At 38.9% G+C, this 843,919-nt stretch overlaps 2 protein-coding genes and 2 long non-coding RNA genes across 16 annotated transcripts; 3 read left to right on the forward strand and 1 right to left on the reverse strand.

Moving 5' to 3' along the window:
- Positions 1 to 4,496: 4,496 nt before the first annotated feature.
- On the reverse strand, positions 4,497 to 24,688 carry E2F7 (E2F transcription factor 7). 2 transcript variants are annotated; one of them, XM_062613799.1, is made up of 13 exons: positions 24,621 to 24,688; positions 24,423 to 24,506; positions 20,911 to 21,186; positions 18,784 to 18,952; positions 16,129 to 16,413; positions 15,444 to 15,602; positions 14,263 to 14,409; positions 13,296 to 13,487; positions 12,574 to 12,658; positions 11,438 to 11,957; positions 10,301 to 10,571; positions 8,641 to 9,065; positions 4,497 to 7,692 (listed from the first exon to the last, which is right to left on the reverse strand). In XM_062613799.1, the coding sequence occupies exons 2-13, from the start codon at positions 24,504 to 24,506 to the stop codon at positions 7,516 to 7,518; spliced, it is 2,790 nt and encodes a 929-aa protein (XP_062469783.1). In that variant the 5' UTR covers positions 24,621 to 24,688; the 3' UTR covers positions 4,497 to 7,515. The 2 variants fall into 2 exon arrangements, with proteins under 2 accessions (XP_062469783.1, XP_062469784.1); XM_062613800.1 differs by lacking the exons at positions 24,423 to 24,506; positions 24,621 to 24,688 and adding an exon at positions 23,977 to 24,288.
- A 1,074-nt stretch (positions 24,689 to 25,762) lies between these two features.
- On the forward strand, positions 25,763 to 28,201 carry LOC134161191 (uncharacterized). Its single transcript, XR_009963861.1, has 2 exons — positions 25,763 to 25,937; positions 26,014 to 28,201. It is a non-coding gene; the product is annotated as an uncharacterized LOC134161191 (long non-coding RNA).
- Positions 28,202 to 124,960: 96,759 nt separating this feature from the next.
- Positions 124,961 to 665,634, forward strand: NAV3 (neuron navigator 3). Of its 12 annotated transcripts, XM_062613809.1 has the most exons (40): positions 124,961 to 125,228; positions 266,821 to 267,217; positions 391,058 to 391,145; positions 478,690 to 478,807; positions 479,525 to 479,577; positions 503,439 to 503,511; positions 507,861 to 508,035; positions 520,398 to 520,466; positions 523,144 to 523,283; positions 529,938 to 530,976; positions 540,632 to 540,747; positions 553,677 to 553,785; positions 556,063 to 556,446; positions 559,861 to 559,980; positions 597,873 to 598,011; positions 601,336 to 601,612; positions 603,718 to 604,423; positions 605,925 to 606,413; positions 612,846 to 612,887; positions 615,079 to 615,239; positions 617,080 to 617,268; positions 619,866 to 619,918; positions 624,210 to 624,233; positions 626,504 to 626,581; positions 634,787 to 634,870; positions 636,503 to 636,614; positions 638,312 to 638,433; positions 640,291 to 640,463; positions 644,040 to 644,193; positions 647,436 to 647,610; positions 651,333 to 651,430; positions 652,050 to 652,145; positions 652,436 to 652,604; positions 653,344 to 653,579; positions 655,402 to 655,556; positions 656,457 to 656,528; positions 656,978 to 657,174; positions 657,729 to 657,847; positions 660,565 to 660,768; positions 662,924 to 665,634. In XM_062613809.1, exons 5-40 carry the CDS (start codon positions 479,575 to 479,577, stop codon positions 663,041 to 663,043), a joined length of 6,672 nt encoding a protein of 2,223 aa, XP_062469793.1. In that variant the 5' UTR covers positions 124,961 to 125,228; positions 266,821 to 267,217; positions 391,058 to 391,145; positions 478,690 to 478,807; positions 479,525 to 479,574; the 3' UTR covers positions 663,044 to 665,634. The 12 variants fall into 12 exon arrangements, with proteins under 12 accessions (XP_062469793.1, XP_062469791.1, XP_062469792.1 ...); XM_062613807.1 differs by lacking the exon at positions 391,058 to 391,145; XM_062613808.1 differs by lacking the exons at positions 124,961 to 125,228; positions 391,058 to 391,145 and adding an exon at positions 126,879 to 127,090.
- On the forward strand, positions 155,160 to 156,077 carry LOC134161104 (uncharacterized). Its single transcript, XR_009963834.1, has 2 exons — positions 155,160 to 155,290; positions 155,836 to 156,077. It is a non-coding gene; the product is annotated as an uncharacterized LOC134161104 (long non-coding RNA).
- Positions 665,635 to 843,919: the final 178,285 nt, after the last annotated feature.

The raw sequence follows: 843,919 nt of genomic DNA on the forward strand, positions 1-843,919 counted from the left end.
CCCCACACAGGGGAGGTATCTCAGGGAGGGGTTTCTGCTTCTCATCATTGCCTCTCTGGTTTTCATTTTGGCCAGGCAGAATCCCTCCTTGAAAATGAAACAGAAGAAAAACTGTGACCTGGGTTTGTGTAGAATTACAAAAACAACATTTTTTTTCTATGCAGAATCATAATCCAGACCAAGATTTCCTCAACAGACTTACAAGGCTTATGAACCTCTGAGATTCACTTTGCTCGCCTTAATTGAACTCTCCATGTCTTGAGAAAGCCAAAGGGAGGCTATGGGTGTTTTTACCTGGCATAACAAATGGTGGGGACTTTGCTGAGGAAAAATCTGGTGGACTGGTACTTCTTGTCCTCTGGTTTCCCCCAGGTAACAGCTCACTGGCGTTGTGCAGGACCTTGCAGCTTGCACTAGCTTGGAGAAATATCTGGAGAGACTTCCTAAGAAGGGGAGGGGAGGAGGGAGGCTGGTGCCTGAGTGAATCCTTTTATCCTCTGCAGAGGCTCCTAGAGCTCACCCTAGCTAGTCTGGCAGGGCATTGCGTAGTTATCCTATTATAGCAAAATATATTCCCTGACTGCATCTGGAATGTTCGTTCCTCTGTAATTGTATATACTGGAAAAAAAAGCTTTTGCTTTCTTAGCCTCCTAAAATAATCTTTTATCTGCATGCAATGCTTTTGTAAATCTTACAGACATAACAGGCTCCAATCTGTGATTTCAGCCTTACACTCACAAACAGGAAGCTTACATTAAAAATCAGTGGTCAGACAGCAAGAAAAGGTCACTGCAAGACCATCAAGCTGGTACAGGAGCACGAGGGCAAGTTTGATGCCATCCCAAGCTAGCAGGCTCTGACATGTCCTCAGAGGCAGCCTCAAATAATGTGAGGTCCCAAGAAAGGCTGAGAAGAAAAGCCCTAAATTAGTTTCAAATCAGTGAATTTACTTGTCCAGCTGTTTCTTAATGCCTTCTCTATGGGGCTGCCCTTTGCCCTCTCTCCATCTCCCTGTTTCCCCTGCATGCCACCACCACCAGCTAGATTCTCAGCTTTTGAGAGGCCCGGTGAAATTCCTGGTTGACCTGTCATTGTGCTGGTATTAGAGAAGTCAAAGACTGCTTTGCTCAGTGTTGTGCAGTAGATCATGTGTACAATTAAGCCCATAACCAGGAGACAGACCCTCCTCCCCTTCAAGCTTGTGTAAATCTAGAGTGAATCCACTGGAGCCACTGGCATTGTGTTAATGTAAAGGAAGACAGGAACTCAAATGTTTGAGTATTTGCCACTTAGGACTAGAGTGTCTGCAGAGACATCTTTCACCAACATCTTCCAAACATCCTAGTTTTGGTGATGACAGGATCCTAAATGTAAGTGAGGTGCCAGTGACTGGTTTTGTCATGTCTTCAGTCAAGCCTTAGAGCAGAGCTCCAGCCACCTCTTCCCTAACATCTTCTACCTTAGGTTCACTAAATTCCCAGTGCATTTCAGGCACGGAACTAGTTGTTACCAGCTAATCAAGATTTCAAAGGGATGTAGGGTGATTAAATTGCATGTTGGTTGGCTGTCAGTGAGATGCAGAGACTGTGATGAGGCAAAGCGCTTTTCTCAGCACTGAAGAACTGGCTAGCAAAATAAGGGAGATGTTTCCTTATGCGCAATTTTTTGTTGTGGAGCGAAATTTTTGTACCTACCTCTTATTTTCTAGGCTTTAAATGGTTTCTCTTTTCTTCCCGAAAGATTAAACCTGTTCCAAATGGGCCTGTTTCAGGTGGTGTTAGAGTCACATGCCAAGGTGCATGTATTACACACATGCATACACACATTGCAGATTTGCTTGGTTTCCTTCCAGCGCCTCCACTCCCACACCACATCTAGGGGGTAAGGCTGAGCACTGCTGGTTCACAGCTGTCAGTTTTCAAACAAAAAAGCAACTGTTGGGAAAAAATAAAGCGGTCTCATGCTCCCCTCCCACCCAAATACGGTATGACATCAATGAAACCACACTGGTGTCACACACAGGGGAGAGAGCCAGCTGGAGACGGTGGAGAGGCGTGAAGGCTGGCATCTCACGTTCAGGGTGGAAAACAGAACTTTATCTGGAAAATCGAATAAAATGGAGGAGTTCTGACTGAATCAGTTCTCTTTGTCCCATGGAGGCCCCATGATACCAGACCTGGAGGTGACAGCGTTTTTCAATAGAGCCTTTTGCCCATTCATCAACAGAGTTGCTGTGGCCTCCGAAGGGATCAGGGGAGGGCTTTAGGCTCTTGGAGCTTAAGTCAGTGCTGACTGACATCGTTAGGATTAATTTCATCACTCCAGGGGGCCTTGGAGAAAGCACTTGAAAATACCTTCAATTCTCATCGCATTTCTGGTGCAATAAATAATTTGGAAAGAATCTGGATGTTAATGTTTACTGACCACATGGATCTTCTCAGAGTACCACAGTCGACATGACTTACATTTGCATATCTGTGGTAAGGCAAAAAAGAAAAGATACCTTCTTTTCACCCCTTTACATCCTGAGCTGTTTAAGTTATTAAGCAGGCCATGGAGCCATGCTCAGGAACTCTCTGGGCTGGAAGGAAAAAGCATTGCTGTGACCCAAGCACCTCTCAGGAAACCCTCCTTATTGACCAAGGTGGCTCATTGTGCTGGGTTCAGCAGTAGCAGTCATTTTTCTCCTTAGTAGCTGGTGCAGTGCTGTGTTTTTGACTTTCAGCCTGGGAACAGCGCTGATAACACTGATGTTCTTAGCTGTTGCTCAGTAATGTTTAGTCTGACCAAGGACTTTCTGAGTCTCATGCTCTGCCAGGGAGGAGGGGAAGCCGGGAGGAAGCAGAGACAGGACACCTGACCCAAACTGACCAAAGAGGTATTCCATACCACAGCAAGTCATGCCCAGTATATAAACTGGGGGCAGTTACCTGGAAGGGGAAGATCACTGAGGGGGTCGGGCTGGGTATTGGTCAGTGGGTGGCGAGCAGTTGTATTCTCTCCCCTTGTTATTTCCCTTATCATTATTATTGGTGGTAGCAGCAGTGATTTGTGTTATACCTTAGTTACTGGGCTGTTCTTATCTCAACCCATGGGAGTTACATTCTTTTGATTCTCCTCCCCATCCCTCCGGGAGCAGGGGGAGGAAAGGGGGGGGAGTGAGCAAGCAGCTATGTGTTTCTGGGTTGCCGGCTGGGCTTAAACCATGACACTTGTCAAGACCTGCTTCCCTGGACATGGTAGAAGCAGGTTCTTTTCTGCCCATCAGTCTTCCCTTTCTGCTGCCCCTGACCAGCTGTGCTGGCAGTGTTCAAAACCTTCCTGTGTCAGGGGCAATTTTTGTCTCCCAGCTGGCTCTAGGCTGCCCTGCCCAGGCTGTGGAGCATTAAGATGTTGATCCACAATGGCACTGCTTTTAATTTTCCCTTTTTACAAGCAGAACTAAATGCAGAGGGAGTTGGATGCTCCTTTCTAATTATTTACTTCAAAAGGCGAAGTTTTAAGTGCACCAGTGAGGACAAGAACTGCTGGAAGCTACAGCCCTGCTCCTCCTTAAGGAAATGATGGCCGTGGTCCTGCCAGGGGAGCTGGGTCAGGGTTAGTGTTTGTTAGTGCTTCTTATACCATAGTTATTAGATTAACCATCCTTCCTCTGTCAGTTGAAAGGGAAAGTTAGTATCGGTGGAGTAACAGATCAGCAACCCCCTAAACAATACCGAGTGAGCTACCATTTTAGAAGTGAGTTTTGACGAACCTGGCCAGTTGCAACTCGTGGGCATTTTGCAGCCAGGGGACAGGGGACGTTAATTCTTTAATTACTGGGGCGGGGGGGAAGGGGGCAATACTGGGCTTGCTAAAATCAATAGTGAACCTGCTATTAACAGGAGCAAACATGTGTTTGAGTGAAGCTGTCTTATGCGCGGGTGCATGATCAGTTGAAAGGGAAGCAGGGCTATGGCTGCATCCTCCACTTTTTTTATGACTGGTTGATGATCAATAGCATGTACAAGCAACTGCCAGGTTCCATCTGTGGGAAACTGGCCTCTGCATCAGGGTCCTGCTTTGCTCTTGGGTGTCAGGCAGGCATTGCTGCCATCATGTGGAGAGCTGGGCTGCGGGACGGCTATGGGATGTCCAGGACAGGCCCCACGGGTGGTGGTGGGACCCCACAGTGGTGGTGAAATAGGCCCCCATGGTGGTGGTGCTGGGGACCACCTCATACAGTTTTGGGCCAGGGCCACTGGGCATTCCTCTGGACAGCTCCAGGGCTTTAAGAACCGGCTTGCATAGCACTGGTCCTAGTGCCTGCAGTAACTGGAGTGGGAATTGTGCCTGCGTTGCACAAAAAAGCCGAACATGAGAGCTGCTACCTGTCCCACCTCCCTACTACTCGCATCCAACAGAGACTGCTCAGCTGGACACACAGTGGATGGATGCTTCTTTTCAAGGGCCATACTGAAAATCCTGAAATCCATACTGAAATCACAGTCTCAGCCTTGGTTTTAATTCCATTTTTATTCTGAAGTTGTTTAATATTTTGCTAAAAGATAGTATAAAAAAAAAATCCAACCCAACAGTGTGACTGGAGTAAAGCTATATGTGGACAGCTAAAAAGATGGCTAGAGAGCAGGAAAAGCAAGACATCTAATCACTGAAGAACAGTTATAAACAGCAATAAAATTAATACCTATATTAAACTAGCAGTGCAAAGATACAAACTGGAAGCAGCTTTACATTAAAAATACAGCTTTTTAAATACAGAAATAGCACCAATTTACAAGACAATCAGAAATGTAAACGTGGCAGGTAGATTCAAGTATAAGTTATACGCTCACCCTCCTCAGCAAACTGTCTTGGGACAGAAAGGTTTCACAAACCCTGCAGAACATCCTGGGTATGCACTTTTCCTCAGTGCAAATACAAATTCTGCTTTTTCAAATCTACTTCCCTGAAGAGTTGTTCCTAGTTTATTTTTCTTCTTAGCTTTCAGTGAAGATGGGAAAGATAAACTCATTCCCTCTGGAAACCAACTCTTCCCACTCACCAGTCTAGTTCAGCAGCTTAAGTATTGCAAGCAGCATTGATCCCTTTGCTGCCCAACTACTTTGGTGGTCCTGTTCCTATTTTAGTGACAATTTTGCATTGACAAAAGCAAAACAGCATATCATCCCCCTTCTTCTCCCTGGCCCAAAACTACTTTCGCAACCATGAGCCACAGAACAGCTTTGATCGTGAGGGAGTCGAACCTCATTTCCAGACCTGCTCTATCTATGGAAACTCAAAAATGGAAGCAGAAATTGGAAACTGAAGATCCATTTTCAGTCCCTGTATTTTCAAGTATAGTTAGGTTAGTTATGGCACAGAGTAACATCACTGACAAAGACGATTTTTGCAATGATGCTTCAACTGGAGCAAAGAGCCAGTATTAGCTCTAATCCTCCCCTCTGCTCCCAGCTGCTATTTCACTAAAAGGCTGCACTGTACTAAAAAGACAAGGCTTGGAGAATCTACATCCACCATGTCATACTGAACCCTAGCAGCCTGTTTCCAGCCCCAACAGCAACACAAGTGTAGGGGCAGCACTGTGCCAATTACACACTGCTTTTCAAAGTGACATTAATTGAAGTGGGTGTATAAGAAGAAATAATTCAGAAGCAAAAACTGTAAACTTTCATAACTGTAGTGTAATTAAAAAAAGCCCAACCAACCAATAATAAACCCCTTAAATTTAGCAGTCTGAAGACTTCTCTTTACCACCCCTGAAATTTCCTATAACTCTACTATAGATTTTCTTTCAATGAGGGCTAACTAGGCCTCCCTAAAAGGCTGTTATTGGTCTATTCTAAGATAAGGCGACATCACTCAAACTCCCAGCTTCACCAAAATTCTTTCTTAAATTCCATTTTCATAATACATTTCCTTACAAAAATAAAAAGCCTCATCAAACCCCCAACCCCCCAAAAAAGTCCTAGTCTCCCTTGACCAACAAAGTAGCACATCCAACAGTGTATCTACCCTTGGAAAACCAGTACCAGTACCGAGAAGAGTTGATAATGCTGGCCTTCTGTTTGTTAATTCCAGAGAAACACTATGTCAACAGCAACACTTTCCGTCTTTTAAAACCAAGAAACTGTACAAACTGTGGTTTGCTACATGAGTGAAAACATACCCAAGAATAAGAGCATTAACTCTTAAAATTATGTCCTATATCATTAATAGCACCATCCATTATTTGATGACTCTGAATATTAGCTGAGAGATGTTTCTTCCTCTTTATCTTCTGCTTAGGAATACTTTTTTTATCATTTCCCAAATTCAAGACTCCTGCTCTTTTCAGTTTCTTTTTATGATTTAAATAAATACATGCCAAAAAAGAAGATCTCCCTTGTCTTCCAAGCATGTTCAAATGCACTAGTAACTAGTTACAAAATTCCTGTAAGTGAGGTGTTAGGCACTGAAGTACATACCCCTTAAGTAGACTTAAGTAAACAACTAAGCAGGCACTTAAGTAGACTCAGGTTAGACTGAATCTAATCATGTGGTTAATGACTTACCAGTGTTTCCTGGTCATAAAATCTAGACTATATATTTAAACGGGAGATGAAATCTTAGCACAGCCCTCTCAGTGGCTTGTCACTCTGTCAAATGTAATTAAGGAATCAGGTTTTGTATTTTTTACATTTAACTTGTACATTTTGCTCAGAGTAAAAGAAAAAAGAACCAAAACCCAAAACCTAAGGACTACTACAGTTCATTAACACAAATATAAACATGTTAACATTCACAGTTATTTTGGTCTTAATATTTTTTCACATGTATACATTCAATCATACCGTGTTAAGTTATTATTAGGTTTTTCTAACCACAAGTGCTGGGAAAATTGTACAACAACCAACTGACATTCAAGTAATCCTACCCTGAGAAAATCTGTTATTCTGAAGCTGAAAAAAAAAAAGACTTTTTTCCACTAAATCCCACTCCAATGTACAAAATAAATAGCAAGAGGCTGCACTGCGGAGGCAGGATTTGACAGATTGGAACTGAGGAAGCAGTTGCTCTCACAACTGCAGAAGTTTATCACTTTTACCACAGATTTACTCAGGGTAAGTAGAGAACATGCAAAAAAAAAATAAAAATGCTTACCCCAGATAAGTGCTAGACATCTCACTTCAAACCATGAATAAAGAACCCCTGGGGACGCCAAGAAAATCTGTTTGCATCTCCTGACAGCAATAAAGTTTCCCAAATTAAAACACCAAATAGAGTTTGATGCGCACAAGGGCATGTGAAACATCTGAATTCAAGTCAGTACTGAAGGAAAAACTCAGTAAAAGGGTTTCGGTACCAAGGATGATTTGTGAAGAAGGTGGCTAACAGAACTGGTGCGTGAATAGATAGTGGGGAAGCATACCAAAAGGGATGACATTTTAACACACTCCTCTTGTCAAGAGCTTGATCTCTTGTAATAGATACAGAGTCCTAGGACAATCTGCCCACCCTTTGCAATGAGTGGCGTTAGTCAGGGCTGGAACTAGAGATTTCCAGTCTCCTCTGCACAGAGCTGGCATTTCTGGTCTGGTTGCCTTCATTTTTCTTCCATGCAACCGGGTCTCCAAGACTTCCAGGAGTTTTGAAAAATGCCTCATGACGCACAGGACGAATGTTCTTGGGAGTGAGGGGAGCTGATGAAGGCTAGTTGTTAAACAAAACCAAAGGGATTCAGTAGGGTTTTCTCAAAGCCTACATGCAAGCATTCAAATAGAAGGCAGCTTGTAGATGTCAACCTCTGTACCCTGTTACTATAGGGAATGACTTCAGACATCCTTTCAGAAGCTCCACATGCTTTGCCCCTGCTTTTTGTTCTGGAACTGTCTGCCAGCAGACAGTTGCTTGCTGGAAGCTGGTAGCTTCTATCCCATTTCCAACTTAAATGTATTCATGCCTGTTCATTCATTCTTATGCCAATCTTGCCCTTCAGCTTAAATGGCTTTCTCTTCCTTTGTTTTACTCACTTTAGTTGTTTGTTAGCATCAAAATAGGTCTAAAATTAGTCTTCTAAACCCTGACCACTTGTTTTTCAAGTGCCACTCTACTGTAAACTCTATGTGTGACAAGACTGCTTTATGTCACTCATTGTACTTCAGATCAATGGGTCCTTCTTCACTTTTGAATTTCTCATCTTTTTTACTCAAAAAAGTCTGTTTCTGTGGTAGATTTAAAAAAAAATATTTATAAAAAAGATCAACAAAACCTACAAAAAGAATTTTTCCCCCCAGTTCTGATACTGCTATTACTTTTCCATTATTTAGTGAAGAGAGATCAGAACAGGGGTGAGGAGGTACCCCAGGACACTACCACCAGAGAGGTGTTGCAGCCAGCTGACAAACAATCCTCCTGTCCTAATGTGTTTCTGTGGCCATTGCAGAACACAAGATAGTGTCAAATGGAGAAAAAATACTTACCTGCATTTCTGGGGAAAAAAAAAAACCTGTAATCAATTTTTTTTTTCTCTATTCCTGTAAGAGTTTTAAAGATTAAGACTTTCATGACACACCGGCATCAGCCTGCAGCACAAGGTGCCTTCAGGCCCAGTGACCTGGCATGGTGTTTCATTGTCAACCAACCACCTTTCCCACTTACCTGCTGCAGCTTCAGAAGGGTCACTGGATGCCCCATACACACATGGGAGTCCAGTTTAACAGCACCACAAGACCTTGGGAGCGCAGGACTCGGGTGCTGAGCAGGGTGAGCTGGTTGCTGAGGATCCACTGAAGGCACAGGTGAGACCTTGGGGGTGACCACTGCCGTGGTGCCTATGAAAACAGGTGCTGTTGATGCCAGGCTGGACATGCTGAAACTCATGGAGGTGGCAGCTGAAAAGGAGCCATCGGGAACTGCGGGAAGTGGACTGCTGATTGTGGGAGAACAAATAAGAGGGAAGGAAGCCAAGGCTGCTGATGGCAGCATGACACAGGGGACGCTCAGAGAAGGTAACTGGTTTGCAGCAAGATTGATGGCACCAGGGGCTTGGTTTGCAGGGAGCAGGAAATTAAAACTGCTCAATCCTAAACCAAAGACAGAAAAAGCAAAGCATTAATACAGCTGACAAATTAGACTTAAGCTATAACTAGACTTAGCTTAAACTAGAACAGGGAAGAGGTCCAACAACAAAGAGAAAGGCTGCCCTGGAAGTAAACTGTGACAAAAATAGTAAAAAAGAAGCAAGGAAACTGTCACAAACCTGTAACTCCTCTGTCAAGCTCCCTTTCCTCACCTCCATCTCCCCCCCTACTGCCTGTTCACTGTGTATACATCCATTTACTTTCTTCACATGAAACGCCAACCACACACCTTGCAGTCTTCTGCTTCTAACTTCAATAGCAAGAAACAGCTTGGCTAAAACCCTCTTTTTTTTTTTTTCAATAATGGGAATCTTATCCTCTGGTATATGAAAATATATATGCTGCTTTAAATGAGAAAAAAACCCAAACACAAAACAAGCTCAAACATACACCCCAAAGATGCTTATTTTCCTGACAAGAGCTGAAATACGGTTTTGAAACAGAAGCTGCTCTGGTTCCCTATTTGTCTGACCTCCCAAAACACCAGGATAAACATCTGCAAACTGAGCAACTTCATCTTATAAGTGAAATCCCATAGACCCAACTGTGCCAGAAATTAATCAAATACTAAAGCAGTAGTCATGGATATCTACCACGTTTCGTGTTCTCACAAACCAGTCTTCCACTCCACACAAACACAGGACAAAAAATAGTGAACATGAAACCCTCCTGCAGTATTTTCAGCTGCTTCCTCTCCATCCCTCCCATGTCCTACAGGTAGGCATGGCTACACACCCAGTGCCTCAGTTTTTGTGGGGTTACCCCAATGATGCATGTTACAAGACAGTACAAAGTTCACAGCTGACTACATTCACTCACTCAGGGGGATGCTGTTGCACTGTTCTGGCCACCCTATTGCCAAACATAGATTTCCAGCTCCTCTGAGTTTTGAATGCTGGATAAGTGTCTTTTTTTCTGCTGCACATAATTCAACCATGCAAAACCCACATTATTCATTGCTATTAATGTTCGGGTCCTTCAGAAAAATGACTGTATTTTCAGAGAAACAACAGTTCATCTGAAGTCAGGAGAATTCAGAGCTATTATACTATACAGAGAACTGATGACAGGCTTTTCCTGCCAAATACAGACTTATTCACCTATCTGTAGGCCTCCCTATTTGCTCAGTGAAGAGATGCAGAAGTCTGGGTGCCTCTGGATCTCATGGGTGTCCTTACCAGCAGTAGATTGAACATAGAGATACTGTGGTAGGAAAGGTTGATTGGTGCTTTCTGTAGAGATGTGCACTTTTCCTGGAGAGGGTTCATCAGGGTCTTTATTCTGAGCCCCTTTTTCTTGCTTCTGAGAATCTAACGGCTTAGTAGGCTCATTGTTTGAAGCCTCTGGAGCAGCAGGACTTGTGAGGTCAAGACGAAAAGCTTCTAGATGTACAGCAGAGGTACAGCCACTTCCTGGGGTAGATTCAGCCTTGGGTGACTCTAAAGGCTTCTAAGCAAAAACAAAAGAGGAAATGAAGAGTCCAAACAGAAATAACAGTGCAATATCTCTCATGCGCCTTCCTCAGCTACAGAGTAAAACATGCATCTGTGCAAACGAGCAGCACAAAACTGATTAACAAGTCACCGTGTTAAAAAACTTTGAGGGTTTGAAGAACCATATTAGCGATGCCCAAGCCCTGTGCCTCATGCTGTAGTTCACTTTCAGTACTTGAAGACACTGGATAAGAGATACCTGAGCTTGGGGATTAATTTTTTACTGATAAGGAAAAGCACCTGTTTCAATTGGCTTGTATTCAAACACTGATACGACCTTGAGCCTGACCCTGATGGTAAGTAGTTAGGAGAACCCTGAGATAGCTGCACTTTACCTTTTATCATCATCCTTCTCCAACACGCCTGCTGTGGGCAACATGGCTTCAGAGAGGGGGACTCATGCTGGAGAGTAGTGGGGAAGTACAAACCACATTTGCTCAGTGGCGTAAGCAATGCTGCTGCTGCTAACTGGGAAAGCTCAAGGTGAAGATGAGGAATAATAGTCACATTAATTCCCTCCCAACTGGCAGGTTGCTTTGTTGAAGACAATGATCAGGACACTGATTCCAAAGAACAGATGAGCATCACATCCCTCTCCAAAGGAATCACACTCCAGTTTCCCCTGGTAGTGTGAAAAATCTGCCAGTTAATGCCTATACTTTATATACAGCCCTCTTACAATTTTATTAACACGTGGGAGGCAGAATTTGTACCTGTAACACGAGTGGTGCAGTGAATTTTCACTTCTGAAAACACTGTCTTGGGCAAAAGTCTTTCCTTGCTAACAGGAAGCCTAACAAATAATGAAATTCACTTCTTTACCTTGGATACCACAAGTGAGAGAGGCAGATCCCTCTGTTCCACGGTCTGCTTTTTAGCAACTGGCTCTTCATCATCTACAGGTGCAGAGGGTGATGCGCACTTGTGGGAGCTGCGTTTCTGGCAGACAGCTGAAGGTATGGCAGCCTGAGCTTCTGCATTCCTGTTTCCCACATCTCCTGCACTGGGCAGGCTCTCCATCAAGTTATTTTCCTGAAGACCACCACACAACATAAAGAGGGATGAAGATGGAAAGCACAGGAACGGTTGGTTAGGGAGCAAGGCAGGTTTTCCATTTTCTGTTTTGGAGGCTGCTAGCGTGGAAGGATGTGGAGCTTGGCTGCTGATGCCATGTGGCAGTGAGAGGCTTGGCACATCTGTCTGAACCACAGGGAAAACTGCCTGAGGCAAAGGGTTAACACAAAATTCAGAGTCTCCAGGAACTGAAAGAAGGGAGAGAGGTGAGGTTACGCTTGGGTTCCTTGCTGATTTTAATACTGTTTCTGTGGCACAAGCTTCATTCCTAAAAAAAAAGTAATGAAAAAAAGAAAAACATTTAGTCCAAAATTACCCCCCTATTTTATCCTTGAAAGCAAATAGTTACATTGTTGGACATAAATGTGGAAAAATCCTGTCCTGCCAGCCACTACTTTACACAGTTTAAAAGATACAAGAAGGGCCACTTTTTATTTTTCTAATTACACAGAAGCAGACTTATCAGGTTTTGGGCAGAACAATAATGTTCCCTGTTGCACTTAACTAGAATCAATCATTCAGAAATTAATTCAAATTAGACGTAGATAAGATTCAATGATATGACAGAAAGTCTTTTGCAGGGAATTATGATTTGCTCAGCCTACCGAGACAACAGGGCAAAGGAGGCAGGGATGACCTATATAAACAGATATGAGATGAAGAACTAACAAAGCTGAAGGACAACAATGGTACAAGTATAAATTGGTAAGTATAAATTGGCCATGAAAAAAAAAAAAAGAAAGCCATGGTGAGACCTATTAGCATTAACATAGTAATGAGACCATCCAGTAATTTTCTATCTCGGGCTCATTAATAGAATCTAGCCTTGAACTAAACATGACAAGCACAAATCTGAAACTGGACAGGAGTTAAGACCAACCTACCTAGTATCTTCATCTATTTTCTGCCTGCAGATAGCTGCTGGATTTGTCATTTTGGAGCAATATTCATCTGAATTCATAATATAGGCTGAAAGAACAAAGGAACATTCAATTAATAACAGATCTGTTTACCAAGCATATTTTTGTGCTGGCCATATAAAATAATTGGTATAATTTTTCTATCCTGGCACATTTTTATAACGTCCACTAATGACCTACAGCCAGAATCTGCAAGACACTCAGAACTCAGTCCCACTGGAGAGGTGCTCAATATCGTAATTTCCTGCAAGAAGGAACTGTAAAAGTCCCCGTAACTGCTTTGTCTTTTTAACAGCTATCCATTAGATTGTTACAATAAATTCCACTATATTAGAAACCATAAAATAAAGCAAGCTTTTGTGTGGCTAAGGAATCTTTCTTTACCAAATTTTAACAGAAGAAACTGTAGTATAGTTGCAGTTAGTGGAGAACAGAAACATTTACCAGAAAACAAACTGCAGATTTAAGGCAGTATGGCCCAGATTAATCTCATCTAACTTTAGGCACTTGACTGAAGGGTCCAAAACAGAAGTCTCATCACGTGAACAGTAGAAATATAAGCACTTCCCAAGCATCATTCTCATATTTAATGAGTCTGACTCACCCAATCAAATGCTTTAAATTGGTGGGCCCACATTTGGGCAGATCCACTGGGATACAAAAGAACATGCTTCATTAGCAATTACCTTGCCTCTCTTGATGTGGGCTGCTGGGCTCAGAACTGACCTTCCTTCTGGTCTCTTCACAAGACTGTGTGCTGTTAAACGAAGCGTGACGTGTAAACCTTTGCCTTCCAGTAGCACAGATCTGATATGGGACACAGGCTCCTTGTGTCCCTGGCAGAGGATCAGATGCTGGGCTGTGCCCTCTCAGCTCACCTGTAGGATGATTTTGTACAACAGTCCTTCATGGAATACAGCTCCTCATTTAGGCTTCTGCCCTGTTACCAAACGTGGTGATAAGAGGCAACCTCTAGCCTATCTCAGACCCCACAACATGGAAGCAGACCTAAGCTCAGTATGCACTGGTAGACAAGATACGGGTTTCTTTTCTTTCCGCTCCATGGCATCTGCAGCAGCAGCTATGCTCTAGTGTGCATAATCAGGAGGAAATAGATGGTGTTAACACTGTCCTTTACTTTTACTTGGTCCTGGCAGTGGCCTGACCCAAATGTTATTACCAAAGTGCTTCCTTTTGCTCTGGCTTCTAGCCATGCAGTTTACCGAGATGCTCTGAGCCACCACCTCCTTTGCAAACAAACCTTCTGTACTAAGGTACACATGCAAGAAACAGCTCTGCTCTACCTTGGTAAATCCGCTTATGAACAAAATAATTCACTGTCTAATTATAACAGAATTACTGAGATTTTGCAACCCAGAAAAGCTGTGGACTCAGATTTGGAGATGTAGGCATTATCTGCCATTGTTCTACAATTTATAGTTACATAAGTTGGTGTAAAAATACCATGCAAGACAGTGTTCTTCAACATCCCTCCACAGCCCTTACGCCTAAAGTCTAACAAGGGCAAATGTTGAAGTGGCCAGCAGTTAACCACCACAGGGTGGACAATGAATGCTGAGCCATTCTTTACAAATCGAAAACAACCTTTTACCCTGGGAAGGGTTTGTCAAAAAGAAAAGAGATGTGAGCTACCCAAGTTAGTGGTCTTGCCAGGGAATTCCACAGGCCCAATCCACTTGAAGGCTGGTTTGCGTCCTCTTTCCTCTGTGACATGAACTTTCTTGATCAAGCCTAGGCTGGTGAGAACATTGGCAATATCATACAGTCTTCGTACCTTTGCTAACAGAAAAGGACAGAAATAGTCAGGGTAGCTACTTTTACAGCACATACAGTACATATTTACATGGTAATTTTGTTGAGAATAGCACCACAGCTTTCATAGATGAGGGGGTAAAATCAAACTGCGATAGACTTAAGCCACCTCCTATGAAGCCTGCCATACCAGCTCCCACCTGCTTGCCACTACTTCTTCAGATTTTAGCTGCTTATGCATCTTAGCTGCTCAGGTTTAAGCAAATGTGTTGGCAAATGGTTACATCATCATCTTGCCCAGAAAAGGCAGCTACCTCCACATGTGGTGAAGACAAGCACTTGGGGGCAAGAAGCACACGAGTGCAAAGCTCATCACAAAAGGATGCATATTTATCATCTGGAAAATGTAACCCTCTTAGAAAAATAAAATCTCTCCAATAACATGCTTGAACTGAATATGATACCCACAGGTTGTCCAGCTAAATTCCTCCCAGTATTTGGAGAGGAATTTTAAGACTAAAGTGCAAGTACTCTGTTTTAAAAGTACTTTAAAGACACAAAAGTCTTTATTTTAGAATAATTATTTGCTAATGCTGAGTTTTTTCTATGTTGTCCAGGAGATCAAAGTACTAATCCTCACAAACTGAAAAGCAAACAGTGCCATCCAGCTGTGAGAGATTTCTGGGATAAAAAGAAGTAACACATTTCTGCAGAGAAGAAATTTAACTCTGTTAAATTAAACAACATGTTTAATTTCAACAAGTCCAGAAACATCATTTAGAACAGCACAAGAAGTAGGGTTAAAGTATGAAGAAAAAATCCAAACAAAACCAACATTTTTATTTTGATGATAAAATTTGAAGGTAATTGTCAAATGGACTCTTCCCCACCCCAAGCTCTGATTTCACAAACTAGCATTCACAAATAAGAAAAACCCTAAACCATATTTCAGCAAAAGATTCCTGACCTGCTCTTGCCACTACCTACTGGTGTCAGTTCAAACACGCCCCTAATTCCTTTGCTCACAGACTGATTGATTTGCATCTCAACAGCCAGCTTACTTTTAAACTTGCTGTGGTCCACTGTATCCTGGGTTTCTTCTATCAGTATCTTTGCTGCAATGTCCAGAGTGACTATCTTGGTCTTGGAGACAAGGAACAGCATGACAAACTTTTGGCTCATAATCCGCAACGACTTGTCCTTTCTGCTGTTTGCAGATGCTGTGTTACAAATAATACCCAAGCCTCTTAGCATGTCATCCATCATAGTAAGTTTCTCACACAGAAAACAGGTAAAGCATTTCCTTGTCAGGAAGCAGAAATCTTTTGAAAGGCAGCAAATAACTGAATAGCGCAGACAGAATACTCTCTTCGAAAGGCAATAAAAAAATAAAACATGCAGAAATAGTTTTTAGAATGTCAGATTGCAAAGCTGACTCCACGTTACACTGCTCTGCACCACTATAGTTTTGTGACTCCAAGGGACTTTGTAAGTACGTATTATGCGGGCAGCATGCAAACAGTGGACAAATGGAAGATGGCACCTTCTGTCAGGATAAAGCATTTACTGCCATGTACAGGTGGGGACAGAAGAATTCTGTCACCTCCATGGTGAATCCAGCACCTTTTTGCAAAGAATATTTTTTTATCATTTAATTTAAAAGCAAAGCAAGGGAAGAAGTCACATAGCAAACTGGAGAAAGAGACTTGTGTCTGTGTATCACATGATACGTATTAGTTATCTTACCAGAGGTGCAATCTGGTTCTGAAAAGTCCATTAAGGGTCTGTCTTGAAGATCTGGAATAGTTTCCTTTTTCTGTTCTCCAAATTTGTACTCCAGGTCCTGTTCCTTGTGCTGGAAGACGGTCATTAGCTCTCCATACTGCAGCTGTCCTGCTTCCTGAAGTGTTTTCAGAGTTTGACTGAGGTTGTGCCGGCCATGCCAACAGTACTGGTTCTTGGCCACACGGCTAACCAAGTGCAATGACTCCAGGACATTCACTATATCATAAATTCGTCTTCGTTCAACTCCTGTTTTGAGGTTAGAGGGAGAATAAAAAAAGACACAGATGCTCATCTAGTTTTAATGTGTTCTTCAGCAGAAGTGCAAGAGCAAACAGGCTGCTCTCTGAGTGTTCACAATATATTTTTCACTGTTCACTTGGACACATTACATTAGATCCATTCTATCTGCACAATTAAGAACTGACTTGTGTATGGCCAGCCGCATGGTATTATGCTCTTTGTCTATCTTCTTTTCTGCTGCCCCACTCAGACCTATCCAGATTGCCCTAAGGTTTCCTGAGCACTCTGGCCCTTCCTGTCAGATTGCTCCAGAGCTCAGACACATACCTATACACAAGCCTGTGTGCAACAGAGGGCAAGAAAGGGTCTGAGCCTGGTGCTGACACAGGGTAGATATAAAAGCCCACTCCTAAAGGAACCACTTGCATTTTGCATGGCACAATTACTTGGTAAGCATATACCAAGCAAAGGAGCCTCAAAGGCTTCACAAGGTGAAAAGCAGTGGAGAGTGAGACTCACTGTTTCCAAATGCAGAAACAAGTCCTCAGTGCTGACTGGGTCTGCACCAATAGGAAATCTATGAAATATGTCCAGCTTGGGTTCAGCCTGACTGACGTGAGCAAGGTTGAGAACTGAATATGAACAGCCTGGTGGCTCTGCTCACTGTTCTGAGTACTCATGTCTAGCACTGTTTGAAGCATGCCTGTTACATGTAACAGTACACTATACACTAGTGGCAACATCTGTACTACAAATCCCATAATGGGTAACATTAGCTGAGCAGACCACGTGCTAGCCCAGGGGAAAGGTTTTTAAAGACTTCTCTGTGGAAGGTGAGGCCTTAATGCATCTGTTTACACATCTGGAAAATACAGATAATACTTACCAGCCTCAAACAGGTATTAGAATAAACAATTCATGAGTATTTCTAAGTGTGTGGAGATTTTGGAGTAAAACATACTCCAGAAGAACATGAGCGATACACATATCCTGTGTCTGTAAGGCACCAGAAGCATAGTTCTCTTTGTGGTCTTTTCCATAGGTCTTTAGTGAACACAGCAATATAAATTTGTAGCAAAAACTGTATTACAGCCATCATTTGTTACACACAGAGAGCAGCAACAGCAGCAGTGAATAAATTTGTGGTCTCTGAAGCAAGTGGATATGGGCAGGCAAGGAAGTGAAAACCAAAGGGAGGAAAATAAGCACAGCCCTTTCAGGGAGGTAAAATGCACAACAGTAGGTTTTAAAAACAAAGTTTCTAGTATTAAGGAAAGCAAAGTAACGCCGCTTCAAACACAAAATAAAGTACTACTCATGTTCAGCTGCACAAGGTTGGAGGACAGGCACATCATGCAAACACAGAAAGAAGTAACTACAAAATCTAAAATAACAATTTATTTAAAAATTAATTTCTTGAACTATTTACTTCATCTGAATTCTCTCCTATTCCCACTTCCTATTACCAAGGCAAATAAATGAGTATTTCAAGGACTTCCTTGGCAGTGTCACAGAGGACATCATTCCTCTGCTCCCTTTCTTTCCAAAACAGGCACGTTTCATTTTTGCTTCCTCTTTTCTGGTAAATACCCGAGTTGTAAATGTAAATAAAATATTTATTTAGCTTAAGTTCAATCTTACAAAGCCATGCTTAGCTAAGAGACAACCCATCCAAGGACCTGGATCTTTTTCTTATTTGTGTGACTTGGCTTAGCCCTCTCTCCCAAATTTCATTGCTTCTCTCAGATATTTCATTGATCTTTTAGCTAAGACCAAACCTAACAGGCTACTTGCTACTTGCTACCTTCTTGTCACCTCAGTACAACACATTTTCTCATTCTACTCTTGCAGGTCTCCTGGTAACCTACCCTCACAAGAGAACATTTAAAGCTAAGATAACCTTGATGAACCATGTGATCCTGGAAGATGTAATGTCAGGCATGTTACTGAAGTCAGACAGTAAAGCCAACTGATTTCCTACACTAACTAGTTTGCAATTGCTTCCCCAAACATTGTATTCTGACAAAAGATGTAGTTTATAAGTCTTCTTCAGAAAGTGTGTAGCTCATAACTCCTTCCATGTTCAGCAAATTGAGAATTTAAGCAAGCAGCACGGTTGGTGAACAGCTGGAGGATAGATCCATCTAGTATAAAGTACTGTCAGAAAGGAGATTTTAAGATGGTAGCGTTATCAAGCAGTAAAGACACTTAGCAATATTAGTAATTTCCAAGTCTTTATTAGTATGATTAGAAGAGCATCCAGACCAAGGGAAAGGCAGCCCTTGCATGTACTCTGTAAGAAGGATGACCTTTTAAAGGCCCTCCTGTTGGGCTACCCCAGGTGCTCAGTTATCCCATTTTTGCAGGTATACATACCAAGAATTGAAGCAACTTCATCCAAAGAAATAGTAGTTTTTTCTGTTGACAACGGATAACTTGGATAGCGAGCTAGAAATTTTTGGCACAAGAGTCCTAAGCTTTTCTGTTTTCTGCTGGGCCTCTGCTTTTCAAATTCATCAACCGTGCTGTCGTCTACCATATCATACTGTTAAAAAATAAATGTTAACCCTTTAGTGCAGAGCTTTAGAAGCAAGGCATAGCCAAGTGAGGCATATTCCAGATGTTAGCAGTATTTAAGCTCGGACTTTCTAGTAAGGAAAAACCATGAACACCTTGCAAGCACAGAGCACTTGGGTGACACATTTTGCTTGCAAGCTCTTTTTAATTCATCACACAAGATATCTACAGAGAAAGTTATCTGTGAGATCATAAAATAACAATTATGCTTCAGGAAAAAATAAAACAACCAGTGAGACCAAACACATAGACTAGCAGATGGCAAGATCCTACTTGGAAGGAATATTTCTTTTTTGAGAGGAGGAGGAATATTCCCTCAAACACCTCTGGATCTAATAAACCAGAAGATGTACAAGCCATCAAAGAGTTCCTGCCAAACTTCTTTCAGTAGATTTTACTGCCCTTTACAGTGCCTCTATAACTTTAAGAAATTAGAGGCTGAGGTGTTGGGCATGATGGTAAGACACTATAAAAGGCATTATCAAGTGCCTTAAGGTCTGAACCTCAAACTCAGTTAAGCTGTTAGCTTATGTGAATTCTGTAGGATAGCCTGAATATGGTATTTCTGTCCCTGCAGGGAAAAAGACCCCAGAAAACTGTGATGGCAAGAAGAGGTATGTTTATTTATTACAAAATGATGGAGGCTTTCTCTGTGCTGGTAGCTCTTGAAGTTTTGACTCTCTAAGAAAGGAGAGAAAGAAATAATCATGTTCTCTGGTAAAGAAAAGCTGAGAGTGGTGGCAGCTGTTGAAATCCATGTTTCCTTGCTTATGAGATCTTAACTGTCCTTTGGCAGTTGTGACCTTGTGGCAGGCTGTTGCTCTGATTGAATTCTTAAGAGTTTTATATGGTATGGGAAGGGTGGTATCTTACAGTAACACTCTTTTGCAAGTTAAGTGGAGAAAATTAAGTGTTTTACTAAATAGGAAATATTTGAACTCTTCATAGTAGCCACCTCAAAAATACTATATGACCTTAGTGGGCTTGCAGTGGTAATGAACTAACTTTTAACACTGACTGGTGTTTTACTTACTGGAAGCTATGTTAGGAATTACCTTTAGAACTGTTTGCTCCTTTATGGCTAAATTGGAGAATTCTCCAGACTACTGTCACTGTAGGTCCTGGAAAATCTACACTTGCAGAGTGATCTGTACCTATCAGATGATGCTTCTCAATAGGAAGGCCCCAGAACTATCTTCCTCTGACTTAAATCACAGAAGAAGGATATTCTAGAAGAAGCAATCCAGGACAGGAACAGCGGTGGTTGGAATGAAAATAAGTCTGAAGAAAGAAAACTAACGACGCATATTACAACCTGATGTCATCCTCTCCACGGATAGCTTTCCTAAAGGGAGGACAGGGATCAGCCCCTACATTGCCTGAGTCTTGGCAAGTAAAAATTTGATTAACACTTGACCATCCTTGCTGACTACTAGTTTGGGGCTGGTGTGGAAAGGGGGAGAAAGGTTTCAGCTCATCACCATGTGGGTCTGCTGTGGACATGGTAGAAGATTTCAAAAATATATTGAAAACTACACACTCCCATTGTCAAAATGCTCTTGAAAATCCTGCTTGTATGGTTAAAAATGATCTGGCAATTTTCTTTCTAATGCAGTTCAAAAAATAGTGTCAGAAGTACTTAAGTTGGGGAAAATGACCCATTTAAGCTCTACTTCTTTCACTGTCCCTTAAGTAATATTCAGGCTTTTGAAGGGTCTCAGGTCAGTTACTAGTAGAACAATTACTTTTAGTCTTTGCAAGTCCTGCTGTTCAGCCAGTGCTGTGCAGGCAACCGTCCTTGGCAATATTTTACAATTCTGCAGTCTTCCATAGGAAACAAAGGACCAGTTGGAATAAAAGTGAGGCACAATTTAAGGAAGGTCTGAGTCCTACGTGAACATAAGGTAATCGTGTTCTGAATCTCACCTGTAACGAATCAGGTGTGTCACTCTGCTCACTGTTTTCTATGGGTCTGAAGAGCTCTTTCTTCTTTTCTCGGTCCCTCATGTCAGGGCTAGCAGCACTAATAAGCATCTTCAGGTTAGCAGTGGGGGTCCAGGGATCCGGCTGAGGTCTGTCAATGAGCTTAACAGGTGTAATTGGATTTCTTTCTGGGGTGCAGCCTTTTTGCTTTGATAAATCAACTGGTTCATTCTTAATGGGAGTCTTTGGGGCCATCCTGGATCGATCAAATATGTTTTCCTGTTAATAAAAAAAAAAACAGTTCTTTAGACACAGCAGGAAAGAAACAGTCCAACAATCAATGTAATTGTTCTTATGAAGGTAATTGTAGTGAATCATGCCTTGGCATTCGCAGCTATATTTAGCATGGCTCTTCTGCCTCTGTTGGAAGGAGTAAAATAGTCAACATGTTACTGTACTTGAGGCAGTGTGTAAGAGATACTGCCCTGAATTACAGAGCCTGAGGTCAACCAGTCAAACTTGTGGCCTATTAGGCTTTTAAACTCTGACTGTTATTACAAGACAGCATTGCCCCCAAACATAAATCACTAAATCGGATCGAAACTGAGATAATGCATAGGTCATGTTACAGTTAGCAAGAAAACATGTTCTTTTGCTTAAGAAGTCCCCAATGAAAAGCCATGGTAGGGATGCAGCTTACACTGTCATAAAATGTCAAACTGAAGTGGCTGTAACTTCATGTGCAAGTGATGCAAGCTTTGCATCTGCACTATCTACTGCTCAAAACAATGAAGAAAAATCTCCATAACTATTCACTGACTGTAGCTAAGAGCTGCTAGAAGGAAAAGTCTAATTCATTAGCTGATTTTTATCATTCTTTGAATGAAGACCAACTCCCTCCAGTTCCTAGCTGCAGTCAAACTTTCTTCATATTTCACCTTTGGGTCCAGTTTTACCCCTTCCTCTTACTGCAAGAATTATCACTACTGATCAAATAATCTCAAGGGACTGGCTGAATAAAGAAGGCATCAGGGTATCTTTGAGCCAAGATATCCATTTTTGAGCAACAAGTGACAGTACTTCTCTCTAGCCTGTTAGTGCAAATAGCTTGTGAAGACTAGAGGAATAAAGTAGACAGGATGCTATACTGGCTTTCTTTGCAGGGTGTCAAAAATTGAGGTCCAGGTATTCTAAATGTGGTACAGAACAGAGCTTCCAAAAATGCCCATGCAGAAAATTGTACTGTACCTTTTTGCCCAGGGAGATTGATGTTCTGTTCTTAGATAGTACAGCTATAACTTAATTCTCCTTAATACCCTAGAAAAAGGACACTGGGGTTTTTTTGAACTCTAGTTAATATTATTCAGTAGCTTCCAGATTTAGGCCCTTAAAATGATTGCAGGCACCTTGAGTGAAGTGAGAAAAAGTGAAGCTGACAGATTATCGTCAGAAAGCTAGCTGGAATTGGGAATGAAGCCTTTAGAACCACAGCTAACTGCTTTTAAATTATAAATCGGCTTGAAGTTGTTAGCTCTTCAGTCTAGCTGTGCATTTTACGGTGGTGTCTCAAACTGAGTAAGTCTTCTTGCTCAGACTAAGATTACCACTTCCTTTTTTCAAAATGAGTTTTAAAAATCTTAACATGACACCTTTGAGGCTGGATATTATTATGTATTTTATTTTGAGCAGCAAGAAGTTAAATTCTGAAATGGAATACAGCCTGAAAGAAAATGTTAAGTTACTATTGGTTTGCTATAAGAACTCTCCCAAGTTTTGCCTTTTATTTGGAACAATTCAGCTATCATCAGCTGAAAGATATTTAAATAAGCAATTCCAAATATCATCTTATCAGGTACAGTCTAGCTAGGAAGCAGACATGTTCCAGTAAAAACTGAAGCTGGCTTTTACTAGGAGCAGCTCTGTAGCATCCAAACTGAAAATGAATTTGGCCCATCAAAAGCATTATGCTCTGAGCACTGATGAAGAACACTTCTCTATGCATTCACCTATGAATTACACAAAAGGATGTTATAAATGTACCTCCTTTTACAATTAACAGCCAGTTGTAACATAACTACACTGTAATAAATATGGGTCAACTTAGATGCCACTGTATTTCTTGGAATATATGTTCACATAGTGTTGGCACTCCATATATTCTTGCAACTTTACATTCAGCAGTGAATCAACACTTAATCTGTATCAGAGAAAGTCTACCTTCCCCTCAAGTTCCTGCTCACTATACCTGGTGCTAATGGAACTGCAGCAAGGGCAGCTGAAGCAACTTGATGTTCCACTACCTCAAATGCTCATGTTTGTGTAAATACCACAATGAAAAAAGTAGTGGCACTGTAAAAGAAGCACACGTCTACTATCAACATGACAGATCTTTACTGCCTACTAAAGTAAATGCTTTTACCCTTCTCAGTAACTGCAATGCTTTATGTGAACTCCCAGCTGTATTCCACAGAACTCAAAGGCCAGTTGGCATAAGTGTGAGATTCACCTTGATCCAAGCAGAGATGGCTTTCAAATACAAGAGGACAGGTCAGGCTGGCTTAATGAGCCTAGTATGTAAACAGGAATTCAGATTTCTGAGACAATAGGAGCTGAATCTGACAAGAATTATGTGATCTTTGGATGACTCCGGATTGAACATGGACAGCAGGTCATGAATCAGGTCTAGTTCAAGAGGTGTTACTGAGCAAAATATGTCCGAAGCTAAATACCCTGTCTCCTGGCTGCTAAGGTAGGAGAGGAATAACGAGCTTGTTCCTTGCTGAGTAGCACTGCTCAGTCTCTTGACCTGGGAACATCACTGTGCGGATACAGACCAGAAGGCAAGCACAGTAGAATGTGCATCAGCATGCTCAAATACTAAATAACAGGACCACATGCTGCCCATATCATGTCAGGCCCGGTTTTGTAGGGTGAGTCTGTAGAAGAGCCTCCTCCACCTTACCCAGCAGTAGCCACTGGGATGGTTGAGATCACGTAGTAGCGAGTAGCGAGTGAAAGCTAAAAACTGTTTCTCTGGGAATGATGCCAGAGCGCAATCATTTCACTTACTGACAACGGTGGGGTGGCTCATGATTGTTTTACTGACTTGTCTTTTTATCTTAACGGTAGCGCCGGCCACCCCTGTGCTCCAAGTGCCAACAGGTAAGATGCTGCTGCGCAGGCAGAACACGGCAGGGCGGACCAGGTGTACTGGTCCAGTGGGCAGCACCCCAAATGCGGTCAGCAGGGGCGTGAGGGACACGATCCAGGCCCGACCTGCCTCCCAGCCCCGAGGGTCGAGGCCCTGCACACACGGACCGGGGCTGTGGCGCCGCGGCCGTAACCCGCTCTGCCCGGTGGGGTGCCCTAGTCCTCGGAAGTACCGGCCGCCCCCACCAGAGCTCCGCGCTGCGCACGGGCCGACACCGGGACAGGCGGACTAACGCGTGAGAGGACCCTGCAGCGCTGAGGACAGACCGCGGCCGCCACTGCCCCAGCACCCCGCGCCCGCTCACCTTCTGGGCGGCAGCCTCAGCGCGGCCCCGCCGCCCCGGCCGGCCGCTCGCCAGGTTCCGCAGAGCCAGGACGCTCACCTCCATCTACAAAGCGAGAAGGCGCTTTTAGCCCGGCCCTTAAGAGGAGCCGCTCCCGCCCCGGGGCAGTGCGCCCGAGCCCGGCGGGAGGCGAGCGGAGCGCGGCACCTCGGGACTCACCCTCCCAGGGCCGGGAGGGGCTCCGCGCCCTCACCTCGGCTGTGGGGGAGGTGGGGGGGAGCAGGCGGGGGGCGCGCTCGGCCGTACCATTCCCGCCAGGACGCCCTCAGACATCGCTTTTACAATCCGGCCAATCAGGCGCGGCCCGCCGGGGAGCCCCGGCCGCGCGGCCGGCCAATCAGCGCGCGGGCTGGCGGCGCGCGGCGGCGGGGCGCGGGACAGGGCTCCCGCCCGCGCGGGGCCGCTTCGCTCTCTTTTCTTCGCGCCGGCCCTCCCACTGCACCCCCGCCCCCCAGCTCTCGCGCCGCCGGCCGCCGGCGCGAGGCGGGCAGTTGGCGGGCGGGAAAGGGTGGCCTGAGGCGGGAGGCTGGGGGGTGACTGCCCTCGACCCTTTGTGGGGCGGGTCTGTGGCTGAGGGGATAGTTGCCGGTGGGGATGGGGGGGAGCACACGGTACTCTTTCCCGGGGCTCTCTGGTTCAGTTCTTAAACCCCTGAGGGCGGAGGAAGGGCTGAGGCAGTGTTAGGCGGGTGTAGCCTTTGTCGCCCGGTCGCCGGCTCACGCTAAGCGCCGTCAGGGTGGTCGCGCTCTTGGAGAGCAGCACAGCGGGGTGGGGGCTGCTGCTCCTCGCGGGGCGCTGGGTACGGCAGCTCCCCTCGCGGGGCCCGTGCGGGCAGCCCGCAGCGCTGCACGGGGCGCTCCTCACGGTCACCCTTGAAACGAGCCTGGTGCCTGGAGGGTAAAGGGAGCAGGCGCTTTGGGGAGCAGTCTGGGCGCAGGAAACTTTCCAGGAGCCCCTAGTGAGTCTGCTCTGGGCTTTTACCTCCCTTGGTAACTCACAGCGTACTGAGGTAAGGGAAGAACTGGGAGAGAGCGTTGTCCGAAGCGAACACATCAAATCCCGGCAGTGGAGCTGTGCAGTGATGAGCTCTTGGTCCTGTTTTGAGACACGTGTCTCGTATTATGGGAACACGTTACAAGAAATTGTCAGTTCTGCTGTATAGAACTGCTTCAGCCTTGTAAGCTTGAGACCCTTTCTGGAGAAATTTCCTCCGTGCAATGCAATTGATTTTGCTTTTTAAATTGAGTTTGTACTTAAGATATTTTTTTTTTTTCTTATGCTAATGACAGATGTGCTGCTGCATTGTTCTGTCTTGTTTTGTCGTAGGAGGATTTCCTTCTCAAATTGCTCATGAGCTAATAATGAGGAGTCACAGAAGAAAAACCCCGATCCACAAGTCTGATAATTTATAAAAATAATAATTTATTAATTTTTGAGGAACAGATAAAGCCTTTTTTATTCTGTACGGCTGTATACGTAATAGGTAGCTATTAACTCTCTTGCATTAACTTTATTCATTTTTAACCTACTCTAATTTTTATTTTTCAGCAAGTTGCAGTACACCACATTTTGTTCAAGAGAATCATTTATGAACTCCCAGAGAACCTCTTCTTAAGAACAAGAAAGTGCTTTACAAAAAAGCCCTGTACACTTTTAAACCTTGATCTAACACCTAGAGGAAAATTAATTCCATAATTGCAAAGTATATCAGTATGTCTTTGCATCCATGGCACTTATAAAGAAAGAGACTTTCTAATGAGTAAGAGCGTTTCTAACGAGTAACCTGTTACTACTGCTCTCACGCATTAGAACTCTGAGAACAGACTCATGAGAATCATGAGAGATGCCAAGTCATGGAAAATCAAAACAAGAAGCTTGCGTCGCACACAGACGTGCCCAGGCACGAACTCTAGGCCAAGTTAAAGAAGTTGAGAAGGGAGTTTAGCAGCTGAGAGGCTGCTTGTGTGCTGCACACCTGTGACAGGAAATTGCCATCTGGCTCCTTTAGTCATCTGCTTAAACTAAAATGACACAAAAAAAATACATTCTCAGACCTTTGTCTTAGGTCTGTCACAGGCAACTGTGTATCCGTTGCCAATTAATGACATCTATGATAAGGTATTGCATGATGTGAAAGTTTAATATGTCTAACTGCGTTTGCAGGTCTATTACAGACTTGTTGGTTAAGAGTTTAATGGTGGTCAGGACCCTAATACTTGAGTCTTGCTGAAATACTATGGTATGTGCATGTAGGAGGTCATTTGATCATTAGAAGAATTTTTTCTAGCCTTTGAAATTTGGTCATTTATAAGTGATAGAGCAGAAATCTGTAGGTTGGCATGAGACTGGGGAGGCCTCAGCTCAGATACTTGTCAATATTGACTATGGGCTATGTAGTCAGTATGGCACATCTAGCTGAGGTGTTACTGACTTGTAATACCACCATTTTGCTGCTGGAATGGACCTGGGGCCTTATTCGACACTCAGGGCTTGTGACTGTTCTTACTTTAGGTTAAGGATGCCTCTGAATATAAATTCCGTTACTACAAGTCACCAAGGGAGAACTAATTTGAATCAAGTTTGATGCCTTAGCTAAATTTTGCTGATGTTTTCCACGCCCAGTGTTCTTGGCAGCTGAACAGCTCACTGCTGGAAGGAAACCGGCTGAAATGATGGAACAGCTTTCTTCTGGAAAAGCCACAGTCAGTTGAAGATGAGATGAGTGAGATGGATCTCCAACGGGCTGGAAGCTCAGCCTGTTTGCTGGGTGAAATTCAGCCCCCAGAGTGTTATGGAGCCCAGCATGTGCACAGGAAGCAGAAAATAAAGTCAGAGGGAGAGAGATGGCAGTCCTGTGCTAAAGTGGGGTGCTAGAGCCCACTTTGGCATGGGGTGCAATGTGGGGTATGAGTTGCGTATATAGACTAAGGTGGAAGAAGTGAGGTGTAGCACCATACAGGTGGCTGTGGGAGCTGCAGTGGGTGTGAAGGGACACTGCGTACTGGTTTAGTCTAAGGAAGTGACGTGTAATTAGACTGGAGGAACCCCTTCCATGGGAGGTGGTGGCTATGATTTGGATACAGTAATTACACTTCTGTAAGATGGAACACAGAATATTCAGAATTAACATATTAATCTTAAGCTGTTGCACAATGCAAAGAACATATATAACATGAAAATATACTATGTTTGTTAATCAATGCTCATTTTTTCCGTAAGATCATACACAGTATTGTAATACATTTTCTAAGCTCATTTTTTGTTCAGTGAAATAAACAAACAAATCTCTGATAGTGGAACAAAACCTTAAGTGCTAAACATTTTGTGAGTTAATCAGAACAAAGCTATGACACTGCATTTCCTCTCCTGGCTGTAGCAGCTGAAAGAAGCTTGCTGATTATCAGATAAGATTAATTATTGCAACCATACACACATATATCATAATATGCTCCAAGATAATTTTACATCTATCTATACATACAGGTGATCCACTACAACTAGCAGGAATGAGTTAACAAATTGACTACTAAATTTAAGTACAAATGCCTGTTCTTGAATGTTTTTGTTACATAATTTTGTTACAGGACCAAAAAAAAACTGTCTGATTATTTACGGTTTTGTTTGAATAATACATGGACTAATATATATGTATAACATGAATATTATTAAGAATTAAGCATAAACATTAATTTCCCTGCATTTGTTTCCAGATTTGAAAATACAGTATTTCATGTAAGGTAGAGGTGAAGGTGCCAATTCTTTGTAAAGAAAGAAAATACCTTTGGCAGGGAAAATGAATGAAAACAAATCATATCAATATATCCAACAGTACTTTCCATCACAGAATAGGAAATAGTTTTTGAGACATAAGTACTTTTAAACCTTTATGACTTCTTTAATGCAAAAAGTATGGCTGGTCAAAAACCTCATAGTTCCTCTCTTCTCTCTCTTCACAGCTGCCTTTTCCTATGAGCTCAGTGATGGAATTTTTTTCTCTGTCTTTGCTGATATTTGGAAATTCAGTGTGAAAGCTATGAGAGAGGAAGAGACAGATCCACACACAGATTGAATTATGAGGTTTTATTTCCTTTAAAAGCCAGACTGAGTCACCGGATTGCTGAGCCATCAGGGAATCTGCGTGCACCAGCGCTCTCACCAATGAAGCTAGTGGTGCGCCTAGTGCCTGTTGCAGATCACTTCCCAAGCTCCTCCTGGCCTGGGTGTCATCCCCTCCCTCGGGCAAGATAGAAGTTACCACCCATTAGTGACCTTAGGCTGCCTTAGATCAGGCAGGTTCTGCAGCGGCAGTAGCCGCAACCGTTTGACATTCAAGAACAGCCAGAAGAGGCTGCATTAAGAGTGATTCTATGGACATCTGGCATCAGCAACTGTGGCTAAAGTACAAAGGCAGGGCTGAGAGTGGGACTTGGGCATAGCAAGGCCCTTTTATCACCATGCTGTTGGTCATGTGCTCTTGCATTCTCTGTGATGCAGACCCCCAGCTCTGACAGGAGCAACGGGGGGGGGGGGGGGGGGGGCGGTGGACACAAGTAGAGGAGCACAGCTGGGTGTCTCAGGTAAATGACAGGTAAGATACACGTGTTGGAAACCATTCCAGTGAGGATGGCATTGAAGGAGCCTCACAGTTTCTGAGTGGTCTGGCTGCTTAACTGCTTTTATCAGTATCATTGCTTTGTCCCTTGGCTCTGTCTTATCTGTAAAAAGACTAGGTGATTTCCTTGGATCCGAGTCAAGGAAGGTGCTGATGATGTTTAACCTGAGGCTACAAGCTCGTAGAAGAACTTCAGATCTTTGGTATTTCCCATCGCTTAATTCAGGTGGAGCCCTGCTCAGGGTTGAGATTTGCAGGAGGCAACCGTTTGCCTAGTGGGTAGTGTAGATAGGCACTCCAGATGGTTCGAGAAATCCCTTCTGGGAGCTGAGCAAGTGGTACAGCCGTACCTCCCTTCTTTTATGGGTCCGATCTCAAGGAACCTGCCAAAGGTCACATAAGGAAGCAGACAGCTGGCTAAATCACATCTATTTAATCAGCTTTGCACCTGAAAATCACTTCCAGCTGCTGCTTTTACAAAAAGCTGAATCCTTCACAAAGGTAGCATTACCCCTCCAGTGATTATTATATACTGCAGTTAAATTGCTCTTTGCATACTGAAATTAGTGGTTCAGCTCTGTGTAAGGTTAGAATTTCATTACTCTTCTCTGAGTGCGATGTAGTGCACCTAATGTCCCATGCCACAAACCTCTACTAGGGCTTCAGGTAAATAACTTTTCAGTAAAAAGAAGTGAGCAAAGAATCAACGTGTTTAGTGTCAAATGGTTTTAAAATTACTAAAAAAATTACTGACATACTACATAGTGACACCAGAAGGCCACTGTGATAGCTAGTTGAAGCTAGTATGCACACCATGTAGTATCTTTACCCTCAATCGGAAAGATAAGTGGATATCTTTCAGCTGGTTTCTATAGCATAGAGACACAGTATGCAGAATCGCTCTTTGTCTTGTCAGGTTACCTTCAGTGAAAAGCTTTTAAGTACCTCTGCTTAACTTGTTTTAGACTCACCCTAAAATGAATCAGGACCTCACAGCGCAAGATGCTATTCAGAGGTGAGGCCACACATCTGCCATGCAGCTGCAGTCTCTGTTGATCCCAGTAAAATTCTTTGTTTCTTCTGTGGAGTATCAAGAAAATACTGATACACAGCCATTTCTGCCTAAAATTCACAGAAAAATATTTGTTGTTCTATAAAACTGTCAGTAGTTTAACTCAAATTATGATGCAGGCTGTGCTTTATTCAAAACTGCTCTTTAGTGATCATTCAGTACTCTTTCATTGTATAGAATAGTTCAGCAGCACTAGTTTCCTCCATGGACCTGCCACCTGAAAGTCTGGCTTTTTGAATTGGTAGTGAAATAGAACGCCAAGCATCTTATTACAGATTAATGGTTTTCCTCCTGATTTCAATACAAAACCAGGACATCTGGCCTCCCTCCATCATTTAAAAATTTCTCTGGAGACCAAACATGGAACATACAAATTTGAGAAGCAGGGTCTTACCTGGAAAGTATGATCATAAATAACACAAATCTCAATATGATGCTAGTGATACCAGAGAATTCTGTAAGAACGTTTGCAGTCAGTGATGCAATCTATCCACAAAATACCCTCCTCCAATGGAGGAACAACATGTGCAGGTGGACAGGCATGAAATAAAAAAGGAAGTCACATACATTTTAATTTTGTGGCACGGTAGTTGTAGCAAAGGCTGACATACAAACTCTAGACTCATTTCATTACTCTGCCCTGTACACTTTGATCTTATATGATTGTCCCTAGACTATAAAGCCAAAGGGACCCTTAGGTCATCTGGTCTGACCTCCTGTGTGTTGCAGACCATTAAATTGCATTTATTGCTCTTGTATTGATCGTAAGGACTTCTGGTGGGCTAAAGCTTCTTTTGTAGAGAAGCATGTGGTATTGATCTGAAGACAACAGAAGATGGTGAATCCATCATTTCCACTACTATTTGTTTAAATATTATCCCATTAACCCTATTATTTTTTCCCCTTATTTCTAGTTGGATTTTACCTGGCTTCAGTTCCAAGCAAAGCCTGTCAAGTGTTCCTTTTTCCCATCGCAGTATTGGAACCATAAGCAAGTCACATCTTGCTCATTTTAACAGACTCAGAATGAGAGCTTTTATTTCTCACTAAAACCAATTTTTAGTTTTATGGAGCAGACCATCTTGAGTGCAATCATGTGGCATGTACAGGGTAACCAGGCTATCAGGCCCAGTCAGCATGGATTTATGAAAGGCAGGTCCTGCTTGACTAACCTGATCTCATTCTATGACAAGGTGATCTACTTAGTAGATTAGGGAAAGACACTGCAGGTTGTCTACCTGGATTTTAGTGAAGCCTTTGACACTCTTTCCCACAGCATTCTCCCAGAGAAACTGGCTGCTCCTGGCTTGGACAGGTGTACTGTTCTCTGGGTAAAAACTGGATGGATGGCTGAGCTCAAAGAGTGGTTGTGAATGGAGTTAAATTCACCTAACAGCTGGTCACAGGGCTCAGTATTAGGGCTAGTTCTGTTTAACATCTTTATCAATGATCTGGATGAGGGGATCAAGTGCACCTTCAGTAAGTTGACAGATGACGCCAAGTTGGGTGGAAGTGTTGATCTGTCTGAGGGTGGAAGGCTCTGCAGAGGGATTTGGGGGGACTGCATTTGTGGGCTGAGGCCATTTGTCTGAGGTTGTACAGGGCTCAGTGGAAAAGGACCTGGGGGTGCTCGTTGATGGCTGCTGAACATGAACCAGCTTGTGCCCAGGCAGCCGAGAAGGCCAATGGCATCCTGGCCTGTGTCCAGCAGGGCCAGGGCAGTGACCATCCCCCTGTACTCAGCACTGGTGAGGCCGCAGCTCAAATCCTGTGTTGTTCTGGGCCCCTCACTACAAGAAAGACATTGAGGTGCTGGAGTGTGTCCAGAGAAGGGCAATGAAGCTGGTGAAGGGTCTGGAGCACAAGTGTGATGGGGAGCAACTGAGGGAACAGGTAGTCTGGAGAAGAGAAGTCTCAGAGGGGACTTTATCTCTCTCTACAACTACCTGAAAGGAGGTTGTAGCGAGATGGGTGTCAGCCTCTTCTCCCAGGTAGCAACTGATAGGATGAGAGGAAATGGCCTCAGTGTTGCTCCAGGGGAGGTTTAGATTGGATATCGGGAAAAATTTCTTCACTGAATGTGTTGTCAAGCACTGGAACAGGCTGCCCAGGGAAGTGGTTGGGTCAACATCCCTGAAGGTGTTTTAAAAGACGTAGATGTGGCACCTAGGGACATGATTACGTGGTGGACGTGAAGCAATGTTATGTTGATAGTTGGTCTTTATTATCTTAAAGGTCTTTTCCAATCTAAGAGATTCTATGGTTCTGTGTTTCTATGATTCCGATGGTCTCAATGACTTCTGTTTCTTTAACAGTTTCTCCAGTTTTCGTGCATGTGTTTTTAAAATATGGATACCCAAGCTTTATAATTTGTTACTGTACCACTCTAATGCTTTATGCAGGTGCAAAATAACCGTCTGCCACTGACCTGCACTCCCTTATAAAATTGCATGCAGAAAGATTCTTCTTCAGCAGAAGTAAATTTGAAGCTTCATATGGAGATTTATAAATTGTATTCTATTTTGGGTTTCTTAATTTTTCACAAAGCATATTGTCAGAAAAATTGTATGTGTCAATCAAAGTATATATTTTGATTTTTTTAATTGACCATCCTTCTGTGAAGCTTTTGATTTTGATAAATTCAGCATTTCAGTCAGGATGAAAAAATGTGCAGGAGTTTCCAAACTACTCTACTCCTTGTTTCTGCTACAGAGATTGCACTAGTCTTCGCAGTACCTGTACTGTAATGACAGCACAGTAATAAACAGTGGTCTGCTATGGTCTCTAGATTTTTGAAGTCACTGTTGTATAGCCTCATAGCTATTCAAAGGGACCTGCATTCTCTTTTCCTAAATTAATAACTTGAGTGTACATTTTTCATTTGCAAAGGGCTCATCTCATCAAATGGTCTCTATCATCTCCTACATGACAATGTTTCTCATCTCAAATCATGCCAGTTTTTAATTTTTGTCCTTCATGTTTGAAATCTTTGTTTCAAGTTTGCACCCACTGAGAAGATACTAGGCATAGCTGTTTGCAGTATGTCTTCAAAGCTTACTGCTTTGGCAAGTTACCATGCATCAGCAAAACTGTCACTGGACTCGCTGCTCATCAACCTAGTATATAAAGGAGAGCAGTTCCCACTGGTGCCTCAGGTCATGTATGTGTTATAATTAAACAGAAGTGGCCTTTCTTCCAGCTTGACCCTCTGAGTGAAATCTGAAGCCCAGTGCTAGTCACATTCAGCATTTGCAGAGGTAGGTGCAACACCAAAACCTAAATCCCACATGCTTAGTGGGAAGTCCTTTTTACCCACACAACAGGAGATAATAAGGACAAGGCTTAGCCCCTAAGCCTAGGTTTCTGAAAGTGCCTATCCTGTGTGACTGAGCCTGGTGCAGCAGTCTTCAGAGCAACTGGACTTTGGGCTGAAATACCCATACTTCTGAAATACTCAGAAGCATATATTGCACAGACATGCTGGTGACTATGTGGCACATTATCTGGAGGCTGGTTTTGGTTTCAGAAGTGTGTTGCCTGGATGTTGAACCCAAGCTGGTGCCATCTGATCCTACACAAAGGCTAATAAACCCTTTTGGAGAGCAGAAGAGCTTGTCACTATGGTCATGTTTTCAGCCTCCTTCCTTCCATCATGGGTGCAGTAGCAGAGTTACTTACGTTTCTTATGTAACCCCTTCTTCCTTGCCCTAACTCTTCCTTATTGATCCAAGGCCAAAAGACAGTTTGCTTGGAGCTGCCCTAAGTTTGTCATCTTATATGCAGTGGTATCTCTGTTACTTTTCAGTATTTTATTTCTTGGAGTTCTGAGCAGAGACAGCTCTGTGGTTCATCAGGGGACTAATTGCAACCTGGCAAAGCAGTAGTGTTTACTAGCTGGACCGCTTCCACCCAAAAGCATTGCTTCCAGGCTGTAGCATGGAGCAATAGAGGTTCACTCATTCAGGGCTGTCCCTGGGGTAATAAACCAACACTAAGCTGGTTCTGCACAGAGCCATATGATGTGTCTCCACCTGCAGTGAGGTTAGTCTGTAATCCAGACAAATTGACAGTAAGTAACAGAGCAGAGCTGACTATATATCTGGAGTCCCATACAACTGCATTTTAAAAATAACAACACTAAAAGAAAGCAATGCTTCAGCATTGATAGATGATGGGGCTTTATCTGACCTGCAGAAGAATGAAGATATTTAGCATTTCCCAGGAGCAGACCCTGAATCTCTTGGTATTTGTAAGGATTTAGTATTATACTTAAAATGCACTTCAAGGAAAGTAGAAGCCATCTGATACTTACGGTTGGCTATGATTTAATGAAATTTCCTCCCTGATATGAAAGGAGGCTCTTGGAAGTGGAATAAACTGAAATACCTATGTGTAAGGATCCTGTCAGGGCTAGGGGACAGGGTAACATTGTTATCCTTCAAGTTTTACAGGATATATTGTATTACAAAATATATCTTAAAGATTTCTCTAAATACGTTTCCATTTCTCTAATGTTTGCAAGCCAAGAGTAATATTTTCCTCTTCCTCTGATGTACGAATGTGGATGATTTGGCATGAGCCAACCAATGCCATAAAAATAATACCAGAACCCTAGCCTAATAGGGTTTAAAATGCCAGTACAAAATGGAGCTGCGAGTCTCTTTTAAATAAAAACTGAGTGCCATTTATTTGATGCTCAAGACATGCCCTGCAAGCCTTGCAAATCACCTGGGGAACTGCTAGGAATTTGGTGCATTTTAAGACCCAACTTACTACAACAGCTCGTCAGTCACAGTTGAAGGAATTGGATATGAATCTAGTTTACAAGCCCAGAACCGCTGCCTACCCTCTAGACAGTTGCTTTTTGTGTTTTCCTTTTTGCATTTCTTGCTTCAGTAGACTGTAGGGAAAGTCAGGGGGAAATATTCCCTCTCATCAACCACTCTGTTTCCAAGTAAACCCTTTCTATTGTTTTTAACTTAGCAGCTGGGTGTTTAAGCCTAATATAATTCCTATGAAACAAATGGGGAATAAGACTTTCTGCTAGAGCCTAGAGCGTATTTTGGGCAGTGCTTTAGAAAGATTCTCAAACTCATATATTTTTTTTAGAAAAATGCAAACAATAATTCTCTTGGAAGCAGAACTAATATTACCTTGTCTGAAATATAACTCAAACATATGCCCCTTGGGGGAGATAATAGTAAGAAATTGGAGGAAGGACAGAGAAGGAAGTCACTTAGGTTGGTCTAAGTGACTCTGGTCAGGGCTATTGACTGCAATTAACTTGTGTAAACACACTTGATATCCCCATTATTAAAGACTCCCATGTACAGACATTCTGTCTGTTACAGGAAGGATACTAGAGGCAGGGAGGTTACCTTGAGCAAAACTGTATAACATCAGTGTTCCCCAGTAATTGTAGTTAATGCTGGTGAGTATAGGGGAACACAGGAATGGCCATGTTAGATTAAGTCAGAAGTCTGCCTTGGGAAGCCCTGTGTTACACAACAAGCAATAGCAAACACTTAATGAAAGTGCAGAATATCAGAATGTACAGAAAATGATCCTTTCCTTGATCATTCTTCCCAGGTCCAGCACTTTAGGGAACTTCCTGAGAAGGTGCTTGCATCTCACTTCCTGAGAAAGTGCTTGCAAGTTGAGTTCAGAGCAGTCTCCTCTGAACTTAACTTGCACTTTTGGCCACCTCAGTGTTCTGGAGTGACAAGTTCCACAATGTAATAACACAGCATGGAAAACACTATGCTTTGGAATATGTTGCCTGACAGAGTACAAAGATTTTCTTTACATTAAGCTGTATGTTAAACCAGTAAAAATTAACAAATGAAAAGTCTGCTGTGGTATTTCACTACAGGATTTATCTCCAAATGTGTTAATGCTACTAGTTGATTTGCAGCTGTAAATCCACATATTTATGTGGCAGTGCTGTTCTTATTCCCCAAAGCTCTCTAGAGTGTATGAACAAGCTGCTGGGTTTGAGTTGCGGTGTGTGCAATCAGAGGCTTCTGGTTCCTTTGGGAATTCAGTTATAGCATGAAATTAACCTCTTTCAGCTACTCTGGTTGAGCAGGTGAAAAGGGAAAATAATTATCAAAGCTCTGTGGCCTTTAGTAATTGTGTGAAACCTTTGAATATGCCTGCACTGCAGCTTGCTAACGTTGTTTGCAATTTGTCTGAAATAACACAGCACTTAAAATAGATAACAGCACTGTTTTCGTCTTGAATGGCTGGAAAGCTGCAGAAACCAGGTAGTCAATCACATGCCTTTAAAAAGCCACTCATTGTAGGTGCAAGCATTGAATTAATTGCTTATTCAACATATCCAGTGTCCTCCTGACATGTCCTGGGTAGCTAGGAGTGCAAGTAATTAGGCTCAGTGCAGTGGCTGTGTTTTTAGATGGAATAAGAAGAACTGATTTGACTGGTACTGCCTACATTATCAAGAAAGAACACAGTATCTAACTTAGAGAATTGGCACCAAACCTTAAATGGAAGCTACTGCTGCTTGTTGGGTTGGGTTTTTTTTTTTGCTGAATACCAAGGATGGCTAAATATAAACTGAGGGCTTACTTTCATTGCTTGGTGAAAATTGTTAGTAACCTAGTGTCTGCTTAACTCTTCTCACTCACTAAAGAACTGGAATAATTTCCAGAAGAGTCAGTGACTGCTTTTGCTCTTTTTGGTTGTTTCCTCCTTTTTAAGTGTTCAGTACAAATGAGGAACTTAAAGATGCTCAGGAGGGTTGCTTAGGAACCACCTGTTCTCACTCAATGACCATGTAAGAAAGTAGTAATGAAAAAATGTTAGCAGATATCTTCTGGCCTTGTTTACAATGGACATTGTTCCAGGTTAGTCTTGATGGTCCTTTCATTGCTGCATCAACAAAAAATATAGTTACTGGAGCTAGTAAAGCACATGGATATCTAAGGCTTGCAAAACTCACCTGAATGGACTTTGGAGTCTACAGTTAGAGGCTTACACTCCTGACTGGGATATTGGTTTCTATTGGAATAGCAGACAAAACTGCCTCTGAGACCTGGCCTCCTTGGCTTCCAGGAAAATACGATTAACAGCCACTAGGACAGCTTCTTGGTATCTAAAATCCAGGGGGTGTTTCCTGTCTTGCATTTCTAACCAGGTTAGGTCCATGGAAGGATGCCTGAAGCACTGATTGCAGGCTCAGAGGAGAGGCAGGATTTCAGATCATCCTGTGGTCAGCTCTATTAGGTTTGTCCCAGGCTCAGGGCATCGTGTGCTGAATATCTAATTCTGCCCTTTCTGCAGCAGGACCTTGGCTTTAGAAATTCCACACTCAGCCTGGCAATGCCCAAATTCAACCTGAAATTGAGATCCAGCAGGAGTTCAGGCATAGGTACTGGGCATTCCCAGGCGTGTTGCATGTGGGCACTCCTATGTACTTTGGAGGAGTCACATAGAAAGGTATGTTGCAAGTTTAGGTTCCTAGGGCACTGAAGTGGAATGATTTAGAAGAGGAAGGTCCATCCCACTTCCACCTCCAGTAGGACATCTTGATTGCACTTAGTCCAGGAACAGCAGGTATTCTCAAACATCCAACTCATGGAAAAACATGTGGATTTGTACAAATCTCAGAACAAACGGGTCTGCTGCCACTGGCTAGTGACTGCTGACACTGATTCAAGGTCAGAATCTTCTTATCATCAGTAGGGATTAGTATGAAGTATTTGAAGGATGTCCTTGCTTTGCTCAAGACTTGAAAACTCCTTTAAGCGAGGATGGGGAAACAACCTCTTTTTCTTGTAAAGAGGCATGTCTTACCAGTCTTGCAAAGATGTAGATGGATTGGTTAAAGTTTCTGCATTGCCCTAGCAGTTGGAAGGCATGCTAAGGACAAATTATTCAGCAAGTACATATGCATGTACAGTGAACTTAGCCACATCAATCATAGATGTGCCTAATTGAAGCTCTCAGGGTTTTGCTTTTCTAACATTGTCTGTATGGATGTACTGTGATATTGAATAAGATTTGATTCATGAGGATGCTGATATTTAAATTGACCATCTGTCAGTCAGTATTGATTCTGGAAATCAACTGTTGCTGGAATGAACTTGACAGAATGAAAGGTCCAAGTGTATACCTGCCACAACTCATTTGTCCTTCTTAGCCGTTTTTATAGGTGTGACACTGGCGTCTGAAAAGAAAAGGCATGTTAATAGTTCGGAGGTGAAAATAACAGTTGATGTACAAGATGTGGTAAAAAAAATTGCAATGGGCAGCTTTCTGTTTGCCAAGTAATTTCAATGAAAGTACAGTGCTATACCATCTGTTCACTGAACAAGGTAACTCTAACTGAAGTGAGAAATACCCTATTAAATCAGAGGGAAGGACAGAAGGACGTGCTTCAGCTACCTTATTAAAGACCTTGTAGGACTCCTGAGATAGCTTGAGACTATTTGATTCCTACAGAAAGATTCACGACTTGAACTATATATGTCACCTAGGAAGACGACAAATTCAGCATGCTGTTCATAAGAACTGTGGCGATTTAAGTGTGCACTTGTTTCTGTCTGGTATATCTTACTCATGCACTCTGGTTTATACTGTCACCATATTTGGGTTCAGATATGATGTTGGTTTTTTTTGTTTCTTACTGCAGCACAGGGTCTTGTCCTCTCACTGATTTTCCTGGACACTTCCTATTTCAAGAATACCTTGCCCTGTTGGGGATCCCAATGTACTCTACTTGTAGCATGTTGACAACACATCTTTTCAGATGTGGAAATACTTACCTTTGGGTAAGTGGAACGAAGAAATTATTTACTGTGAGAGTTGGTGAGGCACTGGCACAGGTTGCCCAAGGAAGTTGTGGCTGCCCCATCCCCGGCAGCGTTCAAGGCAAGGTTGGATAGGGCTTTGAGCAACCTGGTCTTAAGGAAGGTGTCCTTGCCCATGGTATAAGATTGGAACTAGATTATCTTCAGGTCCTTTCCAACCCTAACCGTTCTATGTTTCTGTGATTCTATGAAGTGGATGAGATACCGTGTCATTTCAGATCAGACACTCTTGGCTTTTGTTCTGTGAGACTCTGAATGACACAGTGTATTTGATACATTGCACAGGTCAAGTGACTGAGAACTTCTCATGCCATTCATGCCTATTTGGCCTATGTGTGATTGAGAACAGTAATATTGACACACCTTTCTCTTTTCTTACGGAAGTACAATATGTGTTTCTGCAGAGTATTTAAAGAAGTGTTCTCAGAAAAGAGTGTGTTCTGTTATTGTGTTTTGAAGGAAACTACCTTTTATGAGCAACTGGACTTCTCTGTTCAATATGTTGCTCAGTATAACTAGTCTGGATTCAGACATCTGATTTTGACCCACTGAATGTCAGTAGCATAATTAAGTCAAAGGATATGAGTAACTTGATTCAGCCTGGACTTTAGTACCTAAATATAGCTGTTATTTCTTGCCAGCTTGACAAGGAAGTGATAGGAATAGAAAAAGGGAATGAAAAGGGAGTTAGATTATTTATTAAATGTTTGGTGTGACTGTGCTCGAGGTGCAGTAATTGTTCATTCTAGTCTCTCTGCCCTTTTCCTTTCTGGAGGTCACTGCCAGCTGAGCTGTTTGCCTGACTGCTCTTTAAATCTTTAGAATTATTTGGGCTAACAAAACGCATACACTGTCAAATCCAGGTTATAGTAATTTCATGCTTTTTGTAGCAGACGTGCTGGTTTAGTAGTTCCTGCTCCTGGGTGCAAAAGGTTTACCTCTGACCCAGAGCAGTTGCCTGGCTCAGCTTCCAGAGCAGCTCCACAAGCATTTGGCACTATGCAGAGGGACTAAGTATCTGAAGATGGGAAGAAGTGAGGAGCAGGAGCTTCCTGGGACAGGAAGACCACAGGCAGCCCAAGGACAGGGCTGGCATCCCATGAGTGTTTCCACCTGCCTTCCCTCTCCTTCCCATCTCCATTCTGCAGTTCACAAGCACCCTTTTAATGTGTTGATGCAAGTTTTTATGTGATTGCTATGTATGCCAGACCATAATATAAACCAGGCTCTAAAAAACGTCTATTTGTGGTATATCTTTTATTTGGATCCATTTTTAATCTGGATCATTCTACTGGTATGGTTTAGAGAATGACATGCTAAATAGTTTCCTCAGCGTAACATTGGAGAAGAAAATAGTATTTGGAGTCCAGAAAGGAGGGACAGGGAGAGAAAAAGTCTTCTAAATTGACTTTGCAGCAAAACAAAATCCAATTATGTTGTTCAAACTATCTCCTAGAGAAAAAGTATTTAGGTTTTGTTTCAGCAAGACCTGGCTTAGAGAGCTTTCTCCCTCACTTCAGCTGGCACAGCTCAGTGAGCTGCAGACTCACAGAGGTGAGGAACCAGTAGGGTCTGGAAGATGTAACTGACCTAATCACTTCACAGACACAGCCACGATATGCAGGTCCAACTTTTCCCAGTAGCAGACTATATCTATAGTGTGTCTTCACTAGTCTGATGTAGCTGATTTTGGTATATGCAAAACTTTTACAGACCTGAAGGAGGAGATTTGGCCTTTTCATGCAGCTTTTTGTACTGCTTAGACAAGCAGAGTTGCCTGAAAGGATTTTCAGGTATTGCTGTGTTAGAGAGGAGTCCTGAGACAGTAAAAGATGGTAAGGCTGTGCTGTAACACAGCACCTTTTCCTTCCTGATAGACCAAAGAAAAGGCTGATTGTGTAGGAAAAGTGGCAGGGTGTCTCTATTACAAACCTTTTAAAGACAATTTCTACCAAGAAAAAAATGCTTCACCACATCTTATCTGTTGTAAAATGCAGACTTGGCAGAATTTATTTTTCATTTTGGCTCTAGTGTGTTGAAGTTATGGATCTGATTCAGCAACATCTTGATGAAATTTTAAGGCCTGGGAGTTTTGTTACTATTTTTGTTTTGTTTTCAAACAAAGGACGTCAAACTAGATGAGCAGAACGGTGCTTTCTGGGGTTGAAGTATTGAAAGATTCATTCACACTTATTCATATTCTCCTTTATAGTTATAAGGCATAAAATAGCTACCATAGCAAATTTTCTAAAAGGGGAAGGGCTCTCAGAACTGGTCTTATTTCCCTGTTAGCTGTTTGTTGTTCCAGAGTTTTCAGCTGTAAATTTAACACCGCATTAAACCCATCCAATATTAATATAAATACCTTGTAGACAAAGTAGTGGATGTTATACCACTTACTGGACCAAAAATACATGTAAGCTTTGAAGCTGAAAGCATCTCTAATCGTTGGCAGTTTTAGTGGCTTTATTCTGCTTAACTTCTAATCAGTCTTAAGCTCCTCAGACTCCCAAGGCAGCCGTTCAAAACCAAAACAATCTAGTTGTCATTCCAGTCAGGTGTGTCAAAACAGCCCTTACTGATGGAGGGTGCATGGAAATTCATACCCAGCAAATGGATTTCAGGTCTTGACTTTGACCCTTCATACTTCTCAATCACTGATGTTATTAATACAACAAGAGAACAGCGGTTGGAAGCAAAATTGTTTGGTTTGGCCCTTTCAGAAAGAGAGTGCCCTGTAGCTGTCATGTGACCCTGTGACCATTTAGACTACGAGATGATGTGTAGTTAGATCACACAGTATTTGAAGGGTGCTTCTGTAAAAGAGAATTGAAAAAAACAAATATCATCATCGTAATTATTGGGGAGCTCTGAGTGGGGACACGTGAGATATGGGCTCTGCACCTGCTTTGTTGTGTGACATGGAGCTGATCACTGCACTGTGCTATGTGTCATTTTCTCTTTCTGCAGAGCAAGGAGGGTGCTGCTGATCTTGGTAAAGCATTTCAGAAATCTGCTCATGAAAATAGCAATATATTAGTACTTATTTATGCAATGCCTTATTTGTGCAACCTGATGCAGGTCAAATTTGGACATCTTGGAGCAAAATCTTCAGTCTATCAAGGCAAAATGTACCTGGGAAGGCTGCTGCAGGGAAGCTTCCAGACTAGAGAAACAGCCTGAGCAGAAAGCCATTTACTTCTACCCCACAAAATCTCCTGTTAGCTGCTCAGGTCCTGGTAAGATGGTACCTTTCTGCCTGAAAATGACTTGATTTTCATCCATCTATTTTTTGGCACTTGTGTGGCAGTCACTTTGGAAGGGGCATCTGCCGTTTCCTCCAGCAGTCTACAAGCCAGAGCTTGTTTTCACAGTCATCTGGTAGATGCTCCCAGCATGAGCAACATGTCACCTTCTGTCAAAGAGGAGGCAAGCAAGAAAGAAAAGAGAGACAAAAAAGGAGTAATCAATCAACAAGGCAAAAGGTTAGAGGCAGAGAAAAAGCAGGAAAGGAAAACAGGAGCTTCCATAAAACAGAAGCAAGTGAAGAAGAGTAAGATTAATGGAGGAAAGACTGAGTCCTATTATGCACTTAAAAGGCAAAGCAAGGTCTTGTGAGGTTTTTTTCATATTCAAGAGTGGGAGTTGGAGATGGGTAATGAGACCCATCCCCAAGAACAAGCCCCAGAAAAGTGTTGACCTGCTGCTATCTTAATCACTGCAAACAAAACAACTGGTGAAACAACAGTGCCATTGCAGGGCAGCCCCACCTGCAATGGAAGTCCCACCATCAGGCTTCACCTGCTCTGATGCATGGTTGTGTAAGCAGGGGAGAAATCTGCTTGTTTTAAACTATCCAGCCCAGTCTGGATCAGGGGTAGGGATCAGTCTGCCAGGACAGTTAAGAATTCTTCAAAGAGGGAGAAGAGGAGGTTTCTCTGAACAAATACAGGGCATTCTTCAAGCTCATTAAATAGATTTGTGTTTTAGCTCAGCTCCCAAAAACATAATTTAGCTGGTTTCTGAACTTTACCATGTGTAGACCTCGCGTTACTTGCTGGTAGTCTAAATTCTGTCTGTAAGTAGGATAAAGTCTACCAGGCTACTGCTTTAGGAAAGAAGAGGCAGCTAAACTTAATTTTTCTACTGAACTTTTTAAAAGCATCTCATCTCCAATTGGTTATAGCCATTCCAATAGATATAACACACAGACCTCAAAGGGCCTTCTTCATTGTAAACTGAATATTCATATTTTTGTTCCAGTAGGCCATTTAAAGGCATGTTGCAAAAGATGCCCTAAACCAAACAGATTTACAGTTTCTTGTAATTCCTAAAAAACCCTACAGAAAGCTGTGTTACAACAACAGACAGTGGGTTTCATACGCTCTAGCACATACAGATCTTCACAATATTATAGGGTTATAAAAGCTACTAATTGCATGTAAGGTGTTATAGTAGAAGAAGGTGCATGCCTGGGAGTGGGCAAGGATCCTGATTGTCCAACCAGGAAGCAAACATATATATTTGGATTTTTTTACCTGGTAAGCCCCCTAAGAATGTGATTGTGAATGCACAGTGCCTGTCAGCCACATATGGGACATGTGAAGGGAAGCAGTGAACATGAGGGAAAGGCAGTGTATCAGAGAGGGACAGTAAATCAGGGGAAAAAAATAATAATTAAAAAAAATATAATAATAATTTAACTGAACAAAGTCCAGGAAAAAAAAAAATGCCTGTCATGGGCCTCACCTTCTGGAGGAACAGTGTAGCATATGTCTCCACCAGAACACCTTTTTCCTCCTCGTCGCAATAAGTCATACTACTGTGTTCCCCTTTCTAGACACCAGTTCATGTTTCACCCTGAGGAAATGGATGCTGCATAGCAGGAACCATTTAATCTGAAGATATCTGGACACAGAGCCACAGGCAGCATAGGAAAGGCAACATCCAGTGCTTGTGGGAAAAGGACACTCATTGCCTGAGTTCGTGAGTGTTGCTGCTCTTCAGATCGAGGGACAGAAAGGCTGTAGCAATAGCTGGAAAGAGCCTGAGGAGGGTGTAGGTGAGCTCAAATGCCAAAATATCTTGGTACAACTCTGGCTGGGCTGATCAGTTAGTGCCTGGCAAAGAGATAATGTTCAGATATTGGACTTGCATGGATAGGAGGATCTCGAAGAGCTGGCAGCTTGCTGGTCCTGGCAGCCTGCTGTCTCTGCTTTCCCCCAGTAGGGTCTCTTCTGCCACTAAGAGGAAATTTCAAGGGTACTGTTTTAGCCTTCTCATATGTTATGCAGAGAAGTAGCCCCTGCAGGCACCACACTAGAAGTGACAGCTCTGAAAAACAAAGGACAGAATATTAATGTCTCCTTCCTAATATTAAGCAGGGACTCTACCAGAAGACTGCAGTATGGATAAGGGTTCCCATGGACTGTTCCAGCTGGGTGCCTCAAACAGTCTGTGGAGGCTTAGCCAGTGAGGAGGAGATGTGGGTGATTCAACGTCCTGCCTGACATGCTGGAACAGTTATCCGCAGCTCAGGATAGACTGTACTCTGCTGAAGTCATTCAAACGTTTATTAAATCCAGACACTGTCCTTGGTAGAAAGGTGTTAGCAAAAGAAGTTGCAGGGAGCAAAAGCACGAACAACTGTTCCATCAGGCTCCCTCAGGCAAGAGGGACCCTTCAGAAAGTGATGCAGTTTTGACATTTCCATCAGATTTTATGTTAAGTCCCATAATATTTGGTCTTTGTCTTGAGTAACTTCTTGTGACAGCCTGTGTTCAAGGAAATTTTTTATCTTCATCATCTCTAAAGATAGCTCCTGTCTTTCAGAAGAAAGCAAAAAACCTCTAAATCCTAAAGCTATTAATGCAAAAATGCAAAGAGAAAACAGACCTTGTGATATACCTGATGGGCTCTTTTTGTGTCAGTGTTGTGGCTCTCAACCTATTCTTCATCCTGAGTTTTGCACAGAAGTTTCAAAATTGCCTTTTACCCTGTCACCACTGAGGAAAAGAGCATCCCTGCAAATCCTGCCTGTGGTTGACATCCGCAAGCTGAGCGTGTTTGAATTAAGGAAGTGTTGCTTATGATGAATTACCGTATGCTCATTCATCATGTTACTTGAGGAATGTGTTTTACATAGTTTCTACAAACAACTACGTGAGACATAAAGGGACATTGGACAGCAGCTATGGCATGGACCTTCTATCCAACCATTCATGGATGAAATGGGCTGCTTCTGCTGTAAGCTCCACGACGGTGGGCTGGTGTGTGCTCTAGGTGTTCTTGTTTAGCTTTCTTTCTGGTAAACCTCTGAAGGAAGCCAGTGGTTCAAGTGCAGACTGAATCCTAGCCTGCTAGGTAGATGCCTTGCACATACAGGGTGGGCAATAATTTCAAACTGCTCACTAAATCCCTAGCAGAATGAGAGCCACAGGACTGTGACTGTCGTTTGCTGTCTTGTAGGAGGTGGTGATCTCATGTTCTACCACGCGTGGTCCCCTCTGGCTGTGAAGCCCTTCGGCTCACAAAGTACACATTTCCTGTGCTAAATATCATTGTTTTTCCTGGGCACCTCCAGAAGCTAGGCTTTTCTTTGATAAAGGGCAAAAAATCCCCAACAGTTTTACATTTAAAAAAAATCAAAAAGACAGTTCATTTTATGATATGTCATTTTATTATTTGTTAAGTAACTGCTTCTTAATCTGATTTTTCCCCTTTCCTATTTTTCCTACACTGTAAAATTTGGGGATCGTTCTTTGGTTTTGGTCTCTAACAGAATTAGACACCTGCCAAAGTGAAACAAGCCTATTGAATAGGTGCCAGTGTCAAGGGATTTACTGGGCAAAGGAATCCTTCAGCTATACATAAAAACATCAAACAGCTGATCTGGTAAAATATGTGCTGTCTTCAGGGGAAACTTTATAGAACTCTTTATAGCCTTGACATGAATTATGCTGATATATATCCACATTACTATTTTATTGAGGAAGATAAGGATTAAAACAGGAAAATCAATCATATTCAAGCAATCCAGAACTACCAAATACATCTTCAACTGCATTAGGCAAGTATTTTTTATCAATTTGTGTAGACAAATACTTTGGCTTGATCATAAACAAAATAAAAAGTGTGTTTTTATCACTGGTCAATTTAAGCTTAGCTGCAGACATAATGGAACAAAAAGACACAATAGCCTAAGGCTGCACATTTTGTCCGAGGAGCCAATAATGTCTTTTCTTTGTGCCTGAGTGAATGTTTGTTTTGGGAGGAAAATGTACTTTTACCTGGAAAGAACATATTTCTTGGTGTCTTGGCTTTCATTTTAATGCTGAACATGTATTTTTTTTGGAAGAATGCAGTTAAAATAACTGTTCTGGAAACAAAAATAGAGTCTAAACTTCAAACTTTTGGTAATATAAAATGTGAAAATCTAACACTGTAGTAAGCTTCTATGTTTCTGAGGTGTTTTCTACCAAGAAAACTTTATCAAACCCCCTGAATCTGGCTATTTAAAAAACAACCTGTAACCCTACTCCAGTTATGGAATTTTCATCTATTTCTAGAGGGAGCTGTGCTATATAATTCCACAGTTCACTAGGATTCTGCTTCTTTTTCAAGAACATTCACTGAACCAAAGAAATCTCGGCTTGACTCAGACTAATTAAGCTTGTGAGGATTTACAAACAGCAGTCAAAATCTTGCCAGCAAAATATTCAATGGGAAATAGTGTAGAAGCTCAACCTCTCTCTGCAAATTGAACAGCTTTGCTTGGAGCTACAGCTAGGAGTCTGAGGCTTAGGGGATATCTTTGATTTAAAGAGGGATTTTCAGAGCACAAAATGAAAACAAAATGCGTAGGGACCAAAATACTTGATGAACTTTTCCTGGTAGGCTGTGTTGAATGTCTGAAAGTATTAAGTGCTGAACAGATGATCAGCCTGCAGATGGAAAGCTGAATTGCCCTAACCTGGCCTGTGCATACATTCCTACCTTGGTGGCACAGTAAAGCAAAACATCTTAAAATAAAGTAAACATACAGGATTTATTCCTCAGTTGCAATGAGTCAGAAGCATGCAGATGGTTGTTTAAAATCCTTAGGATGATGAGTCAGCTTCTCAGACCACAGTAACTTAGACATTTGCAGTTAGCTTGGTGGTCTGTGATAGTCTGACTGTACCTTTGCTAAACAGTGAAAACCCCAACAGTCTTATTTTTTTTATTCTCTGAGTAATAATATTGCACCTGGCACCACACACACACTCCACCTGGGTGTAACACAGCCCAATAACATCCTTCAGAGCCTACATGTCATCCCATCCTTTCCATTCGTGTCCTTTCTTGGATCTGGAGTGATGTGGGAGAGCTTCAGTCTGGCAAATTCATGTATTTTTACATCGACACTGAGTCAGCCTGAAAAGTCATGGCACATTTGAGGATTAGAACCCATCCAGTGTTAGGCATGCTTGCATTTTTGGAACTGGCTCCCCTCTCCGAGACTGCATGACATTCACCAGCACACGCCTTATTCTGATGAACGTCACGCAGGCTCGGAGAGGGGAGCCAGTTCCATGAGCGCAAGCACGGCCAACCCATCTGTTACAGGATTTAGACTCTTTGGGATCAATCTGCTTCCTTCATGTAACTTGTGCTTCTGCTGGGTACAGTCCTCATAAGAGGATCCCTTACTTAAATAAAACCTAGACTGGCCATGTTAGGAAGAGCATATTTACTGAGCTGCAGTTGGCTTTGTGAGCTGCATTTTTGTAAAACCAGATTATTGCTGACACCGGCATTGAACTTTTCCTGCCTTCCCCACCTCTCACAGTGTGCTGCACAGCTGAGTGGTAAGTGGTGCTCAGAGAATGGTAGACAGCAGGTTTCAGAGAGTGAACCCGCTTCTGCTCAAGATGAATCCCACAGAATGTGATATAGGACCTCTGGAAGTCTTGCATCTTAATGGAGAGGCAGCTAGAAGTGGGCTGGGACAGCCTAGGATGTTAGATGCCTGTATTCCAAGAAGTGAATTGAACCCAGGATGCTTCTATTATCTTTAGAAGAATGTGATGGGACATTTTTAGTGACAGGCTAAGTAGGATATGAGGTATGTCAGAATCTGTGGTGCTTACCTGAGCCATGGTATTCAGTGGTATGTGGCACCAGACACTCCTCCACTTTCCTGGTAAGGAAATTTCCCCAGCTCTGGGAGCAAGCAGGGAATACCCAGCCCATGCTTGTCCAGAGAGAAAAGCAGCTGGTGGGGGAAAGTTCAAAAGTGAAGGGTCTGGATCAGAGCTGACAAATTTCTTGCAGGGAGCAGGAAGAGGAGCCTCAGAGGCAGTTATGGCTCCAGGCTGTCAGAAAAACTTTAGCAAATGCAGACTGGCAGGGCCTTATGTGTTTGCATGTTTTAATTCAGCATTTATCTTGACTTGAGCTAGAGGCCACACTACAGAACGCAACTTCCCATCAAAACCAGTATTTTTCAGTGAAGTCACTGCAACTGCTGGCTGTCTGGCCTGTGTTTGATGAGTTGCTGTCTTGCTGGCAGTCACTGTGGGTGGGTGAAGGATGGCACTGTCATGGTGACTGAACATCCTTCTTAGACACTGCTGGAGATCCCAGTCTGCTCTGAGGATCTGTGCTACATTGGCACCATGACTAAATAGAAGCTGTGATGAACTATGAGACTCTTGAGTAAAAATTTACAAGCGTTTTAGCTTTCCCCTTATCAGACAGGGGTGTTGCTGCATTTGCACCTGCTCGGTCTTTAGTTATACCTACACTCAGGCAGTGAACTGTAAATTTAGATTTAAAAGGACAGATGATCTCATTCTGACAGTATTTATTGCTAGCTCCTTCCTCCATCATGAAAAAGCAATAGGTTGTGAGTGATATTTCTTACTGGAGATAGTCTGTGGATAACTGAGGAGAAGACATTTTGTCTTAGAATATATTTTCAGATGATGCTGATGAATAGCCTCTCTTAGAAAACAGAGATATTGAAAGAATTTTATAAAATGGGCTATTACAATATTGATAAAAAGGGTATTAAACAATGAATTGTATCTCATGAAATGTTTGTCGGTTTGGGGTTTTGAAGTTTTGTTGTTTTTTTTTTAACTCACAACCGCATTTTTTCTTCACCAAACCCTTGAATGCTTCTACTGCACTTCATGTATACATCATCTATGTAAGGTGTTAATTGGCCTTGGCACCAATTACTTTCCCAGTCAATAGTTGTAACAAGTAAAACAGTATTCCTACACTGGCTCAAGTGCTTCCTGCACAAAGGTGATCCAACCCAGTTCTTAGTGAAGTCCTTGGCATAGCTTTTTATTGGAATTTGATCAAACCTTTAATTCGATAGACTTTGTTTGAACATTGAGGTTTTTCAGTATCAGACAAGTAGTACACAGGGACCTCACGAAATGGAGTTGTTATTGATGAATAATACTGGAAGATTGCTTGCTAATCGCCATTTGTTATTCAGTTAGTTTCAGCAGCCAATGGCATATTATTAATCCTGCTTTAAATGATTAAATCTAAAGATGATTCTCTTCAAAGTCTCCTCTTTCATTGTACAATAAGCTCTATTTTTCATGTTTTACATGAGCTATTTTTCATCCTGTCTGAAGTAGGGAAAAAAAATTACTAGCTTAGTAATTACTTCAGAATAGGAAATTTCCAGTAAGTCACAGCATTTTATCTTCTGAAAATAAAAATGCGATACCTCTAATCCTTTGTTAGCATACAGTGGTTTATCCGTTCAATTGCTTTTCATTCTATCTTTTTTGAGGGAGAGAGGAAGTGGGTTTTTATTTGCTCTCAAAAACAGACAGGAGGATGAGCAGCACTTGAGAGAATCATCTCAGCAGATAGATAACTGGAGCTGTGCATACATATATATGAACCAAAAAAGACAAAATGGATATCTGCAGAGAGATTTGAAGTAGGCTTAGTGAGGAACGGTGTGGGATGCTTTCCACCAAGGTCAACATCATGAATAATGCTGTGTGATTAGCAGCAGAGATACCTGCGGGCAGAGCAGTTTACGCACTCCTGCCTGATGGCAATTGACAAGCCCTGTGGAAAGGGAAAACTTCCTAAAGGTCTCTGAATGATCAGACAGCTACTTCTGAAGTCAGAGAGGAGATATGTTTCTTAAGACTAATACATGACAGAGGCAAGGACAGAGTAGTGGAGACAGTATGACTTGAGTGGAAGGTGCTGGGGTTTATGCATATCAGGGTTTTAGCAATAGGTCCTTGCTTTAACAACAGTATTGTTACAAATCACACAGCTATAGCTCCATGATACTAAGTAGATAGGGTTTACCCACAACACTTTCAACATATTTTTTTCAGCTGGAATATTTTCTGAAATTTATTCTTCTGTACAGTAGATCACTGGCTTACTTCATCTCCTTCAATTTTAAGTTCAGAAATAGGTGGAGAGAATAGAAAGCACAAGACTTTTCAAAGTCAAGCTGCCTACTGTTGTTTGAGGTAGGAAGACTTGGGTTTCACACAATCATCTGGGATCAGAGGTGGGACAGACTGATCCTTGAAGTAGGCTGAAATTTTCCATGAAATCTGTAGCAAAACAGTGACATTTTTTCCAAACGAATGCAGGTGGGGTTTTGTTGTGTTAAAATATAAACAGGGGCTGTGGGTTTAACCAAAAATGCATTTGCTTGAGGGAACCAAACATCCCTGTTTATAGCAGGCAGAGAAAGTGTCTGCAATATGAAAATCATCAAATACTTGTAGTGGTTTAATTTGTTGTGCCTTAGTTTTTTGCTTTTTTTGGCAGTTCAGTCTAAAGGAAGGGTGCCAGACTGATGATGAGCAGGGTGGTAGAAGTGCCATAATCATTCTGCTCAAACTGCACAGAATGTGTGTGCCAATGCTTACGAAAGATGCTGCTTCTTTTGGGAAAGAAATGAGTTTTCTGTTAACTTTCATATACACAGAGAGGCTACCTCTAGTTTGAATTTATTAAACTAAGGTTACCCATTGTCTCTACTCCAGGTAAACATGATACTGCTGGTTTACTTTTCCTGGTTATTCACAGGTTTTAGCTCCTGTTTTTAAAACACTATTCATAAAACCCTTTTCTGTGTACTTGTGTTGGGTTTGTGTGGCAATTGAGTTTCAGTAAGGGGGAGCTGCTAAAAGCTTCCTCCATGTTGGATAGCACCAATGCCAGCTGATTGAAAGACAGACCTGCTGCTGGCCATCAGCAATGGTGATAATGCCTCTGGAATAACATGTTTAAGAAGGGGGAAAAAACTGTACAACTGTAGCTGGAAGAAAGGAGTTACAATATGTTAGAGCAACAACTACACAGACACCAAGGACCTGTTTCCCCAAGGGGGAACTCAGGCTGGAGCCTGGGTCCTTCAGTTCCTGAAGGGCTGCACCCCATGGAAGGGACCCACTCTGGAGCAGTGTGTGAAGAACTGCAACAGGACTCACGTTGGAGAAGTTCATGGAGGACTGTCTGCCGTGGGAAGGACTCACGTTGGAGCAGAGGAAGAGTGTGAGGAGTCCTGCCCTGAGGAAGAAGGAGCAGCAGAGACAGCATGTGATGAACTGACTGCAACTCCCATTCCTCATCTGCCTGTGCTGCTCAGGCACAGGAGGTAGAGAAAATCAGGAGTGAATTTCAGCCTAGGAGGAAGGGAGGGGTGGGGCTGTAAGGAGTTGTCAGTGGAAGGTGCTAAGTCATTATGACTAGAGAAATTTTAAGAGTTTGTTCCAGTTTTCCTTGTCCCAGGCAATGCTTTACCCACAGCTTGTTTATTTTTCTGGTTTTGAGCATGATATAACCATGCTCAAGTCTCTTAACCCCATTAGTAAGATCTTTGGGCTGGATCTTTGAGTTTTAAGTCACTTTCATGTTCTGTTTACACTAGAATTCTGTTTGCAAGGTGCATTTATAAAATCTGCTGGCATAACATCTGTGTCGCCTTTGACCTTGTGTGTCCAACTGTCCTGGGTTCAGCAGTAGCAGTCATTTTTCTCCTCCTTGGTAGCTGGTGTAGTGCAGTGTTTTGACTTTCAGCTCGGGAACAGAGCTGATAACAAGCGATGTTTTGGTTTGGCCAAGGACTTTGTGAGCCTCATGCTCTGCCAGGGAGGAGGGGAAGCCAGGAGGAAGCAGAGACAGGACACCTGACCCAAACTGACCAAAGAGGTATTCCATACCACAGCACGTCATGCCCAGGAGGTAACTGGGAGTTAGCCGGAAGGGCTGGGAGACTGCAGGGTTGGAGGAGGTATCGGTCAGAGCTTGGTCGGGCTGGGGGGGCGAGTTATCGGTCGGCTGGTGGTGAGATGATGTATTCTCTTCCCTTGTTATTTCCTTTATCATTATTATCATTGGTGGTAGCAGTAGTGATCTGTGTTATACCTTAGTTACTAAACTGTTCTTATCTCAACCCGTGGGAGTTGCATTCTTTTCGATTCTCCTCTCCGTCCCTCCGAGAGCAGGGGGAGGGCAAGAAAGGGGGGGAAGTGAGCGAACGAATTACCTGACTGGGTTTAAACCACGACAGTTCTTTTTGGCGCCCAACGTGGGGCACGAAGGGTTGAGATAACAACAGATCTGACCGAATTAATAGTCACTCGTCACAATGCTGATTTATTGGCTCTCAGAGTTGTTCTTGTTGATCTCACAGCTTCAGAATGTTGTAACTTACGTAGAGCCGGTATTTGCTGTATTAGTGTTTATCAAGTATGGGGCTTGGGCTAAGGTTCTTGTCTCACTGTGCTTTATGGCAATGGCTTGTAATACGGGCGGGCTCCAGCAGCAGGGCGGGACGGACGTGGCCTTGGACTTGTATGTGGCCGTCCGGCTGCTCTTCACCGTCCTGGCCCTCACCCTACTCTCCATCTTCGTGAGGCTGCGGGGAGCCGAGGGGGAGCGGCCCCGGGAGCCGGCGGCTGCTGAAGCGGCCCGGGAGAGCGGCCCCGGGGACCAAGCGGCGGCGGGAGCGGGGCCGGAGGCCGCGAGGGGACGGCTGCCGGTGGGGGAGGCCGGAGCGGTCGAGGAGCGGAAGGAGGCGGCTGCCGAGCAGCGGGAGAAGGCGGCGGAGGAGCCGAGCCCCGCGGAGGAGCCGAGCCCCGCGGCCGAGCCCAGCCCCGCGGAGGAGCCGAGCCCCGCGGGCGCGCCCAGCCCCGCGACGGCCGAGAGCGTTTCCCGGAAGCCGCCCGCCGAGCCCCAGGAGGATGCAGGAGACCACGCAGCATTTCCCAGCAAGGCAGAGGAGGAAGAGCTGGACTCAGGAAAAGAGAAGCTGGCGGTGGGAGAGCCGACAAGTACAGCAGCTACACCAGCCCCAGGGACAAGTACAGCAGCATCAACTGAGAGTTCTGAAGGTTTTGAATGGCCTTTGGGTGTCCTTGGGACCTGCCTGCTGATTGTGGTGGGGATCAGCATGTTGGCACGCACACAGACTGTGTTTTACCCACAACCATTTTGTCTGATCTCAGAAGTTAAGCAGAGTCAGGTTTGGGTCTTGTCTGGGGTTAGACAAGGATATAGGGGGACCAAAAGGTTTTCCCCAAGGCTGCACAGCCATGAGTGGCAGGGTGTGTGGGACAGTATGGGCAAGTATCTAGTCCACTGGGCCCCTCCAGTGCTTTGGAAGCATTGGAGATGGAAGGCAGCTGTATGGAGTCCCCAGCAACAAGCTGCAGAAACTGCTTAAGGGGACAGTGAATTATTTTAAGCCTGGTGGGCCCATGGCACTTCAGGCCATCAGAGCAGAGATGCAACACAGAGATGGACTCATGATCAAGGGGTGGACTTAGCAATGGACACTATTGCCCAGGTTATTCATGAGTGTGAACACTGCACACAGTCTCTCCTGCTCTGGAAGACTGTTACGAGATGGAGCCTGACATGGACCAGATGGATGCAGCAGCTTTATAGGGACTGGTCCATGCACTAAGTTAAGAGTGCACCGAGATAAGAGTGATGGTATATTGAAAATGTGGGATCTGAGCATGACGTGAATGGTATGGAATAAGGGGTGGATAATGTCCTGGGTTCAGCAGTAGCAGTCATTTTTCTCCTCCTTGGTAGCTGGTGTAGTGCAGTGTTTTGACTTTCAGCTCGGGAACAGAGCTGATAACAAGCGATGTTTTGGTTTGGCCAAGGACTTTGTGAGCCTCATGCTCTGCCAGGGAGGAGGGGAAGCCAGGAGGAAGCAGAGACAGGACACCTGACCCAAACTGACCAAAGAGGTATTCCATACCACAGCACGTCATGCCCAGGATGTAACTGGGAGTTAGCCGGAAGGGCTGGGAGACTGCAGGGTTGGAGGAGGTATCGGTCAGAGCTTGGTCGGGCTGGGGGGCGAGTTATCGGTCGGCTGGTGGTGAGATGATGTATTCTCTTCCCTTGTTATTTCCTTTATCATTATTATCATTGGTGGTAGCAGTAGTGATCTGTGTTATACCTTAGTTACTAAACTGTTCTTATCTCAACCCGTGGGAGTTGCATTCTTTTCGATTCTCCTCTCCGTCCCTCCGAGAGCAGGGGGAGGGCAAGAAAGGGGGGGAAGTGAGCGAACGAATTACCTGACTGGGTTTAAACCACGACACCAACTAATACTCTGTAATGTAGATGCACATACTTACTCTGTAATATACATGCAGGAAACTGTAGAGAGCATTTTACAGATATGGTCCTCTGCTAAAAGTTGTTCTATGTGTAAGTGTCCTTGCTGATCCACCTGCAGACACAATATGCCCTAACCTCACAAGTGAATAGATAGAGCAGTAGAGAACATGATCAGATTACCAAGGGCCTGGAATAATCTTCTTGTGTGCTATTTACTATTCCACATCTCTGTCTCTGTTGCAGGTCTGCAAAATAGGAAATGTTGCTGCCTCTGAATTCTGGGAGCAGTTGCCAAGAAAAGAGGGAAAGATTGACAAAGACAAAATATTAGCTGAAGTACCCAAAACTGCTTCTGCTGGGAGTCCTAAAAGTTTATTTACATGTAGCAGTGAATAAGCCATTCAGATTTCTCACTGAGTCGCTATAAAAATGTTATATTATGAAACTGAAATTCATAAATATTCACAAAAGCATATAAAAAAGAAACTTCAAATTGAAATTTAACTTGTAACTTTTCTAAGTATTTGTACTGTCTTTAAATGCACCCATGCAATTTAGGAGTTATATGACTGTTCTTTCATGCTTGAAATACAATGGTTACCACATTACTATGGTGGACTTTTGCAGGCACTATTCAAACAATAAGCTGAAACCACCTAAATCAACAAGACATGAGAGATAAAAGCCGCATTTTTCACTGTCATGCTTTTGAAAGTGTTAGTAAGTCGTCCATGCTGTAGATTGACTCTCTGTCAGTTTTTCCTTTGCAGTTCTTCAAGCCATATCTAACACTGATCAAAGGAGCCATGAGTGCCATACCTCTCTGCATGGAGGCGAGAGGCGTACTGAGCAGACATCAACACAACACAAGAATCCGAAATGAAATACAAAATAAGTGGTTACTCAGTGCACCAAATAGCAGGTAACAAAGCTAAATTATGGGGTGAGATGTTTGAATGGCTAGTCCTAAATCTCAAGAAAAAAACCTTGTTTAGTTCCATAAGTCAAAATTCATCCTTCAAGAAATAAATCTGTAAAGCAAATTTTTTTCACTGAGCCTAAACTTGCAGACTCTTAAAATCTACAGGACTCTCCTTAGGTAACCTGTCAGGTTTACTTGTCTCTTCAGACAGATTGCCAACCTATTTTCTCTGTGTTCACATACCAAAGGCAATCTAATAGAAACAGGTGAAGCATGAAGTAAAAAAGAATGCGTACATGAGATCTAGGTCTCCCCGTCAAATAAAAGGGTGCAGGTTCTTAACTGTTATTTGATAGTTTCAGTTGCTCCTTTCTTACAGTCTGTCCGTAGGCTCAAAAATCATGAGTTGTGAATGTTCTGTTATTGCCATATATGATGTGTACCTCAAAAGATGAAACGCAGCCTTCAGAAGGTTGAAAATTTCCTTGTGATTGTTTAATAAAATAACATGAAAGCTAGGGACAGCAGTCATTTGCTGCTGCCCCTCCATCCTGCGTGAGCTACATAAAAGCATACACGAACACTATCCCCTGTCAGTAGCCAGAGGAAATGCTAGTTGTCACTTCAAAAAAAAATGAGGGGGTTATTAAAACATTACAAAACAAAATAGGAGTTCACATCCTCTCTTCACTCCCACCCAGGTCTTGTTATCTCCACTGGGGACCTCAGGGATCAGCACTTCTCTGCTTTCCAGGTCTGAATCTGCACATAAAAGCAGTATCAAACTGAATGAGGGGGAAGGGAAGGAGAGCTCTTTCATTCTAAGAAAATCATGGAAGCAGTGAATCAGCAGGATGCCAATAGTAAGTAAAATATCCATTCCAATGGAATCACAGCTCTTTGGTTGCCTGTCTTCTTCCTTTCTAACCTATTGTTATCTACAGGAACTAAGTCATAGATATTCCTGTCATTCTTCTTACCAGGGTTAACTAGGATCAGATCACGAGTAAAGATTCCTTTTTAAAACTTGCCTCTTTCATTACAATGCTCTGCAATAATTTTTCTAGGCTCTGTTCACAAACTGAAACCTTCCCATCCTTTTGCTGTCTAGCATTGAAGAAACTCGGATAAATCTCCTTGGTGTGCTCTGTGCTTGCAAAGCAGCAGTCATGTACTCCAGTAAGTCCCCACCATTTGCACTCAAAGGCTCCTGACCTTCCAGGTGCCATCCGTGATTAAAACATTCTGAAGGATGCTTCTGCTGCTTTTTCTTTCAACACTTGTGATTTTTTGCAGCATGTAGTTAGTGAGTGTGATGACCCTTTTGTGCTCTCCCAGGTGCAGCATGAGCAGGAGGGGACTGGCTTGGATCACAGCTGACTGGCAGTCTGGGCATTGCCTTTGGGTAAGTCACCTAAAGGATGCTGAGCTGCTTAGGACTGAAGTGTCCAGTACCAGGCTCAACAGACCCTGAATTCTCCTTTTACCTGGAAGAAAACGGTTTCTGAACCACAGTGACAGAGGCAGCTGCCTTTTAGGAAGAGTTGCCTCACCATCACCTTGCTTTCTTCTAACAGCAAAACTTTGCCCTGTAGTGATTGCATCTGCAGCAGTGTCATCCAGAGCAGATGTCATGGGAGGTTACTGCTCCCATGGGATACTGCTTTCATCTTTATGTGTTGCCAGCATAGGCTAAAAGGCTGCTACCTTTACTGAGGCCAAGTGACCCCAGTGCTGTGTGTGCTGGATGAAGGTGACAATCACAAATTCACCCAATTCCTTATTGGAGCTGCAGTGAATAGATACTGTGATCTCTCCATAAGGTGGGCCCCTTAAAGGTCAATATATTAATGCTTCCCATTCTAGTGGAAGGGAAAGAGGATGCAATAAGGATATTCATTGTGTTTATGGCTCTGGAGGTTAGCCCTGTGAGGGGGAACTTTTTGCTTTTAGTCACGCTTATCACCCAGCCCTGCTGTGCTGGGCTAGATAGCTAAAGGTTTCTCTGCAGTGAACTCTTGGCTTGAGCTATGTTAAATAATTCTGGTGCTCTTAAGCCACCGAGTAGGAATTCCTGTCTGAGTACCATATATCAGATCTATGGAATTTCTAACCCAAGCAAGGAAAATGTTCACTGAAACACCTGAGTGGGTACTTGCTGGTCCAGTGCCTTCCTCTACTGCATCAATAGATGGCAGCAGGCAGTTCCTCCAGGAGCAGCCTCTAAAGCAGCCGCAGCAGCATGATAATCTTCCAGTGTGCTTGCAATGGTTTGAGGTTTAAATCTGCCTGCAGACACTTCTCAGGATGCTGTCTCCACTAAAAGTAAAATGTGTTGGTTCAGGTAGGCTGTATGTTTTTGTTGTAGTATCATGGAAGCAGTAAATAAGTACTCGCCTCTAACACAATGGTATCATAAGAAGATTAAATATTTGGAACCTGACAGATTTTGCACTACATTCAGCTGGTTTCTTGGAAGTCTTGCATGTTCAAAAATCCCACTTCTTTCATTCCTTCTCGAGTCAGATAATTTTGCAACAGTCTGGCAAGGGGTTAAATTTTTCTGAGAAAGAGACAGGTAGATTCAGTGTATTTAAGAAGATAAAGAAAAAACTTGCCTTAAAGGACAGCTAGCATGCTTCATGGGCTTACACGCTCCCTTTCATTCTGAACATTTAAATTTACACAGAGGTTGTTTGTTAAACTGTGCCAGCCTGTGTTGAGCCATGTGCAACAGCTGCAGGTTGTGTTAAAAATGAAGTTCCAGTTCCACATGGAAGAATACAAACCTACATCAAGTGTTTTGCCAAATCAATCCCATACTCACTTTAAGGAATAAACAACAACAAAAAAAAAAAGGATAAGGGAACTTCTGGTGTGTCCAACAGTCATAATGACATAGCATAGAGCTCATAGAGCTCTTTGATAGGGTTATGCAGGAGATGGAGTTTTACTGAGGGTTCAAGCCAGAGCCTATGGGAGTTATTGGGGCTGTGCTGCAAGGCAGTATGCCCATAGTTTGAAGATATAGCTTTGTTTATTTCTTCCTAATGAACAGTTACATTGCACTTAAGAGTGGTTGTGTTGAAATATAGCTGTAATGACCAGAGAGATAGAAGAAAGCATCACTATAATGCCAGTTTTAATGTTCCTTGTAGTGGATAGAATTGACCTCCTCTGATGTTTTTGTCCTGATGTAAGACTAAAAGGCTATGTAAAGCATCAAGCTTATGGTTAATGACCAAGCTTCTGCCTTGCAAAAAGTATTAACAAACCCTTTATCAAGAAGACATGGTGTGTCTGTGAGCTGGCTCCACAGACAAATGCATCAATTCATCATGCTCATTTACTGTGAAAACAGCAAGTTTCAGTCTTCAGTGTAATATGATGCTTTGCTTCCAAGACTTCTGCAGTCTTCAGAGTTGAAAAAAAGAAATATAAAGTCAAGTTTTCATGTGAAATGATGTAAACATTAATTCAGTTAAAGTCAAAGTGAGCTGCTTCCCAGATTGCTGTTCTCAACTTTCCAGAAAAGACCTTGAGTTGATGTTCTTAGGATGAGCACATAGAGTTGTGAGTCAGGAAGCAGTGGGTGAAGAAATACAATTGAAACCTGTGGGAGATCCCCTGCATGGAGGACTGTGTTCCTTTTGGGAATATGAAGGTTTTTGGCCCTCTCTAACATCTCTGCCTTCACAGCACAAGGCATTTTTATTTTGACACTATAGGCTGTATCACAAGGTTTGGTTAAAGAAATACAATTGCTTGTTAATGTTTCAGAGCTGCTGTGAGCCTATATGATTTTTGGACTTGGTCTCACACTGACTATTTGTGCATGGTTTGAGTTTGTCCACTAAGAAACTGTACATCCTAAAGAGAGAGAGAGGAAAGGGAATGAACAAAGACAGACAAAAGGTATTAATGTATAAAGGCCTAGAAATCTGGATGATTATTTTGGAGCTCCAGTGAGGCATTAAGGTGAGAAAGATTATCACAAATAATAGATTTTCAATCACAAATAAAGATTTTCAAACATCCTCTGAAAAATTATAATCTGAACAGCCATATTTTTGCTTTGATGTCACTTTGCTGTTATTATTTTTGAGATTGATAAAACCGGTATGAATTCCAGGGTCTATGCTGTTGAACATGAACCTGCTGCCTTGCCATCTTTCTTTTCCAGTGGAATATTTCCAGAAGCACAATAATTGAGGCAGAATTGCTCTGTATGCCTATAGTCCAAGCCTTGTCATGTGAATACTGTCAATGTAAGCATTAACATACTATTCTAAATGTTTCCTATTTGAAACAGGACCTAAATAGCAGAACAAACCCAGCTGCAAATACCAGCCATCAATATCCTTTCATTTTACATTTCACAAATATGGCAGAGCTGCTGTGTTTGTAGTTTTCCACACAGCTGAAAAAGTCAGCACTGAATTACTCACCAGCCTTTGGAAGTCTTTTATGTGTGCTGGCTTCTGTGAGCCTTAGAGCACCAGCATTCACACTCGAGAAGACTAAATCACTTCCTTCCTCTATCCTGGCATGTATCAGGATGTGTACGTCTTTATGGTTACTGAGTGATAAGCTATCAGCTTTACATCCTCTGATGATTGTTCTGGAATTCCTTCACAAATAAGGCAGGGAAGCTAAAAAGATGTGCAAACACGGAGTGAGAAATGGCTGTGATAAATAATGTCACTCCTTCACACAAAAGTGCTCCTCAGCTACATCACACTTGAAACTTGCTGTTTATTCTGCCTGCGGCAGCAGAAGTTGGTACACTCTATCCAGCAACTGGGATAAAAAGGAGAAGATGAGACACTTCACCAGGGCTTTCCGTTAAAGGAAATTTGCACTGGAAAAGGCCCAAGGCCATTTCTGGGGGTGCAATTTGATGCTGTAATAACGTGATTTAATAGTTAATTGTCCCTGGGAGTGGCACCCCTGTGGCTCTTCCTGCACTCAGCATGTACTCTCACCACTTCACTGGTGCTGGCGCTCCCCTGTCTGCCCGGAGACAGTTCAGGAAGTCAAGAGCTTCTGCCAAAAGGAAAGTGTAAGGAAGAAGGGAAAGTGGGATCATGCCTTTTAGCAATGACTAGCTCTCTTCTTTGCTTAGCAGTATTATTAATGGCACCCTTGGGGCCTGGAAAAACATGCTGACCTTTGTAAATCCAGTAGTTTGTGCGGCAGATACAGAGGTGGTGCTGAATACAGAGAAGATAGATTTTGCTCTCTGATTCCAGGCTTGCATTGGTGACATTTCTCTCATTATGTGGAGCTGTCAGAATTTGGTCATCTGTGTGGATGGAGCAGTCTAAGCTTTTATACCCAGTAATGCTCATTCTGATGAGAAGAGCATGCTAACAGTGCTGTTTTACCCATTGTGCATGAGCAGGTGCAAGAGTAGCAGAGTGGAAAGTGCTGCAGTTTGTTCTGAGCTTGATTTGGTTGGCCACTGAAGAATTAGCTTAAGCCTAACTGCAGTTAGGTACTTTCATTTTAACACCAGCTCCCCTGAGCAATCAAATCTATCATCAACAAAGGCCAACAGCACTTCATTGTGCTTTGTGTTGAAGGACATTGTGCTTCAGTGTTGAAGGACAAAGCTAATTAGGAGCACCCTCAGCCTTTAAGGCAGTCCTGAAAGGCACATTAGGCTCATGAGGCCATGGCTCTGAGGCTCTTAAGAGATATTCTGAAGGACTGGTGGAGAGACTGTTGGTTGATTAGTTGGTTTGCTGGAGTGCACAAGGGTCAGCTTCAGCAGCCTGGATGAATATGTCTGGTGCTATTTGCAATGCTCTGGAGTAATCTGGACTTCCAGGTTGCGGTTTTTTGTTAGCCCCTTCTTGGATAGGTCATGGCACCTCGAACACATGTCTTCTTTTGGACAGCTGTGACTGCTCTGTGACTGACCTGGTTAAAATGGCTCCAGGAGGAGCTGTACAGTTGAGAATCACTGTCAGAGCCGTGTGAGAAGTTAGCCAGCTTTGCAGTCCCTCTTTTCTCTTCTTGTTTCCTCCTGGCTGGATATGACAGCTCCTCGCTCAGCAATGTCCTCTTGTGTCCCTGGCTCTGCCCAAGCATGGCGTAAGGAACTGTCTGCCTCTGCTGCAGGAACGATTTCACTGTAGGATCTGAAGTCCTTAAACTTTGGCTCAGCCCTATGTTTCTACCGAAGTGTTAGGGATCCTATAAGGATTATGGGGAGGGACTCTTCATTAGGGACTGTAGTGACAGGACAAGGGGTAATGGGTTAAAACTTAAACAGGGGAAGTTTAGATTGGATATAAGGAAGAAATTCTTTACTTACAAAGCATTTGACACTGTCCCAGGCGACATCCTTGTCTCTAAATTGGAGAGACATCAATTTGATGGATGGAGCACTCAGTGGATAAAGAACTGGCTGGATGGCCGCACACAAAGAGTTGTGGTCAATGGCTCAATGTCCAGCTGGAGACCAGTAACGAGTGGTGTCCCACAGGGATCGGTGTTGGGGCCGGTCTTGTTCCACATCTTTGTCGGTGACATGGACAGTGGGATTGAGTGCGCCCTCAGCAAGTTTGCTGAGGGAAGGAATGCCATCCAGAGGGACCTTGACACGCTTGTGAGGTGGGCTGATGCCAACCTCATGAAGTTTAACCATGCCAAGTGCAAGGTCCTACACCTGGCTCAGAGCAATCCCAGGCACAGCTACAGGTTGGGCAGAGAAGAGATTCAGAGCAGCCCTGCGGAGTAGGACTTGGGGGTGTTGATTGATGAGAAAATGAACATGAGCCGGATTCAGTGTGCGCTCACAGCCCAGAAAACCAACCGTATCCTGGGCTGCATCAAAAGGAGCGTGACCAGCAGGTCAAAGGTGATCCTGCCCCTCTACTCTGCTCTCGTGAGACCTCACCTGGAGTATTGTGTGCAATTCTGGTGTCCTCAACATAAAAAGGACATGGAACTGTTGGAACAAGTCCAGAGAAGGGCCACGAGGATGATCAGGGGACTGGAGCACCTCCTGTATGAAGACAGGCTGAGGAAGTTGGGGCTGTTCAGCCTGGAGAAGAGAAGGCTGCATGGAGACCTCATAGCAGCCTTCCAGTATCTGAAGGGGGCCTATAGGGATGCTGGAGAGGGACTCTTCATTAGAGACTGTAGTGACAGGACACGGGGTAATGGGTTAAAACTTAAACAGGGGAAGTGTAGATTGGATATAAGAAGGAAATTCTTTCCTGTTAGGGTGGTGAGGCACTGGAATGGGTTGCCCAGGGAGGCTGTGAATGCTCCATCCCTGGTGGTGTTCAAGGCCACGTTGGACGAGGCCTTGGGTGATATGATTTAGCATTAGGTGTCCCTGCCCATGGCAGGGGGGTTGGAACTAGATGATCTTAAGGTCCTTTCCAACCCTAACTGTTCTGTGATTCTAAGTCATCTCAGGGTATGTGACACAGGTCCTTCTGTAAACTTGCATCTCTTGCTCAGTCAGCTGTCTCAGAGTTAGTAGCTAGTAGTCAGGATCCTGTGACACAGCTGAGAAATGTATGATTGCAACCCAAAATGACCACAAATCTGACCTTGCTCATGGATGTGATAGCAGAAGGTAAAGCAGTGGTTAGAAGAGGAGCAAATCTGGTCCGAGGGACCTCCCTTGAGTCATGGAGATGAGGGAGCAGCCAAGAGGGAGCTCTGCCACTGGCACTACTGCCTCCATGAGGTAGACATCAAGCTCCTGTCACATCCTGGTGTTCTGCCCCAGGAATTCAAAGGGTGGTTCCGTGTTGCCGTAGCCCCTCGGAAAGATGCGTGTCCGTTTGGAGAACAGAAATATCCCACCGGCTGTGTGTGCCACTGCTTTTCCATGTGGAAACAGATTCAGTCCCTGCCAGAGCTCCCAGAATAGCATATGGAAATGTGTTCTTGCTTTCACATTCATTTTGTTCTGCCTTACACCTGTTAGACTTCACATTTTCCACAAAAAGAAGCAGCCATTGCCTTGTTTCAAGAAATAAGTAATTTAATTTTTTTTTCCAGAGCCAGCCAAACAGCTTGTGCTCCTGATCAATTTGAAAAGAGCTGTTCACATAAAACCGCAGGTAAGTGAATCATATTCAACAAGGTCATCTATTCCCAGCTAAATAAATAACTTTTCTTCTAGGCTAATACAATCTTCTCTTACACAGAGATTAAATTACGGGGCTTGAAAACAGAAGTCTTAACCTTTTAGAATATCAAAAGTTTGGGAATTTGCTTTCAACAGTCTCACTAGCATAGCCGTCTACCAAAGCAAAACAAGAAATGCTGCTTCTTGGACATCTTCAGAAAACACATGAAGTGTGCCAGCATTCACTTAGATAAAGGTTTGTGCTGGAGGTCTTTTTTCTGTACTGTCCCTAAATTGATCTATTTACTGCCATTACTGCTACAGCTACAAATAGCTTATGACTTCAAAAAGTCAGTTAGGAGACTGGCTTTGAATTTCTCCTCTACCTAACTCTGCAGCTGGTGTGTTGCCAAGGGAGCTGCATTGTTTCCTAGTGCAGCAGATGAATAAAGTTAAATTTATATCTCACTATGTGCTAGAGAAATAGAGATGTAGTTATGTATGCATTACCTTGAATATAAATTATACAGAGATCCCCACCTCCTCTGTCTGCTACAAGACATGCATGAAAATGTCCCCCTGGAATAGAAATAAAACCATAAAACACCATGTCTGTAGCTAGAGATGAGTCAGATGCAGACTTCAGAAGTGGATCCAGATTTCAAATACCACCCAAATCCGTGTGTGTGATCAAAGGTTTTGGTTCTGACCCAACTCTAAATCACCATAACAGCCTGGATAAAATTCTGGATCCATAAATCTCTACCATTTTATACATACATTTAACCATATGGAGCTTCTTTCTCAAACTGGAACCATGCAGAGGAGGGGAGGATGCCTTGCTGAGCATTGCAAGATGTAGGTATGTCTGCTAGATCAGCTGCAGAGCTGTCTTGTGGCCTTGGGTGAACAACTTATTCCTCACTGGCATTTCACGAGCAAAGGGGCCTAAATGGGCAGCAACAGGGCAGACAGTCCCACCATCAGGCACTGGGGAAGGCGCAACTATGCTGTGGTGCCCTTTGGGCATGAAACAGAGGGTTCAGCCCTCAAGTTGGAGGTACCCTACAATGAGAAGCTCTTGCTACCTACCAAAAGGCTTCGCAATGTGTGTGGGACTAGTCCCATGCATGGAGTGCATGGGAGGAGGAAGGGGAATAGCTGTGCTCGATTTCCATTTTCTTAACACAGCTTCTTGTCATGCTCTTAAACAACCCATGGTCCTGATGTTCCTTCCTTCAGCGGGATAAATTCTTCCAACACTTCACAAAGTTGGTAGGTGGGGGGGGAATCTTCTTTAAATTTTGGAATGCTGACATTTACCAGTTATGAAGGCACAGAATGACCAGCAATGAGGAGATAACTTAGGTATTTTGTGGATTTAGTCAAAATCATCAGGTGACCTTTAATGATAATATTATGCATTTGTTTTGGTGGGTTTTCCTAACTGAAATTTAGTTTTCAGTGAAGCGTCCTTATTAAAATACTTAGGGTTTTTTAACTCAACTTCCATTTGGGGGAAAACGTTTTGTCTCAAGCAAGTCCCATTTTCAGTATGTCAGGCAAACCAGAAGAAACAGCTCTAAGCAAAGCCCTCTTAAATACAATGTTTGCTTTCTTTTCTGCTGTATTTACAGTTGCCTTTTTGGTGAGTGCAGGAGGTGAATCAAAGTACCATCTAAACTTCAGATCAGATCTGGGTATCAGACTCAGGTTTAGTCAAGTCATCCAGCTTACTGTGACCGATTATGTTACATCTCCATATGTTGCATCCTTATGAAGCACCATGCATATATTCTGCCTTCCGGAGATGTCCTAAAATTAATTAATGAGCTATGAAAGTGTGATAAGGAGTGCTTGTATGTCTCTCAGTGAGAAAAGGACCTTATGTATCACTGTGTAATATGTCATTAGGCTTGACTGAAAATTATCCCTCTCAGTCATAAATAAACATGACAGCTCAAATTTAGCATGGCTTTTAAAAATCAGCAGGTAATATTTGTTGTTAGGGCAATGGAGGGGTTGTGGCAGGATGGCAGAAACTAAGTTCTCTCCTTAGGCACTGTTGTCTTTACAGAGGGAATTCCTAAAGCTAGAAAGAGGGCAAAACTATTCCTTATCTACATTTAAGGTAAAAGCCTGCATTAGTGTTTTTAGGGTTAAGACACAAAGTGAAAGAAAGCAATACTTTCAGCACACAGTAACAAATCTGACTCTAAATGGGAATGTTATTTTGAAAGTGACACATTTTAAAGTGCAACTGTTTAACTTCCTGAAGCTGTTTCGTATTTTTTGAGTAGAAAAAGAAGTTAAAGGGATGAAGGAGGGGGCGTTTAGGATGAGAACTCAAACAGTAAATTGAAAGCCAAAAAAAATTCCAGATGCTTAAAAATAACCCAGAAAATCCTTTAAAACATTTCCGAGGCATTAATGCTGGTACCTGGAGGAGTCTAGTCTGATAGAGACCCTATTTTACTGCCTCAGTCCCATGCAGAGAAAATCTGAGCTCATGAGTGCTGCATGGAGATGCCTTACGGGAAGCTTTGTAAGCCTCTGGCAGATATCTGTATCATGCACTTGCGTAGTGCTTTCTGCATGCAAAGCACAAAATGGCAATGAATGGAACCTCCCAGCACCACTGGGAGGCCACAAATTACCTTCTCCACTTACAGATGGCAAAATCGGACCCACCTGTGCTGCCGGTAACCTTATCTCTGAGGATGTAGTATGCGACATTACTGCTCTAAGCCAGTGTCATGTGTCTCTGTGGTTAACCAGAGAAGGCTTGGTGGGAAGGATGTATGTAGATGTATGATCTAAATCAGGCTCCCAGGCCACCCTAGGCTTCCAGCCTAGGACTGTCATCCCACAGCTGGTAAGCATCTGCAAAGATACAGATGCAGGTATTGTATTTATTTGGTAACTCAAGTCTGTACACATTTTAAAACTTCTGTGGGAAGTACAAATTAAATCAGCTCTGACTGTGGAGCAGCACTGCAGCATCCTTCATCCTGTGTGGGGTCCCCACCTCCTCCTCCCAACATCCTTTCTCATCACATTAACTTGCCACATTAATAACAGCTTTCTTTTGGTGGACCGTAGATCTGTCATGGCTTAGAGCAAGGAACCTGGTCTTCAAGGACCAGTGAGCCAGATGATACCCTTCATGGCGTTCACCCAGGCAAGGCACGTGCTGCAAAGCAGAAATGTAAATCAGTTCTTTCCAGGCAGACTGTGAAACAGGGTAACTGTTATCAGGTCCATCCATAATGGAAATGAAAAAAGGGAGCATCTGTCTTTTCGTTTTCACATATATCTTTCACGCTCAATATTCTCTCTGAGCCTGGAATATTAGAGCACCTTTATCGAGCATTAAGACATATTGTACACGCTGTTAATTCAGCTTCATACTGCTATTACCAAACAAGCAATTACAACTATCTAAACTGAGCTTTATAGTGGGTAAATACGGGGAGGCAGCCTTCATTCACCCTAGAGTTATTCTGTCCAGAACTATTCTATCTTCTAATTATTCAGGTGTCATGCAGAGTACTATGAATTCTTTCCCATACGCCATAATTTTTTAGTGTTAAATATTTCCCAGCCATTTTTACAGAGGTAGTTGTGGTACTGCAACTGTTCCTTCTACAGACTCTCATTGATAACACCTGTCTTCCTCTCAGACACCACTAATAAATGCTGAATTTAGCAGCCATGTGCACAAGCAAGTAAATCTAACTGCAGGATTGTTTATTGCCTGGGGCATCCACCAATAGCAATAGCAGTCTTTATGGAGATCTTACATGCAAGCTAGATTATGCATCCATACCTTAATTTAGCTCCCTTATGCCTAGGCATTATGATACATTTGCTAATTACATGATCACATACGGTGTTTTCCCATTTAACTCCTGCTTCAGTTGGTACATGGGATGCTCCTTGACAGGCAGCTGTTCAGCAATCCTCTTTTCCCAGCTCTCCTGTGCAGGGGCCCTCTGTCGCTTTGACTAAATACTGTGCTGCATGAAATGGAGATAATCACTTCTTCCTTGTGTGCTCTTCTGAAGCATGAGTTGCTGGGAAGCCGAAGTGCTTCACAGATACCAGCAAAGTTATCTTTGGAGCTCCCCTGTGACAAAATGCATTATCCCACTTCAGAGGCATGGCTGAAGCTTGTGCAGGTCTTGTATCTGCTGCAATACACACCTGAATCTGACCCCTAGCTCTGCCAGAGGTTTTCGGTCTCACCTCAGCAGTGCAGGCTGAGAAATAAAAAACGGGTACTTGCTTTACAAGGTGAGTACCTGAAACCGTCAAACCAGCTCTGAAATGCAAAAAGCACTTAAACCCCATCTCTGGATGGGCTACAGGCTGTAACTTATAGCTTCCTCTGGCTCCCGGTGCAGATCATCTTCCCAGAAGAAAGCCAAAGCAAAGCTGGCAGGTTTTAAGTGGGTTTGTGCCATATCCCCGTGCAAAGGGAAATGGGTAACCCCATGTGCCATCAGCCGGAAGCAGAGACCTAGATGGAGAGGGGGAAATCAGTCCAGCTGATTAGCCTAATACAACAATGAGAAAACTGATAAGAGATCTAAGTAACTGTAGCTCTGCCTGGAGTACATCTGAGGACCAAAGTCCTCCTGGCTGCCTGAGCAAGCACATGTGCATGTATGAGACAAGCTCGTGCCTCAGCTGTTTCCACTGAGGCCGTCCTATCAGCCCACTGTTACTGAAGTTAATTAAATTCTTTGGCACTTACACCAGCCTGCAAGCCAGAGCTGGCCCAGACTTTATAGCCGTAATGTTACATTAATGACTTCAGATGGCAGGTCATGTCATTAATTTCTGCAAGGTTATATGGGTTACAGCCATAGGTAGAAGTGATCCTTCCTCTTTCTGTAACTGCAGCAGAGCAGTGCAGGAACATCCCACAAGGGATAATCAACAGACTGAGACAAATTAAAGCAGGCAAAAGGTATGGTTGTTGACAGAATAGTAATTGTGGTAAAAAAATCTGTCAGTTTCAAACAATCTTGACTTTCAAAGTGCATTTATTACTGGATTTTCCACGCTTTCCACCCCCAATGAGAAACTTTGTGCATACCAGACAACATATACAAATACTACGCAAGATGAAAATAGTATTACAGATGTTTTCAGTTGGGTGAAAGAGTCTGAGCACAATGATGTGTGGATTCAGTGCCATAGGAAATCATGGATGTGCAATCATTCAGGTTACAAAGAGCAGGTGTTTATAACAAGAAGTAGAATAAATTTAGAACAGTAAACTCCTTAAAACATTGGTGTGGGTGAAGGGAAACTTGAAACCTCACACTTCCAGGGTGAGTGACGAGGAGTCCAGAAAATCTGTCCTGTAGCTCTACTTTGTGGAATTTCATGTACCTTTTGAAGTGTCTGCTGCTTCAAACTTGGCAGCTAGATCCACTGTGGAAAAATCTCTATCTCAGCATGAATAGGATCCATCTCCTTTTGTTTTAGACCTATGTAAAATCCCCTTCAATTTCAATAAATGCGGCAATTTGTAATGTAAATGCTGACTGACAGTGTGAGAACTGACACCACAAGGCATGGTAATATCTGTGGCTTTTCTTTCTCCAAACTGGTAGTGTCACCTGCAGCTCATCTTTCTCAAAGTAGCCTGAAACTCTTGGTCAAGGACTGAGAGGTGGGGGTTTGATTCCCACTTCAGCGTAAGAAAGGTTTAAACTTACTGCTCCCAGTCCTTAAGAGGCTGTGCTATTCATTACAGCATAGACAAGATGAACAGAGGAAAAAAAGGCTGGAGAATGGGGAAGACAGGGTTATAGGAAAGCTGGGAGCAGGTCCCTTTACCTCTGCCAATTGAAACTGTGCAATTGCAAAAAGCAAAATTAATGGTCTAGAGAACTATATTTCAAGCAAAACCCTCCCTCTTACCCAAAGGAGGTGAGAACTCTGTGTTCTGGACTGCACCCAGGAATAGTTTTAAGGCATTTTTCCCTTAATCAGTGGGTAAAACTGGGAGGAGGGACCAAACCCAGGACTTAGAGCCAACTCTGGCAGAATCACCCTCAAACCAAAGAGCAGGTAGGTACTAGTTATACTGTACGGCATCACTCCTCAGGTCTTTTGCATGAAGGCCAGCTTTTGCAAGAAGGCCATCAAGCTGGCACTGTGGTTAAGGACCTTGCAGGCTTGCAGACAGATGCTCGGTTCCTGTAAATCTTTGCATAGCTTGGTATGAAGGTGTTTTAAATAAAAATCTATAATTGGCTTATTTAAAGGACCCAACATCTTATCAGACACATTAAGTTGTGCTGTAAAAGGGATTTTCTCATAACTCTGGACTTCTTTGATCAGAAGTGTAGGAGAGTGATTGAATTAGCACCTCTAGTTTCACTTAACACAAATCTCTAGTGCTTTCTATACATGGCTTCTTTGTAAGCCACCATATATAAGCACAGGACAAAATTCCTCTCAGCTTATGCATGTACAAGGACTAAATTCTGGGCATCTACACTGAGTGCCAGGCCCCAAACAAACGACATGGTGGCAGCAGCTTGGTGGACCACATGGCAGCAGGTTTTGTTTCTAGTCCACCAGGATAATGTGTCCTCAGCACTGTCATTCTAGCATAGAACGTTTTTTAGTCCCTAGGCTGACAAGGAATAGAAAATTTCCTTTTGGCTCATAGCAAAAAGCATCTGTTGCCCTCTCCCAGCTACACAGGGTTGCCTTACATCTTTCTAAAAACCAGCCTCCCACTGCAAGCCACATCTTGATGTTTATTTAGCTGGAGAAGAAAGCACACACCCTTCCCCACAGGGCTGGGATGAAACCATCTTGGCATGGGGCTGGAAGCACGTTTAAACTTGCCAGCTCTGATGAAGGTCCCTGGGCTGAGTCCCAGCACCTGCACTTAATTTTGCTCCAGATCCAGTGGGGCCAGTCATCTTATTGGGTCCTTAAAGAGATTGCACTCCCTCCCATGTGTTTCCTGGGCCTGGTGGCTTTGAGGGCACTGTACCTTTCATGAGGCTTGTGCCAGCTGACCAAATTCTGGGGTAGGCTGTCAATCACCAGCCCAGGAGGAAAGGGCTGTGCTGGGTGCACAAAAGGGTCTGCCTCCTGCTGCACGTCTCTCTAGGTGCCACAATTCAGAGAACCATGTGTGCAAATATTGAGGATCCAGGACATTTTGCCGCTTAAGCAAAGCGGCACCATGGTAAGACCTGCCACCTGTCTTCAAGGGATTATAGCAGGCCAGCCTGGAAGGGCCACGAGCCTCCATCAGCTGTATGGGGAAAGACGCCACTGAAGAATTGTAATGAGTAAAATCCTACTTCACCTGATGAACTAAAATCGCACTATAAAACAAGCTCTCAAAGCTGTTCAGTTTTTATCACTCTGTGGCTGCTTGCAGGCTAATTCAAAAAGGCATTTACACAATAAATATTACAGCCTAAACCCTGTTCTCATTTATGTCCTCACAAATCTGTTGGAGGTCATGGGGTTGTATGCTCTACCACTCAGAGTATTAAGTGGGAAATGTACATACACACACACAAAATAATCAAGTGAGTCATACTAAAGCAGGACTACTCCTTTCAGTCTTCAGAATTGTGATGTTAAACCCTGAGATGGAGGATTTAACAAAAGCCAGAGACCATTATCTTGCAGTCTCTAACCACTTGTAATTTGCAGTCGGGGTTTAGCTGTATGAGCACTGCAGGCTTTGGCTACGATTGAAGGTTTCTTAAATGTTACATTCACTGAAAGAGGCAGATTTTTGTCAGGAAGCAGATGAATGAGATGCTGGTGTCTCGGTAATAGATTGTTCAAAATACAAGAGATTTATTGTGAATCTGAATAAAAAAGGCATTTTTTTTTAAATTTTTTAATATTTGTCACAACATTAAAGCAGTGCCAATTCCCAATTATTATTTTTTTTTTTTTTATTACACATATGTGGGTTTAATATAATTGCTGTGTGTACACATTTTTTTTTGTCATGCATAAATGTATGGCCTCATGTGGGACCTTTTTGTACACTTCGTTCAAAAGCACAATGAATAGTCTCTTTTCCATACTTGTATCCTAAATAGCGATATCCAGTCCAAAAAACCACGAGTAAGGCAAAATGTTCCTAGGACAAGCCAATCTCTTTTGGAAAACAGGAAAATGGTTTTTATAGCACATAAATATTGCTTAAGTGTATAATTACATGTAGGAAATTATTTCAAACACAGAAACACAAGAAACATCAAATCAAGTGTGATTCAGTAAAGGCAGTCCTTCGCTGTGCTTTTCCAGCAGGGGAAGCTGTCAATCTCAGTCTGACATAGTGGTAGTTTCCAGAAATGAAAGAAAAAGCTGAAAGAGGGATTCATTTCAAATAACTTTTTCATCTAAAAATCAGGCCTCTTGCACAAGCTGTTCACCTGGGCTCCCTTGATGATCTGAGAAGTGAGAGAACAAGAGGGAAACCCCAAGAGGTGATTTATCCCATCTTATAGTAGGGCTATCAGATGGAGTATTTTCTCTCAATGCTACCAATGCTGATCGCTAGCCAGAGGATTAAATCCTTATTTTTCATAAATGGCTAAAACCGTGAGATTAAACCCCAGCCTGTGGTGCTTGCCAGAAGTCTCAGAGGGGTACACACGGAAGGCATCCCAGGCACTACAACTCAGCTTCTTGCTAGAGGTGAAGTATTGCTATCCTTTCTCTGGCCCACTGGAAACTCTTTTGAGCTCCTCTTTTCAGGGTTTCCAAATGACTTTATTCTTTCAGAGAATTTTAGTGGTTCATGCTTGGACATCTGGCTTCTCCTGGAATCCCATGTTGCTGTGTATCCTAGTAAGTACCATCTACCCAAGCTTGTTCCCTCTTCTGCACATCAGCCTTGCAGAACTCTAGATTTCTTCAACCTTAAATTATTTGCTTGTCCCAGCTGATATTTTTGATATTCTTCTTTTCTACTTTTTAATTCCCTCCCCCCCCCATCTGTGAAGCTGTTCATTATCATGTAAGTCTTTTAATATGTTTCCCATATTGAAATTGTTCATTCATTATCCATTAGCCTAAATTATCCAACACCTGTGCCTTATCTGGGAGCTTGCTTGGATTAAATGCTGAGAATAAATAAGATATAAGTAGGACCATTTGACCTTCAAACACATGCTTCTGATTAGCTGACCATTGCTAACTACCCTTGGTTTAATATCATTAGTCATTTAAGCATTATGACAACATATTTGTTACATTTATTGGTTTAAACAGAAGCCAAATGAACATGCCAATGGAAATTTTATCCCTTCAAAAGCCATCCCAGACTCCCCCCTCCTGGTTATGCTGAGGTTGCTTGCATGAATACTACAGGACAATACAGTATTGCAAAACCCCTGGTAGCTGGAAAAGCTTCACAGAATCACCACCCCAGGCACTGAGCTGGCTCCTCTGGGCTGAGACTGTATGTACAAGAGTGCACAGACACCAAGATCCATGCTAATGTCCATGTACACTCATAAAACAGCCTAATCCCACTGTACTGTTTTTCTTCAAGCAGCCTAGAGACAGATGAAGCCTTTGCTGTAACAGGGGCATGCCCTGCCTTACAGAGGATTGCTCCTCACAGCACATGTGCTTGCAGGTTAGGTCTGTGATGTCCTGTCAAGAGGACTTGAGGATGGATGTAGCTGGGGATCCATTCTCTTCCCATAGTGTGTTATTTCACTGTGCTCTCTGGAGATGTATTTTTAAGACCATTTTCCTCCCAAATTACTCAATATATTATTAATATTGCTTCAGATGGTACAGCAAAGGGAGAGCTAAATCAGTAATATGATATTTTCCTCATTCAACAGAAAGTGCAGATTCTTGTTTGCTTGTTTTTAAATCAAAATGTAAATCTGCAATCTTATTAGAGCATGGCCTCTGTAAAGGTATTATGGTTATTTAAGAGGAACGTGGGCTGTAAAGAAATTTAAGTTGGATATACACTTAGTTAAAAATATTTCAGTTTCCCTGGTAAAAATATCCAGTTTTTGAACAGCACATTAATATGCCATTTACACTGAAGACTTTAGCATTCCTTCAGATTTTCACACCAGGCTATAGATATGAAGAGAGTAAATGGTGCAAGTAATGACAATTCAGGATAGACAGTCAAGGACACATGATACCCAAAATTTTCCACTTCCTTGTTTAGAATAACTTCTTGTAAATGTGAGAATACTGATTCCATGGGCTCACCCCTCTGTGTCGGCACATCCATTCGCTGCTCCTTGGCTAGGAACTGGGTGGTCCAGGCACTGGGTCATTTCTAGAGGCATTTACCCTCATGTCAGTAAAGATGACAGGGAGATCTGGGCTGTTTCTGAGCAGACTTGATGTAATGAGTATTTTCACACTGAAGATTTCTTTATTTCCCCTTGCATTTGGCATTTTTCAGGCTCTGTCTCATCCAAAAAGTCACTTGCTCTTCTTAAGGGCTCTGCTTTGTGTCCATCCATGTTGTTCTGCATTTTTAGCTGATTAAATGACATAGAAATGATTGCTGTTTGCTACTGCAAGCAGTAGGTCCCAATCATGGACGTCTGTTTTTCTACACATGGGATTTCTGACTTCCTGGTTTTCATTTTTTTAAGCTCACATTTAAAGCTTCTTCATGGCAATATATAGGAAGAGTATGAAAATGTTTATTAAAACTAATATCAGCTGCTTGCTTAATTAGCATCCATTTTCTGACTGGCAATATCTGAAATGGATTTGCCACTCTGTCTAGTGAAGGAGATGTCCTCTGTCATGGCAGCTCCTGCTTGCATTAGTGCCAGTGCATCCACAGAAATCACTGTTACAGCAGCATGTTCTTACATTGTAAATACAAGCAAACAACAAAAAGCCTCACAGTTTTCCACAATAAGTTCATGAGATGCACATGGCAAATGAGTCCTATTAATGGCAAAGAAGCAGTGTGTGAAGCTCTGGTGAACTGATGGAAAAATAGACTGAAAGAAATTGGCAACGTTGCAGTGTTACTTGATTCGCATACTTAAATATCCATGTACTTAAATATTCAATTTCTAAGTGCGAATACATAATGTAATCAGGAATAAAATGCAAATTTCTAGCTAAGGAATGTAACTGAGTTTTTTAACAAAAGGAGCCAGAAGTAACTAGTGTGATGTTGTGCTGGGACTGACAGAAATACCTTTGGTTTCAGCACTAATTACACTGTGATCTGTCTTTCTGTTGTTCTGGGGGTTTGTTTTGTCACTTTCATCTATTCAGTATTATTGAAACCAGGTCACATTCAATGTCTGCAATCTTTCTGACTGTTCTGGGGAAAAACAGTGCCATTTGTACATACAGCTGAGGGAAGCAAATGTGGAGGATGAAGCAAAAAGAAAAGACAGTGAATGTCATATATAGAAGCAGAAAACTTGTTCTGTGTACCCTATAAATATTTTAAAGCTTATATTTAGAAACATCTCTTCTAAAGATATGATATGTTGATGTATGCTATGTTCAATCTTCAATATATCACTGTTAGTGTCATCTATACACACGAACCAATTCCCTTTGATTTGACATGTTAACCAGAACAGAAATACCCAGAAATTTACTCTTAAATGTAATTGTTGTAAGTGTCTACCCTGAAAGATGTGACCTTTTCTTCACACCAACTTCTCTCATCTATTTTGTTTGAAGGCTTGTAAGGAACAAGGGGATCCTCTTCAATCCCTTGTTTTACCAGTCTGGGATTGTGAAATGTTTCTTGAAATTAGGATGGGACCCACAGAAAACTGTAGTTGGAGGATCTAAAATTAAGCTTACAGTGTCTGCTAAGCTTTATGCACAATATTGCCTGATTTAAAAAAGATATTCCTTGTAAAGCACTGACAGGCACTATCCTTTCTGGCATGCCATTATTTAGCTTGCTTTTACTGTAGCTAACATTTTCTGATCTAGCATTCCTTTTACATGAGACATTTCTATTGAAGTTAATGAAAAATAGGAGTGCTCAAGGAAGCAGCTCTATTTTCATGTTTTAGCATAAAGATGCAAATTAGGACCAGTATTAAAAACATAATGAAAATGGATGGAATTGTAAAGCAGAGTTTGTATTGGATAGAAGTAGTTTGTTCTGACATTTTGAATAAACCCTACAAATAAATCGGGACCTTTATTATACATACCGCTTACTGTTGCCATAATATGGCAAAAAAAGATAGCTGGCATTATGGAATAGCTTTTTAGTTAGCATTTTCGGCACCAATTTTGAACTGGATTTAGGAATTTACTAGAGTGCCCTTCCGTGATGTCTGTGTCAAGGTCCTGTGGACAAACTGTGAGGATGCACTAAGATTGGCCTCAGCTCCTTAGTAGGAAAAGCAAGGTTAAGGTGCCTAATGTTCTAGAATCACCTCCTCCTAGCTCAGGAGTAATGCATCCCAATGAAGAGGTAGTCAGGCAAAAGCACCAGAAGGCCTACACAGGTGAGCAAGGAGATCCCGGACAAACTAAAACACAAAAAAGAAGCCTACATAGGGTGGAAGCAAGGACGTGTAGCACTGGAAGAATACAGAGGAAGTGTCCAAGCAACCAGGGATCAGGTCCAGGGAGACCTTAGAGCAGCCTTAAGGTATCAAAATGGGGCCTACAGGAAATCTGAAGAAGGACTTTTTACAAGGGCAGGTAGTGACAGGAAAAGAGGTAACAGCTTTAAGCTGAAAAAGTTTAGATTTGGATTAGATATTAGGAACAACTTCTTTACTGTGAGGGTGGTGAGGCACTGGCACAGGTTGCCCAGAGAAGCTGTAGATGCCCCGTCCCTGGCAGTGTTCAAGGCTGGGATGGATGGGGTGAGAGCAACCTGGTCTGGTGGAAGGTGTCCCTGCTATGGTAGGGGGTTTAGAATTGGATGAGCTTTAAGGTCCCTTCCAACCCAAACCATTCTATGACTCTATGATTCTAACCATCCAGGTTCCTGTCACAGTCAGTAGAGATCTAATTCATGTAGGGAGTGCCTTTGCTCACCCTAAGTGGATGCATCCTGGGTGGCCAGCTGAGATAACCCTCTGGTCTCCAGTGGCAATGCTGATGAGGCCTCCATGGGCCATCATGGGAACTATGGCAGCTCACTGAATTACAAACCTGAGTTTATGTGTCACAGCTGGAACTGGATTCCGCAGGATCATATGTGTGACCTTATAAAAGGGCTACTCAGGGGCTATTTCCAAATGGAAGCTGTAGACTGAAATTAATACTTCCTACTGTCACAAAATCTGTGCCTTCTGTTCCCTTCATATCTGTGTGGCTGAGTACCTCTGCCTGGTGCTGGCTGCCATGGCGTGGTTTGCCTGACTGCCACTGCTTAGTCAGGGTCACTTCTTTCAGGTGGCTCCCCGTGTGAGCTCTCAGCTAGCCCAAAAGGGGCTGTAAGGAAGCCCCTTTCCATACCATGACGTGTGCTGACATACTGAGTGTTTATGGGTTTTCAAACCTTTGTTTAAAGACAGCATTCAAAGGAAAGAGAAGGTCTTGTATTTTACTCTGAACTAACTCCTGGAGACAAGCCAGGCTGAAGCAAATAGATAATAAAATAAATCATTTGGAAAGAAAAAAAAAGAAAAGTATTTACAAAATCTAATCTGTGAGCGGACTTTGAGTCTGAGCTGTTCTCTTTGTGCCAGGGAAGAACACATAATTCTCAAGGGAGGTGACTAATGTCAGCATGAGGCGAGTTTAGGGCCCACAGGAAATATTCTCCCTGCTGCTTCTGCCTGAACTGTAGTGATTTATATATAAATGATATTTATGACAAACAAGATAAGATGTTAAACATGGGAAAAGTGAAAGGGAATGAATTGTGATAGTAATATGAGATGGGAAAGAGAAGACTCTGACTCAGAAATTAATTTTCTAAGATAATTTTTGCTTCTTTAATTACAGAAGAACTTAAAATTTAGGGAGATGGTCACTGGTAATGGATGTGAAATTACAGACACGGGTGTTCTCATAATGTAAGGGCAGACAACCCCTAAAGTAGCCACTACTTTACAGCTAAAATCTATCAGAGACAGCTAAAACATTAATGGCAAAGTAACCTATGTTTTAATTTGTAGATCAGATGTGAATTACATAGTAATTACCCAGCAATTGCAGCAAAATTGCTGTAGTTCCATGTTACCTGCAACTACTACTCGACATAGGCTTGTTAGTATCTGACAGTGTTACTGCAGCATAGGCTCAACAAAGTTATGTACCTGGGGTCTAAAAATACACTAAGTGATCAGAAAGTAACTCAATCTCAGAGACAGCCCTCAACTTTTAGAATAGGTGTGTTCAGGGAAGTACAGTCAAAGCCTAATTATAATGTAATTGCAGTACAGTTCAAGAGTTAAGTTGAAACCAGTGCATGATGTAGCCTTAAACTGAGGTTTTGCGATGGTAAAAAATGATAATGTAGTTAAGACACAGAAATCTTTGGAGTTACATTTACTTCATGGCTGAAGTACAAAACACTCACACAAGTAGCCATTTCCATGTGTTTGGACAAAAATCCCTAAAATAAGTATCAGTTCTCTGAGCAGTGACCGTAGGTCTGCAAATTCAGGATTGAAAACCTGCCTGACCACAGAGTGTATATAATTTATATTTGCATTTTTGCCATGTCATGCCGTGGTCTCAGAAGGAAAGAACAAAAGCCAAGGAGGACAGTAGCACACTTCCAGATGAATTCCAAGGCCTGGGAATAATACCAAAGTAGTAAAGTATACATAGAAGGGCCTTACGTGATCTACTGCGTCTCCCAAATAACCTTATGCAAGGATTTCTCTTTCCAGCTTAAACTTTTGTTTGAAACATAGCATTTCATTTCGTGTGACATTCATTTATGTTTTAAAAGCTGCAAGTGAAAGATCAATTATTATTTACCCTCCCTGTTGAAATGGAAAGGCTTCTAGGCTAGGTTTGTCTGGCCATTGTTTCCAACCATGTCTTTTTTATCAGATTGAAGTGTTGCCAGCTATGAAATCACAGTGTAACATTTCAGGTTCTGCTACACCATGATAAAATTCCCTCTTATCCTTTTATCGGGTAATTGAAATAGATAGAATTTCTAGGTTTTCTCTCCAGAATACACTTCCCAAAAATGAGCATTTTTCCCCACTGTGTTTTAATTCACAGAAATAGTGGTAGAGCATCCCTCATTTCCACATCAGCAGCACCTCTGGACCTGCTGAGAGTGGGAGTAGCCAGTGCCTTCACATCAAGTTATCCTGCCTATTGCCCCTGAGCACTGAGCTTGACCTGGCCCTCCCACCAGGCCCATAGCAGAAGGGGAAAACAAGAAGCTGGAAACATAGACCCACAGCCTGAGAAACAACACCCATAGTCACTTTTGAATTTTGAAGCAATAAACATCATGTGCAGGAAAATAATGTTTTTCCTTACTCCTTTGACATTTGTCTGTTTATATGGTGATGGACATGATTTGCTCTTTCAGCTATCACGTTGTTTTGCTTATCACTTACAGGCACTAAATCCTCCTAAAAGCCACTGCTTCCACTGACATGAACCCCCCTCTCCCTTATAAATGGGATTTATTTTGTCCTGAAGAATAACCTTACATTTGGTTGTGTTGAAACATGCATTCAAATGAATCCCTTTGTCCCAGTGACCCTGACCTATGCCCAATCATCTTTTCCCTCTTCATTGTTTTCTTTTTATTTGCTACAAATTCTATTGGCAATGATTTAATATTTTCTTCAAGATCATTGAGTGGGATAAGAGCAGCTCCCTGGAGGCTTCTGCTCAAAAACCCCTTAGTGATTGCAAATGCCTTTCTGAGATCTACCAACTGAGCAATTCTTAATCTTTTTAAAATGAGTCTGCTTTGGTTTTGCTGTACAAATGATTTTTAAAAGAATATTATGAAGGACTTGTGCTAATGCCTTATTAAAGTTGGGTAACTCAATCAAACTTGTGATGGCACAAAACCTTTGAGGTACATTATAAAAATAATAATAATAAAAAAGACAATATTGATTGAATCACTTGTTCTTTTGACTCCTTGCTGATTGTTTTCCCTTCCAGCCTTTCCTGGATTTTGTTGTAACCTTGCAAGTTTTTTTGTTTTTTTTTTTTATCATTATAGGATTTATTATCATTAATAATTCAAAGAGCTCCTTGTCTGCAATTGTTAAATCTTTTCAGTGCAAATTATCCAGTCTTGTCAAGCCAAAGCTCTCTGAACAGGACATGTGGGAAGGAGTGTCCCTTTCACTATGCCGGTTCCTGATGGCTGACTGATGATCAGCTCTGCCAATCCTGATGACTGATGCCACCTCAGCTCCTCAGCACCGGGGGAAAGCACTGCTTGACTGTTTCAGCCTTTTGCACTTTGTGATCCATGGTTCTGCCAGCCCTGTCTAGCAGGCCTGTGGTGTTAATGGGATTCCATTTTGTTTGCTCCTGGTATATTCTCCTGGTTAGCCTGGCTGGCCAGTGGTGCCTCTTCTCTCCCTTAGCAATAATTTATATTTCCACATTTCCATATTCCTGCCCATTGCTATCAGTATCATTTTGGTTTTAATAGTATTTTACCTCCATTTCATCAGTTAATGAAGGAAAGCATTTCTTCTCCAAGGAATTGAGGAGTTTTTGCTCAGATACGGATGATTAGAAGTTGCTGCTCTGCTTTCTGCAGAATTTGCTTTCTCTAGACCTGAAATCAAGGAAATATCCACCAGAACACAGAACTGAGCCTCTCTAAGATGGTGTCTTTTGGGTTCATTGGCTGTGAAGTCAGCTCTGTCCCCATGGATCCAGCACTGAATTTCCTCAAGGCTTCTCAACAGGACAGACAGACTGAGTGTGGTGTGGAGATGCTGCTGCTGCTGTAGGAGGAGCAGAGGTGGGATAGGATCTTTCATGATTCCCTTGGGTATCTGACTGCCTCCTGTGAAATGGGAGGAGAGGCTTCAAGGTGGTTACAATTTAACAGCTGTTTGTCTGAAGGGCTCCTCACCACCCTACCACCAAAGCAGCCGGTGTCCTTGCATTTGGAGCCCTTGCTCCTTGGAAGTAGCACCACTGGGGCATGGCAGCCTTTCCACCCAAGACAGCCCACTGTGCTGACCTGACTGGCAGGCATGGCCCGGTGCTCCCATAGGGGTGTCTGGCTACCATGGGCTATGGCAGCATAGCCACATCAGCTTGGATCCCTGCCTGATGTGAAAACTCCTTTAAGAAGGGCAAATGCCAGGCAATGAACCAAATTTATTTTAGTGCTATAATGGGTACAATTGTAGCCCCAAGCCGTTCACTACCCTGAAGTCAATGTTGAAATGCTCTCTTGCTTTCGCTTCATTTTTTTTCAGCTTTGGAAAAGTGGTGTCTTTGAAGAAGTAGGTATTTGTACTTCTGGTGAAGGTTGCACTTGTTAGCCTATAGCAAGTAAACGATCACAAACACTGGCATTTACATTGACTGACATTTGTGTTCATATGTAATATGGAGTTATTCCCAAGTGCTGTAGTACATTTTGATAGACAAATCAGTAGCATTACCAAATTTGCTGTCTAGAATGGTGTCGCGGTTTAAACCCAGCCAGACAACTCGTTCACTCACTCCCCCCCTTCTTTCCTTCCCCCTACTCCCGGAGGAATGGAGAGGAGAATCGAAAAGAATGCAACTCCCACGGGTTGAGATAAGAACAGTTTAGTAACTAAGGTATAACACAAATCACTACTGCTACCACCAATAATAACGATAAAGGAAATAACAAGGGAAGAGAATACATCACCTCACCACCAGACGACCGATAACTTGCCCCCCCCAGCCCGACCAAGCACCGACCCATACCTCCTCCAACCCCGCAGTCCCAGCCCTTTCGCGTAACTCTCAGTTACCTCCTGGGCATGACGTGCTGTGGTATGGAATACCTCTTTGGTCAGTTTGGGTCAGGTGTCCTGTCTCTGCTTCCTCCTGGCTTCCCCTCCTCCCTGGCAGAGCATGAGGCTCACAAAGTCCTTGGCCAAACCAAAATATCAGTGTTATCAGCTCTGTTCCCAGGCCGAAAGTCAAAACACTGCACTGCACCAGCTACCAAGGAGAAAAATGACTGCTACTGCTGAACCCAGGACATTATCCACCCCTTATTCCATACCATTCACGTCATGCTCAGATCCCACATTTTCAATATACCATCACTCTTATCTTAGTGCATGGACCAGTCCCTGTAAAGCTGCTGAGTCCATCTGGTCCATGATGTCAGGCTCCATCTCTGTGTGCAGTGTCCTTGTGAATAACCTGAGCAATAGTGTCCATTGTTAAGTCCACCCCTTGATCATGAGTCCATCTCTATGTGGCATCTCTGCTCTGATGTCCTGAAGTGCCATGGGCCCACCAGGCTTAAAAATAATTCACTGCCCCCTTAAGCAGTTTCTGCAGCTTGTTGCTGGGGACTCCATACAGCTGCCTTCCATCTCCGACGCTTCCAAAGAACTGGAAGGGCCCCGTGGACTAGATACTTGCCCATGCTGTCCCACATGCCCTGCCACTCATGACTGTCCAGCCTTGGAGAAAACCTCTTGATCCCCCTATATCGTCGTCCCAGGACAAATGGGTTTGCCTAATGGGTAAAATGGAGGTGATTTTGGTATTGTGAAAAATATGAAAAACCAATAATTGACATTTGAAATGATACTTCCAGGATAAAGAGTGTGTGATAGACTGGCAGAGAATGTCTCAATCAAAAATACCGTTTCTATTGAACAGTGTGCAATTTAATACATTTAACTTTACATTCCAGACTGTGGTTGATCTTTTAATACATCCTTTGGATGTTATAAGCAAGTGTTCATAAATATTAGTTCCAAAAAACCCTTAAGATGATCCTCAGGTGCATCAGGCTCCACTAAGGAGATACCAAAATTATGCATAGACACTAAGGTAATTCAGAGAAATCTGCTTTAAAATACCTTAACTTAAAGGAAGCAGTTTTATTACCAGTAAGTATTATCTGAGAGACTAACATGCATTTATATGCAAAGATCAGTCAGTTGCACTTGCAACAAAGCAGAACAAGCTAAATCCAGACTGAAAGGGATTTGTTAGCAACTTTAGATTTTGTTTAAATTTCCCCATAGGACATCGGAAGCATATGTGGACATAAAATCCATGCATAAACCTGCATAGTCTTGTGCAGTTTATCAGATACTTGTCATCTCAATCAACATACTAATGTACTTCCTGAGACACCTCTGAAGCATCTGTGAATACTCCCTTTTCATTGCTTTTGTTTTCTTCCTGTGAAAGAAATCTTCTGGCTGTTCTCCTTGTCCTGAGCATGTAACCCTCCCTGCCTGTCCCCTGCTCAGGACTAGCCAAGCACAGTCCTGCCTTCCTAGAAATGTGATGACTCAGAACCCAGTCTTCTGAGGGCCTCACCCTGGGATGGTCCAGCTTCTTGGGAGAGTCATCTTTGGCTTTTAGCCTTGGGTTTAAAAGAGGGGCTCTCTTGAGTATAGGGAAAGTATTTTAGAACATTTAAAGAGTTATTTCATGTCTTTATTCTGAGCTGTTTGTTTGTCTGTTTTAGACAGGATCATGACATTCAACTTACACTAACCAAAAAAAAAAAGTATACAATCTGACTTGAGGTCTTCCTGGATACATTAACATTAATAAATATGGAAGAGAAAGTCTCTTCTGGAAGCTAGAGTCTGGTCCTGAAGGGTAGTGGCAAACTCTGGGCTGTGTATAGCAAAAATCTCTTTTCCCCCTTCCTCCTGGGTAGGGTGACTTCATCTATTCTGTCTTCTGGAAGTGGTTCCTGGCCTGTGTATCACCCAAACGGTGCTTGGATGTTATCCAGGAAAGTACCGCTTGGCGTGGGTCAAATCCATGCTGGGTAATGTGTTACTCTATCTGCTCAGCTCTAATAGGATGATGATCACAGGCCAATGCACTATCTGTCACCCTGCTTCACTTGCTAGAATAGGCATAGCCCCCAAATCCCATCAGTAGGCAATTCCAGGAAGCTATTCAGAGCATCTTGTCTCAACAGCTTGCTGGAGGAGCTGGGTGGAGAGATGTAGTGTGTTTACAGGGGGAATAAAGAGCCTAGCCCTCCCAGCACTTGGCACTGCTCCCTTAGCTCACCTGCTCTGGGGCTTTCAGAGGGGCATTCAGGAATCCTTGGCAGCAGGGTAGAGGTTTATTACCGCTCATGTGGGAGTGATTGTTGGTGCACATGATCACAGTGATAATGTGTAGGTAAGAAATATTTGTGTTACGCCATCATGTTTTCCTTATGTATCTTCTTTGCTCTTGCTCACTATCTCCTTCCATCTGCCTCTAGCATAGCTTACAAGGGCTGGAGCATCACATATTTTGAACACTGACAGTCCCCAAGCACACAGAACACCAGGAATTTGCTGAGACCTATTGGGACAATACATCCTCTTCCTGCCGAGGTAGCCACACACTAACAGTATGACAAAGCAAACTATTGAGATGGAGAAAAATCTCCTCAACATAACAAAGCTCTTCACTTACACCCTCTGGAGCTCAGAAAGACTCTGCTAGCTGGGCTGACTACCTCATCACAAATGTTAATGAGCAGCTGACAAAGACTTCTGTCCCTAGACAGCTGAGATCCTCAAGGCTAAGCAAATACCAGTCTTAGTGGTACAGTGAAAGCAAACAAAGCATCACAGGCACCAACACATTGACAGCCAGGCCACTGGCCTAAGAACAGCCAAAGCCCATCTCTTCTACCTGAGGAACAGGGAGCTTCCCTTCCTGGGACCACTCTGCTCCAGCCAAGCCACCAGGGCCATGTGCTTTGGCACTTCTGGCTGGCCACAATTTGTATACATTTGCCCCAGCACCTCCTCAGCCCAGGCTCCTTCTCTCTACTGTTCCTTCACAGCCCTAAGACCTTTTGGGATCTGAGCCCTAAGTGCTCTGAGCCCAAAGAACCCTTTGAGATATGCAAGTTCCCAAAGCTCACCTCTTGCCAGAGTGGCAAAGTCTGTGGGCGCATTGGTTTAGTTTTTCAGTTCAGAGGCAGGCTGAAATGTCAGGACAGAGCAAAACTGACTTTACAAGGGTTACTCATAACTTTAGGCAGCATGGGAAAGATTCAGCTTCCCACAGAATATATGTCTATATCAATGGTGTGTCTTTTTTCCTCCTCTTTCCCTAGTCCCTCAGTTTATATCACAATCTCCGAGGATTTCATAGCATCCTTGCCCAGCCTGCCCCCTCATCCCCATCCCTACCTTGTTAATGCTGAGCCACTACATTTAGTCGTATGTGGAAAGCATAGGAGAGAAGAAAGACTTTGTGTTTTGGGGTATATTCCCCAGCAGGTCTCAGGAGGCCACCCCTGGGGTGTCACACCAAGCTGGCGGTGAGAGCATGCAGTCACTTGCTCAGTACTGGAGGAAAAAGACACAAGTGCTGGGTTCCTGTGGGAGCAGAGGGGCGATGCTGGAGCCAGCACTGAGTGCAGGTGGTGGTCCTGCTCACGTTCACACAGTGCTTGGCTCTGGATGCAGCACCATCAGCCTGGCCCTGGCATGAGCCACGGCAATGGCTGTGCCTGGAGAACGCAGCCAGGGACCTGCAGCACTGACAGACTGGAGCGGAATGAAGCCCAGGTTTTCTGACATAGGCTTGCCCAGCAGTGCCGCTGGTATCAAATACCTGTGGGCTCTCAGTCTCGGTGGCCAAAAGGGGCCCTGGTGAGAACAGGCTGTTTTTAGGAGCTTGAACAGACTGGGCATCCCTCCTACAGCCTCTTGGTGTCTGGCTACAAAGCAGCTGCCTAGCAAATAACTTACAAACTCTAGTCCTAATTACACTCCTGGCAAATACCATGTTAAGGTAAGCTGCTGCAGGAGATGGATTTTTAGAAGAAAACTAGCAAGGTTAATTTCAGCTGTTTCCAGATGAATAATAAGCATGAATAATAATTCAGACATTTCAGTGAGCTAGACCAGTACATCTGAACTGCCAAAGGCATCCAAGGCAACGGTGCTGATGAAGAACGTCACCTGAGGTTTTGGGTTTGGGGGCAACATTAGGAAGTTGTGTTGTTGAAGCAACAACACTATTGGTACTGCTATAACACCTGAGACAAGGGGATGCTTCAATCATGAAAGCAGAGATAGGCAAAAATAATTGTTTTGCTGCTTTGCAGGCTTCTAGAATGGCCTGATGGGAAAAAAAAAAATATTGCTTGAAAACACCTAAATAGTTTTTCTGCTTTTTTGTGTGGGAAGTGGAATCAATTTATCAGTTTTTGTTCAGCATGTTCCCAACTGCTGGAAATGGAGAAGAAAAGAATTCTTACAAGCATTTCTGGATTTCCAGGAGGTTCTTTTTTTTGAATACCCATTCATTGCAAAGTTGGGAAAAGGAGCTTTCTAAAACTCCAGAATAAAAAAGTCAAATTAGCTTTAAGCATATATAATTAAAATGCTCAAAATCTTCAACAATTTAAAATCACGGGTTTGTATTTAATGGATCAAAAAGATAAACGTTATTTTGCATTCTGTGATGGCATGCTTAGTCAACACCATCCTATGCAGTGTGATGAGAAAGGGCCTTCAAACAATGAGGCAGAAAACTTGGACTCCTTTTCTCTCAAATGGCATTCAGATACTATTCAGTAAAAGAATGTGTCTAATTAAGATATATACATATGTATGTGATTGGCAGCACATCTAGCTAGATGTACATTTTTATATACATTTATTAATTTTATATAAATGATGTATGCAATAAAAAAGAAACAAACTAAGATGTTCAGGAAGCATGCAGGCAATTTAATCTTAGTGTTGATGTTAAAAACTTGCCTATTGCTTTACAAAACATCCAAATAGATGTCTTTAGTGATGTGGTCTCCACACAGCTTAGTTATGTTGCACAGGCAGACAAGCAGTGTGGCTTAGTGCGTGAAGACCTGACTGGGACCTCAGTTCATCTCAGCTTCTCTTCTGCTGTCTGACTTCAGCCCTTCCACATACTCTTCCTGTGGAAGCAGGGTATTCACAATATCTCCTCTTAGACATTAGCTAATCTGGGCTCTGAACTGTGTCCTGGGAGATTTCACCTCCCTCCTCATCAGCCAGACATGAAGCCTAGGCCTGAAGTGAGATGATGAGATTAGTAATTATTATTGCAGAGTGTAAGGTCCAGAACTTCGTATCTCATTTAAGAAATGCAGGAAGCACAAGGCTACTGCAAATATGACAAAGTACTATCTATTTATCTAACTTGCAATAGGCAAATTTTGAAAGGGCACCGCTGCAAAAAAGCCCACAGGAGGGAAGAAAGAGCACACATACTTAAACCCTGACAAGATAAAGACATGATACGTCCGAGCAAACCAACAGAGATGTTACAACTCAGAAGCCCCACAGACATCTGCTAACTCAAACATGCAAATGGCAGCTATCACCAAGCTGTACTTTCATGTAGTTCTTGGCTGTTGCTTGCCTGTGTTTTCTAATTCCAGCATGCCTCCTCGGTGTTACTCCTACATGAACTGACAGCGTTGTCAGAGGCAGTCATGTCAGTGCACTGCAGACCACTTTTTGCCTTGTGAAGAGGAAGTTAATTTGATGTATCTTGTTGCTTACAATAAAAATCAGTTTTCATCCATACAAAGCTTTATATTTTGTACTGGGAACACTGGAACATGTTAAGGAATCTTCAAGTTATGCAAAGATAAAGTAGGAGGAAGCACATCCTTTCCTTGTAGAGTGATGAGGTTCACAAGCAAGTGCATTAGATAATCCCAAGGTTCAAGCAGAACACTACTAAGTGCCATCTCTCTCTAGCAATCACAAAAACTATTATGATAGAAAGCAGATTAGCAAACCCCTCCTGTCTTTGGGTTCTCATGCACTCTCAGTAGAAAACTGAAGTAAGGTATAATTAATTATTGGGGATGAACAAGCTTTTGCAGTCTGCTGTTGGCATGAATCATTTGCTTTAAACAAGACAATTTTTGATAATGATGAAGAAGGGTTGCCCTCACCCCTTGTCCTGTTTCGACATGATGGATAGAAACACATCTTTTTTTACCATCCTCTAAACAGAGTGGCATGCACCCTCACTCCTGTTCTGAAATAGACTACCAAAAAGACTGTAAAATCCTGACTAAGTATGTCTCATGTCTTCTAGTCATGGTCATAAAATCCCCTCACTATGCGTTGGTCTTTGTAGTTTCCAGGGATGTGCCTGGCAGTGCAGAAGCTGAAAACTTCAGTGTTCCTCTTAGGAGGAAGGAGTAGGGTAAGAGCTGTGAGCTGTGGGAACCTGTGCAGCACTCAGCAGCAGCATGGGGATCCTCCATCACTCCCCCTTGGCTCTTGGTGCCCTGTGGCTGCTACCCAAGAGTAATATCTGGTCAGCTCTCACTGCTATTTGCAACCAACTCGGGCAGCAGTTCTTTGTGATAAATGGGAATTTAGGGTTGGCCCTTCTTTCTGGAAACTGAGTCTAAGCTCCAAAGAGCAGTACCTTTCCTTCAGCCTCTTCATTTTCCTGTGCTTCCTTGAGCCCCTGGATTGACTGGTAGTGGAAGGAAAAGCCAGATGTAAGAGTTTCTAAACATCTTGCCACACCTCTGAGATGGCAGTGAGACTGCTGCCCTGCTCCTGCACACAGACCTCTCAGTCCTCCTGTCTGCTCCCTGTGCTCTGTGTGTTTGTGTACAGGCACTTTGGAGAGGTACCCCATCCCTCTCCCTTCTCAGTCAAAGTGTGAAAGCTTTCCCCAGAGTATTGTCCTGCAGGGACTCCCTTTTCCTCTTAGGACTTGACCTTTCAGAGGAGGCTCTGTTCCTGTGGCTCATCCTGCAGGTGCCTTCCCCATCAATGATGTTAGTGAAGAGCTATAGCAGAACAGTGCAGCCACTCAAAACGGGAGCAAAAGGGAAGTGTATAGGTAGGGAAACCACTAAGTCATAGATCCACATGGTATTTTGCAGCTCCCAGCAGCACTGACAATTTCATTAATAAATAAGGTTAATCGACATGAAGGGTCAGAGACTTCATTATGAAATATTTAAGCACACACATTAGTTCAGTCAATGGGAATTCATCCAGAAGGGTGAGGTTTCCTCAGCACCAGCAGTCCAGAAGCTGGTTTTGCTTTGCTTCCAAAAGACTAGGATCCAGCAGCCTGCTCTATTTTGATAGCACATGGACTTGGTACTTACCTTGCAGCAAAAGCCAAGTCTCTTCACTGCTTTCTATAGCACCTGAAGGAGGCATAAACTCCATGTTAGCTGTTTCAAGGAAATACAACTGTGAAGGATAAGAGGTAACAACTTGTGATAACATGCCTGTTGGACCAAAGAGACTGATATTAAATACAAACTTTTAAGTCACTGTAAAAGAATTTTCTGTATACTTTTTAGTCTCTGCACCGGCTAATAGACGTGTTTTGGGGTACTGGACAGCTGCACTTTGTCTAAAATTTCCACTGTCAAACGACCTGTTTCATGGCATCAATAAAATTCTCTTCTCACTTCCTGTCAGACAGACCCCGAAAACTGAAGCCTGCAAACCAGCAAACTACTTGCTGTTTTTCTTTAAGCTGGGAGTGACATTGCTCCCCTGGAGCACACCCTACCTCAGGGCTTGCTTTTCCATGAAAAAGAATAGCAAAAAGGATTGAGCAATGCGCACTCTGTTCAGAACAAAAGGAGTCAAATGCAGCATTGTACTGGAATGCCTGAAAAAATACAGCTTGTGAGGTGGCCTCTGACTCTGAGCCTGTAACTCCCCTTTGGACACACCTCTGCCATCCATGGGTTCACAGCATGAGAGGCAATTCCAGGAGGATGTATCTGCATTAATGCAGGAGGAATACAAACAGGGAAAAGCTTGCTAGGCAGCCTCCAGTGTGTGACTGGGAATCCTATGTCAGTGTGCAAAAACACTTTTCAGGAAGGTGCAGTGCTGTAATGAATGTACCAAGCACTTGTGACAACTGTGTCATTCAGAGCTTTGTCACACAAAGCTCCCAGGTCTTGTTTTCTGTAATATATTTGCCGCATTGAAGACAACGGCGCTCCGTGGCCTTCACTGGGGTCAGATCATTGTGAAAAAATACACATCATAAGATAATTTTCTCAGTTTTTGTCTCTTCCTTTTAATTTTTACCTCTGGTTAACTCCTTCTTCAAATATAGACATAGCAGATTAACTAAGTTAAGTGATTAAATCAAAGATCACCCTATCGCAGACAAATCATGCTCTGTGAAACTTCTTCAGTCTGCAAATCACAGCCTTCCCTCTAGCAATTGGTGTCTGCTAATGTAAAGCCATTCAGTCTGATTAAATGTGACTTTGAGCAGTGGGCGGTTTTCTGCTTGTCTTTATGCGTAAAGGTAAATGTCAGCAAAATGAATGGAGCTTTGAATGTTACTTATGTATTTGACAAACCCCTTATACTTTCCCTACCAAGTATATTGTAAGCGCTTGACTAGATTTATCAACTGCTTTATAAGGAGCAGCAAAAAACCCAGATTAAAGGTTGCTAAGTTACAAACCAGATAAGACATAGGCATATTTCCAAATTTATACAAACATCATGGCTAAATTCAAGAGAAGCATAAGAAGCGGTCTGAGCTCAAGAATAGGTTAGTGTGCAAGATGGATTTCTCCCTCTATTTCTCTGCATGGCTTTATTTCCAGCGATATTTCAAAGGGGCATTACAGCATTCAGAATCTATTACAACATGCCAAGTATGAGAGAAATAATGCCTAAGACCCAGCATGGGGCCTTTTTAATGGTAATACAAATATTATGCAGCATTTCCCCCCCCCGAGTCAAGCTGGGCTTGTCTTGAGTACAATCCTCCTACAAATACAAACATGTACATCCTGGGTGCACAGGCCTTTGTTACAATGGGGACAAAGTAGAGCTGTCTTCATACACAGATAACATAGACATTAATCCAATGATTGAAGAAATGGGATTTTGAACTGTGCAAATTCCAGTTCAAAGGAAGAATCCTTCTCAGTATAGATGTCTTTGTTATCAGGCCATGTTTAGCTAATAAATGGTTTATTAAAATGGCATGGCTGTGAGTGGCTTACACACATATTACTGGGTTTGGAGCAGTCCAAAATTACAGCTTACAGTGCTGGAGAAGCTGTTAAGAGATGCTTGTGTGCACTGCACAGGGAAACAGTGCATGGAAAGATGGCTCTACCTTATAGACAAGTGTTCTTCATCCTGCTTATGTTCCTTTATTATTTTTATCATCTTACTAGTAGGCATCATCACGGATGGCTGTGTTCTGAGATCTAAGTATTCTCTAGTGAGAGAAATGCTGCTGAAATGTTCATCCCCAGACTGGAGGTGAAGCCCATAGGTGTGAGCACAGGTGTGCTGGCAGGTACCCTGTGGCTGGCACTGTGTGTTCAGAGGGCACAAAGCTGTAAGACCAGTGAGCATCCCTGACAATGCGCTACAGACTCCTACTGCAGGAGAGAGCAAACTAGCAACTTCAAAATACCTGGGTGAGAAATAACTCTATGTTTTGCAGGCTAGCTTTTGCCTTCAGAAAGGCTAAACAGAGACAGTTATCAGATGATTTCCTCCATGTACCTAGCCTTTTTCAGAAAAAAAACCCAAACAAATCAACAAAGCAATAAATGGGAAAACTTTAATTTAATTCCACCTACATATGGCATGATGGTTACAAAAGACTCTGGCTAACTGCAGTACAGAATCACATTGCCCACAGGCCTTTATCACCTGCTCTTTATGCGTTTGGAAGGTCCAGCAAAACTAGACAGAGTTCTGCTGCACCAGATTGATGACTCCAGGGGATTTCCAGAAAAAAGAAGGTCAACTAGGGCCTTCTGGCTTCATTCTGGTAGTTAAACACAGATAACCACCTGACTTCCAGACCACGGACTCCCCTTAGCTTGGCTTTATCATCCCTTGGAGCTCTGCAGCATAAAGTCTTAACAGAAAGCTGTTGTTGGGCTGTACTCACTTTGCCCCCCCCCTTTTTTTTTAAATAGTATTTTCATTTAGATGAAAGAAAACAAAATCCAACCTGAATCCTCTCCTTTCTTCTATTTAATCACCAGCTCTTGTGCTTTCAAACAGTTTTCAGGTAAGGGTAATTACCATGAGAGGAGTTAGGAAGCATGAAATGGGGCTTTTTTTCTTGCTGGGAGCCATAAAGGAGCTTCAAAAGCTTTGTCAAGCCAGACAGTAAAATACACTTTAATGTTACTCAGTTATAACAAGAAAAATGTCATGGACCTAGATCATCTGGTGGAAGTTATGGACATTATTTGGCCTATGAGCTGTCTGTGCTCCTGTCTGCTGGCCAGACTGAGTATCAGGGACCAAAGTCCTGTCTTGGGCATTGATTTAGGTCCAGCTTGGTCACAGGTACTAAATTTGTGCTAGCATTCAGTCACAACAACAAAATGCTCGTTAGAAAAAGTGTGCTTTAATTTGGAATGCTTTTTCTTCAGTTACACTTCAGAATTTTTCCACTTACAGATCAGCCTTATCAGACTCTGTAAAAATTCACTTCCCGTCAATGTTTTATTTTCTTTGACATGAAGCCTACCTCCCTTCTTAGCTCTGAGACTTATGTCCTAGAGAGAATGACACCTGCTAGTTCCTCTGCACTGGTAGGAGTACTGCATTTACCTGCACCAGCAATTCATCAGACGATACACACCTGATCCTCGCTGCTCCAAGTAAAGTCATAGCACCTACTTACAACTGCAGTCAAACTGATAATGTTCTGTAATCATTGTTATGAGTTTTTTGTAGACACACAAAAATCACATCTTCCTATTGTTCATTGCTTTAGGAAAATACCATGCATTTCAACATCCGACAGAAATGAACCCTGCTGCAGGTTTGTGTTGGACTAAGTACTTAAGACATTAGTCTTATAGGTAAGTGCTCTGTTGTTTTTTTTTTTTGTGCATTTGCCAACAATTTAATCTCTCTGACTGTAGCTCCTTCAACCTGTGCTCCTGGAGATCTCAGTCATTCCAACAACCAATGCCACCATTTTAATCATTTCAACCCTCCTTTGTGCATATGTTGTGGTGGCCATAACGTATCCCCTGAGCCTCCTTTTCTCCAAACTAAACAACCCCAGTTCCCTCAGCTGCTCCTCATAAGACTAATTCACATGTACATGCAAGTCAAACCCCAAATCAGTGGTGTTACCGGCCTTGGAAGAGGTGCTGCCTGAACTTCTGCTCTTCAAGGTGTGAAGCAGACTTTGCAGTCTTTTGTAGAGCAAAATACCTGTTGATTGCAATGGGAGTTTTGCCTGAAGCATCTAATTCTGGGTGGTCATGCATGAGTCCACGTAGCACTAACTGCAGATGCCACATGCCAAGAACTTTTTGTCAGACCTTTGCATTTAAATGCATGAGGACTGGTGAATAAAATAAAATATATTTATGGGTGGTGGATATATTAAGACCTTTATTTGGAGATGTTTTTTTAGGTACTACTGCTCCTTGTTCTGAATGGAGGAGGCAGATACATTTATATGAGCACTGTCACTTGTGCTTCCTGCTGGTCTCTGGAGATTATGTTCCAAAAATGTAAACACCATGATACCTTGCTGAGAGACTAGGGAAGAGAGTTTCAGAACATCTCTGATGTATCCAGACATCTGTCAGTCTAGCTGTCTATGTACAGATTCATAAATAATAAAAAAATGTATCCATATTTACTCAGTTGGACAATTAATTGGAAAGACAACTCCAATTATATGCTCATAGGTGGATTTTACATTGTGACTGTCATTTGGTCAAACCCCTTCACTCAGTGTAAGGTCCAGGTGACTTGTAACAGGTCCAGATGAGCTTTGAAAGTCAAGGAAAGAAAAGATTTCACAGCCTGCCTGGGTCACTCTTGTAATGTTTGAATGCCATGACAAAGATTTTCCTAGTACCTTGGAAATAGACATTTCCTTTGTCGAAGCTTGTGCACATTGCCTTTTGTGCTTCATTAGGTATCTCCAAGAAGTGTCTGACCCCATCTTCTTTCTGCTTTCCTATTGTGTAAATGTCTCTTTCTTGTTTTTCTCATCTTCTTTCTACTGACAGATTTTTCTCACAGGAAGAAAGATTTAATACCTTCCCTGTCTTAGTCCCCTTCTTTGTCCTTAGCCGTGGCCATGTAGAAGTACATGGACTTCAGTGAATACTTGAGCTAAAATTTAGTCACAGGACCTTCCTGAGATGTGTACGTTTTTCTTAAATTACTTTTTTATATTTCACTTTTTGCAATTCTCACTGATCCCTTTCACCCAGAAGCTTTTAAATCTTTGAAAAAGCAGTATAGCAAAGTGCTAAACAACAGTGGCCTTTAAAGCTTCTTCCCTTCATAACCATCTTCTCTTTCCTGTTCCATAGGAAAAATAAAAAAGAAAAGGGGCTTTGTGAAGAATGAAATCCCATGAGAAAGCTGGTGCAGGGATTATGACATCAAATTTAATGGGGTAGTCACTGCCATGTCTGAAGTAAGGTCTGCACTGCAGCTTTTTTCAAATCCCGGAAGGAGCAAAGTCATTTGGGGCTGGATGGGTTTTGATTAACTGTGCTTGTCTAGCTTGAATTTGATGCCGAAGGTTTAGTCACCTAGGGTCCTTTCTAATTCACAGCCTTACTGGTGAGTCAGTCATCCTGCAGGTTGCCTTCCTTTTCCATTGATTGCATAACAAAAAAGCTGAGCTGAGATTTGCCGTTTTTAGGCTTCTAACTTTAGAAGAGATGAATCACACCTCACTAGTGGGGTGCCTTCTTCCTGTCATGAGTCCTGAATGAGTTGAATCCCTCATCCCTTAACTTACCCCTGAAACTTGAGTGGCTTTCGTGAAGTTTTCTGCAAGTATCCCTCTTCAGTGGCTCAGATGTAAAACTCAAATGTGTGAGCGATGTCCAGTGTCACCTACATTGGATCAAATACAAATGTATGCTTATGGAACAAGAGCAATTATTCACACCCAAAGCCCCCTATCTAAAGACACTCCTATCAAGATTTTATTTATGACTGACTGCATCTTTAAAGAATCTCACAGTAGTTTATAAATTACACTGGAGGAGATTACAGTGTGTGCACCCTAACTGAAACACTGTGGTTTACAGAGAGGCTGGTATTCATTATGGAAAACAGAGCCAAGTGGAAGAGGAGATCCAGATCCACAGCTAAGGAAAAGGAACAGGAATTACCATGATTCTTTCTAACATTAACTCTGATAAAGCCACAGAGGTGTAGCACAGATCTGTTCTACTTCTAGGAGATTGCATTCACCATCAGTGATTTCAGAGGTATGTGAGAAGTTCCCTTAGTTTTGAAGGATCCCAAACAAGAAAATTCAGATCAGTATAAGCTGTGGCAAACCAGATACACAGCGTCAGAGACCCACAGAGGTATAGATTCTTTAGACTCACTGTAAATGGGGAAAATACACTTTCACTGTATACTTCTAGTCTAATTTTCCACGTAAGGTACATTTTCATATTCTGCCTACATGGTCTTACTACATTGATCATGTATCTGTTGAAAACAAAGAAGCCACATGCAGCCACGCAGCCACCCCCTGTCCCCAGACCTGCTCCCCCCATCCATGGTGTGGGAGCTGCAGCCTACCAGCAGCTCCCTGGGGGGTGGATTTAATAGGGAGATGCTGAGGTCGGCCGCTATATCTGCAGCACATACGTATTCTTGGACAATCCATGCATAATCAGGCCAGCAGGGACATCAGAAAACCAAAATCACCACGCAGCATCTCCATAACAATATCTAAGAAGTCCGTGGTGGCTACTAAAATAATTCTGCAGATGGAGAACCACGCGGGCTCAGGACCAGTGGGGAATCTGGGATAAGTAAAAGTTAAAATAAAAAATTAATCTATCAAACATGAGAGATTTAAGCCAAGTTTATGTGAGGAATACACAGATGAAATGGGTCTGTTCATAAACAGATATAGTCAAAGGTTTAAATTCCACCTAGGAATAAAATCTGATCATGTTTCCTCATAATATGCAGTAGCCAGGCAAGCAGCAATGACTCTCTGTTTGCTAATGAATCAAACAGGTAAGGGAATGAAAAGACCCAGGCTCTCTGTTGCTCAGTTTCTTCTCACTGTCACTGGTTCAGTCCCTTCACATCTCCTGTCCTCTGTTTAATTAAAAGATATTAATGGCAATGCCTATCAACTAGCAGCTTTGCATTCACCATCCATATCTCTCAGACTAGCCATCAAGTCAATCTGACGGAGGAGGAGAGTGGTTTGGCTTTTGCAGTCATTTAGCTGCAGCCTTCATATGTCTGCAGTGTGATGCAGAAGTGATGGGAGCCATTCCTGTGCCAGGGGCATTGGAGGAGAAGCCTGTAACTGAGCACTCGCTGCTCTGAAGGCATCCATCCAAACCTGCTTTACTGTGCCTAGCAGTTAACAATCAAAAAGCTTTCTGCTTTTTAAAAACTGTTTGTAGCACTCTGTCTCTGGTAATGTAACTTTCAAATTGTTTTTTTTCCTCTGTTGGAGTGTTTTCTCAAATGTAATTTGCAAACAATACAGATCATCGTGCTCCAGGGAAAGGTAGTTATGGGAGAGGAGTAGGGGATTTATGTGTTGTTTTAAAAGAGAAAAGGAGGTCATAACCAGTATTGTGAGAAAAACAAATAACTGCAGATCTTTAGATATTATTGGCAAAAAAACCCACCCAAAACCTCAAGACCAGGAAGCCAGTTCTGAACTGGGGAGGTACCATGCATGAGGCCATTGAATAAATAAAATGCTTTTTTTCTGAATGCATTCAGTAGCACTGGCTAGCTGCTGATGTCCAAGTAAAAGTGATAAAGATAGAAACAAGATCTGATTATTTTATTTTTCATGTAGAGCTGTCATGCATCAAAGAACTTCATCTACACCAGTGAAGTCTCCTGACACCACACTGGGCAAATGAGCATTACATAGCAGATGGGTAAAAGGAGACTTAAGGAAGCTGAACAGAAGTGGCCTCCCTGGAAATACAGCTCAGCAGCCTCCTGCTCAGCTAATCATCTTCAGCCTCTTTCTCCATCCTTCCCTTTGCAGCTTGCAAACCATGTTTGTGGCACTCACAGCAGGAATGTTATCTGGGAGGACAGGAGCAGGACTGGAGCATCACACATGGGCTCTGCCGCTGTTGCCCTCATGCCATGCTGGGGAGTGTGATGTCAAGCCTCCCACCCTGCTCCCACCTCAGGGAATAGAAGCCCATGCAATGTCCATTGGAAACAAAAGTAGCCAGAATTATCATCCTGCAAGAAGCGCTGAGAACCCCACTGGACTACATGTCATGCTGCAAACACATCACTACCTCATGCCTTAGCTGTTAGGGTATTTTTTAGTCTCACTGAATGCAACCAACTATAAACATTTAGGGTCAAAATCTAAGCTGTGGGATTTTCAAGGAAGCCAATTCTTTGGTCTCACAGCTACCCTTTGAAAAATCACAGTAAAAGGCAAATCTAATTCATAGAGAAACAATATAGTGCACTTGAAATTGAAATTCTGAAACACCATCAGCATCTATCTGAAAGATGCTGTTTTGCTTAATGTGCAGTAGAAATATAGAGAGGTCAATTTCATTGGCAGTAAGGAGTGTTTTTCCCTCTGGCTTTAATGCCAAACTTCTCAATCTCAGAAATAATTTCAGTCCTTTGACTCTGTGTTAGAGAAAATGCTTAGTTCTGCGCATAAGCCAGATGGAGGGCCAAAGTCTTTCTCCTATAACCTGCAGAAATTGCTGGAGTTACTCCAGGGATGCATTTAGTCCCTTCTGTTCAAAATTTAAGACCTGCTGTTTGTCTTACAGTGCAGGTAATTGCTACAGCTGGAGCAAGGCTGTATCTCACCGTCTCCTGCCTCAGCCCCTCCTCTGTTCTTTTACTGCATCAGTAACACAGCGAATCCCTCAGAGCATGGCAAGGGATGGATCCAGTGCTAAATCCTCCAGTCATGGCAGCTGGTGGGGGAGGTCTCTGCAACCTGCAGTGCATCCTGCACTGGTTTCCTGAGGGAAAGGAAGGGCAAGTCTTCACCCATGGGGGCAGCTTGAGGAAGTCCAGATTGCTCTCCTCTGCTAGTCCCAGATAGCAAGTACAAACCCTCCTGTGATGGAATCATCTTAAGGGCTTTCTCCTCCTCTTATCTGGCTCTCAGACCTTGGCGTGGCCCCTGTTTCCTCATTGGAGGTTGCTCATTTGACCACAGGATGAAGAGAGACTATAGGCAGTCACCTTACAAATATGCCAAGGTGAAAGCCTCTTTGGAAGAAAGACAGAAAAGGGCCACTAAGGAAATTATATTAACTCTGTTTTACAGCTGGAGACCTGAAGCTCAGAGCTGAGATCCCCACACTGTTGACTTATGCAAGACTGTGAGATCACCCAGACCCTATGGCAGGGTGTGAGCCAGACCCCTACACCTACTCTGGCTGCAGCATCTCTATCACACAGCTACACCTACGTAGCTCTGAAACATTCCTGAATGGAAGAAAACTGATCGTTTGTGCATAGAGGTGAGATGTTTCTCAGCCTTCAGGCTTCCTTGAGGCTGTAATCATTCCCTGAGAAACAGCTGTGAAAAGCGCAGGATCAAAAGGTGAATTGTCGGACGCTGTGCTAAGAACAAATTGGTGGGCTTTCTGTCGCACTGTTCTTTTGCTGCATGGATACACATGGTCACTCATAAACCTAAATTCCAACAGATTATATTTCCTTTCGAACAGGATCATCTATGGATACATATAATTTGATCTTGAATTAGAAAGATCCATCATTTTTTCTTCTGCCTGTAGGTGTACAGACAAACACGCATGAGTGTGGGCAGACATCCATTTATGGTGCAGTACCATACAAACAAAATGTATAATTGGAATTACTGTATCTAAAGTAACAGAAACAAGAGATACATATCAGCAGGTCCCCAAGTTCCAACACCTCCCTGCTGCATATCTTCATTCCATAAATTCTCAGTTTTACTGTTACAGATCATTGCAGTTTGCAATCATTCCCTTGAACTGATTTTAGCTAGATTAATCTTACTTCTTCATATCAGATACATCTTTCATGCAATGTAAAACAATAATTCACTTGTAATGCTTACTGGTGTTGGCTCTCATCAAAGAGACAGGCAGAGGATTGCATTATTGGCAATAATGGAGAGAGAACACTTGTTGGGTGGCAGCGCCACTGAGGGTTTTCTACCTGCCTGCTGCAGGACTGAGATCCATGAATTTCAAAGCTGCTTGTGTCTTTATCGTCATCATGGGGGTATCTCTCAGCCAGTACCAATTAATGACAACTGTAATGTCTTTGAATAAAAATGTCAGTACCATCTGTAATTCCTGGAAAGAGAAAAACCTACAGACTTAGTCTTCTGCAGCATGGCAACCTCCATCATTATAACCAGCACAAAGCACACCAATATTTTACCATTTTCATTTCCATCCGTTACACTTGTTTGCTCTCTAATATGTGTTGGAATATGTGAATTTTGATGTCTGAAGGTCAGGATTTATCGAGTTGTTTCACCTCTTACTGATCAGCAGTGGCCCCTGACTGCACACTGGGAAGTGCTAGTGCTCAATCTGCTCTGCCCCAGCTCAGAGAGAAGTCCTTGTCTTCCCCAGAACAGTTGTGACTATGCAGATAACAGGAGTCATTTTGACCACTCAAAATGCCACCCCGATCTTGTCTTATACAATTTCCTTAAATAAAAAAATTAATATTTGAATTAACAGTGTGTTATCAGGCCGACTAAAATTCTTTAGGCAGTGAAACAGCACTATATGAGATGAAAGAGGACAGATTTCCCACTAACACTGTGTTTCAACCATTCTAACGGAAAGCCCAGGATACAAAATTGACCAATGTCTATTCCCAGTAGTGTGTGGGTATTTTTCCTGGGATAGAAGGCGTTAGATAGGTGTTCAGTTAAAAGCAATGGTGTTTAACCTGTAAAAATATGTTATAGATCAGTCGTTTTAAGCAAGACTTCTAAGTATTTGCAAGCATGGGTTTTAAAATCCATACAAAGACCTTGCAAGTCTTTTGCATGTGTCCTTCTTGCTGGAGTACTCTGGAATGGGCATGCAGAAATACAGCTCTTCTGTACAGATGAATCTGGAATGAAGAGCCAAAATATGCTGTTTGGCTGAAGGGCTATGAGGAGAGCAGAGATACAGTGGAGATTACATCAAATATAGAATGTTTGCCCTATTCAAATGAAAATTTCTCTTCTTTTTTTTCTGAGCTCCAGTGTTCTGGATGAATAAGAAGCATCTTTTTTTTTCTGCTCTGAAATCTCTTATTGGCCATTTTAATGACTGTCTCCTCAAGTTTACAGCCAGCTGTCTAGTTACAGAACGTCAATGTTTATGAAAGCCCAGATTATACAGTGATAATGACACAATTCACTATTTATGGGGAGCACATTTTTTGTACATACCAACACTTAATAATCACAGTAACTACTCTCTTGGTACTCCCACTAATTTCAAAGGACAATGAGCAGGATTTCCTTGAAATTTATAATCCAGAGACTATTCAACCCTTACCCTTTTGTAACTTCAGACTCATCATGTAGTAGCAGTAAGAACTATGAGTTCTTATTCCTGAAAGATCATTGCTGAGTTGGTGGGGTAAGGGATATTTTTAAGGTGCTGTGATTGTTTTGCAGGTGGTGGGGAGCCTGACAAGATGTGCAGTGGGGAGAGAACACTCTACCTTTCACACAATAGCTCTGTGATTGGAAGAACATTGACAGAGGGAGATGTGAGCAGAGCATCAGACTCTCTTTGCCTCTCAAAATCCTCCTTTTCTCACTAGCAAACTCCAACGCCTCTGCTTAGAAAATTGTTCAAAAGTATAGGCACTGCTTGATTTTAGGGCCTGTGAGATGAAGTAGTTGTTGAGATCAAAGTTTTTCTCCAAGACTTAGATGACTCAAATACACCTACTCTGCAGTTTTGGTGGAATTTAGCCAGTGGACATCATTGGATTCAAAAGCCTGTGAGGATGGGGCAGGACAGACATCATGGAGGGAGGGACCACACTGGCAAACTTTGTTTCCACGTAGTAAGGAAAAAATTACTAATTTTAACACTGAGGAAGCTGTTCCTGTCTACTGCTGACTTCTGTTCTTCCATGTTCAGGTCACAATTATATTTACCACATAATTGCCAGCAGAGGAAAACCTTAGGTTTGTATCTTGTTCAACAGAAAACTCTCTGCTATTGCAATTTTTGCTAATACTAGAAATGATGGTAGAAATGACATCAGTAGCTCACACTATCTCCTACAGAGCCTGTTTCCCTAAGACATGTTGTAGAACAATATTTATCCTAAGTAACAAAAGGTGTAACTAAGTTGAATAAAATTGAAAACAATTGAGGAAATATTCATTCTTCCTGGGAATGACCACACAGATATCTAATGCAGTTTAAGTGATGTGTCCTAAATGTTTTCCTCCAGGTAATTTGATTACTGTTCCTGACCAGCCCCATGTAATAATCAGACGTTCTCTGCTGGAGTATTAACCAGGCTTGCATTTAGGAGTCTGCTCTGAAGATCTGAAAAAAGATTCCACCAAATCCACTGGGCTTTGCATCAGATACCCAGCTTGCAGGGCTGGCTGAAAGGAGCCTGGGGAGCAGGCAAGTGGCCTACCCTGCTGAAACATCATGTAACATAACAGAACATCCACATGATGTCAGTGGAAAGGCTCATCCGGTCCTGCTTTCTCTCTCCCATGCACACCATTTGGGGAAAGGAATACAAGAACAAAGGAGAATGTGTTTGCTCCTGTGTGTGGGGGGTGGGGGGAGGTACAAAAGTAAAGGAGGGGAAGCCATCTCTCTATACCTCCAAAGCAATAATAGAATCCCTGAACTACAGGCTATACAGGCTACACCCAGGTATTCAAGCTTAGTGGCCACCAACAGACCACTCTTGCATGAATTTATTTTTCTCCTCCTTAAATATTTCATACCCATTAGCTCCATGTAAAAAGACCTTTTGTTTAAATCCATTATGCTTTAGCCACAGGTATCTGTTGTATTCCTTGTCCTCTCCTGGCTTTCTGTCCACAGGAACAGCAGTGGCTTCAGTATTTGAGGTAATAACGTAATAGCAGAAATTAAGCTTTTTATTACCATTGTTTACTTAGGGGGTGAGCAAGTTGTTGAGATGTCAATGATTAGTTGCCTAAAGAAAAGAAAGAAAAATGAACACATGTTCAAGCATTACGATATGTAATGGGCCAAGTGGAGTCAGGAGCCCTTTCTTTCCATCCAGTATTTGATCAACTCATTCAAAATCTCTGAGTTTGTTTTCCAATGTGCGAAACAGAAACAGAAATGTGTAGCAGAAATGACAACATGAACTACTATAAGTAGGTTTTTTTAATATTTTGAAGTTTTTTATTACAGTATAAAAGGCAAATAAATGGGGTTTCTTTGTCCTTACTATAAGTGGTTTGTTTGCATTGGCACTGTCCTTAGTTAAATGAGTTAAACTACTACACGTATGTAAACATATAAACATAAAAAATATTAAATTCCTGAATATACTTACAAGGAATTGTAAAATAGCAGTTACCAAAATCTTTAGATCCTGATCTTCTCTTCTGATTGTGAGTGGCATAACTTCTGATGCTTGATTTTCCCAATGTGCAAGTTTGCTATTTTGCTCAATTTCTCTTTTGTGCAGTGAAATGAAGAACTTGCATGACTGGAGCAAGCTCATTTTCCTGTGAGGGTATGGGAATAGCAAATGAAAACTGGCTTCTGGTGAACAGAATGTACCTATACTTACGGCACATATGTGAAAGCTTCATTAGCAGTGATCCATGAAACTAGATCTTTGACATGAAAGCGTGAAGTAGACCCTGAAATAGAAGAAAAAGAAAGGGTCACATTTGCAAATATATATTCAACATTTGTGATTGATTCTGACAGTGTTTGCTGAACAAGAGCGCATGCAGATTTTGTTTTGCTGTGAAATGCTGCTCTTGCCACCACCTGATAGGAAGAATGAGTCAATAGCTAAACAAAATGATCCATTAAGCAACTGTTATCATGACATAGAATTGTCTCTTGCTCATTAAGTTTGAATAAACCATGCTGAACATAGGACAAATACTTCAAAATTTTTTTTAGGAGTCTGAATAATGACAACCTTGGGTCTACAATTTTGTTTCTAAGATTCTCTCTCCACTCCTCCCTCAACCAAAAATCTGTCAGCTCTAAGACATGGTGTATTTTGGTTTCTCATTAACCTCCCTTTTTTCAAGGAATTCAGAAGGGTTTATGTGGGTAGTTCATACCTTAATTTTCTATGCAAGTTCAGGTCTCTTTACTAACACTGAGCATTGTATATGGTTTTTGAGCTTTGGGAAGTTTACCAAAAGGCATAATCTTTCTTTCATTGCCCTTCCTTTTTTTTTTTTCTTTTCCCAGTGGGATTATTCCCAGTGGGAAGTGTTGTAACCCAGCATGCAGGTCATCATTATGGCAAAAAGAAGATAGGTAAAAGTTTTGGTCTAAACAGACTACTCAGACAACTTTGTTCTCCTTATTTCCAGCCACTGCCAATTCTATTTAAATCTCATCTTAGAAATGTATTATTACATAGGCACTATTTCTGGCATTGTGAAGGGAAAGCCAAGGCAAGTCTTGACACTGCCTGTGCTGTGTCTGTACGGCTAAGGTGCAAAGCCAGCAAGATAGCAGTAGGATTATAACCAGGAGGCTTCACTAATGGGTTACTGGCACAGTGTGAAGACTGCATTAGATATTCGCTGCTGACATGACAAGATAGTCTCCCAACAGGGAACATGGAGTGAAAGAGAAAAACTATTGCCAGCCTGAAATCTAAGCTGCCCAGCCACATGCCCTGGTACATGCCTGCTGACAGCTTTCTCCAAGATTTTGTGAAGTTATCTAACATTTATCATTTATAATAAGCTTTTAACAAATTCCGTGCATGGAATGAACTAAAAGCATATGCCAAGTCACTGTACTCTTTTCAGTCTTGGTCATGGCCACTTGGCAGCCCCTGTTCTTCATCAGGAACATAGCTGTCTAAGAAAGACAAGGATATAGCTGCTGCCAGCCCCTTCCTAGGAGTCTTTCTTCAAAGGGGACCCATGTGAGCCAAATGATGGAATAAAGCTGGGTCAAATAGACACAATATTCACAGCACATTCAGGAATAAAACCAATGCCAAAGCACCTATTCTCCCTACCTCTGTATCCATTTCCCTTTCTCACAAAAGGATGTACATATTGCAGATTAAGCCCTTTGAAAGATAACTCCATACCCAAAAGAATGGGAGGATGATCAGCTGAAATACCTCTCAAACTCTTCATTATTCATTGGATGTCTAGGAAAACATTTTGACTGGTGTAATTCTATATATCCAACAACCTGACGCCAGACATTCCATTAAAAGTGTGCAATGACTACCTGATCTGCCTGCACTGGAAAGGCACAGTCCTGTGTTAATCCTTATTGATCTACTCACAAGACAGAAGAGACAAAACAATGCACAGAGGAGCTATAGCCTGTCAGTCTGTCTGCCCAGGATAGGCTAAAACTTTCATTTAAACTAACTGGAGCTGAAGGGACTTAGAAAATAAAGCCAAAGACGTTAATTTAAGGACATGATTTCTTTGAATATTAGACAGGGAACTGTCCTGGACATGGAAAGAGCATCTGAAATTCAGAGGCATTTGCATTTTCTAGATCGCCCTCTGTTACAGAAAAGCCCAACATTTGTTTAAAAACTGCTTTGTATGCATTCAGGGTCACCCTCATTAGTCCTGTTAATCCCCAAAAGCAATTTGTATTTACCTAGTCTTGCCCCTTCTTGCAGCACTTGTCATCACAACTGCTTTTTAGCTTATGAAAATACAAGGAAAAGGCATTTGTGTATAGAAATAAACCTTCCAACTAAGCTTTTTCTTGAAAACAGAGAATTACCCTGATTTTACTGTATGTAAGATCATGGCAGTGACATGGCCTCTTTGCTTTAATTCTTTTGGACTTTATTATATCAGTTCAACGATTTTCTTCACTTTCTTACAGAAAAAGACCTGTCTCAAAGGCACAAACAGTATATGTGGATATATCTTAAAGGAAGCCAGCCAATACCCAATCTATCCTGCTAAACTCTGACCCTGAAATTAGAAAGATCCCAGCAGCCCAGTTGTTCCAGGATTTTTCCTTCAGCAGAGTGGGGTGAAGTCTCTTGGACTGTCATGGAAACAGCCTGGGTAGTGTTGTCAAAAGGAAAAAGAATTCGATTGTACAAATAATCTGCAGTTAATGTGAGTATTGCTCATTGCCAAGGTATAAATGTCATACTTCATAAGAAAAAAAAGTTTCCAGCAGATGTGCCTGTAATCCTATTTACTGGTTTTATACTATTTCCCCCAGTCATATAACATGACTTTTCAGTGTTTTTCATACATTGGAAAACACTCCAATGAACATAATGTAAGAAATAATTCACCACAGGCAGAGGAATGAGGGAGATGACCTAAACAATTTCCAGTTCCTACTGGTTCTTCGTTATACTAAACATGCACATAATTAGAGGACAAAAGAACAATTATTCTGATGTGAAAACATCCATGTTATGTGTTAGAATAGTAAAAATAATTTGGTAAAAAGTCATGCCCCCCAAATTAAATAATTATCTTGTACAAAAACAGTACATCAGCCAGGCTTGGCAAACAGCTTTCCATGTGGGAAGCTGTGCTGGAGTGTGCCCTGGCCTCAGCACACTGCATTTCTCAGGGCATTTACTGTATGACTGCCTGAAATATTAAACTAAACACTTTTTTTTCTTCCTTTCTACTGAACATGAACTAAATCCACAAAAAGTGCAGCTTCTCATACCCATGGGGCTGCAGTTCCTCCCCTTCCCCTCCTCCAGTTTGGGGGTTGTTTGGTTGTAAATTTTAAAACTCTCTTCCTGGGAAATCATCCTGACAATAAAAAGAGAGAGAGAAAGAAGCAAATAAGGCAATCATTTGGCTTTTCTAAAAGAAAACTAAGTGCAACAAGTAATACTTTAACCCCAGATGTGGTTGTAGTTCTCATTAGTACTGTGAAAGGAACACCGTTATTTTTAGCACTAATACTAACTTCCCATCGGGAAGGTATAGTCGACTGGTATCAGAAGTGTATAAATTGCTCTGGAAAAAGAAGGACTAGCTCAAGCAGTGGTAGCAGACTGGTCATCACAAGGTACCCAGCTCAAGGATGGAGATGAAACAAATGTGCTTGCCCCAGACTGCAGCACTGTTGCTGTTGTGCAATCTCGCGTTGACCTGAGGCCTGTTCTGGCACTGCCAGGCACCTTGGTATTGGTTTCCTGGTGAACAAGGAGTCAGTAGATGTCAATCCTGTCATTGCTGGCTCAGGACCATGGGGTGGCAGGGCCAGGGGTGTGTGACAGCTTGATTCCTCACTCTTTTTTAATGGGTGTGCTGGTATTTTGACACCATTCTGCACCATTCTGTTTGCCCGCGGACAACGACAACTGGATGTTACCTAAGCAGATACTTAGAATCATAGAATCACAGAACAGTTATGGTTGGAAAGGACCTTAAGATCACCAAGTTGCAACCCCCCTGCCATGGGCAGGGACACCTCACACTAAACCATGCCACCCAAGGCTTTGTCCAACCTGGCCTTGAACACTGCCAGGGATGGAGCATTCACAACTTCCCTGGGCAACCCATTCCAGTGCCTCACCACCCTCACAGGAAAGAATTTCCTTCTTATATCCAATCTACACTTCCCCTGTTTAAGTCAACCCATTACCACTTGTCCTGTCACTACAGTTCCTAATGAAGAGTCCCTCCCCAGCATCCCTATAGGCCCCCTTCAGATACTGGAAGGCTGCTATGAGGTCTCCACGCAGCCTTCTCTTCTCCAGGCTGAACAGCTCCAACTTCCTCAGTCTGTCTTCATATGGGAGGTGCTCCAGTCCCCTGATCATCCTCGTGGCCCTTCTCTGGACTTGTTCCAACAGTTCCATGTCCTTTTTATGTTGAAGACACCAGAACTGCACACAATACTCCAGGTGAGGTCTCACAAGAGCAGAGTAGAGGGGCAGGATCACCTCCTTTGACCTGCTGGTCACACTCCTTTTGATGCAGCCCAGGATACGGTTGGCTTTCTGGGCTGCAAGCGCACACTGAAGCCAGCTCATGTTCATTTTCTCATCAACCAACACCCCCAAGTCCTTCTCTGCAGCGCTGCTCTGAATCTCTTCTCTGCCCAACCTGTAGCTGTGCCTGGGATTGCTCCCACCCAGCTGTAGGGCCTTGCACTTGGTATGGTTAAACTTCATGAGGTTGGCATCAGCCCACCTCACAAGCGTGTCAAGGTCCCTCTGGATGGCATTCCTTCCCTCCAGCGTATCAACCGAACCACACAGCTTGGTGTCATCGGCAAACTTGCTGAGGGTGCACTCAATACCACTGTCCACGTCAGCGACAAAGGTGTTGAACAAGACCGGTCCCAATAGCGATCCCTGAGGGACACCACTCGTTACTGGTCTCCAGCTGGACATTGAGCCATTGACCACAACTCTTTGCGTGCGGCCATCCAGCCAGTTCTTTATCCACCGAGTGGTCCATCCATCAAATTGATGTCTCTCCAATTTGAGACAAGGATGTTGTGTGGGACAGTGTTGAACACTTAACACAAGTCCAGGTAGATGACGTCAACTGCTCTACCCCTGTCCATCAGTTCTGTAGCCCCATCATAGAAGGCCACCAAATTGTCAGGCAGGATTTCCCCTTAGTGAAGCCATGCTGGCTGTCACCAAGCACCTTGTTGATTTTCATGTGCCTTCTTCCAGGAGAATCTGCTCCAAGATTTTGCCAGGCACAGAGGTGAGACTGACTGGTGTGTAATTCCCCGGGTCATCCATTTTCCCCTTCTTGAAAATGGGGGTTATATTTCCCTTTTTCCAGTCATCAGGAACTTCACCTTACTGCCACGATTTTTCAGATATGATGGGCAGTGGCTTAGCAACTTAATTTGCCAGCTCCTTCAGGACCAACGGATGGATTTCATCAGGTCCCGTGGACTTGTGCACGTTCAGATTTTTAAGATGGTCTCGAACCAGATCCTCTCCTGCAGTGGGCGCAAGGTCTTCATTCTCACAGTCCCTGCGTCTGCCTTCCAAGACTTGGGTGGTTTGGTCAGAGCCTTTGCCAGTGAAGATTGAGGCAAAGAAGTCATTCAGAACCTCAGCCTTCTCCAAATCCTGTGTAGCCAGTTCTCCTGAGAGCTTCCTGAGGGGGCATACGTTCTCCCTAGGCTGTTTTTTATTTGCTATGTACCTGTAGAATCCCTTCCTGTTATCTTTCACATCCCTAGCCAAGTTTAATTCTAACTGGGCCTTAGCTTTCCTAACCTGGTCCCTAGCTTCCCGGACAACATCCCTGTACTCTTCCCAGGCCGTCTGTCCTTGCTTCTACCTTTTATAAACCTCTTTCTTCCTTCAAAGTTTCCTCAGCTGCTCCTTATCCATCCAAGGAGGTCTCCTGGCCCTCCTGCTGCACTTCCTTCTGGTTGGGATGCAACACTCCTGAGCTTGTAGTAGGTGATCCTTGAATATCAACCAACAGCCTTGGGGTCCCCTGCTCTCTAGGGCTGTATCCCATGGAACCTTCCTAAGCAGGTTCCTGAAGAGGCCAAAGTCTGCTCTTTTGAAGTCCAGGGCAGTGAGCTTGCTGCACGCTCTTCTCACTGTCCTGAGGATCTCAAATTTGACCATCTCATGATTGCTGCATCCAAGGCTGCCCTGGAGCGTCACATTTCCAACGAGCCCTTCCCTGTTGGTGAGCACGAGGTCAAGCATGGCCCCTCCCCTTGTCAGCTCCTCTGTTACTTGCAGAAGGAAGTTGTCTTCCACGCAATTGAGGAACCTCCTGGATTGCTTGTGCCGGGCCGCACCGTCCTTCCAACAGATGTCAGGGTGGTTGAAGTCACCCATGAGAACAAGGGCCTGTGAGTGTGAAGCTGTTCCTATCTGTCTGTAAATACTTCATTTGAAACTGCTTAAATATATTCCATGTTAACAACGGCCCAGTGTCAGATACAACTTCACTGCAAAAATGGATTTGCAAAGCTTGATCAGATGTTTACTTAGTACCATCTTCTAGTAAGACTGTCTCAGGCAAGTAGAAATGGCAATCAGGGAGCAGTGTGTCCTTCTTCGTGGAAGTCTTGTCTCTGTGTCTCAAGTGCAAGCTACACCCTGCCATCAGTGCTGGGATTTTCCATTTGTTTCAGTTCATATGTATGGCATATGCAACCCAACTGAGTTACTGTTAGCCACATGTCAGCAGAACCAGTAGAAAAGATTTTTTCACAGGTCTCTTCGTTCTGTAAATAATTGTCATGAACCCTTGGCAACACATTTTTCTGTAACACTTCCCAATAAAATATTGCATTGATATTACAGAACTAAATGTCTGAAAATTTATTTTAATTACCTTTCAATAAAGTAGGTTTGTAATCAAAATATGTTTTATCTTCGTCACATATCAGGATTAGATTTGGTCTAGAAATCAAGTTACTAATTTTAAAACAGACTTCCAGGAAGTAAATCAAAGCTAGAAGCTACATGGAAGTTAGTGGAAGCTGTAAAGCAATAATGTTATGAATGGAAGCATGACAGCTTCCATCAGAGGATATTATAGTCTCTGATACAATTAAATATGTGTTTAAGGGTTTCAAAATGTGGATTATTGAATCTGTAATTGCTGTCTTTGATGTAAGCACAGTAAGTATTTGTTTGGGAAATATTTAAAGAGGTAATGTTATATACAGAGGACAAACTCCAGTGTCACAGTACACAGCAGCTTTCACTCACAAACTTTATCGAATTAAACCCAGGCATTACAATGCATATACCCGGTAGAGTGAGTGCTGCAGTAATTTTGGCAACAGATGAGTCAAATTACCAATATTCCAGTGAGACTTTACTGAGAAAGATACAATTAATCAGCCTAAGACTTTATAAATCTTCCGTTTTAGATATCATAGTCTATCTTTTAAAAAAGTCATTAATTTTCACAGAAGAGATGAAGTGCTGATCCTTCTGAATTGACAAAAGAGGTATAAAAAATCAGTCACTATCAGCGCAGGTTAGCGAAATGTTTAATGGCTTGTTTAGCTTCTCATGTCACCACCAGCACCGCTACTGTTCCTCTAGAAAAGAACCCAGATCCAGCCTGGGACATAAACCCAGAGCCTCCAAGCCAAGCTGCAAGTGTCCCAGGGTCTGAACTGCATAAGCACTCATAAAAACCTGGGAACAACATTTGCTGCCTGCTCCTCTCCCATCCCTACCTTTCATACTCAGTAATTTGAAAGCAGTGGGAGTTCCAGCAGGAAAATGTCTGAGAGCAGATTTTGGTCCCTTGGCTATTTGTTTTCTGAGCTAAAGTGGTTGCAGTAATATAATATACACATCACTTGTCAAATTTAGATCAAAGTAGCTTTAGTTAGATTAGACCAGAAAATGTCTGAACTTGGCAAACTCCTATTTTTCCTCCAGGGATGCTACACATTTGTCAAAGAGCAACTTCACAAGACACACTTCCAGCTGCCACCCACTCCTAAAAATACTGCAGCCTTCTTCCTGTCTTCCTAAAAAAGATAGAATTGGGTTTTTTTCTGTCCTGGTCATCCTGCCCCCTGCACTGAGCCAGGAGCATGCTGTGCCCCACCATAGCCTGGGGACAGGGCAAGTTGCTGTCACCATCTGGGCCCAAATGGTGACAGAAGCAAGCTCACAAGCAGGAGACACTAACAGAAGCAGGTGTCTCCCACTTCTTTTTATGTTTTCTCTCTTTTTCTGTCACTTGACAGCATCCTGTGAGCACTAAACATACTTAAATATTTGCAGGGATAGCTATATTTTTCATTCATGTTGGTGTTTGGAAAAAAACTTGGGTTTTTGCCAAGATACAGATCTAACCAACAGCAATCACTGTCTGTGGGAATCCTGATTTTTATATTATTGAAAAAATATAACAAATATAAATGATGCTACTGAATTGTAACATTTCACTTGAGAACTCAGTCATTATTGCACAGGCCAAGTACTTACTCTGGTGTATATCTCCCAGTTATATGACCAAGGGCTCCCTCAGTATACTGGTCTTTCTACCAAACGATGTGATGATTCATAAAAGAGGTAATTTATGCACAGAGTTTGTGCAAAAAGGAGCAAAATACTTATCTACCAAGCCCTTTAGAATAGCCCCAGAAAAAGGAAGAAATCCAGTACCAGAGCTGGGGAAAATTGCTGTTAGTTCAAGTGGCTGTTTTTAATGCTTTCAATATGATATTCCTCTTCTGTTGTTTTTAAATGTATATAGTCAAATTAAGGACTTGAGTATAAAAGCATGACATAGCCACAGAATGATAATAACTTAAATGACTTAAAAAAACAACCAACCCACCCATCCCTTCACTCCACACCCCCCGCCCCCACACCCCCCTCATGACACCCAACTGATATTTCTGGAAGTATTTAAAGCCCAAAACTACAAAATCAAAATCTAGAGGATTTTTTTTTTCCCTGTCCATGTGGACAAAACGGGAGTGAAGATGAAAATGCCAACAAACCTGTTGGGATTGTGGTGCCAGTTTGTCTTGCCAAGGACAATTCTATAATTTTATTTTGTTGTTTTGTTTTTTTTTTTTAATTTAATTTAATTTAATTTAATTTAATTTAATTTAATTTAATTTAATTTTATATTTCATTTTTTTATTTTATTTTATTTTTAGACAACAACTGTACCTCAGGTCATTTGTATGTCAAACTGCATTTCATATCATTTCCATACAGGGTGCATTTTTTTTCCTTTGGATAGTTCAGCAAAACATTATGAGGAGCCTGCAAATTGATTCTCTGAGCTGTGGCCAGGATGCAGCCTTTCTGAAAGACCATGAGCACTAACTTTCCTTGCCAGTAACTATTAAAATTTGTAAACCAGCATTCTAAAGAGCTTGAGTTGAATGATAATGACTCTAAATGGGTTTTTAAAGATAGTGACAAAAATACTCTAGGTATTTTTTCCCTGAGCTCCTACCGTTCTCTGTCTTTAGCACAGTAATCATAGCAAATATCGCCAGACCAGAAGAGACGGAGCCTGAGAGCTTGTTGTTCTAACAAACATGTTCTAATAAACAAGTCATTCTTGACTCCCTTGGATACATACCTCGTGATATAACCACGCTGACATAATAAGCACAACAGCAGAAATCAAATCCAGAGCTACAAAACTTATTGTACAAGGAACACAAGTGAAAGAGTAAGTAGTGTAAATATACATGCATGGAAAAGATTTTTTTTTTCCATGTATGGAAATACGTTTCCAGTCTTACTTTGAAATGCCAAGATTTCCAGTTATTTTTTGATATTCTGATGAGCATAGGAAACATAGAGAAGTCCTATTCTGCAGTGCTGATCTGCCTTCTATGTTGCAAAAGCATCATCAAGGGTCCCTGGGAACACGATGTTACCTACCTCCAGCTTTCAGGGAGCTGCTGCCCTGCTTTTGCCTTGCAAGACCTTGAAAAACAAAAAAGGGAGAGCAAACAAGGGTGCTTTTCCAGGGGTGACTCAAACAATTAAATAGGTGCCCGCTGCCCATGTTTTCCAGAATACAAAGGGAAGATTGACAGCCCGTGCTGACATTCAAACCTCATGTCATTGCTGCAAGTTGTCAGTGAAATCCTGTCTAGTACACCTTGCTCTGTTACACTGAAGGTAATGCCAGCTAACAAGCTGGGGGTTAAGCGCAGACTTTTACTTTGGACAGTAACTAATTAATATTTGAGGGCTAAGGGGTTTGAAGTAATTATGACAGCCTATTTCTGCCTGGGCAGGAAGAGGTGAGAAGGAAGTCCTGAGCACCTCCAGCACGGAATTTTTCCACAGTGATGTTGTGCCCAAGACAGCAGAGCTTGGTTGCCTGCCCAGAGCAAATCTTCATGGGCTCCACAAGGCAGAAGGACAGCTGTTCCCTCTCCTCTTCACGAGCTGCCTTCCTTTTCCTGCATGTTATTTTCATTTCCATTACTTGATATTTCCTCTTTTGTTGCTCCCTCTTTGCTCCTTGCTATGAATCAATATGCTGCTCAAAGCTAAATATCAGCTGAATTGATGAAGAGAGGCTTTGTAGATCTTCTCAGGACTTCAATACCATACCAGCAGCCCCATGCAAGTGACTGACTGATTTGATGTCAGATACATTGACAGCTTTAGTTTGGATACAGATGGAAAGTGGATTGCTTTTTAGGAGACACTGTTACTTTACCCAGATTTGCTATGCCAGAATTTTCTTGAGGCTTAGGCTACATCTGGGCAGCATCACCATCCTGTAGCTAAGGCAGTGCTGATGTGCAATTTTTAGTCAGAAGTTAAAGTTTCTTCTTTTAATTAGCTACATCCATCAGGACCTGGGCTGAAGGATCTGCTTTTTTCTGCTATAACCAGTTCTTGCTGTAGGAACAAAAGAACCTAAACCCATTTGCTGCCAGGTAGGGACTTCTCCATCAGCTTTGAAAATACATGGTTGCAGCTTTAGGGTTACAGAGCATTCTCATTTATAAGCCTAATTTCTGATCCTGGACCAACATTGTCAGAGATCACTGGGGATGATGAGGGTGGCAGCACAAGGAACTGGATGCCCTATGCCACCTGCTTCCCGTGCATCACCATATCTGCAGTGGCTGACACCAACTGTGAGAAGCACAGGGAAAGTGCTGCGCTGCATGACTACTGGGGAAGCTGATATTGAACTCACACTTCTCCCCTGTTTGCCTTCTGGGAAATGCTTCATTTTCTCTTCTGCTTTGGGGGAAAAATGTTTCTCCTAAGACTTACCCAAAGAAACAGAAGGATCTCCTCTGCCCTCCTCCCATATGGGAGAGTTGAACCCAATGCATGCCACTGTCAGTGCTCATTCTTGATATAATTGACTCATGGATGTGCTGGGAATTGACTGGGAAATAAAGATAACCTAGGACATACTCAGCTGGAGGAATGATTGCTCTCTGCATTCTGTGTGTGTATGTATATTCTTTCTGACAGATTTTTTGATCCACTACCCTTGGAGTAAGGCAAGCATGGACTTTGTTCTGTGCACATGGAGTCAAGGAAGAGAAACCTCTCCTCCAAGGCTCCTCCATGTAACGCTATGCCATATATCAGTGTCACTTTCTCATTTCCTAAGACCCTTATTCCACCTGTCAACACGCACAGCCTCTCTCTTAGGCAAATCATCCCCTGGTCCTCTGGTGGTCCTGCAGAGCTCAGAGCCAAATTGCAGTTGTTTCTTGAGAGTACACTAGGGTTTTACAAGCCTGCTTACCCTGAGGAGGAGGCATAAATGAAGTTATACGGACTTTAACACAGATAGTAATTCCTCTGTGGATCAGGCATGGAAAAAACTGAGGGGTGCCTCAACTTAAAGATCTTAGTTGTTTTCTTTTAGGTAGCCACTCTGGAAAACTACTGCATCTTACCTGCAAGAAAAATCTGTCACCCCCTGCTCTGTTTTTCATACTGTCATTAGCCTCCTATTGACATCAGGATGTAGCAGAGAGACTGATTAAGTGTTCAGAAAAATGAAAACCATAAGTCTAGACTGGAAACTCTTGGATCTGGAAATAAAATGTGTGCATGGATGACTCATTTTTATTTTCCTGAAAGAAAACTGCACACTTCCCTTCAACTAAGTTTTATGAGTAAAACCCTTCTCACTGTGTGTTCAGCACAGACTGTTTGAAAGATCTTGAAATGTGTCATATATTGGCAATGTATCCTGAGCAATAAAACGTGCACAAATTCATAAGCACCATCCTCTCAAACCATTTCTGCCCAAATTTCTCTCAGAAATCAATGAAAAAACTTGTCAAGGCAAGTAAAATAAGACATATTGGGCCCCAGAGAAAGAAATATCATTCTCCTTTGGCCTAGCTTAAAATCAGCCAGTAAGGTGTTTACGCTGCATGTGACTTTGGAGAGGCAACCAGTAGACAAATACAACAGCTCACACCTCAGAACAACAACCAAACCAACTTTTGCATTTGGTTGCATTTTGTATTATACCGGTTGTATTTTGTTGCATTTTGTATTTTGCATGAAAGGAACTCTGAACAATTTTTCAGATACTTGAGTCTTTTTTTTGTTTTGTTTTTTATTTTTTTCAATCATACTAACCTGGATTTATGAGCTAGAGTGTATGGACAGCAAGAGGAATATTTCATCATTCTTTTTCAAGAACCATTAATTGCATAGCCTTCTGCCAAGAATAAGATGCAAATACTGTGTATTTATTGTCCCTTTTCGGGCTCTGGCACCCATCTGCTATGTGAGCATGGGCAAGTCCCTTCACTTTGTGCCTCTCTTCGTCTCCCATACAGCCCATTCGGATACTAAGCTTTGCAAGGCAACATTTCCTATTTAAAGCGTGCCCACTGCAGATCCCCTGTATTAGCTGGAGGTTAATGGACATAACATAAATTATGTAAACAAATAACACTTCATAATAATACACTTAACTGATATTTCATCCCACTCCAATCTTATATCTTGGTCTGTAGGTACTATTTTTTCACTAGTGATTAAAAAATAACCTGGAGATATACACCTATACAAGCAATTTACCTTTACTGTTATAGAAGATTACTTTCTTGGTATAGGCTTTTTCCATCATTTCCTGCCTACTGTGCTTACGTCTGCTGTTCTGGAAGACGCCTGCCCCTGCTCTCATGCCTTTCTGACAACCAGTCACAGCTTGATGCTACTGGAGGCTTCTTGGTTGTCAGTCAAATTATATCACTCCAGATGTCCCAGCATTTTTTTCTTCCATGGATGGTGTAGATAGGTAATAAATACTTGTTTGCCTTCTCACCTTGATGCTTCTTCCACTGTGTTGGGAAAATAATGGAATAATATCTAATCCCTGTTAAGGCACAAACTGCAGATGGCAACATATTAATAGGTAACGCCTTAAATAATATAATCCAGTAGCAGTGAAACCTTTGATTACCAGAACAGATGACATGATTTAGAGTCTACATTGAATAAAGAAGGAGGACAAAGTGCAGATCACTATGCTAGTGATCAGAATATTGGGATCTTTACTGCATATGGAACTGGTCAGCATTCAAGAAGCTCCAGTTTCAGCAGCAGACCTGTAGGAAGCAACGTCAGAATTGCAGTGATCAAGCTTAGCTCTACTTGGCTTGTCCAACATGTTCTCATTAACTGAATACAGAAATGTATGAATTTTGCTATAATAGGTAAACAGGCATCCAAAACCAAGTTGTCCAAAAAATGGAGACTGAGACTTATTTTAACAAGATTTATGTTTTTGAAATAAGGAGAAAAATCTTAAACCTGATTTCCTCTTCCCAGAAGCAACTGCTCTGTTTTGTCTGGATTCACCCTTGATACTGCTTTCAGCAGGAGGCTGGAAGGGCAGCACTGTTCTCCATGGGATGCAGAGCAGATGGGAACTGAAGGCCACTGTGTGCTTAAGGCCCTCTCACGTGGTTTGTGTCATAGTCTTGCAGCACCCTCTGCACCCCAGACTGGATGTGAGACACATCTGAAAGCAGAAAAATTTTGGAATAGGTGATATAGGCAAGGGATAATAATAGGGCAGAAGCGGCTCTGGGGTAGTGGTCAGTGTAACAGAGCTGAGCTGCAGGCCATGCCTGCCTGCTCCACCACCTTTCAGTAGTGCAGTAGTGCATGCTCATCCTGTTCTGTTCAGTGCTTTAAGACAAAACATGTCTTTCAGCTGCTGTTGCCACTGCTCGAGGCGGCAGATGAGAGGTTTGGAGCTACACATGCAGGAAGCTACTAAGACAGGTCTGGCCTCTTTAGCTCCACACTCAGGAGGCAGATGAGTTTACCTTAAGGCACATGTGGGACCTGAAAGCACATCTGGAGGTGGAAGAGCTTCTCCAGAACAACTTTCTATGTCTACCTTAACATTACTTACTTACATACCTTACCAGGACAGTCCCAGAGGAAGAACTTGAGCCACCTCAGAGCATTTCTGTTCAGTTCTATGGGCTTTTTGAGAAAGTAGCAATTGTAATGAACTCTACCAAACAGGCATGTTCCTTCTCCCTTCTTTGATGCAGGACAAGCAGTGAGAAAGTGGGAATTGGTCTTTCTTTGGATTAAGGCTAACATCTTTCTCCAACATCTGCAGTTTATTACAATTTGTATCTTCTTTTTACTGGTCCTTCAGTTTCAGCCAGTGGCTGGAAATGAATAAGCATTTTCCTGCTTTGCATTACCACTGCATCCTCAGCTTTAAGAGGATTCTCTCCCTTTCATGTTTAGATCTGGTATTACATTTTCTGCTTTATTCATCCTTAAAAGACCAGAAGCCTTTACCCCCGCTTTTTAATTTACCTATAAAAGCACATTAATTACACAGTTACATTTGGTTGGCTGAAGGTTATGCATGTTATCTTTTTAGCTGGAGGTTTATGTGGCTGTCAGAATAACTCAGTGGAGAGATCACAATTTGATAACAATACTGGTCAACCAATGTGACCTTCAGCAGGACCACCTGTGGTGGACCTCATGAGCCAGCCTGTAGCTCTTATCTCTGCCCGTTCTGGCATGATTTCATATGCTACTGCACCTCAGGCACACAGTATGTAGCTTCTGTCAAGCCTTCAAGAGACCAGCAATGTGATTCAGTAAGTGCTGATAAACACAGAAGATACGACCCAGAGAGGCCCATGCTACTTCTTCCAGGGTTGGCAGGGCTGTAAACAAGATAGGACTGGAACAATCAGACATTCAATTTATGGAACATTGAAAAGGTCAAGATACTGTAATATGCTGTATTGTACTCGATATATGGGATATTAAAATTCAGATGCTTCATTCCTATGAAAATAATTGCAGTGACACAAACACAGTAACACAGAATTCCACCTTGGTGGCAATTACACAAAGAAATGGATGTACTCCAGCTACCCCCTGAGAGACACATTCTTGTGTGATCCTCTTTGGAGGATCTTTTGTATTAAGGTTTAGTTTTGCTCGAGCAGAAGAACTTAACTTGAAGTTTGGGATGGAAACCTTGTTTCCTACCTTCTTTCTCATAAATAAAATGATGGGGAAACATTAATGGTCAGATCAACCTTTGCTAACCTTTCAACTTCAGCAGTTACGTGACAAAGTCAGAGGCCTCTGTTAAGATCTTTTACATTCTATCTATCTTCTCTCCTTTCTGGTCCTTAGTTTGCACTTTACAATTTGCTTGTTTTACTGGTGTAAGGAATTCTAACACTGACTAATGGCTTTATTTTGACAAGTCTTTGTTAATTTGGTGTACAGATCCCCAGAAATTTAGCTAGGAGCTAGGACTTAAGGGAAACACCAGATTTCTGGTCTGTGTGCTCCTGTATCCATCCCTTACAGGTTTTGTCTTTTGTTAATACCCAGAACCGTATTAGCTGCTGTTTGAGTAATCTTTAGCATCTCTTGCTGCTATCACTACTTCAATTCTGATTCTTTGTTGGGAAATCTCTCCTGAATGCCTAAGGTGTGGACCAAAGCCTGCATATTCTTGTTTATTCATGTTCCTTGAATACACGATTCATGTTTATTTGCTCTAAATTTTCACAACTGACTACAGGTAGCTTTGCCTCCATCCAGAAATAGGCTTATGGAATAGAATAAAGCACTCCTTATAGCTTGAGTAAGTGCCAGAAACACCACAAGTCGAATGCTTGTTGGAATTCCAAGGTGCTCCATAACACTCCTCTATTTGCAGTCACATTTCAAGAGATTTTAAAATATCCTAAAGGTAGGAGCAATAGACCTGTAAGGTGCTCAGCAAGGTGTCAGAATGTTAGAGTTAAAAATACGGAAGATCAGAAGAGATCCAAGTCATGAGAGAACCGAAGAACTGACAGATTAACAAAGGAAGTAAAACCATATCCGCATCTCCCCAAGATGTCTCCTGATATCCATGGCAGCATGGACAATTTGACAGAAGCATATTTATGTCTGCCAGGCAGATCCAGTTTTAGGAAAAAATTCTGTTTGCCCATGAAAACTGTTTTCAGTAAGAAAGTAATAGAAGCTCATTTTTAATGTATATAAGCTCTTCTGTAAACATGACAAAATCACTCTTCAGGGTACTTTTGCTCTGTGTAAGAGGAAGCACATGTTTCATAATGCTTTCTTATTACTGTATTTGTGATATAACTAGTCTGCAGTGTTATTTAAACTCTAAATCATTTGGTTTTCCTCCTGTTTTATGTTTAGAAGTTTGGGGGCTGGGTTTTTTGGCATTTGGAAACAAGTCAACTAGAGAGCATTTTCTGTGCCATCTGAGGTTGAAAGCAACAGCATGGAGTCAGAGAAGGCCATACAGAAGTCAATTTGTATCCCCAGTTGGGTATCCCTTCAGTTGACTGCAGCTGGTATAAAGCATGCAGGGTCTGGGGCTGATGGAAACAGCAGAAATTAACAAAGTGAATTTTCTAGAAATGCTTAAACTATAAAAAGAGTTGAACATACTGTTGAAGAAGCTGTGAGTTTGGCTCATGGGATTTGAGAGCTTTTCCCTTTTTCAGAGTCAGATTGCAATTGCTGCTGTAAGAGGAACTGGATGTTTAACCCACTTTTGCCTGTGAAAAGACTGGTTTTAGACATTTCTAATATTGCTCATTTCTGACCATTGAGGCTGTTTTGCAGCCACAGTATGACAAAAAAAAAATTGTTGAAAAATTCAGCTGTATGTGAAAATGAGACTCAGAAACAAAGATGCAGCTCTACCAGTATTTAAGTGCTCTTTCCTTTGAATAACTCCAATTTTAGAGCAGGTATTTGAAAATTAGCAGTGACTTAACCAGAGAGACATCCCTCACCACGCCATAGAAACCTCTCCACTTTGTGTTATGAAGACAGGCTAAGAAAATTGGGGCTATTTGGCCTGGAAAAGGGAAAGCAGCATGAAGACCTCATAGCATCCTTCCAGTATCTGAAGGGGGCCTACAAGGATGCTGGAGAGGATCTCTTCATCAGGGACTGTAGTGATAGGACAAGGGGTAATGGGTTTAAACTGAAACAGGGGAAGTTCAGGTTAGATATAAGGAAGAAGTTCTTTACTGTCAGGGTGGTGAGGCACTGGAACAGGCTGCCCAAAGAAGTTGTGAATGCTCAGGACCTGGAAGTATTCAAGGCCAGGTTGGACAGAGCCTTGGGTGATGTGATCTAGTGGAAGTTGTCCTTGCCCATGGCAGGGGGAGCTGGATCTAGATGATCTTAAGCTCCTTTCCAACCCTGATTATTCTATGATTTTATAAGTCCTAGCTGCTCAGTAGAGTGCCTTCTCTGTTAACAGCTAAGATTAAGGGCACTGAAGACACCGTCTTCATCGAGAAAACCCATCTCCAAATTTGCTCAAGCTATTAGATCTTGAAAAAAATCACATTTGCCCAAATGCTGCAGGGATACCTTAACTTTTAAGCATCTCTGTTTTCTGAGGACTCAGTCAATCACTGCATGCTCCTGAGCACCTCACAACTCTGCAGGCTGGCAGCCAGGTCGTGCCTTCCCCAGCAAGGGAGAGGGTACAATGACCCCAGCTACACAGGGCTTCAAGTACAAGGTTAGCCTTTTTCTGTTGATCTGCTCCAAGATGGTGTCCGTGTGGAAACTAAGGAGCAAACCTTCCTTTCCTGTGCTCTCAGTAACTCCCTACCTGCTACTTACTGGTGAAGTTTTACTACCTATGCTAATAAGGGACATAGAAATGAAAAATTTTGCCTACAGACCATAATAAACATCATATAAGACCATACCATGAGTAATTAGGATAAAACATATATTTGAGAAGATGCTCTGCCTCCCTCCCTCCTTCCCTCCCTTCCTCCTTTCTTCCCTCTTTCCCTTCCTCTTTCTCTCCTTCTCTACCTCCCTCTCTCCCTTCCTTCCTCCCTCCCTGTCTCTTTCCCTCCCTTCTTTCTTCCCTGCCTCCTTCCCTCCCTCCCTCCCTCCCTGTCTCTTTCCCTCCCTTCTTTCTTCCCTGCCTCCCTCCCTCCCTCCCTCCCTCCCTCCCTCCCTCCCTCCCTCCCTCCCTCCCTCCCTCCCTCCCTCCCTCCCTCCCTCCCTCCCTCCCTCCCTCCCTCCCTCCCTCCCTTCCGTTTCTCCTCCTGCTGCACATGCCATGCCGTGGCCATGCAGCCTGGGGTTCAGACTGGTGGCTTTGGAGTGCAGTGGCCCTCTGCACCACTGGCACCTGCTGTCCCACCTATCCTGCAGCTTCCACCAGTGCTGACCTTCCCCTGTTGAGGCAGGGAGGGACTGGGGCATTGGGAGCATGGTCTCACACTGGGCTCAGCAGGGCAATGAACTGCAAAACATGAAGGAACCTTTCAGTTGACAGTGGCAGAAGGAGTCCTGTGATGGTGCCTGATGGAAGGTGGGCAGGCAGGAAAGTCTTATGAACAGACACAGCACACAGCTGAGGGATGTAAAATTAAAGTGTAAAGGAGCTGATGGACTTCTGTTTGTAGATCTGGAAGGAGTTGTGTAAATGTCAGTTACTTGTCCCATCCAGGTGCCTGGGTGTTTGCAGAGTGAAGCCACAGAGCTCTCAAGGTTCACCTGCAAGATGTGGAATTCCTGAGCTTTACTATATTATTCTCATTTAAATACTTTTTCAGATGTTAAAGGTTCAGTTGTCACTTTTCATTCAGGCATTGCAAATATATGACGAGTATGACATCGGATTACAGTGCTTTCCATGCTGAGTAAAAGAGGGGTTTGCATTTTATTTTAGAACAGAAAATAGAGAAAATAAATACACAGCATGGCTGCGTTAACATTTTGAGGGAAACATTAGTGACAGGGGGTTTCAAAGTCTGTAATATTGCTGTGACAATAAACTTTTGCTTTTAATACAGCATACTGTGGGGGTGAAGAAGCACACTCTTTTGCTATCACTTGACTTCAGAGTCACATAAACAGGTTTTTTGTCTGAGGTAAGGATTTAGCATACAAAAGGTGCTAATGCATTTGACTAGCAATGTTATATACATCTTTATGGCTGGTAGGAGACTCCTTTAGTCCTTGTGGTGAGGTCATATGTCATATGGTGATGTAATTCTGAAAGCACTGAAAGTCCACAGTCCACAGGGATAATATATTAATTTGCCTTTGTAAGCTTGTCATAGTGTGGCCATTCCATTTACATGAATGCGTCTTAGCTGAGATAATAGATCACATATAAATACACAAGCCAAGATACTGCAAATTCAAATTACCATGTTACTGTAGTTATCCTAAATATCACTCAAATAAATTTACATTTGATCTTATGTAAATGACATTACACACTTCACACAGAAAAGAACTACAGGGTTGGATTAAAAAAAAATTTGCAAATTAATTCACACACACCTCAAGAATACTTAAATTTCTCTTATACTTTGCTAAATAAAGAACATTGAAGTTATATATTAAAGGTATAACCAAGCAGTATATTCTAAAGCTGAGAATCACCTTTTTGTTCTTCACCATGCTTTGCTAGACATATGTTTTGCAATAAAGGGAAAAATAGACAATTAGATATTTTCTCTGCAAAACTGTGAAACTCTTTACAGAAAATCCTTGCTAATACGTAAATTTGCAAGACACTTTCTCTGCTCTGGATTATCACTTCCTAGAGGATTAGAAGGCTGGTTAGTTGCACTGTCAGACACAGGCTCCTAAAACTGCTTGAGGTTTAAGGTGGAGCGGTTGAGGCTAAGAAACACTAAAACATGCTCTCCACAGAACTTTCTTGGTAAAACAGCAATCACAACTCAGGAGGTGGGAGACTTGTGCATACTGCTGTCCAGTTTGGCATGAGGCTCCGCACATTGCACTGACACAGCGGCTGAGGAGATGGGTCTGATCTTTGTACCGGCATAACGAAATTACTTCACACCACATCGAAAAATGTGATGCTAACAAAACCAGAGTTCTGATAATATGAACTGCATCTACATTAGAGGCCTCTGCTGGCACATCTCTGCTGGATAAAAATTGCACCTCTAACCCAATTAACCTTTCAGGGGGAAGTCTTGCTGCACAGAGACTGCCTGGGTAACTGACTGCTCTGCGCTTTCCATGCACTGAAAGAAATAACCTCCAAGTCACCCACTATGGGGATTGTCTTTTCTGACAGATGTCTGTCACCTGGGATCTGCTCTCATGGATCTATTACTTCGTTATTCTAATTTTAAGATATGTAGACTCCTTGTTCCACACCTTTAACAAAAGCCAGCCTCAGATGTCCCATTATGTTTTATTGCTCTTTGCGAACTATCTGTCCACCATCCTGTTTTATTCTGGTAGGAATTATTGCAAGTTTTGGTGGTAGTTGGAAAACTGGACTCCTGGACAATGTGGCTGTCAATACCTGCCTTTTGGTCAGCCCTTTTAAATAGCCTTTCTTATTTCCTAACACTAGGCTCTTGCTAGGTTGCTAGCTGCTGTGATTTTTACGCCTCTTGGTTTATTAAATAGAAATGTCTACTTGAAATGCCAGGAATTATTTGGAATGGGGAAATACCACACAGCTCAGTAGGAGAGTTTTATGTTTCTTTTGTTTGTTTTTTTTTCCCCTCATTCATCCTAACACTGGCTAATTCCCTCACCTCAAACCCCACAAACAATTTAGGATCTGCTGCAAAGTACAGTTTCAGTGCAGATATGCCAACCAGCAACACTAAATTTTTGTGCAAAATAGAGCTGTGAGGCCTAACTGGCTGATAGTCTGAAAGAGGAATGATTTTCATGGGGGCCACTGAGCACAAAGAGTCTTCCCTAAACCCACCACTTACAAAGTGTTCCTCATCCTCTAGCTTTTACAGGAGGAATGGAGAGAAGAAATCCACCTTTTCACTCCAGGAGAGGTAACCAGAAGCTTTTGGACTTTGATGTTACTGGTCTTCTTTCCTCCCTCTCACTCTCGCCTTCCTTTCTCTTGCAACAGTTTAGGGTTCCTTTTCTTCATAAGTGTTTAAAGCAGTCATCTGAAGACTTTTTTCTGCATGTTGGAGCTTCTGGGAACTGAAGCTCATAGGGTGTTAGTCTGCAACAACAGAACAAAGATGTGGCTCCCCTGTGCTTTGCTGTTAGGTATCTTTCACAGCCACATTAACTTCAGAAAACCCCTTCCCATCAGCAGAAACTTGTGGAACATAGACTGCAGGGGCAAAACCTATTCCTTTGGTGGTAGATCCTAAATTAAGTGCCGGACCTGACACTGCTGGAGCAGAGAGAGGGCTTGTGGTGGGAGGTGGCTCACACCCAAGTGGGACAGAGCACAGCAGCACGTAGAGGGGTGAAGGTGGAGACTTAGCAGAGAAGATCAAAGTGGTGGCAACGGCTGCCACACTCTGTCCATGCACTAATGCTGAAGTCCAGTTATGCCTATGAGTGCCAGCTGTTGGCACAGCTCTGTCCACGGTCGGCTTTCAAATGGGTCCAGTTTCCTGGCCCCAGCTTGATGGGGTGTCCTGCTGACCAAGCTCACTTTTCAGGATTGGTGGGCTCGCCAAGCGCTTAGATTATGAATAAGAGACATAGGAGGATGATCTGTTTGAGAACTGTTCTCATCCTTTTTGAGTCTTTTACTAGCAGTTAAAAATTATAGGTGCTGGGCTGGGGAGGGTGAGGGGTGGTTGGCAAATTTTCATGCCTACCCCTGAACCCCCTTGCATTTTACACCCTTTCTTCCCTTTTGTCTGTCCTCACTGCTTATATTACAAGCTCTCAGAGGCCGGGGCTGCCTCTTCTCATTCACCGTACAGCGCTCATTGCAACTGAGCCCTGTTGAGGCCTTCGGATCCTGCTGTTACGCATATAATAATTCATAACGCCTAGGGCTACGCACAGCAAACACTTCGCTCCCTGTCCCCCCGTGCCCCTGCGGATCCCCGTATCTTCAGCGACCGGCTCCCGCGGGAAACTTTTGGTTAGAACGGCACACCCAGACGGCCCTCGGCGGCGGGGGCAGCGGCGCCCGGCGAGCACGGCCCCTTTAAATTCCAGCTGTGCGGCGGGGGGCAGCACCGCTGGCGGCGCGGGGCTGGGGCCGGGGCCGGCTGCCGGTGCGCGGCGGCGAAGAGCAGCCCGCGGCCGGCGGCGGGGAGCGGAGCGCCGAGCCCTGCGCCCGGGGGAGGCGGCGGCTGCTGGCGCCGCGGTCCCTCGCGGAGGCGGAGAGGATGAGGGTGGCTTCTGGCTCTTTTTTTCGCCTCCTCGCGATGATTTCCATAGTAACCTGATCGAGCGGTGCAATTTCGGAAACTGGGGTGGCTTTATTATTATTATTATTACTAATTCTTTACCCCCCATTTTTGTTTGTTTTCTTCACGCTTCTCCCCCTCGCTCCCCGAGGAGTGCCAGCCGGCAGGTAAGGTGCCCCGACCCCGCGGGGGTATTTCCGCACCGCCGAACTTCCCCGGGCGACAGCGGCGAGGCGCGGGGTCCTGCCCGCCGGGCTCCGCCGTCCGCGGCCGGGGCGGCAGACCGGGGCCGGGGCCCCGCTGTCTGAGGGGGGGGCGGTACGTCTGGGCGGGGTGCCGCGGGGCTGGGGAGCCCGGCGGGGGGTGACCCCCCGGGGAGACCGCCGAGCTCTTCTTACCCTCTTTGTTTGCTTGTTCCCAGAGAGGGTTTTATTCTTCCCTTTGTTTCTCCCTCCTTTTCTTCTTCCCCCCATCCCTTCCTTGCCTGGTTTGTTTCCTTGGTCATCTTTCCTTCCTCCTCCCTTTTTTGAGGGTGAGACATCGCACACACTTTACCTTAAAATCTGCGGCCAGCGAGGATGCAGCCATCCCGCCGCCCGTTCCCGGTGCGGCCGGTACCCGCCGCATCTCCGAGCTACCCCTATTCCCGGCCATGCCCCCCGCATTGCCCCGCAGCCCCCGCTAGTGCGGGCAGGGACATCCCTCTCCCTAGAGTCAGAGGGCAGAGGGGCAGAGTAGCCCAAAGCATCCCCCAGCTGGGTAATGCGGTAAGGGTTACTTTCCCCTGGGAGGGGGGTGAAGCAGATCATGGAAACCTGTGAGCAGGTTAGTCTAGAAGCTTCTCTCTCCATGACCCACACCTTGCCCACCCACCTGGGCCTGTCCAAAGAAGTCGAGGATGAGGGACTTGTCTCCTTGCTGCTGCCTTGGTGTTGGGTTGGCACCGGAGCTGATGGTGCCATGAGTCTTGAGCTGCCATCCCAGCCCCAGTCCCTGCTCCTGCTTCACAGCCTCTTCATACTGCCATACAGTGTCTCCCTGGCCTGGGCCATCACCCAGCCCACGTGCAGGTTTGGGTTAGGTGATAAGGACTTCTCCCAGTTGCTGTCATACTCAGTTGGTAGCGCTGTTGCTATTGTCAGGTGGTAGTAGTTCACCAAGCAGGTCTCTGCTAAAACTTACTGTTACTTGTTGGCTTCCACAGCCCTCTGGTTTTCATCCCTAGATGATGGTTTTGACTGTGACTCAGTTTGGGAGGGGGGTGTGTGTGTGTGTCATTTTTCATATCAGTTTGCACTGAGCACAATGAATAGATGAGTCTGGTCAAGGCTTTTTGTTTCTGTCATAAGTGATCAATAATCATCTGGTGGTAAGATGATCTTATTACAGAAAAAGCCAAAGTGCACACTGAGAACAGCTAAAATACAAGGTCAATAACTCTTGGGTTATCAACTTTAAACCTGCTTTGCATATTTGAAGATGACATATTTCTGTCAAAGTAAAGGCAACTTCAAGCTTTTAATGAGCTTTATTCTCAGTGTAAATAATAAGCATATGGTTAAGAGAGGAAACCAGCCTTGCTTCAGGGGTTACCCATCCTTAAACATCCCTGGACCTTTTTAAATCTTTTTCTTTACTAAAGGTGAATAAGGATGCAGTCCTTTTAGGTGAAGAGAGTTTTATAGCTCCCAATACAAAGGTTGGTTTGTGCCTAGTGCCCAGCAACAGCTACAGGCTTTCCAGACACAAAAGAAAGGCGTAGTCTGTGGCCTGAAGATTGTGCATGCTAAAAAGGCAGTCAGCTGGAGGGTAACACAGATCAACAACCAGCTCCGCTGCCGCTGCCGCCTAGTAACTAGCTTCATACTGGGAAATGTAACAGTACAGTCAGACAAATAATCTGCTGAGGTGCTGGTGGCTCAGAGAGGACTGCTGTAACCCTCGGGTCGAGCCTTCCTTCTGTGGCAGCGGCATGAGGAGCCAGGGCTGCGAGAGAGGGAACCTGGACAGGAGGAAGCACCCGGGGCAGGTGAGGAAACCTTTCCTGGAGAAGGAGATGAATATAGTGCTGAAACTGGGGAATGAAACAAGAAAAGGGAGTAGGGCAGATAATCAGCAGGGGAAGAGGTTATGCGGGGACTTGGAGCCTAACATAAAAAGCTTGAAGTAATGAGTTTAATCTACAAAATCTAGTTCTTAAATTGTATGTGCTTGCCAATTAGCTAACCATTCTGCAAATCAGAATGGAATTCAGATCGTATCTTGGTAAATGTATTGACTCTGAAGTGCTGCAAGGAAAAAAAAATAATCTCTCCTCTTTCCCCTACTCTGGGCTTTAAATGTGAGCAAAAATCAGATCTGAGAATTGAGGAACCTTTTAATACACTAACTTTCCTGAGTTCCCATTCTCTAGCTGAGACTCCCACAGTTAAAATCAAAAACCCCTGTGGTAATATGTCTTCAGGGGACCAAATTCAGAGCAGTCATAGGGCATCTTCACCGGTGAACACAGCAGTGCACTGTGAGGAGGGGTCACCATCAGTCACAATACGGATTAAAGAGCAGGAGATGTGTAGCTGTTACCTTGCGAGGAGCATGCATGCAGTACAAAACACAGTATGGTGACGGAACCTATATCCCTCTTGAGCTCCCCTCATAAACACGTTAATGTTATATGTATCTAAAAAAGAGTTGCAAGCATCATCTTTATTCTCCTATATTAGAGTATGTTCATGTAGGTATGTGTTAGTTTATGTATGTCACAGAACAATTTTCAAAATGGCTGAATGGTATTGAATATTGATCCAATTAAAAATACTGTGAACGAATAGCTGAAATCAGTTTCAGATAACTGTAAGAAGTCAGTTTTACATCACTTAAGCAGCTATCTGCAATAGTGCATAGGAACTGACAGAATCGTTCCTAAAGCTATTGTTTCAGCCAGATTTGACCAGTATGGACTTAGGGAAGGTAGAGAGCAACCAGTGTCAGAAATTGCCTCCAAGATCAGCACCCTGGGCAAGAATGTACAGCTGTATTTCACAGTCTGGGAATGTTTGCTTTAGATGGCTAGCGTTAATGTGGTTAATACTGCAGAGGATCAGGAATTCATTATGTTTGGTTGGTAGTGCAGGGATGTAATAATACAGAATTTCTCATTTTCTTAGGGAAGGGTTATCTAATTCATGCTAAATTTTGCAGTTAAGCTCCACATTGAGATGGATCATAAGTGTTTAGCAGGGAGATGTGTAGCTGTTTTTTTTTTAATAGGGAATCTGACTTGCACTGATGCATGTGCAATTTTTTGTACTAGCCGCCTGTGGTATTGCCTGCACGTGTTGATGAAGCAATCTGCCTGAGAGCAATTAGAATTTGCATGGATAGGACTGGTTTGTTTATATGTAGGTCAGTTCTTACTGTGAAGATAAGTGTATGCATGGGAAGTTGTTACCACAGATGGATGCTGGTTTCTGAGAACTGGGTCCCATCTCTTTAAGATAAACTTTCATGTATAATGTCAGAGAAACAAGCAAGTTGGGGGCAAAAATACTACTGTGTTTTTGATTATGTTCTGCATTCAGTTTATGCTAGTCATTATAATGCACATTTCAAGGATCTAACACTATGCTTGCCATGAAAATACTTGGGATTTTGTTGGTGTAAAATCAGAACTTTACCCACATGCGCAGTGTTCACCTGACAGTTGTTATAAGAAATGCTATGGTAAAGCTCCTTGAAGAAACATCTTGGAGAAAGATGTAATATGTATTGGTAATCACTGTATGTTTTGCTTTTAATCCTCTAATGTTTCTTTTCTACTCTTGGAAATAACTGCATACAAATAACACCTCTTCACTCAGTTGTTTTTCCCACTTTCCTCTGTATATTTGGAATTGTATCTATTTAATTGAGTGACAATGAGTAATCCAACAGATAGATAGGGTAATGGGAGTCTGAGCTGCCCTCTCTTCTCAACTGGAAATTAGCAGACCAGAGTTTGGCTTTGAGTCCCATCTCTGAGCATCCTTCAAGGCTCACCAGTCCTGGTGGTTCCAGTCCCCTGGAGTTGGATTATCAATAAGGCATTTCAGAAACCCTGTGTAGAGCAGAAGCATTTAAAAAGCTGGTCCCTTTTCTGACAGAGCTTCTTGGTCCTCACTGGCTACTTAGAGCACTGATTCACATGGTTGCCTGCTTGCAAAATCAGGTGTCGTCTGAGGAGCTCATTGTTGGATGGTGCAAGCAGAAGCACTCTCTACATAACTATGTATGTGCAACTCATGAAAATGTGAACAAAAGTGGCTTCTCACAGGGATTTCTGTGAAATGGAGCCAGTTGATCCTGAGGCCCACTGAGCTTTGGCTGTTAACTTCTGTGGAGGGAGAAGATGTTCAGGGCTCTCAGGAGCAGGCCGGTAAATGTCTTTTACTGCAGTGACTGGTTTGCAGTATTTGTGTTTAAGTGGAGCCTAGAGAACTCAAGTCAGGCTCTTGGCCCTGTAGAGCAAATATACTCCAGATCCAGACACTTACATCAGTAGGCCTTTTTCAGATGAGACGGCAATGTCCTTCTAGATTAATTCCAAGAGACAAAAAGCGACTGTGAGTAAGAAAAATAAGGTTATGCTATATGCCTACTGGTATGTTGATGACTTTCCATGTCTGAACGTAATTTAAAAAATAATGTTATTCTGTTATATCATGATACAGTCATGGTTTACTTGTCCTGTAGCAGTGGGTGCTAAGCTAGAATTTGAAATAGAGGTGGTCCTTATTGGTGCTTGGAGAGTAGCCCACTGATGATACCTTTTAGATGGAAGCATTGAAAATGATTGAGTAGTAACTGAAAGCTGATGAAGTAATAGTGTTAGTAAAGAAAGTGAAGATTTATACTGACCCAGACAAATGTTTCCTTAAAGTTAAAAAAAAGCCTGAGAACTATTAAAGATCACAGGAAAGAATGCTTGACTGAGAGCTGACAGAAATGGAAAAAGTTGTTGTTTCACCAGATTTTAATGAATCTTCTGTCACTGACAAATAGAAAACTTGAAATTTTTTGATTATTCAGAACCATGTGCATAGAGAGATAAAACGTAATCCTAGGGTCCTTTTAAGTGGGATATCCTGTGGTGTTCTAAATAATTTGATTTGGAATGAGAATATATCAAATGTATTTACATGATATAAAACCAACATGAGATATTTTTCGTATTAGATTTATTACATATATACCTTCTTCTATGTGGAAAAATTAGATAAATGTGCTCTTCTCTCTGTGCTATTGACATTTTCATTGGCGAAATGATGGATGCTATTTGAAACAAAATGGCTTGCTGATGACTAAGAGAATCACTGGTTTAGATTTGGGAAGAAATATCTTCCACAAGGCAGATAGTATAATCTGTAAATGAAGCATTAATCAAGTTTACAGTTATAAATCTGAAATTATGGTGCAATTACCTTTTTCAGGAGTAGTTACTGTGTTGAGGATTCTGTTTTGCTCGTATTTGGCTATTTTTCGCCATGATGTCAAATACCAGTGAAATGTTACTTTTTCTTTTTCAAGTATATGTGCAACACCCAGCTTTTTTTTTCAGCTAGTAGGCTGAGTTCCACCAGGCTTTGAAATAGAGGTCCATGTCTGCCTCCGTTTTATATAGCGTCAAGTTAGAACTGATCCTAAGTAACACAGCAATTTGGAAGAGCATGTTGGAAGCAACATTGTCTAATAGTTCATTATGAACAATTCTGTTTACTGCAGATGAACGGGTTTTATTATAAAAGTCCAACTGGACTATAAAACCTTAATCTTTCATCTTTGGACTATGTCCTAATGCGTTGTTATTAAGCCATAAAAATCGGTAAAGCAGGGGCAAAAAGATTAAATTGGCAATATTTAAAATAACCTTTACAAACTAGCAGTTAAAAATTGTTGAAAAAACAGCTGATGAATTTGCAGAAGAACCTATGAAGATAAGGGTTACTGTGATCTATTTAAGGACACCACAAATTCATGCAGCCTTGCTCTTCTGGAAGTACCAAATCCAAATATACTTACAGAAAGTCTTAACTTGCAACAGACGAAGCTGATTAGTCATCCAAACCACCAAAATAGTTAAGGCAAGAGTCAGTATATCTTGGAATGTACACTAAAGAATTGCTTTAGTTATTAAAAGCATTTCAATATGCATAAGGCACTGAGTTAAAGTACAAATTATTAGGCAGTGTAAGACTCCAGCAAAATCACTATTATTTAATTTTGAAGCTGTATCTGCGTGTCACAGATACAAACTCCTGTAGAGCTCATATATTCTGGGGCATGATGTCTCTAAGATATCTCTGAGGAAGCTGAAACATATAATTCTGAAGGATAATGAGAAGGGGGTACCTTTGCACGTAGGAATTGCCTCAGTAAGACTGAGTAAAAGTGAAAGGAGTGTGCCACATCAGCACTGATGCACAGTATGTTTTCAAAGTGCTTGTTTTGAGATGCAGTTTGCTTATGAAGAGAGAGGCAGGGACCAATTTTAATGGAAAACAACCCAAAATAATAGTAATTTATTCTGGAGCAGTAGTAAGTGAACTAGGTCATTACTTTGGAGAGTCTGGGAGGAATTTGTTTTTCTTCTGTTTCTAGAAAACACCATTTATGTAACCTGTTGTCCTTTCTCTTGAGTGTGAAAGCAGTCCAGTGGTTCTCTCACCGTGGTACAGAGGTAATGAAGGCAAACCTTCAGAGACTGTCACAACATTGTCATTATTTTGGCAGTGCATTGGAGATAATTTTGGCAATGAGGCAAAGAAGCTCTGCATTGATAAGCAGGTTTCAAGCTGGACAGATGGGTAGAAATAAACAGTCCCAAGTGGTCAGATACCAGTTTAAAACCACCCTGCTGAGATTTTTATTGTTTGCAGAATACAGTGCCCAGATCATGTATGACTTCTAAATAAAAGCAGTGGCTGTTTAGCTTTTTTTTCCTTCCTCCCTCTGCCCAACACTAATCCTCCTAGAAGCTATGCTGAAACATATGGAGGGCAGGGAGGTGATTTGAAACAGCCAGCATGGCTTCACCAAGGGCAAATCTTGCCTGACCAACTTAGTGGCCTCCTATGGTAGAGTAGCTACATCAGTGGGCAAGAGAAGAGCTAAAAATGTCTTCTATCTGGACTGCTGTAAGGCCTTTGACATGGTCTCCCCCAACATCCTTCTGTCTAAATTGGAGAGATATGGATTTGATGGATGTACTGTTTGGTGGATGAAGAATTGATTGAATGAGCTATGGTCAATGGCTCAAGTCCAGATGGAGGTCAGTGATGAGTGGTTTCCCTCGGGGATCTGTATTAGGACCAGTACTGTTTGGTATATTCATTAATGACTTAGTGGGATCAGGTTCACCCTCAGCAAGTTTGGAGATGACACCAAGCCGAGTGGTGCAGTTGACACGCCTGAGGGATGGGATGCCATCCAGAAGGAAACGGACAAGCTCAAGAAGTGGGCCCATGTGAACCTCACCAGGTTCAACAAGGCAAGTACAAGGTTCTGCACCTGAGTTTGGGCAACCCCTGGTGTCAATAAAGGCTGGGGGATGAAAGGATTGAGAGGTTGAGTGAGGTGATTCTGCACCGCTGCTCTTGTCATGTGAGACCCCACCTGAAGTGCTGTATCCAGCTCTGGAGTCCTCAACAGGGGAATGATATGGACCTATGGGAGTGAGTCCAGAGGAGGGCTACATAAATGATCAGAGAGGTGGAACACTTCTCCTATGAAGTCAGGCTGACACAGTTGAGGTTGTTCAGCCTGGAGAAGAGAAGGCTCTGAGGAGAGTTTATTTTAGGCTTTCAAAAGCTAAAGGGGGCTTATAAGGAAGATGAGGACAGACTTTCTAGTAGGGCCTGTTGTGGTAGGACAAAGAGTGCCTGTATTTGGTGTGGCTGCTTCTTATTTTTGTTATCTGACAAAGTTTTGCAAATGGGTTTCACAGAACACAGTAACAAAGCGTTTTTCTCCTGCTTTCTTGCTTTTGTCCAGCAAATGCCATCTTTCCTAAAATGAGAAAAGTTCTTCAAAGAAGAGAAAGGACAAGCAGCAAAGGCAGCAGAAAGTAAGACCCTGTCAGCAGATATGAATGCAGTTGTAGCTAGGCTGATTAAATAAAGCTCCCCTGATTCTGAACATTGAAATGTCCCTTTGAATTTTTTGAAAACTTATGTTTCAACACTGCTGAGAAAAGGAAAACCAAACAGGGTGACCAGAACATTGGAAGACAAAATATTTTAGTTAGGGATTTTTTTGTTTGTTTAGAAGAGGAGATGGAACAGGAAGATGATTTGTTTTGGGATACATGTTTCATTTTTTTCATTCAGGGTCAGGCACTTGGTTTCATTGTCAAGAATTAAGGACTGATAACACATTTCACTACCATATATAATTTTATGGCCATTGTTCCCACCTAAGTAATCTCACCTTCCTCACAGCACTCCTACCAACATGAAGAACCAGCAGTGCTCTAGACCATCTTTCTTTGGGTTACATGACCTACCTCCAGCCTAACCTCTCTCTTACTCTAGTACAGAGAAAAGGGAGAAGATGATCTTAAGGTCCTTTCCAACCCTAATGATTCTATGATTCTAACTAAACTCTACTACACAAATCACTAAGTGTTCCTTTTTGACACATGCTGAACTGAAAAGACATTTTAGTTTTTAATTAAAGTAGCTAAAAGGAGTTGAATGAAAGGACTTTTGTAGCATGAATTACTCTAGGTGTAGTACAAGAAACATACATCCTTGTTTCATGTAGTTTCCTTTTACAATTCATTGATGAACAGATGAAGGCAAAATGACAGTCCACATCAGTCAACTTTTGGACTAGATTTTGCTGGTAATGGCAAAGCGTGGTGGAAGTCTTGAATGTGATAGTGGCACTAAAAAAGATGCAAGTGATGGTTTGAGCTTAACGTAGACTACTTGTCTATATGATTGCATACTGATGGTATTTATATCCACATTTTCCGTGCATTTTAAACAATGCTTTTGTCCCTGTGGTCATTTTGTTACGTCTCTGTAACTGCTAAACACCTCTGACTTTAACTCTGAGTTAGTTTTGACTAAAGCTCAGAAATTTGTTTTTAAAAGGTATACTATGTTAGAAACCAAACATGAATTTCCCTCAGTTACAGTATGTTGGCTGTAAGATAATTTTCTGTAATCTCATCCATAGAGGAATCAATTAAGAATTCTTGGTACTTACCAACACATTCCCTTGATATTGATTTTGTGCCCTTGCTGTTCATTTTGTGCGCTTTGATAGAAGATGAAGCTTGAATGCATTTGATTTATATTTTTGTTTAGGAGGGGGAAATTTATAAATATCTCTTTTGTAATGGATCTTTGTGAATTAATACCATTGCATGGTTTTTTTTTTAATTAGCTAGCATATTGCAAATAGTTCCCAGTATGGGTAACAAACAAAGTTCCTTAAGTTATCTTGTGGATGTCAAGTAACTAGTTTGGGGACTTCTGGCTACCTGGAAAGCAATCAGATCATGTGGCTATTTTTGGCATTTCTTTGGTTTGCTTTTACCCTTTTTCTTTTTTTATTTGTAATCTTAGAAAGGTAAGCGGCCATACTGGATACAATATTGGCTAAGCGGTGGCTTAAATGTTGAGCAAAAGTAATTAGCACTTATGAATTTGTATTTTCCCAACTTCTTTCAGAGTAAATAACCACTTCTCTTGAAGCTATCGCCACTATTATCTGTGGCCAGATTGAAGAAGAAAGCACTATGCTGATTCAGGTATGGCTGGCTACTTTGACAGCCACAAGGATTAAATCCTAGTGGTTCTGCCAGGCATACTGCTAGTCTGATTGCTTCTGTTGGGTTTATCACCATGGGAAGCTTTTTTGGTTTTGTTTTATTTTTTGTTCATTTTTTTTTTAGAGAAAGAAATCTGGAGAAGCCTTTTGAAATAATAAATGTTATTGATCTTGAATCCTTATTTCAGTTGCATGTGATAAATTTCACAGTAGTTTCCAGGTTTGGTATTAGTCACCTGTGAACTGTCCACTTGTAGATTCCAGAAAGAGTGAACTTCTCCAGGCATTCCTTCAAAAGACTGTGTATGTGGTCATACTCAAAGTAGGCTAAAATAAGCAAAAACTCCAGACTCCCTCTATGAGGCAGATGTAAGCCTGTGTTTCTTAAAGTATTTTTGCTGTTCTATGTTGCTGCGTGTGCAGGTAGATGATGGAGAAAGCTGTTTGGGTTGGTATTTAGAGTTTGCTTTACTCCTACTGTGTATTTTGTCATCATGAAGAACTTCATTCTTCTCCTGAAATTGAGTATCTAAGTGGATTGGTGACTGAAAACCAATGCAGTGACAGGGTCTTTTGCACAGTCTTTGATCACTTTATTCCTGAATGACTGTAGTCCTTCTGGCATTGTTTGCTCTGTGCAGGAACACACTTTATTCATGTATTTCTGGAAGTATCAATACTAGCCCATATCAAGTAAATATGGAAGTATCAAGTACTAGCCCGTATCAAGTAAATAGAAGTATCTATAGCTAGCCCCATATTTTCCTACATTCTTTGAACTATGTTGTATTTTATAATGTTAAAACTAATAGAGCAAATACATGCATGAGAAAAAGAAATACTTTATCCCGTATGCTATGTTCTGAAATATTTTCCTTTTCTCTGTGTTAGCAGAATTGACAGAGCCCTTCAATGTGAGACTTCTGAAGAGTAAAGTAAAATCAGTTTCACTAGTTACAAAGGATCATTGAAAGAATTTGCTAGCATCAATGACATGATTAAAGACCTGATGTAGACCAGGTGTGGGCCCATGAAATTCCCAGGTGCACAAACTTATCAGCACTTTTTAAAACATAGGTTATGGTATAGCTGAGGGCTGTTGTTGGCAGATCTGCTCCTCCCTAACTTATCCAGCCTCTGCTCATGCTGATGAAAACTTCAGTGCAGTAACTTTATGGCACATAATTCAATGATGTTAAAGTAGGATAATTCATTCCTTTCCTTCTCACATTTTATTTCTTTCTATTAAATAAATTTCAGGCTCAGAAGTAACAAGGGAGTTGAGCTTGTGACCTGAATAAATCTGAGATTTACTTGCAGAGTATTTCCAATCCCATCACATGTGCCTTCCTTTTTCAAACTGTGTTTCTCTCTAGTAATATCACATTAGTTTTTAATGTAGAGATTTTGAGGCAACTGAGTTGCAATCATTTTCATTTTATGATGATCAGTCAGTGCGTGCAAGTCAAATCCTGATTTATTCCAACCATTAGGTGGCAGAGATTCTTGCAAGCATTACGTTGTTCCAGAAGCAGACAACTTTTCTGATACTCCAGCATGTATATTGTGATCTTCAGACAGTCAGAGCCACAGAATTAGTGTTTCCTTCCTTGCAGAATGAATGGGGCAAGTAAGACTTTTCTCAGGAGGGAGAAGAAGGTGGCCTCCAGAGGTCCAACACGCTGTTCCTCATAGACAAGAGTGGTCCGAGACTGACATAATAATGGCTTTAGTGTCATCATAGCCCAGTTCCTTTTTCTTACAGGATCTAAAGTACCTGAGAGTTTTTGTGTAGCCACAGTTACACTTGAAGTAAGCCAAATGAAGCTTGGTATTAGGCATGCAGGTTACTCATGGCTGCTTCATTGTTGCACTGACACACGGGATTTTCAATATATGCCACCGAATACATCAGATTATCCTGCTGTTAAGGCAGTTATTTAAAATACATATGTACTGCTGCTGAAGTTAATTTTCTGAACATGTGTGGTACTTGTGGAGAAGTAGAAGAGACAGAAGCACACAAAATGCATTTTTAGAAGCAGTGAGTAATAGAAAGGTAAAGAGGGCCTGAGATGCTTATGTTCCTTTTTTAAATACTTCCGTGAATTGCTGAATTACTCAGTGCTTGTTAGAAAAAGTATGAATACCCATCCCTAGCTGCACATGTGTGAAATAGCTCCTAGGTGTACCCCATGCTGTCTTGGGGAGCAGAGAAGACATTTCCAGCATTGTACTGCTTGTCTTCCTTCTACCCAGCCCTCTCATTCACGGCTCCTGTGAGGTAAAATGGATGATAGTATTCAGTGACCCATACCACCGCTTTCCACTTTGAGAACCTGAAATAGATTTTCCTTGTCTGTGCCATGTGAAAGTCGTGTCTGTGCCCTATGACCCATTGCCTGAAGCATGAAGAAGAACAAATAGCAGATAGAGATGCTGGAGCTTCAGGCAGCAGCAAACTGTCTGCAGAGCACCAGAACATGGAACTTTCTTGCTCTGTGTTACCAGCCTCCGCTGACAGCTCTAAAGGTTTCTAGAATTGGCCAAGGTAATTATAAAGTGTACATGTTGCGGGACGAAGAGCAGTACATGTGCAGTGCCTTCCCATCCAGGGTAATGCAGAGTAGCTCCACAACAGAAGGGATTTTAGCAATAAGGTTAACATATTATAATAATATATAATAAGCTGTTCCTAGTACAGTGGTTAAATAAGTCCAGAAGTGCTAAGGAAACATGTTCTGGACTTGCTTAGCATTGACTCCTCTGTGTTTTTGAACATGAGTTGTCATCTAAGAGTATTCAAGCACCAGGATGCTTGTCTGGAAACAGTCAGAAGTCAGATCCATCGATATCTACCTGCTAAGATCAAAGGTGTTTGGTGTAGGTTGTTATTCCTGAAGAACAGTTATTAGTTCATCTGGTTTTCATATTCAGCAGAGCATGTTTTCAGGAGAGTGGAATTAAACCTAATGAGGGACCTGCAAGCTGAGTCTGTCCAGCCAGCCTTGATTCACCAGAGGTTGTTGGATTTCACTTGCATTTTTTTTTCTCTTCTCTAATTTGATCACTTAAAAGAGTTTGAGAATTATTTTCTGAGTAAGCACGGCAGCCCTTGTTTTCACTGCTGAAAAGATGACTTGGGAAGAATGTTCCTTCTGTAAATAGCAGGAATAATGCTAGTTATTTGCACTGCATCACAAATACAGTTCAGGCAGAATTTAAAAAACAATGAGACTTAGAAATGAAAAAGATGTATTATGCCAACAGATTCCTTCTTCCTCTCAGGAAAGGACAGAGAATAAGTTGTTACACTTTTGATAACTTTTCTTTTTTTCTGTTGATATGGCAATTTTTTACTGAAGACTTCTGACAACGCTTTAGATAGTAACTTGTATTGATTTTCCAATTATTAAGAATGTACCCACTTACAGAAACTTTCTAAACAGCACAGTTGTAAAGGTTAATTGTTCAGATGTAATTAGAGGCATACTCTGTGCTCAAAAGAGCTGGTGAATGTCTACAGTTGCGTTATTTAAGTAATTTAAATTTGTCTTGGACTAATGCCATTATCTCTAAAATCAAAATCTGCTTTGTAGTGCTTGATTATCTTCTTGCTTGAAATATTTGTGTTGTGGAGTGATGTCCGTATCTTCAAGGTGCTACTGAAACTGGTCTTTTCATCCTTAAAAAGCAAACAAAACCTGAGCAAACTCTTTAGAGAAGTGAAACAGTCGCTTTTCTCTAGCGGTCATTCCCTTCAGACTTCAGAACAGAAGGCAAAGCCTGTTTTCTGTGCAGTGGTTTTCTGAAGATTAAGAGCAAAATAATTACTACTTTACAGCTGCGTGAATCAGTGAGACACCAGGCAAGAATAGTTGGGTGTGTGTTGAAAGACAGGGAGGTGATGGTGTTAATGGAAAAGAAGTGGGTGGTAGTCCCACATTAAAGACCCTGGGATATTAACCTTTGACTTGTACATGTTGTTTATTTCATGCTTGATTAATGTTTTTTAAGTTTAGAAGGAAACTTAAAGGCACCTTTTGGCCTTTTAAACAATGTACACGTTCCGGGGAACACTTCTCTTTGTTTTGGTTTATTGGAAAGGGGACAATCGAATGGTGTTATTCAGACTCAGCCATTTGATTGCTTTTATAGCAGTAGTTGATGATCTCTTATTTGGACCCTGGGTAATTTTATTGGGAGTGCAAGCATGCTGTATTCATCCGGAGGATTAACTGAATTCTCTGCATAAGGAGGGTGACCTTGTCATGCACAATGTGTTTGGCTATGCGAGGTGCTGGTTCTTCTTGCTCTTTGGGCAGGTTTGTGTTTTGTTTTAAATATTTCTGAAGTTTGTATGCTAGCTTATCCAGGTGCCCTTCCCCATTTATATTTTTGAGTGAGTGCTGACAGTATTTTGAATGTGACGTGATGTCAGTGTCTTCCAGATACTGGTGCAAACAGCCTTTTATCCTAAAAAAGATACAAGGAATGAGTACTGGACAAAATTCTGCCTCTGTCACATGTGTAGTGTCTTATTGATTCCCAGAGGAAACTACACCTGCTTGCAAGAGCCTGATTGAGTTTATAAACCTCTGGTCATGCCTTGAGACAGGTTAGCTGTAGGATGAATGAACTGGGTTGAGTACTACTCCACTGACAGTGTTGTATTTCATATTTTAACTCTCAGAGCAGTAAATTGTCACCTTTGTATATGACCCCTTCATATTTCCAAAGCATATTCAGTGTGATCAGTGCAATTTACTTGATCTTTGTATTTTACATAAGACCCCTAAATTCCCATTCCTCGGTGTGACATAATATGGATCAGCTTTTTTTAAGGTCTTTGGGTACCAAGTTCCCATTAAATTATACAGGTCCCTTCTGTAGTTCTGAAATTCTAACCCTAAAGGTTTTGGGTGGGAAATAATCCCCATTTTCCTCCAATCCTTAGTGCAAATTTCTTTAAACAATGTAGCATATCTATAGATATATATTTTTCGGTAGCTGTTTTTCCTTGCATTACGTTAGTGAAATGCTTTGTACATAATCACCTACAAAGAGCTTTGGGTTGAAAAATCAGCATAATGAAATGTTGTTTAGTGTTGCAGACTTTGTTTGCATAGCATGCAGTTTTATTTCTGTAAACATCAGATATTCATATCTGTTATTTATGTAAATTTCTATGTCTGCTATAGATTTGCAATCTTTGCATATTCTCTATTGAACTTTGATTATGCTGTTTGTAAAACACAGACAAGAATTTAATGCCCATTCCTGGTGATGATGAAGCATTTTCTTGCTTCTCAGAAGTATACTTAATCTTTTAATTTTATCAGAGGTGGAATTTAAATAGATTCATCTGAAAAGCTAACTGGAGGAGTATGTTTTGATAGTTAGGGAGCTTTCAGTAAACCCTACGTGACTGTGAGAAGAGCTGCTGTGTGTGGGAGTACTGGTGTTTGAACTGCTGATTGCTGCCAAAGGTTACTGGAGTGAAGACAAATGAATCCTTCAAGGCAATTAAAAGTAATGTACTTGGTGAAACAGAAGCTGCTAATCCCTTCCAGTTTTATATAACTTTATATTTAGGCCAGCATGCCAGTGACATAAGCTGCACAGAAGGTGAAAGCCACTGCTAAAACTTGAGTATGGATGGTGTGCAGTGACATGTCTTTTGGGGAGGAAGGAGTACCAGGAGCATATCACACTAATGCTCTACACATTCCAGTGACTCCCCATTCAATTCCAAATACACTTTGAGGTCCTGATCCTGCTGTTCTTAATGGACTAGGGCCTGTCCTGGAGACTACCTTTCCATTTTGAGCCAGGATGCACAGGTTTAACAAAGATGCTGCACTGATTACAGCCCTGCGTGAAACTGGGAGGCAGAGGCAGAAGAATGCTTTAAGCAAGAGTTAAGCAACCAGCAAACGTCAAAGTGAGCCTGGACCTGCTTACAGCCAAAATTTTCCCTGTAAATCTTCTCTCAGCAGAGAGATCCAAATTACTTTAATTTTCATAGCGGGCAAGAAGTGGGAAGAGGAAAAGGGTGGAGTAATAGGATAGAAAAGAGCATGGGAATCAAAAAAATGCAGGGGAATGTAATAAGCATATGTTGTTCTGGAAAGAGGGCTGATTTAAAAAAATTAAACTTCCTGCTATTAACTAAAATAATGCAAATCCAAACAAGCTTAAAATAGACATCTTTCCTATTTTTCCATTAAAAAAAGAGGAAAGAAACCACCTCTGATTTTTATCTAGTTTGTTTGTTTAAGATGAGACTTGCATGTTGTCTCGGTTTCCAATATCAGGTTTCTGTGCCCTCACAAAAATGCATGTTAACTACTAGGCAGTTGAAGGGTTATCACTTCAGTTCTGCTGAAAGCAAAGTGGTATCTGTTAGCAAGAAGATTAAAGAGGAAGAAACAGTTGAACCCAGGGGTCAGAGTATCCTCTGGGCAGAAAGTGTTGCTGCCCTAAGCAGGTCAATGCAGCTGAACTTTTAATATATAGAGGATATAACTTATTGTGCTACAACCAGAACTTAATTTTGTAACCTTTCATACTATACTTCTACTATATATTTAGACATAGTCTGAAAAAGACTGGGATAGGTAAACCCATGTAATGGGTAAATGTCCATGTGAATCATTCTTTGCTTTCTGTACGTTTGTTGGTTTAGCCTCAGGGAACTCAGCAGAAGATGGTGACACAACTGCCCTGACTGCCTCCCTCCTAGCACCAGGTCAGTAGGACATGTGCCTCAAAGTCACTTTGAGAGTCTCAAATATTACCTATTTTCACACTCAAAGAAGCAGGCTTACAGTGCAAAGCATTTTTTCTCTCTAAAATTCAGCAAATTTTGATTACTGCTAATCTATGAGAGAAGTAACGCAGCGAGATGCAGGTATTTTTACTGCTTACATTTATGTAGTGTGTGCTGCTGCTGTAATGTAGGGGTTCAAAGAATCTAAAATGTCTTTATGGCTATAGAAACTGCAGGTTTTTTAGGTTTCTAAATGGAATGCTAAGAGAAAAAGCTCACATTTTTCATCTTTATAATGATCCCATCTCTTGCCCATTTACTTCAAAGGATTTCTCTAAGCACACAAATAAGTCAAGGCCAATACATTACGTTTCAAAAATATAACTCAGAGCAGAAGTTCACAAAATGCCATTCTTCCCCATCCTTCTCCAAACGATCTGACCATCAAATCATCATAGTTTTTTTTTTTACTGAGGACATCTCATGTTGTGAGGATGTGTGCTGCACCTTTACTCTCTGATCCTCAGACAATTGTCTGTTAGCCCTAGTACTGAGATACCAAAATGCAGCCTTCTCTTCTTCAGGCTGAACAGCCCCAGCTTTCTCAGCCTGTCTTCATATGGGAGGTGCTCAAGCCCCTTATCATCCTTTTGGCCCTTCTCTGGGCTTGTTCCAATTCCATTTCCTTCTTATGTTGAAGACACCAGAACTGCAGACAGTGCTCCAAGTGGGGTCTCACAGGAGCAGAGTGGAGGGGCAGGATCACCTCCTTCGACCACGCTTCTTTTGATGCAGCCAAAAGCATGCTGAGCTGTCTCAGCAGTAGTGCTGGGTCTAACTGGTTGAAAGTTCAGATACCTCTAATCTGCAGCCATGATATGAGGGCAGGTGCACACTGCAGAGTGCGTAGGCAGTGCTTCTCACTGCTGGTAGTGCAGGTTAACTGTGACCTTCGTTTCTCTAGCTGTCCCCTCCCCAGGGCATCCCTGTGTAATGCACCTCACTTCCAGGTATGTAATGGGAAGTTGATTTTCCTGTTCCGTGAAGTTGCGCTGATTATGGGCAATCTAACTGTTTCCGAAGGCAATCTTCCTTGAAACTGGCCAGGAAGGGCGTGCAAGTGTTCTTGGCTGAGGTCAAACAAGGCCTGATTTTGTCTTTCTTTGTATGGAAGAGAAAGGCAAAACTGGACCTTTGCTCTCTGTATGGCAGTGGCAAAAGCAGGGGTAAAGCAGCAGAGTAGTATGAGGAAAATACTCTTTACTGAAGACATGCTGAGCTAGACAATGGGAGCTGTTGTCTGTGGTAATACCTGGATCAAAGAGGTCACATCAGGTGCCCTTGAGACAGCACTGCTGTGTCCCAGGGGACGCACTGTCTAACCACTAGCAGAGACACCAAAATAGCAACAACCAAATGAACAGATGGAGAAGGTGGTAAGGGAAAGGATGGGAGATTGAGCTGGAACACAGGAGGAAAGGTGAACGCTCCTCCACTGGCAAAGGATAGACTGGATCAGCTATTCATTGTATCGGGCAAAGAGAAAAAAGGTTTGATAGAGTGAATGGTGTCTATTTTTAGTAGAAAGAAAATGCCGCCTTCATCTTTTGTGTAAGCAGAGGAATGCTACTCATCTTTATTTCAGTTTGAAATGAGGGACAAAATCTAGCTATCCAGGTCAGCCAGAATGTCTGTAGGGTCATGGATATCTTTGGAGATGATGACTTGGAGATGTCATGCCTGTGTCCTTTCTACCACACCCATGAATGTCCCAGCAGCTGCAGCATGGTCTGCAAGCTCCAAGGAGCAGGGGGAGGATATGAGAAACCCAGCGGAGGTGGCATTTCCCTGCCTGTGCTGTGTGAGGCCCTAACATCCAGGTCCCACCCAGCAGTGATGTAATGGGGCAGGGCAGGGTGCAGATCCCCAGCCAAGCTGTATTTCAGTTCCAGAAGTGAGAGTCCTGGTCCTGTGTACTGTGACCTCACTGTGCCAACCAAAGTTGTTATCTAGTTACCATAACAACAGGGTGCATCTCTTACAGTCCGGGCACTCCACCCCTGTTGTGCGATGCTCAGCAGTTGCTTTGACGAGGTAAAATCCACTTTTATTTTATTCTTGTAACATCTATTGTTCTGGATAGAGAAGGAGCAGTAGTTCACAGCCATCACGTTTTCTGACAGGTTTTTGTCAGCTTGTCAGAAACTTCATGGGTACAAGGAAGGGGTTGTCTGGGTGGCACTGCTTTGTGTTCTTATTTTGAAGATTTGGAAAATAAGTGCATAGCATGTATATAATCATAGAATCACAGAATCATAGAATGGTTTGGGCTGGAAGGGACCTTAAAAATCATCAAGTTCCAATCCCCCTGCCATGGGCAGGGACACCTTCCACTAGACCAGGTTGCTCAAAGGCCCATCCAACCTGGCCTTGAACACTGCCAGGGATGGGGCAACCACAGCTTCTCTGGGTAACTCATTCCAGTGCCTCACCAACCCCACAGTGAAGAATTTTTTCCTTATATCTAATTTAAATCTACCCTCGGTCAGTTTAAAGTCATTCCCCATGGTCTATCCCTACATGTCCTTGTAGAAAGTCCCTCTCCAGATTTCTTGTAGGCCCCCTTTAGACCTAAGGTCTCCCCTGAGCCTTGTTTTCTCTAGGCTGAAAAATATATATGGATATATGAATATATGCATAGACAGAAAACACTTTCAAAAAACCATTTAGCTTAGTTGGGAGTTGAATGTCATGGTGAGGATATTTTTGGATTTTATTCATTGTTAGCAATATAAAATATTGCTGGAGTTTTAATAGCATGCGTCCCCATAGTATGAAGTGACTGGAAGTTGGTCTGCTCTGTCAATAACATGTCAAATTATTTGTGCAGACCATTCTTCACTATAATGTTTATATAAACAATTGTATGCTAAAGAGTGAAGGTCAGGAATAATGTGAAAAATGCCTTTTTTTTCTGAGCTCAAGTCTGTGCTCTCTTCTTCTGCTGCCATTAGAGTCATGGCACAATAAAGTGCAAAGGAAGGCTTCTCAGTTCCATTGCATGACTCACTCGCTAGTATTCAGGAGGACTTTTGTGTACATAATGTTTCATAGGGCACAATTCTTTACCACTAAGTCAAATTCTATTGCTTTTATTTTTGTTTGCTACCTTGATATTTGGTAGTACTTAAAGTAATTTCTAAGGGACCTGATTTCTACCCTAACTCTCAGAAAGACCCAAACCTTTTTAAGGTGACTCCAATCATCTTTTAACACCTTGTCCTCAAATACTCTGAGGGTTATTGCAAAGCAAGGCCAATAGAGGGTTTCTTTTTAAAACAATGAGACACACATAATATTATTTCATTACACTTTTCTCAACTGGCTGGGTAAAGTATTTTCCTATTGACATTTCTGAAGGAGGTAAGACAATTCTTTTCAAGAATAAGTTTTTATGCAATAAGAAGCTAGAATAGCAATAGCAATCTCTGTAAATCCTAATGAAAGCCATAATCTAGTGGAATACGTCTGCTTCATAATGCTAAATCATTATAATTGCCGCCTACTCTTTCAAACCCACAGACCAGCAGCTCTGAAGTACTGACTCCCAGTCTAGATATACCAGAGTCAAGAAATGGTCTCTGTTTATACATATATCACCCACTTGTGATTCCTAACTCAAGCACCAGCATCGGGAATTTAACCTCAATGCCTTGAGTGCAGATGGTCAGAATGTTAGTGTGCTGTTCATCAGAATCAGTACTCCCTCCAGTTGGTTCCTTTGTTCAGCATGGTTTCCTGTGTGCCATTAAGCTAATCCTGACTCAAATTATCCTCACAGATACCAATTTCCTGCAAATATTTTGAGGAAATCTTCTGAATTACCCACATTGAATATCTGGATGAATTTTACTTCTGCAATACATTTCAGGTCTTTAGTATTTTCTGACTTTGAGATAATGGTTTTAGTGTTTACAGTCTTGGTAGAATAGCAAATGGATACTCACTACATCATGTTGCACTTGTCAAAAGCCGTCTCTGTTATTAGCAGGAGGAACTTCACAGTATAGTAATTTGAGGCCATAACTAATAAAAGTATATATTTTCCATAATAGGAAGCCTTCTCTTCTCCTATAGGACCAAATTACAGTCTGCTAAAATTACCAAACAATAAACTAGATGGGTTTTGAAGACTTTTAGAGTAATTCTGATGCTATAAGCATTCCAAAAAACAGCTGCTCATTTATACAAGTTCCAAAATGCTGACTCCATCCTTTTTTCAATCAATCACATAACAATCAGTTGCACCAGAACAGGATTTTAAAAACTATGTAGTCTTGAGGTGCTTGAGTATTTTGAACACTGAGTGAAATATTTGTTTCCTGATAAGCCCTGGATAAAGGCAATGCACTTGAAAATACAGCGCATATTTTCTTCAATGTTCATGTTAACTGTTGTTTCAGGGCAGCTATTGCGTGCTGCTATTAGTAAGAAAAGGCATGCTAGATAAAAAGAAAAGAAGGTGGCCAGTAAGAAAGAAAAGTGAAACCTTAATCTGTTTGCATGAGAAAATTTAGCTAAGTTCAGGCTTCTTTGGGAACAAAGAAAGTGTTAACACTCCTCCAGGCTGCTCTCCCACTGGAGCTAAGAAGCTGTGAAAAATAGACTCTTTCAGGGCTTGAATGTGAATGAGTTGAACTCTTCTGTTACTAGGAAATCTTTTCAGAATCAGACAGAACTGAGCAGGTTTTCAGTTAGTCGTATCCCATTCATTCCCTCATCCCTTATCCTCCACAAGCTGATTCAGCTTGTAACAGCACAGGTTATGGCATTTGAAGTCTGATCAAAGATCCCACACTGGCTGCAGAGTGGTGGAAATGAAGGCACCTTGCCTTTGCGCTCTTCCTCATTGCAAATGTTACTGCTTCATCACAGCTATCACTGTCATCTAAACCGGACGCAAAAATGCAAATTGCTGTGGAATTTGGCTGGTGTTTTGGTTGCTGAATTATGACTAATCCAAGAGATTGGCTAATGCTAAATGATTTTGTTCCCTCTGCTCATATGCCAATTGCTTTTCAAATCCTACTGCCTCAGTTCTCCAATCTAAACTGTCATCTCTATCTAAAATGGCTTATAAGAAATATTGCTGAGTACACCTTCATCACCACTCACATGGGAAGAAAAACTCACCTGGCTTGTGTCTTACAGCCACTGCTTATGAATCACTGATGTGTTTCGGCAGTTTTATCCTTCCCATGTAATTGAAACGATGAGTAGATTGGAAAGCACCTTGTCATTAAATGTTCTTCTAAATATGATCAGAAGCCCTCTTTTTGTGTGAGGTCCATGTAGCCCCATTTTTACATGAGCTCCACATAATTCACTTGCTAGGAGCTTCCTGAGGAAGGGGAGGATTGCCAGGGAAAGACTGTACCTACACTGAGTCACATTTTGAAAGAAACAGAATGTGCTTACTGTGCACTGTTAAAACAGCCCTGGATAAACTGATACGGTTTTCAGTCAACAGTCTTTAAACGATCAGCAAGATACATTTTTCCGCTGCATTCAGGATCAGAGCTGTACAACATCTGTTTTTGCAAACAGGTGCTCTTATATTTATGTTGACTCCTGAAACTGGTTGTGCATTCAATTTTAAATCAGTGAGCAAATCTTGTTCATTTTTCCTAAGAAAGATTTTCCTAAGAATTGAGTCACTCCAACTGAGTAGTTGCTCCAGTGACAGCTCAGCCCATGAATGCTGTTAGCCCAGCAAATTTATTGACTTACCTATGTTTACATATTTATTGCTGTTTTCCTACCCCTTACACTTACCCCTAAATAGCTGTGCAGGATAAGGGGTTTGGTTCTGTTCTGCTTTTGGAGAACTCCTCAGGTCTTGTGATGAGAAGCTAAAAGTCCTGGTACTATGAACAGGAAGAGATTATGAAGAATTTCCCTAGCTGTACACTGGTGTCATTTTGCTGCTCAGCTGTCGTGTTACTCAGAGTTTCTCACTGTCCATATCTGATGTCAATACTAACGTACCAAGCTAACCAAAATACTTTGACTAGTCAGCAGCACTGTCCTCACAAGCTAGCATTTTTCACTTATCTCAGCATTTTTCCTGCAGAGGAAAATGCTATCTGTCTGTATAGCTTCTGATGTGGGGCAAAGGCTTCATACTGCTGTCAGTTCATCTCAGTTCACATTGCATCTTGTGATTGCACATGCAGTGCAAAAAATTATTTTCATTATCTGCATCATGGTAGAATATTTCAGTGAGACTGCTGATCTGTAGCAAGCTCTTCATCAAGCCTAGCACTGGGTTTTCCCAAGTCTGTGCAGGCTTGGGCAAAGTTATGGGCAAAGGATGGAGTCTGCTGAGTTCTGTTTTCACTCACAGCCTCATCATTTAAATGGCTGCTGATAAATGAGGTACAGAAAATGACATTAAAATAACTCATGATGTCAGCGAGCATTACTGCGTGGAAATGTCATGCTGCTGTCATTGCACAGAGAGAGCAGGAGAATTGGTCCCTGATCCCTTCCTGCTCTTTGCAGAACAGAGGTGCTTTTGGTTGGGAAAAGGAAGGGGAGAGAAAGAAACATATAGTTGCACTTACGCTTGTTAATCACTTTTAAAGACAACAGAAATAAAAATTTTTGTGACTTAAAATATAGTGCATCAAAATGTTTCCCAGTGAGGGCGATTAGAGTAACATGCAATGGTGTCTGACAAGCAACATGAATTCACTGACTACCAACTGTTGAATCTTATATATTTAATGTGTTTCTGCTCCCTATGTTTTATTAATGCCAGCCTTCAGTTCTAATAACGCCTGATTATGTGCTTCTCAGTCAGCTACTGAGAAATGAATTTTCTGGGACTCATTCCTAAGGAGGAAGTGATGTGGGATTGAACCTGTCATTCTTGTGGAGCATTAACCAGGCTTTGCTGTTGAGGGAACTCTTAGATTCCTCCATGCAACACACTATTTATAACGATAGTAAGGTACAGTAAGAGGCATGCTTCGTGAGCTCTGTAGCGTTGTATTTTGCTGCATTGAAGTCTGGGAAGAGAAGGTAATTAGGACCACAGGTGAGACTCTTTGATTCTGCATGGGTGTGCGTGGTGCCAGGTGGGGAGTGCGCTAGGACCCCCCTTCCAACTTCACGTCAATTAATGGACATAAACAAAATTAGTCGGTGGTTGTGATAATGCCTATGTGTAAACCATGAGGATCAGATCTCTGGTCAACATGTAGATGCCACAGGTGAGGGGAATACCAGGATGCAGTCTTGTTCACATCCTGCACCCCCTTTGCTGCTAGAGGAAAACCTGAGGAGGTAGAGAGGAAGCAGGGGAGCCCTTGGACTAGCTTCAGCAAGTGGCACCAGTTGAAAAGGGACAGAGTTTGCTGCCAACAGTTAGCATGTGGCTCGGTACACCCACACCCCTGCCCTGTCCAAAGCCATGCTGCAGCCTGGAGCCATTGCCACAGAGACCCTATTGCTGGATATAGAATCCCATTCAGTCTGTGCTTTTGTATATATATATATATAGTCATTAAAAAGCATGCTGTTGGGAAAAGGACATACGGAGGCAGGAACTATGGCCTGACCTGGTGAACCATTCATTTAATTTAGTCGGCTTTAGCAGCAGCTAGACCAGGCCTGGCAGAGAGGAAATGTGTATATTTTTTAGGGATTTTATTATACCCGCTTTGTTCCCTTGTTATTTTATTTTATTTTATTTTATTTTATTTTATTTTATTTTATTTTATTTTATTTTATTTTATTTTATTTTATTTTTCTTATTTTTTAAATCCTTCTGTTTCCATTAATGCTTTTTTCAAGATATACTTGATTTAAAACTGATAGATTCTCCTGATGGAGTGATTTCTGGGGAGATGTCCGTGAAGACCCAGCAGCCTGAATGAGCAGCACAGATTTAATGAAAATAAATGGCATCTGCTCATGTGTAACCATCTCTTATGGTGAACCCAGCATAAGGGTCTCTTGGTGTTTCTGAGATATAACAAGCCAGCTGAAATCCCCCTTTATTTTTCTTAAAAGCAAGACATGACTCTTCTGATAATGATTTTTCAATTTGTCTATAAAAGTGAACACTTGAAGGGGAGGCTCTGTTTCTGCAGTACAAGAATCACAAGATATGGGCTTCATGGGTAAGAGCGGACTGTGAACCTTCTGCTGTTTGTCTTTGGGATAGTGTACCTTACAGTGTCAACAGAGACTGTATTCAGTTAAGCAGATGGGTGTTGTGTCCTTTTGCATGAACAGCCATCTATCAGGTATGCATCTCCCTTTGCGTTTTAAAAGCAATTTCAGCCTAATGTTTTAATCCACAGGCGTATTACAGAATTGCTGTCATACAGCATGTATTCCTTTGTATTTACTGTGTTGTATCACAGAATTATTTTGTTTTCACATTGTAATGTACATTTGTGAGAAGGTTTTCTGAAGTAAAAGTACATAACCAATGCTTTAAAAAAAATATTGCTGGAGGAAATCATTTTATTAATCCTACACGCAATATCCTTCCTGTCAAAGAGTAGAATTTAGATGGCAGAATCAATAACGTAGCATCCACATGGGAATTGCTAATACACAAATTAGTGCATGGTGCTTCTGCACTTGCTAAGAAAGCCTGTGTTCCCCCAGTCTTTTATTGCTGTGCAATCAAGGAGAATTATGGACATAAACAATCCAGTAAAATATAATGGAATATTTCATGAATTGCAGTGTTTACGAACAAGAGTAGAAGTTGCTTTTTTTCAAGACATGGCTGAACAGAGTAGCAAGCAATATTTAGGATAGTAATAAAAGGAAAATTATCAGTATTTTCCTTTAGAGCCATTCACGGAGGTAAACTAAAATCTAATGCAATCTAGTAACATTAATGCACACTGTTTATGGTGTAGCGTGTGTATATTGGAATGCTAATTGTTCATCATATTTATTCCACGTAACAGTATTCTTTTGTCTTACTGAAAATATAAAGGGATGTAAATTAGATATAATGAAATAATTTAATTTCTAATGGTTACAGAATGATTTAAATATACTGAACAAGACCCCATGTCTGCCTGCTCCAGTAATTACTCAGTTGTATGCTCATTTTCATAATCAATGCATTACTCAGACTATCTTTAGTGGAATTTATTACCTCATTCTCAGTTTCATGCTACTTAAATATGCAGTAGCCAGTACCACAGAAAATTGTGAGCTGTAGCAAAGAATCATGGTGTCAGAGGTCAGAGTTCTTTGTTTTCATTCCTTTGAAATCACTCTTTAATATTCTGAAAAGGGCAAAAAGCATGTAATTTGCATTTAAAGTACTGCTTTCTTGCATTATATCCCATTGCATATATCTTTTGGATAGTGGACATTTATCATAGCATTCCTCTTGACTCTGGAAACAGTGTAGAAGGTAGCTGAAGAACCTTTATAACTGTGCAGTACAAGGCAATAAATCCGAAACTGCCACAGGATTACTATGGTAACCATCAAGCCTGTCAGGCTTCCAGCTGTACTGAAAGGTAGGTTCAATTTTCAGCTCATCAGCTCTTCCCGATGATTTACTTGTTGACACCGCATATTTGATATAGTAGTGTTAATGCCCTCTTGCATCCCAAGGCACTCATACCCACACCCCGTTTTATAAGGTGATATGCCCAGGAAATAATTTAGAATTGTAGAATTGTATCCCTGTCAGCAAATGCATAAAGTGGCATAAATTACCAGATTTCAAATCCTGTTTTAAGCTACTTCAACTTTGTATAGAAGAAGACGCTTTCCTCACATACGAGCATGCAGTGTGAGTTTGGAACTGAGATGAAAATCCTATATTTACTTAAACATTTATAGGAGTGGATATGTGCAGGTCATCCTGGTGTGTGTATCCCTGTGCTTGCATCCTTCTCCAGTTCTTTACTGCAGAGACAGAGAGGGGTTTGGCATGCAGCAGGGTGATTTGTCTTTTTTTTTTGTCCTGTAGTATCCTCCATGGAAATGATCTGTGGTTTTGAATAAGTATGGCAAATGCTGTTACGCCTCAAACAGATTACTTGAAATGTTACGTTTTGCATTTACACACCACTTACTTTCTCCCCAGGGCAGACTGAAGCTGTGTCAGGTGGGCCAAATAATCCAGTGATTGGTGACTGACATCTTGATATTTTTGAAGCTGTCCCGCAGCTTTCTGAGATCAATCCAAATACAAATGTGCTGTGTAAGTGAGCTTAAAGTGCTTTTGTTGCTGAAGAAAGGCAATTATTAGTTTTTAACACCTAAGTAGGTTCAGGAACAGAGTAATTATTGAAGCCTGGTTTACTGGAGGGTTTGTGGATGTGTGTGTGTCCCGTGAGTGTGGTTGCATTCTCTGGCATCTATTTAGGTGTGAAGTCTGATTGTCTGAATGGTAGGTAAAGGCAATTTAGTCTCTGTTGTAATATCTTTGTTATGAAGGGATTCTCCTTTTTTCATTTAGGCTTTCTCTCAGTGGGGGTGCTGATTAAATTTAATGTCTCTGCTCTGATACCTGTCTTCAAAAACACTGTAGGAACTTAGTAGCTTTTTGACTTCCACTTTGTGTCAAATTTGATGAAAAATGAATGGTTGTTGCTAAAGGTAGCAGAAACAGGAGGGAGCGTCGCCTCTCACACTACAATAATCTTTTCTGGAAAAAACAATAGGAAAAAACCTGCATGCAGCAGCTAGTATGCTTAGTCCAGCTCCTTTTGCAGTGGAGCTTCTTGGCCAGAAAAGGTGTGATTCCATTTGAAATAATTTTCTCAACCCAAGCATTCTGATGTCTGATAGTGTCGCTCATGCTTAGTCTTCCATTGCAAGGAGGATTTAAAGATCTGCAGCTTGAAGGACCTTTAAACGTCCATTCCTTCCTATACTTGAAATAGATTCCACTCAAAGCACTATATTCATACTAAAAAAAAACCCCAACAGTCAAAGCACTGCTGATAGTACTGGGGATTTGCAAAAACATACCTGACTTGAAATGTTACCCTTCTGCAGCTGTGAAGCATTCTACCTGATGAAGAATGTTTGTATTTGTTAGCCTGGAAGATTGCTTACTGCTCCTTGGGACCTAACTGCTAATTGTTTGTTGATAATAATCAGTTTGGTTAGTGTGAACACCATATGGAGACAGCATGGAAAACTAAACTGGGAGTGTGCTGCCCCTAACTCCTCACAGTTTAGGTTTGGATTGTATTTCAAATAGTAAAGGCAGAGGCAGGAGTGGGAGCCCCATCAGACAGGCAGGGGTTGAGCACAGCTGCTCAGGTTCCCTGCTCACTGGGAGCTGGAATTGGAGTAAGGGGCGCCATGCTATAGAAGTGCTTCTTTGGGTCCTTTCCTGTTGGTGGGGTTTAGTCACTGTTACTTGTGGGAGGTTGACCATGGCTGGCTGTCAGATGCCCACCCACCCGCTCTCTCACTCCTCCTCCTTGACAGGATGGGGGAGGAAAATAAGATCAAAAGTTCATGGGTAAGGACAGGTAAGGACATGGAGATTACTCATTGGTTACCATCATGGGCAAACCAGACTTAACGTAGGGAAGATTAGTTTAATTTGTTCCCAGTTAAAAATAGAGCAGAAGACTGAGAAACAGGCAGGGATAAATCACTTTCCCCAACTCCTTTTCCTCATGCTCAGATTCAATCCTTACTGGTCTACCTCTTCCACCCTGCAGTTCTTTAAAAGCTGCTCTAGCATAGCTATTACCCCTCAAGGCTTGTAGTAACTACCACAGAAATGAAGACTCCAGCACACATTTCCCTAAAAGGTAATGACTAAGATATAAGTGAAGTGGTGGGCAGAAGAAGGTGTTAACTTCTGACTTCATCCTAGCACTACAATAGTATTATGTCTGGTGAAATTATGAAGAAATATGTTCCTTCAAGAAGGCTGGCCTTCAAAACCATAATGTTTTCCTTAATTAGAGGCATCACTCCATCCCATGTAATGACTTAGTCTCATGTTCTGAAGATCAGTAGCACATTGTCATGCAGGTCCATGGGCTTTGTGGGGAAAGGCCAGAAGAAAAGGGACATTGAACTTTGTAAGGGATAGCAAGAAGGAAAATCTAAGAAAGAAAGGAATAATGTGTTTTTGTTTAAATGTTTGATGGTGATAGATTTTGGTTAGTGTTGCTTTCCAGACCACAGTTGCTTGAAGGCAGTAAAGTTCACTTTTTCTGGCAGGTCATAGCTAGAGCTTTGTTTGAAACATTGGTTCTTGGCCATGCTGTTAAGTAGAAACTTAATAAGCATCTGTATTTTCACAGTCCTAAGGCTCTATCTGGAGATTTAAGTAGATGTGTGTATCTTTCCGGACAAACACAGATGGATTCAGTTCTTGTTGGAAAACTGCTTATAGTTTTCTTTGGGCAGTTTATGCGTATCTCAAATTAAAAATGTGCATAACAAAACCTGGTATGGTTTTATAATTAGAACTATGTTCAAATAATGGTTTATAGAAAGACTTTGAAAAAAATGCTGACTTCCTAGCAAGAATGTGGTAGATAATTTAGTAAAAGTCTTCTATTTTCTAGAATCTCGTATCTTCAAAATTCATCCTTTGCCACAAAATTTGGTTCTGGAATCTGAGCTTTCAGTTCAAGCGAAAATTGTCTCTTGACTCTTATTGCTGCAAAGAGAGTCTTAAAAAATGTGAAGAAAAGTGTGTCTTCCTTCATGATCTTGACAATGTGAAATAGGAGAACCTCATTTGAAAGCTTATTAACTCTGCAACTTAGTGCTTCGATAATTTTAACACTTGTTCAACTACTTCAGTGCTGTCCTTTTTAGTGGAAGTAGCTTCTTTGCTAGCCTGTATTATCATCATTAATAGTTATATTGATTCAGTCATTCGTTTTGTATTTAATTCGTTATGAAAGTGCAACCACTGAAGAGGTTACATAATCTAGAAATCTAAGTGCACTATACTGGAAATTGGAAGAAGGAAGCTATAAAATGCAAGGGACCCTTTCTTCCTCTTTATGACAGGAGTTGTCCTTGTCTTCTTGATACTTCTGACATATTTTACACATTGTCATTTGGATAGGTTTTGAAGATTGTACTTTCCCTCTGTCTACATGTTCCTATCAGGAAGATTTTTTTTTTTGTTTCAACAGTATTATTGGCTCTGCTCCATCAGCTTCCAGCAACATTGCAGTAACAGGAAGTCAGTGACTGTAGGAGTTTTCACTATCCTGGTGCTCTGTGAAGAGTATCCATTAGTGTATATGCTAAAATTGGTCAACACTGATAAAGGGCAGAGAATGTAATTATTATCCATGCTTTTGCAGTTACAAAGCTCTGTGATGCACTCACTAGTGCTATTTATACATGTGCCACTGAGCAGTCAATAATACTGGAATGCTTCAGTCTTAAAATAAAATATTGCTTAAAAATGCTGTAATAAAATCCAAATGCTGAAGTTATGAAAGAAGTTTCTTTTGTTTAGGCATGCTTATTTTCAGTTCAAAAGAACCCTATATCCTGATGATGGAGCTGAGGGGAGTCATTGTTTGCAAAGCAAATCCATGACACTTCTGCTTCTGAAGTGTAGAGCCTAGGAAGGATTGGAAAATGGAGGTAGGCAGACATCTGAGTATTAAGTAATGTGGGATATTAATAGATAGGCTGAAGTTTTAGAAATGGAAGTCTATCGGGGGGAGAAACGGAGCAAGTGCTTTACAGGACATGCAGACACAAGATGGTTCTCTTCTAGTTGTGGATGGAACCCACTTTGTGGTAAAGGGCGCTTCTAGCAGGCAACATATATGGCATTTCACAGAGTGAGCAGGTGGCATGTGAGCATGCATGCTGGTGTTGTTTCCCTAGGAAGCATGGACAAGGCTGGAGGAGTCGCTCTGGGGAGATGCTTAGAAGGACTCCACATTGGATAACTTAACAGCGGAGGCACAGGGGTTGTCTGTGTAATGGAGAAGTGGGGGGGAATGTGAAGGGAAGGAATAAGCTCCAGCATGATCTTGCTGTCACCTGTAGGAGATTTCAAACAAAGCCTACTAGCTACTTTTTCCAAGAGTATAAAAATTAACCCCCTTCTACTACAGGAGGGAGAGTACCATGTTGTGTATGCTAATTTGAAGTTCTCTTTATAATTTACTTCATTACAGATTGTCTCACTGACTTTCCCTGTCATGCACATCTGAGCTTCTGAAGTGAAATATATTGTTTTAAGAGAAGGTGAACAGCAGCATAAATCAAGTATGAGCAGGTCGTTCCATGGCTATTTCCCTTCGGAAAACATAACAGTAATGAGATTTAGAAGGTGGAAGCAAGGCTCGCAGTAGAGAAATGCATGGTGGTGACTGACAACCAAAGCAAGAGGAATAAAGGGACCCATGTTTTCAATTAACTGTGTCCAAGATCAGACCTTGAAACACATGAGATAGTGGCTATGCAAACTGCACATAATTTCTGCCAGCCTGTATCACAATGAGATGTTATCACACTGTACCTTGGAATAGGTTGCCAGAGGCAAATGCTTATGTGATAACTCCCCCAAGTGAATAAATAAAAACACCAACCTTGCAAGCTGTCAGCTATAACGTCTCCTCTGTTGGCAGCCATTTTCCATTTGGGAAACATGCTTGGCAAGTGACAAAACCAGACCTTTTGCACCCAAGAAGGGATAGAGAAATGGAACACACATGGAACATATAGTTTTGTTTGTTTCTAAAACTTATCTAAGGCTTTTTCTTTTGGGCATCTGTATAAATCATTTACGTATTTTTTCACTAAGTTATGCATTGCTAGTTGTGAGATGTACATAGTATTCCAAACTCTCAACTTGTTTCTGCATTGATTTTTCTGTGATATTTAACGACCTTTTATAGTCATGTATATATTTTTCCATGTGTAATTTAGTGGTATAAATAACAAAGTGATTTGCACCTGATTCAAAGATGGATTCTGTTGACAAGGAAAATGCAAAATAGCTAAATGGCCTATTGGCTGGCCAGTATATCTGACACCAGGCACAGTCTGCTTTTTTATCTATTTGCATTCATTCAGGCTGAACTCTGCTCCCTCATAAAAATATCTCTGCTGCTTGATAACTAAAATTTATCTTCTCGCATAACCTCATTCCTTTAATCAGAGGTAATTAACATTGTGATTGATTCAAACTGCCTTTTGTGTCTGTTAATAAAAGTCCCTTAAAATATACACATCTCAGATGTTCAAAAAATGAAAATGAAGGTGGTAATTTCACAAGTAACATGAAGTGTGAAGGTTTCTCTCTTGCCTTGGTTTGTCTATGATCTTCATTTTTGCAGGTTTGGGATTTGGATGTGTTTGGGTCTTGTTTATTCTAATATGACTTTTTCTGGTTTTACTCGTGAATTTTTCTGTGCCTCTTTTTCTGCAGCTGTAATGAGCAGAGCTGTCAAGCACTTTTAACTGTTTAGTGTTTCTCCTTGAGTTTTCCTTGAGATCTGTTATTTGCGGCCTACTTTTGGAAGTATTTCCACTGGTGCCTGTCAGAGTGGTAAGCTGCCGGTGTCTCCTTTCCATTCAGACATGTGCAGATAGTGATAATACCTTGTGTTTGAAGACATGGAGTGTTCCTCAGTTACAATGAGCTGAACTTCCTAAACTGTGCAGTAGTGTACTAGAGTGTTCTCTCAAACTGAGATTAATGTTTTAGGTGTAGTCTGCCAAATTTTATGTATTGAAATATATATTTGCTCTGCATTTCGGTTTAAATTTCAGGAGCTCCATGTTGATCTGAAGTCTTTGCTTTCTAACAGCTGTTGGACTGCAGATTCTTCAGTCATGGTTGCAGTAAGAAAATGGCACTTTCTGTGGGATAAAGCTCAGTTACTAAACAGTTGCAAAGACTGACTTATTGTCCACCTAGCACCTATGAATATCTCAGCATAACTCTTGGCTTTGCGCATACCATGGTTTGAGTAGAGGCTGCATTCAGGAGGGGCAGTCCCACACTTCCTCCATCTCATCTGTTTCCCTGGCTTACGTTGTACTGGGTTGAGCAATCTGTGAGCGCAGAATGAGTCAGCTCAGCCAACCGATCAGATAGAAAACCTTGGTTTGGCAGATTAATCTTCTGTCAGGTAGGTCACTGCGCCAGCTGGTGCTGCGGTCACATGGTTGCTACTTCTGATGCTTGGGAGGAGCATGGTGGGAGGTGAGAGCGTTTCTTTCCATGGCAACCTGTGGTTTCACCAGGCTGGATATAACTTTGTAGTGAATTTCAGGAATGGTGCCTGGATTTCGGGGCCTGGAGAATGGATTTTATGCTGTCATTTGTTACACAATTCATGCTGGACTGGTTTTCAGTCTCCAGAAACACTGCTCTGTAACTGCCAAAGAGCTCTGAAATTGCATAAGTTGTCTTTATGTATTATGTGTGATTCCAAGCTAAAATGAATACAGTTTATGTTTTCTTCTCTTACCATTGCTCCTTGTCTTTCTTAAGGTACTAATGTAAAGTTTAGCACTCTGTGGTATTCTAGATTCTCTGTGCTTTTTCCTAAAGCTCGGCCTCAGAGAAGCCTCTCTTTAGCCCATGTTCAGCTCCTATGTTTATTTTTGTTTTAGTTACTAGCATACCCCTCCACATAAACAAGTGAAGGAGAATTAATGCAAGCAGGCAGCTTTCTGCATTACATGAGATACAGGAGAAGTGCTCATTCAGTACAGACCTCCGTAAGCTCTTGTGCAGCCATTTCCAAAGCAGCAGTTACAGGAGAACATCACAGACAGGCACTTTATAGACCATGGAGATAAAAGAGCTATTCACTCAAGGCAGCTCCTCAGCCCAGACAGGCACTTTCCTTCTGATCCCTGGGAAGTCCTGAGACCACTATTTAGGGTGGTCTGTAGACTCCAAGCCCTTTCCTGTACGACAAGTGATGCCCCCAAACCTTTGGGTGCAGTCTTTAGTCCCATTTGAGCACTCCCTTGTTAGTTTTTTAGAGGAGAGGGATTGTTTCTTCACTTACAAGAGGGAAGGAACTTACTCTGTCTTATGACATTTATCTCCTCTGGAACTGAATGACTTCATTTCTCCCTTAACAATTTTGGTTTTGTCTTCTGTTAATGTTTTTATCACTTACTGTAACAATTCTTGCCATCCACTTTTCTTATTTGTATTGGTATTCGTTCTTTTAATTTGATTTTAAGATGCTTTTCTTTGCTCCCAAATTCCTTCTAGTGATGTATGGATTACTGCCTTTATCATGCCAGTTATAAGACCCCGTGCAAAACTTTCAAGCTGTGTTCCTTCTGGTCTTTATTTGATGATGTTGCCCAGTAAGCATCTGCAAATCTATTTTGGGGTTTGGCTGTTTGTTTTCTCTCAAATCTCTCCTTAAAAATCTCCTCCTCTGTTGTAATCCTGTAAAACCAATGGCTTGCTGGTGTGCTGACTTGCCTAGCTGTCAGCCTGATCACAGCTATGCCCTTTCTCTGTTATTTCATTCTCTCTTTCATTCTCCTCCTTCTCTCTCAGATCTTCCCACATGTCAACTCTCTAATAGGGGCACATTGATTTTGATTTCTTTTGAAGAAGTCAAGCCCAGTGATCCTTGATGAGGACCTCTTAGTTGCATAGGCATATATTTCTGTTGTCCCCAGTCCATGGAAATTTTTTATCCAGTACCTATTTCTCAGCCTTTAGACATTTTTTCCTCCCAATATTTTTTTCTCACCACTGAGTTAATAATTAACCCATCTTCTCATACATAATTTTGGAAAAAAGTCACAGTTTATAAATATATAATTATTTCACCCAAAGTGTGATGTGTGGGTTTGTAAAAATAAATAAATCAAGTTTCTTGTTTGTTCTTGGTTTCTTGTAATTTTAATTACCAATGGTAAATTAATTATAGCTATTGTGATTAGAAGCTCTCTCATATGCACCATGCTGTTCACTACATGTATTATTCCATTTGCTGTGGTATAAACAAATGCTTAATTCCTAGTGTGGAAAACATGCTGTAGACCTTAGAAGCAGAACTAGGATTTTGAAGTTGGCTGGCTGTACTTGAATAACCCAGCTGAATAAATTCTGTCATTGTTGGGATGGCAGGTTTATCTCTCAAAAAAACTTTCTTTTAATTTTATGATCTTCTTCTGCTCAGTAACAAGATAGCAATATTCCTCCCCTTCCCTTTGCATTAATTGCCTTTAATTCTATACTAATATATTTATAAGATCTCAAATGCATCTTTTAAATGCTCATTGCTATTTGGTGAAATCTGAAACACTTAACTGCTTTCTTAAAGGATGTGGGGTTTTATTGCAGTTGGCTAGAAATATTAAAAAAAGCTTATGGCTAAAACATAACTACCAGAGATCAGCAGTTTTATTCTTTGTAAGAATCTAACAACCAGCTCAATTAAAAAATCCATTACTAAAATCAGAAGCAATTCCAAACTGGCATGTATGTAATGGAGAGCAGAAATGAGTTCTTCAACTAGAAACAATTCTGTTTCTTAAAAAAAAAAAAAGAAGTCCTTCTTTTTAAGACAGGACTGTATTTCACTGAGATCAGGATATATTCCTTGAACATGTATGAAATGAAAATTTTTATTCATTGTGTGCTGCTTTAGGCTCAGAACCCTAGAAAATCCTGTATTTAACCTGAAACACTTACATAAGAAAATCTCAGCAATAAATCTTAACTGCCTGATATCTCAGTATAAAAATGTAATTCTACATTTATGCAAAGTATACTGCTGCATTTGGAACTAATTCTGGAAAATATCAGATCATGCCAAAATGCTGATCAAGTGACAAAGATGGTAGATAATTACAGAATGACTTAAGATCTGTGAGATACCTTAAGTGATTTCCTAGGGCAGTGTTGCTTTTTTGCTAGAGATTTCTAGATCATAGAATCATAGAATAGTTAGGGTTGGAAAGGGCATTAAGATCATCTAGTTCCAACCCCCCTGCCATGGGCAAGGACACCTCACACTAAACCATGTCACCCAAGGCTTTGTCCAACCTGGCCTTGAACACTGCCAGGGATGGAGCATTCACAACCTCCCTGGGCAACCCATTCCAGTGCCTCACCACCCTCACAGTAAAGAACTTCTTCCTTATATCCAATCTAAACTTCCCCTGTTTAAGTTTGAACCCCTTACCTCTTGTCCTATCACTACAATTCCTAATGAAGCGTCCCTCCCCAGCATCCTTATAGCCCCCCTTCATATACTGAAGGCTGCTATGAGGTCTCCACGCAGCCTTCTCCAGGCTGAACAGCCCCAACTTTCTCAGCCTATCTTCATATGGGAGGTGCTCCAGTCCCCTGATCATCCTCGTGGCCCTTCTCTGGACTTGTTCCAACAGTTCCATGTCCTTTTTATGTTGAAGACACCAGAACTGCAAACAATACTCCAGGTGAGGTCTCACAAGGGCAAAGGGGCAGGATCACCTCCTTCAACCTGCTGGTCACACTCCTTTTGATGCAGCCCAGGATACTGTTGGCTTTCTGTGCTGCAAGCGCACACTGAAGCTGGCCCATGTTCATTTTCTCATTGAGCAACACCCCCAAGTCCTTCTCCGCAGGGCTGCTCTGAATCTCTTCTCTGCCCAACCTGTAGCTGTGCCTGGGATTGCTCTGAGCCAGGTGTAGGACCTTGCACTTGGCATGGTTAAACTTCATGAGGTTGGCATCAGCCCACCTCACAAGCGTGTCGAGGTCCCTCTGGATGGCATTCCTTCCCTCCAGCGTATCAACCGAACCACACAGCATGGTGTCATCGGCAAACTTGCTGAGGGCGCACTCAATCCCACTGTCCATGTCACCAAGAAAGATGTTGAACAAGACCGGTCCCAACACCAATCCCTGAGGGACACCACTCATTACTGCTCTCCAGCTGGACATTGAGCCATTGACCACAACTCTTTGTGTGCGGCCATCCAGCCAGTTCTTTATCCACTGAGTGGTCCATCCATCAAATTGATGTCTCTCCAATTTAGAGACAAGGATGTCGTGTGGGACAGTGTCAAATGCTTTGCCCAGGTCCAGGTAGATGACATCAACTGCTCTACCCCTGTCCATCAGTTCTGTAGCCCCATCATAGAAGGCCACCAAATTGGTCAGGCAGGATTTCCCCTTAGTGAAGCCATGCTGGCTGTCACCAAGCACCTTGTTGTTTTTCATGTGCCTTAGCATGCCTTCCAGGAGAATCTGCTCCAAGATTTTGCCAGGCACAGGGTGAGAGTGACTGGTCTGTAATTTCCTGGGTCATCCATTTTCCCCTTCTTGAAAATAGGAGTTATATTACCCTTTTTCCAGATGCATATGCACCTGCAGATGCATATGTGTGTGCGTTTCCTCTTTTTTATCCTTTCAAGCCCTTAGGACAGTTTGTAATTCTGTAGGTTGTCTTTTGTTTTGGCTTTTGCTCTCCTCTTGTCACATCTCTATTGAATCAGGAAGATAAAATAAACTTTGGATGCATGCAATGTTGATTCCATTCTTTTATTCAGGACAGTTTTGCTTGCTTTGTACAATGTAAGTGAAACATCCATTCTGACCTCTTGTGCACTATTCCCTGATGTTGCATACTCTCTATATTTGATAGTATCTGTTTCACTGCCCGGTACGATTTCCTTCTCTTTACTAATCTCCTTGTTCTATTTGTTTCTTCCTTCCTTTCTGGATCTTATAAATCCTTTCTTTTCCTCTGGGAAACAGCAGCTGCTTGAGTTAGGTAATTAAGTAATACACACCAGATCAAAGGGCTGAAGATGGGTCTGTAATCTGAAAATTCATTCAGTTGCAGTGTATAAATGATTCCTGGAAAATTCCTGGATCAAAACACTGAGATAGTTGCATTGTCCTATTTTTTCATTATACTCAGGCAGCAACTTGTAAAGAATTCCAGATACTGACACAAATCACCCAAATGCTGGAGCATTGCTGGGGAGATCACTCCATCATGCCTTATGGTAGGGACAGTGGTGACAGAAGACAAATTTTCTTTGTGAACTGTAAACCAATCAGACAACTATTTCTAACAGCCACTTACCTTCTAACCAAGGCATAAACTCTTTAACTTAGGCCACTTCTCTCCTTCATGCCCCAGACATTATCGCTATGGTTTTGGGGCTGAAAATGATGGTCACAGGTGGATGTCAGAATTTCAAAAGCTTGTGTGTATATGAGTAGTTTATTCCATTGAGCCCCCCAAAGTCCATGCACATTGAAGCCTAGGGAAGGTTTTCAGGATGGTCCTCCAGGTGCAAAACAAGTCCAGTGGCATTTTCCCTCATCATTGAATGTAGCTGTAGTTGCAGTTTAGGTTAATAGAGGCTTCATTCATGGACAAGACAACTGTAATCAAACCATATATCCTTTTTCTATCATCACCCTTGCAAAGCAGAGCTCTTCCCACCATCTCTTTCATTTTTAATGCAGCTTATCCATGGTTTTAGGCTATCAAATTCATCCTTGACTAATAATACCAGTAGAGAAAAGACTATGTTTAATACACTTCTCTGGTTGAAATGTTAGACACTGGGATCAGCTTCTGGGGATAAATAAAACAAAACAGTACTGGAATCATTTGTGACAAAGCAGGACATGGCTTGGGCATGCTTTCTTACTCTTGTCATCAAACATGATTATGTTGTTTTGCTGATTGGATATTGACTTATAGGCATCAGGATTAGACTTTGCAATGGATAAATTATGAAGGAAAAAGTATATTGCTGTTCCAAGAATAATCAGACTTACTGGATACTGCTTTCAGGGGGAATGTTCAAGCTCTGTTCGGTGGTTTCTGACTCTTGTAGAGCATTTACCATGAGGGTGAGACAGTGGAACAGGTTGCTCAGAGAAGTTGTAGATGCCCCATGCCTGGCAGTGTTCAAGGACAGGTTGGATGGGGCTTTGCGCAACCTGGTCTAGTGGAAGGTGTCCTTGCCCATGACAAGGGATTGGAACCGGATGATTTTTAAGGTCCCTTTCAAATTTAACCATTCTATGATTCTGTGATTCTATGATTGTCATAAGACGAGTACTGTCCCTCTGACTCTTCGTGTTCTCTGCCGTTAACTGCTGTGTTCTTGCTACTGCAAAGCTACTGGAAAAATTATGGCCCCATGTGAAGCACTCAGTAAAATTATTGGCATAGGGATTAGTAATTTGAAGAAGAGATGGAGGGATTTAGGGAAGAAAGTGAAAAAAGATGGCATAGAAAGTAGACATATATATATTTGAAAATTTCTTTTAATAGTGAAACATTTCTGCTCCTGAGGTACTGGCACCTGAAAGTTAGTATATGCATAAGCTTAAACTGTGTGTAAGGATGTTGACAGTGAAGGCGTACTTCTATTGCTATCCTTGGGAGCAGTTGGGCTCAGCCACATGTGACTAGGTATAGGGATGAGTGATATACCCAATGGCTTTGTGAGCCGAAGACTGCCATGACACCTCCTCACCACTCATTTCTGTCAGGTGCAGGAATACATTTTTTGTCCTCGGAGAAGACTATGGGAAGAGCACTGGAGGGTTGGATGCTTTCAGGTATCTCTGCCTTGCAGCTTCACAGGACAGGGCAGCCTGAGCAGCTGACTGGAGTCCCACCTTAAAGGGATACCCTAAGCTGGGCAGGCAAACTCAGACATGCAGCACCATGGACTCTTGCTCAGAAGACTGTATATGGGAGGTGGGGTGACTTGGCTTAAACCACATTCGTTTTTGCAATGAGAACTGTCAGAATGGACATTTGGCAAGGGGAAGCAGCCCCACTGAGGGCAGTGGAGAGGAAGGAATTGCGCAAGGTCTGTATTTTTCAGTAACTGTGCAGCATCAGGCACCCTGTGAAGATCACAGCTGCTGCTTCCAAGTCTTACTTGGGCTTCCCTGTGGTCCTGCTCTGGACCTCTTCCTACGGGTAGTGCTGACCCCTCCTGGGGTGCAGGGGGCAGCGTTTGTGTAGGCACATGAGGGAGAAAGGAACCATCCCAGTACAGGGTAGAAGCATCATATTACAGCCTGTATCACAGCTAGTGTTTTCCAAGAGGGAATTGGACCCATGACCACATCTACCACATGCCTTGGGAGAGAGCAGTCTGTCCCAACTGATTTTAGTCATGCAGGAAAGAGACTTTTTAATATTATTCCTCTGTGCCCTAGAGCCCTTGTGAAGAGGCCAGAAATATGATCTGGCCCTCAATACTGGCCCAAGAAAATCGAATCTATTTATTACTGCCAAAATGTGTACTTTCTAGTTTGTTTACATTTGGAGAATTGTGTTCTTGGACAAATTGTCATTGTTTCCAAGTAAAATATTCTGTTCCTTGTTATTGCTTTCAAACTTCAAAGATAGACTGAAGGGCTGAACGTGTCAATATGTTATTAATTCTACAGTGGCAGGTTCCTGGCACCAGTCATTCAGATGAAGAGCTGTGATAAAATGAAGCAGTTTAAAATTACAGCAAGTTCAAGGTAGATGTAGTACCTCATTCACAGTATCTTCAGGAGAAATACTGAGATGAAATTGGTGAACTTTGGTTGATTGATAGTTTGTTAATCACACCAACGGACCGAGTTGTTGAAATCACCTGCCCTTGCAAGATAGTGTGCAGCCATTTGTTCCTATCCTGTCATTCGTGCAATTTGTGCAAGAAATAGCTTTAAGAAATGAGTTAAAACTGATGCAAGTAGCAGGTAATGCACATGCAGCTCTTGAAGTCCAGCAATACCCATTTCGCAGGGGCAGGGGAGACAAATGCACTTTCATTTTTCAAGTCATATTTGATGAAGATTAGCTATATTAAACTATGGTTATAGACAGAAAAATAGCTCTGAAGGAAGGTTCTCACCTTGCTTCCGTGTCAGCCCCCCACAGTGCTGAACTGTATCTGCTCATGGCTATGGAAAAAAGAAACTCTTACCCCACAGTGCCAGTTACAGCCATGAAGTAGCAGCCTTCAGAGACTGGCTGTGTGTTCTTCCTCATATGTGATACTGAGGTCTTTTTACATATACTTGCATTTCAGCACCTCTTCTCACAGAAACTGAGTGTGAAATGTCCACGTTGCAGAGCCTCTCTGAAGTAATGTGATTTTTCTGATGTAGTTACCTCCCATCTTTCATTTCTACTATAATGAACTTCCAGTTCATTAAGGCAGTCTCTGAGTGCTCTTTAATAAGCAGCTGAGCCACTCTGGTGTTTTGCTACTGTCTGGAGTGAGAGCCTTGCTCCTACTCTGTCCTGTCCCCTTCCCATGGTTTCACCATCTACCCTTTTCTTGCGCTGATTGTGCTGCTTTTTGACACTCCTGTGAGCCTGTTTAATCCACAGAATGGGCAGGAGTCCAGGGTTTCTTGCATGGAGTAATTTTGTGCCATTTTGATGTTAACACAGTGCTTGCTGTCACTGAGCAGGCAGCACTGAGGGAAGAGGTGGCCAAAGGAGTCAGGGAGACACTACCTGGTGGGCCACTGTATCTGCTCACCCACCTCACCTGACTTATCCTTAGGTGACATGGTTTAGTGTGAGGTGTCCCTGCCCATGGCAGGGGGGTTGGAACTTTCCAACCCTAACTATTCTATGATTCTATGATTCTATGATTCTATGACTTCATCTCAGTCCATCTGAACTGTGTGCTGTGTAGCCTTGCCAAGAACAGTGCAGAAATGGGGAAAGCAAGCCTGTGTGTTGCTCTGGCAGTGCCTTGCACAGCGATGGTTTGGACCCCTTCCTGAAACTGCTTCCATCTCCTCCAAACAGTGGTAAATACATCTTGCAACTACTTTGTATGTGTATTTGAACATCTGCGCTTCTTGGATCTCTACAGCTGAGGAGGAAGCCATGCATGATGCTAAAGAGAGCAAGGTCAAAGTGTGCAGGTGGGACCTAGGAAGGTGCAGCATTGCAGGCTGAGGGCAGCCTTCTCTCCTGTGAAACATCACCGGGGGCATGGAGAAGTCCTATGCAAGAGACAGCCCTGACAATAGCTGAAGTTGTATTGAGAGTCCATGTTGAATTTGCAGTACTGGCATCACAAAAAGCGTACTTTGATTTACAAATGGATGCATTTTATATGTAAATTATGGAAAAAGATAGATATGGAACCCCACAAAGTCGCTTTTAGTTAATGTCAGAATGTAATCCAATTTTAATGAATGCAGCCTAAACTTTTAAAGAGCTTTCACTTAATTGGAAAAATGTTTATTTGCTGCATTCGTCTCTTTGTTTCTTAATGAATATTTGAGATGCATTTGGAATGTATTGCATAACAGCAATAAAAATTTTACTAGCAATATGTCTGGGTTTGTGCATGTTTGAATAAGTTTACTTTCCTATTTTTATACCAGATAGTAATGCAGGAACTCTATTATCCATCTTGCAGCCTACAAAATAGGCAACAATTAAATGGCTCACTGGGACTAATTAGAAATTATCCTTGCTGTTCACTCCTTACTTTCACATAGAGCAACTTGGAAGTTGAACATCAAAATCTTAGACACAGAAGCATAGAATAGTTTGGGTTGGAAAGAACCTTAAAAATCATTTAGTTCCAATCCCCCTGCCTTGGGCAGGGACATCTCCCACCAGACGAGGTTACTCAAGGCCCCATCCAGCCTGGCCTTGAACACTTCCAGGGATGGGGCAGCCACAGCTTCTCTGGGCAACCTGTGCCAGTGCCTCATCACCTTCACAGTAAACAACTTCTTCCTAATACCTAATCTAAATCTACCCTCTTTCAACTTAAAGCCATTCTTCCTTGTCCTGTCCCTACAAGCCCTTTTAGCAAGTCTGTCTCCAGCTTTCTTGCAGGCCACTTTAGGTGCTGGAAGAGTGTCCTAAGGTCTCCCTGGAGCCTTCTCTCCTCCAGGCTGAACAACCCCAACTCTCTTAAACATGCTTCTTGTCCTTTTATACCTCCCACCTGATCTGTGAAAATTGCCTGCTCAGTGCAGATACTTCTAGGTGGGAAAATTTTCCTCCTCTTTACAAGACTGTTAGGCCAGGGTGGAGCATTTTGTAAGGTTAGTCCTCTCCCACTCTGTTAGAGCAGAAACTCAGGCTTTCCAGAAGGTGAGCATAATGCCATGGGCTTTGCCTGCATATGGAGGCTGGATGCAGTGGGAAATTGCTTTTTATGAACAAATAGAACTGAGAGTGGGACAGAATAGTTTGCAACAAGTTGAGAGGGCAGAGTTTCAAAGGTGCAAAGCGTGGGAGGTTGTAGCAGAAAATGGTATTTGAATAGTTACTTATGTAACTAGGGCTTTGGTAATGAAAGAGGATTTCTGTTTTGAAACAATCATAGACAAAAGGATGCACTTCTTAAGTTTTCATATGGCTGTGGTTGTAATTTAAATGGCAGGAGATGAAAATACAGTGGTTAACTATATTCTTCTTCTGTCTTCACCATCCTCCTTTGCCTTTTTTTTCTCCTTCTGTTAGATTTTTCAATGAATTCCTCAATTTGAAAAAAAAAAGAAGCTTTTCTTCTCAGACTTTAAGAAAGCCTCTAGAATTAAATCACAAAATGTTAGAGCTGTGTGATGTGTCAGGTTCATGTTGAAATAAGGCCTTATTTTTGCACATAAAGGAGGGGATATCAGTCTCCAGATCAAAAGAGCTTGTAATCCATTCATTCTACCCAGGTTGGTTTTTATGAGGTTTCTAATTTTTGTATAGTAAGAATGATATAATAAAACAATAATGGAAAGGATTTAAATCAAACTTACACCATTTAAAAGAGAGAGGAATAGGAGGATGTTTCAATTTAATTTAATTCTAATTTTAGTAAGAATAATTGAAGTGTTCTTTTATCCAGATCTCTATTATCACTGAAGTTTTGAGTGAATATATTTACAGTCTACATCTGCCAGTCATATTCTATTTTTTTTTTTTAATTCAGAAATATTGTGGATTTATGGCACTCTTTAAATTCTTATGAACAAATAAGCTGTGATTAGGCAGGCAAGAAATTACCTTCTCTGCCTAATGAAATTTTCTTTCACATTAATTACAGAAAATACTACCTACTGTTACAATAAATATCAAAATTTCAAAAAGAAAAGATGAGTACCTTTATACATTGATAAGTTTAAATGTATGTGACTGTTGGTTTAGGACAGCTTGCTCCAGCAAGCTTTCTCGGGGACTATTCTAGCATTCTGAAACAAACGCTGAGATCCCTAATGATACATACAGTGACTCAGAGACATCGGATTTATTGAACTTAGAACCTGTATAATGAATTGTATGAAACATGAGAGGGAAAAATGTTTTTCATCTCCTCCAGATGGTCAATGAGTCCTACATACTGTTTCTCAGGGTGTAATGAAGTCTTAAATCATAGACTATATACATTTCTAATCTCTTTTTTCCCCATCTATTTTCTAAATGTAAGTATTTTTGATAACTACCTGGGATCTATCTCGCCTAATTATTTTTTTCCCCTATAAATATTTCACATTTTTCAAAAGAAAATTAGAACACAGAATTGCGTGAATAGCAGAAACTGCTCATTTGTTTGGGAAAGGATAGCGGTTAGGAGACAACAATAAATGCACAAGAAGTGGCCAAGTAGTGATATGTGAACTCAAGTAGGCATTTTAATCTCTTTAAAGCATGATATGAATGAGTCCCCTAGTGAACTAATCAGGTGGGGTTCTATATCTTTTGTATCAGATTTAATTATAAAATGAATAGCTGTTTTCTGTTGCATGGAGAGGTTAAATTATCTACTTCTCATATAAGTCAGTAGCACTTGAGCATTTCTTGAAGATCTAAAAATTATAGCCTGATATTAGCATATTTTAATTCTTTCTCAAAAACTTGAATGTAGTCTGAGCATATTTAATATTTGATAACAGCATTGTCTCACCTCCACCCCTCCTCAAAAAAAGAATTGTATCATTTCCTTGTTTATTTCTGTCTCTACCAGCTGCCTTCCTTTGCTAGCACCAGTGGTTGTATAGCAGCTTCATGAACCAGGTCAAGGGGCTGATCCAACTGGGGAAAAAGCCCCATTTCTCTGATCTGATTCTGATTTAGCCTGTGTAAGTGGCTAGAAATGGGAAGAGCATGTAGGGTTTGAAATTAATGGCCTTGGTGAATGAAGAGAAGGGAGGACCACTGGTTTTGGCAGCTGTGATGATGAAGGTGTTTGCTGAGTTTAACCCAGTTAAACTGCAGGCTGCCAGCAAAGGATAGTCCTGCTCCTTCTCCATCCCTAGTGATCAACAGGCCAAGTCCGTGGAAAGCCAACCAACCTAAACATAAATTCTCCTTTGGATCTGCTCCCTAAACAGATTCATCTTGTAGCCTCTTCTTGCCATATCAAATGCAGGCGTGAGGAGGGACTTCACTATCAAGGTGAGCGATGTGAAGAGGAGAAGTGATAGGCTTCTGTTGGCAACCTACGTGTGTACTGAACTAGACAGACTAGACAGAGAACAAATGTCAGTACTCATTCCATGCTTTATGCTAGCTGTTGAAGCTGAGAATTTCACTTCTCTACTGGAGTGAGGCTCCATTGGATTTTTATTGGCATTTGTTTATAGAATCATAGAATATTTAGTGTTGGAAAGGACCTTAAGATCATCTTGTTCCACTCCCCTTGCCATGGGAAGGGACACCTCACACTAAACATTTCTCTGACTTCCTGGACTTCTTAAGACATTTCCATCTTGAAGTTATAAAATATTATCTGAAGAGCTGTAGGCTGCTTATTTTGGCTCTTCCAAGGTTTTAAATATTGATGGTACTGTTATAAATTGTAGCCATCAACATGGGCCTCCATAAGCTAGCATAAGTTAATGAACACACAATAAAGATTATCCCTGCTCTTAGAATCATACAATTTAAGTAAGGACTGAAAAGGAAGCTTTATTCTCATTATTAAACTAATTGAATCTCAGTGAAATGAAACAGGAAATCTCCCTTTTGCAAAGGTAAGTCAAATGACTGATTTTTATTGAAAACTTCCGCCTCCTTGTGGACTTGCTCAAAGTCACATGGAGAAGAGCAAAGAGTGGAAATCAGATTTTCCGAGTCTCATCCCTGTATCTTAACCAGTCATTCTGGTCATCTTTCTTTTACATATACTTTAAAAAAAATTAAATTACCTTATTAAAAGAAGGCAGGACTGCTTAGTTAGTGCAAGAGAAACTGATTAAATACCTTATGCTGATAGAAAGGTCCATTAAACAAAATGGTCTGGATGCAGCCTCAAGCTCGAAAGGTCACTAAACTATTGCCGGGAGTTGCTAAATTTCTGTACTTGAATTGTTTCTTACATTCCTTCTCCAGGCATCTGCTGTAGCAGTCCCCCCAAAAAAAACTTAAAGCTTTCCTATTTAGGGGAAGAGAACAAAGAGCAGAAGATGATTTTGGAAGGAAAAAACCCATTAAAACTGTCCAAATGACCCTCAAGACAAGTGGTATGACAACGAGGGTCACTACTGGAACTGAGATACTCGGCTAAAATGTCTTTTGGTTGGGAGAACAGTGCAGTGTGTTGTCTAGTCTTAAAGCTTTAAATAAGAAAACTTTCATGATGATGATCAGGAGCTGTAGGAAGACCTATTGGTTTACAGAGGCAGGTAAGCTAAGCTTGCCTGACATTCAGCAGGAGGGCACCTATTTGGTCTGTTTAACATTTGTGTGCACAAGCTGTCAGTCTCTATGAACTGTTTAATATTTACACCTGTAGGTCAGTATGCAACTGAAAAGTTAGAAAGTGGTTCCTGAGTGGCAGGAAGAGGGAAAAAACCTGTCTGACTAGGGTTTTTTTCATATTGGTCTTTTCAGAACATTGACATCTGCATTTCTGTTTCTTCCTGAAACACAAAACTCGACAGAATAATAAGCTCCAGTATGAAAAGTGTTTTAAGAAAGTTTTCTGTTTCCATTTATCCATTATTCTTTCTTCTTTGAGTCTTGTTGCTGTAGGTTGTCTGTACCAGTGCCCTAAGTGACAACTGGTGGTAGTAATGAAGCTGCAGACTTCTCTCTAATTGAACCCTCTCAGTCCTCATCATTAGGCCTGCAGGGTATGTGCTGGCTCATTAATCCAAACTACCACTCTCTGTTCCCCACCTCACTCTCAGCCTGGCATTTGTGCAGATAAGGAATGCCCCATTTTCCATGTCGTGTGCAGGAACAAGCTGCTAATTGCTGCTGCCAGCCTGGCTGGGACCACCTTATAGCTTCTCAGTCAGCAGGAGGTAGTTGAAGGACTGGGAGTTGATGATATTTACTGTTTTCAGTTGTGGGCATGATCCAGAATGTCTGTGTTGGTCATCAAGCACCAGGAGTGGAAGAGCTTGGTAGCCAGCTTGTTCTGTCTGAAGCTTGTGTGGTGTGTCTAAATGTGCCTGCTATTGCAGTAGAAGGAGGGTACCTCTTTAGAAAAGTTTGTGTGCTAGATAGGAACAGGAGACTGTAAGCACAATAGTTTATATTCACATTGTCTGTGGTCTCCCTCTTGAAGATGAGCAGCTGGGTTTGCAAGAGCCTGGGATTTGCTGGAGGTAAGCAAACCTCTCTGGTCAGAGGTGGAAAGGTTTCTTTGCTTCATTATAGCTATCTAATAACTAAAGCAGTCTTGTGTTCTGTGTTTATGAACTGAAAGTTGCTCTTGCTGCTGTAATCTAATGTGATTTCACATGCAGGCATGCTTGTGCTAAACCCCACAATGACTAGGGCTAGACTTTGGGAGCTCTTAGCTGTGTGCATGCATCTGCAAATATACAGGGTGCATAGCAAGCATTCGGGCTGATAAGATAGTCAATGAGTCTTTGTGATGGGTAAAGCTAAAGCTGTCTGGGTAGTTTCTTAGTGCTAGCTCCCAAAATCCTCCCATCCTGGCTTCCCTGTTTTGTTTTTATTCCTGAAGAATCGCTGAAATTACCTCTATGCTCTTTGGTGGGCTGTTGCAATACCTTTTCCTTTTTATTTTAATCTGTAGCTGGTGCTGCCAGAGGTGGTTTATATGATTTGCTGTTGGACAACTGCTGCTCTTTGTTAGTGCTGTGGACTTTATTTTTTTCTTTCTGTAAATACAACTAGTATTTATCCAACTTTATGTGACATTAATGTTCTGATTTGCAAGAAGAGGGTCATAAATCAATACTATGCATTGAGAAACAGTTGAAAAGGCACAGTATATTTTCAAAGACCTTTCATAACAGAGTGTATTTTTCTATAGTGTTCGAGTGTATTTTGTTCCTCATTTTTGCATAATATTTGAAAAAAACATTAAAATGTAAGACAATAGTAAAACTCTTTGTAAGATGTTAATAAACTGTGTCTGTGCAGCTGTATAGAAGATCATACTCACTTCCAACCAACTTGGACAGTCACGTTCTTTTGGTTGCAGGTAATCTAGAGCTTCAGGAATAAGAATTTTTATCACAATGCAAATGTCAATTGAGAAAAAAGAGAGAAAACCCCTGTCTACAAATTTCTGCATAATAATTAAGATGGAAAAGTGTCATTGAAGCTTGAAAATTAAATGCTGCCCCTTTAAGGTAACATTTTGCTTCTTTACATTGTCAAACATGACTGTGAATGCTGTGCCAATGCACCTTCAAGGTGCAGGAGTAGTACTCTAAAATTTGACAGGTTGAAGTTTTGAATTGAATTATAGTGACAGCCTTGGCCCTTGATATCTCTCTCTGAGGTAGCAAGCTGGAAAACAGTATCCTGTTAATAATTGTGTGTTGGCATAATGTGCATGCCTGAAAGGAAAGGAATAGGGCTGAAATGTCTTAAATGAGTATGAAATGAAGTAGCAGAAATAGGTTACTTAATAGATGTGGGTTTTAAATTACGGGTCAAGCATAACCATGCTGGCAACCTCAAAGATGCTTCAAAGTTGTCTCTTACAATGTTAGGCTGCCTATTAAGTGTGAGGATGTGAGCTCTTTCAGTGCATGGATTGCCTAGGTTCCTGTCTTTCAAACAATACAGTCAATTGAAAATCTTATTTTGTTGGTATGTAGCAAATCAAGATGCTAGGTAAGTTGCTTTTCTCCTTTTTTTTTTTTTTTTATTAAGCAGAAAACCTTTGTAGGGCCAATGAGAAGCACTGACCATGTTTGGGGAGTGATTGGTGGCAAAAGAAAAGAAGAAATCAGTAAACACTGCAGAAATCCCATGGCTGAGTAAAAATTTCCAAGCTGTTGAAAGAGGAGCAAGCTTGGAGGTTTGGTTTTTGTGCGAGTTTTGGTGAGGGTTTTTTGGCTTTTACGTTTCTGGTCCTTTAGGATATATTCAATTTACACCTTTGTCTTCTCCCCACCTTCACCACCCCCCCCCCCCAAAAAAAAAAAAAAAGAAATCTGTTATTTTCCTTTTTAAGTGGAAGTTTAGGTTTTAAGCTATTTGTATTTTTATAACTACAGGTAGCAGATAATATTAGACATCATAATTTGGGTGTCGCTGACTAGAAAGTAATAGTCAGTGTCACTCAAATTATGTTGTCTAGCTTTTCCCAAGCTCCATTTATTTGACTAGACTTCCTAGCATCTGTTTTGCATTGGACCTGAAACACTTGAGACTGCTTTTCTTCTGCAGTGAGTAAACTGCATATGCAGAGAGCTGTTTGGTAATATGATCATATAGATCCAGGTGCAGAGGTAAGTTTATGAAGGCAGCAGATGTGGTTTAGACAAATGCTCTTGTCATGTAATTTTAACAAGACGTGTTGTCTGATAACTCTCAGCTGCAAATCTCTGGGCTGACCTAAGCTCTCAAGGGGCTGCTCTGTCTTGTATGAGGTGTCACTGTGCCAGCCAGGAGCATCTGGAAGAGAAAGGTCATGCTCTGCTTTTCATTAAGACTCTGGGGCTGCAGGACGAGTGTGATGGTGGGCACAGAAGTAAATGCATAGGGCTGTAAGCAGCTGAATGCAAACAAATTTAGAAGTATATCAAGTTAGTCATAAAAAGCTCTGCTTCATATTCTAGGTATAGTGCTTTTAATCTAGTTTCCTATGTAAACCTATGAGCTTAGTTCCAAATGTGATGCAGACGTGATCAGAAATTTCATAAGGCCATCTGCTTGGATTTCACTCTTGAGTATCGCCTGTGTGATAATTGGTGTTTTTATTAAGCTTTCTAGTAAGCTTTATTCTTCCTAAATATCAAGCAGCACTGCAAGAACAGCAGGTAGACTTTGTGCTTTGTAAAATTATCTGTCTTAGCAGGGAGTTTCCTTCTATTCTGGTGGAGTGGCAATTCTGCCATCCTCCAAATAGCTTTTCATTATCACTTAATACCTGTACACACAACAGTGTGAAAAGTGTGCCTGTCTTTGTGCCTTTTATCACTGTTAAAAAGTTATTCTGTTTATATGGAAGTTTGTTATTCTGATTACATAATATACATGAGGTCAGTCAGTGGTACCATGGGTTTTCCCCCTTTTATTGTCCATACTGAATTTGAAGAAAGAAATGTCAGGTTCTTTCAAGATCTGTAACAGTGAATGTTTGCTGGATGGTTAAGGATATATCTGCTTGTTTTCCCTAAGTAAGTGTAGGGAACATATATAGAAAGGCAGAAAGAAAATGGAATAATTCTGATCAGAAATCATGCTCTCAAGCTAAGGAGACAAAAAGGTAAAGGTAGTCAAATTTCTTCCTCCTGGCAGACATTCTTTGTTTAAATATTTCTTAGTGCTGTCTTTCCTGTCCTCTGTTGCCCATGAGAGTGCAGGAGAAACTAAGATAAAAGTGTCTTTGCAGTATCACAGATCCGAGGTCCCTGAGTGAAATCCAGGTTTGCTTCTGCAAGTCCATAAACCCTCAGGTGTATGGGTCCAAGGGGATTGTCTGTATTGAAATTTCAGTTTAGTAGTGCATCAGTGAAAGTTATCTGTATCAGGATTCATATTGCTTTTAGCACATACTGGTGCTCGTCAGGGGACAAAGGCTGTTGGTGGAATTAGCTCAGCTACTTCTCAGCTAATGCAGTCCCAGTGCAGTAATTTGGACATTGTCCAGCCCTGTTGTTTCCTCTCAGGGCTTCTCTTGCTCAGATGAGATAACTCAAGTGACCACCCAAAAATACCAGCTGTGCTGCATCAGGATGTTGTGCTCGGGAGTGAAAATCAGAGCTGCCACAGCATTGTTGGAAGTGCCTCTGTGTTGATCCCAATGGATTTCGCCTCAGCCATGCCTGGACTGTGGGGCACAGTGCTAGGCAGAAATGGCACCTCTTTGTGTTCTCTTATCCCTCATTCTTATTGGAGACCCCACAGTTTTTGACTGAGCACAGTTTTTAACTGGGCTAGGGAAGTAATTTCTGGTCTTAATGCGAGATTTTTGCATAAACTTTGCCTTTCTTTCTGATTTTAAGGCTAATATGTTTTGTTATATTTCACATTATATGTTAGACAGGACTGACCTGGTAGAGAATTTCCAAGCAGGACTTGTTATTATGATTTGGATTTCACAATTTAATGTATGGTTTTTGAATGTCTCTGGGCAGTAGGTGAAGAATTGAATATGAGTAAATTTCCTCTTTTTATTTACTTTTTTTTTTTTTTTTTTCCTCTTCTTTTCTGATACCACTGCTTTTGGATGATGAACCATGGTATGCATAATTTCTGGTCATTCAACCACCACAGCTCATCAGATAATCTTTGCATGTACCAGTAGCTAATGACACAGGTACTTCACAGACACTTTCATGGCTCTATCCAACAGAAGTTTTTATCTTCAAACAGCAAAAATCACTCCAGCAATTTCAACACTGAGGAAAGGCAGTAGTGACTGCTGAGTTGATGAAAAGAAAAAGCATAAACTATTTTTTTTTTTTTTTGTGAATATGGGTGCAGTGTCAAAATTGCCACCAATGCTGTGATAAAATTAAAATCCCAGAAAGAATGCTCGAATGCAGTATTTAGACTACAGTAAAGTGTGCATGTGTCTGTCTTGAAAAGCCTTATATCATATTTGTATGCATTGGCTGCTGCTATGTGGTACAAATGTAAATAATTTTAGGCATCATACCTGGTTTTCAAACCCTTCTACTAGAAGGCGCATCACATTGTCATGTCTGAAGTTGCTTGAAACTTTCCCGAATATTTAACTTGTGAGGAGAAATCTTCTATGGCTTGTATATGTCTCAAAAGATCTTTGAGCAAAAGAGGATTATATGAAAAGTATAGCAAGAGCAACTGCTGTTTCTCAGAGCAAGTCTATGAAAAGTGGGTTGTTTTGCCCGTGTTAGACTCCCACAGGAGCATTGCTGAGAAGCTTGAGCATCTCTGTTCTCTGACTGAAGTGCTTTTTGAAATTCCTGTCAAGTTGTGTATCTTTTTTGCCATTTTGAGAATGGGTTTGGGTTTTTTTTTTTTTTTTTTTTTGAGGGGTGTGGCTTTCATTTTTAGCAGTAGCTCAGATTTGATTATGAACCTCTGGAATCTGTTTTCACAGTTACTTACAATATTACAGCTGGCTGAAACTTGGCATGCTTGTTTTCAATGAAATGCCAACACTGAATTTTCCTCTTTTGAATAAGCATGAAAACAAACATTAATTTGTCCATAAAACTGATTTTTTTTTCAAAAAACATTATTTCAGCTTCATTGAAGCACTATTTTAAGGAAATCAAAACATTGTATCAGGCTTTTGACTCCCCTAATTGTTCCATGTAATAAAAAAATAACATTCTAAATAATACATCTTTGAATGAAGCATGGCTTTTTAGACTGAAGAAATGATAGAACATACATTTTTGTTGTTCTACATTTATTCTTCAATAGAAATCCTGGAAAGGAAACTGAAAATTTCTGTTTTGTCAGAATAGCCATTTCCACCATTGCTTCTGAACCCAGTTGAGCCTTGTTAGTGTTCAGAAAGCAGTTTAGAATTTCAGTGTCATGAAACAATTTCCATGACAGGGCAGTACTGACTGAATGAGACCTCTCTGCAACTGCGTTGTGTCTGTGGCTAGGAGGCAGAAAACATGAACGCTTGTCTTTTGGTCCTTACTCCCCTCTATCCTGTTGTTCGCGCCTGGGAAGCGGGAGAGAATGTAGTTGTGATGATACAGGTGTAAAATGGAGAGCTGGAAATGGAAGTGTCTGAGGTTAAAGTGTGGAGTTGACTAACTGGAATTTAAATAAGAAACAATTGGATAAGTTAGGGATGAGGAGCTGTGCTGCAATGTCAGTGGGCACCCTGGATATTGCTGCTCTCCTGCTATCAGTAAGACTTACAAATGCCACTGAGAAAATGTGTGTTGCTTCCCTTTTGTGGTTCCCAATAAAGGGCTGTTTTGGCCAACTCAATCTATAGAATATAGTGGATCTAGCTATTGTCTGTGATCATGTTCTGCCTTGGGGGATGTAAATACAGAGCAGGTATTTCACTATTTGCAAGAAACAGAGAGGTGCATGGAAACTACATGGCAGTAAAATTTCAAACAGATGAAAAGCAAGCTTGCCCTACATAATGCAGTATAGAATGTGTTGCCAGATGATATTTTAAAGGCCAAAACTGTAAAGGATTTGAAAGGGACCAAAGCAATTAAACAGGGATGGAGGATCTCAATACAGTCTTTGGCTCAAAAAGATCGCTAAGCTGTAAGGTATTTGAAGCTGTAGGGCTCCCAAGGAAATAAGCATTCAGCAGATGTTCTGCTGCTGTTTAGGGAGCTAAAGTGTGAATACTGCTGGAATCATGGTGCTGAGACTGATGTATCTTTGGCCTTGTCAGAAATGGCTGGTCTTAGTTTTGTGCAATGGATTTATTTTTTTTTTTAATGCAAGTTTTTAAGGACCTGAAAAGTTTTTTTTTTTTTTTTTTTTTAAAAAAAAAAAAAACAAAACCAAACATAAAAGAAAAAAAAAAGAAGAATGCTAAGACAGCAAGCTGATGTCATAAGTAATAGAAAGTCAAACTTGGAAATGCCTGGATGGAGTGAATTGTCTCATCTAGTGGTTCTGCTTAGGAACAAGATCAGAAAAAATACCATGGGTTCCCGAAGTATCATAATATTGCATGCAAAACATGCTAATTGAAATCAAATGCTTTCCTTTCTAACAGCATTGTTTGTTCTCCGATTATCTTTTAATTTGTTTTAAAAGCTCCAGAAACATGAGAATTTCAGTTGAATTTTCCTCATCAGCTTGTTTCAAAGTTTAAATTTCAGTATTGCAAGCATGGACCTTTGCCATTTAATCTAGAGTGTGTACTGACAAGAGCAAATGGAAATTAAGAGCAACGATTTTGTTCTTTATCTTCAGACTCTTGGCTTAACATAGAGTCAGGGAAACCTGCCTATTGCTTTTTTACCCTTGCCCTAGCACCTCAAGGTGATGCTGGTGTAATGGGTCTTTCCAAAGATACCTGATTGACGAGGACAGTGAGTATGGTCTTCCGCCATTAAAGCTGCGTGTTAATGACTCTGTGGACCTGCCGATGTCAAAGTTAACAACACAGGGGTGGTTGCAACCACTTTAGTGGGAGCCTTAGCATGTTTGCCTTCACTTCTTGTTTAGGCACTAATGGTACACTCTTGAATGCAGAAACTGCTGTTTGCTCTTTGAATGAGTGTTTGACTTCCATCGCAAAACTTTAATCGGGAATGTTTGAACATGAAGTATTTGTTAAATGCTTGTTGCAAAATGGCATTTGCTTTTACCTTCCCTGCCTCAAGGCATTTGCTATCCAAATGCTGAAGGAAAAGGGATTTGTTTGTTGTTATATAACTATGGCTCTGTTTTGCCAAATTCAGCCTTTCCTCTAGAAGAAACCCACAGGAGAAGTCTAGGGAGACAGTAGCATCCCTGTGATTGACTTAAAATTCCTGCAGTGTATGTGATGAAATATGTGTGAGCATCAATAGTACGGTCCCATGACCCTGCTTGTCTGAAGGACTCTTGGACAAGGGATTCCCTGATACTTGGAGGCTTTGAAGAAGAAAGTAGTGACATCCACAAAGGAAATTGTCTTTCTGAGCTGCAGCCTGGCCTTTCTTTTCCCGCTTAGCTGTCTCACTCTTCAAATGCGTATTCAGTTGTCCAGATCCCTTGCTAAAAGCCACAGAAGGGATTTGGTGGCTGTTCCTTGAGGGATGTGAGCAGTGGCAGTCCTTGCCAGTATTTGATGAACTACTAGAAATCTCTAGTTCACCTTTCCCCAAAGACACTGAAAATAATTTAGAGGAAGCAGAAGTAAATATAACCACAAATCAGTTATCTAAATAAAACTACAAATTAGTCTAGAAATAAAATTTAGCATGGTAATAAGATAAGGGCTAAACACAAGATTGCAATGTCAGTGGTAGGTTTTGATCTATTTTCTGACTTGAATTTAGGTTAGCAGCTAGGGGTTTTAAAGGGCAAAATAGTGCTTTACTACAGTGAAGCTACACAAACTTTGTTCGAGGGGTGCTGAGGTAATCTCTTGGAAGTAAACCTTGAACTACACTGAGCTCTAGAATCATCATACTCGAGGCTATTTTTAATTAAGATTTATCAGCATTTTTCAACTGGATTACGAAGTGTAAAGCTTCTATGCATGCTTCTGAACAATGCATGGTAAATGTGCTGCAAAAGTGTTTTCTGCTCCCTTCTCCAAACCCTTCAACTCTTGAAGTTGAAAAACAGTGTTTTCTACATGTACTAGCTAACCCTTTGTTATTTAAATATATGGTGGTTAGGGCTCTATTTTCCTATTGTTTGCATGTAAAGTAGCTTGCATTTCCATAGAATTTGTATGCAACTTGTTGCAATTCTTCTGCTTAGCAGCTGGGGCACATCTCTGGATACTGGCCTGAAAGAAAGGTGGGATAAGGGAAGTAAGTTTCTGAAGAGAGTATCGTTTGGTTTTAAGCACCCATTCTTATCATGTACTAACCTCAGAAGATCAAGGCTCAAATTCATGTATCTCAGATTGATTGCAGTTTGAGACTGATACCTTAACTCAAGCATTTAACATTAGCTCTTAATGTGAATTGGGAGACTAACTTCTGTTATAATCAGTGAAGATCTAGGAAATTATTTAATTTCCTGAATAGGCAGCTAGTGCTACTTGAGAGAACTTTTGGCATCCCTTGTGGCCTCCAGCTATTAGTCCAGAGGCACATGAGTATTCCATCAGCCCCATCCCTTAGGCAATTTAAAATGACATGAAATACTGATGTTAAGGCAACTGCATTGAGCTCCAAGTCGGAACAGGCTACAGGCTCCTAGAGAGCGTTTCAGCTTTCCCTGAAGTAGCCATTTGAGTCCATTGTCTTGACTAGAGCCTATAAAGGGAGGTTGAATGCTTTTCAGGGACCTCTGAATGTGGATGTTTTAATCTTGGATAGATCCCAGTCAGAGCAATTACCTTGCCTCTGATAACAGCTTGGGATTCTGGCAGCCATAGCTGCTAATTTACATTACGAGAACTTAATTTTTGTACAACAGCAGTTTTCAGTAATAACAAACCTTTAATAATCTTTTCCAGTTTAGTGCTGGCCTTCCTTATTATTTACTATATAATGTTGTGGCTAGAAAACCTATAGATGAATGTGAATATGTAGTTTGAGAATACTTAGTTCGGTATTTGTTTGAGCTGAAAGTGGTTTGCTGGGAATGATTTGTACACAGGCGTGCAACTCTCCTTGGGGACATACAGGCCATGGGCAGATTTCTTATAACATCTGATTTAATTTCAAATTGTCCCCACAGCACTTAATTTTACAGTGTTTCCACAGAATAAGTTATATTCAGAACTGTTTATTGATGTTTTTTCATTTGGTCTTGGTTAAAATAGTATATGTAACACTAGAAATCTGTCCAGGAATAACATCTTAATCACTCTAACTTATGAGTGGTAGCCCATAACACTACTATTTCCTGGGCTGGATATCACATATTGCCTGGATTGTTGTGAATCAATGCATTTCTATTTTGTCTCAAACAGTAATGTTATAAAAATCAAAGAAAAACAAAAATTGCTATAGCACCATGAATATGTAAACCAATTTATTTCCTGTTTGTATTATTCCAGTGCAGTAATATGAGCAAAATAGCTTTGATACCTCGGCTTTATTTTACAGAAAGGTTGCGGGGTAAATTTTCAGACATGGTGTTTGACCAAAAGACTGTGATTTAAAACGCTAATAACAGAATCTGGAAACATGCTAGTTCAGGTTGTTTGGGTGTATGTCCACCATCAGATAACTGAAATGAGGTCTGCCAAGAGGGAGGAGAAAAACTTGAAATAGATACAATTAGACCTATGCCCTAACAAAGGAGATTTTAATTCTCCCTATATATTACAGTAATACAAACTGAAATACTCTTGCTAATGACTAGCAAAGGGAGAGGGAAGGGTTGGACTCAAGTGGAACACTAAGGTTTTCTTCTGATATTTGTAGAAGTTGATTTTGAAAGGAGCATAAAATAATTAGGAGAATTGGTAGAATAAATGACTTCTGTAGTGGTGAAGTTGAGTAAGATACTTAAACATAGGCTCAGCCTTTAAACATGAAACATTTTTGTGCTAGTTTTGCCAAGAAAATAAGTACCTTCTTTCCACCTAAATTTAAAATTTCAGATTCTTTGCTAAATTACCACCTAACTTCAAGGGAACCAAAGTTTATTTGGAGAAAACTTCAATATGTTCCATGTTCTTTGAATGTTTTTAATGAAAATTAGATAATTCACTGACAGAATAATGATATGAATTTTAAGCTAATTTTGCCTGAAAAAAGGGCTTTTTGTACTGTTTAACTTTGTAAGGTCCTACCTGATGAGAAGGCATTAATGAATCCCATTGGGACCTGATTGCCCCATTGCACTGAAGGGGAGAGTTCATGCCTTTGAGGTTTATGGATTAGACTGTACAGTTATGGGCTACTAAGCTGACCTTTCCTTCACCAAAGCATAAGTCAGTGTGCACCTCCTGTATGAAGACAGGCTGAGAAAGTTGTGACTCTTCGGCCTGGAGAAGAGAAGCTGCATGGAGACCTCATAGCAACCTTCCAGTATCTGAAGGAGGCCTACAAGGTTGCTGGGGAGGGACTCTTCATCAGGGACTGTAGCAACAAGACAAGGGGTAATGGGTTCAAACTTAAACAAGGGAAGTTCAGGTTAGATACAAGGAAGAAGTCCTTTACTGTGAGGGTGGTGAGGCACTGGAATGGGTTGCCCAAGGAAGTTGTGAATGCTCCATCCCTGGAGGTGTTCAAGGCTGGGTTGGACAGAGCCTTGAGCGACATGGTCTAGGGTGAGGCATCCCCGCCCATGGCAGGCGGTTTGGATACTAGGTGATCTTTAAGGCCTCTTCCAACCCTAACCATTTTATGATAAGTCGTTGGGGTGGTCTGATGAGTGTCATGCTAGTAAACTGATGAAACTTGCTGTGTTAATTTTCCCAGTTTTAACCCTTTTTGGCGAATGAGAACTTGTGGTCTCATCAGTGATGCCCTGTGACCACTGCTTGTTTCTCCAAACCTTTAAGCAGCTCAGGAAGAGGATATAGAAAAAAGTGTACTGACGGGGCACCTCTTTAGGACCACACAATATGGAAAGCGAACAGATGTATTCTTTGTACATGGTTCAGCGCTTCTTCTTTTAGAAAGTCCTAGTTGTTTGTTCCATCCCCACCTCTCTGAAGGGCTCTTCAGAAATTGGGCCAGAATCTCTTAAGATCTTCTCCCTAGAACTCTTAGTTTTTGAATGTCTGGTTTATGCAGATTGCTCTTCTCTTTCCTGTAGCTGACTTCACTTGCCTTGGCTGTTTCATGTCAAATCTTTTCCTGTCCATCCTTTTTCCAAGTCTCTCTTGTACGTTGGGTTTGTTGTGGTTTTTGTTTTTTTTTTTTTTTTTTTTTTTGTGTGGTGTGGTTGGTTTGTTTGTTTGTCTTTTGGGGGTTAGAAAATAATTTTTTAAAACATTTTCCTCCTCTGTCTGCTCCAAGGTTCAGTACATACACAGGTTAGTACATACACAGCTTTCTCTGCTTAGGAGAAATATCTACTCCTTCAAATTTTTGCCGACTTCTCATTTTCACAAGAAAGGTGGCTATCCTGTTTTTTTATCAGTGCATGTTTAATTAGTACCTGTATGGGCACAATTTTCAAGTTTGTCATCTGTTGCCTGTCATGGCTAGTCCTCCCTTCATTGCTGGTCAGAGCAGCTCTACTGTAGCCAGCATGGTGCTCAACACTAAGATCTAAATATGAAAGGAATGGGATGCTCTGAGAATCCTACCTTTCATGTGTGTTTCTTGAGAGAAAATAAACATCTCCAGCAAACCAAAACAACCACAAAATTAAAAAAAAAGAAAAAACCGAAAAAACCCAACAAACCAAAACAACCCCCAGCAAACAGACTTTGCTTATAAATCAAGTTGTCTTTATTTTCAGGCTTAGCAATTACAACCCTGTGTTTTTGTTTTCTGTATGAATCATCTCTGTATATTTGGGTTCCAGAGGTACACTCATGCTGTACCTCTGTAATGATGGGCTTAGGAAGGCAGGGTGCTGTAAAGCCCCTAGTTTCTCAGAAGTGATATGGTAATTACTGATGTGGTGTCTGTGCCACCAGACTCATTGTCATACTCTCCGATGGTGGGTCAGCGATGCTGACCATGTGGGAACCTGTTCTGCCTGATGATTTACGCTACTGGGGAAGGGATATGTGGAGGACAACTTGTGGTCAGATCTTACTGTTAAGCTGATATATACAACTCTGATCCTGGCTGTAATGTTTTAATTTGTTAGGGTGATTAATGTCTGAGACTTCTGTGAGTAGCGTTGCTTGCAGGCTTTGTATGTAGGCATACACATGCTGAGATTTGCATTTTCTTCTTTATAACCACTGATGGTGATAGACCAGCACAAAGATAAGATCCTTCCCTCCACAAGAGGGAAGAAAGGTAAGATAAGGGCTACAAAGATAAGATCCAAGGTTTCACAGAGCTCAGTTCTGGAAGTGTTCTAAATGAGGGCTTTTTTTTGTTTTTTGTGATCCATTTCTGTTGTGCACTAGACTGCACACGGTATAAACATACAAGTACTTGTATACAAGATCACAGGTACTTGTCTGCGTGCTCCTTCAGCCAAAGCCTGTTAGTTCCATCAAATAGACCACTTCTATGCCACTGTTTTTAGGAGAATATTAATCATAATTTTTCACTGCTCTTGGTTACATTAGCTACCCAAAACCCGGCCATGTGGATATCTTGCAAAACAGCTGAACTTGAGAAAAATCAGTTGTTACAGCAGGGTGAAGCTAAAGCCATCTAGTTTTATAAACGTTGGAGCCCAGATGTCCCACATGAGTCACATAGAAAATTCTGAGCTGGTTCACTGAAAATACTGTCTTTACTTTCTCAGACTTCAAGAAATTTCAATCTGTGCAGAACTTGTAAAAGAGTATTAAAATTCAGCATAGCAGAGGAGAATTACATCATGTCACGCATGCTCTCAAAAATAGCATCTTGTTGATGGTGTGCAAGTAACAGTAATTGTGCATTTTTTCACAGTTTTTCAAGATGTTCGGTGTAATTTTATATATAACAAGGAAGCTAAAGCCTTTTATACTCTGTACTGCAGGAGGCAGACTGCAGCCCAAGGACCTGGGAGAGGGCAAAGCATTTCATTTTGCCCTCAAAAACTTTATCTACCTTATTTTAATTGGCACAGCTGTGTCCAATCATTTCCCTGCCTTTCTATGAAAAGGATAGCCCTGGATGGTAGACAGTGTTTCAGGTTGGAAGTCTTGCCCCTCACAGCACACCAAAGCTGGTATTTCAGTGGCTAAAATTACCACGTCTGAACAGGGGATACTGCTGCAAGTACAGCTTTTTTTCTCTGGCAAGAGCCAGCTTTTACACAGTGGGCATTTGTTGAAACTAACTCCTCAAGCAGCTCTAGGTCACTGGAGTAGGATATTTCCCTGTTGTGGAGGGAAGAAGCAGCATGTTCTTCACTCCAAACATGTTGCTCCCAATGCAAGGTAGAAAAAAGTTGAGACCAAGGCTTGGCATTGGCAGATATGTACTAGCAGAAAATCTCAGGAAGAGGGTTTTGGCTGGGGAAATTTGGCAGGGTGAGAGCCTCTTTTGCTATCTTGGTGCGAAAAGACGATTCATGCTTGCGAATCTGTCCCCACATCTTTCTGTGCGTGTGTAGTTACAGAGCAGGTGGCATATAGATTTTACCATATAGAGATCAACACATGTAAATTAGATTGAACTTATATACAGGGTGACTCAAGATGGAGGTGACGTGTACCACAGACTCTGGAAATGGTATTGATTCTTGCAGAGTTCTGATCTGCATGCTGTTGATCAATTCCCAAGCGCATATGTACCCTGTCCTTAGACCTGGGAAGCAATTTAAGCCATCAACTCTGGCATATTTGGAAAAGATTATGAATTCATATGAACAAGGGTATTTGTTTCATAGCCCTTTCCTGGATTTGGAATGTACATGTGCCCTGAACATCTACTGGTATGAACAATAGGTAATTTAATGAGAGAACAAAAGAGCCTAATGCTTTGCACATCAAAAAGTTATATAAAAGTAATATAGTTGTAAAGAGCAGGAGATGGGCCTTTTGATGACAGGACCTGTGCTGATTGCCTAAGTGTGGTGAACTCGGTATTTATCATTTTTCTATGTTTGAGCTTGTATTATGGATACATTTTTGAAATCAGTATTTCCGTTTTGGTTCATAGAGCAGTATTTGATTACTCCCTCCAGGATGAAACTAAACCAGATGTGTATTTGGATTATGGCATTACTTAGAATGCCTTGCATACGTACTGTGGATGTCATGTCCTCAACGTCTGCTGTTTCACACTACAGATCCCATACTGGGCTTTACCACTTCCTCAAACAGCCATAAAGCTCTTCCAACGGGAATGAGAATGGCTGCTGTGACTCTGGGGGACTGTGCTTGCGGTTGTCTCATCTAGGAGACACAACCTGGTTCCACTTTGGGGTCTTAACTAATATCACTATCCTTCTTCTAGAGGTAGAGGGCTTGCTTTGTGATCAGCGGAAATGACAGTCAGACAGTGCCTACAAAATCCGCATCTAATACAGTCTGTCCGTATAAAACCCAGCTTATTAAAGCCACAGGCTAAGGTCAGCATCTTTGTAGGGTTATGCTTTGGCAACATAGGAATCTTTTTGCCTCAAAACTACTTTATGCAAGTATGTGCCTATATAGTAGTAAAATCAAATTGGCAATGCTAATGATCATGAGAGAGGCTGTTTTAAGACCTGTGGCTTGCAGCACATCTGGTCCTCTTAGAATTTCAGAGAAAACGCTCAGTGTTAAATATTTGTCTGATTTGGGTCTGCAGGCTTGAGAACCTGGCATGTCTTTGTTGTATGCTCAGGTAGATAATAACTGGATTTCAAGCTTGCACAGCTGTTTTGTAACAGTTTTCATTATGCTTGTGCCTATCACACCAGTTAATCTTTCCATGCATAAGCCTGATTTACCAGTGTGTAATGCAAAATTGTGCATATTATGTGTCTGTGCTGCTCTTTCTCTCCCTTTGTGCACTTAAATGAATGTATACTTTTCATGGGGAAGTAGCGATGGCAACAGAGCCCTAAGTAGGGTAACTTTTATACAGTTATAGGAAATCATAATCCTCAGTGAAGCTGCAGATTTTCACTTGTTGGTCTCTCTTTCTACTGGCATGTTTCCTAAGCTGATTAAAGAAAGCTCAAAAAGGGGTGTGTCTTCCTCTTGCCACCCTTACTAAGAACTACTGTAATGGAAAGCCTACTTCATTATTATTATTTTTACATTTATTATTATTTTTAACATCTAAAATGCTGACTGTATGGCTGTCCTGGCCTGTAGCTGAGAGGACAGCAGCTCTGGACCAGCCACGCTGCTGCAGCTCCACAGCCCCACTCCCACAATGACCTGTGCCTGTCTTTCATTCCCCAGTGCCTCTGCTCATGTATAAACCAGAACAGAAGCGTGAAAATGCTCAGATGACTTCTGAAGGCTTTCTGGCACACCCGTGCGTTGCTCATACCTCCAGCCGTGCCTGCAAACACCCTGGCTGTTAATCCTGGGAACTGCTGTGCTCTCACACTGCTCTGTGCTTGAATTGTGCTCTCACCCATGTGAATGCCATATGAACAAGGTATAGGCAGAGCATGGGAAGAGGAGCTTGTTCATGCTGCTTGCTCCTCCTCTTCTTGCCAGGTTACTGATCTAGTTTGCACTACATCAGTGGCAAATCCTTGATCCTCGTTGGGTTTTCTAGGCTCTCTGAAAGTACTATTTCTGCTGCTAATGTAGAAATTGCATTGATCAATTCAAAGCCCTACCTCTTTTTTGTACTACAGAAGGATAATTGTTTTACATAATTGTGCATCCCTTTTGCTTTTCTGTCTGGTAATGGTTTTTTTTGTAAATAAGACTGTTCATTGCTGCCACTATGAACCCTCCATTCTGTCACCAGTTTTACTTGCCACATTGCAGTGTGTTTATTGCATCTTGTCTCAGCTTGCACTCTTAAGTATTGTAAGCCAAATCCCCCGTTAACTCCACAAAGTCTTGATCAGCTTGGAATCTTTGTCTATTACCATAATGAAAATATTAAACAGTAATTTCCTCTTCAGATAGCAATAGATGTAGCATTACTGGGACTCCTGAACTGCTTATTAAATAGAAATTTTAACACCTTTAGCTGAAATGAAGTGAAATACTCAATGGCTGCTGTGCTAATGCTTCCATGAAGGGGATAAAACTGAAAATGTATGCAAAATCAGTGACAATGCTTAGTATAAATGCTTATTCAAACTTTACGAAAGGGTGAGGGGAAATACTATTTTGATTTATAGTTTGGTACTGACATTTTGAAGAGAAGTTATTTTTATCAGCATTTTGTTGAGAAAAGAAGCTATCAAGCCCTCTATGCATGTGGGTGTTACGAGGTATGAGGATACTTCCTTCTCTCCCTCTCTCTTTTGCCTCTCTGCAAGAATTTGATTCTTTGATTTGTCAGTGCAAAAAAGCAAATGCTGTCTGCAGTGCTGTTGGATTATTCCCAAACTGAATTATTTCATTAAGAGTATTATTTTAAAATGTATTATGGCCTCTGACCGGTGTTGAAATATCTTTTGAAACTAGAGCCATATCTTCACCTTTAATGGCAAAGACATTAATGATGCTTCAAGTTTGTGGTCTTGCTCCGGTCTAAGGAGCTAGTTAATTGTGTTGAGCGGAAGCAGTCCAACAGGATAGTAATTGAACAGTTATTTCTTCACAATTACTTACCTATTTCAGACCGTTATGTATCATCTGCAAATGCTCTTAACTTTAATTCTTCCATGTTATGGAAATACACAATTCAAATGCTATTACAGTGTGATTTATGTTTTCCTTGTCATATACAGGATAGTATTTATGGTGCTATGGCAAGAACAGCTTTTATGAGCATCCGTTGCTCTGTCTGTCTCAGTGTTTAATCACTCTACCATGAGCAATATCCTTGAAAGGGTAACAGGTTGTGAACATCCTGGTTCATGAAGAACATATGCAACAAGGTTTTTAAACAATTAGTGTTCACAGATCATATTTCTTGGTGTATTAATACATTTCAAGCATTTTGGGAGGTATGAGACTGCAGTGTTATAGTCTAGTAGGCTCCATCCCTGGCAGTGTTCAAGGCCAGGTTGGACAGAGCCTTGGGTGACATCGTCTAGGGTAAGGCACCCCCTGCCCATGGCAGGGGGGTTGGAAATAGATGATCTTAAGGTCCTTTCAAACTCTAATCATTCTATGATTCTATATTGGAATAGAAGCATGGAACCTATGTCTTTCATAGCAAGGCATGTTTAGTGAATACAGTTAAATTTCTTTGTCTTCTGTCACTCTCTGCAAACCAGAGTGATTGAAAGTAAGTTCTGCAGAATGACCGAATCATTTAGGTTGAAAGTCCAACCTAGCACTGCAAAGTCCACCACTAAATTATGTTCCTTAGTGCCATGTCTACATGTCTTTAAAATATCTCCAGAGATGGTGACCCAACCACTTTCCTGGGCAGCCTGTTCCAGTGCTTGACAGTCCTTTCGGTGAAGAATTTTTTCCCAATATACAATCTAAACCTCCCCTGGCACAACTTGAGGCCATTTCCTTTCATCCTATCAGTTGTTACCTGAGAGAAGAGGTGGACACCCACCTTGCCACAATGTCCTCTCAGGTACCTGTAAGAGAGTTATAAGGTCTCCTCTGAGCCTCCTTTTCTCCAAGCTAAACAACCCAGTTCCCTCAGCTATTCCTCATAAAACTTGTGCTCCAGACCTTTCACCAGCTTCATTGCCCTTTTCTGGAGCCGCTCCAGCACCTCAATGTCCTTCTTGTAGTGAGATGCCAAAAACTGAACACAGTATTGAAGGTGTGACCTCACCAATGCTAACTAACTACAGGGGGACGATCACTTCCCTAGTCCTGCTGGCCACACTATTTCTGGTACAAGCCAGGATGCTTGTTGGCCTTCTTGGCCACCTGGGCACAAGCTGGCTCATGATCAGCTCCCTCAGTCATCACTCGCAGGTCCTTTTCTGCCAGGCAAGTTTTCCACTGTTCTTCCCCAAGACTGTGGCATTACATCGGGTTGTTGTGACCCAAGTGCAGGATGCAGCACTGAACCTTGTTGAATCTCATACAACTGGAGTCAGCCCCATCGATCCAGCCTGTCCAGGTCACTCTGTAGAGCCTTCCTACCCTCCAAGAGATCAACGCTCCCACCAAACTTGGTGTCAGCTGCAAGTTTACTGAGGGTGCGCTTGATCTCCTTGTCCGTACTATTGATAAAGATCCAAGGGCACTGGTCACCAGTTTGATGGTTTGACCCCATTTAATCAAAAGCTCTTTTTTGTGTCAAAGCAAAATTTACCAAGTCAGGTTATTTGTGGGATTTTTTTTATTTATTAAAGCTTCAGTAATTTTTTTTCAAAATTTAGCAACCAAGAACAAAATGCCATCAATTCTAGTGGTAGCGTGGTATAGAATGGTAGATTGCATTTAGCAGAGAAATTATTACAGTAATTTCTTCCCTCTTTCCCCACTTCTCCCCTTACATGTATGTAACTGAACGGTGTTCTATCTATGCTCTCCAGAGCTTTCCAAGGGAGAAGAGCTTAGAAATGGCATAGCTTTATGAGAAATATTGCACACTCCTTCTAAAATACTCAGTGTTTCATAAGTTGAAAAATAGACTTAAAAGGCTTGTCATTCTTTTAAAAAGGTATCCTTAATAGGGAATAATATTAAAATTCCATTATTCTAAAATGGTCAAAGTTCAGCCATCATTAATTGCTATAGAACTTAAGTGAACAATCTAATCTAGAGATCTACATCAATGCATCATTTATTATTAAAGCTAATTGTTTAATTATTCACAGCACTGTCATGGATTGATTCCTCTGTCATCTGGGCCTAGAATTTGAGTAATTTTAAAATAGGAAGTTATACAATACATTTCTCTATTTGCAGTGCATGGAGTTGAAAATGTCACTTATTTTTCCCTTAAATTATTTTGTTTACCTGTTAATGTCAATGATATTAAGATATAGTTAAATGAAGATTAGAGGACTGCATTAACTTCTACGTTTACTGCTTCTACAGAATAATAAGAATTGACAGCTATACCTTAAAGAGGCCTATAAGGAATCTGGAGAGGGACTTTTTACGAGGGCATATAGTGACAGGACAAGGGGGAATGGTTTTAAACTGAAAGAGGGTAGATTTGGGTTAGACATTAGGAAGAAATTCTTTACTATGAGGCAATGAGGCACTGGAACAGGTTGCCCAGAGAAGCTGCGGGTGCTGCATACCTGCCAGTGTTCAAGGTCAGGTTGGGCAGGGCTTTGAGCAACCTGGTTTAGTGGAGGGTGACCCTGCCCCTTCCTTCCTGGCAGGGAGTTGGAACTAGATGATCTCTAAAGTCCCTTCCCCCCCAAGCCATTTTGTAATTCTGTGATTCTCTATTTCTATCTGAGGCTTTTGTGATAAACCACCAGAACTCAGTGCAGTATTCAAGCTGGGAGCATATGATATGTATTTGGTCATGTGGCTTTCGGTGTGTGTGTGTGGTTTGTGGGGGTTTTGGCTTTTTTTTTTTTGTTTGGTTGGTTTTGTTTTTGTTTTTTTCTTTCTTCTTACCTGGAACATTTGATGGTGGATCTACTCTATGGTTACTAATTGGTACTAACAAATCTAATGTCTATTCTTGCCTGTTTATAGCCAAAGCCAGGCTTGGTTTATGTGCCTTTCTTTGGCATTTGAATTCCACTTGCTGTTCTATTGACAAATTACTCAGTACTGTGAGGTGGTGTGGTTTGTTTTTGTGTTTTTTTTTTTTTTTGTAGTTCTTAATAGTTTTAGTTTTTTGACAGTTGCTCAGTTACTGACCATGCTTTTCATTCATACATATTCATTATGCATGTATTATTCTGCAAGTTGATCCTATTTCAAGGTAGTGATGTTTTTCACAACTTTTGCTGTGGAATCTTGCTGGTTTTATGACAACTGTCCTGCTTTCTGATCAAATGCATTTTGTAAACCCATGAGATCCTTTTTATTTGCATGCTAGCTAATTCCTTCAAGGAGTTTTTAATATTTTTGTCCATTATCAATTGTCTTGCTGAAGCTGTGTACCCTTCTGTATACCATAGATATGCATTTATACAGTGATACTATACTGTGACTTCCAGCACTGAAACTGATTTAAATGCTAGATTGTACAAATGGGATATTGCATGATAGCTATGACAATGCTTTGGCATAAGAACTTCTTGAAATCTCTTGGGTGAGCACCATCTGGTCTTGACAATTTGTTACCTTTTTCTATTGATCTGTTCTACATCTACTCTAATGACACATTAGTTTAGGAGAGTTTCTCATTCTACATGAAAGACGTACTTGGTGTGGGATCATTAGAAAATCTCCTGGTGTGAACAAGTCTTGTAGCCCTTTTGTTATCTGTTGGTGACTATACAAGTTCTCTTATAGGTCTCTAATTCATTTATTTGTTTGAAGGAAAATTATTGTTGCTGCTATGCCCTTAGCAAGTTTTTCTACAAATTCTTTCCTGATAATTCTTAGTGTTTTATATGTAAGTTGCCAGAATTGTGAGGGGTATTACATGCCTGTGACTTTGGTAACCAGTGAAACAAGGGGGCACAAAATCACAAAATGGAACATAGAAACCTTTAGAATTAGATTTAAGTAATGTTAAGTTTGATGGCTTTGTAACAGTAGCAATGGAAAATTACTGAGGTGCATGATACGTAGAGAAAAAAAAAATAGAGTACAGCTAGAGAACATACTGAGAATTGTCACAAGATAAATCGTTATAGTTGTGACATAGTTTAAGAAAAACAGTCTAGAAAAACAGGACACAGGGACAAGGAGTATCTGGGAACCGCAGGTGTCCAGGATGGGCTCCAGCTAAACTAACTGATAAGCAGGAGGATAGGAGGATTATTATGTCTCTGGTGCTAACAAACCAATTAAACTGGTATGAGCATCTACTGTGCATGCTTCAAAGGCTGCCAGAAGTGATGAAGATCGTTGGAAGAAGTAAACGACCCTCAGAGACCACCACCACGATTCTGTATGCATGCAGGGAACTTTCTGGAAAATGATATAATCCATACGTAGCCTCATGAATATGTATATATGCCCAGTGGCTATAAAAGGACGGCTTGTGTGGCAATGGGGAGACACATGTTAGGAGGAGCTATCCCCCGCGTCTCCTGGTGCCGCAATAAAGAATACCTGCTTGTCAGCTTGAAAACTTTGTTGGCAAGTTTGTTCCCAGAGTTTTCTCCGTATCACCAGTAGCTGACTTTTGCTGTCTTGTCAAACAAGCAAACAGATTATTTTGGTGGAGAGTGGGAGCAGGTTTCTCCTGTAGATTTTGAAATTCTCTCTGCTTCTTATCTGCTTGCATATTCCCTGTCTCCGGTTTTAATTCTGGCAGAGTGTAGCCTTCCTCTCCTGCCCTTATCTATGGCCATGTGGTTTTGTTAGTCATTTTGCCCCATTACAGGTGGAGGCCAGTTAGTAGATGCCTGATGTCTGCTTATTTAGGAAAGTCTTGGCATGTGAAGCGTTTCCTTCTGAGTACTGACAAAAACTAAAGCTTTATTGTGCGATGGTTGTTTTGGTGTTGCTTGGTTTCCATATACTCCATGTTCTTGATGATAGTTATTTTGTTGCTTTACCAGAGAGCTTTGAGAAGGAAAGTAAGAATTTGGTTTGTATGAAGGTTTAGATGAGTAAGTAGAAATAAGAAAAGGAAGTTGCTGTGGTGGTTCACAGATTTCATGTCATTGCAAAACAAAGCTAAAAATTCCTGTTTAAGGGGATAATGATGCTTGGAAAAGTAACGAGTGAAAACATGACAGGAGTAATACTCATGAAAATATGGGTTCTTCACATTGGAGATTATATTTAATATTCAAATATAATTCCTTTGTGCCATGATGGGGATCTACCTGAGTGCACTTACTTTTCTGCTTACAGTGATAACATTTCAGCTCCTGACACCTTTCTTTTATGAAAACCTGGCACTCCTTTTGAGACATAGCTTTTTTTCAGATGTTACTGCTTAAAGTATCTTACTGTAATTAGAGAAGGGAGGCAGGACTGTGTGAAATCAGAAAGAGCCACATAGAAACTTAAACCTTTTTATCTAATCTGTTAATAACTTTTAACACTTCTAAACAAAAAACAAACACAAAACCCAAAGAGCCCTATTTGAAAAATATATTTAGACACACATTGCATAGGTTCTCAACTGATGCAAGTTGTCACAACCCTGTTAAATTCTAAAGACTTGCTTCAATTAATACAAGCTGAGGTTTTGTATGTGTAATTTTTGAACTGTGGGGAAATGTCCATTTGTTACTGTCTGAGCATGGGTTGGTCAGTGAGGGCTCTTTTCCTGCCACTGTCACAGACTGTGTTAAAGGCAGCAGGGCTACAGTGGACTCCTGTGGAGTTGCTGGGAGCAATTGCAAGCTCATTGAGGTCCTATTGAGGCCAGGTGGGAGCCAGGACATGTGCCTGCAGTACCTGGGGATTCAGTTGTGAATTCTTAGGAAGTCTTTAAGCATGCATGAACTAAGACTTTCAAGAGCCAGCCCTTTTACTCAGTGCAGATTTTCAGAGAGGAGAAAGGCATGGTCTGGACAGCAGAGCAGCAACCTGCCCATTTTGAAACCTACAGCTCTCAAACAGCAGTTTCCAGCTTGGTGCTGCTGTCAGCTGTATGTCTAAATGGTATCCCCATCCCATTCATGGGATGCAGACTGCGCATACATGTAAGCAAGTTTCCCACTAAAAGTCTGTGTCTTATCCTGGCTAAGGAGTGTCCAGACCAGAGTGACTAAGATATAACACATCTCAGTGTGTTGCTGGCTATCCCACATCCTGGCTGCTTCTCAGGCTTTTCTTTCCCTTCCTCCTTAGGGTGCCTCTACTCTTCGCCCATCAGCATCTGAGCTGCTGATGAGGTGATGCTCTGGGACCCAGGGAAAAGGAATGGGTGTGGATGGGCTTTACAGACAGAGGAATCTCTCTGATGGGCAGAGATGCTGGGGAAACCATAGTGAGTCTTCCTCTGAGTGGAGAACTCCATGTTCTAGTGGATTAAAAATGCCAGAGCTCCTTAGCCAAACCGCTCCCAGCTCATTTGTTTGCTTTTAGCATGGGTTAAGTAGTAGAATTACTGAATCTTAGAAATGTTTGGAACTCTCTACTAAAACATTCCATGTAAAAGGAATGCATCCTAATGTAGGTACCCTGGGTAGAATATTTCAGCTGAAATGGTTCAGTTTGTCAGAGATATAAAACCAGTCTTACAACAGTTTGTACAATTAATTGCAAGTGGTGCTTGTAGCCTCCCCATGTGTATATACAGATATCTCTGAATACTGCTTTAAAAGTTACAGTGTATTACTACTCCATAACTGCATAACTCTTCATTTTAGTGGCTCAAGTAAGTTTGTATTCCTGGATAGATGACTCTTCAAAGACTTTGTGAACTGGATAATTATTCAGTTAATATTCTAGCATGTAGGAGTTAGCTGTCTTTTTCATCAGCTGGCTAAGTGTTTTACCACTGGGAGATAGTTCTATTAGTAATGCTGTTTATTAATGAAAGTGGCAAGCTGTTACAGTGTTTTGTGGCAGTCTTTGGTGGAGATCATTTGAGCAAAGTGGAATTCAAACAGGTTATTGGCTGGAGAAGGATGTGTTTAGAGGGTTAATCACTGGAAGAATATTATTATCACTAATAAAGGGCTTAATTAAAAGATACTGCAGTCCTCCAAGACATTCAGATTCTTGGAACAGTATAATTGGGTTAAAAAATAGATAATACAAAGCCCCACAAAAGGCAATTCGGAGTATACAGTAATAAAATGTGAGTATATCCTATTTTACAGTTCAATTGCTATTAACGTGTTATGGAAGTGAAGTTTAGTAACACATACTGTCTTGTGAGCCAGCTAAAATGTATTGTATATTTCATTCCTTTTTTTAATCCTCATAGTTTCTGTGGAGCTACTGGCCTTTTTACTTTAATTTGTCAAGAAAGTCTTATAAAAAAATGAAAATGTACCTTTAGCTGAGAGGATAAATGTGCTTTGGTTCTGAACTGGAACATGGCTATAAAAATTTGACCTGGGGGATCTGATCTCTGTATTTTTAGTCATTCATTAATTTTAATGACTGAAAAGTCACCTAACTGGTTTTTATCCCAGTGGGTTAGTAAACTGTCATGTAGCAAAAAGTAGATTTTATTTTGCTTTATACATAATCACTGAAGTTAAAAATTAATCCCCAGTTATAGGGCCAAATTTTTCCAAGGTGGGTCAGTCAAATTCCATAGTAGAAATTATTTTAAATATTGAGGAATTGCATTGGTATAACTGCAGATTTTTTATTTTTTTTTTATTTTATTTTTATTTTTCATTTGTGAAAGTTTCTCTGTCAATAGCCCTGCTTGGACAGAGAATAAATTGGTTTGTCCTTCAAAACTCGCTAGGCTGAGTTTTCCAACTACTAGGTCTGCCAATTCAGTTGAAATAGTTGAGGTCTCCAAGAGTGGAACCTAAGGAGAGATTTTTCAAGGTGGGACCAATTCTTGGGACCTCAGTAGGCTTTGGACATTGCTTACGAATACATTCTTAACTAGATATTAACATAAAAAAAAAATTGCCTCATGGCTGTTGCTTTATTGGGGTTTTCTAGGGGTAGGATATGGGGAGGGTTGGCATATTCTTAATTAGTGTTAAAATTGGATAAATATTTTCTAATGTCTACTGCTGTTTTGACCACAAATGAGAAATTACTATAAATTAAAATGTATACTTGTGTTTTTAATTTATTTTTAATTTAGATGTTCAAAGCTTTGCTTTTTTTCTGATTTCCTGCTTCTGCTGACCAGTTTTTCTAATATGCTTACCATCCTGTTTGTTCATTAAAATGAAGGTGAACTAAATTTATTTTTATTATATGTTTATTCAAAATAAAGAAGCTGTTCTGTTTTCTCATAATGTCCAAAATGACTTTTCAGACATGTTTCCAGCAATGTATATTATGGAGGAATTTATACATGCAGGTGAACTGAATGAGTTATATTTGGACTACACTGTTATAAGGACAGTCATTCTCCTTAGTCTGTATGAAGAGGATGTGGGTAGAGCTTAAAAGTGCCTGTGCATTTACTGTCTTAACACAGATGCATTGCTGTGGAAGAGAGTTACAATCTGGAAGTGAAATCTACCCTCAGGTATCAGGAATCTGCCTTGGTGCTTGATGTGCTTTTCTGGAAGAGCGTATTCCTAGGTCTGTGGTGCAGATCATAGAATACCAGGTTGGAAGGAGCCTCAAGAATGTTCTGGCCCAGCCTTTCAAGGTAAAGCATGACCTAGACTAGATGGCCCAGGCCTCTGTCCAGCCAAATCTTAGCAGTTTCCAGAGTTGGGAAACGCACCACTTCCTGGAGAGATTATTCCAATGGCTGATTGTTGTTATTGTAGAAGATGTTCCTCTTGTATCCAGTTGGAATCTCTCCTGGAGTGACTTTACCCTTCATCATTTTCATATGACTCCTTGGTAAATGGCAGTCTCCGTCTTGTTTGTAGGCACCCCACCGGCAGCCATTCAGGAGATATTATTTCTACTGCCTGGCTTGAAACTTTCAAAGGCCCCTCTGAAATGTAGTACTGGGAAATGTTTCATCTGTTCCTCATTGGTATTTGGATTATGGAGAAAGGGCAGACCTTAAATTTCGTATTTCTATTCTGTATCTTGTAAAGGTCATCTGTGTAACAAATTTACAAAAAGATAATATTGATTTGTTCTGTGATATTCTTATGCTGAATGGGGAACCTCTAACATAGAGAGATGAAGCTGTTCCTTGGTGTTATTTCCATTTATTGCCCTGCAGAAAGGAGAGATTTTAATAAGATAATCTGTGAGCATGTATGTATATAAGAGGCATGATCAGTTTAATTTGCCTCAAGTAATATGTGCATGATGAGGTAACTTACACAACTAATCAAAATAAAATAGTTGGTCAATTAATACTTTTTTCCCATAACAAAACCTATTTCAGATACCAAAGTAATATCTAGATATAACTATCCAAAGCAAGAAATTGCTACTTTGATGTGCAAAGATTAGCTTTACTACATCATTGCCTAGCAGCTGAATGTTAGAAAAAAATGCTTCAGTAACAGGGTTAAGGCTTAGGGACAAATCTTGCTTTCAGTTATTTCTCTTAACTTCAAAATAACAGAAAAGTTTTATGGAATTGCAGGGGTGTGATATATGGCCCAAAATACTTTTCTGTGTTTTCTTTAACTAGCAGAGATCTGTTTCAGGTCTGTAATTGCTTTTTGGGTCTCTACAGTAGCTGCCAATGTGAAATTTTTGGAGACTATTAATTCTAGGCCTGCTTTTCTGCTCTTGCAGATGAGAGATGTTGATGAACAGAGGCTGAGGTGGCCCTGGTACAGCTGCAGCAGGGAGGTTTCCCATGTTGGACCAGCCCTGCTCATGGGGAAAGCTTTTCTGTGGTTTGCCAGTGAGTGCACTGTCTCCAAGTTAGGGTGGGAACCAGGAGCAGTACTAGATTAGTTAATTCATCTCTTCCAACAGCTCTTAGGTGGGTGGGAAGAAATCACTGAGGATTCAGAGTGTAGGTTTCTGAAGTGTACTATAATTTGGCAGGTAATGAATAAATTTGGTTTGGTAGCTCCATTTTACTTCAACAAATGAGAGTGGATACTTTCTCTGGAATTAAGTGATAGCATGCTCAGTTTCCAGCAAAACAACAGCTGTTGTTTAAAGCATTTTAATTAGTGTAAAGAAAGGGTGGTGATATAGGAATGTAATTCCTATTTTAATAAAAAAAATAAATTGCTTAGTTATTAAAATGACAGTTTCACCAACTTGTGAAGACAGCTACCTTACGTTTGTAAATGCGTATATCACAACTCCATACTGAGATCAAATATTCAGGTTAGCTTCAACCTGTTTGCTTAACTTGCTAATTTAAGCAGCAGCTGTGTTTTTATTGCACATAAGCAAAGGAACTCAGTCGGAACCTTCCTTTTTTTGGACTATTTAAGAAAATGTGGTGGACTAGATTGATTCCTGCTCTTAAGCTATACATAGCACTACCCTGTATCATGCAGCTAAAAGAATTGTTCCTATTCATCAAGCTTGGTATATCTAGATATCTGGGAATAGTTCTGATGAAACTCTTTAAGAGTTTCAATGTGTTAACCAATGGGTTATTTTCCTATAGAATCTGATGCAATCTGTAAGGCATAACCCAACTGGGTACAGCAAACACTGTGGGCTTAGAGTGTTATCCAAATTATATCTGCATGCAAAATGCGATACGTATGGAAGCGTCTGGTAGTTGATTTGGAAGTACAGAAAGGAGTTGTGCTGGAGGAAAGCAAGTGTGATTTGCCTGGAACCAGGAGGTGATAGGAGCATTGGTGCCTGCAGTGGGAGCTACAGGATGGAGACAGGGCAAGTCTGGCCAGGGGCACTGATGGCATGGATATTGCTTCCCGTGGCCTTGTATAGAACTCTCCCAGGAACTGGGGCTACAATCTTTGAAATTGGAAAAATTGAAATCATGCTGCTTGGCCTCTGCCTGTTGTGCTCTACCTGTAACTTTTGGCTCTACATATTTTCTGTAATTTGCTTTTGATCTTTTTGCATTTTGATTCTTAGCATGAAGAAGAGGAGGTACTGCTGTTCAAGTACTAGATTTGACCCTGTGTGTCCTCTTGCAGACTCTAAACTGTAAGGTGGAGCTGCACCTCCTTTTCCTGTTCTGCAGATAGCTGGTGGGAAACCACCCCCCCCCCCAAAAAAAAAAGTAAAGTGTGCCAAATGAATTGTTTTGGCATTCCTTTAAATGTTCAGTTTTTTGTTCATCCAAAACTATTCCACAAATTTAATTTGAATTTGTAAATAGTTTTGACCATTTTAATGGTATTTTTCAATGAATGAAAATCTCTGCGAAAGCATTCTGTCTCTGTAAGTGACTTCCAAGATCCTAAAAAAATCAGGATGATAGATGGTTCTGTGGAAAGAAATGTGCAGTGGTTATTATCTGGCAAGTGCCCCAGATACTTCCAAGTTCTTTACATGCAATTTGACAAAATACTTGGTTCTCCCACTGCAATTCTGTATTACTAAATTATGCATAATTCAGCATTAGCTGCCTTAATCTGTTTTGATATGTCTTATTGTAATAGCAAGGCAGTAAAAGAAAGACTTGAACCATGAGTGTTTGGTTCCACTTGTCAGGAGGTTGGGAGTTTTAATTATTATTTTAAAAGAAGAGTTATGTAAGGTGTGGGGGGGGTGGATGTGGGTGTGTGTGGGTGTAAAAATAAATTCCTTTTTAAGGGGTAGGACCTGGATTCTGAGTTTGCTCAGTAGTGTTAGAGATAGTATCCTTACAGTTTTATAAGCGGGTTTGAGACACTTGGCTTGAATGCTTGTGGGCGGTTCATGTCCTTTTTTGAGTGTTATCCTTTCATTCATGGGGTAGATCCTGCAGATGAACTGTGAAGGTGCAAGTTTCCTCTTCTCATGCTACTTGCAGCTCTGCCCAGGAGGGGCACCAGTATGGGGTGTGGAGTTCCACTTAGTCTTTTCACAAGGTTGCAAATCAATGCCATCAGATTTAGGGAAGTTTAAGGTGATTTCATTTGGTTTCTCTCATTTTGCAGGGCTCTTGAACTGACAGAGAAAGTGGTGTATATCCCATTCAAATTGGCTTTATGGGATATTTGATATATACACTTGTAGGGGAAGGATCAATGTACATATAAAGGACACAGGGCACTGTTTTTCCTCCAACCTGTTCACGAACTCATGTTGTACCTTCTCCAAATTCAAGGTAGCTGCACCTGGTTTTTAAAGTTTAGTGCACCCTTTAGAATGACAGTAGAAAACATGGAGCTTGGGTTCCTCATGTCTTGCTTGTGTCCAGGAGCTGCTGGTTCAGCAGGGAGGCATATCTGGAGCAGTCTATATCTGCATCTTCCTGTATTTCCAATTAACAGTGCCAGCAGCATACTAGAGGGCTCCATTCACCCATTTCTGCCTTGCCTCTTGATTCAACCTGCTCTTATCATTGTGCCAGTAATGCTGTATCCTTGCAGTTTGTGGGTACTTTTGTTTCTCACTTAGTTATGTCCTCTAAAGCTGTCATAGAGTTAAATGTAGCTTAAGCAGTATGCAAACTCCATCTCAATGATTTTTGATGAGGGAAATAAATAGTCTTGAGCAACTGAGAAAAAGTGTGACTTGCTTCCCACCCCCCAGCAGGACTAATTCCTGGCTGTTGAGATTTATTTTAAGAGAAGATCAGCTTTCCTGTTTAATACAAATGACATGCTGTATTACAGAATTGCTGTCCAATTTTATCCATTCCTATAAAATCTCTGTAAGAGGCAGAAATTTCTGTAAACAGTTAATTTCCTGTTATTATCCTTAGTCAAGATTTGCTATAAATAGTACTTCCATGTTGAGTCTATAAAAGCCTCTGCCTTGGGTTTGCTATCTTCATTCTTTGTGGTAGCTTTTTTTCTTTATTTCTCTGAATATTGAAATAACTTTTTCAGCAGTGGAATATTGATGTTCCATAGAGAAAGGAAATACTGGTAGAAAAGGATCCTTGATTAAATTCATACGATGCTTTTTTTTTTTTTTAAATAAACCAGTCAGACAGGTAATAATTAAAATTGATCATATGAATCATCTATAAAATAAAAAACGAGCCTGAATTCCTTTAAAGGTGGTGGATATTTCTTTTATTAGCAGTGCATGTATTGGCAAATCTTCTAATGCAGATTGTTAGGATCAGTAGTAAAACTATTTCTTGCATGTGTGATAACCAGTGGTGTTTGGGCTGATATGGAGAGCTCCTAGGAGGCAGCACCCTGGCTGCTCCCTGTGTCATGTCTGTATCTGATGCCTAAGGGAAATGGTAAGACAGTGTTAAAGCAACTCCGGAGTTGTGGCTGGTTTTTACTTGCGTGTACACCTGCCTACTCAAGCCACCAGGGCAGAAGCCATCTTTACATTCAGTTTTGTTTCATTTCTGTGAAAGCCCTGGATAATAAAAAATTTAAATATATAAGGGAATATGCTTAAAACAAGAACATTTCAATTGTCAGGCTGTAATGCTGGAGAAACCACATTTTATTTAAATCTTGAGCATTGATGCAGACACCTGAGTTAAAGTGAAATTATGGCTGAGAAAATAAATGCAAGGAGAAGAAGGAAAAAAAAAGTCATGAAATTCAAAGTGATGGTTACCAAAGCAACTATGATTCTTCCCTACTTGTGCTCTAGTAGTGCTGCATGCTTCTCAGTACTGTTAAGCTCTGATGTGTTAATATAGACATGCAGTGTAGCTGAGTTACTGTGGGAACCAATCTGGGGAGGGGGGGAGGATTTAAATGCAAGTCCTTTGTAGAACACTGGAGATGATGGAGGGTTTTACTTTTGTTTTAGTATTCACTTTTTTTTTTTTTTTCCAATGATCATAAAACAAGAGTCACTAAAACAAATAATGAGAACATATAACCCTAACAGAGAGCCAAATGTATGCAGGTCATCTAGCTCATCAGTCAGAGAAAAGCACAGGGTAGGAGGAGAGGAGCAGACTTTCACATGGCAGAATATGATGATTTTCTTGCTCCTGGGAGAGGAAATAGGTTAAAAGGTTAGATTAAACCTGTAAATTAAAAATTGTGGTTATAGCAAATGATAAATGCTTTAAAGATAAGGAGCTAGCTGCAAGAGTAACACACCCTTTTCACCAGCACCAGGCTTGCCAAAGCAGGGCGTTGGAGGCAGAGCAGAGTTGCCTGGGCTCTCCTGGTAGGCAAAAGCATCGCCTGACCGGTTTGTCCTCCTACATTGTGCAGTGAGAGCTCCCCCTCCTGTTTTCAGCCTTACCTGAACTTCTGGGTACTATCAATAATATTTATTATCATTTGAAGTGTACTTTAAAAATCTGTGAGGAGCTATGAAGTGTGTGGCTAACGCTTCTGCATAGCTGGGAAAGCCCCTTTAGCTGAGATAGAGAATGACCCAATGACACATTGTGCCTTTGGGTGTTTGGGTCACCAAACAGATGCTTAAGCTGGGTAAATATAAGGCTAGCAATGACATTCAGTGGAGTAGTTTATTGCAAGCTTTGGTACAAATATACAATTTCTGTGGCCAAGAGGGAAGTTCTTCATGCTTTATAACCAGAGAGTATCTGATTTTTTCAGCCTTCTTGTGTTTTCATGCCTCCCCTAGCCAACAATCAACCTAGCACAGTAAATGGCTGTCTGTACGCTAAGCCCTGCAAAGAAGACCTAATAAATAGCTCTGGGGAAAGGGATGCTATGATGATAAGAAGAAAATCAGGAAGTTTGCAAGACAAGGTATTATGCTTCCCTCCTTGTATCTCAAAGCTTTCAGTGACAATTGTATTCAAGCAGTTGCATTCCTGTTATATTAGTCAGAAAATATGATTGAGGTTTATTCTACCTTCATGGTTTTTATCCAGATGCAGTAGCTGATAAAGTGAGAGTATTACAGATAGTGATACCTTATCTAATGTAAAGCAGCTGTACAGGTTGAACTGTCAGAATTGTTTGAGCTTAGATTAGATCAGTGATTGGTGTCGTGTAGTCCCTGTGGTTTGGTTGCAGGCATTAAAGTTGGATTTTTCTATCCTGTCAATTCAAAGCTTGGGAATAGTCATGACAGAAAATGGGCAACTTAAACTGCAAGCTGAGACACCAGTCATCAAACCTTTGCAACCCGCTTTTGGTTTTTGCAGGCAAAGAAGTCGGGTAGTCTTTGTCTAGTGTGCAGTACATCCATTGTGAAGATAATAGGTTTCGTTAACTGCTGACATTATTCTTTCATAATAGTAATCTAGATTTTATGTACTTTAATTTTTAGACTTCATCTGTAGAAATATAGTTCTGTAAAGGGGTACCAGTTAGACATGCAGCTGTGCAGCCAGCTTCGACCTTTTCATCTGGATCTGGAGTTCCTCAACAGAAATCAGAAAAAGCAGTACTGAAGCTGTGGATGCTATGTAAGATCCAACATGTCCATGATTCCTTTGAGTTATTAATGGAAATAGATATCTGATAAACATCCTTTGCTTATTTGACCATGGTAAGTAGATTGCAATAGTCTGAGAAAGGTAATGGGCATTGTAGCTGTGCTGGTAAGGTAGGAAGTGGTCGTTGTCACTACATGAGTGAATTTATTCAAGGAGTCTTCATTCAAGTGACATAATCGCCTTAATGCTTTAGAGTCAGCTTGGGATATCTTCTTCAGAGCTGCTCTTCGTGCAAAGTGGATCACCCATTGCTATCCACATTTAGAGAAATACTTGAATAACAGTTGTTTGCTGCCTTGTGACAGGTTTCCCTCCTCTTGATTTATTTTTGGGCACAGCCTCAATCTGTTTCTCCTTGAACAGTGCAATAGAATTAATTCCATAAATATGTTGGCACTTTTGTTAGCATATCTAGCAGACAGAATTTTTTTTTTTCCAGTGGATGTATTGTTTGTATTCTTGTGTAGGTTGCCACTGTTGTGTTTTTTTTTTTTTTTTGTGTGTGTGTGATGTTTGAGTGAAGCCACCATAATCTGCTGTTAATTTAAATGTCAAATTAACAATGCATCTATAAGAGTCAAGGAACTTACCCCAGCTAATTATTCACTAGGGGTTCTGCATTCGATGTTAATGAGGTAAAACGTGCAAAAGACCAAATAGCTGAACATCAAAGCTGCTATAAGTGAACATACAAGAGATTTAAAACTAAAAAAGCCCTGTACAACACTTTCTCAACATGCATAGATTAAAAGGGAGGTACTTAGATGGCTTAAAGCAATAATAAAATATGGATTCAAATCCCTCAATGTCAGTGCAGTGTGGAAAGACTTCAGCTATCCACAAATCAGTGGATAGCACATAGCTATGACAACACAGTTATAAAACTATGCAAATGTGGAGGTGCAATGTAATGTTATCAATTTCCAAAGAGGGATAGGTCAGTCTTCTGAATGGGTATGAAATTCAGGCAACCTTGATGTATATTAGGGAAACCTGCAACAAAACTGTTATAAAAATCCTCATTTTCACTTTAGAATTTGGGTTGGCAGTTTCCTTGGATAACCACAGTAATAAGGATTGTGCATCTTTCATATGCCTAAACTGGTAAGTTAAATGCTGTTGTCTGTTTACCAGGTTGAGCTTACTCTGGTCCTGCATGCATGTTTGCCACCTAACAGTCATGCTGACTTGATGTATTAGTTAAGGGCAGCAGTTTCCTAGTGGTCTCCAATAAAGTCTGCCAAAACCAGCAGCCTGGGGAGCTGTGCTGGCAAACTGCACGTTTAAGATGCTTTTTCTTTTTTTTTTACAATTTGAAAGCTATAAATGTTTTGGGATGTGGTTAGAAAGGACACTATCTGGTTTCTGATAGCATTAGCAAAGATAAAAATACTTTCTGTAATGGTGATCAAGAGCAGACAGTTATTGAGGTATTTTTGTGAAAGCCTCTCTAACATCACTGGAAAGGGTATGGGAATGTTTATGTTCCTCTGGTGTTTTATTTGGTCTGTAGACCATTATAGAATTGTTTAGTGAGCACTGAACAATTCTCTGTTTATTGCAATGATACTGATAAGATTGGGAAATTAGCTGTTGCAATGGATTCTAGAGCATAGAAAAGGCCCCTCTGGAATGGCTGACAACTCCTATAGATCTAAGGAAATAATAGAAAATGTGTGTTGTGCCCAGAATACACAGACAATAGCAATTCACCTGGGAAATACCTTCTGACTGATTTACTGATTGGTAAGTGGCTCATGGGATCAGAGAATAGTCAGGAAACAGTAGTGTAGAAAAGGAAAAGCTTTCCTTCTTTTTTTTAAATATTGGCCAGTTAGAAGATTTATCATGAAGTGGATGTTTTGTATGTTTTGTAAAAAATGTTTGGTTTTTTTTTATGAAAATTCCCTCCATTATTATATGATTGTAAAGTATATTAATTTTGTGTATATATATGTATTAGTTCATATTATACACTGTAATGAAATGAGGTAGTTGAATTTTACTTGAGACTCTGGTATCATTTATGCTGAAGTAAAACAAACTAAAAGACAGTCCAGCCGTGGAGATAAGGACTTTGCTTAATAAAAGCTTGGAGCTGTCCGTGAAGGATAAAATGTACCCCTGGACATCAGCATCCTAGCCCTTTGTCTATGAAGCCCTCTTATTGTTATCTGGCATCATGGATAAGTATCTACTGCAAGACTGACATCTGATCAAGAGACAAGTAGCAGGAATGCTGCAGAAATATGGATGCTTATAATTAGTAATGGGTAGCTTGGGTACTAGTGATTAGTCAAATTATGTTGTAGCTGTATTTGAAAAGTATATGAGAACCCTGTGCAAAGCCACATTCAAGGTTTCCTAATTTGGATGGAACACCTCATGCACATGAGCAAGTATTTACTTTTGTAACCCTGTACTTTTCATCCTAGCCACTCTCCTCAGTCAGCATGGGCCAGTTGTGTATTTCTGTGACAGTTTCCAGTTATCTCACCCTACACTTTCTCTCACCTTGTCTTTTCTTCTGTCTTTCAGTGCTTGGTGTTCTCACATTAATTCTCTCTCTTCCCCCCCTCCCCCCCGCACCCCCTTTCTTCTTCATTGCTTCTGCATTGCATTCTCCTTCCACAGTCTTCAGTGACTTTTAATCCTTCTTGTCCCTTCAACCCCTTCTTAATCTCTTCTTTGTTTTCCCATACCTTATAAAATGTTTTTATTCTTTCTCATTCTTCCTGTCTTCTCGTTGTCTCGTCGTTCACCTCTTTTCCCTGGATACAATATTCCTTGTCCCCTCTCCATGAACTGTTTTGTTTTGCCTTTCTTCCCTGCGGTTACAGCATTCAAATGTGCTCCCACATGCATCTAAGAGAGGGGAAAATAAATAAAATTCAATTCCCTCAGTGCTGATTGTGAACCCTCAGGCACCAGTCCTCTCCATCCTTCTAGCAGCAGGTGCTTTGTGCATGCACATAAAGTGGCACTGAGCAACAAGGATGGCTAATAATATTCCTGTGCACATTCGGATTCAAACAGTAAATCAGATACGTCTTGAGAGTTGAGGGGGATAATATTATGCTCTTTTTTCCATTTCCTATTTTGAAATAATGTCTAACCTTTCTGTCCCCCACTGGTAATATGTTCTTGAATAAATCAAAACAGAGAAAAAGTGGTTAGAAGGGGGAGTGAGGTTGGATGGATATTATGCAAGGAATGGAAAAAAAAAATAAATCCCGTTGTTTACTGCTGAGACCATACTAGATCCATGAGTAGTTTCAGGGCTTTTTTCTAGGCATGTGAGCTACTGCGAATAAGCCAGGCTTTCAGATGTTCCACGTGCATATAATGTATTTTGCGCGTTGTCACTTCGAGTTGTACTTAGCTATGTACGTGTCTTCTCAGTGATTGATTTATTGACCTTGCAATTCAGTGAGTGTGGAAGGAGAGCTAATGTCTTTTTTTTTGTTTTCCTTTCTTTTTTTTCTTTTTATATGGTTATATTTTAGTCTATTTGCAGGGTATAAATCTCTGTTCTTTTATTTGTTCATTATCTGTTGCAAGCATCTGAAAGTCATATGAGACTCAAAGCTAGGCTATATTGAACCAAAATCTGTGCTTTTTATTCTAAACTTTTAGGCATGTAATTAGTTGCCCCAGAATGGCGGACAGACAAGGAGCACAAATGTCTGTAAGGGGGCTTAAACATACTAACAGAAGCTTAGAATAGATGCACTGATTCAAATGTAATGCTAGTCTTGGAGGTCTTATGAAGTTGAAGGCTGCTTGAAACTGGCAGGATTAGCCACTGCCTTGTACTTCTCATAGAATTAGTTAGGTTGGAAAAGTCCTCCAAGATCATCAGTTTCAACCTTTACCCCATGACTGCCAAGGCCACCACTAAACCATGTCACTGAGGGCCTCGTCTACACATTTTCTGAACGCTTCCAGGGATGGTAATTCCACCACTTCCCTGGGAAGCCTGTTCATAAACCTGATCACCCAGATTTGCACTGATCTTTATTCCATGAACATGTGCTACTGGGTTTTGCCCCTTAAGCAACGCAGATGGTGAATTTTGAAATCTTCTTCAGCTGTTGTATACAGCATGGCTAGCGATTAACGTGTATTGACAAACCTGTGTTTATAAGGTACAAGATGATGCAGGAATTTCCCTTCCATACTTGTAATTTTCTGAGTGTCTATGGGATTGGCTAAAACCTATCACAGGATAGGAGACTTAGGAAAAAACAGGGTTGGCAACACTGGGTAATGTGTGGTGAGTCTGACTTTCAAGAAATGTGAATGTTTATATGGTTGTTTTTCTGAAAACACAGTATTTCCTGTTCCCTGTAGTGCTGGATGAGCTAGAGGTTGTACAGGATGTTGCCATACATGTCTCAGCCTGCCTTTTAAGCTGACAGAAAACAGCATGTGCTTGTATTGATCACAATGTGCTTTCCCTTCTTCATGAATGGAATTTTGTATTCCAAGCCTGTAGATGAGCTTTCTACAATTTAGGTGTAGCTACAGTTGTTTGAGATTAACTAAGATACATATATTTTTTTAACATTGTTTTCTCTATAGCTATTGTATTGCTTGATGTTGGTCGTTCTTGTTTCCTAGTGCCTCTGAAGTAAGGGGAGGGTCCTCATACCCTCTGGAGTGGTAGATCTTTTTCAGCATCCCCAGCATGTCAAACTACAGCTCTTCTGCTTCACTTAGCAGAAAAGTGGTTGTGAACTTCTCTGTAGAATGCGTACAATCAGTATTACTGCCCTTGTCCTGTTACAGAGCAATAATCCCATTTGGGTCCTGTTGCAGAGTGCTTGTGCACAGGCATCAGCTGAGTTGAGGAAGCTGATGCGTCTAAGCATATGTTCAAATTGCCAGAGCTGTGTGCTCTGGTACTGACTGGGAGTGAGGTATAATAAAAATATATTTATTGAAATAAATATACTGATCCAGGGATGTGATACAGCTTGTGAGTGGGTCTGTCACAGCCTCTGCTGTGAGTAGTTGACGTCATGAAGCATGAAATAGCATTTGCTTTCTGTGCTGCAGGTATCCTTTCTTATTGCACCAATGGTATGATAAACACCTATATTTCACAAAGTGGCATTTCCAAAGAGGTCCAGCTTGTTGAACTGAAGCTAATCAACCAAGGTTTAACCACAAATGGCATATAAAATTCTAAAGCTAATTAGTTCAAAGGGTGAAATCCCAGTTTAAGAATCATTTGGTGTCTCTAAAGCATTAATGTGTCACATGCTTTAGTTTCGTTTTCTCCAGCCTTGCTTTCCCTAGAGAATATAAAATTTTGACCTTTACGTAAAATGAGATAACTTAAAAGTGATCATTAGTTGAACACAGGCCATATAGTTAGAAAACTGTCTCTTCAGTACCATGGGAAGAGCAAGGGTTTAAGAGCTGGAAGATGTACCCATAAGCAAATAAGAAAAAAAAAAGGAAAAGTGATGAAATCTAGTTTTCAATGGGCTGATTTTAAAAGGCTAAGAAGAAATAGGAGTTTGTCTCAAACAAATTATTTCAATGAGCTTACTATTCAAGACACAAAGTCTTGGACCAAATCCATAGCCCTGAGCAAACTTTGAAATACTAATCTGTGGGATTCCATCCCTATGGTTTGGGTGGCACTCAGTACTCTTTTCCCTACCTTTTGGAAAATTTTCTTTTGATTAAAATTACTACTTCTTTTGCTTAGGCAATGAGTCTATTAAGAGCATTTCATTAGCAGCTAACCTTATCTCTTTTATGGAAAAAGTAATTACCATCTGTCAAATACAGGTAACATGCAACAACTTGAGTAATATATGCGCCATACATGCTTGGCTTTGGAGGGGTACTTTTGTTTAAGCATAGAAATCCTGTAACAATAACAAGTGATCTGTTTATGTAATCTATTTTCATATATTGCATCAGGTTCAAATTTTTTCAGTTGCTTTCTTTTGCTAATTTTCTGTCAGCTTTACTCATGTTTCTCCTGGAGTGAGTGAATATAAGTTACTATGAATGTTCACCATGTTATTTACCTTTAACATTAGAGCAATATACATTACAATAGCTTTTTAGCTTATTATGTTTCAAGAACTCAAATCCTTCCAACTTTTCCTTTTTATAAGGTATAAGGCTTGTTGAGGTGATTACATTAATAATACATTATTGTAAAAGTTAGAGTGCATCACAGAGAACATGCTAATAGGTTTCATTGATTTAAATTTGTAAATGGGTGTTAGCAATCAGAAGCCAGGTGCAATGCTGCTTCAAATGAACTGATAGTGGTAACAGTGCCAAAATCATTGGCAAGATACATGGGTCTGGTGTTGAAGGGTAAGAAAAAGTTAAGTATAATGAAGTTACATAGAATTAAGCTTGAAGAAAACTGTAGAATGCACACTGAACTTTTGCAGACATACTCTTAGGTTATGAATGTTATGAATTTACACTTCAATTTAGTACTTTCAAACTTTCTTTTTAAATTTCTCTTTGAATTTGGTTTCATATTTTAGCATTTAAAAATAATTATGGGGTAAGATTACTTTTATGCTATGCAGATGGTGGAAGTAATTTTCTTAAGAACAAATATAGATTTTTGAGGCATGAGAAAAACAGTGACTATTTAGCACCACTTAAATTCACTACTCTGCTCTTAGGTATTGTTAGCCTTACCTCTTCTGTTCGCAGACAATGGCCCTGTGCTCTAAAAACAGTGACGAAATGGTAATATTCTTCATCTTCTCTGCGAAAACAGAGCAATCAAACGGAAAGCCTAATTGTCGTTGGTATGCCAGGGTTATATTGTTTTATTAACAAATAGTAATGTATTGTGCTTTGTAGAGGTATGGAGTCATGTTCTTATGTGGGTCTCTCTAAGTTTTAAATTACAGGTGCACTTTAAGGTAACTTTGCACTTGAAAGTGGCTTTCAACTTCTGAACCTGTGTATGGGCTGCTGTTAAAATTTGGTCTTGGATAATCTCATACAATTAATTAATGTTTAATCTTCATATGTTTACTTTACTGTGCATATCAGACTTCTTTGAGAGTTTGCTCCTGTCCAGAGTTGAGCACATTCAATTTTGTATATGAAAAGTGGAAGTTTGTGGTCTGAAAATGAGGATATCATCAAGTGCTTTCTTGTCACTTCACTATTTAGATATTTTAGAATCATAGAATAGTTAGGGTTGGAAAGGACCTTAAGATCACCAAGTTCCAACCCCCCTGCCATGGGCAGGAACACCTCACACCATACCATGTCACCCAAGGCTCTGTCCAAACTGGCCTTGAACACCACCAGGGATGGAGCATTCACAACCTCCCTGGGCAACCCATTCCAGTGCCTCACCATCCTTAAAGTACTTCTTCCTTATATCCAGTCTAAACTTCCCCTGTTTAAGTTTTAACCCGTTACCCCTTGTCCTGTTGCTACAGTCCCTAATGAAGAGTCCCTCCCCAGCATCCCTATAGGCCCCCTTCAGATACTGGAAGGCTGCTATGAGGTCTCCACGCAGACTCCTCTTCTCCAGCCTGAACAGCCCCAACTTCCTCAGCCTGTCTTCATACGGGAGGTGCTCCAGTCCCCTGATCATCCTCGTGGCCCTTCTCTGGACTTGTTCCAACAGTTCCATGTCCTTTTTCTGTTGAGGACACCAGAACTGCACACAGTACTCCAGGTGAGGTCTCACAAGAGCAGAGTAGAGGGGCAGGATCACCTCCTTTGACCTGCTGGTCACACTCCTTTTGATGCACACAGCTGCGAGCGCACACTGAAGTGGTGTCATTTTGGCAAACTTGCTGAGGTGTAGGACCTTGCACCTGGCATGGTTAAACTTCATGAGGCTGGCATCTGCCCACCTCTGTGTCAGCAACAACAGATGTTGAGGGCGCACATCCCACTGTCTGTGTCAGCAACAAAGATGTTGAACAAGACCAGTCCCAACACCAATCCCTGAGGGACACCACTCGTTACTGGTCTCCAGCTGGATATTGAGCCATTGACCACACCTCTTTGCATGTGGCCATCAAGCCAGTCTTGCAGACATCTCTTATCTCTTTAGTACCACATCAACAACTTTGAAACCTACACTTTGTTTATGGCAACTCTTGTTTAATTTTTTTTTCCATAGTGTGTATTTATTTATTTAATTTTTAGATATTGGTCCTGTCTCTGCTGTAGCACAGCCTTTCAGAAAGCTTATCTGGAATCTCTGCAGGATACAGGGGAATACTGGTATCTGAAGTGTATAGACCTGAAGGGGCCTGTGGAAAATCACAGAGGAAACTGGTATCAGATCTGGAAATTGAATCCAGATTTTAGCACATAACTGTAACAATATACATCAGCTGGCTACTATCCCTGTCCTTATTTCCTGCAAATTTAAATTTTATGCAGGGAGCTTTGGAGATACTGGGCAAGATCAGACTATTGAGATTCTTGTGGCTTTTTGTAGAGAGCTTTAAGTCTATAGTATACCACTCTTCCTTTTTACATGTGGTAGTTTGAATCCGTATTAAGGTCTACCCTGTGAACTTGCCAAGTAGCTGAGCCAGATGTGCCTTGCTACACAGAGATAAATCAAGGAACACTTTGAAGGAAAAAAAAAAGGGGGGGGGGAAGGAAGGGGAAGAAAATAGAGAAGAGAATCCAGAAAAAACAAATATTGGAATGACCATGTTAAATATATCTGGAAAAATAATGGTTCACGGATGATTTGTTTGGTTTTTAGCAGTGCTATGGAAATAAATAATAATAAAAAAAAGACAGTCCTCACATATGGGACTGAGTCTGTATAGGACTTCAGTGCTTATTCTGTGTACTGGGGTATAGATATTCCTAGGGTTGAATCCCTGTGTACTGCTGTTTAGGCAGTGCACTAACAGGGAAGAGTTACTGGACACTGTACCCCACCGGTGGGAAAAGCTGCTGCCCTGCCAGACATCCCTCCCTCACAGCTGAGACATGCTTTCTGCATAAATCTAGGTTTAAAACCTGTAAGAATAGCCTGTGCATGTTTTTCTGTTGCCAGAGGATTGTTTGCCTCTGGTATTTTTGTGTCTCTTGGGTTCTACCATTTTTATTTATGTATTTATTTTTCTGTGAGTGTGTGCTTTGGAAACATTCAATAGATGTCTAACACAGTGTGTATTGTAAGCTTGGTAATCACTTATAGATTTAACTGTGCTGTAAAATTTGTTGTAAGAATAAATGCAAATGGCTTGGCTGCCTACTTAACTCATGAAGCTGTATGCACGTGGGGGGAATTGCAAATTGATAGTAAAGAGCATGGGCCTTTAAGAACTGGCAATGAATGTAAGGGTAGTATATTAACTCTAAAGTCCTCTTGTCTTAGTTAAATCATTCACTGGTAAAGAAATAAGTCTCTATTAAAGTGTCATGGGTTATACAGCTGTTTAATTCCTCTGTTTGCACTCTTGCCTATGGTGGGCCTGCAGGGAAGGCAGCTGCCTGTTTGCCTTGTCCAGCCTTCTGTGGGCTGGGTTGGGTGAAGGCTGTGAGAAGAGGGTGACTGCTTGTTCCTGGGATGGGGCGGAAGTGAACATGCAGAAGGATGGTAATTCCTGGGAAGAGCAAGCAGGAAAACATTGAAGCTGCTGGAGTGACTTTCTACGGGGTCCCTTCGGTTTCAAGAGAGTCTGGGTGGGGTGGAGAGAAAGAAGCGTGAACAAAAGGATTCTTCTGGAAAAGGCAGCCTGAGCAGAGGGGAGATGGGTTTGGAAGTCTCTCTTATTGTTACCCTGTCTTACCCACCAGAGAGGAGATGCCTCTGTTTTAAAAGACCCTAGACTATATTCTAATAAAACCCAGCACAGGGACTCAAAGCCCTTTGTGTTTTCTTTGGGGTGCTGAGTGTAATAAAAGATGTAGTCCAGGTTGTCTGAAAGGTCATGGCTCAGTCAGGGACTCACTAGACAAAGATTCCTTATTTTTAAGACCTGGTGCATAGAACCGACATATTTCATCTAGTTCAAGTCAGTCCTAGGACTCTGCAAATGGTAGTGACATAAGTGCCTACAGGTACCATATGTCATTAGTAAAAAGTTGTTTGAAATTGCATTTTGTTGCTGCATCATTTACTTGTCTAAAAACACACTTAAAATTCATATCGGGAAACAACATTTTCTTTTCTTTATCTTGTCCTGGAATGGATTTTTCTGATTTTCTTCTTGTGTAACTGAGGCTTGGCTAAACTGGGAATAATCTAAGGTGTTTTTAGAGTTCATAGTAGAACGCTGTGTGTAGGGGGAGATGAGCTGACGTTTGGAAAAATACAACAGTTAGTTACACTTGAGGTGGTGGTGGTAGACTATAGAGGACTGATGTGCTTACCTGCAGTCTCCTGTTCTCTTCTCTACAATACACAAGGGAAAGAAAACAGGAAAGATATTCCATAAGCATCTCTTTTTTTTTTTTAATTTTTATTTATTTTTATTTTGTATTCAGAAGCGTGTCTGACTAATTTCTAATACTATAGCGGCAGTTGCATTATATATGCTCCACATATCTCAGTTGTCCTTTGTAACTACTGATGTGCAAATAATAATTGGTAACTTGGTCATATTGTTTTGTTTGCTGTTTTTACATAAAATGTGCCTTGAAAGGAAGTTCAGAAACATGAATGCTAGTCATGAATTCATTTTTATCAGATTATTCTCTTGTGCATTCTGTTTATGGCACTGACATCACTGAATAACATTACTGGCCTTCATAAGCAGCATTGTATTATTATTGCCTGGTGTATTTAATTCTAATGTTCATTACAGATTTTATGAGGTGTGTATTAAAGGTAAAAACCTCTGGAATTGAGCTGCCAATAACCATGCTGTGGGTTTCAATTATAGAATAATTCCTCCAATTATTCTGCTGAATTTTAGGAAGCAAAGGTCACAGGGATAAATTTTTTGTGTGACTAAACACTGTGGAAATTATTGAGGACCCAACTATTATGATATGAGATGATAGTCCATTCTGTCAATCTAGATACCTGCAGGTCACAGTGATGGCAAATCTGTGCAGTTTTATTAGCAATGGTGCTAGAAATCAGAAATTTTAAGGTCCTTGAAAATGCTCCCTGTGAGGTTGTCTTCTCCTCTGCTCCAGTAAAGTAACTGCAGGATCCATCAGTTTTGCTATGAACACAGGTAGGTTAATGTTGACATTTTGGTACATTTAATCCTTTGTTTTTTTTTTTCTTTTTAATAGTATGGGAAGGACTATAGTAGTGAATGTTAGAGATATGTGGAACCCCCTACAGCTCCTTTGCTCTCTTCTGTGTAAGGATGCATCAATAGTGATCAGTCAGCTCTCTGCCCAGTTTCCCATCTTTGATTTAGGAATTAAAATATTTTCCTTCTAGAAAAGATGGGGAGGCTTGGTTAATATTTTCAGATTTTCAAAAGCCTTCGAAGGCTGGCTGCAGTATAGGAATAGTACAGGATATGACCACATTTTAGTATTTTAATCACAAGGTCATGGGAAATTACTTCTGCTTCAACTTCACTTGAATGTTAAACAATCCTCTAGACTTTGTATCAGCTACCTGTAACTTCTGCAGACATTAATCACATAAATGTAATATGTAGAGTGCAGTGATGTCAGGAGACTCCTCTGGTGCTTTCTTCAGAGACTGATCAGCTCCTCAGGAGCTAGAGGCTGCAGTGGGGCACCACCATGTCTGAGCCTGAAGTAAATGGCCCAGGGAGGTTGATGTGCCATTGGAGGCCTCTGAAACACAGCTTGGCATGACCTGAGCAGCCTGGTCTGACTCTGAAGTTAGCTTTGCTTTGTGCAGGGACCAGAGGTCCTTTCCATAATATATGTCTTTTTATAATTCTATGACTTGGCCTAACACATGCTTTCCCCCACTTCTCCCTGCTCTCTGTTCTGTCGCCCTATATATTTCTTAGCCCATTTCCTTTACTGAGAAAAGTATCCACGTAAGAACCACCAGAATGTAACTAAAAATATAGCTCTCTATTGTCTTAATTAGTTTTTCTGTGAATGCTATCTCAGCATTATAGACACGTATACGGAGATGTTCATAAAGGCTAATGGAATACAGCTGAATGAAAATACATGTTATATAAAGACAGATACTTGGAAACATGGGAAAGGGTAAGGAAAGATAAAAGGCATCCAGTTTTTCAGAAAGAAAGCTGTAATGGAGATCTGTCAAGAGGAGACCTTTGGGTGGGAAATGAAGAACAGTCTTATTCCTGTGTATAAATAGAATTCAGAGCTCCCAGACACAGTGAAATAAAAAAAGCAAAGAGATTTGTCACTTGGATGTAAAGGAAATGTGGGAGATTTATGTCCCTACGCTAAAAAATCTGATATATATATAAATCAGCCAACCATTTTAGTTTTGTCAAATGAGAAAGGAACAATTATTCATTCTGGTTGATGTTCTGTAAAGAAATGTGCATATTCAAATGAGATGCATCTGATAGAAAATGAAAAGCTTTGCCTTCTTGCCTTTATAGAAATCTGGTTCTTTTCTTTATGGTGACATTTAAAAAAAAAAAAAAAAGTTATTAAGGATTATCCTAAAAGGAACCAATATAAACCCCCCAAACCAGAGAAATCTTCTCCTGCACAGCAAAAAAGACAAAATTACTGTACTTCATTTAAATTTGTTTAGCATAAAAATAAAAAACAATCTAAAAACCAAATAAACCAACAAGGAATAAGAATTGCAAGTGACACCTCTCTAAAGAGGTAAGATTAAATAATTTGGGATATGCTGGGGATCACCAACAAATCGAGATGGAGATCTTCATCTTTGTGAAGCATTATTTTAAATTTCCTCAAATTTTCCTTTGTATTATTCAAATATGGATCCATATATACCTGGTATAGGAAAAGGTCTTATTAGGATCTTAGGACAGGCTGTGTCCCAGAGGCAGAGGTGGTGGCTGGACTCCAGCAGGTGCTCTGAAGTAACTGCAGGTGAGACCAGGACTGGAGTCCAAACAACCTGGTGAGAACCTAGGAAGGGGATTTTTAAAATGCGAGCCTGCTGCTTTCCCTTGGTTTTCAGAAATTTCAATGGGACCTTGTCAATCCTTAGATTTTTCTTGCTGGTCACGGTCATTTGACACCTTGCTCTTACAGTGTTGTTGGAAAGGAAAGGTTGTTAAACTTCAGCATAGGAGCATATTCTCTCTGGAAAAATAGATTAGTGTATTTGTGGATTCTCTTGTTAACATGAAAGCCTCTACACTTTCATATTGCTGAAGCACAATGTTCATGCTTATAGGGATTTTACATAACTGCTTTGTGATTGTATCTGAAAACCCAGTTCTAGCTGGCTTTACTAGCAAAGTATCTGTGTAGTTTATTACAATTTTTGTCATGTAAGAGTTGCTACTAAGGAGATTGCTCCTTACCAATTATATTTTGTAATTCTTTTTAATAGTGGGTTTTCCTTCTGCTTATACATTGAAAATTTGAATATGTGAAAATGGGTATTTTTCAAGGTTTCATGGTGATGATTCTTTTATGCATTTCTTTTTCAACTGAGGTGATGATATATACTATGTAAGCAGAGATTGGCTATTACTGCACATCATCAGGACATTGCATTTTGTTGTAAATATTGCTCATCTTTCATGATGCTGGCTGAGTTAAAATTGTGTTTCTTTCTTCTATGCTACTGGAGCGTGGGCCTCACTGTGCAAGTGAAATCTATGAATTAGAAAATAAACAGTCCTGAAACTCTTTATAAAATGAAGGCATCAAACAAGTTGATAACTGTATTAAATACATAATGTGTATTAGTGTTCTTACTGTGTGTGAGGTTAGCTGTGCTTTAGTGTATACTGGGCAAAGTTCATTACCACTTCATTCACAGAAAAAACCATTATTAAATTAATGGGGAATTATGTTAAAAGAGTGAACATCTTCAATTTAAAGGAGACATGTAAGGCTTCCTGAGACAGTGGGAAGCTCTTTCCCCAGATCACAGGGATCACTGAGAGAAGGAGGCAGGGGGTAAATATCTGTGAGGAACTGGTAAAAATATCGTTCTGAATTCTCTAAATAAATCCTGCCATGTCTCTACTTTATCACTTATCATTTTATCAACTAGTTCCAATGTGATTTCTAACAGAATGTATCAAAAAAATGGAAATGCTTTTATGCTTGTAAAAGTCATGCTGAATTTGTTAAAATTCTTTGTTGAAACATTCTTTAATAGTGTATTTCTCTAACTTTAGCTTCTTTAGTAATAATTTTGAGCAATTTTTAGAAAGTACTGAACTTTCTTACTGTTAAGAAATACAGTATAAACATAGTCAACATTGCATATACAAGTTGATACTTTGACCATTAGCATCTTTGAAACTCCATAATAAATAAGTGGAAAGAATTATAGCTACAGTTTAATGTCAGAGATCACTTTAATATTCAGTGATACTTAAAGGAGAAAATTTATGTGAAACATCAACTGTATTTAAATTCGAATGGATAGAAACCTTTACCTAGTAAGGGTGAATTATACAGGTAAGATGTGACGAACATTTATGAAATGCCTTTTTCTGTCTTGTGCTTATATTGAAAAGTCATTTACTGTCATCTTCATGGCTGTTGTGATCACTGTTATAGAAAGTATTTCAACATTCTCACTCTTCAAAATATTTCCATGAAGCTGACAGTTGGTACCCAAATAAAGTCATTACCTAAAGCAGCAGCAGAGAATATGCTGCTATTATTACTTTTGAAGGGAAGATTTATTTTTAAACTCTGATCAGCCTGCTATTATATGCATGCTGTTTTTACCTTGTTATTAAAATATCACAACAGAGATCAAATTCAGCTGCGATGAAGAACATGCCATCTGTATGTAATTCTATTGCTTAAAAAGTATGGTCGGTAAGTCATGTGGAAAAAAATAAATCAGTGTCTCTAAGAATTGATTCAGCCTGTATAAAGCCCAGATAGGGCTTAAATATTCATAGACTTTCCTTTTTGGTTTTATTAAGAAGTAGAATGGAAATGCAAGTATTTGGGTCAAGTTTTCAGGTACATGTGAAATGCACTAAACGCAAGTAGTTTTGGAAGGTATCTCACCCCTAAACACAGGACAAAGAAGGGTTTGGTAGCTCTTGGTGGGGTGGCTGAAGGCAGCTCTAGTTGATGCTAACAGTGACTGTTCCATCATGGCTTTTGTAGGCCCATAAAGTGGGATGACTTTCTGTCCCATACTCCATATTTGGAGTATGGAAAAAAGGGACAGAATAAAACCTCATTACTTCACCCTTTCTCCATACTATTCTCTTATTCTCTTGTGTTACATAGGTTTGTGTTTCACTAAACTTCACTGAAACATGTGGAAGTTCTTTAGGTTACCATTTTATAACCCAGGAAATGACATCTTCAGAGCAGAGTACAGATGTGAGAAGAGGGTAAGAGAGAAGGAGGGAGGTGAATCTGTAATTCCCCAATGTTCTTGCAAATGGCATAGGAATAGATGTGGTAATAAAATAATCAAAGCAATGTAATACTTTGTCTTCTGTGTCACTGGATGTTGCACTGTGTCGTGGTTTAAGGCCAGCCAGCAACCCAGAATCACACAGGTGCTCACTCACTTCCCTCCTTCCTCCCCCTGCTCCCAGAGTGATGGAGAGGAGAATCAAAAGAATGTAACTCTGACGGGTTGAGATAAGAACAGCCCAGTAACTAAGGTATAACACAAACCACTGCTGCTACCACCAATAATAATAATAAGGGAAATAATAAGGGAAATAACAAGGGAAGAGAGTACAACTGCTCACCACCCGCCAACTGATACCCAGCCAGACCCGAGCAGTGATCTTGCCCTTCTGGGTAACTGCCCCCAGTTCTACATCCTAAGCATGATGTACTGTGGTATGGAATATACCTCTTTGGTCAGTTTGGGTCAGGTGTCCTGTCTCTGCTTCCTCCCGGCTTCCCGTCCTCCCTGGCAGAACATGAGGCTCAGAAAGTCCTTGATCAGAGTAAACATTACTGAGCAACAACTAAAAACATTGGTGTTATCAGCGCTGTTCCCAGGCTGAAAGTCAAAAACACAGCACTGCACCAGCTACAAAGGAGGAGAAAAAATGACTGCTACTGCTGAACCCAGCACACACTGGCATATTTCCTTTGCTTGACAGCAGTAATGCAAAATGGTTGAAACTTGGTTAAGATACTTCATAGCTCTTTACCACCTTTTAAGGCGTAAAGGGGAAGGATTTTGGTTTTCACAGTAGATACAGCAGATGTACCAACAGTGGCTGAAGCATCGTTGCCTTTGTCTTCAGAAACTGCATTTGTGTGGGGGAAAATGCCTATCCTGGCTCAGTATTCCTTCACTCTCCCTCGTGGCCTGGCCCTGCGTAGATGTCCTAGTGAACTGGGGTGAATGGGAAGGCTATAATTATGGTAGAACTTTGACCCGGCTCTCTCTGAAGCCTGTGGAAATAGTCCAACTAACTTTCCTGGGAATTAAAGATGAAAACCACAGTCCATGGGAAGCAAAGCTATTGAATTTTCCTTTCCAGACCTAAGTGATTAAGAATTTCTGTGTTCCAGTTTTCTTCAGAGAGCAGTAACTTTTGTCACCCTCTTCCCCTCTTCTGCCTGCAAGAAATCTGGTTTTACTGGTGTCTGGTTGTGGGGTTGGGTTGGTTTTAGTGTTGTTTGGGTTTTTTTGTTTGGTTGTTTTTGTTTTAGTGCAAGTATGATGATACATCACGTACCTGCCTCATTTGAAGGATGATTGTGTGCTATGTTCAGATGGAACAGCGTTATTCAAATTGCTACACAGAAGAAAATACTGGTATAAGCTGTATTTTTCTCTAGGTACCTTATTCCAGTGGCTTAAGACTAGGTTGGGAAGTGTCAGTTCTAATTGTAAAATTGTATAACTGTTCATTCCAGGGGATAGCAGAAATGTAGCTGAGAGAACTGTAGATAATGTTTACTCTATGAAAATGCATTTTGTGCTTGCATGTATTTAAAGCTAGGAGCAAATAAAAGAACATATTGCCTAGAATATGGCAATTTGCATAATGGATACAAACCCCTGTATTATCTTCCTAGTTGAGCAAGGCAGACCTGAAAACAGTATGGACTGCTGGCTGGATATCTCTTTTAGGTGCATGCTTGTGTTACTTTAAAATGCAGAGACTTAACATCTCTGGGATGAGGGCTGAAGTATGGAGCAGGTTCAATGCTTACATGAATTGGGCTGGTCACGGACTGACTGCTTTTGATCTAGTTTGTCAAAGCTATTGAGCTATTCCCAGTTACTATTACCTGAAGAGGCAGGAAAGGAGTATGTAAGTCAAGCATGCAGTCATCCTTCTTGGCCTTGCATTCTCCTGCTGTAACTAGTATGTTCCTGAGAGGGCAGTGAGGACAAAAGGAGGGTACAAAGCGTGCTCTCTCCTGAACTGTTGTTAGTAGGCTAGTGCCAGGTCAGTGGCTGTAAAACCTCTCGGCCTTAGAATGAGAAATGTCTGGCATTGTTGTTAGTACTTGTATTTGTTAGGCAGAGAATAGGCGTATTTCTGTGAGACCTTCTAGTTCATTGGATTACCAACCTGCACTGCCCTGAGGGAGAGAGCACTGAAACATCCCTCAGGCAACATCCTAGTTTGCACTCGTTATGAACCTGAACCATAGCAGACTACTTCTGTTGTCAGAGGTAAAACAAAATGGTTCCACAGGCCATCTGTGTCATCTCATTCATCTGCAAGACACTGAGCTATTTGCAGGTATATCCTACCTGGAAAGAACTGGGAGGGGGGAGTACCTCTGCAGGTGAAGATAACAGCCTTTTCTAACCTTCTTTGCACCTAGCTTTTTAAATCACAGCTGAACAGACTTATTTTCTTATAGATTTCCCCCTCCCCTGCCCCAGTGATGTAAATGAATGGGATGGGGTTAACACTGAATTTCCCTAAATGTTTTAATGAATATTGTTGGACAACTGTGTGAAGACAATGCATAGAAGTTCTTGTTTCCTACACAAGGGTGTTTAGTGAGCCTTTCCTTTACTTTTTGTTTTTCTTCTTAAGGCCTGGGTATTTCTTTTTGCTTTAAGGAAAAGTTACAGTCCAGAACATGTAATATTATCAGGTGTTAGCTCATTGAGTTACCACTAATACAGCTTCTTATTTGATTTACAAACATATTGGGGGTGTTGGAGAATGGGAGACCAGGTGTGAAAAGGTTAGTCCTGGCAAATGATTTATTGTGGTTAACTTACTTTCATGTGTTTACTAGCAAATGTTCCTATCATCTGCAGACCAGGGTGCATTAGGAACAAATGCTAAACCTGAAGTGACAGAGCAAAAGACCTGGTAGGGCCTGAGGACAGATTTGCCTTCCCTGTAAAGATTTTGCTTCTGTTTATCTGACTTCATTTCCAAGTGTATAAATGTAACTCATTGGTGAACTTCCGAAAGGGACAATTTTTCTAATGTTGTCTTAAGCATGTCACTCAAATGAGATAAAAGGAAGGCCAACAAAAACTCTAGGGAAAAGACAACTTGGGAGAAATAAAACCCACACATTTCCTGTGAATCTGGAAAGTGGATCCCTCTTGTCTTAAACTTCCTGGGCAGCTCCAGAAACTGGATTCACCTTTTTCTGGTTGATGGCCTGCCTCTTGCAAGACCTTGTCAAGGTCTTTCCTAACTTTCTCCAAGGAGTTTCACAGGAGATTGAGAAATTCTTCAAGACTTGGAGTCTTCAAGTTACCCCTGGAGGTGTTGATTGGATGTCAGATTTTACCCTGGCTTAAAGCACAAAAGCACCCACTTCGTAGTATTAAGACAGGTAAAATCACTTGCTCTCCATTATGCTTAATTTCTTGTTAACCTCAAAATGTCTGACAAGCTCTGCTATAGCTGATATGAACTAGGGAATGGGGGGGAATATCTAATGTCTGTGAACAAAGCTATAGGATATCTCCTGAGGTACACAAAACAACATTCAAAATATGAGAATATGGGGGTAGCTTAGCTATGGGATATGCCATCTGAGGGCAATGTACCCCAGCTGTTAAAAGGCAGAGGCCGGTATTTCCTGCAGTGTGGAAATGTTTGCCAGGTCTTTGTACAGTATTAAAATTTGTTTCCTGTAGGGGAGAACTTAGTGATAGTTTGTTTCGAGGTCAGTCACTTAAGATAAGGTGGAACAGCATATTTGGCATCCAGTTAAAGAAGGTACTGGGAGAGGAACAACAGCTTGAACTGTGCAGAAGTAACAGTTAGTACTGCTTGTAGTCTCTTCAATTGAAAGCCTCTGTTTTCAAAGGGTCACTGGAAGAGGCTAATGATCTTGGACAACATCACCAGATGTAACTGCAAATGCTCAAAGAGTCCTGAAAAGTTTGTTGTTTTCCCAGTGGTACACATAAGTGGCTTCATTCCTTCCTTAATAAGATTGTGATATTATCTTTGCATACAATATAATGTGAATTTGATTGTAATATTACTGTGGTGCTTTTCTTGACAGTGATGATAATGGATATGAGGACTTGTTATTTAAGCTCATATAGTGGCAATACTGGAGTCTGTTTAAAACAACTGATGTCCTACCTATCGAGAAACAACTTAATTGATAGGTTGAGAGGCTGTTTCATTAAACTGAAATTACTTTAATGTTTTCCTTTATCTTGCACATAGAATTCACCTGCATTTAAGTGGAATGTAACCTCTGATTAAAAATATTGAATAGAAACATTCAGAATTTGCAAGAAGAAATGAAGTTTGAGTCAAATCTATAGAGTTTGTAGATGACCTTACCCGAAATAAACAAAGATTTCATTACCAAATTCAATTTCTCTTTATTTTCAGAGTTGACTTACACCTCAAAGTCTGTTTGAAATAAGGCTTTAGGGATTTCTTAAATGCAGTCCTTAAGTGAGTTTCAGAAAGTTAAACTGGTGAGAAACTATACAAAATCTAAATGCTTACATACACTCATACTTATGTCAAATTGCTCCTACTATATAAGAGAGAATTTTAGTAAGTGATAATGCCCTAATGTAGTGTTTTCGGGTTGGTTGTTTGTTTCCTAATTAAGATAAGCTTCATTTTCTTTCCTTTCTGCTTATAAGTAATAAAAGTTATGTAGTAACATGCTTATTTACAATATATCAGGGATGAGGAAAAGGAAATTAATAGGATAAACTTTCAAGCACCTGCAGCTTGCTTGGACTCCTTTTATTTAAAAGTGGAAAAGCGAGGGGTTTATTTCCAGCCTACATTGAACTCTATGCATAATGCCTGTTTATTCTGAAACCACTTACTGTATGTGCTTATGTCCCAAGTAGTTCTTAACAATGAAGTGATATTTGGATAAATGTGTTTCAGAGCCAATTTTAGGGAATTTCCGTGAACAGTAGGGTATGCTGGTTGAGTAGCACAGGGCGAATCTCTGGTTTTCATGATGAAGGAACTGCAGGAAGTTCCAGCTTGCTCTGAGCCACTCCTGCACATAAATTTGCCGTTTGCTCACTGGCAGGGTACAAGTATTTGTGGAGCTGCACTGTAAATGAGCTCTGTGGAATAAGAGGTCCGTAAAAAGTGGCACAAAGAGAAGAGGATTCCCCTATTTTCTTACATTTGAGGACAGTTACATCAGTTTAACAAAGCATACCCACTTAAGTAAGCAGGATGAAATTGTCTCCCTTCATAGTGCTGTACATTGATTTTGACTTTAAAGCCAGTGAAGTACATAGTAAATTTGTCATATGTAGTTCCATAAAATCAGCTGGTTTTAAACAGCTGCTATGTTAATTTAAAACATATTCAGCATGACAAAGACATTGCATGTAATTGTTGAATTTCCTTTGTGTTTCTTATAATTGACTATTATAATTTTAAAATGATAATAAAATTAGCATAATTTATTTGAGAAATCCATATTACTATCTTTAATTACATTATTTCTAACAATACAGCACATTAAAGATAGTCTGATAAGGGTTCACATGCATCTATTCCTTGGTGCTTGCCCTCTGGACATCTGGTAGTAATCCTTACATTTCTGAGGAAAAAATCCATTATTTCAGCATTATGGAAATGCATGGCAAATCGATCCCATTAACCTCTCTTACCCCAATGGTTTTGGTTATTCATAGCTTTTTTTGCTTGAAACTGTAAAAGCATATAACTAACAGTAATGCAGGTTTAAATCCTTGCAATCTGTTTTGCTTTAGAGCACTGCAGATGTTGTGAAAGAACCAGTACAGTGTATATTGACTTGTTCACTTTTAAAGGTTCATCTTTGAAGAAATATCTGTTCAGTGGTATAAACTTCTGGTTGAGCCAGATGTCGCATACCTAAGACTGAACCAGAGTCATCCTACAGCCATCCTATTTATATCTCGTGTAAACTGGAAATATTTGGGGTATAAACACACAGGGAAACACTGAGAGTATTCTTGAGGGAACTGAGGATGTGTTAGCTCTGTCACACACAAAGGGACCGTCTGTGGAGGAGCTGGAGTGGAAAAGCCAGTTCTCACGCCAGCTCTCGAGGCATGGGAGCCTGGCTCCATGTGCCAGCTCTGTCTTGGCAAGGCTCATGTTGGAAGCATGCAGCTTGCTGCAGCACCCTCCAGCCCTGTGCCCTCCAGCTTGTATAGGCAAGAATGATACCCTATGAACTGTTTTCCTAGATATAGCATCTGGCATGTGAATGTCCTGGTGTCATCCTGCCCACGGTGCTCTGCTTAGAAGTGGAGAGACTTTGCGGTCTAGTTAAATAAAGCCATTTATTTATTTATTTATTTATTGTCCATGGAAGTGGACAAAGCTCTTCTGTCTTGTAGAGTTATCTGTGTATAAAATCTTCATTATAATTAAAGAAAGAAATGCTTCTTTGTCTGATTGAACTGTTCTCTGTGTTCTCTGCATCTTTTTTGGGGGTGTTTTTTTTTTTATTTTTTTTTTTTTTTTTTTTTTTTCCTTTTCAGTCAGGCAAGCTATGTTTAGGGAGAAATTATCAGTGAAGTCTAAAGGAACACATGGAGTTGTCTTTGGAGTTTATTAAACTTGGCTGTGGTAGGACTCAGACTGTCTCTGTCTGGTGGTGCTGGCTGTCTAATCCAAATGTGGTTGTTTACAAAATAAAAATGGTTCTACCCTTACAAATCACTGGTAATTGTAACTCAATGTGAGGCATTTAAAAACTCTCCTCATTCTATGCCCAGTCGGAAGGGAGTCTTTTTCCATTTCCTGCCACAGAAGGAAGTTCATCAAAGTTAAGTAGGGAGATACTATAGTTTAACCACTATATGTATGCATACAGCCCATTGGAAAAAATCTTTCATGTTTCTGACTTAATCACAAAGCCTACAAAAATATTATCATTGTGGTTTTTTTTTTTTTTGTTACACCATACAAAGCAACAGCTCAAAATAGTCAGCTAAAGTCTGAGTATTAAACATGAATTCAATAGGAGAAGAAAAGGCCCGAAATATATTTTGTGAAATAAGATTAGAGTTAAAAACAAGTAAAGAACAAGGCTTATTGGACAGAAAAGGAATTAGTAATCATATGTACTCAAGAGGCTGAGGTGAAAAGTACAAAAGAAGACGTAATGAGAGTGTGGAGAATGGCTTGTTTAGGTAGGGAAAGATCCAGGTTGTATGCAGAGGTGGCAAATGAGGGATAAGAGGGTAAAATAAGCCAGTTACTGGATCAAATGTTGACGGATCTGGTTCAGTACAAAGGTTTGAAAATCTAGGCTGCTTGGGAAAGGATTAGTATTGAAAAGCGATAATTACAGTTGAAAAGGAGACAATAAGGCTTATACAAGAGGAGAAAAGGATAAAAATGAACCTGAAAAAAGGGGAAGTAAAAAAAAAAAAACAACCAAAACCAACACCACCCCCACCACCCCCCCCAGGATTTAGTAAAGTATAAGTCTGCCATGTAATAGAAGCTTCAGATTTAATCCAGGAAGGGATGATGATAACACAAATGAATAATTAGATTGGTCTCATTTTTCCTCACATTGCGTGTGCCTCAGAATCTTTCCTGGAGGACAGAGGCAGGGAGGTCATGGTTGTGAATACATGAAATGGATTTGGAGCACTTACCATTTTCAGCTGCTGCCAGGTATGCTCCAAAGGGTAAGCTTTCAAAATCACAATTGGAAGATGTGAATACAAAAGCCTGGGGTTTATTTGGACAAAACCGGGTTTAGGATGCATCTCCCTCACACTGAATTTAAATCTGTCAAGAGACCTCCCATTCTTCCCAGAGAGACGTATGTATTTATATAAATATATATTTGGATAGCAGTAGGGAATTTTTATGTAGCCAATGTGATTTTTATTCCCCTACTTTCCTCCCCCCCCCACTCACACCTTGAGTGGGAAATTCTGGTGCAAGAATAATTTTAGTTGCTAATAATAGAGTTTGGAGCAATTTTGGCATTTTTTACATGGAAGCCAGTGAAGCAATAATGAAGGGAGTTACTCCAACACTATTAAAATGTATTTAAATCATTCTCTGATTGGAGGAATTATCATTAAATGAATTATTTATGAGCAATTCTCAGACATAGATTAATGCAAAATGAATTCACACTTTATTTGAAGCAATATTGGAAAGTTAATATATGATTGCAATTAATTTGAGTGAAGGTAGGCGTTGTTCAAGATGAATTTTGTTTTCTATGATACGTAAGTTATGAAAAAGAGTAAGTGAGATACAGTGATCTGAAATGTCAGTGTCTGGTTATGCTGCAGAGCTGAGCTCTTCCGAGGGAGAGAAACCACTGAGTCCCTTTAGAAACATCCTATAGCATTTTTGCTCCAAGTTGATAATGCTGCTGGCTGAATGCATCTGCTTCTTTGTTTATTCTGAGGATAAGGGCACAGTAGTCCAGGGTTCCTAAGAGCAAATACTACCTCCTCATTTTGCTTCATGAAAAATGCATTTGCTTCAGGAGTATAGTTTCCCAAGCAGTTTCTTAAATTTCTTTTTCACTGCCTGAGGACTGAATTCTTATGACTTCTGCATTTTATTTAAATTTTGCCCTTGTCAATAAAGTAAACCATGGAAGTGAAATGAACATCTCTGTATCTTGGTGGGACCGAGATTGGATATATTTTTCAAAGGTCTGTGCTAGTCTGTCACAAATTCTTGAATTTTGTCTCAGATCAACTGTTGTGACACACATTACATGGGTTGTTATACAATAAACCAGACTACAGAAGCTGCTCTAGCCTTTCCCAGTCTCAAATTATACAATCGTACAGATCTTGATTAACATCCATCTGTCCAATGTGAAACAAGATCATTGGATAGGCTATTAGCTTAAAATTACATATATTACTCAATGGAATCCTAGGATGCTTAGGGTTGGAAAGGACCTTAAGATCATCTAGTTCCAACCCCCTGGGGTGTCCCCATGGGCAGGGGGGTTGGAACTAGATGATCTTAACTAGACCATGTCACCCAAAGCTCTGTCCAGCCTGGTCTTGAACACTGCCAGGGATGGAGCATTTACCACTTCTTTGAGCAACCTGTTCAGTGCCTCACCACACTCAGCAAAGAAATTCTTCCTTACATCTAATCTGAACTTCCTCTGTTTCAGTTTAAACCCATTACCCCTTGACCTATCTCCCTAATCTCTGATGAAGAGTCCCTCTCCAGTAGTCTTGTAGTGCCCCTTCAGCTATTGGAAGGCTGCTTTGAGGTCTCCATGTAGCTTCTTTTCTCCAGGTTGAAGAGCCCCAGGATACGGTTGGCTTTCTGAGCTGGGGGCACACGTTGCTGGCTCATATTCAGTTACTTATCGACCAACACCTTCCCTGCAGGGCTGCTCTGAATCATTTCTCTGCCCAACCTGTAGCTGTGACTGGGCCTTCATCTCTTAACAATTAGTTTATATTCATTACATGGATCTAATACTAATTGCTCACACTTTTAATTTTTTGCTATGATGCAGTAAAAGGCTGGTGTACTAGCATCAGATCTGAGGATATTCTGCCACTCCACATCGTAACACACTCTCACATGAAGTTGGAAGAAACTGAATACTGTGATGTGTAATGCTCCTGGTATTTTTCTTGTAACCTTCTGCTGCAATTTTGACTTTCCCCACTGCCATCTGATAGAAAACAACCACTTGTTAAAGATGCCCGCAGAAATGGATGCCTAGTATAGTTTTTATTTCCCAAGAGACTATTTTCTACAAGATCATTGCTTTATCTAGGAACTTTGTAAAGTCATGGTGATTTAATAAATGCCTGCAAGTCACCTTTCGGTGCCTACCCATGCTCATACATCAGATAATGAGCCAGGGAGGAAAAGCTGCTTGGTGCAGAAAATCATGTTCAGCTTTGAAATTTTAAGTCTGGCTGGTAGACTGAAGAAGTATTTGAAATAACTCTTTAGGATTCCTGGTGTCACATTTGTAACCAATCTCCTTACTTTGTAATGTAAATCTGAGTTTTTAAAGAAATAGTTAATTTTCTTGTCTCTTGTTTCCTGAAGGGTTACTTACTCACTTTGGATTGATTTTTTTTGCTTGATGAATAGGATGCAATAGGTCTTTAAAAGTCTTGTTGGGCACGCTTATTTAGAAATAAGTGTGTTGTTATCACAGGAGTGCTTTTCATGCTATTGTCAGAAAGTTGAAAGATGGATTAAGGGTTACTTGAAATGAGGAGGTGGACAAGTTTTGTCTTTATCAAAACAAGATGTGAAATTTAAAGTATATGCCAAGGAGCTGATTAGGAACAGCTAATGCTGTTTTGGTCAGAGATCTGTAAAGCTCTCATGCTTGCATGCACTTTGGGCTATTTTTTTTGCTTTTCCCAAACTCTGTAGTGAGCGGAACTTATGTTAGAGGAATTATCCACAAACAGGTTGGTTTTCTTTGAATAGTTGTTGATTATGTATTTTCCTTTTACGGAAGCTCCTCTACTCACCTGCACTAGAGATGAGACGTTTCAAGGTGGTGCTACCTTTGCCCACCTCAGCTGCAGAACAGGAGCACAATACAGAGCTCAGCAAGAGCTGTGACTTCTTCACTGCACAAGATACCTTGCACAGTCTCTTTAGAACCTGCCATGGACTTCAGTTGTCAAACACTATATTCAGGCTTGTTTTTCCTCTTGGCACCTTTATAGGTTTCGGCCATGGCATCATTCCTAGTTTCATTACCAGATAGTTACAGAGCATTGCAAAAGCACCAGAAAAACTCCTGAGGCATTCAGTAATCTATTGACTGTGATCAGTGACAGATTACATCATCACCTATTTCTTTACCTTTCTCAGGAAGAATTGTGATGTCTGATGTAGGGTAACAGTGAATTCCTCAACTCTTGATAAAGAGTCTGGTTTCAGAACTAAAAACAACTGGAAAGAATTGTGAATGGGCAGAACAAGTATGATCTGGATGCAGTTATATCTAGTGAATAAGGTTCAACTTCATTTGTGATTTAATGACTCACTGGACTGCATACCAACTACAAATTTTAAAGCAATGCAGATGTTAGAGGGACATAAGGTTCCATTTCTTAGGTTTCATGTAAACTATAGAAGATCAATTAGCAGAAAATTTTCTTTAATGAAAAAAATATGTTCTGTGATCAGTGTCTTTCAAATGGCAGATATTCCTGCTGCACTCTTGATTGCAAAATATTTAGAATACTTGTGAGAGATCTTAACAGAGAATTACAGTACGGTGTAGTTCATCTTGTGCAGCGGAAGTAGTAATGGGCTGAACTATTGGCTCAGGTGACTGTGGTAACAAACAGTTCGCCCACATAATTTTTGTAGCTTGTGTTTTCAGTTATAACATTAATATACAGACTTATTATGTTTGTAAATATTCTCTTTGTTTAGTATCACAAGAGAGTTAATGCGCATAGACCTATCATGTGCAGCACAGATGCTAACCACTGAAATCCTACAAAAAGAATTACTTGTCACAGAGGTATCCCAAACATTTTAATTAAATGAACAGTAATCTGTATATCAAAGTCTGAAGCTAGGGGGGGTGGGGGAAAAGAATTCAGCAGCCAATAGTTATTATATCTATACAGTGATACATCAAACTATGTCTTATCTTTACATGGTAACACTCTCAAAATTCAATTATTAAATGTATGTGCAGTCTACACTTTAAGAGATTGAAAATTTGTTTGCCTTTTCTCCTTCTCCCTGGTCTTCAGGTTTTATATAAAATAAAACACACACCCCCCAACCCTCCCCCCATTTTAACCTAGGACCACAGGTTCATCAAAACTCTCTTAATATATAGATCTGAATTCTCGTCACTACTTTTACTGTTACAGGAGTAGAAAATACTGAAGGGTTAATCAGAGAACCTAATTTTTCCCCCAAACTACATGACGATACATAGTACAAACACTGTGTGCTTTAGTTGGAGTTACAGATTGCCACTAAAAACTGTGAAACAGGTCATCTTCACAATTTATTGTAACCTATGACAGGAGAGTTAAGGGACAGTAAAAGATTACTTATCAGTTCAAAAGATTATTGAAGTTAAATTTCCAGCCATATCACTGTGCTTTGGAAATACCTCCAAGTGTTTTTATGTTGCCAGCACAAGATAAAGGTCATTGTGTTCAAGGCAAGTTTGTTCTGAAAAGGTGAGGTTTTTGGTTAATATTTGAATTCTAAAGAGCTTGTGGCTGTTCTTTGGACTGATATTCATACCTAATGCTCTGACAGATAAGAATTCTATAGCAATATTTGCTTTTGGGTAATTTCAGTGAGTATTTACTGGATAGTTCCAATAGTCTCTTCTTTATTTACCTTGTTGCTTTGAGAGCCTCCATTGCTACATATGTAACTTGCAGAAGAAATATCAAGTACCTTGCTTTTCCATATTGGACTACCCTTCATTAGCCACTTTCCTTCCTTCTGTAGAAAAGTCTATTGAGTGTCTGGAATTGGCTGACAGACAATCTGCCCTGGCTTTTAAGTGCCTTTGCAGAAGTAGGAGCAGGTGAACTGGGGCAGGTCACAAAGCATGCTTTTGCCCATCCAAAGCATCTGTTTTAAGCAGGGAGGCACACAAATATCTGTAGGTGAAACATGTATCTACAAGAGCACTTGCACATTTTTGTTTTAATAACAGTTGCAGCTGTTAAGATGAAATATTTTGGCAGAAATAAAAGTATTTTTGTGTCCTGTAATTCATATTAGAATTGTTTGCCTGTTTCCAGCCTTTGGGGGTTGAGGGACTAGTATTCTTTTATGTATAATTCATTTTTCCAATTACATTGCTTTTATATCCTTAACTGAATGTCAGGCTTAAGATAGCAATTTTAACACCAGCACCCTACCTCCCCCCAAAAGTAACAAACACAAATGGGAAATTAACCGATATTCCTGTCAGCATGTGATTAACTTGATTTACGTGGAATTACAAATGTTTATGTAGCAAACATTTGGTTCACATGCTGTAAGTTAAACCCATGTGACTAAAACTTTTGTCTGCATTTTTGCTTTTGAACGCAATATAGCTGCAGGTTCCAATGTGGTCAAAGTGAACTATTGTTCTTAGCTAATTTGTTTTTATTGCATTTGCCAGGCTGACCAAATAACCCTGAATATCCATTATTATAAAGGTTTTATTGTTCTTTAGTTCCTCACAGTAAGGAAATGATAAAGCTCAACTAGCCCTGGATTGACTATATTGGGTTGACCATGTAACCACTACAAAAGTATGTAAACAAAATTAAAAGTGGGGATTGTTTGTGATTACAAAACATATGTTTAAAAACAAAACACAGAAAAAAGGAAAACTAAAAAGAAGAACAAATTAACGAAAACCACCTAAAGGTAAGATTTGTTTGGAGTAGGATGTAAGTAGTTAGTGTACGGATATACATTATATGAAATGCTTCCATCTGGGGAGATGGTTTTAGTAGGAATAAATGCTATTTTTCCTTTATTTCACATTCGTTTCCTCCTTGCCCAGTCTCTCCCCCAGTTTAAATGGTTCAGGTGTTGACTATCACAAGGATAGGCTCTTAAAAAAAAATAAAATAAAGCTAATTAAAAAAAAAACACAAACTTTTTTTTTTTTTTTTAAGTTTTGGTGAATTCAGGTATTAATTAAGTGTTCTGCACAATTTCAAAAGCAGGGGTTTTCATTACTATTATAGTGGCCAAGCTGCCACAGTAAGGTATAACTTTACTGTGATCTCATTAATAGGATAGAAATCAGGACTCGACAGAGTGAATGAAATTAATTCCTATTTTGTTCCTTGGGACTATGGAAAACCAGTGAGAACCTGCCTCCTCGCAGCTGGGAAAGAGGAGAAAAATCTAATTCCAGCAGGAGAGCTTTTTAGGATGCTGCACAAAGGGAAGAAAATTGCAGTCAAAGCTGGAAACCTACATCTGTTTTTTATCATTGTGTCAGACAAACAAACATGCAGGAGGTAAATAAATGGCAGGCATAAAAGAGAGGTGAAATGGAAGTGGATGTGGTGGCCAGGAGGCTCTCTGTGGGCTGATGGAGGAAATAGAAACGGAGAGCTAAAAAGATGATCCTCCCACTGCTATTGCCCCTGTGTCTTGCAGAAAGGCTTTCGGGGGAAACATCACCTCTCATTCTCTTCTCTTGTTGTGGGGTGTACTTCAGTAACAACCCTTTCTGTTTTGCTGCAGAAGTCCCTCAGGTGGCCGGTGGTGGCACAGAGGGGAAGGGATGATTTTGCTGGTGACAGATGTTATGTTGTTCTTCCTCCCTGTGGTGGGTAGCAGCAGTCAGGCCACTCCTCCACCCCGTGCACCTTCAGCACCCCGTTGTTCCTCAAAAGCTGTGTCTCCTAAAGCAGTAGCTAAAGACTTGGGTGCTAAGCAAGCTGACATGGAGGACATGGGGCACAAGGTAAAGTAGGCTACTGGGAGCTCAGGGCAGGCAGGACAGGGCTGTCTCAAGCAGTGGCTGCCTGGGCAGTCTCTGGCCATGCTGCTTTCCCTCCTTGCCTCTGATGATCCATGGGGATCAGCGGGGTGGTCATTGCTGCTGCAGCCCTGATCAGCTATGGTGGGGCCAGGCTGTCAGCAGGGAGGCAGCTGGCTCATCCTCATGGTTGTGTAGCGCTTTCACCTGCATCTTTCCAGATGTCAATATGAATGTGACAGCTTATGGGTTTATAATGCCTTCCCTAATGACAGTGTCTATTGTGTATATCTATATCATAACGTATAGTTCCTCCCCTCAGCAACATGGGGATGTTGCATGGAGAGCATATGGAGAGCTTTTAGAAAGTTTGTAGTTCCTCAGAAGCATGTGCTGGCCAGAATGCTGTTAGTGCAGACCACCCTGCTGCATGTAATGGTGGCATGAATGTCTGTCTTCTTCATCTTTCAACTCTTTCCTTTTTGTCTTATCTTGTAACTGGGAAATGCAATTGCAAGTAAAAATATTAACTGCAACCTTTTTAGCTATGGGTCATGAACCCCTGTTGTGGACTTTGTCAACCAGCTTGTGCACCTTATTTGCCCAGGCCAGGTTTTATTTTCTCATTAGTTTCTGAGTATTTAAAAACTGAGGGTCATTTTCAATGTTGACATGTCAACAACTTATTGCTGTTACCTTTGGTGCTGTTTGTTACAGCTGCGTGCTTGCATACCTGCTCTTGCCCGGCAGCAAATGCAGGGGAACTCGAGGTAGCTCTTCTGCCTGACCAAATGTATTTTTATTATTTGAGATTTTCACAGTGCCATTTCTGAGCTGCTGCATCTGGTTCAGATGGTGTTATAATTAGGGAAACTATTCCTTCTCACTTAATTCAAAATGGATCAGCATCTGAAAAAGAGGGAATTTAGTAAAATTAGATATTTATTCTTGCTGCATGTGGACAGCAATGCTACAAGGAAAAGAAATTAGTTGCTGTTCAGAAGTACGTAAGAAGGAAAAGTAGCTCTTCATAGTAGTACACTGTTAAAAGAAAACATATTAAGTGACTTGCTTTGTTAAAATTACATGACCACAGGAGAAGACCATTGAAAATTGAACATTTTCCTTCTCCTTTTTAGATGCCTCCCATATTATGAAATAGGAAAGCTGTATTCTTAGCCTCTAGCTTTAGGAAGTATTTTTTTAAACAGTCTGTGAGAGCTTGTAGACTTGTGTTTTGACTTGGGGGTGTCTTGGATTTGGGTAAATGCAGTATTTCAGAGTAACTTATCTGCTCATGTCGCGTTTATTTTGGGGACTATAGCCATATTTTAAAAAAGAAGTTATGAGATCATAGGACTTTTATGAAATAGGCCATTGATGGAAAAAGCTCAGGATGAAGCAGCATTCATGTAGGCAGTGTCGGGAGTGGATTTTGGCAGAGAAGCAACACCCACAGCAACTGTGAAGATCAGCGTGTCTTCCATTTCACTGTCTTGGAGCACTGCTTGGTAAGGAGATATCAGCTGGCAGTGATCAGGTACTGACACTTCTAAGATTCATGTATTTTTGGTACTGAAAGCTTAAAAAGTGTGCGGCTTTAGTTCTTGCCTTCCAGAAAAAGGAATCCTACCAGAAGTAGTTAAATTATGTCTTCTTGCATGTTCTTTATTCTCTCTGTTAGCAGTAGTAATATGTCATTTATTTGTTGAAGCCAGTCTGACAACAGCAAATTATGATTTTGAAAGAGTCACACAGTAGTCTCGAGCTTGTGTCAGTCATGCAGGTAGTGACTGGTAAAGGAATATAGGGGCACCTACATACCCTGCATTCAGTTTTGAGAGGTGTCTTGGCTTGTGTTGAGAGCTGTCAGGGTGCAGTGTGGATGAATGACTGTTATCTGAGACATGGAACTACACTTAAATGCTCCCAATGTTGGTCTACTTAAGAAAGAAAGGGAAAAAAGAAAGTAAGAATTTTACAGAATCGTTTTAAGATAACTCTTTGCTTGCTTATGTACAAGCCTTGGTTTTAGATTTAAATTTTATTGGCAGTTTAACTTTTTCCCCTTGTCTGACCTTTTTTTTGGTGGTCTCTATTTGCTTTGCTTATAGTGATAGTTGTTTTCTCCTGTCTTATTTATTTTCTAAAAAACCTTAGTGGGGTTAAGTCTGTACTTGCCAAAATCAATCTGCACGATTTGCTCGGTTGTTCTATTTTTAGTTTGCTTCCTGCTCTGTGGGAGATGCAACAAGCAGAACCTTCATTTCTATGCAAAATCATAAATTCTGTAGCATTTCCAGTGCATATGCTCCAAATCAGGCTGAATGGGGAGTTGTACCTTTGCCTGCTTAGATCCAAGCAGAAAGTTGATCTCAGCAAGACACGGCACAGACATATGCTTTCCTTATTTCCCCTGGCCACCTTTGGACATAGGTGTTGGATGAATACAACCTGCTTCAGAGCCTGAGAAGTGTGAGGACTTAGTTGTGTCTGAGCACTTCTTCAGAACTATGGCTGCCTTTGAGAAATGTTTTTTGGTTTTTTTTGATCTTGAAAGGGCCAGAAATTAATGATACATGGAAAGCCTTGCAAATTTTGGCAAGGGAAAAAACATATGCCACAGAGACTTGAGAAATGACAGGGCAGAATCTGCACAGAAACTTGAGCAAAGAGTTTAGTGTGATTAGATAGTGGTAGGTCTCTGCAAACTTGGGTCTTCCTGTGAATGATTGTCTTAAGTAGCCTATGGTGATGAATAGAAGCATAGATAAGATTCTCATGCATTGAGTGGATTTCCCTATGACTTACTGTATACTGCTAAAATTTTCAGGAAAGGGACTTTATGTAGCACTTAGCACTGGAAAACATGGTCTTGGCTAGATTTTCATGGCAGTACCACAGATTAAATGTTGAATGACAACTCTCAACCAAAGAAGCATTATCTAGATGCTTTCCAGACCACTGGAGAAAGTGATACCCCAGAGGAAGCAGAGAAATTTTGAGGATTCAGTAGGAGTCATTTCTTGCCAATGCCATTGAGAACTGCAAACTTACTTTGAATAAAGTTGCATAAATACAGTTGTAATTTACATTAATGGGAACTTGCACTCAAGCACCTGTAAAACTGTTGGACAGCAAATTAATTTTTATTTCTTGTTGTGGCCAGTAAAATGAACAGTTCCCTAAGCTTTCAGAGTATTCACCTCTTAAACCTCTGAGCTGTTAAGTATGTAGTATTGAAAGGACCCAAATAATTAGGGAGTTAAAACTTATTGTTGTAGAATGTCCTTCACATTACAAGTCATTCACAAATTTAGGCACTATCTTAATCTGTTGGAGACCTGGGTTTGGTTTTCTCACCCAGTGCTGTCCTTAGGGAATAATACGGTGCGTGATTCAGCTCCTGAATCGTAAAACATGGTTCTGATTCTCAATTACCCTAGAAATTATTGTGAAGGGAATCCCTGTAAGCTTGTGCTGTGAAAATGTATGCTATGTAGGTTTATATTTCAAGAACTCATGAAAATGAGTGCTGTCAGATTGTCTGATAGCATGAATTCATAACTGAATGTACATTTTTATGGTGTCATTAGACCATGGTCATATCCAGGTAAGTCTTCTGTACTCACAATTATGTCTCTCTTGTATCTTTTCCATTATTAAAAACCCAGCCTATGTAGAAAATGAAGAATTTGAAATAGGGTAATAGGTTTGGTTTTGCAGCTGTTGTTGTGATAAAGCTCTTGTTGGCAGCTGCCTGCTTCTTGTTAGGCTTGTTCTAGACCTTTGTTTGCTTCTTTTCTGTGCAAGTAAGAAAAAGAGGAATAAGAGTAATGCTTGCTAGAACCAGAAAGTCATGCCATGATTTCTTGAAAAGTAAGGTTGGTTTAGTGCTCCATATGATATTCTGTCTATGGCTAATCTATAAAACATGTTCAAAGAGAATTAGCATTGGTTTGGAGAGCTTTTCTTCTATTTTCCTCTTGACTGATTATTTTATTTGAAAGATAGCTCAGTAATATGTTAAGTGCATTTGTTTTTTGAGCGTGCTGCTTCAGGATCCTTTTCCATTTAGAATCTGATCTGAAAAAAAAAGCTATATTTTCTTCAGTCTTGCTGTGTTAATTTAAGCAACTCTTTAAAGAAGTAGTTCCATAGCACAGAGAGGATTGAAATTTTTTGGCAGGAGGAGTGAATGAGCAAACCTAAAGTTATCTGGAATAATAATTATGATAAATTTCTGTGCCTGCTACCATGACAGAGGTTAGATAAGCATTGGGTTCTACCACAAATTGAGACTTTGCAACGGGGCTTAGTAATATGTGTGTCTATCTGTCTATCAGAGTACATGATACACATTAGAATCTTGCATAATCTTTCCCTTGAATAAACAGGATACTTAAAAATGTGATGGAGAGAATAGGCACTCTGCACACAGGCAGAGTGATGGACTTGATGATTTATTAACCTCTTTCTACTGCTGGTTTTATTCGGCTATGATTTGCCCTATATATACATAATTTACTATCCAAATAAACCGCTATAATATTCTGGTTCAAGAACATTATTTACAAGAGAAAGACCCCTTTTATATCTGTCTGCATTTCAACAAATATAAAATACTGCTATTTGTTTTGCAAATTTTTTGTTTTCCAGCTGCTAGGTAAGATTGGATTCCATTTCCTAAAATATTTTCTTCCCTTCTGAACAAAAATTCTTTTACATTTCCATTGTTGTAATTCACACACAATTAAAATTGAGTGACTTAATAATATCCCTGTACAAAAGCTGTTTGTCTGCCCTGCTGTACAAAAGGGAACTTTCAAACTAGATTGAAACCCTTTTCTTACGTATAACAATACTTGCAATTCACTTTAACCTATGTTTAGTTTTGAACAAGTTTTTGTTTGCAGAAATCACAAGACTTCAGTACTGTGAAACAGAGTGTTACTGGTTACAAGGCCCACTGAAGACTGGTCGCTCAAGGCCTTTTTCACTGTACAAGTCACGTTCCTTTTTGCAAGCCTCATTGCAGATCAATTCATTCAAGTGACACAGTAACAAACCTTCGGCTCCTAATTATAGTTCTATCAGCCGAAGGGATGATTTTGGGAAGAGCAGGATGCAAGTGACAGACCCTATTGTGTGTAGAGCCACCATCATAAGCTTGTATGTTCATGCAATTGTACTGTTTGTATATTTATGTATCTTCTCATATCTGCATGTAGAAACAGATCAGTTGCATTTTCTATTTTTTATAAAAAATACAGGGCTCCAAATGAATCATATTTTATGGATGAAGTTCATTTGCATTAGGTTTAATTTTTGTTCATTTACCTACAATTATCATTGCAATTTCCTGAAAATTACAGTTTAGTCAAGAGGGACTTCAGGATGAATAATAAAGGGGTGAATGAATGCAGCATGTATACTGCAGTTTCAGCCATCTGCTATATGTTTATCCTGGGAGTATCTACTCCAATTGAATCAGTACTGGCAACCCTGTGATCCCACACAGTCTCTGACTACAGAAATTCAGAGAAAAATTCTGTGTTTACATATATCTATGTTTTTTGGGCTTAGGTAGTTTGGTTTAGTGTCAAATGCTATACCAGTCTGAGCTCCAAGGTTATACTATGTGCATTATGTGTGTCTTTTAGTGTGGTCCTTTTCTTTTAAATGGCTTTTAGAATTTCAGTGGCAATTCATCTCTTTGGTAAGGTTTGACAGTGCCCTTCAGATAAAGAAATCTGCTGATCTAATAGAGGAAAAATAGGCTTTAAACTGCTTGTGTAAGGGCACAACAGGAAGCTGCTGTTTGTTCTGGTGCTCCTCAGTTTGTTTGAAGGAAAAGTCGTAGCTGAACAATATACACAATTGCTTATGAATGCCGTACTCATTGGAATAGTGGCATGCATTTTTACAAGGAATAATTGCTAGGGAACACATTTGTCAGCAATATTATCTCCACAGGGTTTTTTTATTGCTCTGCTAGGGGTTTTGCAGAAACTGAACTTGCACACATCCCAGTTGAGGTGAGAGTCAGTTTCCTGCAAGCAGCTTCCATCCCTCCCTTTAGGGAGGTGGGGGAAAGAAGAAATTCAGCCATATCCTAAGGCATTGAGGGGAAGTACCTCAAAACAAGAAAACCTGTAAGAAGACTTAAAAGTCTGTAAATATTAAGCATTTCAACCTGGACTCGAAAAGCATATAATTATGTCTTGGATTGTGACCTCATCTCTAAAGTTAGTTGTGTAGCTACCATGTACTTAGAAATCGGGTATTTTCCTCTCACAATCATTGAGAAGTGTGCTTTGTAATTTATGTAGTCATTTTTAGTCTAGTGAAAGTTTAGATGCAACACAAACCCAATGAAATTGACGTCACAAATCACAACAGCATGAGCTTTTGCTATTGATTGCTGTTAATGCCTTCCCAATTTTATGCTGTGTAGAATTTACTCATTTCTTCTGGTGAGGGCTTTTCTTTTCTCCCAGATTATTGGTATTTTCTTAATGTAGTTAAATGCTTTCAAAGTCACATAATGAAATTCTATTATAATCGAAAATTATTATCTCAGTTAAAATATCTGATCAAATTATGTTCTCAGTCCTCTAGTCTGTCTGATTTTTCACTTCTAAAGACTTGCAGGAATTTCTAGATACTCTTCTGGCACATCAACACTTCTTTTGCATGTGGTACAGAAGCTGTAGGTAATTTAACTGTGAGAGCAAATATGTATTTTGCAATGAAACGTAATATTTTATAGCTTTTAATTAGAAGAAAAAAGCAAATAGTCTATTTTATATTTACATGAAAAAAGATGTGAAGTGTTTCAACTTTTTAATCTTCATGGTGTCATTTGCCAAATGGTGCTTCATTTACTTTTATTTTCATAATAAAAACCAGATCATATGTGGTTTTCTTAATACTTTAATATGATTTGTGAATGGTGTAGCTGGCTTTGTTCGGTTCTATACAAATCCTTGCTGCTTCTAGCAAATATACAATTGATTCCTAATAAATGCTGTCGTAAAAATGACTTGTATGATCAAGTATAATCAAAATTCTAGGTGCCAAGAAAGAAAGCAAGCATGGAGTCAACAAAGAAACAACTTTCTAAACCTTGAAACAAAGGCATGCCAAAACAATTATCATTGTGAAGCACTTTTTAAAATTGTTCTTGCTGGTGAAGTAAAGGTAGAGCTGTGAGTCAAACCCTGGTCAAGAGCTGTTGACCCATGTTAACAGTAACTAATTGTCATGTTGACTAAATAATTTTATTTTAGTGTGCTCATAAGGGAGACCACTGGTAATAGCTTCAGGGAAAGCTGCATTAGTGTAAGTATAGAGATATATACCAGTATAAGATTCAGGAACTTTTAACTAATTTCCTAGTATGAAGAATATTATTTAATCAGCAGAAGTACATGCTGAGATATGTATGTATGCCTTCTCTTTAGCCCACTTTCCTGATTTTTGCTTTAAGGTATCCTAAGAATCCATGCAAAGTAAAAGTTTCTGTGTAGAAATAGTCTTTCTTTTTTCTGTCTGTTTCTTTGGAAGTTTTTTCTTTTTTCTCTCTTTTTTTTTTCTCTCTTTTTTTTTTTTTCCCCCCCATGTGAATGTATAAATAAAAAAATCCAAAGGGAAAATAACACAAGGCCTCATAAAATGATAAATACCAGACCTACCCTTGTAGCAGCATGAACTTACAGAAACCAAGCGGGATGTGTAATGTATCTGGAGAGGAGTTGGATTTCTTGCTTTAGCATGACCATCTGTGCAGTTTGTGGGTTGGTTCGTTTGGTTGGTTTTTTTTTCCCCAGGACATTTAGGGAATGGTCATCAGACAGGACAGATTGAGTTGGTGGCAGCGGAAGCCCCTTGCAAGCACTGTCTTCCTTATGAACTTCAATCTCCATGGCCCATTGCAATGCCGTGCTCAGTGAATCAGCTGAAGTATTTTGTTCTGCACATCCAGGTTCAAAGCTGGTACATGAATGGTAAATCTGTTCAGTGTGCTGGGAGAGTTTACACTGCTGCTCTAGGCTTTACAGAAGATCTTGGGAGTTGCATCTCTTCCTCTGATCTTTAGCAGTGAGGCTGCTAGAGCTCCTCTCTCATATTCACTTGACAACAGTGAATTGCTGTTCTGCCTGGCAAGTCTGAAGAGCAGAGGTAACTCAACAGAATTGTCTATTGAACATGACTTCAGATAACTGGTTTTCAGGCTGAGAAAAATCTGGAGAGGAACCTTTTACAAGGGCATTTAGTGACAGAACAAGGGGAAATGATTTTAAACTGAAAGAAGGGAGATTTAGATTAGATATAAGGAAGAAGTTCTTTACTGTGAGGGCGATGAGACACTGGCACAGGTAGCCCAGAGAAGCTGTGACTGTCCAATCCCTGGCAATGCTCAAGGCCAGGTTGGGCAGGGCTTTGAGCAACGTGGTCTAGTGGAGAGTGTCCTTGCATGTGGCAGGAGGGTTGCATTGCAACTGCATAGTGTCCATGCCAACCCGAACCATTCTATGTTTCTTACTCATTTGGCTCTGTCACTTTGTCGGCATCCTCTTGTCAGCTGCGGAGGTTTCAGTAATGTCTTCTTGGAGAGGAGAAATTGTAGCTTTTGAGTAATGCCTTCATGGCAGTGCCACTTCATTATCACCTTCTTCACCATCATGCTTTCCCTATTTATTTATGTATTTCTGAGTATGTGATGTTGAAAACTACCCCAGTCTCATGTCCTTTTCTCCCAGACAGACACTCTGTTATGACTACAGCACTTTTCTGTGATCTTCTTTTCTACAAGTAAATCTTCTTGCATTGTAATTGAGTTATTTGTCCAAGGAACTTTAGATTTACCACTATTCATTTTGGTGGGATTTTCCTTTCCCAAAGTAAGTAGCAGTACATTGATTTTTGTAAGACCCTATGAGCTCCACTGCTGAGAGCAATATCTGGGCTCATACAAGTTTGTTTCATAGCACAGAAATGCAGTTGGTGTCCTGCTTAGCAGCCCACTAATCTGTGCTCATGTTTGCAGTCTTCCAGTATTTCATAGCACTGCCAGAATAAAACTGAGTTTCATTTAAGTTTTTCAAGGTAACATGAATTCTTAAAGAAATTTGTAAATATTAAAAGTGTGTGTGTGGGGAATCTTCTGTATTAACATATATGTTTACTTTTTTATATTTCTGATGCTTCTCTTTTCCTTGAGTGGATGTTTTCCTTATCGCTTAAGCTTGTATTTGCATCCTGGCTTTATTATGTGGATGAGGCAACTGCAATTGCAGTGTTTATTTTTGCTTCTACCAGTGTTATCTTGGGTACAGTTTCTTCCTGGTTTTCATCCTCAGCAGTGTCATTAGGTACTTGAATATGCTTTACTTGAGCTTGTAAGAGTTCTTTTACTGTTTAACACAAAATTGTGGGTATTCAGTTAAAACATTTACAGCCCTCTAGTATGGATGACTTATAGTTCTCAATTACTTGGCCAGGTTGGACGGAGTCTTGGGTGACATGGTTTAGTGTGAGGTGTCCCTGCCCATGGCAGGGGGGGTTGGAACTTGATGATCTTAAGGTCATTTCCAACCCTAACTATTCTGTGGTTATATGATTAATCAGAAATCTTTTGTATGACTGACTTCCATATGTTAGCAGATTTTTATAGAAGTTTCCAGCCTACAAGATAGTAATGTATCTTTTGTTCAGTGAAAGAGCCACTACATTTGCTGACAGTCAATCCGACAAGTTTGAATGAATCTGTTTTGGTTGGTTGAATGGGGTTTTTTCATGTGCTGGTGGGTTGGTTTTGGTGGTGGTCAGTCACAGATATTTTGGAGTGTTTGCAAAACTGATGTTATGTGATCTTTTGAATTTAATTTCTTTGCTTGTGATTACTTTGGGAGCAGTGTACAGCCATGGAAGCTCGTCTTCATAATTAGACACCCATGGTATATGCGGGGTTGTTTATCTGTATATTTTTTAAACAGAGGAAAGGTAGATTTCTATAAATAATTTGCCAAAAAAATTCACAAACTGTTTTCTGGAACTTCATAGAAAATTCATTAACTTTTCTGGCATATGGTATTTGATTGTCAGTTAATGTAAAGAAATCTCAGTTCTGAAGATGAGCTGCTACTTTGTGTCTCTGCTGAGCACTGGTGAGATATAGGCCCTCTTTTCACTTGACTATTACATATTTATATATGCCTGTGTATTTGCAAGTGCTAAGTTACATATTAAACCTGTATGGGTTCTATTTTCACTTCAGAATGTATGCATTTGGTTTATGGGTCGGTGTCTGGTTGGAACTACTTGTTCCTGGAACTGTCTCTTTATAATGTTTCCAAAAATCTTAAACAAAACCAATTCTGTAATATTTCAAAAAAGGTGATAATTTTTGTGCTTAAAATTAATAGATTGAAAAATAGCAGTGTTTTCTCCAGAGCTATGCTATTTTTCACTGAATTTTTATCTTTTAGGGGCTTAATCCTCCAAGTGTTACAACATATGCAAGTTTTGAATGTTTTAAACCAACTGTCATGCAGTGGGGCATTACAGATATATGAAATGCAGATGGCAATACAGAAGAATGTGGAAGTTTGTTTACATCCTTATTTTCAGCTGATTGCTGGACCTGTTACTTTTCATGTTCCATATCCCATGTGAACTGTAAAAGGAGTCCTCCCAAAGCACCAGCTGCCATTTCTCCTTCCTCTACAAATGCATGTCTGAACATGTAGCGATTTTTTTGGTTGCTTGTTTTGTTTCCTGAATGACAGAACGATCACTTCTAACCATAATTGCTGTATACGGTGATTTATAAAAGCATAAGAAATAAGTTCTCATTTATATGCTTAACTACATAGAAGTAAAACATTGATAGGTATTTTTTCAAGTTGTAGTTTGTAGTTGATGAGTATAGTTGGTAAGGAAATACAGTGATAACTACAAAGAATGTGTTATAACTTTGAAGATCTGTAGAGACATTCTTGCAGACAAATCAATTTCTGTTGATAATTTTGTTTTCATTTTTGTTCTTGGATTCTTCTCTAGTAGAGATCATGTGAAAATGTGTTGGCTTACCCCAGCATGAAAACCACTCTGAGTACATAAATGCAGCTTTATGCTTACTGAAATTAAAAGAACGACTCAGCGTTATGCTCAGTTCACTGCACAATTAATAAGAATTTTTAATGTCTTACTTGTGAGAATATAAACAGATATTCTTCTCCTTTGGAGCTAGCAAGCATCATCCAGCCAGTGTGTAATGGACAGTAAATGAATAACATCTTTGTCAGCCTGTAGGATGATGCCATTATTAGCAACTTTGTCATGTAATACAAGTTTCTCGATTCTCAAGTAAGCTGTCACAGGCTGCCTCTGGAAAATTACTCTATGCCAATTACATGAGTATACATTATGAGAAGACGCAACTCTACCCTGGCAACACATAACTTTATTGCTAGCACTAAGTTTTTGAACATTTGCAGCAATACAGAGCTGTCACCTTAATTTACTTTGTTACTATTATTTGAGAAGCTTTTGGTAGTAGTAGTGTGCCCCTTATACTTTACATAACTGTAACTTGTGAAGAATAAACTGCTCTATGATGATTTTCTGGGAAGTATTAACATCTGGGGTGCATCACATCTGACTTTTCTTTAAAATTATTTTCTTTAATTTTGTCATAATTCCCCAGTGGAAATGGGGGGAAGAGGAGGGAGGGAAACTATTCAGATTGAAATTCAGCAAGTCTCAGTATAACTTTTAATTAGTTTCCCGGGAGAATGATATTGCAAAAAGAGGATGCTGCTAATGGCTACAGTTGTGACTCAGGGGAATGTAGAGCTGAACTTATAACCTGCAAACAAAGTACTGGTCTTTTGTTAGAGATGAGCTACTTTTTGGTAGCTGAATTTTGAGTTTCCTAGAACCAAGATGCCAAATGGCAAGCCCTCCTCGTTCCAGCCTGGGGGTGATTACTCTGTCAAAAGAGCAGATTCACTCCATAGCCAGTGCAGCTGGTGGCCAAGCAGTAGAGATTTTGTCCATCATGAGGACCCGTGATCCATCAGTTGTAATCATGGGACTGGTTCAGGCAGCAGAGAGCATCTTTGGATGCCCTCATGGGGAGAGAAAAGTGGAGACAGTCTTGGAGATGCAGAATTCTCACAGGTAGACTGTTGGGCTGTTACCTTTGCTGCCTGTGGTCATGTTTCAGGGTTTAATTTTCTTATTTTGTGTTTGGGACTTTTTATCTTTACAATAATAAACATGTCAAAACAGCTTGATTCAGCTTTACACATAACTGCTCAGAGAGACAATACAAATCATGTGTGATTAAGTCAAGACTAAACAGTACCAGTCCTTCAGGCTCTACACTGTACATTATGCTGCTTAATTTTTCAGCTGTACTTGAATCACTTACAGCTAAAATGTCTCTTTTTCGTTCCTTCTGTGACCTTAACATTCTTAATCAAATTTTTCTTATTCAGAAGTTTTCCAAGATGTTTTTGTCAAATTCATCTAGATGTTTGAGTCTTCAGGATGTTTATCTTCAGCAAACTGTTTGAGAAAACACCATTTGTTGTAATGTCAATTATTAAACACTTTGAGAAGGGTCATTCATAACATTTGAAGTCTCCAATGAGTAAAAGTATAAATATGCCATAGTCCAGGTTGGCAGCATGGGCTTTTGAAGGAGAGAAGCTATGATGATGGTTGAAAGGACAGTTTTGATGATTTGCCTTACACAGAGCCTTTGAGGTGTAGTGTAGTTGTGTATGTTCTTGTGTAGCAGAAATTAGGCTGAGTTTTGAAGAGCTTTCAGATAAGGGTCATCATCACCTGAAAACAAAGTCATCTTACATATTTTCCTAAACAAGGCTATTGGCTGTATCAAGTTAAAAATATCACTGTGACAGGAAAATATATAGAGTATTGGAAGAAACACTATTTTTTTTTTTCCTATTATACTTGGTTTTGGAATCTCCTTTCTGCTGAGCTGGGCTCTAGTCCACTGTTTTCAGTACATATGAGGACCATGAGAAACTCTGCTAGACTTGTGTTTTTTTTCTGTTTCCCAAAGCATGGGGAGACTGATGGCCAGACAGGGGACATCACTGATTAACTGGGGATGTACTGTGACAGCAGGACTGTGTGCTTGGATATACAAATCAAATGCTTGTCATCAAGTGATGGCAGTAGCAGTGTGGTAATGTGAAAAGAATGTGCTTTAAAATGATTAGTCCTGTGCTAACATAGTACAGTGTGTGATCTGGTAAAAGACTGGTATAAAGCAGTTCAAGCAGCAACTCAAACTAAAAGCCAATCAGTGAAGATTTAAGCATTTTTCTTCTGTACATTTCTTGAATGGTGCCCAATTCTCAGGTGCGTGCATCAACACAGGCAAGTAGAGTGATGAGTCTTTACCTATGTTTTGGCCTTTAAAAGTACATGTTTATGGATATTCAGCAAGCACACCTGCATGATGGAAATAAAATTGCTTACAGGAGAGATGGATAGCACCAGAGGGTTACTGAGTCAAAAAGAAAAGCTGGAAAACTAATCTGTTCTGTACAGGTGAATAGGGCTCTGGGGATGAAACAATGCACATTTAGGGAACAGAAGAAAGAATGGGAAAAACTTGTTTCCCAGGGGCAGACTGCAGCTTATGAAGTCAGGGTTGATTAGCTTTCCATGTGGCAATAAACAGGACTGTCAAATCATCATAGTAGTGCAGTAGTTTCTTACCCTTTCTGAAGAAGCAACACCTGAGACTGAGAATGAAACAAAGTATATTTAATAGTGTATGCACATACATACACTTTTATGTGTAGCATGGGATCCTAAATTTGTAATAGAAGACACTAGCCCCCAAATTGCCGTCTTCCAGTATCTAATCCTTTTCATTTCATGTGTTTTGGTGCACTCATTACTTCACTGTCAGAAGCTGTATTGTCTGATTTTTTTCCTTCAGTTATTTGTATTTCTGTAGATGTCAGCTCCTTTTCCCAGTTCTTTTTCCTTTGCTCTCTTGAGAGCTGGAAATTTAGTAATCTGGAGAGGCAGGATGTTGTTAATTACCATGGTCACCTTCAAGATAAGCTATAGAATCTATATAAAGCAACAATGCAAGCCTGCTTGTTGTAGATCTACTAAATAAATATTTTAAACCTAACTAGTAATTCCTGCTTCCATTCTAACTCAGACTTAGTGGTCTTCTGCTAGTAAGACCATTATAATAACTCAGCAAATGATGGATCAGTTGTTTTAGTGGAAAACAAGGACAGCTATGTTAAAAAGATAGTTCTAAAGGCAGAGTGAAAGAAGAGATGCCCAATAGTAAGGAGCTGGAGCTTTCAGTTTGACGTGTTTTACTCTTGTGGGGTTTTCTGGATTTTTGTTTTTGTTTTTTTTTTATTTGGTTTATTTGCCTTTTTTTTTTTTATGCTGTATTACTCAATGTCTCTGTTCTTGATCTTTTACTTCTGCTGGTATAGCTTGTTTGCTTTCTCCTCTTGGGAAGTTTCTGACGTGCTGAAGTTTTATTTAGCCTTTGCAGCCTGCTTTGATGTGCTTTCTTCAATGTGCTGTTAGATACTGAAACCTTTCTGATCTTAAACAGCTCTTGTCCTGTCTATTTTCACTGCAGAGCACTCCAAAAATAGTCAAGTGCAAGTATATTTACAGTAATGCTATCTTGTTCTTGTTTGTAGTCAGATGTTAGCGGTTTTTAGGTTTTATTCTTCCTATTACAGCAATTAAAAATGGCTCATATGCTTAGTCACCAATATTCAGTTTAGTCATCATTAAGGTAGTCATTACAATTTATCACCTAAAGAAACATAGTACTAAGGGACTTGTACCTTGTATCGTCGCATACAGTTAGTTGCAAGCCCAATTCCGCTCTGCTTCCTTGTGCTGGACTAGGTTGGAAGATTTAGTCTTTAATTTAGAGATACCAGAATCTGGAGCATCTGTTTTGAAGTGACCATAGTTTTGAAAGGGCTATTTTCAGTATTGTGAATTGGCCAATTTCTGAACTTCCAGTGTAACTCCATGAAACACAGATTAAGTACAATGATGCTACTGAGTGAATATAGCCAAATTAAGCCAGCTTTACAGTGCTCAGAAAACATCTGCTGAAGAAAGTCAACAGTAAAGATAAAACAACTGAGTTCTTTTTTCAGTTGTTGACCCAACTATTAAAGAGCTATCAGAGTGACCTGATCATTAGTAGTCAATTTATGAGCCTTTCAGAAAACAATTTTCTGAGGCTGTAGTAATAACTTCCAGGCAGCTTTCTAATCTCACTTTACTTACTTATTTTCTGCAAATATTATATTATAAGACCTCTCTGACATTTGATGGCCTGGCTGGGGTGCTGGAGCGCATCACACAGATTTTGTCCCCATGGCTGAGTTTCAGCAGGCAGAACTAAGTGGAATGTAAACCTCGTAGGTCTCCCTCTTCAGTTTGCATCTTTCATCATCAAAGGGTAGATTGAATGCCAACAGGCAATATGGAAGAAGACATAACAAATGGGTTTACAGCATTGTCAGTGATTGATCTGCAGATTTTGATACGAAGAGTGGTAAAGTTTCTCTCAGTAGTTCATAACATTCTGGAATATAGCTGTGTTTTTCTGAAGTAGAAGTGTAAGAAAACAAAGGCATTCCAAAATCTGCTTACTTAACAAAAAAACCCAAACTCAAACCAGCAAAACCCAACAAAGCAAACCAAACAATAACACAAAAAAAAACCCCAACAACCTTAGGAGTATGAGATTTATGAATTTTCTAATAAGTATTGTGTATTAGAAATACGGCATAGTGATTAAATTAATTTATAGGAGAACAGAAGCTGTAAACAGAAGTGATGAATAGGTACTGAGTATGCTCCTTTGTTTGTTTTTCATGGTTCATGAGAAAACTATAGAGACAGTTTGAATAATCTAATCCTTAATTTTAGTATTATTACCTCATTTTAGTAGTGTTAATCTTACCATTGCCCTTGAAGGCAATGCTGTGGGAGGTAAGGCTGATTAGTCCGTGAACAGATTAGTTGGCTCACGCATTCGTGAAATAAATTGCGTTTGTCTAGTGAGATCATTAAATGAAGGAGCATAAGGGAATTGAGTGGAGAAGCAGGGGAAGGCTAGGTTGAGATGAAATCAAAGAAATGGCCGGTTATAACAAAGTAGTTATGTATATGTGCATAATTGTTCATTTAGCTGCTGCTTTCTATTTGTACACCTGCTTTCAGACTTGTTTATGAAGTTTATGGATTATGTTTCTTTTTGCTAAATTTTGGGTTTAAGGAAAGAAGAGGAAGGCAGCATGGTAACAGATCGGTGGACTACTTTATATGCGTATGTGTAATTCCCTCACAGAATTATGAGCTTTTGGTCAAGCTAGAACGCTGCCCTTTGAAAACTTGAAATCCAGATATTTTTCCACTGACCTAGTGCTATTAGAACTGTCATTACAATATCTCAACTCCAGTTACAGGGGTTGTTGGAAGTATCATTACTGTGCTTCTACTGCCTGTGTTATTATCTTATGTCAATTGTAGTGTAATCGCCATCCTCATCCTTGTGCATCATCTAGTAAACCATGGTGTGATCCATGTGATGTGGGTTAATTGAAGGGAGAGGAAGTCCTGCAAATAGTGGTAATAGATATTAGCAGATTATAGTGTTTTATTGCCTCCTCATTGCACAAGCTTTGAAAACTGAGGAAGACTTCCCTCCAAAGGCAGGGGGCTGGGAAAGAAGGTCTGCATTTCATATCAGCTTCTGTACCAAGCTACCCTCGGGCTAGTATATTTGCTCTTTCATTTTCTCATGTGTTCGATATCTCTCTGTCATAAATTTTGATTAATTTCTTTTTGTGGTGTAGCACTATTAATTTTTACCTTTTGGAATAGTTTGAATGGCAAGTGTTTTAAAGTAAGTCAATGAGAGCATAGCTTTATTATGGGTAAAAACTTACTGTTAGAGGACATGATGTAAAAGAATTAGGATGCATCATTTTTAGTGACTGATGTGTATCTTAATAACCTTTTGCCCTAATTGGCATTTTAATTAAAGATGACATTTTAATTGGTTATTTTACCAATTTAACTTGGTTATTAGCATCAGCTACTCCTTTTATTACTGATAACTCATCTATGCAGTATTAGATGTTTTCAAATGGTATTTTGCTGTTTTGAGGAGCCTGAAATCCTTTTCTGTTGCTTTTCTAATCCACTTCCTTGTGCTTAAGCTGAAGTCTGCAATGTTTACCACTTTAAAAAGTAGACTTAGTGTATCATAGTATCAGAGATAAGAAGAAAAGAAGTCTTAATAACAAGTAACTATAATTATTGCTGCTTGTACATTAAGCCTTTTAAATGCAAACCAACTGTGCAATATATTTCCTACAGTCTACCTGCCAGGTACTGTTTGACTATGTATTTTTCAGACGTTGGAAATACAGTTTTGCAATAGTTTCCTCCATTATTCTTAACCCATTCTCATTTTGTATTTGATCTTAATTTCAAATTTTTAATTTTACATAAAGAAAAATAGAAAATGCTAAATTGGAGATACAGGTTAACCTTCTAGAAATTAGGAGAGTGACAAATATTAATGGGGAACAAAGAAAGCATAAGTACTGTACACAACCTTCAAATATTCCCCCCCCCCCCCCCCAACCCAAAAAGCAAGGATAGGGCAAAGGTATATGCTTTAATAGGGTTTAATAAAACTGAGATTTTTGTTTTCTCTTTGAAAAAAGAGCCTTGGGTTCATTAGGAAAGCTAGAATCTTCAAAGGAGCCCACGGGAACCCAGCTGGGGCCTTGAATGGGGCTTTGAAAGTCTGAGCTTAAGAAAATTTACCCTCAGCAGCTTTAGATTCCCCATTATTATATTTTGCTCTTATGGAAGCTGTCACGTTGTGCCACAGAGGATAGAAGTGTGGGTGAAATGATTGTCTCTATTCTTGAAATGCTTCATAGGAGCCTTTTGAGAGCTAATTAATACTAACCGCTCAAAAATTGCCTGGTGAAAGGCATGATATAAATGGAATATATAAAAAGTTATTTATCATGAAAGCAGCGAGCTATTTTAAAATACTTGTGCATGATAACTTAGGGCTTCTCTGAGGTGCCAGATTGACAGCGCTGCCTCATCCCTTACCAACAGAACATATGTACTGTGGGCAGCAGTATGGCAAGTTAACCCACTGGTGCTTTCTGCCCTGTCCTAGATGGCTTGCCTCCAGCTTCCAGCTTGCCTCTTGGCTCTGCTAAAACTTCCAGTTAATACCTACTTTTGTGATGGTAGCTTTTTTACAGTGCATGTTTGCCTGCTGTGGACAGGATGAGACAGTCTCAGTTTCATTTTTCATTCTGTAGTAATGAAGAACATGGTGTTAAATGTTTTATTCATCGCAACAACAATTTTTATGTAAAAGAAAGAAAGAGCTCACAGACCAAGGTGGTGAAATGTGAATCTCATGGTCACCACCAGTAATTCTTTAGCCATTTCACCTGGAGATAAAAAAGTGTGTTCTTGTAAATGCAAATGGCTGCGAAGATGCTTCTTAGCCTGATTATGGAAGCTGGAATAGAAAGTGTGTTGCTTATAAAACATTGGCATTGTTTTGATTGTGTTTTGTTCTTGAAAATATTATGCAGACAAATGTCACTGTAGGTGCTTAATGAAAACAATTTCAAATCATAAATTATAATACAGGTCTCTGCATTTTGACTTCATTCTTCTGCTAACATCTGTGGTAAACTGCACAGATCAACTATCTTTGTTACTCCTGCTATTTTGATGAGGCAGTCATGAAAATGGGCTGTTCATTTGTTTCAAGTCATTTGAAATGAGAAGAAAAAGGAATGGAGGAGAGGAGCCTTGACAGTTTTTCTTTGCTCTTGCAAATGAATAGCCATGTTCAGGGTAAACAAGTGCATTCATAACACGGAGAACATAACAGTTTAACCAGGTTTTTAAAAAATGGCTTTAAACTTGAATTATTTTTAACTTGTGAATAACAGAGTTGCTTTTACGGCTTACCAGGAGAGAGCCTGATAATGCTCTTGCTAATGTTTGTTTCGTGTACTAGTTGCAATAAAGTAAAATCAGAAGGTAAGAGTTCCAGTGAAGGTGTTAATGTTTATCTTCGTTGTCCAGCACTTCATTTGAATTCTAATAGCACTTCGTGCAGTATAGGTAAACACTGAGTGGATTAATGCCTATCTTACAGCAATAAGAATCAGTTCCTCCAGACTGTAAATACTAGACTACAATTTGAACTTACTGACAAGTTATTCATAGAAATATCTAGCTGAGACAGTTGGGGCTGGTTTTTTTTGTTTGTTTGTTTAATTTTTATTTTTTTTTGTTAGTATTTGTTTACAGTGTAGCGGAGTATGTTTTATTGCTGACAAAATGTCGCTACCCATCCCTTTCTCAAGCTCTTGTGCAGCACATAGCCTTTCGCTTGCTTCAGTTACATTGACTGACCAGGTAATGAATTTTCATGATGATTCATGTGCAAAAGATCTTGTTCTGTTTCCTATTATATAGGAATGTTGTGCATGCAAAAGCACAGTTGCTGAGTTAGGGTGGTTTTCTTTCTGCTCTTGTTGTGGAGAACGCTTATTCAATGCTTCTGTAACCCCCAGTATTTCACAGCTTTCCCTTTTCTTTCTGTACTCAAGGGCTCAGTATTAGAGATCCAACATCTATCAGAGGATGTCTGCACAAAATAGTCTCGCAGCCAATCAGTGCCACTCCTAATCTGGCAGGATAAAGCTGTGTATTCCCTTCTACTCCCAGGGGCTGCCCTCCCTGCCTGTGCAACTCCCCACCACCTGCCAAGAAAAGGCCAGACTTGACTCAGTGATACAGTGGTATGGGAAATTAGGCAGTGGACTGCCAGGCTCATAAAGGCAAACATGCTCAGATTAAATGGAGATGTTCTATGATTTGTGTTCCTGAGGAATCTGAGAAGTCTCTCTGTATGAATTACAGTCTCTGAGCTGGCTTGGTAGGCTGCGTGATAATACTTGTCTCTGATGACAGCAGGCATCTAACATGCCGTAGGTTTAACTGTCTCAGGCAGTGCGCTTTCCTCCTGGTATTGGTTTCTGGGAAGGATGTGCTGTCACCATTTTTGATGTGTGTGTAGAGAGCAGAGGTCTCCTGAGATAAGGTTGTTCATTATGCTTCCTGAAGAACCGTTAAATTTCTATCAGTGCAATGTGATCCACTCCTTGGGTAGATACATTGTTTTCCGAGCCTTTTCTTTAATCCCAACCTCCACTTCTGCGTTGTTTTATTATTATTTTTAATCTACAAACATCAAGAAGGTAGAAATACGTAAGTAGTAATAATGCAGGATTTTCATGCAGAATCTTGCACTGACAAGATGAAAAATTATGCATTCTTAATGCATAATACCTGGTATGTATAAGCCTTGATAAAATCAGACCTCATTCGTATCATGTTGCTTTGTATAAATCTGCTGGATTTTGGATGCAGTGCTCTATTTTTAAAAACACATCAATATTGTGCTATTATTTCAAGGTGGGCATTAGTATTATGCAGTAGTAACTGTAGCAATCTTTATTTCAGTTGAGGTTGTTTAGGTTGCTTCGTCTAAACAATTAAAAGAAAAAGCTAGGTTTAGTTACCTAAATGCAGTTGAAGTAAATCTAAACATCAAGATATTGTATCTGAGATCTGTGTGTATGCTATGTAGTAGCAGCGATTGAATTTGTGAGTTTGTGAAAAAAAGTGGGGTATTTTTGTGCATAACAATAATGTTCTATGTATATATATTCTGTGCTATATTTTTAGCTGCAGTAATTATTCAGAATTACTCTTTTACTCTGAAATGTTATTGGCTGTAGAAAATGACTTGGACATCTTTTTAGAGTGAAACTCCTTAGTATTTGTAGACAATTACACAATGCAATTAATGCAGAAAGTTCTTCAGTAGATATTGTTTCTTTGATAGGGTATGTAGTGCATTTTACGGACTGTTTCAATCTTCTTCTTGCAGTCTGAGCATCTGGTGAGCAAATTAATTAAATTAGAATTTATAATTTCAGAAACCAGATTTTCTTAAAATCCATACACAGCCCAGCTGGTAAATCTTTCTTTTGGGGTTATTTCACACATGCTTTGTGATTGATAGTAGTGGTAATGGTAAATTCAGATTATTATATAGATGAGATGCAGATATTATCCAGCTAAACACTGTTCACATCCCTTAATAGACTAAGTTCTCATGTGTTTGATCACATGAAATAATTGTGCTTATTTTGTCAATGCAGATGATCTCTGACCTTGACGTTTGTTTATCTTTTGAATGATACATGTTCTGTGTCATGATTACCAATAGCATCTGGGAGACTGACAATATTTAGATGCAAATACAGCAGTGCAAGCAGTGCATGTTTGTGGTCTAGTTCAGCAGCATGTTTGTGACATGAGTCACGTTTTAATAATTGGGAGGGCAAATTACATGACAGCTGTCTCAACAGAGAAAATACGAATTGTTTGCATTGTTAATTGGCATTTCTCTTTTTAATTACTGCATGTTTCAAACATACTTAGTACGTTTTTTGGCACTTTCTGAAGAGCTGGAACATGTGTTTGTTAAAAAAGAGGAGCATACCCTCTGGTAAGCTTTCAAACCTAGTGAGTTGTAGATCAGCGTTTTATGTGTAGCCATTGTAATACCAAGGGGGAAGGGGGATTTCATTGTATTGTTCTCTAGATTCCTTGAGGAAAGGCTCTCAAAGGTAATATTTGTTGCTCTGTACATGTTAGTGCTTATATTTAAATATATTTTTGTAGGCTTAGTACTAAATTGTAGCGATTTGTTAATTTGAAACTTCTATTATGGCAATGCAAGAACACGCAGTTTAGGGTACTTTTAAGAGAGGATTAATACATTGTTCCCAGAATGGTAAACATTAGCAAAGCTGAGAGTTTGTCTGAAACAGACAAACTATGGACTGTGCAAGTGTATTCCTTGGAATCCAAAGTGTTGCCCAGGTCTTAATCAGACTTGTGTTGTGTAGGCTTTAGGGGCAAGCTAAAGTTATCATCAGAGGTATGGGCGTCTTCTGCTACTCCTTTTCACAGGGTGAATTTCACGCTGAAATAACCTCAGATGTAAATGTAAATAGTTGCATTAGTAAGGCAAGAAACAGTGTCATCTTTACAGTTGTTCTTAATTTTAAGAACAGTCTAAAAAATTCATGTTTTGAGATTGGTTAAATCCCTTTTGGGGACAAAAAGCAGGAAAAGTAAAGCTTTCTAAATAATAGATCTTATAATTAACTTGGATAAAGTGGAGTAACAAGTGGCAAGTCACTGTTATAGCTTTGCTTTCAGGATCCGAAGAAAATCTATCATGTTAAAAAGTGCTTAGAAATGAGGAAAAAGAATGCTAGAGACAACATTAGTATAATAGAAGATATTAAAAATGTTATAAAACATGTTCCAAGTTGAGCCTTTGATTGAAATTTCTGTGACCTATGTAACAAAAAGATGTCACAACCTCTAAATATAAACACAAGATATGGGTGAGGAGAGAACGTGCAGCTAGGTCAAGAATCCATATTACTGAGATATAAGGAGTGATATCTACACAGGTAGAAGTCATAGGATTGTCACAGTTACTGCTATTTTTCAGGGTGGGTAACTTGTATAATGCAAAAAGGAAAAGATCTTCATGGTGTTATGTTACAGAAATAGGACAAGTTAAGGCTACTAAGAAAGATTTTGTCAAAAAAAACCAAACCAAAAAACCTGCATATTAAGAGGCAAACAGACACTCAAAGCTGTTTCAAACATTCAAAAGAAAATAGTGAAATGCCTAGTTTTTGTCTTCACAAGGTTTATCATTGATTTATGTAGGTATACAATATATTTTATTTAATGTAAATAGGATAGGATTTGGAGTACTCAAGAGGTGTATCTGTACCTTTCCTATTGAAAAGAAATCAGGTGAGTTTTTGTAAGACTCTTGAAAAACTGTTTGCCAAGTCAAAATTCACATTCTAACAAGAATAGCCCTCAGTGAAGAAATCGTTGTAGTCAACTTTTGTGAAAGAAGCAGATCCATAGCTCCCCTAGAGTAGCTCACTTATAGGAGCAAGCAAAATTTCAGCTGTGACAAAACAAACCAGAAAAGATCAGAAGATGTTCCCACAGTAAGACACAACTCTCCACTTTGAATGAGGATACTAAAGGCTGGTAGATTACTTGTATAGCATTGCCACAGCAGGGCTCAATCAGATGCATTAATGTGTTCAGTCTTTTTTTTTTTTAATGACTTCCTAACATTTGCTTGAATGTATCAACCTTGCGTTCTTTCCCTTAAGAAGTGTGGTCTGAAGGAAGAGATTCCTTTTACCTGATTTCACACATCAGTCATCAAGGTCTGAGCCTTATATACTCAAAATGTAGTCTTTCTGCAGTCAGTGGAAGGAGGTAGTTGTTTTTTAGGTCATGATTCATCTAAGCTACTTTGGATAAGGAGAATTCCATTCTAAAAATGGCTATTTATTTCCTCAAATTACAGAAAGACCACTGAGCCATTAGTTCAGACTTAAGCGTCTGTGTTTGCTCAGATGAATCCCACCCAAGATGGTCTCACAGAGACTGGGTACTTTGTTCTTCCTAGAGATGCAAATCTGTTTACAAGTGGAGTGTGACATTATACTTTGAGCACCTTACTGGTTTGAGACATAATTTAGGACGTTCAAAAGTGGACATGTGCTCTATTCTAAGTAGACACAAAGCCACGTACTTCCCATGGTGATTATTTCTTAAGTGCTACCTCAAACCCTTTGTTGTTACACAGTTTCAGTAAAGCTTAGGGCTGTCTAGGTATTCCTTTGTTTCTAGCCCCATGTTATTTTTAGTTAAAGCTCTTCTAATGTAACCTTTGAGTGTACTTTCAGCTTTGAGGTTCTCGGGAACAGTTGAGAAAGTGCTTTGACATCTTGATATGGCATGCAGTTGTCTATTTTGTATTCTCAAGATATATTTGACTTTTACTTGAGAGGATCAAGAACTAGATAAACCAAGCTTGAGCCTAAATAAGAGTTTGCTTAGATATTCATAATGACAGAAGAAACTTTTGATTGTGCTCGAAACTTTGAGGGTACAATCAGTATGTAAAAATACATGGAGTGAGCAATTGCCTGCAATGGAAAAGATTGGTAGACACTGCTTGAAGAAAGTAAAATTCAGCTTAAAATTTAACTTGATATGCTTAGCCTTTAAGAAACTTCCTAGAGCATTCAGATCTACTGGGTTTTTTAAAATTCTCCTGTAAGAAACACTGAGCTGTGTCTCTTGGGAATTTAAAGTAATGCCAGAATAAAGCATTAGAAAATACACTGTAGCAATTTATTCTTCACTGGCAGATCCGGAAGCTAACTTACCTAGAAGGTCTTTTCCAGCTCAAATTCAAACAAGTTTGTAATTCTGTGATTGTGAAGAATAATAAGCTTCCACCATTAAAGGTCATCTTTTTACTTCATGGTTAAGATGACACCAGCTACTGCTGCTTTTTGTCTTCAAATATTTGAATACATTTTTTTATCACTTGATTCTGTTTCTGTAAAAAAAAATATAATCCTTTTGCATCTCTTCCTCCCTTTTCTTTTTTTTCTTCCCTTCCTTCTCAAACAGCTGTCCTGTTTGGTCAGCTATATCTCTGCTCTGCAGTCTTAAGGAGCTGTTTGTTGTTTTCAGCCACAGATTTATCTGAATCCATCAAATTAGTTCCAAGAGACTAGTCTGGATATGGATTGAATACTGAGGCACCAGGTGTAATGGCGCATTGCTTGCAATGTTTAATCGGCACCCGTATGTAATTTCTTGGGATAAGGATGGGGTCCACCTGAGAAGGCTGCTACTAAACAACTCCTGAAAGAATTAATTGGCAACTTTTGAAGTGCCCATGAAATTGTCAGAGATATGTTCTGCAAAGATAGGTACGATTTTTTTCCTCTATAGCTTTTAACAGGCAGAGAGTTGTTTCTGAAATGCATCTGGCTCTTTGATCCAATGGAGTTACTTAGTATTTCACAGTAGACCAAGAGAGGCTGTGTGATGTAATGGTATTTTAAGATTTAAGGATTTAGGTTTATCAAAGTGGGGAGTATAAGTCCTCATTTCCAGTAAGGTAGGGAAAGGGGATTTAATGGTTTTGTGTAAGAGTAATTCAGTATGCCATTTGTGTTTGAATATATGCATTGCTGAAAACAGCAATATAGGTTGAACTTTGTTGCATGCTCCTGATTCTCATACTCATAGCCTATGAACCAGAGAGAATACATCTCCCGTTGGACAGCATTGCCATTCATGGAGTGGTAGCAAAGTTTTAACATAAGCGAGGTATTCAGAAATACCAGATGTATTAGTTTCCATAGGGCTACCATATATCTAAGCATTTCCAGAACCACACTGCCTTTTTCTTCCAGGGAATTTTGTAAAGTGGACAAAAAGAAGTATTTGGTAGTTTGTCTAGGATTGCAGGTGTCTTGGCATTCTGGATAGAGCAATAGCTGTAGGTGACTAGAAATCCCAGAAGAACAGCCACTGCTCAGGCACAGATCAGTTGAATATTTTTTTCCAGCATGCCAGTCAAAAATTAAAAGCAACAGAAAAGGAGGCTTAATAGCTCCCTAGGAAACAAAATATCAAAGGTATGCAAGCTCTCTACTATTTTCAATTAGTTTTTCTCTTTCTCAAGAGCCTCATAAATTTCTCTGTCTCATTAACTGAAAAATTTCCTTATGCAAGAAAACTATTTAAGGTCCATATAGATGTCCTTGCTTTTTTTGATTAAATTATATTTTCTTGCCCACTTTTTCCATAGTATACCTAGAATATGAGAATATGTGTTCTGTCTTCCCCTTCACTTGCAGCTCAGTGCTGTCTTTTTTCTTATATCTGATCTGAATTGTTGGCAGGTTCTGCAGAGTATGTGTCTTTCCTTTTTTCCAAGGTAGCTCTTTTGTTGCACATGCAGTCTAATAAATCATTACACTTTAAAGTTTACAAATATGGCAAACTATTTAATATGTACATAAAAAAAGGAATATTCATTCTTCCTATTGTTTCCCAAACATAAATCTGAAAAATACACTATACTGTTTTCATGAGGAGACATTGTATGTACTTCAACAGTAGAGAGGAACATTCAAAACAACTTTGGACAGAAATGGAGAAATAGCCCACTGAAACTAGAGATGGAGCTGAAGTAACTATTCAAGGTGGAATTTGTCCAGCGCAGCACCTCTGCAGAAGTGCTGTAAGGTACCTTGAAATGTAAACATTTTATATAGCGCTAAAAAGTTTGCATATACAGCAGTACAGCATTGGGTAAGATAACCAAATTTCATTTAGGTCTGATGCTCAGTTTTATATTCTGGCACAGAGTACTGTGCTTGCAAGAACACTGTCATCCTTCACATCAAATCTTGCAGGGAAACTGTAGTAAAAGGCTGGACTGAAGTATCTGTAAAAAAAAATACAGTTTGTATTCCCTTTCTTATGCTGTCTTTATCTCTCATGCTTAATGGCCAGAGAATCAGAGGATGGAAGAGAGAAGGCATTCCTGTCTGGCACTGGTTCCAAGTTTGAAATGAAACTGACACTAATAGCTCTAAATTCTGTGCATAGCCTGCACAGCATTCAGCCTTTTGATATAGGTTGCTATGAAAGATGAAAAGGATTTGAGAGAGCCAAAAGGATTTGAGTTGCTGTATGAGTTAAAGCAATGGTTTCTGAGAATATTAGGATCCAGAACAGCCTCCTTTTACATATATATATTTATTATTTTTAACTTTACTTGCTAAATCATTGTGTGAGCCACTGTTAACCTGTGCATTCAGTCTGATGATGTAGAGACACAATCAGCATTGTGCTCTGTAGAACAGCACTGCAGGAGTGTAAATATCAGATTCCACCCTCACCCCCCTTCTTTCATGTGTACAAATCTGAAAACAAATATTTTAATTTGCATTGGCTAGAGCCAGGAGCAATCCAAACAATTCTAATTCTGTCCTCATTGATAATGTGATGACTCCAACCCAGCATTCTGTGCTGAAGAGGTTTTTTTCTCTTTGCAGAGATGCAGAGGATAGGATGACACCACTTACAGAAATAATAAAAAATGTTTCAGGCACACAAATGAAGTATCGTCTTTGGACTTGTTCATATTTGGTCGCTTTTAATCTGAGTAAACAACTGAATTGATTAGAGAGGGCTGTATATGCTGCAGCTTTTTGCATTGCTGTGCATCAGGAGTGTATTTGGACCAGTTTTACTGCTGTTTAGATGAGAATTAATTTTGCATCAGAAGACATAATTCTGTAGGCAAGCCTCTCTGCTTAGAGATATTTTGTTGGCTTATCAGCTGCCTTCTCAGGCTGCTTTTATCTGTTGCAGGCAAGCCTTTCTATGGCACTGCTATCATACATGTCTGCAGAGAACAGATATTGGCTTCTTACTCTGAATGCTGGCTAAAAGCAGTGCTCTTTGGCATTGCTCTCAAATCCTCTAAGAGTCAACATTATTTTCTTTTCCTGATAACTCTTTGTGTGCCTGATCATTGTGTTTGCAGTTAGACCCATACAGAAACCCTAAATGCTTTCTCCCTGTAGGAAAAGACTACAAAGAAAGCTAAGAAGCTTTCATCGTTAGAGGTAAGGTTTTTTTGATGCCATTGTAAGGCTATTGGTATGGGTAAGTTATTATAGCCATACTGGGAAGAGGCTTCAGAGAGCTTGAGGATGCTGGCTGCTTCCTCAAAATCGTGTCAGTGTAAACTTTTCAAGAACTACTTGTGTTGATAATATTCATCAACGATTTAGACGAGGGAATTGAGTGTACTATCAGCAAGTTTGCTGATGACACTAAGCTGGGAGGAGTGGCTGACACGCCGGAGGACTGTGCTGCCATCCAGTGAGACCTGGACAGGCTGGAGAGTTGGGCAGGGAATAACTAGATGAAATATAACAAGGGAAAGTGTAGAGTCCTGCATCTGGGCAGGAACAACCCCAGGTTCCAGTATAGGTTGGGAAACGACCTGTTAGAGAGCAGTGTAGGGGAGAGGGACCTGGGGGTCCTAGTGGACGACAGGATGACCATGAGCCAACACTGTGCCCTTGTGGCTAAGAAGGCCAATGGCATCCTGGGGTGTATTAGAAGGGGGGTGGTTAGTAGGTCGAGAGAGGTCCTCCTTCCCCTCTACTCTGCCCTGGTGAGACCCCATCTGGAATATTGTGTCCAGTTCTGGGCCCCTCAGTTCAAGAAGGACAGGGAGCTGCTGGAGAGAGTCCAGCGCAGGGCAACTAAGATGATTAAGGGAGTGGAGCATCTCCCTTATGAGGAAAGACTGAGGGAGCTGGGTCTCTATAGTTTGGAGAAGAGGAGACTGAGGGGTGACCTTATAAGTGTCTATAAATATATAAAGGGGGAGTGTCACGAGGATGGAGCCAGGCTCTACTCAGTGGCAAACAATGATAGGACAAGGGGTAATGGGTACAAACTGGAACACAAGAGGTTCCACTTAAACTTGAGAAGAAACTTCTTCTCAGTGAGGGTGACGGAACACTGGAACAGGCTGCCCAGGGAGGTTGTGGAGTCTCCTTCCCTGGAGACATTCAAAGCCCGCCTGGACACATTCCTGTGTAACATTATCTAGGTGTTCCTGCTCCGGCAGGGGGATTGGACTAGATGATCTTTTGAGGTCCCTTCCAATCTCTAGCATACTGTGATACTGTGTGATACAGAACCAGGTGGCTCTGGTTAATTATCAGAACATGATCTGGTGGTGTTCCTCACTAGTCTATGAGTAACTGTAGCTCATAGTGAAGTGAAACAAAAAATTGTCAGGCACCTTTCACCTGAGTGAAGCCCACCCGCATTTAGGCAAGCAACAGAGGTACCTAACCAGAAGCTTAATGATTACCATGAATGCCTTCCATAGTGTGTCTCTAGAGGAGGAAGTCACTAACCCTCAGTCAAAAATATTTATGTGAAGTATTTTCCTTATTGTGGTCTTTAACAAGAAATTCTAAGGATGCTCTTAGCTTGGATAGCTTGCTCACTTCCTTTAAACCTGTGGCTGCAGTTCTAAATGCTTAATCTGACAGACTATTTTGAGTATCTGTAAATTATTAGATTATTATTGAATGGTGACTGTTAGGAGTCTATTAAGGGAATATAATTATAAAAGGGCTCTAATTCATCTTGTCTTTTACATTTTTAGGTGACCTAGTAAAATCTGTGCTACTTAGTGTGTGATTAGGACTCTTTGGATATTTTATTCTCTGATTGTGTGTATGTTAAGTACCACTAAAATGTTGAATAATAAACTGGGTGCCACTGTAAAAAACAAAACCAAAAAACCAGCAACAAAACAAACAAACCAAAAACCAAACCAAAAAAAAACCCCAAAGAATTGCCAGCCAAGAGCATTTTATTACAGCTGTTTGTTTGAAAAGGCTGAAGACCATGGAACAATGTGCTGAATGGAATGAGCAAGAATTGCCACCCTGTGCTTTGCATGTTAAAAGTAATGAGGGCAGTCCAAACAAAATTATTTGCATTCTGTCCAACTTTGCTTGAAAACACCATACAGTTCCACAGAATAGCTTAATTGCTTAGTATAGTATAATTGCCAGGCATGGGGAGTAATATAATCTACATGTCTGACCATGAAATGAACCAGAGAAGCTGCTTTTTTTTTAACAGCTTGGTTTGGACTTATCTGAGCTTTAGAATTGTTATAAGTGTAAATCCAGATGTTGATAGTTGCAGTAGTATCTCATGTTTCATTTTCCTGCATCGTGGTGTTACGGACTTGTGGGTTTTGCAGATCCCCAAAACCATCAAATGGGGGGAATCATAGAATAGTTAGGGTTGGAAAGGACCTTAAGATCATCAAGTTCCAACACCCCTGCCATGGCTAGGGATGCCTCACACTAGACAGAGCTAAACTAAATCAGAGGTTGTGCCTGTCAAGGCCTGGGTAGGGGTGGGAACAGCCTGTGCCTGACAGTGATGTCTGACTCTGTCCTGCTGCACCTTGGTCACTGTGGAAAGAAGATAAGAAGAGCTGGGTGTACTTGGGAAGTTGAATCTAATAAAAATTCAAAGTTTACAGGAGTTTTAAATAGTGCAGTTTTAATGACTGCTTTTTGTTTTCCGGGCAGTTAACATCCATTACAATTTTGTTATTTATTTCACTGACTTCCCCAGGATGCTCTAAGTAAGGAATAGAAAGATGCCGTCCAAGCATTTGATTCGACTGTGGTGAGTGCATTTGTAATATAATGTGTATCTGTGTATTTTCAGGAGGAGGTGATTCTCAGTAGTTTAGAATAGCAAGCAAAATTGGTTATACGCTTAGGTGATACATATCAGGCTAAAGCTGTGTTTTGGAAACAAGCTTCTCTCTGGGTATGTGGTCTCTCATGTTCTAGCTTCGTGTATGGTTGTTTATATTCCTGTGATTTCACAAGGCAGGTGCATCTTCTGTTTGCTTGTAGTTATTTTTTGCAACTGAATTGTTATTATTGCACAATTAGTCCTTTGCTGATATCGTGTTCAAATGTATGTGAAGGTTAATATGGATAAGAATAGGTGCCTCAGTTGTAGTATTAAAAATAACTACAATTGTATTCCTTGTTGGAACACTCTTAGGTATGAAGGAGAAATTATATGACAGGGTAAAATGCTGTCAGTGTTTCTTGTATCAAGATCAATCCCTTGATTTTGTCTGCTTATTGAGTTTATCCCACCCTTGTGGAATCATCCAACATGTGGTAACAGCTTAAGTCTGCTATTTGTAACTGGATCACAAAAAGAAAGGTTGCTATTTTAGTAGTGAGGTTAGGCATCCTTGTTTGTTTCTTTTTGTTTGTTTGCATGGTTTTATCTGGTTTTGTTTTAATTCAATACTATCATAAAATGAACAGCTCTCAATGGACCACAGCATGTTTTGCCTTTAAGTCCTGGGTGAAAAATGCAAATGTGAGAATACTCAGAGAAATCCAAGGTACCATGAACAACCAAGCCAAAAACTAAGCAGTAGGAGTTGTTTGGTAAGGCATGAGCCTAGTGACATCTTCTGTTAGTAAACATAAGTGGCTTCCATTGCAAACGCAGAAGGTTAGTTCATATCCTCATAGAAACAGCTGTCGCACTTGACTCTCAGTTCACAGGCTTTGTTTCTGAAACTCAGGTTTATGCACCTGGGAAAAAAAAAATCCGTCCCCCCAAAAAAACCCCACAACCAAAAAACCCTAACAAAACAAAGGGAAAATGAAACAACCCACAGTAGATCCTAAATATGGATTTCTTTCTTTGGAAGCAAGCCTCAGCCATCACGTTTACGGTTTTTGGCCTAAGTATAAATCAGTTACAATAGGGTAACACTTGAACCTTAGGTCTGATTAAAAGACAGCTGAAGCTGATCGTAGTATCAGTAATGACTCCACTGAAGTTTGAATTTTATTTTTTTAAGAGAAAATAACCTTTTCAATGTAATTTTATTAGAGACAGACTGCATGACCTAGCATGCACAATTCAATATGCTATCTAGACATATTTCTTATTGCATATGCATTAGAGAAGGTATGTTGTGAATGTTATGCACTTAAAATGAATTCAAATGATATTCAAATTAGGTTTATATGGGCTTCATCTACTCAGTTAATTCAGTTTAAACACAATTGGCTTTCAATTGCACTGAAGGCATGAGTATTTTATGATTTTATTGTCAAAAATGGCAGAAGAGGCACTGGCTCTTTCTCTTGCTGTTAGCAGGATTTTAACTTTCTGGCAGTCTAATCTTGTTTATAGTTTTGTTTTGTTTTGTTCTCCCCTGCCTTTTGCACCCTTCGTGAGACATTTTGGGGGGAGATAATTTTTAGTTTGTTTTTTTTTTTAAGCTGTCATAATGTCTAGGACTTCGTATTCAGACTATGTTTTCCCTCTCTGCCCCCATCAGTATTAGTTTTTGAAGGCCCTTGAGTAGGAAGTATGTGGTGATGATGGAAAATTTTAATCTATGCTGCCTTTAGTTAAGTAGTCTTTGCTCTTCTATTTCCTTTAACTTTTCCTTCATGCCTGTAGTTGAAATTCACTAGCTGTTCTCAGTGAACACCCTGTGTGCCCACTGTGATGTAGAGTGGGATAAGAGTGATCATGCAGAGGTTCCTCCTACCAAATATTAAATCAAAAAACAGTATTAGTTGCTTTAAAAAAACCCTGAACAAAATAATAATAAAAAAACCCAACCAACCAAAAAAACCACCCCAAATCCAGAATCCCAAGTCCAAACCCACCAACAAAACCAAACCACCAAGACGCCAGAACCATCCCTACCACATATACACCTGAGGAAGACAGAAAATCAGTTACAAAGAGAGAGAGCAAATGGCAAATCAATCCTAATGATTTATTTATTTATTTTTTTTCTCAACAGGTTCACAGTCAGGATGTAACCTTCTGTAAAATGGAAACCTGTGAAGAAAGATAACAGTTGGAGTTAAAAGTAGCAGCTGAATATTTCTCTTCTTAAGCATCAGCTTATTAAAACGCTATGTTGATTTGGAAAGTCCCGAGAGTGAACTGCAAAGTTTTCCTCAGCTCAACTGATGGGTTTCTTAGTTATTGTTCCAAGTCACTGATGTTCAGAGATGATGTGTGATGGAAAAAACACCATGTCTCTGTGTTTGTAGCCCCTGATTTTTGGATTAGTTTGCTGTATTGCTGAACCGATTTCATTTGAAGGGCAAGGAGTGAATGTGATGGATTTATCTTCAGAGATGAACAAACATGGAAGGAATCCAGTAAGTCATAAGCTAGAAGATCAAAAGAAGGTAAGATTATCTTTAATTATATTTAATTATATTTAAACCACTTGCAAACTCTGTGATGATTTTTAGTAAACTAGAAATTAACGTGCTTTTGAGGATAGTTTGCTATGCTTACACACTAATGCAGTACAGTGAACTGCGGTTATGGGACCCTGTTTCTTCATTGTCTAGGAATTTTCTTTCAAATACTGCTTGATTGCCTAGTAATTTCATATCAAAAGCTCCATGAATTTGTCTAGCAATTTGTCTGGCAAAACCTTTACTCATTATCAATGCTGAGTTCATGGCATAGACCTGCTGATCCAAAGTAAGTATCTAATGTCAGCCTGAGACAGTTTGAGATCTTCATCTTTTACAGTGGACGTGTGGATAGACCCTTCCTATTGTATCCTACCAGTAGATTTCTATAATTTGGTTTTCCAATAATTTGTTGTGCTTCCAGTTTTACTCTTCAGTACCTGAGGCATTTTAACCATGTAAATTCATGCTTCCACAATACAGAAAATCCTTTCAGATTTCCCTTCTGCAACAGGGGAAGGGAAATCTGCCCACTTCTGCAACAGACTGTCTCAAAAGCTTCATCTTCCCAGTTCATCTCCTTTACTTACTCCTGCTGTGGTCTGGAAATTTTTCTAATGTTTATTTAATAAACCGCGATTTCATGCTTTTTAATACCTTTGGGTCCTCCTTCTATTTTCTAATGTTTTATTCGTATTTTGGAATTATGTTCACAGATTTTCCCGGGGGAGGGTGGTGGGGGTGGGGGGTTGGGGGAAAGGTGTTTTTTTTTTTGAGTGCGTTTGCTTGTTTAGTTTCAGTTTATTAAAACTTCAAAACTCTGTCATACTTCTTGTGCCTGGGATCTAATGTAAGATTGCATTGGATGACAACCAGCAGAGAGAGTGAGTTCTGGTGATAATGTTCTGTGGCTGAGATGCGCTTCATACTAGGCCTTAAAATGAGATTTACTGATCTCTTTGAATAACTGCATAGATTCAGGGGGCTGTTAGTGTTCAAATCATGTATCAGAGTGCAGGTTATGTACTTTATTATTGAAGAGGTTTATGATAAATCTGCTGGGTTGGGTCTTTTTGAATTCTGGAATGAAAGCTGCTTGCTAATGTTTTAAATAATTTTGATCTTGTTTGGGAAAAATAAAAATTAGAAGAATTTATGGGCAACATAAATTAAACAATCTTTAGACCTACAAAATCAGATACTTTGTTTCAGTGCCCCAGAGATTTATATGTATTAATCTAAGTCATTTGATCACAGCTAATAGGTTTTTTAAGTGCAGAGAATTGCAGGAAATATACCCTGATAGAGCATGTGATAACATTATTGTGGAAATACATTCGGCCTTTGAACATTTTTTTTTATAATGGAAAAAACACAGAGGAGTGTGATGGGAGATAACCGGTTTAGAGCATGGGCCTTTCTCCAACTCATAATTCCAACCCTTCTGTGACATAAAAGAAAAGCTGAGAAATGTTAGCATTAGTCTTGCCATCCAGTGAACTCTTCTCTGAACCATTATTGTCTGATGTGGAATCGAGTATGCTCGAGTCCCCTCTTCCCCCAACCCCCTCCTTACTCAAAGGGATTCTTTTCCCTTCATGTCTAATACCTGCAGATTCACTTCTAGGGACTGACTCTTCAGATTGCTTAGGAGGAGAATGTTTTTTTCAAAGAGGATCTGTTGTACCTCAAGGTCAAATGTTTTCTTTAAGCCAATCTGTGGGTATTTTATCCAGCTGTAGACCTGCGCAACAACCACTGAAGGCTCTGCAGCTCCTAAAAGTCTCTGTTTCTGTGCTGTGGCTGATGCTAAAGTAAATGTAATGATAATAAACAGAAATGTAGTTAGTTTTCCTTCCATTCAGAAATCCTTACTAGCTATTTAGTATCATTCATTGACTTTATTATAGAAGGCTAATATTTTAATAAAAAAAGGATTTAAAAATGATGGGAAAACACAACAACCAATAGTAATTTGGCTGTCTCTTTATGCTGTGTTGGTTGTAAAGCAAATTTTGAAATATGCTAGATGGAAATGAGTGAAATAAAAATGGACCAATCTAAAATATTGGCTGACTTACTGGTTGACATGGATGCCTTAGTGGTGCTCTGCCTGGATCAGACCAGGCAGAAGTCAAGCTGAATCTCTTGGATAGCTCATATTCTATCAACAAATGAAAAATCTTGTGTTCTGGAAGGACTCAGCTGTTGTATTGCTGCAGAATGTATTGTCACTGGACTGTTTTCTGCGTAGTGACTTTAGGAGAAAATAGTGGAAAAAAAAACTAATAAAGGCTATAACACTTCTTAGTTTTAAAAATTAAGATTGTGGTTTGGCATTTAAGTTTTCTACTAATTTCAGAGTTTATATATATGCAGTATAGTTACTTTCTTATGATCTAGATTTGGGCCTAGGCAACTATAATTTTTGTGGGTTTAGCATATGAACTGTCATGTCCATAGGACGATTGGATACGCTTCTTACCCCAAAGCCCATAAAATGCTATCATCTGCATTTGAAATAGGTGCATATTCCTTTTATGGCTCCAGAACTATCAAGTTCTTTAATCTTTATGTAGCTTCAAGATGCAGTGACAGTTTTACTGATTTCTGGCAGTAGCCTGTTTGTTTGTGGGACTGGCAGGTGTCTGCGCTGATACCCAGATGTTTGATCCTCATGAGCACAAAATGAAAGCTCAAGCACGAAGCAGGAGCTTTTGGTAGCTCTGTGGAAGCAGTAGCTCAACCTGTGTGGTTGAAGTGTTGGTGAAAGGAGGGAAACAGGCTACAGAAAGCACAAAGTAGAAAAACTAGGGTCATTGTAATGAATTAATATGACCTCCTACAGAAAGCAGGTACAGGCCTTCCCTCTACAAACTCTTCCAACTGAGTGCAAAACCTCATGAAATTGGTTATGAGCTCGAATACCCCAGTTTTGGGATGTTCATCAGCTTCATTTGCTTGAGGACCATGTCTTCATGTATCTCGCATACAAAACATGCCATTCCTTCCTCCAAGCTGTATGTGCCAGGCATACAGCTCCATCATGTAGAGATTTCAGGTTAAATACTGTGCTTCGTATCTATTTTCTCTTCCCACAATGTGCCGTAATTTGTTATTTAAAAAGTATGATAACATTCCAGGTTTTAGTACATAAATGCCAGTAAGTAGCAAATGCATGGATTGCCGTTTACAGTATGGTGTGTGGGCTCACAATTTTAGCACATAGGAAATGGTAGGGAGCGCTCGGAACTAGCAGTTTGAATAGCAGGTTTCTGTAGGCAACTTGTTGTATATAACCATTTTTAAAACACAGAAAAGACTGCTTTATCTATCTGTATTTCATCTCAGCAGGGTTCTTCTGTTTTCGAAATCAACAGATAAATTTGTCATCTGCTGCCATATGCATGGTTGTTAAATCCATAAAATACATATCCAAAAATTCCTGACTGCTCCAGTCATTTAATTTTAGTGTTCCACAGTGCCCAGCTTCCCCCCCCGCCCTCCCCCAGAAAAGTCCCATTCTGGTCATTTGAGAGACAATCCAGGTTACTTGGTATCTTTGAAAAATGCTTGCTGCAGGGAGGAAAGGCCAAGCCCTTGACTGATGCTGCAGCTTTGGTCTTGTTAAAGTCTGGAGACAGGGGGTGGGAACCTGAGGGTGAGCTTCACTGTGGGCATGACGATAAGCGTGAGGCAACCTGCGGACAAACAGCAGTTTGCAATACCCTCAGGTATTGTTTATATACCTGACCCTGTGTAAAACCTATAAAATTTTAAGAACTATAGTAACGTACAAAATGCTTGCCACTAACGATAGTGCTCTGTCCCTTAAAGGTCTGTTGTATCTGCTTTGTCTGCTAATTTACCACTTTCTGTTTCACAGTCTAGAGTGTTTCAGACGAGCCTACTGAGTCCTTGTCCTGCCTTAAACTGAAATATATGTGCCTAGATTTGAAATCCATCACGCAGAATACAGTAGTAATGATATTCTTGCAGAATTGTTAGTTTCCAAAAGGGGAAACATTGGACCTCTGCTGACACCGACACATGGCTTGGAGCTCTGCTTGAATGTTCTTGACACATCTGCCTGTATATCTTGACCCAGAATGCTTGCTATGGTCAGAGGGATAGTTTTTCATCACATTTTCTTTTAAAGTCTCTCAACCAAAGACCTTGGCCCTTCTGTTTAGGGGGCTGATCCATACCAAATGAAAGTGAAGGAAAGTTTTCGGTACTGTACCACCACCCCCCAAATATGTGCTTTAAAGTGAAATATAATAAAGTGCAAGGATCTCGGTTGCTTTCAGAACAAATTTCATTATTTACTTCAGTCTTTCTTTTCTGTAGGCAGACGAGCCTACTGAACTCAGAGGGATTTTTTTAAATAGACACCAAGACTCTATTACTGGGCAATAATTAAATTTAATTAATAGGCAGGAATACCAAACAAGCCTTGTCTGCTTGTCATATTGGACGTTTTGCTCATCTCCTCAGTAGCCACATGGAGATTTAGTTCATGTCCAATAATCTTTTTGCTTGATAGCATAAAATAGTATTTTATTGTCAAAAGCATCAGGCAGTATTGATATGTAGTCCTTCAAAAATCAAATCAAGAGAGAAGGTTTAGTAGGGATAGGTGAAATGGGAGTAATCAGCATGTACATCACACTGTTTCTTCATCTCCTGCCTGCTTTGTTTTAGTTGATATTCAGTGCACAGAGCAACATTTTGGGAAAAATTAGATGTCTTCAATATGAGTCAGGTGGGCCAGGGGCATAATTTGTTCTTGTGAACATGCTTACACTGCTCTGCCTATGCTCCCTATTTTCACATCTTGGTTCTCATTTTTATGACTAATTCTGTAGTCGCCCAACAACCATTTTTAAAAATAATGACATGAAATACTGTTTAGGTCAAGGTTGTTGCTGTTGTAATTTAATAGTTCATTTTCTTTTGAAGACATAGGATCTGGATGATGTTGCTTGTTATTTCAACAAAATAGTTGATTTCTCCCGTTCTGTTTTTGTTTTTCCCACTGAGGCTGCTCTAATTGAGCTTTGTATTCTCCCTTTCCCCACCCCAGGCCCTCTTACACATATATCCATACATCCTGTGAATTTTTTGTCCATCTGCCCATCTATGTGTCTGTCAGGGGATGCTTTGCAAGCAACTGGAGATCTGGTGAAGAGTCAGGCTCCTTAAGCTCAATGTTCACTATTATCCCTTATCTCACAGCAGCTGGCAGGTTGTTTTCCTTCCCCTCCCACCCCAGATCTATGTCCAGTGTTTTAACTAAACATAGTGGGGTGAGGGGATAGTGAGGGATCTTCAGGGCTGAGGGGAGGGGTTTGTTCTCTTTTTAGCTTTGCCATTGTGTTTTCTTTGATACCTTTGAATTAGGCAGAGATAGGAAAAGCCCACCCAACTGATAAGAAGTAATAGGCTGTGGAAATAAAACTACAGATGGTTTCCAAATTCTTTGCTATATCAGCCTGTCTCATATTACTGCCATCTTTCCCTTAAGCTGTCTGTCTCCATACTCCCTAAGTGTTCTGTTTCAAAATTTATGCTAGAAAGACTGGAATTATTTCCTTCTCTGTCAAATGTCCCTTGGGACCCGCCACCTGACTCCTCTCATTTGACGAAATTGTTCTGTGTACTTTGCTAGTGCAGTTGTTCCAACAAAGAAAAACCCCAAACATTTACAGTCTCAATAAATAGTGTTAAATATCATTTTATGAAATAGGAAACCCATATTTAATAATTCATAAAGTAAACCCTCTAATGCATGTTTACAGCATTTTTTCCTCTTATTAGAGAACCATGATGTAGATAAGATACTCTATGTAATTGAGTCTTTGTTGCAGATTGTGGCTTTGAAAAGGCAAGGAAAAAGTATAAAAAAGAAATGTATAATATTTTAACCCAGTGCTATAACAAAACAGATGATAAATACTGATCAATTAAGTATTTTCTTAAAAAGATACTGGCTGCATAAAACTTGTTTAAGATACCAGGTAAAAGTTTACAGGATTTCATTGCTGCCTGGTTAGAAGACGCTCAGCTGCTTTGCAGTTGTTTGTGCTGGCAGATTTTTGTGTAATCAGATAGCTGAAATGAATACTGTTTTGTATGTACACATACAACATGATTTTGAATATGCACTACAGAGTAGAGTGAGAAGAAGAAGGCGGCTTTTTGTGTGGGTTCATTACTTCCCACTCCACACCCCTGCAAAAAAAAGTAATAGTATTACTGCCCTTGTTCTTCACTTACTACTAAAGGCACGGTTTCCTGTTTCTGCCAATTGTGTTGCTTTTCACAAATATGCAAAGGTAGACTTAAGCATCTTGTCTCAGATGGTCTTATCTAATTTGAATTAAGATTCAGTGGCTAAGAAGCAGAAAACATTGACATTCACAGAGGTAATCTCTTGATTATTCAGTTTGCTTGAGGATGCCTTGATGGGTACAGACTATCTGTGAGGTTTTCATTTGTCAAGTATAAAAGCAAAAAAGATTAGCAGCTTTCTACCATAAATCCTGTTTTTTGATTGCTGTTGCTCTGAGCTATTTCAAAGAAAGCTCTTGTTAGCTTCAATACAAAGAACAATTTAAGTGATAATACACAGATTAACTAGTAAATAAAGTCACATGGCTTGCTTTGTTGTTTCTCTGCAGTGGCGTTGCAAAATAAGGAAATCAAGGTAGTTGTTGGTTAGCATTTTCCTGCTCTTACTGTTGTTATTTTTTGAAAGTGTTTCTGAATAATATTTGTTTAGCTGCTTGTGTCTTGGAATCATTATCTGGGAAAATCTTGACTACTTTAAAGTTGAAATGTAGATTAGGAAAGGGCTGGGTTGCCAAAGTAATGTGCAACCTTCTCCTACCTTTCCTAGGAAGGAGCACAAGCTTGAGAAGTATTTCCCCAGAGGCACTGTGCAGTGCAGAATTTGAACTGAGGCTTTTAGGTGAAGCTTTATCTTGCACTGTGACATTGTGTTGTGATTTTTATCAGCCAGCTCCACAAAGATGATACCTTTGAAAGGCTTTTTGAGATTTTTGTAGTTTGAAATCTGATCTTTGCAATGCGAATAGTCCCTTAATGAGCACATTAAGGGTCCACCGTCCTGCTTGCTGGCTTCCTGAAGTGTTTTCTTAAATCTTGTGGATGATTCTGTATCAAACTGTGCATTCAGAGTAAACGCCTATTTTCTTGTCTCCCTTCTCTTGAACTTTGAACTCGTCATGGGACTATTCTATGCTGAACAGTCTCCATACAACAAACACTAAAAAAGGAATAGCCAGGATCTCCCCCAGGAATGTTGGGAAAAATAACTAAAAAAAGTCTGAACCTCCTCTTTGCTCCAGTCTTAGACTAGATTTGAATGTCTGAAAGACAAAATAATCAAAGCAGTGTTGACATAGATGTAACTAAAAACGCTTGTTTCACTTTGATAATCCTATTTTTCTCTTAAGTGTGAAGGTGCTGCTGTATTTACAAATTAGTTGGGCAAACTTGCTGGTTTTGTCATGCTTGCATTGAGCTAATTTCTCTAAATTACATATTTTTACTTTGAGATTTTAACTGGATCTTAAACTCAGGTCAATGACTCTGCATCTTCTTGCTTATCTCGGCAGTCCTGTAGTACCAGTCAAGTGTTACAACTGTTGTTGGGTCAGTGTGTCATGGATAGAAGTCCTACCTATTTGATTTTTCTAATGCTCTGGAATGCTAATTATTGAAACTGGAAGGGGAAGCATCTGCTGCTGCTGCATGAGAAGTAAACCAGTGAGAGAATGTACAGCAGTGTGCCTTTATGGGAGTGATATGAAGACCTTTGTAAGACTATTTTGTAAATGCTAAAGCAAGAATTCTTTTTTGAGACTGCATTGCATGCCTGCTCATAAAGCAGAGTTAATAACCTTTTAAACTCATTCCAGATAGGTCTAGCCTTAAGCAACATATGATAGGACAGCCCTGACTGTTATCCTGGCTTTTAGCTTCTGAATAAAAACATCTGGTGGAATCATTGAGTGATTACCACCAACAATTAACAGTCCCAAATTAAACGATATCTTTTCTTCTTAGATACAGTACGTAAATATGCAATCTGAATAGAGAGACTGAGTGTTGTGCAAATGCAGAAATGATGCACAGAAGTTTAAAGCCTATCTTCTACAAATGAAGGGAATGCATGTGGAAAAAAACCTGCTAAGCCCTCCATATAATTAGGGTCAAGGTATACTGCTGAGGTTGCATTAATTTGTCACATCAGTTTGTAATGCAGACAGCCCTTAAATGTGAGTCTCTAGAGCCTGGATATTGTACCAGAGTGGAAGGCTGTGCTTTGTTACACCTTAAACTGAAGTGTCAGGGTGCATTCAGGCTGTGTTCCAATAAAAGAATACTGCTGGGAGATGTTTCGTTTTTATTTTTTAGTGCCTTGGTACTGGTATTAGCTTTTCTCCAGTGCTCAATTACAAACCAATGTAAAGTCAGGGATGAATTCTGGAAATAATTCTCATTTTCTTTTTAGCGCAAACTTCCTTTCTTTCAGTTGGTTACAGGCAAGCACAAGCATATTCATGTTGATTCGAATATAAATGTGTGTATATATGCAAACTAACATAGTTATGCTGTAGGTTTTCTGCAGGTAAATGAGTAAATCTTCTTTGCTATAAGAGAAGAGAAAGTTGACAGAGCTACTGAATTTAATACCAATATTGTTTCCTCTTTTTCACAGCTGGGATTTTGTGGTGTTTAGGTTTCTTTTGGGTTTGGGTTTGTTGCTTTTTTTTGGGGGGGGGGGGTGTTAGGTTTTTTTTAAGACTTCAGGATACACTACTGTTAATAAATGAACCTTAGGATGTTATAATTTATTTATTTTTGTAGCATGTTAAGATGTAATAAAATTGTATCTCAGTAGGCACTGCTGTGTGCAAAACCCATACATTTTGAAAAATTAAGTCCTTGATGTCTTCTAGAATTGTCAGTATCGGGCATAGAAATATCCCTTAATGGCACTTTTACCTGAGTGACTGAATGTAGATTTTGCAAGGGAAAGGGACAGCTCCTGGCATCCAGGATTTTATCTGAGGGTATGTAGCAAAGCAGCTGTTGTTCCAGTTTAACATTTATTATTCTCGAAGGAAAAATAAACCTGTATTTGAAATGCAAGTCAGCAGGCTGTCTTTATTAGTTGAGCTCCTGATATGTTTTTTTTTTGTCTGCCTCTCCTTTCCATTGTTGCTGTTGTTTTCTCCTTTCTCTGTCAGGTGTATTCTCCTTACCTGTCATGCTCCTTCTATCCTTGGTGCATGTTTGTTGCCCTCTATATATTTGGCTTCATTTTCTTTCTCCCTTGCTCAAATTAACTTGGCTGATAATTATTTTTTCCGTATACATGCATATACAAACATGCAGATAATGGTGTATGTGAATATGCATATCTACATGTATATTTGTGTGTGCAGGTATCTTGAATGGGTGCTTGCATATAAACATGTAATGTGGAAAGCAATGCACAAGACAGTCCCTAATAATTCATAATGTTTTGCTTTCTTCACGTTCCATTCATTTCTTGAATTTTCTGGAAAATAGTGTCCTTAGATCAGAATATTTGTCACCCTGTGCACCCGTGTGTATGTCAGTAGAGTGCGAAGAACAGGAGTCACTTGTGTCTAACGAGGGCCCTTGAGTCTTTTAAAACCATAGTAGCAGTAATTACATGATTTAAAAGTTTTATTTTGTTTAAATTGGAAATTTTAATTTTTTTTTACAAATCTGCATTTCTTCAATTTTGTTGATGAGCAATTTGTGTGCTTATTTCCTCTCTTGGAGCCTGTCAGCATTCTCCAGCTCAGTCAGAAACATGGCAGTTGTTCTTAGCTTTGGATAGAAGAGACACATCTTAAAGTACTATCAGTCCCCATGTCATCTGACTGACATGGAGCAAATGTCTCTCTTTATCTGAATCCCTAAAATTATATCAGTACTAAGTTGCATCTTAAGTCCATAAGGCATAATTATTTGTAAGTATGGTGGAGGCATTGTGTTAATGAAAGAGGACTTGAGGGAAGCTGCCAATAATCTTTCTGGAGGTTTTTTAATTGCCTGATGTAAACAATGTGGCCATAATTTGTGATTTGGAAGGGATGGTTTCCAGCAGGTGTTCTTTTTGGCTTGATTGCAGAGGGCAGGTGACTTTGGATTTATTGTGGCCAGCATAAATGAGAACAAGGGAAGGCTACAGTATACAGACTCACAGTGATTCAATATCATAACCTCTAGAACACTAGCAAGTATTCATAAAGCTGTAATAAAGGTGGTCCCAATGAAGGGCATAATTTAAAATCAGATTTACCTATAGTTACTACAAAATATGCTCTGATATCTTGAAGGTATTTCTTATGTGATGTGGACTGACTGAGGTACATTCTGATTTCTTGATGGTGATCTCTTTCAATTTTTTGTTTAAAATATGTTGACTTTCTAAAGAGAAATGACCTTGGACATCTGTCATTTTTAATGCCGTTGAGGTAGCAGATCAATATTAGAGCCAAAATTCTGGAAGGTGGTTATTTAGTTTGCCTGAACCTGCTCTGTATTTAGAGTGAAACAGCTACTACTTTGTGAAACACCATCTGTATCTGTGTTATGGAACAGCTTATTAATTATATAAATATGCCTATTGCTATATGACAATTTCTGCCATATCAGTTTTAGGAAGGATGATCTAAGTAATGGTTGAGGCAGAAAAGCTAAAGGTCTGTTTCTCTTCTAGCTTTGTCAATTTAGTTTGTACCCTCAGGGAAGTTGCTTAAACTCAGTTTTATCCATCTGTAAAATTAAAAGATCTTCTGAATCATTGATCATTGATTTCTCTCAGAGCATTAAGATTCTCGGATTGAAGGTCAAATACATTTGCCTAGTGCTTAAAATAAATGCGCTTCAATTATGGCTGTTTATTTGCATCAGGGCAGAGGACAGGAGTCTCAGTCTTGAATCAGGATAGAGTACTCCTGCTGCTGTAGGAATGTAGGAGAAAAACTCTGGCTTTCAGCAGTTTTCTTGTCATTTCCCTTGATTCCACTCTTGTATTTAGTCCCTAAAAGCAGAATATACGTTTTCCTTGGTAGAATGTGATCTCTTATATAAAGCCACTCATCACTTAGGAACAAAGTTGTCCTGTGTGAGAGAGAAGATGGAAGTTTGTGTACATGAAGAAAGGAATATACTGGCTTTTTCTTTGTTGTGCTCACCAAAAACTTAGAATGCCTTAGCTGTTACTGCACTGTATCTATATTTTCTCCTGATTTCCCAATTTCTTCATCACAGTAATCTAAACATGCTCTCAGGACTACACCAGCCCATTTGGTTGTGCATTAGACAGGGGAATACATTCTTAATTTGTTCTGCCTAGGTGGTAGCTAAAGTAGATGGCACTTTCTTGTCAATGTCAACTGCTACATGACTACTTTACAATGCTGCTTACTCTATGTTATTTCAAATGGTAATTTAAAGAAATTATTGCAAAAGGAGCAAATACATCAGTTGGGGAGGTGGAAGAAAGAGATAAAAGAAAATTACAGAATTTTCCTATGCCAGTTCAGACAACTGGGATTTTGTTCTTTTCTGAAATCAGATGGAACTGTTTGCAGTTTGCTCTAGAGTAGCATCAGTCCTGGTGTAAAATGAGCTTTGTCGTGAAATCCAAAGTTGCTCCCTTCCTGGAAGATGTACCAGTACTGCAAGCTGCTTTGCAGAATTGGCATACATACAAAAATTAATAAGGATGCATAAAACCCAATACTCACTGTCAAAGCTGTGGGGAGTTAACATTACATCAAGTTTTAATTTACATCCCCTGCAGAAAAAAAAACCTTCAATATTCCATGCTAACCCATGCTCTACAGTAGTGAGCTAAAATGGTATGTAAACATTAGAAACAATGATGATCCCAAGAGCAAAATTCCTAAGTGGATCTGTAATTCAGAAGTGCCAAAGAATGATTATGGAGATCTTGATTTTAGTCCACCATGAGCAGAAATACTGAAGATCATCTGCTTTGCTCCCCCCTTCTCTCCCCTAGTGTTTATATTCACTTTGGTTAGTATTGCTGTAAACAAGTCAATAAGCGTCAAAAGAGAGGCGTAATACTTTTAACAGTAGTTAGCCTTTTTCTTGCCCTTCATTTATCTGTGTGTGTCCATCAAATGATTAAAGCAAACAAAGTCATTCCTCTGCAACATGTGTCTAATAATTGTGGCCAATCCAAATTTGATCTGTCAAAAATCTTCTTGTGATATCTTGATATGTCAGTTCACGGCACAGCTAGAAAGAAAGGAGGAGTTGTCATTTGTTAGCAGAACAGCTGGCATAACAGACTGGAAGTTGTGTTCTCCAGGAATTAATTTTTTACCAAGGTAAGTTCTGTTGTGGATTTTAAACTGTTAAATGTGCAGCTCACTTGCCTGGGTAACAATAGAATTTCAGAGGAAATAAAAATGAAACCATGAACTTATGTTTGGGGGGTGGGGGGTGTGTGTGCTGGTTTCGACTTTTATTTTCCTCCCCTGTAAAGAAGGTTTCTGTGACTGAGGTTGATTGCTCTGACAGCTGCCTAGGGAAACCAGAGACTCTCATATGGAAGGCAGGACATGCATGCTATATAATGGTTTATTTTGTATCTTTTTTTGCTCTCTTTCTCACTCGGATTTTTCTTAATAAAGCAAAAACTGGAACCTCATTAAGGGGAAAATATTAATCCATTACTTCTATTTAATATTTTTAGACAGTACTTGTTTCTCCCTATCACGAGATACTGGCTAAGACAATAATGTGTTTTGAGTATACTGAGCTCCATTTTTTTCCTTCCTTCTTTCTTTATGGCAACATATGTCTAGGAGTGAGATCACGAGATACTGGCTAAGACAATAATGTGTTTTGAGGATACTGAGCTCCATGTTTTCCCTTCCTTCTTTCTTTATGGCAACATATGTCTAGGAGTGCTGTGAACACAATATTTCTAGAAGTACAGCACTTTGAATCAGGACAGTTCAAATAAACTAAAATATAAAAAACTGCAAGTTCTTAATGAAAAAAAAACAAACACCAAAAACCCAAACGCAGGACTTTTTATATTTGAATATTTATTCCTCTCTGTGGTTTTAATGCTGTTTAAAATTTTTAGCCTTTAGTACCATACATGATGATCGAAAAGATAGGGAAGCATTTGTGATATTTGTAAGACACCCTGTGGCTGTTTTGGTACTGTAGCTACAAATACATCCTGGTTAAGTGCTCTAGGCATTGCCATGAGTATTTGTAACATCATGTTTCTTCTAGTAAATTATGCTATGAACCAGTTCTCAAAATCAAAACAGTAGCTGTGTCTGATTTTTTTTTTTTAAGAGGTGTAGCCTTGGTGGCAATCTCATGGCTAAGGTTGTATTTAGGTTTACGCTAATTTACTTCACAGTTTTACTCTAAAGGTGTAATTACCCAGACCTCTTAGATAACAGTGGGAATCTTTCCAGTGATTTTTGGCAGGCTTGCTGTAGAGCTTTTCAATTTTTGATGTAACATCTTTCTGCTAAAAGTCTTTACTAAGATTTTAAAGAAAAAACAATTAATATTGGTCTGTTTTGTACTTGCGGTACCTGTGCTTTGTGGTTACCCTACAGCCCACCTATCTGGGCCTATGTCTTGGTGTAAGTAAAGGCTAAAGTCTGCTTGGGAAGAAGGGGAAGGTAGATGACAGCAAGATAGAGGCGGAACATGTGGAAGAACTATGTAACGGGGAGAGGGAGATTGTCTATTCACAGAATAGAGGAATGAGTGAATGAAAAATTACAATAGTAGGATTAAAAGTAGCACCTCTGAGTTTGTGCAGTGCAGTACCTGTTGTGACTGAGGGCACTGACAAAATGAGGAAAACCAGCAATGCCTGTATGCTCCCACCATAGCACAAACTCCTTGAAATTGCTTTAATTATGATAACAGTTATGACCTAAGCTTGTCAAATATTCAGCTGACTTGCTCATTTCAGGAGTATGAGATTCCTTTTGCTACTGCATTCTGTTTTCTTTCTCTGTTGTTTTTTTTTTTTTGCTTTCTTCTTTTTCCTCTTACCCCTCATTTCCTCCCCCCCCCCCCCCCCCCCAGTAATTTATCACAAACTGAAGATGCAAGCTCTTTGGGACAGTGACTTCCTTTTTGCAGCATATTTGCAGCGGTTGGTTAAACTAAGCTTTCACTGTAGGTTAGTTATCTTAAAGGTTAGAAAAGATGATTTTTGTTTTTTCCTCATCTTTATGTTAATGCTGCTGAAACAATACAGACTCATCTGACTTGTTCATTCTTATAACATGAGGTAAAGATCAATCTATTTCAGTGCTGTCATTTTGCAGGTAGGTATCCCCTAGATGTTTGCATGCAACATGCCAAATACCTGTCTTTGGCATGGCATTGACAGCAGCTGCTCCAGGGAAGAATAAATAATTATGAGCTTTACTGTTATTTCATAATAATTTATATTCAGGAAGATCTTTGGAGTTACAGACAGGGCCAAGAAATCTCAGTGGTAGATATTCCTTGTATACATAAAAATCACAGGTTGTATTGAAAAACTGGCAGCCTAAACAAAGGTGAACAGTTGAACAGTGTATTTTGAGCAGCTAGTCTACTTTTAGAACTTTCCAATACCAAACACCTTCTACTTGAAATTACACAAACTTCATATACATAGATCCATATGCTTGTAAATGTCCTGAATGAAATGTAATATTTGAAGAATATAATTCCACCCATGAACTTCATGTGTTATAGGATATTTTTAGTGTAGAGCAATTTGACGATTAATATTATGTCAGCAATTTGGAGTGCCACAGAATGACATAATTGGGTATTCATTAGTGCATATGTAGCTGTACTTAACATTTAGAAACATGGTCAAAATAATGTAGTTATTGTTAGCTTAATTTTTATATCTCACTGAAATGAGATATGTTAGCTTTCTCTGGGGCAGACAAGATGCTGTATTCAAGGCTTGCACTTCCCAGATTAATTTTCACTGATATGGCTATTCCAAAGGCTTGCCTCAATGTTTTTAGTATTTTCCCTACTTTGTTTTATCAAATAATTAGCTTAATGCATGTGTCAGTGCTCATTATCTTTCTTTCTTCCTTTCTTTCTTTCTTTCATTTTTTTTTTTTTCCTGGTAAAACTTCTACTTTTCCTTTTTATTTCATGTTGCACAAATCTTTGATAGCATTTCGTGTGAAGGTTCAACATTAACCCTTTCAATCACTGAATAGATTTTATTATTATTGTTCCCAAAGAAATCTATTTGTCATGTAACTGTAGTGCTGTTAATGCTAAGATGCCATAACAATATTCTTTTTCTCTTTCTTTTTCCATGATTTAAGTGAGGGTAGGTGAAGATGATGATTAGACAGGTATAGACTTTCTGAAGGAGAAAATGCTTATACACAGAAAGACGTAACTACCCTATCGGGGTTTTGCATTTCTCCATCAGTATTTGTATTGTGGTAATACCTAGCAGCCCCAATCTAAAGCCAGAGTGCATTCTGCTTGTCACCATACAAAATTATATGGAGAAATGATTATTGCACTGAAATCAGCGTACCAGGTCAAAAATCTATGTGAGCAGATTATGAATTTATAAGTAATGACTGTGCACTTCTTTCAATGAATGGAACTGAATGCATTCAGTTGTGATGCAAGGGGTGGTTGTCATTTGAGAATGTCTGAGAAATTATGATGCAGGGGACTTTAAGCATTACAGACTCTGAAACAATAACCATAAGCTGATTGAGCTAGCAGGGAAGAGAAGGGAGCACTGCTTAGAGTTATTAGATATATATACTTAGGGATAACAGATAGCATATCCTAATCTACTGAAAAGGACCTTTTCATTTATCTGCAAGTGTACAGGATATGGTTTGATGGCTGTCCTGTATTCTTATGATATTGTGCCTCAGTGACATCGGATAGAATATCAACAGGTTTGATGCGCTTCAACAGGTTTGATGCCTGCATAAAAAGGCAACTCTTTTGTCTGAAGGGAGATGACAGCTGAATTAAGAACACATATATGAAGTTCCTTGTGATATTCAAATGAAGCAGAGTTTTTTTTTAATTAATGTCATAATGTAATATGTTATTATGTATTCTCACTGTAAGAGTCACTATATAGCAAGATCTTAACATCATTGTCTTGTAGGTATTTATAGTGAAAGTTTCTTATTCCTCTTGTGATTCATTTAGGGAGCATGTATTCCCAAAAGCCTTAATTCAGTTTCCTTTCCCTTTAAGTAGTTATTTTGGTGGCTTGGGATAACAGGTAGCAAATAGTGTTAATAAATGTTTCTTGTGTCATTCTTCCCATGCTTTCTCAGTGTTGTGAATGCTGGCACATAAAGTCATAATGTTGACTAACAAATCATGTGAAGCTGAATTTGAAAGATGTCAGCACTGGTAAGAATGAAAAGTTTTTGTAGGTTAGATCACAGGACAGTTTGGATGGTCAACTGGTTGTAAGAGAATCTGCCTTGATAACAGAAGACAGAGGCACTGTTATTACCCTTGTTTGCAAGTGCCTGCATCTTTGCTACTATATGCTTTTTCTGAGTATTTATGGTTGTACAAATACAAATGAAACCATTTTTAATGTTTTGGCTTGAGTGTTACTGTACAGTACCTCCTAAATCAATGTACTCTGTTGAATTGTTGCTACTGCTTTGAGAAAACTTTGCCTTTAGCTAAGTCTGTGTGATTGCACTGGAAGATAAGAGCCTGTTGTCTGAGAACAGCTGAAGTCAAAATGTAAAGACCTATAAGTCATACATATGCCACTGAGCGTAAAATTTGATCTGCAGAAGTTATTTTCTGCAGTTGGAGTTACACAAGCTGAAAACAGAAAATGCTTGATTTTCATTTTCAAGGTGGGGTATAAAACTTTTTCTTCCCCCCTCCAACTACATTTGATGTGGGTATCATGGGAGAAGTCCAAAATGTTTTACATTTTTCTTTGAAAACTGTTAGTAGGTATTGTCATTGAACGCAGCAATTGAAACATGCAGTAGTCTATGATTCTATGTATTTAGTATTTCCAACCCTTCCAGAATGTATGGTCAGCCACTTTGCGATGCTACTGAACTGAACACATCACCCTTGTCAATTACAGGGCCTGTCCATGCACCATATAAAAGGTCAAAGGGAGATCATTTTTGAAGGACCTTTTGGGTGGTTCTATGTTTTTCATGTTGTCTTCTCCCTCGTCAAGAAGGTATATTCTTATGTATGCATAAAGATTGTTTATTATAATTTATCTAAATGGTTACTGAATTAAAATACATTCAAATGTAACTTTTTATAGTTACCCTGACTCTAATTCTAAGAAAGGAGAGAATAAAAAGGAAATAAGAACTTTAAACACCCTTCTAGAACCCTAGCATTTAGATTAGTGTTTTTTGAGCAAAAGAAGCGGGGTATTGATATCTATGCAAACTCAACAACTTTAGTAGTTTGCTTCTGTTCCAATTGAATTTATGAAATAGAAGTGAGAGTAGGCTCCATGTATTCAAAGTAAAAGTATTTTTAAGCTAGAGATGTTATTTTCATCTTTCTTCACAAAATTCAGTCTTTTAATTTGTAAGAGGTTTATATTCTCAGTTTGTTTTTTCCCTCTGGCTTGATAGCTACAGCCCAAATTGTCTTTTATTAAATTAATTTAACGATCAATTTTCAATTTTCCATGCTTTACGCTATATTTGGAACTCATCTGTATTTTCAATGAGCATTAATCTAGAATGTCTCTTTCTAACAAAGATATGATGTTAACAGTCTCCTTGCCATACTCCTAATCTAGTTATGTGTGGCTGTTGTCTCAATGAAATAGAAGGTTGTCTTTTTCTGGTTTTGGGTTTTGCTGATACCTTTTTCAATCTAATATTTTAAACTTTATTATTAGCTAAAAAATGAGATAAACATAGAAATAGGGATTAAAATTTCAGCCAAATAAATATTAATTTAATCTTTCTGGAAAGATCATTTATAGCTTTAAAAATGCTTTGTAAATGCAGTAATTACTATAGTAGTGGCCAGATCTTTCATTAAAATTATAGTAAGTATGCCAAGTGAACATTAACATATTTGTGATAACTGTTTTTTGTCTTATTCTGTCATCAATGTTTTGGCATATATATACTTAGATTTGCGCATGTCTATGGAAATCTGTGTAACATTTATTTCTTTAATACTCCAGTAAGGTACAGAAGTCATTAAAAGTCTTTCAGCATAGCTCTGCTTTCACTGGTGGTAGTGGGTGTGCTTCATTCAGTAGTTTTTTGATTTAAATGTACTCTCTGGAAACAATTCTATTATCAGGCCTGAAAAATAAGTAAATGCACATAAAGAACAAGAATTGACAGGAAGAAAGACATTTGGAAGGCACTGAAGGAGAAAGACTCAATTTGCTTATGCATTATTACTATTCTGATCTTTATTTTAATGACTTCCAAGCAAGTAGCAGATACAGTGGGAAATTCATTAGATCTTTTCACAATATACTCATAAAGTTCATAAATATAAGGCAAGATACCAGAATTATTCCATTCAGACAGTATACTGTATTTTAATAGATATGCAAATAGGATTAGAGATGTTTAGGATTGTTAACTTTTTAACATCCATGAGCTGCTGTAAATAGCAGTAGGGTCCTTGGATGTTGCAAGGTTGTCAGGCTGTCTCCTACTGCCTCAAATAAAGCAGAGAAAGGCCATACTGGAGTGAACCCCAACAGTACCTGTGATGCTTCTCCGACTGTCTGTGATGGAATGAGGATAGGAGATCCCACGTACTAAACTACCTGTAATTTCTTACTCTGTACTAGAGTGAGTAACTGAACAGTTTCTTCCACCCAGCAGAGGTCATCTCTGAAATTCTTATGGTCGTGCTTTTGTGTGAGCAGCCATAAGAGGCCAGGAGAAGGATGACACCCTGCAGGTTTTCTCATATTTGATAATGAACAAAAATCGTAGGACTGGCTAAGATACTTCTGCTAAAATTACAGCAATTTTGTACTTCCTTTAACTGTTCAGCTGACATGTTTTGGTTTTGAACCTATATCCTGCAGGTGTTTATGCCCAGGCACACTATTCACACACAAATTCAGTGACTTTCCTCAGTTAAGAATACAAGAGTACAATAGAAAACTGAGTTAAGGGATAAATGTGGCCACTCTACAATACTAATTAGTTGTGTTGCCTTTTTTGGCAAGGTCTCCATTTAAAAGAAATTTGTCTTGAACCTGTTCTGAAAGGCAACAAATCGAATTTGAACAGCTGGATCCAGTAATTGCAAGCACTGTAGGCAATGGATTGTGTCAATGTAACATGCCTTCTGGATCATGGTGACTGTTCTCTGGAGAAGAAAAAATAACCCAGGTTGCAATCAAGGAGTGAGATACAAAAATCATAACTCTCTTTGAATGGGCACTCAGTGACTGAGGAAGATCTAATCAAACCAGTGTAGAAGTGCTGTGTTTTCTAGAAGACCTGACTCTTAGCTACTGAGTCTTTTCTTAGGTAGGAAGAAATAATTTCTCTGATATTAGTTGCTCTCTTTAAGTTTGTTTTACATATTTGTTGCAAATAATTTTCAGAAGTAAATGAACCTTCGTATAAATTTATTCTAAATCAGGGTTTGCCCAGATTCTTGTCCTGGGATGGATTTTTGACCAGAGAGATTTTTTGTGAATCAGCGATTGCTTTGGATAGTAGAGCTAAATCCTAGGTTTGCTGTTTAAATACTAAAAATAACTAACTTTTCATTATTCAGTACTGAATATGCGTGCAAGCTTATGAAGTGGTGTAAAATGTATCAATAATCTGGAAAAGTGTATTATTTTGTATACATTACTTCTAGCACTATCAGATGAAGTGACTGGGATTTCTACGTCAGCATTCTGAGATTTCAGTTACTTCTGACCTCTCTAATGTTTCTAAGAGGTTTCCTCTGATGTATTGTTCTTTCAGTTGATCTTGTTTTATACTTGTTCCTCTTATTTAAGCAGAAATTCTCACATCCTTTATTCCTTTTCCTTTTCTTCCAACATCTGTGCCACTGTGTTTCAATGTTTATGCTGCAAGATGTTCATACGTTAGGCCTGAATAAATAACACTGGGTCAGATCCTTTACTGTTGTTGCTGCAGCAACATATTACAGTTTGCTGTGCACCTGAACAAACCCAATAACTTTTCACATTCAAATTTCAAGATCTGTAAGGGCAGTGTCACCTATCAATGGTGTCAGCTTGTTGATGCCTGCAGCCACACGCACAGTTGTGTTGTGTGTGGTCAGTGGCACAGCTTCTTGGTGTGTCTTTCTTCTTGCAGGCAGCTTTCTGAAAACACAGCTATGTTTTTTTGTTTGTGGTTTGGTTTTCTGGTTGTTTATTGTTTGTTTGCTGGTTTTTGTTTTTAATTCATTTATGCTTTGATCAGGCAAGATACAGCTCTGGGTTAGCATGGTGCTGTGTCTTTGTGATTATACCCTGCAGGTAGGACTAGGCTTCTAAATGCCATCTGGCAGTGACGCTAAGGGCCTGAATTATATCAGAGCATCCAGACAATGAAATGGAAAATGCATCATAGTAAACTTGATTCACCTGGTTTTGTGTGCCTTGCATGCAGACACCAAATAGGTTGTCTAACATGAATTTAAGCGTTATAAATAAGGGCAGGGTGAGCTGCTTAGCCAGCTGATGTAACCTTTAGCTTAAGGCTTTCTTAATTCTGTGATGATATTAATAATTTATTGTTGGATTTATGCATTGTTGGATTTATGCATTTAATTCCTAATTATTTTTTTAAAATACTGCCTGCCTGAAGACCTAAAACTTCCAGTCTCTACTGAAGCTGGTAGGTTAAGATTCATCTAAAACCTGAGCCATGGTTTGTTCTTTTTGAAGTCTTTGAACTGAATATAGCTTTAGTTTGAGCTCTGTCTACTTCAGAAGGCAAGGAAACACTTTCTTATTCTGCTCACAGCCAGCCTGTGCTGGAGGGCTGCTTCCTCTCTTCTCACAATGACTGCAGCAGCTAATCATGTGTAATCCCTGTGTTATTTCTCACAAAGAAAATCTGTGGGGATTGGAAAAGCATGAATCGGTGGATATTCACATTTTACATGGGTAGATGCTTCTATAATATTTTATAAGCCATATCCTTTTGGATCTGCCATTATTCTGCTTTTTATATGGCAAATGTCATGATTTCATTTGCACGGCCCTGCTGTTGTGGGTTCCTAAAACACATAACTTGTAATGCTTGATGAGATACAATGCTTTTTCTTTCTCTTTAATGCTGAACTGTTATAAACTGGTCAATAATAGAAATGTTATATGTCTGGGTCTTCCAGACATGTCTTTTTTTATGCAAATACTGTTCCTGGATATGTCTTTGTTGGGCTGCCAAACATCTGGAAACCTTGGACAAATCGCCATTGCAAATGAATAGATTTTTTTTTCTATTGCAGTGAGTCCAGCAGTCCAGGGTTTGTCAGAGCTGCTAGATATGAGTTACACAATGCATTTCCACCTTAATATCCAGCATTTGCCAGACAGCCTTGTGAGTCCTGTTGAGTGTGATGGATTGCACTTTAATTTATAATATCAAGAATCTGGATGGTTTTATACTCCTAAGCAAATGTTTGTTCCCACAATTGTGTTCCAAATTGTGTAGAGAACAGGTTTAGGTTGGCTTGTTTTGTTGTTTTGTTTTATTTTTCTTTTCCTTGATTACTTGATAATTCAGCCCAGTGATGGTATCAGAACACTAGCTATGAGTTGGCATTTAGACCTCTCTTACAAGTTTTCTCACAGAGATGCAGGGAATTTGCTTAAGTGTTGCATACAGCCAGGCTTGTCAAGAGGATCCTATGAATTCCAAGTAGCTTATTAAAGGATTCAGATCTCTGAGACATAGTCACAGAAAAATACTTAGATCCTGTTCCAAAAATCTGCATTCAGAGTAAATATTATGTTTCAGTGCTGGGGATATTAACAATGTGCATGCAGATATGTACGTGTGCTGTTCTTCAGGAGCAAGAGGGGAGTACTGCCAACTTGTAGTCCATTATTGCTGTAGTTAATGAATACTTCAGTAAGTTCAATAGGTCTGATGTATCTCCTCCATGAAATCTGTCAGTTGCCTTTGTAATCACAGGTGTTTTTATAGTTCAGGTTTTAATTGTGATTTCGGGTTTGTACAAGGGATAGCTAATTGGTGATTAAATTCTTCTAGCCTCTTCTCCTTGAAGGAGTTAAAAGTCGATGACTTTTCTGTTCTACATTACTCTTACACCAATGCAGGATTTAAATTTTCACCTCTTCTAATGACAAGATTAAGTCAAATGTGTTTCTACCCTAGAATTACATGTGTAAAACAATTCTTGGAAGGATTTCTGGTTTGGGGCTGAGTCTGTTTGAGTCCAAAGTTCCTTTTGCCAAAACCAGACTTCAGTGAATTCAGGTTTTCTATTATCTAAGTGAAACTGAAGCAGAGGTGAAGATTGTTTCAGCTTTAGTCTAAATAGTGAAGTATTTTTGACCGGCAAACAGAGTGTTTGTAAATTACAGAAGAGTTAAGTTTGTTTTCCTGGAAGGTTTTTAACAACTACTTTCTGTAAGCTGAGTAATTTATAACTCTTGATGAATACTTCTCATATTTTTTTCTAAAATCGATGCTTTAAATGTGTCCTTAATTGTGCTTTATCTGTAAGGGTGACCTTTTCTTCAAGATCAGCTTTTACAATGTTTATCTCTATCTTAGTTACAGCCAGATTGGATTATGATGCTCTAGTCTGAGTTTAGCAACTTCTAAAGGCCATTCAGAAATTCTGTTAATAAAGAATAAGTCATCTTTCTTGCTTAACCATGTCTCATATAGATCTGTGCTCTGTAAATAATGTAGCTGATAATTCATTTACAGCCTTTTGAATCTCCTAGAGAAAGAGAGAGAAATCGGGTCTGCTGAAATTCATTGCAAAAGCAGCTAAAACCACTGAAAAGAAAATAAAATGAGAAATACACTTGGCATATATTTATTTACAATCGAGTCTGCTATTCTGGGTAATAAATGAGGTGGGATAAGGAAGATAAAGCAAACCCACAAACTTAAAACATACGTTAAATAGCTGCAAGAGCAGTCTCTGCATAATTTATATTTAAACATGAAATCAAGGTATGGATTGAGGTTAAAAATGAAAAGGAAAAGGTTTAGGATCTTTTCTGCATGTATTATGGTTGCTCTGAAACCTGGATAGCTTTTCCATGACTAATTGAAAATTGACTGTATTTCGCATCTGGTTTGGCTTAACTAAAATATGCTGACTACTACTTGCACGATTTCTTTGTATTTTGTTCAAAGGTGTACTTTACCTGTGCCATATTTGTTACATAGTTGTTCAGATTGAAGTCCAGACCCACATTCTTTCCCCTTTTCTTTAGTTCTAGCACACAAGCAAAATGATTGTTTTAACTGCTGTCTTTGATCTATATGTCTACTTTTTAATCCTGTGGTTCTTATATCTATTATAAGGTGCTAACAGAATCCTGGGTTTCCTATGAAGGCTGTCTTAACAGTACAAACAGACTGCTGTGAACACTAGTAAGGAAATATGATGATGTTTGTATTACCAGACAAATCATACAAGTTGGTTTATTAATTTGCTCCTGTCTTCTTAAAATCACTTATTGTCTACATGTTCTTTAGATACCACAAATAATGGAAGACTGAAAGGTAAATTATCTTAAAGATTTAGACTAGCATGTTTGCATTCATTCTTGATGTGATCTAATTGGATTTGTGCTTTTCAAATGCTTCAATCATAGTCACAATGAATTTTTGTTATTCTTTGATGTTCAGCCAAGATGTACTCTGTAATACAAAATTCAGGCTGTTCTGTAGATACTTCTCAGAATATACAGACAAAACTTCAGATTTTTTTTTTTTTAAAAAAAGGATTCATTTTAGCAGATATTTTAGGGTGAATTTCAACTCTGTTTTAGAAAGATCCCTATGTTTTATTTATGAATAAATTTATTCAGAATTTGCAGAAAAGGGGCAATCCACAAGCCTCATCTGCTTCCTGTGCTAGGGGTAGAGGTGAGGTGCTGCATTTTGCAGTGTGGGCATTGTCCTCAGGAAGGGTTGTGGTGAAGGTGGGGGAATCATTGACTACCTAGAGGATGATGACATGGGTTTCTGACTGCGAGTCCAATTGAAACTGTAATTGCTCTACTTAAATGTTTCTTTGTGAAATGGTTGTTCTTTTATGTATATTAAGCAACTTCAATATTTAACTGTATTAATGACTTTTGTGAATTTTGATATAATTACCTGGGGTTTTGTGAAGTTGCAGTAGTTTCTTTGCTACCAAGCATAATATGCTAGAAACAGCCCAGTCTCTGCTTGCTAGGGAGCATGTCCATGCCTGCATATGCATGTCTGTGACTTCAAGCTAACTCTGTGGGGAAATGTGAAGGAGCTGTCCAAATTAATCATCTCTCAGCTACTGCTGTATCTCAAACAGATAAAATGTTTCTGAAAAGGTCTGGAAGAAGGAGGCGGGAAGAGATTCGGGCACTAATTGCCTTTGCCATGTCTTCAAGTAAGGTGCAAAATCAGCATCTGTACTCCAAATCTACTTCAAAGAATATAGGACTACTGCAGTTCACTAATGTTAGGGGAATTAAAAACGCAACTCTAGAATGTCAGTTTGGAAGCAAAAAGTGTTGTCAGTTGGAAGAAGGTGGGTGGTCTCTCGCTGTTCAATTCTCCTGTGCTCTCAGACTGAGCGCTGCCAGACCTTCCTCTCCAGATCCTCAGCATCCTGGGCAGGGCTCAGGAGTGCTTAAGCCTGGGCTGGGTTTCCAACAAATGGCACCTGAACAGCCTGGCTGCATCACAGGCTGAAATCAGCAGTGGGGCAAGATGGAGGAGAGCTAAAGAGCCTGTTCTTCCCCACCACCTTTGCAACATGGTGTCACTCTGGGTGAATGAAATGCACAGTCCTGTACTCCCAGAAATACATTTTGGGTGCAGAGAGCCTTGGGTATGTTTGCCTCTCCTCCTGTAAGATCCTGGTTCAGCCCCATCTCCTGCCTATTGTAACTATGCCATCCCTTATCACCACTGGGATCACTGAGGTGGTCTGTGCACATCACTTTATGATCTGGACCTCTGCTCAAAATACACAGTGAAGAAAAGATGATGATGCAAGCAGGTTTTAAAGCATCTGTGTGTGTGTAAAATATTAGGAACTCTCAGATGCAAATAGTTGTGCCATACTTTGAGTTTCTATAAAACACAGAATCATCAGCCTTCCGTCAGGCATGAAAACTATTACTGTTAAGGTCTTCATGGATCAGAACAATGGAAAAAAGCCTCTCAAAACTTTAGTTGTTAATTTTTACTTTTGATGTCAGACTCTCTCTTTGATTTCAGTCTGACTTCACTGGAATTATTAATGTGACTCTGTTTCATGTTGCATGAGTTTAGGTGATACCTTATATGAGGACAGCCCTGCTTTTTGTAACAGTGATTTCTTCAGTGTGTATAAATTCTGTCCCAAATAAGCAATATTACAGAAAACTAATAGTTTCCTTAACTAGCTACCAGCAAAGCACAACACTGGCTTTTGATCTCTGCACTTAGAGATGTAAGTTTTTTTTTTAATACAGGCTTGAAACTCATAGAAATGGTTGTTCTGCACATTGCTTAATCGATATGATCTTGAGCAAAGACTGCAGAGCTGCTATTTTCAGACTTCAGAGTTTAAAGTTAAATCTAGACAACTTGATATCTCTGAATTTAGGAAGTGCTACTTAAATAATCACCTAGTTTTAGACTTGAAAGATGGTGTGTTTCAAGGAGAAGAATATTTTAATTGGGCAATCTCTAAATTTATCAGCTATTGTTCTGTTTTATTGGAGCCACTCATGAAGATATGAAGATCTCTTTTCTGAAAGGTTCACTCAAAAGGCCAGAGGTGAAGAGTATTAATCTTTAGCATTTTAAAACAGCTTTTCAATTTTTATTTAAAAATAACCCTTTCTGCTTCTGTAACAAATCTGTCCACACAGTCAGTAGTTATTTCTAAATGAAGTTACTTTTAAAGTTTATGTTGGGGGCTTTTCTGATGTTGCCTCAGTGGAGAGAAGCAGAAGTCGCTTTGTATGGATGTGTGTGTATCCAGCTCTATACCATGTATAAGCAGAAAAACATTGCCTTTACAAGGAAACGTGGTTTTGCCAAGGGGCTTTCATCCAGCAGTAAATTTAGATGGCCAGAGATACAGCTGAAGCCAACTTACCCCACTGTTTGGGAAGTTCATGCTGTTTGGAAACTTGGACATCATACTAGCACAAAAATCAATGCAAATACATTTTGATTTGGCCAACTCCATATGCAGTACTGAAAATTGCTCTGACTGATAAGACTGGATCAATTTATTTATTTATTTCCATCAGAGATCCTTCTGCACTGAGACTGGATGCTCAGGGAAATTGGTTTTTAGTTCTCTTAATAATGCAGGGAGCAGTTTTGTGGAAAGGCAAGGTTATTCACAGTCCTGGAACTTGCAAGTAGGAAGTCAGACCAGTCAGTCTCACCTCTGTGCCTGGCAAAATCTTGGAGCAGATTCTTCTGGAAGGCATGCTAAGGCACATGGAAAAACAACAAGGTTCTTGGTGACAGCCAGCACGGCTTCACTAAGGGGAAATCCTGCCTGACCAATTTGGTGGCCTTCTATGATGGGGCTACAGAACTGATGGACGGGGTAGAACAGTTGATGTCATCTACCTGGGCTTGTGTAAAGCGTTCGACACTGTCCCACACGACATCCTTGTCTCTAAATTGGAGAGACATCAATTTGATGGATGGACCACTTGGTGGATAAAGAACGGGCTGGATGGCCGCACACAAAGAGTTGTGGTCAATGGCTCAGTGTCCAGCTGGAGACCAGTAACGAGTGGTGTCCCTCAGGGGTCGGTGTTGGGACCGGTCTTGTTCAACATCTTTGTCGCTGACATGGACAGTGGGATTGAGTGTGCCCTCAGCAAGTTTGCCGATGACACCAAGCTGTGTGGTTCGGTTGATACGCTGGAGGGAAGGAATGCCATCCAGAGGGACCTCGACACGCTTGTGAGGGGGGCTGATGCCAACCTCATGAAGTTTAACCATGCCAAGTGCAAGGTCCTACACCTGGGTCGGAGCAATCCCAGGCACAGCTACAGGTTGGGCAGAGAAGAGATTCAGAGCAGCCCTGTGGAGAAGGACTTGGGGGTGTTGGTTGATGAGAAAATGAACATGAGCTGGCTTCAATGTGTGCTTGCAACCCAGAAAGCCAACCGTATCCTGGGCTGCATCAAAAGGAGCGTGACCAGCAGGTCAAAGGAGGTGATCCTGCCCCTTTACTCTGCTCTTGTGAGACCTCACTTGGAGTATTGTGTGCAGTTCTGGTGTCCTCAACATCAAAAGGACATGGAACTGTTGGAACAAATCCAGAGAAGGGCCACGAGGATGATCAGGGGACTGGAGCACCTCCCGTATGAAGACAGGCTGAGGAAGTTGGGGTTGTTCAGCCTGGAGAAGAGAAGGCTGCGTGGAGACCTCATAGCAGCCTCCCAGTATCTGAAGGGGGCCTATAGGGATGCTGGGGAGGGACTCTTCATTAGGGACTGTAGTGATAGGACAAGGGGTAACGGGTTAAAACTTAAACAAGGGAAGTTTAGGTTGGATATAAGGAGGAAATTCTTTCCTGTTAGGGTGGTGAGGCACTGGAATGGGTTGCCCAGGGAGGTTGTGAATGCTCCATCCCTGGCAGTGTTCAAGACCAGTTTGGACGAGGCCTTGGGTGACATCGTTTAGTGTGAGGTGTCCCTGCCCATGGCAGGGGGGTTGGAACTAGATGATCTTAAGGTCCTTTCCAGCCCTAATTATTCTATGATTCTAAGTCCAGCATGGAAACTGGACCACAATGCCAGCTGAAATAGCACAACAGAAAATGCCATTTTGCAAGTGACAGCTGGAAGAAATCCAGGATGTACAGCCAACAGCTGTCTTCAGTTGTCCAACTACTATATTTCACTACTGGTTCAGAGTGAGATGCGTGATTTTTGCCAGTCTCTCTTGGTTTCGGAGAAAATGGCTATTTGTAGGAATGCTATGGAGGTATGTTTTTGGGTCTTAGGGAAAAATCATAGAGTGAGAGTTGATTTTTGGCAAGACATTTGATGCCGTCTTGCACAGAATTCTTTGTGTGAGGGTGTTTGTGTTCTGTTTTGTGGTCTGATGGATGAAAAAGTTGTTTGTATCACTTGGTCCAAACAGCAAAGTTCCTTTGCCTGAAGGCTAGTAGCAAGTAGGGTACTACAAGCATCTGTTTGTTCTAAATGGTTGTTCCGTATCTCCATCAGTGACTTGGAGGAGGGAATGAAGTGCTTGCTCATGCAGTTTGCACCAATTTGGGCAGGGTGACCACTCAATGCAGTCAAGAATAGGGCTGCAGTCCAGGAGAAACCAACACAGGCTGGAAGGATGGGCCAACAAGAGCTTTATGACATTCAGCAAGAACAAATGCAAAGCCTTGGTCCTGGGAAGGAACAATCCCCAGAAAAGACACAGGCTGAGGACTGCCTGTCTGGGGATCAGCTCTGTAGAAAAAAACCCTGGGGCTGTGGTAGGTATCAAGACAAGCTGGACCAGCAGTATCTGCTTGGCAGCAAAGGCACAGCATCCTCAGCTGCATGGACAGGTGCATAACCTTAGATCAAATGAAGTGATTATCGCCTTTACTCAGCGGTCCTTATATCCCATCTAACTGCTTATGATTTTGGGCCCCTCTGTACAGGAAAGGTGTCAATAAACTGTAGGGAGTTCAGCAGAGTACTGCCATAATTGTTGATGCTGGACCACTTACCCCGTGATGAGAGGCTAAGAAGTCAGAGCTTATTCAGTCTGGAGAAAAGGGATGTCTTGGGGAGGATGTAATAGCAATCCCTGACCACCTACCATGAGGTCATCAAGGAGATGGAACCAGGTCCTTTGTCTCTTGTTCACTATATTCAACAGGAGCAAAATGAGGAAAGTTATGCTGATGCAAGTAAAAGCTTTTCCACCATGAGGACAATGCAAGTACTGGAAGAGATGGCAACTGCGCAAGCTGTGCACGCAGTCCTCGGAGATTTTCCAGACCCATCTGGGAACAGCCCTGAGCAACCTGATCTGAGCAGACGCTGCTTGAAGAAGGAGGTTGGACTAGAGCTCTCTCTTGAGGTCTCCTCCAGCCTGAATTATTCTGTGATTATCGAGAGGGGACACTTTATGGAACAAATGGAACAGCTGTGTCCTGTTCTCACCATTAAAAGAAAAAAGAGAGACCCAAAACAAACCAACAACAGAAAACCCAAACAAAAAAAACCTCACAAAAATCCCCTATGGAAAGGCAGGGTCATGAATAGCCCTATACATCCCAGAACAGAATGAAGAGCCTTTTCTCCCTCAAGGGTAGTTCTCCATCCTGTTGCTAGGCACGCAAAATGAAAAACATAGAAGAGCTCTGTATGGAGCATCTGAAGAAACTCTTAAGAGAGACTGCTCCCTCACCCCACTAACTATTACAGAATATATCCCTCACTTTGCAGAGGGCTTTTTCCATTTGGTTTGGACTCTTAGTTTTTAATAACTTTGATCACTCCTATTTGATCTGACAGGAGCTCCCCAAGGGCCTTTTCCAGGACCATGTTAATGTATTAGTGTCAGCCCTAAGGAAGAAGGAAAATAATGCGTGTGTATGTGTATATATGTATATATTTTCTGATTGGGGCCTGCAAGTGGTGGGACAAAGAACAGGATGTAGTTACTGCAGAATCCTGCATCTGTGAAGAAAACAGTGTTAGGGAAGTCAGTCACAAAGTGCTAAGGGTATATGTTCAGTCTCATCACTAAAGAATGTTAAATGAAGATGACTGTAAGAGAAGACAAGTGATGCCACAGAAACCAGGACCCAGCTCTTTGTGAAGCGTACTGGGAATGCTGATCTCATATGCAGTCATATGTTACTGAACCAGAGCTCCTATGCAGCCCGCCCTGATCTTCCTGCTGCTCCCTGTGCAGCTTAAATCACTGCCTCTGTTGGCAAGGACAGGGTCCCATTATCTGTACTTATGGACTGGTAAAATGGAAACCCAGAAGCTCAATTTATTGAGTGAGGAAAAGTAATTTGTCTGTGCATAGTGGAGCTGGGCTGATAAAGGCGATAATGAACTTTCATTCCAGGGACAGCGTACCAGTTAAAGGGAAAGCAATGTGTGCAATGGTTTCTGCCAATTAAAACCAAACCCCCCAGATCCTAAGCACTTCTTGCCTGGATAGCACTAAGTGATGAACACTTGTTTGAACACAAGTACCTACATGTTGGATTGCAGTGGAATGTGCACCTGGAATTTTCTTCATGTCATCATAAGTCATTTTTATAGTTTCTTGCTGTATGGCAGTGAGACTAGAGTACATGTGACCACCTCCAGCTATAGCACTGAGAATGCAAATTGCTCGATCATCTCTCATGATGGTATTTTCAGGTTCTTCCTATTGCCATGTACATTTTGTAGCTATAGACGTTTTCCACTGATCTCTAGCAGCACCCAGAAAACAGAATACAATTCACACTTTCAGGCCTTTTCTTACTGCTGTGGAGAGCTGCTGTTGCTGAACATATTCAAAACAAAGTGACAACTGCTTCAGAAACCTTAAAATGAAATTAACCACAGAGATATTTTTTTTTTTTTTCTTGACTTGAAGGAATGCCTGACTTTCCCCAGGAAAGCTCTTGTTGTGAAAGCCAAAATAGTCATGTTTTTACAGTATGGTATTAAAATGATCAAAGAAGACATACAGTGTCATCTGCAAGATATTTCTGTAGTATCTACAACAATTCCAGCTTTCCAGTTGCCCAGAGAGCAACCTTTGAAACTGTATTGTTGTCCCTGCATTATTCCAGAGATGGATGTGGTGACACCACTATTTATCTCTTGCAGCTGCTCTCTGAGAGCACCAATTCCAGTCAGATGAGATTGTCCAACTGGAAAATTTTCCCAGGTTAGGTCCAATGATATGCCATCAATTCAATAAGGTAAATCCTGCCATAGATGAAAGTCACTTCCCAAGCTAAATTCAACACGTTTTTCTTCCTGTTAGGTATGAGTCCTTTTTCTAGAATTATTGTCAATATCAAAGTGAAAAGATCATGTCTCCTGAATGGGCTCCTATTAAGTGGTTCTTAGCCACTCACATAAATTCATTCAAATCTCATATAGGTCCCCTGGTAGTGTTTGTGGAAGACACCCTTTCTGTTCCTTATTGCTGGCATTTTGTATATCTCATTTGGACTCTAATTTTGTCTTCCAGTTGAGGAATACAATCACACTATTTTCCAAACACTGAAAAAAAAAATCTGTCAACTGAAAGAAATTTTGTATACATCGAGTCATTCCTATTTGCCATTGTCAGATTGACTGCTCTCCCCAAGGCTCAAGGAGACTAATGGGTCCTCTATAATTTATGTCTGGAGTTTGTAACTTGAGGAAATAATTTTCAGGTGTTCACGTATAAATATTGCTGTTCTGCCTGGAGGTAAAAATGTATCTCTGGTTCATTGAAACAAACAAACCAAACAAAAGATTGTTTTTACTGTTTTCACTTTTTAAATTATTACTATATTTTGTGTTTATCTGGATTGTTGTGGTATTTGCTTTACAAATACATCATTAGCCACAACCCCTTAGTCAGAACATGAAAGGATCATTTTGTCTCCTGTACTACTTTTTGTGCTGTATTTCCCAAGGCTTCTATTTGATTTTAGTTTTTTTTTAATGCAAATAACTTAAAAGGATTTCATTTTAGCTGTAGCAAAGCTATTACCTTTAGTTTGAAGGGTTTAATTGTGATCTTTCTTGAATGCTGTATTGGAATTTCATAGAGCCATATATTGGTTTGGGTTAGAAGGAGCCTTAAAGATCATCTAGTTCCAACTTCCCTGCCATGATCAGGGACTCCTTCCACTAGACCAGGTTACTCAAAGGCCCTGTCCAGCCTGGCCTTAAATGCTTCTGGTATTTAATGGAATTTCTTCTGGTAATTTGTCCTGGGTTCAGCAGTAGCAGTCATTTTTCTCCTTCTTAGTAACTGGTGCAGTGCTGTGTTTCTGACTTTCGGCCTGGGAACAATGCTGATAGCACCGATGTTTTTAGTTACTGCTCAAATGTTTGGTCTGGCCAAGGACTTTGTGAGCCTCATGCTCTGCCAGGGAGGAGGGGAAGCTGGGAGGAAGCAGAGACAGGACACCTGACCCAAACTGACCAAAGAGGTATTCCATACCACAGCACGTCATGTCCAGGGCGTAACTGAGAGTTACCCGGAAGAGCTAGTGCACTGCGAGGTTGGACGAGGTATCAGTCGATACTTGGTCAGGTAGGGTGGGGTGAGTTATCAGTCGGCTGGTATTCTCTTCCCTTGTTATTTCTCTTATCATTATTATTATTGGTGGTAGCAGCAGTGATCTGTGTTATACCTTAGTTACTGGGCTGTTCTTATCTCAACCCGTGGGAGTTGCATTTTTTCAATTCTCCTTCCCATCCCTCCAGGAGCAAGGGGAGAGCACGAGGTGGGGGGGAGGGGAGTGAGTGAACGAGCTGTGTGGCTGGGTTTAAACCATGACATAATTAATGATGTTTCTAACTTTGTAATGGTTTAATTTTGTGTGCTTAAAAATATAAAAATCTTAAATTAGATTTTTTTTTAACATACTGTTAGGACTGTCATCTGCTTTTTGATGAATTTTTTAACATGTGTTTCAGATGTATTGATTTTTTTTTTTTTAATGATAGCCTTCACCAAACATTCTCGTGAACAAATTTGTTGATAATAATTGTAATTAGCATTAAGTAGTCTGAAGATAAAAGCTCTGAACATATGTTTAACAATATGGGGATGTGTCATTTTACACATTTCTGGGGAAAATTGTAAGTTTTCATAGACTTCTGAGACAACTGGTCATGCCCTGCAGCAGCATGGAAAAGCCTGAATTGCAAAGTGATGATCCATAGTTACTGATGTGACTTGTTTCAAAGGTGTGAATACTTTTTAAAGCTGGATGCTCATTGCTCCTGCATAAGGATCAGATTTCATAACCAATTTAGGTTCCAGTAACTATAGGATGTTTTTACATGAGTGCTCCCCTTTGACTTTTTAGCTAGATCTGATTTTCTCAAATTACACTATTCTCCATAATCCTCAATCCTACATGGTAGGAAAACATGGACTTTAATGTAGGAGGGCACCAGAGAGTTTTAAAGCTGTTCTCTTATGTTCTCATAGTCTGAATATTATCAAATGCAACTATGGTTTCAGGTATTTAAAATTTTCTGGGTAATTTAACCCTGAAGTAAGATATTTCCTTATAGTAAACAGTGTTATTTAAATATATTCTGCTATATTGAGAAAATAACTCTACAGCTTGTTTCTTCTCATGTACCCAAGTCATCGGTCAGCACCCCTGTTGTGGGTCTTTCAGTCTCACACAGGGTAAGGAAATACAGTGATTACTGGGAGCTGCAGGACGAAGCCATGTATTGTGCAGACAGGGTGGCTATCCTGTGCAAACACCCAAGGTGAAATTATGGCTGTGTTGGTAAATGGGCAGAATGAGCAGAATGCATAGGAAGAACAGCCTGGTATCAGCTGCTGCCATTGGCGGTCAAGTATGTCAGCTCTCTGCAGTCTGCCACTGATCACTGAGTTGGGGACCAGGCAGACCATGTGTTTTCGTATAACAATCTACTTGGTAAGAACCAAATGCAAGGCACACATGGGATTTATGGATTCCTACAGAGCAGGACCACATCCCTCAAACAAATAACCTCCTCCCTCACTAAATACAAGCAAAGAAAGGTGGAAAATTGAACTGTCTCTTCAGCTTGTTACTGCATCCCTCTTCTGTTAAGTATAGTGTACTACTGAGAAAGCTGTAAGAGCTTAGATAGGTTTTCAGATGACCTCTTGATCTCAGGCTTTTTGTTTTCTTTTTCTATACTACTTATCCTTGATTATGAAAGTGAGATAAGTATGGCAGGATAATCTCAAAATTTGCAGGAAACCTCTGGGATGCAGAGCATTCATGCAAATATTTGCTCTTATATTTGCTCTGCTCCTCCATTAGAAAAGCTATCATTTCCCTGTTTAAGTTCAGCATATTGTTTATGCTCTATGAAATATGGTATTTTATTTTTTTTTAAGTTGTGTGCATGTATCAGCATCAGTAACTTAAATTCCTGTTTTATCTTGTGTTGCATGTGGTGATAACGATAGAGGATAACAAGTTCTTTCCTTCTCTTTTGTCAGCTCATTGACTGTGACACAGATATAGAAATTGCTTTTCACATATTTGTCTATCTATCTCCACTGATGTTATTTAATTTTTTCTTAATAATTAGAGATGTTAAATTCTCAGGACATGCACTTGCTGGAATATAGGTATATTGTCAGCTTGTTCTTGCTCTGTGCACACATGTCTACCTGTAGCTCTGATAAGTCTTTACTTAATAGTTTTGTTTGTTACGTGAATAGAAGTACATATGGGTGTGTAAAGGTCTCGACTGTGACCACTGAACACATCCAGCGCTGTGGCAAGATACTGTATGTGTTTTGGCACATGATGTTTAAGTAAAACATGACAATGAGTACATTTTGTCTTGCTCACTTAGCAATTCCATTTTTCTCAAGACCTAATATATTGTACAAACATGGGATTTTCAGAAGTGCTTGCACTGCTGTAAGCTTTGTTCCTGTCTAAATATTATGAACTTAAAACAGGTCCATGCTGCTCAATATTGTTTAATGGTTTAAACTTCAGGGGAAAAAGAAATAAACATAGAGGTAAATTCAACGAAGCTTGAATTAGAAAAAAAATGGATATTTGTTTCTTGCACCAGTACTAACCAACAGTTTCTGCCAGGGGAGAGACAGTTCTGTAGGAAGTAGGGTATGTTTCTCCCAAGTTTTAAGTCTATTTGAATACAACAAAAACTTAATACAAATGTGTTTCCCACTTCTCCAAAGATCAAAAACCAGTTGTCGCTGAATGGTGGTGGTTCTCCTACTATTCTCTCTGCTTTTGGTTTTCGAATAGACATTTACAGTATCTTTAGATGTGTACACTTCCTTTAGCCTAAAATAAATCTGGGGGAATCTGGACATTTGTCAGTGTGCCCTAGTTTTAGGAACTGATCAGAAAATGAGGACTCAGTGTTCTTTGGTCTTGATGACTAAGGCCTTGTTTTTAGCCAGATGGCTTAAGTCAGCCCTGATTCAAACCTTGTTGAGGTAAAATACAAACCCCCTGTAATTTTTAGAACATCAGAACAGATAATCAGGTCAAAATATTTTATCTAGATATGAAGAAATTAAAGAAAACAACCTATATGAATTCAGTCTTCAGTATATTCCGAGATCATCTAAAGATGACAGTTTTGATTAGGCATGAGTGTGCATTGCTTTTGTTTTAAATGAACATGAGAAGACAATGTGAAGTCATCTGATTTTTGCTACTTGTGGGAGGACAGGCAGTACCTGGTTTGGTGTAAACCCTGTTAATACATAGCTGTAAATCAACACTGGGTTATTATGAGTGTCAATAGCTATATCAAAGAGAGAATTTTGAGACTACACAGACACAAATCTGTTTTCAGGGACCCTGTTCCTCTTTCCTCCTATAAATGAAGTCCTGACCACTATGTGTCGTTCTTTTCTCTTTCACAGTGCAATTCCTGTCCAAATAAACAGTTATTCACAGAAATTTATCTGAGACACAGTAAATTTGGTCAGAATACTCTCAAGTGGCAGTTGATTAAGAATTTTTATTTATAGCTATATCATCATTTTCAACCCAACTGTGCTCCTTAAATTGAGTTTTTTTTAAAAATCAAACCTGTAATGAAGTTTTGTTAAGAAAGTAAATTCTTAAATTGTTTGCTCACAATTTATAAGCAGTAGAAAATGCAGTATGAAAACCTTTCCTTGTGTAAATACATATTTTTCTTTGTGTTCAGCAAGAAGATTGCTATTGGTGATTTTTCTCTTAAAGTGTCTAGATAATTTATTTTTTGAGGCTGTCTGGATTTGATAAATAGCAGCTGTATAGTAATTTCTCAAAAGTGCAATAAGAGGTCCCTCCCAGCTGGGATGTTTGCTTTGGCAATCACTTTTGGGAGGTCATTGTAAATACTGTATTTCATAAATCGTGTGTGAGTAACTGTTATTTTAGTAAAACTCTGGTAAATATCTGCACTTGCTCTGTGATTTTGTAAAATCATTAATGTGAGGAAAATGTGTATTTGTGCAATTAGAAAAAAAGATACAATCGCAGTATGCTCTACCACTGGTCATACGTTGGTTTAAGAAAAGCATGAAACCTATACAAGCTGGTGACTAAGACTATTGGTTTCAGAGTGGTAAATTTGAATGCCATCTCTCTGAAAGATCAGAATATAATATTTTTCCCATTTTTCATAGGAGATAAAGCTGTCTTCAAGTTTATGAAGGGAATGAAGTATAGACTATAGCTCTACACTGAGAGATTACATTGAGGTAGAAACAGGGGAATCTACATCTTTCTTTTAATCCATTTCTTGCTTGTTTCCAAGATGTTGCTTGTGTTCTAAATTAGAATTCTACTTGTATCATCTGCTTTTCAGGGTGGCTGTCGTTTAATCATTAAATACACAGAAGAACAGCAACAAGCTATTATAATTTGCCTGAGGAAGGAGTCTGCAATGAAGAGTATTTAGAGCCAAAAACTGTCTCCACTGACATCATGGGAATTGCAGTCTAGTCTAGAACTGATCACAAGGTCATGTAATAGAGATTACTTATCTGAAATGTACTCCTTAAATCTTCTTACTCCCCAGACAGCTTTAGAACTGCAAATTACATTTTTTTTTTGCCTTAAAATCTGAAGAAAAAAAATTTCCTCCAGCCCCACAAGGTATAGAAAATAAAACTAATTTCTCCTTTTCCTCCACCCCACAATTATCAACATCCACACCTTGTACTATCTAGAAGCTTCTTATTTTATGAAAATATATGAAGGGTAAATAGTGCACTAAAATCAGGTTGTTGTTCATCAACTTCCTAACTGTTACAGTTTTACAGTGCTGAACATAGGAGGTGATGATTACATCCATAGAATCCTACTCATTTTGTGGTAGCTCCTTGCTTTCTTGTTCTTTTTAATATTGCTTATCACTCAAACATTTTCTGTTTCTTCGACTCTCCTGAGCTTTACCTCTGTTTTCTAGAATGCTGATGTTACTATGGGACAGGAATTCTCAATTCGGTGTCTTGAGGCTGTAATTCCATGCACACTTTATCATCTGTGTCTCCTGTGAGAGGCAGATCTGGTTGTTGGTATAGCAGTGGCTGTAAAGTTAAGTCAGGACTGCACTAAATCTCAACTTTAAATGCCTGCCTGTGGATTTGTGCCTTATGATAAGGAAAGTTCCTGATAAGCTGTGATAAGCTCCTGATGAGGAAATTTAGGATATAATCATGTGGATTCATAGTTGTAAAGAAGTTCAGGTTTTGAGTACTTCGATGCTTTTCAAAATTTCTATGTAAAATTGCATCTGAATTTTCTGTTGTGACAGAAGGCAGGTATTTGAGCTACAAGGTATACTGTATATTGGTCACTGGCAGTTTCAGTGAACAGCAGTCTGTTCTTTAGGGATATTTTAGATAAAAGTGGGAGCTGCCATATACAGCATCCATGAAAATAGGGACAGTTTCAAATTATCTGCTGACATGTTGAAGGTGAGTAAAAGAGCAGGTCTCCAGGCTCTTGGAGGTTGAAGAGGAGTCAAATCAATGCTGGAAGGTAAAGAGTTTAAATGTGAACAGTTAACATGTTAACTTAAAACAAATATCACAGATTCTGAATGACATATGAAATAAGTAAGATGAAAAATAAGAGACCATAAGATCATGACTTCCTCAATATTTAATTTTTGAACATCACTCCAGCTGTATTCTGCTTTTGTCTGTCCCTTTAAATACAAGAGCTGTTATTGGGGTTGTCTCACCTTCTAAGACAGGAAAACAAGTGCACAAAGGGTTTTGGCATTAACACTTGACAGTGTATCTTGCTGCAATACAGAATATTATATGTTGCAACTCTAATGAGAAAGAAAGGTAGACATTGTATATTCTTTATGACTATTTGGTCTTCATGATGTGAAGGTAATCTCAACATCAGACTGAAAGCAAAATTGAGACATATGTTTTTTCCACCCTGTGAATTGTAATATGATGCACCCTACTGTTGAACTCAGGACTGTAGTTTAATGTTATAATCTTGTCAATGTTGTTTGCAAATACGTTAAGTCCTACGGGCTTTCTTTAGTGACATACCCTGACTCGCTTTTAGTATGAGATCAGGTAATACTCATTTTAGTTGTTTTTTATTCCACCTTTGTTGAAAGTCATAAATCCATTCGTTAGCAAAACTAAACATTGAAAAGATACCATATACAAAAGACGAAAATACCATTTGCTTGGTGATAATTACTAGTGTTCATTTTCTCATTTAAGTGATAGGGCACATCACACTGTTGCCATAGCAACCCCGATTCTGTCCCATTAGCTGCCTAATGTGAATTTATGAATGCAAGTTTCAGTGTGTGGAAAGCAGCTCAAAGTAGGGAGTGATTCATCATGTACAGCCCAGACAGCTGAGTTCCAGGCTAAGTCAGGGTTGTCTGATTTGGTTTTCAGTGTTAAAGCGGTATGCTGTGATGTAGGTATCCAATTAAAGATGAACCAATTTGATATTTAGTGAGATTTAAAATGATGGTGGAATAAACATTTTAATTTTTAAAATGTTCTGTGCTGTATTACAACATTTTAAAAAAGCTGACTGGTGTTTGTAATGAATACTGGTGAGGATCCTGGCTCTTTCACAGTGATTTGATTGAGATTTGAGACATTTCAAAGGTGTACCTATTTTAAGTAATGTTGATAATGCTGACTATGCTCCTGGATCCAGTGTTGTGTAATGGGCTTACTCCCAAGGTTTAATTAGTATTTATACTGGTTTACACCTCAAGAAAACAAGCCTGTGACTAAGGAACTGGAAAGAGCTCCAAGTTCAAATCTTGGCTGTCCCATAGACTTCCTGTGTGATTTAGGGGTAAATGATTAAGTCTATTCCTGTGCATGCTTTGCTTTTCTCCTGCAAATTAGGAAAAAAGAAACTCACCAACAAATCAGAGAAAAAAAAACAACCAAACTCAACAAAAAAAAAACACCAAAACCTTCCTATTTTTATTGCTGTAATTCATAGCTGTTTAGGCTTAATTCATGTGCCTAGTTGCAGTTTTCACAGTTGTGATGTGTCTTCATAAATGCATCAACAATTGTAGGAATAGTCTTCTAACTAAAACAGAAGATGTGTCTCTACTTACAGTCTGGCTTATCATTGCCCAATGTACTGTAGCCATAGCATGCATTAGCTGGGTTCAATTGTGAGGGCTGTTATGAAATGAGACAGTACCAAATGCAGAAAAATTGCATTAACAAAATATCATTAATCGGACACCAATCATTTAGAGATGGAATTAAGGTAGCTCATGCAATTTCTGTGCATTGCATGATGGCACAGTCCTTTATTATATAATATTTTTAACAAGTTGTTCCAAGTTAAATACGTGCTGTAAATCTTTCTTTGAAGAGCATGGTAGCCTATTCATTGGGATAAGTGTTTACTGTGAGGGTGGTGAGGCACTGGAACAGGCTCCCCAAGGAAGTTGTGGCTGCTCCATCCCTGGCAGTGTTGAAGGCCAGGCTGGACAGGGCCTTGAGCAAGCTGGTCTAATGAGAGGTGTCCCTGTCCATGGCAAGGGGGTTGGAACTGGATGATCTTTAAGATCCTTTCCAACCCAAACCATTCTATGATTCTATAAGAAACACACTTCCTTTTGTCTTGGCTACCTTTCAGAATTAATATTATGGCACTGTATGTTTCGTCTTTTTTGAATAGTACAGAAGTGGAGTCAGGCTCCAGACCTCATTTTCACGCTTTGCTTTTCTATGTATTATTGCATCACACTGAATCATTCAGTTCCCAAGGAAGGTTTCTGTTTTATTGTAGTTGAGAAGTTTGCCTTTCAGGGTTGTTCGGTATGGAAGTGAAAAACATTTATCTCTGCTGTCATGTCACTAGTACATTTGGTCAAACACAATTTGTTCCCTTCCTCTTGCCATTTTTCATGGCAAATTTCTGTTGTTGTTACACTGCTCCTATGCGTACCTACTCAGTTCTTCGTACAACCACCAGCTACTAATAACACCATCTAGAGAGATGATCTCCCCAACTATTCTTCCAGAAGTTAGCAGTATCTGTCTCAGGAGTGAAGGATTAAAGACACTTTGGGAGCTGATGGTGACATGTGGTGACACATTTGGAGTGTCCCCATTAAAGAAAATTAAATCCAAAAGCCAGACCGACCCTTTTACATCAATCTCAAAGTGTTTATGTGGAGACTAAACGCATGGCCAATATAATCATTAAAAGTCTGATATGAAACATGTTTGTAATTTAGTGAGATCCCAGCAGTAGTGGATTTTTATCAGAACAGATGTTCATCCTGTAAATCTTTCTTAACAAATGCAAGAGAGGTAATTGCAACTACAAAACTTAATATGCTCACCTAAAAAGAAATAGCGGTACTGTAGGCTGGGGAACAACAGTTGGCTGATGCCCAGTTCCATGCAGAAAGGAATCTGGAAGAGATGAAAATTCATCTTTCTAGTGTTAACCTCTTCTAGTGAAACTGGAGTATGTGCACTTTCTGTGTTTTTAAAAAAATGCTAACTCAGATCTTCAGCTGATCTGATGATTATTTTTCTGTCTTGAAAGATAACAGCCTATGGGGCTTTCATTTATTCAAGTGGGAGCCTGTAAATTGGAAAACACCATTTCTCTTTAAGGAATGATTACAGAGAAAGAGAAGAAAGCAAAAGTACTTTGAAAAAAAATAGTAGCAATAAACTATTAGGAAAACCACCAAGTTTATTCTTTCGGCTGATTGACTAAGGTCAGAGAAACAGTCATCAAGTTGCCAGCAAAAAGATACTACTCAACCAGTTTCTCTAGCAGCAGCACACTTTACAGGTCTATTGATGGCAGACTTCCTGCTTCCGTATATGATACGGGATGAAATCTTCCAAATTCCTCAGAAGCACCAGATACTGGGATGTTGGCCTGGATTCTGAGAATCCAGAAAGTTGCATGAAACAGGTGCTTTGGGTTTACAAATTACCATCCAAGAGTAAAATACTGCGTTCTGGGATGTTTTGATAACTGACACCCTTACAGTACTTATAGATGGAACTGGGTGACATTTAATTGAGTAGGAAGTTAAGAGAAAACTGAAATTTCATAGAGGCTGAAGCTATGTATGGATCTTGTTTGGAATTTGGTCTCAAGTTTAAAGTCAATAGAGGATTTCTTTTCAATTTGCTCATTCTGAAAAAAGTCAAAATAAAGCATTTAATTTCAGAAATGCCAGAATAGTTCATGCTAGTTTACTTTTAACAAGGCTTTTAAGATTGGTTTTGGAAGTACAGTTCTACTAACACAAGTAAGAGAATTAATTAGTTCCTAGAAGTAGACATGCACACTCTTCCTTCCCCTTTCTCCCCCTTTATTTTTGTGTTTTACATTTTGCAGCAAAATAAGCACAGATACATACCCATTTAGAAGAAACTCCAGCTGAAATCACTTTGACTGATCCATTTTTAGTCTCTTATTTACTGGTTCAACCACTCAATGAGAACAGGATCTGTATTTTGCTTTGACCTTTATGTCAATGTCCTGAATCATCCAAGAGCTTTGATATAGATATCCCTAGACCTTCTACAGTGAAAAAACCCAAACCAAACAAAAACCCAGAACCTTGGTCATTTTGTGGCTTTAGACTTCAATTTACTTTGTGCCTTTTTGAAATGTAGCAAACTCAGACCATTTTTTTGTGGGTGGAAGAACTTTCTTCCCCATCTCTGAAGTCCGCCTGGTATTTGTGGCAGCTCTTACTCTTGCAGATTCTTGTTTTAGCTGTGATATTTTCCTGTGTTTGCACTTACATCTTCAAGAAATACGTACTTTGGAGTATATAACAAGTAAACATTCTTCACAAATCACAAATAAACAATTATCTTAAATGTACAATTTAGAAATGTACAAACATACACTTTCTATCATCATGTCTCCTTACACCTCCCAGTCAGCTTTTGGGAGTATACAGTGGGCAGCATCAACAGAAAGGATTTCTGAAGCAGTTGTTCCCTAGCAATACAAGGAGTGGGAGGATTGCTTTAGAAGAGAAGGAATTAAGGCAAGTTCAGCTCATTTCAGTAGTGGTGTCTTGGGATACTTTCTTCAGTTATGTAGGAAAGGTCTCGAGTTCTTTAACTTCTGAACTAGGAATTGCAGCACGTGCTTTGAAATCTCTTGCTGTCAGGGATATGCGGTAAAAATGTGTCACTGCTTAAAGGATGAGAAAGTCCATAGTCTTAGGTGGCTGTCCAGATTTCCAGATAATTAGGAAGAGAGATTTATATGTTTGGTAACATGTTGCACAAAAGCAATGATATTACTGGAACACAAACATGTATGGCATGTTTCGGCATATACATTTACATGTGTAGTTATATATGTACATGATTTCTCATACAGGGGATCTATGCTCATCACTTTTAACAAAGAAAAAGCAATAAATTTATGTTAAATTACTGTCTTTTTTTGGAGTATGAAATGTTGAAGTTTAACCACAGAGCACAGATGGACATTCGGAACACTTCAAAGGTTAACAAAGACATTAAAGGGAAGCTTGCTATTTATACAAAGAAAATGTAGCTTTTTGCTGCCAGCTGGGTGGCCTTCTGCAGTGTGTTGACCTCACAGCTAACATTTTGACTGCAAACAGTTCACAGTGCAGCAATACAAGGAGTTGTTGAAAGCATATTGGAGTTGAAAAGCTGAGAAGGGAAGGAAGTAGGGCATGTTGTAAGAAATGCCAGAGAATTTCCTGGAAATTTTGTAGAGCTGGTTAACAAGAATGTCTGCTAAGCATACGTGCTTGATGTGATATTTATTTTTAATTATTAGAATTACATCAGGGAAAAAAATCTTTGCAATTTTAAAGACTGGCAAATGAATTCTTAAGTTTTAGAGGGATTTGTCTACTAAATGCTGCTGTATATGTATAGGCAGTATGAAAGCTCATGAAAGATATTTCATTTGACTAATAAAATAAAATGATTTATGACATAAAGAAAACTTGCCAGGAGGTTTTCTGCATGACTTGCATGATGAAGAATTAGTAATAACTTACTTAGGCTGAGAATTAGTAACAACTTAAATATACCTAAGCCTCAATTACTTAATGCAACCTAAAAATATTTTAAAAGCTAAAGATGTATTAAATACTGAGCACCTAAGTATTCAGCTTATCAAGATTGTAATAATTTTTCGGTAGCTGTTATCAAATTTACCTTAGAGACACATCAGTTAAAAGAAAAAGCAAATGTTCTTTTCTTCATGCGGAAAACCACATCTGTGGTTACAACAGCTTGTAATTGAAAAGTGCTAAGCATACTAACAAATAAGGGAGCTGCCAGTTACAGATTCATAGTTTGAATTGGGTTTTACACTTCATTCATATCTTATTTAGCATATCTCTTACAGACAAATCATGTTTTATCTGCTGCACCTGTTTCCTCTGACAATAAGAGAATTTATAAGCGTTTCTACTTAACACTCTGATTTAAAATCGTATTTAGATCTGTATATTAAAAAAATAGGAATAAGTAAATATGGGATATTTTGTTCCAAATACTCTTAATGGTGCAATGACAAGTATTCCACTTAAATTCTCTTACTGAAATCTTACAAGTTCTCTACACTCACAGAATTTTAATGAAGAATTCTTCTTCATCATAATGTAGACTTTTTTTTTTTTTTTTTTATTCAGCAGGAGCTAAAAAAGCAAGCACAGTGAAAAACAGTTTTGAGGACTGGACTTTTCGGTCAGTGTGTTCAGTGGATTTAGATCATCTTCAGGAAACTGTAATGATGCCTTTTAAAATGGCAGTTATTTTCATGAAAATTATTCCAAATTACCTTAATGTACATAAATAACATTTGTGGTTTTCAGCAATTTTAAATGGGGTGTTTCCTCTGTATTTTTTTTTTAACACATTATTTTTCACCTGCTTTTGAGCAAGGTACTTTCTATTATCCATAAAAATGACTGAAGATACCTCACAACTAACTCTAAGCATTTCAAAACTATCTATTGTAAATGGTGCACTTATTAGTATGCAGAGGAATAAGGAAAGCAGATGAGTGGAAGCAAGCCAGGAAAATACAGAGATTGATATGGGGAAGTGGATAAAACAGCAAGGAACTTTACACTTAATCCAGTAAATTCCATACTCAAAATTATATATAAGGACTCAGCCTGAAAGTATTTTTTTACATGAGGTAGCAATAATGGCAACCCAACCAATACCTCATCTAAGGAATATTAAGTCTAAGTCAGACTTGGTAAACATGGGGCTGCAGAGGAGGAAAGTGCCAGGTGATTATTAGCACTAAGCTGTGAAACTGCATAAACACTTCCTCCAACAAACAACCCTCACAGTTCTTCTCTGGCCCTCTTTTCCACTCACATCTGGGTTTGGAGCTGCTTAGTTGAAGGGAATGCTGGATTTTAAAACAGACTTATATCTGAGCCCAGCTGACACTAAAAATATTTAGAAGTCGTAGGACTGCTTGAGAGGTTATGCTAAAATACTTGGATGGATCTCAGTGCTTGCAAAGACCAGGAACATGGCTTAGCATTAGACTCACTCTCCAAGAAAGCCAAGTTGAAGTTACACCCAGGGAAGATGTGCTCGAAAGGGAGTGTATGTATGGGACATCTTGATGGCCAGTGTTTGCTGTAGGGCTGTACAGAGCAAGTCCACAGCTGTTCAATTATGTGCATCGCTTCCAATGCCTTTGATGCTAGTATCATGCTGTTATGAGAGATTTGTGTGACAACAAAAGTCCCTTATTTTCAGGTTCAGACTGAAACTTGAGAGGAGCCTGTACTTAAAAATAATCAATGTAGTAGGAAGTAGCCATGTGTCCTACAGATAATTATCATTATTGAAAAGATTGTACAGCAATTTTAAATTACAATTAATAAATAAAAGGGTTTCACAGATAATGGGTTTCCTTTGATAAACCAAGGAGAACCTTTGTCTCACTGCTTTTTCAGCTTTTGCCAAGTTTATTTGTGTATTATAGTGTAACACAGGCTGAGATCTCCTTAGGGGTTGATTCAGCTAGTGACTGTTAATTGAAAAAACTCATTTTAGATAATCCCAGTGAGCGAAATTAATCTCTTGGTTGCGATGAAGTCATACATGACCAATTTCATTAACAAAATATGTTTTACTTTCTTATTTCTTTTTTTAAAATGTCAGGTTCAGATGCTTATTTTTTCAATAGATATTATGACATTGCATTCTGGATACTTTAAAAAAGAACACTATTATTGATTCTACAAAATAAAAGCAGAATACAATTCTTTATGCTCTTACTGAATCACAAGCTTTGCAAAGACTGTTAACTGCTCTTGCTTATTTTCTATTCCAGCAAAACTATTCCTAAAACTGATTGACATAGTTCTCAATGTGGTTTAATCTCAGTCTAAATTACATTTGTTTCCACTAATAAATATTCAGATTTAAATATAAAGAGTCATCTTTAACAAATCCAGCATAGAATAGAGTAGAGTACTTAGGAGGATCCCTCTAAAATCTGTAGAGAGAGAGATGGTATCCTGAAGAAGTCTAATGGCATGTAATTATCGTGTAAAAATGAGCAGCGGTGCTTTCTTCTTCTGCATACTTTTAATGCATTTAATGCTGTGCTGCATGCTTACTCCAGTACTGTATGCAGGGATTTAGTATTCAGTATAGTGGTAGATGTCTGCTCTTTGGTATCTTGTAGGTGAGAGATCAACAAAGTTTTCTCTTTTGGGACTATGTGTTATATGTAAACCAGCATCATTCTAGCTGCCATTCAGTTTTAATATAAAATCATATGTGTACACATATATTGTCATATTAAAAGTCCATTGTCAAAATACAGCATTGTGAAATAATCAGACATTACTAAAGATAACAGTTAAAGCTGCTGATTTTTCTGAAGTTCTTTGCCTAGGCTTCTAAGCACCAGGCTGTTCTCCGAGAACCTGTTTACATGCTGTTTTCCCCAGTGTCCTGTATCACCCACGGCACAGAATGATATTACTACTTCTCTTGTGACTTCTCTGATATTTACAATTACAGCATGTGAATATTTGCCCTAGCAACCTACCTTCGTAACAGCCTAGTGAGGGAATGGGGGGTTTTGTTTCTTCGTTTATAATGTTTCATGGATCAGTATCTGAGGGGCTCTAAGGTCAGTGTTGGCTAATTTTAGAAGTCCAACTGGAGATGCATGGGCCCTGATTATCTCCACTCTAATATTTAGAGTTATATAGGACATGTTACAATTAGAGCATAGACCTTGTTGTCTTCCACTGCAACTGTGCCAGCTCAGCTCTTCTGCAGACCAGACCTTAGGGTGTGCATATAGAAAATGAGGAGCATGCAATTAGGGAACATCCGCAAAGGGTTTAGTTTGTCTTACATGACTACCAACATACAGGAACTTTGTGGCACAGAGAGGAATAAAGGCGAATTCTTCAGACAACACAACTCCTGTAATTGTGATACTGTGTTTTTTCTTCCTGCAGCTCCTTGCTTCATTCTCTACCAGCTTCCAATTCAGTCATCAGATGATGCCAGGGAATGTAGAAAATCAGTTTATCTCAGAGCACGTCTGCTGTGCACTTCATACTGGACTGTACACACCCTCCACACACTGTAGTCACAATTAGTGCAGCAGCTTATTAATGTATGAAAGTACAACCCTTTATCTCTCATGTTATCTCTCATACATTATCTATCATACCTAAGAGCTTTATTTCAATGGAGAGTCAGTTTTAACTTCTAGAGTCCTTGTATAAAGCATGCTCTTTTTTAGTTGGTGGTGTGCCATTTTCTCCTGTGCTGGTGTTATGATGACCTTGGTAGGACTGATGCAGTCCAGAAAGACTGAGAGCTTTGAGAATATTTTTGTATAATGTACTGCTCTCTCAAGGCATAAGGCTGCTCTGTGAAAATGGGAGCTTCGAGAGTGTTGCCAGTGGTATCAAAATTGTTTCTACTGTGAAAAAGCTGTTTCACCTCATTGACTTTGAATAAGAAATTTGGGCAAATTTTCACAGAAAACAAAAAATGTGCCATCTTCTGTATTAATGTCAAGATTATGAATATTATCAAAATATTTCCCTAAATGAGATTTGCCCTAAATGAGACTTTGAATTATTTTAACTAGGGGAAACAACCCTATCATTTAATGCAAAAATTAGCAAGGCTATTTAAAAGCCAAAAAAAATAATTTTGGCAAAAGTCCACTCTATTGAAATATATATATTGTAACAAAATGCAGGCAACATTAATATTATACACTGCCATCCTTATGGCTTGTATCAAGTTGGATTTCAACCACCAAGTCCTGTCAGCAAGATTATGTAAGAATAAAGAATTTATGAAGCCAGTTTGGGTAATTGTAACAAGACACAATATTGGCATAAATGTCAGGCTGTGCCCTTTGAATCAGAGGCAGAAAGAAGGATCAGTCCTCAGTCAGGTCCTTTACTGGCTGCTGCTGTTACCTGCACAGAAGCATCTGAATATTGGAATTTCCACCTGAGTTCAGGTATTAGTATGCATCAATGTGGTCACAGGATCTAGATGATATGGTTTGACACTGTACTCTATCAGCATGATTTGTGGAAAAAAAATATACAGAAACTGTTCTTCTCATTTTATTATGCTCTTGGAGTGAAAAGACTGAAATAGGAATGGACACTGTGGTCTCCTTGCAAATATTTTACCTGTATGTATGTTTCAATAGGAGGCAGTTTTGCTATGCATAAACACATTATGATCCCATAGCAAGGAAGAGTTGGACCAGAGGCAAGAGAAAATGTTAATAAAATATTATCAAGTAGATTACTGTTGTCAGTGGTATACATCTGACTTACCTAAGGCTTATCTTCAATAACTTCAAGCTTGTAAAAATGTCAAACTGAGGTAATTACCCTTTGTGAATGAGCAGATGAAGTGATCAAGTTGCTCCCGACTCATAATCGTTTTGGTTATGTGGGAAGTAAGGAAGACATCTCATTTCCTTTCGCTGCAGAAGACTGTGGCGTTCCCAACTTGCTAGTGCTGAGAAGACAATATAGGCCCCTAGTCGGTAAACCTAATTAGAGAGCTATTCTGCTCCGCTATCAACTGCAACTGTGAGAGGCAATCTCATTAGCGCGTGGCCTGCTGAATGCAGGCACTGTTTGTGCCTTTCCAAGCTGTAATGCATTTTTGCTGATAACATACTCCTAGCAATTATCCTTTTCTCCATTATTTTTTGTGGGTGTCTAGGGCTTTGGAATATTAGCTCTTCTTTATATCTGTCACTGTTAAAAACATTTTAAAGAAACATAGCTTGTCAGCCTTTGGCTTACACACGGCTGATGGCAAATTCACTGGCACTATCTAGTTGTCTGTGCTGGCAATACAAGTGCTCCTACATTGATAAATACAGCGTAGGTGTGTGTAAAAATTTTTCGTCATTGAGGATTGAATTCAAAATGTTGTGAACCCTTACAGTTTGTTGTTGGATGCCTGAGAGAACAGTTGAGTGTAGAAGTACAATTTTAGAATCACAGTGCACCTGTGACTGCTGTTGAAAATTGATATTGATTTATAATTTTGACTTTAGAAATAACAGGAAGCATTTGCTAAGAGCACATCATTTGTTAAGAAACCCACCCCAACAACAGAAAAAAACAACCCTAAACACAAACCAACCAGGAAATCACTAGAAAAATATATGGGTTTGTACACTTTTTAACTTCCCTTTAATGCTTGTAAAGAGCTATTTTTTAAAATTTTACAACCTTGTTGACACAGCAAGACTATATACTTGCAAGATAATATGAAAGGAGAAGTACATATTCCTTTCCTACTAGTAGATATTGCAAGCTCTTCTTGGTGTATTATAAAGATTTGGGGGTTTTTGCAACTAAGATGATAAATTCTTTTGTTTCTATTATTAGATTTAGTGCGTTCTTTACTGAAGTGGCAGAAAGTGGTATTTACAGAGCTAATTCAATTAAATAGTAGGTTATTCTTAGTGGATTAGAGAACTGCAGAAATCTGAGGATTTCAGAGGAAAAAAGAAAATAAAATGTTATTGTTGTCATAAGTAAGGAGTAACCCAAAGGCAATTTTATAATAAAACTTCATGTAATTATAAAAGCCATATGTAATTTTACTATGAGCAGCAAAAATTACTGCTGCTTCTTCTCAAGATTGTTTTCATAGTAGCAACTGTCCATTTCTCTGAATTAACTTTGGCAATGTGGTGTCTTCAGATATTCCTCCCTTGCAGGGTAGAAAACTGCAGGTGTGGTAAATTCACTCTAGTTTTTCTCCTATGGTAGAAACTTATTAGTAGCTTAAAACAGGCCCTAAGCCATAAAATTAAAAATTTGAGATTTCAGAATTTATTTTTAATTTTATTTTTAATTCATTTATGCTTCCTTCTGATCTGATAAATTGAATGTACATGTTTGAGACAAATCACAGAATCATAAAATGGTTAGAGGTGGAAAGGACCTAAAGATCATCTCGTTCCAGCACCACTACCATGGGCAAGGATGCCTTACACCTAGACCATGCCACCCAAGGCTCTGTCCAACCTGGCCTTGAACAGTGCCATGGATGGAGGATTTACCACTTTTTTGGGCAACCTGTTCCCCAAAACAAGGATGTCGTGCAGGACAGTGTCAAATGCTTTGCACAAGTCCAGGTAGATGATGTCAATTGCCTTGCCCCTATCCATCAGTTCTGTAGCCCCATCATAGAAGGCCACCAAATTGGTCAGGCAGGATTTCCCCTTAGTGAAGCCATGCTGGCTGTCACCAAGCACCTTGTTGTTTTTCATGTGCCTTAGCATGCCTTCCAGGAGAATCTGCTCCAAGATTTTGCCAGGCACAGAGGTGAGACTGACTGGTGTGTAATTCCCCGGGTCATCAATTTTCTACTTCTTGAAAATGGGAGTTGAAAATGGGGGTTATATTTCCTTTTTTCCAGTCGTCGGGAACTTCACCTGGCTGCCATGTTTTTTCAGATATGATGGACAGTGGCTTACTAACTTCATCCACCAGCTCCTTCAGGACCCGTGGATGGATTTCATCAGGTCCCATGGACTTGTGCACATTCAGGTTCCTAAGATGATCTTGAACCTGATCCTTTCCTACAGTGGGCCTAAGGTTTTCATTTTCACAGTCCCTGCATTTGTCTTCCAAGACTTGAGCAGTATGACTAGAATACTTTATATAAATAATAAAATAAATAAAACAAATACACTTTACGTTTCAAAACCTAGATTATAATTTAAAATCTTGCTAATTTGACAATACTGCTGTTGATTGCAGAGACAATGGAAGAAATATCCATAGCAGTTCTGTTCTTAGTTAAAGCTGATTCTTTTACGAAATTATTTTTTATAAATTAATCATCTTCGTAAGTGGGCTTTTTCCTGCACGGTAGAGAACAGTCCTCCTAAACTTTGTGCTCCTTCAGGTTTATTATATTATTTTTTTTACTCACATGGAGACATAGGTAGCCTAAGCTGTGTAATAGTTAAGTTTCTAGTCTGTATTTGTGGTGTAGCATCTCCACATGGCAAGCACAGAAAGATGGGAACCCTCAGGGGGTGAGTCACTCCACCTCCTTCTTTCCATTAATTGTATGAGAAGCCCAAGTGCAGATAATAAATTTTTAAGTGGTTGAAATTTGATAAAATGATGCTGTCATTAGTGCTGGGCTCCCCATATTGATATTTTCTGCTTTTCCTACCTAGGCTGATAAACACTGAGTAGAAGTAACACAGTTTGCTTTATCTTTCCAGAACAGGCTACTTTCCATGTTGATTTCAGGGCAGTCAAACAGAGCAGCTCCCAAGTTCAGTTTTCAAGCTTTCTTGTGATGCTGAGCCTTCTTTTGAATTTTGCCTGATCTCTTTTGGCTTGTGTAGTGTGCTGATATATGCTGGGATGGTTTACAGGCTGCACTTCTCCTTTCTTTCTGTATTTAGAATCAATGTGAACACCATAAGAATAAAATAAAAAATGCTGCAGGTTATTAAGATAATTTTGAATTTTTTAAACTCAAAAAGAGCAAGAAGATAGTGCCTGAGGATTTTGACTTTTTCACTGAAGTTTTGATGGAAAAATAATACCAGGTTCAGGTTGATTTGCTTGAAAATGCTGTTTATAAAAAGTAAGCTTGCTGCCTTGCTGGTCTATCTCACAATGTATAGTAAAGCTGGATTTATACGGCTTTATCCATTGCGAAGATTGACAACAAGATAACCGCACAGATTTTTGTAGGAAAAAAATGATGACTGTGTTAAAATACAGGGCTAAGCGTATTTTTAAGAAAATGGGCGTTATCTTTCTTTTCCCCCCATTCTGGATTCAAAATGTCACCCAGCAGTGTATGGATCCTGCTGACTACAGAGCACATTTCACACTAGGGCACTCAGGCTCCAAAACGGGGAAGGTTTAGGGTGGCCTGATAATTAGTTTGAGAGTTTTTCTCATAGGCGTGTTTTCTGAAAAAACATTAGTGAGACCAGAGTTCTTTCTCAGAAAATATTCCCCTTGATCTGTAGGAGTGACAAGCCCTGGAAAGGTGCCTTGTCTGGAGCAGCTGGTGGGAGTTTGCCGAGTGCTGCCTGGTGGTACTTTCTGGGATGCAGAGAGCAATCCCTGAAGGTAATACTGCCACCTTGGGCTCCAGCACTGTAAAAGCACACGTAGGAAGTTCTGCCGGGAAAATTGTTTTCTAGCACTGGAGAGCTGCTTGTTACCTTAGGGCAGCGAGACACAAACCTTGATGTTTCTTTTCAAGCACAGAGATGTACCCCTATCTCACAGACAGCTAAATAATGACTCGTTACAATGAGCTTTTCTTGCTCTTGCCTTAATTGGTTTCTTCTGGATGCTTTGTGGTGCTTTTAAGAAATTGTTCCTCAGTGGATGTCTACAAAAAGCTGTTTCATTTCCAGTATCTCTGTAATATGTGAGTCTTTTTTCCTGTACCTTCTATAATCTCCTGTTTTACTTATTAAAATACTTCCCCCCCTTCCCCCCAACAGCTTTTTTACCTTCAGCTTGTGTGAATTGATGTTCCAGTAAGTGGTGTGTGTATGGGCAGAGATTTGTAAGGTTTGGCTTTCTAAAGGTTTCACTAGAGAGAAAAAAAATAAACCTCTTTTTTGAGATTAATTGTCCAATGTATACTTTGGGTGATATATTTCTATGTTCTTCCCATAAAGTGTGAAGGAAGGAAAAACAAGATAGCACATCAAGATTCCAGGATTATGTATTTTAAAGACTGTATTATGTATTTATTTTAAAGTAGTCACAAAACTACTCCAATAGCTAAGGGTACATCTACTATATCTCAAATTATTAAGAAGATATGGGGAAAAGTAAGGACAAACATCTCCTTACCCTGCCAACACTCTCCCCCCTCCTCTGTGTATAACTAGGGTAGACAGGGGTGCACCACCTTGAATCCATATTGAAGATGCTGAAGCATCAAATCAATTTTACTAGCATAATTCCTCTAAATTTTGCATGTTTATTGTCTTACTATTTGCTACTTGCACTGTTCTGTGAATAGTGAAGGACAAAAGATGAGCTGTCTGCAGGGAAAAGTAATTATGGGGGGTGCGCACCTGATACAGTTGGGGAAAAGAAAGAAAATTTTAAAGGTCAGCTATCTAATTAAAGATACCGATTGCCTTTTAAAAAAGGGAGAAAACAACCTTTCCTTTGCATAGTTAAGCATTATCTTCAACTGCTCTGAGAAAAAAGAACATAAATTAATTCCTTTCATAAAATAAGTATGGTTTTCATACACTTCATAAATGATCTTTGGAAATTGCCTCATCTTTTTTAAAAGGATATATGCATAGCTTCGCCATTTAGCTAAATCATACTCATAATCTACATTTATATTCTACAGAAATAAATTATACAATATAAATAGTAGAAAAAACCTCCTGCACAAATCTTGTGAAATCTATTTGATGGCTTGATTATGCCTAATTGCATGCTTGTAAAGAAAGTGAGCTTCACCATTGTAGCTGGTGTGACATAGTAAGAATATGTATCAGAAATGAGATCTTAAATCTGTTTTAAAGAAGTAGTAAGTACTAACAAAAGGATACAAAAAAAAAAAAAAGATAAGAATTTATTGTTCTATATTTTGGAACCACTACGAGAGAAATTCTGAATTAGTAATGGGGAGTTTTGAGCGATGGCTTGCAAAGCATTCTCGAGGGAGTTAATAAACCATTAACACGATGTTCATTTTTCTTTTGCTGGTCATCTTTTCAGTTGAGTGCCTGAGACAGTCTGTCCCTGTGTCACTTAAATAAGCCATATGTTTTATTCATTCCTTTAAAGAACACACATTATGATTACTCTCACATGTAAAGGGAGTGGTGACATTTAAACATTTTTTTACCATGATAGAACTGTTTAGTCACATTTACATGATTAGACAGATACTACAAGACATCCATCCTATAGCTTGAGACAAGTTAGGTTCGTGTTTGGAATAGAAAGTTGCAGCTATCATTTTAATTGGCTTCACTTACCGTATTTATGGGAGATCATGACAGAATTCTTATTAAATTTTATTATTTTAGGGGAGATTGATCTATGGTTATGGTTGTTGGCTTTGTTTACCAAATGGAAGAATTATCTTCCTGCCCAAACATCTCAGAACAATCTAGTGCCTGCATTTTATCTCAAATAGAATCTCGCACTTACTGCTTCAAAAAATTATTAACTATATTACAAATACAAGAACTAATCCTCTTTCCTTTGAAAAGCTTCTGTAAACTGGCTTTGAGCATGGCGTTGCTTTGTGGATAAAGGGAAAAAAGTGCTTTGCAAAGCTGTCTGCAGCAAGGAAATCACTCTGTATTTGCTATTATGCTCCAGGTGCTTCTGCACCCCTTGCTGTGGCCTCAGGTCAGCAAGAAATGCTTACATCTAGTTTCAGCAGGGCATTTAATTGTGTGCTTAGTATTAAATTCAGCAAGACTCATACATGTACTTAACTTCAACACTTGCTTGCCATTATCAACAAGAGTGGTTTTCTCAATTGGGATTACAGGGAGAAAAGATGGATTATCCTAGTGAGGTAGATATCCATAGAAGGCTGCATCTGTACCAACATCAAAGAGATTATTTTTTTCAGCTCAGAAGCACTCAGATCAAAACCTCAATGCTTCCTTTCCGATGATGTGGTTAGAAAGCAGCTTTTGCCTCTCTCTAAAACCAGCCCTTATCACTCCACATCCTGGGCAAAGGGGGGACACTTTGCACTTGCATTTCTCCCCCCACTCATTTGCCTCTATAGAGTGACTGGAATTGAGAAATGATCTTTCCCACATTACCGTATGCCTTCTTCCCCTTGATGTTGCCAAAGACAAGAGGGGAGGAAGGGGCTACAGCTGTGAAGGAAGGCTCTAGTGATCTATTGGTCCTGCAGTATGAATTACTGTATTTCCATTCTTCTCCCAGAAGGGCAGTATGAGTTGGATCAGGCAGTGTCCTTGTCTCCATTTCTCTGTATAATCAACTTAATGTTACTTAATTTATAGTTGTGCTCTGATGCCAATTGCTGTTTCATGCTTTTGTCCTCTCTCGGATTCTGAGAGTGAAGCTCATGTTAGATTAGCCAGTCATGGTGCACTGTGATTGCCCGCTGCATACTTAAGAATCATCAAATTATTAGGTACTCCAATTTAGTACAGTTTTAAGCAATCAGTTGGGAAGTGGAAGCTGGAGTCCCTCACACCTTGCAACTCAATAAAAAAACAACACAAAACTAAAAAAAAGCCAACAACCCACAACCCCAAAACAAACACCCAACCAGAAAACCCCTACTCTGTGCACTTGTTAAGCATCTCCAGCATAATAGGTCTGGATTCTGATGAGTTGCCTGAGCCCCTAGATACAAGTATTGAGTGTTTGTGCTGATTTTATTTAGTGGATTAGCCCAAGTACGTAGGATCTTGAAAATAGTAGTGTAACCAAAGCTCAGTAGATAACAGAATGATGTTTGATTTTGACAGAAAGACTCTGCAGAGAATAGATAGAAAGTCTTGTATCTTTTGCTTTTACAAACCAAGCTCCCCAGTGACATCCTGTGCTCTCAATCTAGGGCTGTTCTAACCTGTAAGTGAAGTGCATGATGGAGGGGTTTTCCATCAGTATGTCAAGATATACCTGTGGCCCCAGCCAGCACATAAGTAATTTTTTCTGTCCTACTTAATCAAAACTGAAGTCCTTGAGTTTGTTTTAATTTCAAATAAGTTTTCTGGTTTGTTTTTGGCATGGATGGGTTGCATTGTAGTACCTTAAAACCGTGTAAAAACATGCACAGATCTGCCTGTGCAAAAGCTCATTCCACTCTCATGCTACGCATTTCTACTTCCCAAGGGATAACTATTGTTAATATTTATATTACAGCATTGATCACAAGCCCTAGTCAGGATCAGACACTTTTCTTAAGAAGGTGGTCTTGGGCAATGTAGCTGATGGAAGATGGTTGATGCAAATGGATAGTCAGCCTATGTGTCTTTGCTGATGCAAGATCTGCCAAAAATAGTCTTAGGTCTGGAAAGGTTGTATCTTATGCTGTTGATAACAGCTGCCATTGAAAATGAAGACAGCACATCTTTGTATGCAGTAAGAAAGATTTACAGGTTTCCACTATGGGTTGTATTACATCAGCCATCCTTCTTCAACAGTTATTTTAGTAATGTGTATCTTTGTTTTTTCTTTTTAAACTTGTTACATGTGAAGCATGTTCTGTAAGAAAGTGATAGCCAAACAGCATGGGGAAGTGAAAAACCTAAACATTGAACTTGATGATAGAACAAAAAAAATACTTAAGATCGGAAAGAACACAGTAATAAGCTTCCTGACTCTTTTAAAGGCATTCTCGTATGCATATTAGGATTAGCCTAAATCCTGCATACACATACGAAATTCCCTTCTCAGCACTGCGTAGATGCCCATGAAAACAGGCATGACTGAAACCAAAAGCCAATGAGGAGCTACAAAGGGAGCATGGAACAATCCACTTTTTACTACTTAAGTGAGTTAAAGCATGAAAGAGGGAGCTGAAACTATAATAAAGTGAAAGACGTGCATGAAATAGCAAATAATATTTTAGAATGCTAACAGCAATGAGTGGGCTAAATGCTTGAATAATTCAAGCAACGAATGAAATAACCTTTAAAAGTCCTCTGCTTAACATGGTTTGCTGTATTTTTTTTTTAATCTAAGACAATCCAATCAGCAAATGCTGACCAAATTAATTAAAATAATGTCAAAGACCATTTAAATAAAATGCTTCAGTCATGATATTTTGACACTTTTTTGCTCTAGAAATGAAGTGACATACTTCAAATTCTGGATTTTGTGGCTGTCATAATGCCAGAAAAAAATTCATCAGAATCAAAGTCACGCATGCCACATATATCTCCAGAAATTCATTACATTTTTACTCAAATTGTATAGCGCTTCAGAAACTATTTTTTCAATATATAGTCATACAAAACCAGCATCTGGTGTTTTGAAGTAGCATTGTTCAAGAACAATAAATAAAAAATCATAAATTGCACTTAAAAACTTGTTTTCTTTTGCTCTCTTATAATTTTCCAATGAAAATTGTAAGAAAAGAAGCACCCTTCTCTGAGCTAAACTATACAGTTGCACCAACTAAACATCTGATTAAAACCTTAATATCTAATTCACTTTGTGAGGGAGGGAGAAACTAACAAATAAGCCTGGTTTCTAAATCTTTAGATCTCCACATCAGTGCTTAGCTGTCAGTGTGAGCTGCATCTTAAACAGGGAGGGCTTGATCTATCTGCTGTGTCTGCTTTGTATGATAAAAGAGATCATTTGACCTAGCTAGGATGTGTTCCTGAGCCACAGAAGATGAATATTGTTTTAATGGCCTTCAAATTTAAGAATGAACTACAAGTGATGTGAAAAGTACTGTAGTCTTGCTGTAAGTAAGCTCTCAGTATTGTTACATTTGCTGGCCTTACTAAGGCTATTGGGAGGCTAACGTCACAACATCTGATCATGGGCATCGCAACAACAGCATATGATGATTTAGTTGGCAGTGCAGGCTAATGAAAGGGCTGTTCTTCAGAGACTTGAAACACTAAATAGCAGGAATGCCGAGTGGAAGTTTCGTGCAGTGCCTGTTCTGACTTTTGGAAAAGTCGCTATGTGGAGTTTAGGTGTAATATATTAAAAACTGGATATTTGCATAATCTTTCCTCTGACAATCTGTATGGACAAAATTCTCTCTTGTTTGGGTAAAGGGGCACAGGAAATTTCCTGATTTTTCTCTGCACTGTGTTTCTGCTACCTTGTTTTTTTAGGGAGATGCCTTCTCACCCTCTTTTCAGGGCAGACAGCAGATTCTCTAAAGAAAGGTGTGAAGAGGTGTTGTCCCTCTCAGCCACTTTCATCCCTCATGGACCTTTAAGTATATCATCCTTGGGTCAGTCTTTGACTTTTTGGCTCAAATTCATTTACCAGAGGTATAGTCCCTAAACATAAGAACCCCAATACAAATGGGTTTGATTTCCTCAGGTTGGCATAGGTAGTGAAGAAACTCAGATGTCCGAATACTTTGTATTTGTACTTCATAGCCTGTATCTTTAATGGATTCAGAATTGTTTATATTTCCCTGTAATACGTAGTAGGACTTGTATTCCTTGGTCATTAAAGAGCTTCAGCCAGAGGATGTGCTTGACAGGTGGAAACACTGCTTAGATCTGGTAGATCTGTTCGACTTCTGGTTAATTTTAAGTACTTGCTCTCTGAAGTTTGCTTTGTTTACCATGTACCCACTGTATTACCATGTACCCATTTGCTTTGTTTACCATGTACCCACTGTATTTTACTTTCACAGTTGTTCACTTTTCCTATCTCTGCTGTATATTTGTAACTCTGTATTTGTATTTTCTTGCCCTTTATTTTCCTTGTTTGTTTGTTCTGTTCTTTACACTTAAAGAAGAAAAGAGTTCCAGCAACTCAGAACATAACTGCAGGCACCATATTTGAATGTTTAACATATGACAGAACTTCTGGGAGCTGGCTTACTTTTAGCTCCTCCTCCACTCACTAACTTATATTAGAAAACTTAATTTGGTAGTCTTTTCTTTTCCCTTTCTTCTTATGTCCTGTCCCAGAGTCTGACATGGTTTACCATCATGATGGGTCCTTCTCCTCCTTGGGATGGACTGATGGCCAATGGTCACCATATTCACTTCCACTGCTAAAGCCTGGGCAGTCTCTCGCTATTGCCTAGTGTCTTAATGTGAAAGACAGGAAATAATCTGTGTGATATATTTATCAATACTGTTGATTAGGCCTGGTCTCAGACTAAAAGCCAACAGTGCTGAATGTTGTACCAGCACAAAACAAGGTGGGACAATTGAAAAATCAGGGTAGTAAGCCATTTCAACTGTAATGTAGAAATTAAATAGTGGATAATTCTCTGCAACTCTGGCTTTAGGTTATAGATGTGGCTGGGGGGGAACTGCCCTTCCAAACGGGGATAACTGGATAAAATGCTTTCCCCCTGCAAGCCCATTATTCTAACATAAAAAATCTCACTGGGGCAGCGATGCTGCAATGTCTTTCCTTTTATGAAGAGTGTATTGATTAATCCATAAATGTATAACTTAATTTTGGGGTGTCAGCTGTACATGTCTTCTTAGCTTTACTTCTCTTAGACAATTTACACTTTAAGAGGTTGAGACATTTTTATTGGATTGAACTTATTTACAGCATTATCGTGATGTATCATTCAAATACAAACCTCTGGGCAGAGAGGTGCTCTGCTTTGCGAGTCTGCATTTCTGTGTTCTACGGTGAGTGCTAAGCCAGGCTACCTGCTTTCCATATCCTAACACATAATTCAGTGCTTGTATTGCACAAAGTATTTTTGACACCTTATCTACACTGTCAACCAACATGGATAAAACAAAAGAAGAAAAAAAAAAAATAGGTGGCTTTTCAATCCTTGCAGGTGCTAAAAGTGTAGTTGCTTGTGTGACCTTTCCACATACACTGAATGTCCTGGGTGAGCACACACTTAACACAAGTAGGTGGTCATGTATTCAAGTGATGACAAAGCAGAGGTGAGGAAGAACTTTGTTGGGCCAGAAATATTTTTCTCTGGCAAAATTGTTTTCTTCTTAAACCTAGTGAGACTGATAAATCTCATTCTCCTAACAGTTCAGTGGGGACTGAGGGAGATTTCTTGAGGTTATGGCAGAACACGTTTTTGCTGTACCCATAAAATCAGCTGAAGTGACTGTTACGAAGTGAGTTGTTATCTGCAATTTTCAGTCTAATCTGCAGAACAGTACTTGGATAAGTGCAGAATCACACAAAACCTTGAAAACTGTAAATAATTAGCAGAAGTGGAAAGTTAGCTGATACAATTTTAATGAACAGACATTGGTCTAATGAATACCAGTTACACAGAACAGCCATTGATTTTCTTGTGTAGGACCAAATAAATACCTCAGTTCTATGGTTTTCTTTTTGTTTGTTTGTTTTAATTATTTCCTATGGAAATATATAGTAATTTTCTGAATCAAAGTAGATGCATATGAAGAATTTAGTTTATACATACATACCTTTTGCTTTTGCAGTTGAAATGGTGAATGTGGATAAAACTAAAATACTGATTCACAGTGAAAAATGTTAACCTAGTTAATGGGGTGATGCTGGCTTTTGGTACAGTGGTACAAATTCACATTCACATTCCTAGTTAGAATGGAAAAATTAGGATTTGCAGGAGAGTCCAGACAGAAGGCAGAAATTGAATCTGAAAATGAGAGAATTGTGGGTTACTTTGGAAGATCCATGATCAGAAGAAATAGGTGGCAAGGCTTAAGAAAAGCAGAGCCAGAACAGGAATGACACTCTGTCCTATATATACTGCATTAGGCTTCTGAACATAAGGTCTTAGAGGGTACCACAGCATGAAAAAGCAGATAAACTAATGCAATCTCACAAGCTGCTTCCTTCATTACAATCAATATAGTCTGAGTCTGATCGAGACTGAATATAAATCAACAGGCTTTTCTTCCAGCCTTTAATTTAGCTAGCAAATCACTGTCCAATGCTTGTCATTGCTTTTGCAATTCTCATTTTTTGTGCCTAGACTCTCTCCGAATGATTTTAGTGAATAACTGCCTACTCCACCTGCAGGGCAACAGATTGAAAATTTCAAGGCTAAATATGGGGCCTAACGCACTGTGTTCTCTGATTAATGGAATGTGTGAGGAGATATCATCAGGATAGGTTAAGAACAGGTTACAACCAAAAAACCATGGCATTTGACTTTTACGTAAGTTGTTCTTGTCTAGTGTTCTCCTTCTTTGGCCTATTATTGCTCTTCATATTTCATTCTTGTTGCTCTTTTTAGTACTGTAAAATATGACGTAATACACATTTTCAATCTAAAATGTATGGCAGCGCTAGAAACATGCCACTGTGTACTGATCACTAACCAGTAGTTTTGATTGAATTTGGGGGAATTATCACTTAATTTATAGGTTCAAATGCCATAGTTTGACCCAGTGACTATAAAATTCTGAGTCAAGTGTCAGGCGTATTACTAATGAGGTAAAATGCCCCACAGGAAGACTTTGATGATGGTCACAATTTAATATGCTCTTGAAAATAATTTCTTAAACTATGGAGTAATTAACTTGTCAGTGTATAAGCCTTTACATTTACTGCTTAAAGTATTATCTGAAATTATGAAATAAAATTCTGTTATTGTAAGGCTGAAACTCTGCACATTGGAGGTGTTGCTTATGTCTTATGTCTCTGAGTACAACATAAGGTCCACAAATTATTTCAACATCTCAAGAGTAACTTGAGATTTAAAAAAAGGAATAGAATGCTAACACCAAGAAATTCAGTAGCATATAATTTCCATTCTTCTTACTCTCATTTAAGATTTCTTAACCAGTTAGATATGATCAACTTGGAAATGATGCTGAATTATTTCCGTCTTTCAGGAACCTCTCCATTAAATAATAATAATTTCCCTGTATATTAAATATGCCTATAATATGCAATACTTCAATATATACTAAGATTAAAAAGAAGTTAACGGTAGTAAATTAAATATAGAGGTACCGTATAATGGTCTCCGTAATGTGGCATGTATATTTCCCCTCATATAGTTTTGAGAAACTCAGTTTCTACCTGAAGATGTCTTCCTATTTAAATGAAATCTATCTTTCCATATACAGCTGGATTGCATTCTGAATTTCATTCTGCAAGCAATATTTAATTATGAAAACATGTTTGCCACCTTACTGGCATCTCAATTTTCTCTTTCCTTCTTTGTTTGTTTTCCTCCTTCCCATCCCTCCTCCCCCAAATTGTAAAAATATTTAAAGGATGAGCTTCTGGTGTTTTCTATAGAAAGTTAAGCTTCACTGACATTGTGCAATTTCTTTTACAGCTCCCATGCACTTTGAATTTAAAAATTAATCTGTTCAAATCAGCTTGCATTACCAGGGAATTGTGCTTAGCATGTTTCATGAATGATTCAGTAGATCTTAATAGCTACCTTAGTACTTTCTTGTGGATCATTGAAAGAGATCACATTAGTAAACATTACCGCTAAGTACTAAGCAAAGTTAATGAAATGAAGTTTCTCGAGTACTGTTGATTCCAAAATCTGCTGTGTAGGTGTCATATGAAGAATTATATATTACACCTTAGATTTATTGTGTTTCAAGAAAACGGTAATTGATTTTTATTTTCTTTTAACGCTCTACGAGTGATAGGAGCAGTGCACCAGCACAACTACCATGGCACAATCCAGGGTGGTTGCCAGCTTGCACAGAGTGCCATACTCTGTGGACCAATCATAAGTGTGATATAAATGTACCACTGGCTTCCACTTAAAGCCTTTCTTATCATAGAATCATAGAATAGTTTGGTTTGGTAGGGACCTTCGAAGGTTATCTAGTCCAACTCTTCTGCAGTGAACAGGGACATCTTCAACTAGATCAGGATGCCCAGAACCACATCCAGCCTGGTTTTAAATGTCCCCAGGGATGGGGCATCCACCATGTCTCTGGACAGCCTGTGCCAGTATTTTACCACTCTCATTGTAAAGATTTTTTCCCTCACACTCACTTAGCACATACACTACTTCTGAACTTCTAAGAAGAGAAATGGTGTTATTAGCAATTGGAGGAATCAAAATAGCTTATGGAAGTAAAAATTACAAAGAGAGATTGATGTTTCATAAGCTTTATGTTCCAAGGACTCTGAAATAGCTCTTAATTCAGCAATAGGAAGTTGGAGTGCTTTTTCATAATTATGGTTCACTTGAATATCTAAATTATGAATGAAGAATGCTGTTGTTCCTTGAAAGATGCTAATACTTATTTAAATCCAGCTTCACTAATAAAAAAATCCCTAAAGAATAAATATCTTTACATTCAAATGCTTCATTAAACTCTATAGCTGCAGTTATCGTCTATTGCTTGTACTTACAATATTTCCTTTTATTTTGAATTTATAAAAATCCTAATGCAGGAAACTTTTAAAAGTTGTTTTTATTAAGAGAGGTATGTGCTGCTAAGAAAGAATCTGTAGGTTTTAATGAAAGTATATATAATATAATGTAATCTAGTATTTTGATGCTTCCAGTGAACTGTTTTGAATGTGATTGTTTTTTTTAACTGAATACATCAGCCATAAAGCTGCAAGAGCCAAGAGTGGGTAATTACAAACTTGAACTTAGGCGTGTCAGTGTAACTACTTATCTTTTACACATTTTTTACTCAGAATAATTCCAATATAAATTAAGGAAACAGAGCAGGCACATTTCTCTTTGATGTTTGAGATGGAGGGACAGTAATCCCTAACCCCTCAGCTAACCATGGAGATCAGTAGGGGAGCTGCTGAGCACTTGGAATTTATGGTTAGCAGTGAAGAGGATTGGAAGATTGCTACAGAGCACATTGAATCTCTGCTACTATAAAGTAACAATATATAGGAATATATACAGCTTTTTCTGCAGTTGCATAAATATCCATAATTCATAATAATTCTGTTTTGCATTTTTATAGTTCTTTTGCTTTCATAGCATCCCAGAATATGATGCAAACAAGGTGAGCAGAAATGGGTGTGTAAATGATTCTGACATGTACACACCTCTGATATAGAATAACCTGCTGAAACACAAGGAGAAAATCTGGCAAGCAGTTCTTCTAAACCTCAAAGAAACATCAGGGAGAACAGGCATATATTTTTTGATTCCCTCCTTTCTGTGGAAAGTTCATCTGTGGGTAGAGACTGCGCAGTTTTGTGGTCATCCTGTTCCACATGACTCTCGCTGAAGTTTTGCTTGTATAAAAGTGCTGGGTTTGTCCTGATGACACCTGTGTTTTGGCATTTGCTACTGGGAATACAGCCTGGTAATAAGTCCTGTGCCTATGGCTTACGGTTTGGAAGACTTTGCTGTAATGCATGACAATGCATTAACTCCAAAGAATACACATAAAGCAAGGTGAATTAAAGTGGGACAAAAAGGTGCAATTCTAACATTTCCTAAGATTTTTAGTGTTTGGCCTTGCAACTACAATTATTTTTATTAGTTTAGACTTTGGCATGTCGTGTTATAAATCACCTAAACAACAATATCACCACCACCACCACCACCGCAAAAAGTCTTCTTTGAAAATGGTTGGAAGCTGTTAGAAGACACTTCTGCATGTCAGGCGTGAACTTGCCTCATGAATAGGAGCGCAAAGTAAATTACACCAATCAAATTTGACCTTAATTTTGAGATGTAAATAGCAATTTTGGTAAAATGAACCATGTGTTAGTTGATATTCAGGCAAGTCCGTCCTCATCTGAAACAGATCTGCTGTGCTTAGCTTGAGAACAGGTGCTATATTTCATCTTTATTTGGGAATTTCCTAATTTTTTAGTTTCTATCATAATTCCAATATTAATAAGACCAGCATGTTTTCAAGTAAAATCCATCATTTGGCTATATAAACAGGATTATAGTTAACCTTTTCTTTGGAAGACTCATGTTGTAGACCATTGATTTATATAAGCATAATAAAGGTTAATGTAAGCAGCAACAAGATTTATCTCTGACTGTAAGGAGTCTTCACTGTTTTAGTAACATTGTATACACCCATATTGTTGACATAGTAATAAATCAAAGGCTCTAGTAAGGATTGGGTTGGAAGGGAGAGCTGTAGTGGAGAGCAAAATTTGGTACTTTTGGAGGAAGATACATGAAAGCATATAGGTATGAAATAATGTGTGACTTCTGTTCCTATTTTGTTAGCCATTGCAAGTGTAGAAGAGTACAAATTATAAGTGTTTTGGTATGGAGACTGTAATGATGAAAGAGAATGTATGAGTTGTTTCATCTTAACAAAACTGATCTGTTTTGTTCAACAAATATTTCCTACAGCTTCTTTAAAAAAAAAATAAATATTAGAAAATCCCTTCTCAAAACAAAAGATTGGAATAATTTGTTTAGAAAATTGCTTCTAAAAAGTCCCAAAAGCTATCCCATGATTTTAATCCAACAAGAGTTCTTTGCCAAATCTGGCTTGAAACTTGTGGATAATTTGGCCATGTCAAAAAGGGCACTTTTAGTTGGACTTAATCTCTGCCAATAAACTGTTTCCAGCTTTGTTATTGTGTCCCAACTGTTATCAGAATGGGGACCTTTAAGGCCAAGAAAAATGTGTCTTTCTGTATTCTTCCAGGCCACTTAAAACATGTGGGGCACCACAGGCTGCAGAAATACCTTAATAATGTTGTTTAAGGAAGAGTTACAATTAGTTTTGATTACTGTATATAAAACTAATCACAAGTAGTGCCAAGTGAGAGCTTTTACATACACAAAACTTCTCAGTGTTTCAAATGTGCTGAAGTAGGCATGAAAAGCATGAAAGATAAAGGAGAATTAGGGGCATTTTAAAACCACATTAATTTTCAGAACAGATGCAGGGGCTTTCTGTTTGTTTTTATGGAAGATGTTTCATCTACAACAAAAGAGCTGATTTTGCCAATGACATTTTTGCAGGTAATTAGTCTGTGATAAATCTATAGTTCTTGGAGATATTTTGGAAATATTTTGAAATAGTTCAGCATTTCTTGTTTTCAAAGTGCTAAGTGTAGGGTTTTTTTCCTACATCTATTTCACAGTAATAATTTACACGTGTTACATTATCAGAATATGAATTGTGATTCATCTAATTGGAATGATGACAAACAATGCAGGATTGAATGCACCTGCTAAACTTCTTACATGAGCATGTGCACACATAATTTGCACATTGTTATAATTCATTGCCCATAATATCAGGAGTAACCAGTACTTAAAACTGCTCCTAAATTTTCAGTGCAGAGTGTCATGTAGTATGCTGTGAGAAGAGGAAAACAATGCTACAGCCATCATAGTGTGGGGATGGAAATGTTGTAGTAGCAGAAAAATAACAGAAAGGATATGTATAATGCTTGTTTGTTGTTACCTGGGCTTGTTACTCAAATACTTCACTACAAACCAGTGTGGCTCCTGCACTGCTTGGAGGCAAGATGAAGCCATGTTTCATTGTGTTGGCCAAGTCCAACACCCACACTTGGGGTATTTGTCAAGCTTAAGGCGGCAGAAAAGCATGAAGGGCACCTAACTGTACAGACCACATGTCAGCAGAGCATTTTTGTGGATACGTGTTTTTAAATTGAGCAGAATGAGGGTCTTTCTGTCCACTGATGCATTGAGTCATTATCACTTCATCTTTGAGGTCCCTGAGGCACTGGCAGAGCGCAGTTGCCCTGAGGAGCAATGATGCGGGAGTAACTCCTCCTGATGGGGTCTATGTTGCCAAGCTTGTCAGTGCTTAGCTGCTGTGGTGGGAGCCAGAGTCACGGAATGTGGGGTAGGGGGGTGGGGAAACAGAATACCTTTAATGTTTTTGTGTCGCATTTTATCACCTAGCCTGTGCTCTCCCGTTTCAGTCAGGCAGCTTGAAGATTACTGTAGCAAGAGCAGCAGCACATGATCTTTCAATTAATTTCTTTCTTTTAGAGAGGTGTGCATGCGGCTGTCAGCCTGAGCTGCAGTTTGCAGAAAAAGTTAGGGAGTCTGACCTTGGGAAAGCATATTCTCACATACCGTGTCCGAGATTGATGTTGCTTAGGGGTAATGAGCTGTGTGCTGGATTTTCGAAGGAATAACTCTCATTGTAGACATTTACTTAAAAAAATGTTGCATGTCATTCCTTTTGTAGCGCCACGAGAGTTCAGAAATAGGAAGTGTGAGGCTCAGAGAGCTGTAATTTAATTCTGATTGTCACCTCTTTCTTCCCTTGCTGGGAGGAGCACCAAGCTGTTAGCACTGAAAATTAATTATTATCTTGCCAACTCTTTAGCATGTCTGAAATTAGCAATTGTGCTTCAGTTCTCAGTGGCCAGGTATCCCCTGCACACATACAATGCCAGTTGGTACAAATTGTCCATGTAGTTTGGACTTTCAGAGAGGGGAAAATATAGGGAAAGGGCTGACTTACGCTCAAAATTATGGGTTTATCATCTATGTTCAGCACAGAAGCTACAAGATGCTGTTGAGGGATACTAAGCCGTTGTTCTCTTTTGTTCTCTCTGAACTGATCAGTGACAAGCTTCTTAGATTTTGTAATTTCTTAAGCAATTTGATTATATTCCTTGACTGCTCCTATTTCTTCAGATTTTATTTTTGTTTACAATACTAGATGCTTATGAAAAGTCAGTTCCCCAGAAGATGCTACGCTACATTTTTCCTGTTGAAAATAAGGAGTCTTGCTTGTTAAAAATAAATGAGATTTATCATTGACTTCTGTTTGCTGAGCAGAGAGATCATATGATTATATTTTTCCAGCAAGAAAAACACAAGCTGTACTCAAACTTGACTTTTATTATCTCATAGCAGCTCAGAAACATCAAAAGCTCTGTTCATGAAACTAGAAAAGTTGTTTCTTAAAAAAAAAAAAGTTTTATGTAGGTCTGAAAGAATGTTTAGAAGCAGAAAGAATAAAAAGAAAAAAGATTCAGATCATTATTTTAGGCTTCCTTTTCCAAAGCCCTTAGGCTTAAGCTAGGCTAATGGATTTTACTCTTTCATCACCTGCACCCGCAACAGTTTTTTCATTTCAGAAATAAATTCAGAGGTGAGCTGCTTCAGAGTAGCACACCATTTCTGATTTGAAGCCCTTTTAAGAATTATGAATTTGGTGTTCTGATACATAAAAGTAGACCTTGGAAGAGTCTTGATGAAACTGGTATTAGAAATCTAACTCGTAATCTGATCTATGCAAATGCACAGATTAAAGAGAAATTTGCTCTGCTGTAGGACAACAAGCTCAGTAGGGTACTTTAAGATGGAACAATTGGATTAGTGTAAATAGGAGCCATAAACTTCATTAGTTGGAAAAAATTAAAAAGCTTGTTTTCTTAGTAGTGACTAGTTAGATATTCTTTCCTCAAGAATGATTTTTCTTAGTTAATATAGGCTAAGAAACACTGGCAAATCAGTTCATCTGTTTCAGAGTCTGATACTTAGATACACAGCCAGAAGTCCAGGATTCAGAAGCGGTTTTGAAAGGTTCCAATATGTAGAAAGAGGGGCTTTATCCTGTCTTTCCAGTTGTGAATATGGACAGGTGGTACAAAGGCAAGTGGGATTTGACAATTTGAAGCCTAATCACACAGGGCATTAAAAACTCAGTTAACGTCTTGAGTCATGGCGGGACAATTCAGTTACAGTCTGTGGCCTTCACCTCTTGATTTCCTCAGTTACTTCCACCCACATTAGCCGAGTCTACATGACCAACTATTAAAGATCAGTTATGTTTCCCTTTTAAATGGGAAAAAAGTTGTGACAGACATCCTGTTTTGTCACATTCCATAAGACTGTGTGCCTATTATTACAGAGCCAACTGCATAAAATATTAAAGATAACCTTTGTACTTAAATACCCTTGCAAGTAAGTTAATTCATAATTTTAATTAAATTTCAGTTGTGGGGTTTGGCTTTTTTTTAGTTACAGATCTCTGTGTTTCATTATGCTTTTCTAAATATTACAAAGTCCTGAAAATAAATATTGGGTTTCCTAAAATTATAATGCCAAATATTTTTTACTTAATTAAATGCTTCTTTGATACCAAGAAAGCAGATGATGAATTGTGACTTGTACTAAAACCAGTTCTATTTTAAGAAAACACAAGAATGGTTTCCATTGCTTGAAACAACTTTTTGCTTTGTGTTTCAGCTCTGCATGATAATCACTTTAAGATTCTTATTTCAGTACTTTCCATAATTAAGAATTAATATGAGGACCTGTTAAGTATTATCAGTATTTTTCAGAGGGCCTTTTTCTGCAGTTGTGTAATTTCACTGTATTGCATGTGACACATGCCACCTTCTGGATGTTGTCAGAATTGCTGGCCGGTTAAATATAAAATAATTGGAAGGAGGCTTTATGCTCCATGTATATGTTACAGAAATAAATACAGCTGATATCCATACACAGGTTAATGTGTCAGGGGAAGTAGCCTACAGTTCTCAGCTGGACACTTATGTGGTGTATACTAGTTTTAGTCTAAGGCCTGGTTAAGTCTTGAGCAGTGTTTCTGTGTCCCGAATCATTTTAGGAAACTGATTATTGCTCTAAAATAGATACACATTTTTACCAGGCAGTGAAAAGCAACATTGGAAATAAAAGCAGTCAGCTGTTCAAAAACAACAACAAAAAGGTTGTGAAACACACACAGATCTGTTCAGGTGGGGGAGACATGCCCATGTTACAGAAGAATCAGAGATGTGGGTGAATTGGGTGAATACTTTTCAAAGTTAGGTAGCTACAAGGAGTTAAACATTCTGGAAAGAATTCTCAGATTTTATGTGTAGCTGATGGTAAAAAAGGAAGTGGGGCTTGATTTACTGAGTCTAAAAATGAGTTAGAGTGCCTTCTCAAGGCCCTATAATTTCAGTGCCCTTTAGTCCCTGTCATAACTCAGTCTCTCTTCTACATGTATTAATTTGCAGTAACCTTTTCATAAATAGAAATATGCCCAAGCTTGTACGCCGCCCTTTACATCACAGTCCACTGCTGGCATTAGAGGAGCCTTGCTACTCTTGCTCTACCTCTCAGTCCCATCCGTAAAAAATGACCATATGCTGCCTTGTTGTTAAATTTGTTGGCTTAAAATGACAAACAGGAATGATTTCCTATGTGCAAGAATACTTGGACCTGAATTTGAAATTAAGCTGCTACCTAATTACAGCTTGCAGTTTGGAAAACTGAAATTCCAGTTTTCCTCATGCACTGGACTACATCAGTATTTCACTTGATGTGAACAAGGTCTCCTGTTGCTACAGGTTTTTGTTTATTTTCCTTTGTTGTTATTAATAGGCTTAATATTGCCTTTTTGTCTGATTTCCATTATGAGCTGTTCTCTAATAAGATTTGAGTTCTAAATAGGATTTTGGATTATATACATGAATTGCATACAAGCTTTAAGATAATTGGAAGATGAGCTTCTTCGGGCCTGATGGATAGTGAGGAGGCAGTCTGGAGGTTATAGCAATTCTTGCAGCTTGACATGACACAGCAGAAATTTCAAGCACAAGTGCATGAAAATGATGTCAAGTCTCAAAGCTGTCCCTTCAGATATTCTTTCTCCGACTGCTGTTTCTCTTCAAGAGATACTCTCTGCAGGCTGTCAAAATCCTCATGGCAGCCAGCAATTACTTCTTTTAAATCTTTTCCAAAATATGTCTTCCCTGGGGAATTTCAGCTTCCAGTTCAGAAAGGCAAAATGTTGGGGATTTTTTTCTCAGTTCCCTGGTGGCAGTGCTGGCTGATGAGCTGAAGGATTTTTGCACCTTATTAACTGCAGAAGAAGGGGAAAAAACTCCTCTGCCCTAGAGACTTGCCTAAGTGAACTCAATTTATTTTTTTTCTTAAATGCAAAATAGGAAGCTAATGAAAGAGCAAGTTCCTTAAAGCCAAGCTATGTGTGTCTCAGTTTAACCTTTTAAAGCTTCTAGATGTGCTCTCTGAATGAAGCATGAGTTGGAAGGAGAAAGATGAAAATATGTATTATAAAGAATAGTGGCTTTAAAATGATTGTTGTGTAACTGGACCAGAACAAGTAAGCTCTATGAAAAAGCCACACTTGATACTCAGCAGTTCATTTCAGGCCACACTGGCAATGTTACTGCACTTGGAGAAAATCTAACCTGAGTCTACAACAGAATTAAGCACTGTTCCATGATCATGGAATTGACATAAATATCATAAGGCAAAACAATATTCAAGTCAGGTTACAAAGCACATCCTAGACCAAATACTTCTGGAAGTTTCTGCAGTACAGCTTCAAATGCGTGCTCCCTAGGGAAGATCTTCCCTGCTTGTTCTTTGGGTACAGTTCTTACACTTTAAACGGAAGGTAAAAGATCTGTCCCCAACTGAACAGAAAAGTCTGCAGCACATACCTACTTTCTAGCATGCAATCCATTTATGTGGCAGCTTCTCAAATGAGAGAGTTGGTTTGAGTGTGCTTTTTCCAGAATGTTCAGTTGCATTCTTCACTCAAATGCAAAAGAGAATTCATCCCAAAACATTGTTAGCCAAGACGTGCACAACCATGAAATGTAAACATTTTAAAACAGAGAAGTTAAGGGGAGAAGCCAGCAACATGCCAATTCCCAAACCACATAAATAGTTTTCCCATCTCAGGAAGGTTAAGCTGTCACTCAGAGTTGTATTTTGAAATCCTCTGGAATAAACGCAACTTCAGAAAAAAAACCCAAAACCAAAACCAACAAAACCCCCCAAAACCTGTTTCAGGGGAGTAGCCAGTAAATATATTTTCATATATAGTCAACTCACTTGCCATTAACACTTTTGATGTACCACATTAAAGCAAACATATGGAATTATGTTCGCTTTCATGTTATGTTTAACTGGTATTTACTTTAATGAGAATGTTTTCCCTTTTACCCTGTCAATGTTAAAGGAGTCTGTAAAGACACAGACTCCTTTAACTTTGACCCTTGTCAAAGCCCACTTTTAAAGTCACTAAGTCCGCTTGTCTCCAATTTAACTTTTTCTCCGTGTTGTAAACAACAAATATTATGATTAAAAGAGGTTTGATTCATGCCCCAATATTGTATAATACAACACTTAAAATTAACTTTTTTTTGGTTAAGATTTGCTACTCTGTAAGCCATGTTTATTTAATGGCCTAATGGAAGGCACTGTTGTGATTTTACCTGTGAAAATGAGCACTAGGAAAGAAATTAATGACAAGGGATAGAACTGTAGCACTGGTGGAATGCAAGCATTAGTTGCTAAAACTTGCTATTTTGTTTTGCTTCATCTGAATTAGATCTAGCATCAGAGAAATAAATTGTGCCTGATTTAGTTCAGATGAAAATGTCAAGGTAATGTCAGTTGAAATTTGTTTATGTAATGAGCATGGTACATGCACAATTACCAGTTACACAAGCTTAGATTGCATTCACAGAAATAGGTCCTTTCACTGTGGATTGACTAGAATACTGGCTTTGGCACCAATAACAAGAAGAGCTTTAAAACAAATTGAGGGAAAGAACTCATGTAGTTGCCTTACCTCTTTTTAGTAAGTAGAAAGATGACAATCAGATGGAAGAGCAGTAGGTTTGGCAGATAAGCATCAACAAAGGTAAAGAAAACAAATGTTTATTGGGCTTTCCAGGTAAATGATATAGATGATGAAAAGAACGTAGGTAACATGGCCTGGAACTGGCTGTGCTCCACAAATCGGAGTTCAAAAGTTTGTGCCTAAATATGAAAAAAATGAAAATTACACTTTGAATCCGGGTATTTTTTGTTTAACAGAGATACAGTTGAGTAATAACTAATACGGCTGGCACAGATACTGAAGAGTTCAGTATATGCTAATTTTGTTATAGATAGCAAAGAGTGTAGAAAAAACAAGGTTCTTTGGATCGACATCACTTTCATGAAAGACTTTCAAGTGGGACAATGCAGAAGTACAGATTTTAATGTAGCATGTGGTATGGAAAAATGCATCTGAAATGTGGGTCATTATGGAAGATCAGTCCCTAGTTACAAATTTGAGAGCAAAGGTTTTTAACAAAGGAAGAGCCCAATTTTGTCAAAAATGAGAGCAGCACTTTTTTGCCACAGTGCCACTGAACCAGCAAGAAGAGATATTTTACATCTGATTTTGGTAAGTTCTGAAGACGTTATAGGAGAAATGTTAGCAGAAAAGAACCTTGGCTAATGTGGTCATACATTGATTCCATTTATAATGAAGTGTAGATTTATAGCAGCTATCATTTTTTAAATAGCAAATTCTGAGGAATTATAGAAGGTTCCTAGCAAGGTCAGCTAGACTTGACAGTTGGAGAACTTGGGTTTTTTAAAGGCAAAAGTACAAAAGAATTTAGAACCTTTACCCAAGAAAAGAAGAAAAAGCTTTGTGTCTTAACTGGATAATTTGATGCTTCAAAAGGGATATCTAGATATGCAGAGAATGGAATTGAGTAGGCAGTATAGAAAACCCATTTTAAAAGTCAGGAAGTACTGTGAAGAAGTGAGCTTCCTAAAGTGACTCTGGGTTAAACATTTTTTCAAAAACTTATAAAGAATTGTAGCAGGTTTAATCACATGAAAAGAGGGAAGAGAAAGATAGGAGATTATTACAGCATGACTGTAACATCAAGATTAAAGTTAAAGTCAGGGTGACCTCACAACTGAATGAACTCTTTGAGTCAGTTTTCAGTAAGGACATTGATGTTGAACATGGGGCCAAAAGCTAGGTCACTAAATAATGAGAGTTGAGTGAAAAATGGAAATTACTATATCCAGGAGGCAAGGAGGGCTGCCTGTTCAGTAAATGGACTAGAATTTTTTGGTCATAAGGTACAGGATGGGGAAAAAGCCGAGTCTGGCATATATGACACTAACAGTGAGGAGTTTTACTATCAAACTAGGGATGGTACTGGATGAACAGACAGTAGCAAATATTTTACTAATATTTAAAATAGAAAATAATCCAAGGAGCTATAAAACTTTGTAAAATGCTTTATTCTATACTTCAGAAGAAAGGTTATGGAGGTAAATGAATGATGAGATAGAAAGTGACATGGATTTACCAAAGGTAGGTTATACTTTCTTGTCTTGATAAGACGCCCCTCTTGCGGAAAGAAATATAATGGATCATAAAAAGTCAATGATATTTAACTGAGGAAGTATTAATTAAGGCAGAGAAAAAAGGAATTGATACCTGATTAGAAAGACATGTAAGGAACATGGGTGAGGAAAGTACCAAACTTCTATTTCTGCTTGAAATACTAAAATGTCAGTTTCTCCAAAGAACTCCTAAGTTGCTTTCTGGTTTTGTAATCCTACATATGTCCATAACCCTGTTTGTTTCTGGAGGTTCCATTTCTGTTGTTTGAGGGTTCATAACTTCAGTTGTTATAACTCAAGAACTGAGTTATTGTAAACTCTGATACTGGAAATGGATGTAAACACCAAGAATAGGATAGAATTATTTCATATTGCCCTAGGAGAAAACTGATAATAATAGGCTAAAACAAAAAAAAAAAAAAAAAGAAGAGAGGTGAATAGGAAGGAAACTGAGAAATCTATCACAGAGTCATATAAAGCTCCACTGGAAAAATCCCTAGCATAAAACGCAGAGAAGAAAGATTCAGTCCTGTGAAAATGAAAAATAACACCACCTGATTTTTCAGTGTAATCTTGATTTTTTTTTCCCATACTATTCTCTTCCTTTCTCTTATCAGTGCATTGTTATGGTATTACAGTGTGCATTTCTGCGCAGTGAGTGTTCATTACAGTGTAAGCATGAAGATGACTAAATACAACTGACTCATAACAAATGTGGCCGGAAGGGGAGAATCACAATGTAAGGTCATCAGTTAAGCTACAAGCAGGCTTACTGTTTTGACCACCCTGTTGCTGCTGATACATATTAGAAGCATTAGGCCAAGCTATAAATGAAACAGATATCTTCCCTTAAAACCTTAGAGTAAATGGGTCCAATAAAAAGTCAAACATTGGTTGTTTTGTCCCTAAACCTTCATTACCTGTTTTTCTGAGCCATTGCTGCTGCATTCCAGTGCTACTGTACTTTGTTCCTGTCTGTCCCATCCTTCCACTCTACTTTCTTTTCTTTCCTGACCTGATTCAGAATGAATGAATGAACCTAAGCTTGGTGGATTTTTGTTTTGTATTGATATGGATACTTCTGGCAGCTATTTCCATCTTATTTGAAATATCTTGGCTTCATTCTGATTTGGATTTTCTATCTTGGCATATTATACTATTATACTGGTTATTTGATTTCCAAACTAAATGGCTTATGAAATAACCAAAGTACTCTTATAATGTTGAAATATTTTGTACTGCACAATAAAATCTGCAAGGAGCATAATTAGCATTTGTGGAGACTCCTTTGTTTCGTGAGCAATTGTGGTTTTTTTTAACAATAATTATTACAAGGCAAAGGAAAATTGTTGGAATGCTGGGGATATTTAACTAAGCATTGGTTACCAAAAGATACTCGTATGGCAGCAACCTCAGCTTCCTGGGGTTATTATGCTTTGGAGTATAAGCTCTGGTATCCAGATTTAACTGACTTTCCCAGAAGACTGTTTCTGAAGATCCTAGAAGTAGTCAGCATTCTTCCCACCTATGTGTGTTATTAATATCAGAGTATTACTGCTTCGAAACTATTTAAGCACCAAGCTGAAGACAGCCAGCACTAGCTGCAAGTTCAGTTCCATTTTAGCAGTCATCCAGATCCCAGCAGGAGAAGCTACTGCTTAGACAATAGCGAGCCTGAATGAAGCTCTGCAGCTTGGAGGAGAGGTACAGGAAATACTCAAGTGCTGGCCTTTGCTCTCTGGGCTTTTTTGGTTTTCTTGTGTGATAGAAGCCTCATGTAAAATACATGCAGTTTCCAGGGAGCTGACTGTCTTCTCACGGTTTAATGTCCTAACCATGGTGTCAGGTTTTATTTGATCTGCTCTTTGGCTGTTCGCACAGTGTCTGCACAAAAGCACAGGTGGGCTGGAAGAAGAGAGTGCTGTCAGGTAGTAGATCTGCTGGTAGCCCAGTAGTTCAGCCTTGTCCTCTGTATTACAAGAGATCTAATTTTATTGCTATGCAAACTGAGTACATCTAAAGCCTAGAACTTCCTACTTCAGGGATGAGTTCTTTAGTCAGTCTTGACCTTATCTATTCTATGATTCTATCTGATTTGGAGGGATCTTAATAAGCTATTGGAATGCAGCTTGCAGACTTGTCTGGGTGAACCTTGAGAGTAGGGAAGCAGAGGCTGGAGGGAGGCACCCGTCTTCTCAGGGCAGGTACTCTGAAGAATGAGCAGGCATATGCACAGGGAAGTGGGGTTACAGGGTGGAGTTTCCCCCCTAGAAGAAGGAAGTTGCTGTAAGACTAGGTAGGGTTTAAGTCCCTAAACCATGAGGTATGCTTTAGGTTTTGCTTCTTGTGCCTACAACTGGCCTAAACTACTGCTCTGATTCCTTTCCCCCCCCTCCCTTCTTCTCTCTCCACTAAGATAAGAAATAACATCAGCCTACACTCTCATGGCTAGCTAGAGATTTCCTGCTACTAAAATTCACTTTGACCATTTTCCTGCTGACAAAAGTCAGAGACTGCCTGTTTAATTGGAATTTTAAAAATGCACGTGTAATATTTTTTCTCTCCTTTTCCACAATTGTTAATGAATGCAACAAAGTGTTCTATGCCTTAAGCATACGTGTACTTTGAAGATGGAGAAACTATTAGTACCTTTATTATTAAGCAAGTACTGTGCAGAATGTGTCCAGGCTGTCAGCATCTAACTGAGGTCTGTGTTTCTAAGGCTATCTGGATTTGCCACAAAATGAAATTGTTCTTCTTAAAAAAAAAAAAAGGAAAAAAAGAACCCCTATGAATAGCTGTTGTTATAGTGTTTTGTACAACTTTTAAAAGGCTATTTTGCCTAAAAATTGCTGTATTTTACTAAACAAAGCCATTTTACAGTATCATATGGCTTGTTTAAGGGCACTATGGGATTGGTGCCAGCGAAGGATAACAGTAAAAGTTAAAATGTGACAATTCTGATACAATTATTTTGTATGCTTGCATTTTACCTCCTTGTTGGTTTAAAAAAAATGCTGGTTTCATAAAGTCATAGTTCTTTTTAATGCCCAGTGCTGCAGGTGGTTGTGAGTTCATTGATGTTTATGTTTTCATCAGATTTTTTTCTCCTTTGTGTTGCTTATGTTTCTCTGTGGGAATGGAAAAAAAGTCTGGCAGAAAATGAAAGGAAGTGTGCCCTGAAATCTTCACCAAGTGTGGTGTTAGTGTATGTCTCAAATAACATAATCCTTTGGCTGGAACTATGGCATAGAATCAGATTTATTCTTCTAGAATAGAGCTTGTGTAAATTTTCGTGTAACCTGTTGACCGATGCTTTTGTGGGTTAGTATGCTCTAGAATGGATACAGACTGGCTGCATGTATTGTAACTTGTCACCTGCTTGCAACTCTCATATTTACTGGATGTATTAGTAAGAGAGGATGTAAATTCAAGACAGCAACTATCACTTTGGTATTAATCAAAGGCAATAAAAGCAATTAGGTGTTGCAATAGAATAATTAGCGAATTGAATTAGTTCCTACCAGCCTTTTCCAGGAAGGAAAAGAGCAAAAAGATATTACAGCAGAGATGCAGCTATTATACAGTATTTCACTTGATGTAAATAATCACATATGGCATCACGAATTAACAACAACAACAGCAAAAAAGGCATGGCAAAGGTTTGTGTTAAAATTAGCAGGTTGCAACAAGCATTAGATGAAAATGGCATAAACTAAAAAAAAACATACCCCTCAGAAAACTTAAACCAAACAACCAAGCGCACCACCATCCGAAATATATTATGCCAAAGTGTGTATGAATGTATCAACACTAGGTCTTGAAAAAAAACCCTTCCTTCTCTGTTTAGCTTAGTTAAAACTCATGAGCACATTAATGAATATGGCCTGTTGTCATGGAAACATCACAAACCTTAATCAAGAATTGAATAACTGGGCATAATGAGCCATGACTTTTTTCTTTAATAAAAAGAAAAGGAATAGGATTATTACAGTACAGCAAAAATATAAGTATTTTAATAAGTGAAATAAATATTGCTATTGCCAAGTTTGTTTTTTCTTAATATAGAGATTATTGATGAGTTTGAGATGACATTCTTTTTTCCATTAGCTTTTGTTAATATACCTCAGGGCATATCATTAACTAAATTCAGAACATATGGTCTGAATATCCCATATTTGCTGACATGGTTATATTCATTTCAAGTATTTTTGTTAACACCCATGTGCCAATTCTGCTGAGAATGAAGAAGTGAGTTATGATAAAGTTCAATTGTTGTTCCTGGAGGCCTCAGCTTGTTTAGATACTGACAACATAAAATTATGCCAAGCAACTTTTGTTTTACAGGGCCTGTTTTGACCCGTATAAAGCAGAGTATCGGTAAGGAAATATAGTGCAAAGTTTAGGAAGGGAGAATAAAGTTAATGTGTATTAAGTGCAACAAGTATTTATAATGTTTTATAGTACACCTTAAGAATGTTGGATTAAACTCTTTACATTTTGAAACACTTGACACTTCACTGGTGGTACAAATCCCTGCATAATATATTTATTTTACTTTGTTGCCCCTTCAAGGCCCTTTAGAAGTAATGTAGATTTCCCCTGAGTTTCATGGACTTGCTGTTGAAAGCCACTGCTTAGAAAACTAAGCCAAATAGTTTAGAAAGTGAAAGATTTCTGCCAGGAATTAAAGTCATTCTCTGTACTATAAACAATGGTAATATTAGTATTTATATTATTACAAAAGGAAGAGAAGGTTTTAGTCCCAGTTCACGTGGTCACATCAAAATATTGAAGCTTTGTAAAAGTGGTTTTCAGGTGACCACCATTATTATGACCAGATCAAGTCTCAAGCACTGATTAATTCTAGTGCTTGCAAAAGTGAGACAGTATGTTAAAAAAAGAAGTATCAGTGTTCTCTCAGGCAATAAATTCAGAGACAGAAAGGCACAAAGTATATCCCTATTGCATTGCTGAATCTCAACAATTCCACAACCGACTGTAATATCAAGTTGTGGGTTAACTACAGATGAACAAGTTAGCAAGTATGGGAAAACCTGGTGGTAAACAAATAAATATAACATCGTAAAGCATATTGTGTTCATGTTGTTTGAGAAGTGTGATAAGTTGTTTGTTTATGCAAGGATTTCAAAGCATGGTAGTGAACAGCCTATAGTCAGAAGGGATGAAGTCTTTGTGGTATGACCTCTGCACGCAAGTCTTGTGCTGAGAAATGGTTGACTGAGAAATGGTGAGATTCTCAATGGTGGGATTAACAAAATAATAACCCTTTTTATAATGGTCATAAAATCTATGTAGAAGATGCTGCTTTTAGATTCTGTAGCTCTTGAGGGTTTCTGTGATGTGACTACAGTTGGGAAGAGTCAGAGAGTAAATTGCACAGAAGCAAGACATATTTTCTTGCAGATACATTTCCATTGCTTTTAGATGCAAACCAGATGAAGTCTCCATAAGGGAATTTCCTTGCAACTAGTTCTTGACGTCACCTATACGAACGCTATTGTGTTGTAGTTAATTACTCCTTTTAGTACAATTGATATGTGTCTGGGATGTAAAGTACTAAAGCCTCTTAATTAATGGAATTTATGTGAGGAGATACAGTAATCTGATATGACAGTTTATAACAAACTTTTTGCTGATTATACTAAAAAGATAAATATATATTCTTCTTATTAATGATGCATTACATTAGGTTTTGATCAGGCTTAATGAGATTTACTTTATGTCTGTAACAGTGCTCAGATTACATCAAAATTTATGGAAATGGAATAAAATGAAAATACCCTCCATCAATTTGGTTGAAATGGCCTTAATTTATATTATTATGCAGCCCATTGATTTCTTTGAAGAACATCCAAGCTGTTTCTACACTTATTTTTATGGGAATATGGTTTAAATAAAAGAACTATCAGAACTGTTCTTGTATTCAGCCACATACATTGTCATTACTGGCAGACTATCATCCCATTCCTTTGAAATTAGAAATGTTTGTCAGATATCGCAGGTTTCAGTTGCTTTTCTCTACGAATGCTAATTAACATTCTATGTTTAATGAGCTGCCCTGAAGTTTTTGCCTCATTATAATGAATATTTCCAGTACCTGCTTGAGAATTCAAAGCTATCTTACAATGGTTTTGCTAAAAGCCTTCTGAGTTTTCTTTGTTGGTCCTCACTTTTTACTGTTTTGGTTATTTGGTATTACAGTGACATGTGAAGTTCCCGCTGGTCAGTAACCCTCGTGCTAGACACAGTGTAGTCCAATGGGGAGAAAACTGTGGCCCAATCTTGTCTCTAGAATCAGAATAAAAAAGAAAAAAAAAAAGCATGAAAATCCCCCCAAAACCCAGACAAGCAGTAGGCAAACATTAGTGCCTGGAGTCCCATGGCAGCATAACCGCAAAATCAGCAAGAAGTTCTGCTCTCCTGATGCGCAGATTGGATCCAGCACACTGGGATACGTTTTCAGAGAGGCCCCACAGGCGTTGACAGGGGGCAGGCTCTGAGCAGGCTGGTTGTGGTTCTGGTACCACAATTTCTTTTCCAGTCATCTTGTCTTTTCATTTCCCACAATTATATTCCCCCCTCTGACTCTTGACAGGGGTATCTGTTTTGGTACTGTAACTGGACCTAAAAGGAGTCTCAGATACCTGGCTCTTTTGTTGATTGTCTGTGTCTAGTTGCCTGACAAATGCAAAGTGTGATGGTGAAAGAACTGTGATACCTTAGAACTGTGTTTTGGAGACATCAGCTCTGAGAAAATCCGGGCAAGAAACAGTCCTTTTAAGGACACTTTAGCCAACAACTTTAAGGTTGCTTTAATATAGAGATCAGCCTGGGAGCATGATGGAAATTCTATACTCAGTTCAGTTACGCAAAGCTCTTTGTAACTTGTACACCCTTGAAATTTAATTTTGAGATGAGTTTCTCTAAGATAAATTACTGGAAAAAATCTTTTCCATTCAAATTAATTTGGATTTTGTTTTATTCCTTCAAAACACAGCTTAACACATTTTTAGTGAAAGTAGACCTTTTGAATATACCTTTGATAGTTATATTGCATTTTAACTGAAAAGCTGAACTAAAAATATATCTCATGTGGTAAAATCAAATGTTTTCAGCAACAATCACATTCTCCTTAGAATTCTGTCTTAAATTGAAACATATTTTTATCCTTGAAAGCTTTTGTAGAGAAAATGTTTTCATCAGCTTTCCTTGCACGCAGAAATTTCTGAAGAGCAGTGTGTAGTTTACACTGAAAGGAACATCTGCATCCATATGGAGTATGGCAACCTGTGAGTCCATGCTGGCACTGATTTAGCCAGCACGTTGGGGAAGATGACAGATGTGCCAAGCTGTTAACAGGAATACATTGATCCAAATTGGTTGCTAAGGGGCAACAACCACTATTTCAGCCCACAGCCAGCAAGAGAGTGAACTGAAACTGTGGCCTTTTAGATAATTATAGACCAATTACTTTGTCTTCGGATATGGAAGGGTGAATTTCAGTCACAATATATTCCTTGGATGTTAGCAAAACACCAGCCTCTTGTTTTATTTATATACAGCATTCAGTTAAAATTATTTTCCTACATTAGAATCACAAAATACTCCTTTTTAAAATTCATGGGTCTTATAGATTTTGATGCTGTTATAGAGTGTACTAATTTACTGCTGTAAAGACTGAAATGAAACTTGGGAAGTGCACTGGGCTGTTAGAGCATTTCTACTCATAGCAGAGAACTATTGCCAATTTGGAACTACTGGACTTTTGCTGCTAAAAAATAAATCCTTGCCCATTAAAAACAATAATATTTATCCAGGAATTCTTTACTCACAGGGGTATTATTCAAGTCTAAAAGATTATTTGCTGCAATAGCACTGTCTGGGTGCACCTCTCCTACCTTAATACATGATTACTATAGTTTTTTATATTGTTCAATAATTATTTCTAATTTTGCTGTCTTAAGAATCTTCTGTGATAGATGTGATGAAGTACACATTGCCCGAAATGTGATGAATAATCACTACAGCTTGCATCATTTAGACATCTTTCAATTCCATTTAAGTATAAAATAATATTTTATATAGTAAGGATGGTCAAGTAGTGACACAGGTTGTTTGGAGAGGCTATGGAATCACCATTGTTGGAGACATTCAAAGCCTGACTATACATGGGCCCTGAGAAACCTGCTTTAGGTGACCCTGCTTTGGTCAAGGCATTGGACTAGATCTCCAGATACTCCTTTCTACCTCAATGATTTGGTGATTCTATAAAATTTTAGAACTGTAGGCTACTGCCTCTTTTATTTCCTTTCATTCACCCATATGATTATTCACTATGAAAGCTCTACAAAGTCTGATAACTACCAGAATAAAATCCCTACATTTCTCAACTCAGTAATTTCATGCAGTCTTTCTTCCCCACGGCTATTTCAGCATGTTTAGTCAGTTCAATTTAGTTTTTTAATAGCTTGATTTTTTATTAAGAGCTAAAACATAACACCTTTCTGGTCCATGTTTTCTACTTATCTGTCTAGATACTCATCCCAACGTGGTTCTTCATGTACATGTTTGGGAGAGTGGAACTGTTTCTGAACGTTGTTTATAGATACTGAATTATTAGCCTTTCAGTGCACCAGTATTGTCAAGTGTGAAGTCCTTTGTGAATCAAGAAAATTCCTTTTTTTTTGTGTATTTCGCTTTTTCTTTGTTAACAATAATCTGAAAGATTATTATATGTATTTTAGGCAAACCAAAAGTCAAGGCCATAATTTCCATGTTTTGTGGGTCTGAATTATATTTTTTTTTGGAAACAGAAAGATTTCAGATTTTAAACAGGCGATGTTGGTGTTCTTCCCTTGCAGCTGTTGCTGATAGATGGACATGGATAAATGAATGTGTGAAACTAGCGTAACATCTTACTTTCCTATTTAGAATACAAGAGCTGGTTCTACATGTTCCCTGCTGGTGTCAGCATATCTTCTTTTTGAACATTTAACAAGTAGAATGGAGGAAAAGAGGAAAAAGTCACAGATACCAGAGGCAGAATATTCTCTATTAGAACAGAGAGGGAAGCAGTAGTACGTATTTTCAAGCCACCAGACATCCAGATACTTGGGAACACCGAAGTGCTGCTGAGGTAGAATCTAGCCAAATTGTGCTTTATTTGAATTGAATTTTGCCTATTGGTCTTCTGTCTGAAGCTGGTTTTGAAAGTTTGAAATTTTGGTGATGTTTCATTTAAGTAATATAAAATACGGCAGCCATGTAACTCTGTGTCCAGCACATGACACTTTTGTCCTTATGAAAACCTGTCCAGCCTAAAGGAAGAGTTTACTTTAGGTAGAAGTCTGGATGAGGGGTAAGATGAGAGATCAGGCTTGGGCTGGGACAATGAAGAGGCTGAGACTGGAAGATTGGGCAACAGGAAGAAAACAAAAGGTGCCAGGAAATTATGAGGGGAATGTTTGGGAATTGGTGGAAGAGATTAGTAGGTTGGACTGGTTATGAGTGGGAAAGAGGGAGTTGTGAGCCAGCCACTGTTGAGAGCCATGGAGATCAGACAAGCCTAAAGGAGGGGGAAGCAGAGATGGGCTAGACAAACAGGCAGAAGCAGTGAAGTCAGAAATGCTTGAAATACTCCTTTGCAGTTCTAATGTGTTTCTTTCTTACTCTCTAGTTCCCTATACATTGCAGGCATACATCCCCAAAGTAAATTATAGGTACCAAGGATGATGTTTTTCTTCCTTTGCATTGCACATGTACATTTATAGTGTTAGTTTTTAGATTTTCAGCATGCTTTAGTTCTCATTGTTTGCAATGAGAACAATTTTAGGTTCAAAATATATATATATGGGGGAAATCATTATAAATAAAGCAAAAAAATAACAAGTCTTTTGCACCATTTACTGCTTTTTCAGGTCTCACTGTATTCTTGTCTGAACTCTGGCAATATTTCTTCATGATGAGATTTGTGTGTTTGCTGAGATTTTTATGGCTACTTTCTTTCCTGATGCATCTTTGAAATGTCATTACTTTTCAGAGGCAACCACTGCCATTTTCAGTTGCTCTTTAAAATATATTTTAGGTCTTCTGCAGCTTTCTCAAATCACAGCAAAAACTAAGTAAAGCCCCTTGGTGAATGATTCACTTGGTAGACCTACCATTAAAAATTTGTTCTGTTTTTGACAACACAGGTGAACACTGGTTTTGGCTTTTTCTTGGTTTTCTCTTTATTCCAGAGGATTAAATTTTAAAGAAAATGAAAAGGAGTAAAGTCATCAAAGATGTTGCCTTAATACTTCTATTAGCTTTATGTAAAGGAAACTTTTTATTTCTAAGTTACAGTAATAGCAATGAGAGTCAGAATCTGATTTGATTGAAAAAGGGAGCTTTAGCAACAGCTTTATTCATGCTTCTACATAATTAATATGTAGGATTATATGTAATTACTTGTATTTATTTATTAATGAGTAATTACTTATTACTACTCCACAAGCAATAATTATTCTAACAAAATTTATAGGGAAGCCATCCTTTGCTGAAGTGAGGGAACTTTAAGAGCTGATAAAGGTCATTGAGACATTCTGATCTCTTAGAAGATCTGTTATTTCTATTTTTTTTTTTTTTTTTGGATACAAATATGGGAAAACAAAAGGAATTCGATTAGATTCCTACCATATGAAAATCAATATAATTGAAGACAAAAACAATATTTTTTTAAACTGTTGACATTATTAGAAGCATAAAATGAAATTTTTCCAGAAAAGCTATATTTAATTTCCTTTTCCTTCTGAAAAAAAATAAAAATTTGGTTTTCCGATGGTTGATGATGCCCAGTTATGAACAGAAAGTGTCCAATATCTTAACACTCATAAAGTCAGACCATTGTCCAAAGTATTCAGATTTATTCCGATAGTTTTCATGTAAGCTTCAGTTTAGTAAGTCATTTAATTCTGTAGCTTTAAACAAATGAATAATTTTATTTCTTAAGCATCTAATTAGCACCTTCACTGGAACAAGTAGCAGTATGTGCACTTATAAGCCATGCATAAGTACTGATCTGAATGTAAAGTTCAGTGCTTTTCTTGACTCAAATGGTAACAGTGTAAAGTATAATAAATTCAGCATGAAATTTCAATAGTCTCACTTAAAACATTGTTGGAAGAAATATCATTGCATGAAAAAGCATACGTTTTTACTTACATGCAAGCGCAACTCACACAAGCCATAAGCAAAATTTATTCTTTTTCTGCAAAATGATTGTTAAACACCTAGTATATTTGAGTACCTGGTAATTTTGGATAGATACTAGGGAAAGACATCCAAGCAAAATGTGTGAGAATTATAAATCTTCAGTTTTTGTCTTTTTTCCTTTTTTTCTTTGCAACACTGAGTTTAGAATTAAGGCTTGAGCAGAAGTAGTGGCTAATTACAGCCTTAGTTTGAAGATGATTACAAAGCTAGTCATTCACCTGTGAAAACCATTATTTCTTTCCTTTTTGTTGCAACAGTTTTTTGATATCTATTACATACAGTTAAATGATTTTTTAAAACATTATAAATCACTTCATATTCCCTTGCACATCAGAAAGCTTTAGCAGTGCTGTGTGGCTGCAGAACAGATTCAAATTTCTCTTTTTAGTTCATGCTCATATTTACTTAAAACTAAGGTGTTAATGCCAATATTTTGAAAGGAAAAATACTGGCTTAGCTGAAGCCTGCCTCTGCTTATGTGTGTGCATGAGACAAATTTGACTCCATCTGGTGAACGTCAAGGCTGTCATGGAGAAGTGACAATTCAAAGGAGAGTGAAAGAAGCAGCCTTGCTCCCTCTCTCTCCAATTTTAATAGCATGTCTGCATTTCTTTGTATTTTTAAGCATGTCCCTCAAGGTTGACATGACAAGGATGTTGTTTCCATCTTGCCCACCTTCATAAAAATATATTGTAGGCTATTTATTTATTTATTTATTTAATAAATTACATTCCTGTCATTGGAAGGATATAAACACTTCAAAATAGACTGCATCTGTTAACTCTTACAGCACTGGCTGGATCCCAGTGGGAGGAGCTGATGAGAAACAGAAAGAAAACTGGCAGCGAGTTTACAAGCCAAACATGATGAAGAATATACGAGTACTCAATTACATGAGATGACTTCGGCATGGAAGGCTGCCATGTTGTTCTTCCTCCCTTCTCCCACCTATTTAAATGATCAGTGGAGGCTTGAGAGTGAACTTTTTATCTGTGAAACCAGCTGTCTGAAGATCAGAGTTGCCTTCTTTCTGTACCTATTGAAACCAAACAGTATCACTACAAAGATAGAAAGGTATTGCTGAAGAGAGTCACCTCTTGGTTTTGTAGTCTGCATAGGACTGGGAAGAAAGAATGACTTCTTCCCCACCTGTTTCTACTATACACCTCTATTCTTTTATTGCATACGAACCCAACTGTGTGTTCTGAATGAACTTTCTGCAAGGAGGTGCACAGGCCTTAGAGACGTTAAATGGTCAGAGCTGTTTTGATGACTGCTACAGTTGCTGGAGCACATGTCTGTGTAGGCACCTTTTTCCATTCTTAACATAACTCAGAAAAATACAATATCTCATAAGAGGGAATTCTGTGACTGATGCTGCATGTCTTCTATCTGCTTTACTCTTAAAGGACTTAGCTGTTCAAATGTTATGCTTATTGCTAAAAGTACCTGCCTGTGCTGTTGATGGCAAGATCGAGAGAAATCTGGAATACCAGGAACTGGTCCTTGTTTATACATAGGATGTTTACTTTTGCTTAATTAACTGACACCTGAAATAGGTCTATGTGGTGATAAACTGGCTCAGACTCTAGCGGAGCAAGTTACAGGTGAGGCCATAGACCAGTGTAGAGAGTGAGAAAGTGGTATCTAGCAGTGAAAAAAAAACCCAGATTCAAGAGCTTCTCTGTTTATCTGTGTAATACCATATAAATGTTGTAGGCATGGATGAAATGGAATACCCTTAAGCAAAAATATGTTTTTCTACTGATAGAAAACCCCATTTCTTTCTGTCAATATTATTGACAGCAGCCTTGGGAGATTTATATGTATAATCTCTACACTTATTGAAATTATAAAATATTGCATAGAATAAATTGTTAAATTCTGATTCAGAGAGAAATGTAATGGTGTGATGTGTATACTGGAGCTGACACCCACCAGGTCTTGCTGGTGCTGGCAGTAAGGTTAAAAATAAAAGGTACATGGCAACACAGATGACACTTCTTCCTAGGCTATTGCCCTTAGTAGGGGCAGTTTACATTTCTGTAATGCATGAGCAAGTATGTAAGCAAAGAATCTTCAGAAGAGTATTTAAGCAAACTGAGAATGAGCTTCCGTAGAGAATAGGGCAGAATTCCTGCTGCCTCATACCCTCTTCTGGAATTAGGCATCTGTTTTCTTACCTCAGAATATAAAAACAAATGCCCAGAAGCCCTGAGGAAGACAACTGAGTTTAAGGTTGCATTACTTTGCCTAACTAGGATTGTTAGGCCATCTAATTATTATATAGGTAGGCCTCCTCCTTCTGCTAGTGCTTCCTTGCTTCATGCCATAATTCAGTCTTCACAGGGCCGGGCACATGAACAAATTGACTATAGTCCAAGAATCAATATAAAAGGATTTCTTCAAACTGAAGCAGATCTAGAAGAGAAAGCAGGAAAGTTCCTATGAATATTTGTATTCATATTATTTGATCTCTATGTAAGATACAGCAACCGTGTTATCTGCATTTGTCTTAGATGCGTTCTGGATTTGTCCCTGGAATAGAGCCATCTGCCAGTGGAGTAAGAGGGCTGAGAGCTTGTCACTTGGACATTGGCTTGAGTAATAACACTGCGTATACATTTTTTTTTGGTGGAAATAGGTTGGAGATTAGGTCATTTTCTACGTATCCATGGGTGAAACGCAAAGTTAGCTGTCTCAGAGGGCACTTACTTGGATGCTTAATTGCCTGCCAGAAGCTCAGGTTTTATATACCTGGTGTAAAAACCTGAGCCATTTTTACAATAAATATTAACTTTCGAAATCTGACAGAGAATGACTATGTGGTCTCTACTATGTGCTGCAGCTTTGATCCAGCCCTGCACTGCCATTTTGCAGTAAATGGATACCTTTGGGCACAAATTTGCAAAATGAGTTACTATAACCACAGACGTTTGATGGGCCATTGGGGCCTGAAGAGACCTCTGACCACTCTTTTTCTTAGCTATAAGCTGCCCATTTAAAGCTAAATTACATCAGTGTACATAACCAAGATGATATTTTACTGTGAAAGCAAAAGTTACAGTGTGCTTCTACTATGATATTTGTATCTGTCCTAGTTCAGGCTGTCTCCAAGATCTGTTACTACCATTCTGTGTATGTTTACTAAAAGAAAGTTTACAAAATATTTTATATACTAGTGCTCATAAATATAATGCTATCTAAATGTTTGGCATGATTCTTAAATATAACCTTAAAAAAAGAAAAAGAAAGAAAACTTCCACAACTACATCAATAGGAGCAAACTTTAAACTGAGAATAAATATTAATTTATTATTACCAAATAAATATTAATTTATTGTTATCAAAGTCATGCAGATTACTTTGGTAATTTTATACCTCCAAAATTATATGTGGCTTATAATAAAAATTGATATCATGGACTGTCATCTTTGAAATATATTTAGTAGTCTGCATTTTGTCAGCTTATTTTATTTACTAACATCTCCTCATTGGGAAGGTGACTGTATGTTGATTTCACTGGGAGGTATTAGTACTCATGTTTTTTCTCCAGTGTGTAAATTGGTTGATGGCTCTGCAGCGCAGCAGGGAGTGCTTCTGCTGTAACAAGTGATACAAGAATGAGTGTAACAAAGTGGGCAGATGTAGCAGGATGGGGCTCTGGGGATCAGCACCCCAGTGGGTGCAGGTCTCTAGGGACTCAGCAGAACCAGCCAGTTCCTCATGGGGCACACGCAGGTGCTTATCAGATTGAAGATACCCCAGGCCAGCAGGGCCACCCACAAACCAGACTGGGGTCATGATGCCAACATGGCACTAACTGCTGGATTTAGAGAATGGAAAGGAAATGAAGCATTTTTTTACCTATTTCTTTCTCTCCTCCCCAAGTTGTGGGAATGAAAATGTTCATATCAAGGTTTTTTAAAACACCTTTTGGCCTTTTTTTCCTCATAAGCTATTCCAAACTATTTAGGAGTTGTTATTTTTTTTTTTCTCTTCTGCTTTTTTGATACACCAGTGAGAGAGAACTTTGGTGTATGAATGCTCACTGCACTGTACAAAAATGGTATGAATCACTGCATTTATTCTGCTTCCTTAAGTACAAATATCTTAGCCAATTGTCATACCAAAATATACTATCACTCACTTGTTCAGCTGAAACTTAATCTCAACTAATATGAATCATAGTTCCTGTACTAAAAAGTGGAAGAGCTTCTGTCACAAGCAAGTTTTAAAGGGGTTTGTAAAATATCGGTATTTCATTTGGTAGCTGTTTATGTTATTTGCACTTTTCTCAACAGTAAAGTACATTTAGAGCTAGTTCTATGTGTGATGGTGGATGGGAAGACATGGTTTGTTAGTGTGTAAAAGAACACGGTGATGAATTGACATTGGCTATATATGTGCTATTTACAGATAAATCCTACTTGCTTTTGTTTATACCTTTGCAGGATCACCGTGTCTTCTCAGCATTTTTGGAAACAGCACTAGCATATTGCTAGATGCATAGCAGTAAATTTGAGGGAGCTCTATCTTAAATATACTTAAATATATTTCACAGCACCATGTATTTCAGCTCTGAATTTAGTCAGAAGAGTCTTCCAAATTAGAAGACTTTTATAAGCAGACCTAAGTTTACTGTGGTAGAAGAAAGCATAGGTATTGTAAATAAGGATCAGACATCATCTAATTCTTGCACTCTTTGAAACACAAACATCATCTAAGTCTATGAAGTGTTTATTCTTCCAGACACATCCAGCATGCACTTTAAAGTATTGTTCAACCTTTTATTGTGACAAAATTAGTAAGTAGCTTGTTTAGGTTTTCTTTTATTCCTATGCAGTGAAGGAAGGATTTGGAGTCATCTCCTAAAAGGAAAAGTGACATGTAGGGGCCTGACTCATAACGAATCAGTGTAGAAGTAATGTTTATTACCCTCTTGCAATTCAAATGGACATAGGCAAAGGCATTGCTGTGCTCATAGGAGAGCTGTGAAAAAGTGTTATGTTCCTGCCCACGAGGCATTGAAATTCACTGCCTGCTTTTGCTTGTGATTCAACTACTGCACCCGCCTGTGAACTAGGCAGCTGAGATGCAGGTACGCCACATTTGTCCTACAGGTGTGATAACCTCTGGCAAAGGGATGAGGAAGACAGGGGTTATGCATTTGAGAATACATAAATTACTTAAAAGACCTGCTAGGGCTTTCAGAGATATAAAGGCTGTCAGAGATGTGAGGCAAGATGTGTTGGTGCTTGACTCACTTCTCCTGACCCAGTTTATGGTACTGACTTTCTTTTTTCTTAGTATTGGATTTGATGTGGTTACACACCTTCTAGACAAATGAGTAATGGCATTTATAAATGGCACCTTATATGCAAATAAAAAACAAGAAAATGTTCTAGAAAGAAATTAAAAAAAGTGAAATCAGACCTAGTTTTTAAAAAATTCTATGGGAAAAGTAATTTCTTTTAGAACTGTTGCTACCTTCCTAAGAAGAAACTCAGTATCTAATGTATTTAGAGTTTACTGGGAGTTGTTCCTTTTTCTGTCACTTTCTCTCATTGTCCTTTTTCTTTCTTTGATGCTCTCTTCCTTTCTTTCGCCTCCTTTCCTCCATCTTTCCATCTCTCTCTTTCTTGCTCACTCACTTTTTATATATATTCTAAATAATTCAATCTAAAATGCGTATTGCAGCACAAGGCCAGCCATTTTCCTACTATTCACAGAGAAGTCAGCTATTCCATGACATCAACTATTTTAAATGATCCTTCTGCTTGATTATTTGGTTAGTTATTTAGGGGTAATATCGGAAATATTAGACTTCTTTGGGAATATAAATCCCATACCGTCAGACAGATGGAAGTTTGCCTTGTCCAAAAATATAAAATTTATGACTCATTTTTATCTTTGGTTTTCCACTGTAAAGAATGGGTGTCAGCTTCCTGTGTAATTTTGATTTGTTTATCCAGCAGTTTTGTTTGTCCATGCAGTTTTCTCTTTGCCAGTTGTGGTCTAGATTTGGTTTCTATAAAAGGTATGTTTTCTTTGAGGCTATCCTTTCTTTTACCACTGCCAAAACCACAAGTGATGCACCATTAGTTGGACTTTTGTTCTTAATTTAAACTTGGCATAGTGTCTCCCTCTGGTGTAAAACATGAAACAAAATCCATTCTGACATAAAAGCTAGGAGCTAACTAACTCCTTTGTTTGAGTGTGGGTTCTGTTGTACTGATTGAGCATTTATACTTTCCTTGTACTAGGAAGAGGAAAGATAAGGGATGAATATAGAATATTTACCTGATGGCTGAATATTTACTGGTATCAGTTCATCGTCTGGAGCATACTGGGAAATCTGTCATCAGGAATCTAAAAGTTAAAAGTTGGAGAAGCAGCAGTTTATTTTGAAGAGTGTTCCATCAGTGAACTGTACCAACCCTTTCTTACTCTTTTTCCTAATGTGAATGACTTTGGTGTCTTGAGCAAACTGGAAATATGTGAAAATGGAAAATATCAGTTCCAATTCCTAAAACACAATCACATGCAGTCTGCCCAGTAACAAATTCTGATGTAAAATACCCATTTGATTAAGATGACGACAATGGAGGAGGTCCCCCTTCCAGTTTCCCTTCCCCTTCTATTTTTTCTTTACTTTCTTCTAAGAACAAACTTGAGATGCCAAATCAGTGTGAAGCATAATAGATGTAGGAAGAGCAGATCACAGGGAACTAATAGACTTGAAAGCACAAAGTTTCTCTGCATTGCACTTCATATTGTAAATATAATCTATTCATTTATTCACCCTGGAGAGAAAGTAAATTACAATATAAAGTTTTACGTACTGCAGTCTTAGCCAGTGACATCCAAAGCAGTCTGTGAAGAAAATGATTCAAGATTTCTGTGGGTGAAACTGTGAGTTTACCTACCTCCCACAGGCTACAGGGTTCTGTTATCCCCATATTTGCAGTGGGTGTCACTGCAGTCTCAGGCAGCATCTGCTGAAGTTCCTCTGATAACAGGCTGAAAAAGCAGCCTCCTCTGGCTTTTCACAGCCCTTCACCACTACTGAGTCAGTGTGAGTTCACTGATGGCTCATTGCATTGTGAAGTATCACAAGCTACTCCTTAATTACCTGGGGGATGTACCAGCAAAGTATAGGTAGCACAAGACTGTTGTTTTATTGTTGTTTTGTATTGTCTGGGCCACATAGAGGTAAGTTGCTGTGTTTGAACTCTTTCGTGACATCTGTATCTCAGCATGAATGAAAGAAGTAGGATGTGGAGAACGGAGGAAGCTTGAATTCTGAAGTGTGTGCCACACAATCTCTTATGATTCCTTTCCTTGCCTGGCTCTGAACTGGAAAATGTTGCTATTTCTACCTTCAGACAAGGGGGGAAAGCACAGAGAGCATACCTTTCTATTTGTAAGAGCAGCTCAGTTCAGGTGGTAATGAATAGTGTCATCTTGGGATTTAAGGCAGATGGTTTTATACTTTGTAAATAAAAAAGGTATTTCAACCTAACAATCTGAACAGCTAACACTCACCTCACCCTGGCCCCCCCCACCCAGTGGTCCCCAAGGTAGATCAAGTACAATGCTGTTTGCCCTTGACATGTAAATATGGGTCTCCAGGTGTCTCTGTATGCTTGCTGTTGAGCCATTTGATAATGAAAGTTAATTCCAATTTAATTCCTACTGACACTTTGAACTAGTGCTTTTCTGAAATTTTCAAAGTAAAACACACCAGAGATAATAATTTTACCAGATTTAATATCTGGATCAGAATATAATAGCAGGATTGGATCTATTTGAAAAGGAAAACTTCATTTTGTAGTGTACCAATTTTTTTCTATTTTCGTCAAAATTTATATGTAGTCTACCCTACAAATAAGGAAAAGAGGCCTCCCATTTAAGTAGGAATACAGCTAAATAGTGCTTTTGACGTGCAGGGTATGATTTTTCAGTGTTTGAATTGGGGTGATGAAGAACACAGGCATGCAGTTCAAAATCTTCCATTTCTTTGCACTGAAACCATGCCTGAAAAGCCTGAGGGAAGAGACAGCACTCTTAATTATAACTGTGGCTGCGTAAATCTCACATTTGGTATCAGTAATTTCTGTAGCTTTGGTGTTTTCAACTGTAAAAGGGTAGTTTATTGCCTGCATCACAAAATGGCTAATTTCTGTAATGATACCCAGCAATAAAAGGGCACTAATACAAAATGTTATTATTTTTATGTTATGATAGAATGTGACATATATGAAATCGTAATTTAGATTTTTTTCTTCCTTTTCCCCCACCTAAAAAGGCCCAGAAGTGCTTCGTCACTTTGCTTTCTTCAGGATTACCATTTATAGTTCATTGTGAAAATCACATACAAGCCGTGGTTGCGTAGCATGACTTATTAAAACATTTCCTTTTTTTGACATATCCATTTCTGTAAGGTTTCCATATATGACCTAGATAGCAGATTTATGATAGCCACATTATACCACATGGCATTTCCATCATCACTCGCAAGAATAAGAAAATTGAATTCTTCTTAACAAGGATCAATTAAAAAAATAAAGAGGATAAGACTTCAAGCACAAATCAGATGATGTTGAAGTCAAGTGAACTCCCCATTGTATTAGACATCTCCTTTGTTGCTCTCAAGTTCCTTGATTTTTTTCTCTTAATCCCATCCAAGATGTTCTTCAGCAATATAAAATGAACTTTTGTTTTTATGCTGTTCTCAGGGTTTAGTTGAGGAACAGGAGTGCAGCTGTGATGGCCTTGGCCATAGACTCTTTCTTTCTCTGAAACACATTCCTTTCTCCTTGCCTGCATCACTGGGCTTTCATCCAAAACCAACTATATTGTGTTTATATTGTGTCTTCCTTTGCTTTAGCCTTTGTTAGGATCCTGTCATACTCAGCCCTCACACTATGTCACATTCATTATGGTGACTCCATTATTCCCGTTACCCCAGACTTCATCGTGAGAACTGTGTCGCATTACTTCGTGCTGAGCACATTGAACATTTTTTTGTTAGAAAAAGGACAGACAAATGGTTCCAGGGATATTATGAGATCAAAATGTCTTCATCAGCCAAAATCCTTAATACTTTTGGTAATTTTAACCTCAGTTTGATTTTCTAAGAATGCTTGAGTTCTGTCAATCAGAATTTCCAAAAGATCTAAAGCATCAAATGTCTTCTGAGACTTATTTTCCTCATAGCTCCATGCCATTTTCCACTCTTTCGCATTTGATGTTGCAGTCCCTTGGTTCAGTGTTTTCCAGATGAAGCCATTTGTTTCTTACTCTCAGCATAAGGTACATGGTTGCTAATTCATAGGCTATTTACTGGCCCAACAAATTACTGAATACAAATCTACAGGCAATTCCACCTTCAGGTGCCCTTGAAAACATACTTAAGACACTTTATCCTTACAATGAAAGATAATGTGTGACAGAATTATGCAAAACTTTAGTATCAATTTGTCAAGGTACGGAATTTGTGTCTTGCTGGTAAAAATGAAGTCTCATTTTTTATAAAAAATTGATTCTTTCTTGGACAATTCACTTTTGAATGAATATGGCAGCTCAGTTTTTCAGTACTGTGAAAATTAAATGTTTTCTATGTGCAAAACTGGAGAAAACTCAGCTGTCAAAGGGTATTAGAAGAAATGCATATATTTTGCACAGCGCTATATTTAATAAGAGAACTGTTATATACAGGAGGATTGAATTTGTAGTTTGATCCTTTCCTTCCCTTTCTGATCCCCTTCTTTCTCTTCTGTTCCCTTTCCTTTTAATCAAATAAAAAACTACTGAAATACTTTATAATCTAAGTTTCCCTAGAGTACTGGGTCACATTTTGCCATGAAACCATGAAAGCCAATGATACGCTGAAGAGATATGAGGATCTCCCTGAGGCCCCATGTTACAATTTTGCATCCAGTGTTTCTCAGATTGATTTGTTTGTCTATTATTCAGTTTTCCATCTCTAGATGCTGCAAGTATCCTTTCCACAGCTGATGTGTCTCTTGGCTCATAAAATTTTCTCTAAATGAAAAGTATTGCAGAACTGGCCACACTAAATGCAGGAAAAGAATTTCGCAGTGGAGGTTATCCATAAACAAGTTATCCACCACATCTTCCATCAAGTAACACAAACTGAGCAGTGCATTAGCCTATCTACATATTCTGTGTGTTTTGTCAGCAGCGTATAAACACAGCCAAATGCAACTTAATGAACTATCTATTTTTTATTTTTAGTTAGGAAAGGAAAATATTTCTTCCAGTCTCTTGCCAATGATAAATCACAAAACGTGGGAGGAATTTTTTTGTGTTTTGGTGTAGGGGAAGAAAAGCATCTAATGTTGAAATTTCACTGACACATCATGCCAAATGCATTTGTATCAGGCTATAAGTTTTCAATTATGAAGCAAACTGAGTTCACCTGAAGACTTTTGCAACTAAAGGGGTGATTTTTAAAAGCACAGATAGCAGATAATATACATATTAAATATACAATTTTATACATATAATTGTATAAAAGCCCTTGTGGAAACTGTCTGCAGTGTGCTCTGCCTAGATGATCCAAGCCAGTTGTGTGGATGTGTCTGTGCAAACTCAACTGCATGATTTAGACAAATGAGATTAATGCAAACTTGATCTGTGTATCAGCACCCAGGAAATTTGAATGGAGGGTTCATGGGAATTTTTAAAATGCTAATTAGACAAAGTAGTATATCATTTAGGGAAGAGCCTGATCTGGGAGGCAGAACTATCTTTGGCCTTTTACTATGTCCTTTACTATGACCCCTATGTCACTGTATTAATTTCACTAACAAACTGAATGAAATCTCATGTTTTTCTGGTTATAATTTGACTTTGCCTGTTAGCATAACTTCTCCTTCCCATTGCAGGCATTCACAAGGATACAGTTATTTATTAAAGAGGGCTTCTAGCACTTCAAAACTGACATCCTTGTGGGGATTTCTAAGATGCAAATTAAAGAGACAATGAAGAGGGTAAAGCTCTCATTGGAGCACTCCTGTTGGACCTACTGACAGCCATAGCATGTGTTCACAAGGTGAAGCATCAGCCACAGAGCCAGGAAGGTTCAGGCTCAGGGTAGGAAATTACAGGAATTTCCTATCTCCTAGATTTAAGCTTTAGCCTTGGGATTATAGCTGCCTATAGAGGCCAGGTTGTAAGAGGTGTTATTTGATTTTAAATTAAGTAATATTCAAGAGTTTACGTAACTCTGGTTTTTTGCAGATAAACAGTGTTCAGAACCCTTTGCATCTGTACATAAACATATACACACATTTATGTTATTTTCATGTGTATGGAGTAGCACAATTTTCCAGGAAATTCCCAGCTGAGAAATGACTTCAGGCTGCAGATCATTCTTCTGATCTTTCTTCTTCTCATGAATTTTAAACCTGCAGGAGATGCATTCTGATACAGCTGAGGGCACAGAAGTAATTATAGATTTTCTTTGCTTTGGACACACTCATTTCTCTAGGGGCTGCTTTCCTAAATGTGGAGTGTAAGAACCGCCTAAATAAACTAGGTGTCAGAAATTGATTCACATGATCGTTTTTATAGTGAACTGAGTAGCTTGAGCCTTCTAGACTCCTGAACTCTGCTAAAGCCATAAGGATTCTCCTGTGTAAAATTAGGATATAAGGCATTTAGCATTTAAAAATCAGGTTTTTTAAGAAGTTAGGCTCCAGCATTGCCAGGTAAGTTTATGTGTGCTGGGAAAATTGCTGTTCTGACTTGCTGTGGTTATATAGATGAATAAAACATTTATTTTTCATTTCAACTACTCTGTTGGCAATCATTAATTACATGTTCAGGTGAAGTTTTTTCATTAACAAGCAATTGCTGGAGTTCTGTCCTAAATGTGTCGGTTGTTGGTGTCATGATTATGAAAAAATAAAATTAAAAAATCTCTGGGCCATGCCAGAAAAGACTCCATCATTCTTATCCCACAAGATAGCTGCTGCCTTATCAAAAAGAGCATATTGCATTTTACTCATTAATGGCTATATTTTATTAAGCAAGGACTAAGATGACCTTTGTGCATTTTGGACAATGATATATTTGCATACATGCACAGACTTATTATCCTGCTGTTTCTGAGAGCAGTAGGACAATCACTTGGACTTGGAAGTAATTTAAGGTTCTCTTGACTCTTTAATGGATATTATTTCTATTACACATAAAAGAAAGGACCATTATGTAAAATTCTCCTTCACTGAGGTGATGTCTTAGGTTAAAATAAATAGAAAAAAGCTAAAAAGCAGGCAAAACAATTTTCACTGGTTTTATTGTCTAAATAGGAATTTTAGGGGAGATGACTTTCTTGCCAAAGGCAGTCTGCTGCGAACAGAGCTAATAGGGTGAATGGGTGGGCAGGATGGGAACTGGTTTTTGAGATAAATTTCTTAATTTCTGGTCTGCTTCTCTGAAAGAAGGATCTGATCCTTCAATTCCATCTTGGTTTTCCCACTACAGTGTAGAAATGACCACTCTGAAACGTTTAGTATCAAACTGCCGGGGAATACTTTCTGCTTTTCAAGAGGATTAAAATGGTACTTAGTAGCACCCAATTGCAGCACACATAAAAGCATTTTCATTTCTTGGCTATTAAAATCTGCATAGAAGTCCTACATTTACCAGCAAGTGTTAGCAAGAATTTCCCAGTGTTGTTACTATTGGCTCCCTTTCCTTGATAGAAAGAGCACTGAACCCCACTGTAGGTCTGGTGTGGTACCATGTTGATGCAGCCTGCACTGGCTGTGCGTGTATAACATCTGTTGATGAAAAGGTATTGAAACTCCAAGGAGTGAAAGTGTGTCAAAGCAGTTCCAAACGTTTTACTGTTGCTCTTGGAACATTGATGCTTTGGGCAATTTTATTTTTGTGAAGTGTTTTGCTTAAGAAGCAGGATGCCCGTTATATTAAGTAGTAGACTCTTTAAAATTGCTTTGTGAAATAGCTTAATGTAAATATAGTCACAGGTAATAGATTCTTCTCTCTGTGTTACACAATGCTGGTAATATACTTTCTCAGAGGTACTATAAGAACTGTAAAGGGACACTGGTTTTCTGAAATCTTACTTTCTACTAAAAGCTCCAATGAGTCCACAATGCTTCTCTTCATTAAAAAAGTCATTGTATAGTGCATTCAGCAAGCTTTAGCTTATCCTAGAAGCAGGACATCAACTAATACTGTATTATCAGAAACTTTTTTATTATTTAGGAAGGAGGGATAGGACATTCTTATTGTAAATTATGCATAGGAATTTAAAGATTCCTAGGTGACTGTGGGTACGAATCCAATTAAAAGCCCAAACTGTTGAGGTGGCTTGAACATCTCATCTTAGAGTACAGAAAACAACAACGATCTTGTGGTAAAGATCATGAATTAAGCTGCAGGGCTTTGAAATTTCTAGCTCTGCCATAAGGTGTCATGTTTGATTTCAAAGAAACAGCTTTTTCTCTGTGCCCAAGTTCCACACCTCTAAAGTAGGAATAGCGCTGCCATGACAGGCAATCCTGACATATCAGTTGGTTTTTAAAAACAGTTCCTGTGCTGAATGCTAGATTAAAAAAATAAAAAAATAAAAAAATTAAGTGTCCTATAACACCCCCCCCCCCCCCAAGTACAGTGATATCTCATTATCGCTCCTTTTAAAATCTGTCTTGACATAATGCTGCTGTATGTTGACTTTAATTTGTTGGGGTTTTTTAACTCTTCTTGGCACATACAGAATGCTTGATTGCCAAGAACAATCAATTTATAGAGAAGAGTATGGCTTCCAGAACTGTGAATATTAAATGATGTCTTAAACATTTTCTGTAAAACCATATTGGTGGGTATGTTTGAATGCACAAATTCTGCCTGCCACAATCGTTGCTTCAAAAGGTAACGTAGTAGTGAAAATCTCCTCTTCCTTAGTTCTTTCATTCTCTAAAGACCAAATGCAGTTTTCAGTTGGAGCGTTAGTGCAACTATTTTTGGTAACTTCAGGGGAGGTCAGTAAGGACCCTGTGTTAAAAATAAAAAAAAAAAATTTAAAAAATTACTAAATTGCAAATATTATATCACAGATTGTACTTAACCATTTGGTAAAAATCAATAAAATGTGTGAAACTTTCAGCAATCCCTACAGGCAAAATCTGCACAATTCTCAAGGCCTTCTGCTTTCCTCTTTCTGTGGCAGTTACACACCCTAATGTTTTGAGAATTTGGGTTTAATTGATGTATCTAAATCCTCAATTTACAAATCAAGCCTGGATTTTCAAGGTGTCTTATGCAAATAGTGTAGCTTTTCTTCGAAAGTCAGTACACAAGCACTTTTGAAAATACCATTAAGCACCTACCAGCATAGTAAGCAAGAAATTCCTTTAAAATCTAGATGCAAGTGAGTTTAAAACTAGGATTAAACCCAGATGTTCAAAATCACTGACTTGACTCACTCCTGTTTATGCCAGTGAAAGTTAGGTGCTGAAGTATATTCACAGATTTTGTCATTGGGATGTAGAAGTGCTTCACGCTTCTGAGTCTGGTTCAGTGTCCCTGTACTCAGTCATATACTTATCCGATGGATACATGTTTCATCCTATGTGTCTTCAATGGCTTCTCATGGCTTAAATATTAAACTTCATTTAAATTGTGAGCTTCCAGTACTTTTTGTGGGAATTAGATGCTCAAATATGTTTGAAACCTTTATCTAACTGTTCTGTTTCAAGCTGCATTGCAGCATGTCTCAGTGATAAATGAGTAATGTAGGTAATTGAGCAATGGAGTTAAGGTATCAGGAGTGGACAAGCTGTGGCAACATCAAGTTCTACACTAGTTATTTTGCTTTGCCAAATATGTTAATTTGTAGAAAGAGCCACACTGCCCTGGATCACTTAAAGCTGCTGCAGTCTCTTTTAAAAGATAGATTTCAGTGCTTTCAAATGCTTTCTTTGTTTCTTTCATTTGCTTATGCGCCATAGTGATAAATGTGATATAAATGTTGAAGTATTAGTCATACAGAAGAATGACTACAGTTTTTACACTTTTATAAATGGAAGTATAATCATTTGTCAATCCTGGGGTAGCTAAAGAGTAGGCTAAGTCAATATTCTGGCTAAAAGGAAAAGGTGTGGGTATACAGTGCCGGTAACTGCATCACTGAGGATATATTAACAAGACAAAATGGTCAAGATTCCTTTCAAAAAACTAGAAATGTACAGAGGAAACTGTTACTGTGTCATTAAGAGAAAATATTAGGGGTTCTGAACAACGATTCTTCTATTTCAGGAACCAAAAAGCCTTCCAACACCACAGGAGGGACCTAAAATCAAAAGTAATACTGAAAAATAAGGAATTGATATTGCTCCAGAACTTCTTACTAAAGAATAAATGGATATTAAAAAGAAAAAAAAAAAGACATAAAGCATAAAATCCTGTCTTGCTTTAAACAATATAAATCTGTTAGAGGATCCTGATTCTGCATGTATTTATGCATAAGCTTAACTTAATGCAAATTGGAGAGTCACTTTGGTTTTAATGGATTTGCAAGTGGGTTGTAGGCTTCTAGAGTATACATACTTGAACTATGGGGTGGAAAAAAATCCTGTTATTGGAAAAGAGCTAATGAAAGCAATATCAAGAATCACTGGGACTATGTATGTGAGTGAGCATAAAAAGACTTGTAGGATAAGGACATGGAAAAGCTACTAATGTGGCTCTCCAGTATCTCTATGTAAACTCAATTTTTATATGAAGTTTTTTGTTTTTCTTGGCTCTTAACAAATTCTTGCTTTGGTTTTGGTATGTTTTTGAGTGTATTTACTTTGGTTTTAGGGGAATTAGTTGAAAGTCGAGGAAAAATGTAATTGTCTTTTCTTTTTTGCTTAACATTGTAAGTCTACAAAATAAAAACCATAATTATTCAGTTGGCTAATTGCATATTTTTTCTGGCTCATTGTTATCGGTGGACAATAATTTGTTGTCATAGATGGTCTGTTGGGGAAGAGATTTAGCCTAGCCCAGTGGTGATAGAACAGGGAAACCCTGAATTACTGAATTATTTCAGAGCATGCCTCTTGACTGGCTTAAAGCTTTCCCACTCTGTAGGGAAGCTTGTTTCCCCACTCTGTGGAATATTAAATAATACTCCGTAGGCAAAATCGGTGAGAAGCTGACCTTCAGTAGAACCAGGTTTTACTCCTGAGGTTTATCTCACGGTGTATTTGTGGCAACAAACTTGCTATGCTTAAAAAGCCTTCCTGTGATATAGTTTGGTTTAGTTTTTTTTTTATATTGATTTGACTATCTGTTGTTCAGAGAACTTTACACTTTGAACATTTTATGTGACTGTGCAATTGTCACAGATGAAGGATTTTCATTCTGTGGTCTGTGGTTTCTGGAGGTGACCTCCAATACAACACACAGTGGTTGAAGAAGTACTTCCAGGTGGTCCATATAGAGGCCTTCCCTGCTAGCAAGCTAGCAATGCTGAAATCTCTTGTGGCTCTGTTCATAATGCTTTAAATTCCAAAAACATTTTGGGAAATTACATTTTAAAATATGAATATTTCTTTGCTCCCAGTTCAAATTCTTCAGCATTAGGACTATTGCAATAGAGTTAACTGTAGTCACACTGTTTTTGAAAAGTCAGGAGAGGACAAGCATAGAAGTGATGGGCCCGTAAATGATGATCTGATCGCTAAAGTAGAATCCCATATCCAGGGAAGGAAAAGTAAACATTATGAATACAAGAAAGGAAGATGGGTCATAACCAAGAAGTGTCACCCCACGTTAATGCAAGCCATTCTAATGCTATTTTTGATGCAATCCGGCATTCAATTTTCCAAAGTAAAATGTGTGTTGGGATTGAGTGGCTCCAGGTTAATGGCTGTAGGGTATTTCTTAAAAAATAGTCTGCAATGCGACCATAGTTGAAAAGCAGTGTTATAGGTTATGTTTGTCTAGACATTGAGTTCAATTTAAATAAGTAAGAAAAAAAAATCCAAGTTAAAAATATGGGGAAAAGACAGAGTCTCTTGGCTAGATCCCAGGCAGTTAGTGGTCTCAGGAGATCCTATAAAGCTGGAGCATAAGAACTATGGAACTACTCCATCCCTTGAAAGCCAACAAAGGATTCTTCATCTTGCTTCACTAGGTTTTTTTTTTGGGTCTGAACACAGAAGGGCTAACCCAAAGGGTTTCTGCGTCTCTTATTTCATGTTTTGAGGGCTTAAGTGGGACCTAAGTACAGACTGCATCTTCCACTGACCTTCTGCGCTAGAGTGAATTTCACCCTAAATGCCTGTTTTGGAATGAACAGCTTGTATTTCCTTAAGTAAAAACAAAATTGCTTCTGATTTTCTGAAACCCAATAAAAGTATCCAAATCCACTCAGTTCTGTTTGTTTTGGGTTCTGAAAAAAGCCTTCCTCTCAGTTGGGTTCATACTGCAATTTATTTTATGAGGACCTTTTGCATTAGGGAGAAGAAAGGGGATGTGGAAGGGGGAGATAACTATGTTAATTCAGAAGCAGCTCTTCTTAGAAAAGAGTTGAGAGTTCCTCTTTCCATAATTAGCACAGCTTTTAAACTGCTGACAGGGCTGTGCTGCTACTTACTATGAATAAAAGCTGGACATGGGCAAAGTTGGGTTGAAATCTTGCCAGGGAGGTTTTGAAAGGAGAACTATATTTTATGTTCAAATGTTATATTTTTTAATCTTAATTTTCTCTCCCTTTTGACTACTATTATTAAAGTTAGATGGATAAAGTTATTTGAGAAGCTGGGTTAAAGTTAAATTGCCTGAGTCAGTTCAAACAACCAGAAACAAAGCTGCATTCTTCCTGGGTTTCAAGGATTACTTTTGATGGCTAAAATGGTCTTTTGTGACACTGAGATTAAGCAATGTTATATGATACTGCTCAGTCTTGATTCTCCTCTTTTGACTGAAATACTCCTCTTTTCTACCAGCTGTTACTATCATCAAATTGCTGTTTTCAGGTTGGCTCTAAGAATCTTCTCTTATAAAAAAAACCTCAGCTGGGTCCTTCTGGGTATTTCAGTGGTATCAAGATATCTAATAATTTAAACAGTGTCACAAGAGAAAATGTTCTTCTGTAGTCTGGCTAAACTGATAATAAACAGGAAAGCTGTAATCATATGGTGCTGCCGTCAGTCAGGCTTGGCATATGGTGGCACAAGGATGACGTGGGCATGATTTTTATCTGAATGCTACTGGTAGCAGTAGCAAGAAAACATCTGGCAGTCTTTAAAGCTTGGGTCTGCTCTTTACTCTGTGTCTTTGTATCACTTACCTGCAATTTGAGGACTGAGGTAATTTGTTTTCTTGTTCTGCAAAGGCATGCTTTTATTTAACCAAGAATTGTTACTGTTGTTACAGGTGTTCAGTCAATATTGTGTATTCTTGTTCCTATCTTAGTCATAAAGGTAGAAAATTTTATGCTGTGTCATGAGCAAAATGCATGGGAGATGTGGAAGCCTTGTCAGAATGTCTTAGAGCATACTGCAATACTTCCACACAGAAGTGTCTTCTGTTTTCCCATCAGGTCAGTAGAAGTGTATCTAGTAGGTGAAAGTATAATAAAAAGAAAGTATAATAAAAGTGTAGATGGAAGTACAAGAGATGCTTTGTCATCCCAGTGAGTCTTTTATGTCATCTCCTAAGAGTGGATAACCTCGGAGATACAAGCAAGAGGAATCCTTCCATCGGTGCCACGCTAAGGAAAAAGTGCATGTCCACAAGGACACCAATACACCCAGTAACCAGACAGTGAGCACTGAGGAACAGGTTTCTCAGCTACGATAAAAAGAGTGTTAGGACAACAGGGGGACCACAGCAGTACTTCACTGGTCAGGACTGTAATCCTTTTGAAGTAAAGAGGGATTTTGTCACGGACTTGTCTAGTGCCAGGATTTTAACCCAAAAGTAGGCAGGCCTGGTTGCTCATGTGGTTTTCTTAGCAGCAGGAGCTAGTGGGGAGCCAGAATGGGGAACAGATAGACAGTGATGTGCTCTAGGGATGTCTGAGAGATAAAGGGCACTATACAAGGTTGCTCATTCGCCTGCTTATCTATCTGAACGTGCTGTGCTTCTAGGCCTGGGGAATGTGCCTGCATGAGCTTGAGTTCAGCTCACTAGAGTACATCACAGCTCTCTTCACTGTTGAGAAGTCAAACCCTAGAAAATACGACTAACATTTGAAGCAGCATACGTTCATATGTAAAATAGCAAGCTGCGGCATAGGAGGATGCATTTTGGTTAAAATTATAGTAGGAATGTCAAACTTTCAACAGGAATCTGGGCCTGTCTCAGAGCACAACTCACACTGATAACCACCTCCCCGTCCCCCTGTGCAGCAGGAATATGGACTTCTGGCATTTTGATGCTGTTTTGCTTTTGTTGGCCAATAGCAAAAGTGCTTCCAAGTCAACATTGTCTAGTCCAACGCCCCTGCCAAGCCAATAGCAGGTTACACAGGAGCACATCCAAGTGGGTTTGAATGTCTCCAGAGAGGGAGACTCCACAACCCTCCTGGGCACCCTGTTCCAGTGCTCTGCCACCCTCAAGTAAAGAAGTTCTTCCTCATATTGAGGTGAAACTTCTTGTGTTTTAGTTTATGGCCACTGCTCGTTGTCGTGTCACTGAGCACCACTGAAAAGAGTCTGGCACCATCCTCCTGTCACCAGCCTTTGAGATATTTCTACATATTAATGAGATCCCTTCTCAGACTTCTTTTCTCCAGACTAAACCGGTCCAGCTCCCACAATCTCTCCTTATAAGAGGGAGTCAAAATCCTGAACTTTTTAAAGTCAGTAAGAGTTTTATTATGTCACTAATTCTGGGATTTGTTGTAAAGATGAATTGTTTACTTGTATAGAGGTAGCATAGAAATGCACTGAGGAGTAAAACCCTCGAGAAAGGAAAGTTCAGGAAGCTAAGTGGTTTAAGGTTTCTTTTATTGTTTATTTTTTTCTTTAACTATCTTTTCACTCCATCTGCATTTTGTTATTCTGGGGTCTATGTTTTCGTTCTTTCCCCCTTCATTGCTTTTGATAACTCTTCTTCTAACCCTCTCATTTTGTATGTGTGGGAGCAATACTGTTTCATCAGCAATTGTACATTTTAGTCCATGTTACATAAATTTTCTTCCCATGCTCTTTATGAGATGCTGAGGACAGATGTCACAGGCAATTATTTGCAGTGGTTAGCTTAGGCAGGTCCTTAGAGCTATGTTCCCTATGTGTTACACACAGCAGTACTTCAGTGTATGCTGTTAATTGTTGTTTAGTAGGTCATCTGTCTAAAAACTTGGGAGAACTGTATTATTGGCTATGTTTGGAATGAAAGAATTTATTTCATCTATGTAACACAGAGACAATCTAAAGGGAATGCTCTTTGAAATGGTTTTATTTTACTTTAAATCTTTCCAAATGAAATACAGTTTTGTACAGTTGGGCAGTGCATCAACAACATTATAGTTCAAACAATGAAGATAATTTTTTAATATTTTGAGGTTGCCTATACTGAACAGCATTCTGTGTGAAGGGTAAACATCTCAACAGGAACGATTTATTCATATGAATCCGAAATCTTTACTGCAACTGTTGCTAAGCATTCCATACTGCCATCTCAGATTCATACTGCCTCTCCCAGATTATAAAACAAGTACTTTGTTTCTATATTAGTTGTTCAGTATCTCAGAGATTTCGTTAGGGATATTATGAGATGGAAACACTTTCAGGGATTAGTGTGTAACATGTACTTTCTTGCGTTTCACAGCTGTCAGTCTGAGGATAAGCCCAAATATAGCATCTTCTTTACTGTTTGATGGGAACACTTTTCTCGGTGGCCTTTATACGGCTAATGAGGAAAATGTCACCAAAATCTTTCAAATCTTCCTCCTTAGCCTGTGCATTTTTTGAGTAAAGTATCTTTTCCTACAGGCAGAGAAGTCAGTAATAACCATCAGCAGAAGCAGGCTGGATAAATGGGACTAGAGGATGCGATCCAGAATGGCAGGTTATCATGCTTTTCTAAGTCTCCTTCTAGCAGTGTATGGCATGTCATGTCTAATTGCAGATGTTGAGGGAGGTTGTTTTTGTCTCCTACAGTAGCCAGCATTACAGTCTTACAGGCAAGTTTTAGTTTTTCTTGGTATTTTGATAACGGATTCTGTGTTGTTTTGCTCAGTGTTGATCCATTAATAATGAAAGCTACTAGAGCTAACCAATTAGGAATGGGTGGCCTATGATAAATATTCAGAAGTCTATAGTAATGCTAATGTGGGATAAAAAATTGAATTTTATGGCTTGTCTGTATGTGTAGGTGTGAGAACTGCAAATTTTGCTTTGGAAATGTCTGACTTTTGCAATGGAACCATCATCTATCACTAGAAAAATGACAAAATATTCCCTGTTCTGTTGATCCAGAGCCATGCTTTAAGCTCTGTACTGTAATACTCTTGGTTGTAAGGGAGCTCGTCAGAGAGCAAAACACTCTTGTCTTCAAGCCAGGCTCCCAGAAGGAATAGTTTCCACAGCATGATCAGACATGTGGGCAAAATTTAATTTTCTGCGCCTAGGATAAGACACTGTGTTTTCTTGCTAGGAACATGCACACTGCACTGGCATAGCTTATTGGCAGCATTGCTGCGACCAACCTTTATAGTGGTTGCTTTGTTGATTCCCTCTACCTACCAGATCACTTGTTCTCACCAGATGCTTCTTCTGCACATGTGCAAGTACAGCACTGATGCACGTGGCCCTGGGTACCACATCACAGGAGATGCAGTGCCATAGCAAGCCATGCTTTGTACAAGAGTAGCAGTTGGACCTAATTCACTCACTGCATAACAGGCTCAGGAAATGAAGCTTAATGGGATTTTGGAGTGATTTCAAGCAAGACACTGAGGTCTTATTTCAATACACGAGGGCTCAACCAGAGAAAAAACAGCAATATTTTCTTTCCATTTCATTGTGGCATACTTTTCTAAATCATCAAAGCTGCATTGTTCCATGGAAAGTTGAAATTTTGGGGAACATACCTTCCAGAAGGCATCTAGAGTGGTTCCAACTGGAAAATTTTTTGGCACATCCCTTAATTCTGCATCTTGATAGGAAAATAGTGGAAAAAGTATTGTAACACATGGGTAAACTTCTGCATGAATTCTGAAATAGAAACGTTCATTTTATTTTCATGCTGCAATTGATCTAATTTGTCTTTCTAGAAGAACAGAAGGCTAAAATAGGGGAAAAAATATATATATTGGACATTGTTCAATATTCCATTAATAGTCTCCGATTAGGAGACAATTCAAGAACAGTACAGTAGTAATAAATTAACCCAAGAATGGCTGAAACTTGTGCACATACTCATGGAAAATCAGGGACATAACTACGGTAGTTCAGATTGGGAAGAATAAATTATTTAGTGGTTTTCCATGAGGATACTGAAGGAAAGAGAGAAATTCACAAGCTTGAGAAAGGAAAGATATAGTTTATAGAGTCTAGGAAATATTTGTGATACCATGAATTTATGCGCTCTTATTCCTAAAATGGGACTTAAGTGAGACATAAGAAGTACACAAGTCTTGTGCCAGCACTCTGCACAGGGGTGAATTTAATCCCGAATGAATAAGGGTCTTTTACTTGTTTTGTTTATTTTCTGCAGTCACTCTGGCCAATTCCTAACAGTCTGTTTTTCAGACGGTGTTTTCAGACAGCAATCCACCACCTTTAAGTCAAATACCAAGGGCAGTTTTCATAGGAAGGCGAATATGTCGCTTGAATTTAAATCAACATGTTATTTTTATGGATTACCCAAATGTTAAGAAATCCACTGTCAATTTTTAAATGCTATAGTTCAGAACAAGTGCTTAACATTTATGAACTAAACCACATGAAAAAAAGAAATGTTTGGTAATAATTAAAATAGAACTGGATTTTTTTCCCCATTCACTGTGTAATTTGTGGTGTAGCACCTGATAATGACTGGTATTATTTGTTTAATGAGAGCATTTTATAACTGTGATATCCTGTTCAGTGCAACTTGTGCCTGCGGATTTTGCTACTGCTTCACTATTAGCCTTGTTTGTGAACTGTGATTTCAGCATGCTGAACTGTCAATTCAACCATTTAAACATTTTAAGTATCAGATTTCTAAATGTTAATGGAGTAATCTGGTTTCTTTTTAATACGACAGCTGCCATAAATGGTGTTAACATGGATAATTTTTCCTTTAATATTGGTTTATTTTGGGGTTTTTTAATGTTTCCTTACTAATTTAGAGCCTGTGGAAAACATCTGTCTTGTTTGAAGGTAATTTGTCTTTTCATCAACAATTTTTTTAGATCTAGTGAAAGTAAAGTAGTTTGCACTAAGGCAAGTCTGGATGTGTGTATTTGAAATGTTTTATTCATTATTATTATTATCATAAGAAATACAATGGCTTTGGCAATACAGTCAGATCACAGTATATTTGTTTTCACATTTTTTTCTCTTTGGGTGTTTCTTGTGTTCAGATGAACAGTTAGTGGCTTTAACTACTTTTGTGTGTGTGTGTGTGTTTGTATATATATGTGTGAATGTGTGCATCTGTAAATTTGCAACAAAGATACCTGGGATTGGAATTCTTTCCAGAATACCAGTAGGTGCAAAGTCCACAAATCTTTGTAATGTAGGTCTTGTTTTCACTTTGGCATTACACACTTATTAATAATTCAGTTAATATTAACTCAGACTAACTATTTGGTAGATGTTTAAAGCCAGATTCAGGCATTGTTTCAGTATATGCAATTTGCACAGACTTTGGGGCAGGGGAAATTGTATCAATATTAAAACAATTTTATTCTGTATATATGCAAGCAGTCTTACTGTGGAACTCTGAAGATCAGGTCTGCAGTTTAAAAGGGAACTCTTATATAGGAGGTGGAGGTACGTATCTGCTTTTTTTTTTCCTTCTCCAAATATCGAAAAGCATCTTGACTTTATGAAAGTCAGAAATCCTACTGTAAACATTTATTTAAGCAATGGTAAACTTTGCCCCAAGTGTTTTTCCAAAGCACTTTATTTTCATCCTACAAGGAATACCATACATTAAAAAAAAAACCGCATACAGCTGTTTGTCAGGATGTGTTCAGGAAGACATTTTGTGGCATTTAGAAACTCTTAGCTTTGGGGCTACTTTTATCTCACCTCAATGCAAAAAGTAGCGTAAATCTTTTGCTTTCTTTCTGTGCTTAACAAACAATACATAGAATTTCTCTGTGGGTATGAAATACGCACTTGTCCTCAGGCTTCTTCATGGATATTGAAATGGCCCTCAAAAAGCCATGAACTTTGGGCATTAGACTGTCATGTGTAGGTAATAAATAAAAAGGTACAGCTGCAGATTTTTAATGGATGCTTTTTGCAATTCTTTATGCTTTTGAAGGAGAGTGTGCAATGCCTCTTATGGTGGTACCTTTGCAGCTGAGACAATGTCTGTGACACATGTGATGCAACCTCTTACACTTTAAATTCAAGGTCTCTTAAACCACATTATTTCAAAACAGTAGCTCTTTCACTGTTGTCAGGGTGTTTTTCAGGCCCCTGTAATGACTAATTTAATGATACTGCCAGATTAATGTTTCACAAGGTGCTGTTTTGCTCAATCATAGTAATCTGTCTACCAAAGTTATAAACTTCTGGATGCAGGAATTTAAAACAAAAAGTCTTTACTTCCAATAGCTACTATGGCATGGGACACCTGTGTCATGGTGGTGCTCAGCAGTATGTTTTACGAAACAGGGTAGTTACTCATCAATAAACCTCTCATCTGTTCTTCCTTGTGTTCACACACAGCACCATTTTCCTTTGGTGATCTTACGTCAAAGATAGTGTTGGGAATAAACTTCTCAGCTACGTACAAGCTAAGGTAAAATACATGTGTTACCTCTCAGAGCAGAATAAAATTTTGTAGATGAAATCCTAGACTTCACACTAGGTCAAAGAAAGTTATATAATTACATAAACTCATGAGCCGTCTGACAGTGTCAGTCCTCTCTCCTTCCTCCTCCCACCACTCCCGTCCCCTCATCTCCTAAAAAAAACTGTAAATTAATTCTCATCAGACTATGCAAATGCACAACTTTTTTCTTCTTTTGGAAGACATATGGTCAAACCTGCCAGATTCGGTAGGATTAGCAGGAAACTGGAGTCATCACAGGGGACAGCACTTACTCAGCTAGTGGCTCACTTACTGCCATAATGGTGATGCCTCTCAGCCTCTGGTATTCACAGAGCAATCCCAGAAAGATCTGTCAATAGCCTAATACAGTTTTTCTGTTAAACACCTTAGGACATAGGAGAACATTTTCTTCTCCTTCTCTAAGAAAAATCTATGGAGACAGGTGTGAAGCTGTCTGGTACTCCTGGTTTCCATCTCCTCTTCCTTCAATTGCACAAGGTAACCTGGTGTGACTTGGACTCCATTTGAGGTGGTAGGGTGGCGCTCTGCTACTAGAAATCAACCTCATACCATTAACAAGGAGGGCAAGGCATATTCATACCAGATGGGAATTGAGTCCCTCCCTGTACAGCCTGCAGGAAGAGGAATTGGCTCACTGATTATGCATCATATTCTTCACACATTTTAATATGTGTGTGGCTTGGGTCCAAGTAAAGCATCTGAAACAGTGCTGTTAATAGGCGGTATTTCCTGGTGTTGCTAGATTAACATGCCTTTGCAGCCCGCTGTCTCAATCTGCACTGAGTACTTTGCTCATCAAACGCTGTTCCATTTGGAGGGGGAGAAGATATCGAGAGGCCTTCATTCTTCAGCAGCATGTGCCTACCTTGACTTGCCTAGAGCCAGACTGCAACCAGCCCAAAGCATACAGAAACTGGGGCCAGACAAATCAAAGCAGACAGTCTATAGTGTCAGCCTGGTTTCCTTTTTAACATAATTTTCGTTTGTTGCAGCTTTCTTTTTTTTTCACTTTTGCTTCCACTATAACTGGCATCTGCAGACTTGGTGCTTTTTAGCCTTTATTCTTTTTTTTTTTTTTTTCATGAGATCTCACCAAGATGTTGAATGCCCGACATTTGGCTCTTTTAAGCCTTCTGAATTCAACACTTGCCTTTGTCAGAGGGAAAGTGATGTTTTCATCCACAGTTATTTCAGCTTCAATTGATGAAAGGAGAATTTAACAGTTTGTAGGGAGATGTAGTATCTTTTATTATAACAGCTGATAGAGCTGAAGGAAAAGTCAAGCTTTTGGGTACACAGCCCTAGTCAAGGACAAGTTTGTGAAAATAACTTGCTTACTGGTTGATCCACACTGAATAAAATGTGGATGAGTACAAGCTAGGAAAATCTCTGAGTGACAGCAGCTGCTGAGTGTTTTGCAGCAGTTCAATACAGAAATGTTATTTCAGCCCAAAATCCCCACTTTTAAGAGATGACATGAAAAGTGGCAATCTTGCTGTGTTCACTTGGAAAACAAGTCATCTTTCTTCTACTTTCTTCTACAGACTTGAAGTAAACCTCTTTGTAAAAACATTAAAATGTTTTAATGATACATGTTTAGTAGATGATTGGAGAGAAGTATGTATATAGAGCAGTGCAAATGCCATGTTTATGGTGGCCATCTTTGACATTTAGAAAAACCAGCCTCCTCAGGCAAATATCTGCTATGCATGAGCAGATTGGTCTCACCATCGGTTAATGAAACATCCACTGAGTCCTGGGATGGAAATCAGCCCTGTAGCAGCTCTAGCTATGCTAGTAATACTGAAAAATCTCTTTAAAGCAGAAGTAGCCCTTCCTTGAATCAGTCCAGTTCTCCTCTGTGTTCAAAGCTGGAGTTGGATATTATTCCTGTCCTATCTACCTCCAGTCATTCAAGGACAATGACTAACAGCTCTGGGTATTCCCTACCCAGTTCAGAGGACAAAGAACAGCAAATACATATTTTTGAGGGGAGGAACTCTTGTCTTTATTTCCATTTTGTGCTAGTTAATATTTCAATAGCTCGTGGTGTTACATCAGCTGCCTTTTTTCTCTTGCTGTTAATAAACAGAGGCTGCATTTAAGTTCAGAGAGGTCTGCACTGTCAGTCAGGGCTATTTCTGCCTGACGAATATGTTGCATGCACACCTAGCTCTTAATCTGTCCTTTACATTTAGATTTGCTGGTTGGCTTCATAATTGTTTTCTTCTTAAAACTGAGGTTACCTGACTCATCAGATATGAATACTCTGTGAATATCTGGTCTGGATTTCTGAGTCAGTCTCCAACAACTGTAGCTGAGCTATGGTCTGCCTTTTGGGGAAAGATTTAGTGTTCCTTAAAATGTTTCTAGTGATAGAGAAATCACAGTCATTGTTTGTTACACTGTTTTATTGGTTATTCACTGACAATTAAGAAATGTACATCTAATTTCTAGTCTTAATTTGAGGAGCTTCAGCTTTCAGCCCTCTCGCACCTTCTTTCTATTTTGCAGTACAGCTGTCTACAGAAGGGCTTGCGTGGTATTTGCAGTAGTCCATTTATCTCAGTTATGTTGTCATAAGTCTGGCCTAGGGAAAAGGATTTCTCTCCTCTATATGGATTAATCTGATTATAACAGTCATATAATAGGTACAGCCCTGTCCCCCCCCCTTTTTTTATGTTAAAAAAAAAACAACAACAAAACAAAAACCTAAAAGAAATGAACCTACTCGAGTATGTATTACTGTAGAAGTGATAAAAATCATGGCATTAAGAAAAATAGTAGTTTGCTTATGTTCATTATATGTTGGAAATGGCACTTATGTTGATCTGGAGTTTAATATTGGGAAAAATTGACCTATTTTTGAGATTTGGTTTGCTTTGATCTCTTATTTCCTTGGGATTTTCCGCAGTTTCTGTGTCATAAAAGCTGCTTTGCCTCTTTGACCTTAACAGAAGTTATATAACAGGCTGTTTCCTTGGGTTTGTGTAGCCAAAGTTTCTCTTTCTTTCCTGCACTTTTTGTTGGGTAATCCTTGAATACTTTTAGTCTTAAATAAGAATTTTCCAAGTATCCATCCTAAATATCTCCTTCAAAGGAATAAGACTTGCCTTGTCTTCATTCTTCACTAGAATGGTCTCAGTTGTGTGCACTGCCAGTGGACTAAGGCATTTGCCAGAGTACAGAAGACACTGAATGATGTTAGGCAAAATTGTGGTCTTTTTAAACCTAGCTGGGACATATGCATGCACCAAATCCATGGTATTTCCTCTGGGCTAAATCCACAAGTTTTAAACAATGTATTTCAGACTAGGCTATTTCAGACAGTTCATTGCTTTGCTTGTCTAAATCTTGCAGGAGATAATGTACATGCTCTTTTTATCTTTTATAATGGCATATGGCGATTCTGTTGTCTTGAAATAAATTTTGCATTATTTCTTCTCCTGTATATTTTAGAGTAGTAAGTTCTAGTGTTTGTCCCATGTCCTAGTTAGAAGAAAAGAGATTCTTGTAGCTTCTACTTCCCTTCCTGTGTAAATAACAAATGCAGAAGAGATCTGAATAATCCAGAAGCAGGTGACCCCACATTACTCTTTGTGTTAATAATTATTCTGAACATATGCCAAATAGTCTTTAGCAATGTTTGACACATATTAAAAAAACAAACAAACAAACACACAAAAACAACAAAAAAACAAGATAAAAAAAGGAGAGGTTTGGACATGTGTATGCTTTTGGAAAAATACAAACATCCTGGATGAGATAACCAGGGATGTAATTTTGTATGCTGCTGAAAACTCTTGAAATGAAACACAGTGATTGTGACCCTGCTGCTGCCATGTTTATAGAGACAAAGCATTCCCTTGGAGAAAATGAATGTGCTAGGCTAGTTTGAAATTGTGTCTCCTGTGTGGGGCTTCTATGTGCACCTTTAACAAAGCATTCAGGAACCAAGTTATTCCTTTGCCCAGGTATCGTTCTGAAAACAGTTCTAGATAGACACAATGTCTGTGCAGAAATTTACAGTTTAAAGAATGGGTGAAATTTCTTTCCCCGCTCCTTTCTCATGCCTGAATATTTGCTCTCCTGAGCTTGAGTGTGTTACATTCTTTTGCTTATGAAATAAATTAAATCCAAATCAAACAGAGCTTTTTGTTCTCTTTCCTATTTTTTTTTTTTTCTTTTTGGGTTCTATTGCCCAAATTGGGTTGAAATGTTCTGTCCCATTTTACAGCAAAACCACAGTTTTGTAGCTTTTTCCATGGTGAAATAGAGATCAGTTTTGCTTTCAAGGATGACAGACATGGAGTTGGTTAGATTGTTGTACCCGTCTTAACTTGGGTTCCTTATGTTCCACTCTAGCAAAAACTGACTTGCCAAATATTTTTATTGGCTTGTCACCTTTACTGTTATAAAAACATTGAATTGAGACTCTATTAAAACCAGATTTTAAAAGGCCTGAAAATCTTAAATATGTATTGCAGTAGTGCATGGGGTTGTTTTAGTGACTGTCTGATTTTTCATTGAGCTTTTTTGATTCTCAAAATCGGCTTGCCTAATTTAAGAGTTCCTTAGGCACTCCAAATGCTGTCTCCCACTGTTTCACAAGGGAATGGTTAATTAGTCTAAAATCTGTGAAAAATTTCAGCTGAAATTTTCTCTCTGAAATGTCACGGGAAGACATGGTAGGAAGAACTGCCCTTGGAGCAAGATGATCAGCAGGGTCACATGGAAGGCAAAGTCTCCAGGAGATGCTAGCTAAGACTTTCAGAGTGGGAAAGAAAATGTAGGGAGCAGCAAAATCAGCCATTTGAACTGAAATGGAAGTTACTGAAATAAACGTAGAATAAAGTGCAAATTTACAAGGCATCTTTGCATTTTATGTGGTGTATGGGCCACACAATGTCATATGGGCCTGTCTACTTTCTAAAGTTGTGGTGGACCTATCCCCATTTATAGTAACTTGCCAAAACATTAGAGACACATGCTGTTTGTTAGAACTGAGCCTTTGTATAATCTAGGTAAATTTTGATTTGCTGTACTCTCCTAAAAAGCATTTTGTGATGAGGGAAATGATTAAATAGGATATCCTGTTATAATAACAGAGGTGTTAGTAGTGCTTTTTCTTCCTCCTCCCACAGAGCTGCCTCTAGACTTCCAGTGCCTTTTCTACATGTATTTGCTATAAAGGGACTGACTGTCTGTGACCTTCAGTTATCTTTTATTGCTTCATATAAGTCTTTAGATTTAATTTTCTTCCTTTAAAATGACTATATACAATTTTTGATTGAAACTCAATAAATATCTTGACAATCATTTTATGACACCAGATGCATGCACTTCTGTTTGTAATGTTTCCAAGATGTTGTATATGGAAAAATAATAAAATGTGGAGTTTAAAAAGCATTCATTCTTGGACTTGACTGTACTCTAACTCTTCTTTACAATTTATTTTTATATTTTCTTTCGATATGCTACCTTTGCATTTACAAATCAGTTGAACATATCCTTGCACTACAGTCATCGAGCTTTTCCTGCTGTTTCCACATGCAAAAGAAAAAAATAATACCATGCATATGCATTTGAGCATTTGAGTTTTTAGGCATATAGTGAAACAAAACCAGGAAGCTGTACAAAGATACTGAAAATCAGTGGTATTAGTGGTTCTTACTCTTGAAATACTGCTGTTCATCCACAGATATATTGTTTACTCTTTAAAATGAGGAACATTTGAGTGGTTAATTTTTCTGTTTTGAAATACTGCAAAGACACAGCACTACCCACCATTTTGTTTTATGAATGCTGAAACTGGGGCTGACTGGATTTTAGGTTTAAAGCATTAATCTTCAAGGATTTCATACCTAGCAATTAACTGACGTGTAGATTAAAGTAATTATGGTTATATTCATATTTACTCTTTCTTTGAGTGAACTTTCCAGTACTGAGCCTAAAAATACACTTTGCTATCAAGTGTCTTTTCTAACTCATTCTGTTTTTTACATTGATTCAATTCTAATCACTGCTCAAATCTGGGCATTACTCTGGAGTGCCTGGTTATAATTTGCATGGGCAAAATTAATATTAAATTGCCCAAGAATCGAATAAGAGGAAAACTAAACCTCAGTAAACGTTAGAGGCAATTTTTTAAAGGTGGAAATGCAGCCAGTCTGCATACACATGCATACATATTTCCAGCCTCTTGCTGAAATATAGCTTAAGGAAACACAATTACTTTCTTGCCTGAAAGCCAAATTCACTTATTTTTTATTGATGGGACCCAGACACAACCAAAAAGACAGTAGACCTGACTGCAGAGGATGCTGGTGTCGATTGACTTTGGTGCGCATTAGAACAGTCTGAGGAATTCTATATTATTGAATGATAGTAGATTGTCCTTAGGGTGTGCCGTCTTTATTACATCTCCACTTGTTGTGAAGATAGACCCAACAGGGCATTGCTCCTTAGTTATTTGTAGCTAGAATGGCATTCTCTGTGGTGCCTCTGCAGTACAAGGAGGGTAAAGATAAGAATCTGGTGCCACAATCTACTTTTTAGGTAACATCCTAATCTATCTGTGAATCTGTGATGAGCTGTTTCCCAGTATCCTACTTCCAAGGTTGTCTGGAGATGAGAATTGATTAAAGTGCTCTGTGGCAGGGAAGGTGAAGAGAGAAGCCAAAAGTTGACAAGACCCTTGGGACAGTGTGGGGTTGTGTGTGCCCTGTTAGGGTATGGGAGCTCAGAGTTGCTCCCAAGGGCCCCCTGTTCAGATATGGCCTCTTTCCACAGGTCTGCTTTTGGAAAGTCTGCTTCTTCTGAGTAGGAATGGGGAAGGGTCTTTATCTCCTTTTATTTAAATGAAAAGTTGTTATAAACTAACAGTTCCCCTTGTGCTCAGGTCTGTGAAGAGCTGCAGAGTACAAGTGCCAGCCCTGCCTGCTGTGAAACCAGTAATAGATCTATTGAGCTACTAAGGCATGCAAGTGTTCGACAGTATTAAGCTGCTGGGGCTACAAATCAAGTGTTAACCAAAGCGCTGATCTCTGAAGTATTTTAAAATAATCAACAATTACACTCTTATTTGGTAACCATGCAAGTTTACTATTTTATTGAAGAGACACTTCATTAGTATATAAAGCTGACGCAATAAAAACTCCAAATAGTAGCCTCGTGAAATTATTCTTTTTTCTTTGATATAATCCTGTAGGAGAAATTCAAAGGGAATTTTAAGAGGCCTCAAAAAGATTTAGTTGCACAATTCCCACTAATTAATTAATTTTGCTAAAATTTGCCATTTATGTTAAAAAGAGTTAAATATACAAATGTTTATAGAATTACAGACTTTGTTTTTAAAATGTGTGCATATTTCAAAGTATTTGTATTTGGATGATCTTCGCCTAATTATATTAAAAATCTTTTTGCTTGCTTTCCCTGTATATTGATGAATTATCTATTGAAGGAAAGACTGTAGTAACATTGTATGAAGAGGAAAGTTATTAATACTAATGGATTTTTTTCCCCGCTCTGGCTTGAAATCAGGTGGAAAAAATGCAGTGTGAGATGTTATAAAATCAGTAGCTAAGGATTTAGACTTTTCAAAAACATGGTCAGTGACAGAATAGAATTTGACAAATCTTACTGAGGTGTTGGCCAAAATAAAAATTTTAGGGCGACTTCCCAAGTTACAAGAGCAACAAACCTAATACTTCCTGCTGCCAAAGGCCACCCCCATACACTGACTCTCTTGTCATCCAAACTTCTCCTGAGCCAGAATACATGCTGGTACCAACACACCAGGTGCTGGGAAAAGCTTTCTAAGTGCTTTGAAGGTAAAGTATTAGGCCAGGTTCCTTAGAAAAGCTGTATAGTCCCTTTCATAGTAGATGGTGAAGAAATGCTCAGGCAGTGATCTGATTTGTGTGACCCAGGTATAGAATCTCCCTCCATGATTGGGGGTCTGTCAGATACCCTCTGGAGAACCTTTCTTAGGCACAAATATTCCAGATAGTTCTGTACTACTTTTGGGCTGATATTCTTGGATCTCTTGTGTCCTGAAGGCAGAAAAGAAATCAGAGAGGAAATTAAGAGTGAGTTTGTGCCTTTGAGCCAAAATATACTGTAAGGACCATCCATAAGCAACAACACTAAAGGATAAATGTGTGGTAAGAGACTGTAGTATTATCATATATGCCTGCATAAGCAACTGTTTTTAAGGAGTGGGATGTGGGCAGAAAGAATTAAATGGCTAAAGCACAACCACAAGTGGAAAAACAGTACTTTGATCCACTATTAATTTTTTAGAATTTTTTCCTGCTAAATACATACAAGCTATTCCCAAGATAAAGAAGTTTCTGGTTTTTGCATTGACATACCTTTTGAAGTACTTAAATTAATTTTTCCTTTAACCTGCTGCCCTTCAACCACATAAATTATAACATACACTGATGTCATTCTGCTGTTAATACTCTGGAGCTGAAGTACTCTAAAGAAATCTTAAAGGTTCAACAGATTGTTTAAATGTAAATAGCTATTGTTGTCAAGTTTGCCCAAGTAGATACTCCTTTTGCTACCTTATTCCTTCTCGGCATTCCAAAGAAGGTTTTTGAATGTGGATACATTGTTAACATGTGGCTAGCAGTAGGTGGTCAAGTGTTATATTGGAAGCACTTGGGGACAGAACTGGAGACGATTGCCTGATATTCAATTCATGTGTGGGTGTCTTGTGCTGCACATAAAATTGTTAGTCATCAGCGAAAGGTGAGCGTTTGTTGCAAAGCTGTGACTTGCAGCTGCATTGGGATCAATTATTTGCTTGCCAAAAACTATATTCAAATTTGTGGGTATGTACAAAAGTTGTTGAGAATTGAGACTGATTTTATACTGTATGAGACTCATATTTGCTCCATGTGAATTTTGCAGTAGTGCAGTTCTTTTACCCTATTACTGTTATTTCTAATGGTATTCACCACTTGAATGGTCCTGTATGTATGGTGAGGAATAAAATAGTAGCATTGTCTTTTTACTGCTGTTTGGGCTTAGTATTATACTTAAGTGAAACAGGTCTCATGCTATCTGATGCAAAACTGGAGGTCTCAGGTTATCGCAGAGGTTATAGCAAAACCAGGGTTGTGCTCAGCATTGGTCTTTAGTATCTGTCTCAAGTTCTGATTCGTAGTTTCCTTATGAGGGTACATAGAAGTCTGCAGCAGTATTACAGGCTAAAAGTTGTCCAGAAAGTTTGGCAGCCATCACTTTGGAGATACATAGAATGAGCTATTGGTCTGAAGAACTTGCAGTCCAAGTTTATGCAAGGGATCCTGTGTGGCAAGTGGAACAAATTGTTTCCATCTCATCTGGCTTTGGAAGGAACATAGTCACCACCATTCATACATCTGGGACTGATGCGTAGTCCCACTCTCAAAATAGATCTTTGGTGACTAGTGGTGGTCTAGGATGCCCTTGCCCATGGCACCAAAATTTAGTTTGTGTTGGATAATTCAAGTAACATGAAATTCACGTTATTGAGCTTGAGATTGACTTTAGATTGACTCACAATATACTGTCGGTCTATTTTGCCAATGAAATTGACAAAATATTGCAATTTTCAAGCAAATGAAAAAGAAGGGGAAAACCCCCCAAAATGTGTATATGTGTGTAAATGGTTTTATCTTTTAGAAATGCACAGTCCCAGGAGCAAAAAACACTTGGGTTTGTCATGGATTGTTAAAAGAAATTAACAAAAATATTACACAGATTCACAAAACTGCCAGTGGCATGGAAACTTTTTTAGACAGAATGCAGGGTTTAGAGTGTTTGTCCTGGTTCTGGCTAGTCCAGGCTTAATTCTGTCTTCTATAAACATGATATGAAGCCGTATCTTCCATTCTTCACAAAACATTGTGGACTGTGATGGAGTCAGATTAGACAATTTATTCCTCCCTAAAAAAACCCAAGCATGATTGTCACTGCCAAGGGGCAAGAGGGCTGTGGCATGGAAGAGGAATAATGTTGGGTGCAGGAGGAAGAAGGTATGAATAGTTTAATTTAAGGTAGACATATTAAGTAACTTGAAACTGTCTGAAATCCAATCATACCTAAGGGAGACTCACAGTATGGCCAGTAGAAGGAAATAGACATCTCAGGACGCTGATTAGTTTCATCCTTAAAATAGCCTCTAGTTTCTGTCTGCTGAGGATAATTACAGCTGACGCTAGCTTGCTCAGACTTAGATCTGTGAAGATGCATGAGATGAATCCATGTCTGCATGTGTCCTAGAACAGGCAAAACCCCTTCTACCTCTTTAATCCTCTTACTTCCTGGAGCAATTTCTTTCTCTTAGTACAGACCAGGTCTTAACTAAGACTTCTGCTGGTCTTCTCAAAGGCTTCTTTGCCACATTCAGTTGTCTCCCCAGTCCTACTTTCTCCCTGCATAAAATTAAATAACTATTCCATGGGTTAACATTGGTCAAACCATTGCAGCCTGAATGGTTTTTCAACGTTAATCTTCTACTAAGACATCAAGCGTCTTTTGCAGGAAGGGCAGCTGGCTGGGAAGTAATTTGATAGTTTTGCTTTGGGCAAGTTGGGACATGTGTTCTAACATCATACAAAATGTAGTTCATAATTTGATGGAGACCTGTTCCTCTCTGTAACGGATACAACAGACAGATGGGGGAGCACAAGTTTCAAGAGAGACAATTATGATTCGTTTGTGAAACAGACGTGTTTCACAACAGCTGCTTGCCAACATCAGCTATTCCTCTTTTGCCCTAGAGCTGTGCAACTCTATTTTAAAATTTTAAAGTTGTTTTAGAGAGAGAAAAATATTTTATTTCATCCAGTGTGTTTTACATGGTTTTTTTGTACATCCTGAAGTAAAACATCTGGAATGTTTCAAAATGAAACACTTTCAAAATTAAAAGTTAAATATTTGGAAGAAATGTAGTGAAGGTATGCTTTTCAATGCTTTGCTGGATGTAATTAATCATTTAAATTGATCACCGCCCAATTTCAAAGGTAATTTAAACAGGTCAGTTTGAAAGAAGAATTTTGAAAGAGAAATAAGTAGTTTACAGATAAGAAGTAGGAGTAAAAATACTTTTTAAAGTAAAAAAGGAATAATTTGCTCTTAATGATTTGCAGGCTGAAATGTAGATTTACTAAATATATTTTATCTAGTTTTTATTTCCTTTGTTGCCATGTTTTCATATTTTTGGAAATCTGTCAAGTCCCACTCCGGATTTAAAACTATGATGGTTGGATAGTTTCAAAGTCGGGGAAATATCTAAATTAAATTCCCAATGAAATCACCATTGCCTGAAGTATAAAAGCTCATGCTTTAACAGTTATTTATTAAGTGCACAATATTTATTGTGTTGCCCAGTGGATAACAACCAAACATGTACTCTGCTGTTACACTTGTGAGTGGAAACTTTATTCCTTCTATGACAATTTTTCTGTCTTTCTTAGAGAACCAACTAACATATATGTATATTATAGCAGTGGGTTTTAATTGTTTCAAAACCTTCTTGAAAATGTGGGATGATTTCATATTTTATGTGGTTTCCTTTCCTGCTTTTGTGCTTCAAAGGATGGTGAACAAATTAGCAAAACCCTCAGAGTCATCTACTGTCTAGATCTGCTCAACTCCCACCAGCTTCAACTTGCCTAATGGCTTGAAATGGATATGTCTTTACAGTCTGCATCTGATGATTGAACTCCTGATGGCAATGAGAAATGAGTATGTGTTAGATCTGCAGGATCAAACCCATAGGAAGTACATTACGCTGGTTCACAGCTGAAGGTTACTTGTATGCCTTGGCTTATTCCACTTGAATTGAACTCGTGTATTTTAATCTATACCTCATCATCTTTGACTTACTATGAGAAAGAACATTTAAAGTTAAGTACAGTAATATATGCATACAGCTAACACACTCTCAACACACTGCTTGTTTCAAAACTGTTCGTGCTGCAAGCAGGAAGATATATTTAGTGACTTTCAGTACTGGATTTAGTGTAGAATCTTTAAAGCAAAAAAATTATGGCAAGTAAGGATTTTTTTAAAAGGGGAAAGAAAACCAAATATTAATTTCAATCTGGGTCCATAATAGTTATATGGTACATTTTCAAATCTATATAATTAAGGGCTTTAGAAGGCTTAGAAGGCATCTTATGTCATAGGATTTTTAACTGAAATGCAGTCATGGGCTATGCATAATAATCTGGATTTTTTCCTACATTGATCAGTTGAATGACAGTAGCATGGGTAATGATGAAACTATTGTAGAATCCAAGTCATGACTCATAAATGCCCCTTACTGTAAGCATAAGAATACAGTAGTACTGTTTGATATGTAGGTATATGAATAAAATGATCATGAAAATAATGAATGGCTAGGGTCTCATCACATTTTTGGGGGCTGGATGTTTGGAAGGATGGATGGATGAATGAAGGAATGAATGGACAGATAGATAATCTATCAGTTTGCTTTTTCTACAAGTAGATACATTTTCTGAGTATCTACTCTGCTCCGTCTGCATTCTACTGGCTGAAAGATCATAAGGCTTGAAGTAATTTTCTTTGTGTCATAGCTGTGATGGCTTACTGGTCTTGCCGTGTTTCACAGTTCAGGTCTCTTGTAACAGACTGGTATATACATGATAGCGAGGTATCACCCGCAAAGTCCAGATGACATCTCTCCACCTTGCAATTCCCTGGGGGAGGACAGACTCTTTTTTGTTCTCTATACAGCTCTTTTGGTCCTGGTCTGTGGCTATGACTCTCATTTACTGTAGAAACACACAAAAAAGGAGCATAGGGGTTTGTTACTGCTTTCCATTGCTATTATAGAACAGTCTAATCTATATAAAATCAATGGGTATAAGAAGGTTTGTAGCAGACTTCAGAAAAACTCTGGGAGCCCTGCCTTTAGAGTCAAAACTCTGGGGCATGGGAGTTAGAAGACATTTGGGAATAGAAGGTTTGCTCATATAGTGGGTGTCACGGCAAAAGCTAATGCCTGCTCTCAGTGGCATTCAGGAAAGGAGAAAACCAACATGTTCATATGGATTCAAAATAATTTAAAAATCATCTTATGTTTTCAGGTTCTAAATCCTTTTCTGACTTTTCAGACTAGCACTTTGAATATAGTAATCACAGATTTAGTTCTGGGCAAGAAGTCTTAGCCTTTACATAACCCCCTGCCATTCAAATGATCTTTTTCCGTTCACAGATGAGTTTTGACTTCAATTTGGCTGCCAGTAGAATAAGAGAATTTGAATAAATAAATTTTTAAAACCAGCCTTGATAATTTTTTTAATCAGTTCAAAAAAGCTTCTACTTAAGCCAGATTTGTTTCAAAGAGTTCATAGAAGTGATCCTGAATAGTTTGTCCTGCCAATTTAAGCAAATCTCATAATGGCCTTAAAGTTTCTACCATCCCCACTAATTTCTACATTTTCTTTGAATTGATTTGCATAAATGAATAATATAATCCAAGCCTCAGAGTCCTTGAGTGAGAACTATTGAGCACATGTGGCCATTGAAGTCTATGGAAAGATTTCTGACTGTGGAAAGATATTTGTGGAAATTGGGCTTGGCTCTTGGGTTCCCTGAGACCACTGCAGTTAGGGATGGATTTTTCCTCTCCCTTCCCTTGAAATCAGTGAGAATTGATTACTCAGAGATCTTTAAAATTCTAGCCTTTCAACAGCTTATCTTGTTAAGGAATAGTTTGTAAGATTTTGCTTTCATTTGTACTATGTAAAACCAGATACGACTGCTGAGAACTTGAGGTGGCCTAAGCTGAAGTCTGAAATGACTGGGGATATTCACACCCAGGTGAGGGTATAATCCAAAAGGTATGTATGGTGCTAAGGTTTGACTGACTTTGACTCTGCTTCCTGTTGGGAAGTTCTCCTGTTTAATGTTTTTATTTTAACTGAAACCAGCTGTCTTTCAAGAAATAGGGGGAAAATATGGGATTCTTGAAATCCCAGATCAAAGAAAAGCAATTCTCTAGTCCCACTTAGACAATGTCAAAATTTATGGGCTCCAGGTACTTTGGTGTTTTGTGGACAAACAGGGTGGGTTGAAGCCACAAACATGCACATCTCTGTGACCCTGCTGGCTTCTGCAGACAGCAAAAGGTGGCTCTATCAGCAAAACTGTTTCACCCAAAAACCTACTGGGTTAATGTTTAAACAGAAGATATAAGAAGAATTCATATTTTGTTAAATCTAACAAATTTTTGGTGTATAATATAAACAATAGATTCTTTCCTGCTCAAGGAAAATTCACTGGAATTAAGTAAATTTACACCAGGGATGAAGTTTACCCAGAGCATAAAGTTCACTTTAGTGAAATTATTTTTATTTGTAATGGGTTGAATGATTGCAATCTAGTTGTGTAACAGTTTTAAAAATACGGATTTAGAGAACTTTTTGAGCTGTCAAGTGAACTCATAGTGGTCTAGAAATTAGCAAAATAACAGTTCTGCAGACTTGAAAAGAAGCTGGACAGTTGTTCATGCTGCCTGTGTCAGTGCTGAAAAATGTGTCTTCTGTATTGTTACAGATTTTCTCAGGGGAAAAAGCTTTTCCTGATATATACATTCTCAGTAATTACATTTTCCCTTAATTTGGAAGTAAAATATTTCCAAATATGATTTGTGTTGAAAATTCCAAATATTTATTGTGTCAACTTGTAGAACAGCCTGAAGGAAAAAGAGGGTTAGGGTAAAGAACTGGAATGTTCCTAAGTGTGTTGGAGGATAGAAATCTTAAACAGTGTAATATTTATGAGCAACCAAAAGGCTACATTCTGCTCTCAATTACTCTGGCATAAATCTAGAATTACTCATTGGAAGTTCAAACTTTTTTGCTGCAGATTTACACCCATATAACGAGGAACAGAGTTCAGTTCTGTAAGGGTGGGAAGATCAGTTTGGCCGGAATGTAACTAGCCTGGAACTCAAACTCTAATCACAGAAAGCAAGCTTTTCCAGGTCAGATGGCTGGGTACACACTGTATCTCTCTTTTCCTCCTCCACCCCTCCCCTTTAGCTTATATATTTGAAGCAGTCATAGGGTCCTGTTCCTTGTAGTAGCATCCCATGGCATTAGATATTGGACTGCTTCAGCTTTATCATGTAACGCAGAATGAAAATGCTCAGACATGGAAGAGACAAGAGGCCGAAAGGAAGCAGGGCAATATAAAAAAAGTTGGTAGATTATAGTTTGAGGAAGTAAAGTGTAGAGACTTGTAAATGGCAGAGAGGGCTCGGGGAACCATAGTAAAACAGTAAGGAGGGAAAGAGAGTTAATATCCCCTATTATGGAATATTGGAAAATTTCCTAAATTTAAGTAGAATCTTTTGACAGGTTGTCGGTGTGGATTTTTTACTATTCTACTATTACAGATCCCAGTGTTGCTCAAGTGGTTTGTACTGCAGAAATTGTAATGCTGTGCTAGAATTGTGTCTGAAAAGGGAAAAAAAAAATAAATCCAAAACCTGTCTGCACATCTTGTTCTTATTCTAGAGAAGATTCTCTCGCTGGGTTCAGAAAAGGGAATGGAATGAAAAATAGGACTTTCAAAGACAGTAAAAGAAAACGATAAAGGAATAAAAAGGAATAATGTATGGAATCTAATTATACCTTTTCTAAATGGAGAGAGAGAGACTGTACTAGTATGTGTCAGACTTAGCTGATAGAAGTAGTTGGAATTATGCAGTTTTGTACCAGCTGAAAATCTTCTTGGGTCTATCAACAAAGTTACTGAACTGTTGGCTGCGAAGCTACATGACTTTGTAATGAATACATTTTATGTAGATAATAGCCTCTGCCTTTGTCACCGCTGAAGGTGCACATGCCACTGTTGACATTTTCACTAGTGGCTGTTAACTTAGTATGTGTTGGTTTTTAGCTAATGGTATCTATTTAGGGGGATGATCCAGCTAAGTAACCAGTTCAGTCCCCCTTCTGGTTTTGATAAAACTGTGCTTTCTTTATAGCTCATCCTAGGGTTGTTGTAGGTGGAACAAAATTATTTTGGCTTTCTAGTTTACTTTTTAATTTGTGAATGCTGATGTTGCTTTTATGGCTGCCATATGCTTGTTACATATGTCAGTTCTAAAAGCCCCACTGATGGATGAAAGCTGGGAAAGGAGTTTTATCATTTGTCTCCCTTCTAGCACTCTTCTTGCACTTGAAGGTAAGTCCAATATAATAAATAACCATAGCCTCTTTTTTTTTCTAACATGCCATTTCCAACATCTGTAAGGTAATATTTCTCCCCAGTATGCTGAGAAGCAGGAAGGAAGCATCTAACATCTGCAGGATTTGAGGTTATTTTTGACAGCTGTGTGCTATTGAGTGTATCTGGGTTTGTTGGTTGATTGTTTTTTTTTTGTGGAAGATAAAACAACCCAGGTGAATTGCTCAAAGTTCATTAATGACTGTCAATCAGACACATTGAACATGTGTACTCATATATAAATAAAGGTACACAAGAAAAGATAAAACCATGTGTCTATAGATAGAGTGGCAGTGAGAAGGTGTAGTTTACTGACCTGAGAAAGCTGCTATTGTAATGTACTATTAGATTTCTGTTATGATAGCACGAGGTAGATGGAGTTGGGAGGTATTTGGTAATGAGAAACAGCAGTTCATCTTCGACACCTATTGATCAAAAACCTGGAAGGTTTGTCTAGCAACATATAGAATCCATTTCAGCAGTTGGCCTGGAGCACACTCATCACAGCAGACTAGAGCAAGGCACAAACTTTCAAGGCTAACTGTAGGAAATGTTCACATATGGCCAACAGGAGATGCAGGCAGATGGTCGAGATTTTTAGTATGTGCATTAGGCCAATTTTTATTTGAAAGAGAAGAGCACGCACTTACAGCTAAATTGTACATGGTCAAAGTTTTTTTTCCATTGACACACAAGGCCTGTCTGCCTAATATTTTGCAGGTAGAGATGAGTGACTATCTCTGCCAGAGCTCCAAGCTGGCCAAGCACAAGACAAGGGCAGGAAGCCACAATGAGTGTGGTGATAAACCCCAGTGAAGAAACACTGCTAAAAAATGTGGACTCTGTGTAGTGTTATCATAACTCCTCAATCAGAGCAGACAAATCACACAAACACATAGGCAGAAAGAACACATCTACTTATCAAAATGATACAAAAATCCTATTGTGATCTCAGGGTACTTTCCGATATATGTTCTTTGACTAACAACTCGAGATCCATAATGGCAGTATTAGCCAGAGCAAGGAACCATCACTCAGTATTCTGCTTCTGACCAGTAGCAGTAGAATATGTGCAGGGGAAGTGTATGGAAATGGGGCATACAGAATTATAGAATCATTTATGTTGGAAAAGACCTTTAAGATCAACAAGTCCAGCTGTAAACCTGCCATTGCCATGGGGCATAATGTTTCCCACAGTACACTCATCCAGCATCAGGGGAGGTAAATGTCAGATTTTCCAATGGGAATTGTGGCAAGGAAGATGATGTAATGGTGATCTTGTAATTCTTCATCAAGAACTACAATGTTTGTCCATGATTTATGTTGAGTTCATTAAGTTTCTCAAAGGAAATCACCTTTAAAATGCCTGCCAGTAACCCCTGAATTAGTGCAAATCATAGGAAATGTAGGATAAATATGAAATATTTATGTGCTTGAAGAAAATGAAAATAATGTGGGTGCTGTAGGAGGCCTGACATAATAAGAAAATTAGCTACAATGACTATCTGCAAAGACCAACAAGAAACTAAAGCCATGGCTTGGATTATTCACCTATACTGATAAGCAGTGGGGAATAACAGGCAATATTATGTAATAGTTGTGACTTAGATGAAGGTAGAGAGAAGCAGGCAGGTAGACGTGGTATAGCTAGCACAGTAGGTATTAGAAATTGCGGGTGATGCAACCCAACACTGAATGAGTACCGTCTCAGATCAAGAAGGAAGCATACAGTAGATTGAGAGTCAGAAGTACTCCTCCAGCTGCAGTGCAGCTCACACTTGTTTAAGGTCAAATATCAAAGCTAGTTCCTGAAAATCTATCCATCTTTGTTTTCATGAAGTATTCTTTAGGTATTATTGTAATTTTCTATTTTTTTTGAAACACCTATAGCTAACCTTTCATTCCTAACCATTTTCATGATTATTAAAAAAGTTGTTCTTTTCTTCACTGCTGTCTGGATGCACTTATGGCAGAGCAAGTTTTCTTCATATCTCCTAAACTCTCTGTGCAGTAATTTCCACTGACTGCGGGAGTATCTGCTGGTGATAGCTAAGCTGATTGACTTCAAAGTCTCTTACTGTTGTTGCCGCACTTGGCCAAGAGTCTCCTCATGACTGTAGCAGATGTTTCTAAGCTTTTTTTTTTTTTTTAAAGTTGCTTTTTTTTTTTTTTTAAACAGACCAATAGGAACCTTATGGAGCAGTTTTTCACTACAGTCCTGAAGTGAATGCCAGCACAGCTAGGATTTTGAAACGTTCTGTCAGATCCACAGCACTCATAACAGGGAAGTAGATGAAAGCATAGGTTTGCCACTCTGCCAGCACCTGATGGTGGATAATCAGCAGATTCCTGTTCAGTCTCAGTTTCTTTATCTCAATGGGTTATTTTTTACAGTTCGTTGGAAAATTTCACAGTAAGATTATTCTCTGAAGAAATTTTGGATGCATGTTCTGAACAGTTCACACTTAGTATCAAGTCAGAACAGCTTTGGTGAACCCACATATATTGCCAACTTCCCTCTCATCTAATGAGAACTTATAAATGACTCCTTAGCATCATAAAATATACCATAAGCATTTTAGGGTGTGTGTACATTGGGAGAATCTTGTTCTAGGAAGATCTGTGTTGAGAGCAGTAGTGATTGGAGAGAATTTGGGGGAGAGGGGGGAAATAGTTTAAATTTCAAATTTCAGACGGATCATAGCTGCTTCAATTAATAACATTAACAAAAATAGACCAGGAATTCTGTTCTTTACCACTTCCATAGTTAAGTAATGTTATCACTGTTATAACTGAATTGTGTCTACTTTAGACATTTTTCCAGTAACTCTAGAGAGAGATAGAGTGCTCTTAAACACTCTGAGAAGTGAGGGAAACGATCCTCTGACAATGCAGCACTGAAGTCATGTACCTGTAATGTATCCTAGACAGAAAGATACAGGGCAAGCAGGAGCTGAAATCAGTAACTTACCATGGCTCACCAAAGGTGATACTAAGCCAGAAATCCTTTCAGAGACAGCCAGCCAGGTGGGAAAGAGAGCAGAAATGCAAGAGAGAGAAGTTGCCTGCCAGTGGCCATAAGGATGCTGGAGAAGCCAGTGTGGCATGCTGCACCTTGGAGAAGGTTTGTAAATGAGAAACTGAGGAAAAAGGGAAAAAAAGGAAAGAAAAGCTGGCACTTCAATTCTTAGGGTGAGTATAAGCTTCCAGATCAGTTTTTGCGGATTGAAAACACTGGGGAAGTTTCCTTGTTAGCTGCAGTTAACAGCCGTTTTGAGAGTCATCAGCATTTGTTTGGTTCATTTATTTAGAAAGGAACAAATGGATTATCTTTTTTTTTTTTATTCTTTTCCTCTTCCACCTCCCAAAGAGGAAAGCTGACACATTCATTAGGAAAGCTGATGCATTCATTAAGCTTTACCAGGTGGCTGTACAGTCTAGTCAGTATGTCACTCACATAGTCAGTATGTCAGTATATAAATACTCACATAGTATGTTCAGTTCCTATTAGTCCTTTCTTATCCTTACAAAATTTTTGTTTAGATTGCCCAATCCTATAGTATTTAAGCTTGATTCCTTTATGCCAAATACTTAATGATTAAAGGGCGCGCATAACAAGCAGAAATAATTATAATTTTTAAACTACATATATGTATAAACCAGAAAAATCCCTACTTGAGTACTGTGGCCCCATATAGACTTAGGAAGGTCGTTTAGCCTTCCACTTGGCCTTATTATAATATATCTTTCATACTTCATAAGGAGATACACTACTAAATTACTCATAAAGGTTTGAAAACATCTGATGGAAGATGCTGCAAAAGTACAGCATGTATAAAAATCATAAAAGATCTTGTAACTTCTGTCAGCACATTCACAACCATAAATGCCTGGCTGAGCTTTTGAAGGACCAAATCGTTCAAAGGATGAAACAATATCCTTGTTTGAAAGCTGTCGTCTTTGAAAAGCTTCCCCAAACATTCAGCCAAAGCAGAAGGATTTCCTTTAGGAAGCCGGATGCACCTTTTTCTGTGACTGTAAGTGGTCTTTGGATTATATATCTTTGGGAATTCCAAACTGTTAAGTAAAACAATAGCAGCTTACTCAGTAGCATTTCATACTTGCAGATAGGATTGAATACTTAGTACGTGTCTTACCTTGAGACTAATGGATTAATTTGACTTTCATAATAAGAAGAATAATGCCAGTAGAATGATGCTGCGAGCATGAGTTTGAACTGAACAATTTGATTCATCATTATCTGACACACTGAAAATATTTTGTTACACCAAACAGACACACAGAGTGCTTCTTGAGTTATGAAAGTTTACACCTTGTTTACCTGGGTTTATTAAATAAACCATAAAAAATGTTTCCTTCAGTGTCTTCAGTATTTTAGCATTGTTGGTTGCTTTTCCAAGAGCTGTCTGTCCCCAGCTGGGGAAAACTTTTTGCTTAACCTGTAATAAGTACACACAAAATTGTGTGATTTTATCGGCACATTCAAGCTCATTCAGAAGTTGGCCTGGCTCACATAAGCTATAGACACAGCTGTTACACCAGTGGGATGAAGTAGGGAAACAGCTCAGAACAAACCTCTGCAGTCTCTGGATCCCTGACATTTCCTGTTTGACCCTGAACACATGCAACAGCTTCCTTGTCAATGATCATAAACCAAAAGGAGCAAACAAATCTCTTGGCTCCACTTTTGAGGCAGGTGTCCCCTCTCTTGATATTTCCTGTGGTCAGGGAGACACTGCCAGCTGTCTGTTCAGTTCATGTGAGCAGTTTATCTGTTGCCTGGGTGTACACATGGAGAACAGTCTTCATAGGACCCATTCTGGTGTCAGATGCAATGAAGGAAAGGAAATTTATGCCGGGGTGTTGTGCTATGAATGGTTATTCCTGTTAAGTCTTGAGAACAAAAATTCACATTAATGCTATAACTGAAAGACACCTTAGATTTCAGGTATGTTTACTCTTGTGATGTGAAATAAATATTACAGTTTTTTCTGTGATGTTGGGATTGTTATAATGACTGCACACATACTGTCTGAGGTACAGATCATTCATCTAATTCATGATTGCTGTAAAAACATTGATTACTTGACACTTCAGAAGTCATGCTTTATTGCCAGATTATCATCATTTTTATTCCTTATTAGCTAAAGAAATGGCCCTGCTTTCAACATTTCAGTGGAACTGCCATTACTTTTAACAAGACTGCTAAGAACTGCAGTTTGACCTTTGCTTTGTTTCCTCACTTTTTGGTCTGTCTTTCCACTTTTTATCTAGCATCCCACTTGAAGTGTTGTCCTCTGTTTTTTTCCACAGCTCAGTTATCTTCCAGCTTCCTCACAGTTCTCTAAGCTTTCCTGCACAACTTTGTCATTTCCCTTGTGTCAGGGCTTCAGTCATGATCTGTGTTAATCCTCCTGCATCCTGAATCCAAATGGCTTGAAGATGTATAAGCTGAGAAATGTCTAAGCAGGTAAATTAGAAGACTACAGGTCCTCTTTCTGTACCGTGTTTAGCCTGACCTCTTTCTATGCAATCGCTTTTTAGACATGTCTCTATCAGCTTCATGTAAGCAAGTGAAGATATGTGTCCCGTGTTTCTGTCAGCTATATCTTTTTGCTCACTACTTTCTCTAGCCTGCCAAGAATACTTCCCTTTGTTCCCCCAGCTTGACATACCACCCCCCATGCAAGGCAGTTTGGTGTTTCTTTCATTTCAGTAACCCCAGGTTATAGCCACTGCTTGCAGCTTCACCCCTGGTTTCTCACAGGTATGCCTTCTTTTAGTTTGGACACTATTCATATAAATCTAAATCATCCTCATTCCTGCTTTTGATTCTCCCTGGCAGCTCTGCTTAATGGTCACTTAGCTGCCCCCCCCCCGATTTACCAAGGACAATCCCACCAAACTCGCACAAACTCACACTGCCAGCAGGATGCCAAACAAGGCACCCTTCTTCGAAGCATCCCGCTTTGCCTTTTCTGCACAGTTATGAGCTGTTCCTCCCTTTATAGAATGCCTGTGGGCCTAGGCACCTTCTGCCCACAGTGCCATACTCTGCCTGTCCAGCTCCACCACTAGCACCTGTGACTGCTGCCAGTTCATTCAAGCTTTATCCTGTGCTTTCCTGTTTGCTTGGAAAACACTGCTGAATCTTATCTGTTAAGTATTCTCTCCCCTCATATCCTTCTTAAACCCTACATTCATCATAAGGTACACAAAAGCCTTCCAAGTGAAAAAATGTAGCCAAGTGATTTCTAAAAATAGCAGATGTTTGTTTATTTATCTTTTGTTTAGAATTAGAGAAAACAAAAAAAAGGAAGACCAGGCTTGCAACCAGACTTATAACCACATTTGTGCCTATGGAGTGTTATTACTGTTTTCTTCCATTATTTTTCCCAATTCCTGCAAATAATCATAGTTTCTTATTTGTATCTTTGGTAGACCAGAAGCACTTCTGAATTTTATCATTGTAAAAATCCTAGCTAAATGGGGTTCTGAAATTGATGGCCCTAACCTGGTATATTTAATAATTATTTTGAAAGAGTAATGATTATTTTGAAAGAGTAACACCACTTCACATCATTGTTTCCAAACCCTGTTGGCTATGTATTACAGATGACTCTCTCCTAGTAAGTTTGCTTACTTATTCCTTTTAGGGTTTCTGTGCTGGGAAAATGGGTTGCAAAAGAGACTGTGGGTATCATGACCTCATCACTCGTATTCAAAAGAAGAACAGCAAGATTACCATAATGCATTACTTTGTAAAATTATAACCCTGAGAAGTAATAAGATTCAATTACATTTTTTTGGCAAAGTTCTTTTTAAGAAAGTGTCTGTCTCATGACTCTAGTTTGGTCTTTGTCTTCATCATTGGTTAACAGTCCTCATGAGGATTTTTCATCTCCTCAAACCTTGCAAGAGATAAATCCCTCTTTTCCTGTGGTCCACTTCAGCTTTTGCATATGTGCACTTTCTAAAGTATTAACTGTTAACAGTTGTGCCTAAGAAACCTGAATTCCTTATGTAGCCGCAGTGCTTTATGATGCTGGAGAGCAAATGTGGACCGCACAAGGAGCTTTCTTCCCCTTTGCTCTCCACAAGACCTGAAATGTCACACCAAACGAAAATATTCATTTGAGCAGAGTGGTGGATCCTGTGAGATGGACTTTTCTAAACTGCAGAGCAGTTAGTTACCTCTCTGCAGTCTGCTGTTAATGGTAGCAAAACCAAAGAGGAGAGGATGCTGAAATGGGTTAGCTGATCCTCTGTACACACACTTCAAAACTCAGGAGATTCCTAAACCAGGTCACATTCACTCCTGCAAACTCCAAAGAAGAATGGGATAGTTTATAAGTCAGTAGAGAGTTGAATTTTTACCTAGTGTGTCAGTGTGATCTCTGTAAAGGAAAGATAGAGGATATATAGAGGATATATTACTGTGTATTACAGGTTGTTTTATTCTGCAAAATAATTTCAAAGGGTGATTTAAGAGGACCATTTTAGTCTGCTTCTCATTTACTTTGTTTTCTTTTCAATGCTTTTTCTAACTCTTGCCATCTTTAATTTGAGAATTTAAATGCCCAGAAGGCTCTTATTTTCTCTGGGGCTTAAATCTATAGTGTTAATAGTACATACTATTCAAGGAAGTCATAGTTAATACCATGTAGGATATTAGTGGCAGAATAGGATTCAGGTCTCTCTGTGTTTTGGTTTGGAAGAGATAAAAAGAAAAATAAATAGTGGAGCATTTTTTTTATCCATAATGTTGGGTGATAATCCCATAGAGTTTAATGGTGTGGCATTTCTGCGTATTTTTTTTTCCTTATAACACTTTTTAAAGGGTTCCGTTGCTATAAGCTCTCAAAGGAATTTACAGTTGTCCTTTTAAGTAAGTGCTTATGCTGCTCAGCGATTTGGACCGTCCATCGTGACTCATTTTATAGCCTGCTCTGCTTGCCTATCTGTCTTGTGTTTACACATACAAGGATCTGAGGTTGCCAGCAAGACTATTTCTCTATTTCTGTGAGCAACAAGCAGAAACGATGCATTGGACACGGGCTTCATAGAGCTTTAAATGTTTTTAGAAAGGGAAGTGTTAACCTTGAATAGATGACGTTAACACCACCAAGAAAGAGAAAAAAAAACCCAGCAAGTCAGAAAAGCTGTATTGACTAAATCTTCTAACAATGCTTGTGATTTTCCTATATCCTGCCCTGTGTTTTTGTATGGATTTTTCATAGCACAGACAGACATTACCCACACTGTGATTCAGCGTCTGTGCCTAGCCATGCTCTTGCACGATTTTAACCTGATTTCACGGGAGTAACAGGGAATGAAACACCGTAGCTCGTGGTTGTCAGCAGTGAAAAATAGCCAGGAATCAGACAAACAGCTTCATTGCTGAGATTATTTCCGGGATGAAAACTCTTCCAACAGCTGTTTGCTTTGGCCACTAGTCAGATCCTTTTTTTTTTTTTAAATAAGAAAAAAAAAAAGAGGTTTGTTTTTTGTTTGGTGGTTTTTTGTTGTTTTTTGTTGTTTTTTTCAGATGTGGGCTGGTTATTTATGTAGCCAGGAAGAGGTCTCTGCTTCCAGTGTTGTGGTCTCAGAGCTGTTTTGACAGTTGGAGTATGAGGAGGGTTCATCTCTCCCTCCTTTTCTCCCGTCCTTCATTCACTTAACACACAGACCCGGAATGCTGTAGGAAGAAGAGACAGCGAATTTATGAGTTCTTTAATCCCAGACAGGCAACTCTGTGGCAGTTACCTTCAAGAAAAGTTCACGCCCCAAAGGAGCGTTTAGTCTTACAGAGCCACTGACTCACTGAGCAGCGTGTGTGAGTGGCTGCGAGGCAGAAGGGGAGAGATGAAGGAAAAGTTTTGCTTCCTTGTGAAACTCGTATTATTATTGTTTTAAGATGTTTTTGAAAAGATGACTGCTACTTTTGTTTAAAGTATTTGTTCTGGAATTACTGAAGCTGGAGTCTACCAGACTGAGGTCAGGAGCATTTTCTTTGGCAGAAAGAAGGTACTTTTATAGAAGCCATGCCTGTACTTGGGGTTGCCTCCAAGCTAAGGCAGCCAGCCGTAGGGTCAAAGCCTGTTCACACTGCCCTCCCGATACCCAACCTTGGCCCCACCGGCTCGCAGCAGTACTCACCAAAGTCTTTGGAGCTTACTGGGGCAGGGAGCTCAATGCTTTCTTGCCAGCTTACATTAAAGTCAACCTGCGATTTTGGAGAAAGGAGAGCTCTTCAAGGAAAAACCCAGGAGATTGAAGATAGCAAGGTTAGTTCTAAACTTTAACTGTGGATCTCAATTCTGAGAAAATGTTGATTTGCTCATTCAAAGCCTGATAGAAACCTATTGCATGCAGAACTCGGGGGTAACTGGGTAAATAGACTTTTGCTATCATCACTGAAGTCACATAGCAGCCTTGGAAATTAGTTTTACTCAGTGTTGCTGTTGGAATAAATATTCTGGTTTTAAATGTTAGTGTTAACTGCTTCATAAATGCATTTTGATATGGATCAGTAGACTCTTAAGTTGAGAAAAATCATTCCAGTACCCAGTAAGCAGAGTAATGACATGACAGGACTTAAAGTAAAAAAAAACAAACAAAACCACTCTTGGCTGCTTCATGTTATATTATGAAGTTTAAAAAGAGCTCTCACACCCACACCTATTCCCACAGGGAGGCTCTTTTAAAATAAAAACAAGTAATTGATTTTCTTTTCACTTTTCAAATGATCTGGCTGCTCCTGCTGCAGAACTGCTGAACCAGAGAAACAGCTTCTCAGTGCAAAGTACCTGTGTTTTTCTCTTCTGAAAAATAGCTTCTTCATAGTCCCACTCTACTTCTGATTCAGTGTGACTGAAAAAATAAAGGTTTGTCTGAAATAGGATGCTTAGGGCTTTTTCTTTTGTAAAGGGAGCGCGTAGGTCTTCTTAAGTCTTATTTAACAATTTAACAACTTCTGCTTGTTTTTCTACAAGTCTGTCTGCTGTAGTTAAAAAACATTTTTCATGCTTTGAACATGAGTATTGACTTCTTCCTTGTCAGTAGTATATGTTCCTGTAGATCTTTGAGTCAGTACACTACGGCTGCCTCTGTGGTTTAACAGCTTCAGCAAGCAGTGTTATGTAAGGTTACTTTCCACTGCTTTTCTAGTACTTCTGGTTTGTGGAACTGATTACCACACTGGGATTAAATATACATTTGTAGTTGCTTCTTATTTAGTTTGAGGACACTTGAGTGTCATCAGAGTTGTTAAAGTGGCAAGATACACATAATATATGTGCTTGGTTTTCCTTTGTTTTTAGTTACTGGGTTAATTGAGTATTAGTGAAGAAAGTTGGTTTTGTGGTTAAAGCCTAGGGTTGGGATTCTGAACATTTGGTTTCCTTTTTAATCCCTGCCACATATTTCCCCAGGAGATTTTGGTCATGTCACTTAAATTTTCCCTTGGAGTTTACTGTATCAGCTCTTCCTGCCTTCCAAAGATGATGCATTGGTGGTCTCAGACATGCTACATAGAAATACAAAGAGGGAACAGTGTATTCATCTCTTGATTACCAGAAGTGATGAACAGCTCTTTTCTATGACATGAGTGTGACATGAAGATAATAGTATCACTTTTCAACACAATGTGATTTTGCTTGATTGCTTATTTTTAATAGAAAATATTCTTTATGCTTCCTCTGTAATGTTGTTCTTTAATGGATATTGCACTAAAAGTAAATTAGATTTGCAAGTACAGTTTTCAAAAAAACAAATACAATTACATTGCCTACAGAGGGATGTTTCTTGATTCTTTGAAAAAGTGTGGAGAAAGATACAAAGCATGTTGTCTTCAGTGTTTAAACTACTTGGGAACTATTAATGATTAGCATGAAATGGGAGTCACATCCTTCCAAGGCATCTGAGCCCTGATGAAGTGCTTGTGAGTAAAGTAACAGGTTAGGTGGACTCAAATTGTTCTCCTAATTTGCCATTACATGTTTCATGGGTTTGACAATAACTGTAATCTTAGAGACTGCTTTTTAAAGGAAAAAAACATAAACCAAACCAACCTCCAAAAACCAGCCTACCAGACATTGTAGCTTTCTCTCTTTCTATTCTCAGTGGAAGCAGCTGAACACTTTTAAAAGATGACCCTTAAAGAGCAAGGCCTGTTTGTGCATATGGTGTTCTGAACACCTCCCCTGGCCACCTCTATTTACAGAGACTATTAATTTCTGCAGTCTTTCTATATTCCCCCTTACAAGTACAACATTCCCTATAAATCTTAGTGGCAGCTCCTGACCAGTTTTCTTCCAGGCATGTTTTGTGAAGGATGCTCTTTTATTCACCTTTTAAGCAAGTTTCGTGAAATCTTTTTGCCAAAGTAGTTTGGGCTATAAGGTGGGTGGTTATGATGAAGAAATAATTTTTAGGCTTTTCTCACTAGTAAGAAAATACTTTAGCCTAAAAGTATTGAATGCTTCATTAGTGATGGAGATCCACGCCACCCCAGTTCTCCAGTGCCTGGTAATCTCAGCAGTATGTCCAGGTAATCTAAGCAGTCGTCCAAAGCACAAATTTGAGAGAGTTCTAAGAGTTAATGTCTTTTCAGGTTTGCTGAGCAGATGTGAGTTCTGCATTACAAATGGTGTTGTTCCAAAGCTTGACCATTTCTGAGTGCTGTTTCCAATAGACCTTTGGTTGATTTCTTTGGTTACCAAACATATTAATCATACATGTGATATCCCTACATGGTTCTATGCATACAGTACTGTACTATAGGGAATGTTTCGGGAATGTTTCATTATAACAGTGATCAGATAAAAGGTCTTTCAATCAGAATGTAGTGAATACCTAGTCTGAATTTCCAATTGAGAGGAAAATCTGCCTACATAGCATACTGCTTGTATGCTTTTATTATATCACTACATATAAGGCAGCACAGATTTTTGAAGAAAAAAATATGGATATCTATCTGCAAAAGACAGTGGAACATACGATCTAATCATCTGGTTAACTTTTGCCCTTGGCTGCTGGATTGCAGCCTTTAGCATTACTTTCTTTGGTATTTTACATATGCTGCACCTTGGGTCAGCAGCTTTCTCGTCCTGTCTGGAAAGCACTTAGGTTGACATGTGTAGTCACTGTGACGTATCCTGTTGCTATCTATAAGTGCTAAGGATTCCAAGATAAATTTGGGTTATACATGTCAATACAGCAGGTCATTGCCACCAGCTGTTTCCTCTATGGCCTTCAGTCTCACCAAAGCTGATTGTTTGAGACTTTTGACACTTGTGTTGGCTTTCTCACATAACTGTCTTGCCAAGGCTGGTTAGGAATACAGCTGCAAATATCAGTTCTCTTTTCCCTAGGTGTCTCTCCCATCTCACATGATTTTATTGCACTTGTAGTCTTGTTTTTTTTTCTTTTTTGCAGACATGATGCAGTTTGAAGTTTAATACAAGTGATACTACTATTTTAATAAAAAACTGGTAGAAAAATCTTGAGATGATTAAGTTAAACTTTTTTCTTAATTGGATAGAACATAGTTAAGCTGAGGAAAACAAATAATAAGCTGTTAATGATTTTAATTATTCTCTGTGCAGTTTATTCAACTACATTTTTGTTCAAAATTTTAATAATTTGTGCTTTGGTACCTAAATCACACAGAGGTCCATCTGCTTTCTTGCTAAACCCACTAATGTTTAAACTGACTGCATGAACACTTATGATGTGAATAGTCATGCAAAATACTCGAATGCAAGCATTCAGAGCACATTCTTTGTCCCTGAGTATCATATAGACAAAAGTTTATTCCTATATATGTACACAGGAAAGGAATCCAGCTGCTGGATTCATGAGGTGAAATGCTGGCTGTCTTTGAAGCAGATGGAGTTTTGCTGTTCAGTTGGACCACAGAGTGTTCTTATGCAAACCCAAGTCTGAAAACATCAATGTATTTTGTAATATTTTTCTAACTGTGGGTACAGTATTATTTATATTTCTGTCACCACTTTTATACTACTTGCTAAACTAATGAGACCGAAATTATCAGATCATGCTAGGCTGCTTTGTGATATTGTTCTAGTTCCAGAATGTGGTATTAAACAGTAACAAAATTAAAAAACTAACAAACTGTCAAACAGTATTGTAGAAGTGTAAATGAAGCAATGGCTTAAAACTGAAGAAATGGAAAAATACTTTCTTTGCAAAACCAACTTATTTTTGGCCACTAATTGATAACTCTGTACTGTATTGACCTGTAGTAAAATGCCAATGGCAATAGAGTTTTAGTCTAGGACACCATGATTGATTTCGGCTGCCCTCACACATTTGACGCTGCTGTCACAAGGGCACTGCCATGAATCCTCTCTGGCATAAAGCTGAGTGGTTGCTGGGAGTCAGCACCCCTGCTAGGCGTATGGGTTTTCTGGCCTGACTTCCTGGGGCTGCTTCTTGCAGTGCTCTGCTTTATGCTCCCAGAGGTTTCCTCCCATCATCAAGCTTTCTTCTTTCAAGAACACTGTATGTACCATCATTTTATGCTGCCAAACTAAATTTCCTCTGAGCTGAATCTGGTATATTAATTGTAGTGTTTTGGTTATATGACTCTGATGATAAGATTTTAGCTGTCTTTCCTGAGTTAATTTATTCTTTTACTGTCATATTATCTTTTTTTTTTTTTTCTTGTTTTCACTTTCTCTTTGGCCATGCTATCTCTCTGTTGCTGTCTGCATTATCTGCTTCTTCCTTCCTGTTGGCAGACATCTTTACAGGCTTATGCATATGACTTATTTTTCTCTGTATCTACTAATCTAGTCTCCCTGTCATGCCTGCAACATTTTTCATATCACTGTTCATTATTAGAAAGTGCTAGTCAGGCTCAACAACTGTTTACATATGTAAACCTAAAACCTTTCTAGATTGAGATTCTTGTAGCATGGAGATACTGGTCCACCTGAAGAAGGAGACACAACTGGCTTCTTCTCCAGAGCACAGATATCTGAGTAGTCAGGCTGGGGAAGTGGTCTGTGAATCAGCAGAACAGAGAATAGATGTGCTCTAACTGGCAAGCATAGCCAACAGAGTTGGGTGTGCAGCTTAGTTGTACCAAGTGAAGATCATTAAAGTGATCTACAGTGAATACCAGTGTCACAAAACAAAACAAAATACTTTTATGTGATTAGGCAAAAGCACATACTGATGCTATTAAAGTGACTCTTGAGGTCCATTTCATTTAGTATGATACTATTGCATCTCAGTCTGAGCACCGCCAGCGTTATTCAGCCAGCTGTGTTGCAGTAGGACATTGGAATGAGCATGGAAAGATCCCATTTTTTCCTCATCAACTGTAAGCAGTTTGCTGGTGATGTGGTAACTCCTGCCCATCACCAGACACCAGACTTGGAGGACAGCTAGGCATCTCTGTCCAGACAGATCTCAAGACAAATATTTTTGCTTTCCATACATGGGTGGAGCCCTTGCTCACGCCAACGGGAGTACTGTGCACACTGGAAAAACAGATGTGTGCCATGAATGACTTCCATATCTCTCTCTTTCCTCAGCTAACCCTTCCACACCATCTACTTAGATTCTGCTTGACCCTTTCCCACCATTCTCCAAATCTTTCCCAGGCAGAGCATCTGTTGCAATCCCACATCTCGTTGACCTTTCAATTTCTTGGATACCTTTATGTCCGGTCTCTCAGAGCCAAGCTTCACCAAGTTTCTTGACATACTGAATCTAGGGACCATAAATAAATGAGTTTATTTCCCTGTTTTGTCATACCCTTCCTTTTCTCAGTGCTAGTGCATTGGAGATGTCTGCCTTGTGGGTTGGCAAGAAAGGAGGCTGTTCATTGTGCTGAGTGTTTCATTTACAGCGCAACAGCCAAGGCAACAAAAAGGGCAGCAGAAGCAGCCAGAGACAGCCTCTCTTCTCCCCATAGTGACCGCTAGTGATGGGAAGCCAGCATTGTTTCAAAAGCACTGAACTAGCTGCCAGAAATTTCAGTCGGCACTGCTGACACCTGGGACTATGTGTGTTTAAAATTCACACAGCCCCAGCGAAGCCAGGACAGTTGGCAGAAGTTCAGATTGTCAGCAATTTCAGCTTCTTGCCTTGTGCTCTGAATTATTTCTTTATCAAACAGATAGCTGCATCTTTAATGTGCTTTACGTATCCAGCACCATCTGTCTACACTACATTATAACTGATTTAAAAGCCTCATGTTGTATGAGCTTGGAGTCAACTTCACTGTTGAATGTTTATTTTCTAATCATCTGTAGCAAGCACATTTTCATATAGTTGAGAGAAATGTGCAGTAACACAATATGCAGCTCTCAAAGCTTTTGTGTTTGTAAGCAAAGTGTATTGACTGTAGGTCAAAAGATGCTTTTTTGTTTGTAATTTGTAATTAGGATCATGGATAGGAAGGTGCTTCCTGACCTAATCTTAAGGCCTCTGCTGACCTTTCCACTGCTTTTATTTTCTCTCACGAAATAAGAACATAGAACTCAATGTATTCCACGTTAATTTGTGCATTGCAAGCTAGTATTAGGCATCAGCAGAAAACAGTTACTGTTACTCCTTTGTATTGCATCTGTGCCTAGGGAAGCTGCTTGGGGATTTCTTGGCCAACAACTTTTCATTAAAAAAGCTTTTCCTTGAAAATCGGAATGTGTCTTGAGTGTTGATGCACTGTGGATGCACCCACTGAACTGCAGAACCTGAAGCAACCCAGCAACATTTGTTTGGTACAGCACTCTTGCAGCTTCTCAGGGTATTCTGTTCTCCATGATTGTAAATGGAGATAAGTGGTCTCTTTCTCTGGATAAAAATAATGGGCTTATATTCTACCCCAGGAGGTTTTAGTTAGGCTTTAGTAAAACCTCCTCTCAGAAATAGTTGTTAAACAGAGGAATGCTTTGAATGCAAGGTAAGGTATCTTCTTGACTGGAGTATATAAAAAAAAAAAAACAGATGAATTTATACCTGTCATTCATAGCATTACTAGCACTGATCCTTCCTTATGCAAAGAACTCAATGGTCATACTTATGGTCTCCTCATTCTCTTTTCTCATTCCTTGATTAAGCTGACTGCAGGTCTGTGGTAATGAAACTATGCTAGTCTGGAACATGAGCTGAGAGGCCCATGGCTCACAGTGCCATAGAGATGGAAGAACTCCCTTTGGAGGCAGCTTTGCTACCTTAGAAAAAATACCATTGTCTGGTATGAGTGTTTCCACAGGCATTTCACTGAAGTATTGCACTTCTACTTAAGTTTTCTGAAAGACAGGTAGGGTGTCTAAGTAAGCTAGTTGCTTGCTTGGAAACACTAATTCTCCTGTCATATAGAATATATAGTGTTGGAGTGCCCTCATACTTCAAGACCTGTGAGGTCTGGCAGTGGAGTGACTCAGGGACTCCGTACTTTGCTCTACAACAAGAAACACAGAAGCCTTGTGAACCCAATTAAGTTTAGGGCTCCAGGGTCCTTTAGAAGTCCTTTCAGGAGCACTGGAGTGAATATTTCAGGTGGCCGCATTTTGTAGGGGCCCTATGGGCTGCTCCCTAAAAGCCAGGAGCATCCCAATGCACCCCTCAGACTGAGAGGTGCCACTAAGATTAGAAAGTTTGGTTTAGCTGAAAATCATTTTTCCCTCAAGTAAAAACATATGAGAATACCCTTTCTGTGGATTTTTCCTGAGTGTCAACCAGACCTCGATTCTAGATATTTTCACTAGATTGATGCCTTATCACGACAGGTAGTGTGGGTGTGCACAGGAGAAGTTAATCACAGCCCTACAGAATGTATGGCTGTATTACACAGAGCGTGGGAGAAAGAGAAAAATATTATCCCCACAGTGCAGAGGGAGAGGAGAGATTAAAGGGGAAACGAGTGATTTTCCCACACTCAGGCTGGGACTTTGTGGGGGGACTAGGAATTTCAAGTCATATATATCTTGAGCCCCAGTGTCCACATTATAACCACAAGCCCATCCTTTGTCTTTTGTAAGGGATCAGTTAAGAATAAAACATCCAGATAATGAGTTCTTTTTCCTGCTTGCCTCATAAGGACAGTTTTGGCTTTATCTTCTTTTCAAAGTCAGTGTTTAACATGAGTGTGGACCTACCTCTGACCTGAAGGTAGAATTTTACTTCAGGAGCCTTGGGCAATATGGTCTAGTGTGAGGCATCCTTACCTGTGGCAGGGGGATTGGAACTAGATGATCTTAAGGTTCATTATACAATGCAAACCATTGTATAATTCTATATTTTTTTTTCAATTTTAATGTATCCGATCAACACAGTCTGACACAATTGAGATGTAGAACACATTGTGCCGTTCGTGGAGCAGCATAGCATTCATCAAAAGTGCAGTGTACAATACTGTTAGTAGGCTTTTCACTAAGTATGAGTTGTGGTCAATGGCTCAATGTCCAGCTGGAGACCAGTAACGAGTGGTGTCCCTCAGGGATCGGTGTTGGGACCGGTCTTGTTCAACATCTTTGTCGCTGACATGGACAGTGGGATTGAGTGCGCCCTCAGCAAGTTTGCCCATGACACCAAGCTGTGTGGTTCGGTTGATACACTGGAGGGAAGGAATGCCATCCAGAGGGACCTCGACACGCTTGTGAGGTGGGCTGATGCCAACCTCATGAGGTTTAACCATGCCAAGTGCAAGGTCCTACACCTGGGTCACAGCAATCCCAGGTACAGCTACAGGTTGGGCAGAGAAGAGATTCAGAGCAGCCCTGTGGAGAAGGACTTGGGGGTGTTGGTTGATGAGAAAATAAACATGAGCCGGCTTCAGTGTGCGCTTGCAGCCCAGAAAGCCAGCCGTATCCTGGGCTGCATCAAAAGGAGCATGACCAGCAGGTCAAGGAGGTGATCCTGCCCCTCTACTCTGCTCTTGTGAGACCTCACCTGGAGTATTGTGTGCAGTTCTGGTGTCCTCAACATAAAAAGGACATGGAACTGTTGGAACAAGTCCAGAGGAGGCCACGAGGATGATCAGGGGACTGGAGCACCTCCTGTATGAAGACAGGCTGAGGAAGTTGAGGCTGTTCAGCCTGGAGAAGAGAAGGCTGCCTGACGACCTCATAGCAGCCTTCCAGTATCTGAAGGGGGCCTATAGGGATGCTGGGGAGGGACTCTTCATTAGGGACTGTATTGACAGGACAAGGGGTAACGGGTTAAAACTTAAACAGGGGAAGTTTAGATTGGATATAAGGAAGAAATTCTTTCCTGTTAGGGTGGTGAGGCACTGGAAGGGGTTGCCCAGGGAGGTTGTGAATGCTCCATCCCTGGCAGCGTTCAAGACCAGGTTGGACATGGCCTTGGTTGATATGGTTTAGTGTGAGGTGTCCCTGCCCATGGCAGGGGGGTTGGAACTAGATGATCTTAAGGTCCTTTCCAACCTTAACTATTCTATGATTCTGTGATTCTATGTGAAAAGTATAGTTATGGAATAAAATCAGGCTTGTTTTAAGGAGAAATGGCTGTTTTGGTCCTAATTTGTGCCTTTCAATACACTCTCTACCTTCTCTGTAGCAGTAGGTTATCAATTGCAGATGAGAACTGCTAGGTTTTTTTAACTATGCGTTCATTCCGGTCTAAGTGCACTATCCCTATTTCTCTAATACACTAATTTTTTGAGTCATGTAGTTTTTCTTGCACTCGCATACAGGGCACGCAATGAGTAGTTCATTTAATGCAGCTCTTTTTCACTTTGACCTGATTCACAGGATGTGGTCTTGGAGGAAGCCCATGCCTTAACAATAGCCTTTTGACAGTGAGGGTGTTTGGGGATTAAGCTGGAAGAGGAGGAAGCATCTATGTATTCTCAAACCTACTAGTGGAATATTTTGTGCGAATCTTCACTTGCCCATGATGTTTTTAAGGTCACAAACCTTTCTTTTTTTGTTTTTATTGGCAAGAGAATGTTGGCTAAAAGGTAGCATAACTTATTTAAAATTCAGAAAAGGAATGCAGGGTGTTTTGTCTGGTAAATGCAAAAGAATAATTCCCCCATTTAAGATGTACAGATTTCTGATGTCTCTTGTGTATGTTCTATATAATCCAAGTTGAGAGAAGTTGGAAAATGAGCAAATCAAAGGGAAGCATGATTTTAAAGTGGTTAGGGCTGGATCGTAGTATTTCTGGATATGTAAACTGAGAAGGTGCCAGCCACTAAACGTCTGTACTAACTCTGCATAAAACATGAGAGTAGTTAACCAAGTATAATGTTAGTACTGTCCTAACCTACTTCCAGTGTGACATTTGGTCTGACTTATCTCTTTAGTTAGGTTTATTTTCCTGTAAACCCTCCTTTACTGCTCTCCCCCTCTGATCTTAATATAGTGGAAAGCATTTCATCTCTCAACAGTAGTAAAAAATATTTTATTCAGGTGAAACTTTCCAGTTTGTGGATTGCAGCAAATTTGGAAAACTAGAACAAAAATAGATGTTGATCTCTGTCATGTGTTTTCCGTTTCAAAGTATCTCCTTTTGACAATTTTAACACCTGGCTTTGTATCATGTTGATGCTGTGTGAAACCCCAAAAGATTTGGCAGTAAAAACTTCCTGTTGTGCATCAGGATTTGATTTATAGGGCGTGTGTAAAACCATCACAGCTTAGTAATCAAAGTGGTTATGAGCAGAAAGATGACATCTTACCAAGTGCTGTAAAACATTTGACCACTTCCATTAATCAGGAAAGACTGCATGGTTCATACATGATTTAGGGTGAGTAAGCCATAAGTCAGGGTGCAGGACTTTTACTCACCACTACAATGTGATTTCCTGGCAGCTCATCTATGCAGTAAACAAGCTCTTTACTTTCTTTTGGGGGTATTTTTTTGGTTTGGCTTTTGTTTGTGTTTGGTCATTTTGGTTTTTTGTAAGCTCTCTCTGCAGTGGAAATAAATAGGCATTAAATAAGAACGTGAAATAACAAATAAAAGTTCAAAAAGAGTTTAGAAATTTCCTCAGCTGATCAGTCTGCCTGCTTTAGTCACCACTGGCCAGCTCACCAGCCACAGGCAGAGTGCTGGAAGGAAGAGCTCAAGCAATCTGTTTCTCATGAAGGAGCAGAACAAATCTGAAAGCTTGAGAGCTGCAGGTTCAGATTTGCCTTTAAAATGCTTTTGAGAGGGAGTAAGGCCTTGCGACCTGTATGGGAAGCAACAATCTAGTTTCACTTCTGGTTTCTGTCAAGTACATCCTTGAACTCCGCTCATATGTGGAATGGTAATACGGCCATTATTTTAAAATTAAAGTTGTTTGGTGGATAACTGCTATTTCATTTTATTTTTTTAGTGCTGAAGAAATAATCTAATCAACCACTTTTTTAAAACATTACTGAAGTTACTTTGAATGACCTCACAAAGACTGATTATTTGTTTTTAATCTAATCAGTTACTGATGTTAACAGCTTCCTGTCTGACAATTAAATAAAGCATCCATTCTTTGTTCCTGCTTGTAATAAGAAGACAAGAGTAGAGTGCATTTTATATGCAACGTGCATCTTTTTTCCTGTATAAATCTGTTATCCTGACAAAGGTAAGGAGAGAATATCAGCATCTTCACTGATTACCTTCCTGCAGTACCAAGCTGAAGACTGGTACAGTTCTATATTGTTAGCTGAAACCTAAATAGGTTGCTTCACAGAGAAACTGTGTATAGTCGTTGACAGTCAAATGCTCTGTTCCTAGGTGATGCCATCTCCAGACACATTCTTTTGAATGCAGTCTAATTTGCAAAGCCTTCAGATACAGACTGCCCTTAAGCAAGAACAAGGTTTCTTCAGCTGGGTGTCTGGAATGAGTTCATGGTTGTGTCGCTGATGAATGAGGGCAAAGAAGCCCTCCCAGTCTAGGACAGCTAAGTCAGTCACAGCCTTAAAGAGTTTTGGCTTATAAAATAAGCTATTAGCACAAGGGAGTGGGGAATAAAAGAAAAATGTGTGGAAATAAAAGCAAGACTTTCTTCTCAAGGCTCTGCCATGTCAGTGCAGATCATTCTGCCTCATTTGTGGGCATGATGCAGGGAAGATGTAAAGTCATGAGGGAAGCTGAAAAAGCAAATCAAATTAAATTTCAGAGAAGGGAGCACACAAAACTGAGCATATTGAGAAATGGTGTGTCTGACTAAATACTGTCACTCAAAAAAAATGCCTAAAGGGGATTTGGCAGCAGAAAACAAATGTAATACAGGAGATTTGTATCAGCAAAGAGATACTGGGGAACTCAGACTCCCTAAAAGAAAGGGAATTAGGGACATATTTGCATCTATGGAAAATTTGATCCCATTTCTCCTGAACACTGGAGGTGATGTCATTTAATTTGAGAGAAGTTCTGAAATCTCATTGTGAAATACTGATATAAATGCCAGAAAAGTCAGAGTGGTAGTGGTCACATTTAAGTCTAAAGGGACAAAAGTTTCCTTCACTTCCCATTGAAAATTTCAGCTCAGATAACAATTAAGTCAGTATTTTCAACAGTCATTTTCACTGAGCTGTATACTTGTCTTTAGGTATCTCAGCAACCTTTGCACAGGTTAACCAGAGATCCACACGAAGTTCTGATATAAACAAGTCATTTTGTCCTAATTGAATATTATGTATCTTGATCAAGCCATAAGTCAATGGTATATCCAAGAACTACAATTTTGAAAGGTGACTATCAGTTCCTGCTGTATTAGTAAACCTTTAGTTTCAGTTCAGTCCATTTCTTGCAAAACTGCCTGTCTGAAGTAGTTAACCTGAACTGAAGGTTGAGTGGAGGCCTTTTGCAATGTACGCATATTGTCACCATTTCAGAGCAACAAAAGATTTTGTATCCTTTGGAAAAGTTTGAGGTATTAGTTCATGTACATTACATATATGTATTAATGCATATTATACATGTGTAGGTGTATACACAGGTACATGTTACATATGTCATGTACGTTATCATTTTGGTGAAGGCTTAGAAAAGACAGAATAGGTGCTCATAGTAATAAAAACGGAATGTGCAACGCATCCTTTTGCTTTTTATTACTTGTAAAATTAATTAATATGTTCAATACTGAAACAGGCAAAACCAGCAGAAGCACTGATCCCTGTGCCGATTAGACCGTGCTTTTCAGTCAGAGCATCTACAGCACTCTGAGCAGCAGCTCAGCAGCCCAAATTCCCAGTGTCAGGCCAGGAACTGGCAGACAGCAATGTGGTCTATCCCTGCACTGTCCCTCTCCTGGGCTGCATTCACTCCCCCAGCTCTTCTGGGGTGTGAAGCTGCCTTAGCAACACCAAGGAGACCCATGCAGAGATGGTAAATAAAATGTTCAAGTTCTTGAGAAGTCAGTTTCCAAACAGACTAGAATTTGCTGCCCTATAGAATCACAGAATCATAGAATGGTTTGGGCTGGAAGGGACCTTAAAGATCACGCAGTTGAACCCCCCCGCCATGGACAGGGTCATCTTCTGTTAGACCAGGTTTCTCAAAGTGCCATCCAACCTGGCCTTGAACACTGCCAGGGATGGGGCAGCCACAACTTCTCTGGGAAACCTGTAGCTGTATGCTTCTGCAGCTTTCTGCTTCTGTTGTCTCCATGATGTCCTTCAGAGAGATGTCTGTTGTTCGTTCCATCACTTAAAAAACTCCATTTTAGTAACATGGCAAAATTAGATTTCTGAATTGGGTCTTGTTGTGTTCTTGTTGATATTGGTGGGATTTTCTTTATTTACTCACTGTAGTAAGAATATCATCCCATTTCATTGTGGTTAGATGATTTATAACTTCTTACATTATTACAAGATAGATTTTCAGGCCATACAGGCCATTGCTTCTTCCATAAACTGGCATGGTGTTTTTTAAACAAACTGCATCCCATTGTGGAAATTGTTAAGTTTGTAACATGCTCTCATTACTCTGCTGTATTAAAGTTTATATAATGCCATGATTAGGTAGGCAAGTAAAATAAAAGAGTGAATAAACATATTCTGTTATCCTGAAAAATATGAAATATGTTGATTTATATTTTTACATTTGTTCTTTTTTAAATGCTTCATAGATATATTTGTTCTTGGAGTAGTCCAGCCTCAGTCAAAGACGAAACTCCAGTTCATCCAGCATATGCTTAAAATCTTTATACTCAGGTTTTTTCATCACTCAAGAAATCCATCCAGTATTTTATTTGTAACCGCAAGGCATTGCCATAGAGTGAAGCTGTTTTTTGAGATCTTTGAGTAACATTTCTGCCAGACTTTCTAGAACAAGATTTTACAAGTAAACTTGGACAGAAACTGCCACTGCTAGTACTGCTACGTGGGGACATCAGTTTATCTGTCTATGGATGTATTGATGTAGAGTTCCCTATTTACTTATGCTAGACAGACTGTATATACATTATTTTGTGGGTTCCTTGCTGGTCGTGTGCAGAGCTACAGAGTCTGTGTCAGGCTCCAGAGTCTGTGTTAGGCTCCAGGGTGCTGTTTGGAATAAGAGATTTTCAAAGTGAAATGCAGTGTGTTGTAGGTCCAGGACAAAGGCCTCATTTTGGGGAACGTTAGGTGATATTTGTATCCTGAGCTGTTTTATAACAGATAACTGATATTTTCTGATGATCAGGTAATCCAAGACCCATGGAAATTATGGATTTAAAGGGTAAAAAAAAGAACTTCTCTGGGCACTTAAAGCATTCAAAATGGATCATTTTAGGACAAGTGAGCTTGTGACAGTAAAAACAAAAGTCTTCCCATCTCAGCTTGAATTCTGTCTGTTTAGATGACCTATGGAATTTGGTTAATTAAAAAATCCCCAAATATTTAGGTTATGTTTGTTGCTGGAGTACTTGGAAATACAGATTTTTGTTATGAGTGATATCATATTGTGTTTTCAAACAAAAGTGTGATAATCATGATTGGCATGTCACTGCCTCTAATTTCCTTGTATGGTACAGTATGCAGTTCATGTCCATTTTATGCACTCTATAGCCAAACTTGAGTATGCACAAACAGTATGAGGAAAGGGCAATCAATCTGACTGTGTGAAAACTCTGAGGAAATACTGATACGTAAAACAGCTCATAAATTCTGCAGAGAATTGTTCACATTCATGGCTCCAAAGATTAAAATTGACGCTCCTTCTGTCCCACCCATAAATGACTTCTGGCAGTAGAAATGTGCTCAGTAAAAGTCTGCTCACTGTCCTTATTGCCAATCCATATCTGCCTTCCCTGTCTGACTCTACATACCAAAAAGTGCAGTCTGTATAGACCATTGTTCTGAAATGTATTTCTTTAATGAAATCTTTCTTTTCATGTTTAGTAATATTAGGTCCTGATAGCTCAATGCTGTAGTTAAGTCAGGATTACGTGCATGTGATAAATAGTCAGCGTGAATAGAGGATGGGGAGCACAGGGGACAGGCTGTTTGTGACTGCTTTTTCCTGACTGCAAATAACTTGGGACCAATAGAAAATACCTGGAAAGTTCAAGGGAGTCCTAGCTCTTTTTTCCTGAATAATGGATCAGTGAAATCCAGCATCAGTGTAGAGTGGGGAGCACAGAACAAAAACACATTTAAGGAAGAGTTGTTAATTTTTTCATGTAATTTTTGCATTTACTGAAAATTGCAGCAATATTAGTTATAACTGTCAGACTAAGAAAGGGTGGAGGACTCTGCTGGAGGTTGAGAACAGTCCTAGTGTCCAGGTATTTTCAAAAAACATATGGAGGCTCCAATCATAGTGGAATTCATCTTACCTCATTAGAGCCAGTTAAAAGCTTGGTGTCTAGTCTGAGCTAGTTGCTTAGGTTTCTACTATAGCCAGATGGTAGAGATAAATACTTCTAGAGGACAGGTTCTTTCACTTTTCTGAGATGTTTATGTAAAGTTAGAATGACTCACCCTCTTAAGGTATGTGCCTCTATTGCTTAATTAAGGGGAGCTGACTAATCTAAATTAAGCAAAACACCTAATTTTCACTGCCTAAAATTAGTAGGGCAAATTTTTCTACAGTACAGAATTTATTTGGAAAGATTTTTTCTTTTACTTTATACTAATGTTATCTCTGAAAGAAAGCTGGAGAGGGACTTTTTACAAGGACATGTTGTGATAGGACAAAGGGAAATGGCTTTAAACTAGAAAAGGGTGGATTTAGATCAGATATTAGGAAGAAGTTCTTTACTGTGAGGGTGTTGAATCACTGGCACATGTGGTCCAGAGAAGCTGTGGGTGTTCCATCCCTGGCAGTGTTCAAGGCCAGGCTGGATGGGGCTTTGAGCAACTTGGTCTAGTGGAAGATGTCCCTGCCCATGGCAGGGGTTGGAACAGAATGATCTTTAAGGTCCCTTCCAACCCAAACCATTCTATGGTATTCTAATATTCTATGATTCTGTTATTACAGATTGTACATCTGTGTTCCAAAGTACAGTATTTAAATCTCTTGAGCCTACTGTGAAAGCTAGCAGAGACATAGCCCTGATAAGGGTGATGGATCTAGGCATGCTTTTATCAGAAGCGCATCCTATTTTTAATTCTTACATCTGATTGGTGATACAAAGTTATGGAAAGTCCCTGGGAAGTGGTGAGGAGGAGTGACAGGCAAGCAAAGATTATACTAAAATGAACCAGTTGCAAAGGAAGTGGAGATATCTCTGTGAGGGAGACATGTTTCATTTTGATACAGTCTCACAGCTTTCTGCTTAGTGCTACAGAGATGACAGAGATAGTAGTGCAATGGATTGTTACCCAGAACTACTATAATGAATTAGTTTACCCAATATATGGCAGCGTAGCTGTATATGTACAGACACATAAGCCTTATATGTACACACAAGAAGAAATATTTAACCAGTTGATGAGCAATAGGTGTACTTGCACATGTATCAAAAGTTCTCTACTTTGCTGTCTCAGCAGCATCTCACTACAGATTTACACAGCACTTGAATTCATCTGACAGCAATAGACTCAGTCTTTATCCACTTGCTGTCACGGCTTTTCTGAAGAGAAGGGTGGCATTGATCTAGAAACTGCACATATACTTTGAAGAAAAAAGATCTGAAAACAGGTAATTCAGCTGGTATAATAATGGGATGTTCATTTAAGTGTTCTCATACTTTTGTGGAGTATTGCCTACATCATTTTAGGGAAGTTTCTTGGAGGATTACCTCCTCCCTCATGTGAATTGTTTTTCTTCTTGTTAAGAACTGAGTGACATTGCTGTAACAGCTATAGCCATTGCTTATGGGGAAAGATATCACTAAGGAGTTGTGGTTGCTGCCTAATACCATCAAATAAGTAGGAAAGCTTATAGCAAGTGACAGGACAGCATGCAGCCTTGATCAAGTTGAATGTGTGCTATGCAAACTGTGCTGCTCGTTGGCTGTAGTCACTGTAATCTCTCTGGTAAATCCCCTTTTGAGCTGTAAGCTACTTTGCCTGGCAAACTGTCTTGAAGTAGAAATGTTTGGAAAGCCCTGGAACTGTCACCTGTCTAACCAGTCTGCATGTTTTCACTTTGGACATTGTGCTTGATGTCTTAGCTAGCAGGGACCTGAAGACTGCTTGGAGTATGCCCCGCAGATGTGTGTTGGCGTTAACAATTTAGTTGCCGTCATTCACAGGCAACCCTAGCCCTAAGGACAAGGCAGCCCCAAGAACTTATACCAGATTAAGAAAGAAAAGACTTCAGACAAATTAGAACGATATCCTGCAAAATAGAGAGCAAAATGTAGCTAAATGCCTGCTATCCAAAAATAGAAACACTTTGCTGTATCGATGTTACAGGCATGTAGGAAAAAGGCCTATTAAAATTTGGGGCTGTCAAGTTCACTAGATATATCTAAAAATCCAAATTCCAATCTTTTTTTTTATATTTGTGCTAGTTTCTTTTAGAGGCTCTCTCTTTTTATAAAACTTTTTTCCCATCCTTGTAGCTTATTTATTTTCTGTAAAACACCCGCTTTCTAGCTCTCAACGTAATGTAATAACTTGGTTTGTCCCACCAAGAGGTCAGACAGAATTTTTTCTTAATGTATATTCATACATCAGAATATGTCACTTCAAGACCTTTCACAGGCAGCAGAGAGAGAAACACCTACAAAGATGGCCCTAAACTTTAATCACCTTTAGGAGGTACTTTTCTTTCAACTGTGTATTGACAGAACCTATGGTAATATAGTTCCCCAGCTGGTATGTACAGTTAGGTACAATGAATGTGAGGCTTTGTTCTTAAACATGGGATTTGCTTCTAGCAGCACACTCAACTTGCCTTATTAGTATTTTTTTTTTTTAAGGATTATTTATACTCCCATTACATGTAATCAAACTATTGCTGAAGAGTGTAGTCTGAGATATTTTACAAAAATCAGTTAATTTAGGAGCAGTTTTTATGCCCAAAGAATTAGTGATACCTGAAGAGAATCATCTATAAGGCTTTTTTTGTATCGACAGTTATAGTAACTTACCAGCCTGTAGGTTAGTGGAGGTTAGTCACTGTTTGTACCTGCCATGTTGTTATTCTTGTAGCTTCTTAATTACAGAAAATACTATTGTTCATTTTAAAGAAATTGCATGACACTGTTAATTTTCTCATCTCTCCCATTGCATTAGAAGTGATAATAAAAATTTAACTCAGAGAAAAGCAAACTCAAAAAGTTTTTAATATTTTTCATGTTCTCTGAATCGATTTTAAACCAAAAACTTAATTTAAATTGTAGGAGGCTGAGCTCGGTCTTTTTTACAATTCCTCTGAAATGTGCTGGTTCTTCATGTGAAACCAGTGGTGCTTTTCTCTTCCTGTCCCTGTGGCAGCTGTGATACAGCTCTGGTACAGCATGGCTTATTCTTAAAGGGCTCCACTTCTTGCATTAAGTACTCTTGTACTAACCTGTTCTCAGGGTTTTTCTTAGTGGTGCTTCCAAACTAAATTTTTCAAAAGACATTTTTTAGCTTCACAATAATAAATTTGACAATGTTGCTGATAAAAATGTAGCATACTGCAGACAGCAGTTCAATTAAACATAAACAAATGCTTTCTACCATCTTATGCCTTACAGAATATTAAATCCAAGTACTCAAATGAGGATCAGTGGTGTTAGGTGCTGTGCAAGGGGGTTTGTGATCTAGATTCCATTCTGAAGTACTTGTGATGTAACAAACCCCTGAAATAAGTGAGGAGAGAGTGAAGCAGCTCGCAGATAAATATAAATTTTTATCTGTGTTTACGTTAGAATGTAAATGTTTAAATGTTGAACTTCTCTTGGCCTCGCTGTACTATGCTAACTTATTTCTTGTCAGATACCACACCAGAAATCACTCTCCAGAAGGGGCAATGCGAGCCTTATAGAATTCCAGTGCCCTCTGCATGGGGTGAAGAAAGTGTGTATGTCTGGGAGAAAAATTGGATGAGTGAGGAGAAAGGCCCTGCTATTGCCCTGTGGACAGTGGAACAGTGTTAGCAGTTGATAGATGTGTAAAGACTATCTGTTTGAAAGACCTTGAAGTTAAAGGTGAGAAATTTGAACTCAACTCAAGTGAACCAGAGGAAGGATGTTCAGAGAAATGGACAAAAAGTTCTTCACAGCTGTCTCTTCTATTTGGCATGCCCTAATTGCTACGATTGTTTTTTATGCAGTTCTTTGATGATTAGGGTAATCTTTTCCAAACAGAGTACACATTGAGGCTGATACTGCAGTTATCTGGGACTGTGTGTATGAAGATGGCTGCAAAACAAACGCCACACTCACTGCATTCACTTCCTTGACTAGGCAGCCAGTGATTTTACTTTCTCGTTGAAAGAGAGCTTTTCTTCCTAACTGCATGGAAGGGAATAAGCAGAGAAAGGAGAAAATTAGTATGGATTCTCTTATCTTATTCTGTGCTGTGTCTACAAGTCACTGTGCTTAAAACTAGCATGTCCCTCCCAGAGATTCTGCTGACAGCTTGTAAGGCTCAAACTAATAGAAGAGATGCTAAAGAGGTGTGTGCAGGGAGGAAGAATGGGGATCACGGCTACACAGGATAGGGCTGGGGACCACAGCTACACAGGATAGGGCTGTACATCCCAGCACTGAGCAGAAAAGATTCACTCAGACAGCTGTGCTATAACCGTGTTCACAGACATTGTCCAGCAACTTTTTTTAGGGACTTCATTTACAGATAAGATCCCACCCTTTATAGACAGACCTTTATGCAGAACTTATGGTGTTAATTCCGAAAAATGCAGTTTGGATATTTGAGGAAGAAATTAGAGCTTGGCTCTTATCTGATTGTGTACAAGCATAATTCCACTCATTTATGGGATTGTTTTACACTTGTATAGCTGACCTAATTGCAGTTGCAATCTAACCAAACAAGGCAAATAAATAAAATATCTTTTGCTTGATTCTGCTCCTCCTCTGTTTCTTAAAAAGCTCTTATCAAAGGTTGTCTCAGAAAAGTCCTATGAATCATCTATCTAAATATACCACTGAAGAAAGAAAAAAAGACCCTTTTACTTTTCCACTGTCTGGTGTTTATATGAAATGGTGAAAACTTGGTAAACTCTTGACAAGTTAAGGAAAAGTGCTATAACATACAGAGTAATGAAAATTTAGCTCATGTTCTACATAATAGCACTGGAAGCAGTAACTCTTTTCTTTGTAGGAGGATGTCCTTTCTGAATCCTCATTTATCCTTTCACAAAAGACCCAGATTATGGTCTGGCCTCTGCCACTCTGGAAAAGCTAGACAGGGCAGTTTCTGAAGCATGTCAGCAAGCTGTTGATTTGGTTGGTGAGGATGACTTGGGAACAGCACCAGATGACTCATCTTTCCTCCCTGCCTTGAGGGACTGAAAGTTTTCCTTACCCTGCTCTTCCAGTCCTTGTTATGCTGCTCCTGACAAGTAGGGCTGTGGGAAGCATTGCTGGCATGGGCTTCTCCATGTGAGGCTCTCATTCTGGATCTTCTGGAGGACTAGGGATGTTGCCAGTTAGAGCAGATTTCTTTTCCTGAAGCTAGTGAGTATTTCTCCAGCAGTATATAATCTGTGTCTGGGGGGTCCTTAACATACAGGAAGGTGACTGACTCCAGTCTTTGCAGTTTGAGTCTCACCTAACGGGTACATAAACACTCACTGGTGCATTACTAGATACTGCAGTATTTGCATCAGAAGTGTGCTGTTTTCTAAACAGTAGTAAAGAGAATGTGGTTTCCATGTACATTTTAAAAATGCAGGACTTACCTGCGGATAGATAAACCAATGGGAATTTGAGGTTCTACAAAGCTCACAAAGTACGTATCATATTTGTAAAGCTAGTTAGGACCTTTTCCCCATTACTCATTCCTATTATTTCAAGTTGTCATAGCCCCTCTAATAGTGATGCCATTTTATACAGTACATTGCCTATGCAAACAGTGGAGGAGTCTGGTTTCTTAGTATTTAGTGCTTTTTGGTGACCAGATCTAAAGCCTAACCAGGGATGAGCTCACTTGATGAGAGTGGTTTTTTGCCTGGCTGCCTCTTTACATTGCCAAGGGGTAAAAAAAAAAAAAGGTAAGAATGTAAAATCACTTTCCTTCAGATTTCATTCAAATTACCCAGAATGTTTAAAAGCTGTTTGGTATATATATGAGTGGAATACAATGCCATAATCCTATTTGCATTAGAAAATCAATTTAAAATCTAATGTCAGACTAGTATATATGTAAAAAGAAAAAAACCACTCAATTTTCGCTCTCCCTCTCGTAGGCTGTCTTGTCTGTATACACAATAGTATAGTATCCCCACTATATATGGAGTTGTGCATGTATCTGTATAGCCATGTGCATATATATTATACACATACATAGTCTCTACAGCTTTTACAGTTCAGATATTTTGTACCTTCCTCTTAGCTGCTTTGCTATTTATCAACTTTCCTGAAAATATCTTTTAAAGTCTTTGTGCATTTTCTTAGTTATATACTTGTCATTGAGTCATATTTGGATTTTTTTTGTGTGTGTGTCTGGGAATCTTGAAGATCTTTGTTGAGAGAAAACTCACACTCTAAATTTAGCTAGACTTCTTTAAAGTTAAGAAAGTATCTGGCTTGTGGAAAGTCACATATTTTCCAGAGTAGTAACAAGAGAAAACTCTTATCTGCAAAGTTTATATCATGAACCTACAAGCATCATTCTTTCTGTTTTATTTGTCCAAATCAATAGGAATTCCTTGTCCTGTCTGGGTTTCAGACTGCTTAAGTGAGGCAGTAAAAAGGATAGGCAAAACCTGTTTGATTTCTCTTTCCTGTTACCAGGATAAACCTTAAATACAAAAAAAAAAACAGTTTATTTTCAGTGTTTCAAACCTAGATATATATGTTTTAAATATTCATTATTTTGCCTATGGATACTAAGAGCTATACATAATGCCAAAAAGAAAAATGCTTAGCTAAACAGGCAAAGAACAGTTTTTAGGGACAACAATTCAGTTTTGAATGTAGAAATGCAAGTTTCAGTTGTTCAGTCTTGCAGTTCCTGTGTTTGAATACAGCTGCATTACGCAAGAAGCCCAAAAAACAAAACAACATTAACTGTTTGGCATACTTCATAGCAATTCAGTTGGAAAGGAAGAAGAGAATTTAACGGTCAAAATATTAGAAGCAGCTGTGGATACCTCAAGCAGGTTTAAAACTTTAAGAGAAGTGCATATGTCTTTAAAAGTGAACAGGGAGAAGTGCTGGCATTGGCTCATACAATTTTTGAATGGCAAGGAACATAATATTTCAGTAAGTCTTAGTCAAGCTGTTTTAATTAGCCTACAAAAGAAAAAAGATCTTATGAACTGAAAACATCTTGCACTGAGTGGGTAAACTTGATCAGTTTAGTCTGACTTATTTGGCTTTGGTCTACATGTCTCATTTGATGTTTGTTGGCCTTTGTACAACTGCAGAAGAGTCATGTAGGAGAGAGGGGTTGGAAGTGCTGTAGACTGTTCTTTTCAGAGACATTTGTCCCTCAAATTTGTGTACTTAGCCAGAGAGTTCAGGGTAACGCTTTGAAAAATAGTGCTTCTTGAAGCACAGCCATATTTATCTGGCATGAATTCATATACAGTTGATACAACACTGGCACAATTACAAAAAAGGAACTGATTACAAAAGTGTACAGAGTGGTGGTTTTAATAGGGTCACAGTTTCTTAAAATCATAGCAAGCAGAAAAGAAAAGCTCTGTAGAAGTTTTATCTTATTTCTCCTGCCTCCAACCTTCCTCCTATTTATTTATTAATCCATCACTATTTTTTTAATTTTTTTTTATTTTACAGCCAAAGAGAAAAAAAGATGGGAGATCTTAAAGTGTTTCACCTTTATCAGGCTCTTCAGCCACCCAAAAATCAGAAGGTCACTTTGGCCAACAATTGTTCTTATTTATGCTGTAGTGTTGAAGGCAAATTCTGGAAGATTAAAATTAATAATCTGTGAAATGCTATCAGTTGTCCTGCCACAGAAGACTATACCTCAGACAGTATTCACTGCCTATGTAAAATCTGGAGGTACTCTGAAGGATACCTAGTAGATCCAGCTTTCCTAGCTTTTTAGGGCCTAATTTAAATTATTGGTGAACTGAGGCCAAAAGTCTAATATATATAGACATACATATATGTATCTCTCATTTAGAAAAGACTTTGGATGTCTGCAAGTGCACAGAGACTGTCTGACTTGAACTCTTCTGATATTAGCCACCTGCTGCATAAGCTATAGGACTGGTAAAATGGAGTTGCAGAAGCATCCTGTTCTTTTTACTTTCCAGACAGAAAAGTATTGCAGCCAAATTTTGAAAACTGGGCGGGAAAGAGAAAGGAGGCAATAAGAAAAACTCTCTAGAGGTTTGAAGTGTTTTTCCTCGTGGTTGTTTACGGTACTGTCAAAAGGTATAATTGTGCTCTTACGAAATAGGGTAAAATGACATTCCCTCCAAACCATTGGAAAAATTGTTACTTGGACTTCATCCAATAATCTATTGCAAATTATGGGTGGATCAGTTTTATCAGCTATTCAAAGGAGCAACTCAGTCTGAAGTGATTTTGAAGTAAATCTCTTACACTCCAATCATAAAGTATCTCACTTAGTTCCAAATTATATATATATATATATAAAAATCAAATATTTCTTTTTTCTGTCCCTTTTTTTCTTTTCTCCCATTCTTTCTGGTATTTTCTCAGTAGAAATTTGGTATTCTTGCAGGTTTTTTTAAACTTGGCTTTCTGTAACTCTTAAGGGGCTTCTCCAGATGTTGGATGCTCATGAAAATGAATTCTGTTCTAGTTCAAAAGTCTTTGGAGAAGCACCGAGTAAGGCAACAGTCCATTGATTCTCTCATATTAGACTCAGTGTTGGGTTCATTTCACGGACTTAAGTTCAGCAAGTAAAAATGTGCAGCTGTTAGCTCATTTCTCAACAGTGCTTTTGGCCAAGGATGACTTTTATGTACTATTGCAATTACTTACTTTTTTTTTTTTTCTTGTGGTAAAGATAAAGGATGCTCTTTGCTTCCTTCAGTCATTTTTTGTGTGAATATGATACACCAATGATGAATTGCTTTTAAATCCACACTGACAAAATTGAGTTTTCTGCTGTTGGTGAAAGAGGTTCGAAACAGCAACACAAGAAGACTTTGCTGAGTCTGCTGAGTAATTTTGGCATGTTTAGATTGGCTTGTTTTTATGTTTGGGAGAAGGAAAAAGAACAAGGTCAACCTTAAATTCGTTTTAGGAGCAGGGTAATCCCACATAAAGTAAGAACATGTTACAATGGAAGGAACTAAATTCAAGAACACAGAGGTTATATCCTACTTCCTTTGCTTTTTACACCGGCACATAGTAATTTAATAGACTGCACAAAAGAAGTGGATGGGGAAGACAATTATTTTTGAGATTGACTGCTAACTGCAAACTTATTTTTTACCTGATGCGTGCACAGTTAATCAGGTGTGTAATTTTTCAGTTAGTAGGTTATTCACTGTAGCAAACTGCTTTATTTTTAATCAAAATGCTTTTTCCATATATTAAAATACAGTGATTACTATTACCTTGGTGAGACCATGATAATGCCAGTGGAATTGTCACTTTTAAAACACTGCCTGTTAAACTAGCTTCTAAACTGTAGACTAAACACAACAGATTTATAATTAATACTCAGATATTTTTAATGCCAGTTTTAAGTAATCCCAATAGAAAAATTACAGATTGTTGATTTGCATTTCTATTTTAAACTTGCTGTTTCATGACGATCAAAAGAAAAACTCAGTTCATGTTAGAGCTATTGCCATCAAATGGAAATAGTCATGAAAGAAGGTTTCTTTTTTTCCTAATAAGTGAATTTACCAGGACTGCTTATGTCTTCGCTCACTAAGGATAGATTATTATGGCCACTGTAAACTGCATAGTGTGATAATCAGCATATGTTATTTGTTATTTTATTTTACTGTGCTAAACCTTATTGCATTAGATACTCTTTACTTTTGGCCTGCTTTCATTGAAATTTGAACCTTCGGATTTTCTTATTGGGAAAGAATACAAATTCCCTCCATGTAAAATTTACGGGATGCTTCTGGCTGGCTGACTACAGGCCACTTGAGGACACTTTTAAAGGCCTATTTAGAGTCACAGAATAGTTAGGATTGGAAAGGACCTTAAGATCATCAAGTTCCAACCCCCCCTGCCATGGGCAAGGACACCTCACACTAAACCATGTCACCCAAGGCTCTGTCCAACCTGGCCTTGCACACCGCCAGGGATGGAGCATTCACAGCTTCCTTGGGCAACCAATTCCAGTTGGGAGCCTTACCACCCTTGCAGTAAAGAACTTCCTCCTTATATCCAATCCAAACTTCCCCTGTTTAAGTTTCAACCCGTTACCCCTTGTCCTGTCAATACAGTCCCTAATGAAGAGTCCCTCCCCAGCATCAGTATAGGCCCCCTTCAGATACTGGAAGGCTGCTATGAGGTCTCCACGCAGCCTTCTATTCTTCAGGCTGAACAGCCCCAACTTCCTCAGCCTGTCTTCATACAAGAGGTGCTCCAGTCCCCTGATCATCCTCGTGGCCTCCTCTGGACTTGTTCCAACAGTTCCATGTCCTTTTTATGTTGAGGACACCAGAACTGCACACAATACTCCAGGTGAGGTCTCACAAGAGCAGAGTAAAGGGGCAGGATCACCTCCTTCGACCTGCTGGTCACACTCCTTTTGATGCAGCCCAGGATACGGTTGGCTTTCTGTGCTGCAAGCGCACACTGAAGCCGGCTCATGTTCATTTTCTCATCAACCAACACCCCCAAGTCCTTCTCCACAGGGCTGCTCTGAATCTCTTCTCTGCCCAACCTGTAGCTGTGCCTGGGATTGCTCCGACCCAGGTGTAGGACCTTGCACTTGGCATGGTTAAACTTCATGAGGTTGGCATCAGCCCACCTCACAAGCGTGTCAAGGTCCCTCTGGATGGCATTCCTTCCCTCCAGCGTATCAACCGAACCACACAGCTTGGTGTCATCGGCAAACTTGCTGAGGGCGCACTCAATCCCACTGTCCATGTCAGCGACAAAGATGTTGAACAAGACCGGTCCCAACACTGATTCCTGAGGGACACCACTGGTTAGTGCTCTCCAGCCGGACATTGAGCCATTGACCACAACTCTTTGCGTGCGTCCATCCAGCCAGTTTTTTATCCACCAAGTGGTCCACCTATCAAATTGATGTCTCTCCAGTTTAGAGGCAAAATTCAGCACAAAGTTGGAATGTGTGCAGAAAGAAATTGTTGAACTGAAAGCATGCATACTCAAAACAACATGCAAAGACTGTATGACAAAGCTCCCTAAAATAAAGACATTTAACTTTAACGTTGAAAATGTGGTTAGAAAATAGCTTTCCTATAGCTTATCCCATTTTCATGGTTTACTGGGAGAAGTATTTGTTTGCTCAGTGAAATCTATGGCAAATTCTTAAGGCATTTCTACAAATAAGGCCAGTATTCCCTAGCCCTGAAAGACTCTAAACACTTGAATACATGAATAAATTGCCACAGTGCTGATTACCTCTAATGCAAGGGTTTGAATTTATACTACTTTGCTGTCCTGTGGTTGCTCCATATGAGCATCTTTCATTCTAATATAAACACCAGGAATACCAGGAACACCAGGAACACCAGCTTGCTTCACAGTACCTGCTTCTTGTTCCCAACCTGAATTACAAATATTACCTCAGTTTTATCAGGGCACACAGAGTGGACAGAACTACTATTACTGTATGTAACTGTTACTGATATCAAAGGCATTTTTGCAGTGAGTTTGGGTTGGGGGGGGGGCTGAAGGGGGCTGGATTAAAGCAGATGTGAGATGGGGCAAAATTCATACCACACCTGACATCACTTTGGGTTGAGTATTCTATCTGGGAATACATCTGGGAGCCATGCATGTCGAAGGACAGAATCTGGTCATTTAACTCTTTGCCAGAAGGTAAGGATTTGAAAGACCCAGTGGCCTCATGGTTGTTATTCATTCTAATGAAACTATCCTAGCACTTAGAGAATTTATTTATAACATGTATTAGGAGTTGTCTTTTTTCTTCAGGAGGCTGCACATGTGCGCAGCAGCAGACTTATGGTGTTTGGCAGGTATCCTTGCATCACTCAAGCATCAAACTGTTGCTTTTTTTGCCTGAAATTCCTGCAGGAAAAAATTATACTCATGGCTGCCATCTGGTTGGCCACGTTCTTTTCTCTTCAGACAGCAGGGAAAATCTGTATCAACTGGGTAGGAAAAGTTTTTGAAACCTGATTTGAGTGTGCTGCTTGTTGTGTGTAGTTCTGTGTTTCAGATCAGTATCATGTTTTTTATAAAAGTGTACTACTACTCGCATTTCAAAACATGTAGCATCTTAACATAATAGACCTGATAACAAGAATACTCTCTGTAGATCTCCTCAGAAGATGTAACTTCCTTGTAGTCTAATTTTTTCTTTAGAAAACTTTTTTCTCTGCTTTGGACAAGGAATATTTTTCTGATAAATACTAGGTTATAATTTTCATATTGTTCCTCTGTAACTTCTGTGTTTCACCTCTTTTGGTGAAACCTGTGTTTTTCCTCACTTCAGCAGGGCCTAACACTGAACGTTTTTGCTCCTCGGGTGTTCTTTGTCAACAGTAAGGGCATGATCTTTGAATTGGCACACAATTTTAATTAGCCAAATGTATGTTCTTTGTGCCATCTATTATTCTTCAGCAAATAGTATTGAAACAAGTTGTTATGTCTTCTGAAAGTTTCTTTCTGTGATTTTACCTCTCAGACTGACTTCAATTTATCAAAAAGATATTTCATTTCTTTTCCTTTCAGTGCATGACATCTAGTTTGACAATAGGTTATGATTTAACTTATTGCTGTGCCATGGATGTCTGTACATCTCCATGACTCTCTGCTTTCAATCTGATGGAGAGAGTGTTGGAACACATCTTTGCTTTCGTTGCCTCTATGTGTACATCAGGATGCCAGGAAATGCAGGTCTTCATGCATTAAATGGCACTCTGTAAAAGCTGAGCAGCTGTATGTGGCCTTGGTGTACATGGTCAAGGTACTTCAAATTCTGTAAGCTTAATAATTCATAATTCTGCCTAAAAGAGTTTGGAGTCAAGTCTTTTCTCATTCCTCAGCCAAAGAATAAAAGTTTATCCCTAATAATTTTTTCATGCCTTCCTCTTGAAATACAAATTTCACATAGATTGCCATATCAGAAGGGCTGATGGTCTTTGATCCCAATGATAGCTCAGCATGGAGCAGTAATTCAGATTGTTATTATTTCAGGCCATTTCAAAAGATGTTCTACCTTGCCTTGCTGCAGATGAGAAGACAGATGACCTTAGGAGGCATCAACCCTTTCAGAGTTCCTTTGTGCTTATGACATGGTTCCCTCTTCTTTACCACCCACTCACATCTGTTTAAAGATTTGGTATAATTTCATATATCAGCACAACTCCAGAGACAGCTCAAAGATTCCCTTCATGGTGTATGAAAGCTTGAATGAGTCTTTTTGGCACCTCCAACACTTGCTCCCCACCCAACAGGAAATAAAAGAGGCCTCAATAAAGGTGTTGTCTGCTTTTCTGGGTTTTTTTTCCTGTCCCCTACTTGAGAGACTTTGGGGAAGCTGATGTTGGTCTTGGAGTGGAAGCTAGTTGTTTGGGTCAGTAACCCTAATTTAGACTTTCTGAGCAGACTTCCTGAAAGGCAGCATGAGGCATCATTATGTATTATAAACAGCATGGCAATGCTGCCTAACACAAGCAAGCTCGTACGCTTTGGGTTGAGTCTAGGTGTCTCCTAGTATTTTCTCTTAGATCAATAAAGTGTTTCAGTTTCATACATTCTTATTTTACTTTTTTTTTACTCTATATGAAAGAGGATATAACACCAGCCCTTGCAGAACTCCACTACAAACACTCAATATTATTTTTTTAGATACCATTTAGCCAAATTGTAAACTATATGAAGTGTGGCAGAGGTGAAACACAGCTTAGATATTAAATGGGATAAAGGAGAACATGATTATTAGTTCTGAATTCTAAGTTCCCTTGTTCCAGTTTTTGTTTTTGCCATAAAAATCACTGAATTATGAATAGTCCTACTCTTCTTGAGTGATTATGGTCTTCATTTTCCTGAGTGGGAAGGTGAAAAAGATGGTGTAATAGACACTAACTGATTATGCTAAATCTTCCATTAGTATCTGTCATTATAGGATTTGGTCAGATGTAACAGCTGAGGAATGTATGGGTTTGACCATTTTGGTCAACTGGCATTTTCTGGCTGGTATGTACTGCTTGTCTCATGCTGCTGTTAGATATAGGGAAAAGATGCTTACAGACTGGCCTCATCTGTTAATCTGAGAACATTACTGCTAGTTCTAGTTACAGGGTTTTATGTAAAAAACCACTCAGGCAGTACCTTATTTTTAAAACAGAACTGAAAGGACCATTTGATTTTAAGAAGACTATACTGATGCCCAAGAAATTTCATCGAGCAACTTCCCAAAACTTTTTTTATCCCCACAGGAATTTTATACCTTCAAGTCTCAGTAAAGTCAATGTCAGGTTCTCCTCAGCACACATGAAAATAAGGAAGTCATGTACTGAAGATTAAAATTTTGGATTAAGAGCTGCCCTTGACAACAGATCTGTATCTTTTAGACAAATCACTGTGTCAGTGCCTCTGTAAGAAAGCTGCCTGACATTAAAAAAAATGGTTTTATAAATTAAATACCAGATCCAGTGGATATATAGTGTGTAGTCAAAGTTATAAAGAAAGATGTTTTCATTTCTAAAATTCAGACAGCGCTGTCTTCAGTAACATTTATTTCAAATGTACACATTGGTTAAATTATTTTCTGATACATCTATGAACTACATGTCTAAAAGACTGCCTATCATCCACACGTTACTTTGAATGTTTGCTGAAGTCATGTGCAGTGCATAAGGGACTAGAGCTGTTCCACCTGCATTTTCTGGATCATGAATAGCCTCCAGTCCTGCTTTTGCAAACACCTAAGCATGGCTTTTTTTCTGCCTTTGACTCCTCTTACCCTGTATTGAGCTGGCACAAATATTTGAGTAGTCATGTAGGAAAATAGGTCAGAATTCATAGATTTATACCAGAAGCTAAATGAAAAACATGACTTAATCTGGATCTGTTCTCTGGTACTGTGCACAGATTCTTGTAACAGGAGATGAAGGGAGGAGTAAGTGGTGGGTGTAGGAAATGGATGGGACTTCTGAACCAGTTGTCTGTTTATATCCATTTAAAACATTCCTTAAGATAAGACTCAGTAGCCTTAGATTAAAAATAAAAATACACCAAAGATGAATAGGGGATATTTTTTGTGACTGTATTTATGTCTCTGATGGCTAGGAAACTTACTTTTTGAAAGTACTGTGAGTAGATTTGAAATCACTCTAGTCTTATTTCCTAAATGTACCTAAAATCTCTGGAAGATTTCTAATCAAACAGTCTGAACCTGAATATCCTTGATTTGAAAATTAAGCATTAGATTTATACAAAATAAAACCATGAAAGAAGGAAGCTGTATGTAAGAATTAAATAACAAAGGAAATCTATTGACGATGCAATAGACTGAACATTGCAAAATTTTTATAAAATGACTGCCAGATTAAGTTACTGCTCTAAAGGCTCAGCAGTTAATTCTGTCTGTGGTTTTTTACCTATTGACATATCTAAATGACCAAAGCCACCTTTGTGGCTTTTCTTGTGATAGCATATGTATTTCTATATAGCACTACATGCGCACTACACATTTCTTACATATATATTGGTGGCTGGCCTGATGAAGTAAGTAGGAAACAGACAGACTTTTCAGTAGGGCCTGTAGCAGCAGGTCAAGGCATAATGGTTTGAAACTACAAGAGAGCAGATATACAAGAGACTAGATATAAGGAAGAAATTTTTCACAATGAAGCTGATGGAACATGAGAACAGGTTGCCCAGAGAGGTGGCAGATGTCCCATCCCTGGAAGTATTCACGTTCAGGTTGGATGTGGTTCTGAGCAACCTGATCTAGTTGAAGGTTGTCCCTGCTTATCGGAGGGAGGTTGAACTAGGTGACCTTTAAAGGCCCCTTCCATTCCAAACTAATCTATGACTCTCGATTCTATGATGATTCTCTAACTTCCTGCCAACTGCAGACCCTTTGATGTCAACTCTGTGAAAAGATGCAGCTGTTGCCATCGATAAACTCCAAAACTTATGCCTGAGGTTGTAAATGGATGTGATGCATACATGTAAAACTGAAAGAAGAAAATCAGAATTACTTCTGTAGTAGAAAACTATTCTCTGTTTGTTCATGCACGCATTCATGGTCATGAAAGCACTTTGGAATGATTAATAAATAACTAAATGGCTTAATCAACATGCATTGTATTTGAAGAGCAGAATTTGTGCACTCATTTGAAGCTTCATTTACTGAAGTGTCACCTTGTGCCAGTTACCCACAGAACTGTCATTTTTTTTGCCAAAAAAGGCATCCTTTCTGATAACTAATGAATTCCTCTTCCAGCAGCCTCTAAGTTACTCTAAATGTCTTCTGTCCCTCTAGCCAGTTTCAAATCCACTCTTGTTTAAATTCTGATGACGCTACAGATTTCAAGACTGCATAACTTTAAAAGAAATATTTCATAAAGCAGGCAAGGAAAAAGAGGGGGGAAATGCTACTTCCCAAAGATTTTCTTCCCACAGCACACTAACGGCTCAAGTGGCTGCCAAAGCTGTCCATGAGAAGCAACTTATTTAAGATCAGGACTTCAAAAGGTAACCATGAGAGCTAGAATAAGCAGAACTGATGAAACTGAGATCCATAATGTCTCAAATATAGGGCACAAAGATTAAGAAGCTATATATAGTATGCTAATATAGATGACATACTGTATGTTTAAGTATATAATGAACAAAAGCTGCCTGATAACAACAGGCAACAGAAACTAGAGTTTGGGGTTTCATTGGGTTTTCTTACAACAAACTAGAGTTGATACTGTGCTAGGTCTCAGAAATTAAGGGTTTTGTAGAAAGCTGTGTAAAGAAAGGGAGGAATGTTAAACCCTGCTTTAAATAAGAAACATAACAATGCTTCAAAGGAAAACAAACACAAATTTGAAACAAAGGAAATATTTTAGTTGACTGACTCTTTTAGATTAGTTTCAAACAGAATGAGAAGCAGGTATGTGCTTTTGTTTGGGAAACATGAAGGGAATTATTTCTGATCATTAAGAACAGGTCAGAAATTTCCTTGTCTAATCAAATTTATCTCCCTTTTATTATTATTCATTTTATGAGAGCTGTTAAGAGGATTTGTGAAATGAATAATTCTTTTTAACTTTTATTGCTAAATCAAGTTTTGATATTTTCAAAGAAAATATAGTTGTTATTATTATTGGTAATATTAGTTTTTAGTATCATCTGACCAGAGATCAGCTCATTTTCTTCTGTTCTACCACAGGTTTCTTTTTATTGTCCGTATTACTATTTGATCGAGAAACTCTCACCTTTTTCAATTTACTTGATTTTTCATTCACCCAGTACCTCTCTTTCTTCTAAGATGCTTTGCTGATTCTGAAACTATCCCTGGCTACATTCTTTATCACATCTCTCCAGGATTTGCAACGTCCCTTTTGTTTTCTCCTCTTACACCTCTCACCTTCTGCCTTCATGATTTGCCACAGTGAGAAAGAAAGATGTAGGGGTGTTTGTGGCATGTGCTTTGCAGGGGGAAAGAATATATCTGATTCTGTAAGAGCATTAATATTTCCCTAGCATGTCAATCATAAAGGGAGAGTTATACAATCTTGGAAGTAATTTAAAAAATGCAAGAGAGAAAGAGAGTATTGTGGACTTTGGCTTGGTCAGATTTTTCCTCACTGAGTTTGTTTGGAGGCTCCTGGACTTGTCAGTTGGCATATGCTATCTTTTTGTCCAACTAAATGAAATATTCTGTTCCATTCTTCATCACAGACAGAAACTGCATGACAAAGACCTTATAAAAATAAAAACAGTTTTCATTTAAAAATGCAACTCTTATGAGCATGAGAGAGTTTTGAACCACCAAATAATATTTATGATGTGTAGTGTTTGTACAAGTATAAAGAATATGCACTCTGAAGAGGAAATGTCATTAAATTACCTATCAATATAATTTTATGAATGCCTATATTTGTTTAGACTGTGGTTAAAATAATGCAAAATCCCTGTGTGAGGTCTAGGCACACAATGTAGTTTGTTTTGTTAGATGTATGATTAGAAGTCATGGAAGGAGAGAAGAAAAGACTTGAAGAGGAACAGAATAAATTAAAGAGTCAGTCAAATGCTCAAGCTTTTTTCCAGGAGGTTGAGGAGACACTGTGGAAGAGAAATTAATCCCATTCAGTGGCAAGACAAAGAGAGGTATTGGAAAAAGAAGACATCTGTTGGTTAAGTAAGTAGAACATAGATTGGCAAGAGATGAAGTGGGACAACTGAAGGAAAACTTTTTTTACATCTCAGAGGAACATATTTTAAATGACATTTTAGAATGGAACAGTATGAGGATTGCAATGCATTTTGATCTAAATACGGAAAGATTATGCCAAATTAGAAAAAAATTAACTTTCTGGAGTGGAATTTAATATTAAGGAATGAATGTATTCTAGATGAACTGTGGAAAAGGATATATAGTTTTTTTTTCAGACATAGGAATGTAGTTGTGAAAGTGAAAACTGACTGAGAGTCTGGATTTAAGATAAAGACCCATGTTCTGAGCCCCAGGTGTAGAAGTCAGATGTGACTTGAGGAATCTCCTTGCTTAACAATGCTGATTAACAGTGGCCTGATTTCTAACTGGTGGGACAATGATTCTTGATATGTTAAGCACACGTGAGGTTATCCATCTTGATGTGAGGAAAGTGAAAACATTCATAAGGTAAAGGAGTGTGTTTACTACCTGTTTGGGATTATAACACTTTAAACAGAGGATTTAATATGAAGATCAGCTTTGAAAAAAGACTAGAAATAGAAACAAAGAATGAAGTAGTTAAAGCTGAAAGATACTATAATAACAGTGAGATCATAAATTTGATCACCCTCCCCCCCCCCCCCCCGGGGATTTAAGAAACAATCAAAACAAGTTTACCTTACATTTCAGCCAGTGGCAGGCATACTTGGGGTTTCCTCAAAGATTTACGTAAGTGAAAAATTCTCTAACTATGGATGCCTCAAAGTGGTTCTTCCTGGTTGAACTGAATAGCTATGTCCCTGTTTTCTTCTTCGGTAGGGATTTGCTAGTCCCCAGAAGGTTTTAATTCTTTGACTAAGCTCCAAATACATCTCACAGCACACTGACCACAGTGACTTTAACACGCAGCTAGATTTTATTTTTCTTTCAAGCTGTGACAGAAGGAGGACATGTCTACTATTTTTGCTTAATAGTTGGATATTGTGCTTAAGTTTTGTACTTACACCAAGAAACAGCAGACATGAGTTTTAGACTTTTCTCAGATTGAATGCACAGTCCCCCATTTCCTGTTCTTCTTTGACTGGGAATATCCATTAGTCTCTCTGTTGAAGTACAGTGGTGCCAGGAACAGAGGGTACTGGGAACAGCCTTCTGTCAGCATTCAGAAAAAAAAAAAAATTGCTTCTATGCTTTGAATGAATGAAAATAGGGGTTTTTGGGTTTCTTTTCAGGTTCAACCTGTAGGAACAAGTGTAAGAAAAATTTTATTAGATTACTGGATGGGGAAAAGTTAACAAAGGGAAGAGACAGGTCCCCCGTCACAAGCATCTGCTGGCCTGAGCAAGGAGAGTGAGATGGTTGCTGCAACTTGCAGCATAATCCATAGATTATGGAGCACATAGCTCCTTCTCACCATGGGGGGGTACTACTCACTGCACAGCTTAGGTGGAGTGGGTTTTGGTGGCTTTATATATGCTTCCTACAATGTGGAGAGGGGAAATCAGTTTATTTAATTTTAGTATAAGTGATATGATCACCAAGTTCCTATGTACTTTTAACAGATATTTCTACAGAGGATGAAACATATTCCTATCAACTGAATATATTAAATAATCTCCAATCTAGCAAATGTGTCTGTGGAGGAATAGGTGTCTAAAGGGTAGATAGATGAAATAACCAAACGAGGGCCCTTAAATACTGCTCCTCGTGAAAGCTGGCTTTGCACAGTAAAAGTGAAGAGGTGGACCACCAAAGAGTAGTTTAGGAAGATTTATAGCAGACATTACTTCTGCAAGATTAGACGACATGACTTTTTATAATACTTAGGACTTTGTAAGAAAGAATAGAAAGGGACAGGTTTGCGAGAACAGAAATTTCCACAACCAGTCCCTCAGTGTTCTCTTTGTTTTCCAGTAGGGCAAAATGGATTTAATATTAGAAATATGCTCTCTCTGGATCCAATTTCAATCTCAGCCACACTTTTTAAATAAGAATCTATAACCCAACTGACTGCTTTTGCAAAGTTCCCCCTAATATATCTGTAAATGAAAATATGTATGAAAGTACAGACTGCATGAATTTAACTAAATTGGCTTGAAACATGCATATTTTAGCTAAGTGAGTGCAGGATTTTGTGCAGACAATGTCTATATCACCTGCCTTATGTGTTCTGTTTTAGTTAGGAAATATCAGAATGGAATGTCTGTGAGGGGAGGAGAAAATTCAGTTATAATCAGTTATTAGAGGGTTTTTAATGCAAACCACATTATGAAGGGAGAAACTACCATTCTTCAAGTGGTTAGTATGAAGGCTACTAAAAATCTGGGACTTCTGAAAAACAAAACAAGCCCCCTTCTTGCTGGGAAGTGTTTTTCTATCTTAATAGGGGAAAAATAAAAAATATCCATAGAGATAAAGAGAAAATTGTCTTTGAATGTTTAATGCTATAATTTAAAACATTTTAAGAAAAAAGAACCAAAATCTGCTCTTGATTATACATGACTTTCAGTGAGTCAAAATAGGGCAGCACATGTACATCCAAAAGATAGAATTTGGTTCATGGACATAAGTAGAAGAAATCTGAGAAATGCAAACTCTATATAGCCATCATTATCATTATTATAATAACACATGGTTGAATTTTAGAAAGTGTTTGCAAATGTGGGAACAAATTATAAATAAATTAGAACAAGGGGTAGAAAATACAACTGAAAATTATTGCTGTTCAGTAATAGGCACAGTGCAAGATCATCTGCAAACTTACATGACACATATTTTGAATTTAATTGTTCCAAGCTATGTGTCATTTGCTGTTTAGGTATTGATTGGGTTTTTGTGTATTATATATTATAGATATGTTTAACTCATAAGCTTTGCTATAGAATCACAGAATCACAGAATGGTTTAGGTTGGAAAGGACCTTAAAGATCTTCTAGTTCCATGCCCCTGCCATGGGCAGGACACCTTCCACTAGGCCAGGTTGCTCAAAGCCCTGTCCAGCCTGGCCTTGAACACTGCCAGGGATGGAGCATTCACAGCTTCCCTGGGCAACCTGTTCCCGTGCCTTTCCACTCTCACTCTTCCTTATATCTAACCTAAATCTCCCCTGTTTAAGTTTGAACCCGTTACCCCTTGTCCTATCACTACAGTCCCTAATGAAGAGTCCCTCCCCAGCATCTCTATAGGCCCTGTTCAGATACTGGAAGGCTGCTATGATGTTTCCATGCAGCCTTCTCTTCCACAGGCTGAAGACCCCCAACTTTCTCAGCCTATCTTCATACAGGAGGTGCTCCAGCCTCTGATCATCCTTGTGGCCCTCTGGACTTGCTTCAACAGTTCCATGTCTTTCTTATGTTGGGGGCCCCAGAACTGCACACAATACTCCAAGTGAGGTCTCACAAGAGCAGAGTAGAGGGGCAGGATCACCTCCTTCGACCTGCTGGTGACGCTTCTTTCAAAAATCTTAATTAACATTTCAAACTTTAAAATCTCTTAAAAACATGAATTTTTGCATGAAGAACTGACATTGTATAATAAAAAGAACTGTGAAATCCTTTAAATACCATATCTTTGTAATACAAATTTCATCTGTGTAATTCTGATTGAGAAGATGCTGCTGTGCTTGTGTCTGGTTGTGCTTATGACTCCTTAAATGACCAGGTGTCAGTGTTGATAATTTCCAAGCTATAACAAACTGGTCGAAGAGCTGTTGGCGGAACTGTTCTACTTCCTTCTACCACCTGCAAATACAGAACACAAGAGAGAGCTAAAATGAAATAAATAGCAACTGTTCTTTTCCCTGCTTGATAAGTTGGTCTTGTACCAGAAATCCCCATGAGAGTTCAAAGTATTGGAGACTGGAAGATAGGAAAGTGTCATGAGCTGTGTTAACTTAAAATAGTTCATAAAAAAGGGTGATGTGAACAGAGGACTGTTGATGACTAAAGTCTTGCACTCTTTTTCTGTGGCCCTGAGGTGAAATTATATGGTAGTTCATCTTCCTAGAATACAGCTGGATATTTCAGAGCAATGTTTGGTAACTTAATACAATGTGTGGTTGTTGTTAACTTTTAGATAACAAAACAGATCAGATAGATCATAAAGAACTATATTCTACAATGCTTATGAAAATCAATACTGTCTTGCTTTAAAACACAGATGCATCTGTTTAAATGAACTTCCCATAGAAATGCAAAGCTGGACTGTCCCATTAAGCTGAAGTGAGGATTTGTCTTCTCTTGGTTTTCCCACAGTAATGCAAAAGTTACTCCTGCTCTTCAGTGAATCCTGTATTCATTTTTAATGCAAATATATGTGAAATTTGTCTGCATATACATATTCAGAATTTCAGACTTGTCAAGCAATATTAAAACTATCTTTTTCTGAAAACACCAGCAAGTGAAATTAGTAATTTAAAGACATGATTAAGACTCACTGGCCACAAATATATAACATCTCTTCCAGCATTCTGTGTTTTATGCTACTCAGATTATGCACCTTATAAAACAAAGACAAGATCTGAATTGTAAATATTCTATATCCTTCAAGTGAAAGTATGATAATTAAATTTGAGGATTATAACCTACTTACTGTACTAATGTCTTGCTGAGAAAAAGATATTATGGACAGAGATCTTTTCCACAGGCTGTCTGTCCATATAAGTGTCCATTAAGTCTCAAAATCAATCCTAATCTCATCTGCCTTCACTGAAATCCTGAATATTTTCATTTTGGAAGTCAGGCATACAGATCTGGCAAAACCTAGCATTCCTTTTATTTATTCTCATACAGTTATAGTAGTATAATATTAAATAAAGATTATATAATAACCTTTATATTATAATGTACTATAACAATATATTATAATATAAATAAAATGTATAAATATAATCATATACTAGAATAAAGATTAACCTTTATTTATTTTCTGAGACTCAACTCATGCTTCTCCCTTCAACATTGATCATGGAAAGAAGAAGGGAGCAGGTTTCTGCTGATGATTCAGAGTTGAAAAAAATGAATGGGCCAGTAGATAATCCTACGGGATTCATACTGTTCTTTCAGGATTTCAGGAGTGCTTGTTACACTTGAAAGGAAGATCAGAAGCTTGGAACAGAAAAGGCTTTGAAAATTCATCTCAAACATACTGGAATAGGGGTAGCAAATAATAACCACACTATCTTTAACTGCAGTCTTCATTTCACAGAGCTCTCTAGTTGCTATTAACCCAATATATTTAAAATGTGTTTGATCTTTGGATGTCTAATGGAAAGTCCCCACTTGGATCCTGTCTGTTACTACTATTTTGCTTGAAATACACAACGCTGATGTGAAATTCACGGCAAAGCTAGAAAAAAAAAGTCTCTAGTCTTCAAGAATATCAGTAACTAGTTTTAGAAAGACTCATTTGTAAAATGTTCAAATAGTAAGTCTCCTGCTCATCATGCCTGATATGTGGATCACTTAGGCTGCTTTTTGGTGATACATGTTTCTCTCTTTTGCCAGCACTGTATACTTAGCCTAGATGACTGAGAAAGGCTTATGGATTCTACTTTGTAGCAAAAGATCTAAATTACCCAACTTAATCCCTGATTTCATGTATCTTTATCATTTATAGGAACTGCTCTGTTCCAATACTTTGTTGGGACACTCTATATCTCAGCCTGGCCATTTCTAATGGGGGGGGACTGCATTAACTGATGTTTTCACATATGTGAATAGGATCATGGGTGCCGTTCAACAAAACTGACAGTGGAAAATTTATCAGCTATCTTAGTTTTGGTGTTTGTTTTTTTTTTAATCAGTATTCCCTGATCAGATTTTGTTTGTAGATATCAGATTTTCTTGATGTGCTCCATAGGTGGCCAATAATTCCCTGTACAAATCAGTAGATGTTGCCTACTCTGTGATAATTGCTTAGGAAACCAGGAGACACAAATCTTCAGCTTACCAGAAAACTGGGTCATTGAGGGACTATTTGCAGTAGGATGTGGTGTGGAAGGAGAGGTACAGCAGATGTCTATAGTGGGACATGATGTGGAAAAAGAGGTGTGGCAGATTTCCTCTTTGTAAGTGTTACAGTGGTTCCTGGAAACTCTGCATCACTTTCAGCTAGAAGCCACCCAACTGCCCTAATAAGTCACAATCTTGTGACCTGGACAGCCCAGGCTATTCTAATAGGGCATTTTATTTCCTAATGAGTCTTTTCTATCAAGTTCTCTTTTCTCCTCACTCCAATTTATCAGGGTTGAATTTAATTGCTGTGATCACTTGAGGAAAAAAAAAAAAGATAATGTGTTGCATGGAGTTCTACGTTATATCAGCTAATGCATATTAATGACTTCATGCTTCCGTAAGCAAGCTAGTAGTGACCTCAAACTCTGTTAAATATGGCAAAAGCCAGCTAAAACAGAGCTCTAATACTTTTATAGACCAAGTGGAGATTTTCACATAATGCAGGAATTCCATTTGGGGCCTATTAATTTTGGTGAGTTGTGCTGAGGAATGAAGAACACTTTATATTAAATATAATGTGGGGGGTTTGCAACTTCATCTTCTTAAAATTTTTCATTATTCTCACATGGTTTAAAGAGAATGATAAGCTCTTAATAAATGTGGTCTTCATAATTGGCAGCCTCAAACAAAGAAAAATATGCTTAAATTCTAACTTAGCACATAATTTAACCCATTATTTCAAGTTATCTTGCCAGTCAAAGTGAAACTTTTGTGGTTTTGAAATGAAATTCAGGTCTCCCTAAATGCTGTCATTAGACCATAGCCTATTAAAAACCTTCAGTGAAACACAATTACAAGAGAGTTTAGTGGGAGGAGTCTGCTTACACCTGAATCTGGGGGCCTCTGAACTTGCAGAAGCTTCCGAGCCACTCCTTCAGAAACATCTCTGCTACTTGGTCCTTGTAATCATATTTCTGAAGATAGCGTTCATTTGCACATGTATTGTACATACATACACTCATTCCTATCTGTAGATCAAACCACTTAAGCATCTCAAAAAGGCATATAGTTGGATTTTTACAGCACCTTAGTTCCTAGGTAAAATGCTCTTAAGAAAAACTGTCTTAAACTTTATATAAGTATCCAAAAAAGGTTTAAAATCGTACACCATGTGCCCCTGACAGTTGCATTGGTTTTGGACATTCCTGACTCAGCTCAGTTTAATGCTTTCTTATTTGGCTGGTGCTTTAATTATCTTCCTAACTCTGTTTAAAGGCATTCTCAGAGAATGTGTTGCGAAAAACCCTCTAAAAACTTATCAAGAAAAAAAAAATGACACACAAAAAAAAAAAGTTTAAATAAGGAAAATTGGGAATTAAAAAAATTCTAATTTAAACAGAATTAATAGGAAATAGTAATTAATGGAAAGTCAAACTAATGAGAACTGCATAAAGCTTTTGCTTCTAGGAGGCTGTGATTCAGTTTAAGTCCACATCAGTAGTAACTAGATATGTGATGGCCTATAGTAGGATAAGTGTGTGGTCTTGCACGTGAACAGATGTTGATATTTCAGAAGTCCACACAACAACTGGAACCAATTAATACCATGCTGGAGATCACAGTGAGGAAGCCAGTGACTGAGATAAGTCTGAAGACCAAACTGTCCTCTGACCCAATGGCAGCTGATGCAGTCATCATTAAGAAACTTGCTATCTTCCATATCATATGCATGCTTTGGCTAAACAAAAAATCCACATTTTCAGATTTCAAAGGACTTTGATGACTGTTAGAGTTGGTTAAAAATAAAATATGTAAAATTAGTGAACTCCAGTGCTCCTTTGTTGTCTTGCAGCAACACTGAGGTTAGTGATTTGCATCTTTACAGGAGTGTTCCCAATCCAATTACTTATAAACACTTATTTATAATGATGGCGATAAAAGTCCCATGGAGACTTTACCTATCTTTAAGTGTATGTTACTTTTTTGAGACCCCTATCTATACAGAGAAGTGTAAACTGCAGCATCCTGTTAGGGTGGTGAGGCACTGGAATGGGTTGCCCAGGGAGGTTGTGAATGCTCCATCCCTGGCAGTGTTCAAGACCAGGTTGGACAAGGCCTTGGGTGATATGTTTTAGTGTGAGGTGTCCCTGCCCACGGCAGGGGGGTTGGAAATAGATGATCTTAAGGTCCTTTCCAACCCTAACTATTCTATGATTCTATGAAATCCCTTTGTACCTAGAGACATGGAAAGCTAAAATGATATGGTTGGAATACCTGCTCTTTTAGGGAAAAGCTTATAGTCTTGTGAAAGGTTTCAATGTGAAAACAATGAGGTGCTTGACTGAATCGTCTGTGTACAGTTCCATATAGCAACTTCCAAATTTTGGACCTACTTCAAAAAGCAATAGATATATAGGATACCACACGGATAGCAGTTCATTATTCTTGCCAGCATGCTAAATTCCAGCTTGCTCGTTGGAATCTGAGGTAATTTGTAACATTTTCAGGATGGTGAGGAGTTCTTAATCTGTCTCAATCTGTTTGTGCAGTGAGATACAGTCTGCCAGTGAAAAGCAGATGTATGATAGAAGAAGGGCTGAGTTTCTGTGTTAGATTAAGAGTTATGGGCTTCTCCCCAGTTAGGGGATTGACTGCTTTAAGCAAAGATAATTACTAATTGCCTCTCTCAGAGCTGCAATATTCCAGAGGCAGGGGATGGCAACTGAGTACACCTGCACTGACTGTCAAAACAAGGTGTGCGATTTGAAATGCTCTGAGGCAGAAAATACGCTTATGTATAAAGTAAGTGTGGAATATTTTTGGAAGTAGTTAAGAGTATGATGAAGTAACTTTCTGAAATCTCCTTGAACAGTCTCAGATTCTCCAATCAGTTTGGAAAATACTGTTAATCATATGTAATCTATGCTAAAAAATATACAGTTACTATCTCTGGCATTATTTGAGTTGATCTATAAACCTGCAAAACCTTATTTCCCTCTATTCTGAAATGCTGCTTCAGTCATAAGGTTAATGATCAAGTTATAGCTGTAAGAGACACGTTAGGTCCTCAAGCCCCTTTTTGCACATGGAAGAGTGTTTCTTAGTGTATACTTTATCTTTTGTTATTTGGACAGTTTGTGGGGAACTTTAATTACCTGTTTGTGAATATGTTCTGGCCTTTCAAAAGACAGTGACTAGAGAGGCTTGTAAACACTGAAATGAAATAGGTTTGTAGTACTAATATTGAGGTATGAGTACAGCACTTCCACTGGCAAACCATCCCCAAGGTACTTGTGTAAAGCCCTGATGATTTGTGTAGTGCTGGTGGATCATCAGCAGTGCTTTTAGATTCTATGACAAAGCACTTAAAATAGTGAAACCATTATACATGTAATCTTTTTAATGCTCTATAAGTGGTAAAAGAAAATTTTCAGGCAGTTAATTTCTTTGTTAAGACCTGAACCACATTTACTGCCCAGGTCCTTTTTGAAATGCTGTTGGACTTTTATTTCTTAACATTTGTCCTCTGTAGGAGTAAATGGGATAGCCATTAATGGACAATATGTCTTTAAATCTTGCTTTCCTAGCACCATTTTCTTTGTCCATTTGGGTTTTCAGACAGAGAAGGGAAACATAACCACAGGAAACCAGGAATCCTCAAGCAATTTTTTGATGTAAATCTTTACAGTAAAAGCGTTTTAAGAATTAATAAACACAAAATCATTACTTTTGTGTTTAAGGGTGCAACCAGATTTCAAAATAGATTTATATATCCAGTGCAAGCAGGTGCTTCCAGTAGTTATTTCTACTGCAAACTATCAGAAAGTCTCACAGAAATCTGAAGTTTCTTTTTATGAGTGTATGTATAAAGATGAAGTAGCTTGGTACATCAGTGACCCTGAGGGCTCATCAAATTATAAACCATTGGTGAAATCACTTCTATAATAAACTTATAGTCAGAATATGGTATCACATATAATAGTGCAAAAAATAATAGTTCATTTCATATGGTGATGGCATGTTTTACCAAAAACTTACAGTAATGGACATAATGGTACAAGAATGCTGTTTTAATGGCAAGCCCATCTATAAAACCATCTAATGGAAAAAAATATTAATTTCAAAACCCTGCAAAATACATTCTAGATGTTGAAGATTGCCATTACCACTTCTCATATCAAATTTTATAATCTTGTTATAAAATACATGCTGGGCTGTTTTAGTGAAGTTATATCTGACGCTGAAAGTCTGGGTCAGTGCCATACACCTGGCTTTTGCATTATTATAAGCTTCTGAGCTTTGGGATGGAAAACAGCTGAGTATGGTGTTTTAGAGTATATCACTGTTTACATGGTATATGATTATTAAGTAACTTTCAGTGTTTCTGAGCATCAAATGAAGCCCATGATGCTATAGAATTCAGTGACCTAGAACAGTTGTGTCTTACCCAAGACTCATTAAAATCCTTGAAAAAATTCTCATTGCCTTCCGCATGCTTGGAAAGGGGGACTTTCAACTAAACATTAAACGAACTTCTACTATGTTTAGAAGACAGTTAGATTGTTTCAGACAGTTATGTATCGAAGGTGGTCTTTACACTGTCTCTCACTGCAAATTGTTGTTTGTCTTAAGGAAAGAAAGGAGAAAGATTTTTTTTTTTTTTTTTTTTATACTCTGGGTCATGGCAGCAAAATAGCTAAAGACAAGGGTCCTTATGATGCAGAAATAGCATATGGCAGTTGCGGGGGTTAAGCAACAAAATGGGTTTGATTGCACACAGTCATCTGTTGGGTTACATCCCATCCTTTCTAACAGCCAGCCAGAGAGAGAACAATTGGGTGGAAAAGATATAAACAAAGGAGTTAGAGATGGCCCTGAGGCTTTCCCATTTAATTGGTGTGTGCATTTTGGATATGCATAGATGCTGTTCCCTCTTGCTCACGTGCATTCATTATGCTGTGCTTTGCAGCATTTACTCAACAGTGTTGCCTACGTGTTACAGTTACAGGATCAGAATGGAAAGGTAGCATTTTTGTCACTTCCAGGTGCTAATCATTCTATAAAAGTTACATTAACTGCTGCTGGTAGCTGGTTTTAATTAGATTTTTCTCTCATTTTAAAAAATATTATATAAGAGCTAAGCAAAGTAAGTGCTGTAAATCTTCACCCAGTTTAACTGTAAAAAAGGTGTGGGTTGAAAGCTTATACACAAATAATAGTTGTTCTGTATTCTAAAATCTTGTATTTAAATATGAGGCAGTGAAGACAGAGCATATATATATATATATAAGCCAAACAATTTAAATCTTATTAACAGGATTCTTTGCTATTATAATGTTTTGTGCTGTTTTCTATGTCCTCATTTTCCTTGCTAATACATTCTGTGCTGATGCTTTTCTGAAAATTCTTTGAGGTCATAAGCTTTCACTCACCAGGATGTTATACTCTGTTGTCTTGACCATTGACCTTGCTTCAAAGGTAGTCTGAAACTAGGAAGAACAGCAGATACATATTATTATCCCAAAGTAGTGTTTGATGATAATGCTAAGCAGAAATAATGCTTCTGTGTAGAGAGGCCATTTTCTTGCTCCCTCCTTACCTGCTGCCTCCATTCCTGCTCCAGGCTGCATGTTCTTATCTCCTGCCTGGGACCAGCACTGGTGCTTGCCAGACTGCTGAATTGATTGAGCTTTTCTACCTTTTCAATAACCATTTCCCTCTGGTTGTCAGGCTGTTTTCTGCTGTATTAAATTACATTTTCCCAACAAGGTGGATGATCTGGTGAAGGCTAGTGGTGGCAAACGTAGTTGTAGGAGTGGTTGACAGGACGTGAATAGAGCAAGACATCATTTTGTGCCATACCATGGGACTTAACTCTTGATGTTTCCTCATGCATCCATGTGGTTTAAAAGCCACAGTTGAATTTCCTACATGTAACGTTCGTTATTTACTATATAATCTGAAGAACCATGGAGAATTTTCACACACACATGTATGTATGATGTATTATTTAGCCACTCATCTCTTTAATATTTCTTATTTTCGTTTTTATGTGCATAAATATAGTGATTTAATATTAATTTACCATAGTATTATTTAATCTAATTATGTCTCTAAGAGAAAACAAGGAAAGAGAAACAGAAAAATATTAGTATTTTAGTAACCTAGATTTTCAGCTTGAACAAAAAAAGTGAAAAGAGTGGTGTGCTGGGAGTAAAATTTCACTTGCTGGGGAATCGGAGAACCTACTATGAGCTTTAATGAGATGTTTTAACCTTCTTTAAACTGCTTGATCTCACTGCAGCACATGACTCCTGTCAAAACATACTTCTCAGAACTGGGGCTCCCAATTGCATTATGCACACTGCAATGGCACACAGGTGCCTTCGCTCCCAAGGAGACTTGGGTTTCCATAGAGATTATGTTTTTCTATTCCTAAAGGGATTTTAGTTGTGTCCCAGCTGCTTGTCAAAGACTTCTTACAGAAATTCTTTTCACAAAACTGAGATCAGGGATACCTTGAAAATGAAATCTGAAATAGTGGCTTTTGCCTGAAAGTCAGGATCTAAGAGTTTTACCCAGCATGAGCTTGGGAACTTATAGTATAGGGAGTGTATAGGGAGCTTATAGTACTGAGTGCGCTGTAGCATTTTTTCCCACATAGAGTTCGATGACAGCTGAAAAATTTGTGCAGAGTAAAATGGTGAGAAGCAACTAAGGTAAGAATAACCGTGAGTAAGGCATTTTCTGTTGGGGTAGATTTAGGTAACCACTTGGAGGTGATACAAAGGGAATTTGTGGCTGGAACTATGGATGTTGCTGAAAGCTTTATGTCCACAAGAAGCCCAGAAGTGCTTCTATATCAGGTCTCAATTGACCAGTTTCACTATGGCCATGACTTCTTCTAAATGTGCTCCCTTTTCCAGCAATACCTCTCCTTCTTTGTTCAGCTGTTCTTCCCATGCACTGGAATGTTTTTTAAGCAATGGTGTGACTCGCAGTATAAGTGTGAATCCTATTGCTGGTACTTGAATTCATATTATATGATCAGTGCACCCAGGTATGACACCTGTAAGAATCTGTCTCCTTGTGAGGCCTTAACATAAGCTCCTTAAGTTGGGAAATAGTTCAGTTTGGATTTTTGTTTGTTTTAAAAATCTTGCCCACCTTTCAGAAGAGTTTAAAACATTTTAGTTTTCAGATCTTTCATTTTATTAAGTAAGTTCTCTTCCTTGTCTGAAGTTTCAAGCTTAATATTCTACCCTTGCAACTTTAAGAGCCTACTATAAGCATTTACATGATTGCACCCAAAGATAGACAATGTGAGGGAAGAAGTTATTGGTTTATATAACTTGTAAATAGCAATAGTGAATTCAATGTGTCAAGATTATTATTATTTTTTTCAGTATCATTTGGTCACAGGTTTTTATTCTGTTTTGAATATTTATAATTAATTTGTTTGACTTGGGGTGTTGTGTTTAACAGAACATGCTGATGATTTTGTACTTTCACATTTCTTTTGACATCGTATATGAAAACTGGAGCAAGCACAAGTCTTATCTCTGATCTTACTTGGATATAGTGATAGTTTAATGGCTAAGGAATACAACTTTGGAAATTAGTAATAAGTAGTTATTTCTGTATTTTAAAAACATGACAGAGTATTGTTCAAAGAGAATAATCAAGCAGAGTTTTCTTTTACTTGTTGTGCAGAATATAAAGCAAAGTTCTCTGATGGATGCTGTATAAAAAGCTGACTGTGAGTCTAACCCAAGACAGTGTTCCTTATATTATCATGTCTTCCAGCTTTCCACCAATTACAGTCCTAAATTTTCATGTTCCTCTCATGCTCTTACGTACTATCTACAGCTGTTCTAATCAAATTACCAATATAATCCTGTGCAGGTAAATTAAAACTGAATGCCAAAACTTCCAGGCTACCTCTTCTTCCCCTTTCGCAGGTTCTTTGGGATAAACATTTGCAATCCTGCCTTTTCTTCTAGATACTTCTTATAGACAGCAAGATATAATTACAGTATATATTGCACTTTCTAAGGTACATATTAATTTGTGAGAGAACTTTCTAATGTACATCTAGACATCAGTAGGTGTTAATTACTCTTTGTATTATTCTTGAAATACTTATCAATGTGCTAGGTAACTGCATGTTAGTTTTTATTGTTTCAGCCCCAAAGGACTAATACCTTAACTTGCATGCAACTCTAACAATGTCAATAAGCAGCAGAAAGTGTAAAGGTTGAGAAAGGACAATGCCAAAACCATAACAAAGAGTGACCTTGGTGACTCACTGCTATCTTAAATCACCCTAAAACTAAAACCACTGAATATTACATGTCCAGCTTCCAGTGAGTAAAAAATTATAAGACAGAATTAAGGCATTGAGATTTGTGCCATTTTCATAACAATATCACCTGCAATTTCCATAATACATGAGGCTGAAAGTAATGTTTTCTTGACAGATTTTCTTCATCAGGGCCCTGCGTCTAATGCTGTCCAAAAGTGTCCACTTATGCATGTTGTTTTTCTGGATATTTAGAGGAAAAAATAAATATTATTTATACCCTTTCCCTTAAGGATTTTTTTTTTTTTAGTTAATACAGAAATTATGCATGTATTATTATGGTTATTATACAATTATTGATAATTATGTAGGAGCTGCATTGCAAAAGTTGTAACAAGACATAGTCTGCTTCTAGTTACATCACTGTAAACATAAAGCAAAGATTTTAAGGAGTTAACCTCAATTGTAAAACCATGTACCTGCAAAATATAGTCTTTCACTTTGAAAAGTCATGAACCAGGACTGACATTGTATATGATCTCCCAAAAACAGTTGCCCACAGAAGGACAATGAAAACAAATTTAATTCAGGAAATACACAGTCCCTTTTTTTGCTGAACAAATAAAGCATTTAATTGACTTCCATATGGTTTTGTGGTTCCCCTTCCCCCCTTACTTTCTTATAAAAGAAGACAGCTTTGATGGAATTTCCGTTTTTATTGCTGTATTTTAAAAAAATGAAAAGCAGTTATTACGAAGGAAAAGCGTAACAGGAAAACAGATCCGAATACTCTGAGCCTGAGTGCTGCTGCCTCTATTTGAATAAAAACAAACCCCTAACCTTCCTGGGGCTGCAGTCTCATGCCTGCTTTTGCTTAAGCATTGTTTAAACTCTGAGGTTATTCTGAGTACTGTAAAACAAATGAGACCAGTGAAATGACAGCATGTTTTTCTCAGAAAATGAAAAATTGCTCCCCACTGTTAGAATCTTCCAAGCCCTTGTCAGTCAGTTAATGGCAAAGAGTAGCTAACTGTGTTAGGATCCTAGCAGGCTTCATGTCAGCTGACAAATGGATTCAGTGACTTCTCCAGTAACAAACAAGTTCCTCTAATATATGTACTGGGCTTTTGCTAACTGTTATTTTTCCCCTCTTGTTCTTTCAAAAGAGCTCAAAGTGTGTGCTTGCCCAGCTCTGCTTGCATTTCCAGTCTTCATTCATTCTGCTTAAGGGTGACTTTCTTACCTCAAGCCAATTTGTTTATCTGAGCTTCCCACACAGCCCATTAAAACAGTTTACTTGCCCATGACATGTTTCTGATGCAAGGTAGTTTTTGATGCTGCAGGTAATCTACATTAGCAGAAAAATCACAACTTCAGAAACTTGAAGAAACTCTGTTTTTAGATATGGGTTGTGGTCTGCTGGAACTGAGAGAAAATTATAACTTGTATTTTGGATGGAATAAACAACCCACCCTACATGCTATATGCTGAAAACATAATGAATAAAATGCTCTTGCTGAACTATGGATTATACTTTGGGACTGTATTGCTCCATTTCTTAGTGCCACGGTGTCCATGCCAGAGACCCCATATGAAAGGGGAGTGCAGTTACCCCCTTCTTGGGAGCCTGGGCTGGGGACTCCCCTGAGCCTTCCCAGCAGCTGTAGGATGCTTCTGCCAAATCTGACTTCCACCTCAAGGGCTTATATATTATTGTTCCTCCTTCCAGCCAGCTAATTAGTGTGCTGGCCCATTAGTATGTTGTCTATTTTTGTCCCAATTCTGTTTCTTTTTCAGGCACAGGTTTTATAACTGCAGACAGATGACAATATGCTGTAGTTAATAGTCAGGTTGTGGAGATGATACATCTGGTTGTGTAAGCTCCTGAAGGGTCTGCACACAACTGTCCTAGGCTGGATGGGGGTCTCTGAGAAACAATTAGAGATATCCAGCTTTTAAAGTAGACTGCAGAAAGGAGACAATACCTCCATAATTGGTCTCTGTCTCCATGAGGAGATAGTCACATCCCCAGTACATGCCATAAAATCTCCAAAGACAAATAAAGTTCAGGTAAAATTTGTAAGCCAATTTTCAAAGTGATTTAGGGACCTAGCATCTAGGGCTCAATGAAACTTAGTGCCAATCTCACAGATATATTGGAAGATGTAAGGATGGTAAATTATCTCTGTCCTCCACAAGGTCTTTCTTATAGCTATTTGTAGGTTTCTCAACTTTGAATATATGGACAAATACTTCTAAGGCAGGTGCTGGCTTTAAGCAAAAGTTTTGGAAGAGTATCTATAAAATTATGTTTTGTATATTTCCAAGAATAAACATGAAATGGAAATAAGCACTACTGTGCTGGATGCAATGAGAAGAGTCCTATGATTATTTCACTATGAAGCTACAACTCTGTTTTGGAGCAGAGTCTTTGAATTTGGCAAGGGAATGCTGGAGGGTCAGGAAAGTGCTTTTCACTTCTTCCGTGTAAAAATCTTCTGAAATTTGAACAGGATGTGAGCGTTGGAAAGTCTCAGTTCACACAAGCTTTCTAAACTCAGAGTTTAGAAAATAAATCATCCCTAATTATGCTTGTGCTGAACATGCTCCAGTCCTTGGGTTTGCATTTCCCAGCAGTTAGTAATTTGCTGTGATACTGGACATGGGCATTGAGAAAATGAAAGCTTTGCCCTGACAAACAGGATTTATCTTTCTCAGGCCTGGGTGCCATTCAGGTGAAACAGCATTAATGAAGTAATGAAGGGGTTGTAGTTTAGAGCTGTGCTAAGGAGAGAAACTGGGGGGAAACTGAGTTTGGGAGAAATCTGGGGATAAAGAAATGGGTAAATGCAGAAAAAACAGGCAAGGTATGGAAACTTGGATGAGAAGACGGAAGTGCTACAGTGAGAATTAGTATATGACATTGATCTTGGCCCCTTTATGGTAGGGCCACACCAGGGGTATAAAAGCAAACAGTCAAAACTAAACTTTGGGAGCTCCAATTTGGTAGAATCAACATCCTCTGAGCCCATATTTGGGTAAGGTAAGACACTGCTAAGAATCCTTTTTATTTTTTAACTAGGGACTGAACTATAGAGAACAAGACTGTATGAGGCACAAAAGATTGTGGCTCCCCTTGGTGGCTGGCCACTGTTGTCTGAGCTCTAAATCCTCTTGCCATCACAGGACTTGGGAGCCTTCCAGTTTGCTGAACTGGCACCAGTGCTCTGGGAAGTGCCCTTGTTCCTGCTCCTGAGGCTTGCTCCTCCTCATCCCTCCAGCACTATACCCTTCCTTATACAGGCACTGTTTTTTCTCTGCTCATGTGATAAGCATATTCTGCAATGAAACAGAAGTGACAGTATATTTTGCTAAACATTTGATTGAAGTCCTAGCTAGACGTTGTAGGATTCTTCTTAGTCATGTTGTTTTTAAAATTTGTGAGGGAAAAGACTGGGAACTTTAGTGCAATTTTTTAGTTCAATTTAAACAAAACTCTTTGTACAGATAATTTTTCAGTGGCTTCAGGCAGAGTGTCTTGACACTGTTTCCTAATTAAATGCGAGCCTGGTTCACCCAGCTATTTCTCTAGTAGCACACTAACTAATCCAATGCTTCGTTTAGTTTGGTCACACATACGTAGAGCTCAAAACATCATAAAACTTTTCCCCTTTGTATAGTAATTGCCTTCACTTGTGAATGGTCAGCACATCCGGCTATAGAGACCAGCCCCTAATGCCAAATACTGGGAGCAGAGCACATGCACACTGTCTTTACTGCCTTCCAGTATTATACAGGGGGTTTATTTTCCTCTCAGAAAAGATACATATTGATTTTACACAGCAGTGTATTTTTACTATTGCATTTAATTTTGTGACTGAGTCATGAATAATTTGCCTTTCAGTTAACCTCATTCACCGTGTGAATATTGCAAACATTTTCTTTTGTAAACTGTGCATTTGGAAGAGGATCTTGAGGCCCCTATTGGGATTCATTTGGATCTGCATGTAGAGCTTAGTGATTCAGAAGAGTATAAAAATAGGGTAGCTCACAGAGCTCTGCATAAAACACCACTGGGATTATAGCTTGTAAGCAAAGAGGAGGAGGTGAAAAAAAATAAATGCTCCCTTATGGCTATTTAAATCACTGGTTTTGCCCTGTTCTTACATTGTTCCATGAATGCCTAAGTCTACTGCCTGGTGCCTAACACTGAAGAGTGAGTGGGATTAATTTTTCTCGTTGTTCTTCTTACTCCTCTACTCTTTACACATATTTCACTTGCTTGCCCAGAGGCCTCATCCCCACTTGTGGCCTTGGTAGAGATCCTCTACCTGCTGGAGGTAAAGAAGATCCAGCTTCTTGCTACCTTACAGTTTTCTGCCTATTGGCAGAACGTCAAAATAACAGTCACACTGTGTCTCTGCTTAATTCAGAAGTATGGAAGAGCTACAGGTATGAACAGCTGCATTGGAGGGAGAGAAGGGACATGCTTTAAAAGCCAAAATGGTGGAAGAATGTAGTTCTTTCTAAAGCAAGCATTTCAGGCAGCCCTTCTACAAGCAGTGTGAGCTTTCTTCTTCATGAAAAAAAAAAAAAAAAACAGATCATCCTAATAATTCGTTTGAGAAAGAAAGAGTTTATGGACTTTATGGGCATTTTGTTGTTGCTGTTTTCATGTTGTTGATAAACAGCTTCAGTGGTGATTTCTCAAATGATGCTCTCGAACTAAGAGAGGCATCTGCTGCTCTGGAAGAGGAGGATTTTCTCAGAGTGCAGCACCTTCAGAAATTACTTTTTCAGGAGGCTTAGTGTTTAAGAAGGAGCGCAGTTGTTTTCCTTGTGCCTTTTCCCCATTGCCTTTGGAGTGTTGGCTTAGGAGTGTTCAGCAGAGTTTCAGCATGTTAGTATTTGGTGATGGATTGTAAAATAAGGTATATTTTTAATTGGGTGACATGCTGATATTAATCAATTCGTTTTCTGGCTTCAATTGCCGGTATTTTAAAATAATAATTATATCGTATTCAGTGCCAAGCTACTCACGATGTGAGGGTTTGAATGGGTGAAATTTCAAAAGACGATGAGCATTGTTGCAAAAACTCTGGACAGTCTTTCTCAAGAGGGTGAAATAGCATTTACATATAGTTGAAATTTAATGGAAGGGAAGTGAGAAAAAACATGAATGAGATTGGGCAGATCAGATGACAAGATTAATGTGCTAAAAGATACATGGCAATTATTCCTGTGAGAAATATAAGAAGATGTAAATAGAAGACTCTTAGCTAGAAACACATTATACATTTAAGTTCCAACAAAACAGGTATGAACTACCTTCTTAGTGGAGTAGGATGTTTTGGACTATGTATGGAGTTTTCTTGTATTTATCATATTAGCCTTGAAAACTGCCTTCTAAGCAGGCCAGGTAAGTTACAGGTTCTTGATTAAGCCTGTATGACTTGAGTGTTAAAACATGTCAAATATGATGCCTAAAGTAAACCTAATGTTCACTGTGCTGGTGATGTGCAGTGAATGTTGTCTACTACAGTGATGTACATTGCTGCCCCATGCATGCCCAGATGGTGCTGCCCTTGGCGAGGTAGAGACCCCATTCCAGGGACCTGACTCAGTACTCCCACATCATATTGCACTTTGCCATGTGGATTAGTAATTAAACACCAGACAAGCATGAAAACACCGCAGCTGGAGACCAGGATTCATTCCCGGAGGGTCAGGATGTATACCCTCAAGGGTATTTCCAGGGAAATACAGTTCATTTGAGTGTATCTGCACTTACAGATTTGACATATCTGGCCTTCTCTGAAATGTGTCTTTTTCCATCCATCTGCAATGTCCTCTCATGTAGCTAGATCTTACGCTATCTAAAGTGAGACATAACCTTTTATTCCCCATTTAAATAGCTGCATGGAGGATCCTGAAGTATACTAGCATTCCTTGATACTTTCTTACTTTAATTAGTAACATACATGGTACTTTGTTTAGCTCCTTCTAGCTTTTTGGGGGATCTTTGGGATGGAGAAGTGCTATAGTTGAAATCATTACAGCTTCTGTTTCTAAATGCGTTTCAGAGGCAGTGAAGAAGTTGGGACCATCTAGTTGTTTCTTCTCATTAGTGGTGCTGCACTGGCTTTAAGAGCCATTTGGGGAACATAACAGGTGCCAGAAGGAAAGGACTTACTGATGGAATTACAGAGATCGGGCAGGCTACTGGGAGGCAGAGATAATATTTTGTGTAAATTCCAGATGTTAGAAGAGCATTGAGTTTCATGAACCATTTTCCTTTTCCTTGCTAAGCTAAGATGCTTTGGTCTGTCCCTTGTTCTTCAGGAGACAGAAAACTGTGCTTTTATATTTGTCAGCTTTTAGAAATAGTGATTGGCCCTACAATACATTGAGGAAGGAGTTTAAAGCTCATGTAAGATTATGTAAGATGGCAGAATAGAAGTAACATAATTAGCATGAAATGGGTTTTCTGCTACTTTATTTCTTTTTGCTGTGATTTTAGTGTAGGTTCCTGCAATTTTACTTTGGAAATGGTACACTACTGTTACCTGAATGCCATGAGCTTTCCCCAGATGGTGTTTGCCACTTTGCTCCTTCCCCAGTACCTGTTTCTGTCAGCCTTGTTTCAGTGCATTTGATGGGCATTGTCTGAGATGAGCTTGCAAGATCCTGCTTTCCTTTGCCTTCAGCTTCCACGCCCTTAAAAGGAACAATGCACCTCAATCATAAAAAGATGCAGGCTATTCTTGGGGAAGTACAGATGAGCTGAGTATGTTCATATGGTCCACAGGCTTCCAAGCAGAGAGCATAGGTCCTGCCCTCAAATTCATGCTGTTGTGCTGCCAAGTCAAAGTGCTGTTAGTGGTGAGAAGGGGTCATGCAGGAGCTTTTGTAGCAGCAGCAGCTGCCTAAGGAGCTATGTCATTTGGCTGCATGAGGAGCCTCTTGAAATCAGGAGCCGATGGGTGCAATGTGGAGGCTTTAGGGGAAGATGGCTGATACAATGAGAGGCAGAATGGAATAAAAGCACACGCAGCACATTCTTACTTTGCTACAATTAACATGTGGCCTGCTTTGAGAAGTGCTGGAACATTGTCATTGGATAAAACAACTGATTTTTTCATCAAAAATATGTTCCTGGCATAATGATCTAGTTTCCTCCCCGTGTTCTGATTAGTTTTCTGACTGAACTATGAAGCTGGTGGTGTGGGTGGGACAAGATTCTTGGTTCTACTTCTCCCTGGTTCACTTCTGTCTAACTCTTGCTTTTCTTACCCATGTACACATGCAGTTGTGTTTTTTGGGGGGTTTTGTGTTTTGCTTTGTTTTTTTATTTTTGGTTAATGCATTTTGTAGATTATTTTTGCCCTTAAATAGATAAATATTTTGATGATATTGAAGTTTTTTAAGTCCAAGGTAATTGAGTCTTAAAAGTGTAATATGTTCCTGATATTTCTAGAACGGGATTTTCAGCTCAGCATTTGCTGCACTTCTTTGGATTCCCATTGTATTTTGGGACAATAAAAGCAACGTGTTCACCTGTTATTATTTGGGCTCCAACTATGGAGTACTCAATATGTAGGAACCCAGAACTGAATTTCAGTCCTTTATATAATTGTTAATTGGTTGTGCATTCCAATGTATTAAAAACATTAAGTTTCAGTCTACCACTAATAATGATTTCTGACATAGGGAAAGATAAAGTTAAAATTAATTTAGAAAATATCACTGGCTGGCAGAACAGTGTCTTACACATCTGCAGGGACTTGCTGATTTTCATACTACCAAGTGGAACAGCATCACAGTAATGAGGAATATAGAAAAGACAAATTAGACTGGGGTCTGCCTCTGCCTAATGGCAAAATATCATTCCCTGTTAGCTGAGTAGGTTGAGAGAACCTGCACATATGAGCCAGTAAAGATTCTGAAACAGAAAACTTTAAAAAGCTTGACTTCTACTGATTATCGTAGTGTTTTCACTTGTTGTGCTGCTAAAAATGTAACAAACCAAGGCTGTTGAACTCCTATTATCAATATGCAAATGTGACACATTTCTTATTATATATGTTCTATGTGATACTTCAGAATCATAGATAAACTTGTTAATTTTACAGTGGCTCTTTCATGGTACAAGACAGATTTCTTGCTTCACATTCAAAAGGCAGGAGCCTAGAAAGTGATTCTGACCTGGTTTGGTCAGTTTTTCCTTTCTTTGCCTGCTGTGTATTCATATTGACTTTTTCAAAGCAAAAAAACAGGTGCTCTACTGAATTTTAACATCATCTTTAATGAGATTCTGGCTTACAGTATGTCCTGGGAGGTTTATGAATAGATTTATTCGTATGCCATTTAGATACTTTTATTAATCCTTTTAGCCTTATAAAACAAAGTTGAATATCTCACTCTATACTTGATTTTGGTCTGATGTAACAAGGGATTTTCCGTATTGAAAACCAAATAATTCTTTTTTTAATGTGGTGTCATGGGTTCTACTCTGGATTGTTTATGTTGTGATGGCAAATACCTGCTATTGGCTAAAGGCACCTGTTCAGAATATGCTGTGGCTCTGAGCTGATTAAGGGTGCCATGCATTTTGTTTATATACATTTCCTCTTGAAAGAGTCCCGTTAGAGTTAATAAAGTTTTGTAACCATCTGTGGTTTTGAAGCTCAAAATGACTGGACTAGAAGTGCTCTTGAAGCAATAGTGAATGAGGGTATGGGGACAGTCAGGAGAACAAGAGTCCAGTAGCAAGTAAAATCGCTGCCATACAAAGGATGCCACTGTTTTGAAAAGGAACTGGAAGGTAAGAAAAGGGTTATGGCTGCACATCAACAAAAGTCAGCATATGTCAATAAGTTACCTTGGGATAATATTATTGTCATTCTTTCCTGCAATCTGAAACACTTCAGTTGTCAGTGTAAGTGGGTGTCAACATAGTGTACTTCTTCTTGGCTGAGAGCCATCTCATGTAGTTCTTACTCCATGTGAAACTCTCTGTAACTGAAAATATATATGGAGTCCAGATTTTACCAAATAAACCTTTCCAGATTCTTTCTGCCAAAAATCTATGCCAAGAAAATACACCACTCCCATAATACTCCAAAATGCCCCTTCATAGTGGCTTTTATCATATGCCTTCCAGTTTTCATTCTCATTTAGGCATTTGAATGACTCAAGAAAAAAACACAAATTGCATGCAGTTTCCTTATACACAGTGTAAGAAACAAACGCACAGCAAGAACCCTACATTCTGTGTTTATCTACAAAGGTAGTAATTCTTACATGTTCAAAGGAGTTTTCCCTTGTGAAAATGAAATGTATGCCTAGAAACAAATGGCCTAGGAAACCAGGCTGGGAACATTTCTTTCAGTAAATTATTGATTTGTTCAAGAAGTTGGCATTGATATTTGAATGGATCACAGCTGATTGCACTGATAATTCCCTACCCTTTCTCTCACCAAGGATTTACATTAAAATAAAGCTTACCAGCAACTTTAGTATGCACTTCTGTTTACATTTAAATTACACCACATCAAAGTATGACCCTTTCCCTGAACATGTTCCCACAGTGCTGGACTCTGAACATTGCATGATTGTATAATCATATGAGGAATGATAAATACAGTTTAGGTCAGACTTGGCAGGACCCAGAGCAGCACTAGCACCAGATAAGATGGTTATCACTCTGTGAGGGCCATGGGGAGGACAGCCAGTCCAGCGGGCTGTTGACCATGGAGTACTGTGACTGCTGGTGGAACGGTGTAACTGGGGATTGCTGGCAGCCCCATCATTTGTGAGAACTACAGGATGCTTTAGGCAGCTGGCACAAGGTGGAGCAGTTTTAAAGCTACATTAATTAATGCCAAAATATTGGCCTGATGCAGAGCTGGCTCAGGATCAGAAGAGAATGAAAGCAATTTATTGTGTTCATCTGTATGTACTCCATGTATGTAATATAAAAATATTAATACTGCTTGACACGTTTATATTTTTATATTGAAAGGATGGATAGCTCTAGAGTAATTTACTGCTGTTACTTTATTTCTCATGTTTTGTTTTATTTTTTATTTTCATAGATGGAGTAAACTTATCTTGATAGAAGCAATTGACTGCATTTCTATGCTCTATCAGGTTAACACTGTTGACAGTGTGCTATTTGACTTTTGCTGCAGTGTGGTGGTGTTTTAGCTGTAAGATTTAATCTCAGTGTTTCCCAAAGTTTTAATGCATGCCTATAATAAATATATGTAAAATAGGAATAGCCTGGTTGTGTTTGTTCAGAACAGAAAACAGTTCTGGACTGCTTTCAGCCCAAAACTTTTTAGCCCAAAAGCCTAAACTAGAAGTGGCAAAAACGGGCCTTTGAAGTGAAACCTGGAAACTTGAATGGGATGTTTTAGATTCCATACAGCTATGATGTAAAGACATATTTAACATCTCAGAATGGGACCTAGATCAGGAAAAACACTTTATGTTGTGGTTTATTATGAGTAAGACATTTTTATGTCTGTCTTCAAAATAGGAAAGTTTTTTATCCTCCATATTTAAATCATTTTAAGTATTGGCGTCATACCGCATTATGCAGTAACTCTCATATGTTCGGTACAGATGAGTGCATGTGTTGCATCTTTGTTATCTTGCCTTTCTGATAAAATACAGTTATACCTAATGGAGTTAGGTAGCTGCCAAGGAAGATGTGAGTGGTAGTGTATCTGAGGCCAGAGTGCTGGGAATGTCAGAATAACAAGAAGATACTGCCATCAGGGAGGGAGGGAATTATATAAACATTGAACTGTTAGGCATCTAGGTAGATGTGTACACATTGTCAGTTCGTTCATTAATCTGTCTCCTCCTTCAGTGTGATAAGTCCCCAGATAAAGGTCTTGCCATATTATAAAATCCTATTTGTATTTTTATTCCTAGCCTGATGTTCCTATTAAATGTGTATACAATTATTTGGTTGTGTGACCAGCTTGTTTATACCAATATATATGCCAGGCCTGGGATGCTTTTTTACTATGCAGCTAGAAAAACAAAAGCAAGACAGTGAGATACGGATGGTTAGGGAATAAGTGCGCCCCTCCTGGAATGTCTGGGTCTCTACTGCTCCTGCTTGTCAAACTGTGAAGAACAGGATCTGCTGTGAGCTGTTTCTTTCTATAGATCCTCCTATAAATATTTAGCCAGATGCCTCCATAGTCAACCACAAAGTAAAAGTCTGAGTTTAAAAGTAGTTGTGCTCTACAGGTGGGATTAGTCTCATTAATTTTAGTAATCTAAAAATTAGGAATGTAATTTGATTTAGTTCTCAGTATTGCTTTTGTCATTATTGAAAGCATCTTTAGAGAGAAATTCATTCTTCTTGTTTTAGGCTCCTGCATGGGTTAAACTGCCTCATAGTTTCTTGTTTCTCTGGGCATAGACTGTTGATGGAGCCTAAATGCTCACCTCAGGCTAGATGCCTCCATTTTGAATTAAATTATCTTGTATCTAAATGCTATGGACTTTAAGTGATTAGCATACTAGACAAACTGGTATGGAATATGCATAAATAAATGGAATATGCATAAATAAATCGAATGTGCATAAATAAATTGAATATGCATAAATAAAGATGCAAAACTCAGAAATATTGCAACATATTTATGCAAAATATATATTCTTTGATGAATCCACTGCAATTAGTTGGGTTATTGATTGGAGCCGCTCAGGTATGGGAGCAGTGGAGGACACAAGAGGACTGAACTGGGAATATGCACCATTGCTGGATGTAGTTCTGCTTTTCCAAAGGCCTCTTCCTGTGTGAATGCCTGCTGCTATTGCTGTCCTTCATCCTCTGTGTAATTAATCTCTGGGATGAGTGACTCGCGTGATATGGGAGTGGGAGGTGACTTTCCTTCCCCACCATGGTTAGTCACAGCACAACCAGCACCTCAGAGCTTCCCCTGAGTCACGCCATGGTCTCAGTGCCACCCCCTGCCCTGAGAGCTCCCTTTTCAGCTTTTGCTGTGCTTCTGGGAGCGCTGGGCTTTGTCTGTCTGCCTTCAACCGATTTTGATGCCTGGCAAAGATGACAGTGTAATGGAAAAACAGTTCACATCACCTAATTCCACAGGAAAAAAAAAAACAAAGAACATTAGGACAGCAACAAATTTTGAATAGCGTTAAAGAAGCAATTGTTCCAATGTCGAAACAGGTCAGCTTTTTAAGTATTTGCAAACAAGACAGGGCATCAGATACTCATTAGTACCATAAGCTTACAATAAGCTGTGATGAGAAGTGCAGTAGTGGCAAAGGGAGATGTGGCTATTTGGATGGTTTGTTTGTTTATTTGTTTGTTTAGCTACAGGCACCAGTTCTCGCCCTAATTGCAAAAATCCGTCTGTTTATATGTTGACCTCAGTGTAGCTATTTCTGATTTCTTGTGGTACAGGTAGGAAAAGGCCAAAATCTGGATATTTTGATGAAAGATCCAACTGAAAACAGATGAATGTGTTTTGACTACTTTGAGAAAAGAGGGATGTTACTTACTTTTTGCATCAGTATGTGCTGTAGTTGGACTTTTTCAATGAAAGTGGAGAGGATTTTACTGGTGCCATGTTGATATTGGGTGTTTTGGTAAACAGACTTACTGAAGTACATTCTTAACCCATTGACTTGAACAGCTAGTAAAAATTTCAGGCATTAGCTGGTTGTTTCCAGCCAAAGATAAAAAATGAGGAATTTTGAAATGCTATATTTTGTTCTACATAAACTTAATACCCATCCTGTCTTAAAAGGGAAAAAACCCAAACCAAAATAAGAAAACAACCCAACAAATAATCTGGGGCAGTCTTCTTGCCTATATCCTGAATTATTTCATCCATCACCTTAACTGAAATGGTTTTTTATTCTGCATGCTGATACTAATTGGGTTATTCTGGGATTACTTTTTTTCTTTTCTTTCTGCAGTGGTTTTTCTGTTCCTGAGTTCTGTCTCTGCTTATTTTAGTCATCTCTTTTTTGCTTTACATTACAGAATACAAAACAGTCCTACAAGAAGATGTTTTGAGGTCAGCAAAGTGTTTGAAAGCCACTGTTATTCCACATTAAAGTTAAGATTATATGCAAGTTCTGTCTTTATTGCGGTGCCATAGCTCCTGAACTTTCTCATCACACAAGAATATAATGAAATGTGCTGGTTTCTTTTTTCTATCCACTTATGTGCTCTCTATATTTACGTGATTTTTACTGCTTTTGACAGGAATAGGTCTTTATATCTGCTACCAGGTAATTATGGCTATGGGGGGGGGGGGTGTGGTGTGTTAATAGTATTTATCCCTCAGATTACTTTAATGAATGTGTCAAAGGAACTAAGTGGCAAAGGCAAAGTCATGGCAAAAGTAATCTTTCATACAGAAGAAGTAATTATTAGGAGATATTGTCTATCTTGGTTTTCTCCAGGCTGAGGGCAGTTTACTCTTCTCAAAGCTGAGTGAAGAGAGTAATATCAAAGGGCATCCTAAAGCTTAAAGATGGTGGGGCTAGAAAGGAGAAGCATCACCAAGAGGTAGAATCATAGACTCATAGAATGGTTTGGGTTGGAAGGAACCTTAAAGATTATCTAACTTCAGATCAAACTGCCATGGGCAGGGACACCTTCCACTAGACCAGGTTGCTCAAAGTTCCCTCCAGCCTGGCCTTGAACACTGCCAGGGATGGGGCAGCCACAGCTTCTCTGGGCAACCTGTGCCAGTACCTCACATCTCTCATAGTAAAGAACTTCTTCCTTATATCTAACCTAAATCTACTTTTTAGTTTTAATCTATTAACCCTTGTCCTATTACTACTTGATCTTATAAAAAGTCCCTTTTCAGCTTTCTTGTAGGCTCTGTTTAGGTCCTGTAAGGCTGCTATAAGGTCTGCTTACAGATAGTGAGTACAGAAGGACACAAATAGGATAAATACTATTTTTGAAAAGGTACTGAGGCTTTTTACAAAAGCGGATGTGGTGTTCAAAGGGACACTTCCACTCTGCTCACACTGGAAGGTGAATACAGAGGCTGCTGCTCCAGGATCCCCATCGACTGCTTCAAGGTTTAAGAGGCCATTTCCCCTGCAAGGCACATGTGGGCTGGTTTGGAGTGGGCCTGGCCACATTATCTCTGGCATGGCTCTCTAAAAGCACCATGCTCACAGTGACAGGAGGCCGGTAGCTAGCACCTTTCAGCCAGAAACAGAGAACAGCCTGAAATGACTTTGCAAATGCTTTCAAGGGACATTCAAAACTTAGGCAATAGAAAAAAGAAAACTGTTTGTTACTTTAAGTCTTTGTTCTGCCTCCTCACTTTGAGAGAATAAATACATGCCTTTTGTTTAGAAGTGTTTGGGTTTCCCTGCAAACTGAGATTCTGTCAGCTTTACACCAAAAAAAGGCTGGCTTGCTTGTGTCAAATTCAGATGGTCCAGTCAGTTGAATAAACATAAGAAACTGGGCAAGGCATAACTAGTCTGAGGTGTTTGCACTGCACGTTCCCATGAAGGGCACTAAGAGGGGTGTGCACACAGCAGAGGTCTTGTGCAACTCTACTAGTTGTGCTCCAGCATCACACCTTCCCTAATTTGTGTAGTCTCTCTGCACATGGTCATACTGTTCATTCAGTTGTTAGGCTTCATGAACTCTTTTATATAGTGTATATTCCATTATTGGAATATATATAGTTAAACCAGTTTCATGATAACCATACTATCTACCTATGGTTTTAAGAAACTTTCTCAAGTCTTGGCTTTCTTTTTGGGCTTTTCGGTTTTCATAGCACAAGCTAAAAAAATATATCCAAATACAGAGTGTAGGTTGTGAGGTTTTGTGCTTCTGAAGGACATCTGTGAACATCTCATGTAAACTTAAGTTCCCAATAAACTTGTAAACATCTGTTTTGCAGAGAATGGAGAACATGCAATTATATGTGCCTGTTATCATTATTAGATAGCCCTTGCTTCACATCAGATAAACTCAGATGAGTTCCTTATTCTGTGTACAGTTTTTTTGGTTGAACATCATTGTAAGACTGATTAGGCAATATTGGCATATACCCTCTGTATCACTGAGGCTGTTGCTTGTTTGGAATTTGGAGCATGCTAACACAACTAATTGAAATATCCTGTTCTTAATATAATTGTTTACAGGACTGCATTGTGTCACTGAGTGTCATTTTACTACAGGATTTTCAGACATTTTACAGTTTTCCATGAGGATCCAAATCCTGCAAGTTTTTTTGACATGTACCAAAGTCACCTGTTCTTTAGTAGTATAAATAGTTCTTCTGTAGTATAAATAACTATTTATAAGAGAATATATCTGTGGATTTGAAGTTGAAGAAATACAGTACATGATATTTTGGGGGGGACTCACTTAAGTCTGTCTAGCTGAGCAGGGATTGTTTTACTATAAATCTACGCACTAGAGAAGCCATTTGCCCACTTTCATTCTTCTTTAATGTATGGAACATCTTTTTCAGTCAGAGACACAGATGAAACTTAAGTGGTTCAGCAGCTTCTAGGTCAGAGCTTGAGACTTGAAAGAGTTTTACTGTTGTGACTCAGGAATAATTATTAGGCAGATAATGCCAATACCATTATAACCTGTAACAAGATAATGACAGTAACATAAAATGAAACATTGATGTAAGTATGGGATTTTATTACTGATAGGGAAGTAACATGAACGTGCCCAGGGCAGCTGACAACAAAGCCATCTGGTGCAAAGCCTTTCCGTGGGACTGCTGAACTTGAGGTACATCGGTTTGATAAAATTTCAGGCTCCACTTTCTACTCCAACTTGTAGTTCCCAAATTTATGAAAAAGAATAAAAAGGCATTAGGGTTCTACTTTTTCTGGAAGTGCCTCCAAAGCATTTCTTCTTACATTTCCATCTAAAATGAGAGACATTCATCAAGTCCTACTAAAAAAGGCAATTCTCTATTATTGGAGGCCTTCAAGAACAACTGTAAGAATTTAAGGAAAAACTTGTTTTAAGGACTGTTCTGTTCCATACTTATTTTATGAACTAAATAATGTAGTAAATGCTTGAACTTTTAACAAAGGGTAGCCATTGTACAGTAATTCCTGAAATATGAAATATGACCTTCCGTCCTCCCCCAAAGAATTTATGTTCCTATGACCTACCTCACATTCATTTTAGGTCCCTATATCCATCATTCTCATCCTTAGAACTCCCACTCAGCAGCTGCCTGTTTTGGCAGCACTTATAGTCCATCCATAGCCATCCCAGGATTTTACATTAAGGATCTGTATAGACGTGAAATTGTACTTCTGAGAATGCTCAGAAGCTGCGTTGGCTATAACAAAGTCAAGCACCTTGCCAGGAAGGTTTATTTAAAGGGCAGGTGTAATAAGCACCTGCCTACTGTAACAAAAAGTTTGAGCTAGCAAAAAAAACCCTCCAGTGTTCCAGAATTAAATACTTATTGTCAGTAATTGTTTCCTGTTAAAAAAAAAATAAAAATAGCTCACATGATTAAATTATTTTTCTTATTATTTTATCAGGGAGTTAAAAGGTTAATGGGAAAGGTCAGGAAAAGCAGTTTTGCTTGTTCTAAAATACTAGACTAAATGGAGAGCTGTCAGCGGAAGTCCCCAAAGTGATACTCTGCATGCCTCTGTATGATTAAAGCAGCTGTGTGGGCTTTCCTGGAGTGCCAGCCTTTGCAGACAGAGCTACCTGAGGAGCTGCTGAAGCCATTAGTGCAATCTCAGAAAGCAGCTGAGCATAGCGTGCCATGGGATGCCAGGTGGTAGGCTACTGGTTTAGTGACTCATTTGAGAGGAGATATGATGCTCCTTTTGCTAGAATCATTTTTTTTTTTCTCACTTAGATGTGTAGGACAAAATACAGAAAGGCTCTTGGAAGAAAAGGCTGGAGCACAATCTCCTCTGTCTAAAGTGAGTGCTGTAATCTCTAGCCAGCAGAGTTATTTGTTTGTGTTTTCAGTGAGTCCCTTTCTTCTTCATCCTCTGCTTCCTGCTCACAACTTCCTAAATCTTGAGTTATTTTCTGCATAGTGGTGTGGTTGCAATGAGAGTATCCCCTTCCTAATACTTTACAGAAGCCTTTAGTCCCGGGGGTGATTGTGTGGGAGGTAGAAGATATGGATTTAATTAAATTTAAAGGCTGTGGCTCTCTAAAGTGAGCTACTCAATCCCTATCCTTCATTTCTAGTCTGTTATCCAAGAGACAGGGTATAACTAGAGTGTGTATTTTAAAAGGAAACAGGACAGTGAGTGAAGAGTTGCACATGCGGAGAACAGTTCCTCGAGGGTGGTGGGTGCCCTGTGTAAGGCCAGTCATTTGAACCCAGAGATCAGACCTCAAACACAGAGGCACCAACTGTTTTCTGTCATAAGAGGTATGGGTTTGGCCTTGAAGTAAAAAAAAAAAACAAACCAAAAAAACCCAACAAACAACAAACACCATATGCCTAGAGATAAAGTACCATTTATACTTACATGTCAGGTGCTTCCATTTTCACACAGCTTTCTCAAGACCTTTCTTTTCTTGAGGTATCAGCCTTTTGCTATTCCAGATCATTGTCAGGTCATTTCTTTCTGTGTCCTAAAATTCATGTCAGAAGATTGCAATAATACATTAATAAGTAAAGCATCTCCACCTTGTTCATAGGAGAAGAGATGCAGATATCATAGTTTGGATACTAGTTTCAAGCAACAGGGTCCAGTGTTTATGTCAAGATGCCTGTGTGAGCAGAGCTATAAACCTTACCTATCTCAGAGCCTCAATAAATAACTTGAATATCCATGTCTATAAGGATGGATCTTTACATAGCTAAGCCCTGATCCTATGTAAACGGCTTTGCAATCTTATAATGGAAGGTACTACACTTCAGGGGTGTAGTACCTTCAGATTGTTATCCGTCTTCATTGCTATCTATTATCTAAACCACCTTGATCTTCAGACCTGAATTTTGCATATCAGTATGTCAGTATTCAGCAGAAGAATGTGCTACTTTGGAATTAAAAAACTCTTCAATGAGAGGTGGTGCATTTAACTATTGCTGGATTTATTTTCCTTTTCTTTGGCAGGAGGGCTTGAGGTTGCTATTTCAATATTGAGCTAAGAGGGGTTTTTTTGCTGTCTTCAGAGGCAAGTTGTAGGTGGAAAAATTCAGAGTCATGAATCGCATATCTTTGGTGTTATTTTGGGGCATGCTATAGTCATATAGAAGTATGTAGCACAACACAGAAGGTGGGATATGTGTTAGAAAATTTGTTAGAAGATTTGCATGGGAGACTGCAGATTGAACATAGATGAAAGACAGTCCCCAGGTCATAAGGACTTCCCTTCTTGAGACACTGCCTCTTTCCATATGATGTGCCACCAGAGTCTTCACCTTTAGGCAGATTCTCCTTTTATCATAGAAAGGAATGGTGTTAAGAACATTTTTAGTAGGAATCTGGAACCTTTTTCTTTTCATTATATGATCTTTCCAGATCTGGCTGTGTTACAAAAGCTGTATAAGAGAGGTCTTCTGTTAAGTAGTTAGGAAAATTGTAATACTGAATCTCATTTGGGATGAAAAGCTTTCTGTTGTCAAAATTCTGATAAGATTTATATCTTCTTTTTGTTATTTAAGATTACTGACTGGCAGAATTTACTTCTGGCATAAAATTTATTGTGCTGGATGATTGCTCATTTAAGCATTATCATCAGAATGGGCAGGCCTTTATTATGGATGGTGCTTTTAATGGTGATAAAGGGGAAATTGGTACAGTGGTATTCCTGCTGTATTGAGCTGCATACTTAGTTTTTCAATTCCTGAAACACTCTTTAACAATTCTTGAACTGAAGAAGTGTATGTGTAGGCTGTCATCTGTGTAAGCATAATTTCATTTCTCTGAGCTTGAGCTAGACAACAAAATGCAAAATGGTTGCGCACACATGACCATTGCACTCACACATTCACCACCAAAATGTGTTTTAATAGAAATTAATGACAGTAAGAAGAGGCTAAGATCACTTAAGCTTGAGGTCGTTAACATATTTACTTAATATTATTGTGTTGCCTTTAGCACCTCTCTGGTGTGCTGAGTGTGTGCAACGTATTTATTGATATTAAAATCATAGTCAGTGACAAACAACTTTTAAGCATAAAAGCCCAGAGAAAAAATAGCAGGAGTTGAAGTGTCTTGTTTAAAATATGTAGCTCAGAAAGCAAGCAGTTTTTTTTGTTTATTTTGATTTGCAAAGCTATTCTTCCACATGAGAGGAAACCAGACAATTCAAATCAGTTTCTAAGCCTCAGAAAGCACAAGTTAGATAAAGACTTTATATTAAAAGCCAGTTGCAGTCTACTTGCCACTGTTTTCTCACAAGAAAAGAACAAAAGTATATCTTAATATTTTTGCGTCTGTATTTATCAGAAATTTGCCTTCCCATACTTAAAAAGAAGTGCTGGAAAAGAGGGTTAGTTTGATCCCTGGCCCAAGTTCTTTAATGCCAAGTTGCAGTGTGGAAAGAATGTCTCTATCCAAGTTATAAATCCTTAAAATGAGCATTGATGGAAAATCTGGAGTAGTTTCACAGTGGAATCTCCTTGGCTCCATGTGAGGAGCCCTGTGCTGCTTTGCTAAGGCAGGTGCCTACTCCATCCAGAAACAGCCTGGTTGATACCAAGAGTGGCTTCTTGCTTGTGAACAAAAAAAGTATCAGCAAAGAAAGGACAGTTTTGTTCTGCAAATTACTTTGTGATTTGCAGTCAGGTCTGAGGAATTTTTCCTTCATTCTTTTGTGTTGTGGTATTGGTGAGCCATGAAGGAAACCTGTGAAAATTCAGTTTATTTTTTCCTTTACAGAAAACTTAGCTTTGCTTATTAAAGTAAATGGAGGACTAATCATGAAACTTATCCTGGCAGTGACAAGATGTTTATGAGACATGATTCATGCAAGTTTATGTACTTTAAAGTATAGGAAATCTCATTAGGGGGAATAGAATGGGGCCTCTGATGTAGAGGGCCATCACTGCTATCCTGGATGCCCAGAAAAGTAGAAATATGGCTTTCTTTTTACCCTTCTCCCCTTGGACAGGCACAGGTGCTTCTTCACAAATCAGCTGTTTCTTCCAAGGGAGATCTCTTTAGTCAGGAGCTGTCACTGGCCCAAGCTTTGGGTGGGCTTGGATGACGTTCAAGTGCATGTGCATTCACAAAAGAGGGAAGGAATTTCATGTATTTCAGTTCATTTATTTGTATTAAAGAATGCTGTCACTGTACTTTTGGTCAAATTAATTTCTTCACACATCACCACTATCAAGACAAAGCATGTCCTCCTCTTACATTTATCATTACTGTAGCATAGCACCAGCTTACAAAAGCAACTCATTATATGTCTCATCACATAGGATAGTCAGCAATTTTTTTCATGTACTTCCTCTCTCCTGTCACTTCTGGGACATACATATGTCAACATTAACATGAAGAGTTGCTCTGTAGGGAAAACCAGTTTGGTATTAAGGAACCAGCATTTTGGGAATGGATGGTTACTTGGGTTAGTTCTCATTTTGTTGAATGGACTAAATGCCAGTTAGTGAATAGAGTGCATGCAGCATGCTGTTGAAGTACATCTCTCCCTTTCATTTCTTCTGAAAATGATCTCTGAGAGAACACAGGTGATAGGATACAGCCTTTGGAAGAGCACTCCTTGTTTTAACTAAAATGCTGACAGATTCACCTTCTGAGAGGTGTCTTTAGGTGTAACACTTGTGCCCAGCAGGGAAACCTGGTCTTCCTCACTCTAATAAAATTATCTGAGATAATAGTTTTAATCAATGCTTTAGGTAAAAGCTGTATTGAATAATAGGTCCTGTATTTTATTGTACTTTTACTAAGTGGATGCTGAAAAGTACTTTAAAGTTAGAACTATATATCAAAGAAATAATTTCAATGTTGTACAGGCGAGTATATGAAGTATTTATAACAGAGAGTCTCAAGTTTGACTGGTTTGGAAGATTGCTCTGTGTGGCACTTGGTATTTTCCCCTGTTAATTCAGGAAGCTTGAGGCCAGTATTAATAACTGTGGTGGTGTTGCTCCCTTAACAAGTATCACTTTCCAGCAGACAAGTCTGTGGAGAAGCAGCTGTCTGGTTGGATCTGCAGCTGCAGGATGAGTATCTGGCACCTTCCTGTGGTCCTTTATTGCTATTGCACAGGACTGAAGAGCATAAGCCAATAAAGAAACTGATGATTAAACTGTAAATCAAATCAGCATGATTATTTTCAAAGGATGAACAAGTTATTTCATTCTATAAAGAGATGGATTTTAACTGTGCAATATACAGATTTCTTAGCAAACCTTAAATACAAACACACACACACAGACTCGTACTGTTACCTTTCATCTGGCACAGATGCATCCAAAGTCTTGCCCCTGTACCACTGGTGAATATTGGCCTCAAACACATGTATTATATTAATTCTGAGTTGGGATTGGGAAGAAATGGGAAGAAAGAGAGCACAGTAAGTCAGTACAAATGTTACTTAAGTGATTAGATCACAACTGTAAGTGAAACTTGGAAATATAAACCAGCCCCGTTAAAGCTGGGTAAGTTATCTAAAGTTTGCCAATGATTGTTGAAGGGTATTGTTTCTATTAATCTTCTTAGCTGAGATTAATGGAGTTTTATTTAACTGTATTTTTATCTGAAAATTACTGAGTAGTGTTGATGGATACATGCTGCTATTTACAAAACAGAATTGTACTGTAGGGATTCTGACATTTTGGTTAATCGGTATGTGTCTCTCTAAACAGTTTTTATTCCTTAGCTCATAATTGTTCTCATTTACTCAGTGGGATTCAGAAAAAGGGTTTGTGGAGTGTCATTGAATACTAATTTCATTTTGTTAAATGAAGTTCATTGGCTCCATCTTGCCTATAAATTAAATCATTTTCTGGCCATATATTTCTATCATGTGAATACTTTTTCTTCTTTTGTATTGTGCTTAACGTTACAAAAAGTACTACCCCTCAAACCCCATCTTTACAGTAAATGAGCTGTAGTGTGTTTTCTATAGTTACTTAAATCTGGACATAAATCAGATGCTTGACCTGTCTCTTATGGCAGTCTAAATGTGAACCATTGTTTTCAAAGCTTGCCATTTTCTTTGCTAAATGGAGGACTGAAACTAATAAATTGTCCTTTTGCAACCCAGAGAAATAACCTTTAATAAAAAAATACTTGAAAGGTCAGATCCTGCCTTCCAGTTGAGTTTTCCTTAGTGTAGGGGCAGTAGGAAGGAGAAAGGCATCTCATTGCAATCTGAATTCCTCACCCTACTCTAACATCAGTCAACCCATTGCCCAGCTTTTTATAAATACGAACAGCTTCAAGGACACTCCAACATGTGGTTTGCTACCCACAATTTATTAGCCAAGAATAGCTATGTTGAAGTAGGGTTATGGTCATGCCCTCTCCTCTGGCAAATCCTCTTAATCAGGGACTCTGGGACTATTTTGTAGGCTTTTCTGGGTATAACATCCAGGGTAGGCCACACACTGGAAAAACACCCAGGAAATAGATATATAGCTTTTATGGCCCACTTTGTAGCATACTGGAGAACAACAGAAAGAAGTCATCAATCTTTCTTCTACAAGCATGATTTGAATGAATGTCTATAGGTGAAAAGCTCTAAGTGCTATCAACTATTAGTAGTCTCCAATGGCAACATTTTAAGCAGAGTAAACACATTACACTACAAAGTCACATAGCCCTTTTATTAAGTGACATGTTTCCACTTTGTCTGACTGTTAAAATTCTGATATTGGAGCTTTTTCATAGTTTCAGTTTCCTTTATTCCTTTGTTTTTTGTTGTTTTGGGTTTTTTTTCTTTGTTGCTGTTTTTTTAAGGAAAAAAATAATGAAATTTATTGGTATAATCCAGAATAAAATGCAGGATCCTGCTATGCTAAAAGTAGTATTGTATATTCCAATCCAGAATAAAATGCAGGATCCTGCTATGCCTAAAGTAGTATTGTATATTCCTGTGAGCCATTGCAACCCAGCTATACTGCTAACAACATTTTTTGTAATAGGTAAGTGTTCCTTCCGTATCTCCAACTCTTGTTTGCTACAAAATAAGGAGGAAAGAAAAACCTGTGCACAGAAGACAGCACGAGAGTGAGCACTGGGGAGCAGCATTTCAATTCTTTCATGATAATGAATGAGGATACAGTAGTCTCCTAGAGAGTATTTTAAAGGACAAGTGATGAGCACTGGGTACTATCTGCTTATTCCCACATATCTTTATTTCATATAGTGGACAAATATATAAATATCTTTCAAATATAGCCTATCCTCCTAAATGGCATGGAAATCTGTCACAAGGTCTTGGCATAACTCAATTGGCAGCAACTGCTGTTCTTCCTAAGCAGCAGCACTGGCACATAGGGTAACAACAGAAGCATACTCTAAGTATGGAAAGCTGTCTTCCCGATAGCAACAGGAGACCATTTTCAGATCTGAAACTATATTCTGTAGTAAAAAAAAAAAAATATGCAGAAGGATGCCAATTCTTGGAATATGCCTTTTCCCACCAAGCCTATTTATAAAACTACCTGATAAAAAACAGAAGAAATTGTTGCAGCTCAGATGTTCTCTGTTGTACTCCCAGCTGTGTTTGCCCTTGAGTGAGCCACGTAAGAAAGAAAAAAAAAGTAAAAAGCCACCAAGAAAGCCTTTATACCTCAGTTTCCCCACATCCACAGAAATAATAAATAATAGGGGTGATTTCAATCTGGAAAGCATGTTGAGCTGATTTAGTGGAAGACACTAACAAAGTGTTATGCATTATTATTGCATTAGTCTGACTGTACTTCTGAAATCCATCTGACATTTCCCACTTGGCATTGATTCTAGGTGGTAATATTTCTGTATTGCTTTTAAAAAGGATGCATTATAGAACTGCCTCATGTACAATTATATGGTTTATGATTTAAACATTTTCAAAGCAAGGCAGTAAGCTGTGTGATGCTCTCTCTCTTGTCACTTCATTAAACTACTGTGTTACAAAGTGCATTGTGTCATTACGGATCCTGCCAAGCAGCTCTACTGTGCTCCTTATAGCTACGTGTGAAGTACTGAGGTGAAGTTCATAACTATATTTGGTTATCAGCATTTATTTCCTCTACTCTGTTGAAGGTTAGCATGACGAGCAGTTGAGGAATGCTAGGGGAAATCGTTGTTAACGTGAGCAGGCTGTGCCCGAGCTTGGATTGCCCTGCTGAATTCTGTTTCATATTGTAAGCAGTTAAATCACCACGTGTTGGGATGGGGTTCGGACCACACAAACACAGGATCGGGTCTGTTCCGTTACTGTGTTGATGAGACTGGTGCTCCGCATCGTGGATAACAGCAGCTCTCTCGTGTGCTGTCAACAGTCGGAGCCTAGTGCTGAAGTCGGATACTCCCGGTAAGACATGCCTGTAAAGCAGGGTGGTAGGAAAGGAAGCTTGGAGAGGAAATGAGTAAGTCAGCAGCCTGGCCCAATGTGTAGCTGTGAGGCAGGGTTACTGGAGCAGGCTAAGTGGAGAGGGGAGGAAATGTTGCAACAACTAACCCCCATGTCTGTGTTCTCTGAAAAAGTCTCATCATAGAAAAATCTAAGATAAGAGTATTTTTACTGCATTACTGCACAATTAATGTAAGACAGAGTGCTCTATTGCTAGGTCAGGAAAGAGAGGGAGCATGCATAGCTCCTCATTAGAAGTGCTCAGCACCCAGTGAAAAGGAGGCACCCATAAAAAGCAGACTGTTGCATGAAGTTACTGATTTTTTAATCTTCTGTTCTGCGTGACTTTTCTGTCCTGTGCAAACTGAGTATTGTCAATGATAATGCACACTGTAGCTTTATGTTTTCCTGAGGAGCTGATAAAATTTCTAAGAGGTGATAGCAACATTGATACTTAAAAACTGTGGAGGAGGGATTCTCTATTTCTTTTCATATTTGCATTAGAGAATTTAATGTAAAAATAATACAGTGGCATGTGTACATTCTTAGAATTACATGCTTTTTATTTTTTACAACTGAATGTTGAGCAGTTGGGTCCCCAGAAGAATGAGATGAATGAGAAGGGCATCCTATGGGGAAGGGGAGAAACAAAAGCAAGTGGTGATCCTCTCAGAAAGAGAGGAAATTAAACGTGACATTCCACTGCCAGCTGGGTGTTGCTTTGCTATATTGTCTCCATCAACAACTCTCTGCTTTTTTGATATTTTTTAGAATACTTCTGAAGTGAAAAATACCATTTTTTACCACTGCCCCCTCCCAGTAGTGTTTTTTTACTGTTGCATGACTATCAAAATATTGACCATCAGTAAAGCTGTTGTTACAAAACAATATTTACATTCTTTATGCTTGTCACTTTTAAATTAGTGAGAAAAGAAAATTGTGAAGAGGGTGGATGGGTAGATGAAGTCCATTCTTTGAATAGTAGATACTTGCAAAACAGCTGCTAGAATGAAATTTCCCCGGCTGCTCAGTGAGAGGATAGTTCAAATTGTAGTCAAAATTAGGATTGGTCCACCAGATTATGTGTGGGTGTGACAAATAAAAAAAGGAAATGCTTGGTAAAGTATTTTTACTTGTAATGTGAAACTAACCTAAAATAATATTAGAGGGTATTAAATTCTGTATGTTCCATTGGATCAGTTTCACTGGAATACAGAAAATAGTTCTGCTTGCAGTAATAGCCCAGAGACTATTTCTGAGACATTATTTTAGAAGAATGACTGAATTTGAAATACTAGTAGTAGGGAATACATGATGCTATGGGTGTGGTATGCATCTTTTGTCATCACGATTTAATATATTGGTCTAAATATGTGTCCATACAATCTTTACAGACTCCACGTTAGCATTCATTATGTATGGTTATGCAGTTGAAGAAGCACTTCCTTAGCAATTTAATGGAGACTTTCATGTTACTCAACTGTAATAGCAAACAAATCAGTGAAAACACGTGTGATTGAAACAGACTTGTGGGTTCAGCAGGGAAATTTAGGGCCCCATCTAACAACAGCATCCTTCAGCTATGAGAGAGCTGAATCTGCTTCCATAGTTTAATTCTGTGGGGTTACCTGAAAGCTGCCAAGAAGGCTATGGCAAACCAGCTGGTGATCTGCAGGAACATGGGAGGAAATGGGGTAGATGAAACAAATTACAATTCTATGTCTCTTTTAATGAAGAGGAAGAAAACCTGTGACAAAGGTTTTTTGTCACAGAAAACCTGTGACAAAGGGAAGGAATCTGTAGGATGTGAATGTAGACTGAGTGGTGATGCTTTTCCGGGGTGGAAAGTGGATGCTAGCTCTATAGGTAAGACTCTGGACTGGGAATCACATCTATTTTCCCACCCTGGCTTTGCCACAAAATTCCTTGGTGAACTAAGAAAGCAGTTACTGGCTTTGGCCTCTGGTTTTCTGTTCAGAAAATGGGATTCTGATCCCTTCCTCCCAAGGGTCTATGAGGTTAAATAAAAGGATGTTTATAAAGTGAGCTTATGTTGTTTTTATGGAAGAGGTGTGATTTCAACATTTTCAAACAATATTTTCAGTAGAGAAAGAACCTCAGATATTATATTTACTTACACAGTGATGCTGTCCTACATATATACTTTCTCCCAGTGGTAACATCCCACAGTAGTGGGAGGTTCTGTGTAAGTCCTCTTTTCCGGGGTGAGAGGCCACAGACACCCCGCAAAAGGGAGCCAGGGCTGGTTGCAAAGGGCCTCTGATACCTTCCAGCATGACATCCCTGCACCAAGCTCTGCTAATCCATGCTGCCTCTGCATGCTGGACACCCCAGGATGCTATGAGCACCTCCTGGGTGCACTATTCCTTTGGTACATAGGTGAAGGTGTGTCTGTTCCTCTTATCCTGAGTGAACTGGGTTCCCCTTGTGTATGTGCTCTGAGCCTTACCAAATACTCTCTGTGTATGTGTATGCTTTATGGAATAAATGCCTTCAACCTCTCTCTTCACACACACCCCTCCACCCCCCTTATTTTGGAGGATGTAGTTCAGCTGGTCCTTTTCAACCTTTTGTTGATAACAGCCTTTTTTTGTGCTGCCTGTTGCTAACTGCTTGGTGCTGCTCCGTCTCACCCTTCCCCCTTCTTCTTTTGGCTGAGAAAGGACACAGCATAGTTCCAGAATATATACTCCAATTCCAGCTATGAGACTACTGTACATCTGGTGCTTTCAGTCTCCTCTGTGCACATTGCAGCACACTGAACTAGGGGCGAGGTGGAAAAACGACCTGTCTCTGCACGGTGGGACATGGTGGTTATTGCAGAATGTGTCGCAGAGGCATCATGGCCAGGTGCAGGATCACCAGTGACACCCTGATGACCTCTTACCAAAACACAGGCGCCTGTCTCTGCTATCACTTTCTCTTGGGCAGCCCCGGAGCATGAAAGTTGTTGGTGGGGCATGCGCAGAGGTAGAAACACGGTGGGAGGTGGAATTGTGGTAGATGTGACTGATTTATGACAGAAGTTTCCTTTACAGTCATAAGGGGAATTTTGCTTGGTCACAGCAAGTTTGAACCCTTATGAAACAGCCTGAATCATTTGAAGTTAAAATAAAACAGAGAATGGCAGGGGGAGGGGCATGGCCCTTATGGAAAAAAAAAAAGGCAAAAACCAGAATGTTAAAATTATTTCCTCTGGTGTTGACTTCTTCAATGGGAATGTGATCCAGAATAGTTCCGGTGTGCAAGCCAACAGTTGTTTTAAGAATTTTTATTGTCTTCTTTTCTCTCTTCTCCCTCTCCCCCCTGCCCTGCTACTCTGCTCTGCAGATTTACACTGACTGGGCTAACCACTACCTAGCAAAATCTGGCCACAAGCGGTTGATCAAGGATTTGCAACAGGACATTGCAGATGGAGTTCTGCTAGCAGAAATCATCCAGATCATCGGTAAGACCAGGGCTGAGAGAAGCACTGCAGGCTGACTCCTTGCATGGGGGAATATATAATTCAAGTTGAATGTATTTAACAATAAGATGAACCCTGAATAATACTATTTGACTGGGTCCATATGTCTGATATTTGTGTGGTTCATCCTTGTCTTAATTTAAAAATATGTTTATGTGAGCATGTTTGGAAGTGGCTGTTTAACCATACTTTAAATGGCCAGAACTGTATCTTACACACTTTGAATTGTCAGAAATGAATGCTCCATTAAACCATATGTCTCCCATGTGTGCATTTTGTTAGTTGGAGTGGCTCATACTTTCTGGGATGCCTTGAAACTGTATCCTGACCCTGCAAAGACAATTGTGGAAGATTTCATGTCAGCAGTTATTTTGCAGGGGCTGAAGAATTAGCAGCGACCTCCTTCACACTTCCCCCTTTGCATGATTTGGCATGTGGAAGCAACTGCTGCTAACAAGGGTGTTGTTACTGTACGACTGAGCTTTACTTAGAAAGGAGCTCTGTCAACAAAACCCTGTGCACTTTATTGCTGTGTCTTTCCTGCTCTTCTTCTGCTTTTTCATTTGTTTTTATTCTTTTTTGTTCTTGTTGTTTTGGAATTTTAGGGGGTTTGGGGTTTTGGATTTTTTGGCCAGGGGGTGAGAAGGGAAGTTTTATCTCATTGTTTACTTCTGCTTTTCTCCTCACTGTATTGTTTAGCAAATGAAAAGGTTGAAGATATCAATGGCTGTCCCCGGAGCCAGTCTCAAATGGTAAGAATAAAATATATTTTTAGTCTGTGTTGGCACCTCTGCACTTTCCTAAAATGCCTTTTTAATAATGATTTATTTAAACTGTGAATAGTCTGTCCCACGTTTACCATAATGTCCTAATGCTCATATAGTGTTCCCAGTACTTTTTTTTTTAGCACATTTGCTTAGTGTTTGTCACTTCATTTCTGTGCTCACTAACTTTGAATCTTGAGGTAACTCAGCAGCAAAACTTTGTCACTTCTAATTAATCTAGAACTGCCTCAGCAGACCTGTTCTTCTGATGATCCAGATAACTTCATTTAACTTCCTTTTTAAGGGCAGTAAATCCAAGCACAAATTTTCAAGTGGAGTCTTTGTGTCTGGAAAACTGGTTTGATGAGCAAGACTTGCCAAATTATTTTTGAATATAAATAGCCTTTTGGATTGTCCACTGTAACGTCCAGTTAGATGCACTGACTCCAAGACTTTCAGAAATAGTACTTTAGTCATATAGCTCTCTGAGCTATAGCTGGCAGCTGCTTAAAGACATTTTAATACTCTCAGGCAAGAAGCATTTTGTGACTGTGATTCGTATGCAGTCTTATTAATCTTTTACTGTGTTTATGGCTAGTCAACGACAGTTAATAAGATAAAGCCTTAGAAGGCTGTGGAACCGACAGGTACAAAGTCTGAGCCTCAGTAACATCACCATGCATTTACTGAATCATTTGCAATACAAGTCATGCTCCCCCATGCTGAGGACTTTGCCTTTCTGATCACATCCAAATAGTACATGAATAAGGTGCACAACTGTGTAGCTGGCAAGGATTTTGGAATATAATGATTTGGATGAGCTTGCATAATAGCAAACTGCTGAAGCTAGGCTTAAAAATGGAAATGGAATAGGAAAAAAAAAGAGCTTGTTCGCTGCATTTTTTAAAGGGGGAAGGCATTTGCAGCTTTTTTCTGCAAAGATGTAAAAGGTAAAAAAAAAAAATTATCAGTGAAGTCAGTAATTGTATTTTTCTGCTGTTACTTTTCAGATAATGTGCAGACTTATTCCTATCTTTTTCTCTGGCTTTCAAGCTTTTTGAAGCAGTTTATAGTAAGAACATATGCAATTTCCTTAATAATAGTTATTATTTTAATTACTCATATTACAGCAGCACCTAGTGGCCCCAGCTGGGAACGCGGGGAACTCCAACAGAGAACTCTAATATTACACACACAGATCAAGAGATAATCACTCTCTACTTTAATCACATTAAAACCTGCCATTCCAGACAGACAAGACAAACAAGAAGAGGCAAAAGCACAGAAAACTGATATGGTTTCCCAAGGTTATGTAACTGGTTAGAGACCATCTAGGATTGCTTAGGGACCCACCGGTCTGATGTCTTTTGAGCTTCATTTCCATGAGAGAAATCTGAGCTGCAGAGAGAACTATTCACTTCAGCTTTGCATCTCCAAAGCAACAGCAATTGGGTGGGTACGTTCCCTGTTTACAGATAAATCTTTATGTGGCATAAAGGGATTCTGGATTTCATGTCTAGCTCTGATGCAGTTATGGGGGAAGCATGGTCAGTGCATGCCCATGCTGCAGCATGTGGGAATGTCTCAGCAGCTCCTTCCATAAGCCCATCTCTCAGCTCAGCCAGGTCAAAGAATATGTCTCAGGTGTTCTGAGGCTCAAACCTTGTACTTCAAAAGCTGCTGTACACAGTCACATATCAGTGTTTGCACAGTGGTAAGGTGTCACATTTAGCCATTTTAACTTACTAGATATATATTTATTTATCTTTCTTTGATTCAGTCTCTTTACTGCATTTTTGTATCTCTACAGTCTGATCAGACTTTTTTCCTGCCTTTTTGCATACCAATTTTATACTGCTGATTTATTTGACTGAACTAGGAAATTTAAAATGTACTGAAGTTAAAGTAGTTCAAATTTGTCAGCATTCCTCTCAGAACATTTTAGAGACCCCAAGTTTTGAGCCTGCTCTCCATTTGTTTCCTTTGGGTTGTGCATTGATCTAACCTAGATGAAGGCACCATCATATTGCCTTTTCAAGGAATTGAATGGCAGTGCTTAATTTTATTAGCCTACTCAGTTAATGATAGGGCAGTTCTCCTTGTATCATTGGACTCTTGGGTATCTGTAATGTGCAGAAAAATAATGTGGCAGAAGTCAAAGCTAGTTTACATGTTTGATTACATGTTTGATGTATGCCAGTATGTACCAATATATCCTGTTGGGATTTGTCAGAATATCAGCCATCAGACCAGCAACAGTCATGATATTCTTACAAAATGTTTGTTAGCCATTCAGTTACGGCTTTCTTTTTAACGTTTTTAGTTAATAAACCTCAAAAATCCCTCCACACTTTTCTTTCACATATGTTTTCATGATCCTCGCTCTCATAACTTGCAATTAAGGAGAAATGTTTTCTGTATTCATCTGCCATTTGATAGCCTTCCCAGGAGGGAAGCTTAAAAGAAGCTAGAAAGCACTGACATGGATTGTCTGCTTCTGGAAACACTTGATATCCTCTGTAGATGATATTGATATCAATTCATAATTAATCACTACCAATATTCCCAAATTCTGTTCCACACACCATTTGTTTTTTCCTCTTGCCAATGGCTTCATCTTTCAAATTATTTTTAAGGCATCTCGATTCAACTGTTACTTTAATTTGTAACATCTTAAAATGCTTATTTTAAATATGCATAAAATGCTTCTTTTTTTAGTTTAGTCAAGGCTATTGCAGTGTCTTGCACTCTATGCTTATGCTGGCAATGATATGTAAAATACTTGCAGACAAGTTGAAGTGGCTCTACAGGCCTAAGTTCTTAAAAATTAAAACCTGTGAACCTCAGCAGCATCCAGTTTCTGCATAGTTAGCTTTACCAGGAACCGCGTGGCTGTCATTATGCTCACACATTTGATATCACACACAGAATCTGAGAACCTGAGATGTACCAGGGAATAAATTATTTCATATAGAAATCTCAGAAACTTTGAATAAATGAAACTTGCTAGAGAATTGACAAGATTTGCTTGTTTGCTGAGTAAATGTACTGTGGTAAAAAGAGTTGGGTGTTTCTTGCAAATGGTTTTGATAAATACATTAAGGATGTTAAACTCTGTGTTTAGAATTGTCATAGAATGGTTTGGGTTGGAAGTGGCCCAAAAGATCATCTACTTCCTCCCCATCTGCGACAGGCAGGGCCGCTTTCCACTAGACCAGGTTGCTTAAAGCCCTATCAAATCTGGCCCTGAACACTTCCAGGGATTATAACGTACATTCTCTGTCTACAGTGTCATATAGACTGTTCTGCTTATCTGCCTGTTTTGTTCTTTACAACCATGCATTCAAGAAGGAATATGACACTACAGCTCTTTTTTAAATCATCTTTTTCAATCACTTCAATGGAAAATAATACCACATTCATGTCTATCTTTTCCTTGTATGAATATCTTTATTTAGAAGATAATGGTCTTTCAAAGGTTTACCTTTTGATTTCAACCAAAACCTAATTAATTTCTGCTTCTTTAAGCCATTTGTTTGTTTAATTTCTGTTATAAGTTCCCCATCATTAGAAAAAACAGGATAGTGTCCTGGATAGAAAATATGTTACGAATATTTTCTTTAATGGTACAAAGATAAAGAATCAAAATTTTTTGTCCTCCTGAACATATTAAAAATGTACTGGAAGATCTCCAGTGTTTTGACTCTAACCAGATCATACCAAACATATTGTAAGCATGCAGAGCATCAAATTTAATCCATCCTGGGGTACTGATGGAAAATGCAAGAGAATCAAAAAGCAGTGGACTGAAAATCTTTTTATGGTGACTTTTGCAGTATTGTCCCTAGAGAATTTTACAAAACTAATGTTTCTATTCTTTCCTCATGCAGTCTACAGTTTTTAGCTGCAGAAATAGTAATATAAATTCAGAGTTGCCAGAAATCTTTGGTATATTGCTTTTCAAGTTGATTTTTCCTTCAGAGATTGTTGTTCTCTTATTAGCTGTTTTTTCTTCCTTAGAATTAGCTCTTGCTATTTCCCATGAGAACAGTCTATGCCAGTACACATATGCACAAAAGCATTCTTAATTTCTATGGGAGTTGCATGAAAATACAAGGGAATGAGAGTCTTGTTTTGTCAGCTGTGCAGGTTTGGTGTGCTTAAATGAACAGAGCATGAGACAGTAGTCTCATTTCCATGGTGTATGCTTACATATTTAGTTTTCAAAAATTAAATTAGTAGCCTGAAGTGTATATCACTCTGTTCAGGCAAAGATGCAGCTTGTGTAAGAGATAGGACAAGAGAAACCAGCCAAAATAGAGTAGTTACAATCTTTGTTTAAAGATGTCAAAAGGAATGGCTTCTCACAATATGGGCAGGACAGAGTAAGAAACTCATTTCGCTGTCCTCTGTGGTAGGTAAGAGGTATCTGGGATTAAGTAATGGAGTAGCTTTAAGAGGGAAAAAATGAAAGTACTTTTAGAGAAGGATGGCAGGTTTACAAGAAGATATCTAGGGAAGTGATCTCAGTAAAGCCAGAGAAAAATTGGTAATAATTAAAATTTGAGCTCCTGTGAGACACTCCCTGTGTCTATAGATAGGAAAGCTAAAATTTTAGCTGTGTTACATAGAAAGTATCTGCAAGATAGTCATAGCTTGTGTGTGGGTGTTTGAGGGAGAACAACCTTGAAGAACATGCCCAAATGTGGGCTGTGTGGAAAGGATCAGAGGAAGATTTAGAGTTTTGCTCGCATTGGCAACCAGTGAGAAAGATAACTTTAATTTCAATGACAGCATTCTGATCTGGAACAGAGAAAGAAACAAGATTCTTCCTCCAGTGACACTGTACCTCTACTGTGGATTCTTGTAATCCAGGTCATTGACTATTTGGCATGCCCAAAGCAGGAATATACATAATTGTATCTGCCAGGGAAGTGTTTAATGTACAATATCAAAAACAGCATGTAGGGGCCTTTACCTTTTGTACACAACATGTGTACAGCTATGAGAAGGCTGGTAAGCATGATTTCTTCTCGATTCTGTCCACTTCATGGCAATACAGGTGGAATGCCATATGCTTTGCCTTCTTGTTTAGACTTAGCATGGGATTTTCCAATGTTATCTTAAAATTCCCCTCTGCTCTTCAAGTCTCCCTGTCTGCCAGGTGCGTTCTAAAAGAACTGGTCACACTGGAGATAAGCAGTCAGTCATGCTTGTGTTATGACAGAACTTTCTCTTATGGGCTTCCTAAGGTAAAGTAAAAGACCCTCTTATCTTGAAAACATGTTCCCTCTTGGAGGAGATCCTGCTCTGCCTTACTTAGAAATCCACGCTTGGATGTTTGTTCCCATTGATGAAACCAGTTTGGAGAAAAAATAGATCAAATGGCTCCTAGTTGCTCTTGATATGATAACTGTGCATATTGTCAATACCTTTGTGCAGCCTCAAGCCAGGGTATTATCCAGAGGGGAGTTTTTTGAGGACATTTTGCCATCAGTGAAGCTTAGCCTGTCCCTGCACATTACCCAGCTCTCAACAATTGCAACTCTTCCTTGGACTTTGTAAGTAGCGACAGAAATATCATGCTCCCCATTTCCTGGGATGAATTTGTCGTGGTAATGAAGAGTTTATATGTTCTTTGGTGTCTCTCCACCCCAGGGATTTACTTACCAGCTAATTCTGCATTTCTGAATCTAGTTTTTGTGGTTTGGCAGAGTAAAGCCTTATGGAATTCTTTCTTTGGAGTGAAGTGTGAGTAAATAAAAAAACATTGGAGCCACATTGATGACAAATACTTCTTTCGTTTCATGGTTTATTCTCTCCTACCTTGCAGCAGTGGCACTTCTAGAATGAAACAGGCTAAGCTGATATTAGCTCCATTATGAAAGGATCTAAACAGATACTTATCTATGAAGAAAATGACGTGCTGTTGTATGAAATACCTCTTTGGCTAGTTTGGATCAGGTGTCCTGTCTCTGCTTCCTCCTGGCTCCCCCTCCTCCCTGACAGAGCATGAGACTCAGAAAGTCCTTGGTCAGAGTAAACATTACTGAGCAACAACTAAAAACATCGGTGTTATCAGCGCTGTTCTCAGGCTGAGAGTCAAAAAAACACAGCACTGTACCAGCTACTAAGAAGGAGAAAAAATGACTGCTACTGCTGAACCCAGGACACTGTCCTCAGCTGTTCCAGGGGAGACCTTGGACATGTCTGACACATCCAGCCACTTGGCAATCCACTGTATACAGTCTACAAGATAGCTTTAGATTTGCTTGGCATTCACTGGGTGTTCAATCTGACCGTCTCACTGAGTTCCCCTGTATTTCGTTGGTTGGTAATAGGAGTGTAACTACTAGGATGCATTTTTGTTTATCTCTGCTCCAGGTTTATAGAGCCTTAAAGCTTATACCTGCTGAGAAATCCTGTGGTATACAGTTCATATGTCATGTCATGGAGCTCAGAGTAGCGAGAAATTAGTATCTAGCCTTCTACACATGCAGTCGCCACCTAGAAATAATGTGGATGGCACTAGGAATCTGTATTAAACCCTCTTCCATGTGTGGGGAAGTGTCCACTGTGTTGAACTAGTGTATTGAGCTTCAGGTTATACTTGAGTGTTTTTAATTTGCTCAGGGAACTAAACATTTTGGAGGGTGAAATGAGCCCTTTCAAACTCTTGAATCATAAAGGATAAGTGCAGGACAAAATTTTACAAGCTGACCTTCAGGACTGGACTCTCCCTCTCTGTTTTAGACATCAACAAACCCTTTTAATAAACTTGTATGTACCTTACAGGGGCCTATGGCTTTTCTGGGTAATCCTGTGTGCCGCAGAATTTAAAACTTTTCTGGTTAACAGCAATACACATAGGAATATCTGCAGTATAAAAATATGAATAGGTAAGGCAAATTGAATGGCTACAGAAAGCAACATGTCCTTCATCAGTGTAGAAAATGAAGTTTATTTTTTGTTTACAGATGAAATTAATGACTAGAATAAAAATGAAAATCAGAGTTTCAAAAACAGAGGTGTGTGGTACCCCAGAGAATAAAATAAAAGGGCAAATGAAGGTCCATTAAAGGATACATTATGTGAATAATTGTGGCAATACGAATGGAAAGAATAAAGAAAGGAAAGAGGACAGAATTTCTGTAAGGGTAAGGTTAAAGATGTTAACGTTAAAGATGGTTGACATTCAAGGATGAAGATGTTGCAATTCTGGTTCCAAGTTTTGCTGAAAGATTATTAATATTATTAACATAGTCAGTTTGAATAAGATGAGGGGAAGTTGGTTTAGCGTGGAACAGGCAGAGGAGGACTTTTTTCTGCTTCTGTGAACAAACTCTGAAATTTATAAAACCTCTAGGAATGGAAGAGAAAATATAGATGGGGTGAGAGCTGGACAGACAAGCAGAGTAACAGTTTTGTGGGAGAACAGGCATGTTTTTATTGTGAGGAAAGAGGAAGCTAAGGAAAGGATGTGAGAACTGCTGCAAGTGTTAGAACTAGTAGAGCATAATGAATGGGATGCTTCATCCATCCTGCCTAAGGATGTTCAGGCTTGGAAAGGAAAGGCAGAAGGCAACCAAATCATCACTTTTTTTTGATATGATTTGATTCTGGTTTGGCTTTTTGTTAGACCTCTTTATTCTACACTGAAACAAGTAGTTCTCTTTATATCCAGAGAAGATTGAGAACATTAAAAGAACCACAGGATTTATGACAATTCCTCTTCACAGAGCGACTCAGAGTTACTCACTCGCATCAGGCACTGAGATGCATATTCCCCTGAGTCACTCACATTTGACTGTCTGAAGTCATAAAAGAAAATGCCACAGGAACACGTCCTGGGTATTATTTTACTAGGCTGGGAGAACATTATTCATTAAACAGAAATTGTATGCTGCTATTAGCTTTTTTGTTTAGGCCTTCAAATTCCCAGTCCTCATAATGTGTGGAATCACATGAGAATAACTCATCTAGATGTTAATGAAATAATCACATCAATAAGAAGTACTTGTACTATGATGGTATCCATGAAACATACTGAGATATTAGGTTGGGGTTGGATTGCTTGTTTAGAGTTGCTTGATTAGGGCTGGGATTAAGTTTATGCACATTTTGCTTTTGTAGACCAAGACTGCTGAACTCAGAAAGATCTTTTTGTTCCTTAAAATCAACTGTTTTCCTTCATACCTCCTCCCCCCACTCCTGCACGTCCCCAGCAATTCCTTGAACTCTCCCTCCCTTTAATCTATATCTGGAATATTCAAATACCATGCAACTGATGCATGCCTATCTCATGTCTTCACCCATCTCGCAACTGTGTTTATCAGGAATGTCATTGGATTAGAAACTTGATTTAAACAGTATTGGGAGGATACAGAGAGATGATTTCCCCCCCCGTCTGGAGTTAGCTTACTATGCTCTTCAATTTTTTGGGTTTTCTTTTTCCCTGGAGTTTTGGAATTGATCAAATATATAATTGTGATGCAGTTGCTTAGACAAAGACATGATGAATAAATGACCTTAAAACCTCCATTAGTAGAAATTCACTGGAAATTTGTAACATGAACATGCGGTTAAAATACATACATACAAATTGAGTATGACATGCGTTTTAGAAAGCACCTGTTGGGTATAGTCATTAATACTTTTTTTCCCCAGATAGCAGCAGCAGGATTACAGTAAATATGTGTGCTTCATGATGATGTATTTTTATCATATTCTATAGGGAGTGAATGTTATAAATATTAGGAATGTCTAGAATGTTCAAGGGATTTAAAAATAGAGAAGAAAGTGCGTGATGTTTAGCTGAACACCAAAAATGCATATTTAAGCTGAACAAGAAAATAAACAACATCTCTGAAGTGGTTTTATTTTACAGTATATCCAAACAAGGCTTTTTGGTAAGTTTGAGAATTTGTCATCTTTTATAGATTTTTATCAAATGTCTGATTATTTTGGAACTGTGGCAAAATGCCCATTCTCTTGTGGTTATAGTTGAGGACTTCTATTTAAAGATTTTCTAACCACTCCCTTTACAATACTTCTGATCAGACTGTTTTTATAATTTTGTGTGCTATATGTTAGTTAAGAAAGGTTATTGCTCCATGTCTGTGAAGTCTTGAATTTCCTCAGAGAGGAACATTTCTTAACACTAGAGTCCCATTATCTCTCACTTATTCTTCCTCCTAAAATAACCTGCCACTGCCTATCTGTCTTGACAATGGGGATTGAATTCTGCAGCTTCAGTAACATGCAAGACTACCAAGAAACAATGTGGACCTGTGTTTCAGTGTGTAGTGCACACATATGGATATGCATCCATGTGAAGTACTGTGGGGAGTTCTGGTGAACCCCAGTGATTTTATTCTTTTTGAAAGACGTTTAAGTAATTTGCTCTGCCTCTCCTTTGTGAATGAAGTTTTGTGGGAGCTTTGATATTCGGGAGCTTTGACAAATCATTGTATTTTCTGGATTTCCGTAAGTTTGAGATTGCCACTCTTCTACAGAGTTGACAGAGCTACTGTCTCTGTTCCTTAGGGTAAGCCAAGGTGTATTAGACATATTTTGAGATTAAAGAATTGATTTCTGCAAACAGTAAATGAGGGCACACAACAAATATGAATATCATCATCTTTTATTTGGTTGGGCTGGAAAATCCAACTATTGGGAAGATGTTTTAATAGAGATACAGGAACTGTGCATCTGTCCATAAAATGACATCTGTGGTGTAATGTGTAAAGCAGTAGAGGGTGCCAAAAAGCAACAAGTTGTGGCTTCCATTGTGATTAGTGGAAAAAGAAAGGGATTGTAACTAGCAATGTTAGGGTGGAACAGGGTTTTGCATTGTGAATTCAGATGCACGAAGGGAGGGAAGACCTCACACTTCTTGTAATGGTTAAGCATTTACATATGCTTAAAAGTAACACTGTCCAATAAATTGTCAAGCTTTTGGAGGTATTGTGTAGTACATTATACCTAGGTGACAGTGCTTGTCACTGAATCATCTTTTAGTGGCTATACATACCAAGTATTTCAAAGCTTGGCCTTATAGCAAAGAGGCTGACAAGACAGGAGGATAATAAAATAAAACAGAATGTTCCAACGATGCAGTGTGTTAATTGCAAACCAACACTGTAATAAAAACCATACTGTCCTTCTATATTTGTAATCATTCAGCTCATTAAAAAAGATTTGACAACCTCCCCCTGCTCTCCTACTGGAAAGTCAAATGCCAAAATTTTGATGTCAGAGAAAGACTTTTTGTCAGCAATACTGCATTACTTCCAGAATATATACAATTTAATGTTAGAAAATGAAGGGAAATAACAGACAGTAGGTGCATACTGAAACAACTATGACAGTCGGGATGTCTTTTCCCACTCTGCTGTTGATCTTTGCTGGAACAGGAGTTGCCTACATCTGCTGCAGCTAAGTGCTAGCCTGTTTCAGGGAAAGAATGCCAAATCTGCTTGATTTTACAGTGTCTTTTACAGATTCACCATTTTGGAATTCCTTGACTTTTATGCAGATTAACCCATCTAACCTTCCGCTTTTGTTTGGCAGTAATTATCCATACAGAATAAACTCCTCTTTGAACCCTGTTGCAAATCCACCTGCAGCCTCTCCCCAGTGCCCTTGTGCTGGCACATGTGAATGAGCGCACACTGCTGCATCAGAGCAGTGGTCCCTCAGGTCAATATTCACTCTGAGAATGACAACGTGAGAGGTGACTTAGTAAGAACAATTAACCTTGGCAATTTTTTTTATCCATCTTCCTCCTCTTTCCCAAATATCTAAAGTTATTCTATTAGGGGGATTAGAGGGTACTTCTTTGCTTGCTCTTTCAGTGTTCATTTATGCACTACTATTGTGGTCATGATTTATTCCATGAAATGTCAAAATTAATTATCCTGTATTTCTCAGATAAAAATTCGTATCTCCTACAATCATGCAGATAGCCATGGGACTATGTGTACAGTAGTCATGTTTTTTCATTAATTGCAATTACTGCTCTGTCAACCTGCTCCTGCTGTCAGGACTCCATGGATCCAACCGATCTGGAATGGCATGAGGTGCCATTAGGCAGCTGAAATTCTGTATTACAACAGGTTTTAGCAACACTGAGCTGGACTTAAATTCTCATGGTAACTCTAAATATAGACTCTGTTATAGCTGGTGACCCTATTATGGGCAATACTATTGAGGTATACATAGGTAAACTGGCTTAAGCTAGCAGTAGAACAGGCAAGTTGTCACAAAGACTGCTTATTTCAACAGCATTAACTAATCCTTTTTCATGTAAAGGCTTTAGATCTGGTTAATTAAAATATTAACACAATCTTCTTTTTTTTTTTTCTTTTTTTCATATACGTTGTCTGTTTAAATCCCCTGTGACCTGAAACTTCATATGCAAATCTTTAGGATACAGTGCAACCATTTTTGTTTCAGCAGATATAAATATATAAATACAGTAATCTATTTGGCAGCTTTGTGATATGCAGGAATTATTTAAAATGCTCCTAGTCTGAGGAGTCTGTTGACCATATGATCAACAGATGATCATATGACATAAATCAGAGCTATACTTACTTTCAGTTGGCCCAGTGTCTGGATATGAATTAGTCTGGGCAGGGCTCAGTTTCAAAGTCCATCCAAGATACTTTTTTTGATTTGTTAGGACCTGATTATATTCAGTCTCACAAATTGATCACAAATCAATTTTTGCTTTTTGAAGAGTTTATAGAAACTTAAAGCATTTGTTTACCTATGCAGTTTTTAGCAATTCTCTCAGGTGGCATCCTGACCAGCATCAAACCTGTGTAGTACTAAAAGCTGAAGTCTTCCTGAAATAGAAATACGTTTGTATTTTAGCTTGTAGCTTTTGTCAGTCTTTAATTCCATAATAATTAGAATATGCTTTGTTTAGGCTTGTATTGTCAGCTAATTGGACCCTTGTCTGAATTATTCATACCTCTTGATTCTTTGGAGTTTCTTTGGAATTACAATGGGAGCATACCAATGACATTTCCCTCTAGGGAAAAAATGCGGCAAGAATTTTCTTTGTCCCAGTGGTTACTACACTGGAGAGCTGAGATCTATTTGCACGTGAAATAAATAACAGTTCATGAAGTTAGATAGCTACAGTTTTGTGTATTCTAGCTGCACACAACTAGCTAACCAGCATCCCAGTCTTGTGGGCTGTTGTGCCTGTCACAGATTTTCTAATTCCTCCCAATAATAACTCTAATTTAGGTTTGAGGCTTTTTGTAAAAGCTGTCAGCTCATGGACAGATTAGCAATAGCACTCCACAGTAAACATATGTGCAAGGGTGTCTTCACAGTTCTCGTATATATAAGGCTTCTGTTTGGATTTCTTAGCATAAACAGTTTCAAAAGATTTATATCATTGCATCGTATAAATTACTGTATTTGAAGATATTTCCTCCCTCCAAAGCCCAGTAAATGCTTATTTATCAAGTAATACTGGCTGTATTTTGGAACTTGAAAACACTTGGATAACTATTTAAAAAGTTGCTTCCTCCTACACTTCACACATCATTGGCTACAACTAGATTGAAGTGACAACAAGCAATAAGTGCTTGTTAAGGCCTCATTTTATAGGCTCAAGCACTTCAGAAGTTTCTATTACAACATTTGGGTAAGAAGTCAAGAAAAAAAATCCTGTCCCTATTGAGTTTAAAAGCACATATCCCATTGCCTTCCGTGATTCCAAATCTAGACACCAGATCATGTGGAAAAATTTTCCCATGTTTGTGAGGACATAGCAAAGAGATAGGTAACTGTGAAGGATATTTACTGGCATCATATGAGAACATATACAGCATGACCTAGTATTTTCTTGTATATTATGCTAAACAAGGTATAAAAAACAATGACCAAGTACATTAGCAAAAGTGAAAGCCTGAGTCTGAGCCTTTCATATTATAGCTATGGCTTTTAAAGATGTCTCATTTAATTTGAGTAGTTTTAATAACCTGTAACATCAATTCAACATCTGTTTTGTTTCTTTTGAATCTTTTTCTGTAGGGCTTAGGTCAGTTTGAGTCAGTAATGCAAAAACGAAACTTAAAGGAAAAACAGTGACTTATATTCTCTCCTGCATTTATCTTCCTATGTTCTAGCTGGAGCACTAGCCATATAACTTTAGATCTAAAGAAATCTCTGGGTTTTACTTTTAGAGGTTGCTAATAACAAGTATTTTTATCACTTTTCTTCTGATGAGGTCGATGTTCTATAAATATTTTTCAGAGTAATATGCAAAATATATCTAATTAAAAAGACATCTTGAATATATACAAAATCAAAAGGCCAGAAGGATAGGAACGAATTTTCAGTGTCTCTCCTGTGCAAGCAGTAGCATTAAGACTTCTGGTGTAGTCAAAAGGGGGTCTTAAAAGAACATAAAGTGCATCTGGATGGATTCCATTTGCAAAGCTCAAGAGATGCTGTGAAATGCCTCATTGTTTACCTGTTCTCTTCTCTTTTAAAGGATTTATCCAATCACAGGTTGTAATTGCCCTTATTTCTAAAAGATGCTGGTTTTGATGAGCTAAATGAAATTGCTATGTACTAAATGGTGCAGTGGTGAAGGAGAGAACTGGAATGCTTTCAAAGGTTTAATTAAACCTAGTAAATGAGCACTCTGTTGTAGACTCTCTTTTGACCTAATGGAGAGAAACTCCCTTTTTTAAAGAAGCGTGTGTTTTCACATTGCCCTCCAATTTTCAGAAGTTGCCAAATTCCATAAATATTTAGACATTCGGTACCTTGCTGACTCAGAAGAGTTACATAACTAAAAAAAAACTAAAATTGTAGGCAGGCTCACTGAAGTGATGCATTGCTTTAAAAAAGCACTGTTTAAACAGAGTTCCTTTTATTATTGCCTTAAACCCCATCATCCCCAGGTAATATTTATCTTCAATTTTGTGTTCTTAGTGCATGTGTAGAGCTCTTTCACAGTGGTGGTGGTGGCCACAGGTTTGTGGAGATGAAGGGTAGGGGGTTACTTTGAGATTCTAGAAGAGCATTTTTGCCTAGTCTTTGCTGTTGACCCATGCTGCTGCAGAGTCTTACTTTAGCTTTCTAAGAAATTAATGCAAGATACTGATATACTTCCATGGTTTTCTGAATACAAATCCAGGATTCTATTCTAAGACCAAATCCAGCACTATATATTACAATCATCAATCCAACACTTTCTTCTCACTATTTCTATTGCAGCAACACAAAAGCACTTCAGAAATTACCATCATTGTATTTTGTGCTTTGCAATGTCTGCTGTAGACTCCTGTGTAGCAAATGCCGACAAGACATAGAGAGTGTGTAGAAAGAAAGACAAGAGAAGCAAGATCACATGATGGTCTAGGTGAACAGAGTAAAATTTTGCATTCTTATGTGTTTTTTTTTGTTGCTTATGGATAGAGGGGGTTTTGTTTTGTATATGAAATGATCTGCAGATGTTCATAATGATCTGCTTGGTCATCTAAAAATTATGATTATGATTAATGATTTTGTTTAAAATAATTAAATTGTTCATGAACTTGTTGATGTGTACAAATAGAAAAAAAAAAACAACCTACCAAACAAATTCTATTTGACATTACAGAGATTATCTCACATCCACCCCAAGCTTTCCAAGCACCAGGTCAGGGACTAGGTGAAAGACCTGCAACAATTGTCACATTCATGTTCCTGACAGGACTGACAATAATACATGCCAAAAGGGATCCATTTCCCACTGTAAAATTTTCTTAAAAACAATACACACCCCAGCTCGTGCTCTGACCTCAACAGTGACCTCATACATTCTTTTATCAGCAGGTCAGTACATATGTCTGTTGAATTCTCCAAGTATTTGAGATGTTAATTTGTTTTCACATTTCTGGGTTTACTGGTCATGTTTCGTGTTTGGACTACATGTTGGAAGAATCTGATGTGCATGTTCCTTAATATCTGCTGGAAAAGGAAGTAGAAGGTATTTCAGTTTTAAATAAAACCATCATCTTTTCCTCAAAAAACACCACTAATAATTAAATAACTCCAGCATCATTTCCTAAAAATTTTTGCCTGGGAGGCCTTCTACATACCAGTAGTTATTATCCTCTAAGGTAAAATTCTCCCCAAATGCCTCCAGTAAATCAGTTTTTAATTTGCATATACGATCTCTTATTGCAAAGTCAATGCTTAGTTTGGAACAGTTTGTTGGGCTGATGTTACATGCGTCATTGATATTTTTATTGAATGCTACTTAAACTGTGCTATTACAAGTAATGAGGAGTTAGTTAGAAAAAAGCTAAGCTGAATGTGTGTGCGTGTCAGTGTATTCTGCTTAACACCCTAAAATGCACTATAATTTCCATAGAAAAGTGGAATGTGCTTTGCATCTGGGTGAGGCAACAGGCCACGTGCAACAGCAAGTAAGCAGAACACACGTAGTATCTCCCAGCAGGACTGCTAACACCTGTTTTAGCTGGGTGGGTTTTCAAAGCTACACCGGCCATGGAAACTTGATGTTGCTTTCCAGTATAGCTAGAGAAAATTACGGCAATAAACTGTCGTGTTCAGAGCTTGTGGGAAATAAATTATCAGAACATAAATAATGTGATTTTTAAGTTTCTGCTCTTCTTTGTGCTTTTGCAAGTTTTACTGGCGAGTTTATCTCCCAATTTTCCTTTTCTTCAGTCCATTTCCACAAGGTGAACTGAGAATTCATGGCAAATTTCATCCAGTCTCAGTAGCCTTTGGTTAAGGGAACAGTGCAACGTACTGCCTGCCTTACCAGCATCTTGCCCAGAGAATATAGATGTGAAATTTGAAGAAGTTCCTTACTCGGGTCACTAAGTTTTGCATTAGTCTGAGCCACATTTTTTCCCATTACATTTACTTCAAGTTTTTAGGAATTGGGTGTATTCTGTGCTCTTAATAAATGTCCTTATTAAGTAGTAGTAGTAGTAGTGGTAAAAATATTTTTTATTACATAGTAATACTATGTACAGTTTCTTCACAGGAAATCTTGATGGAAATATAAGGACTTTCAGACAGTCTGGCACAGCAATAAAAAACTTTTAGTAGTAATTTAGTATGAACATTTATATATGTTAATAAGCAACTTTAAAAATGCAGGAGACAAGAAAAGAGATGGCTTTCTTTCAGATGTGTTAAACTAGTATAACCTGTGCAATATAATTAAGAAACCAGTTTGCTTGTTATTGTTCAATTATAATACATGTAAAATAAGTCCATAGGAATTTATTTCACATTGTTCCCTTTGAAAGTCTTTAATTCTACTCCTTTATTGTAGCTAGGGTACAGATAAATTTGAAGGAAAAAAAAGGCATTTTCTGCAGCAGGATCATCTCTTTTGGAATACCTAGGAATCAGCTATTGTGGATAAAATACAGCAATACAGTCTAGTGAAAATATTACAACAGTTTTGTAAGTAAAATTTCATGTCATCTTTTCACAGAAAGCAGATAAAACAGTAACGTCAGATCAAATGGGGTGCATGGCATAGTAGGTGTTTCTTATAATGATTGAGGTTACTGATTGGTACTTTTCAAAACAATTAATGTAAGTCTTACTATGTTATAACAACTTTTTATAATAACCTCTTATAGATTAAATGCATTCTGCGCCACAGAATATGTACAATTAAGGTTTTTTCCTGTATTTTGATTTTATCTTTGATTGATCTTTGTAATTTTTCCTAAAGACATGAGCAGATCTTCAGATGTGCCAAGCATCTGTTTTCAAGTGAAGCCCAGGCGGTTCTCATTACTGAATATTGCTTCAGTGATCATTTAAGAATCACCTAGACTCACAAAGTGTTGAAAGTTTGGCATTTGGAGTATGGATAGTCAGGGGGATAAAGACATTGGACTGGGTAATCCATTTTGGTGTACCAGTTTTAATCTGGAAAGATGCTTTTGACTTCAGTTGAACCTCTTTGGTATAAGCCAGCTGTCAGAAATGGGTGTTTGTGTCCAATATGCAGCCTTACAAAATCATAGTACATATAGTTATGTACAAAGCAAGTGTGACAGTAAGTAGAATAGCAGGCAGTGCACTCAGATATCACTTGTTTGAACTGGAGAAAGTTGTTATGTTGTTTGATTTTTTTTTTTTTTTTGGCGAAGAAAGTATTGGGCCTGTGACTAATTTGCACATAGTAAAAAAAGCTGATTGTCCACCTGACTGGATTATAAAGTCTGGCTTTGTTAAATAATCATAATGATAAAACTGAAGAAAAAACATATGTCAGTATAGAATTGCAAGCATGTCCTCTTTACATCTTTAACTTACATCTTTCTAGGCCTTTGCTTTAAGGAGAAACAAAACAGGAATACAAACTAGTGAAACCAGCTGGGAAGAAAAACCATAAGGAACAAAGTTACAAGTCAGACCAAAAATCTGGGTGTTTCCCACACCACGAGTGAGTTGTCAACAAGTCACAATGTGTGCAATGGATGAGTCAATTAAGAACAGAAAGTGAAATAAACTTGTCCTCAGTCTCTGAGAGCAGCTTTAGGCATAGCAAGTTGTGGAAGACTATACATTTGGCAAAAAATATTAGACCTTTTAGGCAGTGTGTGTGTGTGACGTTTGAACAGGTATCTGTGAGAGTATAGATGACCAATTCTCATACTGTTCTCTATTAAGCAAGGGAAGATCAGAGTTTAGGCCTGCTCCCCTTGAAATATTTTCCAGCTTTCTTCAGAGCATTCTATATAACTAAGTCTACTATGGAGAGTTCCATTCTCTCACCAGCTCATCTGCACCAAAAATGCTTTTATTCACAGAGGAAGTTATCACGGTTGCTTTCCTGAATCTCTGTTCTTTTCAGAACCTGCAGTTAAGACCAATCACTGGCACTTCACCTTCTGCTAATAGAGTAGCCATAATTTAAAAGCTAGTGCATCTCCTTCCATACTTGGTCCATATGAAAGTCAAACAAAAAAATATTACCTGCTCTTCCATTTTTCATTTTATTCATTTTATGCAGCATGTGTGTTGCAAATATTTATAGTCTGGGATGCTACCTGTAAGGCCTGAATTGTATTCTTACTTGATTTTTGGTTCTACTGGTGCTACAAAACTTGAATGAGGATGAGCTGTGCAACAATAAATTGTTTTCTAGTTCTGCATTCTTTTAAATACATTGACCTCCACAAATTTTGTTAATGATAAATAATCATGGGAAAGAAAGAGTCAAACACAAGTCTCTCAATTCAGATCAATACTCTTGAGAAGTTTAGGAAGAAATCTTGCTGATAAAGTTTGTTTCAAGTACAGTTGTGACACATAATGTCTCATGCCATAATACTAATCTCAAAGAAATACTATTTAATATTAGTATTGGAAAAAATCAGCACATACTGAAGAGTTTCATGGAGTTTCTGTGTTCTGGAAGGTGAATACATATTTGACTCTCTGGATTTCTGTGTCAGACTATTTCCATGAGTGTCCCTAATCATCCGTCAGGAACATTAGAAAACTTCTACAGAGCAAATCCTTTGCCAGATTTTATCTGGGGCTTAGGGTCATGTATCAGAATGTCAAAACACACACAAGAGCTGTGGGAGATAGCACTGAATGAAGTGCTAACAGAAATTACTGTTTTACTTTTGCTGCCAAAGTAATCAAGTATTTGAACAGCATATATGTGTATAGAAACACTCTCTAATAATAAGGTGTTATATTTATAAAAGTGCCCCATTCTTCAGGAGGAGAAATCCATCTTGAAATATACAAATAACAACTAATGTGTATGTGTCTGTCTGTGCTTGTAAACTATATTGTCATAAACTTAACGAGAGAGTTAATCAAACCACGATATTTTTCAGAGCTTCTTAAAAATGCAGAAAAACATACTGCTGTATTAGTCATCATTACTTGTCTTCTGAGCATCCCACAATTAAATTTATGTTTGGAAGTGAAGAAAGTGTTTGCCAGAAAAAAAGATGAAAGCCAATCTTGGTAACAGAAAAATAATTGTAATAAATAGACGTATTCTATATGTTGAGTCACTGGTGAGTACAATCCCACAAATGAGCTCTTCCTGTAAGTCTGGTAACTGATGGGTATTAAGCACTACTTTTTATCTATATGCAAGTCCCACAGTCTGGTTTAGTGATTTATTTCTGTCAGTAAAATTTCAAATAGTTTCCAGTCAAAAGCAGATTATTCACAACTACGCAATGTAAAATGTTACTGCAGATTTGCAATGTACCTTTTTTGCATGCCATGTAATTTATTAATAGTGTCAGGGTTGTGGTATTTCTGCTTATTTGTACATCATCATTCGGACTATAACCCCTTAAAATGTGAGTACAGAAATATCTTGGGGCTCACTAATATTTATGGTGTGTTTCAGATACTTTTTTCATACTGCTGAGTGTATGAACAGTATTAAAAGGATCTTATTTATGAAAGAAGCTTAATATATTGTAAGTGTAACATAGTAGGTTTAATTTAAAAAGCATCAAATGGTGTTATCTACCTGATGATGCCCACAAATCTGAATTCCTAAATGATCGTACTCATAGCTGAGTTTATCTGTACTCACGATGGTGTAGCTACATTTCAGAATTATTCTTGAGTTTATCGATAAAGAAGTGATTGTATGATCAGAGATAGCTTTTTGTTACCTCTGAAAGCAATTTCATGTAGTATTGATTGACTTTCAACATGGTTAACTGAATAGGTAAGTGGACAAATATCTACATGGCAATGCAGGTCTATTATATCATTAATTCTTTATTGCATTTGTAGGGTTTAAGCTTTAAGATTCAAATTCCACTCTTTTGAATGGTAAGGTATGTGTCTTGAACAATGAAATTTGGGGATTGACAGTGATGGAGAATTGTTCAGCAAAGGTTTGATCTGGCAACATCTACCTGTACAAGCAAATTTGCAAATTTGAGTCACTTCTCTGTATCTTGATACGTACTACTTGGATTCAATCTCTGCATCCTGAATTATGTACTGCAATGAACTATATTGTCTACTGCAACACTTTGTAATTCTGATGATACTATTTGTGATACTGATGAACATTATCTCTGTTATATAATGGTACTTTTTGCAAGCAAAATTCACTGCCAAATTGTGGGCATATATAAGATACAAACTTTGTTGCCTATGTTAAGTTTACACTGCAAAATGTTCAGCCTTTGATATTTAAGCAGGTAGAGTTCTATATATGCACTGTCAGCTCTAGGAAGAGTTTACCCCAGTGTTTAATAAGCCCGTCACTAACTACTTAAATAAACGTGGACTTCAGGGATTCATACCACTCTTGATCGAAACAGTATTGAGGAGTGGAAGCTGCTTGAATTCTCTCAGAACTTTTGTAATTGCAAAATTACTCTCATCTGTTAGTAAGTTTGAATAAAAAGTGTTTGGGTCTGCTAGGATTTGAGTTCAAAGAATAACTGTGGTTTGCCAAGGCAAGAAGTAGGTAACTAAAGCAATATTTAAAACCATGCTGAAAGCTTCAAAATGGGACAACTTTAAGGCTAATGTTTTCTAGACTGGAGAGGAAATAAAGTGAAAATCACCCAAGAATGTATTAACGCATGTCTCATTGAATCTCCTAACAGTTCCTCAGAGTAAGTAGTAACAGCACTTATCATCAGAAATCTGACTGTAAGAGTTATTTTCTGACATTTTCCATGTATTATGTGGCTGTGAGTTGCCACACCAAACTTGCTCAATTCACAAGTCAAAACAAGACTTTATTATGAGGCTAACAGTGCAACCACAGTCTATTGTCTGAAAGTTGGCCACTGCTATTGCTTCATACACCACCACCAAGAGGGATGACTTTGGACACAGGACTTCTATTACAGTTCTCTTGGTGAACTGTGTAGCAAAACAGAATTTGCTTTGTAGTTCTGAAATATATTGAGTCATTTGTATTAATGGTAATGACTAGTTTTGTCTGAGAGTTCAAGAGGCGACCTCAAAGAGACAGGCTGTAGCAGTAGACATGTAACCAAGGTGACATTTCTATAGGATATTTTTCACTGTAAATGTATCTTAAGGTTTAATGTATAAGGCTTACTATTTACTAAATATTCAGTATTGCTGGTAGATATTGAGATGTTCTCAGAGCACATTCTGGCTTAAATGTTCTCTAATTAGTTAGGTGTTCTGAACTGCTGCAGAGGACACATGCCCATTATTAAAAATACCTTGGTTACACTAGGAGGTCTGCTAGGAAATAGTGTTTCAGTTATTTCAAGATGGATGCTACTGACAATTTTCCTTTTTTTTTGTTTTTTTCCTTTTTATTTGGCTTCCAGTACTTTCTTGTAGAGCAAAATTTCCCATCGTAAAAGTAGTTGATTCTGCATTATGGTTGATTTGAAAGTTCAAAGAGGCACTCAGTTATACAGCTAATACCCAACAAATCTTCAGTTCTCTTAAATTCTTCAAGACAGGAAAATTTCCATTCAAATTGTTTTTCTTGTGTAGCTGACATTGTTTAAAGGTCGAGTAGAAATATTCTCATCGTGTGCATTATTTTCAAGACTCACGCAGGGGTGTAGTTGAAGGTCAGGGTTGAGCCAGCCCAGTGCCTTGCTGCTGTCATTAGGAGTGGCACCATCTGCCTGTCCCTCCTTCCCACTTCCCTTTTCATCTCCCAAACCATGCCTTACTCAGGCTGGGACGTGCCCTCCCCACTGCTGACTCCTGTGCTTATCTGACTGCATGGGAAACTGAAGAGACTAAAATACATTTGCCTTTTTTGCTGGGTGAGTTTTCTGCACGGAGCCAGCTCCTGGTGTGCTCAGAGAAGTGCTGAAGCCCAGCAGAGGCAGCGGCAGCAGCAGGGCCCCACACCTGGGAGGAAGAGGAGGTGAGGAAGAAACAGATCTTCCTATTTTTAGCTACAGCCAACTTGCAACTGACTTAGCTTATCACATCTCTACAGCTTATGGAATGACCTAGTTAATTTGGGGTTTTTTCATGGTGTAAAACTGCATAAACATTTAAGATTACAGAGTCAGTGCCTGGATTGCAGTCCAATTGTGGATTTCTGTAATGGGTCACAGTTGGAGTAACCCTGTTGATTTTACAATGGTTATTCCACGTTCTCAGCTGTGCAAGTTGGTGACACCCACCAAACAGATTTATGAAAGCTTCATGGTAAATTTCAGTTTTGGAGAAACTTTAGTCAGTGTTAGCTGTGGAGTTTGAGGTTTGGTTTGGGTCTTTTTGTTGTTTTTTGGGGGAGTTTTGGGTTTTTTTTTTACTTCATTCAGTAGAGAGATTATTTATCATTCCCTATACATGGTAGAAGATGTTTGAAAAGGCTTTTTTAAAGATGTATTTACTAATGCTGTGGCGTTTATTGTCCTTAAAAAGCACATACCTAAACATTTTGCAGGTATTTATATAAGTAATCCCTGTGTATCAAGACTGTCTGTGTGATCTTGTAACAGACTTCTAGGGTCAGTAATAAAAATATTTATATTCTTTTTTGTTAATGCCATTTTCTGAGAATAATGGCAGAACTACAGTCATAGAAAAATAGCAATAAGAAAAGGCTTTCCTCCTGGAGAAGAAAAAGTACTGCCAAGGATCAAATAGCTTTTATTCAAGCAATGAATTTACCCCTCATGTTTTTGATGTTTGAAAACTGTTGGTATGAGGTATTGTAAAATGTGTAAACAGTCAAATAAAATTAACTGCATGGACTTGATCTACTGCAGGCTTATGTTTTTTTGTGTTGAATAGTCATTTTTTTTTTAATGTCCTCCAATAAAAGTAGGTATCTAAAAAGTATTGTTAAACTTTTTGTTTTATTTTTGTTGTCCTAATTGCCTTGAAAAAATCTATCAACATAAAAAATATATGTTAAGATCAAGTCTGTTGAAAGCACTTGAGATAGGACACCTCTTTATACATATTTTTTCTGTTTTCATAGCAGCATATTTATAGACAAAAGTTGTTAGCTAAAGGATTTTACATTTATAGCAATATCCTTCATAGATCCTGGCAGGACTGGGGGAACCAGCTAGGAATGGTGACTCAAGAGAATCTTTTGGAACATCCTGTCTCCTAAATCTATCAAAAACAGACGCATGAAAGAAGTCAGTGATTACTCATTTTAGAGGGAGGAGTTTTATCCTTTCATTGATCTACACTTAGGTTACATGTTCTTCTCTTACCTAAAGCTCTCTGTGATAACTGTAGATTTCTTCTAAATCACCAACAGAAGTCAGCACTGTCCCCTTCACAAAGCAGACGATCTTTCTAGAAGCATAAATATTAAATACATTACAACTATTTAACAGAAGATTTGAAGGAAAGAAATTGAGACTAAGCCTCTGCTGTGACATCATTTTCACAGAATTCTATATCATCCCAAGGAAATATGTTTGCTAACACGTTTGTTGGAGGTTTTTGCTTACATTTTTTAGTTGACTCAGTCACCAACATCTCCAGACATATGCTCAGTGTCTAATCCTCTATGGGTGCTTTCATTGCTGCTTGTTTGTAGCATATAAAATCCAGTTTTATGTTAAGTAGGTGGGTTGCTGATTTGCCAGCATGCCATTCTGGAACGGGCATTTATGAATTGTTTTTAAGCACCAAATCAGACAATGAAAGCTTTATATCAATTCCCCAATTAGCAGTAATCATTCTTGTTAAACTTTGGTAAAGAGCTGTAGTATGCAATGAATGTAAAGTATTCATTCCTGGGCTATTTCTTTTTCTTCTTTTTTTTTTTTTTTTTTTTTTTTCCTCCCTGCATTTCTACATTTTGTCAAATAGTCTTATGCTGCTTGTTATTTCTGTTCATATTGCAGATTGAGAATGTTGATGTCTGCCTTAGCTTTCTGGCAGCCAGAGGCGTAAATGTCCAAGGTCTTTCTGCAGAAGGTAAGAGAAACCAATCATCAGAACAAATAATAATTGGATTTTTTCCTGGAAACTAATTTTCTTAATACAAATTATTTACACCTAAAAACCAAACTCCAGCTGTCTTGAACAGCCTGCAAATATAGATCAGTGACAGCTAGTTCCCTTTTCATTTTCTCTTGAGATTGAACCAAGAAATTCAATGTTTATGAAGCTTGAGACACTGTTTTATACTAATATTTTTGCAATAATATTAATATTTTAATCTTATATCCACAATATCAGATAGCTACAGAATTTCCTAAGCGTATTTTTTAACCTGTTCATTCATGGGATTCAAGACAACAAACATGAATATGAGAATCTTGCTCAATTAGTTAGATCCAGGGAAGACTATTTGTTTAAGCAGATTTATTAGTAGTAGTAATGTTGTCAGGATGAGTCTGAAAATTATTGTATTCCTTTGATGTCATTTATTAAGTGAAAGAATGAATGGTCTTGATGCTTCTATTACAGTCCTGTTTGCTATATTAGTCACCACAAGTGATTGCCTAATACAGTGACAATTAGGTTAATAAATATATTAAAATCATTAAAATAGTCTTAATTAGTATGTAATATTTGCTTTGTTAGTGTAGAATTAAGTGAGGTGGATACTTTATCTTGTAAATTGATAAAATGTATACTAGCATTTGTCCTGTAACAAATTAAGCAGTTCAGTGAGGTGCCCTGCACCTTCAAAATCCCTCTGACCTCCATGGCAGCTAAAGGTAACAGTTATATACAAGATGTAACCCTATATTTTTATTTTGCTTGTAGCACACTTAAAAGCTGAAGGAACTTTTTTTCCCAGAGTTGGTAATTTTAATTGAATTTTAGAAAATATACAGAGACACAGTTGTGAATGTTAACCACTGTTTGATTTTGAAATTAACTCAGAATAGTTATCTTTCACTATCTCCACCTTTCTAGTACCTTAACAGGAGTGTAACATGACCACAATACATACTATATATGCACTTTTATAGTCCGTTCGTGGAAAGCTTCTTAACTGATTTGAAAGAGCTGTATATACTGTAGATATGTTGTTGGAAGAGAATACTGAACATTTGCATGTTGCCTTTCACCTCAGAGCTGTTCTTTTAAGCACAGACTATTTTTACTCACATATAAAATAGCGATCAAATCTGTGAATAGCATGAATTTATTTTATGACAATGTTCTTCATTGTTTAGTAGCATGACACAACACATGACACTATTTTTCTGAGTGCATTCTGTAATACATTCCTTTATTCATAACTTTGTTTTGCTTTGGAAAATCAATTACAAAAATTTTTAATAGGATGTAAACTTCAACTGTGTAGCCTTAAGTTCAAATACTATTAAAAGCAATAATTCTAAATAGTGTTAAATACAAGGACTATTTTTTAAAACTTTCATTAATCTTCAAAACTGCCTTTTAGTAATGCAGACCATGAGCTCTGAAGTAAGATTAAAAGTAGTTTTGCTGTTTTGCAGTTGGTCATGAATCTGGTATAAGTCTGCTAAAATCCTTGTAATTATACTAGTTCAAAGTTTCACAGCAGTGTGAATTCCTTAAATATACCATATTTAGCATGTACAATCTGGGAATAATTTCCCTTGAGGAGAAGAAATTGAGAAAAACAGATACTTACCTTTTTTAATCATGAAATTGTCAAGTTATCTTCCCAGTGTTTTGTCAGCACATTGATGTTTAAAATCAATTCAGTTTAGGAACCATAAGTCTGTTGCTTGCAATAAGCTTTGGTAAATATGTCTTGTTACTACTGGGTCATTTATTAATAACCAGAAAGTTTCTGCAACAGTAAATCATGATCTTAAAAGGGTTTGAAGATTTCACAACCAGCTTCCCACCTCATTTTGAGACTTGAGCAAGGAGGTCTAGAAGAAAGGTAATTTTCAAATCTTGAATGCAAGATCTATATTGGAGTACCCAAACGACAAATAATAAGCCAGCTTGCTACAAAGAACACTCCACTTCTTTTCTATGCAAGTAGTTAGTACACATTAGAAGTTTCTGGATTTTTATTCTATTTAAGAGATACCTTCCAACTTAAAACTTTTTTCCTCCTTTAAAAGTAGGACAGAAAAAGGAGTTAAAATCTGGTACCTGGAGAAGTTTGGTCATGCTAGGGCCAGAATGAAATAGCTTTACTTAAAGCATTAGATATTCTTATATGGTGGGCTAGTGAGATGTGCATGCTATCAATCCTTCCATCTTCCTCTGAAAACTGTCATATTTATTAATAAAATAGAAGCTTCCACTTCAAGCAGTATGATGCATTTCTAGGAAAGTCAAAACTACTGGTATGTTTTAAATGTACATCAATCCAAAAACGACATGTGGGATTGAAAACTCTTGGAACATTTCTTAGCTTCTGAATATATTTTGGAGTGCCTCATGATGACAGTGTTGAGGGAATGAGTACCATTGTTACTCCACGCCGAATGGTGAAGGCCAAGAAAATTGTTTCTCTTAGAATGTCCTCTTTGCTAGCAATGATGATGTTTGTTTGCTCAGAAACAAACTAGTAAGTGAGCCTAAATGAAGCCTTGGGTGGCATGTTTTAGTGGGAGGTGTCCCTGCCCATGGCAGGGGGTTAGAACTAGATGATCTTAAGGTCCTTCCCAACCCTAACTATTCTATGATTCTGTGATTCTATAACATTCTTCTTTAGAAATAGTAAAGAATGTGGTTAAACACAAAATGAGCAAAATTTTAGGATAAACTATTTTGAATGGAATATAACAAAGGGGTTTTGAGCATTAAGTGATGCTTAAATCATAAGAATAATTAAACCGGTATAACATACAGAAAATCTTTTAGCATCAGAGCATATGGATAGTTACGTGATTTTGTTGAGGTTTTTTAAAGATAATTTTACATATAAGTTTTCTGTGTTCCTCGATAATGATCTTCCTTGAAACCACCATGTTTCATTGGTTGCCTTGAAAGCTTTCTAATTTTGAGATATTCTGTCTATGCCTGGTGGTCCCATGCGGAATCACAGATCCTGCAGCATCTTCATAGGAAGGTGCGAAAGTATGGATATTTAGAACAAATTTCCATTTTGCAAAGTATATTCCTGTGTCCAGGATTATGTTGGCTTTTGAAGAACCGGTTGACAGCTTAAGTACTCCACTGTTTGCTGTCCTGTTAATGTATGTGGTAACATTTCATCTAATCCTGTTGAAGGGAAATGAATATTATTTAAAAGACATGAATATAACAGTCATTGTTTATAAATTCTGCTTTCAAAATTACCTAAGAAAGCTGTATAGCACATACAGCTCAGTATTTAGACTTGGAGGGAAAGCAGAAAATTGCAGTGTTGCATGTTAGGTTACAAGGCTATAGGTCTAATGAAAAACTTTCACAAGAAGTTCAGTGCCAAAGAAAATTAATAATGAGGTTATGAACAAGCCTAAGCGCTGCGGATAATTTCATTAAAGTCTCCTGAGGCTTCTTTTTTTGACACAGAGATCCTTTGTGAACAAAGGATAACATTATTCTTTTGAACCCTTCATCTCATCCTGGCAAAGACTAAGAAAGGAACAGCAGACATGAGGATACCACTGTGGCTCCCCAGAATTTCACGAGTAGCTCCTTTAGCCTCATGTGACAGCTGTAGTTTTGAAGTCTTCATTAATCAGTAATAGCCATGTAAAAGAGAAAGCTAGAAAATCATGTAGTTCAAAAGTTCAAAGATGTATTCATCTATCTACTTTACTGTCTTCTTTTTTTTTTTCCTTTTTTTTGTTACCCATTAATCTCCTTCTTTCATGTTCCTAGCAAATTTATGTGAAGGGGTATATGCTCACTCAGAAGACTGTTACTATCTCCTCCTTCTGATTTTTTCCTAGTCATTGTTCCCACTGTGCACAGAATGTGCCCCAAAATCAAAAAGAGGCATTTACAGCCATGAGGTAGAAGAGGTGTGTACCTAAGGCCAGAAAGAATTTGGATTTTTCTAAATGCTTCTCTGCTTACTAAGAATATTTTTACTGTGTTGAGGCAGGACTATTCATTTCAGATTATGTATGTTATTCTGTGACTGTGTACATGTGACTCATCATGAAAACGTTATAGGGATTTGTGTTTGTTGCAACAATGACCCATAGATAAGAAAGATTACCATAAATTATCAGTGCTACCTAACATGACCCTGATAGGAGACATAAATGAAAAGATATAAGGCATAAACATGGGTAGCTATAGGTATGTACAGAGATGTTTTAGTATAAAACTCTTACAAAACTGAAGTCTAAAACCACAATATTTTCACTTCTTATTCTCTGTCTTCTTTTTTTTTTTTTTTGTAATAGAAATAAGGAATGGAAATTTGAAAGCCATTTTAGGGCTGTTTTTCAGTTTGTCTCGGTACAAACAGCAGCAACATCATCAGCAACAGTACTACCAGTCTCTGGTGGAGCTACAACAGCAAGTCCCTTCTCCAGCTGAAATCAGCCAGTCCAAAACACACCAAGATATGCAGTCGAGGTAAGCTAAAAAGTTATTTTTCTCAGATGTAAAACCCTTTTATTTTTCTGTTAAAAAAAAAGAGTTTTGTGAAAAAAATTAGCCACTTTAAGACTTAAAAGCCTGGTGTTTTTTTAAACTATTTTTTTTAAATTAATATAGGCAAACAGTATCTGAAGTGGGATTTTGGTATTAAGCTTGTGTTTCTTGGGAGTTAAGGTACAGTGAGAGCAGAGAACACTCCCAATTAAAGTTAGTCCCAGTTTAATTAATTTTAAGGCATTCTTTCAATTTAATAATGATTCTACTGCCCTTTGCACAGTAAGAGAAAATTAGCCCACCATGAGGTTAGTATACTGGTTATTTTCATGTATTTTTCACATACCCAGTTCCAAATCTAAACAAGCAATTTCAAATGATTAGCAAAATACATGGGGAAAAGGCATAAGTAATACTTTAATTTGTTATAAACTGTTTTCATCCCCACACATTCTAGGTTTGAGTGCCAAATTCTGTTTGAGTGCTTTTCGAAAGGGAAAAGAAATGGCCTCAGCCTAGTTGTTTCTTTTAAGTAGTCAGTTTATTATTTAGTTTTAGGAAAGGAAAGCACTCAGCAGAATCCTTAATTGATTAATTACATTTCTTTCAGACTGAGGCTGAAAACATTTTGAAAAGGTATTTGCTTACAAGCCATGACAAAAGCATCAGTTTAAACAAAGTATCCCTTTAAATGGAGACCAATTTATAATTTATGGAGAAGTCAAAAAAGGACATTCACATGCAGTGCTGTGTAAAGTGTAATTCTTCATGAAGAGTTCTACGTATTGCTCTGTTGGGTTTATTTCTTGTTTGATTTATTATTTCCTTGTTTGAAATTTTTTGCATTCTTACTGAACAATTGTATGTCTAGAATGTGGTAAATCAAGGATTTAGGAAGAATTGAGAGTATTGGGCTACTAGAATGAAATTTTGGTTCTTGAATCCATATCTTAATTACACTTTCATGTTTATGATGGATATACTTCTTTGGTTGAGAAGATGTCACACTTCAGCCTAATAGGAATCTATGTCTTGAAACTAGGAATGTTATAGAACTATGTTTATAGGAAAATGTTGCTGATGACATTTTAGTTACCTCATTTGAGATAAACATGAAGATAAAATTATGTTTGCCTTGGGCATTACAATGTGAAATGCATTTTCTTTCTCTGCTACTGAAAAATAATGTCTTTGAACGCTTTCTCTGTGAAGTTTACTATTAACATGTAATTTGGGGGATTATGGTGGGACCCTAGAAGAATCTGACCATATGGAGCATTTTCTGAAGTTGAATTTATGCTTTCTGAAGGATATTTAGTACTGGATAAGAAGCAATAACATCCTGTTATTCAGAAATTATTTATTGTTCCTATGAATGTAGATCTACAAGTGTTCACTGCTTTAATCAGTGGAACTAAGGACTTAGCCAGATTCAAGTAAATACCTTTGTTTAATGGGTTTTGCTTATAACTTTGTAAAGGAACTGGAATTTTTCCTGCTTTTCTAACCTACACATGGTGAATATTTAATAAAAAAAATATTTACCATGTTCCTTTTTACATCACCGCTGTTGCAAGGAATTCTGTTTGTCAAAAAAAGCTTGGAGCATAGCAGTTGTTTGCTATTTGGAAGACGACAATTGCACACTAGTTCTTTGTCTGCTCAGGAATGGTAGGCAAAGAAGGGATGAAATTTTTATAAAAGTTTCTTTTCATTATAATTCCACAAGAGCTCATGGTCTTTCAGTGCCTTTTTCTGCTCTTTTCCTCTGCTGTGTTTATATATACCTAATTAGGAGGAAGGGTAATCATTCCATTTTCAGAACCCCAGCATTCATGCCTTCATAAAGTGATATCTAAGGCTGGTTTAACAAAATTTCTACTTCCATCAGTGTGCCTTAGACCTACTTCGATGGCAGGAGTTTAAAATAATTTAATTCTTTGATTAAATTTCTATTCATATCTGTGTTTTGGCTGCAAAATTTTTCTATTTAAAAAAATATTACACCAAGATTGGTACCATCTTTCTTGTATATGTAAACTGAAAGCAAGAATTTCCTGTTTGTTTTCAAACATACATACATAGAAGGTTGATGTTTGTCACCATAAATATCTGTCTTATACCTAACGGTGTTTTATTTGACTTGAAGACAAATCACCTGAGAACACCTGAGAAATAAATCTGTCCTTTTGAGGCACTGTATATATTTAAGTGCATTTGATATGCACGTGTTTGTATGTGTACAGAGCAAAACCAAAACATATGCACTGACAAAAGGTGGATTCTTTCTACAGACTTTGTACTTTAAAAAAAACGTTCAGTAAGCAATCACATTTTGTGTTGTAATTTAAGTCTCTGAAACTATGTCTTAATACTTGCAGTTACTTCAGTTTAGATGTCAGAAAAGTTATCTTCTTTGTTGCTTCCAGCAAAGGTATAGGAAGCATATTACTTAATTTCTGCTCAATTTCCTAGGGGGTTATGATGTCCTCAGTAATCATCAATGTCTGTGAGCATTACTAGGTAATGATCACTGCTAACTGCTTTATCTACTCTGGTATCAACCTCCGTGAGAGTGCTTGGGCCCTTTGCCAACAAAAGCTGTAACAGGCACAAGTAGTATTAGGACCCTACAGCTTTCATAGCCAGGTTGTTTTGATATAGTAAACAAAGAGAAGCCCCTGGTTATAATCAGAAAATTATGAGACTGACAGGATTAGGTTTGTGCAGACATGGGGAATTCAGGAGACTAATTCAGGAGGATAGCTGTCCTTGTATAACTAGGTAATTCGTATCTCCTACAGGAGACAACACAGATAAGGGATTTAATTAAACTGATTTGTGGATGTCGTGGTTTAAGATGAACCCAGGATAATGGAGAAGCCTCCTTCCTCTTAGTGTAAAGTTTGCATAGGAAGATAATGAATTTTCTGCAGCAGGCTCTTAACAAAGTTACCTAAATTTGGTCAGTGTGGTAATGCTTCCCTAACATTCCCAATTCCATTTAATCTGTCCATAACTAAGCTCAGAGTTGTAAAAATGGTGCACACAGAAGGGGAGCAAGATTCTTTTATGTGAAAGAGTAGCACTGGTCTATGAATCCTACATGGCTATGAAGCCAACAACATCATTTCAAATTAAATGTGAAAGAATAAAGGAAATTGATTGATGGTAAGTGAAATTTTGTTGCAAAGAATATTCTTTATTTATGGATAATTATAATTTCATACCACTAAGTATAAAAACTCTAAAAATTATTTAGAAAATTAGTGGAAAAGTCTGTGGTAGATGATGAATGGTAACCTAAGGGAGACAATGGGTTTAGATGTGATTTCAAATTTCTTTTTATCCTAAAATTTCCTATATTCTTGTATGACTAACTATGGAAATTGAATTCTTCAAAAGCTGAGGTAGGCACTTCATTCTTTCCTTATGACTTTGTTGTAGCTTTGAGATTGAGTTAAAAAACTACAGTGCTGGTGGCCTTATTTATATGTCAGTACAGATAGATGACAACAATAGTTACATTATATTTTTATGCTTTGCTTTTCTAGTGGATTCCATTATCACAGCAATACATCCAAACTTTCTACAGTGATGATCTTTCAACCACCCAGATACTAAGAGAAAACACATGTGGATGAAAAGAAGTTCTGTCTCATTTATGGATTAGGCAGTAACTGGTTTCAGTAAGCTGTCAGCAAAATTCCCCAAGATGGACAAACTATTTTATCACGTACAGGAATGATGAGCACAGCTTGAGGTCCAGATGGATTTTGTTAAATTTGTTATATTAAAAGAGCACCCTGGTTTTCCTAGGCATATAAACAAAGTTAGGTAGCTATTTCCACGAGCAGTTGCATATATAACTACTGCAAAGAACTAGGTTTCAAGTTGCCTCCTGCTCAGAAGTACTAGGGGAAAAAATGAAGTATATTGGACGCACAGCTTGTGCTGGGTGAAATACAGTAATGCAAATGTAGTGGTTATGATTACAAATCTCAACAGATCCATGCTGAAATACTGACAATATCTATGCCAATCTCCATTACACCACTCTGAATTTAGAAGGTGGTCTTTGTTTCAATGTTCTGGAGATTGAAAATGTAACCTAAAATGGTCTACACCAAGTGCATTGCACTGACAAAATGGAATGTGCCTATAATCATGTGTCCTCCTTGGTTAATGGAAGGAAAGCAATGAACCAAGTCTGTTCACTGTCTTTAGCTCTTGCCATTCCTAGCCACTTGGTTTTAGTGAAGTGAAACAAATAGGTAGTTCCTGCTTTTACCAATACAGAATCATTATCTAATGACTGCAAGGAAAAGATTTATTTCTTCTTTGTATTCCCTGTTTTCTAAGTAGGGTCTAAGCAGGCAAACTGCTACTAGTCTAATTTGATGTACTTTTATGCATCTAGGAGATAATGCAGAATAAATTGCTTGATGTGACTGCACCAGGATCTGCAGCAGCTGACCTTCAAATAGACCTTATGGATTTAATCGTACTTCAACTGTCCTATCTTTCCATCTTGAAAATCAGCTTTTGCCCCATTTTTGTTCTACTCCTCAAAGAGTAGACTCCTCACAGAGTCATAACAGGCCTCAGGATTCCCAAAGAAAGGAACTTTAGGAAGCAAGCTTCCATTTTCCTGAAGTCCAAGTAACTAAAGTAAATAATATTTCTGTTTCCCAATTTAATCAGTTAACTGTGTACCTAAGCAAATATATGGTATTTAATAATGATGAATTGCATAAATTAGAGACTTGTTCCTGTGATAAGCACTGTATAGGTCATCAGGAAATGTGGCTCTTTTTCCACATGCTGTTTGTTTACCTTATAGAGCTATGAAATTAATTTACGCATTTGATAAAACTGTCATTATGTGATGAGAATTACTGTATTTTCAGGAGTTTTTTAGGCCACAGCTATGATATATGGACAGAATATATTAAAAAGTAGACCTTCATAGCCTCATATAAATTAATATTACTGCCATAATTCAATATTTTTTTCTTAAAATTCCTTTTAATAGCTATATTTTGAAATAGCTTGCAAAAATGCATCAGCGCTATAAGTTTCATAATGCATTCCTTTGGCAGATTCAGAAATTATCATACACAAAAGAGTTACTTTTTGATGATGGCAAATGCCTAACTTTTCTAATAACCTTCACACAAAAAAGCAGCACAATACAATAGCAAGAATGTATTTGCCACATACTCTTTCCCTGTAGCCCGTCCTCTCTAAGATGAGAAGATATCTAACAATATTTCTTATGCTTAAAGCTAGGGGGGGAAAAAGGAGGTTTAGAAACAGACTCAGTTTCTAAAACAAATGGTCTTCTCTATAGCTATAATATATAGAACCTACTAGATAGAACATATAAAACTGTAAATTATATAGCATTTTCTAGCCTCTCAATAACTTCTAAATCTATCCTAAAGAAGATTCTTTCAAACTTATCATTTCCTCTTTAGCCATTTCACTACCAACCTCTCGGAAACTTCTTGTGTCTTTTACTTTCTTACATAATTCTGTGGGATGGATCCTGAAAAACTAGCTCTTTATGGTTGGCACCTGCCCTTGTGTGTTATTTAGTATGTTCTACATTTCTTCCTCTCTGCAAAGTACCTGATGTTTGACTGAAAATTTTCTTTAGGATCCTGTGACATGCAGGTACACTGATTTCTCCTGTTTATAAATAACCTCTGCCACCTGCTTGAGAACGGTATTTCTTTCTGTGCCTCTCATTTTGTTTGCATTTCAAAATGTGGTTTCCATCTTTTCTCCTTGTCTGTTCTTACAATTTCCAAAAGAGCGTTTTAATTTATTTTACTGATGATTCTCATCCTGTGCATTTCAGATATCATTGTCTCCCTTGCCACTGATTACTTTTAATATTTCAGTTCTGATGCACTTTGGCCATAATTTTCCCCGTTTCTAATCTAGATAATATAGAATTTAATGGGAAGTGTTCCATTCATCCTTGTAGCATTTGAATACAACTTTTCATGTATTTCCTTTTGAGGGAATAGAAGCTTCATAATGTAGTTATTTTCCCTTCAAACATTCTTTGTTGCTCTACCCTCACTCTCTATAGAGATTCATCAGTTCTTCTATTGTCTGGTTTTGTGTATATGGTCAGTCTTTTCCTTGCATTCTTGCTTTTATTTAAGTCAGATTTATATTTGTACTGCTACTTTCTTTGCTATTGTCAGCCCTTTCTGTCAACTTTTCTCTCTTAGTATTTTTACGTACTTTGCAATAAATGTGATATTCTACATATTGTCATTTTGCAGATATCAGTTAATGAAATAACGTTACATGTTGCAACTGCTATTGAGAAGATAACTCTCTCTTCTGTCTTCATCTACCAAATAAAAATCCCAACCCTAAATCCATACACTTCCAAAGTGCTGTTTATGACAATTATTGCACATGGAAAATGGATTAAAATAGAAGTTGGAAAAAAAAAAAAGAAAGTTTTTTTAGCATTTAAAAATCGCCACACTAAAAGTGGTAAATCAGCAGTTTAGGAAAATCACTTATATATAAATATTTGTGTTTTGGTCTGCTTTTCTGAAAATCCTTATGGAAGCATAGCTGAAATGTTGGTAGAATGTTTTGTAATTTCTTTATATTACCTAACTTTTACTATTTTAGAGTCAATGGGGAGACCAAACAAAATGCTCACAAATGTACTTTAATACCTTTGACAAAACCAGGCTTAAATATGTGATAATTGTTTGACTGGTTTGTGGGAATCACAGCCATACTTTAGGATGTGTTAATGAATGTCCATTTTCTGGAAAACCGTGAAAAGGTTCAAGGGACAATGAGTGTAGGTTTGAAGAATTGACAGACTCAGGCTTTCTGGCACCCCCTTTTTCATTCCCTCTCAGAGAAAACTTTGTTACAGTCTTATTCTATCAAACTGTGAAATGGAATAGTGGCATATATTGCTGTGCAGGTCATCTGATACAATTTTATTCTAGTGCAAGATCATAAATAGTATGGATATAAGGTCATAATAGGGTATGATTGGTCCCTAAGAGTGTAGCCCTAGTTCTGGCAGCACACAATTACCCACGTGGCCAATTTGTCAGAAAAAAAGTGGTTTTTTAAGATTGTATTATTTTAGGTGAGCTACGGGTTAAGCACGGTAGCTAGGTAGCACATTTATTATTTGAGATGCTCTTCATTTCTTTAATGTTGTGATTCATATAGTCTTTCATTATTTCCACAAAATACCTGTACTACAAACACTGGGACCAGGGTAGGTATGGTCACTATGGCAGATGATTAGTTTTTATTACAAGTCACTGTGTTCTGCAAGAACATGAATGTTAATGCAAGACTAGCATTATCTGCATTTTGGTTTATGGGCTGTGAACGACAGGATAACATCGAAAACACAATTTTTCTAGTACCTCCAAGCCTGAATCAGTTTGAGACAGACTTCTTGTATAAGATGCCAACGTTCAAAAAGCAGAAAGGAGAAATGTCCACCTAATGTAGAATAGATGACATAGTGTGCGCTACAGCTGCCTGAGCCATCGTCAGTTCCTCTTATTTCTGTGTTAGATATCTATATACACATAAAATAATACATTTATAAAATACAAAATATAGATATATCTATAAAACACATATACATATGTAGCGTTTGTGTATAAATAACATTTTTAATATATGTAGATCAATAGAAACATATACATGGATATAAGCATGTATTAATTCATCAAGATTGGGCTTGATGAGCCCAAGCAAAAGAAATACTTGAAAAAAATTGTTTATGGGAAAATTAAAATATTTTTGGTATCCTCCTTAGTGATCTTTGGCTGTCCACTTGAGGAAGCAGGCAGGGACCTTCTACCTGCCCCGATTGGTATGCTGAGTAGCCTGGAAATTTACTGGCATTTCCCCAGGCACACCTGGATTTGAACTTGAAAATATCTCTTGTGCTTTTTGCCAGGCAGGCTGCTTAGAAGTATGCAACCAAGGAGCTTGTTTAGAAAACAAAAAGAAAAAAAATCTGTACAGTGCAATCAAGACCTTCTGGGGAAATTTTTACATTGAAAACGCATTCTTTTGAAACTTGTTTTGTTTTTTTGTTTTGTTTTGTTTTTTTTTAATCAGGGAATCATTCTAACAGTAAAATCTCAAATCATTCTGGAGTGCAGTTCCCTAGTGATATAAATATAACTTTATAAGATCAACAGCGTATTAAAATTCAAACATGCCAGTAAGGTAGAAAGACTGATTACATACTACAAACCTCTTTGCCTTTTGTCTAGTTTTAACAGATCACATAGCTGGCATTTTAGAAGCACCATGTGGCTCTCAACATTATAGGAAAATGACAGTCTGATGTAACATGATGCTTTTGATCTTTTGAAAGACTGTTAATAAAGAGTTGATGATATTCAGGGTGACGCTGCATGGGTTACTTTTTGAAGAAGGAGGTTAAAATAGTTTCAGCTTGATTCATGCTCTTTATCGAGGTTTATAGGAGCTTCATCCTCCAGCTTTACATGGTATACACACTTTCAAGGAGCTGCTTTTTTTTTCTGGTGTTCTGTGCTATTTGCATGGCAGCAAGGCAGACTTCGTGAGAGTTTAGTACAGTGTGGAGCAGTCACTTGCATTCCCTCTTCATCTTCTTTGCTTTTATTTGCCCACTTCAGTTGTGTATTGCAATTCACTTTTAGTGGGAGGGCATTTAAGAACTTTTAGTGTTTTACCTTACATTGATTTCCTAGGTTCCCCTACACCTTTTAGGACCATTTCTTAACCCTTTTATACCGATTGCCGCTGCATGCCCTGTATCAGTTCCCCATCTAGGTGGAATGTGGTGCATAGCTCCCCAGTGCAACTGGCTGTAACAGGCAGCGTCCTGATTCCTGTGAGCAGCATGGGTGTAGGACAGCTCTAGTGTTCTCCATCACCACCTCAGGGTCACTACAGTCTCTAACATCATTGTACCTGCTTTCTCAGTACTACCCCATCTACCCCTGTGCTGAACTGCCTTTCTGAGCAGTCTTAGGGTATCTATTCCATTTTCTCACAGCATTTAAAAAGGGACCAGCACCCAAAATTACCCACTATCAGTTTCATATCTGCTGTGTTGACTAGTGTTTTCCTGATATAGGGGCTTGATTCCAACGTGGAAGCTAGTTTGCAGAGTTCAGATGATTTCTAAGGATTTGGCATCATATGCATGTATGCCATCTTACCTATTTTGAATAGGATTTGCTTAACCAGGAGCATCTGCCTTCTCTTCCCCTATGCATTAGGTGGAAGAGGAGACCTAAGCATGATGCTTGGCCCAGGTCCAGTGTTGCAGTTGCCTTCAGCAATACAATGCTGGATTGTAGTTCAGGAGAAGCAGGGTTTCCTGCAGGCTATGCAGTCAAGGTTGGTCTCCTCTGTAGTCTGCATGTTCTCTTCCTGCCAATGCCCTGCGGCTGGGCTCTGCAGGTGACTGCTGTGGCTGCTCCGAGGAGTGCAAGCTGTGACCGCGTTGGGGGAGACACGTGGAAAGGGTTTTTGGGTGAGACTTTCAAAAACAGAGGCTTTCAAAATCCCCCTTTCTGTCCTTCCGACAAGTAGATCCTTCCTTTACTAAACGCTGTAAACTTGTCTGGTTTGTTAATGTGCATTTGCTGTTTTATGGCAGGCATGTATTTATTATACCTCTGTGTGGATCTGTAAGCATAAAAAATAACTGATTTAAGCAAAACAGGTTTATTTTCCTAACTAACAGGTCTCGCCCAGAGACAATTATCTGGTTGAATAGAGAGCAGCAGGTAAATATTTGTTTATACATTTGGAAGAGTGGCTAGACTGAAGTCTAGTCTTGCAACCGTGTTGCAGTTCACATTTGTAATAGTGGGGGCCAGCAGCTGGGAAACAGGAACTCGTGCAAAGCTTTAATGGGACCAGCACATCCAGTGCTAATTAGAAGGAAAACCCAAAGTCATTAGGAACTTGATGCACCTGGTTTATGAGCTGTTGAAGTTCTCTTCCTTCATTTGTCACCGTACTTTGGAAAATAAGTTTACTCAGTCACAGTGTAAAGGATGCTTTACTGAGGTTAATACATCCATCATTCTAGCCTGTCTGGAAAGTCTGAAAGTAATCCGTAAACTGACATTTCATGAATTTCCTAGTGGGTGGAGTCCTGGTCATAGAAGGAAAAGCTTCTAGCAGGCATTTCCAGATAAGTGCTTCATGTATTTATTGCTATTAAAAAGAAAAAAAGAAAAGTGCAGTCTGTGGACTAGTTTACCAACAATTTAGCAACATCACTCAGATTAAATTATTTGATCTATCCAGTTACATTGGAATTGTGTTGTTTGAGGCAGAAAAGCTACAATATGCTATGACCATGCATCCTGTTCACTCTGTTTTTCCAGTTCACTGTCTGTGTTGATTGTACTGTGTATCATTTTACCTTTTACAACATAAACACACTAAGGTTTTATTTTCATGCTGTTTTTCTCACAACCTTCTTAGTTTAGTCAATACAGATAACCATCTAACCATTTCTAGATTCCTTCATTTTAAATATGTTAAAAAAACACAAGTGGAAGATCTCATTAAAAGAAGGGCTATTACACCAGGCACAAATATAGCAATTTCAGCAAAATAAGCTATGTCACATTTGTGTCATAAGTCCAGAGGTTATTAGAAAGATAGCTGTAAGTGAAATATAATTAAATATATTAATATTTAATTTCATATACTACTAATGACTAGGTAGATAAAATATATAAACTGTAACTATTATGATACTTTCATAAATTACTGTAATTCCTACAGACATTATGGTTGTATAAAAAAGCACCTTGTCAGCATTTTTGTGAAGAGATATGTCACGGAATTGAATGCTGCTTTTATATATTGAATGATTCTTTTTTTCCCCCTGAAGACTGAAGTATTCTATATTTGCCATGTGCACTTGTGCCATTTGTAATTGCCAGGCACAGAGGTAATGTTGAACCCTTTATTAGTGTTTAATTTGGTAAAGTAACAATAATCACACATCCCATTCAAGTGGGATTGTCCCTTGGTTTATGCCTTCCCCTTGCCCCTCTACAGGACTGCTGTGCCAGTATGGGAAGACCTTTCTGCCCCTTAAGGGGCTCCTCCCATCTGCTCTATACTCCAGCTATCTGCTTCAGTAGACAGGCAGAAATTGCTTAACACTTCTCTGGTAGACTTAATATCACCAGGTGTTTCTTATAAGTGCTTTCAGTATATAAAGTCAGGACTAGAGCACTGTGGTTTCATCTGCTACTTAGAATTGCTGGAAAATGCAGAATTGTAAGGGACAAAAGCAATCTGTGACTATCAAGGGTCCTGCTTACTCAGTTCTCCATCATTTCCTCAATAATGCCAGAAATTTGATGCTGTGATTGCACCTGCTTTAACCACCTGTCTATATCCTAAGGCTGTGTGGATCCCAAAGGATGCACCTGTTTATGTAGCTGAAATTGCTTGGCAAGAGGCCTTACCTTGGCTGTACATTTGACATATCTCCTATGCAAATGTCTAAAAGAATAGAGGCATAAATTTGCTGTTTAGTTATGACACATTGTTGGGTGTGAAAAGGAGCATACAGTTTTTAGCCCTGTAGCTCAGCATATGTTCTGTTGCAGAAATACTATTTGGATGCCTTAATAAACAAAGGGGCATTTTCCCATTGAATTTAGCAGTGAGTCTAAGCACAAGGTCAGGGGTTCTCCTAATGAGGAATTAATTTCCTGGGTAATGCATCACATGCATGACCTGTGCTGCTTTAACTGTAATGGAGACTGTGAAGGGATGCGTCTTCCATATAACTCTACTGTCAGGAGGGTCACCTTTCTTTAGCCGGAATATTTCTGAGTCATCATTGGATCTGGTATAGCAAATTTGTTCCTAACCGCCACTCTGAACTCAGGTTGCTGGAGAAACTAGCAGCTGTATATTTGTGCTTAGTGCTTTTTGTGGATGAAAAATGGCACAAAGCTGGGGTGCACCCTGTGTGAATTAAACTAGACTTCAGTAATTCAGTCACTGCTGAAATTTGCTCTCACTGTCTGTTCCTAAATTAATCCATAGAAAATGAGACAAGTTATAACAATATCCATTATTTCATAATCTGTTCATTACATCTCTCATAAAAATCTGCATGTTTGCATTATTTCATTTATTATTTTTTTTGCCAGTTAATTTGTGTTTTCTATCCACATTCAATTTGCATTCATTAACTCATAGTTTGCTGGTAAGTGTGTTCTTTCTATACATGTTCAAAGTAATTCTTTAATTCAATTTCTCTGTTTCTTCTCATACAGTATCACAGCCAGATATGCATCTCAGTCTAATCACAGTGGAATTGCAACCAGTCAAAAAAAGACTTCTAGGTCAGTTAAATATCTCTAATTTATTGCTTGTTAGTGATACTCAAGCAAGTATATGCCCACTGATATTTTATCCTTTGGACATAAGCGGACATTAAACAATGTGTATTTATGTTATGTGTGCAAGCTTTGCAGCTATGAGCTTTGCCACTGGAAAGCCTTATACGGACTGGAAGGAGCTGATTTGTATTGTACATTAGCAAAATTTCTGGTTGTTATGTATCCTGCATCTTTGTATCCTGCATGTAAAGTATTGGATGTGAAGGGTTAGTTGGTGATTTTAGTGCTCTCTCTGGATCAAATCCTTACTTTAGTCATGAGTGAAAAGAAGTTTGGGAGTCCATCCCAATTCCCACTAGATATTCTGCAAACCCACCTGAAAGGTTGAATTCCTAGAGCCCAGTTGATGCAGAAGCAAAATAGAGCACAAAAAAAGAACCTCTTCCAAGACTTCTGCTCTGTCAAGACTAGCCTGCACACAGACCCTACTAACAGGCTGCTTTGTTTTGGCAATGAATTTGACAGAGCTGTGTGTTGGAGCTGACCTATTTCATATTTCATCAGTACTTTTAGTTTATCATTTCCATGAGCACTAAAATCTACAAGCCAGATTGCAGAGGAAAGAAACCGAGGTCTAAAGCTTACTCCTGTTTCTAACTTTTCTTTCCTTTATTTTCTGTTGTGTTTTGTTTTTTTTTTTATGGTGGGTGGTGATAATGCGTTCATTAATTATACCTTTGCTGTACAGTTCATTGGTGAGAACAATGAACTCTAAACTGCATAATCTCCAATAAAGATTGCATTTTGCATTATCGCGCACTAACACAATTTGAGTTGCTGGTGATAGCTTGGAATGAGCTATACCACGGTCCAGTTGCATTGCGCCTGCATTTATAGGTCTACAGTTTTCCTTATTGCTGATGCTCCTGTCTTGTCTACATTCAACATGGCGGGGTTAACAGTCTTATTGTCTAATACTTTAAATCTGTGGCAGTGTTTCCGAAGCCTGTTCAGAGGTATGTGACTTGTCCCTTATTTGTTATTCTCCTCTTTGCATTTCCTTAGCTGCTTAACATGATTCTGCAAAAGCAATTTAAAACCTGAATTCAATTAAAAAAGACAGCAGATGAGTTAAACTGGAAAGTGTGTAGAGCAAATGACCTCATGTATAATTTGCTTACTGTGGCAAGTTCTCGAATTCTGGCATGCAGAATATATGCAGAGCTATTTTATATTTTAACAGAACACATGAGTTTCCAGTGTTGCACATGCCTTGTCATTGCGTTTTTCATTACCTTTGACAAATGATGTCAAGGCTCTTACTGCCTTTCAAATTAGGGTAATGAGAAGGAGCAAATGGATTTTTAAGTTTGTTTTAGTGCATTCTTCAGGGAACAGAAGATCACTCAAATTCACGGGTCATGGTAAAGGTTAGCATGCTTGCAGCTGCAGAGCAGAGGCAGTCTGCTCTGGGCTCAGCAAAGAGACTAGCAGGGCAGGCTGGCAGCCAGAATGAGCCATAAAAATAACTAGCAGATTAGTTCTCTAAGGTTTAAATTGGTAAAGGAAGAGAACATGGAGCTGCTTCCATATGCTAGTTAATGAAAATAAAATTATTTGAACATTGTTGTTATACCAATGCATTAAACAAACAAAAGTTTGGAAGGAATCTAACATTTTTTAATTCTTTGTAATGTGATTTTTTTTTCTCCCTTCTGATGCTGCTCTTTCATAATACAATGAAACTAACGGAATTTGATATCTCGGGTGTAATTTGTATTGCCACTATTAAAATCACCATATCATTCCAATAAGTGAGAAACAGAAGAGAGATCTTCTATGGCAAAAGACTCTTGCTGATTTAACCATTTCATTTTGTCTATTGCATAACAAAACTGGAAAGGAGTGGGAGTGCCCACAAAGATGCTGCAGAAAGTTTTAAGTAAACATATATTAAAGAATCTTACATCAAAGAATAGAATCAGACAGAAAAAAAGATACAGGTGTACACACACCAGGGACAACATTTTCCATTTTTTTCTTAGTATAGCCACACAGTAAGGTTCAGATGGTGGCAGCAAATACTAACAAATAAACTGTATGGTCCACATTACATACTTTTATCTAAAAGGTATCCATGCATCTGTAGCATCTAGCTAAAATATGTATTTTCAGTACTTTTCATTTAAAATAATAAGCCAATAGCCCTCTGAAAAATAACAGAAGATAACTAAAAAGGCAGCTTTTATGCTAAACACAGCTGTGAAACATTTACTAGAGTAAGACATACAAAATACCTCTCTACTGTGTATTGTTGTGCTTTCTAATCAATTTCTGTAACATTTCTTCTTCAAAAGTGACAGATTTAAATAAAAGTTGATATTTCACTTTAATTGTTTGTGAGGGTGAATCTGTTTTAGCAATGTTAATGGCAAATGCAAAGCATCTTCTTACATGTCCTGTGACTCTAGAAAGCATCTTTTTCCCTTTTGTGTGTGTAAGGATAAGCTTTTATTTTCATTTGTGGAGTCTAACTAATTGAATACTCCTGTTTATTGTTGCTTACCTGAAATCACTGTTTTCAGTTGTTGGTTTTAAATTCTGGTCTGTTATTTGCATACTGCCTCCTCTATATGTTGCACTACATAAAATGAACTGATTTCTGATTATGCCATTCCAGGCTTCCAGGACCTTCAAGGGTGCCAGCTGCTGGCAGCAGTACCAAAGTCCAGGGAGCTTCTAATTTAAATCGAAGAAGCCAGAGCTTTAACAGCATTGACAAAAACAAGCCTCCACAATATGCAAATGGAAATGAAAAAGGTGAGTGATTAAAAATTAAAAAGCTTACTTTACAACACATACAAGAGTAACAAAAGGAAATATCATCAAAAGAACCCATTCACAAGGGCTGAAGACTTGGTAAGAAGACCTATGGAGATAGAGCTCTGTATTAGGACTTGCAATTGAGTTGGGAATTGCGATTGAGTTGAGTTCAGAACTGAAAACTTTCAAAATGTTGCAACTATATTTTATCTGTCTTTGATGGAAATATCATTGGGTGATTTTTCTGAAGTAAAAATGAACACATATTGGATGCCTATATTCTAGGTCCGTATTCAAGTCTACTCATAGCCAAAGGAAGACCACCATAATTTTCAGGGGAATTTGCATCTTAGTTGCTAATGGATAAGAATCAGAATATTACTTTGGCATCAGAACATTTAATGCTTCTGTTCCTTCAGAGCCTTACCTAGTGCATATATGTCTGAATAGAGGATTGGAAATGAAGTCAAATGTAATGAAATTTTGCAGGGACTTGAATTCAGTGTTCATGTTTTATTGCCTCCTTTAAATATGATCTTCCATTATGGAAACAAACTGAGTTCCCTGGATCCTTCTGTTTCTCCCACCCTGACACTGCATTCCTGGAAAATGTGCCTCTTCAAGCTTTATCTCAGAAAAAATAACTTGCAAATTCAGCTCTCTGAGTTGTGTAACTAATCCATCCCCTATCCCCTTTCTTTCTCCTTCTGTGTAATGAACAGCATTTTATTCATATCTCTGGGTTAGAATACAGTTGAAAATGATACAATATACATAGTACCCGTTTGCATCCTTGGGGTCTGTGGGAGGAACAAGTATGCAGTGAATGTTCTTCATCCAAGCAACAGGCAGCTATCCAGAATTTTTTTACAAAATTCTGATGAACACGCTTTGCCCCTAGCTGTATCTGAAGACATAAAACCATGCTTTCAATAGTTATTTCTTTATTTTCTACTATCAGGGTTGAATGTTTTAGATAGTTCTGTAGTGGGATTTATTTTATTAAGAATTTGTTTGTGGCAAGACATCCAGGCTAAAACTAGAAAGAAATCAGTGTCGGAGCAGACACTGTATAGTTCACGACTACGATAGTGAAGTTACGAAGTAGGAGATGTGGCAGCTTGAGTGAAGGTATGTACAGCAGTTTAGGTTTTAGAATTACTTCATAATATTGACATAAGTTTGGTACTGAAATATGTGAGAGCGAAATGATTCAAGGTGAGACATGCTTGTAGATATTAATATTCTTAGTTTGTTACTTGGAAATTGTCTTTTGGCTGCTAAGTTTTGCATCGCATTGCACATTTATGTGGCTTTTTTGCATGATAGATTTACTTTCCCATTTTTTTTTCAGCAGAGAATGAGAACCTTGATGAGCATTTTAGTGAAGTCATCACTTGCAAAAGTATAAGGGGTGGCTTGCCTTTTGTATAATCATTCAGCTCATTTTACAGGATATAGAAAATGCAATGTAGCATAACTACAGAATACTATATTTGAGATGTCTCTGCTTTCTTTCCTTTCTTTTGAAACAGCAGAATGGATGGAAGAACATTGATTTTACATGATAATGTAAAGTGAATACAAGTTCGTTTTAGAGTATAAAGCAGAAGTTAATTAGAGAAAATGACTGCTGGGTGTGCAAGGATAGCAAAGTGACATTTTTTTATAATACCCTAAAAGAACACATGAGATCCTGTAGTTGAATTCCTTATGCTGCTTCTTTGCCTAAAGAGCAAAACAACTGAGCCATAATATATTTTAAATTGTATGCATTTTAACTTTGATTATTATAGTGGCTAATGTTTGTATATTACAATGAGATTTCAATGTCTTTTGATATTTTTTTTTAATGTATTTGAGGATGTTCTGTGACGTGAGTTTTTTTGAAGAATTTGTTTGGAAACAAACTTTAACCCTCACAATAGCAATAGTAGTGAACATCTCTTTAAAAAGAAGTGTCACTATACATTGAAAAACTGCTTTTCTTCTTAAAGTTAGCACACATAGTAAACCTTATATTTCAAATTTTGCTTCTGATGCTGACGCTTGGAGCATGCAATTTCTGAGATGTATATCATATAATAAATTACTTGTAATCTGCATTAGTGCTGCATAAACAGCAAAAAAATCAGAGAAAGAGTCAACTTGTGCTAGGTAAATAATCATTAGAGGTTGGGACCTTCAGACCTCTTCAAGTACAGACCTCTTTTGGTACATTTTGCTCTGCTACACCTTCTTATGTGGGCTATAATGAAACCTCAGAAAAGATGTACAGCATAAGGGTTTTTCTTAATCCTATTTTATGTAATACTTGAAATTCATTCCTGCATGACATGATTTCCAACTCAGTCACAGTGGGGAATGAATATGTAGACACAGAGTTAAAGGAGACGTGAAGGTGATCCAAAATAAGATGTGATATGGGCCTTCTATTTAGTATGTCATTATTTAGTATGTCATTAATGTTATCTCCTTTGAATGATGCTTAAGGAGTAGTTCCCACAGTAAGAAAGTAGCTCCCCTGAGCAAATGCAGTTTTTCTCTTTATTGAATACAGCCCAGTTTTCACTGACAGATCCAACCCATTGTTGTGACACAGGTAACTCTGTGTAGCTGTGGTTAAATCAGGAACACAAAATGCACCACAACGATAAACATGCCATTAACTGAAACCCGTCCGTGGAGCTTTACTGAGCTGATCTTTTTTCTTTTTTTTCTTTTTTTTTTTTCCTGGACTTTGCACCGTATGGACGGGTTTCAAAGAACACATCTGTTTTCTAGGTTGCGTCAAATCTATCTGCTTCTGACTTAATAAGGTTGAAAATAAAACTATGAAAATGGAACTGTTTGAACGAAGTGATTACATTGCTAGCAAGGTAGTTATCCAAAGAAGTTTTGAGTCCAGCAAATAAATAATGTTATAATTCAAATAAAATTTTAAAACCAAAGGTTTATATATTAGAACCTAGAAACACTGTATCTGAACTCTGATGAGGGTCTCCATATCATGGAGTTTTTAATATAATTTGATAATAAATTGTGTTTGTGTATTGTCTAAACTTGGTTTCAGCAGTATTTGGTTATTTTTCCCATACAAATGCTGAGAAACAATGTCCTGGAGCAACACTGTCTGATGATGCAATTAATTGTTCATCTGTGGCCAGTATGTACGCCTATAGTTAGCTTGTTTATGTTCTGGTTCCAGTATTTTGCCAGTTGTCCCGGTAATGTTCTCTTCCTGTGCTGATGGGGGCTTCATTCTCATGGGCAGCAGGAAAGAGACTGTTGAACAAGCTGAATTCTTTTAATCTCACCAGATAGACCTCCCATTCCTCCAGCTATCTTTACAGCAATCCCCTGGAGCTCTTTTGTTTTCTACTAACCTTTATTTTGATTGACTAAAACTGGATATTCTAATCTGGGCATGTTGTCTGTTACAGAATATTTCAGTTATCAGTACCTACTATGCTGCAACAGGGGAACTATTATCACAGAGGTCCTGTCTTCTCCAACAGTTCAGAGCACAGCAAAGGTCACAGACAAGAAGACAGAGGAAGTTGATTATATATTGGGCCCAAGTTTAACCCCTCATGTGTCCTTTGTTTGTTCAACAGCCTATGAACAATAGGCTTGAAAATGTCCATTCTGTTGTCCTGGGCTTGCTGGGTTCTGGAAGAAACTTTTGGTTTTCCACTGAACACCTGGGGCTGTTGCTGCTCTACTTTTCCCACACAGGTTGAGCTGAGCTCTGAAGCTCTGAGCTCTCAAACAGAATGCAAAGTTATTTGCACCACAAGCCGATTATGCATTTCAGCAACAAGGGGATTAGGCCCTAAACAGAAGACTGTCTGCTTGTAAAATTTAGTCTGTAGAAGCCTGAAATCCTTGTCATAGGTTGGGTTCACTCTGTGTCAAAATCACCACAAGGTGGGGACAGATTTCATGTAATGAACAACTAAAGCCAAGTCCAACTGAATGAGCAGAAAGCAGTGAATGATGTGCAGCTTCAAGTAATGTATTTGGGCTGGGGGGGAGATAAATCTTTGCATTCCACTTCTTTGAAGACACAGACAGTGTCTATTTCTTGAAAGTGTGCAATCCAGCGTGCAATTCCCTGTGGAAACATTAAGGATACACTTTAAATTGAAGATTAAAAGCAAGTTCTAGGTCTCTGTAATTTTTTGATGCTGTTCATGATTTGTGACATAGGGATCAGGTAAGTACCAGTGGTTCAAGGAACCTGTGGGGTTTTTTGCTATGTATGTAGCAGAAGAAGCTGTTGATGAACAGGAAATACTCTTCTTTTGACAGTTATTCCCCCAGTGAGTTTAATAGATAGCAGGAAATATGGCAAGGATACATTCTTCTTTTTAATCAGAACACTTTTTTGTTTTTCTTTTTGTAGTAAAACTAATAGCCTGAGGCCATGCAAATGTAACAGAGGTAATACAATGATGTAGTGGCATTCTGCTGGTCACAGACTGTTACATGTACTCTGCATTAGCTTTGCATATTACGGTGAACTGTTATTCTGCAAAACTATTTGGATAGCTAAAGACCCCAGTCCTCCTGTGTAATTAAGGCAAGTGTAATGCAAGGCAAGATGTGTGCAATAAGGTCCTTGTGCACACCCAGTCCTAGGCTATCAGCCACGGGGTTGATCCCTAGTATAAATTAAGGAAGCCTGAGGGCTGCAGTAATTTCCAACAGATGTTGTTGGCCCCAGGCTCTCTTCCAGGATCTGAGGCTCACCAGAAAATGGCAGGAGCCCAGACACAACTCCTGCCTTGGTCACAAGGGGGGGATCAGCTCTGCAGCTGCCCACCAAAGCTGCTTCGTGTGCGTGGTACTACCTGGAGCCTGAGGAGCAAGCTGTAATCTCACCTGTCCCCAAAAATTCTCTGAGGCAACCTTTACCAGTTACTGTTTTCTTTCCTAGTAACTGGGTGTAGCAAAGCAACTTGCAAATCACCTGTGGAGGTGGACTGAGCTCATTTAGAGCTGTGCTCTTTGCACTTCAGGTTGAGGGGCACATGAAAAATTCTGTGCAGGTGGAATTATACAGCGTCTATTGAAGGATGGAGGCGATTAGCCTGCTGTGGTCCAGTTGTTGATAGTGTTAAGCAAGTAAAAGCTGTTACATTTCTGTTGTGTTACTTCTATTCCATTTATTTCAATATTTTTTAAACTAGAATGTAATGCTATTTAAACAAGTAAATTTTGCTGTTTGCATTCTCTCTTTGTTAAAGAAAAAAGAGCTCCCCTTTCAGGATGCTAAAAATTCTCCCTTTCCTTGTATCGTAGTGACCTTCAGAATTCCAGGTGGGTAGTCTAATCCGTACTAGGGCCTTAGGGCTAAGACTGCAAAACTGAAAATGACCCATAACATCAAAGTCTGTGGTGAAGGGACAAATGTATTCAGTGTCCTCATCTACTATATCATTCAGACAGGGAGGCCTCAAGGCATGACTTTGCCTTCATGTGTGTGTGCAACATATCAGGCACTTTTTTTTCCCCACTGGATGAACTGTATTTGCATTGCATGTTTCATAGGCTTTCTTGTAGTACTGAATTTGATGCACTATAAGCAAACTTATGCCTAATTCACTGGCAGTCCCTCGATTGAATGGCAAGATAGATAACTAAATGAAAATACCTCATCTGGTGAAATAGCTATGTACTATATATTTGATTGCCATTACCACTTAATTTCTCTGGTGCTCCAGAGTAATGGTATTTAGATACTCAGATATGTCTTGGAAATCTGAACTTTATACAGAAGAGCTTAACCCTTGCACGCAGTTGACATAGTTTAATTATTGCAGAAGGAGTCTTGTTTTCGTTCTGAAAGATGCACTGAGGTTCCAGGTTGGTGTAAATGTAGTATAGATACCAGAGCCACATAAATGAGCTTTCTGTACCTACCTGAGCTTCAGGCCCAAAACAAGTACTGTTGCTGTATCCATGTAGGTGACATATCGCTGTAACTTTCAATTACTGACACTAGTGAAATTATTGATATATTTTTTTCCCATCTGTGAAACTGCATTGGGATAAATTCCTCAAGTCAGCTACTAAAGGTTGTTACCAGTACTTAAAACAAAAAAGAGCATAGGATGGTATAGTGACCTGACATTTTCTGCTTTTATGAATATTGATTGTATCCATTTAATTTCAATATTACTCAGCCCTCCTCCCCCACCCCCAAAAAAAACTGTACCTTTCTAGCACATTTTTTAATCACTAAACAATAAAGCTTTCTTTCTCTGGTTGTTTTTCTTCCAATATTGTAGCATTCCTTTTTACTTCAATGTCACAGTGTTTTATTATTAACAAGTGATTGGAAGAATTTATTTATGTCTTTTTAAAGATAACATTTTTAAATTGGAAGGTTTAATTTGCGTAATGAAATGGTTACAAGCAAGGTGCTTCCATGGCTCTCTTGAGTTCATGGAAGTATTGAACAACAATGTGATAGTGGGAGGAAAAACTAAATTTTGATTAGCAATCTTCATGCTCCATGCACATGTAAATTATATTTATTATGAATCACATATAACTGTGTTTTAAGTGCCAGAGCACTATGGTATCACCTAAGCATGAGATGGGAGAATAACTATACTATTATGGTTCTTTCTGTTTTTTAAGCAGATTCACCAAAAGGCCCTCACGCATCTACAGGCATGAATGGAAATGTGCAGCATCCCACCAGCACCGGGCAGCAGCAGGTCTCTGCCATACCCTCTCCAAGTGCCAGCAAGCCTTGGCGCAGCAAATCCATGAATGTCAAACACAGTGCAACCTCTACTATGCTGTCCGTGAAGCAGCCTAGTCCTGCAACCTCCCCTACTCCATCTTCAGACAGGCTCAAGCCACCCCCTTCTGAAGGCGTGAAGCCCCCTTCATCTGGACAAAAATCTATGCTGGAAAAATTCAAGCTGGTTAATGCTAGGACTGCTCTGAGACCTCCTCTGTCACTGAGCTCAGGACCCAGTGACAGTGGGAGGGAGGATGATACCTTTTCAGAGTGTGGTGAAATGGATGTCTTAAGCGGTGGGGTGAACAGTGGTGGCTCCACGAGTAGCAGTCCTAAAGTATCACCGAAGTTAACCCCTCCGAAAGCTGGAAGCAAAAATCTCAGCAATAAAAAGTCTTTGCTACAGCCAAAGGACAAAGAGGAAAAGAACAGGGACAAAAACAAAGTTTGCACTGAGAAAACAGTAAAGGAAGAGAAGGACCAGGTCACTGAAACACCTACAAAGAAGAGCTCCAAGATTGCAAGCTTAATTCCAAAAGGAAGTAAGACAACAGCAGCCAAGAAGGAAAGCTTAATACCATCTTCTAGTGGGATCCCAAAACCTGGATCAAAGGTGCCAACAGCAAAGCAGAGCACTTCATCCATATGCACAGGAAGTAAGGAGATTGAAAAACTGAGGACTACAAAAGGAAACCAGTCCCAATCAACACCAAAATCTCAACTCACTGAGAAGGCTTCTCCTTCCTCTGGTCTTGCTTCTTCTGAAGGGAAAGAGCCAAGTGCAGCTCTCACCCCAGGGTCCTCTGCAGCGCTGTCAGCCTCGATGGCTGCAAGCAGTGGCCAAGGCACGGGAAATGGTGTTGTCCAGCTTCCTCAGCAGCAGCAATACAGTCACCCCAACACTGCCACAGTAGCTCCTTTCATTTACAGGTAAGGTTATGAAAGGAAATCGGGTTTGTGTTACCGTTTAGGAAAGAGAGCTAAAACAGGGAGGGTAATGGCAGATCACACTGTTATTGTTCTCATCTCACATTTTCTGTCACAGAATTATGCACATATTTTCCTAACATGATTTTTTAATTAATGTTATTATGAAGAATTATGAAATTATGAAAATTTTTTTCCAAGAACTCTGAGTCTCTACCTCATACAAAAGCAATCGACTGCAAATATTTGCCCTTTAAAATTCAGGATGTTTTGATTAGAAATACAAATCACATGATACCTTCCCTGTGCAGCTTTTGAAAGGTCATGGCTGAGTCAGGAATTCTAGTGCGAATATTCTTGTTTGCAGTATAAGAACCTCAACATTTATTTGCTGATATTTAATAATATTTGCTTGAAATACACTGTTCTCTTAAAGAAATCCTAAAATAAACTGCTGATTTTTTCAGAGTATGTAATAGTACTGGTAGTATATTAAAGGAAAAGCCATACACAAAGTTTTGCAAGTTCAAAATTTTGGGCAGAGAGAAAAAGTTGCTTTTTGCAAGTCCTTTTCCTGTTTAGTTTTATGTGTGAACTAGGTATAAATTAACTCCATGGGGACAGTTAAATTTTACAGGTGCTACAACCTCTTCTGATGGCCAGGGCTCTGGAATAGGTGAATGAACAATCAAATGTATCAGCCTTTGGCTGAATTTATTTTGCTATATGGTAGAGCAACTGAAGAGAACCTGGAGATTTCATTGTTGTACAGCTCAGAAGACAGAGAAGGTTTAGCAAGACTGGCAGACTGGTCTGAGTAATGATTTCAGATGTCAGCTGTTGGAAGGCTTTAGCGATAGTTGTGGGTAAATGTAACATCTGATAAAATGACAAATAGATTATTAAGCAAAATATACTGGCAGTTTTTGTTAGTAAGTAGTACTCTAGATAATCTTGGCTAAAGATTAAAGAGGTGCTGAAGTAGGCTCTGAGGGAGTGTATATATCATTGCACATAACTAAACATAGTTTCAAAACCAATCTGGGTGAGTGATAAACTGTTTAACTTCATTCTGAACAAAAGCAGTTCAGAAAATCTTATAGGAGGGGGAAAAGGCATAATATAGGTTATATTTATTCTAATATGCAGTAAGTAGGTATCACTGAATGTGCTTAATATGCATGTTTATAACTACCTGGAACAACCTCAGTGATACAGATGATTTGCAGTGTGGTACATAGGACGACCTACATGCATGTTAGGGTGCATATAAAAGGAGAGAGAAATGGCAGCTATGCTTTGCTTTTTTATGTATGTGCTATTTAATGGCAATTTTGCAGCATATTGATGCCATTTCATTGCACGATGGAGATACCTCATCTTTCTTTTAAGCTGTATCACGAAGCAAAATGTAGTTTGAATTTTAAAGGGCGATAGAAGCATGCGTCTTCCAGTAAAATTTGATATTAATAATCATCTCTTCGCTTCAAACAAACAGCAAAGGAGACTGTATTTGAAGTTAAATCTCTCAGATGAAATAAAATCCTCAGAGCCAAGGTCTGATCTCAGAATGCCAGAAACCCAGAGTAATAGACCGACTTTGATGAGGTTTTTTCATGTGTATCTCTGCAACTGAGAGCAGAATCTGACCCCAAAATACACAGTAACTACATTTATTACAACTCTCAAGGGCTTTGTAATACTACACAATGATTTCATAGAAGAATATAAATATAACCAAGGATAAAATATCAACATTTCCAAAGTCAGCATATTTGTTTTTGTGGACATATGGCAAGTAGAAATGTGCATGAAGCTGGGGTATTGTATTTACATTTTGTTGCTTCTAAACATAACTGTTTTCCGAACAGTCACCGCAGTTTATACACAGAATTTTCAGGTGTGTTTGTTAGCTTCTAGATCAGCTTTATAGATCAATGAGTTAGTAAGCAACCGTTACCATTTAGACTAACAGGGGTTTTTACAGCTGGAAGGAATATCTAGGCTCCATGACTTTGTCCTGCAGTTCTTGTAAAAAGTGTCTGTTTAATGTAGTGAAAATAAAGTGCATTTTATCCAGTATCCTGTGGAATATTGCAATATACTGCACTGTACTACTGGTCAGTTTAGGCTGTTAGCCCAAGGATAAGTAAGCTAGTGCTTTTTCTGGTTTCTTCTGGTACCTGCAGATATCATGTATTTTACAATGTTTGATTGATTATTGCCCTAGAGGATATTACTGTAGATTTGTGAGTAAAAGAAAATATTCCAAAGAATTGTTTTGAGGCTACCATGTATTTGGCTTAAACAGGGAATGCAATGCTATAATATTTATGAACACTCATGTTTTCAAGGAATTGTGTGGTTTTATTACTGCACAGTACATAGAAAATACTGTTTCACTAGGAGGCTCTGAAATGATATATTGCACTATTCAGCTTTGCGCTCTTGGTGCTTTGTCCTGTCTGATAGCACATCATATTTTTATGCCTCTTAAACACCATGGCATGAAAATTTCTATGGGATTGTTACTTCTCTTCAAAGATCAGCAGCAACAGTCAGAGTTGCATTTGGGATAATCTAAATGGGTATAACTTAAATTCTTCCATCTTCCTCAGCAAGTAATTATTTATTTTCAAATGCGGTTGTGAATGTGTTATTTACAGTCCCTTATATGTCCCCCCCCGAAGTTGACTGCAGGGTCCAGGAGATATAAGAAAGACTGAAGTAGATGTAATTTAATTAGCTGCCAGAAAGCTTGATAAGAGAGATACAGCAGGAAAAAATACAAAAAGGAAGGTGAAAGAAACTGTATAATTGTTTAAAGTATACCACCCACTACTTTTAAGTTACACATTCTTCTACATAGAAAGAATTGGAGGAAGATGGAAATTGTGCCATCTGCCAGAGTCCCTTAGACATGTATTGAAATGGGCCATAGAATTTACTTCCTAGTGGTGTACTTAAATTTGTAAAACCAAAGTTTAGTGCTTACTAGGTTACAGAGAAAACAGGAAAAAAAAGGCATTGATGAAAACAAAAAAGAAATCTGAATCTTTCCCCTAAAATCTTAGCAAGAGAATAGCAGGTTAATTGCCCAGTATTTGAAGTTCTTAGCTTTCCTACACATTGCTCAAAAATGTAATATAACTCATAGTTCCAAACATTTTCTTGCATATAGGAGAACTTGTTGTATGCAATCATTTCTTTATTTTTTGAGAGCCAAATTGTATACTTTTGCATTATTTCCATAAATTGGGAAATGTAACTAATAGTTGTAGGAGTATCATCCATGACCTCACTCCAGAGAGCAAATCCTTAGCTGTTGTAAATCATCATAACCCTACATGAAGTATGTGATATGTTGGCAATCAACATTTGCCATGAATTTGCTTAAAAACTAAAGAAATAGTTTAGTCAGAGAATGTTGAATTGTAACTGAACACATGTAATGCAGTTTGGTTTTATTGGCTCCTTCAGTAGCCACTGTAGGAGCTTAGTGAGTTTCTTTTTCATGGTTGGAATATAGAATCTGAAGTGCATAAATCCCAGGGACTGTGATGCTCAGGAACTGCTTATTTCCTGAAGTGCTGAGAGCATAGAAATTGCTACAAAAAATCAGCTGACCACTCATGATCCTGAGCTGCACTTCAGTGTTGTGCTTTGCTTAAATTTCAGTTCTTCAGCTAAATATGTAGCTTAAAGACAGCAACATCTGGAAGAAGTTTCAGTACTGTCTGAATTGAGACTTTGCAGAGGTACTCTTTCAGTGTCAATGCTGGACTACAACAGCCAATTTGGCACTCCTTTTGTCCTGAAGAATAAGAAACTGGTGGCTTCAGCTACCTAACAGGTTGTTGTAGAGAAGATAGGCCCAGTCTCTTCTCTGTAATACAGGGTGAAAGAATAGGAGGTAACAGATGCAAATTATAGCAGGGGAGATGCTGATTAAAAGTTAGAAACAATATTTTTACCTTGGGGCTGGTGAATTACTGGAGCAGGCTTTCCAGAGGTGTGCAAGCTCTGTCCTTGGCCATGTTCAAGACCCAAACAAACGAGGCCCTGAACAACTTAATATAGCCAGACCTGCTTTGAGCAGGTCATTGGACCAGGTGGCATCTAGAACATCTTTGATCTAAATTACTTTATGATCCTATGAGGACTAAAACGTTCACTAGATAGAGGCAGGGAAAGGAAATACCAGTATAATAAATAAGTTACCACATACTAAAATCATATTCCTATCTCCTTTCCTGTATGGTGATTGAAACAATTCTATTAGTAGACTATAGCTTCAAGGGTGCACAGGAAGTGCAGAGTGTTAACAGATGGGAAGGAGGATATAATCTCTTTGCACCTCTGGAGGCACAGTAAAATTCAATTCCAGATGCCTGTTCAGGATGCTTTTGTACTGGCTTAGGGAAAAAAATAAACTACTCTACATGGATCCTGCTAACACAGCATCTTCAGGATTTTTTGGAGCCATATTTATGTCCAATTTTAGTGACTAGAAGGTACTTCTGGTTACTGATTTTGGAGTTTAAATTTTCGGTGAAAGATACTCTATTATTTAATTGTGTTTGTTAATAATAGATTCTGCTGCTGAACATAACTGCAGCTCTTTAAGAATGTGATGATTCAAAGTTACACTGCAGTGCTTTATTGATGTCTGTTATTTATATTACTGTATTTTAGTATTATTATTTGTTTTATTTTATGTAAAAATAAAACAAATCACCACCAAAATTTTGCACTCATGGGTACTGCTGAACATTGCCACTCACCAGTTTTGTTTGTAACAAAAACAGTGTTTAGAAAAATGCTCTCATTTTCTCAGGCTTGATTGATTTTTCAAGTAATTGTGCAAGAAAGTGTCCAGTGTTGAGGTGTTGGCTTAAGAGATGGAAAGAAGGAAAATAAGTGAAAAAATTGTTATAAACACATACTTGATAAATGCAGAGTTAAAACACTAGCTTGAGGATTCTATTGCATGCTGTTTATGATCTGAATTTATTCTTTTAAATTGCCATATGGACAAGTATGGCCCTATTCCTCTTACTAAATAAGTAGTAAAATGCAGGATAAAGGACCAAAAAAGAATATTCTGTTCAGTCTTCTGTCAGTGGCAACCGTATTTAACCTTTCATAAACCAGCCAAGTTTTATTTTAAACTTGTTAATCCCCACTACTCCAATGGGAAAGTTTGTCCGGAAACTCATTTCATTGTTAGAAGTTGTTTAAAACCCACATGATGAGATTGTATCCATTTATTACTTTCTTAAGATTGTCCTGTAATTTACAAAGTTTTTTTTTCCTCTTTTCGATTGCTCTTTTTAAACAGGTGAGGGAATAATCCTATCCCCTTCCTTCTCTTTTGTAAGCCTAAACCAAAGCATCTCTTTTCTTTCAGAAGAGCTGCTTCATCCCTATAAGCAATGCAGTAACCGTTCCCTACAGCTGTTCCCATTTTAACTCACATGTCTTTAACATGGGTGATCAAACTGCTCATATTCCAGATGTGGTCCTGCCAGTCTGTTACACTGACAGTGACACACATTCAAGACAGCTGCACCTCAGAGAGATGTTGGAAAAAAAACCCAGCATATTCATCTGATATCTTTTGGAACACTAAGTAAATCCAAAACAAATCTTTGATGTTATCTGTGTTTATCAAAGGTTGGCTATTTCCTAAGAGGCAGGAAATGACTGACTGCATTAAAGACAGCTTATTAAGTAGTGTTCCAAATTCTGTTCTTAATTACTCCTGTACAGCCTCGTTTTAATCAAATTGAATGAGTTTTTGCCAGTGTGATTAAGAGCAGGATTTGTCCCATTAAGTATGTCTGATGCCCTTACAAATAGGTAGCATGTAACTCAGTGGGCTAGGGATAAATATATTCGCTGATTGCCATGATTAAAATGGAAAACAAATTGTCCTGTTTTCATGATGGTTGCCTAAATTAACCTGTGCTGCAGATGCACAACACTGAAAGAAATATCAATGGTTGTTTTGACTGAACTGAAATACTTTTCACTTTCCTTGGTATCAAAGGAAATGCAAGAATTTATTTTTTTTTAAAGACAGTGGGCTGTGAATGAGTAGAGGATAGATGGCCATTCATTAAGGACAACATGTGATGCTAATGGGAAGTTCTTCGAATTTACTGTTCGCTTGCCTTGAGTTTAATCCATGCTGTAATCTGTAGAGATCTCTTGAGTCATTCATAGGATACCTGAGCCTCCTTGTTCCTCAAGAGCTGAGGCTCCTGCATGATTTTGCTTGGAAGTTTTTCACCCCTAGACAGTTCTCAACCCATCTGGGCTAAGTTTGACTCCAGAAAAAAGCAGTGCCTAGGTCATCATGCACCAAAAGGCAGGGCTGCTGTAGAAGTGCTGGATCTGGAAACCCAGTGGAGACTTGATGGAGGAAGAGTTATTGAAGACAGCCCTATCCCCAGATTCCTCCTTGGGGTTACCCCCATCATGGCTGCCCAAGGACTGGGCAGGTGCCATGTGGTCCATTGCTTCCACAATAAATAACTCAAGTAAGCAGAACTTCAACTGCTGCAGAATTGATAGTCCTGTGTGGTATTTCTGTTGTTGCCTCAGATAATTAGAATCATTGATTTTATTTTTTTTTACAAAATTAAATATAAAAATGTTGAATTAAGTCAGCACAGCAGTTTCTTTGTTATTTGTTTTGATAGCAAACCACATTTATTTTACATTATATTTAGTTTCAAGTTTCAAGTAAGATAAAATGGACATTTCATGCTTCTTAGATCTGTTATTTCAGGCTGCCTTTAGATTTAAGAAAACCACATCATATTTACATTTGGTTTGTGTTTCCATGGTTTTTTTTCTACAAATTAAATCAAACATTTTTAAATTATTAGTGTTATATGATCTTTGCTATTCAGTACTTTTACTTTAAGGCTTAGATTCTAATATCATTTTATGTCCCAGAAACTGGATTTGGTGCTGTAATTAATGGCACTGATCAGGTTCTAAAATTTGGAATGGAAATCTTTGCAAGTATCTCTTCTCCCAGTATGTTTCAACTTATCTTCCTGGTTATAACTGCATCAGGCTTTTGAAAATAGAAAAAAACAACAACAAAACACTGAAGAACAAAAATGTGCTTTAATTGGTATTCGGTATATCTCTAAAAGCTTTGATGTGACCAGGGCAAGAAGCGCTGTGAACAAGTGAAAACTTTTATTCCTTGTTTTTTGAAGTAAACAGATTCATTCATCATGCTGAAGGTTACTTAGTTGCTTTAGCTCACTCATTACTTGTTTGTACTCTTGGTGGGAGATCCATTCCTTTTAACACAAGTATCTCTGTTCCCTTACAGTCAATAATGAGTTATGTATTCATCTGCATCAACTTTATCAGCAGTAGTCACTGCCAGAGGACAATCTAGATCATTGAATTTTATGTTACCTATCCCCATTCACTAGATGAAGAATCAGTGCAAATATTGGGTATATAGGTGAGCGATGGGAGTCCAGACCACTTCAGCCTTTTCTGATGATAGATGTCTAAATAAACAGGAATGGATCCCTTCTTAGAGGACTTCTATCTTAGAAGACATACATATAAGGCTCTTGGTCATTCACAGAGAGGTTTGCACCACCCTCCTAGCTTGATGAAGCGATTGATGGCTGATATACAATCAGGAATGCAATGCCATAGGGTCAGAAGAACAGGCAGAAAGGATCTCTGTTTCTAACCAGAGATGGAATCATGTAAACTCCTTATATATTTTGTGGAGAATGCTAGAAATACTTGAACTGCACCCACCTAGCTGGGTGCTTTTCCTACAAAACTGAAAGCAACCTACTCTTTTCCAGTGTTCCTCTTAAAAACCAGCTTCAACCCCAATGGCTTCATGATTTGGGTTTAACAAAAAAAGTGCAGACCAATTACCTCTACCATTGTTATAAGTGTCTTTTTTCTGAAATGTGTTTTTAGGTTGATAGTTTGCCCTGGACTTACCCAGCTCTAAGTCTCAGCACTAAACCCAGATTGGAGGGCTCATGAGCACTCATGGCCTCTGAAAGTGGCTTTCAGTTAAAGTAGGCATACCCCTCATTCATTCTGATGATTTGAAACAATATGAGAAAGCAGGCAGGTCTGTGGAATGTCAGTGTGTGTTCGTTGCAGAGGGATAGAGTAGGCTTTTTGTTACTTAAGACATTGTGCTCAAGCACCAAATGTAAAATTATGTTCAAGGTCAGCTGAACATATTTAACCTTGCAACACCTGCTCTGCTTGTGTTTCCAAAGTTTTACAGAGAAAAATAGTAGATGAGAACCTAAAATAGTTTTTTATAGTGGTTGTTCATTTCCAGCATCCTAAAAGTACAGAAGTTATTAAGGATGACACTGCATCAGATCAGACATCATTTACATTTCTGTTTCTCTATAAGTAGAGTCAGAGTTAATTTATTCTAATCAAAGGATTCCACCACAACAGTACTTGTGCCGTTGTACTTATGTCTGCTCCCTCAGTTACCATATGAATTACTGAAAAAATCCGTTCAGTAGGTAACTTGGAAGAAAATGTTAATTGGAAAGTTATTTCATAAAATAAATTGCCATAAAATTATTTTGAGGGGTGAGTCACTGTTTTTATTAGTTATATTTATAAAATACACATTCATCACAGAGTTAAATATTTGTGTTTAGAGTACAGTTGGAAACACTTTATGGTAAATTTTGAGAACTGAGCTATAAATGCAACATTTTTAAATTAGGATATAAATATTTCACTAGTCTTAAGAAATCCAAAAATTGAGTATGCTGTTCCTGTCAGGAAAGCTGGATGAACTTAAACTCCAAGTGAAGAATTTTTCCATTTTATTTCAGAAAGTGGCTAGTATATCTTTACATGTATTCTTTCACTGTATACAAATATGGTACATACTGCTATTTAATGGCATCATAGTTCAATAGTTCTTGTATAAAACAGATGCTACAGCAGTTCCTTAAGAAGAGACAATAATTGTCATCTATTTTGTATTATAATCCACACGTTTGTGTGTTTCTTGCTATTAATCATTATGCAGCAGCAAATAACTGTATCCAACAAAGGGTACCTGTTATAATTTATCAATGATATCCACAGAATTATATCATCAAAAAAAACATGGTCTATTTGTTAGCTAGTTAATGGAAAAAAACTTGTATTATCCCGTTTCCACAGTTATATAAGGGGCATTATCAAAAGTAGCTGCACACAGATTTAAATATCTAGGCCAGATTTCCATTCCAGCCTTGAATAAGCTTCTTCCCACATGGCCTTTCTCGTTTAATATTTCAGCAATTACAAGTTTTCATTTCCCTTATATATGTGACAATCAATTTAAATGGATTCTACTTATATCCAATTGACTCTCTTGCAGAGAAAATGTGAGGAAAAAAGATGGCTCCAAATTTCTCAGCATTAACTGAGTGGTTTCTGAAAAGACACAGAGAGAGTTCCCGGCTGCTTGCAAATTTTTGTAGCTGGAGTCAAACTATCACAGAAAGAATGTGACATTCATGGTATTTTCACCATACAGTGATACAATTCTAGATGGAGGGGAAAGTACCATTTGTTTCCATTAATACATGAATGGTAGATAATAATCAGTCTTCTTCCTTAATTACAGAACTCTCTCAGAAAATGACAGTACCTCTTTACCTCCTGCTGACTCCTGCACCAGTCCTACTAAAATGGATTTGTCATTCAGTAAGACTGCCAAACAGTGCCTAGAGGAGATATCTGGTGAGTAACAATAAGTCAGGAGAAGCCTGTTAATTTCTTTATTTACATCTGTTTCTTACCAAGAGCTTTGCAATGGGTCGAAATAATACTTCTGACCTCTATTCATGAGTGATATTAAATATGCAGAAAATTTGGGTCATACACAGTGCTTCAAATGCACAATTCTCTTATCTGAAATGGCTCCTTTTGTTCAGATACCCTCTTCATCATTTTGCAGAAACTGGTCTGTCATGAGTTTCAAATCATTATTATTTTTTAGTCATACTGAATGTTCCAAGAGGAGCAATGGAAAGTAGATACCAGAATGTTTGACACTGCTGCATTTAAGATTATCAAATTAAATCATAACATCAGAACTGAGACATAAATTACAAAGATATATTTTGCTTCTATAAACAAATCTATATTCAGAAAATGAGCAAATCCTTACATTGTACCTAAATTTAAGCTACTGCTAGACCTAAGCTGATAAAGGTTGTGTTCTGGAATCCCTTGTAAACCTGAAGTAAAATCCCTATTAGGTTACAAATGTGAGGGGATTTTTTTTTTTATTTACTCATAGGTACAATTTATTTACTCAAAGGTACAATTCCTTTGAAGTCAACAGCGCCATAATGATTTACATCAGCCAAGGGTCTGGTCATAACTCTGCCTACGGACGCAAAAAGTAAAGTATGTCACAGCTGACTTTCTCATCAGGACAGCAGGGTTGTGTGGGAGTACTTTCAAAGGGACTCGCTACCAGAGCTGTTTTGTTGGGGTTTGGGGTTTTGTTTTGGTGTTGTTTTGTTTTTTCTGGTTGTGGATATTTTCTATGAACATCTTTACTGTTATTTGCATTTTTACAAGAATAAAAGGTGAAATCCTGTCCTACATGATTCACCTGTAGTTTTGCCCTTCTACTCCAAAGTTTTAACATTCAGATGAATTTATAATGAGTCATGTGGTTCTTCATACACAGGATATAATTCACTTAAAGCACTGATCTGACACATCAGTCTAAAATTATCTCCACCAGAAGGGAAATCAGATGCCCAACTTTTGTGGGACTGTCTTGGCATTTAGCTGACTCATACTGAAATTGAGGTTTTGTCCTGGTTTGTCTCAGTCCCTTTGGAAGTTTTCTAACTCTAGCATTCCTTAATTGCTCAGCCAGCTTTTGTGAGAAATATGTCACTCTGAAACACGTGAACATGGGTTCCCTGGAGGCGACGCATGCCTGTTAACGTACAAAAAATATTTTTAATTAATCCAGAAAAAAGACTCATTGGTCTTGCATATAGAAAGACTATAATTAAAACACTTATTCGAATCAAAAGATGATCCATGGAACTATCCACAGAGATGCTAAAAAATAACAGATCGATTCAGTACCTGCTGAAATGATCAAACAGGATATCATGTCTTCTGGCCTTTTACTGTTCTGAACAGAAAAGGAACAGCATCAAAAAGAAGAAAATGGCATAAAGGGCACTGGACATCAGACAGATTTCTAATCTGATTATTGAGACTCTGGGATTAGCAGCTGACTGATAGACCAGGCAACAAAGCAGAACCACTGGGAAAATGTGGTCAGTGGTCTGTTGTTTACAGAGGAAAACACGTATGTCACCCATAATTGGCTGTTAGCAGAAAAAAACAGTTAATGGATCAAGTATTGCAATTGTGAATAATTGTCTGCATTGGTGAGCCATCACCAAGTCATTGGTGATTCTGTCACTGGTGAGCCTGCATGAAAAAAAACTTATGTGATGGCTGTTCAGGGGAGTATTCCATGATGGATTAGCTATAAGAAAGAACAAATACATTCTGTTACTTAGAAGCATCTTCATTATACTATGACCAAGGGATTATACCAGTGGTAGCAAGGAGATATGCAAGGGTTACTTCCTTGATTTGGTCATATGTACTCAGGGTGTTAAGAAATTCATCCAGAGTTTCTTTTGCTTTGATACTGTCTTTTTCCTGAAATCTTTCACTGCTGCTGTGGATGGGCAACATTTTTATATTATCTTGAGTTTCTTTTGCACCTTGGTAACCAAGCACACTAGCACAATATATTGATATGCAGTACGGATCAATAAGGATCATGCAAGGGACTAAGCATTTGTGGAAACCACTAAATCTTACAGGAGTGCATTCATAAAGTGCTGTTGCACCATTATTGTGTTTCTGCTTCATTACTCTTTATTATTTTTACAGGGCTAAATATTTACAACTAAAGCTACCAAGCTCAGGACTAAGGTATCTTAGCCCATGTCATTGTATAAACTGTTTCTCTACTTTCAGAATGTATACTCAGTCATCTTTGATATTGTCTCTTGACTGAAGTTTACTGCTCCCATAACCGGCCATGCAAATCATATCAGGGCTTCTAGTCCACTTCGGGGCAAGATCAGCCAATCAGTATTAAACTAATGCTGTAAGCAGAGCTGGTTCAAGGCATCCCACAGTATAGGCAAAATTTGGATGCAGAAAGAATAATTTTAAAAAGATTTGGAAGTGGTTGATCAGGCACCATTCTCCTTGAGTGATTCAGGATACCAAACCCAAGCTGATTTCTTTGCTTTGGTGGACAGTCATGGCTCTGTTTTCCGCGCCTAGCAAGACAGTTCACTCACCTTTGCTACTGCCTCAGCATTGGTGATGGGGAAGTAGACAGGTAAAATGAGAATCTGTAGGAGTAGTTTCCAGCTCTCCTCTGCTCTGCCTTCCTCCCTATTTCTAAGAGAGACAATTACTTTTAAAACCTCTCCTGTCTTCCTGCTCAGAGCTAGTGAAAGGAGGGGGCAAACTCAGAGTGCAAACCTCTTGTTTCCTGGCCACTACTCTGCAAATGATCACTTGGTGAGGGGAGAGTGAGATGGTGTGGCTGGGATGGACCCAGAAATGCATCCCTGGTAAAGTGAGCAACCTCTTTATTTTTAGCTTGTCCCCATAAATCTGCTGTCCTGGGTAATTTGCTTCTTGGTAGAGCTACTGTAAATCTGGGTTTCTTCACTGTTCCTCTGTCTCTGCTGGGAATTTGCTCCAGATGTGATCTGAAGTGCTTCAGACTTTTTTTCCTACCCCTTTTTTTTTTTTTCTCTGAATGTTCCAAAGTTCAGCCAGAGCAATCCCAGATGTTTTCATGGTGCACGTGCAGATCAGCAGTACAGCACAAGCACAATAGTTGTAAGGCTTCCTGCACATCTTGGATCCCCTCTGCATGTATGGTGCCAGTGATGCCTATACACATGCTGAATAAGTCCCATTTGCAGGCACAAGTCACCTGCTCAGTACTTTTGCTGTGTTCTGCATAGGGTAGATTCATGGCACATGTGGCATACAGATGTGTAGACTTCTGTCCAGGAAATCACAGACAGAAATTTAGGAGTCCTGTTCTGCCGTCATGTATGAACACACTTTCTTGCATGTACTGTATGTACCACTTGCCTCAACAAGACTACTCAGTATGTATGTTTCTGAAAAACTGGAGTTTAATGTTATAGACTATATATAGCTATATAGGATTTTAAAATGAGAATGAAAAGAAAGCCTACTAAAGTAATCCATGTGTTGCATGGTATGACTAAGAACAAGTTGTTCAGACTTTCTTACCTAGTATTTCTACTTGTAACTGTGACATTTATTAGTCTCTGCAAAAGTTTATTGGAGAAAGATGCCACTATGTTAATTATTTAATGAACCATTGTAAACTGTACATGTCAGTAACTACAAAGTATTATTTTGTGAAATCAGTGATAGCATTTGGCTTTAACAAGTATTTACATGTTCAAAGAGCTTAATGCAAAGTGTTTGATTAAATAATTATTCATGAATTTACAAATATTGACTAATTATAAAAAATCTGAGGGATGAAGCAGAAATTAAAGTAATTTTAAGTGTTACAGGTCAATATCAATGGCAGCATTAGTACAAAAACATTCCTTTTTCAAGATTTTATGTTTCCTGAGCTGATTTTTTTACTCACTGAAAGAAAAAGTTGATAGGTTTGGAAATAGTTTACAATTTTATTTTTTTAGGTAAGTTTAACTGAAGAGGTTCATAATCTTATGCGTTTGCAGCTCTATTACATAATTCATCTGTAAGGCTCCAAACTATGCACTGATACTTCAAGGAAAGTCTGTTCTAAGAACTAAATTTGCCCTTGATTATTATTTCTTCAAATAATTTAATAACTCCTTTTATGGAAGAGAGTAAAAATAAGGTAATATGTTACACTGACTGTGATGGGTTGGGGAAGTTCCCTGTACTGTTCTCAATTTAAACATATTCCTTCAGGGTGGGTAGAGGCTACATGAAACTGCAAGATTAGTTGGGGAATAATGCTCTGTCATGACGTTTGCTCTCCTCTGGTCTCACATTTTGTCTTTTTTAGTTTAGAAAGTAGTATTTGCTTGTTGCTATATTTAATCATTTTAAAATGGTGGGATGAGTATTTTAAAAGTATTTTTTAATAAATAAAACTGAAAATTCTCCACATTGCAATTTTATGTATTTTCAAATGACACCCTGCAGAGAATGTGGTAAAGCAGAATGACAAATGCACTGTTCTTCCTGCAGAACGCTTGGTTCCAATATGTTCTTGTGTATCTGCTGTATCTGAAGATAATCACAATGCCCTGTCTGCCAAGTGAGACAACGGGGTTAATGGGAGAAAAGTTCATCTAACCTTGTAATTAAGTGCTGTAGTCTAGTATTTGTACACATGAAGGCTGAATAGAGGTTGTGAGATCAGTCTCAGTACCTCCATATCCCAGCATTTGACTCATTGTGGTTAAAAGTATGTGCTTCGTGGTCTGAAATCTTTGCCCTTCCTATTAATTCAAAATACAGCAAGTGAGAATACTGTACCAATTTGAGTGTAAGTTGAGGTTTTAAAGCCACTGAGTGGGAAAAGAGTGAGGTTGCCCTTCATTTTGCAAGTTCTCTATTGTTAGTACAGCTCTATGAAGCCTTTCTAACAGCCTCAGCAGCTTCCTCAGCCTTTCTGGGCATGCTGTTATAGCCACATGGTGCCGGAGCATGCGGGTAGTGCTAGAGCTCTGCTTCCTCAACCGAGGCCGTGTCAGCATCCACACCAGTGCGCCGGGCTCTTCTTAAGGCAGGCACTGGCATGTGCATGAAAGCTTTTTAAGGGCCCATATGCCACTGCAACTGGCAGACCCTGGGAGTAAACACAGCAGTCTTCCAGTTTGTTTCTGTGCTGAAGAAGTGGCAGACATTGAATATTTGGGACAGTTTTGTACTTGGTCTGACAGAGGATTCTTCTTGTCTCCTCTGACTGTGTGGACTAGGTGGGAAGGGGAGTGGTATCTTCTTGTGGACCATGTCTTTCTAGGAATGTGTCAGTGATTTAATATGGAAAACCATCATTGCTTGACACTACTGAATATTTTTCTACATTGCTTCTGTGTTTATGGGGGTTACTTAGGAAAAAAATGCACCTTTCCTTAAAATGTCAAAGAAGTTTCCCTCCCCCACCCCACCCCCCCTTTTCTTTTTTTCTCTATCTATCTTCAAAAAGTGTAAACTGAGACAGTGAAAAGCAAGTACACTGAAGCTTCTGTTAACATCGGTTTATTCATACAGGCAATCTGCAAACAGTCTGCAATTCTTAGGGTGGCATTTTTAAAGGTTACTTTCTTGTCACGGTTTCTCAGGTAGGGATTTGAGACGAGCATATTCGCACACTGACAAAAGCAGTATATTGGTATGCAACAGTGTTCATATTTGTAGATTTCTACGTAATGTGTTATGAAATTAATTGCCCCTAGACAAAAAGTTTATATCTAAAAATCAGAATGAAATTCACCAATTTCTTTGTTCACCTGTCTATTATTTCTGAGACTGCTATCTTTTTCTCTGTGAGAAAAGGTGTGTTTAAATAGAAGTCTTTTTTTCTCTCCTGACAATGTATTTAAAAACATTTAGAATTGGTGAACTTAGTTTGGACATGATACTGTGTTGGTTTTAAAAAAAAAAAAAAAATACTATTCCATTAATAGATTTTCTTAAGAAGATTGTGAAACGATTTTATTAGAGGTTTTTAATTCCATACTAGCCTCTGAATCTCACAGAGCTGCAAACAAGATATATATATTTTAAGAAGAAAGAATGAAATTAAGTATTTCCTTTTATAGATCACCTTACTGGTTAGGTACTGTTATGTTCTGAATTTTAGCTTCCTTATGATTTTAAATTATATTTTCTTTATTTAGAACAGAAATTGCAAGACTGAAGGTCCATTTGCAAATCTGCTTTTAGCTTCCTGCCCTGGGAGTAGCAGTGATAGGGAAGAAATAGTTTGTCATCCTTACCTTTTGGGGAGAAAAATAGGATTTGACTGTGAGCTAGGTCTGTTACTGTAGCATCCCATTCAGGTGAAGCTGTGTCTCGAAACCTGTGGCACTGTAAACTGAGCAGAGGCTTCTGTGTCTCCGGTTTAATTCACCAGGATGTTTGCTGCCATGGCAGCCAGCAGCATTCACTGCAGTGGCAGAGAAGAGTCATATATCTGGGAATGCAGGTTGAATACTAAAATGTAAGGAGGCTTGTGCAGAGCTTTGCTTCAGTGGTTAATTTTGGCTCTTTATTGAGCTCTGACGTGGAGGCTGTACTTGCAGTTCTGTGTCAGCCCATCTAAAGTGAAGAGCCGTGCACTGGGATCAGTCATGATCTGGTGAGAGGAGGGGGGAAAGCCTGAGACAGCACTTGTGCCTACTTTGGATTTCAGAAGGCAGCAGCTGTAGACAGAGATGCAGGCCCACTGCTCCGATGAGACTGTTGATTGGATGTAGAGGGGAAAACACAGTTGGCTTTTGGGATTACTTCTTTGCTGGAGCAGAGTGTTTGATCAACTCTCTTCTGCTTGAGAGAAATCGAAGTGAAAATGACTGTAAGTACTGCAGATTAATGTGACGGGAGAAAAGTGGCTTTGCAGAGACAGCAGTGTAATTTTAAAGAAAATGACTGTGCCTGTCTAGTCATTTCCAGTACGTACAATGCATGTTTGAGCTGTGCTTTTCATTGCAAGTGCAAGTATATTCTGCCTGGGATGTGCAGCGTGCAGTGCTGGAGGGATCACATCCCAGACCTTTCCAGAGAATTGAACTACTGTCCATCTCAGAAACATGAACTCTACCTGAGGTGAAGCCCCAGCTGAAAAAATGCAGCGATCTGCTGAGCTGTCAGTGTTTAAAGGCAAGGAGGTTAGAAGAGGGTGTGTTCGTCTTCAGAAGCAGAAGTCTCTAACCAATCTCACGCTCATCAGCGAAGGGGAGAAGAGGCGATACTCATACAGGGAGAACTGGTTTGGAAACGCCTCCAAGTCCAGCCAGAGTTACCATCAACAGGAGGCAGAAGCTGGATGCACAGGCTCCCTTTCCAGGGCGCTTTCGCGGTCGGTGCACTCTCTCTGCCACTCCAGCCTCAACGCACCCCAAGCATTTCAGGCGATAGCACCTGTTGGAAGCAGGACATCTAGGAGGTCCTCAGACTGGCATACAGGTGGAGGTTTTGAGATTGACAATGAGGACAGGGGAAAATCAGATGATGAAAATGCATCCTGCCCATCCCATTTCCCCAGCAGGAACTGGGCAGAGGAGGAGGAGGAAGGCTGCTTGCGTGAAGGGACCGCACATCTGGATGAAGATGTCATAATAACAATGCTGGGGGACCTAGAACAGGTCCTTTATACTGATATTTTAGGTAAGTTAACTTTGGCTTGACATCACGAAGGGCAGGAGGAGACCCAAGTTTAGCACATATATACATGGAGCACATTTTTTATCTTGACAGTGATTTCACAAGAAAGAACTGTTTTAATTTGCAACAGTATGCAAAAATAGGGTCCACCCATTTCTTCCTTGTTTGCTTACTCTAAAGACTATGAAATGAAGACAAATGTTTAAATCACTTTTTATGGGTGTATGGGCAGGAGCAGCCTGTGAATAATTGAGCATAGTTTGCTTGGCTGTTTGAAAAAATAAGCTGTAACGTTTAAGTGCTATTAGTTTACTCACAAATATTTTAATTTTAATGACATTTGTTCTCATGAATTTAAAATTAAAATCTTGAATCCAAGGATTGGTTTGGATAAAAAATGTCTTGGCCTACCTACAAACTGCTTCTCTGGTCTTGCTTCCCCCTTCCCACCCTGCTGATAATTTCACCCTATATGTGGAATTATGAGTGTCAGGGTTTCATTTTAGTTTAAAAATCCAGTTTTCCTGTATCAGTTCATGCCAGTGAGTATCTGAAGTCCACAGCCATAGGTGCTTCAAAAGAATTCTGTGTTACTGGCTTTACTTTTCATCTTTCAGCCCTTTTCATGAGTGCTCAAAGTGTTCATTTCCAAAGCTTTGTTCTTCAGCCAGCCAAATGGTTTAAGTGACTGCTTGCTTTTCCAAGGTTATATAGCATGTGACTAGCCTGGAGCCTCTTTGCTGGTGGATATGTTAGCCCTGATTATGTTTAAACATTCAGGATAAAATTTTTGCTGTCTATGTAATGTAAAAAACTATCATCTCAAAATAACAAAGAAACAAGAATTCTCTTTTTATGCATGCCTTTTATTCTTAGACTATACCAGTATGCTAAAAGGGACTTCTCCTAGAGATTAGAGGCTTCTTAGCAGAGGAAGTTGAGCTCTCCAGCTGCCCCTGCTCCTCTTCATCTGTGTGTAAGCCTCAGTTTCCCCACCTGCAGAGTAAAACTGGTACTTTCCTTTGTGAATGGAGTTAATATCTGAGAGTGGACACTTCTCTGGAGAGCTGCCTATTATTTGTAAATCTTTTTATTGAAATCTAACAATTAATGGAATTATCATTCTCCCATTTATCTGCTTTGGGCTGTAGTTACATGTGCAAAAGTGCTGAAATTATTATGAATGGTTTTATTAAATGTGCAATTATGGTTGAGCTTCAGAAATGTAAAAGTTTAACAAAGGTATTTAGTGATTTCTGTAAAATGTTTATTTTGATTTCCTATGTAAGTATCTCACACAAGGGAAGAAATTAATGTGTTCTCTAAAAATTTATTGAGGGAACCTGTAATGGCTCACTGCTTATAGGCAATAATTTGGGGACAATCTTTTGGAATATTCATTTTTAGCATAAGTGATGAAGCTACAAGTGATTTGAGCAGATGGTTATATTTCCTGGGGGTCAGTAAATATTTGCATCAGACTTTCTTGTAAGTGGAACAGGATTTTGACAGAAAGTTTCAGGGCACGCTCTTTTAGTCTTATCCCAGTCCCTCCATGTAGGAAATAGAAGGGTTCTTCTTGAGTGTGCAAACCAGAATCACTTGAGAGAACAAGCCAGGGAGCATTTCTGATATGTTAGGTCACTCAAATATGAATAGACTCTATGATGGCAGTGGGCCATCGTAATAGGCAACAAGGTGCCTGGGAGAGTCTGGGCTCCCTTTGGACCCATACAGAGCGTCCAGATCCTGCTGTGATAAGCACTGTAGTGTCTCTTCTAGGAGGGACAGTATAGCTAACTTTCAGAAAAAAAACTCATTCATCATCACTACGGTATTCTGCACAGGAAGCGGGATGTAGCTGGGGAGCCACAGTGCTGACCTGAAAATCTAGGTAATGTCAAATGCAAGTTAGGTCTCAGGATCTTGCTCACAGTGCAGAAAATTTCTCAATCATAGCATTCAGCTGTTTATACTTTCTGACTTGTTCATCCATGGTACAGCATGAGTCCAGTGATACAGCCTTAAGGATGGAAAGAAAAAAGAGCAATTTTTTTTAAGACACTTAATAATTACGGTTATGAGGATTTTGTGTGTTGTACTATGTAATACATTAAGATCATCAACCTCCCGTTGTAGCTTTTTTTTAGGAAAAAAAAAAAAGGTGGAAAGGTTTTGAAATTACCCATTGTGCCACTGAAGATCAAGAGATTAAACCTCAAACTTTTCACCTCTCCAGGATAGAATAACAACACTTTTTATGTTATAATTTGTCTGAAAATGAAATATTCTTTGTAAAAACATACTTGCGCAGTTTGCCATATATATGTACCTTTTTTTTTTTTTTTTTGAATTGCAATTATACCTTAAGGCTTTGTTATGCTATTTACTGTACAATGTATATTAAAAAAGACAGTTGCTGTCATTTTTGCTGCAAGAATTCCTGGTGTTAACATTCAGCAAAGGACAAATGACAAGGATAAACAAAGAAGGAAAAGGGCAAAGGCAGTGCACATATGAGTTATATTCAGTTCCTAAAATATAAAGACAAAGTATTGTTTTGCATTTAATTCTGCCTGCTTGCATCCTGGAATTTGTCTTTCTGTGTATAGAAGAAAATTATCTTATACCAGCAAACTACTCTTTCACCTCTGGTTTGAGGCAGGGCAGGTAACATACAGGACCTGGGTCTTTCCCATATAGGTATTGTAGGAGGAGTAGAATGTGTTCCTAGAACTGAATTTGAGTGCATTTGGCAGATGGAGGGTGGGTGTAAAGGGGCAGTAGGGGAAGCAAAGAGCAGTGACAGTGAGAAACTGAGTGCATATAAGCAACAGTCTGGGAACCACTGGGCTTTCAATAGCAGGTTCAGGACTTTATGGTCTCCATCTTAGCCTTGGCACGAGCTGTTTTTTCTCACAGGAATCTCCAGGATGGTGCAGAAACCTCTGCAAACAGTACATGGGATTCATGAGTACTTTGATTAGCCTGTATGCCCATGCCTTGTCTCCACCCTGTCAGGTGTTGAGTGCACTGTCAGTTCCGTGGTGCCAACCAGAGGTTTAGGGACTATTATATCATTAACTCACTGAAGAATGTAATTGGAATGATAAAGCAAACAAGCAAACAGCAGTTCCTGAAGGACTGTTTGGCTGCAGCAAAGGGGACAGCGTACAGCCAGAGCATAGTAAATGGGAAAACCTCACACTGTGAAAGCTAGCTTGACACTGAGCCACAACTGCTGGGTCCATTCCTAGTACCATGCATCATTTGCCCATCAGGGAAGAAATAAAGGTATATGGAATGTATCTGGAGTAATTTCTTTTCATTTAATGCCAGGAGTTGGGATTTTTTCTTAACTGTCTGCAGAATGTTTGGGCAATAAGACCGGGACTAGTAGAAGGGGGTACAATAGCAATTCAGTTTGTCAATGAGCTCAAAGGCTTCATCCTTTTGCCAAACACAAAATTAAGGAGCTTAAGTGAACCATTGCTCAAATATAATTTGCTTCTGCAAGTTATCCTTTATGTTTGAAATAAATGTTATTGTATATGTTAACCCAGTGCTTTCTGTAAACCAATGTTAAACCCATACTTGTAGTTCTGCTGCAAGTCAACCTGTTTCCTGTGCCTTCAAACAGATACTGTATTGAGATCTTCTACTGTACCAGAATGTTTTCAGTAGGACTTCTTTTTGGTTTTGCTTTACTGCTCCAGAACGCTTTGTTAAATATAAAATTTCCATTGTTTCTGGACCCATGTTGAATATTCCCCAGTTCTCTGTCCTATGCAACTTTTCTTGAAAGCTCTATGCTAATGTCTCCTCCTTCCTTTTTTCACAGTTCATATACCCTGCAAAGGATATCCTCTTCATTTTATGTTTTTTCCCTCCTCAAACATCTATCCTCTGGGTTTTGGGGTTTTTTTCAACTTAGATGGCATACCATGCTTTTCATCGGCAAAATTACCATTGTTGAATTTATATCTTGTATAAATTCACACACAAACCTGGGAGGAGGAAGGGTGGCAACAGAATGAGAAATACAGCAACACTCTGCTTGTGTTTTTTGCAATTTACAAATAGGGAATATCATAATCTGTCTGGTATTTTGACTGCTTGCACTTCTGATCCTGTTTTTTGTGTGATTTTGAGTTTAAATTCACCAGACTGTTAAATGTATTCAAAAATGAAACAGTTTGTTGATGTCATGAGGATTACAAAATTAGATTAAAAGCTTGTTCTGAATGAGAATATTGAAATATAGAGTTAAAGATAATTTAAGTGGTTACACAGTATAATTCTTGATGGTAACATTTCCAGAATGAGTAGTAAAACTGACTGAAGGTGAAGTATGACATGAAATTTATCATTAATAGTCATGACTTCTGGAGCTTGCTTTGAGGCTTATTATATTTTCCTTTGGTAACACGTGATATGTAACTTTTTTGTTTTTCCTTCTTGGGGATGGGACGGTATGTTAATCATCTGAAGTAAATATTATTCATGGTGTTCCAGGTGAAGTTCTGCAGGCTTCACTATTCAAGATACCAGTCTAGCTTTTCGCAGTGGATCCCTGAAGGCTCTTAAAATCCATAGATGTATAAATGACACATGTGCTTAAAGGGTTCGGGATTTTCTCCCATGAGGAACACTTGGTTTTTTTTATATATATAAATAATGAATTATCTCCCCCTTCAGGAAATCATTAAAGTTCAGGAAAGATACTTTATTAAGTGCCTGACTTAAAGAGTACTTTGAAATAGCCTGGATGTTAAGTGCATACTGAAGAGTTGTAACAGTCATCACAGTTCTTTCCAGACACAGATTTACTGTGGCTTTTTTCTCTACCAAGTCATGTAAAATGTCAAGGAGAAAAAAGGGGATGTATAATGTATCAAGTGGTCTGGGCCTGCATTGTGCCTTCATTACAGAGGCTAAAATCCCAACAGTGTAAATCTGAGTTTCATTAATAGATTTGGGCCCTAACAGGGATACTTCACCAGGACTCTTTGGTGGGTTTTTTACATACCACGTTATTTATAAGTGTATATGTGTTTTATTTGTGAAAGGATGAGGTTTTATTCTTTAAAAAATTTAAGGGACAGACCTATTTACAATCATATGTGTGTATTCTCAGCTGTGTATTCATTTGTGCACTTTATTGAAACTTATAACTCATGTGTGCTGAAAGTTGTCCTGGTTTTGCTCTTTTCTCCCAGGGGAAGACCCTGAAACAAGAAGAATGAGAACTGTAAAGAATATAGCAGACCTGAGACAGAATTTGGAAGAAACTATGTCCAGCCTTAGAGGGACGCAGATAAGCCACAGGTATACTGGTTTTGTGTTGATTACTCTTGGACTGTGGAACAGTATTACTAGTTGCTGAATGAATTAGAGACTTGCAATGGAAAATTAATCATGGCGTTAACCATACTGTTTGCTAGACTGCCTCAACAACTTAAATGTGACTAATATATTTTACTGACGAAGTATCTTATGCAGTCATTCATAAAGATGGTTATTGTTTCATATACATCTTCTTAGAAGCCTATAAAATTTATTTTAGGTTATTTTATAAATAGTGATTATAGAATCAGAATTCTTTAGGTTGAAAAATATCCTCAAGATCATCAAGTCCAACCAATAACCCAACACTGCCAAGTCCACCACTAAACTGTGTACCTCAGTACCACATCTACATATCTTTAAAATACCTCCAGGGATGGTAACTCAAACAATTCCCTGGGCAGCCTGTTCCAGTGTTTGACAACCCTTTTGGAGAAGAAATGTTTCCTAATATCCCATCTAAACCTCCCCTGGTGCAACTTAATGCATTTCCTCTCGTCCTAATAATTGCTACTTGGGAGAAGAGACTGACACTCACTTCTATACATCCTCCTTTCAGGTAGTTGTAAAGAGCAGTATGGTCTCCCCTGAGCCTCCTTTTCTCCAGCTTAAAGAACCCCAATTCCTTCAGCCATTCCTCATAAGACTTGTTCTCTAGACCCTTCACCAGCTTCATTGTCTTTCTGTGGACCCACTCCAGCACCTCAATGTCTTTCTTGTAGTGAGAGTCCCAAAAATGAACACAGTATTTGAGGTGCAGCCTCACCAGTGCCAAGTACATAGGGACAAACACTTCCCTACTCCTGCTGTACACACTGTTTCTGATACAAGCCAGGATACTGTTGGCCTTCTTGCCTGCCTGGCACAGGCTGGCTCATGTTCAGCTGTCAGCCAACACCTTTTCCACCAAGCAGCTTTCCATCCACTTTTCCCCAAGCCTGTGGCATTGCATGGGGTTGTGACCCAAGTGCAAGACCCAGCACTGAGCCTTGCTGAATCCCATACAATTGGCCTCAGACCATCGATCCAGCCTGCCCAGATCCCTCTGCAGAGCCTTCCTAACCTCCCACCTAACTTGGTGTCATCTGCAAACTTACTGAGGATGCACTAAATTCCCTCATCCAGATCACTGATAAAGGTGTTAAACAGAATTGCTCCAGTACTGAGGGGCATACACAAAAACTTGTGTGTGCATGGAGAAGCACACACAGAACACCGGGACCGGTATTATTTAATATATTCATCAATGATTTAGATGAGGGAATTGAGTGTACTATCAGCAAGTTTGCTGATGACACTAAGCTGGGAGGAGTGGCTGACACACCAGAAGGCTGTGCTGCCATCCAGCGAGACCTGGACAGGCTGGAGAGTTGGGCAGGGAATAACGGGATGAAATATAACAAGGGAAAGTGGAGTCCTGCATCTGGGCAGGAACAACCCCAGGTTCCAGTATAGGTTGGGGAACGACCTGCTAGAGAGCAGTGTAGGGGAGAGGGACCTGGGGGTCCTAGTGGACGACAGGATGACCATGAGCCAACACTGTGCCCTTGTGGCTAAGAAGGCCAATGGCATCCTGGGATGTATTAGAAGGGTGGTGGTTAGTAGGTCGAGAGAGGTCCTCCTTCCCCTCTACTCTGCCCTGGTGAGACCCCATCTGGAATATTGTGTCCAGTTCTGGGCCCCAGTTCAAGAAGGACAGGGAGCTGCTGGAGAGAGTCCAGCGCAGGGCAACCAAGATGATTAAGGGAGTGGAGCATCTCCCTTATGAGGAAAGACTGAGGGAGCTGGGTCTCTATAGTTTGGAGAAGAGGAGACTGAGGGGTGTCTATAAATATATAAAGGGGGAGTGTCACGAGGATGGAGCCAGGCTCTACTCAGTGGCAAACAATGATAGGACAAGGGGTAATGGGTGCAAACTGGAACACAAGAGGTTCCACTTACTTGAGAAGGAACTTCTTCTCAGTGAGGGTGACGGAACACTGGAACAGGCTGCCCAGGGAGGTTGTGGAGTCTCCTTCCCTGGAGACATTCAAAGCCCGCCTGGACACATTCCTGTGTAACGTTATCTAGGTGTTCCTGCTCTGGCAGGGGGATTGGACTAGATGATCTTTTGAGGTCCCTTCCAATCTCCAGCATACTGTGATACTGTGATACTGTAACTCTTTTAAAAAACATATACATTATTTCAGCCATTGTTTTTCCTTGTTCCACGGGAGCAGAGAAAACACAGTTCACTGACTTCTCCATTTTGTTTGGCAGCACACTGGAGACAACTTTTGACAGCACTGTGACAACTGAGGTGAATGGGAGAAGCATACCAAGCTTGACAAGCCGGTCCACCCCGATGACTTGGAGGCTAGGGCAGGCCAGTCCTCGGCTGCAGGCAGGAGATGCCCCGTCCTTGGGTGCTGGTTATCCTCGCAGCAGCACGAGTCGCTTCATACACACAGACCCTTCTCGATTTATGTACACTACCCCGCTTCGCCGGGCAGCTGTTTCTCGCCTTGGAAATATCTCACAGATTGACATGAGTGAGAAAGGAAGTGGTGATTTGGACATGTCGTCTGAAGTTGATGTCGGTGGCTACATGAGTGATGGAGACATTCTTGGGAAAAGCCTCAGAACTGATGACATCAATAGCGGGTAAGCAGCACTTTTTCCCCCTTTGAACCGATGCGTGGTTGGCAGGTTTGAAGGATTTTTCTCAGAAATTCTGGCACAGAAATGGAAGTTGCATTGTGGTTTATGTATTATGAAAATAGACATATAAAAAAACAAACAAAAGGTAAGGCACTAAGCTGCTAGTGTTGTTCTCAGCTCTTCCCCTTTAACATTAAGATGATTTTGCTGTGAACTTTGATAAGAGCCAAAGTGCTTCTTATTACTTACTGGAATGTCTTAGTTACCTGGTAAGCCATCATTTTGCAGCGCTTGTCCTGGGAGGGGTTATCTTTTATTTTTATGTTTTAGTTGAGATAGTAGGTATGGCATTGGATGCAGCAGTTGCTGACAACACTGACTTTCTCTGTTTCCACTTCAGATACTGTCTCGTGTAGTCTGTGTGAAAGGCCTTTATTGCAGTTTTGCAATATGCCTATCACCCAAGCTGTAGGAATATCTTTTCATAAAAGAATAGATCAGCCAATCTGCTAGCATACTCAGGAGGAAGAATGACAATTATTGTTATTTGTTTGTTGAATCAGTTGACAGGCTTTGGAATACTTCATTCCCTGTGCTTCAAATTGGTGTTTGAAGACTATCAGTCTTGGAACATAAGTCATGTCATTTATATGTATGTTAGAACTCCTAAAGCAGAATTTATTTTGTTTTTAAGGGGGGAAAAAAAAAAAAAAGAAAAAAGCTATTTTGTGGTTTTGCTCATACTTAAGTTACTGTTCATTGCTGTTGTTGGCATCTCAAGGCTGCATGGTGGCAGAGGTAACACTGGGTTGAACAGAAGTCCCATAGAGTACGTGGCCATGTCACACCATACTGCTTCACTCTGTATAAATTTAAGACTCATGTTGTCAGTCTAATCTCTTAGTTTGAAGTATAGCTATGATTAGAGAATGGTGGCTGATGAAATTGGATATGATACATTCCTAAGGACAACTGAAAGTCTGTGATAAAAGCTCTCTCTAGAGAAGTGTCTCACCTTAAGCACCCTCCCAAGATCTCTAGAAAAAGCATAACTATAAAGAAAGTGTGTTCCCATATCTTCCTGGTGTACTGTCTCAGTGATCTGTGAACCGAGCACTGCTGACAAAGCTGTCCACAAAGCACAGTCTCAGTGGCTCTTCAGTAGAGGGCTATATTCATGTCTACTAGACCAGAGAAAAGACATAAGGAAAATGTAACACTTTAGTGTCTGAAGACCTTTTATCATGAAGGTAATATAAATGCTGCCTTTTACAGATGCATGAGTTGGGGAATCCTTTGCAGTGCCTGATGAGTTAGGTTAATTAGCTTATCACATTAAAGGGTGAATATAGTCATCTTGTGTGACTTTTCTTTGCATCTGTAATAAGCATGACTGAATAGATAGTAAGTTGCAATCTGCTCAGTTAACATTTTTAGGTGAAGTAAATGTTAAAAACAAGTTAATACGCTCAGAAATTTCAGGATTCAATGAAGCATGTAAAGTCTTATCTCCTTTATGCCTCTTCCATTATCAGTTTAATTACTTTAAACACTTGGGGACAGGAATGCAGCAGTAATTAGAAATTAGTGCGAGAAAGGCCTGTTGCACTCATTAAGTCTCTCAATCAGGCCTTACTTATGCAGGAAAAAATCCATGCAGTCTGGATTGCATTCAAACCACAGTTAAATTTAATATGCAATTCCAGAGCCTTGGAACCTACTGCATAATTCATCCCTAGCTAAATAATCTGTCAAAAAGTCTAAATTTTGTCTTTAATAAAAGGATAAATCTAGTGTGCAAGTATGACTGTTAATTTACCTTTGAAAACAAATGTGAAGTTACCTTCTGCAGACTCCAGATACCAAGGTTTCATAAATCCCTTGCTGAACTGCAGGCCAAATCTTAGCAGTGCATAAAATGCCTTAGAGTTTAGTTAAAAATAAACAAACTAATCCTTTGTGGTTTAGTGCAGCTGAGGTTTCCTTTATCCAGATTGCCACTCAGGACGTGATGCCATCTCAAACTGTGGCTGTCACACAGGGCTATGCTACCTGAGCCTAGCTCTCAAAATCTGCACCAGTTCACCCACCCCAAACCACAGTGGTGAAGGCTGGTTCTCCCAGGCAGCTGTATGAGCCCCGAGGTCTCTGGGACAGTTGATTTCATTTAAATCAGCTCCCAGAAAGAACTGCAGGGAGTGGTGTGTGTGTGCATTGGCTCGTGCCTGAGAGTCTGTGTCGAGTTATTAAATTTAAATGTTTGTGTACTCAGACACTGAAAGATGGGTTTGAGCGGCCCCATCTCATGGTTCAAAGAGAACTTGTGTTACAGATTATTTGAAGTGGGGGTGAACTCCAGTAGACCATTTTAGCCATCATCTTAGCACCGGGCCCATACTTAACTTCTTTAAGCCTGTAATTGCACTTTGGGTAGGTTCACTGAGATTCACCAAATTGTTTTTCTGTATATATATACTTATACATATTTAGTACCATACATGTGCACGGTCCTTCACAAATGAATTTGTTCAAACTTTGTACTAGGTTGCTTCGCTAAAATCACCACAAATTACAAGAGAAAAATGTAAAAAAAAAACCCAAGAGCCTAAGAATGAAGAGAGTTTAATGAAAGGTCCTTTGAGAAAATAATGGACAGGTCTTGAGTGTAGGACAGGCTTGTGGTACTGCTCAGTTATAAACACCAAGACAGAGACAGATAGAGATAGTTGGAGATAACTAAACAGTAAGCAGGCATTCCAGAAATTATTGCTGCTGCTTGAAATTCAGAAACTTTTAATGATTCTCTAGTGAATAAGCAGCACTACACTCACTGTTTGAGTCATTAGTCATTCATTATAATGTGAAGTGGTGGGAATCAAGCTAAAGGAGCACAGATAGAAACAAATTCTTAAATGTCACTGTAAGGGTTTCAGTGGATATCTCTTTCATATCTGAATAATTGCATCCCAGCAGGGACTATGGATTTGGGTTCTCAGTTTCTTTCCCATTTAGATGGATGCTACTGAGTGGTTTTTTGTTTTGTTTTTTTTCTTCTTGTTTTTTAGCTGGAGTTCTGCTTTTTTCTTAACTCCTGGTGCTATTTTCTGACAAAAATGCAGTACTTAAAACGTACTTAAATTTTTTGAAGGTACTTGAGGGCTTCAGTTTAAATATATTTTAGTAAAAGAAGTTTGCCTGCAAGCCATCACAGGAAAAAGCAAATGATCCTATAAAGTAGGCATATATCTGATCTCCCTGCACGGGACATACAAACTGAGAATATTTATTATAAACCTACCATATAATAGGACAGTCCATACCTTAAACATTTGAATTCCCCAGTCCATTAGCTTTAGAGTGAAACATGGTTGCCAGATGGCTGCATTTCCCACTGATTGACCACACATTTATTTTCAGGTATATGACAGATGGAGGACTCAACCTATATACAAGAAGTTTGAACCGAATACCAGACCTAGCTGCCTCTCGAGACGTCATTCAGAGAGGGGTTCATGATGTGACTGTGGATGCAGACAGGTAACAGTGCTTTGCTAAGTAAAAAACTATCTGAGCTTTACAAATATTTTTTGTTCTTCATACATGCTAATATATCACCATTTTGTTCATAATGAATAGCAAGAGAAAGCAGGGTTCTGAGGCTGCTAGGTTTCTGAGCACACAATACACCAAATACCACAACGGCTGGGGAAAAAGTAAATTTCTCACATGGAAAGGGACCTAGGAAGAATTTATTGTTGAATATGTGAAAGAAAACATTAAGAAGTCCAGACCTTACTTGTAGTCTTGAATCTCTGAAACAGGACATAATTTTTACAGGTTGACTTGGCAATTAATGGGCATAGGAAGAATACACATGGCCTCTAGGCAGCAGAGAGCTTGTGTGTGCCTGATGATGTGGGTTAAAACATACATTTGGAGTTGGCTGGAACCAGAATTATGGTCTTGTCCACTGGTTTTGCCATCTGCGAGTGTCAAGAAGGCATACCTGTGATCAGTGGAAAGTAAGAAGTAGGATTATATCCCATTATTTGTGCAGTGTGAAGAAACACTATCCTGCCCTTATATGTGTACATGGGGTGTGAACATAAAAACAAGCTCCCACTAATATTTCTGCTTATTAGCCAAATGCTGTCTGTTTCTTTTCTTTGAGCTTAAAGTAGATTCATATTGGTGGCTTGTATCCATGTCTGAGAAATAAATATTCATAACCCAGCTTTTGCAGAACTTAGAACTGTCAGCTCTGAGGTTTTGGTCAGACCATTGTAGAGATAAGGAGCAGCTGTGAAATTTGGCAGTCTTCAGTTTTAGGGGGTTGATTTAAAAATCAAGTTTCCTTTAAGGAAAAAATGTGTTTAATCGGGAATGGAGAAGAGGTTCACGGAATGGCTTTGGTTTTACAAACCCAGCAAATTAGTTGAAGAAGTTCTAGGATATTAATCTAGATATGATACAATTCTTACTTTTCACAGTTTTCTGGTGAAAACACACCTGTGACACAAGTCAGGAAGAGTCTGCATTAGTCAAACAGTGCATCAGGATAAAGAAGTTAATTTTCATCTGAGGAACCAGTTACTTAAAAAAGAAGGTTGCTTTTAGCTGGCATATTAGCATTTGTTGACCTTGCAGAAAAAGCCTATTTTAGATAGCAATTCAAATAAACACAGCTTGGTTCTTCGGAACACAAGCATTAATGTGCTGTGAAGACCAGACAAAGAGTACAGTAGGCGTTTAAGAAAATAATTTGGAGAGATCTCAGGCAGTAACAGAAGGAGAAAATGAGAAATGAGATGTGGGCAGGAGGGACTTTGTGGAGCTCTGTATGTGAGAACAGGAACCTTAAGCTCAAAGTGGGAGAGAGGGTGGAAAATGCAGAGGCTGGGAATCGTGTAATTAAAACCAGAGAATGTTGCTAGCACCCACGTTTTTGTATGTGTCTGTATCTTTTCTTCACCTGGGAGTGAAGTTATTTTTATATGTGTCTGTATCTTTTCTTCACCTGGGAGTGAAGTTATTAGAGCTCTTCCCAGCATGCAATATTCACGCACAGGTTTCAAACCATGCACCAAGCAAAAAAAAGGTCCAAAAGAAGGGATTTTTTTTTTTCCTAGTATTCCTTAAGCTCCAGATGCCACTCAGACACTTTGTGTTTATTTTGCTTTAAGGTGTTATTTAGTAATGTATGTGTTAATTTGTTCTATATAGTGCGCAGGTGCATGCATGTTTTGCATGTGAGAGCACAGGGAGGCTATCATCAGTTCTCAATTAATGAGATTGTCCAGCATTTCCTAGTACATAAATCTATTTTGGTTCATTTATACAACTTTGTCAGACTGGCTAAAAATGTTGTGCTAAAAACTACTCTCTTATTTCTGAGTCTTTCTGAGTCTATCACTTGCCAGGTTGTGGAGCAGTGACTTCAAATTCATCAGGAGATTGTTTTGGGTCTTGAGTTGACGAATTTTATGCAAAAGTCAAGGCTTTTAAAGAAATTAAATTAGTGTGTATTCAGGAAACATTTATCTGATCTCAACAACTAAAATCTCTATATTCTGTCTTCATTGTGCATTTGCAAGGTGCTCTTGACATTAGCAAACTCCATGAGCAAGCCCCAAAGTAATTTTTGAGCTTAAATCCTACAAATGTGAAATCCGATTTACTTTGTAATGAATGCTTTCCCTTACACAAAGAATGAAAGCTGGACTCTTGTGCTCTACTCGACCCTCTAAATGGGGTGTCACGGAACATGCTATATGGTATCATGTAATTTAGAAGCTTATCATAAAGTACAGGCATGGGAGATTTATACTGTAGATGTTCAGGCAGTTTTGGCACTTCTTGACCTTTCAGTGCTTGATTTTTACAGCCTTAATCATCCTTTGTTGATACAGATGGGGTTTCTTTGTCTATAAGTGTATGCTATTACTTGAAGCAGCAAAAGGTGTTTAGAAAGTGGAAAAAAATAAATATGTTATGATTTCTGTTGATGACAAAACACATGCTTGCCAAAATTGGTCACAAAAAAACTGTATAAGGTCAAACACACACACACACAAAAGTCTATATTGATCTTATGTGTCACATTTCTGATATGAAATCAGGTGGAAAAAGGAATAGAGGTTGCTGAGACGCTTTGTTTGGCAAGATATGTTTTGGTCCTTCACAATAGCATGCGTACCTGAGATTTCATCTTTCTCATATAGCTTTTTAGATACTATTTTTTCTACTTTGAATAAAAAATGACAGGGTTTGCATCGGGGCTTCAAGATATGCCTTGCCACCAGTGTGATGAACTTCCATGAAAGAGAATTATTCTCCTCTCTGTCATCCCTGTAGATATGTGAAGAACATATGCATTTTCACTATGGTATCATTAGTTTAAACTTTTTTCATAATTGCAGTGATTTCCCCTGGCCTTTCTGTTGTAGAGAACTCTGCTGGCATCCCTATGCAGACAGAAATAAATTATATGCTGCAAATATCTGATTTACATCAGTAGGCAGGAGAGAAGTTTCAGTATTCTGTCCATCAGTTGAGCCAGCAACTTCTGCTGACAGCAAACCCATGTTCTTTATGAAAACTGAATTTTGGTTTTCTCTGACAACCTAAATTGCAGCTTCTGCCTCTATTTTAAGACTTTTTTTCATTTTTGTGAGCTGACAGCTCAATATTCTTCAGATAGGTGGGCTGATTATGTCTCTAAGAGTAATGCCATTTCTAGCAAATTTATACTTTCAGACTGATTCTCATTTCATGGATAAATCAGGAAAAAATCATTGAAATTAAAGGCATTGAACTGGCGTTAAAACACAAGCAGGTCCCCAGTTTATTTCCACTCCAAACTGGTCTCAGACAGAACCTGCATCTCCACTTCTTGCTAAAAAGGAAAGGATTGAAGGATCTTCATGTGGAAACATAGCCTGAGAGAGCTCATGCAAATCATATTATTAAATTGCTCATAGGGAAACTTCATCAAAAGTTAAATTCATAAATTCAACAGAAGCCAAGTCTTAAATATTACTCGCATACTGCTCTGGAAAGCATACTGCTGTAGAAAGGAATACTGTGTATTTGTTTGTTCTAGGGAAAGAAGTGGTCAATGAAAGGCTGAAGGGACACTGGCAGCATCAGATGTCAGTGGTTGTAACATTCTTCTTTTGATTTTTTTCTAATTTGAACTCTTTTTTTTTTTTTGGCCTATAAATCTCTATTCCTTGCAAGTTACCTTGCTTCAGATACCATAAGAAGTTAATTAGGGAGGAAGATGGATTCTCTGCAGCTTGAGATGTGGCCGAGAGAGTTCTTAGTGGTATGATGTTACTTTTCATTTCTTGTTCTGTCTTCCTCCTCTACACTCTAGCATTTGCCTTCTGGGACTCTTAGAGGGAGTATTTCAGGAACATTCTTTGAGTTCAAAACCCTTTTCGAAGTAAGATGAGCCAAAAGAGATTAGACGTAAGCTCACAAATGAATTATGTTCTTGGGAAGAGTAAGGTTTTTTGAAAAGTAAGTTGCAGTGTTTCCAAACCACCCTGTATTTTCCATAAAAACTGCTAGAGAAGTTTAAACAATCCATTTTAGAAGCAGATATAGCTCCACCGAGTTCAAAAATTGTCCTTCCACCCCCTATACCTGCTGAATTTAGTGCACAGTATCAAAAGCCACAGTTTCATTCACTTTCGTCAGTCAACAGTCAACATAAGTTGCACAGCCACTTACCCCTCACATCCCTTGAATGCACTATTTTTTTCTTCTTCACCTTCTCTTTGGATGAAACCCAAAGCTTTAAGGGTAGCTTATGCTCCTTAGTGTGCTTTTATCATGACCCGCTTCAGTTACTTTGCTGTTGCATTGAATCTGAGCCCCTGCTACACAGAGTTTTTATGCACAGGGAGTCTTTAAAATACTTGCACCATCTGTCACATGTACAGAAGACTTGGCAGTTATCTCAGACTTTCTCAGACTGGCCTGTTTGTTCTCAGCCAAATTGTAATCACCATAATACATTATTAATTATAATTATAATAAAATAATAGCAGATTTTGCCTGTAGTTTATTAACTTCCTGGATGAATGACTTTAAGTCTTCTTCTGGTGTTTGTCTGAGTAGATGAGCCTTGAGTTGGAATACTGTACTTTTGGAAAAGGAACTTTTCCAGAGTTCAGAGGGGTATTGAACTGGGGGCCCTGCATCACAGAGTTGGTAGTAGCAGAAAAGGCTGAGAGACATCATGAACAGTAACTTAAAATCCTGATAGAATTCAGTGCCTGGTCTCATATAGTAAAATTTGGGCAGTGCATTGAAATTGCTGATGCTGTTTGAAATATAATCCTTTGAGATGTTGTACAGTGGGCAGGATTACTTTTTGCCTTTCTATCTAGATGCTTCTGTGTAATCTGTATTTCAGCACTGCAATAATGCTGTGCTTTCTGCCATGTCTCTGCAGTTTGGTGTTAGTGTGATGTTTCTGCCATGTTGCAACTACTGCCTGTTCAGTTCGCAAACTGGTATCAAAGCAGGATGTACTATGGGTAGTTAAACGAAAAGTATATGCCACAGTATTGAACTATTCACTGTGTAGACACATTCAGCCATCTACATTTCAGCTGTGTCCACCTCTGGGTACCAGTGTCTATGGCAGTCAAACTATTCATCCCATAGATGTGAAACAGTAAATAATAAAACATAAAATACACCTTCTTCTTGCTGTCTAAGACTTTCTAAGGAAAAAAACTCAGTTTTGCTACAAATCTACTGCTCTGTGTGGCACCTGCTTTCATCAATAAATATGCCTATGATTGCTATTCTGTACACAACCAAAAAAGTCATTATAGACCTTAAAGACAGCATGGTTCATACAGTTGTGTGATCTTCTATGATTTTTCTGGTTGTGATTTTACAGTGTTAGTAGATTTTTAGGATACTGAAATACTATACATATCTATACCTCACTGTTTTCACAGTTATTGCTCAAATATCTCCAGAAACCATAATGAAAGAATCTCTCTTGTAAAGCAATTCAAATTTTAAACTGGTTTTACTGTTGTTGCTCTCTTCTGTGCTTTTAATCTTCCATAATTGCTTTTCACAGCTGTTGCTGTTAACATTTCCCACATTTACTTTTATTATTCTCAAATGATCCTGCATTTTCAGAATCTCTGGTGTAAATCTTTCCACATCCTGGCATCTGCTAGGCTATCGAGCAAGTTGCTAGTTAGAAGTATCTACTTCAATGTGTATCTCAGTTTTTATTGTTTCTGCAAAGTAAGAATACTAAATTTAAGTACCCATAGCATAAATATGTGTGTATCCGTGCGTGAAGAGCAGAATAATTGTGTCAAAGGGATCACTCATGTTTTTTTGGCTCATTATATTGTTAAGTATCCAGGATCCTTTGAGAAAAAATACCTTGTTTTCAAAACCATAATGAGAAATAAAATTTTCAGTAATGTGATTTTGTACAATATTATTAATTTAGAAAGAATAGTATTTTTTAATTGAACATGTCTTGGTTTCTGGTCATGGTTTTGAAAGTCAGGATTTGGACAATACAAAGTAAGGAGAGCAACTGGACTTTGATCTAATTTTGTGAGGTTGCTTTAAATTTCTATAGAAATTGCAAACCACAAACCAAAACATGGAAACATTTCACAGCTGTGTGTTTTTAGGTTCAGATACTTTATTAATATCAGTAACATAAACAAACTGCATTGTTAGCATGTTGTCATTAGTACATTAAACTGTCATGATCCTGCAACATCATGTCTGCAGACACATTTCTTTGCACCCAGCTTACATAAGGAAATGACATTCAGAAAAGGCAAGAACAGTGCATGGCAGATGTTTACTTTAAAACAAGACTGAGCTGCAAGTGATTATGTGAAATGAATGATGAAGTTCTCTCTTTTTCAATTTTTGTCAAGTGGCAGAGAGAGGGACAATATCAACTAATTCCAGTTTATATGAAAAAGGAATTCATGAAAATAAGTTTTTAAACTTTGGCAAGGAATGGAAGCCAATCGCATTCTCGTGCAATGCTAAATAAGCTGAGCATATAGTTTGCTGTAGGGTCATTAAACCAAAGGCTGGCTGTTTACAGCTGACACATTCAACATTCTTTCTTACAAATCTACTTCTTCAAAGTAGATGGCATGGAGCTAGGTATTAATGTCATGCAATCCATTTGCATTCTTTGTTTCTGCTTTTCTTGAAGTTTGGTGTAGATACTTCAAATAATTTGAAGTGAGGCTGGACTTCATAATATGTAAAAAGATTACTGATACTTCCCTTCAGGAAAAATGCAGATGGTTTATTTTGCTTATAATCTACTTCTGAAGGGAGTACAAATATATTTAATAGAAGCTACCTAAGGCTCAGTTTACAGTTTCAGCAGCAGCATCATTTTGGTCCACTACATTACTTCACTGTTATCAGCAAAGACTAAGGTACTGCCTCCTTTGCGGTAGAATAAGGCAGAGGTAACAAGATTTAAATCAGTATGTAAAATACCCTAGGCTCGAATATAAGACTAAAGAACTTGAATCTCCTGTATGGTACATATTTGAGTCCTGAAGTCAAGAAACATAAAAAGTTCTTTAAAATATTTTGATTTGTTTGATGGCTGGAGGAAAAAAATGTAATTTGATTCTCCTACATGGCTATTAAAAAAAAAAACTGAAATTTGCAATAAAATAGGTGCAATTGAGATTACAGCTCCAACATTAACAAACACGGCGCATTTTATGCTTCATGAAACTTAATAGAAAAATTGTGATTGTGATAATTTAGTATTGGAGTTGCAGCAGCTTGTGATCGCTAAGTTGTCTTCTGTTCTAAACTGCCTCAGAGAGACCTACTTCCTTGTGGAGCAAAATATTCTTGTTTCTTATTTAAGTCATTTATTAAAGAACTGTTTTTATAATAGCTACTTACCAGATTGAGTTAGTTTGTAGTATGCATATGCATGCGTGCTTGGCAAACTAAACATATGAATTATAAGAATGTTCCAATTAACACTATCATAGAAAAGTAATTAACTTGTAACACTATAAAAATCCTTCACCTTGAATTTAATATAAATATATATAATTATAAGTTCATTTTAAAGAGCATTTGGATTTGGCAGCTTCAGCAGACCACTAAAGTGAAAAGAAACAGGAAGAAAAATGGAGAACCACATCATGCTGCACTTTTTTCTACCCAAAAGAGGTAATGAGAAAAGGGTAAAATGATCTGTTCTGACAGCTTCTTGCTGCTGTTTTGTACATCTGCTCTTCCTCCTAGCTGGCAGGGCTACAAAACAGGTAGGTGGAAGGAAGGGTAAATTTAAATTTAGCTTTGCATCTTAAGGGTGCAAGTGCATGTTTGCTGCTTGAGCTGTAAGGCTGCTTACAGTGCAAAAGAGGCAAACTGCAAAGTTTTGACTCTTTCCCTTACATTATGCTGATCTTAGAGCACAACAGTACTGCTTTCTGTCATAGGGCTGCAGGAAACCACTGATACTCAATGCATTTTATACTGGCAATTGCACTGCAAGGTAACTTCATCATTAGTTGCTAAAAGAGATAGTCAGAATACAGCCAGAAGCTGGTCATGGCTTATCTATGGTTAAATGTAAGGAAGGATGTTCCTAAAGTTGTGCAGGTTAAAAAACATGAGAGCCTTTTATTTTATGGAAAAAGAAATGGACTTTCGACCCTGTTGGCTGGCTAGGGGCAGTGTTCAAACCAAGAAAGTGTGAAGGGAAAGCTGGGAAGGGTACAGTGTGGCAGAAAAACTGACAGCCAGTTCAGAGAATACCCCATGCCACAGGAAGCTGGCTGTGGAGTGCAACATGTGTTAACCTTCCTCTTTGAAAAAAAATCCCTCTGTTTCCTTGTATCAACATTTTACTTATAAATCTTAACTCTGTCACCTTGGAGTCTTCTTTTGATGGAGAGAGGAAAAGATGTTCCTCCCTCTTCAATCCGCTCTCCAAGTGCTGTTGTAGAGGCTTCCTGCCCCTCCTGAGCCCCTTGTGACAACTTCAGCTCTGCACAGGGAAATGCTTGGTGCAGCAATGTGCTTGGAGTTTGTTTTCTTTTGAAGTTGCAGCACTAATCTCATCTGTATCTAATTGTTAAAATATTAAGTCTTCAAAGATTTCCTTTGTAAACAAAAGATTGTCATAACAACTTAAGCAGGATCAGATGTGTAAACTGAAAGAGTGGAACCCCCAATGCATTTTACAGAAGGTTTTTACGAAAGGATACAGTATAGTTATAATTCAAACCTGCTTAATGGATTAAATAATCTAAAATACAGTATTCGAAATAGCTTTGCTTAATTGTATTTTACTTGCACAAATAAGGTTTTTATCTGCTACCTATGTGCATCAGCTTTAATTTTCAATGTACTGAACTTTCTTTTATATTCCTTTTGGATGCATTATGCTCTAAATCTATTTCATTTTGCAGAATAGAATGTAAAATGGCTGCTAACCTTATTAACTGCTGTGTAGGTAAACTTACAGAAGCAAAAATTGCTTTACTGCAGTTTAAAAGCATGTGTAGTGCTGGAAATAATTAAATTGCCCTGGGAAGCACTGATACGGAGAAAACTCTGGGAACAAACTTGCCAACAAAGTTTTCAAGCTGACAAGCAGGTATTCTTTATTGCGGCGCCAGGAGACACGGGGGATAGCTCCTCCTAACGTGTGTCTCCCCATTGCCACACAAGCCATCCTTTTATAGCCACTGGGCATATATACATATTCATGAGGCTACGTATGGATTACATCATTTTCCAGAAAGTTCCCTGCATGCGTACAGAATTGTGGTGGTGGTCTCTGAGGGTCGTTTACTTCTTCCAACGATCTTCATCACTTCTGGCAGCCTTTGAAGCATGCCAGTAGATGCTCATACCAGTTTAATTGGTTCGTTAGCACCAGAGACATAATAATCCTCCTATCCTCCTGCTTATCAGTTAGTTTAACTGGAGCCCCTCCTGGACACCTGCGGTTCCCAGATACTCCTTGTCCCTGTGCCCTGTTCTTCTAGACTGTTTTTCTTAAACTATGTCACAACTATAACGATTTATCTTGTGACAATTCTCAGTATGTTCTCTAGCTGTACTCTATTTTTTTTTCTCTATGTATCATGCACCTCAGTAATTTTCCATTGCTACTGTTACAAAGCCATCAAACTTAACATTACTTAAATCTAATTCTAAAGGTTTCTATATTCCATTTTGTGATTTTGTGCCCCCTTGTTTCAGTACAATAAGCATAGAATCATAGAATAGTTAGGGTTGTAAAGGACCTTAAGATCATCTAGTTCCACTTCTAGAATCACTTCTCCACCCAACCTGCAGCTGTGCCTGGGATTGCCCCGACCCAAAAAGTGCAAGGTCCTGCATTTGGATAGGTTCAACTTCTTGAAGTTGGCATTGGCCCGCCTCACAAGTGTGTCAAGGTCCCTCTGGATGGCATCCCTTCCCTCCAGCATATCAACCAAATCACACAGCGTGGTGTCATGGGCAATAATAATCAACAGAGGAGGTGTTCATCATTCCCCGGTGTTTTATCTAGAAAACGCTATCTATTACTGATATAAGCCAGAGTCTTTTAAATTATAATATGCAATGATTTTTTTATCAGATACTCAGTATGCTAACTTAAAAGTGAAATTAAGATTTTTAAATGGATAGGATTTTAACAGATTCTGGAAAAGAATCAACAGTGACAGAAAACATTATGTTATGTATTACATATCTTCTGACTGCTCATCAGTGAAAATGAGATGAGTGAAAAATCAGAAATGCACACACAGGTTTAGTAGTGAGATTGTGAACTTTAGGAACAGGACATGAGGAATAAAGGTAGGCTGTAGTTATCTTAATTTTTATTTTTTTATTAAACCAAGCCTAGATCTTTCTATAAGCTACTTATTGCCAGATTCAAATAACAAAGTAGACAAAATTTAATGAGTGGACTGTCTGGGGTTACTGGAGGACATGTAATGGTTGCTGAGAGGTAAGTGATCAGTAAGGTGTATAATCTCCACCACTCATGAACTGCCACCTGGAGGCTCTTATCTCTTTCTATTGACTGTAGTGGGAACATGGCTAGAGAGATAGCTTTTGGTTTATGTTAAGATGAACCATGTCTGCTCTGAAGAATTCAGTTTAAAAGAAACCATGGCTGTTGGGGAGGTTCTGGTCTGCTTTCTGTTTGGGATTTTTGGGTTTGGTCTTTTGTTTATTTTAGTTTGGTTTGGTTTGGTTTGCTTCATTCTTAATAAATTCTAATGGAGCAAGGCACTGAAGTGGCAAGCCTTTATGTAGTTACATCAGCCAAAGCATGACGTAGCATACTGTCATCCGGGGATAGTTCCTTAGTGGAAGGAGTTATCTTCCAATGAATTTTAGAAAGGGTTTTTAGGAAAACCAGTTTCTGTACAGCAAAGGTCTTGAAAGAGAAATCAGTGTTTCTTTAAGGTTAAAGACTTGTTTCTTTTTCCTTTTAGAGTTAAAATCCTTCCCCTCCATGAAAAGAGTTGCCTCAGCGTGCCCCGTATGACCCAAATCTTATGATGCATAAAAAAATTACTGAATTGGCTCTATTTTACAAGTATTTTCCCTATGTTCAAGATAGAAAGAAATTTATGATCCTCTCTTTTGTACATCTTTCTTTCTCTCTCTCTAATCATTTAAATTAATGATACCAGCAATACTCTTGAGAAATTGACTAAAAAGTGGATAAACTCAATGGAAAAGCATGTAGGAAAAATAATTTTTTGTGTATGAAAAATCAAGTATGTCAACAACGATAATTTAGAACCTTCCAGATAAATTGTGCAAGCTAATATTCTAACTAGACTGTCAATAGCTTTCCCTAAACAGCTATTTTCCATAAAATTACATGTCATATTTTCTTTTGGAATGATTTTGTCGGGTTGGCAATGTGGGCATGTATATGAGTGTCATTCTATCATGTCACTGAATTGTTGAGTAGCAGTAAGTAAGCCTCAAGAACTCTGAACCAATTTCTGTGGATTTCCAAAGTGGGCAGTAAGAACAGCCTACATCACAGAAAACGTATGATAGTTTGTTAATTTTGGATTGCTGGTTTGGTGATAGTTCATCACATACTTGGACCTGCTGCAGCCCTTTGGTGCAAATCAGCACAAAGGCAATAAATACTGAAGGCAGCTGGTCATCAGTGCTACATGCAGTATTGGTCCTCAGTCTGTAGTAGGTTTGGCTAGTGCTTACTCAGAGAGCTGTAACAATTTCTTTGCCAGGAGCTCTATTTCTTACACTACCCATGGATCCGATACAAGGGGAAACTGAATGATGGTATATTTGTTGTCTTAAATCTGTGAGCATCTTCTCGACCAGGTCCCACTCTGAAAACATAAACTGTTGTCCTTTCCCCACAAAAGTAGTAGTAAAACCAAAATACTGAGTTCATTTCACTAATTATTGAATTGACAAAGGATTAAGGTCTTTGAGCTTCTCTTTCGAGGAGATAGCAGTGCATTTCTGGGTTCACAGTTGCCTTGCCGTAGGTAATTATTAGGGTGCAAAATTGCCATCAAAGCTTTAACTTTTTATAATTAAAGAAAAATATAAAAAATAGTTTATTCTTTATTTTTCAGTAGATGGCAGGTTTTGGAAGAAATTTCTGTCTTGATATATTCTAAAAAGCATTATGAATTGATCATCAGCTGCAGCTTCTCATAAATATAACTAAAGGGAGCTCAGGGTTTGGGTGTTTTTTTTTGTAGATGATCCTTCTAGAAAGTGAATTCTCCTAATAAAGCAGGCTTTGAAGTGTGTCTTCTGTTTTTCCAACTCCTGCCCTGTTCTCTCTCCACCACCCACATAGTGGCTTCCCCTAGAGAAAAAATCATAATGACATATATGCAGATATTCAGTTAAACCTTTAAAAGAGACCCTATAAAATTTCCTAGATATGGTATAAAACAACGTAGAGGCTGCCCTATACTACGTGGACAACCAAAGCTGCCTCACGTCAGTCCCGTGCTCAAGGAAAATGCACACAGGATATGAGGGCAACTTTTTTCTTCTCTCTGGAAGCTGTGTTTTTTAGACCAGTGTCTTAAAAATTAGGATTAATTATCAATGCCATGCTAAGAGTTATTCGTATAGAGAATAAAGGGCAGTGTTGTCATTTTTATGCAAAATAATTCATGTATTTGGGAGGGGACTAATGAAGAATTAAATTAATTTCTTATTATTCTGCTGCTTATGCTACCAGTTTCTGGGAAGCCACCTTGTCTTGTCTGGGTAGCAGTTTTATGTTTGGTTCCTGCTATCTCAGTTGTATTTTGCAGGGAAAAGTTTGGATAAAAGCCCAATATAAATTTTAGGAAGAGTGAACCCAACTTAAGTATTTCACACCTGGGTTTATAGGATTTATATTTGAAAACCTGAGCCCAGCTATCAGGAAATAAATACAGTCTAAAGAGTTAAAAATCAGAAAATTTAGGAAAAATAAATAAGGACCTTTTGATTAAGTTTAGAAGCTTAACATGAACCTGCTTGAGTGTGTGCTCGCATCCTAGAAAGACAACTGTATCCTGGGCTGCATCAAAAGGAGTGTGACCAGCAGGTTGAAGGAGGAGATCCTGCCCCTCTACTCTGCTCTCATGAGACCTCACTTGGAGTATTGTGTGCAGTTCTGGTGTCCTCAACAGAAAAATTACATGGAGCTGTTGGAACAAGTCCAGAGGAGGGCCACGAGGGTGATCAGGGGCCCGGAGCACCTCCTGTATGAAGATAGGCTGAGAAAGTTGGGGCTGCTCAGTCTGAAGAAGAGAAGGCTGCATGGAGACCTCATAGCAGCCTTCCAGTATCTGAAGGGGGCCTATAGGGATGCTGGGGAGGGACTCTTCATTAGGGACTGTAGTGAATGGACAAGGGGTAACGGGTTAAAACTTCAACAGGGGAAGATTGGATATAAGGAAGAAGTTCTTTACTGTGAGGGTGGTGAGGCACTGGAATAGGTTGCCCAAGGAAGCTGTGAATGCTCCATCCCTGGCAGTGTTCAAGGCCAGTTTGGACAGAGCCTTGGGTGATATGGTTTAGTGTGAGGTGTCCCTGCCCATGGCAGGGGGGTTGGAACTAGGTGATCTTAAGGTCCTTTCCAGTCCTAACTATTCTATGAATCTGTGATTCTATTCTATGATTAAAAAAATCGGGACTGTAAGCAAGCTGATAATTTCAGGATGGCTTGCACTATGAAGGTCATAGAACTGTAAATAAAACCATATTTTCAGAGAACAGTGTTAAATTCTTACATGTTTACTGTTCATCTTTTAGGCAAACAGAAATACACCTAAGTGATCTTAAAACAACTGAATCTTCTGAGTTAATTGTCTGTTTTATCTTTGAATATATTTTCCAAAATATTGTTTGCAAAAGTCTGCTATAATGCAGAGTTTATGCCTAACGTGTTGTCAGGTATGTGATTAAATTAAAGAGATGGATGCTTAAGTTGCAGATTTAGCAAATTACTTCTCTTTTCTTTTGACCCTGGAGAATTCCCTCAGGAGAAATTTGTGGATTAATGTATATGTCACAGAAAGCCTTTGCTCTTTATGGAAGCCCAGTTAGACATGGATCTTAATCTCCTTCCCTGTCTTTCTATTCCTGATAGGACAATAAACACCAGTATGTTGAACCCCTATGATTTAAGAATATGTGTATGTATTTTTGCTAGTACGGTCTCATGAGGATATTGTGGGTCTGTAATATATTTAATCAGCCTAACATTTTTTATATGCATTTTAATACTTGGCCCCAGTGAAATAGATGGAATAGCTCCTATACTGGGCCCCCCATGATGCCTGCTTTCTTGTGAATCTCCAGTACATTCCCTACATGCATTGCTGTATTTGCCATTAAAAGCTTCCCAAAAAGGATTGTTAGCACAGTCTAAATTTTCTTTACAGTTGGCCAGAGAGTACTTACTTGAAATGATTTAGTACTTAAGCAGTTCTTCAAAAGGAGGGTATTTTAAAAAGACAGTCAGAAAGTGACCTGTTGGCTAGGCTGAACCCAGAGCAGGAAGCTTCCAGAGACACAGCAGAAAAGGGACTTCATCATGTAGAACCATGTTACTAATTATATCCCAAAGGAAAATTATCATACAACTCCTAACACCTGAAGTTCTTCTAAAGAGACTGATGAAACTGTGTGTAAAATATATCAAAAGGATACAGAGGAGACTGCTATTCTGAGGTACCATGACAAGCGCAGTGTGCATGCCTGCGTGGCTGCCCTTAGGCTCTGGTTAATATGCCAGCAAAATAAGACAGTGCAACATCCTCATACAGCTCAACTGGGATACTCTGAAACTACTTCATAGGCTGTTGATTGGAAAAAAAAAAAAAAAAAAAGAAAGTATTTCTGTTGTGTCTGATTTTGGCATGGGTGCTATGGCTCCTTTTAGAGGAATATGATCAGCCATTTTCTGCAGAGGATGTTGGCCAGGTGAAGAGAGAGAACTAAGTGTCCTTGCAATGCTGCTAGCAGCTGAGAGGAACCTAAGAGTTCAGCAGAGGTGGCTTGGCTCCCTAAGCTTTGTGTTTCAGCTCTTGCCAGCTGCTATGTGCAGCCATATTGTCACTCCAGAACCTTCTGAGATGCTCTTGATTATAAAAAGCATTCCATTAATTTCCATTCATCCCCAGATCTTGGAAATCCAGACATGGATTGCTAGATGAACCAGGTGGAATTGGAGTGGACCAGGGAATTTAACCTGCAGTAGTTGAATGTGTAAAACTTTTACCAGATAAATGAGATAAAGGAGGAAAACTGTATTAAATCTAGATAAATCAGTGCTGAATTGTGTCAGGAATGGAAAGATATTTATCAGTATGGTATTTTAGTGTAATATGATATAGTGGTGAAAAAGTATTGATAGATTTCCTTCGTGCTGCAATTTCAAAGTTCTCTGATACATATTTAGCTGCCAGTTTGTAATAAAGTCTGTGTGTCAGAGCCACCAGGACTTTGTGCAGGCCCTAAGAACCAGCTGGCTTCATATTCTAATCAAAGTAAAATCTCATTAATATCAGAGGCGCTACAAAAATGCATGGCAGCAAATGTTTTTATAAAAAAATAAATAATTGAATATGTGGTGTGTAGCTAGTTGTAGTCTTTATACAGCATTTCACTTTAATGTTCAGGTTCCATCAGTTAAACAAGTGCAACTTTTTTCTTGTTTACCAGTATATTTTCACTTTTGTGTTGTTAAATGACTTATTTTAGGCAAAGACAAAACTAATTTGTTGAACAAGAACATATATTCATGCATTTTCTGAAAGCTAGTATTATGTTGATGTTTCTCTATGAAGGTGTTCCATCAGATATTTTTATGTAAATTTTAAGAAAAATATTAGTTGTTTGTTTTTTTTTAAATCATCACTGGGAAACCAAGGGCTTTTAAAGCCAAACTTTTGCCAGAGTTTTAATTTTTTTCTTACTGAAGACTGATTATTTTTTAAAAGGCACTACCTCAGTCATTTCTGAGTTGCCGCTAAAGTCAGACCCCCTTCCTTAATGGCTTTTTCATCCTAGTGCTAGTTTTTTCCTCTGATATTTTTGCAAAAGCTTTCTGTATTCCCATTTGGATGGGTTTACTTCACAATGCTGCTTCTCAGGCATTATCTCTTGCCTGCAAGACTTGGCTAAAACCATGTTATTAATTGGTTTCCTCCCCATTTTCCTTTTACAATAAATGACTTTTTTAACCTTCGAACTTTGAAATCACATTGGTCATTTCTTTCTCCTTGCATTTTTCTTCTGAAGCAGTACTGAATTCCATTATACCTCCTGCAGTGTCTTTTAGGTTTGATCAGCCTTCCTGCACTCTAGTAGCTAAGTTCTTTGTGTTCATATTTGTTTGGTTTTTGTTTGTTGTTTTTTTTCCGATATTTTCCAGCTACTTTAATTCTATTAAATATCTGTTGGGTTGGTTTGTTTGTTTTACCAAAGATGAGAATTTCAAACTCTTACCTGTAGTTCCACATTTCTAGGATAGCTTATAATTCAAAATCAACTCTGATTCTCCTTGTTGATAGATGCTTGATTCTATTAGTTACTCAGTAATTAATTGTAAGACTTTCCCATAGTGATACCATCTTTATCACCCCTGCATTTTTGATGCTAAGATTATCACTCAGTGATGGTTCCTTTTTGAAATTTCACAATTTTTTCCCTCCCTTTCTGCTGCTTCGGTAAAATCAATAATCTATTTTTTCTACCCAGTTGTATTTATGAAGATGCTTGACATTCCTTTTCAGGGTTGCTTATGTGGTCTCATATGTGTGTCCAGTGTACCACTTTCAATAGCTCTGTCTTTTTCCCACTTACAGAATCATAGAATAGTTAGGGCTGGAAAGGACCTTGCAACCTCTTCAACTGATCTTGGCAAAATTGGGTTCATTCTCGTAGAGTTGTGTAATGAGCACTGGCTGGACTCTGGGAGAGAGAAACTATTGTCAGGAATGAGAAAAAACAGCAAAAGGCTGTTGTCAGTATTCAATTTGGAAAGAAACCTGTGACATCCTGATAAATGCTGCTGATGTGGAACATTCAAAGAAATTACTTTAGCTTTGCAGAGTGGGTGGTAAAAACGAGATAGCCAAGAAGGCTGGGGCACAAGACGGTGACGAAGTTTCCCAAGCTGTCAGGGACTTTATTGCAACATACTTCAAATGTTTTTTTCTGTCAGCAGCTATATTTTTATTTCATCCATTACTTGCTAGTCTGCTCCTCAAGTGTTGCCATCATCTATTAATGTAGAAAGTGGGAAAATAATTTCTTTGTAATGAGGGGGTTTTGGTTTGTGGTTTTTTTTTCCTTCTATATAATGAAGCCATCTGGGGACATCTCCATCTTTATGTTAGTGACCTGCCTCTGAATCTTGGTAGTCTAACTGGACTAATTTAAAGACTAAATGAAGGGTGCCATATCGCTGCTATGTCTTCCTGAAGCTTTCTAAAGGACTTTTTCTTTTCTGCATTTATTTTGGTTTGGGCTTGTTCTTTTGTGTGTGTGCAGTTTCAGCCAAGCAGTAGCCCTGCTTTTTTGTTCTTTTCTGGCTTTAACTCAACATTTATGTGAGATGAGAGAGCTTCAGGATACACGGGAGAGATCCAGGGTGATTGGCTGCTGTTTGGCAGTGATGTATTAACACAGCTCTCCTTATCTCCCTGACTGAGATCCTGGTACATTTAGTACTCTAAACCCAGATGGCCAGAAGTCTCGTTACCTTCTCACAATTTTTTTGTGTCATAGACTTTGACATTCAAGTTCAAAGCCTAAGAATGATTTAATTTTTAATATCAAACATTGATAGGCTCTAACTAAACTGTGACTCTTCCTTTCAGCATTTTGCTGTTTTGGGTGCATACTGCTCCTTGTAATTTAAATGAAGAGTCTGCTTTGATTTTTCAAACAAAATGCCATATGTTTTGCAGTAGTTTTTTGAAAAGGATGAACGCTCTCTGGGTTTCAGCCAAACTTATTGTATTATATGCAGGTGCTTTGGGGCTGTAATAATTAGGGGACCTTCTAATAGAAGAATCAGAGAACAGGGCAAGAAAATTACTATGACATGGGTTCTCTGCCTCTACAAAAAAAACTACTCTTTCCTGTTTTAGCTAATAGAAAATAGTAAAAATAAGTATGAACTGTGTTTCAGCCCATATTTAAAGGAAGCACAATAGAGAATAGATGGAACCATTAAATTATTATGAAGAATACTCTGTTTCAATCTACCTTGAAAAGAAACATCAAAACCCCAAACAAAACATTAACTTCTTATTGAACAGGCAATCAGAGTAAAGGTCTGAAGTTTGTGGGTTAATACTTTATCACTTACTGGTTTTAAATTAGCTACATGGACTATTTCTTTTTTTCCCAAGCCTGACCAAATGGTCATTATGCTTTTTGTAGTAGGCAAGTTTGCAATAGGCGAAATCTTGCATTTTTTCTTTACCATGTTCCATCCCTAAGCCACACTAGATTTGAATGAACTCCAAATGTTACTTTTATGTTCTGTAGAAAGCCTATCATGGTAAGTCACCAGTTGGTACAGTCCCACTGTAATACATCAGTATATTACAGTGGGACTGTTGAGAGGTGTAGAGTAGGCAGAATGTATCTTTCTAAACCAAGTTCACAGGAAAACTCAGTGATATGTATGCCTACATGTATCCTTCCTGCAGGTGTTTATCTGTGTAGTGTGAGCATGTACTCCTGTACATCAGTGTCTTCTTGTGTGTAGAGTGTATGAGCATGTTTTTATTAGAGGAAGCAGTGGTCTTCACAAGCTGTTCTGCCTCTTTGTGCCATTGCCATCTGTGTAGGCTCTGTGCCTAAAGCTGGTTGACTTTGAATATAACCTAGCAAACTGATGAGAGTTAAAAGCAAAGAGAATGTGACCTTAAATAGCAGTGACACAGCATCTTAAGTTTTCAGCTCATGAAGAATAAAACATTAAAGTTATCTTAGGAAACTAACAGATAAATAAAGACACTATGAGCCAAGGGGACAAGAAGGCAGTGAAAATGCTCTCCTAGTGATTATGGAGAAGGTGAAATGATTCAATAAAGCATTTTTCAAAGATCCATTAGGCTCAAAAAGCTGTTTTGGTTCTCACAGTCTGATGAACTAGATAATTAAAAATTTATCCTGACAGTGTCGTTTAGAGCTGCTAATTATTTGCCAGTTTTCACTTGACAGCATGATGCTGTATGTTAGACCTAATTGACATTATATCTTTCTGTATATATCAGAAGTAGAAATGAACAATGACAAAGGAAAATAATGCTCTGTTATTATACTTTCATAAACATTCTTAGGAATTATCTAGTATTTAATATTTTATATAGTTGTCTTTATTTACAAACATGCATTGATACTCCAAACATCCCAGTGCTATTTTCTTTATTTTTCAGTTAGAAAAATAGAGCAAAATGGGTTATTTTTTGTCTTAAACATCAATACGCTGACTCTGCTTGTTTGTGGACTGACTGTCCCTCAGAGACCCTCAGAATTAAGTTTTCAAAAGCTTTATACCCATTTTTGCCTCAGAAGCATCCGTACATGACCTGTGCTTAATTTCTGCACTGGGAAAATGTATTCTTCCAATTAACTGTGATAAATCTGCCCTTTACACCTTTACTTCTCATGTTGTTGATTAAGCAAACAACTTCTGTCTGACTTTTTCACCTACTTCTCTGCTCAATTCTGCATCTGGTCACTTCTGATGCTTCTATGCTTACCCTGGCTGTTTTCTCATCCTGTTGTGTCCTAAATGCTTTGAAATCATAAACTTTCAAGGGCAAAACCTCTTAGTTGCATGTTGCTCCATTGTGCAGGCAGCATATTCAACCAAAATATTCAGGTATTATTTCTAGGAGATACCGTAATATATCTTACGGTGACTACTAGTAATAATAACCCAAATCAACTTTACAGCCTTTGTTCAATCAAAGGCAACACCTAATGTTATTCCCTAATGATTCAGTCATGCTCTTCTTTCAAAGAAGCATTTTTCTACAGAACTCCTGATTGATACAGCCTTCTTTAAGTAGATGGAATGAAACTTTTCATAAAAAAGTTAATTGAGGGTATTTTGTACTGAGAAGGTAGGGCTGTGAAGTTAAAGATTTGCATTGGAAAGATTCTTTGTTGTTCCATCTAGTCTAATTCTGCACTGTTACTAAATAGTGATATTTGGCTGTCCTCACCTTGAATATTCTATTTCCCTTAGTAACAATTTTATGGTCTGCCCACAGCAACTTGTTAAATTGCCTCTTTTCACGGGGTTGGGATTTTTATAGTTTTTTTGAAGCACAGTAAAATGAATTACTCAAATTAAAAAAAAAAAAGCAGTAAACGGTAGAAAGCAGGAAATTTAAAGAAATATGTGAGATAACAATCAGGAAAGCAGTTGCAACACACAAGGCAAAAAAGCAAAGCAAAATGCTATAAAGCTGGGAGTCAAAGGAAATGAGAATATAGTTTAAGTTCAATAAAAACAATAATAATAAGATCACGATAGAATAAGAAAAGTGATAGATTTAATAATCTTACAAAAATTGAATGAGAAAAGGTGCTTTTATCAGATAGTAATGTCTGTGTCCATTTTGAGAAAGCAATCCACTGGTTTTCTGTAAGGCAGCACTTAATTTTCAAGGTACAATTAACACTTAGTAACAACAACAGGGAGAAATGTTCCCAGATAAATGTATAACCTGATACATCTGGACAAAATGAATCCTAGCATTTGAAGAGGAAAAGCAGGAGAACGCTTAAAAATGGTGCTTGGTGAATTCTTGAAGTCAGGAAGGCAGTATCCATCAATCCGAGAAGTTAAATACAGAATCACACTGTGGGAACACAATGCATGGGGAATTGGGAAATCATTGCATAGTAATCCTGACACTTTATTCAATACATTCAAGTGTATATTATTTATGTAAACCTCATGTGCAGAGAGAAGCATCTTACACTTGACAAATAGCCAAGCCGTGATGAAACAGAACATTACTGGCATATTGTTGCTTTTCAGCATTGCTGCTCCCTTGCATTTGCTAGAGATTTCTGGAAAAAGCTGTTTATTAAAGCTTTCAGTACCCCCCTCTATCTGATAGTTAATTTCTGCTGTAAAATAAGAGAGAGGCCTCCCAGTCCTGCTATGTGACAACTCAGGAAAGCTCCATACCTAATCAAGGAGAAGAACCTCCTGACTTACTTCATGGTATTATACAACCCTGTACACACTGTAGGTGGTCTACCTCTTGAATACTGATCCCTAGCGTATGTAGTAATAAGCATTTTGCTAGACAAAGTGGTAAACTGAAATGAGAGTTAGTGATTTCAAAATTCTTTAGGGCACATAAACCAAGAGGAAACAGGAGAATTGTGGTATTTTGTAGTGATTGTTGTCACTGATGATGCTTTTAATATTTATTACACTGTTAATATATCATTAAGTTAATGGAAATATTCATAGATTAATGACAAAATATACACTATAATAGAAGAAAAATATTTAAGGCGGTTTTCATCCATCACACAGCTGAATATTGAAATAAATCAGAGCAATTCACAGTAAACTGATTAGAAAACAATGAGAATTCAGTTAGGTAAAATAATTCAGCTTAAATCAAAATAAGCTAATTTTTCAGAATGCTGTTTTCAGGTTCATTTTTTTCTGCAGGCACTTTCTTGAAAATAACTGCAACCACTTCTTTAAAATATATTTTTTTAATCAATAGTTTTTGCAACAGTTGAGATTGGGTTATTCATTGTAGTGACAACAATGTCAATGAACTTTTTGGCCTTAATGATTTAATTCTGGGAGCCGCTACTAATTCTGCTTATCATGAAACCTAAGGTTTTTTATGTAGGTTAATGATAAAAGTGGTTCCTGGGATGTCTGACAGGTTGGATTAGAGCTGCTGAGCCCCACACGAAAAGGTCACTGCTGCAGTACACAAGGGAGGGTTGTCACTGGGGGAGGTGGCATCGAATCTAGCCTACAAAGAGAGGCTTGGACTCAGTTAGGCTAGTCATTGGCAGGTATAAGTAGGATTTGCTTGCTGTCTCCTGCTTATCTTTGCCTACCAACAGTCTCCTAGCTTCTAATCACCACTGCCAGGCAGCTGTCACATCGATGGGACTGTCAGCTGCTCTCCTTCCTTCTTTCTGCTCCCAAAATTATTTGTTTGTGACGATTCCAAATAGAAAATCTTGAGCAAGCACAGCGCTGCTGGGTAAGCAGGGGAAAATGAAAGACTTGTATTTACTGACAGTTTTTTAGGCTGTGGAAAGCTCCTTTAGGTTTTTATTTTTGAAGTTCCATACAGTATTCTGTGCTTATCTTGATCTCACTGAGAATTCATATTCAATCCTAATAACTTTTGCATCCCATTTAAATGGGAGTAACTGAAGATCTCATTACTTAGGACTTTGAGTGATTAGTCATTGGGGTGTAGGTTTTCTAAAGATTCATAGAATAATGTAGCATAAAGTGGCCTTAGGAGAAAATTTTACTCCTTTGCAGAAGGTAGTATTGGCTATGAAATACAGCTTGCTAGAAAAATTACAGCTCAGCAGTTCACCCTGAAATGTCACAGCATTTCAAAGGCTTATCTTTCACGGTGCCACATGTTGCAAACTTAACTAGCTTGTACGTTGAAGCTTACATAAATAGTGAGAATATGTAAATGGGAGTGTATGAGAAAGCAGCAGTTTGAGAAATGACACCTGAATTACAAGAAATAAGAAGTGATTGTCAGCTTGCCATTTGCATTTAATGGTACCTGGGTTACCAAGCCTTGTCTGCAGTGGCGTTAAGTATGCTATCTGAATTTGATGAACTGACAGTCTGGTCTCACTTAAGAACACTAACTTTGTTTTATACTGCACTAGATTGCTCCATCTGGGTTATGTTTTTCTTACACCAGCTTATACATGTTGTATTCTCTATGCAGTCATTCAGAGGGTCCAGAATTTGGGAGTTTTTACTAGTGCTTTATGCTCCTGCGATACTGCAGTACATTGCAACGTAAAATAGAAATTTTCTTAACGGTTAGGAGAGCAGTTGCAGATTGCTATAGATGTTTCTTCCCACTCCCAAAAGCTAACCTTCAGTGTGGAGAGTGACCTGTTACAAGGCATGCATTACAAACTTCCACTGAGTTTAATGACAATGCAGATAGTATGCAAATGTAGTATGCAATAGTAACAGGAGTCCTCGAGGTTTGTACACAGCTCCTGAATCAATTTAACAACATTATCAATTTAGGAACTAGCCTAGTTAAGTCAAACACCATTTGGGTGGATCCACATATAGATTGCTACAGAACTGTAGAGCTTAGTTCAGGAGAGATCTAGTCTTGAAAAGGCAATTTAATGTTTCTACTTTCTGTTTGCCGCCCAGCCTCTCTGCAAGGAGCACTTACTACACGCTCCAAAAGGCAGAGGAAACAAAATGATTAGCTTGAAGAGCTGAGTAGTGGATTTAGGTTTGGAACATGAATATTCATCAGATCATGCTCCCCTAAAATAATCATCAAGCACAACCTTTCTTTGGGAAAAGCTGTCAAGTTTGACGAACTGCACATTGAGAACCTGACTTAAAAATGCTTAACTCAAAAATGGAAGAATCTTTTCAAGCAACATTAAACAGAGCATTTTAGTATTTCCCATTAAGTTTTCTTCAGTATTTGTAAAGTTCATTGATTTCAGAGAAATAAAAAGCAGCAATATATAAAAGATGGAAACTTAGGGCTCAGGAGTAAACCCACTCCTCCCTATCAAACTTTAAAAAGAGGCTAAAAAAATACATTCAGGTAATGTAAAGGGTACATTAATCTGTCTCATATCTGGGAGTGCAAGGTAGAAGCAAAGGCAATTGTCCTGGGTTCAGCAGTAGCAGTCATTTTTCTGCCTTCATGCTTTCACTGGCTAGCTGTATTGTTTGCTATAATTCTCTATCTGTCTCTCAAAAGACTGAATGGCGTGCAATAGCTGGGAATATAAGGCCATTTTATGATGTCTCTAGCTGCTTAGGTGTCACATTGTTAGACATCTACTCTTGAGAGTTTTGATCTCCACCCAAATCTTACACGTCAGAAAGAAAAATGATGCTACATAATGTTGTTAAATTTGGTATTTTGAATTACTCAGAAATGAGAGATGAAAACCCTCTAAGTTATGGTCTAATAACAAAGGAAATCTCTTTTCTCTAAGGGAAAATCCTAGAAAAATGCTAATCCTAAGGCAAGGATGTTTAGGGATGATTTATACCTCAGAACATAAAGGTTTTTTTTATGTTTATTCTAATATAAAAATGTATATTCACATAATCCTTGTGAATTCCTAATTCTTTTAAAAAGGCCATCTAAGCTCATGCATTTAATTGTGCACTGCTTTATGAAATAAATTTCTTGTCAGTGCTTCCTGCTTTTCAATTTCAAATTTATTTTGTCAGATTGATTTACATCTCAGTTTATTTTGTTTCTTCCCCAAGAGGCTTCTGCTTTTGTGAGTGTCCCAAGTAAGGGATTTTAAAATAAATGACTTCCAGTAATAGAACTATAAATAAAATAGTGAATATTTTCTTCAGACAAACTGAAGTCAGAAGTTTGTGTATCATAAAAATCAACCAACCAAAAAGCCAAAAAATTGTTAGAAAAACCTATACTAAAGTACTTGATAAGATAAAAGAATAATAAATAAGAATAAAATATCAGTAGATATCAGATTTATTTTTTTTTAACAAACAGATATCTTGACTTCTACTGGCAAGCTAATTTTGATAGTGGAAAGGAAGAAAGATGTAATGAGACTCACAAAGGAAGAAAGATATAATGAGACTCACATGCTGTACAATCTGGGGAAGAGCCCTTAATGATTTGTTTATTTCCCGGGGTTGCACACTCCAGCATTCCCAAGTGTAAACCACTGGATTTGACAGATTTGAGTATGACCAGAAGCCTGAAACAGCAGCCTGTCATGTTCAACTGTGCTGAATGATTTTAATAGCAGTGCCACAGCAAAAGAGTGGAGGCAGAGCAGCTCGTTGGTCTTGGGAGACTCCTCAGCTTTGCCATATTATAGGCAGACCGCGACTGACTCGTAGACATATCTTAGTAAGAGGAGGGAGAAATCAGATTTTTTCAAAGAAAAAGCTTGAATAAGAGAATAAAACCCCAATGGAGTCTGCCTATTTGTCATAACAAGCAGGAAACCTATGGTGTTTTCTGCAAGTGTCTGTAACAGTTGCATTCTCTTTTCAGTACATGGGAGCAGATGCCAATAGTTGGTGAAGCCATGAACAAGCCTATTTGCAGACTGCTGCAACAGGCTTTGGACTTGGACTTTTGTTTGGGACTCTCTTGTTGTTACTCTTCACCAGCATTAATTTCAGTAGCATTTTGTCTTAATACCTAGGTTTCTGAAGAACAAATGTGAGGCCAAAAGCCAGTGCGTGCTTAAACCAGCACATGGATCAGCTCCCTCATTACGAAGCTCTGTTAGATGCAATGGCAATGTTAGAGGTGCCACCTGAAAACCAGAACTTTGAACAAAAGATAAAAGAGCAAGCATCTTTATTAAGTTAGTGAGTTAGTAAAAGGTGGAGGGAGGGCGGAGGTCCTCTGTTCTCTCTGGTTTTCTTCTTCTTTGGAAAAAGTCACAAAATTTAGCAAGACGATTGAAGAACTACCTCCATGATAGTGCTGCTCCTTTGACTTTGCTGTGGCTGAAGCACTACAGTCAAGAAAAGGGAGCAGTGTTTTTTGTAGGGATTGCTTCTACACTGCTGCAAGGGAAAATGGTCACCTTCATTTATTTCTTAGCAATTAAATATTTACATAAAGGTTGCTCTTCCCATTGCTGATCCTATCTGTTATATTTTAGCATAGTAGTCTTGATTGTTACCCAGTATAAGGTTAGCTGTTCCTTTAACCCAGTTGTAGTCCTTCAAAATGATTTTAGGATATTTTGTGATTATATTTATGCCAGTTATCCTGTGCCTTTCCTGGAAATTGAAAGGTGGAAGGGTGTTAGATATAAAACTTAAGACTTTTTATAAGGGAAATAGCTGTAGATATTATAAATATTGGTTATTTATGGAAGAGCTGTAATCAGTGTTGGGGATTTTAAGAGGAAAGGGTTTTTTTTAAGAGATAGAGTTTCCAGCCTGCCATAGCATGTTCTCACTATTGCAGTTGCCTCTGCCCTTTCATTTCCGCTGCTTCTGATAGTTTTATGCGGTCTGTCAGAGAGCAAAGATTATCTGAATTTCAGGTTAAATGGGAGACAGCAGGGCAATTTCAGATGAAAAGTACACAAAGTACTTGAATAATGTAAAGACAATGTATTTGCTCTGCTAGCATTGCATGGGAGGATTTTTGCTGCAGGCCCTGTGTCACTCTCTGCAGTGCCTTTGGTCTCAGCTGTATGTGTCTGGGGTAGATATGATGCAGCAATTCACTTCTTGAAACTCTGCTCCCTGTTATTGTCTAGAGCTCTGACCTTTGTAAGTAACATCCATCCTTTTATTTATGCAGGATTTGAGCTTAGTGTCCCTCTCAGCTGCAATCCATCACATTTCCACAATCTCTTGCTGTCTGGTCTTTTGATGTCTTTCTTGCATCCTAATTCTTTCTGCAACATTGCAGATGAGTATTTTCATTCTTAGCTCTCCTAGCAGGTTGTAGAAGGGACTCTACTCCTTTTTGTTCTCTTTCCAGCATAACTGCAGGATTCATGCCTCTCCATTACAGTACTTTTTTGTCTTTTTCACATGGAAAACAGCATTGAAAAAACAGTGCGCATTCATCCTGTTGGTTGGTGTTTGGTTTTTTTTTTCTGATAATTTGAGATTCACCTCCTCACTTTCATAACTCTCTTGGCATTGTTTTTTTTTAGGGTGGTAACAATAAATAGCAAACTTGCTTTTCATATTACTAAAGTTAATTAAAAATTCACACAGTTGCAAGGGTAAGTTGCACTTAAAATGTGTCTTGCTTGCAACCCCAATGTAATCAGGATTTTTGAAAGATGTTTAAACTGGCTCTGAGCTGAGGTGTCCTATGCAGCAAAGTGGCCTGCCTGGAGGGACCGTGCCCCCACTGCCCAGAAGATAATCGTGTCTCCATCAGGATGCAATGGGCCTGGCATCACACCCTAGCTGATAGACAAGACTTTGCAAGTGCCAGAGTCTCCTCCCCTGTTGTCTGTATCTACCATTTTTCAAGCACACGTGCATGGCCATGGTGGGCTGGGGAGGACCAGCCAGAGGACTTTTGGCAACTCATTCACCACTTCATGTCTGTCCCATCACAAAATCCTCTTTCTGCCCTTTGGTCCTGACCTCATTACACTCCCCAGGTCACCCAAAATCCCTGAAAAGCAGCCAGAACCAAATCCCTCAATCATTTGATAGATCCTGACATGTTAGAGGAGTAAGTCCACTTGGGCAGTTATTTATGTGCATACAGGGAGATCAGGTGTTGTTTTTCTCCTGCTGAAGATGCTCAAAGGCTGAAATGGGTCCCCTTTCTAAAACCTGCAGTTCACACCATGCTGACAAGCTGTGTCAAGAGTGTCTTGAATCCATGATCACCATTTTTCTCTTTGAGTCAATCTGGCAATCATACTAATTTTGGTACTTTCGTCCCTTGGAGAGAGAACTCATAGTGAGATATGTTAGTGCTGCCATATTTTCAGCTGGAAAGGGTGCTTTTAATATGCTGTTTCCCTGATCTTTGAGCTGAAAACAGCCAAGGGAAATATTCTGTTATCCAGCAAAAGGATTGAAATTTTCTAAAGGCTTTGGGTTCTTTTTTGAAGAAAACTGTTCACAATACAGAATGCAACAATGCCTTTAGGAAACATCTGTCACCATACAAGGAAGAATACCGAAAGGTTTAAGGTGCATAAAACCTGGTATTGTTGCTAGTTGTGTACCTTTAGAGATTATATCAAAATCTGCCGTATCTTTGTAAAGGAATTTCTCGTATTTTGACTTTGTTTTTGCATTAAATTATGAGTGAAATGTGTTTTTTAATTTGACACAAGAGCAATTGAAATATGTTTGATTTAAGAAAAAAAAAATCATCTTTTTTAGTTTTATTTCAAGCATCCATTTTATACTGTCCTTTCCTTTATTATATTATTATCTATTTTTTTTCATGTGACTAGCGTATAGTATTGTATTTAATTGAAAATGCTTCAATTTAGAAAAGGCAGTTTTGTTCAGCGTTAAGTAGCATTTTCCACAATGAGTTGAAATATCAAATGAAGTAAATTAAACATCTGAAAGCTAAGATCTAAAAAGAATATTTACAGTGTTCTACTATGCCTGGTTGCACAGTGCAAAAAAGCGTAATTTCTGATTTTAACATGACAATGCAACTATAGGCTGACTGAAATTTGTAAATTAGTTCCTAAGTTTTTTCCATTTTTTGAGGAAATCATGATATTTCTATATTGTGAGATGTTTCATTTTCTATCAAAAAATCAGTATATTGTCAAATATGTTTTGATTTAAAATTTCCAGCTAGCTATATATCCACATAGCTTCATAATATTCATCCTGTGGAAACCTGAGCAATTTTATCTGGCCTGCAACTCACTCATACAACCCTAATTTCTCCAGACTCCTTAAAATCAGAAAAGGATTAGGCTGAATTTGAAGTAAATGATCTCCTACCCTCATTGGGAAGCTGATAAATACATGGCACACAGATAGTACTTACGAGATTATGGGACTGACAAAGATTGGGTACCACTGGGATATGGAATAACAAATACATATATTTGGAAACTTCTGGTGATAGAATTGATTCCAGTTGAGATATCTGAACAAAATTAAAATACAGTGGCTCAATAATTGCTGTTAATGACCATGTGAAAAGCAGGAATGTAAAAAGAGGTGCAAGTAAATAGCATTTAAAATTGCTGCAAATCCTGGCACAAGTCAGGATTAAAGATAACATTAAACTTTTCAAACAGAAATTATCTAAAACTAACCAATGTCAATAATCTAAATGCCCAAATAGCTCTTTAATGCAGAATGAGAATATATTGATCATTTGGGGAAGTGAAAACAAAAAAAAAACAAAAAACCCCAATCAAATCAAAGCTAGGATGACTAAATGCAAATAAGTTTTGTTCTGAAATCCATGTTTTCTAAACTCAGCAGCCTGACCTTCATGGGTGAGAAGGCTAGAAGGAATTAAAAATCAGGAAAAACCCCTCCAAATCTCAAACGTGAATAAAAATATTCCATGGACCTATTTTTTACAAAGAGAATAAAGATATGCCTAAGACAGAAGTCTGGTATTGTCTATGGAATCATGTATGTCTGCTATATTTAATCCACATTGCACATTGCTTCTCAGAGACACTTCTACTTTGCCTCTGTCTTCATATGACTTCATGAGAGTCATATGTCTTCATATGACTCTTCATGTGTATTTGCATGAGAGTTACAAACAATATTTTTTTAAGCCTGTATTTTTTCTGCAAAGTTTTATTAAAATTAGCCAGGCATCATGGATGAGCAAGGGCCTGAAGGCCAGATGCACAGAGAGCATGAGAATTGAAGTCTTCATTTCTTACTAAATGATGTTGAAAATAAGGTCATGGAGAAGCAGGAGAAGGTCCCTTCCTACTTCCTGCTTAAGCAGTAATCTGGGTCTTCACACAGCAAAATCTGGGAAAAGAGCAACAAGTGTGAGTAACAGTCCTGGCAAACAAAAGCAGAAGAAACATCTTTGTGTTCTGCTTAACTTGTCCTGTTCAGACAGGTTGTTGTCATGACGCTGGCTGCACGCAAGTAAGCCTATTAGGCTTCAGATAATAGGCTTACCCTGTTATCTGAAAATATTTGTGTGGATCAAGCTCTTAAATAGTTTCAAAGGTGAAGATTTTTATTCAGAAGCCCTTGAGGCATCGAACTAGCAGCTTTTCCCACAGTTGCAACTTGTTGCTAAACTGAACAAACCAGCACCTTGTCTTGGGGCCTGCTGGGAAAAGCTACATTGAAAGAGGGTAGGAACAGGAGGAAGCCCATTGCTTCCATTTGCTTCCAAGATAAAATTAATCCCATGCTTTCAGAAGGGCTGTATTTCTGGCTGTGCTCATGTGTGGTGGGGAGTGTCCCAGTCTCTGGTGCTTTCCCTGCTCATCAGGTGTCAGTGCAGGACTGAAAGCTCTGAGACCACCTTATGCCAGTGGATAAGAAGGTTATCAGGGACTGCTGCAGTGGGGTGACAAGGGCAGGAGGTGTCCTGCACTAAGCTAGTACAGTCAGCTTACAATTGTAAAGAACAATTTAATCAAAAAGAAATGAAATTACAAATTAAATGTAAAAATTTTGTTTTAGTTTCTGTCTGCCACATCTTTCCATCCTCAGCAAAGGACAGTGGGGGTAACAAATGTCTCTCACAAACCAAAACCAACCTTGCTTTACTCCCAAGAGCAAAGCTGAATAAAACTGTTGGGTTTAAGTCTTCCTATTTCATGAAGATTTGTAGGATGAGAATCATGACCAGAATGAGCAGTTATTTACTTCTCATCATTCTGCTAGCGTAGTTGTATACACTTTTTTTCTTCAGATTGTATTTCATCAGTTACAAACAGGAAAAATAAATCCTAGTATCTGCACATAAGCCAAAATAGGACAGGTACTTCTAACAACAAATATTCTTAAAGTTTGAGAGACCATGCCAGCCGAAGAGATTACCAATTAATCACAAGTTTGACATCAGGCAAATAATTACTGGGAACAGATCTCCTCTGAAGAATTATCTGGAAGATCTGTCTGGTTTCTTGGTATACTTCCTTACTCAACTTCATCAGAAGGATAAGGTTGAGTAAAGTGCTTTGATTTTTCAGTACCTCCTTCCAGCCAAAGCTCTTGACTGGCAGTTTGCAAAGGTGAATGGCAAATTCTGCTTATCTCAGGGTGTTTGAAGGTGCTGGTTTCCATATGATTTTCCTTCAAATACAAATGTGGATCCCATGAGATGTTTCTTTATGCTTCTGGGATCTCATTTCTTTCTTCGCTTTTGGGGATGTGAATTGACCATATATAAGGTGAAGAATGACATTTTTACTTCTGAAAGTGATAAGGTAACAAGGAATAGAGTTTTGTGCTGCATTTGTGTCTTCTGAAGAACTGCACGGGCACTGTAATTTGTTTATGTCCATTCAACTGATGTTAATTAACTTACTGAATCTGCATTTTAAAAACTTCAACATCTCTTGGATCCAAACAGTGTATTAAAAACTAAACAGCAGCGGGAAGATAATTCCATCAAAAGCTTTTCTCCCTTGGTTTGTTACAATATTGTCCTGGTGGAATTACTTCCTTACATCTTGCTTCAGCCCATATATTACTATTTTCCACAGACTGTTCAAAATGTAATTAAAAATGAATGCTGTTTATCTGCCTCATGCAAAAGAACTTTACATTCCAGAAATAAAAGATCTTTCTAGTAGGATATTTATTATTTTATTCAAGTAACACTTGCCTGAATGCCATTTTGCAAAGTTCCTTCTTCTCATTGTTGATACATTCTGTTACAAATTTAGAGGGAGTTAATGACTTTCTGCTGTCGCTATCATGTCAGTTTAAGTGTTCTATTCAGAAATAAGTGGAAACAAGAAGGGGTTATGGCAAAGACTTGTTCAGATCCTGAGGTGTGGGTATGCAGGTTTTGCAAGGTATGTATAATTATCACAAGAAATGTAAATCTTCCATCAGTTTTTTTTTTCCTGCAGGCTGTAAAACCAAATTATTTCTGAAAGCACTTATTAAAAGCTTGGAAGAAGAAATATGGAAATACAGTGACCTTGCAAAAATGCATTTTGCTCTAATTGTGCTCATGGGCTAGAAGTAATTTCTGTCGTAGGATATTATTTTCTAATTGGATCCTCTTATTAAAAAAACATTTCAGACATGAAATAAAAAATCCTCCCAAAGTGATACTGCATGAAAGCAGATATATTTGTTCTTTTGAATTATAAGCAGTTTTCCTTAGAATATACTGAATGCATTCATTCTGAAATGCACAAGGCATGATTTTCTGTCCATGACCTCAAAGTAACTCAAGATTAACGCTTCAGTGGTTGCCTTGTTTGGGTATGACAGGTAATATATTACCCCTGCTGAGGAAAAGGTGGTGAAGTATGAATCCAACTGGCCATGTTTTCATTTAGCTATGAGGATAAAATAGCTATAATGAAATTCATAGGCCCTGCAAGTTTCTGGTTTGATGCAGGGCCTGGGCTTTGGCTCTCACAGTCTCTGAATTAAAACAAAGTATTGATTTTATGAACTCTGTGCCATCTTGAATCTGTCTGTGAAGGGTCAGCATAGCTGTTTTATGAATAATAAGTAGCTGAGCTCATAGGATTTAAAACAGATTAATTCATGATGAATTAAACTTTGAAGGGGAATGTTTGCCAGCTGATATATTGGCTGGCAATCATGAGATTGTCTAGTGAGAAGTTCCTTTGAGTAACTACCGTCCAATTATTTTCTTATCTTTTCTTCTTAATGAGCCAAGAGATCATTTCTGTTCTCAAAAGTCAGTTAGGGGGGGTAGCTATAAGGTCTTTATTTTAGGCTGAATCCTGCCTTACTCTCCTGAAATACGTTCTGAAGTATGGGTGTCAGAGAGGACGGTAGCAGGCTGGACTGCATCTTAATATGCACTTCACTGTGTGCTCTAGAGAAGCAATATTCACCTCCATGGAGTGTGTTGTGGAGGCTGATTTTATGTATTGTATTCCCTGTTTTATGGATTTTATGTGTGTGAGAGTACCTTAAACACAGACTGATGGTTGGTGAGTTCTGTCTTCCTCTTGCAGGGCTTATGTGAGCAAAGAAAGGTGTACTAAGTTTAAGCTTTCTACTCTGGGCATCTAGTTTGGGTCCTTTACCTCTCTGATCTCTCTCCAGTCTTTCCTGCTTGTTCTCTGTCTGTTGACTAATGGATTAAATGCCAACCTTCGATTTCCTAACTCATAGTTAATATAGATACCTTGCGCATCAGTGACATGAATTGTCTTACACTCGAGGTAGCCGCTCACTTCACAGGTGGCTAAATTTGGAGATTTTGTTTTTTTAGGGCACTATTGGCTAATTTAAGTAACTATCCAGTATAACTGAGGGTGTCCCGGTCCTAGCCACTGCAGTAGACTAGTGTACCAGCATGTTGTTTGGCAAATGTGGAAGGAGGCTATACTAGTTATAACTTGTGTTTCTCACACACCTACTGCTTCTATGAGCAATGGTGTACAGACATCCAGAGACTGTAAGAGAGGGATGTGGACACCTGCATCATCTGAGGAGTCATTGACATAAAACAGCCAGCTGTGTGAAGCCATAGGAATGGATAACACCTCACTGCTCATATTTGGTCTGATCTTAGTATGTATTTGTTGATCCTCAAACACACACTCAGCAGTCAAGTTTCTCTTTAGCCCTATATGTTATGTAGCCCCTTCTTTTGTCATGATCTCGATTATCTTATTTTCTCTTTAAGACCATTTTCCCCAGCAGCAGAAGTACATGTGGGCACTGCCCTCTTTGTAGTCACTATGGTAATGAACAATTTTAAAAAGTTTAAAAGCTTGGAGTTGTTCTGGAAAGCAAGTAAAGGTTTTGCTAAATGTGTTTGTTCAGATTCCCTGAATCCCAAATCCATACACAAGTCCCTGGGGATACATGTGTGCCACTGGCATTAACAGGAAGGTGACTAAGGATTTCTTGTTTCTAAGCAAGATACACAATGATTGTAGGTCTACTACTATGATCTAAAGCCCTTCATGTGCAGTACAAAGCATGTGACAAAGTGCTATTTTTCATTCAGAGTTACAATCCTTCCTCGATAGAACAGTTATTTTGATGAAATGAGTTGTTTAAGAGGAAAGGTTTTAATTTTGTTTTCTAGAGCTGTATTCTCCAAGCTGTAGTTCTTGCTTCTGCTCTCAAAAATGGGTAATGAGCCAAAGAAAACAAAATGCCAGCAACTTCTCAAACTATGCCAGGGGCTGTACGCACTGAAGGAGCCATAATTTTTCAGCAGACTCTAATAGCACTTTGATTGGAGTCTTGCTACCTTTATATGTCTGAAAAACTGCTTCTGAAAAGCTTTTTCATTTGCATACTTAGGCCACTTTGGCTGGAGTAACTCTCAAGAATTAATAAAGTATGCTAATGGTTGAAACAAATTCCAGGCATTAACTCAGCTTGTCAGTATGGTGGAGTTCACTGAGATGGCAAGTTTGAGGGCTTGTAGGAAAATGCTAAAATAGCAACAGGAAAAGTGGAACAATCATTGTGGTTGTGTGCTCCACCATGTCTTGTCTGCAGTTAGAGACTGCTTTGATTTTCTGGAACAAGTACCGTGAAAGGAGACTATTTTAGGTATTCATGGAGCTAACACAGGTTGTTAGTACCACTTCCTCTTGTGTATCTTCAGGATTCATTGCTCTCCCGATGCAGTGCATTTTGTATTTTCAGCCATCACACAAAACATCTAGAAAAATTTGTTGCATATTCTTCAGGTCTTTATTATGTAGGGTATGATCAAGTATTATCTGTCCTATATCATTAAATCTTTGCCCTAGAGCTCTGTTGCTTGCCCACCTCCTGTGTGAAATAATGTCTTATGCCATATAAGTATTCCTCATTTGGCCCATATACTTCAGCATGTGAACTCAGAATTTTATTATTTTCAAGCAAAAAAAAACCCAACAAATACCTGTAGAAAGCAAACACAGAATTGTAATGAGCACAGCTGAGTGTAATTTATATTTCCATTTGAGGGAATACTTGTGGGAATATATTCCTAGTTCTACATACTGATGTTAAGCACCGGGTGTTTTGACTTCAGACACCTTGCTATTTCTAGAACAACTATGTGATAGAAAGGTCACTGACAGGATTATTATGGAGAGATTTTTCCGTATTAGCACACACTAATGAAAGAGAGACAGAGAGTGGTAGTGAAGACTAGCCAACTGTATAGATGGCTATATTCCTCACCTTCATGGAGTATTTGATGAGATCAAGGAGCCGGAACTTTGCTTGAAGCATCTGGAGCAATTTGTGGAGAATCAGGATGTGTACAATATTTACTTTCAGCATTTTCAGGAATTAGAGACAATGTGGAGGTGTTCTCCAGAAGAAGGGTTATTTCTTGGTTCAAAATGAGCAAGAACTGTTCAGATTCAAAAGATACAGGCTAGAATTAGAGGTGAATTTTAGCTAGTGCTAATAATCTCATAGGCAAATGTGTTAATCAAATTAAAACACAGATCTTCTAAGCAGGAAAGAATATTGGTAACATTACTGCAAAGAGCCTGGGCAAACTGAAAGAGCATGAGGCATGTTTCAGGATGAAGGTTGTAACACAGTGGCCATAAATCTAACCAGGGGATGCGGCAGAAGCCCCTCAGTGTCTATTACTTGGTTGGGCATGCTTGTTCTAGCCCACAAGAAGAAGGGACATTCCTACTGCAGTACAGCTTCCCTGATGAGATTCAGCCTTGTGAATGACTGAAATGATGGAATAATTATCAGAATCAGAAAGTTGATAAGCTGAATGTTACTTGTGCTGTGTGAACTCAATGAGGTTGTAAAGCACTCAGTGTAACCTTAATTCAGATTTCCTGTGCACATACATTTTTTGGTCAATCATAGTATGGTCAACAGTATCTCCTAACCTCTAAAGTCCTTATTTTATATAAAGTTTAGATTGAGGGTGTTCAGTTTTAAAGCAGTTATTTCACATTTTGTGTATTCCTTGTTATTTATCATGTGCATCCTCTTAATTTATTTATCATATGTCATTTGAACATTTTTCTGAAGAGAGACTCTCTTAACATGCTTTTTAGTGTAGTGTCTGAATATCCACAGCAGAGATTGTGATTTCAAACTCATTTGTGTATGTATTGTGCCCATTTTACAGATAGAAAGCTGAGGTACAGCAATAGTAAGGCCAAAAAAAGCTGCTGTTTTTTGACATAAGTAACCTAAATTTTAAGATATCCCTGCAGCAAACTATAGATTGAAGGCATACATTTGTACGTGTTACATCTTTGCAAGGTAGGTTCTAAAGGAAATTAGAAGCTCTGTATTGCTGTCTGGCTTATTAAAAATGTTGGTTAAAGCAGTCAGCTAATAACCTACAGGTTGTGGGGAGTCTGGTACACCAGGGGCTTCAACTGTGTGTCACACAGTCCCTTTCATTACAGAAGTCTTTCAACTTCTTTGAAAAATGACAGAAGGCAGCTTGCTTTAATGCAAAATTCAGATTCACCCCTAGAGCTGACCTCTTACAAGCTATAAATTAATAAAGTGTTTCTAGAGAAAAAATAGTATGTGGTTGTGTTATCAAAAAATGTGTTGTTATGTACATTCCTGATGAGAGCAGGGAGTGCTGGGCTGTGCGCTTGCTCTCTGTTTGCTGATTTGAACCCAGAACTAGGCAACACCCAGCCGGCTGAGCTGAGCTGCTGGACAGGGAGGAGCCTTTGCCAGTTAGCTGAAAAAATCTATCAAGCATATACAAACAGTGATTTTGAAGAGATTTATACAAGTCATCCATGATTCAGAGGATTTATCTTAGAAACAGCAAAATGCACATCCTTAATGTGAAGATTATAGCTATTAAGGATATTAAGTACTCTCTCTTAAGTTTTGAACTTTACCAGCATGAATAAACATGTCACCTAGCTATGCCTCTCCAGAAGTTATGTGTCTAGAACAGGCTTTACCAACCCTTTCCTCTCTAGGAGAGGGAAAGACATAAAAAGGCACCTTCAGTGAACAGTTCATCCCACAAATGTGAGATATTTTAAGCAAGGATGAATTCCCTCATAAAGGAGCCTGCTTCTTTGTGCTGGTTAGAGAGTACACCTAAATAGATAGCTTAAATGAGATGCCTAACATAGCTAAAACTATAGGAGATGAATCCTAGTGCAAGTGATAAGATGAATGGTTTTCAAACCCTGTGGCCTGGGAATAATCCAAAAAAAAGATTGACAGGTGGAGATGCAGCACAACTGGGAGTATATGGCAATAAACTAAGAGTCATACTGTAACACCATGGAATAGCAATTGCGTAGAGAAGGGTCTGAGAAACACAGATCAGCTTCCCTTCCATGGAAAAGCAAGGCTTTTGTGAGAGTAGGTAAATGACATTTGTATAAAAGTAGCCTTTCTCTCATTTATATCCTCTGCCTTAATCTCCCAAAGCAGAAGACTTGACAGCCTGTGCTTCTTGAGAGATGTGTATTGTGTTCTCTGTCAGCTCTAGTGACTGTATTGTCAGGGAATCCTATTTTGATGACCTTGCATGCACTAGACAAAGGGTGAAGACAAGAAAATAAAACTTACAGAAATACTGGCTTCCTGCTGACAGTTGATTAGGCTGCAGAAGAGATAGTCCTTTTATTTTTCTGTAGCCTGGGAATCCATCAGGTGTCTCCAAGCCATTAATAATGCTTTGGCTAGCAACACCAGGTAGGTTTAATGGATTTCCCTGCCAGTGTGCTGAATGTGATTGCAATGAAGCATGAAACAACCTGTTCTAGTAAGTTGCACTTACAGCTGATGTTAATTTTTTAAAAGGCACCTGTGTCTTCCATTAATTGAGCTAGCAACCACTTGACAATGAGTCAATAATTAATTAATAAGTCTGAAAACTAATATACATTGTACATTAGGATATAGCACTGGAAATTTTCTGGTAAACCTCTTAGAAGAATAAATAATCGTGTCTATTGATGTTGAGATGCTTTCTGCCGATCAACACACGGTATGTAAAGTAGATGTGCTCCTTTCTCTGCAGCTGGGATGACAGCAGCTCAGTTAGTAGTGGCCTCAGTGACACTCTTGACAACCTCAGCACGGATGATTTGAATACCACCTCATCTGTCAGCTCTTACTCCAATATAACTGCCTCTTCAAGGAAAAACACTCATGCCCAGGTGAGTATTTTTTCATTGCCTTTTTTTGCAACACCCTGCAAGCATACAAGATAACAAAGAAGAACACACAGTATCAATGCCTGTGAAACAAATTAAATACTAATATTGTAGAAACTCCTCTATCACACTTGTGTGTAGGAAGTCTGTGGATCCTACTGACCCAACCCTGACCTGTGGACTGACATCTCAGATGCTCTGCTTGCAGGGCACATATCATTGTTGAAGGTTATGGCTGACAAGACCCTGTTCTGCCTGCCCCAGGGCAGCCCCCACTGGTCCCAGCCTCAGGAAGCCCCCAGCCCCTGCTGCACCCAATACAAAAAAAGCACAATATGACTGGATCCATGATGCGTGAATTTCTACTCACTTCATTCCATTTGGATTATCTCAGCGAAAAGATAGCACAATTTAAATTAATATATTTTTTGTATTTCATGAGCTGATGAATGTCAGGGAAGAAAGACATAGGCTATACTGTCCTTTCTCTGTTCTCTCCACTGGGATTAAAGAGGCTGAAGGAAGGAGCCCACTGATGGCAGAACTTCTCTCCAGTCAGATCCAGGAATAAAAGTTATCCCTAGGGCACACAAGGGAATAATATGTAAGTCAAAACAAGGTTCTGAGCAGCATAAAGCCGCAAGCTGTATACATAAATACATATATACATGTATGCGTGTATACACACACACACACACACACACACACATACATTTATAAAGCCCTTGTGTCAGGTATCCCAGTGTTTCTTCCCAGCTTCCCTTAAAATTGCAATTGATGAAAAACACAATAGAGAATGTTCATAGGACTTGAGTCCCCTCAAAAAAGAAAAACAGAAGAGTTAGTCCCTATAGAGAAGTATCCTCTTCCATGTCATCTCCTGTTTACAAGCAGGGAACTTCAAGACTTAACACTTGGCATAGGGGGAGAGCTGTTTCCTCCAGTGATTTCATGTCAAGTATTCAGGACACGAGACCGACACTTCTAATTCCATATAGACTCCTGCAGGCAGCCAGTGCCTGAAATTAGGAGATCTGTTTTGTAGATGTACACTGTGGCAGACTTTGTCAACAGGAGAAAAACATGTATTTGTCATTTCCCCTAGATGACAGGGAAATAGAGTTGCTGTGGGAATTAAGATTTTAATCTTCACCAGGACATATTCCAGACAAACATCATACTGATGCAAAGTTACTCACACAGATGCAAGCACTCTTCAGTCCTTACCATTACCTTTCCTACCCCATCAGGATCTCCCATGATTGCTAACTGGAGATCAGCTTCTTCCCTTTCACATCGATAGTGATGGCCTGCTTACTTGTTGCACTGCATCATCATCATCATGATCAGGAGATCTCAGGTTGACTATTTAACTCTTGGCAGGTCTTTTCTTTGAGAGATCTCATGTTCTAGTGGCACAACCAGACATTATTTGCAAATTGTTCAGTGATAGACAGAGATGCAGCACATGTTCAAATGTTGCTTTTCTGCCAGAGTTGCTTTATGTTATGAAGGCTAAGAACAGACTTTTATCAGGTCTGTCTTTTCCAGGCAGATTAATCAGAACACACTGTACTTCATGCTAGCCTGCAATCTCAGTCAGAAGCTGAGATGAGCAGAATATGTAAGTATTTTGCCAGCTGTTCTCCAGGTGTAAGGCATACTTATGTAACTCAGAGATCTCTTTTGCAGGCTTTTTAAGTTATTGGAGCAGTGCAAGCTGGCTATAGCCTAAGGCAGAAATTGCATATTTTGTTGTTGTCTTCTTATTTAAAGAGGATTAACATTGCTTTTTGGATCCCATAATGGTGAAGAGAGGCTTTTAGAAAGTACTATACTTGTCATTTCTTGGAAATGATGCAGTTTACTTTATAAATGAATAGTTATAAACACACAGCTATACATTTTTGAGTAAAGTTCTGGGAACATCACTAAAAACTCTCTTTTGAAGGACCCTGCAATATTTGTCTAGATGTAGAGGTAAGCTCTTTTCTCATCAGTCCTTACCCAAGATCTGTGCTAACATCTTCAAAGCACATGTGAGATTACAGAAGTGCAGAGAGCTTTTGCATTTTATATGTCTCAAACAACAAATATGTAAGCAGCAACTGATTATTCTTTTGGTCATCTAATCTATACTAATCCTACATATGACACCAGTGCTCAGGAAACAACCAGAGGGCTCTGTGGGGGAGATGTTACAACTCAGAATAATAAACAGCCCTTCCCTGAATGTGATCCAGTTTGCAGGCCTGCTTAGTTTGGCTGTACGGGGATAAGGCTATGAGGATACCTGGGAGCAGCACCTCTTTTCTTGCTGTTAATGAGGGACAGAGGTAAGCAGGACTGGTTAGATGATAATGTGCAAATAAGGCTTGAGGCTGAGGTCAGAAGGCTGCAGGAAAACACAGGAGGAAGGTTTACAACAAACAGCCTGTCACCACAAAGAATGAACGTCTTGTCAAACATAGAGGGTAGGGTCAGTCTCCAACATTTCTATTTAAGCCACTTTCACAGCTTCTGCATTGTCTGCCTTGTTGGGCTACTCCTTGCAACACATCCTTATTACCCTTATCACACCCCAGGGAAAGAAGATACCACAGGGGTGTTAGGTCCTCACTGGGTCAACTTCCACATGGGTCTGAGTTTCAGGGTAAGCGTGACCCTGCTGCTAACCTTCAACCTGCTGGTGGGTAGTGCTTGCGTAAGCCTCTCTTCTGGGTACTCTGCTAGCTGATATAGCTAGAGTGAGATTCCTGTTGGAAACAATTCACTGCAATGGAAACAAACCAGTAGAAATGGTACTGATATGCAGTAGTACTGATAGTACTGATCAGTACTGCAGTACTGATAATTTTGCTGAAGGCATTTTCCTTGCTTACTGGGTGGTACAACATACTGCTGCTGGAACGTTATTCCTAATTTGGTCAGTGGAAGGCTTAGATGGGAAAAGGCGAGAAACGAGACTGAGGTGATTTTAATAGTATATTTAGTAACTCCCTCATTCAAGTTTTTAGTAAAACCTCTCAGTGCAGCGATTTGTTTCTGAAATTCAGAGGGAGCTGAGGAACAATAAGGTATCACCACTGGTGATCAGAGTAAATTAACCTTCACTTTGTTATGGTTTATCTATGCAGAAACAAGTTGAAATATTTTGAAAATAAAAGAAAAAAGAAAAATGTCTTTCACAAATGGGAATGGTTTTAATGTTTCAATGGCACTTGCTACAAATACAATGTGCTTGTTCTATTCCATGCCTGTGATTTGACAAACCGGCATATACTGAAGATGTTAAGATTGAGCATTTCTTGTGCAAATCTCTTGTAGCTGAAGACAGACTCAGAGAAGCGCTCAGTTACAGATAGTGAAACCTGGGGCAGCACTGAAGAGCTGAAGAAGCCTGAGGAAGACTTTGACAGCAGTGTAGACAGCAGTGGCAAGTGGAAAGGCCTTCCCTCGGGGCTGTCTGAAGAGTCAGAGAAGGGGGGCCAGAAAGCATCTTTCTCTGTTTCACAGACCGGATCCTGGAGGAGAGGCATGACTGCACAAGTAGGAACAACTCAGTCCAGGCAAAAAGCAGGAACAAGTGCACTCAAGACTCCAGGTAGGAAACTTCTGTAGTTCAGATTACAGCATTGAAAATTAGGGCTTTATACTTAGAATTTATCTATAAGCAGTCAAGAATCTTTAGTGGGCTAAAAATGGCTATTATAAATGTGTGACAGACATGAGGAACTGTAAGCATATTGTTAGTTCTTTTCATACATGGCTGCAAGCCAAGATTGTGATAATATACTAACTTGTTCATCTCTACAACTGTTAGTTTGCTACACTGCATACTAATAATTTATTAATCATACATTAATATATCCATAACAAAACCTATGTTTGCATTTTATTTTACAATCATTTGACTGTGCCAACCTGTATTAAGGAATTGAGTATTTTTGGACTCATCTGTGTCTTATCGTTTAGAAAACCTGTACCTTTGATAATTGAACATATGCATAAAAATGGACAAAGATTAGAAGCTGAGATAAAAAGACTTAATGCTCAAGGAAGGGGACTCAAAATCACTGTTTCTGAACTAAAGCTGAATTGTCACATTCAAGATACTGCACATATTCTGTAGTTCACTGTTAAGAGTCAAAAACTTGTAAAAAAAAATCTTTTTACTCTCTTTCTTCAGTGCTAGATGATTTCTTCCCTAATTTTAAAAGGCCTCTTAGAAATACTAACTACTTCTGCAATCTAGTTTTGAAGTAAAAATCCATCGTTGGTGGAAGACATCTTTATAAAGACCATGTAATCCATCATTTTACTAGGGAAATATTAATTCTTTGTAGGACATTTTCTAGACCTTTGTCATGTCCCAACAAAATCCCGTGTGAGCATGCTTTAACCAGCAGTTATGAAGGCAACTAACAAAGATCTCAGAATAAATTCAAATCCTTTGTGAGACTCTTTTTTTCTATGCAATGTTTCTGCTAAACACTGGTAAGCCTCTGCTCTACAAGATCCCTGAGGAGCTTTGCCACAGACAGTGGTCAAATGAATGCAGAAATCATAGAATCATAAAACCATATGATAGTAAAAGGTGTACTGCTTGCCAAACTAAGTTTCCCAGATCTGTTTTGCTGAAGATGAGCAGGCAGCCGCTGCGCAACAAAGAACTGAGACCCTATTTTTTTTTTTTTTTCAATGATATACTAATAGTCTGTGTTTGCTGCGTAGGAGTCTGATCTGTACCTTGGTGTGTGCGTGTAGCATAAAATGTGCACTGGATAAAAACATGGGTGGATTTAGTTCTGACTTATAGGAGTTGCTCTTTACTACAGTTTAGTTCCTTCAGAGAAATTTGGCCACGCACCTCCAAAACTTTCATATTCTCTTGAAGAGTGAATTAAGAACTTTGTTATTTTTTCCTTATTAGGAGCATACAAAAGATGCTTAAAGAGAGATTAAAGAGAAACAGTATTTTTTGTCTGTTTGTAAACTAAGTATTTTCTTTTAAGATAGAAGAGAATATCTTATTAAACCTCTCTGAATTTTACAATAATATTATGTGAAAATATATGGTATAGGCATGTGTCAGTGCAGTACTGAAGGCAGCCTCTCAGAAAATCAAAAATCTTAAGAAGATATGAAGGATATAGATCAATATATATACATACAATGATAATATAATCTCTCCCTGATATTTTTGTGTAACTAAAACCAGAACAAGCTTAGTTTTAAGCTAAAAAAAAAAAATGTAATCAGTGAAAACTAAAGAACTCAGTAAGTACCACTAATTTCTACATGCATAATTGATAGCATACCTCTGGAAATGTTAATTACATGTTATGTTGTATTTTCAAATATTATTTCTTACACATAGAAATGTTATTAACAGAAAAAAAAAAAAAAAGCCAAATAAAATTCCTTAGAGTTCATTCAGGATAATTTTCTACACCTGTGTTCTCTAGCTATGTATGAAACTGGAAGTTCCTGGGAGAATTTTAAGCTCTTAACACCTAATGTTTACCTGTGATGTATCATGCCTGCTACTGACTGCTGATGAGGGACTAAAGACTAAATTAGTCTGTTTACTTCCAGTAGTTTTCCTTTTGCGCATTTTTTCATTTTTGAAATTGCAGCCATATAGTGTGGATATTGAGACATTCCAGCTTAAACACAAGTGACCTTTTCAAATATACTTTCATTTAGGAAAAACAGATGATGCAAAAGCTTCAGAAAAAGTGAAGCCCCCCCTGAAAGGAGCCTCCATTCAGCGCTCTCCATCAGATGCGGGAAAAAGTAGTGGTGATGAAGGAAAAAAGCCTCCCTCTGGCATTGGCAGATCAACTGCTACAGGGTCCTTTGGATTCAAGAAGTCTGGAATGGGATCTTCTACAATAATCACCACTAGTGGAGCAACCATCACAAGTGGGTCAGCAACTCTAGGGAAAATTCCCAAATCTGCAGCCATTGGTGGGAAGTCCAACGCAGGGCGGAAAACAAGCTTAGATGGTTGCCAGAACCAGGATGATGGTGTCCTGCACATGAACTCCAAGACAACTCTGCAGTATCGAAGCTTGCCTCGCCCATCAAAATCCAGTGGCAGTGGAATCCCCGGCAGGGGTGGCCACCGCTCCAGCACCAGCAGCATTGACTCCAATGTCAGCAGCAAGTCTGCAGGTGCTGCTGCCAGCAAACTACGAGAGCCAAACAAGATTGGGTCTGGGCGGTCCAGCCCTGTCACCATCAACCAGACAGACAAGGAAAAAGAGAAAGTTGCCGTGTCTGATTCTGAGAGTGTCTCGCTGTCCAGTTCCCCTAAATCCAGCCCAACTTCGGCGAGTGCCTCTGGCACATCAGGACTTAGGCAGCCAGGATCCAAATACCCAGATATCGCCTCCCCCACCTTTCGAAGGTTAGTGCTTTTGTATGAATTCCTGAAGTGCAGTATATAACGCAGGGACTTTCAGTGTCTTGAAGTACTGGACAAAAAGCCAGGGCATAATTTGCCACAAACAGAGAGCCAAGTAAAAAAAAATAAAAGGGTAGTATTTTTTTCACCCAAAATGATTATTTCTCTAAGACTTTCCCAGAACTAAAATGTGTGTTCCTTGAGCTTTGAGCGTTTTAGGTGCATTCCCATAACAATGGTTTGAAGGCTAGAAGTTGGACTTGATGTCGTATGGGTGTCTTCCAACTTAAGATACTATATGATTCTAAGTTCAGGCACATGACATGTGAAGAAGGACACTGTGTTCAGGTGCATTCTCTTGCTGGAACAGGCAATGCCATAGCCTGGAGAGGGAACTGAAGAGCTCTATAGCTTATAATAAAGTATTTGCTTTCATGTTGTTGGCAGCTCCAGCTGCAAACGTTTTATTATCTTAGCAGCTTTGTTACATCCTTCATCACAAACATTAGCAAAGCTAAATGGTCAATTATAAATGCCCTATTTTAACGTTTCTGGAAATATAAATCTGGATGAAATATGAATTAGAATGGAGCACTTGAACTGCTGGAGAAAAAGCCAATAGTGCCCTCTTGTGCCTACCTACCAAAACAGCATCTCCTACTGCTGGGATGTTGCGGCTGATTTTTGTAGGCTTGGCAATATGTGAAACAGATTCTTACATTATTAACCATGCTTACTTTACATCACCATAAGTTTTGCATTTATTTATTATTGATTTATGAGCTGCACCTTTACTGCAGCTTAAAATATTTCCAGTAAGACATCACATGACCCTTTTATTTCAGCAGTTTTAGCGGATTGGGGGTTTATTTTTTTCATCATCACAGTTGAATTTTCTTCTCCAGAATTTCTGGAAGCAATTTCGTGAAATACACCTATGTCATGAGTACCCTTGGAGAAAAACTGAGCCCATTTAGTTCTGGTGCAGTTTATTCTGTCTGAATGGTTACTACCTGACCAATGACCGCACGACCATCTGTGCAAAAGAACAACAGGAGGGAAATTTTACACAGATACTTAGATGTTTATTAAGCTATGAAGGATTTTGCAAGTGTTTGTTGCAATCAATGTAGCTGATTTGAGAAATGAGGGGTTTAAAAGCTAATGACCTAGCCGTGGGAACGCTTAATTACTGAATTTGGGTGAAAGTGTAATCTGTTTATGCACTAATAAGATGAAAATGTGATTATTTTACCTCTCTCTGGGAGGGTCTGTATGTGCAAAGAGCACATCTGAACAGGAGTGAGAGCTGTTGCTAATGAAACAAGCCCTGATTATTGTGATACGGTTTAAGTGAATTTAATTTTGCGATGCGATTGAACAAGTAGGTAGGCATGATTTTAGTAGCAGTAATTAAAAATGTGTAGTTTGGCTCTTAGGATGTTACGCCATGAATGTTTAATGTGGCTATCAGTTTCTCTAAAGCTATTTGTTTTACATTTAGGTTGTTTGGTGCCAAGGCAAGTGGTAAAGCTGCCTCTGCACCCAGTACTGAAGGTGTGAAACCCACATCGGCAATGCCCAGCCCTAGTACCACATTGGCACGGCAAGGCAGCCTGGAATCGCCATCCTCGGGCACAGGCAGCATGGGCAGTGCAGGTGGGCAAAGTGGTAGCAGCAGCCCCCTCTTCAGTAAACCTTCGGACTTAAATGCAGATGTTGTAAGCTTAAGTCACTCCTTGGCTTCCAGTCCCGCCTCAGTGCACTCTTTCACATCAGGTGGTCTTGTGTGGGCTGCAAACCTGAGCAGCTCTTCAGCGGGCAGTAAGGACACACCAAGTTACCAGTCCATGACTAGCCTTCACACCAGTTCCGAGTCTATTGACCTTCCTCTTAGCCATCATGGCTCTCTCTCTGGACTGACAACAAGCACTCAGGAGGTTCAGAGCCTGCTCATGAGGACTGGAAGCGTCAGATCTACTCTTTCGGAAAGGTGAGCTTGCCTATAGGTACAGTGACCACAGAACCAGTGAGAGGCAAACGGGCAGGAGCCAAAAGTACAAACCCTCCACTTGTTTTCCTAAAGGGACACTGTTTAATTAGCACCTTAGTCCTTTATATAAAAAAGCAAGGAAGGAAGAAAAGAAAGCTGAAGGGCATTGGATGTGGAATCGACTGCCTTTTAAGTTTTACAAGCACTTTTTCTGTCTTTCAAAGTTTTTTTTAGTTCCCTTGTTCTGGAGAACAACCAGGGAAAAAAAAGGGAAAATTGTCTGATTAAAGGCAAATCTAAACAGTCACATCATTTTGTCATGCTGTATCTGCCTGCTGTCCCAACAACTGGCAGCTTGAAAACCACATCACTGCCCTCTTGCTGACAAATTTTATTCAGCAGTAGGACCCCACCAGTTTTCTTCCCATTAACTCAAAGCACAGGCAGAGCTGGTGGGTCCCTACATTCAGCCTACCAGTCTTGCCTTAAAATTCTTAGTCCTGATAAGTTGCTTCTTACATGGCAATCATTACACAAATCCTTACTAAAATGCAGTTTCACTGGCAGAGGGACAGTTTACAAGAAGTTTACAAGACAGTTTACAAGAAGACCCTCACTGTACGCATAGTCCTGGCAAATGTCTGGAACAAAGAAAACCAAGAAAGGGTTCTCCTCTGTTTGTTCTGTTAATGTTTTTTTTGCGATATGCAGATGTCTTACAGTTTAAGTTATATTATAAAGAGGTGCAACCACTCTGGCACAGTTGTACCAAGATTTTTATTTTTGTTTTTTTTTGTGAAACATTTATTTGACTTTTGCAAGAAAGAAAAAATAATCTTTGCTAGGTGGTAATTTTCACTTCCTGTAAAAGTTTTCAGCATTTGACAATGAAACTCTTACCTCACTTGGGGACTGAAATGGCAGTATTAAATATTTCATTAACCTTTGATCCAAAAAAGTAAATTCTACTGAGTCAGTCGGAAATATTTTAAAAATTTTAAGGTTAAACTTAGTTGTTTAGCACACAATGATTTAAAGGAAAAAGATCTTTTACATACAACATTAAGGTTTTTTTTTTTCCCTTTATATATACTCAGAGATTTTTCAATACCAATCCTTTCCATGGAAAGATTTCCCTTTCAGTGAATCAGCATTAAAAAAACAAAACAAGCACAAACAAAACCAAAACCCTGAACAACTCTTTGCCAAATCTAGATGTAAACTCTCCACACACTTTATCCTCTTATGTTACATTCATAAGTATTACTATATCAGCTAAAATCACCCCTCTCACTAATATAATTACAATACAATAAAACATGTGTATACCAATATAACATATGCTAACAACAGTAGCTAAAAATATGTTGATACATGAGTAAGTTGTAATTTTCACTGTGCCTTTAATTTTTAAATACTAGTTTGCATTGTGTTCCATGAACTGAATGTGACGATATTTCTTAGAAAGTTACTAATTAGTACTTAAAGTATAAAAACCACTATTAATATTTACTGCTACATGTATGGATAGTGAAGTCAATAGAATGATGTGGAAGATTATGAATTTATGCCCAAAATCGTGTTTATGCAGAGGATGTTTAATATCACATTTAAAATGTTAATGGCTTGGCATCATCTCCTGAGCATCCCCCATTACTAATACTTCATGTATTTATTCAGTGACTTAATTTCAGTGGTTCCAAATGCTTTGCCTTTGGCAATATTTTTAACTTTCATATTTGTCCATATGGGGATATTATGATGGGGTCCAGAGAGAGACATTTATTATGTTGATCTGGCCTCAAAACAGATACATGTACCTAGAGAAAATTCATTCCTTGAATTATAGCCCCAACAGGGTTTTAGCAGTTTGATTTTTCTGAAAGGCATGTTACAATTGCTGTGTTATTTTTGGTAGTAAAACCTACATGTAGCAAAGTATTTTTTTCACAACAAAAGCATTGGTTTGCACCGTTAGATATGTTTGACAGCAGATTATATCCTTTTTCCTTTGTAAACTCAGTTTATATTTGAGATGCCTCTGGCAAAATTAATTATAGCTTTGCACGGCATAAGGAGTTTTCGGCACAGAGGCTTATTCTTTTTCTTCAGTCACTATAGAGCTTGCAAAAGACTGAACAAGCAGTCTGTATAGTGAGATATAGTAATACAATGTAGAGACAAAATCAGAAAGACCAAATCACAAAATGAGGCGTAGCTAGCAAGTGACTTGAGTCTATGCAGAGAAAGCCTAGGGGAAACTGAAAGGGGAGAGCTAATAATAGATGATACAAATAAATGCGGGTTTGCTTCACTGAAGCATTAACTGTAATTTGATAGCTAAACATCACTAATGGCAAGCATGCTAAGAAAGAATAAAAAGGTCAAAAGATTGCTCCAGTTTATTGGTCCTGATGAACTTTTCACTTCACTGCTTCAGACATAGTCCCTGCAGAAAAAAAACCTGCAGTCATGAGGACTGAAGAAGAGGTTTCAAAAGGTCTGTGCTAAGGCAGGAGTGAGGAGGATGTATGGGCTGGAAGATGAGGGGACTGTGGGCAAGGCCACATTGCCTCTATTCCTGGAAAAATACAAAAGGTATTGAACAAAATGGGCTAAGTAACAGATAACATGGGATTAACAACCTTTTAAATAAGACTAATTTAATTTATTTGCAGGGAAACAGTCTTTGTGAGTAGAGGAAAGGGATTAGTAGATGCAATAAGACATCCTGGACCTAGAAAAGCTTTAGGTGCTATTTCAAATAGCATTTGCATAAGAAAATGAGGGAAATAAAGTAAGGTGCTTGACCATTTGGTAAAGACTTCTCAAAAACTAATGATCAGTGATATGTTAGCCAGAAGGGATATAACAGGGCAGGATATACTTCCACAGATAGATACAAAATTATGAGGCTATTTTCAAGAAAGAAAACAGGGTCTAAGCGGTAGTGTTTTGATGGGACAAAGCATTTTCTCACTATTTTGAAAATGAAAGTATCACATGTAAATCTTAGAAGGTTGTTATCCCATTCTGTTTTTTCATGTGAAAGCTTTAACTTGAAGACTTTGAGACATCAAGTTTTAGGAATGATTTGATGTAACCAGAAAGAGCGTCTACATTTCTTTCTAAGGACAGTAGCCCTTGGCTGCCTCCCAAAAAGCAGTCACCTGCCATGGAGACATCAAGTCTGCAAGGTCTCTGCCCACACATCCCTCCAGGGATGATCAGACATTGCCTACACCCACTCTTCAGCTCCCCACGAAGCAATGGTATGGCATGAACACGTAGCTCTTTGACCACTGCTGTATTGACACAGTGTCAAAGTTAACTCCAGCCAAATTTTGTGTCATTCAATGAGACTCTTTTGCACTGTAACAATCAGAAAATGAATTCAGTAAATACGATTTGTTTTTTCAGGAATAATTGCATCTCCTTCAGGACCTTTGCTGGTTTTGCGCTAGCAGTAGTTATTTAGAAAAGTCTATTTCCACTGTCCTAGCAGGGTAACTCCCTATGTGGGAGAACATTTATATTTTCTCTTACAACAATTTAGAAGGATTAAAATAATCAAACAGGTACTTGTATTCTAAAATAAAACCATCTACTGGGGTTAATTGGTGAAATATCATTGATTTAATTGATAACATTTTCCAAGTGGACACATCACCAGTAAGTAGTTCTTTCGAGCCCTTATTGCTGTTGGGCACTGCAGATTTGTGTTTTTCTTCTGCTTAGTCTGAGTGACACAGCAAGAGATGCATAAAAAATGTAGAAATATAAGAATCAAAAGTAAGCTCATCAGTGATAATGACTGCATTTTAAGATTAGCAGAATGGAAGTGGTTTCTAATTACATGACTGGCTTGTTCTGATTTACTTTAAAAGAATATTTAGTTTTAAGGGCCATGAAAATGCATTGAAATCCAGTTAAGCTCTTCAAGACCTACAGTTGTTTTTAACTATCATCATTTTAAGGTGTGAAACAGTATATCATGTGTCACATTATCTTGTGTGTTTAGCCATTTGCAGAAACCAATTTACAAGATCCATATCATCTTGGGCCACCCTGTCCTAGACCTCCCTAGGTGTTTTTTAGCTTGCAATAATTTCTTTTATTCCCTAACAGCTCTGCAACAATTAGATATAGCCCAAGGATATGGCTTTATGGCCCTTTCCCAAGCTAACCTCAACACAAAGGATAGGTAGGAAACTGAGAACTACAAGGCTTCCTGTAATTTCCCCCAAGAGAACTTTCAGAGGTTTCAGCAGTGCAAGAGAAACAAAAGAAGACAGCAATACAACAGGCTTGATAACTTCAGCCTACATCTGCATGCATTTTCCTGCAAGACTGCTTTTCGCAGCTGACATGGCAAATCAGGAATGCTATGATATTCTCATCTCATCCTCACTTTATATTATTTGTTTTGAGCTGAAGAGACAGATGTCCATGTATGTACCACTTGAACCAGGAAAGGATATTTCTTTTCATATCAGCTTTAGAAATCTTTTGAGCACTAGGTTAGTTCAGTTCTATTTATCAGAAGTGCAGTTTCTGTAGAAGTAATATGTCCAGCTTTTGTTGTAAGAATGCTTTTAGATACTAAAAAGATATGCGGAGTTATCATTCTGAATTAATAGTTACATGGAACCATTGTTAATGGTTTCATGTAATTATCTGAAATCTAGGAGCATCTGTGCAAGATTTAGTGTTTTAAAAATGAATGTTTGCAGTGCTCACTTTTATTCAATGGCAATAACTCCATGCTAACGCTGAAAAATATTCAGCCCCATTTCATTTGAGTATCTGAATTCACAGATATTTTTAGCAAAATGTTATGGTCACTATTAGGCTACTTAAATGATTGACTTACTTTTGACTTGTGGATTGGTTTAAAGGAGCACTGATTGCCTATTTATTTTTAGATAACATGCTATAGGCATTTTTGAAATACATAGAAGTTCAAGTTAAAATAATATTAGCAAATGTATTGTTCGTTAAGATGTTTGAAGCATTTGCAGAAGAAACTGGTGTTATTACAATTATCTTTATTGTTTTGAAATTAAGAGATTGATAAAAGTACATAAAGAAACATCCAGGCCCCATTTTTCTCTGCAGAGAACTAAAATCTACATGAATCATACATACAAATTTATGTTCTTTTTTTACCAACCATTCTTGGTTCTTTTAGTTATATTGGGAGCAAAATGCTGTGAAGGTAGCCCTCTGTCTTATAAAGAACTTCCCTCACATGGATCGTGATAGCTGGGCCTGTGCTGAAATCCTGCTAATTTCTCCTTCCATTTGCTTTCTCCCCATGTAGAACAATGGCTTGTTTAAACTAGCAAAATTACCTATAAAACTTCCTGGTGATAAGAGTGGTTTACCTCCATTAGTCTGAGCCCTAATGGTGGGGCCACTAGACACCAGACATGAACACTGTTTTCACTGCCTTTATCTGCCTGTATCAAGGTTACATGACAGCAGGGCACCCAGTACAATACAAATGATCTTTAATAATGATGTGAGAGTTTCCTCGAGTAGGAAGGGTCCTAAGTTATTGTTGCTCTCAGAGGTGTGATTATGATATGTAATACAGAAACTTTCTAAAGCCATTTTGCAATTTAATCCTTATGGTGACACTAAGTTACGTTTTTAGGGGAAAAAAAAACGCTGCAACACTTACTTGATGATGACTAGTACAAATTCAGCCCACCCTAGTCAGTGATTGATCTACCAGGTCTTCATAGGGAAATGCCCAAATGACTTATTTGAAGGAAAGCTAGAGGTTGCCCTTCTAGTGATGGGGTTTAAATTAGGAAAACTCCAGCCATAGGTTTCTTTCTGGTACTCAGCCACTCTGCCACTATGTGTGCATGAATATGAAATAACATTGATCTAGTGCCACTTTTCATTGCCCCCACCATCACCTTACTGTGTGAGCCCAACAACAACAGAAAGCCAAAGTTCTGTATGTTTAGCACGCATTTCTACATGCAGAACTGTCATTTGGCTTCTGGCAAGGCCATGCTGTCTCTTAGCAGGTGCCACAACCTTCATTTCTTTTGGAAATCTATTGGCCTATCATAGGCAACTGTGAAAAATAAAGGTTCATACTGTGACCATATGATTCTCACACAGATTGCAGGGTGAAGCTGTAGGAAGGTTGGAAATTCTAAGAACTTCCTTCTAACTTGGACAGTCTCCAAATTACTATTGACCCAGCCCAGAGCATGTCTAGATGAAAAATGAAGGTGCAGCAGTCCATGTCCTATTGTCCCCTCCAACAAGTCAGGCATTTATCATGAAAGATATATTAAAAAGCATTAAATGACCTTCTGTTATACACACAAATCTAGACCTTTAAAAATTTTTAATTCTGAACAGTCCTGTTTACTCTATGTCCTTAGGGATTTTTTTTTGTTTTAACAGCATGCAGCTTGACAGAAATACACTACCCAAAAAGGGATTAAGGTATCAATTTTTTTTTGAGCATGACTGCTGCTTCTCTGTTTTTTCTGTAACCTTTTCTACACTGTCTTTCCTTTTCTTTCTCCTTTTGTTGATCCTGTTGACAAGAGTTCTTGGTATTTATATTCAAACCAGAAAATGTAGATTTTAACAATGGACTTTGTCTTTCCAAGTCTGCCTAGTGAATAAATGTCCTTTCAAGATGTATCATGTAAGTGAATACTGTTAAGGATAGTTTCCTTATGTAGTGAATCTTAAAGGGCATTGAATCCTTGTGAGCTAAAATATACAGAACAAGATACTTTTACTAACCAATGGAACAAATTGCTGAAAATATTGAGAAAAACAAGATTTTAGAGGTGGATCTGAACTTGAGCTCTAAATAAAATCACTCATGCCATTTATATTGAAGATACAGTAAAGGGTAGGGTTAGAAAATGCTAGTTTTAATATCCAAGCTTTTCTCTCCTCCATGATTAAAATAGGGGATCACTTTCTGGTCTCATCAGTCACAGAAGCCTACCACCCTAATCCAGGAGGGAGATTTGGCAAGCAATGACATATGTACATGCACACAGACACTCTGAACCCTTTCAGTCCCTGAAATTACATGATTAAATTTCTCAAGTTACTGATAAATAATAGTTTAGGAAATTTTAAGATAATGCTAAAGTGATATCACTTAGAGATCATCTTCTGCTCTTCTGCACTACCTGTGCCTTAATAAGAATTTAATCAAATTTTCTGTTCTACCAAAATAATCATTTTGGATTCAGAGAGAAGGAAAAAGGTGGAAGACATGAAAGAGGCACAAAGGGGACCCTGCAAGGGTACACTGGGCTAATTGAGGTTTGTGGCTGTACAAAGGTAATGGTGGCTGAAAATGAAATGGAGTGGGAAAACAGCTTATAGGCATATAAGCCTGATAACTTATCCCAGAAAGACCATCAGTTTGATTTAATATGCAGAGATCCCAGTCCAAGACCCAAATCCTGAATTCTCATTTTGCCATCTTTCTGATCTGATAACCACTGGGTAACTCTGCTCTACCACATTAATAAACAAAGATCATAGCTGTCTTTTTGAAGGAGAAAGGAAGTAAATATTTAATCAAGACAAGATGTTTTAATGACGTAAAATATTGTACAAAACCCCAAGCACAACATGAGAACTTACATGTTCATTTAATCTGCTTGCTAAGCAGAAATACTTGTGCCTCACAAGCCTGAAGCCAGAATATCAAAATCCCTTTCTGCTCTGCTGTTTGGGGAACACTGATGGCTCCCAACAGTGATAAAGAAGGTGCTCATTTCTCAGCAGGATATTGTGCTGAATGAAGCAAGCTGTTGCAGACATTGCTAAAAACAATCTCTTGGTTAAGACCCACACTACCTGCATATTTTGATGCTTACAACTGCCAGAATTTCCCTTCTTCCAGCCCAGCCAAGAGAGGCTAGGCCCCGGGAGTTATCAGTTCTCCCTCTTAACCCAAGTGTAAAGTTGCACTTGTTTTATTGGTTTGCCATAGGAAGCAGTTGATGAATGATTTCATTGCCAGACTTCTTCCTTACAGAGTGCTTGTTTCTGCTAATTGTGTATTTTTCCTGTCCCTTTCCCTCCCCCTAGTTTGGGGCAGGACACAATGCCAGGTAGCATTCAGAGCGGCAGACCGCACGTATGATTGAGTAGCTGTCATTACCAATGCAAACTACTTTTCAGAGTTCTTGATCTGCTTCACTCCTATCCTGTAACCAACTGCCCTCATGATCTGTGGCAGATGTCATTTTGTAAGCAGCTACTCACATTTCTTGGCTTCTAGTCTGTCCATTCCCCATCTTACCATTACAGTTTCTGAGCTTTTGCATCAACCTGTATACTTCCTATAGCTTTGAAGTCCTTGCCTGTCAGCTCAGTTGTCTGTCTTCTATGGTTTATCATCATCTCTTTGAAGGAAGGGAATGCTGTGTTGGGGAGGGGGATGAAGAGGAAAAGGGCTTCTGTCCTGTACTTTTTCTGTTGTAATAAGATGGTAAATTTCACCTTGTTAAAATCACTGGTGATAGTCACTTGATTAGACTTGATGTTTTCCAAGAGTTTTGTTCGTCTAAGTGGTGAAGGGTATTTGTGTGGCAACTGTTTCTTTCTGAACTGTCACCTTGTCATTGTTTTGAGCATGTCAGCTGTGGTTTTTCAGATATACTCCATCATCCCGGCAGACGAGTCAGGAGGAAGGCAAGGAATGGCTGCGATCCCACTCAACTGGAGGCCTGCAAGACACTGGCAGTCAGTCTCCGCTTGTTTCTCCTTCAGCTATGTCTTCATCTGCAACTGGAAAATATCACTTTTCCAACCTGGGTAAATGCTGTTTTCCTTCACTGTTTCTCCCACTCTAGAATAGAACCATAAAATTCAACCGTTCGTATTTCTTCGTTTGCCAGACTTGATAGTTTATTTTAACATCACCATCACCACATTGTGGTACCTCACTAAGGAAGGGAAACTCACAGTGTTTTTCATGGAGTTGGCCATGGAATAGGCCTCTTATTTTGCACAGATTCTCTGTGGCTTACCCAAGGAGAAGAAAATCTCAGGCAGAGCTGGAAATTTGCTTCTAGTTCAAATCTACTCATCTTTTACAATTCACAGTCAGTAGGATTCTTTCCAGAGATTCAATGAATGCTGATCCAGACACTAAACATCACTTTTTCCCTGTACACAGGTTTGCTTTGAGGTAGGCCTTTCCAATCCACTTCAGTGGCTGGACATTGATATAACTGCACTGGGCCCATGCAAGTCCTAACCTTGAATGCAATATAATATTTCGGGATGTGAGTCACTTTTCAGATTTATTTGATTACAGGTCAAGATTTAGATTTGTTTCTTCTGGATCCTGTTTCAAGTTAATCCAACACAAATTTAGTTTTGTTAAGAATTTTATTTTTTCTTTAATGCTTAATAGAAAAACGCTTTTTGCACAGTGCAGAACACATACTTATGTTCACAATGAACTTTTGTGTTTTAAGCTCTTACTGTGGAATTAGCAACAACCTTTGAAGCATTCACACTTCTATCACTCTGTCACAGCTTATGGCATCTGTAGGTTACAGTCACTCAAAAGAAATTTGATGGTCTTTATGTTGGTCTTTATTGTGTATGGGAAATGAAGTTGAACAAAGCCACTTTAAAAATGAAGTTAGATCCTGGCTAATCTAGCCACTACTTTGGATTTCTTCCATGTACTTGTAGTAGTTTTAGACACAGCTCTTTTTAAGCAGTGTTTCTTTCACACTATCATTTTCTGCTTGCAATTATCTTCTTTTTCATTTAGTTCATAGATTTTGTGCTCAGAACACAGAGCAATAAGATCATGTTTTTTTTTTTAAAAATCATTTTGTCATTGTCCCTTCCTTCTTTCCATTACCATAACCCTATGGAATAATTTGCTCTCACAACACAGTTGCTCTCATAATTTATAACTTATGGCACATATTGCATGACCAAAAATAAAATTCCAGACTCTGAGACTGAATTTGGATAGACAATTGCCTTTTTCTTCTAGGCATTGAGTTCATGTGGTCCAGGTGAACCATAACCAGGGTTTCCTTGCTACTGGCAAACAAACAGGTTCATCAATGCTGTTCTAGATTTCAACCACAAGTGATTAGACTACTCCTATTTATTATGATAAAATTCAACTGGCCTGTGCAGCAATTTTAACTTGATATAGTGGTAGGTGCTGTAGAAAATTAAAGGATAAACGTCTTGCATGTGCCAATGAACTTTGGTCTTGAAAGCAGTTGGTAATATAGGTATATAGCAATAAAACACAGATACGGATCCATTAGAAGAGCTACTCATAAAAAATTCTTATGACTTCTTATTCCTTTTTAACTTTTAACTTTTGAATCTCTCCCATTGCCTCTCCATTTTGGTCTGTCAAAGTGAGCAAGTGTGTGTTCAGACACCAGTGTTAGTGTTACCATGTGTTTTACAGGATTAGTCTTATCCAGCTCCAGCTCCTTGGAGATCATCTGCTTCGCCTTTCTGTGGTGACTTTGTATGTGGGAATAAAAGCCTTTCATTTTCTCGACAGCGTAAACTCCACCTAGCCATGCTGGTCCTACATTACAATTTTGTTCAAAAGCAAAATTTATCTAATGGAAATGTGCTTCATTAATAAAGTTTTGTATTCCAGTGAGTCCAACCAACCTATCTCAGTTTAACCTTCCTGGACCCAGTATGATGCGTTCAAACAGCATCCCTGCACAAGACACTTCTTTTGATCTGTATGATGACTCCCAGCTGTGTGGCAGTGCTACATCCTTAGAAGAGAGACCACGAGCAATTAGTCATTCAGGTTCATTCAGGGACAGCATGGAGGAAGGTAAGACTGAGTTACTATTTGGACCAGTGAATAGCCTCCCAAATAGGCTCCCAAAATAGGCCTTCAAGGAGTAGTAAAATTTAAAAATATTTCTTCTGCAACATAAAAATTTGAATAATTTTGTGAACCCTTTTTTCTAATTCTGTTGAGCTGATCTCACAGGACTTCCTTACCCTAAAACATGCAAGATATTTCTTTCACACAGTAATACGCAACACTGTGTATCTCATACATGTGTTAAGTCCTTTATCAGAAATTCTGGAGGAAAGGAAGCCATTGTTGGAAAATTATTTTATTATTTTTGCCTCTAAATTTGAAGTGTCTGAGCATACCTTGACTACTGTGATTTCTTAGTCCTACTTCTGTATTTCCTTCTTTTTTTCCAAATGCCAGTGCTACTTAGTACCCCCCTTCTTTTGTAGTCATTTAATTTTTCTAGTTTCCTACTGCCTCCTACAACAAACACTATGTGAATTTCTGTATTCAACCTCTGTCACTTAATCTGACCTCACCACTTTCTTTATGCATCTTATTATTGTTGGTCTGGTTTCTTTAATACTATAAACAGCACCTGGAATTTAGAGAATATGTTGGGGTTTGGTTTTGGATCTTGTTCTTTTTTAACCACAGAGAATCTGACAGCTCCTAATTAAATGCACTGTAACATTTTCTTCTGTGCAACATTTCTGGTAAATCTGCTTATTTGCAGAATTCCCATAAGCAAAAAATTCTCATACCCTTTAAGTAAAGAAGAAATAAGCAACAACTCCCCCTCCCCCCCAAAAAAAAAACAAAAAACCAACCTCCCCCCTCCCAAAAAAACCCAAACAAACAAACAAAAAAAAAAATAGCCCAAAACCAAACAAAACACAAAACCCTACAACCCAAAGAAAAAAAAAAAACCACTAAAATTTAATGGAGATTTATCCTACATCATCTCATCTGTCTTGTTTACTGCAAAGTGATGGCAATATAAATGGTCTTTATAATAAGCAAATAGTTTTCCCCTAGCCCCAGAGCTCATAGTTAGGAGATAAAAAGGGAAAAAAAAAAAAGTCTTAGATGAAATAACAGACAACTAATATTTTCACTTTTCAATTCCCCCTTCTGTATTTTAGATGATATGTCAGGCTGACATCTGGGTATGTAATACTAGCAGTAGGGTGCAGGACAGATCAAGCTGTGAGTTGTCAGCACAGAGGATGGCTGACTGCACAGAAGCAGATCATATAATTCAAGGACGGAGGTGACTACAGACCCTTTGCTGAGGAACAGGAACATTATCAAAGGAAACACTGAAAGAATAATAGAGGAAACAAGGCAAATAATTTATGCATAGAAAAAGAGTGTTAAATCTAGAATTTCAGTAATGGGTCACCAGTGGCTTTGATGAAAGCTTTTTCATTGGTTGTGTTTCATATCCAGCTGGAGTGGATAACCGTGATCAACCTGAGTAAATGAAAGTCAGTGCAGCAATAATAAACAGTTTTCAGCAGTTTATAGTCATTAGAGATTAACATGAAATGATGCTATTAGAAGGTCAACGCATTTTATTTAAGATAGGAGCTCTGAGGAATTTTAAAGAAGGACGTAATGGGTAGAGTCACTGTGTACAAGAGCAGAATGGGAGTTTAGTCAAGAGATTTAAAGCAGAGACTGAACACCAAAGATAGATTCAAAGCAACAGGGTTTCAGTGGTCAGTGTACCACATCTCTTTGTGTTTACCCAGTTACAAAATTAGATTTAAAGTCTATTTGGTTAACCCAAGTGTTCTTGTATTGTCAGGTTGGCATATGGATGCCAGATAGCTATTAAAGCAAAATAATTTATTTACCAAACCCTGGCAGATTATAAATATTAAACAAAAACATTTTGAAACAAAAATGCAAAGAAGTAATGAAATAAATTATCTCATTTAAAATTCTCTACTAGTGTATCCTTCATTGGGAGTGTCATCAGAAGCACAAGAGGCAGCTTGATTTCAGTTTAGTCTTCATTTGCCATTTTCAGTGAGGTCAGAAACCACATTTTTTCCTGCAACATTCACTTGGTACTCTTGAGGCTGACTGCTGATTATCAGTGGGAATATGGCACTACTTCTTGCAGTAACCCCTTCACGTGGATTACAAATACATGGGTCTGCATTGAGCTGAGGAGAAAAAACAGCTGAGCAAAGCCTAGGAACTCACTCCAGGGAGTGTGGACTGTTTTGCAAAGCACAGTCTCATATTAAAATAAGTTTGCTCAGCCTTGGACAGGTGTATAAACAGCTCAATTTCTGGTTTCTTTAAAGAGTGTATTTATCAAGTGTTTTGTTGTCAAAGCAACAAAAGTGATGCTTGGTTTGCTGGTAATAATGCTGAACCTCACTGGCATTCTCTTCCACCTCATGCACAGGAAAGTGCGTTTTCTGTAGAACAATCCTTTTAAGTGCAGGAAAAAATATCAATAGCTTTTCTATGCTGATAGCTCATAATTGCTCTTTATGAAAGATTGGTTCTCATTTTAAAAATATGTTTAGTTATTGAGCTCCATGGGGGAACTTTTATGCTTTTATCAATATTTCATGTTATTTTCTTTTTCTTTTTTTTTAAAGTACATGGGTCCTCATTATCACTTGTCTCCAGCACATCCTCTCTCTACTCCACGGTGAGTATTTATATATTAGAAAAAAGTTCTGCCCGCCTCTGTTCTTGTTCATTGTTCATGAAAATTCAAATACTTTGTGATCTAGAAGGATTAAAATTGCACTATAATAAAGCAAGGACACTTATTTTCAGCTTTAGTATTACTGTCATGTTATTTTAGAATACATTATTTTCGTGGGTTTATGTGACTTGCTCAGAATTGCTTAAATAAGGTAGTGTATATTTTGAAAGCTAAAAAGAAGCTAATGGTCTAGGAGTCTCTCTTTAATGGAGTCCTTATTCTCTCGTATTTGATAACTTTGAGTGATATTCCTTATTTTCAGCTAGTTTTCTAATTGCACAATTTACAAAGTGTTCTTGTCCCGTCACTGAGGTACACTTCTTCAAAAACACAAGATTGCTTCAGGGTAAGGGGGATGCAATTGGCAGTTTAAATGTCTACGGTGGAAAATGACTGTGTTTAGATGTTATTTCCAAAGAGAAATTCTCTTCCAAAGAGAATCTTTAGAAATTATTACCTTTTGTTAATTAGATTAATTAGACTGAGTAATAATTGTATTCCAGCTCAAGCAAGTTCTGCTTTTTTTTTTTTTCTCTCTCTCTGTTTTATTGGTTTGGTCTTTTTTTTGATGTCTTCTGCATAATTTCTTGCTTCAGTTGTTCTACTAACAAGAAATCATCCATATGGAAGGAGATAAACATGTTTGGACATTCCCTTGCTGATACACAGCAGTTGCTTTGCAACCTATTCACTAACTACAATTACATGCTGTACTAGCCCTTTTTCATGGCAGAGCAAACCACTTACCTGCTTTCATACCATGCATTCATGAATGGTCTGTCTCCTATGCTACTCTTTTGTAGTTTTTGCTACTATTTCCCTGTCTACGAGTCACTATGATCAGTTTGCATGGGGCATTGTCCAAAATTGTAATTCAACCTTTAATGTCAAATTATAGAATAATATTATGAAACTGGTGGATGATAAAAATCAAATTTGCAAGTGACACAGGATGTTTTCAGTACCCAATAAGTCAGTAGGTATGAAATACCTCTGCTCTGATATTGTAATGTAGCAGGAATTTGTTAATGCTTTCTAGTTATATAGCCTGCTATCATTCAAGATTATTGAGTATCTTGGAAATATTACTTAAACCCCATGATATTAAATAACAGCATTTTTCCTGCAAAACAAACTTTAAAAGGTTTACCCAAGTGTAAGTGGTATCTTCTGAAACTTCTGACTGAATTCATATTGCAGCTAAGCCCCACTCTTGAAGTTATGGATTATGTAGGCATAATAATGGAAATCATAGAAAAATCTGTAAAGGGCAAGAAAGAAATTAGTATGACAAAATTAGTAGGAATGATTTTGATCAGCATTTCTTCTACTTGATGCCTCTCATCTTGTGAAACAGGTTTAAATTTTTCAGCAATTAATCAGATGATGTGCAAGTGGAGTACAGGAACATGAAAGGCTGGCAATCAGTATCACATCAGCTGAAGGCAGAGAATGACATTTCATTGTTCAATGATGTGCCACTTTTCCTTCAGAAGAGCACATGTAACTCACTTTCAGTTGTTACTAGAGTAAAAGAGTACAAGAGCATTTTCAACTTAGTTAAGCAGCCCAAAATCACTAAGCAGTATTTCTAAAGAGACTGCCTTTCCGTAAGTATCTCAATCAATATATTTATCAGGATTCTCAAGCATTGCCTTAAGCCTTGGTGCTAGTGGTTTTCTGCAGCCAAATCACTGGAGAGATTCAAAGTACTAAATAAAGATCAAGACCTTTATGTATTATTACCAAAAGATAGCAGCAAATCTTGAAGTTATTCTCTGAAGTTTGTTTCTTTGAGAATTAGAATATGAGATTCAGAAGAGAAATTTCATGATTTGCTGCCATTGCAATGAATAAGTCCAATGAGACAGAAGTTCTGCATATTGGGTTTCTTCTTGATTTGTATTTGGGTTTTCAGGACTTACATGAATAGACTGGAAATCTAGCTTGTAGAAATATGCATGTACAGAGACAACCATTTGGTTTCACAGAAAAGTGTGCCCTGTAATCTGACTTAGTAGACTATATGACTGAAATACTGATTCAGTCTCAGCAGGGAGTATATCTAGCTCTCAGAGAAGTTGAAAAAAATATGTGATAGTGTATATTATGACAAATTGTCTCTAATCTCCTCCTGCTCAATAGGTGAGACACTGCAGTTTGCATATATTTAGTTAATTGCTATATTTCTGGCACTGGCTTTCAGCATTAGCTACACTTAGAATCCCTAGACTTCATTAACTGTGCTAAGCCAAGCTCAAAGGAGATGTGTAAGGACATGTCATTTGTGTGTTAATATTTTAAGTCTTCAAAAAAAGAAGAAAATTAATCCTTACAAGGGTGGGATGTATGGATATGATGAAGTAGAAGGAGGAAAAAAACTATTTCCTATTAGAGCCTTTTGAACTAATGGCTGAGTGCTGGCTTATAATGGTGTCAGTGCAAAGTCAAGTAAAAATTGCTCAGATGTATTTGGTTGCCAGATTTTATTTTTAAGTTGATAGTATGCCCAGAGTCATGTTACTTCTCTTTCATTTACTTCTTCCAGTCCCTGCAAAAGTTAACCTGTGGAAGCCACCTCTCTGAACTCTGGGGGAGAGGCAATGGTTCCTTATATAGTGAGGGAGTCATTTGGTAACAATAGGTAGCACTGCCTTCATCTGCAGGGGTTGGTGGTCTAAGGACAAGGGACCATGTCCCCAGCGTATCAGCTTCAGGAAAAAGTCGTCAACCTTAGATGTGTTTGTTTGTTTTCTTGGCACATTAGAATTCCTAAGGGAACAAGGAATTTCTTGATCTATTTGTGACTTTTCATGGACCACACGTTTAAAGCAACAATAATGAGAATAAAATTTAATTTTTTTTATGTAGGCGGATCTCTTTTTTATGACTGTAGATCAGAGAGTTAATATCAGTTTGTGTATCACATGAGTGCCGGCAAATAAAACAGTCATTGTACTAAATCAGTCCCATGTAGTGACGTGCCAGGTATTAGAGTAGTTTGAGCCAAGAGTAGTTTTCAAGTGTTGCACGGGGAAATATCACAGTCTTTTTGGTGACTGTTAACAGATAAGCATGTATGGAAAGAGGCATTCTCTAAAAGTCTTCTTCACTATACTAGATAAAGTAAGAAAATGTTTCTTTAACAAATTATTAAAATTCTAATAGCACAAAAGTAACGCTTAATACAGGCTTAAAAAAGTAGCTATATTAATTTGTAATAACACAGATGCTGCCTCATGTAAGGGAATCTTCCCAGGAACCTTGGGTTTTCTTAGCCTTCCTAGTGTTATTTATAGCTAATTCTTCTACCCACATTTTCCTTTTACTGCTACTTCTCTTCCAGATGATGTTAGACTGCTTCTCTGAATGTGGGGCACCTCAGATCATGGGGTGGGTTGTTTTCCAGTACATTAACTGCTTCTTATTTTATGTTCCGAAAGAGTTCCTCTCTCATGGCATGCCATTCTTTTCCATTAGAATTCTACTGAAGCAAGATTTTTCTGTCCACCAAATACCAAATGCCTCCCAAATTAGACTACTCTCATGCTTACAAATCTAATGACTTCCAAAGTCTTTTAGTTTCTTAGCTTGTTGAAAAAGACTGCTATGTAAATAACATCATTACATAAGAATATGGAAATATCTCAAATTATTAAATATTATTAGCAAATTTAAGCTGAAACTTTAACTGACCTTGATAGCCCTTAATATTTTGATCAGTACTCTGTGTGGAGGAAGTTACTTGGAAGTGCAAATGCACCTCTCCCATCATGTTCCTCCCATGTATGTTTTACTGATATGCTGTCAACTTATAGCAGGATTACCTAGTAGAAATATTGCTCAGTATGCAGTAAAAAAAAAAAAATATGTTTCAGGAGCAATAATAATCATTACAATGTAAAAGTGCTGGTCTGTGCCATGGCGGCACAGCAAGTTTTCTTTTGTATCTTAGAAATGTAGCTGTAGTTTCTGCTGCTCTGTTCCTATTCTCCCTTTGTCCACTGTTTCCTATTGTCAGTACACTCGGTAAACTCTTTGGGGTTTCATCTGGAGTCTTGACAAGTAAGTTGTATAGAATTCTATTTATTGTTTTTACTGCATACATTCATTAAATGTAGTGGATCCGTGAAGCTATTAATTTCACTTCAGTGTAGCTGGCTTTTATTTTCTGTTGCTGCAGTTTTGTTCCACACAGTTTCTAAGCCATTTCTTCTTTGTTTTCTTACAGGCAGAAGAAAAAGCACATTCAGAGGTAAGAGCTCTTCTTCATTTTTATGTTTATGTATTGAATTTCATTAAAGTATATTGTTTACCTGCTATGGATAAACTGTTGAGTTGCTGGGGAAAATAATACCCTGTCTCTGCACTGTTTTTTAAGAAATACTGATTAAAATCTGATGCAGCTTCTAGTGCTCTAGGTGGTGTTTTCTTAGCATCATGCTGAAAAATACCTCTTGGCTGAGGTTCTAAAATAGTGAAAAGAATTGATGAGAGTCAGGCTTCTGAGTGGAGGAGTTGTGATACGTCTGATTTCAGACTTAATACCGCTGTTTACTGGATCTAAGGGCCTGTGCAATTCAAGGTAATGTGCTGCCTTTCAGGAGAAAAATACTTCAAATGTTTGCTTTGAAATTCTCTCCCTTACATTTTGCATTATATTAAATTTCTGAAACTGACCACTTTGATGGATTTCAGAGCAACATGGATTGATTTCAGATATAAATCAAATCTGACATGGAAAACAGCTTCTTTCTCCTCACAGTGTATAAGAATGGGTGACAAGCCGGGGTCAGAAGCTGGATACAATTACAGACTTTCTCGAAACAAAGTCCTGGTTGTATTAAAAGGGCACCAAGGAGTAGGAGCAATAAAATGCAGCACCAAAGGGTGCACTTTTAATTCACAGAGCTACATGCCTTCCAACTCCTGCATTTATGCTGCTCTTATTTTTACTACTCTTATCAGATACAAAGTCAACTAAAAGATATTTTGCAGAAGTTTAACAAATAACATATTCTTCCTTACTTGACACAGTATATTTCAGTATATTTTCTACCCGAATCTTCTAAGCTTCTGTCTTTGAAAGTTAAAGCAAAGGAGCTAAAGAAGCATGCCATAGCTCAGTAGTGTAAATGATAATTCCTCACTCCATCACCCTTTATATGGGACTGTATATAGAGGTGAAGCAACAGTTCTTTACTGTGTAATTCCTACATGATGTTTTCTCAGTATCTAGGTCTGCTCTTACAGGAGACGTTGGACAGCATTTCACAAGAACCACCCTTGTATAGTTGCAGGAATATGATGAAAATGTAGCTTAAGAGAAAACTTGGAAAAAGTGGCAGTCCAGGATAGAGAACAGGTCAATAATGTGTCTCCTTTGCTCTGAGCTAGTGTAAATGACCTAGCTATCTTTGTATCATAGATGCACAGGAATTTGTTCATTCTTAAAGCCTATGCAATATTCCCTGTTGGTTTTCACATTTGTCATAAAATTAAAGTGTTGAAATAGTCTTTTCTAATGAACATTATGTGCTTCCTTTCCTAGGCTAGTTTTAGACATATTACTTTATTACTTCATAGTCTGGAAGAATTTCTTTTATGTCTGAATATGAAAGGGGTTTTAAAGTGGAACTCCATGCTGTGCTTAAGTTCAGTGCAGTGCCTGGAGTCTCTGTAAGATCTCAGATAGTGTTAAATGAGCTTAAAATTATGTGGAAGCTTCATGCTAGCTATCTATCTTAGCTGAAATGTAAACAGATATTTTTCTTCAGGATTCTGTTTTACATTAGAGGATACAGGAGCCTTGAATTAAGTTTATTCTCATGTCAACAAGAACATTTAAAGCAACATTTTTGTTTTTTTTCTTTAGGTTGGCAAGCAGGTTTTGAGTAGTATATGTTTTAAAGAGGCTGCATGTTTGAATTACAGAGACTGTAGAAAGAATTGTGTTAGAGCAAAAGAAAAAAATACTACACCTTATCTAGCTTTAGACATACATGAAGCAAAATTCTGTGTCCAAGGTAGTCACCAAAGCTTTCTTCATGCCAGGCAGTGAGGGACTATTTTTTGGCCCTTTATCTGAGTCTAATGTAGACATTTAACGTATGTTCATTGCATCAAGTCTACAGTTAGGCACAGTGAACCTCACCCAAATTCATTCGTGTTTCACAATCTCAGGCCTCATCCAGGGCTGCTGTACTTGATTGTACTAAGAATGTATTTGGAACTTACAGGATTTGGTAAGAAAACATGACCTTTACATGTACAAACATATGAAGTAATTAAGCATTTGCCCATATGTGCTCCCTTTAACTGGAATCCGAGCTCATACACTGGTTAAGTGCAAGAAAACAGCCGGAGCAGCAGCACTAAGTGCCAACTTTTAATAATTTGTAATTATGATTATTTTTGAGATTAGAACATGAAACTAAGACATTGTAAACCTTGAGAAAACAAACAAAAACCACAACAAAAGGAAATTGCTGAAATACTGACAACAGGCTTGTTTTTCTTTCCTAGCAAATTCAGAAACTACGGAGAGAGCTGGTTGCATCACAAGAGAAAGTTGCTACCCTTACATCTCAACTTTCAGCAAATGTAAGTATTTTTGCTTGTGATCATAAACAGTATCAAAGAATATATTATCAGATTGGGTAATAGCTCTTGTTCAACACATCATCTGGGAAATTTTTACTATTTGTTTACTACTGTTGATTTTACTATTTATTTATAGTATACAATGAATTATGTTCTTAAATTTCTATATTGCCTCAGCTTCAAGCAGAATAAATCCTGTAATCAAATACAGTGGAAATAGAAAAGAAAGTTTCCATGCTCCATACTCAGTATTGTCACATTGTATGTGACAACAGTCCTATCCAATTCAGTTTCACTCTTTTCTCAGAATCAATTAAAAAAAAGCCCAAAAGGAAGGAGACACAACCAAAGAAAGGGCATGAATTGCATAATATAATAGAATTCATTATGGTTTCACTTCACAAAGATAAACCCTACAAAATGCAGATAGATGTGGAAGAAAGCACAGTATACAATTGTATGTAGAATTCATATGCTGCAGTAACTGTGCTGATATATAACTAATGGAAAACGGGCTATTTCACAGATTGCTCCTGGTGTCACTTCCAATTGTCACACACTGATAATATGAGTTATTGAACATGTTATCAGAAAATAATGCAACTCAGGGAATGTGAGCTGCAGACCTGTCTGGTTACTGTGGCTTCATATGAAGTTACCATATAGTTACCGAACAATCTGTTGTATAGTGATTTTTTAATGCAATTCAGGATATAACTATACTTACCATTTCAAGAAAAGCTGAGAGGCAGTTGCAAGAAAGTATTATTTTGCATTTCAAGAAAAGTTTCCTGATGTCCTCAGCAATTTGGAGTGCCTTTCTTTGAAATGGAGATGTACTGAGTATTTAGCTCTATAAATACTGCCGTAATTTTCAAGAAATTATTTCAGTGCAGTAGTACTGTGTTCCTTTTGTGAGAAAATAATCTCTAGCTGTGTGAAAGTTCCTTGTTCTCTTAGGACTGCCAGGCATGAAAACATGGAAAATTTACTCTTAGTGCTTTCTGCTCTGTTCGGGTGGCTGTTGGTATTCATACCTCTGTAGAAGTATAGGTTGCCAGTCTGTTTTGAGTTCTGAGAATGAGCTAGTGAGGCAGACAACACAGGAGTCCTACAATGTTTGTAAGTTTAAAAGCTAGATTCCAAGGTGGGTTATTCATCTGGGAGTTTATAAACAGCATGCTTATCCTGGGTATGGGGTTCCTTCATTCAGATATTGTAGACTCAGATTTTCATCTTTGCCAGGCTGGGCAGGTCTTTACTCACCCATCCTAAGACCAACAAAAAAACAAAGCAAAACAAAACAGAACACTAAGGGGTGAGAAGAACTAAACCAGAATGCTTTGGGTTATTGTGTTTACTAACAATTCTGCTGTTCTCTGCAGGACGCTCTTCTTTCCACTAAGAACACAAAGCTGCGGCAGCTCTGACTTGCAGTGGGGAGCACGGGGAGGCTGGCTGTGGCTGGGCTTGTGATGCAGCACAGTCACAGACATCCCCACATCTGCTCTGAGTGCCCTATTAATGCCCACACAGCAGTAGCTGGTGTTAACCAGAGGAGTTAGCTTGATTCCTGCAAACCCCTGATCTAGTGGAAGTTGTCCCTGCCCACAGCTGGGGGGTTGAACTAGATGATCTTTAAAGGTCCCTCCCAACCCAAAGCATTGTGTGCTTCTGAGCAGTAATGCCACATCAGTAAGACTGAACTTTTTGCTTGCAGTGGGCTTGTGCTCACCGCCTCTACTAGAGCTGGTATGGGAGATACTTTGATGGTGGGAACTCAGGCTCTTAGTACCATTCCTTACTTCACTCTCTGGGCGTTTTGCCTTTCTCTACGTCTGCTAGCTATGAACAGAAAACACCACTGTATTCTTGCTGGTATGTTAAAAGGAGAGTTAAAAGATGGCTTTAGTTAGTCTCTATGCATTTCCAGTCACCCTAGCAATGCTGTAGCCTACAATTAGGCATGCAATAGAGTGAGGATGGCAGGGCATTCTCCTCTACAGCTGAGGCACTGAAGCCATTGGGCAAATTGTGTTCAATCTCTCCCCAGTGTTATCTAGAAGTTATTGACTATATCTCTTTTCAGCATTCCTTTGTGTCGAGTAAACCTCATACAGGCTGGTCTCTAATAGTGTTACCTATACTAGGCAAATTCTCAAAGTCAGTTTCAAGCTAAAATTAGATTTGGTCCATATTTCAAATAAACTGAGTCAAGCTAAACATGGATAGTTACATTTTTACTTGGCTTTCACTCAATATCTGCTGCATGGATGAGAAATAAGTATGCATATATATATGTGCATGCTGTATGTTGTATAAAGGCTAATTTAATCATGTTCTTTTGACTGTGTCACTCACTTTCTAATCCATCTCCATGGTGACACTCTTTAAGCTCTCAGTCTATAAGCAGCCCTGAAGCTGATCCTTTTAGCACATGGGGTTTTTAAATGGTACCAGAGAAATCTGTCCTTTTTCCAAATTCACAATACGTGGAAATTCCCTCAAAATTAAACTTGTCAGAAGCATGAAAGTTAGAGACTTCAAATTCTCCAGGCATGAACAAGGGATTTAGACACCTTCACAATGAATATAATCTTAAAAGTATGACTAGATATTATAAGTAAATATTTGGGGGATGCTGTCATGAGATACATACTTCACAAACCCAATATTGAAAAGTATTTCATAATAAGCCTTGTTCTGAGTTCATTCTCTGCTATTTGTGGTACAAAAGATATAAAGCATTAAAAAAACAGTCCCACATAAGTTCAAAGGATCAAAAGAGACCACTTAAGGATGTGTTAGTACTAATTCTGTCAGTCCTGTGAGTACTTTATCAAATACATTCTACAAAGTATCACTTAAAAACATCAGGAATAAAATCCAGCTTGAAAACAGTGTGTGTGTATATACTGCATTTTAATTGTAATATGGCCTCTGAAATCGAGTCTAATTATGGAATTGATACTTTAGTGCCAGTGTTTATATATTTGTCATAAAAATTATGAGAGTAACTAATACTTGATTTAATTTGACGAATTTATGAAAACCCAGATGGGCTTCTAATTTTCATGAAGTTCACTTTCTTGTATTCATTTATCATATATCTCCTAATCTAAGAGACATGCTTCATCAGCTCTCGACATTTAAAGGAAAAATAGTCCTAATCACAAAAGCTGGAATTTATCCTGAGAAGAAATCAAAACCGTGTTTTACTCTCTAAATTGATAAGACTGTGAGCCTCATTTTGAGCCCTGTTTTGATGCCAAACTGAACAAACAGTAATTCCAATGCAGAAAAAAGTTTTATTGCTGCCTATTGCTTCTGTAGATACATCCATCTCTGGAAGGCAGAGAACTGTATGAACAGGGTATCTTCTGCAGTGCCTTTGCTGACCAGAAAATTACTCAGTCCTTTCTAATGTCTTTGCTATAAATGCATGCATCTTAGCCTTAGTCCTAAGGTCCTCCAAATTCCATACTTTCGGTGTCTGAAAATAGGCAGCACTCTTTTCCTCGCTGTGGTCTGGAGGAGATAATTAAAAGCCAGAAATCTTGTTCTTCCCCAGTTACCTTGGGCTTGAATTTGTCAATGTTTCTCTTTGTAGAACTGAGTAAAAGTATTGTGTGCAAGGGGAAAAAGAGCATTTTATTCATCTCATTTCAATACCATTCACGTCTTTCTTTGCTTCACCACAAAAGACTGTTGGTGACAGTAGTACATGGGTAATTAAAAGACTCTCAGGCTGAAATTTGACCTATTACATCAAGCCTTTGCTTGATATATTATTTTACATCAAAATCTGTCAATTGGAAGTTATAACATTTCTCAGGCATGAGAGAAACCTCTGCTAAGACTTTACTTCATTTATTATTCAGGCTCTGTTGGCTGGACTCAAGTAGAATGCTTGATTTCAGCAGTTTATTTCATTTGATTAACCCCAATGTGTTTTGCCTGCATATGATTAAATTCAAGCAGGTCCCAGCTGTTGTTTGCATGCTTAATTTACAGTTTTTTTCTGAGATTCTGGCTTTTTCCCTGGTGCCTGATTTGATATTGCTGAAGGGTAAATCTCAGTGCTATTTAAGAAAGGGCCTGTTTTCAGTGCAGAAAGTGTCCAGCCAGCAGACTTCCTACGTGACTGACAAGGGCTCAAATTCCAGCGAGCAGCCTGAGCCCAGCCTGTTTGGAGGGACTTTGATCAGGGCTTTGTACTGCATAAAGCCGGAGGGTGCATGCTTGCAAACTGTAGTAGACCCAGGATGCCAGTAGAAAGTGGAGGGGGTTCGCTGGCTAATGCTCTTCTTTGGCCAACTCTGAACTACTATCCGACAGCCAAACAACAAGATAATAGCAGGCGGCAAACAGAAAGGGTCACCAGATGTACACTTGCTTCTTGCAATCAGCCCGATCCCTTTTGGCCTCTCACACCTCCTTTCATTCAGCCGTGTCAGGTGGGAGGAAATTTCTTTATTTACCTTTGTTTTATAACCCTGAATACTACAGGTCAAATTGCAAATGTGCCAGCAGATAATCTTAGGATATGCCAATGTCATGTTCAGGGTGGGATGTGAACCTAAGAGCTGAGGTATTTGGGGTTTCTCTGGCTTGGACTGTTTAATAAGGAAATGTTTACAATTAAATCTGTCATCTTAGTACTGGAGTCATTCCCTGCGCATATATCTGTGACTATTTCCAATGGGAATTTCACATGTTACTAGAAGTCAAAATTAATCCATATGTGCTGGATCAACAGATTAAGACCTGTACATCATCTCTGTGTCTAATATGTATACCATGTTAAAGAGGGATATATTTTGCTGTAGGCATACTTCCAGTAGTGCCCAGTTACTTAACTCTAATTTCAGTATGTCTGTTTCCAGGGACAAAAGTTATATTTAATTGTGAAGATGTATTTTTACTTTAGAATAAGTGTTATTTAAAGAACATGTGGTATTCAAGCTATTCTGTATGGCGTTCAAATTATGTATGCCATGAATGAAACAGCTGAATCTGAACGTAGAGATTTCTAAGGTGTGAGGGATTGTCTGTAACTTAAAAAAATAATCTATTCCTAAATATTTTTACGAGAATGAAAGAATGGCTGCTTTTGGATAAAGAAAATAATCCTCAACAATTGAGGATTAATTACCAATCCCATCCAAATCAAGTTTCTGATTAAAATTTTTAATTTCTAATGAACATTTTCAAAGTCACAGTTACTTCTTTCTATTTGTTTCAACTGTTTTCTGCATTATTTTGCATTTAACTATTTAAATGCAAAGTCTGATCTTAAACAGTAATATATATATATACATATGTTTTATGCATGTTTCCATGCACACGTAAGCATACTGATAATCTAGCCCTTTTCAAAGTAACTTTTCTTATTTTATTACATATTTCTGTTGAGACAAATCCACATAGGGTTTCAACAAATAGGAGTTCCCTAGATTGCTGAATAAATAAACAGCTGCTATCATAAGGAGAGGTAGCACAGTTTATCACTCTGAATGTACAATTAATACTTTGTATCTCATAGAAGAGTGTTCTGGTGCAATTAACATTTAAATTAATGAACAATGAGATTGAAGGTTTACTCTTGTTTTTCATTTGATGGGCCTTTGAATTATGTTTCTTTATTATTAACAAATCAAGACCTGATAGTCTTTTTCTTAAATGAGTTAGGAAAGATCCATCATCTTGATTCAGTTGCATATATGATGCAAAAATTGTAGTGTATTACTCCAAGAAGGTAATATACTCTATCACAAGCTGAATTTTAGTAAGGATCCATAGTTGTGACATGGCTGTCTTCAGCAAAAGACTGTCAAACAGTAGCTTGATGGTTTCAGTGACCTTTGATGACATTTTTAATAATGCTTTTTAGTTCATTATTTTTCCTATATGTTCATTGTGGTTCATTCATGTACAATAAGAGGTGAAGTTGCAGCTATGGAATAGGAAAATGCTCTGCACAAATATGCATGGTTAGGTACCAAGGAACTGTGGTTATCTCAGTTTAATTGTGAGAAATTGACAAAAGCAATGCATAATTAAGCAAATTATTCCTCTCCTCAAGCCCTCAGTCCCCATTGTTATTCTCATGGTAAAGCAGAACAACGGGCCATCAGCCAAGCCATAGAATTTTTTATGAGACAGGGAAGAGTAAGCTCCATTAGTTTCCTGTTAAACACATGTAATGAAAAGACATTTGGCTATGAGTCTGTGGTAGTGCATCTAGTTTGTCTCTGATTATGTTCTTGGTCAGTGGTCATCATCTTTGGAATTAAAACATCATCAATTAATCTGGATACTTTTAATGTGTGGCTAATTATTAAAGTGAAAAGTAAGTTTAAATGCTACTTAGTTTTATCTTCTCAGAGGAATAGAGTAGTGAAAATGACCAAAGGCTGTAGTTTCCAAACCAGCTGGAATAACTTTGTATCAATCAACAGGTTTATGTCAATCAGAGGTGCATTTGACACATATTCCAGGTCCATTTAATTTAAAATTACAACTTCAAGAATATAGCCTGTTATAAATGTTAAAATAGGAATAGACACAATTACTATTTTATCTTTAAGACAGTCCATATGTATCTGGTTTCACATTTATTGAAAGTTAGTCCCTGAGGTATGTATCCTTTATCAAAAGAATTATCCCTAGGGCATCCCTGCAGATGCAGAAATCAGGTGGGTTGACCACTATACCCATGAGTCATTATATAAATTATTTACTAATACAATTTACAAGCAGTAAACTTATAAGAAGTTTAATAAGTATAAAATAAGGAGTTTACAAGATACTGAAATGTTTATAGCAATCTAAAATGATGTACAAAACACAAAAGCCACTTGTCAGTATAAAAATTCTGAAGTGGAGACACAGAAGTAGGCCACTATCATGTATATGATATTTTTTTTATTTGAGTAATAATATACAGAGCAAGCTGCAAGAAGTATTTTTCCTTCTCCTAAAATGCGTAATAGAATACTTTCTGAATGATATCTTTTCCTGCTTATACCTCAGATTCAGTACAACCACATACATTCAAATAATTTCAGCTATGCTTGTAGAAGCATGTAAATCTGTAACTGAGAATTTTGCCAGGCACTATGTTTGCCTGTACTGCTATAATAAAAAATAAATTTTCTCAGTTAATCCATTTCTGCATATAAATATGTTGGGTTTGATTTATATTTCCACGTGTATCTTAGTGCCTATGTTTGAAAACTTTGCCTGTTACCATGCTTGAAATGGTAAAGAGAAAATAAGTATTTTCTTCTGCTTTTACTCTTTAGTGTTGTGAGACAAGTGGATGGAACTTTATGGAATTTCATAAAAATCTAATTCTTCCTTTTGTTTGGCAGCACAAGCTGGCTTAGCATGTTGGTTTCTTTATGACCACTTGCCCTTCTTGCTCTATGTCAGAACCAATGAAGAGTTGATGCATTGTTTGTATAAATTTTGTTCAGTAGAGTATAGGGTGAGTGTTGTTAGAAAATAAAATGAAAGTTTATTTTCTTTAAAACCTTTTAATCAGTTTCAACTTTATTGCTTTTCTTATTGAGAAGTAGGACTTCCAGTTATCAAGATTGTCTTTTATACATACATTTGCACACATACATAAATACTACATTTATAGTTTATATAACTTTGTATTACTTTTATACACATACACATTCATATGATCAATATAAGATGAATAGAGTAGATAATGACCTCTTATAAAACTAATTGTGATATTTTTTGTTTGAGTCTGAGGATTACTCTGGAGTGTTTTATTTGTGAGGTTAAAACTTACTTTTAAGATAAAGTATTACATAAATTCCCATTTTGAAATATTCAGTTATTGAAAATAATTATCTCTAGACTTCTGTTTGGGAGCAGACTTCTTTTGGTCAATGCATCAGGAAATTTAAAGAGGGCATTAAATCCATAATCCATTTCCATGCAGAGATACTTCAGCTAATCTCCTCTGAAGCTAAAGAAGCCTGAGGAATGCTGTGCTCACTTGGCTGTTTAACCTATCCCAGTTAGCTCTGTCTGAGTTTAAAATTAACAGTAAAAAGCTGGAAAAGATGAGAGAAACAAATACTGGAGAAGAAATCTTGGAGAAAAAAAAATATTTAAAAACCAAATAAATCTGGGAAAATTATCCCATTGTCACCAGAAATGTTGTCTTTGTTAATTTCACAGGCTCATCTAGTAGCAGCTTTCGAAAAAAGCTTGGGAAATATGACTGGCCGATTGCAAAGTCTAACAATGACAGCTGAACAAAAGGTACGTTTACCAAAGCAGATGCTGTAATGTGGAAAACAGTCAAGAGATTATATTAGAGTTTTGTTTAAAAAATGCTGAAAGGAAACAGGGGCAGCTGTGACAATAAGACAGACAGATCTTTTCTTAATGGCCATCACGATCAAATCTTCATAAAGCTCCAGCAGAATTAAACTGTGCAGCATCAGGTTTATGCAGGCAATATCATAGAATAGTTTGAAGATAACATCTTTCTTTTTCCAGATCTTAATTTACACATATGCGACTCTTACATTTAATCCATACTGAAAGATGCTGTAACAAAGACTGATCCTAACCTGTTTCATTCTAGCCTGCCAGTATTGTCAAAATAATAGACTTGTGGGAAGAGAGGAACTTTTAAGTAGAGAAAAATTACTCCATTCTGAGAGCTAATGCAGGTTAGGTATCCTATTCACGAGTAAACAGATTTAGTTTGTACTGTGCTGTTTTCACTGTTGGGGAAAAAATTCTGTACCTCATAGGACGTAAACTTAATGTGAGCCTTTGTACCAAGCTCAGGATCAAAAGGCTACTTAGCACCTTCCAGGATCAAACTTCTGCAGCTTTCTGCCCTTAATTCATTTTGAACAGTATCATATAAAGGCCCATTGAGCCAAACTGTGAAAGAAACTGTATGTCAGTGAACTTTTAGTCACCACAAGACTCAGTGTAGCTGTCTATAAAAATAGCCTGGTTGAACACCAGCAGACAAAATATGGTGAGACTTGTGAACTGGACAGAAAATACTTATATTGCTTGTTTTTTTCATCTAATGAAACAAACATACAAACAAGCAAACACCCACACCCACACAAAAAAAAATCCCATAGCTGAATTTTCTTAAAACAAAAAGTTTTGACTATTTTGCAATGTATAATTCCCTCAGAATGTTTTGTTTCCAGATTAAGCAGTAACATTGAAACAGTACATCTCCAAGCTTCTTTCCCAAAAGATTTGGAACATGTTCTTTTCCTTCTCTTCTTTTCTCTGTTGTTAAGGTTAAAATCCTTTAATCCTTATTATATAAATACAGGCTGGAAAGACGGGTTTAATGCAGCAGTAATAAAAGCTATTTATAATTTCCTAAGCATTCTAGCACAGAACTTCCTGCACTGAAGTGAAATTGTATTACTTCAACTTGCAGGACAGTTGCTATTAAACAGGAGGGGTTTTTTTTAGTTGAATTATTATTTAGCAAGTTAAATATTTTGAAAAATGCACAAATTCAGGTGAGATTCATCCATTAAATAGTAGTTTCACATACTAAATGATTTAATTCAAATGGGTTTATTGTCTTGCACAATCAAATTGCTGGATTTCTATTTATAATGAATATTCAATTGAGACCATTTTTTGATTAGTCTTTATTCAAAATGTTTTGTTCACAATAAAAATAGCATGATTGCTTTATATAGGAGAAATGCAAAAGAATGTGATAGTTGAGTTTAAGATCTTTGGAAATAAAATATGCATTCTACTTAGTTGTTGCCCTTAGATTCACCCAAGCAATTCCATGAACTTCAGTTCGACTACTTTTATCTTGTAAATTTTTTTAGCTTAGACAAATATTATTCTTCTGCCATATATTTTGAGTTCTCTTTGCTGTTCCCACAGGAGTCTGAGCTTATAGAGCTAAGGGAAACCATTGAAATGCTGAAAGCCCAGAATTCTGCTGCACAAGCTGCTATTCAAGGAGCCTTGAACGGTCCTGATCATACCCACAAAGGTATGGTTTTGTCACTATTAAAATAAATGAAGTTTCTCCCCAGAAATAAAGCTAAGTAACTACTTTTTTGTTGTTTTGGGGACTCTTTTGCAAGGGCAAGCACATTCTGCAGTGCATGGTAGGCATACTTGTGGTATTTCCAGAGCTGGAAACTTTGTATGAGCTTCCTGTTTGCTAGAGTTCCTGGAGCCTTGTCTTCTCAGAACTGGGTGGCCAGGAAGTAATTGCTGGGTGTCAAGAGTTAACCCTGTCACTGTGGTTGTGTACTGAAGTGCGCTCAAGACACTAACGAAGTCTTATAGTGAAACATCGTTATAGCTTGGAAAACCAGTGTAAGTTGTAGCTCTGAAAATTGGTGTTGTTATTGTTAAGAGATGGACTGACAACAGCTCAGCTTCTTCATGAAGTGCTAAATCAGTGCAGGAAAGAAGTCATTTTAATTTCCAGATTCTAAATTAATCTGTAATTGCAGTTCAGCAGATATTGCATGATAAATACATACTTCAAAAGTGCCTGTTGATAAGCAACTGCAAAGGAATTACTTGAAGAAAAAAAATAATAGCAGCAGTCATTTTTGAGAGTGACATTGATCTTTCTTTAAAGAGGACATTATTTAGATGTTTGCCTTTAGGCCATTTCATTGCATGACTCGAATATAGCAAAGCTAACTTCTAGGAAGTAAATAATAATCTAAAAAGTAATTTCCCTTGGTATTAGTGGAGATGTTTTGCAAGAATATTTTGCAGTGATTGAGACATAGCTATCAGAGACTTTTAAGAAATTGAAACTCAAAAGCATCACCAATCAGTATTCTCCATTTTGGGTTGTGTTTTTTTTTCATTCATTTTTAATGAACTTCTGCCTGCTATTTCCATTATGCTATATTAGAAGGTAGCATCTGAACACTGATTAGACTTGCTACAAGTCAAGTAGTGCCTATACTACTCACAAAAAGAACTGTAGTACATGTGATGTGTAATAAGTCAAGTAATTCATAGAATCATAGAATCATAGAATCTAGAATCGTTAGGGTTGGAAAGGACCTTAAGGTCATCTAGTTCTAACCCCCCTGCCGTGGGCAGGGACACCTCACACTAAACCATATCACCCAAGGCCTCGTCCAACCTGGCCTTGAACACTGCCAGGGATGGAGCATTCACAACCTCCCTGGGCAACCCATTCCAGTGCCTCACCACCCTAACAGGAATGAACTTCCTTCTTACATCCAACCTAAACTTCCCCTGTTTAAGTTTTAACCCGTTATGCCTTGTCCTATCACTACAGTCTCTAATGAAGAGTCCCTTCCCAGCATCCTTATTAGCCCCCCTTCAGATACTGGAAGGCTGCTATGAGGTCTCCATGCAGCCTTCTCTTCTCCAGGCTGAACAGCTAATTCATCTATAACACAGACTGGTTAGCTATGAGGTTATTCCTGCTTAGTGTGCTGTGCAGGGTCATTGCCTTAATGCCAAAAAGACCCCAGATTGGAGAAGCTCCTAAGTTTTAGCCTAATTACATGCATCCCCATTGACTCCCATGGGATTTTTACAGGCTGTAATAGCTTGAATCTGAGCCACTGAAAGCATCAGTGCCATTTACATGCATTTAGTCTCCATTTGATGAGGAAGATGCTACATAAATACAACAATTATTATATTGAAATAGAAACAGATTTCACATAATTTTCTTTTCTTTAGATTTACGTATAAGGCGGCAACATTCTTCAGAAAGTGTTTCCAGCATCAACAGTGCTACAAGCCATTCAAGCATTGGCAGTGGTAATGATGCTGACTCCAAGAAAAAGAAAAAGAAAAACTGGGTAAGTGCGCAGCAGGTTTAAACCTATCTTTTAGCTTTTATGTCATTTCCTAGTGCCTAAGTAGCATAACAGTCCCATTTCATCTAGAATATTATTGTGGGGCCTGACGGATACAAAGCAATTGACATGTATACGTACTGTGACACTACAAGCAAACTAAAAATTGTTGAATATCAGTGGGGAATTATTTGCAGAAGCCAGGATAATTTAAAAGAAAAAAAAAAGAAACCAAAACCAACCAACCAAACAAACAAACAAAAACAAAATACCCAACCAGAATCCAAACATCTTAAAACCAAAACAACTGAGAATCACTGTTATGACCAAAACTGTCTCTGGGCCATATTGAAACCCTGTTTGATTTTTCTTCAGTTGGACTTTGAGTCAAAGGCTCGACTGAAATATGTTACCCAGCTATGAAGGGAGTTGAAATCTGTTAAGAATTCTCATGTAGAAGTAATATGTTATTTAATGAAATTAAGATGCTTCTCAACTGGAACACACAAATACCACATAGTGCTAAGGGTTTAATCAAATACTTTCATTAAATAATTGGAAAAATATGTTTCTGTTGTTTTAAAATTATTACTTGCATAAACATTTGTTTTAAAGTACTGATCAGCCTTCATTCCCTTGATTTGTAATTCCACACTCTTTCATGTTTCTGCAAGGTGAACTCTAGAGGAAGTGAGGTGAATATAAACCATGGAAAATTTGGCATGCATCTATAAAGAACCCTATCTTGGCATGATTGCTATTTATTTTGGCAGTAGGCTTTTATACCTTCTAAAAACAGATTATCCTGTATGTCTTCTCAGTTTGTCTCTATTCATTTTAATCTCAAAGTTTAGACTATAGAAAGGGGGAGTGTAGCCAAAATCCATTTCTTTCTCATTAGATATCATGAGCTTGTACAGACTTAAATAATATTTCTCTGATCAGTGGTCACACTCCCCACTCTCCAATTATATCATGAGAATAACATGTCTGAATACCTCATTTTTTTTATGGAGGAACCAGTTTGTCATTGAGTTCTATACAATTTTAATCAGAATAATTTTCTGAAAAAAAAACAAAAGAACCCCACATTTTTCCTAAGATGAACAATTTATGTATTTAGACAAAGGTATCAATGAATGGGCTAGTTAAAATTCATTGCAGAAGACAAAACTGTTGTCATCTTGGCTCCTGAAATAAATGGCTCTTTGGCTATTCTGTCCCTTTTTGATACTGGATAAGAGGGAAAGTCAATGCTTGTACATTGAGATCTTACTGCTCTAAAGGAAACTGCAGCAAACAGTATATACCTTTCAGCTAACATTCTTCTCAGCAATACAACAAAGCAAGCCTCATATCCCAGCTTAAATCCTCTTGCTTGTGAACCAAACCATAGCATTTGCATAGTTTGGCCTTTCAAATTTTTAATGGGAAAGGTAAATTTGCAAACCCAGTAAATTGGACTTGTCTTTTGATTTCAGCATTTAGCAACAGCAGGTTCTGCCTGTGCTTAGATGCAAAGTGGTTATTTAAAGCCATCCCTTGAAGGGAATGCCATGGGAATGGGATTCCCCTGGGGCTTAATGGTTTTAAATGAGCACCCCTCTCTCATAGCTGTACCACTCGGTTCTGCACTTTTTCCATAGCATTATGTTTGCGCTGCGCTGGATTAATAAAGTCAAAACCAAGCACTGTATCATGTTTTTAGAGATACTGTGTTGCATATGTTAATACCTTGCTTCTGTATACTGACCTCAGGCAGTGGCTAGGATGGCATCTGCAAACTAACTCTCCAAAACATGAGCTGCAGACAAATTGCCATGATGAGGAGAATAATCTTGCTCAATATTTATTTTCCAGCTAAGAAGTTCTTTCAAACAGGCCTTTGGAAAGAAGAAGACAACCAAGCCTCCTTCCTCACATTCAGACATAGAAGAGCTGACAGACTCATCTCTTCCTTCATCACCTAAATTGCCCCACAGCTCAGGAGAGTGTGGGGCAACATCAATGAAACCATCACAATCAGCATCTGCGTAAGTATCTCTCTTGGCAAACCTTTCTTCCCAAATGGGATGGAATGTGAAACAGAACTCTTCAATTGTGGCCATTTGCACTTCATGGCCAACAGCCATGATCTTTTAACCTCATGCTCCATCCATTTGCCAGATTTCTAGTGAACTTCAATCCATTTACACTTTTCTAGTAGCTACTTTTCTCGTAGCTCTTTCTTAGGTCATTCTCTCCTCCTTTCACAGCCTTTACCTTAAATCATCTAGAAGTACACTTCATTCCAAATGCATATCAAAAAGCTTATGTTGTGCTCTCCCTTTACACAATTAACTTCACCATATCCAGTTACTAAAGGCCAAATACTATAGTTTCCTTTCTTCATGACATAATAAAAATGTCATTTTGTTTTCCAGGTAGCTATAAATATTTACAAAATACTCATCCCTTCTGTTATTACTTTATCGGTTTTGTAGCTAATAATTTTATCATTTTTAATCTATTTCCCCTCTTCTGTCTGCTTGGATCTTTCTGTGTGGTTTTACCTTTTTATTCAAGTCACCATCCTTAAGGTTTCAGTACATCATCCTCTTTGAACCAACAGCTGCATACTACTGATGCCAGCCTTACTTTCCTTGTCCTAGTTGAAAATAATCAGGTCACAACTATTCTTCCTTAAGGCACCTGGGGAATTCTAGTCTTGTGGCTGATTACTGACCTTTAAAATAGAATTTCCCTGTGTTGTTAGGTGCCTTTTATGATTAACTTATTTTAGGATCCAATAATTTTTATATACTGGGTTTAGGAGTTTGACAGCAAATATTGCCACAAAAGAAATCCTTCCACAATAGATGTTTTTCTTTCCTCATTTTCTGTAAAGTGGGGAATAACTTACCCATATCCATAGTTTTTTTATGTTTTTTTTTAAAGCTCACATTTTTATGGTTTCAGGTACATGTGTGTTATGAGAGGATTTCTACATGTTTGGGACCCTTGATTCTGATTAATTGTCAACTTAAAAATCACTAGTAAAAGCATAATACAAAGTGCCTGAACTTAAACAAAACACTTCTATTCTACAAAATTATTTACTCATGGTTCACAGATCTGCTCTCATAACCTTATCTTTCCTCCTTTCCCCCAGCCCTGCTTTTTTTCTTTGTTTCTTTGACTTGCTGTCTATATGTGCTGGTGTTCCCAGAATTTATCAAGGGCAAAACTACATAACTACTCATTCATTCCAAGCTCTTCCATTGGGTATTTGTCCTCTGAGCCTTAAATTCCTAAATTCTGCCCAGTTCACAGCCTTCTGGTTCTTCCACCGTTTTCGAACACTGATCTTTCTAATCATATTATTGCATTTTTTATTACTGTGACCTTTCTACATGCGATGATATAGATTCTTTGCCTTCTTCAGAGAGATCATGTAAATATGGTTATCTAGATTAATTTCTTTATCTGTTAAACTGATGTTACTCTCTTTGGAAGACTTGTTTTCCGTTGCATAACTTAAACTTCTACCACCTTCAAGACTTCTCATAATTGTCAACAGTCTCTGTTCGAATGTCATGACTTCTTCTACCCAAAGTACCTATTGATTTAAAAATCTGGAGATTGTAACAAGAAAGAAAAATTAAAACTCTTTCTAACTACCTTGAACTTTGTCTGAAGTCTGTTCAGGCTTCTGAGCTTCTTTCTGTGACTTCTCAGGAATGCTAGCTTATCTTTTTATTTTTCTTTTTTTTGATGAAGTCTCATCTTGTTATGTAATTTTGCAGCTGTAGGAGCTGACTGTTGAAGAGCCCTGGAATCTGCAAAGTAAAATTCAATTCATACTTTCAGCTTCCATTCTGCTTATCTTAACAGTCTAGACAGCCCTTTCCTGCTTCTTCCAGAACTGTAGTCCTACTCTCTGCTTTATTTATATCTTCTCTAAAGCTGGCTTTCCAGCTTTCTGTCCATGCCTTCTTAAAATGTATTTCAAAATAGCCCAAATAGATATCTGGCTTCCCAGTTGTCCAAGTTGTTGAGATAATATATGCATGTAATCAAATTTCATTTCCTATTTCGTTAGCATAAATATGGGCACATCAAACCAAGAACTGTATCCTAATACTTGGAAAAAAAATCCTAGTACATGCCCTTTTTCATTTTCACTCACATTTAAAATATTTGTGCGTGTTGTGAATAGCACTCATTATTTTCCTTCTTCAGTTTGCCATATTTTTTTATTTGCCATGAACTTCATCTTCCCTTTGCTTACGCTTTCCTGGTATATTTTCTTGACCTTAATCTTATGTTCTAAACCATTACCTTTACTTTCTTCCAATTACATCTGTCTAATACATGTGTATGCAGGTCATCTCTAGTCTGGGCACCAAAGAAAAGGCAAAACGGTCACGTGGTCTACAATCATAGATCCCGGTAAAATTGAGTGTGGGGCATGGAGTTGTATACCCAGCTGCTGACCTGAAGAGTGCTGCATCTTCTTTCCCAAAATACTTTGCATGCATACTGGCAATTAAAAGTTGACCTTTGTTTCTTGTTTGTATATTGGAAGTAATAATCACAATAATAACACTTATTGTTAAAACAAATTTTCATTTTTAAATTGTTCTGCAAATATTAACTATTTATAGTGACAGTAATAAAGAACAAATAACATTAAGTGAATTGACTCAAAATATTGCTTAATGTAACAACATACATAGCCCAAATTCAGTGTTTTATTTTCTAGTGGTTCTGTTATGCAACAGATCTAGGTCTGATGATGGCATAGAGAGGCAAATCAGTTTGACACAAGAACTGGATGGCTGTGGGTCCCTGGGCCACTCATGTCTTGATCTTTTCTCACAATGGTTTCTTAACCATTCTCACAATGGTTTCCCTTAAAAGTAATGCTTCTGAAAAATAATTTCATGGTGAATACTTTTCATCCAGTCTTCAGGAAAAAAACAAAAACCAAAACAAAACAAAACAAAACCAACCAGCATGATTTCACATACCATACATTGCCAAATGATTGACTATAGGCAAAAAGTCAACCATCACAAATCAAAACCATTACAGATCAAAATCTTCTAGATCATGAAGTCAAGGATGTGTCTTTGTGTACAGTTCAAAACAGAGAAAGTTGTTGATGCCTGACAGATAATAAATATCAGCAGTGCAATTTAATCAGCATATTTCAGTGATAACTATTGCTACTTAGGGAAATTATAACCTTTGCACCAAAGAATTGATGCAGATATAAAATCAGGTTAAAATTGATGGGTGATGCACACTCAAAAGAAAAACAAAGCAAAAGAAAAACCAAAAAGCCCATTTCTGCAAAGTTTTTAACAGATTTTTTTTCACCGCAGTAAACTTTCTTACCTAAACTGGAAAGGTATAAATAAAGCTGATCATTTCATCTGGAGACGGCTTTTTTTCCTTTTTTAATTTGCCATTTGAGCCTTTTCATGTTTCTTTGATAAGATTCTTTCTTCACTCATAGGTTTCACCAGCAGCAAGCATTTTCTGTTCTTTGATATTTAGTAATAACACTGCTTTGGGGGCAGAACCTTCCTTTAATCATCTGCGTGTTTTCTGCTCCTCTTCAGGATCTGTGAGTGCACAGAGGCAGAGGCTGAAATTATTCTTCAGCTAAAGAGCGAGCTGAGGGAGAAAGAGCTAAAATTAACGGACATTCGTCTTGAAGCCCTCAGCTCTGCACACCATCTGGATCAGATTCGGGAAGCCATGAACCGCATGCAGGTCAGTGCAGTAGCTTAAGTGATGACAGGGGTGCACATCAAAGCTATGTCCAGTGTGTTTCCTTGCCCAGCATTTTGTTTCAGGTGCCAAAAAACTGATGAAACCAAGTAAATTGCTGGATTGACAGTACTTCCAATGGATGATAAGTGTACACCTTATGTTATATATTCTTAGCGTTTATATTAATCTCTAAAATATGTTTAAGTGATATGGATGAAGATGTAATCCCTGCCCAAAAGATATTTGTTATCTAAACCCTGTGACTAGGGGAAGCATCATGACAGACAAGCAGATCACAAAGTGATTTCTACAGAGGTTTTAAACCTTGGGCTGGGGGTGGTATGTGTGCATGTTCTCTCAATTTCTGATTCCTAACCCATCTGTGGTTTGCCAAAGCAAAGAATGTAAAATTGAACTGACTTACTGTATTTAGCATCACTGAAATTTCACCAGATCATTTCATGACACTGCTCCATATCCTGCTGGAACACATTTTTATTCAGAAGACTTTCCCTCTCATGAGGCTGAAAGGATGCAGAAAGAATGACATTGTTCTTCACTGCACAGAGCTTTTATGGGACTCAACTCAGTTGCCCACACACAGGTGTCTAGTATCACATTGATACGCAAAAGTATCTGCAACATCCACACAGGATGACATAAGTCCTTCAAGTAGATCTGGACCCTTCTGGAATGACAGGTTTGATACCTAGGACATCCCTGAAGGCACTATAAACCTGTATTTAGGAAACAGAACCAAGGCCATGGGGTAGGAATTCAGGTTGAGACTAGGACAGCTTCACTGGAAACCCACATTTACGCAGCTGAATCCAGCCCCATTACCTTGTCAGCTGAATTGCTCTGTTCTGTGTGCATAGGTCAGGTGCACCTGTATGCATTTCTGTACAGATATACACAGAGACTGATTTGAAAACCACCAGATTTGGTGTGTTTGCTGTCTTCTCTGGACCTCTTTGTTTATACAATGCCTATAGTATCAGCCACACCTTTAAACATTTATGGCATCTGCTATCCTCCCAGGTGCTCACACCACTAAGTGCCAAAATTGCTATGGGATATATGTCTGAATTTCAGTTAAGGGGAAGAATAATCAATAACTGATCTGTAAATATGGATTTTACTTGTCCAGACATAAGTAGAGCATTTGATCTGGAGCCAATAAAAAAAATTAAGGAACTGTAAGAGATAGAATAGTTACTTGCAGTGGTGGAGAATGGCACGGGAAGGCTTGTCAGCTGATTACTGTCTTACACTGGGATTTGAGTGCCTAAACCAGATGAACTCCCTGGAGAGAGGAGTCTGCTGTAGTCACAGGCCTCCAAATTTTGAATTTCACTAAAGCTGGGCAGAGGCTGTTGATGGTAATCACCACTTCTGAGGTTTTCCCAAAAGGACAGACAGCCACCTTGGAGTTGCCAAACTGCATGATGGAACTGATGAGGACTGGTGAGAGGAAAAAGTAGGATTGGTGGGAATGGTAAATGAATACTTGTCATGGTTTAAGCCCAGTCAGCAAGTCAGCCATGCAGCACTCGCTCACTCCTCCACCCTCTTCCTCCCCAGGCTCCCAGATGGGTGGGGAGGAGAATCAAAAGAATGTAACTCCCAGGGGTTGAGATAAGAACAGCCCAGTAACTAAGGTATAACACAAACCGCTACTGCTATCACCAATAACAATAATGATAAGGGAAATAACAAGGGAAGAGAACACAACTGCTCACCACCCGCCGACCGATAACCAGCCTGACCCTGGCAGTGATTTAGCCCTTCCAGGTAACTGCCCCAGCTTATATAGTGGGCATGACGTGCTGTGGTATGGAATACCTCTTTGGTCAGTTTGCATCAGGTGTCCTGTCTCTGCTTCCTTCCGGCTTCCCCTCCTCCCTGGCAGAGCATGAGACTCAGTCCTTGGTCAGACTAAACATTACTGAGCACCAACTAAAAATATCGGTGTTATCAGCGCTGTTCCCAGGCTGGAAGTCAAAACCACAGCACTGCACCAGCTACTGAGAAAGAGAAAAATGACTGCTACTACTGAACCCAGCACAATACTGTATTCAAAGCGCCTTAAAAATCTAAAGCTCAGCTGAATGGAAATCTGATAAGAGTTGTGTAATTAATCAGTGTAAATTGCTGAGTAGATGGAGATTGCATGACTCATATCATTATAGCTTCTGATTTGAACTGCTGCATTCATCACTACCTTCTCTCACTATTTTGTAGGTTTGACCCTTCCATTTCACTACCTGTCCTCAATTTTGCCTATATGTTGTAATCTTTTGGAACTGTTGCAGGGGTTTTTATGATGCTATCCCCTATGTTTTTACTTGTATAATGTATCTGTGCAGCCTTCATAAAAGAATAGGACTTTTAACATTGTTAGTGCATGTGGAATTAAATTTGATGTGCAAAACTGTCTGCAAGAATAAGTAGTTACTTTGTATTGTGCTTTGTGGAGTGACTGAAAGCTATCTTTAGTTGGTACCAGGCTGTTCTCAGGCTAAGTTTTCATTTTATGATTGTACATTCAATAATCACTTGGCACCACAGAGGATTTAGCTAAAAAAATTTCCTAGTTGCTCTGATTCATCTGTCACTGTATGTTTTCATCAAAGAGGGTTTGCTGGCAGCTACGTGAACAATCCCATGTTTGAATGATCAAAAAGTCTTATCTGATAGGAAGCAGAGTTATGAAGCTGTTAAAAGTATCAATTCCTAATTGTCCATTTGTAATTTCATTACTTCTCTGTCAAGTTGCTGCTTAAATTTTCATTGGCAGTAATAATTTTCTGTGACTTTAGAAACATTGACATCTCCAAAATTTTGACAATAATTTTCCTACTTGACTGTTACCTAAGATATTTGGCAATAGAAAGTAGCTTAGAAAACTGGGGGTAGCTGGGAAAATTCTCACCACACTTATATTATGGTCAACTGTACAATAAACATTGAAGCTTGAAGCCTATGTATGTTGTTTAGGAGCTGTCTTGAGGCAAAAGCTAAAACAAGTTTATAGGGCTTTTTTCCCTTCATTTTAGAAGTAAAGGTAATCCAGTTTTCTTTGACTGCCTTATACTGTATATATATCGTAACATACTGCTGTGAAAGCGGCAAACCAGTTATGTCCTGCAGGCAACCATCAAGCACAAGAATAGCCACCCCCAGCGGTTTTCTGAAAGAATAACCTCCTGTGCTTTTATGTTGATTTCTTTTGTATACAGAATGAAATTGAGATATTGAAAGCTGAAAATGATCGTTTAAAGGCAGAGACTGGCAATGCAGGAAAGCCTGCCCGGCCATCATCAGAGTCCTCAAGCAGCACATCGTCTTCTTCATCGCGGCAGTCATTAGGACTTTCTCTGAACAATTTAAATATCACAGAATCTGTTACATCAGGTAAACATATTTTGGGCACATGCACACCTCAGCAGTTGGTGAGAATTTATTATTTTCGCCTTTTTAATGGGCCATATATGAGGCATGCCTCAAAATTAAAACACGCCATATCACTCAGGTAAACATCAGATATGCATTCATTAATGGAGATGAGGAAGAACACTGGCAGCCATTTCTGAAAATGTAGCTTTTAGAAAGCTCAAAATAGTAGTAACAGACTATTCATTATGTTTGCTTGACTCCTACCTATGATACTCTACTTACCTAGTTACAATACTCTTTGGTCATCTAGTTTCAATTTATTTGGACAATATCTGTTGTAGTATACTTGACAGCTGTATACTCTTGTATTCTCTTGACCCTATGGGATAAATAGGAAGGTAGTCCATGAAATTTTCTTTTCTTTTTCTTGTGGTTTTTTTTTGTTTGTTTGTTTATCAGTCTTTTACCATTCAGTTGCCTACTTTAACTTCATTTTGTATTTGCAGCTGGAGCAGAGAGTGGTCTCAGTTAGCTTTATACCTTACATTTTTCTACTGTGATATAGCTAGTTAGCCTGTGTTGGACCACACAGGAGTCAAACCACGCCTGACTTATAAAGCACTCTTAGTGTCTTCCTGTCTTGAACTTTGATCCACATCCTGAACATTAACATTTGATTATTCTCCATGCCATAGTGTTTATGATAATAAGCCTTCTACACTTGTTTTGTTAATGTAGCCAAGAAAAAGAAGTGCAGTCTCTAACATTAGAAATAGGAGCAGAGCAGAGGCAAAGTAGCACTCATTAGCGTAGATTCCACAGAAAGTATAATGAAGTCTCTGGAAGCAATAAAAATATGGCTAATGATTGTAGAAAGAGTCTAGGCAAGGGTACAGCTGGGAATGTGCCAAACTGCCTGACTGTAATTTGGCTTGGCAGTTAGCTGTATTATATATTGCCAGTCATTGATTACACGGATATTTGAATATTTCTTTTGGTTAATATCGGATTTTATATGAAAATTGGTAAATTTTTCGTTGATATTCCCGCCTACTTTTTTGACAGGTTTAACTTTTAGCATGGGTTAGCTTGAGCTAGGCCCCAGTATAAAATAGTGTTGCAAAAACAGGGAGAAAAAGTTTAAAACAAAACAAAAAAGCAAACAAACAAACAAAAATGTTTGTTGGGGTTTTCTAGATAGTAATTGTAGAAAACTGTAGAATGTCTTTCATGAGCAACAACTATTAGCACTTTGTCACTGGCACTAACCCTGTCTAGATACAGGAATAAACATGTAAGAGGAAGAGTTTGAAGAACAGGAAGAGGAACTGTATAAGAATAAGATGGGAAAAGGAGACCAAGGGGAAAAACATGGAAAAGTAAAAGTTAAGATAAAGAATGAAGATGAACAAAATCAGGAGGAAATGCTTAGCAAATTAATAGAAGAAATAAGCACTGTAACAAAAAGAAGAGAAGGCAGAGGAGAAAAGGGGGGAAAAGGAGTAGGAGTAGGAGTATGAGAAGGATCAGGAAGAACAGCAAGACTGGGAGGTGTTTGAACTCAATGATCTTAAGGTTCTTATCCAACCTAAAATTTTCTGATTCTATAAGCTTTATATAATTTTCTATGTCAGTGGTTCTGCATGTTTTTCTAGCATGCAAAGTAACTACTTCTGGTTATAAGAAACTAAAGAAATAAGGATGCCTAATGAGGAGTGGAGGATTTCATTTCATTATGAATCCAGCCTTTTTGATCATGAGTACCATTTTGTTGCTGTGCCAGAGAACTTGGAAGGGTGACAGCTTCCTAGCAAGTCTTGTGGGATTTCTGTGGCAGCTGGAGTGCTATTGAACAAAATTCCCTGAGGTATGGAGAGTTTAATCATGCTGGGGACTGAGCTGAGAGATGGCAAGGTCTTCGGCTCATCATATTCAAAAAATGCCATGGCACTTTCTGTAAGACCAGTATTTCCAAATGATCATGGTCACCTGGAAATGACCAAAGCTATCCACTGCCTCTTCCTAAGGGTATGACCATCTTCTCCAGATAGGTGTGGATGGCAAGCTAAGAAGAGGCTCGGTTGTCACAGACACCTGTATTTCAGTCAGTCGCTGGGATAAAGAGCAGCAAACAAGGACCAATGCAACACTCTTTCTGTAATGTCCAGTGAAAAGAGTGCCAGAGCTCAGACAAGAATTGAGCCAGAGCCCCATAGTGCACCTAAGGAGGAGGCCTGGCAGGAGATAATTAAAGCAATTAGCACCACCATGAAATTAGAACCCCTTGGACATCTTCTCAGCCCCTTGTTTCAGTGAGAGGGAGAGCTCCTCATTCCTGAGGATTTACAGAAGAATATATTTTAAAGGCTACATGAGGGTCATTTAGAGACTGAAAATTTTCACACAGGATCAGTTATGTTGTAAATTGCCCTCAGATGAACTATGACTTTACATAAACTCTCAAGGTTTGTCAAATCTGCCAAAACACATGACAAGTGAAGTGAAGCATTCAGTGCTGGAGGCACAGAAAAACTGCCTGGAACAAAACAAGCATGGATTTATTTAAGCTCACAACAAAAATGCTTTTTCATTCAATCAATTAAAAAAAACCCACCCAAATAAACAACAAACATAATCTGCAAAATCTGCTTCTAGATCTGGGTGTAAATTATCAAACATTTTACATTAGAACTTTTTTTTTTTATACAGTCATTCAAGTCATGTTCATAAGCCTACTTTGGTTTAACTTTGAGCAAGTAACTGAACCTTACTGGGACTTTAATTTGGGTGAAATCTGACCTTATGCAGACTATGACATGAAGTTAATGCGTTCCTTCAATCACCACAGTAAGAAGCAGCAGGATTTAGGGTAGTGGATTACCATGCTGGCCTTTGAAGAAAATGCAAATCCATAATCTTTGCTAATTTGATAGCTAGTTTAAATGTCTAACAGCACAGTCTCTGGGAGAACTTGTAGAGGAAGACAGTAGTTTTATCCCTTGCAGTAAGCTTCTGTCTCAGCCTTTAGTAAAAAATGCATCCTACTGATTTCTCATTTTAGGAGTTAGTGAAAAAGCTCAGAGCAGATCAGAATCACTCTGCCTCCAAGGAAAATGAAACCTTTTCTTAGCAGAATGGCTGAATACAGTCCTGTATTATGGAGGACTGCAAAGTGTTTTTCTAATGGATGCTTTTTGTAAGCCTGTATTATGGGGGTTAAAAAAAACCTCTGTCCATGCCATGTTTACAGAGGGTAAGCAAATCAGCTGAGAGGAGAAATTAAATGCTATTTTGCTTATCAGCAAACATATAAATTAAGCATTCCTTGTTTTTCTCCTTAAAACATTCTAAAGGGCACAATGAGTGCCCAAAGATACAAACTTAATTTAGGTTTCAAACAACATTATTTTATGGACATATGGAAATTTTGAACAAGTTCCAAGAAAGAAAGCAAAGGCAAGACTATAGTGCAATAAAGAATTTCTTTATTCCTGATTTCCTATTATTTTCTACATGATTAAAGCTCCTAATATTGCTTAAAAAATTGACAAATTGTATTTTTTTGATCTCCAACAGAAAAGGTGAATGAGGAATAAGTACTGATTAAAATGATTGCAAGTTGTGATGTCAGCCTTTCTTTTTAACCGAAAAATCCTTTGAACAAATATTGAACTGATGATGCGAACATAGCTGATATGATTTGTCAGGTTGATTACTTTACTTCCCTTCTTTTATTGTAGATATTTTGTTGGAGGATGTCACTGATGGAGCACTCCACAAAGAAGGTCATAGCGTGAAAATTTTGGTCACTGTAAACAAGGGCTATAGTAGAGCCAAGGTAAGTCTAGATGCAGAATTATATAGCTCAGGCAAACCTTGCAGTATAGGAGCTCAACTTATTTCAGTATTTTCAGCCAGGAACTGGAGGGAAATATCCTAAAGATAGCAGCTCTCTGTCATCCACGCTCAATGCAGTTAGGCACTCTCCATAGACTAATGTCATATGGCCTCCTTCTGCCTCTGTGGTGTCCCAGACACTACCAATTCTCAGTTTAATTAGTAAAAAGATGTTCTGAGACTTACTATCTCCATTTAAAAGTCATTACAAATTAGACCTATGCCTTGGACCTCTTAGGGTGCAAACCTGAATATGCTGCTGAAGTGATAAATTTGGAATTGCATTGTCTGTATTACAAAGATTATAAATACAGGGCAACTTTTATTTATATTCAGCTCTTTATAAACACAGATGCAACCAAAGTGCGGAATAACATACTGCATTTCCTTTCTTACAAAGACATACTAAAGTAATATCATCCATAGCTGTTTCTGGCACACATATTGCTGACAAAGTTATAACATCACATTGCAAATAATATTATTTTTCTTCACTGGGAAAATTATGAAGTTAATTAGCACCATGTTTAGACCATTTTCCAAAAAACCTTTCTTTGCAGGATCAAAAACCACATACATATCTGATAGGATCAATTGGAGTAAGTGGAAAAACAAAATGGGATGTTTTAGATGGTGTAATCAGACGTCTCTTTAAGGTAAGACACTAAAAAAATAGCTCAACTATTAATTTAATTTCACTTCAGAAAAATCTGTATTCTTTGGGTTATCTTACCTAATTTTTGTTTTGTTTTTTGATATGTCACTAACACCACTATTAAACTTTATTCTTAATGTTGACATTCATTTTTCATTATTTTTCTCTATTGAATGTGACTGCAAGAATCTCCTCGACAAGTGACTTCACCTGTACTGAAATATTTTCCAAACTATTTTCATTCAATAACCATTTTTATTTTTTATGTCTTATGTTTTCATATAACTTCAGGAATATATTTTCCGAGTGGATCCAACTACTAGCCTGGGTTTAAGCTCTGAATGCATTGCTAGCTATTGTATAGGAGATGTAATTAGAGCCCATAGCCTAGAAGTGCCTGAACTGCTGCCTTGTGGATATCTGGTTGGAGATAATAATGTCATCACTGTGAATCTGAAAGGTAAAACCCTGAGAATATTTTTGCCGATAATACAGAATTCTTCACTCTAGTCCTCCACCTCTTCATACGTTCTTTCTCACACCTGGCCTTTCTGTATTTTGTCTCCGGTTCAAGGGCACATTTATCACATAAACTCTCTGTATGACATTGTACAAAACCTAATGCAGTGTGGCATTTTGAGGCCGATCTAAGAATATCTCTGTCCTTCTCTGCCTGACTGCCAAATCACAGCAAAGTACACATTTCTGACTATAGAAAAACAAACAAACAAAAAGCAAAAACAACAAACAAACAAAAACCAAAAACAGAGATTAAGATGAGAAATATTTATACCTCACCCAGTTATGCAGGAAAAAGCTGTAGGGGTTTGCTGTTGGAGGGGAAGAGTGCCTTGAGAAGAATTCCGCATATATATATGTGACAGCCGGTAACCCTGTGGCTGTCACTTTAACCTTTTTTTGTCATGGTTGCCTGTAGTGTTTGAAACATGCATCTTTGCCTCTCTGAGCCTTCTCTCCACATTTACTTTAATTTCAACTCTCCCACCCATCTTGTGCCACTCAATGTGTAATTTTTTTGCCTCTGTGGAAGGATATAAGCATTTCCACAGAAATGAAGGCCTTCATAGGAATTCGATTTAGGCAATCAATACCTTACTTTGAGCATAACACCATCATAACACCCATACCTTCGTTAGCAAGTATGAAGACAGGCCATTTTTCTTTTCTTTTGTTCCCAGGAGTGGAAGAAAACAGTTTGGACAGTTTTGTGTTTGACACGTTAATTCCTAAGCCAATTACCCAGAGGTACTTTAATTTACTGATGGAGCATCGCAGAATTATTCTGTCAGGACCCAGTGGCACAGGAAAGACCTATTTAGCTAACAGGCTGGCTGAATATATTATAACTAAATCTGGCAGAAAAAAAACTGAGGATGCAATCGCAACTTTTAATGTAGATCACAAGTCAAGCAAGGTAAGTTACAGTTTAAAAGATAACCTATTGCCCAATTTGTAGTGATGATGCAAAGCAGCTCCTATTAATTGGCATACTGTTTTGTTGCTCAGTTCTCATTTCCTCCCATAGAATTCAGTCTCAAATCCCAGTGAGGAACAGGGACAAGATCTTTCTGTTCTAAACAAATCACTGAAGTACTGTGAGGGAATTTTCTCTTGCTTGAGGAAACCCATGTTAGGGATAGCTGCAGTCAAGTTCCTATATAAATTAAATTTGTAGGTTGCAATTCCTTTGTCAGAAAGCTAGATATGAAGTAATACTAGTCTAACTTGCTTTTTATAGTGATAATATCAGTTTATTGTTAGCAAATAATTCAGAATGGGGATCACTATCTTGGGTTCAGCTTCTTAATCAGCACTGGATAAATACAACTGCTGCTACTGTTTCTGGAGTGTGTTGGTCAGGAAGTTGACCATAATAAAATTGCCTCATGCATCATGTCACATTCCCAGTGATTTACATTGTTCAGATTATCAAGCTTCTAGCACAGCTACTAAGCTAGCCACAGATAATACTATTCATTTCCTGTCCTAAATTGGGTATGCTCCTAACTTGGTACCCAGGGAAAAGAGAATGAAAGGTTTTACCCAGAGCTTTTTGATTTGCACAGAACATAATGAATATTAGCATAATATAAGAAGGAAGAACATACAGATCCCGAAGGAGCAAGAGTACCATTCCAGTAAAAACACTGCTTTTCACTGTCTTTATACAGTGGATTTGTGATGACATTTACTTTGTCAGGGAATGTGTTTATCTTTTATTTTTAAACCACATACATTTATAATGAAAATTGTTCCACAAAAGAGCAAGCTTTTGAATTTCTGGTCAATTGCTTGTTTGGGGTTTTGATTTTTTTTTTCCTTTTCCTTTGTTTCTATTAAGTTTTATATAGAACTTTTGAGTTTGTAGTAAAAAAGAAAAAACAACATTGTTTGAATAATACAGATAGTGCTATTCCATGGAAGGAACCCATGTTGTTACCCTAGAGACATCTGATCATAAAAAGCAAAAAAAAATCTTTCTTGAAATAAAAGATTCTATGTTCACATCGAAGAGAAATGATTCTGCTATCCCTGATCCAGAAAGTAAAACGGCAATAGGAGCTTTGTTCATAATACTAAGCATTCCTGGCACTGACAAAATTAGATACCCTAGAGATACAGCTGTAAAACTTGACTAATCCAGACCCTCAAGGGCAACACTGTTGAGAAAAACATCAAATGTTTTGATTATAGAAAGCTCTCTTTTACTCCAGTGCTAAACTGCAGCCAGACAGATAGCTGTGAGAAAAAAAGAAGAATTTACCCAGTAAATTTTATTATGAGGTGTGATATAGTATCCCCAAAAGGTCGAACAGATTTTCAGGGAGAGTGGTGAAAGGCAATATCTGAAGGAGCAGTTCAGTATGCCTGAATGGTGTGATAATTTGGGGGGGGAATTGGTATATAAATGGCATATTTTATTGCAAGCTATTTTCCTCTTGATCAGATATTTTATCAGCAGGTTTCTAAGGAATGCATCCACCAAATAGCCATGTGTATGCTTCAGTCACTTGCCTTACGTTTATTGCCTTTGTTTTTCCCAACACGTGGCTTCAGTGTTGCTCTAAAAAGCAGGCCTTCCTGCATGTGCTAATCCAGTTGAATTATCCATAGTTCACCCTCCTTAGCCTCCTGAAAATCTTTTCCACTGAAATTATATCTATGGTCTAATTGGATTTATATTTTCTGTTTTGTTTTGTTTTGTTTTTTGTTTTGTTTTGTTAATTCTGCTGAAGGATCTGCGACAATATCTAGCAAACCTAGCTGAGCAATGCAGTGCTGACAACAATGGTGCTGACCTCCCTGTGGTCATAATACTTGATAACCTGCACCACATCAGTTCACTTAGTGACATCTTCAATGGTTTCCTCAACTGTAAATATAATAAATGGTAAGTGGTATCTCCTGTCCCCTTTCATACACCTTTTGCAATTAAAACAGTAAAAATTATTTGTTATTTTGCAAATTCAAATGTGGAAACTGAGACTCCCAAAGGCTGTCAGAAAAGCCCTTATATGTTTCAATGATTTTAATCCTCTTCAGCCAGATACTTAGGTGTCTGCTTCCTTTATTTATAAGACTCCCATGCATCTCAGTGAGATAAAAACATGCTGTTGAATTTATGAATGTACTTAAACGCTTGACTGAATTAGGGTCTTATCCTTTTCACCCTGTCAGATCACACTAGCTCATTACTACCATAAGGACAGCTTATGGGAGAGTAAGAAGAAATGCCCTTTATATTAGTGGAATCTGGGATGTGTGGGAACCCATGAACCGTGCCATGCAGAAGCATCTGTATATCAGGCAGACTTGCACTTCCTACAGTTTGCCTGCAGCAGTGCAGAAGTATGAAGTTTGCTGACTGTTACTGCCAAGAAAGAATAAAAATAATGTTCTCTGTAACTTTTGTTGGCCTATAACTTCAGCTATTTCTTCTGTTAAAGTGCCATCATAGGGACTTCCCTTCCTAAAACCACTGCATGCTGTGTCTTAACCCATGAGATTCACTGGCTTCTGAAATTAAAACTCCAAGTCTACTGCAAAATTCTGAGGTACATGAGGACAGGGTTGCCTCATTTATTTTTTTAATACAGATGAGTACTAGTAAAGTACAAATGTGCAGAGAGGGAAATCATACAGAATAAACATTAAAAAAGGGCACCTCAGGAATATTTTAAATCCAAGACTATAATGCATTGATTGGCCTAGTGCAGATAATAATATTTTCTGAATATCTGAATGGATTCTCCATCAAAAAAAAAAAACACTACTACTTTTCTCTTTTCAGTCCCTATATTATTGGAACCATGAACCAGGGAGTCTCTTCTTCACCAAATCTGGAGCTGCATCACAATTTCAGGTACATTTACTCTGTATTTGCTGTGGCTATGTTTGCACAGTTCCCTGCTTCTCAGCCCAGTTCTTCAGCAAACATTGATCTTGTATCTCATCACAGCAAGGTATTTCAGCTTCTGTGTCTTTCCTGTATTGATGGGTCTGTGAATGGTGTTGGAGAATGATGAAGGAAATAAGTAGATACTTTCCAGCATCTATAGCAAGTTGTTGAAGACAATTGCATTCTTGCATTCCATTTGTCTTCAGCAAATTTGTCTTCAGTGTATTGAATTGCTGCTGAAACTGTAATGATTGTGGTGTAAGAATGGGTTATAATATAGTTTATTGGAGCAGTTTTATACTTCCTGACTAATAAAACTCAGAAGCTTTTGACATTACTCTCATCTATATGTTACAAGAAGAAATTTTGTATTTGCTATTCATTGTGGCTTGATATTTATCCTTTCTACCCAGGTGGGTGCTATGTGCTAATCACACAGAGCCTATTAAAGGTTTCTTGGGCAGATATCTGAGAAGAAAACTGATTGAGACTGAAATAGAACGGAGCATGCGCAATAATGAGCTCATCAAAATCATTGACTGGATCCCCAAAACATGGCATCATCTCAACAGCTTTTTAGAAACACACAGCTCTTCAGATGTAACCATTGGTGAGTCTGTTGGTGCAGTGCTTTGAAATAAGGATTCAGGCTGGACATTTTACAGATTTGTGAAGGATATATTATGTTTTTAAAAGTTGTCATCTCTCAGTGTGAAGTATAACATCAATGTGGGGAATTTGTCTGGCTTCCAGCAGGATTGAAATGAAAATGGAAAGTTTAATGAGAGAGTATGTATTTCCTGGTGCCTGGTACTTCTGCCTCGGTTACTAATGACTTTTAAGTAAAGTATCATAAATTTACAAAACTTACTTCAATAGGAACTTTCCTAAGCTTTTTTTAACCCTGCTTTCACACTGCAATATAATTACAACAATAAAAACACTTGGACTTCAGGTCTTTTAGTGGAACAGCTATGTTAGCAAAGAAATCACCTTTTTATGTAGCTTTGCTTGTAAAACTTGTGTTAATGAGGCCCTAGAACTGGATAAAGAGACACTAGTTAATTTTTACTTAAAATAAATACTACTATTTTAATTCTGTGAAGTTTATTTTTAGTGTGTTCCCTAGTTCTACTTTTTTTAATGTACAACTTGATTTTTCAGGTCCCCGCCTCTTCCTCCCTTGCCCTATGGATGTCGATGGCTCCAGAGTGTGGTTCACAGACCTCTGGAGCTATTCCCTGGTGCCATATCTTCTGGAAGCTGTGAGAGAAGGACTTCAGGTATTTAATTTGTTTCCCGGAATTACTTTTTTTTTATTCATTTCATAGGTTTTCTGTAAGCTAGTTTTAACCAATGCATCTAAGTATGAATGCTGTTCCATTTAGAAGAAGAAAATTCTTTGAGGGATTATAGAAATCAGCCTTGAACTCCTTTTGACCTGCTCTTGCTCTGATGTATAATTTGGCTTTGCCTACTCCAACACTGACATGTCTTGTATTTTACAAAAAGGGTTTCTCCTCTGTGACTGGAGGAAGGTTGTTCCTTTACCACTGTTTAAAGAATTCCCAGCAATGCTAAATGCAGCTGAGATTGACTCCCCGAGTCAAGGTAGTCTCAGCCTATTTCTTCATGGAAGAGTGGATAGCCTGTACACTGGTGCAAGAAAATAGCTTTGGTCTGTGTAAGCCTGTACCACCTATGTACACGTGTAGGCACACAGGCTTGTGGGGGAAAGCTTGTGAAAAGAATATTTTCACCATTCAGGTAAAGAAAAGAAAGTTTGTCTAACCAGATTGAGATCATTTATTCTTTGGACCTGATGAACATAAAGGTCTGTCCTTGCCCTTACATCTTGCAACCCTGCTTGTATTTCCATAGTTTTCTTTTTTTTTTTCTTTCTTTGTATGTGTTAAGGTACCCTTCTGACTGTAATTCTCATTTTGGATAACAGTGCCATCAGATCACTGTGCTTCACAGTTTGGTCATCCTGGCCTTTCCAGAGCTAGGTATTAGCAGCTGTTCCACTGATTGTTAATGAACCATTAAAAATTCTTCTACTTTAATAGAAAGAGGGCTACAGATAGATTTGCTTGTGGATAGCACTGTGAGCTGTCCATATAGGTTAAGATATGAGACCATACCGCGGTTTTGGAGCAAATCTAAATCTTGATATGAATCCTTTCTTCTTTGTTTGGTTTTTTTTTTTTTTTGGTCTTAATTGGCTTTTTCCCTTTTCTTTCATGCACTGCAATTCTATGTCCTTTGAAAAAGATACTTTGTGGAAAATCAGTTTTTTAGGTTTTTGCCATACATGACACTGAAAGAAATGACTGCGCAGTGCAGAGGGGATTGTGAACTAGTCAAAGAACTGTGAGCAGCTGCAGTTTCTTTATCACCTTGTATTGACATAGTGATATACTGATGCAGTGGAGGCTTAGAATCTTGTCTGTTGAATATCTCAAGCTTTCCTAAAACTGCTTATCTCTCTGGGAATTATAGAGTGTTTATGCCTTGTGCAAAAACCTGCCAAATATCTGATAGAACAGCCACAGTGAGATTAACAGTGCCTTTTTAGACCAGCTATAAAACTGTAGTGATATTCTTCTTCCTCATATTTTCCCAAGTATACAGAGTACTACTTAAATGAAAACTTCAATTCTGGAGCAGAAGATGGCAGCATATAGAAGAAAATATGTTCTTTCATGAAACATTCCAATTTTTAGCTTCCATTGAATAACTTTATTAATAATAAACAGAAATCTTTTACATGTTATAATTAGATGTTCCCAGAACCAGAGGTGGGTAGAAAATGCCTTTCTAGCCTGGTACTTTGCAAAATCACTTGTCAGACACAGTATTTATAAGCCTTGCTCCAAATTCCAGAAAAGATTTCATCACTGTTAATATTAGATGAGGGTAAATGCTGCCTACAGCCTGCATTTAGCCTGCTACCTCCCTGAGAAATATTTCCTCTTGGCTTGTTTAGGCAGATCACTGTTATAGCAAGCTAGCCTCACTGTAGGGCAGAAGGAGTCGGAGTATCTTTGTGCATAATATGGGGAACTTGGCTCCCTAACCTGGAGCTCTGATTCAGCAAGTGCCTGGGAGCAGGTGTTGCAGTGATAAGCACAACTCATCTCTGTGGTTTTAGCAACTAAAATCCTTCACTGTTCTACTCCTTTTAGGAGTGCAGCCCATCTAAATGCTCCATGAATGTATGCCCTGCCAATACTATGTGTTCCTTGGATTGCATGAGGCTGTTTGAGCTGGGAAAAATCACAGAAAGCCCCGCTGAATGGCTCCCCATCCCAAAGTGTCATTGTTGTAGCTAAAGGAAATCTGTAAATCGGCAACCAAGGGTCTCTCAGTTAACATGTCGCTTGCAAAGAAGGGTACATTTTAGTGAAAAAGCTACCAGACCTAAACATGTAGTATTCGTATTATACAGTATTTCCTTGCTCCGTCCTGTTTCAGAAGCATTTTTGTGCTTTATAGTGAGGAAATCCTGCCCTTTGTGAATTTCTTCTCTTAACCTTATGAAAGATCTCAAACTAAGGTATGGACAGCTGTCTGCTTCTGCAGCCCATTTTGCTAGGAGAAGGGAACGATCTGTACTGGCACTTCCTAGTTCACTTCAAACAAAATCCAGTTTACTTGAATATTTTAGATAGATCTGAGTTAGTTTCACTGATACGCCTTAAGCATATTACTTGAAGGTCTCATTTCACATTGTATCAGGAACTTGTGACTCCCACTGTTGCCTACAAATATCACTAATTATGGAATGTTTTTCAACTTGCAGTCATTCTGTATTGAAGGAGCATTAATGGAGATGAGGACTTCTAAATATCATATCATATCCAAGTGCTGAGCACATCTGAAAGTAGACCACTTACTAAAATGGCGTAGATGGTTTTGATTACTTTTGTTTGCTGTTACAACTGGTGCTGAAAACACTATAATATGTACTCTTACCTGTGTTATATCCATAATATAGATGTATGGTAAGAGGTCACCCTGGGAGGATCCCTCCAAGTGGGTAGCTGACACCTATCCATGGAGCTCTGCATCTCTACAGCATGAGTGGCCATCACTACTTCAGTTAAGACCAGAAGATGTTGGTTATGAAGGTTATGCATCAGCAAAGGAAGGAACAACCTCAAAGCACGTTCCACAGACTGATACAGAGGGGGATCCCTTGGTAAGTTTTCAAGTTTTGGGAAAAAGCTTTTCAGTATATACTTTATTGTCACATGTTAAGTTTTACACTGTACAGTAAAAACAACTGTCGACTTGATCCAAAATGGGCTTTTGAAACGAATCCTACTACAATTTTTTAAAAATGTTGAAAATCTAGCAGGAAGGCAGGTGTCACCATCATGTTAATATGCCCCTAAATTGTTTTCATTTTCTATCTGCCCCATAGAGTATTTGGTCTTCATCATCATAATGTTTGGGAACCAGTATTCAGCAACTTATTAATCAGTTTATTCCAGAAACACCTTACCAGGCTGGACAGCCCTTCATCTACATTCTACAGGTGAAGGACTGAGAAAAACACATTATGTAACTTGTCTATCATAAAGAATTTAGTGGAAATGCAAATTAGACAGCCATCCTTCTTTTCCTCAGAACATTTCAAGATAACCAGTGACTGAATAACAGTTCTAATGTAAAAGGTTTGCAAGTGTTGTGGTATTAAAAGATAAGAGGTTGATTTCCCTCAATGCCATGTATTGTTTTATTTAAATATGATCCCAAATGTCTGAGTTTACCGTTGTCTCCTTGATAATGGACTATTAAATTGCATATATTGAACTGCTATTGTTGTATAGTGCTTTCTCTATAGACTGCCTTTATCACAACTCAAAATACCATTTTAGAGGATTGTACTTCTGGAAGTACAGCAGCCCTTGAAAAAGGGAATTTTTCAGAGGAAAATGCATTTAACTCTTATCAGTGCTAAGAAAATGACTCCACAGCCTCACTGAGAGTTTGGTATCCAAAACTAGATCTTGCATCCTGAAGAAGTGTAGAAAATCACCTCATTTGATCACCTGTCTCTTATTGCATAAGCTTTGGGATGACTGACCCTGTGATTTGGGCTGCCAGTGAGTGTATTGGCCAGGCTTCTAGCACATATGCATACTATGAAAATACTTGGGCAGCTCAAGTTCAGTATCCCGTCACCCTTGCTCCCTGCACACTAGAATCAGTATCTGTATCTGGCTAAATATCAGTGGCTTGAGACTTGTGAATGGAGGGCTTCTCCTCACTCCCAGTGAAGCTCACTGGGGCACAGGCACTGCACTTATGGAAACAGGACGTGCAACATGCAGGCTGTACTGCACACCTATCACATGTATTCACAAGCGTGAATACCCATTAAACCTTCAGCAAGAGCTATCTCATAGTATTAAAGGGTATTAAACACCGTTCAATACCTAGAGAAATCTTTGCAAGCTGTGCAGGTTGAAACCACAGAGATGCAAGGATTACTGAGCGCACTGGGAAAAGGGGCTTAACACACAAACACACAAGCATACCTCTTTCTCTTTGGTGTTTCATTGCCTGCCTTTGTTGTAATGACAGCATATTTGATCCTCGAAAAACACTAAAGCAATGTCAGCATTACTTGCAGCTCTGAGCATGCTGGCAGAAGCAGATGTTTTATAAATAAAATCCTGATCATTACACAGAGTTAGGCATCAAGCATACAAGTAATTATCTGCAGCTTAATGCTGCTTTCTGATGATTTTTCAGATGGGTTTCAGGTTATAATAAACCCAAATTATGTGGGTGCTCTCGTCTCCTGGGTAGGAGGATGTGTTGCTGAGGTCAGCCCCTCAACAACAGATGGGACTCTTATGAAGCAACTGGCCTAAGTTCACCCCTCTTTTGCTCCTTCACATCTCTCACTTATAGAGGGGGTATGTTAGTGTGATTATGTTTTCAGTTGCTTTTCCAATGTAGCATGTCTACACCATCCAAAAATTATGTGGAAGCGTGACTGTCTCCAAATATGGGCCCAGATGTCCAGCTGTGATATGGCTTACTTCCCCTGCTGGTGTTGCAGCTGCAGCCATTCTCACCCCTGAATTAAAGAGTTATTAGGCAGCTCCATTGTATCCCTCTGGCTCTTTGGACCTTCAAACTTCTATTTAAAGACCACAAGGCAATGAAAAGGGTACCAGGAAGAGCTGCTGACACCCTGCCCTTTCTGAAATCCTTTTGTACGGTCCCCTCAGCTAGATACCAGCACACCTCATACAGCAAGGGAGCTTAATTAAATTTTAACACAGTCACTGCAGCATTAAATGAGATGAGATTGTGTAAACATCGCTTTCTTCTTTCAGATGAATATGCTAATGCGGCTTCAAGAGGCAGCCAACTACTCGAGCGCACAAAGCTGTGACAGCGACAGCACCAGCCACCACGATGACATTTTGGATTCATCTCTTGAATCAACTCTCTGAAAGGGACAAACCTTGGTGGAGGATTATGGTAAAATCTGTTTCCACTAGACCACTGCCAGTATTAAAGCAGCACGCCGAGGTCCCCAAGTGAGAGTGGTGTGTTGTAGGTAGGCAGGAGACATAACTCTGCAAAGTGAGGAAGAAAAATTGAAGTGGAAAGCTTGAATTAGTTTAATTTCAAGGCATTTCAATACCTATGGAGCCAAGTGAGACTCCGTTTGTCAACTGGAAAGGGCCCTAGACCAAGGGCATCTAAGCAGATTGCACACGTGTTAGCCAAACTGGAATATTTTTTTTCTGTTTTCCTCTTCCTCTCTCTCTATCTCTGTCTCTCTCTGTCTCTGTACAAGTTTACAGTGCAACTTCTTCTGGTTTTGGGGTTTTCTTTTTCCTTTAGTTTACCCTGAGGTGCTGCATGAACAATGCAGTCTTCTAATTCTCTTCTAACCTCTGTTGTGCCACATGGTGCTGGTCACAGGACTGCAGTGGTGTTTGTGTTGTACGCTACTGCCCATTCCAAAATGAGTCAAATATGATGATAGTAACTCAGAAAGCACAAGCAGTATTGTGCAATCACCAGAAAACATGACTGTGATATGCTGGATAAGTGCCAATTTAATTCTAACTGCCATGGTCACGGTGATGCGCTCCATCAAGTTTTTAGTATACAAGTCACAGATTTTATAAAGTTGTTTTTACCACAAAGGTCTTTTTTAACCACCTGCCCACTCCTTAACAACAGTTTTATACCAGTTATTAACCAACACTGATTAAAGGCTTTTTAGGGCTTCATTTGTTTGAGCCTTTTCAGTGAAAGAAGGAACATTTCTTATGGTGCTGTCTCACTGCCTTAAAACAGATTTCTAGAACAGTTTTACAGTTGGTTTAATTCCTAAACCATTGGTAATTTACACTGTTTTTTTTCTTCATTTACTAATGAGAAAATGTCAGTTAACACAGTAGCCTCATATCTGTATATCATGATTTTTTAAAGTAATGGATAGGAGAAAGAACAGTTGCTATATAATATTTTTATCTTGTGAATAGATTGCTCTGCCTACCCTCAGAAATACACAAGGAACCCAAACCCACTTCCACTGCCACCTAAATGCTGAGAAAATCGGCTCAAATCCATTTGGTCCCATGGAATGGAATTTTTGGAAGACAGATGTTTTGAATATTTATCCAGCAGAGCTGGATGCACTTGATGCAGCATGAGCACAAATATATGGGTTTTTTTTTCCTTTTTCTAGTTTTAGCATGTTGTTTTGATTGCTATTGTTGTACATGAAGAATTCAGCATAAAAGAACACTGAAGCAGTGATGTCCACTGTGGAAGAGGAAGAGTTTATACTGTAAAAGTGGGTTGGTTTTGCACAGTCTACTGGGTGGGTATTGTAAATATTGAAAAAAAAAAAAAAAAAGCCTTGCACAAATCAAACTGAAAGCAAACAAATGAACAAAAATAATGTATTTTATTCTGTTGGTGTTAAGAGATGTTTCACTTGCTGAGATTTCCTGTATGTTGCAAACAAATACAGAATGCAAACCTTAAAAGCTGTTATTACCCAGTGTGTTTGTCCTGTATTTACAGTTGTTATGACTATGCAGGAGCTATCAATGCTACAGTCAGCATGTTTCAATATCTATACAAAGCCAATACATTTTTTTGGGGGGAAAAAAAAGCCAACTGAAAACATTTTAAGTGCGTATGTCACAGCAGGCTACGACCAGATTGCGTTCAAACTGCTCAGAATAATCGGAAACGCTCTTTTACCACAAGAAGGGTCCGGTTAAAATAGGTGCATATTAAGAAGAAGGTACGTAAGGGCTTTGGCATTGTGTAGACATGCACTGTACACCTCCGTGGATGTTACCTTCAGGATGTTTTTGGTGCTATTAACTCTGTGGCCACCCCGTGGTCACTCGCTGTAAAACAAAGATAAATCAATGCAGTTTCCAAATGGCACTGAGCTGCATCACTGAATCTAGAGGTTCCTACACGGTGCTATTGCCCTAATAAAACTCTTAACTGGTTTTATGCATATAGGATTCAGTCAGACCAACATCCTTCCCCCCCCCCCCCCCCCCAATCTGGATCCATTTCGGATGCAAAATGTCAATCATACACCTTGACTGAGTCAAAGAACTAAGGGAAAGCTGCTCTTTCCTGTACCTGTGCTCTGAGCAAACCTGCAGATCTTTTCCTGCCATATTTAATACGCAAACACACGATATTACATATACAAAACTTCCTGCAATACATCTCAGTGAGTCCACCTAGTTTACAACTCAGAAATTGTTTGTGAAACATTTGTCTGTACACATTTTATATTTTGTACATTTTTGTTGTAACATATCATGTAAATAGACAGAAACAGTGAAATAAATCATCTGAAAAGTTTTGTAGTCTTTGTAAAGCCCTAATAATAAGTATTTGGTGTCATCGGACTTAACTGGATGATGTATTTTCTATTGGTTTATTGTTTCTCTAGCTTGTAAACCAGCTTGCATATATTTTTTTGCAGGTGTGCGCACTGTATCTGTCTAAATTATTACTTTGCCATTAAAGTGGAATTATTTATTGAAAACACAGTCTGGTGTTTTTGCAGTCAGGGCCACTTAACGGTTAGATACTATTTCAAATATAAAAACATATAAACAAACAGACAAAACCAAAGGATGTGATTTTCTGCATTCAGCAGAACCAACCTCTGTAGAAACAAAATCAAGTACTGTTTCTAGTTCTGGTGATTCAGTATGATTTTTGAATTCTTGTTTCCATGGTGGGAGCAAGTTGTGCAGTTCAGAAACAACTTTGTAATCTCCCCCTCTCAAGATTGTGTTTACATACAAGTTTAATGCTTTCAATGGTGCTTTATCCGTACAAAACTAGTGCAGCATTGCGCCTGATTTTCAAATTTGAAGGGCTTAAAGCTACTTCCTCAGCAGATATATGTCAATATGATTTAACAGAACCCAAAGAAAATTAATTATATTAGTCAGCTAATCACAGACTTCTTTGAGGACAGAAGAGTCATTATAATCCTGCAAGCTGTAACACCTCAGCTCTAAGTCTCAGCAGCAGGTCTGTAATTTTTCCTGAAATTGTCATATCCCTGGAAAGACCTTTAGATATAACAGTATGGAGTAGAAGCTCCAGCACCTTGTGCCAAACTGACTAGCTGTTCACTGGGAGGGGAGGGCTTCTTTAAGGGCTTTATTTGCAGTTAGATCTTACATATTTCTTTCTTTTCAAGGGAAATATACCCCAAACTGTCTTTTGTTATGCCTTTTCCTCCCATACTACAAAGCCAACCACAATCAAAAACACCTTTTGCATTTAAGTAATAGTCTTCCTTCCTTTTCTTTTTATAAGACAAGCTGCTTGCTCTCTCAGCTTTTCATGGTAAGGCATGCCTTTCAGACCTCAACACATTTTTTGCAGGAACTTCTGACTACTTTTTGATATGTCAGAGTCCTTTCTGAAGTGGGGGGTACCAGAACTGCACATGGTATTCCTGTGATGATTTTACTTCTGCTATAAACAGAACTAATATCACCTTCCTACTCCCACTTGATATTTTCCCTGCTTAGGCTTCAAGGCTGACATTCACTCTCTAATTGCATCATCCTACTGCAGGCTCATGTTCAGTTAATTATCTACCAAGAGCCTGACTTCTTTTCATGCTGCATCATTTTGAAATACTTTGTCCTATCCTCTCTATAAACTATGCTCTTTGTTCCTTAGATGTATGATTGCAGATATATCTATATTAAACCAGGATATTCAAATCAGCCCATCCCACCAAATGATACAGATCATTCCCTACAATCAGAACTGGTCTAATTTACTACTCCACCAGCTTCCCTGACTTCCAAAAACTGCTAACCATCATCTTCCTTTGTCTTACATTTTGTAGGTAAAGGTAGTAACTAATGTTTTGTCAAGAACAGACTCCTGTTGAAGGACCCTCCATGAAGATTTCTATTTTACAGCTATATTGTTGGTTAACTTACATCATGGGTATTCCAGTTGAAGTGGGTATGAATATCAGAATGTCATACAAAATGGCGTGTGTATAGTATCATAGGAAATATGAGTTACATGGCTTCTCTGTCACTATAGATCTCCAAGGATGAATTAGGTTAGTTTTTGTAGAAAATTACATATGTAGAGCTGATCTTACACAGAAAGGGAAATAGAGTAGATGACTTCAGCAATCTCAGTGTGGTTTTCCTTTAATTCAGTGCTGCAGCCTTTGAACACTACCCAGCTGCCATTATTTAAGGGAGAAGATTATAAGAAATTTAATTGTCATACTCATTTGGTGTCTACTGTCTCAGCTTATCTACGTTAGCCTTCATCTGGAGATCTGCCCAGGTTCCAAGACAGAAACAGGATTGGGATAGTGCAGCCTTGGAAAGAAAAGTGTTTTTAGCAAAGTACTTGATACATTGGTTTTGCTTACAAAACCTCATTTTTTGTACTATCATTAAATAACCATTGTGTTTCTCAGCACGGAGTACTTTTTCTTGATAACTGAATAATGTCACAGAAATTAAATGCTACCACTAAGTTTGGCAATGCAAGAGCTACAGATGCACTATCATGGGAGAAATATATCGCCTAGTAATAATACTAGTAGCAGAAAATAGAATCTGTCATGAAAGATAAATGAACTAAGACTCGGGCCATGTGACCTTGCCTTTCTACGCTAAATTGCATTTACTGTTCTTCGTTCAATTGCAACCTTAAGCAAAGGTTGATAAATAGCAAAGAGTGAGCACACTGAATGAAGTCCTGGTTTTAGTAGCAAATTTCATAAATGAGATAATGTTTTGCCTTTATCAGTGCATTTATTTGTTTTGTAAGCAGTTTTTATTGGATCACACGATTTAGGAAACTAAAATACATCTTGACAATTAAATGCCCAAGTTGAAAGAAAAGGCACCTGGTAACCTCTATGTATTATAATAAAGCATTTGCATAGTGACACATAACCAGCACTAATGATTTTATCATGTTGTAAATGGGTGGCTCTGGAAGGACAAAGCAGCAAACATAGTACTTATAAGGTGGGTGACCAAACCCCAAGGACTCAGTGAACTAAGTCATTTAAACCTGTGAACTCTATTTTAGCACTGACAGTTCAATGCACTTTAAACACATCCAGCTAATCCTGTGATCTGCATTCTACAAGTGCAATGAAAAGACACAAAGACTGAAAAAACACTCTTCAGTGGAACTGTTACTGCAGGTAAGCTGTTCCACTCATGTAGGCTATGTACAATAGAGAGATAGAGCTTCTGTACAGTAGTCCCCAAGCTACCAGAAAATCTGTGTGGTAGAATGAATAATTTGGTCCATCATTTAGCTCCGTCATTACCATACTCTTAGTGTAACTGTCATGATCTTTAGTGTACCCGTCCCTGCTATCAGGTCAAGCTAATGGCACTGAATTGGACTAGTGGTACCGACTCTTGATTGTGAATGATGAAAGTCACCCTTTAGGAAAAATCTTACATCTTCAGATGTAAGTAACATTACAGAGCAAATGAATTTTTCATCTAGAGGAAATAAGAAATCTAAAAGCTATGTAGGAAAATTTTATTATCTTATTAGTAATTATTGTGATTAATCTCATTATTAATGTACTTATATTACCACTTTTGTAGTGCCAATGTGTCTCAAACACTTTTTAAATGGTTTTCTTGTAAAAAGCACATTATCTTTCCAAGTGTAAAATTATACTGCTTTGTTTAAAATCTGGTTAAAACCTTGTTTCATACAACCAGCCTATTTAATATATTACATCTACACACAGTAAATTTTATCTCTAGTGTAAGGGTCTCTGACATTAAAGAAGATGTTTATTCCTACTGTGTGTTCCAAGTAAGTAATAGTCTTAAATTTCTGTCCTGAATATAGTGTTAAACATGTGAAGTGCTTTCCTAATTTAGACTTTGGTGCCTGCAATTCATTCTTCTCTAAAACACTATCTTTAGAGGACAAGATGGCCAACTGACTGCTGCAAGATTCAGCTGGATCTGGTTTGTGGCAACTGTGCAGAATATTACACTCAAGAATTATAATTTAATTGCATGCTTAGACACAACATTCAGTAGGATACCATATTTCCTGTTGTGGGTAGCAGGATAAAGAGAAAAAGGGGGTTTTGGTTCATTTGTCTGTTCACATTCACAGAAAATCCCCTTGCTGCTGATTCTCTCTCCTCAGTTTTGCTAGCAGATTTGCTGAATATCAAACCACAGCAGGTCGGGAAGTTTCCAACTAACAAGGCTGCCCTTTGAAGCCAAAACAATGCACCAAAGAATACCAGAGTAAATAAATTTTGGATGTACCACAAACAGAGGATATTTTTGGCCTCTTTTCCTGCCAGCTTACCTGTCAGCTGCTTTAGAACCAGAACTACAAAGGTCTGTAGCTCTGGTGAACTCTTGTTCAGGAGCCGTAGCATAAAGCTTCTTGCTGCAGAGCCAAAGACGCTTGTTGCAGGCTTCCAGCTCCCTGGCAGTCCTGAATGCTCCCGCTGCAGCCAGAGTGGCAAGGGATTCCAGGCATCTCTCTGATGCTGGAGAAATAGCCACACTACCCTCAACTTCCATGGAGGAGCACCTAAAATTGAAGATAGATAGTGTAAAAACTGTTAGGATGTGCAGAAGGGGCAGAGGGCAAAGCGGATATTTGGACTGATCTGTTCCCAACAACATGAGCAAAGCCACTTATACTTTTTGGAATGAAAACATGGAACATTTCTTTCTAGTGGAATTTTTAGATAAGCTTTGACTGAAATTATTCCAAGCACACACACAGAGGAATTTCCTGTAAAGGTCATTTCTATATGAAAACAGCTTTTTGGTGTTAACACAGGTTCCTTAACACTTTGTTTAGGCTGTTTGGAAGTGTTAGCTTTGCTGAGGCAGACATTGCAGCTTGCTGTGGGACCTGCCATTCCCAAGCAGGGAAAGTATGTTCTCAGAAAACTCCAAGCACATGGGATTTATTTACCCTTTTTCTTTTCTCCCCCCCCCCCCCCCCCCCCCCCCCCTGGATCCTTTTTAAGCTAAGAAAGTAGCTCCTGATACCATCACAGGTCTTTTCTCTCCCTCTGCATTTTGATCTTTCCCCTCTCTGCCTTTCTGTTATTTAGCACAACCCTTCTTCCTCTTTTGCCTTTCTCGTTCATGTTCCTCTTCTTAATTCTGATCCCGTTGACACTTGGTTTGGCTCCCCTTCTTTTCCTGGCACATTTCATTTGACCACCTCGTCACTCTACAGAAAGCTGCTTGCTACTCAGAGTGTACAAGGACAGCACCGTGTCCCTTTCTGGCACTGAATGCCAAGCATATGCTGCCACAGCTGAGCATTGCTTGCTGATAGCAATCCAGCCAGAAACATCCCCTCCCAGTTGCTGCCTGAGTGCTAGATGTTCTGCCAGTGCCATGGTAAGACCCATTGCAACAGCAGAGAGGATAGCAGGCTCTGGGAAGAAGCCCTGTACCATGGCATTATGTTTGCAGTGGAAAAGTTGAATGACTTGTAAGGTCATGGCTCCTCAGTGACCTTGTCCATTTTTCTATACCACCCTCTCTGCTGACCAAGAAATATTACACTAAAGCCCAAACTTTCACTGCGTTTTAGTACTCTGCCAAAACTAACTTGTCTTTTGTAGCCTAGAGGACACCTCTGTGGGGTGTAAGATGGGAGACACACAGTCAGATAAAATACAGGAAAGTGGGAGCACAGACTCTAAACTCTTCTTCAGCTCTCAGATTGAGTCTTTTCATAGGAGTTTTATTCTCTTTCTTTATTGCTTGCCAGAGGAAAAGAAGGATATCTGCACTGCCACTTCTGTGACCAAGAAAAGTGAATTTTCACTGTAAAAAAAAAAAAAAAAATGGCATTTCGATTCTGTTTCAGAAAGTACAAGCAGAAATATTTCATCTTGAAAGTGAACCAAAGTCTCATTAGCAATTTGGAAGACAATTAGAAATAGTAATGTTACTATAGTGATATTTCTTAAGTACTCATTAGCTCTGGGTGAACACAGAGAAAAATTTCCACTGCTATCACTGAAGTTATAATAATCAGATAATATTATTTAGTACTTGCTTAGTGATTTTGAAGCGTCATTTTAAAGTACTTTACAAAGGTCAGGATAAGCATTATTGTTAAGGAATGAATGGGAAAGAAATCTCATTAACAGCAGCAGGGCGCAGATGACAGTATAACACAGCTTCATGCGTTGACCTGTGTCTCAAAATGCTGTTAATGAAGAAAGGCCTAGCACTGACTGACAGTCCTATAATCTATACCCTTTATTTGGGGGAGGCTTGTATATGATATGTAGCTTCATAACATTTTTTGAACTGTTATCATGTAAGATACCACTTTCAATAGCTGAAAAAGATGTTGGGAAGGCCTTGTAGACACACAAAATTGCTCCTAGAAAATACAAAATGTTCTGTTGCTTGTGAGAATACATGCAAACATATGTTCACATATAGAGAGAGAGGAAAGAGAAATTACTGCATTTGGGGATTTTAGAAAAGTGGATTTCACAGGACTGTTGATGTTACCTAAGTGATGAAAGAGCCTGAATTCTATTTTCAATAGTGACTAAAGAATTCATGAGTAGATTTCATATTATGCCTTGATAGTCTTTAAATTTATGGTAGTTTGTGATACTGATTTCGAGGTAGTTTTCCTCAAAATCTCCATGCTTAGGGTTAAATGTGACAAACGGAAGCATTTCAGCTTAAAGTCCCAGCAACATTTATGTCTCTGAATTTCAAATTTCAGCTCTCCCAGTTAGCTGGACTTGGAGGCCTCCATGGCTTGATAGAGCATGGATTTCCTGTGTGCCTTTGGGAACCAGAGAAGATTAATCACCTCATATACTGTGATCTAATGTCTGCAAATGAGATTTCCAGGCAACTGCTAGACTTATGTTTTTGGATCCTGTATTTTTAGTTTGATAACAGTAATCTTAGATATAACTCATTTACAGAGTACTCTAGTCCAGCAAAATGACTCCATTTTATTAGAACAAGGTTAGGCAGACATTCTGGCAACAGCTGCAGCTTCTGTAATTCCATTAAACATGCGCAGCCTAGCTTTTCTCAGGAGATGGCAGCAGCAGCATTCCTGAGATGGCTGCAATCATTTCCATTTACTCTGTGGGGCATGAGGTACAAAGCAATAGTTGGGTGGGAAAAAACTCCTCCTTCCCCCTGTAAAACCCTCCCTGCAGTCATGTGGAGTGTTATGCTTAGAAATACAGACCTGTAGGTCTGTACAATTTCTTACAATGTGAGGTATCGAGGTGCAGCTAAAGAAATATTAGAGTGAGGTAGACCTTACCTGAACATTTCATAGGTAACCCAAAACAAGTGTTTTCTTTTGAGTGAACTGAACAAAGACACTTGAAGCAATGATAACGGCAGCGATGCACTACTGAATGCCACTGCAACTAACCTGCCTACAGTCATTCCCTCTGTACACACAGCAGAGGGCTAAAGGAGAAAGGTGTGAGCAGAGTGATGGTGTTTGTGCCGAGTGGCAGCAGGATTTCCCTTTGCCATGGGAGAGGCAGGGAAGGCAAGGAATTAAAACACAAAGGAGCAATAACATGGCAAAAACAGGCAAGGAGAAGGCCTATTTTATATTTTAATCTGCATGGTTTTCTGATGTGATATTGAGAGCACCTGTGCTCTTCTGTATAATGACAAACATCTGTCATGTCTTGTTTGTACCGCAATCCTTCCCCCATGAGGAGGAGCAGGGGCAGAACATTTTGTTTTCTGAAGACATTTTCATTTGTCTTTCTTTAAATACATGTGCTGATGTGGGACTGAAGAGGTCAGAGGTGAGTCTTAGGCAGCAGTAGGTGAGGAGCTCCATTGCAGTGTGAGGCTCCAAATGGGGCTTGCATGGGCAGGATCCATACTGCTCACAGAGCTTCTGTGCACCATATGCATAGGGATGTTGAGGACTGCCTTCCTCTCAGATGTACAGAGTGGGTTTTTTAATGTGTCTTGAGCACAATTTCTCAAGCATTTTTATTATTATTATGCATTTAGCTTTCTGTTAAATGCTATGGAAAGCCTGTATATAGATCAGAGAAAGGTTTGCTGCATCTGCAGCATCCTAGCTTGCTGACAAAGGTAGCTATAGTGCTCCGTGTTACCTGGGGTTCTCTAGGGCTATGGACTTCATGCTCAGATATATCACAGGGCCATAGTCCAGCTGACAGATTAAAAATGCAAGAATAGCCATCACTCTTCTTTTATCCTCCACTCTTTTTGCCAATTTTAACTTGAGTTCCATTTCAGCCTGCAACTTTTGACCAGTGGTTTGATCACATCCAAATATGAGGTGGTATTGATGGCAATGATATAATTATCTGTGACAAAAGATGAGCTATATTCGTTGTTCACATGTGGTTGCACATGAATACAGACCATCAGCCTATTGTTCTGGGTTAGGAACATAATGGCTACTCAAAAATAAAAACAAAACCAAAAAAAAGACACTAAACAAACAAAAAACCCCAAACAAATCAATAAAACCAAATTCCAAACAAAGAGGAAAAAAAATCAACAGAAAAGACCATTCTGTGGGTTTTTTTCCATCTTCCCTGGTAGGAATCCTACCTAAGAAAGGAATTTTTCCTACACAAAGGTAACAACTTGTCTCACATCCATAGCTAGTCCCTCCATCCCTTTCTGCTGTCTCAGTAGGCTGTTGGTTGCACTGAGCCAAAAGCTGTGCCCAGATACTGAGTGACCCTTGGGGCTGCTTCAGTGCATCAGGCATGGTTAGATATTTTAAAAGTTGTTTTTATTGTTTCCTCTTACCCATCCAAGAAGGCTAACACATCCCAAAGGCAGCTATATAGCCCTCTTCTGCCTAATACTTACAGAGGGTGGAAACTGGCAGGTTTTCTGTAAGCCCCAGCAGAAAACCTGTAGATTTTAGGTATACTTGTTACCTTAAAAAATAAAAATACAAGAGCATGGGGGATAGCTGAATAAAAACCACATTTGCTTCATAACGGAGAAACTTTAACAGTGTCTGAGTTATTTATTCACATGCTTGGGATGCCAAGCAGTTGAATAAAGACAAAAAAGTGTGTTCCTTCAGAGAAGGACTTCTTTTCTTCCCCATACGCCTAAAAAAGGCAGATCCTTGACAGGTCAGGGTATGTGACTCCTGAGGATATAACATCAATATGTTTTGTAAAATTATATAATTTGCTCCTGCGTACAGGGCAAGACGTGTTTTACCCCTTTCTAGAGCAGGCATGTCAAAGACTAGACACTACGATGTTTATGTGACAGCTGAAGAACTACCCTTGAAGAAAGCTGTAGCCATGACTGTAATAGCAATTACCTGAAGAGCAGAAGGAACAGGAGAGCTGATAGGAGCAGAGGTAGTATGTGGAATCAGTAGTCCTTCTCTGAAAACTAGGGAGTGTTTCTACACTGACTTTCACATCACACCAGTCTGATTTCAAAAGGTTAGTGGTGTGGAAAGGTGTGTGGCCTCTGCTTTGTTCTTTCCAGGTGGCACAGCTGGAACATTTCTGGATCTGGTTCTTCCACCGCAACTGAGAAGCAGGTTAGTAGTAGAGGAAGGTTCTTGAGATAATAGTTTAGAGAAATCTAAAGTATATACTTTTACAGAGATGCTGTCAGTTGTCAGGTTATTTTACCTTCTTTTCTGTCTTTAGAAGCAAAAACTCAGGAAAAGAACAAAATTTTTATGTGTCCTTTTCCCACCTAAACAGATAAGGGAAATTGTAGGATGAGGAAGCTTGGTAGGGATCAAAATGAGGGCAGTGAAACACTGGCAGACCTTGCCAAAGGATGCCGTGGAATTTGCATCCTGGGTGATATTCAAAACTTGAAAGGGTATGACCACAAGCAACCTGCTCCAGCAGCTAAATTAGACCTGCTTTGAGCAAGGGGTCAGACAACATAACTGTCAGAAGTCAATTCCAACCTCAGTTACTCCGTAATTCCAGGAAAGGATGTGAAAAGAAACCAGAGAAACAAGTCTGGCTCCATAAAAAGTGTCTTTCATTTAGTAAAATGAAACACTGTACCCAGTTGAAGTCACCTGAGAGTGAACAACTAAGCAACAACTCCTGTGTATGTCGCTTTTCAGTATTCACTACAGTCCATTGAGAACCCCGAGACAATCTTCCAATCTTCTGAACAAAAGCATCTGCTCTTTGCTGTAATCCACCATCTGCAGCTCATGTGCTCTCTTTTGCTTTACAAAAGTTTCAGCTTTATTGCACGACATTCTGGTTGCTCCCCATGGTCAGAGCTATTGGTATTCCTTGATTATTTAAAGGTGTGCAAGATGGATGAGTGAACCTCTAACATTACGAGTTTACAGTTAAATTTAGTGACTGTGATAGAGTCTGGCAGCTTCCTAGACTCATGTGCTGTAGCAACATTCTGCATCTAGGAGGGGCAGCATCTAGGACTATCACTATTTATCATGATTATTAATGACTTGGAAAAAGGTTGAACTTTGAGATGTTAGCAGTCACAGGTAATAGCATTACTTAGACTGTAATGTCTGGAGGTGGTCCCCTCTGCATTATGGAGGTAATAAGATCTTCAGAGGGTTTAGGAAGGAAAAAGAAAAAAAGAAAGGCACATAATAGCAAATAAAAAATGCACTAGCAAATGTAGGTAATTCAGCTTTTAATAAGCACATGGAATTATTCATACACTTGCTAGGTTCTCAATTAATTGTAAACACTTGGCCATGTGTGGAAAACCTTTGCATACTTCACAGTGGTGATTCAAAAGGCATATGGATTCTGGGAGATCTTAAGAATGGAATTGAAAATAGCACATGGGGTATTATATGAATAAATACTTTGCATTCAGGTGGCATGATGATGATCCCAATTCAAAAAGGCTAGCAGAAGTAGAAAAAGATTAACAGCATGTGAGTGGAGGTGAGGTAGCCAGGGAATTCTACTGGAAGAAAAGATCATTAAAAGGGTATAGGCATATTATAAGCCATGAACAATAACAAAGAACAAAAAACGAATGCTTTTAATTTCCTCTTGCTGTACTACAATTGTAGAAGGAGAAGGACATCCAGTGGATCAAATTAGGAGTAAACAATTGTGAATAGGCAGGATTCATTACGCCAAAACAGCTGGGCAAATACCTCTGCCACAATCAGCCAACGGTCAGGATAAAGCAACATCAATGTGTCTGAAAAAAAAAGGAGGTTTCCAGCTGCAGCAGGCCCACATACAGTTATTATGAGGTGAACTGCTGAATCACAATGGTCACAGTCCCCACAACATGAACACCAGCACTAGCCTTTTAGCAGAGTATTGGTCTCTATGTCTATTGGTCTCTATGGGTTCTGACTGAAAATTACTGGCTTACCCACAGCAAGAAGGGGCAAAGTGAGAAGTGAAGACTACATTTTTTTATTATTAATCTGGAAAGCTACATAAGCATAGCAAAACATAGCTCTTTTATAGCCCTTGTACAGCCCTGGGATGCTACCCAGCATGCTAAGGAACGAGAAGTCTGCATGAGTTTCCACCTGCTGCTCCAGGACCATGTGTTACACTGGACAACTGGTGTCTCAGTGGGTGTGGAGATGATCTCCTCCCCTCTTCATCCCTGCCACACAGATCACTAGAAGATAGATAGCTAAAGATGACCAAATCTCTTGCTGCAACATAAGACTTTTGCTTTTGTGGCATGGTTGATTTAAAGCAGGGGGAGAAATTGAGCCCAACATTAATAACACAAAGGCAGCCAGGACTCACAGCACCTGTTTTCCCCTGGTGCTTTTGTGCAGTGCTTGACTGGGTAGACTTTGGCAGCAGAAATGCACATTCCTTGCACAGCAGGTGGTTTAAGACACAGCCTTCAACATTGTTTAGCTGTTATCATAGAAAATCAGATTTGCTATGACTTTGTGCGTGAAATATTACAGCAATTCACTTTAATTAGACATAGAAACTGACTTTGGACTGCCTGTTGTCCTTCTGGATAGCAAGATCAGCCAGAAGTCCTGTGTCTCTACTAAGTGTTTGAAATTTTATTCTATCAGCTTATTTATTGTGGGCGTAAAGAGGTGATGCACGCAGAACTGACTGTGTGCTGATTCTTGACTTGCTAATGGTTTCACAAATAATAGGTGACTCTACTTTTGGGCTCTACTTTTGCTTGTAGCTCATGACTTTAAAGAACAGTTATCAGTTACTGGACCTATTTAGGCATTCTGCTCACTTTGCAGCTGAGCTTTCACTTCTTAAAATTCTATTTCTCAAGCATGTACTCATAAACTATGACTATGCCATCTCTTATCTTGCTCATGAAGTGAACTCCTAGAACCTTTTTCAAGAACTGGTTTCTTTACTCAAGAACTCTTTTCTTTACTCCGTTAAACCATTTCACGGTTCTTCTCTGACCCAATTCTGGTTTACCAGCCTCCATCTTGAAGTCTGAGTTTTGGAACTGGACAATCTATTTCAGGCAGTGGCATCAGTGCCACATTCTAAATCAATACTATTTACACTGTTCAGTATCGTGTGTGCAACTGTTGTTCATATGTTTTTAAACATGTCTAGTATCATCCATGTCACTGTTTATCTGAGGCTGTGGTCCTATGGAAAAGCCTGGAGTCATTCAGTTTGCCCCATTTATTCCTTTCAAAGTTAACAGAATTTCTCATGTAGCCTAAGGTTGCTAAAAATTGCTGCGGTCAGTGTTCACACAACATTTTCTAAAAAATTCCTGCATACGAGAATTCTGTATTTGGTAAATTGATCCTACTGAATACCTGCTACTTGAAAAAATGCAAAATTATTCCAGAAGAGAAAGTATTTTATCATTGTATGACATAATTATACTATTTGTCATCTTTTCCTACTGCAGATACATGTACTTCCACGTTCTGCCTTGGATCTATGATTATTGACAATTTTATCATTTCCCTTAATTCTTAGAATTTTCTTTGTTCAGACTCTGCATCTACATGACCTCACAGATCACAGCGAAGCCCTTTCTCTGATACCAGTACATCATATGTTATTGTTATTTTCTGGCTCTGTAAGCCAAACCATAACAATCTGTCATGATGAGGCCTAAACACATCTGAGTTAATACACAAACATGAAAAGATAGGTTCACGTTGGCAGTGGCATGCAGAACAAAATCCTTTGTAACAATAGAGTATTCCCTCACAATTATAAGTTATTAGTAGATGTGTAAGATGGTCTGTATCCTGTTCTCTAGTCTGTTTTTTTTTTGTTATTAGATGTGAACACCTATTACAGCTCTAAGTCTTGGAATCGTTGATACCTAAGAATCCAAGACACTGTGTTTCCCAGATAATTTTTGACCATTTCAAAATTCTGCCCTTCAGTCCACTTAATTTACCTGAAATTGGATCTACCCAATAGCCCTAACATGCAGGCCATGGAAACATTCCCATGGCATCTCAGTAACACTTGCTAGCAGAATTGTATTCCCTTTAATGAGCAATTCTAATGCTTTCTCTTAATTAATCAGGTCCCTGATATCACTCATAGGCAACTAGATTTTTTTTTTCTCCTCTTGTGCTTTGATGTTTTGAATAATTTTGTTCACAAACCTTATTTTGGCACTCAGTTCCCCTTTTCATGCTTTCCCTTTTTTGTTAAATACCTTCCAGTTTGTTTAGCTGAGCTGTCCCCTCAAAGTTTTCATTACATCGATGTAGACTCCATCCAAATCACATAACTCCTTTACCTTGGGAAAGACTAGTCAAATGTGCTAGCAGAAGAGAGACAATCAGCCTTATAACAATTACCTAGGCAAAAAACAAGCAGACAAAAAAAAAAAGCCAACCCAAACCCAGTCTCTCTTCAGGAGACAGTAAAAGACAAATTAATTCCAGGAAGACCACTTGTTTGTGTTCTTCCTTCAACCCATTTCTGAGTTTCTCTAAAACAATCCACATACCGCAGAGATACCATAGTGCAAAATCCTTAGGCCACTGTCTTCAGTGTATCCTCATTACTGATCTCACAAGTTTATTGAATCTCAAAGTATAGTATAAGCTACAGTGTAATGTAGAGGTACCCAGCCAGCCTCAAATGAACTCACTGGGTATTGCAAGCTGTGATGGCCATAGCCCTTGAAGTGTAATTTACTGGAGAAGGAGACAATTAGCTTGCTCTGACTTTTTTTCTGCTTGCTTTCCTGCTGCTAAGACTCCAGCATGCCTGACCTTTTTTTTCTTCTTCTTGTTCTTTATTTTTTGTATCAGTTCTGAAACTGGTTCTGATACTGCAGTACCTCAATGCAGACCTGCCAGTAGCTGTACTTAGACAGTGGCACCTTGTGTCTCTGCCTCAGGGAGATAGCACACCATCTGCTCTCTCCTTGTCCTTTACAGGATGTTCCCTCAATTCCATTTGGGGGAGAAGGCATCACACCAAACTGTATTCTGATCTACAAACTTATTTTAATCATTACATCCTTGAACCAGGAATTAATCCAAACTATTATTTGAAATCTTTGTTTTAAGCAAATACTGTCAAACTGGCAGCACTTTCTTGAATTTTGATTGATTTTTTGAAAAGTCATTTCTATTACCTAAGAGTCACAGATATCTCTCTCTCATTCCTCAGTGGCCAGCTTTTTTGCCTTTGAAATTTTGTCTTGCTTTAAACTGTATCTCATTTTACTTCTTGATTTAACTTGTCACTCTCCTGGAGCAGCCATCATTCAGCATTGTATATACAGGAAGTTTCTCCTAGCTTGTGGTAGGAAACAACCCACAGGACATCCATTACCAGAAATAACCACTCTAGTTCATTATTTCCGACATCCTAGAAAATCTAGCTGTTAACCACATTTTTTAAAGGGGATATTTGAAAAGATATAATACATCTGCATGCTTTTGCATATAAACCAAGGACCTACCTGGTGTTATGAAGAGCCTCCTCCTTTGCTTGTTCTGTTTTTATAATTAATCAGGTGCAGTATCTAAACTTACCCAGTGGCCACTTGTAGAGGAAAAAATACTGGGTTAGGTAATATCACTAAATTGTAATGTAAGGAAATTTCTATGCTCTGTGTGAGATTCCATAACCTTGGCAAGTCATTATACGCCAAAATATTTTGAAGGTCTTTCCAAATGAGTTGAAAAGAAAGCATGTATTATACCTGATGTTTTTTTCAGTCTCTCTCTCTGCATTAGTAACAAGTATTGGTAACTATGGAAGACATTTTAATGATATAGACAGCTGGATAGAAGTCATCAGCTAATTTCATGTTGTCATAAATGTTTTTATATTATTTCCACTTTACATAAGTTTATTATTGTATTACAACTTGGAATTAATAATCTGGTGAAAGAGAAAAGACTTCTTAATAAGTATATACTTGATGGGAAGAGAATAAATCCTTGAAGACAAGAAAAAAAATTGTACAGATACTTACAAAAGAATGCAATATAGTTAAGCATTCAAATTAGTAGAACCACAGGGAGAATAAGGTGAGGTAAGTAAATAGCAGCCAAGATCTAAACTCCCTGTTGCTCCTCTTTGTATTGCAAAAGCATGGTAGCACTGATGTGGAACAGGACTGCCCACGCTTACTAGCTCTGAGGATCCACCACTCATAAAATTTTAATAACCTTTATAACATACAGCTTTTCAGAGATAAAGAGCCTGGCTGTAAAATTACAAACAGGCTTTGTGGAGTAAAGTCTGAAAATGCAGAATAGCATCTGGACTACCTAAGACAGAAGAAAATACACATGCTCACCCCTGAATTAACCAGGAGACACTGCAAAAATCTTGGCTTTTGATATATATTAATTTGGAGAGGAGAGGTTGTTGGGTTTTGTTCATGACACTCTTCACAAAACATGATTCCTGCTGTGACCACCTTTGAAGTACAGAGATATTGCTATTAAAGCAATAGTTTAGTGCTCTAAACCAGCCATTGCTTCAATTATTCATACGTATTCCATATAAATTGTACTTGAAGGACTTGTGCTCTTGAAAACAGAAGCTCTTTAGGATATTTTCATAGCCCTGTTCATGATACATGCGTATGCATAGCTCTTTGGGTAATATTTTAGCCCAATCCTTCATGATATATGCATCTGCACAACTTTAATTCAGAAGTAAGAGATTAGAAAGCCAGTCACAGCAGTGAGGATAATGATGAGGAAAAGGTGATTTCTGGGAGAGAAAGAGGCCCCTCATTTGTGTGGAGGTAATACCTGAGGCAATGTTGAAGGGGAAGACAGAGGAGAAGAACCAGAAGAATGGAAGTCAGAAAGAAGCAGGGACACTGCTAAGGAAATCAGGAAGGACAAAGCAGCTGTTAAAGCACAGATCTTCACCAAAGATGCAGGTGGGAGCAATCAAATGCCAGCAGAGAACCTTGTCCCACCAAGAACATGCTGCCAGCAAAGAAGCTGGAAAGGAAAGGAGGAGCAAAGCTGGTGTCTGAAAGGATGATGTTTGCCAGAGGCTTGCACTTTGACGAGAAGTCCATTGGCAGACAGCAAGTCTGCACTGGTGCTAGAAAAGATCAGCCAATATGTAAACTCTCGGGTTTGGTACCAAATCATTGCGTAAGAGGGCCTGCCCCTCTGTCTCTGTCCTGCAGCTTTCAGCATCCTGAAACTGCATGTATTGGTCTCCATATAAAGGCACTATGTAAAAAACAGTATTTTCCTGTTCAGTCTCCTACAGTGTGCCAGGTGGCATGGAAGGCAGAACAGTTGCACAAAATGCCCTTTTTTATATCAGGCAGCGCTTAAATCGTGCTGTTCATTGAGTGTGGCCCTGTTCCCACTGGAGTCAGTGGGTGCTATTGAGCAAAGCTACCACGACGAGATTAGGCCTTATGCTTTTGAGGCACTGTCCCATTATAGTCCACACCTCAAATAGCATCTTTCCTCTAACAAACAAGCAGGGATGGATGAGAGCAAGCTGCTTTCCTGGCTGTTTCCTGCAGCACTATTTTATACCTACCGTCTGCCCACCCATCTGCTCAATCCCTGTTACAAAAACTGAAAATATTCCTGCTTTTTAAATGGGTGAAAAATGCCTCAAAAGAGGAATAGGTACTGTGAGATCTCCATGAAATTACTGCCATGCTTTTCCCAATTAAAGGGGATAAACCCAGGGAATCAGGAAGATTTTTATTTGTCAGAGGATAACATCTTTTCTAAGTATTGTGTGGAAGTAACATATTTAGTCAAGGATTTATAAAAAAGCCAGCTATCAAATTTGGTGCCACTCAGTCGCTATTTATGGACTCCTAGGCTAATCTTGAGATGTTTATTGGAGCAAAACCACTGGCCACTGCTTCTGGGAGCCTTTGCCTGAAGGATGAGCTGCAGAGTTCAAACCTGAGTCCGCAGGGCAGCCACCAATGTTAGGAAGCTACCAGCCCTGGGGAGCATTTCACAGCCAAACTCCATGTAGTGGCAGCAGCAGTCATTGGGCAGCTCTGGCCCTATACAGACTTTAGCAAGAAATAAAGCTTTAGAGCTTATGATGAGGCCCTAGCTCAGAGCTACCTTGAGAATGGCAGACTGGTCTTCTGATGTTGGAAACAAGGACAGGGCAGAGCTCAAAGAGGGCAATGAGGGACAGGGAGAGCTGCTGTCATGGGGGATATTTATTTGACAGCCAAGCTCCAGTGGGAATCTGGTGTCAATTTATGTCTGCTTTGTTGTATTATCAGGATCTGCCTTCTTTAAGATGGGACCACTCCTTGCAACGGCTGAGGCCTTAGAAAAGTACCTTCAGGAAAGTCAGGCAAGGATCTCCTCTCAGTGAGGCTGTGGTTCTTCTGTAAGCTGAGAAAGGAGAAAGGCTTTCCAGTCATAAAGTAGGAAAGGGATTTTCAACAGGAGCCACATAAGAAGGTATATTAAGAAGCTCCTTGAAATGATAAGGTAAGGCTACTTGGCATTGTGCCACAATTTGAAGAGGTATATTGAGCTAGCAAAGACTCAGCTATACTCCTCGAGCAGGGAGAAAATTTATTTGCTTTTAGATACAGTCATAAGGATCATCTTTAAGTAATACAGACTCCTAACTTCAAGTCTTACTGCTGGCTTTGCAAGTAGCTGGGAATAACATTTGTGACCACTCCAAAGAGAAAACTGTAGCAGGAACTGGGTCTTGCTATGTGTTGGGAGCTGCTCGTTATATTTTATAACCCCTAATTTTTGCTTTTATGGTAATTAAATTGGTTTATTCATCAGCTGTTCAGGAAGGGAGGATAAAAAGGTAGACTGAAGACCCTTCCCATGACAGAAGGGGACACTTCTGCTGGAACCACCTTGGCAGGCGCACAAATTAATGTGGGTGGAGACAAAGACGTGCTTGTGTGAAAACAGACCCAGCTGGAAAAAATGCCACTCAAAATCATGCAGTTCGGAGCTGTATTTGCCTTATTATAAAAGTAGCCAATGTCTACCTCTTACAGCACCCTTATAGAGTGATCTAGTCTTAGATGGGGACCTGCTACTAGTTACAACTGTTCATTTTCATTTAAGAAAAAAAGAAAATAGATACTTGCTCTTTTCCAAAGTGGGCTGGTGCTGAATTTCATCTTTTTCTGACTTTTTATAAAGCCAAGACAGCTCAGCACCCTGGTTATTTTTCGTGATGTGACTAATGCCATCTAATTTCACTGAAATCTAAGGTTTATGAAAGAGTCTCTTTAAATGTTCCCATTTGACGCTTATGGCTTAGGTTCTTAGCTGAGAAAAAGAAGTCATGCACAACACAGAAATTAATTTTAGCTTGAATTACTGAATATGGATTCAGATTCCAATAAAAACTAAGTCATTGGGATTTGGAATATTTTTAAATGTGAGTTTAAAATCAAACTAATTTCCCTCTATTGACAATCTTTTCCACACATCTGGCAGCATTAAAGAACAAGTTTATCAGCAAACAACGTGCTGCAACAAAGACTTAGTCTTTTTCACTAGGCTTGTTGCCAATTAGAAAAATAAATATTAGACACTGCTGAGCAGCTGACTGAATAGGAAAAGATGTAGGCAAATTTCTAGCTGAGAGAATATTATCTACCATAAAATTTGGGGTGGAAGAAGGTTGAATACTACCTCTGGTACAAATGGTGTTAATATTCATCTTAAAATATTGATCCAACAATAATTACTTTCATTTTGTGCCTTTTATAGACTACAAGTCCCACTCTGCAGTGTTTCACAATGCTGCAAGGCAGAAGACAGTTTGGAAGATGGGAATTTGAATGTAGGGAACTGTATTCTGTGCACAGTGCAGCTCGATATTAAAGGTTATTATGAAAGACCTGGTTTCTGCAGGCAGACTGCAATATTTCTGACAGTTTCTAACCTTCAGCTTGCCTAATATTACAGTCTTCTCATGTGTAGTTAAAAGGTAACATACTTTTGCAATCTGAACAGAAAATGTTTTACAAAAATATGTGAAATAATCAAGTATTCCTTAGGTGATGTGAGAACCTTTATTTTTATAAAATTAATTTCTCGTCAGGGAAGCAATAAGAGATGGAATAAGACAGACTACTGTGAAACTCTGTGCAAGGAGTCTGTGGAATACACGGTTCAGTCAAATGCATTTATTATTTTCTAAACTCAAAATATCCCTGCAATTTTGTCTGAGCCTACAGAAAGTATAGCTGGCCAAAAGGTGCTCCAAACACTAGAACAGAAAAACAAAATAGTGGCGATCTGGGGAACCAGAGATTGCTTTGCTGTTTCTGACTGGTATTTGGACACTGAAGTCAGGGTGTCATTGGTATGCCTATGCCAGGAGGCCAGGCTGGTGTGAGGCAGCCAGAGTGGGATCTGGTTCCTTGGTGCTGAGGCTATTCCTTGTGCTGCCTCTGCTCTTCCCAGGGCCACGCAAAACTACTGCTCATATCTGAGTCCCACATGTCTCATGTAATCTGTAGATATTGGAGCTGAGCAGTCATTACAGACCTGGAGGCATGGAGTTTCAGTCCCAGGCTCTGGGGTGCATTATGGGCTAAATGAGATCTTGCACTCTGTGGCTAAGACTGTAATTGCCATTGTCAGCACTGTAAGGCTGCTGTAAGGCTGCAGCTACCATCCATCTCCAGTAGATATAAATATATGTGCAGAAGGTAATGAAGAAAGCCTTGATGTGCATATAGTTAAAAAAAAAAGAAGATAGAAAAAAAAAAGAAAATCTGGAAGTCTTTAAAGAAAAACGATGTGTACTAAAATACTAAGATAGAAACTCCTGACTCCCACAGCAAATAACAGGTTTTCAAGAGGGTTTTCTTTTCTCCTGTGTTGGCAGCCACTTTGTTAGATAATTGCTGTGTTCCAGCCAAATGATACACAGCTTCTGGGAGATTGTCTGGTGCTTATTAGGGCAGGGAGTTTGTCCATTTTATATGGACAAAATACAGACAAAATAATAGGAAACTTCTAACATTCTGTCTTTACTGCATACTGTTGGGACTTAGAAATCAGTTTTGCTGGTGAAATGTCTATTTTCTAGTGCTTAGCACAAGTGGTTGTGCTAGAAATATATTTATTTTATTCTGAAGAATAGGTTTCATTAATTTGTCTTTGTTATACTTATCAAGATGAGATTTCTGTATTAATGCAGGAAAGGGAAGATGCATTGAAATAGCATTCCTCTAGATTTGGAGACTATGCAAGCAAGTAAGGAACTAAAGAGTTTTTTCTTCTCACTGCTGCTACATATAATTGTGATGGAGGGGTACAGTCTACCTTCCTTCCCCAGAATGAGTGGTTTTATAGGAAGCATGTAGTGTGGAGGAGGAGAAGCCATACGGTGTGTTTGCCAAGTTGAGACATGAAATTAGAAAAACCCAACCAAGTTGAAGCTCTTTGCAACAGCTTCCCAAGAACTCCATGGCACAGTAGGGAGGGGCTACCCAGTATCTCTTGTAAGACTATTTTAATCAGCTGGTCCAGATAACGAATTAAATCTCTATTGATTTACCAACAAGCTTGTTTAAATGCAAGCAGTGCTTAGTTTGTGTAGTAGAAGGATTTAGAAGGCCAGAATGTGAGGAAAATTTATTACTTTTTGCAGTTATGATAAAGTCTAGTACAGTAGCTTGGTACCCTGACAGGATGCTGAGAGTGCCAGGTCCTATTAGGCTCCTGATCCTTCCCTAAAATTGTGTTAGGACAGCATTGCCTTCACTGCCACAAAGCACTGGGACCACAATCTGGATTCACTGGTCAGGGTATACCTGAGATTTTTGTCTCCTTGGCTCCAGGTCAAATTCTGAGTCCTCATATAATGCGTGCCAGCATGATCTTCTATTTTCTAGTTATACAAGGTTACTTAAGAACCGCTTTTATAAAATGATGTGGTAGATCATGGTCAGTGGCTTCTTAACATGGTTTGTTGACTAAAGAGTTAGGAATTTAGCAGGGCAAAGTATCTCTCCCTCATCTCTGAGTATTTATTTTCTGAAAACAGAAGGTATTTCCTTCATCCTAATATATAAAACCAGCCAAAGTAACTTTCTTTCAGTGATAGGTTATTGAAGTTCTGATATCTAACATTAAGCTAGCTACCATTGGCTCCTTTTATAAAAACAGGTTTTTCTAGAGAGTGATTCATCTCATCTGAAGACAGACATCTAATGTAGGTCAAATGAATTGCTCTTTGAAGGCATCTATTTTTCTTCCTTGACTATAAAGGGAGCTTGAGATGAGTAATTCAGGTGCCTGAAAGTGAAACATGTAAGCCGGGGGGGTGACAAATCTTGCTTGGAACAGCGAGTCAGAGAGAGCTCCGTGGCAAAGTGCGATAAACCTCACCAGGAGAAAGACCTCACCAGTGTAAATGCTCAGTGTATATACAATTAGTATTTATCCAGTTATTAGCATGTCATGCTATTTTTTGACATGCTAGTAACTCCTTAATACTAAGTTCCTGTCTCTCTGGCTTTATGGTGTGCATATCTCTTCTCTCTACATTCTTGGATTATCTCTTCCTTTCCTGTCTAATAGTTCTTGATTTTCCCTCTCCCTTGCTTCTTCTTCATTAAATTTCTCCTTACCATCTCTTTCTCTCAACCTCTCTTGCAGACAAGAAGCAAGAGGAACCCTAATAGGTGTTTAATGCAGAACTGCATTGAGCTCACAGTTCATCCCATGCTGAAGAGCTTGAAGGAGTTGTAATTGCACAGAGGATCTGGGGCTTTGAGCACTGTGGGCTGTCCTTGGCATTGCCAGCAGTGCTCCTGTAGGATATATTGGCTTCTTTTATTCCTTGCCTGATTTTCAGTTTTGTGTCCAATTTTTCTGTCAAAGGGAACTATACCAGCTTCCTGCTTCTGCAGATGGAAGCGGCTGTCTGGGAAACTGGCAAAGCCTGATCTGAACCAGGAGGAAGCCAAGTCTGCTCAGCAGTGAGGCAACAGGGACTGCTGCAGGCACATTTATTTTTTAGACCAGAGATGGTTTAAGCAAGATGCTACTCCGGGGCAGGTATTTACCTTTTACTACAACTGGTTCCTTGGAAGAGTTTTAGGTCGTGAAACCTGTTTGCAATTCCACTCACAAGTTCACTGTACCTGCTGGAACACTCATTCCCTGTGAATCATGGGTTCTGCACATTCATGACACACACCCTGGGAACATCTTCTTCAAGGTCATCCCTCTCTATTTTTGAAGTTATCTCTTCTAATATCCTGAGAACTACTAGAATTCTAATTGATATTCCTTGATTTAACCTATTTGTCACCTCTACCAGTAGTCCTATACTTATCAAACCAGAATACAGGATTTTCCTCTAGAACAACAGGAAAAAATTCAGTGACAGGAAAGGTCTTATTATGTTCCCTTTAATATGTTTGTAGAAATGTTCTGTATAAGAAGTCCTTAGAGAGATTAGATAGATGATAGTTGTATTAAGTTTTAATTGATGATGCCTCCTAAGAGGTAATACAGTCATGAGAGAGCCAGATCCTTCTGGTGTCTAAATTGCTATAATTTTATTGACCACAACTGAGCTTCACAAATTCACACAATCTGAGGATTAGGTCCACAAGGTCTCACTGAACCTTCTGAAGTCACTGTAAATGGATCCTGCTGTATTTAAAACTCAAGGAACTGTAAATCATTTGTTGTAGTGAGAGTAACCTTTTCATCATTTTCAGCTTTTGCTTTCTCTATTTTTTTTCCTTGTCTCTGTCTTTGTTCAGTGGCATTAATTTTGCTTGTTAGTAAAAGTTCTTCTGAAAGATGTTAAAATAGGGGAAGTGTCTCATGAATAACATAGTTTTATTATTTGCTACAAATGAAAAGCAGTCTCTTATTGCTAATTTGCAGTGCATTAGCCTTTACAACCTTAACTAGGTCAAGGCCTCACTGTATTGAGGGGTATGCCATAAAAGAGAGTCCCTGAAGCAGAGGACCTAAAACTGTAGAGATAAGAAACAACAGCTGAGGGAAACAAAAGAACAGGAAGGACATGAAAAAGGCTAGAGAGGCATGAAAACCAGACTCTAACTTCTATCTTCACAATTCCTGGGTGTATTAAGCTGATCAGTAGCAATGATAGCACCTCTGTTATTTGCTCTTCCAGTAAGGCTAGGCTGAACGGAATTTAAATTTCAGAGCACTGCATACTAATTGTGTTTGTATTACCCACTTGCCTTTTTTTCTGGTTTTTGAATGCATTATCACAGGCTTTGTATTAATTAAAGCTTTTGGCTGAGTGGGATTATTTGGCATGGACAAACAGGACTTAAAAGATCAGCCTCTTTCACAGCATCAAGGAAGCCAAGGCCAATTGCTTGGATAATGACCTGCAGAGTGAGGTCCTCCCACCATTATGGTGCACAAGTTGATCCTGTGCTCTTCTGACAGGCACCAATGGGTCAACAGCAGCCAGTCTAAAGCTGTCATAACCTCAAAGGTACTTTCATGACTGGTATGTCACTAAAATATAGTTGCTCCTTTGCTGCAAGATACAGAGTGCTCCATGCTTTTAGTGAATGCAAATAACATACCTTTAGAAACAGTATAATAATAAAGAGATGGCTAGGACACCACATTTGCTAGATTGTTTGATTTCTTAAGGCTTACTGGGGGACAGGGCAGAATTAGACTGTACATAAGTAACATCAGTTTAATATTCAGGAGAATTTGTCCAGAATCTCTTCTCATTTTCACTGATGCCACCTGCCATTTCCATTATTTATGTCAATAAGCTACATATTTCACATAGTCATCTGTCCTGCTACCCATTTTTCTCATCATTAACCTCACAGACTTCTATTCCGCATGTTTCTTGTAGCAAAATTATTGAGGTCCTGAGCTTAAGAGGTTACTATCTAGTCCAGCAACATTCTGAAAGGAATGACAACCAAGTATAAAAACTAGCATCACAAACTCCATTTGCTACTGTCTATTTGATGCACCAGAAGGTTGCACAGAAAATGTGGTACCTAGTATATGAGAACACTAAGGTCAAAGTACTTTTAAGATTGCAAAGAAGCATGAGTGAACTAACTGAACTATCTCCATGATCTTGCAGCTCAGCTAGTAGTCACAACCAACACGATGTGTTCAAACTTGTGCTGTCCTTTGTGACTTTTTCAGAAGCCCACACTGGCTTTCTTCGTGACAATGTTACCCTAGTCTGATTTGCAGATAGACTGCCTTCTTACACCAACACATTTAAAACTAAACTGTGTTTCAGGGGACAGCATACTGTCAACAAATCAGCTTTTTTACTTGCAAAATATGTCTCTGCAGAATCTTTGTGTCTTTTCTATAATCACAGCTTTTTAATGGATTTTTATATAAATGCCTATGCCCCTCAGCAGCATTTTTGGTAGCAGGCAGTTCTGTATGGAATTTGTATTAAGCAGGGTATAATATCTACTGATGTTGGTGCTTCAGAGGAAAGCAAGTTTCTTGGCTGAAGAGCAAGCATCTTAATTTGTAGTTTTGACACAGCTGGAGATGCATGGCTGCAAGACAGTGAAGGAAGGATGCTGTTTGCAAATACATAACTGAATCACCCAGACAGACATCTTCATAAACGAGTTGCTGCAAGACCTTTTTTTTTCTTTGTCTATAAATCAATACTTATTTTATCCAATGCCGCAGAATTCTGTAGTTACACATTTCCAGCTTGAAAAAGCTCCAGAAACGAAACTGATTCCTTTCTTGAGCTCTGCAGAGAGAGGTTTATTTTCTTCTTAGATGTTTTGAGTAATATAAGGCATACATACTCTTGACCAAAATGAATTGTTTTGCTTCAAGATACGTGAAATTTTCACTTCAAGAAATTTAGTGTGACTATCCAGCTGTATGTCAGCATTTAAAAATGAGATTTTTTTTCTGTTTTTCTCTAGCAATAGGACAACATTCCATTTACCTTTCCATTCAGCAACTCTTTTTTTCTCTGAGGTCTCTTCAATCTCCGTTCTCAATTTCAGTTTAGAAATATCAGCAAATTCTTACATAATGAATGTGTTTTGCAGCATCCTACCATAGGAAAAAGATATCTATATAATAAACCCCCATACAACCCTACAATCAAATGGCCAGACCTTGAGTTTCCTTAGAATAGATAAATTTTCCTACTTAATGAAGGAAATATTTTCTGTTTTATTTCTGGGAATTGTGGTACATCTTCACCTCACAGCACTAGGTCCTAATCCATGTGCAAAATGGGAAAAGGAAGGAAGTCTTGTTATGAACAGATGTGATGAAGTATGTTAAGAGAAGTCTTGCAGTTCCCTGAAATAATAATTTCTCTGAGTACTCAGAGAATGGAAATGGAATTCCAATTCCATTCCCAATTTCAACTATAACACAATTAGAAAAATCTTTTGTATTTCTTGTATTCTTGCAGGCAGTCAAAAGTGCCCCTGGGAGGATTGAATCTCTATTTCAGAAGTAATTCACCAAGATAAAATCTTCCTTTTTTTTATGTTCCAGATCATCCGATGCTATAAATTCTGAAATCGCTCACAGGAATTTACACAAATGTCCAATTTATCGGACATTTGGGAGGTAGGCCATGCATATACTTGGAAATCTCCTGGGTTACATGTTAAAGTCTAGTCACCGGTTCTGTTTCCAAAATACACACTTGGGATCATGAGGATTTGATCAACAAGCAAATGAAGATCACATACACTTACCAAATGGCAAACATCATTTGATGTCATCAAATTCTATCCTGGTTAGATTTTCTCTTTTATTCCTGATTCTAGGCTTTTATCAGCCCATTTCAGTGTAAAAATAATGCTCCTGGTCTTTCAACTTTTATTATTTAGCAAAGACTTAAGAAGAAATTAGAATCTGGCCTCTTGTTTGGAGATTGATCAAGATAGGACTTACTTCGTTTTCACCTAGTTAGGGCCTCTTTGAGGGCATTTTATCTCAGTATTCAGGAGATTCACATTAGTCAATATACAGGCAAATGAAAAAGCAGGGCATTTCAGTGACTTTTCCCCGATCTTCAAAAAGGCTTTAGAATATTCAGTTGTCCCCAGGAAGTCGGATCAAGTCTTAGGAGCATGTATTGAGAATAAGCCAAAGCTGTCTCAGTGGTAAAAACATAAAAACCTATATGAGAGAAAAAACCTGTCTTAAAAAAAAAAAAAAAAGTTTTGGGCTAATAAAATGAAAAAAATTCTTCTACATACAACTGAATCCTTAACTATTAATTTGTCCAGAGCAAAAAGTTTCCAGAGATTATGTTTCCATTAGATAGATACAAACATATGCTTGCCTTTCAGCCTTCCATGAAAGAAGGCTTGTGAGCTACAAAGCAGCTTCCCTAGTGAGAGACTGGCTTCTTTCACTCTCCAGGACCTCTGCCTAATGGAGGTATTTGTCTTCCTCCTGGGAGAGAATACCATCACTCCATTAGAAGTGAAGTCAAACAGTTGATACAGCCTTGACATTTTAGAGCATGAGTAATGCTCATGGCAAAGGTTACCACATTTGGGCTGTTACTGACATTGCCTGAGGCAGTAACCCTACTGGATATGGGAAATTCTCTAGAAGTATGTTCCCCCCCTTTAATTGTAAAACAAACAGTGGATTAAACAGTTCTATGCTGTGTGCTGAAATTGTAGGAACTGTGCTGTTAAATCATAAAAATCTTTAATCTTACTTTCAGCAAGGAAGAAGGTGCAGTTGTACGCTGCTAGAGAGCTGAACTGCTGGTGGATGAGGCTGCTGCTGGGTGCTAGGGGCTGGGCTCACAGGAGCTCTGCCTTAAGGTTTTGTTCAGAAGCGTACAGGTACTAGCTGCCCTTTGCTGGACCTTCTTCTGCAATGGCAATTTCAAAGTGACATCAGGGATTAATAAAAAAGTAGTCCTAACAATGTGAAGTCTAGCCATTACTTTACTTAATGAGGGAGTCTCTATGTGAAGTACCTTTATGTGTCTAACCTGTAAATCTTTTTCTCCTCCTTAGAGGAATGCTCAGCTCAGGAGCAGGGAAAGCAATGCAAGTTGTGGCACCCAATTCCTATTTGCTTCCTCTTCCTTATTTTGTCATTTTGCTTTTTTTTTCTTTTCTTTCTTTCCCCCCCCCCCCCCCCTTTAGGCCAAGGAATGGGTAAATGGCATGTACCTTAAACACAACACACATTTATAGAACAGTGACCTTAAGAGCTTTAAATGACTACATTGTTTAATGTGAAGGAAAAGAATACCACAGATCAGTGGAAATGTCAGAAGTATTTTTAATGAATCAAGTTGGTTTTAATCAATATCCAAGTCTTCTTTCCTTTGCCTTGAGATTGTCGTACTTTGCAAAGAGATAATAGTAAATGTCATGCTCTGAAAAAGCAGTGGCTTTGTTGCTGTAAGTCAATGGAAGCATTGTTCTACTAGATGTGACACAAGTGACCGAAATGCTGTCTTTCCAAAAAATCTGTATTTCCATACTCCTTTTAGAAATGGGTTCTGAGGAGCATTGCTTAGAGCTTCAGCACTCTGCTCTGAGGCGGACTCAGCAATGGCCAAAAAAAAATCTGGGAAAACACATGCAGGACTGTTTCAGACCAGAGACTGACTGTGAGAGGAGAACTACCTGAACCACTCCAGCAAACACATGGTTCTTTTTGTCTGTAGCTCTCTACTAGTTTTACGGTCCAGTGGAGAGTTTAGCTCACATAAGAGCTGAGAGATAAGTTTGCTCCTTTTCAACATTTAGGTGAAATCTGAAAATGCAGAACTATACCACAGGGTATATATTTCCTGTATAGGCAGCTGAAGCTTATCTCTAAAGGAAAGTCTCTTTGCCTTTTCTGATTTTCATTTTTTTTCTCCTTAGTCTTTACAAGAATAACTTGTTTGTTTGTTTGTTTGATAGGTCATTCTGCCATGCTTTTCTGGTGTATAATTAGGAGTAAGGGCCTGTAAATTTAATAGCCAAGCATACAGATGTCTGACTTTATAAACTCAGTCCAGCACTGACCCTGCCAGTGACGTAAGAGAAGTGGCTTTTCACCTAGCTCAACACAACATCCAGTGAAAAGAATTCATTACTTTAATGATCAAAGCAGGCAAAATTGTGCTAAAGTATAAACTAAAATTTATTACATTTATCTGGACCTTGAAACTCAGGCAATTTTGATTTTATACTTACTTTCTCAACCTTGACTTTACACCTCTGAAATTTATGCAATAGCGTGGAATGTGACGGGGCTGCACATGTCTAAGTTTGTGCTCCAGAAGCTTTACCAGCTTTACAAGTTCTTGGAGTGAGCTCCTCTTGATGTCTAAATCATGTCCTTTTATTAACACCTTAGCAGTGAGTTGCATATACCACTGGACTGTTCAAGTAGCAAACTGGTTGCTGGTGGCTGCTTCTCTCTGCTCCTCCTAGTGGTAATAGCTCTTCTTCCTTCTTGTGAATTACCCCTTACTCATCTCTCGCTTGCCCCAGGCCTTTCTAAGAACCCCTTACCTCATGACTTATTGGCAAATATTTGTGAAACCAGCACTCTCTCCTCTTAGCAACTCGAATCTTTGTCCCTGAATTTACACCAGTGCTATTCATAAAAAAAATAAAAAACAAACGTTAAAAATCCTGGTAGGAGTCAAAACTTACAGATGGTCAGAAAAGCCCAGAGCACAGTAATGGAAATAGTATCTGTATGCACTGGACTGCTGCCCTAGGAATAGTTGGAACTTCTTGACAACTTCTTCAAATTTCTCTGCCTATGCCAGTGATTATCTGTGGTGGTCTGTACTGACACCAATACCAAAAGTCCCAGAATAAAGGGGAGCCTGGGACTGAGAGAGGTTGGCTGCAAGTCACCTGCTTGCCTGTGCTGTATGAAGATCTGTAATGTTAGCTTTTAAATTTAGATCTATTTGAAGTGAATTTTCTGTCTTCTTTTTCATCTTTTGAAGATAGCTTCTGTTGCACTGCAGCAGAAGGATAATAATGACCCCAGGCAATGCAGCTCTGGCTGACCTATTTATTTAAGTGTAGTATTGGCATCAGTTCTTGGATGGGATGGGATGTGAAAACGTTCATTTAAAATTCTGCTCAAAACACCAAGGCTCCACCACAGGCTGCATGTTTTCCTTCCTTATTTACTAACAGACAGATATTATTGACATGGTTAGTATCTATTAAAAGAAAGAGTTGTAAAGGTGGCTTTCTGATTTGTAAGTATTGTAATTAATAGGATGATTTTGGGGACTCATTACATGGATGAATTTATAAGACCCTAAAAAGGAAAAAAAAACCAGAATCATATGACTACATCGCAAGACTGAAAAAAATCATTCCTACATTTTGTACAGAGATTGCAGAATTTGAAGAGAGAAAACTTCAGTAGTTTGAATCGCATTGGAAAATATACAGAATCTCATCAAACGAATGGAGCTTTTTTATTTGGTCCTGCATTACAAAGGCAGTTAAGCTAAGAGGCATCTTTGAGCTATGAGGGTAATTCTACAAATGGTAGGCTAAATCCTGACTCTCCTGCCTTGCTCAGATGATCTGACTGCACTCTGGGGTGGTACCTAAAGTTTGGTTCTTTGTGGAGTGGGGGTGAAGTACTCCTGTTCATAGACCTTTTTGGTCTTCATAACCCCAAAGTGACTTACAGACATCATTTCCTGCCAGCTCCATCACATGGGAGAGCCAGGCTTATGCTGCCATACTCCATTTCAGGAGTGGCTGAATTCCACTGTGTTCTTGGATAGCTTTTGTTCTGATGCATACTAACTATCCAGGACAATTGCTAATAAAGTATGTAAAACTGCCTTGATTAGCTTGTTCTAGTCAAGAAAGCAAAAATACATTTATGGTAGAATGTTTGGCCTGCTTTTCATACTGTAAGTATAAACACCACATTGTACATCTGTAAGTTGAATCCCTTTTTCTGTTGGACCCATACATAGGCTCTGATAAATGACTGAAATGAAGGATTTTAAGAAAGGCTGTATCTGTTTTTTTTTAACATTTAATGTGAATTATATATGCCACATAATAGAAATCTGGCTTGTCCTTCCACACTTGCAAGAACTGTTAGACTATTGAAGTAAGAAAAAACAAATTACTAGCACTCCATGAAAGAATAAACATGCTGAGGTGCCCTCTGTGATATAATTCCTTTTGGATGTGTTAGATGTTTTGCTGCATGCATTTGCTCTGAGCGTGCCCTCAGAATAGCTTTTTCTGTCAGCAAGTCCTATCATGTTTATAGGAAGCTCTATTAAGGGTTCTGGGAGAGCTAGGAAATGTATTATTTGCTTCAAGCATAACACAGAGGGACTCGTTAAAGCCAACTAAATCCCATGCTACTACAGTATGCAAAACATGTCCATAAGATTACAGTTGAATTAACATCCTGAAATGAAATAGTTGACTGAGAAAGAGAAAAATGCAGCTTTTTGAACATTAACAAATTGGCAAGTTTAATGAAAAATAATAGGGGCAGATAGCAGATAGAGTCAGCTTGGTATGAAGTGGGCTACTTTTCTCAGGTAGTTATGTACTCATCTATGTCAGTGCTATGCTATCCAGCCATACATGATCAGCTCAAACTCAGATGAAGCAAAATAGTGACTTGCTAGATATCGAGCACTAACAACGAGTTTTCTGGGATAGTTTCCAGCTGGCCACCAAGAGCTAAATGAGGCTTCTAGAGGAGATAGGTTGCTATTGCCAGTCCACAAGGAAGCCTGGAAAAGCATCATCTGCAGCCTTGACTCAGTTTCCCCCAATCTAGACAACCATGCTGACTCATTCTGCAATCAGCAACTGTTATAGTCTGTCCTCATCATTTCTGACCAAGCCTTGTGCTCTTCACACAGCTGCAGAGGCTCCCTACCTCCCTACCCTCCAGAACTCCTCACAGCTCTGCTTCATACAAGCTTCACAGAGTTTTTCACAGCACTCTGTATTAAGAGAAGGGAAAGAATATGCTGAAATAGAGTCTGTCTTAACAAGGCATATAAATCCCCCACCAATCCCACTCCAAAAAAAAACCAACAATAATCCTCCCCACTTTAAACATATTTGTGTGTTTGTGTTTGTAAACTTGCAGATACAATCCAGTTCTCAAGAAAGTGGACTAGGAAAGTCAGAATACTCACAAAGGTGGGGCTAGTATTGCATCTGGCTTCAAGATATGGCTTCTATTAATCGACAGGGCAATCACTGACATTTGAAATGTGGCGGCTGAGCAAAGCAGGCCTGTAGAAGAGGTGTTTTGCTTACACATTGGTGTAGATACAGCTCCTGGCAACTGTTGCAAGGTGAAAATGAGTCAGTGGAACAATTTAATGTTGTTAATACTGCTTAAAACCATTAAAAAAAAATGGCTTTTACTACTGTTCAGTTTCTTTTCTACTGTTGGATTGGAATAGTGTCACTGGGTGTGTTCACAAGAACGCTGGACGCAATCAGCAGATGGTGGTAAAATAAAGGACCTTTTACATGGAGCAGGTATAGTAAACTGTAAAACAATATACAGCGATATTTAGGAATATGACCATCTTTAAATCATCCAAATTCTGTCAAATAATACTACAGTTTAGCAGCTGACATAGGCCAGAAAATGCTTTTGAGGCAAGCTTCTAGTTTATTCTCAGAACACCATTACTTATTATCCCTATCTTACCTTATGTGTCTCAGATGCTGTAGGCTCCATATTTGTGTCAATTAAATGTGTCCAGGAACATCTGTGGGCCTGGAGGCACTGGCACAGCATGCCCTGTGCCCAGATCTGGGAAAAGAAGCACCTGTGAGCCTGTTACCTATGGGAGTGTTCCCTGGAGCACACAGCACCCAAGCCAGCCTTGGAAATTGCTGGGAATAGTGCTAATTGTTGCAGACCAGAATAGTGTAAGGAGCATTATAACAGTTTATTAATGTAACCAACTGATTTCTGCATATTCCTGAATGCTTTTCATTTACTGGTATACCTTCAGCCGTGTTTTACTGTGAGATTAAACTTTGCTTTTCACACATCATAAATATATTAGATAATCTTTAGCAGAGGCAGTTGGATGCCATATAGTACATGGCTACGCCACTCATTTCTTCACATTAATTTTGCAATTCACCTCAAATTTAGAGGTAATTTCCTAAATTTGCCAAATTCATTATCATGTTTATTGCCTTTTCAGTTATATGCCACATTTAATGATAGAAAAAATTAAGAACCAAATGTTGCTGTGTTTTCTTCTCCACTACTCCTCTTCAATACAGAAAAATCTGTGTTTCTGAAAAAAGACCTTGTCTGTCCCCTCTTTGATAGAAAGACTGAGGCTTATGTGTACAGAAATATACCTGTTTCACTCTGCTTAAAAAAAAAACACTAAGCTGTTTACAATAGTCATATGTAAGTAAGACCAAAGGGGATAAAATCAGCCAGTTAAACCCATTAGCTGATGCTGTGACACCAGATGATGTATTTGCCCAAGTTCACTATCCCACTGACGGTACTCTGAGAATCTCACCTTAATTTTCTTGTTCAGCAAATGACTGATCATGAAAACTTGTCTTATGAGATACTACGTTGTTGTGATGCCTCTCAAGATGGTGGTATGATTTTACATGCTGCATGGGGTAGAGGGAAAACAAACACAAGTTACTCTTTTGTTATAGGACACAGCAGGAGAGCCTACCTGCTTGTCTCAGAGCTAGCTAGCTTTGCTGCCAGCAGTGCTCCAGTGGCCACCTGCCCTTGGAGACCTTGCATAGACCTTTCATAGAGTCATAGAATAGTTAGGGTTGGAAAGGACCTTAAGATCATCTAGTTCCAACCCCCCTGCCATGGGCAGGGACACCTCACACTAAACCATGTCACCTAAGGCTTTGTCCAACCTGGCTTTGAACACTGCCAGGGGTGGAGCATTCACAACTTCCCTGGGCAACTCATTCCAGTGCCTCCTTATATCCAATCTAAACTTCCCCTGTTTAAGTTTAAGCCCATTACCCCTTGTCTTGTCATTGCAGTCCCTGATGAAAAGTTCTTCTCCAGCATCCTTGTAGGCCCTCTTTAGATACTGGAAGGCTGCTACGAGGTCTCCATGCAGTCTTCTCCATGCTGAATACCTCCAACTTTCTCTCTTCATCTGGGAGGTGCTCCAGCCCCCTGATCATCCTCGTGGCCCTCCTCTGGACTTACTCCACCAGCTCCATGTCCTTCTTATTTGAGGACACAAGAACTGCACAGATTACTACTCCAAAGAGCAGTCTCACTGTCAGCTCACACTCAGTTTCAGTAAACAACCACCTCAAGTGTTTCAGGCTGGGTGTGAGCGCTGGTAAAAGTAATTCTCTGTAAGACTGAGGATGTATTTGCTTGTGTTGTTCAAGAATACAGCACCTATGTTTTTCTTATATATAATAACATTTTAAGAGCTTAAACAGAATTGTGAAGTTGTTCCAAAATTATGAGCAGAGGAGATTCTGTCTGTCCATCTGCTTGCCAGAAGTGTTTTCACCTCTGATTTACTGTACCAGGGACTTAAAAGACTGAATCATTGCACCCAGCAAGGGATACAATACAACCCACACCTCCTTCTCCTCTGCTATACCATGACAGTTAGGAAGAAAACACACTAAAATCCACCAAAATGAACAAAAAAAAAGAACCTTTACAGCATGGGGATATCCAGATACAACCATAAACCCATCCCTTTCCAAGCATAATTGCCACCTTAAATAAGTGTTGTATACCAAATGAGGTACATTTAGTAATTAATACTATAGCATTCAGAAATAGAAAGGGATATACGGGCTGCAAATGCATCAGATTTCCATTGGTCACAGCACTATCATTCCAGATTAACAGAACATGATCTCTGGTACAGATTTACAGACTTTTATAGCACTGTGGTTTATATTAATTAAATATCCAGTACAGTATTTGTACTCATAGAAAGATTAATTTTGTTGAGAACAGAACCTACTAGATTTCTGATATGTTAACCTTCATAAGAGTGCCTTTTGAAAGAATCAGTAAACCCCTTCTCCCTAAAAATGAAATACATTGAAAAGCAGCAGGGTATTTTCCAAGTAACCTAAATACAGCAGCAATATAATCAAATTTCTAAAACACATGATCCATAATGATGGGCAACAACTGTTTCATGCTGTCATGGCAACAGGAAATCTTAAGGTTGCAAATCCATAATTTAAAAAGATTATCTTGGGAGTGCAAAGGGTTTTCATAATGCAGATGCAGCCATAGTATACACAATATGCAGCTACCTCACAACCTGTACATCTTTTCTTTTATTCTTTTAGTTTGTCCTGCTTTTTATTGGGGGTGTTTTTAAGCTTTGTGTGTGTGATGTTCTTTTCTTTAAGGCTTTGTTTGTCTTTCACTTCACCATGAAGTTTTTATTAATCTGATTTCATGCTAGTTTATAACGTGCTTTTATGAGACGTCTGGAGGTTTGGTCACCTATTTATTTTGTAATAGCAAATTCAGCTCTTCTTTGAAGAAGTATGTTGGTTTGTGTCACGAGTGTTTTTTGGATTTAATATTACCACTGCATATTATCTTAGAATTGTGGGTTTCTAGACACTGTTTCCTTGAGCGCAATTTCCTTTACCCCAAGCACTGCTGATTGCTCTATAGCTATTGATGGTTTTCTCTTTTCTTTATCCCCAAGGCTTGGTAAGAAGTAAGGAAGGAATAACAAGAAGTAACAAGGAGTAGGGAGGTTTCCATATTGTTTTCCTCTAACAGTTATCTCTGTTTCACAAGGTTGACTTTTCCAGTGTTTGCTTTAATTTAACATTGAGTAGCCATAGGATTAGCCATACAATATATGGATTGTAAACTAGATAATATGGCTGCCTTTTACTTTGTTCAGTGAGAAAATTCCAATAATCTGAGAACCCAATATTTTAAAGTAAAAGCATGTTCTGTTCTGAGCAAAGGAGGCATGAACAAATTATGCAGTCTTGGTCTAAGATGCAAGATTGCTCTGCTAGTCACATGGAAGAAAATGTCTCCCCATCCTAAATTTATCCTTAGATAGCAATCATGGAGGAGAAACATTGTCTGAGTAGATGTATCTTGTTAACACATTTCATAAGACTGAAGGGAACTCCTGGATACATGCCATCACCACAAATTATGTCATAAAATTAATAAAGCGACACAAGTTGTTTGCCTCTTCGTTACTCATACAGAAAGGTCATTCCTGTAAATATTCCTCTAACTTCCAGCCTAAACTGAGTCATACCACATATCCATTTGTTCCTCTGTTAGTGTTGTTCTTCAGCTTTAATAGGTCTTCTCTCTCCTGCTGTCACCCTCTAATGTATTTAGAAAGAAAATCCACATCTTCTCTCAACCTCCATGCTGAAAGCTGAGCTCTTAGTCTCTAAAGCCTATCTTTTGCTGATTGATCTAATGGCTCTTTTCTGCATCTCTTCCCATTCATATTCAGCCATTCTGAAAAAGGGGGAAGGCAGATCAGTGCATTTCACAGGGTAACTAGAGCCACACTGGGTCCACATGGCAGAACTTGCATAAGATATATAGATCCAGATCCTCTTTGTTTCCAAATGTGCTTTTGTTATATACATCACAAAGTGGAATTAAATTCTTATGTGGTTATATCTTCATCACCTCTTACAATTTCATTTCTTACATTATAGTGTCACTACGTGTAGAAATAAAAACAAGTATATATTACCAAGAACAAAACTGATACATATGCACAGAATTTATGGCCCCATTTTAGCCAATAGAAACTAGTGAGCAAATCCTTATACAGTCTCTGACATACGAGGTGTCAATAAAACAAAAATGTTCAATCCCCTTGAAATCCCAGTATCTAGCTGAAAGCTAAGTATATTGAATCACTATTCTGGTTGGCTGGAATAAACATCTAAATATTTCTGGATTATAGGTCATTCAAAATACGAATAAAATTCATTTGTGGCTCTGTTCAAACTGGATTTGAAGAGCTCATATCTCCATAGATTCACAACTTCTTAAAGAACTGTGTAAATTATGAAATTCTGTTTTTCTATTTTATAAAGGTAAGATGATAGAGTTAGAAGAACATAGACAGGTTTGCAAAAGTAAAGTCTTAACAAGGACTCGCAGAAAATCTCTGAAATTATAAATATTGCCATAAGATCCTTACCAAGTAGAGAATATATAGGGCTTTATCTTGTTCTGGTCTAGACTAGGACATACAGAATATAGAATAGACACAGCCTGGGTTTATTTTACGCACATATTTTCATGGTGCTGTGAAAAGTAATAAATTAGCTCTTGAGACTTCAGGGCTTTCCCAGAGCAAGACTGAGATTTGCCTTAGGGCACACATCCTGAGGCTTTGCTCCCTTGGCATAGCTCTAGTTATAAGATCCACAGACTCACAGAATCATTGGGCTGAAAAGGATGCTGGAAGTCTCCTAACCATATTTCCTGTGTGAAGGGGAGTCAGCACTGAATTCAGAGTAGAAGCTGTAGAAAATTACCTGGGCAACTTGTTCCAATGCTTAGTTTTCCTTTTTGAGAATTTTATATTCCCATATATCAAGTCAGAAACTCCCATTTTAATATATGACCAGTGTTGTCATTCTGTTATTATGCACATCCATAAAGGGCTTGAGTCCATCTTTCTGGTATCTCTTAGGTACCAGCGGGTGCTACTGCATCCCCCTGAAACCATCTTTTCTCCAGGCTGAACAAGCCCCATTCCTTCAGCTGTGCCTCACACGGCAAGTGCTGCAGTCCCCAGCCGTCTTGGTAGCCTTGATGATCAGATTAAAAGATTGGTTAGAAATTGCTTTATTTCTGTAGAAAAAGTTATTGTAAGAACTACAGGGTGTCTGTGTGATCACAATTCCTGAAGAACTTGACATTGACTAGTATTTAAAAATACTGATCTATCCTGATAGATGCTGCAATGAAGGAGATTGGGGTGATTTCTCTTTATTACCTATAAAAACTTCAGTTGATTGTGCAATGCTGATACATTAGTTGAGAAGGGACTGGTCTATTGTTAACTCACATCTGAATCCTGTTAGACAAAAAAAAACATGCTCTAAGCACAACTAGACCAAGGATCCCAGTAGTGGACCAAGAGCACAGCTCTGTATCTCAGTCCCTGAAGAAAAGCAGGGGCTTTATGCCGAGTGTCGGTAATGCTGGTTCTGATGTCAGACTCGAGTTTCCCCTTCACTTGTCCTTTCTTGCTGCTCACTTCACGAACTCAGCTTTCAAGGCTGCATGAACTCAGCTGCTTGTCTCTTCTGTTTCTTCAAAGGCCTGCTCCTGTGGCTGCTCAGTTCTGTGTGTGGAAGCAAAGCTTTGAAATCAATGCTGTGTGACCACAGCATCCCAGTAATGAGCATTTAAAAATAAGATAGGCGAGCACTGGGAAAAAGGAAGAGACGATGGACTGAGGGAAATGCTCATTTGTTTAAAATGTCAAGGCTTAAAATAATGCTCCCCAGGAATTTCAGGGAGCTTTGAGCCCAGCTAGGAGCTGCCTACTTGTCCCACTTCAGGCATTTTGTCTTCAGAGAGCTATGGCCTGCTTAGAATAGGGACATTTTCTCTTCTCATTCTAGATTTGCACACTCCTTAACACTGCTTGTTTGGAAAGGCTGATTTATTTCCTTTAAATCATGAAAATATTAATTCAATAGTATACACTCCTAAATGTATATTTGTCAGGTTGAACCTAAACTTACATAGTCTGTTGATGCATAAAGTGTTTACATATTTGACAGGTACACATATACCTGAACCCATTGAATAACTGTCCCACTAGCTATAGCATAGTCTTGACATGTCCTGCACCCCCTCCCTTTTTACTGATCAATGTATTGTGTATTATTCCTTATGGTTTGTAACATTCATATTACTGCAATTTAATTAAAACAATTAATATTCATGTAATAATAAATGGTAACAGCAATTTTGTGAACAAAATAGTTTTGAAAGTACCCTATGTGCATACAAAATGGTTTAATTTAAATAAATATTATAATTAACATCTTATTTATAATATAAATCAGGAAATGCTTACAGAGCTCTGTTTTTACAGAGCTCCATGTTTCAAAAATGTAGCACTTTTGAAAGACAAAGCTCCAGGCATCTGAAAACATGCAAAGAAACAAGGGTGAGGGGAAGAACAATACAGCCACTGTGCTGTTTTCTACCAGTTAATCATCCAAGATACGTATAATCATATAATAAAAAGGAAGATGCAGGATCAAATGACAGGAAAGTAAAGACGGGAAACCAAAAGACAGAAATCACACTGCTGTGACAAAACCATTAAACTGAAATTGCTGTGAGGAGATGCTGAGTTTGAGTCCTCTCACTTGTCAACATTTCATTGCATTATTTTTAGTGGCTAGCTCAATAGGAAGCCTTTACTGGATGACAAAAGTCACTGTCTTCCTGCAAATCTATAATTCTAAGCTATCAGGTGTTGAAAAACAACTGACATGCACAAGGATGCCCTGTCACTGTTTCAAGGTGGAGAGCTCTTATAATATGAGTGTTGTGCCCTTGCTTCACCATAAAGATCTTGCTGGCAACATCAAAATTATTCTCAGCTAACCAAAGTTCGGTTTACAATATTTTGTTGTTTGACAGCACTGTTCTGCATTAAAAGTATTAGTAAATATTGCTGGGACTTGGGAGAAGGGTTTGAATGCTCCTTTTTCTGGAGCATTCCTCCTGCTTGCTTTCATTAATAAGGTTTTCTGCTGATCCTATTTCTTGTCTGAGCAGAGGTGGTCTCCAGAGACTATCCTCTTTGCTCTGTGCTGTTTTCCACTGGAGTAACATGACTCTGTTCCCCATGTGGGAGAGATGTTTTTTTAATATCCCTCTAGATGGCCTTTCCAACTCATCTGCTCTCTTTCTCTCTTTCTTCCCTTTCCTGCCCATTTTCTTATTTCTCTATCTCTCATGCATCACACCTAGACTTTCAGAGAGAACTGGATGGGATACTCTCCCCTGCCTGCATAAGTCCATATGGTTTTCCTATTAACTTTTAGGAACTACACCAAAAAAAAAGAAGGAATACCTGGCTTTTTTCTAAGTAGATATGTCAGCCACAGTAGAATAATTCCTGAAAGGTTACAATTGAAGGTACACACTTAGTAAATACTGTCATCCTCCATGGATCTCAAAGGGATCCCTTTTTACTAGGAATCTGAAACATCTGCACCCTGCCCAAATCATGATCTTTTCCAGTTGCTAGCAGAGCAGATGTAGGTAATTTGCTCCTACCATTGCATGTATTCTATGAGCACAGGTTGCAGAGCACTAGGTAGAAGAATTATCTTCTTCCTGTCTTGAAACCCATATTGGGATTGTGCTGCTTTTCAACCAAGCTCGAAAACTTTAACAATCAACATACAAAAAATTAGAAGACACTCTAATCTGCAGCCTAATAATTAGGATATTCATATTTGGAACAAGTTAGGATTCTGTTCCTTCCTCTCTGGCCTTCATCAGGGGATATGTTTGTGAGGTAGAAGTCCTGACTATCTCTGTGTCATTTGGTAAGACACAGCAATTATGTCTTGAGTTTTCTGTAAAACCAACGTAGACTGATAGTAGTACGCCCAGAATCTTACATACAGTTAGCTTCTCATCAGCCTGAGAGATGGAATTTCAAGAAATTTATATTTTGCTGAAAGGATTGTTGTGTTGAATATGGATCTATTATTTTTCTGGTTTATTATTATTATTTAGATTGAGAACCTGTTTTCCTATGTTGAAAGTGGATACTTTCTAAATACGCAAGAAAACGTTCCATGTTTCTTGCAGATTGGAGGGGTCTGTAGAAAGGATACCCCCGTAACAGCACATAGACTAAACAAAAAGGCACCTAAATAAATATTGACTTATCACAAAATATGTTTGATACACTGTTTACTCATCTTTCAGGGAGATTTATTTACTTTGATTTTGGTCTGGAGTTGTTAGTGTTATCCTTTGTTTCATTTGTTGTCTACTGGTTCTACGCCTTGATAAGAAACAGTGCTTGCCTTGTAAAACACTTTATGATTTTCAAGCTGGTGCTCTTGTATGATTATAAATGTATTGTAAGGCCTGGGGACTTTGAGGGCACTAATTTAGTGAGTTGGAATAGAGGCACTGAAACAAAGAAAGTATAGAAGAATGCTATGGTAGACAGAAGAAACGTTTGGAACACAGGAAAGATGTTAGATGGGATTCATTTCCCAAAAAGCCTCTCATCAGGAAGCCTGTTCATTTTTAATGCTTGAACTGTTGTGTGCGATTTGTAGGTTGAGGTTATTCCCTCAAGACGAGGCTTACGTTTAAAGCATCAGTGTAATATTATGAATAGATTTCGTTTAGAAGGAAGGACAAATGAAAACATGTCTATTTCTTTCAGGAAATCCTCCTTTTATATCTTGTCTTGTCCCGAGGAGAGCTAAAAAGGTTTCAAATCTGTAAATTCTTCTTTTTCTATTTTCTTCAGTAAAATGGCTTAGCAAAAAACAATGAATTGCTAGCTAATTTCTTTATCACTTTGCAGTACACAGTTCTTGGTTATATTTCTGGAGGGTTGTTTCATGATAGCAGTACATTTCTGTTGTGGTTCAGGTTTAACGAGTTACATTGCCTCTTCAGTATGAAAGGGACTTCTCATAATGATCTTGTGACAGTATATAAGAGTTTGGCAAGAGAAGGAAAGTAATTTCAACGACTATCATACTTAAGTGCTGATGTGAATATCTTGGAAAACTGTTTTGGCTGTAGACAAAATCATAGTCATCCAAATGACTGCTCTGACTTCTCTGCTCCAGTAACCTGTACCATTCACAGCAGCATCTACTTCAAAGCAATTCCTTGATTTTTGTCCACTCTAGCAGAGAAATGCATCATTAAATCTGCAAATCTGTTGTATACAAACCAAAGTGTGTGGCCCTATGTTAAGGCAGCTAATGGGCAGTTTACTCAAAGAATTTCTTTTGCAGAGTGGAGGCAAGAGACAAACTAAAAATTAAGCCAAGCACATTGGCTTAATTTTTAAGAATTTAGAGCAGCACAGGAAAGTCTTCGAAAAGGCATTAACCAAAGAGGAGGAAACAGGCTGCAAAGCTATAGCACATACTGAAAAAATCAATTAGGTGCTCCCCACAGATCAGATAAACCAAGTTTATCTCATTAGCCCCCTTTTTATGTACCAGTAGCAGCTAAGGCACTGGCAATGAGAATAAAGGTTAACATTTCCATAAAAGTACAGCATTGACCTTCCTTCTCCCAGGAAGAGGAGGCTTAATGTGCCTGATGCAATCTTTTTAACCTCTGAGTCCCAGTGTAACTTATTCTAGGTCCTTATCTTAGCTACAACAACCATCTTTGTGGTACTTGGAGCCCAAAGCACTGTTGGGTGGTTGCAGCAGTGCCATCTCTTTGTTCTAGTCGTTCCCCTGAAGTAGTCTTCCCTCCTCACCACTAGCTTCAAGGGCAAATTTATCAGTGATTTAGAGGCTGAGGGACTCTTCCAGCTCCCACTGGAGTCAAAAGTTTCTTAAATGCGCTCTTCATCAACTATGTAATATTGTCTACTACACTAGGTCCACTGACACTATAGTCACTGTCCACTATCCTCTATACTCACTGATCTTTCGGGAATTCTTTCCTGGCTTTCAGCCTTTCTTCCAACTACCTTCTGCTGCATGAATGAAGGGCTGAAAATGAAAGGGCTAGCCAGTGATTTGAGTTAAAGCTAGCCATCTCACCTGCTATTCTGCTCTGGGTCTTGCAATGCTTCTGTTTTAAAGTCGTCTTTTTTTTGTGTTTCACACTTGGTAAGGAACACCAGGTTATTTATTTCCCTGGTTCTATATATTGGTTTGTGTTAGAGTCCTATAACTCCCTGAAAATCATGATGACTACATCATGCTTCTTTTGAGAAAAGGTGGAAGTCTCCATTGATATTTCCTCATTCTCTTAATTCCAAGATTTTCCATTTGCTTTAGACTCACAGTTTCATATATTAATGTAGATACAATTGTTGTATCGGTGATTCTACCAATATGTTGACAAAAATGGTCTAGTGAACATTGAGATTATAATACATTGAGAAGGTAATAACAGAAGTTGTTGAGCACTTAAATTAAGCACTATGAACATAATATAGACATTATGGATAATGTGATTGTTTTTCTTGGTATATTTTGTTAGTCTCTACTTTTAACTCTCTAATATGCCTCCTAGGACTTGATGGAGCTTGTTCAAAACCTCATTTTACACAGTTACTCCCCGCTTTTTGCATCATACGGCACAGATTCTCAATATAGCTTAAAATAGTTTCAGTACTGCAGTTCTACCCATAAAATTGTGTAATGCACTATATAATGCAAACAATTACTTGAATGTGCAGAACAAGATAAGACAATTAGCTTTCTAAAGACAGAGACATTGGTTGGATTTCAGTGATACTCAAGCATATGATTTCTTTTTGAAATCAAGAGTGGTCCATTAGTTCTTGGTGGATTTATACTTATAGAAAAGTTAAAACCCCTTTTATTCTAGGGGCCAGACCATATATCAGTTTGCAGTGGCTGTCAGAGGTTTGCATGTTCCACCCAGGTGTATATGCTGCCTCTCTAAGGAAGTCTTTGTATTGCCTTAGGACCTCTGTTAGGCCCAAGGAAGGTTGCATGAAACCGGTGGGCATACCAAGAGGAAATTCTTCCTATGTTTTCATACAACAGGTGTTTTATACTTGAAATCAAGCAAAAGGGCAAGGGATGAGGAAGGGCATATAGAAAAGGGTTAATATTTTCATGTGTGTATGAGCACGTGGATAAGCTAATAGATCACTGTGTCAGTTTATAGAGTTAAGTAGATTTAAGTATAAAGTACATAAGGCAAACACCTGCTTGTTCTGGTTTGTTGTTTTTTTTTTTCTAGAACTACGGCACATCAGTCCATCAGAGCAATAGGAGCAAGTAAAGATTTCTTTTTTCTTACCATAATGTTCTCTGTGGTATCCCATTCTGTGATTTGGGGGGGGGCGGGGGGGGAAGAAAGAAGCACCTTGGTTCTTATTTATCACTTATCCAGGGCCAATGATCCCTACAACAAGACAATGATTCTACATGTCTTGAAAGTAAGTTCTATACCTTCTTCATCAAATGATGAAGCTACAGGTTGGGCAGAGAAGAGATTCAGAGCAGCCCTGCGGAGAAGGACTTGGGGGTGTTGGTCGATGAGAAAATGAACATGAGCTGGCTTCAGTGTGCACTTGCAGCCCAGAAAGCCAACCGTATCCTGGGCTGCATCAAAAGGAGCGTGACCAGCAGGTCGAAGGAGGTGATCCTGCCCCTTTACTCTGCTCTTGTGAGATCTCACCTGGAGTATTGTGTGCAGTTCTGGTGTTCTCAACATAAAAAGGACATGGAACTGTTGGAACAAGTCCAGAGGAGGGCCACGAGGATGATCAGGGGACTGGAGCACCTCCTGTATGAAGACAGGCTGAGGAAGTTGGGGCTGTTCAGCCTGGAGAAGAGAAGGCTGCATGGAGACCTCATCGCAGCCTTCCAGTATCTGAAGGGGGGCTATAGGGATGCTGGGGAGGGACTCTTCATTAGGGACTGGAGTGACAGGACAAGGGGTAACAGGTTAAAACTTAAACAGGGGAAGTTTAGATTGGATATATGGAGGAAATTCTTTCCTGTTAGGGTGGTGAGGCACTGGAATAGGTTGCCCAGTGAATGCTCCATCCCTGGCAGTGTTCAAGGCCAGGTTGGATGAGGCCTTGGGTGTTATGGTTTAGCGTAAGGTGTCCCTGCCCACGGCAGGGGGTTGAAACTAGATGATCTTAAGGTCCTTTCCAACCCTAACTAGTCTATGATTCTATGTAATTTATCTCCCCCTGGAACACGGAGTTACTATTCAGCAAATACTAAGTAAATAAAATTTTTGGATCTTTTGTAGATGCTCATTAGATCTCTGTCTTTGGTGTCACATATACCAATTGTGAGCTATGAAAAGATAAGAGAGAAAGGTGTCTATTAGCATGACATTTGCATTTTAATTAGTGTCCTTTAGTGTTCCTATTATTGTAATTTAGAAAATGACTTACAGGTGATAATTAAAGAAAATATATTTATTCATTTCTTTTATTTAGGACTCTCAAAAAAAAAAACCAAAGGTATTTTTATATCAAAAAGTGAACTAGAAAGAATGCTTCATATTGAGTTTATTCTCCTCTCCTCACTGCAATGTTCAATTCCATTCATTAAATAAAAGTTCTTAAGGTCTATCCTAAACATTAGTTATATTTATTTCCTCTTTTTTCCCTATTACAAAGCTGCTTTATTGCTGAGATGGTTAAAACTTTTTCTACTTTCCAGGCTAAATATATCTGTGACTGCCTTATACTCATTTATACTTGTGCCAATACTGCCTTTGAGTTTAAAAAGTTCCTGTGTCTCTGCATTTATTCTTTGTTCTCCCACCCTATGTATTAATATATGGGAGTCTTATCCACCCTCACCCTTCATGTAGTTTAGCTTAACAAACCAAGTTTTGCTAGTCTCTTCCAATATCAAGTTTTTGATGCCTCTGCCAGCCTAGGAAAAGAGTACTGCATCTGCTGGATCTGCAGCATTCCCATTGTGAGTCAGGTATCTTGAATATATGGATAGAAAAATGCCTGTCTTGCAGATGAGGTCCTGATACGAAAATGTGATGCATACAGAAAAATTAAAATAGAGAGTGCATCTCTGTCCTCCTGTTTTGTTTTTTTTTTTTTTTTTTACCAGGATACCTTCCTGAGTTTATCTGTCTGCAAATTATAGGTTATGATTTTCTTACATCATTTTTCTTACATGTCTTTAATTCGAGAGATACTGGAGCACTCCTTGAGGACCAGCACACCATTTGTTGATGTGAGATCTTGTGTCATGTTTGTCTTACTTTGCCTTGTTTGCAACTCATCATCAAAGAATGAATAATTCAGGTATCTTGGTTCTACCTCAGATCTGATCCTTTCACTTCCATGACCTCTGGATCTCCCTCTAGTAGTCCTTAAATTTCTCCTAAGGAAAAAAAAAAACCACAAAAAACTTCAAGAGGCTTCTTACTGAAATGGTGATGACTCAAACAAAAATCTGCTTTTTCTGTGTTATTTCTTTTACTTCATGTCTCGTTACGTCATTAATGCAGATTATATGAGTACGTTCATGTCAATTTCTTTGTTTGCTAAGGAGAGCATATCCTTCGGCAAACCTTTCTCTTCCACTAGGTTTTCTTTGTCTCTGCAATATCAACTTTTATATTCTAAACCACTTGTTAGAGTTGCTCCTTGCAATAGTATCCTAGGAGCTCTCCTAGAGCCAGTTTACTTGAAGTATTAGATGTAGCAGTTTAATTTACACCACTGTCGATCTGGCTGCTGCTCTCATCCATATGGGTACCTTCTGCTCTTTTCAGCAGGTTTCGGTTCTCCTCCCATTAGAAGCCAAAAAAAAAACCCAGGGCTCCTCCTTTCCTAGCTGAAGGGAGTGATAACAACAGTGACATAAAATGAGAACTAAGGACAAGCACAGGTGGAAATTTTCTGTTAGAATAACAATTTTGATTAATCTACATTTCAAAATTTGTGACCCCAGTCCCCTGCCATTTCCCCGCCGCCCCATGACAAAGGTTCACTAAGAGGTTGCTACAGCTCCATGCCACAGTTTTGCTGTTCTACACTTTTAAACTATCATAATAAAAAGGGTGATCAATATCTCAGTTACAAAACGATTTGGAGGTGAACAAAGGGTTTGCCTCCTTGTAAGCCAGACAGTTTGTCGCATGCAATGAGGCTGAACAACTGTTTGATGAACATCAGGATTGCGTGAAGTGGAGCAGGGATGGAATAAATGTATTTCAAATTAGATTTCAAAACAACAGGGTAAAAATGCTGCCTTGAATTTTTGACCAACCACAGATCTGTTTAACTAGAATTATGTCTTTATTTAATTTGATAGCTACTTTGCTAATTTATGCTTAAATTATTACAGTCCAGCCCTTCTCAAGAGGGGTCTGTTCTGAGGCTGAATTTGCCTGCACAGCCCTCAATGAGTACCTTGAAGGTCAGCTTTGACTGACCTCTCTGCCTCTCCAGTCCCTCAGCAAATGCTGTTATTCCCACACAGGCTCTGGCAGCATCAGCTTAAAGTTGCTTATGGTATCCTAAGCCACCTAAGCCCAAGACACTCTCAGGCACCTGGAATGTCAGATGCTTCAGAAGAGGAAAATTCATAGTTAAGACAGACTGTACCTCATCTTGAGAGGCAAGTGGAGGGGGCCCTCAAAGGCCAGGGTAGACATAACCACTGAATTTTAATGGAAAGGTTGACTTACAGGGCTACAGATAGGCAGACCAAAGGCTTTACAAGATTCTTCTGTTTGTTTTAGCAAAGTCTAAAAATGCACTTGAAGTCATCGTTGAACCAGGACTTCTCAGATTCAGATAATAAAACTGAATAAGTAGAATCTCATATGAGCTTTGCTTCCAACTAAAATGCTTCTGTTCTATTTCTTAAATGGTAGCCAGTCAGTTAATTTACTTCTGTTGCTGTTCTAACAGATTAATGTTTGCTTTTCACAGTAACTTTGGGTTATGCTGGATACATCACATTCCCTTTTGATTGAGCAAAGCGGATGCCATGTTCCCAGTCATTCTGTTTACACAAAGCTTTTCATCATCAAAATTTATACTGTGCTCTTGATTGGCAATGGTTTACAAGACACTTGGAAATACTCACATGATAGAGGTGGGGCATCTTTTCAGAGTGGCAGTGAAACCCTTTCTTTAGAAGCTTTGGTGAAATTGTAACTGTGCTGATTTACACCATTTAACAAGCTGTGGCCCTCCAGTATTAGCCCAGGGGGACAATAAATTTCTTTTGAATAGCTGTAATTCAACAGCAATGTTCCTATCTTCCTGCTGCCACCCTCCAAAAGAGAGTGATTGACTCATGTTTGTTGTGATTTCTCTGTCAGGAAAAAAAACAAACAAACAGGTAAATGGGGTTTCCTCTGCCATCAGCAAGAGGTGTCAAGACAGCAAACCTGTTATGACACTCCTGGGAACCTGAAGGAAATCAGTTCAGCTCCTACCAGCTTCCTTTCTCCTACCACTGGAGAAAGATTTAGGGTAAAAGAATCAATTTACCCCACACAACTTAGGCTTCAAAAGAGTAAAGCTGTCCTTTTGGAGTCCCTAGTTGATTGTAGCAGACAGGAGAAATGAGATGTCACTAATCCTCTTGCTGGCCATTTGAGGAGCACAGATCTCCTTTTAAAGGCCTCTTGCGGGCAGGTCTGTCACAGGTGAGTCTGTCTTCAGTGATACTGGGGCTCTGAAGTAATAGCCGTGTAACAAGGTGGAATTGTCTACTTCAAGATTTGGAAAAGATTAAGATTTGGAAAGAAAGCATGCTTTCAGGCTTGTTTAGTTATGTTAGCACTTAAATTATTTTAAATGGGACACAGACTTAACCCAAAAGGGAGGTCAACTCCTAGGACTAAATGATTTCACTGAGACTACATTTACTTCAAGTTTCAGCTTTGCTGTAGCCAGTACAATTAGCACTAGATTTGGTAAAAAGACTATGAATTTTATTCTGCTTTTTTTCTGCTGCCTTTGTAAACTTCACATTCTAAGGAAGGTTTAATCCATAGTTTATGATTTGCAACCTTGTGTGTTGAATTTTTTTTTTTTTAATTGTTTGGGCAAAATGCTACGATGCAACTGAAAATTACTAGGACAGTATAAGCTAGGATGGTTTTACAAAGAGGAAATGTAGCGTAGGTAGCTGCAGGATCCCTCACTGTTCAGAGTGCCGGGGATGAACTGAGCTGGCTGTGCACTGACGATGATGGTATGTGCCCTGCCTCTTGTCTTGTCTCACCTTCATCAGAAAGCTGTCTTTAAGAGGTATCCTGTTTGGACTTACTTCTGCCTGCCCAGCCACAGAACAATTGAGCTGCTAGGAGCAGGAGGTGAAGGGATGATGTGCGTATGGGCAGGACTGAACTCCGCAGAGACAGCATCTGGCTTGCAGAGAAAGGCATTTTAACAAAGCTAGGCCAGTTCTTTCCCGCAGGCTCACACTGTAGAGCAAGTTCATGACCCTTGTTCTTTCTCAAGCAGACATATTTTCAATTAAAGCTGCCTCCTTAACAAAAAAAGGATACCTACTAGAAAAAGCAGGCTGGGACATGGGGTGGCTCCTCCAGGCTCTTCCCCTCCAGTGTTACTAGAATGGCCTCAGGTGAGGGTATTTATGAGAACAGGGGAAAAAAGTTTCTCTTGCTGCCTTTCAAGACAAGGCAAAGGTGAAGGATTTTTTTTTCCTGTGAGTTGATTTTTTTTTCTCTATATAGCTATCCCCTCTTACACTTCAGGCAGCATTAGTGTGTCCAGTATAAACCTGTTTGTGTGAACCATTCCATCTATTTTATATGGTGTCTTGACAGAAAATAACATAATTTATAAATGTGGGGATGAGAAACCTTTTGGCTTTTGGTTTGGAAAAAACAAAGTAACAACAGAACAAAACAAACAGAGAAACTGTAACATTTCCTTCAAAATGTTGTCCCACTGATACCAGTTGCTTGTCCCTCACTGACCAGATTACTGGGTTAACACTGCTCTGGCCTCATCAGCTCTTGGGTCTTGCTTGGTCTGAGCAGCCTGCAGGGCTGGCTCCTCTCATAACCCCACTGTCCTATTTCCTGAGGGTAACCCACAGTAGATCTTTTCTAAGAAAACCCTTGCACTTGAGTTTTCTTCTTTCTCAGGAACTGCCCCTCCATTTCATATTTTGATTAAGTCTCATATTACTGAGAGCACTGACTCTGAATTCTTTAAAGGCCTGCCAAGGTAGAAGTAGATACATGCATAGATTCATCCTATTTGCTCTCACTAACTAGTACGAGTATGCAGATCTTGACACAACAGTAAATGACAAAAGAGCAGCTGTAGAGGGTCAGTTCAAAAGCCTATCAAATCCCATGTGCCAAGCCTTGACAGTTGTCAGGTGCTGATACTTCTCTATAGATTCCGCTGCTCTCTGCTCTGCATCCATTCCCTCACTATTCTTGGGGCAGACCAGAAGTCCTGCTTCCTACCTCTCTCACTTCTCTTTCAGGTGGCTGCTTCTCTGGAAGGCTCTTTTGCTGCTCTGTAATACTTTCTGCTTCTGTTTCCTAAAGCCCTTTAACAGCTCCTTTACTGCAGTTGTGTAAATTTGTTAGCGCTTTAAATCCAGGTCCTGTGAGAGTTCTTCATAGGTGCAACTCTTTATAACTGTGACTTGGTTTCATTACTTCCACTGAGACTTTTGAGCCTACTCCATAACCATTCAGCTTTCTCAGGAAGAGTATACCATGAGCTGGCCGCTGCATTTAGCTCTGCAAGATCACCTTGGACATACTCCTTTTATATTTTCCCAATAAAGGGTTCAATGTGGCATGTATTGCAAGTGAAACACTCCACCTGTAATTTGCCACCTTCACTGGTTCCTCATTTGCAAAGCAAATACAACTCCAAGCAAGATGTTGCTCCAAAGACCCTGGAAGCTACAATATCCTACAAGATGCTGTCTGCCAATGCTGGGACTCAAATGCAAAAGCAAAGGACTGGAGTGTGTGGAAGATGAACAGAAGTAGCAGATAATGAGTGCTTTGACCCCAGGCTAAAACAGAAGTTTTCTGAAATGTAAGGCCAAATTTTTCTTTCAGATAGATAGCCTTCTCTGGCTGTGATTTTTGAAAGTCCAGTAATATCCTGTAATATAGAGCAAAGGAAGAAAAAGAAAACTTTCTCTGCTATAAATTGGTAAGAAAGTAGACATCTTACAAATCCTTGAGACATAATTGAGGTTATTCTTTTATAGTGGCTATAGGGGAGAAACAGTTGTATGGACTATGAATAACACAACCCCTGATAGTCCCAGAATTTGCTCCTGGTCTCCAGTGGGAAATGCAAAATTACTGTGGCTCAAGAGCTGTGCTATCACTGACTGCAAGCTTTTATTCAAGTTGAAAGGCCAGAATATTGTCACATGAAAATGGATGCTGTCACGAGCAAATTTAATATCTCTGTTTACAACAAGCAATTCTTCCAGGGCTGATCAGGACATGGTTCCATCTGTCTCTGGCTGGACACTCCATCATATGTTGTGGAAGGCCTTTACAATGATTCTGCAGTGGATTTTTTGCTTTTTAAATTTATTCTCCTCAGCTGTTAAAAGCCTTTATACACATTGGTTTGTACATCCTAAAGTGATTCCAGTGTGGAGTTCTCATAGTAAGTTGCACTCACTGGGTTGAAACAATAACTTAAATATACCAGAGGGGGGGAAATATATAATCTCTTTCTATTTGGACTCCACTTGGCAGATAATGATAGTTAGACTTCTTTTAAAGTATGAATATAAAACCCAGATATGTATCAGCCACTTCCGTAGGGGCTACTTCAGTAGCAAAATAACTGCAGCAAATAGGGAGGAATTGGCTTAGAGGAATGTAGCAGGACACAAGAAAACTGTAAACTGTAAAGATTTGCATGCCCATGCTCTTAAGTTTGTGCTAAATGTAGAACAGGTGATACCAAAATACGTACCCATGCACCTGTAATTTTTTTTTTCTAACCAGCAATGCTAATTGTTCTTGTGCACAGCACTGTTTTCTTTGTGAAGCTCTTCACAGCAGCTCTCAAATCCCAGTTCTGTGCTTTAATAACAATACCATCTGGCTGAGGTTTTTCAGACTTGCCTCTGGGGGTTGAAAGCCTGTTTTTCCATTATAATTAATGAGATCTGGGTGTCCAAAACCCCTGGGCAGCTCTGAATACATCACCTGCATCTTCTTGGGTTCATCAGTGCTTTGAGACTTTCTGAAGAAAAAGCCATTAAGCTGGCCTGAGATGATAGGATGCTATACAGTCTTAATGCTCAACATACCAGTTTCTGTGTAAAGTGGCTGAAGCTTGCTTTGTTATAACTGAAAGGGAATGTTATTGGCTTGGTTAGAATGAACAAAGAATGAACAAACCTCTTGAAGATGTTATAATAATTATAATTCTTATTCCTAAAATAGTTGACTTGAAGGCCAGCATGCTGGGTTTTTTTGTTGTTCAGTATAAATGCAACATTTTAAATGACTTACATTACAGCAAAATTTGGTACTCATGAAAGAGCATAAAATTCTGGCAGCCATCAGTAACAGCAGTTATCTGTGGTATGACAAATATGCAATCATTTGCTTCAAGATGACAATGACCAAGGGTGGCCAGCCTTAATGGCAGGTTCCAAAATCCTCACATAATCCTAATCAACAAAACCCCTTCCGTATTTACAGAAAAGAGAGCAAGCAGTTGTTCACAATCATCTTGCAGGCTGGATTTCAGTTGTGAGGGCAGACCTTAGCTGATCCTGTGGTACTTCTCCTGGCAGCTGAAGGCTTGAATGCTCCCACATCTGGAACAGCTGGACCCAGCTGTGCTAGGGAGTCACACTTGAATTGCACATGGCTCAAGAGCCACCCTCTGGTCAAATAGCTTGAGAGCATAAATGCTGCACCAAAGCATTTCTGTCCTAGGGGTAAGTAATGTCCATCTGATGGCAGATGTATTTCATGAACGTCTGCAAAAGAGGGTCTCTGGCATTTATTATGAAGCACTGCTCCATGAAAATTGTGTAAAAATGAAGGTTTGTAAGACAGGATTAAAAACGTTTTCTATCTACAGCAGGAGAACCCTTTCAAGAGAGGTAGGATAGATGGGCTCACTAAAATAGTAAATGATATAAAAAGAAAGTGGCTCCATGCAGAGGACAGTCATTTGCAATTAAATGGTGAATAAAAAATAAGTAGTGAGTCATTTCAAATAATACTGTTTGGGGTAATCCATTTGGGTGTGCTTATATAATCTATTTATATAAGAATCTACATAAAAGTCTCTGCACTCAGTCTTAAGAGTCTTGTTCAGTTTCATGTTGTTTTCGATTTATAACAAAGGTTCCTTCTTTATGCTTAACAGACAAATATTGGGTTTGTTCTTTTAAAAAACTCATGGACTATCAGTATTTCTGTACAATTATCTTCTCTACTTAAACATGCTACCTCAAATATGACTTAGTTACTGATTTGTAAGCTGCATATGAGAGGATGTGTTTTCATGCTTAGTGAAAGCAGATATGTATCTATCTTTTTACCACCTCTCAAAATCGCAATTTTACCTGCAGAAGGATCTAAGCTTTCCCTTGTGCCCATGCCAGTAAGTAGCAGATCTGGCTGAAAACTAACCTGCATTTGGGAAATTAAAATAAAAAGCAAACAAACAAAAAAGAAAAACAAACAACAAAGTTTTCAGCAAAGTCAGTTTGCTTAGCTGAGACTATACAGTGAAAGTACAGAAGCAAAAGGCTACAGGCAGAGCAGGAGTAGGAATCACCCTTCTGGCCCCTGTGGGGTCACAGGTTGTCTTATGCTCCTTGTGTCATCACACTCACTATGGACACACATAAGCAGAAAATATCCAGGCAATTTAGGATATCAGAAGCACCTGGCTGCATGATACCATATCATAATTGTTGATAAATCATGTTGCTGCCTTTTGGGTTTGCTTTTTTGTGTGTGTGTGTGTGTGTGTGTGTGTGTGTTTTTTTGTTGGGGTTTTTAAGGACTGCTAGCTCTATATTCTACAAGGACTTTAGGCTAAATCAGAGAAATAATTAGCTATGTAAGTATGTGCAGCAACTTCTCTATTACTGAAACAGAAAGAAATCCTGACAGACCTACATAAGAGAGGAGAGCAGTTTTCCCAGGAATAAGACACATGCTTCAGAATAAATGCTGTGTGCAAAGAATATGACAGTAGGCTCAGTAGGATGTCAAAAGATATGGATATGATAATGTTTGCATTATTATTTTTTATGAATTTCAAAGACTGCAGACTGGCCTCTGGAACAGTTTATTAGCTGGGTTCAGAAAATCACTTCTGCCCTTGTTTACTGGTATGAGTTAGCAAAAAGGGAGTAATACTGTAATTCAAGGAATTACAGGGAATTCATTACAGTGTTTGCACCATGTAGCCAGTTGTTAAATGATATAAACATTAAAAAGACAAGACCCCACTTACGCTTGTGGAAGGGTAGAACCTCTGTATTAAAGTGAAATATAATATTACCCAATTTGAGAGCAATAATCCAAGAGGGGATTGTTGATTCATGTGTACTGTAAGAAAATCATTGTGTGCTACTGCAGTCTTCTATTTATTTTCCCATGTTTCCACCACTACCTCCCCAGCACGGTAGCTGAAGTGTGACCAAAATATGTTTTTTTGATCCCCCAGATGGCAGTGCTGCCTTCCAAGATAATGATACTCAGTAGCTCTGGGAGAGAGATGCGTGTCTGTCTCTAGCTGGCTTACTTGCCATGTTTCTTTGTTCCAGGGGAAATATGCTACAAATTCTCAGGTAACAAGACTGGAGTAATCAGGATGGGCTTGCTCTTCCAAGTCTGACACAGCAGCCACCTTCTCTCAGAGGCACCCACCAGATCACAGCCCATTCATACCAAAAGACATCTGCGAATGCGAGTTGGGATTTCGACTGGACTTTGCTTTAAACACGCAGTTTCTAATATCTTCTAGGTGGATTAAAGAAGAAATAAATGAGGTGGTCAATTTAAGGTCAATTTAAAGGAGCTGCAAAAGAAGACTGTGTGTGCTAATCTTGGTCTACAAGCCTTTGGCTTTGGGCCTGATCCTGCTTCCATTTTCCTCTAGCAGCACAACCCTTGCGGTCCTCAGCAGGGTTGGCAGAGTGGTGGTGTAGATATTTTATTAGGCTGCTAAATCTTGCACCGGCTTGCAGGGTGAAATGTTTGCCTGGTCACCCTGTGCTTTACTCTGAATTTGCACAGCCTCTTCAGATACCTGAGTAAGAACCAAGCTCAGTTATCCCACCCTAGGCTGTCCCCACTGAGGTGTAATAATGCGTCCTTAGTAGGCAATCTTTAAGGTTAAGTAATTAACCCTAGTCATAAAAAAAAAAAAGGGGGCAATGGAAGAAAAGATACCTGGTGTGTTTCTGGATGTCTGCCAGCTCCAGTGGCGCACTGGAGAGGGAACAAGCAGCTCTCAGCCCCTTGAGAGGACCCCAGAGAGTAAGCCTAATTGTCATGGAAAGTGAAGATATTTAGTGACTGAAAATCCAACTGAATGGATTAGCATATTTCTTTGTATTTTGGAAATGATGGGAAAGGTCCTTCCAGGTTGGGAGGGTATGATCTTTTTCAGGAATCTTCACTCTTATTACAGGTTTGGGTTTTTTTTTGGCTGGCAGGCAAGAAGCAGAAAAGGGACTTTGTGACACTGTTTGAATCTTTTTTTCTTTCCTTCTCTGGAGATATTTGCGTGTCGAGCCCTCTCCAGAAAATTCTGCTACTTGAAGATTGTAAATCAAAAGTGGCAAAAGAATACTCTTACAGATAATCCTCTGACCCTCTCTTCTGGCCAGCCTTTTTGGTGAGGAGATGCTTTTTTCCCCCTTTCTTGTCCACATGGTCACAGAGCCAGTGAGGAAAGGTTAAACACAAGCGGAACTGGGAAGCACGTTGCCACTCCCTGCCAAGCCGAGGGATGTGAGGGCCCAGGGCAGAGGCAGATGGGAGGTGGGCAGGGAGGAAGGAGGGCAGGGAGGAAGGTGAGCAAGGAGGAAGGAGGGGAGGCCACCACCAACAGCAGAGAATCTGAGGCAAAGGCTTCACCCCCAGTCTCTTCTGGAGTTGGTGCTCTTCAGTGCTGCTCTTTAACTGGAGCAAGAGGTAAATATAAACTGGTCTTCCTGCTTAATAGGATAAGAGAAATGAAGCTTTAGTTCAGATCAGCTACTGTGTTCCTAATGGTGCTTGGGTCACAGCGTTCATCCTTAAGTGCTCCTTTATCCTCTTTTAGTCCCTTTGCTTTTCTACCTGAAAAAAAAAAAAAAAATCTTTTTTTTTCAAGAAGGAAATATTTAGTCCACCCTTTCAGTTTTCTCTAATTCCTCTCTTCGTAACAACAAAATCCTGTCATGTCCAATGTAATGATTTCTAGCCCCTCACCTTCATGACCACCTCCTCTGCTGACCTTTGAAATTACTAACCCACCCAACCTAAAATGAAGTTATCAAAAATAAATTGTGTTTTCTCACCTCTGAAAACACAATTCTGCCACAGCTGCAATTGCTTCTCTCCTTCTCCCTCCCTTCCCTTCCTTTCTCCTTCCCCTTCCCTCCACTCGGATCCCCTTGGATCCCCTCCCTTCCCCTTGGCTCCCCTCCCCTCGGCTTCCCTCCCCTCCCCTTTCCTTCCCCTTCCCTTCCCTTCCCTTCCCTTCCCACTTCAGTAACTTGTGGAAAAACTTGAAATTAAAAACCTCAAAGTCAAACCTATAAGCAATTAGCTTAGTTTAGTTTAGTTTAGTTTCTTTCTTCCCCTAGTGGAAGCACTCAGCCTTCTAGCCTGCTAGAAGGTCCAGAACCTCCTTGTCACTTTAACGCACACAGAGTCTAACAAATAAACATATTTATAAATAAAAAGCAATGGAGATCATATTTGAAATAGGAGGAAGCTTTCCTTCAAAATAGGGTCTGGACCTTAACACCATTTTCTCAATCAAAAGCTCTCTCCTTCTCAAACACATTAGCAAAGATGAAAAAGACAGTTTGGTTTAAAAGCCATATTGTCAAACCCCCAAAATACCTTTTTTTCTCCTTAAATGTGGCATACACAGGGAAGAAGGAGGAGGAACTCAGTCATCTCAGCCATATAAAGGCACATCTGCTCATCCCCAGAATTTGATTTCAGCTGTCACCTACTCACCTGAAATGATTATATGGGAAACCAAGCTTATCAACTCCAGTTTCCCATTTCCAGTGGTTACAGCACTTTGCAATTCTGATATTTTTTGCCTGCAAAATATGGCAGGCTGAAATATAATCTTGGTTTCTTTTTTGAATAACCAGATTGCTCAGCTCAAAAGAAAACCGACACAAAATAGAAACAATATTTCTGCTGTTTCAGAATAAAGGTTCTTCCATCTTTTGGAATAAGTTTGCTGCCAAACTGATGATTTTTCCATGGCTAAAACATATTTTTCATTTAAAAGTAAAATATGTGAAGTTTACTGAAAACAGAGATGGTTTATCTGAAATTTAAAACCCTGGAACAGTCTCTTCCTCTCTGGGCCTCTCTAAAGCCCAGTTAGAATTAAACTTGGCTAGGGATGTGAAAGATAACAGGAAGGGATTCTATAATTACACTGAGAATAAAAGACAGACTAGGGCCAAAGTGGGTCCCCTCCATAAGCTATCAGAATAACTGGTTACCTTGGATTTGGAGAAGGCTGAGGTTCTAATGACTTCTTTGCCTCCATCTTCACTGGCAAAGGCTCTGACCACACCACCCAAGTCTTGGAATGCAGACAAAGAGACTGTGAGAATGAAGACCTTGGGCCCACTGTAGGAGAGGATCTGGTTCGAGACCACCTTAAGAACCTGAACATGCACAAGCCCATGGAACCAGATGAAATCCTTCCATGGGTCTTGAAGGAGTTGGGGAATGAAGTTGCTAAGCCATTGGCCATCATATTTGAAAAATCATGGCAGTCAGGTGAAGTTCCTGATGACTGGAAAAAGGGAAATAGAACCCCCATTTTCAAGAAGGGAAAAATGGATGACGCAGGAAATTACAGACCAGTCAGTCTCACCTCTGGGCCTGGCAAAACCTTGGAGCAGATTCTCTAATGCACATGAAAATCAACAAGGTGCTTGGTGACAGCCAGCATGGCTTCACTAAGGGGAAATCCTGCCTGACCAATTTGGTGGCCTTCTATGATGGGGCTACAGAACTAATGGACAGGGGTAGAGCAGTTGAGGTCATCTACCTGGACTTGTGTAAAGCGTTCGACACTGTCCCACACGACATCCTTGTCTCTAAATTGGAGAGACATCAATTTGATGGATGGAGCACTCGGTGGATAAAGAACTGGATGGATGGCCGCACACAAAGAGTTGTGGTCAATGGCTCAATGTCCAGCTGGAGACCAGTAACGAGTGGCATCCCTCAGGGATTGGTGTTGGGACCGGTCTTGTTTAACATCTTTGTCGGTGACATGGACAGTGGGATTGAGTGCGCCCTCAGCAAGTCTGCCGATGACACCAAGCTGTGTGGTTCGGTTGATACGCTGGAGGGAAGGAATGCCATCCAGAGGGACCTCAACACGCTTGTGAGGTGGGCTGATGCCAACCTCATGAGGTTTAACCATGCCAAGTGCAAGGTCCTACACCTGGGCCAGAGCAATCCCAGGCACAGCTACAGGTTGGGCAGAGAAGAGATTCAGAGCAGCTCTGCGGAGAAGGACTTGGGGGTGTTGGTTGATGAGATAATGAACATGAGCCTGCTGCAGTGTGCACTTGCAGCACAGAAAGCCAAACATATCCTGGGCTGCATCAGAAGGAGCATGACCAGCAGGTCGAAGGAGGTGATCCTGCCCCTCTACTCTGCTCTTGTGAGACCTCACCTGGAGTATTGTGTGCAGTTCTGGTGTCCTCAACAGAAAAAGGGCATGGCACTGTTGGAACAAGTCCAGAGGAGGGCCACGAGGATGATCAGGGGACTGGAGCACCTCCTGTATGAAGACAGGCTGAGAAAGTTGGGGCTGTTCAACCTGGAGAAGAGAAGGCTGCAGGGAGACCTCATAGCAGCCTTCCAGTATCTGAAGGGGGCCTATAGGGATGCTGGGGAGGGACTCTTCATTAGGGACTGAAGTGATAGGACAAGGGGTAATGGGTTAAAACTTAAACAGGGGAAGTTTGGATTGGATATAAGGAGGAAGTTCTTTCCTGTTAGGGTGATGAGGCACTGGAATGGGTTGCCCAAGGAGGTTGTGAATGCTCCATCCCTGGCAGTGTTCAAGGCCAGGTTGTACAGAGCCTTGGGTGACATGGTTTAGTGTGAGGTGTCCTTGCCCATGGCAGGGGGTTTGGAACTAGATGATCTTAAGGTCCTTTCCAATCCTAACTATTCTATGATTCTGTGATTCTATTCTATGATTCTAAGATTCTAAATAGAAGAGAGTTTGTAACTGCTTTTTATGATTTCCTTTGTATGTGTACTGAAAAAATATATTTGACACAACTTGGAAATAGAATCTCTCTCTTCTTTCCAATATATTAAATCAGAAAACAGTAGCAAAACTTGTCAATATGGTTGGATTAAATCACCAGGACACTAATATGATACATAATTCATTATCAATAGACAATGTAAAGTAAATCTAGCCTTTTTCTGCTCAAGACCAAGGTGGCACAACACCTTCTGGGATACAGACAGTTATGGGATATTTGCAGGGCATATGTGGATAAAGGGATATGGTTAAAGATTTCTTCTTTTGTAGGAAATATATGAATTTTTTTGCCTTTGTGTGAAAAAAAAAGGCAGTAGTAACAGTAGAGTGTCTAAGAAAAAGAAATAGTAAGAAGAAAACTAAAGATTAAGTTTTTAAGGAGAAGAACTAAATAAAAGGGGGATGTGAACTTCCTCATGGCAGGGTTTTATTCTTGTTTCGGCCAGGGAACCTGACTCGGAAATACACAGGTTGCATAGGAGAGATGTCTGTCTAATCTTAGATTTTCCTTTGAACCAAAATCCTCTGTCTGACTGCTTGGGTCAAAAAGGGCAGCTGCATTTTACAGCTTAGCTGGCAGAACTTGGTTAAATGTCTGTCTTCTGACAAATCAGTATTTTTGAAAACAAGAGGTGATTCAGAGACACGTGAAGCAGGAAGGCTGGGCACCTCCACAACTGGCAGCCACTTTACTCTCCAAATCTGCCCAGGGAAAGTAAACTTATAAGGAACATCTGTTTTGATTCAGTGTCATGTATTGTAAATATGCATACTTCTAGGACAAAGGGCAATAGCAAATGTCCTTTATCCATTTCTTTTTTGCTTTAGTAATTGAGAATTTGTTGCAGGACTCCTCCATAACTGGATATAACTGTGAGCCCTTTTGCTCCTGGTTTTGTCTTTTTGCCTTTGACTACTAAGCAGCAGGAGATAAGGCTTATTCCAGACATTTTAACTGCAGTGTTCATCAAGACTACTAATAAACACAAACCACCGAAGTGGCACTTTGTGTTTCAGAAAAGTCTCACTCTGCCTTACACAGTGACAGATTTTGTTTCCTTTACTCACATGAAAAATATCTGATTTAGCCTGTGAGCAACTACACTGATCTCACTCAATGACTGGAGGGGCCATCCCTCAGCACTCACAAGGATGAGCCAGCCTGGTCCCCTGTGTTCCCTACCAGGGAGCAGGGTAATACTTGGATCCAGGTTGTGTTTCAGACAGATACTGTTAATTCCCATTGACTTTAATTTTTGTTTTATTTATTCACAATTGTTATCCAGAATATTTAACCAGATTCTGATATTTTGAATGCCTAATTACTAGTCTAATAGGGAAGCTACATTAATTGCCAGTAAGATAGTGTGACGATTATTGAAGCAACTGTTGGCAACATACCCAAATGCCTGTTATTAGCAAGGGAGAAAGTCTGCCAACTTTATGCTAAAGAGAGTTCTTACTCAGGGTGTTTTTTTTAATGCTGGAAGTTAAATTAAAATGCAGAAGGTATTTCCAAAAAGAATTATTATGACGGGATACTGAAAAGGAAAGTGAAGCAGGGGGAATGGGAAAGAAAAAGCTGCATGGGAAATCTTTCCCTGGATGCATAATTTGGTTAGAGAAAAAAAGAGGAACAGAATAAAGGAGGAGTTTTTTTCTTTCGATGCACTAGGGATTGGAGACAGGTTGTTGGGAGTGGTACAGGAGTACTTCTACTGCTTCTAAAAATTCTCAGGGTCTTGATTAATGTAGCTTGTTCAGGTTAAAGAGACAGACTCATTTGTGGGAAGGAAAGAATGTTTCCATAGGGCAGATATTTAAGACCTATTTTATTTCTGGGTTTCTTGCCAAATTTCATGGGGTATTACCACAGATGGTCCAGGAATTCAACTTCACAAATTTCTTCCTATTGCAGAGACCCTTGATATCTTCTGCTCTGTTTTTGTGACACATTGTAATAATGTGGTTTTACTGTTTAACAGTACACTGAGGGTACACAGGAGTATTTGATATAGATGGTTATGTAGTCCCATAGACCCTTCTAAACTAAATTTTTATTGTGTTTGCCTATGTCAGTGAGGGATATAAACCTGTTGGAGGAAAGAACCACTTAATAGCACTTAATGCCATCACACATAGAAAAGTTTGCTGCGAAATCACATCCCAGCTTGTAGCCAGGTCCCTGTGGAGCACTAGATGTTCCCTCAGGCAGAAGTTCTATCCCCAGGGCTTCATATCATACAGCCATGGCAAGTATTTATCTCCATTAAGTTTTAGATGAAAGCAAATAGGCTTAACCAGCTACCACCCCATGCATTTTCTTCATAAAGACTCAATGTTCAACCATCATCTCTGCGTGATTTAGTCCAAAGGGAAAGAAACACAAGACAGCTTGAAAGATGATCTCATTTTGGTACTGACTACCAAATTTTCTGTTAAGCATGAGCCACATGATAGCTGTTCCTCAGAAATTATCTAATAAATGATCACTTAACAAAACTAAAAGATGTAGATTTCTCTGGAAAGCAATCAGTCAGCTCATTTCTTTTATCTTTGCAATACTTCTTTCTGCAGTAGGTGCCAGGGGGATCTCAGTGGCACTGGATATTTGCACTCACTAAGGCCAGCTCAGTTGTTTGAAGATGCTCATTCCACTGGGAAATTTCTTTTGATGTACACTCTGTGCTGCTTTAACCCATTCTGGTAAGAAGATCTTCTGGTAGACTTGGTAGGAAATAATAAAAATGGTTCCCAAAGTGGTAAAACTTCCTTTTAGAAACTTGCTTTTTGCCCTTCTTGGGGAAGTTTTAAAAATACAGTGTTTATCAAGTCCAATTGAAATAACAGTTTATAGTTCAGATTCATGGGAGCAACTGCAATGGGATGGAAGAGCTCATTTTAGCTTATAGGTATTGACAGTGCAAAATGGCAGTATTGATGTTGGATGAAGGGCTTTTTCTTGTGTTTTTTCATGTGGGAATCTATATGACTGTAGCTTTGAAACTCTAGTGATGCCACCAGGAATTCCTCAGTAACTGCCCTTTTTTTTCTTATAAAAACAAGAACACCTGATCTTATTATTTTGTCTGTAATGAAGGATCTAATTGTCTTTTTCCTCATTATTCAGGGTCTTGCCTGTTAAAAACTCAACATCTAGTACAACTCTGTTCTGTTTCCTTAAGCGTTACAGCTTGAATTTCCCAAAGGTAGGTTTAGCTTTCTTGATTGCCCTCCCTTCTGTACAATCTACAAGTACGTACAATCTGAAGTATGACTACAACTCTTAATCCAAAAAATATTCCTAATTTAATTTATAAAAGAATATTTGCTATTTTTTTCTTGGCGCAGGACATTTGGATAGAAAATTAAGTTTTTTCTGGTGTTGAAATTCACAGTATTCTTTCCATCATACTTTGTAATAATTTCTTGCTTTTCCCATAATGACTCAGTTAAATACACACAGTTTATTGTCACAAAGTGAAAGTACATTTTCTAGAACATTTTCTCTTTCTGTGTCTGCTGGGGCATTTTTGTTAAAGGTCCTTATGGGCCTGTACCAAATCCTAGCAAAGTAAAAGGAAACATTCCCCTTGGAGGAATCTGGCCTTGGATCAGGCCCCCAGATAACATCAAACTTCAGTTTGGTTTTAAATGGCTTCTTCTGCAATGCTCCCACCTCTTTATAATGCACTGAGGGAAGGAGAAAAGCTAACACTGCTGTAATATCCTTTGCTCATTTAAAAGCAATGCTTTTAGGAAATAAATGTGATATTGTGTACCCACTTATAATAGCCACGGGTAAAATTATGCTGCATTGGTTATTGTTCTTTACATATATTACCAACTGAAAAGGAAATGAAATTTGAATTAATGGACCCATTTGTACAAACATGATTGTTAATATTAATATGCAGGGGAAGTCAGTTGGCAAGAGCAGAAATAAATTAGTGGGTGTCTCAAACACAGTATTTCACTGGAGACTAACTGCACAGCTGCTGAAAATACAATTTTGTAGCTAAACCAGTGTGTAGGGAGACTTCTCTTAGAGTTTAGGGGAAATATCAAAGTGCAAATTCTCTGCAGTACCCTCTTGTTGTCCAAAAGTCTACACGTGCTGCTGGGAAATTATTAGTATTTGCTGAGAAAAAACAATCGGCAAAGGAAGTAGCTGGTGGAAGTAACAACCTACCCCATTTCCTTCCACAGCTGCTGGGCTCATGGTGCAGCTGCAGCATAGTCTAGATGGATTTTTTTTTCAGTTGAAAAAAAATAGCCATAGGGAATTTGTTTTTTTCAGGCTCAGGCAGAACCGTTAAAACCCAGGTTTTGAACCCTTCCTGTCCTGGTAGCGCTGAGGCTGACTTCCACGTGCCTCCATTGTAAGGGTAGACATGACAAGCAGAAAGGCCGCATGTACGTTTATTACCCACAGACATGCAATCTTGCAGGATGAAACCTGTCCCTAGTTAAGATGTAAAGCTTTGGAGAGCTCACTGGGAATCTCATTAATAGATTAGAAGTTTTTCTAGTTGATTATTCAAGTTTCTAAAATATTCACCTAAAGACACACCATTCATGGTATTTCATTCTATTCCCAAAAGCCATATTTTTGTGCATCAAGTCCAGATTTCTCTTAATTATTAATTTCTTTACAGGAAAAGCTTTTTTTGGAAAAGTCAGGTCACCCACCACACCTCAAGCATGCCCTTGTTTGTAATCTCCTTCACCAATTCTGATAACTTAAAAAACATTGGTAGTTTTGTTGGCCCATTTCAGAGCCAAGTTTAAATTACCTTACTGGAACAAAGTTGTCATTGAAGAAATGTTGCAGATCAATCAAAAGCTGTCTTTTTATTATAAGGAAGGGCAACTTCTCCCAAAACCAAAGAATCCTCTTGGAAGTAGCTTTCTTTTTCTCTACGATATACTTCACATTTTCTTTCATTTTATCTGTTCATCAATCTTTTCAAAAGTAACAGTGGAACATGACAATCTCTAAAATGTTATATTCTGCATCTGAATGATAAGAATCCTATTAAAACTCAACATTAAAGCATTGTTTGCTTGAAGAAAAACATTATCATGGCTTTGATAAAGAAATACAAAAACAGCCTTGGCTTTTCCAGCTTTAATCAAGTAATTTGTGACCCAGTAAGAACCCTGTACTGCTGAGTTATTTTTGAAGCATTTATCACAGGTGTTTCACATGTGTTCAACACATCCTGATTCTAATCTTCTTAATACGCTTAACAATAGTAGGGCAGCTTTTAAGAACAAGCAGTCTTGCTCTCCTGATTATTTTGGACTGTGTTCTTACACAAGCATTATTTATTTGGGATTTGAATCCTTTTTTCAGCACTCATTTAATCTTAAAAACAGCTCCATCTGTGCAGGGGGGCTTCTTATACAGCATTACTCAGCAGAACAATTGCTGTTGTATGAAGACAGACATTCATGGGCAAGCATTTTTAGTCCAATTCCTTCCACATTCATACAATGCTCAGGACACTGGACACCAACCATTCAAAGAAACTGTCCTCTGTTGGGTGCTCACCATCTGGGGTCTTCTCATCTTGTTGACAGGCACCTGGGCTATATTGTGGACTTAAATCATGACGCCACATGAACAGGAGCAGAAATAACCCAGTTCTCTAATTAGCCTCATTAATTCATTACTTGTGAGAGCTCTTAGCTTCACTGGTCCTATGATGGATTGCAGCAAATGCAATACATATCCAAAGCCAAAGGTGAGGGCATGTAGGAGAGCAATGACCATAAGATGATCTTGAGATCCAGCAGCGAATATTTCTGCTTATATGTTTAGTATTTTTTGTAAGTACTCTAGATCATTTTTCTCCAAACAATTATGTTTTTACTGCATGATAAATAAGACTTTGCCTGAAGATACCAGAGGGCATGTGGCACCAACATAATATCTCTGCAACATATTTTGAGTGGTGAGCACACCATTTCTAGCTCACCATATGGCTTAGTACAGATGTCCTAGCATTAAAATGACCTTCATCATTACAAAAAGGTCACAGATGCAGAATTCAACATTTTGTAACCCTTGGCAGGGGAACAGGCTATGCAGGGAGTACACCTGTTGCCTGGCCTGCAGTTCAGAACACTGTCACCCAACAATTGACTGAAGTACAGGGATTGAAATGTAGCTGGTATTGCTGTTTGTAACACCAGTTTATAAACTTGGCTATCATTAAACAGCATGATGAGATTCACAAATAAAAAATGCTAACATACTAGAATCAACTGCTATTAGGTTTTACTTTGGTAGCCCTAGTAACAAGCAGCATTACATTCTTTTCTGAATCTCTGTCAATGGTCGTTTTCTCTCTTTAAGAAAAAATAGAAGCTACGTTAAGGCAACAATCAGAAGTTTCTGTATATAAAACAGTTAAATTTTACTCCATTCAAAATATATTTTTTCTGCATCATATTACTGGAGTGGGCAGACTGCTCAGCTTTAACCACTTCCCCCTGCTTTGTCCTGCAGAAGCTGCTGTTAGCAAAGGGCTGAGCTGGGTTTTGCTGCCTCTCTGCCCAGACTATGCACCATTTTCTGTTTTTCTGACAGAAAAAACTTGGGGTGTTTCTCAGTATGTTTCTGCTCCGCACTGCTTCAGTCGGGCAGCGTGTTGAACAGGATGGAGTACTTGGCCTCGATTTAATCAGGATTGCAAAGGTCAATAACTGGCATAATCACAGAAACACACTCCTATCATAGAAATGTTCAACAGTATTCTCTTTTGGGGTTGTAGTTTACATGCACCTCTAAAGAACTGCTACATGTTTTAAACAGCTTATTCTAAAGTTAGAACAGGACAGAAGGGAAAGGAAAGGAAGAGGAAGAGAAAAGGAAGGAAGGAAGGTCTCAAAATCATGTTCCCTTAGCTAGTCTCAGGGAACCCTATCAGGCATACTGTCCTGCCTGCTCTCTGCATCTTCCTTAGGGGTGAACTTTCATGAAAGGTACTGATTTAGTTTGTTTAGGATATAACCAAAACTTGCTCTCTGGCAACCTAATTGAATTATGAACACCTGGAGTGGGAGCATTTCATTAAAAAGGGATACCAGCCACTGATCTGGGACATGGCTTTTTTTGATTATTAATAAAAATTCCTTAGTCATATGAATAGTTGACCAAAAAAAAAAAATAATCAAGGAAGTAAAACCCAAACCCAAGACTATATTTTCTCCCACAGGCAAAGGGACAAAAAGAAGCGAAAAGGCACAGAAGGTAAGGTACGTGATGCTCAGTGAGATTGGCACAGCATTATGAAAGATCTAATCTTAGCTGCCAAAGGGGCTCATATCGATTTTTGGTTGTTGGTTTGGGTTTGGTTTTTTTTTCCATTCTCTATGTGTGCTTTTATAAAGATTTGAAGTAGGGTCTCCATTTTGCTCTTATGAGAACCACGTTTCTTGGATGGCAGTGTGGGGGAGGGAAAAGAATAGCTCTTTCTGCTTGGAAAAATAGCAGCCTACTTAGCTCTTAACAGAGGGTTATTCACCCTGATGGTCTGACAGGCACCTGCTCAGGTAAGCAGATGGGAGCTAGGTGCCTTTAGGAGTATTTAGAACAGTGATTTAAATTCATGCAGGCTGCTGTGTGTTTTCCCATTTGTGCATTGTGTGAGAGAGATCCAGATTCCAGACACCTCTTTTGGAGTTCTATTACTTCAGTTAAGAGCAAAGAACCTACAGCAATTCAGAAATACCTCCATTTGTAGATCATAATTGAAGTTATTGAAAAGGTTGCTACAAGGAAAATACTGTCTCTTCAGGGCTGTCCCAGGAGCTACAATCCGAGTCCTTGTTGTTCATACTGGGAATATGGAGAACTGTCATGGTCCAGGTCATGGACCAGGTTGAAAGACCAATTCTTCTTACAGTGAATAATTTCTGACAGCTGAGAAAATTCTACATCTTTGCAAGATCAAAAGAAGACTTATTAGCAGCACAAATACCTGAATATGTTCCTTTTTTAGTGACGCAGTTATTCTTAAGTAAAAAATGCAAGAGGTCTAAGAGGTACATAATCCTCCTTATTAACAAATATATTTTACTGCAGCATGAGGAAGGGAGAGAACCCACCTTTCCTGACTTTTCCTTAGCTGGTAGTCATGGAGACACTTTTATCAAAGCCCCTCCAAACTTATATCTATCTCCACCATGCCCTTCTAACAGCTTGAGAAAGGCCCAGCTTTCTGTTGTCACACATTTGTTTGCAGTTGTTCCCTGCACTGTGTGATTCAAAGTTTTAAAATGGCCAGTGGCCGTAGCAGATGTTCAGCTTGCACTGGAGCCCTGATGCAGAAGACTTGTTCCATTGCCTTCTAGGACAATTGTTTAAAAAAAAAAAAAAAAAAAAAAAAGAAAAGAAAAAAGAAAAAAAAAAAGAAAATTTCAGTCAGAATTCCAGCAGAGGAAAAATAAAAATATTGTAAATAATCTGAACTTATCACTGCAAATGTTAGCGGCCTCTCTCTGGCACAGTAACAGACAAAAATCCAAACAGGAGAGGGAAGGGAGGAGAACAAAACAATTCTCATGACTCAATTATCTTTCCTTTTTTCCCCCATTATCTTGCAGAATTAAAAACCCAGCAGGAAATTAAACATACACACCTGACAAAGAACTGCTTACAGGATGTGATCTGTGATTATAGATGACTCATTCTCATTCTTGAAGACTGGTCTCCTTTAAAGATTCTAGCAAGTTGTTCCCTTTCTTTATTTTTTTTCCCCAAAAAAGACGTTTTACAACTCCATTTTCTAAATATGGTTTATAGGTTTTGTTTATTTCATACAAAAGGGGAAATGTAACAAGATTCTTTCAATGTTGCTTTCTAACTAGTCAAGTGATTATGAATTTATATGCCACATTGACAAATGGAAATATTTTAGCACTCTGTTTTCTCAGCCTATGGAAAGAATTCCTTTCTAGGTCCCTATGAACTGTATTTTTAAACTAGTGTGGAGCTAGCTGGAGGCTCTACTTAAAAAATGCAACAACAACAAAAAAAAGACAAACAACCAAAACCACCCAAAAAAAACAATGTAATAATAACATTGAAAGCAATGCAATAATACTTTACATTTACATTGCCATCTTACATAAAGGTCTGCAGTGCCTTCACAATAACTGAAAGAAGTATTTTTCATAACACCCTAAGATGTGGAGAACAGATATATAATGCATACTCGGTAAAAATGGAATCACCAGAGGTTGTTACCCCTGGTGTAGAGGATAACTGCTCAAAGTCTTCATAAATAATAAACAGTTTAAACAATGGCTTGGTTTCTACCACTGAAACTACCTGGGGATTTGAGTTTTCAGCATGTTGTTCCTGAGCTGGAATTTGTCCAAGATATCCAGGTTAAGAGGCAAACTGTGGCTTTCAGGAAAATTGCTATGAGTGTTAAATGATCAAAAAGGGGTCACATACCAACAGTACACCCCGTCAAAGGATTAGACCTGCATCATCAGGGTGCTCCTTAGTAAACCCCTATCAGATATTGGCTCAGCACAGACTTAAAAGGAAGACTGCAGTCTAGTGAATCACCAGCACTGTTTAGTGCAGACTGAGCGTAATGTCACTTAACTTGAAGGATTTGTCATGAAGATGACAAAGTGGTGAGGTGTACAGCCTACAACCACTGAAGTCTTGAGCTTCAGGAAAACGTATTTGAAATATTGTACTAAATTTACAAAGATTATGTTCAACTCCCTACTACAGGCAATCATTCTCACTCTAAGAGGTGCACCTATAGGTCTAAGAAGGCCCTGCATCCTGTGAGATCCTGATATTAACTGCCTGTAATATTTAACAACTTGAATGGTTCAGAATAGTGGTTTTGCTGCTTGGATGCATCATTTATTTGTTTGTGAATTCTTAAAGTATTTCCAGAACTGAGATTACTCATAAAAGAATGCTTTTACCATGTTAAAAAGGTAAAATACAAGTAGCTCACCACTCGCCGACCAATACCCAGCCCAATCTGAGCAGTGGTCAGTCCCTTCCAGGTGACTCTCCCCGGTTTATATACTGGGCATGATGTGCTGTGGTATGGAATACCTTTTTGGCTAGCTCAGATCAAGCGTTCTGTCTTTGCTTCCTCCTGTCTTCTTGTGCCCCTCCTTACTGGCAGAGAATGAGAGACTGCAAAGTCCTTGATCAGAGTAAGCATTACTTAGCAACAACTAAAACATCAGTGTGTTATCAGCATTGTTCTCAAGCCAAAGCCAAAACACAGCACTGCACCAGATACTAAGAAGAAAATTAACTATCCCAACCAAAACCAGGACACTGACAAACTCTATCACTTCCAAGCCTTGGAGCCAAAAATTGTAACTTAACAGGGTATTATGTTGTTATGAAGAACAAAGTCTCTTGCTTTTAAAAAAAAAAAAATCAGCTACAGCTGGCCTAAACTCCATGTGTTTATATTCAGCAGTAACTTATAAATCTGGTAGCAAAATTCTCACTTGCTCTTGATCTGTTTCTGCCAATGGCCTGGACTTGACACTGTATCTCCTTGTCCAAGGAACATCTCCCATCTACTGGCTCCTGAAAAGCCCTAAGCTATGCTAGAAAATGTTCTTTTTCTCACTAATGAGAAGAGGTTGGACCAAAACACAGAGGTGTGAGGAACTGGGGGTAGGAGGTGTGTGGAGGAGAAGACAAAGCAGAGGGTAATGGTGAGAGCTAGAACTGGGAACAATTAATTTGAAACAGAAGACCTGGAAGGGAATGAAAACAAGAGAGTGGGAAGTTACTTGAAGGGAGGAGGCATTAAGGAGAATAAAATGAGCAAGCTTCTGTTCAGTGGCAAAAGAGAATGGGAGGCAAATTTAGGAGTGATGACAGAGGTAGGTGCTGGAGAGAAAGGAAGAATGGAGGTGGGCAAGATTCAAGAACTGGGGAAACGAACATAAGTATAACTGAAAAAAGGAAAGAGCATTTTTGTATCCTATGTCCATGAGTCTGAAAAACGACTAAATAATAAGCTGTGACCTCTCCCAGGAAACTGTTTTGCCAACAGTTTCAATGATGGGAGGGAGAAGGGGACAGGTAATGAGTGTTGCAATGAATAGCTTATATTAAATCTGAGCAGCTGTCTAGAGGGAGAGAAGGAAATGGATAGCTGTTTGGGAAAAGAAAAATAAAAAGCAGATGCTGAAATAGAAACAGCAGAGGAGGGGAAGAGCAATCGGAATGGATGCAAGATTTAGGTACCTTTTCCAAACTATATTGATGGTGATAATGGAGTCCAGGCCAGTAAAGACTGAAAGTGATAGTCATCTGCTGGCCTATGAAAAGTTGCGTTTTGCTAGAAAGCAAAGCATATTTTTCTCAGTGTCAGGAAACAGCACTCTGAAATGAAGCTGTATGGGCATGAAATAGGACTTTTTTTTTGCCAAAGGACAGCTAGGACACTGAATTCTGTGTGACGAGAGCAGAAACATAAATATGACATCTAGTTTTGGCATGCAAGGCACACCTTTGAGAGATAAATGATGCTGATTTCCTGTGACCCTTTTCTGAAAGGCTATAGAGCATTTCTCTGGCTCTCAACATTAGTGCAGCACCTGACACCACTGCAGAGTAACTGCAAACCCCTCGCATGTGCTACTCAGTTCTTACTGAAATAGGTTCCTTGGTTTAATTCTTCATCCAAATAAAAGGCAGAAACTAGTTTGCGTTACTAAGTCCCTCTTCAACCTGCAGCAGCTTTGCTTGCAGACAACTGAGGAGATTTACTAATGTGTCCAAAAACCAATATCTGACAGCAAAGTCCTCCTTGTATCATCACCATTGCTGTGTTGCATTTCAGCATCCTTAGGGAGAGTGTGATTTCCAGTCCTTCACTTGCTCAGCTCAGCCCTCTGATGTGGCTGGTGATTCGTTTCTTTTTGTTCTTCTTGAAGAGCCTGTCTCTTTGATGACAGTCTTTGATGTTCCTGTTTCAGATTCAAAGATACTGCCTTTTTCTACCATAAAAAAAAAAGTTTTAAAGCAAACCAAAGGTCATAGTAATAAATGGAGTTCATAAAATCAAACAAAATTAATTAAGATTGCATAGACAGATTCCTCACTGTCTCTAAAAACACTGATAGTTTAGGGATTTTTCTGTGTATGCTTCTGAATTTAGGGTTGAGATTTTTTGGCTGCTACTATATGTTTACATAATTTAGATAAAGTATTGCAGTTTTTGTGAATGGTTTTAGATGGCATTCACTGCTTTATTACAGTCATTATGACCATAGTTTAGTGTCTGACTGATGTTACTTACCTTATTGAAAGACATAATTACTGCCGTAATTACTGCTGTTGGGAGTGTCTGTTTAAAGGGAGGAGAGGTCTCCTAATAAGGTCCCCCAACTTGTTTTTTCTCCTTAGGAAACCCTTCAAGTCATTTCTCTCTGGTGCCTGGAGGATTTATTGAAACTCTCAGTAGAACAACAGTGTCAAAATGAGTGCTGATCATAAGTAGGTATACCCAGAATCTGCCATTTTTTTCATTGGGCAGATACTGTCATAGGACAGAAAAAATTCTTCTCCCAAAGCGCTGAATTTTCAGCAGTGGCAGTAGTTCCAGCCGTAGGAAGTGCTCAGGGTTGAAACAGTGCTCTTTGCAGAGCAGTGTCATTCAGTGCCTTGGCTGCTGGGCTTATTCACCCTGCGTTATTCTTAAATGGTGTTGTATATTGTCCCTTTTGAATATTAAAGTAATGAAAGATGCCATTAATATAATAGACTCCTTGACTAGCTTGAGTTTGAATGATCAGAAAATTCATTCCTCAGTAGGGATTTTTAAACTGTAATGAAGAATTTAAAAACCTATCTGCATGTCAAGCAGCCTGCCAGATTTTCCAAGGCTTTTTCAGCTATAAGGTAGGAAAGAACAGAAAGTTCAGCTGTTAATGGAAATAGTAGAGAGCTCAACAGAACTGTCTGGGCTCTTGACAGGCCAATGAATTGTAAACAAGGAAACAAAATGCATGCTTGGAGAGGACTATACATTCATTATGTCACTGTAGATGTTTTTCACAAAAAGCATCAAATCAAGATTCAACCATTCTGACCATTATTGTGACATTTTAGAAGATGAGCTATGGGAGGATGATCGTGCCATTTCTAGAACACTATGGTTGTCTATAGAAAGTTCATGGTTAGAGTGACTAACAATGAATTTAGACTTGTGATTTCTATGGCAAAAGAAAACTTAGCTCTTCTAAAATGCATCAGAAAGTGGAAATTTTATCCTTGAGAAGTCTGACACAATTGTGTGGGGTGTTGAGAACATCTTAGCTATTAGACACAGCTCTATTCAGAGTCCCGCTCTATAAATGATATTGCAACAGTTTTGTTCAGGAGAAAAAAGAGATCCTACTGTAGGATTCACTGAAGAAACTGGGACTTAAACATCAAGCCTCAGCTTGCCTATTACTTGGAGAAATGAAGTTCCTATTTAAACCAAATATTTTGAGAGATGTGAATGTCAATGTTCAGACTGGTTCTCTAACAATGTGGATTGCAATATATATGAATAACTGGCAACAGCTACACTACAATATTAACCTTCATGAGAATGTTATCTCCTCAATTCCTCTGCTTGTTGTACCTTCCTGTATCTTTGAGGATTCAGTTTGGGAATTCCAGCCATGGAGGGTACAAGACAAGTCTGATTCCTTCCCCAGCTCAACAAGATTGTGAGGGTGGTCTGAGGTCTTCCAGATCATCACAGTAGATAAAGGGGACCACAGAGCTTCAACTGAGTACAGGAAATAAATCTGTTTACCTGTTCATCATAGGAGAGTTGGGAAATCGGATAAACAGATCTGAGGGAGTGTCAAGGGTTTATGGTAGAAGAAGCAGAGGAAGAGATAGATTGTTCCTGTTCCTCTCTGACTGCCTTGACTGGTGGTGAGTAGTGCAGCTACAGGCACCCACAGCCCTGCACTCATAGCTCATGGAGTGACACCAAAAACAATAACACTAGGAAAGTGGTCTTAAACGAGCCATAATCCAAAACTCCCAGCTGGTAACCATCAGTTGTGTATAACTTCTGTAGGTGTCAATGGTTTAGACAAATGTTCTGTGTTACGTGACACGGGCAAATAGATTAAGAAAGAAGGTGGTCTTGGGAGTGAATTGGAGATGGAAACAGCACTCTAGAGACAGAAATGGGGATATAGAACCTGGGAGAGGGAAAGAGATAGGCAGATTGGGCTAATGCCTGTGGCCTTTCAAACTCCTCATCTCCCTCTTTTACCTGTACTGCTTTGACCACACAGCATGACAGACTCCCTGGTTAAATTATCGGTGTTATGTTCCTCTTTTTCATGCTTTACTTTGCAGCTTGAATAAGTAATTTTATGATGGTCTCTGCAACATGGAGAGAAACTGTATGAGACAAGTTGCAAAGGCCCAGAAATTCAGGCAGTTAATTTTCTAGTTATCTCAGATGCTGGTTTAGAGAATGAATATAATAAAGCAGAATGGGTTAAGGCTCACCAAATAAAAGAAAAGCAAACATACCCATAAATAGAGCTTCCTAGTGGCTTAGAAATACGGTTTTTAGGTTTTTTAGGTTGGTACAATAATTAAAGCATATTTTCTCTTTGACTGTATTTCTGTTATTTTTGTACCAAATTCCTCAGGCTTTCTGGCATTAACGCAAAAAGGGAGTACCTGCTTCTAACTCAACACCCCCGGTAAATTCTTGTTGTAAAAATAAAACCTTCTGAGAGTAAGGCATTCTTCTATCACGTGTGTTGTTTTCCTTTACCAATTTACAACCTGAATCAGGAAAGGATCTTTTAGTAAGTTACATTTAGTTTTTTTTCTGGTATTTTTGTCCCTTCTCCTTCTACTTTTTCTTTTCTCTTTTTTTTTCTTATTTGTTTCATTTTGTTGTTCTTGTTTGCTTGTTTGTTTGGGGTTGGTTTTGGTTTTTTTTTCCCCCAGAACTTGAAAGTCAGAAATCCTTAGATAGGACTATATTTTATTGTTGACCGGTGAAACTGCGTTCAGTTTTGGTGGAAGTGAGAATAATTTAAAGTAACTAATTGCCTTCATTAATGCATGTTGATTGGGAGGACTCTGCAGTGTGTTAAAATTAATGAATGTCTAACAATGTTCTGCAGAGACTCTCTCAGGAGCTTGATCAGTGTCTCTGGTACCAACTGCATCAACCATGCCTGGCTTCCTCCTGCAGAAGTGACTCCTGTAGAAGGGTTATAAGAGAAATAACCTGACTGTGTTCTACCATCTCTCTGGACTCAAAACATATTGGCAATGACACTATCTTATCTCGTCAGCATGACCCCTGTACTCCCTTATATTCTGGTGTTTGAAGAAAAGTGTACAGAGCTCTCTGGAGCTGCAGTTTGCACCTGCCTCACTCATGTGGCGAGACAATGGTGAAAGTCATCATGGGGAGGGTTCCACATTCCTCATTTCTCCTCTGTGTATGGGTGCTATATGTGGGAGAAGCCCAAAATGACTATTTTTGTACTTGATTCTTCTATACCATCCCATGGAGCAACAGTCTTCTCCTTTATTATCTGCTTATGAGCAAGTACGCTGAAAGATGTCTGTTTGGGAGGTATGTAGTTCAAACACTCCTGATTGATAGTAAATGCTGGGTTTGTTACAGCAAGGTACTCCATAGTTAAGTTAAAAGACCAAACTTCTGAAATATAGGATGTTCCAGTAATTAAGCTGTCTGTGTAATGCTAATTTGCATACAAATTTGCATGGACTGCTACAGTTCATGGCACTTTCACCACAGGAGCCAAGTCCTGGTAATATATACATTCTGCATGCAAAGGAGACAGAGCTAAAGATTTTTGGACAGCCATGGAAAAGGTATTTTCTAAGCTATTAATCTTCAGATCCTCTGGAGCAGTCAGAATTCATGGTGTAGGTTCAGAAATCCCTACTCAGTGTAGAGCAATGTAGGGTAAAAGTAAAACTGCTTATTACAGAATGCTTTAAAAAGACTTTTGGAGGTAATTTAGACTAATTTCTCCAAAAAAAAAGACAGGACTGTTGCTCAGACTAGGTCAGGTCAGCCATGGCTTTGTGTAACAGCACCTTGAACACCTCACAACATGGAGATTTCAGAGTTTACCTACACAGCTTGACACAGGGATGCATTGCAATGCTTTTCCTTCTAGTGAAAAGTTTTTCCTAATGACTGCCTTAACCTCCCTAAGTCATGGTTTTACTACCTACCCTTCAAACAGTTGTAGGCTGCTACTAGACCCGCTATTAGACTGAAGTTAAAAGGCCAAACTTCTGAAATACAGCATGTTGCAGTAATTCAGTTGCTGTGTAATATTAATTCTCAAATTCTTCAGCAGACTAAGGACCTCTCAACATTTCCTTCTGTCCCAGGCACATAAACCTCTGCAATAGGTGGCCCAAAACTTGATTCACTTTCCCACATGCAGCCTCACAAGCTCCAGGCAGAGGGGAATAACAATTTCCCCATATCTTTATGCAACTTCTCTCAACATAGCCTGATCTGCAGTTTGCCTTGTTCACAGTGACAGAGCCTAGAGTCCATCATTACTCTTCTTATCAGCAGAACTGTTACTCATCCTTTAAGAATGTGTCAGCTTCCACTGTCCCAAGAGCAGAAGTTTGTTTTTCTCCTTGCTGGACTTAATAGTGTTTCTGTTGACCAAGTTCTCAAGTTTATCAGATTCAAGTTCTGCCATTAGTTGCACAAGTCTGCCTCTAATGTTGCATCACTGCAGGTGATACATCCCAAATTTGCAGATGGTACATCCCAGGTCATGACCTAGGTCATTAAGACATCGAATAATATGAGAAAAGTCAGCCCTTGGTGTGATCTGCTCATTGCTGGCCACCAAGCAGGTGCTGAACCACTCATTGCTGGTCTTTGAGAACAGAGGTACAGGCAATTTTCAGTCCATCTAACCATCATTTCTTCCAACCCACAATTAATTCCGCAGCTGCCAAATGAGAATGCTGTGGGGTATGGAATCAAAAGCTTTCCTAACACTGAGGTATATCACATCCTCAGACCTCCCCATTGTTATTTTGTTGTAGGAGGCACTCAGGTTTCCTGAATGTCATTTGTGCCTGGTAAATCCCCACTGATTAGAGGGACTTAAATTTAAACATTTTGTTTGGAAACGCATCCCAGAATGACAGGCTGTGTGATATTTCCAGGGACTGAGTTGAGGCTGGCTGCCCTATAAGACCCTGGTGCATTCCTCTTGCCTTTCTTAGAGATGGCATGCAGGGCTGCTATGCAGACCATCCCAGAAAAGCAAGTGGGAGCCAAGGATGTGTGTTTTCTCAGTGAAGGGCAGGGCATCCTAGAACTGTTTTACCCTGACAGAAGGGTCTGAGCCTGGGAAAATGCCATGGTCATTGCAGCATCCAGTGAGCTTTTGCTGGTCCTTGAAAATCTGGAGGAGATAGATAGCATGTAAATCTCATGCCAGGCCATGCCCATATGTGCACAGGCATTTATTCCAGCTGACTGTCATTTGTGTGCAGTCATGCTGGATTTAGGCTCTTCACTTAGACATCTGAATTAACAGGACAGGTAATCACATACTCCAGTAAATAATCCAGAACTCTCAGTTTAATCAGTATTTTAGCTCAATTTCATTCTCAGTGTTTTGACCTCTTGGGGGAATATTGGTTATAAAGGAATCTGACTCAGTCCTCTGAGTTAAGGAATCACCCCTTTAGGCAGTGTGACTCGTCCTACTGAGTTCAACAGGAAATTTATTTTGTTGCATAAAGCAGCAAAATAGGATTGATATACTGTTAATACTCAGTTGTGCGTTTGCAATTTGAGCACTTAATGAATTTCAGTTCAACAAATTAATTGCCAGTTTAGCCAGAAAAGGTTTCAGAGGTCCTCAAGAAAAAGAAAGAACACAATTCAGTTCCTTCCTCTGTGTGGAGCAGAGCATGACCTCTGCAGCTAAGGCTGTCTGAAACGGAAATGTTTTGTCTGTTTAGAACAGCAATCACCAAGCTAGCAAAACCATTCCATAGGTGAAGCCACACGCTAAGGATGCTTTTGCTAATTATTGCTGGACATTAATGCAAGGAAGACAATTCAAGTCTTAGCCAAAGCAACCAACTCTCTACTTGGAAACAGCCACAGAGCCTTAAAGTTTCAAAACAGTAAGAACCTTTCAAAATATTTTCCAGGAAAGATTTAAATATTGTTTTGTTTAGAGGCAGTTGAATTTGGAAGTGCCTCAGCAGTTGTGGTCTTTAGCTTTGCAACCAACTAGTACATAGTGAAAAACTTCCGGCCCAGCAAAACCTTCCTGCAATGCAGGCACTGAACTGCTCATCCTTGAGCTTTTGGCTTCAGTGACAGTACAGGAAATATCCATGCAGAGAGCACAAGCAGTAGCAGGTTGGATTGTGAAAAAGCTACATTTCAAGCCTCTGAACATTGACAGACCAAACTCAGGATTTAGTTGTTTCTAAACCACAACCTCAAGAACTTCCTTTTGTCCCTTGCTACAAGGGTTAACAAAGACAAAATGTTAGTAGAGATTTTTGGAGAGTGTCACTGAAAGACCAGATGAAAGCAGTGGGAGAGGCATTGTGCAGCTTTGTACATCCCAGGTTTGTGACTCTGGATCACATTAAGAGAAGTGCAGGAAGAAATCCATCCTAGCATGGATGCTGCTGGAATGGTGTTAACTGAGGGCATGGATCTTGAAAAATATTGCCAGCTTTGTCACTTGTTACAAGTTGTTGATTTATATGAGAAATGAGAAATACCAAGGTGTGTTTGTGGATAAGCATTCATGTTCCTCTCTTGGTTTAAAGGAATGAGAATAGAGGTGAAAAAGCCAGTGAATGAGAAGAATACAAAAGATACCTGCACATCTAGTAAATATTATCTTGTTCAGAAAGTGACATGCTAATTTCCTCTTTGAGCATTACATATTGTGCCCCTGCTAAAGTTTATTATCAAGTAAATTAAACTGGAACTTGCAACCTCTGGTATGTCAGTCAGTCTAGGGAATAAATGCATTTCTTTTTCCTTTCTTTCTTTCTCTGTTGTTTTCACAGAAAGGAAAATTGACTTTATTTTCAAAAAGATAGTCAAGTGGAATGATGCATAATGTCTTATGCTGTATTCTAGGTGGTTTATCATGCAACAACATTAGGTTATTTAGAAGTTAAAGCAAGTTAGCAAAAAAAGATAATAAAAAATTCCAATTTCTTAAAAGCTTGTTGCTTTCATTGTACATCAACTGGCTCTGTGCATCACATGAAGTGATGGATTCAGGAGGAATTATGTTAAGTTTGCCCCTTGTCTCTAAGCTACTCCTGAAGATAAAGTAGCACTTTACTTACCGTGATGATTTCAAAGGAAGACAGCAATATGCTCACAAACCCATGAGCTAAACCTTTAGCTTTCATGTATGAGACTTCAGTAGAGAGTAGGAAAGTATGTGGCTCCAATTCTTAAAGAAAATAATCTAATCATTAAAAGTTCACAGTCTTTATGGACTGGATTTTCATATAAGTCCTATACTTAGAAAACCAAGATACCTAGATAAGTTTTTAAACCAACAATTGTACTCATTCTCTTTTTTTGCAGCCTGGCTGCAAGTCATGTGTTGTCGTCTTGGCAATTTATATCCATATTTCTCAGAGTTCCTCCAGTAATTATATTTTTTATGAATTTGTTTAAATTTCATTTGAGGAAGGTAAAGCACTGTGCAATAGGAAAGGCAGAAAAGTATTTGGCATGGCTGGCATGTCAGTTATCTAGCTGTTGATATTTGGTCTTCCTTACTCTGTATAAATCTGCCATCAGCAGATTATAATGAATTTGATTCCCTAAAATCTGTAAAGACTCAGTAATTCCTTAAAATCAAATTGTTTTGCGGACTCTCGGAATATTTCCTATCTGCTCAACAGGCTATGCAAGAAAATTTCTCTCCAAAATTAATATAAATAGTCCTTGAAAACATAACCCTGAACAATTAAGCCTGTGTCAGGTAGTGGTCTTGGGTTTTGAGGTGGGGCCTTTTTCTCCAAAACGTCCTATTTCATCAGAATTGAGGAAATCACTGCTGCCATTGCTGAACTCACTGATGGCTCTGTGTGGGTGTTGCTTATTGTGGTTATACAAAAGAAATCACAAGTCCCAGACAAGTGCAACAAGGCAGTTACTGTAGGCACTGCCACTGAACCAGGAGCAGCAGAGTGCTGCAGGTGTGGGGGAGTGACTGCTCTCTGACACTTTGGATCCTCACTTTTCCTGCAGTTTTGCATTTGGCATGTCATTTAAATGGTGAAGAGAATGGTTGCACATTAGAAAGAGGAGCTGGAATTGAACTAAGAGAAAATACAAAAATAAGATGGATTAGCTAAAATGAAGGAACAGAAAATGAGAAGCATACTGATAATGATAAGGGAATTATAGTGATATTTAATTAGGGACCAGTTTATAACAAGGCTTAAACCCAATGTGTGATTTGCCCACCTGTAGGAGCTGTGATGAAGGATAATGTTTTCCTACCTCCTTTTAATTCAAGTGTGACAAACAGGATCAGCAGCAAAGCTGTATTTGGAACAAGTTTCTCATTCCACTAATCCATCAGTGTTATCTCCTGAGCTGCTTCCTCCTCCTGTGAGCCTGCTGCAGATGTAGTTTCTTTGCAAAAAAAAATAAAATAAAAAATACACCAACCCACAAAAATCACTTTGCAAGTCATTCCTATCAGTACCATCAGCTCACACACGGAACCCAACCCTGACCACTTGCACTGAGTCTGAGGCAGTCTCCCTCCATCCTACCTCATGGTCAGTGAGGTATCACCAATGACAGGTGTCAACACAAGACAGACGAAAACTGCCAAAACCCCAGGACAAATAAAAAAATGAGCAGCCAGCTGGATGTTACCAAAATAAAAAGCAATAGGAAATGGGAGCACATGAATCTTGTGGTCATACAGACACGTGGGAAGAAAATCAGTGACCAACAAAGTAATTTTTAGCCTCACTGCTGTTTAATGAATATATAAAATTAAATGAAAAAACAGGAGGTTGGGTTTTGTTACGACTTTGATGAGGATTTTAACTGATGCAAATATGGCTGGCTTAGAAAGTGTGAGGATCCTGGGCATTAAGAAAGGATGTGGCTGTGTTGGTCCTCTGTTTCTCAATTAACACACCAAGGAACTGTTCTGTCCTTCAGCCAGAGTTTACTGCAACATTTCTGATCTTGCAGTGGAATAAAATGATGCTCACTTCCAGGCCGGGGTACCAGAAATCTAACAGAAGAAATGACATTGATTCATTACAGTACCTTAAAGAAATCAGTCACGTTCTGGATGCTGCTTTCTACCGCTGTTTGTTGTGAGGATTCATCAACAGTTATGCTTATCTGTCTGGAAATCGTCTGATAGCATTCACTGAGAATGGTAATGCTACCTGCTATTACTAATAAATATGAAGGTTTCATTTCTTTGCCACTGCAATACAAGTTGCCTTGGATAGAATTATATTAGGTTCTGTTTTCAAAATCATCGTGGGCTTTTTATTTATTATAAAAGCTGCATTGGCAGATCTATATAGCAAAAGTTTCGTTAACAAAGAAAAAAACACCTTTTGGTACAAAGCCCATTTGAATACAGAACTGTGGCAATGTAATCACAAGGCTAAGCTCTTCCCTCTGCACTGCTTGCAGCTAGCTTCTGCTGCAGGTAATAACTAATAGCTTGCAGTTTGGCCTTGACTTTCTGGGACAGTTGAACAGTGCTTAAAGCATATCTGAAATAGAAGGAAGAGGCATTAAGACACTGAAATATATCCCTGAACCTCACATAACAAATGCCGGCCTATGTCTGTGAAGCAGATTAAAGTAGCTTGCAGGGCTGCTGTTGCACACACTGTCTGACTGCTCCAAAAGTGCCAGCAGGGCTACTGAGGAGAGGATGAATGGAGTGACTCTTCAGCAATTTCTGGTGGGTTAGCGTTGGAGTGGAGGCATGGCACAGGAGTAATCATGGCTCTTTTATGCTGTGGTGACAACTTGGTTGCTTATTATGCCAGTGGAAGCTGGAAAAAGAGGCTAGTCATATGGTTGTCAAAGTTCCAATTGCCTACTGAGTTTTAATTTAGCAAAAGAACCAGTGTTCACAAACTTTTACAATTTGAATATTCCTGAAAATAAAAAGCATGCTTCTCCCTTATCCTTCAATGAAAGGACAACATGGCTGCCAAATTTAACTCTCTTTTGTGATGAAATATGTTCCACCAACATTCAGTCTTTCACTATAATCTTCAGATTTGCTGATCAATGCTCCTCAGGGAAGTTAGGTGAGGAGCTGACAATCAGAGTATGAATTCTTTGCACAAAACTTTTTCAGAGGGGGACTCAAGGAGATAAAGCTGTGTCCTGTGTAATACTCTCCAAGAGCAGTGGAGTTCAATGTGGAGTTCAATGTGGAGTTCAAAATACATTAGTCTTCCTGTTTTGTAACAGCACTTTTCTTTATGAAATTATCCTCTAAATTGCTGCCAAAAGCAGAGGTCTGCTGTTAAGACAAGGCTGGTGAAGAGCCCGGAAGGCAGGATACTCTGCATGATTTGGGCAGCTTCACTTTCTATTTTGCAAAGTTTCCTTTAATCCTCCATGCCTGTGCAAAGTGAGGTTTTCTCTTTTACTGCAAATAGAATGTATATACACCATTTTGAGATAAGTATGTGCTAGAAAAGTGAAGCACTTTGAAGTACTTTAATGTCCACATCCAGCAGATTGATTTTTATGGCATGTTGATATTTGACAGATAGAAAAGTTGGGGGTTTTGTTAAGAACTAAGAAGTGAAAGGAAATAAGCTTATAACAAAACGTCTCTGAAACTGCAGGCTGCTTGTGAGACTGACAATAGAAGTGTTCTATGCTGGAAAACTGTAAATTCTGGGAAAACAGGCATGTGAAACTCACTGAGGAATAAAGGCAAAACTGATGCAGCATTTCAGTCTATTTTTTCAGTCCATAAATGTTCTCATTTATGTTCTCATTTATGTAGGTGGTGATCTCCTATAGTTTTCACAAGTTGACACACAACATATTGCTGGGCAGATGGGACAAATAACCATGGTAAGAAGTGACTAAAAGCCTTAAACATCACAGGGCAAAGAATATTTTCTCCATCCTTGTATATATCTGGGCATTATATACATATATACACCTGCTGTTAGCAAAGGCAGCCCTACATAATAAGCTTTATAGCTATGTGATTTCTGCATGCAAGTTTTGCTACGCGTCTTGCAATATGACTTGCTTCTACATCTCCTTAGGCTGTGTTTTCATCATTCCAAATGTGCAGTAGCAGATAGAGCCACAACCTGCCAGGTTTTTCTCTTTCTTTTCCCTCTCCTGTATGAATTAGCATTCCAGGCAAGTGTTTTTGTCCCAAATTAAAAAATGAAAGAAAAAGTAACTTGTCTGTGGGGAAGTCCAATCCTATTCTCCTAGTTAAAAAGGAAAAAAAAAAAAAAAGACATTTTTTACTTTTCCTTACTATTTCTCATCCATATTTAAAAAGCAGTGACAATCCATCCATGATGGATTGCAATGTGTCTCAGTTCTCAGATTTATAAATAGGAATTTATAATGGAAAAGTTGTTATAAAGTATAGCTATCTCAGACACATGGTCCTAATCAGCAATGCATTCATTAGCAGTACAAAAAAATGCATTAGAAGAGGTATCTTAATTTTTTTTTCAAAAACTTACTCTTGGTATCCCCAAAGCCACTCAACAGCATCAGCAGCAAAGGAGATATTAAACCAAATTTCATGGATGTGTGCTCCACAGTGGCCATTTTTCTGAAAAATAGTGAATTTAATATTATATAAGCCATTAATTTTAAGGCAACAGGGTGGTTTCTCATTAAAAGGCTTTAAAAGCTCATATTCCTTTTTAAGACTGTAGTCCTACAAGATATTAGCTGCTAGGAAGATTGGAATGTGGAAACTTAATGTGTCTCATAAGAAGGTCTGTAGAGACCACATTTGAAGCATCTATCTTGTTTGGGATGCGGCTGGTCTGTCTGGGAAATACTCTTCTGCTTGAGAAGTTGGGTTTTGACATTATAAATGGGGCTTGTTTTTGCAGCCGCCATCTTTCAGCCTCTGGAGTTAACAAGCAGCTCATTCATGCATATTTGTAGGAAAGCGGGGCATTCAGCACTAGGCTTTGTTCATCTGAAAATGAAATGAATTAGGCAATGTGCTCTAGATGTTTGTCCCAAAGGCTAGTATTATTGCTATTTAACCAATGGCTGTCATTTACTGAAACACCAAACCACATATTTAATTTTAATGTTACTGTCACATTGGAATTGATAAGTTAGGTATGTAAATTTGATTTCAAATGAGAAATTAAATGGCTAATCAGCTGATCATTGCACTCATAGCATGTCATTAACATTTTAGGCCTGACATTATTATTTATCTTTGATTACTGGGTAGTAACCCAATTGCTATTTTTCTTATTATATTTAATTAAAACTTGTGGATAAACAACAAAAAACAACAAAAAACACCCCCCCAAAAAAAAAAACACAAAACCCCCACCATATTTATAATTTACAAGGGAAGCAGGCAAAATCACTCTTTTAAAATAGCCTGGTATATCCCTTACAGAGGTAGAAAAATGCTAGATAAACATGTCTGTGGATGTAAGATATCTCACATACTTCCTTCTGCACACAGTTTATTCTATTCAAGCATAACTTGTATCTGCCATTGTTTGTGTGTTAAATTTACATGAATGGAGTAAAGCAAATCAAAGACAATAATGACTTGAGTTTTATTTTCCCAGTGTTTACGCTTTAAATTGGTTTTCATTGTTTTGAGTGTTCACCATACATCCATGCTACTGGCTGGTCCATTGAAAAGAATTTACTCCTGCAGCACATTAGGAAAGGTTTTTCTTATACCTAGTTCTCTGGTTTGATCTTCAAATTTCAATCTTCGGATGATAGCTCTCTGTGGGAGGCATTAACAGATTGTTAGGGTTTTTTTTCCCTTTAACTTGCTTTTTTTTTCTATGCGGATGATATTGGTACAATGCTGAGAAGAATGTTTCAGGGTCTTATGAACAAGTAAATTTTTTTTTCTTTTTTTTTTTTTTCAAGAGGAAGTTCATCTTAGAGGAATTTTGGAAAGAATATACATTATCAGAACTATCTTTTTGCTTAGTAACTCCAGAAGTTCTTGTCTTGGAGTTGGATTTGGCATTTAGTGAGGAGCAACTTCTTTATACATAAAAACCCCCACACACGTGATAAGTCAATGTAGACAGCTCACATGCCTTAAAATTCCAGCATATAAATGACCTGAAAGTGTCATTTCTTTCTGAATGCAGAGCAGAGCAGGATTTCTTCCTGACATTGCAGCTCTGGGCTTCTGTGATTGTGTATAGTTTACACAACCACACCAGGTGGGTTGCATGTTTCTCCAGTTCTCTTCCTGCCCCTTGATCCACTGATTTGCAAGACTAAGCTAACCAGTTCAGATGCACATGGGATAAGGCAGAGCTGAAACAGACACTGGGAAAGTGGGTGGTAGTGAGGAGCTTAGATTGAGAGTGGGGAGCAAAATCAGGAGTTTGGCATGGAGCTCCTGTCAGAGATACTTAAATGTCTTCAGGCAAAACAAAAAAACCCTGTGCTCCCAAGAAGCTTGGAGAGCAATCAAAGGATTGATGAAATTTGAAAAAAGGAGAAATAGGATTGAAAAGAAGGTTCAGTGTCAGTGAGAGAGCAGCAAATGCTCAGGAAGCATAAGTGGGGTGCAAATATAAGTGGAGTGCGTGTATAAGTGGGGTGTGAGTATAAGTGGAATGTGAGTGTGAAGGAGATAACTGGAACAGGCACAGGGTATAGAAGACAACTGGAAAGCTAGGGTGGAAGAGAAGGAAAATATAACTGAGCTATGAGAAATGGAAAATAAGACTAGTTGACAAGTCTACTGGATGAGGGACAAGAAGATGTCGCAGTAGGCAGCAGTGCAGAAGAGTGGAGGAGGTTTGGCTATGCAAAAGGGCCAGGAGTAGGATGAGAAATTAGAGCATCTGTGGGACTAGTGAAGTGATGTGTCTTAGGAGCAACCAGGTGAAAGGGAAAGGTAGGCTGAGAAGGATGACACGTTGAATCAAGCTTGGAACAGGTGGGAAACAATGCATCAAAGTCTCTTGCCATTAAAGCACAAGCACACTCTACTATAAAGGTTGGCACTGGACCTGGGATTCCAGGGCCTCTTGATGTATATTGCTTCCAGTGGTGGCCAAGTGTACATGTGTTCGCAGCTCACGCTACCCATGCCAGTTTGCTCTATGCAGACTAGTTCATAATAACAATGTGACAGTATAGTCTACCTTAGGAGCGATTGCATCTCATCAGAGACCTGGGAAGGGCCCAATTCATACTAATACAGCTGACACCACATATGCATTAGCATTAAATTAATGCACATATGTTAAAACATATTACAGTATATAAATACAGTATGGTGGTGTTCCACACTGGTACCTAGTTGATGCACACTGCTTTTGCAGTCTGATAGACAGTCCCAGTTCTCAGTCTAAAAATAGTCATATTTATACCAGAAGCCAAAATTTTGGTCCTGTTCTGATCCAGCTCTCACATATACAGTTGGGATTTGTAGAGAATTTGATTCCAAGAACACAGAGTAACAGCACAGAGGCATGCACAAAAAATGTATTGCTTGCATTAAACCATTAACAGTGTTGTGCAATAGATCCAAACATGGTGGGACAGGCTGATGTCAACCTGAGCATTATGTTGAACTTCACCTCTTTTCCAAACCTTTAGTTGGGGACTTGAGTGGGGGACCTCACCATTAGTCTCCCAATACCTATGCCTGTGCCAGTAATTTTCCTACTCTCAATAAGTCTTTTAAGTCTTGACAATGCTGAATAACTGCCTATCTATCTTAGAACTAAATGTTGTCAAGATTCACAAATTGCCATTCTTTTGCCTGTCTTTTTTGATTAGGTATCTGTTTCAGAGCTTACCTATTAGATTAAACCTTGCCCAATACAAGGTGCACTGCCAAAGGCACTGCCACCAGTATTTTTGCAGAATTGCAGTCTCTAGAACATGCACGTAGGTGTGGGAAATTTGGCTTAAATTGTTTAACCAACCTCTTTACTGTAATAACTTTAATGAGCTGCATTCTTTGGCTGGAAAATCTCAGTGATTCCTGCTGAATTTGCTCCATTCTGACTAAAATAGTTAAAACATACACCTGAAGTAAGATTGGAACACAGCTCCCTTGGTTTGTGTACCTTTTACCCATAAATGCTCACTGCTTAAGTCTGAAGCTCTTTCTGTTACTCTACTTCAGCAAACACGTATTTATTTCATGCAATGGGAAATAGGTTCCTTTGAGGGTTTGTGAATCAGAAAGTTTGCTCTTAGATATTTTACAGGGAGCATGAGACTGTCGAAGCCTGTAAATGGACTGGAACAAATCTGTAGAGTCTGGGATGTTAACCTATCAGCATTTTAAAACAGCACTTTGGGCTGATTCTTTTTTCTTTCATCCCTTGGTTTCTAGACCATGACCTGTGCTTTGATTTCCATAAGCATTACACACAATGCACTGTAATTGATGCAGTAGCAGCTACATATAGGGTGGACACAGTACTGTGTAAGTCCAAATATTTTGAAGATTTAGGCTCTGGAGGTTCAGACTGAGCACCCAAACTTTGGGAGAGCTCCATGCCTCTGCTCTTTAGCTGTCAAATGGAATTAACCACACTCTTGGCAGCTCCCACGGTTGCCTTGAGCATCGTGTGTGTGAAACATCAAAATGGCATTTTTAAGAGTACCAGAAGGAAAGCCTTTAAGGAGATCAGTCTTCAGAAAAGTTTGTTTTATGTGTAGTGCCTGAATCCAAAACCTGAAAAATAATGAGAAGGCAAAACAGTCACAGTCAGCTCATTAAATGAGTTCTGTCCATTCTGAATGAGGCAGGGTCAGGTACAGACAAAAAAGAGCACATAATTGTTTAACTAGATAACGTATCATCATGCAGATAATAAGGAAGAAGTTCTTTACCGTAAGGGTGGTGAGGCACTGGAATCGGTTGCCCAAGGAAGTGGTAAGTGCTCCATCCCTGGCGGTGTTCAAGGCCAGGTTGGACAGAGCCTTGGGTGACATGGTTTAGTGTGAGGTCCCTGTCCATGGCAGGGGGGTTGGAACCAGATGATCTTAAGGTCCTTTCCAACCCTAACTATTCTATGATCCTCTGTAGATGTGTGTTAAGGTTGAGTAGCATTAATTGCCACATTTCTAAACTTTCAAGTTTCAAGTGTTATACTCCATGACATTTTAATGTAGTTTTGTATTTAATTTTTTTATATATGACTTTTAAAATCTGACAGATGGCAAGCTTTTGCAATTATTATTCCTTTATTACATCAGAAAGAGACCTAGTAAACCGTAGAATAAATTCCTAAGGGGAAAGTTGATTGCTTCAGTGGCTGTGTAAGTTAAAACTGTAGTGTACAATATATTGTAAAGGACAATTCTCCAGTGGTAAGTCAGAGAACTGTGTGACTTCATTGGGCTTTTGCTATTTGTGTTTCATGTGGTTCTGGGAAAAGGCAGCTTGTCTCTGTATTATCCTGCTGCTCTGCCTCAGGGAAAGTCTGGACTTGGGCAGGATAAATTAATTTTCATTTGGACAGTGTCTCTCTCCCTTTCTCCTGGCATCACATTTGAAGTTCCTGTGTTGTGAGATCAAAAGGCATGTGACGCAGAGAGTCAGTCAGCTCTGCTACCATCAGGGCTACTGTGTACAACACAGATGGTACTAGCGATTATGGAGATACTATCTAACCAGTAAAGAGAAGAAAAGCATCCAGTCTTTAATAAAATGGCTGAACCCCAGTGGGAGTGGAGAAACATTTGATCAGTGTAGACAAGGTAACACTTAGTAAAAAGCTTAAGGATTAACTTTTAAAGTCTAGCTGATGTGGAGAAAGGAAAAAGGAAAATGTTTATCTTCTGAAATCAAAGGCATTTTCTTCCCAGGGCACTGAACATTGCTATACAGCAAAATCTTCATTTGGCTATCATGCATTTGCCTGACTCCAAAAGTATTGCTCTAAAACAGGTTAGCCAGAGAGAGAATCAGGCTTTCCAAACTATCTCTCTCTATTCACTGTCTTTGGAGCTAAGCAATGAAATTGAAAGTATCTGTTGTATGATTGGACTTTCTCCCCTTCCCTTCCCTTCCCTTTGTTATTCTCTCTTTCTCAGTCTCTCTCCCTCTTCAGGTGCAACACTGCCCTTCAGTTGTGGTCTTCCTTCAGCTGTCCTCTGGACTCTTTTCCCCTGTAAACTCAGCACATTCAAGGTTTCAGTCCAGCTGTCAGTGGTGCTGGCACATGAACAACTCTCAGCCCTCCTGAGGTGCCTGGACTTGCTTGAAGGAAGAAAGAGCTGCTGCCTAAACAGAGTTAAGTAGCAATGGATAATCTTGGCAAATGTAACTGCTACTAGCATTATGAAATTTTACATGATTTCTTCAATTACCTGTTCTAGAAATATTATATTTCCAAACTGCAGCAATGAGAGTGATGCCTACTCCAGTTAAGTTTGCAAAACAGTTATCACTCTGGTGTTGTTTTGAGGAGCTTGTAGCTTTATTGAAGCATTCAAATTTCATTCTTCAACTTTGTCTGAAAGCTGTCCTAACTGATATTTTTTTCCCCAAAGGTAAAAATGGAACAAAATCAAATTATGTAAGTTTTAACAGCATATCACTTCCAACAGCCAGATGGGTTTTCATTGTCAGCTCAGTGAAACATTCTGGCTGAATGATAAATTCCTCCTATGCCACCAAAAATTACTTACTTTCCCCTCTTTAATTCTGTCAGGAAAAGTTGTATTTTGTGCAATAAAATAGAGATGCTCTTCAGTGTCAGCCTGAACAGTACAGTTGCTTTAGCGTATCTATGAGCCTATAGACTTTCCCAAAAGGATGCTTACTCCAGAGCTGTCTAGAGTTTTACAGGCAGTCAGGAGAGTGGAAGTTCCCAAAATGAAATTTGATAGTTTAATATAATGGCCATAGAGTGTTTGTTCTTGTCCTATTCCCTATTAAAAAAGAAATATCCTGCACACAGTTTAGGACCAGGTATCCTCTTCTTAGCTAATGACAGCTACCTAGTTTCACAATGTCTTTTGCTGATGATTACATGGGAGCATTTGGTATTGTGGGGAAAACTTGTGCAGAAAAGCTGAAGCTGGAAATTTGATAGCTTGTGTTTAATTTAACGAATATGGACAATTTATTCTTGTCCTTTTCTCTACTAAAGAAGATATATCCTAGATGCAGTTAGAACGAGGTATCTATTAGTTCATGACAGATCATGGGTCTAATTGTCTTAACCACACCTCCACTGTTGTGTTCTCTCCTCTTATGACAGTGTAAAACTTGTCTACACAGAGTTGGTTTTAAGAAGATGAAGCTAATGTGCAAGAATAGATTTTGCCATTCTAGAAGGTCTCTGTAGCCTTTCCCAAAAGCTGATTTATGGGATTTCACTGTTTGTTCATCCCAGGGCACACAGTTGTCTATCCTTTGCCATCTCTCTGACATGCGGATGAAAACATACACCTGCTGTCTGGTCTTCAGCATCCTGAACCTGGAAGGGAAGAGAGGAAACAGTTTCTCCTGAATGGACCAGGAGAAAAAGTCTTTACAATGGATGATACCATCCAGTTCTGCAGGCCTCGAAACACTGTTTGGTAACATTTTTGTAAAATCATGTTTATCAGGGAAATTGGCTGACAGTTAGCTCTCTAAGAACTTATTTTGAAATTGTCTATTTTATGGCCTTGAACAGCTCACTCTTTGCTTTCAATCTAAAGGAAAAAATGTCTATTAACTTCTAAATATTTATTTAGTATTTCAGCTAACAATGGGAAAAATTTCTATCCAATAACAAAGAAATTTATGCAAGAAACACACTTCTGTAACTGTTCTCAAACTGTATTCTGTTTGGCAATCTAGTTCAGGTTGTGCTCTACTTCAAGTTATTTTGGAGGCTACCTGGTCTAACAAAATCAGAATCTGTCACTTGGTTCTTAAACACTGTGTAGTTTTCTAGGAAGCTCTGCCCTTGGCCAAGGGAACAAGAAGCTCTCCCACACAACATGAAATGAAGTTGAAAAATGATCTGCCAGTTGTGGGAGTGGGACAAATTTATGAGAGCTTTGTCATGGTCATCAGGGAAGATTAATGGAAGCTGGGACTTGAGTCAATCAGTGTTGAAACAAACCGAACCAATTAATTAAATGGAAACACTTAGCAGAGCCTGTATCAATAAATACAGGCGAATATTGATGCAGATCTGTAAGACTGGGGAGGGAGAACAAAATAATGTAGAAAATAAAAAATGCTTAAAGGGGAAGTGTAGGTACACTATGTTTCTGCTGCTGATTCTATGATCATCCAGAAGGATTAAGGATTCGACACTGAAGTGAAGGCTGCACTAGGACTTGTAGAGAAAAGCTGGAACTGTATTATTTTTTTGTAATCTCTCTGCTTTGCATTTCTATAGTAGTTTTCAGCTACAGTCTTCTGATATATTTTTCTTTTTTTTGCTTTTGTATTGTTTATTTACTCATAACATAGAACACCCATGAATTTATTATATTTAATTGCATGAATAAGACAAAGTCCATTATTTGGAATTAAAAATCTACGGCCCCAAAGCACCATGGGATGATGAATATATACAGACATTGCATTTCCACCAGATCAATTATTCAAATGGTAGCAGTTGTAGTTGTTTATAATAAGACCATTCTTGTGACTGGGGAAGTTTCTCTAGAGTGGCTCACTTTCTAGTTTCTCCAGAGGCCTGTTTATAAAGTGAGAAGAGGAGGTTATTGATGATGTTAAGAGTCTTAGGACTGCAACTAGGCAAGTCTTAAGAGATATTTAGGTTTAACTAATGGCGTATATGTATGTTTTATGAGGAGTTAAAAATACTGGGCAGCGTTTTAAGGGGGTCTGACTGGGACAGTGAAGAGTACAGTGGTGAAATACAAAGAGCAAGGATTAGTAACTGGCATTCAAAGATGTTAAAATTCTTACATCAAAGAAAGTGATGCTCAAAAAAATTCTAAAGTCTGGTGTGGCGTAGGAAAGAGTATCTGGTTCAAATTACAGAGTTTGCAGAAACAGGGGAAAAAATGATAATAAAATGTCGATGATAAAAATCAAGGGGCATTTTTTCCCATCCAGATGACCGAAAGGAGAAATACATAAATACATAAATTTCTGTCTTCGTCCCTCACTTCCTGGCCCAGCATTAGTAACTGAGATATATACATATGAAAAAAATAAAGAAAAGAAAGAATTGCAAAAAAATTATGAAGGTGTCTTATTAACTTGATTTCTGCATGCCAGCTAGTTATCTTTGAGGTGCAGCCTTTTTTCATAACAGAAAACTGCTGGAAGGGCTATATACAAGGTTCCTAGTATAGAATCCAAATTTAATTTAAGTGTCCTTCTGAGCTAGGATCTGTCCCTGAAAGATAGAAGAAACAGAACAGAATAACAACATGCAGTTAAATTCATTTTGCCGTATCTCAGCTCCAGGAAGTTGGTGGATGGTATGACCTCAGAGGGATTCGTCTCACTAAGGGGAATTGTTCAGCTGAGTGAGACCAGCCAGGAAAAAGAACACCACCACCAGCAACAACAACAAAAGTCACTGCTTCTAATTCCAGACTGGACTAGAAAGGATCAAAATTTACTTCCTGGGCCTGATGCAGTTGCTAATAAAAGCATATATTCAACAACTAACATGGTTAGAACCAGTTTTAAATTTAATTTCTCGTTTTTTTTTTTTTTTAAGAAGCACCTTTTTATTACTTTGTAATGACTGGAAGAGCAAAAATGCTTAATATTTTTAGAAGTTGAGTAACAAAATAAGCTTGCTTGCTGCCTTTCCCACTTTCCCAGCAGGGCAATGGAGCTACTGTATATAAATCAGAAGGCAGTTTTGACCAGCATTGTACAAGATGAGGGGAAAATATCCATAGGTTAGCAAAGAAATAGGTTAAAAAATTTAAATCTGGTATGGTCACAATGAAAAAACTGACTATGCCAAAAAGGTAGGTACAAACACAGCCACACTCAAATTTTAATCCCCTGCTTCATCTCTAAAACTCCTGAATCAAGCTATTACAGCCTGACAACACCAGAAAAATGGGACATGCTGATGCTTTTGGGTTTAGATACCTTACAGTTTTCAGGCTTGGTAAGTTTTATCAAAGCAACCATTTTGGTAGGGTACATATAATGTACATAATCCTGTTGTGAAAAGTCACAGTGCAGAAATGTGCTGGTATCAAGTTCTTTATACTGTCTTTGCTGTGCTTCACAGAGCTAATATGACATTATATTGGCATTAACACTCGCTTAACTGTATCTTCACTAGGGGAATGCTGACATTTCAACTTTTTTGGCATATTTTAAAATGGTAAAATATTCTTCAAATGGACAAGATAGCAAAAAATCTTTTTACTCTGTCTCCTTTGCCACATCAGGGTTTTTTGTTTTGTAAGCTGTGCAAGTAGCCATCTGTATGAATGGTCAACTTGACATGAGAAAAGGGATTAAAAAAACACCAGTTTAACCTCTGAGACTAGGGAATGATACAGCAGAAGTCCCTTCTCAGCCACCCCTCAGTCCTTTGCCTTCCTGCCTACTGATACTTACCAACTGTTTTTTGTGAATTTAGCCCTCTAAAGCGTCATTTATCTATAAAGAGAATCCCTCAGAAAGTGAAAGTGAACTAGTGAGAGTAAGATTGTAAAATGTTATCATCCTTCTTTGCTAATTCCTCACTCTAGATTAACATGAACTGCATAATTCTCTGGACCATTATTAGAATGTCTAGATGGTGAAGGGTGGTTTATACCAAGTGAGACTTGTAGGTGTTCTCAGTTTCTTTACATTATTGAATTGTTTACTTTAAGGAAAGAAGAGAAAACCCCACATTATCATCACCTGAGAGCACGGAACTAGTAAGGGTCTAGTGAGGGTCTGTTTTCTGTTACAGCTGAAAAAATCTTCTGCCCTGGATGCTGCCGGGAATAATGGAGGTTTGGTTGCTCACCGTGGGGTGTCTCCATCTGAGATGCTGGGCTGGGATTTTCCCTGAGTCTATTATTAGAACTTCTGTCTTCCTTACATCTCAAACAAAAGCTGAGCTGAACTAGTGGGAACTTACATAACTCACAGACACATCAATAGTAAAGAGTTTTTAATTTTAGAGTAGTGGTAAGTGCGCCACTCACCACTCAAAATCTATTTTTAAATGTTTTGTGTTTGCTTGCAGACAACTGGGCTGACAAGGTAATGTTCTTACTAGTTAAGCTTCGCAACAGCTCAAGCAGACAGTTTTATCCGATCAGGATGCGAGAAGAGTTTCTTCAAAGAACTCAAAAAATAAGTCCAGTGTCCTGGTCCCTAGTCCCATGTCCTGCAGAGAAGAGGTACCCCAGTGGTTTGCTATAGCAAGTGACACTAACTGATATTTCTGTTCATTACCATAGTAAATGGGATAGTGTTTAATGCTCTAATTCAGAAACACTTTGCTAGAGTGTCAAGCATTATTAGTTAAAAATATACTACTTTATCTTTAGCAGAACATAGCTGATTAATTTTCCAAGTTAGACACAGACGTGCAAGGATGAAAGCTTTGCTTGTTTGAATAAACTGAAACTGTCTCATAGGTTTGTAAATTATTTCTTTTAAAGCAATCTAGGTAAGTGAAGACAGAAATACCTGTTCAATATTTATTCATTGAAAAGCAGAGACATTTTTGTTGTGTTTTGTTTTTCAAACAATGTTAAAAGCTGTCCTAGCGTAACTCTATTGAGCCTAATGAATTGTCACTGAAGATGAATTTGGTCCTGGTATCTCTGGTTTCACCTGCCAGGAAAAAATGGTTTTCATCTGACTTTACATATTAATCACCCACAGGCAAGGAGACAAGTCCTGGAACAACTCTGTCTTCTTTATATGGACTTTCTGACTCAGTTTGTTTTCTAATAAGGTGAGAGGGAAGTCAAGATCACTCCATTTTTGTAACAGCTTTGAGTCAGTTCCACAGATTTGATCATGTTCACCCCCAAATTCAAGAATTTCTTGCTAGATTAATCACTATCTGAGAAAAGGCAGAACTTCAAAAGAATATTTGGAGAATGGGAAAGGCAAAAACACTTTGGACATTTTATTAGCTGACTTGTGTACAAAATATTCCTCTGGAAGAAGCTAAAGTAACTTTCAAACATCTTGAATAATGCTCAGATCGGTGGGAAATGGGCTGCATTTATGCTCTGCTTAGACAGGCAAGATGCCTTTGCCAGCACTGGAGAGTGGCTCAGCAGTGTCTGAACAAAGGGCCCAGGATCTCTGAAGTGGGAGTTCTGGATGAAACTGTGCCCTCCGGCTGCCTCCCCTCAGACTGCACCACCTTCATTCAAGCCTTCTCTCAGTCTGCCTGCACCAAGATTAGGGAGAAATATGTCACATTTGAAAAGCAGACATCTTCCATCTATACCTACCCATTGCCTAAGATTTTCTTGGAAAATAAGTAAGTTTCACAACCTTATGTCTTCCAAATTCAATGTCAATAGCACACTGCTCCTGGAGAGCTTTAATTTAAAACTAATTCTGCCAGGCAGCGTGCCTTGGAAATTGGGTTAAAGAGATCTTTCTTAATCAGTCAAATGTTTCCCATTAAAGAGAACTTGTCTCTGTCATATGCATTGACTTGCAGATTTAGTTGAAATTATTTGTTGTTTTGGCTTTTTCCTAAAACATTAAGTTACATAATGTGGATTTTTAGATATTGCAATTTCGAGAGTGACGTATTTTAGTGACAGATTTCCCTTTAAAAACAAAGGTTGATTTCTCTTCTGTCACCACAATGGAATAATTGGTGGTCTAGCATGAATGAGTCGTGAGCTGCATACATGAGGGCCACTTCAGTCAAGTTAAAGTCCTTCAAACCTCAGTTTGTAATTAAAAATGAGAGTATAGGCATGGTCCTTAAATCCTGATTAGAAGTCACTTAAAATAATTACAGAAGCAATGAATGCAATTTGCATGATTCTCACTCTGCTAGGCAGCAGCTAATCCTAGTTGGTGAGCAGAAATCTCCATAAAATATTCTTGAAAGTGATAATGTAATATTTCAGATTATGTTTAAAAAAACCATTACTCAGATATACAAAAGTAGCCCAGTGTATACAGAGCAAAATCTCAGCAGTATGTTAACAGCCATACAGAGTATACAATTATGTATTATGTCCTCTATCATACTATACAGAATTGCTAATACTACATTGTATTTAATATTTTACATATTATGTTGATAAATGAACTATATTTCAGCATAACTGCTCTGACTGCATTATCATTCACGAAGTTTACTTGCAAAACACCCCTGTGATTTCATTATGTGAGTTTATTTGGACCCTTATCTCTTTAGATTTTAACTTGCATTTTTCCTCATGTAGGTAATTACTTTCTCTTTTTATTGTTTCTGTTTTGATTTCTGGTTTTGTGGGACTTTGATTGAGACACAGCTTTTTGGGAATGAGGTTAGGAATATTTGCTAATGCTCACTGTAAAGTTTAGGGATCATTTTCTTAAAAACCCTTTGCATTTCCCCAAAACCTTCTGAATGGTAATACGCACATTACGGAGTACAGTTGTCATCTCAAGGCAGCCTTCCATAAAGTATTGACCATTAGTGCACTCTCTGTTCTACCGCATCATTCACATGATTCATCAAGAGCCGGGAAGGAACAGTTTGCTTTTTCTGGCTAGTACACGGTCATCCTTAATGTATTTTATGAGATTTAAATTCTGTGCTGAGTATTGCAAGGTTTTCAGACAATGCAGTGCCATTAAAAGCTTTTGTACTGTCATTGTCTTCATCAAAGGCTATAGTTTAAGCCATATGTATCTTACAGCTTCCCATTAAGATTTTTTTTTGTGATTCTCAGCCACCTCTTACTTAGAATTCACTTTGCCTTGGGAATAGATTTGCAGCTTTGTCCTGTTCTTGTCATTGTGTAGGTGGGCAGATCAGTACTGCAACCATATTTTGCTTTCATAGTAAACCAGTTCTCACTTCTTCTCCAAATCTGTGAGCTATTCACAATTTGCAAAGAAAAAGAAAATTAAGTAACTCTCTCCTCTTCCTGTCAACAGAAATGAGAGCAGCAACTTGTATATATGTTCCTACTGACTTTTTGAGGTTTGTTTTTTGTTGTTGTTTTTTTTTGTGTGTGTGTGTGTGTGTGTTTTGTTTTGCTTTTTTTTTTTATTATATTTAGGTAGGGCAGGATAAGACGAGTGCTTCTTCTGGAAAGATCTGAAGAGTCACATCCATCTTTAGTGGAGGTTCATGCTCTCTTCCAGGAGGACTATGCCCATCCACCAGGTCCACATGCACCTCCTTCATCCTGGCTGTTGCTTCTGTGGTTTGTGCTGACCCATTTTCCTTCACGTTGCAGCAAACTAGGAAGGCATGGGCAGGATTGTCTGCATACATTCAAAGCTCCTTACACCATATGGAGGGATTTTAAAATATGTGGATTTTGATGACCAAAGAAACAAACCGACCCTGAGAAATCTGCAGTCTAAGGATGTCAGAGCACTGTTTTGCATCATCCTCTTTGGGTCATATGCCAGTCCACTTGGAGGTGACTGCAAAAGGCTGTGTCCATGAGGCTGGTGGTACTCCTTTTATTGTTCTGAGAGGGAAGTCTTTGGGATCAGTTGACTCACCTCTGGACAGCTGCAGGTCATTTCAGTGAAGGAGCACACAGGAAGGAAATGTTAATACTTTACTTTGGGCTGATTTAGGGTTAGGTTTATTATCACTTTTGTAAATAAATCAAAGTGAAAGGCAGGGAAAAGAAATGTCTGTTTCAAAATTTTTCACCCAGGACTTCTAGCCATGCCTATGCTATTTTGTATTCATATCTCTGATCAGTAGAGAAAAATGCACTGCAAATTTCTCTGAACCAGGTAAGGTTAATTTCATGGTGTACTAATTAGAAATAAGTGTGTTTAGTGGTAGGCAATGATGGCTTTATCTGTATTTGCCTTTACATTACTTAAGTACTTTTCCTGCCCTTGAAAATATATGTGCTCAAAAGTTCTTTGGAAGCTATGATGTCATAAAAGGCAATAGTCAAAGAGGAGAGGTATGCAGGTGCTGAAGCTCTTACAAATGTTTATCTTTAAAAAAACAAGATTTATTTTGCAGTTAATATCTAACTCTTTTTTTTCCCCTTTTGAGATGACTTCAGAACAATAGTGATGTGGGAAGATAACTTATTTTAACCAATTTATGACTTTTTTTATATAAAGTAGATATTTATCTGTATTTTGTGATTGTGTCAGAATATTTTGACCATTTGTTGTCTTTGCTATCTTAGTTTCAAAATCTTGAGATAAAATGTCTATTTTCCTTCACTGTCTGAGAGTGTCTAGTTCTTGGAAATCCATGTTGAGGTCTCATTAGGGATGTTTCATAACAAACTTATAATTACTTAGTCAATGAATTTCTGATACATGATACAATTGAAAGTATTTTCATTCTCAATTTGTTACAGAAACTGTACTGGGTTGTTAAAGATTGGTAATAAACACACACAAAAATGAGCTATATTCGGATGAAATACTGAGATTAAATTGTGAGATTGATTTTTTTTCTTAGCTTAATGGGTATAGTAAGTACTAAGGGGATCCATCACAGAGCACAGCACCTCAATTTAATAGGCATATAGCATAAGATCGGCTTTGGAAAACTGTCATTCTCACATTGCATCTTTGCAAAAACATTGCTATTGAATTTTAGAAACACTAATTTATAGTTTTAAAAAGAGAATGACAGGAATATATCAGAGAAATGCTGGGATGTTTTTATATAAAATCTATTATAGCCAAGAATCATAGATTTGCAATCACACCTTTTCTTGCTGAGTCAGCTTTTAAACTAAAACTCCCAATCGAGCAATAATGAGATGCAGGGAAAAAAAAAAAAATCCCTTCTCCACTGTGTGTCCAGCTGCTCCCTCTGACTCTCATTTAGCAGCTCAAACAGGATCCTTCTAGTTGATCCATCTCTCTAAATACTTCCAAGCCTTTCCACAGATACGCCGTTTTCTGCAAAAGCCTTATTACCTCCACTGTAGCATCCTAACACCAAGGCACATCTTTTCCATCCCACAAACTGGACATGATATTTACTGGGTGGCTTCTATTGTTCTTGCCAGACAGGAGGACACTATCAGAGCATGGCCAGCACACCCCCCTGGAAAATGCTTTCAATATATGCAAAACGCTTTCAATATCTGCAAAACCCCTTGCCTCCAGTCTGGGAACACAGATGGTACAGTGAGACACGTGGTACAGGGAGGCACCTAATCCCTTCTAATGTCTACTGCCATAAATGAATTTGTTCTTTGTAACAGAAACTGCTGTTTCTACACAAGGCACTTCTGGAGCTTTTCATATGGCCACAGGAAAGTCGGCTACTAAGATGGGCTGATCAGGTGTGACCCAACCTGGTCACTTCTGCAGATCCTTCTTTTGGAGCAGCTGCTAGGCCAGCCTGGTTGTGCTAGGCCAGGGCAGCACTCAGTGCAGAAAGCAAAGAGAGCTCCAGCACACGGGCTTCAGGCCTGCTGTCCCTCTGCACTCTCTGGCCTCTGGCATGGTGCTGCTCACTGCCTCTGACGCCTCATCCCTTTTCCACCCTGTCTCCTGCAAAGGACCTTGCACAAGTGTTGAGGGGTTTTTCACTTGACTGCTGTGTAGGTACATTTTTAGGTGCCTTTCTCCATTTTTGAGTCCTGAGACCCAAATCCATGTCCATACCATTTCATTACTGACATTTAAAAATATGGTCCGTGCTTGTTCGCAGAAATGTGAGTTGTCATCCATGGCAGGGTGCTAACATAGTTTGTGTGTTGTGTAGTACCAGCAGAGATCACAAGATACAGACAGCAGTGCTTCACAATTAAAGATATTTCAGCAGTGCAGCCCCCCACGACATTACAGGCTCTAATAGAGGAAAGCTACTAATTAAAAAAAAATTACTGAGGAGCTGAAAAATCCTAATCACTATGCATGAAGTCAGCATTTAAAATATGCCCAGATGTCTGTGAAAATTAATGAAATGTCAGTTTGAGAACTGAAAACATATTGTTTGATTGTGTTTTAACATGAGCAGGTGAAGATGAAGTATATTCCATGTAGTGAAATGACTAGAAAAGCCTGCAGCACTTACTTGCCAGCATACTTGCAATGAACTGCATTTTAGTTGAAGGGATACGGTATTTAGGCTGACTGAAAATTAATACTGTGTTTAAGAGGATGCGTGGAAAAATGGATATACTGCTCCACCTGGAAGATGCATTCTTATTTCCAAAATTATGAGGAATTACTGTCAGAGATTTCAGCATTTTCTGTTAGGTACAGCCTGATGATAAAGTGTGCTAATGGAAACCAAACAGTGTGAGGAGAAAGTAGCTATAATCTTCATGCCCATTAACAGCTCTAAAATCAGTGACATTAACTGTAATAGCCTTTGGCCAGGACAGAATTTAAGCCATTGTTAGGTAGACAGGTGGAAGGGGAGTTAAATGACATTTTCTTTGGAAAATTGTATGTGATCCTGAGCTTTGTCTTTCATGCCTACTTGCCCACTAAAAAGAAAACTCAGCCTTATTTTTTTTTTTTCTATCGGTCAGTTTCAATCATATTTGGTATAAAACTAAAGGTTTCGGAGTTAAGTAACTTTGTCAAATCTTATGTAGCTGTGACACACTTGTAGCAGTAGCTCCGGGAAAGAAAAGGCTGGTGTTATCTCACCAAGCAATGGAGAATTTGCACTGGAGAAATGCCTATAAAAGTCCACCATATGCTTTGGTGTGTCTTGTACCTTCTAACACACTAAAGACAATCAGCCAAGGACATTGACCTGTGGGAAGCCAGACGATTGGTTTCAGTGGTTGGCTGAACTAGTTTTATAGTTCACAGGGCATGTTACAGAAAAAATTTAAACCTGAGCTATCAGTAGAAATGTTGCATTTCCAGTATATATTGTAAAATGGCTGACTGCTGACTTTATTTTTATTTTTAATTAACATTATATTTATAAGTGCCTCTGGTTGAGCAGAATGCACAACACATTTGTTCCTTCCTAACAAAAGAAAGCAAGTTGCCACCTACTTCTTTTCTATCGGAAGCCGTATAACTGGTTATGTGGTCATGATTTCATCTCAAGTACTAAGATACAGAACTATCCCCATGAAATTCAGCATCAGGAGTGGCAGGAAAAGAAATGAAGAAGAATGTAAGATGTTAAGGAAAAATGTTGCTAAGTAGGGTGGCTCTTTAACTGTCTCCAAAAGCTGGTAGATGAACTTTAAAAGTTGTGTATGCTTCAGCAGACTGAAGCTATGCTTCAGCAAACCTGAGACTATGACGATAATGTTAAATGCATATTGCCCACTTCTAGAAAAAGAGCAGTGGAAAAAACTCCTCAAAATCACACTTTGCCTAAGGATTCAGGAAAAAAGGTGACTTGTGGGTGGATAAGATTTAAGCACATATAAATAAGCTTAGTGTTCTGAGGCAACTTGAATTTCTTTAAGAAATGGCATTGACACAGAGGAATCAATGATTATAACAAAGCTTATAGACACTCTTCTGAAGTAAGTAACAAAAAAAAGATAATTTCCGTCTTGGCAGTTGAATGTTAGATGCAATCTTACAGAAAACAAAGAAACAGTGATGTTCAAGATATAGTAAATATTACACATATTTCAATAAGAACGCATTTAACAACATATCAACCTTATTTGCTATAAAGTATCAGAAGATCTTCAGATACTGCATGCAGGATTCTTGACAATATCAAGCAATCGTAGTTGTAAATGAAGTTACTTTAATTTTCAGTATTGCTTTTAACAAGCCCTTTTCAAGAGATGTTGCTTTGATATTTATTTAAGCAGTTAGAAAACAAAGCCTCAGGTGGCGAAAACATACGCATGTCAGTACCTTTTGCTTCAAACTGACAGCGCCTCTTTTCAACAAGCTTCAGATGGTTTGTAGTTAGCTGGCCACGTTAAAGATTTAAACTCTCCAGGTCAGTGTTTGCCCTTTTCAAGGGAAGATAGTTTGCTACATCTTTCTTTCCTGCAGTGCATTCTTTCTCCTAACAGAGTTATCACTGAACTAAGGTTTCAGCCCTGCTGTCCACCTCTTCACTTTCTCATAAACAGGACCAATTTACCTGGTGACCAGAAAATGTACACTGTTCAGTTTTGTCAGGAGGAAGATATGACATGCAATTTCAGTGGCTAGAGAAGTGTTATGCTGTCCTTGGCCACACGAATTCACAGACCTTCTTTGCTTGAATGTTTTTTTGGTAAGTTTAGTACAATTCAGAACTCCTTGTTTCTGATGTGGGGCCACAAGATTATTCCTATAGTGTTCAGCTGCTAGCCCTCTATTAGAAATTCGCTTATAGTTTCTGTTAGTTACTTAGCATCTGTCTTTCAGATCTCTACTGCTGGAAACCCTAAGGTGTAGGCCTAAGGCAAAATACCCATGTCAGCCTGGCTGCAGTTAGGAAAGGGAGCACCTCCCAAGGAAAGATAGTTTCCCTTCCCTTCCTTTTTGTCAACTTTAAATTTGTTCTTTTGCTCAATGTAATACCAAATAGGTAAACTGAGGCACATAACTATTCCAAGGGGAAAAGAACACACCTTTTAGCATTGCTTTTTCTATTCTTGTATTTTGTTTCTTCCTTTAAATCTTCCTTAAGAGGCTTTCAAAAATCCATTTAGCTTGACTCAGTTTGAAATATAAATAGCAAGCAGATCACTGCCCCAAATAGGTGCGACTCTCTTTAGTGCTTAAACAGCACCCAGTAAATGCCTGGCACACACACAGAGAAATGGGTCTCTGAGGACTAAGCTGATTTAAACACACGTCGTGAGACCAACATGTTAGTAATTGCCAGTTTACACACTGAAACTCCCAGCTGACCTAAGAGCTCCTAATTGGTAGTAAAGGAGAAAAATTCATGATAAATTACTACAGAGCAATTTTTACTTTAGCTTATGAATATTTTTACCATGTTGCAAGTTAACTCCTTAATGAATCTTATCGTAACACATTCATATGGCTGTACCTGAACATATTTCCCTGGAGGGAGAAGTCTGTATCACTGTTAAAGTAGCCATGTTATCTACCAGAACTTTTATGTAAAGATTATTAAGAAGAAAATAGAGCAATTTGATTCCTGTAGTTTTAGTACACTTGACCCTTGTTTCTGTGCAATGACATATCTTAACTTACCAAAAATACTCTCTGGAGAATAAGCTATGGACACTTACTTCACTTATGCTTCTGCACGGTTCAAGATTAGGTCACCACCTGCCTTGGAGGTGTAAATCCTGTCCTAAAAACATGCAGGCTCAGCCTGTTTGTGTCAGTGTCCTCTTCATCTATACTCATCAAAAGTGTATGTGTAGGGCTTCAAGGAATCAGCAGGTATTTTTATCAAAAATCAGTGGCTAGAAATATCACTGCCAACTTTTATTGCCAGGTACAATTTCCACCAAACTTACATTTTAGAAAGAGAGTCTTTAAGTCCAAGTTTTGATCTTGTAAAGCTATCACCATTAGTATGGTCTGACACTCAACTCAGTGATCAAAAGAGGTAGTTGTCTGTGAATCTCCTTATTTCTGTTAGAACCAGCGCTGCACAGCAAGGCACCGCTTTGTGGCAAGCACTGTTTTTCCATTCCCTTGTAGTATCCGCAAGCCACATTCAACTCTTTGAAACACTTTTCAAGACCCAAGTTTGAGTTTTGTCCTCAGCTGTCTGGAATAAACAGAATTACCATCCTGCATTGCAGATAGGGTGACATGAGACTTGTAGGCTTGACATTCAGAAACTGGCAGTTCTTCAGCTTTCCAATAGCTTAGTCCAGTTATTTCTTCATTTTTCAGTACAGCAGATACATTTACTCTCGATTTTCTGATGGTCACACTAAAGTACTTGCATGAAGATATATTATGTTGATGCAAAAAATGACACTTCTAAAACAGATCAGGTAGTAAAAGGAGCGCTGATTTCTTCATTTTCTTTCTTCGTGTCCTCAGAATTCTGAAGTTGTTTTTTATGCACCATTTTATCTCTCTTGGAAGATGTTATCTTTAAGTGTGCCTTATCATTTCAGTGACTATACCTTTAGCAAGAGGCATAAAAAGATATACTGTATCAACACCTTTGAATTTTAGAAGTATAGCCTATGTTACAGCTCATGTGGAAAATAAAGTGTACTGTGTGATAGATGCCATTTTGATTATGGATCTTTATTAATATTGGCCTTTTTTTCTGATCATGATCCATTGCATCATGGTTTGTTTTTTTTTATCAGTATTAGTTCGTTACAAGCAGGTGAAGCAAGAAGGTATATAAAGAGGCATGAAGTAGGATTAAATGGAATCACTCCTCAAGGAATATCACAGAGCCTTGTATCCCACAAAGCCTTATATCATCATGTCATGTCAAAACAGCTTCTATTTTATGAGATTTTTTAAATTTCTAACCTTTGCCCTCCACAGACATTTTTTTTTTTTGATGTTAGGAATGCATAATCGCTCTGTATTGAGCCTTACCAAGCATTTTAACTTCACGCATTTCTTTAAACATAATTTAAGTATTAACATCTACACCACTGTTTTCTTTTTTTTTTTTACATTTAAGTAATATTTTCTATTTTCTTGCCCATCCACGTAAACTAGTAAAGTTCTTTTAACATGACACAATCATTTTTTGCTTATTGCATTGATTTCTGTTAAAGGGTTTTTAATACCAAGATGTTGCAGTATGTCCTGCATATTCAAGACCAGAAATGCAGGAAGACCCTTAGAAAATTTTTTGAAAGAAGTAAAAGTATTAAATATTTGTAAATGCATGTATCATTTTTGATGACAGAATTTTTTCCAAGATGAATGATTTTTCCATTGTTTCATTGGTCTCTAAGTAGAAGTACAGCAAACTTCTTTATATGTGTGTGCTTATGACATTAAACACCAGTGGTGGTTCCTGAGGAAGTGTTGAGATAATGCAGTTGAGAAACTGGGCTGGTTGAGCAGAGGATAGAGAGGTAACTATCTGCTCAGACCGCAACTCTCACACTGCATAGATGAAGTAAATCTTAGGGCTTAATTCTAGATATAATGCAAGTGCTGCACGTAATACAGCATAATGGTTTATCTGTATACTCATCTAACATCCATTCAGCTGATACTCTGAAAATTAATCAACGTTGTATGTCTCCAAGTGACGTCAGTATTCTGAGTTCAAAGTGCTCCTTCCTCATGGAAGATTCATGTTCCTTAGACCCATCCATCTGCCCAAAGTTAGGATCAGCTGCATATAACATAGAATTTTTAAAAATCTCCAGTGCTGACAGGTCAATCTCTTTTGTTGCTTACCTCTTTTTATAGATAGTTTCCCCACCACAAATGCCCAGCTTAACGCCTTGCTTTGCATGTATGATATTTTTCTCTTGCTACATCTTCCCAGAGCAGTAGAAAGGGACCAGGTATGAGGACTTCCTAGACTGAAGTGTTCAGTAATTCTAATTACAGCTATTAGTGCTAGAAAACTTCCACCCATTCAAGCTCTGCGCAGCCAGAATAACCAACAGCTTTTATGATGTCAGTGTTTTCTGAATAGGCACTTTTGCAGAAAATGTTTTTTCTTTTGTTTAATAAAAGTGTAGTTGAACATAATCTTGTTCGTTTAAGTAAACTGTTCTCTAAAAGAGATACAATTACAAAATCAGAACTCAATCTGTAAAGAGGCAATGTTCAACAGTTTCCAAGATGTTGAGCCTAGACTATATTTTGGGTTCTTCAAAGAACATTTTTAAATGACACTGCTCAATAACAACTGAGAGTTGCGATCTTTGTACATAAATTTAGTCTTTTACGAGAGGCGTTGGTGTAACATAAGATAGTCATCTCGTCTTTGTTGTCAGCAGAAAGAAGTAGATGGAGTGAATTGCTCTGTGGCTGCTCCTGTCTCTCCACTGACTATAGATAAAACCTAGACAACAATCTCTAACTGGCCAGTACATTTTTATCTTTCACTGAAGGAAGCTTTGTAAGATCAATCCAATTTGTAAAGTTACCAGTCTCTGGTGAATCTTGAGAGGATTCCAGCTCTTCTTTCAATCCCTATAAAACTCCAGAGGCTCTCTAGCTGATCTCTTTCTTCACTGAAAGAAGACCTTTGTCCAATCCTGCAGTGTTCATATCCACTTCTCTCTCCTTGTCAGTCCCTGCTCAGTTCATATGATCCTTTACCAAAGGTCTACACAACTCACTGTGAAATTAATGGAGAGTTTCACTCTGATTTCATGAGGATCTGTACTAAGCCTTCTGCTTGCACTGTGACCCTATCAGATTTTCACAGTTTTCCTTCTTTTCAAGCCAAATCTCCCAACTTGATGATCAGGTTGAAACAGCTGCCAAATGCCCTGCTAGGCACTAATTAACTGCTGCTAATTTCACGTTGCATATATAATGAAGTCTGACACAAGTAACCCACAGCACATGAGATTCAAACTCAGCTTTCTAAAGTATATTAAAAAAGACATCCACTGTAAATTCCCAGTTTCTTTTCTTTGATTGTAGAGCAGATAGAGTTTAAAGCTATCACAAATTCTTCCCTTTCTCTTCGTGATGCATGGTTTCTACCATATTCCATTAACAATAAAAGCAGTTGAGTGTGTTACTGATGTTCACAAACGTGTTCCCTATGCCAAAATACTTTTTTACGACATGTTGGCATTTTTGTTACTGAGAGTGTATAAGACAGCAGGAAGAAAAAGCACTGCAAGACACAGCCTATACTTCTACTAGCAAGAGCAGATTAGGGATCTCATACAACAGCTGCAGCGAATTGCCTGCAACAACTCACTAGCTGTGCTGCCTGCTGTTTCAGCTCCTTGAGAGCCCAGATCTGCTTTGTGCAGTGGCCCTCCCTGTCATTTCTCAGGAGGCTACAATAGGAAGCTGTCACCTCCCTCATGAAGCTCCCTGTGCTGCCATGTAGCCAATGCCAGTGTTTCACAAATGAGCCTGGGCTGCTATTCCAATGCTCCCCTTTGCTGCCTTTGTGACAGATGGTGCACAGTTATGCAGCAGCCACAGCTGAAAGTAACTCATAGAGGTGTGATTCCACTACAAAGATTTTCCAGCACTGCTGCTCAGAGAAACTAAAGTGGCAGGAATTAGCAGTTTAAAATTCTATTATGTACATACAAACATTTACTCACCCTTCATTGCACACAGGACTGGAGGCTACCGTTGTGTCTACTGGTGACAATTTGCATGTCCTGAGTTTCATGAAGCTCTGCTGCATGAAAACTAACCCTGATTTCCCAAGCTGAGTGAGAAGTGAGGAAAAGCTATAATTTTTCAACAGGTTTGACCGGTTTGGGTGTTGGGGGCAGTCTTTAACTGTCATGGGCATTGGAACCACACATGTCAGAGAAGCTGCATAGTCAGCATGTGGGCTAGTGATAAGGGCAGTGCATGCTCTTCATCTGGGGCCACTGGACGCTGCAAGCTTTCACATCAAGCAGTTGCATCAAAGAAAAGGCCACAAGCTGGGTTGCTGGGTAGGCTGTGCAGCCTGATGGGAGCACCCACTAGCATAGTCACCTGGCCTTTACACTGCTCACAGCTGGCTCACGGCTGACTTACGGAACATACGGCATCATATGGAAAAAGTGGAGGAGAATTGTCTAATGTTAAGTATGCAGAAAGCTCAGGTTTTAGTCAGTCAGGCTGGTGTAGTCTAGAGACTAAAAATATGACCCAATTTCTTGGGAGACATAAACAAAACTCTGTAGGACAGCAGCCCACTAATTTTAGCAGGAGAAATTTTGTTTCCAATAGCTATCTAATTCTCCAAGAAAGCTAAGACTACAGATACTTCACTGGGGCCTTACAAAAGGGAAAGCTATTTTTTGATATAGACTTCTTTCAAAATAACACAAAAATAAAATTTCTCGAGAAAACTTAATGTGAATCTCACATCAGCCACCTCAATCATACTGACCAACTTACATCTACAAAGGCACATCTGTGCCTCTTTAAACACTTAACCCGCAGGCTCCTCAGTAACAGGGGCTGTACTGGTAGTTGCCTCTATGGATGCACTAGGAGAATGTAGGCTAGAAACCAATGGCACTTGCATTACAGCATCTTAAAGCTGAAGGCAAATGTTGAATTTTTGGTTAAGAGGATTATTAATTGGCTTGGACACTCCTCCTTCCCCACCCTGGCTCTACCTGGCTGTCAATGAGTCTACTGTATAAGATGTCTGGCTCTAAATTTATTTCAAGCCGATAACTCTTTCTAATAAGCTGCAAGATGATGCTCAGCATGTTTAATGCTTCTATTATTTTTCTACAGAATTAGAAACTCTTGCCAAGATTTGTTTTTTCTTGTTTAAATCTTTTTATCCCTCAATCAGCTGGAAGAGAGATAGGACTTATGCTACAGGTGCACAATTCTGAGCACAGCTGTCTCCCTTGCCTGTGCATGAAGGCTTGTCATAGAAAACAAAACCACTGCCAATCTAGCTACTAGCAAGAAAATATGTATTCACTGGGTATTATTTTTGTTTGGGCTTTATTCCCCTGTAAAATAAAAATGCAGATGTAGAATGCTACATGCTGTTGGCACTGATGCTCTGTAGGTCTTGTCATAGAAAATTAGAAAAATAGGTATTTGCTAATTTGCCATTATGAAAAAAATTAAAACAGATTTGAAAAAAATTTTAAAAAGCATCAAAGTGACAGTCCTTTCATAAATCTGGCAACAACAGGGAAAAACAACTTCACGGCCTGATGTTGCTGCAGTTTGGCAGCCAAATGGGTTTGTGTAGGCTGTTGCTGGCAGCAGTTTTCATTAGCTTAGGGCATCCTTTCTGGAAAGACAGAATCGAGCTGTCAGACACGGATGTCCAGTCTTTGCAAGCAGGACTCACTTCTACGCTGTCTTGCTGAGCAGCCCTCCTGGGCCTCTCCCATCTGTCTGTAAGTGCAATTCTCTTATCATTATGACATTCCTTTCAGAACTTTTAAGGATATTGCCTAGCAAATACCTTAATTTCTGTCTAGTTCCTTTACATCTAATTTCTCATTTCACAAAGGATATATTATTTCCCCCCTTTTTTGGCTATGCAGATCTCCAAAGGGAAGGCTCCCTTTCCAGTAATTACTCATATATGAACCAGTAACAATTTTCTTTGGAGGCGCTGGATAAAACATTTTGTAGTAAATTTTGTCATGTTGAATTCTGAAACAAGGAGAGAGAATTCCTACCTTCCTTAAATATCTGGGCTTTAATTTACGTTTGCTTTAAGCTAAATTTCCTGTTATGTTATAGTAAGCATTGACAGTCATGGCATTGGGCATTGTTTAAATTATTTTTTTTTTAAATGTGTTTCATATAGTAAGCTCAATAAACAAAACTAACTTAGGTTCACTGTAACGTTCATTGATTATCATTGCTAGATCCCTCAAAATAGAGAGCACTTGCAGAAAAAAAAAATCAGCACCATTGCTGATAAGATTATTGTTATCCTCCTGGTGCATCTGGTCCCATGACTGTTTCCTGACTGAATAAAATCAGAAGGATTTAGCTCTTCTTTCTGACTCCCTGAATAGAAATACGAAATTACAAATCCTTCTCGGAGTGATAGCATATAAGGAATTAATTTCGTCCTTATGGCAATAGAATTCTTTTCAAGTAATGGTTATTACTAGAAATCATTTTAAAACTTTCAGATTGTTCTTGTACCAAAAGTATTTGAGCAAATATTTTGTATATGGCAAAGTTTTGAAAATTATACCCTTCCAGAATTCCAGAGATTAATCTGGAGAAGAATTGCTCAGGATCCAGAAAGGCTTCTAGATAAAGCGTGCATAGGGAATAGTGTCTAGCTCTACTATCTCCCTATTAGAATTTTTTAACCAGTATCACTGTAGTAAATGGAAATTTTTCAGTGAGGTTGATATTTGGACTGGAAAACCTTATTTTTGGTCATAACTTTCAGAGCTGTAGTGACACTTGCTCTATATTACTAGCATATGTACCAAGTATGTGGGTTCTTAGGTTTGTAGTCCAACCTTCCAATACGCAGAGTCCAGAGTCCAACCATCTATATACAATTGTTTGAGGGTTATACAGAAGATAAGAACTTAATTGTTATTTTACTATGAGTCTCTCCTGAGAAAGGAAGCTTTATTCAGTCAGTGGAAGACAGGAACACGCCATACCTCAACCGTGCTTGTTACTTACCACAATGTATTAAGATTATAACTACAACAAAAGCTTAGGTACTAAAAGTTCATTTGTGTGAGCAAGAAATTGCCCCTGTTGTGCAGCTAAATAGGTGTGTTCTGCCAGATCTTTGTTTTGCTTTTGTGTTGTGGTGGTTTCTTTGAAGGATGCAGGGGGTTGGTTGGTTAGTTTGGAGTGGATTTTGCATTTCTTTTTTGGTAGCTATATCAACACCTAGATTTGATATACCCTGATAAGTACAGACCAGTACTTACTGGTACAGGGATACAGCTGAGGACTTTTTCCTGGCATTGCACTAAATCTTTCCTTTGTTGCTATGAAATCAGTGAAATCTCATTACATCAAACTTAAGACCAGCCAAAGAAAAAACACCTACCACCATCTCCTCTGTCTGCATTATTCAAACAGCACTGGAATTCTACTTCCATTTACTTACTCTTTGGCTTAACTGGTATGTATTTAGCCCATCTAATATTTCCATAAGGCTGTCTTGCAAGTGAATTATCACTTGTGGTTTGCTACCATGAGTTTCTTCCAATCTGTCACTGTCTCCCTGTAATGAGATGTCCAGAGCTGCTGCAGGTGTAGTTGTATTTGTCTTACACAGATGAAATACGCTCTACAGGTTGAATTCTATTAAAAAAGCTATGGAGTTTTTGCTGCCAAACTGCCTTGCAAAAGCATTTCTTGATTGCATCAACGCTATTACAGATCTCTTTCTGTGTGTTCAAGGGTGAGATATTAATTCTGACTGATTGCTGTCTTTTTTTAATTAATTGAAACAACTGAAGAAAACTAATCTTTTCATTCCATAGAAGTCTGAGGGAGCTCCCTTTTACTTGGCTTAGGTTAATATGTGCTCAGTGTGAAATAGTTTGTAAAAAGTAATTGTTACAGCCTAAGGTACACAAAAGTGCAGTGAAGAGAAGATAAACATAATTCTGTGAACAACAGTTCAGTCCATGCTCACACCTTCTGAGACTTATATAAATGGCAAATACAACTCCTTCTTGATTGGCTCATTATGTAGAAGAAGGCAGAACTAATGCAAAGTTAACTCATATATTAGGCATGCCCTGCATAAGGCAAATGGAGGCATCTCTGCGACATTTAAAAGTGCACACTAAGAAATGTTAAGGAGTAGTAATCAAAAATTGCAGTCACAAATGTTGTTTTTCTCTCAGAGAATGTAACATCTTTAAAATTCAGCAGTTCTCTTGATGTCTGTCGATATGTCTGTTTGTTTTGGGGAAGAAAAAGATGAAATACTGCTTTTTGGTAAGGTCAAAACCTTTTCTTTTCAATCATACCTGGAATGTTTGGATTGTTTCAAGATTCACATTCTTACTTTACATGAAAAAATAAAAATGTAGATCTGTATGCTCTAAAATAGTAAGAATGTTTACATTTACCTTTTACCTTAATAGACTAATTGAAAGAAAACTATATAGGTTTTTCAAAGCCATATATTTTAACTGATGCTATTGCCTCTATAACTTAATAATAATAATACGCCTTAGAAAAATTTTATTTCTCTTTATTATTAGAACAAATTTTCTATGGGACAGAAATTGCCATGTTCTGAGTAAGCTTTAAAAAACTGTATGTAGTGTGCAAGGTCAACATAGCAAAAGGCTAGCTGAGGCCTTCTACACAGATGAAAAGACACAATACCAGATACCAGTCTAAGTATGCAAGCTGGGCTCAGCTGTTTTATTTCAGACACCAGTTCAAACAATTCAGCTTAATGGGGACATGTTTTATAGTAACTTTATTCCAAATCACCCTTTTTTACTGCAATCTTCCTGCAGAGCTAGTAGCATAAGTAAAATCAAAGCTTCACTGAAGAATGAAGCTCTGCCTATGATTTTACCCCAAGTATCTGTCAGTACTTTGGACAAGACCAAATGCACCAGCAGCCTCCTGTTTTTTGTGGAAAGGTTCTAATACATGATTTTTCAAGAGTTTTCCTCTAAGGAGGTTCATTTTCATCTAATGAGAACATTTGGCAGCACTAATCTTTAAGGAATGCAGTTGGCTTTTGGTTGGTTTGTTTGTTTCCTTTAGAAAGTAACAGCATAAGTACTGAGCTCACTTACCAGTAAATCACCAAGTAGAGTGAAATATTCCAAATGTAATCATAACTATCCTCACTTGAAGAAGGCTTGGACTGATGTGAATCAGAACTGCACTTCATAACAAAGTTAATATTGTGTAAATGTTCCTATACAGAAGCAATGAGTCATGCTGCAGTGACAGCTACTTAATCATTCTGACGAAACAGAGGATCAACATTTACAGCTGAACGTGTTAACTTTTGAAATATTTTGGAGAGAGAAAAATATGGCAAAGTATAAAAACCCATAAAAGCCACCACTGTATAGTCATATGACCTAATAGGAGCTACTTTTACTTTAAAATATGTGGTCAGTGAGGTGTGAAAGGTAGATATGATTTTGATGAACATGCTTCCAAAGCAGTAGAGTGGGGAAAACTTTATTCAGTATTAGGAAGAATAATCCACTTTAACATGCTGCCTATGTTCCTTTCACGGGAGATGAACGTAATAATAAATGCCTAGTAGTATAGTTGAGAATAAAAACAGCTTAGGTGGTTACAATGGGGTATTTTGCTTTTCTCCTTGATGTAATTGGCTTTTCTATACCTTAACTATTGATGAAAACTTACTATGGAGTGGCAGTTTGCTATCAAATGGCCCTTTAAAGGACTGTTTTATAATCCCATAGCTAATGACCTTGGATTCCTCTTGGTCTAGTACAGATTTAATAGCTTTCCTTTACAAAGTCCTTAACAAAATAAAGCTTTTTCTAAAATAAAATCAAGTTTAAAAGTAAAATTCTTAAACATTATGGGTTTTTCCCATACTGCCAGACTCTGAATATGAGGCAGCAATTTGCCCTTTTTGCAAAGGCATCCAGGGGTGTCCTGGGCTGCATTAGAAGCGGTGTTCCCAGTGGGTTGAGGGAGACAATCCCTCACCTCTACTGAGCATCTGGAGTGCTGTGTGCAGTGCTGGGCTCCCCGGTGCAAGTGAGACATGGACATACTGTAGAGTTCAGTGCATCACCACTAAGATGATTAATGCTCTGTGACTGGAGCATCTCTCATATAGTGAAAGGCTGAGAGACTAGGGACTGTTCAGGCTGGAGAAGAGAAGGCTCAGGGCATTTTGTCAGTGTATGTAAATACCTGAGTGGAGAGTGTACAGAAGATGGAGATAAGCACTTTCCACTGGTGCCCAGTGACAGGACAAGAGACAATGGGCACATCTTGAAACACTATTTTCATGTGAGGGTCCCAAGCACTAGAGCAGGTTGCCCAGGTGCGTTCTGTAGTCTCCATCCTTGGAGATATCCAAAAGCCATCTGGACACATTTTTGGGCAAAGAGCTCTCAGTGTCCCTGCTTGAGAATGGGTGTTGGACCAGATGAACCCCAGAGGTCCCTTCAAACCTCAAGCATCTTGTAATTCTGTGATCTCCTGTAACTGAGTATCCCAGTACTGATGATGATCAGAAATGATAGCATTTGAGTAAAATAAGAAGTGCTGAACAACACTTTATATTCATATTGGATCTTCACTAACCTTCATAAAATTTGGACGGTATCTTTGCTCTGATTTTTTTCTGGACTCTGCTTTTCCTGTTCATCTGGCACTTCTGCACAGACAACACCTTTAAACCTCTGTCTTAGCCCATGTATTCCACCTTCCACTTTGGAGACGTTCTGCATCCATCCTTTGAAGCAAGGAACATCTGGGTTTTACACACTGATTAACACAGAGAGGAGACTCCAGGGCTCTCAGGTAATACAAGTAGCTATAAGGATAACAATATGATGTGAGGCTCGAGCCTAACATATGGATTTCACCTACATATGAACAGCAAGTTTTGGAATAAAATCTGGTGCTTCAAAAGCAGTTTTAAAACTCATAAGGATTTTCTTGGAGCCAGGACTTTGCCTTTTCTTTCCTAGCTAAGCCAAAATTGAAACTTTGAATAATTTCATGTTTAGGTAGCATCACAAGTTAATACCTACTGAACCAAATTAAAGAATACTTTCTGTAGGGAAGTGAAGCATGTAACTACTTTCATAGATTATGATAGGAAAGTTCTGTAAACATGTAAAAGATATATTAATTGTAGTGAAGAAAGACTGGAGGCTTTTTTCTTTTTTTTTTTTCTGACAAAATAACAACAAAGATTTTGTTATTACACAAAGATGGCATTAAACCATTCTAAAGTATTTTGCAGCCCTTCTATCCTTGAGCAAAATAAAGTGCAATGCAACCAGTAAAGGAATCATAATTTAATATGTCAAGAAAATAATCAGGCATTTTAAGAACAAAGGGGGTCATGTGCTTTTGGAGAAATACAGTATTAAATGCTGAGGATACAACATATTAATCATTATTTTTCTCACTGATGTTGGTGGGCCTCTCTTACTCTGGATGTTATAAAATTTAGATCCCTAGTGAAAGGAAACAAAAGAACTAGGATGATGGTAAAGGTGAACTTGGGGAAAAAAAGATCACAGTTGGATAAATCCTCTTTATTGTTAATTCAGTCAAACTGTAGTTATCTTTTTAGAGACAGTTTAAGCACAGCATGGCACATTCCCTTTCTAGAAGGACTAGATCATTGTCTGTCTAGTAAGACTGTAATAGGGAGGAAACTCAGCTTCTTAACTTTAATCTTACTGAGACTATTCCAACTTTGTATTTGCACAATCTCTTCTTATCAGGGAAAAATGAGTAGATAAGAGTGCTCATAAATAATGTTGAATACCTGGCACCAGGGCTGGTTACTATTTTTGCACTGTACAAGAAAACGGGTACTGTTTATGTCCTCTTATAAAATCCCTTCTGCTCGAGGTCACTGCCAGGCCCTGCAGCTGGCACACTACTGCTTTATACCAGCAAATTTGGCTGTGCAGCCACCTACTCCCACCTATCTCAAGGTCCTGCTAGCGCAGCTCTGGGTTTTCAGCAGGGCAATGTGCCCTGGGATAAGTTCCCCAGCTTGCAGAAAAGCCAGGACTCCCTTCCAAGAGCTCCAGGCTGGAAAAGAGCTCCTTTTGCTCCTCCACTGCAAACAGATACAGAAAGTGCTTAGGCAGGTCAGCTGATGGAAGGAATACCCTGGGTCTCTGTGACAGGCCTGTACAGCCAGTTCTGTATGCAAAAGTGGAATGTCTGTCTTGGTTCTGTGTCAGTGGTGGGTTCACCTGGGATGGATGCCAGGTGCTAGCTATCACTCCCCTCCTCAGCTGGACAGGGGAGAGAAAATACAGTGAAAGGTTCATGGGTTAAGAAAAGGGCAGGGAGAGATCACTCACTAATTACCATCATGGGCAAACCAGACTGGACTAAGGGAAATTAGTGTAATTTATTGCCAATCAGATCAGGATAATGAGAAATAAAAACTAAATTGTAAAACACCTTCCTCCCACCCCTCCCTTCTCCCAGGCTTAACTTTACTCCTAAGTCCTCTATCTTTTTTCCCGCAGCAGCGGGGGGGGGAAGGGGAATGGGGGTTGTGGTCAGTGCATCACACACTGTCTCTGACACTCCTTTCTCCTCAGGGGAGGAATACTCATGCTCTTCCCCTGCTCCAACGTGAGTCCTTCCCACAGGCTGCAGTTCTTCACACTCTTCTCCAGTGTGGGTCCCTTCCATGGGGTGCAGCCCTTCAGGCACAGACTGCTCCAGCCTGGGTCTCCTGCAGAGTCACCACCAGTCCTGAGCAAACCTGCTCCAGTGTGGGTTCCTCTCCATGGGGCCGCAGGTCCTGCCAGGACCCTGCTCCAGCACAGGCTTCCCACAGGGTCACAGCCTCCTTCGGGCATCCCCTTGCTCCACTGTGAACCCCCACGGGCTGCACCACCAGCTGCAGGGGAATCTCTGCTCTGTTGCCTGCAACACCTCCTCCGCTCCTCCTGCACTGACCTGGGTGTCTGCAGAGCTGTTTCTATCACATATTCTCACTCCTCTCTGTGCTGCCACTGTTCCACCAAGAAGGGTTTTCTTATCCCCCTTCTTAAATACGTTATCTCAGAGGCACTACCACCATCACTGATGGGCTCGGCCTTGGCCAGCAGCGAGTCCATCTTGTAGATGGCTGTCATTGGTGCTGTTGGACATGGGCGAAGCTTCCAGCAGCTTCTCACAGAAGCTGTCCCTGTAGCCCCTCCACTACCCAAACGTTGCCATACAAACCCAATACAGTTAATACAGGGGCAGACACTGGACAGCTGCCTGCCTCAGCTGGGTGCTGCAGGTGCCGTGGCGCAGGTGTTCCCCACAGCTGAGGAGCCCTGAATGTCTCCCACCCCTCCTGGCAGAGGGAGGCCTGGTTGAGAGCCGCATAGCCAGCATCAGCCTGGAAGAGTGGGAATGCTGTCAGTAACTATGATAGCAAGGTCTGACGATGACAATTGGCACTCAGAGCAAAATGAAAATAGATACAAACCAGCCCCATCAAATGAGCAGGTGCTTAATTCCATGTTCCCTATGCTCTCTGACGTGGTGGCTGTGGCTCCAACTGTAGCTGCCACCTCCAAAGTGTTTTCCTTCATGTATAAGAGCAGTAACAGTAAATTCAGACATCTCTATAGGAAGCAAAAAACTGGGAGTGATAAGTCAGCAAGACAGGTGATACTTTCTGAATGTAACATAGTAAGCGACTTTATTTACAGCCAGTCATAATAACAAAGAGCAGCATGTAAATCTTGAAAAGGGAGTCAAAGGTGGAAAGATGGCTATGGAAGGAATTGCATACCAAATGGAAGGAGAGCACTGGAGACTCTGTAATTATTTTTAGCTTATTTGCCCATATATATTTTATATTGTTAATTAAAATGATACAATGAGTGTGATGGTAGGCTTTTTGTTCTGCAATTGAGTTGTGAGGAAATAGAAAATCTGAATCTTCTTCGTGTATAAGCTGTAGCAAAAGTTAAATTAAAAAAATATTCTGCAGAACAGTGATAATAAGGATCACGAAGTTCAGTGGATCAAGGCTTAAATTCAAACTAATTTGTATCACTGCCTTTGTTCTGGATATGTGCTGGCTATAATTTAGGTTGTACAAGATCTAAATTCATAAAGGTGGAAACCTCCCTTAAAAGTCAATCAGATGCTTCAGTACATAAGAGTTACTTATCAAAAATAGATTTAATAAAATAGAATGTCTGTGGACATATCCTATCTCTCCTTCACCTAATCACAGAAGCAGTGACTCATTTTTATGACATAGACGTTGATACATCAATAAACTACCACTTCTGTTTCTTATTCCAATTAATTTCATTTAAAAAAAAAAGTTATAAATCTTATTCATGGTTGCTATGGGAAGTGAAAGTACACAGTGTAACCTCAGCTCTTACTCTATTAGTATGGAATTATGAGCTTGGTTACGTTTCAGTTATTTTACTAACAATAACCATAGCAAAAGAAAATGAAGAGAACTAGTATGTTTATATCACTATGATGCACTATTTACCATTGAATGATATGGCAGCCCTGGGATTTCTTAGCATTTATTAGGATCTTCTGACATTGTCACAAAGAATTAATAATAAAAATAGCAAAAAAACCCCATGTATATTTAGAACACTATCACCCACTGAATTAAGTCAGGGGATTTTTAACCCTGTTTGTACCACATCTCTGCTCTGCAAAGAGACTGCATTGCTGCAAAAGAACTGTTCTTCATAGATAAGTGAATCCAAACTTTTTAGCTCTCAGTGCTCAACAGCTGCTATTACTTGAAATGAGAGGATCCTTCCCACTTGTATTATATGATGGAAGTTTGTCAAGTTGCCCCAGGTGATTTGATTCTGAATTTCCCCTGTCTTGTAAAGACCAAAAAGCTGCTGTTGGGCACCTGTACTTCTGAGCTATAGCTCTTAACATTTGGATGCTAAACAGAACACCTATAGGCAAAGTCATTTTTGGGGTTTTAGTCTTGAAAAATGTATATTTACATTCCATTGGGATAACTGAAAAATTTGCTGAAGTGATTGTCTTCTACTTTTGCAAATCCATTTAAAAGTGGATAGGGTTTGAAAGTTTGGAAATACAAGCAATGAAATGAATAAAAGAAATTAAAGTCTTGCAAAGAGGAAATGGAAAAGCTTATCAAATACCTGTCAAATTCTGAATACCAGGCTTTTTTATGAACATTCATGAAGAAGCTACAAGCAACTAAGAGAGCCACTGCCAGCTATTTGTATTTGTATTTGTATTTATTTATTTATATAGAAAAATAAAGGAAGTATTATAGTACTGAATATAATTTGAACTGGTCCTTTTCAATCTATAAACTAACGCATATTCCAGAATTTCCTATTACAAGAAGTATCTCACCCATAGGGAAAACCGAACAACCTTCATAACGTAAAGTTGCAGTCATGGTGCCTCAGTGGTTTCCTCCCTTCCCCTTTTAGACAGGAGTACCCTTCAGAAAGCAGTTAGGTTAATTAGTTGGTATCACGCAGAAAAGTATTTAACAGGAATGCCAAGATAACAGTTGCTACTACTAACGCTCATAAAGTGATATCAGAGGACTCAGAGGATATCTTACAAGCTGTTTTGGATATACATATTTTAAGTTCTTTTGTCTGCTTTTAATTTACTATTTTGCTACCTTAAAAGAAGAATTTGGACCAATTTACATTTCTTGTTATCCTTCTGAGAAAAAGAAGTAGCTACAGAAACATTATTTCTACATCTCTGGCTTAATTTTTGACATATTTTTATATTTTAAGCATCATATTCTTTTTACATTAGCTTGGATACGGACATGTCTTCTGACCTTCACAGCTTTTAGATAACAAAATCACTTTACATTTTCTGCCTGTGATAGTATCAGACCTCATCCTCCTGAACAGCAGGAATGAAAGTGTTCAAAACGAGTTGAATCTTGCTAGACTAGCTCTCATGAAAATTGATTGTATAATGTATTGCAAAATCGCATGATCTTCTGTGGGCCACCTTAATTTTTATACAGACAGGCAGGCAGGCAGACAGACAGGGTAGAAAGCCAGGTGATGAATGGAAGGATTCAGTAAAATATGAAAATGAAATTGTTTAGATTTAAATAAGTTTGTTCACAAGAAGACAGGAAATGTGTCACATTAACAGTTCTTTATTTCTTGATAGACTTTGGAGTGATGTCTTCTTTCCTGCAGAAGCACTAACCCCACCAAAATAAACAGATTTTAGCAGTAATTTATGAGGAGAATTATTGCACATAACTCCACTTGTCTGGGGGATAAAATGTGTGACACTGAGTTAATTGGTATGGGTAAGTATCCATAGTATTCTGCTAACTTGACTGGACATAAGAGGTCCAGAAAATAGACACTGTTCATAAAAACTCAAACAATGGTCTCAATAACTTCCACACTAAAGTAAGGGTCAGGTTTAGGGCACTTTAAAACAATTCCTGGCATCCAGTGCTCATATGCTAGTAGAATGAGCAGAATCTGATTTGCTTCTGTCAAGTAAAACAAAAATAGACAAAACAAAGCAAAACAAAACACCAAAATCCCAAGTAGAGAAGAAAAAGTTCCAAACCAGTAGAAGTCAACCAGGAAAAAATCAGTTGCTGCTTCTTGCTCCAGATTGAGTTCGCAGTGCCAGGAGCTTCAAAATATTTCTGTAATGTCTTGTGAGCAATTTTCCTATGAAATTAGTGGTAAAAAGCATTTGTGAAAAGTACTGCATAACTGAATTTCTTCTACTGTATGGGTCACAAAATCAAATATGCATAACTTTCTGTCATCCTAAGGTGAAATAAACAGAAGAAACATTCTAATAGTCTCAGTTCTTGAATAATTTTAAAAATCAAAGGCAATGTTTGCACTTAAATGTAAACAAAGGCAAGCCACGCAGCAATGAGTAAAACCACTTTGGTGTTTCTCAGCTTTGGTATTTTGACTAAAATTTACTACATCTTTACTTATTGACGATTAGACAGTTTTTAATGCAAAATTAAAAACCCAGTCATACATAGTTCTTAGTTTATGGATGGTCTGTTGCCTTTGCAGTCTTAATCAGTAAATGTTACCAATCTTTCTGCTGTAGTGCTTGCATGAGTTAAATTTGGAGGCTAGCTAAACACATTGTTTTACACAGCTTTATTTATGTTTCCATATGCTTCATATGCTTCCATACAGCTTCACAGTATTCATCCGTTTCCCATCTGCTTATCTGAAAAGCAGAAGGATCAAAAATACCCATACATACCAGACATACAAATCATTATTACTAGCTTTGTCTGGCGGTCTTAAAAATGGTAACATTCAGGTGCATGCAAATTGTCTATTGTTTGTACAGACAAGTAAACTCTCTCTAAACAAGGTTTTTAAAGCTGTTTTCAGAAACGAGGCTCCAAGAAGTTTCACTAAGCTTTCTGATATGAGTGCTGGATTGCATAGATACGGGCTGAATTCTCCTATTAGCTTTCAGTGCTGTGGTCTTTATTTCATGGTTTCCTCTTAGGCACCAAAGAAGGTTATTGAAAAATATCTCACAATTTACATGGGCTGTAGACATCCATAATTTTTTGAGAATTATCTGATGGCTAATATTAACTTTATCTGATAGTGCTTGGAGTTGACAGAAGGGAGAGATATTAAAACAAATCAAAACAAGTTTATGCTTATATTAATTATGGGCTGCTTAATCTCCTTTTTTCTCTTGGAGTCAGGAGTAACACAGTTGAGTTCAAATAGGGTTATTTTTCAAAAAAAAAAAAAAGACACTGAATTGACATTGGGAAAAAAAAATAAATATCAGTCTGAGTCCTTACTTCACCAAGGTGCTGGCTGTCAGATTCATCCATTCTTCAATCATGGGATTATATGGAAAACTGCTATCTATAAATTGACTAGCTGTTTGAAAGCACCTGAATCTTCTAAATCCACCTAGCTTCCTTGGGAGTCCAGTAGTTTCACCCTTAGGCAAGAAAAAAAGTTAATATTTTTTCCTCTCTCTGAATTCAAATTTACATAAGACCAAAGAATACAATGATCCTTCTTCTGGCTTCATCTTTCTCATTTTCTGCTTGCTGTGAGCTGAGGCATTCAGTCCTGCCTTCTCTAAACTGAAACAGTGTCTCATATTGACTGAATTAAAGGCTCTGTAAAGGTACAGGGGAAAATCTACTGAGATTTAGAAAATTTGTTGTGAACATTGTTTCAGAAATTACAGCATATCCCAGGCTGGAAGGTCATATTTGGGGGTGTCCTTAAAGCAAAACAAAACCCAGTTTATTGCCTTCTCTCTTCTCTTCCCCCCACAAGCACAAGAGAAGTTTGACAAGGAAATATCAGCAAAGAGAACAGAAAAAAAGACTTCTTTATGTAGGTAGACTGACAGATCTGTCACTCTATTTCCCCTCCATGTTTTGTTATCAAATCAGTGACCCTTGGAAAGCATTTTAGATTGTCACTTGATGCAGGGAGGTTCAAAATGTTTCGTCTCCAGGTTTATTTAAGAAGAGTGTGCTGGAATCAGACCCATCTCTCTTTCTGCGCTTTACTTAAGCAGCGTCTGTTTTCCCACCACCACAAACAAGAATGTTCAGTTTTGACCCAGAAGGCTCAAAATGCTTTTTAATGCTTTAATTTTATGTTACACCACCATCCTGAAATCCTGCACAGGGCTGGGGTACACATCCCTCAGAGCAGTGCCATAGCTCTATTAGACCAGTGTCACACTTTCAGTAATTTTTTTTCAAAAAAACCCGTACATGATCACTTTAGAAAACAAAACATCTCAGATTTGTGAAAAATTATACATGTCTAAGCAGTATGTTTAACTTCTTTTGTTCAAGTACTTTATGAAAAGCTTTCAGAATGAAAGAAAGGCAGAGTCTGAAATCAGCATGGGTGTATTTAGCTCAGCTTTATCTCCGGACTGGCAGCAAACTCCCTGTCAAAAGGTTTTAAGTAAAGTTCTTGATTGTAGGTCAGTCCTCAGAGGATATATCACTGAAACAGCCACAGATAAGGCACATGATTGGCTGTTCTCCTGCTGAGGAGAGACTGCATTAGGGTAGACTAATGAATACTGAATCATTTTCTCATCCTCAGGGTGGACGCCCCTGTCAGGGCTGAGTCACTGTGAAAGCAGTATGCTGAAGTGATTTAAAATGCAGCAGCCTCTAGTGCTGGTGACAGATGGGTATAACTTGGGCATCACACATACTCATTTTAGGCCTTCACAAGCCCTGAGTACAAATATATAAGGAAATGAAAGATAAACTGTGATACAAGTCTACTGTTTGTGCATACTTTGGGGAAGTGCAAAGCAGAGATAGCCATTTAAAATGACCACAGGGGACTGTCTTCTGGAGTAGTCAAAGGTGGACATTTTATTCCCAGGTTTCTTCATTCCTTTTCATTTTTTCCAGATGACTGCAGAACTTCCTGGAATAAGCAGTGTGTTACCTCTGCATAATGAAACTGAGTATTTTACATTTTCTGCTGAAAATTTGTTCTGATGTGATCATCAGTTTACCTCTTCAGCTGGAGGTGTTACAGCATCAGAACTGCAGATATGAAAAGCTTGAGGTACATTTTTATTTTGTCAGTTACATTTTAAATAGAAATATGTGGTCTTGTTAGAGAGAGACAAGACAAAAGCGTGACTTTAGAAGTATTTACCACTCTGAAGGAAAGGATTGATTAAACAAATGCTATTAAGACTCTGAGTTAGAAATTAAACAATGGTTTCCAATTTGGCCAGAAGATATGTTTTACTGGCTTCACTCTGCCCTAGATTATAATTTCTGTTCATATAATCCCGGCATTTGGCACCAGCAGTTACTCAAAAGCTTTGCAAGTAGGGGCTTCTGGTGAGCTCCCAGGGCAGTCACTGACGAGCCTAGGAGCAGCCCAGAAGAAGTTCACATGACTGCCAGGGGAACTTTCATAGAGATGCAACTGTTTGTCATCAAAAGTTGCTATCTCCTGAGACTTCGAAAAAGATGTTATTTTCTGCAACCCTGTGATCTCTCTGTCGCGAATCCTCATTAGTCAAGAAGTGCAAATAGTGTCGCGTGGACATCGTGCAGCCACAGAATGTATCCTGTAAGGAATGTTATTAATAAGAAAAATGGATAATGAAACTTCATGGCATACATGCATGAATTCTTCTAGCTACTCAGTCAAACCGTAGTCTATGGAAACCTAAATTGGAAGGCTGCTTGGGAACGGAATCACGTGCCAAAGGGTAGCTATGAATAGTCACTAGCAGAATAGCATTATGAAAACAATACCTCTAATGCTTGCATGCTGTTCTGTGTCATTTAAAAAGTTGTTCTTCATTGTAGAAAATGGGACTTTTAAGCTGACTTTCTGTTTTATGTTTGGGGAAGGTATTGCATGTATTGCAAGGGGGAAGCTGATTGGTTGTCTTTCACTATGGTATATGCCACAGATGAGAATGTCAGGAAGGTCTGAAATTTCATCTCATCCAAATCTATTAGTGTTAATGTTCTTTTCATTATGATTTCATCAGGATTAATTAATGGAATATGTGAATAATATGCTGCACATATTTGATATGCAAAACCAAATCAACTGTACAATTTATGTACATTTACAGCTGGTGCTTCGCATATTGACAGTTAGGAGTATAGACTACATGCATTAGTCTACACCAGCTGTCTGTGACTAGCAGCTCGCCTTCCTGAGCCATGAGGCATCCTGAATGACAGAGAAGTCAAGTGCTAGCAGCCAGCCCTGCTGGAATCAAGAGCTTCTGTAGTGGACGGCCAGCCCAGGAAGCAATAGCCTCATTTTCTTAGAAGCTCAGGAGCTTCAGCGCATGTTTAGATTATGCTGGTTGAAATGTGTCTGAGTATTGTATTTAAAAATAGTTCAGGATAAACTTATGGAATGTCCAATATTTGTTCAGTGGTCACTCTGAGAGCCATATAAATTGCCTTTACGGACATGATTCAGCAGTAAGTAGACAGGAGTAGGCTGCTCATAATAAAAGTGCACATGTTCAACAGAGAGAAATTTCTATGGATAGCAATGGTAGTGTTCCATTAACCCGTCTCTAGATAAATGCCTGAATTTTTCAGAGGGCATTTTTAAGTGGTTTTTTGTTGTTTTTTTTTGTTTGTTTGTTTGTTTTTTCTGTTTCGTTGATAAATCACAGGATAAAGATTTGAGGTCCACAAAGCACCTTTTTTAAAATATGGCAAACCATCTTTACACGCAACAAGACCTTGACGTATTGTTACATTTTGAGGCACAGAACCAAAACAGTGCAAATCTGTTTTCTCATTTCACTGGGCTTGGCACTGGCTCCTGGATATTTACATCTTAATTTCTTCCACTCAGATGTGGTATTTGATTTGAGTGTTTGTGAAAGCTACCAATTTGACAGTCCTGCAGACCAAAGCGTTCCGTTGATTCACTTGTTAAGTACAAAGTTCAAGTTTCCTTTTCCAATTAAAGTGCCTTTACCCATGCTGGCCAGACCACCTGGAGGGAGGAATCATTTAGATTCCAACCACACACTTTCCCTGCCTCACTCTTGCGAATGGCAGTAAGAAGCCAATTTGTGCCAGGTGTTGCATATTTCTAATGGGCACAATTGTCTATAGGGAATAAAAAATCAGATAATTTCTAGAAGATAATAAATTCAAGTTACTATCACTCTGGACTGGGTTTGAACTGGTACTCTGGAAGGAAATTGTTCTCTCCCATTACCAGTCCCAATACACTTTGGTGTTTCTCTGGGGCTCTAAGAAGTATCTTAATGGAAGTGGATCTATTTTTAAAATATATCTGTTAACAATTAAATGAAATATCCACATTTTAGGCTTTATTAAGTGCACTGAGATGTAGCTTATACTTAATAGGTACGGAAAGTATCTTGTAGTATAAATGCAATATATGTATATTATACCTGATGCACATTATGGAAACAGTGTCAGGTTTTGAAACGGCTTACAATAACTCTTCATCTGTGCTGTAATCCCGAATGAAGTTGAGGTTTGCTCAGCTAAATCCTTTTTCATGGTATTGGCAGTTAAAAAGGAGTATGTCACTGATATGCTTACTTTTTTCCCCATTTCATATTTCTAAAAAGGACATAAATGAGCATAGGTTGATTCTAAAGTAACAGAAGGAGTGGAGACAATAATGATGAGCATGTTCCAGTTGGAAGAATTATGGGAAAAGTCCAAAACCTCCATTTTCTCATTTTCCCACAAGACACCCAGTTCTGACACTTCAATATATAGGCATGGATATGCCAAAGGTGAAACAAGGAGGCGGTCATTCCTATCTGCTTGTTGCAGATTGATATGTTTGGTACCATGCGTGCTTCTGACACCACTCTGTAGCAGCTGAATGAAAAGCCTACCGTTTCACAGAGAAGGTAGAGATGGATGTGGTCCATTCCCCAGAGGCTGTGTTGAGCCTCACATCTGTGCTGTTGCCACTGGTTTGGGATGGAAAGGAGCTTGGCTAGGATTGCAGAACGTTGTATGTAGCACTCTTGTTCCTTGGTATATGACCCACAGAGGGGGCTGAGCCTCACTGTTCTTGTTACAGAGGCATGTTTCTGAATTAGAGTATTGATTTCTCTAGTGTTTTTCACTACTTTGAGTGTCCAGAAAAGCCACTATAAATATTTTTTTCTGGTAGGGAAAGTATGAGTGCAGCTAGCATGGGCTTTGGAAAAGGCTAGGGAAGGCAACCAGAGTAAATGCTCTCAGGAGCACGGGATTCTCACGCTATACAGCTAAAGCCTTGGCAACAGCTGGCAATTGCTGCCAGTGGCATCATATGTATTGACTAGACAGCCATGTGGAGCAAGAGACCTTATCCTATTGAATCTGAGCTATGAACCTGGAAAAGAACTCAGTAGATTAGATAGAAAAGCAGAATGCCTATATGCCTTTCCCTGCTTCTGCTTCCCACCCTCGTCAGCTTTTTGGGGGGCAGTTTATTTATTTTCTTGTGTGTTTTAAAGGACTACTCAAAATCCTCAAAGTTTTATTTTTGCAGTTATTTGCTTCCACATCTTGTTCTTTTTTTGTCATTTTTTTCTTGCCTGAAACAACCAGACTTAAGACCTTGAAAAAATGAATTCTAGCTTCTCTTCACAAACCACCCCCTGTTCTGCTTTGCCAGGTGACTGATTGATCAGTTACTGGTACTCTTGGCCAGGCTGTCTTTTCTGTAGAGCTGCCAGTTAGTTCATCCAGTGGTGCTTCCACACGAATGAGTGATCACCAGGGACTCACATCTTTCTCCTATTAGCCCTGTATCACTCTAATTCTACACAGATGAAGACACCTGGATAGACAAAGTCTTCAATCAATTTACTCTTTGGAGTCTGATATATGCAATAAGAGTCTGAAATATTAAACAGAACTCAGAGGAGTTGAAACAGATTTCTCAAATCATCACAGGACTAGTTGTTTGCACTTGGCTAGCAAGTGCTAGGTTGTTCTTATATTCAAGCCTCTCAGCTGGAATCCATCTATTTTTTTCTTGTGTTAAGCCCTATGGGTTTATTATAGTAGTATTTTAGCCCACTAGTAGACTGAAAGCAGTATGAAACATATTCATCACTTGCAGGAGGGAAATCCTGTACATTGTAAGGATGCTGCAAGCTTCTTTCTTCCTAGCAGGCAGGAAGGTCTAGACTCACCAATTCCCTATTCTCTAGTGCTTTTCTGAGAATTTTTAATTTTGAACTTCAAACTTCAGACTAACAGCTCGGGTCAAAATGCTATTTCCCAGCTGTAATCCCAAGACTGTCCTTCGATCTGTAGGACGGAAAGTTTCACTGTGCAAATCTTTATTTTTTTCCTATTTTGTTAGGTAGTTGCACTGTGGGTTAAACAGAGAAAAAACTGCATTTTGCTCCTTGCCTTTCCTGGAAGGTGCATTAGAGAGTTCAGGCAACTATTTAAATCAAGTGGCTTTTGCTTGAAACCATAGTCCTAAATAAGTTACTTCCACACAAGAAAGGAAAGGAGACAAGAAATAAAGAGAACCTGGCTTTATAAATTTCTAATTCCTACCCCACTTTCATAGACAAAGTTTGCCAGGAGGGCAACATACAAAAAAAAGCCTAGACGAGCTCAGCTGTATCTTGCACCACTGACTGTACCTCTGAGTGGTGCTTTGGCACACTTCCCCTTTAGTTTTTCTTTTTTAACCTAGGAGAACCATACAGACCAAAGCAAATATCTTAGCTGGAGAAACACACAAATCTGCAGCATGCAGATCCATAGGAAATATCCTAGTAAATGATATGATGTTATGTTTAGGATATTTGCAACCGGATTAGACAACATGTTAATGGACACTAAGAGGGTGTTATACAGGGCAGGCATTTTCAAACATGTTTAGAAGACAGAGAAGCTTTGGGTGTTCATCCCAGATCATTTTGTGGACTATTAAATCTCATTGGCCAGTTTAGCATTTCTGGCTTCTGTTACAGTGCATGGCACTTATACCCACCTACGCCCAACATGTCTCTCAAAGCAGGTGGCAACCCTAAAATAATCAGCAGGCAGAATGGGACCCTTTGGTTTATGATTTATATATTTCCAGCTCAGATATGCATCAGTAAGAGATTTATCCTGTGTCCCTCTCAAAAAAAAACTGTTCTTAGTTTTCCTCATTTGTCAGGAGCTCTCCTTTTATTCTCAGCAAGCAGCCTTCTGTTATGTAGATGATGTGGAGATGGTCATTCTTTCACCTGTAGGTGGACAGATCTGGTAATCTGCAGTCCTTCTCAACCTGCAAAGCAGTCTGCCAAAGGCATTAATTTCTTGAAATAAATTAATAACACAGTAGATCTATTTACATAGATTCTTAGTTTTACTGTCCTCAGACATCTCAGGATTACAACACAGAAACCTAATGGAAAGTTAAGGCCCTCTGGAGTGATTAGAAAAGACAGCTTAAATCTTGATTTTTGCCAGGCATGTGCAACTGAAGGTCAGATACTGCCATTTTTTAATTTTACAGCTAAGACCACTGAGTTTGGAAAAAGATAACTCGTTATCTTTTGTTAAAGCATGGGTAAATATATTCATGACACTAAAACATTTGTATTGTTAAAGCATTTGAATGAACTTGAATAAATTGCTAATCTTTAAAGGCTATAATTATTTTTGACCCAGACATGAATATATAACTTTTCTGCAGCATCTGTAAGCTTAGATTGTCCATTTTTTTTTTTTGTGTTTAGATATTGAAAAATTGTTCAAGCCTGATTCTTCACAAGAAATGTATATTTCATTTCTGAATTTATAGATCTGATTTAATAGCTTTTTTTCATGTTTTTCTATAAACTTTTCCTTGGTCGCTTTGGGAATTCTAAATGTCTCCAGTGTTAAACATTTCCTCTAAAATGAGTAGTAGCAGGCTAATGTTTGAAGGAACTGACATTAAAAAAGTCTGGCTTTCATTTGAGACAGTGTCTTTGTTGCTGAAACAAAGAGAGAAAAGAAACACTAGTTGAAACATGGGAAATTATGATTAGATGCTAGGAAGAAAAAAAATCATAGTGAGAGTGATCAAACACTGGAACAGCTGGTCCCAAGATGTTGCATGATCTCCATCCTTGCAGATACTCAAAACTCAACAGGGCATGGCCCTGAAAAGTTGATGTAAGTTGTCCGTACTTTTAGAGCAGCAACAGAAACTGAACTTGGTGACCTCTGGAAGTCCATTCCAGGTCAAATCCTTCTACAACCCAGAGCTCACCATATGAAGGATGACAGGTAAGTATTTTCTATGATCATTGCCAGTTCTCAGATTTTAGATTCAAGTTATGGTTATCTTTGCTGCTGTATAGATTGCCTTGAATTCTACAGCAAACATTCTGAATTTTCATGCCATGACTTCTGTGTTACAGGCCTACAACCATTTGTTCCTTGGAAATCTTTTCTTCATCTATCAGGTTCTGGTTCTAGTAGGAGCAATCCTGACTGAGTCCGTGCGTTTTATCTTGGTGGAATATTAGGATTAGATTGTGCCTGCAAACAGAAGACAGAAGTGAAATGCTTTTCCTCAGGTTTCTTCTGAATGCTTAATCAGAAGTACATTCAATATATAATGTATATATATATGTATGAAATTCAATTACTGTTAGTTACTCTTAACTAATTAGAGGGACTTTGGAAATCAAAGAAAAGGTAACAGAACAACTGTTCATGCCTTCCTGTGGCATGCAGAAAAAGAGTCTTGTTTGGGGGATTTCAGACGTGCTTAGTAAGCTAATACTAACATATTATAATACTAACATATTATGCAACTGGTGGGTGTTGTCTGCTGCAGGCAATAGTAATTGAACGAGCAAACACAGATAAATATCTCTTTGGAAACATTCATTCTTTTTCTTTTATTTCTTTCCTTCTCTGAGGTCCTTTAAATATGTTCAGCTTAGCATGTTGGAAACGATTTGGTTTTACCTTCCTTGGATAAGGAAATCATTAAGGACAGTATGGGAAGGAGGAATGAGAAACATGTAGCTGGTCTCCCAGTTTTACTTGGTTAAGAAAGTTCCCTTTAGAACAGGCAGAATGAAGAAAAAGCATGAATTCTGACTGACTGTATTGGCAAATAGTTGGGGTTTTTTTCTATATTCTTCCTTCCTTTCTGACAATACATTCTGTTGAGCAAAAAGATATAGGTAACACAGTAGCTGGAGGCCTTCTGATCCGTGGTATAGTGGTATGGACTTTCCAACTCCCCACACATTTTTTAAAAGAAGAGTTGCTGGAGCTTCTGATAAGAGAAGAAAATAGAAGAATATCAGTTTCTGGGTAGCAACACCACACATACATATTGCAACTAGTTTAACCAGTTTCAGGTCAAATACATGTGCTAACTAATGACTGGTACAATTTTTTTATGAGTCAGCACTATCAAAGACATATAAAAGCGAACTAGACCTAATGTATGGAAATTCTTCACATGAAGGAGAGATTGTTAGCACTCGTCATATTTCCAACAGGCAAAAGTGGTAGAGTGGAAAGGATGAGACATTGTGGTCCTGTGCAGTGACAGGCTATGATACCATCTCCCATTTATGCTTGCTGAGATGGTTCCCACTCAGGGATGAAATGCAGGATCTTACTATAGGAAAAACACTTGTCCTGGCCTTATATGTATAGCATAACATAAAAGAAAAATAGAATTTCAAGCAGCCTGGATCGTCAGAAACCCATGACTTTCCTGGAGGTAAGCTAATAATCTGCAAGTTATCCCTGCATCCAAATTTGACTGTTAGTGAGAAAGAAATGATGTGGCAGGATAACATTTTCTGCACTACTAATCATGTAAATAAAATTCTGCCCAGTGCTTCTCTAAAACAATGTCCTACATTGTCCATCACAACGATTGGTTGATTGCAGAATAGTAGTATTGTACTATGCCTTCTTGCCTCCAACTTCTTTCCTTCCTGCTTTTTGTTCTAACCCAAGACTGCTACTTATCAGCTCTATCCCATGGTACAAACACTGATCAGGATCTACTTGTTAGTTCAGACTTGCACCTTTTTTCATCTGGCTTGTGCCTTATCAGTGAGATCTGTCATAGTGGCTGGGAAGGGCCAAACTACTGAAAAAATTGAAAAAAATAAGGATATATGTATTACAATTTGTCTTGGATAACTACAGTTGAGGTCTTCACCAGATGAATGTGCTGCAACCCCACTGAAAGCATGTAAAGCTGTTGCAATATAAAGATGATTTCCTTCCATATCTGAAAACTTCTAAGTCTTCTCTCATCATCTTTTGGTCTTTTTGAATCCATCTGGAAGGTGCTGGAAAGATTAGAAGATCCTGAAGATCAGTATCTAACCATTTCTGCTCATATTTCTTCTTTGCAGTCGAAAGAGTATGCAAAATTACTACTGTAACGTGATGATGTTAAGTGAGGCAAGAGCAAGTAACCTACATATCACAGTAGTGCCAGTATATAACCCATTGCTAGTCTACTTTGAAAGCAAATCATCATTTTTTCCTATTGCAGGCTTCACACAGTTCCTAATTTAAGAAATTTGACTTAAATTACCCTGGTAGTATAAGTTATTTCTTTTAGGGACAAATGAAGAAACGAGCTAGGAGGCTCCTGCAGCTCCTGGGCTAAGAGTTCTAGTTCTATATGCAGTTTTGATAGCAAACTGAAATACTCACTGTGAACCTTGTTATTCAAAAGTGAAAATGAATGCATTTTACAGTTTTGTTACCTCTTATTTAAAAAAAAAATAAATTGTACATGTTCAAAGTTAAGTTTACTTTACAGTTTAATACTAGCAATGGTTTATTGTTTATAATTTATTAAAAATGCGATTCCTCCTTTCTTTTTTCTGACTCTGAACTGTCTTCTGTCTGAGTTCCTGTGTTTCTTGCATTTCATTGTATGACTCAGCCTTCCAAAGGCAATTGTTCCACTAGGAAGATAAGGTGAAAAGCCAACTGAAATAATACAATGTGCCATCAAAATAAAATGTGGTACAATTTTACTTTATTGTTACTCAGGGAATTCCATTTCGGTATCTTTCTCTCTGTGCCCCAAAGTGAGATAAACTGGTGAGCATTGATACTTCTGGTCAGAAATTTTCAGTTATATAACATACTGGCATATATGTGTTGTTTATAGAAGACAAAAGCAAAATTTACTACTTATAGACAAAAGACTGTTAGCCTTAAAACTTCACTACTTCTAGACACATGATATCCTGAAGATAAAAACCTGTATTCTTTTCAAAGAAAAAAAGCCTTGAGTTTCTAACAAAAGATGCACAGCTTTCTCACAGTATTGAAATTTCTAAAATTATTCAAGGTTTTAATATGCTTTTGGTGTTGCTATGTAGCACTTACTATATTTCTGAAAGCTTTGTGATGGTCAATTAATTTGGTTGATGAACTTAGAAAACACTAGCTTTTTCATGGAAGTAGCTACTCCCATTACTACAGATAGAATCATAGAATAGTTAGGGTTGGAAAGGACCTTAAGATCATCTAGTTACAAACCCTCTGCCATGGGCAGGGACACCTCACACTAAACCATGCCACCCAAGGCTCTGTCCAACCTGGCCTTGAACACCGCCAGGGATGGAGCATTCACAACTTCCCTGGGTAACCCATTCCAGTGCCTCACCACCCTTACAGTAAAGAACTTCTTCCTTATATCCAATCTAAACTTCCCCTGTTTAAGTTTTAACCCATTACCCCTTGTCCTATCACTACAGTCTCTAATGAAGAGTCCCTCTCCAGCACCCTTGTAGATCTATTCTGCATACCTGCCAGAGACCAAAATCAGGGTTTGAGGGTCTGTTGCTTTCAAATGTAAAGTTACAGGACAGATTATCAGTCTTTCTGTCAAGAACTTAATACCTGAGCTGAGCTAAGCTAAATTAGTGAGTGCAAGAAATCATAGGAAACAGAAGCAGATGAGCTAAGGTGCTGTCTTATCAGCTCTGCAACTTCTCTCAGACTTTCCACAAAATGTCTACAAAGCCAAAAGATAAAAGCAAATTAAAAGGACTCAAATCCATAAACCATGTGCTTTCTGAAATGAGGAATGTTTTTGCAAAACTCAGTAACAGCTCTCCAGCTTCCTGGAGAAAAAATTTTCACCTTTTTATTTTACTGATTATTGTTGTTTAAACTAGGTGTTTTATAGAAACACAAACTGATGGAAAAACATAATTTCACAAGCCATGAGTCACTGGATAGGCAACTGGATCTCAAAAGACTAAACAGATGTTGCATTCGATGAGAAGGGAGAGGAAGAACTGTCATGCAAGCAAAATAATCAAAAGGCGAAGTAAAAATTAAGTAGCTTAAAGAAGAAATACTTTCTTTATCATTATTTTCACAGAGGTCATTCCAGTCAATTATCATAAAGCTTTTTTAGTACTGAATGTTATGTTGGCAGTTTAAAGAACTGCAAACCTTGAAGAAATCCCTGTGCAGGACTAACTTCCATGTTCACCATGCACTCAACTATAATGATAGAGACAAGAGCCCTGACCATAGGCCCACTTCTGAACATTCAGATCAACATAAATTTGGAATAGTTCAGTTGAAGGTAAAGAAGTAATTTTAAATTCATACCAAACTAATTCAGAGCAAGCCCTGATTCGAAATGGGCAGATCAGATAATGTCAGGCATTGAATATAGACATAAATGAAGGGCCTTACTCACTGAACAATGAATAAAGATAAGTATTTAATATATTGGTAAACCAAGCATTAATTAGATTAGATTATAAATTAAATAATATTTGTGTTTACAATAACTATACTCCTTGTTGTCTTGCTGTGTGCTACTATGGTAGTTACTATTTCAAAGCAGAAGTCAGCCTTTTTCCCCCATTCAAGAGATACCACCCACCAGACTAAAACATACTGACCTCCACTGGAAAAACTTCTGTGGTCTTCAGTGAGCTTTGGATCAGTCTCTGAACAGGTCAGGGTGCTTGTGGAAAATAATAGGATGAGACCTTTTAATTATGTCTGAATATATAATGCCTGTGCACAGGGGGATATTTGAAGGAATCACAAAATCTCAGAATGGCTGAATTTGGAAGAGACCTCTGGAAACCAGTGAGTCCGGACCCCTGCTCAGAGGAGGGTCAGTTAGAGAATGTTCTCCAGGGCCATGCTGGAACATAACTCTATTTCTTTAGTTTTAAATTACTGACTTTCCCAATTAAACTCTGTACTACATTTTACTCTGTAATTATGGGATCATTTGCCAGTCTTTTGTGGCCTCTTATAAAGAGAGTGGAATCCTGTTGTGCATTTTACATTTAGCATTATAATTTATTTTATTTTTTTTTACTGAACAGAGCATCAGGATTTGGAGTTTTAATGCAATCTTGGAAATTACTGTAATGTGCTAAACTAATTTTGACCTTTTTAAGGTTCTATATTTTGATTGCAAAGCACTCCACTTCTTTAGCATGAGACAGTGAGACTGCAATCAGTGGAGAAAGGAATTAAACAGAACTAATGTAAAATTGATATCTTTTGCAAGGTAGAGTGATACCTTTCAAAACTGTCAAAAGACCTACCAGAAGTGTGGCACTATGAGCCACCTTGGTGTCAGACATCACTTTTGAGCATCAACAAAGGTGATACAGTGAATACATGCTTAGGTTTCTATACTAATTTTAACTGATTTTTTTCCACAAATTGTTGTGCCCATAACCATTTGCAGAACTGCTCCACTGAATTTTCTTACCATTTTCCTGGATGTTTATTAGTTGACATCCTGCCACATCCATGCACTTGTGAACCTGCTTATTTTTTATGGCAATTAGCTGAGAATAAGACCAATTACAAGTGATTGATTGATGTGGCCTGTGCATACCAAATACTGATTGTTGATGAGAATTACATTTGAATTAAAATTACAGCTTTTCTTACTATATATTACCACTTGAATATAAAATAGGGTCACTGCCAATTTTCTTTGGATCAGGGAAACAGGGGTACAAAACAAGATAGGGTTTTTTTTTAATTGTCATCACCCATTTCCTCATAAAAAGATAGACTGACTTTTGTTCCATGGATGGTATTTTCTTTCTTTTACTCCTTTATTCTGATGAGGTCCCTAATTCAAGCACATTGTCAATTTTCACAAACTTTGAAGTAACTGCAAAGTTTTGGGTGAGTGAAGTATACTCCCATATGTTAGAATTAAAAATTTAAATTTATATTACTTTTTAGTGTCTATTAAGTATACTATTGAATGAAAATTTAATGTATGTTTTCACAAGTAAAATCTGATTCAAATTCAAAGACCAGAACATATCAGTCTGATCTGTGTAAAGTGAAAAAGTATCTGCATTTATAAAGAGAGCTCATGAAAGTATTTTGCGATTCTAGGTGATCTGGGTCTCGTATGTTACTGAAACATTTGTGAATCTCTTAGATTGCTGCATTTTTTGTGGTGGGAAGAATAAATATAGCAGCAAAGAACAGTGACTGACAGTGACCTGAGAGCATGGAGGGACAAAGTCTGTCTGATTTTATTTGAAATTATGTTTCAGACTTCGCAGCTTACACTGAGAAGACTCTGTTATCAATCAGTGACCTTGCTAGCAATCTCAGTAGGCTGACTAAGTAATGGTGCTGCTTTGCAGAGATTTGGGGGATGAGTAGGAAATGGACATAATATAATTAAACTATTGTAAAGTCTCTGTTTTGAACTATTACTTCTAAAAAGGTGGTGGACGTGTGAGTTTAATCAGAGCTAATGAATATGCATGGATTTACCTTGTGTCAGTTAATTTTTGGAGCACAATCCCAATTACAGCTCTCTGTTAGATGCTGCTTTTGGACATACATGTGGCGAATCAAGTGGTGAGTAGCATTTCTTACAGCCTTTAAGTCAGAGGGCCGAATAGTAACAACCTTGCCTAGCTAAGGTTTCCCAGTCTTTATTTTACTGTGTGTGACCACAGTGGCTTCAGCCTTCACTATCCATGCAAGTGTGAAGTACAATGCTGTAATCCATTCCCTAGACAGGGGTACAGGTTTAGGGACACATATTACTGTTGGAGGAGTACCATAATGACTCAGGATGTTGCTGCTTGGAAGCAATTTGTTCGCAGGTCAGTATATTTACCTTAACAGACACAATGTTATGTTTAGCTGACTTGCTCTGACTGTTTGCTTTCAAGTTTTCGCTTCTTACATGTTGGGCTGCAGGATTAAACTAAGTATATTGAGTAGAAGATTATAAATTCCTTCTTTATTTCACAATCATATAGGCTTTACAGTATGCACATCACAAAATGGAGGCTATTATCAGGTTTAGGAAAAATAATGTGCATTTAAAAAATATTGTCTTTAAACATAGATATTAAAACTTGCTGCCCAACATGCAGCAAGGAGTACAGCATGGATCACACTGGTGTTCCTGTTCCAAATCACTGGCTTCAGGAACTTCATCATATGGTGCCAAACATTGAGTTTATCAGTGTGACGATATTTTGCCTGAAGGCACAGGATTAATTTAACAAGGAGTTTTAGGGAGAAGAGTAAGGAGAAAATGAAAAAAAAAACCAAAACAAAAACCCAAAGAGCATTAAGCTTCTTAGCAATGGAGGCACTGTTAACTGGCTAATATCCCTACCTGGCTCCTTCTAAACTAGAGAGGTTTAATCCTTGCAGACCTAAGGCTAGGATCAAGGATTCTGAACCATTGACCTAGAAAACACCAAGGAAGCTGAAGCAGTTGTTTGCAATTGCTTGAAAAGAATCTCATGTATACAGACAGCCAGAAAGTGCTGCAAGAAGGCTGCTCTCTTACCCCCTGAGTCCCTGGGATGAATGAAACTCATCAAAGAAGGATGAAAATTTTCAGGCAAAAGATGATAAAACTGGCCTGTGGCTCCTTCCCAAGCAAATAATATGTGTTTTTATCTAAACAGATGGGAAAGTCACAAACTGTGCCCACCAAAGAACAGCATAGAGATAACAATAAATGTCACTTATGGTAGTAACCATAGTGCCTACCTTTTAGATTAACCCAGTGCTTTTTGAAGTCTGAAGATGAGTATAGTAGCTAGTTCTTTCACAGCCACTTGATTGTTCTAGCTGCTCTGCAATCTAGTCCCTTTAAGCTTTTCCATTATGTTGTGCAGACTATTTCATGCAGCAGAGCTCTCAGACAAAAAATGCTGCCTTCAGAGCAAATCATGGATGAGGAAAGTGGTACACACAGCTGAAGTGTACTTATAAAAACTGTCCATGTTTCACTACAAATCTGGGACATATTATGCCTGAAGTTTTCTTACATGTAGTCAATCTTAGAAAAGTTTACTATATTGGACAAACAATGATACAACTCCAAAAAATTCCACATGCCCCTGATGTTTTATAATGATTTTTATCAGGTAATCTGGAGCTGTAGACAGCCCATCTACAAACTAACATTATGACAAGCCTAGAGGTGACTCCAGAGCTGCCAGAGGAACCTGCCAAGGAGCCGGTTGTCACTGGAAGCATTTCTGTCACTGCTTAGCTGTCAGGTCCCGTGGCTGCCACCAAGCAAGAGAAGGAATGGGATAATGTATCATCTTACTTTTCTGAGGTGCAGCTTCTACATCAATCTACTGCAATTCTGTTGCTATTTCAAGTAAATATTTCTGTCTTTGCATTTTTTTTCCAAGCTAAAACATGTGTATATGTGTAAGGGAGTATAGCTTCCACGGTTTAAAAAATAAAGTTGTTGTTTATTATTATTAATAGTATATTCTCAGCTTACTCATTCTCAGTTACAGTTTGAAAGTGGAAGTGTTCAAGGCCAGGCTGTATGGGGCTTTGATCAACCTGGTATAGTGGAAGGTGTTCCCCTCCATAGCAGGGGTTTGCAACTATGTGATCTTTAAGGTCTCTTCCAACCCAAACTATTCTATGATTCTATGAAATTAAACTTTCTGTTTTGCATATGTTCAGATCTCATGGCCTAGTAACTCTTTGGCTGTCCATGAGGATGAAATAAGTAGACCTTGGAGCCTTTGTACAGTTAGGGCTCTACTAAAAATTTCCAGCATTCAGAAACATCCAAAACCACAGTGTTGGTGTCCAGAGAAGGTCTGCTTCGTTCATTGTCTGGGTTTTAGTCAGTTAAAGGTAAAACAAGTAAATTCTCGAAGGTATTGATCTCTTTTAGGTCAATGACGCATCATTATCATACAGTAATATTCTTTCTCTGGGCAGTAATGTCCTGTTTATCCTTTCATTTTTTATGGTTATGCTTCACTCTGGTACTGTAATTACATGTAACCCAAAATTCATTCACCTGGAAAGCAGGCCAGTCCTGAATGTTAGTTCAGAGAAAGGCCTAGACTGATATTCTGACATACTGCTTAATATCTCAGGCTTGTCTTCAGACCTTAGAGAGTTTTTGTTTCTGATGCATGCATGAGTTAGTGGATGATGCAACAGAGATCTCTACGCTGTCAGTTAGACACAGGTATGAGCCCATTCTGATTCTGAGATATTCTTCTACTTCCCCACATGGTTTCTTTCAGAGATCCTGTTCAGGATTGGACTGAGGGCGGCCATGCTCTGTAAGGTGAAAAGCCAGGTGTGCTAGGCGAGCTGGAGCAGCTTCCGAGGACAACTCTATTGCTTGCTAAATGAAAAGAGGATCTTAGGACATAGCTACTCCTTTTTCTCTCCATCTCTCATTAATATGTTTTTTCTGTTGTTGTAAAATATGTATTTTAATGCTCTGTGACATATGCAAATAGATGTCTTCAAAAGTGGACCCTCAAATTTCTCTGTTCTGCTACTTGAAATATTATTATGGCATGTTTTTTCCTCCTCTGCCACATGCAGGCTTTGCCTAAGCATAATCCAATATTTACCATGCAAGATGCACTTTGTACTTCTCAGCTGTGGATTTAGCTAAGCTAAGCAAGGAAATGCAAACACTAAGTTAAACATATTTCCTTAAACTGCCAAAAAGAATAGAAACAGCCTTTCTGTTATTGTTACTTTCACTTTTGTGCACTAAACGAGAAGTAGGTTTTGCCATTTTGTTTTGATTTCATCCAAACAGCATATCTACAGGAAAGGGTAAGATTACAGAGAAGTTGGGGAAAAAAATAATATATGTGAGCCTGAGTTTTTACTGATATTTTACTGACATTTGAACTAATTATTTTATAAGCCACCCAGTGGAAGATGGCTTGTTACAAGGAATCGACATAAGACGCCAGATCAGAAGCCTCTGGTTTCCCATGTCTCTTTCTAGAAGCAGAAATCGAGGTATTTCCAAAGGGCAATTGGGTTCTTAGGTTGGGCTTTTAGATTCCCAGGCCATGCAAACCAAGTGGACTAAACCTGGTCCTTCGAGGTCCTTAGATTGATTACAGAAAATGACCAAGCCCTTGGGATACCACAGGAGCCTTCCCTTCAACTCCAGAGAGAGAATGCATCCTTCTCAGCATGGATATGTAAATTTGTCATCTTTGATTCTTTGAAGGATTTGTACTTTCAGTATTTCCATGAAGAACGAAAGGATAGGTTGACTAGCAAACGCACTGGCCAGTGGTGTGAATGCGCAAAGGAAATGAGACAGAAATCAGAATTTCATATAACACCACAGGAGTTCTCATATTATATGAGAGCCCACCTAGCATCCCTGGGCACATTACAGATAATGTGAACCATCTGTCTCTTAAATCTGTATGGTGATTTTATAAAGTTTGTACGCTGGTAACTTTTGCTGTGAAAACTGTAGGTTGCCACCTGAAGATGAGTTGCTGGAGAAACAAACCCCGAAGACATCAGTCTTTTTCCCTTCTTGCACCTTTCCTGTAAACACCTTTTTTTCCACCCCTGGGCTGTGTCTTGATTATTGCTGAGGTCTGAGAAAATGCAGTCTACTATATTCCTGAGACTCATGTTTCTCTGCTTTGAATGCGAGCTACCAATCCTTCATTCCCTTTCTGTTGCCCACCTCCACTAAAATACAAAATGCCTAAATTTGAAGGGCCATGGTGCTGAAAAGGTGAGCAAAGAATCTGTAGTGCCCAGAGAGCTGTTTTTTTCCACCCCTACAGCATTTGTTGTCTGCCTATAAGGTTTTTAGTATGGTGGTTGCCAGAGGCTGAGGCATCAGCATCTGTAGCTCCTTTCCTCCATCTTTCTGTTAGTTTTCTGTTAAGAAATCATGGAGATTGATTTATGCTGTCTTAGCAAGAATATCCTTTCAAATTTAAAATACAGAAATCCCAGATCTGTGTGAGCTTTAGTTGAGCGTTAACACAGAATAGAATATAGCCTTAATACTTTTCCTTCAAAGTAAACACAAATATTTTCAAATAAAGGAAAAAAGGCAGTAATTCTGACTCATTTTTTTTCTAAAACTGATGTAATTTCAGTTGGTTTCATATGGAGGAGAAAGATAAGGAAAAATAAGTGGGATAAACATAGATCCAGCCACAGATATTCATAATTTCATTTACCATAAATATTCTTTATCAAGTTTCTCATGCTCATTGTTTCAGGGTTCATGTGGCCCTATTTCATATTTCACATCCCTTATTTCAAGGATTTTGGTGTCTTTTTTTAATTTCCTAAGAGATGCTATCACTTTTTTATATGCTATTAAACCTATGTTGTTTAATACTCACTAGAATATCTTTGAACCAGCTAAGCATCAGTCAAATCCTTTTATCATAAAAGTCTGTTCTGGAAAGATCACCTTATTCTAAGGTTACTAAAATGAAAGCAAGAGCCCTTGCACATTAGACTCTTTTTTTCCAGAAGATTGCCATTTTCTTCTCTAGTTGTATAATGAAAAGCTGTGCTTATAGCAGACCTATTGTAGAGTGAAAAGAGAAAATTCTTTGCTACAAGGCAGTAGCTAATTCACTGTTCTTCAGGGACTGATATTCATCTATCCTTCAATAAAAGCTAATGGTTAAATAGACCCAATGCACTCAGCTAATCTAGGAAGAAGCTGATGGCTGGGGGCTGGGATTCAAAGTTCATGCTGAAGTGCTATTCCTCAAGACAAAGATATTCTTACATTTGCCTTAGAAAAAGATGACAAGTCTACAAAAAAATATCAGATGGCTTTCATTCTCAAATACATGGCTTTATGAAAAAGTACCTACGGCATCTGAAAAAGTTACATTTTATTAATTTTTAACCATTCATTACTTTTATAACATTTTCTTTTCAAGGAATGTGAATATTTAAACAAAGGGATTACATTTTAAATAACCTTCTGTCTAGTCTTTTGCTACTTGAATTCCAACACCTTTAAGAAGAGACAATTTTTTTTTCATGCAAAGCAATTTTTGCAAAGCACTCCCAGAAGGATGGGAGATGACAACATCACGTTTCCCTCTGTATAACTACCATTCCAGCTAAAGGTACTGCTGTGCCATGCATATCAAACAGTGCAGTGCAAGAAGGGAATCTCGCTTGAGAAAAACAATAAAAAAAAAACAAAACACAGCCAACGCAACAGATTACACAAGGGCAGAGCAAATTTTTATAAGCAACGTTATGACTTAAAATACAATATATAGCAAATCATATCTATAGCTGCTGGACAGTTGCTGCAACTGTGTATGAGTGCAGATATGTCACTGATTGTTTTTATAGATAACCTAAAAGTATTTTGTCTGTGCTGCAGGACATTAAATTAGCCATACTGTGGATGAGCCTGAAAAGAAAATGACCTGAATATATGGATGCATTGTTTAACTGCAGGACTTCTTGTCACAAAAAGTCTAATTCTCATCCCACCAAAACCAGTGGCAAAGCTCTCCCTGAATTCGCCAGAAACAGGATGGAATAGTAAAAAGAAGCACAGCTGAACCTGATGGCTTGTGTCCTTATTTCAGGACCTTCTCAGGGCACAGGGGATGAACTGGCATATGCTGTGACACAATGTCACACCTCTGCTTGCTAGATGACTGCTGCAGAACTGCCATGCTTTCTCAAACACAGGGCTGAGGTTGGTTGGACACATGCCTTGTGAGAGGGTTTGGAGATTTGTGTCTTTCCACGGATTCAATATTCCCAATGTTTTTTCTCTTCCTGCACCTTTCTCATCATTTATCAGTAAGAGAAATACACATACAGATGCATTTCACAGGGGTTTGTGCACTTTTTCAATGCTGGTATATTAATGCCTCTTATAACAGATGTTTGCTGATAAGGTACCTTTCTATCTGAGGCCAGACTGTGTCCCTCTTGGTCCGGAGAGAAGTACTACACTCCTATGACAGCTGCTCTTTCAGCATGCATTCATGAGAAAGTCTGGGGACAAATAGAGTCTTGCAATAATCTGAAAAGCATGTTTGCCTCAAAAAGCTCAGGAAAGGGGAAATCTCTGTGAACTTATATTGGCACCAAGTAGATTGAGCTGTTTGAGGGTTTAGGGATGGGATACACTGCTCACTTGCAGGTTTCTTAGCACTTGTAACTGTAGACTTGATACCATAGTAGCTCAGCAGTGCAAATTAATGAGGAGCCCAAGCAGTCAGTGTTGCAGACATGCCTGAGATAATGATGGAGGTGCTAGAGATAGTTAAAAACCACCAATTTTAGTGAGTTGTCCAATAGTTTTCAGATTATAAAGTAAACTCATGGCACCTGCATCATATATGAAAACAGAAGTGTGTTTTGATAGCTGAGATAAATTTGCTGTATATTACTGCTTTTATCTTAACATCTCTTTATAATAAGGGTCAAGATCTGCTAGCAATAATTTGAGAGAGTTTTACTTTTACATTCTTTTATACTACAATTAAATTGGAAAGACATGTATTTCACACTCATAAATAGATCAAACATAGTTTTGGACATAAAATTGTTCCAGAAATATTTATTTATTTTTTTTTTTATATATTGTAGGCTAGGTTTTGTTCATAATTATTTTGGTGTTTGATAAAGGTAGCCTTGGTTGAGCAGTTGACAGAGAGCACTTCAGAGGGGACTTCAGGGAGTAAGGACTACCATGACAGGCACTCACTAGTCAGTGTAGTCCAGTTACACTACTGTTAAAAGTATGGGTGGCACCTGGATGTTTTTACCACCAACTCTTGAAAAATAAGTCAGAACAGGTATAGTGACTCAATGGTGGTACCGGTACCTGTCAGTACTGGTTGGGTTAAATGGGGACTTAATATTTGACTGAATTTTCATTCTTGATGCTTTCACCTCTGGCACAATGATAAATCAGGAAAGGAGGATTGTGAATCCATTACACCCTTTTTCTCATACTGCCCTTGCAGGCATACTGACACATATTTCTAACCCTAACTCTAAAAAGCTCATTCACTTATTTTTTTCTCATTGCATCTTACTATTTAATTAGCTGTTTATGATATATTCTTCCATTCTGTTACAGCTTTCTTAGTCAGTGCTGTCCTGACAAAGCCTGTAGTACTGTCACACCCAGCATGGGCAATATGGAGAACCTAGCTTTCTGCTTCAACCTGCTAAAAAAGACTTGTCTTTCAATCTTTCCAGCAAGAGAGTTTTCAAAGTTGTTAGAAGTGAAAGATCTTCCCCTTCTGTTTGTTAACATTCAGCAAGTCAATTCCTTTGAATCTGCTCGTGAAACAGACTTGTTTAAAGAGTAATCACCGAGGGCTGTGATTGATCTGTATCACACAGTTAGCAATTTCTGAGTACATGCCATTTCATTTTCTCAGGGTGTCATTTTTTTTGCTAAATTTAAATGACTCTGAAGAATTAAAATATTTGGAGGGTTCTCTGACTCTGTCTTCTCAATCAATTATACTGAGTGATTATAAGTGGAAAGGCCTGGCCCATTCAAATGTACTGTTTTCCACTGAAGAAGCACTACAAAATGCAGATGAGGCATTTGATATAAGACAGAGGGGTCACAGTCCTTGTGAAAAACAGAACCAAGAGTGCAAAATAGTCAATATATGAGGCGAATACATGGTGGAAGAACTATTTCTCTCAAATACATATTACATTTCTTTTTGCCTCTTCTGCTTTTGTAGAAACTGCCTCCTCTGCTTTTTAAATGTCATCCATATTTATCAGACTGCATGGTTCTTGACATTTAGGAATATTTTTTCATCAAACTGTAACTGAATCTTTGACAAAGGGTACTAATTATCAAGGGACTGGATTTCTTTTCCTTTTTCCCCCTTTTTTACAGAGCATCAGGAAGTGTGAATTATCAGCTACTTCTAATGCTCCTGTAGCAGCTTCTCTTCCCTCACTGTTGTAACATAGCTAGAAATAAGAATTTAAATGTTTGCTGAAGCATGTGCAAAATGTAGTAGGAGTTGAATAACTGGATTTTAAATGACAAAGAAGTCATTAGGTTACTTACTCAAGTAAAAAGTGTTGCTATGTGTTAGAGCAACATACAATCATTATTGAAGGAAATTTTACAAGTATTTTAAAATGTAAATGCTAGTTACTCACCAGTACTGATTTCACTGACTACGGACGCATAGATTGTACAATGTCAGAATATGGCAACTAGTAGTCACTGCATGAAAATGCTCTGTTTCTAAACAGAAGGCCGTAGTTTTTAAAAGTCCACGTACCCTGTAGTGTTTGTCAGCAAAAGTTGTTCATGTTGGAAATAATCTATTTTCTTGTTCTTATTGGCAGTAAAACCTTATCAGACTGATCAGAAACACGACTGTTTTTCACAAGTCCCTTTCATGATACCCCAAATGAAGCCTAATGCAAATGTATAGATATACATCTGAAATATATTATTCATCCATTTTCAGTTGCCTAGCAATGGCACAACTGCAAAAGAGAGAACAGTATGTGGTGTGTAATATATTTTTTAATTGTTATCAATATCCCCATGTCCATACACTTCTTCATTATGATCTTTCTTGCCATCACATAAATGTTTTGATTTCCTTGACCTGTCAAACCCAAGCCATTTAGCTTGAAGTGAGATTTTTAACTAAGGAAAGAATACAAGATCTTCCCATTACAAAATCAATTTTAATTTAGTTACAATACCAAAGCCTGCTTTGAATACATGCTTCTTGAATTCAGCAGTGTTAATAGCAATGCTTGATCAGACTACCTGAACCAATTTTATAAAAATTCAAGGCTAAACACAACTTTCATGTCTGGCTCAGTTTTGTTCTAATGTCATTAATTGCAAATTGACACACAGTCTTTTCCTGCCGTTTATCTAACCATAGCTTCTAAGTAAAGAATGAGGCCAGTCGTGTTAAACCCTCAGGAAAGACCAGTGCCAAGTAGTTACCTATGACAGCAGAAAAGAAATATAGACCTAGGTATTCATAAGACTCAGCACTTTCTATACAGTGAGCTTTACTTCTTTTGATCCTACACATAATCCTTATTGTTCCATGTTACAGTTTTTAAATCATCATATATTTATGAAACTGAAAGGAAAGAAGCAAAGTGCTGTCCCTGCAAAGAATGCACAACAGATCTCCCCAGCTTGGTTCTGCATATGAATTTGTATCTTCTTTTTTTTTGCTTCATGAGAAACAATGCATCATACTGACCTAAAGTACAAAAAACAAAACCAACCCCTACTGTCTTCACTTTTTTCATAGGTTATTGAAAGCTAAAGTATCCTTGACTATAGCACCCCTCTTACAGACTAGTGTCTCTAAAAAGCAGTGAAGCATTGATTTATGTCATATAGTTCCACATAAATTTGGTGCTCTTTTCCTCTTCTTGGTTTATCCCCCTCAGCATCAACTCACAGAAACTTTCTGGACTTCAACTGGATCAAGGTGAAATAGAAAATCCTTAAAGGATAAACAAGGATACAGTACTATGATGGACATGCTTCTGCTGGGCTCCACCCTTTACAGGTTATGGGTTTCAAGTGTTGTGGAATATGTGGCAAAATGAATCATGGTTCAGTACAGGATGAATGGCTCACTGATGTTATAACTTGGCACTTTCCCTGTGGGATAGTGGAAAGGATGATCAGATCCGTCTTCCCTCGTTGTTCCTCTTGAAGTTTTTGAGTAACTATGAAATTGCTCTTTTTCCTTTCAACAATTTTAGTACTTCAGTATATAACTGGTAGAGATATTTTTATGCCTGTAATAAGATTTAAGGGACTACTGAAGCTTTGCACTGTTGTATCAAGTCCTGTAGACATACAAATTTCAACAGAATTTGGCTCACTTGTGTTGTAAATATCTGTATAGGTAGATAACTCATTAGCAGACCAAAATGGAAGTGAGGCTATTTAAATTACATAGATGAAGGGGTTTACCCTCTTGGCTGTACAGAAGGCAGTTCTTGAGGGTTTTAAGAGGAAATTTATCAATATAACATGTTCTACAGGCTCTCTCCACTAGCATTTGGGGCTCTAGCTTCTTTTACTGCTGGACAGAGAGGCTATTTTCTCCAGGAAGTAAGTGGTTCTTAGAAGTTCACTTCTTCAGTAAGGTCCTATTTCTTCCAGAACAGGTCTTAAGGGTGAAATATTGCCTATGAGTTGAGGGATACTCAACTATTTATCCTGATCATGAAAAATCTACATTATACTTGCACAAGGTCAATTTACCTGACCTGGTATAAATGCTGTAGCCATCAGGTGTACCAGCTAAGACAGGCATCACTTTTGGTTTGTCTGTTCACCTACTTTCAAACATTTTTGTCTGGCAGACAGACCACAGAAACGTCATGATGGAGGATAAGCAGCCTTAAACAAATACAACATTTGAAGGATGGTGTAAATAGGAGAAAAGAAAGAAGAAAGTAGAATTAAAAAGTAGCAGACCCCCTGAGAGAAATATTTCTGGCAATTTAAAGTGATTTCCATTTTTAAGTAGTGCTCATGAGGAAGAGTAATTTTCAATCTAGCACTTGAACTAAGGAGAAATGGCAAACTGCAGTAGACTTGGCAGAGATCCAAGTATTTTTTCCAGAGAGACCTTTTTCTGCTCCGTATTTAAACTACATTTGTCTTAGATCTGCTTGAGTCTATTTTAAGTTAAGCTAAGTTCTCATTTAGCCTTATGATATTTTCAAGCTTCTACAAGAAGCAGTGACAGTATGAAGAGATCAAAATTATTACACTCCAGTGAACACCAGTTTTGGGGAAAAGGACCTAGGTAAATACATGCATGATATTAAAGCCAGTGCTTCAGTAAGGCATATACCCCTGGCACTTTGGAGCATTTTAAAGTGCTCCTACATCTCCTACACAAAGCGTCTGAATGTGCCCAAGAAGGGTGTGGAGGTATTGAGGGAATCATCTGCTATAAACTGCTGTCTGACAAAAGTGAAGAATGAGTTGTTTCGCTGTGCCTCTGAGTAACCTCCTCTAGAGTCAGCTGGTTGCTCCCACACTGCAAACAACTTGAGCCAGACTACTTCTGGTAGCCTGATTGCAATCTGAAGGCATATATCTGTAGCTATATATATTTGTGTCTTTCACATCAAAGAGTCTGAAAAGAAATAGTCCACAGACCAGTGTATTTATAGACTGACAGTGGGTGTATATGTTGCATGCTCTGAGCCTTGCCATGAGGTTAAGGGAAGGACAGTACTTGAGAGGGCAAGGTTTGGGGTGGTTTGCAGACGTCTGGAGAGTGAACATGCCACATCTGGCAGAATGTCAACCTCATTCCCTTTGAGGAACCCCTTCTTCAGCAATGTGGATGATCAAGGCCCAGCAACAAACCAGAACTTAGGCTACATGACAGCATAAGTATATTCCAAAATAGGTCAGACAACTCACTTGCTGAAGGCATCCTACTATTCTGTTTGAACAGAAAGGTGTTTAGATCACTCAGGTGTCTAAATCTTTTACCTCTGAAATTGACATAAAGCACCTCTGGGTTTTCCATGCTTTGCGATGATAGACACTGTATATTAAAGGCATTATAGGCTTCCATTATAGGCACAGAAAATAGGCTTAAGGAAAACAAGAATAAATGTAAAAAAATTGTTTATTCCTATGGAATTTTGCTAGACAAAAATCTGTGACCCAAACAGCATGCTCATAGTCACACAGGAGTCAGAGGCAGAGGGGAAGACTTTGTGACTTTTGAATGATTAGAAAATAGCCCCACAACTTTGCTAAGACAGCTGTAAACAGTAACAGAACCAGGTCACTAATACAGTTGCCCCAGAATGGAGTTGCAGCACATATTTAGTCAACTGAGCCAATAAGCAGCTCATTTCTTTCCTTATAAACCTTTGAGATTAACAATTTTTTTAATATTTTTTAATTTTTTTAATAAAACTGATGTGTCTTTTACCATTTACAGGACATGGAAATTGCTTACATTTTTAGAGGCACCAGTTTTTAAAGAACGCTGAAAAATGAGAAGGACCTTGTTACTTTTATGTATGAAAGACATCTTGAGAATTTAGATTACATTTTTAAGTTATATTTTAAAACTTTACTTAATGCAGGCAATCACAATACACAAGCCAAGCAGTAATTTTGTGAAGTCTGGCGTAAAAGGGCATAAAAAGAAGCTTCACAGCATCTCCAAATCCATTTTAAAAGCATAATCATAGAATCATAGAATCACAGAATAGTTAGGGTTGGAAAGGACCTTAATGAAATAGCTTCCTGTTCTATTCCTATTCTTTTAATTAAAAGGAAAAAAACTGTTTTGCATACAATAGGAGCTACTGTACCTACTTTGATTGCAATGGATGGGAATGTAGGGCAGTCTTGCTGCTGCAGTCAGTGCATGTAAAATCATGCTTCTGTGACAGGACTAAACCACACCAAAAAAGCAGGGCAGGGGTGCCCAAACCTTCACAGACTGAGCTTGGCAAAGTATTTTTATTGAGCTGGTAAGAAGCTACAGAATATCTAGAGAAGGGCAACTAAAATAATTAAAGTGATGGAGCAAGCATGTACTAACAAAGAGACAAAAAAAAAGGCTGCAAATTCTAGTTTTGGAGAGAAAAAACTGAAGTGGATTATGATGAACAAATGAAGGTTCAGCTGAGTAAGATGGGTGCAGACTATCATTTAACAAATCCTGCAGTACAAGAGATAGATGCTGTTAAATGAAACTAATAGAAAGTCAGTAGAAACACATAGCATCATCAGGTTCACGAAGGGATTCAATAAATTCATGGTCAAAAGTCCATGTACAGATGCTAAAGGCAGATAGTCATGGATCTATTCTGTAGTAACACCCATCCAATAATTCTGGATGCTGAGAGGCAACCAAGAGTAATGGCCAAGGTTGCATGCTCTTCTCAATAATTCTTCCCACTGCTGGAAAGAATAGAAGGCTAGACAGACCACTGGTCTGATGAACCGAGTGTTTCCTATGTACATACCGGTGGATATATGTGCTCTGGTGTAGCTGCAGTGTACCTACATAATGTTCTGTCACATGGTACTGACATTTCCTAGCAACAGAAAATACAACTGTAAACTAGATTTAAAAGACATTTGTAAGGGAGTTCTGTGTACCTGTTAAATAGCAGAATTAAAGCACCGACATTTTACAGAGTGCAAGTCAAAATATGGCTTGGTAGACTACCCCCACAAAACTGACTTGACTTCAAAGAGGCTGACCATTCGTAATAAGCCACCATAAGATTGATTTTTGTCCTAAAGAATCTAAATCCAAGCTGTAAATTGATCTTGTCTATATACATAAAAAGGATATATTACCAGTTCCACTGTTTGCTGTTTGCTGAATCATTGCTATGTGCAAATCCTGAAGTAAAAATTCAAATAAGAGCTTCTAATGGCACTCCTGCTGCTTATGTGTGACTGTGAGCAAGACAGTTAATTCTTAAGGGTGCATCTTCAGGAGCTCTGGATTGGTCTCCCTTAGTACTGGATTATTCATCTCTTCCATTATTTTGGGGGCAATTTTGGCTATTCTACAACACCATAAATTAAGCAATGCTTTCTAAGATTGATTATATGTGGCACTGCTGAGAGTTTAGACCATAACTGTTTCTGTTCCTCACTTTCTCCTATCTGAAAAATGGAGACTCCAAGACTTGCAGAACTTTTAATGTTATAAATGTTTGTACAGTGCTCAGACAAAAGACACCGTAGAAAGGCAAAATCTTATTGCTTTAATAAAAGTTCAGGACCTTGTCTTTTTTTTTTTATTTAATCCCATTTGACCTTTAAAAGGGGTGAAACTTGAACTTTCTACTGTTCCTAAATATCATTTCAGGTCTTATGATTTAAAAACTTTAGTCTTTTTCCTTTAGCATTAGTCATCACTAATAGCCACGAAAAATACATCCCATCTGATGCTTTGAAACTGAGAATTTTAGAAATAATAATGGCTAGGAAATAGCCATACTTTAGCATTAACATTTTTGGACCACAGAGCTTATGATAACTGGATTTTAAAATAATAATTCCAGTGAACTCTGATTGTAATTCAAGGGCAAAGTAATTCAAGAGCAAAGCTTTCCTACCTTGGCATTTCTTGTTCTCACCCTCTCTTTTCTTGAGTAGCCACAAGAAAAACAATGTGGTTAGGTAGGAAGCCTTAGATGTGGATATAGGTGTATGCAGTTCCTGTACTCTCTCCTAGCTCAACAGTAACACAGCAATTCCCAAACAATGAAGTATCTTTCTAGAAGACACAGTCTTCTAATAAAATGTGGTGTATTCTGTGGGCTGCAGCTTCAGCAGATGTAATTATTAATAACCCCAACCTGTTGCATTTTTTGAATGCTATGTTGCTTGAAGATAAGTGGTTATCTGGTAGTGCAGAAGTTCAGTTCTCTATCAGGAGTTAGATAAGCAGAATGTTTAAGCCTGTCAGATCTCTTTTAAGAAGAGATGACATAAGGAACTTGCCTTTTGGTTTGTAAAGAGACTAGCACAAACAGTTCCAACATCATAAGGCAACTTCAATGAAGTTAGGTACATCAGCATACCATTTTTAACAAACTGCTTAACGTGACCATTTTTAATATGAGTAAAATGTAGATTTCAGGAGCGCAGTGCTGGCTGTGCAAACCTTTAATGGTCTGTAAAATCATATTGAGCCACATAAAATAAGTATGTTTGTATACAGAGAACTAAATTTGGAAACCATTTAGGTAATATATTTAAAAATAGTAAATATATTTAAACATTTTCTATTTTATATATTTAAATAATATATTTTAAATGCTATCAGACTTTGTTGACAGCAGTTTTTGATAGCAAAACATGGATATCATTTTTAGAAGAACTAATGAGTCTCATTATATTGGCCATGGTAGGAAAAATGTAAGAAGTGACATTGTCTTTTGAAAGAATCTCAGAGGATATTATTCAAACTCACAGTCAATGTATAGGAGAAGTTACTTCTTTGGGAAACTTCACCCGCATAAAAGTCACTGCAAATTGCCATTGGAACTCATTGACAAATGTGTTTAATTTATGTTCAGTTTAATTCAGCTGCTCTGTCATTCCTTCCTGTTTGGACAGTTATGGCCACTTAGGAGTTTTAAGTCACTTTTAACCTTGGATGATACTGATTTTTCCTTTTAATGGTCCCTGGACCAAGAAATTATAACTTGGTTGTGCTGTCAGCAGGTTTGTATTTAGTGTCTGTCATCTTTTTGGTTCATTTATATATTTCCTAATGTTTGTTCGATATAAGCTCCTTTAATAAAAGAAATAGAAAATCTCCATGCTTTTAATTCCTTCTGTCTTTAATTTTTTAAATATCTTTAAATTCCCCTATAGTTTTCTCCATGGTGACACCTTCATTTGTCAGTGCTAACTAGCACATCATATCTGGCCATATTTGGCCCCTATTTTTCACGTCCATTGAGATCATAATGTATAAATGCATCATAAAGCTTCTATCTATCTGTCACAGCATATCACTGCTTTTATATGTAAGCTTTTAGGATTTCCAGTTATTGGCATCTTAGGGTGTTCTTTTTCCTACAAACTGGTAACATTGAGGGATGCAAACATATATGATGAACACAGTCCTGGAAGGAAAACTTACGGTCTCACCTTAGTAAAGCTCAGGGTTTAACTAACAGTGCTGAGCTCTCATCAGGTAGAAACAAAATAAAACCCCCAAACTGGATCTTAAAGAAGGGAGGAAACATCATTGGTTTCAGAAATATGTGTATGTGCATAAATATTCAGAATATTACATGCTTTCCACCGTAACCTACTGAAACTAATACAGATGTAATACTTCTATCCATAAGCAATCTTGACTTATACTTTATATGATTTGGAAGAAGAACTGAAGAAATCATTTGTCCAGGGAAGAACCACTTCCTATCAAAGTGAAGTTATTTCCCCGTTCCTTGCCTCAATCACAACTACAAAAGACATTATAAAATATTTCTGAACTTACAAACAGGATTTTTTGTGCTAAGAGTTTGTTAGTTTTTTTTTTTTTAATTTAGGTATTGAAAGAAAAAAGAAAGGAAAAAAACGAAGAGAAAAAAAGAAAAAGAAAAAGAAAGGGAAAGAGAAAAATAAGAAAAAGAAGAGAAAAAAGAAAAAAGAAAAAAGAGCAAGAGGAAAAGCAAAAGCAAAAGAAAAAAGACAAAAGAAAAAGAAAGAAAAAACTAAAAGAATAAAGAAGGAAAGCCATGTGCAGAGGAAGACACTTTTGTGATGAAAATAAAATTGCTAGCTATTGTTTGACAAACACAGCCTGGGGAAGATGACTACTCACTAGCATGCTAACACTGCTGTTTAGTCATATGCCCGAGACTGCTCATTAGCATTCCCAAGCATGCATCAATTTGAAAAATGTCTTTCTTTTAACTCGTCAATATGGAAGCTCCAAAGTGCACTTTATTTGTGTAATAGGTTCCTTCAAGATGTTCAAAATCAGTTCTGGCTCTTCTGGTTATATTCAAGTGACATCCACTCAGAGAGGGAAAAAAAAGAAAAACAGGAAAAAAAAGTTTCTTTTTTGCTAAATAATAAAAGCAGAGAGTACAAAGAAACAAAGTGTTCTGTACTGCTTGCTCGGAGCACTGGCAAGAAACACATGGTATTATCAGATGATGTATAATGCAGCACTGTCATCTGAAGAATACAACGTTCTCATTCTTCTTGAATCTGGTTTCGAATTTCAACAGATAACCCCAAGAGAATCACACCTGTATATAATATTATTCTGCATGCTAAGTGTATGTTTTTGAATGCCCAGTAAGTTTATCAGCTAAACATGATCAGAAAATGGTGAGCCCAGTTTTATTCAGAGTACAAAAATTCTCCTCTACATCACTCATTTTACTGATTTTAGTTTTATTTTCTGCTCTACCAGGAGCTGTAAAAAGCCCCGTCCTCTCCCCCATTTTCCCAGTAAACATTACTGGTTGCAGCTTTGGGAGGAGAAAATTCAACATATGGTTTGATCCACTTATATTTTTACTGCACTTGCTGTGTTGTATCGTGTTCAGATGCTATGTTTTCTTTCATCTTGCCTCCTATGCTTCTCAGGGGTTATGAGAAACTGGATACCTATTTACCAGTAAGTCAGAGACTTTCTTATAAGAGGAAATCTCCCTTTGGTAAGAGAATTGATAACAACCCAACTGTTAGCAGTCCTCCAGTGTGTATCTCATCATGTGGTCTGAGAAAAAAACGATTTGTAGATGGGAAATTTAACAAAATTGTAAAGTGTTGCCTCAAACAGTAAAAGTAAAGGTTCTGCAGAAAGTAAACAGGAACTGTAATCAGCAAGGGCATAAGTCGTACTTTATAAGGCACATTCACAGCATACTACTGCCTAATTTGCTTTCAATCAACTGGATAAAGGTATTTCTTATAGCACAACAGAATTCTTCCCTTCCATCCCAGATTCCTGTAAATCAGAGCAGCAGAATTTATATACCCTCCAGGGCAGTAGCAAGGATTAACTAATTAGATATAGATTGGTTTTCAAACAGGGGTGACTCAACCACTTCTCAGCCTCTCCACGCCTTCCAGGACACCAGGATCCTCCTTCTCTGGAAGCTTTTCAGGGCTTTTATGAAATGGTGAAGCAGGATTTTCAGATTATTTGCTTTGCCATATGCTGCAAAGTATTTCAGGTGAAACACTAAATTATTTATTAATAGTGTAACAACAGGGAAAAGCAAGAAACATGCTTAGAGCTGGCATCATAGATGTCTGTACAGCACACATTGCATGAGGCTAAAGATGTGAAAAGGTCTATAGGTAAGAGAAGCCTCCTTCTAGCTTTCTCAGCGTTTCTTATTTGGGAGTCAGGGATGTGCTTTTCATCCAACCCTGCATTTCTGTGCTATTCTTTAGCCTCTTGCACCATTCTCTTGACTCCTTCTGATGCATATTGCAACAGCTTTGCAAGGAGAATGTCTAGCTATCCAGAAAACCCTGCACACCTGTAAAGTACAAGAAGAAAAAAAAGGCCTGTGGAATCTCCATTGCTTGGAAGAGAGCAGAGGAAATCTCAGTGAAGGACCCTTTGTAGGCAAGTTTAAAATGCATGGCCTAATTCACTTCCAGCAAATTTATTCTTATGTATCTCAGTTATTCATTGCGAAGTTTGATTGAATGTAGGGTAGTACTTTCCTGTCTTAGTTATTTCTACAATTTAACTATATGCTAAGCTATTTCTTCTCAAAGGTTGACACAAGAGGAAATAATTCCTACAGTTTCAGAATTCCACATTTGTACAGTTGTGAATCATTCCTGCCTTTAACACTTGACAGGATGTAAAGTAGATGGACTGTTTTTTGCTCATATTCACTACATATCTGCTTCCTCCTGACAATACAATTTTGGCTTCATAATAAATCCCTGCTGCAAATCGTCTTAAGAATTCTTGTTCCATAATTCACCCAAAGCTTTTTGACCTTGTTAACTGCAGATTTTAGAGTAGGAGTTTGAAATAAATATCAGTCTTGCTGATACAGCCTTATTGTTTTCTTCCAAGAAGATAGCTTAATATGTTTAGACCACTGGAAGTGACAATCCTTCACAAATTTCAAGAACCATCGTTAATTTATTTTAATAATGAAGAGCAAAACAGAATGTGACAAAAACTTTTGTCCTCTATGCTAATGAAGCTCTAAGATTGGTAATGAAACACTGTTAAGTATGAAAGGAGGAATCAGAAGAAATATACCTTACTAGTAATTTGGTATCTATTAGATCATCATTGCTGAGGTTGGAGTTAAAAAGCTCAATGTACTGACCGGGTAACAATCAAGGCTTTTTACTTCATTGCTGCCAAACTTTAAAAAATTCAGTGTGTACCTAGATAAGTTACTTCACTGAAGTCCTGCTTTCCTCCTGCTTAAGTCAATAGGCAAATTGCTATTATCAGTAAGAGCAAGAAGCTGCTATAGTAAAAGCTTTATAGCAATTGGACTTGAATGACTACAGGTAAAAGGCCACATATGAACTCAGTCCTTTCAATTCTTTTCTTTTGTGTATGCATTAACAGAACAAAATATTATAGGGGGAGATATTTTTCTTATTTCTACATCCTGTTTTCTTAAAGGAAATAGAGGATAAGAAGAGAAAAGCAGGGGTCTTGGAAGGACTGTAAGTACCTGCTGTCTTCACTACTGAAGTGTTCTTGATCATCAGCAGCATCATTAGTAGTAAGCATGAGGGACACATGTAGAAATGCTAAAAAATAATTTAAAAATCCAACTAATCATGGTGCAAGCCTGCTGACTGCATCAGAAACCTCTACAAAAATTCCCTAAGGCTGTGGCTGCATACTGTGGAGTGCAAGATTATGGATAAAGTCTTATTTTTGAGAGTTTATATGTGGTTTTGATACACAATGAATGCTGGAGGAATTACCCTGAAGCAAAGAATACGAGAAGTCTTCCCTTTCATGCTATATGGGATCAGAGCTGACAAAGACCCTCTTTGGTCTTCTCACATTCATACGAATCTCTGGACCTGATGCTGAGCATAGCATCTGAAATTTCAGTAGTTCTTCTGAAGGATTTAAATCATTCCAAATTAGTTAACACCTGCCAGGGTGTCTCGCTTGTTTGCAGAAGAAATTTCATGTGATTCTAAGCTGTCATTTATTAGTGGAAGTGATTCATGATGCATTGAAATTGAAATTGTAAAGAAAATGTTTCTGAATTTAATGCACATGAGAGCAAATGACCTCATGTGAGGTATGATGGAAACAGGAGCAAGACTGAGAAAACTGTCTCAGTAAATTCTGGTTTTCCTTCTCCTCCTTGAAAAACAAACTTCTATACCGTTAGCCTTAAGTTTCTCTTGAATAAATCCAGACTATCTGCATTTGCCCAGGTTACACTGAAAAAGGTTATATTCAGTCTTTATGTTCAGTCTGTAATCAGCTTAAACCCTTTTTTTTCCTGTTACATTTGCGTCAGTGAATTCAGAGGCACCGAGTTAACAGAATTTATTTTAAAACAGATTTCAATTAACCCATGTAATTTATGACTTTAGAAAAGACCTACTTGGCTCTACATGCAACGGCAGAAATGGTAACTGCATTGACACAGCTTTTTCTTAAGACATATGACAGGCACCTCCTTAAACATCTAACCTGAAGGTGTGAACACACACTCTGCTTTTCTGACAGTAACTTTCCAGAGATAGATCTGCAGTAGCACCATTTGATCTTGTATAATTCTTGAAGTTCACTTTACCCTTCATAGTGGTTTTGGTTAGGTTTGTGATGCTTGAGTGGGCTCCTTCTTCATGCCATAGAGAACTGTTCTTCTGTATTCCAGGTCCTTTAGAAGAGCAGGCATGTTCTGTGTCTGATCTAGGGAGGATAACTTGGGTGGTCACAGGGAAATAAAGGATTATGATGGTGGTTCACCATTTTGGATTTTTTCTTGAACCTTAGAATGTAGCTTTATTTTATTTTGTTTGGAATTATACAGTGTTTATATATGGCTCTTTTCTTTGAATTTGCTGCTACACTGAGCATGGAAAAACACAACTTTGTTCTTGTCTAAAATAAATGGTGACAACATGTCATTTTCTTTGCTGCCCTTGCTCTAATTTCCTTCCTTTTGAGCAATAAAGTAGTCATTTTGATAAAACTTTATCCATTACTCTTGTCACTATCTTGCTACTTGCATGTAACCATTGTATGACTAAACATCCTAATTGTTTGGAGAAGTACAGTTCACAGGCGTTTCATACATAACGTAAATATTTCCCAAGAACAAGTTACAGGAGTAATTCACTGAAGCACTTCAGTTTCAGTGATCAAAAAGAATATTCCCATTGAAAATGTACTCAGTGTTTAATTCAAACATTATTACACACTTGGATTCCTTTCAGTAAATGAAGCCTTCTTTCCTAATTAACAGTGCTAATAAGAAAATATATAGTTTTGCTTCACATATCACTGTTTCTATTATACTGGTAGAATATGACCTACTTCTCAGGGATAGCTATGGTTTCAGGACAGGCTATTTCAGTTACAAAGCTGAAAGAAGTGAAGAATGAGCATCTTCAGGCAGGCAGCTGTTTTAACAGCAGCAATGGCCAAGGATGGTCTGCCATGGACACGGAGCAGAGAAGCAACATGTGGAGACAAGAAGCTGGGAGAAGGTATTCTGGCTAAGCATGGGAGCTTTCCTGAAGACCAAGCGATGCCAGGAAAGGATCTCCAGTGTTTAGCCTGGAACCTACCTGGAACCTTAGTCCTTTCTTCCCTGCTTCATGAAGCCACACTTTACCTTTAAAAATAAACCCAAGCTTTTTTCTTCCTTCAAGTCTCTGGATGCTTTGACCCCCTCACCATGTTTGTACCCCTCCCCAAGACCTGTTTACCTCTGTGCATTCTGTGGTGCTTTTGGCCAGCAAACTACAATCACTACTGGTTTTCAGAAGGCTCATAATGCTATTATTTCTCCTGGTTCCAGGAGCCAAATCAGGAGGCAACAGGTTCAAATTTTAGCAGGGTTCGCAGAGGAGTTCTCTGCTGTTTTGCACACTAAGTTGGATTAGACAGGTTTTTGGTTTTGGTTTTTTGGTTTGTTGCTGTGGTGTTTTTTCATCATTCTCTTTTATCTTCTCACTGGTGCCTCTGTCTCTTCTTGTCTTCCTTTTTCTTAGCATCTTCATCTTTCCTTGTTTTTATCAAACCACTTGATGTCATTTAACCAGACTTGTCACTCCTAACATGCTGCTATACAGCATCATATCTTCATGATGTAAAAGTGGGGCACTGCAGCGGCCAGTAAAAATACACTAGAGTAAATTAATGACCTTTGTAGAGATAATATTCCTTTGTTGTCAAGAGAAGCAGGTAAACACTATTGTTTCCTTCAAGTGAAAGGATAGGAGCCTTCAGCCTAAAGAAAATGGATTGATAGAAGGAAATCGGGCTGATTTATTCTTGCTTAGTCATAGGTTGTCTTGTTTTCAGGCACCTACAATAACAAAACAGACTTACAATTTGGAAGGGTGAATAACAAATGATTCTCTAACCAGAAAAGCAATCCGTTCAGTTAAAAAACATATAAAAATACATTAAATACCCAATAAGAATGGAAAATAACTTCCCCAAGAGGTTTACTAATTTTAGAAATGGCTATATCGATAGTTACTAATTATGCCCTTTGAAAAAATGAAAGCTTTTTTCTTTGCTTCATGAAATTATAATGGAACCTGAAACAAGTAAACCTTTTTCCCTGTGTTTGCTGGAACCCACGTGATTCAAGTTCACTGCAGATAGATTTTCTCCCTGGACTTCCATTCTAGACTTAATTTCATGCTGCTGCTGCTACAAGAACAGTAGCTAACTTTGACAACTCATAATTATGTCAATTTACAGCCCTACAGGCATTTCCAAGAGCATAAAGGTTCTCCTGGAAATATGGCTGGGACTTCTGTGTATTGACAGCATATCTTGCACACCACCAAAGAGTTTCTCTTCGAAGTCCTCATCTAATTTAGAAGAATTGGTAGAGAAATACATATGGTCACAGTTGCTTTTAATGAAAAAGCACATGAGGTCATAAGGGTCACATTTGGCAAGAAGAACAGGGAGACACCTCTAGCCTTCAATGCAATAAGGCAAAAAATTGTTCTACACCGTGTTTACTAAGATGAACTCTGAAAAGAAACAGAACTGAAACTGGAAATTGTTAAGCACAAAACCAGTCAATAGCAAGATAGAGACTCAGGGCAGTGATGAAAGATTGATTTTTGTCCGTCTACCCCCCCCCCCCCCGCCATGCTGCGGCTTAAATTTACAATTTGCTAACATAGTGATTAGACACCACATAGACTCCAACAAGTACGATTCACACTAAAGCAGTGTTTTGATAGAAAAACACTATATAATTTAGATTATGGTGTAAACATCCAGTCTTTCTGTATGAATCCACCCATGAATTCAGGTGCAACAGAAATTATAACTGCAAATAAAGAACTCTGTCCCAGCCATAATCAGTCCCTTAGAAGGCACACAAAGTCCCCTCCCTCCTAATATCCCAATTTGAAAATGCTATGAACTATATCAAATTGAGAACAGAGGTGGCAGTCCTCAAATTTCAATTAAAGAGTTCCCACTTCAGTAGTCTTGCTGGAACAATAAAGTAGTTTGAATGCAAGCTTCTTCGTTTAAGCTAAGCTTGCCTCACATCCTGAGATATCGTTGATTGCTAATAGTTCTCCCACTGAAAAATGTGTGAAGGCTATGCTTAGAAATCACCAAGAGATAAGCTTATGATCAGCAGCCATTTTGAGACCACTAATTTGTTGTTTTCAAATTACTTACTTTATTGCATTAGGAGCTATAAATAAATGAGCTTGCATTTGCTAGACAGATTATAAATGAGATGAAACTACAGCTGTGACTGTCTCTTCTATAGCAACCGACAGCTCCACCTTCTTCCCCCAAACACTCCGCTTCTCTCAAACTGGACCACATTGACAAAAGCAAAATCCCTAATACTAACAAGCTCCACCTAGTAGCCAGGGTGCTGGATGCACTGTCAGTTTGGAGATGGCTACCTCGTTTTGGTTCATTTGTCACTGAAGTAAAAGCAAACTGAAATCTGCCAGATAATCAAACAAACGCTTTCAAAGTAACGTTAAGGAATGTTACTGATGATGAAACTTTCTTCCTGGTATAGAATTCATTCTGAGGAAACCTATGCATTTTGCAAAAGCCAGCCACAAAAGCACAGAAGCAATTATTTAAAGATTAAACTAAATTTAAAACCTGGAACACAAAGCATTCCTGTGGCTTCATTTGGAAGGGTTTGCTTCTAATTCATGATTCACAGGGGAATTGGTATTTCTTATTGTCTGTGCACTATCTGCAAGTAAGAGCTATGAAAAAGAGTAATAAGCTATTTCTTCTGGCAGACCCTGGAAGTTTATAAGTAGGCATCATATGAGGACTCTGTGAATTTTAATCCAGTTTGCATCCTATAAAAATAGGAGTACTTCATCCCTTACGAGGCTTCACCGTATTGTGTTGCTGATATAGACTGAGCTGTTGAGGAGAGTGTTTAAGGAGAACCATTTAGTGAAACTCGAAAGAGAAATGTATTTTCCCTGAACTGAGAACATGAACAACTTGAAGACAGAAGAATATAGCCAGAAAAGGCAAAAAACTGAGAGTGACTAAGACAATTATGAATATTCACTCCCCAAAGGAGCTGCAAAAACCCAGCAGTATCTTTACACATTATTTTTACATTATTGTGGTATTTACTCTTAAAAGAGTGAGTTTCTCTTAAAAACTGTGAAGAGAAATCACTTTGCCTGCCACTGAAAAGACCTATTCAATTAAAAGCATTGTCTGCCAGATATTTTTAAGACAGCAGAAAGTTGTATAGCTAATATTAAAATTGTAAGGAAGTTTGACACTGACAGCACAGTTGCTGATGCTGTTAATGTTAATGCATTTAATATTAATGCTTAACATTAAGGAAAGCTATGTTTATAAATTAATGAAAAATACAGATGATGCCCATCTCGTATTCCAAATACACAGCAAAATACGCTTTAAAGAACGTGGTATATAATATCTTTGTTACATTATATTCAAAATTACAAGGCTTCTCATAATTTTTTCTTTATATGTTGATGTATCTCAGAGGCAGATACTCTTTAAATACATGGAAATCTTGAGGTGAGTCCCCAAAACAGATTTCTCTCTCCACCAGGCACCTGGAAAGGTCTTCTGCCATTTTTTGAACTAGCATGTATGTGTTCATGTGTTATGTATTCACCAAGAGTGACATAAACCAGAAAATAGAAGACCACTTTCGGTGAACTAGTTTTAATTACGCATTTTCACAATCTGCTTCTTATGACATGGTCTTCTATGGTCATTGGTATTTATGACATCATGCAATCAGTGAAATAACAAACTAATGACAAAGTAATGAGATCTTCTAGTTAGAAAGCACTAGGATAAAGCAGTCCAGTCAGTAGAGGGGCATTAAGATGGACAGCGGGCTGGAGCACATGATGTACGAGCAAGATTCCGAGACAGCTGGGTCTGTTCAGCCTGGACAAGGCAGCTATGGTAAGGAATTAAGACTGCACACAACTACCAAATGGGAGGGCATAGAGTAGACCTAGGAAGGTTTTTTTTGGAGCTACATGATGAAAGGGAAAGAAGGAATGGATATAAATTGCAGAAAGTGAAATTATGGTTACATGTAAGGAAAAAACTTTTCATAGTAAGAGCAGTCAAACACTGAGAGATATTGTCCAGAAAGACTATAGAATCTGTATTCTTGGAGATGTTCAAACCCAGCTCAGACAAGGCCCAGGATAACCTAATTCAATTTTAAGTCCTGCTTCTTTGAGTGGGACTTTGGACATGACATCCACCAGAAGTCCCTTCCACTCTAAACTGTTTTATAGTTGTATGAACCCATTACTCAAGGGTTGAAACCTGAGAAGATGTGAGAGGCACATATTTTTGTCTGAAGAATACTGCATGCTAAGAGATTCAACAGTATAGATATACACGGAGCAGTGAATGCTCCAGCCCTGGCAGCCTTCATGGCCAGGCTGGACAGAGCCTTGAGCAACCCGTTCTAGTGAGAGATGTCCCTGCCCATGGCAGGGGGGTTAGAACTAGATGATCTAAAGGTACTTTCCAACCCAAACCATTCTATGATTCTACATGATTCATAACTGAATAATGTTCCATCTTCTATCTTTATCTTTCAATTCTAAAGCTTGTTGACTTTGTCACATTAATTTCTATTTCAAATGTGCTCGATAAAGCACTTTCTTTGTGGAAACAGACTTGAACACACAGCAAAAAGTTGTTAAATAGTGAGTCGTTTATAGCCAAGTAACAAACTGCGATCAACTTCAGTTGTACATGCACAAGAATGTTATGAACAGAGGCATAAAAACAAAGATGTATTGAATCGCACTGAAATTTGTAATTACAGTTTCCAACAAAAAAAATTGAAGTTGTTGACAATTGAATTACGGTAGAAATACACAGCTGAAAGCTGCATAATATGCTAATTGAAATGTTATTTTTCCTAAAATTTTTCTTAAACTAAAATACCTCTTCTCCTCATGCAACTTCTTTATGACTACTAAAAAACAGTCATTCAAGTTTGACATCACTGTGGTCACTTTTTTATTGAATCTGTTTAATACATTATGGTACCTCTTAATGCTAAGGAAATTATGACTATACATACCTGTCAGGAAATGTAATCTAAAGGCAGACTAGGACTACTGAATTCCAATGAATAGGTCTAGTGTGCTCTCTTTTGTAATGCAGCTCAGAGCTGCAGTAGCTCAAGATAAATTCCTTGTGACAACATAAGGATTGAAAATGAGGCATTTTAATTTAGGAATACCCAAACATTTTATTTAAATTGTAAATTTTTCTTAGTCTTTTTCAGTATTGGGCATTCAGTCTTGGTGTAACATACACCCCAAAAATATACACAGTAAAATTTAGGATTTTAGGTTTTAACAGAAGCAACTTATTCTGGTGGTCAGCACTCAGTCAAACAAATAACATTTACCCTGGACAAGAAAATCACAAATTAGCATCCCAATTTAGAACAAGGGATTTCCTACACGAAATAATGTAAGTACAGTGCAGGATGACTGCTTCCTGCCAAACCCCAAACATCTACCCAAAAAGGGCTTTTTCTGTAACTGCCATCTAAAAAAAAAAAAAAGTAACATGAGTCCATTTTATGGAAATGGTCTTGTTATTATTTAATCAGGCCAGCATCTAAGTGATTCATGAACTGCAGGTTGAAATTCAATAAGCAGTTCATGAATCTCCAAGTTGAGAAAATCTGAAGGAAAGAAAATGGAGAAGGAAACCCCTTCCCCATAGGACTTAGTAAACACTCTTGTCCATGACGGATGCTACCTAATTTACTTTAAAGTACTTAACAGCTCCTCAGTTCCTTAGCTTATTCAGTGTTCACTTACAGAAATAGTTGGGCACAAGTGATGCATTATGCTAAGCACGATATAAATCCATAGCAAAAGGAGAGATAACCAGTAGCTTAGAGAAATTAACTGCACAAAGGAGTTGTGAAGGGAGCTAATTGAAATTTGGAAGGATTGTAAACAAGCCAGAAACTTTCTTCCAAAAAAGGGATAAGGATCAATGCACTGGAATAAAGCTACCTCATTCTCCAGGAGCCTTTATATTCATGCCAAAGATGTTTGGTTTTGTCATCCTTAAGTTCCTGACCTCAGGGCCAGGAAAAATGCCCTTTATTGATCTCTTTGTGAGATGTCCGTCAGCTTGTGTAGTTAGGTATGCACTCACAGAAATGCACACACACACAACCATATGCATTATGGGCACTTGCACAGCATTTGAGATTTCACATTCACCTTAAAAATATCTTGTAGTCATGATCCTCAGAAAGACTATTATTGTAACGTTTCCGCAGGGTGATCTTGGTAAGACTATTAAACAGTTGTAATTAGCTGGAGCTTAAAATAAGCAAATGGAGGAAGAAAATTTGCACTGCAGTTTAGTTTGATGTGCAGAATGAGCCCAGACAGCTACAGCATCCTGATTTGTAGAAGAGTGATACTGATTTCCCAGGGAACAAAAATACTGCACCCACCTTTCTTCACTGGCTGTTACTACTGTTCTCCCAGCCAGTCAAGTTAAATGGAAAAGGAAGATGGATGAAGAAGGTAGGTGGAGAAAATACTGCTGGATCAAATGGTGCAGCTCAAATTCTCCCCATATTTTATACCTGCATTTTGCTTGAAGACATGCATGGCTCTTTAAATAAAAAAGTCATCTTTGTAGAGAACCTAATTGCTTTGCTCTTAAGTTGCATAATTTTTTTTCTTCCTGCTTTCATCTACCTTTCTTATATCAGGCATAAATGTGATTCCATCACTTTATCAGGCACAGAGAGCTCTTAGTGCTATTTATCAAGACAAAAAAAGCCTAGAAGGTTCAAAACACATTTTCCATGTTATTATTGTAACCTCAATAACAGCAATATTGTACAGTATAGTACTGATGGTTTTTATCCCAGATCATTTCCTAACTATTCTTGCTGCAGGGGCATGTGAAACTTTGAAACATATGTGTTTTTCTGAATAAGGATGCTAATGGTGCTGCTAGTACTGATGTGATTCTGAAAGGTGGTGACAGAGTGTTGCTAGTGAATAGAAAGTAGGCAGGATAAAAGATGCCATGTAACAGGGACTTTGTATAAAATGAAAAATGAATACTATGGAAAAATCATTGGGTTTCTTTCACTTTCTGCCTTCTTTAAGATAAAGTCATGTTGACAAATGACAGAAGTCAGCAAATGCTCACTGTATACTTGTGATTTAATAAAAGATAGAGACGATTCAATGTGATCTTCCCCCACTTTGTAAAATCATTGGGTTGCCTTACAGATCATCAGTACATGTAAGTGTATTAGCTACTATAATTATAAGCACTCCCAAGGGTATCTGATAATTTGCCTGGAAAAGGGTCACTTTACATATCAGTGAAGCCTCTTTTTGATGGTTTCAGGCTATCTGCACAGTGAAAGAGTTTCAGCTAACTCTTTCAGGTTAGCTAGAAACTCAGTTGCTCATCAAGAAATAAAGAAAGGCTCACTCTTAGGTCTCCAAGGCCCTGTAGCTGGTCATTGACTGGGAGGCTGATAAAAGGTCAGTACAGAACACAGCCTGCAGCCATAACTGTGAGGAATAGCAGTGTTATTCTAAGTGAAAGTGGGTAGTATAAGTACCTTCTGCTGTGGGTTAGAGAGACCCATGAACCTGCTGGGATATAGGGAGAATTCAGGGAGGCCCATCTAAAAAGGCCCATGACTGGAAATGTGAAGGATCTCTTCAAAGGAAGTTTTGACTTAATACTTTGAGATGAAGGTAAGGGTAAATGGGAATTAAAGTAGAGCAAAAAGTGTAGAACTAGAGAGAATTTTTGTTCTACCAAGAATTTCTTTACTGCTGAAAGCAAAGGTCAGACATCTTCATGACTGGACTGAGAACTGCATTTACAGACACTGACAGAGCACTTTTAGAACAGAAAATGGAAGTGTCTGTGCCAAAGTGGTTGTGCCACATCCTCATCAAGAAGTCAGTGCAAGTCACTTCCTCTGAAAGAAACATCTAGCAGAAAATAGCTTCATAGGGACATGCTTTTGCAGAGTTGTCAAAGTTTTGTATATACACATTGTGTATTTTTACCTCCCAATATTTTAGTTGTAATAAATGGAATAAGTTAGGCTGTTATTCATATTCAGCCAGCTCTTTTATTATGTTATACAGGAATACAGCTGAGTATCCCTGAGATACTAACTAACCCAAAGTGCAAGCTGTAGTTTCTAAATATTTGACTACAACAGCAGGCAGCTTTATTGAGACAAGAAGAAACTTGTTTAAGACCAGAGAAAAGGATATTGTAGTGAGATGTGTGATTTACTTCTGTAATAGGATGACAGCTGCAAGCTTGAAAGATTCTTGCTATTTTTGTGTGTGGACTTGTGTGCCTGTTTTACAGTTCCACTGAATTAACTCGTCTGACTGAAGGATCAGGATCTAAATCTGACAATTACAGAAAAAAATATAAAATAAAAGAAAGAGATATAACAAGAAAATTAGAAAATTCAATAGATTATTTCAGTGGTATTTATTAGTCTGAGATTAAGAACACTACCACTATGGTAAAAGGTGGCAAATGACAAAGAAGGACTGACTGGGGTTCAGGAGGTGGGAAGCTCTGCCTGAGTACTGTTGGCTGAGACACCACATACTAGCAGAGGAAATAAGATGTGTGCATGAGTGGTGCTGTTCAGAATCTTCAAAGTGATGACAGAGTGAATGTCAATCACTTACATGAAAAGCTATAACCCATTTTCCTTATCATATTCACAAAAAAAATGTGGAAACTTCCTATTTTGCAATCTCCAAATCCAACCTTATTATACAGGGACTGTCACGCTGAATAAATCAGAGCTGTTGAAAACCCTGTAGGCTGTTCGCACAGCTCAAGGCCACCTGTTCTTGGTTCTGGTGCCTTTCTGTGACTTGCTGTGAACACAGCATTCCCAAGGTCAGCAGCTGTAAGACTTGGTGGCATAGCTGCCCTCAGTTACATGCAGTCATGGTCAGATTACATTACTGCTCACACAGTGGCCTTGCAGGCCCTCAGTGAATAAATGTTCTTTGCAGATAGGAGCTCTATATTCTGGGACACTGCATTTATAAAGCAGTCACTTACTCCACGCTTACTTTTATGTATGAATATATAATCAAGGACAAAAAGACCGGTGATGCAGTTTAAAAGCTACAGCAAGAGAATCTGTGCCACAGGCAGCAGCAGGGCAGCCTTTCTATCTAGGTTTCTGAAGGCTGCATTGTAAACTTATAACCTAGGAGAGAGATGGAGCATTTCTGTTAAATGCACTCCCCACAGGTAGGGCAGAATTCACTTAACTCTGAACAAGTGAATTCCTATCACTGAAATTAACTCTGCAGCAAAGAGACTTTTAGGGTATGTTTTCAATGAAGAGCTGACACAAGAAAGAGGTCATACCACTGACTGCGCCTCCAGCAGAACAGAACGATTGTGCAACGACTTCTTGAAGCGCAACCAGCTCAAGTTAAAAACATCATGCTTAAAGAAAATGTTTTTATGCATAATTCTAGCCAGACCTGAATTCAGTTATAACTTAACACTCATCCTGAAGTAAAAAAGAATCAAGAACCAACCTACATTCACCTTTTTGTTTGCAGAACATCAGATTTCATGTTTCTGCTAGCTGCTGTATTGTCAAATGAATACGGACAGCACCAGCTCTTTGTTGGTGCTCCCAAGACAGGAGGCACCAGCTAAAAGACCCTGATGACATATGCAAGATCCCTTCTTACTTTCTTGATGAGCAGCTGAGCTCTTACTTCAGCTGAAACAATCAGTTGAAACCCTATGCACCAATAGTCTGAAGTCATCAAAATGAGATCTCGTAAGTGTGCTAATTAAAATGGCCTTTTCTACCTGAACAGTTTAGCATTTGGGAGAGCTAAAGAGGTGGGTTCTATTACTAAAATAGTCATAGCATATGAAGTTTGGTAATGTGGAAGTAAAAACGGGAAATACATTTATATCTAGCCTCAGGATTTCACAGAAATGTTAACGATTAAGTACTATTGCTATATGCTCCGATTTTTGCCTTGCCCAAAATACCTAACCAATCTTTTTCTTGTTCAGTCTGATCTGGTATGAGCGTCAGGTCCTAGTGCATATGTTACGGGCTTTATTGGCACTGTAAAGCTGGCAAGTGAATCCAGTCAGATTCACAAGCACTATCTTTCTGATTCCAGAGCAGCTGTATACTGTGGGCAGACTGTTCAAAGAACATGTAAACTACTTACGTATCCAAATGGGAAGTAAGATCCATGCCAATTTAGCATGTGGTTTGTGAAACGCAGATTAAAATAAAAGGTTGAAGATGGGCTTCTGGATCTGAAAGGACCTCTTTGCCACCAGCTCCAAACACTGCCATTACAGCAAACATTTTACCTTGTCCCAGATACAGCATAGAACTCCATCTTCCTGGAAAGGCTGTTCTAGCTCCTTGCTAGTCTATTCCTTGTCTGTTTGGCTTTTTTTTTCATTTGGAAGATTTTAACCTATTGTTGGTTCCATTCATTAATGAAGTTATCAGAGAAAAATCAGACCCTTGGAAATACTGCTAAAAAACTTCCTCCAGCCTATTGCTGTTCGTCATCACTACTCATGTCTATCTGGCTTGGATAGGTCTTTTAATTTGCTTTCAGTTTACCTTTTGATGGCTGGCCCCTCCAACTTTACTGACAATTTTACATATGACTCAATTACCCAGCGCTTCACATATTAATACAGTTAAGATCTCTCGTGTTAAATTTGCCTGGAAAACACGTTATCAGTTCTATGCTTGCAAAATCTACTTTTGGTCATTTCTTGTCATATTTCACCAATTTTCTCTTACTCCTAATGTCTCTAATGAGCTTTCCTTCACCATTTGTTCCAGTATCTTACATGCAGACAGAACAGCAACTTTGCACTTGACTGAATTATATTTATTCATTATTGAAAATATCACTACTGCTTTTTCTATTCTACAGCCATATAGTAACTCTTCTTACTGGAAAGATTTGTTAAAAATACATGCTATCGAATTTGCTCATATGGCATTTCTAGCAAAACTGGTCGAATGTACCTATAACCATTTTCTCTGCATTCCCTTCTAGATTTGCCCTGTTTATAGCACAGTCCTGTTTTGGAAACTAAAAAAAACTCTTTATGCTAACAAAGGCATCATGCCAAAGCTCTCATTTTCTTCCTACTGTACAAAACCCCAGGTATTTCTGTTCTCTTTTTACTTGTATTGCTGAAGAACGTTTTATTATTTTAATATATTTCTCAAATCCATTCTCGTCCCTGCACTTTTTGAACTCTTAAACAAGTATTTCTTTGCCAATCAGTCCTTCCTCCATTCTGAATATGCTTTCTGTTTGTTCTGAAGTGCCTTTCATGAAGTAGTCAGCCAGTCAGCGGGTCTGTAGCTTGCAGGTTTTTAGCCCCTGTGTTGTTTGGAATATAAATTTTTAACAGTTTTACATCCATTGCCTGGAAAGAATTTAAATCTTTCACATGCAAGTCCTGGTGTCTTCAGCCGGGTTGTTAATACTGAGCAACTTCTTCAGTATATCGAAGTTTATCCAAGTTTGACCTGTTGAAAAAGAATACATTTTTAAATAAAATTTTCTTCATCTTTCCGTGCTTTTTGTTTTCATCTATGAGTACAAAATGATTCATGTCTTTATCATACAACCCGAGATTATTTTACACAGCTAGTTTTTCTGTGACAACCTTGCTGCTTACTGGTGCCAGCTCAGAACACCTCCTCTTAATTCATAGACCATCTGACCAACAAAATTAAGGAATCTTTAGTAAGTGATCATCTTTGTTCTGAAAGGTTTGGCATTGCAAATCATTGGCTTTCAGGTTTGGCAGTGTGCTTTAATGTTAAGGGGAACCATGAAATAAGAGGAATGACTCAGCTGTCAGATTTAGGAACTCCTCTATTTTTTAGGCTATTTGCTGGAGCTTTTTGTTTTTAATAGTGTTCCACAGATTAGGAATTTTGTTGTCAGAAAGAATACATAAAGTGTGGGTTGTTTTTTGTTGCTTTTTTGTTTTTGTGTTTTTTTTCCTATTTGCACTGATTTCAAAGCTGAAAATAAGTGTTTTGAGGGCTATTTCATCTATTTCAGCTTTTCAACACCCTAAATGGAATCTTTTCCTTCTTTGTGAGAATCACACATTCAATTAAAATTCATTAATTTACTCTTTATCATTATTTGTGACTTGGCTGGATAAAATATTTTGAAAATACTATTGAAATTCTTCATTTGATAAAAGCACCCTGTTATAAATGGTTCAAAGTGGTGATTCAGAGTATCTTTTAACTCTTCAATTATGTTTAACTTTTCAGTGCTGTTTAACTTTACTAGCTGGTACTCATTAAAACATTATCTAACTACTCTTTTTCTATCATCCAGGATGCATACCTGAGTTATGAATTAATCATTAATAGTATGAGTTAATTTTATGGAAATTCAAACAATTTATTTTTGCTTACTGGAAAAGACCTCTATAAACTGCATGTAAAAGGCTACTGAAGCCTGATTCTTCACTGCTTTCTTTGGTATAGCTGTTCAAAACACATGTAAAGTATGAAACCAGCACGATAACATTTAGCATTCCCTTTGCACTCTCTGCACAGTTGATCCTGCAAGACTCAAGGATTTAGATAATTTAGGTTGTAAGAGATAGGCACGAGTTAAAAAGGTATCTTTTTTTTTTCTGAGGAAAGTGAACATAAAGAGAACCCTTAAGTGAAAAACCAAAAAACATTTTTAGAGAGATTGGCGGTTGATAGTTGCCAAATAATATCATATATTTTCTACATGCATTTTTGGCACCTAGGTTGTAACTAATTCTATAAAACAAAATGAAAATGGAAAGTCATATAAAAAATATATCAAGCATCAGATAACCCTTGTCTTGTAGGAAAGGTCTATTAATATGAGCATCAGCCCTGATTTCTCCCTGTTCTTTGCATCCAGAAGAATCCCAGACAGTGTCAGGCTGTGATTTATCTACCTTAGTAGTTCTCCTCCTGTTCCCTTACAACCAGGCCTGTTGTGCACTGCTAGAGCTGAAGGTCATCAGTTTAGCACATGAATAAGATTTGATTATATTTTTTTACACAGGATATAAACCTGTCCATTCTGTTTTAAAAACCCTTTTAGTACTCAATTTGCTTAGCTTTCGCTGAATTGAGTTACCTGCCTGAAATATATAAAGTAACTGGGGTTAGAACAAGAGAGTAATTTTTATTTCTTCACTTTTAAATGCAAAGATCTCTTACTTTCTTGAAGTAATTCTTCATTAGAAACATGAGGATTTGGTGCAGAGTTTCCCCTCAGTGTTGTCCCTGAGACTTTTAATCGTGCACCAACCTAATGTTACTTCAGTGGATTGTGTAGGATATTATCCTTCTTTGCAGTTCAGTCATGGAGTCTTGCTGGCAGGCACAGGTGAATGGGTTACAGGCAGCAGTTGCTGGTTTGCCAGCCAGTTCTGTTGAAAGAGATGGAAACTGTAGGGCAATGCATGCCCACTAAAATAACCTAAAATCATCGGGGGATCTCTAAACAGAAGCCTGCTATATAGAAAAAGAGACAGTCTTGAAATAAACTCTAAAAGGCTCCTAGCAGCCAGCATGCAAGTGGAAGCTGTCTTCCTTTGGAAGTTTACATAATCGTTTAATTTAATGCTTCCTGTGGTGTTTCCCAGCCACTGCTTTAGCTCTTTGATCATAATACACTAGGACAAATGTCAGGAAATATGAGTCTACAAAGTGATGTAAATCTTGTTCTCTATCGGAGATGTGACTATGAGCATTATCTTCATGATATTTTCTTTCTTATGTATTTATTTCTTCTCTGTTTTTTTGTTGTGTTTTGGTTTTTTTTTTTCCTCAGTCTGTGATGACAGAGAAAAGCAATGTCTTTCAAGCTAAAAACCAACATTATCTAGTATTCCAACACTGGTTAAGATTACTTCAGCTTGCATTTCAAGGTGAGGAAAAGCCATATTAGCCTGGATATCATCTGTAAGATATATTATAGTGTGGTATTCATCATAAGCCATGTCTTTTGTCTTTCATATTGTTCTGCACTTCCTTCAGCTCCATCATCAGCAAATGTGATAAGACTTACTTGCATGTTTCTGTCTCATAGCAGTCAAACATTATCAGTCAAATATGGTCATTTGTTGCCTTTTCATTTCATTTGTAGCTTTATGGCCTTATAGGCTTTGTGAATTAGACTGAATGAAAAAGTCTGGAAAATTATACATTTATGTCAACAAATACAGAAAAATTAGCATCAAATAAAACTTGGATATAAAGACTTCTTTTGTTCTTTTAAACTTCGTGTTCACAAACTTAAAGATAAAAATAATTAGGATAAAAAGCCTAAGAAGCATTCTATCACTATGGTAGCATATATTTTATATCCGTTTGGCATTCCATGTGATTACACAGAACAGTTGACATTATCACTCTAAAGGGAAATAGTGGTGGAATGTAGAAGTCAGTGAAGCAAAGAAGAAAATGTTTTGTTACAGCTAATACTTTGTTGCCTATTAGGTGAGGAGTTTTTCTTTTGTGAGTGCAGTCCTAGCTTGCTTTTAATTAATGTTGCATTACTCTTTTTAATAAGAGCATCTATTTAGAATATTGTTAATAACAGTGTCTATCTCTTTAAGACACTAAGTCTCTAGCATTAATTTAATGGAAGCATTCCAGTGGCATCTATTATATGTTCCCAGTTAAATTAGCATGATGGTCTTTCAATGGATGTTTTAATAGACATTATTATCCAGAATATTATAAAATTAAAACAGAACTCAATGGGTTCTTTTAGCTCCTGTTGTAATGTTCTGTGAAGTCACTGATTCTGAAAAATAACAGCCTATGTATTTTTAATTTAATTCAATGGTATTTGGCAAGAGTTAAAACATGAACACACATTTATATGGCAGGAGTAAAGACAAATACTTACCAGGTTAAGATGTGACTAATCTAGAAACAATCTTACATTTAGATCTGTGGGTCAAATTCTTTAAGAAGAGGTTCTTTATAAACATTTGTGTATCAATAGCCATGGTCATGTTTTTTCTTGCCTGCTGATATGTGTGATGTGCTGAATTTCCTGCTGAAATCAGCTGTGAAAATAATTGAGAGCCCATTTCTTCAGAGAAAGAAACCTTTTTGTAAACTACCATTTCCCGTATTTTTCAAAAAAACTAATTTTCTGTTGTTAGTTTGTGAAACTACACAGTGGGTGTGAATAGTAAGTCTCAATTCCAGCTGGGCTACTTCTAGACAAGATTCAAACTGCAAAGTATTGTAAAACTCAATAGATCCAGATCTGCCTATTAAACTTTCATTTTGGTCAGCAAACATTTGGTATGCAGGCAGAAGGATCTGAACTTTCTCCTTATTGATTTTCTATTTTTGAGCCACATTCCTGAATGTCCATATTTTATCCATGGAAAACAATTATTGTTCTTGTCAATGAAGAAAGCTGCTGGTCATCATTTTCTCATTTTGGCAGCAATTATGATTAACTTCCATTTTCTCCTCTGATCTTCTTCAATCTGATGTGGGAATGTGGGAGAGAAGATATCTGTCATACATTTAAAAACCTTGGATAAAAGTGGCTTGTATAACTGGTTAGCTGATATTTTGAATATATCATTATCTCTTATAATCATCTTTTATTTGGGTGGACCTTTTTCTGGAACTCCCTGAGATTCTGGGTGCCATATAATCAATCTTCCATGATCCATTGTATAACATCTCGGGGTTAGCTGAAAACTTCTCTTTTAACTAAATTACTTGAATCACCAGTATTTTCTCTGAAATCCTAATGGTCTTATTTGCATACACATCTGTCATTTCACACAACAGACAATATATTAGGGAGACCTAATATGAATTTCCCATTGGATCGTCTGAAAGCATGAATCCCACCTTTGCTGAAGAAGGACTAAGCAAATCCCTTCCCATCTCACAGAAAGACTTGTTAGAAAGTGCAAATGAAAATCTCTACTTTTCACATAGCTTTCTTGCTACCTGCCTATATCCATCTGGCACTTTGTGATAAGGTCATGCCCATATGTGAACAAATGGTGTTTGAAGGTTGATCTGTGTGCTTCTAGAAAAGCATGTGCAATAAGTAAAAAAACATCAAAATTACGAAGCTATAGGCTGCAATTACCAAAGCAAACATATACATCGAGAAGACAGAGGGGTTTGTTATGCTTTTCACACAGTCAGCCTTTTACAGGTATGTCTTAAACTGACGTGACGAAAATAATTCTTTGATAAACAGGAGGAACGTTTTTCCTGTAACAGTGAACTTTACACTGCGCTCTCTAATGCTGTGCAGAGAAGATTTTGTTAAAAGACCCTGCCAGGAGTTTCTTTCAAGAAGAGATGCTTTTATTTATAGCCTCCAAAATTCTCCTAATGCAATGGGGTACAAACATACTTGAAAGGAGACTTCATAATAGTATGGGAAAAAGATGTGAATGACTGCTGTGCTGAACTGGTTTGATTATACCGTAAAGCCCTTAAAAGCTGAGTTTAACATGTCTTTTGGGAGAAAAAGGGAAGTTAAAATAGGCCTTCATAATAGGCCTATAGAAGATAGGAAGAAGCTGGTTACCACACGTGCCAGTTTGCCTGTGCTTTTATTTTAGTTTGGATTAAAATAGCTCACATTTGTGAATCCAGGGAGAGAATGAAGTGAACACAAGAGTTCAGCATTTCAAATAGATGACAAACTTCTAAATTTCCATTTACCAGCTTTTCCACTTAAGAAAAGGAAAACTACTTCAGTCAAGATCAGCTGCCCAGGTTATGTGATGACAAGTCCTCCTCTGTTTCCCAGCCCTGGACCTGCAGATGAAGAATAGCGCTGCACCTAGGGTAGACAGGCATCAAGGGGGAGTGGGGAGCCTGCATCTCCCCAGTTGCCTCTCCATGTTTCCTGGCTCTGTCTCTGATACCAGACAGATCATATATACAGTGCCAGGGTGAGTGATGGCCCAGAGCTTCACAGAAGTGCCGGCTGGAGTATAAGAATCCTGTTTAGCAAGGCGTTTGATGTTACTCACTTATTAGAAAGGAACGGGTCTATTGAAACTGAGAGTCTGTTCCTGGAACTGCCACATAGCTTGAGACAGGCAGAGAGCATGGGGAGCTAGGTACAAATGCCTCCCCTGTGTAGCACGGAAGAAGCTGAATCCCTCCCATTCAAGATTTGTTCAATTGAAAAATATTTGATGAATAAGGGATGATGACCTCTTCGCTTTGCTGAGCAGGACACTTGCCTGAAATGCAGATGACCCACATCCAATTTTCAATTCCAATTCAGTTCCAAATTGGATGGAACTGGGACTTGAACTTGCAGCCTCAATTCCCGAGTGCCACTAACTTAAAACCTAGTAGCTAGAAGAGCTCTCAGGATTTTTTAATTGTAGTTTTGTTATAGGGATTCCAAATTGGAGCCCGTAATTACTTTCAGCTGTAGTTTCATTGAAACAAATATATTCCTATAGAATTTGATTTAAAACAGGTCAGCATTTTCTGCCAACATCAATGAATCAGGAATATTTTGGGAGCTACAGTAGAGAAAGATTATTTTAAAAAAGACAAACGGGTAGGGTAAAAGAAAATAATAGTAGGGGGTAAGAGAAAGAAGTAGATAAGCCAAAATAAAGTCCTATTTGGAAGGGAAACAAAAACTTGTCTTTCCTTTTAAAAATATCTCCATAGCATTCCAGTTTGAATGTCTGTCCTGCTTGCAGTTGCAAGGCGAACAGACCTTCTGCTCACCAGCGAGCATCAGTACAGGGACAGAGCTGCTTATTAATTCCGTGAGTTATCAAAGTCAGTTTTGAATCCAGAAAGCTGCATTTATAGCCAGAAAACCATAAGAGGCTAGTTGAGGATCAAGACCTTTGATGCCTATTGTAGCAAAGCTTTCTCTTCTTTTTCCTCACCTTTTCTTTTTACGCTTTCTGAAGTAAAGTTTATTTATAAAAATGCCCTTTTGTTTTCTATACTGCCCTCAGGATTCTTTTTTATTGCTCTGGCATTGTTTTGCCCAGAAGTTTCAAAATTGTTCATCAATGACACAAACATCCTGCTTTGCTCCTTTGAACAGATGTGCTGATGCATTTGTTTTCCTCAGAATATCTCAAATTTAATCTTTTGAGCAAATCTCTTGTTTTGAGAGAAGAAATCAGCTGAAAAGGTTAAATCCCACCAGTTCCACATATGCCAGGATGTGTGGCGCATTCATGCCAAGCTACTAAATTACACAAAGAAGCTGCTGCACCTAGGCAAATACAGTGCACATTACTGAGATGATGATGCTGGCATAGAGAATAAGGTGTCCCCTGGGAAGGCCTCCTGGGAAATTTCCAAAATATACATAGTCATCATGATGATTATCAGATGAAATCCTCTTATTTGGTTTTAGACACAGATTAAATCTGAGGTACCTGTTCCATACTATTAGTTTTGCCTGTACATGAAAGCATTCTGGGAAGATTAAACCAGTTTTCTGACTGTTCAAGGAAGATGCTACTATTGCTGCTGTTTTCGACTGGTCTTCTGTTTTGTTTAGAAGCTGCTATAGCCTTTCCTAAGCAATTTGGAATACTGGCTGTTCAGTGTTTATCTGAAATTAGTGAACGGCATTCTGTGTCTTTGGAGAGGTCATATATCAAATGACTTTTTGTTCATCTTTCTTTCTTATAATGACTTGTTAATAGTTCAGTAAACGTAAATCCCTGTGTATTGGCATTGTGACTGGACTGCAGAAGATCTGAAGATCTTTAGTATTGGCAACTGCAACTGTTCAAACAAAAGATATCAAACCCTACATCCCAAAAGACTGGCTTGAAAATGAAATTTAAAAAAAATACATGACTTTCTGGATCATACTTACTCCTGCGTTATTTGACATTTGGTTTTTTTGCAAGACTTACCACATAAAGTTTTTAAGCTAGCCACAAACGTAAAACAAGTAAATAATAAATCTGAAATGTTCATGAAATCCTGAGGCTCAGAGTGGAGCTGGGAAGAGTACTCAATGTCAAGAGAAATTGAGCTGACTGAAGCAGAACTTTTATTTTCATTCGGCATCTTACTATGGGTAAGATACAATACCAATGCATACCTTTTTTTAAAACTGTGCAATTGAAATGTGACAAATAAATGAAATGTGGTGTCTTAATTTTAATTTGGAATGTAGTTTAAACCGCATGACTCATGTCATGTTGCATCATTCCACACAACTTGTTTACAAAACAACTTGTTTTCTGCAATGATAGTATGCACAATTTGGATGACAATCATTATTAAACTGGCTTATAAATTTTGACTGCAAAAAGAGTATCTGAATTCCATAACTGTATATCCAATTACTTATATCCCAGCTACATTACATTGATTCTGCTGTTTCTTCTGCTTTGAAAGAGGAAGATCAGCTTCAAAAGATAAGCTGACTGACTTCCAAATTACAGGCTATAAATTACAGCAAACCAAAAATGGTGGAAGACTGAAATCATGGTGGAATCAGAGAGGGGGGGATATGCAGAACAAATATCAGAAGCATACAGATGTCAATGCAAAACAGTTATGCTAAACATGTTCTAGTGATATAGTATGACTGGCAGTTTAATAATAGAAAACATCTGAGAGTTAGTATATGAGCAGGATGTCAGGCAGTCCTAGCCCAACCTAGGAGCTACTGACAGCTGCTGGGAGAAGTAAGTTTTTTAAAATGAATCTTTTCTGATTGCTATTCACGTTATAGCTGTTCTGGCAGATGATGTCTGAGGAGGGCGTGGCCCTGATGTGAATGTGATCTTTAAGCTTCTTACCCATGACTTTGGGTGATGGGAGTGGGGTTAGTCTTATTCTCCCAAGACCAGAGGCAGCAGGATGGTGCATCACCTGGAGCCCTGCCTACAGCCTACAAACCCAGCCTTGACAAAACTGTGCTAGTCAGGGCATCCTGTCACAGACATAGATGTAGTATGGAAACCTGGTCTTACAGTGTCTTCAATGCCCTCTTCCATCTCCCTACCATCTTGTATTTCCAGTACAGTTCCAGTGAGAATCTGCCATTTTCAGATCAGCTATATCTTTCTTCAACTATTTAGAGACTGACAATCAGTAAGATGACTGTGGAACTCTATTGCTAGTTAAATTTGACCATGTGTAAAACTGTGGCTCAGTTTTCCACTGGACAATGACCTCTCTGTAAGAACATGTCTGTGATTGGAACACAGGTTCCAACTCTTCAGTAACAGCAATTTAACCAGTTTGCTGGTTAAATTAGTTTTAACAGCAAACTGGTTCTGTCAAGATAACAGCCAATCTGAATCCTTGATATGTGAAAACAAGTGAAACCCTTTTTTTTAGAAACATAGAGCCCTTTGCTGCTGCAAGCAGTGGTTTTGTGCCTATCTACATTTGAGCTTCTATTGATCTTAAGAAAGAGCAATAAATTTGCTTTAAAACAAATTATAATAATACGGATGTAAAATTTCTTAGTTTTAATATAAGCACTGGTGTAAAGCTGAATGATGTGTTAACAGCTACCTGTCAAGAGTATATAAAAACTTATAAAGGCAATTTCTAGAAAGGAAGCTTAGATTAAGCAGTTTCTAACTAGCCATATAGACTGATATTAAATTAGGCTGCTAGAATAGGATGTTCAAGTGAAGGGCCAGTATTCTTGGGGTCAATGCCATCAAGTGAATATCTGAAGAACCAAAAGCCAGTTAAAGCATTTAACTAAAGGGTTTGAATCTGAGAAGTTAAGATAGTCAAAGATCAAACTAGCTTCACGCTCCTAAATTAGTTCTAACTGGAGAAGTGTAGGTTCTATTAAACCCGCCTTGAGACCATTAAAATGCCCAAATGGAAAGCAATAAAGACATGTCCCAAAACTGTCAGTCATCTTGTAAGCAATGGATTTTTGAGGAGTTTAGTAATAGAAAATTTAAGCTAAATAATGCAGTCTGTATCGAGTGAGTCACATACAGGAAGTCTAGTTTAAATGCAATTTAAATATTACATGCAGTGTTAGGGAAGCAAAAAATGATGGAAGAACATTAGAGAACTGAGAGCAAAGTGATACAGTTAAATACAAACAAGTCATGGAAGTCAAATAAAAAACAAGCAAACAAAAAAAACCCTTGTACTCTCACAGCCAAATATATCTTTCATATTATGAAGAACAAAGGCCAGAAATCACCTGAATTACCTTCACTTAAATAATAACACCCACATTTACACACCAATTAAAACCAGGTATGGGTTCACTTATGAAGAAGTGGAAAAAGAACAGGTCATAAACACCTCAGATCTTGGATGACCTGAACTCAGTTTTACAAATTCTGAGTCACAAAACTCCCAGATTCCCGTGATATCTACAGAGAGATCTTGGTACACCATTATCAGCATAGCTGTATGTCAGTGCAACTGATTACATGATTCAGATCAGAATGTACTTCTGGAAACCTTCCCAGAAGTTTGTATTAGTGGATTCTCACTCTTCTACTTTAGTACTATAACATTATACAATGCACTAGAGGCTGAAGGCACAAAGCAAAGAAAAGGTTTAATTACAGTTCCTGTGTGGAACAATATAAATATTATGACAAGGATTTTATAAATCAAGATAAGAAAACAATAATGAAAGAAGAAAAAATACTGATGAGAAAATCACCTCAGAAATGACATCCTGAGGCAGAAGATATTGATGATGAATAGTAATAATATTCGATCTCAGATAGCACTGATGGTTCCAGCAAGAGCTTCAGGGATTACGTTTATCAAGATATTAGTCGCATCTCTGTGGCTTATTAGGAGAATTATAATTCAGACAACTCTCCAACTCTGTCTCAGGTGGTATGATCTGAAGGCAAAGATTACTTTGCTATGTTTTCTATTATGGAAGAATACATTTGATATATTTTTTAACTAGAAGAATAAACACACAATTTTCTGCAGGAAAAGTACTACAGAAAGAACTCTCACTGAAATTGTATTAAAATCGTAGTTCTGGAACGTGAAAGACTCTTGCATATGTTAAGGTTGCTTCAGGGTATCCCAGCAACCCCTTGAAGTTAGAAAGAATAATATCGGAAAGAGCTTTTTTCATCTTTTTCCAGACAGCACAAACCCCAATTTCAAAACAAACTTTACACTCACATTATGTTCTCCTTGCCAAGAGGAGAGTCTCTTAATTGCTATATTAGCTTTACTACTGGATTTCTTACTGCTATAATAGCCTACAATTTGTTTTACTCTATACTATACTGCGATAGTACATACATTTTTTGCTATTACTGCTATATTAGTTTTGCTACTTTACTATTTTATATACTATTTTTGTTTTATTTTACAAAATAGATTATTTTATTTTACTCTAATCCTGTTTTACTATCCTCCCATCTCTGTATGTGAATGACAGCTTGGAAA

Source organism: Pezoporus occidentalis, unplaced genomic scaffold (assembly GCF_034315485.1).
Source record: "Pezoporus occidentalis ecotype Australia unplaced genomic scaffold, CSIRO_AGI_Poc_V1 ctg17, whole genome shotgun sequence".
Taxonomy (NCBI): domain Eukaryota; kingdom Metazoa; phylum Chordata; class Aves; order Psittaciformes; family Psittacidae; genus Pezoporus; species Pezoporus occidentalis.

What these genes read in the sequence shown, in the direction of transcription:
- E2F7 (XM_062613799.1), bottom strand. Translation starts at nt 24,506, where the DNA reads ATGGAGGTGAGCGTCCTGGCTCTGCGGAACCTGGCGAGCGGCCGGCCG. An exon ending in TGGCAAGACCACTAACTTGG is followed by an intron (nt 13,488 to 14,262) that starts GTAGCTCACATC and finishes ATCATCCTACAG; the next exon opens with GTGAGCTGAGAGGGCACAGC. An exon ending in CCCACATCAAGAGAGGCAAG is followed by an intron (nt 12,659 to 13,295) that starts GTAATTGCTAAT and finishes TTGTTCTTTCAG; the next exon opens with CCTATATTATGAATTCAGAT.
- NAV3 (XM_062613802.1), top strand. Translation starts at nt 402,606, where the DNA reads ATGCCTGTACTTGGGGTTGCCTCCAAGCTAAGGCAGCCAGCCGTAGGG. An exon ending in AGTCAAAAAAAGACTTCTAG is followed by an intron (nt 520,467 to 523,143) that starts GTCAGTTAAATA and finishes ATGCCATTCCAG; the next exon opens with GCTTCCAGGACCTTCAAGGG. An exon ending in CATCACTGTGAATCTGAAAG is followed by an intron (nt 652,605 to 653,343) that starts GTAAAACCCTGA and finishes TTTTGTTCCCAG; the next exon opens with GAGTGGAAGAAAACAGTTTG.